The 1,098,592-nt window shown below is 39.8% G+C and overlaps 9 protein-coding genes, 2 non-coding genes and 1 pseudogene across 24 annotated transcripts; 4 read left to right on the forward strand and 8 right to left on the reverse strand.

The window, feature by feature from the left end:
* Window positions 1-1,626: 1,626 nt before the first annotated feature.
* Window positions 1,627-55,636, reverse strand: LOC110539799 (transmembrane protein 45A-like). Its single transcript, XM_021626623.2, has 7 exons — window positions 55,467-55,636; window positions 43,352-43,495; window positions 25,889-26,081; window positions 23,720-23,926; window positions 15,077-15,264; window positions 7,369-7,514; window positions 1,627-5,323 (listed from the first exon to the last, which is right to left on the reverse strand). The coding sequence occupies exons 2-7, from the start codon at window positions 43,391-43,393 to the stop codon at window positions 5,230-5,232; spliced, it is 870 nt and encodes a 289-aa protein (XP_021482298.1). The 5' UTR covers window positions 43,394-43,495; window positions 55,467-55,636; the 3' UTR covers window positions 1,627-5,229.
* A 63,433-nt stretch (window positions 55,637-119,069) lies between these two features.
* Tomm70 (translocase of outer mitochondrial membrane 70) lies at window positions 119,070-151,814 on the forward strand. Its single transcript, XM_021662634.2, has 12 exons — window positions 119,070-119,562; window positions 132,633-132,806; window positions 134,449-134,575; window positions 136,284-136,393; window positions 137,695-137,843; window positions 140,132-140,339; window positions 142,188-142,322; window positions 143,435-143,542; window positions 145,111-145,227; window positions 147,626-147,723; window positions 149,597-149,719; window positions 151,361-151,814. The coding sequence occupies exons 1-12, from the start codon at window positions 119,230-119,232 to the stop codon at window positions 151,512-151,514; spliced, it is 1,836 nt and encodes a 611-aa protein (XP_021518309.1). The 5' UTR covers window positions 119,070-119,229; the 3' UTR covers window positions 151,515-151,814.
* A 3,879-nt stretch (window positions 151,815-155,693) lies between these two features.
* On the reverse strand, window positions 155,694-168,077 carry Nit2 (nitrilase family member 2). Its single transcript, XM_021662635.2, has 10 exons — window positions 167,947-168,077; window positions 166,657-166,775; window positions 164,692-164,812; window positions 163,651-163,739; window positions 161,798-161,891; window positions 161,211-161,285; window positions 160,189-160,267; window positions 158,387-158,485; window positions 156,317-156,372; window positions 155,694-156,002 (listed from the first exon to the last, which is right to left on the reverse strand). Exons 1-10 carry the CDS (start codon window positions 167,969-167,971, stop codon window positions 155,911-155,913), a joined length of 849 nt encoding a protein of 282 aa, XP_021518310.1. The 5' UTR covers window positions 167,972-168,077; the 3' UTR covers window positions 155,694-155,910.
* LOC132648581 (uncharacterized) lies at window positions 167,356-174,626 on the forward strand. 2 transcript variants are annotated; one of them, XR_009587005.1, is made up of 3 exons: window positions 167,356-168,084; window positions 171,903-172,008; window positions 174,489-174,625. XR_009587005.1 is itself a non-coding variant. In XM_060370581.1 (2 exons), exons 1-2 carry the CDS (start codon window positions 167,508-167,510, stop codon window positions 174,495-174,497), a joined length of 624 nt encoding a protein of 207 aa, XP_060226564.1. In that variant the 5' UTR covers window positions 167,356-167,507; the 3' UTR covers window positions 174,498-174,626. The 2 variants fall into 2 exon arrangements, 1 of the variants encoding a protein (XP_060226564.1); XM_060370581.1 differs by lacking the exon at window positions 171,903-172,008 and having other exon boundaries at window positions 167,356-168,122; window positions 174,489-174,626.
* Tbc1d23 (TBC1 domain family member 23) lies at window positions 169,723-224,506 on the reverse strand. Of its 5 annotated transcripts, XM_060370578.1 has the most exons (20): window positions 224,339-224,409; window positions 211,832-211,912; window positions 207,963-208,074; window positions 206,039-206,144; window positions 204,320-204,524; window positions 200,006-200,129; window positions 197,232-197,356; window positions 197,096-197,142; window positions 196,665-196,768; window positions 192,297-192,419; window positions 190,802-190,894; window positions 187,770-187,940; window positions 185,055-185,097; window positions 183,380-183,486; window positions 181,851-181,990; window positions 180,466-180,510; window positions 177,425-177,513; window positions 174,450-174,585; window positions 173,140-173,334; window positions 169,723-171,326 (listed from the first exon to the last, which is right to left on the reverse strand). In XM_060370578.1, coding segments are annotated over exons 2-20 (2,049 nt in total). In that variant the 5' UTR covers window positions 211,834-211,912; window positions 224,339-224,409; the 3' UTR covers window positions 169,723-171,244. The 5 variants fall into 5 exon arrangements, with proteins under 5 accessions (XP_060226561.1, XP_060226559.1, XP_060226560.1 ...); XM_060370576.1 differs by lacking the exon at window positions 211,832-211,912 and having other exon boundaries at window positions 224,339-224,505; XM_060370577.1 differs by lacking the exons at window positions 180,466-180,510; window positions 211,832-211,912 and having other exon boundaries at window positions 224,339-224,506.
* Window positions 224,507-253,851: 29,345 nt separating this feature from the next.
* Window positions 253,852-269,907, reverse strand: LOC110557262 (cell cycle control protein 50C). The gene is made up of 7 exons (XM_021651521.2): window positions 269,716-269,907; window positions 266,410-266,520; window positions 263,421-263,522; window positions 262,479-262,566; window positions 261,919-262,059; window positions 257,675-257,884; window positions 253,852-254,153 (listed from the first exon to the last, which is right to left on the reverse strand). The coding sequence occupies exons 1-7, from the start codon at window positions 269,905-269,907 to the stop codon at window positions 253,969-253,971; spliced, it is 1,029 nt and encodes a 342-aa protein (XP_021507196.1). The 3' UTR covers window positions 253,852-253,968.
* Window positions 269,908-276,742: 6,835 nt separating this feature from the next.
* Window positions 276,743-581,992, reverse strand: Cmss1 (cms1 ribosomal small subunit homolog). Of its 4 annotated transcripts, none has more exons than XM_060370586.1 (11): window positions 581,733-581,992; window positions 353,470-353,562; window positions 301,952-302,052; window positions 293,291-293,362; window positions 291,284-291,413; window positions 287,648-287,707; window positions 285,287-285,389; window positions 282,313-282,373; window positions 281,805-281,892; window positions 278,426-278,514; window positions 276,743-277,016 (listed from the first exon to the last, which is right to left on the reverse strand). In XM_060370586.1, the coding sequence occupies exons 1-11, from the start codon at window positions 581,791-581,793 to the stop codon at window positions 276,933-276,935; spliced, it is 942 nt and encodes a 313-aa protein (XP_060226569.1). In that variant the 5' UTR covers window positions 581,794-581,992; the 3' UTR covers window positions 276,743-276,932. The 4 variants fall into 4 exon arrangements, with proteins under 4 accessions (XP_060226569.1, XP_060226567.1, XP_021507199.1 ...); XM_060370584.1 differs by lacking the exon at window positions 353,470-353,562 and adding an exon at window positions 307,888-307,972 and having other exon boundaries at window positions 581,733-581,910; XM_021651524.2 differs by lacking the exon at window positions 353,470-353,562 and having other exon boundaries at window positions 581,733-581,933.
* Filip1l (filamin A interacting protein 1 like) lies at window positions 533,571-574,317 on the forward strand. Of its 3 annotated transcripts, XM_060370583.1 has the most exons (3): window positions 533,571-533,704; window positions 553,993-556,765; window positions 574,111-574,317. In XM_060370583.1, the coding sequence occupies exons 2-3, from the start codon at window positions 554,108-554,110 to the stop codon at window positions 574,300-574,302; spliced, it is 2,850 nt and encodes a 949-aa protein (XP_060226566.1). In that variant the 5' UTR covers window positions 533,571-533,704; window positions 553,993-554,107; the 3' UTR covers window positions 574,303-574,317. The 3 variants fall into 3 exon arrangements, with proteins under 3 accessions (XP_060226566.1, XP_021507198.1, XP_060226565.1); XM_021651523.2 differs by lacking the exon at window positions 574,111-574,317 and having other exon boundaries at window positions 553,993-557,132; XM_060370582.1 differs by lacking the exons at window positions 533,571-533,704; window positions 574,111-574,317 and adding an exon at window positions 545,131-545,147 and having other exon boundaries at window positions 553,993-557,132.
* A 10,920-nt stretch (window positions 581,993-592,912) lies between the features above and the next one.
* Col8a1 (collagen type VIII alpha 1 chain) lies at window positions 592,913-731,995 on the reverse strand. Of its 4 annotated transcripts, none has more exons than XM_060370587.1 (5): window positions 731,841-731,995; window positions 645,568-645,686; window positions 608,577-608,671; window positions 600,702-601,032; window positions 592,913-597,495 (listed from the first exon to the last, which is right to left on the reverse strand). In XM_060370587.1, exons 4-5 carry the CDS (start codon window positions 601,027-601,029, stop codon window positions 595,586-595,588), a joined length of 2,238 nt encoding a protein of 745 aa, XP_060226570.1. In that variant the 5' UTR covers window positions 601,030-601,032; window positions 608,577-608,671; window positions 645,568-645,686; window positions 731,841-731,995; the 3' UTR covers window positions 592,913-595,585. The 4 variants fall into 4 exon arrangements, with proteins under 4 accessions (XP_060226570.1, XP_060226571.1, XP_021507201.1 ...); XM_060370588.1 differs by lacking the exon at window positions 608,577-608,671 and adding an exon at window positions 620,838-620,924; XM_021651526.2 differs by lacking the exon at window positions 608,577-608,671 and having other exon boundaries at window positions 731,841-731,992.
* LOC132648836 (U2 spliceosomal RNA) lies at window positions 624,102-624,263 on the forward strand (annotated as a pseudogene).
* A 100,540-nt stretch (window positions 731,996-832,535) lies between the features above and the next one.
* Window positions 832,536-832,667, reverse strand: LOC132648838 (small nucleolar RNA SNORA17). The gene has a single exon (XR_009587239.1). It is a non-coding gene; the product is annotated as a small nucleolar RNA SNORA17 (small nucleolar RNA).
* Window positions 832,668-873,335: 40,668 nt separating this feature from the next.
* LOC132648824 (small nucleolar RNA SNORA48) lies at window positions 873,336-873,479 on the reverse strand. The gene has a single exon (XR_009587227.1). It is a non-coding gene; the product is annotated as a small nucleolar RNA SNORA48 (small nucleolar RNA).
* Window positions 873,480-1,098,592: the final 225,113 nt, after the last annotated feature.

A 1,098,592-nucleotide genomic window follows, 5' to 3' on the forward strand; every position in this document is an offset into this window, starting at 1 on the left:
TGCAAGCAAAATCTGATTTTGTAACAGACATCCACAGATGCCTCAACTATCCAAGCAAGCAAGCATTTCATACAAAAGTGGGACTTGGCAGTTAGTCTGTTAATCCTGTGACCCAACATGTTGTAAGAATAGTAGAGGCAGTACAAGAAGTTACAACAAATGGGAGTTTTTGTTTTGTTTTGTTTTGTTTTCTGCTGCTATCGGCCTTTATTGGTATAAGGTTTAGTGGACGGCAGGGTCACGCAGAGCATCTTCTTGGTAACATTAGGGCATTCATTTTCTTCTTTTTTTTTTTACATTTTTTTCTTTATTAATTACATTTTATTCACTTTGTATTCCCCCTGTGATTCCCTCCCTCCTCCTGTCCCATTCCCTCCCTTCCTCCACCCTCTGCATGCATGCCCCTCCCCAAGTCCACTGATAGGGGAGGACTTCTTTTCCTTCATTCTGATCCTAGTCATTAGGTCTCATCAGGAGTGGCTGCATTGTCTTCTTCTGTGGCCTGGTAATGTTGCTTCCCCCTCAGGGGGAGGTAATTAAAGAGCAGGCCAATCAGTTCATGTCAGAGACAGTCCCTGTTCCTATTACAATGGAACCCACTTGGATACTGAACTGCCATGGGCTACATCTGTGCAGGGGTCTTAGGTTATCTCCATGTATAGTCCTTGGTTGGAGTATCAGTCTCAGGAAAGACCCCTGTGTGCAGATTTTTTGGTTCTGTTGTTCTCCTTGTGGAGTTCCTGTCCTCTCCAGATCTGTTTCCCACTTCTTTCATAAGATTCCCTGCACTCTGCCCAAAAGTTGTCCATAAGTCTCAGTGTCTGCATTGATAATCTGCAGGGCAGAGCTTTTCAGAGGACCTCTGTGTCAGGCTCCTGACTTGCTCCCTGTTTTCACAGGAACTGAGCATTTTAGCTGAGTGAGCTATCCCAGAAGCAGAAAGATGCACACGGTATATACTCACTCATATAGACATATAATATAGGATAAACCTGCTAAAATCTGCACACCTAAAGAAACTAATCAAGAGGGAGGACTATTGCTAAAATTGCTAAAATGGCAGTTTTTAAGAACAGCCAAACTGTACTGGGAAGTCATCCATCTTGGGCAAGTTAGCTGTCAGGGTACATTTAAGATAGGAAGAACTTCCTCATGGTTTACAAGCTAATTTTTTTTTTGTCTTTGCAAATCTTTTCAACACAGTAAATTATTATAATGTTTACCATCACACTTTTAGCATTTTTCATACTGGCACATCTAAAAAAAATGTTGAATGATTCCATTGGTGTGGGCATGTTGAGAAATGTTTTCTAACTTTCCAAAACCAATGTTTTAGAATTTAAAACAGTCACTATTTGTGCTATAAAGTACTTGGCATTATATTTTTAAAAAACTTATTGTAATACAATCTTTCATAAAGCAAAACTATAGATCATAAAAGAATTCTATTGATCAAAAGCTACTGCCAAGAAACAAATATTCTCTTTGACAGTTCGTGAAAATATTCCAGGATGTCTGTCTTCCCAACACTGTTTAAAAAGTGACTACACTTTACCAAAACATGGTTTATTCAAGAGATTTTGTTGACTAAACAAAATTTTCACTCTTGTGGATTAGTTTTACTCATTGTTGTTGATAGTCAGAAAATGCTTTAGAAGTTTTGTCCCATTAAGTCACCAATGTGGGCATTGGTTGTCATAAATCACTTAGTGCCATTCTTTTACAATCAAAGATGATAAAATTGTCAGATAAAATTCTATGGGAAAAAATAACCTTTAATTCTGAACTGCTATAAATACCCAAGGGCATAATCACATTCCACCACCCTCAACATTATGAAAGCAAACACAGTGTGCTCTCTCTCTTTATGAGTATAAAGACAATAAAACAAAAGAAAAAGATTTAAAAAATGAAGAAAGTCACACATACATTTGAAAGCAATGCTTTTTCACAAATTACATATGTGAAAGTGGTATGTAAGATACGTCTGGGATAGTAAATTTAACCTTGAAATGGTATTATAGTGAGCTAATTCATCATAAGTGGCACCATAAGGTCTAAAAAGAGAAGGTCAATGGCCAGAGCCTTGATGAAGAAGTGAGAGCTACCTCAGACTTTCTGGGTGAGGGCAATCCAAGTAAGCTGAGACTGTTGCCGTGTCAGTGTCTTCCAATGTGAAGGCAAAGAGGGCGTGAGAATCTGCATGTAAAGGTACCCTGAAGGTCTAGAATGGATGAGGTGAGAAGCAGCGGTGAAATTCTGAAAAAGCAGAGTTCCTGTCAGGCAGCCAACCATGAAATAAGATAATTCTTCTATGATAATCATGGAAAATACTTTCTGAATTTGCATGAGTTTTCCACTAAGTTTTCAGTATGCTTTTGTTCAGTGATCATTTTTATTTAGTTTCCTTTCTTTCAAATGGTAAGATAGTACTAAGAAAAACAAAATAATATCCATAGAAAAATAATAAAAATATGTTTGGTGGCTCCTCAGAAAATTAAAAATAACTACCTCAAGACCCAGCTCTACCACTCTTGGGCATATACCCAAAAGATGCTCCACCATACCACAAGAACAATTGCTCAGCTATGTTCATAGAAGATTTATTCAATAGAACCAGAAACTAGAAACCACCCAGATATCCTACAACCAAAGAACGTATAAAGAAAATGTGGTGCATTTACAATGGAATCCTACATGGGGAAAAAAGGGGGGTACATCATAAAATTTGCAGGCAAATAGATGGAACTAAAACTATCATCTTGATGAGGTAACCCTTTGTTGATGATGCTCTCTTTTTTCCATTGTATGGTTTTGGCTTCTTTGTCAAAACTCAAGTATCTGTAGGAGTGTGGGTTTATTTCTGAGTCTTCTATTCAATTGCATTGATCCACCATTCTATTTCTATGTCAGTTACCATTCAGTTTTTATTACTATTGCTCTGTAGTACAGCTTGAGATCAGGGATGGAGATACCTCCAGTCTATCTGTTGATGTAAAGAATCGTTTTGGCAATTCTAGTTTTTTGTTTTTTCATATGAAGTTGAAAATTTTTCTTTTAAGGTCTGTAAAAATTGTGTTGGTATTTTGATGGGAATTGCATTGAATCTGTAGATTGCATTTGGCAGGATGGCCATTTTCATTATGTTAATCCTACCAATCTTTGAGCACAGGAGATCTTTCAATCTTCTGATATCTTCTTCGATTCCTTTCTTCAGAAACAACTCAGACACAAAAAGGACATGCATGGTATGTATCACTTATACGTGGATGTCAGCCATAATGTATAGGAAAACCATGCTACATTTCACAGACCCAAAGGACCTAAGTAACAAGGAGGGTCCAAGAAAGAATGCTTGAATCACACTTAAAAGGAGAAATAAATAAAATAGACATCTGAGGTAGTTGGAGAGATGGAACTGGGGGTAGAGGGTATGCAGAGGGAAATGGGAGATATGAGGGAGAGAATAAGTATAGGAAGAGTAGGGGAGAGAGGACTAGGAGAGAGAATGGAAAACAGGGAGTGGGGGAGGAAACATCTCTAGAACATGCCAGAGACCCAGGATGGGGAGGAGAGGCCCCAAGGCGTTCATGGTGGTGAGCCCAGCAGAGACTCCTAGCAGTGGAGGACATAGAGCCTGAAGCAGCCAGGCAGGACTCCCAGTCTGTGGATAATGAACCCAATCAACCCACAAAACTTTTGATTTAAAAATTGAAGCAGAGACTGAGGAAATGGCCAGCCAATGACTAACCCAAATTGAGACTCATCCCATGGGGTGAACCAATTCTTGACACTATCAATGATACTCTCCTATGCTTTCAGACAGGAGCCTAGCTTGACTGTCCTCCAATAGGCTCCACCCAGCAGATGATTGAAACAAATGCAGAGACCCACAGTCAAACATTAGATGGAGCTCTGAGAGTACTTGAGGGAGAGTTGGGGGAAGATTTAAGGAACCTGAAAGGCACAAGAACTCCACAAGAAGACCAACAGAGTCAACCAATCTGGGCTCTTGGGAACTCACAGAGACTGAAACATCAACCAAGGAGCATGCATGGGCTAAACCTAGGCCCCTACACACATGTAGCAGATGTGCAGCTTGGTGCTCTTGCAGCCACTAGCAACCTAGGCCCCTGAACAACTAGAGTAGGGACTGTTCCAGACTCAGTTGCTTGGCTGTGAACCCCATTCCCCTAACTATACCGCCTTGCCTGGCCTAAGTGGGAGAGGATGTTCCTAGTCCTGCAATAACTTGATGTGCCAGGGCAGGTTAGTACCCATTGTGGGGGGGGCTATCCCATCCTTGGAGAAGAAGGGAGGGGATTACGAGGGAGGGTATATACGAGGGGACTCAGGGGGAAAGAAAGAAGGGTGTTATTGTAATGTAAAGTGAAGTTTTAAAATAAAAAGAGGGAAAAAGTATAAATAACAAGCCCAAGCTCAATCAGGGCTGCCCACTTCATAAGTGTTCATGGACTACAGCTATACCACTCTTGACTTCTCAATCACCTCTGTCATAAATTAGTATGACCCTATATTTGGAGTGTTAATAGCTCTCTCAATGCAATAAATTTTGTATTGGGACTAATTTTGCTGTCTTTAGCTATGGTAAATCTTTGTTTGCTTGCTTATTTGTTTGTTTGTTTGTTTGTGTTCCAATCAGCCTACTATCAAATTTTTTTGTTGGCCAACCAAGAGTATGAAGAACCCTGGATCTAATGACATTCTTAGACAGAACCAATTGCTGTTCTAAAAACTCGCTGGCATGCATCTTGCTTGTGTTCAGAGATTAAATGTTCTTCCCTGAGAAAATATAAAGAGCATCTGATAAGCCACCGAATAACAAACCAAGGAAACCAAAGTACTATTCCACCAAAGTGTACCCTGGGGAAACCGGTGAGTTTATTGGTCTTATTTACAGATTATGGGTGAGGACTTCCTCATAGGGACCACACCAGAAAAATCTTTGCCCTATAAGGTAAAGATGGCTACTAGTATATCAAGAGAGGTCTTTCATGTGTTAACCCTTCACGTGCTTTAACGGGGTAGGTATACGGTGGCATTCAGTGCTGTGGTAGTTTTCTCTTACAGATACTGCCATAAGTCTTCTTACCTAGTCTCATAGCTTTGTAAAGTATACACACTGGGGAACATCCCCATTACTTAGAAAGTTTAGGATGACTTCTGGTGAACTTTTCTTCTTGGAGAATTAAGTAATTGGCACAAAAATCACATATCATCTTCTGGTTCTTCTTGCTGTTCGTGATATTTCAGAAGTTGAACGTCTGAGAGGCAGGACTTGCTAAGTCTCCACTTAATGAACCTGAGGGAAAAAGAGTACTAACTCTGCTTAGATGATGCTTAAAATTAAACCTTAAAGCAATTTGAATCCAGAATGAAAGAAACTCCAGATTATTTGTAAAACTGTGAATATAACCCCAAAAGGAAAATAATTTCTAATTATTTTTGAGCTATTTAAAACTTATGTAGAAGATGCCTAGACTTTCTTCTGTCGGGGTTAGTAGGCATCATCAACTGTGTGTGAACACATTGGATATTACCAATTTTAGCCTTCAGTAATATTACACTGTTCTTAAGATTTCAGGCATTTCTTTAAATATGCAGTGTGAGCATCTTTTCACCCATGTGGACATTTATATTTTATTTTCTGGATTGCCATTTACGAGTTTGTCTGTTTTCCTCTAGGCAGTTTTTCTTAGAGAGAATTAAAGCTCTAATAAAGACTTAAAAAAAAAAGAATGGTAGGATTGGTAATCTGCTTCCACGTGTTTCTTGAACGTAAATGCATACAAATGCCAATAAAAATTGAACAGTCTTTTTGAAATACCATCAAAGAATGAAAAACATAGAAGAACTTAACATTTGCAAAACTAAAGGGAAAACAAAAACCAAACAAAAACTGAAGATAAAAATCAAGTTCTTCCCTGAAGCCATGAGTGGTAGGAAGAAGTGAGGAGCAGCCTTAGGTATTTGTGGAGTTTGAGTAGTGCACATATTCATAAAGAGTGAGTATAAGCAGAGAGAATAGAACTGAAAGAAAATATATTTTATAACATAATACAAGATCAATAAAATGATTCTAAAATTATATGTAAAGGTATAAAATGTAGCTCTTCCATAAGAAAAGTTATCATAACAGGTCAATAAGCAAAGTCACTATAAAACTCTGAGAAAAGCTGGAAGTTGCAGAGCATGCCTCTAAGCTCAGCACTAGATGAATTGAAGCCTTATAAGTTATAAGTAAAAATATAGTCCTTGTACACTAAAAAAAAAAAAAAAACAAAACTTGTGTAGATTAAACTAAGGTATAAGTATGCAGATAAAATGGGGGCTTTCAAATTTATTTCATCAGAACATAATTTCAATAATTTCTAATATAAAAAGAAAAGCCTACAATCTGTGGCAAACCCAGATGAAACTGCATTAGTGGAGTTTCTCCATTTAGACCAATACATCTTCTTATATTACAAGAAATTGCCTTTTCTTCCAAAGAAAGACACACATAGTATATACTCACTTATAAGTGGGTACTAGACCTATAAGATAGAATAAACGTATTAAAATCTGTACACCTAAAGAAGATAAATAAGAAAAAGGACCCGGGGTAAGATGATCAATCCTCACTTAGAAAGACAAATGGGGTGGACATTGGAAGTAGGAGAAAACACATAACAGGACAGGAGCCTACCATGGAGGGTAGTCTGAAAGACTAGTAGTGTATCAAAGCAGATGCTGAAACTCATAACCAAACCTCGGGCAGAGTACAGGGAAGCATATGAAAGAAGGGGGAATTAGTATGACCTGGAGAGGACAAGAGCTCCACAAGGACCAAATATATCTGGGCACAGGGCTCTTTTCTGAGACTGTTTCTCCAACCAAGGACCGTGTATGGATATAACCTAGAACCTCTGCTCGGATGTAGCCCATGCTAGCTTAGTATCCAAGTGGGTTCTCTAGTAAGTGGAACAAGGACTATTTCTGATATAAACTCAATGGCTGGCTCTTTGACCTCCTCCCACCACGAGGGAGAAGCATCCTTGCTATGTCACAGGGGAGGACATTGCAGCCAGTCCTGAAAATACCTAAGCTAGGGTCAGATGGAAGGGGAGGAGGATCTCCCCACCAGTGGACTTGGAAAGGGGCTGAGAGGAGATGAGAGAGGGAAGGTGGGATTGGGAGAAAATGAGGGAGGGAGCTATGGCTGGGATACAAAGTAAATAACCTGTAATTAATATAAAAATAGAAATTATATTAAAAAAGGAAATGCATTCATAAAAATGATTTGAATCTTAAGATTAACTCAGTTGAATCTTGATCATACCCGATGAATGCAAGTCATTAACTTACCAGGTAATAAGAACGTAATTAATTCCAATGATGACATAGGTCACTGCATAATAAAAACCAAAGTACACGGCGAAAAGTGATACATTACTGGGATCTTCCAGGTTCCAATCATGAGCTCTATCTTTGGGAAACAGGATAAAAGCAAGCTGTGTTTTAAAACAAAACAAAAACAAAAATGACAAGTGAAAAATGAGACACAGTTATTCAAAGTGCTTGTAATTAGATGATTGCCAGTGTCAGAGACCAACACAGATAAATGATATTTCTGTACCTATTTTAGTAATATAGACAATATTTATTTAGTCCTATTTCTAAGCTATCTCAAAGGACTGTTGATCTTTAAAATTGCCATTCTTATTAATCTCCTGATTGGGATCAGTTCCAAGGCTCAGGGAACTTCTCCGAAGAGGGGATAGAAGGAATACAAGAGCCAGTAGATACAGAAGAATGCTGTTCAGTGATGTTTTCTGAATATGACATGGCTGTGCCACTCAGACACTCAAGGAAGATGTGGTTATATGTCTAGAAACAGCAACAAAATAAAGCCAAGAAGCATTCTGGTATAAATGGATGAGGTTCTCTCCACATCCTGACTTCTCCCAAGGAGCTACTGAGAGTTAATAGCTATTGGAGAGGGGAGAGTCATTCTCTTTAGAGGATGTGGCCACTGGTAGATTCCTCATTTGTAGTGAATGATCCCACACAGTAGACATGTGGGAATCACTAATTTGACTTAGGCTTCAACAAAGAGAAGATGGAAAGTTGGGAGAGAGATGGGTTGGCAAGTTATTTAGAGGATGAAAAATAAAATGGGAGAATTATATGATGAATTATAGAATCATCATTCATTGTATACATAAATGAAATTCTCATGTATAGAGAAAATTGTTCTGTAATGCGCAAATGGTCAATAAACACAAGGAAGATGAACAACATCATTTCTAGTCAGAGAAAAGTAAACCGAAATGGCAGTGGGGTACCTGCTACTCACTAGAAGGGCAATCATAATAGTAAATAAAAAATAGTAAATATTGGTGAGGATGCAAAGCAATTGGAATCCACAAACCTGTAAAATAAAACTGTTAATATGGAAACAGATTGACAGTTTATCAAAAAGTAAGATTTTGAATTACCATATGACCTGGCATTCTACTACTTAGGAATGCCTCTGTATTCAAAAAACAATGTGTGAATAAATGTTCATAGCAGCATAATGACTATCCAAAGATAAAAAAGAAAAATATTAATATATTCAATAATGTAAATGAAACTTGAAGATTATATGCTGAGTGAAAATGAGCAGAAAGAGTAGGTTATGTGTTGTCCTTTTTGACATAAAATATCCATAATAGGTGGGGTTAGAAAACATATTAGTGGTTGGAAAAGCCTGAGAGACAAAACAAACGATAAAAACTGCTAATTGGGTATAGGGTTTTCTTTGTGGTGATAAGAATGTCTGGGGGATCATTAGGGGTAGTAATGTATGACATTAAGAATAGAATAAATGCTGCTGAATTCTATCCTTGAAAAATGTACATTATATGAACTTTATCCCAATAAAAATGATAGATGATAGATCAACTGATTTCAGATCCCTAGAGAAAAATGAAATATAGAAATCTTGATAATACCATAGTTAATTATACAAATGCTAGGGTAAGCTGGCCGTGCATCCATTTCAGTGCCTTCAAGTTCCTTTCAATTACCTCTTTTGAATGTATTATGTATCACCTTAATTATGTTTTCTTCATTTCACAAATAATGAAATTTTACAAAAAAAAAGTATGTACTTGGTCTATGTAGTCTAAAGCCTTAATTTAATTTCTCCCTTAAATTTCAAATAGTCTTAGTCGGGAGAAACTAAGATTTCTTTTTTGCTTTAATCAGGTGTCCCCAAGTATAGATTCCCTTTGATAGGAATGAGAACTACAACTTCTATTTCATATATATGATCATATTTTGGATATATGCCTAGGAGTGGTATAGCTGGATCTTGAGGTAGCACTATTCCTAATTTCCTGAGAAAGCACCAGATTGATTTACAAAGTGGCTATAAAAGCTTACATTCCCACCAGCAATGGAGGAGGATTCCCCTTTCTCTCCAGCACATCCTCTCCAGCATGTGCTGTCACTTGAGTTTTTTTTTTTTTTTTTTTTTTTTTTTTTTTTTTTTTTTTTTAATTTGGAGCAAGTTCCTACGTTGTTTCCTGTTGTTTTTTTTTTTTATTTATTTTTTTATTTTTTTATCAGTTACATTTTATTAACTCTGTATCCCAGCCATGTCCCGATCCCTCATTCCCTCCCAGTCCCTCCCTCCCTCCCTCATCTCCACCGTGCCCCTTTCCAAGTCCACTGATAGGGGGGACCTCCTCCCCATTCATCTGATCCTGTTTTATCAGGTATCTTCAGGACTGGCTGCAAAGCCCTCCTCTGTGGCCTAACAGGACTGCTCCTCCCTTTGGGGGTGGGGAGACCAAAGAGCCAGTCATTGAGTTCCTGTTAGAAATAGTCCTTGTTCCCCTCACTTTGGGAAACCAATTGGTTACTGAGCTACCACAGGCTACATCTGAGTGGAGGTTCTAGGTTATATCTTAGCCATTCTGATAGGTGTAAGGTGAAATCTCAGGGTTGCTTTGATTTGCATCTCCCTAGTGACTAAGGATGTTGAGCATTTCTGTAAGTGTTTCTCTGCCATTCAATATTCCTCTATTGAGAACTCTCTTTTCAGTCTATACCCCATTTTTTAACTGAATTACTTGATTTGATGCTGTATAAATTCTTGAGTTCTCTATATATTCTGGATATTAGCCCTCTGTCAGATAAAGGGTTGGTGAAGATCCTTTCCCAGTCTGTAGGCTGTTGTTTTATTCATATATATGATCAAGTTTATATTTGATACACACAATATGCAAGCCAGTTTATCTTTATGTATGCATAATCACTTTGAAATAATCTTTAGTCTTAAAAAAAAATAGCCTCATTAAGGAGGTTTCATTATCCCTCCTGTTATAAGGCTGGAACTCAGGAATGTCAATAATTTTGATAGAGGTCAAAACTTCTGAATGACCCAGACAGTACCCCAGAGCAGAAGTGCCTGGCTTCTTCTACTACAGTCTCTCTCAGCATATAGTCTCTTTTGGTCAATATGGAAGGATGGTGGACTGAACAACTGGGTTAGCATGAGTCATCTCAGCAGTTTGAACAATCACCACTAAGGAAGTTCGTCCCATGAGGACATATTACTTTCTTATGCCTAAAACACATATTTTCTATTCAGTTGACCATGATACTGTTCTTCCCGTCACCTGAAAATGCTTTCTTGTAACTCATGTGAAACATAAACACTTGAAAGAGCATGAACAAACCAGCAGACTGTTTCCTGAGCCCTATTGTCAGGGCCGACGCTATACCTGCCTGCCAAGAAATCCTGCCTGCATCAGGAACATCAAACCAACACGAGGGACAACCAGATCGCTAAAAGCCAGAGCAAGAACACAATCAACAACAGTCAGGGCACCACCAAGAGCCTAGTTACCCTAATATAGCAAGCACTGGAAATCTTAACAGAGCTGAAGTACAAGAAGATGAGCTTAAATCAAAACTTATAAAAATGGTATCTTTAAAGAGGAAATGAAATACTTTAAAGAAATACAGAAAAATAGAATCAAACAGGTGAAGGAAATGAAAAAAAAAACTGTTTTAGACATGAAGATAGAAATAGAGCAATAAAAGGAAACACAAACTGAGGAAATCTTGGAGATGGAAATTCTAAGAAAGAAAACAGGAATTACAGACACAAGCATCACCAACAGAATACAAGAAATGAAAGAAAGAATCTCAGGTGTCAGATATGACTGAAGAAATTGATACATTGGTCACAGAAAATACTAAATCCAAAAAGTGACTGACACAAAACATCCAAGAAATCTATGACACCATGAAAAGATCAAATATAAGAATAATAAGAATAGAAGAAAGAGAAGATTCCTTTCTCAAAGGCCCAGAAAATATTTTCAACAAAACAATAGAAAAAAAAATTTCCAATTTAAAGAGATGACTAAAAGTGTACAAGACCTACGGAACACCTAATAGATTATGCCAGAAAAGAAAATCTTCCTATCGCATAATAATCAAAACACTAAATACATAGAACAAAGAATATTAAAAGTTCCAAACGGAAAAGGCCAAATAATGTATAAAAGCAGATATCAGAATTACACTCAACTTCTCAACAGACACTCTAAAAGCCAGGAAAGCCTGGAGAGATGTCTTACAGGCTCTAAGAGAACACAGATGTCAGCTCAGATTACAACACCCAGCATAACTTTTAATCACCATAAATGGAGAAAACAAGATACTCCATGAAAAAAAAAAATCTAAAGAATATCTATCCATAAATCCAGCCTTACAGAAGATACTAGAAAGAAAACTCCAACCTAAGGAGGATAACTACACCCATGAAAACATGAGAAAAAATACCTCTACACCAGCAAAACCAAAAGAAGGGAAACACACACACACACACACACACACACACACACACACACACACACTACCACCACCAACATCAACATAACAGGAATTTAACAATTATTGGCCATTAATCTCTCAATATTGATGGACTCAATTTCTCAATTAAAAAGACACAGGCTAACAGAAAGAATGGGTGTGAAACAGAATCCATCTATCTCCTGTATACAAAAAAGCATATCTCATCAAAAGAGATACATATTACCTCATTATAAAGGGCTGGAAAAAGGTATTCTAAGCAAATGGACCCAAGAAGCAAGCTGGAGTAGCCAATCTAATATTTAATAAAATAGACTTTCAACCAAAATTAATCAAAAGAGATGGGGAAGGACATTTCTTCTTCTTCATCAATATGACCTCTCAATTCTAAACATCTGTGACACAAATATAAGAGCAACCACATCTGTAAAAGAAACATGACTAAAGCTTAAATCACACATTGAAACCCATACACTAAAGTGGGAGACTCTAACACTCCACTCTCACCAAAGGACAGGGTATCAAGAACGAATCTAAACAGAGAAATAATGAAACTTTCAGATGTTCTGAATCAAGTGGACCTAACAGATATCTAGAGAACATTTCACCAAAACACAAAAGAATATACCTTCTTCTGAGCACCTCACAGAACTGTCTCCAAAATTGACCATATAATCACAAAACAAGTCTCAACAAAAACAAGAAAACTGAAATAACACCTTGTCTCTTATCAGACCACCATGGATTAAAGCTGGCCTTCAACAGCATCAGAAGCAATAGAAAGCCTACAAATTCATGAAAACTGAACAAATCTCTACTCAACGGTAGCTGGGTCAGGAAAGAAAGAAAGAAATAGATGACTTTCTAGAATTCGGTGAAAACAAAGGCACAACATACCCAAACTTATGGGACACAATGAAAGCAGTGCTAACAGGAAAAACAAAAACATGTTCACATATCATAAAACAAAATGTCCACAACAGGGTGACCCTAGCTGAGACTCCCATCAGCAGGAATATGGAGCCTGATGTGGCTACCTCCTAGAGCCAGGCATGACTTTCAGTAGAGGGAGAGGACACCAACACACCCTCAAACCTTTTGACCCAAAATTTGCCCTGCCTATAAGATGTGCAGAGATAAATATAGAGCAGAAATGGAAGAAATAGCCAATCAATGACTGGCCCAACTTGACACCGACGCCATGGAAAAGAGCCAACCACTGGCACTATTAAAAATACTCTGCTATGCTTGCAGACAAGGACCTAGCATAACTGTCTTATAAGAGGCTTCATCCAGCAGCTGATGGAAATAGATGCGGAGACCCACAGTAAAACATTAGGCAGTGCTTGGAGAGTCTTGTGGAAGAGATGGGGGAAGAACTGAGGAAGCTGGAGGGGGCAAGGACACAACAAAAAGACCTACAGAGTAAACTAACCTGAGCCCATGGGGGCTCACAGAGACTGAACCGCCAACTAAGAAAAGCATGCATGGGCTGGACCTAGACCCCCTACATATATAGCAGATGTGCAATGTGGTCCTCATGTGAGTCCCCTAACAATGGGAGTCTCTGCCTTTGTTGCCTGCCTTTGGATCCCTTCCCCTGGCTGGGCTGCCTTGTCTGGCCTCAGTGGGAGAGGATGCTACAACATGATGGGCCAGGACAGGTTGGTACCCCTTTGGGGGCTCCCTTTCTCTGAGGAAAAGGGAAGGAGAGGAGAGGTTTGAGGATGGGAATGGGAGAAGAGGGAAGAGGGGCTGAAATCAGGATGTCAAGTGAATAAATAAATTAATGGGGAAAAAAAGAATATCTACCTCTTGATCTCTACTCATTCAGGATTTTTCCTTGTGTTCCCTTAATATCCTACATTTGGTGGCATTGTCTCCACTGATATGGATGCATGTCTGTCAGCTAAGTTTATATGAAAAACAATTAGAAAAGAATTGCCTAGTTCCATTATTGTAAAAGCCTTGCAACACAACTTAATCTTCTTGAATCTTGCTACTAATAGGGTAGAGATGATACTACCTAAGTATAATTGTCATAAACAGAAAAAAATGTGTTTGTAAGAATCTAGTAAATTATAAACTTGGCATATACCTGTAAGCCCAGCAAAGGGATTCTGAGGCCATGGATTTTAGGATTCATAGTTCAAGGCCAACCTGTGACACCTACTAAGACAATCTCTCAAAAAATGTTTTTTCAACATTGGAGGAAGGAGAAAACAGGGATCAGGATAGGAGCCTACCAAAGAGGGCCTCTGAAAGGCTCTACCCTGCAGGGTATCGAGGCAGATGCTGAGACTCATAGCCAAACTTTGGGCAGAGTTCAGGGAATCCTATGAAAGAAGTGGGAGATAGTAAGACCTGGAGTGGACAGGAGCTCCACAAGGACAGCAACAGATCCAAAAAGTCTGGGCACAGGGGTCTTTTCTGAAACTGATATTCTAGCCAAGGACCATTCATGGAGATGGCCTGGAACCCCTGCACGGAGGTAGCCTAGGCAGTTCAGTGTCCAAGTGGCCTCCATAATAATGGGGACACGGACTGTCTCTAACATGAACTGATTGGTCTGACCACCTCACCCCGAAAGGGGAGCAGCCTTACCAGGCCACAGAAGAAGACAATGCAGCTACTCCTGATGAGACGTGATAGACTAGGATCAGAGGGAAGGGGTGGAGGACCTCCCTTATCAGTGGACTGGAAAAAGGGACAGGGGTGGGGAAGAGGGAGGGTGCTACAGGGGGATACAAAGTGAACAAACTGTAATTAATAAAAATAATTTAAAAAAGAAAAATTTTTTCAATAAAATAGCAAAATATTCTTGTTTTGCAATAAAAATAAATAAATAAATAAAATAAATAGGCTCTGCACTTTCCTGCCTTTCTTATATTTCTGGAGCTAGGCCATAAGCTCTTAGCATCAAGAACAGATAATGACTAATGTCATCAACTTAGAGTTTCTACATAGTGGATAGTCAGATGTGTGACAACAGGCACATCCTACCTCCTTCCCAGCTGCTCTTCCACGCTCCCACCAGAAACCCTGGGTCCCTTAACCACATAACCACTTAAAGACCAACAGTTTCACTGTAGGGAGCAAGTCATAGGAACATCTATTGTAAGTCGATTGGAAACTACCTCTTTAAGTAGGAGGAGAAGCTGCACGTACAAACAGGATAGAGCTAGAGATCTCAACTCACCTGAAGAAACCACATCCCCTGTAGCATCATAAAACTTGACCTCATGAGCTCCAGAGCCACATTGTTCTTTGTGGAGAGAAATTCTATAAAGGCAACCAGTCCCGCCAAAAGTCCAGCAAAGCTCACTAGTTGATGTGCAAAGCTCTCCACCAACATCCGGCCATGATTGTGGTTGAAGAAAATGAAAGCTAATAGGGTAGAAAAAAATAGTTGTATTTGTTTTTCAAATAAAAAATTCAACATTTTTCTCTTACACCTTCCTTCCTTTTCTATATACATAATTTCACACAGCAATACAGCTGATTAAAAGAAGAGGTCCCAGTCTCAGGAAAGATCCCTGTGCCCAGACTTTTTGGTTACCCAGGACCATGCATGGAGATAACCTAGAACCCTGGCACAGATGTAGCCCATGGCAACTCAGTGTCCAGGTGGGTTCTTAGTCATGAAAACAGGGACTGTCTCTGACATGAACTCAGTGGCTGGTTCTTTGTTCACCTCCCCCTGAGGCAGGAACAGCCTGACCAAGCCACAAAGGAAGCAGAAAGTCCTAATGAAACCTGACAGTCTAGGGTCAGATGGAAGGGGAGGAGGACCTCCACTATCAGTGGACTGGGGAAGGGGCAAAGGAGGAGAAGAGAGAGAATGGGTGGGATTGGGAGGGAACAAGGAAGGAGCTACAGCTGGGATAAAAAGTGAATAAATTGTAGTTAATAAAAAAATTAAAAATGGGAGACTTCCAAGAGGGCAGCGGCTAGTGTGCAGCTTAGCTGAAGGGGAGAGGACCCACAATGTGGAAATTGGTGAGTAAAGGGGCTGATCAACTCAGAACAGTGTTATCTAGACTTCCAAGAAGAAAGAGACTAACCATGATCTGAGTCCTTCTAGAATCAGGTCACGGCAGACTCCTCCGGGAGGACACACCCCGAGAGGTGATCCCCAGGCATTTCCCGGCACCCAAAACCCTACTCCCTCTTCAGAGGAGGCAGGAGGAGTTCAGCAGAATCTGCCACAGACCACACTGTCTGTACCCCAGCCCCAGCGAGAGCTGCATCTCCCCCCCCAAAAAAAAAAAAAAAAAAAATGAGATCGGGGCTGAGAAAACCCAATCCTTTCGGGCACTCCCCTGAGAACCAGAACGCCGCCATAACCCTGCTGCAGCACAGCGGAGGGATAGAGAGGCGCACAGCGGCTTCACAGTGCCCAGACCCCAGTGCTGCCGGCTCCTCCTAACGAACAAACTTCAGCTCGGGATCTGGGACTGTGGTCATTCAACACATCCTGAGACTCTCCCGAGGCCAGTGCAATAAGGTCTAGCACCAAGTCCTAACACAGGAGGCTCCCCAATCCCTGGCAGAGAAACCCTGGCTCAGAATCGGGACTGAGAAGTCCCAACACCTTCTGGCACTCCCCTGAGAGCTCCTCCATAAGTTTGCCCTAGCAGAGGGGAAGGTCAGAGGGGAAGGACAGAGAGGCAGCCTGCCACAGGACACAGCACCCCCTCTCCAGCAGCCCCTAGCAGAGAAACCCAAGCTCTGGATCTGAGGACACTCAACCATACCTAGTACTCTCTTGGAATCAGCAAACATAGGTTCTACTGCCAGGCTGCTTCTGGCAGAGAGATCTGGGCCCGGGATCTGGGATTGAGAACACTCAACCCAACTCTTTCCCACGGTACCCCAGGACCAGTCAACATAACCCCTCCAGGCAGAGGGAAAGGACAGAGAGGCAGCACACAGGAAAGATGGACACCGAGTCCTGTGGCCAGTGTCACAGAGCTGACTGTTAGCCTACCCGTGCATTTTCCGAAGCAGGACCAAATCAGAGAGTAGAGAGCAAGGGGAACCCCCTGTGCATTCCAACTGGTCCTGCAAGAGAATGAGTGAGCCTTCTAGGGAGAGTTTGCCCCAGACCCAGGGCCTCTCCACAGAAGCAACCAGATGAGATCCCTGCCACCCATACCCCTAGTGTGGGCATCATAGGGATTCTTGGGATAGCGACCCCAAAGTTGAAGCTTCTGCCTTGTGGGTCCACCAGTGTAATCCAGGCAAACAATCCCTGGACCTCAGACAGAACTGCATAATAGGGGCTTGCAGGCCACTGCAATAGTCAGAGAATCCGCGCATGCACACTGCGACCGCTAAAAGCTCATACGAATAGCGCCAGCTTCACATTCCTTACTTAGGCAAAACTGAAACCACAACGCACACTCCCAAAACACTGACCCTCTCTCATCGTCCTGAAAAAACAGTCCAGAAAACAGAAAGAGACGATCAGAGCCCGAACTACAAACTTGAGGAACAAACAGTGAGGGTTATAAATAACCAGATGGCTAGAGACAGATGAAAGAACACACCCAACAAAAATCCGGACATAATGACCTCACCAGCAACCCCACAAACCAATGGACACTTCAATTCACTAGATATACAAGAAAACGACCTCAAAACTATGTTTCTCCAGCTATTAGAAGCCCATAAAGATGAAATGAACAAAGCCCTCAGAGAAATAGCCAAAGAAATCAAGACGAACAAAGAGGAAACAAATAGAGCTCTCAGAGAAATGACCACGAAAATTGAGGCAAACAAAGAAGAAATGAACAAAGCTCTCAAAGAAATGTACACACAACTGAAGGCAAATAAAGAAGAAACAAACAAAGCTCTCATAGAAATACAGGCAATTATAGCCAAAGAAGTAGAGGCACAATTAGTGATATAGAGAGAGGAAACGGACAAAAAAATAGAAGCTGTCATTGAAAAGCAGGACTCCACATTCAAACAGATGAAGGAAATGGTGCAAGACATGAAAACAGAATTAGAATCAATAAAGAAAACACAAATAGAGAAAAACCTGGAGCTGGAGAACATAGAGAAAAGATCAGGAACTACAAAGGTAAGGATCACCAACAGAATACAAGAGATGGAAAAAAGAATCTCAGGAGCCGAAAATACACTTGCAGAAATTGACACGTCTCTCAAAGAAAAAATAAAATCAGAAAAGTTCCAAACACAAAACATCCAAGAAATCAAGGACACCATGAAAAGATAAAACCTAAGAATAATAGTAGAAGAAAAAGAAGACATCACGCTCAAAGGTGTGAAAAATATTTTCAAGAAAATTATAGAAGAAAATTTTCCCAACTTAAAGAAAGAGATGTCCATAAACATACAAGAGGCCTACAGAACACCAAGTAGACTAGACCAGAAAAGAAATTCTTCACGTCACATCAAAGTCAAAACACTGAACCTACAGAACAAAGAAAAAATTCTAAAAGCAGCAAGGGAAAAAGGCCAAGTAACATATGAAAGTAGACCTATCAGAATCACACCAGATTTCGCAACAGAAACTATGAAAGCCAGAAGGGCCTGGACAGAAATCATACAGTCCTTAAGGGACCACAGATTCCAACCCAGACTACTATACCCAGCAAAACTTTCAATCAACATAGACGGAGAATTCAAAATATTCCATGACAAAACCAAATTTAAACAATATCTACATAGTAACCCAGCTCTACAGAAGTTACTAGAAGGGAAACTAAAGAAAACAAACCAAAGAAAACAACGGCATCTAAGGAAACAGAGGAAATAGATAACTACACAACAACAACAAAAAAGAATACAAGCAATGAAACTCAGTGACACCACCAACCCCACATCAAAAGTAACTAACAGTTGTTGGTCACTAGTATTTATCAACATCAATGGACTCAACTCCCCAATAAAAAGACACAGACTAACAGAATAGTTGCGGAAACAGGATCCAACATTTTGTTGCATCCAAGAAAGACACCTATGCAACAAAGATAAACACTACCTCAGAGTAAAGGGCTGGAAAAATGTTTTTCAAGCAAATGGTTCCAGAAAACAAGCTGGAGTAGCCATCCTAATATCTAATAAAATAGACTTTCAACCAAAGTTAATAAAAAAAGATAAGGAGGGCCACTATATTCTCATCAAAGGAAAAATCCACCAAGAGGACATCACAATTTTGAATATCTATGCCCCAAATACAAGAGCACCTACATTCGTAAATGAAAATATATTAAAGCTTAAATCACACATTGATCCTAATATCTTAATAGTGGGAGACTTCAACACTCCACTCTCACCAAGGGACAGATCAACTAGACAGAAAATAGGGAAATAAAAACACTTAAGAGTCCCTAAATCAAATGGACCTAATAGACGTCTACAGATTTTTCATCCAAACTCAAAAGAGTATACCTTCTTTTCAGCACCGCATGGAACCTTCTCCAAAATAGACCATCTAGTTGATCATAAAGCAAGCCTCAACAGATACAAAAAGATTTAAATAATCCCCTGTATTCTATCTGACCACCATGGACTAAAGCTGGACCTCAACAACAACAGAAATAACAAAAAGCTGACATGCACATGGAAACTGAACAACTTGTTACTCAATGACAGCTGGGTTAAGAAAGAAATAAAGAAAGAAATTAAAGACTTCTTAGAATTCAATGAAAATGAAGGCACAACATAACCAAATTTATGGGACACATTAAAAGCAGTGCTCAGAGGAAAATTTATAGCACTAAGTGCCTTCAAGAAGAAATTTGTAACATCACATACAAGCACCTTAATGGCCCAACTGAAAACCATAGAAAAAAAAGAAGCAGATACACCCAAGAGGAGCAGACGGCTGGAAATAATAAAACTCAGGGCTGAAATCAATCAATTAGAAACAAATAAAACTATTCAAAGAATCAATGAAACAAAAAGCTGGTTCTTTGAGAAAATCAACAAGATAGACAAACTCTTAGCCAAACTAACTAAAAAGCAGAGAGAATCTATCCAAATCAGCAAAATCAGAAATGAAAAGGGTGACATAACTACAGACACTGAGGAAATTCAAACAATCATTAGGTCATACTACAAAAGCCTATATGCCACAAAATTTGAAAACCTAAATGAAATGGACAATTTTCTTGATAGATTCCACCTTCCAACATTAACTCAAGGTCAGGTAAAAAGATTGAATAGCCCTATATCCCCCAAGGAGATTGAAGCAGTCATTAACAGTCTCCCCTCCAAAAAAAAGCCCTGGGCCAGATGGTTTCAGCACAGAATTCTACCAGACCTTCAAAGAAGTGCTAACACCAATTCTCCTCAAACTATTCCACAAAATAGAAACAGAAGGTACACTACCAAACTCATTCTATGAAGCGACAGTCACCCTGATACCTAAAACACACAAAGACCAAACAAAAAAAAGAGAGAGAGAACTTCAGACCTAGCTCTCTTATGAACATTGACGCAAAAACACTCAATAAAATACTTGCAAACCGAATCCAAGAACACATCAAAGATATCATCCACCATGACCCAGTAGGCTTCATCCCAGGCATGCAAGGGTGGTTCAACATACGGAAATCCATCAATGTAATCTACCACATAAACAAACTGAAGGAGAAAAACCACATGATCATCTCCTTAGATGCTGAAAAAGCATTTAACAAAGTCCAACACCCATTCATGTTTAAAGTCTATACTATCAGTGGACCTGGGGAGGGGCATGCATGAAGAAGGGGGAGGGAGGGTGGGACCGGGAGGGGAGGAGGGAGGGGCTTATGGGGGGATACAAAATGAATAAAGTGTAATTAATAAAATAAAAATTAAATTAAAAAAAGAAAAAAAATGGGGAACAGAGTTAAACAGAGAATTCTCTGTAGAGGAATATCGAATGGCAGAGAAACACTTAAAGAAATGCTCAACACCTAAAAAAGATAATCAAGAGAGCGGACATGGGGTAAGATGATCAATCCTCATTTAGAAAGACAGAAGGGATGTGCATTGAACATATGACAGGAGTCTACTGAGCGCATCTGAAAGACTCTAACTAGCAGTGTTCCAAAGCAGATACAAAGACTCATAACCAAACCTTTGGCAGAGTACAGGGAATCATATGAAAGAAGGGGAGTTAGTATGATGGGGAAAGGATAGGAGCTCCACAAGGACCAAATATATCTGGGCACAGGGTCTTTTCTGAGACTGACATTCAACCAAGGACCATGTATGGATATAACCTAGAACCTCTGCTCGGATGTAGCCCGTGGTAGCTCAGTAACCAATTGGTTTCCCATAGTAAGGGGAACAAGGACTATTTCTAACAGGAACTCAATGGCTGGCTCTTTGACCTCCCCATCCCCCAATGGAGGAGCAGTCCTGTTAGGCCACAGAGGAGGACTTTGCAGACAGTCCTGAAGATACCTGATAAAACAGGGTCAGATGAATGGGGAGGAGGTCCCCACCCCATCAGTGGACTTGGAAAGGGGCAGGGTGAAGATGAGGGAGGGAGGGCGGCAGTGGGAGGGAATGAGGGAGCAGGATACAGCTGGGATACAGAGTTAATAAAATGTAACTGATAAGAAAAAAAAATAAAATTAAAAAAAATTAAAAATGAAAAAAGAGGTCCCCACTGAGTCTCCCAGCAATGCAGTTTGATGATTTTTTTTTTCAGTTATCACTGCCTATTTAGAATGGAATTCTTGAAATTCAACCTTCCCTTTCCTTCTCCAACCTTTATTTTCTTTCCTAACATAAAATTTTCAACTAACTGATTTTTAAAAGCATTATTATGCAAGCTGATAAATAATAAACATGGCAGGGCAGGGAGTTACAATTCGTATGAATATGCATATGAATAAGGTGAAGCCAAAGCATTGCCTTATGGGTGTCAGTGCCCTAAACAAACAAGGGAACACCCCATAAAGCACATCTCAGTAAGAGTGGCAATACTATCTGCAAGTAGTCTCTAAGTGCATTGTCTTCTTACATAAGCATACTCCAATTTCACCTTAAACTTGTCATTAAGCTAGACAACAAGTATGTTCAATAAAGATATAGGAACCAGGCTATTAGTCATCTCAATTCATTCTTTTTCTTTTTTCTTTTTTATTTTTTATTTTTTATTTATTTATTTTTTTTTAAATTTCTGGCCTTGTTCCTCAAAGAGCAACATGCAGGAACCGTTTTCTTCAGACAGGAGGAGAGCGGCCTCCTAGCCCTTGTAGCATTCAGAGTTCTGTAACCAATCTACTTCCTCACCTCTTCATTGGAGAGCTTTCCTTACCCACCATAGCAATTTTAGAAGACACGTGAACAAAACAGATGATTTCTTTTTCACTACTCTCTCAAAATTAGGACTTCCAATGCTAATGTGGTTGAATTTTGCAGACTTTGTACATACTGGCTTAACCATACAAATTTTGTACATACATAGTTTTACTATTGTATTGGTGATTTAAAAGCTAGTTATCAGGTGACAGAATATATTAACAGCTACCTACCCATTTAAGGATTCATGCTTTCATTACTCTGCGTTTTTTATAATTAAATTTTACTTTTTTATTACAGTTATTCACTTTGTACCCCAGCTGTAGCCTCCTCCCTCATTCCTTCCCAATCCCACCTCCTCTCCCTCATCTCCTCCCATGCCCCTCTTCAAGTCCACTGATAGGGAAGGTCCTCCTCCCCTTCCATCTGACTCTAGCTTATCAGGTCTCATCAGGACTGACTGCATTGTCCTCTTCTGTGGCCTGGTAAAGCTGCTCCCGCCTCAGGGTTGGGGGTGGTCAAAGAGCCAGCCACTAAGTTCATGTCAGATACAGTCCCTGTTCCCGTTACTAGAGAACCCACTTGGATACTGAGCTGCCATAGGCTACATCTGAGCAGGGGTTCTAGGTTACATCCATGAATGGTCTTTGGTTGGAGTATCAGTCTCAGAAAAGACCCCTGTGTCCAAATTTTTTGGTTCTGTTGCTGTCCTTGTAGAGCTCCTGTCCTCTCCAGGTCTTACTATCTCCCCCTTCTTTCATAAGATTCCTTGCAGTCTGCCCAAAGTTTGGTTATGAGTCTCAGCATCTGCTTTCAAACACTGCTGGGTAGAATCTTTCAGAGGTCCTCTGTGGTAGGTGCCTGTCCTGTTTCCTGTTTTCTTCTTCTTCCAATGTCTGTCCCATTTGTCTCTCTGAATGAGGACTGATCATCTTAGCCAGGGTCCTTCTTCTTGCTTAGCTTCTTTAGGTGTACAGATTTTAGTATGTTTATCCTATATCATATGTCTAATATCCATTTATAAGTGAATATCATTACTCTAGGTTTAATTTTCATTGTTAAAAGTATAAAAAAGATAATTGCTAAGAAATAAGGTTCTTTCAGGACAGATGCGAAACACTAATAACATCAAATGGTTGTTATCTGCCCAATGTTACAGAATGAATCAGTAAAAAAGAAAACTCCTCAGCATCCTATAGAGGATACCCAAAATTTTTGTTGTTGTTGCTTTTCTTTTCTTTCTTTTTCTTTTTTCTTTTCTTTTCTTTTTTTTTTTTTTTTTGAGACAGGGTTTCTCTGTGTAGACTTGGCTATCCTGTCACCAAGATCTCTGATGAAACTCACAGAGATCTGCCTGCTACTACTTCTCTGAGTGCTGGGATTAAGGGCATGTTGCCATCATGCCTGACTCCAAATATTGTAATATGGCCCAGATACTTTGTCTTGTCAATCAATACTGCACTAAGAAAGTAAAGGTATTTTATTACACAGGGTTACTATTACCCAGATACTTAACATTAGAGACAAGCACAGGAAAAGGGGGAGAGAAACCACAACCCGACATACTTACCCTCCACAAGGAAGGCATTTGACAACATTAACTTGACCAAAGAGACTGGAAGTGAACTAATGGTGAAGCATAAAATCTTGGTCACACCTAGCAATGCAAAGAAGCTGTACATGACAACGTGATGCCAGTGCAGGATTTGAATCAGCCGGTATTCTTTATCTGAATACCGACCTCCATTTTTAAGCACAGAAAACAGTCCAATTATTCCTGTAGAAAAATCATACCATGGTTTTAGAAACATTCTCCGTATTTTACCTAAATACATATATATATGCAGGAAGATATGACCACTATTTATTTCAATCTACTGTGTCCTCTTCAAACATTACTTCTTCTCCAGGTGGTTCCCTAACAGCTTTGTAGGAACACTTTAGACTTTCTTTTCGTTGTTGTTGGTTGGTTAGTTAGCTGATTGGTTTGTTTCAAGCCAGGGTTTTTCTGTATAGCCCTGGATGTCCTGTAACTCTGTTCTCTATACCAGGCTGGCATTGAACTCACAGATATCTGCCTGCCTCTGCCTCGCTAGGAACAGAATTAAAGTAATGTGCCACCATTGCCCAGCCACTTTAGACTTTAAGGTTCAAATGCTCACCGAGATGACCATATTTAGTATAAACAAATGCTGAAGTGTCTATTCCAACCTAATGTCCAACCTAATGAGACTGTTATATAGAGGTTGACTATTCATTTCCTAACTACTAGTCCTTTTGGGAGCCACTAGGTAAAGGATTGGCCTTAGTTTCTGAGTTCAAAACAACAATTAAGATTTACTTTCCTCTAGCTAATGATAAACAAGATCCCCAGTTAATGTGGTGTATGGTACTATCAGTTGCACAAGCACTTGAACTTCCTCAGAGATGCTGGCTTACTTACCAACATATTTAAGTTTGCAGGTAAGTTCTTCTCTGGAAACAGTATGAGTTATATTAAAGACCTCTTTTCATGAATAAAACACACACACAAAAAAAAAACTTAATGGAAAAATAGAAAGTTTCCTCTCTTACAACAGACAGGCTACAATAAAACTATAAATAGACCTTTTCTTGAAAGCAATGGAAAAGCCTCATAAATTATCTGACGTGACTATTTTCTCTAATTCAAGAAATTAAGGGGGAAAGGGTGAGATTATGAAGCAAGGCATTTCTTAGCCCTGACCCTTCTCCATAACCTCTCAGAAATTATTTATTGAAACTTTCTAACAATCACCTGATTATATTTGTCCCACTTAAAAAATAGTCTCTAATATTCTTTATTTTTTCAAGGATCAGAATAAATTTTGATATAAAATTATTTCAGATGATCTAAACAATTCCACAAAGAAAATTCATCATTGTTGAGTAGGTAAATTAAATACTACAATTAATTTATTAAGAAATAGGACTTTGGTAACAGGACAGGAGCCTACCACAGAGGACCTCTGAAAGACTCTACCCAGCAGGGTATTAAAGCAGATGCTGAGACTCATAGCCAAACTTTGGGCAGAGTACAGGGAATCTTATGAAAGAAGGGGGCGATAGAAAGACCTGGAGGAGATTGGAGCTCCACAAAGAGAGCAACAGAACCAAAATATCTGGGCACAGGGGTCTTTTCTGAGACTGACTCTCCAAACAAGGACCATGGAGATAACCTAGAACCCCTGCTCAGATTGTAGCCCATGGCCACTCAGTGTCCAAGTGGGTTCCCTAGCAGGGGAAGAGGGGCTGTTTCTGGCATGAACTCAGTGGCTGGCTCTTTGGTCACCTGCCCCTGAGGGGGGAACAGCCTTACCAAGCCACAAAGAAAGACAAGGCAGCCAGTTCTGATGAGACCTGATAGGCTAGGGTCAGATGGAAGGGGAAGAGGACCTTCCCTATCAGTGGACTGGGGGAGGGGCATGGAAAGAGAAGAGGGAAGGAGTGCTGAACTAGGAAGGGACTAAAGAGAGGGCTACAGCTTGGATACAAAGTGAATAAATTGTAATAAAAATTTTTAAAAGAAATAGGCCTTTGTATAAACCTGAAATACCAACTTCTTAACAAGTTACATTACATAGAAATTGTAATTAGAAAATTTAGTAAATATTTTAATAAAAGATTCAGCTTTGGAGTTCCTTGGTTTTATAAAGAAAAAAAAATTTATGCATATAAAAACACCAAAATGGAGAAAATACAACACAGTAAGTCAGCTCACCTGTTGCTGCCATGCCAATAAGCACAATTCCCTCCAAAATTTCTACTCGAGTGAAAAAATTTTTGGTAATAAGGAAGGAAGCTCTCTTTTGATGCTTACAAACATACTTCAGAATACTCTTCATACTCCACCAAAAAGCCATGATAAAGAATAGGAGTCCAGGAAGGGCATGACCTGCGAAATCCCCAGTGACCTTCAAAGATACAGGTAAAGATACAATATATACAGGTAATAGACATTTCATTTCTAAAATATCACCATATCATTTCAAACCCCCAAACAGCAGATTATCTTTTTATGGCTATTAGAACATAGTATATCATATTATAGTCTCAACTATGTAAATAAAAAATTAAAACTCACTTTTGACATTTGATAATGCACAGTGTGGAAGAGGTTTTAATGCCATCTCTAGCCCACCTTGCACAGCATACCCATGGATAAGAGATTAGTATTCTGTTTTCAATTGAGGTATGAGTTTACAGGAATTTCATGAATTCCCCAGATCTCACAACTATTAAGAAAACTTTTGTTGGTTTTAACATCAGGATTTTGTTAAGAGACAGCACTCACTTCATCAACACTTGCTTTTTAAGAGTAAAGGAAAGTAATGTGAAACCTTGACCTGCTTGTTTAATAGAGTTTGAAATGATACAAAGTTGCCTATGAATTTTTCCCATATATATGATTTCCAAGTATCAAGGACCAAGGGTGTGAGACTATTAGCATTCATCAAACATTTGTGTGCTCTTCCACAGTTTCTCACCCACACCTGCAGATAGACTGGAACCATGGTTTTAGTTCTAGCCAGCTGACTAGGCAAGGAACTGGCACATATCACTTCTAGGCTGAGTCACAGAAGTCTGCATGATTCCCTCAGCACTCTCTGTCACATTGACAACATTGGCGTGGCCTGATTGCGACACGGAGGATTAGAAACATACTGCCTCAGAGTTCCAAAGGAAAATGGCCTTGAAGAGTGTGATTGTCTTTTCATTTTGTGTACCACCCTTTGTTCAAATATACTGTGCCATCAGTAGAACAGTGATGACACATTCTAGAATCAGTCTATGGGTTTAATACTAGGTTAGAGCTAAGCACAATTATGAAATAGGACTTCAGAATATCCTCTGGTCAGAAAAGTAGGCTCCCTCAGTTCAGGGCAGACCCCCGTGGATTATTCCTCTGAGATTTAAAGGGAAACTCTGGGGGGGAAAAGTGTGAAGTTGACCCAAATACTGCCAGTAACATATCTGCAATAAAGATCCCATATTCTCCTTTCAGTGTACCCATAAATCATACAAACCATCTAAGTTTCAGACTCAGTTTGTCTCACAGTACTGAGGATAGGTTCTCATCCTAACTCTGAGGAATGGCTTGGGCCCTGTCTTTTGACTTCTCTAAGCACTACTTCTTAATAAATATAATATGAGTATAAGTTGGCATCATTTCTTTCCCAAATAATTTGACAGGTAGTAGAATAGTTGAGAGTCCACACAGCCTACAGCACTGCAATTCTGTTTATAATACATGCTCTAGAAATGTGTTACATATGTCTTCTTCTTGTGTGTATACACAAAAAAGAAATGACATTGCTACACCAAGTGTTGAAAATAAAACCACAATCTTAATATTCACCAATAGATAAATCAATGAATAATACGCTATAACATGTACACAAAGTTTTGTTTGATAATTATGAAAAAACTGCAATTAACATTCATGTGCAGGCTCTGGTATGACCAAAATTTATTTAAGTAAATAAGTATATTTACCAAAATGTATTGCTTCTTAATTTTAAGTGTTTTATATTTTAATACAATTTTAATTTATTATTTGAAAATTCCATATATGCAGTTAGTGCATTTTGATTATATTCACTCCTAAACTCCCGTTCAAATTCTTCCAGACACGCCTACATCCTCTTGACAACTTTATGTTCCTTTTTAAAAATACATAATTGAGTCCAGATAATGAAGCCCATAAATGCATGGGCCATTCACCAGAGCCAACACACCAAGGCACACCAACTAATGAACACCGGCTCTCCCTCACTTAATGCTCATAACTATAAATAATTCTACAACTAGGGATGGGACTTGTGTGCTTCCCCGCTCTCATGCAGAGACTTTTTTGTGTGTATTAAGTTGGATGGAAAATTCAAGTGTCAAAATATTGTTGTAGTTTGGATAGTGGTTATCCTACCAAAAGCAACCTACATATTCGCCATGAAAAGTCTGATACACTTCTTCACGGAAATTGAAAGGACAACACATGGACATGTAAGTGCTCCAGGATAGCTGAAACAATTCTGAACAACAACAACCACAAATATCTGTATGTAACATCATTTCCAATTTCAAGTCATATCACAGAATTATTGTAGTAAAAACACCATTGTGCTGGCATTTTAAAAAGTGGTTCATTGGTCAATGATATGTAATTGAAGACTCAAATATACACCCATATTCCTGCTACCACTTGATTTTTGACAATGAAGACAATAATATACATTGGAGAAGACATCTTTGACAAATAATGCTGATCATACTAAATAGTTTTTAAAAGGCTGAAAATAGATCTATATCTTTCACCCTTCACAGAACTCAACTCCGTGTGGATAAAGGACCTCAACATAAGACTTGATATCTTAGAAAGAGAAAGAGGGGAATAGGCTTGAACTAGTTAGTTCAAGAAATGGTTTTCTGAACAGGAGCCCAATCACATAGACATTAAGACAAATAATTAAGTTAAACCTTATAAAATTAAAAAGTTTCTGTACAGTGGAGAATACCATCGCTAAAGTGAAAAGGCAGCTTACAGAATAATAATTAAAAAAAGTCTTTACCAACTATACATCTGAGAAAGGGTTAATATCTAAAATACCAGCTCAAAAAAATTTAACAAGTGAACAAACATCCCAGTGTAAAACTGGAAAATAAAACTAAACAGAGAGTTCTCAAAAAAAGAAATACAAATGTCTGAGAAAAGTTTTTAATGTTCAACATCCTTAGATATCAATGAAATACAAACTGAAACTTCCTTGAGACATTCATAAAAAAAATAAGATATTTTAAAGTTGTCAATACAGGGTGAAATGTGACAAGAATAGAAGAAAGACTCTATTTAAGGTCTTGGATTCCAAATTACTGTAGCCAGCAGAACTGTGTTGTATGATCTTCAAGGTCAGCTGCCCTATCTAGGAACCCTTGAAGAGCTAATTAAAAATAACCAAAAATCATATCCTGCTAGATCACACCCTGCCCATGCCACATCTAAACTCCAGGGCTAGCCAAATTGCATATCCTATCCTTTGGTCCAGTCTGATGAGCTCCCTGAACCGCAGCATGCCTTCATTCCCTCCCCCCCACCCCATCCCCAGACCTACCTCAGGTCACATATCTTCTGTGGACAAGCTCACCAGAAGTCCCAACCTCATCTTTCCCAACCTCCAGGCTTGAACCTAGTGCACCATCTCAATCCAGCACGTGCTCAAACATGAACATACCTGGCAAATATCCAACTTCCAGACCTAGCCCAGGATGCACATTTGTGCGCTTACCTAGCCTGGTGAATCCCTGGAATCATACCTACCAATGCTGTCCCCAACCCAAAGGCCTAGCCTCAGTTGCAGAGCATGTAAGATAGGCCGAAAATAAATCTATCATTTATCCTATCTATGACATTCTTTGGCCCAACAGACTCAACATCCTGCTCCACAAATGCTTGTTCAGCTATCTGGTTGGTATTCTAGCCACAATAGCCAGAAAGTGGAAACAACCTGAATGTTATTCAATTGATGCCTGATAATGCAAATGTGCTACCTATATACAGTGGAATAGTATTAAGCTATAAAAATTACATAATGATATCTGTAGAAAAGTGGAGCTAGAAGATATACTGGTTGAGATAAGCCAAACCTGGAACTGCAAATTCCAAGTATTTTCTCTTATTTGTGGATCCTAGCTATGAATCTTGGTACATGAGTATACCTTCGTTCCCCAATCGGCAGGGGCATTGATCTCTGCTGGGATCCTGGAGTATGGCTTCCAGACCAAGAACAGGAGTTGTGTTTCTCTCAGGGACACCTAGAGCTCCTTAGGGGGAGGCCGAGTACACTAGCCTAGGGTGTGCAAAAGGCTGTCCACAGAGTGTTACAGTTTAGCTCTTTTAGCATGATGTCACCTGCGGTGATGGAAGGTTGGGTGTTCCAAAGCCTATGGCAATAACAAAGTATTAAAGCTCTTGGTCAAGCTCAGCAGGAGGAGGGAGGTAAGGAGACCCAATGAGAAACAACCCTGCAGAGGATAAATGATGACTCTCAGATGGTCTTGAAGTAAGAAATTGAGAACCTTTATTCATGTGAAATCAAGGGCAGAGGGAGGGATTTCAGAAATGTGTTTGACTCACTTGGGTCAGGACATCAGACATATTCAATGGTCCTATCACGAGAAGGAAAATAAAGCACTTAATTATCCTATGAGTGTGAGGGGAGGGACCTCTAAATATAATTGAAGGTTACTGTTGCACTAAGATCCTTAAAGAGTGGGGCATTTGTAGGAATTGCTAGATGCTTGCTAGAACAGTTTCCTTATCAGGAAAGAGTCTGGCCTGCAATCTTCCCTGATGGGTACATGATGTTCCTTGCAAAATCTGAGATCAGCTTGATCAGCGGAGACTTTTAAAGTGTCACCGAGAAAAGGAAGTTTATTATCATAGGCTGAATGCAAATAGTTGACTATCCAGAGATGACTGACTTCAATGTTATCCAGCAGAGAACCACAAGTACACAAAACAGAGTCATCACAGAAACCAGGAAATTAAAAGAAACCATGAGGGGAATAAAGGGCTCTAAAGAGATGGATAGTTGAACACAGGTGCTGTGAAGAGGGAAGTGGAAAAGAAGGATGGAGTAGAAAGGATGGAGTAGAAAGACTAAAACTGAGGAAGAGGAACAAAAAAACACCAAGGATGATTCAAAAATCCATAGAAGAACATATTAGTTTCTGTTGACTTAATGAAATACGTTTCCTATACATAAGTGCATATATATACACATGCATAAAGAAAGTAAAGTTATGTCACTTGAGGTGACAATGCACTCCCCAAATCCATAAACTAACAAAATCTCCAGTATCAGGTATGGGAAACTTCCCATTGAGCTGTTGGTGAGGAGAGTCCAAGAGACCCCCTAAACAATGTAGGCTGTTGCCACTGTCCTTGGTTGCCTCCAAGGTTCCTCATATCACTGAAGACACCACACACTTCAGATACAGGACTTGGAGAAATGGAACTGAAACTTATTTGAAAACTTGCTCCCTGGATTTGAGTTTTAATACTACTGAAAGGTGCTATGCAGGCTGCCAAGGGAGAAAAGCAATCAATAACCCTACACACCTCTAAAACCTTCAAACCAAAACAATGTCAAGCAGGGCACGATATCCCCAAAGGTATAGTAATGGCATGTATATCTTGGAGTAGCCAAAAGCCATCTAATTGGACTTAATGGCCACTCAATAGGAATAAATTCATGTTGGGTACTGTAAACCCAGCCAACTACCTGGGGCTGGTGACGACATACAATCTAGAAGGAAGCCTACTGCTTCCTCTTTGCTAAGCCAGTATAATTCCCACCTGCATTCTAAATAACTACTCTTTTTTTGTCATTTTATTTGATTTATTTTATTTAAATTTTTATTTATTTTATTTATGATTATTATTCTTCCATGCCCACCTGCCTGTGTGTGTGTGTGTGTGTGTGTGTGTATGTGTGTGTGTGAATGCATGTTTATACATGCATGTTGGGTCAAAGAATAGCTTTCAGAAGTTGGTCTTTTCATTCAGCTTTTTTTTTTTTAATGTGGGTTTTGGGCATTGAACTCAGGTTACCAGGCTTGTTCAGCAAAGTGCCTTACTTGCTGAACCGTGTCTCTTGGCCCTACTTTGTCATTTTAAAAATCATCTTATTGAGAACAGAATTGGGCAGAAGATGGAGGCCTCATTAGAGTCTTATTTTCCACTTTCTTGTAGCCTTTCCCACCATCAAAATATTTACACCATAGTGGGACATTCCTTACTGTTAGTGAACCTATAGAGTCACATCATTATCCCCCCACAGTCCATTATAAATATATTATCCATGAGGGCTCACTTTTGGAGTGCTGACTGTGGATTTTTTTTTAATTTTTCCTCAATTACACTTTATTCATTCTGCATCCCCCCATAAGCCCCTCCCTTCTCCCCTCCCAATCCCACCCTCCCTCCTCCTTCTGCATGCATGCCACTCCCCAAGTCCACTGATAGGGGAGGTTCTCCTCGCCTTTCTGATCTTAGTCTATCAGTTCACATCAAAAGTGGCTGCATTGTCCTCTACTATGGCCTGGTAAGGCTGCTCCCCCCCAGGGGGAGGTGATCAAAGAGCAGGCCAATCAGATTATGTCAGAGGCAGTCCCTCTTCACATTACTATGTAACCCAATTGGACTCTGAACTGCCCTGGGCTACATCTGTGCAGGGGTTCTGGGTTATCTCTATGAATAGTCCTTGGTTGGAGTATGAGTCTCTGGGAAGTTCCCTGTGTATCCCTGATCTCTCCAATACTTTAAACATGAACGGATGTTGGATTTTGTCAAATGCTTTTTCAGCATCTAGGGAGATTATCATATGGTTTTTTTTTCTTTCAGTTTGTTAATATGGTGGATCACATTGATGGATTTCCGTATATTGAACCACCCCTGCATACCTGGGATGAAGCCTACTTGGTCATAGTGGATAATATCTTTGATGTGTTCTTGGATTCGGTTTGCAAGTATTTTATTAAGTATTTTTGCATCAATGTTCATAAGGGAGATTGGCCGGAAATTCTCTTTCTTTGTTGAGTCTTTGTGAGGTTTAGGTACCAAGGTGACTGTGGCCTCATAGAATGAGTTTGGTAATGTTCCTTCTGTTTCTATTTTGTGGAATAGTTTGAAGAGAATTGGTGTTAGCTCTTCTTTGAAGGTCTGGTAGAATTCTGCGCTGAAGCCATCTGGTCCTGGGATTTTTTTGGATGGGAGACTTTTGATGACCGCTTCTATTTCTTTGGGGGATATAGGACTATTTAGTTGATTTACCTGGTCCTGGTTCAGCTTTGGTAAATCAAATCGATCAAGAAAATTGTCCATTTCATTTAGATTTTCAAATTTTGTGGCATATAGACTTTTGAAGTAGGTCCTAATGATTGTTTGGATTTCCTCAGTGTCTGTAGTTATGTCCCCCTTTTCATTTCTGATTTTGTTGATTTGGGTGGTGTCTCTCTGCCTTTTAGTTAGCTTGGCTAAGGGTTTGTCGATCTTGTTGATTTTCTCAAAGAACCAGCTCTTGGTTTCATTGATTCTTTGAATTGTTTTATTTGTTTCCAATTGATTGATTTCAGCCCTGAGTTTGATTATTTCCAGCCGTCTACTCCTTCTTGGTGTGTCTGCTTCTTCTTTTTCTAGGGTTTTTAAGTGAGCCCATGACTTCTCAACACTGGGGACTAGGTTCCTAACACTTGGGAGACAGAACACATTCAAACATAACCTATTAGTTACACCAAACCCATTAATATAACACCTTAGTACCACAGAACACTACAAAGAAAACTGTTTACCTTTGAGATCACATAGATTTCTCTTTCTACTACATGAGACGGTATCAAAATACATATGGATAACTTGGGAAATTCAAAGTAGTGTACCTATACAATTCAAAAGTCAAAAACTTCAAGTGCAACCATCATAAATTGAGAATTATTTGTAGAATACTTGTGGAGTTGTGGAGGGCATTGTTGCATTTCAACAAACACAAACATAATCAATAATTATTGTGGGGAGAGAGAAGTGGATGAGAGGATAAATAAGATTGGTGTTGCCTTAGTTAATGGACAAACTGTGTTCTCTGCTTAAATTTTTTGAGCTCTTTGCTTAAAATTTTCCTTTGAAAATATAAAAAGAAAAAATACAGAGATTTTTTTTTCTGCACAAGCCCTGATGACAGAACAAAGTATCAGAAAAGTCATTATGAAAATTTCAAGGATTCAATCCAAGTTTTACAAGACTTACATACAGTTAAAGCTGCTAAAGCTGATCTTGGAAGTAGCTCTTCTCTTGACCTTGACCCTCCAATCTTACTTAGACTGTACTCCCTCCACTTCCACCACCCTTAGCATTTACACCATATTAAAATGACCTGTCTCATTTTTCCAACTCTTTTCTCAACCTAGTAGTTCCTTATTCATCAATGCACCAAACCCGCACATAAACTCTACTGCATGATTTTGAATAAAATCTTTGATTTTTAAGTTAAACTAAAGAATACTAGGATATCCTGTTTATAAATTAAACATGTGGAAAAGTAATCCAATGCTATCCTTCTTTAAAATCAAGATTACACATAAAAACTGTGTAGAAAAAGTAAGCAAGGGACAGTCATGTAGGCTCAAGCCTCAGTTTGAGATAGGAAAAGATGAACAGCTCCAAGGAAAATGACTGTCCCAAGGACATGAAAACAAAAGCCAGATAAATGTCCTTCTATCCATCTCTTGTCCCTTCCATGATATCACACTTGAAGTCATTAATCAGCCCCCCAAATTCCTACCTTTGATTCTTTTCCCACTGTACAAAAGTTCAAATATGTAAGTTCATGACAAAAACTTCAAGGTCAATGAAAATGAAGAGAAAAAAAAAAGGGAGTCAGTAACTGTCTCTAATCTGCCATTATGCAAGCTGTCCTCTGGACATTACCTGCTCAACCTGCCTACATGTATATGAAGAAGAAAAAGTCTTTGAGAACACCCAGCATAGAGATATGGGTGTTCCCAGAAAAGTATCAGAAAGCCACCTTGACATTTGCATGGGAATTTATGTCAAGATCTGAAGATGGAGTAACCTTAGCAACAACAGATCCATAAGGTATAGGAAATCTGATGACATTTTAGATTCATGTAAGCAATTAATAATGTATCATCCATATATATTATGCATTGGGATTTAAATTTTTTACTCATTCTATATTTGATGTGACAGCCCAGAAAAAGATTTCCATGGGGCAATACCTATCTCAACACTTTTGGATGGAGACCAATTTTAATACTTCTGCCTCTGTAAAGATTTAACTCTAAGAAAAACCTTATGAGAAATGACTAGAGATATATGAAAAGGAGCTGAGATGTGACTCGATGAATCTATGTTCCCAGTTTCAAGGACCTTTTTACTACACTTTATTGACAAAGAGAAACAAACAAATAAATTAATAAATAAATAGACATTAAACTGAGAATGAAAAAAGACAAATGATATACCAGTAACTACATGACTTAATGATGGATCAGAAAAACAGCTCTGCAATAAAAAATAATAATAAATGACTCACAAAGATCTTTAAGATTTTCAACTTAATCTCAGGTGTCTATGATGTACACCCTAAGGAACCACAGACATCCTACACAGAGCAATATCTGAAAGTTCCATACTGCTCCACACTTCAGTGTCCATATCCAGTATTTTCAGACAATCGTCCCACTGTTCAATATATGAGCCACAGCCCTATAAACAATGACATCATGAAATTTGCAGGCAAATGAGTGGAAATAGAAAAGTTCACCCTGAGTAAGGTAACCCAGAAAGACAAACATGGTATGTACTCACTTATAACTGAACAATAGCTGTTAACTAAAAGGCAATCATGCTACGATCCGCAGACTCAGAGAGGCTGAATAACAAAGAGGGCATAAGGGAGATGCAAGGATCTTCCTGAAAGGGGGAAATAGAATAGATTTCATGGGTGGACTACGGGTAGGTGGCGATGAGAATGGGGCAATCACATGGAAAGGTGGAGGGAAATCCTCTCCCTGGAAGAGAACACTGCAAGTTGGGAGCATTTCAAGAGTGAGGTAGAAAACTAGGGAAAAGGAAACTGCATGAAATCTATGAGGGTGACACTAGCTAAACCTCCTAAGTAATAGAGGACATGGAGCCTTAACCAGCCACCCTCTACAATCAGACAAGGCCTCAGGAGGAAGGATTGGGACACCAACCTAACCTTAAAACCTCCGACCTGCAGTTTGTCATGCCTGCAGGATGTGCTGGGACCGGAGCCTAGCATAATTGTCATCAGAGAGACTTTATCCAACAACTGATGCAGAGTCCCACAGCCAAATACTAGGCATGGCTGGGGAGTCCTGTGGAGGAGGAAGGGAGGAAGGATTGGAGGAGCTAGAGGGATCAAGGTCATCACAAAAACACAACCCAAAGAATCAATTGACCAGGACTCAAGTCAGTTCACAGAGATCAGGGAGCCTGTATGGGCCTGACCAAGGTCGTCTACATATAAGTTATGTTATGGTTATGTAGCTCAGTGTTCTTGTGAGCTTTCTCTGACTTTTTTTGCCTGCCTGCCTTTGGGACACTTTTACTCCTATTGGGTTTTACCTCAGCCACCCTTGATGTGAGAATATGTGTCTGGTCTTATTGTGGCTTGTTATGCCGTATTTGGTCGATGTCCCTGGGAGGCCTGCTCTTTACTGAGGGGAGGTAGGGAGAGGGTAGATATGGAGGAAAGGAGAAGTAGGGGAGACACAGGGGGAGGAGAAGGAGGGGAAAGTGCACTTGGGAGGTAATATTTTGAAAGAAAATAAATAAAAAGGAAGAAATAGATTTTGTAGGTGTGAAGGGGGAATGGGAACAGGAGACATCAAGTTGGGTGGGAGAGATGGAGGGAAAGAGTACTCAAGGAGATAAGTGGAACTTTCTGGGTGGTGGGGGGCACATGGGAGTGATATGGAAACCTGGTGCAGTGGAAACTCCCTGGAACCTATGATAGTGACACTAGCAAAGTCTCCTAGTAACGGGGGATATCGAACCTGTACTGGCCATCTTTTATAACCAGGTGAGGCTCCTAGCAGTGGGACTGGGACATCAACCCAGCCACAAAATCCTCAACCTACAATCTGTCCTGCCTGCAAGACATGCTGGGGCAATAGTGGCTCAGAACTTCTTATAGTGGCCAACCTATAACTAGTACAACTTGTCACCCACTCCTAGAGAGGTATCCCATGCCTGACACTGCCTGGATGACCAGGAACAAGAAGCAAAGAGCCTAGAGACCCAGGTTCTCACTCAGAAGCAAACACAACTGACAAAAAAAAAAAAGTTAATGAAATGATTCCTAGTGATATTCTGCTCTACTCATAGATTGGTGCCTAGCCCAGTTGTCATCACGAGGCTTCATGAAACAATTAATGGGAGCAGATACAGAGACCCATGGCCTAACCCTAGGCAGAGCCAGGGGAAACATGAAGAAGAGGGGCAAGGATTATAGGAACCAGAGGGGTTAAGAACACCATAAGAACACGGCCTGCAGAATCAACTAAGCAGTGGTCATAGGGGCTCACAGAAAACAAAGCGATAAACACAGATTCTGCATATACTTTATAGTTGCATAGCTTGGTGTTTTTGTGGTACTCCCAAAAATGGAAGAGGGGGGGTGTCTCTAACTCTTTGACCTGTGCCTAGGGATCCTTTTCCTCGTACTAGCTTGCCACATCCAGCCATGATGTGAGGATTTGTGCCTACTCTTATTGAATCTTGTTAGACCACATCCCTGGGACGCCTGCTCTTTTTTCTTCATGTACATCTGTTACTCAGTAAGCAGTTAAACACTTATTTAAGCAGAAGTTAAGGACTAAGAACATGCTGTGAACTAGACATTTATAAAATGTTTTATTTGCAGTGTCTTACCTGCGTAACTTCAAGAAATACAAATTCCTATCAAGAAATACAAATTCCTATTTGCTCCCTGCTATTCAGAGATGATGAAATACTAAATTTCTTGGAATGTTCCTCTGGCTAGTTTAATAACAAAGCGGAGAGTTGAAACTGTTCTGATGACTCCAGACCCTAAGCTCTTGTCAATATGTTCTCACACTTCTCACACATCTCACACATTCCAGAGCAGTAGGTTTGAGAAACAAGGATGAGGACATATGCCAGGGGAAATGCAGAATAAAAATGGAAATATGCCAAGGTGGCTAGAAATTGGGATTTAAAGTCTTCTAAATCTCTGCTATGGCACTTGGCTGCAGGATATATTTCTCTATAAACTGAGGAAAGAAAAGGCAAAAGGAAGAAAATGAGAAGTATATCACGTCCCATCAATTTGCTCCTCAGCCAGGACGCTGTTAAAGAAAAGCTTCAGAGCAGAGAAGCTATGTGATCCAAATGGCATTTCATCAAGATTAACTTGTCAGCCGTGCCCAGATTATATGAAAGGGAGGGAAAGCCTGTAGGCAAAGATGCCATTAAGAGGCTATTACAGATGCTCATTTCTCAGATGCCAAACCTGAGTCAGAACAGGATGAGGAAAAACAAAAAAAGGAGTGACAGACATGAGTGATACTCAGTACCAAGCTTGAAGGAAGAACAGACCCACCCTAGAAACTGATGCAATCCAAGATGTGGTCTCTGACTCTCCTGAGATGGGAGAAGAAAGGAGGAAATGCACGGCCAGTCAGTGGCCCTGTCCACTCTCCAAAGTAATTGCCTGACACGCCCTTCAACAGAGCACTAGTTCCAAGGAGTCAGGGAGCCTGCCTGGACCTGTCAGCACTGGGGTTTTCCCACTGATAATGACAAGCAGATGTGGGATGAGTCAGTAGATAGCCCCTGGCAGGCCATCTCCACTTTCCCACATAGATACTGCATGAGGATTGCCCAAAGCTCAGCACCACTGAGTCTCCTTGGAAGGCTTTCTTTTCAAGATGCTTTAAATTACATCATTCTATTTAATATCCATAAAGACTTATCATCACGGTATAGATTATAATATGGAATTTTAGGGTTTTGCTTTAATTTCTGGGTTGTTTTTTGTTTGTTTTTTTTTTGTTTTGTTTTTGGTTTTTTTGTTTGTTTGTTTGTTTGTTTGTTTATCTTCCTTCTATTGCTCCCGTAGTGATCCTTGCCTCATTTTCTGTGGTCCACTTGATAGCACAAAACAAAATAATCCACATGCCATTTCCCAAATATGACATGCTCATTGGCATGTCTCTCTGGCTCTACAAAGTTTCCTACTGACTATGGCCCTTTCTTACTTCACCTAATTAACACACATTCTAAATAGTACATTAGGAGGAAGTAGAAGATGGAGAAAGGGGAAAAGACATGTAATCTCCTCAGGGGCACTCTCCAACTGTGAGGATATCTGGTTGTGTGTGATCCCAAAATTCTACTATGGAATTTCTCATGTATCCATCATTACTTACTTATATCATTACTTACTTATTTACTACTCTCTTTCAATAGACTATGGCCTCTTGGAATGGATGATTATGCCTTTGTTTTTAGATCCTAGGAAGCACTGATTGGTTGGTTGGTTAGTTGGTTGGTTGGTTGGTTGGTTGGTTGATTGGTTGGTTGGTTGGTTTTGGCTTTGGTTTTAATTTCTTTTTGAGACAAGGTCTCACTACGTAGCCCAGGCTAACATCATATTTGTGATTCTCCTGTCTGAGCTACCTATGTGTTAAGATTATGGGTGTCTGTCACTGAGTATGGTTCAGTATTTCCTGGATTGTAATAGCTAACAAGTAAATGGGTAGAAGACTCATAACCCACTTCAAAGTTCCTCAGAAGTAGTTGATACCATATAATCCAAAAGACTGACTCTTGCAAAATCTACATCTGACTCAAATAAGTTGTATAGGTGTGGCTCACTGGCTATGAGCAAAAAGCATCAACATACCTCCCAACAATGCTTGCAACTCTTTCACAGGAAGAAATACCACAGTCTATGCAGAAGATACAAAAGAGTTAGTGGTTGAGAACACTTGAAAGTTATTTGAAACATGTCAGAACTGATACAAAGCCTTACAAGAGTGGTTTTAAACCTTCCCGAGGCTAAGATCCATTAATCGTTTCTCGTGTTGTAGTACCCCCAATCATAAAATTATGATTGTTGCTACCTCATGACTGTAATTGTGCTACTGTTATGAATCAAATGTAAATATCTTATACATGGGCTATGTGATGTGTTGCTCCTGTGAAAGGATTGTTTGATCCCCCCAAAGGGGTCATGACCCACAGGTTAAAGATCCCTGACTTTCAGCATGGACACGCAGCCAAGAAGCCTGATTTACAAGCCTGTGCATTACAAGAAGCTTCAGTTTTGATATCCTTCTGATCTCCTTCCTACCTCCACCCTGCAAAAGGACAGGTGGTAGGAGATTGCTCCCAGCAGTGAATATAACCACAGTATAAGTTCTCCATAATGTACACCTTACGTGAGAATGTTTACCTTCAGCAATCATCAGAAAAGAAGGTTATAAAAATGACTCTTGCTTGTGCCTTAAGAATATGGTCTGATTTGCATTTCCCTTACGACTAAGGATGTTGAACACTTCTTTAAGTGTTTCTCTGCCATTCGATAGTCCTCTATTGAGAATTCTCTGTTTAGCTCTGTTCCCCATTTTTTAATTGGATTACTTGATTTGTTGTTGTTTAACTTCTTGAGTTCTTTATATATACTGGATATTAGTCCTCTGTCAGATACAGGGTTGGTGAAGATACTTTCCCAGTCTGTAGGCAGTCATTTTGAAACGACCCTAAGATTTCACCTTGCACCCATCAGAATGGCTAAGATCAAAAACTCAAGTGACAACACATGCTGGAGAGGTTGTGGAGAAAGGGGAACCCTTCTCCACTGCTGGTGGGAATGTAAACTTGTACAACCACTCTGGAAAGCAATCTGGCACTTCCTTAGACAACTAGGAATAGCACTTCCTCAAGATCCAGCTATACCATTCCTAAGCATATATCTAAAAGAGGCTCAAGTACACAATAAGGACATTTGCTCAACCATGTTTGTAGCAGCCTTATTTGTAATAGCCAGAAGCTGGAAACAGCCCAGATGCCCCTCAGTGGAGGAATGGATACAGAAATTGTGGTACATCGACACAATGGAATAATACTCAGCAATAAAAAAACAAGGAAATCATGACATCTGCAGGTAAATGGTGGGATCTGGAAAGGATCATCTTGAGTGAGCTATCCCAGAAGCAAAAAGACTCACCTGGTATATACTCACTCATATAGACATATAATATAGGATAAACCTACTAAAATCTGTATACCTAAAGAAACTAATCAAGAGGGAGGACTCTTGCTAAAATGCTCAATTCCTATCCAGAAAGGCAAAGAGGATGGACATCAGAAGAAGGAGAAAACAGGGAACAAGTCAGGGGCCTGACAAAGAGGACCTCTGAAAAGCTCTGCTCTGCAGACTATCAATGCAGATGCTGAGACTTATGGGCAACCTTTGGGCAGAGTGCAGGGAATCTTATGAAAGAAGTGGGGAAACAGTAAGATCTGGAGAGGACAAGAACTCCACAAGGAGAGCAACAGAACCAAAAAATCTGAGCACAGGGGTCTTTCCTGAGACTGATACTCCAACCAACGACTATGCATGGAAATAACCTAAGACCCCTGCACAGATGTAGCCCATGACAGTTCAGTATCCAAGTGGGTTCCATTGTAATAGGAACAGGGACTGTCTCTGACAAGAACTGATTGGCCTGCTCTTTACTACCTCCCCCTGAGGGGGAAGCAATATTACCAAGCCACAGAAGAAGACAATGCAGCCACTCTTGATGAGACCTAGTTCACTAGGATCAAAAGGAAGGAAAAGAAGTCCTCCCCTATCAGTGGACTTGGGGAGGGGCATGCATGCAGGAGGGTGGAGGAAGGGAGGGATCGGGACGAGAGGAGGGAGGGAACCACAGGGGGGATACAAAGTGAATAAAGTACAATTAATAAAGAATAAATTTAAAAAAAAAAGAAAGAATGTGGTCTGTCACCACAAAAAACAAACAAACAAAAACCCTACATAATCAACTAACTGGGCCCACAGAAGCTCATAGAGACTGCACTGCCAACCAGAGATCCAGCATGGGACTAACCTAGGCCCTCTACACATAAGTAACAGTTGTTTAGCTTAGTCTTCTTGTGAGACTCCTAACAGCAGGAGCAGGAGCTATCTCCGACCCTTTCCCTGCCTTTGGGATGCTTCCCTCCTCCTGGGCTGCCTTGTCTAACCTCAATAGGAGAAGATGCACCTAGCCCTCCTTCAATTTGATATGCCAGGGCTGGTTGATATCCATGGGAGCCCTCCTTTTTCTAAAGAGAAATGGAAGAAGAGAAGATGAGTGTGGGCGGGGATGTGGGGGAGGAGTTGGAGGAGAGGAGGGAGGAGAAACTGTGGTCTGAATGTAAAGTTAGTTAGTTAATTAATTACGATTACTGCCCGTGCAATATCTTCGGCTAGAGCATCGTTGCAAGGGTTTGATGTCACGCATTTATGTTTCCCACAGTGGAAAGTGATGTGTCACTGAGAACTGGTATAGCTCTCAAATGCAGAACTCTCCAGAACACCATTCCCACATCCCTCACCTGGCCCCACTGGGTCACAATCCTCCTCACTTAAAGACAGCTTCATTCTTCCAATTGTTCATACCTATATTTGAGTCATCCTTGACTCCTCATCTGCTCTCTGTCCCTCATTCATCCAACTGAAAATTGCTCGCCTCCAACTATGCCCAGAATCTGGCTAATTCTCACTACCTCCATTGCCTTGATTATTACAGTGCTCTCCCAACGGCACTCTGCTCCATGTTTGCCGCTGTCAGAGGATTCTCAACACAGGAGCCACTGCTGCTCTTTAAGTCATTGCCAAGGCCTCATATGAGACCCCATGACCCACAAACATTAATCCATCACTTCTCCAAATTTCCCTTTTGAGAGTCGAGAGTCTCTTCAGCCACACTTGCTTCCTGGTTCTCTTTAAAGATACCAAGCTTGAGTCCTAGTTAGAACATTTCTCTTCCCCGAGGAAAAGGAATCCGCCTCACCATTGCTGAAGAGAGAGACAAGAGGCTAGGGACCAAACAGAGCAGTGGATGAAATAGTCTCTAGGAGACATGCTGGAGAAGTATTTGTACTCTTGCTACAATACAAGCCTTTCGTGGTGGTATGCTTGATTAAACAGCATGATAAAACTAAAAAAAAAAAAAAAAAAAAAAAAAATCTGTGCATTTTAGGTGAGCTATATCACCAGCATGACAAGCACTCTTCCTTAACTTTATCTCATAAAATCCTGAGAAATTACTGTTATGCCCATTTTACAAAACAGAACTGATTTTCAGATAAATTAGATTATTTGTACTGTCTCAAACACATACTTTAGTCTAGAAACAATTCAAAATCTGTAATCCCAGTATTTAGAAGGGAGGGGCAGAAGAATCAAGATGTCAAGGTTATCCTCACAATATAATCAGCTCAAGGCTAGCCTGAGCTACCTGAGATCCATCTCAAAGTTGGGGTATGGTAGGCTTCAAGGAACATTTTTTCTTGCTCTTCCCACATTATCAAAGCAAAAGCTACCCCCAGAAATAAAAAACTAACCCTTTGGTGTCCTGGGCCAGTTCTTGTTTCTGAATCATTCATCTTGCTCGATGTCAATAGTCAAGCACTTTAGAATCAACACAATAGCGAAAAGAACAAACAGCTACAATTGTGGATTTTTTTCTTTCTTAAAGCTGAAATTTCCTAGAATAAAGAAGAAAACAATAAGCTAAAACTTGATACCTTGCAGAAAGTGTTACACACCCCATACACATCTGTATGCATGCCAAAAGCAATTAGAATACATTAAAACTTACCACATTTTATCTTTGTCCAATATTAACACTTACCACTCTTTAACATTTGCCCAAGTCTTCACCATTCATATTTGCTGTAGATGTACTACACAGTAACTAAAAACCCTGCAGGTGCATAAGAGAAGTCTGTTTGGCCAGCATTCACCATGCAACAGCCCAGAGAAATCATGTGTGTTCCTTTTACTCACCTTTTCCCCCAGAGGTTTTAACTCACTCCCTCAGCCCCCACCCAACTTATAGAAAGTCCAGGCCCACAAATTAATGTCATTACATATTTAAAAGGTCTTGTTGCATACTCATTAATTGGGTATGCAGATTACCTCACTATCCTGTCCAGTCAGGAAAGCACTACATAGACACTAACGCCAAAGTCTTTTCCCAGGACTATGTGGTAACTTTATTTCTACTCTCCCTAAACCCTACAGCCAATTTCTTATTACTGTCCAACTCTGTTGTCTAGAGTGTATGACTCTGCTGGGGATTTGGCCCATCCATAATTCTGCTTCTCTCACTTGAACCAACCTGTTACACAAGCATGCACAGTCGTTCCAACAGAAACAACAGTAGGAGGAGGGAGGGGGCTGGTATCAGGCTGTAAAAAGATTAAATTAATAACTAAAGGAAAATACATCAAGAAAAAAATCCTCTACACACAACTTTTCATTTCCACTTAACTTTCAAAGCTGCACATTAACTTTCAATTGTGGGAAATCTTCCACAAACTCCCAAAGTCCTTTGTTCTTCTGCCATTTCCATTTATTGCACTGTTTTAATTGTCTGTCTCTCTGAGTTATTCCTAAATGTAAAGCTAAAAGTTTAAGATGGGTAGGGTCGTTATCACACTATTTTTATAGCAAAGAGAAAAAGTGTAGGGACAAGAAGGCAGTGACAGGGGATCCAAGATGGTGGCCCCAGGAGGACTCTGTTTCTGACCAGCAGCACAGCAGTGTCTGCACAGTGACCAACAGACGGAACTCTGGGCCCTAAAACCTGCTATTGTGTTTCCCAGGTGAGAGGAAACCCAGTGGTGTGGGAATCAGTCTGGTTCAGGTCACCCAGCTAAACCACTGAAGAGTTTCGCAGGTCCTCCCAGGCGCTTAGTCACCAGCCCAGAGCCACATGCCTGCATGCTCTGATCACCTTCCCAGACTGAACTGTGGTTCCCACAACACCAGAGACTGGGATTTCCAGTCAAGAAAAAAAAAACCCCACAGTGCAGGAAGCAATCGGGACTAACCTCATGTCACCCAGACAATCCCTGGAAAAGGACCCTGAGTCTGGCGGGCACCCAGCTGCCAATCCAGAGTGGGGTGCCCAGCCAGCAGCCGAGAGACCTGCCTGCACCCCCAACTCACCATCCCAGATAGAACTGAGGGCCCCAGGGCACCAGAGACTGAGTTTCTCTGTTAGAAGGAAACCCCACTGTGAGGGAAGAAGCAGCAGGTCCGACCTCAGGGCACTCAGCCAATGCCCAACTCCCGGAAAAGTTCTCAGGAAAAGTTCCTGGGTTCCAGCAGGTGCCCAGGTACCCAGGTGCCCAGGCACCCAGTAACCAGCAAGGTGGAGCCACGTGCCTACCCCTACATGTTCTACTCACCAACCCAGATGGAACTGCGAACCCCCAAACACCACAGACTGGATGTCTCTGTCAGAAAGAAGCCCCACGCCGTGGGAAACATCAGGTCCAACCTCAGAACACCCAGCTCCAGAAAAATTTCTGAGTTCTCGTAGGCTCTAAACTCTGGACTCTTACTACACACATGAGTGTTGTGCTCACCTGCCACTGATTACTGCTTAGGGTACTGGAGCTCCAACCTCAGACCTACAGAAGCCTGCGAGCCACTGGATCAGCCTCAGATACTGCTCCAAGGTGCAACCATTTATTCCAGCTAAACTGACAAAACAGTGTGGCTCCCTGGTTCTTCAAGAGGGCTGCACCCAGCAAACACAGTGTAAGAGCAGCAGCAGCAGTTCACTGAATTCGGAGCAAGAAACCCATCGGAAGGACAACTGTCTCCAGGACTCCTCCTGATGAGAGGAGAGTCTTCCTACCTACCAACGACCACAGTTACCACACAGGTCCATATGCCTGAGGTGAACTGTGGCAATTCCTGAGAAGCACCACCATTCAGTTGACCATACAAAAAAGGTGAGGAGGCCTCCTTCAGAACCCTTCCAAGGGGATTCTCCCTACCCTAGATTCCAGCAGGCACCAGAAATTAACAGCCAAACCTGAGACAGCCAGATGGGTAGAAGCCAGGATAAATGCTCAACCAAAAAAAAAAAAAAAAAAAAGAGGCAAAGCAATATGGCATCTCCAGAACCTAGTTATCCAGGCACAAGTAGCCCTGGACACCCTAACATAAGTGAAATTCAACAAGACCTTACATCTATGCTTATGAAGAGAATAATAGAGGAAACAAAATGTGCAAAGAATTAGAGGAAGATAAAGTCAAACAGATAATGGCTATCCATAAAAATTAGAAGAAAATAAAATCAAACAGATTATGGCCATCTGTAAAGAAATACAGGAAGAGGCAGCCAAATAGTTTGTGGCCTTCAGAGAGGAAATAAAGTCACTGAAAGAAACAAAAGAAATAGTGGAATGTTCAAACAAACAGGTGAAGGAATTGAAGGAAAAACAGGAAAATACAGTAAGATAGATGAAGGAAATCAACAAAATGGTGCAAGATCTGAAGACAGAATTAGAAAAATTAAAGAAAACACAAATGGAGGAAATCATAGAAAGAAAGAACATAGCGAGAAAAACAGGAACTACAGAGGTAAGCATAAGCAACAAACTACAAGAGATGGAAGAAAGAATCTCATGTGTGGAAGATACACTGGAAGAAATCAATGTATCCGTCAAAGAAAATAATAAATCTAAAAAATTCCTGACAGGAACCATCCAAGAAATGCAAGAAAATATGAAAAGACAAAACCTAAGAATAATAGGAATAGAGGAAAAAGAAGATTCCCATCTCCAAGGCCGAGAAAATATTTTCAACAAAATCATTGAAGAAAATTTCCCCACTTTAAAGGAGAGGCCTATAAGCATACAAGAGGCCTACAGAACACCAAGTCAATTAGACCAGAAAAGAAAATCCTCCAACAACTTCCTGAACAGAACACCAACAGCACAGGCTCTAAGAGCAACAATCAATAAATGGGACCTCATGAAACTGAAAAGCTTCTGTAAAGCAAAGGATACTGTCATCAAAACAAAACGACTGCCTACAGATAGGGAAAGAAACTTCACTAACCCTTTATCTGACAGAGGACTAATATCCAGTATATACAAAGAACTAAAGAAGCTGAAAAGCAGCAAACCAAGTAATCCAATTAAAAAATGGGGAACAGAGCTAAACAGAGAATTCTCGACAGAGGAATATCGAATGGCAGAGAAACACTTAAAGAAATGCTCATCCTCATTAGCCATCAGGGAAATGCAAATCAAAACAACCCTGAGATACCACCTTACACCCATCAGAATGGCCAAGATGAAAAACTCAAGTGACAACACATGCTGGAGAGGTTGTGGAGAAAGGGGAACCCTCCTCCACTGCTGATGGGAATGTAAACTGGTACAGCCACTCTGGAAAGCTATCTGGCGCTTTCTAAGACAATTAGGAATAGTGCTTCCTCGAGACCCAGCTATACCACTGCTAGGTATATACCCAAAGTTTGCTCAAGTACACAAAAGGGATACTTGCTCAACCATGTTTATAGCAGCTTTATTTGTAATAGCCAGAACCTGGAAACAACCCAGATGTCCATCAATGGAGGAATGGGTACAGAAATTGCGGCATTTTTACACAATGGAATACTACTCAGCAATCAAAAAGGAGGAAATCATGAAATTTGCAGGCAAATGGTGGGATCTAGAAAAGATCATTCTGAGTGAAATATCCCAGAAGGAGAAAGACAAACACGGTATATACTCACTTATATAGACCTATAAGATATGATAAACATAAGGAAATCTATACAGCTAAAAAGGATAATTAAGAGAGCGGACATGGGGAAAGATGATCAATCCTCATTTAGAAAGACAGATGGGATGTGCATTGATCGTATGACAGGAGTCTACTGAGCGCATCTGAAAGACTCTAACTAGCAGTGTTTTCAAAGCAAAGACTCATGACCAAACCTTTGGCAGAGTACAGGGAATCATAAGAAAGAAGGGGAGTTAGTATGATGGGGAAAGGATAGGAGCTCCACAAGGACCAAGTATATCTGGGCACAGGGTCTTTTCTGAGACTGACATTCAACCAAGGACCATGTATGGATATAACCTAGAACCTCCACTCAGATGTAGCCTGTGGTAGCTCAGTAACCAATTGGTTTCCCAAAGTGAGGGGAACAAGGACTATTTCTAACAGGAACTCAATGACTGGCTCTTTGGCCTCCCGACCCCCCAAGGGAGGAGCAGTCCTGTTAGGCCACAGAGGAGGGCTTTGCAGCCAGTCCTGAAGATACCTGATAAAACAGGATCAGATGAATGGGGAGGAGGCCCCCCCCATCAGTGGACTTGGAAAGGGGCACGGTGGAGATGAGGGAGGGAGGGAGGGACTGGCAGGGAATGAGGGAGCGGGACATGGCTGGGATACAGAGTTAATAAAATGTAACGGATAAGAAAAAAAAATTCAAAAAAAAGAAAATCCACCAGCCACATAATAATCAAGACAGTAAGTATACAGAACAAAGAAAAATACTAAAAGCTGCAAGGGAAAAAGGCCAAGCAACCTATAATGGCAAACCCATCAGAATCACACCTGACTACTCAATAGAGAATATGAAAGCCAGAAGGGCCTGGACGAATATCATGCAGATCCTAAGAGAACACAGATGTCAGCCCAGGCTACTATACCCAGCAAAACTCTCAGTCATCATATATGCAGAAAACAAGATATTCGATGAAAAAAAAATTAAACAATACCTACCCACAAATCCAGCATTATAGAAGGATACTAGAAGAAAAAATACAACCCAAGAAAAAACTACAGCCAGATAAACACAAGAAATAAATAATCTCACTACAGCAAAACTAAAAGTAGCCAAATACACAAACACACTTCCACAGCCAACATCAATATTGAAGGATCTAACAGCCACTGGTCATTAATCTCTCTCAACATCAATGGACTCAATTCTCCAATAAAAAAGACACAGACCAACAGAATGGATGCGTAAACAAGACGTAGCAATCTGTTGCATACAAGAAACACAGCTAAGTCACAAAGATAGACATTACCTGAGAGTTAAGGGCAGGAAAATGGTTTTCCAAACAAAAGGACCCAAGACGCAAGCAGGAGAAGCCATTCTAATATCTAATAAAATAAACTTTCAACCAAAATTAATCAAAAGAAATGGTGAAGGACACTTCATACCCATCAGGAAAAATTCCAACAGGAAGACAGCACAAGCCTGAACATCTGTGCTCCAAATACAAAGTCACCCATATTTGTAAAAGAAACATTAATAAAACTTAACCACACATAGATGCCCACACATTAATAGTGGGAGACTTCAACAACCCACTCTCAACAAAAGACAGGTCAACAAAACAGAAATTAAACAAAGAAACAATGACTCTAACAGATGTCATAGATCAAATGGACCTAACAGACACCTACAGAACCTTTCACCCAAACACGAAAGAATTTACCTTCTTCTCAGCACCTCATGGAACCATCTCCAAATTGATCATATAATTGGTCACAAAGCCAGCCTCAACAGATACAAGAAGATTGAAATAATCCCCTATATCCTATCTGATCACCACGGACTAGAGCTGGACCTCAACAACAACAGAAATAGCAAAGAGCCTACCCACACATGGAAACTGAACAACTCACTACTCAATGACAGCTGGGTCAAGAAAGAAAGAAAAGGAAAGAAAGGAAGAAGGAAGGAAGGAAGGAAGGAAGGAGGGAGGGAGGGAGGGAGGGAGGGAGGGAGGGAGGGAGGGAGGGAGGGAAGGAAGGAAGGAAGGAAGGAAGGAAGGAAGGAAGGAAGGAAGGAAGGAAGGGAAAGAAAAGTCTTCCTAGAATTCAATGAAAATGAAGGCACAACATACCCAAACTTGTGGGACACAAATCAGTGCTAAGAAGAAAGTTCATAGCACTAAGTGCCTTCAAGAAGAAAATCTAAACATCTCATTCAGACTACTTAATGGCTCACCTAAAAGCAGACAGGCCGAAGAGGAGTAGACTGCTGGATATAATCAAAGTCAGGGCTGAAATCAATAAATTAGAAACAAATAAAACAATTCAGAGAATCAATAAAACCAAGAGCTGGTCCTTTGGGAAAATCAACAAAATACACAAACCCTTAACCAAAGTAACTAAAAGGCAGAGAGAAACTATCCAAATCAGCAAAATCAGAAACGAAAAGAGGACATAACGACAAACACTGACAATCATTAGGTCTTACTTCAAAAGCCTATATGCCACAAAATTTGAAAATCTAAATGAACTGGACAATTTTTTTCATCTATTCCCCTTACCAAAGCTGAATCAAGTCCAGGTAATCAATTAAATAGTCCTCTATCCCCTAAGGAAATTGAAGCTGCCATCAAAAGTCTCCCCTCCAATGTCTCTGACATGAACTCACTGGCTGGCTCTTTGAACTCCCCCCACCACCACCCCTGGGAGGAACAACATAGCTAGGCCACATAGGAGGACATTGCAGCCATTCCTGATGAGACCTGATAAGCTAGGGTCAGATGGAAGGGGAGGAGGACCTCCCCTATCAGTGGACTTAGAGAAGGGCAGGGGGAAACTAGGGAGAGAGGGTGGGATTGGGAGGGAATGAGGGAGGGGGCTACATCTGGGATACAAAGTAAATAAACTGTAATTAATTTAAAAAATAATTTTTAAAAAGTCTCCCATCCAAAAAAAGCCCAGAGCCAGAAGGTTTCAGCGCAGAATTCTACCAGACCTTCAAAGAAGAGCTATCACCAAAACTCCTCAAACTATTCCACAAAACAGAAGGAACATTACCAAATTCATTCTATGAAGCCACAGTCACCTTGGTATCTAAACCTCACAAAGACCCAACAAATAAAGAGAATTTCAGGCCAATCTCCCTTATGAACACTGATGCAAAAATACTCAACAAAATACTCGCAAACTGAATACAAGAACACATCAAAGATACCATCCACTATAACCAAGTAGGCTTCATCCCATGTATGAAGGGGTGGTTCAATATATGGAAATCCATCAATGTGATCCACCATATTAAAAAACTGAAAGAAAAAAACCACATGATAATCTCCTTAGATGCTGAAAAAGCATTTGACAAAATCCAACATCCATTCATGTTTAAAGTCTTGGAGAGATCAGGGATACAAGGCACATATCTAAACATAGTAAAGGCAATATACAGCAGGCCTATAGCCAACATCAAACTAAATGGAGAGAAACTTAAATCAATCCCATTGAAATCAGGGACAAGGCCAGGCTGTCCACTCTCTCCATTTCTCTTCAACACAGTACTTGAAGTCCTTGCTAGAGGAATAAGACAATTAAAAGAGATGAAGGGGATACAGATTGTTAAGGAAGAAGTCAACATACCACTATTCGCAGATGATATGATAGTATACATGAGTGACCCCCAAAATTCTACCAGGGAACACCTGATAAACACCTGCATACAAAATAAACTCAAAAAAAAAAAATCAGTAGCCCTCCAGTGTATAAAAGACAAATGGACTAAGAAAAAAAAAATAGGGAAACAATGCCCTTCACACTATCCACAAATTATGTAAAGTGCCTTGGTATGACTCTAACCAAGCAAGTCAAAGACCTGTATGAAATAAATTTCCAGTCTCTGAAGAAAGAAATAGAAGAAGATATCAGAAGATGGAAAGATCTCCCATGCTCATGGCTTGGCAGGATTAACATAGTAAAAATGGTCACCTTACCAAAAACAATCTACAGATTCAATGCAATTCCCATCAAATTACCAACACAATTCTTTACTAATCTTGAAAGAAAAAAATCTCAACTTCATATGGAATAACAAGAAACCCAGAGGAGCTGGACCCCTGGGGAGGAGCAGCCTTACCAGGCCATAGTAGAGGACAATGCAGCCACTTTTGATGTGAACTGATAGACTAAGATCAGAAAGGAGAGGAGAACCTCTCCTATCAGTGGACTTGGGGAGTGGCATGCATGCAGAGGGAGGAGGGAGGATGGGATTGGGAGGGGAGGAGGGAGGGACTTATGGGGGGATGCAGAATGAATAAAGTATAATTGATGAAAAATTTAAAAAAATGCTCTAAAAAAAAAAAGAAACCCAGAATCACTAAAACAATCCTCTACAATAAAAGATCTACTGGAGGTATCTCCATCCCTGATCTCAGGCTGTACTATAGAGTAACAGTAGTTAAAACTGCATGGTACTGGCATAGAAGCAAAATGGCGGATCAATGGAACCGAACAGAAGACCCAGAAATAAACCCACACACTTATGGACACCTGATTTTTGACAAAGAGGCCAAAACCATGCAATGGAAAAAAGACAGCATCTACAACAAATGGTGCTGGTCTAACTGGATGTCTATATGTAGAAAACTACAAGTAGATCCATATTTATCACCCTGCATAAAACTAAAGTCCAAGTATATCAAGGACCTCAATATAAAATCAGACACACTAAATATGTCAGAAGAAAAAGTGGGGAAGAGCCTTGAACTCATTGGCACAGGAGACAACTTCCTGAACAGGACACCAACAGCACAGGCTCTAAGATCAACAATCAATAAATGGGACCTCATGGAACTGAAAAGCTTCATGAGGTTCCATTGTGTAAATCAAAAGACACTGTTGTCAGAACAAAATGACTGACTTCAGACTGAGAAAGGATCTTCACCGACCCTATATCTGACAGAGGGATAATGTCCACAATATATAAAGAACTTAAGAAGTTAAACAGCAACAAATCAAGTAATCCAATTAAAAATGGGGTACAGAAGTAAACAGAATTCTCAATAGAGGAATATCGAATGGCAGAGAAACACTTAAAGAAATGCCCAATGCATCAGAGAAATGCAAATCAAAATGACCCTGAGATTTCACCTTATACCCATCAGAATGGCTAAGATAAAAACCTCAAGTGACTCAACAAGCAACAGGACAGGAGCCTACCAGAGAAGGCCTCTGAAAGACTCTACCTAGCAGTGTATCAAAGCAGATGCTGAGACTCATAACCAAACCTTTGACAGAGTACAGGAAATCATATGAAAGAAGGGGGAATTAGTATGACCTGGAGAGGACAGGAGCTCCACAAGGAACTAATATATCTGGGCACAGGGGTCTTTTCTGAAATTGTATCTCCAACCAAGGACCATTCATGGATATAACCTAGAACCCCTGCTCAGACATAGCCCATGGTAGCTCAGTATCCAAGTGAGTATCCTAGTAAGGGGAACAGGGTCTCTGACATGAAGTCAATGGCTGGCTCTTTGACCTCCCCCACGCAACTGAGGAGTAGCCTTGCTAGGCCACAGAAAAGGACATTGCAGCCGGTCCTGAAGAAACCTGATAAGCTAGGGTCAGATGGAAGGGGAAGAGGTCCTCCCCTTTCTGTGGACTTGGAAAGGGGCAGAGAGGAGATGAGGGAAGGAGGGTGGGATTGGGAGGGAATGAGGGAGCAGGATACAGCTGGGATACAAAGTTAATAAACTGTAACTAATATTTAAAAAATAAAAAAAACAGAATGAATAAAGTGTAATTGATGAAAAATTTAAAAAGGGAAAAAATAAAATAAAATAAAAAATAAATTAATTAATTAAAAAAACTCAAGTGATAACACATGCTGGAGAGGTTGTGGAGAAAGGGGAACCCTCCTCCATTGCTGGTGGGAATGTAAACTTGTACAGTCACTTTGGAAATCAATCTGGCGCTTTCTCAGACAATTAGAAATATTGCTTCCTCAAGATCCAGCCATACCACTCCTTGGCATATATCCAAAAGATGCTCAAGTACACAACAAGAACATTTGCTCAACCATGTTTGTACCAACTTTATTTGTACTAGCCAGAAGCTGGAAACAACCCAGGTGCCCCTCAGTTGAGGAATGGATACAGAAATTGTGGTACATTTACACAATGGAATACTACTCAGCAATTAAAAACAAGGAAATCATGAAATTTGCAGGCAAATGGTTGGACCTAGAAAAAGTATCCTAGAAGCGGAAAGAAACACATGGTATATACTTACTCATAAGTGGATATTAGACATGTAACGTAGGAAAAACATACTAAAATCTGTACACCTAAAGAAGCTAATCAAGAATGACTCTGGGTAAGGTGATCAATCCTCATTCAGAAAGGGAAACAGGACGGACATTTGAAGAGAGGGAAACAGGGAACAGGACAGGAGGGCTGTACCACAGAGGGCCTCTGAAGATTCATCCCTGCAGGGTATCAAAGCAGATACTGAGACTTATAACCAAACTTTGGATAGAATGTAGGGAATCTTATGAAAGTAGGGGGAGATAGCATGACCTGGAGAGGACAGGAGCTCTACAAGGAGAGCAACAGAACCAAACTATCTGGCCACAGTCTTTTCTGAGACTGACTCTCCAACCTAGGACCATTCATGGATATAACCTAGAACCCCTGCACAGATGTAAACCAGGACAATTCAGTGTCCAAGTGGGTTGCATAGTAATGGGAACAGGGGCTGTCTCTGACATGTGCTGATTGGCCTACACTTTGATCACCTTCCCCTGAGGGTGTTGCAGCCTTACCAAGCCACAAAGGAAAACAATGCAGCCACTCCTCATGAGACCTGAGAGAATAGAATCAGAAGGAAGGGGAGGAGGGCCTTCCCTATCAGTGGATTGGGGAAGGGGCAGGGCAGGAGAAGAGAGAGGGAGGATGGGACTGGTAGGGGAAGTGGAGGGGCTACAGGTGGGATACAAAGTGAACAAACTCTAATTAATAAAAAAATTAAATCTGATCAAAAAGAAGGCAGCAACATTCACTGGGATCTTATATTTCAGTACACGAAATATAGAAGACACTGTTCAGATACTATTACTGCAATTTTGTAAACAAAATTTTAAGTTCTTCTGCCTGAACAATTGACCTGAAGACAGGTAACTAATAGGCAACAGACCAAGGTATATAGGTGCAATGGCTATCTATTGTAAATCCAACAGGATCTAGAACCTCTGGACATGCTTGTGAGAGACTATGATGATTAGGTTAGTTGAGGTGGGAAGACACTCCCTGAAAGTGGGCAGTATCATTCTGTGAGCTTGGCTTCTAGAAAGCCTAAAAATGAGGTGTCATCACTCTCTTGTACTTGATTTTTTGCATAACAACAGACACAATGTGATCTGCTACCTTGATTTGTCCACAATTGTGGCTAAACCCTCATCTGTGAGCCAAAGTAAAGGCTTTAAGTGGCTTTTGTTGGCATATTTTATCTCAGCAATAAGAAAGTAACATGCAACCTATCACCAGCAATCTGCTACATTTCTCCTCATTTGCTTGTAGAAAGCTTTATCAGGACTCTTTGTTTTTAAAATATAATTTAGTTCTTAAAAACTATTTAAGAGTCAGGCTGCACAGATTCTCAAGTTTGATGACACTCATAACATTGGTGTGAAAAATGGCTCTAGGCTTAAGAAGTGCTATAATTCAAGTATGTGCACTTGAACATAAATAAAGCCCTTACTATATATAGGGGAACTAACCATTCAGACAAGAGAAGAACATATGTGAAGATGCATAGTATATTAATCAGGGTCCTTTAGAGTCACAAAACATATGGAATGAATATATATTCATGTATATGGATATATATAAATATACATATATAAATAAAGGAATGACTTACAGGCTGCAGTCCAGATAACCCAACAATGGCTAACTGAACGAAAGTCCAAAAATCTAGTAGCTGCTCAGTCCCATGAGGCTGGGTATCTCCACCAGTCTTCTATATTTAATGGAGACCCAAAGAAGTAGGCTCCAATGCCAGTGAAGTAATGGATGTGCTGGGAAGTTGAAGGAAAGCAGATAGAGTAAAAGCTTCCTTCTTCCATGTCTTAATATAACCTTTCAGCTGAAGGTGTGGCTGCAATTAAAGTCTCTCTGAGGCAATATCTGAATCCTGGGCGTGTTATATCTTCTGTCCTCAGAGTACATGACTAGACTGGATTCACCCATGGGGCTTAGGAATTGCTCTACCTAACAATGAAGGCTCTCTTTATTCTGTGCTTCAGAGGACACTTCATTGAGGTCGGATTGTGTCCTGTGCTAGGTTATTCCATATTGCGTATGTAATATGGTGATTTTTCCAGACTGCCCCTTGCCTTGAGAGATTGCGTGTTACACTCAGTTTTCAACCCCTGCTTTGAAGTCAGAAGACAACTGTGCACCTGGGTAAACACATGAATGGCATGATCTTGCACATCACTGCCCACCTGGCACCAGCTGATAGTCACTCCTGTGACTATGAAAATTAAGAATTTCTGAATTTATCAGGGTAAATTGAGACAGGTGGAGCACATGCGCACACTAAAACCAAGGTAGGAAATCCAGGCCCAAGAACTTGTAACATGATGAGATTTGTGCACACACCTTCAATCCCAGCACTCTGGAGCAGAAGCAGGTGGATCTCTTAGTTCAAAGCAAGCCTGGTCTACAGAGTGAGATCCAGGACAGACATAGCTACACAGAGGAACCCTGTGTCAAAACACACATAACATACACACACACAGAGATACACATACAACTTATTACACATACCAGCAGACCAAGGAAATGGTATAACTCCTTTACTTGGAGCCCACAATGAAGTGAATTCCCAGCACTGTTTGGGCAATGGCTTCCGCCAACCTGTCCCTGACTCATCCCTTGTGTATCAAGAACTGTCTCAGAAAGGACTCTCCACTGTCCTGGGAGCCTCAGCCCAGCGCCGACCCCATTGGTGATCCATCCTACCTAACATCTGTCTTCCCCACCTCATGATCATTCATCTGGACCTGCAGTCCATCTGTCCCCTTGCTTCTTCTGAACCCTGCCCTTTTGCTTATAGACTCAACTCTGTAGCTTTTCTCTCAGACCTGTGACCCAATCACCCAGACACACACAGCAGCAGTAGCTCCTCCAGCTCATAAGCAGTCCCTTGTCAACACAATCATTCATCCTGTGAGGTTCCCAGCTCTGGCATCTTGTGCTTCCATGAAACTCCTTACCTCTTTTATCTTTCACAGTCATTCTATGACTTAAACACACACTCTCTCACACAAACACAGACGCATGCACACACATACATGCACTGTGTGGTACAGAGTTTGTGATCTGAGAATTTTAGCAATTATCATCAGAATAAAAGAATCTGTGTTTCTTCACCCCGAGTTGTCAAGGAAAGCAAGAGTATCTGGCCAAGTAATGGCACCCAAACAACCAAATCTTGTTAGTCTGTAAATTTTAACACCGTGTAAAGGCACACATGTGTTTGTCTATGTTTCTGACATATAAAGCTCACAACACAGTTCTCTCCTAGTGTAAAGCCCCATAACTCCCTGGAAAACCCCCTCAAGACATAGAGAAAATGGCAGCCCGGATATCAAAAGGTTGATTCTTCCCTGCCCCTGCTCTGTGATCCTAGCAATAACACAGAGGGAGCAGAAGGGAGGGAGGGAGAGAGGGAAGGGGAAGGGACAGAGGGAGGAAGGAAGAGAAGGTAAGAGGGATGGAGACAGGGAAGGAAGAAGGATATCTCTCACAGCTTTGGCCTCCATATCTGGTTTATAGTTCATTCCAAACATAGTCAAGATGACAACCAAGAATAGCCATTACACAGAGGCACCCTGTAATAGGGCCTCAGACCTTAGTAGGCCCCCAGATCTTATCTCAACTGACTCCAAGATGGAAGTACCATTCAGGCTGTAAAACTCAACACTTAGCACCACATGCCAAAACTAAAATAAAGACCTAATCCATTAAAGTTCATATAGTTCTAGTCCATATAGTCTCAAAATGTAATAACCTTCTTTTAGCGTCTCTTGTTCTGCTTCTGAATAACTGTTCTGTTCTTGTTAACTTAAGCATATCAACTCAGAGCATGGTTTTTATGCTTGAAAGCTTACCCTGAGAAAGGCTCAGTGTTACACTGAAATCCCAAATATCTGGGATTGTCACTGGCCAGCTAACAGACTTTCTCTTGACTTAAACCCATGTCCCGGCAGTCTTCTCTGGCGAATGCCCCACAACACCCTATATTACAAGATGGTTGGTACTATAGAACATAGCACAGCCAAAAAAAAAATTAAATAAAATAAAAAAAAGCTATTCTGACTTTGGACCAGCATGTATATCTTTCTGAGGATTTTCAGTTTCCAGCTCAACAGTTTGAATCTTTGATGATCATGTATCAGAGAATGACTGATACCACAATTGCTATTTCACTAGGTGATAACAGTGTAAGTCACTTCATTGATGAGTAGATGAATGTGTAATGCCAACATAATGATACTGTTGCTATGACCTATCAGAGCCCGTACTGTACCACCTGTTGGGTTATAAGGAACCCATCAATAATGGGTGCAAAATATTTTAAAACCCAAATTAAAATACTGGAGCACAGTACCAAGATGGTTCATTTCAAAATACTAGGTAATAAGATATTCCCCATCAAAAGTATTCCTGGATCTAGCCATTCTTTACCGACCTGTGTATCAGTCACCCTTCTATTTCACAAGTTTAAATAGATCTCTACCTCAGCAAAAACTTCCTTTTTTAAATTCGTTTTTATTTTGTACAATTTATTCATTTTATATCACAATTGTAGGTCCCTCCCTCATCTTCTCCCAGTTCTACCTTCTCTCCTTCTTTCCCCCTCTCCTCCTCTCCTAGACCACAAAAAGGGAGAGCCCTTCTTCCTTACCATCTGACTCTATACTACCAAGTCTCACCAGGACTTCCTGGATCTTCTTCTTCTGTGGCCTGACCAGGCTGCCCCACTAGGGGGAAGGGATCAAGAAGCTGGCATTTGGGGATATCGTGCCCTGTTTGACATTGTTTTGGTTTGAAGGTTTTAGAGGTGTGTAGGGTTATTGATTGCTTTTCTCCCTTGGCAGCCTGCATAGCACCTTTCAGTAGTATTAAAACTCAAATCCAGGGAGCAAGTTTTCAAATAAGTTTCAGTTCCATTTCTCCAAGTCCTGCATCTGAAGTCTGTGGTGTCTTCAGTGATATGAGGAACCTTAGAGGCAACCAAGAACAGTGGCAACAGCCTATATTGTTTAGGGGGTCCCTTGGACTCTCCTCACCAACAGCTCAATGGGAAGTTTCCCATACCTGATACTGGAGATTTTGTTAAGTAGTCTATTGTCGGCATAACAGTCTATGGATTCTTGGAGTGCATTGTCACCCCCAAGTGGCATAACTTTACTTAAGTTATTTATGCATGTGTATATATGCACTTACGTATAGAAAACATTTCTTTAAGTCAACAGAAACTAATATGTTCTTCTATGGATTTTTGAATCATCCTTAGTGCTTTTTGTTCTTATTTCCTTCAGTTTTAGTCTTTCTACTCCATCCTTTCTACTCCATCCTTCTTTTCCACTTCCCTCTTCACAGCACCTGTGTTCAACTATCCATCTCTTTAGAGCCCTTTTTCCCCTCATGAACTCTTTTAATTTCCTTGTTTCTGTGATTACTCTGATTTGTGTACTTTTGTGGTGCTCTGCTAGATAAGGTTGAAGTCAGCCATCTTTGGACAGCCAACTATTTGCATTCAGTCTATGATGATAAACTCCCTTTTCTCGATGGGGTTTCAAAAGTCTCCCCTGATCAAGCTGATCTCAGGTTTTGCAAGGAACAACAAGGACTCATCAGGGAAGATTGCAGACCAGACTCTTTCCTGATAAGGAAACTGCTCTAGCAGGTATTTAGCAATTCCTACAAACACCCTACCCTTAGTACAGCAGTCACTTTCAATTGTACTTAGAGGTCCTCCCCCCACATAGGATAAATAAGTGCTGTATTTTCCTTCTTGTGATAGGACTATTAAATGTGTCTGATGCTCTGACCCCAGTGAATCAAACATATTCGCCTTCCAAATACCTCACTCTGCACAGTGTTTATATTGGCCTTAATTTTGCACGAATGAAGGTTCTCAATTTCTCACTTCAAGACCATCTGAGATTCGTCATCTATCTTCTGCAGGGCTTTATATCATGGGGCCTGCTCTCTCCCTTCTCCATGCTGAGTTGGACCAAGAGCTGTAATACTTTGATATTGTCTTAGCCTTTGGAAAGCCTGAGCTTCCATTGCCACAGGCAACCTCATACTAAAAGAGCTAAAACTCTGTAAAACTCTGTGAAAATCCTTTCCCACACCCTAGCTTAGCACGCATGGGTGTCACCCTAATGTGCTCTTGGTGCTCCTGAGAGAAATGGAACTCCTATTCTCAGCTCATGTACAGTTGAAAAAAAAAAACCCAAAAATGCTCAGTAGTACAACCAATAGCCCAGGAAGAAAAGGCCAAAAAACCCAAGGCCAAAGGCTTTCTAGTTCAAAGCCCAAAAAGCCAAGGAGCTAAGGAGCTGAAGCCTAAACTAAAGCCAGACCTTGAGCTAAATTACTCCTCAGTCTCTCCTACTATTTAATCCCTTTAAGCTGGTTTCTTGATCTGCCTCTTGACCTAGGGTTAACTTTATTAGATCCAGTATACAGCTCTTGGATTAAAGATATGTATGAGGGTTAGTTGAACCACACCATAATCATCTATTTACAATAAAGAGAGAGTTCTTGGGTTAAAGGTATGTGTTAGGGCTCAACCAAATCAAATAACATACAGGGTTTTACAGTTCACAATTTAGAGGTTCACAATGGGATTGAATATCCTGCAGGCATTGGTGAAGAGCTTTGAACCTCAACTACTGGGCTTCAGTGTATTTTTGGCAGGTCTGGTTGCCTTTATAGAATTCTTCTCCACAAAGAACAATGTAGTTCTGGAGTTTCTGAGGTCGAGTCTCATCATGCTACATGGGCTGTGGTTCTTTCAGGTAGTTGAGGTCTCTGGTTCTATCTTGTTTGTACCTGTAGATTCTCTTTTAATTTGAAGAGGTAGTTTGCGATAGACTCCAGAGATTTTCCTTTGATGGTTTCTCTATAATGAAACTGTTCATCTTTAAGCACTTATGTCTTTAAGTGACACAGGGTTCCTGGTGGGAACACTGGAAGAGTAGCTGAGCAGGAAGTAGGGTGTGCCTGATGTCACACATCTGAACTATCCACTATGAAGAAACTCTGAGTTGATGATATTAGTCGTCAGCTCCTCTTGATAAGATAGCTTATTGCCTAATCAGTAGCAAACTCCAGAAATATATGGAAGACAAGAAAGTGAGGGTTCCGTTAATTATTTAGAAACAAGTACATATTTGCCATTGTGTTGGAAAACAATTCTGAGTGTCTCTCACTATGTATCCCAGTTTGACCTTGAACTCAGAATCCTAGAACCTTTTTTCTTTTTTATTTCTTCCCTGACCAGTGGTCATTGAACAGACAACTTTTCAGTTTTCATGCATTTGTTGACTTGTTGATGGTGACGTTTGGGTTTTTTTGTTTGTTTGTTTGTTGTTGTTATTGAATTCCAGCATTAGTCTATAGTGATCTGATAAAAAAAAAAACAGGGGGTATTTCAGTTTTCTTATATCTGTTGAGGCTTGCTTTGTAACCATTATATGGTTGATTTTGGAGACGGTTCCATGCAGTGCTGAAAAGAAGCTATATTCTTTGGTGTTTGGGTGAAATGTTTTGTAGATATCTGTTAGGTACATTTGATTCATTACTTCTGGTAGTTCCATTACTTCCCCATGTAGTTTTTGTCTCAATGATCTATCCATTGGTGAGAGAAGGGTGTTGAAGTCTCTCACTATAATGTGTGGAGATCAATATGTGATTTCTTTTATGAATGTGGGGCATTTGGGGCATAGATGTTCAGAACTCAGACGTTATCTTGGTGAAATTTTCCTTTGATGGGTTTGAAGTGTCCTTTCCCATCTCTCTTACTTAATTTTGGTTGAAAGTCTATTTTACAGATATTAGAATGGCTACTCTAGCTTGCCTCTTGGGTCCATTTGCTTGAAAAACCTTTTTCCAGCCCATTGCTATGAGGTATTGTCTAACTCCTGAAGTACATTTCTTATATACAGCAAAATGATGGATTCTGTTAGATCAACCATTCTGTTAGCCTGGGTCTTTTTATTGGGGGATTAAGTCCATTAGTGTTGAAAGGTATTAGTGACCAATGATTGTTAAATTGCTGTATTTTGATGCTGATGATGGTAGTCTCTCTCTCTCTCTCTCTCTCTCTCTCTCTCTCTCTCTCTCTCTCTGTGTGTGTGTGTGTGTGTGTTTCTCTTCTTTTGGTTTTGCTGGTGTGTAGTTATTTATCTGCTGTGTTTTGTGGGTGTATTTTACCTCCCTGGGTTGGAGTTTTCTATCCAGTATTTTCTGTAGGGCTGAATTTATGGATAGATACTGTTTAAATTTGGTTTTTGTATGTAATATCTTTTTTTCCTCTGTTCTATAGTGATTGAAAGTTTTGCTGGCTGACATCTGTGATCTCTTAGAATCTGCAAGATGTCTCCCAGGACATGCTGGCTTTTAGAGTGTCTGATAAGAAGTCAGGCTAAAAGGACCATGTATGGATATAACCTAGAACCTCTACTCAGATATAGCCTGTGGTAGCTCAGTAACCAATTGGTTTCCCAAAGTGAGGGGAACAAGGACTATTTCTAACAGGAACTCAATGACTGGCTCTTTGGCCTCCCAACCCCCGAAGGGAGGAGCAGTCCTGTTAGGCCACAGAGGAAGGCTTTGCAGCCAGTCCTGAAGATACCTGATAAAACAGGATCAGATGAATGGGGAGGAGGTCCCCCCCTATCAGTGGACTTGGAAAGGGGCACGGTGGAGATGAGGGAGGGAGGGAGGGAGGGAGGGAGGGAGGGAGGGAGGGAGGGAGGGAGGGAGGGATTGGGAGGGAATGAGGGATAGGGACATGGCTGGGATACAGAGTTAATAAAATGTAACTGATAAAAAAATAAAATAAAATGACAAAAAAAAAAAGAAGTCAGGCTAAATTCTGATAGATGCCTTTACATGTTACTTGCCCCTTTTCCCTTGCAGCTTTTAATATTCTTTCTTTGTTCTGTACATTTACTGTTTTGTTTATTATGTGATTTTCTTTTCTGGTCTAATCTATTTGGTGTTCTGGAAGGCTAGTGTATGTTTATAGATATCTCATTCCTTAGGTTGGGGAAACTTTCTTCTTTGATTTTCCTGAAAACAATTTCTGATTCTTGGATCTGGGAATCTTATCTTTCTTCTCTTCCTATTATTGTTAGGTTTTGTGTTTTCATAGTGTCCCTTGTTTCTTGGATGTTTTCTGTCAGGAATTTTTTAGATTTAACATTTACTTTGACAGATGTATCTATTTTTTCAATTGTGTCTTCTATGCCCAAGAGTCTTTCCTCCAGCTTTTGTATTCTGTTGGTGATGTTTGACTCTGTTGTTCCTGTTATTCTCCCTAAGTTTTCTATCTCCAGGATTTTCTAAGTTTGTGTTTTCTTTATTGTGTTTATTTCCATTTTCAGGTCTTGAAATGTTTTATTAATTTTCTTTACCTGTTTTATTGTATTTCTCTGAATTTCTTTGAGGGATTTCTTTGTTTCCTCTTTAAAGACTTCTATCTGTTTGACTGTATTTTTTATGTATTTCTTCTTTAAAGTCCTATACCATCTTCATAAGACTAGATTTAAGGTGATGCTCTTGTGTTTCATCTGTGTTAGGATGTCCACATCTTGCTGAATTCTGGTTGTGCCACTAATAACATAAAGTACCTTTGGGGGACTCTAACAAAGTAAATGAAAGACCTGTTTGAAAAAAAACTTTAAGTCTCTGAAGAAAGAAATTGAAGAAGATATCAGAAGATGGAAATATCTCCCATGCTCATGTATTGGTAGGATTAACAGTGAAAATGGCCATCCTGCCAAAAACAATCTACAGATTCAATGCAATTCCCATCAAAATACCAACACAATTCTTTACAGACCTTAAAAGAAAAATTCTCAACTTCATATGAAGAAACAAACAAAAAAAAAATCAGAATTTCCAAAACGATTTTCTACAACAACAGATCATCTGGAGGTATCTCCATCCCTGACCTCAAGCTGTACTACAGAGCAATAGTAATAAAAACTGCATGGCATTGGCATAGAAACAGAAAGGATGATCAATGGAACCATATAGAAGACCCAGAAATAAACCTACACACCTATGAATACTTGATTTTTGACAAAGAAGCTAAAACCATTCAATGGAAAAAAGATTGCATCTTCAACAAATGGTGCTGGTCCAACTGGATGTCTACATGCAGAAAAATGAAAATAGACCCATATTTAGCACCCTGCACAAAACTAAAGTCCAAGTGGATCAAAGACCTCAACGTAAAACCAGACACATTAAATCGACCAGAAGAAAAAGTGGGGAAGACCCTAGACCTCATTGGCACAGAAGACAACTTCCTGAACAGGACACGAACAGCACAGGCTCTAAGAGCAACAATCAATAAATGGGACCTCATGAAGCTGAAAAGCTTCTGTAAAGCAAAAGACACTGTCATCAGAAAAAAACGACAGCCTACAGACTGCAAAAAGATCTTCACCAACCCTATATCTGACAGAGGGTTGATATCCACAATATATAAAGAAGTTAAAAAGCAATAAATCAAGGCCACCCTGGTCTACTGAGTCCAGAACAGCAAGGGCTGTTACACAGAGAAACCATGTCAAAAAAAAAAAATGAATAAATGGCATTTGTCAACCAAGGAGAGAATCTGGTGGTGTCTTAGTGAAGGAAAGATAGTATGTTTCAGCTTGAAACATACTGATTTTGCTAAAACTCATTAAGAATATAGGAATATTCCATCCCCAAATCTAAAAATATGACCCATCCATCAACATCATACCACAGGAGACGACTGGGCATAGGAGTTGGCACCACATCCTTCTGTTCTCTTAAGATTTAAATTCATGGCAGGGTTATGATACCTCAGAATATTTCCTCTGTTGACCTCATTCTATTATTCACTTTTCAAAAGTACTCTTTTAAAAAGGCATTATAGGGGAGAAAAGGGATGCCTTGATTTTTGGAAAACTGAAGAAAAACCCTTACAAAATTACACAAATTCTGTTTTCATGTCAAATGTAAGATCCACTGCTACAAGAGGCTAAAGTAGCCCATCAAAGCTTCTTCAGAGTAATGTGAAGTTTCTGTGCCAGTAAGGACCTCAGGGGTTGCTGACAGAAGAACCCTGAAAAATATTAAAACACAGCATGAAAATATGGGATACAGGAGATCAAGGAGAGGTGCAAAAATACAACTGAGACCAAGACAGTGTTCGAATACACTTGACTGGGCTGTGATGGTTTCATGTTGTTGAGCTACAGCTCTTCTAATAGAGAGAAGGGTATCTCATGTAAAAATCAATTAAAAAGCATTCCTTGTATCATGTCACAGAAGTGGTTTCACAATCTTACACCACCTTCTAACAAATTGCCACCACAAATGCAAATAGCGACAGATATAAAGTAAATGTAAATATAAAGTAAAACCACCAGCTCCATCCACATTAAATCACCTCCATCAGTGTGTGTCTCTCCTGGGACCATCATCTTGGCTTCGCCTAAATCTTCCTGATAGGCTAATGAACCAAGAAATTACCAGAACTACAGAGGCAGTTCTGACCTCTGGAGACAAAAGTGTCAGTTGCTCTGAAAGGGTTAGACTAACTTTGTAACCTGTATGTCTTCTAAAGCCTATAGTTTTGAGTTTTAGGTTCAGGTTAAGCTAAAGCCTCTTAGTACCTTTCCAGAGAATGGAAAAATGTGACCCTATCTATGAGGACAGATAGAAAAAAGGCAAGCAAGCAATGACCTTCACTCAGCAAAAAGAAGGACCAGACCCTTGTCTTTGAGATAGTGTTTCTTAGCAACAAACCCAGGCTTCTGAGTAGCTTTTGACCTCCAGCCAAAAGTCCGCAGCCTCTAATCTTCAAGGATGAGCTAACTACCCCCACCTTAAATTGCAGCTGCATCCACACTTAGCATGACTGGCCAAGCTTGAGCACCTAAGACTAACCAATTATCTTACTTTATAGCTTCCTCATCCAATCCTAAGTTGCCAAAACTGCGACTTCAAATTTCCCGAAATTTTTCTTTTAAGAACCTAAAGCCTTTGTCTCCCAGTGCCACTCTTTACTGACCGGCAGGGGTGACCCCATTGCACAATGGTTAATAAACCTCTTGCTTTTGCAACGAGTCGTGGTCTGGGGGAGTTTCTGGGAAGGGCACGATCTTGAACTCCTGAGCTGTGAGACCCCAGGTCTTACAGCTCATCTGCACTTCTTTTGTTTACCTGTAAAATATTTTTATTCTTTCAAAATTCAATTAATGGATTTTGAACACATACCCCAACTACTTCAAGACCCACCCCTACACCTCATTACTCAACTTTATGCACTATTTTTTTTTTTTTTAGCTTTTGATTCCAATTTCTGTTGCACAAATACTTGTGGGTGTGAGTCCTGCCCCATAGCATGTTTGATGACTAGGGATCATACCCTTAGAGATAACTGACTCTTCCTGGAATGCAACCAGCAAATGTCACCTGCATTTCTCAAGCTCCTCTATGTCTTTCTCACTGGAAAACATAGAACAGAACCTTCTCCAGTTTGTGTTGACACCAGAAAAGTAAATGAATTCGCTTATTTCATCTGCAGTGTGATTTTAGTGGTTGTTGTTGTCATTATGAAGTACTGTAATCTACTCTGATCCTAGAAACGGTGACCAGGATAATGTTGACTAATGTCCACCTTGTACTCCACATCTTATCACCTAACCTACAGTAATCACACCAGAGAATAGGGTAAAGTATGCAAGGACCATTGCTGGACAAACTTCTTCATAGATTAAAAAAAAAAAAAAAAAGTGACTTCAAGCAGCCCTTTTACACATGAAAAACCAAGTTAAAATTTCTTTGAAGGTTTTTCCAGACATATGTCTAAAGGAGAGTAAATATTTGTGTAGAAGAATTTTAATTCAGAACATGGCTGCTCTGGCAAGAGATCACATCCAAAGACCTTCTAGGTCTGTGTGATCCAGCTAGAAAACAAACACGCCTTTAATCCAGGAGGCATGGCAAGGAGATCTGATATGAAGGCCAGCCTGAGCCTAGAGCAAGTTACAAGTAAAGAAAAGCTTAGGTCCAGGTGTGGTGATACACACATTTGACCCCAAAAGATGAAGATAAAGTTAGTTTGTAGAAGGAAGCACCCACGTTTTAAAGTGATGTTTAATTGATTTTCAGAAATAGTGATGAATCAGAGAAAGATCTGACAGACTAGGATATGCCCAACCTTCTCAAGAAGAGAGGATAGGGAAGCTACTTAAGGGGCAATGTAGAGAGAAAGGTTACAGAGAAAAAACTCAGATGAAGATGGAATGAGACAGAGAATGAGAAGGAACCAGAAGTTTATAGCAGATTGTTTGAGTTAATTTGAAGCCAAGCAGAGAAATTCTGGGCCCGAGAGAGAAGCCAGAGTGAATAAGTCAGCTGGATCCCAGAAAGCTGTTCTGGGATCCAGAACAGCTGAATTGAACTAGCCAGATCAGAGCTCAGTAAGAACAAGACAGTGTGAGCTTATACAGCAGTAAATCTCAGAGGCTAAAACATTCTAGGCCTAGGTTAAATTGTACAGAGGCTAGAAGCTTCCAGAACTAGGACTAGGCTAGCAGACAGAGGCAGTAATCCTCCTAGATGACAATTATAGCAGGCAAATAAAAGCTACTTTTACATATTTGTATTTACTTGTAGACCAAACATGCTCTGGGGTAAGACACATCCCCAGAAGTATTTGAGCAACAGAAATTGGACTCAATAAGCTAGAGGAAGAAGATAAAGATGAGGAGATAGTGAGGCAGGGGTTAGGGGGAGGTAAGCAGATGGTCAGAATACATTAATTGAAAAAGAAAGTAAATATTTGATAAAATAATGCTAGTGATATCCTGTCATGACTTTATATAAGAGCCTTAACACAAATTCAAACAAGCAAGATTTTTAAAGAAACTAATCTTTTCCCCATAGCCAAGAGCTTGCTAAATTGCATAAAGAAAATCCTTGCTCCTGCATAGGCAGAGTAGGAAAGAGTGTCTTGATGCTTAGTGCCAGACAGTCTGATGGCAACAAGTACATCAGCTATGCAGAACATTAAAATATCAGATTGATCCCCATGTTTGTGGGGTGGAGAAGGAGATGAGATAAACATGCCTATCAAGCACATTAAAAACTGTCAGGATCACAGAAGAGAGAGCCAGGTTCAAAAGTGCAGTGCTCAGTTGTAGACCTGCAGAGCCATTGTCTGAAAACAGTCCTGCAAGACCTCTGTCCTCACCTCCAACCTCTGGGGATAAACAAGATTGGGACCTTCAGCCTCTTCTTATAAGCTTGGCTCTCTTCATTCTTAGCATGTACTTTTCAGGAATTGTGAAGGGTCTGACTCTGAACCATGGCTTCTCCAGTTTTTCAACCTGTCTGAGATCGTGTCTTTCCAGGGTGGCCCTTAAGAACTTTTTGATTTGCAGTCATTCATTAGCTTTAAAAAGTTAGCTCCACTTCACTTATCCACCTTCATTAAAGTCCCTTGCTCTGAATTCCATTTGAACACATCATGTCACATGGATAATATTTTAGCTGTGCTCAGCTTCTCGTAATACAATATGGAGGAGTCAAACAGAAAGAAAAATATTTGCTTAAATAATAATGAATATCAAAACATGACAACCTAAGAAACTATACAAGTATCAACACAGATGATGGTTTGTCAATCTCTGTCTTGTTATGTACAAAACAACATACTAAAAGCACAGAAAGCATCATTAAAAATGAATGCGAAAGTATTTATCCAGAAGAACTAGGGGTAGTATACTTCCATTTTATTTCTTTTATTCAGATTTTAATAGTTCTTTTAGGTTTCATACAATGTGTTTTGATCATACTTGTTTCTCTCCCATAACTCTTCCCAGGCCCACATTCTAGACTTACCAACTTTGTGCCTTTTTTTTTTTTCCTTTTTATGCCATTCAAGACCAATCTATGGTGCCCAAATGTGCATGGATGTGTGTTCTTCCACTGGATCATGGTCAGAGTATCAGGTGCCACACTCTGAGGAAACAATCTTTTCTTCTCTCATCAACTAGCAACTGCCAAATATCTCAGTGGTTAGGGATGGGACTGTGTGACCAACTCCCCTCTCTTCATACCCTCTGGTTTAGAATTATGCAGTCTTGGGTATAGTGTCACAACCATCGTGAGGTCATATGTGCAGCTGTTCTGTCCAAAAGACACTGTTTACTTGCGGTCACCTACTGCCTTTCAACCTTATCCTCTTTCTAAGCCCCTCTTCTGCAATGATCCCTGAATCTTGAAAGTAGTGGGGATGAGTTCCCTTCAAGATTGAGCATCCTGTATTCTCTTATTCTACACACCTTGACAGTTGTACCTCTCTACATTAATCACCATCCACTGCAAATAGAAGTTTCTCATGAGAGTGGAAAGATACATTCATCTATGCTACAATGAAAAGCCACAAGGAATCATTTTAACACTGTGGGCATTTAGCAGCATAATAAATACAACTGCTTTACTATTTTGAGAAGTCAGACATTGTGGATATTTTTTTTTTTTTTGGCTAATACTGGGTTTTCTTTATTACTACAAGTGTGTGTGTATATAAATCTATATGTATGCATACATATAAAAACCCTTGGCTTTATTAAAATCCACTTTACATCCTAATTATAGCTCCCGCCCTCCTCTCCTGCTGGTCCCACCATCCCTCCCTCTTCTCTCCCAGTTTCATTACTGCTGAGGAAAAAATCCCACCATCCCACCCAAGCACATCAAATCACATCAGGACTCCACTGAGCGCATCCTCTTCCAGTGAATTCAGGAAAGGCAACCCCACCAGGGGGAAGTGCTAACAAAGCGGGCAGCACAGTCCACGTCAGAGACAGACCCTGCTTTTTGACGTGTTTGTTTGTTTAAGTTTTGCTATGTAGCTTCAGCTGGCATCCAACTCCTTATCCTGGTGCACCAGCTTCCAACGTATTTGGATTACAAGCGTTTACCACCATATCCAACCTCTTATAAATATTTTTGAGCACTGTTCTAAAATGAGGGGAACTGCCTTTGTAGCAGCTTAAAATTGCAGGAAGAAAAACAAAGGGGGGGGGGGGTGAAATCAGAAAAAGATTGTCCAATAATGAGAAAGACATGTAAACAAAATTAGAAGGGAAGTAAATGAACATGACTTTGTGAATTATTAGGAACATTTTGAACAGAGACTAGATATTTGTGTTTCTCTAATATGTGTGTGTGATATTTGTGTATCTAATATTTATGTGTCACATGCATTATGACTTTCCCAGTTTGCAAGGATGGATAAAACAGAACTTTGCATCTCTGTTTGAGAGCGGGGCTCTTCTGCTCTTCTCTCCCCTTTGCTAATATAATATATTATGCTGCTATAACTGAATTCTTAACAAGAAACAGTTTATAAACATAGAAGCTTTTTATAGTTTAGAGGCTGGAAAGTCTGAAAGTACAGCACCAGCATCTTTCCAAAGTGAAGGACAGACACTCTGCTGCATCATAAAGTGGCAGAAGGCATGACATAGAGAGGCAGAAAGGGGTTGCTAGCTAAATCCTTTGTTCTTCTGTTAAAGCAACAAACACCATTGTTGAGGCCCTTCCCTTGTGACCTCCTTAATCTGGATTACTTCCTAAAGGTTCTGTATTCATATTACAGTAGCACGGTCAGTAATTAAGTCTGAACACATGAACTTTGGGGAACATATTCCAGGCATAAGCAGGTCCCAAGCCTGCTTCTAGTAATTTCATCAAATACTTGTGCTGGTAAGGAATCCTTAAGGGGCCTCTCTATAGGTACCTAAGCTCTCTTTTTTTTGTGTGAAGTTTTTTTGTTTCGAATTTGTTCTCCCTGTTGTTAAAGACATCACAAACTTTGTTCACAGGATACAGAGAAATCGATGTGGAACTGAGCTGTAAGTACTCTCCCATCTGGGTAGCATTCATATTGCCTTACATGTTGAGCAGGCCATTGAGGGAGACCCTGCTTAACAATACTGACATACCATCCAAGTTATACCCAATGGTGCAGTCATGGCATGATGTAAAACATCACTTTCTGTTTGGGTTTTATATATACTGCACAAGAGGGGATACATGCCTGGCACTGCATGACTCAAATGCCTACGGCTAAGGAGTTCATAGGCTCTAAGCAGGAGTCCACTATTGCTCTTCTGCTAAATGGACAGGCCTTTGTATTATTCATGTTCACGTCCTTAAACTACGGGTGCTCTCAGCTTTGAACAGAGAAGCTTCTTTCTGTAGGGACAGCAGGTAATGAAAAAACTCACCTGATTGAAGTCCTAAGAATAAACGACTGTTTGGTGTTCTCCCTAGATAAGATACTTATATCATCCCTGCTAATTCCCACAGGGGAAAAAAAATTATAAGCGCTGGAGGATGAGATGAGTGCTTTGGTGAACACTCCCTGCTCTCTCATTATTACTGCAATCATGAATACACAGCGGCTACAGATACACACACAAGATCTAAACAAGATCAGGACCTTCAGCATTTCATCACAGATGGGGAAATGCGCTTAGGAGGTCCCACCCTTACATGCTGACAATGGTTTCTAGAGGAGGGAGTGTAATTTTCTTCAGTGTTGTAACCACTGTAATCATAGGTAATCTGCCTATGATTCAGTAATATAACTTCATACCCATGTTTTGTGGATCAGAAAAAAGCCATGAAAATAGATGGGAAACTAGTCAGGAAGGTAAAGGAGATTCAAACAGTAAGCGAGCAATAAGGGGAGGAAATGGAAGGTAAATATAAACTGCACTGTGTACATGTATAGACACATGTATGTATGATATTGTCAAGAAAATACGTGTTTGTCAATGGAATGCGACTCAGCAATTAAAAACAAGAAAATCATGAAATTTGGATGCAAATGATGGGAACTAGAAAAGATCATCCAAGGCAGCCAAGAAGCAGAAAGACACCACACATGGTATATACTCACTTAAAAGTGGATATTAGACATATAATATAGGATGATCATTCTAAAATCTGTACACCTTAAGAATCTAATTAAGAAGGAGGACCCTGAGGGCTGGAGAGATGGCTCAGCAGTTAAGAGCACTGTCTGCTCTTCAAAAGATCCTGAATTCAATTTCCAGCAACCACATAGTGCTTCATAACCATCTATACTGAGATCTGATGCCCTCTTCTGGCATGCAGGTATACATGCCAATAGAGCACTCATATGTAAAATAAATAAATGTTTAAAAGAAAAAGAAAGCCACCACAACCGGAACTGTAGAGAGCTGCGGAATGCTATGCCTTAAAGATGGAGCTGGTTTCTGCCTTCCACCTTCCCGATGGTGAGTGCTCTCTGTCACGAACAATTCCACATTTGGCTAAGGCTGAGGATCTGGCTTGCTTCCATGTATGTGGACCTATCTGCATTGCCCACGTGGCATGCCTGGGTTGGCTACCCAGAGGCTATTTAAGCTGTGGGCTGGCTTTCCCCAGGGTCCGAGGATTGTTCAAGGTTCCTGAATAAACTGCATTGAAAAAAAAAAAAAAGAAAGAAAGAAAAAGAAAGCAAAAATATATTTAAAAAAAGAAGAAGAAGAAAGGAGGAGGAACCTGGGTAAGATGATCAATCCTCATTCAGAAAGGCAAATGAGATTGACATCGGAAGAAGGAAAAAACAGGGAACAGGACAGGAGCCTACCACAGAGGGACTCTGAAAGACTCTACCCAGCAGGGCATCAAAGCAGAGGCTGAGACTCATAGCCAAACTTTGGGCAGAGTGCAGGGAATCATATGGAAGAAGGGGGAGATAGAAAGACCTGGAGGGGACAGGAGCTCCACAAGGAGAGAAAAAAAAAATAATCTGGGCACAAGGGTCTTTTCTGAGACTGATACTCCCACCAAGAACCATTCATGAAGATAACCTAGAACCCCTGCACAGATGTAGCTCATAGAGGTTCAGTATCCAAGTGGGTTCCCCAGTAATCGGAACAGGGACTGTCTCTGACATGAACTCAGTGGCTGTCTTTTTGATCACTTCCCTCTGAGAGGGGAGCAGCCATACCAGACCACAGAGGAAGACAATAAAGCCACTCCTGATGAGACCTGGTAGACTAGGATCAAAGAGAAGGGGAGGAAGACCTCCCCTATCAGTGGACTGGTGAAAGGGCATGGGTGGGGGAAAAGGAGGAAGAGTGGGATTGGGAAGGGATCAAGGAGAGGGCTACAGTTGGGATACAAAGTGAATAAACTGTAGTTAACAGAAAATTAATTAAAATTACCTGTTTCCTTAAAGAATTCTATTAAAGGATGTCAAGGGTAGTGATATTTAATTTGTCCTGAATAGCCCTGTAGTGCTATTCTCCAATCTTCATCTTCCATTAATAATATGTCTGTTTGTTTTTTTATTATATGGAACAATTATATTATGCATTTCTTTTCCAAATAATTCTTTTGATCTCATCCTTCCTTTGCTTATAATTAAGGAACACATATATGGATAAGAAGCAAGCATTTTTGCTTGAGTATGGGGTAAATGCACCCATTCTAAAATCCCATTTTGCCATAAACATCCTGTAGGAGTATATGGTGTCTTGAAAATAATTAAGTCCCATTCTTGATTGTAAGCTATCTGCTTAACCTTTGCTTTATTTAATTGTTCTTCTACCAAAGCCAAGGCTTTAATGGCTTCAGGAGTCAGACTCCTGGGAGACTTTGGATTAGAATCCCCTTGTAATAACTGAAACAAAGGACTCAATTCTCCTGTGGTTAATTTTAAATAAGGCCTGACCCAATTAATATTGCCTGATAATTTTTGAAAGTTATTTAATGTTTGTAATTTGTCCAGCCTAATAGATACCTTTTGAGAACTTATATAGTCATCATAAATTAATTGACCCAAATAACTTAATGGCTTATTCTTTTGAACCTTATCTGGAGCTATAATTAAACCAAATTTAGTAAGCTGCTAAATAGTATAAGTGAGAAGCTCTTGTATAACTTCCCTGGAGAAATGGGCCAACAATATATCATCCATTTAATGAATGATATATGCATCCTTATATTTCTTTCTGACTTCCTTTAAAGCTTCATCCACAAACTTTTGACATAAAGTTGGACTATTTTTCATCCCTTGAGGTAAAACTTTCCAATGATACCTCCTATATGGACGTTTTAGGTTTACTGATGGAATACTAAAAGCAAATCTTTTACAATCTTCTGGATGTAACTTTATTGTAAAGAAACAATCCTGCAGATCTATTACTATTATCTCCCATCCCTTAGGGACTGCTACAGGAGAGGGGAGGCCAGGTTGTAACGCCCCCATAACAATCATTGTAGCATTAACAGCTCTAAGGTCTTGTAAAAGTCTCCATTTTCCTGATTTCTTTTTAATAACAAATATTGGAGTATTCCAAGGACTATTACTCTCTTCTATATGTCCTTTATCTAGCTGTTCTTTTACCAATTGTTCTATAGCCTGTATTTTTTCTTCCATAAGGGGCCACTGATTGAGCCATACAGAGTCTTCTGACTTCCAATCAATTTTATCTGCATAAAGTGAGTTCTCAATGGCCCCTATGGAAAATGCTGATTGCTTAGATTATCTGAGGTAACCAATTTTACATTCATCTTTTGCATCATATCTCTGCCCCATAATGAAAATGGCAAGGATGGTATAACATAGGGCTGAATCATTCCTGATTTTCCCTCTAGTTCCCACTTTAACATCTGAGAACTTTGAGCTACATTAGATGCCAACCCTAGCCCTAGTAAAGAGGCCCTTTCACAGGGCCAGGAGGAAGGCCAATCCTTTCCTGTTATACAAGTTTTGTCTGCCCCTGTATCCATAAGGGGCAGATTTTTTTGCAGATTTTTTCCATTTATCTTAACTGTCATGACTAGTCTTTCACAACCTATGTCTTGCACCCAGGCCACAGCATCAGAAGAGCCAAACTGACCTTGCCGTCTTTCCTGTTTTAATACTGGATTTGGTAAATTTACATAAGGCAACAACAGCAATTGAACTATTCTTTGTCCTTTCTGCAGCTGTATAGTTTCCTTTAATGGCTTTACCATTATTCCTATTTCTCCTTGAAAATCTGAGTCTATTACCCCAGGCAAAACTTCAAAGTTTCTGTTATAATTTGAGCTTCAGCCGATAATTAATCCAACCATGCCTTGAGGTAAAGTCCCTAGGACAGAGGTGGAGATTAAGGTTACTCTGTCCCATGATGAAAGAATTATATCTTTACTCACTGAGAGGTCCAGACCAGCACTTCCTGGTGTGGCCCTAGGCAAATCATGGATATTAAATTCTGGAGCTTCAGGATTGAGCAAACTCTTTGGTTTACAGTTTTCTTCTTCTTTTTTTTGCTTCGGGGCTGAGAGGTTGCCCCTCATTTAGTTTTTTGTCTCGTCCTCTGACTTTTTCTCTTTTTCTCCTGTCAGAGCAGTTCCATTCTTGTGGAACTTGGATTTGCATTCATTTTTCCAATGTTTCCCCCTTTCACATCGAGGACAGACACCAGGAGCAGGACCCCTTTTTTACCTCTCCTGTTTATCTTCCCCTGGACACATTCTTTGTATGTGCCCTGTTCTTCCACACTTAAAACATGTGGGTTTGGAGGAGTCTCTTTTCCCTCCTCCATAAGTCTTCTTAACATAGGCACTGAATGTCTGACCTTTCATGGCTACAGCATATGCCATGCCTTGCATGACTGCTGGTGAGGCATCCACACAAGCCTTTATGTAATCTTGAATAGACCCTGTCTTTTTCAGAGGCCTAATCAGATCCTGGCATAGGGAATTCGCATTTTCCCATGCTAATTGTTTTAACAATATTTCTGTTCCCTCAGATGGAGGCAACATCCTATTGATTGCCTCCTCAAGTCGAGACACAAAGTCTTGATATGATTCCTCATTTGTCTGCTTGATTCCTGATAAAGTAGTTCCCTTGGTTCCAGGGGGTGGCAATTTTCCCCATGCTTGGACAGCATTATGTGTAATTGCTTCCAAGACTTCTCTTGGTATTTTTACTTGAGATTGGGGAGTAGTAGAGTCTCCCATCCCCATCAGCATATCCATCCCTGGTTTTGGCCCTCTTTTCTTTATAAATTGGGTAACAGTAACTTTTGATCTATCCTCATAATCAGTTCTCCAGAGAACATAGTCTCCAGGACTCAGGGTAGCCTTTGCAGTCTGATGCCAGTCATGTGGGGTTAACCAATGACTTGCAACCATATCCAACACCTGCAAAGTATAAGGAGCGGAGGCCCCTGAAGTCTTTACTGCAGCTTGCAACTCTTTTAAAGTTTTTAATGGGAGAGGTTCCCAAAAAGGTTCCTCATCATCCATTCCTTCCACTACCGGAAAGGTAAATGTTAAATCTCCCTTTCTTCTAGCTTCTTCCATAGCTCCTCGAAAACCAACAGGCACCAGAGGCTTTCTCCTCCTACCAACTCTATCTTTTCCTTGTTTTTTAGAGGCTAAAGCCACCAAAGGAGGGTCTTGATCATGAAAATGATCCCTTTCTTCAGAGAGCTCATATTTAGCTGCCTCATCCTCCAGATCATCATTATCAGAAGAATCATCATCATTTTCATTTTCACCAGATGAGGAGGAGGATTTATATTTAATATGCTTAAATTTTAAAGATGGCTTATTTTTAGTTCCATAGGATTTGGTGAGCTGATTAATAGGTTCCGCCTCATTCATCTGATCTAGAGACAGAGAGGATGTTTCATGAACCAGACCTTCAAAATCTGATTTATCGGTTAATAATTCTCTCATTTGTAGCCAGAGAGGATAAGCATGCTTGGGGAGTTCCCCTTCTCCGTGTTCTTGTACATATTTTCTCATGTCTTTACCCACTCGTTTCCAATCAGCTAAGGTCAGGGAGCCTTCCGCCGGGAACCAAGAGCTGACCTTCTTAATAAAATCAAGAAAATTCTTCAAGACCTTTTCTGAAACTCTAAAGCCTCGACTTGCTAACATATGTTTTGAAACCGAGAGGAACATTTTCTCTTGCTTTGACTCAAATTGCCCCATGTTCACCTACTTCTGATTACTCGCCCTTAACTGATATTATCAGCGAGGCTGCAGTCCCCTTGGCGAGAGCCTACCTGTGCCTTGAAAGAGAGAAAAGAAAGAAAAGAGAAAGATTACCTGTTCAAACGTCCCCGTTCCCTGTTCGGGCGCCACCTGCCACGGACTGACCCAGTTGGATCCCACTAACTGCGGGAGAATCAAGGCTTTGGATATCAGGTTAGACCCAGGTTTGGCAGATTGACAGACAGAGGCCACACCGAAGAGTGATTCTGCTGCAGTTTTACTGAAGTCAAGCTAATAATTTTATAGTGATTTCATAAAGAAGCACCTTAAAATTGGCATGCTTTCCAAAACACTAGACTTTTACCAAGGATACAAAGTTTATGTTTTAACTCAAAAGTGCAGCTAAGGGTAAAGCAATGCCCACAAGAAATCTTGGCCTAGAAACTTTTTGATCAATGCAAACAAGAAACAAAAGCCTCAAACTGTGGTTTCATTATCACTGACTAGTGAAGGGGAAAGTCAAGAGCTGTAATAGTCCTCCAAGCCAAGTCGAATACCTGCCAAAGTCTTTTTCTGCATTAAAGTCTATATTCACCTTGGTCTAAATTCACTATCCTCCCATATGTCTTGCTAAAGATTTATAATCTTCCTTAGAAACAAGACGCCAAAGAGAGGCATGCTCGAGCCAGCTGTACTTTCTTAAGCTATCTTTTCCTAAAAGGAAGCCCATTATTTTTTTACTATTCTTGTAATGCTTTTTAATACTAAATCTGATTCATTACTTCTTTTAAAATTATTTTTCTTTCATTATTTTTGTTAAAGCTTTTAATAATCTACCAAAACTATATTTCCTTGAATAGTTAGTTGTGCTGTACCAGGAATCATAGAGAAAAATCAAAAGGCTCATTGATTCAATCCTTCATCTGAGAAAGCAGGATTTTCAGAGTACATCTTTTTGGCGTAGATGGCCAGGGGGAACATCCAGGGACTTCCAGGGAGCTAATTCCCGTAGAAAACATGTCTCCTCATCTAGCAGCATAATTTTATGCTTATATAGCACATTTTTATGCTCACGTAGACTCTGGAGTTAGTGTGGCACCTACTATAATCTGTACACCTAAAAAAACTAATCAAGAAGGAGGACCCTGACTAAATGCTCAATCCCAGATAGGCAGAGAGGATGGACATCAGGAGAAGAAAACAGGAAACAACCTAGGAACCTGCCACAGAGGGCCTCTGAAAGGCTCTGCTCTGCAGACTATCTAAGCAGATGTTGAGATTTATGGCCAACTGTTGGGCAGAGTGCATGGAATCTTATGAAAGAAGTGGGAAATAGTAAGAGCTGGAGAGGACAGGAGCTCCACAAGGAGAGCAACAGAACTAAAAATTTTGAGCTCAGGGGTCTTTCCTGAGACTAATACTCCAACCAAGTACCATACATGGAGATAACCTAGAAGTCCTGCACAGATGTAGCCCATGGCAGTTCAGTGTCCAAGTGGGTTCCATAGTAATGGGAACAGGGGCTGCCTCTGACATGAAATGATTGGCTGGCTCTTTAATCACCTCCCCCTGAGGGGGGAGCAGCCTTACCAGGCCACAGAAGATGAGAATGCAGCCACTCCTGATGAGATCTGATGGACTAGGATCAGAAGGAAGGAGAGGAAGGCCTCCCCTATCAGTGGGCTTGGGGAGGGGCATGCGTGGAGAAGGGGGAGGGAAAGTGGGATTGGGAGGGGAGGAGGGAGGGGTTTATGGGGAGATACAAAGTGAATAAAGTATAACTAATAAAAATTAAAAAAATATATCTTTGTATATGTGCATGTATATGTGAGTGTTGTATGAATGTGAAATGTTCATATGTGAATGTGTGCACATTTGTGCAGGTGCATGTAGACATTCATGTGGAGACCAGAGGGTGACATTGAGTTTCTTTCTCTATGACTTGTCACCTTATTTGTGGTGTTTATTTTATGTGTGTGGTGTTTGCAAAGCTTTTTACAGCAGATAGCAATTAACACAGAGACCCATAACTGGACGTAGTGCAGAGAATAAATGACTGCAGAGTCCTCTGCCTTAGCTGGTTCATCTGCATCACAACAGCCCCTCCCAAAGGTCTTTCTTCTTCTTCCTCTTTTGCAATGGTCCCTGACCCTTGGGAGGAGCAGCAATTGCACATATGAACTCACAACCTGCAAAAGACTTGCATAAGCTCAAGATAAACAAAAATCTCAGCATAGGAGCTTTCAGAAAAAGAACCTGTTTTCTGTGTAGGTGTGGTCCCAGTACTAGGTCTAACATGCTCCAGTGGATGACTGCACACCCAAAAATATCTAGGCAGCGCTAACTGGACTGGGTGAGTTTGAAAAAATGAGGTCACTAAGTCGGATAGGTATGAAATGGGGGAACAATGAATCTAGGAAGAAGGGAATGAATATGATTAAAGGACAGGATATGAAAATCTCAAGTAATTAATAAAAGAAGCTAAATGTAGAAAATTAGAATTTGCAGTCACTTGTTTTGCTGATCTAAAACTTCCACCATACCAAATGTCAGTCACCTGCACTGTACTTTAAGCTTTCTTTTTCTTTCAGTGTCCGAAAGCCAGCTTGTCATTTTCCTTCATGTGTCTCTGTAAATACACTGGCAGGCCATAAATATTGCTGACTATTTACTTTTCTTAATAAACATATGAGAAATTTCATAGGAAATGCTACAGGACTGGTCTTTCTATTTGAAAGTGTTGGTGTAAAATTTTTCTTTTTGTGAAACAGAGTTTCAGCCTGACATCTGTCCAGCTCCTAGTTCAAGTCTGTCCTCTGAATTCAGGTACTAGAGGGCTTTGACTCCAGCACTGAGTTGTATTCCTAATTTTCCTACAAGGTTGTTGTTTTGTATTTGACATGCTTCTGCCTTACTTGGAACACGTCTTCTGTGAGCAAGTGAAGTTTTCACTTTGTGACGGCAATGTTAACTATAAATACAATTTCTTATTATAAGAATAATATCTGATGATGGCTTGCCTAGAGAAGGCAGAATTAGAACAAGTTGTTCAGTTCTGGATCTTTATAGTAACAATATTAATATATTATATATTATAATATAATATATATAATAATAATATAATATATATAATATATTATATCATATATATAAACACCACTATGGAGATGTGAAATAAATGTTGTCCATAGAGGGCACTGGAGACCAAAGAGAGAAAAGAGTTGTGGGGCTAGATAGAAGATTCCATGTGTCAGACTGTTTACTGCACTGGCATGAAGACCTGAGTTCTGGCTTCTAGTAGTAAGGAAAAACAAATACAAGAAGAACAATACTGTGATTGCTACCCATTCCTATAACCCCAGAGTTGGAGGTCAGAGGCAAGAACATCGCAGATGCTTGCTGGCCAGCCTAACCTCAAGAAGTGAGCTTTGGGTTCAGTGAGGACCCTGTATCAAGGGAGTAAGGTGGCAAGCGGTACAGGACATGACATCCTTGCTGGCTTCTGCACATTTGTGAATGGATATGTGTAGTGGGAACCACATGTGCTGGTGCAAACCTACACAAACATATAATCACACACAAAAGTAATTCAGGGAAGAATTTCTACCCATGTCTAATTTAGAGAACCAGTGAGCTTATTGGTCTACCGCTATGTGCCTGTCACAATGTAAGTGCTTATAAATATCTGTTCAGTAGATAAGCAAGGCCCAGGACCCAAGAATAGCACAGGAAGGTCTTTGTTTTTGTGAGTGATTTTTTTTAGATCAACTGAAGCATGGGTGAGGGATTATTTATAGTTAAATGGATGACTCAAAGGCAGTTGCCCCACCCTGACACAGGTGATGGTGGGACACAGACTGAGTCACTAGAGCTCTATGAATGACTTGTAGGCAAATGGCCAGCTTCCTCCAACTCTCTCTCACTCCCTACTTCCTTACCTCCCTCCAAACTTTCCTTCTTTCTTTCCTCCCTCACTCCTTTTCATTCTCCCAGCTGTTACTGGATATATCTATACACAGTCTTGGAGAGGCCTTGTCCATGTTGTAACTTTTAGGAACTTACTGAACCTCCTAAGTTTCATTCACCTCTTGGGACTTGCTTGTCTCACATCCTAAGTTGTCTTCTTCTTCTTCTTCTTCTTCTTCTTCTTCTTCTTCTTCTTCTTCTTCTTCTTCTTCTTCTTCTTCTTCTTCTCCTCCTCCTCCTCCTCCTCCTCCTCCTCCTCCTCCTCCTCCTCCTCCTCCTCCTCCTCCTCCTCCTTCTCCTCCTCCTCCTCCTCCTTCTCCTCCTCCTCCTTTCTCCTCTTCCTCCTCTTCCTCCTCCTCCTCTTCCTTCTCTTCCTCTTCCTCCTCCTCCTCCTTCTTCTTCTTCCTCCTTCTTCGCCTTCTTCTTCTCTCCAGGAGGAAATGTTTTCATTTAGAAGAAATAGCTGCCTAACACCATTTATACCAAAGTAATGTAATACCTAGGATAATTTAATTACAATACATTTATGTTTAATAAAACATACAAAATAAAATTTAAGCAATAGAAAAAGAGAGGAGTTAGTTAAGAGATATCTCAATGCTGTCTAATTGAAATAGTATGTAATATACATGTTATGATTCATTTTATAATAGGCACATTTAGAAAAAGGAAAAAGGTAGACTGTAAAAGGAACTTTTATTCACCTGTTTCAATTGTTGTCTTGGAAGATTATAGCCTCTATCTGCTAACCTAGGCCTAGTCTTGGATTTCTACTCACTTTCTAATTTAACCTAAACCTAGAATATTTTCAGCCTCTGAGACTTACAGCTCTGTCTTGTCTGCTCTGGGATGACTAGTTCAACTCAGCTTTTCTGGATCAAACTCCTTTCCCAGCTGACTTATTCACTAGGGCTTCTCTCTCGGGCCCAGAGTTGCTCTGCTTGCCCTCAAACTAACTCAAGCAATCTACTCTAAACTTCTGGTTCCTTCTCATTCTCTGGTTCATTCTTCACCTGTGTTCTTTGCAACCTTTCTCTCTGTTACTGCCCTAGTAGGACTGCCTTCTCTCTCTCTGCATTGCTTAGTAAGTAGTTCCCCTTTCTTCTCTCTTTTTGTGAGAGTTGAGTGTATCCTAGTCTGTCAATTCTTTTTCTGATTCATCACTATTTCTACCACTCAGTTAAACATCACTTTCAAACATGGGTGCTTCCTTCTACATACTAACTTTACCTTCATTATTTGGGATTAATTACCAACAAGCCTGGACCTAAAATGTTCTTTACCTGAAACGTGTTCTATACTAGGCTAGCCATGAACTCAGATCTGTTTCCCTCTGTCTCCTGGATTAAAGATGTGTCTGTAGTCTAGCCGGATCACACAGAGCTAGAAGGTCTTTGGATGTGATCTCTTGCCAGAACAACCATGTTCTAAATTAAAATTCCTCTACAGTAGACAGACTATGATAATAATACAATCAATTTTAGAAAATATGTTTTAAACATTGTTTATTTTTTGTTACTTTTGCTATATAGGCTAGGCTAACCTGGAACTCACAATGGGCCCCAGACAGGCCTCAAAGTTTTGTCAATGCTCATGGCTCAGTCTCCTATGTGCTGAGATTACAAATCTGAGCCCCCATGCCAGCTTTTTCATTGCTCTATCTGTCAGAAGCAAGGTGAGGCACAAAGGGCTAGAAATCAAGCACTAGCAGATTAGGCTGGGTAAATTCAAGTGATATTTAAAGGCAAAATAAGCAGACTATAATGATTAATTGGACAGAAAATGGGAGAAGTTCAAGTATCTTCAAACCCATTAAGTGCTATGTATGCAACAGTTAAGTGTTGCTACCATCCACTGAGGCAGGTGATATCTTACTACAAATCTATTGGCAGGAGAATAAAACAAGAGTAGGGGGGTAAAGGACAGTAAGTTCCCTTGTCCAAGATGAGATTCAGATAGACTGAACCCAGAGCAGGGTGTGACTGAACTGAGATTGTGGAAGGCATGATGCAATCACCTGACTCTCCAGCTAACACAAGCTGACAGAGGGAAAGGGGATTCCCCCCCCCCATTCTCCTTCTAGGGCTGGGCTATCCTGTTCTTTCAGCCTTTGGACTTGAGGTTTATAGTAGACTCTCTGCCTGCAGAGTTTTCATATCTTCAGCCCAGGAGTTACACTGGCTTTGGACTTGGCCTGAACCATAGTACTGATTTCCCTTCTCCAGCTTCCAGGTGAAATGGGCTTCTAGTTCTGTAATCATGTACACCAGTTTCCTTAGTAAATCCCCTCTCATATGTTTATATACCCTTTTGATTCTTTCAGGAGAACCCTAACTATTTCAAGGCCCACTTCCGTGTGGGAAGGATTATTTTAGTATTGCCTAAGACGTTAAGGATAATATATAAAATTTTAACTATAAGTTCTTACTAAGTATAAACATGAAACACACTTAATTACCTCAGAAAAGAAAGCTAGCCCCGCCTCTGAGAAAAAGGTATCAGGCGGGTCTGATGCTCTTTGGGTGGATGACACCTAAATGAACATCGGTACAAAGTCCCAATTTATTTCTAATATCAGAGATCAGACCTCTACTTTTGCCTGATGCGTCCAAAACAAAAAGGGGGAACTGTAGAGAGCTGCGGAATGCTATGCCTTAAAGATGGAGCTGGTTTCCGCCTTCCACCTTCCCGATGGTGAGTGCTCTCTGTCACGAACAATTCCACATTTGGCTAAGGCTGAGGATCTGGCTTGCTTCCATGTATGTGGACCTATCTGCATTGCCCACGTGGCATGCCTGGGTTGGCTACCCAGAGGCTATTTAAGCTGTGGGCTGGCTTTCCCCAGGGTCCGAGGATTGTTCAAGGTTCCTGAATAAACTGCATTGAAAAAAAAAAAAAGAGGCTGCACACCAACACATCAATGATAGATTCACACAGTTGATGGAGAAACACCTTTGCTGAAGATATGGAGGTAGCTCCCAAAAATCTTTTTTTAAAACATTTTCAAAAAGTCTATTAAAATGCAGATTGCACTCTCAAGTAGGATAGCAGAAGCACTTAGAATGTGAGGCAAATCATTCTGAGAGCCAACTGCCTACTTCACTCACTCAGCATATGCAGATTCCCTGTCTCCTTGTTGTCAGAAACTAAGGCGTTAACATCTGGAGGCTCCAGTCATCTTGATGTAGAACGCTGTACTAACCCAGGTCAGGCTCCACAGGGGAGTTACTCATACATTCATACTTCTCAGTGTTCTTTTTTCTTTTTTTTTTTTTTTCAGTTTCTTCCTCTTCTTGTGGGCCCTCACCTCCATGTTCAGATACTCACTCTCATTTATCTCCTTTCTATTCTCAGATCCCTGAAAAAGAAAGAAAAAAAAAAAACAGGTCAAAAGAGGGTAGAAACGTATCAGAAGCTGGATAAGCTCTCATGCTTCTCCCAACACCCCAGTCCCCAGTCAACAACGGCTTGGCACTGTAATAGACTTCCACATCTTCTTAGTAAGAATTTCAATAGTTCCACTTATCAGAGGTTAATTGTATCATTCACGAAAAAAAAAACCACAAGATTTTTAATACCTGAGCCACCTTAGGACAGAAGCTAAGTCTGGGTGTGACTGTGATTCTCTGTATCTGATAATAATGGGAGTGTTTCCACAGTACAAGTCAATTGCTCATGTCGTAGATATCACAAGTAGATAGCACATACAATCTTAATCTCCGTGAGATTGTTCCCAATATAATAAATGGGCTTGCACTACATTTTAAAATTCCATTGTCAAGCATATGTGAAGAAATTTAAGAACAAAATTCAATCTGGTTGTCATTTTCTAACATATTCTTGGGGTGGGGAAGGGAAAGCTACAGGTATTCACTGACTTTTTGAACACAGACTGTTTTCCTAGGACCAAGACACAAAGCCTTAAATAGACTTTGCGTTCTAGATATTCAAACTGGTGGACTCATTATGGATTCAATCAGAGGATAGAAAATGTTATACCTGTGTTGAAAACGTAAGAAATGTTGATATTTCTTTAATAAATAATCAAAAAATTATTTACATAGCATTTGCATTGTGTTAAATAGTATAAGTGATATAGAGAAGGTTTAGCCAGGTGGTGGTGACATATGCCTTTTATCCGAGCATTTGCAATACTAGATCCTCACTGGACTCCTTTCAAATATCCTGTTGTTGCTCTCTGTCATGGAGATCCTGCAGCTTTGGGTCTCCAGGACCCATGTGGGAAAGACAGGGTTGCATTCCTAAATATTTCTCTTATGCAACACAGGGATTCAAGTTGTGCTCTCAAAGCACCGTCTCTACCCATTAAAGACTAAAAATTAAAAATTAAAGACTAAAAATTCTTAAATATTTAATGAAATCTTTTTCATTCCAGTGACTCTTCAATTCACCTACCCACTAAACATTTTCTGTGATGCCTTGTATAAGTATAGTTTGAGGCTAAACATACTGAAATCTATACACCTAAAGAAGATAAACAAGAAAGAGGACCTGGGTAAGATGATCAATCTTCACTTAGAAAGACAAATGGGATGGACATTGGTTGTAGGAGAAAACAAGTAACAGGACAGGAGCCTACCACTGAGGGCCTCTGAAAATCTTTACCAATCAGTGTATCAAAGCAGATACTGAGACTCATAACCAAACCTTCAGCAGAGTACAGACAATCATATGAAAGAAGGGGAGTTAGTATGACGTGGAGAGGACAGGAGCTCCATAAGGACCAAATATATCTGGGCACAGGGGTCTTTTGTGAGACTGTATCTCCAACCAAGGACCATGTATGGATATAGAACCCCTGCTCAGATGTAGCACATGGTAGCTCAGTATCCAAATGGGTATTCTAATAAGGGGAACAGGGACAGTCTCTGACATGAACTCAGTGGCTGGCTCTTAAACCCCCTTCTCCCCCCCCCCCCCATTCCACTGCAGAGGGAGGAGCAGCCTTGCTAGGCCACAGAGGAGGATATTGCAGCCAGTCCTGATGAGACCTGCTAAGCTAGGGTCAGATGAGAGGGGAGGAGGTCCTCCCCTATCAGCGGACTTGGAAAGGGGTAGGGAGAAGATGAGGGAGGGAGGGTGGGAATGGGAGGGAATGAGGGAGGGCAATACAGCTGGGATACAAAGTTAATAAACTGTAATTAATATAAAAAATTAATAATAAAAAAATAAAAGAGATTTCCTATTCCTCACAGGAATACCTGCTAGGGCAGCAAACAAATTATGCAAATCTGGAAAGCACAGGAAAATGGCTTAGTTCTTCTTCTTTTGGAGAACACAAGTTTGGTTTCCAGCCTATGTCAGGAAGTTCACAACTACCTACAACTCCAATTCTAAAAAGTCCCACACCTTCTTCTGGTATGTGCATTCACACACATGAATCCTACAGACTCATACACATAAATAAAAATTTCTAAAAATTCCTCAGAAAACTTAAAATATAAATAGACTTGATAAAATTATATGAAGAAATGGTGTATCTACAAAAACTTTAACTAAACAGGCTTATATGTAAGTGAGATTGCATCTTCTTCATCAGTAAGAGTTCCCCTCTACAATGAAACCACAGAGTTATTGGTCAAAATATTAAACGGCACATATCAAGATTACTTTCTTTTATTGTTTGCCCATAATAGCACAGTAAAATGAAGGACTCCAAGCCTTAAATTGGCATAACAAAATAAACGCCAATATAAACTTTTTAAGTTACTGAAGCCATAAATATTTAAGAAGCATTAATTTTTTTTTCTCTAACCCTCAAACCAGAATGCTCTTTACCTAGACTCTTCCTCATATTGTTTATATTGCTTTGAGCTAAAGGAAGTGCTCTGTAGACCAGCCAAGGCTACACAGAGAAACTCTTTCTCTAAAAAACAAAAAGAAAGAAAAGAAAAAAGAAGAAATGCAGTTACTCATTAAGAAACAAGCTAGCCCCTGAAGGTGGGAACAAAGGGTACTTAGTAAATTCACTGTTTTGAGACACATGCAAGGTAGGAGTATAGCAATACAGGCTAATGATTAACATCTGGCAGACAATAAGGTCAATAACTAACGAAATAGGAGTCAGAGATGGAGAGAGTGGACTTGGTATAGCCTAGGTTTGAGTTGAACCTGATTTGTAGCCTGTAACCTACATATCCCTAAAGAAGGAGGACCCCAGGTTTGATACCAGGTAGGGCTATGCTTGTGTGTGTGTGTGTGTGTGTGTGTGTATGTGTGCACGCACACACAGAAGGAGAGAGAGAGAATAAAATTCCGTTTTAGTTTCTCTGTATATGTTGCTTTATTTGCTCTAATGAGTGGATGAGATGAGAGCCATACCCAGCTTTACTGATACATGGCTTGGGCTGAGCCCAGAGCTTTTCTTTCTCTGTTCTAGCTATTCCTAAGCCTGAAAGTATAATGCCAAGTTCACAGGACCCTAAGAGACCACCAAGAGATTACTCGATGCAATTGCAAGAGAGCTTTATTACGAGAATGATCGAACTCGGGATCCAAGTCTGACACAGCAGTAGAGAAGTGGGACCCCGAGCTCTGAGTGAACAGGAGTTTTAAAGGGAAAGTCTGTGAGCAGGGGATTTCCATGGCAGCAAGCAAGGGGGCAAAAGCCTTGGCGTTACAGAACTGGGTAAAGTTTAGTAAGGCAGGGTGACCTTTTCTGAGACACATAATCACAATGGCTATTTTTCTAAACTATATCTGAAACATTGGGGAGAATTTTTCCACCCGATTCCCAACCATTTCCCATTGATTATTGCCAGGAAGTTTGTTTCTATATTCTATGAAGCATTTATTCTGTTATACTTCCTGGAGGCTGTTGCTAGGAGAGTTAACTTTGTTCTCTGCTAAGTGTACATTCTGTGATATTTCCTAGTACCTGAATTCAGCTCTTTATTTCAAAATGGAGTTATACTCAGGCTAACTATACCCAGGTTAACTTAAACTCTCCAAAAGCTTCCAGCCTTTGTACAACATAATCTTCTCTAAGCCTGGAGCTTGAAGGCTTCAGCTTCAAGCCTCCATCTATTAAACTAGGCCTAGAATGTTTCAGCCCCCAAGACTTACTGCTGAATAAATTCATCCTTTCTAGCACTTTCTGAACTCAGGCTGGTTGGTTCAGTTCAGCTATTCTGACTCAAACCCCTTTCCAGGCTGACTGATTCAATCTGGCTTCTCTAAGATTCTGACTGAATTGCACTGCTTGGAAAAACTGCCTCTGAACTCCTTGAACTCAACTGTGCTGACTACATGAACTAAATAGAACTGAATGGAACTGCAGAAATTCAACTACACTCAACTGCATTCAACCAAACTGCACCAAACTCAGCTGTAGTGATTGCACAAGCTCTACTGTATTCCTGTACTGTACCCCATTCTCTGTATCCCTCAATTAGATGCCACTTTCAAGCATGCCTGCTTCCTTCTACAAAATAACCTTACCTTCATTGTTTGGGATTAAATGTGTGCACTAAGGGTGTGTCTGTATTCCAGCCAGACCATACTGTAATCCAGGGTGTGCATGCATTCCGGAGGATCCAGAGCTGCCTTGTTGCTGGATTAAAATTCCTCTACATTTTCTGTTTTTTAATCTCTTTCTTGCTTGTGTTCTGTTTATTTTAAAGTAATTATAACCAGATGATAGGGGTTTTTAATTTTATAAATAGAAATGTTTCTAAAGTCTGAAGTTGAAACTAAAGCCAACTAAGATCATTAGCCTTTTTGACTGTGACAGACCTCATTTTTTTTGTCAGGACACTAACTTAAGAGCTGCCCTCCACACCCAGATAGACTGTCAGCAATTTCTACCTCTCACAAATTTTTCAAAACATTCAATTTCCCTAAGTCACCATTATCTTATAATGAAATTACAGCAGTGGTTTCTTTTTTTTTTTTTTTTTTTTTCAATGCAGTTTATTCAAGAACCTTGAACAATCTTCTGACCCTGGGGAAAGCCAGCCCACAGCTTAAATAGCCTCTGGGTAGCCAACCCCAGTGTGCCACGTGAGCAATGCAAATAGGTCCACATACATGGAAGCAAGCCAGATCCTCAGCCTTAGCCAAATATGGAGTTGTTTGTGACAGAGAGCACTCACCATCGGGAAGGTGGAAGGCGGAAACCAGCTCCATCTTTAAGGGACGGCATTACGCAGCTCTCTACAGTTCTCCCTTTTTGTTTTAGACGAATCAGGCAAGATTAGAGGTCTGATCTCTGATATTAGAAATAAATTGGGACTTTGTACCGATGTTCATTTAGGTGTCATCCACCCAAAGAGCATCAGACCCGTCCGATACCTTTTTCTCAGAGGCGGGACCTGGGGCATCAACCCGCAAGCAATCAGATTTGCAAGTAACACACACCCTGGATCCACTCCCCCTCCCAGATACATTTGCTTTGTGATTCTCACAGCAGGAAAAATGGTTAAAATGGCAACAAACTCACACCTATTGCCTTTTCATTTTGCATGTCTTCCACTCAGTGACAGCCTCAATTTATGTGCTAGCTAGCTTTATGTCAACTTTATATAAGCTATGGTCATTTGGGAAGATGGAGCCTCAATTGAGAAAATGCTCTCACCCCACTGGTTGGCCTGTGGACAAGTCTGTGGGATGGACGTGTCCTTGATTGATTTGATAATCAATGTGGGGAGAGGGCAGAGCTTATTACAAGCAGTGTCACCTTGGGTGCTGTAAGAAAGCAAGCTGAGCAGGCCACAAGGAGCAAGCCAGTAAGCAATGTCCTATATGGCGTCTGCAATAGCTACAGTCTTGATTTGCTGCCCTGACTTCCCTGAATGGTGTACTGTAAGCCATAAAATGAATATGAGCCCCTTTCTGCCCAAGTTGCTTTTGGTGGTGGTGTTTTATCACAGGAGTTGAACCCTGAGAAGACACTGTCCTTACTCAGTGCCTTCAGCTCACTTCTCCTGCCCAGGCACAAAGACAAGAGATCTTCCTTTACCCTCATTAACCACCATAATGAATGCAAAAAAAAAAAAAATTACTGATACCAAGATAGATTCCCTCTGCCAAGCCCAAACACGTCAACCCAGAGAAGGCATAAGGAACATGAAGTTCATGCTTTGCCTGTCTGTAACAAGAACCTTTAATCCGAGCACTTGGGAGGCAGAGGTAGGTGGATCTCTGTGAGTTTGAGGCCAGCCTGGTCTACAGAGTGAGTTCTAGGAGAGTCAGGGCTACATGGAGAAGCCATGTCTCTTAAAAAACAAACAAACAAACAAAACCATAAGGTTGGGTGGTAAGGGCAGTGGGAGGATCTGGGAGGAATTGAGGGAAGGAAAAGACATGTTCAAAATATATTGTGTGGAAATATTAAATTAAAAATTTAATATTTTTAAGCCTTTTAAAAGCCTTTTGCATGACTCACACAGAGATGTGCATTGTTCAACTCAGACAAGATGTCTGACCAGCAATGGCACCTCTGCAAAGAAGCAACTTGCAACTCGCACCTATACTACGATCAATGGACTTTAGACTCAGCAAAGAGACCTTCATGAATTCCTCACTTTTTATTAATAAAGTTTTTCCTTTCCTTCCTTCTGGTACACCTCTGCTTTGCCATAATATGCATTCTGAATTGCAATCATTTTACTCATAATCTTTCTGTCACTTCTTTCCAGCTTTGTCAGAGTAGTCATTCATCACTCTTATCAGAAAGTACATCTCTCCCAAAGCCTTTGCCTGCCAGTCTAATTGCTGTTGGTCTCTAACAGATGTTCTCCCAGAACATTGCATTACTTGCCTGGAACAATGTGCATCTGCAATCAAGAATATGCGTAATTGTGCTCAGTGTCTCCCTCTGGGGGGGAGCAGCCTTACCAGGCCATAGTAGAGGACAATGCAGCCTGAACCCATCAGCCTCACAGGGTGTTGGCATATGGTTTTGTAAGCTGTGTAAAGTTTACTCTTGTTCATTCGAATGGGGATTTCTCTACCCCAATATCAGGTTTCAATCTAGACATGGATTTGTGATGTATAGTCTAAGTCTCTCCTGTCTCAAGTTTGTGTAAACACATCCACCATTTGTTCTCTGTATTGCCAATAAAAAGCCAACCAACTAATGCTGAGTAATGTAGAGAATAGAGTTGGACATCCAGGTCCAGTGAGGGGACAAGAAAGAGGAGAAGTAGGAGATGGAGCCATGAGGAAGGGACTGAGGAGATGATTAAAAAGCAAGGATAATGTGGGAAATTTAGATGGAAGGAAACTGTACTAGCTTGGAGCTTTAGGGTGGAGTAATTATTGCCCAACACTGCGCTCTATGCTAATTAAATAAATCTTAGCTTCTCTGTATAGTTATTTGGGTGTATAGCTAGTTAGGAGTAACCACTGCTTTACTAATAATATAAATCCATATTAAATTTTAATAATCATGCTACACAGGGACTTAGGGTCAGGGCTATGGACATGATGTTCTTCCAAGTGGTGCTGGGGTATCGGCACATGGCTGTCTACTCAGGGGCACTTTTTGGTGTATGCCACGAGTTCTTAGAAAGTGGCTAAATTGTTTTGCACTTTTCTCTTTAGAGACTTTCAGGCTGTCATGATTTGAGATTGAGGAAGAGCTGGTTGGCTTGACCTTTACAAACATGTCATTGGGACCACCCGATTTCAAATTTAAGTCACTGCTGGTTAATAGAGTCCTGATGAAGGAACTGGAGAGATGACCTGGCTGTTAGGAGTACATACTGCCCTTGCAGAAGACCTAGTTTAGTTCCTAGAACCCTAAGGGATCTGTTGTCTTCTTCTGCCCTCTGCAGGCTCTTCCCTCAAATGCACAGCCCTCCATTTAAATGTATATACATACGTACATGCATTTAAAATAAATTAAAAAATAAAATATTTTCTTAAACTCCTAGTGAAGTTGGGTCAGAAGAATAGACCTGTAACAGGCAGAGTGATACAAGAGGAAAAAGACAAGCAAAAGAATCTCTTTCACCGGTTTCTTGAGTCCAGAGTATGTTACTAACAGTCTTGTTTTAATCACTGGAAATGGCTGGAATCTTCAGCCTAGGGGAGGAACACTGTCAGCCCCGAGGAGGAGTAGAGCCAAAAGTGCTCCAACAATATGATTTGTTCTGAGCTCATACACACACATTAAAACTGCTCCCACCATGAGGTGAAAGGTCCAGCCCCAGAGCCCTGCCCAATGGGTCAAAGAACAAAGGACACTGAACACTTGCTGCAATTAAGCTGGTGAAAAGTAACTGTTACTTTTACATTGTTGAAATGTGCTGTTTGGTATTAAAATGCATTCTTAACAAAATGATTATGCTGTACACCATTTTAACACGCATTTCCTGTTATATGTTTGGGCTATATTTATTGGCTGAATTCTTCCCTTGATCAAACACTCCACAGCCAAGGCTTCAAAAGCTGAACAAGTTCCACTACGGAATCTGGCCTTATCACCACGCTCGTGGCTCATGTGACTGTTAACAAACTGCTTACTAGTTCTTCAAGGATCTAGGCAACTTTTTCCCAGGGAAATTGCTTCCACAACCAGCAGGATGCAGAATGGTTTCAAGAGTTCATCAACTTTCAAAGCATGAATTTTTACATTACTGGAATAAAGACACTTGTTTTACTGGCAAAAATAAGTGTGCTTGTTGGGGAGCTGAAGAGAAGGCTCATCAGTTAAGAGCACTTGTTCTTACAGAAGACCTGGGTTTGATTCCTAGTACCCTTATGGCAGATCATAGACATTTTAACTCCAGTTCCAGAGTTCCAGTGCCTGCTTCTAACCTCCACATGGTACGTACACAAGGCCCAGCCATCAGATGTTTCTCACTGGTGGATCCCAATGTTAAATTGCCAGCTTGTTGGCCACTCAGGGGTGACATCTCCCATGAAGCACCACCATCACCACCTCAGGTAGCAATACTGGCTCATCCTCACACTCTTTAGAATGGATACTCAGTCAGGGGTCACCAACTGAACATGAATGTGAGTGTTCCAAAGCCCGTTGGCCTTTCCCTTCTATTTCCACTGAAAGTTGAATTGGTTTTGCTCTTATTCATTAGTTTTTCTCATCACAGAACCTGCCATTTCTGTTGCATTTTCCTCGGCAATGAGTGGGTGCTCAGATTCCTGGTGTTTCAGCCTCCTACAGGCACCACTCTCTGTTCCATAATGACCTTTCCCCTCTCGTCCATTTTCCATGTTGGAAGTATTTGCATATTTGTTTTATAATGTAAAAACATCTGAATTAAAAAAAAAAAGATTTGTGCATTTCAGTACTCAAAAATTTTTACCTTTTCAGTTAATCTATAGAAGATCTTTTTCCCCCTTTTGGTTTGTGATCGGTCTTACTAGGTTGTCCAGTCTGACCTCAAACTCCTGCACTCAAGCAATCTTGCTGTATCAGCCTTCTAAGTACCACGACACCAGTGAAAAGTTCCTTAATGATACCAGCACGGTAGGAGCATGAAGAGGCAGGAGCTTCTGTAAAGCTATTTCACATCAAGAAAGGAGCTTCCTTTACTGGTGAGACCATATACTTGTACAGCATTCCTAAAGGGTATGGCAGTAGGTATCAAAAAAAAAAAAAAGCTCCAAACACTCACCTGCTTAATTCTATCCACTGGACATTGCTATGGGCAGAGCTGTAGTCCCCATAGTCTCCAAAGCTTCCTGTACTGGACACTCAGTGACACCAAATGTGTGGTTAGCAGTCAGATCTTACAGAGGTTAAGTGAAAATGAGGCATTTAGAGAGGGGTTTACTTGAAATGTACTGATGTTTTATTAAAAAGAGGAAATTTGCATGACAAAGAGGCAACCGGTACCTGCTTCCGATGGAAAGACCATCTGGAGATAGCAAAGCAGCATCCTCTCCAATCAAAATTGGAAACCAGAATTGGGTGGTTCCCAGGCTGCAAAACTTTAGGGTGCTAATTTTTCTAGTTTTGGCAACCCTGTGGTAGTTATGGCAAGCCTAGCTAGCTAATTCACTCATATAGAAACTGGTTCTCAAGAAGAAAACAATGGTTGGAGATTTGTAAAAAACTACAATCCCTGAGGCAAATCTGCATGTGTCTAGTGGGTCAGCCATGGTATTGGGCCCTGTGGACAATGAGAGACCAAAGCAAGCTCGGGGCCCACCTCTTACCACTGGCATTTTCACAGGAGACAGATGTGTGTACTGGGTGACTTCTGTGAAGAATTGATGGTCGACTTCCAATCTGAAGGGGCTCAGTAGCAAGCACAGCCCAGGCCTGAGGCTCCCTGTAGAGCAGAGGCCCTGCCTGGAAGGAACTTGCTGACAGGAAAAGAGTCCCTTATCTCCCATCACCACCATGAGCTAAGAAGTAGAGAGAATTTGAGAGCGAAGGGGAGTGACAGTGGAGAGATTCAGGGATTTCCAAAAGATCCATAACACAATTTGGTGATGTTAAGGAGAATCAAATCATCTAAAATTTTCTCTGTCGTTATAAGAATATTTTCTTCCTTCCCCTTTTTAAAATAATTCTGGTTCTCTGCTGTGATCTAGTATGGAGGGGTATTTTAACTATTGAGATTGCAAGTAAAATATATAAATGTGCTCTTCCATCAAGAACCCTGAAAAGACATGCCAAGAGTTCTGGTCACAATATAAAGCATATACTTAACATCACCCTATATCACTGATTTCATCTATTTGCTTTGGTGTGTGATTTTTTTCTATGGAACATGGGCATATCAAACAGCTTTAACTGATGACAAGGAGACACTTCTTAAAAATATTTGCTTGGTAGTAAGATATGTTGTAATTTATATTCTCTCCAAATGTACGGTCCCCAAAGAGTCATAAGTCCATATCTTAAATAGCTTTAAACAGCTTTACACTATCCACTATCCACTACACACTTTCCTGCACACTATAAAAGGGCCCCAGTTCTCAGGTCAGGATCTTCCCACTGAGCTTCCCCTGGCCACTGGGATCCTTGTGGTCAGTATACAGTGGCCACTGCTATTGGCTCAGTGATTATATAGTTGCATTGACTCCCAAACAGAAGAGTACACACACTATGCAGAGTATCCACACAGAAGAAGAGTACCTGTACCACAGAACAGTACTCACACTACAGCCAAGCTCACACACACACACACACACACACACACACACAAATAAATAAATAAATAAATACATGAAAGTAAGAAGGGGTTTGTTGGGAGGAAAGGAGATTCTGTGGGAATGGAGGGAGGATAAAGGAAAATAATAGGAGGCAGAAATTATCAAAATACATTACGCTACATGAACAAAATTTCTAGAGTTTTCTAAAATAGAAGTCAATTTCTTGGCATGGAACCCATCCTAGAGGCTGACACAATAGTAGGTGTGTGTTGCTGTACCTTTGTCTGAACTATAAACTGAACAAAACCGAAAGTGAAGCCTAAGGTGAGAATTATGTGGTAGTGAAGTTCAGGTGGACCTCTGTGACGGGAGATGCTGACAATGGAGAAGCCCACACATGTGAAGATATTACCAGTGGTTGGGGTCCAGCCAAGTATTTCCCAGTTACTACCTTTTTTTATCCAAGGCGTTGAAAAAAAAAAAAATGTTCCCACAGATTTGTTAAAGACACAACATTCAGAGCAAAGCAATGCTTTGGCCACAAGTGACCATGGGCCAGCTATGTGAGTAAGATTACTTATAAACACCTTGTTTGAGGTTTCCTCTTATGGAGCTCAAGTGGTAGAGATTAGTCCTTAACGGGCATGTAATGTGGAGTTGCCTGTTTTGATTGGTAAATTATGTCAAATCACTTTTCTACTACACATGTCCCTTCCCGTAAGGCACCTGACTTTCATCACAAGCATGCCTGATGATTCGTAGGCATAAAATGTTAAACAGGAGAGTCTTCCTATAAGTGTACTTGCCGTCATATTTTGTTTTATTACACAAGCACCTCAAAACAATTCAGGCTAAACCAACGCTTCTTCTCTCTCCCTGAAAATATTGGGATTCACTTGAACAGAAACTGTCTAAATTTGATTGTTATTGGGGTTAGCAGAGTTAACCTATTGTTCCGAGATAGCAGTGCTAATGCAGGTGGAGGCTCCAGGGAGTTCTGAGGTTGCTAGGAGCATTGTATAAAGAGAACTGTGTCTGTTTGTGTGTGCGGTGTGCGGTGCGTGTGTATGTGTGTGTGTGTGCATAATATGTACATGTGAAGGAATGGAGTTTCCAAGTTCATTATTACAGAAAGGGGAGGGCATAGCCAAAAACAAATAGGATTTCAGAATACTAAACTGTCTCTTAAGGTTCCCTGCCTGGGCATAGTCGTTAAATGGAAAAAATCTTTGCCTTCTATTTGATATTGCTGAAGATGTAAAACTGATCTTTAAAGAAAAAAAAAAATGTGACAATTCTAGGAGACAAAAATCTCACAGCAAACCATTCCTCTGGCTCTTACAATCCTTCCCCCCCTCTCTTACACAATGATCCTTGAGCCTTCGGTACAGTTGTGTTGTAAATCATCAGTTAGGACAGGGCTCCACAACTCTGCATTTTGGTAGGTTGTGGTTTTCTGTAATAGTCTCAGTCTATTGCAAACTCACCAGGCCTCAGCACTGCAAAAAGAACTTCAGGCAACTAAGGAAGGCTGACAGCAGGAAGAAAGAAGATACCAATTACATATTCAATACCAAATGGTTACCCCTGAAAACATGCATGAAGTAACATAAAGACTGAGCAGGTTGAGTTGGAGAGGTGGCTCAGTGGCTAAGAGCACTGTCTGCAATTCCTAGAGGTCCTGAGTTCAATTCCCAACAACCACATGGTGGCTCACAATCACCTACAAAATGATCTGATGATAGAGCATTCATTAACACATGTTTTTAAAAACTGAGCAGGTTGTAATTATTTATAATCATTACTTATTGTACATAATTATATTAATTATGTTATTAATTATATAATTAGGTATGTATAATTATATATTATTAAGATATATAATTATGTACTTAATTATCTTAATAATATATATTATTTATATATTAATATATTCGTTTATATATTAATATATTAATATATTTATATATTAATATATTTATATATTAATATATATTATTTATATATGTATTACATATAATTAAGTACATAATTATATAATAGCTATGTGGTCATATTTTTATGTTAATATATAAATATATATTTACAAGATTTAATTTAACTTTACTTGTATTTATATATTTATTGTAAGTATGTAATAATTCTGTTTAATTATATATTGTAGAGGAATTGTAATTCAGAATATGACTGTTCTGGCAAGAGATCATATTCAAAGACCTTCTAGGTCTTTGTGATCTGGCTGGAATGCAAACACACCTTTAATCCCAGGAGACAGAGACAAGCAGATCTCTGAGTTCAAGACCAGCTTGGTATAGAGCAAATTTCAAGTAAAGAAAAGCTTAGGTCAAGGTGTGGTGGTATACGCCTTTAATCTCAGCACTCAGGAGACAGAGCATTCAGATCTCTGAGTTCTAGTCAGTGCTGATCAGACAGTTCTGTTGAGTCGGTGAGCTGAGATGAGTACAGCAGGGTTAAGTTCGTGTTAGTTCAGTTCACAGAATTCAGAGGCAGTTTTACTGGGTGACTTTTACAGGGACAGGTTGAAGAGAGAACAGGCTAGACACAGGTGAAGACAGAACCAGCTAGAGAAGGAGACGGAGCCAGATTAGAACAGATTGCTAGAGTTAGTTTGAGGCCAAGCAGAGCAACTCAGTCAGAAACCAAAAGAAGCCAGTTTGAATCAGTCTACTTGGAGAGGAATTTGAGCCAGAACAGCTGGGTTGAACCAGCCAGCTAGAGTTCAGAAAGAGCTAGAAAGGGTGAGCTTATTTAGTAGTAAGTCTCAGAGGCTGAAAACATTCTAGGCCTAGATTAGATTGTGCATAGCCTAGAAGCTTCCAGGACTAGGCCTAGGTTAGCCGACGGAAGCAGTAAGCCTCCAAGAAGACAATTACAGCAGGTGGATAAAAGTTACCTTTACAATATATAATTATATAATTATTACATTTAATTAATATATAATTACAACCTACTCAATCTTAAATATGTATTACCATATATTAATGTATATTATATGCAAATATGTATTTTATGTATATATGTTAGTAAAAAAATATTATAAATTTGAAAGAGCAAAGGGATAAACATGAAAGGGTTTAGAAAAGAAAGGGTAAATTATGTAATTATATCATAGTCTCAAAAATAAACTATTATTTGAAACAATTTTTTTAAATAAATGTGCCCATACATGGTCCTTGGTTGGAGTATCAGTCTTAGAAAAGTCCTCAGGGCCCAGATTCTTTATTCTGTTCCTCTCCTTGTGGAGCTTCTGTCCCCTCCAGGTCTTCCTATCTCCCCCTTATTCCATAAGATTCCCTGCACGCTGCCCAATGTTTGGCTATGAGCCTCAGCATCTACTTTGATACCCTGCTGGGTAGAGTCTTTCAGAGTCCCTCTGTGGTAGACTCCTGTCCTGTTCCCTGTTTTCTCCCTCTTCAGATGTCTGTCCCTTTTGCCTTTCTGAGTGAGAATTGATCATCTTACCCAGGATCCTCCTTCTTGCTTAGTTTCTTTAGGTGTACATATTTTAGAATGTTTATCTATATTATATATCTAATATCCACTTATAAGTAAGTATATACCGTGTGTGTCTTTCTGCTTCTGGGATACCTCACTCAGGATGATCTTTTCTAGTTCCCATCATTTGCCTGCAATTTTCATGATTACCTTGGTTTTTTTTTTTACTTTTTTATCATTATCATTTATTACAATTTATTCAATTTGTATCTTAACTGTGGCCCACTCCCTTGTCTCCTCCCCATCCCACACTCCCTCTCTCCCTCTTCTTCCCCTATGCCCCTCCCCTAGTCCAATGATAGGGGATGTCCTCCTCCCTTCATTTTTTTAATTTGACTTCAATTTTTATTTTTATTTTTTTACATTAACTACAGTTTATTCACTTTGTATCCCAGCTATAGACCCCCTCTTATTCCCTCCCAATCCTACCCTCCCTTCCTCATCTCCTCACTGCCCCTCTCCAAGTCCACTGATAGGGCAGGTCCTTGTCCCCTTCCATCTGACCCTAGTCGATCAGGTCTCATCAGGACTGCCTGAATTGTCTTCCTCTGTGTCCTGGTACGACTCCCCTCAGAGGGATGTGATCAAAAAGACAGCCACTGAGTTCATGTCGGACAGTTCCTGTACCACTTACTAGGGCACCCACTTGGACATTGCACTGCCGTGAGCTACATCTGTGCAGGTTATCTCCATGAATGGTCCTTGGTTGGAGTATCAGTCTCAGGAAAGACCCTTGGGCCCAGATATTTTGGTTCTGCTGCTCTTCTTGTGGAAGTCCAGTACCCTCCAGGTCTTTCTATCTCCCCCTTATTCCATAAGCTTCCCTGCACTCTGCCCAAAGTTTGGCTATGAGCCTCAGCATTTACTTTGATAACCTCTGGGCAGAGTCTTTCAGAGACCCTCTGTGGTAGGCTCCTGTCCTGTTCCCTGTTTTCTGCCTCTTCCAATGTCTGTCCTGTTTGCCTTTTTGAGTGAGAATTGATCATCTTACCCAGGTGTACAGATTTTAGTATGTTTATCCTAAATTATATGTCTAATATCCACTTATAAGTGATTATATACCGTGTGTGTCTTTCTGCTTCTGGGATACCTCACTCAGAATGATCTTTTCTAGTTCTCACCATTTGCCTGCAAATTTCATGATTTCCTTGTTTTTAATTGCTGAGTAGTATTCCATTGTGTAAATGTACCACACTTTCTGCATTCATTCCTCCATTGAGGGACATCAGGATTGTTTCCAGCTTCTGGTTATTATGAATAAAGCTGCTATGAACATGGTTGAGCAAACGTCCTTGTTGTATACTTGAGCATCTTTTGGATATATGCCTAGGAGTAGTATAACTGGATCTTGAGGAAGCACTATTCCTAATTGTCTGAGAAAGTGCTAGCTTGATTTCCAAATTGGTTGCACAAGTTTATATTCCCACCAGCAATGGAGGAGGGTTCCCCTTTCTCCACATCCTCTCCAGCATGTGTTGTGTAAGGTGATTTGCATTTTCCTGATGACTAAGGACATTGAGTATTTCTTTAAGTGTTTTTCTGCCATTCTACATTCCTCTATAGAGAATTCTCTGTTTAGCTCTGTACCCCATTTTTAAACAGATTACTTGATTTGTTGCTTTTTAACTTTTTGAGTTCTGTATATATTCTGGATATTAGTCCTCTGTCAGATACAGGGTTGATGAAGATCCTTCCCCAGTCTGTAGGCTGTCGTTTTGTTCTGATGACAGTGTTCTTTGCTTTGCAGAAGCTTTTTAGTTTCATGAGGTCCCATTTATTGATTGTTGCTCTTAGAGCCTGTGCTGGTGGTGTTCTGTTCAAGAAGTTGTCTTCTGTGCCAATGAGTTCAAGGCTCTTCCCCACTTTTTCTTCTAACAGATTAAGCGTGTCTGGTATTGTGTTTAGGTCTTTAATCCACTTGAACTTTAGTTTTGTGCAGAGTGATAAATATGGATCTATTTGCATTTTTCTACATGTAGACATCCAGTTGGACCAGCACCATTTGTTGAAGATGTTGTCTTTTTTCCATTGTATAGTTTTGGTTTCTTTGTCAAAAATCAAGTATCCATAGGTGTGTGGGTTTATTTCCGGGTCTTCTATTTGGTTGCATTGATCCATCATTCTGTTTCTATGCCAATATCATGCAGTTTTTACTACTATTGTTCTGTAGTACAGCTTAAGATCAGGGATGGAGATACCTCCAGACTATCTGTTGCTGTACAGGACTGTTTTAACAATTCTGGGTATTTTGTTTTTCCATATGAAGTTGAGAATTGTTCTTTCAAGGTCTGTAAAGAATTGTGTTGGTATTTTGATGGGATTTGCATTGAATCTGTAGATTGCTTTTGGCAGGATGGCCATTTTCACTATGTTAATCCTACCAATCCATGTACATGGGCGATCTGTCCATCTCCTTATATATTTTTCAATTTATTTCTTAAGAGACATGAAGTTTTTTTCAAACATGTCTTTCACTTGCTTGGTTAGAATTGTACCAAGGTACTTTATGTTATTAGTGGCTATTGTGACGGGTGTAGCTTCCCTAATTTCTTTCTTAGCTCTTTTGTCTTTCATATACAGGAGGGCTAATGATTTTTTTTTTTAGTTGATTTTGTATCCTGCCACTTTACTGAAAGGATTTATCAGCTGAAGGAGTTCTCTGATTGAAATTTTTGGGGTCACTCACATGTACTATTATATCATCTGCAAATAGTGATACTTTGACTTCTTCCTTTCCAATTTGAATCCCCTTGATCTCCTTTAGTTGTCTTATTGCTCTAGCTAGAACTTCAAGTACTATGTTGAAGAGTTATGGAGATAGTGGGCCACCTTGCCTTCTCCCTGGTTTCAGTGGGGTTTATTTAAGTTTCTCTCTGTTTAGTTTGATGTTGGCTATAGGTTTGCTGTATGTTGTCTTTACTTGTTTATGTATGTGCCTTGTATCCCTGATCTCTCCAACAGGAATGGGTGCTGGATTTTGTTAAATGCTTTTCCTTCATAATCGTCTGGTTTTTCTCCTTCAGTTTGTTTATATGGTGGATTACATTGATGGATTTCCATATATTAAACCACCCCTGCATGACTGGGATGAAGACTATTTGATCATGGTAGTTGATATCTTTTATGCATTCCTGGATTTGGTTTGCAAGTATTTTATTGAGTATTTTTACATCAATGTTCATAATAGATAGGTCTGAAGTTCGCTTCTTTTTTGTTGGGTCTTTGTGTGGTTTAAGTATCCAGGTGACTGTGGCTGATGTAGCACATGGCAGTTCAGTATCCAAGTGGGTTCCCTAGTAAGGGGAACAGGGACTGTCTCTGACATGAACTCAGTGGCTGTCTCTTTGGTCACCTCCCCCTGAGCAGGGAGCAGCCATACCAGGCCACAGAGGAAGACAATACAGCCAATCCTGATGAGACTTGATAGACTAGAGTCAGATGGAAGGGGAGGAGGACCTTATCTATCAGTGGACTTGGGGGGGGAGGAGATGAGGGTGGGAGAGTGGGATTGGGAGGAGATGAGGGAGGGAGCTACAGCTGGGATACACAATGAATAAACTGTAACTAAAATAAAAATTTAAATAATAAGAAGGAAAAGGTGCCCCAAAAGCAAAAGAAATGGGAAAACTTGGTTATATAATTCCTTCACCTTTTAATGTAATGTACTCCTGCTTTAACTACAACCACTGTTCAGTTGTATTGCTTGTGTCCTTAGGTAAATGATTAACAGAAAGGTAATATTAGCAAAGGTAAAAGTCCAGGATGATAAAAGTTGAGGCAAGCCAGAGTGCAGAGAGTTCCAGGCAACCGTGTCTTTGTTAGCCAACCTCGGACAGAAAATTCTGCAGTGGATTTGTTCCTTCCACTTAACCCAAGGGAAATGAATCTCTCATGGAGACCAAGTGTCTTCCCTGAGTTATGTGATTAATGGCTTTATTATGATGATAAAGTGGCATGCCTAAGCATATGCCATCTTATTCCTGAATTAGCAATCTTGAACTTTTTCTGTTTAACAGCGGCAACAACTTGAGTCTAGCTCTGCGGGAAACTGCCTACAGTGTGACTTTTAACAAGGTTCCGATTTTAACAATTTTATTGCAAGAGCACAATGATAATAGGTAGGTGTTTAGGAAGTAGTCTAAAATGCTTATGTGAGAAAAATTTTATAGCACAGTTTCATGCTTTCTTTAAAGCCAAGGGTACTGTAAATTAGTCCACTGGTCATATATGGAAACAGCATCAGGAAAAATAAATTCAGCTGTTTAGTGTATTAAGCACTGCCTTTTCCATAACTCATAAAGATAAGCTCAAAACCATGCCCTGGGCATCCTTTTGGGAAACAATATGTTTTTAAGTAATCAGAATTCTTTTTCTATTTCAGGAAACAAACAGGTCCTGCTCTGGCTGCTGTCTCAAAATAAACCAATGCAAAACAGCCATGAACACCCAATCACAACGCATAGGCTAGCCAAACGAAGTATCGCAAGGCAAACCTCCTCCCAGCTTCTGGAATTCCATTTTTGAGTCTCATTTTCTCCCCCTTTACAGCATAGCTTCTTGAACTGTGGGTCATGACTCTGTATGTAGTCATGTAACTTAACATAACATGAGAGAACTGAAAACAGTAAAGACGTTTCTGAGTACACAATGACAAAAAATTAATTTCAAATAAAGCATAAATAATTATGAAGTATTTCTGGTGGTACTCATGTGTTTCATCACACAACTGCACTGCAGTCTTGGTTCTGAATACAGAAAGGCACTTTGCATTGCACATGCGATCATGCCTACACTACCAACAAAAACTACCAGAAACACTTCAACTTATATTACTATTACTGGCTGGCAGGTATATGTAAAGCATATATATACCTTCTTCTTTTTTTTTTTTTTTAGGTTCAGCCATGAGCACCATGGAAAGGCTATTAAGTACAACAAGATAGGGATTCATTGGAAATACATATGGAGAGAGAGTGTTAATTAGCAGAGCAAGCGTTGGAAGTCTGATTAAGGCTTAAGAGTGGGTAAAGCCAAATAAATAAATAAATAAATAATAAAAAAATTAAAAAAAGAGTGGGTAAAGTCAATAATTTTCTGAGAATCAAGCTATGATAGTTAAGACAGTTGGCCTCTGTCAATAAGAATGGCTCTGGATCCTGAGAAGAAGAGAGTCAGAGTAATAAAAGATGTAATGGGTAACCACTGGGAGTAGGTTAAAAAAAAAAAAGGCCCATGATATGGAGAATCAGAATGAATATAATAAACCTCACTCCCAAGTGAGGAGCCCAACAATACTGAGGAAGATGAGTAAAAACAATGCTCTCTGTGTAGGAACAGTTTGAAAAGTCTCCCAGAGAAACATGTCCAGGATTAATTCCCTGAAACAGGCGTGGTTGGCTGTAGGCTCTTGAGTCAGTAGAGGAAGCTTGTGAAATCCTATCTGAGAACTGAGAAAGGGAAGAAAGAATCTTGTCTATTCATTAGGGTCTAGCCATATGAGGATGGCTCTCAACCGCATTTCACCAGAAAAGGAAATGGCCAAGAAGTTCACAGGAATGGGCTGTTTGATTGTTTGAGTTTCTGGTGTAGAAAATTTTAACAAAAATTGTTTTCATAAAATATATTTTGCTCATAATTTTTTCACATCCCGCAACCCTTCCAAGATCCCCTCCATTTTCCTACCCACCCAGCTTCATTCTCTCTGTCTCTTGCTCGCTCTTTCCTTTCTCGCATCTCTTTTCAAAAGAGAAAAAGAAAATAAAACAAATTAACATAACTAAGAGAACAAAATAACAAAACAAAGTGTACACACAAACAAAAAATGGAGTCTTTTTTGTGTTGGCCAGTTCCTTCTGGGTATGAAGTCTCCCTTGGAGTATGATGGGTATTTCTAATGACACTCCACTGAGAAAAACTGATTTTCCATTCCCCAGAAGATGTTAATTGCAAATACCTTCTTGAATATTGTGTGAGATTTTTGTCTACTTCTCTTTCTCTAGGTGGAGATTTTTTTTTTCCAGATATTGTGCACACTGTCACAATCTCTGTGGATTCATGTCTGTCAGCCCTGTTGCATCTGACATTGTCTCCTCGAAGTCATGCACAACCGCTGGCTTTTACAATCTTTCTGCCTCCTTTTCTGCATAGATCCATGAGTCTTGAGGAGAAGGGTTTGATGAAGACATCCCACTTATAACTGAGGGCTTCAAAGTTTCTCAGTCTCTGCACACTGTACACTTGTAGGTCTCTGTATTAACTACTGTAAGACCTGGGGTCTCACAGCTCAGGAGTTCAAGATCTCACCCTTCCCAGAAACTCCCACAGACCACAATTCATTGCAAAAGCAAGAGGTTTAATTTAACCATTGTGAAATGGGGTCACCCCTGCCGGTCAGCAAAGAGTGGCACCAGGAGACAAAGGCCTTTAGGTTTTTAAAAGAAAAATTGCGGGAAATTTGAAGTTGCAGTTTTGGCAATTTAGGATTGGATGAGGAAGCTATAAAGTAAGATAATTGGTTAGTCTTAGGTGCTCAAGTTTGGCCAGTCCTGCCAAGTGTGGCTGCAGCTGCAATTGAAGGTGGGAGTGGTTAGCTCATCCTTGAAGACTGGGGCTGTGGGCTCTTGGCTGGAGATCAGGAGCTACTCAGAAGAAGAATTGGGGCCGTCTGGGTTGGTTGCTAAGAAACATTATCTCGAAGACAAGGGTCTGGTTGTTCTTTTTGCTGAGTGAAGGTCATTGCTTGCTCGCTTTTTTTCTATCTGTCCTGACAGAAAGGGTCCCATTTCTCCATTCTCTGGAAAGGTACTAAGAGGCTTTAGCTTAACCTGAACCTAAAACTCAAAACTATAGGCTTTAGAAGACATACAGGGTACAAAGTTAGTCTAACCCTTTCACTACCATCTAGTACAAGAAGAATCTTCTCTGATGAATGCTGAGGTATGCACTGATCTGTGGATTTAGCAATATGCCATTAAGAGTCAATTTGTTGCTATATTCCTTAAAATAGTAGTAGGTTTTCTGCTAAGGCTTATGACCTCTACAGTCTCAGGTTTTTAGAAATCTTTTGCAGTGTCAGTGTTCATCTCATAGGGTAAACTGGCCTTAAATCCCAATTTAAAAAAAAAAAAAAAGACTGTTTACTCCTATAACATTGTACCACAATTGCACTAGTATACTTGCAAGCAGGTCATGGTTGTAGGTGACAGGTTTGTGGCAGGGAGATATTGATAACTGCTTTTCTCTTCCTGTAGCATACAGAGTACCTTCCAGTACCATGAACGCTAGTCAGTAAAGGTGAAGCTTCTGGGTGGGAACCAGCTGTACATCTATGTGTTTGGTACCATAAGTGATGTCTTCAGCAATAAGGCTTTACCTTGAGGCTGTGAAGGGTGGCCAATAGCCTGTGATGTTTGGAGAAACAAGTATACAGGAACATTTTGGTGAATTACTCAAGAAATTGTAACCCATTACTGGGCACTGGAGGTTTTTCTTGGCGGCACAAGATGTCTAGTTGGGGCATTATCTCCCCTACTAGATGATGACTTTGGTTCAATTCATTTCACATGTGTATGTGTTTTAGGAAACTTCTACAGCAGCACATACGGCTTTGAAGAAGGCCATCAGTGTTGGGTGCCCTTCCCTACATTCCCTCTTTTACTCTTCTCTCTCATACCCCGTACCATTTAATAATGCTATTTCCCCCTTTATATCTTTATATATCTATTAGTTCGACCTTGAGAGATCCCCTCCCATGCCTCTCTTGGTCCCTTATTAGCTACCTAACTCCTGTGGTTATTCTGACTGAAACACACATTTAAAAGCTTAAAAGCTAACATCCATATATTTTTTTAAAAATGCATTGTTTGTCTTTTGGGTCTGGATTACTTCACTCAGGATGATTGTTTTGAGTCCCATTAATTTACCTGAAATTTTCATAACTTCATTTTTTAACAGCTGAATAATATTTAATAATGTTAAATATTAGAGGAAGACCTCCCCTATCAGTGAACTTGTCGAGGGGCATGGGAGGAGATAAGGGAGGGAGGGTGGGATTGGAAGGGAATAAGGGAGGGGGCTATAGCTGGGATACAAAGTGAATAAACTGTAATTAATATAAAAAATAAAATTTAATTAAATAAAGAATACTATTTTTAAAATAATACTTAATAATAATATTGAGTGAATGGCCCACATTTTCATTATCCATTCATCATTTCATTGCTATCTAGGCTGTTTCCAATGCTTGGGTATTATTAATAGAGTAGTAATAAACAGTGATGAGCAAGGACTGTCTGATCAGGACACTGAGAGCACAGGCACTAAGGCCAGCAATTAATAAATAAGACTTCGTGAAGTGAAAACCCTTCACTACAGAAAAAGAAAATTTTCATTTACCTGATTGCTGAAAATATTGAATATATATTTCTTCTCCATTTGTGTTTCATCTTTAGAGAACTGTTTAGTTCTATTCCCCCATCTTTAATTGGATTACTTTTTCCCTGATTTTTTTCTCACTTCTGTAAGCTGCTGCTTTGCTTGAATGATGCTGTCCTTTGATGTAGGAATATTTTTAACTTCATGAAGTCCTGTTTATTAATTTTTGGCTATAATGTCTACGCTCTCAGTTCTTTCCTGTGTCAATGAGTTCACACCTATTTTCTATTTTCTCTTCTGTTAGATACAGGGTATCTGGTCTTATGTTGAGGTTCTTGATCTATGTGTAGCTGAGTTAGAAATGGATCCATTTTCTTTCTTATGCACAAAATTATCCAGTTTGACCTACACCATTTGTACACCATCTTTCTCCAGTTTGTATCTTGGCTTCCTTGTTAAAAAAAAAAATCAGGTGTCCATAGGTGTATAGGGTTATGTCTGGGTCTACAATTTCATTCCATTGATCACCGTGTTTGTTTTTATGCCAAAGACATTCTGTTTTTATTACTATAGCTCTATAATAATAGTTACAATATGGAATGGTGAAATTGCCAGCAGTTCTTTTATTATTCAGGAGTGTTTTAGCTATTCCAGGTTTTTGCATTTCCATATGAAGTTTAAAATTATATTTTTCAATTTCTGTGGAGACTTATGTGGAATTTTGATACAGATTACATTGAACCTGCAGATGGCTTTGATAGATATTGATCTGTAAGCAAGGGAGATCTATTTTCTGGTGTTTTCTTCAGTTTCTTTCTTCAATATTTTAAAGTTTTTATTATTTAAGTCTTTCACTTGCTTGTTTAGAATTACCCTAAAATATTTTTGAGGCTATTGAGGAAGGTACTTTTTTCTTGATTTCATTCTCATAATATAGGAAGGCTACTGATTTTTGTGTTAATGATGTATTCTACTACTTTGGTGAAGGTGCTTATCAAGTGTAGAACTTTCCTGGTGGAGTTTTTAGGGTGTTTTGTCTATAAAGCGTATCATCTGGAAATAATGACACTTGATGTCTTTCTTTCCTGTTTGTATCCCCTTGATCTCATCCAATTATCTTACTGCTCTAGCTAAGACATCAAGTACTATAGGTATGAAGAAAGTGAACATCCTTTTCTTGTTCCTGATTTTAGCGGAAATGCTTTTGAGTTTCACTCCATTTAGGTTGGCTGTGGGATTGCTATAAATTGTCTTTATTTTGTTTGGGTATGTTCTATTTATTCCTAGTCTCTCCAGAACTTTTGTAATGAAGAGATATTAGATTTGTCAAAGGTCTCTTCTGCATCTGATGAAATTATCATGTACAGTTTTGGTCTTCCAGTCTGTTTATGTGGTGGGGTACATTTACTGATTTATGCATGTTGAATCATTCCTGCATCTCTAAGATGAAGCCATCATCATTGTAATCATAGTGGATAATCTTTTTGTGTATTTTTTCTGTTAAGAATGGGAGTATTTTATTAAGAAGTTTTGTATCTCTGTTCATAAGAGATTGGTTAATAATTTTCATTTTGTTGGGTCTTTGTGTGTTTTGGCATCAGAACAGTAGATAATTTCATAAAAACTAGAAAGTGTTACTTCACTTTTTATTTGTGGAATAGCTTGAAAGTCTGGTAGAATTCTGCACTGAATACATCTGAGTCTGGGCTTTTCTTGGTAGCAAAAATTTTAATTACTGTTTCTATATTATTGGGGGTTATGGGTTTGTTCAAATTGCTTAATTCATCTTGATTTAACTTTAATAGCATATATATATTGATATATATCAAGAAATATATTCATTTCTTTCAGGTTTTCCAATTTATTGGGGTACAGATTTTTAAAGGATGTCCTTATGATTTTCTGAGACCAATTTCTTGGTCTCTCTTGTAATGTCCCTCTTTTCACTCCTAATTTTATTTAGTTATTCTCTCTCCAACATTTGGTTAATTAGCTAAGAAAAATCTTGTTGATTTTTGTCAAAGAACCAACTCTTTGTTCATTGTTTTTTGGTTTTTTGTTTGTTTATTTGCTTGTTTTATTGATTTCAGTTCTGAGTTTGGTTATTTCTCATCTACTCTCTTGAATTATTTCTTGTTTTTCTAGTTTTCAATTGTACTGTAAAGTTACTAATATGAACTTTTTATGTGTTTTGTTTTGTTTGTAATGTAGGCAGCTAGTGATATGAACTTACTTCTTAAAATTACCTTTATTGTGTCCCATAGGTTTGGGTATATTGTGGTTTCATTTTCATTCAATTCTAAAACGTTTTTAATTTTCTTCTTGCTTTCCATTTTGACTGAATTTTCATTCCGTAGTGAGTCGTTCAGCTTTTGTGTGTTTGTATACTTTCTGTCATCTCTACTGTTGTGGATATACAGCTTTAATCCATGGTAATCAAAGGATGCAGGGTGTTATTCAGTTTTCTTATATGTATTGAGAATTGCTTTTTGTCCTAATATGTGACTAATTTTGGAGAGAGTTCCATGGACAGTGAGAAGAAAGTATATTGCTTAAATGTTTTGTGGAATGTCTGTAGATGTCTGTTGGGTCCATTTGACATATGGCTTTCTTTGTTCTATAAAAGCTGTAAAATCTTCATGAAACTGCTTCCATGTTGGAACATGAAATTTGGAGTTACTTAAATTTGTATTTCTGAGCCATGTTCACTCAAAATGGATCCAGAATAAACAACTATCCCTTTTAAGATAAATGTTTACATCTTGACTGGAGTAAAAAGTGGCCAAAGGGGGTTTCCTCCTCCACACCACCAAAATGCCACATGGAATAGTGGTAACCAGCTGGTAATGAGCAAGGAGTGAAAAATTTCACTAAGACACCAAAAGGTAATTTATTTGATACATTGTGGTGTATATACAGCAGGGAAGACAGTGGAGAGAAAATACATTGCATATTCTAAGGGAGTGTTTTTATTTTAAGGTTAATTTCAGGTGTATTTCAATGTCACATTGCCCTAGAATAGCTCCAACTCTTCCAATGACATAACTGACATAACGAGATAAGGGTTCTGCTAGGGGGCAGCAGAGTCCTTGCTCTGAGCCCAGCCTGTTCCAAAGCAAAACAACCTTGACCCGTTGTTAGAATAGCTTAGCACACCTACCTCTGAAAGGCTTTCACATATAACATCAAGTTTCTTTCTGTTGGTCTGAACATTGTCTCTCAGTATGATGAACTGTCTTATCCAGAGCTGTGTGTACAGTAGCTGAAGTTAGCTTTGATTACTAAAACATGAAGAAGGCGTTACCTGCTAGAAGCCTCTTGCCCAACAGGCAAAAGTCACATCATCATCACCTTTATACTCTTTCCAACAATGAATTAAAATGCTTAAAAAGATCATGCCTAAAGCTGACAAAGAGAAATATTACCCAGCAAGGCTGACTTAAGAAAACTCCTCCAGAGGTCTAAGTCAACTAGTATTTTAAAATGATTTCTAATAATAGCATTCTTGTTTGTTTGTTTGTTTGTTTGAGACAGGATCTTTTTAGCTAGTTCCACGCTGGTCTTGAGCTTGTGATCCCCCTGCCTCAGCCTCCCAAATGCTAGGACTACAGGCATAGCCTAGCTGATAAAATCTTTGAGAAGAAAGATCTACCAAACAATCATTTTATCATCAGTCAGATTTCAGCAATGTCTATTTATAAACTGTTCAACCCACACTCCTCTCGCCTTTGTCTATTTAAATTATGAAACTTTTAAAAAAATTATTTCAGGGCTTGTGGCTTGCAGCCTAAAGGTAGGTACAGCCTACTGCCTGGATTGCCCTGTGCCTTGCTGCCAGCAGCATGCAGCAGCATCTCAGCTGTCAGTAATGATGGAATATGACCGCGTATTATTCCTTTCAGCTGCAGACCATTTATAAGATGACCACAAATAAAGGACAAATGACTGCAATTTAAAATCTGTTTCATCGTATGACAGGAGTCTACTGCAGAAAGCATCTGAAAGACTCTACTTAGCAGTGTTCCAAAGTAGATACTAAGACTCATAACCAAACCTTCGGCAGAGTGCAGGGAATCATATAAAAGAAGGGGAGTTTGATGTGGAAAGGATAGGAGCTCCAGAAGGACCAAACATATCTGGGCACAGGGTCTTTTCTGAGATGGACACTCAACCAAAGACCATGAGAGAATAAAACCTAGAACCTCTGCTCGGATGTGACCCGTGATAGCTCAGTAATCAATTGGTTTCCCATAGTAAGGGGAACAAGGACTATTTCTAACATGAACTCAATGATGGCTCTTTGACCCCCCCACCTCCCAAGGGAGGAGCAGTACTGTTAGGCCACAGAGGAGGACTTTGTAGCCAGTCCTGAAAATACCTGACAAAATGGAGTCTTATGAAAGGGGAGGACTTGGAAAGGGGCAGGGAGGAGATGACAGAGGGGAGGGAATGAGGGATACAGCTGGGATACAGATTTAACAAAATGTAACTAATGACAGAAATAAAATTTTAAAAAAAATCTGTTTCATGGAGAAGAATAATCTTCTAATAAATTGATAGTGACAGAAAATCCATGACCTGGGTCAAAGGCAACTTGCAATTGAAATATTTCCTATACACACAAAAGATAAAATGTGCATTTAAAATACACAAATATTAAGCACACAGCTTGATGAATTCTGTGTATATATATCCCTACACTACCAACCACTGTAAGTGAAGAAACATTTGCAGAACCCACATTGGCTTCCTCTATTGCCAATCTAACTCATAAGCCCTTAACTACTACTTCTGACCTTTGCCCCCACGGATCAAATGTGCTGACATTTGAAGTTTCTTGCAGTGACAGTGTAGCTGCTGCTGCTGCTGCTGCTGCTGCTGATGATGATGACGATGATGATTGGTGTACTACCCACATTGGGCCTGTGATGACTACTCATGGTTCCGTAGGAGTAGGAACTGGTGCACTGTATGATTACCCCACTTTTAAAAACTCAGTCTATGATTATTTGGGATGTTCATTTAGGTTGTTTCAAGTTGGGGCTATCTTTTTTTAAAACAAATGGGCGAGAAAACAAGCAAACAAAAAACCCCTATGATTAAAATAATCCCTCTTTATTTTTCAGGATTGGTAAATGGCATTTTCATTATAATCATCTTGAAATTGGGTAACTAGTGCTGCATCTTGAATGTGGAGGACTGAGATTCAAATAGATCATCACTTGTCCAAGAAAAATTATTACTAATCATCAAACCCAATTTTGAAGCAAGGTGCTTTCCACCATTTTGGCAGCCTCCATGAGATCTTTGGGATATCTTTTGCAAACAGGTGAGTTATTGGCTATTTGCCATAGAAATCCCTTTCGGAGATGAGTAAGAAGATAGGCTTGAAAACTATTCCAGTGTTCCCACAGCATGGCACCATAGTTTATGTTAGAAGAAAACTAAAGCATCAAGTTTATTACAATGCTTTTCTTTCTTTTTTTAGGGAAAATGTGTGCTTTCTATTTCATGATATTAGTGAAGAGAGGCTTCCTAGTGTCCCCGGAGAAGTGACAACTATGTCTTCACTGTTGGTTGTCTAGCTCACTAAAGGAAGCAGGCAAGATTTCCTGGGAGACCCAGCAGAACCAGCCCTGTCTATAAAACTACCATGAATAAAACTTTTTTTTTTTTTACAAGAAATTTCTAGAGTAATAGAACCAAAATACTAAATGTCACTGGGTGGTTCCCCCAAAATCAAACACTCAATTAATTGGAATTAATTGGGCAGGGAACTGTCAGGTAGGAGAATTCTCTCTCTCTCTCTCTCTCTCTCTCTCTCTCTCTCTCAGCACAGGGAATATAAACAACTGTGAAGAACTGAGTCATGCAATTATGGAATTTGAGAAGTCTCACAATCTACTATCTGCAGGCAGAAAACCAAAAACAGTTGGTAGAGTGATTTAGTCTGATTTCAAAGGTATGAGAACTGGAGGGATCAATGTTGTAAATGCCAATTCAAAGTCAGGAGGAAATGAGATGAGATGTTCCAGGTTAAGCAATGAGGCAAGTGGGTAGGGGAAAATTGCTATTGCTCTAGCCATCTATCTCCACGTCTTTGCTCCACCATCACAAAGTCTATCTCCCCCCACTCCCCCCCATCCCCCAACCCCCCCCCCAGGAACTGTACATTGCCTTGGTCAGGTTTTTATCACAGTGATAGAGAAATAACAAATACAATATATACTAACATTCACAAGAACTCTCTCTCAAGTTGTGTTCCCAGTGGCACATGGATTTAATCCCAGCAGAGGCAGGCAGATCACTTCACAGTAGTTCAAGGCCAGCCTGATCTACAAAGTCCAGGACAGCCAAGGCCAAACAAAGAAACCCTGTCTCAAAAAAAAAAAAAAAAAAAAAAGGTGTGTTCCCTCTTAGAAGGTGATGAAAAAGAATATATAATGGAGAGTGGAGAGTAGGGTCTCTTCCTCCACTCCTAACAGATGAAACAGTTGACTACAGTTATGTAACATCCTGGATAAACATGAACAAACATTTACTCAAGGTAAAGGCACCAAAGACATCAAAGAAAGGATTCCATCCAAGTCTAGCTTAGTAAATTGTTTACTGGAGTAACTTAGTAAACACTAAGTAACTTAGTAGACTGTGTTTACTGGAAAAATAATAAAGTTGAAGAGTTGCTTACAGGAGCACAGACAATTCAGGGACAGATACAATGACGAAAACCCCACCCCAGTATGAGTGACAATTCACTACAGCTCAACTCTAGTAACTCTACACAACTTGGAGGCAGGCAGCTTTACCAGGTCAGAGTCTCCTCTACCCAGCAATTACTAATAATTATATAACACTGGGGTGGGACCTTGCTCATGTGTTGTAAGTTTCAGGGACTTCCTAAGTATTGTGAGTTTCATGTACTTTCTGAGAGTTAATGAATCTTCCTTATGAAAAGAGTTGTTTCAATTTGGAGGAAATTACTACAAAATGTTCCTTCTTTGAGGTGCCTCACTGCTTCTATTCTGTTCTAGATTATCTGAAGTTTGCAACAATGGACAGAGGGCCAAATTTACTTACTTTTCTCATTATGTAGACAGTTTGGTGATTAAATGCATCTAGATCCAGACAGATTCATAATTCCAGGCTGTTTTCCGAATTTCTGAATAATTGGCAGGACAAAAAAAATTATTGAGTTCAGAGAACACTCTGAACTTTTTGGCAATTAGAGATTTTGACTTAATCAGAACATAATACTTTTTGACCAATCTGTATAATAATATTTTTTTCTTTCCTTATTTTAGAGAAGTCTTCTTGTACAGTTCAGGATAGCCTGAAACTATCTATCCTAGACCAGCCTCAAACTCATAGCATCTCTTCTGTCTCAGCCTCTTAAGTGCTAGATTTATAGACATGAGTCACCATACCTAACTTAAAAATGTTTTTCTGTATAAATTATCTTTCTCTTGCACTCCACCTTTCTAAGTAAAAGATAAAATAAGTAATCACTGTTAAATGGTAAAGTGATAGACTTTAAATGAAATATACCGATTTTGTTTTCATAAAAATCACTTTATCCTAATTAACTCAGTAATAAAGATAAACAGCTGGCTTAAAGAAGCCCTTCCAACACTTACCCTGTACAAACTCTGTACAGTTCAGTGATCTTCTATGAGGTTAGAAGAGCTATCCTGAACTGATTTTGTGATAGATTTTTTTTTTTTAATGCTAGAACTTGGGGAGCTGCAGGGAAAGACGTAATGTGCTTTTCACAACAGATCTTGAATATGAGGGTGCTAAGCGGTAGTGGTGTAAACTAACCACAGGGCCTATCATCACACTAACCAGTGCCAATGACGAGGCAGCAGGGTGAGGTGGCCTCCACTCCTGCACTCACCAGTCTTGTTTCTAAGATTGATTGTTACAGTTAATACAATTTATTTAACAGCTAAAATACACAACTCGTGAATTTCAAATGAAGTCAGTCCTGTAGATTGGTTTCATCCTATAATCTGGGGTCCTACAGATAGTAAATATATGAACATCTTGTCCAAGGGATTGAACTGTACTTAAATACACTAATGATGGAAGCTGTCTAACTTTAGAAAAGACTGCTTACAAGAATGGTCATTTGCTGGCCTCTGAGAATTCAGATAATAAAGAGTTCCTGAGGTGATTTAAAACTTTTCAAATTATAAGACTGGCTTAAATTCTTTGTATTACTCAATGTGTTTATACAGTGTGCTCATCAACTGTGAATGATGTGACAAAATACCCGAGATAACCAACTAAGAAGGAAGAAGTAATCACTTAGGGCTCATGGTTTCAAGACTTGCAGTCCACAGTTGGTTGGATCTGATGTTTTTGAACCTGTCATCAGGCAAAAGAACACCATTGCGGACAGCATATTTTGAAGTAAATTTGTGCACTTGTCATAGATGCCAGAAAGCAGATGAATGGAAAGAGGAGGGGGACAGTATTTCAGTAAGTTCTTCAGTGGCATAGTCTCAATGAAACCCACCTTGCAGAGGAAGTTTTGGTTATGTTGTATAAATATGAAGTGTGGGACGTGGGAATGCTTTTAGTTTATCCACAGCTAATAACAGCTTTGTGAGAGGATGAGTGATCTTGTCAGCTGGAAACTGCCTTGGGGGGGTGAAGGGGGTGCTGGCTGAAAAACACCCTTGTACAGACTCTGAGAAGGGCTAAATAGGAACAGAGAGAGAGAGAGAGAGAGAGAGAGAGAGAGAGAGATATGCTCCTAGAAAGAAAGTCGTCAGAGAATCCTTCAAGGAGGTGGCTGCTGATTCATGTCACTGCTGCTGTTTGCTGAACTGTTGGAATCCCGATGGCGACGCGTGGAATTGCCCCCTAAGGAACTAAGTCTAAAAAGATCTATATCCGCTGTCCCTACTAACCTTCTACCTAGGGTTGGGGGTTTGTAGGGAGGTATGAACCTCAAGTATAGTAGGTTTAAAAAAAGATCAAAGCCTATACCACCTCCTGAAAGTTCTGCCACCTTCCAATAGCACCACAAGATGGTAGCCCAGTTCTTAACAAGTAGTCTGTGGGGGCATTTAAACCATAACAGACTAAAAAACAAAACAAAAAAAAAAACCTGATTTTCTTCTGGGAGGCTAGAGTTTGGGTATTTGCCTTGTGGAAAGTGCCTTCAAGACCAGTATAATGTTAGGGCTCTAATGATCCTTCCCAGCAAACATTTACTTGACATGTCACAACTTATTGCTTAAAAAATTAAGCGTCTTTTGTGACTAGATTGGAAGAGGGTTCTTGGGAATGTGAGTCAGATTTACTCATGATTTTGCCTATGTATCTGTCCAATTTGTGATCTTTCTTTGTACTTTCATTGTAATAAATATTAGTCATGAGTTTAACACATGCTGAGCCCTTTGAGTTCTCTCAATGAATCACTAAAACATGGGGTAGTCTTGAAGACCCTGAATAAAAAGGTAAAGGGGATTATTTGAATTGTTGACTTCTGGGTGATTTAAATTTAAATTTTTTTCCCAAAGCAATGAGATTTTTACCCCGGAAAGAAAAAGATTTACCATAAGAGAGAGGGGGTGGTTCTCTCTGGTCTACAGGACAGAAAATCCTCAAGTCTGGTTTCCTAGATAAGTCCAGACTTGACCTCTCTCTTCCACACACATGCCTGCCACCAAACCTGACAACCTGAGTTTGAAGCCCAGACTCTCATGGTGGAAAGAGAGAACCAACTCCTGCAAGTTGTCCTCTGACCTCCCTATGTGTGCCATGGCACTCCAGTGTTCACTCACATCCAGACAGACATGTACAGACAAAACAAAAAGTGTAATTAAATTTTCTTCCAAAACAAAAATGAAGTACAGAGGCATTTCTATACTTCCAAAACATACAAAATCTTGTGAGTGGCAATGAACTAAAGTCAATAGAGATGAAAAGATCTTATAAACCTGTGAGTGGGCATAAAGATGGCAAATGAGTGCATAAATTCTACATGAGTTATCAGTCACAGCGAAAGAGGGGGAAGAAAGTTACTATACATGGCTCCTTGCAGATAAATGCAGAGGCTGCTCTGACAGCAGAATGAGCAGTCAGTTGGTTGACTCATGGCATGACATACCCCTGACAAGTAAAGTACTACCACCTACTCAACTGAAGATTTGATGGAACTTTTAAAGAGCAGAAACCATCAGGATCAAGAGAGTTATCATCAGGAGAGCTCAGGAAAATGGAGACTCTACATATCATGAGTAGAATACAAAACAATGCCATAATGTCAACTGGAAGGAGCCATAGTGAAGGTTAGGGTCAGGGACCAATAAACAATAGTGTGGAACTAGCAGCGATGGTGGTGGTTTGTGAAGGAAAAGGGCTTTGGGGGGAACAGGCACAGCAACTGAGTTGACTCGACTCCTAGCTGGTACCACTACTCATGGTAGTCAGCAGTGTTGGTGCTGGCAAGAATCACAGAAAAGCTGAAGCAGCCAGGAACTTGTTCATTAAATATTTTATCAGCTCTTTATCCTGCATTAACTGTTTCCAGCAATCTGTTGGGTAGATAAACCAACACGTACCATCACATATCTAATTTAGTAACAGGCTCAGGAATACAAAGATTACTGTATCATGATTCCTAGTCTTCAAGGAATCAAGATGAGCTTGAGCAGCAGATATAAGAACAAATAACATTGGCAATGTGGTACAGCAGGGAAGAAACAAAAACTGTTATCTGATGGTGTAGTCATTTTGCTGGTACTATAAAAGCTCCCAAGACCCACATGGCTGAAAAACAGAAGTGACTCCCAAAGGCTCCTATCATGATCCATAGCATGGGTGCACCCATACACACACATACACAAAATAAAGGCGAAATCTTTCAAATATGTCTTGGTTCCAATGGTTTATTCAAACTGTCAAGTGATAAACCTCCATAAACGTCACAGAAAAATGTGAAGTTACAGGGGGGGAGATTCCTTTTGTTGTTGTTCTGAAAATGCCAAGATTACTTAGAGGGCAAGAGATTCCACTTTTGAAGCTCTGGGATCAGTAGAGTGCCCAGAGCAATCTCTGTTTGATCAATTCAGTCACACTGCCATGTTTGTTGCTAGTGCAAACATTTCACTAGTGAGAGCCAGCATGAAGCAAGAGAAAAGGCCTGGTCCCAAATTTCAAACTGGGTCATTCTAATCAGTCCACATTGGTGTCTTCATGTAGTGCTGTTCCGTTGAGCATCCCATGGCACTTAAAAGCCAAATGACCATCTACGGTTTGTTTGTTTTTTGTTTTTTGTTTTTTTTGGACAAAGGGGTGTGTTCCAACCTGGGTCAAAGAGCCATAGTCTGGAACCTTTATTTATTAATGTTTGTTTTGTTTTGTTTTTCTTCTTGAAAATAATGTGAATTCCAAAAACCTTGCAAAGTAATTTTTATCTCTGGAGTCATTACTGAGAGTTCAAGAAGGTTTAAGAAAGCTACTTCAAATAGGTGAGCAAATTGGAGTGCTGTGAGTGGCACGTGTTTCAGTTAAGGTTGTACCGGTTGGTGTCAGGTGGAATCAATTTTACAACACCTAATATAAGGATGACTGCAGCGATCCGGAGCCCTTGAAGAAAGCCTTTACTCGGAAAGCCTCCTAACAGACTCCAACGTCTTGCAGCGGGAGCGCACAGGCACCCTCAAGTCACTTCGATTAGTCAACCTACCTTTCCCAGTTTTCATCTAGTCTTTGCCCTCTACCATTACCCCAGGAACTACAAAGTCATCCAAACTACAATCTGAATATTGCAGAGATAGAAAGCTGGGTTATACAGCACAAAGTTCTCACCTTTCCCTCACAGTTTTAGTCTTTACAGCCACTGACGTAGCTACAACCTCAAAACGGATCCCCCAAACCTACCAATCAACTGGGAGGCCGGCCCCACCATTCCCGCCCGCCAATTACCTCCACGGTGCTTCTGCAATCCCGCCCACTCACATCGCCACCGGGCGCTATCCTAGTGGATACTCGTGTACCCAGAAAACGCTTTATGCAGGTGCTACCGGTCCTTCCATCCTGGAGAAGAGGTCAGCTTGTCACAGAAGGTTCAAGACCTCTCAAATGATTCTAATCCACCACCTGCTAAAGGAAAGAAAACTCAGCTACCCAGAACGCCCGGCGCAGAGGCGGCCTTCTGACCCCGGAAGTGATTCTCCGATGGGGGCGGGCACATGCCGGGTCTAGCCCAGCATGCTCCGGGCTTCCGGTGACCTCTGGCCCTTTCCTGTCGTCCGCTCCTGCTGCCTGGCGTGCTCGCTCGCGCGTTGCTTTCCCCCCCACGCTCCCGGCTTCCTTTCCACGCTGCCCGGTGACCGTGGCGCCCGCGACCGGCGCGGCGGCGGCGGAGGACAGTCGTCATGGCCGCCTCTAAGCCCGTGGAGGCGGCGATGGCGGCGGCGGCTGCTCCCGGTTCTGGAAATGGAGTGGGCGGTGGCGGCGGGACTGGGGTCCCCGGCTCGGGCGCGGGGACCCTGCCGCGATGGCACGTGGCGCTGGCCATCGGGGCGCCGCTGTTGCTGGGTGCTGGGGCTATGTACCTGTGGAGCCGAAGGCGGAGGCGCCGGGAGGCGGGAGGCCGGGGCGACGCCAGCGGCCTGAAGCGCAACAGTGAACGGAAGACCCCGGAGGGCAGGGCCAGTCCGGCCCTGGGCAGCGGCCACCCCGACGGTTCTGGTGACTCCCTGGAAATGGTGAGAAGCCACCCGGGCCATAGAGGTGGAAACGAGCGGATGCAGTTTTTCCTTGACCCGTGTTGTACGGGTGAGGGGCCCTCCCACCGGTCGGAAATTGCCGAGTGGCCGCAGAGGACTTCAGAGTCGTTTCTGGTTGCCTTTATAGGGAATAGAGTAGCAGCTCCGGGCCGGCTAGCTTAGAGACGTTCTTTGACAATTTCTTCTGAGACTCAGCAGAATTTTTTGCTTTTCTCAGTGACACAGCATTTATCCCTAGCGGTCTAGGTATGGGAAACATATACAAACTTACAGATTTTGTTAAGCGAAGAAAGGTAAATTTCACGATGAGTTGTTCTTGTAATTCCCACGGCCAGAACTTAATGAGAACCGTTTAATAACTAACAAGCCATTTCTCTTTTGGAGTTATTTTCTTCTAACAGGGGAGGTGAGCAGTTACAGTGACAAAACTGAAAAACTCATTAGATAGCTTTGTGAATAGGAAATAAGCCGGTTTTTTGTTTTGTTTTGTTTTAAGAATAAAGTGGTGGTACCCCCTCACCCCCTACTCCTTGGCTGAAAACATCTTAACATTTTCTATTTCACCTGGATATATACATATGTACAAGCCTGATTAACACTTCATAAAGAGTCTCTGGTGTTAGACCAGTCGTTGGAGTGATGAACTGATTTATCTGATCTGGTGATCTGTTAAATCATTTTGACAAGTTTGTCGGCTGTGTGGAGAATTGGCATGACCTCAGATCAAGTGAGCTAAGGGACCTCATCTGAGTCTGGAGTGATAGTGTGTTCAGAGAAACTTACCTTAAATAACACCCAGGCAGGTACACAAGCAAATTCTTTATACATGTGCAACCTATATACAGTTCTGCTCATGAGAAAAATTGTGTACAGTTAAATGACTGACAGTCATTTTCATTCCACCCAGACTGAAGACACATTTTTCTTCAGGAGAAGTTCTGATGTATAACCATACGGATAATGTGTGCGAGCTTGAGAGGAGGCTCTATTCCTCCTATGGAGAAATTAAACAGCCCATTTCTAATTAGAAATTACAGTGTTGAAAGGAACCGTGATCTTTGAGAACTGAGGCAATGTCATTCTAGATTGGCCTGTCCCGCATTGTTATTTTGGTAAACCCAGTTTATCTCACCCTCATCCTAGTAGACTAAAAGGATTAAAATATTGCCTCTTCTGTTTCATCCAGTGCTAAAAACGTTAAATGAAAGCCTGGCAGCACTGGCAGCCCCAGTAAACTATGCTGGTCCACCAAATCTCAAGAAGCCGGTTACAGAGATAAGTAATGATAAAAAGCAGAGATTTATTTAGTGTGGCCCACTGGAAAGAGGGATCAATAGAAGATTCCAGTAACCCCCAAGTTTGTCCTTAGTTTACTCACAAGAATGTTAAAGTTTAAATGGAGGGAGAATCGGAGCAGGAGGTGTGCATAATTAAGCAGCTGTGGTCAAAGTGGTATGGTTGGACTTTGTCTCAGCTCTGATCATGCCAGAGGGGCGGTGGGAAGGCTGAATGCAGGGTTTGTAAGGGGATTAGTCTGGTTCCTACAAGATGATTACTTGTTTTCCAGAGTGTGGACTCAGCATCCAGGATAATTACCTTCATCTGAAGGGTGCTCTGCCTTTTCAAGTTTTGTTCTTCCTGGAATTCAAGGTGGCTAGAGGAAAAAGGCTAGTGACAATGACTTAACCTCTGTGCGTTTAGTTGAGCTAAAGGGGACAAACACAAAATGTATACAGAGATGTTAGGCTTTTGTCCTATTTTCAGTCACCTTTTGGGCCAGAGTGAGATCTTTTTAAGGGCATTTTTAGCAAGAGCAGCTTCTAAGTGCCTGTTTCAGAAATGGTTTGGCTGTGAGTGCCAGTGAAGATGGTTGTCAAGATTAGTTACTAGTTATTGTCTTAGTGTTTCCATGTATGTGAAATTTTGTACATGTGAAAATTTCATATATGGTTTCTATTTTAATCTGGAATAGTAGATAAATGAAAGTTATATAAAAGTTCTTAGTTCTGTAGTAATTATAAGTAAGATTAAAATAAAAATAAGGGGAGCTGGCCTGGAGAGTGGCTTAACCTTTAAGAATGCTTAGTATTCTTGCACAGGACATGAGTTTGATTCCCAGCACCCTCGTCTGACAGCTCATACCTGTAATTCCAGCTCTGAAGGGAGTACCTCCAGCCTTCAAGGGCACCTGCACTTGGGTGCACATAAGCGTTTGTGTGTGTGCGTGTGCGCGCACGTGCGTTCACAGATAATTAAAAATAAAACAAGTAGTTTTACATATGAAACTGTTTTAGTATTACACTGTAGTTTTAGCCACATCCCCTATCTTAGGCATGCTTATGCTATGGTTTTTGATAGAATTAATAAATTCTCTTTTAGGTTTATTTAAATCCTCTTCAGTATTATAGCATTGTCTACAGCAGTACTAATGATTTGCATATGTATAAATAGCTTACAGTTTTTATAAAGAATAATTTTGATTGACCTGACTTCTGTTGAAGTCTCTGTAACTTGAACTCCTTTAAAATTCTTATATTTGTCCCCAAATAAAAATGAGCAAAACACTTGTATATATTATTTTCTTACCTCACCATGCAGAATTTAGGAACATGTTCCTGAAATCTTGCTTGGAATTACTAGAGTATTGTTTAGCAAGCCAACATTAAGAATCTTTATGTTTGGGCTGGAGAGATGGATCAGAGGTTAAGAACACTGGCTGTTCTGCCAAAGGTCCTAAGTTCAATTCCCAGCAACTACATGGTGGCTCACAACCATCTCTAGTGAGATCTGGTGACCTCTCCTGGTGCACAGGCACACATGCAGGCAGAACACTGTATATATAATAAATAAATAAATAAATAAATAATTTTTAAAAATCTTTGTTTTTCTAATGGAAATGTGTACTCTTAACTGTCATTAAACAATAGATATTTAAGACTTTTTTTACTTTTAAAAATGAGTTTCCTTAGAGTCATTATGAGTGTAATGTTTATCCTAGTTTATACATTACGTGTGGTTGGAAGATGCTCTGTATTTGAATAGATTAGCATTTGTTCCAGCTGAAAAAAAACCAGCTAGGTTTCTGGTGCTGTATTTCTCCAACAGAGCAGTAACTACATTCTTAAGAGAATTAAGGGGTCAGCAAATAAATACCTTTTTAGGGTTCAGTGTTAGCAGATTGAATGGAAAACCTGCTTAGTTTTCTTTGGACTTAGATTTGCCCAAATATAAAGTGAACTAGTGTTAGATGTTTGCGTGTGATGTGGGCCATATTCAGTTATCACTTTTTATGAGGCAGAAAAAGCTTGCAAGAAAAATGTAAAAATATTTACAATGGTTTTAAGAGGCAAAAATATCAAGATATTAAAGAAAACATCTGACAGTTGATAATTTCTAAGACTGAGATAAAGCATTAAGCCATATTCCATTAAAGCACTTGTAAAATTTACCAGTGTTCCATCTTACAGTTTTTTTCAAAATTGGAAGATTCCTTATTTTTTCCATGACACTACTTGCTCTAGATTTGCTAACTCAAAGGACTAACAAATAAATGCTAAGTCTGCTATCCTAGTTTCACTAATAAATATGCATTAGTTTAAGAGCAATATTGATTTCATGACTTTATTAATTTCATACTAACTTTATTCAATTATGCTTTAAAATCAGTGATAAAAGAAAGTAGTTGTTGTAATGTTCAAGGTTTTTAGCCATCATACAGATATTATCTCATATAAAGTGGTTGGGGACCACAGATCAATGCCAGAATAGTAAGTGGAAGGATTAGGATTGTTTGCTGTGGCCATCTTTGTTGAGATATAATTGTTCTCTTTCCCTAAATTTCTTTCTATAGTCTTTTATTTTTACTTAATGTGTTTCTGCATGTGTGGTTTTATGCACCCTAGTGAAGGTGTCCCAGGAGACCGGAGGCATAAGATTCCCCTGGAGCTGGGATTAGAGACATTTGTGAGCCGCCCTACATGGGGGCTGAAACAATTCAATATGCTCTAAAGCTGTTTCCACCACTGCCCCTCACCCCTCTTTTATTATTATTTTTTAATTTATTTTTAGGCAGTGTATTACTGTCTTAGAGCTCGATTCTGCTTCTGGAATTAAAGGCATACACTCTCAGGCCTAACTCTATAATCATTTAAAAAAATTACGGGTTGCTGGTGACTCTCCTATTATGAGTAATACTTTTCTTACCTCTAAATATTTTATTCTGCCCTTTTAATAACTTTTTTCTATTGCTGAAACACATTTACCTGTTTTTATTTTTTAAATATCATTGATTATTATTCTTTTCTTTTTAAGACCTTCATGGTTCTGTTTTAAGAATTTTTATGTACTCTACTAGTTCCATGGGTGTTAGCCAAACTTCTCACGAGGTCTAACTTAAAAGGAATCTTCATTTGTTTCACGAGTATTTTAGTCTCCTCTTTTTCCTAATCATACCTTTTCTTAATTGATGTATCTCAAAAAATCCCAAGCAGAATCTTAGGTGTCATCATCACTGTCTCATTTTACCACTTTTACATTCTCCATGTCTAATCAGTAAGTAAAAGCAGAATATTCTACATCATGTCTTAAATAGCTGACTACTACATTCCCACTGCTGAATTTATCAACTGAACAGCTATTATCCTTTGTTTGTTTGTTTGTTTAAATTGCGGTCAACTCAGGATGTTTCCTGCATTGGTAGATTCAACAAATGGAGGAACAAAGACTTGCGGCTGGGGTGGGGGGGACTTGCACAACTATTGAACATGTACAGTGTATTTTTCTTACCATTCCCTAGATAACAGAACAGTAATGATTTACATAGTACTAAGTAGTAAGTAATCTAGAGATGATTGAAAGTACACAAGAGAGGGCTGGATATTGTAGCTTAGCTGCTAGAACGCTTGGTTAGTTTGCACAAAGCCCTTAGTTTGATCCCCAGCAGTGGATAAAACCAGGTGTGGTATGTGCTTGTAAATCCCTGCACTCAAGAGGTAGAAGAAGGAGGATCAGTGGTTCAGGGTCATTCTTCCACTGCATATGAAGTAGTACATAGAGCTATAGTCAGAGCTGCTTGGAAAGATTACTTGAGCCCCATGGGCAGAAGAGCAAGACTGTCAGTGACTGTAAGCCTCATATACGAAGGAAGCTCTATATTCCTATCTGAGTACTGGAATTACAGGAATATGTTACCACACTCAGCTTCCGTTTGCTGTTGATTCTGGTCTTTGGATGTTCTCTGAGAATTGCCTCTTTCTCACATTCTCTCCTTAAAAGACAACGGTGATGTCATCTCACCTTTTCTGAAATCCATGTCTATGTGATTCCATAATTCCCCCAGCTATAGCACTACCATATGGTACCAGAGTTTCTTTTTACTACTATAGTCTTGAGTCTGTGAACACTGGGATTACTCTCTTTTATTCTCTAGTCTCAGAATTTAATGCCTTACACTCAGCAGATGTTTGAAACTAATCTTGACGTAGAATAAAGTTAATTATAAGTTTCTAGGCATATATATATATATTAATGACAGAAGAATCCTAGTTTAGGGTGGGTCAACAAACATTCTTTAGAAACTATATTTTGAATTTTTACTTTGTCGCAGCCTCAGTGATATTCCCTATAGGATAATGTTTGGCAATTATGAGCAGCAGAAGGGAACTACAGCTACAGGATTGTGTGAATAAACCACCAGCAAAAAGCACCCTGTATTTTACTGTGATGCTAAGCTATAATGTTTACTAGCTTAGGTTCAATAAATGAGTTTTTACTTAGGATATTTTCAGTTAAAGTAGATGTAACATACATGCAATCAAAACACTTGTGTATAAAATAAGCCCCTTAAACAATTAGAAGGTAATTGTACATATGTTTGCCAAGAATTTGTGATAATTTATTGCCAAATGTCTATCACTTTGAATACACTCTATAACATAACCATAATGTCAATAAACTTGTGTTTAGATGCCAGTTCTTTTCTGGTGTCTTGCACATGTCTAGTCTATTAATTCATTTGAGTTGATGTTTGTCCTCCTGAAATACTTTCTTGACTGTTTATTGATCATTTTGTTTTCAGAGAAACTTATAAGTGACTTTCACTGACAACTTACTGGAGCTAAAACTTACTCCCTAGAACTTTTATTACAAACGGTAATTTGTTTATCAGAGGATTGCCTCTTCAAGACATGGTGGGCATCTTTTGCCTTTTATTTGACAAGTTTTAACATACAGTATTGTTTATTGAGGAGAAAAAAAGACATGTTTAATGCTTTTCATTGTTTCCTAAACAAATAGCCTGAGATGCTACTTGCTTTTTCCTGCACAGGTTTGGATTTATGTGCATATGTGGTTGCTGTTCTGTGAACTGGTAATATTCTTGTCAGCTGTGTGGTGTACTTATGTGTTTCTTATGTCGATTAGGATTTCAGTATTTGATGTAATTTATTTGAAAAGTGGTCATTTACTTGTTTTCTATACTGACATGTATAGGATTAAGTCTACCCTTTTGGGTATAGCTGTGTCTCTTTGTCTACATAGGATAGGTGTCAGGGATGTCCAAATCTGTGATGCTTGCCTTATTTGTATGTGTGTGTGTGTGTGTGTGTGTTTGTGTGTCTTCATTATATTTTTGTATATTGTGTGCATCATACTTTATATGCATACTCAAGCTGAAGTCATCTTGACATTTCTGTAATACCTAATGCGTGGTAGATGTTGGGTAAATATTTTTGGAATGATGATAAAATAGTACTGTTTTTGGAATAAAAACAAAAGTATGTGTAGTATAGAGTCAAGGTCTGATACAGGTCCATTTTAGGCCTAATATATACCAACAGCATATATGTCACAATATATGCCAACAGCAGTTTTGCTTTTATTTTTCAAGACAGAGTTTCTCTGTGTAGCCGTGGCTATTTTGGACTTACTTTGTAGGCCAGGCTGGTCTCGAACTTACGGAGATCCACCTGCCTCTCCCTCCCAGAGTGCTGAGATCACCAGTGGTGTGCGCCACCACGCCCGGCCACTGCCAACAGTATTGTTGTTATTTTCTTCCTTTAATATTTTCTTTTTTTTTAAGACAGTGTTTCTCTGTGTAGCCTTGGCTATCCTGTACTCTCTTTGTAGACCAGGCTGCCTGAACCTCAAAGAGATGTGTCTGCCTCTGCCTCTCTTGAGTGCTGGGATTACAAGAGTGCTTTACCGTGCCTGGCCTCTTGAATATTTTTGTTCCACAGTTTGTTGGATTCATGGACGTGGAGAGCCAAATATGTAGATGAATTTAGGGCTTGGAGAATGTATGGCTCAGAAAGTAATGTGCTTACTGGTCAAGTATGAGTTCAGGTCCTAGGGCTTGTGTCAAATGCAGTTGTGGACCCTTGCACTGAGGGAGCAGAGGCAGGTGGAACTTAGCTCACTGGCCAGCTAGTCTTGGCAAAACTGGTATTAGGTTAAGTGAAAGACACTTTCTCAAAAAATAAGATAGAAAAGCAAAAGCAGCTGAGCAATACCACACACAAATAGAACTAAATTATGCTTTCCGAGCGAAATGAAAAAGATCTGGTTGTGCTGTGATTCCATTTGTATGGAATAAGTGTGTAGTGAGCATCATACCCAAGTGTTTCCTTTGTTCAGTTCCAGTGCATAAGCATTGAGGTTTTGTGTTTGTTTTGTTCTGTTTTTGGCTTGTGTGTGTAGGGTGGATGGGTATGGTGAGTGCTGTTCCACTGATGAAGATTCTTAACTTTCATAAGGCATCTGTCATAAATACAAGCCAGCTGTGCTGTCTGTACAGTAGAGAAGTAACATGTAGTTAAGTCAGGTCTGTGGAGCTTGAATTCTGCCTTGAGCATCAGGCTTTATGCATAAAATGGGACTAAATGCACATCTTATGTCTTTAGGATGAGGTCTTAAGAGCATTTCACAAGCAGTTTTGACAGTAACTGATAACTTGCTTCATGTATCATTTCATGATCCTCTCTGACATTTGCTGGATTGATTTCTCAGAGTCATGTTGCCAAAACTGCAGATGATTACACATTATGAGGAGAAGAAACTTAATCAAATCTGGGGTAGAAAATGCTAGAGTTTATAATTTTAACTAATTGGTAGTATGACATAATGGGCAGAAGGGAACATCTTTAGTTATATTCTTTCTAATATTTACAGAGATTAAATATATGTCCTTGTATTGCCTGCTTTGAGGAAAGAATACATATGACAGTCTCTTCAAACTGTATTCTACTTTAAGACTGAGGGAATTTTAGTTTAGTTTTTGTTTGCTTTTTTAAAGGTTTATTTATTGTTATGTGCATTGGTGTTCTGTCTGCATTTCTGTGAGAGTGCCAGATCCTCTGGAACTGGAGTTACAGACAGTTGTGAGCTGCCATGTGGGTGCTGGGAATTGAACTCTTCCTCTGGAGGAGCGGACACTGTTCTTAACCACGGAAGCATCTCTCTAGCCCTTTAGTTTTTGTTTTTAATATTAAATGAGGCTTCCCAAGGTGGCCAAACTGGTCACCAGTCTACTGGTGTCAAGTGATGTATGAGCTTTCCTAGTAGGACTACCCGTGCTAGCTTGTGGTGAGATTGTTTGTTTCGTAATTCACACACACACACACACACACACACACGGGTATGAAGGTTAGAGATCAGAAGCCAGTCTTCCTTGTTTCTTGGGACAGGTTCTCTCACTTGGAACTGGGACTCTTGATTAGGCTAAGCTGGCTGGCCAGCCAGGAGGCCCCAGAGAGTCAACTGCCCTTGACTCCCCACTTCTGGGATTACACAAGTGCCAGCATGCCCAGCTTTTTATGTGGAATCAAACGTAGGTTATCATGTTTATACAACATGTACTCTGTGGACTGAGCCACCAAGAGTAATGTTCTTTAATCCTGCCAAACTTGCTTGTATAAGACCAGAGTATAATAAAACTAATTGTGATGAAAGACTTAGGAGTACTAACTTTTCATAAAATTTAATTACAAAATTTATAGCACTCCAAAAGACTACCAAAATCAAGTTGCTTCCAGTAATGTTAAATGACTTTGTGGTTTCTTTTAGTAACTTTGGTAGCTTCTGAATAAAGCAGTAGACTACATGAAAAGATTGAACTAGCCTCTCATGATGTTCCCATTATATTTGAGATCTTCTTGTCTTCCTTTCTTATTTGTGAAAATATATTTTCAGAATTGTTTTCAGGTATTTTTTGCACTTCCTTTAATTCTAAAAATATTTAATATAACTTAAGAGGGTAGACAGGGAAATACAAAAATATTTCTGTGGGATTGAATTAAAACCCCTTGTATTAAAACAATGGTTATAATGTCTATTGTGGTCTTCTCTTTTCCCTCAGAACATTTAATTTTTGCCCGAAAAGCGTAGTTTTGGGGGTTGCAGGAGTATAATATCTGTTGGTATACAGCTTTTTGTGATAAATTCTCTTGTGTACGAAAAGGTAGCTTCTCATTACTATCCTTACTGTCTTGCCATTTTTCTCTGCATTTTTATTAAAGAAGATCTGTGGGTCAGAAATAATGGGAGTTGGGCTAATCACAAGGTGAGGGGATGTTAGTGGACTTTGTGCCACTGTCAGTTGTAGCTAAGTGGCTGCCCATAGTGGAGAAGTAGAGGGCTCATGATGGAAGAGCATTTGCCAGCTCACCATTTATCTGTGTAATTGTATTCTTTTTCAACTGTCTTCAGAACACCATTTATTTTCAGTAGTACAGTAAGGAAATTAAGTAGACATAAGAAATCAGGATAATTTTAAAAGGAAATTGTTGAGGGCCTGGAGAGATAGCTCAAGGGTTAAGAGCACTTGTTCTTATAAGAAAACCTAAGTTCAATTCCCAGCACTCACAGAGTGATTAATAATTATATGTTATTCCGGTTCCAGGAATTTGATACTTCTTTTGGCCTCACATGGTGCATACACATACATGCATGCAGCTCATCCATATACATAAAATTAAATAAAAAGTAAATGGCCAGTTGAAGTTCACCTTGTTGGGCATAGCACATTTAGACTCTCTTTCTTAAAAGAAATCCGTATCCTTCTTTAGCCAGTGAGTGTTCTTTTTATTTAATCTGAAAGTGTTTAGTTAAAATACTGATTCAAAGCTGAAATACGTTGATTAGTTATGCCACATTATTTTCCACATAAACAGCCCCTAATGTTTTAGGATATTAGGCAGGCTTCTGGTGTTGTTGTTTTGTTTTGTTTTGTTTTGTTTTGTTTTGTTCTTATTTACTATCAAAGGTAGTCAAGCTTGCTTATTTTAAAGTTTTATTTAGTTTTATACTTTTGATCAGATTGTACCTTTATCAGTAGAACTATGTTCCATCTGCTGCTTCTAAGAGCGGTCCTTAGATACTGCCTTTTTGTGTTATATGTGCCTTTTATAATGTTTATTTTTTATATGTTTATTTTTCCTTTCTAAAACGTTTGTGTCATTTTGCTTTAAGTCGTCTATTTAGATCACATTTAGTTTTACTTTTAAACAACTTGAAAACCTTTTAATCATAAACTCAATCTTGTGCACATTTATTGTTATTGATAAGCACAATGATTATTGCTCTTGTGCCATTTCTGCTTTCTTATATGGCTCATTCATCCTGATCTAGGTTCATTCTATCACTAAAGCTGTACTATACGTCTATGTTGTATTTAACTTCAAACACTAGTTTGTCAAATTACAGAATTTTATTGAAAGTCTTGCTTCAGAGCTTTGAGGTTGTTGATTATTTATCAGAACCTAATGTTGATATTTTTACCTGGTTTGTTATTTTTCTTTTGTGGATAATCTGGTATCTTTGGGACTTTTGCTGTAAATTTCAGTGTAACATGTTTTTGTTGTTGATGTTGTTTTTTTGTTTGTTTGTTTGTTTTTAGGCAGTGTTTCTCTATGTAACAGAGCCCTAGCTGTCCTGGACTTGCTTTGTAGACCAGGCTAGCCTTGAAGTCAAAGAGATCTACCTGCCTCTGCCCCAAGTGCTGGGATTAAGGCCTGCGCCACCACAACCCGCGAGCATAACATGTTGAAAAGTGTGTAGTGTTTGGTTGTTTGTTTGTTTCTTTCTTTTTTAAAAATATTTCCTTATACCCTCTTTAACTATGTCATTCCTTCTAGAACCTTGCTGGGTAGATTTGTAGAACTTATTTCCTTATTTTCTTCAAACTTCTCACTCATATCCTGTTTTCATTACATTCTAGAAGCTTCCTTGGTCACATCTTGTACTTATTTGTTCCTTTGCTCTGTTGTCATACAGCTTCTCTCAAATTGATTATTATAATAATAATTCTTTTTCTTTTCAAGATGTCTAATTGTGGATTTTATAGTTCTGTGGTACAACTTGTGCTGTGTATGTAAAAGGTCCCGAGTTTGACCCTAGGAGCTTTTCCCCACCATCCCTTCTCTTTGGCTGCTTAGTTTCTTTATCAGATACTAGTTTTCTGTTTGAGTTGCCTGCCTCTCTTGTGTGTTGGCTTTCTTTCAGTGTTAGTTCCTTTATGTGGTGTCTTGGAAAGAGGACCATCCTTCCTTCAGGATAACACAGCCATCTTGCAGTCTGACTTGTGCTTTTTTTTCCAGGAAAGCATGAGGCTGTCCTAAATGCAAGCTGTGCAAAGTTCTTATTAGCCCTTCTTTCCTTTCTTCCTCCCTCCTTTTTTGGTTTTTTGTTGTCGCTTTGTTTGATTGTTTTCAAGACAAGGTTTCTCTCTATAGCACTGGTTGACCTGGAACTCACTCTGTAGACCAGACTGGCCTCCAACTCAGAGATCTACCTACCTCTGCCTCCTGGGTGCATTAAAGGCATGCACCAACATGCCTAGCTCATTTGTCTTTTTTTGTTGGTTCTAGCATGTTTTCATAGTCCCACGAATGTGCCTCCCACCAAAAAAATCATAGTTTTAAGTAAGCTTGTGTTTAGCTGTATTCATAATTATCCTAGGACATCTGAGGGTTAGGCTGCAGGTAGAATATCTGTAATCTTTCAAATATCTTTAAAATATGTTTTATGGTTGCTATTTGACTTATACTGTAAAGCTTTTGGAAGCTGAATAAATCTGTTGATAAATGGAAGATTTTTATTCATCTGTTGATTTGTGATTTTGGTCCTTTTATCCTACATCTTGGTTTTAAATACATATATCTTGTGTTAGCACTGTCTAGCTTAAAATTTTTAGGATATAGTTCTATATATAATTTGAGTTGCATACAAATCCTACTTTGTACACTGTACTAGAAATAGCAACAACAAACACTTATCGCTGTAACAGTGCTAAAGAGGAGCAACAGGGAGTAAAGGGGAGCATGTGAGAGGCCCTGGGCTTGATTTCTAGTACCTTCAAAAAGAAAAAGAAATAGTAGATACGTTTCCAGCCATTATCAAGATCTTCCAGGAATTATAAGGGTTCTAGCTTGACGTGACCTCATTGTCTTGGTAATAACTGCCATTGCCTGTCAGAGAGTTGCGTTAACTGTGTCTTAACCAATAATAATCATTTTGAGAGAGGCCAGTTATTGTCCTTTTGGCTTGAGCCTACTATTGTCTACCCCCTTGTTGTAAGGATCCTTCTTGCTGCTGTCCAAAATAATAAGTTCAGCTTCTGTTGGCCTTTTTTTTTTTTTTAATTTAGTTGTTATTTGCTTTTGAATTGGGTCTTGCTGTTTAGACCAGCCTGGCCTTTGAACCCTTGCCTCAGACGTTTTAGTACTGGGATTACAAGTTTATGCTGCCACACTTGTCTGTACTGACTGGCTTTCATACGCTGAGACAATTTTTTCAAAATGGGGTTGAAATTATCTTGGCTGAGAAACATGTCTTTATACTCATGGTTGGCAGACATTGAAATTCCTTCTAACATTGGCAGACATGATAGAGAAAGGATATGTTAATGTGTTAGTCTTTTGGGGGAAAAATCTTAAGTGATTTTGAACTGTAAACCATCATATCTACCCATATTCTTTCAACTTATTTAATCACTGTGGTCTGAATTTATTCTTGAATGTCAGTTAGTTCTTAATAATGGTGTTCTCTCATTTCAGAGTTCTCTGGATAGAGCCCAAGCAGCCAAAAACAAAGGCAACAAATATTTCAAAGCAGGAAAATATGAGCAAGCTATTCAGTGCTATACTGAGGCTATTAGTTTGTGCCCTACTGAGAAGAACGTAGACCTTTCTACGTTTTATCAGAACAGAGCTGCTGCCTTTGAACAGTTGGTATGTACTGTGGGTTGTTTACTCTGTTGCTTTTCCTCTGTTTATCTGCTTAAAGATTCAGTTAATTCTGCTCAGATCCAACATAGTTTTTGAAGTTGTTTTTGAAATTATAAGAATTTTTCATTTCAGTTTTGTTAGCCAAAACAATAGATCAAAATTTACATTTTAATAAAATCAGATAGTTCAGATGATTACAGTTTCATAGTGATCCTGCCCTCCACAACAGTTTCAGATTATTTTGTTCAGTTTTTTATTTTTTTTGTCTCTGTCTATAATATGCCAAAGAAAGAAAAAGGTTAGTTCCTTTTACATACACTGTTTGTGGCATGTTTTTTGTTTTTATCGTATCTTGTAGAATTTTTTATATCAGTATATCTAAATCATTCTTATTAAAGACTGTAGTATGATTGTATGCTTTCATAGAGGATTGACGGATAAAAACAGTGTAGAAGAAGAAGGTGTTATGGAGAACTCTAAGACATGTAATTTCTATGAGACAAACCATATGGTGTTTAAAAAAGTAAGTTTCCTGAGTACAGAGACATGAAAGTGGACAGAAGCAGGGACCGAGTCAGGAAAAACCTGTAGGCAGTAAATTCAGCTAAGTGTTATGTTCTATTTCTGTGTTCTCAGTACTTGGGAGGTAGAGGATCATGAGTTGATGGCCAGTATGGGTAACTTAGCAAGACCTTGGCTGAAGAAAATGATGAATAAGTGTTGGTTCTGAGTACAGTGGGAGTAAGTATTTAAGGGATTTTAGCAGGAAGGAATATCATCAAAATTTTTTCCTACTGTTCTGTCAAGACCACAGTGGAATCAGAAAGGGAAACAGGGAGACCAGGTAAGCATAGTGTTGCTGTAGCCCATATAATACATAAATGAAAGCTGAATACAAGCAAAATTTGCTATTGCATTTGCTATGGAAAGTGAAAACAAGCAAGACTTTTAATACCATCGGGGTGGAGAAAGAAAAAGACAGCTAAGGAGATAGTTCAACACACATTTGTAATTTAGCAGAATATCCTGGCTAGAGATAACTTTAGGAATCACCTGGTTTTTAGATAAAGCCAGACAATCACATAGGGAGAAGAGAGGAATCCTTCAAGTTGTAGCATGTCGCAATCAAGTAGAAAGAAGTGTTCCATCAAATAAATTGAGAGGGGCAGCCAGTAATGTGGTGGATAGCAAGTCAAGTGGCAAGGGGGACTAATGGCAAATTGCCGCTAAGTGTAGTAGTAACTGTAAGAAGTAACAAAAGCCGAGCATGAATCCTTGTCATGGGATGATTCAGAAGAGAAGGTGGTGGGTGTTTTGTTGAGAAGGACTAGCTGAAAGAGTAAAGACTTTGGCATAGGGAAGGTGTGGATTCCAGATCACCAGTGGTAAAGTAGTGGAAGTGCCGAGAGCACAAAGCCGCAGGTAGGTTTAACATAGAAAGATAGCCTATTTTAAAAAATCCAATATAGTTATCTATTTCAAAGATAGGATATATCTATATATACACATATATGTTTAGTTCGTTGTAGTTATTATTTGAATGGAAATACACACTTGGCCTTTTAGGTTTTGGAAACTCAATTCTATTGAAAGTTCTGTTTTCAATGTAACTTTTTTCTTTTTCTTTCCATGCTTTCAATTACAGCAAAAATGGAAAGAGGTGGCACAAGATTGTACAAAGGCTGTTGAACTTAACCCCAAATATGTGAAAGCTCTCTTTAGACGTGCAAAAGCCCATGAGAAGCTAGACAATAAGAAGGAGTGTTTAGAAGGTGAGGGTGTTTCTGTATTTTCATAGGAAAAATACTGAAGGCTTTATAGTCATTAGTAAATTTATATGAAACTGCCTTGTGAGTGTAGAGATCAGCTAATTGTCTTTTTCAGTATTAAACTATTCCCCAGTTGAGACTTTATTCTCTAACTTAAAAGTACTGGTACATAAGTTCTATCTCAGTTTTTCACTGTGGAGTATTTGTTTGTTTACTGGGTCTGGGGGCCAGGGTCTCTTTTCATAGATTTAGCTGTTCTGGGACTCACTGTGTAGACCAGCTGACAGTTGAACTCCAAGATCCCACATGCCTCTGCCTCCCAAGTGCTAAAGGTGTACACCACCATGCCCAGCCTCAACTCAGAAATTATAAATAAGTATTAAGACTAAGAAAATTAGAAAAGTCATTGTAGCAGGTTCATGTTGATATTTTCAGCTAATTTGTTGTATAAATGTGAAATAACTTGGAGATGAGGCATGAAGAAAAACACTTTTTGTCCTTCATATTTTCGGACATTATTTTATACACAATTGCAGATTGTGTAATTGCTATAGAATATCCAAGTGCAGTTCTGATTCTCGGAAAATATTATAAGTGTTCTTCTGCCTCTAATTGGCCGTGTCTGCTTCCAAAATTACAGTTAAAGAACAGGTCATAGCCTTTTAAAGTTCAGACCAAAGTGTAATTTCTACAGTCTAAAAGTACTTTCAGTACATGTTCACATGTCTTTTAAAAACATAGGGAATAAAATTTAACCATAATTACTCTTTTAATAACTTTGGGGTTGATACTGGGGAATAAACTCAGGATCTCAATGTTTTTTTCTTGTTTTTTTTTTTTTAAGGAATGAGTCCTTTAAAAGGATAAAGATGTTTTAAATTGAAAAATTTAAAGTTTTGTGATGCCGTGTGCTGGCTGAAAGAATTTTTTTTTAAAGTGGGTGGGAATGCTAAGTTTTGAACTAGTCCTTGAAGTTACTAGCAGGTAATAATTGACAGAGAAGAGGTTAATAAATAAAGAAATGAAGTGAAAAAAATGATGGCATTGGCTTTAGCCAGAGTTAGCAGGGCCATGGAGTGCTGATTGACTTACTGGAAGAGTAAGGGTGTGGGGTTGTAAAGAGTGGTGCTTAGGAACAGAGGTCACAAGATACTGCCTGAATATTTTGAATAAAAGGATAAGTGGTGAAGGGACTTCTGATCCTTTAAATTTCAAACTTAAATTTTATTGTGAGCTGTTGCATAACCAGTTCAAAGTGGGATTTTGAGGTGGATTTTAAGTTCTATGGCAAGGTTATCTTTGGAATAATTTGAAGTCCTTAAAAATACTACTTAGGAGGCAAGGCAAGGGGATTAATTGGGAGGAGGAGTTTAATAACAGCCTAGGCGGCATAGCAAGGTGTGAGAGTCGAGTGTGTGCTCTTGTGTGTTAATAGTCAGGAGAGAATACTTGGGATTCCTTGTTTTCTTTGCCATCTACAGAATGTTAGAACATTGAGAGGCATCAGAAAGTAAACAGGATAAGCCCATTCATTTCACAGGTTAGAAGAACAAGCCTCACAGAAATACAGTACTGACAATTTCTTAAAAATCAAACAGTTCCTTCTCACTTCGAATTGAGTTTCACTTTTGTAGTGCATTTGTACCTGTTTTCTGCTAGTGGTCATCCTTATAATAATTCTATAATAATACTACATTTCTATCATTTCCAGATGTCACTGCTGTGTGTATATTAGAAGGATTCCAAAATGAGCAGAGCATGCTGTTAGCTGATAAAGTTCTGAAACTTCTCGGGAAAGAAAATGCCAAAGAAAAATATAAGGTAAATTCATATGCATTGGTAATGGTTCAGTACTGCTTGAACCTAGACACAGTATGTAAGAGAACAACTGAAATTAAAACTGGGTTGTATTTTTCCTATACTTTTAGGTTGTTATAGCATATCCATTTTCAGTAAGTCCAAAACTAATTTTATGGACTAGGGATTGTCACACAGTAGCCCCAGGACCAATTCCAATCTGTTTCCCATATGTCTAAACTGTCTACTACCTGATCTTTTGTAGAAAAATATTTGCCATCTTCTGCTCTGTATCATTAGCTTTTAAAGGCAAACTATATCAGTGGACATAGTGACATAGTTTAATTCAACAATTAAGCAAAACTGTGCTACAGCAATGGATTCAAACACATGGTCCCAAATCCCTGCTAGAGGCTCTTGTAATTCAAGCACTTGGGAAGCTAGGATAGGAACACCACAAATTTGAGGCCAGCCTGTGCTGCAAAATGAGACCCTATCTTTTTTAAAAGGGGGAATCTTATCAGGACTGGCTTCTTTGTCTTCTGAGACCTGATAGACTAGGGTCAGCTGGAAGGAGAGGAGGAGCTCCTCTATCATTAGACTGGGGGAGGAGGAGGGGCAGAGGAGAAGAGGGAAGGAAGGTGGGATTGGGAGGGGAGAAAGGAGCTGGGATACAAAGTGAATAAACATTTTTTAAAAAGATAAAAATAAAAAGGGGATCTTTTTAAAAGATAGGCTCTTTTTTTTTTTTTTTAAGAGAATTCCCCTACAGGATTATTTTTTTAGGACAGATGTTATTAAGTATAAAAGACCTAATATGGGTAAGTATTGGAGGGGAAAAGTAAGTAGAGTGCTGGGAGAGCAAGGGCTTAGCTACAAGTCACCAAAGATTCACTGCTGAGTTTCAGGAATTTCAGGGCATTTGTTCCTTTTTCCTTTACTGATGACTCCATTTTTTCCTAAGTTGAAACTAATCTATACAGCTAGGCTTAGTTGGCACGTACCTATAATGCCAAGACAAGGGATAACAAGTTGAAGACCAGCTAGTCTGTATAGTGTAAGACCCTGTCTTAAAACAACAGCACTTATAAGGTTTTTTAAACATGGGCTTTCATGTATTAACATGTACTGTGAATCCAAGAACAACATAACTAACAACTCATAATGGAACTTTTTAAAATCACCTGTGAAACATATTACAGTCCCAGGCTTATCCTGTTTAATATTAAAGCTTAATATTGTTTACGAATTTGTTCAGCAGCCCACTTGCTGCTTTGATAGTGTTTTCTCATTTTAAAAAGAGCTTAAACATGATTGAATTTCAGAACCGTGAACCTCTGATGCCATCTCCACAGTTTATTAAGTCTTACTTCAGTTCTTTCACGGATGATATAATTTCTCAACCAATGCTTAAAGGAGAGAAGTCTGATGAAGATAAAGACAAGGAAGGAGAAGCTTTAGAAGTAAAAGAAAAGTAAGTGTGCTGAGCACAGTGTCTCCTGGATGGGCTTTGGTGCCATGAAATTTGCCTGGAGCACAAGTAGGCTCACAGTCACCTTTAAAAGAGAATCGTACAGATGTAGTTAAACATAACCTTAAATTGTATTCTTTTAATTATTATAGATATGCCTCTCTTTCTAGCAGATATGTTATTTTTCTGGTATTTCAGATTTTTCTGTCAGAATCTTGCCTGCTTTTGTAGTCTTGGTGAGATTATCAAGAAAACACTTCTCATGTCACTTGGTATAGTTAGCAGACAATTTGAATAAAGGTGCTACATTAAATTATAGGTAGCTCAAAGTTCAAATGTTGATGTGCAGGGTAATTTATGAGCTGATGGATGCTTAGGAATACTATAAATTTCTTCAAGTTTTCCTACTTGTCCAGAACAGTGATAATCTTGTGTTTGATAGCATAGAAAGCTGAAATTAAAGAACATGTGCCTTTATGGCTGGAGACCTTCTGATAGAATATATATGCTATCTATCCTGCTCATTTATATTTGGCAGTGCATGTAGATTTTGGTTAGGTTAACTCCCGCTTGATACATGATTGGGAATTTATTAATGTGTTGGAAGGAAGGGAAATGCTGTTCCTTGCAGTAAAGCATAACTGAGTTTTAGGAAATGTGCATGATTACACCAAGATATGTACTTATTAATTGATATACTCTTTTCAGAAGGTCATAGTTGGGAAATAAATATTTCAGCTGTCACATAACTTTAATAGTAGTGATAGAGAAACACTAAACAGTCATCATCTCGTTAAAAGCTAAAGGAAAGTTAGTCATCTGTGAGCTATGCTGAGAGATGATGGTGTGAATCATAGACTCACAAGAGCTCACAACTGGAACTGTTGCTGCAGATTGTAGTTTGTAGTTGATTTAATTCCAGGCCTTAGCATCATCATTGTTGTGATGAAACCAGTACTTTAAATCTTAGATGACAGGTTTATTTTAAGATTTAGAGTCCTATGTAACTACTTACCGTGTTTTCAGTGAGTGGAAACTTTTTACTTTCAATCTGATTTTAATACAGTTGCTCCTGTTTTCTTACACCAGTAACCTGAACAACAAAGTAGAAAATAAAAGTGTGATGTTAGAAGAAGTTAGTATAATTTTTCTTATAAGTCACATACCAATTTTCTCTATTTAGAACAACTTAAATGAGAAATTGTACTTATACAGTGTTCTTTATGAGGGTTTACACTTCTCATAGTTGAATATATGTTAAGTCCAAAATGCAGTTACTTTCCCTAACCCACTGAGCAACATAGAGAATCTGTTATTTACCCTTGTAGTCTTGTGAGTGATTGTGAAATGTGGCTTGCTGGATAGGATTGTACCACTTGTCTCTAGCTAAAGGCAAGATAAAAATTTAAATTATGTATTTCTAAAGTATATCATTTTCACATGTTAATTTCCAACTGTCATAAATCAAATGACTTAGTCCTGTAGCATCGTCTTTTCTGTCAGAAACCTCTTCGTTCCATATCTCTAGTAGTAGTCATCGTCCTAGAAGAATGCAGTAGCCAGGTGGTCATGGCACATGCTTTAATCCTAGCACTCGGTAGGCAGAGACAAGTAGATCTCAGAGTTCTAGGACAGCTTGGTAGCGTTCCAGGACAGATACACAGAGAAAGAAACCCTGTCAGAGAGAGAATGTTATACTTCATTTTGTTCTAGAGGCTCTGAAAGAAAGATTGTTGGGTAAATGTACTTGCCTTGTAGGTCTGCTGACCTGAGCTAATTCTAGGTCTACTTTTTAAGGTGGAACAGTAAATCTGTTTGAGGCACTTCAGTGTTTTTACTTCCTTAGTCCATCCTACACAAAACAATGATCTGTGCAGAACACATATCTGACTACTCCTTTTGCCTTGATTATTGTCTACGTCCTTCCTTGTTCTTCTCTCAGCCCTTAACAACTCTTGAGTATTACTGATGCACCCCAGACAGAGAGTAAGACAAAGTCTTCATCCATGTTACAAAAGAGTGTCTTTCTAATTAGCTCACCTCTCATTAACTCGTGTTTGAATTGGGGTACCAACCTAAGGATTCTGCCAATGACCCTGTTGTCTCCACTTGAAAACTTTCTTGAAGATATCAAGAAAATCTTGCTGGTTAAGAAATCATAGTCAGTTTAATCTGACCCAATCCCATACTGGTTGATTAATATAGAAGGAAATGATAATTCAGAGTGCCATGTGTGCCATTTGGTCTTTTCCTTAGTAATTTTTTTCTCCTGTGTTTGCTTTCACCTTCAGTTCTGGATATTTGAAAGCTAAACAATATATGGAAGAAGAAAACTATGACAAAATCATAAGTGAATGCTCAAAGGAAATAGATGCTCAAGGCAAATACATGGCAGAAGCATTGCTACTACGAGCCACCTTCTACCTGCTTATTGGCAGTGCAAATGCAGCCAAACCTGACTTAGATAAGGTCATCAGTTTGAAGGAAGCTAATGTGAAGGTACATTTTTAAATGTTTGTACATGTGGAAAACTATAAAGTGAACATGATTACTTTGACAGTTGCTATACATGATACCATAGCATTTCACTAGCAGTGCCATGAAAATTGTTTTGTTTTGAGGAATCTACATCTGATAATACTGGTATAGTGAATATGAGCAAGTAATATTTGTCTTTACATAAGAAAGTGAACAGTGTTCTACAGCATTTAGTATTGGTAGATCCCGCTATGGCCATGGAATACTGTAAAAGGTTGTCTTTGGATAATAGTGATGGCAGTGTGGTTAATGGTACTTTTCTGAGTATTCTTAAAATCCTTTTGAAATTAAATCTTGATACTGACGTTACCCTACAAAGTTTTCCTTAATTTCTTTTAACCTGATTTCTTAATTAGGAAAACCATTATATTCTGCTAAAGTCTGCATATTGTTGCTTTGAAGAAGAAACCTGAGTTCATGATCATGGCTTTTAGTTTAAACAGCAACAAGTAATGATATATACTGTATGGTATCTAAAAAAAATCAGCTCAAAACCAACCAGAAACCTAAATGTAAGAACTAAAAGCTAACCTCTAAGGAAAAACATAGGAATAAGTTATTAGTTATCTTGTATTAGAAAGGAGTTTCTGAGATATGACACCTAAAATATAACTTAAAAATGAGAAAAGTGCCAGCAAGATGGTTCAATTCAATCCCTGGAGCCCACGTGGTAGAAGGAAGGAGGGACTCACAGAAGTTGTCCTCTTGTGGCAGATGCTCATGCTCACATTGCATGTATACTCAACAAATAAGTAAATGTAAAAAAAAGAGAAAAATAACAGCTTTTGAGCCAAGCATGCTGGCTTGTACTTGGGTGGCTGAGGGTTGGAGGACTGCTTTAAGTAAGCCTGTGCTTGAAAGAACAGCATCAGAAAACTGAAAATACCTTCCATAGAGTGGAAGAAAATGTTCATGAGTCATTCAAATAGGAAAGCTTTCTAATCAAAAATAAAAGCTTAGAGCCCAATAGTAAAAAGAAAACCTAATCTTAAAGTGTGCAAAGATTTGGACAGCTCATCAAAGGATACTCTACAAATGACCAATGAGCATGAAAAAAGTGCTCTAGTACCGTTACCTGTTAGGGCAGTATCAATCAAACCTTAATTGAAGTACCCCCTTTTTTTTTCCTATTATGATTATAATTATTTTTTTAAATTGAAAGCACAGTCAATAAGACTATAAATCAAAAATATTAATTGTAGCAAATACTGGTAAGAATATATGTTGCTAGTAAAGATAAAAGAGTCTTTGGGAAGTAGTTTCGCTATTCTTCAAAATGTTTTAAACACAAAGTTGCCATGTACTCTATGAATGCTGCTTCTAGAGAACTTGAGACATAAACATACAAACCTGAATGTTCATAGCAGTGTTAATCATGATACTCATAAAAGATAGAAATAACCCCTATGTTCAATATCTACACTGAAATATTATCGTATAATATTAGAATATTATTGAATACCACATTGATGAAAATACTACATAAAAAATCAGAAAAGGCCATATTGTATATGAAACATTCATGATAAACAAATGTGTGGAAAGAAACTAGAGGTTAAGTAGTTTCTGGGCATTTAGGGTAGAGTTGTGCTTATGTGTATATGTTCTTTAGGTACAATAAAAGTGCTCTGAAATTTGTAATGATCAGCCTCTATTTAGTTAATACACTAACAAACTAAACTAAAGCATGCAGTCTTTAAAGGGTAAACATTATAGTAGGCATTAGAGGTTTTTGTTTTGTTTTTTTTCTCTTAAACTAAATTGGATCCTAAAGTTAACCAGGAACTTTTTCTTGTTGGGGGTGTACAGCTTCGAGCAAATGCCCTTATCAAAAGAGGCACCATGTGCATGCAGCAGCAGCAGCCTATGCTGTCTACTCAGGACTTCAACATGGCTGCGGAGATCGATCCTCAGAACTCAGATGTTTATCACCACCGAGGGCAGGTAGATCTGATCTTACCTAGAGAGCAGTTGATGACTACTTTTCAGGGTTTCTTGAAGTTTTCTTATGGATTATGTCTTGTAGACCCTTGAGTGTTTTGCAGATTGGATTGGCTTTTATTTACTTACATCTTGAGTTTCATTTATAATAATTTTGATGTTGTAGAAGAAAGGGAAGGTAAAAACCATTAGCTTGGCAGATCGGCTAGTTTTTTGGATGTTCCTAGCTTGTAGGCTTTCAGTGAGTAAACACTAATTAATCCTACTTAGTAAACATTGTAATTACATTTGTAATTACATATATGTGTCTGCAGGGATTTGTGCACACGATTACAGGCTCCCAGGGAGGCCAGAGTTCCTCCTAGAATTGGAGTTATAGGCAGTTGTGAGCCATCCAACACATACGCAAGGAACCAAACACCCAGAATACACTTGGTCTTGTCTGATTTGCTTAGCAAGGCTTCTTATATAGTACAGTGCACTAGAAAGGAGGAACAGCTTCAGCAACAACTTGCACGCAACCTTCCTACCTCAGCCTCAAGTGCTGCTGGTGTTGGAGGTGTGCATTGCACAGTCAGCTCCTGGGTTCCTAGAAAGTGTTTATTTATTTTAGACATGAGTCTCATTTGTTGTGCAAGCTCATCTGAGCTCAGTCTACCTGCATCAACAGCCTGGGTACTGGAATTACAGATGTACCTGGCTTGAAGGTCTTTGTAGGAGAGAATTTTGTCCTCTGTTTCTAAAAGATGTTATAAAGTGTTGAAATAACATTTTAAAAACCTTGCCACGTCTATCTTTATTTTTAATATTTTGAAATAATTGGATAGTAATTATGTAAAGTCTAACCTGCTTTGAGATTAAGTACAGAGACACTTAATTTTTTTATATTTCGTATTTTTTATCCAAAAATTTCAGTGCATAAAAAAAGATTATCTTTTATCTTTAAATCAGACACCAGTTTTAAGGTTTTAGAATTGACTTTATCTTGCAAAATAATTTTATGTTGAATGATTAATAAATGCTAAGCATTAACTGTGATAACAGAAGAGAAGTGTGGTACAAACTTAAATGTTGAGCCTATTTTGATTGCGTTTAATTATGTATTCTTTCCCCAGCTGAAAATTCTCCTTGATCTAGTTGAAGAAGCAGTGGCGGATTTTGATGCGTGTATTAGATTAAGACCCAAATTTGCTTTGGCACAGGCTCAGAAGTGTTTTGCGTTGGTAGGTGCTGTTTTCACTTGTGATTTCATAAGCACATTTGTATTTCATAGTATCCAGCAAAATGAGTATCTTATTGTCTACAGAATCATCCTTTTTTTTTTTTCCTAAATGGTGATTTTAAGGAAGATATATATTTGAAAGCTTGTCAGTCACTGTGTAGCTGGCCTTGCACGCAACCTTCCTGCCTCAGCCTCTAGTGCTGCTGCTGTTGCAGGTGTGCATTGCACGATCAGCTCCTGGGTTCGTAGAATTGCTTCTTTACCAGGAACTAGTATGAAGGATTCAAAAACAATTTGAGAAAGTAATTTATAGTTATGACAAGACTTAACTGCTTGTACTTTCCTTATGCCAGTCCTAAAAAATTTTCCTCTAAAGAAAGTTGTATTGTAAATATTATGCTATAGGTTTACTTTGAGAATTAAATTACTACATTAAAAAGTCTGTTGGTGGGATATATCTTGATGATAAAGTGTGTGATGGCCTAACATGTATATGGTCCTTATTTTTAATTCTTTCACTGCAGAAAACTAAATAAATGAAAATTATGCCATCTATATGTTTAGTTAACATTCCTTAGTTTTCTGTTGCTGTGAAGAGACACCATAACCAAAGCAGCTTATACAAGTAAGCATTAAGTTAAGGGCGAGAGTTTCAAAGGGTTAGTCCATTATCAATCATGTCAGAGAGCATGGTAGAAGGCAAGGAGGCACATAGTTTTGGAGCGGTAGTTAAGAACTTACATCTAATCCATAAGTAGGACAGAGAGAGAGACAGAGAAACTGGGCCTAGCCTGGGCTTTTGAAACCTCAAAGTCTGCTCCCAGTGGCACACTTCTTCCAGCAAGGCCACATCTCCAATGCCTACACACACACCCCATAAGCCCTTAAGAATCCTGCTTTCTGTAGAATACACAGTGGCCCTGTAGTTCTCCTGACATAGTTGTTTCATTCCCTACTGCTGCTTGTTCCTTAGAGTCTTTTTTGGTGCAGCAGATTATGTTAGCAAGTTATCTGTGTAGGTGCTATTTTTTTTAACCTATTTTATTTGCGCTCTTATATCTAATACCCTTCTCCACCCCAGTCCCTTCTAACACCTCAAGTAGGAAAGAAAGATTAGAGGGGAAAGGAGCATAGACCTCTCTAGGCTACTTCCCACTGATAAGGGACTTAGAGTTCCATGAGGCAAGTCCATTCTTCGTCCTCAGAATAACCAGCAATTCAGCAATCCAGCAGTAGCAAACACAGCAGCAGGAGGGGAGCAGCCGCCATGTGTACCCTCATAAGAGTTCCCAGAATTAAGCTATCTGCAGCTGGCACAAATCACACCCCTGCCAGAGCACAAGACACATTATACTTAGGTGATGTGGGCAGTCTGAAGCAGCCCCACATCCTACACCTGCGATTAACAAAACATTCATGTAACATAATTGTGTTTTTAAAGAAACCAAAATGCTCACCACACACCCGCTTTTCTGGAAACACTTATGTAATGTTCTGTGTCTTTTATAATATGTTAAAATTCCACAAGTTTTTTAGCTCTTACCTGGAGTGTTTTGATTTTTTAAACAGTATCGCCAGGCATATACAGCAAACAATTCTTCACAAGTCCAGGCAGCTATGAAAGGTTTTGAAGAGGTCATAAAGAAATTTCCAAAGTGTGCTGAAGGCTATGCACTTTATGCCCAGGTAAGTGTAAAGAATTGTTTTTTTAAGAACTGCATTTGTAAACCGAATTCAATGTGGAATTAATCGTGCTAGCCTGATGACAGTTTCTGTGGATGTAGACAGCTTGTTTCTGCTTTGACTTCTTGGATGTAGACAGTTTGTTTTTGCTTTGGCATTCATGGTCTTGAATCACCTCAGGGGAAGCTCCTGAGTTCTGGAAATGGGCACCTGAAGCTCAGAAGATGGAGAAATTCTGGGCAGGCATTTCTCTAGTGCTTTTAGCAAACGTAATTGAATTAGCAAATGTAATTCCCTTCAGAAATTTTACTGTTAAATGATGGGGAAAATAACATTGCATGGGGTCTTTTTTTTTCTAACAGAGGCCCTTTAAATGCTTGTTTAAGCTATCACAGCTGTTTTCTGTCTTTCTAAAATTCTTGTTAATTAGGACACAAAGTAACAGATTTCTTCATATCTCCCAGCACCTTCATATATAATTTCTTTTTCTTAATTGCCTTGATTCTCACTCTTCCTGTTCTCCTCAGACTTCTACCATCTTAGTCACTTTTTCACTTTTAAGTCACATGTATTCTCCCTTAGGACCTATTTTTACACTTTTGTGGTGTCCTCTAGTTTCATCGTCTGTACCCACACTTACAACTGTACATTAACACATAGAAGTTCAAAGCTGAAAAATACCTATGAGATAGATCATGTGATATTTTCTTTCTCAGTCTAACTTAACCTCACTTAATAGTTTTCAGAACTATTTACCTAATTAAATTGCCTGTCATCCTTGCACAGCAGAGCATACTAATTAATCTTTCCTGGAACATCCGAATTTAATTTGTGCTGCCAAACTGACAAGTGTCTAAAATTCTTCGCCCCGCCCCCTGAAAGCCAGAATTGCATGGAATTAGAGTTGCAGATAGTTGGTAGCTGCCACTGAGCCATCCCAGCCATGGTGGGTTTTTTTTTGTGTGTGTGTTTTTGTTTTTTTCCTTTTTCTATTTTTTTTTTCACTATGTAGGTTTGGCTGGCATGGAACTCAATATTTACACTAGGCTGGCTTTGAACTCATGGAAATCCATCACCTCTGCCTCCCTAGTGCTGGGATTAAAGCCTCCTTAAAAATTCTTGAAGGTTTATTATTTTGGATTTGAAGCTACAAAGAGCAGGATTTAAACTTAACTTAAACCCTGGCTGTCCTTGAACCCATGGTCTTCCTGAGCTGGTCTCCCAAATGGTGAGGTCGTGAGCCTTTACCACCAGGCCCAGATTTTAACTTTTTTTTCTTAATTACAAAAGGAAACCCTAGCTTTCCCTAGTTACCACAGAAATAGAAAACACGAAAATGTCACTGTCTTTGTTAGACTACTTCCCTAATCCCTTCTTAAGATTGCTAGTTTTATCTTACTTTTCTTTGTGTTCTTTAGTGACATTTCATAAACACTTGGAGGGTTTTTGATTGAAAGAGGCCTGTGAGAGGTTGATTTTTGTGGCTATTCTTCCAGTGTGTCCTATACACTGGGCAACAGCTGATAATCTGGGCATGAAACAAACTATTCTCATTTTTTTTTTATAAAAGTGAAATGTTGCTCACTATACATGCAAATTAGCTTTAAAAACATACTCAATGTAAAACTATATAAAGGAGAACTAAGAGAAATGAATATCAGTAATGTTGTTAGAGAGTAGCCATCCTTAACCTTAGCCATAGAATCCAGGAGGCTTGGGGACAAATTTCTCTGAGGACCTAAGAACACAAAGACCACTACCCATTAGTGAAGTTAATACCAGGAGGATCTGTGCAGCGTGTTTCTGCATTGCGTACTTCTTTCCCTTTGAAGTGGGTGTAGTTTGTACGAAGTCTGTTCATATCAGCACTAGGATTATTTCGCTGAAGATTTCATTGTCTTCCATAGCTTCGATAAAAGATATGTGGTGTAGACTGTTTAACTCTCAAAACTTGCCCCTAAGTCTTACTTCAGCCACTTCAGTAGTAGTAACAGGGTGACTGATAAGAGTTAGCATATTTATAATGTGCCCTCTGAAATGACACCAACCTTTAGACTAATTCCCTTAATATTAGTGTGATAAATTGTAAGTATACACATACATTCGTGAAACCTGATGACGTAGCTGTCATTAAAAGTAGGCTCTGACATAATTTCCCAAACTCTTTGATTCCATTTAGCTATTCATGAAAAGAAAGGACAGTTAGGATCTCATATTTAAGGCAGGTATACCCTAAAAACTCAAGTAAGTAAGATATAAAATTTAATCTGGGGCTTAAATTAATTTCAAGCTTTAGTTTGATGGTAAAAAAATAAATTTTAATGCTTAGTAAATAGTATAGTTTTAATTTTCAGGTTAGCAATTACATTAATATATGTAACTGAAGTTTTTCTTCATATAGGCATTAACAGATCAACAACAGTTCGGTAAAGCTGATGAAATGTATGATAAATGTATTGATTTGGAACCAGATAATGCTACAACTTATGTTCATAAAGGGTATGTATTTTTTTGGTTCTATCTGTTTCAATAAAATACTACATTTATTTCACAGTAATATAATACTTCTTTTAGCCTTACAGAAATGATTCAGAGTATAGCTGACTTATGAATTAATTGATCAGTTTCTTATAGCATGTAGATTTTTTTAATCTTTGTGCATATGAACATGTGATATGTGTGCATATGTGAATGTGGACACATGCTTGCCACAGTGGAGATGAGAGGACAGTTTATTAGGTGTCAGTCCTTACTTTCTACCTTGTTTGAGACAGGGTCTAATATCTGTTTCAGCTTCCCTTCCGTAGCCAAAAAGGGAGAATTTAGGTATTTTACAGAATCTGAAAAATAATCATTGGTTGCGAAGTGTTAATGCAATACCAGCCTAATGGTATCATTTAGATAAACAAGATATTTTACTTTGCAAATTTGCCAGTGAGTTTTTAAGTTCATGGTATTTCTGTTACAGCTAATTAACAGAGTAGTAATTTTAATTATGATACATTGTGAACAACTTTTAAGAATGCAAATTTGTGTGTTTAGAAACAGTTTTACTATGTAGTCCTGGCTGACTTTGAACACATAAAGTTCACCTCCTTCTGCCTTGGGAGTGCTGAGATTAAAGTCTGTACCATCATGGCCATCTCTAAAGCTAATTTGTAATACATATTTGTTGCACGAAAGTAAGCTTTATAAAGATTAAAGTATTGAGAAGCTGAGGCAGAAAGATCTTGAGTTTGAAACCAACATGAGCTAGAGTATAGTTGACTTATCAATGAATTAATTGATCGATTTCTTACAGCATGTAGATTTTTTTTATCTTTGTGCATATGAACATGAGATACATGTATATGTGGACACATGCTACAGTGGAGATGAGAGGACAGTTTATCAAAAACTAAAAAGCCTAAAATAATTATTATATTTGTTATATCTGTGGGTAAGGTTTAAGAAAAAAAAAATGACATACAATTAAAGGCTGGATGGGACTGGAGAGATTTCTCAGCAGTTAAGAGCAGTCCTTATTTTCCAGAGGAGCCAAGTTGAAGTCCCAGAATCCATGTTGTCAGATAACTCAAAACTGCCTATTACTCCAGGGCCTCTGACACCTTCTTTTGGCCTTTACTAGCGCCTGAACATAAGTGTCATACATCCACAGAAACATATATACATTGATGGGAAAAACTGTAAAGGCTTTAAAACAAGTATTTTATACATTTAATTTTTTTTTAATTATTATATCAAATTATTCACATTTTGTAATATATTCAATAAATTGAAAATAATGCAACAATTTTTTATAAGGATAAAACAATATATGTTCTTAAAAGGAGAAGCAACCTTACTTTGCAGAAAATTTTTCGGTAATATTTTAAACATACTTTTAATTCCTATGAAATAGAACCAAATACAGCTGAGACTACAGACTGAATATACATTAGACATCAGCCAGTGCCAGTAGCAGAGTAGAAAAGTAAAGAAATAAGAGCTAAACTCAACTTTTCTCTGGAACCTGCTGCCAGGAGTCAAAACCAGGACTGCATTCCACAGTCAAAACTGGTCCCAGGACAGGAATGAAAGAGAGTGAAGCAGGGAGCTTGGTATTTGCATACAAAATCAGTTGTCTCTGTTCCTTAGAAACAGGCCAAGAAGTAGACTCAACCTGTAGTCTCAGCTGTATCGTAATGTAGGAGTCTGTGGCTATGCACTTGAACATCAGAAATAAGGACTAAAGTCTTCCATGGTGGTGCTGGTTGTGCTGAGTGTTTATTGAGGGCAGAAACCAAATCACACGTTTATATTTCTGTCAGTACTGAGTCCATCTAACTGCCTGTTTCTTTGTTGTTTTTGTTTTGTTTTCTTTGCATTTCAGTTTACTTCAACTTCAGTGGAAGCAAGATTTGGATAAAGGTTTGGAGCTGATCAGCAAAGCTATTGAAATTGACAACAAATGTGATTTTGCATATGAAACCATGGGAACTATTGAAGTGCAGAGGTAACTTCTAGACTTGCTTCTTAGAAATATAATAAGCAGCATAGATTTTGGGGGGTTTGTTCATTCCATACATTTGATTGTCAGTCGATGTCCACTAAATTTTTAAAGCTTGCTGTACTTTTGATGAAGGCTTCCCTAAAAATTAGGGAATTTGGATTTGCCTCATTTTATTATTTTTCCAAGTTAAAAGTTTCATGCATAAAAGCTGTCAGGCTTGTGCCTTAAAAAGTGATACTAGGTTTTTATCTATTTGTATGATTTCTTTTTTGCTTGTATTGTCCTTGTGCCTAGCACACCTAAGCCTGAGATCAGGCCCCAGCACTACAGCTGGGCATGGGACATATTTTTCAACCAACTCTGGAGGTTGATGAGGTTGATGCAGAAGTTCAAGGTTCTCCTAAGCTACATAGGAGTTTTAGGCAAGGTTGGGCTCCAGCCCCCCTCCCAAAAGTTCTTTCTAACTCCTGCCTTAAAATTAAGTGATTGACACTGCTGATATGCTAATATTTTGAAGATCTTTTGGCTATTGACAAAACAACTCTATAGGAACTCCTGAAATAGTTAATTTGGTTACCTTTAGGAGTACTGGCAGTTATCTAGCATTGACTTTGATCTTGGTTACAGGATTACACACATGTAATTAAGTATTATGTACATGAATACATAGATAACAGTAATTACTTTAAACGGTTGTTTCTTAGCCAGGTGTGGTGGTACACGCCTGTAATCCCAGTACTCAGGGAGGCAGAGGCAGGTGGATCTCTATGAGTTGCAGGTCAGCCTGAAAACCTTTGGTTTACAAAGTGAGTCCAGGATAGCTAAGGCTACACAGAGAAACCCTGTCTTGAAAAATTAATAAAACAAACAAGAACCAGTTCTTTCTTAGTGACTATAAAACCTAGCCACGCTTAAGAGGCACATTTTATTAACCTTATGCGTTTATTCATTTGTTCAAAACAGATAGTAATTACCAATCTGTTTACTTAGTTGTTGGAGCTGGTAAGATGGTAAAACATTCATCTGCCTGTGTATACAGAGAGAGTAGACCTGTAAGGAATATTAGGAATTAAGTTTAATCCTTCTGGGAACAGAAGGTGGGGGAATATTCAGATACAGTATTTGAAGATGGTCCTAAAAGGCAGGGATTTGATTGGAGTTAAATAGGCAATAATCTGAGGCTCTGTAGTCAGGTTTGGCATGATCAAGGAACTAGATTGACTTGTGACTGCATAGAAATTCACAGGTTTGGGCATTTGGGTTAAGAGATGAGATAGTTACTGTGGCTTATTCAGTCCTTTAAGGGGCAAGCATCTGAGGGCTACTAGTGTTCTGTGTTGCAGGAAGCCTTGCCTTTTGCCAAAACATGCAGATTAGGAACCAGGAAGAATTAATGATCTTAAATCACCAACTTATTTGCCCTAGTCTCACTATATTTAAACAAAGGATACAAGAAAATGTAGACATAGTACTTTTAAGAATAGTTAGCATTTGTTGGTGCTTTCAGTATGTTGTGCTAGGAACTGCTGTTTGTTATGAAAGAAGCATTAGACTTATAGTTGAAGGTCTCATGTAGTGCAGTTAAACTTTATTGGTTATTGACAACTTCTTGTTAAAGAATCTTTGAAATTTTGCTCTTTTTAGAGGAAACATGGAGAAAGCCATTGATATGTTCAACAAAGCTATCAACCTGGCCAAGTCAGAAATGGAGATGGCTCATCTTTATTCACTTTGCGATGCTGCCCATGCCCAGACAGAAGTAGCAAAGAAATACGGATTAAAACCACCAACATTATAAAAACCTGGGGAAAACAGACTGACTCTTTGTAAAAGAAGTTTACCCCCTCTTCAACTGAACCCTGAAGACACTGTCATGAATTGTTGAATGGTGGAACTTAGGATTCCCTTTGTGATGTTGTCATTCATTACATCTGTTTCATGTTTAGGTGTTGTGGGCGTGGCTGTTGAAGGAAGTTTGCAGTCTTGCAGCTTTTATTCTCTGTGCAACAAAAGCTTAGAACCTGTTAAAGGGATATTAAAACAAAGTTGTAGAATACAAACAGTTAATTGGCCATGCAAATAAAAACTTTGATTTGTTGATTTGTTTTTTTTTTAATATTGGGGTGGGGATTATGTTCTGAATGATTTTGTTTTTATAGCTGTTTGTATAATATATGAGTGTTTTATAGTATGTTGGTCTTTAACATAGTAAGTGCTGTGAAATACTTCTTTCATATTCAATTAATCCTTTCTAATTTTTTGAAGGATGAAAAGCTTCAATATGGATTTCAGTAAAATCGAAAGACTTTACGCTATTGTCAGCATGCACAGTGCCTCTGATTCTGTAGAACTTTAGTAAATTATGCAGAAGCAAAATATTCTGATTGATACTTGTACAGAAAGACTATTAATGAGGGACTGAACAAGGAAGGTAAGATGAAAGACATGTATATACTTGTCCGTGCCTATTCCATAGTAAGTACTATTTAATAGTGTGCTTTTTAAAGAAAGTGGGTGTATGGGAACAGCCCACAGACAGATGGATTACATGTGATGATATATAGGAATATTTAGTTAGCTTAAATTTTCTAGTGACAGAAATATGGCAAAGGTTCAAAAAGATGTCAGTCTTAGAGCCAGAGCATACGTTTTTGAAATGACTAGTGCTTTAACTGTGGCATATTAACTTAATGGGATTTGAGCCAGTATTTTCAGAGATGTCCAATACCTAGAGTACTTTGAGTAACCTTGACCTCTAAGGACTGATGGTCCATGCTCACATCTCCAGGAATACTGACAGCTGACTTTTACTTCTCTGTTCATTTTTATCTGTACCTCATCCTCTCTTTGGAATCTCTAAGTTCTGTTTCCATTCATCATTTTCACAGACTATCCTTTTACTTATTTATATGCTGGATTTTTCTGATGGGGAAGGATGTGTTCTTACTGAGTCTGTTTCCAAGATCCAAGACAGGTTTTGATTTATTTAAGTAAAGTAATGAAAAAGCAAGTCTCTTAAAAGACTTATGGACATGAAGTCTAACTATAGTTTACATTGTTGAGAGTAAAAGAACATTTTACACTCTTATTTAAAAGGGTGCTTTCCCACGGAAACCAAAATGATTTTCTCTACAAATGCTGTCTCTTTAGAAACTCTTAGAAGTGATTCTTTATAAAGTCAGTCTGTGGACAATATTGGTAAGCCTGTGGCTGATTTCAGTAGGGACAGTTAACATAATTTAATATGATTGTGACAATGGAAAGTTGGAGAGCTCTTCACTTTGTTCTGAAATAATTCTTCAATGATGATAACCCTAAATACAGAAATGTCCTACATCTCTGAATGTGACCTCTTTGCTTAAAAGTTTTTTTATTTGCATGGCTGTATTTACATTAATACTGACATTTTTACTCTGCTCCCTTCTTTCTTGGGATTGGGCAGGAAACAATGAAGCATGTGCCATTCAATACTGTCATTCCAAAAACTCACAAACTTTTTTGCCTGTTGTGAACATATTTGAAGCTGCACTGAAAGCTGCATCTGTCTGTATCTTTTCTTTTGTAAATGGCTTCACATGTAAATTCACAAAATAAATACTACATTCAAGCTTTCCTATCTATTCTTGGAACAGAAAGATAGGAAATTTGTTCATTTACTAAGTGATAACCTCTTCAGTCAGTCTGTTGTTCAAACAGTCTTTAAAAATAGGTGTATACAAATTTTTATTGGTATTGTCATGAAATTTCCTGATATTCATCCCTCTAATAGTGAAACAAAGGTCTGTGAAGAGCAATAGCTAAAGAACCCCTTTGTTTGTTATCCGTATCTTATACTTGATAGAAAACCGTCTGTCTGTCAAGTGTTATCATGGTACTGAATTCTTCATATTGATTCTACAGGGTAATTTAATCAGTTCTCAACCATGGGGAGAACTTGTGAATGTAAGCTTAAGTCATAAACATAAGAGGACACAGAAAAAGTTTGTGAATTGGGTTTCATGGCTTTATATACAACAGAAAAAGGGCAATTTCAGATGGAAATAAGGAATTGCTGGATAGGTTTGGTTCCCAGGACTGTACCCGTGTGGCAGCTCACAACCTGACTGTGACTCCAGTTCCAGGTGATGTGATACCGCTACCTCGTCAGGCACCAGACAGACACATGGTACATAAACATGTGTGCAGGCAAAATAACTAAACATAGAAAAATAATCATTTTTAAAGAATTTTAAAAAATAATAACTTGGCTTTTAAAAAAATACACAGTTTGTTCTTCAAATAATACATGTTTTTAAAAATGAAAGTTAATTGGCATATTGGCATAAGGCTGTAGTCTCAGTACTTAGATGACAGAGATGGGAGGGTCACAGAGCATAATACAAAATAATAAAATACTGGGAACATAGGTGAGGTTGTAGCTGTGGTGAAGAGAATGCTGAGCATGTGAGATCTGGGTTTAAACTCAAATGTGGAAAGGGGTAAATGTCATTTCCCTCCTTTAGAGTGGGAGACTAAAACAATACTTGAAAAGAACTTATATTAGAATAGATAATTAGCTCATAACTTGAGGATAAATAAAGCCATAAAATACAGGCCAAAAGTATCAACTGATACTTCACCAAAGATATACATGAAAACATGTTAGTATTGGTGATTGGAAGAATTGGTTTTACAATTCTTTTTTATTATTGGAGGGCAACTTTCCAGAATTGGTTCCTTCCATCATAGGTTCCAAAGATGGTACTCAAGTTACCAGGCCTGCAAAGCAACTGCTTTACCCACTGAGCCATTTCACCTACAGTGAGGAAGCTGGTCATGGCATTGTGCCTATAACCCCACTACTTGGGAGGCTAAGGTAAGAGGATCCCAAGTTCAAGGCCAGTGTGGGTTACATAGCAAAACACCATCTCCAAAATAAAAGTTTAACCATGCTGAATGTTGATGGTAGGGAATAGGTGACAACCAGAATGCATACAGTTGTTGGCAGCAGAGTAAAGTGAAATGACCACTGTAGAGTGTGTTTGAATGTGAAATAAATATATGAACCCCCCACTCTACCACAGACAGGAAGTTTCTAACTCACCTGAAAGTCAGAACTCAAATGTCGCAGGCCAGTGGCACACACCTCTGATCCCAGCATTCAGGGAGGCAGAGACAGGCGGATCTCTGAGTTTGAGGCCAGCCTGGTCTGCAAAGTGAGTCCATGACAGCCAAGGCTACACAGAGAATCCCTGTCTCAAACAAAAGAAAACTCAAATGTCTGTCATTAAGTCATATATCAATAATGTACAGATAGATTAAACTGTACCAATGAAAGTACTGGGTTGTAATTTATTTTTATATAATTCTGGGAAGCTCAAAGTACTCTGGTGATAAAGTTATCAATGATTTAATGCCTAGAGAGTTTATAAGATTATAGGGAGGGGCTGGAGATATAGCCCATCATTAAGAGTGTTTGCTACTCTGGGAGAGAACCTGAGTTCAGTTCCTATCACCCACACGGGGCAGCTCATGAACACCTCTGACTCCAGCCTTAGGGTATTTCTTCTGGCCTCAGAGCACCTGCACATAACCCCACACACAGACAATAACATATTTTTAAAAGCTTACAGGGGAATTTCTGGTGGTAGTACATACATTCACTTTCTTGATTGATATTTTGTAGTTGTGTTTGTGTACCAAATCTTATACTTCATTTTTTTAGTCACTTGGTTTTGTTACTCTTGTGTAAGTAACTACAATAATAGACTACGTGTGTAGAGAAACAACAAATTTAGATGAGTGGGGAGGAATTAAGGAAGGGGAAAAAACATCAAAATATATTGTGTGAAAACAATTTTTAATAAAAGTTTTTGAAAGTGTCATGTTGATGGGATATTAGCACCATGACTGTTAGTGTTCCTGCAACATACATTTTCTCAGCTGAGTGTCATACCATGACAAGCCCACTACTAGCCACACAAACAAACAAAACTGCTTAGAGGCTTCAGTTTTTAATTGTACAAAAGAATCGTGAGACTGAAGTGCCCAAAAACCAGCAGACTAAGGTCTTTGAGTACTATTTATTACTAAGCACATTGAAAGAAAAAAAAGTGGTAATTCAGTAGGGGGCTAGTGACAGATCAGTGGTGAAATTAACGTGTAAGGGCCTGTAAGCACTGTCCCAGAAAAGGATTTAGTAGAGGTGATCATCTTCAGGGCTTCTTCATCTCCACTGCATAGAGGTCTGCTCGCTTCTGTTTTAAAATGGGGATTTGCTGCCGAACTTCAGCCAGCTTCTTCAAGTCTGCAAAAACAGAAACATACATGATTAGTAATTTGAAACTTTACCAACCAATGCGATTTCCCCCAACAAAAGAAAACCAAAGTCTCAGCAAGTGACTCAGTAACATTTGTCTTGTCTGGATGCTGCTGACCTGGCATTGGTGTTGAGGTCAGTTCAAACCAAACAAAGCAAGCCCAATGAGGGCCCCAGGGTACATCTTCAGGTCCAGAAAATCAACCAGGATGGAAGAGAGGGCACAAAGGAACCCTTCCAAGTGACCAGCCACAGAGCAATGGAGACACACAGAAGTTGGAGCCACAGCAGGGCAAACTTACCTATGTCTGAGTACAGGATTGTTTCTTCAGTGCCGGCTTTGGTTAGGACCTGACCCCTGAAGGAGAGTCAGAGAATGAATTGGGATTCACTGACATCTGGTGATAATACAGTTCTCTACATTTTCCTATTGTGTAACAGGCCAAAGGAAAGATTCTAAGATCTAAAACAAAACAGTATCAACTCTGGTTCTGTTATTTATGTTAACTTGCGGCACATCATGTGGAAATAAGCCCTCTGGTAAGGAAAGTATGGAATATGCCTAGTAAAGTGCAGACTGCCAGAAAACGAAAGCTAGTCCATGATTTTAAACACCTGGGAGTAGAGCTGCCAACAGTCAACTGAAAGTGCCAATACTACTTCTTGGAAAAGCCCCTTCCTAGAAGCGTCTCCATCTATTGCTGTTCCTCAATCCCTCCCAGCTGTAACCACACCTGAGGGTAGTGTGGCTGGACCTGTACCAGGGCCCAGATCTAGAACCTTTGCCTATGTGTATGAGATCCCTGGCTCCTCATGCTAATAAGTTTCAGATTGGAGGAAAAGATTTTAACTCACAGTGTCTGAATAAAGTGGTAAGGGTCTATATGCTGTCAGGAGCAACAGTACTTCAAAAGTCCAGGTGAAGGTTAATGTGGAAAACTTTACAGTCAGTACTCAGCCCTTTGGCCCAGGGTAGAGGCTCAAAACACACAGAGAAATGATTCATTTCCAAATAATAATATCAAAACAAACCATCTCGCACAATAACTGGTTGGTTGTACTTATCAGATAGCCACAAACTCCTGGCAAGGATGAGATACCAATACCATCTTTTCATTTGATTAAATCCTTTTCTAATTCCCATCCATCTGTCCTGCCAAATTCAAACCCTAGGTAACCCATAGGCACCAACCACCCCAACTTAAGAAGGCCCCAAAATCCTTTAGAAGAAAGAAAAAGGAAGAGCACATAGCATATACAATTACTCTGAGACCAACAAGCCACTTATATAGCCATCAGAACTGGCCTTAGAGCCTGTCACTAACATCTGGAAAGTGACACAAGCCAGCCTAACCCTTCCACTTCTCCAGTGTGTGCCATAAACTCTGGTGTGTGGAACAAAGGCTCTGTACCACACACACATTGGTGGAACCCCCTCCACACACACATACATTGTTCCCCCTGAAGCCCCTTAGTGATAATTTAAACTTCAAGCCTTTTTGGTTTGGTGACTATTCTGTTTATTCTGCAATTGCGGAAATGCTTTTGTGTGTCAGTGTGTGTACATCCAGAGAAGTGTGGACTAAAGCCAACTTTTGAAGTCCAAAGTTCTAGTTGAGATCCTATGTGTGAACATGTGCTGTAAAATTTCACCTGCAGTTGCTGACTGTGGTTTGTCCATGGAGAGAAACTGCAACTGGACAGATGTGTTCACTTGGTGGCAAAATGCTTTACCTTTTCACAGGGGACAGTCAAGATTCTTCTAACCCAACAGTTCGCAGCCTATTGCTGCCTAATGCTGCGACCCTTTAATACAGTTCATATTAATACAGTTCGTGTTTAATACCCTTTGTGTTGTGACCAACCATAAAATTGTTTTTGTTGCTACTTCCTAACTAGTTTTGCTACTGTTATGAATCATAATGTCCATATCTGATATGCAGGATATCTGATATGTGCCTCCTTGTGAAAGGGTCATGACCCACAGATTGAGAACCACTGCATTAACCCATTTCCCCATCTCTCTAATCATCATATAGGAAGTAACTTTCTTGCCTTAGCTTCTCATTCCTGCCCTGGTATCAGTCACTCGGCCTAAATTTTAGCCAAAAGCCAACTTAGAATTCTGGAATCTTTTACTAAAACCAACTGGCCTGCCAATCGCTGCTGCCTTGTTTATTTTGTATGACTGCCAAGACAGCTAGTTAGACAAGCAAAGGAGGGCAAAGGCCAGCAGGATGGTTTCTTTCTCATGTGGATTACAAGTGAAAGCTTCCCTGACAGGATATGTAGGTTTAAAGGGGGTTAGAGGTTTAGGGAGACAACTGTATGTCTTTCAAATTCCAGCTGAGCTCAGCCTAAGACATACTCACCAAGGATCCACAACAGTGCTGTGACCCCAGGCCACATATGAGGCTTTGTCATCCCGGGCAGGAGAGGCTGTAGCCACGTACACCTGATTATCCACAGCCCTGTAGTTGACAGACAGAAAGCAAATACATTGCACAACATGGACCTGCAGCATGTTTCTATCCAAGGGTAGACCGTTCTTGAAAAAAAAGAAAGGAAAGGAAAGCAACTGAGAACATTAAAACCACAGGGAAGGGCTTCCGGACATTGCAATGAGCAAGGGTTTTTGGGACTAAGACACCAAAAGAAACAAACACAAAATAGGCACGTGGGGTTTTAATCAAATGAAGAAGCTTCTGAAGAGCAAATGAAGGTACCAAGGACAGAAAGAAAACCTCCAGAATGGGAGCAGTGTCTACAAATATGTAGCTAATAATACTAAAATCTCAAATGTTACACAACAACCCAATTTAAAAGTGGCACTAGCCAGGCGTGGTGACACACACCTTTAATCCCAGCACTCAGGGAGGCATAGGCAAGTGGATCATTATGAGTTAGAGGACAGCCAGGACTATAAAGTGAGTCTAGGACAGCCAAGGCTACACAGAGAAACCCAGACTTGAAAAACAATAAATGCATGAATGAGTGAATGAGGCAATGAATCAAAGTATGTTTGTAATATACCACTAACCAGGAAGCTGAGGCAAGAGGAATCAAAGTTCAAAGTCACCTGGGGCACTCAGGGAGACTCTCAAGGAAGAGCAAGCAGAGCTCAACAGATACTAAAAAGAAGCCAAGGGAATGGTGGTACAATTCCAAGGTTGAATGTCTTCCCTAAAGGCCCATCTATTGAAGGCTGGTTCTCAGCCCACAGAACTCCTTGGAGGGGAGTTTGCCCAACCTTTAGGAAGTAAGGCACAGAAAGAAGAAATTAGGCTTTGGGAGTGACCTTGAAGAATATGAAGACTCTGGCCCCTCTTTCCTGCCTGGGGTTAAAAGGCCTGTAATACACACTCCAGCCAGGTGTGAAATGAAACCTCTGAGAGTACAGCAGAAATAAACTTTCCATCCTTCTCAGTTCTTTATCTAGGTCATTTTGTCAGTGATAAGCAGTTGACAAACACAATTGGCCAACATAATCATTTTTAAAATGCCCAGTATCACTAATCCAGCAACTCAAAATTATGAAGACCAACCACAAAACCACCTTGCTCTAGTTCAAAAAGCCCAAGGGTAACAAGTCCCTGTGAGGGGGTAGAGAAAATCCCAGTGTACTCTTAGTGAGACCATAAGTTAGCATGGCCACTGTGGAAAGCAGTGGAATGTCTCCAAAAGTTAAAAACAGAACATGTGGTCTAGAAATCCTACTCAGAGGCCGACAACCAAAGAAAATGAAACAGAACATGGAAAAGAATCATCTGAACCCCAGCACCACTGGACTATTACAGGAGCCAAGAAACAGGAATATCCTGTGTCTGTTAACTGACGAATAGATAAAGATTGTACTCTTTTACAATAGATGGCCCTCAGCAGACTGGAAGTCACTATGTTTGGTGAAATAGTCCAGGCAAAAAAAAAGAAAAAAAAAAGAAAAAGAAGCATGTGCAATCTAAAACAAACAAATCCTGCTCTCATAAGCCAGGCATGGTGATAGTGGCTCACACCTTTAACCCTGGCATCTCTTGAGCCACTGCTATGGCGTCACAGACAGTATCGAGCAGGGCTCTCTGTGCAGAGTCATCCTTTCTAAGTGCTGGGTGCCAGGTCAGGCTGGGTAGGGGCAGAGTTCCATTTAAGGCTGATTAACACTGAGAGGCTTTCTTACCGGGCTCGCTGAAGCAACTCCCAGTGGGCTGGTCCAGTGGTCAGATTGAAAGCTCCGGGATACACCAAGAGCTGGCAGCCTCCAGGAAGGAAAGAAAAAGTGCAATGGTGAGCACTCAGTGACCCTGTTCCCTCCTCCTTCTCCAACACAACCCATCTTGAACTTTTCCACACACAAAAAGAGGTCAGCCTAGTAAGACAGACAGGCTCTGAATTTAAGTTTTAGAGATATACCTATGAAACACAGCTACAAGAAAAAAGGAAGTAGATGACTGATGTCAGAACTTGTGCCTTCACTTTTAAAAAGGTAGAGCCGCTCAGCACCAGATGGTTGGCGCACGACAGTGAAGAAGTATGTGGCTGACCTGCCAAACAATTTGGGGCAGCACAGTTTCAGACACTGCTAAGCCCAGAACGCATGCACCTCATCTGCTAGACAGCTGTGGGATAGTCCATGCCACTTCACTTCGGTGTCAGTGGTCTCGGTGGCCCAGCAAGGACACTGTTAGGTAATAAGCACCATCAGAAGTGCTTTGTAAGTGTACTCCTTAATCCTCTGTCATACCAGTTCTCTGAGAGAACGAGAAACCACAGCTCTTTAGAGAGGTAAAATGATTGGTCAGAGTACTGTGCCAACTAAGGGGAAAGAGTCAGAACAAGAACTTGGATCTCCTGACTTGGCTCCTCCTATTTTACAGACAGTAAGTCTTTTTCTCCAGACCAAAACATTACCAACTATATATGTGTGTGTTGAAATCCACACCATTGCTCCATATCCACTGGGCCCCATGCATCTCCAAATACAGTGATACCAGGGACTCAAAGGGTGAAGGGATATTCCAGAACAAAGCTTCTGCCTTAACTACATAGTGTGTGAGATCACGTCCCACCTCTAACCCTATCATCCCGGAGCAGCAGATGTCTGCTTAGCAAGATGCTCTGGACGAGCTGGGCACGAAGACACTCTACCTCCAATGTGCCACAGAGACCACCCCAGAATCAAACCTCCAAGCATTGTCTCACCTCTTTGTGCGTAGATTTGTGCAAGCTCTGCAAAGCGCATGTCATAGCAGATGCCCAGGCCCACTCTGCAGTAAGCTGTAATCCAAACAGAAAAAAACAAAAACAAAACAAAACAAAAAAGAAATGCAACAAAGGAGAAGTGAACCTCCTCTAGCATGGAGTGGAAGGGTAAAGCTTCTCTGATCACAAAATACTGGGAAGAATTAACACATGACTCCTACATAGAAACAATTTGCAAGTTCAGTCCTACTGGGACATCATTCAAAGACATCATTGACAACCTCAGGACAGCTATGACAATTCCTTCTGAGTAAGACGAGTTATCTAAATAGGGTGTGTCAATCGTGGCTCCACAGGAACACTCTGGATGTTATGGTCAGGAGGCTGTAACCCAATGGGAGAGCAATGTGGAAACCCTAAGTTTGTTTCCATTCTGTCCAAACTTTCCAGATCTCTGACTGCTTACTTTCTTTAATTCTGAACTTTTAGCAAGGATACGTGAAAAAGATGGTGACAGACATGAAAGGGAAAACACCCGCTCCTCTTTTCTGGGATTACTGTAAGAGGAAAACTTATCTTGTACGCACGAGTATCAAATGTGGAGAAACTATCGCCAGGACTCAAGGTTTTAGACTCTTGAAATGTAATTTTCCCAGGAACATCAATGTCAAACAGATGGATCTGCATCACAAACAATTGATTTGGTTACGTCTTTTCCCACAGGACTCACTCACAGCAGTGGCAGCAGCTATCTCCCAGGGCCAGAGAAGAATGACAATACAAACATCATCCCCAGCTTGCCCACACTGCACCTACAACTGTCTGGAATCCAACTCCTATCTCATTGCTCTGTGTGGGATCTCAGGCATTAAATAACAGGTGACTTTGTCTTTTTTTCAGCGTCTGAAGGGACAGATTCACAGTTTTACCTATCCTCTCTTGTACAGGAAAATGCAGAAATGATGTGGGTTTTATAACTCTTCCTATGGGTGTGCAAATGTCCAAGCTCATCATGGATGTAGTGTGTTGCTTTTACTCACTATAAATGCTATGGAAGATTTCCCAGAATCAGAATCAAACGGACAAAACTGGCAAAAGACGAAAAGAAACGTGGGAGGCAAAGACAGGGATATCTCTGAGTTTGAGGCAAGTCTGGTCTACAAAGATACTCATGTATCGAAAAAAAACACAACAACAACAAAGAAAATGAAAAGAATGTGCAGAATTTAAAAATGGGTAAGCTGGCATGGTAGCACTTGCCTGTAATCCTAGCACTAAGGATGCTTGGAGAGGAGGACTGCCACAAGGCCAATCTGGACTACTTGAGTTCAAAGCCAGGCTAGGCTACATAGAAGGACCTTGTCTCAAAAAAAAAAAAAAAAAAAGAAACACAAAATCCAGGTAAAATTCTACAAAACAAAGCCAGAATTGCATATATATCATATGTGTCTCTTCCAAATAACAGTTTTTTTCCTTTGTTTTTTTTTTTCTTTCCTCCCTTTTTCAAGACAGTGTTTCTCTGTGTAGCCCTAAGTGACCTGTAGCCCACTCTGTAGATCAGGCTGGTGGCCTCCAACTCAGAGATTCACCTGCCTCTGCCTCCCCAAGTGCTGGGATTAAAGGCATGTGCCACTACTACCAAGCTAAAATGAGATTTTTTTTTTCAAGGAAAGCAAATGTCTTGATATCAGAAATTTAACCAACGTAATTTATCACATTAGTAAAGAAAAAAAAACATACAATCTCAAAGATATATACTGAGCCTTAGTAGCTTATGTGGGCGTGGTGACAATGACTGTGACTAAACCCAGGCCTTATCCATGCTATGGAAATGCTCCACCACTGAGCTTTATCTCCAGCCTGTATCTGGTAAACTTCTACAACCAACCATGGCTTTAAAAAGAAAACAGTAAGACTTTTCTATGAAGGGAACTCTTTTCATCTAATAGTTGTATTAAACAATCCTAAAACAAACATTGTATTTAGGGGTAAACTCTGCATAGCCCGGGATGGAACTCATTTTGTAGCTCAGGCTGGCCTCAGACTCAGCGATCCACCCACCTCTGCCTCCTGAGTGCTGGGATTAAAGGTATAATTTAGTTGGATCTCTGAGTTCGAGGCCTGGCTGATCTACAGAGCAAGTTCCACGATCACCAGAGCTATACAGAGAAAACATGTCTTGAAAAACTGCCCAGCTAAGGACACCTGTTATTTAATGGTATGCAATGAGAATGAGAAAAAGGAGTGAAATGTGTAAGTGGAACAAAGAAAGGATGAAGCTGTCATTCTCAGATTAATTGCACTCAAAAGTAAATTAGAATTAATAAGTTCAACAAGATCGCTACATACAAAACCAGTAGTTTAAAGATTAATTATATTTCTATATCCTTGCAAGAAACAGAAAGTAAAAGATGATGAGATTTGTACATCCCCTACTTACCTTTCTATGCTTTACTAGTAAGTTTCCATCAGGCCCAAACACAGCACAGGTGTTATACAATTTCCCATCATCCTCTTCAGGGATAGAGCCTTCCATTAAGAGAAATATACAGCCATAGAAAACAATAACAAAAAGGTCAAACAGATCAACTAGATAAAGGCCTAAGTAAATAGTCTTTTGGGTCCAAAGTGTATTCTAAGCATTTTTTTTTACCCCTTAAATATATCTTTCAGTGATTAAACTCCAAATTATTGATGAAATATAACTAGTCCAAATGTCAGAGAAAAGTTTAAAAAATAACCTAACTGCCTGTGAAATTCGGCCATGATGCTGGGCAACAGTTAATATGTAACATTAGAAGAAAATCAGGCATTCCTCATTGCTCAAATTCAACAAGTTTTACAACAGAAGTGAATCCCACAGGCACTGTGATGAGAAAGTGAAGACACAAACAAGCCTTTTTCCATTGCAGAACCAATTCCATATATGCTCTGTGCATTGCTACTGCCTATTCATTTCTAATTATTTTTATCGTGATAATCATAATACATGATAATCTTACTTATTATATTCATAGAAGCTCAAGAGCTTTATTGTGCTTTTTGTTCTAAATTAGCATACAGAACACAAGGTAAGATTTTTCTTGCCACATTCTGTCTAGCCCTTTAACTGCTGCGTTTGCAGGGAAAGTCATCAGTATCAATTTCTATGGTGTTTACTAGGCCTTTACGTACATACTTCCATGTGGAAGTATACAGTCATCTTTTACCGGAGGATTAATCTAAATGGGCAAATCTGTTTGTAATCATGCTGAACTTGCATTTTTTATACTTAGTATATCTTGAATGTATCCCAAGTTGACCTTGAATTTGCAATCCTCCTGCCTCAGCTTTCCAAGTGCTGGGATTATAAATATATGCCACCACCCCAGGCAACCTCATTCTTTCAAGGGCTGAAATGTTTAAATGTTCAGTTTAAATGTAACAAAAGTCATTCTAATGCTTTTAATGTTTAGATGTTATGCTTCATGGAAGAAATTACCTCCAATGAGATAGATGCTATTCTCCTTTGCTATTTCAGAAAGCTTCTGTGTGGACTCTCCAGGAATCTTCTCTGCATATTCAGGAAAGTAGTTTGTTCCATATGGAGAATTAAAGCATTCCTAGAATAATGTTAGAGGAGGAATGAAAGGGAGAAACCAGACAAACCATCTAGAGTTTGGCAGAGAGCAGAAACACACTATTCCAATTCTGGTCCTGCTTGAGTAGATAAACCACCACTAGGAAAAGACACAGGGCTAAAGGATGTGCAATCAAAGACCGACGGGCAACTACCCCTACCAATCATCCCTGGATACCCTGGCAGAAGACTAGACCTGGAACCTGTGGAATGATCAGCTCTTGCTCATCCAGGCCCATCACAATTCAGTATTACTCTGTGATTTTGAATCCTGAGATGAATTCTGGAGCTCAAAATTATACTAATTATATAAAGCAACAAAACTTACACCTAAAAAGTTCTGAAAGCCACAGAAGTTAAGATGTTTTGTTAACTGTAAACAAGCTGTTTCTAATTCCATTCTGACACTATCATTATGACCCTGTGATGTCTTTCATGGACAGGAAAAGCTGGTGAGGATGAAACAAAGACAGAAACGGGACACAGACATCAAAAATGACAATGACACTAACAGCACACATCTGCCTTTAACAGTCCTTTGACATGTCAGAAAACAGAAAGTAAAAATTTACTGGATTTCTATTCAGATTCTCTCATTTTGTGTTTAATGGAGGTGTCTGTGTGTGTACCAGGCACTATGCTAAAAATGACCAGCCTGTACAAGATGAGTGTCAAAGAGTCAGTGAACCAAGCAAGCACAGACAGGACTCAAGCACTTTCCTTCCTAGGCTTTCACTTCCTCTCAGCAACGTCACATCCTAAGAGACCAGGTACAGAAGAGTCCTGTAACTAATGCACAGAGAACAGCAGGTCTGTTCTACAAAGTGAGTTCCAGGCCAGCCACGGCTACACAGTGAAACCACATTCAAAAAAAAGGGGAGACTGGATTGTGCTGGGGAGATGGCTCAGTCAGTAAAGCGGGAGGACGTGAGTTTGATTCCCAGCACCTACACAAAAAAGGAAGGCATGAGGAGATGCACTTAGAATTTCAGCACTAGGTATGGCGTGAGGATGGATTCTTGAGGCATGCTGGCTAGCCTAACTAACTGGTAAGCCCCAAGTCCCGATGACAGACCCAGTTTACCCTGTGTTTTCTAAACCAACCAACCAAACAAACAAACAAACAAACAAACAAAAAACAGACTGGCTAGACAGTGGTGGCAACATGCCTTCAATCCCAGCAGTTGAGGCAGAGGCAGGCAGATCTCTGAGTTCAAGGCCTGCCTGGTCTACAGAGCAAGTCCAAGGACAGCCAGGGCTACAGAACAACAAAAGTGAACTGTTCCTGTGGAATGACATCCTCTGGCCTCTCAGGGTACACCCCCCCCCACACACACACCAAGATTCCCTTTGTTAAGGATCCCTGCTCATCCAGAAATTCTAAGGGTATACTTAGCACCAAATATGATACAACCTTCAACTAAAACCTCAAAATATTTTTCAAAAACTGTTGTAAAGTGCTAAAAACAACATAGTCTGACCTTAAACCCATAACAAAAAAAGCCTTATCTATGTAAGGAATAAAGTAAGCACTAAGGCCCTGAGTGTGTTAGCTTTAAGTAACCCCCTTTCTCCCCACCCCTCCACCCCCACCCCCGCCAATGGATATTGTATTTTTCATCTGAACAGGGTAGGTGATCTTGATAAAAACCTATAACCATGTTAGACATTTTGTGGCAAAGATCCCTGCTGGTCTCTGTGATAGATGAGACAAACATAAAATAATACTAGGGTTCCAAAAGACATGGCTGGACACATGGGACCCACTGCCAGCAAGCACTATTGAGGCAACAGCACCTAGAAAGGGTGCGCTGACCCCATACTTACCGGCAGAGAAACTACTTTAGCACCTTGCTTTGCTGCCTCACGGACTAGGCTGCAGGCCCGGGTAATGTTATCAGCTTTAATGGAAGAGACGTGAAGCTGGATGAGGGCCAGGCGGAAAGCTGGGGACAAAGACAGGAGGAAACAGTCGTCAGATCTGCCCACTAAGCTCAGCCAGGACCAGAATTCTCAAACGGGGTATCCAGCAATGTTTGGGCATGGTTTTGATTGTCACAGCTACTAACAATGGAAAGGGTAGATTACATCACCAACACCGACGAAATCCTGGCTTCGGAGGAAGGCCAAAGCTATCCTTAAAGTATAAAAACCATGATCGCTCATTCACTGGTTTATCCTAAATATGGTAAGAAAACCTACCTTGCAGCCCTGAATGCCGCTTACTGAACAGTGCCAGAATCTTGATTAAAAACAGAAGAAACCAAAACCTGGCATTACTTTCAGGTTAAGATACCTTGAGCTGCCACAAGGGTATCAGAAACTCGCTAAGGTCTCCCCTAAACCCAAGAAGGTGGGCTGCCTCTGCTTCTGAGGAAGGAGAGGATAAAACTTACTATGTTTTTTCTTCTAGCTTCTGCTTTCCCACAAGCCAACGTAGGGATAAGGTCCGAGCCAGGTTTGGGGCTGGTGGAAAGCGCCCCCTGCAGGCTGACGCCGGGAAACCCTTCCACTGGGGCCGAGCGCAGAGCTCGTAGCTTCACCTTCTCAAGAAAGACACTTTGAAGATCCCTGGCTGCCCTAATTACCATAATAAACTGACAATGAAGGTGAACAAGTGGGTGCCGGGGCACGCAAAACACCGCAAGTGAAGGGCCCTTTATAGGAACATTACTTCCATGACTAGGCCAGGTCACTGCACCTGTCAACTTTTACGGACGTGGAAGGCTGCGGTGGGAGAGCCGCACCGAGTCACAGGACGAAGCAGCACAACCATCGGGCTAACAAGTGGAAGTCTGGCGTGGGGTGCGCTCTGCGGGCCCTCCGTGAGGCGAGGGAGCCAGGGCCAGGAAACTGACCCCATCACCCCACGCACAGCTCTGGGACCCGCAAACGGGGCAGCTCCCACGCCGCAGGACGCCTGGAGCCGAGGCCTGTGCGCGCAAGGCCCGCGCGCGGCCCCGCTAGCCTGGGCTTCCCGGAGCTGCGGACGCTGGCGACCAGAGCCACCGGCTTGGTGGACCGGGGGACGCAGGGGCCCAGCCGGCTCCTCTGCACCGCCGCACCGAAGCCTCCGCTCCTCCCGCCAAAGAGCTCGACGACCAGGCCGCCACTTACTAGCCATGGCTCTTCCGCGGAGCATCGAGAGGCAAAACGAACTCTGTCTCTCAAAGCCCTGGGCGGAGCACGGGAGGCGGGGCCGACCCGCGCGCAGGAGGGGCGTGGTCAAGAGTTCGGCCGAGGGGCCGGGCCTCGGTGAGTTTTGTGCTGTGCTGTGCTGTGCTGCAGGCCTGGTGAGTAACCCCAGGGCTTTGTGCGTACTCAGTACCTGTCTACCACTAAACTACATCCTTGACTCGGCCCCGTACTAAAAAAAGGCTCCCCTTCTGCGCTTGGATACACCATGAAGAAAGTGATGATTACAAATTCTTTAAATAAGGCCTTCAAAAGCAAGATCAAAGAGGAGGAGCCCATGTTTATGGCGGTGTACCATAAGTGGTTAAGGAGTGGGACGTCTGGGATAGAAAGGCCCTTCATGTGCCACAAAGGATGTAAATTTCAGGTTGGATCACAGCAGTGGCCAGGGAAATGCTACCTGCTGACTGGCTTGAGGAAGTGCACCTGATTGATTTAGGCTAGCAGGACTTCAGAAGCTTGATCCTAAAGGGGCTGGGGAATGAGATGGATCCAGTTGATGCTAGGCAGTAGTCTGAGGTTTGTCGACTGTATCATTTAATTTGTTGGGTGTTTGGGGAGGGAATCTTTACTGGTTTTCAGACAGGAGCTCATGCAGCCCAGGCTGTCCTTGAACTATGTACCTGAGCCCCTCCTTGACTTGTAATCCCCCTGCCCACTCCTGAATGCAGGGTTCAGTCACATACCGACACACCCAGGTAGCTACATTGCTTTCTATCTTCTGCAGTGGTTGCAAGTGAAAGTACACACCTTGTCACATTTGCAGGGCATGGAAACAAGGGCATGAAAGAGCTGGGACAAGACAGAAACAGAAAGCCTGGAGATCAGATACCCCAAAAGAAGTTAGCCAAAGAGCATCCAGTCGGGGCTGTTAATCTTTTTACAAACTTTGGGGTGTGGCATCTCTAGAGTTTAAAAAAAAAAAAAGCCTCAAACAACTGTTTAAAAAGACCAGTGCAGGGGCTGAAGAGATGATTCAGCAGTTAAGAGCACTGATTGCATTTCCAGGGGTCCTGAGTTTAATTCCCAGCAACCACATGGTGGCTCACAACTATCTATAGTGGAATCTGATTCCCTCTTCTGGTGAAAATAGAGCATTCATATACATAAGATACAAATCTTAAAAAAAAAGACCAATGCAGGTGCTGGAGAGATGGTTCAGTGGTTAAGATCACTTACTGCTCTTTCAGAGGACCTGGCTTTGGGTCCCAACACCCACATCTCGTCTCCAAGGAATCACAGAATCATCTATTATAAATCGCCTCTCCCAAGAATCTAGGCACCTTGCAGAAGAGGGACGAAAAATGAGTGTGTGAGCTGAAGGAAGGTGTGTGGGAGTGTTTCAGTATGGCCTTATTTCATCCAGGCATATTCACCTCATCACCATTTTGCATCAGAAACTGCACTGGACTGGCAGCCATGGCAACTATTAGAGAAAGCCAGGTCTATGGTGATGGATCTATTGACCCACTCTAGAAAAGAAGGAAAGGTCACAGGACCCTCACCTGAGCTGAAGTGATCCTCCTGCCTCAGTCTCCTTCAACTGCTGGGACTATGAGCACCCCAGCACCCAGAAAGTGTCATTAGTTTTAAGCTACCTAGTGTACATGAACAAAAATAGAAATATAACAAAAACAGTTTAATCTGCAGATAAAATGCAAATAAAACAAAGAGAATAGACAGCATTGAGAACAGAAGTTTTGAGCAAACTTGTATCAGTTTATTTACAATTGTAATTTATAAACAGTAACACAAACATCTTTACATTAATATTATGAAAAATAGTCCCATAGCTGAGATGGTTGAAAAATGAGACTTCGGACATTTCAAAGAGGGTTTCAAGAAAATGGAAAAAATGAAATACAACAGTTTGGGGGAAGAGTTATAAATATCAAGTACTGCACAAGGTGCAATTTCATGCAAATGTCTTCAACCACTCAAATAAATTGTTTTTATTTAGATATCAGAATAAAGTTCTTTTAATTATATTATCTCTTATTCACTTGATTTCCATTAAGCAAATTAAAACAACTGGCTACTAGTCAGGTACATCTAGATATTTCTATCAACCAAACCCCTAGAGAAAATCTATTACATTTTATGAATGGCAGGGTGTATTTACTATTTTTCAAACAGATTTTGTGAAAATCATCCCATGGTCCAAAAGATGTTCTGGCTCTCTCAGCAGATGTGACTAATATGGGCCATGGAAACTAATCTGAGTAAGCTGCAAAACAAAGAAGGCCACTTCCATTTTTTCAGAGTAAAAGAATAAAAGTAGTTTCAATGACTGGAGTTTTACTGAGCAGACAAAACCAAAAAAAAAATTTTTTTTAGAAAGTGATAGGAAAACAATGAAATTTCTACAGCTCTCTGATTCTCTTTTTTAAAACTTGCCATTAGTGTGGTCACAGGTGGTCATCTCAAGGAGGGTGATCGGTGTGTTCAAAGCATTCTGAAATACCCTAGACCAAATGTCATTTTACAGATACAATTCTCTCCCCCATTGCTAACTTTAACCTTAACATGCCTACATACTTCTAAATGCTGTTAACTGTTCCTTAGCAACCACTGGGATGATGTTCACTATCTCCGAGACAATTAGTCTCAAATAATTACCTACTGGAGTGAAGATGGGGTGAAGCTGAGGCTTCTGTGTGCCACCATGGGCTATCTTTTGGTTGGCTATGATTGATCTCCATCCATTCCATTAAACAGACTTCAATCTTTTTAAGAACAGAAACAGTGAGCTAATTATTAATCTACGTTTTTATCTTCTGGTATTGCTCATTGTAGAAAAACTCAATGTAGCAATTAAGTCCCTCCAACTAATTCTATCTCTAAATTTCAGTGAAGACATTGCAAATATGTGTGTGTACAGTTGTTTTAAAACCTGAAAATTATGCATGTCCCTTAAAACAGCTCTTCAAAACAGAACTGCATTCTGCACCCTTGATCCATAGGGCACAAGGCCAGTTACTTCAAGGTCATTTAATAACTGACCTTTATAATAAATCACCTTATAAAACCAAAGATGCAAAAGAAATTTTTAAAAAAGTGTACCCATCCCAAGATTGATTACAATAATTTGCATTTAGACCCTCTACTCAGGCACCCCTATGAGCAAATGAAGGGTCTCTCTGGTTAGTATTGAGTCAGGAAATATATTTTCATGTTTCTCTTGGTTGCCTTAATTTCACTTAAATAATTTTCTTTTACATTAACTTTCCAACGCATCCAACACTTTCATGATCTGCTGTTTTATGGCTCTGGTAGCATCTCCTGCATTTGGGATCAAATACCTATGAGGGAAAAGACACATATGTGTTAACAGCACTTTCTGTTGGTATAATGTTCTTTTGGAATGTATACAATTTACCCTTGTTCATTTACATGCTGACTTCTCTACCCCACTATCTGGTTTCAATCCCGACATTGCATTGTGATGCTTATTCTAACCAACACCTGTCTCAAGTTTGTGTAAACTTGCCACCATTTGTTCTCTGTGTTGTCAATAAAACAACAAGCCAATGCTGTGCAATGGGGAGAATAGGGTGGGACATTGTGGTCGGATGGGAGAGAAAGGAAGCAGGAGAGTTGGCAGGAGAGGTCTTGGGACCACATCTGGGGAGATGAACCAGACCTAAGATATGACTAAGAGCAAGTGTAATGGGTGAAATCTGAATGGTAGGAAACTATGTGGGCTTGGAGGTTTAGGATGAAATAACTACTGCCCAGCACTGTGCTCTAGGTTAATTCAATAAATCCTAGTCTCTGTGTGGTGACTTGGGTATACAGCTGGTTTAGAAATAGCCACTGATTAACTAAAAGATAAGTCAATAATACATATTAATCACCCATAACAACTTTCTTTTCAGAGTTCTGCTGAGATGTCACCTCTGATGACAGTTTCCTTGACTCATCAAGGGAGCAGAAATGACCCCCTGTGTATCCATAAACTTACCTCAACAGATAATCAAAATGGTACTTGAAAACTAAAAGTCAAAGCAATGGGACTTTTCATATATATTGCACAGCTAAGATTCTCTGATTCTCTATATGTATATATAATGTCCAAATAAAACACAGGGAAACTACTGAACTTGCTGTCTAGTAGTGATGTAATTTAATCTATTACAGTTATAAATTGATGGTTCCCAATCCCCAAAACAATGACAACTCCAGTACTTGCTGGTTTGACCTTAAGCAAAATATTGGGTTGCTCAAAACGGATCCAAACCAGCCTCAGCTTAAGAAATTTTGATGATGGAAAAAATACCCACTTAACATTCTAAGACAACTTTATTTCACCACAAATCAGCATTTACTGTAGCACTTGTATCTTTTTCTAAAAAATATTTTTTTTATTTGAGTATGTATATTGTGCATGTGTGTACACGTGTGAATCTATGTGGGTCTGTGTACTCAGAGTCCAGAAGAGGGTGCTGGATGTCTTTTTTGCTTTGCTTTGTTTGTTGAGATAGGGTTTCTTTGTGTAGCCCTAGCTGTCCTGAAACTCAATCTGTGGCCCAGGCTGGCCTGGAACTCAGGGATCTGCCTACCTCTGCCTTCTGCGTGCTGGGATTAAAGGGATGTGTGTGTCACCACTACCCATTGGATGTCTTGAATGTGCAGGTAAAGCTCCCATGAGCCAATTGACATGGGTTCTAAGTTATGAAAACTGAGCTCTAGTCCTCATGACAGAGCAGAGATGCAAATACTCTAGTTTGTGTAGTAGTTCTTATTTGTTTTTATGCTACACTTACTAACTGGGGGGAGAGTGGAGGTGGGCTCATATGAGTATTCACTAGAGATGAGGGATTGAAATCAGGTTGCCAGGCTTGGTGTCAAGCGCTTTCATTGGCTGAGCTGTCTCTCCTCACCCCTAGATTATTCTTAGTGACCCTGGTGAGAAATTTGCTATAGCATAACTGAAGTCATGAACCAATGTGGAAGCTACATATGAACAGATAACAGAAAAAGATTACAAAGGACACTGTTAATGGAGGGGAGGACTTCAGTGTCCTATGCCAACACCCTCTCACCAAAATCAAGAAGGAATCTGTTCTTAATAGGTTGCAGTAATTCAGATAATATTAAAAAAAAAAATCTTACCTTTCAACAGCCAAGATTTCTATCCCAGAAGCACTACTGTTTCCATACTTGAAGGTAATTAGCTCAGGATGTTTTTTTTTGGACGTAATTTTAACTACAGAATTTAGTGCTTGTCGAGACTGGATGTAAGCCAGTCCTTTCCTCGAAAGAATTTCCCTTAAGCAGTACATATGTGTTGCAGTAACCAACAGATGACTTGAAAGAAAAGAAAATTTAGAAGAATGTGATTCAAACAGATCTGTTACTATAACAGCTCCAATTATTTAAAAAAATTCAACTTTAAAAGAAATTATTTTTGGTTTATCTATGAATATACTCTATAAACAAGCTATATATTTTTCATTTAATTTTATGCAAAATTGTTTTATTAATAGATAATACCACAATTATTTAAGAGTGAAGGTATGTTTTATAGTAAGAAGTCCAGAACAATATATAAATAATTTTTAACTTTAATAGACTATCCTGCCATTCTCAAAATTATTAACAGGATTATCTATATCAACTATTCTCTGTCTATACACCATAGTCTATTATCAAAGGCCACTAGGCAACTCTTGAGTTTCTTTACATATTTTATAATATTCTGCAACTAAATCCTAAGGGCAAAATGGGCATAGATTAAAAATAAAAAAAGGAAAACCTCAAAACGCTTACATCTTAGCTCACTTTTAACAAACAATAACACAAGTTATTGGAAATGCCTATTTGTGAAACATTTTGCAAGATAACTGTCCTAGTCTCGTGAAGAGAACAGGTGTGTAGGAGAAAAGGGGAAGTCCTACCATACATGAGGGGAAAAAAGCAGTAACAGACAATGCAGTACGGACCCAGAAGAGAAAGGAGACTGTCAGGTTAACTTAGGAATGCTGAAGATTCCCAATGCTGGGGATGATCCATGTGTTGGGCAGTATAAATTTAGTAACATTCAGGTGAGGTGACAGCATTGGAGTCATGTCCAAAAATGCTTTCAGTCTCAGGCTATGTATGCTGAAGCACATAGGGTAAGGGAGCAACTGCGTGAGCTGCTTCTGAATGTCCTGAGTGTGCGTAACATTTTGGGGATTGTGAAGAGCTGCCAACAGCAGGCACGTCCAGGGCAGGAGTGTCAGGGTATTCAAGTACTACTCCATGTTCCGTCTCAAATCCCGAACTACACATTGCTTAAGAACTTTAAACACTGATACTTAAACACATGTTGACAGTGGGAAACTATGCCTTTTCACACTTGAATAAAAGTCCCTTACAATTAACTTTTATACTAACTTCACCCAATTCAAGTTTACTTCTAAAGACATTTTCAAAAGTACCTAGGAAACATATGTCCACTCTCTTTGACTTCTTTACAGGGAAAATGATGCTTGATGTCTGGCTTGTTGATCCAGGTCTGGATGTTTACAACTTCCTTCCTGTCATCATCTGACATGGACGAGCTGTCGATTTCATCTACAAGGGAAGGAACTCAGACATGATTCTTAGCAACCGGAAAGTTTTTGTTGTGTTTTGAACATACGAGAGGGAGAAACAAGAAAAGCATGTCTAATCCTACTGGCTATATTACAGAAATATTATGAAACAAGGCTTTTATGAAAAGAAAGTCAAGTCAAACTACTAGAAGTACATTTTGAAGACTCTGGATAAAGATGGTACAACTACATTCTGAGCAATAAAGCGTCTCTCTTGAGGCAGAGCAAGCAGTGTCCTCCTTCACCAGTTTCTGACTTTTAAATAGAAAATAAACTTCAGTCTTCATTACTTCAAGAAAATATTTTTCAAGGAAAAAAAATCTAATTTTGTTTTTCTAGTTAAGAAAAAGAAATTACAGTGCCTACATTAATGTTATTTTTATGTGTACATTCCTGAGTATACACGCGCGCACATGCGCATGCACACACCTTGGAAGCCGGAGGATAGCTTCCGCTATCACTCCTCAGAAGCCAATGACTCTTTACCTATTTGAATTTTTATATTAGGTATTCTTTACTGTTAAATGTTTTATTTTTACTTATGTGCATGTGTGTGTCAGTCTCCACCATGTGTAGAACAGGAGAGAACACTGGAATCCTTGGAATTGTAGTTGCAGGTAGCTGTAGGCCACCTGCCACAGGTGCTGGGAAACAAACTCAGGTCCTTAGTGCTCCAAATTGCTGAGCCATCTCTCCAGCCCAATTTATTTTTCACATGTGTGTGTGCGTGCAAGTGTGTGGGTGTGCGGTATAGATGCAGAGATTCTCACGTAAGAATTGGATCTATTCTTCCATTATGTGCGTCCTGAGCTCAGGTTACCGTAGTCCTTGTCATGGTGTTTTATCCCAGCAAGTGAAATCCTAAGTTTGACAGCCACCACAGTTAACTGTTTTTGTTTGTTTGTTTTATTTGTTTGTTGAGACAGGGCTTCTCTGTGTATCTCTGGCTGTTCTGGAACTCACTCTGTAGACAGGCTGGTCTGAACTCAAAGATCCCCTGCCTCTGCCACTGGGATTAAAGGCGTATGGCAGCACCACCTGCCATAGTTAAGTTCGTAAGTGGCAGAGGGGAGGCCAGAGGATAATGTCCACCTATCACTCCTCAGAAGCCGAACTCAGGGTCAAACCTTTATTGACCAGGCTATCTCCTTAGCCCCTTCCCCTTGCTTTCAATAACTAGTTCAAAATATAGACAATGCTAACGAAAAGTCACATGTCAATACTCCAGTCCTTGTGTCTCTTTCATGACATGAAAGGGGACATTCTAGTGGGGCATATTTCCCAGTGACAAAGTGACTTCCTCTGTAAGCAGCATGCTCACGCTAACCACACGGGAGCGTTTATTTATGTGAGGGAGGCATCAAAATTACAATACATTCCTCTGCCACTGCTATCCTTTTCCCACCACTGTTGCATTTGTGCGTACTGATACATATGGTTCCAGTTTCCTCCTTGGGCAATGGCCCATTCTCCTTATTATAAATATGTATGTTTGGAGGGAAGTGTTAATTAGACCACAGTCTACTCATATACTTGCCTCTCCTTTTGCTCAGGAAGGAAGTTACAATTATTAGGATAAAGAAACCCAGAGAAACAGGAAGACGACAACAGAGAGGGAAAAAGAAACTAGAAATATCATATTGACTTCAATGCAAATTTTCTATCAGTCAATTTTGTTGACATTTATTGACATCAAATATACTTCTCTTTAGCAATATAACTGCTAAGAGCCAACTTTCTAGATCTATTTTCAAAGTTCATCTTAACATATGTATAAAAATGTAGCCACTCAAAACTGACAAAAACCAGAATACTACCAGAGTTGAATCCTAAGACAAGACAAATCAGTGATTATCCACAATAGAAAGAGAATAAACAGGACTGGGGAGATGGCTCAGCAATTAAGAGCATTTAGCTGCTCTTCCAGAGGACCCAGGTTCAGTTCCCAGTACACACATGGCAGCTCACAACTGTCTGTAACACCTGTTCTAGGGGATCTGAGACCTTTACACAGACATATGTGGAGTCAAAAGAACCAATGTACAGTCTCGAAGGTACCATATAGTGCCTTCTGGTGGCCTTTTAGGATCTTTGTGCTTTCCTTCAGGCCCACAACTCTCAGGCAGCAAGTGAGTTAGAGGTCATAGGGATTTAAATTTAAATACAATGGCTTGGGCTTAAATACAGCTTCTACAAACTACTTGCTCCTCAGCTAAAGACTGTGAGTTGAGACCTATGCAAAACTTCTACTTAACCAGGTGCAGCAGTGCACGCCTGTGATCCCAGCACTCCAGAGGCACAGACAGTTGGATCTCTGTGAATTCGAAGCCAGCCTAGAGAGTGGGTCTAGGACAGCTAAGGCTTCATAGAAAAAGCCTGTCTCCAAAAACAAAAACAAAACAACAACAACAATAAAAAAAACAAAATTCTGCTTAGATTTCTAGTAGGCACAATTCAAGAACTCTAAAAACAAAGCATTACTAGCAACCATAGACCAGCAGGATTGCGACCCCTGTGGGGGAGTCAAATGACCCTTTTACTGGGGTTGCCCAAGACCATTGACACAGATCTTTACATTATAATTCGTAACAGCAGCAAAATTACATTGCAAAGTAGCAACAAAAAATAATTTTATGGTTGGGGTCACCACAACATGAGGAACTGTATTAAAGGGTCGCAGCATTAGGAAGGTTGAGAACCTCTGCCCTAGCCCCTTCGTGCTATGGGTGTTTGTTCTGTGAAGCATTTGTTTCTAGTCCCAGGATGACTATCACTGCAGGGCTGAGCAAGAGAGGCTGTGGATTAGAGTGTTACTCGACCTGTGTCGTACTCCTCTTCATCCCCAATGCTGAACACAGGCTTCACCCCTCGGTAAGGCCTGCCCACTCGGTCACTGCTGCTCACATGCCTGTATTCAAACAATGTGAGGAAGGAGACATCACTAAGAAGTAATCACAGATTCTTAACTAGACATCGTCTGATGTTCCGACAAAATGTCAGTGGTCTTTGCCCTTCGCAGAGCACCCAGAGCTTTAGGACAACTATGCTAAGAAAACTGAAGGAAGACAAATCGCACATGCAAAAAGGCATGCGCCATCATGTGCAGCCAAGTTAAATAATTTCAGTGCTCCTACTTAAGCCACTGGCTAGATGCTCTGGGCCGGGGAAGTTACTTTCGAGTCGTTTCTTCATTTGAAAACCTAGTAACAGGATTTCGCCCTTCAGGCTTCTGTGAACATGAACCGCGCTATCCCTCTCCCCTGCGGAGCACCTTGTCCACAGTGGCTGTGGACGTTTACTGCCCAGAGCCAGCACGGCACCAAGAACCCCGCAGGAAGGCGCAGGGCTCCTCCGATAGCTACAAGCTTCTCAGCGGGGTTCCTCATTTTTATCACTGCTGCATCTGTCTCCTTCCATACCAAGATTCTACTTCTTTAGCACAAATTAACATGTTTCAGTAAAATACTGCACAGTTCTGGGGGAAACCGATTCCTTTGCCAAATAACTACCCATTACAAAGGCTAGAATTGTTCGTCATCTCACATAAAAACACTCAATTTTTCCATTTTCCAAGAGTTTTAACCTTATGTAAAAAATCATCAATTAAAAGTCTTCACTTAAATAGACTTAAATATTTACTTGTAAATCAAGCCACCTCACAGCAGGCAAACACTAACTGCGTTAGAATGGCAGATCCTCTTAGAACTACAAGGTAAGTTAGCCTGCACTTAAATTTTCATTGAGTTAGCAGTCAAAAATTTGTTAAAACATTTCTAGTGCAAAATTATACCATAAGCTATCAAACTACATTCATTAGGGAGCGTCAGAGTTTAAGTCTAAAATGTCCCCAGAGAAACCTGTGGTATAGCTTTTTCCCAGTGTGCTGCTGTTTGCAAGGTGGCAGAAACAGGAGGCAAGGGCTAGTGGAAGGCCTTCAAGCACTAGGTTTATTCTGCGTGTGTGTGCACGCATGTGAGTGAGAATATGCGTGCATGCGTGCGTGTTAAGCCACCATGCCCAGCTTCTTTTTTAATGTAAGTTTCTAGGATTGAGCTCAGGTCCTCGTGTTTCCAGGGCAAGCATTCCACTGACTGAGTTTCTCCCTCATCTGCAGTGAAAAGTATAGAACAAAATAATAAAAATTTCTGTGACATTTCTTTAAATTCTCACAAATTTATTCAGTGCTGTTTTTTTTTATTTATACTGGTTTGTTTGAATTATCATTTAAAGGTAGTATATTGATATTTTCAGAAACATCTACAGAAATAATTTGAACAAGTTTTAACTTGCTGAGCTCAGAAATTAACTTCATTCATTCAAACTGCTAATTAAATTACACTTTCAAAACAAATACACCTATATTCGGACCACAGAAAAGTAAAAATAAAATTAAGAATTTAAGATAAAAACACATTTAAACTGCCCTGGAGGCCAACTCAACGGTCTAAAAGAACAATTCATGAATAGATTATAGTTCCTCAAAATAACTATTTTCTTTAAAATAGCCTAAGGTAAATTTTAAAAGTTGTCTTATAATTGCTTTGTGTAGGAAGACTGAAAAATATTCAAGTTGATTCAACTATTATTTTTAAATGCTGTTTCCAATCACTGAACAATACTGAAATGATGAAAAAGTAAACCCATAATTAACCTAATGGCTTAATTTCTATTCAAGTATGATCAGGCTCTTTAAACATTTGACCTCATTATTGGTTGTGTATACACAGACAGGCACGCGTGGCATGGATAAGTGGAGATGAGGTCAACTGGTGGCCCTTGCTTGTCTCCTCCCGCCGTGTGGGCCAGGGATCAAATTCAGGTAGTCGGGTGTGGCCACAGGTGTCTTTAGTTGCTCAGTCATCTCACAGACCTTACACTTGCTTTTGTAAATGTTCACTTATTGCTATATTAAAATCCTAATTTAAAATGAAGAAAAATTCTGCAAGAATGAAAATTACAATTACAATACAAAAAATTACAATACAAAGTTGGTAGTGCTCCTTTGTTTAACCTAATTTGAAGACTTGGAATTTTAAACCTTAAATCTAATCATCCACCAACCGCCATCTTACTGGGAACAGATAAGAAAATGGGATTAGACAGTAAAATGGCTCCCATGATCTCCTTTAGGAAAATCCAAATGCAGAACCCTATAATTCTTTCAAACAGATTTCTATGTGTTTATTCATCAACCTAAATGCTTATATCTTATTAAGAAAATCCTGAAAATATTATAAATTTACATCAGTACATGAGTTAACATTTTGATGCCGGTACTGTGGCTCACTGACAAAGAACATCTATCAGCATGTTCACGACCCTTGGCTTTTTAACTCCAGCATCAGGTTTTGGACCATGAACTGTTTCTTGATTTAGGTACTGTAATTCTGCATAAGGGCAAGCAAGAATGGTGAATTATTAGAATACTAATGCCCGGCTTATTCCTCACTCCATGAATACATCACCTTTCCCTGCTTCAGAATAAAAACTGTAGAATTTATAAAGTCCTTGGGTTTGAGCAAGTTTGATTTTCATCTGAGGAACAGGAGTTAGAAACATGCAAGGGAAAGAAAAATTAGGCACAAAACAAAACGTCCACAAGCAGACTGAGAAAAGGTTAGCTTTACAAGCAGCAGTATGAAACTTTAGCCAAGCTGGCTAAGACCCACAGACAGACAGCACGGGGCTCACAGACAGACAGCACAGGGCCCACAGATAGACAGCACACGGTCCACAGACAGCACGGGGCCCACAGATAGCACGGGGCCCACAGACAGCACAGGGCCCACAGACAGACAGCACAGAGCATGCTAGAGGGAACGGGGGTGATTCAGTTGAGCTGCTCTACTCATTGGCTTACCGCTCTGTACATGATCTGTCTGGCCAAGGAAGATTGAAAGACATTCTATAGCAAATCAAGGCAGAGGACAGAACAAAATGATTATAAAAAAAAAATGCAGCAGCTTTAGAAAATACATAATAAAATCAGTTTTTCAACCCAGCACACACATTATAAAGAAAATATTTCAATCATCTCAAGCACAAAGGAAAATAATGAAAAGCCAGTTGTATGTTATACTTCACCAGACAAGTCTTTTCATCTTACAGTTATTGTTTGTCAATCTTAAAAGTAAACAAGTGTACTTTAAAACAAAAATTTTAATGTTCATACTACAAAATGTAGCAGCAAAAGTTTGGGGATTCAGAATTACTATATGAGAGTTTAGCTTTTGAGAGCAGATATAACTTTACTGAGCAACAAATCTACCTGGCTCCATCAAATGCGTTAATATTTATCTTCAGACTATTGTAGATGAGGTACAATTTTTAGATTAGTGACGCTGACCTATTCATTGTCTTTGTACTTACTAAAGACAATACATTTTTGTATGCATTATACTAGAAAGAGACATTCAGGTCTTAAAATCTAATGTTTCCGCTTTCCCATGATGACTGCAAGGAAGGCAGGAGAGAGCCATCACACGCTAACGTGCTCATGACCAGGCTTGCACAGAAATTAATTCTGTATTTGAATCGGAAAGAATCTTTCCATTTTTATCATTGTGACATACCATCATCTACAAAGTTCACACCTGAGAACTGAGCAATCAAGTTACAGACATCACAAAGGTATCTCAGGATACGTAAGTTAAGTTCACAATTTGGGGTTTGGCCACACTCACAGCTATACCAGGCTGGAGAATGTGCATACCTGAAGTAGACTAACACAAAAAAGTGTACCATATACTCAGAACAAACAGCAAAACAAATATTCTTAAAGTTGCCTGCCAGCTGTTCACCATATCCTTTTTTTAATTCATGGGAAAATGGCATTTGTTTATATGTTTAAACACATTCCTATAAGACATGAACTTGGTAAAGTGGGATCCTGTTGTATTGAGCATGAGCAAATTAGGGTTTTAAATTCTTGGAGATGTTCCTGCTGTGAAATAACTGTGTTTGGTGGCATTTGGGAAGCAGCTGCTAAATGAACTGTGAACTCCTGACATGGGATTTTTTTAATGAACACACTGAGGGACAAACAGATGGATCTTCCACTGGAGACTAGGAGGGGTTTGTAGAACAAATGTAAGCGGTAAGCACAGCCTTGGAGCTGTGATGAAATGATCAGATCTGACAGAAGATGTGTGAGCCCATTCTACAATACTCCAACTAAAATTCATTTACTAAACAGATCTTTAGTTTTAATTTTCATCATAAGTTCATACTGTATAAGAAACTCACCGGTCCACAGGAGTTGATGTATTCTCAATAAAGCTGATGACCTTTTCCCTGACATTAACAGATTTTGTCTTTAGAGCCACAGTCATTTTATTTACAAGGGACTTCATCCCTCTATCATTTGAGCCATTACAAGATTCACCCTGAAAAACAACAATATCGATGAACCTCTCTCCAGATAAACAGCGCATACATGGCTGCTAGGTTATCTACACTTTAGACAGAACTGCATCCCCACCAAATTCACGTTGAAGCACTAAAATCCAGTGCATCTCAGAATGCCATTGTAGTTGATCAAAGAGCCTTTTGAGCAAAGAAACAATTGCAACTAAGTTAGGTCACGGTAGGTTCAATTCTCTTTATGGGGGAGGGTGTACATTTTCATATTTTCACATATGTGCAGGTGTTCACCTTTCCACCTTCTCCTCATATGGCCCTTACTCTACACACACATGCCCATGTCTCTCCCCTTGAAACGAGTGGGCTAGAGGCTGGGAAGATGGCTCCGTTGGTAAAGCGCTCACCATGCAAGCTGGACAATCTCAGTTTGGGTCCCCAGGACCCATTTGAAACCAAAGCACAGCAATATGCATCTATAACCCCAGCATGAGGATAAGGAGGAGGAGGGCCACAGGGGGATGCCCAGCATTGACCACCTAATCTATCTGACTAGTAAGCTCCAGGTTCAGTAAGAGGCCCTGTCTCAACAAGTGTAAGTTAGAGACTAAGACAGACAGATGTCAACCTCTGGCCTAGACATAAGCATGCACACATGGAGCAACGTTTATAACGGAAAAACGTGGAAAGTAATATAAGAATTTAGCAACAGGGTATTAACCAAATAAATTAGAACACACACTGGAATATTATTCAGCTCATCTTGTTTACCCAGAGGATCAAGGTAAAAGCAAATTCTCAGAGCAGCTTTCTCTGCAAATAATGTAACAATGATCTGTTTTGATCACAAAGCTGAAGACAAACCTCAACATATCTATACTGTACTACTACACATATTCTTGCTCACCTAGTGGTCAGGCCCTTAGTAGAAATGTTCTGCTATCATTTTATTGCACAGGTGGAGAAACCACAGATGAAAGGTCTTACTAGAAATCATAAAGAGGGGAAATTGTACAGATGAATAGTGGACCCAAGAATGGCAGAGACCTCAGTTCAAATAAATTAACTGTGCTCCTGTATAGCAGTGTTATGTCTCTGTTTTACAGAGTAAACATTTGTAAATGACTATTATTTGTTAAGAAATTGATGTAATGACAGCTAATTCTACTGTCAAGACTTTTTTCCTAGATGTACTTACTCCCTATAGCAAAACCTCACAGTAATTCACCTCACAATAACGAATCATCGAATATAATAGCTGGCCAACTTTTTACTTTCTCCACCATCATGCCATTAACTTTGCAATAATTCATTGAGTACTAAGTATTTCTGACATCTTTTCTGTTATGCTAGAGGTTTGGGGACTAAGCACCTTTTCTGGAAACTGATCTACCATGGTCCATACTTGTACTTACATCGACGGAACTAATACTGCTCCTTGAGCCTGAGGTACTGGCAATCCAATGGCCATATCCACTTTCTGGTCCCTCCACGTTTATGTCTGCCAGGTGCTGCTGAAGGGCTTCAAGCAAAAGAGACAAACAAAACAAAAATGGGAGACTCTGGAAATATCAAATACCACAGAAGTATAACAAACACATCACAGCTAAATGAAAATGGATCAATGACCTACTCAACAAATGTGTTATCCTGCAGCCCCACCAAGGAGAACTCCAGGCCACAGCAAACCTTCTTTTCCATCTCTCTAAAGCCCTCTGCAGAGTTCCCATAGTGATGCTGAGAAAGCAATCTCTCAAGTACTAACAAATAATATATGCAGAATTTCAAGACATGAAAAAGTCACAGAAAAGCTGGGAAACACAATTTTCCCCCTAACAATGTAGGCTGAGGCACTAATGGTCAGAGAAAGAGTAATGGAGGAAAAAAACTTTATACTTTAAAAAGTCTAGAACTCTAGACTGTAGCTGGCCATGGTGTCAAACACCAATAATCTGATTCAGGAATCTCAAGAGGAAGAACATGAGTCTGAGCTACATGGAGTGCTTGGGTCAGGCCAGCTTAGGCTAGAGAGACAGAGCAAGACCTTACTTTATTTTTAATCTAGTAGATACTACAAAATAATGGTCTTTCTGAACACTCCTGAGAATTATATGACTAGTCACTATCTTCTGTATTGTGTTATCGGGATTTCTAATAACTATAGGCAAGGAGTCAACACTTGTTTAACAATATCTTTTTTTAGGCAGGATTTCACTATTGTAGCCCTGGCTGGCCTCAAACTGGCAGAGAGCCATCTGCCTCTCTGACTTTGGAATGCTGCACTTAAAGCTGCCCAACCTTGAACGACAACGAAGTAGTTTTAAAAAAACTTTTTGAGTCAGGGTCTCATTTGTCCCAAGCTGGTCTCAAATTTGCTAGGTAGTGGAGGGTGACCTAGAACTCCTAATCCCCCTGTCTCCACCTCTCCAGAATGCCGGGATTACAGGTAGGCTGGGGAGGAAATCCAAGGGCCTTATGCATGCTGGGCAAGCAGTCCATGAGTTGAGCTAATAGTAATAGTCCCTACTTAGACTTAAGACACACATACACATGCACCCACACACGCATGCATTCACGCAGAGCCACACCCACATTTTCTGTTGTTGACAGTGGTTAAGTTTTTTATTTGTTTGGGTCTTTTCTTTTTATTGGGGGGGTGCTGTTGTTGTTTGTTTTTGAGATGAGGTTTTGCTATATAGCCTAGGCTGGCCTGGAGTGCACCATGTAGCACAGTCAACCGGCCTCAAACTTCCTGATCCACTTAAAAGGTTGAGGCAGGAGGATTAGGAGGATAAGCTCGGTGATAAAATGCTTGCCTGGCATGCATGAGCCCCCAGGTTCACTCCTAAGTAGCTTGCAAGATAAAAGCAAAAAGGTTTTGAAGTAGAAGCTAAATAAACACATTTATTTATCTAATAGCCTATCTTCACTCATCTCAATGTTATTTGTTATCTGTGTGTTCTGAGTGCCTTCTCTTTTCAGAAAATGCTAAATGACTGGAGACAGAACTTACACATTAACCAGTTCCGTAACTCTAAATCAGCTCTAATGAAAAGTAGGAGTAATTAAATTAATTCATTAAAGGCTTACCCATAAATCCTCCACTGGCAATACTAACATATTCTTTGTTTTTCTGTAATAAAAGACAAAATGTAAGTTATCAAAAACTGCAGTTTAGTTAAAGCTCCAGATAGTCCTAAAGCGTTGGCAAACACAACACACAGTTATATATTACACTTCTAGCATACATATTGTGTTTCTTGATGGACCGGACTTCGCAGCACAGTTACATGTATGATCTCCCATGTTGTAGGAGCTGGTGCTTGAGCAAAGAAGGGGACAGCGCCAGTGTCCACAGTATGACAGTCAAACCAAACCAAATGAAAAGACCAAACCAAATGAAATGACATTTCAGAATGTAATCAAAGGAGGTTTTTAAAGTTTCAAATATTTTGTGTCCTTTATTAAAAAGAATATAAAAATATCACAGGTGGTTATAAAAAGGAAAATGACAGAAAAACCATTTTGCAAAGTACTAAAAATGTTTTAGAAAGACAGATGTGCTTTCAAGGCTATGTCCTCAGGATCTCACATCTGAGACCAGCCTGGACTACATTAAAAAAAAACAAAAATAAACACGCACACACACACACACACACACACATACAAAAAAAAAAAAAAAAAAACCACAACACAACATAAAACAAAACAAAACAAAAGTCTAGGGCCAGAAAGATGGCTCAGCAAGTAAAGGCACTTGCCACCAAGCCTGACAACCGAGCTTGATTCCCAGAATCCACATGGTGGAAGGGAAGAACCAACTCCACTGTGTTATATATCATGCATGTATGTGCACATTTGTGCATACATGTAAATAAATTAACATGTCATTTTAATTAAAAACAAAAATACACAATGGATTCAAATTATGGTAAAACAAAGGATGAATGGAGAGAGAAATGACATCAGATGAACAACAGTAGCAAAATACAGACTGTGGGGACCTACACAGACAGACTAATTGGGTTGTTTCAAAAAATACATGCAGAGATAAAATAAAAACCTGGGGACCTATAAGTTAAAAACATCAACAATGACATGTTTTAGAACCTAGGAAAAGCAAAGAAACTTGAACACTAGTTATATTCTTTTTTATTCTAAAGAATGATGGTATGATCATGCTATAAAGATTTTATAACAGTCTTTCTCCACTTAAAAAAAAATTACCTGGGTGTGATAGCACACACCTTTAGTTCCTGCACTTGGGAGACAGAGGCAGGCGGATATCTCACAGTTTGAGGCCAGCCTGGACTACAGAGTTGAGTTCTAAGACAACCAGATCTAAAAAACAAAACAAAACAACAACAGAAAAACCTAAAAAACAAGAAAAGACTTAAAAAAAAAAAAACCCAACCTTACGTATATTTGTATAGGTATGTGCACACGAGTGCAGAGACATCTGAAAGAGGTGCTGGAAACCAAACTCAGATCCTCTGCTGGAATGGCCCTCATCCTTTACCACTGAGCCATTTCTACCTTTATTTTTCTTTATTTATGTGTGTATGTGGGATGTGTGTGTATGTATGTTTGAACTTATGCACATGTGCAGGCAGAAGCTAGAAGTCAATCACTTGCCACCTTTTTTGAGAAAAGGTCTTTTTGTGAACCTGAATCTAGCTGAGTGCTCCAAAGATCGTTCAGTCTCTGTCTCTACCTCCCACCACTCTAGGATTACAGGCACACACCGTCACATCCAACCTTTTTATGTGAGTGCTGATCCCAGCACTCAGGAAGCAGAGACAGGAGGATATCTGAGTTCAACACCAGCCTGGTCTACAAATCAAGCTGCAGGATAGCCAGGGCTGCACAGAGAAGCCTTGTCTCAAAACACGAAACAAAATAAAAGCCCTCTGCCAAACACCTTTTTCTTCTCTGCCTTTTTCTTTTAAAGACTTCAGTGTTAAAAGACTTTTCTGAAACCAAATTCCTTGGGAAATACAATAGAACTAGAAATGGATCAAGATCAAGTGGCTGTGAAGGATCAAGGCCACTGTCTCCCTGGTTCCACAGTTGTGGATGCAACACAAATGGACCTCAGTGTGGGAACTACCAAAAAAGTAGCAAACAGACAGCTCAAGCCATTGAGGCAGATGCTCAGACTGTGAAGATCACCAACGCACATTAGCTCTGCTAGACAGACACAGCTCAAGCGGGAAAATGACAAAGTATGTTACGGGTAACGGGTATGTATATGTATATATGTATATACGTGCATATATATACATACATGGATGCATACAAACAAATATCATATATGTGTATATGCCACAGGTAATGGGTGTATATATACATACATTTATGTATAATAAAAACAAAAAAGAATCAAAATAACTTTTACAGCTACTATTAAAAGTTCTAGAGCATGAAGAGAGAAAGATTAAGAAAAAAGAGTAATCTAGGACTACATTTTGATCACAGAGAAATCCAGTTTATTAAGGAAACTCATCAACACAGTGATAGATAGCATAGTTGTTTTCCTCCCTGGAAAAAAATAATCACTCCATATACCACATCTTACACAAAACAGATTCTATGTGATTTACAACTTAAAATTTAAAAAATATCATATGAGCATGTAAGAAAAATATTGAGAAAATGATCTTTCCTAATATACAAAATCAAGAAGCTGTTACAAAAATACAGCTAAATCTGATCGAGTATATAAAAGTAGAAGAACATTAGTTGTGGGTTTCCTCAAGGTGTCAGCAATAACCAAGCAAGCTGCGATGATCTACACAGGCGTACCTGTAAAAAGTGGGCCAGGACCATGTTCATATACATGTCTTCCTCCTCTCTGCCGCTGCCCATAAAACAGAGGTGCTCCCCACCGGCTATGGAGCCGGACTCAATGGACTGCTTCTGTGCTTCCAGCAAGGACTTTACTGACTGTGCAAACTCGGATGGATTCTGGAGCATCTGGATAATTTTTTAAAATTAGAAACTTGGCAAACATATATTTGTAAAACCACAAATACATTTCCAAGCAAACTACTAACATTAAGCATAAAAGGAATAAAAAATGAAAAGGCTTAAGTAAGTAAAGTTCCAGGGATAAAACTTTATATATATATTGAAAGAAAGGCTGAGAAAAAATACTGCTCAGTTAGAGGGAAAAATTGTTTCGTGTGTAAGAATGCCCAGAAACAGTAATTCTTAGGGCTGGAGCACTGGCTGCTCTTCCAGAGGTCCTGAGTTCAATTCCCAGCAACCACAAGGTGGTTCACAACCATCTATAATGAGAACTGGTGGCATTCAGGCTGAACACTATATATGTAATAAATAAATAAAATGAATCTCAAAAAAAAAAAAAAGAAAAGAAAATGTTCCATGGCAAAAGAACGTCCTAATTAAAAAAAACAAAAAACAAAAAACAGTAATTCTTAGTCATGATCACAAACAGACTTTAGCTCTGAACAGAGCAACTACAAACTACACATCAAAACAGTTCTGTTTTTCAGTTTCCACTTACAAGGCACTCCATACATTTCTTAGAAGACATGAGAAACACTAGAGACCATTTACTTATCATCTCCTTTAGGTATTGGGAAAACAAAGATCAAAACTCATTCCTTATCCACAATGAACTAAATATGCTGATAACTACAAAAATTCTAAGTTATTATTGCTGAAGTCACATACATTAAAAAGTACATTAAAAAGCCAATGTAAAAATGAACATATCAGAGAGAAGAGCAATTTCTTGTATTAGTCTGAAGACTGTTACATGTGAGTGACTGCATCTACATGTGTGCACCAACATATACAGGTGTTCATGGAGGCCTGAAGAGCAGTCAGATTCCCTGGAACTGGAGTTATAGGCAGCTGTAAGCTGTCATGTGGGTGCCGGGAAACAAATCCAGGTCCTCTGCAAGATCAGCACATGCTCTTAACCTCTTAGCCATCTCTCTAGTCCCAAGGGAAAAGCAACTTTAAAAAGAGAGGGAAGAGGTGTTTGCACCTTACTTGATTACCTCTATTTGCAGTCATCATTCTAAAAAACAAACAAAAACCCCATGACTAGTAACGCTCAAGAATGCTCATGATACAAAGCATGCAGATACATGCAGTCTTGAGGTATAAAGTACTTCAGGTTTTAAAAGTGCAATAAAATCTCTATGTCCATATCCCTCAACCCAAGAATTCTACTTTGAAGAATCTACTTTACAGCACTATTTACAAAACTATACAAAATATTTGTAAAGTTTTCAACAGCAGCTTTGTAATACAAAAACTGAAAGTAATTTAAATATACATTAGTTGAGCAACAAACTGTGGAAACATCTATACCACAGACGTCTAAGAAACACTAAAGGAAATGTGCTTAAATGGAAAGGTCTCCAAGGAAAAAGTAAAAGTAGCAAAAGAAGAAACATGTACATATGTATTATAGGCGAGGACTGGGCAAGCCGGTAACAGTGCTGGTTCGGAATATTCTCTGAAGTAAATGTTAATTCATGAAAATGAAGGTATCCATGAATTATGAGTAAGTTTTAAGAACAAGCATGACCCTAGCTTATCAGGTCTCATCAGGACTGGCTGCAAAGTCCTCCTCTGTGGCCTAGAAAGGCTGCTCCTCCCTCAGGGGGAGGGGAAGGTCAAAGAGCCAGCCGCTGAGTTCATGTCAGAGACAGTCCCTGTACCCCTTACCAGGGAACCCACTTGAATACTGAGTTGCCATGGGCTACATTGGAGCAGAGGTTCTAAGTTATAGCCATACATGGTCCTTGGTTGGAGAAACAGTCTCACAAAAGACCCCTGTGCCCACATATATTTGGTCCTTGTGGAGCTCCTGTCCTCTCCAGGTCTTACTAACTCCCCCTTCTTTCATATGGACTTAGAGAGGGGCAGGGAGGAGATGAGGGAGGGAGGGAGGGCGGGATTGGGAGGGAATAAGGGAGAGGGGATAAAGTAAAATATAAAAAAAAATTTAATAAAAAAAAGAACAAGCATGAAAGGAATCAAGGAGGAAGAGGCATGGCATTCATGCAGAGGACACAAATAGGCTAGCATGTCCTTTCTCAGTCATTCTGAGCCCTACCTTCATTTTCTGTTAGTTTCCTCTCAAAACCACCTAGCTCTTAGACACATCCTTCTGGCCCCACCCAGTACCAACATTTCCAGACAAGATGAGGAGAATGGAAGGCTGCATATTCAGCTGGAGGGGGCAGTGAGTGGGGGTGGAGGGTACCTCCCTATTCCCCTCTGCTCCTACTTCTGAGGCTCTAACAACCTCTGGCTTACATGGTGCCAGTCTCAGTGCTACCAACAGCTCTAAGCATCTCTTATGACCATATTTATTTTACCCACTTCTCCAACAGAAGTGACAGTGACTTTAATAACTGAGCCCTTATATGTCAGACACAACTTTGCCTGTGTATTAGTTTGTTATATATATATTCATAAACTTTAAAGATGGCTTACAGCAAAAACTTCTAGCATTGTTATCCAATTATGCTAAGAGCTCATACTTTCACAGTACTTACTAGATGCAAGGCACAATGCTAAGTGATCTGCCTTGGAGAAAACTCCCAGTGAGTGGAGAATTCACTGACATAACAATAGAAGAACAGTGAGCCACAGTTAACAGATGTCACTGACTTTATGATGACAGCTGACTCTAGGAGAAAAGGAAACTCAAGCCCTTCCTTCCCCCAGGGCAGAGACTGTGTCAGAAGCAAAACAAAAGCATCCCCATTGGGTCATGTAAATCTAGTTATGAGCCAAAGGGAAAAACCACTCTGTCTCTTAGAAAACATTTGATGTGCACTTATACTCACCAGGTCTGAGTCTAAGTGGAATGCAGTTGACAAATGCCCAGCATTATACTGTTCTGCAGGACGGCAGTCCACCACAAAGAACCGGACTCCTTCCTAAAGAGGAAACAATATTTGACGTTCTGGAATTGGACATGCAGCTCACATCACATGACAGAATAGTAAAATGAAACCAGAAGAGGGGGAACAAGTTGTTTTTAAATGGACCTCAGAAGGAATTAGGAGGCCCTAATTTGTACAAACAAAAAAGGAACCTTTAGGATCTAGATATATTTTTAATGCACTGAGCTTGAAAGTCTCAGTATGTAGCAAGAGTCTGGCAATTTGAGCTAAAATACTAAATATATTGGAAACCAACACTTTATTAAACAGTGCTAGATAAACTGTTATTTTCAGGTCCACAAACTCACCGTCAATCTAAAGAACTAAATGTTTTTCTTGTATATGGAGGAGCCAGGTTCATATGTGTCTAGATTTTTTGTTTTTGTTTTTTTCAGACACAAGGTTTTCCTGTGTAGCTTTGCTATCCTGGAACTCCCTCTGTGGACCAGGCTGGCCTTGAACTCACAGAGATCCATGTGCCTTTCTGCCTAATGAGAGCTGGGATTAAAGGCATGCACCACCATGCCCAGCTTCATGCGTCTTTTTAACTTGTACTTTATTTTCTTTTTAATGTCACTTAAAACAAGGAAATATGAGTGATTGTTTAAACACCCAGATACAAGATAAAGATACAGTAAGAAGTTCAACCAAAAGGCAGTCTTATATCTAAGCCTCATATCCAGGCACAATCTTGGAAACACAGCACATACTCCAAAGCTTAGCTATGGCACTATATTTTAGCACATACTGAGAAAGCTCACTGATTAAACCCACTCATATTTTGATGAAGACTATAACAGAAAATCATGACTTTTGGGGTTTTTTGCTTGTTTGTTTTCAAGACAGGGTTTCTCTGTAGAGCCCTGGCTCTTTCTGAAATTTGCTCTATAGACCAGGCTGGCAATGAACTCAGACATCCACTTGCATCTGCCTCCTGAGTGCTAGAATCAAAGGCATGTGCCAGCTATGACATATTTTCATAAGTCTTTTTTGCTTGCTTTATGGCATTAAATCATATAATTCAGGAAGCTGTGTAACAGCCAGAATTTAACTGTCAGAAGCTAAATCATTCATACAGTGCCATGGTCAGTTGCTTTAATGGCCTGTGAAAAGAAGTCAATATATAAAATTGGTGGCAGGAGAGACAAAAATAATTGTTAGCAATCAAAATAACACTCAAGCTGGATGTTAAAAATTGCCATATGGACAGGAGATGTGATATGCTTATCCTCAGAGGCAATGTAAGGACAAGTTATTTTTATGGGACCAGATGACAGTAAGAGAATGGTCATTATTTATTATTGATGGTGTACCCTCTAACACTGAGCTATAACTCCTGCCCCAGCTCCCTGCGTTTAAAGGCACAGCTCCCCAACAGATGGGCTGTCTTGCTTACCCCTTGTAGCTGATTTGCTTGAAGTATCTCTGACACTGAAACAGCCAGACACAGAGCCTGGCTCAAATCTGCCTCATCATCCTTGATTCCCAGCAGAGTACTACCAAAGAGATGATGGTTATCCTACATAAGGAGAAAACTGTAAACATTACAAAGAAAAATCAAAATGTTCTACCTAAAAATATTTTAAACTATAATAAAATATGAAATAATTGTTACCACCTGTGTCTAATTGATTTTTTAAAACTTAATATATATAATCTCAAAGTTTGTAGGATATGTGTGTGTCACAAAGTCTGTCAGAATTTACAAAGTTCTTTTTTACACAAAATAATTCTACACAGTTATATATCAATGACCACATTAAATACTAACTGTTGAGGATGAAGACATCAGTGGTAGAATAAGCTTACCCAGTATGCTCAAGACACTGATTTTGCCTAGTATGCTGGGGCATACTATTAATTAGGAAGGTGAGACAGGAACCTTGCATGAGTTACAGACCAGCCTGGGCCACATAGCAAAAAAAAAAAAAAAAAAAAAAAAAAGGTTGTGGGTTTAAACTCTGGCACTGGGGGAAGAACGCAAAGAAGAAATAAAAAAAGAAATAAAATATTTCCTGGAACTAAATGAAAACATAATTCAACAAAACCTCTGGGACATAGTGAAAGCAGTCCTATGAGGAAAATTTAGAGTTCTAACTGCCTATATTAAAAAAAAAAAATCAAAAGAGCACATATAAACAACTTAATGATGCTATTTTAAAAAATGGAGCTGGGCAGTGGTGGTACACACCTTTAATCCCAGCACTTGGGAGGTGGAAGCAGGTGGATCTCTGAATTAAAGGCCAGCCTGGTTTACAAAGTGAATTCTTGACTCCCGCAGATCACTACTCTGCCGGGAGTGGTGAGACCCCTGTGAACAAACATACAAAGAAGGAGATCATGGATACACTCCTACTGACAACAGCACCAAGAAAATAAAATATCTAGGAATAAACTTAACCAAGGAAATGAAAAACCTCCACACTGAAAACTTTAAACCTCTAAAGAAAAAGATAAAGACACTAGAAAATTGAAAGACATCCCATGCTCATGCATTGGTAGAATATTATAAAAGTGACCATTCTACCAAAAGTCATTTACAGATTTAACACAATCCCAATTAAAATCCCCATTTCATTCTTCACAAAATAGAAAAACCTATTCTAAAATTCATAAGGAACCACAGAAGACTCTACAGAGCCAAAATACTCTAAGCAAAAAAGAACAATGATGGAGGGATTACCGTCCTCGATCTCAAAATATATTAAAGAGCCATAATAATAAAAACAATATGGCACTGGCACTAACAGACATATAGGCCAACAGAATAAACACAAACATGAGAGCACGTAGCTTTAGCCATTTGGCACTGACAAAGATGCTAAAATATATGCTGAAGAAAATTGAGTATGTTTAACAAATGATACTGAGAAAAATGAATGTCCACATGCAGAAAATTTAAATATACCCACATCTATTACCTTGCATAAAAACTAACTTCAAATATATCAAATACCTCAGTGTGAAACTTAAAACACCAAAACTGCTAGAAAAAAAACATAGGCAGTTTTGTACATAATATAGGTGTAGGAAAGGGCTTTCTGAATAGGACTCCATTTGCCCAAGAACTGAGGCCAAAAATTGACAAGTGGTATTTCATAAACTAAAAGCTCTGCATAGCTAAAGAAACACCAGGTTAAAAAGGGGACCTTGCCAGCTATACATCTGACAGAGGATTAACAACAAGAATATAAAAAGAACTCAAAAACAAAGGTTCAAGAAAAAAATAACCCACTCAAAAATAAGCTTGGATATAAACAGAGTTTTTAAAATGTTACATAAAAATACCTAAGAAATAGCACAAAAATTTTAATCATTCCTAGCAATTAGGGAAATGCAAATCATAATAGCTTGGAGAGTTCATTTGTCATAATGGCAAAGATCAAAACTGACAATAAATGCTAGCAAGGATGTAAGAAAAAGGGAACTCATTCACTGTTGGTAGAATTTCAAACTGTTCAGCCACTCTGGAACACAGTGTGGAAAAGTCTCAAAAAGCTAAAAATAAACATCATGACTCAGCTATACAACTCCTTGGTGTATACCCAAAGAACTTAACATTCTACTCTACATATACTTGCTCAGCCATGTCATTACTGCTTTATTCACAATAGCTTAAAAACGGAAACAGTGTAAATGTCCTTCAACCGACAAGCAGATAATGGAAATGTGGCGCATATACACTGTAGAATACTAAGTCATAAAATCTGAAGGTATGTGTAGTGTTGTGCCCAATTCGCAAGACCCCAAAAGTTGAGTCCAGAAGTTGAGTCCCTTTTGCAAAAACACGAGAATCTTTTATTAGAAGCTCGAGCTTGTGCTCACACTCTCACCAATGCAGTGGTTGAGACAAGAGCCCTGAGCTTTAAGTAGGAGGGTGATTTAAAGGTGCCTGTTCCTCCCAGCATGCCCAAAGCAGGGGAATTCCAGCCTGGTAAGTGTCTATTGGTTGATACACAAAAGGGGATGCTGCATTTTGAACTGATTGGTTGTGGGAAGGTGCCAAAACCATTAATGGTCTGGCTTCCTTTGTTTGGCCATCCTAGGGAAGAGCAGTGATCTGGGCCAGTTTCCTAGCAACTGTATCTTTAGTGGGCACTAAGAATGTAGTAAGCCTACCTGTCTGGGCTTTGTTCAGGCTTGTGCTTTAAACTTTAATCCAATAACCCAAAAAACTAATTTTTAATTCTTTGGTCTCTCAGTAGCTCTCACTCCTCATTGAAGAATTCATTACAGAAAACCACAACTGATCAAAACAAAGTTGTAGAGCCCAGTCCCAACTGATGCATGCATAATACAACTCCTGAACTTGAGGCTCAGAGATCATTGAAGAGGGGGTGGGGAGACTGTAAGAGCCAGAGGAACAGAAAGTGTACTGTGAGAGTGTGTTTCCTAAAAATGTCAGCAGTTACACACATGAAGTCTCACCAAAATGACCGCCTAAAGATGAACAATGACACAAATAGACACGCTAATGTGGAACAAGGAGAATGCTCATTAAGTCACAACTCTTAAAAAAATAAAAAAACTACATGGAACTAAGGAATGCTGAATGTGGGAAAAATAATAGGTGTCCAGGGAAGGGGACACCTATCAGTTATCTAATGCCAAGTAGTCAGCCCTACTTGGCTGACTAGTAGCATACACACTAGTAACACTGCATGCACTGACCAGCTTGTGTTTACATATTTAGTTATATACGTATATATGCCTCTAAGAGGTAAAGTGACCCTGTCATGACAGTTCTGCATATCTATGAATAAACATCCAAGAATAAACTCACAGAAAGGAAACCTGACTACATACTTACCATTGGATCTCTGTCAGAGAATTTCCAAAGTTACAAAAACACTAATTTAGAAAACAATCTCCACATGACTAGAAAGTAAGAATCAGAACAAAGGCAAAATGCTTCCTGCTATTATTTTCATCAGGTATAAAGGAAATTCCATTTCCCCAAATTCTGACAGACAAAAGCCAGTATTTCTCAGGAACTTGTGAAGCCAGTTTCCCTCTACCAAAAGGAGGCATTTCCCTTATCAGTGGTGAAAGGCACAAATGGCTGTCTGTGGTGCCTATTAGCATACTACAGCATGGCTGGCCTCCAGGCTCCCTCAGTATCAAAGTTTCATACTTCAGGGTCCATGCAAATATCCTAGCTCTTCCCACCTCCTCCCCTACCCTAAACTCCCAGCAGCTCAGCAGGCTGCCCTCCCCCAAGTTACTCATTCTCCTTATAACCCTGCTATTTCTGCTTGGCTCACTCTGCTTGACCTCCTCCATTTGTCACTACCACTACACCACACCCGTCTCCATCTTTTCTACCTTCCTGTTCTCTGTGTGTGTCCCCCAATCTCCCTCTCTCTCTGCTCCCCAACACTCTTTTTCTCTATGTAGGTTCCCCTTTGTCTGTGCTGCTCCTGCTTCTCTCATGGCCAGGTCCAGTCTGCTGGCCATGTTCCCTCTACTACTTTCTCTGTCTGCTCTAAACTTTTCCAGATGCCTCTGGCTGTTCTCTCTCATGTCTAAAAAAAAAGCCTTGCTCTTAACCATACCATGGAGCAGCAGCCATGTTGACAGATGATATAATTTTTAGTCTATTTCTCTACTAGGAGAGAATTTACAATAAAAGATTACTAAAACATTTTTGAACAAGTGGAAAAGAATCATAACTAGAATATATTAACTGAAGTGACTACAACATAAAATTAAAAAGTACACAAAACATCCAACTTAGACCAATTGGCCATTTCTCATCTTTTACCTTCCTAAAAGAAGCTGGTGTTTTACTGCAGTAATACTGAGCCAAAGAGAAGAGATCTTCTATATCTTCCAGATTCAAGCTGGATGGAGTACTTTCCAAGAAGTCTGAAATGTGATTATAGACATGACAGCAATTAACAAATTATTTTGTGAAAAATATAGTAACTAGAACTACTTAAGTTTAAAGCTAAAACAGCTCTAACATAAGCAAATATAAATGTATATAAATATAAATAAAATCTCAGCACTGATTTTTTTAGCTGTTTTCATCTTTACCCAGCACTGGCAACTGAACCCAGGGCCTTGTGTATAGTGCAGTATAAGAATATGAGACCTGGACAGAACCTCAGAACTCTTCTACACCAATCCTGCAACATTCTAAATGAGGTAACTGAGATCAAATGGCCTCAACAATTATTAAATAGTACTTACGGATAACTTCTTCTTTGCTGTCAGACTCTTGTGCTAAAATAACTTCTCTGTAAGAAGGAATTGAGTAAATTTGAGTTAACTACTAAAGCAACGTATCAAAAGTTGAAAAAAATAATCTAACCAACATGATACTTACTTTGAATTAACAAGGATAATTAACATTAAGAAATAAATAAAAAATGGATCCGCTTGCTGTAGATATCCATCCCATATCGCCTGGGTGACTTCGATGGAACAGAAATGTGCAAAAAGGCTCCCGAGCTGCAGTCAGGAAAGAGACATAAACCACTGGAGCTGCCTTTTCAGGTAGTGAGGCACACGAGTCAGCAGCACCACATCACCTGGCACTTAATGTGGACCCTAACTTGAACATATGAAATCCAAAGGCAGAAACGGGGGTCATTCAACTAGCTGTGTGACTGAAGGTGTGTCATTTAACCTCATTAAAGCTTCCAGCTCTACTTCTCAGACAACCAAAAACAAACAACACAAAGGACACTCTTCTCCAATGCTGAGAAGAGACGGTTACCCTAACTGTGTAGAGAAATATCTCTGCCATCGGATTACACGCAGCATTCAGAACTTTATCAGCTTGGTTAGCACTTCATTACTGATTACAGCAGGCATTCAGATTTAAAGGTTACAGTGAGGCTCGTGCACAGCAGTTTAAGGGTGCTAGTACAACCTCAACTCGGTACCAATGCCAACTGCTCCAAAGCTTACTTATAAATAAATCACGAAATGCCAGACAAAATTCAGATTTTTCAGCTTTTTAGATTTTAGGTGTTTTCTAGGTTTTGTGTTTCAAAAAACAGAAGTTACTAATTTATAATCTTCCTTACTACATAATTGTGTTTTAAAATACATGAAGATCTAATTTCACTTGCTATTAAGTTTTCCTTAGACTCAGAAATAACTACATCTAAAGTATTATATTTGAAATTTCTCATGGCTGACAGGAACATAAATGTTCAGTACAGATTCTGTGTCAGGCTCTAAATTACTGCAATGTATTGTTTAGGAGTTATCTTTGGTTCTCACAATAGGCCTTACAGTGGACTTCTCTCCCAGACAAGGGCTAGACTTGGATGACACAGCTTTCCTCAGTCCACAGAGCTGAGCTGAGTGCTGGGACTAGGAAAAGACCAAGATTCTTCAGGCCATGAACCAGAAGGCTTTAAAGCATGATGTGCTACAAATACTTTCTGGTTTTGTTTGAAAAATTACTATGACAAAGACAGATTAGAAGGTTTGAATATAAACTGAGTAACAACATGCAGCTAAACTACAGCCACCATTGCCTTCCCCAGTCATGGGCTCTGGACATAACTGCAATTGCTTAGCAAACGATAAAACAAAACAAAAAACAAAAACAATAAAACCTTGAACTTCAGAGCAAACTACCTGGCAGCGCAGCTGGAGGGAAATCAGTTGCTTTAGCATATTCAACCCCCTAAACAACAGAGTACTAACTTAAGAGTTCTGGCAATGGAGATGTCATTACCTAGGCAGAGACCAACACTGATCATTAAAATGTTTAGGAAATAATTCCTCTTTAAATAAAAAATAATTAGGCTTAATGGCAACATATAAACAGGGATGCTACCATTTTATAGGAATTTTGTTTTTAACTCAAAGTGACATGACTGGCCAAGAGAACTAAGGAAGAGGCTCTGAGATTTACTGTCTGGAGGCAACGCCAGTTAAGATGCTCAAAATACCATTGCTGATTTTTAAATGCATCCCATCATCCTCTGAGACATCATTATATTATTATTCCCATCTTACAGATAAAGAAACTGGAGCTCTGAGCCAAGTATCTTGGCTTACACAGTTAGTTATCACAGAGGCAGAAATGGGAAGCTCCCTAAAGAAATGGTAGTAAAATATGACCAAAGAATATGTTTAACTCCTTAATTGTCCTCTAGTATTCAACCAATTCTGTAGAAGATCATTAGTCAGCACAGCAGAGCATCCTTAAGTACTATCTGAGGAATCCAGAAATCCCAAGATTCTGCAGTGAGCCATTCGTGACACTCCACTATTGTCACAAGAATTCTTAATACTTTGACTCGCCTACTCCACATTCATTCTCTCATTAATGAACAGACTTCCCAGAAGACTACAAGATAACATTACAAACTGAATAAATTTAGAAGCAGCTGCGTAAGCTCATCTGCCTTTGATGTAAGCAAACAACATGAAAATATAATTACACTATTCTCACTATTTACTTTTGGGAAATGTAGTCATTCTTCATTGTAAGGTAGGCTAATTATGTTAGCATAAAATAGGTTTAGTATTACTTTTAAGTGAACTAAAACAAATAATTAAAACTCTTTAGTTTTAGCTCCTCATCAACATAATTCATATGAACAATGGATCTCTAAAATTTTTAAGAGTATATAGGGTTCTAAGACTCAAAGATTTCAAAAGAACATGAGCTCTAGAATGAGACATCCCACTGAAAATATAAATACAGGAAAAAAAAAGCAGTCAGTTGTACTTTATATTCTTTTATATCAACCATTCGGTAATTTTAGCTTTCCTCATGATTATTTACCAATTATTACTGACACTATCAACAATTTAAACACAAAGTTTTAAGCAGAACTCATATTTGCATATATATTTACAAACACTGTACATTTACAAAAATATAGATATTAGGTCTGGCACACATACATAAATACATACATAATAAATAAATACATATGTATTTATACATAATATTTATTAATATATGAACTATATTATTGCTATTTCTATATATGTATTAAATAACAAAAAAGAAATGTTGTGGGCTTTTAAGGATTTGGGGGTTTACTACATAGCCCAACCTAGCCTCTAACCAACTACAGTTTTATATAAACTATTTTTCATTAAGTGTTCCTACTTTCACTTTATTACCCAGTGGAGTGCATAGGAGTCTGGAGTAATTTTCTTTGTATCAAGAAAAGAACAAAGCTCAGGTTCGTGGTACTGGATGAGTAATCGGAAGAGATGAAATGGCCTCCCCTTCAGAGAACAATCCCTACAAGAAAGGGAAGCAAAGTTTCTCATTACTAGATCAGACGTGAGCACACTGGTATTCCGTCCTCCTGAAATAACCATGTCCTCTCTTTACCATCAGGACACCCTGGATCCACAGCAAACCCATCTGAGATCTAGGCAAAGCGCTATTCTAATACCTTCCAAAAGACCCAGCTTACAGCCCATACTGCCACTTGAGGGAGGTTTTCTAGACAAACCCAGGAGCACTCAAGTGAGAGGACTGCAGGGGTCACTAAAAATAGCACTTAGATTACTGTGATACAGTTAGGGTTCCCAAAGATCGAGAGGCGCTGAATGAGTCTGGCCTCCTCTGTCCTTGCCAAGTAAGAGGGAAAGTTCTTAGACTACTTCAAGTTTGCACCACAGTTCACATATTGAGAGGACTGTCTTTCAGTAAAGGTATGATTCTGAAGACTATAGATGAAATTTCAGAAGAGTGATCTCCGAGCCTGAGGCAATCAATACGGCTTGGGTACCAGGTCCCAAAATAAATTCCAGAAAAATGCCCAGCTTCAAATGATTTCAAAGTTAAGATTAAAAACTTGAATTTCAAAGTTAGTCACCAAATATATATACTCTGCCCTTTTTATTATCACAAGGTCTTTCACATTCTTATGCAGATACTTTAACAAAAGAATACTTGCAAAAGGACAGAGAAGTGTTCTGATGCTTGAATTCCCTGTGGCTTCTTGTGGCTAACTCAGGAAACAGCTCATGTGCTCAGCCTTAAGGAGACTCATTTGCCTAGGGTAGACATGGGAGCTACCCAAATCGTGACCTCAAAAGGTACCCACACGTGTCCATCTGGGTCAGGCCCAGACTGGTCAACACGCTAGCTCAGTATTCAGGGCACTGACAGGGTTGCTTCTACCTGACTAGACGCTGTCCCTGATGGGAACACAGAACAACATCTTTAAGTCCAACCTGGATATCAGCCATTGAAATCACCTGTGTGCTAAAGATTTGGTGATACTCTTGTTATCATGTTTTCTTTAGTGTTTTTGTGTTAGCACCTCAAAACTTGGGGCTAGAGAGATGGCTCAGTGGTTAAGAGCACTGTCTGCTCTTCCAAAGGACTTGGGTTTAATTCCCAGCACCCACATGGCATCTCACAGCTTTCTGTAATGCCAATCCAAGTGATCTGGCACCTTCACACTAAATGCACATAAAATGAAAATAAATTATAATAATTAACACCTCAAAACTGAACAGAGTTACTTCGTGGAAAATAATCTATTACAAATAGCTGATTTTCAGTAGCTTGACCTTCCTGACCAAGGGACACCATTGCTTTTTACTCACTGTATCTTAAAAACAACAGCAAGCACAACATTGAAACACAGTTACTTTGCCCAGTGTTTGTTACAGTAAGGTAAGTGTTACTATGAACAGTGAACTCACTCACTTTTCACTTAGGCCTGGAGGTTTCACTCAGGGGTCAGTCTCCACAAACTACATCAGCTTTTGTACTAAGATGCATCCTACTCATCCAAAGGAATGAGGCAAGACTGTCCTCTGATGTATCCGTGAAATATTTAAAGCCGAGGCCATTGTAATAAAAGCCAATTACTTATTAAAGGAACACTTCCAAACACTGTAATAAGCATTTCACAAGCTCATTTCATTTTATCTTCACAAACAACCTTACTGACCCCCATATTCATTTTACAAATGAAAATACTGAGGTTCATTTGAGGTCAAGTATGTCACTGAGAGCCACCCAGCCTGCAATAACAAATTATACAACTATGACTTCAACGCAGAAACTGAGCCTTAACTCACTGTATAATACTGCCATCTTTCCATATGTAAAACTTAGTAATTCAACAAGCTATTATAACAGGGGTACAGTCTTAAAAGCAAACTAAAGAAAATGAAGCAAAGTAAAAAAACAAACAAACAAAAAAACTTTTTACTTTGCAAATGAAGCAAAGTAAAAGGTTAAACTGCATCATTAAAAACTATTTTTAAGCTGGGTGTGGTGGCATACACCTTTAATCTCAGCACTTGGGAAGCAGAGGCAGGAGGACCTTTATGAGTTCAAGGCAAGCCTGGTCTACAAAGTTCTGGGACAGCCACTTTGTTCAGTGATAAAATACTTGGCATATGTGAGGACATAGGTTTAATTCTCAGCACTGCAAAAATAAAAATAATAACAATGTTATTCAAAGGGAATAAATGACAATTATTTATGTAAATATACTAGTTTATATCACTGTCATGGTTTGTTATGACTCAACTATCATTGTCTTGTTATTTTTGTTCTCAGAGAAAGTGTCTCATTCTGTAGCCCTGGCTATGCAGCCCAGGTTGCCCTTGAATTCACAGCAGGTGTCCAGCATCCTCCTGATAGCCCTCCTGAGTGCTGGGATCACAGGAGAGTCATCACATAAGCTTGCTTGATTTTTTGATTTCTAAAATTTATTTTTATTTTATGTGTTTGAGGGTTTTGCCTGACCGTGTGTCTGTGTGCTGTGTGCACATAGCACCTGCAGGGGTCAGAAGAGAGTGTCAGATCTCTGGGAACCAGAGTTACAGACAACTGTGAGCTGCCACAGGGATATTGGGAGTAGAACCCAGGTCCTTTGCATGAGCTGCCAGTGCTCTTCGCTGCTGAGCCATCTCTCCAGCCCCCATGCCCACCTGTCAATCTATCCCCTTTAATATTAAAAAATGGCAGTACACAGAAGGCCCAGAGACAGAACTGGATTTATGCTGGTGAGAGTAATCCTAAATCTGAATATAAATGCAGAGCAATTGGATGCCAAAGTAAAACACAGAGGCAGGAAGAATGCAGGGAATGGAAGCAGCTGCTGAGCTAGAAGGTCTCATCTCTGGAAGAGTGAGTGCCACTGGGAATAAGCCACCGAAACAGCATTCATTTAATGGCTGTGCACTTCAGTGTTACTCTCAACTACAAGGGTTTGTGCTTGCCAGAATTTTAGCCATCTTGTATTCCAATCAGTAGATATTAAAATGGTATTCTTCTATACGGATGTATGGGGATCAATGCTCTCTCTACCAACAATGGCCACTGTGCTGTGCTAAATGCAGAACCCACAGAAAAAGGAACTGGAAGAATGTGACAAGGTAACATGTGACACAGCTCAGTATGCCTCTATTCCCGGCACGGCCACCATGCTTTAGAGACAATGCTGGAACATTATGTCTGTCTGTCTGTCTGTCTCTCTCTTTCATTTTCCTTTTTTTAGGGGGTGTGTGTGGTTGTTTTTGTTTTTGTTTTTGTTTTTGTTTTTTGACACAGAGTTTCTCTGTGTAGCCTTGGCTGTCCTAGAACTCACTCTGTAGACCAGGCTGGCCTTGAACTCAAGATCCACCTGCCTCTGCCCTGAATGCTAGGATTAAAGGCATGGGCCACCACCATCTGGCTTCATGTCCCTTGCTATGACTAGCTCTGTTACACTGAGAGATGGCCACAGGAACTAATAAATCACAGGCAGCTGACAGGTATAATATGACAGAACTACCCCTTGCTAAGAATCCCAGTTTCGGCTTTGCCATCAACATGGCCTTCTCCTTCATATCTTTAGACCCATGTTCTTTATGTAGAAGAGCATGGCCTCAAGGAAGCACAGAGGCCCACCACTCTGATCTAGGTATAATCTCCAGGTAGCTTTAAAAACCTATATGCATAGCTCTAGTGTGCTTATACTTAAATTCCTGGGATTTTGGGCCAAATCAATATTTTTTTTTCTTCTTTAGATCTTTTTTCTCTATAGATTTCTCTTGTGGCTAAACAGTTCTCCAAAGAAGATAAAGGACTTACCAACAAACTTATGAAAAGATGCTTAACATCATTAGCCAGCAAAGAGATCCAGATCAAAAACCTCAACAAGAGACTGGAGTGCAGCTCAGTGTGAGTGTATTTTTCCAGAATAATTGAGTTCCAGGAATCTGACGTCCCCTTCTGGCCTCCTCAGGCACCAGGCACTCATGTGGTACACACATACATGCATGCAGGCAAAACACCCATACATATAATAAATAAAAGTTTTAAGTATTTGTCACAAGAATAAAGTCAAGTAGCAAGCATATCTCAAGGAACATCAAACTTTTCCTGGCCCTTCGACCTTACCATCAAAAGAAACCTAACAAACTTTATTTCAAAGTGAAACAGGCTTTTATAACTACAAGGAAATCATGTTTTACCTGGGAATATACTTATTCATGATGGCATAAAAGCAGTTGTAGAGGTCGCTGCGAGGCAGCTGGAGACACACCAGAGGCTTCAGTAGATGAGTCCAGCTCAGGGACGTGCTGTATTTAACATTGCGTGATTTACAGTAAAAAGTAATTACGGATTCAATATCCAGAAGTAATTCTGCTGCCTTCTCCTCTGGCACTGAGAGCTGCTCTAGAAATAAAGCATCAAACTAAAGTTATCAAGGAACTACCAGAGGCTCCGCAACTGAGCATACTACATCACCAACATGCCATGTGAGTGCATTAAACTATGACAAATGCAGTAAAATTATGAGAGCACTTTTTCTCAAAATTTTTTTCATTTACATTTTTTGTAGTAGTGAGATCAAACCATGGCTTTGCATATGCTAGGTAAATGCTTTATCGCTGAGCTATGTCTATCCCTTATCGTATTTAACAGACATTGGCTCACTGGTGCAAAACCTAAGAAAAAAAACATAGTCAAAGTTCTTTATAACATTCTACTTTTTTTTTAAAGCTGTCATTGTGTATATTCATTGTACATGGTACTGTGTTACATAAGGACATTGTCATACAGTGATATACTGTATGTTGAATATATTCTCCCTAGTCTTCTTCTTAACTTAGAGCAAGATAATTGTTACAAAACAACTATTAGTTTCACTAGGTTTTCTTACCTAGTCCTGGGAGGAAAGAGAAGAAGAAGAACTAACAGTAATTAGTAATATTGACCATATGCTTACTTAACACAAGAGTAGTGGGCAATGACAGGCATGACCCATGTTGCTGGAAAGCCAAAGAATGCTTCCTAACAAGATGACCAATTGCTCTACAATGTGGAGCTCTGGCAAGTAGAAGGATAGTTCATTCTCTACCATAAAATTTAGTACTTTATTCCTTCCCTTCCTTTGTTTTAAATCTTATAATAAAGCTAATCAAATATGCATAAGCAAAACGGCCTATGACTTTTCATACTGGCAGCTCTCATATAAAATAAAGATACAAAATGCAAATTAAATATGAAAAAATTATAACCATTACTATTAAAATCAAGGTAATCTCAGAAATACATGATACACAACATGTGAAGTTTTCAAATTTCTGGTTCAAATTCCCTTTCTTTTGTTCACTCTACTAATAAAGTCTATCTGTCTGTCTATTTACAGTGTTGATGATAGAACCCAGGCTTTGCATAGTCCAGGCAGGCACTCTACCCCTGAGCTCTACCTCCAATAGTTAGTTTCCAATAGTTAGTACACTGAAGCCTATTTAACCAATGTGTTAACAACAAAGATGTAACTGAAAGAAAAAACAAGAATCCATCATTCTATAAATGAAGTAGAAGAGAAAGGTATAAACTAAACTAGCTTAATCTGTATTATGAATTAACAGGTTTTGTAGAATGGTTGAAAAACTATCCACCCATGACTTGTAACAATTTTAAAACAGTAGATCATGATCTATAATTTGTAGATAAACTTTCAGAACACAGTCTCTTCTACTTGTATATAATCACGAGGGCCTACAATTATATGGGAAACAAGATAAAGAGCAGAACAAAACTGTAAAATGTAGATGAAAATCAATAATATAAAAATGAATAGTAAAGATTTTTTTAAGGACAAAACTATTTACAAGACCTTTAAAAATTCAACATATCCCAAATTATAACAAGATAACTTTTTTCATGGTTATCAAACTTACCAATAAACTCTAGACAATCTTTATGAATAGTGTTCTGCTCGGGCAAGTCTAAAATACCATCCCATGATGCCAAACTATCACCTTTTCCTGCAACGTTCAGAGCAATCTGGAAGAAAAACGTTAAAAAGCAACTGGCAATAGTGTTATTTCTCCTTCCTGTAAAATATGCTGCACTAAGGAAAGCAAGGATTTAGGAAAGATAACAAAAGATTACAAGCTTAAGTATCAGCACAGCACTAAGTGCAATTACTACCACGTGACAAAATGCTCCCATATTAGATTTCCCCACTTTATGCTAATTCAATGGACAGAATAAATTATAAATATTTATATATTTATAAACATGGCTTTATTTAAAGCCAACTGTTTTTTGAAATGTAAAAACTAACAATATGATATTGCCAAATAAAAAATATTTATTCCATATACAGTTAAAAATTATAAAGACTACTTAATGAACTGAGGAGATGTTATTTTGCAAGTTTTTTTAAGCATATTTTTTTTTCAAGTATGTGTAAAAACTACTTATTTACTTATTTGTTTGTTTGAGATAGTGTCTCTCTATGTAGCCCTGGCTATCTTGGAACTCTGTAGATCAGGTTGGACACCATACATTCTTTTTTATTTAATTTAATTTAATTCAATTTTATTTTATTTTACTAGCAGTGCTGGGGGTGGAACCTAGAAGCCCCGCATGTGGTAGGCAAGCACCCTACCATTGAGCTACATTCTCAAACAAGATCATTACTGTCTTTTATGTTTGCTTGTTTTCTGAGACAGGGTTTCTCTGTGTAGACTTTGCTCCTCTGGAGCGTACTCTGTGGACCAGGCTGGCCTTGAATTCAAAGATAGACTGCCTCTGCCTCCTGGAACTAACACATTTGAATCTGAGCAAATCACCTGTAAAAACACATTATAAGACAATTCAAGACGTTATTTCGATACTTCAGAATTACTCTTTTAGACAGCTGATGGTTAGTGGGGAGGAAGAGATGTTTTCTTGAGTGGGTAGAGCCACTTGTTAAGATTAGCCATGCTCCTATAACTCTAAGGAAACACTGGGTCTTTCCCCATCAAAAAGAAAAAAAAAGACATGAGAGTAGAAGGGGACTATCTGCAAAGAGGAACAGGATGAGCAGAAATGGGAGGAACAAGGGAGGATAGAGTGGTGACTATGGTCAAAATGTACAATATACGTGTGTGAAATTATCATGATAAAAACATCATTGTGCATAATTAGCATGCACAGGTAAAAGGTAAGAACTGCTGTTGCTCTGGTATCTAACAGTCTTATAGTTATTTTTAAACTATTTCTTGAGAATCTCTCATTGAAGTATAGAAAACACTACAGAAACATTAATTTTGAGACAAGGTCTCATTATGTCTTCCTGTCTGGCCTGGAATTCACAGTATAGAGCAGGCTAGCCTTGAACTCAGAGAATTGCCCGTCTCTGCCTCCCAGTGCAGGCAAAGATTAAAAGCATGTACAACTATCCCTGGTTCAGAAACACACTTTTAGTTAGTTACTTAGACCAATTTTCTTTTTTTTTTTAATTCTTTCTTAATTACACTTTATTCACTTTGTATCCCCCCCCTGTAGTTCCCTCCCTCCTCCCATCCCAATCCCTCCCTTCCTCCACCCTCTGCATGCATGCCCCTCCCCAAGTCCACTGATAGGGGAGGTCTTCTTTTCCTTCCTTCTGATCCTAGTCAATTAGATCTCATCAGGAGTGGCTGCATTGTCTTCTTCTGTGGCCTGGTAATGCTGCTTTCCCCTCAGGGGGAGGTAATTAAAGAGCAGGCCAATCATTTCATTAGACCAATTTTTTAATTGCAGCATACTCATAGTCTTTTCAGAGAACTGGAAACCAATTATTAAAAATTCTTTTAAGTGACTACATTTTACTGATCAGTTTCTAGTTACCTTCCAAACCTTGGCCCTCAGTTCAGTGGGCAGTGGTCTCCCTTGAATTATATTTCTCAAAGTTTCAAGATCACAACCTCCTGCTTCAAGGGCTTCTTCAAGATCTTTTTCCCTAAAAAGAGAAAGAAAAATTTCTCTCTATTAAAACTATTCTTGACTCATTTTCTTTAAACAACATTTATTCATAAGCATGGCCAGTTAAAGACTATATCTCAGAAGAAAAGTTTTTCAGTGGGCAGAATGCAACAACGCAAGGCACATGCAATGTCCACACATTCTGCATCAGGGGCAGAATGCTGCCTTCACATAACTTACTTATCAGAGCTTATTGCTCAGAATTGCTAAGAAGAAGATGGCACAAGCCTGTCGATAGCACTGTGAACTGGAGACAACTCATCGCTTAGTCATGGTAGAAGGGACAGCTTGATGCAGCACTCACCGTGTGTAAGGCACTGTTCTAAAATTTTTACGTATGTCTATTTATTGTTTGTTTGCCTAGAAACAGAACCTCACATACTACAGGCTGGCTTCACACTTAAACTCCTGCTCCTACCCCCCCACCCCCATCTTCCAGGAGCTGGGATTATAGAGCACACAACGATCCCAGTCTGCATGTGTTTGTTCCTAATCATCACTACAGCGACTCACATCACCAGCTGCAGTTATGATGTAAAATGAGGCAAAGATGGGCTATGAACACTTGCAAGACAACTGAAGTAACCACCCTAGGCATTAAAAACCATTATTCTTGTGATGTGTTATTACCACATGTCTATAATTAATAGCAAAGCCAAGACTCAAATTTTAGCAGTCTGGATCCCAAATGCATGCCCATAACATCATGCTAAACAGTAGCAAAAATGAGAAACCCTAAAATTCAAGCAAGAATTCAAAGCACTGAGATCCGAGAGTATTTAGTATGTAAGTATATCAACGTTATTCCCACAGCAGAGCCTGACTTACAAACAGTGTTTGATAAGTATCAGTGGAACAAAAAGAGGCTCCACTGTTATAATAAAGAAAATTATAACAAAACATCATCAAGCAAACTAAGGGTCAGTTATGCTCAATCACATCTGAGGAGAAAAGCAGAAACTTAATTTTCTTTCCACTATGCATGATTAAGATGGTCAGTTAAGAACTTTCACAAGGTATGGACTGTTCTGTAGCTAGAAATACCAGTTAAATCAATTCTCTGGGAATTTCAAAGGTTGAGGTTCCAGTCATATTATTTTAGCATATATTAAAATCTGTAAAGACATTTTTAAAAGATCATAATTCAGCTAGCATCCTTATAGCAACCTAAGGAGAAAGGTAAAGTGGCTAGAATCAGGAACTTGAGATGCTGCCTCATTTCAGCAGTTTTAGAGAAAAATCAATGGTTGAATAATTTAAACCTCCCCGTTCTGCTCCAACTCTGAGACTGCTTGTTAAGTTGTTCTCTCTTAACAGAAAGGGAGTAAATGAACATGTAATCACTTAGTACAATCAACAGCAAAGCACCAGCCAAGCGTGAAGTGTCCAAATCATACGGGCACAATGGTGACCACACAGGACATATTTTGGTCTTTTGCAAATAATCACGAAAAAGTTGGAAGAAAGGGAAAAAGAATGAGAGATTTCAAGTTTAGTGCTGAAAGTGTAGGCCTAATGTAGATTGGAGTCTGTCTAGTCTATGCTAACCAAGCTGGATAAGACAGACTATCAGAATTCAAACTGTGGTTTATAACTATGAAATTAGGAAAACACAAGATATAGCCGGTAAATAAATATGGTATGTTTGTCACATGTGTAAACGAAATGAGGAAAATACCCTCTAACTGAGATGGAATTTTATCACATAAACAAACTAGAATTTTTCCAATTTTTTTAGTGCAAATCTTTTTCTTTTCAAAGTAGCACTGACAAATACCTTACTATCCCAGACAATAAAGCTAGTATATGCCTGGGGAACCAACATCTGTGGTGGCAGTTCAACTGGAAGCAAGTACTATGGAGACCAGAAAATACTATACTTGAAGTAGTGAAAGACACTTTCCACAAACCTAAATAATTAACAATAACAGTGTCTTCTGAGGGAGGCAAAGGTTCAGTTTTCAGACTTTAAACACAAGCATTTGTAACTGTAGTAAAAGAGCTGCAAACACTTCAGTTAAAGATTGTACAGATGAGCAAAAACGAGAACTCTACATAGCATTCAGACCTCAAGAGGCTTAAGCCTCAGCCTTTGAACATGTAGTATCTACAAGTCTAACTGGTTCTTGTGAAGTCTGAGTGGGCAAGGTATAGTTTTTTTCAGTCTTCCTTGGCTATAAGAAACTTCAAACTGACCTTCCACGCTAAAAGTCGGTATAAATGTACTAGACAGGAAGACAAGGTCCCAAAACAGAAAAGTACAAGCTTTGTTCATTAAAATAAATAATGATACCCTTTGCTCAGCAAGTTCAACACATAGCAAACACAAGGCTTTGTGAGGACCAGAGAAAACCGCCTCCCTCTGGGCCCATAACTCTGAAACTATAACATATGTTGTAACACAACAGGGTGTGTCAATGAGCTACCAATAAGATGCTTACAAAATAGAAATAAAAGTCCAGCAATTAGGTTTCACACCTGTGATCCCAGGAATCATGAGGCTAAAACACAGGAGGATTGTGGGAATTCCAGGCCAGCCTGGACTACAGTGTGACACCCTGTATCAAAATAAAAACAAACAACAAACAACAGAAAGAAAAGAAAGGAATAGCTATCTCCAATACAAAATGCAATAAAATTTCCCTCATCGGATGTTTTGTGGTAAAATCATGAATGCACTCTAACCCAAGCTGCTTTAGAATTACGCCCAGGCAATCATGGGCTTATACTCCAGCTACTGAGTTAGATTCTCTTCCATCAGACATGAACTCAAACATATGGGAAAAGTGCTCAATTACACAGGAGACTAAAGCATGAACTCCAGCCACTTCCAAACTTAATATGCCTTCCTAAGCATCTAAGATTACTAAATCCAACCAGAAAACTTATAACTGTTCTTACATAAGCCACTCAATGAATCATATGGAAAATATGACTGCCAAAACAATAAAGATTATCAACATAACTCTTGGTTGCCTCTGCAGAGTTGAGGGTGAGCCGCTATTGCCGAAGACACCATACACTTATGACACAGGACCTGGATGATCTGAGCTCATCTGACCAGAAGGCCTCTTTCTTTTCTTTTTTTTTTTTTATTTAATTTTATTTTTTTTCTTATTAGTTACATTTTATTAACTCTGTATCCCAGCTGTATCCCGTTCCCTCATTCCCTCCCAATCCCACCCTCCCTCCCTCATCTCTACCCTGCCTCTTTCCAAGTCCACTGATAGGGGGGACCTCCTCCCCATTCATCTGACCCTGTTTTATCAGGTATCTTCAGGACTGGCTGCAAAGTCCTCTGCTGTGGCCTAACAGGACTGCTCCTCCCTTGGGGGGTGGGCCAGCCATTGAGTTCCTGTTAGAAATAGTCCTTGTTCCCCTTACTATGGGATACCAACTGGTTACTGAGCTACCACGGGCTACATCCGAGCAGAGGTTCTAGGTTATATCCATACATGGTTCTTGGTTGAATGTCAGTCTCAGAAAAGACCCTGTGCCAGATATATTTGGTCCTTGTGGAGCTCCTATCCTTTCCCCATCATACTAACTCCCCTTCTTTCATATGATTCCCAGAAGGCCTCTTTCATATCTACCTTCTATGGTTCCAGAAAATACTATGCAAGCTTCCAAGGGAGGGAAGCAATTAAACAAGCATACCCAGCTGCAACACCTATGAAGTATGACAATGATCAGAATGACAAGATATACATAAAGGTGCAATAAATGATACTCACATGTCAGTGGCTGTCTAGTTGAACTTAAAGCCCACTCAACAGGAGGGAAATCATGCCTGGCACTGGAATCTAGACAGCTTCCTGGGGATAGTGAGGTCATGGACGTTAGCAAAGAATCTACTATCACCTCTTTGCTAGACCAGCAAACTTCCTTCCTACATTCTAAACCTTATCCTCATACCTACAGAAAAGCATAGCTATCACCCCTCATCAAAGCAGCCTCTACAGCAAATGGAGACCATCACAGAAGATACAATGCAAAGATGAATAACAGATGGTGGGGAGCCCAGCCCCAGCAGATACAACTACATCACAGTTCCTGCAAACATCATGGACGAGAGTATGGAAATAGAGTAAGACCCAAAAAGTCTGCTGTAAAACAGCCTCTCCTAGAAATAAGTAAGAATGGAACAATGGCAATATCAATGGACATGCAATGTGAAAGGGGGAATTTCCTACACCTAAACAAAAAACTCTGGGTAACTATTAAGTGCTGGGATTATTAGCCTCTCTCAGGGACAAATCCCCTTAATCCCTATCCAGAAGGTCAGCCTTGAAATCATACACACACCACCAACAAAAACAGACTCTGCAGGTTGTACTCACATGTTTGTGCACACACATGCACACATGCCTATTTTTTCATGTATATTCTGTATGTAAAGAAACACCACATCCTGGGAGTAGATATATTTACTTAGCCAAACTTTAGGCAGAGCTGGGGAATCCAATGGAAGATGGAAAGAAGGAGCCAGAGGGGTCAAGGACACCACAAGAAAACCCACAGAATCAATTAACCAGGGTCCATAGGGGCTCACAGAGATTAAACTGCCACTCAGGAAGCCTGCATGGGACTAACCTAGGCCCTCTGCATATATCTTATGGTTCTGTAGCTTCGTCTTTTTGTGGGACTCCTAATAGTTGGAAAGGGGGCAGTCTCTAACTCTTGTGCCTGCTTTTGGGATCCTTTTCCTCTTACTGAGTTGCCTAGTCCAGCCTTCATATGAGGGGAAGTGCCTAGTCTTATTATAACTTGATATATCACGGGAAGCAATGGAGGGAGGGGAAGAAAAGGAGACTGTGGTTGAGTTGTGTCTTAGGGTTTTATTGCTGTGAAAAGACACCATGTCCATGGTAACTCTTATAAAGAAAAACATTTAATTGGGGCTGGCTTACAGTTTTAGAGGTTTAGTGCATTATCATCATGGTGGAAAGCATGGCAGAGTGCAGGCAGACATGGTGCTGAAGGAGCTGAGAGTTCTACATCTTTACCCAAAGGCAGCAGAAGGAGACAATGTTCCACTGGGCATAGCTTGAGCATACACAAGACCTCAAAGCCGCCTCCCAGTGACACACTTCCTCCAAAAAGGCTATACATACTCCAATAAAGCCATACTTCCTAATAGTGCCACTTCCTATAGACCAAGCATTCAAACACATGAGTCTATAGGACCCACACCTCTTCAAACCACTACTGGTTGTAATATATGAGAGAAAATATATGAGAGAAAAATAAATAAAAATAAAAAGAAGCAAAAATAAACATCACATCCATCAGAATTTACTCATTACTCCCTCCTACCAGCCCTTCCTCACCTTGTTCCAGGCCTGTGGCAACCATTCATTTATTCTCTGCTTCTCCATATTTACCTACTTGGAATATTTTACATAAATGCAATAATGACATGTGACCTTTAATGTCTGGTTTCTTCCATTAGCATTATGTTTCAAGCTGGCATTGTAGCCTACATATCAGCACATGCTTTTACTTCCAAATAATCTTCCATTTCATGAACATATAAAATTTTTGTTTTATACGTTTACCCATCTGATAATGCACATTTGAGTTGCCTTGAGTTGGATATTATGATTAGTTGTTAAACTTAAAAATAAATATCAAAAATTCAATTAGTTAAATGTATATAATTGTTGCAGAATATTTGATCACACTGTGAACCCCAAAATTGTGTTCCGGAAAAAAACTGCTTCTAGTTGTGGTGTGGCTTAGCCCAAGCACACACTTTAAATCCAAGAACTTTCTGTTTACAGTAAACAGGTAGTTGTGGTGTGGCTCAGCCCTAACAAGTATCTTTAATCCAAGAGCTTTCTGTAAACAGGATTAAATAAAGCCAACCATAGGACAAGAGGCCAAGCAACCAGCTGACAAGGGGTGAACATGGGGAAAAACAAAACAAAACAAAGCATAAAGCGTGAGAGGCAGTCCGGAGGATGGATGGAAAGATTCACAGGAAGTGGAAAAGATGGGCATTCAATTTGAAGGGTTTTTAAGACACTGTGGAGAAGGGGGCTTTTCTCTTCTGGGACATCTGCTGAGTAGGAAGGTCAGCTGGGTGCTTTCTCTGCCTCTCTGAGATAGTGGGCTTTTACCCTAGTACCTGGCTCCTGAGTCTTTATTGGTAAAATCAAACATTTGGAATTTTGTTTAAAAAAACAGCATATAATTTATCCTGTGGAAGAATTTAAGACTCAAATCTATTAAAGCATTTAGAGTGGCTCATACTGGCTTGCACCATGTGCAAGTTAAGCCATGACTGCTCAGTATATGTATCCCTGCCAACTTCAAGCCTGACCAATTGTTTCTACTTCTAAAAACCTAAAACCTAACCAACCAGCTATAAGCCCAGCAGACAGTATGGCAAGCAGCCAGCACTTGTTTCAAACTGTTTCATGGCTTAATCTGTGCCCTGTACTTCTGAGTGTTCTCTATTGTAGAGCTCATGACATATATCAGCACCAAACTCTTTTGTTTCCTTTTCCCCCCTTAAACATAATTTCATTAATTATTTGGGAATTTCATGCAATGCACACGATCACACTCACTTTTTATTTCTCCCAGAATCCTGTATCAAGTTAAAGAAGATGCTAAATATAGTTGTTTTGGTCAGACAGCCCACACAAGTGTGATAGCTATAGGATTTCATCACTATGCAACAGAGGTCACAAAAGCTTAATTCTGTAAAATTAAAAATTAACTATAAATGGAATAAATGCCATTAAATCTTTTTAAAAGATTTTTCTATCTACAGGTCATGAAGATCAAGTCGCACCAAATAGTACCCATGGTAGCCCTTCCTCTTCTAAGAAAAAAACTTGAGGAGTTACTACTTGTGTGTGTGTGGGGGGGGTCTAACAGTTGTCTGTGTAATGCTGAACTGTGTTTATCTTAGCTCTAAACTTTCTACACTAAGCTGCAGAAGATTCTCTTACTGGTAAAGTGTAACTTCAAACTGCTCTGACCTCGTTCCTCCATGCTTTCTAAAGACAGAAGTCCCCGCATCTTTCTGTTTGCCTATTCATTTACTTACTGGTTTACTTGTGGATGTGAATGTGCACATGCCACAGCACGCGTGTAGAGGCGACATGGCAACTTTCAGGGTCAGTTTTCCCCTCCACCACATAGGTGCTGGGGATGCAATTCAGGGAGTCAAGCTTGGCAGCAAGCGTCTTTAGCAGCTAAGCCAATTTACCAGCCCACTTCTCACAGAGATGTTTTCAAACAAGGCAATTTACTTGGGGGAAAAAAAAAGCAAATTGTTTGCCTAAAATAAAGAATGGAATGAAAATGGCAAAAGTCAGACACACTACCCAAATGTATTTATTTATTTATGTTTTGTTGTTGTTGTTGTTTAAGAAAGGTTTTCTCTGTGTAACAACTGCTGAGTTGTTAAGGCTATCAAAACAGTGTAATTGCTTACATGTCTTAAATATACCACAAATAAAGATAAGCTAATCTTTTAATATATGATGGATTACTTACTATATTAGCATATAATATAAATATATTACATGTATTTATCTAATCATATACATATCTATTAATATATAATTAAATAAATTTACTTTCTATTTAGATGCTGGAGCTCACTATGTAGACCAGGCTGCCCTGGAAATCATAGAGCTCTGACTGCCTCTGCCTCCTAAGAGCTGGGATTAAGGGTGTGTGCCACCACACCCTTATGTTGCCAATTTGTAATTTACCCAAAATACAATTATTTTTTTAAGTATTGTTTTTCCTGAAAACACTGTCTTAGAAAACAATAGTCTGCAGGAAAAAAAAAAAGTGACATCATTATGCAACACCCAAGAAATCTTTCCCAATGATACTTTACTGATTAAAAAAAAAAAAAAACAGAAAAGAAAAGAAAGAAATCATACTCTGGCAAGGAAAGTATATGGGAAATCTACTTTTTAAGACTGAATTCCAAGCACTGACCAAGATTTACTTGATAAAAGGCTGCTAAATCTTAATGGAATCTACAAAACAAGCCATTCACAGATATGATAGTTCCCACATTCTCCTCGTACTGGGGCACGGAAACTTCGACAAACTCAAGGCCAGCCTGGCCTACATACTGGGTTCTAGCCTAGACTTTGCCACAAACAAAAAAAGCATTTCTGGTATTCAACTGCATATTCATAAGGGTACATTTTTCTAAGGAGCATTTTTATAGCTTCTATCCTTCAAAACACACAAATAAGGGTCATAGAAATGACTCAGCAGGTAAAGATGCTTGCCAGTATGCCTGCTGACCTGAGGTCAACCCTAGAACCCACATGAAGGTGGAAGGAGGAAACCAATTCCACAAAGTTGTCTCTAATGTGTGCTCACACATACACACACACTAAAAAATTAACAAATAAAGACTAGAAACTCTTTACTGGGAAGTAATACACAATTTCCTATGCATTTAAAGTAACTAAGTTACTTATTTCCCCATCATTCAATTAAAGCAACTGCTGAGTTGTTAAGGCTATCAAAACAGTGTAATTGCTTACACGTCTTAAATATACCACAAATAAAGATAAGCTAATCTTTTAATATATGATGGATTACTTACTATATTAGCATATAATATAAATATTACATGTATTTATCTAATCATATACATATCTATTAATATATAATTAAATAAATTTACTTTCTATTTAGATGCTGCAGGTAACAATACATTAAATTTTTTTAAAAACCTGTGATTTGGTACTGGCATATGAGAACACGGTATAATGAAAATAAAAAGGCCTATTAAGATGTATATATGTAATACTGTACATATAATTTCTCTTTATTACCGTATCATGTCAATCATGAATTGTCTTTTCTCATGGATATAAGTTAGTGATGTACACAACTCATGCGTTTCCTTACATCTATACAGAGACCACAAATAGTCAATACATATATATGTTCAACAATGCATATCTCTGAATACTGTGCTTTCCAAAAACATAGCTGATTCAACATTTGATCAACATTTTTATGAGACCTTTCTTTAGGAGTCCCTTAAGGGATATGTGACATACAAAATGCAATTAGTATTAGAAGGAACACGGGGCTTACAGGAAGGAGACATTAATTAAGTACAGATCTTTTTATTTTTCATGATTTTATTTATTTATCTTATGTATGAATGCTCTATCTGTGTATATGCCTGCATGCCAGAAGAGGCATCAGATTCTAGTAGAGATGGTTCTGAGCCACCATGTAATTCTGGGAATTGAACTCAGGACCTCTGGAGATGCAGACAGTGCTCTTATCTGCTGAGCCATTTCTCTAGGCCCTTGAGTACAGATCTTTTGTGAACAGGACTTTGCACATGTTCAGACATGACCATTCTAAGTCCATCCTCTCACCTCCAAGAAGACATTAACAGTAACTCTGAATTTCCTGTCTCAGAGAGCTGCTGTAATATGCATATGTGTGTGCTTATGTGTGCGCGTGCACGGGTATGTAACAGGAAAAGCTCTATATAAATGCTTAACAACATTTCTTATATTCCCTTGATAAAGTTCTTAAATATCATCCGCTAGGCTTGACTCTGAAATGCTTTTTTTCACAGGCTCACATTCCAACACTTGGTCTTCAAACTGTGGCACTATTTTGTATTATTCCTTCTGATGAAATGACAAATTAAAGCAGCTGAAACAAAACACTACAGTACACAGCTCTGGCTTTAATACTGCTTCCATTTTCCCCCCTAAAACCTTACCCAGCAGCCTGAATATAAACCGTACTGAGTGGATGTTTGCTGAGCCATGAATGCTTTGCTAAACGATTTTGCTTTCTGATACATAAGGGGGTATTGTCTTTGGTTGACACCAAACAAAAGCCACATTTCAGCATTGTGTGGCAGAAATGCTCTAATGGTACAGTTTATCAACTCTATTCAAAATTGTTTTCTACGTATCTGGCTATGCATTACAGTATATATAGATGTTTATTATAAAATTTATCCTTTCACAACTGAAAAAAGTTTAATACTTTAAGAAGAATTGGGTAAAACATTAGAATCATAAATTAAAGTACACACTGAGTAAAATTTATAAATTGAGTAAGTTCAGAATGCCAACAATTATATAATTAAAAGAAAAACTTCGGCTATGGCTTTGGATCTCTAAGGATTATTTAAGAAAAGAATTACTCAGAAAATAAAAACCACCACCAGGAGGAGGTGATCAAAAAGCTGGCCACTGAGTTCATGTCAGAGACAGCCCCTGTACCCCTTATTAGGGTACCCATTTGGCAACTGAGCAGCCAATGGGCTTCCCTTGAACAGGGGGTTCTAGGTCCTTAGTTTGAGTATCGATCTCTGCAGGCCCCACTGGGCCCAGGTATTTTGGCTCTGTTGTTCTCCTTGTGGAGTTCCTGTCCCCTCCAGGTCTTTCTATCACCCTCTTCCATAAGGATTCCAGCACTCTGCCGAAAGTCTGGCTACGTGTCTCAGTATCTCCTTCAATACAATGGTGGATACAGTCTTTCAGAAGTCCTTTGTGGAAGGTTCCTGTCCTCTTCCTTGTCTTCTTTTACTTCTGATGTCTATCCTGTTTGCTCTTCTGAGTGAGGATTAAGCATCTTCCCTTGGGTCCTCCTTGCTGTTTATCTTCTTTAGGATTATAGATTGTAGTATGTTTATCCTATATTATATGGATAATATCCACTTATAAGTGAGTATATACCATATGCATCTTTCTGCTTCTGGGTTATCTCACTCAGGATGATCTTTTCTAGTTCCCACCATTTGCCTGTAAATTTAATTTCCTTGTTTTTAATTGTTGGCTGAGTAGTATTCCATTGTATAAATGTACCACAATTTCTGTTTCCATTCCTCCACTGAGGGACATCTAGAGAGGAAGATGATGCAGCCAGCCTTGATGAGACCTGATAGGCTAGGGTCAGATAAAAGGGGAGGAGGACTTCCCCTATGAGGGGACTACGGAAAGAACATAGGGGGAGAAGAGGGAGTGTGGGTAGAACTGGGAAGAGACAAGGGAGGGGGCTGCAGTGGGGATACAAAGTGAATAAATTGTAATAAATAAATATATAAATTAAATTTAAAAAAGAAAAGCATATGTAAAATCCAAGGTTTCTTTCTTTAATATATCAAAGAGAGTATTAGCAACTTTTGAATTTTAAAAATTTAACTTTGATTTAGCCAAGCAGTGGTGGCGCACACATTTAAACCCAGCACTCAGGAGGCTGAAGCAGGTGGATATCCGAGTTTGAGGGCAGCCTTGTCCACAAAGTGAGTTCCAGGGCAACCAAGGCTACACAGAACCTTGTCATGAAAAACAAAACAAAGTAACAACAAAACCTTTGATTTTTACCAATCCAAATTCTAGTTTTTCAACTAAAATTAGATCATCTTTAGCTATAAAAATTTTGAGAGGGATTTCACCACACTTTTTGTGCTTAGATGGCTGAAGTTCTAGAAAGGTGGGAAGCTTACAGTTTCTGATCACCTTGTTTTCCAAAGGGAATGAGCATTATACCATCCAGCAATTAGCTTCTGGGAACATTGTGTTAGGAAATGTATATGAAACAATAGTTTGACATGCATGCACTGCTCATGGCTACATGAACATTGGCACCATTCATACATACATTCACCCAACAAACATTCACTGAGTTGCCTGCTGTCAGTCATTCCCCCTTGAGGAGTTCACTATCTATAAAAAAAATAGGGGAGACAGCTCAGCAGTTAATGTGTTTTCTGCCAAGCCTCATAACTTATGCTCAATAACCAGAACACACATGGTGGAAAGAAACTCTTGATAGACCTCCACCTGGGCCCCTACACTCAATAAATTAAATACATGAACACACATACACATAAAAAAGTTAATTAATTAAAAATTAATAGCCTTGTGATTAGATTAATTAGAGCATAATATATTAAGTTATACAGTGAAACATAATATAAAAAGAGAAATTCCTCTGCCTTACTCATTCTGAGACATACATCATCCACACTTTGTTAACTGAAGTGCAGGGAATGAACAAACAAAACTGATAACACATAGGAACTACTCAGAAATAATCTCAGTTCCCACCTAACATTACTGAAACAGTATTTATTTGCATATTTAAATTTTAAAAAGAACTGGTGACTTAAAACAACTAAAAAACAGTAAGTAAGTAAAAGTTATGCCAAAGAATCTATGCATCCAAAGATTTATTTTTACTTTTTATGTGGATGAGTGTTTGCTGCATGTATGAGGAGTCTGTATGAGTAGAGGCAGAGACCAGAAGAGGGTGCGGATGCCCTGGAGCTGGACTTACATACAGATTGCTATTTGTGGATGCTATGCACTGAATCCAGCCCTCTTCAAGAGTGGCAGGTGCTCTTAACCACGAAGCCATCACTCGAACCCCTTAAAAAAGACTTTAAGCCCCTTTCTGAGCTCTTTATAGACTATATGCATATTTTTAACAAGTTCAACTATTTAGTCTGACTTATTAGGAAGGAAACTGTACAATACTACTCACTATCCACAAAGAAAAAAGACAGAAAAAACTGGGGGTGGGGGGGAAGCAGTTTCCAAACAGGTATGGATGGCAATGCCGGATTATTTAAAAATAACACTAATCTACTATTATCAGCTAAAACAAAACAAAACAAAACAAAAAAAACCAGAAGCCTAAATGCCTCATTGTGTAACACTAAGTTGATGTTCTTTTTGTAGTTTTGTTTGTTGAGACAGGGTCCTACGGTCCCACTTCAGGTGATGTCCTTAAAATGTGTCTTCTGCTCTAGATCATAAATTCCTTGAGGATGGAAACCTAAGATTTTCCCTCTCCTCACCTCCCTCTCCTTCCCCCTACTTCCCTCCTCTTTTCTCTCTTCCTCTTCCCTCCCCTTACACTCCTTTCTTCCTCTCTCTCACTTTAGCTATTTCATGTGCTGTGGTTTCTGAGACAGGGTCTTATGCTGCGATCTAGGCTCCCCTAAAATTCACAGTGTAGTTAAGATCAACCTTAAACTTGCACCAATTCCCCTGTGTCAGTCCCCAGAGCGAATAATGCTGGGATTGGGACATGTCCGGCCTATCTTTATTCTTAAACACTAAAATGAATGACCCTTAGTCATTAAGATGAGTTTGGCGGTAACAAGCAAAATAGACTTTGGAGAACTTTACAAGTGACAAAGTTAAAATGAAAACATGACAGCTGAAAGAAAAACCATTCTGTAACAATCCCATAAAAGTGAGTTTTCGAATCCATGGCTCCCAACCCCAAAATCTTTCCTTACTCTACGGAAACTGGAAGAGTGGGACTAGACAGAAGAACGATGGAGGAGAATGGAGGGAGACTAGATATCACAACAAACAGGGCTCCTCCATTCATGGAAATAAAACATGTAAAAGTGGGAACTCACACCAAATATACAGACTGTGCTGCAGTTTCATGTTAACTTGATTCATGCTTAAAGCCATCTGAGAGGTGAGATCATAAGATCATATGATCTCATAAGATATGGCTACAGGCAAGCCTGTAACACATTTTCTTAATTAGTGATTAATGGGGGAGCTCAGCCCACTATGGGTGGTGTCATTCCTTTTCCATGGAAAAGAAGGCTGAGCAAGCCATGAGAGGCAAGCCAATAAGCAGCACCTCTCCATGCCCTCTACATCAGCTTCCGCCTCTAAGTTCCTACCCTGTGTGAGCTCCTGTCCTGACTTCCTTCAGTGATGACAAGGATACGAATGAACAAACAAACGAATGTGAAAGCCAAATAAACCCTTTCCTCCACAAATTGCTTTGGTAAAGCTGTTTCATCATAACAATAGTAACCCTATGACATCGACCATGCAGGGTGCTGGTGGCACCTGCCTTTAATCCCAGCACTCAGGATGCAAAAGCAGGCAGATCTCTGTGAATTTGAGGCCAGCCTGGTCTACAGAGAGAGTTCCAGGCCAGCCAGGGCTACACAAAGAAATCGAGTGTTTAAAAACAAACAAATAGAATAAAAAGACATAGACCTTAAAGGAACCTTTAAGAGAATAAATGCTAACACTAGCAACCATACACTAGAGTGGATCTTGCCCCATAACCACCCACACATAAAAATCTCAATCTAAGAACTTTCTTACAATGTTTTAACCCTGAAAAATTAGTCCCCCAATAGTCCTCAATCAGCTGACTAAAGGCAGTTTATAACACGATTCAATCTTCCCAAACTGTAAACTTCATGCTGTAACCAGCTGGGTCACTTTCTAGAACGTTCTGTATCACTGATTTTCAAAAGGTTTCCATGAGAGGTTAAAATGCTTTTACTGAACTGACAGTATAGCTCAGTGAAGGTACAGCACTTATTTACAATGTTACAAAGCCCTAGCTGGATTCCCCAGCCCTCAGAAAAGTTTCACTGATTTTCCAGACTTATCTTTGTCTTAAGTCAAGCAGTTTTAGTTATTAGTCTCCAAACAAACCCTTGGTTTTCTTGCCTATGTCTCAGCTTCTGTCTCTTGATGTCACAACACTAGCCACTAGCCATGTGTGGCATTTAGTATTTGAAATGTGGCTACTAAAACAACTGAAATTCAGGATAAGTGTAAAGTGTACATAAGCTTTTTCATATGAGTGAAAATTAAAAACTGAAACTGGGAATGGTCCTACATACCTTTAATCTTAGTACTTGGGAGACCGAGGCCAGTGGATCTCCATGAGTTCAGCCAAGGCTACATAGCAACTTCCAGGCCAGCTAGGGCTATACAGTGAGACCCTATCTCAAAATAAATAAATCAATTAAATGCTGTTTTTAAATAACATATTGGTCAAAAAACATATTGATATGGATTTATTTAATAAAGATCTACCTGGCTAGTGTGTGTGTGTGTGTGTTTAGTAAAACATTTTTAATTGCTTCTGTAGTTCACCTTATACTGATTATTTTAAACAGTGTTAAGGTAAATCTTACTAATTCTTCAGAGTCTAACTCACACACCAATGCCCCCACAAACCTTTGGAAGGCATGCAGAAGTGATTTCTGCCTCTTCTGAACTCCCTTAACACCTTTATTCACAATCTCAAAGAATGAAATTACCTTTATCTTGTTTCTCAGTCCCCCAAGTCCAATCAATATAAGATGCTTGAAAGAAACAAGATTTACATCTTCCTCCTACACCTTGAAGAAATCATGCACTAAGATGCTGATGTTTGTGGAATGGAATATCTCGATTACTATATTACCTATCCATTTCTACTACTTCCGCTTTCCTCAATTAGTAAAGGACATGTCCACCAATGCCTTGCATCGTGTTTAGGTAAACAGTGCCAGTCACTGACATACCAACAATGTGAACAACAACAACAAAAGTCATGAGAATTACACATGATCAATATACTTAGACCAACTCTAAGACACACACACCCACACAGAAACACACGCACGAACGCACCCACACACTACTTCAAAAGTAGAAGTGTTCGCCAAAAGTTAATGACCTTGGGTGGAAAAAAACGCCTACCAAAAAGGTATTGGCTGGGTTGGGGATTTATCACAGTTGGTAGAGCGCTTGTCCTAGAACACATGGAGCCCTGGGTTCAAGCTCCAGCACGGTATAAACCAGGCAAGATCAAGTTCGCCTGTAACCCAGCACTCAAGAGGAGAAAGCCAGGGCATCACAAGCTCATTGTCATCCTCAGCCACACAGAGAGTTCGAGGCCAGCCTTGGACTACATGAGTCCCTTTATGAAATCAAGTTGTGAGGAGAGTAGTGCAAAGAAAAGAATAACACTTGAGAAAGACAAATGCTGGAAACTGTTGGGAGACAAACAAAATTATTTCGAAAAAGAAACCTGCACTACGAGAGAGGAGTCCTGCTGGGTGTAGCTCACAACCTCTGTACTGTCAAAGGTCGCGGTGATTATTTCTAAAGATCTTGTTTCACACCGTATGAGCTCTCATCCAAGAACTTCCTCCTTAGAGCGCCCACTCCAAGTCCCTGGCTAGGGTCTCGACGAACTCAGGGTTGAAGCCACCCTCTCCGCTGGATCAAGCCGGAGGACCCCAGAGTCTACAGGATTCCGCCCCAGCCACAGAAGCCTCCGGGGAAGCGGGGAGCCGCAGGCGGAGGGGGCGGGGCAGGGCACTCGGAGGAGGACAGGTGCCCCGCTCCACGCCCCGCCGGCCGGCACCTCGGGGACCGGCAGGATGGAGAACAGGGAGAGAGGGGGCCAGCGGGAATTCAACGCGGGCTTGCACTCACCAGCTGTCCCCGCCCGACGTTGACAGTGGCAGAAGCTCCTCTCCTTCCGCCATTGCTGTTGACGTCCACGTCACTTTGCCGAAAAGTGGACCTGGCGCCGAGACTGTCTGAGACTCAGTGTCGTAAAAGGAGTTATGAAGTCTTGAGGCTGAGACTCACCAGAGCGAAAGAGGGAGGAGGCAAGGAACTGAAAGGATGCAACGTCACGGCGTCCCTGGGGCGGAAGGCGGAGCCCGCCGCTGGCGAGAGGCAGCAGTTTGTGGAAAACCACAAGCCCCAGGATGCTGAGGGGCTTGCAAAAGAGTAGGCGGGGCACAAGGTTTGAAGGCGGGGCCTCGAGTGGGCCGGCCCCGCGGAGTGGGCGGGGCTCTAGGGGAGTAGGCGTGGCGCGGTAGGAGCTCTGGCTCCGAGGAGGCCCTGTCAAAGTGAGGTTTCCAGGCTTCCCTAGGTTCCTGTTTGGCGTGTCACTGTGAGGGCATTTCTTCATTGCTCATCTACCCATTCCAGGTTTCCCATATATTCATTTTGAGACCACGATGTTCATAGTGAACCCCATCTCCTCCAATGTTTTCGAAACCAACTCCTCACAACCTGAGTATGCTTTTGGTTGTCATTCTTGAACGAGTTTCTCTGATTCATTCTCCCTGGTGTTTGCCTCACTTGAGGTTGTTAATATCTAAGATGCCGAGCTAGCACACATTTCATTGGTAAGTCTTCTGACCTTTCTAATCTTGAATATTCTCTTAACATGCTGATGCTGTCCCTCCAAAATAAGAGTTGAACCCAGGGACTGCCTATATAGCTCAGAGGCTTAAGGTGCCCACCACCACGCCTGACAACCGGAGTTTGAGCTGAGAAAGAGGGAACCAACTCCCTCAAGGTGTTCTCTGACCTACACACACACACACACACACACACACACACACACAAATAACAAGTAATAAAAAAAAAGAAAAGAATTGAATAGAAACCAAGATCAAAACCACAGTTTTTATGATGTAGCCTTAGAAGTTGGAGTTCCATTATGTCATACTTATCTTCCACAATATCCTCTGCTTTACTGTGCAGGGGAAACTACATGGGGCCTGAATGCCAAAGACAAGACTCCCCATATTTGAGGTTGCATGCTCATTAAATTTTGCATATTCATCACTGTCCCTTCGAGTTCATTACTGAGTTCCCTGTGCTCATATCATCTCAGCCTTCTTTTTATGTTCTACCTCCTCCAAACTTGTAAAAGATTATTAGCAAGCCCTTTCCTCTGGGCATACACAGCATTCTGTATTCTTTGTTGCTTGTTTTATTTTGTAAGATAGCATCTTGAATTCTTTAACTCTAAAAATGACAACCATTTATAAGTTCCTACACTCTAGTAACACAAATTACAATACTCAAAGTATAGATGTTACTCAACGTTCTTGCTACATAACAAAATTTTTATTTTTGTTTGTGAAGATAGCATGAGAGAGTTTCAAGATTTTTAAACATTTCCAGGAATTTCCCTTTTTATCTAATAAGGACAAATGTTTTCACAGTTATTAAAAGAATTTCAAGTATTTGTAACCTTGAAATCCCATCAAGGATTCAAATTCCAAGCTGCTTTAAACTACTGAAACTTAACATTTAATTTTAATGATGAACAAAAACAAGTTAATTTCTATTCCTAGATGAGAAGTAAATAGTTGGCAGCAATTTCAGCATCTGCTTTTAATCAATTTGAAAGTATTAAGCAAACAGCGATTAAAACAACTAGCTGGGGGGAAAAACAACTAGCTGGCATCCATAATACTTCTTCATTATGTCTTCAGTAGTTGACTTTTCTAAATAAAGTCTACTTTTTAATAGGCTAAGTAGATGAACCACAAGTAGACATTTGGAAAGAGACTGATCCATTCTTGAGTTTGGGGTGTTTAATGTGTGAGTCTGTTTTACTCTTTTCCTAGTCCAGGTGTGTTCCCAAATGTTCCATTCAAAATGTTCCTGTTCATAGAGCTGAGTCACTTCTGGCTGCAAATGGGGTAGTAAACAGTGTATCAAGTTAAACTAGACCTGTTTCTAAGAGTTAAATTCTGTTTGTTTGTTTTTTTTTTATGAATTAACACCTCTAAAGGCACAAAATTTGTAAATAGTGTCCAATATGACATGGCTGTATTATTATTGTGTATGTATTTAAGGAATGTTTTCATTCACCCCAGACACCCTTCCTTTTACGTGTATGCCCTTCAAAAAAAAAAAGTTATCAATGAGTGACCAAAAGTAATTGGAGGGATTATATGATATGTGCCTTAAAAATAATGTGTATGCCCTAGTTTCTACAAATGCCCTTATTTATAAACTAAGGTCCTTAATGCCCATGCTGAATTGGAGAGCTTATCACTATCATATTTACAGTCCAAGCTTACCTGGAAAAAAAATACAGAATTTAAAGAAAATTCTAAGACACCATGAATATAAAAATGACAACAGGGACAAAACTTATATTTGTCCAAGACAGCTACAAATTTGTTCCAACACATCTTCATATGACAATTTCATGTTGCAATGCCAAATCAATGAACAATAAACAAACAAACAAACAAAACAAAACCAAACCAAAACAAAAAAACTTTCTGTTTTAATAAAGAATTTCTTCTCTGGGCTGGAACACTGGCTCAGGGGTTAAGAGTGAATTAAAATGAAGACATGACCACTCCAAGATATGGCTCAGAGGATTTTATTGTAGCAATTGAGTGAGAATTCAGCCAGGGGCCATCTGGAAGGGTCCGTGGCCATGAGAGGAGGGTGGTGGGAGAATGAGAGAAGAAGAAAATAAAGAAGGAGAAAAGGAGAGAGGGCAAGAGGACCAAGAGAAGGAGCTGAGGCGCAAAAAGACAAAGAAAGTACATCAATGAAATGGCAGGTTTACACAGCAATGAGAGGCTAGGGAGAGAAGCGAAGCCCCGCTGAAGGGTGTTTAGGAGTGATGGGAGGAGTCCCGGGTACTGAGTGAGCCTCGCCCCCCCCCCCCCCCCCCCCCCGGTTTCTCTGGGAACTGACAGAGCACTCGCTCTCGCTGACGACCTGAGTTTGGTTCTCAGCACCCATATGGTAGCACACAACCACCCAGGACTCAATTCCTCTTTTGACCTCCTCAGGAACCAGGCACACACATGACGCACATGCATACAGATAGGCAATACTTATAGACATAAAATAAATCTTTAAAAAATGTTTCTGATAATCAGCAATTAATGTCCTACTGTTAACTCTCTTCTATATGCTGATAACCCCTGAATTTGTGTTTCCAATTCTGACTTTCTTCTGTGCTCTCTTTCTGTATGCCTACTTGATGGATGTGCTTCGGTGACTCACAAACACTCTGGACTCACATTTCTAAAGCAAAGTTCATTGTCTACCTTACCTGAGGCCCTTCCTGCCATGTCTTCAGTGCTGAGGAATTTGCACTGTATGTCAGCTCATGAACCAGAGGCTTAGACGTTATCCTGCCTTCCTTCCTTCTCCTTCACGTAAATAATCAAGGCCTATGCATTTCTGCCTCCTAAATGTTTATGTTAGGTTCTTCTCATTCACTCGTGCTGCTTGTTTCTCTCATCCTGCTTTACACTAATTCCTTACTTAGTCTCTCCCCTCTTCTACACTCTGTGCAGTTGACACGACCTCTGCTCCAGGATTTGAAGCGTGCAGCCCTGGGGAGCAGGCTCCACAGCAGTTTTCATTGTGTCGTTTGACAGTCTCCATAGGTATTCAGTGTTCCTCCTCTACCATCTGCTCGTCACCTTAGAGCAGAACCCAGGTTACCTCTTTGTCACTTGCTCGGTCCAATGAATTTGTGCCACTTGCTGCACATTTTCTAGAATGACAGTCTACTCAAAATCCTTCAATGATGTGGCATTTTCTACAAAAGAGTTCTCAAACTCCTCACCTCTGATAAAAATGCTCTTGCAATCTGACTCAAGTATTTTCCCATCCTCCCTTTTAACCCTCACATAAGCCACTGTGCACCAAACACCCCTGATATGCCCTAGTACACCATGACTTTCTGTTCGCTGTAGCCTCCATCTTCTACCGTGTTGCAGTCTGCTTACCTGCTTCACTTGATTACCTGCTCCTCACTGTGTGACTTGAGCAGTAATTTTGTTACCCCTTTGCCTAGGCAAATTAACTACTGCATTTGCTACCACTATTCTTTAACATGCATCAATTGTTTTATTTATCATCCTCCTGCTTATTGTGTAGTTAAATGTTTCCCTGTTATACATGATATCTGTGGGACTCGTTTATCTTTGCATTGCCAAAGCCTAGTGTAGTGCCTGACACACAATTCTAATTTGCTGTATGGAAGAAGGGATGTAGGATACATTCTGTAAACACTTGCAGAGCAATTGCTATATGTTAAATGTTGTTGGAGCACTGCTAACTCATGCAGTCTTGTCAGCAGCTGTATGACAGCAATGAATGAATATGCAGTCCAACTTCAAGTAAATAAAATAGCTGAGTCATTTTCTTTCCTCATGGTTTAAGAAGAATCTTTTTAAAAACAGAAATGATGATCATGTTTGTGTTAAGTGGGAAAAGCAAACAAGACATATAAATAATGAGAAAGAGGGCACGGGTTCAGAATCCTTCTTTAATCATAACAAAAACAATTTCTCAGAAATCCAGCTTACTCCCTGCTCTGCATAACGAAATTCATACTGGAAAAGGCAAAATCTTGTAAAAGCAACTTTTATTCACCTGAAGTAATTGTCATCTCTGAGGCTTTCTGCCTCCATCTGCTAACCTAGGCCTAGTCCTGGAAGCTTCTAGCCTCCCTATAATCTAATCTAGGCCTAAAATGCTTTCAGCTCTGAGACTTACTTTTGAATAAGCTCACCCTTTCTAGTTCTTTCTGAATTCTGGCTGGCTGGTTCAACTCAGCTGCTCTCGTTCAAACACCTCTTCAAGGTGATTGATTCAAACTGGCTTCTCTCACTTCTCATTGAATTGCTCTGCTTGGCCTCATACTAACATTGGCAATATGTTCTAACCTTCTGGCTCCTCATTCTCTGGCTTGTTCTGTCTTCATCTGTGTCTACAACGTGTCTCAGTAAAACTGTCCCCCAAAAAATGCCTGCCTGCTTCTCTCTCTCGTTCTCTTTCCCCCTCCTTTTCTCTACTGCTCTCTCTTAAGTAGCCTCTCTTTTCCTCTTTGTTCTTGTAAGACTTGGGCGTGTCCTAGTTTGCCAAATCTTTCTCTGATTTGTCACTTTGTCTGCCTCTCAATTAGACATCACTTTCAAACATGGATGCTTTCTTCTACCAAATTAACTTTACCTTAGTGTTTGGGATTAAAAGTATGTACTAAGGGTGTGTCTGTATACCACTCAGAGGGATTAAAGGTATGTTATATCAGCCAGATCACACAGACCTAAAAGGTCTTTGGATGTGATCAGAGAAGCCATGTTGATGGATTAAAATTCCTCTACAAAATCTAGTGTCATACTTTTTAACCTCAAGCAAAATAATATCTTCTGTCATATTTTTGGCATGAATATTATTGAATTATTTCAACGAAATTATTTCAGTGAAAATGTATTTGTACAACATTGAATGAGAGTCTGTCAGCTGAAATAAAGCCTCTAGTTGTATATAATATAGTGATTAACCTTTTCCCAGCCACAGTCATTTCAATGTCTTATGAGGCCCATAACATTTTCTCCAGATGGAAAGCTCCTTATCTTCATGCATATATGTAAGCCAAGGACAGGGGAAAAAAATCTTCAGATATTGAATGACATGATCAAGTGCACTTAGTGCCAGGTGTTCTGGTCCAGGGCATAGAAGTCCCTCCTGCCTGGAGAGAAGCACTCTCCAGGTAGGATGGTGCAGCATGGTCGGGATTTGGTATGGAATGGAGACTGGCTGAGGTTCTTAAATAGCGTGGAGCCATGCGACCTGAAGGAGATTTTTACAGATATGAGTGTGGGAGTGACTTTATGTTAGATTGAATGTGGAAGTCAACAGAGCCAAAGATGCTGGGTGGGAAATAATAAGAACCTAAACTATAGGGCTGGCGAGATGGCTCAGAAGTTAAGCTCATCCAGAGGACCTGGGTTAAATTTCCAGCACCCAGTGGTGGCTCAGAGTTGTAACGCCAGTTCCAGGGGATATGATGCCTTCTTCCAGCCTCTGCATGATGCACATACATACACTCAGGCACACACTCACTTACGTATGCTCAGGCACACAAACACATACAGTTTTCTTTTCAATTAAGATCCTGAATTAGGGTGATGGTCACAGAGCAGAAAGCAAAGTAAAGAAAGTGAGAAAGGCTATAAAGAGAAAGATTATGAAAGAAATAGTAACCAATTAACTGAGAGACACAGGAGAGGGCTAATGAGGTGGCCCAGATAATGGTCCTCAGGAGATTTGGTTCAGAACAGAGGTGCAATAGGAAAGAAATATATGAGACAATTGCAAGCAAACTGTGCAGGCCAGAACATGGATAATGCCCAAACATCCAAATACTGAAAAACTCTAATTCTGCTTATTTCAGTGGGATAAAAAGGGAACAGAAAATGACATGAGTTGGTCAACTGTTTGGGAACAGAAATTTGGAAATACTTTCAAAACTTCAGATGCATGCTCCTAATGCATCCTTTTCTAACAATTTATCATATGGAGTATGTGGACTATTTGCAAAAATAGGCAAGAGTATATACAAAGATGCCTGTGCTTTGCTAGCAATGGGTAAAATCAAAACAAGAAGACTGGTGGGCCTAACTGTCCATCAGCAAATGTTCCATTTATCCAGTGAAATAAGTAGGTTGTTACTAAAACAATATAAGGTAGAGGTGTGCATTCTGATGTGGAAAAGATGTTTTTAATACATGAAACAAAATTTTAAAAGTTAGAAAATAGCATGCCTAGTACAACACTATTTTCTCCCAAAATTGTTTGAAAGAATATATTTGGTTACTGGATGTAGTGGCCTTTAATCCCAACATTTGGGAGGCAGAGGCAGGCGGATCTCTGATTTCAAGGCCAGCCCGGTCTACTTAGTAAGTCCCAGGCCAACCAAGGTTATATAGGGAGACTCCCAACATCAGTACACAGAGCATTAACTTCCTCAGAGAAGTGTCATGGAATCCTTTAGGAACATGAAGGCCTATCTATTATTTGTGTCTCTATCTCCACCCTGTGTGATTTGAGCAGAGGAGTCAAGAAACTAAAGCTAGGAAAGAGAAAAGGTGACGGATGCACACCTGAGTGGAATTGCATTATATCTTACAACATTTCTTCTCTTTTATTTACTTTATTACCTTTTTGTAACTTTTTTTTTTTTTTGAGACAAGGTCTCAGTTTATAGTCCTGGATGTCCTGGAACTAACTATGTAGACCAAGCTGGCCTCGAACTCACAGACATCCTCTTGCTCCTGCCTCCGGAGAGCTGTGATTAACGGCATGTGCCACACCTGGCTTAATTCTTTTGCCTTTTAAGTGTATGTGTGGTTCTTTGTAAATGGTTTTCAGATGGGCTGCAAGACAACCTTACAATCATCTGTAGAAAGTTAACTTCTTTTGCAGTCCTCCATACATTTAAATAATGGAGGGAGCTGAAACAACAGGAAAACCCACCACCCAAATGCAGTTTGAAACCTCCTCAGGCAATTTCTAATGTGCAGACCATGTGAGAATCGCTAACAGAAAGTCATCTTGAAGCTGCAACTCTGGAAAACTGGAGCACACTTAACTGGTTCCATTGGATCCTTCCTTGCAATTGGCCTCCAGATGGTGTCAGAGCCGAATCTTCTAACAGAGGCTGCAGGCAGCAAACTTTAGTCTGTGGCTCAGGATGCCTCTGACTTCAGGCTGGTGGTTTTAAATCAGAGCAGCTGGTTGTAGGGCTAATTTGATTACATGTGCAGCTGTTTCGGGACAGTTGTCATAAAGAGGGGCAGGCACAGTGCCTACGGGGACCCAGACATTCCCTTCTCTGTCATCCACATGACTCAAAGACTTCAAGAGCATGCAAATATTATTTCAGGATGTTAAGGGATGGAGGATCCCAAGGCTCTGGGAGATTTGGAATTTCTTTTTCGGACAGTTGAGCTGTTAGGAAACCTGATTTCCGAAGTCTTGACTTTATTACCAGGTGAGGAGACTCTGGCTAAGGCCCTGATTCCCAGATCCAGGATAGTCTCGAAACAGACTCACCTATGGCCTTAGTTAAATCATCTCTGCCCCCAAAGCTTCAGTTTCCTTTGAGGAAGTAAACTCTGCGCCCCCTTCAGTTTCAAAAAGTGCCACTAGGTGGCACTCACGTAACTTCAGTCGGGAGCAGTAGGAGCGAGTTGGCTGCCGGGGATCCTTCAGTTTCTTAAAGACCCAGGGATCTCCCAGGAACAATTTGGGAAATAATACAGGTTCAGGAGGACTGTTCCAAGAATGCCACAAGAAGACCAACAGAATCAACTAACCTGGGCCCATAGGGGTTCACAGAGACTGAAGCACCAACCAAAGGGCTTGCCTGGGCTGGACCAAGACATCTGAACAGATATGCTGCTTGGTCATCATGTGGGTTTCCTAACAATTGGAGTAGGGGCTGTCTCTGACTCTGTTACCTGCCACCGGATCCCTTTCACCTAGCTGGGCTGCCTTGTCTGGCCTCAGAGGGAGAGGATGCGCTCAGTCTTGTTAAGACTTAATGTGCCAGGGTGATTTGGTCCTCATGGGGAGAGGGGGTGCAAGGGAGGGACTGGAAGGAGAGGAGGGAAGGGGCTGCAATCAGGTTGTAAAGTGACTAAATAAAGAAAAAAAAAAGACTGTTGGGATCTGTGAGAGCCTGTAATATTTTTACCAGATTCTTTTATTAATTATGCTCTACTTCCATTGTCCTCTTTTACTATAGAAACTATTCCTGTGGCTGAGCTACATCTATTTTGTTGTTTTTCGTGTTTGGTGTTTGGTCAGGGTCTTACTATGCAGATTTAGCTGTCCTCAAATTTGAAATCTGGTCTTCGTCACCCAAGAACTCAGAAAGCCCATCTAAGTTTACATTTGCAATTTTGTGTGTGATATAAAAGCATACAGTATCATTTCGGCAATGACTAAGCTTTCCCAGTGGCATGCCACTCCTCAGTAACTTTTGAGAGACCGCCACTGTACCAACAGCTTACTTTAGGCCTGTTTGTTTAAAGAAATGGCTTATTCTTTCATGTGACGAGTTGCCTGCTGCTGTGCAGCCTCGACATGGTTCTTGTTCAAAGCCTCGCTCCTCACCACTTGTTTGTCCAGACATCTGAAGTTCCCAGGAGAGCTCTTTCCAACTCTAGTTCCTCTCAGGAATCCAGTCGTGCTCAACTGAATCAGAGTATCTACGGTGTCCCAGATGACGCTTTCTTCATTGGCCAAGGTCATCCAAGTCACCTGTCGCCCTTCCCTTCTGTCCGGGACCACAGGAGTAACAGCTAGGGACCTCACATCAAAGGCAAACACACAAGAACTGAGTAGGGAGCATAACTGGGAGCTCTGAGAAGAGGTTTATGAGTTCTCATATGACTGATTCATTGAGAGAAAGTCAGAGGAAATTTCTGACTTTCAGACCTTTGGGTTGCATGAATTCTTGGGGTTGAGATATCGTCAGAACCTTCAGCCCAGGGGTGAAGCGTGTTCACTGCCAGGCTTCAGTGTACACATGTCTGTTCACAGGTGAAAGACTAGAGCTATCTGAAGCCCACATATGAGCACCGGTGGCATTTGGGCTGATTTCTTGTTGCCACTTATTTACTTTTCAAGTTTAAAGAGCATGATTTATTTTAATTGCTTCAAGAAAAAAAAGCGGGAGGGCGAAAAAGAGGAAGAGAAGGAGAGAAGAGTAAGTGATCATCTCGTCCTAACAAAAAGCAGTTCTTTATAAATTGCCTTGTTTATGGATAAACATCCACTATGATTTCATTTGTATTTTCTTTGGGCTTGGGAAGTATCTGTCTCAAATCTGATCCAGTGACTGCCCTAGGAAACGGAAAGGACTTTGAAGAACATTGGTAAGATTCCTCAGCCCATTAAAAAAAAGAGTCTCTAAGTGAAAGTAGGATATACGATTTTAAAATCATTTATAGTTCTTTTTAATTTTTATTATTTACTTATTATCCACGTGTGGGCATGTCTGTAGGAGCGAATGCTACCTGTGCGTTTATGCCTTCAGAGGTGAGAAGACAGTGTCCGATCACCTGAAACTGGAATTACAGGAGGTTGTGAGCTGCCAGATGTGGGTGCTGGCAGCCGAGCTTAGGTCCCCTACAAGAACAGGAAGTCAGCCGCCTCTCCACCCTCCTACTTTTATTTGTAACTATCCATGTGTGGTTTTGTTCAAGTGACTACAGGGCCCTTGAAGGCCAGAAGAGGGTGTCAGATTTCCTGGAGCTGGAGTTACAGCAAAGTGTGAGTATCCTCTGCCAGAGCAGTACTTGCCCTTAGCTTCTGACCAGATCTCCAGTCCTGATAACTTGTAATTATTTTCTTCAACCAACATGGAATGCTTTTGACATGAGATTACATTTCTCTATTCTCTCAACTACCATGTTTTTTTCATCTTCATGCCAATTCCACAAAGTTCAGCAGTGACTCAGTTGTGCCTTCCTTTAGACCTTTTTTGTAGTCACTCATTGTTTTTGCCATCTGCTGGTGAGAGTGTGAATTACTCCAGCCACTGCGGACCTTGGAGTCTCTTAAGCAAAAAGTAGGGAAAGGGCAGAGAATGCAGAGGTAGAGCACATTCCCAGTATGGGCCCTAAGTTCAACCTACAGTAAAGAGGGGAAAAATGAGAGCTATGTCTGAGTCTGAGAGAGAGAGAGCAAGAGAGTAAGAACCAGAGAGAGAGAGAGAGGACAACAGCAGAGGGCGGAGGTTTATAGTCAAAGAAAGGAATGTTAGCATTTATCTTACTTGTATTTATGGCCATATGTCTAAGTGTCTGGCATATCTGTGTTGGCACTTATGGGGCCAACAGAGGGTATCAGATTCCCTAGAGCAAGAGTTACAGGCCGTTATTAACTGCCCCACACGAATGCTAGGATCTGAACTCGGGTCCTCTGGAAGAAGAGCAAGCACACTTAACCACTGAGCCATTTCTCCAACTGTGAAACTTATGATCTAGAGATACAACCTGTAACTGTCTTGAGGTGGTGGTCACTTGTGTCACACATCAGATATACCCTTCCTCTTTCCAAGAATCTTTTTACCCAGCTGCAAGATAGGCTGGCCCTAAGCTCACTATGCATCTGAGATTGGCCTTAAACTGCTAATCTTCCTGGGGTTATAGATGTATGCCTCCATCCTAGGCTATTTTTCTCCTTATCTTGACAGTGCATCACTTTCTTCTGATTTCTCTCTCTCTCTCAAGTGAGTTTCACTTGCTTGGACTTAGTTGTCTGGCATTTTAATGTTACCCTCTCTTGCTCATTTGATATTTCTTTTGCAAGTCTAGTTGACTGATTTCTTTCTCTTGTGTTTCGGTGGGTTCTGTTTGTTTGTTCGTCAGTTGGTTTGCTTTGAAACAGACTTTACCATACCCCAGGCTAGCATGGAAGTGGCCATGTAACCCAGGCTGCCCTTAAACTCACAGCAATTTTCCTTTCTCAGCCCTCAGAGTGCTGGGATTACAGGCACCCACTCACAGGACACTTTCCTTTGAAACATGCTTGCAGCTTACTGCTAAGTTCTTGTAAATCCTTTGAATAGTAAACTTCACCTAGCCAGCTCTTTCATTGATGCTTTTACTTACAATCCACCTATCCAGTTCTCATCATCCATCCCATTTACATCCCAAGAGATGTGAGAGGATGGATGACATTCATCCCATCATAATGCCGTGCTAGGGGCATCTGTGCTTCAAGCTCACATTTCCATTCTCTTCTCCTGGCTGTTAGGTAGTGACTCTAAAGAGCTGGCCTATTACTTGAACAAGCCTAACTCTTCTTGTTCAATAACAGAATAGGGCCGAGAATTTATTTAATGCTGAAAACACACACACACAAACTGAGGGAACAAATAATTGAATGAAGAAAAATAAACCTGCCACATGCCTACTGCTCAGGACAGTGTCAAGATTTTACATATGTCATCTTGCCTAATCCTTAATCCTCACAGCACTTTCATTTGTAAAGTGCAATAGCCCCATCTAAAATACATTTCTTTCTCTCTGTTTTTTTTTCTTTTAACTTTAATTTATTCAATTTACATCCCAGTCATAGCCCCCTCTCTCCTAGTGCCACCCTCCCTCCCCATTTCCTCTATCTTCCCCTCCCCTACTTCGCGGAGAAGGGGAACTCCCCTCCGAACTCACCCCAGCATATCAGAACTGAGTGCATCCTCTCACCCACTGGCTTGGCGAGAGAAGCATACAACAGAGTCTTTGTCAGAGTCAGCCTCCATTCCCATAGGGAACGGGTATGAGGACCGAGCTGCCTCTCATCAGCTGCATCAGTGTAGGGGACCTACGTCCAGGCCATTCATAGTCCTTGGTTGTTCCTTTGGTCTCTTCATGACATGGGGGGGGGGTTCGAGACAGGGTTTCTCCGTGTAGCTTTGGCTGTCCTGGACTCGCTTTGTAGACCAGGCTGGCTTCAAACTCACAGAGATCCATGCTTCCCCAAGTCCTGGGATTACAGGTGCATACCACCACGCCTGGCTTACGTTTATCCCTTGACTGTTGCTCACCACTACATATAACTTCTGTTATGGAAATCTGTCTGATGAATTTCTGAGCTTCCTGTCTCTGCTTCCTGAGCAGTGTCTGACACAACAGTATTATAAGAAATTAGAAAAGGGATCAAATAGGCAACAGGACCAACAATAAAGGGGAAATGTCTAGCCTCTATCCTTGTTTGTTCAACAACAAAACCACGCCCTTAGCTCTGTCTAAATGGGATATTGTCAATATCGGAGGCAGCAACTTAATGACCAAATCTGAGAGAGAAGAAAATGGTCTCCAGTACCACATTTCAGTCATATTTTGACAGGAGTAGTGTCACTTGCTCTACTTCTAAAGAATCTACTTACTATCATAAGTATAGTCAGTTCACAATTTTTTGTTTTCTCTTCAAACATGATTATAATTGTTTCTTCATTATTCTTTTTTTTTTTCTCTTGGGGATGTGATTTGAGACACAGTTTTACTATATAAGCCTTGGCTGGCCTGGAACTTGCAATGTAGATCAGGCTGGCCTCTATCTCATAGAGACCCTGCTGTTTCTGCCTCCCAAGTGTGGGTATTAAAGGCCTGCACCACCACATCTGGTCTCTTCATTATTTCTTTATCTTGATTTGAATTCCTTGATGACTTTTTGGCCTTCACACACAAGCCACTGGAATTCTACAAGCTTTTTATGTCTTACCATGCGAATAATATTAGCCAGTGTATATGCTAACATTGTTGACAAAATCATAAGGCATGAGGTAAATACTGTGCCTTTCAGGGCTAGCAAGTAAAGGCTCCTGTCCTACCAACCAAGTCTGATGACTCAAGTTCAGTCCCTGGAATCCATGTGGTAGAAAGAGAGAACCAACTCCTGAAAGCTGTGTTCTGTCCTCTACATGCATGCCACAGCACAGGCACACATACACACACATACATACATACACACACACACATACATACACACATACACACATAGACACACATACATACACATACACACACACACCTTTTAGCAAACAAATGCTAACTAAACCATTTTAGACTTTTTTTTGAGACAAGGTCTCACTGTGTAGTGGAGGCCAGGTAGGCCTTATACTTGTGGTAGTCCATGAGCCTCTGTAGGATTGCTGGGATTATTAAGACAATTAAACTCTTGTGTGTGTGTGTGTGTGTGTGTATGTGTAAGAATATTCACTATTTTTAAATTTTTTTCCTCATACAATACATCCCAACCACAGTTCCCCTCCCCCAACTCCTCCCAGTCTTCCCTCTACTCCCTTCCCCTCTTCCCCAGATCCACTCCCCCTTTGTTTCCCTTCAGAAAAGATCAGGCCTCTCAGGAATATCAACTGAGCATGGTGTGAGGCAACCCAGTAGGAGGAAAAGGGTACCAAGAGCATGGAAAAGAGTCAGCCCACTGTTAGGAGTCCTACAGAAACACCAAGCTAACAACCATAACATACATGCAGAGGACCTAGCACAGATCCGTGCAGGCTTGGCGATGGCTGCTTCAGTCCCTGAGCCCCTGTGAACCCTGCCTGATTCTGTGAGCGATTAAATCCTTAATCTTCCTTTCTGCCATGAGTTGATGTTTGTCAACTGAAATCATTCATTGGTGTTGTGAGTGTCATGGTGAGCACCAGAAAGAAGCTTCTAGACACCACACAGATCTCCAGAATCTTTGACACAGATGCCAAGAATTGAATAGTATAGTTGACATCCCAGAATTTCCGCTGTTACTTATAATGGAACCAGGTAAATATGAATGCACTTAAAATAATGTGTTCATCCATAAAGTGTTTTTATGAACTTTTAACGGTAAATCCCAAATGCTTTTACATGTTGTGACTGCATGGTGAAAGCATGTTCCTAAGCAGTTAGAGGAGATTCCATGGCTCCCTGTTCACATTCCCTTCTCATATGGCCAGATGCTGCCAAGGCAAACGTGTGCTTTTTTTTAAAGGTGGAAAATACATCAAAGGTTTCTCCTGAGGCAACGGAACTGTGGCAAGTCTGTCAAACAGGAGTACTTAACCAAGTGATCTTTACTCTTCTCCGTCCTGGCTCTAACCTTGACAGAGTTACAAAGGCAGTGTTCAGGCTTAACCCCTATGCCGTGTTATTCATGTGCTATGGGACACATACTGTTACTAAAGAGTATAGCTTACATGGGAATGGGGGTGTGCAGTTCTCTGTCACTTCACTCAGTTGCTGTTATCAATTCCTTGCTCCATCTTCATATTTAATAGAATGGCCAAAATTTAACAAGTGTTCCTAGTTAGGATGAAGCATTTCAGAGATAAATTTTCTCCTTCCATGTTTTGTAAAGATGGAAACATAGTGAGAACTTATCTCAAAAAAATAAATAAGTTCATTAATGTACAGTTTGGTGTTTGTAAAAAGCCTTTCTGTCCAGGCGGTGGTGGCACATGACTTTAATCCTAGCACTCTGGAGGCAGAGGCAGGTGGATCTCTGTGATTTCAAGACCCCCTAGTCTACAAAGTGAGTTCCAGGACAGCCAGGGATACACAGAGAAACCTTGTCTCAAAAAAAAAAATAAAAACAAACAAACAACAAGCCTTTCTGTCTATACCATGCTTTATGCTTTAACATCAATTTTAATTATTATTTTACTTGTTTCATTTACCATATTGGCCCTTTTGAGATTTCATATCACTTTTGAAGCACCCCAACTCCAGGCTCCCTCACATACCATCTGAGATCCCAGCAGTGGCCCTGAGGGTTTGGCATTTAATATGGACAGCAGCTGGCACTGTATACAGGGATGCGTGTATACACACACACACACACACACACACACACACACACACACACTCACACATGCATGAACAAGGCAAATAAAATGTAATAATTTAAAAATCTACATCATGGTATGTACCTGACTCAGTGTGAGCAGTTAGGTTGTTCATCATGATAGCCCAGAGTAGCTGGTGTAGAAGGCAGAAATACACATCTTTTACTAGGACACCACCTTTAGAATTTTTTTTGGGGGGGGGGAAGTGGAGTGGGGGAGAAACTCCTTGCTTTTAAGGTTCAAACTACAAAGTTATCATGGTGTCTCTGTTAGCCACATGGAGGAAGGCTGGCTGCAGTAAGTTCAAGGAAGGTCTACCTAGATACGAAATAGCCTCTGAACTATAGATCCAGTCACACCTGGTGTGTTAACTTCCAAAGTACCTATCTACCCTATCTCTTTTTTGATTTGTTTTGAATTGTGTATGTGTGTGCCTGCATTATGGGGATGCACTTGAATGTTCAAGTGTGTGTGTGCATCTGCATGTTTTCATGTATGGGGGTTCACCTATATGTGTACATGTGTGTGCATGCATGTGTTTATGTGTCCAAGCCCGAAGTTGATGTTGAGTGTCTTTCTCAATTGTTCTCTACTGTCTATGTTGGGCCAGTATCCCTCTCTGAACTCAGAGCACTCTGAGCTAGTCTGGCTACCCAGCCCGCTCTGAGGGTTCCCTGTCTCTGACTTCTAGGATTACGGGCAGGTCACCATACGGACCCAGCATTATACATGAGGGCTAGGATCTAAAGCCCAGTCCTCATGCTTTCATGGTAAGCACTGTGAGCCCCCTCTCAAACCCCTTGTTTTGGTTGTGTTTGTTTGGGATAGGCCTTGAATTTCTGATCCTCCTGCCTCTACCTCCCAAGTGGTGGGATTACAGGAATGTGTCACAATGACTGGCTAAATCTCTTGTTTTTTGTTTTTTTTTTGTTTGTTTGTTTGTTTTGTTTTTCCAGATATTTTGTTCAATTAAGAGTCCTGATTCTACATTCTCACAAAGTAACAGCTAGTGCCTTACTCTTTCACAAAGCATTGTTTGTGACATATACTCATACTGTTGTGGGTAATATGGATTATTTATTTTCCTTGTTGTATAGTAGTCAATGTTATGAAATAGGTCTTAATTGGTTTATCAGTTTTTCATGTTAGCACACATGTGGATAGTTTTCCCTTCTGGTTTCTGACCTAGAGAACAAATACTCATAGGTATATACAGAGAAAAGGGATTGCCAATTGTAGGCTTAAATTTTTCAAATGCATACTTTATTTAATATTCCTAAATGGTTCTACCCACTTCCAAACTCCTTACCTCAGGTAGGAGATTAGTAAGAAAGGGGCTGTAGAGGCTCCTTCTCATTCTCTGGCTCATTCTATCATTACTTGTGGCTAGCTTGTTCTCTCTGCAACCTGATTCTGTAAAACTGTCCTAGTAAAACTGTGTTCTCTCTCTTTTTCTCTCTCTGTCCCTCTCTGTCTGTCTTTCTGTCTCTCTCTTTATCTGCTGCTGCTATGTTCTCTTAAGTAGCCTCTCTTTCTTCTATGTTCTTGTGAGAGTTGGGTATATCTTATTCTGTCAAATCTTTCTCTGATTCATCATTTTGTCTGCCTCTCAATTAGACATCTCTTTCAAAAATGACTGCTTCCTTCTACCAAATAACTTTACTTTGTTTAAGGTTAAAGGGTGTGTCTGTATTTCAGCCTGGTCACACAGACCTAGAAGGTCTTTGGATGTGATCTCTTGCCAGAGCAGCCATATTCTGAATTAAAAATTCCTCTACATAGTTTTAAATTTTTATGTTTCTTTTATGTATATGGATATTTTGGATGCATGTATGTCTGCGCATCTGGTGTCCATAGATACCAGAAGAGGGCACTGGATCCCCCAGGACAGGAGTTATAGGCAGTTGTGAGTCACCATGTGGGTGCTGAAAACTGAACCTCTGGAAGAACAGCTAGTTCACTTAACTGCTGGGCCATCTCTCCAGCCACTGGTCCACAGTCTGTTGAAAGGGCTCCATTCTACACCAAAGGTGCTATTGTCTTGAGGCAGTCCTCAGTACACCTTCGCCCTTATACTTTATTTGTTCTTAAGGTTCATTTGTACTGGGAGTTAGGGCAAGAGTTTGTAGTTTTCGCTAGAGTCTTTAGCTTGGGCTACTGACAGAGAATTCTTATTAAATCCTTGAAAATGATATTATTAAAGAGTCACCTGAGGGAGATGAGTGATGAGAAGAGGAGACACCAATACGAAAGTGACCTCAGGACACTAGGTTTATTGTATAGCCCTTTCCTTGAGTCAGTTAAATTTTCAGTTTTATTTGGGGGAAGATATTTAACCCCACGGAATTAGGAATCCTTTCCTATATTTGCCAAATAGCTGAAAGCCAGTGAATAGCCAAGCAAAAAACATGTCCAAATTTGGGGCCACAGAAGAGCCTCTGTGTGAGTTATGGCTCCTAAAACCTCCACACAGCTGTCTGTGGAGAGGAAAGGATGGGGTCAGGTTTCTTGGATGAGCTGCAGTCAGTTTTCTGAGGATGTGGTTGATCCCAGAAAATACACAGCTAATTTATAAGTGGCTCCAAAGAAGGCAGCTGCCTTGAAGAAAACACATTGAGGATTCTAGAGGTCAAGAAATGACCTTGATTCTTATGGGAAATTTTCACCAAAGGAGCCTGTAAGAAGCTTTGGGCCATCTGAAAGTTCCTGACAATGCTGCTCTACCTCTTAGACAAGAGGAGTTGAAGGACAACAATCTTTAAATACAGACTGCTTCAGACTGACTGGAAGGAAAGCCTTCCTCCCTCCGGCACTCACTCTTATCCTAGGATTTAACCGTTATTTTCAGTTTAACAGAGTCCAACAGGGTAGATACATACATCAATAAATTCCTAGATGCGAAATATTTTCATAGTCTTTGAGTCTTTAGAAGCTAATAAATCACATTAAGCAGAGCCGTGGATTATCTGTCTTCTTTTTTAATGCCTCTGCAGACCATGCATTATCTCACAAGATCGGAATGTGACAGATTCTATTTTGAATCTTCCAATGACTCTTTTCATTTAGCCTTTCTGAGAACCAGAGTTGAAAAGAATTTGTGCAACCACGAGTCACCCCCAGTTCACTGGACCTTTCAGTTATGGTTTCAAAGAGGTCAGTGTCTTCTTAAGAGCCATATGGACACTTGAGTGTTCTCAGGAGAATGAAACCCTTGTGCTGAGAAGTTATCTTCAGAGTATCCTTCACAGAGCTCTATCTCATGGGGCAGGGACACACATCTGTGGCCAAAACACGTTCTAAGTACTTAAAGAATAGGACTTTTTCAGTGAACCCAATAAACCCTAATTAACAAGACTTTTCCACTGATAGGAAGACTGTTTATTTCCAATGAAACTAGCAAGACAGGGGTCTTAAGAAAAGCATACTGCCCAAACTTGTTAGAAGATACAAAGCTACAGTCATCATCATTCTCTCCTCCACCCTGTATGTATGTGTGTGTGTAGCGTGTGTCAGGAGGTGGGGTTGAGTGTGGGTTGTGTGGTATGTGCATGTGTAGGTGGGGGATGTGGGGTGTGGGGTGTTGAGTGTGGGTTGTGTCGAGTGTCTGTGTATGTGGGTTGGGGTGTGGGGTGTTGAGTGTGGGCTGTGCGGTGTGTGCAGGTGTGGGCGGGGTTTATGGAGTAAGGGGTGTTGAGTGTGAGTTGTGGTGTGTGTGTGTGTGTGTGTGTGTGTGTGTGTGTGGTACCCAGGCATTCCCATGATTGTGCTTGTTGAATTGTTCGCCTCTATAACTTTATTGTTCCGAGACAGAACCACTCCATCACTGAACTTGGAGCTCATCATTTTGGCTAAAATGGTCACATAGTCCTTGGAATTCCGCCTGTCTCGGCAGGGAGGTTGCAATGTGGGCTGTTATACCTGCTTTTTATGTAGGTGCTGGGATCCCAACTTGGGTCCTCGTGCACAGAAAGCACTTCACGCTCAGAGAGCACGTCATACACGTAGCCAATCTCCCCGGCCCCGCCACTCAATCACTTTTGCGGACATCCGGCTTGTAAAACTGCTTAGCACATGCACAGTCATCCACCCCAAAAGTGGCTCTCGGTATCTGTGCTTCCAAACTGCAAGCACAGCATGTGAATCCTGACGTGAGTGTGTTGCATAGTACCTGCATTTATCTTAATGCACACGTAGAAATTCAATCCGGGAGGGCTGGCAACGTGACCCAGGAGTGAAAGGTGATTGTTCTAAACCTAATGACCCAAGCCCCATCCCCTGGACCTACCTGGTGTAAGGAGGGAATCATCTCCTGCAAATCATCTTCCTCGAGTTATCTTGTGAGCTCCACAAATGTGCAGGAGCACATGTGTGCTCCCCCTTGCTGATTCTTCTTTCCACCCAGCCCCCCCCCCCCCATTAGCCACCATTCTCTCTCAGTGAACTTGGCTATTCTAGCTGTCTCACGTTAATGAAATCATTGTTTTTGCAACTGGCTTGTGTCAGTCAGTCGTAACAGCGTCCTCATGCTCATTCCTGTTACAGAATTTCCACCTCCTAAAGGCTGAATAGCATTCCCTGGTCTGTAATGCTCTTTCTGTTACCCCCTCCTCTGTCCACGGACACTTGGTTGCTTCTACTTTTTGGCTCCTGCTATGTGTATGTGCACAAAGTTATGTCTTTGAGATCTTGCTTTCTAATGGTTCTTTTTTAAACTTAGGTGTACAGATGGTTTGCAATTTATAAGCAACATTGTTTTCAAAAGGTTATAGAGAATCACCCGTGATAACTGGTGCATTGTTGAGCCCACCTTAAATGTCATTTATTCTGACATTAAATGAACAGCAGGAGCTGGGCACCTTGCGCTCACAGTCAGGCAGCAGAGAATCATGTGTTCAGCTCACTTTCTCCATTGTATTCAGTGCCGGGAACACTGCTGCTTCCAGTGGGCGTGTCTTTGCATCTCAACTAACCTCTGCAAGCCTCACAGCTGTGCCTAGAGGCTCGCCTAAACCTAAACCTCCATCCCTCTTAGGTGATACCAGGCCCTGTCAAGTTTATCGTATTAACCATCACACACATACCGTGTTTTCTTTTGAAAATGATTTGGTAAGAAATAGTTTGTTCAAGGTCACATCATTTGCAAGTGGCAGGGCAAGGGTTTTTTGTTTGTTTGTTTGTTTTTATTGTTGTTGCTTTAATGTAGATACACAGTTTTCCCAACACCTTTTGTTGAAATGGCTTTTTTCTTTGCAAAGAAGCTTTGGCTTTTGTTTTAAGTCTTCTGATCATGTATGTGAGAGTTTTTGTGTTGTATGATCAAGCCAATGGGCTGTGTCTGTCTTTGTGTCATTATCATACAGATTTAGTTACCAAACCTTTGTAGTAATCTGATATCAGGGATGTGAGACCTCTGTGTTTTATTTTTTCAATTTCCATATTGTTTTGGCTATTTAAGGTTCCTTGAGATTCTGTACACATTTAGGCTGGATTTTCCTATTTCTGCCCAAAATGCCACTGTGGTTTTAATAGGATCAGCAGATCACCTTGAATATTATGAATCTTTAAATAAGTATTAAGCCTTTTGCTCCATAAACATGGGATATGTTTCCACTTATCGATGTCTTTAATCAGTGTTTTTTAGTTTCTAGTGCAAAAAAATGATTTTTTTTATTTCCTTGTTTTAGCCTCCTGTTTATGCTACTGTGAATTGATTTGTTGTTGTTTGTTTGTTTTTGTTTTTTGGAATCATTACTTTTTTTTAGTTTTTTTCTTTTATTATTATTATTATTAATTACACTTTATTCATTTTGTATCCCCCCATAAGCCCCTCCCTCCTCCCCTCCCGATCCCACCCTTCCTCCCCTTTCTGCATGTATGCCCCTCCCCAAGTCCACTGATAGGGGAGGTCTTCCTCTCCTTCTTTCTGATTTTAGACTATCAGTTCTCATCAGAAGTGGCTGCATTGTCATCTTCTGTGGCCTGGTAAGGCTGCTCCCCCTTGGGGGGGTGATCAATGAGCAGGCCAATCAATCACTTTTAAAGTTTAAAAACATAACTGATTTTTGTATATTTTGTATTTTGCAACTTTGCTGAATTTCTTTGTTTTGGTGTGTGTGTGTGCATGTATGTGAAATGGTTAGGCTTTTCTGCATATAGAATCCAGTCATCTACAGAGATAATTTTAATTCTTTTCAGTTTAGATGCTTTTATTTCATTTTCTTGCCTGGTTACATTATTATATGTAGTAGCATGTAAATGGAAGTGATGAACATGAGAATTCATAATTTATTCTTGATGTTAAAGGAAATACTTTCTGTCTTTCATTGTTGACTTTGATGTTGTGGTGGTTTAAATGAAAGTGGCTCCTATACACTCATATGTTTGAATACTTGGTATTCAATTGATGGAACTGTTTGAGAAGGATTAGGAGGTGTGTTACTGCTGGGACAAGTGTGTCTTTGAGGGTAGGGCTTGAGAATTCAAAAGATTTGTACAATTTCCAGTGTGCTCTCTGCTCCCTCTTTGTGGATAGAGATGTGAACTCTCAGTTGATGCTCTATCACCATGCCTGCCTGCCACCTTGCTCCCTGCCATGGGTGGTGATGAACTATTATCCCTCCGGAACCATAAGCCCCAAATAAACCATTCCTTCTGTAAGTTGCCTTGGTCATGGTATTTGAGCACAGCAACAGAAAAGTAACTAAGACATGTTATCTGTGCATTTTCCATGTATGGCCTTTATAACCTCAAGGCAGTGTCCTTCCATGCCTAATGTTTTGAGTGCTTTTCTTAAGAAAGTAACTGAAATTTGTCAAAAACCCTTTCTACATGAATAAAAATGATCACAGATTTTCTAACCAGGGAAATGGCTTTGATTCATAGATCCTGAGAAAGGCCTCAGAAGATCAGAAACAATAATTGTGAAACTGGTTTTTCTCATCCTTCCTGGTGAGGCCTCACACTGTTATCAGAAGTAGCACTAAGATCAGCGTATCTTCCTTTCCTCTTCTGCCCACTGTTTTCCTAAGTTTAGTAATAGCTGAAGGCAGCTTACTTTCTTAATAGGAATTGGAGGGGAAATAAAATCAATTTGGACTAATTAATGCTGACAGCTGACTAAGAGCCATGTTAATAGAATAAATTTGCTTTTATTTCTAAAAATTATCTTGCAGTAAAACTGACTTTTTGATGCATAATAAACATTTGTAGATCAAGAAAAAAAATCTACTACAGTCAAGATACCCCTCCTCTACCTTCAACTCTAGTTCTGCTTCTTTGAGAATTTCAAACAGTGTATAACATCTCTGTGACAAGACACTGATAGCTGACTGATGGCTTTATTAGCAACCATTTTGAGGAGAATCATCCCAAACTGCAAACCAGTATCATTAGCATGGTAGGCAACTATTAGCATAACGTGTTCCATTATTGTCAGGACACCAGCCTCTGAACTCACATCTGTCCCCATCTCCTGTTGGGAAAGGGCGTTGGTCAAACTATAAGCTTAGTGCTTGAGATATGACAACAGCTAGCAAGGTCACCATCTGGGGTATATGATCACTTCATGGGTCATAATGTTTATCATCTATACACGAGCATTGAGGAAGAGATGTGTAAGTTAGAACTGAAAGACTGTAAAAATTTTTATTTAGGTGGGTTATAAAATAACTATGTTTTTGTTTCTCCTGCAATAACCAGTGGATTAATTTTCTGGCCTACTTAATGAAATACATTTAGTAGAGTAAAATGAAATAGTTCTACTGTATCTGTTAGAATGTTTTTGGCTTTTTAAGAGAACAGCCAGCAGAATGTATCTGAAACAAGGGGATTATTTTTCTCTAGAGGCAGGTGGCTCTAGGGCTGAGTTGGTGGTCTCCACAATGTGGGGGAGTCCAGATCTTCCCATCGCCCATTTCTCTATGCTCAGTATGAAGACATCAGCGTCTCAGATTGCTCACCTCTTGCTTGCAAGATGGTTGGAACAGATCCAGCCAGACATGACATTGTCACACAATTGCATTCTTAAGTAGGAAGCAGGGGATGGCTCATACATGCTTGTAGTGTAGTGTGTGCACACATGACATTGTTATGACATGTTTTTCTCTATCACTCCACGGCTTTTTTTTTTTTCAAGAATTGAAACACAGAAAGCCGAGAAGGAAAAAGTGCTTTCTGTGAGGGTTTCTGTGTGTATCCCTGGCTATGCTGGAACTTACTTTGTAGACCAGGTTGGCCTCAACTCAGAGATTCACCTGCCCCTGCCTCAGAAGTGCTGGGATCAAAGGCATGCGCCACCATGCCTGCCTCCCACGTTAGTTTTTGCGACAGGGTTTCTTACTGAACCTGAAGGTCATTTGTGTTATGCTGGCTGGTGAGTTCCCAGACTTTTCTGTTTCTCTCTCCCGGCAATGCTGGGGTTACAGGCACACCCAAGCCATACCTGGCTTTTCCATAGATTCTGGGATACTCTTTCCTGTTGAGCCATCTCTCAGTCTGTATCAGAGGCTTATATGTGTTCTTATGTGCCTTTCTTCCTCTTGCTCTTCCTTCCCCTCCCTCTCTTCTTGCCCTCCAATCTTCTGACTTAGAGAAAGATGCTTTCCTGAATTGCCCCAGCAGACTTCACAGAGAACAGCAGCACTTGGTAAATAAACATTCCCATGCCTATTGTGCTTCGAGGTGAGCTCTGGCAGGAGGGAAGAGGGTGACGAAACAGTCCCCAAAACAGCGGCTCCCTCATCAGCTGCTGTGGGGGCTAAATGCTACAGTTTGGGTAAGGCATTTCCAACTACACTGCACGCAGAAAGTGCTCCGTCCTTCTCAGCGTTCTGTGTCCCACTTCTCCCCTTGTCCCCTTCAGTGTTCCATTATTATCATTAATATACCTTTAGAAAAAACATGGAAACTCAATTGCTCACGCTCCACACACAGATGCCAGGCTCATCCGCTCCTACCTCGGCCTTCTTTGTAGCTTTCTATATAGCAGCTGTTTTTGAAGACCATTTGGGGGCTCAATGATTTCTCAAGAGAACTGCCAGCCTTAGACTGGAAAAATACATTTTTAAATGCCTAGTACACAGATGCTGACTATGAACAAGAAGCGAAAATGTTTATAAATGAAACAAACAAGTCAGGAGCGGTTTTCCAGCATTAGCCTGCAGTGAAAAAGCTTGGGAACAGAGAGGCCCGCGCCTGTCCCTGCCACTGCTGGCCGCGCACGCCACAAGATACTTCCTACCATCCGAGCAATGACTTCAGTTTTTCCATCCCAGCTGTGGCCAGGATGAATAAGAAAATCAGAGCCTGCCTCTGGGAGCAGGACACAGGCTCCACACTCACAGGAGGGAGACCCATTGCGAGGCAATATTTCACTCCTCTAGATTTTGAAGACTTCCTCCATTTGTCAGGATAGTTCTGAATCATCCTGTGAAGACCACAGGACCAAATAGTGAGAGGACGCAGCCAAGTTCCCTGCTTTCTAAATGAACTGTTCCCACTGCTGTCTGAGTCACTGTAATCCAAATCTTATTATTTCCCCTTTTTCTTTCCTAATCATTTTACCACATAATAATTTTTTAGGGGAGAAAGAATGATTTTTTTTTTTGTTGTTGTTGTTTAAGGCTTCACTCTAAAATGCAGTCCCATTGAAGCATTAACCTGATATTAGGAAAGAAACAAAAAAAACATAGTTCTTAGAAATCTGCTTGATAAAGACTTCAGAGAAACTTAAAAAAAAATTTTGTTTTTTCTTTTTGAGACAGGGTTTTGATGTGTTGGTTCTCCTGCCTCAGTCTCCCTAGTGCTAGAACTACAGGTATGCTAAATCGTACTTGGCCTTCCTACTCTCTCATTTGGCAAACAAAAGCTGAGTTAGCAATGGAATTCTGAGCCAATCCGAATTGGGTTGAAGCTTTGCATGACTCCCTTGGTTCTAGGACTGGAAATGGGCTTTCTGGTGGAGAAGCCAGCAAAGATCTGCTCTGTGGTACAAATAGTTACAGATATTCAGAGACAAAAAAAATGCTGATGAGCACAGGAGGTGGTGCCATGGGGATTGCTGGACACACTGTAAAGCAAAATCAGCAGCGGTGGCTGGAAGCTTGCTGCCTGGAATGAGCATTGCACTAATGAAACCAGCATTGAATAGCCCAGCGGATGAAAACCCCAACTTCCTTAGGCTGCTCCCATTGGCATGGCTGGGAAACTGACGCCTTGTCCAAGTCAGTGGGTTTTCTGGGTTAGGTGTTCTGGGGCTATGTGGAAGGAGTTGGGAGACCGGTGCTGTTCTGGGGGAGTAGTCCCTTATTCGCTAGCATAAGGAAACTGGGAAAAACCTAGAAGAGTTGGCGATCTAGAGCAAGCATGGGGTGAATGTCAATGTTTGTGGGGGGCTACAGAGGTTGATTGAGGAATGCGGAATGGAGAAATATCTCACAGGGTCTCACCCTAAATAAAGAACTACAGGCAACTAATGGCTGCTGAGAGACAGGAAATTGACCTCTCCCAGGTTGTCCAATAGGAAATGGTCAGCCCTGACGCCATATACACACACAAACAAAAATGAGTACAGCAAGTGGCATTTATGTATTTGTGCGTATGAGAGAGCGACGATAACAATAATAATTAAAGGAGACTCTTAATTTGAAAGCTGGGGCATGGGTAGAGTTGTATGGAAAAACAAAGGCTGATACAAAATAAACCCCTTCACAGCAGGCTTCCCAGATGGCTCCTTCTGGTTCACTCAGCATTGTGCACTTGCCACACAAGGTAATGGTCTAATAAGTACATTTTTGGATAAAGGTCAACTCTACATCCCCACCCACACCCCACCCCACACCCCATCATCATCACAAGGTATCATTTATCCCAGGCTGGCATTAAATTCACAGCGTAGCTGATAATGACCTTGAACTTGGGATGCCCAGCCTTTATCTCCTGAGGGTTGCGGGCATACATACACCATGCAACACTCAAGGGTTATGCAGTGCTGAGGAGTGAACCCAGGGCCTTGTGCGTGCTGATACAGTACCATTGTATTTGGACAAATGCGTGGAGATCTAACAGCTGTATTTCTGCCCTTCCCAAGCTTTCAGCAAACACTTCACAATAATTTAAGGATAAGCCAGGCAACTGTGGTATACACCTGTGGTTCTAACCATGAGGAGACTGAGGCAGGAGGATCATTTAAGCACAGGCAGTCAAGACTAGCGTGGGTAGCCAGGCGTGGTGATGGCACACGTCTGTAATCCCAACACTCAGGGAGGCAGAGGCAGGCAGACTGCTGTGAGTTCGAGGCCAGCCTGGTCTACAAAGCGAGTCCAGGACAGTCAAGTCTACACAGAGAAACCCTGTCTTGAAACAGGACAACAACAAAAAAGACTGGCTTGGGCTACAAAGTGAGCTCCTGACACATCTATGAAGAATTTAGAAACGTGCAGAAAGAGAAGAGTCATATGGCAGGGATGGGGTTGGGGTCATGGAATGGGAGACAAAGAAAATCAGATAATTCTAGTGTCCCACTATTGTGGGGAGGGGAACTGCTGTGAACAAGGACTTCCAGCCTACACCAGGGTGAGAGCCCTGTGAGAACAAACTGCTTTGGGTGTACTGGCTTTGGGAAAGCAAGAAAAAGGCATACGTTGCCATTTGTATTTCCCAAATTAGCTTCTCATGCACACAACTTGTGTTTTTGTAGTGTCAAGGTTAGTGTCACTATTGCTGTGATGAACACCATGACCAAAAGCAAGTTGGGGAAGAAAGAGTTTATTTGGCTTATACCTCTATATCGACGTTCATCATTGAAGGAATTCAGGACAGGGCAGGATTCTGGAGGAGGGAGCTGATGCAGAGGCCACGGAGGAGTGTTGCTTACCGGCTTGCTTGCTATGGCTTGTTCAGCCTGCTTTCTTATAGAACCCAGGACCACCAGCCCAGGGATGAAACCACCCACATCATGGGCTGAGGACTCCCCCATTAATCAATAGTTAAGAAAATTCCTCACAGCTGGATCTTATGGAGGCATTTTCTCAGTTAAGGTTCCCTTTTCCCAGATGCCTCTAGTTTATGTGTCAACTTGACATAAGACTAGCCAGCACATACAGGCTCTTCCTATAGGCCAACTCTAGCACAACATGAAATCAAGAGTGCTCTTTTGGAGGGGAGGTGCTCAACTACCTACTTTTGTATATAGATGCCTTCTTGGTGTATGTGATGGTTAACTTTCTGCCAACTTGGCTTAGCCATGAGGTGCCAAGATACCTGGTTGAACATTATTCTGGAAGTTTCTGATGAGAATTAAATCAGAGGACTCTTCATAAAGCAGATTGTCCTACATAGTGTGTGAAGCCCTGGCTGAAATAGGCCAGACTTCCTGAGCAAGAGGGAGTGCTCAGCAAACTGCCTTAGAGCCCACCCACAGAATAACTCTTCCCAGGGGAATACTTTGGGATTTCAACTGTATCCCTATTCTTGAGCAGGACTTATCCATTAGAAGGCAGAGTTCCCAACAACCATACAAGCCAAATTTTTAAAGAATTAAATGCTTATCTACCAAGCTCACACATACACGTACATCTTTTTTCTGTTTTATCTGTAGATCCCTGACTGATACAGCATCTTTATACCTTGTATCCTTATGAGTTTGAGATACAGCAGTTGCATTTGCTTTTTTTAAATTAGCACTGTAAAGGAGAGTTGTGGGCTGAAGGGCCAGAGGCACAGGATCAGAGGTTAGTGGGTGGGACTTGAGTCACGTGCTTCCTGTTGCTGTCTGTTGGTTAGGTCACTCCAGCACCAGCAACAATTGCTGAGATGACTCCAGCTTTGCCAACGCTGGTGCACTGATTTTCTACTGCACTGCAACAAACTGCCACTCACTTTGTGCTTAAAAATTACAAAGTTATTCCTTTACATATTTTATATTTATGGCTAGAATTCAAATAGTAAAATCCACGTTAAGCCTGGTGCAATGGTTAATACAGATAACTACAGAACCACCTATGAGATAAACCTCTGGGAATGCCGGTGAGGGATTGTCTGTTTTAAATTGAAGTAGAAGACCCAAAATGAATGTGGGCAACACTGTTTCATGGCCTGGAGAGTACCAGATCACATAAAGAGGTGAAAGCCCACTTGGTGCCAGCATCCATCTTTCTCTCTCATTTCTGACTCCTAATGCAATGTGACCAGGAGCCTCCTGCTCCAACAGCTGTGTCTTCCCTGCCTTGATGGAACTATAAACCAAAATAAGCCCCTCTTCCCTTAGAAGCTTCTGCTTCTCCTGTGTCATTTTCTTTCCTTCTTTTTAAGTCTGGCTGTCCTAGAACTCATTATGTACACCAGTCTCATCTCAAACTCACAGAGATCCATTTGCCTCTGCCTCCTAGGTGCTGGGGTTAAAGATGGTGCACCATCAGGATATTTTCCTTCTTGTCAGGTGTTCTGTCATAGCAAGAAGGCGAATGATTAATATAGCTAATGTGGTGACAAATACTTATAATCTTAGCAGAAGGGACACTGAGGCAGGAGGATTATGTAAGGGCAGCCTGGGCTGATAGTATGTTTGAGGCCATCCATCATTTGCATTCTAGATAGTGTTATTTTAGTATCCATCCCAGAATTGCTTTGTGTCCTCAACACCTTTATCTTGGGTATCGAAAGGGACTTTCTTTTTTGGCGTATTATAGTTTGGATACTCAGGACATGTCTAAGCATTGTTTGGTCTAAGCAGAATAACTTGGTTGTGACTCAGTTCTGAAGCTCAGGTCAGCAAGTGGTCTTTGGAGATCTTCATCTAACCAGAAGACCGAGCCTGACTGGAGAGCTGAAAGGACTCAGTGGGGCTTGCTTGTGCTTGTCCTACTCTCAGGCCTTCAGGGAACTCAACCCCTCTCAGGTATAACGACTTCAAACAAATTCTTAAAACACTCGGTCTAGAGCTCAAAAATGTTTATTATCTTTATTTCAAGAACATTCTACCACACATATTTTTTTCCTCCTCCTCATTCTCCTCCTATTTGATTCAGTCAGTCCAGTACCCCTTGCTGAGCTGTCTCAGAAACATTTCAAGCTTTGGTTCTATTATTCCGTTGTCTACTTCTGCTGTTCTTCTTTTTAAGTCTTACCTTCCTTCTTACAGGAAGTATTTTTTACTCCTTTTCAGCATCAAGTTAATTGCAAGGATGGCAAAAGAGGCCAACAATGTCAATGCCCCTGTCACCGTGTAAGTAAGTCCTAAGAAAAGGCCTCCTCCTCCAATCCATGTCAGGGTGGAAAGAACAACAGATTTTTCTCCTTGGAATTTGGTTACTGGAAAATCTAAGAAGATCTGTTAAGGATGTGTCTCAGTATTTATCATCTGTAGCATGGCATATACAAACACACTATAATAAGTTACATAAAATCTTTTTCACAGACAAAAAAGTTGATTATTCAGTTCATATGCTCTCACATTCTCAAATAGCACTCTATCTTGCTAGAATAAAATCAGTCAAAACAAGGTACCCTGGTTTTGTCCATAGTCATAGTGCACAAAGATGGTGCTGACATAAGCAGATCTGAATAATTTGCTGATAGCTAGCTAGTGAACAGATAATCTAACTCCATTTGGTGAGCTTAAGGTAGCACAGAGAAAACAGGTAGCATTCAGGGCAGACCTGAGGTTTTATTCATGGATTAGAAGACTCAGAGAAGGTAAAGTTCCTTTCACTGGGTTAGGTTTGAATCCCTTCAACACAGAGAATTCTTTAAGAGGAATAAGAACAATCAATAAAACATTAGGATGAACAGTGAGACATTATTGGTGAGAACTCTAAAGGTGGTGTATTTATTGGGGTTTTGAAAAGTCAGTGTCCCTATTGCTGGTGAGAAAATGTTTGAAGTGGGTTTGCTATGTAGCACTTTAATGATGTCATCTCCATCATGCATGTGGCCTGAGGGTTTTAAACATCTGGTGCCTTTTGTAAATGATACTAATAAACAAACAAAGCCTTCTCATAGCAACACAGAGGACAGAGGCATTTCCCAGCAAAGCTCTTTAAGGCTTCCAGTCTCTTGGCAATGAGCTATTTAAAGGCACAAGGAAACATGTTAGGAACAAGTCCTCTGTCTCTCTTTTTTTTTAATACTGGAATTCCTCAGCCTCCTGGTCCTTGGGTGCTGCCTCACCTCGGCTGCCTCCTCTGTTCTTTCTCAGTTCACTTGAAGTGAAGAGTCTTATCCTCACCCACAAAATAATAGCATCCTTTCCCCTCCAGTGGGAGGGAGTGCAATAGTCCAGGGTTACTTCTTTAGCCAGGCCAGTGGTAGTGCAAGCAGAGGGCTGACACTCAGCATTGAAGCTGTGCGTGGAGAATCTAGAGATCAGCATCCAAGTGTGGCTGCTCGCAAAGTCATCGAGGAGAGCATGTCTGGAGAGAACAGACATGGTATCTTCATTGTAGGACACCCTTTCCTTTCCCCATGCTCAACCCAAATGAACTGCAGCATCAGGGGAAGGTGGAATTTGGTTTTTGTCTGTTTGTTTTATCTTTTTCTTCTGCAGTTTCTGTTGAGAGTGACAAAGTCTATGGGATTAGGAGATTCAACTCAAGGAGCACTCACTCGGCAGCATCAATTGAAACAATTGTTTCAAAGCAATGATTGCAGAAGAAAATGAAAGATTGATGAGACAGGGATGTCACATCAGCAGGGACCTGACAGAGGAGCACCCCCACTCTCCCTTTGGAGAGTTCTACACACCTGCTCTAGGAGAAAGGAGGAATCCTGGAACAGGGCAGAGGACCGCACGTGGACATTTGCATTTCACATCGAGTTTTCCATCCCAGGACTAGGGATAGAGCTCAGTGGAAGAGCAAATGCTTAGTGTGCCCAAAAGCTGAGGGGGCGGGGCGGAGAAAAAAAAAAAGAATTTCTCATCCACCCCCTCCCCGGGACCTGGAGAGATTGCGAAAGTGGACAATTCAGCGTGAAGCGGCTCTGGCCTGCTGGGTATCCTCTGGAACAATCCTAGCCAGTAACCCTGGCATGCTCTAAGAGGTGTGGGTGCTTTATCGGGTGGACATTTCAAAGCTGGGTGACAGTCTAGCCAAGGAAATCTACTTACTCCAGGAAAATGAACTCTGAGGACCACAGTCAGTATAAATTATGTGTAAATATATAACTTCTTAAAGATAAGGCTTACTTACACTTTATAGTTAAATCTTGGTTTTTTAAATCCAGAGTCACATTTGTATTTTTATATTAGGAGGAAAAAAGAAATCACAATCCGTTATTGGAACACATGCCCGCTAACTTGGCCCAGATGTCTGTTACTAAGATGTCAGCTCCCGCTGGCTGGCTCTGACCCGCGGGAGGGAGATCACACATCTGCAAAGCAGGGCTCCCAGCATTGCTGGCAGGCCTGAAGCAAGCTGTCCACATGCGCACAGTGAAGTCTTCATTGAGCAAGACCTTGCTTGTGGCTCGTCTAGATCTAGTCCGTGGGTAAGGTGGGCCAAGTACAGAGGCCTCACACTTTCTGGGGTGGTGAGGGGGGGAGACAGAGGCTCCCTTGCTCTAACCCTTGTCTAAAAATTCTATAGTCGCTGTCAGTTTCTCTTAGTCCAGTCTACCTCCCAAATGTGCTCTTATTACCGCTCCCCTTTACTTTCACAGTTCCCCACCTCATCCCAGTCTGCATGGTGTGCTGCACCTCAGTGCTTCAGATGTCTGGGTCTACTGTTTATTGGTCTTTCTTGGGGACAAAAACACTCCACTATTTATCCATACCTGATAGCACTACTGGGTGTTGCTATTCAAAAAAAAAAAAAAAAAGACATATTAAGTACATAATTTGGACACAGTTATATGATGAAATTTGATTGCTGAAGAAATTTGATAGCTAACCCCAAGTATGCCACTTCTGCATGCTACTCTGGCTGAAGGTACCCGAACATCAGTTAGTGCAAAAAGGGCATACTGACCTTCCGCCTTCTCCTGACAACATAGAGAGATGAAAAATGCCCTCTGACACTTGAAGACATACTTTTTAGTCAGTTGTGGGGACAAACATGTTTAATCTCAGCACTTGGGAGGCAGAGGCAGGTGGATTTCTGTGAGTTTGAGGCCAGCCAGGTCTACAAAAAGAGTTAAAGGACAGCCAGAGCTACTTAGTGAGACCCTGTCTCATACACACACACACACACACACACACACACACACACACACACACACACTTACAGTGAGAGAGAGAGAAAGAGGGAGAGAGAGAGAGAGAGAGAGAGAGAGAGAGAGAGAGAGAGAGAGAAGAACAAGGGAGGGAGGGAAACAGGGAGGGAAGAAAGAAAAAAGGAAAGAAGGGAGGGAGGAAGGAAGGAAAGGAGGGAGGGAGGGTGGGAGGGAGGAAGGAAGGAAGGAAGGAAGGAAGGAAGGAAGGAAGGAGGGAAGGAAGGAAGGAAGGAAAGAAGGCTTTTCCTATTAGGAATAAGCACAAACAGGTTTGGTTAAACCAACCCTCAAGTGTTCTTCCACAATTGATAATCCTTTTAAAGCTAGTAAATCCACAGTCATTTCTTTGGGTCTCTCTTTCTCCTGGGAGGGTTCCAAAACACAATGATATAAACAGAATTTGCATGTTTTTCTCCTGACATGTCAGTTCCGAGGTAGAGACACCCCACTCCCAATCAAGGACGCAGCATTCCACCCCCACCCCCCAGTTTGTATTACTATAAATTAGGCTATCTGATTTTCAGTGGTACACATCATTTGGCTGGAGGACATAAACAGAACGGAAGAATTCAACCACCAGTAGCCAGGCTTCTGCCTGTGTACGGAGGAGGCCGCACGCTGTAGGAGGATACTGTAGGAGATGTTGAAACTGTAGTTACCAGCGGGTAAGCCTTCAGCAAAGTAGCCCACGCGGTTGAGTCGGCGGTACAGCTTTTTGAACGTGGGAAAGGCAGCCGTCCGCATCCATACAATGAAGTCCTCATTGATGAAGCCGTTGTTTCCTGGGTCATCTGGATCCAGTTCGTAGATAGGTTTGGCCCAATGCAGAGGCTTTGCGCTTCCTGTGAGGCAATGAGGAATATGGCAGCGCAAAATTAGCTCTCCCTTCAATTTTCTGGAAGAGAAAGAACTGCATTCACAGTGAAATGGAAAAGGAAAGATGACTTAAAAAAATAAAAAGCAAGAGTGTGTGCACAAGTTTAATATGCAATCATTGATTATATTAGTTTTAAATTCTAAGGAAGAGTGCATGGTAATTTTATACGGTTACTGAGAGATGATATCAGGGTCTGTTGGAGAGCCCAGTGGTGAGGGGGTGTGCTGTCAAGACTGAAGACCTGAGTTCAATCCCTGAACCCCACATAGTGGGAGAAGAGAATCAGCTTTCAAGAATTGCATTCTGACTTCTCCCACATACATGGTAGCACACTCATTCCCTGCCCCCACATTCACCCACACCCTCCCCATGATAAATGTTTAGAAACAAACAAAGAAGCAAAGAAAGAGGGAAGAAGGGGCCAGCCCTGGAATCATAGGCCCAGTATGAAGCCAGGAGACACATCTCTTGGCTTCGCCCTGACTCTCACACTTCTGTTCTCTACGGAGAGCATGGCTGTCCCCGCTCTACAGAGCACTTTTTGAAAACAGAATCACCCTCATCTGTGACCAGCATTTATTCTCCCAGTGCCTGGAACACAATGGGTATTCAACTAATGCTTGATGAAGGGACCGGAGAGTCTTATTCAGTCTGCCAAAGTTGATAAGAGTCCACGTTGAATTTCAGATCGCTAACTAACAACAGCAAATTGTATGAGGAATTTTCTAGTACTCTCAAGCGGGTTCCTCCACCCATAGGAAACTCAAAAGATAAAGAAGTCTTCTGGACTGGTGTGGTTTTAATACAAGTGTTTGGGAGGTAGAGACAGATGATTCACCGAGTTAATTTGGATCATTTGCTCTCATTCATTCATCCATCCATCCATCCATTCATCCATTCATTCAATAACATTACTTGACTGTTTACTATGTATCAAAAGTTCAAGGATAATAAAAAAAACTACCTGAGATTCTTGAAGGAACTTACAGCTACAAAAACAGAGTATAATGTGCACCAGTGCACCACACACATGCACACACACATGCACGCGCATACACGCAAGCACACATACAAACACACGCAGTGGGATGGTCTACAACCATCCTGGATCTCAGGGATCTGGGAAAGGAGGAACCCGAAGCTGGTGAAGACGACACGGTTTGCTAGGCGTCATCCCACACGACAACAGTGATGTTAAGGATGAAAATAAAACGTGTAAGAAGTCTGAACTTGTTTCAAAAGTTTGTGACTAAAGACTGTGTCCCGACAGTGGTTTTAACTCCTACAGAAGGTCCGTGGATATATCCTTCCTGGGAGGGGGCAGGGCATGACTTCATTAAGATGAACTGGAGCTGGGCACGGTTGCACATACCTTTTTTGGGCCAGTCCTCAGCAGTGAGGGGCAGGGGGATCTCTCTGAGCCCAGAGCCAGCCAGACTGAGACAAAGAGATCCTGTTTCCAAGAGCTGGGCTGGCTGCACAGCATCCCACTGTGCGTGTGTGTACCTGTGACCATGTGCGTGAGCTTGTACATGTGTGAGAGCACGTGCATGCTTGTAATCCACACTGACCGAGTGTCTTCCTGCGCATCTTTCCACCTTTATCTTTTGACATGGGGACCTAGAGTACCCTGGTTGGCTAACCTGGCTGGCTCAGGGCTCCAGGGTCCCCCCTGTTTCCTCCTGTTCTCTGCCCACAGCTCTGTGGTCACACGTATGCATTGCCACATGCAGCTTTGATGTGGTTACCGGGGATGCGAACCCAGGTCCTCATGCTTGCGCAGTAGGCGCCTTACCCTCTCTAGTCCTCAGGTTTATTTTATTTTATATTTTATTTTATTTTTGTTTGTTGTTGTTTTCATAGCCAGAGAAAAGGTCTTAATGTGTTGCCTTCATTAGCACAGAAAGAACCGTGAGCAGTTACATGAAGTCAGTTTTATGTGACTGTCTTCAGACAGGAAAGCTCAGGCAATAATAAACCCTGGGGTTTAATTTCTTATAGAACCAAAGCAAAGCTCTTAGAAAGTCAATCATGAAGATAAGAAAACCTGGCATTTTATTAGAGATGTTACTATAAACTAAGCTAAGAACTCTGGCAATCAAGTTTAAATTGTTTGCTTTTGGGGTAATAAAAAAAGTGCAAATTTGGTGGTGCAGAACCCCAGGGGGAAGCCAATTTTCTCAGTAAATGGAGAGAGCAGCAGAAAGGAAGTTTCCTTAAACTGCTGTAGCACATACCTAAATCAAACTAGTGTCCATTAACGCTACGGTGCACGTACTTCAGCGTGTGCATCACTGAACAGAGTTTTCAGAATGCCTGAAACTTTAAGGAATGCTTTTGCTCATCAGCAGCTCATGTGTGTTCTACAATGACCCCGCCCATTTCCTTCAAATGAGCCTTTTAACTTCGGGTTGCGTTTTTGTGCAAGATAGTTGAAAATCTTTTCTAAAAGAATGGAAAATAGGTACTGCCATGACTGCTACCTTGTGAAGACCTTGTGCACAGTATCGCTGAAGACTAGGCTTCCAAATAAGGGAGCGTTAAAGGTTGCTCATGTGACAGCCAAGGAATGATTGCACGAATTACATAATGACAGCTCAAAAACAAGACCCAACTCTTAAATTTTATAAATATGCCCTGTATTGTTTTGACTTCTGTAAAGACTATTGGTCTTTACTCTTGGTAGCATTTTTACTTTTGGTTTTAAAAAAAGTTCTGTGAAAGAATAAAGGTGATGTTGAGAAAGTACAGGGTTTACGCCTGAGCATCTAAACTTTAAAAACATCAAAATTCAGAACATCTAAATTAAAAAACATCAAAAATAGAAAAAAAAAAGCTTCGAAATAAAAAAAAAAGTCCATGAAAATGTTTGGATTAAAATACTAGCATATTTCACTACAATGAGTGACAGTTGACATTTTCCTCCGCTTAGCAGGATTGGCTATGAGGATAGAGATGGTATGTCCTCAGAGTCAAGAGAGAACACTCACATCAAGGTGCTGACAATTTCAATTGACTTGCTGCAGAATTCCTTGCAGACAATTTTTTAAAATAATTAAAAATAGTAAGGCCATAACACACATGGCCAAGGAACCACTTACACATATGACTGGGTCCAGAAAAATAATTCTGCTGTATTATCTTTCAAAGTTTTGATAACAATGAAGGGAATTTCAAAAGGTGTTTAACATGCATTTAAATATTTTAATTTTTGAAAAACCAGCATAAAGGAGATTTAAAATTTTAAAGTAGATTTGAGTAGAATTATTTTATAGATCCATCAATACTATGTCAATTTATTAATCAATAAATAAAAATTTAAATAAGTAGTAATTTTTATTCTCAAAAATTTATCCAGTTGAAGCTGGGCATGGTGGCACATACCTTTAATCACAGCCCTGGGGAGGCAGAGGCATATGGATCTCTGAGTTTGAGGCCAGCCTGGTCTACAGAGTGAGTTGCAGGACAGCCATGGCTACACAGAGAAACCCTGTCTCAAACAAACAAACAAACAAACAAACAAACAAACAATGTGTCTGGTTGCACAATAAATTACAGGTTTCCTAAAACATTTAACTTTTTCTTAATGGTTAATTGGGACAAAACCAATATTTCATGTTTCTAATAGGAAGACAAAGGAGGTACCCAAGCTGGGAAAAGCTAGAGAGATAGGATCCAAAGCAATAAAAAAAAATAATTAAAATAATAATAATAATAAAAAAAGAATCCTCATGCCCCCCCCCCCCAATACAACATTCAACAGTGATATGGGAACTGGGCATGATGGCACACACCTTTAATCTCAGCACTCGGGAGGCAGAGGCAGGCAGAGCCTTGTGGGTTCTGGGGTAGCCTGGTCTACATAGTGAGCTCAGAGCAGCCAGGGCTGTGCAGAGAGACCCTCTCTACCAAAAGTCAGAGAGAGAGAGAGAGAGAGAGAGAGAGAGAGAGAGAGAGAGAGAACAGGGGTGGGATACTGAGCAACTTTCTAGATCTTACCTGCAAATGTACTAGCAAGATCCGTGCTTCTTGGATTCTGAAATTTGATGTACTTATCTGTCCACCATGCAAGCCCACTCTTCAGCATTGGGACTTCTATATCTATAGATGAATTTAGGTTGTATGAAAGAATTATGGTATCTGAAATAAAATATAAAATTATGGTAGAGATACGAAGTCGCCATTTTGCCACCTTTCAAAATGCAGCCCCAGACACAGATGAAAAACAAATTAGGGTTTTTTTTTTTTTTTTCAGACACTCAGCACTCCTACGTGCCATAGATGCTGAATCATGAGATCATTTTTTCCTTTCCCAACATTGAGCCAATTATTGAAAAAATAGTCTTTGGCTCCGTTTAACTCGAGTTCCCTGACTATTCTTTCAGATTGCTGGCAAGGGAGAAGTTATTTACAAATGAAATGCCAGACATCAATGTTCTGGCTTACCCTGGACAGAATAGTTGGCACTAAGCAAATAAAACCATTCGCTCAGCTGCCCGGGGAACATCCTGGATGTGGAAGTTACATATTTACTAGAGAGGTAGGAAAAAGTCACCTACCATTGAATATGCTGTTGGCAATTGCACCACAGGGAATGATGGGAGTGCTGTTGTGGGACAGTTGGAATGGAGAACAGTTCTGGGTATCCTGTATACAAGACAGCGTGCCAGTTAGAAGCGCTCTTGGCAAACCCTCAGACTACTGAAAGAGACCACTGGCAGGGAGCAACGTCCCTCATTAGCGTACTGGCACGGGCAATGAGTATGGGCTGCTACCTGTTTTCCTCAGGATTCCTTCTTTGGAGTTATGTGTGCACGTGGATGCCTAGGTGTTTTATTTCCTTGTCAACAATACAGATTATGGCAGAGCTATCTGCAGGATGGATTTTTACCTTGCTATGCTGAGTATCATCACATTAGGTCTGCATGGGAACAGTTTTCAAAGCCTTTCTGTTAATGTACCATATTCGGAGGTGCGCTTGGATCAGGTTCCATAGCTAGATGACACCGCTGGGAGGTACTTGCTAGACATGTTTAGGTTATTACGTCCCAGACTGTCAGGAGAACAGCCTCGTTACCGTGTCTGAGCTGCTGGGAATAAAACCTTATCATCCCAGGCCCACAAAGGTATCCAGTGAAAGCAAAGGCTTTTATTCAAGCAAATCTCCTTTAAGTAGGACAGAACAGGGCCTCAGTGATAGAAAGGACAGACAAACATGGTCAGCAAGTGAAACAAATAGAGACCAAAGTCTCAAAATGCACAAAAGGGTTGTCTAGTACCTACACTAACTGCCTTTAAGGGGACCAGTGCTCTCTCTCTCTCTACTGATGATATTTACATAAAATGCTCAGCCCTTCCACTTTAAATAAGAACGAAGCAAACATTTTCATCTTTAAAACCCACCATGCTGAGGCCCTCCCAGCTCCGTCTTTTAGACTGAAATAACCACCTGGCTTTAAACAAGAGAGGAGCACATTACACCAAACAGGACTGATCCTTACCCAAATATCCTTACCCAGCAGTTGGCTGTTGCTTCTTGATAACATGTATCGATAGAGATTCTGATAGAAGCCATATAGTTTATAGTACATACAAACATTACCCTGAGTCGAAGGAAAATAAGGAGTAAGGTAAATTAACCAGGATGCTAGTGCACATCGACGCTTTTTCTTTCAAAGACATAAAACAATTCACGAAACATTGATGGGAGCCGAAAGTTTCTTTTTAGAAACTCAAAAAGGAAAAAGATGAGACAGGGTCTCACTGTGTAGTCCTGGCTGACAGGGGACCAGGCTGGCCTTGAATTTACAAAGATCTGCCTGCCTCTGCCTGTGGAGTGCTGGGGTTAAGGCTGTGCAACGCCACGCCAGCTTTAGGCTGTGTGTTTTCAACACATTACTTGAGATTTACAAATATTGTGTCTTCTTGACAAAACCAGGAAACATGTTTTTGCCTAGCATGTTCTAAGGTTTTAAAATTACTGTTCGTAAGATTTCAATATCTAAATATTTTTCCTTGAAACACGGGTTTCTTTTTGGAGTCCTTGATCAATCAGTCTGAAACAGCTCGATCATCAGCAACACTGGTCTAAGTTTTCCTGGCCACCTCTTTGGTGTGGTAACCGTCGATGTGGCAGCAGCTCTCCCCAGACCATCAGAAAACATAGACATTTTTACATTACGATTCCTAACAGTTGCAAAATTACAGTTATGAGATAGCAACGAAAATGTTATATTTGTTGGGGGGGCGGGTCACCGCAACATGAGGTTGCAGTATTGGGTTGAGAGCCACTGGGCTGTAGCACCAGTTTTGTCAGCTTCCGGGGGCAGAGTCCGGGCACTTGAGCCACAGAAGTGATTTGAGGAATAAATATCCAACAACCTTCCAGTGATTTTCCCGGGAAGAGCGGGGTGCATGGCCTGATCAAGAGGAAATTCCTGCTCATCCAGTATCTGCTAGTGCTCTTGAGTGGGGTAGCAGTCAAAGGGTAAAGACCTTGCATGTGAAGAATAGGTTGTGTATTAAGGTGCTGCGGGAGACTATTTTCTCCTGCGGTCTATTTATATGCTACAGCAGAGGGGGACTCAGGAGTAGCCACAGCCGCCGCTGCTGTAGGACAGGCATCTCTTGTCTGTGGTGATGCGCTAAGATCTGTGACGAATCTAGACTTGGTCTAATAAATGGTAGCCTAGGAGCAGTTGGGTGGATAGCCGTGGTGTATTTTGGGATGGGTGAGGTCGGCCATGTTGAGTGTTTCAGTAGGGACTCGGTTTCAGTTGAGTCACCTCGCTAGGAGGATGGGATGGGGCATGGCTGCGAGTCTGTGGCAGTGATCTGAAGGAGGTGCTGACTGGATGGTCTGACTGTGGGTGGGTGGGTACCGCTGAGCGGATGGACCCAGTACTAGGCTTTGCACTGCGCTAAATAAGGCTGCGCACGGTGCTCTGGCGGTCACAGTTCTCCTCTGATGCCTTCCTGTGGGGGAAGGACAAGCCTACCACAACAGACATTTTGTGTGCAGCACCCAAATGCCTGCAGTTTCGAAGTAAATCTAGGTGGTGTGACTTGAAACTGGAGTCGCTGGGCATGCGCAGGTGGGTGGGCCTGCCGGGCATCTGGAAGGCAGGAGGCCGGAGGCTCCCTGTGCTCTGGTAAAGATGAGCAACGAGTTCTGAGCTTTTCCCAAGGACAGAGACAGATGGGATTTGATACTGGGTTTTATACTTTGAAATTTTTTTTTCTTCCTTCAAAAATTTAAATATTTTTCAGGCTTCAGGAAGGAAAGGAATTCAGGAAGAGCGATTCGAGGGCTAGAGGAGACGGGTAAGGAAGCTCGTAGGCTGCACTGTTTCTTAAGGGTGTTCAGCAGGCTGACGGGAAGATCTATGTGGTATCTCACGGGACCCTCCTTTCCTGGGGAGACCCTCCCTTGGTAACCCCACTGTGATCAGTCACTGGCTCTTAAGCGCAACCACCCCCACCCCGAACCTTGGCCCTGGTGCAGAATGGCTTCAGAGCACAGAGCTAGGGCGGCCCTCAGCTATACTCCCCACGGTGAGAGCTGAGGAGAGAGTTTTATGTCTCTATGGTCTTCGCTAGCAGTCGAGACTTAAATGAACAAAACAAAACAAAACAGAAAACGTATTTTCCTCTATGTCCCAAAGATATTTCAAAGGTCTATCCTGTGCTCTGCATTCTGCACCTCTTCCTCTCAACCCCACCCCCACCCCAAACCTGGTCCCCTCCTTTCTTTCTGAATGCCTATATGTAGGAATCCAGGCTAGTTTTCTCTCCCCTCTCCACCGAACACTCCACTTTCCGGCTCCTTGCAGCTCTCTCAGCCGGTCCCAAACCCAAGTCATTATCATCTCCGGAAAAACCATCACTTCTCCCCTTCCCTCTTCTTCCCTAAAGTTAGGGCGAACAGCTCTCCTTGCCTCCTCCTCTTTCTTCACGGAATCTCCCTAGAACCTGCTTAAGCATGAGAGTTTAATCAGCCCAACAGCAGGGACTTCTCTCTGAATTTCTTGGCATCGCTCACACTGCCAGGCTGAGAGCCTCTTCAGGATTGAGCAGCTGTGCTGCTAAGATGACTCGGGGTGGGGGAATCCAAGGTGAAGGCCACCTGGTAAGACTAACAATGTGTGACCTTGGCCAAGTCTCATAGCTTCCCAGGCCACTAACGTTTTCACTTAACAGGAGGTGTTAACGGCCTGCCCACACAGCTATTTCTGACCAAACTGTGTGGTTGATCATACAAGTTGTGTTGGAAAGTTAAGAACCTTTAAGTTCAGAAACAGAAAAAAGGTGAGAACAATAATTAGACAAAAAGGCATGCTGAGGTTGTAGGGTCATGGCCTCAAGACTTGCCATTTCTACCTTGCTTTATTTCTTCTGTTTTCCGGGTTTGGGAAAGCATTTGACGAAAAGTGCAAAGCCACTGTGGAGAGACAGGTGGACATACATTAGCATGAAGTCAATTGAACTCACCTCCATTTTCTCCGGAAGGTAAAAGGGAACCGAACAGTTGCACTCTTTGTCAAAATTAGAACTATCTTCCCGTAGCTTATAACAATTGACACATATCTTTGTGTAATTTATCTGTCGGGCAGGAAAAAGCAGTAGTTTATTTAAAGGTTACATGAGTCCACATCTTAATATTCAATGCCTGAGCCTTCCCAAGGGTCTTCTAAGCTTTTGGAGACGGAGCCTGTGTCATGGCTAGAGGCCAGCCTGCTGTGTGGGCGAGCTTTTCTGGGGTACCTGGGAGGAGGCCTTCTTACAGTTTCTTACTTGGTCGCCTGGAGGCATTTTGCCTCTGGCCTGGAACTCCATGTGTCTGTTGCATGTTCGTGTGATCTGCTGCGGTGAAGCTGCTTTCCTTCTCAGTCACAGGAGGGCTGCTGGGAAGGTATTAGTCAATGGTTCGTGAAAACTGTGCCCATAACTCTGATCACCTTCACAGGGAGCTCATTCTCTATTTTTCCATTTTATTGTATGGAAAATATTCATATTAATCATTTTACATGTCCTCTGGAGGAAGTTACTAAAAGTGACCGAATGGGAAAACAAATATTTCCAAATAATATTATTGATGTATGTGGAATAAGCCAGCTTGGGAAGGTGTCGTGGTCTGCTTCTTGAAAGTTTAAGTTCTGTGAAAAACTGTATAATGAATTCTTTTAAAAAGAGCCACATGCCCAAGGAGGTGACTCCTGTGTGCTCTGGCAAGGCAGTCAGCACTCCCTTCTGGGGGTAATGCAGTGGGAGGACAGTGGGAGGGAGGCTCAGAGACAAAGGCTCTGGGGTCGCGTGCTCTCCCATCCTGTGGGCAGACTCTCTTTCCCTGTCTATGACCAAGGGTAATGAGAAGATTGTGGCAACATGGGAGCTCGCAGGAGCAAGGGTGTGGCTTTCTCCTTGGTAATCTACCAACAGGATGAAGGATTCTCTTGAGGAGAAAACTAACAAAAGCCCCGTAAGGAGCTGAGGTTGAGAGTGAAGTGTAAATGCGAAGGTGCTGTGGATGCCTTAGGTCACCACTCTTTACCCACGTGCCATGGCTTGAGTGATTACACTGATAGTATTTACGCCTCTTCTGGTTGTGGAATTATTCTTCCGTTTATAAAGAACATCAAAAAAATGGGCCTCCAGTGTGGCCAACCCCCTCCTTTGACTGGGGTAATCTTACTTATTTAACCTGCAGTATCCATATTCTGATGACCAGTGTATTTCACGGAACAGTTTTCCTACAAGTGATGTCACACTAGAGCGCACTTTATTTCATGGGTTCCATTTTGAAAAGAAATGTTTCGTGGCCATACTCATACTTCTTGACCAGGTGGTATCTCTGCTGCTTTCTACGTCTAAGAATTTAGGTGGGAAATACATATTCCTCACATGTTGTGTATGTAGAGACTGTATCTGCAATTCAGTGTTTAGCTGAACTTATAGACCTATAGATTAAAAACACACACACACACACACAAAAACAGAACAAAGACAGTAGTCTGCTATTTGTAGAATTTGAGAGGCGGGTGTCACTTGTACTTAAAATGACTTGTGAAGAGAGGGATTCCTTGCGTTCCAGGGTAAGATAAGGAAAGGCCAACTTTGAATTCTTCTACTAAGTCACTCTGGCTTTGGGTCTTGAGTTTATCTTATCACTTGGTGAAACCAAATATTTCTAAGTGCAAATGGAGATTTACCCTCTGGATGCTGCTGGTGCTAGGTATTAGAGGCAACCTTGTCTGAAACACACAAAAAGAACTATCAAACAGATGTCCTGCAAAATACTCCTAATGTCATGGGGTCAAAGCATTTTGTTAATAGTTATTTGAAGACTGGCCTTAGTCAACAGCCTGTGATGGATGTGGTCATTGTCTCATGCCTGGGGTAACATGATTCAGCAATGATCTGCTTCTTAGTGAAGACTGTGACCCCACCCCACCCCCAATGGCTCCCATCACCTGCCAAGTCTTCCTTCCAGAAGAAGGAACATCCAGGAAAAAAGTTATGGAAGCAAATGTGATGAGCTATTTTTAAAATGAAAATCAACCTCGCAAACACATTACTTTGATATCCTGTTCAGCCTAGGCAAGTTTCATGGATTCTAATGGAACAAACCATGTAGAACAAGCTGGTCTTGAACTCACAGAAAACCATTTGCCTCTGCCTCCCAAGTTCTAGGATTAAGGGTTCGTGCCACTACAGTTGGATGAAAAGGGAATTTTTATAGTCTCCTGGCGTAAATAAGTGTTGCCATTATGGAAAACAGGATGGAGATTCTTCAAAAAGGTGGGTCTACCATAAGATCTGTCAATCTCACTGAGTATATAGCTCAAGAAAATGACATGAGCACATCAAAGAGATACTCATATTCCCATATTTTTTTGCTGTTTCATTCATAATAGTATAGGTCGATTCTATAATTGTCCACTGACAGATGAATAAAAATGATGTCTCTACAATAGAACATTATTTGGTCATAGCGACAAATTTTTTCATTTGCACCAAAATGGAGGATATTAGAACAACTGATATTGCATGGTCTCACATATACAAGTGAGTTGCCAAAAGACATCTGCAGGCAGAACAGTTAATTAGCCAGAGGCAGAAAGGGCTGTGGGAGGAGGAATGCAGCTGATAATGCAAACCAAACACAGAAAGGATAATCCATGTAATCCACACACAGCACAGCAGTATGTCAGTGGCTCACAGCAACTCCTTATATATTTCATGAATATCTAGAAGGGAGGAGCTAGAATCTAATCACAAGAGAGGAGCTAGAATCTAATTGCAAGGAAAGGCAAGTCCACCATTCCCTTGATATGCTCAGTATATATTGCAAACGTGTTCTAAAAAAAAAAAAAAAAATCACTGTGTCCAGTAAACTATTACAACCTCGATGTGTTAATTTTACAAGAATAACATTTAAAAATACACATGCTTTAAAAAAAATCCCAAGATCTTTATTTTGTGCCCTTTACCTATAGAATTATTGGGCCTAGCAGTCTTTGAACTTGTCTCTCTCCTTTTACCTGTTTGTTGCTTGCTCGGTTCTTTAAGATCAACTGACTTGGCCAGGTCCCGTATATAACTGTGGCTGGACGTGATCAGTGTGGCAGTAGTGGAGTCAACACTGGGGGCTTTCTTCCCCATTTGCATCTCTGCCAGCCCAAAGTTCCAGTCCTACCTGGTTTTCCCCTTGAGGGTCTATGTTCTTAAAGCGATCGCTCCCATTTTCAGTCCCAAACTGAAAAACTTTGGAAATTAAAAATGTAAGACAGGACAAACCTCAATTTTCTTGGTGCTCTTTGCAGACAATAGAAGGATGATGCCCATAGAGAGGCAGAATCCTCCCGTGGCAAAAAAGATAGAGAGGACCGCCGACGCAGATAAATTCAGCCGGTGGGCGGGCAATGTTTGCTGTTTCAGTGCTGTGTTTTCTGGCAGCCTGGACAGGTCATACACCGGCAGCATCTTCATTTTGCGGGTGACTCACATACTTTGGAGACATTTAGAACATTCATACAGTAACATCACACAAAGCTAATGGTACATGAAGAATTACATGAAGTCACGAAGTCAAGTTTGCTTTCAGATCTTGTTCTCTCTGCAGACCTGCTATCTGCAGGAAGCACAACCCTCTGGGGCAGTGCTAGGTGCATTTTATTTGGAAGCCTGCTGTGCTAAGAATGTTCTCCTCAAGGTCTATAAAAACCAATATCTGGTACAGGCCGTTTCAGAGATTTGGTGACTACGTCAAGGCACAAACCTTTTCTGAATATATCTTTAGAAAGTTGTGTAAATCTTTGGTAATTAATACAATCAAAGTTAGGGATATTGGCTTTTCCTCAAATACGGCTATTGTATAACAGGAATATGAAATACGTTGGGAGAATACTCTGAGATTACAACTAGCTTTGTCATTTGTGTTGCTACAGAAAGTCAAAACAAAGAGGGATTTGTAGAAAAATACACTCATGTACTTAATGTACTTAACTTCAGCAGCTTTCTCTCTGTCTCTTGTCTATCTGTCTCTCTTCATATATAAGAAAGACACAGGCAGAAAATGTAGGTTACTTTTCCTTTTGGGCCTGGAGAGATAGTTTAGTATTTAAAGGACCCAAGTTTGATTTCCAGCACCCTATAGGGTGGTTCACAACTGTCTGTAATTCTAGTCTCAGAGGATCTGATGCCTACTTCTGCCCTCCTTGGGCACTGCATACATGTGGCACACATATTTATTCACGCAAAATACTCATACACATAAAATAAAAGTCTCTCTTAAGCTCTATGAAATCTACTCATTAGAGGTTGGTGAAGCATTATTAGATATTCAGCCTTGCAATACAGCATTGGCTCTGGTTTTCTCCATTGGTTGCTAATAACTTATAATTATTTCCTTAAAAAACTGCCAGAGGATATAGAAGCAGACAGAGAAGCATGTGTATGGGTGTGAAAGAAGGCAATGAAAAAAAAATGTACCTGATTTAAAAGAATATCAGGTGAATGCAAATACACACAGTAGGAGGTTTCCAGTTCAGAATCAATCTTTATACTTGCAAAACAAGCGAACAAAAAGCAAATTACCCATGGGAGGTTTTTGGCCCGACCGGCAAGTTGTGAGGAGACTGGTTGCGGCTGTCCCTCTCCCACACAGCGTTGTGTGAGATGTCAGCATGTACACTTGCAGTCAGCATGTGCTAGTTGTTTTGTTAAGTAAGCATGGCTAAGGGCTTGGGCTTGAAGAGTAGCAATAGAGTACGAGATTAGATTATGTGTGTAAAACTGTCTCCCAAAACATCTGGCATGTTTGTGACTTATACGTTTCTGCTCCAATGTTGGAACAGATAATGTCCAATAAAAGGGTTATTTCTATAACAAGCCACCAAGAGCAGTATCTCTTAGTCTTCTTATAAAGCAAGATTACAAACTAAAAAGTTTCCCAGGCAGTGTCTTAATCATGGCTCTACAGGTATTCACATCCACAGATACATAAACATATAGTATAAGGAATTGTCTCACACAATTGTAGAGGCTAGGTCCAAAATCTGCAGAGTCCAGCCAGTGTCCCGGTTGAATTCTGAAGACCAAGAGACTGGCATAGTCCTAGGGAGAGCCAGTTTTTCAGTTAGAATTCTGTTACTGGGGGAAGTGGAGGTGGCCAGCCTTCAGTTCTGTTCAGGCCTTGAAATGAAGAGATGGGTCCCACTGACAGAACAAAGGGTAACCTGCTTTAATTAAGTCCAATGAGTCAAATGTTAGCATCATCACAGACAACCTCACAGAATAATGCCTCACCAACTCTCTGGTACCCTGTGATTCGGCCATGTTGACACAGTATAAAACACGTCATGATAGGCAGTAAGTGTGAACACTTCTGGGGCAATATTCTTAAGAGAGATAACCCGATATACGTTTTATATCCACCTATCAAATTCACTTTTTTCTAAACTTTTGATTTTTTTTCACATTTTAAATTTTGTTTTATTTATTTATTAATTTATTACAATTTATTAACTTTGTATACCCTTGCAGTCCCTTCCCTCTTCTCTTCCCAGTTCCAACCACCCTACCTCTTCCCCCAATGCATTTTTCCTAGTCCCCTGATAGGAGAGGACCTCCTCCCCTTCTATCTGACCCTAGCTTATCAGGTTTCATCAAGGCTGACTGCATCATCTTCCTCTGTGGCCTGGCAAGGCTGTACCCTCTAGGGGGAGGTGATCAAAGAACCAGCCACTAAGTTCATGTCAGAGACAGCCTCTGTTCCCCTTATTAGGAACCTACTTGGAAACTAAGTAGGCCTATAGGCTTCCTTTGAACAGGGGGTCTAGGTCCTCTCCATGCATGGTCCTTGGCTGGAGTATCAGTCTCAGAAAAGGTCGCTGGGTCCAGATCTCTTGGTTCTGTTGCTCTCCTTGTGGAGCTCCTGTCCTCTCCAGCTCTTACTATCTCTCCTTCTCTCCTAAGATTCCCTGCCCTCTGCCCAAAGTTTGGCTGTGAGTCTCAGTATCTCCTTCAATACCCTGGTGGGTAGAGTCTTTCAGAGGTTCTCTATGGAAGGCTCCTGTCCCATTCCTTGTCTTCTCCTACTTCTGATGTCTATCCTCTTTGCCCTTCTGAATGAGGATTAAATCTCTTCCCTAGGGTCCTCCTTGCTGTTTAGCTTCTTTAGGACTATAGATTTTAGTCATATCATATTATTTTGATCATATTCTTAAGTTCCCTCAACTCCTTCTCCCCATCCTACCCATTCAATCTCATTCTCTCAAACAAAACAAAACAAAAACTGGTTTGAACTTAAGTCTTGCACATGCTATCACAGGCTCTGTGAGTTCGTCTGCTTTCCACCCCTGTTGTGTCTAGAAGATGCTGCCTCCTTGGAGTTGTCCACCACCTCTGGTCTTTCTGGGTCCTCTTCCCCATAACTAGATCCTTGAGCTTCGAAGGGAGGAGTTGATGTCTCACTCAGCACTGAGTGCTCCAAAGTCTCTCACTGTCTGCACGGTGTCCATCTGTGGGTCTCTGTGTTACCTACCGTCTACTGCAGAAAGAATCTTCTCTGCTGAGGGTCAAGTGAGGCACTGGTCTATGGGTACAGCTGTATGTTATTAGGAGTCATTTTATTCCTATGTTCCTTTAGAAGAGTAACAGTAGTAGGTTTCTGCTAGGACCTGAGTTCTAGCTCATAGAGTGGGTCTCAAATGCAGTTCTAAATAATACAACTTACACGTCATATGCTTTGCTCCTTAATAAACAAATCCTCTACTACACCACTGACAACTGGGAATCTGTTGTGGCACAGCATACTTAGCTGCGTCCCTGACTTCTACCTGCTAAGGGTCAGGCACAGCTCCCACTGAAGGCCGATAGCAAGTAGCCTCTTGCCCCATTGTTGCGCAGCTCAAACATAATTTAAGCACTGCAAACATTCCCTAAGGGGGAAAATTGACTGTCTAAGAAACATCATTCCGACTGACACCTATGTGCTAGTAGTGTCGGTATCACCAGAAAAACTGGAGATTTTCATTTTTCTTTTCTTTCTTGCTATGCTCCCCTCCCCCGCCCTTTTGGATTTTTTTTTTTTTTTTTTTTTTTCTGAGACAGAGTTTCTTTGGTGGTATTGGCTGCCCTGGAACTCTCTTGGTAAAGCAGGTTGTCCAAGAACCTCACAGAGATGGCCTGCCTCTACCTCCAGAGTGCTGAGATCAAAGATGTGCACCACCACATCTGGCTCAAGGGATTTTCTTTTAAAAACCCTTGTCTTTATTTTTCTGTAACCATGGTGTGATATTCTGGTCTGCACACTATTTAAAAGGGGCTGTGAACACGTCTCCTCACTGAAGACAGAGAACCAATGGCAGTCCAAATGATTCTGACGCAGTGTACTTTATTGAATCGATGAGCTTATTGGGCTTGCAGGAGGATGGGGTCACTGACACCCCAAACCGTCACACTGCTTAAATCTCATCCTGGCAGGGATGACAAAGCTGTCACAGCTGCACAGGTGGCATCCACTTTTCAGGAAATGGTCTACCTGCTATATGTCTTAGTAACTCCGAAAACTGCATGTGCTTGGGGCAGAATTACATACAGGTGGGAACTGGGAACAGAAAGGAGTGGCTGGAATTGTACAGGAAGGTCTAATGACTCTCTAAGTTCATGGACAGTCAGCACAGGTGTTCTGGCAATGTCTGAAGGACTTCACAGTACTCTCTAGCCAATAGCTAATTGTCTTTTTACATTACCTGCAGAGATGCAAACATAGTAAGTACGGCTATGATTATGTGTGCAGGGTGGGCACTCACTGTTCACAATGGTCTTAGTTTTAAGGGCAAATGAGAGTGGATTGTTCTGAAACTTGGCACACTTAGTCTGCAATGTCTTCATATGAAATGCCTCGTCTATATTTTTCTACATTATCTAAGACATGCCACTTGACACAGAGTTACACGTCTGGATTAGGAAGGTATGTAATCTATTTTGCTTACTATTGGCTAAGAAAAATCTCACTTGTCGGCATTAAAAGAGTGGGGTTGGGTTTGGCCATAACATAATTTCATAGTTTGAATTTCCATTTCTATAGCAGCTCTCCTTTCTCTTTTCATCATTGGGCTCCAATCAGGATCTTTGAAGATGGCCAGCACTCCTGTCTTCTGAGCGCTTGTGTGGCCGCTTGCAGCCAGAGGAATGCACAGGCAGTGCTCTCTAGGGCGCAGGAGTGTGCGGGTTTGCTGGATTGTGTTTGCAACCTCTTTAACTTGAATAATTAGAACATGAAATTTATCAGCGATAGCATCCGCTTCCCTTATTATTTTTATTTTTATGTTTGCTGTATGCTTGTTTCCAAAAGGACAGCTTGAATTCCCGAAAGAAACCAAAGTCCTAAACTTGACTTCCATTTTTTACTACTTGAACTGTGCGTGTTCTTGGGGAGATTGTCTATAAAATACGAATAAGAACTGGACATAGTGGTACGTGCTTCAATTCCAGCATGTGGGGAGTAGATCTCTGTGAGGTTTTGAGGTCAGTCTGGTTTATATAGTGGGTTCCGGGACAGCCAAGGGATACACAGTGAGAGCTCATCTCAAAATAACAGAAAATGGATTAAAAGTGTGAATATTACTTTTCTTTTAGTACTGTTTCAGTGATGAAGCAGGCTATAAACACAGGTTGCACACACAGTGCTTGACACAGTGGATTATCAACCAACATGGTAAGAGTGACAAAAATTTGAGCAGTAGCCATGCATGGTGGCCCGGGCCTTTAATCTTAGCACTAACTTAGCAGAGTCTGGGGGATCTCTGAGTTTGAGACCAGCCTAATCTACAGAGGAGTCCCAGGACAGCCAGGGCTACACAGAGAAACCTTCACTCAAAAACAAAACACAACAAAACAAAAGAAATTGAACAACAAAGTAAAAACAGTAATGTACTATAATGCTAAAATTCATGTGTCCTCATTGGTGTAGAAAATAACTAAACAGGGAACTAAGAAAAAGGAAAGTTCTATTTCATGAGGATTCCAATAGAGAGCAAAAGATGAAAGAATAGAAAAGTTACTACAGTAATGATTACTGTAATAATAAATCCATGGCTGCTAAAAATGACCGGTGGCTTGAAAAAGATACCTGCATATCTTTAAAGTAACTCTTCCAAGACAGATATTGACCTTGAGGGGAAAATGGCACATACTTCTACCATGGAGGGAGGGGGCAGATTCCAGCTTTACCTGGTGTGCAAGGCTATCACTGCTACTAGGACACAGTAATATTATGCACCCCCTGATACGACACAGTGGACATACCACCACTGCGGTCTGACCAAACCCTACAAAACCTCAAGTTATGATATAGTCAAATCAGAATTCAAGATAGTGTACAAAAGGAATGATAACACTTATTATGTCACATCACGGGAGAAGCGGAGAATGAGACGTTGTCATCGTAAGGAAGAAAAGCAGGTGCATCATGATCCTCCCCTGGGTCCTGGGCTACACAGAAGCCATCCGAGGAAAAACCTGTGAAGTCAAGAGTGACGGCTACAGTTTGTGTAAGTGTGCTGATGTTGGCGTGTCAGTCTTGGTATACCTGTGCATTGTGTAAATGAGATGGTAACGTTGGCAGAACCTGGGGAAGGGGACGTGGGAATCATCTACATTGTTTTTGCAAAAATTGTGCACATTGAAAATTATTTCAAATTAAAAGGTCAAAACATGTAAATGAATAGGACTGCTGTACTTATATCTGCCTGAACCAGGTATATTTGCTCTTCCTGGTTTTGTTGGCCACGTTGTGTGCTGAGACTATGTTTCCCATGAGGGAATAGAGAAGGGTCATAGAGATGTGAATAAAAGAATGTAAGTAACAAGAAGCTGTACTTCTGGCTTAGTTTTCAGCTAGGACAAAGACCCAACAGACTTCCCTCTCAGCTGAGCTGCTGACCAGGACTGTGAGCACAGTAGCTCACTTTAATTTGTCTAACCTGACCAATCAGAAATGAGGGAAAGGGGACTCATCCCAGGCCAGTGAGAGCATTTAAGACCTGGAGCCTTCTCCTGGTGGTGATAGTGAGGATTCTGGTGTCCATAACCCCTATGGGAAGTCTATTTCTGAGCTACAGCCCCAGCCGTCAGGCATCAGTTTACCAACCTGCTCCCTGAGCACTGTCTCACAGTCTCCTTGACAGTTTTGTGAGATGGCATTCCTACTTTGCAGCCCACAAGACTGAAGCTCAGAGAGGGAAGTGGCTCAGGTTCTCAACTGCTGTTTCCTGTTTCCCGCACGGTCAAAGGAGAGGAGAAAGAAAGACTCCGTCTGTTCAACAAGATGACACACACAGGCAGAGCTTTATTGTTTGAGGGTATGAGCCAAAGGACAGGTCCACGGCCGTCGAGAGTCCCTGTGCATCTTCAGTGATCCTCCGGGTGATGCAGGTAACGCAATTACGTCACAGTGGCTTGTGAGCACTTGGAATATATTGGCGCTGGATTCTTCCTCAGGACCAGGCTTAGAAAAGACCCAGCTTCAAGGAGTCTGACTTGCATAGGCTGAACACTCCCATATCTAGAAGCTCAAAAACCTCCTTTCTTATCTAAATGCGAGAAGAGAACAAAACAGAAAGGGTATGATTAAACAAAAATAGTCCTGGTGGAAGCAGGCAACACCCGGTGTCCCGCGTGTTTATACAGCTGAAGTGACCAGAACCAGAGAGGGCAAAAGGCCTATCCAGAAGGCTGAATCCATGCTGGATTCAGAGCTGAAGTCACGTAAGTAAAGGAAGAGAGAGGTATTGTGTAACATCAGTTTCCTTAAAGTGTCTTTATGTTTGCATCTGTGCAAAAGAAAACGCTATACAAATGTTCAAGGACTCCCAAGTGTGCTTTTTGGAATCCAGGTTTCACACAAAGATCCAGTATAGGTCTGACTGCCTTGTGATAACTGTTAACGACACGGACATAACGGAAATATCTATGATGACAAATTTTTGACACTGTTACAGTGGACTACTCAAACTTGATATAAAAGAAGCTATCAAATCTGGCCTCATGTGTCTGACAGCTAACTAGTTTTTTTTTTTCAAAGATTATTCATGGAGGCAGAGTACACCCCATTGTGTGTGCGTGCACATGTGGGTCATACATAGGAAACTAAGTCAATGTTTTTTTAAGTTGAATTGATGCCAAATATAACTCACCAATCAATCATAATGAACTTTGTTCAGTCTGGGGAGGCAGTTGTATGTGGTAAATTAACCCACAGCATGTTTTAAAACCATAATCCCAAGCCTTTTGGGCAGTTACTGCCATGCTTTAGTCCCAGTAGGTGACTGACAGGCTTGCCTTATTCATTATTATATAACCCCCCTCACACACGTATCAAATTAGATTGAAAAATTGTTCCATAATAACATGGTGGGTGGCAAAATAAAGATTTCTACATTATGAGGGCAGTGAGCTATTTTTCATAAATACACAGCGAGCTGTGCTGTGCCCACAAAGGCATTCAGTCATTCAGTCTGAATCTGAGGAGACGCGCAAACCCTCCACACAAAACGAAAGCGTCTTTGTAGATTTTGTAAGGAGGTTTTGTGGGGAAGTGGAGAAGCCAGCAATGATGTACCCTCTCTTCCCCCTCTTTGGCCAAATATGTCTATATAAGAAGGAATGGCAAGGATGACTGTGTCTGTGATGAGAGGTGCAGGAAAAGGGCAAGCCGTCCAGATCATCTGGCTTCTTTGAAGTACAGATGTCCTAGTGGGGCAGGAGCCATGGTCATTTAGTGAGCAACCAAGCTGATTCTATATTACACATGGAAAGGATATAGTTATGTGTAAGCGGATGAGATGGCTCTAGAGTAGTTACCTCAGCGTTAAAGACAGAAATTATTTCCAAAGCGAGAATGTGCTGGCTCCCCATGTCAAAGACTTTATTACTGTGTTTGAACTCCAAGTTCAAATTGGGAAAAAAAAAAGATTAAAGACAACTGATGATTACACAGTACCTCGGGAATGTCCATCATTCTCCTTAGCTTCTGATCTCTCCAGTTCCAGTCAAAAACCAGAAACTTTAAGGGGTTCAAATTAAGGCCATCTGAAAGACACAGTGAGAGTCCGGGTAGTAAAGGCCTCACGACGTAAGCTTATTAAAATGGTTTTCATCCTCCTCCCGAATGCCTCACTTGCTGTCCTCTCCCCCAGCCATGAACCTCCCCATGCTGACGCTTGCCTGATGGGAAACACATGCGGCAGCGTTATCACGGCTTCTGAGGACAGAGAAGCCACTCCGGTTAAGCCCTCAGTTGCTCAGCCCTCCATTCCTGAAGGACAGAGGCTGGGGTCTCCCTCTGACCCCTGGGATTGGAGAAGCTGTTTCCTGTGGCCTTCAGAGGAGATGAAAGCAGCAGAGGCTGCCTGACTCTGAGGCAGTGGGGAGAAGGATGAGGTTGGGCTACCTTTTGATGGGGCTGGTAAATCATGTAAGGATCGCACCCGCTCTGCTGCCTGCATGACCTAGGATTATTGCACAGGAAGACTGGAGGAGACCCAGGGAGTGTTTGGTCCCTAGGTTCTAAGAGGCAGGCACAAATTCAGCTCTTGCTATTGTTCTAAGGTCTTGCATGCTGTGCCTGGAAACAGTCCCGGAAGCCTCTCCACTGGCAGCCATTCCCCACACACTTTCCCTGTTCAGAAGAGACTTTTCATGTCTCTTACAATTATAATACCTTTTACTTAAACAGTTTCACTGGAATTACGATGGAACATTGAGAAAAGATAACGAGTTGATAATCCTCCTTTAAAAGAGACTCAGTGTTGGAGAAAGCAAACAGGGAAGCTCCCTCTTAAATGGAACCACCTTTACCCACAGCTTTATCCGCATTGACTAAATAGCTTTTCTTCTGTGATGTCCCAGTTAAAACACTGCCAGAAGCTTAAAGCTACTTGCATCAATGATCACTGTTTTATGCGTAATTAAAAAACTGAATGAAATCCAAGTATTGTATGCTAAAAGTATTGCAGACAAACCACATGCTACATAGATATTACAAATGAGAAGTAAATACATTTCCTGAGAAGTCCTCATAAGGTGTGTTTATATATATATATATATGGCACATATATTTTATTTATAATATAAAGCCTCTCATATGTATATACATACATGTGAGAGGTTATAAGATTTCTGCTTCATAAAAAATATACTTGTGTAGAAACAAGACTGAAAGGTAGTATATTTATTGTAATTAACAAGAACTTATCTCTAAAGTTTTATTGGCATTTTCATGCACATTTTGTTATCCATGTCTTTATTTTTTAAGATTACATTTATTTAGCGTATGCGTATGTGCTGTGTGAGGGTCTGGATGCTACGGTGAGAGTGTGAAGGGTAGAGGAAACGTTGAGGAGTCAGTCCTTCCTCCCACCTTATTGGTCCAGGCATCAAGTTCAGGAGCTCAGGCTGGTGGCAGGCACCTTTCCTCACTTGGCTATCTCAGCCACCTCCTCTGTATCTCCATGCATTTCTCACAGCCTCAAAGTCAGAAAAGCTACTTAATTGCTAAATTAAAACACCATTATCCTGAAGATAGTTTTACAGATCCCAGTATCATGGGATCTCTTTTCTTATCTGGAAACTCTGCTTACATACTGAACACATAAGAATCATGTAAATCATAGTCAGTAGTATAAAATGAGTTATGGGACACCGTTCTAGCTTTGACAGAACCTCAGTTCCCAGGATGGGGCTATTTTATAAACACCTTACATGTTCCTAACACTATGGCTAACTATTTAAAAATATCTATTCAATCAGATTCAGAAGTAAACGCTTTCATTAATATCACATAAAAAGTCAACAGCTCCTTAACACTATTTTTCTGTAAGAAACCTCATATTCCCTCTCTGCTTCTATTTTAATTCTAAAAAGGGCCTTGTTTCTACGTGGTGGGGGAACTGGCCACATAGAAAAAGTCATGGTCCTGGGGGCGGTGAGCTGCATCTTTAACTGAGAGCTGTATGGGATGGGGGGACCAACCAGAGACTTTCTTCCTGGCCTCTCCTGACGCCCCAAATCATGTCCCTTAGAAGGCCCAGGCTTGGTATCTAACACCTGCTTCCTAATTCCAATGCTTTCCCATGTGCACAAGACAAATACCCAGTTTCAAGGAACCCCTTGAGGGGAAAAGGCTCTGAAACTAAGAAGATCTGGCCTAAGACCTTGGGAGGTGTCACTCATCTTTCCTGAGGCTCTGTTTTCTCTCAGTAAGGATGCTCGCTCATAAGCATACTGTAGGTACTAGTCAGATAGCATACACAAAGGCTGTCTAGTATAATACCAATTACCAGAAGGAATTTAAAAAATGCCTGTTTCTGGTCCCTAACGGAGACCTCCAGGTCCTAATTCCTAGCCTTTTGAACAGAAGGTGCAATCAGTGAGTTTAACTAGCTGTTCATTACTGCCATCTGGGGAGGATGCCAAGAGTTTTAGATGTTGCTGAAGGTGTTACTTTGACATATTCAAAATAATTCAGGAATAGATCTATACAGAAGATGAAGTCACATTACTATACCAAGTCATCGAAAATGAAGAATGAAATCGATAAATGCGAACCAGCCTCTAGGATCAGGTGTAACCTGCAGGTTAAGGGATGAAGACCCTAAGATAGAGGTAGCCCAAGAGCTTAGTGAGACTTTGACTCAAAATATAAAGAAAAAAGAGTGCTAGTGACACAGCTTTGCCTAGCATGTGTAAGGCCCTAGATTCAATCTTCAGCAACCCTAAAACAGTCCCCAAACCTAAAGGTCTGGCAAGAACAGGTAACAGGATGACCATCAGGCTTGAGAAATTTGGCAAACTCTTAAAGCCCACCAGGATTTCTGGAATCCTTACTGTGCAAAGCACTAGAAAGCAATGTACTTCTGGGGAATATTCTGTAATGTCCCACCCCTTTCTTCACGCATGCCCTTCCCCAAGTCCACTGATAGGGGAGGTCCTCCTCTCCTTCCTTTTGATCTTAGTCTATCAGATCTCATCAGGAGTGGCTGCATTGTCATCTGTGGCCTGGTAAGGCTGCTCCCCCCCTCGGGGGGGGGGTGATCAAAGAGGCCAATCAGATTATGTCAGAGGCAGTCCCTCTTCCCAGTACTATGTAACCCACTTGGGCACTAAACTGCATGGGCTACATCTGTGCAGGGGTTCTAGGTTATCTCCATGCATGGTACTTGGTTGGAGTATGAGTCTCTGGGAAGACCCCTGTGTTCAAATTTCTGGTTCTGTTGCTCCTGTTTCTCTTTTTGTACCTCAAATGTGCTTCCTAGGATTCACATGGGGGCAAGGTAACATGGCTAGCTAGTAACAGAAGTCTCACCATCCTCATTTCATACCTTGTTTAACAAGTTCTTTGATTCTCCCTGGAGTCCCCACACCCAGGTGTACCACACGCTTCTCCAGCAGCTTTACCTGCTCCTGGACCTTTCCGAGATGGACGAGAAGAAGGAAACAACAGAAACATTAAGCCACTTTAGAGCATTTTATCTCTATGTAAAGAAAACAAAAAACAAACAGGGCCACTCCTGTCTGAGACCAACTTTCAAAGAAGAGATTTTTTTTTTTAAAGAAAACTGGTCAATGCCCAAGAAATTGGGAATCTACCCTCAGGGTCTGCTCAGGAATGGAGCATGGCAGAGCATGACTGCAGTGGTCCAAAGCAGCCACGTAGCCGCATGAAATACAGAGGAAACCAAAATAGCTGTTAGATCTGTCATTATCAGGAATGGATGAAAGAAAACGATTTCTAGGACAATTAGAAGAGGTCAGATGGAAAGCCTGAAGTCTTGGGATGCCATTACGGACCACTTACATCTCTGATCAGAACTGCAGGCCCTTGCTTACCTTTATGTGTTTTGCAAATAATTTCATGACTTTGGCATCTCCTCTGAATGCTGTCAGAGACCTAATAAAAGGAATATATTAATTAATCAATGCATTTAGTAGATTATGTCAATTTACTCATTTAAGAACTCACTGAAAATCATAGTTTATCATCTAAAAGGCTGTTCTAAATGTGTACATTTATGTTTCTATCTAGACCCAAAAAGATGGTTAGGCAAGCCTATATCTGAATTGAAATTGGAGGGGGCTTTCAGGCTCATTGATATGTGTGTGAAATCACTCAAGAGGCTGAAGCAGGGGGATTGTGGTGAGATGGAACTCAGTCTAGACAACAGAGCAAGACACGATCTCAAAAAAGATAAAAGAATCATAAACAGGGGAAGCCTTTTGCTTAGGTACATGTGTGGGTGCTTCTAAGTCAAACCCAAGTTCAGCCTACTTTGGCTTCTTTGATGATACAAACACGTGTGTCTTTAGTTTTCTAAACAGAATTTCTGTGTTTTGGGTGTATGGTAGAGAATTTCCCATGTATTTTTGCTTAATATGTCTAAAAAAAAAAAAAAACAAACTGGTACAAGAAGAAATCTTAGAGCAGTAAGTCAGCCTGCTATCTGGGGGTGTTGAGGTGGCCAGACAGAGAACGGCAGGGCTTTATGGAAAGAGGTCAATGAGCACCAGCTCCAGCTGGCTTCATCAGATTTTCGGATGTTTACTGTTCTTTTTGTTTTCATTTTGACCACCTTGGTTCATGTGGTGTATTTCTATATGTCACCTAAATTTCTGTTTTGAGTTAGAGTGGATAGAGTGAACAAATAAATTTTAAGTTAAGATTTAAAGTTATACTTTAGAGGAGGATACTACTTTCCTTGACATGTCATTATATTTTGAGGAATATTATTGACCAGGAGAAACATATTGATATGCAAGATAATAAAACATGTGATCCAGTTTGTATTGCAAGTATGTTCTTGGTTACACATAGGCATTCTCCATTGCAAGGTTAACAAGGAAAATAATAGGAATTATGACGGCCAAGAGACCAGAAGTCCTTATGATAGAATTATTAAACATTGGTCTTTGTGACTAGGCTTCCGTGGGCCTGTTCTGACCACACTTTGCAATTCATTAAACCTTGAAATGGATCATAATAGATGTTGGAACAGTTGGTAAATGAAGTGTGACAGCACGGTGCTTTTATGCCCTTTAGAAATGAATTTATATACAGTAAAAGCTCAAGTCAACATGACAACTTGTTTTTAAGAGGTCACATGCAGGCCATCTTCTTTGCCATTAGCACCTCAGTTTGCAGCAGGTTCTGTTGTAGTCTCAAAAGGACTACAACAGAAAAGTCAGTGTGAAATGCTCTGATTTCAGGGCCAACAAATACAGATGGCTACCCAGGTAAACCAGAGCACTGAAGATCAATTAGGCTTGGAACAGATGTACTTGAAAGGAACATTTTGCTTTAGTGGAGGGTGTAGGATATGGTTTAATGTGTGTGCTGAGGAGGAGAAAGCAGAGTTTGAAGGACCAGTGAAGTTTAACAACTACTTTTTTAAAACCATGATTCGATTAGTTCATCTAGAAAAACAGATGTTAAATCGCCATGGAGTCCGTACACTCGCACCTTCGGGTACTTGACAAAGCTCCTGTTTCAAGACACAGGCTTCCTTTGTTTTGTCTCCCGTTAAAGCCTGGTTGCCAGACAGAGCTTGTTCCTGTAAATGCCATGCTACTCAAGCTGAGTGTTACACAGATCCCGTGGAAGGTTTTTTTTTTTTTTTTTTGTTTATTCTACTAGAATTCAGCAAATGGAAATGCCTGTGAAAGCACTTAATAGAGCACCAACTTACCTTTAGTATAGATTTTTTTTTCCCTTTAAATTTTTGGTCTGTTTGGAATTTATCTTGGTAGAAGGGGTGAGATATGAATCCAACTTTATTTTTCCAGATGGCTAATCAGCTGTTCAACAGTTGTTGAATAATCCGGCTTCCTCCACTGATTCACTATTTGTTATCTTTTCTGTATGCTGTTTTCATATGCACTTGGGTCTGTTTCTTCCCTTTCAGTTCTGGTCCACTGATCCCATGTGCCTGGCCTGAATGTGACAGCCTCAAATGCTCTGAACTGCTGAGACTCTACAATGCAGGTACTGGCAGCCTAGAAGACACAGGCCTCTTCAAAGTGCTCCTTTATAACCTTCTGTCAGTCATTTTTAGTTGTATGTTTTTGTAAAAGTTTAAAATCAGTTTTGCTAGTTAAACAAAACAATTTTTTTTTTGTAGTTTTACTTGGAATGTCTGAAATTTGTAGATGATCCTAAGTAAAACAGGCATATCCAACAACGTGGAATCTTCCCTCTCAAGAGCATGGTACCCAGTTGAATTTGTTTAAGAGCTTTTCCATGCTGTTTTCTTAATATAGGGTTAGCAAGTTTAGTCTCTGGTATTCTGCCTTCCCTTGTTTCTATTTTGAGTCAGAGCATTTCATTTGTTTACTGTTTTTTTTTTCTTTTTTTTTTTTTTTGCTAGTGTGGTCTTACTGCTTTTCCCCTTGCCCTGCACAATCTACCTCTCCATACAGCAGCATGAGTGTGCATTTACAATGACTCAGAGCACTCTACCCCAAATCCTACTTCCAGACTACTGCTGCATACCTGGAAATCTACCTCTGCTTTCAAGTCAAGAAGGTTATGTGGCTATGTCCTCCACTTGACTTAAGTCTCCGCTCTAATGTCATCCCTTTCAAAAAGAATCCCATCCAGGTCCATCTCATTTCCATGCCTTATTTTTCCTTACAATGCAGCACTATTGAGCATATTGTCACGCCTAGTTACGGCTTGTTGTCAGCCTCCCCAGCAGAACTTCAACCCCGTAGGGCGGGGCTCTGTTCTACTCTCTGCACCTAGAACATACAGGCTGGCACACACTTCCCCAGAAAACACTCAGGAGACACAATTGGTGACACTACTGACCTGATGAGCTCCAGGGCTCGAACAGCTGAACTGCAGAGGATTAGCATCAGGACAGACTTCTTCTCATTATGGGTTTTCCGAAGTTTTACCCACTTTGGACAGACTAAAAGAGAGATCACAAAAAAAATTCTTTTTAAAAATTTTTAATATTTTAAAATTTATTTTTAATTTATTACAATTTATTCACTTTGTATCCCAGCTGTGGCCCCTCAATCATTACCTCCCAATCCCACTCTCCCTCCTTCATCTCCTATACCCCTCCCCAAGTCCACCTGACCGTAGCCTATCAAGTCTCATCAGGACTGTCTGCATTATCTTCCTCTGTGGCCTGATAAGGCTGCTCCCTACCCCTCGTGGGGAGATGATCAACGAGCCAGCCACTGAGTTCATGTCAGAGACAGTCCCTGTTTCCCTTACTAGGGTGCCCACTTGGATACTGAGCTGCCATGGGCTACATCTGAGCAGGGGTTCTAGGTTATCTCCATGCATGGTCCTTGGCTGGAGTATCAGTCTCAGAAAAGGCTCCTGGGTCCAGATCTCTTGGTTCTGTTGCTCTCCTTGTAGAGTTCCTGTCCTCTCCAGCTCTTACTATCTCTATCTCCCCTTCTTTCCTAAGATTCCCTGCACTCTGCCCAAAGTTTGGTTATGTGTCTCAGCATCTGCTTTGATACCCTGCTGGGTAGAGTCTTTCAGAGGCCTTCTGTAGTAGGCTCTTGTCCTGTTCCCTGTTTTCTCCCTCTTCAGATACAAAAACCATTCTTAAGGCAGCAAAATAGCACCACCAGTGGTGGCTGTTCTCCAACTGTTCATTTGCTGGAGCTTAAGAAATAACAAACAAACACTGATTGTTGTTACATGTTTTACTACTTTACATAGCAGATTAAAAATTACGTTTACTGTTTGAAGACAATGTTGACTAATAGAATAATTCTGGTTCAATCACGGAAAATCCTAAGCCTAAAACTATAGGTTTTAATTTAGTTTAGCTTTTTTGTTTGTTTAAGGACAGGGTTTCACTGTGTAGCCCTAGCTGGTCTAGAACTCATAGAAATCCATCTGCCTGGGAGTAGAGGCAGGAGCTATCACACCCAGGCTAAGTTAGCTTTTAAAGAGATATCCAGCATGAACCAAAATGGAACTGACATTATTTATTACTATATGTACTAATGAGGCTTAGAATTTTAATATTTTTAAAGTTTTTATGTTGGGATATTATTCCTCTGACAATCCAGGTTTATATTTGTGAAGTTAAATTCTGAGAAATGTTTAATGAGCCAGAACTGGGCATCATTATAACACTGAAAGGCTGAAAGAAGAATGTCAAATCTCTCTCCGTAAGTCTCTTCATTGCTGGAAACAAGCAAATGATACTTTGATATGAATAATCTATCCTTTTCTAGCAACACACCACATGAACTAAAATATCCAATCAGATTGGCTGTAATTGCTAGGTCTGAGTTCTGAACATGTAACAGAATGTGAAGCTCTCACAGCTGTTAAAGATCACGGGATTCAGTTTCCTGATCTTTCAGACAACAAGGTCAAGTTCATGGATTACTCAGAGGGCTCCCCTTCCCCCACAGCCACAGAGGGGAGGCTCTGGGCTGGGACACTACTTTCTAGATTCCTCCATAAATATATCTAATACGGTATATTAGACAGGGCCCAGACCCAAACTCACACAGCACAGCAGGAATACATTAAAACATTAAGACTGTACACCAGATAATGAGCATGGTAGTGTGGCCTATAATCTCAGCACGTGAGAAGCTGAGGCAGGGGAGTTAGAGTTTGAAGCTTCCTGGGATACACAGGCTAACTGAGGGAAAAAAAAAAAACACTAGCACTAAATTGTGCTTCACTTAAGCTAGAAACTTTTAATTTTTCTTTTTTTTTAATTTAGAGAGGCAAACCTTATTTATTTATTTTAGGATTTTAAGTTTCCCTATGTAGCTCAGGCTAAGTCTTAAACAAGTGTTGATCTTCCTACTTCAGTTCCCTGAGCATGCTGGGATTACTGGGGTACTGACACACCTGACTTCAAACCTTTTCTGTTGTGGAATAACCACCTCTTGAGCAATTTTTTTTTTATTATTAATTACACTTTATTCACTTTGTATCCCCCTATAAGCCCCTCCCTCCTCCCCTGAAGACCTCACCCTCCCACTCCCTTCTTCACGAATGCCCCTCCCCAAGTCCACTGATAGGGGAGGTCCTCCTCTCCTTCCTTCTGATCTTAGTCTATCAGATCTCATCAGGAGTGGCTGCACTGTCATCTTCTGTGGCCTGGTAAGGCTCTCCCCCCTCAGGGGGAGGTGATCAAAGAGCAAAGCAATTTTTTAAAAATTAGACCTCACTTACTTTCTTTCAGGTATGAAGAGAGACTATGAGTCAAATCATTAGCCTTGAGGAAACAGGAATCTAGAAATATGAGAAACACAGTTTGCTAAGGGCTTTGTAAGCACACAAGCAAAACAGATTAAATGTGAATGATGCATTCTTGAATGAGTTATAAAACAGGTCTTGGAGGCTCATTATTTTAACTGTTATTTAAAATAACAGCAGCAGCAATAACAGACTTAATTTTTTCATTTAAAATATTTTATTCATACTTTTGCATTTTTACTGAAAATATAATTACCTGACCCCTTCTCCCACCATTTTTGTCCCTCCAGTTTTCCTTCCCATGGTCCCCATTCTTAAACGGATAGCCTCTTTTTTATTTTTACTGATACACACACACACACACACATATATATATATATATATGCACAGATACATAAATACAACTCATTGGGCATGTTTTTGTTGTTTGTATGTACATGGGGCCACTTTGTATTGGAAAACCGAGGCTCATCCCTGGGATAGGCACTTTTAACTTTCTAGAGTAGTGAAACAAAAGTTTTACGTATCATGAGAGATGATAGGAAGAGAGATGAAGTATCTTTACATTTGAAATCCATGAATGAGGCAATATGCAAAAGCAACATGAAGTGGCCAAGACATTTAGGAGAGAGCCTCAGACCCATTAGTTACCCAGAAGAGGAAACTGACACAGCAGTGAGGGATCAGTCAGCAGAATGGCAAATATTAGAAAGATGTACAACAGTAAGAGTTATGGAGAATGTGGGGTGACGGCAACTGCAGGTAGAACTGTCAACTGGTAAACCTATTTTGGAAAGTAATAATTTAAAGATTATATACTCTTTGATGCCCTGTTTTATTTTCTGGGTAGACAATGGAAAGAAATTTTTGTGTGTGCTGTAAGTGGTTACACAAAAAAGATTAATTTGGCAATATTTATGATCTTGAGATGTGGGAAGCCGTACAGGTGTCCACATCTGGGGAAATGGATGAGTGTTTTGTGACAGATCAAAGAACTGGAACACTTTGTAGCATCTCAAATAAATGACTCAGATGTACACAAAGCCACATCTGGCATAGCTGGAAAAAAGTGTGATGTGAAAAAAAAAAAAAAAAAAGAACAGAATGAGAAGATCTGCAAATGTAATTTAGATAAAAATAAAAATGTATATACATACATAAAAACATATAGCAGCTATTTAGAGTAAATACTTATGGGGAAAGGAAATATAATATCAATTTGAAAAGAATGGGGATACTGTATCAAAATATAACACAGTTCAGCCTAGCTGTAAAACACAACATAGCACATTAAAATAAAAAAAGGGCCTTAGCTGATCAATGACAGCCATGGAATATGTAACAATATTAACTCTGAGTAGAATTATTCACTCTGAGCCTGGGATACATGTATAAAAAAAGTAATGTAATGCTTATCAACTTAATTCTTTCTATGAGAAAAACTTCCTGTGTAAATATAAGTGTTAGGGAGTGAATTATTATGAAATTAAAGTTGACATTTATATTATGACCCATTACATATAACTCATATTACATTATATTATACTTTCAAAATTGTTGCCTTGATGGCCTTTAAAGTCACAGCTCTCCCAGCTAAGATATGATCAGACTCATCAGGAGAGCTGCTCACAAAGTCGGGAGAGCAGAAATGGACTCTCCTGAGTCCACTGAGTCGAATCCCTTGAAGGTGGCTTGTGTTGCTTTTGAGATTCATGGGAGGGTTGGCTGCATCGAGGGTCACTGAACTAAACCAACCAGCTCTCAGGAGATTACAGAGGCCAACTGGCTCCCAGTGTCTTTTGTTTGGAAATGCCTAATTAAGTTCCCACATATAAGATGTTAGCAGTGTACAGGACAATTAATAGTAATTAATAGGGCATATTTCTGCCCTTCAGACATAAAAACTTCAGATTAAAATCAACTCAGACACTTGAGAAACTGACTAGAAACACCACACTATTATTTAGACCTCTTCTTTAGTCCATTCCAAACAACAAATGGCATCTCCTATCCCTTCACCTAGCATGGCCCCTGAAAGCTGGTTTTGGTCTTCATGTGGTGTCCAGAGCTTTTCTACAAAACTGTCTATGATGCCTTAGTTGACTATGTCTCAGAATGGTTATCTCTTAACTAAAAATAAAGGCTGTTTCTCACATAATTCCTTCCTAAAAACAAGATGCATTGAGTCTATGGTCTTACCTAGGGGCGTTATAGAGCTTTAATAAAACAGTAATATAACATAAACTTATTATGGAATTCCACTGAATCCCAAGGGTTTCTTTTAACCTTTAGCTCTGCAGAGAATTAAGGTGTGTGATGTTCTCTGAAGTCACAGAGTAGAAGTATGTCCTTCACAAATCCTTCCAGCACTCAGGTTATATGCTAATGGAGAACTGGAAGAGGAACCTAAGTCACTGTAAAAACTACACATCAGCCTCAGCTTATGACACCCTTGGCTCCTGCCATAGAGCAGCCAGGATGCAGCTCTCACCCGAAGAGCAGCCCTCTGGGCTCAGTAAACTTTGGATTCCAGGTCCTGTTTGCATCCAAGTGCATGCCTCCAGTTCCCTGAAGGGCAACTGTCTCGGAAAAGAACACATGGAGGCACTCCTGCTGTTAACCCCACAGAGCACTTAAAAAATATCCCAGAAGAATTGTAACTATGCAGGGAACAGGCCGTTCTTCAGCTTCTCAGGCTTCTTGAAAGCATAAAGCTGTAATGGAAAGTTGCTACTGTTGACTCTTTCCCAAAGTAGCGCTAGCTGTGCCCCATAGTCTGGAAATAGCGTATGTGAAGCTCCTTATGGTTTGCTTTCGGGATAACATCTGTTTTCTTCTAGTTTTGCCCAGGAAGGAGTCTCATGGATGCATCATAACCTAAAAGCTCAGTAGCGACTTTACATTTGCAGTGTCGTCTAATTTCTAAGTACCAGTAGCAGGCCTGAAACTATGGCTGCTTCTCTGAAAATGCAGAATTCCGTCACCATATTTGGCTATTGGCCAAAAATGAAAGAGTAAGGGATACAACCTGAATAGAACTGTGCAACTGAAATCACAACCATCACGACAATAAAGCTAAAATGCTTACTAAAAACAGACAAACGAACAAAAAAACCTTTGTATTTTATTTTTGAGGTATCTATAGCCCAGGCTGTATTCAAACTTGCTGTGATCCTTCTGCCTCAGTCTCCTGAGTTTTGGGATTCAGGACCTAGCTTAACAGGCTTACTAAGACTAAAGTTCTTATTTATAGGAAGGGTCAACAAAGTTCCTCACCAATACTTTTAGTATTGTGCCAAGTGTCATTATATGAGTTTAATATCTATCTTCATCAGAGACATTTACTCCTTAACGAGTCTGATAAGATTGTGTACTAAACAATTTTCAGTAAATGATAAAGTACATGCACAAATCTTAGTATTCAATTCAGTAAATACTTTTTAGTATCTAAAATAAATCACTAAAAGTTTAAAAAAAAACTATTAGCTGGAGGAAAGAGGATTAAGAACATGGAGATGTATAAACTTTCACTGGTGGACATACCTAACTATAAAACAGTACAGAAAGGATGAACCTGTTTCCCTCCCTAGGAAAACTGAAACCTGGCCGTACCTGGCAGCTGCAGCTCTTCCAGCTCAATCACAGACCGACTGTTGCTGTAGTGGTCCTTGATAAGCTTCTGAAGGTCTTCAGGGGTTCCTGGTTTGGGCTCTGATTTTGCAAGAATATCAGAAATTTTCTTCTAAAACAAGAGAAGAAAAAAAAAAGGTAGAATGGTAGATTTTAGAATGGTGTGTGGTATAGATGCATTTCTCTGGCAGGTAGACGGCACTCAGGTTTTTGGTGGAAGCTGAGTATGAATTCGAGTTTTAAAAAAAATCCCCTTGGGAAACCTTACTGCATACTTCTTAGAGTGAGTGTTTGAAAAATGAAGAGATGATGTAAAAGGCTCCTTGAATGTCTGGTGTGTATCTTTTAGAAGTGAAATTTTTGCATTCAGCTCAATGATAGAGTATTTTTCTGTTAAAAGTCTTAGAAGTCTTGTTCTAAGGAAACTTCTCTTTTAATCCTAAACAATCTGTACTCTTTTTCTTTTCTTTTCTTTTTCTTTTTTTTTTTAGACAGGGTTTTTCTGTGTAGCCTTGACTGTCCTTGACTCACTTTGTAGACCAGGCTGTCCTTGAACTCACAGAGATTACAGGCAGATCTGCCTCTGCTTCCCTGAGTACTGGGAGTATGGGTGGCATACAGTTGTGTGCCACCGTGCCGGGTTCACGACCTGTACTCTTGAAAGAGCAAGAGTTGAGAACTTCCTGTGCAACCTGGCTTAGGTGGTAAGCCACCAAACGGACCTCTGAGTACAGGCGCTAACTGAAAAGTACACCTGACCTACTGACTCTCCTGGTCTAGGAGACAATCCTAAGGCCACAGACACACCAGAACAGACGTCACAGGAAATACTTTCATCTCTTTTGATGTGGACTTCTTTGTACAGAACTTTCATTAAATGCATGCAACACAGGGAAGCATGACTGCCCATTTTTTGTCATCAACTTCCATTATTTCCTTGTAGCATTTCTCCAAAGACCCAGCAAGGGCCATTCCTCCCCATTCCCCCACTCCCAATATCCTCATTTCTACAACAATGCCAGAACTACTCAAGGTTCCATCAAAAGTATCAACGTAACATTGTCACCATGGGCATAAGTTGGCACAACCTCAGCCAAGCTAAACTAGCTAGAGATCTGACCTTGAACCTCTGGAACCTAAGGTTCCCCAAGGTTCCGAATAAGTGAATTGTCAAAGCTAAGGACTTGCCAAACCAGAGGCAATCTGGCACATCCTGCTTTCCTATTTGGCCATTTGTGAGAAAAGAAAACATGTATGTGCACTCCTTTCTGAATGTTTGCAGTGAAATAGCTAACTGGCTGAGACCCTGTTCTTTTCACTCATCTCAACCATTTCCGCTGCTGACTTCAGTAGCAGACACTGGCTGGCAGGGTGCAAACAACACTGCTGTTCTTACAACCGTGGAAGTGAAGGGGAAAACTAAGTACATTTTTTTCTCTACAGATGACCTGTAAAAAAATGTCTTTACAGGAACAGGAGTCTTCTCTGTGCATGGAGACATTATTTTAAGAGGAAGGGGGAGCATTTGCTTTAAATCCTGGCCTGGATTAGAGTTAGAAATACTTCATGGTGCCTTCATCCGCTTGTTTTCTTTTTGTTATTACTTTAGCGGATAAGGTTTAAAAGCTGGAATGACTAAGAGAAGGAGGTTGGTAATTGATTTTCTTGCATAAAAGCATAGGGGTGACTATAAGGGAAGTGCCTCGATCCTTCTAGATTAGAAACCGTGTATGATGTCACAGTGAAAACTCAGCAGGTAAGAAAGCTGTCTGGGGTTTCATAAGAGTAAAGCGGGAGTCAGAAAAGTTTAATTTTAATTCCCCAGAGAAAACGAATTCCTCGTGACCTTCGGAAAGTTAAGAGATCTCACTGAATCTCACAAGGGCCAACTTCTAGATCTCCAACTCAGGGAGCGCAATAGTTTCTCATAAGTATGATATGTAAAACTGTCATGGAAGCCACACTACTGTAACAAACTGTTGCTGGTACCTTTTTCCACTTCTTGGTCTTCTGGGGACCCTCTTTTGTTTCCTTTGGTTGTGTCAAGAAACACTCTGTAGGCTGAAAGGAAATATAAATGAGAAAACTTTCATCTTTGCAGGATGAAGTGTCATTGAATGGTATGAACCCCAGAGCATTTCTGCTGTGCACATACCCCTTAGAGTATCTTGGTAACATTCCACAGAGATTCGGGAAGACCCCCTGGAGCTGTTATGCAGCAGCTGAGGTGACAGAATTCGAGAAAGTCAGAAAGTACAGATGACCTAAGACTGGAAAAATCTTTGAACAGAGATCAAAATGTGTGAGTGAGTAAGTGAGTGAGAGTGTATGTGTGTGCCTGATGTGTGCAGATTACTAGAGATGGAAGCCAAGGGCTCGTTTGTAAAATGCAGGCAGAAATAAATGTGCTTAAAATGATGATGTGGCAGGGCAGTCGTTGACCAGCGGGACTTAAGTTTTCCATGAGCAGAGCACGCAGAAACCAAGCGGCATTGCCTGTGGTACCCACTCCTCCCCTCTTTCAATAAGCACAGAAAATCCAAAGCAGGATGTACTTACTTACGTTTTGACAAAACCAGCTGTACCCATGTAGTCATTTAAAGATGACTACAGAATGAATGTTCCCGTTGATGGTCTAAAAAACCATCTGCACTATAGCACCAAAAGTGATTTATTTTGCCAGTGGCCTTGAACCCCAAGAACCCTATATAGCTTTATGCTATTTTTAATGTGAGTTTTTTTTTTTTTTTTAAGGTAGAAAAGCAGGAACATTGGGCCAAAACTTTGATTTATAAAATGGAATGTGCAGGTTCCACAAGTATTTATCATAGGCAGCAAAATAAAATGTTTCCTGTGCTGGATGTTTATGCAACATTTCAAACAGGTTGCCGAAATGAATGTAGGAAGTTAGAGTCATTCCAAGTAGAGGATATCGGCTTAAGCAGTCAGCCACCAGCAAGAGCGACCATGTCTCTACTGTTTTGTTAAAAATGATCGAAGATGAATCCTTCCAGGAAAAAAAAAAGAGCCGATTAAAGCTGGGTGTGGTGGCTCACAGCTTTAATCCCAGCCTGAGAAGCCAAGGCAGATAGTTCTCTGTGAGATTGAGACCAGCTTGTTCTATATAGTGAGTTCCAGGAGAGCAGAGCAATATAGTGAGACCCTATCTCAAACTACAACAACAACAAAAAAGAAAGAAAGAAAAGAAAAAAAAAATTGAATTTTAGGAATTCCAATGGCCTCAACTCAAAAAGGGGATGTAATGGTCCGTGACTTCTTTAGGACACTGGGCCAATGACGGCAATATTTGGCCATTGCCTTAAGAATCACAGTAGATTAGAAAGAGTTGAGATTAAAATAACATGGGGATCTTTCATCTTTAGCTTCTTTACAGTTTAAACAAAAAAAAAAAAAACCCCTATAAAGACCAATTGCCTTGCAGCTTAAGAAAATAAAGATATTGTCTCTTTGACTTAGAAAGTAAAGCTGTCTTGTGGATGTAGATTTACATCAATTTAATTTTGTACATGCCAATAAGAAACTAGGCCAAGGCCACCAATACATCATAGAAGATGCCAGATGGCCATAAGCATCTAATTATAGCACAAGGAAGCATTCAGCGCTCCCTTCTAAGGCACAAGTCTGGATGTAATTACCAGAGCTCTTGAAGCATATAATGGACCTATAACACCAGTATTTCAGAGGCCGAGGCAGGAAGATTACCATGAGTGGTTACCATTATAGTGAAGGAAAAGATGAAATAAAAGGAGGCGGACATGACTACTTCTACAGTGTGGAAACACTTATTTCAGAAAGAAGGAAGCAAGCAGGCAGGGGGAAGAGTCCAGGCTGAATATGGCCAACAGATTAACTGGCCCACGGGAGGAGAGAGGGGGAGGGAGAGCAAGAGAGGAATAGCTGACCGAGAGAACCAGCACAGGCCAGAGAGCAGTGTGGCCAAAACAGCTGAGTCACATAGGGGTCAGGCTGGGAGAAGGGAAGCCTGAGAGAGAGATGTTTAGGGTAGGGGGTGGAGTGAGAAGTCCTGGGAGGAGACACAGGTTCTGAGTGAGATCTGTCCTGGGTTTGAGACCTAACAGTACACAGTAAGTTCCAGATCTTGCTCTCTCTCTCTCTCTCTCTCTCTCTCTCTCTCTCTCTCTCTCTCTCACACACACACACACACACACACACACACACACACACAGAATCTCAAAACAACAACAATAACAAACAAAACAATCAAACACTGCCTCGCCCCCACTCCCCACCGGCCCCAGTCTGTTATTTGTTAGCCATTATCAAGGTTCTGGGGCAGCAGACTTAGGTGTCTATCATGGACTCTTATTCAGCATATGGGGCTCTTCTCTAGAGTGCTGGTTCTCAGCCTTTCTGGTGCTGTGAACCTCGCATCGTGGTGACCCCCAACCCTAACATTATTCTGTTGCTACTTCATAACTGTAATTTTGCAACTGTTATGAATCATAATGTAAAGATCTGTGTTTTCTGATGGTCTCAGGTGACCCCTGTGAAAGGGTTGTTTAAAAGGGTCGTGACCCACAGGTTGAGAAGCACTGCCCTACAAGGTTTAATATGCTGATTACACATTATTAAGTTTAAAGCTGATTAATTCACACATGAATTAAGTTAAATCTAAAACTGAGCTCACTTATTAAGGGTTCCGGCTCTTCAGTTCTGGAGTTAAAAGTAAAAGTGCAGTTCTTGAGTCTTAATTAGACTGGAAAACAAAGCAAACAAACAAAACATGTTCCTGCCAGGTATAGTGGCACATTTCTTTAATTACGGTAGAGGCAGAGGGCACAGACTGTGGCTCTCCTGAACTCAGGCCAGTTTAATCTGCATAATGAGTCCCCGGCCGGCCAGACACTCAGTAAGATCCTGTCTCAACAGACAGATCTGCATGATGAGTCTCTTTAACATTGCACTGGGCCCCACCCAGCAGCAGATTGAAACAGATGCAGAGAACCACAGCCAAACATTGGGCAGAGCACAGGGAGCTTTGTGGAAGGATGGGAGGAAGGATAGAAGGACCTGGAGGGGACAGCAACTCTACAAAAAGACTAACAGAGCCAAATAACCTGGGCCCTGGGGGGCTTGCTGGAGACTGAAACACCAAGCAAGGACCATGAATAGACTGGACCTAGGCCACCTACATATGGGTAGCTTGGTCTTCATGTGGGTTCCCTAGGAAGGGAAGAGGGGGCTGTCTTTGACAAGGACTCTCTTGAACGCTTTTGGATCACTTCCTCAAGCGGGGCTGCTGGGCCAGGCCACCGTAGGAGTGGATGTGCTCAGTCCTGATATGACCCGATGTGCTGGGATGACTGAAGATTGCTTCCAATGGCAAACTCACTGCAAAATGAAGAGGACTGAAAAGGTATACATCTATAAAGACCAAGAAGCCAGGAAGGACAACTTTGGTGAAAGGATTTCAACCATATTTTGGAAAATGGAGAAAACGAAAGTGGGCAAAACGGCAAGTGCTTCAGGGTGGGTGGAGGTGGAAACTAACAATGAGCCAGGCTGACCTGATGGGACTGTGAAAAAGCCCAGTACCTGAAGGGGTGAAAAGAAAGAGATCCAAGGAAGCTTACAGCTACAGAAACAGCCTCCCCTCCCCACTCCCACTCAGTTCTAATCTCCTACCCTGGAAACCCAACAAACGTCCCATTACTGCTTCCTTTTCCTGGTCCCTCCTGTCTACACAATGGGCTATTCTCTGGACAGATGAGGAAATCTGGCAAGGGAAAGCAACAGAGCTTGGGGCTTACCAATGTTTCCCATTCTTCTATAATTTGCTTTCGTCATAGAGTTTTATCACAGCAACAGAAAAGTAACTAAGGCAACGATATAATGCTAACCTTTGAGTATTTCACAGGTTTAGCATGGCATTTAAAGGATGTAGGTGTCCCCAAAAGACTGGCAGATGAATCCACACCAGGTGCAAAGGTCAGGCCCAGCTGTGAAATTCTGGGGACTACTATCTTCTGATATGATATGATATAATACCCAACAAAATTACTAGAAGAAAAGTCTTAAAACATCTTGTGCCTATAAATATAAAATAACTGAATCTCTTGGGGCTTGTGAAATACTTCGTACCCCTTCTTGCCCAAATTCCCATTCTCTGAAAACTTGATAAATAGGGGTTCCATATGAAATTGTGATAAAAAAGGCTCAAGAGGCTTCTGAGCAGGTTAAGATCTGTATAGGATAGGCAAACGTCTGTCTGTCCTATTGCCACTGTCCTTTCATGTGAAGTTACGAGAAGCTCAAAAAGCTACATGGGAGGGCTACGGCAAAACAACCAGAGAAAATGGTTCCAACAGTGTTCTCATCTCAGGAATGGATGGGGCAGAAGTTCAATATACAATGCTAGAAAAGCAACTGCTGGCTGTATATAAAACACTACAACAGGTAGAATCCACCACTGGCCCCACCTCAGTAACAAGAAAAACTCTTATCCAAGTAAGGGTTGGACTGAAAGCCTTTGGCAAGGGCTTTTTCTGAGATGGCACAGAATCAATTGTACAACGGTGGCATGCATATTTAGAGTAATGTGGCGTAGTGTCTTTTAGCTCTGCCACCAATGCCATTCAGGTTGTCTTGGGGCCAGAATCCTTTCAAGCCACAGAGCTCCCTCTGATAATTGAACAAAGAGCTAAGCTACACAGAGTGTGAGAAAGGAGATCATTCATCTCTGCGGATGCCAGTTACATGGACTGTATGAGTAGGAGCACAAAATAGGAATGAGTGGCTATAGCAATACAAGTGATCACAGACAATACATGGCTAGAGAGACAAGAAGATGAAGTAGCCAGCATGCTGACTGTAGGACAGTAGGGGTAGTAGCGATTCCTGAGAGCTGGCCTGCGATAACCCATACTACTGTTAGACTGTAATTAGAAACTTCAGTTTACAGATTACACAATGGGAAAGAGAGAACTAGCAGGTTCTGAACTGGCCACCATTGGAATAACAAATGTAAAAGAAAATATTTACCAGAGTTTAACAGGAATCAGAATCCCTATCAGTTTTCCATATGGAAGCCAATAGCCCATTGATTCTTCCTGGAAACCAGGAAGCAGATGCCCTTACAAAGTATGAGCCAACATGGGATTGGAGTCATAGTCACTGTTCTATTGCTGTGAAGGGACACCATGACCAAGGCAACTCTTAATTGGGGGCTTGCTTACAGTTTCAGAGGTTTAGTCCATTACCACCATGGTTTGGAAACATGGCCTCGGCCAGGCAGGTGCTGGAGCAGTAGTTGAAAGCTGTATCCTGAACTGTAGGCAGGCGGGGTGGGAATGCAAGAGGAAGAGATAGACAAAGAGAAAGAGAAAGAGGGAGGGAGGGAGGGAGGGAGATAGATAGGGGGACAGAGATAGATAGATAGGGAGAGAAAGAAAGAAGAGTAGAGAGTAGAGAGATAGAGACAGAGACAGAGCCTGAGCCTGGTTTGGGCTTTTGAAATCTCAGTGCTCATCTCCACAGACACGATTCCTCCAACAAGGCCACATCTCCTAATACTTCTCAAATACTGCCATTCCCTTATGACTAGGCATTCACGTATATGAGCCTAGGGGGACCATTCATATTCAAACCACTACAGATGGAAAACTGCTAAAGCCCCTGACATTTTTGTAGGGTATTCTGAGGCCCTGTGTACTGTCTGGTGAGGCCTGTTCTTATTGCGGCCTTGTGGATGGATGCCATGAGGACACATACACAAGACAACCTTCCCCATAAAAGACTAGCAAGTAGACTATATAGTACCTATACCTGTTGTCAGCAAAGGACAGAAATATTCCCTTACCTGTGTGGATTCTGCCATTGGCCTTTTACAAGCATTTCTGTGTGCGTGAGCAACAAGGGAAGTTACCACCAGAGATTTCACCCAATTTAATGTTATGTATGGGTACACATGGAGAATTGACAATAATGGGAGTGGCCATTTCACAAACACTGCTGTACAGAAGTGGGCCAGAGACAACCAGGTACAATGGTACTACCACTTACCTAACAACTCTATTGGGGCTTACTTAGTTGAAGGAAAAAAATCCATTGTTAAAATAACAACTAAAGAGTTTAAGTACAGGAGGCACCTTGCATGGACAAAAAAGAGCATTCCCAGAAGCCAAAAGGTTCTTAATTGAAAAACCTAGTACCAAGGGTAGGCTACCTTCACACCAGCTGGTGGCCAGGATGGCCCCCTGACATTCCAAAACCCACAAGACTATTGCTATTGCTGTTTGCCTAACTAGATGACTACCGTGGGGCTAAGCAACAGCTTTCTGACTGGATTGAAGGCCCACCAACAGCAAAGTGGAAGAGAGTCTAGATAAATCTCAAACAATGATTTTAAGGATGACATAAATTCAAAGAGAACACAAATAAACATCTGAATGAAACAAAAATGATAATGAAGCATATTAAAGAGTAATTCAATAAAGAGATTATGAAAAATATCAGAAATTTGAAAGTGAAAGCTGAATAGGTCAAGTAACTCAGGAAAGTCTCACAAGTAGATGAGATCAAGTGGAAGACAGACTGTCAGGGGTTAAGGGAGATGAATCTAAGCATTCACACAGCAATACAGAAAAAAAGTCCCCTGGATGCCATTAATACAGAAAAAGGAGAAGGTCATGACAGACATATAGAAAGCGAAACTTCTCTAAATCTTGGGAAAGAGATAGATACCCAGATATAGGCGGCTTTTTGAAAACTCTCAAACTTTCAGTTACGACTAGAAAGCAAACTTCATCATAGTATCACTAGCATGCTAAGTACTGACCAACAGCAGCAGCAGAGAACAGTGAGATAAAAAGCTCAAACTCATGTGAAGACCAGTCCATTAGAGTCACAGAAGATTTTTAAGTAGAAACTCTAAAATCAAGCATGGCATTGAATGGTACGGTGAAGCCCTGAAGGAATGCACTTGTCAATCTAGATTACTGTATCCAGAAAAGTTATCCTTCAAAATTAAAGGGCTAAACGGTAGTACCAAACTTAGGATATACTTGTTGTTGTTTTTTTAATTTTTAATTGTGTATACTCAGAGTAAAGATTAATTTATAAACTAGACACAGTTAGATAAAATAACAACAAAATTAAATGGTTATGTAAGTGTGGTCTTTCTCTCAGAATACCTTGTTGTGCTGTACTTTCTCATCTTAGATGGGAGATGATACAATGTGTATGTGAAGTAATTTGAGTGACAGAGGCATTGTGAGGTTGTGTTAGGCTATTCTGTAAGAGACACTCTGACACAAGCACCGTATCACCACCGCGGCCCAGGTAGTGGGTGCTGGGAAGGAAGTGTGCAGCATTGCACCCTATGAATTGAAGGGGTGCCATGAGATTGCAGCTTGGAATGGCATATGATTGATGTAGGAGAAAACAAGTAACAGGACAGGAGCCTGCCACAGAGGGCCTCTGAAAGACTCTGCCTAGCACTGTATCAAAGCAGATGCTGAGACTCATAACCAAACCTTCGGCAGAGTGCAGGGAACAATATGAAAGGAAGGGGAGTTAGTATGACCTGGAGAGGACAGGAGCTCCACAGGGACCAAATATATCAGGACACAGGGGTCTTTTGTGAGACTGTTTCTCCAACCAAGGACCATGTATGGATATAACCTAGAGCCTCTGCTCGGATGTGGCCCATGGTAGCTCATTATCCAAGTGGGTACTCTAGTAAGGGGAACAGGGACTATTTCTGACAGGAACTCAATGGCAGGCTCTTTGACCTCCCCCCTCCCCCAAGGGAGGAACAGCCCTGTTAGGCCACAGAGGAGGACTTTGCAGCCAGTCCTGAAGATACCTGATAAAACAGGGTCAGATGAAAGGGGCAGGGACTTGGAAAGGGGCAGGGAGGAGGAGATGAGGGAGGGAGGATGGGATTGGGAGGGAATGAGGGAGCGGGATACAGCTGGGATACAAAGTTAATAAAATGTAACTAATAATAATAATAAAAAAATAAATAATGAAAAAAAAACTATAATTGTGGAACTCACAGGCCCCAAGAGTGAACAGGTCTGAGAGGGGAGATGAAGTCTCAAGGTCACAAGGGTTCTCTGTACACTGCAGTGTCATGGAGATAGCAAGTGGGACTGTGTGCAGGGTCAAGCTCCATCTCCTTATGCTGTGACAAAGGCCGAATTTTTAATGGGACTGTGATATAAAATCCTAGGTCAGCATAATTGTGATGCACATTTTCTTAAATGTATCTGTTCCGGTGTTTGCCTGTGTGTCTGTAGGTGCACCACGCGCATGCCTGGTGCCCTTGTTGTTCGGTGGGAGTGGAACCACAGGTATGGGTGGTTGTGAATCACCACGTGAGTGCTGGAAACTGAACCAGCTCCACTGCAAGACCAAGTGTTCTTAACGACTGAGACATCTCTCCAGCCTCTGAAATACATATTTTTTTTTCTAGTGAAATATAAAAAATGTTGGGGAAAACATGCTTCACTGGTATACAGTTAGGAAACACGGCTTTTTCATGAACAAAGAAAGTAAAAACTTCCCCAGTCCCGGCAACAGCTGTCATTAGGGTCAAGAGGCTGCTGGAGAGTGGCTAGAGGTTGACTTCAGAGCAAGAGCTGTGATGCTCACAGTGACCATCACCTGTTTGGCTTTCTTTGGTGGCTCAGGAACCGGAGCTGTGTCCTGAGCTGTGTCCTGCTGCGTCATTTCCGTGTCTCCTCCTTCCTCACCACCTGACAGTCCTGAAAAAAATTACAAAGTTCAAAAGTTAAAGGGTGCCTCTCTCATTGAGTGGATCCCTGGTAGGACCGGCTGAAAGGTTTAATCTCTTGACTTCAAAATTCTCTAGGAGTTAAGTTTAATGGATATTATCCAAGTTGGAGACTGATGTAAGCATTCAGATGCTAGTCTTGTTTATAACCTGAAAGACTAATGATCACCTAACATTAGGAAACAGTTAGTGATGTGTCATAGTTTGGGCCTTGATGGTGTGATTAGGAAATGGTCCAACAGGGCTTGGGTTAGGGTAGGGTGTGCATGCATTTAATCCTAGCACTCAGGAGGCAGAGGAAGAAGGATCTCTAGGAACGTGAGGCCAGCCTGGTCCACACTACACATCAAACTCCGGAACAGCCAGGACTAAAAAGAGACACCTTGCTGAGCAGGGGTGGGACGGAGGGCTGTGTGCATGGTACAGCGTCTAGAAATTGGGGCTTAGTTTTTGAAAGGAGACTCCGTGTGCTTGGTCAGTATAACTAGCCCCCCCTCCCTAGAGGATAAACCTCGAACAACTGCAAACTTTTACACCATAACCACTTCACTCAAGCTAACTACTACAGAAAAATGGTATTCCCCATCCCTTTCGCCAAAGACCTAGACTCTAACCTACGTAGGTTAGAAGGATGCCTTCAATTTCCCTCTACCTACCACAAGGGTGTTTTTAGAGATGATCAAGGAGATGGGAGTTTTGCCCAGACATGGGTTTGCCCCTCATCTACTTCTGCAGCACCAACAGAAACATCCTGAGAGCCTTAACTTTAAGTTACAATAGTGTGAGAAAGTTGTCTTTTCCACCCCCCTGGGATGGTACTGGAAGAGCAACAGTTTCCTATTTATGTATACTTTTTAAAGTTAAGAAAAAAAAAATAGAGCTAAAACTTTCTATACCACTGAGCAGCAGTGAGGTCACACTTATCTATGCTAGTGAAACACTATAGCAGTACATACAGATATACTATACAATAAAGATAAAACAAAGTGAGACCAGCAGACACATTCAAGTAACCTGGAGGAATTAGATGTGAAAAACAGTAAGCAAAAAGGAAAAGAGAAAAACAAAGACAGATTTAAACTCCAACATATCAATCATTATATTACAAATAAATGGTGTACAGGCTGAAGAGATGGTTCAGATATTAATCACGCTTACTGTTCTTCCAAAGATGTAAGTTCATTTTGAAACACCCACATTCAGTAGCTACTAGCATCTGTAACTCTAGCTCCAGGAGATCTGATGCCCTCTTCTGGCCTGCAAGAACACTGGCACACATGTGCACATACACACATAACCACACACATAAATAAAAGTAAATCTTTTTTTAAAAAGAGGTGTAAACATACCAATTTAAAGACACAGATTCATAGAATAGATTTTAAAAATATCACACTCTCTCTCTATAGACACACACATATAGGCTGTAAGAAACTTAAAGTATAACAACATAGGTGAGTTCAAAGGGCTAGAAGACAGAACATACAAATACTTGTGAAAAGGAAAGCTAGAATGGTTGCAGAAATGTCAGAGTAGACAGTTGTCCTGGTTTAGGTTTCTGTCATAATAAAATGTTGACCAAAGCTAACTTAGAGAGGTAAGGTTTTTGTTGTTGGTGGTGGGTTTTTCCAGCTTAAAACTCCTAGTTTACAACTCACAATCCACTACTGAGGGAATTCAGGGCAGGAATTCAAGGCAAAACCTGAACTGAAGGAAGAACTGCAGAAGAGGCCACTAGGGAGCAGTGCTTACTGGCTTGCTCCCATAGTCTGGTCAGCCTGATTTCTTATACCTCCCAGGGCCCCCTGCTCAGGGGTAGCAATGCTCAGAGGGCTGGGCCCTTCCACATCAATCATTAATCCAGAAAATGTACCACAGGCTTGCCTCGAGTTTCCCTCTTCATAGATAACTACAGCTTTTGTCAAAATGACCAAAACAAACAGAAACAAAAACAAACCAAAACCCTGAAACGAACCAGCAACGTTGCACAACTAAGAAACTTACCAGAGAATGAGAGGGGAGTTACTGAAGAGTGAGTGAATCAATCCCTGCCCCTTCTGTTTTGAGACAGGGTGTCTCTGTGTAACCCTGGCTATCCTGCAACTTTCTGTGTGGACCAGGTTAGCATCAAACTCAGAGATCCATCTACCTCTGCTTCCCCAGTTAGGCTTTCTCTCTGCCTGAACCATATACTTTCTGAGATTATGCATGCCCGAAGCATCCAGCTCAGGGTTAGTTTGGAATAAAAAATAATCTTGAATTTACATGTTTAAAGATTTATTTTATGTGTGTGAGGTTTTTTGTTTGCATGTATGTATGTGCACCATGTGCATGTCTGTTGTTCAAGGAGGTCAGAAAATGGGCAGATGTCCTGTAATTGGAGTTGTGGATGGTATGAGCTGCCACATGGGTGCTGGGAACCAAACCCACATTATCTGCAAGAGCAGCAAATGCTCTTAACAGCTGAGCCATTTCTCTGGCCCACAGTCCTTATGAAAATGTTAACTTTCTAATACAAGTATTTTCATAGATTATTGCTATCTTTAACAGAAACTTTAAGATAAAAAGAATGACCTACAAATAGAAGTGTGTGTGGGGGGAGAGTCTTGAACTCTATATTTCTCCATCCCCTAGAATTTGCTCTCTGTAGACTGTAGTCTATATTTGGCTAATCTAGTTGCAAATAGGTAATATACTTAAAAGACTCTATGCCCATGAGAAATATTTAAAATATCTTATTAATCAAATACTCTGAATCTGAGTTACTTCCTGTTCCAAAAATTATTTCATCTTTTGAAACCTTTAACATAAAATGAGGTCATCTCATCACCGTGGCTTGAGCACATTAGCTGTTTCCTCTGTCTGACATTTTTTTGGTTCCAAAAGAGGAAACTGTTCTTCTTAAGTAAGGATGGTAGTCTGTGATTTCCATTAAGAGAACAGTGAAAGGAAAGTACAGCAGTGCAAGCTAGCCAGTTCTTCAGGGCCGCGGGGATGTGAGGTGATGCCAGGCCTCCCCCACTCAGTCCCAGTGGGTCACTCAGCCTGTGAAACACAGGCACCAGGGCAGAGCCATATTTCTGCAACTCCCTGAGGACTATTTAAAAACCATACAGCCAGATGGGATTGGCTGAATTTTTCCAAAAGAGGAGGCAAGGACACAGTCCTTTTTTGACCCATGGCAAAAAAGAAGACAGCAAACAGAAGACTCCTCAGTGTTCTCTCAGGGTTGGCCTTTATCTGTTTAAGTATCCAACTTTCCCATCATCGAGAGGAATGCTGACAATGGGATCATGCAGTCAACTGCTCTTTGAGAGTTTGTGAAGGAATGCTAATTAAATCACAACCCATTCAACAGTGATGGCTATTCTTGGTTGTCAACTTGACCACCTCTGGAATGAACTAAAACCCAAGCGGCTGGGTACAGCTCTGAGAGACTGTTCTTAATTAAATCATTTGAAGCAGGAAGACCCATTTTTAGTCTGGATCTGTTGGGGTAGGAAGATCCATCTTTAATATGGTCCACATCTTTTGGAGGTGGCCAATATACAGGACACAAAAGAAGAAGCCTTTTGCTCTTTGCTTGCTTGCTCTTGCTGGCAAGTACATTTCTTCACTGGCAGGAGAGCCTACTTTGGGATTCTGGCATACAATGAAGACTAGTTGAGACATCCAGGCTTGCAGACTGAACAACTGGACTCTTGGGCTTTCTGTGGGTAGACAGCCATTGTTGGACTAGCTGGACCACATCCTGCAAGGCACTCTAATCAATCCCATATATATTTATTGCAGCTTGGTTCCTGTATTGTTTTGTACAGGAACCTGCAGACATGAGGTAAAGGAAGGGCAGGTGCTTGGCTGCATAGCAGTTTTGCTGGTTAGGGACTCTTACTGCCATGAAAATAAAACACTATCATCAAAAGTGACTTGGGGAGGAAGGGGCTTGTTTTAGCTTATAGTTGTAGTTCATCACGAAGGGAACTCAGGGCAGGAACCGATAGGCAGAAACTGAAGAAGATACCATGGAGGGACATTGCTTGCCGCCTTGCTTCCATGGCTTGCTCAGCTTGTTATATTACAGGACTCATGACCATCTGCTCAGGGCCTTCCCACACCAACCACTAGTTAAGAAAATGCCTCAGATTTCCCCACAGGCCAATCTGATGGCCAATTTCCTCAACTGGTGTTCTTTCTTCCCAGATGAAACTAGCTTTCATCATATTGATATAAAAACTGCCAGCACAACAGTTACGGCCACTGTTGGTGTTGTTCTAATCTGTGATTGTGCATAAGAAGTCTTAGGCAAAGTAGAGTGAGCGCCAAGTAGTTGTGTCCTGATAAATTTTACAGTAACTTGTTTTTGATGGATTTGGTCATAGGCCTTACGTTGCCAAACTGACTTACTACATATAAGTTTAAAAAAAGTTTCAAGCTTTTTTTATTAGCATACTTTCTAATTGCTTGATAGGGGCACTTATCAAGATAGATAAACTTGTTTTGATTTTTGTTTGTTTGAGTCAGAGTCTTGCTATATATCCTAGGCAGGCCTCAAAATCACACATCCATCTACCTATGTATCTATCAATCTATCTTTCTGTGCATCTATCCACCTACCTATGTATCTATTTTTGCATTTATGTATGTATGTACCTACCTACCTACCGTGGAGTTACAGATGTTTCTAACCATCTTGACATACGGCTGCTAGAAACAGAACCCAGGTCCTTTGTAAGAGCAACGACTGCACTTAACTGCTGAACTACCACGAAAGGTCCCTTCCTTTGTGTCCTGGGTGTTGGTGTGTTAGTGAACTTGTTTTCCTTCTCTTTCTTTCTTCTTTCTTTCCTTTCTTCTTTCTTTCTAGAACTTTTATGACACTTATCTATTAATCACTCATGTACATATGAACATCTCTTTATTTCATTTTGAACTTTCCTATCTTTAATAGCAATGCTAACTATTTTAAATTACACACAACCTAGGTATATTGACACATGACAGTTCAGGAACTTTTTATGGCTTCCTGTTGAATCGCTCCCTTGTAATTATGCTCTGACGCTTTTCACCTGGGGAGTGGTAATCGCTCTATATTTCTAGGAGTGTTTGCCTGTTCTCTGGGAAAGGTACATCATATAAACTGAAAAGTAATGTTGCATATAGAGCCTTAAATGGTCTAAAGAGTTTTGCTAAAATTACTCATCCCTTGGAGCCAGATTGTTTTACTTGGCCAGGAGAACCAGGGCTCAGAACTCTCTTCAAGAACCATGTTCCCAGCTCATTAAGGGACTCCCACCAGCATCACCAAGCAAGCACACATTCCCACATCCAAAGAACACAGCCCGAGACTGAACCCTGTGAAGGCTTTAAGGCCACTTCAGCCATGCAGGACATGGTGACGGGAGGGGAAGAGAAGGCAGTGAGAAGCCATGTTAATAAAGAAGAGTCACACAATGACACTAAGATAGGTTGTATGCATTTTAATTGCTTTTGTACATCCACAGAACAGTTAATATAGACATTCTGTAATGAAAATAGAATGCTTTTTGGTCACTTAGGATACCTCAATAAAGAATCATTGTAAGTGCATCTCACTCAGATTATCCTAGAAAGACAGTATCTTTTAACTTTTCATCATTTTTTTTTTGAGACTGTTTCTCCGTGTAGCCTTGGCTGTCTTCACAGAGAAAAGACCAGGTTAGCCTGGAACTCACAGAGATCCACCTGCCTCTGCCTCCTGAGTGCTCAGATTACAGGCATGCACCATGCCCGGCATACCTTTTAACCTTATTTTCAACCAGCATCTTACCTCTGCTCTCAAGTTGTAAAAGATCTTCTGAAGGCACAACAAAGACACTCAAGGCAGACATGTAGCATGCTGCCCCAACAACCAACTGAAAATAAAAAGGAGAACCACATGGGGAAAATGGAGACTCAGGGAAGGAGGTGGAGGCAGAGCCACAAACTCAAGCCAAGGTCTATTGTGCCAGTACATGGTATGTGGCTGCTATGGCAGGGAGGGCTGTTCCAGAAAGCAGGCTGCTCTCCAGTCTTTCCGTGGCTGGCATGCAGGTCTAGGGTGTATGTTGCAGGATACTGGAAGCCCCAAAGTCTTCTGAAGGCCTCCATTGACTTACCAGGCTTCGTGTCGGGAGAGCTTATGCCATTCTGTGCCCCATCCCCACTGGCTCTTTCACATTGTCTTTATCTGGATAGTCTCTTGTATACAGCAAGGAACTGGAAAAGATCTAGCCTTCTCCATCTCCTAAGCTCCTTAAGGTCACTTCTTCCTCCAAAAGATCTGACCTAAGAAATGCTTTCAGACAAACGACTATGAGCTGGTATTCTGTAACAGGATATTTTGGTGCTCTGAACTTAATGAGAGTGGGGGCAATTCCTTTTCCCCATTTATTTTGTCATTTCTAAGGGCAACAGCCCCAATTTCATCTACATTCCACTAATGGTTCTATTTTCAGTCTGAGATGTCCCTAAGCAACAGTTTTGGAGTTTTGCTTACAAAATATGCTGTGTGTTCCCACAGGAAACTTTAAAAGACAAAAATTTGGAACAGAATAGCAAAACATGAAATGCAATTGCTTTCTGGGTCCTGAGACTGACAGAGGTCGAGTATTCACACCATCAAGAGCACCTAAGAGAAAAGCTGGCTCAAGAACACTCTGAGTTGCTTAAAGGCTCCTGCTTCTCCTGCCAGTTTTAAGTCAGCTGAATTAAATCTTGGTTATTGTCTAAAAAGGCTGACTGTTCTAGTTTAGTAGAACAGTATGCACTGTTTTAAAAAAAAATTAAAGACGAGCTCTGGCATAGTGGCACATGCCTTTGGTCCTAGCCCTTGGGAGGCAGAGGCAGATAGATTTCTGTGAGTTTGAGGTGAACTGGTCTTCATAGAGTTCCAGGACAGCAGCCAGGGCTACATACAGAGACCCTGCCTCAAAATAAATAAATAAATAGATTAAATAAATAAATAAATAAATAATAGAGCCCAAAAGAGCGAGTTGGTTGCGCTGGAACTGCTGTCTGTCTGTGAGTCAACACTTGATGTGGGTGCGGAGACTCAAACTTGGCTCTTCTGCAAGAGCAGCAAGTGCTCTAAGCCACTGAGCCATCTCTCTAGCTCCATCTGTGAGTTTCTTTATGCAAAATGCATACAGAAAAAGTGCCTTGTGGACCACCAGCCTGTGCCAGGGCCTCAGGATGCTCACCTTGCCTGTGAACTCCTGTGTTTCCATCTAGCCTCAGTGGCAGTGGAAGTGCCTTCAGTGCCAAAAACTCAGGGGCCTCAGGACTTCTGCTACCATCGTGACAAACATTAGGAGCGGGTCATACAGGAATCGGGGCAGTTTGTCAAAAAGAATCATGATCTGCTTTCTTTCTGTCCTGCAATAAAGCAGCCCCCACTTACTTTCTTTTTAGCTAAAAGAAAAAAGATGAGTTGGCTTAAGTGACATAGATTCACTTTTAATGTTAAACATTCCTAGTTCTTTCTAGACAGCTTTAAGTCCTGAAATTTCTGTATGTTTAGTTCCCACTGCCAAACTATGACCTAGGCAAATAAGCCTGTGAATGACACTGGTAGCATCCTGCGCCTCAGTAGTTTTGCAGAGTTTACTGGATGAACATATTTGGTGTATAATGTTTGGAGCACTGTACACCCTCTCCACTTTTAGACTAGAGTGCAGTAATGACAGCAACGCTTATGTAATACTTTTATACAAGACAAGTAAACTAATTCAACTCTCATTCGAATCTTATGAGGTAGGGGCTACTGTGATTACTGAGTATTTTACAGAGGGGGAATCTGAGGCAAAGCTGATGACAGAGTGCCAGGCTTTAGGCCGAGGCAGTATGAATTCAAAGTAGTATGCATTACACAAAATTGCCCCATTAAGTTGGAGTTCCTCTCCGGTGGTGTGAGTATGTGTGGGATTTGAGCACAGTTTAGTATAACCATGTGTACTGGTTTAGCAGTTACACATCTAACTGAGGGGGAGGGTGCAGCCTGTGGCAGGCAGTTCTTCTCTTCCCTGAAGCCCCAAAGCAACAGGTTCAGATCTGTGAGAACCTTTTCCTTTATCCTGTGTTCCATGTGTAGAAAACAGGCTGGCGCTGCTCTGTGTCACCATGACACAGTTTAGTTTCGTTTAGTATCTGTGTCCTACCTGGATTCAGTTCCACGTTAGCATGGATTACTACTCTACAAGTGGAGGAGCGGTGATGAGAACATCCTCAGGGTTATTAGACCCTGAGTACAGATCTCTGAGGAATGCCTTCTAAATCAACTTATTGTGTTCACACAGTTTTGTGTGTCTGTGTGTGCGCGCGCACACATGCACTCCAGAGATGAATCTTGAGTGTTGTTCATCTGTCTGCTCTTTAGAGACAGGGTCTCCTATTGAACCTAAGGTCACCGGGTCAGTTACACGAGGTAGCCAGTGAACTCATTCATTAGTCCTCCCACGCCCACCCCTCAGCTCTGAGTTACAGACAGATGCCAGCATTCCCGGTTTGCCATCCACATCTGGCCTTTTACACGGGTGCCGGGGCTCTAACTCAGGCTCTCATGCTCGCACTGCCTGCACTTTACCGACAGAGCCATCTCTCTGGTCTCTGCAGGACACTGTCTAATAGTTCCCAGAACAGTGCTCTGTGGCTGCTTTAAGAGGTGTCAGTACAGACGAGTGATGGGAGAGCACTGGGGAGGTTAAGGTTGTAGTTCCAACTTTTATGATTTTGGGCAAATCGTTTACTTTTATGCTGCAGTTTCCTCATTTGTAGACTGATGAAGTCATACAGCTGTGAATTATGATTCTCGTTTGGTTTAGGGCAAGTTCTCCTGAAATGGAATACACCCTGGACATGTCAAAATTTCCAGAGTGTGGTAGAATGCTGAAGCACTGAAGAAAGGGTAATGTATTTTTTTTTCTTTCCTTTTTTTTTTTTTTAAATACAGGTGACTATGGCTCTTTTTTCGGGCATACAAGTTACATAATTTTTTTCAGGACAGGAATTTCATAGAAGGACACCTCAGTCTGCAGTCAGCCCTGTAACCCACGTGTTACACCACGTCATCCCAGGGAAGAGCTAGACTACAGGGAGAGGCACAGTTCTGTTAGGATCACTCCTGGGCGCTCACGGAGACTCCCGCTGCATGCTGCACCACTTAATGCCTGCCCTATGTATGCCCTGCACATCTATACGTACTCACACTCACCCAAAGCCCCTCCTTAGGACTCAGGACGAGTCCTTCACTGCTTTGTCCTTCGGTTCCTACTGCTAAACTGGCTCTAGGCTGTCAGGCCAGCAACTCACTGCCAAGTCCACGGTAAGAGGGTTTATATTTAGAATGTTCCAGAACCTCAGTTCCTTGGTCTCATGATAAAGTGGGACAAAGCAACATGAAACAGTCTAATGAAACAGATAAGAAAGCCTAAAATCAGACTCTGTCAATCAAGTTAGATGGGGGGGGGTGTCTTCATTTAAAAATTAATTAAAAATTATTATAAAGAACTTGTAAATAAAAATAAATTCTGCAGCAAAAATTTTAAAGAGAGTGTTTACCTCTTCTTTTAATGTAAGAACACAATGTATCAATTACAGATAAGTTACAGAAATTATAAAAAATTTAAAAGAAACACAAATTTGGTCCCACTATAAAAAGGTAGTTTATCAAAATTATGATTTTGATGCATTTGTTTTCCCATTTTGTTTTTGTTCTGAGTGTATTTACATATACACACTCAGTTTTATATACACAGAATTATTTACCATATACAAACACTTTACTCTTTAGTATTGTATAAACATTTTCTTATTCCACTAAATGGTTTTTGGCTTTGTTTTGTAGAAAGAGTTGTCCTAAATTGTCAGGATGACAGTTTACAATCCTCGTGCCTCAGTCTCCCACGTTTGGAGACTGTGTGACGAGAACAGCCTGTGCTCAGAGCTAGTCACTTCGTGTTGAGTCACAGGGCTGTACATTGCCCTGAGAAACTCAATTTTATAAGCCGTGTTTAACTCTACAAAGAGTGGAAAGCAGCGGCAGGCGACAGCTGTCAGAGGACTCCAGACTGTCCCATGGGCTTCCGGCTCATCTTTAAGCTCCCCTGTTGAAATGCGAAATGCTCTAGTCAAATGGCCGGTGTCTACTCATTTGACTACCTGGTACTGGTTCTGCCTTTGCCTCTACAACCTCCATGGTTTTGCACCTGGCCTGGGCAGCTTAACTTGAATCTGAAGTTCAGCACAACGCTCTGAACTCCGCGGTGGCCTCTTGTGGCCATTCTGTAACACATGCACACACACACACACACACACAAACACACACACAGAGGTGGGAGGGGATGGAGAAAGGGAGAGAGGAAGGGGTGATCTAGGGGGTAAATATTAGTAGTTATGATTAGAATAACGAACCAGCCAGATAGAGTGTTGCACACTTTTAATCTCAGTACTCGGGAGGCAGAGGCAGGTGGATCTCTGTGAGTTCAAGACCAGCCTAGTCTGTAAAGCTAGTCCAGGAAAACGAGGGCTTGTTATACAGAGAAACCCTATCTCAAACAACCAAAAACCCAAAACAAGCTAGCAAGCAAGCAAACAAACAAGTTTTCAATGGCCAACTATTGAGGGAAATCAGGACTACTGAGCAAATTGTGGAAAAACACAAACACGTCTACTTAGCTCCCTGTATATTCTATGTATGCTCATAATGAATTATCAGGAGGGAAACCACATTGTTCAAGGCACTTAAAAAAAAAAAACAACCAAGGCCTTAAATTTTCATTTCCTAGATGATTTGGGTCAACTAATAAGAGATTAACACTTCAAAAAATTGCCCTGTTGGCATAACCCAGCAAACAGTAGGAGTTATATTCTTTATACTACCAAAAAGACACAGCGCTTTGAGTACAAGTGAGGCTCAGAATTTTGCTTGTTTCACTAGCTATCTGCATTTTTACACGAGTAGAATTTGTTAGCCTTTGTTCATTTGTCAAGGATATTTCAATGTTTTCAGTGCCCATCTGTTTCAGTCTTTTAACATTAGATTTAAATTTTAAACTTGTTTCATTTTGATTTTGAAATTATTTTTGATGTATAGGTATTTAAACTATATTAGATCAAATAATCGTGTATTTTTATTGCAATTGTACTTGGAAAATTTTCTCATTTCAAAGCAGGTAACTTCTACCTGTCAGGGGTGTCAAACCCGAGGCCTGGGCTGTTATCAGTCAAGAATTGCTGTGAATGGGCCCAAAACAAAGTCATAAACCTACTTAAAATGGCATCAGATCTGTTTGTTGTTTGTTTGGTTTTGTTCGAGACAGGGTTTCTCTGTGTAGCCTTGGCTGTCCTGGCCTCACTTTGTAGACCAGGCTGGCCTCAAGCTCACAGAGATCTGCCTGCCTCTGTCTCCCAGAGTGCTGAGATCAAAGGCGTGCATCCACATGCCATGCTTCAGTTTTCTTTTTTAACTTAACAGGCTAAACATCTTCTACCCACGAACTACATTCCTAGACCTGTTTTTAGTTTTAATTTTGACACATGATCTCACTAAATGTACAGGCTGTCTTTGAGTTCGCTCCATGGCCCCAGAAGGCCTTGAACCTATGCTTCCCTTGCCTCAGTCTCCTTGCCTTGTAAGCTTAAGCTACTAGGGCTAGTTTTGCCTAAGAAATTTTACGTGACTCCAGGAATATAGGTATATAGAGGCATACAAATCAAGCATTTACTGATAGTAAATCATAAAAACTTTTAAAATAATTCTTTGGATACATATAATTCTCACCACTTACTAAAGACAAAACCAAATTTGCATACTAATTACATGGATGTGCTTGGTTTAATTAACAATTGAATTTTGGGGCTAGAGAGATGGCTCCAAGGTTAAGAGCACTTGCTTCTGTTGCAGAGGACCTGAGTTCAGTTCCCAGAACCCCCTCGGTGGCTCCTGACCATCTGTAACTCCAGTTCCAGAGGATCCAGTGCCCTCTTGTGATCTCTGCTGGCACTGGCACACACATGGTGCACAAATATACATGCAGACAGGCGAAACACTCATTTGGTAAAATAAACAAATATTAAAAAAAGAATTAAAATTTGGCTGGATATTTGATATTTCAGGTCATATTATAAAAATGTCTTCTAGAGTTGATTAATACTTTGATATCAGTGGCTTGGATTTCTGCTTCCTATAAATACAGAGTATAAGATTGCAGAAGTATGCTTAGGGCCATTTTAGAAAGTGCTAAAATTCTGTCCTAATCTCAAGTCAAAATTCACTTGATAGTTCTGTAGGAAACTGAAGTCACAACTCAAAAGAGAATGTTAAAAATCAAACATTATAAAATCATCTTGTACAAAGATACATTAACCTGATACTTATATGCTAAGGAAGATGACAGGAAACAATTAAGCCTTTGTTTTCTGTCCATCCACTATATTTCTTTTAGGATGGGTAAATTCATATTATGGTAGGATCACTAATTCGGAATATAGAATAATGTCAGGTATAAGTGTAAGTGTTTCGGGCGGCACCTGTTATGTGGCATGAAGGCATGAGGAGTGCAAAGTGTTCAAATCAAACCAAGGCTACAGTTAAGCTGTGAGAGGCAACATGGATGTGTGCCAACAGACACACCCCAGATTCACTGGGGTGGGGCATACCTCAAATTCACGTTTGATTGTGAATTAATTTTTGGTCATAGCACATTCAGAAACCTTGTACTACTGACAATTCTTTTGAACCCCCTGGATGTGGTTATGTGTCCATATAAGGGGCCACAAGCCACGGTTTAAGAAGCTATGAATTAGAATACTCAATAGACTACAGCCGTCTTCCCTGCTGGACTGTGGGCTGGGGCGAGCCTTTCTTCCTTTCATGATATACACAAAGCAGTATAGAATCTGGCAGATTTTCCATCAGTATTTGCTGAAACACTACATGAAATGACCATATAATATGAGCTAGTGGCTAAAGCTTGTGTGATGTGGAAGAAGGCATTATGTCCATGTGGGCTCTCCAGTAGCCACCGAAAGAAGCTATAAGGAAGACCTTATGGCCTGTAGAGTACACCAAAACAGCTTGTAGAATTAATCATTATTTCCCAAATGTGAGAGAAATTCAAGCCCAGGAACTCCACAATTTCAAGACCAAGTAATATTGAAGACTTCAAAAATAGAGCTGTCCACTGTGATCTATAAAACAGGACACACTTTATAGGAACCAAGAAACAGCTGTTTCCCCATTTCTGTTTTAAAAGGGGAAACAGGCTACAGGACTCAAGGGTATATCCTAAGCATACAGAGGAAATTTATTAGCTTAGAGAAATGTGACATGGAGCTGGAAAGGTCTTGGTTTGTAAGAGATAATGTCCTGGTGGGTGAAATTAAAAGGATAAAAAGGATATATGGAGTCACTTCAGCACTGAGATTAATGAGAAAGGCAATACTAATAAAACACTAGAGGAGGAAAAAGAGAAATGAAGTTGAAACTAAAGAGAATTGTATATACTCTAGGGAAGACACTAGCTGTAAGAGGCAAGCATTGCTTACAGTAATAGTGGCTTTAGCTAAACAAAGTTTAGATGAAGATGACACCGACCTAGACAGACATACATATAGACACTGAAACCCTCGTCAACCGTAGCAGCATGAATATCTCTGTATGCCATGGAAAAGATTTTTAGAACTTTAAGAATATCTGGAAAATATATTAAGACTCCAGGGGAGAATTTTAGACTGCTGGGATACACTTAGAAACAGGTAACAGACAAAGAAGCATGTTTAAAATTTTCATTTAAAATATCATGTTTAAGCTTAACTAGCAGCAGTATTTTTAGTACAACCAAGCATTTGCTGAATTGAAAAGATCACACGTTTTGTATGATTCTCTCCAGCGGCAGTTGGCAGCCATCATTCTTTAACATTTCTTAAAAGCATGCAATCATTATTATTTGGGGAAAATGACCGAATTCTTTAAAAGAACAATGTTAATGTTGGTTTCCTTCTACTCTGTATTTCCCTTCTCTCTTTCCTAGGACTTAAGACGAAAGCATTCATTGTGGCCATATGGGTATGAACTCACTCACCCCTCGGATATGTAATAGACACCTGTTAAAAATCTGGTGCTCTGCTGTGCTTCCTGGTAGCAAGACAGAGAAGATACATCCTTACTCTGCGACACTGACAATACAGTGCAAAAGAGTGGTGTGTGCAGGCAACTGAGCTGCGATGGAGACTACAGTGGTGGAGGATAGATGCAGGGCTGTCAGGAGCTTGTAGCACTGTTGACTAAAAGGAAGTACTGAGAGATATCCGAGTTGAAGGACCTACATGCTGTTCATTAGAACGCGGGTCTACGTACAAAAGAAGAGGTAACTTATTGTATGGTAATTTAAAAATTAAAAAATACAGTGTAGGAAATGTTCAGGAACAGAAGATTTAATGTCACCAAGGGCATCTTCATACAATGAAAAACGACAGCGACGGAAAGACTGCTGTAGATGAGGCAGTGTGCCTGAACCCGAAAGTATTGTCAAGTGAAAGCATAACGCACACTCATGTTCTTGATTTAAAAACGAGCTTGAGCCTGATAGAAAGAGCCAAGGGCCACCATTTCACAATGAGAAGCCGAGGCTGCTATTGACAGCCACAGGTTTGATGACTGTTTTCTTTCCATACTTCACTCCTCTCATTCTCTGCCCAACTTTCTTTTCTCATTCCCCCCAAGATAGACACCCTTCATGACAATGGCACCGAAACAACTGAATCCTTGAAAGTTCAGTTACTCACCTAAGGATCCCAACCTCTTTGAGTCAAGTCTTAATGCCCAGTGCCTGCCTCTGACTAGTTGGCAGCTTTCAGCTCAGTGTGCAAAGGTGGGTTTGTTTGGTTTTTATGTCACTGCTTTAGGATACAGGAGAACTCATCTTTCATGTTTTAAAGTACATGAAATAGTATTCCATCTCTTTGAAGTCAGGTGGCAACCACCGTGTATGGGGTGAAAGGGGGTGAGACCCCCAGGATGAACTCATTAGTTACTGAAGCAGTTCCAAGACTTTAGGAGGTGTGTACAGCGTCTCTTTTCCACTGACTGCAGCACAGGCGCAAATAAATCTTCCCAGAAATGTTTTACCTTACTTTGTAAGTTATTTTAACCTGGTGATTAGAACTTGGTGGAAAGGCTAACATGACTTTGACATCACACGCTCCACATGGCAAGTGAATTAACATAGGGAAGCATTCCCTCACACAATTTTCTGAGTTGTCCATCAAGCCTTAGGGCTTGAGTTTATTTATGTTGGCTATGCTATACCTTCTCACTCATCCCTCCACTTTCCCTTACCTTCACACCAAAAAGCAGGCACAGAGTTTTTCCCTGTTTTAATTTACTATGTTGAGCAGATATCCAAGTCAGGGCACCCCTTTCATCCACAGGAAGAGTCTGAGGCCACCTTAACTCACTGACAGGACAAACCCAGAAATAGAAAAGGCAATCTGCCTAGAAAGGAGAGACGAGTAGAAACTCTGAAGGCAGTACACATCTAAGGAGCTATGTCATATGAAATTAATTCTGAAGTCAGCGATTAGAGTCAGGTTACAATCCAACTATAATTCTGCTGCTAATTACTCAACCCATTACAACACTTATTTCATTGAGACACACTCAGCTGTGACTTCTAAGGGTGGGCTGGGGGCAGAAGGAAGGAAGGAGACAGCCAGATAAATGGCAACTCTTTCCTTTTACAAATATGCTTGCCCAACAGGCTCCCAACTGAAATGATTATTTCCTGCCTAAGTGAGAGATTGTATGGTGTCACTTTCTGCCCTTTCCTGCAAAACAAGGCACCTCAGACCACAGCTCTTTTGTAAAATGCAAAAGATCACTGAAGAAATTATTTGGTTTATGTGCTATCACGAGAAGCACCGTAGTGAGATGATAGCAAAACATTCTCCATATAGAAGACAGGAAGAATCAGGGGACGAATGGGGTGCTTTGAGCAGTACAGGGCTATGTATTTTGAGCTTCTAAAGACTTCAAAGTTTCAGAGAAACACTAAAAAGGAATGGCAATTGCCAGAGGGAGCTGTCGAAACCATGCCAAGTGTACAAACAGGGACAGCGGAAGATACAGGGAATGAGTTAGGACATGCATCTGGCAGCTTGAGCCTCATACACATCTAACCATTATCAACCTCCAGCAACAGTGCCAATGAGGACATCAGCAGTACCATCACCTACAGTACAGTGCCTGCTCCATGGCTCTCAGAGGTGCCGTCCTCTCCCTCCCTGCACAGGTCCCAGCAGGCTCCTGGCCAATTGGAGGTATAACTCCCCTATTATTGCTACTGGCACTTGTGCAACAATGAGTGGTGGGAGCTGTGGGAAGAGAGCCATTCTATGACTAGTTTGCTGCAGGTTTGACAACATATGAGGCTGCTGAGGTCAAGGTCAGCAGTTGTGACCTGGAAATCATTGGAAAGGCCTGAGATTCCCAGGCCTCACTTTCTCTTGCCATTTTTATTTCTGTTCCTCAATTTATTCACCTTGAAAGAAAAGGGGAATAGTGATGCCCAAAGCTGAAGTGTATAGTCTAATGGCCAGAAACCAGAGTTGTCACATGTAATCGAATCATCATAGTGTTGGTAACGGAGTTAAGACAGTTGAAAAATCAGTTGCTGTTCCAAGTTCTAATTTTCAAGTTATTGTTGTGGCTGAGATTTCTCTCACCTTGCAGCTTTTATTTTGGAAAATCTCCAAAGCACACTTTTAGTCATATTTGAGTAATTGAAACATGAAAAAAATATGCAATGTTTCAGCCACATTAAATTTTAACCAGATGCTCTTAAAGTCTTTACATGTACACATCACCTTTTCCTCTGGCAGAAAGTAGTGGAAATGTGTCCACCAGACTGTTAATACAGGACCCTTAAGAGCCACCATAGCCTATGACACATTGCATCTGTAAAGAGGAAGTAAAGGAGGATCCCACTGGTCTCCCCAATTTTCCCTCTCTCCAGAACATGGGGAATCCAAGTACAATCAAGTTAACATTTTACTGAATGCCTTCTAATTGCCAGGAACAGTGCTGAAGAACAGCGGGGAGTTGGCAAAGATTCAATCAACCTGCAAATTGAAAATAGCATCTGTCTAGAGTTTTCATAAGAAATGTTGACATCAGGCCCCCACCTCAGTGAATAACGCACGAATGGCAGTTACTTTCCTTCTATTAACAGGAAGCAGAGACAGATCTGGTTTAGGTGTTTAAAATACAAGCAGTGTACCTGTGAAATAAGCACCCTTACCAATGGAGATACATGCCAAGCATAGCTGCATTCTCACTACAGAGGCAGAGAGGAACAGGCAGAAGAGCTCAGCGTTCAGGTGATGTGTGCTACTTAATGAACTTGACGCCTGTTTGGGAAACCCAAGACATGGTCTCAAACAAACAACTCACAAATAATGTGAGGTTGTCTTTAGGTTGTTAATTCCAATGTCACCATCCCCTGTAATACCCTGCATTCTCAATCTGAGTATTTAAAATTGTATGTGTGTGAGTGTGAGAGAGATAGAGAGACAGAGACACAGAGAGCGCATGTATGGCTGGGAAACAGTCCCATGGCACAGTAGGCGAGTACTCTACTACTGAACAATCCTAGCCCTAAGATCTTTTAAAAACACAAAAAGGATCACAAGACTGTTCTGATTAAAAGTCCACAACATCGTAATTAACTTAACACCTATGTAAGAAACATTACGAGTCTTTGTTGTCAAACACTGTTCAAATTTTATGACAAGAAAATAAAACCTTGTATCTCCTACTGTGATGGCTATTCTTCACTGTCTTGACTACATCTACATCTGGAATTAAGTAAAACCCAAGCAGTTGGTACTCTTGTGGGGTATTTTTTTTCTTTAATTAAATTATTTGAAGTGGGAAGAACACTTTTAATCTGGATCTTCTGAGGCAGGAAAGTACACTTTTAACTTGGGCCACATCTGGAGGCAGACTTCATGAAGGACATGGAGAAAGGAAGCTTCTGTTCCTTGCCTGCTTGCTGCTTACTTGCCGCTTGATGCCTGCCCACCCTCCCTGGCAAGTTCATTCGTTCCCTGGCACTACAGAGCCTACTTCTTATGGATTCTGGCTATATTGAAAACCAGCTGAGCCATCCAGCCTTGTAGGCTCAACTACTACTGAATTCTTAGACCTTCTGTTGGAAGACAGCCATTGTTAGCCTAATAAGCCACTCAAATAAATTTTCATATATACATGTACATATATATGTACATAAATATGTATATATACATATAGACATATATACACATATATGTGTATCTGTACACACACACACACACACACACACACACACACAGATGTGTTACTCTGGCCCATGTGCCAACTAACTTGGAAGACTTGGAATGCTGCTTTGAGTTAGGCCTGGAACAGGAGAAGTCTTCAACATGTGCATGCTGCTCTTCTACTTGGATCATATGATCCAGCAGAGCCAAGAGTATCTGAGATGTCAGTGGCAAATATGGACCTTTGGCAGGTGCCTATATGGATCACAGGCCTTTGGGATGTTGCAGAAAGGCTTTACCATCATCTGTAGACAGCGATTATCTTTTTGAGAAACAGGTCTTCACCTGATATTGAGCCTTAGTGCAAACAGAATGTTTGACAATGGGCCACCAAGTTACCATGAGACCTAAGTTGCCTATTACGAGCTGGGTGTTATTTGACTCACCAACCCATAAAGTAGGAGGTGCACAGCAGCAACCGATTATTAAATTGGAAGTGGTATGGACATGTTCAGGGCCCAAGCAGGCCCAGAAAGCTCAAGCAAATTACATGAAGAAGCTGCCTAAATGCCTATGGTTTCTACTTCTTTTTCAATGCTGTCTGCTGCCAAGCATGGACCTATAGACTCATGGGTGTGCCCTGAGATCAGCTGACTGAGGAGGAGAAGACTAGGACCTGATTTACTGATGGTTCTGCAGAAGTGGACAGTTGAAGCATTACAGCTCTGGGACAACTCTGAAATACACTGGCAAAAGGAAATCTTAATGGTGCAGAACTTCAGGTAGTACAGATACAGATAATCTTAAGTTTTGTTTGGAAAGAGATATGGCCAGATATGTGACTATTCACTGATTTATGGGCTATAGCCAATGGACTGGCTGAATGGTCAGGGGCTTGGAAAGAGCACTGGTGAGAAAGACATCAAGAGAAGAAGTATGTGGCTAGATTTCCCCAAGGCAGACTTCATGAAGGACACGGAGAAAGGAAGCTTCTGTTCCTTGCCTGCTTGCTGCTTACTTGCCGCTTGATGCCTGCCCACCCTCCCTGGCAAGTTCATTCGTTCCCTGGCACTACAGAGCCTACTTCTTATGGATTCTGGCTATATTGAAAACCAGCTGAGCCATCCAGCCTTGTAGGCTCAACTACTACTGAAAGATATGAAGATATTTATGTCCCAGGTAAATGCTCATCAAAAGATGACTTCAGGCTGACAAGGATTTCAGACAGGATGACCCATTCTGTGGACAGTCAGCCCTTTCCCCAGCCATCCCTCTCATTGTCCAATGGGCCCATGAACAAATGTCATGGTGGCAGAGGTGGGAGTTATGCATGGCCTCAACAACATGGACTTCCACTCACCAAGGCTGACCTGGCTATAGCTGCTGCAGAGTGCCAGATCTGCCAACAGAAGAGACCAATGTTGAGCCCACAATACGGTCCCATTCCCTGGGGTGACCATCCAGTGACCTGATGGCAGGTTGACTACATTGAACCACTTCATCCATTGGAAGGACAACAACTTCTTTACTGGAGTATATATTTATTTTGGTCATGGATTTGCTTTTTCTGCATGAAATGCTTCTGCTCAAACCACCACCATCTGTGGACTTATACAATATCTTATCCATCATTATGGTATTCAACACAATCATGGAATCCATTGGTCTTACCATGTTTCCCACCATCCTGAAGCAGCTTGCCTGATAAAATTAGAATGGCCTTTTGAAGACAGCTACAATGTCAGTTAGGTGGCAACAGTCTGGAGGGCTGGGGCAGGGACCCCCAGAAGTCAGCATATGCTTTGGATTAGCATACAACGTATGGGTACAGTTACTCCCATAGCCAGCATCCATGAATCCAGGAATCAAAGAGTAGAAAAGGAAATAGTTTCATTCACCATCATCCTTAGTATCCCCAGCAGGAAAATTTTTGCTTCCTGTTCCTGTAACCTTAAGTTCTGCTGGCCTAGAAGTTTTGGTTTCAGAGGGGGAGTACTCCTGCCAGGAGCCACAACAAACATTCCATTTAACTGGAAGCTCAGACTTCCCCTTGGCAACTATGGGCTTCTGATGCCCTTAAGCCAACAGGCTAAGAAAGGAATAACAGAGTTGGAAGGGGTGACTGATTCAGATTACGAAGGAAAAATTGGATTGCTATCCACAATGGAGGTAAGGAGGGGATCCTTTAGGGCAGCTCTTGGTGCTTTCATGTCTTGTGATTAAAGTCAATGTGAAGCTGGACAATCTTATCCAGGCAGATGACAAAGGGCACAGACCCTTCATGAATGACAGTGTGGGCCACTCCTCTAGGAAAATAACCAAGACCTGCTGAGGTGCTTGCTGAGGGTAGAGGACATTTAGAACGGGTATAGTGGATGAAGGTAGCTACAAATATCAGTTAGGGATAAATGAGGATTACAATGGACACAGTATTTCTGTCATATTTTGTTAAAAATGTTTTTGTAAAGATACTGTGTTTTCTTTTCTCAGTTTTACTGTAACATCAATTAGGGGAATATCAGTTTTAAGTACCCCCACCCAATTGTTCCTCATAAAACACTGTCATCTATCCTAAATTTTATAAGGAGTTTGTGGTTGTATAAGGAATGTTGTGTGTAATTATGTTCTGGTTAAGTATATAATGCATATGTGATTATACATGAGACAGATATCATGTTAAGTATAACTCTTGCCTGGTTACTGTTTTCCTTTGGAAATTAAGCATGACATAAGGAGATACAATTGTGTGTCAAGTTGTCAAGGGTGAACTTGTGATGGCTATTTTTGGTTGTCAACTTGATTATCCCTGGTATTAACTAAAACTCATGCACTCAGGTACAGCTGTGAGGGATTTTTCTTAATTAAATCATTTAAAGTGGAAAGACCTACTTTTAATCTGGATCTTTTGAAGTGGGAAGATCCACCTTTAATCTGGCCATGCCTTTCTGGTGCCAGTGTATATAAGTACACGGTAGAAGGAATATTTTGCTCTGGCTATTTGTCTTTCACTGGCAAGTTCATTCCTTTACTGGCACGAGAGCCTACTTCTTCAGGATTCTGGAGTACACTGAAGAGCAGCTGAGTCCTCCAGCCTCATGGACTAAACAACTACTGGGGTTTTGGGACTTTCTCTTGGTAGACAGCCATTCTTGGTTTAGCTGGATCACAGCCCATATGCCACTCTAAAAAATTCTCTCTCTCTCCTTCCCCACCCGTCTTCATTCTGTAAGTTCTGTTCCTACAGAGAACCCTGACAAATACTCCTACCTTGTAAGACTTTCATCTTTCCTACTTTATAAAACCTCTATTCAAATGTTTTAACCTTCCACCTTGTATTACATTTCTTTCTTTCCTTTGTGCTGAGTCTTTTGAAACTAGACAATCACCAACGACTGTGAGATAGGACCCTAGCAGTGCAGCAAAAGATTCAGTCACTGCTGGCCTTAGAATAATCACCAAGAGCACTTGCAGTCCTCCCAGGATTGCCAGTGAACCCTTTTTGCAAAAATAGCTGCTTTGCTGAGTTGCTTTCACTTTGTGCGACAGCGAGATCACTATTCTTAGTAGGAGCTATAGGCAGGATCCCCATGATTTGGCTTCCATTTAGTCCTTCAATTTCTACACTTCCATCTGTACCCTAAAGCAGTCCAGCCCCATTAGCCTCCTGGGACTCCTAGAGTGAGTCACACCCTTTGATACCTTAGGGCCTTACAAGTTCTGCCTAATACTAAGGATGTTCCTTAGTATTAGCATTAATTGTAATTATCCGATTACTGGTTACTTTTTTATTTTTTGAGACAGAGTCTGGTAAGACAGTCTGATCCTAAACTTGCTATGCAGCTGAGGATGACCTTGAACTTCTGATCCTCCTCTTGAGTGCTGGTACTACAGTATACTGCCATACCCAATGTGTATGTTATTCAGGGTTTGGCCCAAGGCCTCCTGCATGTTAAGAAAGCACTCTACCAACTGAGCTACACTATACAGCCTAGTTACTTATTTCATTCTGCTTACAGATTTTAAAATGTGAAGGATGGATAATGTCTACTTAAAATATATTTTTTTACTGCTCAGGACAGTGTCTAAACAAAATAACCATTGAATAAACGAATGAATATAATTGCAAATAATAATTTTAGAAGACAAAAGAGCATCATTTTATTGTGTTTTGACTACCACAAATATTATTATAATACTGTAAATCTTGCACTTCTATGAGAGTTTGTTCATGGATTCATTTTAACAAGGACCACCCTGACTGATTTGTGATGCTGAAAGAATGGAGACCTAACTTATGGCTACAATTAGAGCATTTCAAAAGGACTGCTTTAAAAGACCAGTTTGGCACACAATATGGTTTGAATGGGGACCGGGCAGTGCTTTCTTATTTAAAGACATTTGTGGTTGAAAGCAAAGTTGCTATTATGTGTGTGGCTTGGTGTTTCTGAACTTGGGGAAAATTATAAAGAACCTTAAAGTCCAGCAGCAGAACAGCAAGCGCAGAGAGCACAATGGACTTCTGGGAGTCTGTGAGGCCACCCTAAGGAACACCCTTATGGCTTTGTCATTTAGCTCTGCCTTGGGCTACCTCTCATGCAGTTGCCTGTAAGCTCTGTGGTATCCTGGTGCCAGGTCTGCCTCAGTCCTGTCTGGTGCCTAAAACGAAAGGTCACAAGACTGGATCAGGTCTGGCTTACACCCAGTGAAACCAAGCCTGGCAGTTTACTAGGAACCCAGCCACCAGGTCTAGAATCAGTTGGGTGCTCACTGGAGGGAGGGTCTCTGGAGTGGCCAGGAGGACTTGTGTTGATAAGAAGCAGCTTTCCTGCAGTCATCTTCTGATGTGCTCAGTCCTTAGCACTAGGCTTTCCCTTTGGTTGCGTCAGTGTATGTGACTTATTAAGCTCTCCATTTTTTAGCTGCTGCTTGGAATCAGGTCACAGTTCAGACTACCTGTAGTCAAACTATTGTCATTCCCAGCCCAGAGTTTCCTTATACAGTTGAAATATCCCACTTGTAATGAATGGCACTGGTCTCCCTGCTTGGGACAGCCACACCGACTCCTTGTCCCCATAAAGGTTGGCCTCTAAGGCTCCAGCATCCTCCAGTCACCACAAATTGCTAATCATTGGTTGCTGTGAAAGGGCTCTTGCCCAAGCGTCAGCTTACGGCCTCACACCAACTCGGGACACCCAGTGGATTTAAAGACGGTCATACAATTTTCATGAGTAAACCAAAAGGTTAGAATTGGATGAAGTACACGTTCCTCCCTTCCCTGAAATATTCCAGAGTCCTAGAAAAAGTTCTTGGGGTTTCAATCTTATGTGTTTCCCTCATTGCAGCTTCCTGACTAACTTCCTGAGAGAAGGCCTCTGGTGGCTCTTCACTGTGTACACTGCACAGGAGACTTTATGCTAAAAGACCCCTAATCATCCCAGCCCAGGCAGAGATTCTACTTTACCTAACCCAAAGCTGGTTGCTGTGGCCTGGTACTTGAGGTAAAGGGGCAGCTTGCTATTGCTGAAGCCATCATGGCTTCCTGCCAGGGTGTCCGTCCTCAGATGGTGTCCTCTGCCTACCTCCCAGACAGAAACCTGGTCATCTTCCAGGGTGTCCAGCTCAAATGTTTACACCATGAAGCCTCCCTGACCTCCACCTCTAAAAGGTTCAGCCAGTGTTATTCAGCCCCCACACTGAAAGGCATAGCCCAATTTAAGCCTGGAATCTGCATGGTTGCCTTTTAGTAGACTGAGCTCACGGCAGACCGGACTGCATTTCACTCTGTCTTGGTAGTACCAACACTCAGCGCAGTTCCTGACAATGTGTTATGAGGAGTCAGGAAGCCTCTGAGAAGTGAATTAACGGATGCTTGTTGATAAGCATATTGTCTTCAGTCATTAGAATCAACAGGGGTTAAGGCAAGGTTTGATCTGAAGAAACTGAAATAGTATCAGCTGGCTCAACGTCTCTTTACTATATGTTTAAGAAGGAAAATAAGACTAGCAAAAAAATAACATTTCAACAGGGATGAGAGGAGAGAAAGATTTAACTCACGTACTTTTGTGTCCACATGCTGCTTCACCTTGAAAAGCTGCCTGAATTGCCTCTTTTCTTCTCCCTAATTTTCAAAGAGCCAAGGCCCATTGGAAGGGTGCACGGGTGCAGATATGAAAGAACTGTGACACAAATGAGCAAGGCTATGGAGCAATGGCAGCCATGCCAAGAGAAAAGCATTGCATAATGACACTGAAATAGGCCACTTAAGGAATGTCTTGCAGCTGAAGCAGCTGCCGCCTGGTGTCTTGGTGTTCTGGAAGTACATGGAGACATTGGCCCTGGAAACCCGAGAGTGCAGATTATTTGCAACAATGATTTTCAGAGGTCAAGGACACAAGAAGTTAACCTGTCATTATCATTTTTCACTTCAGAAAGATGTGAAGCCCAAGGTACTCATCATTCCAAGACACTGCCTCAGGTACATTCCAAAGGACCAGCGGCTGGCTGTTTTTCTACTTTGTGGATTATCCACACTTTTATTTTTACTTACGTCTTTAACCCCACATTTACGGAACAATATAGAGAGGGTCATAGATGAAATTTAAATCTCTAATGTTTGCTGGTAATACATTGTCTGCTTGAAAAAAATTGTACAATTTTCTTATTTCTTACTTTTCAGGTCGCTGAGGTGTTGCACTACCGCCTTTTATCAGTGGTCGGGAGAGAAGCCATCCCTTGCACACGGGGACAAGCTACACCTCTGTCTCATGGCCAGCCCTGAGAGACTCGGCTTCCTAACTCTGCATTGCTACCGCCATTTGTTTGCCTGTCACAGTGGTCTGCGATGCTCCATTATCTACTCATTTGTACTGACTGCTGGGGGCCAGGGAGGAGCAATCTGGCCCCCAGGAACCCTCCTTCTATTTTGGTAAAGACAAGTATGCTGGCAATTTCACTACTGTAAAACTGAAAGAAACACAAGATTAGGCTTTGGGAAAACCACAGAGGGTACAGAGGAGACAATGGGAAAGAGAGTTACCACTTGTACGAGTCTAGGAAATGAAGCAAAGGGATTTTTCATGAGTCTTTTTAAATCACTGACAGAGTTGAAAAGTATCAGTGCTAAGATATTATAATTTTTAGTCCAAAATTACCACAGAAAAGGAGTCAGAGAAGAGAGTAGGGGAAGCATAACTTCAGCGAATCTGTTCTGCTTTGTACATGTGCGAATGCCCAATCCCACAGATGCCCAGCACACTCTTGAGTAGATTTCCAGGACTTTGTGATCAATGAAGATTCTGTTCTCAAGAAACAACATTCCTCATTTATCGCTCCTCCCCTGAGTCTTTGGTCACCCCATTTAACATTTTTCCTCTGTCATTCTGACAGTTCTAGGTAACTCGAAGATGTACAATCCTAAAACTATTTGTCAATTTGAACCTGGCTTATTTCACTGAAAATAAGGTCACCGTGTGTTGCAGCCTGCACTGGAGTCATCTTTTTCCTTCATTTGGAGTAATTTTGCCTTGTATGTATCTATGCATACTTACTGAGCCAACAAGGGTAAAATTGAATTGCACCTGCCTTTTGGATAAAAATAATCTACTCTATTTAATCTAGTAGGACAAAGTTTTATCACTTCAACAGGAAATTAAAATGATTGAGATATTTTACAGTTTTTACTAACTTGTTGGATTACAATCTATACTTCACAACTATACCACATCTCAATTTGAACTGGACATAATTAAATACACACTATAATTAGAGACCAAAAGATATTCTAAAGAATATCATTAAGGCTTCTGTAAAGATTTGGGTGGGATTAATGGGTTAGAAATATATCAATGTTAATTCGCTGGTTTTGATTGTTATCCTGTGATTAGATAGTATACTTGTGGATAATCATAATGAAGTATATAAATCAATTCAGGAAACAAGATACACATGCAAAAAAAAAACACACAGAGGTGGGAGATGAAGATTCAAATATTATAAAATGTTTAAAAGTAGAGAAATAGTATATATGTTATATATACTTTAATAAGTCTGAGATGATTTTAGTGCTATGAATTAAAAATAGAGAACATTGGACTGGTGAGATGGCTCAGGGGGTAAAGGCCTTTAAACCTACATGGCAGAAGGAGAAATAGATTCTCACAAGCTGTCCTTTGGGCTACACACACACACACACACACACACACACACACACTAACACGCATGCTCACACACGCCACCCAAACCCACTTCCCATACATATATATATTTTAGAAAACAAAAGGGTCTCATGTCCCATTTTTAATTCCCAATGAAAGCAGCTATCATCCGTAAGAGCTGGGCGGTTAATGTTGCCTTTAAGTGAACTTAATTGTTGCCTTTGGCTTTCTCATCCAAGCAGTAAGAACAAGGAGGCCACGAGGATTAAACAAGATCATGCACAAACTGCACTCCAGGCAGCTGGCAGGCAACTGAGCTAGATCTATATCTAATTGGTGCTGCAATGTATATTTGGTGAATAAATGATTAGGCCCCTCCATCCCACCCACCCCCAACCCACTGATACCACCTACAGAAAATAAAATTGAGCCTTTTAATTTTAGTACTCTAAAACAGGGAGTTCCACGAACACGAATAAAAATGTGTTATACATCTGGGTGCTGGGTATAGCTGTCGAGTTTTTATTTTATTTTTTAGCAGTTTGTCCTGCCTGTCTCCTGTAACACTAAATGGGACAGGCAGGCATTCAAATTAAAGAGCAACGCAGCATTAGAAATAGTGAATGTCTGCAGAGTGCCTTGGGTTATGGCTGTCAAGTAAGGGTCATAGCTTTGTTACTTAAATCTCAAACAAAGCCTACATCAGTTTACAGCTGCAGGGTACAAAATGAGGAGCAACCGAATGTCTGTCTAGGCACCTGCTCCTAATATGCTGGCCCTGCTGTTTATGGCTCACTGTGGATTTGAGGCAGCCATGAGGCAGAGAAGGGGACCTGGACCGAGCAGAGCAGTTTCTCTCCTCATCCACGATGTGCGCATGAGTTGAAATGACCCTGGAGGAGCTTTCAGAGATGCTTGCCAATGAGCGGTGTCTTTTAATCTGGAGAGCAGCTGCTGGGCACCAGCATTCAAGTACACAAACACCCGCACACACACATGCAGACACACTCACACAGCCTCTACCTGTCTCTACTTGTCTGTTGTGGGCAGAGGGTTTCTGGCTGTAGGGTCGCCTAATCTTGCAGCCCAGTTCAGCTAGAGAGTGGCAAAGCTGTGGGGTGAGCATTTCAGCGAGGTCGCCTGTCTTCGGAGTATGAAGGACATTGTCCAGCAAGGAAAGAAGGTTATATTTAGTGTTTGGGCCCAGTCAGTACTGGGCTCCTTACGGCGTCACCTTTGCAGAACTGTCACTGGTCCCTGGTTGCATACTTTCAGTGACTTTGAGGACTACAAAACAAAAAGTGAGAGGGTGCCCAAAAAGAAAAGAAAACGTTGTTGGGTGCTCAGGTTCCACTACTGGATTTTGACAGGAATCAGAAGAGAGAATTTCCAGGCGTGACCAAGCACAGGTACCTGTACGGTAAGCAAAGTGTCCTTGTTCTGGTTGAGAAGGGACTTGGGATGTTTATGTGTTATCCAAAAGCTGGGAACAGTCAAATGCTCTCCAGAAGCAAGATTCTTGGGATATTATGCAAGGAGACGGAGGAAGTCTCAGGTATGATTAAGATTTTATGAGAGAGACTTTCAAGTGAAAATAGGTAAGAACCAATTGCAAAATAGAGGCCCCAATCTGCTAGCAAGTTTTGTTTCATTGTAGGCATTGAAGGACAATTCAAAGGAAATGTTAAATTATTATCATCTTAATAGTAAGACAGATGGTAAAAAGTGAAGAGAGAGGTTTGAGTGCATGGCTTTTCTTGTTAGTAGCTGGATTTTGTAAACACAAATATCAACCTGCAGTTTCAGAATCGCTGTGGGATGAAAATGGAGGAGCACACTGGAGTTGCTAGGTCAGGGAATGAATTTCCTTTTCATAAGAGATAGCAGAAGAGATCACCACCTTCAGAAGATGACTAGGACATATTCTTCTTGCTGTGTTCACATTTACTTCTGTGATGTTAGCATTTGATTGGGGACCACAGAACAGAACAGATTTCGGAAGTTGAGTTTTAAAAGGTCTCGAGTGACAGTCGTTATGCGCTTGTAGTGCAGCTCACTGCACAGGGCGTAGCTGGACAGCCACAGGTGCATCAGGTCTCAGTGTAAAGGGGAAGTGACTCCAGGCTGCTGCAGAGAATACTGTGGTGGCTCTGTTCAGGGTGCTCAAAGGGAGTATCATGTGATGTGTTGGATGGCTGGGAAGTTTTGTATATAAAATAGGAGCTCATTTAACAGAGGTGTGTGCTCCCTTAAGATACTTGGGACTTTTTATGCATTCTCTTTTCTTGTCATAGCGACCAATGGTAACATCTATTTTTGTTTTTTTTTTTTTTTAATTAAAAAAAAAGTGTCAGGAAGCATTAGAACTGGTACAATGAAAATATTGCCAAGCTACACTCACATATTCCATGGTGAGTAAAATCTGCACAGAAAAGGACAGGTTGTAGTTTGTTAATCACAGCAACGCTCCTATTGCTGCAGATAAAATGCCTGCCTTGTGATGACACAGTCCTATTTGTCAACCCTTAAAAACAAATATTCCAAGTAACTGGTTATAACTGTAATTATCCTAGTTGACACCTGGGAGACTTTTCTCCAGTATCAGCAAAATGACAGTTTCTTGTTATGGACATTTTCCAGAAGCATCAATAATGTTAGTGTGCTATTTTCACCTCCTAAAAACAAATAATAAAACAAAAACACGGCGTAATTAACACAGATCTTGCCTGTGTGATTTCATGATGATGTACGGTTTGGATTCTGATTACAGCAAATGCAAAACCACTCAAAAAATGCTGGGACAAAGAGAAGTGCTAGCTGGAAAGAAAGGACTGTGACTTCCTCTCAGAGTTTAGCATCTAACCAAAGTTCATGTGTAATTGTCTCTTTTCAAACTTTATTCAGCTAGAATTTCAGTCAAGAACTAGCCTCAGGCAGAAGCGCGGTAACTAGATATATTTTATCGTGGCTTCAAAAATGATGACATATTTGGAGAGACTGAGAGCACAACTTGCCAAGAGTTGGGCAGGTCTAAGGATGGGAAAATCCCCAAATAACTGAGCTTTTTATTCTTTCCTTCAGAACAGAGTTCACATTATTCTTTATCTTAACCTAAAACAAAATTTTGTTACCAAGAAAATATGCTTTGCTTAATACAATGCATTAAATTATTAAACTGTTTATTTTCTGTAGTCTACAATTAGTGACTACAAGTACTTAGTAACTATTCACACTGAACAAAGAATGATGCTATTTCATGAATATCAGGAATAATACCTTTATGGTTAAAGCTCTTGTTATGCTTGTTGGAGCCCCTCTCTAGGCCCCATGTGGGTTATTATGAGCGCAACAGTCAAAGAGACAAAAGTTCTGAATGTCTTTGTACAAAGTATTCTAGTGATGTAAACACTACTAGACTGTGCATATTCTTTATCAGGATTAAGTATTCTCACCCTCATTTCTGATTAAAAAGACAAACAAATGTTTCTGTTCCGAAAAGGGTTATTTAGATATCTATACGCAATGGAAACAATCCTAGAGACTAGCTCGGCATCAAATAATCAAACTGAAATATACATTTTGCACAAATACTTGGGGCTCATGAAGAGATTTGGAAGTTTGGACCAAGCAATAGATGCTAGACAAAAGGTCGACTTACTGCTAATGTCTGCTTTTTCAGAACTGGGTTGGATATGAAGCCCTTACGGAACACTTTAGAGCTCTTAGGAACCAGGGCTTCCTATTGGACAGATGTTCATGTTTATGCCTGTGTGACAGTCACTCACTGTGTCTGCACTGCAAGAGCTACACTACTGCACCGCCCTTAGCCGTGGAAACTGTATGATGTCAAAATGTCACACTTATGTTTTGTCTTGTTCATGGAACTCATGTGGGAACCATTTGACCTTGTGTAACAGGAGAGGTAGATATTATGACTTCTGAATAGGCAGACCACAAAGTAGGATTGAGGTACTTAAGGAACTAGTCTCTTTACTTATTTATTTTTTCAGTCTGATGTAGACCCTCAGAGTAGTTTCATGTGAAAGGTTAGGAAATTCTGATTTTTTCCAACTGAACGTATATATCCTGTAGGAATCTACTGGTTGATGATGGTATTAGAAAATGGAAACTGTGACAACAAGGAGAGATTCGATACCTCTCACCCCATCATCTTGTCCTGTCTCCATTTTCCTTCGACTGGAATGTTCCCCTAGATCGTGAAAAATCAATGTCCTCACTAAAGAAGGCTCCCGCCTTTCTTTGTAGCTCTGGGTAGCTAGGGTGCCTAACTCTGAACTTAGCTCTCGTACTATCAAAATGAAATAAAAAATATTCTGATAAGAATAAATATCATTATCACACCTCTCAGGATTGAAAAAAGAAAGCCTGACACCATTTAGAACAACAACAATAAAGCATGTTAGCTTAGCAACATAAAACACTGACTTACCTATTCTAGATCCTGTTTCTGGGGGAAGACAGATGAGTCCTTGTGGAGAAGCAATTGCTCAGGATTAGGAAAGAAGAGCACAAGAAAACAAAAACAAAACCAGACAAAACCCTGCACGTGAGAAAGCACTAAGAGTTGCAGCCTGCACTGTATAGCTTGAGTAGCAGTGTGGGATGGGGGCCTCCCTGATGACATCCGGGGTAAGCTGAGCTGCTGCTCTATCAGTTACTAGTCTTGTCGAAGCATACCTCACAGAAGAAATTTAAGGGAAGCATTTAAGTTTAAGAAGGGATCAGTCCATCATGGTGGGAAGGCGTGGAGATGGGAGGTGGCTGGTCCCCTTGCTCCCGAGGTCAGGAGGCAGAGAGATGAATGCTCCTGCCCACCTGGCTTCTTCCTTTAACTCGTTTGTTTCAGATGGGAGCCCCTGAGGTGGTGTGCTGTCTACATTCAGGGTTGATCTGCCCTCTACAGTTAAACCTCTCTGCCCTGTGAAGGAAATACCTTCAGGCGTACTCCCACAGCTGCCAGCTAACACAGAGAAGTGTGTGTGTTGGCACCTCACAGAGTCAGACTCACCTACTGTTAGCTAGGGCCAGGTCACAAAACACCATCGCCTGTGTTTCCTCCACTCCCCTTTCTTTTTTGTGCTCTTACTTAAAGTTTGCTGTCATTCTCTGGGGGATGTTCTGATGAATTTCTCTCCAGTTTGTGGGAGGGTATGGAGATCCTAGATCAGCAAGATGGACCTAGGGGTGTCATGGCCACAAAACTGGAATGAGGGTTCTTGAAACGTGCATAAAGTGAAGCCCCTTCTGTGCTTCTCCTTGGAGCTGCTGTGCCTGGCCCTGAGAGAGAGAGAAGCAGAGCAGCTGCCTGTGCGGCAAGTGTGACTGCCAGGTCGTGCCTTGGGGACACCAGCGGCACCAGCTGCTCCTCAGATCTCCACATGAAGCTATTTTAAGAAACTTTGCACTCGATCAGGGAGCATGTGGGGTTAAGCTTTACGTTTTCCACTTTGGTTTTAGATCCTAAGCAGGTGCAGTTAATAGTTCAAAATTAAAAAAAAAACAACACCTTATTATTCTATTTTCTCACAACTAAGACACAAATAAGTTCATGTTGAGAGAGGAATGCAATAAACATGAGATTTGTGGAGGCTTGGAGGATCAGAAGCGCCAAGCCATCCTGAGTAGTGCAGGGAGACTGTCTCAAATCAAACAAACAAAAGATGAAAACTTATTCTTTAAATCTAATTACAATCATTTAAGACTTGCTTTAAAGTATCAGTCATTTCTACCATAATTTTTGTTGGGATAGATTTTCATTATAGATCTATAAAAACTGGCTTAAACTAGTATGGTGTTTAAGTATTTATGCTAATGCTCCTTAAGACAATCCTATGTTCTATTTCTCACGCTTGGCATATGACTGTCAAAGACACACCATAAGGCAAATGAGGCTATGTGACAATATTGAACTGTGATTCATCCCTTGAAATTTGAGAGATGGTGACAGTTTATCCTCTTTGAATCACACCACCCCCTAAAGGTACAGAGCGCAAAGAGAAAAAAAAAAAAGCAAGGCAAAGTTAAAGCAAAACCATTCAAAAAATATTTTAAGCCCACTAACCACAAATTCTTCTACAGTACAGCTTCCTCCCCTCAGTCTGCTGCAAGTGCCCCACACAGGCAAAGACCCAAATCGAAGCTGTCTTCCATCAGTTCTGAAGATATATTTGTGCCATTTAGGAGATTCAACAAAAGGGTATGCTGGCGTCTGATGCTTGGGTTCAACTCAAGGGGGGAAAATAAAAGGAGGAAGGGTAATCAATAGGGTGGGCAAGTGCAGGGTTGAAGAGTTTCCTGGGAGGTGGGACTCTCTGTGATGGGATCAAGTTGCAGAAGTTTACTACTGTAAAGGACCTATTCAGTCAGAAGAAACGAGGCACACTGGTCCATAAGCTGCAGCATTGCATACAAGCAGAGTCCTAGCTCAGGGAGACATGTGGGTAGCAATTTTGTCAACCGTCTCTTTACTGAGCCTCCCTGTTTCTGCGTCTGGAGCCTGGAGGGCGTGATGCTTGGTAAGCAGCAAGATGGCAGGCCCCGCTTCTCCCTGATGATAACCCAAACCAAGGCTCCACAGTTATAGAGACACTCTCTTGCTGTCTTTCATGTACCCTTCACTAAACACATGCTCAAACCAACTAAAGGAGACGATGTTTACATAAAGTGTGCAAGTCCTCTGATTTTCCACTCTCACTGTTGATGAGTGGTGTGGGCATCACTGGACAGTATGTTTGAAACCAGAACATCAGGCTCCACCCTAGAACCGAGTCTGTATCTTGTGACTTCTTTGTAAGTTAGCATTTGAAAAGCACGTTATAGCTATGCTTTCCACCCACCAGTGGCATAAAACATTTATTATTGTCCATTCATCATTGACTGTAATAGAAAATTGTTGAAAATCAGGATCACAGGTTAAGAAGGCTAGTGCTGTCAAGCTGTTGTAAAAGCTCTTCAATGCTTACACCAACAATTTCTGGCCTAGGTTGTAGCAGATGACCAAGTTTGCAGACCAGCATAGGTTGATACACAGTGTTCTGAAAATCACTAACTGATATTAATTGCACGCAAAGTGATGCTCTCAGCTGACATCAATCACATTAAACGGTATTAGTGGTCTGAGTGAATGATGACTGCACTAAGTGATATTAGCATCCCGGATGACAATGTGATAATATATTAAGCCATGTCAACAGCCTCACAATGGTTGGGAACAACAACAAAACAAACCTAAAGAGACCAATGGATATACTCTGTGCTTGGGTGAAGCAATCTATGCACAGAGTAGAGCTGGCCTCTCTAAGACGAGCCACATTTAGGCGTGAGTCCAAAGAGAAGCCACACTTTGTAGGGGTCCTTTCTCCGTGATGGCTTTTAGAGTGGCAAAATTTCACCATCGCTAAAAGGCATTTTCTCTGGTGAGAGGGAGGGACATAAAATCATATATAAATTGTGAAAGTTAGGGAGGAGAAACGCTGTTGGTACAGACCACTTGGAGCTGTATTTCTTTGGAGGGGGGGTAGGAGCTGTGCTACTTTGGGAACGCACACAGCCACCAACACTTGGAAGAGTGGTTCTGGAGGGGGGTTATTAAGGAATCCATTCTTGATTGTGTTTGTGGGTGTGGCAGAGGAGTCAAGCTAAAAGTTTTCGGGTTGATATGTTTTGAGGTAGAGACTTCCAGGCTGGCCCAGAACACCTCAAGTGCCTCAGCCACCTGAGGGCTAGAATCACAGGCATGTGCCACCCTGTCAGAAGAAAATGAGGGCAGCACAGTAGAGCTGGCCCTCATGGTGTGGGTGAGCTAGTCCTGAGAGCATGAGAGCTGGCCTTGCCCCTTGCTGGCTGCCACATTGGGTGAGCTAGCTGGGTAGTGCTGGAGGATTCACTCTGGCAGTGTGGGTGTGGGTGAGCTGGTGAGCTGACCAACCTAGTTACCACCCAGGCCTAGATCCAGAGCTCTGAATTGGCCCACCCCAACATCTACCCAATCTACGAGCTGCTAGAGCACGTAAAGGGGCCGGTCCTGCAGATCTAAGGCTGCAGTATGCCCATGACACAGGGCAACAACAGGATATCTGAGAGGTATCTTGGTAAGGATCCGGTATGGATGGTGTAGCAGAAGCCAGAGGCTTCGAACCAGATCAATGACTCACTGCAGGAACTATGTGCAAGCAAAGATGCGTGGACAAAAGGGTATACTGTGTGACACTCTACAGCTTTCACAACGAGAACTCTTTGGGTTTTTTTGTTCGGTCTGTTTTTGTTTTTAAATTTTTAAAAAATTATTTTTATTTTATTCTTATATTTTCTTTTGCGGGAGAGGTTGAAAGGGTGCATATAAAGGTAAGGGGAGATGAGTGGAATTGGGGTGCATGATGTGAAATTCACAAAGAATCAAAAAAATTAAAAAAAGTTCATATCACACGTCAGGAGGCTAAAACAAAGAAAATAATTGAAAAATTATCTGATGCAGTTTATCCACCTTACTGTCAAATGAAGAACTAGACAGAGGAAACAGTGGGCAGAGAAATTTGCCTCTCTTTTTTAAGAGATAGCAAAATCCACCAACCTTCAGAATCCCTGGAAATTCAAATCTAAATACTTTTTGTGTAATATTGACTTTTAAAACATCATTGTTCAATAAAAAAGGTACAGCGAGAAGATCTATGCATTTTTTTTCAAGTAGCCGCTCTCCTGTTAAGAAATTGGCCGGAGGCTGCTGGCTTCTCAGAAACAGTCACAAATAAATTTGATCTGATTTTATTAGTCAGAGATTACTATATGCCTGATTCACCTGTAAAGATTAAAACCACCAATGTTGCCGCCACTAATAGCACATACTGTACTCTGTGCAGGGAATCACAAAAGAAGGCCCGGCCAAGCCTGGAAGGGGCATATGCTTGTTCCTTTGCTTCCTTATTTACGTCACAAACAAATGATGTGCCAAACACTATCTGGGTTCTACAAACTGATGCTCATCTTGGAACTGTAACACATTCGAATCTAGATATGGAGCAATGCCCAACCATTTGAACAGAGAAAGGACTGTTTGAGTGGAATACAAGAATACCACAGAAAACCAAAGTCAGAATGAAACCAGCAAATGAGTGAGTTCACAGTGCATAGGGAGGATACGGTGTCCTAGATGGCACTTCCTGGAGTCCCTTTTTCAGTTCAGTTCCATCTTCAAAGCTACTTAGCCTCAAAGGCTTACGTTTTCTGAACTACAAAATGGAGATAATAACCAAATCTGCCTTTTTTTGGGAGCAGTGTAGGGGAAATATAAGGCAGTGAGCACATTTAATGACAAGAAGTACTTAATAAGCAGGTGCTGGCATCACCACCATTGATAATACAGAAAACTATCATGCTGCTATACACAGGTTGGGTCTAAAGTAATCCAATCTTGAAAATGTGGTGCACTAAATACCTCTTAGAAGTGGACTAATGTTATGAGCCAAAAAGCATGCAAACACAAAAATTTAGGTTTTCTGAACTAACTGAAGAAGCCTTGGGTGGTCAGTGAAGTGATGTGAATGGTTGCTTTCTTTGGACCCTAAGTGATGAACTGTGGCTCCAGACTTCATGCACTAGCCAAAAGGAAGGAGTTTAGAAAGTCAAACTTCATGTTTTGGGCACTAAGAAAATCCCCAGGAGTCAACTCTTAAAAACAAACCAGAAATTTCCTTGATTGATGGTAAAGGGTAGAAATATGCTACTCTTTCCTTTGAGACTCTGGTTTTATGCAAGTAACTTTCTTTTCTTTTTTAAAAAATTATTATTCTCTCGCTCGCTTCTGTCATGAAATTTAAATTGTATAATGGAAGTTCCATACTCAGAAAAGTGATAATTTGCAGCCTCACAGCCCAGAGGATTCCGAGTCAACAATAAAAAATCTCAAATGTGTTCAAATTATTCCAGAATGGGAAATGACTCTTCCTGCCCAGCAGTAGTTATTTATGTAATGTTAGCTCAGAAGAATGTTAGCAGTGGAGCATTAAATTACTCCTTTTGAAGCACGGCACCTCCACGGGCTTGTATTCAGTTCTTTTCTAATTTGGAAAGACAGCATTTGTACACAGCAGGTAGCAAAATTTACTATCCCATCACTTAATGAGTGGATCAGGTGTCAGACGGGCGGTGTGAAAACCTGCCAAACACGTGGAGGGCAGAGAGCACCAGATCAAATCAGAGTGGATCTGTTGCTCTGAAAGTAAGCAAAGTGACCAGGGATTTTCACTACAAACACAGTGTCAAAAGAGGCCAGAGTACCTACTGAGGGAGAAGGGCCTTCAATTCAAACCCGCATGACTTAGTCATCTCCCCAGATGGAACCACAAAGCTGCAATTATGACCCAAATAATCTAGTTATTTCAGCACACAATTTGGTTATGTCCCCAACTACATCTGGACAGTTCATTTGTACTAGGCAACTTCAACTGAAAAGTACAGTTAGGTCCACTACAGCCCACTGCAGAGAGTTTTTTAATAGTATGGAAGAATATAAATATCTTGACCGCCATTTGCAATGCTATAACTACCAGTTTGAATGGGTAGCTACAAATTTCTATCTCTTGGTTGTCTCCAAATCCATGAGAATGAAAGCTTTCAGAATTAGTGGCAAGATACAAGTCACCATTTTTGTGTGTGGGGGCTTCATTTTTAATTTTTTAAAAATTTATATGTCTCTTTCTCTCTCTCTCTCTCTCTCTCTCTCTCTCTCTCTCTCTCTCTCTCTCTGTGTGTGTATGAGAGATCGTTGAGGTTAGAGAGGTCATCATATCTCCTGGAACTGGAGTTTCAGGAGGCTGTGAGCTGGCATGTGGGTGCTGGATATTGAACCTGGATCCTCTGCAAGGGTAGAAGCACATTTACCCATGGATCTCTCTCTTGCTCCCCTCCAGTCATTATTTTAATGGCGTGATTGTATTTATACTTTTCACTCAACTGACCAGAAAACACTTTTCTTAGTGTCCCTCTGCATGTCCCTCTGCATGGTCTTATTAATCAGCAGAGCTATTCATAATTTTAAGCAGCAGAACAACTTTTGGCGTCTTAGTCTTAATTGTTCCAAATAAATAAAGGCAGACTGCAAGGTCGGAGTTAGCAGAACAGCTTGGTGCCTTGGATGGGGTTTAAGGGATTTTCCGGATTCACAGGGAAACTGACCGGCAAAATGGAAAGGTGGGCAATATCTCACCCAGGGAAGCGGGCAAGCTTCTTAATCCTTAAACCCCTGCCAGGGATGCACGCTAAAGGATGAGCATGCATGAAGGCAGGTATTTTTCAAGTAAGAGAAACTCTACAACTATCAACTGTCTTCACAAACACAAGGAGTTCCTTGGTGAGGCATTTTATATATATATATTCAGTTTCTATGCCTTTCTCTAGGAGACTTTCTTGTTGGGAGGTAATGCGATACCTTGCCTAACCCTGAGATCACCAAACCTGACTAGATTAGCATACATTCAAAAGCAGTCAAGCCTTGGCTGGTCTGGACAAAGACTCTATGGAAGTTTAGTCTGACATTTTTCATCTGCAAATAAGCAATTCATTTTTGGAAGCTTGCATATTTTGCTTGTAATAGTTCCTGACTGGACTGAGTTGTCTCTGAATCTTTCTGATGGGCACACTTGTCTGATTTATTGATGTGGTGTCTGTTTGATTGCTCCATCAACCTCACCCAACCATTCATATTTCAAATTTTTCCTGTGTATCTTATGCACAGCACATACAACTATTTCATGCAATTCTATTTGCCTTGGTTTCTTGATTCCTAAACATAGCTCTATCTATCTATCTATCTATCTATCTATCTATCTATCTATCCATCCATCCATTTATCATGTTAGTGACAGTGAAAGCTATGTGTGAAGAATGACTTCTAAGATGATGACATTGCTGAGTTCTCAGTGGGAAGAGACAGCTATTGATTAAAAATAAAAAGTTCAGTCTGATAAAAGGATAGATTACAAACTACTTACATAACACTACTTGCATGCCAGGATGGCAGAGCCCTGATGCTGAGGTATGCCCTGTGGAAGGGCTGAGAAGAGCACTAAGGACGGGCTTCTGAAAAGTAACTAATCTTCCGAGACATCTCCTGGGACCCAGTGCCCTTGACCGAGCAGTTGTTTTTCATTTCTACTTTCAAAACTACCTTTGTGTAAGGGATTAATGGCCCTCCTTCAGCCCATTAACTCAGACTGTCATTAATCTCCAGGAAATACCTTGTCAATGCTGCTTAAAGGCTACATGAGAAATGCATGCTTTAGGTTAAATCTGGTTAATCTCACAGCCCTTTAACTCCCTTGTTACATGATTATTAAGCCTAAAAGTCCCCTTGCCCTAGATTTAGTCAACATTTTAGCCATAATCTTTCTTGGAAACTATAAAATTGCTAGACATGGAATATACTTAATCCAAAAGAATGGATTTCACGGGAGACAACAAACTTTTTAAAAATGTGTCAAAAGCTTAGTCTAAATTCCTTATTCATATGGTTGGGAACTGAATGTGCCACTTTACAGATTATTTAAATTTCATTCCCTGGTAAGAATCTACCAAATAACCCTTATAACTACTCTGGAAAAATTGATAAATATCTGAATGCTTTATAGGAATGTTTATAAAATGTTTTCTATGACATTGAAAAGAGAACAATGCTGCAGCTAATTACTGTAAGGAAAACAACTTGGAAATGGAGAGCCTAGCAACATCAATTGAGTTGTGGGGAGAAAGCAAAATGAAAGCTGGCATTCAGAAAGACTGGAATGAAGCATTAGTGAGGTTTTGGCTGTTACAAAGAAAACAACAGAGGTAGAAACATTGGTGCAAATCATGGCTGCCACACTGCCAAATTTACCAGCATTCCTGCAAAACGGGAAGAGGCCTTAACACTAACATTGAATTCCTGGCCGTGCAAAGCAAGCTTTGGCTGCTGGCTCTATACTGGATTCTTCTCTGCCTTGGTCACTGTCTTCCGGGTCTTGAGAACACAGGCCTGTGCTCCAAGCCCTTGTTCTTTAAACAAAGCTGTGAACTGCTAACAGTTTCATTTAAAAGTTTATAAAATGGTAACCACATTGCTACATCTCTCTGGACTATCTCAAACAAAATGTGGTTCGAATTTCTTGTTAAAAAAAAAAAAAAGACAGCCCAGAGTTCTTGAATAAACAAATAAAGATAACTGATACAGTTAACAGGCAGTAAGTGACCACAGCTATGTCACCTTGGCCCAGCTTCTTGCTTTGGGCAGAGGTCAGCAACAGCTGTCCAGCAAAGGTGCCTCCAGCCAGGCATCTTGGTGCTTTGCCTGAGGGAGACATTTTGTAGCCCCCACCTGAACCACGACTGTGGCGGGAGCCCCATAGGAAGAGCTGTTTTCACTGCAGGAAAATGAGAAGCTACCTCTTCTTAAAAGAATGGCTAGGCACCCCAATTTGGGGACACAGCCTCTGGTCCCACAGGGAAATTAGGGGTATAAACAGATGATTCAGTTAATGGAACGCCTCTTTGCTTAGGGTGGCTGACCCAGGCTCATGGTTCTCTTTAGTAACAAGGGCTGTCTCATGAGATCAGCTGGTGCAGTGATGATGCTGCCAACAAAAAGGTGTAGACTCTTTCCTGGGGTCATCTTAACACAGTAAGGATGCTTATTGTAGGAGACTAGTTAGGCTAAATCCAAGTGTTTTCTTACTTGAACTTTCCCAGTGGTGGTTTGTTCTGGCTCAAAGCTAAAAATGGTTGGTGTTATCTACAAAGTTGGTACATCCAACTTCCACAGAAAAGCAAGCCTGAGTGTCCCATAAACACTCACTCATACACACACACACACACACACACACACACACACACACACACCTCTCAAGAACCCAGATCTTTAGCTGTACATTCAATCTTACAAACTTACACTGGAACAGCTGGCTTACTTATGTGGCAGTCTCCAGGGGAGCAACAATAGTCTTTAGAACGAAGCGGCTTTGCCCCGCTCACTGTTCTGCCACAAACTTAAGGATCCAATTTCGGGCCGATTCTGACTGTACCTTAGTCCTGCTGCCATTCTGAGCTGCTGCCCTCCCCACGGTCAAAGCGGTCCCACAGAATGGCCCAATTCCTCCATTTATATCGTGAAACCTCCAATCACCAGCTTCCTTTTAAAGACACCTGGCCTGGATCAGAGTGCACAGGAGTATGTAAAACCTGAGGAAGGTGTTTCATGACTTCTGCACCCACAGCAGATGCTCCACTTCTCTCTCTCTCTCTTTTAATAGCATTCAGCACCACAAGCCAACACACACACTTTCATCCTCCACTAGCACCTGTAGGCTTGAACAGAGGGTATGACATTGCTCTTGCCAACCCGCCCTACCCTGGCAGAGCTTGGCAAGAGGTAGAAAGACTAATTTTTGCAAGATGATTTAGCAACATTCCCTAAACAGAAGAATCTCCCCAGCACACACTTGAAACATTACAAAGCTCTTTAGACATAATATACTCTAGGGGCCAGAGAAATGGCTGGGCTCCTGTCACCAAACCTGAAGGCTTGAGTTTGATCCCTGGGACTCACATGGTGGAAGGAGACTCCCAAGAGCTGTCCTCTGACTTTCTCAGGTTCACTGTGGTGTGTGCCCATCCCCTCTTGCCAGACATAAATGTGATAAAATAAAAATATACTTATAAATTAAAGGTCTGTGATAGTCCCCAAAGGAGAAATCTGGATTTGCAAATTGATGTCTTGAAGAATAAAGGTGAATTATTGTCCATGGGTACATAAATTCACATAAGCACTCGGTAGTGACTGGAATATAAACCAAGATGGAAAATTACTTCTCACTGAAATGATAAAATAATAGGGAAGGGCCACAGGAGAGGTACAGAAAAATTCTAGGTTGATTCAAGAAGGGCAGACACTGGGCATAGGAGCACATGCCTGCAATCCCTGGGAGCACATCCCTGTATTCCCAGCCACTTCAGGAGGCAGAGTTCTGTCTGGGTAGCCAGGAGACGAGACCTTACTCAAATAGATAGAGTCTGGGAGTAGAGCTAAGTGGTAGAATGTTTTCATAACATGTGAAAGATCCTGGGTTCAATACCTGGGTTCGGTCTCTCTCACACACAGAGGATCAGATTTCTTCTGTGAGCACTTTATGCAAATGAGGGATTTACTCCTTCCTTTTTTCCTTCTTCCCTGGCAAGATCTCAAAATGTAGCTCAGGCTGGCCTTGAACTCATTACTGTCCAGGTCCAGTTTCATGACTATGGGGACTGCAGGCATATGACAACCATACCCAGCTGCAAATGAAGGCTTTTAAGACTACTTTCACTTTTCTCTGCTTATTATGCTGTTTCTGAGAACATGTATTTAGTCTCCCACCACTCCGGGCCTCCTGTGATAGAATGGGTCAGACAGCGCATATGTTATTTTGAAGGATGTGTTTATTTCTTCCACATTCACGATTCCCAGTGGACATACTCGGTGAAACAGAGGCTGTGGAAGCTAACTTTTCTTTCAGCTGTTCACCCTTTGCTGGGTCTAGCCTGCTTCTTTTGACATTTTTACCTTGCTCTAACAGTGGAACATCTCCTCTTGCCCAAATAACAAAGCCTCCTTCTGGGGAGCTCTGGTCCTGGCCTGTTCCTAGTGGTCTACTTCCTAGCGGACAGTGGGAGCGGGGAGTACTGATGATGCCTCTGTGAAGGAAAGCAGGCACTGTGGTTGGCTGACTGGTAGGAAACAGCTCCTTTCAAGTCTCTGTAGAACAGCCATCTCACACAGGAGCCCATGAGCAGGAAAGGCTGATACAAGTGTGTGCTTTTCACCCAGCTCGAAATGTCTTCCAGGCACTGCTAGTCTGATGTGCTCTCACCCTCTATTCAGGATGGCATGACAGCACTGCCCATACTGCTTTCTCTGCTCTCCACAGACAGGACTAACTGACACCGATGATCACTCTGCCTGGAATGAAGAGCCAGGGAAAGATGATCTCTTTGCTAACTGAGAGAATTCTCTCAGGCTGGCATCAGAATGCCTTCTCCACAGAGGCTATGTTTGAGCCTACAACAAAGCAATTATTAATCTGTCAGGCGTTGGCCTCTACCATAGATTAACAATCTTGGTTTTTACAGTCTGGACATTCTCACCCGAGTTGGGGCCAACAGTCCTCCTGTCTACTGTACTCTCATTGTTATCTGACTGAATTTGCCTTATTCTTTCTGTCCTGGCCACTTCAACCCTCCTCTGAGTGTTCTCTGATGGCAGAGTATACTGCGAAAGCACAGCTCTGCAGCTAGGCTGATCTGGGTTCCTGTGTGACCTGAAATAATGGTCTCTCTGTGGCCTTATAATCTGTGAAGTTCACGCGACAGTAATGACTCTATGCAGTCTTTTGATTACATGTCTAAAATGACCTAGGTTGCTATTATCAAACGCTTATATGTTTACCCCTCTCAGATGCCTTACATCTCCTGTTCCATTTCCTGCCCAGCCCTCCCCAAGGACATTCAACCTTTCAGCTTCTTAAACAAGCTACTCCAGAGACATGAAAACCCACATTCAACCCTGAACTGACAGAATTTTTCCATTGTTGCTTTTCTGTTCCCTTCAGAACCTTCCTTTCCACGATCATGTCACTACCGCTCCTCTCCCAAGGGTTGGGCCATCTATCCATGCCCTACTCCTCAATTCTGACACCTATTTAGCCCTCTTCCTTACTTTGGCAACTGTGTCACATTGTTTCCCTTCCTAATTCCCTTCCTGCAGGGGTAAGCTCAACCCGAACATGGGTGGTCTTCATAACCCCAAGGCTTCAGAATTTCTTGACTCTTAACTCTTTCGCTCTCTCTACCTCAACAACCCAGGGCTCCAGCTAGCCATACTAGGAGAGTTCTACTTTCGTGCTCTTAATATATTCCTTGCATTGAAGTAGTTTGCACGACTATCTCCTCTTGGTAAACTACGTCTCCACAGCTAAAAAGAATCTTATTTGATTTTTTCAATCTTGATTACTGGGAAAGAGTCTAGCAATGTGGTACACTGTGGTACAATGGTACAATATGGACATTTGTAAAAGGATTTGTAGAATGAAAAACATGGTAAGTGTCCCGAGCTTCAATTGTCTTCCCTACTCATTATTTTACTGGAGTATCACCTCAGGCAGGCAGAAACATTATGACATTTTTTTCTGTGTAATATGAAAACGAGGCTTAGAAAAGTTGAGTGGCTTCCTGAAGGTGGCATAGTTGGACCACCTTGTAAGGATTTTGTCTCGGTCTGTATATGACTGAGAGGCTCATTGTGACTTTCTGATCATTCTAGGAGAGAACCAACTCCCACAAGTTGTCCTCTGCTCTGTGGATGCTCCCCTTCCCAAATAAGTATCTGAAAGATTCAGAAACAAAATCCTACGCTCTATAAATAATTCAATCTTGGACTGATAAAATTCATGGAATGAAACTTTGAAAACTTCTTTTTAATATATAACAAATTCTTTAAGTTGTGGAGGAAAATCATGTTTTCTAAATGACTGATTCTGAATTCTTTTTCAGCTGAATCCAGCAGAGCTGTAAGCAGAATTTGATTTATAATCTCAAACTCTCTAACTGCAGGCAATGGATAGTCTTTCATATCATTTGTGATCTCTGCAATTTTACCTAGTTTACAGAAGCCATTTCTTGTAACAGAGAAACAAGCCAATGGTTTGTTTTCGTGGTAAGATTCCAATACTCTATATGCTAAAGATTTCTAGAAATTGATTTTTTTTCAATTACTTTGTTTAATGATTTTTGCTATCTCAGTAGCAGAAAGTTGAACTCACTTGTCTCCCATGAAAAAAGAAAAAAAAACTATGATAGAGTTGAAATTGGAAAAGAAAAAAAAAACTTTGTAATTTCTTTCATGACTCCCTTCGTCTACATTTTATTGTTCCGTATCATCTAATAGCTTTTCTTGGTCTCCTTTGCTTTCTAAATGCTATACTATACCCACATACACACCTATCTTCATGTAAACGTTACAGGCTAGAGTCTGTATATGAAGGAGAACATGTCATGTTTTTCTTTCTGAGCCTGGGTGATCTCATTAAACACTTTACTTCCCAAATGCATCCACTTTTCCACATTTCAGTTTTCTTTTTTTAACTATATTTTTAACCTTTTGGTTTCTTGAGACGGGGTTTCTTGTGTTGCCTTGGCTATCCTGGAACTCACTCTGTAGACCAGGCTGGCCTGAAACTCACAGAGATCTGCCTGCCTCTGGCTCTGACTTCCAAGTGCTGGGATTAAAGACGTGGGCCAACACCACCCAGCTAAAACCCACATGTGCCCCTACATGACAGAAGAGGACATCAGATTCCTTTATAGATGGTCATGAGTCACCATGTGGTTGCTGGGAACTGAACGGAGGACCTTTGGAAGGACACTGAGCCGTCTCACCAGCCCCCATTTCATTTTTCTTTACAGCTGAGTGACAGTCCACACTGTACACACACCACATTTTCACTACCCATTCATCTACTCTTGGGCATCTTGGTTCTAGTTCCTTGCTGTCACGAGTAGAACATCAAAAAACACGGATGTGCAAAGAACAGAGGGAAGTCTCAGCATATATCTGGAGTTCTTCTGTCCCATGATGAAACCATTGGCTTTCTTACAGAGCTAAAAGATTTCCCTCATTTTCCACTGATTCTAAAGGATAGCAAATGCAGATAGATAGTAGGGAGAAGATAGGCACTTCAAAATAGTGTGTGTAATTATATTTGAATTGCAAAGCTACAAAAAAACTGTATTAATAACTTTTTTTTTTTGCTCAGTGCTTATTGTATCTTGAGCATTGTCTTAAAGGATTAACATATTTTAACATAGTCTGGAGTCTAGAGTTGCCAGTTAATTTCCTTCCTGTGACCCTCAAATTAGGTTATGCATATCGGCATGCCAATATTTTGCAAGAAGCACACATAAGAATGTTTGCAAAATCATTCTTCAGACCTTAGCTTCTATCTGTATCTTATTTTTTAAATGTCCAAGCATCTACCTACATTCATATTGCTTTTCCACCTTATTAAAAGGCAAACTCTAACCTATTAAAATATTAAATGATTTTGTAAAACAAGCATGAAAACACAAATATTGCATATCACTGTCTTGGGGTATGCAAATTTTCTGGAATTGAGGGCTATTATATGCAGTGTTTTAAAATGGAGCTGTCTTTTCATTTCTAAACTTCATCCTTCTATTTTCCATCCCATTTTTAATTAGGACATCCTCTGCCAGAATAGGAGCTATTTCAGTCACAACCAATTTTTACTTAGCTATGTTATAAAATACTGTGTTCTACTTCCTATTAATGAAAATACATTTTAAAATCTATGATGAAAAACTTTAAATCCAACTTTAAAATGTTCAAGAAAGTAGTCAGTTTTTCCATGAACCTTTGGGAGTACATTTTTTTTGAAGATCACTAATCATCATAAGCATGAGGAAGATGTTAATATCTCTGCACCCATTTTTCAGATGTGAAAAAAAATAAGGTTCAGAAACAACAACAACAACAAAAAAAAATCAACACAGTGTAGAACATAGAGTTGCCAAAAATCATGATTAAGGTTCTGACCTGGGGAGTCTGGCCCACAATCTGAGCTCTAAATCTCCATGCAGCATTGCTTTAGCTGGAGTTGGACATGGAATGAGAACAGTAAAACCCGCATTACCCAAGTGAGGAATTCTCTCTTGAAGGGTATGTCTTACAACAAGTTACTCATGCCTAAGGTGCTGGTAGGAAAGAATTAGTTTTCCAATATTGTTTTCATCCCCTTCCAGAGGATGGCAGAACCAGCAATTTCAGATGCTCTCTTAAGTTCAAATACAAGTTCCTCAAAGCCAAGGAGCTAGCATGTTTATGAATGTCAGGCATTTCTGTAAGACCATGGCTGTATTCTTAGAATGACTTACAGAATGACTTCTGATACTTGCTGCTTCAGGGATAAATACTATTGTTAAGACCAGATGCTCTTTCTTTGCTAAAATGCTCCTCTGTTTACATGACAAGAGAATCTTAGTTTCCCTAAAGAGTGCTTTTACGAAAGCATCAGGCTTTGAGAGATCCTGATGGCTGATGCTCCTTGTCAGCCTGCTGGAATTTAGAATCACTGTGGAAAGTTTCTGGGTATGTTTTTGAGAGCGTTCTTCTAGATTAGGTTGATTGAGACCTGCCTGCCCTAAATGTGTATGTTTAGCTGGGGTTCTGAAGAGCACAAAAAGGAGAAGGCTAGCTCAGCACAAGCATCCATTGTTCTCTGCTTCCCAACTGACGATGCTGCCTTTGTTCTGGTTCCATGACTTTCCTACTAAGATCAGCTGTGAACCAAAATAAGCCTGTCGATAAGTTACTTTTGTCAGATATTTTGTCAAAGTAATGATATGAGTGACCAGTACATGGGAGGGCGCAGACATACACACATACATATATGCTCCATAAAGATAGGGTTCTAATAACATTTTGCAAATGATCTTGAGTTAAAATTCCTTGTAAGACCAAGTTACTTCACAAATGTCTACCCTTGGCACAAAGTTCAAGTCTTCCTAAAATATAGCATCACTCATGTGGGATGGAAGGAAGCACGCATGCTCTACTGGATTTAAGAACAGCATGCCTTTTGGGGGTTCACCTGTCACCACTGGCATGCTCAGAAAAATCTCCTAGGAGTAGAGAGCATAAACTCCTGCATCTTCACTGACTAGGCCCCTTAGTGTTTGCGTATGCTCCCTCATACAGTTTTCCCTCTGACATAGCTCATTCTCGGACTCACCTAAGGTCAAAGGAAAACACCTGAGGGACATGTGTTAGGATGGTCTGTGTGGCCTTGCAGCGAACACAGAGCTCAGGTGTGTGTGTTAGGGGTGGAGGCTAGGTGTGGGCAAATCGCTGTACCATCAGGAAGTCAGGAAGTTTTAAGCAAGCCATACTTGCCCATGGCTCTGCCATGCTTCCAACCTCTATGCCTCCGGAACTGCTTTGTGTAGATTTGTTGGAAAATGTTACTTGGTAGATGAATAACTTCTTCCCTAAAAACTGATCAGCCTCACTGAATCCCATGCTTGCATCCCCAGCTGCCCTCTTCTACAAGGTGTTTTCAATTATTTTCAATGAGCTAATGTTCCCTGGACTGTCTTATAAAGACTTAGAAGCAGGACAATTAAATTTGGTTTTGGGGGAGGGGAGAGCCAATAGCAAACAGCTGCATGGGGGCCCACGTGGGTGAAGAGGCACGGGGCCTCATTTCACAGTTCATGGACAACTGCCTTGGTGCAAGCATTGCACAGAAAGATGGGGCTCAAATAGGCAGCCAGAAAGAGGGAGCAGTGAACCCTGAGAAACTAAGGGAAACTGGGGCTGCATGCAACCAGACCAAGAGAAAAGCTGACTGGAGTAGGCATAGTAGAACTCCTACTCCCCTCAATGTTTGTTCAGAGCTGGACGACACTTTAAAGATCACTTAATACAGTTCCATCCTTTCACAGCTCAGGAAACAACGTGAAGGACAAGATGAGTTGTTCCTCGCGGTCTGCTACCTAGTATAAAGTGTGAGAATGGAGACTAGAACCCAGTTGTTTCTGTTACCACATGGTACTGAAAAAGCTGGTCCTTAGGCCTGAGGTTATGCTCAGTGTGGGTGCTCAGAATGTGCAAGGTCCTGGGTTCCATCCCCAGCCAACAAAACAGTGTGTCTACATCTTCCTGGGAGTCACAGGATGTCTTCTCTTCCATATCCTCTTGGAATGACAAGTTCATACACTACACATATGCATCTGGGAATTCATGCATACTGTTTCCTTAGATAGGCACTTTCCCCTCAAATGCTACATAGCAATAGCATTACCCAGTCATCAAATAGCAAATACAGAGCTCTAGTGAGGAACTCCTAGTTCCATGCTATTATGCCTAAGCAAGAGGGATTATTTTAGAAATGTTTCACTGCCCTATTCTTTTTGCTTGACTTCATTAGAGGTGAACTAAGAGAGAGCTTCCTGTCTCCATTTCGGTGGATTCTTTTAAGGTTTATTATTAAGTCAATTATTACTTGTGTAAAGTTGCTGAAATCAAAATACTAGCAAGAATTAAGTGAGAAAGATGGGAAATTTTTCTGTTTGATATCATATCTAATACTTTGTATGGGAAGAGCAATTGAATCTCCTTGGATTGTTCGGTTTGTGGATGGATATGCAAGTTGTAGTATTGGAAAAATGCAGCTGAACCCTATTTAATAAGATTAGTTGTGCAGGGCAAACAAAGTCAGAAATCTAGTAAGCCAATCAATAAGGCGTCCTTTAAGACAAAAGAATCAAAGAAATGTACTAAAAAGTATTTATGTCTAGACACCTTATGTAAACTGTAATAGTTCTTTAATCAGGAATGCTTTACCCCCATGGACGTAGATAACAGGATCCTCAATGACGCTGCTTGTTGGTGCTGTATGAATCATTATTATCTCATTAAAGGTTATTTTCCTGGAAGGTATAAAATCATGACTGATTAATGCATGATAACAGTGCCTTGACTGGATCTTTTATCTAAATAAATAAACCACAGGGCCAAAAAAGTTGACATTTACATCAGCTAAGAAAAACAAAAGACTAGTCTTAGTAAATACAGTCTAGAGTAGTGGTTTTCAACCTTCCCTTATGCTTTGAACCTTTAATACAGTTCTCCATGGTGTGGTAACGCCAACCATAAAATTAATTTTCATAACTGTAATTTTGCTACTGTTATGAATCATAATGTAAATATCTGATATGTGACCTCAGAAGGGGTCCCAGCCCACAGGCTGAAGTTCACTGGCACAGAGGGAAGAAATCCATTATCGTACTGTAGTAAGCTAGTGTACTAACAGAGGGGCAGGCAGATGGAGAGAAAAAAAAAATTCCAGGGTAAAAAGACCAAAAGACACAAGTCAGGAAGAACAAATAGTGACTAATGAGTGACAGTCAGAGGAAAACGAGGGAGGGTTAGAGCACAGAAGAAAGGAAACATAAGAACCTGTGCCTGTGAGACGCCAAGAACACTATGTCTCGAGTTTTGGAATGACTGTGTTTGTTTTCCATAAAAATTAGGGTACCTATAAGGGAATGATTTATGCTTCAGAAACATATTTTATGACTGGAAACGTGAGGTTTGAAAGATGACTCGGTGGTTAAGAGCACTAGCTGCTCTTCCAGAGGACCCAGGTTCTATCCTTAGCACCCAAATGGCAGTTCAAAGCAATTCGGTCCCAGGAGAAGTGATGTCTTCTTCTGGCCTCTGGGCTCTATGACAACCACACGGTGCACAGGTATATGTGGAGGCAAAACACCCACACATATAAAATCTTTCTTGAAAAGGTGCTTGCCTGTGTATTAACTACGTTTATCATGTGCATTTGTGGAAATAAGATACTACTTGCGTGATTTAACTTTGGGAGAATCAAGCGGTCCTTATTCAATAATGTCTGAAGGTTACATGGGCAACTTATAAGCTATACTAGTATCAGTCATGAAATTACTTTTGCATATCAACTCAAGCTTTTTAAGCTTACTTAAGTGATGACCAGGGAACATACATACTGAGACCCTCTCCTTTTCGTTACCTATTCCATTTAGGACGCTAGCAAATTTCACTTTAAAAGCCTGTATGCATGCTAAAGTAAAAAACTTCTAGTTGAAAACACAGGAGAAAATCATGGTAACTTTGGAGGGTAAGCAGCACTTTAGCAGAATGATGCCAAAGTACATTCCATACAATCTTCTAAAAAGTAAACTGGATTTCATCACAGGAAAAAAAAAAATCCTATTAAAGCCATGAGATGCCAGTACTAAAAAGGTTAAACAGTAAGTCTCAACTCAGACAAGCAACAGCACAAAACAAGATACCCTCCTCCCCAGCCAAATACCATGAACGATGCTGTGTGTTGGTGAGGGTGAGAGCAACTGGAATTCTCACAAACTGCTCATTGGAATGCAGCACAGTACAGATTAGAAATCAGGGTTCCCCACAAAATGTTAAACATCCATTTGCAATAATCACAGTAATTCCACTCACAGAGGAATGCTAAGGAAGTTAAAACCTGTACTTGGACATCCAAAATGATGACACAAAGGAGAACGATCTAGTGGGTTGCCAAGGCTTGAAAATGGGGAGAGAAGTTGACTAGAACAGGCAGTATGAAGGAATTTTGTGGTGTCATGAAAGTATTCACTATTTTGATTATGGCTGTAGTTATGTCAAAGTTCTACTGCATCGAAGTTTTAAACAGCAAGGAAATGTGTCAGAGCTGGAAATGGCTTTAGCTTTCCATAGATATTAAAACTTTAAGTGGTTGCAATGATCCACAGAAGTAGATATTCTGGGCATCAGTCCACTGAGTCATCGATATCATTTGACCATAAGAAGTACTGATTGTCACCTGGCATGGTGGTGCACACCTTTAATCTCAGCATTTGGGAGGCAGAGGCAGGTGGATATCTGGTCTACATAGTGACTTCCAGGACAGCCAGGGCTGTTACAGAGAAACCCTGTCTTGAAAACCCAACCAAACCAAACTAACCAACTAACCAAACAAAAAAAGTACTGATTGTCTGTCTCACTGGCGGTTATTCAGTGTTTAAAGTACAGGTGCGAGGAGGGCTAGAAGAGGGGTAGGAAGAGGGAAGCATGTCTCAAGAGTCAAAAGCATGTCTCAGTAGTAATACTTGAAACAATATAATCAAGACTGCTGACACCCAGAAGCAGAACTAACTTCAAGATTCTTCTGTCCCTTTCATTTGTGGCATTGATAAGGCATGGGTTGTTCTGCTAATCAGGTTCAATAACAGTTGATAAATTGCCCGAGAATGATTAAAAGAAAGCAGCCCAGAGAAGGTCAAAAGTTCCCTACCATTGCCAAGAAGAAATGTGACTGTGAGGTGTCCTTCATGCATGTTTGCTGTGGAAAGGAATTCTTCTATTTCATTAAGAGCCACTTTATTACCTGGGGGAAAACATGTCACGTTTAGCTCTCTAACATGAATCATATTTTATTCAAATGCAGATGTACTTTTGAACTATAGCAGCTATTTGATTAACTCTCCTGGTGACCAAACTGGGGACCTGCTATATTAAAAATGGTGACCTTTCTGCCAAAGAATCTAACCTGGAGCTAAGTTATCCATTAAAATCCAACTCGGGAATGCATTACTCTTCATGACAACATAACCACCTTCTTTCCTCTTGTGGACGTCTCCAGAGAAATAGTGGAATCAAATGCATACGTAACTTTTTATTTGGCCACTAGGAAGGGGTCATCACATGCCTCTGATTCCCAAGAGGCACAATGCATTTTCTCCAAATGGTAACATGAATTATAAGACTGCTATCATAATGAACGATTTTTCTCTAAATGAGAAAACAGTAAGAAATGAATTCCTTGAGGAGGAGGTAAGGTGCCCAGAATATCAGCCATCTTGGTATAACATATTTTCATTACTTTGTAACCAAGCTATGTAGTATAATAAGCTGCTCTAAACGGGTAATGCTTTTCCCAGGCAAACTTTATGTAATCAACTCTGGCTGCAGAGTGTATCAACTTAAACACTTCCAAGACAATTCCATCCCAAATGACTCCTTTTCACCTGATGCTTGGCTCCTCTGTGAGGCTATAGCTAGCTGGGGCTATGAACTGTCACTTTAGAGGCTATGGCTTAGTTAAGGAGCTTTACATATTTTAAAGGGTGCCACAATTCTACCATCTTGACAGATGTTCTGCAGATACAGAGACTGAAATGGAAGACAGAGGCATTATGAAACAATTCTTGGTTTTTCTCCTTAGAAGTGGGCTTGCAGGGGCTTGAGAGGGAGAGATTAGCAGTTAAGAGAGTACTGCTCTTGCAGGGGACCCAACTTTGGTTGACTCCCACTGCCTGCAACTCCAGCTCTAGAGGATCTGGTCTCTATGCGCACTGCCCTCAAGTAATGCACTCCCTGCACACAGGTACATACATATGTACATTATTAAAAATAAAAATATGGAAGAAGGCAGTGATTTAAATAGTGGTCATGTTACACCTACTGCTCTGTTAGTCCATTTTCCACCACTAAAGAATATCTGCAGCGAATTACTTGTCAGTCACAAAATGAGGAGGGAAGCATATTTTGCTTATAGTTTCAGACTGCAGTCCATCTGCCCCACTGCCTCAAGGCCTATGCCAAGGCAGAACATCTCAGTGGGGAAGGTGTAAAAGCTGCTTGTCTCATGATGTCCAGGAAGCAGCCAGAGTGTGTGTGTGTGTGTGTGTGTGTGTGTGCGTGTGTGTGTGGGGGGGCGAGGGCTCCAAATCCCTTTAGGGGCATGGTTCCAATGACTTAACTTCCATCACTTTTCCCTAAATCTTAAATATTCTACCACTTCCCAATACCACCAGAGGCTGGAGCTCAAGCTTTTGCGATATATGGGCCTTTAGGAGACATTTTAGACCCAAACTTTATGCTAGGCTGGGGCAGATTGCTGGTAGGTATTCTCAACAATACCAGGAACAAACTGATAACTGTGATTTAAAAATAGTATTTTCACCTGACATTTTGGGAAAAAAGGTGAGGTCCACTTGTAACAGCCATATGTGCTGTGTTACATATAAGTTGTAATTCTTTTAAGTTGTGATTTTATGCCCCCAAACCATAAATACATATATATATTTTCTGCTTATAAATCTCCCGAGGAGACATGAATACCATAAGGTTCTTCTCTTGTCTTTCAGATTTTAGTGATTGCTCTTTTCAAACAAGTCTTTGAAAGGTTTATTCATTCTCTGTGAATGAATAGGCAGTCCTTATCAGAATTCATGTTTAGGTACAGATTAACCATGATGGCTGACCTCAAATTATGATGTTTATATTCTGTTAAAGGGTAGTAGGAAAAAAACCAAACCAACACTACAACCTATAGGTAAGCTCTGAAATGGATCATTTGGAAGGCCGGGGTTGAAACTAATACAAGCACATGAAATAACAACATGGTGTTTCTAGTTTCCCAGGCCACAGTGCAGACTCTAGAAGTCTACTCATGTAGCAGGTGAGGCGGCTCTAATGGCCAACACTCTGTTAGACTTCAGCTCTCTTTGTTGGCCTGTGAGAAGCAGACTAGAGTTTTGCTACAAGTACTGTATTATTGCATGAAAGGAAGAAGGAACATGAAAGAACTCAGCCTTAGCAAAATCTCTGTAATTCAGTTCCAACTCAGTTAGACTGACTATTCCAGCATTTTTTTTTAATATGTCAAAAATGTAGACTTCTTATTGTGTGTGCAGCTGGTATGTGTTCATGTATGTGTGTACTTGTATGCACATGCTTGTGGAAGCTAGAGGGCCACATTTGGTGTCTTTCTTTATGTCTCACCAAATGACTTTTTGATATAGGGTCTCTTAATGAACCTAGAGAACATCAGTTTGGTCAGGATGGCTAGCCAATGAGGTGCAGGGATCCTCCTGTCCCCACGGCCGTCTCCAGTGCCGGACTTATAGGCATATGTCACAGAGACTAGCTTTTCTGTGGGTGCTGGGATCTGAACTCAGGTCCTTATGCTTGTGTGGCAAGCACATTAGCTACTGACTCGTCACACCAACCTGAGATTTCATATTTCAAAAGAGATACAATATGCTTCTAACCAAACAATCTCTACTTATTAGACAAGCCAGGCCCTTTTAATAGTATTAGAGCTGGGACATAGAAGTTGTGTCCCAACAATTATGACAGTATAAACAAATGTCTCTCAAATCCTAGTGTGCATGGGATTCATCTGGTGAGTTTATTTATACACAGATTGCTGGACCCTATCTACAGAGATTGTGTTTGTATTTGTCTCTCCCACCCCCCAAAACACACACACTTTATCCATGGTTGGGTTTGAACCTGGGACCCTGCACATGCTTGGCAAGTATTCTACCACTGAGCCATACCCATTCAGTAGACCTGGGTCTGAGCCCTGGAATTATTTTTAACAAGTTCCCAGGAGATGCTGAAGCTCTTTTCCAAGCAATATACTTTAAAAAAAATATAAAGTAAGAACTGCTTATTTAAACTAGTTGCTCAAGGTTTAAGGGAGAAAAAGGTAGCTACAGATTCAATCATTTAAGCATGGCTGAGATAAAGAAAAACTACTTGGTTGATTCTTATGTCAACTATTCTGGGGAGTCTTACGTTAAATATCCTGAGGGGTTGTATAAAAATTCTTTCTTTGACATTGTCAGGTGCTGACTGCCAACATGCCTGACCCTGAACAATAAAACCCACACATAATTTTTCAGAGTTTGAAATTGCTGCTAAAGAATTATAATTTCATAAATATAACCAGTCAGTCAAATGTATACATTCCAAATTACCAGATTAAACTTGAACTTTTCTAAACATTAAATAAAACCACAAAAGCAGGAGTTCTCAATTTATTCTTTCAAAACCACAGGCAAGCTAATTCTACAGATTGTGGAATGTATAATAGGTCATTCTCACAAAATAAAGCCTGAGGGGTGAATTATATCTCTTCAACCTAGGCGGTTCCTTAAATCAACAAGAGTAAGACTGACTACCATGCTGACAAGCAGATTTTGTGACATTTATGGACCTCACAGAAACAGAGACTTGTAACAATAAATTTAAGCCAGGGTATAAAAATGGGCGGGTTTGTGTGGTGTCTATAAAGGTTCCTGAAAGAAAACTGATTGGACCTTGAGTCTGAGCCAAATCTGCCTGCCCCAGGCATGTCTTTCTCAGGATCACATTCTTCTGACCAGAAACAGGGATGCCAGGCTGCTGTTTATGGCCTGAAAAGCTGGCTCACTCAGATGCCATGGGCATCTTCTCTTTGAGAGTCCTGGAAATGGATCGCTTCTCATTGATGAAAACCATCTACTAACCACCAGCCATAAGTGGCAAGGTAGACTGAGAATAAATTTTCTCATCTATAATAATCACTTGATTAGTCCCTTCCTGTCACAGTAAGGAGTTTGTTTTTGCTATGCCCTATTTGTAAATTCTTGCCTCTGAGTTGTGATTATTTAGCATTTACTTTTTACATGCATATCTTAGGTCCATATATTAAGGAGCAGTTCCTATCCCATTAATCCTATACAGCACACTTTATATGACTCTTCAGTTTAACAGCATTCTTGGTCTGTTTTAAATAACAGAATGGAGAGTCAAGAGGTGCTTACACTTTGCATTTCCAGTGCAAAGATTCCATGATCCTATGCGTGTCTATGAGCATCTTCAGAACCTTAAATAGAACCAACTGGAAGATGGGGAGGAACTGTCCTAGAAAACTGGTACAGTTCTTCAGGCAGCCTAATGTTTAAGTATGCTATTCCTCATACTTCCAAAAAAGTGTTTCTCAGCAAGAGGTGACTCTGTCGGGGGGGGGGGGGGGGGAGGGGGAAGCATTTCGTTGTATCTGGAGACACTTCAGAGTGCCTGCAAAATGACATTTACCAGACAGACACTGGTATTTTGCTAAACATGCTATTACACAGGACAGCCCTGTAACTAAGTCTCGTCTAGCACAAAATGCCAATACTGCGTGCACATGTAGAGAAACCCTGTCCTAAAACAACTAAGACTAGATTTACTTATAAAAATAATAGGCACAATGTAATATAGAAAGCCACCTTAACTATTCCTATGAACACTCTATTATATACTCATACTAATGTATATACAAAACCCACTTTCTGGAAAACTTTCTGTGTTTGTCACACTAATAAGATCAAAGCCCACAGCATATAGGCTTTGAGGAGTCTAAGCTACAGGATATCAGATTGAAAGGTAGGAGGTCATAACCTCCAAGTTACCCGAAGCAGTGCTTGTGTGCAAATACATAAGAGACAGCAAGGTCTGTGCAACATGATCAGATTCTTCTGAGGGTCAAGTGTTGAGAAAGAAACATTATTAAAACCTCCCCAAGACTGTGATATTATGATGGATTTTCAAAGAATGCAGTTAGGCTTTCACAGACAGAAAGTGAGCACTACCGCTTTTCAGAACAGCAGTAACCATGACCTTGAGAACTCCTTCTGTATGAAAGCTGAGCGGTTTTCCTTCCAGACTGCTGACAGCAGCAGCAGCAGCAGCAGCAGCAGCAGCAGCAGCAGCAGCAGCAGCAGCAGCAGCAGCAACAACAAGAACATCAAACACCACGGGGTGGGGAGGACACAGAACATGTTATCTCTTGAAATCACCAAGACTAATTGTGCTCCCATATAGCTCAGATGACCTTCCACCTGCAGAGAGGATTGTGGACCACAGGGGAATCTTTATAAAAACTAAACAGCAAGAGCTGAGGGGATGGAAACACCACGACGCCTAAAGAAGAAACAGGGTCCCAGAACAAGGCTTTCCTCATTCAAGATCCGCAACAAACATTTCTTGAATAAACTAATGAAGGCAAAGATGTGACTTCTCTATCTTTTAAAAGCACAACTGAAAACCAACAATACTCCAAATAACCATTTAGCAGGGTGCTATGAGCTCGTTTCAAAGGAACTGTTCTGGTAATTACGAGCCAAGCGTATACATATATCTTCAAATAGGGCCAAACAAGAAAGGACAGTGTGTGCCTTCTCTGAGCGACAAACGGCTAGTAAACATTCCAGATGCGCACAAGCCTTCCAGCTCCAATGTGAGGAAGGAACTATGGAGCGCTGAAGCACGGTGATGCAGTAGTCCTGGATTCAGTCTCTTGCACCACAAAACAACAAAAAGCCACCGGAAACCTCTTGTTGGCCAAGCAATTACACAAACTTGAATTCTTTAACAGACTGTTTCCTGTCACCTCAGCTTCCCATGCTAATGGGAGGACAGGACAAGACCCCATCACTACAATTGCATCACTACCACCCTTTCTGGGTCTGTTTGGAGATTTAAGTTGGACTCCTCAAAAGGCAGACCACAGATCACGTATGTCTCCATCATCCAGGGTATTAAATTTACCTCTTTACTGGTCACTTTTGTAGCTGTGATAAAAATACTTGAGGAAAAAAGAAATAAAACAAAACAAAACACGGGCAGAAAATTTTTCTTCTGGTGCACAGTTCCAGAGATTTCAATCCATGGTCGCTTGCCCTCATTTCTGTGGCCTGTGTGAGGCAGCAATGTTAATGTCTGAAGAGCATGGCGGATCTGCTTATCAAGGGACTGAGAGGAAGCACAGAGAGGAGACAAAATCCACTCTTCCCTCTTCCAAGGCATGCTCCATTAGGACCCACTTTCTCACACAAGTCCCTGCCCACTCATTTGCACCACTCCCAGTAATGTCATCAAACTATGAACCCATCTATAGACTAACCCACTGAGGACAACACTCCTGATTCAATCACTTTCCAAAAGCCAAGCAGCTGGCAACCTAGTCTTTGGCCCTTAGGTCCTTAGGGTCCATTTCAGATCCAAACCATAAAAATCTCCTACTATGAAACTGGGAAAGTGTGATGACTCTAAGGCATCAGCACAGACATTCCTTGGGTGATTGTCATGGTCAGTAAAGTTTGAGAAACCTTCTATTAAAGGCCCTGGGGAGAGTCAGAACACCCTTCTCCTCCCTCCTGCCCTCTATGCTGGTGTGTGAGAGCTTTAAGAACACTGGCTAGCAGGATAAAAGTTAAAGGCGCCCTAAAGACTCAAGAGTTGGGACAGTTATTACTTCTGTGGTAAACTTAATTCCTCACACTATAAAGTCTAAATTCCTTGATCCATCTCCCCCACGCCACTCTTTTCAGCAGGAAACTTTGATACAGATTGTTCTGTCCATCTGTCATGGTTCTTGGTCATGCATTGAAACCCTAATTCTTCAGTGTCAGGGTGGGAATTTGGATTATGGGGGGAAAGAGCCTTTATAAATGGATTAAAGTCTTTTTGCATAGGAGTGGATTAATAACTGTTGCAAGAATCTTGCACCTTTCTCTTTTCCTGCCTTTCCTCTCTCTGTGAGCTGAAGCAACACAAGGTTCTCATCAGACCCGGCTGAACAGCCTTGGCCTGCCTAGTCTTCACAGTCCTGAGCCCAAAGATGGCCCTGTTCTTTTTAGTCTCAGATATTCTGGCAAAACAACAGAAAATGAATGTACCATACCCCCCGCACACATGCAAGATTTCTCTCTGTAGTGCCAGCTGTCCTAGAACTCAGTATGGAGACCAGGCTGTCCTTCATCTCACAGAAAGAAATTCTCCTGCCTCTGCCTCCCAAGTGTTGGGATTAAAGGCTTGTGCCACCAAGCTTTATGTACCCTTCCCTTTTTGTTGACTGCTTTTCTGTCTTTATTCTGCCTTCCTGTGAGCCACCTGTGGAGAAAAAAAAAAAAGAGCTCTCCACATCACCTGCACAGATGATTTGGGCGTGCACATGCCACACATGCATGTAGAAGTCAAAGGTCAACTCTGGAGTCAGCTCTCTTCTCTTACCTTGTGGGTTCCAGGGACTGAACTTAAGCTTGGCAACAGCACCTTGTCCTGCTGCGCCATAAGGTTATGCGAATAACAATGCGGAGGAATTATAAATTGGCAGTAACTCCCTACCTGAACATTTGGGGTTCTTTGTGGTGTAATGTTTTAGGAATTCACATAGTATCAAACAAAATCATAGAACCTCACAGTAAAAAAACAAAACAAAACAAAACAACAACAACAAAAAAAACACCCAGACAGATCTGATTTCATATACTTATGAAGTCTTCATTACTAAAAGTGATACGGCTTTTGCAAAAATACAAACGTAAAAAATCTAGTATTCTTTTGGTGACACCATAAAATGTCTTTTTTTTCCCCATGTGGTACAATATAAATTCTTCTACAAAATGATAAAAAATACAATTTCAATTTAACAAAGGACACAAAAAATTTCAAAAGCAATATTCATATGGCTACCTAAAAGTTTTTACTAAGCAACTATAGTAAATTAAAGACCTAGTAAGTCATCCTGTGAAGGGGTAAGGATCTTTATCTTTATCTTGAATGTTGGTTGCATTTGTGATGCGTTTGACCCACAGAGACAGTTGTGGGTTTAAGCCTTGAAATGGTCTGGGAACTTCTGATTCAGGGCTCTTGAGAGCCAGATACCATGCTGTATAGAAAAGTCTGTCCTAGACTATGGATGGCCAAGGTGATAGGGTAGAGAGACCTTGGGTGCTTAGGATCACTCTGTATGCTTTGGCCTCAACTGAAATCTCAATGAAATGTCACTGCTCAGCACACCTTGTGAATAGACATTTAGATGGTCCCACTCAGTAAATAATAAAGTGTTGCTGCTTTCAGTCACGACACTTTAGAATGGTTGCATAGCAACAGGAAACTAAAGCGTCCCCTGTGTATTAGTTACTGTTTTATGCCTTAGACCCAAGCCAATTTATACAAATTTCTCTACTTGCTCTGGATTGATCAGCAGCTTTTCACATACAAGTTGATATTAAAGATTATACTAAGATTACAGTGAAAATCACTTTTCAATAAGACCTGTTATTTTCCGATATATTTGGAGACTGAAAAATAATTTACTTTCTTGTTTTTCAGTTGGGGAGTGAGACTAAAGATTTACATCCCCCAGTATTATGTCTGTATCCTAAATTCCTGAGATAAAATGGTTATTAAATCAGTACATAAAACGGCATCCCAAAAAATCAAATTCTATTTTGCAGATAGAATAACTTAATACTGTGCATAAAAAGGCAATCCCTTTTTAGTGGAGATCGTACTTTTGGCATCCTATCTTAGAGTCTTAATAAAAGAACCTGGCTGTTCCCCACCTGTGCTGTAATTTTCCATGAATTCATTTTTTTTGTGTTATTCACATTCTGAGGTATCAGCTTGGAAATGAAGCCTACCAGGTAATTCCTCTATCTTTATCATCATCATCACCATCTTGGAATCTTTGAGACAGAGTTTTTTGGTGTTGCCTTGGCTGTCCTTGACTTGCTTTGTAGACCAGGCTGGCCTTGAACTCACAGAGATCCACCTGCCTCTGCCTCCCTGGGTGCTGAGATTAAAGGCATGTGCCACAACACCTGGCTTATTTTTTTTTTTCTTAATTTGAGTAAATTCTACATATCTTAAAACATATCTGCTTAAGCTAACTCTATGCTATTAGCTCCCTGAAGGCTGCATCCAGCCATGGACCATTAAACACCTACTTGTTGACAGCTTCTATTTTTGAATCCAGTTGTTGTCCTAAGATATTCAAGTGAGGTGTAAGCATTTCTGATTCACAGATTACAAGATGGAAAAAAAAAGATTAAAAAAAAATCAGTCTTTTTCCTAAAAATACCACACACATCACTGTTTGGGAAATCACTCAGGCTGTGTGCTGTGTGCTCAGAATGTATGAACACATGAGAATTTCTTATTTTCCTAAGGTCTTGCTGCCAAATAAGAGCTGTCCAAGCACCTATTCTTTCAGAATATACAAAATTCAAAACACAGCTGTCTGTGACCTTGAAAGACCCAGCGAGAATCTGCAAACAAGCTTATGTAAGCGTACCTTGACCAGCCTTGTACTCAAAAGGCCAGCTCAATGAGTTTTTATTTCTCAGGTGGAACATTAAAGTATCTTCTGAGCAGGCGCATTTCCAATATAAATTATAATTTGCAAAGTAACCTTTGTTGGTGTTGTATCCTTAACTGTATTGGATATAGTGCTGGGCATGGATCTGTGATCAAGCTATGAAACATTGACTAGCCTAGTTATGGCCAACATGTATAAAAGGCATTAATTAATTGCTTTATTAATGGCATGGGTATTTGAGTAAACATTATATTAACAAGTACCTCAGATGACACTAAATGTAGCTGGAAGGAGCCACAGACGTGAGGCCAAACAGTATTAGTGGGACCATGGAGATTATAAAAATGGACAGTAAAGTACATGGAGTTCAGTTTGGCAAAAATATGAAAGTACAAGTATCTAGGAAAAAACAACTCAGGAGACTGACAGTCAGTGGGTGGAAGAACCCTCGAAAGCATGTCAAAAGCAACTGGATGACTATTGCAACCCCACATATTAGATACTATTTTGTAATGGAAGAGAAATACACCAAAGCGCAAAACTGACATTAGGCTGACCACTTGTAGCCCTCAGCAGACGCTGATGTTGGCACGCACATGTATTCAAAAGGAAGGGGGGGCAGAGTTTTTGTTGCTCTCTTTGTGGAGCCCCTGTCCCCTCCAGGTCTTTTTATCTCCCCCTTCTTTCATATGAGACCTGATAGGCTAGGGTCAGATGGAAGGGGAGGAGGTCCTCTTCTATCAGTGGATTAGGGGAGGGGCATGGGAGGAGAAGAGGAAGGGAGGGTAGGATTGGCAGGGGACGAGGGAGGGGGCTACAGCTGGGATACAACGTCAATAAATTGTCGCTCAGGATGCGAGGCTAAGCACTGCACTCAGGGTCAGCCGCTTTGGACCCAGAGAAGAGCATGTCTGATTGCATGCGGGTTGATGTCCCAGGTCCCGCCTCTGAGAAAAAGGTATCGGACGGTCTGATGCTCTTTGGGTGGATGACACCTAAATGAACATCTGTACAAAGTCCCAATTTATTTCTAATATCAGAGATCAGACCTCTACTCTTGCCTGATGCGTCTAAAACAAAAAGGGGGAACTGTAGAGAGCTGCGGAATGCTATGCCTTAAAGATGGAGCTGGTTTCCGCCTTCCACCTTCCTGATGGTGAGTGCTCTCTGTCACGAACAACTCCACATTTGGCTAAGGCCGAGGATCTGGCTTGCTTCCATGTATGTGGACCTATCTGCATTGCCCCCGTGGCACGCCTGGGTTGGCTACCCAGAGGCTATTTAAGCTGTGGGCTGGCTTTCCCCGGGGTCCGAGGATTGTTCAATGTTCCTGAATAAACTGCATTGAAAAAAAAAATTGTAATAAATAAGAAAATAAAAAGAAATTAATAAAAAAAAAAGGAATGGAGGTATCTGGAGTTCAGCTTTGACATTACACCTTCTTTCAGGAAGGTGCAAAGCACCTGCAGAGTTGGTTCAGGGAAATCATATGTAAAGGTAGAGAAGCATATGGCAAGAGTTAAAGCAAGAAGAATTCTGCTCAGCAGTGATAAAACTTTGTATTTTTAACTCTAATCAAAATGACTGGTTACAATTTTAGGGTTTTCCAGGCAAGATGACTAACAGATATCCTCCATAGTTACGCACAGGGCAGATGGAACAGTGCATTTCCAGGAAGCTTTGGCTCCACACAAAGCAACTGAAAGATCATAGAGTTTTACACAGGAGGGATTTGAGACATGATATAACACCCTTGCCTTCATATCGAGGTCTAAAGGCCTCCAGCTTGGAACTGCCTGAGAGTTGTTTAGAGATGAAGATTTCTGGGCTCCAGCTCAGCACTCCTGAAGCCTCATGTTCAAGGCTTACAGCTCCAATACCTCCCTTTATAGAATCATAGAGCCAATTAGTCCAAGGTCAGGCACTAATCCAGTTTCAGTTCCTATTTGTTTGAAATTCTCCAAATCTGTACATTATCTTCATAGATGAGTTATTATCACATTATGTGATTGTTTCCTAATAACAAGTTATATTCTAGACATTGCTTCACTAGATTCCTGTGTAATAAAGAGGTAAGATGAAAAAAATAGAGAAGAAATGCAGGAGTAGGAAGTAAAAGGAAAAATTCAGACAAGCCCGGAGCAGAGCACAGAATGAGTAAGTAGCCCCTGGACAGGATGACATAATATCCACACACGCTGAAAGGCCATTCAGTCCATTCCACTCTCCCTGCCAAATACATATATTGAGGGGGGAAAAACCACTCTAAAAGTAACCAGCCCTACAAGTAACCTCAGGCTAATGAGCAAGTTTGGCTTTTCCCCTGTGCCTTGCTGGCAATTATCTTAAAAGAGGAAAGGCCATGCTTCTCTTAGTTCTTAGGTCTGTGTTCGCCATCTTGGTGGGGACGGATATGAGACAGATAGATGGAAGTCTCTGGGATTTCACACAAGGTCAGCCGTACGTGGACCCCTCTCCCAATATTAAATTACTTCTAAATTTATACTGTGTGTGCACATATGCTTGTGTGTGTGTGTGTGTGTGTGTGTTGGTGTATGCATGCCACAGCACATGCATGGAGGTCAGAGGGCAACGCTTGGGAGTGGGTTCTCTCAGCTAGGTGGTGGGATCTGGAAACTGAATTCTGGTTATCAGGTCTGCACCCAAGTACTTCTATCCCTAAGTGCTCCGACCCTCTGAGCCAGTCCTAAATTATAACTGAATGAAAAATGACTGAAGCAGCACTGTTCAGTATTTGAATGCATTGCTTTAAGTTCTCTCTCCCAGACTCACGGTTCCAACAACTCAAGAATTGCTGGCCGGAGTTTTTAAAGATGTCAAATCTTTTCTCTTCCTATCTCGACTATTGTCAGACAGCTTTAGCCTGTCACCTTTAGGCTCCTTGACTTCTAACAGGCTTTAACTTGTGTCTTCTTTAGCATTTAACTGTCAGGGAGAAGTAAAATAAAGCTTCCAAAGAAAGAGAACCTTTATAAGGAAGACCTAAATACAATCTTCTGGGTCTGTGGGGACGATTCTGTCAGTAAAGGACCTGCTGTACAATCAAGAGGACCTGACTTGAGAGTTGGGTGAGCATGGTGGTGCCCCTCTGTAATCCCAGCAATGGAGAAATGAAAGACCAAGACAGGCATATCCTCAAAGTTCCTTAGACCACCAGTCTAATCGGTGAGTGCCAGGTTCGGTGAGAGATGTTGTCTCAAAAAGACAAGGTATGGAATGATCAAGGCAGATACTCAAAACAGGCCTCTAGTTCACACACACACACACACACACACACACACACACACACACACACACACGTCTACATACACACACACAAAGGCTTATATCCCTTCCCCCCCACAAAGGCTAAGACCCCCCCCCCCCACAACACACACACCAGTTTACTGGGAATCTGGCATTTGTTAAGTAACCATATTGCATTAATGCTGCCTCTTTGAGCAAAGGCTGGCTAAGGGAGTGCTTGAGGCTGTCCTTTTCTGGTTTCAATGGTTTCTGTCAACTAATATCCCTGTTAGGGGAATCTGGGCTTGTCCCCAAGGCAAACTAAACAAAGAAAAAAAATTAATAAAAACCAATGAAATAAATCATGAAAGGTAGAGAGGTTATAAACAAAACTTTATAAAAAGTCATTTTAGAAAAGAAAAATAAAATTATTTGGCATAGGAAGCAAGACTTTAAAAAATTAGAAACTAAACTTCAAAAATAAATATGTAGATATTTATAAGTACAGTTTGTACTTGTTTTAAGGGAAAAAAGTTTTTTTTTCCTTTTTTTAAAAACAACTTGCCAAACATACTGGCTATAGAATGACTTTGTAAAAAGGATTTCTGGACTGCGATAAGAGATTCAGAGCAACTAGTGGAAGGACGATATTCATATGCATTTAGGTTACACTTTAGAGTGGAAAAATCCTTTGGAAAACAGGTTTTAAAGAATAATAAATGCAAAAGGAAGATGACCCCACTTTTTAATAAAGTCACAACTCTGAGGTCTTGTCATCCCTGGAGTGCAGTGAGGAGGTTCGGAAGCAGCAACCTTTGCTTCCTGGAGCAGCCCTGGGAAAGCTGCGCAGGACTCCTGTCTGCCTGCGAGGCCCAGAGGGGCCTTCAGATTTAAAGCGCTGTTCTCCGCGGCTGGAAAAATGGCTCTGATTCTTTAATGACAACAGCATATCAGCTGCTTTGGAGGTTACACATACATAAACAGGATCTGCCTCATATTTTCCACTTGTGGAGGAGGGAAAGGAAGGAAAAAAAAAAAGCCTTTACAAATCCTTTACTGCAGTTAACCATGGAAGATGATTTGCTTTTATGCATGCAAGACTGAAAAAGGGGAAGGAGCACCAGCGTGCAAAATGTCCCCTAGCACGGAAACAGGAAAGCCATTCCGTCCTCTGTGTGTGAGAACACTGGTGTGGGAGCAAAGTGGAGAAAGCTAGTTAATGAGTGCTGGACTCTAGGGTTTTAACAGGAAAAGGACACAAGCTTAAATGAGTAGGTAGGTTCTTAATGAAGTCCTCTTCTGCCAAGATCCACAGTGGACCGGTTGGGAAGTCTTGTGGACAGTCATGAATCCTATTCTTTGCTGGAACGTGAGCAGCTGTCACAGTAGCAAGAACACCAGCTGGATATTTAGTAGCACTGAAACTTTCTGGTCCTTGGGAGAGCATGACAAAACATACCATATGAAGGCACTCACAGAATTCCCTCTCTATGCACTGGCCAGTGTTCCTTAATCAGTTTTCGGTTGAAAATCTGAAGAAAGAAGACCCCCAGATTTCTTTGTCCTAAGCCAAGCCTACCAGTGCCTCCCTTCCCCTGCTCTCCAAATCTTCTTGACCCCCAAATAGAGGGAGATACAGATAGAAGTGACCACATTTGTATTTAGATGTACACAGTGGCTTTCCTTTTGTTGTCTTGATCCAGCAAATGGTCAAATATTTGACCTCTGTGGTCCCTGCCCCAAAGTAGTCACAGATCATAGTGTTTTACCACTGACCTACATCCCAATTTTAAAATTTAAAATTTTATAAGTTACATTTTTATTTATGTCTCTGTGTGTGTATGTGTCCCTCTGCATGCCACAGGAGGTGTGAGGGCAGAGGAAACCCTTTCTCTCCATCTAGGATGTGGGTTGAGGTATCAAACTCAGGTCAGTGGGCTTGGTGGCAGGTCCCTTTACTGGCTGAGCCTACTCTTGATTTTGAGACGCCATCTCTCATTGGCCAGCAGACCTTGATTTCAAAGTATTTGGTCTTCCGAATGGTTGGGATTACAGGCTTGAGACTCCAGGCTCAGCCTCTTTTAGTTAAGTTGTAGACAGACACAAGAACATGGTTATTTCCAGTGATAGACATAGTCCATAATGCAAATAATCCATGGGCTCAAAAAACTGGGGTGAAAGAGCTGTCCCTATGGCAAGCTACTAAGCTCAGCATCATCTTGCAGCCTCACTGTTCCTGCAGATGAGCAAGTTAGATGGCCAAGCCTCTGGAGCATTATGGATCATACTTTAGAATTAGGCTAAATTCTCAGCTAAAGTACTCCTAAGTATGAGCCTAGATCTGCCACTGTTCACAGCCGGGAAAGAATGCAGTTGGGTGCCTCTTATCTCTGCATCCTTTTGAACGATAATCACTTCTCCAAAGTGTAAGCTGTCAGAGAGGTTTCCACCAAGGAGGAAGCCAAGAACCTCAGGCAGGTGAGGAGAGACCCAAACAGGAAAGCAACGTGAAATAAGGAGGAAACACTGGACGAGGATCACTTAAGAGGAATAGTTCAGGCTAGGGGAGGGTACTTTAGGAATTCAGTAAAATGAAGGTTTAAATATGTACTAAAAGGACCTGTCAGGAACCTGGCTTCCATCCTGGACTCCAGAACATCAAAGCTGGCCTTGGCTTTGACTAGACATTAGTACAGAAGCCTGGTGCCTTTGGCTTTTCTGAACTTCCCATTCCTTCTTTCTGATATGTTTTGGTGAATTGCTTGGCAACCCAGGCAGGCTTGCAGGGAGGAAACAGAACCCCTGCTCCTTTTCCTCTCAGGGAGGGGTCCAACTACTGCAAGAGGGAGAGGTGACAGTTAGCAAGGGGCTGACTGTTGCCTGGGCAGTTCTCCCAAAGGGAATAGGAAGAAAGGATCCTTGTCCCTTACTCTCCTCTCATCCCACATGTTTCTCCATCATGCCCAGCTAGTTGGAGAGAAGCCAATTCTTTACAGATGGAGTAAGAGAAAACCAGGATAAAATATTGCATTTCCCTTTACTTCTCCAGCATAACCCGACATTAATATGTTTGAAACAAAAGGGAAAAAAAAAAGGAAGTTTGTCAGTTCATCTAAGTAAAAGAACATGTTCTTGTCCCAAACCAGGACATTGTAGTGGTGGCACAGGCCTGCAATCCCAATTGATCAGAAGGAGTTCAAGGACATCCTTAGCTACATCATGAGTTGTGTAGCCAGTTTGGGCTACACAAGATCTTGTGTCGGAAAGCAAAATAAAAAACGACAAGACATCATCATTCACTATAAAAACCCCTCAAATAAACCTTTTCTTTTTATAAATAAAAGAACTTCAACTAAAAGCAAAACAAACAGAAACAAAGAAGGGATTATATAGGAGTTTAAAAAAGAAAAATCATACACAGAGAGACACACTATCCTTGAGATAAAGCCTCCATTCATGGGCAGTTACTGATGGTGCCGAGGTGGGCCTCACTCCCTTAAGTTAATATCTAAGTTTATTTTGTGGTGAATGAGGCAGAAGCTGAAACTGATGAGAAAAGTGGGGCAATGGCATTAAACTCCAGTCCTAGGAAGAGTAGTGTGCCAACCCAGCACCAGCATGACAAAGAGCACATTCAAAACTGCCACTGATGTTTCTGTTAGCTTTGTTCTAAGTTCTCCAAAGTCTTTTAGTCCTATGGTGATGAAGGTTCCCCGAAACTTGCAAGGGGAAATCAACTGACCCACTTCCTCCCAATCAAGTTCCAATGATGATTCTACAGGCAACGGTCAATGTTTCTCACATCAATGAGATTCAGGCTCATGATCCACCATAACAGGCGAGCCTGGAAGAGTTAGTACTGGCCATTTGGTAGTAATTACCCAAATCATGGCCTCTCTTCTACAGACCTTACGGCCAAGTGTGTATAACCAAAGGCTGTTAATTTTAATGCATGAGTTTTCTATTTGAGGATCAAAAGAGTTAAGAAGTATTCTTTAGTTGGGAAGGGGGAAGGGAGAGAGTGAGTGAGAGCAGGAGAGAGCATGGTCACACTTCCAGAGCAAAGCAGATACAAACTGCCTTATCAGTTTGTCAAAATGAGCTTGACAGCCTTAAGTCTTCTCTCTCAGGTCCAGCGCTGTTGTTCCTGCTCTCTTAGACCTAATCTGCTATTTCTGTTTACACCCTTACAAATGGGCTAACTCTGTATTCTGTCCCCCACCCTAAATTTTGAAATTTCTGGCAGAAATGAGATCTCTCAAAACAGGGTCAATGTATTTTTATTGGTTCCCCCAGACCATGACGACATTCCCTGAGAGGCAGTGCCAGGAAACTATTAATGTCCGTGAAACAGCAGTGAACATTCTTAGGAGTATGAATTTGTCTGGTACCCTAGGAGGCTACAGCCTAAAGCAGCGACTAGCCTCTTGACTGTGCCACTGTTTCATCTGTCTGCCACGTCAATACACACACACACACACACACACACACACCCCACACAAGCACAAACACAGAAGAAGAGTAGATTGTCTTTCTAAAAAGAGATCTTGAAAACACGATGGGCGATTACCTTCCCTTCTTTTAAATACTTGCTTGTTCAGAGCAGAGTAGGCAGCAAACGGCTGGCTTAGGTTAGAGTGTTGCACTAATAAGATAACTCATTCAAAAGTTATTAGATCCTTTCCCAAGCAGGAGGGCTAAAAAGACCTACACCTGGATCAGAACTGGGGCTTTCTCCCCAAGTGAAAGAAAGGCACCATTCTACTAGCCAGGTTGCAGAAACCCAGCTGCAGCCTTCTAAGGGACATCACTGATCCCGCCAAGAGTACCCTGCTAATGGCTGTGTGTGTGTGCGCGCTAACACTGCCAATCTTAACGGAAGCCACGGCCTTACAGAAGATGAGAAACTAACTGAAGAGAAATGGTAGAGGCACTGCAATTAAAGGAGACTTTCAAATGTGTCAGCAGATTCGTGGTCACCATCATGTGGATACTTGCTAATATCAGGAACAGGTTTGTGGAGCACAAACTGGTCCCTGATCTATCATAACCTTCTATTTCATAGCGCCACCTGCTGGATGAGGCGAGAACAAGTTGAGCTTGGAATGGTACCTATGAATTCACCAATACCAATGTCTTTATATTTTTAATCTACAGAACTCTGAGACTGTTCTCTGTGCTGGAGCAAAGACGAGCACAGTCCTGTTTATCTTTGCTGTTGTTCCAGCCACCCACAGTCCTGTCGTGAGCATGTTCTTAAAGGTATCCAAACCGGAAACAAGTGCCCTGCAGCCACGCACAAGATACGTGTTCCTTTGGTGCTGAATAGTTAATTGCATGCCCTTTTTCATAGCTGGTTCACCTGAATCATGGCGTTTACGAGATAGTTTGTCTGTAAGACACCAAAAATATCCCTTTTAGAAGAAATTAATTCTATTTTTTTTTCTCATAACTTGTGAGTATGTGTGAAGAAAATGCAGCGGATGACAATAGACAAAGATTCCAGAGTCAATGGCGGGTGTGGTGGTCCAAATGATAAATGTTCCACATAGTTTTTGGCATTTGGATACCTGGTGCCCAGTTGGTGGTGTTTTTCAGAAGGTTTAGGGATAGGCCTTGAAACTAAAAGGCTAGCGCCCGCCCTCCCCCTCTCCCCCATGCTTTCTCTGCTTCAAGTTTGTGCTTTGAGGACATGGGCTCTCAGCTTCTTACTCTAGCTGCTGTGCTACTACTGTGCTTGCTGCCATTCCTCCCAGCCAGGATGGACTCTTATCTCTCTGGCACTGGAAGCACAGCTGAACTCCCTCTTCCTTAAATTGCCTTGGTCACCATGCTAATAAGCAGCAAGGAAAGGCGACAAGCACATGGTAACCTGGTAAGTTGCACAGTGCTGAGAGGGGACAGGAAGAGGTGGCAATGGCCCACTTTCTTCTGCATGAATAAAGATCCCTAGTTTAGGGATCAGTCTGGGTCAAACTGTAACCATAGGAAATTTTCCCATTTCAAAGATGAGATCTGGAAACATAAGCAGAATTCTGGCTGCAAAGCTGGTATATTCTGTGTGCTGCATCTCAGTGGTCCTTGGAGGGTTAATCACACTGGATGCTTGCTCTTCTGCACAAAAGTGCACCTGAGCAGGAAGTTTGTTCGGGGCACATAGTTTTCAGGTGCTTCTCTGAAGAAAGAAAACATTCTCTTGCAGCAGAATATCCTTGGAGCACAGCAGATATATAGACACGACAACCTATAAATACAATCATACAGAAGCAATCACGGAATTTCATCTGGACCCTGAGTGGCTAAAAAGCAGTCTTCACATTATTCTTGCTTTAATCACCACTACCCATGACATTACCAAAACATTTATTTAGTCTGTTTTTAAGCTCACCACATGACAAATGACTGTCCACATAAACCTAACACTTTAGTGCTATAAGAATTCTTTGCAACTGAGACCCCTGGAGGGAGAAAAATGTGGAATTGCTATCTGAAACATACTGAATTTTCTGTAAATGATGTTTATAAACAAGTGACTGACTCTCATTCAAAAATGGAGAGGGAAAAAATCTGCAAAAAGCTGTAGAAGGCCATTTTGAGTGATGTATAATACCACAGAAAATCATGAGAGCTTTGCCAGCTCCTAGCTAACCAGAAGCACCAGACAGAATTCAGCAATGAAGAAATAAGCATGAACAAAGAGAAGAATTTCTTTCAGAATAAGAGCCAGGTATGTATGCCTCTCCCACTGTTTATGGTAGAGGCTAAAGCATGCCTTAGAATCATCTAGAGGATTGCTGAGTAGTGGTTTTCAAGTTGTAGGGGCAAAATCAGTAGTTTAGTAGAACACTGATGGCTGCCTGAGTCAACACTATCCCAAAGATTCAGAGTCAGTGAGTAATGGATGGGTCTGAAAACTTGCATTTTTTTTTGTGCTGATACAGGAGCACGCGCACGCACACACACACACACACACACACAATCAGCTCACAGTCTGAACAACAATGAGGCAGAGTCCACAGCAATTTGCCAACAAAATAGTACGCTAACTGCACAATGTGTATCTCCACCACATTACTGTCTATATGCCACACCTTAGACTGTGTTCATTTAGACTCATCATGCTTTGCTTTCACATGGCTTGTGTGTGAGTGTGCGTACAACATGTCTGTAGATATATCTTGCACAGGCAGTATCAGGATTACATCCTTTTTGTTTGTTTATTTAGGCTCATTGTTCTTTATTTAAACCTTTGACTTCCAAACTATTTACTGTGTGAAAATTCAGCAGAATTTCTTTAAAAATTTCAGCTGTTAGGTAAGATGAGTCATATGTGGTGGGTGGTGACATGGAACTAACTAGAAGTATTCTTATGCAGAGGTATGACTTGCCAGCCTGCCCTCCATGACTACGATGCTAAAGAGCAGCAAATGGAAATCATAAGTACCATTTGGACTGTAAACATTTTCCAAGGCTTTGATAAGTGTCTCCCTTCCTCATTCCCGGCCCTTCTAGCCCATGAAGAATGAAGGGGACCGTAAGTAAGTTCTCCGAACCTAGCACTGGGTTGTATTTATTAAGTCTTGAAGAACAGAAAGCAGCTATAAGCTACATCAAGAAGCCCCAGCATTTTATCCAGCACAGTGCAGACCACATCAGTCCCTTACCTGAGGAGTGTTTTCAAATTTAAAAAAAAAAAAGTAGCAGCGGCAAGTACAGTGCACGTTAGGTTGTTGGGAAGGGAAGTTGGAAAAAGCCAGTGGAAGCTGGGAGTTGGTGACAAATTGATCCTTTAAGATACACAGGAAATACTCAGAGGTTTCTGTCTGTTTAGTAAGTTAAACTGCAAAGCAGAAACTCATGAAATGTTTACTCTGATACATCCTCCTCCTTCCCAATCCATTAAATCCCAAATACATTCCCAGAAGACAGCTCAGCAGCCTTAAAAGGAAAGAGCTCTTGAAGGTTTAGAGCAGACCTCAGATTCCCTTTCAAAGTCTCCATTGTTTCTGGGATCTTAGAAAACAATCACAATGAAAGGAAAACAAAGCAAAACAATGCCCCCACTCCCCTGTGGAAGCTGAGGTCTTGAGGTTTGAGAGACTTTAGAGGCAATTTTTTCACCCTCAGGTGTGAACACTGAGGGCTGGCAGTGAGGGCTCCACTGAGAGGGCTTACTCCTAAGTTCTGGGGACACACGGAGCAGGATTTTCACATTTGGTTACCTTTATCCCCATTCTCAAATAACAGAACATACCAGGCCATCTCTTTGAAATGGTCCATTTTACATAAAGAAGAAATATAGTGTTTTCAAAAATTAGTTTTCTGCTTTGCCCCATGCCCAGAGTTTTGGTGAAGTGTTATGCGTGTGACTTCTTTTCTCCTAACCTTGCAAACTGTATCAAGTAAATAAAACTACAAGCTCACTACTTAAAAAAAAAAAAGAGAAGCCAAGTCTCCAAATTAAATTTACCCTTCAGGATGGTCCCACTCTGGGGAAGTGGATATTCTGATTGGTGTTTAACTTCTCAGGGTTAGGGGAGAAGCTCAAGTCTTTAGTTGCCATGTTTGGAGTCTGAGGATCACGGTATTCAGATGACATGCTGCTGATTCAGAAGATGATAATGATACACTACAATCTACAGCCTAAACATTCAAATATAGAGCAATAATCCACTCATTCTTCATGGTTGGCCAAGACAACTGTTTTACTGGAGTAGAGCTAACTTTTTTTTTTTTTTAAATAAAGAAGAAATGTACACTGGGGGAAACAGAGACAAACAAGAGTAAACAGTAGGGGTGAGATGCGAACAAATGGCACAGTGGGGTTGTAGGGTGAGCTGGCTTGTAGGTCAACAAGCAGTGAGTGGGTAAGAAGGAAGAATCGTGAGTGCCAAACAACCATTACAACTAGATTACAAGTAGAAACATTTAACAGAGCTCAGGTCCTTTGTGATGCCCTTCCAATCTCATCTTGAAGACACCCCAGTTCCATGCGGGGCATGCCTACATCACACATTGAGGCTCTCAGTCACGTGGGCTGCATTTTAAATTAGTGCCTTCATACATGTGTGATTTGCCTCACTAACCAGAACATAACTTTGCAAATGGAGGCTCATGGTTGAATTCAGCCCACACATGTTTTGCTGGGCTCACACAATGTGTATGAAGAACTGGGATTAGCTGCTAGTGTGCGTCCCTCCAGAATTAGGTTGGAGTACACACTAAATCTGGGTTTCTGATCTGTCGTAACAACCTGGAAGTCCTGACCCTGCTGGACTAGCACCCCAGGTTGGTTTGAATCAACTGAGCTCTTCAGATGTGACTGAGCTTGCTTCATAAGTCCCAGGCTCTCCCAGGGCTGCTTCCTTTTTGCTCCCTCTCAGAACTCCTGCTCTTACAGCTGCTTACATCTGTCACCTCTGAACTATATCCTGCATCTACGGACAGAGTCTAGCACAGTGTTATTTACATATCAGATGTGAAAACATTTCTTCCTGAAAGTCCAAAAGCAAAGAAGCAGATGTAAGAAGTGACAGATCAGAGCGATGAGGATAAAAGAAGCCATGGGAACTAATGAGAGAAGTAGTTTTCACTGCTTCAAAAGGGATGTTAAAGGAAGACCCTGTTCTGTGATAGCTTCAGAGGGTGCGAGTTTTAAACCTCCTTAAGGGAAACTTAAAAGAGGTCTTGCATTTTAAAACGATGGCTTCCCTGAAGCTAGGTAGCAGAACAAATCTGGCCTAGCTAATGAGGTCATGCACTCCCAGGCATATTCACTGTCTTAGCAGTGAAGTGGAGCTTCGAGCCTTACTCTGTAGTGCTGACTAGGTAACAGAGCAATTACCCTAAAGCAGCAGTCACTTCCTATCCATCTACAGAATTTCGAAAGAAAATCTGAGGAATGTTGTTGAGGACCTTCCGTGAATTGGTACCAAATGCCTCTCTAAGGTCCCAGCTGACCACAGCACACAAGTATGAGCTAGGTCAGAAGGCCGGAAGAACAGGATTCCCTGAGTGCTAAATACATGACTTAAAGACCACACTTTAACTGCAGAGAATCCCAGGAATGTTGGGGAGAGCCTGCAGTTTCAGTCCTCCAGGAGGCTGAGGCAGGGAGATCACTGAGATCTAGGCCAGGCTGAGCCACACAGTACTTTGTCACTGTGCTCTCCCATGGTTTGATCCTCTTAGCTTCAAATGACATTGAGACTCTAGAGAGAGGCATGTTTTTAACTTTGTGTTCTAAGGAAAGACATTTTTCAGCTTCTGCCTTCCACTGAAAAGCCTTTGTAATTTTATGGCCAGTGCTTCTGAGTTTCAGGAGGACAAAATGAACTGAGGTGGTGGCAAAGTCCTTGAGAATTCAGAGTCGAAAAGATTACAGAGGGAGGCTTCTCAACCTGTTTATTTTGGGGCATCTGTATTTGAACCAGAAGCTGGAGGAATTGATGCTGAGCAGTTTAGATCTGGGGTGTACACAGCCGAAGCTGCCAGGACAGAGAGGACGTCACTGGCGAGAAGTCTGCAGGAACATCCAAGAGCAAACATCTGCCTCCCTTGACCATTTTGCAAGCTGTCTCCACCTACTTGCAGAGGTGACCTCATTTTTAATTTCCAAGAATTACAACTGAAAACCATACCCATATAAGCATCCAGAACTGGGCAGTTTCACTCCCAAAGCAGGGGCTTCTCACCATCTCTGAAATCTTCAGTTCTGCTCTGTGTCTGCACTGTGCTGTGGGAGAGGCAGATGGGTACACTGGGTAATAGCACAGACTCTTGGGACTGACAGACATGGAAAGCGGTCTTGCTTTGCCAACCAAATCCTGAAGGAAGTCAAGCAACTTCCTCAGCCAATTTCTTTGCAAAAGGGAAGTATAAATTACATACAAACTGGACTTTGAGACATGAGTGAGAGTATATACTCACTCATGTATAGCACTTTGGAGCCAGTCTCCAGAACTGTGTGTTTTTATCAGTTTTCACAATGTTCAGAAAGACTCAGAAGATGGTCAGGTGGGTGAAGGGTCACCAGGATGTTTGAGGAAAATGGAATGGTTGGCTCAGCACTATGCTAGCTATTAGTAATTTTAAACAAGGGTGAGGTCAGTAAGGACTGAATAAATTGAGTGGCATGGATGGGCTATGCTGAGCTGTGCTCATACCTATACTCCCTGATCAAGTGCGCTCACTTAAGAGACAGTGAGGCAGGCATGGGCTGCTGGGGATGAAGCCAACTGTCTCATGTGGGGCCTGAGCCAAAGGCTTGGATTTCAACCAGCTGAGCTAACTGGTAACAGATAACCAACACCACGTTCCCTGCTTGCAGGCCAGCAGTCTTACAAGGACACATCATGAGAATTTTAACAAGATGCAGAACACAGAACACACTTTAGTGTTACCAAAGAACATGTAATATTTCAAAATTCGGAGAAACTGCAGCTACTCTGTCTATCCCAATTTATAAGCCAGTTCCACAGTCTGAAAGGCCTGAGTTTTTATTGGCCCCTTTCCTTGATGAGGTAATGAGTATCTGAAACCGACTTGACTAGACTTGCACCTAAAGATTAAAGAAACATTGGTCTGCCTACCTGATATCCTATGAACAAATTACACACATTGGAGAAGCAGCCATTGAGGCATCTGGAGTTCCCCAGTTGCCTTCAGGGGCAGAAAACCATGGGCTCTATCACACAGCTAGATGCTGGCTTTGCCTGTACCCAAGATTCTTTGACAAGGTCCACAGCTTTCACCAACAATCTGTGGCCCTGAGCCACTCAGTTAGCACTTCTTTTATAGAGCTATTCTCACCAATCACTTGTCCATGCTTTTCAACATGTCCTATCAAGTCCTGAGCAGAGCATGTGGTTATGTAGGCAATATATAATCTGTATGTCGGCGATACAGAGAACACAATTATTTGTGGGCTGGCTGGACTATGCCAATGTTGTAGAGGATAATGGAGAGCCAAGGGAGTGTCTGGGACTGCTGAGGATTCTGGGGAAAGCTGGAGAGGCCTTATTTGGGATGCTGCGGTCAGGGCTTGAGATAAGAGACCTCTACTGAAACCTCTACAGGAAATGAACAGGGCAGGACAAGCTCAAGCTCCCGATTCTCTGAATCAGGAAAAGGGCTGATCAAAGATGAACTGAAAGGGGCTGAGATGTTCTGAATGGCAAGACCACAAGGATGTTGGTAAGAGCCTGAGGCATAAAATTTCTATAAAGATACTTCTAGGCTAAAGTGATAATCCTCTAGGCCAAGGGGTAAAGGGTAAAGTATGGAAGCAAGAAAAGACAATAGAGGCAAGACTGGCTGAGACAGACTAGCAAACAACACTGACAATTTCTGAAATGGCTTGTGCTATAATAATGAAACCAAGCTTAACAGAGCCACATGAGACTGAACTAGAAATCACCTCTCATGTTTGAACAATTCAGTTTTTGTGTGTGACACCAGAGATGTAAAGTGAACAAGGCCCTGGAATCCAGGCAGTATGATTGAAGGTGTATGTGGAAATTGTGCAATGAATTGTTGAGCTTAAAGGTGTTGGTTGAAATCACTAAACAAAACCAAAACAAACAGTGTAAAGCAGAGAGGAAGAAACCAGTGGTCTTCCTTTCAATTGCTTGAGTATGTTTTAATGTGCCCACGGCCCCTGCTACATCAATGAGAACATTCCTAAATTGAATTTCTAAATCCTGGCCGAGGTGGGACATATAAGCAGGGGCCACAGCAAGTAACATACAGGAAGGAAGTGCTTCTGGCTGGTCTATGGAACAGGTAATACATGGCTCTGTCTGATTAGATGGCTACTCTGCTGCTCCAGCCAACACAGAAATATGGCTCCCACATTGCAGATCCTCTGGTTTCACAGAAAGCCAGATATCTGAATTCCTTTGTGAGTTCTGCTATTATTAGCAAATAATTACTTTTCTTGTAAAAAGGCCATCATAAAAGTCAAAGACATTACATCTGGGATGAATGTGGTACTTGAGCCAGTTTGTGACAGTTGCTTTGAGCCTCTCTTCTAACAATCACACTTTTAGTTAAAGAAGAATTCAAAATATCACTAGGCATGGTGTTAAACACAGGCAGGTGTATGATTCCTGGCCAGCCTCTAGCATCCTAGGGAGGCTCAAGTGGTAGAGGGACTCTGAGATAATGTAGCTCTTGAGAACTGTGGCTCTTGGGAAAATATGGTATCCACTCTGACGTAAGCCCTAACATCCAGATGTATAGAACAAAGTCTAGGATTTGAGACGTGTGGGCCAGAGTCAATGCTTGAAAAACAGTTGGATGTAATTTACTTTGATTCTAATAGGAAGCTGCACATGAATGCCAGAGAACAAAAATCTGGCCCCAAGGGGCAAGTTTATAAAATGAAACATGCTTAGCAAGTGCTATGGCAGTGACCATGTAATTGATTAGTTACGGTTTCTGTGGCATTGGAGAGTGTTTCAGGTAAGAAAGACAGCAACAGTGAAAGTAAATACCCTTATCCCAAATGGATGAGAGCTCAAGGATGCTTTGCTTGAGACTAGATAAATAAAAATTCCAGTATCAGGTTGTCTGCTTTCCATTTATGCACTAGAGATCTGTGCATGTGACTTTATTTGGAAACAGGATTGTGGTAGATGCAATTTGGTTAAAATAATATTACACTGGATTAGGGTGAGCCCCAGTACAAGGACTTATATCCTTATAAGATGATGGAACTTTTCACACAGACACACACTGAATGACAGTCAACCCCAAGAAAGGCAGCCAGACTGTAGAGCTGCATCACCACAACCGAAGGACACTACAAGACAACCAGTGGAAGCTTTGAGAGCTAAGGAAGCATTCACCCTAGAGCCTTTGGTGGAGGCACAGCCTAGCTGACATTCTGACTTCAAACTCCTGGCTTCTAGAACTATGAGAGAAAGAAAATGCACTCTGTTGTAAGCCGCTTATGGTGATTTATTGGTGACGCTCTAGCCAGCTCTCTTTTCAAGCCACTGTTGGGTGAGCAGGCTTGTTAGTATGGAGTATACAATGACTTACAACTACACTAAATTGGTGAAACATGTGGGGTAGAAGACATAATGGCCCAGAAAGCATAGCAATCAACAAAGCATGGATACTGTTTCAGGACAGGATGCAACTGAGGAATATATGGTCTGACTATGTCCTTTAAAGCTTGTGTTCTGGCAAACTTTGACCTGAGTGTGGACCCCAAAAGCCATGTGGCAAGCCATGCGAGTACACCTGTAACCTCTGTGCTCCATGGGGACAAAAACAGGGAAATTGCTCATGCAGAACGATCTACCTTTAGCACTTATTTCAGAGTTGAACTAAATTTTAGTTAAGGGAAATTATACATTGCAGGTTTTCCAAATCTCTGCCATCCTACCCCTGGCTAGTGCCTAACTCCATTTCTTTCTATTCGAGTAGAACTAGACAAAGGCAGAAGGAATTTAGGATCTTCATATAATTAAAGAACAAGAAGAGGTATGAACTTGTGTGGCTAGGTGCTTGTCATTTCGCCCTTGTGAAAATACAACATAATATTAAAAAAATTGGTTAGAGAAAGAAACACAGAAAAAAAAAAAACAAAAAAAAAAAAAAAAGAAAGAAAAAGAAACACGGTGTTAATTTAGTCAAGGATTTTCATTGTTAGTAATTTTTTGTAGGTTTCAAATTCAAGATTCAGACTCACAATCTCTATAACAGCCCATGTTTCTGTTTTGAGCCTATGATGACAGACAAGCCCTCACTAGGTTCCCTTAGAACTTCAGTTAAAACAGCCTTTAACAGCATATAGTATAGGGTTCACCTCCAAGTTGGTGCACTCAGTTCTACAGGAGCCACACCCAGTACTCAACTACCATCACTACAAAGACCCTGCGCTGTGAGTACCAGAGTCTGCATATCTATCGCCTCCTTAAATGCTGGATAGTTGTGGTGGCCCACTGTAACAGCCATGCTGGGAAAGCAGAGACGGGAGCCTGGCAGTGAGCTAGTTACTGACACTAATCAAACTGGTAAGCTCTGGGTTCAGGTGAGAGAGGCCACCTCAATATGTTAAGTGGAAAGGGATCAAGAAAGACCCCCGACTTCAACCTTGGGTCTCCACACAAGCATACATGCAAACAAATGCACACATGCACGCATGCACTTGTGCACACACACACTTATACATACCAAAAAGGGAAAACTATCAAGATGTCTGTGATTTAATTCAGGTCTTACCATAAGTAGGTTACTATTCCATTTTGGCATTGAGCCATATTTGACATGAACTTTAAGATGTTATATGTTTTCATACTGAGCATGTCACATGAATCTTAAAAAAATATTGGTAGATGAGTGAACAAATGTTCTTAATAAGTGTATTCTGCAAGGCGAGTCTGGTGATTTATACATGACTTGCTTTTTGACTTAAGATACCAGAAAGCTCAGAGCTAAATTGTCTTTGTGTTTAACAGCATAAAGGGCTAGATAGTATACATTTCTGTTTTCTGCCCAAATCTCTGGTTCTGAATGTCAAACACCCTGATTACCTCAAGTGATAATTTTGTCCTATTGTACTGCATATGTTTTAGGAATGAGTGAAAATAAATTAGTAAAAGTCTTTCCAAAAATAGAGGACATTTTGGTACTTTATTAATCTTCCCCCAAACAAGCCACATTCTCTCCAAACTCACACTTTCCTCTCAATTCTGAGCTTTCTGGTGAGGTCGGGCCTGTTTCAGTCTTGGAAGAGGCACGGCATAAGTGAAAAGAAGAGCCTGAATGCTAGCATGATTGAACTGTGCCATTCTTCTGTAATGCTGAGAAGCCCTGTGCACAGCTTCCAACACTAAGTGAAACGGAAAGATGAAACAAAGCAAGACAACTAATAAAGCCAGAAGCAAATCTCTCCAGTCCTTTCCAGCTGAACTTAGACATCAACTTTGGTTTTGGCACAAATAATGTTTGGGCCAAAGAGACCGCTCAGTCAATAAAGTGCTTGCCATGCAAGCATGAAGACTTGAGTTTTGGTCCCCAGTACCCACAATAATTCCAGGTGCTGTGGTATATGTCTGTAACCCTAGCTCATGAGGTGTGTGTGTGTGTGTGTGTGTATGTCTGGGTATGTGTGTCACAGGGTAAGTGGCTCCCTGGAGCTCAATGGCAGCCAGCTTGGCTCAGTCAATGCACTCCAGCGTCAGGGACAAATCCTGCCTCATAAAATAAGGAGCAGTACAACTGAGGAAGACACCAGATGTTGATCTCTTGCCTGCGCCCACACGCACACACGTGTGCATGAGCACTCCCCCCTCCCACCTACGTAAACACACACATACACCACACAAACGCCTTACAAAAATTAGCATTCTTTTTGTGATGCTCCGTTAATTCCTTTAAGATGAAATCCATTTAGGTTTGAAAATAGGCTATTGTGTATGTGGTGACTTTCATTCCGTGATACAAACAAAAGTGCTTTTCAACAATTGTCTAAGCCCATATTTAAACAATTAGCACACTCTAAGCCATCATGTCAAGCTTTATACAATTCCGCAGAACAGATTTTCTTTAAAGAACAAAATACAATTTAGGAAGCTTAAAGTAAATTTACAAAGGAGAAAAACCCAGAGCTAAACGGTGGACAGGGGCTAAGACAAGCAGTGCATGCACCTGCTGCTTCTTGCAGCTGAGGTAGCCAGAGCAAAGGACTCTTGATTTGCGTTTTGTTTTTCCTCTCTAAGTGACAGTCTCCCAACCTGGTTTAAGAACCATATGGCATCTCCACCACCACGCACAGCTTCCTCCCTCCCACCCCACGAGGAATGTGTCACAGTAACTCCGCACCCACACACGCGGCTTCAGGGTGGCCGCTGATTGAAATGGGTGAGCTATGTCTGCAGCTTGCTCTGGTTAGCTACAGCTGCAGGGAGGAAGAGCTGGCTCTGCTCTGCCTTCTAGCTCTTCCCGCGCCCACCTCGAGCAAATGCTGCAGGCAGCTGCCACACGACTGCTTGCTTACTGAACCCATGGCGTTGAGGATAAGGCAAGAAATGAGGAGGAGCTCTGGGACTAAAGAGGTGAAAAGTCAAGTTAACAACCAGTGGAAGGGGTGGTGTGGTCTACAGTGTCCCAACTACGAGCTCTGAATTTAGGTAGGCAGGATCTTACATTTGTGAGACAGGCTATGAAAGAAAAGACAACGCAAACAAGAGTAAGCCTGGAGCAGGGTGCGGTGGCCCATGTCTGTATATAATCCCAGCACTCAGGGAGGGTGAGGCAGGTGGATCTGGTCTACACAGTGAGTCCAGGACAGCCAGGGTTACACAGAGAAACTCTGTCTGGAATAAAAAAGAAGGAAAGAAAGAAAAGGACACAAGGACACCTAAATTTGGGGAGGAGGGAGACTTGCTGAGGTCCCAGCAAGACGGTGGTGGAGCTGTTGCCTGTTTCTTTCAATGGAGTGCACTCTCCCGAGGCAGGACAGACCTCAGTGTCTTCTGATGAACATGTGAAGTTGAATCACTGTTTATTAAGGCACAACCTACAGGGCAAGAGTTTCCATGTGCAACACCAATGTTTTCTTTGTGACCACTCAGTCTTTCAGTTGCTCCTTTTAGGGGCTATTAATGAGAAGGGGAGTTTTAAAGGAATGCCTGAGAACTTAGTTTTAACATACAAAGTTCAAATTTATTATCAAAGCTTTACACAGTGGGAGAGGAGAGTTTCCATTGGATTTTCCATTCCAAACAAGTTCTTTGGCTTGTTTTTGTTTTGAGACGTTGTCTCACTATGTAGACCAGGCCGGCTCTGAGTTACAGAGATTTCCACCATCTCTGCCTCCCAAGAGCTACGATTAAAGGTGGATGAAGGGTAAAGATGGACCAACCAGAATAGCGGTAAGGAATGGTGTCTAATTAGTTTCTTTTGGAATTCAAAACATTTTATTTTCTTTTAAAATCCTTCAAAAACATTGAGGTCCCAATGAAATCTCAGCACTCATGGTTCTTACGAGTTTTACTTCCTTAGTAATATTTGATCCCAAAAATGATCTTAGGAGATAGAAAGAGGAAATATCAGTATTCTCATTCGACAACAAAGCAAAACAAAACCAAGGTTATAAAATTTCAATGCCTAATCCAGATGTGGTAGAGCATGCCTTTAATCCCAGCACTTAAGGAGGCAGAGGCAGGTGGATCTCTGGGATTTCGAGGCCAGCCTGGTCTACAAAGCGAGTCTAGGACAACCAAGGTTACATAGAGAAATCCTATCTCGAAGAAACAAAGAAACAAAAAGTTTCAGTAGGTAAAAATTTTAGGTATAAAGTTTTGGGTCTTTGCAACTCTGAAACAGTTTTCCGTATATACTGAAAAATCAAGCCAGGAGTGAGTACTAATGATCATTATTTAACAACAGCCTCTTTCTGTAGCACTAAGGGATGTTTATTTTTTTTCCCTTCACTAGCATACTCATGTTCATTTGGAAAATAGGTAAAGTGACTCTCCAACACTCACCCTTCACTATGTGGGGGACCCAGAAGATGGACTGAGTGTACAAAGGTGAACCAGACCTGCTCTCCACATGAGGGGGTCAGAAGGTTTCCCCAGTTCTTCTGTGTTATCTTCCACTTGGCCAGTGTTGGCCCAAGACAAGAGATGGCCAAGTGGCTGACTGTGATGGCCGAACTTCACATAGGCCAGAGTGCTTCCCCCATACCTACTCTCCCTGTACATTCCCCAACAACCAATTACTACAAAAAGAGTGCCAAGCTGAGAACTTCCAGGGCAGGTCAACACATCTGCAAGCTCCAGAAATGAGGCTGTGGAATACCAGCTGGGCTGCTAGTGAACTACAGAAAGGGTGTTTATCTGTTTTCATTGACAACTTGATAAGTAGCTAAAGCACAATCAGATACCTGACTTCACTTGTCAAGGAAAAAGCAATTCTGCGCATCCCTGTTTTCAGCATACCTGAAGCAGAATGAGGAGAGTTCTGATTAGAATTATGACCTACAGCTTTGCAGTAGTTCCCGGCATGTAGCTGGCATTTCCTCCTCTGAGAAGTCTCACATATCTAGGAGATTGGACTTACAGGGCTATCTGTGGCCTAGAAGATTCCTGGGTAGTTACTGTGAATATTGGTAGCTGTGCAGCTGTGGGGGAAAACCCCAGCTGTCACCTTCCTACAATCCTTCCCTGTCCCCTTGTCTTTTAATTTTCTTTCTTTAAAAAAAAAAAATCGTACAAAGCAACCATGTGGTAAATATGTTTCCATTTTCCACCAAGAATGCAGACAGGGACAACTTCCCCTTCTCTTCTCTCATCCTCTCTGGCCACACCTCCTCCCCCACCCCGCATGACTTCATCCCTAGGCAGAAAGGACACCAGCTGCAGGGAGGGTCTGCCTGCACCAAGTGGGATCATTACCATCATTAGTAATGCCAAGAAGCCCAGACAGCCCTGCCGACATGTGCAATGTGTTACAGCTCTGTGGTCTCCCCACATTCACAGCAAAGCTGCTGCTGCTGTCTGGAAATGTAAAGGCTTTGCCTTCCTAAAACCAGTGTGTTATGAAAGAACACCCAGATATTTCTCAAAAAAATCAATCATTCCCTGCAGCAGCAATGAGAAACCCACAAACCTGATCACATAGCCTCACAAGGCATACAGAGATCCCATCAACTACAAAAAGCAAGACCCTTGAATTTTCAGGAGGAGAATAATAGAAAGTTGTCTTCAGGAGAACTGCATGGAAAATAAAAATTGGAAAAATGAATATAATGAAAGCTAATGTGTTTATCTCAGTTCTTAAAGATGCATGTTCATTCTTTCACACATTCAATGATAGAACTCCATTTATTTTAAAGATGCCATTTTAGTCCACAGAATGAGGATCTAAGATTTTGTTCAATGTTGTAATAATTACTATACACCAAACACTTATTACAGTGGATATGAGGCTATCTTCTGTAAGGACTCCTCACAATCCTTTTTTTGCACAGATGGATAAAAGTATTTCAAGTTTACCATGTGGTTACCGAGGCCTGGATGTGTTCTGAGCTCTCTCCTAAAGTCAGGAGTTCTTCCTAAGCTCATCCATGTTCACGTTTAAATATCTCCAAGCTGGTACCCAACTGAAAACCCAGCCTAGACACATATCCTGGGCTCTGGATCTCTCTTTACAGTGACTCTGACATTTCCATTTGGATAAAAAACAAACTGAACTCAGGCTCCCTGCTTATCTGACAGGAAGCAAGTTCTACCTTTAGGAATTTGCATCTCATCCTAGAAGAGTGGAAGTCTTAAGTGACACTCTCTGACTCTGCAATGTTACAAATCCAGAGAGAAAGCAAGTGCTGTCAACTCTGTTCTCAAGCTTGTCTTGGCTCCACCCACTTGGTGAGATACAACGAGAATAATTTAAACACCACTATGATCACATTTTACCCTCTCTAAATATTTTCAGTTCCTATAGCAGCTCACTCGGTACAGAATGTAGCCCAATACCCAGCTACTCAGAAGGCATGGGTGGGAGAATCACTTGAGTTCCCAAGTTAAGATCCTGTACAGTGAAAACCCTAAACCACTTGTGTGTGTGTGTACACACAACGTCATTCATGTAATTTAAATGGCTGATCATTGATATTAGGAAAGAACACATTTTTTTTTTCGGTGCCTACAGTCTTGCTAAATGTGTTTCTGTCTTTGCACTTTCCTCTCGTTCTGGGGCTCCAGCCTCTGAGTTCCTCCATTGTCCCAGGTCCCCTCTTGCACTGATACCTCAGAACAGGCTGTCCTACAACCAAAGACATCATTAAACAAAAGAATTGCTCAATGCCACAGATCTGAACAAAAGCCTTAGTTTTCTTTCTGTTTTTTTTTTTTTTCCCCAGACAGGGTCTATCTTGATACATAGACCAGGGTGGCCTTGACTTCACAGGGCTCCTCCTGCCTCTGGAGTGCTAGGATTAAAGGCACCGGGTCCCAGACAAGTTTTTTCCTTTATTTCCTCAAGCACATTCTTTTCTAATATTTTTTAAAGCAAAGTTTTCTATAAGCTTCAGGAAATGTAAATTTTGGAAGTCTCAAAATCTTTACTCACTAACATGGTTGGAGATTAAGATAGATTAAAGGAGTGGATACTGGTTGGAATAGTAAGGTGGGCAAGGAACTGGTCTCCTAGGCCACATGTGACGTGAGTGTCATCTACTGGCTTGCATGGATAGTCCAATGGGGGGTAAAAAGAGTATGGATAAGAGAAAGAAGACTTTATAACAGTGGTTCACAACTCCTTTTGTGGGTCTAACGACCCTTTCACAGGGGTCATCTAAGACCATCATATATTTACATTACAACTTATAACAGTAGCAAAATTACAGTTATAAAGAGTTATCAAGTAGCAATGAAAACACTTTCAAGGTTGGAGGTCACCACAACACAAGGAACTGTATGTAAAAGGGTTATAGCATTAGGAAGGTTGAGAACCACTGACTTCGAGAAGCCTGAACAAAATGAGTCAGGAAATAAGCATACAAATTGCTACAAGGACTTAGAGGCCGCTTTTGGTAAAGCAGAGCAACTCTTGACCTGGGCCTGTAAATGTCCAAAGAGTAACTAAAAACACTTCCCTGCATTTGGCATCTGTGGCCTTTGACCTGTGTCATTCTCTTGTGAGCATTTTAGATACAAGGTGCCACAGATCTGACAGGTTCATCAACAGCTTGTGGCCACTGCATTCAGCAGTAGAGTATTTCTTAGAGCTTCTTCTGGTCAAGGCTCTCTGGTCATCCTGAGCTAATAGTGATTTATTGGACCTCTGCCTGATATGTACCATTTCTCTATGCATGCTTCTTACCCTCCACTTCAATCCTTTCCTATATAACCTGGGAGTTAATGCCAGCGTGCACGCAGGCATGGCTGGGAAAGCTGGTCCTCTGCCTTCTTACTGCAGCTAGAGTGGTTAAATGTCCTCCCTAACCTTCAAGACTTCCATCTCACTAATTGGCATCTTGGGGTTAGCTGGTGGTACCTGGTGCACTGGAATTCCTGAGGCTCGGGGCTTTGCCATAAAAGTCTTATAATAAAAATCTCTGTGTAATCTAAGTGGAAGGAACACAAGCAGAGAGACAGAAAGATGAAACTTTTTTTTTCACAAGAAAACAGTGCACAGTTTCCTTTATACTGTGTGTGTATGTGTGTGTGTGTGTGTGTGTGTGTGTGTGTGAGCATTTGTGGGTAGGTAGATAGTGGGGCGAAGAGGAGGAGATAAGGGATAACAGAGGAAAGAAAGAATAGACTTTTAAAAATGCTTGAAAAAAAATGTTTCTTTGGGCTTTGAGGACTGGGGAGTAGTTGTTTTCAAGTGAGACCCAGGAACTCACTTGGACAGCCTGCTGGGTGGTCCATCACTGATCTTCAGGCCAGGCTGTGGTGACTGAAGCACAGAGGGCATGGCCAGCACAGGTTATGCTGCTCTGTTTCCTCCTTGTTCTGTTCTCAGTCAGGTCTGGCTACTGCAGTACAAGCCTTCTTCACATTTTTCTGTGATGAGTGTAGGTTAGTTCCACTTGCCCCAGTTCTCAAGGCCTGGGGACTCTGGCTCAGTCCTCTCATCTTTAATCCTTCTCTTTCCTTGAACTGTCCCAGCTTTTCACAAGAAACACTGAGGCATAACTAACTTTAAAAAGTTTATTTTTCCTCTTTGAATGGATGAAATGTTAATAGCAACTGGGTTATCAACTATTTGACAAAAAGAAAAAAAAAACTGTTTTTGATAATTTCCTCATGTTCTCCATAAAAGGAAACAGAATTCTTTAGTAAATTTAGTATCATCCAGTATGGTTAGGAATGCTCAATTATGTAATCTGGCTAATGGTGTCTAAACCACACACAAATTGCCAATTTTCAAAGATTTAAAATCAAATAGAGTGCCTTAACATATCCAGTCTTTGGTGAGCCAGAGGTGGACCTGGATCTGGCAATATCTGGAGTTATAGCCTAACAGTTTACTATAATCATGGTGCTCTGGCTGTCTAATGGGGTATCAGATAATAGGGCCACCATATCTAATACTGGCTATTGTTACTGGTTGTGTTTCTTACTAGATTATTTATTTATTTACTTATTTTTTTAAAGAAGATTCACCGTGAGTAGTGAGTAGGAATTTATAGCTCTAAGTGCAACGACCATAAAATTTTGTTCATTAGAAGACTGGCAGGAGTCTGGGGTTTTCTTAACTTTGATGCTAATTTCCCCCATCTGGTGCCAGAATTCTGGATCTTGGATATGTAGTAATAACTATATTTAAAGACAAAGTTCCAGGATTTCTATCAGTCTTACAATATTTTAAAGACAGACAGATGCTGACCTTATAGTCAGAAAAATCAAAGAGGAAGAGAAAGGAGAGCAATGTGAAACGGAAAAAGAGGTTCAGCTCAGACAATAGGGGAGGGAGAGGAAGAGGAGGTCAGAGCTCCTTCTTATCCAGGCTGACCTGCAGGCTGGGGCTTTCTAGCATAAAATTAAATCGCAGTCAGGGACAACATGTGGTGAACAGAAAAAAATTAATAAAGATGCTGAGAGAAATCAAAGCACAAAGTCAGCTTTCCCCCTCTGATGTTATACTTTAAAATATCATCGAGTTTAAAACCATGCTATATAATCATAAAATACTGTCTGTCCCACACTCCCTTCACCCATAAGTCTGTGTGAACTTGTTCCCCTTCCTCAAATCAACTACATACAACTAATTCTATTTTCTGGGGAAGGCAATTGTTGACTAATGAATCATCTTTCCTGTAATTTTTATTTTTTGTAGCGTTAGTTTGGCTAAGTTCCCTGGCATTCCTGTTGAGGTATGTAATGGAAATTTTGACCTCACACTTTTTGCTTTTTTGTAACATCACAAAACACTGATATAACAGGGCTGAAAAAAAAAGGTAGCCTAGAGATGAGGGGATGCACAGAAAGAAAAGTTTAGTGTGGAAAGGAACAAAGATACACTAAATCATAGGGAAAGTAAATATTTAGGTTTCCAGACATGAAGTTACATTTATCTTCAAGAACAGATCGTTTGTTACGGCTTAGGATGTCACAGTGTTTCCATCATAACTCTGCTTTTCTAAGGATTATAAACTAGCCATAAAAAGCCACTCTCCAAATTAACTTGGAACATAGGCAGAACATTTTGTAGATCTCAGAATTTGTTTCAAAGTGGGAATTTTAGGGTGGGACAGTCAGAGGAGAAAGGTGTCAGGAAGTGATTTCTTACATTCAGCCACAACTGGGTTGAAATAAAACGTTGGCAATCAGTCCTGTGTGATCATATCCCACTGTCTAAGGAAAACAGAACAGGTCATACAGAGCCTGCTCTGTAATTGGGACACTTGGGATTGGCAGTGGAGATATGCTTTCAGCAAAAGCCACAGCAAAATGAATGAAAGAAGTGGTCACAAACACTGTCTTTTTCTTTTTAAAAATCTTATGTCTTCCTTTTCCTAGGTTAAAAAAAGTCACTTCAAGTGTATAGCCCAGACTTGAGCGGACAGCCACTGATTGAAAATCTGTCTCTCTGTAGTCCAACAATCCTACAACCCAAGAAAATTAATAGCTGGTTGTGATGGGCAAAGTCCCACATGGCTGCCAGCACTATCTTCTTACAAATGTCACAACCCCCAGGCAGAGGACACCCTATTCAGCCCAACCAGACACCCAAAATGGGGTGTTTCCTGCAAACAACAATGGTTTATGTGTTTACTTTTAACACAGACAGTGCCTGGGCTATCAAAATGCACATTCAAGGGAGGATTTAGTGTATTATTCATCTGTGATGAAAAAAGGACAGGGTTATGAAATTATGAGTCTTAGTATCTACTTTGATACACTGCTAGGTAGAGTCTTTCAGAGGCCTTCTGTGGTAGGCTCCTGTCCTGTTACTTGTTTACTCCTACATCCAATGTCCATCCCATTTGTCTTTCTAAGTGAGGACTAATCATCTTACCCTGGGTCCTCTTTCTTGTTTATCTCCTTTAGGTGTATAGATTCAGTATGTTTATCCTATCTTATAGGTCTACATAAGTGAGTATATACCATGTGTGTCTTTCTGCTTCTGGGATACCTCACTCAGGATGATTGTTTCTAGGACCCACCATTTGCCTGCAAGTTTCATGATTTCCTTATTTTTAATTGCTGAGTAGTATCCCATTGTGTGAAAGTACCACAATTTCTGTATCCATTCCTCAACTGAGGGACATTTGGGTTGTTTCCAGGTTCTGGCTATTAAGAATAAAGCTTCTACAAACATGGTTGAGCAAATGTCCTTGTTGTGTACTTGAGCATCTTTTGGTATATGCCTAGAAGTGGTATAGCTGGATCTTGAGGGAATCATATAAAAGAAGGGGGAGTTAATATGATCTTGAGAGGACAGGAGCTCCACAAGGACCAAATATATCTGGGCACAGGGGTCTTTTATGAGACTGTTTCTCCAACCAAGGACCATGTATGGATATAACCTAGAATCTCTGCTCAGATGTAGCCCATGGCAGCTCAGTATCTAAGTGGGTACCCTATTAAGGGGAACAGGGACTATTTCTGACATGAACTCAATGGCAGGCTCTTTGATTCCCCCCCCACCTCCCCAAGGGAGGAGCAGCCTTGATAGGCCACAGAGGAGGACTTTGCAACCAGTCCTGAAGATACCTGATAAACTAGGGTCAGATGATCAGTGGACTTGAAAAGGGGCAGGGAGGAAATGAGGAGGAAGGGTGGGATTGGGAGGAAATGAGGGAGCGGGATACAGCTGGGATACAAAGTTAATAAACTGTAACTAATATTAAAAAAATAAAAAAGATAAAGAAAAAAGGACAGAGACAAGGCAGATGAAGAGAGGTCCCAACAAGTCACTACGTAGTTACTCAGGCTGCTAGGAAACCATGCAGATGTTTCTCAATGCTACCAAAACTATGCCCGAAAAAGCTACAGTCACATCTGTGTACTCTACCACATTAAATTTAATTGCTGTAAACGGAAATGATACAAATTATTCACAGGAGAGAGTGCTTTCATTTACTCTGTACAGGCTGAATAAACAATGTTTAGTTGAATAATTAATGTGTCCTTTGAAAGAGGAAGTTAAATAGGAGAATCATGAAATATGCAAATAAGCTACAGAGATTTCTCTTCACTGAATTTTATTGCAGGTGATTACCCAGGTCAGAGATTTGCACTCCTCATTGACTTTTGGTGAGGGGAAGGAAGAAAAGGGAACATTCAGACAGTCTGGAGGGATTTTGTTTGTCCAACTGTGAAAAGAATGTGGACAGATAAATTTGTTAACTACAAAGAAAACTAGCAGGGGAAGAAATTTTTATCACGTCTCATTTAATATCCTATTTAAATGAAGGACTGAGATCTTGGCTCAAGAATGACTTGAAGAATATCAAAGTTAGGGAAGATACACTTCTAGATTCTACTAGGTACCTAAGGCTTTCCTGAGATAATTCTGAAATTCCACATTGACTGAATCTCATATTATTTAATTTGGAATATATTTAACTTTTCTATTTCCCATGAAATCTTAATTCAAATTGCTCTTTCAGTAGAACCCACTGAAACAACCTAAACCTTTTAGTGCTTTAACATTCTAGTAGCAGGGAAGTCTTGTATTCATTAATAGCCTCTTCTCCGACCCCACCACACCATCCAAAGCATGTGGAGAAAGAAACTGGTCAATGTTTTAAAATGCCAAGTTACTAAGTAAAGAGTATTAACTGAATTGGAGAAAATATGTGATGTTTTCCAGCACTACGGTGAAAGTAAAGTGATTATCTTCTGTGTTTGATGAACCATAATTTTAGGACACTAATTTCCATAGAATTAAACACAAGTGAAAGCCAAGCTTCACACAGAACAGTTATTTCCAGTGACTTAGAAAGCTGATAAAACTTCCTGAACATAACACCAACAGCACAGGCTCTAGGATCAACAATCAATAAATGGGATCTCATGAAACTGAAAGCTTCCGTGAAGCAAAGGACACTGTTGTCAGAACAAAACAACATCCTACAGATTGGGAAAGGATCTTCACTAACCCTATATCTGACAGAGGACTAATATCCAGAATATGTAAAGAACTTAAGAAGTTAAACACCAATAAGCCAAGTAATTCAATTTAAAAAATGATGTATGAAGCTAAACAGAGACTTCTCAATAGAGAATTGCACAGAATGGCTCTAAAATGGCAGAGAAACACTTAAAGAAATGTTCAACATCCTTAGCCATCAGGGAGATGCAAATCAAAACAACCCTGAGATTTCACCTTTCACCCATCAGAATGGCTAAGATCAAAAACACAAGTGACAACATGATGGAGAGGATGTGGAGAAAGGGGAACCCTCCTCCAATGTAAACTTGTACAACTACTTTGGAAATCAATCTGGCACTTTCTCAGACAATTAGGAATAGCGCTCCCTCAAGATCTGGCTCTATCACTCCTAGGCATATATCCAAAAGAGGCTCAAGTACACAACAAGAACATTTGCTTGCAACCATTTCATAGCAGCTCTATACATAATAGCTAGAATCTGGAAACAACCCAGATGTCCCTCAATTTAGGAATGGATACAGAAATTGTGGTCCATTTGCACAATAGAATACTACTCAGCTATTAAAAACAAGGAAATCATGAAATTTGCAGCAAATGGTGGGATCTAGAAGAGAACATCTTGAGTGAGGTAACCCAGAAGCAGAAAGATACACAGGGTATCTACTCACTCATAAGTGGATATTAGCCATATAACATAGAATAAACATACTAAAATCTATACTCCTAAAGAAGTATAAACAACAAAGAAGACCCTAGGGAATATGCTCAATCCTCATTCAGAAGGACAAATGTGATAGACATTGGAAGCAGGAGAAGACAAGGAACAGGACAGAAACCTACCACAGATGGCCTCTGAAAGAGAACCATTTATGGAAATAACCGAGAACCCTTGTATATTGTAGTCCATGGCAGCTCAGTGTCCAAGTGGGTACCCTAGTAAGGGGAACAGGGGCTGTCTGTGACATGAACTTAGTGGCTGGCTCTTTAATGGGGGGCAGGCAGCCTTACCAGACCACAGAGGAAGACAATGCAGCCAGTCCTGATGAGACCTGATAGGCTAGGGTCAGATGGAAGGGGAGGAGTACCTCCCCTATCAGTGAACTAGGGGAGAGGCATAGGAGGAGAAGAGGGAGAGAGGGTGGGTTTGGGAGGAGATGGAGGAGGGGGCCACAGCTGAGATACAAATTGAATAAATTGTAATAAATGATAATAAAAAGAAAAACCCCAGTAAATCAATAAAAAAGATTTATTTAAACAGTGAAAAAAAATAAGCTGAAGCAAAGGGTTCCAAGGTCCAGAGCAGTTTGTGTTAACTTAGTAAGTCCCCGCAATACAAACAAAACTGTGAAAAGGGTATCTTGTTTGTTATGAGCATTAAATTTATGAATATTTCCAATATGTATCTCTGATGAAAACAATAAAATTTGTCTACTGAACTTGAGATGTATGCAGACTGCTGAATTCAAGACCAGCCAGAGCTACACTGTGACACCCTGTCTTAAAGGGGGGAAAAGAAAAGAAAAGAAAAGAAAATGCCTCAACACCAAAATCTAATTTTTCTTCCTTTTTTTTTTGGAGTGGAATAAAATAGTTTATTCTGAGCCTAATATGGGAGATCATAGCCACAGAACATGACTCCCTAAAAAAGTCAGGTTTCCCAGTGAAAGTGTTGAGAACTTTTCATGTACACAGAATAAAATAAATTCATAAACCAGAGGATCTTCTGAGTGCGGCAGATAGACAGTGACTGGAAAACAGGAAGTCTATTCGGTACTTCAGATGCTATCATTGATTTTCTGCTCCTGGAAGCTAGTGGTCTGCCTGGCACCTCAAGTCACAGCAGGACCAAGTTCATTTTCTTCCACTGAGGCCAGACAAGCATTTTGCAGGCAAATGGATGGAACTAGAAAAGATCATCCTAGTGCGGTGACCCAGACCCAGAAAGACACACATGGTATGTGTTCACTTATATGTAGACATTAACCGTAATGTACAGGACAGCCATGCTGTAACCCACAGACCAAAAGAAGACAAGGGGGGCCCAAGGGAGATGCTTGAATCTCATACAGAAGAAGACATAAAATAGACACCTCAAATTCTAATTTCTGTGGGCAAGCATTTTTGTGTGTATCCTTTCAGAGATATTTGATACATGTCTTGTTAGGGTTACTATTACTGTTATGAAACACTATGACCAAAAGCAACTTAGGCAAGGAAGGATTTACTTGGCTTACACTTCCATATTACTGTTCATCACTGAAGGACAGGATAGGAACTCAAATAGGACAGGAACCTGGCGGCAGGAGCTGATGCAGAGGCCACAGAAAGTTCTTCTTACTGGCTTGCTCCCCATGGCTTGCTCAGCCCACTTTCTTATAGAACCCAGGGCCACCAGCCTAGCCCATCAATCACTAATTTAGAAAATGCCCATAGGCCTGCTGATACCCACAGACCTGCTAATTACCCTATCCTATGGAGGCATTTTCTCAAATGAAGCTCCCTCCTCTCCAATGACTGTAGCATGTTTATTATCCAGCACAATACATGTAAGGCAATATGCATTTCTTTCTTTCTCCATTATGATACCAAAATTACAGAATACCCTGTGGATAGATACTCCATGCTGTGCAATTAGGACTTCACAAAATACCTGAAAGATCTTTTTATGACAATACACAAAGAGCTTTCCAGTCTTTGATTACATTAGGATATATCTTATTAACCAGCCCTGATATTACATGTAATGTCTATTAAACCAAATGGTAAGAAGTCACATTTGATAGATTATTTTTGGCTATTTCTACTTCCAACTCCAATTCTCTATGAAGAGCAAAACAGTGGGACAAATTGGCAATAGCATTTTTTTTTTGTGTGTGTTTGTCATTAGTAAAACAACATTCCTTTGGATTGTCTCACTCCACTTCTCTTCATATTACTAGTTATATGGTGAATAAAAGGGATAAGGAAAGACCCATTGATTTGGTGCCAGATGTACAGAGAGAGGTGATCTAAAGCTGACTTCCTGTGACTGGGAAGCTGCTCAGGTGACAGAGGCTCAGGGTGTTGGAGCAAGCTGTCATCAGTATCAGCATAGAGCTCTGAAACATATGCACAAACACACACATATACAACCTTTAGACAGATGGATTCAGGATGGACACAGAACAAACACAGGTGTGCCTTGATAATAGATGAGCAGTTGGAAACTTTGTTTATGACACATTCACACATTTTCTAATTTGAGCACAAAGACTATTAAATGATGTCTGCAAGTCTCTCTGCTGAGGACTATAAGCTAATCTCTAATTTTGCCTAGGGATAGTTTTCAGATTTCTGCTGAGTTGTCTTTACAGTGAAACTTTAAATGTGTGTTTGATGTCTTAGTCTATTTTTAATAACTGACAAAAATCACTTCCAGCTTCAAAGTTGCAGTGAGGGTACTAAATTAGTTGACTCTATCTACCCTTGCCAAACTGTTAAAAATTTACTACTCTTGCATCTTATTTTCTTTCAATGTATGCATATTCCTTTTAAAAAACTATTCGAGTAAGTTGCAGAGATCATGTGCCTTTGTCCCCAAATAAGTCATAGTTTGTATCCTAAGGGCAGAGGATCACTTATTGGTTTGTTTTTCCCAGAAGGTCACCTGTTGGGAAGTGGCTGCCCATAGGAGGGGCTGAGATGCAATAGAACTACTCAGGGGTCATCAGATTTTTAAGAGGGACTAAAGTCTTCCTTCTAGATTGGTTGATTCTCCAGGGATGTAATTACTTCCCATGAGAGTAGGACATTATAGTAAGCAGGCCTACCCCTCTCTTCTTTCTAGTCCACAGTTCCCTGTTTTCTATCATGTTATGACATAGCATGATGTCCTGGCTTAGCCTTTGAGTTATAGCCTCCAGAACTGGGAGCTAAATGAATTTCTTTCCTTTATCACTTACTCAGTCTCATGTACTTTGTTATAGCAATGGAAATTGCATCAAGATTGAGCTTCAAGGTGCTGACACTTCTGATGTACCTTTGCTTTACAGTTGTACGGTACTCTTTAATACAAAATTAATTATGTACCTTGGTCAGACATCTTTCTCAGTTCATAACATCAAGATGCACATGGCTCAGTTTGTTCTGATGCCAGTGCCATGGACAGGAATCACTTGGTTATGGGGGTCACTGGTATGTTCTTTATTCCAAAGCTATTTCCTAGGAAACTTTCTAACATCCTGGTATGAAAAGATGTTCCAAGTTCATTTGCATTTTCCTTCATTATCCATGGAATCATCTATTTTTTTGCAGTAAGCCCTAGATCCTTGTATAGGAAAGAGACTTAGAAGGCTGGTTATGTTATAAAGGCTCATGGTTATAAGGTCCTGGCCCTCTGAGCAGACAGAGCTAGTAAATTTTTCATGTTTTAATAAGATATCATAAAATCAGATTCTATAAAATAATTTATTTTAAAATAGGTTTATGTTGTGTACAGAAATAAAAATCACAGGTTTCAGTTTTTGGCTTTGTATCACAATAGACATGTTATTGCATTGACTGCTAAGTGTAACTAATTACTGCAGACAGCTCTGATGAGATCCCAAATAACAGAATCATACCCCCGTTCATTGTTTTATGCATTCTCAAGGCTTAACAAACTTCAAATCTCACAACAGACAATCCTTACAAATTCTACGTCTGAGACTGGCTTCCAAAGAATCCAGTGTGGGAGAAAGAAGGTCAGACATAATAAAGGTGGCCACGACAGGGGACAGCTAGAGCTGACTGTATCAGTCACGTTTTATCACTGTGACAACATGGAAACTGCCAACATCAGGGAAAACAGATGCACATTCCCTAGCAGTAAGCTTCCTTACCATTAGGGCAACATGGAAGCAGAGCTGCTGGTCCATCGGTTTCTCAAAGGGTTTTTGTAGAATAGCAAGGGACTCAGGAAGAATCTCATGGTTTTTCAGCATGCCGGTGCAGAGCCTCCCATAGCACCTGGCACTAATAGGCCAGTCATAAAATGGCCTTTAGATAAGAGCAGCAGTACTTCAGCAAACACCAGAACAAAGTGTGGGCCACGTCAAATCTCTGACTCTTCCTCTTAAGAGGCCATTATAATAATTTTGCAGCAGGATGCATGTGCTTCTAGTGCTCTTAAAATAGCTACTGCATCATCTGTCATGAGCAACTTCCCCAGGTGACTGATGACCATTTTATTCACTCCATTTGGTCCATATGCTGGATGAGCGCTTTGGGCATGCTCTTTACAAACATGTATATTTCTACACAAAGCCTTTTTGAATCCTGAAAAATATCTTTCTCCCTGCTTGAACATCTGGGCAAAGCCCAATGCCTTAGGGGTGTGAAGCTCCATAGGTAGCCTGCAAGAAGCCACTTACCTGCCAATTTGGAAGACTAGATGGAAGCAAGGGGAACCCACAGCTTTAATGGCTTTGGGTCTAAGGGACTTGGAAATGTCCACAGATTTAATTATTAGATAGTCTGGTTGAATCACCTTAGAAAATATGAACTTGAAACAAATGGATAGACAGTTGACATGTATATGGATCTGTGATATCAATCAACTAAAACAAAACATAATATCAACCTCTGAGCTCTCTGGAGACTCCCAGCTCTTTGATGACTATGTAAAGATGGTTTTTCTTGACATCCCAAGTTAATGCCTCGTATTTAATGACCAAATGTTCAATCAGAAAAGCTACAACTGCAGTACTGAATACTTTGATCTGAGAGAAACTGTGTTAGGTGAATACATTTGTGTGTTTGCACTGCTCTAAAGAAAGAGGACTTCTCTGGCTGCAGGAAGCTTTATAAGAGCTACCACCCTCCTCACCCCCACTGTGGAGGCTGACAGTGTCCTTTTATCAGTGTCCTTTTGAGAAAGTCCAATTTGAATTATGAATGTTTCTGTACGACAAATCTGAGCTCACCTAAATAGTAGACATTTTCTGTCATTAAAAAAAAAATTGTGTCTGCTCAGTTTTACTGATAAGGAAACATGCCTAAGTGACCAAAGGAAGTTGATTCAGATAGGAGCTGAGGCTATGAATAATTCCTTCTATTATCAGAACCTTTGGGGGTTATTCACCTATATGATGTCCTCTACCCCAAAGTTCACCAAAAGGTGCATTTCTTGTTAAGCTGGTGAGAAAATGAAGTGGATTCTTTCCATAACACCCAGGCCTAGTGAGGACACTAACATCCACCTCCCTGCATACTGTAAAGAAATATGGAACCAACAACCCCCTGCATCTGCCCTGAGAAGACATTTTCTCTAGACCGCAACTGCTGCATTAGCTCACACTTGTCTCTTGGTTGTGTTTCTCCCCTTCTTCCCCCCGCCCCTGAGTTATTGGATATATTTTGGGGATTATCTAGAAAAAAGTGGTGTGGTGATCCTGATCAGGAAATTATCTCTTCATGGGGTCCTACATCTACCAATTTCAGTGGATGCTGATGAAAATAATATTTTTCTTAAACGCAATAACTCACATTAAAGTGGGCAAATAATAGCAACCATGCTTTCCAGCCAAATGTGCATACTGAGAGTGGTTATGTTGTGACTTCAAAGAAACACAGATTTACATATAAACAGGCTGGCAAGAAACTGGAGTTTAGTACTACTCAGTCATCCATGAAACAGCCATTTCCCACCATTCTTCCACATTTTACTTAGAAAAACAGCAGGAATTAGGCCGAGTTTACCTCTTAGTCATAGGTAGTTCTGGGTCTGGTTGAGTTTTAAGTTTCATGAAACGTATAAAGCTTTCCCATTCTCTGCAATCTAAAAGGCACCCATCTTCATACCTGTGTACTGGGTTACTAGAGTTACTAGGGAAGCATATAAAGCAGAGCAGTTGCAGGACAGTAAGTGTCTTATACAGGCAAGTTACAGGGTCCCAGCAAAGGAATCCAAGGCTTGCAGACAGTGTTTGCTGCTGGGCTTTGCAATGTTGCAAGCATTAGTCACCAGCTTCAAGAAGATAACAGCAAGCTCTAAGAACTGTGATTTTCAGAGGATCAGGGAATGAGGGTTTTGGTGGAAGCTTTCCAGGGCAGCAGCTGCCAAGCTTGTGGGATTTTCATTGGCTGCCACTTGATAGGGGGAAAGCGGGAGGATGGATTCTTTGAGGGCAAGTTCAGACAGTGAATAGTTCAAGGCTGCAGACTGCTAAGACATTGGGAGCAGGGAATGGTCACACAAACCGCAAATGTTAAAAGGCACAATTGGTTTGATTCTCTCCAAAGTTTTAACAGCTGAAATCATTCTATTACTGTATAATCATTACAGTGGATAAGATTAATATCTGTAAAACAATGTTGTTCAGCAGCACAACAGAGGCTAGCTTTTCCAATCAGCCCTTTCTTTGGGAAGGAGGGGGTAGGGAATGGGACAAGACATTCTTTCTCATTGAGAGTAATGAATGCTTCAACAGGAGTGGCGAGTTTTCTTGTTAGGTGGATATGGATTTGTAGTTGGACCTGACCTCCTGTGCCTATGTGATAGAACCTCAATTTTATTTTTAATAGAGAATAAGACCTACCTAGCAAGATCATTGCATGAGAAAAATCAGATAATGAGTGTTATGTGGTAGCAAATGGCAAGCACAAAAATAAAATGGTGAGCTGTTATTAGTGCCATATCTACTAAAAGTTCCTTTGTCACAAATAGTTGCTCTCTACAATCTATGTAATTATTATAGGTAAAGTTAAGCTACAAAATAAGAAAAACTGCATTCAATTGCCTATAAATAATCTATACTATTTTTAGTAATCTTTATGCTTTTGGGTTTACTGGTTATTTGTAACTTAAAGTTTATCACGATAGCCTTTATATCACAAAATAGGAATCTTTGGGGGATCTTTCAGTACAAGAGACATTTTCTATAGAAGCTTTACAATACTTGAAGTCAATTTACTAAAGAAGAATATAGCCGGCAGGCTCATCGCCTCCAACAGACTTCCTGGTGATTCACTGATAATGCATACCATCAGCTGCCATTCCTAATAAAACCTCCTGCTGGCTCTGCATACCTTACAGCAAGCTGTAAGTCATATGTCCTCTTCTCCCTTCTGCTTTTCTTCTTTAAGGCCAGCTAAAACCTGCTTTTCATAAATCTTAAGAGAGTAAATCAAAGTAACCAGCCTGGAATTTGACAGAGTACTAACCAAGATCACTTAAAATAGAATCAAGGTGTAGGGCACCCATCTTTTTGGATCTGGAAATCCACCAGTACTTTCCCTTGTCACATCCAAATCATTCATACTTCAGTTATTATGGATACCCCCACTCCATGTATTAACATCTACAGTTTCTCATACATTTCATTAATTAACAACCTTGGGCAAGGGTTAGCAATAGTCAGTAGACCAAATCTATTCCAAACCTGTAGAGTCAACTGTAAGAATGACTTTTACATTTTATAAAAAGTTGAAAATTTAGAAAACATTATGTTGTGACTCATGAAAAACAAAACTAACTTTTTGTGGCAATAAATAAAATTTTACAAAAGCACAGCTATGCTTGTTCACTTACATCTTGTCTGTGGCTGCTACAAGGGTAAAGTTTGGTGGGTGTCCCAATGATCTAGGGCTAGCAGAGCCTGTAAGATACACTAACTGACCATTTACAGGAAGAGTTTGTTGATTCTTCCGTAAAAGGTCTTTCTCTGGAAGGGAAGCAAATGCCTATATAACAGTGTCTTCCCCTTCTCTTTGCTTCACTGTTCTAGATCCTCAGAATTGGGAAGGAAACATTAGCTGGATGTTGGCAGGAAAATGAGACAATAAAAAGAGAAGCAGCATAGGAACCAGTAGGTATAAGTCTCAAGTCTTTTAGATATTGAGTTTTTATGTTGACTCTGCACTTTTTGAGCATATAACATAGCTATTACCTTGCTGAGTTTTCAAGTTCCTTCACCTCTGGAAAAAAAGAGTCCTGTACTCACTAACTAGATGATTATGATAAATATATTAGCTCCTATCACCATCTCCTTCCTCACTGTCAGTTCCAGGTCAACCTAAGGGAGGAAGAGGACAGGAATTATGAAAACCTTTGCAGTAGACTGATTAAAAAATTAAAACCCACTGTTCTAAACCTATGGAGATAGGACTGTAGACCATACAATGATTACAAGGAATAGTTAATTCCAACTTCCACTGGAAAATGGGGCACTTATAGCAAGTGACAAAGAATTGCTTAGTTTCTGGAAATTCCCTGTCATGAATTTGTCATTTCAGCACATAGTTTAATAATGTTGATGTGTAGGGAAATACCGTCTAAATTACAGCATGAAAACAATGACCTCAGACTGTAAAGGCTGGACAGTGTGAGGAGTTCAGGCTCTTTTTCTGTTACTGGGATAAACTCCATGATCATCAACAACCTGGATCAGGCAAGGTTTATGTGGCTTAGAGGTCATTAAAGGAAGCTGCGACAGGAGCTCAAGAGAAGAAGCTGGAGGCAGCACCTGAAACAGAGACCATGGAGGAGTGCTGTTCATTTGCTTGCTCTCTGTTGCTTCCTCAGTTTGCTTTCTGGTATACCTGTCCAGGTATGGCACCACCTACAGCCAGCTGAACCTCACCACATCAGTCACTAACTGATAAAATACCTACACACTTGCCTACAGGCATATCCAATAGAAGCAATTTCTCTACTGCTGTTCTCTCTTTTCAGGTGACTCTATGTAAGTTGACAGTTGACACAAAATAACCAGAAACAGGACAGGCAGAGTCATTTTATGCTCAGAAAAGAAAAACTTATTTATATTCATATGGACAGCATCAGTGGTCAAATGCAGTACTAGTCAAACCTCACATTTCATAGATTTTTACAAATGTAGTATCAATGTATACATTTTCACCCTAGGCCAAGATTAGCTAACTATACAGTTAAACAGAAAACAGTTTACTTTAAAAATCATTCATACCTTTCTGGGTCATGAAAAGTTAAGCTTTTACCACATTTGACCTTGAAGATTGGGAAGAAAAGCTGTTTGGCTTCATTATCACAGATCTTTCATTGCTAACTATGTAATTATTTATACTTTATGGTAGAGGAAAAGCAACAAATAGTGGTCTAATGTAGAAGGTTGGCTATGGTCACACACGCTAGTCATGGTTATTAAGTGCTGACTAGAGCTTGGTAGTGGTGGTTTGATTTCGGGATCATAGTATATTACTAAGAAGCTTTGGTACAATTAATGGGAAAGCAAGTTCTAAGAAAAGACAGTAGGTAAGATATCCATGAGTGAGAGTCATAAAAATGTTTAAGTAGAGGGAGAAATTATTGCTGTTACAAATATGATCCAAACTCAAAACTAGAGGTAGGAAACTTCTTAGGGAACACCATGTCCAAGTTTCTATCTTGGAAAACCAACAGGCACTTCAGGAAGTCATTGTTTCCCGTCTTAGTCTTCAGCCGCCATAACAAATTCCACAGATTGGGCAATTTAAAATAGAAACTTACTTCTCAAGTTTCTGGAGGCAAAGAAGTCTTATATAAAGATGTTAGCATTTAGCAAGGGCCTACTTGCTGTAACATCCTGGTGGAAGGGCAAGAGAGCATGGGAAATGAAAATGAAAACAAAGAACACAAACCCATCCTTTCACCAGGAGCCTGCCTGTATAGGGAGGCCAGGCATTGACCTAAGTGTGCACCTGTGTACAGCAGGCAGGCATCACCCAAGTGCACAGGGCCCTTACAACCTAGTCGCCCCTTAGAGGTCCCACCTCTCAACTGTTGAACTGGGGATTTAGTTTACAGCACACAAACTCCATGGGACACTATAAACAATAGCATTCAGTTATGTCTAACCCCCTCGCTCCTGGTAGTAGGAGATCTCTTTCTCTCAAGCCAGCTCTTTTAATTTAGGCACAACCCTGACGTCTATATTGCCAAAACAGCTAAGAACAGAGAAAACAACATTGAGTTACAAGATAGTGGTTCTGAGTTTACTTTCAATCTTTCCCTTATCTCATTATGGGACCTAGAATGAGTCCTGGGTAGCCTCTGAATCAGCTTCCTTTTTGTAAGAGGGTCTTTCTGGTCATTCCCAGTTCTGTATTTCTCCCCTAGACTTTCCATTTCTCACAGAATTGAAAGGCAGCGGAGAGGGCGCCAGAATGGGCTGGGACATCTTATAGTCCTCACTTAGGTCACCCCAACTGCACCTGCAGGTGCCAACATTTTGACATTTTCTAAGCTTCACCTCAACACTCAGTCTCTAGCTCAGCTTTCTGGATTACCCCTGCCTTGCTACTGTTTTGACTGTTGCTGTCTGAAATGTTTTTATGACTGGAAATCTGACTTTTTTGGCAATTAGTAGCACATTAAGAAACAAAAGCCCTCTAAAAGCTGTTTGTTTTGTAGAATTCTGACATTACAAAACAAACCAACCAACCAACAAACAAAAAACACACACACACAAAAAAACAACTCTGAGATATGTGTGTAGGCACCTATACTATGATTGTTCAGTTCTCCTCGGAGTCACTCAGCAATTCAATGTTGATTTTTTAAAAAAGTTTATTACAATTACTTGTGCCTCTTAATTTTACACAGTAATGGTTTCATTGTTAACACTTCTGATTCTTTTACGGAAACAAACAAACAAACAAACAAAAAAACACTACATACAATGTGATGGTAACTGAAGTTGTAAACCTAATAGCAAAACATAACTACTTAGCATTTTATATATGTTAACTACACTTAAAATATATTTGGGGAATCTTATTTGAAGAGCAATCATTGTAATCAAAATCTGTTATGTGACTAAAGCAGGCTTATGCTCTGCTCAAGGACATGCATTTACTTTTAAGGCACTTGATTAGTATTTTACTGTAAAAATGAAAGCAATTTTTTTTTCTTTGAGCCAAATAAGACCCAATTTTTGTAAACAAAATGAATTAAGTCTAAGAACTGAAATGACTGATCTGTTAATGAAACATCAAGAGCTATATTTATGATATACTTTGATAAAAAAGTAATGTATGTGACTAGAAGACCAAGATACTCCTCACTGTGTCGCAGTCACCTGTAAAAGGATATCTTAAAAACCAAAGATAACCATTATAGAGTTCACAATAATGAGTTTTGACCGTATCTGTTGGTATGATAGCTACGTAGCCCAGGCTGGTACTGAGCTTGTCATCATTCTATTATAACTTCGTGAATGCGATTTTCACAAGCGTCACCTATCTTAGAGTCAGTTCTTATTAAGGAAGTATGAACTCCCAGCTATCGCTGTACAAAAGTCAAGATTATTTTCTAACCACATACATTACTATAAGCATTTCATTATTGTAGAGAAACCCTACACCATCATTGTATCTTTTATCTTTTATATTTATAATGTCAAGTTATCTATTGAGTACCTCCTGGGTAAAAGTGAAGTATTTAAAAGTATTCAAACAGATGATAAAAAATTCTTTTATTATATGGTTACTTGCATAAGACCTGCACAAGATCAGTCCAACAAGGTAAGTCAGCATTCCAGCAGGCAGCACTAATGAAACATAAACACACACACACACACACACACACTACACCACACGCGCGCGCACACACACACACACACACACACACACACAGGTAAAAGATTTGAAGGTGGGAGGAGGATGTGTTGAAGAGTGTCTGGGTAGAGTGGAGAATGGATATACCATAGCACATTGAATAGATGTTTAAAATTATTCAAGAATAAATAAATGACATCTAAAAAAATTCTAAAATTTAAAAATTTTAAATTGTAAGGTATGGTGTTTGCTAAGATCTATTCTCTGAGTTATATCCCACTCTATTAGCATAAAAATTATAAGTACCAATAAAAAAACAGATATTAACAGAAAGCCCAAACAACTATTCTCTTTCACCTGAAACATAACTGAAAGCTGCTAAATGCTCAGCACGAGTGGCCTAATGAATTACTGGTGTTGATGGGAAGAGGTAAAGCCTACTGGCTAAGAGTAAGCTGAAATGATAGCTTGGGTTAACCCTATAGCTTTAGGCTGATTACTTAACTTCAGAGTATCAGTTTACCTGTCTGCAAAAGAATTGTATCATGTACATTTGTGGGTATGCATGGCATGGGTACATGTGAGGTCAGTGGATAGCTTAAGAGGACAGTTCTCTTATCCCACCTTCATGGGCTAAGGGACTGGAAGCAGATCATTAGGCTAGGCTACAAGTATCTTCACCCATTGAACCATCCTATCAGCTCACATTTTCCATATTCTAAACATGATTATAAACTGGGAGAAGCAATGTTGGCCGACTGAACAATAGGCTTGAGCTCAAGTCTAGCAGAGGGAGAAGGACTCAACATGAGTTGCTGGAAAGGAAGTTCTATGCCTTCTAGAACAGGGCAGGAGGAAATGAGGTCGAACACAGTCTGTTCTCATGCTACAAGATGCCATCAGAAAAGCACCTGCTCTACTTTCTGTCCCCAGACCAAAGAGGAATAGGCTGAGTTTCATCCACTAGAGAGTTTTGGTTTGGCCAACTACTAAAAAAGTAGTTTATAAGTTCATTTATTTACCCAATAGTTATTAGTATGTGGGAATGAGGCATAGGTTTAGATATTAAGAACAATAGTGAACAAGCAAGGACTATCTGAAGTCCTTCCTCTTGTGCAATCCATTCACTAATGTGGAAGACAGAACGTATGTAGTATGGAGTAGATCGTGATATGTGCTAAAGGGAGAGGTAAAGAAATGGGGAGAATTGTACAAATGGACTTGTCTGACAGAAGCCTAGACTGTCCGAGGCAGGGCTCACTGCGAAGACGAATTCTTAGCAAAGGGTGAAGGGGTCAAGGGGCCATGATGATACCTGCGGAAGAAGGAAGAGCAATGACAGAGGTCACGAGGAGGGAATGAGAAATGGGCAGGAGGCTACTCAGCTGCAGAGATGAGGCCTGCAGCCTTCTTGTCTCATTAGGAGGCCTGTGGCTCTCAGGCTGCTTGGGACTGAGAGACCCTGAGGAGTTGTGCGCACAGGGCAACATGATCTTATCTGGCTTCCATAGATCCTTCTGACTCCGGGGAAGTCATCTTGTGTGCATGGGGACAATTACTACGGCAGTCCCAGAGAGAGGTAGTGGCAGTCTGACTACGGCAGCACAGGAAGTGATCAGATTCTGAACATATTTTGAGGGTAAAACCAACAGGATTTCCTGATGGATTAGAAGTGGGGTTTGAAAGGAAGAAAGGAGTCAAGGAGAACTTCAAGGTTTCTGGCTTAAAACAAGTAGAAAAAGTTGCCAACAGGTGAACTCAGGAGGTTTAATGAAATAATCCAGACTTGGAATTTCTCTGAAAGGGGTGTAAGATCTTGTCAACTACATAAATGCATTTCTTCACATGACAAAAATAAGAAAGAGCTTAGAAGCCACTGGGCCGTTTTGGACAGGACACTGGTCCTTGATTTACTTGATTATATGTCCTTGATTATATATATATGTCCTTGATTATTGTCCTTGACAATAGTCTTTGTTGTTCGTCTTTTATCTGGCCTTCTAGGTGACAAAGAGCTCTTTGTATCTGTTTGACTCCTGCACACAGTTGGAGTACAGGGTCCCTGCCCCAAACTCTCCCATGAATGCTCACTATGGAAAATGTTTAACATCAGCTTGGCCACATGTTTAACTAGACAAAGAAAATTTTACCTATGGGAAAAGACCAGGAGGAAAGCCTCGGGAGGTAGGGGGGTAAGAAAATTGATGAAAAATAACATTAATCTGCCCACCGTAGTATCAGGAAAGTTAACATTTATGCTTTCTCAAAGTTATTAAATAAATATAAATGTCATCACCCCTCTGCATCAGAGGCCTATGCCTATTAGAAACTGGGTTTACATCAAGAGTAGTGTTGGGCAACGTGGGGCTGTGGACAGGCAAGGAGAACAGGCCCTGTGAGAGGCATGGGGCCATTCCTCCACATGGCTGCTCTCTTTGCAGACAAGTGTGACAAATCTCATGTTCCCAGTTAACTCTCTCTGGTAAGGCATCAGGAAGGACCTAAAGGAAAGTGTATTGTTTGGTATGGTAGCTCCCTGTTATCTGTGGGGCATATGTTCCAAGATGTCTTCCCCGGCCCTTGAAACTGCAGATGGTAGTAAGCATATCCCCATCTTACACATGCATATATGGTTAGTTTTTGTCAACTTGATACAAGTTATCTGGGTCATCTGGAAAGAGGATCTTCAGGTAGAGGATTGCCTCTAGCAGACTGCCTTGGGGGGATATTCTTTTGATTAATCATTGATGTGAGAGGGCCCAGCCCACTGCAGACAGTGCCATCTCTGGGCACTGACTTGTTTAAGAAAATAAGCTGAGCAAGCCATGGAGATGGCTATTGAGCAGCGACCCTCATGGTCTCTGCTTGAGTTTCGGCTGCCAAGCTTCTCTCAATGATGGAGGGTAAGCTGTAAGTCATGAGCCCTTTCCTCCCTAACTTGGTTTTGGGCAGTGTTTTATCACAGCAACATAGTAGCAAACTAAGATAATAAGTATGAGAAATCTTAGTTTGTAAGGGAGTCATGGGAAGAAACTGATAACAGTCACGGAAAAAAAATAGAATGGTATAAAGTGAAAAAAATATTTAAAATGTATGAAATGCTTATTGCTGAAACTTTCCACTTCCTAACTCTGTAACCATCTGACCATGAATAATAAGCCTTGGAAAGCAGAACTACACTGTAAAAGGGATTACTATTATATTAAAATTATAGGTTAGATAATTATCAAGACAGAAGGATGGTGATCACTCAAACTCGCATTTCCACTTGCAACCATCAGACACGACAGCAGTCCTCCCATGGTGCTCTGGAAAACCGTAGAGCGGGAGTCAGTCTATCCAGCCTGACCACTCACTAGCTTGTGACCCTGAACAAGCCATTTAACCACTCCTAAATGCCATCTGGATAATGAAGGCAGTGTGGAAAACAGAGTTTCAGAAGCTTCCCAAATGCAACTCCATTTTGTCCATTCAGGTGCTGCTTAACCCAGGACCAAGTCCCCGGACCTAGAAGGTCAACTCTTCTGGGGTGCGCAGGCACTTCCCAACTGCCCAGAGTTGTGTTTTTTCCTAAACCTGCTTGTGCCTCCTGGACTTGTTAGTGTAATTATTTAAGTATTTTATACTTTGGTGGAGAGTAACAGTATCAGGCAAAAGTTGTTCTCTATGAAAAGTGCACTATGGAGTGTGCAAAGAGGAGAAACAGGTGTGTGTATGTGTATGGCTACAATCAGAATAATCTGTACACATGAAAGTATCATAATGAAGTTTATATATAATAAACTCATTATAAAGGAAAAACAACTTAAAAAGTTATCAATGTAGATGTACATTAGACAATTGTGACAGGCAGGAAAAGTGCTTATAAAAGTCCAGGGGCATTCTTGCTATACTGTTCCCCCACAAGAGCAAGAATTCAACAAAACTGAAATAAGAAACCATAGAAAATACAATCATTAAGATACAATTACTGTGAGAAAAATGTTAGGAAATTGCAACCAGCAGACCTATAATCAAATATAAGGCCTTGGCCCTACCACAGGGAGTCTACCACACTAAGAAGAGAATGAGAAGCAGCATGGTAGAACTTTTCAGGAGCCCCAATTCCTATGTGAAACCAGACAAGATGTGCAACAAGGACACAGAAGCTGTTTCCTGGGAAGCGGTGGGGACAGGGAATTGAGGATGGGTTGTAGGCTGTAGGAGGAAGGGACAGAAGAACAGATGCTACTTTCGATAGGTTGACATACCCTTGCCTGTGTCACCTAATGGGAGCATGAGTTTACTTCTATAGAAAATCAGGTTGATCTTCATTTAATTCCCATCAAGTGGAGATTGCTTTAATTAGGCATAAGTTTTTGCCTGGCTCGCTCTTGTTTTTTAGTTTGATAAAATTACTCAGTAAGAAACAATATATGTTGGATTCACCTAGGCAGGCTTCACTACGAAGAGCAAAGAAAGCTTTGGTTTCCCAACGGTAAGATGCACAGAGCACGAATAGTTCTAGGTAAAAATAATAGTTTTCAACAGCAAGACCAGGCCTGTAATTTTCTGCAGCACACTATGACATCATGGTTTATATGAGGCCAACTCCATAAATCAAGCCTTACCTAATTAGAGATTCCTCTGCAGATCTACATTATTAGAGCAAATAATTAAAACAGCCCAGGCAATAACGCAAGCCAGATCTGTTTACAAAAATGTTCTTTTTTACCCCCAAACTTTTAGTCTTCCTACCACTTACAGATCTTTCACATTTACTAAATTATAGACTCAGAGCGTTTCTTTAGTCTGACTTCACTTTCAAGGAATTCTTCAATTAACTTTACGTTGCTTTAAGCTGTTCATCCAACGAGAAAACAATCTGTGGTTTCTGACTCCTCTGCGTGCCAATGGCTGCCATCCATGTTTGACTTTCAGACACACTGTCTCTAGAGAGCCAGGCTCTGTTTATATAAAACCAGCCAGTTGTCATAGCATTTTGACAAGCACTATAGGAAAACAAAGAACAATACTCTGTCGTGGCTAAACTGGGAGAATTACCACTGCACTGGGGACCCACATGACATCTACACCCAACCACCTGGCCTGGGCCAGAAGGTAGCACATACTCTATTTTCACTGTGACCTGGCCATCCTCAGGGACCTTCTCTCCAACCAATTCCTTTCTTCCTATCTTGCTCTTCTCCTACATGGTTAAAACACCTTAAACTCAAGGAACAGGGAAACTGCAACAAGATTCAACGACGCCCATGAAAATCTACAAAGCAACACTATGTGGTCTTTTCAATGGCTACGGTGGACCTACTGTCAGATCTTCAGCCAAATACAGAGTAATAAAAAGTCTGAGCTCAGAGGCAGGACTTCAATCCAAAACCCTAGAATATTCTCAGCCTTTGGTCTAACACATCAAATCTTTTTTGCCTCTTGCATTCACTGATATTTTAATAAGTGCAAATGACAACCTGGCTGCAGAAATAATTAAAGGAGCAAATGGGGGAAACAAATGATGGCCACTGAAGAAAAAGATCCTCGCGTTTGTACCTATCCCACTGAGTCAGGAAGAACTGACTTTCCTTTCCAGGGTACCTGGGTTGATCCAAGTGTCTCTGATCCTCTGGGAACCTGAGAAGCCAAGACTCACACACCAGGAGTGAAAGCTGCAGGCCTCTGGGATGCTCAAGATGAAATGCATGTGCTACTCTTTCCAAAATCATGCTCAGTGCTGTGTCTGCAGTGCGATGTCAAAGAAGTGGCAGGAAGCTTTTCCAAAGCACTGGAACAAATACTATGGCAGTGTCATGCAAGATCACATCTGCAGGTAAAGCCAGAGATACTAGGATGAATGCATGTGCCACGTGAAGCCCCCACTAACAGTGGACTTGGCACTGGCCCTGCTGAGGCTGCCTGTGGAAGGATACCAATGGAAACAGCTTACTTCTTCCAGGCAGCACTATGCTATGATCTTCTTATGATGCTGCTACTGAATCTAAATCAAAAAGCCTGTAGGATTCCTAAGTAAATTAGCTATTCTCACGTCATTTTCCCATGGTCTTCCCTCTATTTTTGTTTAAAAGTCCTTATGTTAAGTTTTGGTTTTAAGCTGCTATAAATGTTTCTTGGCAAAAATAAGATGAATATACCAATGTGTGTTTCTGTGTCTTTCCTAGTCTACTCCTTTCTTGTCATTCTTCTGAACACCTCCCCCCACAACCCAAACTAAAACAACAGGACCAACCATTTGGGCTATTAGTTTTTCCATCTCCATTAAGAGGGACAAAACTGAGAAGGCAGGGAGTTGGTACAGTGGATGAAAGCTCTTGCTATGCAAGCCCGATGACCTGAGTTTGGATCCTCAGAACCCATATAAAATCTGGATATAGTGGCATGTATATGTAATCCCAGCATTATTACAGTGAAGTAGAGACAAGGGAATCACCTCAAAACTTGTAGTCTAGCTAGGCAGGAGGGTACAGTACAGTAGAAAACAAGAAAGACCCTGCCTTCAAAAATGTAGAGGAAAAGACATCAGAGGAAGTTGTCCTCTGAAAATAAGACAGACGGATGGATACATAAATAAATAGATAGGTAGATAGATAGATAGATAGATGGATGGATGGATGGATAGATAGATAGATAGGTAGATAGATAGACAGACAGATATATAGACAGATAGAGATGGATGGATGGATGATGGATGATGGAATATTGGATTTCTTCTTTAAGATGCAAATCATTGTTTCTATTAATTTATAATTTCCTCATTAATCACACAGTGATTCCCAGAAGTTCCCAGATATACAATTTAGATCGTCAAGTCCAGTCTAAGACATTAAGAATACAAGCAACCAAAATGTCCAATATGAAATTCACTGACTTGTTCAAGCCTTTTGGAGTGAGAACCATCTTCTAAACTGAGGTCACAATGTAGATCTTGCCTCAGAGTCCTTGTCCTGTCTTTGCTCTATTTGATACTCCTATACAAAACAGGACATTATAGAGGCAGGACTACTTTTCTCTAGAATTCTTAATACTGTGCATCCTAAACCTTGTTTTAGGAGTAAAAGTGCTAAGATGTCAGCTTGGAAGATAACAAGGAGTAAGGGGGACAGACAGACCTGAAAGCATGGAAATTAGAGTCTTTTTTCCTTTTTTAACTTCCAACTCTACAGAATTAACTTTAATGCATAAGGAGCAGTGTGTTACTAGGAACTTTCAACAGTGTTGTTCATGCTCTGTGAAGTAGTGATGTCAGAAAAAAGGCATCCTCCAGTGTTGGGTGAAATAGCACTAAGCTGGGAAATTCTGCACTGTGATTTCAGGTCTAGACTTGAAACAGTGAGTACACTGACTTTAAAAAACCCCAAACCTGTTATCCCCTAGTAAAACAGTCTTTGTAATAAGCTAATAAAAAAGGCCACATAAATGGGCTTTTGCAAATTTTAAATTAGATCAATAAAAATGAACATATTGAATTCTAAGACCATGTTTTGGGTATTATGGTAATTCTCACTTTGTCTGGCTTGGTAAATATGGGAAGAGGTTAAAGAGGACAGAGAAGGTTTGGAGGGATGTGATGTATAATTATAGCCTAGATAATATGAGCATGGTTGCTGGGAGGAGCTAAATCTTTCAGGTAATGTCCTTGCTGATGTCTACGTTTCATTCTTTCTGCTCTGTATAATGGTTTGGCTAGGATGGTCTTCTCTCTGTCACTCAATCCATTTCCAGCTCAACTGATAATCAGACACATAGATTTAAACAAATATTTGGAACTATCAACTTTTAATGAGAGAAAAATCTAGGTCATATCATTTTGGCAAGGGCAAACACAGAAGGTCAACAGGATGATGGGTTTAGGAATTCTTAATTACATAGAGAATCTAAAAAGAGAAAATCAAGACAATACAGGTAGTCCTGATGAGACCTGATAGGTTAGGATCAGAGTGAAGGGGAGGAGGACCTCCTCTATCAGTGGACTTGGGGAGGGCCAAGGAAGTAGAAGAGGAAGGAGGGGATGAGGTGGGCTATAGCTGGGGTACAAAGTGAATAAACTGTAATCAATAAAAAACTAATTAATTAAAAAAGAGAAAATGAAAAAAAAAAAACAACAGAATGAGTGGACTGTCAGCCTCTAAGGGAATATAGTTCTTACTTTTCTCCAAAGCATGTCCCCAAATGGATTAGCTCAGTGGAGGTGCACCTGTGTTGTGCAGGTCACTTGAGAGCACTGGCCAGCTACCCAGTTTACACTGCGAACCTGCGAGATCACTGGCTGCTATTTTTCCTCAATTTACCTGACTTTTGCTAGTGCATCTCCCAAGAACCGTGTTTCACACAACACACGATAGGAAACTGACTGGCAACATCATGCATGATAGGTTTGCTTTTTCTTTCCTCCTGCCTCCCCACCCTGGCATTCTTTTTTTTTTTCCCCCTTCAATGTTTGGTTCTTGAGACAGGATCTGATGGAACCCAAGACTGAACCTCCTAAGTAGCAGTACAGATGATCTCGAACTCTTGTTCCTCCTGCCTTTGACTCCACCTCCCAGGTGCATGGGCTACTCTGCCCGGCTCACCAGCCCAAAGCCTTCAGTTCTCCCCATTACCCATCTCACTCTGGACACTCAGATACAGTATGTAGAGGGAAACCCACTATTTCTGTTTTATATCTCATACATGGTCATAGTTCATCTTTCTCATCACAGCCCAGGGTGCCTCCACACCAGGCATTCGGACATGTGCATTGAAATGGAGAGTATTTGGGAAAGCTCCACCCTGATCTTCGCTCACTACAGAAACTGCTGGTCACTAACTGGGGCCCTGGCCTCTGTAAGACATGGCATTGCAGAAGTAGGAAAGATATCAAGATGAAGGGAAGTAGATGAAGAAAAGGCTACAGATAAAACCCAGGGTTAGATGATAATATTAAAGATAAGGAGTCCCATACCTTAGCACACAGGAGGCAGGGATGGGAGGATCACTTGAAGTCTAAGGCCAGTCTGGTGGAAAGTAGTAAGTTCCAGGTCAGTCTGGGCTACAGAGTAAGACCCTATCTTAGGGATAATTTTTAAAAATTTATTGTGAGGGCTATCATAAAGTAACAGCGAAGTAGTTTATAAAGCCTGTCAGTATATAAGCACCATCTAAGGATAATATAGTCTGTGTTTCAAATGAAAACCTTAAATGAAGGAGGAAACCTGATCAACCTGTTATAGTTTATTTCTGTTATTCTCTTATCATCAAATTGTTTCTAAAGTGTAGCTGGTTGTGCTGAGTAGATGTAATTATCAGCAGGGAAGGATAAATGGGCATAAGGAATTCTAGAATCTGGAAGTCTGGAATCAGGCATATGTCATAACAGAGACACCATAGTTTGAAAGGCAGTGGATGAGTGTGATGTCTGAATGAATGAAAAAGACATGGAAAGTGAATTTGGTTAGCAGGAATCTGGTTTTTTAAAAACGTATTTTTGAATCATCTACATGTTTGCATTACCTCATTATTTCAAACAATATGACTTACATTATTCTATGCTCACCAAGTCCATATGCCATATGTTCATCACGTGGTGCCCTGTTTGTACCAGGAAGTGTGACAGGTGGTACATGTATAAACATATAGCACGAGAAGACAGGGTCCCTAGTGTAACCAGGCTTTCAATCCAACAAAATAAAGGAACATTCTAAGGCACGAGAGTTTAAGACAAGTTTGTCTTTTTTAATTATATATTAGCCACAGCAACTTTTGCTTCACTTAAATTTCAAGTACTGTTAGAAATACTGTAAAAATGAACTTGGTTAAATAACATGTATGTTTCTGATTATTGAGGATCAAACTCAGGGTTTCACACATGGTTAATATTCTACAACTAAACTATATCCTCAGTGTTGAAAATGATTAAAGAATACTCTTCTACAAGGTTGGAGATGTAGCTTAACTGGTAGAATGCCTGCCTATTATAAGTGAAGCCCTAGGCTGGAGCTCCAGCACTACAAATACTGAAAATGGTGGAACATGCATCCCCATACTCAAGATATTTAAGCAGGAAGATCAGATGTTTATGGCCAATCACTCTCAGCTCCATGGAAAGTGGAAGGCCAGCCTGGACTACATGAGACCTTATCTCAAAGGATATTCTACCAATAAAATAGAAAGACAGTGAACACATTTTATGGATATAAAGAGTTATGATTGTTAAAATACCATACTAGTCAGTTATTTATAGACTTAATTTAATACCCATCAAAACTTTAACAACACTTTTATACAAAACAATAACTTCAAAATTTATGTGGAACCATAAAAGACTCCAAATAACCAAAACAATCTTGAACAAAAAGAACAAAACTGGATGCATCATGCATCCAGTTTTAAAATACACAATATAGCAATAAAAATGCAAAGTATGAGAATAAAAAACAAATATACAGACCAAATAGAGAACCCCCAAATTAATCCACAAAGTTATGGTCAATTAATCTTTGATTAATAGGCCAGATGCAAAAAGGGTGGAAAGGCTAGTTTCTTCAAAAATTGGTGCTCGAAAAAAATAGATCTACTAACAGAAGAACAGATCCTCATCACAAAATACAACGAAGACAAGACACTATAAAAGTCTTAGATGGAAACATGGGAGAAACTTCTTGACACTGACTTTAGCAGTGATTTTTATCTAATATAATTCTAAGCAGAAGAAAGTGCATCAATTAAAATTCATCCATATAGAAAAGAAAAAATTAAAACGAAGAGATGACCTACAAGGATGAAAGAAAATATTTGTGACTCAAACAAACACCTAACACAGGTTTGCTAGTTTCTAAAATAGAGAGTTCAAACAATTCAGTAACAAGAAAAAATTAAAAGTGGGCTAAGAGTCCTGTCTTAGTTAGGGTCACTACTGCTGGGACGAAACACCATGACCACAGGCAGCTTGGGGAGGAAAGCGTTTATTTCACCCACACTTCATCAAAAGCAGTGAGTGCAGGGACTCAAACAGGGCAGGAACCTCAAGGCAGGAGCTGAGCTGTGCTGCTTACTGGCTTGCTCCCCATGGCTTGCACAGTTTGCTTTTTTATAGAACCCAGGACCACCAGGCCTGGGGTAGTCCCACCCACAACGGGCAAGGCATTCCCACATCAACCACTAATGAAGAAAGTGTTCTACAGGCTTGTGTACAACCCAATCTTATGGAGGCATGTTCTCAATTGAGGCTTCCTCCTCTCAGATAACTTTAAGAGCTTTTGTCAAGTTTCTCAAAATAATATTGTTCAAAGTATGTAACACTTCAGTCAGTCAGGAATTCTGGAGATTTCTGTTAGCTAAAAATAATATATGCTTGAAAACTGTTTAAAAAAACCCTAGGTTGTGAATGTTATAATCATCATCATCCATCATCATCATCAACAGAAAAGACACACAAATTAAGTTTAATCACTTCACAAGGTATGTACTTATATCACACATATACATATGTGTATTTACACATATAAACAGATTTCACAATATTGACTAGAATTTTGTGTCAATTATACTTTAATGAATCTAGGAAGATACTTATTTTAGAGTTAGAATGAAAAGAATATGGCTGGTAAGATGACTCAGTAGGTCAAGGTGCATGCCGGGCTATCCTGACAACCTGTGAAGAGGTAGATAACCTAGCCTGCAGTCCAGAGCATGGCAGAAAGTTTTCTGTTGACCTCTATGTATACACTGTGGCATGCATATGCCCACAATCACACACACTTAAACAACAACAACAAAAGAATATGGCAATTCTATCTCCTGTTACGCTTAGCTTCAGGCATTGACAGTATACTCCAGGTATTATAAATTATTGTTCTTGAAATTCTGCTATTGAAAAGGGCTGAGTAGAGCCAGGAATCAGTCCTCCACTGATGATGCACTATGAAAACTTATCAACTTACTGACTCGAGCTAACCTTTTGTGAGGCCAGTTTGTCTGAACAGGCACTGGACTAGTGTATGATAATTCCCTTAGGCATCGGGGTTGGGGGGCAGTGCAGTGGAATCTGATGAAGCACCATCCTTCTCCCAGGCTTCCCAATATAAGGAAGATTCTTACTGTGTCCCTAAGAAACCCATATACCTTAAATAGCTCGCGATTCCCTTCATCATTATGTTAGAAAGATGGAGGCTCTTCAGGTGGTTGTTTCTTAGAAAATATTTTTTAAAATGCTTGTTTGGTTTGGGTTTTTAATGATTATAAATGAGGAATCACATTCTCAGGAAGGAAAATGGGAAAAAAGACTGAAATAAATTTTATAGGACACATCTAGAAAGCTTTCTGGCTGGCTAAAAGACATCAATCTACCAGTCTCTTTCCTGGCTTAGAGCTACAAAATAAAGAAGTTTTAGATATTGCTGCCTTTTTTTTTTTTTTTTTTTTTTTGTGGTTGCTGGGCTCCATTGCTTTTTTAAAAAAATTCTTTATTAATTACACTTTATTCACTTTGTGGTTCCCTCCCTCCTCCCATCCCAATCCCTCCCTTCCTCCCCGCTCTGCACGCATTGCTGCCTTTTATATTCTAAAAGGCAGATAATGATACTAACATTTCTAGTCAGGTATATAATATATCAACCAATAAGCTATTCTATAGTTTGTGGATTGCTTTGTGAATAGTTTGAGTTACAGCAAACTATTTATCCCTTGCTTCCCATATCCTATGCCCTCACAGAGGTTTTTAAATAGATCTTTTTTAGACCATGCTAGGCAATATGGACATGATCAGCATCTTGATATGAGAAAGGCATCATTTCAGATCATAGGATGTCAAACACAATTAGGGATAAATGCAGCTCTCCATTTCAGGTGCATTTGTACTTAGATTATCTATTCCCTCATCCATCTATTCATTCATTTCACCAAATGCACAGTACCTTTTGTTCCTTTTAAGACTGCATCACATTCTAGCCCAGGCCGACTTATACCTTCCTATGTAGCACCGACTGGCCTCAAATTCACTGACAATCTTGCCTCAGCCTTCCATCTGCTGGGATTACAGGTGTTAACCACCACACAGAGCTAATCATAGTACTTCTGGAATACTGGTCCCTACCGTGTGCTCCTGGACCTTTGGGGCAGAGCCCATGTATGAGTGCAGACAACCTCCTATGCGAGAAGAGACTGGCTTCAACCACTAAGTCATTGATTCTCAAGCTGCTGGTCATGACCCACTGGGTTGGGGGAATCAATGATGCTTTCACAGGACCGTCTGCGACCATTTGCATATCAAATATTTACATTACAATTCATAACAGCAGCAAAATTACAGTTATGAAGAAGCAAAGAAAATAATTTTAGTTGGGGGTCATCACAACATGAGGAAGTGTATTAAGGGGTCGCAGCATTAGGAAGATTGAGAACAAACTGCACTGTTTTGTTTTAAGGTAAACATCAAAGTCAGTCTATCACTAAGGACTGTACTGTTTTCTCAGTCAGAATCAGCAACAGTATAGGGCAATAGTCAACAGTCATGGATGATTTACAACTACAAACTGCCAGACTCTGTAGGTGAAGATGTTCAGAACACAACAATGAAGAGGAGTGGAAGGAATGAGACATTAACTTGCCTTTGGGTATTGAGTCATAAAATTTTATCAAATTAGTGTCTAAAAGAAAATATATCGTGCAAATCATGCCAAAAGGTACTCTGTGAAGGTGTGATACTTGGGGGAAGGGTGTTAGACTTTGGTTGTGTATTACTCAATAAAGCAGTAGATGTCAGATCTAGAAAAAGGGCACAAAGCCAGAGCAAAAACTCTTGCTAGGATTCAGGAATCTATCTACTTTTGAGAAATACAGACATTCTTATTACTAAAAAGATCACAATGAGCTGGGAAGGGCACCTGCTTGTTCGCCAGAATCTACCACTGTTCACTCTTAGAGGCTTCATCTCTACCACGGAACACAAACCGACAACATCTCCAAGCCTCAGAGTTTGGGTTTGTATTCCTGAAACTCCTTTTCTCTTCTGTCTAGTAAAGACTGTGCTTCATGTAAGTAGGTGCTTTAAGACAATCTGTGATACAATTCATATTCTGTAATACTCAATGTTTCATGTAACATGTACGGCAACATTGGGAGGAATCCGAGGAATGCCAGATTTGTATCAAACACAAGCAGAAATCATTACTCTAAATTTGGAAGCCTCAGAAGGAAATTCAATTACTTATGAGCAAAAGCTACTTCCTAAAGTTATAAAAGACAAAGCTGATGAAAATAACTATAGATGGCTTTCTTTCAAAAGTGTATTTTCGTAGGCAAATGCATACAATGTCATGTCTTTCCTTGCTCCCCATGGCCTCCTCACTTTTTTTATTATTGTCACCATTGCCTTCCATGGCACTGTATATTACTCTGTACTATTGTGGAAAAAAAAATAGATCGAGAAACCCCAAATGTGACAGTAGACATCACATGATACAAATAATAATACGTTACCAGCTGGCAAATTCCATAAAATCGAGTATCACTCCAATCAGATGACTTACCTAAATGTAAAGAGACAGAAAACACAAATGAGGACTTGGTATTACACTTAACCCTCAGTGCACTAAGACATGGCAGATAGATATTCCACTAGCTGATGGGCAATGTCAAAAAGAACACACCATACCAGGTAGGGAAACACCACTCCTTTAGAACAGAAATGGTCAGCATGGGGTAAAATCAGTGCATGGTGGGAAGACTTTCACTTTCACATTACTTTCACTTTTGTATTACTTGGCTCTCAAGGGGATTTGGAGTCAAGTTTGACTATATATATATCTATCTCCCAGGGCTGAACTCTATGAGTGTGTATTTATGGCACCTTTGTTCCCAAGACCTCTCATTACTGTTAAAAGAGACTGTCAAAGCTGCAGACTTCAGATTATCTTTGCCTTTCTCAGACTCCAGGGAAAGGAGCCAGCACACCAAGTGCTATGGTAATTTCCTCTGTTGGTTTTCTTTCCCCTTAACACTTCGATGTTTTGCTATTTGCCTTTTTATTTCCCAGAGTGAACAGTGATGTTCATGAAAGGTGCCAGATTAACAACCTGGGGAAATTAAGCGCCTGCTCTATGGATAGAAAGTGTTCAATGTCATGGAGGTGATGAAAGGTTCCCCTGTACTGTGCTTGCCTATGTTCTTTGGCCTGTGACCCACGTCACCCCAGCCCTCCAGTCTTCATGGTCCATTAAGGTCTTTCACTACTCAGGCTGCTAACCAGGGCAGACAATTTAGTTTCTGCTTCACTGCTGTTATTAGTGTCAATACTACTGAGTTCTAATCCCTGAGGAATAATTTATATTTGCGGATAATTTGTTTCAGAACAACGGAATGATAAATTGAACTCAAGGTGTATCTTATATTCTTGGTAACATTCTGAGTTTTCTAAATATCCATTAATTTGGCTTTGAACAGGAGCCAAAGCTTTGAGTTGTGAAGTTGAAACTGACCTCACCAAATTCAGTCACCTAAACTGAATTTGAGTTCTCATTTGGAGATAGCCTACTCGTTAAGCGCCAAAGATCTCCATTTCGCTTTCACTCTACTAAGCTTAGTCATCAATTTTGTTATTTGTTAGTAATTACATAAGGATTTGGTAGATGCTGAGGCTAATATTACATTACATATAACATCTGAAAATCTGTGCGAAATACACCTTCCTACACCTGCAGGTGCTCCAGGTTTGGGAACCGCCCGAGCATGTGGCTATTACCACACAGTCTCCTTCTTGCTAAGGGATTTGCAATGGTTTGGCTTTAACTACACAGGTGCTCAACAACTATTTACTGGCCTCACCATGGTAGTTCTCCACAGGATATACAAGGGCCACAGAAAGACAACAACCCTTCTACTCGAGTTTTTCTAACAATAGGGAAGGCCAGGCTGGTGGACACATGCAAAACATTAGTGGAACAACAAGTACACCACTGAATGGTGGTGGCTGCCAGTCCATAATAACTCAGGACTATTTGGAAAGATCCCAACATTAATCTCAGTCGTTCCCTGTCTTTGCCATTGTCCTTTTTGTCAAACACCAACATTCTGTGCAGGTAGAGGAGATTTCCATCTCAACTCGACCAGCACTTCCTGTAATTTTTACTCTCCAGAAGCACTGGGGAATGAGAGGCACAGGCTACTGGGGACTACAGCAAACACATGGTAATACTTAGACGAAGGGTGCTCTGCCTGAATCACAGAAAGAAACCTTGGAAAATTTTAGTTCAGGAAACTTTGCCTTTTCTCCCCCTTGCCATGCACAGGCTTTATCAAGTGAGGCCATGCAGTATTAAAACATTTGGCTTTGGCTCAGACCTATGCTGTTGCTGGCAGAAAATCTAACTGGGAAAGGTGGAGCAAGCACCTTTATCAGGAATGACCTTAATATTATGGAAAGGCTCCTTCCTTCCCTCTGCTTCAGCAGCCTCACTCAAACCTGAAACCCAGATGTGAGAACAGAGATTATCTCCAAAAACAGCAGCAATTTATTGCAATTATGTTAGTACAAACATCAGGAAGGTGGAAAATGTTATGCCAACTTAGAAGAGGGCCACACCCTGTATATAGGTCTCAGGCAAGGTTGTGCTAGGGAAATGAACGTAATCTAACCTAATCGCCAGGGAAGTCTTAGTTTCCCATTCTAAGACAATTAGAATAATAACCAGATGCTATGCTATGTAAAATAGGCACTGACAGAGACTTCTTTTTTCCTCAATGGTCAGCTCTCTCTCTATTGTTCCCAGTGACATCCATCAGCCCTATATCTTAATAACAGCAGTCAAAGCAACGAGGCCCAGTCTCCCTAAACAACACTCTAGCTTCTATCCATGAAGTCCTAGTTTGACTTAAAGCACTTAGATGGCTAGCTTTCACAGTACTGAAAGGTATGTAGACTAAAGGTGGGGAATGAAGGGCTTATCAACAGTTTTACTCAGCTGTGAACACTGTGAAGTACTGTAAAGACCAGTGTAGCCTGGCGCCCACGGGTGCAGTAGTGGCATCAATGTTATAGGGTTAACCAGTAACATTCTGATAGCCCTGCTTCACAGGAGAAAACAGATGTATGGTCCTGAAAATATGGTCAGGAACTCATAGCTGCGGAGCTCACAGGCTCCTACTATTATCACTCTGCTAAATGACTGTAGTATGACACTGCCCTCCAAATTCATATCTCTGTACTCACAGATCAGTACAGCTCTCAAATCTCACCAGAGAAGTTTGTGCATTGGATGGTGGTTAATGCAGAAACCAATAAAAGAAAAAGTTCAAAGAAGTGTTAGTGGACTATTCAGCTACAAATGAAACATTTGTATTTATGCCTTCCCCACACTCACAAGGCTCATTGTCCATGTGAAAGAGAGGACAAGAAGATTGTTAAGAGCCAGTGCTGAGGAGAACTGGAGTTAAGCAGTGTCTTCTGTACATGACAGGATTGCTACACTTACAAATTCCCATCAACTGTGGTTGTCTACACAAAATCAAACTAGCCAACATTCTAGCATGAAATGGTGAAAGGATCCATGAGACACCCACCCCAAATGAGGAATTATGGACAGCTGATGGCTTCTCAGAGAGAAATAGTCAATTTTCTTTAAGGGTGCAGTGCCTGGTAGATAGACCACACCCAGAAGGACATGGAAAGCATAGACTGGATACAAAGGTTCTTATTCTTACTTCTGTTTGAGTTGTTGGCCATTGGCATCATATACATGTACATCATATACATATTACAGGCTGTTGCCACTCTCCTCTTGGATACCTTCTAGACCTTGAAATTAAGAAGACTCTATTGCTGAAAATACCCATTTGAGTCATAAACATGAAGAAATCAAGTGGGTAATGACCTGGATGACATATCTCTACCAGCCAGCTTTCATACGAGTGGAAAATTCTAGGCACATTACCGGGGCAGAAGAGTAATCATCTGTCTCACCTAGTCATGCTCCCTGTTGTAATAGTGGCACAGACATTATGGGTACAAACAACCGCTTTCTGACTTAAAAATAGCTCCATGATATGGAGGCCATACCTGGTACTGTTACAGAAGCCATGGACCTGTGGCAAGATAGGCTATAGGGGAGAACTTAATACTATTATTCTGCTAAATGGGAACAGAATCAAAGTAATAGCAAATGGTTTACAGTTATACCCACAGGTCAGTGCATCTCTCAATCTTCACCAGACAAGCTCCTTCTTATACAAGCAGTTAACAGAGAGATCCACAACTGGTCAATGTGCAGAGAATAAAAGACTTTGGTATGCTCTGCCCTAATGAAGCATTTATATTCAAGCCCTCCCTTCAAGATTCAGGGATCTTTTCAGAAGAAGGAATTGAAAAATTTTAAGAGCCAGAGGTAGTGGATGACTTAAGGTAATAGTGTTTTTCTGAACATAACAAGGCAGATGCACATATGATCTCAGGAAACAAACAAACAAACTTATGACAGCATGCATAAGCCCTGAGCAACCTTAAACCAGACAATATCGGAGGGGTGGGAAGATGGACATGTAGTCCCATCTTTAGCTGAAGTGTATTTGATAGCTCTGGGGAAAGGCACACACAGTTTTTCTTTAATGATGGGACTCTGGTATTTAACCACACTCCCTGGTTCCTGATGCCCAAGAGTAGCTTGCTAACACAAACTGAAATTAATGGGCAAGGGAAGGAGGGGAAGAGGGAGAGGGAGGAGGAGGGGGAAAGAGGTTGTGTGGGTTGGGAGGTGGACATGGATATGGTAGGAGTTAGTGAGTGGAGTGGGGGTGACTATGATAAAAATATATAAAATTTTCAAAAAAATTAATTAAAATGTTGTAGTAAAAAGCAAATAAGTACCCTGGAAGCAGAGGCAATCTGATCTCTATGAGTTCAAGGCCAGCCTGGTCTACAGAGTGAGTCCAGGATAGCCAAGGCTACACAGAGAAACCCTGTCTTGAAAAACCACCAAGTAAATGAGACCTGGGCTTTACCATGTGTGAAACCCTGGGTTCCATCCCCAGCATCACATAAGCGAGACATGGTGGTGCAAACCTATAATCCAGCACTCAGGAAGTGAAAGCAGGAGGAGGTGAAGTTCAAAGTCATCCTTGGCTACAGAGAAAGTTCATGGTTAGCCTGGGATACCTTTAAAAAGTAAATAAAAAAAAATCACTTTGAGTATGGCCATGAATTTCAATGACAGCAACACCTGTGTAATTTGGGAATCAGCTCTGTGCCAGCCACCCAACTGAGAATTGATTTTTTTTGTCCCTGATGCTCTTCTGTATGCATAATAGATTAATTTTAACTTTATGTGTGCTGTATGTGTGTGCATTCTGTGCATGTAGCTTGCAGCAGTCAGAGGAGGAATTGGATCCCTTAGAACTGTAGTTACAGATAGCTGAGCCACTATGTGAGCTTTGGGAATCAAACATGGGCCCTCTGAAAGAGCAATAAGCACTCTGCATTGCTGAGTCATGTCTCCAGTTCTAAACAGATTTTTTTTTTAATGACCTGGTTCCTTCCTCTTCTTTTCTCCTCTCACCTCATGGTAGAGTATATTCAAGCACAGGTTATAGAATTCCATAGTTGACACAAAATGATCTGTTGCAAAGAGTGTAAGTGTCAATAAGGCCTTGCTCTGCCCAGTCCCCTAGTTAAATGGAAAGTTCAAACAATAATGGATTTTAATCACAATGAGTAAAATGTAAAAAGGATAAATAAGAGCCACTGAGATCATTGACTCTCACTGTCATACAAAAAAAATTAGAAAGTAAGAGCAGTCTTCAGAGCTGAGAATAACCAGGTGACTTGTTTTCTTCCAATTTCAAACATCTACGAAGGCTAATGAAGTCCAAGGACAGAGAAACAGCCTGGCAGAGAAAAATCACAGCTCAAGCTCGTGTCAACCTGATGTACAAAATACCAGGCATAGCACTAAACAAGCAGGAAGACGCTCAAAGATGCTCAAAGACTTCTGAAGATGAACATATGGTGGATCAAGTCTACACAAACAAGACAAATACACCCACTTTAAAACAACTTATTTTATGTTTTCTACCATGTACAATAAACAGAGTTCAAGTAAAAGAGCCTTGGGTAGTGATGCAATCAAAGCCACAATGCAGGATCCTACCCATCAAACACGAAGCCTGTTTCCTTTGGCTGACAGGCTGCAACTACTAATTTGCTTATCTGATTCAAAACATCATCAGGAACATTTGCTCTTAGCTTTAATTTCTTAAACTTATGTAGAAAATTCTAAGTGTCTGCCGACCAAGTATAATCCAAGTTCAAATTTTCTTACGGGAAGAACAGACGTAAAATAAACAAGCTGAATTCTCATCATTCCAGAGCTGAGTTTTAATAATACACAATAAAAAAGGCAAAACAAAAACTTCTGGGATTTGAATGATGACCTTTGTGGCTATACAGAAGAGATACTTTCTTTGTATATTTCTTTTAGAGGAACCTTTGGGGCAGAAAATTATAGATGATCACCTCATAGAAAAGGCTGAAAGATAAGACTCAAAACTTAGCCATCTGTGGGTAGCAGTTACAGTAATTATGGGGTACCGGACAAGAGGAAAAGTGGGTGTTGGCAAAGATACTCAAAAAAAGCATGCAACTCCTCCAGTCCTAAAGAAATGGGAAATTATTTAGGGAAATGACTTACCCAAAGAAAACAACCCAAAGACAAATATAAAATAAGAGCCAACCACCAGGTGAGGGAGGGCTATGGGAACCTTCAGTTCCTGTGGTCGCCCTCTCAGACTGCCTCAGCCTCTAGAAGCTGCTGCACAGCTGTATAGCTCCAGCAGATGTTAGCTGGAGAACTATTGCTAAAGGCTTTCCGGCCCATTGCTGTGGGGTAGAACTTGCTTCCCTTTTTCTTATGAAAATTTCTACTTCCTGCTGGCTTCTTTTGTCTCTTTCCTATGGCTCCCCACTCTGGTTCTGGACATATGGTCTGTAATACCGGTCCTGGGGTGGACAGGGATGAAACATGGTTGGGCTGAGGCAAAGGGACAGGGGTAGGAATTGGTGGCAGAATGCAGGCAAGTGGAACAAAGGCATAGCCTGACGTCATGGAAACCTCTCTATGTTAGTTCTTCCTCTAAGTACAGGAGAAAAACCTGAAGAAACATTACACCTTATAGAATGTGTAACAACTCCGTTCCCCCACACTCAAGTACTTGTTACTGGTAACATTTTGTATGTATTTTGCATTTAGATGAAATTTTCATTATTTTGAAGAACCTACAAATTTTCACTAAAATAAATATTCCTAGATATATGTTGTAAATAACAAAATTTTAGAACGATACAATTTAGTTTCTCTTTGTAAATTGGTCACTCTTAGAAACTTGTTTAAATTGTTTTCTTTGTGTTTGTGTGCGTCCTTGTGTACACATACCACAACACATGTGGAGACAATTCGCATATATTTGTTCTATCCTTCCATGTGGATCCTGAGATTGATGTCATGTCTTCAGGTTCTGTGGCAGAAGCTTCTGCTCACGGAGCAACTGCATTGGCTCGGAAGTCGTTTTCTTAGTCCTCTCTTTCCACCTCTCTGCTGGACCATCCCCTGCAGTTTTCACTTTTCCTTCCATTGGCATTTCTCCACTGCTTGCAGCGGTAACACAATTTTTATTATTGTTGTTGGAGGCAGGGTCTTACGTAGCTCAAGCTGACCTCAAATGAACATGTAGCCAACCAATGCTCACCATGAACTCTTGATCTTCTTGCCTCTACCTCTCAAATGTTGGGATTACAGGCACATGCTACCATACTTGGTCTAATAGTTTTCTTATGGGGACACTGATATTTGGTCTGTTCAATATTAATCCTTCGACTTGTCATGATACAAAGAAAACGGAAGCCACCAACATATGCTTTTGAGCCCAAGAAAGTTTTAGGTCACCCTAATTAAAATTTCCTATTTGGAACAGCGACTCCCCCTGACATGAACTGATTGGCCTGCTCTTTAATTACCTCCCCCTGAGGGGGGAAGCAGCATTACCAGGCCACAGAAGAAGACAAGGCAGCCACTCCTGATGAGATCTAATTGACTAGGATCAGAAGGAAGGAAAAGAAGTCCTCCCCTATCAGTGGACTTGGGGAGGGGCACGCATGCAGAAGGTGGAGGAAGAGAGGGATTGGGACTGGAGGAGGGAGGTAACCACAGGGGGGATACAAAGTGAATAAAGTGTAATTCATAAAGAATTTAAAAAAAATGAAAAAATTTCCTATTTGATTATAGGCAATCTTACTCTTAAAGGGGGTGACTTTTACATGGAGGTTAGGACTTTCAGAGACTACTCACAGGGCAAAAAAAAAAACAAAACAAAACAAAAAACAACCAACAACAACAAAAACAAACAAAAAAGAAAACACCCTACAACCCTTTAACTTCTGTCAGGAAGGCCTCCTGCAGGAGGACAATATGTTTCTTAGTTAGATGGATTTCCCCTCAAGTTTTGGCATAGATATCATATCTTTGGTTGCATAAAAGATAAAATAGTTGGCTTATGTTTAAGATACATGCTGTACAAAAATGCACCACATTTGGCAAGGCAGGATGTTTGCCCTGAAAGAGGCAAGTGGAAACAGCATAAGCTAAGGAGACTTATTTGTAGACATACATTTTAATTCTGTCTTTTTACATTCATTTTCTAAGCAGATGTAATTGAATTAAAACAAATTATTGTTTTATGATACAACTCCACTGTAGAACTTAATGATTGTTGTTCAAGAAATAAATTTATTTCTGTTCTCTTGACTTCTAGCACACCAAGGATAAAGACAGAGATAAAATCATAAAATCATAAATCAAGTATGACTAAACCTCAAGAGAACTAGACATACTTTTGAAAAGCTCCCGAAGTACATATATTAGAAACATTTGTGATGCAACAGAAAAAGTACTGTACTTGATGCCAAGAAAGCAGGGTTTCAACCTCAATTCAGACACATATTATCCAAGTGAGCTGGCTGAGTATCCTCATCCCTAAAATGGTACAGGTAGTAATTGTTCCATACTATTGGTTTTCGGCTAAATGAAAAAAAGGCATTTGAAAGCATCTGCTGTAATTATGGCTAACAGTGGGTATTTGTTTCAGGTTTATTTTGGAGTGAGTTTGTCACACTGATGTGGAAAGCCAAAAAAAAAAAAAATCCTATGTAAGAGAATACTGACAATGCGGGACACATAGTAGGCACCCTGCAAGTAATTCCTGCTCTGAGCTGATGTAAACATCAAGCTGCTTTGACTGAGTCTGTGCCATCACGGTGCAAAGTGCACTTACGCTTCATAAACACGAGCTTAAAACAAAAGTACTTCTAATCAGATCTGGCCAGAGAAGCAGAGAAACACAGGGTGAGGTAGGTGTGAGGCTATCGTGCTGAATAACAGGGATGGCAGCACCTCAGAGCATGACTCACGCAGACACTGGGCAACACACAGCAAGAGATAATTCTCAGGTAAAGGCCACACGAGCCGTTACGTCATCCCCGCCTCTGCCCTTTATTCATCAATCATGTCGCCTGGACTCTGATGCAACCCAGCAAGAATGTTTGATTTGCAGAAAGCGGCAGAGTCTCAGAACATACACACACTCATCAAAGAAAGCAAACTGAAGGCACACTGAAGTTTCTGGTATTTCCTTTTGTTTAAATAGTGCTTTAGAGGGGCAGTCTTGCAAGTGAGATGCTTAACTATGGATTAAGCCATTTGGTCTGAAAGCCTAAAGGAACAGTCTTCATCACTGTAGACAATTACTCCAGGTCTATGGGCCCCGTTTCCACATCAGTACAACTGGATGGTTTTCAAGGTCCTGCTGGGCTTTGCAAGTTTGTTATTAACAATTCAGGCTAATCACACCCATAGAGTGGCAGATAAACAATCAGTTGAAAAAGCCAGGCACAGAATCAACTTGTTTCTTCTCAATTATGTAGGTCACTCAATGCTTAGGCTACTTTTAAGCAGCTCTAGGTTTAGAAGAGTGTGTAGCAATGTCCAAATCAAAAGAGATACTCAAATCCAACTTTAAACCATATTCAGAGTCAGCCTTTATATGACACACCCACAGTCGGGCAGAATGTGATCACACAGACCAAGCTCTACAAAAGGAACAACTTCTTAGAAACCAGACCTACACAGCAAAGAGTAGGGGTCAGCTCTAGCAAGCCTCTGTCATAATGGCTCCCACCTGCGGTGACAAGACACCTTTCTAAGAGTGGCCAATGCAAACATTCAGCCACCTATCACTGCAAGAGCTGCAGTGAGATCTCCAGAAAGGGGTGTTCCCTAAATAACGTGGGACTGGGGGAAAACACAAGCCCACTGGAGATGAAAACCAAATGCCACATGATGTTTTCTTCACAGCTGATGTGGTGTGGGGTCCCCTACCTTTCATGGTGAGAAGCTGGGAAAAGGGGGGGAGGTTAACGTACTGCACCTGGGCCAGCATTCAACAGGTGCCCAGCCTTTAATTGTTTGGATGAATGATTTATAAAGTTTGGCAGCAAAGACAGGGCAGACTGGTTTAAATTTAAAGGCTCCAGCCGGTAGGTATTCTGAAAATCTTGGCCACATTTTCAGCAAGCACTGTTCCTCTTGGGAGGGGACAGAAGAGAAAGGGAGAAGATGCAACTTGTTGGCTTGGAAGACAGAACCCAACTTGATGAAACATGTCTCCACACTCTCTCCCTGCCCCATCTAGTACCGTGTTCTTGCTGATTCTATCAAAAGCAATCAGACACATACAGCATTACAGACCAAATCTCAGCACTCTCATTCCCACATACAGAGCTCAGTTGGTTTGTTCTGACTGTTCATAGTAAAATTCTTCTGATCAGCTAAACTAAAAGTCGGCTGATTTTTGCCTCAAAGACCCAGACAGTAAGGATTTTAGAGTTTGTAGCTACATGGGTTCTGCTGCAATGGCTTGCCCCTGTCGTTGGAGCACATGAATAGCTACAGACAATATACAGATGAACAGATTAAGACTTGTTTAGGAAAACCAGGTAGAGTATTGAATTTAGCCTGTTAGCCATTGAATATGCCTAAGGCTGAACTCTGGGGAGAGGCTACCACAACTAGTACCAAATCCCAGCACCCTTAGGGATTAACTATAAGCCAAAATTTAGAGAAGCGAAATCTTGTAGTAAGTAACTGTATTAATAATAGACACAACCAGACCTCATTTTTGGTAAAAGAAAAAGAATGTGAAATATGGGATAATTCAATGAAAAGTGAGTGCTCTAAAAGAGCTAACACAGAGAAATCAGGTTTCTACCATTAAATCCCTGCCCTCCCAAAACCCACGTCTTTCTACAGGGCAAAAACTAGGCTTTGACACCATGTTTATAGAGAACACAGTTGCAGAACACTACATTTGAAGTGGCTCAGTTCTTTTATAATTGATCTATATGTTAATCCTGTACATTGTGTAAAATACTTCAAATGACAAGCACCAAAGAACTTTCACTTTCAACGACACTGAGGGGTTTTTTTTTATAAGCATATTTTGTTTTGTGGATTGAAATTTTTTTTTGTTAAGAAGTACATGGTGATTTGTAAGTTCTTTTTTTAGCTTGAGTCACTCACTGAAGGCATTCTGTGACGCCAGTATGACTTTTCCTTCAGACTTCCAGCTGCTCTTTCCAGCTCTTTCTCCTCTTGACTCTGCCTAGCAGACACACATTCCTAGACCTACATCTGACACTGACTCGACAGTAGTGCCCATAAACAGTGTGTCATTTCATGTTCCTATTCTAGCAATCAGGATAGATAATAAACAAGAAAACAAAGACACAAGTTGTTTCCAGAGTGTGGGAAGTACTCTGTGGTGGATCTGGCCAACTGTATCCCTTCTAAAAGCAAGGGTACTGGAAAACACCAGATAAATTGAAGGGCAGAGGTGTGAAGGATAAGGAAGGAATGTGAAGCAATTCAAGGCAGAGTGCAATGAATATTGTCTTGACTCTAGGACAGTGTCTTCACTTCTGATTATACATTAGAATTGCTGGGGACACTCAAACAATATGCATGCTTGGGCTCCTTGCAGACAAATACCCGCCACCCACATGCCTCTCCAGGACTGAGTACCACTAAGAGTTGTGAGACTGATAGACATTTTAAAATAATGTATTTATTTGCATTTTATGGACATTGGTGTTTTGCCTGCATGCATATCTGTGTGAGGGTGTCAGTACCCTGATACAGGAGTCAAAGACAGTTATGAGTTGCCTTGTGGGCGCTAGGAATTGAACCCAGGTCCTTTGAAAGAGCAGCCAGTGCTCTTAACTGCCAAGCCATTTCTCCAGTCCCCAATGACAGGCATTTTTATATCTACACGTATAGAGGGCCTCAGGGAGTAGAGGAAACTAGACTATGTGTGAAACTCAAATATAAATGTTGAGGCTGGTGTGCATGTTTTGTTTTAATCTAGAAGATTAACTGGATTCACTGTGTGGCGATGAGATGAAGCCCTGAGGATTCTCTCCTTACCATTGAGCAAGAGACCATAGAAACAACACAGTTCTTTTAATTAGGACCTTTTGCTTGAGCCTCTGGCAAACTGTAAAGCAAATGAACCATCAAGTGGTAGGCTTCTTTTATGTGCTTAGCAAAGGGCTGATTGAATAGGCTAGGCTCTAAGCTCTTCCTTGAAGGCCAACAGATTCATTCTGTGAACCGCAAGAAGCAATTCCCAGGGCAGGGATCTGGCCTATACAAACTGAAGATGTATGTTCTCATGACCCTGTCTCCCCACTCACCCAAATCTAAATAAAATAACAGAAGAAACTTTTATATAGTTTTGGGCAGTTTGTTACAATTTTTTTCCATCCATCCTACGGATATTGTTGCATATATACCTGTACCTCTCACTGTGGTTCAGGTAATACACAAGTCTCCCATTATAGTGGGAGAAAATGCTAGTAAATATAAGACAAAGTAACAAAGTAATATGTGCTATACATGAGACAGGGCCCCTTCTCCCTGTCTGCTACTTTGTACTTGGTACTCTCTTCCAGTGTGGAAATTATTATGCTTTTCTTTCCTTCCTTCCCTTGTTCTCTCCCTTCCTCCCTCTCTCCTTCAGTCCCTTTCTCCTTCTACCTTTTAGGCATTGGGGACGGACACTAGGGTGTCGTATAGCCTAGGCGGAAAAGATCTATCCAGCCCCTTTTATTTATTTTTAATTTAATGAAAAAAAATTTTTTTAACCCGAGACAGCATCTTTGCTCAGGCTAGCCTGAAAGCTGGGACCTTCCTGCCTCACCCTCTTGAATACTGGTTTTACTGTGTTTTGTATAATTTCCTAAGTATGTTTTCTCAAACACAAATGCTTTAAAGAGAATTACCTTTTCAAAGGTAATCTTCCATACAAGCAGAATTGATGCCATTGATGTTCAATAATTACATACTTAATCATACTATGGTATACACCAGAAGAACCCTATGAGCCAAGGATGGCGTCTGAGAATATTGATTTATCAATGCAAAGTCTTAAAGGATAGGCCAAAATTGCTCCTCGTAGGAGGTTTTCTCTGGGTGTTTTGAACTCTCTTTCAAAGGCATTAGAGAGCTCCAGGAAACCTCAACGTCTGGGAGGGGATGAGGTGATAGGTTCTAGTGAGAATCACTTCTTTAGAAGTATGGTGGAAAGGGAATGTGAGATAGAAACATATTTGAAGGGCAGAAAGACTAGGATACTGCATTTTCTGGCAAAGAAGAATTCAAAAGTACGTCTGGCTGTGGAATTAATGGGCAACATGTGGCTGGCTCGTCGCCATGACATGTGTTTTGTATGCCCATCTCACTTGCGGGTTCATCTTCTCTTCTGGTACTCAGTTCTTCTTCGCTCGAACCCCCTCTTTTGCCATCACTGTGAGAAAATTTACTCTGGTGCCCACCATGCATCTTACTGAAATGACATAAATCAGAGGTGAAGATACGTCCCTGTTAGTTAAGTAGGCACAGCGGTGAGGTGGGTTACGGCACTAACAGGAGATGAATGGGGCCACTAGCCAAGTGATGGGCCAGTGCAGGGCAGGACTGCTTTAGGAGAAGATAATGAATTCCAGTTACCATTTGGGTGTTCAAGATGAGCTGGCTGGAGACCAGCTGGAAATACCGTCTGGAGCTCAGAAAGTGTGAGACAGTTCCAGAAACTGGTGGCCATGCCCTGCTGAGGCCAGTATTCTGTTGCTAACCTGGTTATATGAATGAAGAAGCCCTGGCCTGTGGCTTTTGCTGATTTTTTGGGACTACCAATATTCTTACATTGGCTGGTTTTAAGCTTTCTGTGACAGTCACTGTACAGAGCAGGAAAGGGTTGCGCAACACCGGTTCTCATGAGTTGGCTCCAACCACTGTAACTGAGGCCAAGAATGAACAACATTATCAAGGGACAAATTGAAGAGCAGAGAGACCTGGGAGTTAAAGGCCTAGGAACTCCTGGAGTGCCTTTAAGGAATGGACAAAGATGAGGCAGTATGGAGAGCAGGCGGGGGGGTGTGGGGGACCATACTCAATGAATAAAGCAAAAGAGGAGCAAAAAGGATCAGAAGAGCCCACAGAAGAAATTATTTCAAGACTGAGAAAGTAGCTTCCGCTGCAAATGTTGGAAAGCTAAGGAAGATGAGTGAGTGTTGAGAAGTGTCTGTGGGTGTGATTATAAGGATGCCCTCTGTGCTTACACAGGAGGGCTGGAAGCTGAAAACAAACACACAGTGATTGGGTGGTAGAGAGGGAGCAGATCCTCTTGAGAGAAAGGACCTGTTGATACAGAGAAGAAGCAAGAGAAGAAGTTAGGAGAACATCTTATCCTGCCATTGTTAAACAGAAGAGTGTTAGCATATTTTTTCTTTAGGTTGAAGGGAAGAAAATGAAGGACACAAAAGGATGACTGGGAATACAAAGTTAAGAGGGCTAGTAAGGGGTTTGCTCTAGGGGAACTCAACAGGTCACAGAATTGAGTGTAGATTACAAATGGAGTGAATTTACCTCGGGTAGAAGCAGTTCTTATCTCTTCAGAGATAGGGTAACTCGTGGCTGGGTGAACACTAACAGTTTTCTGTTACATCTTTCTTTAAATATATCACAGAAATGTCAGTGAGCTATGCACTCAAAAGGTAGCGAAGAGATGAAAAAGGGAAGAACAAGATGACTAGAGCCTAAGAAAGCTATGGAACTGTTATGATCCAGAAACTGTGAGCGGGCTGCACGTTTCTCCTGGAGCAGTGGTACAGCTCACAGATCCCATCTCTTCTGCCAGCTGGGTGTGATAAATGCCTAGTTCCAAAAAAGCATGTTCTTTAGGTAGGTATATAAATAACAAATCTCCATTCATAGAAGGTGCTGGCACAGAGACATTAAAACACCTATGCAGAACATATTATAGACCATCTTGTACTAAGAAAATACCATTTTCAGATCTGAAATAAGGGTACCTATGATAGTTTTTCATTTTAGGGAATGAAGTGATTTTTTTTTTATATTGGAAGATAGAGCTTATGTTAAATCTCTCAATACTCTGAACTTTCAGCTGAGACTAATTGGCTTTAACTATGTTGTTTGGCCAACTAGAATAACTCTTCTGAAAAACTTTATTAGCTTCATAGTGACAACAGATATTGATACAGTAAGCTTGTATTTTAAAAAATGGATACTTTAGATAACATATGATATTCTGACTTACATTTTAACAAAGGTTTACATATTAGGAGGGTGGCAGAAAGGTTTTATTATCACATGTTTGGTGGTTTAGGGAAATCGGGACCATTACCACATGCTATTTCTTGTTTTATGCGTTCACAAACAAGCTCTAGTTTCACAGCTCTATATACGAAGGTGTGAACTGTTAACGGGTTTCTGTTATTCACTCCTGAGGAGGGGACAGGAAAGACACTGAAGTATTCTCCACATTGGACACAGGGACGATATCCTGCAGCCCCCTTCTTCAGCTACTCAGAGAACTACCGGTGATCTGAACTAGACAATTATGATGTCATTATGAAGTATTTCAGTGTGTAGCCAAGATTAGAACCATGGGGATATTAGAATATCAGTTCAGAGCCTGGATTTGTTACTTTAATAGTGACATGGGCTCATTTTTCTCAATAATATGCTTTTGACAGATGAAATTACTTCATATATTTTCAAACAAGATTATTTCTTAGAACAATTAGTGTAATCATTGCTAGAACTTCATGGGGCACTCACTGAATATTCTATAGCCTTTGCTGCTTCAGAGGAGAGCTCAGTTGGTAAAATTCTTCCCTTGAAAGCATAAGGACCTGAGTTTGATACCCAGAATCCACATAAAAGGCTGCTTATGTAATGTATATTGATAATCCCAGCACCGGAAAGGAAAGGGAGGCAAGTAGACCCTGGAGGCTTACTGGCCTGCCTGCCTAGCCTACTTCCTTGAGTTCTAGGCTGGTCAGGGACCCTCGGGATCTCCTGAAGAATGACACTTATGATTGTCCTGTGACCTACATGCATATGTGTACTTGTATACTTGTGCACCTGCAATGAAAACAACAGCAACACATACACATGTACCATACACACACACACACACACACACACACTCGATTTAAAGCTGTTGGGCTGGTTATGATGCTGGCACACACCTTCAATCCCAGCATTTTTTGGAGGCAAGTGGATCTCTGTGAGTTTGAGGCCAGCCATGGTTATGGCTAGAGATGCTCTGCTCCACCCCACTACCTCAAACAGAGTAAGAAATACACCATTCAGTTGTTGCTAGGTCGAAAGAAAGATAGCTACTATATATGAAAGTGCTCTATAAACTTGTTTCACCCTTAACTATTAGACTGAAAAATTTGTTGAGAAAAATCACTAATTTTTCCATTTTAGTCCCTGAAGAAAAAAAAAAAAAAAACAAACCCAAACAAAAAAACCTGTACCCACTTTAAAGGTATAAACACAGTTACAGCACATTTCTAATAATTACATACAGAATTCAGGAAACACAAGGAGTTACCAGTTGTTTAGAATTCTAGAACAAATTTTAACAGAAACTGAGGTAGAAGCAGCCAGGAGAATGAAGGCAGACTGAGGACCAAAGTGACAATATGGAAAATGTGATCGCAACCGAGATCAGCAAGCCTGGCTGGCATTTCTACGACTCAAAGAGCCCTTCCAGAGACTGCCTCTCCGAGCTCTGCAGGAAGAAAGCAGAAAGAGTTCCCTTTGCCGTTGTTTGTACCTTTGAACTGTCAATCCAAATGCAAGTACACCTGTGTGGTAGGACTTCAGAAGCAACTTAGTAACTCTCAGGTCTTTACAACAAAGCAACTCTGAAAAGAAAAATTGAAAAAAAATTCCAGACTTTATTTTCTTTAAGGCTGGTTTGGATTATCATTATAACTCTTTTAGTTTTTGGTCATCTCTTTTTAATAAAACAAAATGGTTGTTGACATAGAATGTTAGTTGTAACAAGATTCCTCTGCATTGACAGGGAGTGGAGTTAACAGCTCATCCTTGCATTGCCATGCATCGAATTTCCTTTCAAACTTTGATTTGATTAGGAAAATAGAGCGGTTCCTTAGAAATAGAAATAACGTTCCAGAAGAACACCATTCTCACGATATTTTCAGAGCACAGTAGGTAGACAGGCTGGCAAATCTGTCTATTTTAAAGTCTGTTTACTAAATTTTTTCCATATCAAGTTAGTTGAATGTTTACCACTAGAGTGTTATTTTTAAGTTAACAAAAGCATTTTATGAGCCTTGCTTGCTAGACATGTGCATGCAATTTCAAATGGAATTTCAAGATACTTTTATTACATTTATCCATGGAGAAAATAACTCAGACCTCAGGATGTGTTAGAATAATTTTTAATTTTGGTTCACTTTGGCAACAGAACTGTAGTCTTAGAAGACATGGGGCTATTTCTATTTTAATCAGATTAAGGTTAGATCACCTTTTATACTTAAATATTTATTTTTATACGCTTAACACTATTTTTTCAATTTGGGATTTTTCAGATAGTCTTGCTATATAGTCCAGGCTGGACTTGAACTCAGAATCTGTCTGCTCAACTTCCTGAGTACTAGGACCAGGTATGTGTCACTATACCTAGTTATTCTCCCACCATTTCTTGACAGTCTAACTGGATGAAGGTTTCTCCGCTATGGTGCTGTGGATAATTTGAACTATGGTTCTCTATTGCACAGGAATGTCCAGTGTAGACAAGGCTGTTTACGTGCATTTTTGGCTTCTATTGACTGGAGACCTTGAAGTCTCTCAGCCAGAAGTGAAACAACCCAAACTATCTTCAGACATTGCAAAATGTCTCCTAGGAGCAAGTGTACCCTCTGATCTGTCACCATTTGGCCACAAGAGGAAGATCCATTCTCCCACTAGAGTTCAGGGGCATGCCTCTGTACTTGGTTATCATTTCCTATGTCTCCATCACTAACATAGGCATGTTGTAGTTCTTATTAAAATTATCCCTTGTCCTGTTCCTTTTCTTTTCATATGAACTTTTAGAAAAACAAAAACAAAAAACCTAACAACCTTTTCAAAGCCCTTTGTTAAAAATACTCAAGATACGCTTTTTCTTTAATTTTAAAACTATGCAAAGCCCAATAAACATACATAAAATCAGTTTTTAAAAAAATTTCACGATGATATCCTTTTATGGCCATGGAATGCAGGGTCATATAGTTAATGTAGCAACTTTCATTAAAAAAGAAAGCAAGCTTGGACCCAGAGAAGAGCATGTCTGATTGCATGCGGGTTGATGCCCCAGGTCCCGCCTCTGAGAAAAAGGTATCGGACGGTCTGATGCTCTTTGGATGGATGACACCTAAATGAACATCTGTACAAAGTCCCAATTTATTTCTAATATCAGAGATCAGACCTCTACTCTTGCCTGATGCGTCTAAAACAAAAAGGGGGAACTGTAGAGAGCTGCGGAATGCTATGCCTTAAAGATGGAGCTGGTTTCCGCCTTCCACCTTCCCGATGGTGAGTGCTCTCTGTCACGAACAACTCCACATTTGGCTAAGGCCGAGGATCTGGCTTGCTTCCATGTATGTGGACCTATCTGCATTGCCCCCGTGGCACGCCTGGGTTGGCTACCCAGAGGCTATTTAAGCTGTGGGCTGGCTTTCCCCGGGGTCCGAGGATTGTTCAATGTTCCTGAATAAACTGCATTGAAAAAAAAAAAAAAAAAGAAAGAAAGCAAGCCAGAAAGTGGTGGAGTATGCCTTTAATACAAGCACTCAGGACGCAGAAGCAGGTAAATCTAACGTTGAAGCCAGCCTGGTCTACAAAAGGAGTTCCAGGACAACCAGGGCTATACAGAGAAACCCTGCTTTGAAAAACCAAAAACCAAAACCAAAACAACAACAAAAAAGCACCTCCCATCCATACTTCACCAAAAAAGAAGAGCAAACACAAAACCCTGATCCCTGGACACTTTCAGTTCTACTAATCCCTCCGCTGAGCAAGGCTGTCATTAGACCTTGTAATGTCCACACCCAAGATACAGAATTCTTATTAAAACAAAAATCTTATAAGCTTTTTAAGTTAAAAGTGTGAAATAAAATTGTAATATCTCACAACAATTAATTTACTTACAAACACACATTCTGTTATTGCTTTAAATCCATGTCAAAACATTGTGATAGGCAAGTGCGTGATGCACAGTCACATGGGTATGAAAGTCCACACTTAGGACACAGTTAATTTTGTGAAAATTATAACAAAGAACACTAAAGAGAAATGTCAGACTTTATTTGTTTCTTTTGATTTTTGAGATAGGGTCTCTTTACACAGCATGGCTGTCCTGGAGCTGACTATATAGACCAGGCTGGCCTTGAACTCAAAGAGTTCCACCTGCCTCTACCTCCCAAGTGCTGGGATTAAAGGTGTGAGCCACCATGCCCAGTTAAGATGTTAATGTTATGAATGTGTTTTGGATAACCTAACTTCCTCAGACTTACTATCTTACTAGATAAAATGCCTTAAAAACAAATAAACTGTTAGTACTTGGGATAATTTGTTACTCAATTTTCTCTCTATCAATTAACCTGTGACCTTAATTTTTGATAATCTGTCTCTTATAAAGAAAAGGAAATGCTTAATATACATCTTCTAATTACATGACCCCATTCCTTATCCCCTTTTGTGTAATCTTTTAGATACTTTTATTTAAAAAGTTATCCTGTTCTTGCTAGGCCTTTTCTTTTAAAAACAATACCATCAGTTTTATCTGGCCCTGGAACTCCAGTAGTTAAAAGCCTCGGTCACTGCTGTCATTAGTTAACATATGCCCCTTATGAAATGGTACCTGTATTGAAGCACCGATCCATATGCTCTTTGAATTACAAAACTGTTCTGATCCCTCATGTATACCCTCTACTCTGAGACTGGTGTTTTGCAACAAGCAAAGTACTCAATCTTATATGAATGTACCTTACCATATAATTACCTTCTCAATCAGAAAGCATTAGGAAATAAATTTTTCTATTTCTACCATGTAAATCTTTCTTTCTTGACCTCCTGGGATCCTCTTCCCCTTGGTGGCTTAAGTGGAAGGCCAGAGACAAGGTGCATGTTTTCACAAACATGCTCATTCTTCCTAAGAAGTATATGAAGAAGGGAATTTTTTTAGCACAGATATGCTAAGTGTAGAAGCCCTTGTGCAGAATGGCTTTCAGTGACCAGAGGCAGAGGACAACTGGCCACATCAGAAACTTAGCAGAAGTTAATGCAAGTGACAGAGTTGCAAAGGTCTTTAGGGATCATAAGAGAGTGATGCAGGGCTCATGAGCTAGTGCAGACAGACCAGTGCCTCGTGTTTCCAGCCTGTCATTATCTATCAGTAATAAATGGTTTAACTCTAAAATATATCATGTGTTTTTCATTCCTGACTCCAGATTACATGTGGAGAAGACAAAATGTAACCTTTAATTTGCTATGACATGACATTCTGCATAATAAATAAATTAATTGCTACTAGTAAAGACTACATCTCTGGCTTCCCAAACAATCAAATTCCAACTTTACTGAAACAAATAAATGCATAAACAGAGCAGCAAAGCTAAAATGTGCATAAGCCAATATACAGAAATATGGGTGAATTTTTGTACTTGAGCACTTGACATTCTTTTATCCTGAACTTTTTATGTGAATTCAAACACACATACACACACACACACACACACACACACACACACACACACACATAGACACACGCACACACACACATTGCTTTTTCATGCTGATCAATATCACAAAAATTAAGAGATTAATGAACCCAGACAAAAAAATATTTCAGGTAACTGATTCACATCATATAGTATAGAATATTTTCTCCTAGTCATCCTCCAGTTTGTCTTCTAAACAACTCTGCATTCTTGCTTGTTAGTCTGTATTCCGAAATTGTCCCATTTCTTAGCTTCTGTCTTCTGATTTCACTTTCTCGGCAATGACAGTCAGTCCTAGAGAACGCGAATGAGAACAGTAGGGAATGGGAACTCTGGCAACACCAGGCTTTAACTGCTAGCATCACTGCTAGAGATCTCTGTCTTGGTTTCCTTAATGGAAAAATTAGGGAGCACTGTCCTTAGAAATTCCTCAAACTGTGGGAGAGGCCAGGGAGATGGCGGTAAAAAGGTTTTAGCCACTTAAAAGAGGCAGTTTCTGATAGGTTCATTGCTGTATTTACTATTCTCCATGGGTAGAAAACTGACTTCCCCATGTCCACAGAATGGGGATAAAAGCCCAGTAAATAGGTACTTGAAGGACAGCAGCCCTGTAAATTCTTGCAAAGCACTGTATTGCTTTGATGTAACAGACTGAAAAACATGCTTAACACAGCTGTCTTCAGTGACAAGCCTACAATACATGGATTTATTTATTTTTTATTGCTGCATAAATTACCATTTCATGGGGTAGGGCTGTTCAATTGTCATCAAATTTTATAAGCAGGGTTTCAAAAAATGAGAAAGGATCATTCTATGAAATGCTGCATATGGTATTAACAGAGTCTGAAAATGAATGGTGGTCAGGGCACTTTCATGATTAAACATTTCAGTGACTCAAACAGTTTTGAAAATTAGCTGAATGAAGTGTGTACTTCATTCTTAACTACAATATTTTAAATCTTAAAATGTTGGATGAGAAATATTTAAGTAGGAGAGGCCCAAGAAAAGCTATGGTATAAAGAGACATGTAAACGTGTAAACATATACATTATTAAAATATGCAAACATACACATATCAAACATGTATCATTTCACTATATTACTTTAGTTCCTTAAACTCACAATCATATAAGATTTAAAGGAACCACAAATCTACTTAACAACCACTGAAAAGGCATAAACTTGCTTGGTGTTTTAATGTCTTCTCATGTGTCTTTATTTACACATCTGCTTGTGTGAATCAACACTGACATTTCTTCTCTTTGGGTTGCATAAAAGAAAACAGGCATGCGATGTGGACTAGCTAGAGAGACAAAACATAGAGACAAGGTGCTCAGCAGCAGCATGCTAAAGGCTGAGGCAGCTAAGAGTACCACAGAAACCGGGAGTGGGTCCTCAGCTTCCCGAAGTGTTGATGTGACATGTGAGTTTAGTCCCAAGGACTAAGATTATGCAGAACTTGCCAGAAGAGTAAGGCTGGGTGCAAGCAGCATGGTTAGAACTATGGAGGAGGTGTGAGAGAACCAGAATGTGTGCCCAAAATACCATGAGGATTGCCCTGCCGCACAGTGTGCCTGTGAGGCTCAGTAACAGAGGTTGTGGTGTAGATGCTCTGACAATGTTGGGGATATGGAGCCCCTTATAGATGTGAGAGGTCATTCATTCTTAATTCCTTAGGATCAGTCCCATATCTTACTGGGAAGCCCAACAGCTTTTCATCGTCATGACTCTACCAATTTTCCCATCTTCATTATGTCTGATGAGCTTAGTTAATAGATTTTAACTTTGAGTCACATTTCAAGCATTCTGTCTTTTTTATGTTTCTTTAAAGATGCCCATAATCAGAGACTAGAAAGAAATTTTAAGTGTTCTTTATCATTTATTTTTATTTATTTATACTTTAAGTAGTTAGTGTGTGTGTGTGTGTGTGTGAGAGAGAGAGAGAGAGAGAGAGAGAGAGAGTGTGGTGAGTGCATAGCATGAACGTGTGGAGGAAAGTGCTGCCCATGTTCTGCCGTGATTCTCTACCTAACTGCCTTCAACTTGGGTCTCTCGTTGAACCTGGAGCTCAGTGATTTGCCCAGCCTGGCAGGTCTGTGAGAGCTCCTGGGGTCCCTGCTGTGTTCACCCTCAATGCTGAGGTCATAGGCGTGCACTAGCACACCTGCCTTTGCATGGGTCCAGGGGCCTCAAGCTCAGGTCCTCATACTTGGACGCTGAGCGCTCTTAACCCTATGCCCCCTCCTCACATCTCACCTCTCATCTTCTAAAACCCTGAGTGCCTTCTTAGAGATGACTAGATTTAAGAATTTTAATTCTGTTGCCATGAGGGAATTATTGGAGATAGTATTTTATTTTTATATATTGTTCTTTGGTCTATAAATTCTAAATTCTTTACTATTATTAAGAATTTATAATATTTTCCAGAGGTAAGTCATAAAATGTTTTCTTTTGAAATGTCTATTTCTTGTTTTATGTAAAAAGGCTTTAGGTGGAATTATAAGAAACTTCAACATAGCTTTATTAATCTTAAGGAGGACCAGCTGGAATAATAATTTATACATGGAAATTTGGCCTCTTTCTATTTATATTACAGTTCTTTCTTTGGGGATTCTGATGTCTATATGCATCTTATATGCTTTGAATTGACTCTTGAGTAATGGTAATGAACTCCTCTTCTTCTCCATCCATGTCTTTAAGAAAATTGCTGGCATTTGGCCAGACTGCTAAGTTATCTCTTCTATGAAGGATCCACCCAACAGTGCTGACTTCTGCAATGTCATATTATGGTCAAAGAAATCCACTGCTTTTCTTTTTTTTTTTTTTTTTTAATAAAACCCCCATGCTCAACATCCTTGATTAAGATATATTTGTGCTACTTGGTTTAGAGTCTCCATGTTGATAATCAACCATTTTCTTGTTTAAACTAATTTCATGGATTAATCAAAGAATTTTGTTCCTTTCAAGAAACAAATTTAAACACACCCACTATCTTCCTTGGTCTCCCTTATGCCCAGTCTGTCCAATCCTGCACTATCGCCTCTCACGGGCCCCTGTCTTCTTTGCTGAACGACAGCAGCTCCACTTTTCCCCCTGCCTTGGATCTTTCTATCCCCACAATTTCCCTCAATTCTGCTGCTCCATGCCTTCTGAAATGTAAACCCACTCATTTTCTTTTGTGGCTAACTACCTTTTCGGGTTCCCTCCTGCCCTAAAAGGAGCTGTCAGCCCCCTGTGCGGCAGGCTTTCTTTTGCACCGTGCTGTGGCCTGTTCCTCCAGCCTTCCAGCTCTTGCTAAGAAACCATGAACCACTCTTGCAGCTTGTACCATCCCTCCATGCCACTGTCCATGCTCTTCTGGCAGGAGATGAGAAATAGCAGCAAAGGGCAACATTTAATGATCTAGGACACAGAACTTAGAGTAGACATTTGATTTTATAAGAAGTCTATGATTAGGAAAAGCCCACAGGAAGGAGATACCCTTAACTGCTGTGATTTAAAAGCAACTCAGGTTTAATATTGTTTAGAGTCATAGAGTACACTATCATTGAAAGTTTTTTTTTTCATTTGTTAACAAAGCTACACATTATTTGAAAGAAGTAACTATGGTAAAAAAAAGTATGTAGAAAATATTTTTTAAAAAAGAAAAGCAAAGCATACTTTGCAGAAAAGCAATTGTCATCTTGGGCATGGAAAGCTTCATAATGCCCTCTCTGCTTCTTGCTTGTGGTTGAGATGTGAGCCCTCTGCTTCCTGCTCCCACTACCAAGCCTGATCTTGCTGTCATGCTTCCTTACCACAATGGACTCTTATTTCTATGGAACCAAAAGCCAAAATAATGTCCTCCTTATATAATCTGCTTTGGTCATGGTATTTTATTACAGCAACAGAAAAATAGCAGGCCATCTAATCCTAAGAAGCCCTAAGATTATAAATCTAGCACATTAAATGGGAAGTTTTCTGATGTTTCATATAAAATATAGCTTTCCAAAAAGTGTCCCCTTTAAAAGAAACTGTGATGTTTTCTGTGATGTTTTTGCCTATGATAAGCTCCAGCTGTATGAATGAAGATGTATAAACTATAGTGACTACACAGAAGTAATAGATTCACCACGACTTTCCCACCTTTTTGTTGCACATGTTTAACAAAAATAAAATCCAGCTACGCTATGGTGCTACGCTATGGTTTGGGTACGATTTTTTCCACACCCAGACTCACACCCACTTGAAAGGATGAATATAGTTTCTCTCAGCCGGGGCACTAATGAGATTGAACCTTATAAAGTGAACCCCGCACATTCTTTTGGTTCTCTTACGTATGTCAGTCTTCTTATGATTACTCCCATTTCATTCTCTCCACCACGATAAGAGGCAGTCTGAAACCATCGCTGTTGGCACCACCCTCTTTGGCTTCCAGAATATTTAGCCAAAATAAACCACCTTTTTTTTTTTTTTAAATTATTCAGTCTTGAGTATTCTTAATAAAAGCAAAAAAAAAAAAATCAGAATTTTGAAGTCTTTTCAAATGCTAGTCATCTTGGATTTGATTTTATATGATTCAGTGACAGAGTCATTTGGAAATTCTGCTTTACTTTATAAAACAATAAAAATACTTAATATCGTCACTTTAAAAATATATTTAAGAACACCACCCTAAACTATAAACATCAAAGTGAAAATACTGCAAAATGTTATAACTTAGGGACTTTCCTACACAGTGAGGCAGATCTAACACCTTGACTGTGTACTTGACCATCTGTGTACTAGACCGAGAAGACTCATGGGAAAAGGCTCACATTTTCCCTATCTGATGTCCGGGGCTTGCTACTCCAGGGCCCGCTACTCCAGGGCCTTTGGCACACTGAGTATTCACTGGAAATCTATCACAGAAGAATGAAGGAACTGTTCGTGGTGGTAACTGGAGGTAGTGGGATAATCAGATATATACAGTGTCATCAATGTACTCAGAAAAGAAAGCAGAACCAAAGCCGGCTGTGCTTGTCCTTTGACCCTAAAAAAGCACTACTGTGATATTTGCCTTACTAATTCTCATTGTGTTTCCATGGGTAATTAACAAATTTCCCACCTAATCTTCAAAGGAATAAATGGAAGGATAGCACGAGAGAGAATTATTAAGTGTGTGTGAGACAGAAAGAAAGCTGGAGGAGGAGTGGAAAGAAGGAGAAAAGGGGAGGGATGGAGGAAGAAAGACACAGAGAGAAACACTATGGGAAAAAAAGATAAAGTTTCACAGTGAAACAGACTTTCGTTATAATATTCCACTGCTAGCACAGCTCAAAGAATCCATATTCTGAAACTACTGTGAATCCTGGTTAGGTTAATGAATTATTGCATTTAAACCATTTGTCTAGTCCTTTCATCTGATTAATTGGAGTGATTACAACTGCTTCTTCATAAGGTTGACAAAAGATTAAATTGTATATGTGTGTGTAAAATGCATAGAAAGTGTATGATCCATCAGAAGTTGCCTCTAAGTGTTTATCATTATTACTATTACTTCCACCAGAACAGTGAAAATTAAACTGCCAATTGGGGCTGGTTTGGGAGCATATTTTGGAAATAGCTTATTCTTGAAAATCAAACATCAGGAAGAATCCCCAAAAATACATGGCTGAAGATAATTCTGACTTCTAAAAATGTATCACAACCATTTAAATGTACATGTAATATAATTTCAAGTGAACTAATGTTAGTTTCTCAAAAGAATTTATATTTATGCAATATACACTTGGTATATAAGCAGGAAATTGTGACTTAAATTTTTACTACAGTAGAAATATCTATAAATTACAATTTAAATCCCAGGCTTGCAGAATTCCTAAAACTCATTTGCAGAGAGACTAAAAAGCAGCAGCGGAGTAGAATTCTGATTCTACTTAGTATACACAAATTAGAGGGTCACATTCATCCTGAGAAGAAAAAAGGCTCAACACTATAAGCATAACTTCTCTTGGGCCTACAGAGCTGAGGCAGTAAAGCAAAGAGCCTAAGATCCAAGGCCACACTAAATAACTCTGGGACCTGAAGGCAAAGCACAGAGACAGGGCTCAGTGCTACTAACAGATAAGAAGGCCTGTGCTGTGTATTTAAGGACTTAGAGTTGGTGAGAGCAGAGAATAAAAGCACAGGACTTGAGAGAGCTGAAATGACAAGGGGAATAGGAGCCATTGTAGATTCTCCCCCACCCCCGCCCCATGGACTTCATCAGGGGCTTATGAGAAACAGCAGGGGAAGGGTGGGAAACAGGAAGAGAACTGCTGAATAAGAGCAAACAGGACAGAAGAAAGTTAGAATAATGGTCAAACATTTTCTAAAAAGCGAAGCCAGTGTACCAGGAGTAGAATTTGTAACAACAAATTTGCATTATATTCAAACTACTGAATTAAAACCCGAAGAGGAAGTAGCCAAGAAAAAAGGGAAGGGGGAATTATCCAGAAACAAAATAAAAAATTATAGCAAACATTTTGATACAAATTATGTAAGCCAGAAGATAACAATGCAGAATCTTCAAAGTTCTTCCAGAAAAACAACTGACTTGAATGGTAATTATTGGAATTCAAGTACAGCAGAAATCCTGTTTGTGGTTTGATCCAGTTGTCTCATAGAGTTGCTGTGTCTAAGTTCATGGGGTCTGTTTGTTTTGAAAATGTTTTAATAATTTAGAATAAAAAGCTTGTAAAGAAATAGACATTACACACCAGAACTGAACAGACCCAAAGTCTATGCAACGAAAAAGAAAACCTAGTTCATTGACTATCAAATGACATCCAATTCTATTATGCATACTTTTTAATGATTATTTATTGATAAGCAGGAACAAGTTTACCTACAGCACAGCTTCCTGTTGCTCTCTTTAAGTAACAGCACGTTTTTAGACAGCTTTAGTACTTTAGACATAGTGAGTCAGGTACTGCACTACCGTTTACCTGCTACCCCAAAGACAATATATATATTTATGGTGTTGATTCATCTCAATTTTCTGAAGCTTATTACATATTTGATTTGTATGAGTGAGAATATATTTCTGGCATAATCTGGAAATGAGTATTAATGAGTGTGTGTATAACAGACACTAATACATATAACTGTATTCATTTCGGATTCTACTAGATCAGCTTCTTGCAAGCCATTCCCTCTACAATAGATTTTTTTTTTCTTTTTCTTTTTCTTTTTTTTTTTTTTGTTTCTCTGTGTATTTCAATGCTGGAGTCATTTTATCTTATTATTTCCTTTTTTTCCCGTAGCATTTATTATCTGATGAAATAGCACATAAATTGGCCTTTAGTTGTCAATTCCTGTATTAGAATGTATGGCACTTGAGATTTTTTTCTTTCTTGGTCACCACTGCATTTCCAACATCTAGAATAGCTCCACGAACCAGAGTTGAATATAGAATTGTTGAAGAGAGAAATTCACCTCAGTTGGAATCTGGTCTGCAGGGGGAGAGAGGAGCAGGCTGTAGAATCCAGTGCCTGCTGTGAATAAGGCTCCTCACTGGGCTTCTCTGGGATCAGCCGAGGCTTCAGCACAGTGGCTGTACCATCGGCATGCACAGTATTATTGATTGTAGTTATTTACTGCTTCTCTTATCTCATGGGCTTGTCTGAGCTAGCTTGTTAGTGTTATCATATTCTACAGTTCTAGAAGACCAAACAACACACCCATGTTTACAGAGTTAAGAAGTGGTAGAGATGAATCCATCCGGGTGTAGCCAGCACCAGAGTTCATGCCAAGGGGTGGAAGAGAATGCTGAAATCTCACTGTCAATCTCCTTTAAGTTTACTGCACCCATGCATACTATTTCACATCACAACAGCTAAATCGCCTTTAGCTGAATAAAAGCGAATGAATTTGAATTATGTCATGAAGTGATAGGCTTTTCCTCCCAAATCTGGATTTTTAACTTCCTTTCCAACCTGTTTGACTTGGTAAGGAGAGCTTCAAAGTCAACAAGGTGAAACAGGCTTTACTAAGGTTTCAAAAATATATCCTCTTTTATGAGTCTTACAAACGGCAGGTTCAAAGAACAATGAATCAATTGGTGTGTGACAGCACAAACTGTATATACTGGCATCTGACTCAACTTAGAGGAAAGTGAGCAGGACTTCTGTGATAAACTGTCCCTTCTATGTTATCCAACGGAAACACTCATATTGTCCAATATTAACAAGCAATTAGGACTGAGCTCAACTTTCAAATTGAAGGTCATTAAAATGAAGTTGTTATCCAGTCTGTCTTTAAAAAAGATTCTCAGAGAAACCTGCTGCTCTCAGACTTGGGAAGAGCAGGTACACCGTCTCAGATTTCCTTACCACAGCAATCCAGCCAGCTGTCTATTAGAACCATACACTTAGGAAGCACTGGGGGTAGGAGGGAAAGGGGTTAACATGGAATAGAAAACTGTGCTTGATTTTTAAAAAGTTGTCAGTTATACATTACAAATCTAGACAGCCTAATTTAGAGCCGTCCCATTCCCACCCCAACACTGGGTCCATGAAAACAAAACATGCGACATGATGCTTATACCCAAATCTCTGTCCTCATGACTGCTGCCCAAACTGGGAAACAATGTGCCTTAAGAAGGAATTTCAGGGGCTGGAGAGATGGCTCTGTGGTTCAGAGCACTGTCTGCTCTTCCAAAGGACCCGGGTTCAATTCCCAGCATCCACATGGCAGCTCACACCTGTCTGTAACTCCAGTTCCACGAATTCTGACACCTTCACACCAATGCACAAAAAGAATAAAGTTAAATAAATTATTAAAAAAAAAAGAAGGAATTTCAGTGTGAATCCAGTTCTTCATTCAGGATGAAGTATGTCTACTATTTCTGCAGGGTTCCCTGGGTCTCCACCTCAAGGCTATTCGTTACTGACATAGCATGGACTCTGTAAGTTCTGAAGCAGGAAGGCTGACAAGTTTTAAATAAGAAAGTAGACATTAGGTATTTACCAACAATACCTAGCAGTAAAGTTAAACTTTCAAAATAACCAAGGGGGGAAAAAAACCCAGAATTTTCTAATGCATTTTAATTGCTTATTTTATATAAATATGGAATTGTGACTTAATTAACAATGTTCTACATAGAATTTAGAAAAATTTGTTTTAAAAACAAGACAGCACCCCCTCCCAACCCCGGTATTTGCCTGCTAACCTGAATACATTTAAATATGTATTTCTGTACCAGAATTACAAGAATTTTGAAACATTCATTGATTCCTTAAGGGATTGTGGGGGAAAACAAACCCCTTACTATTCAAGTGGCCTCACTTTGTTCTTCATCTTTCTTAATAACTGTCACTCAGTACTCCTGTAGTTGTGTACCTGATCTCATGAATAGATAAAAGGAGGCTTTGAGTGGCTTCCATCCCAAATTCTTCAGCCAGTTTCTGACTTTAGCTTTTATAGTCAAAGGGATGAAGATCAAAAGATGCTTTTTGCTGAAGTGCTTAGTGTCTTGTAATACCATTTCACAACAAAGAAGGGCATGGTGTACATGAAACAAGAAAGAAAACTCCCAATGTGCAAGTCTGTAACACCAAGATACAAGAGAAAATTTTTTGCCCACACCCATGGAAGTTCACATCACTAACACTCAGTCCGTAGAAATGTCCTCAGGAGCACAAAACATATATCTAAGGGTGGGTGAAGTCTAGCCTTCACATGCAGTTCCTTGGCTTCCTCCATACCTTCAATCTTTCCCAACAGGGTGGTGACATGGGCTCATTTTACAAGTACAGAAAGATCTCGCGACAGCCCATGGAAACACGAACCATTATTTACGCTGGAAAGAATGACTGGGAACAGCTGTGCACAGCAGCAGACCGACCTAGAGGTAGAAGCAGGGGCTGCACTGCCAATCTGTTATTATTTTAATAACTAATGGAAAGGAAGAAAATGGATTACCAGTTCTTACTCAGACTGGGAAGTTTCTGCTGCCGCTGTGGGTCAATGGCTTCTCATGGCTTGTGATGCCCTCCGGTTCCCTAATGAATTAGCAGACTAGTAATCCTACCATGGCATTAGTTTCCACATGCAAATCCCTGAGATCTAAGTCAACTTTGAAACTGAACAAAATTAGGTTAGGGCCAGCAACAATGAGTCATCTTCCCATTTCATTACCAAATACATTAAGACCTTGAAAGGACTTGTTTCAACTGCTTCCTGTATATTGAATAAGAGACTATACTTTTTGTATAATACTGTTCTTGTCACAACCATAGTCTTCTCAATAGTATTCCCACCATTTCATTTACTGCTTACACAAATTATAATTATTTAATTATTTTATCTATTTGCTGAAAATACTACATCTCAAGAGTATATTAATCATATCATTAATTCACTTTTACCATCAGGACCATGTATGTCAAGGTCAGGAACTTGTATGAGTCCCACAAAAAGAATACAGGTAGCTTTATAGCAACCTTAATTCTGAAGCCCCAATATTAGTTCATTTGTTTGTTCAAGGGAACTACTATTTCCCCTTCCCTTGCCTCCTCATCAACATTTATTGTCCCATGGTATTTTGTTAATTTTGTCAATGGCTGTCTATAGTTGAGAGGATAATACTTCAAGATCAGCTGAGCTCTGACTGTTACTCTTCTGCCTCATCCTGACTCACATTCCAAATAGAGACCATCTTGTCATTTGCTGACTGAATGAACAGTGTTTGTTGCTTTTTATGTCTTTGTGGCACTCTATTTGTAATTACCCATTTTATCAAGCACTATCTGTTGTATATCTCCTAGCAAACTCTTACAAGGAAACCAGGGACATGCTGGTTTTAGTTGAGTTAACAAAAAACAACCTCAAAAAAAGAGATACCCTGTAATCAAGTGGAAGAAAATTGAGATTGAAGAACAAACCTAGACAGGGATATGGAAGCTCAGAGCATATAAAATGAGACTCCAGAATTGACTAGGGAGCAGTGAGATGGCTTATTGGATAAAAAGTCCTTGGTGTACAAGTCTGATGACCTGAGTTCGATCCCTGAAACCTACATGAAGGTGGAAAGGGAGATATAACTCTACCAAATTGTTCTCTGATTGTCACATGTGTGCTGTGATGTGTGCCCCCACATAAGCCACACACAGAATAATAATAAATGATTTTTAAATGTGTTTGAAAAAGACTGACTTGACAATCATGTTTATTCTCTTTGCAGTATTTAGTTCAGTTAATTAGACATTCAAAATGAGTTCGGCCTCAGCCCACTCATACCACAGGTCTGGAAGGTAATGAGAGGTGTAGGAACATTCCTCACACAATCAGGAACTGCAGCTTCTAAAATCACAATGCATAGGCCTAAAACAGGGCTCCACAGTTGTCCCTCGGGAAATTATTGTTGGGTGTTTGTGCTTTTACGTTCTCAGCTGCAAAGCGGAACCCACTTTGGAGGGCAGTTTTAAGAGTAAATACACACAGTGACAGTGAGCCATGTGCAATTACCATTTTTATAGTTCAAACAGCAACAAACTCATATGATATGATCCAATATTTAAAGCAATGCTGTCTACAATGCCAGATGGCATGCTCGGCCAGTCCTTCTCAGAGATGCTGAAATCTAAGTCATTAATCTAAGATCCATGGTGCAACAGCTTTATTTTGAATTCTGAATTGCTGGAGTATCATTTCTCATGGATGTCCTCTCACTAACCTGGCTTCTCTACACTTATTCATGACTAGGGAAATATGTTCCTTATCCTCTTACTATCTAACTTACAGTATTATTTAGGTGACCCAGACAATAGGCTGTAAATCCTCATCCTTTTCAATTTCTTAATTACCCACATCCCAGGTCACGCTCTGGGCTGGCTGACCATCATCAGATCCCATCTAGTCTTCCTGTGCCTTTGCTCTCACTGCCTGTGCTCTTTAATTGTAGAAAAACTACAATTCATTGACCCCTTTCCTGGCCTCACTGCTCTACCAACTGCCACTGTATCGTCATTACCCAAACCATTCTGTCACTACATCTTCAACTACACTGAGCTCTAGTCCTTTCCCCCTAACAATTTAATAAAACTCCAAGATAAATTTTAAAATGCATATTCTATATTTTGGTAAACAAGCTGGTTTAGGAAAAAAAAACAACAAAAAACAATCATCTATTCAGCCCAACCTCTGCTGTCTCTTACCCTCCTCTTGCTTCTCTCAGCGACACTCCAAACCACCACCAAGCACAAGAACCCAAATCCAGTCACACTCTTCTCCACCAAAGACATGATTTTTCAGTTGAATGAGACACAAAGAATATCTTAACATTTCTTGTCTCCCCTTTATGAATACTTTTGGGCCTACTGTCTTAGTTAGGGTTTTATTGCTCTGAAGAGGCACCATTACCACAGCAAGTCTTATAAAGGTAAACATTTAATTGGACTGGCTAACATGTCCTAGGTTTAGTCCATTATCATCTTGGCAGAAAGTATGGTAACATGCAGACAAATATCGTGCTGGAGAAGGAGCTGAGAGTTCCACAAGAACTCTTTCTGTAGGAAGCAGGAAGAGAACTGGCTTGAGCTTTTGAGAACTCACAGTCCACCCTCTAGTTACACACCTCCTCCAACCACGCCACACCTCCTCCAACCAAGGACACAACTCCTAATAGTGCCCCTCCCTATGGGCCTATGGAGGCCATTTTGTTTCAAACCCCCAGACCTACATTGGATGCTCCCTTCCAGTTTGGAAAAGAAGGTATCCTCCAAGTGGAAGGCCTGACCTTCCACACATGGCCTCAGTCCTCTTTCACCTCTCCCAGGACCATGTTCTAATTACCCCCATTTAATTCCTAAAATCTTCAACTTCTCATGGCCTACTTACTCTTTTTCTAAGCCCAGAACCTATTTAATAATTCATCAAATTATTCTTATTTAGTTGCTTCTTGAGCCTGCGTTGCCCCATGAAAACCATCACTATTCTCTTCTTTAAATTTTTTAATAAAAATAATTCTATTTAACTAAAAAAAAAAACACATTTATTATATTCTTTTTTACTTCCATTTTTTTAATTTTAATTTATTTCTTCACAATTTATGCATTATATATCCTTACTGAAGCCCGCTCTCTCAATTCCACCAGTCCCACCCTCCCTTCCCCTTCCCCTCATCCCCTTCCCCTAGTCCACTGAAATGGGGAGTTCTCCACTATTGCCATCTGTCCATAGCTTGTAAAGTCTCATCAGGACTGCTTGGATCCTATTCCTCCATGGCCTGGCAAGGCTGCATCATCAGGGGTCAGTGATCAGAGAGCAGTCAACTGAGTTCATGATAGAGGCAGCCCCTGTTCTCAGAGAACCACGTGGAGAATGAGCTGTCAGTCGGCCACAGGCCACATCTGAGCAGGGGTGTAGGTCCTCAACTAACTAACTCAAAAGAGATCTCGCCAACCCAGGCTTCCTCTTTATTTTGCAGTAAGTCTCAACATCTGCCATGATCATTTCAAAGTATTTCCTAGATGAGAACTACAACAGACTCCTGATTCTCTGCTGGATCCCCACATTCTGTCCTAAGTTCTTTCATGTATCCTTCTCATACATGCTCTTGAAGGTCTCACCATTGGAGTATTGACTATTTTATACACCTTCCTTATCCAGTTTCACTGCCACTGATTTTAAATACTAGCAATATGGAATAAAATCCAAATCTATATGCCTAGCTCAGATTTTCTCCTATTCTGTATCTCATATCCATGAGACCTACACAAGCTTGAACCCGCATGTCATTCATTCAGTGACTTTTACCTCCCAAATTCCAGATGATCCACTTCAGAGGACTCAGCAGGGAATGACAGCAAGACAGACCCTTTAAATCCTGTTTCCACTACTTCCCCAGTTATCATTTCGACTACGATAAAGCCAAACTATCTGTGTTTGCCACAGTGATCAAAATGCTGGCGTTTATGACATACTAATCTAGCTTGAAATGTCTTTCCACATTTATTTCAGTTTTTAGAGTTTAGAAGAAGTTTCATTCCACAGACAACCTTCCCTGTATTTCCAAGCAAAGCTCCACACCTTCATCACTGCATTCACTAGATGTGCTTAATATCAGTTTGGATGTATTCCTGTCCAGATCCTCAGGGGAGAAGTGACATCTCTCCGGTGAGCTACATACTGCTGGTAGAGAGTAATACTGAGGTTGGCCAAGCAGATGTGCTACTTCCCCAGAGAACACTGACAAATCTGTAATGGTCTTGGGGTCACCTGAGAATGGCCACAATTATCTACTTGCAAACCCTGATTCATCTCCTTGTTAATACCAGGTTATCTTGTTGGACAGGTTGTATTTCTTTATTTGCACATCCCTCAAAATTCTGTACATAATTAATACATGATATTGGGTACAGTGAACACAGAACACACCCCCATGTTATCATGTCTTATAGGGTTCGGATTCTTTATCTAGTGTGGTTCTAGTGTTCAGACTGAGATTTTTCAAATATCTTCCAGCTAATACCAGGGTACAAATGTGTATGGTCAAAAGATGTCTGGACTGTTCTCCAAATTCTGAATGTATCTCAGGGGACCAATCTGATTGCACAGGTGAGATCTCCCATCCGGGTGTAAGGTCTGACCATATTACCTTAATTCAAAAGGAAGAAAAAGAAGACAGGACTCCCAGCGGAAAGTCACTTGACCCACTAGACACTATGTATTACATTTCCTCCTGCCTATACTGGAGTCAGGCTTCCATGGCTTAAGTTCAGTTCTCAAGAGCCAATTCTCATATTCACTCCTGAGAAGAAACTTCACTCTCAATGCATGAAAAGTGCATCGAGCTCTCTGTGAAAGGAATGATGTAAACACAGCATTATCCCATAGATAACCTCATGAGGTAAGTATTAATATCAGAGGGAGTATTGTTTTACAGGCAGAGAGTCAGCTGATTTGCTCTAAGTCAGAGATGATGGTAAGAGCCAAGAACATATTCCAAGAGTTCAGTGCTTACATCCCTTGCCAAACTTAATCCAAGCTTTTAAAAAAGTCACTCTCTGAGTATGAAAAGTCTAAGAACTTTATTCATTCTTTTCTAGACTCCTCTTACACAACTCTCTTTCCTTATTCTTATGATTTTCTTCCCAATGGGGAATTGTAAAGAATGAAAGAGTCACTCAGTGGCCATCCAAGATGTGTAACATCTGGGGAAGCATGGAGGTTCAGCCAGGAACACCCCACTTCCTTCCTCCCTCCCTCCTTCCCTCCCTCCCCCCTTCCTTCATTCCTTCCAGGATTTCAGTTAAGGCAGTTCAGAGTCCTATCAATTTGAATTAATTCAGGTAGAGTAGATCATGGTGCCCACCATGACAACAATGTGATCTACTAATGTCCTCCTCTGCAGTCATGTTTTACACAGGCAGCCCGCGTAATTCCAGAGATGCAGAGCTCCAAATAGATTTGCACATCTGAAACATTACATTTATAAGGAAAATTCTAATGGCATTTCCAAATTATTTTGATGGGCCCCTATGTATCAGCAACCATTTAGGAGGAGCAGAAATCTGCTGGACTGAATTAAATAGCCACAGACACACAAAAGTCACAAGCATCTAGAAGAGTTCAGGCTTTAGTCTGAGAAACAATAGGAAGGGAAGAGAATAAGAAAATGAAGAGAAGATAAGAGAAAGAGGAAAGAGAGAAGGGGGTAAATGTTCCTTTGTGGGAAAACAAAACAAAACAAAACAAAAAACAGGTATTTGTTTCCTGCATTTAAGAAGAGGTACAAAAATGTGTTTAGTTACTGTTCCTGAGTGCTGCCATGTTTAGATTCTATGAGAGGGGGGAGAAACCCACATCATTTACTCAACAGCTGGGTAAAAACTAGCTGTACACTGGGTACTGGGGATAAAAACCTGAACAAAAGTACAAGTGATCTTACTTCATTGAGATAACAACTTTAGTTGATGGGAGGTATTCATAGAGTAGAAACAGATGAGAAGATACTGAGAAGTGTTTTGTCTTCGTTTAATGCCAGTATAGCTAGGCAGTACTGTCTAGACTCTAGATGGAAGATTTGGACCTAGGCCAACTGACTGCATTTCACTGTCATAAAGACCACACCCTTCCTTCCCACTGCCTGGCATACAATCATCATGTCCAGCAATGTGCTGTGGAATGAGTAATAGTTGGCTCTGTGGGAAAAGCATATACACCCTGACTGAATGCTTGTCTACTTCCATGGTACAAATATTTCTAAAATAGCTGATTTGAAGCTATCAGCATGATATCAATAAACATGGAGTTGAGAAGAGCAGAGATGTAAATAATCTTAAGAGCATGGGTAAACACAAAATGTAGTAAAATAGCAAATGAGGAGTTGAGTACTTGCTATCTTAGTATTAAAACAATTTATTTGATTACAAGTTCAAGTAATTTAATGTTGATGATAACTACGTTTAAAGATTAGTCATGAGCTAGTAAGGGTCAACTCCAATATCTCAATGGATTCATACCATAGACACAGCAGGGGCCAGATGGTAAGCCTGATCCCCGGCTATCAAACACTTGTTCTTTGCAATGCATGGTCCTTGTCCCACCTACTCTGGACTAAGGTCAGAAACAACTACATCCAATTTGGCTGTGCCCATTTCTCCATCTCAAGAACTTGTACAGCCCCTTCACTATGAAGATGTCGGACAGTGATAAAGTCTGGCAGACTGGGTTTATAGCTCACAAACTCTCAGTGTTAAATTCAACAAATGGGGCTGCAATTACTAGATACAATTTGATTCAAAATGCCAGCACAGCTAAGTGACATCTTCATGCGTCAATCTCTTCTTAGGATCAATGTTGAAGAATAGGTGGAGGGCAGGTGCAGACAGGAAAGGCCACTGGTGCAGGAGCTTACTTTCCTCTGGGCAATCTGCCTAGAGCTGAGCCCGTCAACTCCCAGCATTGCATGCTCTCACCCGGCCTACGCAGTATACATAGAACCTGCAACCTACTCCAGGGTCAGGAAGTAACTCCTGAGCATTTATTCACCTACAAACTGTGAACATTTTCCTATACTTGTTTTAAGAGACACAGTGAGATAAATCTCTGTAAATACCATCTCCTCTGTTAAAACACAAACCAATGCAGAAATGTATCCAGAATAAATCAGAGCTTGAATGTTTCTCACTTCCGAGTGTCTGGGAAACTTGGTACGACTTGAGAAAGAGGCATGAAGCAGGTGTCACCTGACCTCCCTGAAAAGTAGCAGCTGCCTACCACCGACAAAGACATTCTAACCCTTCTTGATTCAAAACAAAACAAAACTATAAAACTCCTTCACAAACAAAAGAAGATGAGAAAGAAGGTCATGAACTGCTTACTCACAGATGGAAAACACCTGACTCTTCGGTTTGTTGTTTCACAATTCAGACTCATATTCTTCATCTCACAGGGCAGCCTTGGTGGTGTGTTAGGACACTGGGTTTAAAACATATTCTTCTGGAGCAATATAATCTTTCCTGGTGATTATCTAAATACATTTACTTAACATATTTTATGAATTTGTATTTTATCGTAATTTACAGACATAGGAGAAATTCCTAAATATACTTGATACCTCAGTAAGTACACTGAAAATGTACTGAAGAACAGCAGTTTTTATCTACCTTCTCTGGGGGTGTGGGGAGTTGCTGTGCCTGGGCATTATATAAGATGCTGCCCAAGTGATATGAAACAACTCTGGAAAGAGTTTCCCCGTAGATACATGAGTGAAGATATGATCCTGGGCAGCCTGGCCTGGCCTGTGCCCATCAGTGTCCCCAGGAACTTCTCGCTTTTAAAGAAGCTATCCTTCCAAAGTCTCTTTTTATCCTAATGTCCTAAACAAGTGTCACTACTTTGTGAACCACGCTGGGAAGCACAGGTTGTGAAACATGAGCTCAGGGAACACCTGAAGCACACAGTGGCTCAGCACAAGAACTTGATGCAATAAGCTGTGTCAGCATGTTACTATGCAAGAGAAGACCTAGGAAGATTCGAGTTATGGCTCACCCTTCTCACTGATCCTGATCTTGTGCTACCCTGGAACAGAAGTGGATTGGTATGATCTTCTTAAAGGGTCCATCTTATCTTGAATTCCTATATCTCTGAGTACTGGGCTTGGAGTGTGGAAGGAACTGGAATAGACAAAGACACTGTCTATATTCCAAAGGTTCCTAGAGGCAAGCTAGGTATAAGATCATTAAAAAAGATTATCATCATTATCATCATCATCATCATCATTTTGATACAGGGTCTTACTTTGAAGCCCTGGCTGGCCTTAAACTTGCTTTATAAACCAGGCTGACTTTGAATGCTCAGAGATCCTCCTCCCTCTGCCTTCTGAGTGCTGAGATTAAAGGGTGCATTATCACTCTCAATAAAAAAAGATAAATATTATATAAATAAAAATAATAAAATAAATCTCGGGGGAATGAAATTGCCTTATAATGCCTTCTAAACATGCATGTGCAGTGTAAAAATGTATCATAGAACTAGTCTGTAACTTGTTTATAGCTAATCACAAAATGGAATGCATACCTTGTTAAAATATTTAAATATGAGTCTGAAGAGGATTACAGCCATGTGGATTAATGAATCAGCTTCACATTGAATGTTACTTTGGACCACTGGTGGAGCCTATTGAGTATTTGCTCCATGACATAATTTAATCACATCATTAGCTGATGCATGTTCAGAAAAGACTGACAAAGGCAGAGTGCTTCAAGTTTCCTGTGAAATGGAGTTGAAACGCTACACTCGCTCCACAGTCTCTGCTCTTGTTCTCACTTCTGAGCAGGTAGGTGTTCATATCATGAACCCTCTCTGATGTGGCGGAGAGCACAAAAAGTTAAGTGAGACTTCAGGCAGCCACAGGTGCTATGAAAACCCAGGTCACCAAAGAAGTGATGGCTATGTAGCTATACTGTTGTGTGCATGGATACTGCTCTGTCTGTGCAGGACAGGGCTCCATAGGTATGTAACTGGGAATATGAAATTAATGTCTCTAGAAGCCATTAATTTTACAGCAATGCTGTATTCTTTTTGTTGGGACTCCAACCTTCCCACATCTGTTTTTAGGGCCTGTATTCAAATTCTATCTCTACACTCACCTTTGTAATCTCTGGTAAGTTATTTATAATCTCTATATTTTAAAATATTAACTCAGAGTTAATTTGAGCCTTAAATTTCTTAATATAATATGGCTAAGTCATCTATGTTACAGGTATTTTCTTCCTCCTTTTCCTCTTCCTCATCCTCATGTTGGGTGCATAAGGCACCTAGCCTTTGCCATTGCCATAAGAATGTTTAGCAGTATCATTTTCTCTTCTTTCTCTGAAATCTCCAAGCTACCAAATGACCCACACCTACCTAACTCCAGTGACTGAACACATTGATGCTCTAATAAAAAAATAATAATATTCAAAATATTCCCAAACCGAAATGATCTCATATAGAGCCTTTTATGTTGCCCAAAGTTATTGTGCAATTGAGAGAACAATGAATATCCATCTGATCAGGACATCCCATTATCCTTCGCTCTCCCTCCTGTCTGACCTCACCTCCACACCCATCAGCTCAACTTTTGCTCCTAGCACTTTTGCGTCTCTCTCCCCTCCGAAACTCTTAGTGTCATTTCCTGACTGCACCACCCTCACTGCTCTAAACTCAACACTCACTTATTCATCTTCAGCCTTTTCTAACATAGCACCCTGCCCCCTCATTTATCTAGATCCCTCCAGTCATTCACAATACCTTTCAAAATGAACCTTACGGTATGTTCTCCGGGAACATTTCCTTAATAATCCCCACCCCCAGGGCTACTCCTGGTGACCCAACTAATGGCCCTCAGCATTCTACTATTATGAGACTCCAAGATCCCTAAACCAAGGACATGGCTCACTCTGTCCTCAGAACTTTGTGCTAGCTGCATCTATCACACACAAACCAGGAACATAAATGAAGTTTGTTACAAGAAAATAGATTGTACCCAGTAAAGAAGGAAGGCAAGATAATGTTGTTATCTTTAATCACCAGAAGTAATGTAAAAGGGAAAGAGTATTTTATTCTATGTAGCTTCAAAATGAGGCACTATAGCCAAGTATGTAGGCTCCGGGAGTTTCTTTCAAAATAAAATAACAAACAACTTTCTAAAATATAGAGCATGAGATTTTTTGGCTGATACTCAACTACAAGTCACTGAAGAGTTTTACAGAGGGGCTGGCAAAAATGAGCTGTATAATGCCTAGGCTCTTTGCATAGTTTAGATTCTATGACAAATTAAATCTAAATTATCTTCATGCAATTTCTTATTCAAGTAGGGAAACAATAATTCTGGGTACATTAAGAAGAATAGCAAAGGTTCTCATTTAATAATATGGGCCTGACATTGCACTGAATATTGGCAAGGAAGACACAGAGAATTTTAAATATAACACAGCAGAAGAAAAAAAAATCTCAAAAATACTGCAACTTTTCAGTGTAGTGGCCAGTGTCCCCCGGAAAGTATATTCAGGGCAGCAGGGGCTTTGTCCACGCCACCTCTCTCATCTTGGAGGAGGCAATTTAACTTTACGACTGTAAAGAAACTTCCCATTAGAAGTAGGTTCGAATTTAGATTTACTGCATTTTCCACCGTTACGTCATTGAGGCTGTGCACGATCCAGAGGGGCTCAAGGGACTACACTGTGAACTGTTATAATAAATATTAATGAACATCATGCCTGATAAAACCTGCGCTCTGTACACATGCATCCACACACCCACACAAAACGGGACTTTTCACCTTATATGGTTACTTTTAAAGACCGACTCTTTCTTTATTCCACTTTGTTGGCCTGCCAAACACAGAGTACATTTACTTTAAAAACACCAATTAAAAATATTAACAACATGAAAATATATAAACTGTGGTTTAGAGCCAAGGGCACATAAATTGACATAGATTCAGACAGAAAGTAAACATAAGAGGAATAACAGAAACTCCTACATCATCCAAAAGGAAGCAGGAACAATAGCCCTACAGTGAAAGTGATCCTCCCTCCTTCCCACCCTCTGCTGAGTCCTTATGGAAGGGGACAAGCTGACCATTAGGGAAACAAGCCAAATGAAGGGGCCAGGGAGGGGAGCCAAAGGGGCTAGAGGGCTTTGAAGATTTGCAAGGTCTGGGGAGGAGGGAGGCGGTGCTGCCACTTCACAATGCAACCCAAGGGCTCTCACAGTCTGGTCCAGAATATTGCTTCCTCAAGCATTCAAATCTAGGAGTTCTCTGCTGGCCTCTACCTGAGGAGCAGCTGTGGACAAGGACTGGGTAGGGAGCTGCAGCATTTAGATTACAATCAAGCCCTGCTGTTTGATTGCTTGAAACCTTAGTTTTCCCATCTGTAAAATGGAAATCCGTAGACTCGCACCAGTTGTTTAAAGGAATAATTAAAACCAGATGGTTATAAAGATGATTAGCCAGACGTAAAGAAATCTTTATTGAATTTGTTTGTTGACTGGATGAAAACAACAAAACTGCCCTGTTTTCCCAACTTATTACATTTATTATCAATGTTGAAATGAACTTAAACTGGGTCATTATTAAACATTGAATTTGTAATTATTGCATTACACTATATATATTTATACTATTATATCATACACACTGTAGACAATTATGAAGGAAGGAGGGGCTTGAGTCAGGGAGAGACCAAAGAAATAACTAGGCATACTCACATCTCTTTTAACCTGTGTGACGGAGGTAGGCCGACACTGCTCTCCGCAATCCATATGGGAGTGGTCCTAGTCGTATTCTTGACATATTGAGTGTGCTTGGGGTTACAGCCAGAAGACCACAGTCATAGACTTGCTGCTGGGTGTTTTTTCCCCCCTTAAGAATTACATGAGTAATTTCCTTTAATTGTTCTCTACACAATCACCTCACACACCCTGGGTGCTGATGTGATAATCGGCTGGGCGGCCATTCTCACTTTATGTGTTAGAGCATGTCTTTGTTGCTGTTATTACTTCTCCTTCTATCTCTAAGTGGTTATAGCATTCTGATTTATGGATTACTAAATTTATGATGAAGCCAATAAAATGAATTAGACCTAGATAAAAATTACATGACTCAATTCCTCTTCATGCTGTATTTAAAATTTTAAGGGAGGGGGCGTGAAGAAATTATTTGAGCAATTTTACAGTGCTATTCCTTAGTAGACGCAAATCTATTCTACACACTTCTGTTAGATTTATAACTTATAAAAAAACTTTTTCTACTTAAAAAATACCAAATACTTACCATGACAGAACATGTATTTTGTGTGTATGCATGAACATGTGTGGAGTATGTGTGTGTTCTGTATGAGTGTACATGAGTGTGTGCATGCATGTACCTGTGCACACATGTGCAGAGAACAGAGGACATGATGTGCTCTGTTCTACCATTCTCTACTTTATTCTTTTCAGACAGGATCTTGCACTGAAGCAGGAACTAGGCTGCTGGCCAGCAAACTTGTCTGGGCTCCTTAAGGTGCTAGTTATACAAGCACCATGAGACCAAGAAACCTGTTTTTTAAATAGTCATTCATTCATTCATTCATTCATTCATTCATTCATTCGTTTGTTCGTGTGTGTGTGTGTGTGTGTGTGTGTGTGTGTACCTGAGGCCAGAAGAAGACAACAGATCCCCTGGAGTTGGAATCACAGGCAGTTGTGAGCCGCCTGACTTAGGTGCAGGGAACTGAACCTTAGGCCATGGAGCCATCTTTCCAGACCTTTCAGACTCACTCTTTTATGTGGGTGCTGAATCCAAACTAGGGCCCTTACGCAGCGCTTGTGCTTTTTCCTGATGAATTCTCTTTCCAGCCCCAACTGGGTGTTTTCACTCACAAAATCAGTAACGAGAAGTTACACTTGGTGTTATACAAATAACTGGCTTATACCGGCTTCCACTGAAGACTCCACCACAAGTCTCAGCATGGTTTTGTCTTCAGGTCATTCTTTTGCCTGTCATGGTCCCTTCTCTACCTTTCTCTTGACATCACATACCTTTCCACAGCCTCTTGCCTAACTAGCTGGCTCCATGATCTACTCTGTATTCTTTCACTAGGCATGTGTGTGTGTGTGTGTGTGTGTGTGTGTGTGTGTGCACATTACATATACAGAGAGAGAGTGAGAGAGGCTCATGCCTCTGCGCCTCACACCACCCACAGTGGCCTCAACTCTTCTTCCCCTGTATGAAAACCAGCATTCAAACGCAACTTTGCCGAAGTAGTTTTTTTTTTTTTTTTTTTTTTTTTTTTTTTTTTTTTTTTTAACTATCTAACCATACTAATTGTAGGCCATTTCCTCCTGGAACTTTCCTAGCCTTCTGTGGCACAAATCACATAATGCTCTTATTGGCTAAAAACTCTGCAAGTTCCCAAAGAAGAAAACTGAGTGTCATAGAAGGAGCTGCCTGCTGGGCTTCAGTAGCAAACTGCCCACTGAGGGGATTCTTCAGGGTTTAAACCCGAGTTCTCTATCTGCATGCATCAGCCCAGAAACTGACACCAGATGGCTGGCTACTTCCCTCTTCTCTTATTACTTACTTTCCCGAATTCAAACTAAACTTCCATTCTACTTAAAAAGAAAAAGATGCATAGAGTAGTGGCACAAACAAGATCAAGAGGGCAGACAAGACAGTTTTGGAAAAGGAAGAGTGACAAGCACACCAACTATGGCACTTAACTTCTAGTTTGAGGGCTGAACACTGCAGAGATTCATAAGAGGCCCAGAGCTCAGGAATCCCAATTACATATGGCATTGAGGAAGTGATTAAAAGCATGTCTTGTGCCTTAAACATGTTCTGATGGCAAAACCACACAGAAACAATAAAGACTGTACATATGATATATATCTAAAATGGTGTGTGTATGTGTGTGTGTATATATAATATGTAAGTTATGGTTTGCTTTTCAAAGGAAAATTATACTTCCGTGAAAAACTAGAACATTCTGGCTCCGAATCTTGGTTTTGTTGGCTGCTTTTCAACTAGATGCCTTCTGTTCGTGTTTCCGGTGTGTGGAAAACCTCCCCCGCCCCAGCAGAGGCGGTCTTGCACACCGTCGCGCTTCATTCACTGCTTTTACTACTTTTCTTTACCTTTTCACTGGCTGACTCTTTGCTTGTACCCAAATTTCCCTACCGAATCAAAAAACCTGATGAATGCTTTTAAGCGCTTCCTCTGCTTTATGTTTTTGTTGTGATCTAAACGAAAAAGAAGCTTAGAAACAGAAGGACTAGTATTTTTATTCCAACAGAAGGAAATATGTTCAAGGGAAGGGGTAGCCAGGGTTACCAGGTTTCATAGCCTGCGTAGGTGGGGGAAAATAGCATTACTGAGTTCTGCTTCAGTCTGAGTAGAAGTATGGTAACTACAAAGAGGTTCCTAGATTTACAAATGATGACGCCACCAGTAAGGATGAGGCTGGACTGTGTGCAGGGAACCAGAACATGGGAGATGATCATAATCAATTAGGACTATGTCAAAAAGGGGAGCGGTGAATGCACAGCTTTTAGTACATTTTAGAGGGAGGTGAGCCCATTATGAAGCTGAGTAAAAAAACAGAGTAAGAAAGAAATTACAGCCATGAGGATGCATCTCATGAGGTGAGATCCAAAGGACATGCCCACGGTCCCAACAGTTAAGCAGAGGGCAGCCCAGAAAACCGCGAGGTGCACGCTCCTGTGATGGGGGAGGGGAAGCAATGTGTAAAGGAGGGAAGGGAAGCTGAAGGAGAGGAATGGGGCTAACAAAGCTGAGTGGCTGTTTTCCAAGGGCATGGTGGGCAAGGAGAAAATGAAAGGGAAGGTGTGAGAAGCAAGACAAAGAGACGATGGGCAACAGATAAAACTTACTGTAATAGGGGTTCGTGCTCTTTATAAGTTAATTTAGCTTCTATGTTGGCATATATTACGGTAAACAATGGATTTCATTACAATATTTTCATGCATACATGTGTATCATGTAATTTGACCATATTCACCCACGTTCTTTCTGTAGTTCTCTTTTCTATTTGTACTGCAGAGGCATGCACATGTACATACATATACATGTATGTACATACACACACACACACACACACGAGTGCTGAGTCTTTCTGCATCTGGCTTATTTCATTGAACATGACAATCTCTAGTTTCATTCATTTTCTGCAAATGACTTAATTCATTTTTTCTTTAAGGCTGTGTAAAAGTCCACTATGTTTATATTCATATTATCTATTCATCTGCTGGCAGATATCAAGGCTGATTCTGTGGCTAGTCTATTATGCACAGGGCCTCAGTAACCATGGATGTACACGTATTGTTTGTTGATGTAAGAGTCTTTTGTGTATACACCCATGGGTGGTATAGCTGGTTCATATGGTTGTCATGTTAACTCAGAGAGCCCATTAAGCAAGCAAGCCAAGGTAGTAAATGCTATGGTGGAGATCTATATAAGGTGTATGGAACAAGAGGGAAGTTTACTTAATCAGGGAACAGTAGAGTGTTTTCTGAAGGGGGAGCTGCTGAAGGGTATTTATCTGTGATCTCTGAGAACAGAGAACAGCCCATTGGAAATGCTACTTAATACTCTCTGATACAAAATGATTGGAAAGAGTACACACCGTATCCGACATGAAACTTAGCAGTTCCACACGAGGGGACTACAGGATCCTGACCACCAGTGATTGGGCATGTAATTGCAAGATCACCAGTGCACAAGCTACACAAGGTGAACAGCTCTGTGGGGAAGATAATCTAAACAAAACCTTTCTGTCTTTTGTGAGCAGCAAAGCCGGCTGTGGCTGTTAGCCTCTCACTAAAGCACAGCTGTGCTTTATTCTGTGCAATTGCCTTCTTGAGTCAACTCATGCCACTGTATTACAGTTTAATAATTACTTGCAGACTTTGGACCCCTGGCAGTAATCACAAAACAAATACTTTTTTCAATAGGTCCTTGCAATGAAAATCAATTGTCTTGCTTTGCTTCTATTATTTGGAGCCTCTGTATGGATTGCATCTATTCACATGATACAAATACTCCAAAGACCTCATTGTTTGTGTCCTTGCTCAGATTTATTGAGGGTCCATTATGCACCAGGCACAGTGTTATGGTATGAAGATGATTTCATTTTGAACTCACAGTAATCCTAAAAGATTATTGCTATTACTGTCCTTATCTTACAATGAGGAAATACAGACTCAGAAAAACTGAGAGCTAATCAACTCTTGCTCTGATTTTACCATTAACAGATTTATGACCATTCTTATGTGTCCCCAGTATCATTTGTCTGTGTGTGAAGTCAGAACGAGTATGATAGCTGTCTTACATGACTGGATTATTACATGAGCTAATGGTCCTAAGTATGTCTACCATAAATCTATTTTCCCATTCTTCTGGCAGCACGGGGTACCAGAAAGCCTGCCTTGGTTGTGCAATTAGGTAGCTTGAGTGCAGAATTAAGCTGGATTCCTTGTTAGTCCTGTGGTATTGGACATGTACTCTGCCCTCTGAGCTTTAATTTCCTCACCTATAAAACTAACACATCTCATAGGCCCACGAAGAAAAGCCCTCACAATGGCAGGAGAGGCTCAACCTCTATGAAGATACTAATTAGTATTATTAGAAAAGGATGCTTAGAGTTCATTTAGCTCTCTTAGAACCAATCAAAGGCAAAATGGCTCACTGTGTCAGGAAACAGATAAATGAACACCTTTCTGAGACAAAGAAGTTCAATGGAGACAAAAGGAGGCAAAGCCTACTGTCCATCAGACAGCACACTTCAAACACTTCTACCCAAAACACAACTCTGTGCCTACAGCCTCAGTGCTCATGTGATCTCTCGGTTTCCAGGATGTGGCAGCTTAACAGCTAAAAATTTCAAACTGAGTAAGTGAGAGCAATGCAAATATAATACTGTACGCAGAAAACAAAATAAAAAATATATCATCATTAGTGATTCAAACATTGTTCATATGAATAACATTGACCACTAATTATACAAAGAAGCGTAGATTACCTTAAGAAGTTTCAACAAACAAAAATAACCTTTGGCACTTCCAAAGAAAAAGCAGTAGTCTTTGGAAAATTCATTTCTATAGGCCACCCAGTTTGTGACAAAAAATAAATCAATTACATATTATTCTGGATTTCTTTCAAAGCTATTCTCTGTTTTCCATTTTTAGGAACACACCTTTATAGTATCCTCTGTTCGACTATGAACCAGAAAACCAATCCAAAATATAAAAATAAGAACTGTCTTCTGCCAATCAAGTAAAACCTAAAATGGGCACTTTTCTTATTTCCTTTTAGATGCATTCACAAGCAATTTAATAGTAAACCTAAGTATTTCTGCTCCCGCCCCCACCTCTTTTATTCACACAAAGCTACTAAACCACAGATAATGAAAATCCATGGCAGGAGGGGAAACCCAAATCTCTCCCTCTTGTGTTTTGAAGTCATGTTCCCATGTCTGAAGGAACCAGGAGAGTGTTTCCTCACAGCAGAAGCTTAATAAACAGAATGGGAATGATCCGTTCCACGTGGCTTCCATTCCCACAGCTGAGCTAACCATGAACAAACTCTCATGATCCTAAATTCTTTACACTGTTTCTAACAGTTCGACATTTCTGGACCAGAGGCAGAATCAGCCAAAAAATCCTTTTGTTTCTTAGGATTGAGCAGACAAACGGCCTGCTGAAGAAGAGCTGAGGAAATGTTTGAATTTTGTCGTTATAGATATACTTCAGACATCTAGTTAAGAGTCAATTGAGTGTATTAAACTGCCCTCATTTAATTTACAACTCATATTTTGTGATCAGAAACTATGGGCTCTCAAACACAGACTGACTTTATTTCTCTCATTAAAGCAACAACAAAATCCCATCTAGAGGAGACTGTCCCATGAGTTTTAATAGCCCCTGGGAATGTCAGTGCCAAATGTACATATTCTTACTACCTGCTTCCAAATTGGCCCTTTGTCATACACAGTTTACTCCTATCTAGCTAAAATAAACAATGATTTTGTGAATAAACTTCAACTGAGAGGCAGAGGAACCATTCTTTTAAATTGACTTATTTAGGTTCCCTGACTATTATTTCATATCATCTAAGGCAAAACATAGGCAAAACATGGTACATAGGAGCGTGTGCACGGGCATATATGTATGCACACATGGGTGCATGTGTCTGTGTGCCACAGATCAACCTTGTGTACCTTCCTCGGTCACTTGACTACATGATTTTTTGAGGCAGAGTTTCTCATTGAACCTGTAACTCCCCAATTCAGCTAGTCTGTCTGATCAATGGCTTCAGGGATACATCTGTCTCTGCCTTGCCAGTTCTGGGGTTAAAGGTGGGTGCTGCTACGTCTGACTTGTATGTGTGAGCTAATGATTCAAACTCAGGTCTTCATATTTGTGTGCAAAGACTTTACCAACTGAACACTCCCTCCCCCAACTAAACCCCCTCTTAAATGTGAAGTTCTACTGGGACACAGACACTGCCATTCATTTGTGTACATATGGCTACTTGCTGGAGACTGTGTTTGTGTCAGAGAGGGAGGGAGACAGAGAAAGCAAAATAGTTGTGGCAGAAGCTGTGTTGGCTGCAAAATCTAAGACATTTAACATGTGGTCATTAGCAGAAAAAGTTTGCTGAACTCTGATCTAAGGAGAGCTGTTGGTCCAATTTATCAGTTGAATACATTCAGAAAGTGATGTTAGATGGCCAAACTCAAGGCCGTGGGGGAAGAGACAGTCAGGTAACAATGGTGTTTGTCATACATGTACTTGGTTCAGTGCTATTTCCTATCTCCCTCAAATTAACATGCAGCAGCTGAGTGAATATGTGAGCTCTGCTTGGTCAAATCTGTAGGGCTTAAATCAAGGACCCTAGACTAAAAAGCAAAACAAAACAAAACCAAAAATGGTCACTTGATGATAAGCAAGATAAATGTATCCATTTATCTGACAGAGTAGGCTACCAGAGCCTAAACAAAGAGAGTATGTCACTCACACAGGAAGATAACAGTTTAGTGGGAGGGTGTATAAGGATGCTGTCCCACAGAGCATATAATACAGTTATGAAGTCTGTGAGCAATTCTCAAAAGGAGTTGCTGAAGCTAAGGGTTGTGGGCCTAGGATGGCCTAGGAAGAGGCTTAAGCAGAAATCCAAGCCCCAGAAAACACCTAGAGTTGGAAGGGCGAATGATGAGTGTAAAGTCACTAACAGAAGGCCACACATTTGAAGAGAAAAGAGTGAAATGTGTGTGTGTGCACGCACACACACACACACACACATTTAGAGGGGTGAGGTGAAGCAGGGCCAAATCAAGCCATGCCTTGGATCCCCATTAACAAGTTTAGCATTATTCTAAGAGCAAAGTTAGACCCAGTAATCCCTGGGTGACAATCCTCCTGCCTGTGGCCACTGCTATCTTTCTGATCAGATTTTTCTTTCACTCCTGAGCAAATGTTCTGAACAGTCTCTTATGTCTTTATTTGTATGATCAATCAGCAAAAGCAAAAGAGAAACCATGATAAAAGAAAATTTACAATACAGCTCTTTGTGAATGTACTAAATATGTACAAAGAGAATCATGTAGGCTTGTGTCCATTCCTTTTCTGTTGGGCATGGTCAGCTATGTGTGCCTTCCTGCTGGGAAGAGCACAATCTTAGACTTCAATAATGCTTTTGTATAAATAGCATTGTGTAGCTAAGAGACCAAGAGAAACACCTGAAAATGAAAGGATATATAATGAGCTTGGGGGAAAAAAAATCCCAGGAACAGGAACAGAACATGTGAGTTATGGCCCACGCACCTATGAAATTAATATGCAGCAGCTGAGTGAATATGTGAGCTCTGGATTTTAAGCAAGTTAACTTTTCAGTTCTGGATTTCCTATCTTTAAAGTCAGAGAGTTGGGCATCCTTAGAATTTTACTAAGAGTTAAATGACAGTCTACAAAGCTCCTGATTCATAACAGAATTTCTGATACAATTTTCTTCCTACTGTATTTCTGATGTATGGGCAAGTTGCCGCAATGGCGGAGAAAATGCAGATGTAAATGTGAGTAAAGCTTGTCTGGTCAGGACTTGCAGCTCTGCAGATAGCTCCTTCTGCCTAGTAAACAACCAACTCTTTTTTTTTTTTTTTTTTTACTAAGACAGGGTTTCTATGTGTATCCTTGTCTTGGATTCAATCTGTGGATCAAGCTGGCCTCGAACTCACAGCAATACACCTGTCTCTCCCTCCTGAAGCCTGGATTAAAGGTGTGTGCCACCATACCTGGATTCAACTTTTGTTTTCTAACTTAACTGGCTCAAAGAACTAACACCTTAAAATGATCTTTAGTCTTCCTGTGTGGGTTGGAAAAGGCATAAAACAAAGGTATACAAGTAATATAATTATGGAATTAGGGGTTATTATGTAAAATAATGGTATACATGAGGATATTTATAAGTTTTAAAAACAAAACATCAACAAAATGCAACCTGAACTCCTCTGTTAAGACACACACACACACCTCTGATTAAGAATATTAGTCATTGTATCTGGTTTTAAGGGAGAGATTAGCAACATCAAAAGAAAGAATTATTCCTGCATATGAAATAATTCTCAATCTGGTCCTCAGAACTGAGAAGCAAATATAAAACAAAAATTATATTTTAGACTTTGGAAGCTAAAAGACTATTGCAAATGTTGCATTGACCAACTCCAACAACCTTTTAGCTATTAGTCCTTTTTTCTTAGGAAGTTGTAAAGTAAAATATACTTCTTTTTACCTCTTGGGAAAACATTAAGTACTTTGAAATACAGCCCTGTTAGAACTCTGAGAAGGAAGGAGCCCAAGGGCATCACAGGGTTGTTTGTTTTTCTTTCAACTGATAAAGGCACCAAGAATGAAATAGCTTACTTAAGGTGACACTATATATTTGCCATGCTATGCAATTGACCTGTTAGACAGAACCAAAGGACAGAAATCAAAAGTACAATTAAGTATTTAATCAAGAAGCCAGTTCTTACTTTGGGGGTGGGAAGCCTAGTTTTTTCATAGGCTGAGCCTCAACACCCTTTGTTTTCGCACATACTTTTGAAATAAGGATGGAGGGCCCTTTGAAAACTGAAGGATCACAGCAGAACTGGGAACAGAGGCTGTAAGCCATTATCATAAAGCTTGTGCTACACAATGGACCCAAACCATAATCAAGGATTCTGCTTTTTCATTGGTGACCACTAGAAACATACTCAACAATCATCTTTAACCATATATCCACAAAAGAAATAACATAATTGCATGGAAAGCCACTAGACAGAAGATATGAAAATAGCCACGAGTAAGTGACATGCTGTGAACATCAAAGTAACTGTGGCACTTGTGGGCCTGAGGCCTTCTCCTGTTGGTTCTGTGATGAGGGGTTGACTATGACAGGCAGGGACATGGGAGTCCAGAAGGCAGCGGAAGGGACTTCTTTTAAAAGGAATACGGGATAAAATAGGCTTGTCTTTCCTTATAAAGCTTTCCTCTATCAACCAACCACCCATCCCCTCCCCCAGTAAAAACAGGGGCGGCCTCTAAATGCCAAGAGAATAATTGTCTGTGTTTTGCATGCTGAAATTAGCTTGGCAAGCTCTCCACCTTGCAGAAAATACAAAGAGCTTAGTTTAGTCTAGGCTGTGTGTAAAGGCTTCACAATCATTACCCAAAACATCCAAGGCAACATGCTCAGGAGAGGGGAATGATTCTTTTGTTCCCCCCCCCCCTAATTGTAAGTGGCTGACATCCATTTATTTACTCACAGCTCCTAGCAGCAGCCACCTCCCTGGTCAACACATACTCTTGGCTGCCCTGAATGCTTTCTAACAAAGGGCTACATGGAACCACACACAGTGGACAGGCAGAAGCTTAAACTTGATCTGTCTCAGCCTCAGAGGACCTGTTGCACAGGTCTTCCCAGTGTCTGAGATCCAGTTCTAGTCTACAGACTGGAAAGGGGCACTCCTCTCAATGATCAACACATGGAAAGCTTTCCTCTGATGGAGCTGATACTACCAAAGGCCAGCTCTGCTCTCTGGCCACTTCCTCAATGAGGACATGAGGAAAGCACATCAGTGGGAAGACCCACACTGTGACTCACATTCTTAGGGCCTAGCTGAAGCCTCAACACTTCACAGTGTTTACCTGGTTGCTGCGCTTTCCTTGATTGTGTGACTTTACTTATACAGACTTCCTGATTAGATAGCATTTCTCTTCCCACTGCCTAGCAGAACTGAATAAGGGGGCTTGAATGTAAACCATACTGTGTTTTAATCTCTTACCACTTCAAGGTGAGAGATTAAAGGTATTTCATAACAGAAGAGGCCACCTCAGTTTTGCTGACACAGGGCTATAACAATGTAGTTGAGAAAGTATTTATCCTAACTTGACACAGGCTATTAATTCTAAGAACTCATGCAACATACAAAGTTTGTAGAGATGAGCTGAGATCTGAAGCCAGTAAGAGCTCCTGCTTTGCCACTTACTGTCTCTATGGCTTGGGGCAAGCTGTCCTAACCCCATAGTGTTATGGTTCTTAGGAACCATAGACTGATCATAACATGAATTTATTGGATTTCATTTCAAGAAAACCATGCATGTAAAATGTACTAGCATGGTCCTGGGAAAGCTAGTAAGTTCTGTGTTGTTCTGTGTCAATAATGGATTCTGAAAGTTTTCATTGACCATCAGGAGCCTGGTGGGTGCATTGTTCTAAATTAGCACCCTCTGTGGTCTTGTTTAGAACAGTTCTAGAGTTTGGTCACTGTGGACCAAAAAGTCACTTCATGCCAAATCCCTCTACATTGACAGGGACACAGTTCACTGTCACTTCTCTGTTGGACAGCAGCAATTGGTTCTTGCCCAAATCCAATTCCAATCCCTGTTTCAGACAGGCAAGCAATAACATACACTCTTAAAATACTTGTTTAGCTCTGACTAAAGGAACTCATTTCACTTGGTGAAGGAGAACTAGAAAATTTATTTGCTTCATAACGCTAAAGCTATTTTCTTATTAAGAGGAAGACATATATGCCGATAAAGGGATGAAGTTGTTTCTTTAGGTCATCTCCACCAGGATGTTGTAAGTTCCTGTCATGTACTGGGTACCAGGGCACAGCACCATACACCCATGGTCTCTAATTTGGTCCATTTCATTTTTCTAGAAGTGTTTTCTGGGCACTGGTTGTTGCATCTTGTCTATCATAAGCTGCCCTGTAATGAGCAACCTTATCTATCCCACAAATTACTTTTCTACCCTTGTCTTTCATTACTGACCATTACCTTTGCTTTAGTCCTAGGGAACGTTTAATATTTCACATATATTGTGATTTCCTACCATGTTCTTCCTGTATATTTGACCTGGAAACTCTTCTTCATCCTTTAAGAACCAGCTTAATCTAAAGTGATCTCACCAAGTCCCCTGGCAGAGTTAGTCCCTCCTTTTCAAATACTCCCAAAGCATTTACTATGTAGATTGAAGATTATTTACTGTGTTTCTAAGTATTTTCTACTCATCATACTAAATTGTGAGTTTCCCAACACCTCAGTTTTTTTTTTTTTTTTTTATCATTGCATTTGCCAAAGGAGAATAATAAACCTATGTGTTTGATTTTTTTAAAGACTGAAAGAACAGAAATTACAGTCTGGTACAAAAGAGAAATTTTGAAAAGCTGCCTTCTTACTTATCCACTAAAAGGAAAAAAAAAAAAACTCAGCAAACTGAGACAGATATGCTTAAGAAGTAAGGTGTCATTCAGTTTTCTTCCCAGTTGCAGGGTAACACTGTGGTACGCTTGAGATGCTGGGCAAGAGGTAGTCATTGGCTCAAAGGTCTCACATTGCCCAGAGCCTTATGGGTTATGACATTTTTCTCTGTAATACACACTTTTCTTAGGTGTTCACATTGCCTTAGATAAAAGAGGAGAAAGGAAGGACATTATGTTGTCATGTTGAAATCTCTTCATGGGAATTCTTGTTCACCCTAAATGTCTGTTCCACAGGCCTGACCTGAGTGAGAAGGCACCCTGGGTAACCTGACCTGTTGTTCAAAGGATCAGGAAGATGGTTGAGAAAGCTAACATTTTTTTTTTTTTTTGAGACACTGAGTACTATCAAAGGCATGTTTTTATTTCTTAGGATTTGTGTCTTTCTAGAGCTGGAAATACGGATGGGGTATGAGCAAGGAACATTTTACATTTTAACAGACAGAGCAACACAGTTGTGGGCAGGAGATCCATGTGCTTTCCTTGGTATTGGGCGGGACCTCAAGCACAACCATTATCTTTACTGGGCCTTAATTACAGCAGTAAGGAGACTGGACATGCTGACCCAACTAGACAAAAATTCAAAGATGACAGAAAGCTTAAATGACTGGCTCGATACCATCGGAGTGGGAAGAAACATCTAAGTGATGCAGTTTGAAAACTTAAAAGAATCCTATTATTTTCAAGAGAGTTTGAGTTAGGCCTGAGAGTATGGCATTTAAAGCTAACTTGAATTACATGAAAACAATTTTCTTTTTTCTGCTCTATTCTACCAGGATCTGGAAACCATTCTTAGTGCTGTTTCAACCTTAAATGAGAAAAGGCTCTTTAAAGAGCCACTGATTTGTAATGGAAAACTTGGATAAATCAACTATTTATACTCAAGAGATTTTTATATTTCTTTTTGTCCTTTCTCCATAACACAGAGCTAAGAAAATCCATGATGTAAGTTTGCCCCATTAGACCTCATCAGCAGGCTATTTATTCTGTATCTACAGCCTAACTTTGGAAACTACAGTTAGAAGACAAGAGCTAAAGAGCACCTTCAAGTTAAATAGAGAATGTGAATGTCAGTGGGTCTATCTAAACAAGGAGAGAACATAAAAAGCTGTGTGTGTTGGGGGAGGGGAAAAGTATGAACACCAAGGCTTTCATCACTGGCCCAGCATCTGTTGATTAAAGTTATTTACACTTCCTAAATCCTCATTGGTGAAATAGGATGAATAGCTGTCATTTGATGCTATCAAACAATGTACACATGAAAGATATTTATAAGTAATCACTTGATAGGCTAAACTGGAGTAAGTCTTCATTAATGTCCCTTATTAAATTTGGGGGTCTATATGTAAAATTCCAACTGAGAGATGACACCTGAGAAATTGTGTCCAACTCTGCACATTTCCTTAGAAAGATTCAGGTCTAATGAAGAGTGGCTGGGTCTGAAGGGCCATAATTATAATATGTTTGTATGCTGGGTGACAGGGCCTGAAACATGATGGTGCAAGGAATAGGTTGAAAAACTGTACCTTTAGAATAGAGACTAATCCCTTTCATTGAAGGATAGCAGACATTATGACAAGAGAAGTGGCCTTGCTTGCTTTAGCTCTGAGGGAGAACCAGGTATTTGAACTGATACTGCTGTGCGCTGGCTGCATCTGCTGACAAGGCGATCCCTTTTCTGACTGTGCCAATTGAGCAGGTGGTAGTGGGAGACCTGAAGTCCTGGTGCTGCGGGGAACAGAGGAAAACACAATACTGGTCACACTTGAATCTGCAACACTTTCCCTTAGAACTCAGTAGCCTTGGGAATGGACGTGAACCATATACTCCATTTTCCATTCCCTTCTCTGAAACTGTGTCCATGCCCTACAAGGAAAAAATAAATACCAATAAGGGAACATGTTGGTAATTTTCTTTTAATTGAAAAATGGGAAAAATAGATAAAGAAAGCCAAATGCTATGTTAGGTTATCTGATTTTCAATTTGTCTTGGCAGCCATCAGATAGGCTTAGTACAGCTGGCTGAGTTTAGTGTCTTCAAATGCTGGTGACTAGGGCAATAAAAAGAAACTTAAAAAAAAAAAAACTGTTTTGAGAGACCAAATAAAGTCCCAACAGGATTTTCTCCCCAAATCTGGCCATGCGGGCACGACCTAGCTGTTCTATGACTTTGCATTGTTAACATCTATTTATAGAAAGCATTTTTATCCGTGAATCACATTTACCATAAGACAAATGACATTAAAAACCTAAACAGCTCTTCTGAGAACACTGTAATCTTACTACAGCTCTGTCCATTTTCCTTTGAGGGAGCTAAATTTTAGGTTAATGAAGGAATGTCTCATTCCTAGCAATGAGACAGCATGCAGTTGTCTAGTCATCAAATTAAATATTCACATGTAAAATTCCCCATGTTTAAGTCAAATTTAAAGGACATAATATTAGTAAAATATGACCCCCCCCCAAAAAAAATAGCTAATGATGGTTAGATAAAAAGTGTGATGGACAATCAGCTCATTTTATGTGTATAGGGAGGAGAAGTGGCCATTTTCAGGGGAAGTTGTATAAAATATTTTCTAAATTCAGTGATATTAAAAGCAGAGTGCTAATTTGCTTTTGGAGTCTAATGCCATGCCTGTCCCTACCTAGCATATTGCCATGTGTGTACATAAGCACACACTCAGATTTTTGTAGGCATTTTCTATATCTTTGATGGCATGAGTTAGCAAGCCCTTTTTTACCTTTTTTTTTTTTTTTTGCTAAAAGTCTTTTAGGCTTATATAAGATGATATACACAAGGCATACTTAACCCAGTGCCTAGCACGCTGTATGGCTACACAGCTCTCCCAGAGCGTCTCAGTATCTCTTCCTGCACTTCTAACTAGTGGTTTACAGTTGAATCATCTTTACCTTGAAGCAACTCTCACCCAACCAGCTCTGCTGAGGAAGAACTGCATGATTCAGTCATCCAGTGAATCCTACTGAGACCCAACTCCTTTAAATATGGGACATAGGCATGAACAACAGGAGACTTGTGCTTACAGTGTGTACCATACATCCATTAGCAGGTACCATTATCTTTATTTCACATGGAAGGATTCAGATCCAAGGCTGAAGAGGCACCCCCCCTTGGAGCTCTGGGTTTAAGCCAAGAGCTACCAAATTCTACAGACCTCATATTCTGTATTGAGGCATGTTTCCTGCCAAAATGTTGCAAGGTAGTCAAGAAGAAAAACTGCTATTTAAGAATAACTGTATATTCAAGTACATTTCTGCACATGTGTAATATACAGAAGGAAAATAATCTTACTGAATAGGCCAACTGCTCCAAAGCCAAAGACTTGTGGATTTATGTTACTTGGAATTTTGTATAATTCAGTGTCCTTTATATGTAACAAGTGGGGTGGTATCATGGACTCTTATCAACCTGAGCCAGGATTTTCCTTTACTATTTTCTTTTATACTTTGATAACTTTTAAGTAGCTATGGTGTGGTGACTTCATGGGTGCAGTACATAGATGACCAAATTAGAACCTGATTTTACTACTATACTCTTTAGAAGTATAGTGTTGACAAGTTATTTAAGAATTCCAAACTTCAGTTTTCTTTCCTGCAAATTGGAGATGAGAAATAATGAGTTCTGGAAGGGTTAAGTAAATTAATTAATGAAAATCATTTTGAATAAGATTGTGCATGGTAAATGTTAGTTATCAACTGCTACTATTATTTTCTTTAACTCAAATACTTTTGATTGACTACCTCAATATTATATTAAAACAACCCAAACTGATTTTTGAGCCTTTCCCATTTACTTTATACAAATAAAATATTCTCATATTTCTTCCATAATTCACTCACAAAATTAATTATACATTAATCCTAAATGTAATTCTGAATAACTTTATCCAGCTATGAAGAATAAACAATTTTGATATAAAAGATTAATAAAAAAAAGTGACTTTAGAATGTCACCTTCTCAATGCAGCCACTCCTGATGAGACCTAATAGATGAGGATCAGAATGAAGGAAAGGAAGATCTCTCTAATTCCTATAACTAAATTAAGAAATAAAAGAAAAACTCTGAAAATTCCTTATAGTCCTTCTCCTGCACTGATACATTCTTACCAAAATCTGCCAAATTTTCAACCAGCTTAAACCAAAGAAAAATAGACCGAGGTCACTACAAAGGAAAACAAAATACAATCTACTTCTCACTGCCAACTACATGGTATTTGTATCCATAGATACCAGACAACAGAGAATCACAAAACTTTAGTGCGGGAAGCCCCAAGACTTCAGAGCTCATCTAGTCTCAGGCCCCAGCCCTGCTGTCAGGGGATCCATTATTGAGCAAGAAACAGAGTAGAGGTCAAGGGGAAGAACCCCTGGTTCTTGTTCCATCTTGAATGATCTTTCAAGGTCAACACAACCCCAAATTCTCATGTTGTAAGCAGGAAGTCAGGCCTGCCTAATTACAGGAAGAACTGGAACCAGAAGTCAGGCTTCCTGATTCTCAGTCTATGCACTCAAAGGCCACAATCACGTGAAGGTCAGTTATGGTAACGTACCATTATTGCTCTATGAAAGCAGCAAGTCACCATTACTTGTCATTTCATATTTAAAGAAAAAAGCAATTATCCTTTCCACACCCCATCTCTTTGTAAAGTGGCACTAAAAATCCTAAACCATCATTGCAAATACATTTTTCCTTACCTCACTCTATATCTCTGGGCCATGTACAGATGTATTAAAAAATTGCCAAGAGAAACAATGAAGTCACTGATAATACAGTACGTGAGTATCATGAAATTCATGCCTTTGTTTTCTTCTTCTTGATAATTACTTCTCATTACTGATCATGTTGTGGTTGTTGGCGGAGGAGGAAGGAAACTCCACCACTGAAAACATGTAGAGACACATACTCAGTAGACCAGGCACCTATACATGCTGTGTCTGCTCTCAGTCACGGTAAACACTGCTTCATAGTCAGCAATACAACTATTCAACCTAGTTCCCAAATAGACCTGGTAGTCTCCAAAGAAAAACGACAACAAAACTACAATCATGTTTAAGAGAACAAACATGCTGTTAAACTTTTGGAGTTGTGTGTTTATTTTTCTGTTTACAAATTGTCACTGGTCTCTCTTGGAAGACTGGTCTCAACTTTGTCACTTAAGAGTGAGGGGAGAGCAGCAAGCACCAGGACTCACAGAGCCCCCTTCTGTCTTCTCCTGTAGACTGGGCAACCTAAACATAAAGGATAGTGCTTATGAGCATTGCTGAGCAAGGCCCCTGCTCAAGGAACCTTATGTTATCTTGCTATGCTGGAAGGGCATTCTTCAGGACAAATGCTATGGGAAAAGGAACACTTACTGATTAACAAGAGAACGCAAGTTTCTTACTCACAGGGAACTGTTCCCTGCAGGAGTATGTAATCAGAGGGCATAAGAATACAGAACAGAAAGCCTTTAAGAAAAATAGAAGTAAATAAGCAAATCTATTTTAGCATATTTAAATTGGAGTTTTTAAAATTGTGTAGCTGTGGTGGACTTTTTTAAATGCCTCTGGTTTGGTCCTAAGTCTGTATCTCTCTCCATCTACATGTGGAATCTGTTTTTCCACTCTTGCATCTGGGCAATGATGTACATCTACCCATAAAGCAAGAGCCTGAGTGAGAGCTTCAGTTCTCACAGTTGCAGAACTGCACTGACACTATCAATGGTGAACCGGGGTCTAGCTCACTAGAGGATGAGGCTAGAGATAAGACAATCGGGCTGAAGCCCCAGCATACTAAACAGCCTATAGCCAGATGCATGTGACATACTGCATCTTAGACCAATGCAAGATGGATGGATGAAGCTACTGAGTGAACCACAGAATCTTGAGTCACTGTGCCTCCTATATTAATTTTAGAATAGGTTAGAACAATAATATACACCTGAGACAGAAGGCCTATGAAGTACAAGGAGCAAATTGGTCACCCTGCTGAAGACTCTTTCTGATTGGAGCATCAGGCAAGGTACATCCCAGGAGACTTAACAGCGATTAACTGTATCAGGGCCTGGGGCATAGCTCAGTGGAAGAACAAATAACTGGTACCATCCTTAGCAACTCCCCCACCCCAATATACACATTTTAAGATAAAATGAAAAGTACAAATGACCTTGTCCTTCATGTGCAAATGTAAGCCAGAGAACAGTATTTACTTCTTTTGACTATATCTAATCTATGCAATAACTTTCCATTGTTTTTATAGTGCAGAGCAAGGACATCCTTGAGGTGTTCATGAAAATACAACGCCTGGAGAAAAATAATTAGAAATGCAATTTATATTTCTTTTCCCTTTTTATTTTTAAATACATTTTCATAAAGGCACATAATATATTACATGAACACTATTTACCATTAAATTAGTATAACTGTAGTATTTTCCATAGTCATATCTCCCACTCATCATAATTTTTACTTGGTATAGTTTAGTTCCACCAGTAACTTCAGAGACTGAGAAACAGAATTGTGGTCCAGGTATTTGGAGCCAGCCCAAATAACAAAGTAACAAAAATTATAATAGTTATATGTAAGTTATTACACACATACACACACTTACTTTCCTACCTTCTACTGTACTTTGTGGTTCTCAAATAAATGAACCCATCTGGTGAGAACTACTGCCACAGATCACTGTTCATTGATATTGCATTTATGTTAGGCATTCTTTATATCTGGGCAACAACAACAACAAAAATTTTTTTTTGGAACAAATTGTCTTAAGCAGTATAGTATATTGGCATTTTGACATCATTTTTAAGAATGTGGGCTCACTGACTACATGTGTTTTTATTTTTTCTACTTAGAAAGTTTTCTTTACTTTCATGTCTTCACTACACAGTGAAGATGCTATTCTGTGCTTCACAGTGTTGTGGTGGGTCTTGAGGTAGCAAACAAAAGGAGCTTCACAATGGTCTATTTTAGAAGAGCAAGCATCTCTCACACATATTTCACAGCTCAAAATTCCATTCTTGTGTCCTAAAAAAACAGTTCTAAGAAAAATGTACATACATTAGAAAAAATGTTAGTAAGAATGTTCATAGCGGCATATTTCTAATAGTGTATGTTGGCTGGGGGAGGATAAATTATTTTCAAAATCTATCAAGAGAAAATGAGTGAGTAAATGGCGTACTATTCACACAATGAAACACCACATATCAAGCAAAATATATAAACTACAGAAAAAGAAACAAAGATGATTTTTTAAAATATAAGATAAAAAACAAGTTTCAGACACATATCAACTAATTTTTAAAGGCTTTTATTGTGTACTGAAAGTATGCACCAGCGTTTTAATGTAGCAAGGGGGGAGGGATTTAGCTAGATATGATAAATGCCTGCAATCTTATTCATTATTCAGGTAGCAGGGGCAGAAAGATTGCCACAAGTTTGAGGACAGCCTGGTCTACATATTGAGTTCTACACAGAGTGAAGATATTGCCTCAAAAAAAAAAAAAAAAAACAAACAAACAAAAAACAACCAACCAACCAACCAAACAAACAAACAAAAAAAAAAAACAAAAAAATTTATCTGACTGTACTGTAGCCCATGATAAGCTTAAGACTAGTCAGAAATCTCCAAGGTGAAAGAGCTTTTCTTGCTGACAATAATTTTGCTGGCTCTGTCCTCAGCTATGAAGTTCATGTGGTCCTTTCCCTGGCAGCTACTCTGCACTGCTGCCTCTGCTTTGCGGATGAGAGCATCAGATACAAGCTGTGACATATCTATCTCAGTGATGCATCTGCAGTTTTGGTAGGCTGTCAGGGATGCAGTCAGGGAGTGAGCCTGGACGTTTTAGTGCTAAAATTTGCCTTGATAACAAAGTAACCTAATGCATTCTCTAGCAGACATTCTGGCCTTTCTGTCTTCATGTGCCAAGAGCTAAAAAGTTAACAAGACAAAAACATACATACAAAAAGTAGCAACAACTTCAAAAGGAAGTAATTTGAAGCTGAAGAAAAACCATTAGCAAGTTCATCCTTTCACAATTATGTTAAGTATGCCTAGTTGTAAGTAAGCACTCCACCACAGTTGGAGGTATGACCTGGGTTCCTGTAGTGGAATGTGTAGTGGATGAAGTTCAAACACCATCTGTTTACCCATGGACATAAGTGGCTTTAATCAAAGCAGAACAAGCTTTTAAAATGTTGACTTTTAAAGAAGAAGTGTAAATAAGACTGTGATTTATGAATCTGGCAATACCCTTTTCTGTTGTACATATTAAAAAAGATCAAGTTTGGGGCTGTGGCAGATACTACAAGAATGTTAAGGCAGTAATAGGTACTTACAAAATTACTTTTAGTAAGAGTTACAAATGGTCTTCTCTTCTTCCAGTCCTTGAAGAATGCGGTCCAGAAGAGGCAACACTGAGGGCTCAGCCCCAAAACAATTCCCAAGACACAGCAAATTCCACAGTTTCCAGGACACAAAGCACGGAGTGCAAGAAAAAGACCCCTCTAGTGAGTCAGACGGGGTCCTTCTAAGTCCCACGCCAGAGAAGCCACACAATGGCAAAGGCCACCAAGCAGAAGACCTCTCAAGAGATGACTTACTATTTCTCCTCAGCATTCTGGAGGGAGAGCTGCAGGTCAGCTGGGCTCGGGCCATCCCTGCCACGGTCTAAGGGGAAGCCTAGTTATGAATTTGGTGTGCTTGCTGCTAGAGAAATGAGAGCTGTGGTTCATACTTGTGTATATCCAAATGCATAACTACACAAACAAAATTCTCTTCTACCAACTCAAAGAAACAATCACAATTAGTCACATCTAAAGGGGGTTGTCATTATGACATAAAATTGGCATGCATGCTGTGAAAGGACACATCCTTTGCTCAAGCGGCTCGGGAGCCCTAGCTCACAGGCATATCTTAATAATCGTGCCAGATCACTTCTGCAATGGTTTAAATAACAATAAGCATTTTGTATCCCATGTAAACTGGCTCCGCAGCATCATTAATCATTTCATTTATTTAAAAACAGCTGCTACATATTAGAAGACTCTTACTTCCTAACCTCTGAAAGCCCAAATGACAGTCCACTGAGGGGTATCTGGTCTCCTGTTAGAAACCAATGAAACAGCACCCCAGTGTACTACAGTGATCATTTTGTAAAATGCTATTAACATGAAAGTGGCATATAAGAAGGATGAAGGGACATGGCTCGGTTACCTTCTCCAAAAGGTACTATAACCAAATATGGCTCACTTTTATTGGAAAGAGAATAAGAAATACCACCACCTCTCACAACAGCGTGTGTGCTGAGTCTGGGGATAGATAAGCAATCTTTGTGAAATACTGTTTGTTCTTCCAGGCTCGAGATGAAGTCATAGGCATTTTAAGGGCTGAAAAAATAGACTTGGCTTTGCTGGAAGCTCAGTATGGGTTTGTCACTCCAAAAAAGGTGTTGGAGGCTCTCCAGAGAGATGCTTTTCAAGCAAAATCTGTCCCGTGGCAGGAAGACATCTACGAGAAACCAATGAATGAGGTAGGTAACCACATCAGGCATGTAAACTTAGAAGGTAGAAGCACACCAGCCAGTCAAGAGACCGGGCCTAGCAAGTGATCATGATTTGAACCTTCTTTCCATTTTTTTACAATCTCACTTCCTAATGTTCTTAAAACCCACCCAAACTGATAAAAACTGCAAGCTCTCTGGGGGAGAAAAACAGATGACAGCCAAGACGCTTCCACTTTGGTTTGTTTCTTGTTCCTCACTATCACAGTAAAACATAAATGAAAGAGCTCACATAAGCACAAATCCTGCAAGCATCTGTATGTCTTTGGGGGCTTGAAGGCTATCCAGAATATAATAAAAAGCAGATCGAGTTCAGTTATCAAGGTTAAAACACTAAGGCATTATATCATAGAAAGTTTGATCAAAAAGAAACGGTCTAAACTGTCCAAGAAACAAGGATTTAGATGATGGCATACTGACTGGTCTTCAAACACAGAGAAGAACTTTCTGCCACCCACTGGCATCCGGTAGTGGCAAAGGTGAGCAACCTAAACATGACTGCCCCTACCCAGAGATGAAGGGATTCTTGCTCCTCCTTCTGTGCTGAAATTTCTAAAATTCTGGCATCCTTTCTTATTCTTCAATTTTCCTCAGAGAACTAAATGGAAACTTTCATAATTTTCATTTTTATAAAAAGAAACAACCAAGAATATGAGTTAAGGCTGAGAGAATGAAAGCAAGTTTTGGACAAATCAACCCAGCCCCACTCCCCACCCTTGCTCTGGCAATCTAGCTCAGGCTTGACCTCTAATGTTCTTGCTATTCTTGTCTTGGGAATCTCATGAGAGAAGACTACTTTCTTGCCAAATTCTGAAGTAGTTTGGTCATGTGAATGTACTTCCCTAAGTGGTGAGGATGAGACCACCCAAAGTCTGTTGATTTATATCTTAATCCAGATTTTAAACAAAAGGAACTGAGGCTGCATGCAAGGCAACAGCCTCACAACTATCCTGACTCCCAACATGCTTCCAGTAGATCTGTCAGATCTGCCAGCTACAGAGGTGCAGTGCAGACTGGTTGGTGAAAATGCCCTGAATAAAACCCATCAAATGGCAATCCTGTCTCTGTAAAGAATCTCTGACTCTTACTCCTAACCTCTTCCTCCTTTATAAATCCAACATTCTTTGGTTGCCACTTCTAAAATATCCTTCTACTTACACACACAATCTCTCACACATTGTCACCTCCAAGTTTTGCCAAATTTTCTCCCTTTCTCTCTTCTTTCTTACCTTACCCTTCTAGATTTCTTTGTCGTTGGCTATCAGTTTCCCGAAGCCCACATAACTACTTACATGGCTCTACTGTCTAGTCTCCTCTACCTAACAGCTAAGAGGCAAAAAGCGAAATCTGGAAAATAAAGGGGGGTTCTGACAAGAATTCCTAAGATGAGGCTGAAGAACAGAAACAGAAGGAGTGGGCTTATTAAGACTATATATGTCTATAACCTAGTTACAAAGCAAGAACCCGTATGAAAAATCTACTTCTTTATTCTGGCTAACTCCCCAATTTTTAACCGTTAATAATAATCTCCCTTCACTTTTATTTTTTTCAATCTTCTGCCTGGAAAATCTTAAAATTCAACCATAATAATGGTCAGATAATCTGTATGGGGCTTATTTATCTAACTCTTAAAGAAAAATAACTTAGAAGAGCAACTGCTCTTTCCTGAGGAAATGGGATGAATACTGATGTAGAATGAAGAACAGTAGGGCATGTGAACTAGGGAAAAAAAAAAAAAAAGATAGAGTAGGTTTGGAGCAGATTGTGAATAAGAGGGAGGAAAGGACCAGAATCCACTCCAGAGACTTTGAAATTTCGTGTTTCTTTTGAATTTGGAGTCTTTCATTAAAAGTCAATAAAGTTAATGCTTGATGTATTCTTAGTTTTTCTTAAAGTCATCACAGAAAATTTAACATTTAGACCATCCAAGCCAGATACTTCAATAAAGGTACCAGAGCCTTAAGACAATTCTTAAAGTATCTTACAGAATTTAACATCTACATTTTACTTTACTCATTTGCTTAATTACTATTTACTGAAAAGCTAATTTATAGAAGTAGTCATGGCTTCTGCCTCCAGGATGCTCAATTTGTAAAAAAGGCCAGATGACATACAATCTCACAGACAAGCACAGCACAAAGCACTGGGGGAAGAATGTAAAAAGAACCAAGAAAGCCAAGGTCCAAAGGATGAGTAGGGATCTGTCATCTCCAGTAATAATGAAACTACATTATCAAGGAATATAATAAAATGCTCAATGAAATATAAAACCATTCTTAAATCTATAGATGAGCTATCCAAAAGAAAGATAAACAATAAAGTAAACACTAGCTTTTCGCTTTATACATTTTGAATTTGTTTTTCCCAATAAGCCAGAAACTTCCAGTATCAGGCACTAAAGGAAAAATGAGTTTTAAATACAACCTGTGACCATTTGACTTTATATGACAATGGCTGGAAGAGGAAAATGAGTATTAACTTGTTACAATGAAAACATTTTAATTTTGAGATTTTTACAAAATTATTGAGTAGATGAACACACTGCCCAGGTTCTTACAGGTCTTACAGGATGCTGAGGCAAGAGAGGAACCTGACACTAGATTTATTCACTTTATAAAAGCAAATCTTCCTCTTCTTCTTCCCGTATCTGGGCATGTGTGTGCATGTGACTATGTTCAGTGCACAGTGTGAAGGGACAGAAGTGTCATGAATGGTAGGAGAAAATCAAAGGTAGAACAAGAGCATGATGGAAAGAAAGAGGAATCTTTATTTTTTTTAAGTAAGGGGTGAAAAAGTTACAAATGTAAAAACGAGGAAAGTAGAAGCAACAGCATAAGAAAACTGCATCCACGCTTAACGGACTCATCTTCATCAACTAGCAGACAAAAAGAAGGGACAGATTTGTCTAGGATCAGTACTGACACAGAAACAGACAGGTAGCAAACAGGTACTTTACAGAGTTTTGTTGTGCCTGCATAAGAAAATGAGCCAGGTAAAGTAACATCACCCAGGATGCTACTAAAACTAAGTGTAAGAAAGCAGACCATTGGAGGATTGGCTTGAAGTTGAAAAGATGAGAGACATCACCATTCAGGGTGAAGATGAAGCAGGCAAGGGTAGATCTTATTTAAAGTCTTCATACTCAGGAAATGAAGCAGGATGATTTTGAGAGTTTAAGATCAATGTGGGCTATACAGGGAGACCTTGTCTCAAACAAGGCAAAGACAGAGCAATGGTCAAACAAAGAAGAGCTTTCAGAGGAGTCATGAAAGGACAGCAGAGAGCCATGAGAGTTGTGTCCAGTGGCAGGGTCTGTGGTGGAGAGACAATGAGAAAATGGTCTTTTATAGAATCCCAGTGTTACCAAGGAAAACCAGGTATCAATCCAGACAAGGAAGAAGTATACATTTTTATGATTAGCATATTTGGTTACCTTCAATTTATTAAATTAGCCAAACAGTTTTCCTGTATCTGAATTAGTTTTTTCCATAACTAGTATATTTAGAGTAAACAAAAAGAAAAGACAATTAAAGAAAAGACAACATGCCAAGAGCCAAATGAAAACAATGAGAACCAAATATCTATTGATTAGAAAGAAGACCAAACCCAAATTATGGTTGCCTGTTACCTGTTATATATTAAAACAAAGATCATTATTGTTTTGTTTTAAAAAGTCAGAATCTAAAAACAAATATATATTATATATAATAACATAAATAATATATTATTTCTCTATATATTATTTGTTTTGGTGACAAAGCTACAACCTGACCAGATGGCCTTTGGTTGTATAGGGGCAGAAGTCAGGCTGACTAACTAAAGTTATGAATGCACAGTAAACATTAGGAAGCCATTTCTTAAATTTTCCACCCTGGTGCCCCCTGAAACTGCCAACAAGTACTGCTGCTTTCTTTCCTATCCTCAGTCTACAAAGTACAGAACAAAGAAAAGAGCAGTCTCTGGAAATCCTGCAGCACTTAATGATACAGTGGCCCGGGTGACTTGTGAGTTTATTCCTTCTTCCTAGTGAAAGAATAAGGGCTTGGCATTCTCATGACAGAAGAGTCACTTGAATACTTGTTGCCTTTTAAAACTTAAGGAACCATATTTTATCTTTAAAATCACTGAGTCCATTAATTTACTTTATAAATGAAGAATCTCAAGTATAAAACAGAAAAGTGACTTTGCCAAATTCTATGTATTCAGGAAGAGTTGGGACCATTGTGTGATCTGTCAGGAGTTAGAAGAGACTGAAGCAAAACCACTGGCATATTTTCTAAGAGGCATACCAATCCATTAAGTCATGGAATAAAACTTCAAACACAAGCTAAAGCAAATCCAGAATCAACAAGCCTCTTCAGGGAGCATCTTCTCTACAAGGTCGTTATGCAACAGCTTTCTGATTATTGTTAATACAAACGCAGGCTGTCCAGTGATTGTACTGAATAACATATAGGAAATTCAAACCATTCCTCTAGAGTCATGGAATTTGAAAGAAGGAAGTCTCAGGGGATTAGCTTTCCTATGAAGAAGTAAATGACTGTTGAGGAGTGAGTGGAGAACAGGAAAAGTTTGGGTTGGGGGAGGAAAAGAAGACTTCTCAGTCTCAACATTAAAATAAGGCAATCTTGTACCACTGTATGTTCTAAGAACTGCCCAAACTCAATGTGGCTCATGGAGAATGAAAATGGGGTTGATGTAACAGAAGGTTCAGATGACTCTGAATAAAGCAGTGGTTCTTAACCTTCCTAAAGCTCTGATCCTATAATACAGCTCCTCATACTGTGACCCCCAAGCATAAAATTACTTTTGTTGCTACTTCAAAACTGTAATTTTGCTATGGTTATGAACTGTAATGTAGATTATCTGATATGCAGGATATATGCAACCCCTATGAAAGGGTCATTTAACCCCCAAAGGGGTCAAGACACACAGGCTAAAAACTGCTAGAATAGCAAATGAATATTCCTATTGGCGAAAGATAATACTATCAGTCATAACTAAAGAATGGGAGGAACTGGCATGTAACAAATGCATGGCACTGACTCTGTCCAGCCTTCCTCCCAAGTCTATGATGAAGAAACCAACAGTCACTACTAGAAACAAAACTAGAAAGCAAGAATTTTATGCATCTATATACTCTCTTTGTAATGAATACAGTTTTTTTTAATTCACTACAAACTAGAGCATGATTTATTATATGATAATTTATCCTTTAGGACAAAATTTTCATAGTATATGTTCATTGTACTGTGCAACCTAAGGACATGCTTTTTAAGCTGCGCATTAAATATTATAAAATGGTACTCGGCATACATTAAATTCACAATGAGTCATAATTTTTTCAACCTTATATGATAAAACAAAACAAAAATGAGTGCAGTATTTTATCAGTGACAATACCTTGCATTTAATCCATACAATCATGTTTTTAAAACTATCCAAGGAGTAAAGAAAATCTATCAAGTTAATTAGTAAAAACACAGAAATCTATGAAAAACTGAAAGATGAAAGTATTGTGAGCAATTTGTAATTAACAGGCAATAAATACATTTTTTTTCTTGTAGTTGGATAAAGTCATAGAAAAGCATAAAGAATCCCACAGGCGAATCTTGGAACAACTCTTGATGGTAGAAAAATCCCACAGGCAAACCATAATGGAGATGGAGGAAGAAAAGAGAAAACACAAAGAATATATGGAGAAGAGTGATGAATTCATAAATTTATTGGAACAAGAATGTGAAAGGTAAGGCCTGCACTGGATGAAACAATGCCCTCTTCTGCAGCATATTATAAGTGTTGCTGTGGTCTGGAAGTACTGCAAGGGTTAATATGAAACATATTCTGTTCTCAAAGATCTGATGGTCCACGGTGAGGGAAGCATATATTAAAAGGCATTATAATTATGCAATAATTATGGAAATATAGAGTTCCCAATTCTCTAAGGGACTGCCACTAAGAAAACTGTACAGGGACTACGAGAAATTGTCCGTAAGCAAATACTCAAAATGATTTTCAATGTACAAGGAGAAAGAAATGTAAGAGCAAGTGGTGTGGCAAGAAATGGCATGAGTAGTGAGGGGAAGTCAAACATTCTTCATAGCTACAGAGGGTGTAAGTTCAGGATGAGAAAAGGAAAGAGAGGCACCCAGTCATAAACACTCAAACAATACACTGTTTGCAAGATGGAGCCAATAAAAAAAAGGAAAAAAAAAAAAAGAAAAAAGAAAACCAACTGTGAGAAGGAAAGTGAGGTCATCAGGTATACTTTCTTAAAGAACAATAAAGGCAACATGAAGGAATTACTGGAAGAGCTGAAGATTGGAGGCAGGAAGCCTGCTTTAGAGGCAACTGCCCAGATAAGGGAGATGAGGGGTGTAAACAGGAAATAGTTATGATGGGGAGTCCACATAGTGACTACTGAGACTGGAGAGATGTGCATTTGCCATGGGGAGTTCTTTAGCCAGCATTCTGGTTATGCACAAAGATGTAAAACATAGAAATGGGGTACAGCTTTTGGTTGTGGAATTTAGGTTGAGGAGAAATGCATGGAGGTGAATCCTGATTTAGACATATTGAGTATGAAGTATCTTGTTATCTTCCAAAATCTAGTAGAAGGTATATGCATAAATACCTATGGTCAGAAATACAGTTCTACAAATGTATGGGCTCATGTGTGAATTTGCAATGGGTACCAGTTGAGGTTGTGTGAATAGGTGCCATCAGGATATGAAATGTTGACAGTAGAACCCTAGAATCAATGCTTCGATGTTTTCTAGGAGGGAATAAAGAAAGATGAGGGGGAAAAAATAGCAGAAGGATGGAAGGACCACATGAAAATAACCAAGGAAAAACTTAGATAAAACAAACAAAAAAAAGAGTGGACAGTCAAGCAGCAAAAAATTATGCAGGAAAGAACAGGAAATGCCCTAGGTTTGGGTGACGTGGAAGACACTACAGGAATTTAAATGGACATTTCACCAAGACAGGAGCAGAAACCAGTGCACTGCTTTGAAGAATAGATTGAATACAGTTGTTCCAGGCGTGAACCGATATTTGAGAAGTTTGGTTGGCAAATCTTTTATTACTGTACCCAGCACAGTTTGTTCTACTCTGACCGATTCTGAATCAGCATCAACAGTATGGGCATCCACATTACATAAAAGGCCAAGCAACCACTGCACTGATACTGCAAAGGAAGAAAACAAATGATGTCTGCAATGTCAATTTCTACAAGCACTTTGCTTTACTTCTTTCTATGCGTACTTGCAAGACTCACACTGCTGACACCAAATAATGCAGGAAAATGGTCAAAACACTAGCCATATCAATTGCTTTATTCAAACATTTCTCTCTCGTTTTGTATTGTTTTTGAGAAATGGTCTTGTTGTGTCCCTCTGGCTAGCCTCGAGCTTAAGACAACCCTCCTTGCCTCAGCCTTATGAGGACTGGGATTAAAGACTTATACTACTGGGATTAAAGGCTTACACTACCATATGGGGCCAATAAATTTCAAATTAGTATTTAATCTAGGAAACTGAAATTCCCCCAATGTCCCATTTGATTTCTTTTCAGAGAATTTCCTGTTAAACACTCACTTAAGAATCTCTGTCCACTATACCCATTCTTTTTTTTTTTCCAGGTTGTTTGTTTTACACATGGGAGGTGGGAACAAAGGTGAGAGACATCCTAGGAAATTTGAACTTTATGAACTCTTTATCTGCAAGAACAGATTTTAAAAGCTCAAGAAATCTGGCACAAAGAGAAGATTCAACTCAGACATTACACATATACGATTTATTATTCAATGAGACAATGTTATATTAAATATTATTCTGAACCCCTGTGGTTTGGCACTAGTGGCCTCGTTTGGCCCCCATACTGTCTTGGCAATAACTTGCTAACAGACACTTTCTTTCATCTCTCCTCATTGTGAACATTCACTGACCATGGTCAGGGTGTTGCCTGGCAGAGAACAAAGAGGTGCAGGCTGTCCCTATCCAGGGACTGATCACATGAGAGGCAAGATGACAGATTTAGGCTGAGACTGTGAGGGGCTGATGGGGTACAGTTCTCATGTTCACAGTTGTTCTCATCTTCTGGAGTAAGGCTGGGGCGGCCATCCAGAGTTAACACTAACACTGGGAGACAGATGTATATGCTTGTTTTATTCCAGAGAGCAAAGAGGAATGACACCAGAAATGGGAATAAAAGATCAGTGGAAATAAGATACACTCTAAAGGGAAAGAAAAGGAGGCAAGCGCACACCTTGGAATCCATCCCCTAAGATGGCATTTCTCCCGGGAACAAATGAGCTCGAGAGGAAGAATTTAATGGATTAGTTTTTGTCTTACAGGACACAAAATCTTAAATGATAATCACACTGAAAAGGGCATTGCAAAGAAATAGGAAAAGTGACTAAACTGGATTGCTTGCTGCTCATTCCCTGCTCAGCCAGTGTAATAGATAAGTGAACAGTCACCTGTTTCCAGTGGGCAGAAACTTGGAGATGGAACTATCTGGGTGTAAGAATGTCGAACGTGCGCTCAACTCACACCACACACAGAAACTCTGCCTCTGGCTTTGCCTATACATACAATATTCCTGTTTGTTGGCACTGCTGGTACATTCCCCTCAACACTTGCTCTAGCCTGCTGCAAGAAAGGCTGCAAGCCTGGCTGACATCCACCTATGTTAAGGCCATTAACATGAAATTACTGAGTGGACAGCACCTGACAAAATAGACAACAGGGGGAACTCCAGTGGGAGAAACCCCAGTGATTTTAGGTAAGCACACACAGAGAGGTACTGTTTACATAGAAGAAAATGAAACATCAGCATCTCGCTTTCACATAGAGTAGAAAGGCACACACCAGCACTGAACCCTTTAAACTGTGGTGACAAAGCCATCCATTCAGAAAAACAGCAAGACGACCTTTAGAGGAATAAAGAATAGTGTTTACTTCCTCAAAGTGACTGAAGTCACACCAGAATTTGTGAACTCATACTACAGTAAAACAAGATATACACTCTACTTAAAAGTGGGTTGGGTGAGTACAGCTACACAGGACTATCTGACTAAAAAGTCTGAAAAAACCCTATGAGGGTTTAGCATTCATTTTTAAGTATTAGTTAATATCTACACAGAAAAAATTAAGTAAGATTTTACTGAGGTAATTAATGAGACCTTAGAGGATACAATAATGGATTTCAAATGAAGGTTCAATTTTTGTGTTTTCTTTGGAGAATTCATTTTATGTGAAAAAGCCTAAAGGAGCCTGATCTCACACACTGAGTTCAGGCCAAAAATGTTTGCCAAGTGATGTCGCTGTCGTAATCAGTAAGCAATTGGCTTTCCCACTGAGGATGGGTGGGGGCAGGGATCAGTTCTGAAAAGCATGTTCCCAAGCTTGTTAGTGTAGTTTCCCTAGCTGTAATCTGTGTGGCTTGGTGGGTGCATACTACCTTATCACACCATGTTTTATGACAGCTTTTGCGCAGTGACCAGTTCTGCTGAGTGAGCATGTGTGTCACTGATGACCTGCCTTCTATACACTTGGCTGAATTACAAGTGGAGTCTACGTGAAAGTTTTACACTAAAGCAACGCCAGAATTGTTGGTTTTTCTGGACAGCTTTACAGGAAAGCCAAGCAAAAATCATTTTCTGTCAGGGTAAATTTGCAAAAATTTCCCATCAGTGAAATGCCAATTTTGTATGTGTTTTCAAAAAACCCCGGCGGAATTTTTCTTTAGTGTAAAGGAGAGGGTAGGGGAATGTAAAGGAGAGAAAAAAAAAACCCTCTTCTTTAAAAAACATTCATTCTATGACTAAAACAAACCACATCTATTACTGTATTTATGCTCCTGACAGGACTATTAAGGCAGGAAGCAGATATTGTTATGGCAACTGCATAAAAATGTGGTTTCAACTCTAGATGTTTCTAAAGCCCTAAATTACTTTTCAAAGTATCTTGGCCAAGTCGCTTAGCACTGATAATCCAACCTCACAGAGCACAGGCTCACGCTTGCTTCTTAGGAGCCACTCGGAGGGAGCCATCACAGGAAGAATACACTCCCTTCCTCCTCTTCTACTAAATTCTGACTAGCTACTACTGGAGGAGGTCAACAGGGGTCTACAGTCAAAGGCTGGTGCTTTGATCACACATCGCTGTTACGTTTCAGTGAAGAGCAAACCACTTCCACCCCTTCCTTTGACAAGAAGCAACTTCATAAAGATTTCCAATAGGGCCCTTCTCTAATATGACTTTGTAGACTTGTTTTAGGCAAGATGACTGAAATATTGAGTCCTATTTGATCCTATTGTTAAGTCACTCATTAGACAACTTAAACTACTTTCAGCTCCTCTCCAAAAACATCAAACCTCTCTGGAAGCTTAAAGGCCCCTGAAATATATCAATGAACGAATATATCAAGTATCTGAATTTTTAGTTAAATGAGTTAAGTACCTAGGTACTTAGCTTACTAGCATGGCTTACCAGTCATTAGCTGGTTCATTAAAAATGTGTAACTCTATACTGGCTACAGGATAGTCCTGTACTAGATACTGATGGGGTTGAGGGAGAGCTTCATCTACATAAAACCAGATATGTTTCCTGTAAAAAGTAGACACAATGTAACCTGAAATCATGTTCCTTATAAAGCATTTTAGTATATATAGAAAACATCACCATAAAGTAAAATAACATGTGATGCTCACAAGAACCAACTATTTAGGAGAAGCCAATCAGCTCACGAAAACAGAGAATTTTACTAGAGAATTTTATGTCTTACAACTATGACCATAAAGATTTTTAGCATCTTTGGCCTTAAATATCAGCTTTTCCAATATCCCACAAAGCAAAACACCCTGGATACAGTACTTTAAAATTCTACTTTTAAAAAGAAGTATTGAGAAAGCCAGCAGTTTTAAATTTCATGCACACTAAACTATTGTTGTAGAGTACATTGCACACAAATGCAATCATTTCCTCTCAGTTTTCTGGCAAGGAGTTATTTGTATTACATATTCTCTAGACTACATCCAGTGAGTAGTAAAATGGATGACAGATCTCCACTTGACCTTTATCATGGGTATCCAGTTCTTTGTCAGAACAAAATGGAGACCCACCACAAATACATATTTTGATATTGTTTTCTATAGAGAATTATAATGTGATCAGTCTTCTGTTCACACGCCACTCTTGATACCTAACATAGGAGCTAGGCAGGGATGCAGAGAGATTAATTAACGCATGAATGCCAAAAGCCCATTTAAAACTGTACATCATAACTTAACTTTTAACAGATGCCACAAAACCATATCCATGTACATGCCACATAAGTAAAAAGGTCAGAGTTTGGACACAATGCTCATGCTTTTTGACCATTTTCCTCCCCAGATAGCTAAGCTGAACTTCACAAATAATTTTGAATGTAAAACTGGATATATAATAATTAGAAAACTTATTCTATTCAAAAGACTAGGAATGCTAAAAGACAGTCTAAAAGAAAACAAAACCAATGCAGTGTGGTTCAATGATGAATTATGGGCTTGAAGATGCGGGACCTCAGGTCTGCAGATCAGATCAGTCGCTGATGTTAAACATAAGTCACATTATCAGGAGGTTGGTGAGAGTGACAGTGCCACTAATGTTAACTTCCAATTGCAAATCTGTATTTCCATTCTTAAAGGCCATCTAGACTTCAGGGTACTCCACTGTTCCTCAAATATCATGTATTCAGCTGGAGAGATGGCTTGGTGGTTAAGAACACTTGCTGTTCTTTCAGAGAATCCGAGTTCTGTTCCCAACACCCACATGGTGGCTCACAACCATCTGTAACTCCAGTTCCAGTAGACCCAATGCCCTCTTCTGGTTCCATGGACACCAGGGCATTTAGTACACATATATGCATGCACAGAAAATGTACATACACATTTTTAAAAGAAAAACTAAAAAAAAAAAAAATGATGTATTCAAACTAAACCTAACATAATCTATAAAACCAGGCCATTCAGAACCTTTCTACTCTTGATAGTGCCACTACAATTAAAGCATTGGTATTCAGGTAACTATCAGAAGTTACAAAAATCTCAGAATCTTACAATTTGAGCTACAATAGACCTATGGTATAGATGGATCAACCTTCTGGTTTTTTAACTGAAAATGGGGAGAGCTGGTAAGTTCCAACTAAGTTAAAACAATCTTGTTGCTGAATAAATACATAGCCAGAGGTGGATCCAGATCCCCTCAACGCCATTCTCCTACAATCATCATCACTATGCACCCTAACTTTGGGCTTGGTGTTACAGGAAAGAGCTCCAGAAGAAACTTATGAGCTAACCACAATACAGTTGAAAAGGCAAGTTAGTCATTAAGTAACTTGTGGATAATTCAGGAAGTCAGGCAAAGGGGAATTTAAGAACTGTGACTATTCAACAGCCAGCAGAACCCTGCAGAGAATGCAGGACATACAGCAAGTACTGGTAAATACATCTACAAACTGGCTCATAGTTACTAGCTTAACAGCCCTATAAAACAGGAAGCCAAAGACTGAATGTAGAAAGTCCACCTCAAACTTCCCTTTCCATCCAGACTATAAAATATAAAGAGGAAGAAGAATATTAAAGCATACCACAATGAAAAGTATGGCCTCATACATAGAAATCAATGTTGGAATTGAACTGTGTTCTGAAATTGTAACTTGCAAGTAAACTTTCCTGGGAGGAATACTAACCTGAGATGTAAATATGAACATATCAAACCATCAGGGTGGGGAAACTGGCAGTAATGAGCGAGTATCCATGCACAGACAGGCCTACCTGAAGACCAAGGTAGCTGAGCTGACAGCAGAAACTCGGGTTAGGAAAGCTATAGCTTGGGGATGGTGTCATCCTTTTCCTCACTAGCTACCTGACCTTGAACAAGGCATCGATCTCTTTAAGTCCGTTTCCTCATCTAAAACAAACAAGCAAACAAACAAACAAACAATCGATAAAGCTCCCCAACTGCTGCTTATGGAGCCTCGATTATACAGCAGGTTTCTGATAAAGGTATAAAAAAGTATCTGATAAAAGCCTTTTACTCATACCCGGATAACTTTACTTTTTCCTTCTTCCTATCCCTTTTTCTCTTGTGTACTAGCTAAAGCATGCTTTCTGTAACAGTCTGGGTTATCTCATGTGCTCTTTGAAGTTCTCTGACCTCCTTCTGCTATACAGTTGCTCCTTAATCTCCATTGCTGAATCTGCCCACTTTCTAGGATCCTAGCTTAACAGGATAACTAGCTCTTTTTTTTTTCTTCATCTCCCTCATTCTGACAGATGCTATATTTTCAGCTTACTTTCCTTGTTGTTTTTCTCTAAAACTCCAATAAAATTGTCCTTGAAATTCATTTTGGGGGAGAATACATGGATTTTATAGGTAAAAGCAAGTTATATCCTACACAGGGAGTGTAATAACAGTGACGGCAACATGGAAATCACTAAGAAAATATTGCCATTGAGTTGGCTAGCTTTTTTTTCAGACAAACGTTACATATTATGCATCCATAAAGACATTTATTATATTATGTTGACTTACATAATTATAAACACTATATAATCCTATGGTCTTCCATTTGCAAACTGTTGGAGCATGAAAAGAAGCTATATAATTTGAAAACCTGAGAGCAAATCATCCAAATTCTAGTCCAGGTCTGAAGAACTATAAACCAAAAAGTGGCATGGGTCAGAGAAGGCTGATGAATCACTAACTATCAATTTAGTAATTTAGGTACAGATAATTCAACTTTTTGTTCCATTCTGACCCTCAAAGAATTGATGATGCCCTCTACCACTGAAGAGGACCAGACGCTCAGCTCAGTCCACTCTTTTCAACCTAACCTCTTCCATAAGCACAGACACACCCCAAAATACTCTTTAACTGGTTATCTGCATCCTATGGCCCAATCAAGTGGACACACAAAATTAAGCATGAGAAATACATTACTTACAGTTGTCTTTCTTCAGAGTATGTTGTTCATATTCTGAAGACTGTCAAGAAAGGATTTAATTAGACCTTGGGCTTAGCATTAAAGATATGATAATGAGTGAGAACTGTCAAGGAATATGCTGACCAAAATAGACACAAATGTAAGCAAGAGCAATGAGGAGTTAGATTGATAAGAACAGGGCTACAGAGGAGGCAGGAAGGAGAAGTCGTTCCCAAGTCACAGTCACACCTTATTTCCTTCAGTGCAGAGGAGCTTTGAAATAGTCTAACATGGTAAAACAATGAACTGACTAAATCAGTGCTCAACGAACTTGTTTTTTAAGTCTGACACCACTGATATCTTTTTGCAGGAAGTCATTCCACAAGGATAAGCAGAAATGTTGAATGCGGTGGCATTCAGAAGCAACTAGCCAGCCACATGCACAAAATTAACACACCTAATGTGGTGTTTTAAGTGTATCAAAAGACTCCCCAGTCATAAGGCTCCCCACACTATTGTGTCCTCTTCCCTAAACTGAACTGTGAACTGTGAATGTTTCCAGCAAACATTCACACATTATGAGAAGTGGGCTTACTTTTCATTTACTTTCTTCATAGCTCTTTTCACATACATTTTTAAAGCATGCAAACATTTAAAAATTTGATCCTGGTGGTAGTGGTGCATGCCTTTAATCCCAGCACTTGGGAGGCAGAGGCAGGTTAATCTCTGTGAGTTTCGAGGCCAGCCTCCTCTACAGAGTGATCCCAGGACAGCCAGGGTTGCACAAAGAAACTGTATCAAAAAAAAAAAAAGAAAAAAATTAAATTTTAACTAAGAAAATTGATTGTCACAAACAAGTATTATGTTTCACTTTGGCATTCTCAGACACTCTGTACCAATTCACTCACACCATAGCCTCCTTCCCACTTTCCTGATGTCATTTATTTCTAGTGTATCCCCCTTCCTCAACAACCGTCATTCCCTGCTCCAGTCTTTCCGGTTTTACAGACTACACCCATTCCTGCTGCTTACTTACACATAAACATAAGCGAAGACCCACATGAGTGAGAACAGGCAATCTTTATTTCGAGGACTTTAAAAAAAACAAACTATGATTTTCTCCTAATCTTGTCTCATAGATTAGCCCCGACAATTAGCATGGTTGTGTGAGAACAGAATATCAGACAATCAGCTGTGATGAGAAAAATGTAATACATGTGAGATCAACAGAGCAGGTGGGCACTTATTAAGGAATTGAAGGAAAGGATGACTCCAAAGGAGACTTTGAAGTCATATATGCCAAAAGAGCAACTACCAAAACTAAAAAAAAAAAAGCTGCAAAAAACAACCCGCTCTACTTAAAAACTATATACGCTTTTTGTGTCTTGAAATTTTTCACTAACAAAAATATCAAAAACATATTCCTGAGTCCTTAACTATAGCATGCAGATATATTACAACTTAACAGAGCCTCCTTTGTGAGCACTTAGATTCCTTCTACTTTGTTAAAAAGAACATTATGATATGCAGTTTCACATTCTAATTAACTTATGTTAATTCCTAATTGTTGCTTTAGGAGAAATTCTTAGATGTAGATTACTGAGTCAAAGTTTTAAACCTCTTCTCTTTAAGGAGTTTGAAATTTGCAGCTAAATGGCCATCTGCAGATGTTTATACTACTGTCAACAATAATGGAGAGTCTCTAAGTGTATACTTTATAACTTTATCTGGGAATAATCTTGACTATGACCTCACTGAAACATATGATGTGAAAACATACTTAAATCTGAATGTCAATAAGATGAATCAGACTTTCCCACTGACATGGCCTTTGATTTTTGAAGTTATTTATTGAGGAAAACCCCTAATACATCATCAAAAATACACTTAAAGATTATAACATTTTTCTCTAAAGAGCATTTTGATCTCATTAATATTTCAGTGAACCTCCTACCTAATTCAACAAATTCAGGTTTTTGTATCTAGCATCAGTCGTCTTCCTGCTTTAATAATTCACTTGGCATGGATTACACACATGCTAATGTAATGAAGAAAACAGGTCAAAAGATGCCCAGCACAGGCTAAGCTCCCAGCCAATGGTGCATACACTGCCCATCCTGTTTCAACTACTGAAATCAAGGACAGACACGAAAAGCTTATAGTATCTATTCATGAGAATGTGCTATCAGGAGCTCTGGTTAGCAGAGGAATAAACCAAATGAGGCCATGTGAGAATCCTTAGTGAACCTATTTAATTGTCATTTCTACTGGCAGCTCTTTCCTGCTTTTCCTCCTTGTACTATATACATACACTTGTTTACTTCCACAAATGTCTCAAAAACACCCTGAAATAACTGAGATGCCTGACAAACAGGAAACAGTTTCAGAAGTGACATGACAGGGACTTATAAGGGTGGAATACTTTTGTGTTCTTTTATTAAAAATAAGGAATGTCTAACTCTGTTTTGCATTTTGTATTTTATTTTTGGGTTCTAGGTAGATATGACAGTCAAGATACAGTACCATAATAAGCATGGGAATGTATTGAAGTACAGGAAAATGAAGAGATTATTCTACCCTGATCAATGTATATAGAAACATGAAATTTCTTCCAATTTAAATATATATATGTAAAATATATATGTAAAATACCCATAATCTTACAGTCTGAAAAGTTCAATAATCAAAATAACAAAATGGGGTCACAGGTGCACACCCAACACTGTGAGAATTCTACATGACACCTTTGTTTCATTAACAAATACAAGAGACAATAGAAAGGAGAATATAAGATGTTAAATAAATTTACACATCCCCACAAAGTTTAGTGCATGAACTATTTAAATCTCTCTCTTCGGACAATGTCTCACTATGCAGTGGCCTTGACTTGAGATATCATCTGGGTGCTAGGAGTACAGGCATATATACACTGCACCTACTTTTATTTGAATCATATTTTGAGGACACTCAGGTAGGGAGGGGGGGAGGAGGAGAATTTGAATATTATGCAGAATACATGATGGAATTATCCCTAACATTTTGTATGTCAATAGTTCTGTGATGTATATTTAAAAAGAACTCTTGCTGGGCTGGGGGTGTAGCTCCCTTGGCAGAATGCTGTGTTTAGCATGCATGAAGCCCTAGGTGCAATCCCCCAGCACCACAGAATCAGGGCACTGTGACACAAAATGGAAATCTTAGCACTTGGGAGGTAGGAGCATGCAGGAGAATCAGAAGTGTAAGGCCATCCTTGGCTATGCAGAGAGCTCGAGATCAGCCTGGTATACATGTTACCCTTCGGAAGTAAAAGAGGGAGAAAGGCAATGGAGAAGAGAGAAAACAACAAAGAGAAGGAGAGGTGGAAAGAGAAATGAAGGGAAAAGAAGAAAAGGAGAGGACAATTGAGGAAGGAAAGGAAAGGGGAGGAGGAAGAAGACAGGAAAGAGCTTACTGCTAAATTCTAAAGAATTTAGAGCAGTGTTTCTCAACTTTCCTAATGCTGAGACCCTTTAACACAGGTCTTCATGCTATGGTGGCCTCCAACCACAAAATTATTTTCACTGCTACTATTATGAATCTTGATGTAAATATCTGATATGCAGATGGTCTTAGGTGAGCCCTGTGAAAGGTTGAGAAGAGCTGATTGAGAGGGAATGACTATTTCTGTGTGAGTAAGTGTGAAGGCTTCCTGGCATGCAGCAATTCGTTTGTAGGCATTTGGCTGGCAAAAATTATATCCACAGACACAAAGGAAATAAGAAACACTGTCTCTGCTGAGGATGGATACACATTAGGTTGTGTGCTACAAACCTGATTCTCCTCTTTATTCTGAACTCATACTATGGAGAAAAGCCTCAACCTAACATCCCAATTTGTCAGAGAATCCATAGACCATACAAATGACTGCATTTTAAGTGTCTAAAGCTAAAGTTGGAGAGAATCTAAGAATAGTAAAAATAACAAGATTAATAATCAGATCACTATTGTAAACAGAGCTCTTTAAAAATGGAGTCCATGTATGCCATTCCATTACCGTACAACTTCCTGATAAAGGCTTTATAGCAAAATGAGATTGGAGAAATACATTTCCATTTGGCTGAAGTAAATGGAAAATTAAATCTCATTTTATCCTAAATCATAAAAAGGGAGCTGTTGTAATATGCTACCTAATCCTTTTTGCCTGGCCTAAAATTAGCTAATTATAGCAACATGTGAGCAAATGGCAATGAAATATAACCTAATGAAAACCAAAAAGGACAGAAGTATCTATTTCTTTTCAATGTGTCCGAGCTCTGCCAAGAAGGCATTTCAACCTCATCCTCAAAAAGAGCAACCCAGCAAATCACATGTTTATATCACCCTCTGTCTTTGGCTATACTCTTGAGTTTGACCTGAAGTTTGGTGAACAATCTGAGGGAAATTTGTTGGACATGAGGTCCATCTGCAAAATGGACATAAACAGTCTTATGCTCTACTTTCCTACTTAACACTTATTTGGGATTATTAAAGGTAACTATTTGGGCACTCACCCCTAAAAGCCCACAAAACTGTTTCTGAATCGGGCTTGCAGAGAGAATTCTGTGTTTGGATTCTATCAGTCCACAGTGTGAGTCAGCCTATTCCAAACCGGTTTTCTAACCAGAAAACTGAGAGGTTTGATGACACATTAAGGTAAACATGCTCACTGGATGAAGTTATTTGAATTTTTATAGCCTTTAATCCTCTGTGAGCTGTGAAATCCATACAGGTTTTTAGACTAGATTTAAGTTCATCTAAGTTAAATAACAGAAATTATATATAAACAAACTCTATTAAAAATTCTATGGATTCTGGATAGCTAAGACTATTTAAAACTATAAAGAGCAATTAAGGTAAACTGATCTGAAACCCAAGCCTTTAACTATTAAGTAATCAACCTTATTCTTAATTAAAATCTCAGCTCTCAATAGACTTCTTGCCCACAGAACTAAGATTTCTCCTTCACTCTGGTTGGATGACAGCTCGTTGACAATGATAAATGAACTCTAGTCTGAAGGGTTCACTACAGTGAAAGAACAGGAAGGGGCTGCAGACCCAGACTCTCATCACCTACTTCGAAGGCAACCTGAGAATTCAATAGGCAGTTGAATGCAAATGCAATAAAAATGTGGTAAAAATACACACCAAAGACATCTAAATTAACCGACTTGATAGCAACTGTAGGTTGTAAGAGCTAATTAAAACTTGCAGTGTGGTGGACTTTTTAACCTATCAGATGAATGACAAGATGGATCAAAATGTTAAATTTTCTCTTTTAATAGCCCATATTATTACTTGTTTGTACAAAGAAGACTCTTCCAATATATCCACCCTATTCTCTTTCTCTTGCCATTGCCATTGGGAATGTCTACTTCACCTAAAGGAAATCTTGCCCCAATTGTGAGTTCACATTTCTGCTCCAAACTGTTCCTTCATTATTTACTGTTACTCTTAGGGGCAAATGTCTAACACATAATTAGGAGGCAACTGAGTGGTGCTAAACTTTTTGATTCTGGTGACTTTCACTTCCTTCACCCCACTTCTCCCTGCGAAAGGTTCCACATCAGGCATTCATCATGTGCACAATCCCACGAGTGTGCACATACACATGCACATACGCAAATATGAAACTTAAGTTTATTTTGTAGGTTTCACACCACACCCAACCCTCACTCCAAGCACCTTCTCTCTTCATTCTGTGTCTGAGGTTGAGTTAGATTAGGAAGCCATTTCTCAAGAAGATGCTGAAGGGTCAAACAGGTGGCTCAGTATCTTTTTCATCCAAGGTTTAAATCCCTGCTCCCAAACTATGCCACTTTCACCATCATCTTGTTTTGGAAATGCCACCTTGGAACAGTGGCTTCCTAAATTCTGCAGGTAAACAGTTTTCTGCAATAGTTCTGTATCACAGAGAAACAATTTTCCATTATTATTTTTGGAAAGTGTAGAGGAAAGAGGTTGAGTTTCTCACACAGAACGGTAAGGACTGGAACACAGTTGGTAGGTGCTTGTTTAGCATATGAAGCCCTGGCTCCCATCCCCTGCTCTGCACAGTACCTTTTGCCTATAATCTAGGAGGAGAGAGGAAGCACAAAGGTTTAGATGCATGTGAGAGCTCTTGACTGTGCTTCTAGCACTTATGAGGCTACGGAAAGAAGCTCACTCAAAACATAGTAAAATCTCATGTCAGTGGGGAAAAGAAGGAAAATAATGATTTTTTGTTTGTTCTAGAGATGGTAGATTCTATTTTGTATATTTCATAAAAACAGTACAAAGAGCCCTTACGAAGAAGTGGATGTAACAGTGGGAACAGCAATGTTACAGTTAGCTTCAAACATTCCTAGGGTCTGAGATGAGCTACCTCATTTAGTCCTCAGCATAACCCTCTGAAGTAGGCACTATTATTGTCCACAGAATAGTCACAGTCATTCTGAAGACCATAAGTAACTTTCCCAAGGTCACACTGTAAGCCGTTGTAAAGGAAAGTAGGCCTATGGTCCAGTTCCTAAATCTAAGTGTTTTTAACCCTTTCTCTGCAGTGATGCCTCACCTTGGGTGATCATCGTCTGCCAGGAGGGATACTTAGAAATGCAGACTCTGGGCCAACTCCTAAACATGATCAAGCAGATTCCTGATCGTGGTGGTCAGAGGTAGCTGCACAATGGCATTTCAAGTATGGTTCAGATGTTCTTTCAAGATGCCAAGAGAACACGAGTGAAGCCAGTTGTCAAATAGTTGTCTAAGTCAAATCACCTGCCCAGAATAGAAGTAGACTTTCTCATTCCATACAAACCTCTTCCTCACTACATTGTGGTCAAGAAGGTCTTGTTACTGCAGGGTCAAATGAGGTGATGGTCATAATACGCCAGCAACTAGTGTCAAGACACACCACTGCAGGAGCAATGTTATGGAAGATGACTGTGATACAACAGAGAAAATCTGTGTAGCAAGAACTGTTGAGTCAGAACTTAACCCAGACAGAAGGCATGGGAACCAATGTGAACAGAGCCTAAAGCCCTGGCCATGTTCATTGCAGGACCAGATCAACATTTATTAATGTACAATATAAAGTTTAAGCTTCTGAAAAATTCATGTATATAGTTCATTTATCCATTTATTATTTTTTTCTTTTTTAATTTTTTTCCATTTATTTTAAAATGTTTACTAAATGCCTTCCACATGCAATGTACCAAACACGCATATACCACTTTTGCCCTGAAAGGCAGAAAAGCATTTGGGTAATGGAATAATGTCATCATTGGTTACAAGATCAGGAATGGCTCTGTGAAACATAGCATTTGGGGCTGCATCTTTAAAGATGGGTACAATTCAAAGACACAGGAAAACAAGAGAATGGGAAACAGAAAGCATTAACGATGGACTCAATAGCATAAAGAAAGGAGATTAAGACAAAAAGTGCAACCAAAAGCAGGAAGCAGTAGGAAGTATGCTTTGGCTTGAGTATAGGTAATGTGTAAAAATAGTAGAGTCAATGGTTGCAATGTCACTGTGGTCAAACAACAACAAGCTGTGAATGTGGGACTGAGAAAGCTTGTAGATAGCTGAAAAACATTTCAGTAGCACAAAGATAGCAAGGCAATGTGCTAGATCTGAGTTGAAGGAATACTTACATTATAAAGTAACAAGTGCCTATGATTTGTTGTTGTTGCTGTTAGGTTAGGAGAAATGATTTTTATGATATGGCTGTTACCTTGGTGTTTTTGTGGGACTCCTAACAGTGGGAGTGGAGGTGTCTCTGACTCTCACCTGCTCTTGGGACCCTTTTTCTTCTTCTGGGTTGCCTCACCCAGTCCTGATATGAGGGTTTGTGCCTAGTCTTGTTGTAACTAGTTAGGGTATTTAGTTCATATCCCTGGGAAACCTGCTCTTTTCCGAAGGAAAACAGAGGAGTGGATCTGGGGGAAAGAGGAGGTGTGGGGCGAAACCAGGACCAGTAGAGGAGGAGGAAACTGCAGTCAGAATGTATTATAAAGGAGAAGAATAAATTTAGACAGAGAGATAATTTTAAGATAGGGATATAGAGAATGAGAGAAATACAAAAGTATCTTGCCTTCAAGTTAGAGATCATTATCTCTCTCTACATCCACTGTTCTAACCTAAATTCACATAACAACTTCTCAAAGTAGGAAGAGTAGGAAATGTCTGCCGGGGCATGTGGGTGAAGGAGACAATTGATGCTTAAGTGTGACTAAGTCAGCTGTAAGCTTAGTGCATCTTAAATTGTCTGTATCTCAAGTTTTACTACAGTGTAATTATTTATTTTGGTGGAGGTGGGATTTGCGCAAGGAGATAGTGTCTGATGGATCCAGCACAACTTGTGGAAACTGTTCCCTCTTTCTACCACATGGGGCTCAGGGGAACTCAGGTTAGTAAGCTTGGCAGCAAACCGTGACCTACTGAACCATATCTCTAGCCTAGCACTTCAATTTTATCTTCACAAACTTGAGGGTGAAAACCATCCCTTATGAGATTAAAAAATAGACTTCATTAAAATTTGTAAATTCTGTTTCCTATCTTCTGCTTCCTATGTCACATTTGCCTTTCTGAATGAGGACTGAGCATCTTCCCTAGGGTCTTCTTGTTGTTTAGCTTCTTTAGGAGTATAGATTTTAGTACGTTTATCCTATATTATTAATCTAATAACCACTTAGGAGTGAATATATACCTTGAGTATGGGTTACCTTACCCAAGATGATCTTTTCTAGTTCCCACCATTTGCTTGCAAATTTCATGATTTGTTTTTAATTGCTGAGTAGTATTCCATTGTGTAAATGTACCACAATTTCTGTGTCCATTCCTCTGTTGAGGGACATCTACAGTGTTTCCAGCCTCTGGCTATTACGAATAGAGCCGCTATGAACATGGTTGAGCAAATGTCCTTCTTGTATAGTTGAACATATTTCAGATATATGGACAGGAGCCTACCACAGACAGCCTCTGAAAGACTCTACTGATAGAGGTATTGAAACAGAGGCTGAGACTCATGGCCAAACATTGGGCAGAGTGCATGAAATTTTATGAAACAAGGGGGAGATAGAAAGTCCAGGAGGGGACAGGGCCTCCAAAAGAAGACCAACAGAGCAAAAACAAAAAACAAACAAACAAAAACAAACTGGGTCCTGGGGGCCCTATAGAGACTGGTTCACCAACCAAGGACCATGCATGGAGAGGACCTAAAACCCCTGCTCAGATGTAGCTCATAGACTCAGTCTCCAAGTGGGTTCCCTTGTAAGGGGAGCAGGGGCTGTCTCTGGCATGAACTCAATGGCAGGCTCTCTGGCCACCTCCCCCTGGGGAGGGGAGGGGGTGCAGCCTTGCCAGGCCACAGAGGAAGACAATGCAGCCAGTCCTGATGGGATCTCATAGACTAGGGTCTGACAGAAGGGGAGAAGGTCCTCCCCTATCAGTGGCCTAGGGGAGGGGCATAGGGGGAGAAGAGGGAGGGAAGGGTTGGGAGGGTATGAGAGAGGGGGCCACAGCTGGGATACAAAATGAATAAATTGTAATGAATAATAAAAAATTTAAAAAAATTAGTAAATTCTGTTTAATAAAAAACACAAAAAATAGGATGAAAAAACAAAGCACAGATTGGAAGAAGATTATCTATTTGAAAATAAACAACCAACAAGAAACTCAATATGTAAACAGCACCCACAAAACAGTAACAACAATAACAAGACTAATAACCCAATATAAACTGGCAAGCATTTGAAGAGGCGCCTTATGAAAGAGAACATTCAAATAAGGGTGTGAACAATGAGCTCAATATTGTTAATTCCTAAGGAAATATGCACTAATATTAAAATATGGGATGGTGGTAATAGCTCTGCAGTACTAGAGTACTTTGCTTTGCATGAACAAAGCCATAGATCCTACCCCAGCACTGCAAACAGAAAAATTAAACACAACTCAAACCACCAAAAAACAAAACAAAACCCCAAACCCTACTCAACCCTACCAGAAAGACTAAATAAAAAGAGCACTGTGAACCAGCTGTTGTGGCTTATACCTGTAATCCAAGAACACAGGAAGCTCAGTTGCCAAGAATAACAGGCTAACCTGGGCTAGTGAATTCCAGCCTGCACAGAAAAATGAGACCATGTCTCAAAAAAGTCACTACTAAATGTTAAGAGGCTGTGGAGCCGTAGAAATTGCATACATTTCTAGAGAATGTAAATTCTATTTATAGATACATCATTCCATTACTATGACTCTACTGATGCCCCATCCAAAAAAGACAGACATAATCTAAGGTAACAAAGGTTAAAATTGTGGTTACTTCCAAAAAAGGAAGTAGACAGAAAATGGAAGGTGAAAAAAAGATGAGGCTATGCTATTTTAAAATTGGGGTATAAAGAATTGACTGAGCTCAACAATTTTGAGCATTGCTGACATGAATGGTTCTAACAGAAATTGGAAGATAAGGAGGGGCAGATGAGTTTAACTTTAGAGTGTTGTGGTGGAGGAATCAGTGAGGCACCCAGGAGTATGTACACACATGGGTGAGATAGAATGTGGGTGAGCAAAGGCTAATGATAAAATTTTGGGAGCTTTCGTGTAAAGGGACAGCTGAAACAGTATGGAGGAGTGCATGAAATGGGCAGTAGGATGGAGAACAGATGAATGATTGTGCTGGTGGCAGGAGCCTACATTCCGAGAATAAGAAATTAGAAAAGAATCTATGAGACAGAGAATTTAGAGAGGCCAGTGTTTATGAAGTTAGAAAAGGATACTCTGAGACAGGGAGTCTGGAGACACCAATGTTTCTGTGTTAAGGGGGAATTGCTCTATGAGTTAGGATTAAGAGAGGCCAGTGCCTTGGAAGCCAAAAGGAAAACAAATAAACGAACTCAAGGATAGGGTAGGTATTCAACTGTGCAGAAAAGAGACACAGATGTCAAAGAGAACCTGTTAGATGAGATAATGAAGTTGCCCACCACACTGCCATGAATAATTTCATGGGAAGCAGTGAGTCTAGACATCTATCTAAAGAAGCTGGTATAGATGTGGTCACAACGAACACAGTACTGTTCTTTGAAGAAATTTGCTGGGTATTTGGAAAGGAAGACAGGGGCCAGTCACTTGTGGAAGCAGTGAAACTGACAGAAAAGTGACAGCGGCACTGAAGATTTTCAGACAGATGATGAAACCAAACATGGTAAATATAGACAAATCCTGGAAAAGACCAATGAGTATGGGAGGCAAGGGGCATTGGTGACTACAGTGAAGGAAACTTGAGATAAGCAGGAACCTAAGGCTGACTAAACATCAGTAAATGATCACAAAAAGAAAAAAATTTAAATATGAAATAAACTTGTGCCTGTACCTAGGTTTGGACTAGGAAGAAGATAGCCAGCTAGCAAAAATAATATTCAGAAGGTTCTGCTACTAATATTACTGAAATGCCTTATATTATAGGAGCATATTGATTACATTTTTAAGTCCCTATTTAAATTTATTCCTTCAAAAATTCCAGCACCTAAAATGCTGCCTCATAGAAACATAACAAACAAACAGACAAACAAAAAACCCTTACCATGCAGGTAAAATTACCTAAAGTGGTTACAAACACTAGACTGGAAAGCCATGTTTTTCTCTCCCCACTGAAAGATCTATTCTAAGATTAGTTACCACACTACAAATGGTGAAAATAACAAAATAAGCACATTCTAATGATGAAACAGTGTGGTCTACTGAGCCTGCAGATCTTTGTTTACTGTGAGAATGAAAACCACGTACTTATCATTAAGAGCAATAATGAAAACATTTGCCACACTGAATGCTGCCAGGAGTCTAAGTGGTGGTTTTGAAAGCAGGTAAGCAAATTAAGGGCCAGTTAGATTTTGAAATAAGAGCATTTGCTTAGGAAAACAAGATGCCTATCTCCAGTTACTTTTCCTGGCCAAGGATCTTGCTTAACTCAATTAGCTCAGGATTGTTTTCTATTTCTTGAGGCCATATTTTTCTATTATCAAATGAAGATTTGTTCATTTATGACAAATTACTACAAGTAAATGAAGCAGCAGAGGACCTTCATCTTCTTTCAGTTTGTGCAGTATTTCTGTTTGGAGCATCTTAGTTTCTTGTTGATGTTTGTTTTGGTTTGGTTTAGAGAATCTTTTTGTTTTTTTTTGGGGGGGGGGGGTGCCAGACCACTGCTCCAATCAGTTGATGGTCTTTTTTCTCATGGTATCTACAAAGGGTGTTATACAGAGGAACCTATGAAGATACATGGAAATTTTACATTCACTTACCAACCAATTACAATTTTTCTAAACTTTAGTTTTTAGCTTGCCAAACCAACATGACTAATATTTTGAAACTGAACACATACATGTTCAGATTTATAATTGTATGGATACAGATAGAGAGGGCGAGTGTCGTGGGAGGAAGGAGGCAGCTTACTATTTCTTTTCTTTCTTTTTTTTTTTTTTCCAGAGCAACCCTAGGTATGTTTATGAGCATCATTTTATGGACTGAGAATCTAATGCCTGAAAACATGAACAAGCTGCTTAGGGAATCAGCAGGAAATGGGTAGGGAGGGGAGATAAACCTAGCATATGGCCATTCATTTGTTTATGCCCTCAATCATAAGATGCTACTGGTCTGAGAGTAAAAGTACTTCCTTCACAGATGAGGAAATGGAGACAGTTACACAACTAGAAGCCACCAGATTCTAGCTTATCTGGGCTGACATAACAAAATTTCGTTTCCCCTGTCACAATGCTTACAATCAATAGATTTTAATCATACCCATTTTTTTTAACCACATTGGTTTGGCAAGCTAAAAACTAAAGTTTAGAAGAATTGTAATTGGTTGGTGGGTGAATGTAAAATTTCCATGTATCTTCATAGGTTCCTCTGTATAACACCCTTTGTAGATACCATGAGAAAAAAGATCATCAACTGATTGGAGCAGTGGTCTGGCACCCCCCCCCCCAAAAAAAAGGTTCTCTAAACCAAACCAAAACAAACATCAACAAGAGACTAAGATGCTCCAAACAGAAATACTGCACAAACTGAAAAAGCATTGGCTTTTCCAATGCTTAAACTACCTTCCTATGGAAGTCACCCTATTTCGTTCTGTTTACACAAGTGTAAAAACTACAAACTCTGTTAAAACTTTTGGGAAAGACAGATTCCTAGAATATAACATGTGAAAGTAGCATATTTGGTTTTTTTTGGGTTTTTTTTGTTTGTTTGTTTGTTTTTTTATAAATACATAATTTTTTTTTATTTCTTTATTTTACATATGAGTGCTCTCTATTTTGCGTGTACATCTGCATGACAGAAGAGGGCACCAAATCTCATTATAGATGGTTGTGAGCCACCATGTGGTTGCTGGGAATTGAACTCAGGACCTCTGGAAGAGCAGACAGTGCTCTTTACCTCTGAGCCATCTCTCCAGCCCAGAAAGTAGCATATTTGTAATCACAAATAATGTCTTGCATTTAGTGTGAAAATCTCTTCCAGACAAGAATTTTGCAGACTTGTTAACCCTTTCAGTTGTCCAATTTCTTCCTGACAATGGAATGGAGTCCACGATTTCTTCCTTGAAATGGAGTCCTTGATTTCTCCCTTGAATCAAAATGTAACTACCTTCCACACTATTTTCCATCTTAGAATAGCTGACAAGTTACACACACACCTTTATGTATCAGGACAGCTTGGTTAGGAATGGAAGCTAACAATGTTACCTAGAATTAGCTAAAGCTTATCTCATTTTCACTATCCTTCCCATGTCCTCTCATTGAACTGATTCTTTCAGAAATTGAGCAAGTGAGTTCATGTACCTGTTCACTTCAACAACCATCTGTGGAGTTCCTACCTTTTCTTGTATTATTAGTATGGTATAAACTGTGCTGAACCTTCAAGGCCTCATGTTTAGGAGACCAAGCCCTGAAGTCCTACTCAAAGAACATGGTGCTGCACAGTACTGAAAATGCCTTGGGAACTTATATTAAGAGTCATTTATTCTGATAAAAATCTTGTCAAAATGGCTAAATACAAAGGTGATGCACACCTTCAATCCCAACAATCAGGAGGCAGAGACAGGCAGATCTCCAAGTTCGAGGCCAGTCTGTCTACAGAGTAAGTTCCAGGACAGCCAGGGCTACACAGAGAAACCTTGTTTTGAAAACCCAAAAAGAAAAAAAAAAAAAAAAAGTCTAATCTAACATCACAAGTACCCTATTTTCTTAGTTCAGTAAAGGTGGTGAAATCATTTAAGTATTTTGTTCCTAAAAAAATTAATTGTAGTTGGCAAAGGTCTCTTATAAGACCTAATATAGTACTGGCAGACAATGCTCAGGAAATCATTATTATCAGCAACTCCTATTTCCTAAGCTGTGCGGCACTGTGCTGAGCTCTACTGTGAACATATGTGCTTCTACTTACACAGAAACAAAGACATATCTGTGTATTAAGGTGTATGCTCAAGCTTGTTCTTACCCGTGCTGGAATCTGTGCTATTTATCAACAAGATAATGCGGAGAAAACTCAATAGGTGTATCCTGTCAAGCAGAATGACATAAATTGTTTATACAAAGAAACAAATTTCTTTGACCGTTAGCTTCAGAACACACTGCTGCTATTTATTCTTTGTAAACTGTCATACTATTGTCAGCTCAAATCATAGGTCTTGATGTACAGTGAGATTTCCCTATGAACATCTGGCTAATAGCCAAGCAAAAGTACATAATTTAAAACACTCAATCAGTTTCACTCTGAGGCATTTAGTTTAGTGTTTAATAGCTTCTCCGGGGACAGGAAAATTACAAAAGCACATTGTTTTGACATGAGCTAGAATGAGTCATTGCTTGTCACTACATTTTTGAGGATTTGGCATTAATCTTCTGAGAAAGAGAACCTAAACATTTGAAATAAATGCCGTTTTTCCTAAACAGTTTAGTAAAATAGGGCTACTCTTTTCACGAAGCAGTAAGAATGTAGCCCCAGAGGAAAACACTAACTATCCTCCTCTAATCAGGAGCCATTTTGTTTTTCCAACACCACCTTCTGGGAAAATTTTAATAATCATTTGAAGCCCAGTCCCTAAAGCAATGTTAGAGCTCATTAGAGTGTTCATTCTTTACAACATGTTACTAGACAGTATGTAGAATCAAATCTTTGGTAAAACCTAAACCCAGTATCATCCACCATTTCCATCCACTATTTCCTACATGTGTTCACAATTTCCAACAACAAAACCAGACTGACTTGAGTGTTAATTCCTAGACACTGCAGAGTCTAGGTTCTCCCACCTGCACACTTCATGCCTTCAAGAATATTTGAGGATCTAATCAAGAGCAATTCTATTTTCCTCCGAACTGGTGATTCTAAAAATTCTCTGTACACCAAAGTCACCAGGAGTCCAATGTTCGGCAACCTTGCCAGAATTTGGAGACTTAGTCATTATTACTAATGCCAGTTCTGTAGGTAATTTCAATGGATAGCAAAGTCTACTGATGTTTAGACTTGCATGGAAGGGCAAAGATGGGTTAGTTGGACACTGATGGTGCTTTATGTAAGTTTGGCATCAGCTAAAAGATGGAAGAAAGGTCTCACTAAACTCAGGAAATGATTGTTTATAATACAGGGTTAAAATTAAACAGGGTTAGAAGTTAAACGTCTGGGTTTTCAAGGACTTGGTTTCTTGAAGTCTCTTAACTGATTAAATGAGGATAATAAAAGTACTTATTTTTTAGGGTTGCTGTAACACTTAATGAACTAATCTACAGCAATATAAAGTGTTAAGAATAGTGCTTTAGACAGTGAGACCAGATATGTTACTTGCTAATATCCTCATTATTACCATCTTTGCTATTCACACCTCTTTAAAATCAGTTAAACTACTGTCCTAAACTAAAGACACCTGAAAGGTCTTGATTTCTAGAATTTTAAGAAGTGCATTATATTCATAAAATATTTAACCTATTCATTCAATAATTATTAACTAAGTATGTTAAACATACTTCTACATATGTTGCCTAATTTTTTTTTACAAAGCATTCCTATCCTTTTCTATTTATTTCATTCTAAAATTCTAACAGGCTGATTTTGACTTATAATACAGGGTTACATAGTACAACTGGAACATCACAAATAACAGCTGATGAGGAGATTCATGAAAGCTAGCTAGCTGAATATTTACCCTTCTCATATATTTGTGTGAGCAGCTATGTGCTATATACCGCATTTAATTAATACAACAGTCTATAAGAAAGGTACTCCCTAGTACCCTCAGATTATAAATAACAAAATGGAAATACAAAGAGATTATACAACTGGATGCAAAGAACTCAAGATATCTCCATGTACGACCAAAGTAGTTATCTTGGTTTGTAAGGTAAACTGTAGCGGAATCACAATCAAGAAGCAGGTGGGTGTCTAAATGTCTGTCCTCTAGTTTCAGAAACAGTACATTTCATGCTTTGTCTTCGAATTTGTTGAAGAATACAACAGAAGTGGGGCAAATACTAAGGGAAAAACTGGCAATAATCACAACAGGTATCATGCAGCTTTCACAAACACAAAATCTGTACATGCAATTGCTTTTGGACATTTAAACTGTGTAATCAATTTAATTCATGAAAAACTTTGTAAAAAGATTTAGGGGATATTAAAAGACATAATTTCTACTTTTAAGTCTAGTGTATTAATAATGCTTATTAAAGTTAAAGTATGTGTTACAAAATGACCAAAGCACCCTTAAAGCATAATCATGTGATACAGGAAGTAAAAACTAAGCTTTTCAAACTACAACCAAATGTTCCATTTAAAATAAAAGTGATGTAAATAAAGATTAACAAACATCAGACATTATTTTCTTTTAAAAGATATTTTTAGATGAAAAGAAATGACTTCGCAGTTTCAGCCTCTAAAGAAATGAACACATAAAAATCCCTATCAAATATAATCAAAAGCATATTCACTATAACGGTCATGAAAAAAGGAGTGCACGTTGTTTGTTTTTTTTTTAAGTATGTATGTTTAGTCCTTCTAAGTTGGCATGAAATTGCAGTAGCAATCTGATTTGCATTAATATTAATAATTATCTTGCAAAAAAATAGCTCAAACTGTCCCTAAATTTCTATGAGCTCTTTAGACTCATGGTTGAAGGAACAGTGTGTTTCAACTTCATTTTCTGAGGATATTTTTCTTAGTGTGTGCATGCATGTGGAGGCCATAAGACATGTGTCTTCTCCAATCACTGTCCATCTTGTTTTATGAGAAAGGGTCCCTCAGGGAACCCAAAGCTCAGTGAGTTTCAGGGATCTGCCTTTCTCCCTCCTCACCACATGCCACCTTGCTCAGCTACCACACAGCTTCTAGAGATCCAAGCTTTGGTCCTCATACCTGCATTTGGCAAGCACTGTGCCAATTGAGCTATCTCTCCAGTCCTTTCTAAATACTCTTATATGACCATCCACGTACATTAAACAAAAACAAAGATAATCTGTTTTTAATTAGTCATGGTGATTAGAAGCACAAACAGCTATTTAAGCTTTGCTCAACTTTTACACATGATAGAAGGTGCTCTGTAGTGAGGTCTCAAACAGAGATCTCTAAAATTCTAACAGCCTATTTTGAGAGGGGTGGGGAAAGTGCTACTACAGAAAGGAGAAACTAAAGTACCCAGTTCAGAATCTGATTGCTTCCTGAAAGTCTTCAACAAGTTTGGTTTTCAGCTTACACAGTGCAAAATTTTCCCTAAACTATACTGTTACCTCCGTATACTACAAAATTGATAAATAAGGTAATTAAAATAAATTATCCTAACCCCTGCACAGATGTAGTCCTTGGCAGCTCAGTGTTCAAGTGGGCTCCCTGGTACGGGGAACAGGGGCTGTCTCTAACATGAACTCAGCGCTAGCTGTTTGATCACCTCTCCCTGGGTGGGAGGGGGGCAGCCTTACCAGGCCACAGAGGAAGACTGAAAGACAGTCCTGATGAGACCTGATAGGCTTGGGTCAAAGGGAAGGGGAGGAGGACCTCTCCTATCAGTGGACTTGGGAAGGGACATAGGAGAAGATGAGGGAGGGCGGGCGGGACTGGGAGGGGACGATGGTGGGGGATACAGCTGAGATACAAAATGAATAAATTATAATAAATAAAAAATTATATTAAAAATAAATAAAAACAAAAATATTCTATTCTTTTGGCAACAATATCAACCTTTAGAAAATACAGGCTATTCAAGGTCTAAAAAGAAATAGAAGAGAAAGTTCAAATTCTGACATCAGATAAATGAACATAAACTCATTGAAGTACATAAACCCAAACATTAAGTTGTTAATTGTTTGTTTTGAATTATATTTATTTATGGCCATGAAGCATAGGTATGGTCGTGACCATATGTATTCATTATCTGAACCACAGAGCAGCCGGGCAAGCTTTTCTGTAAGGAACAGGTAGGAAATAGCTTAGGCTTCTGAGCCAGATGGTTTTTAGTGCAGCTGTGTAACTCTGCTGTGACAGCAGGAAAGAGGCTAGATGACAAGGAAGAAATGGGCTCTGTTCTTTAAAATTTTTTGACCTTAAAATTTGTATTTTATATAATGGTCACATATAATAAAAAAAAATCATTTGTTTTATTATTATTATCTGCAAATTAAAAAACTAGTCTTAGCTTGTGGACCCTAAGAATTTGGCAGTGTACTAGCTATAGAAATTATTGAGGTCTTCATAAATTTGTGACTACACATATTTTTGAGGCATGATAGTGAAAACTTAAAACACATCATTTAAACTAATAACCATAACAAGGTGGGCAGCAGGCTCAGTTTTGGGGTTCTACAGCATTGACAGAAATCAGAGTTTAGGTATGTACATATTAAATATACACAGCATTAGTATAATTAAGTCCTTCAGTCATGTTAATATTGTCTTTGATAAGACCTTAATCAGCAATAATACCTAGTGAATCTGTCCCTACAACTGGCAAACTTTTAAATAAGCAGTAAGTTTTACTAAAATTAAAATTAAATGTTACTAGATCTTAGAGACAGAACATTCATTAATGGTTTTTACCATAGTCATTTCTGCTCAAAATAAGAGCAAGCAAAACAAAAAAACTTGTTTTTAGAAGCAAATCATGTATCTTTCTTGTACTTTTCTCTATAAGCTAAAATCAAATCTACAAACATTTTCTACTTGTCACGTCTGACAAATGGTTGGAAATGGACCTCACTTCCTTTTAGACGTGCTGGGGTGTGTGTGCATTGTGTGTGTGTGCATGTAATATGTGAAGCCTGTGTTCTTAGGTACCTTGTAGACTCCGGAACTCTATAGAGAGCAAAGGTTTAGCTGCTTACAGCAGTCATAAAACAAAGTCTTTTTTGAAATGCTATTTAAATAGGGCCTTCCTGAATATAGCAATTTGTGGGACAGTTCTCTCTTCTACAATCATTCTGATGACTGTTTTTCAGGGCTTGCTCAGTTTTCAATACTTTAAAGTACTGTTACCAGGATCTTGCTCTGACTTCCCCACTCTCTGTTCTTGTGATTGTCATGAAACACAGAGGATATAATTAAGAAGACAGAGCTGGGCACACCCCTAGCCCTGAAAAGGCAGAGGCAGGCAGATCGCTGTAAGTTCGAGGCCATCCTTGTCTACAAATCAAGTCCAGAACAGCCAAGGCTACACAGAGAAACCCTGTCTCGAAAAAAAACAAAACAACAACAAGAAGACAGACAAGGTTACAGGAGAGGAATATGAAACACTCACAGGGTGAGAGCAGATAGTGACCCGATGAACAGGCTCAGCACTGTCTCTCTGAAGTCTCCAGAGTAGACAGCTTTCCTGAGAGAGGTTCTCCAGTCCATGTGAGTAAAGCCCATTTGGATTAGCATGTAATACAGAGGACAATGGCATCTCCCTATTCCTTACAGAATGCCTCAGGCTAGACAGAATATTGTGTCCTTTTAGATGGTTTTAAATGTCATGTCTCCACCCAGGGCCAGGACCCAGATCCCATTTTTCTGGCCAGTAACCAAAGTTTCTCAGTTTCGGTTCCTGGTTCACAGACTGCTGCTTAGAAGGGGAATGGGGTCCATCATCAATTAACTTCAAATCCACTAATACTGGAAGGACTATTTCCCCACAAGTACCACAAATCATTAAGTAATCTCTCAACTTTACTCTATCTTAACCTGTAAATATATATCCATATATATTTATTTACACAAGATATAATCTTGCATATAATCATATTTACATACAGACATACATACAGCTTAGCTTGTGAGCCACACATAGTTGACGGTGGACTGGGTACAGAACTTAGTCCTGAGTTCTGGACTTTGTCACTACAAATAAAGCATTCCTAACTGGCTTCTATCCTTTTGGGAAGTTTTAACTCAAGAACTCTGTATAATGCCTAAGGTTTAAGGTGACTACAATTCATAAAGAGACAAGTAAGAAACCTCCACCCCAACTAGAACTTACATATTTCACTCACAGAAATGCTATATGAATGGAGCACACAAGCTTTTAAAAGTAAAACAGAACCTCCGAGAAAAGCATAGCAATTAGGTGGCTAACACTGGCCAACAGATTTTGCCTGGCCTTCCTATTGCCATATGCCTGCCATCTTTCCTCTATAGTTTCCATTTGCTGTTTCAAACATATGTTGCCACTTATTTGCCAGGAAAGGAATCTCTGACCTACTATTTATGTATGATGAAATGGCAGACGGAACGGAGCCAGAGGCAGTACCATTAGCAGTTATTCACACTTCTGTTTTCTCTTAACTTCCTTTTCTCTAGTTTATTCCTCATATGCTAGGAGGGATGTGTAATCATAAAAACATCCGTGACTCATGCTTTAGAATATGGAACCAAAGTAATTCCCTGAAAAAGCAAAGGGCTCCTCCTGCCAGAAAGCAGCAAGCCTCTTCTACAAAAGGAGTATATCTAAAACTTGGGGCTTGGTCAAACATAGGTGGAGGGACTCCTTTATCCAACTTTCACCAGCTTCAACATAGTTTTCTTTTCTAGTAATCGCTGCTAGAGTTTACCTAACTAACTCACAGCCTTAATGAGGCACCTGTGTCATGGGTCAGGCTACAGGAAAAGAAAATATGACAGAGATTAGATAAGGAGAAGAGTTTTTCCACCAAATATGAAGGGATTTAAGGAGATAAAACATGGAAAGCTAGTAGTGCGTCTCCAGTAGTAAGAAATAAATGTTAATTTCAGTCTGCATTAATTTTTCTGTTCTGACATGCTGAAATCAGAATGTGACAAGAAAGAGTGGCATTGCTATGCTATTATACAAGAACAACAAAAAAAAAAAAAAAAAAAACAAAAAACAAGCAAACAAACCCCTTAAATGATAAGATGATAAGCAGCAGACACTAGCAGAAATTTGTCCTGGTAGAACTGACTGTCAACCAAAACATTAGGCTTTGTTCATGAGAAAAAAATCAAATACAGTGCTTCAAACAATGTAGAGATATTACCACTTAAATGTAAAGGGATATGATAAGAAAGAAACAAACAAAATAGCCCAGCTGAGTGATGACCCATTGAACCTGCATCATTCCTTGGAGGAGGAGGATGACAACTATTCTAGTATGCACACTAGGGACCACAGATTGTTGAAAAGAACATGATTTGATGCCTTTGTCTTGGACAGCAAATATAAAGCAAAGACACAGTTAAATTTCATCATATGGCCATGTAAAATATTTACTCACACATTCTCTGGGTTACAAACAACTGACTTCTATATAAAAAGACCACTGTTCCTTCTATATAAAAAGACCACTCAAACTCTACTCAAAAGGATGACACCCGAAGAGGAATATCATTTCCAGAGCTACTTAATTTTCTGCAGGCATAGCTGGCCTGGGGCTGTCACAGAAATGACAAGAAGGTATTCACCTGGAATCCAAAGGCAGAACCTGGAACACATTTGCTAATAAATATCATATTTTATGTAGCATGTGGGCTCTCAGCTGGTCCACAAAAAGTTAGCTGACCTAAAATATAGCCTAAAGCCTATACATTTGCAAGCACACTGTCCTCCAGTGCATGCTGTAATAGTCACAGTAGGTATAAATCTCTTGACTTATGCTATTACTATGCTGCAAATCACCGCACTACCAGTTACTTAAATGTAAGGTCTCAGTTTTAATCTGGATTTAGTATTTATCCTACTAGAGTAAGAATGCTGCTTTCATGGGGAAATATCTTACAAGTGAACCTTTAAAATGATCCTTCTGCAAAACAGGGAGCTTCCTAAGTTACTTCCATCCCTGCTAAAAGAAGGCAAACTGCCCTTAGATCTAAAGTGAGACTCAGCTCAATATTACTCTATTTTAATTCCATGAGCAAAAAGAAGTGGAGAAAAACCCTAACCATTTTTTTTACATTTTATTTATTTATTTATTTATTTCAATTTATTCACTTTGTGTCCCAGCTGTAGCCCCCTCATTTTCCCCTTCCAATCCCACCCTCCTTCCCTCTTCTCCTCCCATGCTCCTTCCCCAGTTCACTGACAGGGGAGGTCCTCCTTCCTTCCATCTGACCCTAGCCTATCAGGTCTCATCAGGATTGGCTGCATTGTCTTCCTTTGTGGCCTGGTAAGGCTGCTTCCCCCTCAGGGAGAGGTGATTAAAAAGCCAGCACTGAGTTCATGTCAGAGGTAGCCCCTGTTCCCCTTACTAGGAGAACCACTTGCAGATTAAGCTGCCCATGGCTACATCTGTGCAGGGGTTCTAGGTAATATCCATGAATGGTCCTTGGTTGGAGTATTACAGGGGTCTCAGAAAAGACCCCTGTGCCCAGGTTTTTTGGTTCTGTTGTTATCCTTGTGGAACTCCTGTCCCCTCCAGGTCTTTCATCTCCCCCTTCTTTAAAAACATTCAATAATAAGAAGAAGAAATAAAAGGAAGCAGCAATCATAACTGGAAAGGAGGGAACAGTACACCAGGTCACAAAATTAATGGGGTCAGCCACTCTTTTGTCCAGATCTGACATCAGAATGAACACACATCCCAATTCACAACAGATAACATGCCCTGTAGACCACAGTGCCATTTTCTTTTGCAGCTTTTCAGATATCAACATCTTCCTCTGCATGGAAAAAAAAAAAAAAAACAAACATTAATCTATTTTATTCATACCTTTACAGCCAACATCTGGTTGTAAATTTCTTAAATTAGGGATCTGTCTTACTCTCTACCAGATAGTGAAATGCAGTAGGTTATAACAGAATAGCAGATAAATGGTGTAGTAGGGATGGAAGAAATTCAGTTTGCTGGTGCCTGGTATATGCTCACTCTAGGTTAACTAGCTTTTTCTTCACCTATCAGTCTCTGCAGAATGCACTTAAAAGGATGCCTAATGTCTGGTCAGCCAGCTTCAAAAAGAGGAAAATGGTAGAGCAATTAGTAGAAGCATCTGTGAAGTCAGCAAAGAAGTAGTGGATTTGTTCCCACCTTTGAACTGTCTTGGTGAACAGTAAATTTCAATTTTATTTTTAAATGTGTATATTTTACAGAGAGAATTCTACCAAACAGAAATCATTCTCAATCAACAGAACTCGACCTCTATATAAAAAGAACCAATGATAGCCAAGAAGTGGTTGTGGAAGTTCAAGCAACTAGAGTCTTTTATGAAGGCAATGGATTCTGCATAAGCACAATAAATGAATTAGCTACCTGCTTTCATCAAACAAACAACATAATTCTTAGGAAAAATTAATAAAATCTCTATACTTTAAAGAAGTAAAACCTAGTTTCAAATCTTAAGTCTTTAAGAAAAAGACTTAAAATTCTATAAAAAGTGAACAATATTCCTTACTTTATGGTTAAAAACTGTCCAGATGCTAATGTTACCACTAGGGATATTATACACACATGCTATCTATAAAGGGGAGTGTCCAAACAGGCTCAGACTCCCTCCAGGACCCTTCAGGAAAGCAGACATAGAGCATCCCTGGCATTTCACCCAAGGAAGGTATTGTTGCCCATCATGGTCAGTCACATTTCTCATCATCTCTAATTTAGCTTTGTAGTCAGCATCAACAGGGTCTCCATACTCTTTCCAAAGAAAGTCACAGAGCAATGTAACACTCAGAACTTATACAAAAAAGAATTTAGAATGACTCTAAGCCTGCCTCACTGCCACAAACATCGTCATGTATGAAGTCAAACTGGGGATAAAATGTAAATGACCTATAGGTAGCCACGTCACTCTATCTTCTGGCCACTCTACCTAATATGAGATGAAGATAGGAGCTTCCTGGCTCCTAAGGAGATAACAAAAAGTGGACAGTCTTTTTTTTTTTTTTTTTTTAATCAAATGAGATGTTGGGAATCACAGAGGTAATTTTGCCAACAGTGTGATGAGGCCATCAAGGAAGCAGGCCAGAGCCACAAGAACTTGAGAACCAAAGGCAGCATGCTAAGCCTGGAGCCTGGGCCCATTTCTCTATCTCTTCCAGATTTGTGTATTTACGTATCTGTGTGTCTGTCAGTGTCTGTCTATGAGTGAGTATCTGTGTGTCTATATGTGTGCGTGTATCTGTGTGTTTGTGTACTGGTGGGGAGGGGAAGGTGTGAAAGTGTGATACATTTTACCATTGTCTGAGCTACTAAAAGCCCACTCAATCTGTTTGTTAACTGTGGCTTAAGGCATATTTGCCACTACCATTTGTTTGGACACTTACATTCTGGACCACTTGAAGAACCTGTTAAACTATTTTTAGGATAGCAGTCAGTAGAGGAAAATAGGTTCAAGTTGCCAAAGCCTAGAACTCTCCAGAGAATGGAAGCCATCTTGTATTACATGATACTTTACACAAAATCAGACACTTGTCCAGTAATCTCAGGCTCTGTGAAAAGCTGTCCAATTCAAACTGGCTTCCTCTAGGAAGCATCAATTACACTAGAAGTTTTCCTGGAAGTGCACAGAATGAGACTTCAACCACTACTACCGATGATGCTCATTCCAAAGCCCAGGAGAAGCTTCCTAGCCTCCTTTACCTCATCTTTCTATGTTAAAGATTAAAGACAAGTTATTCTATTCAGTGGCTTATAGCTGAGACAATACTATGTGATCTGGCTGCTGGAAGAAAAATCACTGGTGTTGTGTGTGTGCGCGCACATGTGTGTGTGTGTATAATGAAAATGCTAAGATGCAAACACTTGTGACAGTATCCTAAAGTCCAGTTCTTTACAGCCATATAAAAGGGTCTGGCAAACTAATTTTTGGGATATTACTTACATAATTCTCATACTGATCTTTCAGCACTGGATTATATGAGTCTAATATTCACTGCTGACCATGAGGTAGACTGGCTGACCTCAGGCATACACACACCACCACCACCAACAACAACACACACCTTAAAATATTTAAAACCAAGAATTTAAAAAACATTAATGTGATGACAATTTATTAAGGATGATGAAAGAGTGACATGACAACCTAGCAAGACAAAAAAACAAAAACAAAAACAAAAAATCAAACATCAAATATGGCCTTTTCTTTAGACTATTATTTAAATTTATTTGCTTTGTATACCAGTTGTACCCCCTCCCTCATCTCCTGCCTGTCCCGCCCTCCCTCCCTCTCTCTCCCTCCCTCTCTCTCCCTCCCTCTCCCTCCCCTATCCCTGTTCCCTAGTCTACTGATAAAGGAGGTTTTCCTCCCCTAGCTTATCAGGTCCCAACAGGACTGCCAGGATCCTCTTCCTCTGTGGGCTGGCTGGGTCACCCCACCAGAGAGCAGCGATCAAGGAGCAGGCAAATGAGTTCACGTCAGAGACTGTCTCTTCCCGTCTTACTAGGGAACCCACATGGAGACTGAGCTGTCTCTGAGCTACAACCTGAGCAGAGGGGTTAGGTCCCCTTTATCTATGGTTGATGCATCAGTCTCTGCTGTCCCTCCTGGGCCTTTTGGCTTTGTTGGTCTCCTTGTGGACTCCTGTCCCCTCTGGGCCCTTTTATATCCCCCTTCTTCCATAAGACTCCCTGCTCTCTGTCCAAAGTTTGGCGGCAAGTCTCTGTATCTGCTTCAATCCCCTCTTGGTTGTAGTCTTTTAGAGGACATCCTGTTGCCTCTCTTCCACCACTTCTGGTGTCTATCCTGTTTGCCCTTCTGAATGAGAATCTTCCCTAAGGTCTTCCTTGTTGTTTACTATACCACTCCTAGGCATATATACCAAAGATGCTCAACCACACAACAAGGACATTTGGCTCAACTATGTTCATAGCAGCTTTATTCTTAATAGAATCTGGAAACAACCCAGATATCCTTCAGCCGAAAAATGTATACAGAAATTGTGGTACATTTACACAGTGGAATACTACTTGGCTATTAAAAACAAGGAAATCATGAAATATGCAGGCAAATGCATGGAACTAGAAAAGATCATCCTGAATAAGGTATCCCAGAATAAAACAAAACAAAACAAAACATGCATGGTATAAACTCACTTATAAGTGGATAGTTGCCATATAATATAGGATAAACACACTAAAATCTACAGATCTAAAGAAGCTAAACAATAAGGAGGACCCTAGAATGTTTTTTAAACTGTAAGAACTTAAATTTTGACTTTATTGTGTGACTTTATTGTAGCCAAGTCTGATAATCCCCAAGTCCTCCTCATCCCCTGAGGCTGGGATTACAAAGAGCTCAACTGTCCAAATCAGGTAAATTTGGAAGCAGAACCAACTGCAGGAGACAGAAAGGAAAACTGCTTTCTTTGCAGCCTGGTGAGAAAGTAGAAACCTCAGTGAAGTAGATGTAAACAGTGATGCCCACGTGAGAATCTGTAGCCAGATTCATATTTATCTGGGTGGTCCAAAACTAAAATAAGTGAATAGACAAAACAAAAACAAAACAACAATGGCATGTGTTGAAGTTTTCATAGAGCTCTGGGGCTGATAATATCCCCTATACAAACAGTGAAAATCATCTCTGGCAGATGCTATTTTTCAACACAGGTTCAAAGAATACCTAAATGTGAAGAATTTTCTAGAACTGAAGACACCAAATTACAGAATCAGTGAAAGCGCAATGAAAACTAGAAAGAAGAAAAGATAGCTGTGCTTGAGCACATCACATCAAAACTAGACTATTAAAGATAAAAGTTACATTATAAAAGCAAACAAAGAAATAAAGGAGTGGCAATCTGATTGATGACTGACTACTCAATAGAAAACATGGAAAGCTAGAAGTGGAATAATATTCTCTATTAACTAACAGAAAAAGTATCATCCAAGAAGCCTACACACAGAAAAAATTTAAGAGCAGAGGTAAAAGAAGTTCAAATAAATAAAAAAAGAATGCACAAAAGAACAGACTTCCACTTTAAAAACTTCAAAAGAATACATTTCTATTCATGGAAATTGATCCCAGATGAAAACTGAAATATAAGGATGATAACCAAGCAATTATGAATATACTAGCACATCTAACCACCATCCCCCAACACTATAAAAGATGATGATGTTCTGTGGAATTAAAAACATCTAAGCCAGCATCCACTAAAACGGTAACAGTGATGTCCTGTGGAACTAAGAACAAGTAGAGTATGTGAGACCAAATTAAGAGTATGTCATCATAGCTAAAGAAAAAAAAAATTGGAAGAACATTATTAGGATTTAGGATGTGAGGAAAAACTGACTGGGTATATAATCTCCAACAGCACATAGGGAGGAAAACCAACAAAAATGAAGATCAGAAGAAGCCAAGAACTCAGACACTAACAACAAAGCCACATAAATATTAAATAGAGAAATGATAGGAGATAAAGCAATGACTCTGTTCTTCACAGTGCTAGAGCACCAGGTATGATGGCACACACCTGCAACTGGGGGTGAGGGGCAAAGGCAGGCAGTATTTGTGAGCTGAAGGTTAACTTGGTCTGCAGAGCAAGTTCCAGGCCAGCCAGGGATCTACAGTGAGACCTTGTCTCAAAAAACAAAAACAAAATAAAATTAAACAAACAAAAAGCTCTGGCTGGTCTTCCATAAGACCTGAGTTTAGTGCCCAGCAGCCTAAAACTGCCTGTAACTCCAGTTCCAAGGATCTAGCATCCTTTTCATGTTCCTAGAGTACTAACATGCATGAGGCAAATGTACACACAAGAGAAGACACACACAGGCACACACACACACACATGAAATAAAAAAGTAATCCAAATATGTCAACAATTATCATAAATGGATACTAAATGCCATTACTAAAGGACAAAGTTTGCAAACTGGAGTAAATAATTCTATCAAAAAATAACTCCCAACCATGTGCTGTCTATATGAGATTTACTAGAACACAATGTAGAAAAGCTAAAAGTAAATGAACGGAAAGTTGTTTATAAAAGAAAGTTGTTTATACACCTATACTGCTGGAAGACAAAATGAATTGGAAGGTAGAAACCATCTATAAAGGACTCAGGGTCACGGGGTTTTTGAAACCTTAAAGCCTACTGTTGGTAACACACTTCCTCCAGTAAGGCCACGCCTCCAATCCTTCTCAGTGCCACCCCAGGTTACTAGGCATACAAATATAGGAGCCTACAAAGGCCATTCTTATTCAAACCATTCCTGATAAAGAAAGAAGGAACCTGGAGCCAGGCCCTCATAAGAAGGGGACTGAGATGCAAGTTCCCAAGTAACCTTTTCCTAACTGCAAATGTTTCACTTAAGAGAAAGCCATGAGCCTTGCAAAGGTGGGCATAACAGCCTTCTGGGAAGCCCATGCCCATTCACTAGACAGACAACCTCAGACAAATGGCTCATCTGTTTTGTCTGCCGTGCTTTGAGTTGTTTTGGACATGGGGTGCTCCTATGCAGCCCAACCTGGCCTTGGACTCTCAATCCTCCTACATCTCTGGTACTGAGATTTCAGAAGTCTCTCTTCCTGTTGACTTCCCAAGCACTAGGACAATAGCCTTGTTAAATGAAACCACAACCAATTTCCTATGTGGGGGCAGAATCGTCTCGTGAGAATTACTACTCTTTTAAATATGTTGTCTTGGGGCTAGAGACATGGCTTATCAACACTTGATCTTGCAGAGGATCTGTGTTCAATTCCGAGCACCCATGCAGTATTTCATAACCATTTGTAACTCCAGCTCCAGGGGATGATGCCCTCTTTTCTGACCTTCAAGGCACCAAACATGTACGTGGTACACATATATGCAAACTCTTAACACATAAAATAAAATGAGTAAATCTAATATACTTATATAGTTAATGCATTTAAAATGAAGTTAAAGGGGATCCTTTAGGGTCAGATATCTGCCTGCTTCTCCCTCCAGTGCTAGGACTAAATGTGTGTGCCACCTCTGTCCTGCAATGTAAAATATTTTTAAATATATCCTTCATTGTATAAAGTAGCTCCAGCAGACAGAAGAAAAACTACTGAGATACATGTGATACTAGTATTGTCTGGCTCTTTCAAGGTTAACCATTTTAGACCTTAATTTTTAAGTACAAAATGGGTACAAGAAAAGAGTTATTCTTTCTCCACAAATATTTTCCCTTGATAACAAGTTCTACTTCTATATGGAAAGCTCTGTCAAACTAGTTTCTTTAAAAACACATTCCTTGAGACATGGAATATAATCAATTTGACAAAGTCCCTTTTAAAACTGGACTAGATAAAACAGGACAGTCTGTACTGTCAAGAGACAAGAAGACTAACAGGTCTTTTCCTTCTCCAATTCTTGTGATCCGAGGGTTTTTCACTCCTACAGTAATACTTTTTGAGTCCAACAATTTCTCAAAACTATTATTAGTTGCCAAGGAAACACAAAATGTTTGTCAGAATAAATAAGCAAATGGATTGGACCTAAATGGCAGGCTTTCCTTACTTCCCAGGCAGTGGAGGCATCGTGTTTATGCCTTCTTCATTCTCTCCAAGCCACTCTGTTCACCTACTTGGCATGCGTGCTCATAAGAAGAGCGCATCTATCTTACAGAATTACATGGGAAAAAAGAACAGAAGATTTCCTGTTCTGCACAAAATCCTTACTTCATTTGGTGAAGAATGAAGCCATGCAATGTTAGGAGACTGCAGGAAGCAGCTGGTTTGTGAACAACACAATTAAAATATATAAATTTAGACACACAGACACACACAGAGAGACACACAGAAAGACACACATACACACACACACACATACACACATACCACAGTATGAAAAAAAAAACTGAATTGGCAGTATTCATCTGGCAGAACCATATGCCAAATTACTTTTTTGTTTTTTCAAATTATGAAGATACCTATTATTCCTAAAATGAAAGCAAAAATGAACTACTTAAAATTAGTTCTCCCCCATCCCCATCCCCAAAAAGCCACCACTAAAGCCACTAATAAAGTACTTCCCCCCACAGCCTCCCTGGTGTTGCATCATCAGCTCTCATGGGTATAGGTTGCTGATCTAGATAACCAAAGTCAGTTGAAATAATTAAAGGGTGTCAGGTGGCGGAAGTGCATGCTTTTAATCCCAGCACTTATGGCAGCAGGGACAGGAGGATCTTCAAGTTTGAGGCCAGCCTGGTCTATTGAGGGAGTTCCAGGACCAGGACGGCCAGGGCTACACAGAGAAATCCTGTCTCAGGGTTAAGGGGGGGAAGAAAGAAAAAAGAAAGGAAGACAGAAAGAAGGAGGGAGAAAGGAAGGAAGGAAAGAAGAAAGGGAGGAAAGAAGGAAGGAAAGAAAAGAATGAAGGTAGGAAAGGAGGGAGGAAGGAAGGAAGGAAGGAAGGAAGGAAGGAAGGAAGAAAGGAAAAAAGGAAGAGAGGGAAAAATAATCAAAGGGCTTCTGGAAACTTCAAAGATGCTCAAAAATGTAGGCTGTACACACACATGCACACACACAGGTATGTGGGTAGGTATATATGTATATCTAGGATCACTCTTTGAGTACAGTGATTGTTGCCCTAAACAAGAGTAGTTTTGGGGGTATCTATATCACTCTACCAGGCAGGTATCCCCAGAGAACAGAAAGAAGGTTGAAGGCAGTCTATAGTGGCTTGTACAATGTCAGTCCCTCACCTCTCTTGTGGGAGCAAGAAGATGGATCAGCACCATAATCTAGATCCACGGCAGTTTCTTAGTACTCAGGGCAAAGCTGCTTTGCAAGAAGGCTTCATGGGGAGACTACATAGAAATGAGGATGATTTTGCTGCCAATCCAAATATAACCAAAACCAATGAGAGGGCTATGGAGGTTTGCCTCCCTGAGCCATCCAAGTCTATCTGTACTCTGTTCATGTCACCAGTCTGGACCAGGTCCATAATAAAATTTACTAATTTCCTTTATTCCTTATCTTTGGGGAGTTCAGAATTGCAGGGTAACACTGCCCTTTGCATAAATACATGCTGTTGTTCTTATGACAAATTGTAATTAATAAATTAGGTATAGCAAGAGATTAACAACAACCATGATAAAGTGGCAGAATAAGTACTACAGTACAAACCTTTTAAGGCTTTTGGATTGTTTCCACTTAATGTTAGCAAAGTCAGGGTTAAGAGAGGGTAATGTTTTCCCATGTATTCTCTCAGGAGAAGAAAAGGAAACATCATATTCAGAGGTGTGGCTACCACCCAACAGGCGAGGCCAAGTATATATATAGATAGCCAAGTATATTACCTATTTAAGGTGAAGAGTCAACACTGAAGGCTCTGGGCATTTGAAAAAAGTTGTTAATCACTCTTTCTCTGGAACATACTTGGATGACATAAAAAAAGAAGAAACAGAGGCAAGGAGAAATATTACCTGAAAACTAAAACCAGATCACAGACAGATTTGGCTTGACACGGTTAAGAACATATATTACTTATAGTAAACAGGATGATACTGTCATTATGGCTAATAATGACTGGCTCTATTAATGATATGGGTAGCTGTGATCATCACAATAACGTTCCTTAGCTTGAGCTACATAAAATTAAACCATGGGACACTATTAGTAACTATATAAGAAGTAATTTTCAAGTTGGTAATGTAGATGGTGAAGTGCTTGCCTAGCATGCAGAAGGCGATGGGTTTGATCCCCAGAACTGCGTAAGCCCGGCGAAGTGGTGCATGTCTATAATCCTAGGCAGTTAGAGTCAGGAAGAGCAGCCAATCAAGTCATTCTCCGTTACACAGGCAAGTTTGAGACTGGACTACAGAAGATTGTCTCAGAAAAAAATTAAAAAAAAAAAAAAAGATAATCTTTTATGGTTAAATTTAGTTAAGCCTTCCTGGTCTTCAAGCCTTCTATCTAGAAACCTCTCCTCCCATATTATAAACTAACTAACCTCCAGGAAAATTCCTCTATTCCTTTTCTAAATAAACATTACACCATTTGCCTGTTTAGATTTCAAGTGCAGAATACTAATTGCGGGAAATGGCCTTACCTTAATTGGTTGACACGCTTATTTATAGAAAACCCACAGTGATAGAATGGAGACACATTTGATAACTGACCAGAACTAGGCAAGTGAGATTCTCTCAGCCTTTTTGAAGTGCAGTAAGTAGTCCTAATGAGCTGATGTAAGAAGGGAACAAAGTACAGTTCAAGAAGAATTTTCATAGGAAGGGGGAAAGAAATGAAAATCTATTCATCAGCCTCTGAGAGCCAATGATGCACAGCAAATCCTTGGCTGGAGTTTGCAGATATACTACAGGTAGGCCTTGTTCCTATTTCTCAGAATGTTTGACTCTGACCTATAAGAGAATCACTCTGGCGCTCAAATTTTATTAGAGCATGTCACAATGCTGCCTCTTCCTACAAAGCTGTCATATATACAATTCCATGGTGTTTCCAATGTGACTAATTCCCATAGGATTATTTAATGCACAATTAGGATAGTATCAGTGTAAAATGTGCAAAGTCAGTGAGTGAGTCTTGGCTTTCCTAGTAGTGCATTACTTAGTCTGTAAAAAGCAGTTGTAAATATCAAGTAAATCACAGCAGTCCCTTGACAAGGACAGACACCACTGAGCAAAACTCTAAAGAATATGTCCAGATTAGGTTTTTAAAAAAAAATGCAAAAAAAAAAAAAAAATGCAAAAGTCCTTGCATCATAATTCTGATTACTGTGTAGCTTTGGTCAAGAGACTACAGGCTGAATGTGTTTCTTCATCTGAAAACTATGGTAATCCTATCTCAAAATGTGCTATAAAGAATAAATGATAGCATGCATGTTAAACTCAAAGGATGGCCATTGGCATGATGTAAAAGCTCAAAAAAAAAAAATGAGGGTTATAATTGGTTGCTGAGGAAAGTGCTTACATACCACGACCTTAGTTGGAAGGCTGAATCATAGTGGCCAGAGACCAGGGCCTCAGGGAGAAACAGGGCACCAAGTAAGGCTTCAGAAACTTACTTCAGGAACTGTAGACAAATCTTGTATTTGCTCAGTTCCTCTACGTTCTAAATAGAACTGTGGAAAAAGAGGAATAATTCCACAGGGTGATATAGGAAGTAAAAAGAATGAAAACAAATGGAAATCATGAGTGTAAAACCATGAGAAGGAAAATAGGTGGCAGTGTCAAATGTTGGGAAATTTCTCAGTGAGGAGAGCACCGCAAGCTGTGATCTGCTCACTCCTGGATAGAAGTGTTTCACGCTATGAGTTCATGTTCCATGCAGCTTCCGTCAGTCACCTTACCTCACTCAAAACAGAGAAAGTGTAATTGTCTCAATGGGTGTCTTTAATAAGTGGAAGCACATACAGAAAACTAGAAAGATCACAATGTGCTTCTCAAATACAGAAGAGTATAAACCATCTAAAGTGTAGAGACAATGTGAAAAGCAAGTATTAAGTTCAATATGAAGGGTGTGTTCGTTCCCTTGTCTTAACTAGCTGTATGAAAGGCAGCTTGGCTGCCTCGGGAAAGACTCACTTTTCCAGTGAGCCCTATTAAAGCAGAGGACATGTACTTACTTGAGGGCCCTTGCTCCCCCACATCACTTCACTATGTGGATATTCTGCAACCATCCTCTCTCACACACCCCACAAAGGAAACAAGCAGACCGTTTTCACTATTTCTGCTTGACAAACATATGGGAACAATAACTCCACAGACATGTACATCATAATAGGAAGTAATCCTATTTCATTGTGATTTAAAAAGAGGTTTAAATGGACTCAAGCTACTAAAACTGCTCATCTGAAGCCTGCAAATGGGGTTGCCACATCTCTAATTTATTTAGCAGATTCACAGATTTGGTGTATGGCTTTGGAGGTTCCTTCTCTTACTGATGTTCAAGGTAACTGGGAGGTCAGTGCTCATTTACAAGGAAGACTTCTATACAAGGAAATCTGTCCCACATTAGAGAACAGCAGATCTAATTCAGTCATATTTGGCCAATGTTCTCCTTCTGTGTCTTTGAGTTTTTGTCTTATTTGGTCGGTAGGAGAACAGACAGATTAAAATTGTTTCTAAAGTTCTATTTTTATACATTGTCCTGGAAGTACGGCACAAAACATTTAATTTCTTTAAAAACATTTTCCCTGCCAAAATATCTGATTAGTTGTAACTGCTTTCATTAAAACACAAGCCTGAAGAAATGGGAAGAGAGAAGGTCCTTTCAGTAAAAACACACACACACAGAGAAAGATTTCATCTGGCCTTCCCATCATCACTTGAAGAATTGTTTGGTAGTTACATCATCAGGAAATAAAATACTATCCTCTGAGGACCCCTACTCTCTATAAAGAGAAAAGAGGTTTGAAGTCTACATGTCCAAAACTTCAACTTCTTTACCTCTCCTGCCTTCCCTTGAAACCCAAAAACAAATGTAACAAAATGTATTTGCAAAACTTTACACAAGGATCAGGATGTGTATTTAAGAACTTAAAGCGGCAACTGAAGTTGTGAGACCCAGCAGGAGGAGGGTCGACCTAGACCCCAAAGTCTTGGGCAGCTTGGCAGGAGGGCGTGGTGGGTCAGGCCCACGGCCCTCACCCACCCGGGGAGCCGGGGACCCAGGGTGCACACACCGCGTGTGTCTGCGGAGCTGGAGGGTCGGGGCAGTGGCGGCCCCGCCGCCCGCCGCACATGCCGCGCGCCTTATAAGGCTGAGCGGTGACGTAACGCCCCTAGGCCGGCGCGCTCGGCGGCCCGCTCGCATTGTTCGGGAGGCTCCCGGAGCGCGCACAGCCGCTCGCAGCGCAACCGCGGCCCGGCTCGCCGCCCCGCCCGGCCCGGCCCGGCGCCCGCAGCCCAGGTAAGCCCCGGAGAGCCGCCCCTCCGGCTCCCGCACGGCCCCCGCCCCAGGTTAGGGGCAAGGGGGTGAGGCGCACCGGCTCGGCTTCGGAGCGCCGGGCAGGTTTCGCAGAGCGCGCTTCAAGCCCTTTCCCAGTGGAGGAACTTCAAAGTTCTTGCGGCTGGGGAGAAGACAGGGTTTAAGCTGAAAAGGGAGGTGGGGGTATGGATTCCGCGGCTTTCCCAGTGGCTACAGGTACTGAGAAATCTAAAGGGCTGGGACTTCCACTGTAACAGCTCTACCCCAGTTTCTTATCTCCTCAGGACTTAAAACTCTTTCTGCCACTCCAAGAGCCGAGTGCGAAATCCTGCCACATGGGATTGGATTTGTTAGTGCCAGCTTTTCCTTAGAAATCTTAATTTGAAAGTATTTTTTTTTATAAAACAGTGATAATAAGGTTGGAACTAGTATAAAACTAACCTTTAAAATAACTTTTTGATGATACATCTTTTACTATTCTGGCTCAAATACACGTCAGTCTGTACCAGGAAGTTGTTCATTTCTAGTTCTTTCTACTTCAGCTCTACTTTGTGAAGGTCAATCCTCACTTAAAAGATGGAACTATCATCTCTAGATTAATATTCTAGATACTATAAAATCTTAAAACTAATTTGAGCGTAGCATCTACACAACAGTCTTAATTATTAACCACAAATAATTACACCTAAAAATAAAAAGGCTATTGCTATTTATTATTAATAAAGGTTTACAGTAAAAGTGAACATTCTGGCAAACACTGAAAAGCTACCTATTTTACGTTACCTTTCAAAATAAAGATCAGCAGAGGAATTTTTCAAAGTCAGGGAAACGACTTCTGCACCTTTATCTGATCCGAACATCCACTGTGAAACAAAACTTTACAAACGGAAGGAATCATTTCCCCTTTTAGGTAGCCTCTGTTTTCCAAGTTTACACAATTGCGAGCTCAGAATCCATAGGCTACCATTGCTATTGACTTAAGCTGAAAGGCTGAAAACACTTTCATGTTCTTGGCTTTGCAAAGACCATACAAGTTACTGGTCGAATGTTCAACAGAAAGGAACTACAACCATTTTGAGGTACAAATGTATATTTTATTTGTATTTGTCAGGAGAAGGAAAGCTAGATATGAGATTTTAAAATGAAAGTATTTTAATGTGATCAAATATTGAGAAATGTTTTTAGTAGTTCTTAAAAGTTGTGTTTTAAAAGCATATGACACATCTACCATTTTTGCTGCCTATGAGGTTTTATTTTCGTTTTATTTGTTAAAGTAAAAGACTGGTTTTTCTATTCTAAAAATAAATCACATGTTATCAGGTCTGAAGAAAGGCTAAATAAACTGCAAGTTAGTACTAAGTATTAAGATTCCTCCAAACCATTACTTCAATCCCAGGGAAGTCTCTCGTCATGAAAAGGCCAGCAGCCAGGTTACTAGGAAGATGTTCAGAAGATAGGACTCTATGTTTACAAGACAGGAGGATTTTTGTTTGTTTGTTTGTTTGTTTGTTTGTTTTTATAGACAGTGATTGGAAGCTGAAAAACTCCTTCCTTGGGAAAAAGGTATTTCCACTTTCTAAGATGGTCGAGGAGGAAAACAGACCATAAATTAATTGTTTCAGCTATACCCAAAGTACCATCTGTAACATAAACTATAGCTCAACTGTAGAAAAGTATAAACCTTTGTCAAAACCTCACAGCTGTGTTTCCCACAGTCTGCCTTTGTTTTTAAGTACACAAACATCAATATTTAAAACATCCTAACCACGTACTTTTTAACAGTACAACTTTTTTGATATGCTAATTTTTAAGCATGCTTTAAAGAAATTAAGAGCTCTTTTGAAACTGAAAGTTGAACTAAATTTGTCATGGATATACTATCTCGAAATGGGCTGCGTAGGTGAGCATTTCTCAGTTCTTAGGACAGTCTGCACCTTGGAATCCTTTTTTAACACTTCATATAAAGTACACTGCAGTTGTAGGCTTATTAAGTTTATTTCCCCTGTTATAGCAATTAACCTAGCTATTAATCACTAGATTTCTGCATTTTCCTAATGAATAAGGTCCAATACGAAAACACGAATCAAGTATTTGTCTTCATTTTTCAGTCTTGTTAAAATTTCAACTAATTTTCCATCACCTCCCCCCAACCCACCCACTCATACCCTATGGGTATCACTTTAAGATTCTCTGTTCTGTTACCAAAAACAAACAAACAAACAAAAACCCTCTAAGTAATAAACAATTTAAAGTTTTAAAAGTGAGAATTAAAAGAATAAATTTACTAATCCTTTTGTAAGTTTTTACAAGGTAAATAGAAAACAATAGAAAAGATCCTCTTTTTTTAAAGAAAAAAGGAGGGTGGGCCAGGAAAAGACTGAGTACTAATATTATGGAGTACTAATCAGAACAGAAAGCAATATTGGTCTCAGCCTCTCTAGGGACCTGAAAGGTGCCATCTGTGGTTCAAACAGCCAATCGTTATCTTTGAAAAATCTAACATCCCCTACACCTTATCCTCTTGGGCATATCATTAATTTCAAGTTAGGTTTATGTAATTTGAGGTGGGCTCTGAATGTTTCTTCACTTTCAACTGATTGCTTAGTCTCTGTGAATATGTTTAAATAATCTTTTAAGAATGAGCTACTGCATCTGCAGGCAGCATCACAAAAGTTCCTCTTGCTGCTTCTGCCATCACCACAGTATTTCTGAGCCACCAACCATATTACCTAAGTTTGTTGTACACTGCAAAGACTACTAGGTTCTCCTCTGGCAGATCATTTGAAGTGTGTGCGTGACATCTGTCTTGAATCTTTCTATGAGGTTAAGTGATTACTGATATCTAATCACCAGCGTAGCTATAAACACTTCCACATCCTCCTTTTTTCATTAAGAAACAGTGTTGAGAGTCTCTTTCCCTTGTTAATCTGCATTAATGTGCCTCTGACTGGGAAAGCTGGGCAAACAAAGCTGAAGGGGCCTTGCCCAAGCAAACTTTTTTAGCCAGGAGAGGAAACTTCCCTCTTCACGCTTGTGTGAAATGTTTCAGCAGATGAAGATAGTATCGAAGCAGTTGTAATTCTGAGTTCAAGAAGAGTAAAGAACACATTAGAGGTGTTCCTTCTCTAATCTAACCATCCGCACAGTCCTATGTTCAATTGGCTCCCAAATAAGTCTAAGTCTTGGGATACAACTATTTTATGATGACAAAGGTAAGGAATGTATGAGGAGTAGTAGGGAGGTATACAGAGATAGGTAGGTGATCCCTGGGACACATACCCAATTTCTTATTTCTATTTGTAATTACTTATTCTAGCCCAAAGGCCACTTATCAGCAAAAATCAGGATGTATTACACCAGAATAGTAAACATTCAACCACAGAGATGCATTTGGGGCAGGCCTTAGTAAGTTCTAAATAGACAACCCCAAGAGTGTGTATGTGCTCACTGCCAGCTAACACAGCAAAGAATGCCAGCAGAACTTCACAGCTGCAAGTGGCAGTGGTCATCTGATCCAGATGCTTGACATTATAGAAGACACTGATATCCAGTGTGACCTGCACCAACGATGCTGAGCAACACACAGGCAGAGCCAAGACTTCTCCCCTCCTGGACTGTAGCCCACTATTGGTTTCCCCTTTAATTAGTGTTCAAAAGGCAAGCAAACAGAGGCCTCAAGAAGTAGCCTCAGTATTGTATGTGGTAATTTAGACATAAAATTCATTAACCAAAAAAGGTGGGTATGGTCTCATTAATAAATAAATAACAGAACAAAGGAAGAGGAGTGAGATGATGTCAGTACAACTTAATCAGGCCATCTGGACGGTAAACCCCACTCTTTATTTGAAGGTGAGAGGTGCTGTGGAGTGTGTGCTGACATCATTCTGAACTGACTTGACAAGTGACTTGTTAATACCAAATAGTTTCTACTCTACCAACCTCCTTAGCTGTTAAGAAGCCCTCTTTCAAAAATCAGAGATTTAATACCTGCAAAGCACTCTCAACATGAAATACGGGCACCTTTGAAGTCCATTTGTGTGTGGTGATACCTTGCTTCATTTACCCTCACACCATGCATTGCGACATTGTATCACACATTAACTAGTTTACTATCTGTATCTGAGTGATAACATAACTTCATATCACTTTTACAAACAGCTTTCTCCCTGTCATCTAGAATAGTACCTACCTGTTGTTAGTCATGTTACTAGGACCAGAAGGATGTTGAATAAGTATAAATAAAAGATCCACAACCTAGAAGCTTCTGACTTGAGAAGAGGATCCTCTGTCAATAACAGGCTGAGGAGGGGCCCTTGTACATTTTGGTCACAAGTCCCAAACAAATCTCTGCCACTACTTGAATTAACCATAGAACTGACTTACAAATAAAAAAGCCAGGAGAGAAACCAGAGTCAGATGGAGTCAAGACAGTGAAATCTGCTATGAACTTACTGTTCCAGATTATATTGTGTATGCAGACTACATCAAATGCTAATTCTTAGCTCTTGGGCCCATCTCTCCATATTTCCTTTAACTCCCTCCCCCAAATAAGGAGATTGAAAGTGGTGAAAGAGCACCAGGTGAATTGCCATAGGGCATGAAAGAACACAGCATAGTACAGTAGTTTTTGTCCTAATGAAGAAGGGATTTTGTCTGAGTTTCTAATCTCTGAGCCTCAGCTGTGGGCCTGGAAGGTGCAGGCATATGGTCAAACAACTAACCTCCAAGTAACTGGAAAGGAATGGACTATCTTTTCCTTTGGATTTTGACTCCAAAGTTTCTGTGTGTACTTTCTATATCTAAATTTCCATGAGAGGTATTTTTCTAATTCCAAAGTTAGCAGCTTCATTGCCTACTACAAATCCAATGTAGGTCTTATATTTTATTTCAGAAACAGCAATCAAACTGTGTGAAGAATAAGATGGGCTGGCAAGGAACAGCAAACAAGTTACTACACAATACTCCATGTCACTAGCTGACTGGCTTTGAACTGATGATGAAGAACAGAATCATCAGTGCCTCTTGCACACAGGCTTCAGTTGTCCTTGGATGCATCTCTGCTTCTCAGTGAACTAAGTGAAACACTGTAGGTCACAGACATTAGCTGTTCATAAAAACTAAGCAATATGGATTTAAAAACAAACAAGCAAACAACAACAACAAAGCATAGCCTGGTGTGGTGGATGCATGTTTTGATCACAGTATTTGAGAGGTAGAGGAAGCAAAGTCATGAATTCAAGGTCATCCTTGGTTATAGAACTGGTTTGAGGACAGCCTAGACAGAGACTCTACCTCAACTGCCTCCTACCCACCAAAAAATATAAGCAACTGAATATAGTTAATTGCTGAGCTTGTTTGCTAGTGGCATTACTGGCACAAACAGACAAACAGTATTGTTTCAATGCTGAAACTAAAGAGGTAAGAATAATAGGCTCTGCCATTCATTCACTGGGCCAGACTCTTCTACTTTTATATTCCCCAAACCTCATAAAAGAGACAATGTCATCTATCCCAATTATCTCAGTATTGGGCAATCGTCCTTCTAGGAATTCTGATTAAACAGAGAATCTATATCAAAATTCAAGATATTGATTTGTCATTACAAATAGATCAATTAAAGAAAGTGCAGCTTAACCTAACATAAGTACAGTATCACTGAAAGAGCTCCATATCATTTACAAATTTACATAATTTACAGCTCAGGGATAAGGGCAGTCCTTCAAGATAGCTGCTCTGACAGAAGCAAAACTCCCTGATTTATCATGTCTCATGGCCCACTAGTCTGGGAACAAAAGTTTAAAGGTGAACTGCTTTTTTTCCCCCCTCTCTTTAAAATGTCTCAAAAAATACAAATCAAAACAAAAACATTGTCTTGATCAGATCATAAGAGGAATGTACAATATTCATTGCATTTGGACCAACTGTCTGTAACTGTTAAGCTTGAAGAAAGGAAATGCTAGACCCAGGAGCACATGGGAAATGTAACCTCCCCACCCCCCCAAACCCAAAGGAATAAAGAGACGCTGGCTATCTAAGTCGCTTCGCTTTAGCTTGTTAGTTTGCTAATTGGGAACAGCAGAAGAGGTGAATCAACCTGGAATTTGTGGGAAATCCATCCACTTTGGTTACAGGGAAGGTTACCTTTTAAAAATAGCATTTCATTCACCATCAACATAAACACTTAATTAATCCATCATATATGAAATAGTATATCATCCTCAAGGGAGGTGGGAGGCATTATACAACTATTATAAAAACATATAATAAGTTATATATTATAAACATCTATAGTAGATAAACATTGACATTTACATATTATAGAAATATATATTTATACATATATAAAATGTATACATGTTTATATAATAGTATGGAAACTTATCAAATAGCAGTGACAACTTTGTCAAGGGATTTGTGGTTCCATTCACCTCCCCCCACGTGATACTTCTTACAGTCCAACTGAACACATTAGGTAAAGCATACACACAAAGAATTGAAGGTAAAGGTAAGGCTTTCTGACCATTTTCTCCTATCTGGACTTTATCTGGCTGTGCCTCCAAGTGTCCCTCACCTCACAATAAAGGGAGAAGTGATAGGAACAAGAACACTGTTCCTTGTGTTCTAAATAACAAAAGGAAATTCTGAGACCTTTACCCCACTAGTGCTAAGAAGGTTATTATAGTTCAAGAAAAATGGTTCTTGTATTTGTAGAGTTTAAACCTAAGTAAAAAGTATAGAGCAAACAACATGTTAAAACAAATTAGAAAGCAGAACAAGACAATATTGAATAGCTACCATAAAATTAAGGGCTGTGAAGACCGAAGAATGAACAGCTGAAAGAATTGTTCACAAAAAGGGAAATGTCAATGGACTTCTGAATAGAATACTCTAGAGATGTTGGGTTTATTCTCCAAAAATCTACTATGAAAAGCCTAAATTAAAATTTAAAAACAAAACACACACACACACACAGTGATTGCTTAGCCCACTGGTTAGTCTTCACAGTAACCTGGACTCATGGACAGATTTCAGTGTTTAAGGTGGAAGACATTATGGGTGATAAGGAAGCAATTGGCAGAGTTCCATACCTAAAGCAGATGCTCAGTAAATGCTATTGCTAAGTTATGCCTGTCTTCCTACAAGGCTCCCTGGCTTACTATTAGCTTCAACCAGGCTGAGGGGTTGGTTGCCCCAGGACCCAGTAAATGCTTTGAAGGATGCAGCTCAGAGGGGCTCAGGTTCTCTGACACCCAGCAATGAAATAGAGGACTGGGCTTACTGGAGAAAATCTATGTTTCTGACCTAACCTCAACCACTCTGAAAGAGAGGTTATCCTTAACCCTGATTCTCCTGGTGGAAGGTGACCTCTCCGGAGGAGAAAAGCACAGCTTTCTTTTCCTAAAGGTGTCTTGTCACTTAAGACCCAAGTTATCAAGCTATTAAAGTATGGATGAGAGCAAGTAACACAAAAAGCTTAAAAACTTTAAGCTGTTTAATCTTGAAACTTCACCACGCCAGCCTCAGAGGCACACAAATGAAAAGTTTGTGAAATGAATCTAAAACTTGGGCTAAAGGATTATGTTCAGATCTTAGACACAGACAATTACATGCCTCTCTCTCCTTTGGTGTTAATTTCTCAGTTTCATGTATTTTCAATTTAGTATGACAGAACATGAAGATTTACTTCCTTGCTTTTAACTTTTGACTATAATAAATGCTTTCTATAGAAAGGAACAAAGATCTGAATGTCATGAAATTGCAAATAAGGTACTCAACATAGTTACAAGCCAGCTTGATGAGCCATATGATCTCTTGACATGTTAACTTGTGTACATTAAACAGGAAAGGAAGGGGAGAAAAAACCCTAAAGGTTGCTGGAGGCTTTTGTCTTGTGGAACTAAGGTCTGAGGATTCTCCAAGGTTTTCCAGAACTGAGTCATGAAACTGTACCGCTTATTTCCTGTGTCTGGGGAGGTGAGAGGCAGGTGAGAGAAGGCCCAGCAGAAGTGAGAGAATTCCAGTCCAGCTTTTCTGCCTACTGGAAATATGGCTTGTTAAAATTGTGTTTCAACTGTTTACAAACTATGGTTTGTTTTTTTTTTCCAGTGGTTTTTCAACTAGTTTGCCTGCTCTTAAAATTCAAAACTAATGTTAGAACTAAACTAGTTTTATGGATAGGTATTCCTAAAACAAACAGATAAAATACACTTTGAGATGTCTCTCTAATTCTGTCAGGAATAGACCATTCCTTACAGAGATAAACGTAACTGGAGTGACTAACATTTCACTCAGGGACAAACACAAAGGCAGGGTCAGGCAAGATAAGTGAGGCATGGAGCTGTTGTCATGTGTGTGGCGGAAGTGCCTACAGTACAGCATGCATTTGTGTCATGAGCCCAGGCTTAGAAGTCATTTGTAACCCAATGCTTACACCTGTAAATTTTCTGAGGGCTCAGAAATGGCAGAAAAGGAAAATGTAACCCAAATTACTCTGGAAAAACCTTAAAAGTCAAGGAGAAATTAAGGCTCTGATGACCAAAATAATTTTAATTTTTACAATGAATGTAATAGGATGTGCAAAATAAAACCAGAAGACAACAGTCACCTGTGTTCTGGTACATTTTAGAAAAGAAAAAACAAAACAAACAAACAAAACCTTTCCTGCCTATCTATAATTAGATTTTACATATGACCTCAAACTCCAGCTTTCCAAAATCATAAACCAATGCCTTAGGTTCTCAGGAACTAAGAAAAAGTTGGTAACAGGACAGAGGATGCCTACTACAGTCTGTAATCTGTTTGCTTCACAAGAAAACAGGCTACAGCATAACAACCGATTCTTCAACTACTCTACTCTCTAAACACTATTAAATGTATTCAGTGTTACCATTTCCCTAATTTACTACAGTTAAAATGAAGAATGAAACCAAACCAAAAAACCCAAGTCCTCTCTAAGAATTAAAACGTTTCTTATTTTATACTCTTGATTGTCTTATCTACCCAATTTCTATGGTAAACTGTATGATTTTAGTAATCACAGTAAATCATAAGCCTCTGTTGTTGTGGTTTTCAAATTTTCTGAAGTTTGAATTTCCCTCAAACAAGTTTGGAAGTGTTTGGTTACCCAAGCATACCATGTTAGCCGCTGCCTCTGTGTAGAAAGCCAGGCTATTAGGAGGTGAAAACCAGGGAACTCATCCACTCTGGCACATGACTGATCCTTGCTTGGGTGTTTTAACGACAATAAATTCATGTAAGAAAGCCAAAGGCTTTTAGAAAAAGAGAACTGAGGAGGGGAGAATAGGAAGAAAGGAAGGAGAAAGAGAGGGAGGAAGAAAGGGAGGGATTAAAAATACTGGGGTTATGGTTTTGGAAGTATGACCAAAAACACCTGGAAAGGGATATACTACTTACAATTTTTTTTAAGGAGACGTAAACAAAACTAACCCATAGGGGTCTGGAGAGATAGCTCAGCGATTAAGAGCACTGACTGTTCTTCCAAAGCTATTGAGTTCAATTCCCAAAGCCAACCCATAAATGAATGTTGAGAGAAAGGAATTATGCTAATCTTCCAAATATCTATTTGCAATATCTGAATGAAAATAACAAGGGCTAGGGGGGAAAAAAAAGGCTCAATGAGATTTTTAAAATTAACACCTATGTCAGAATGCTTCTCTAGAAAATCTGTTTCTATTTCCTCAATCTCAGATATAAAAAACACCTAAATAAATATATTTTTAATAAGAGAAATACATAGAAATACTATGAAGAAACTAAGATAATACAAACATTTCTAAGGACACACAGTTATTATGTCCTTCAAGTCTGTCTGAGAAAATACTGTCTGTTAAAAATATTTTCTGAGAACTTGAAAGTTCCCTGAAATGTTCTATGGAAATGGTATTTATGACACACTCAACTCCTCTACGGGTTGTGAGATGTTATTACTGGCAAAGTCAAAATTTTTAAAACCATCCAAAAATAATTACAAATTTATGCTGAAGTCATTCAGCATAATAAACTTGCTATAGTATTACAATGATGAAGAGGGTACTTGTTAATGTCTCGTGACCAAGGCTAAAATAAAAGCAGCCATGAAACCTATTGGAAACAAAAACTGGATGGCTGGTAGTAGTGACCTTTTCTGTCTTTGACAAGTAGAATATTCTAGCACAGATTCACAGTGAGGGTGGCACACAAGATGTATGAGATAGTGTAAACATTTGTCTTAGTGAGAAGATCAAAAGTCAGAGAGCAATACTGGCATTCTGGCTCTGCTAATTACAAAGCTGTTCCTCTAACAAGTTACTTAATTTTCTGAGCCTGACTGAGCTCTCGTTCTTAATAAAGAAAATTATTCTGCCTGTAGTGTTTCCAGAAATAGCATGGAACATGGCATAAAACAATTGCTCAATCATTTCTATTATTTCCACACTATAAAGGAGACGGGCCACTATTTATATTTTCTCCTAACTCCCTAATAGTGTACCTGATACAAAAGTAAAACAGGTATTTGTTCAAGTATCTACTGAATACCAAGTAAGTACTATGCACTGTTTTCAAGTTGGAAGTGAAGCACTGAGTATAACAGACCCCAGTGACTGGCCATTTACTAAATAAACTTGAGCATGTGTGGGGCCACACATTCCTCTGCCTATAAAGTTTAAGTTTTATTCTAAGTGTGTGAGTGTTTTGCTTGCATGTATGTCTGTGCATGCATACCTTGTGCCTACAAAAGCCAGAAGAGGGTGTCAGATTCCCTGGAACTAGAGTGACAGATAACTCCAGGTTATATGTCATATAGGTGCTAAGAATTGAACCAAGTCCTTTGGAGGAGCAGACATAGCACTTAACCATTAAGCCATCTCTCCAGCCCATAAAGTTTAAGGAACAGTCAAATAAATAAGCAATACATGGTATAAGCTAGAGAAGGTAAGAGTCCAATACCTCCTAAGGAGAAACCCAAAACAGAGGCACACAGGATGTCAAGTCTGAACAGCAAAAAACAAACAAAAACCCAGTATGACTGGAGCAGAATGAGTGGAGTGGAGACTAGTGGGCCAAATGGGAGAAACAGCGAACTCTTCTAAGGTCTATGTGGGTTCCCTCACATGTGTCATGGTTAAAGGGGCAAGGGAGGGGGAGTGTGAAAAACAGGTTTTGCTGCCAATATAATCTTATTCTGGTCTGGTTATCTGGTGTTGTTTATTAAGTTAACTGCTCTAAATTATAGATGTTTGGTCCCTCCCCATCCTGTAAAACTAAGCACACTAGTTAATTCTTGAATTAAGGAATTAAGTAAAATCAAGTGGCACAGTAAAAGACCAGTGTCAAGTCTGTCTGAATCCTTCTGTGTAGATGCTACAGATCACACTGGGAACTGGAGTCCAGCTCCAAGGCTTCCAGGAAGCTGTACACTGCAATGGTAGGAATCTATAAGGTGCTATTTTAAGTAATTTCATTATTACAATTTATCTTCCTAGTAAAAACTTCTAAAGGGAAAAAGCCTATAATTCCAATAACTTTACCTATAATTATGCCTATTATTAACACTTATTTTATAACCAGATTAATTTTACTAACTTTTTCTGCCCCTGCTTAAGAACAGTGATGTAATGTAGAAATCTCCAGAAATGCTGTATGACAAAAAAGATAGTTTAAGTAACTATTTGTTTAAAAGAAGAGAATGAGAAACTTTATATTTGCTCATTAATCTCTAGACACTCTACTCTTAAAGGTAGAGAAAGAAATTAGCATCAGTAGTTACAGTTTGGAACTTTTAATGTACAAATTTTGAGATATTTATTTGTAAATACTAATATGTAAATTAAGACTGAAATCCGTATCGCTCAAGAAATTAAAAGTATGTAAAATCAAACAAGTTCAATTATGGAACAATATGAGCCACTGGCGGTGATGCAGACACTTGGAGGCTGAGAAAGGAAGATTGCAAGTTCAAGGACAGCTTCAGCTATTTTAGGGAGAAGTCTCCCAATAGAAAAACCCTAAGTTACCAGTTATTGAGAAAAATCAGATATTTCAACCTTTTAGGTTCTCAACAGGAAGGTGGGCTTTGCACAGCTTCATTCTCCAGCTGCTTCTTCAACATAAATATCCTTAGTGGTCTTAACAATTTTTTAACTCAAGAAGCAAAGCCTACCAAATATTTACAGGGGAAAGGGGGAAGCCATTCCTTTAGGTCTATCCTAAGTCAGTCGCCCCCCACCCCGGAACCTCTGCAAGCCCAAACAGATAAAGTCTGAGTTGTGAACCCAGCAGACAAAGTACACATTCACATTCAAGGAAGGAAGAGTAAGTGTGACTTGAGCATCAGACAGGCTTTGGGAAGGTCAGCTAGTGACATCCATTTGGTACGCTGGCACTGCACTTGAAATTGTACATTCATTTTCTTCTGGGAAGGGAGAAGAGCTGGGGAGTAGATCTGTGAACAAAAAAAGAAATGAAAACTAATGGCTGATCTCAAATACAACTGAGCAGCATATAAAGAAGAGTTCTGAATACCAGATACTATTTTACAAAAAATTTCCTACAAATTAACTCACCCTAGACAGTTAATTCTTAACCAGACAAGTTTTCATCTCTACCCCCAGTGCTGGAACATCTGTAATGCCTGCAAACATTTCTCATTGGTTGGTACAGACCACAACAAATGCATGTTTCAGGGCTAGTCAGTGCACAGGCAATTGTCACTCAGCGACCTGCATTATTTATTGCCATCTACTACTAAGGACAGTAGGGAAAAGGTAGAAGAAAGGACACTAGCCCTATGTAAAAAAAGGCAAATATAAGGAAACAGAATACAGATCCCAGAGGTGGAAAGTAAGGCTCAGGAAGAGGGCAGGAAGGGAAGAGGAGGATGAGCAGTCACAGTATGAGGAGCTTAAAGACCACTCTGACACAAAATTTAGAGCTATGCTAGGTTCCACAGCACGACCAGGGACACACATGCTTGCTGAGAATCCAAAGCTGCACATGCCAAGCAACTTTATGAATGTTTCTTCCTAAAGAGAAGCCCACAGAGCAGTCATGTCTGGCAGTGGTGGGCCCAGGCAGACCTAGAAAGTTCAAGAAGCCATCGATCTGAAACTTAAGTCTGGCAAGGATTAAAAAACCTGATCACTTGGAAAGACAGGGAACATGGTATCAATCAAAATGTAAAGTCTGTAAGAGGAAAACACTTTTGATCTGAAGAATCTTTTCCAAATAGCTAAGAACCACAATTCAGAGGGGAGTGAGCAGAGGTAAACCAGTCCTCTTCCTCCTAAAAGTGAGGAGGCTCTCTATGCAAGCTCAGTATATGTGTTTTGGGTTTTGTTTTATTTTTTTAAAGTTTCCTCTTGCTACTGCCGCCTCCCCTGATTGTTCACAAGAATAGCCAAAAGAAAATCTGGTTAAGTATTAGTATGAAAAATCTAAATTGAAAAATGGTTGAGGCACAAGATTTGTGGCACTTTCAAATATTTTGTTTTCTATCTGTGTTCTTGCTGTAGTGCTGGAGTTTGAACCCAGTAACTCTGGCATGCTAGACAAATGCTTTACTATATCCAGGCCCACATCAGTGGAATTAAGCAAACTCTCATCGCCGTAAATGTTCTAACTAGAATGTTTCCTGATACACAATTCAGGCTCATGCTGATAAAACTCAATAAATAGGATATTCTTCTGTCCTAGTTTCTATTTCCTTTCCAAGGCTCCGCCAGAGGTTTCCAAGTGGCCACCTGGTATGGGGAGAGGGGAGGGAGTAGCTTTCCTAGCCTAGATTCCACAGGTACCTCCTTTGCTTTCAAGATGAAATACTATCTTTGTAGTTTTCTGCCTTCTCTACAGTTCTGTGAACTTGGTCTTTTATTGATTCTGTAACCTGACCTTTCAGCAGTTTTTCCTTAAGGGACCTTCAGTCCATTACTTTGTTCTTTTATTCTTTTCTCAATTTTAAGACAGCAGGATTTGACCCATACCAGTTCCTGATCATAGGTCCTCCCAGAATCCTATTTATCTGATGTGATTTCCCAGGCTCTTTATTATTTCACTTTCCCTGAGTACTGGGAACTACTCAAATAAGACTACCCAAATTATGAGTCCTAACTCACTTATGTCACATATACCACTGAACTACCTCCTCTCCTTCACTTTATGTTCCAATTCTAACTTCATAGTGACAGAAAATAGTAACCCAGCTCGCTGACTCTGGCCCATCTATGTTATCTCTGAATGATCTCAACAATGACGACAGGATCTTTGGTAACAAAGACATAAAGCAGACACAGATGTACACTCATTCTTGGCTAGCAGATGCCCCCCCCCCAAAAAAAATCTGACTGTTCCTCTAGATCTTGCTGACCAAGTCAAATGAATTGAGCATTACACTATGGCTATGGTATGCAGTAACTGTAATTAAAAGTGGAGGAAAAAAAGAAAAACCCTTTGACTTCTAAGATAAATAAAAGGAAGCAGCATACATGGAATCAAAAAGGCTGGTCATAAGTATTTTTATGAATGCTCCTAAAAATTAGACTAAACAGTGAAAAGTCCCATTGAAAAGGCATGGAGCACAGCAGGAAACATAAATTATAGTAATTATCATAAAAGGAGGAAGAATCCAACAAATTCCATGTATTACTCTTCAAATTGCTAGAACTTGTTATCTACAATTCAATAATTAAAAATAAATAAAGTTCTAAAATTTATAGCCAGAAGAACACATATAAAAATGAATAAAATCAGTGTAATGTATGCAGTCTTTAAATAGAAATATTAAACTAGCCTCTAGAGTAATAACATTCATATAACATTATCTCCCTAAGACTAAATGATCAACCTGTTTGGGGTCACTGATAAGGGGCTACACAAGTTATAATCAGCTTGGGCTGGACAAGTATGGTGAGAAAATAGCAAATAGCAAGTACAGTGTCTTATACACACAGTAAACTCGCTGTACTTGTCTTGTAAAGACCTGAAGTGAATTAAATATGTGTTAGCTGAACTACATTATCTTTGAACCAGTTTTAAACAACAGGCATCATGGGCCCATTGAATGGCATACATTTGTATTCCTAGCACTACAGAGGCTGACTTCAAAGCCAGCCTGGGCTATAAAGCAAAAACAAACAAACAAACAAACAAACAAACAAACCACACACACACACACACACACACACACACACACACACACAAGTACCAAAATAGTCAACTGCAAACTCAGTAGTTTAGATGCCCTAATTTCAAGGAGTAGTTGCAAGCAAAACAGTAACAGTATGCAGATAGTTCAAAGAACTGGGAAGAACAAATTGAAGGCCTATCTCTTGTGATGGGCAGCAAACAAATGGATGTATTAGTGATGGAAACCTCAAAGCAAAGAAGAGGAGGAAAAGGAAGAGGAGGAGGAAGAGAAGAAAAAATGAATAAGAGAAGGAAGAGAAAGAGGAGGAGGATAAGGAGGAGGAGGAGGAGGAGAAAGAAACCATTAAAGCAGACTAGGGATTCATTCCATCATGATGAAACTAGGGCTGTTAAGTAACAGAGTGATAGTCCTTAAGCTTTTCGGGAGAAAGACATTTGCCATTACATTTCTCTTGTGTATCCCCTAGAGCAAAGGTTCAAAGTGCAGCCCCCAAGAGATCAGCAAGGTCACCCCGATCTTCATAGACACCCTTTTTGTTCATTCTCTCAAAAACGCACAAGTTTTCCAAAGGCTACCTGACCTGTGATGATACCCAGGCTACCACAGCTAATAGAATGTATAAAACAGATTTAAGGAGCCAGTGTCTTATAATTTTTTGGTGTGAAAGTTATCTTTCACTAAAAATGTTCTTTGTGTTATGTAACCAAGGAAAATATTAAACCCCTGATGCCCCTGCCTCATCCTATCACACTGAGGCTCCAATAGTAATTACTAAATTATAATACAGTAAATTCTGATAAATAAAACCCATGCGATCAAAAGTTTTCAGTCTTCAATAAGAGTGAAGAGAAGATGAGATCTAAAAGACTGAAACTGTTGCTCTGAGGTCTTTGTTAGGTTACCTGCTCTAGAGTTACCTGTTCACTCTAGCTTTTTCTTTCTTTACTGCATTTTCTAGGTGGAGAGGAGGGTTATGTGCACATGTGTGTAGGTCAGAGGACAATTTCTGGGAATTGGGTCTCTCCTTCCACTTTGTGGGATGCAGGGATCAACTGCAGGTACTCAAGCTTCGCACTAAGTGCCTTTACGGGAGAACTTCATTACAGCCCTGCTCTATAATGCTTTCTTGTAAATTAAGCATTGCCATACTTAAACAGCCAACTGTTGATTCAAGATCCACGTTGTAAATGCACTGGAGTGTCTGTCTCTTTGAAATGACAGGTGAGGGGACTTAACCGACCAGAAGTTGTTCACTACGACAATGCGGTGCCATTGGTGATGCGGACTTTTTACTACTGCTTGATAATCACTCCGCACTTATCCATGGGGCCAGCTGACTGAAAACAAGAAAACCATTCAAATAGAAACCTGACTTTGAAGTCATCAGGACTCTTAACTGGAAGGGAAAAGTAAAAGAACTGCTTCTTTGCAGAGGTGGAATAATCAAAAGAAAGTGATGGGCTAGCATGTGACCATTTAAACCTCTCATAATTAAGTACCCAGAGTTGTAGTGACAGGATTTTCAGAAGGAAGACAGGAATGGTTCTAGTAGTCTTGTGTTTTTAGAGGCTCCGTAATTATGAAATAGAAACAATGATTAGAAAATGCTGAGGGGAAAACCACATTTATTTAAATACCTAAGAATACACACATGTTAAACACTAGAAAATCGTCTTTAAAAATGAACAAAACTGCTTAGGACAATGCTGAGGTATATTTTTTTATTGTTTCATTCATTCATTCAAACAAACACTCATTTGGTTCCTTCCATAGAGCTTTTCAGTAACCACAAATGAATGTCTTACATGCATGCTCTATTCTCAAGAAGTTAGTATTTTAGTAGGGTTGATTATGATGTACATAAATAATACAAAACAAAACATGGTGAGAACTGTAATGTAAATTCTATGAGTATGACTGGCTACACAGCGTTTTAGAAGGGCACCATCTGTTTTGTGTGTACATTACATGCCGAATATTATTAACCATGTCACAATGAGGAGATAAAATATAGGCTGATGCATGTTGACATATCTGTATATAAATAAAAACTGAAAAGACCCTATGAATGTATAATTTATATTGAAAAGCCAGCATTATGGTTGGTACCAGAAAACACTCAAGATGACAGATGTGATATTTTTGAAAAAGCAAGTAACTGGCATTGCACATAATAATAGTGATAAACCACAGAAAGTTAAAACAACTTTGAGCCATAAAAGAAACTCTAAAGAAAAGCTGTAATAAGACATTGCTTTAAGCCAGTTTGGATTTAATTACCTCACATTTGTGTCCACAAAATCAGCTTCCACAACCTGTTTTTTTTGGACAGGATTCAGTGAGTGTTCCTATAATCCTATAGTATCAGTATTAAAGGAGTACTCCAAGACAGTAGTCTTCAAATGGACACCCCAAAGGGTACACAATATCTGCAGAGCTGCAAGCATAGGGAACTTACAGGAAAGCAAGGCCTACATTCACATTTCCATGTATACTCTCTGAGCTCATCTGCCTGATAAGCTCGTGTACACTGAGACTCTCTTTCAAACAACCCTTTCAAAACAGCCTTGAGGCTAAGCAAACCCCTACCAGGGAAGTTTCCTAGGCTGGAAACTGCTCTAGAACTTGCTTCAGAAAGTCCCAAGAGAGCACAGGAGCAGGAGCAGCTTGAGAAACAACCACTGGATGGAAAGCGGTGCTTATCCTAATTTGGGGATACTAGAGACATGCTAGGCCACCTTCCTATACAGCTATTGCTTAGAAATCAGACTCTCTTCCCAAAGAATGACTTGACTGTCTAGTTTAATAATAGGGATTTTTAGATTGAATGGTAAAGATTAAACTGTACTTTCTGTACCTGTTTAAAGCTTGAATTTTTTTAAAAAATGTAGGTTCTAAAAGAACAAATAAGGTTTAAAAATCACTGTGTGTGCATATGTATTCCCAAACAATGACAAGTGAGATCTTTTAGGGACGTGGTTTCTAATTCAGAGTTTCACTTATAGACACCATGAGTCTGGATCAGTTCCAGGATGTGGTCTGCAGTCTGGCTTGAACAGGCAGTGTGACTGGCGAGACAGCACAGGATCTTTGACTGAACCCAAATCTCCCACACCTAGGAAAAATCTCCATTAAATAGTGAAGCCCAAGAGTAGGAGCCAAGGGTCATCTGGGAGGTTGTTCTAGTGAAAACCTGCCCCCTTCTCAGGAAAAGGGGACAGATCGTGCTCTTATTTAAAAAAACTGAGAAGTCCTTGGGAATTTTTGTTCTCCAATTTTGGTTTTCTTGGGAGAAATTGTTCTACCCTAAAGAACACTGCACCTGTTATCACCATAAATTGTGAAGTGAAAGCTAAGGTATGAGGAAGAAACTTTGCTAAAGTTTGTGGAATTCTTTCACTACCACAGCAGATGACCCAAACTCTTCCACTGAACTGTAAAACCCTACACCCAGCAGGAAGAAGCCGCCATGTTTCTCAGGCTCCCAGGTGTCTCAAGACAGGGAGAGTCACCAAGCCTCTTGCCAAGACCACAGATGAGGTCACCAGCAGCCGCGCCCCAGCATCCTGCCCAGTAGCTTCTGAACTTTACATGTCAGCCTTCTGTGAGGTCCTCAAAACAGGACAAACTAGAAGGAGATCCTATCACCCAAAAGCTTGAGAATTCTTACATTATGTGGTTATTTTAAACACACCTTTCTTTCCTTCTTGTATAGCATGATTACGGAAAGACAGATTAGGATCTCGTAAAGAAGTCTTTATTCCCCATATTGCCCCAAATTTGTTTCCTTTAGAAAAAAAAAAAATGTTCTCTCAGATTCTTAATTTTAAATGAAGCAGAAAGGACAACGTTCAAGGCCAGCCTCAGAAAAACCACAAGTTAGAGTCAGCCTACACTGTATAGTGAGACCCCACAGCTCATCAAAAGGAAGGAAGAAGGAAGGAAGGCTTATTAACACATTGTGAATTCTACAGGCTTGTCTAGAAAGTACATTTTAATTTTCAAGTTAAATCCTTTTACTTTTCAGGGATTCCATTCAATTTTAGCTTCTGCAAAACAACACTGCAGAGCTGTAATTACATCCTCTATAATTAGCCCATACCCAGTATAATTAAGAGAATCACAATTTTGAAACTGTACGATCACTACAGAGGTAACCAACTGCATGAAAAAGTATTTATTCTACATGTAAAATGTCTTGCTGTTACAATGGACAATTTTAAGTAAAAACGGTGTGTTAAAATATGTTCCTGCTAACGTCTTCTCCATTTCTGGCCCTGGATGTTTTTATCAGCAAGCTCTTTGCTGTCAAGCTGCTTGTGCTTCCACATGTTAGGAGCCCTCCAAACCCGAGCTTATTTGTATCTTAGTTCCCCTCTTACTTAGCAGTCAGTAGGCCTATAAAGACACAGGTGAAGTGGTGCCCAGGATGCTATCTTATTAGTGCAAACCAAAGTTTTAATACACAAAAAGATCCATCTGTGCATAACTTCTAAATAAATTGAAAAAAAAAAAACAAAAAACGCTATCTTAACTAATAACCAAGGAGTTAAACAGTAACTAGTAGCACATATGTAATGGCTCAAGCAAGCCATTTAATACAAAACAAGAATTAGTAATTTAAAAAGCACTATGGCAACAGTTACCAAATGTTTACCAAATGCCAGCACTACAATAAGGTTAGGTGAATTGCCTCCCTTTCACAAAAAGCCCTTGAGATAATTTGAGAAAATGGAAAACTATGCGGGTTAATTAGCCAGTCAGGGCAGGAATAGTTTTAAAACCATGCCTAACTAAAATCTCAAATCTGTACCTATGTTTACAATCTTCATGCATGTTGATTATGCCACACAAACAATTTAAAACAATTATTCTTGATGGCCTCTTCTAAGGCTAACAGTGAACTTCAACTGTTACTAATCAATGTTAGTCAATTTTTTAAAAATGCCTTAGCAAGGTATCTGAGTTTTGTTTTGCTTTTTAATAAAGATTCTTTTCCCTCAAACTCAGAAACTTCTCTGGATGTTATCTACGAACTGATACAATTACTTTAAATTACAAAAATGGTTAACTACAGTTGATGAATTACTAAAGAACTAACTGCAATTTGTGCTCTTGTATTTTTCAGATTAAAGAAGCTACTTGGTCAAGAAACTGAGTCCCAGGAGAAGAAGGAGCAAGAAAAGGACAAGAGAATCACTGCCCTGAAAGAGGAGCTGACCAAGCTCAAGTCTTTTGCTTTGATGGTGGTGGATGAACAACAAAGGCTTACGAACCAGCTTGCCCTTCAAAGACAGAAAATCCAAGACCTGACCACAAGTGCAAAGGAAACACATGGTAAACTAGCCCTTGCTGAAGCCAGAGCTCAAGAAGAAGAGCAGAAGGCAACCAGACTAGAAAAAGAACTGCAAACACAAACCACAGAGTTTCAGCAAAACCAAGACAAAATTATGGCGAAGCTCACCAATGAGGACAGTCAAAATCGCCAACTCCGGCAGAAGCTGGCAGCACTCAGCCGGCAAATTGATGAGCTTGAAGAGACCAACAGGTCTTTAAGAAAAGCCGAAGAAGAGCTGCAAGATATAAAAGACAAAATAAACAAAGGAGAATATGGAAACTCTGGCATCATGGCTGAAGTGGATGAGCTCCGGAAGCGCGTGCTGGACATGGAGGGGAAAGACGAGGAGCTCATAAAAATGGAGGAGCAGTGCAGAGATCTCAATAAGAGGCTTGAGAAAGAGACAGCACAGAGTAAAGACTTCAAACTAGAGGTTGACAAACTCAGTAAAAGGATTACGGCTCTGGAAAAATTAGAAGATGCTTTAGACAAAAGCAAGCAAGAATGCTACTCTCTGAAATGCAATTTAGAAAAAGAAAAGATGACCACAAAGCAACTGTCTGAAGAAGTGGAGAGCTTAAACACCAGGATCAAGGAGCTAGAAGTCATTGAAAGTCGGCTAGAAAAGACAGAAATCACACTAAAGGATGATCTGACTAAACTGAAAACGTTAACTGTCATGCTTGTAGATGAACGCAAAACTATGAGTGAAAAATTAAAACAAACTGAAGATAAGTTACAAACCACTGCCTCTCAGCTCCAGGCAGAGCAAAATAAAGTGACAACGGTGACAGAGAAGTTAATTGAGGAAACCAAGAGGGCACTCAAGTCCAAAACTGATGCAGAAGAGAAGATGTACAGTGTAACCAAGGAGAGAGATGACCTCAGAAATAAACTGAAAGCAGAGGAGGAGAAAGGACATGATCTCTTGTCAAAGGTTAATATATTGAAAAACAGACTTCAATCACTGGAAGCAACTGAGAAAGATTCTGTAAAAAACAAATTAAATCAAGATTCCAGTAAGTCCACAACAGCATTACACCAGGAAAACAATAAGATTAAAGAGCTCTCTCAAGAAGTGGAAAAGCTGAAACTGAAGCTAAAGGATATGAAAGCCATTGAGGATGACCTCATGAAAACAGAGGATGAGTATGAGACCTTAGAACGGAGGTATGCTAATGAGAGAGACAGGGCTCAATTTCTGTCTCAAGAGTTGGAACATGTTAAAATGGAACTTGCCAAGTACAAGTTAGCAGAAAAGACAGAATCTAGCCATGAGCAGTGGCTTTTCAAGAGGCTCCAGGAAGAAGAAGCTAAATCAGGTCATTTGTCAAGAGAAGTGGATGCATTGAAAGAGAAAATTCATGAGTACATGGCAACAGAGGACCTAATATGTCACCTCCAGGGAGACCACTCAGTTTTGCAAAAGAAACTAAACCAACAAGAAAACAGGAACAGAGATTTGGGAAGAGAGATTGAAAACCTCACTAAAGAATTAGAAAGGTATCGGCATTTTAGTAAGAGCTTCCGACCTAGTCTCAATGGAAGAAGAATCTCTGACCCTCAAGTTTTTTCCAAAGAAGTTCAAACAGAAGCAGCAGACAATGAACCACCAGACTACAAGAGCCTCATTCCTCTGGAACGAGCAGTCATCAATGGTCAGTTATATGAGGAGAGTGAGGACCCAGATGAGGACCCTAATGAGGAATCTGTGCTGTCCTTCAAATGCAACCCATCTACTTCCCTTCCTATAAACAGGAAACTATGGATTCCTTGGATGAAATCCAAGGAGGGCCATCCTCAGAATGGAAAAATACAAACTAAGTCCAATGGCAACTTTGTGCAACCTGGAGATCTAGTTCTAAGTCACACACCTGGGCAGCCACTTCACATAAAGGTTACTCCAGACCACGCCCAAAATACAGCCACTCTTGAAATCACAAGTCCAACCACAGAGAGTCCTCACTCTTATACCAGCACAGCGGTGATACCAAACTGTGGCACCCCAAAGCAAAGGATTACCATTCTCCAAAATGCCTCTATAACACCAGTTAAGTCCAAAACCTCTACAGAAAGCCTTGTGAACTTAGAACAAAGCATGCCTCCAGTTACCATGGCAACCTTTGCCAGAGCACAGACCCCAGAATCCTGTGGTTCTGTGACTCCAGAACGGACAATGTCACCTATTCAGGTTTTGGCTATGACTGGTTCTGCTAGTTCTCCTGAGCAGGGTCGCTCCCCAGAGCCAATAGAAATCAGTGCCAAGCACGCAATTTTCCGAGTCTCCCCGGACCGGCAGTCATCATGGCAGTTCCAACGTTCAAACAGTAACAGTTCAAGTGTGATAACTACTGAGGATAATAAAATCCACATTCACTTAGGAAGTCCTTACATGCAAGCTGTGGCCAGCCCCGTGAGGCCTGCCAGCCCTTCAGCACCACTGCAGGATAACAGAACTCAAGGCTTAACTAATGGGGCACTAAACAAAACAACCAATAAAGTCACCAGCAGTATTACTATCACACCAACAGCCACACCTCTTCCTCGACAATCACAAATTACAGTAAGTAATATATATAACTGACCACTCTCACCCTCACCTAGTTCATACTGATATTCTTGCAAGGAACTCGGTCCTCTTTTAATCATCCCTCCAAATCCCCTAAAAGAATGACTAAACTTGTACTTTGGGAAGATTTGTGCATGGACTGTACAAGGGTATCTGGAACTAACTGTGTTGCCTGCATAGATGTATCAAGTGTGCACTTACTGTATATCATTTCATTTACATACCTGTATGAAAAATATTTAGTCTGCACTTGTATATATACATCTTTATGTATTTCATTTTCCATAACTCACTTTAATTTGACTGCAACTTGTCTTGGTGAATTACTTAACATTATAAAGCAGTAAATAGTTTTACTTTTGCCATTGCTTGCTGAATTTTCATTTGATCATTTTTGTGTTATATATCTGCATGTGCAATATAATTTTATTTCCTGTTTAAAACATCCATGAATTCTTCCTAAAGAACAAGCAGGACCTATTTGTCATTTATAGTTCTGGTCACATATTAGCGGAGGAAAGAGTGATTCAAATAAATAAAAGTTTTATCTTCATGACTAACCAAAATAACTATGGCAAGCTTAATGCCATTCTTGATATGTATCTCAATATTCCTGGTGTCCAAAAGAGGGTTATTAGAAACCATAATATGTTTACAGATAACAGGATAAAGTAATATTAAATAATTTGCTGTTAGGCAGTACACACATAAACTGATAGTAAAAATTAAAAGCTTTGGCACATGATAGAAAGCCAGAAAGCACATTTGGAAATACGAGTTACCCTGACTATCAAAAATTGATTATGTTTCTCCAACAGACTGAAATTCCATAAAGCATATACTCCATCTAACTCTGGAATCAGCCAGTAGGACATAAACTTCTGAACACGCTGCTTCAAAACAAAAGTGTTATTCTTCTTCTGTGTTATTTGGTTCCCAAAGCAAGTCTGGATTACTTAATATGGATGCTGTCCTGCTTGTGAGTAAGGCTACAATTAGAAGCATAAATTTATATTTCTGAAAGAACTCTCAAGAAGAAAATAAAAGCTGCAGATAGTTAGGGGAGTACTAGACCTTTTTAAAAATAACCGCACAACGTCGCAGCAGAGTCAATAATGTGATTTTTCCCCCCAGTGGTAATTATGCCACTCACAGGATACATGACAAAAAAACAAAAAACAAAACAAAAAAACAAAAACAAAAAACGCAGCCAAAGCTTCCCAGAAACTGTAACAGCAAACTCATTGAAGCCCCTGAACACACTCTACACCTCCAAGTAGACACAGCTTTTAAAAGAACATTTTAAATGACAAATCTAGTTCCCAAGTCAAAGCAACTAATTCACCATTTTCCCTTTCCATCCCCTTTCCAGACTCTTAACTATTAATTTAGTGTTGTCAATTTCATTGCCAGTTGTTTTAAACGCAACTCAACCAGGCAAACTGAAGATCTTTCAAAAGTAAAAGGTATCTTCCTTTCCCCTGTAAAATCAATTTTGTGACAGCGAAGCAAGGATTTGTTGACAGAAACACTTCCATGGTGATGAACTGCAACACCAAGGCTGTGGGCTTGCATCATCATTAAATAACTGTGGATGAAAGCTGAGGCTGATGATGAATGAGAAAGCTTCTGTTTAAACACATTTATCTTGGGAATCGGCAGAGGCCCAACTGTATTACAAAATACATGATGGTCTAAACTGTTTTCAAAGTTATTTTTAAGTCAAGTTAGGATAGAACTCCAAGAGAAACTACACAGTTCACTGCAGTCCTCTCAAAGTAGACAATAAAAAAGAGCCTCCATGGGCTCCTTTTATAGTCACTAACCCAGACAGGGCACTATGATAGTTGAAGGGTATCAATCAACTATTACAAAATTATGAACAGAAACTAGGAGGAATTCAAAAGCAGCTTGGATTTTGTTACATAAAGGCACAGACTGAAAATATGTTTTCACAGCACTGAGGAAAACAAGCAGAGAGCAGCTGCTAGGGGATTCTTTTAGTCAGCATAGCCTCTACCTGAATGCCCTAAGCACTCTGGGAAGGAGGTGTCCACTTTGGCATCCTGTAACTAATAAGAGTTTGGAAGCTCAGGCTGTCCATCAGCCAAATTAGTTTTAAGGAATATATATATATATATTATTTTCACATGATCTATAGCAATTCTTTGCACTAAAATTAAAGCTCTATGTGCTCTACAATTAAAAGCACAAACCATCATTTTATCATCTGTTGCAGATCTAAACTATAAATGGGCTTCATAGGTAGTTGATCTCTATTAACTGCAAATTTGCAGAACCTCTAAGGATTTTCTCTTTTAGAACAGTGCAATAATTAACACATAAACATCAAAACGAACTTACTATCTTATTACTAAATCATATACATTTTAGTAGAAGTGTCACTAGCTACTATCTAATGGTGTCTTTTTTGATGAAATTACATGCAAAGTAAAAATGATTCTTAGCTTTAGTTTTAACTTTATACTGAATGTATCTGTAATAGACACATTTGTGAGTCGAGGAGGAGAGACAGGAATAGTCTGGGTGTGAGAGTCTGTGAGATTACAGAATTTCCTTTCATTGACTTATTGGGACACGTCTTCAAACCCAGAAGAAAGAATAAAGGAAGTGATGCTGGAAATTCTTCATATGAAATACATGAAGGCAGAGGGTTGCACTATTCATGAATGGCTGACTCAAGATTGCTGTGGAGTTTTTTATTTTAATTATTATTTTCTTAAAATTATGTGTTACTTGTGTCTTTGGATGGTGAAGTGCACGCAGTGCTCATAACTACTGAACCATGTCATCAACCCCAAGATATGAAGTGTGTGTGTGTGTGTGTGTGTGTGTATGAAAAACCCCTACTTTCTTTCATTGATCACAATCCGTGCTTTAAAACCAAATTTCACTTAGTCAATGTCCCAGTTTTTTGAGCGGTAGAATTCCACCACATATTTAAATATCCTGGAAGTTCTATTTTCCATTTAAAAGCCATAGGATAGTCTTGGTAAGAAGTTTCCATGGGGGCAGGAGGAAGGAGTTGCAAGCTAAATAGACTGAATGGACACACCTCTAAGCCCAGCTCAGGAGACTGCGGTGGGAGGAATTCCAAGCCAGTGAGGGTTACATAAGTAAGGCCTTGTCTCAAACAAGCAAACAAAAAAGCCAATGAAACATAAAAGCAAGCAAAACCTTTCCCTAGATGATGCCACTGTTCTTTCTGGGTAAAAATAACATTACCTAATCTTTACCAGAGGATATCACATTATAAAGAATGCATCTTTACATATATGAAAGAATCTCTCCTCTCTCTCTTTTTTTGAGACAGGGTTTCCCTGTGTAGCCTTGGCTGTCCTGGGCTCACTTTGGAGACCAGGATGGCCTCGTATTCACAGGAATCTGCCTGCCTCTGTCTACCTGAATGCTGGGATTACAGGCGTGTGCCACCACACCCAGCTTAAAAGGATTTCTAAAAGTTGAAAACTATCTGAAAGGTTTAGAACCAGAAGTGTTTCAAATTTTAGATTTGATTTTCTCCCCTAAGGATATGCAAACACACCTACATCTAAGATCATGAAAATGGGACCAAAGTCAAAACATGAAATTCATTTATGTTCATATACACCTTACATATACTGAACCTAAAGATAATCTTATACAATATTCTAAGATAATTTATGCACAAAATGAAGTTGTACAGTAGGATTCTTTTTTTTATTTTTTAACTTGTAGTATCATGTAAGTGCTCAAGGGGTCTGTGTTTTGGAAAGCTTCAGATTTCAAGTTTCCAAATTAGGGATGCTCAACCTATACTATGCAAAACGATGACAGGGCTATACAAATTATAATTGGAAGATGCCCACAGCTCTAATTTACAATGCCAGTGATTTAGACATGAGGTCTTCATGACATCCAAAGAAGAAAATCAGGGACATTGAGAGATCCTTGAAAGAGGTATTTTTATTAAGTTTTCAAACCCTTATGATCCAAAATTTCTATGATTTTTTTTATTTATTGAACTAACTCTAAATTGAAAACATTGTATAGCTTCTTTCATACATAGTAAGTATAAAGCAGGTCTTCAAGCACATTAAATGAAAGACAGAACTCTATTTGCTCTAGTTATATTTCTGTTATTTCTACATTCTTGTGTCCTAAAAATGTCATTTTTTTCTTTGAAATGCCAAGAGAAAATATAACTGTGCAAAACACATGTAGCCACATGAATCAAACATGCTTTTCTTTTCCTTCTTTTATCTTCCCCGCTGTGGCGTTAGTATGTTGGAGACTGAGTCCAGGTCCTCCTGATTCAAGGCAAGCTTCTGCCACTGTACCACTTCCCAACCACAGCAGCGTTCTTATGACCAGTGTGTAACTAAGTTAAACCCTAGACATCTGTGAGATTCCCTTGAGGTTTCCATTGTTTCTCCAATGCGATTAAACCGGGATCTCTACAAGGAAGTCCCCTCTAAGCTACATTCTAACAAATCCTCTGCTTGGTTTGCAGCCTGAAGTCAGAATTTCACAGCTACAGAAATTTCCCTAATGCTACTCCAAGTGTTCCCCCCTACTCTTAGACTATTTTACACCTGTCCCCGAAAATGAGACTATTTTGCCCCCTAGAGGCTATAATAAAAAACAGGGTTTATTCTCCAGGTTTTCTTTGTATTTGTTAGATGGGAATGCTCCCAGTTTCATAACTAGCGAAGTACAGATTCTTGAATCTAAGTGAACTGCAGCAGACAGATCTGATACCAACAAGCTCTGTTTCTTCCCCAAATCCCAGGTCCTGAATTTATCCCTACACTTCTTGGGTCCAGAACACACACTGAAGAGTGTAGTCTGAAGAAAAAAGCCCAGTGAAGCAAACACAAAAAAGACAAGTGGCTTGCTAATAAAGTTCCCCAAACAAAAATTTTGCTAAATTGACTTTTATTTAGATTAAAGGCCAAGGCTTTTCCTTTCTAACTGAGGGACCCTTTGAGCTACCAAAGCTAAGTACTTTTGTGTGGTCAAATACATCAGAGAACCAAGCATCCCCGAAAGGCAACCTAGAGAATCCTTAGAGTATACTGAGATAACTGGCTAGCACCTGAGTGCTAATCATTTGATAATGAATTAACATTGTTCATATGGCAGCACTTTCATCAGGACAACAGGCTTTACATTTAAAATACTGTCATAAAAATGCACTCCTGGCTAACTTAGGGCATCAGTCACCCATCTCAGCTAAATCTTTACTTATCACCTCATTTTAAAATTTCTGTTCAAATTGTTAGTCAAACTGGAAGGTGAAGGAGGGAAGACTTTTTAGCAAGTGATTCCGCATGATTACCTCTGAAGGCTTATCTGAGATAACCCGGCGCATGTGGTGAAGGCTGTTTGTTTTTTGTTTGCTTGCTCAGACAAGGTTTCATGTCTGACCTAAAACACACACTCTGTGTTAACAACTAGGATGACCTTGAACTGATCTTGCTGCCACTATTAAGTACTGGTGTTATAGGCCTGTGCCCCACACCTAGCTTGTTTTGTTATATTTTTTATACAGGCTAGTCAAGTTTAAGTAAAAAACACAGTGTATGAGCATAGGCCTTAAAGACCCACAAAACCTTCTACACTCTCAGGATAGGTGAGGTGGGCTTACTTATAGAGTAACTTACTCTATAAGTTATAGAGTAACTTATAGAGAAGTTACTCACGTGACTCAGTAACATACAAGGTCTTAGCATATGGTATCTTTTCTTCAAAGATTCTCATGAATATAGGTGATCTCAATCCATTGAGCATGACAAATGAACATACTGTGTGCCTCCTTATTATAAGGATAAGTCTCAACCCTTGATAACTTAGTAAGGAAATGGAGCAAGGAATGACTGTCACAACAAGTACAAGAAAACTATACACTCCTACCAATAAACTGCAGATGGAGGAGGACTACACTGGACTAACAGGCTTCATTAAACATTAGATGAGAGGAAAGACTATGAAGAGGTACCCTAGAGGCAGTCAAGTGGAACGCCAAATTCTAGTTCATGTCCTTTTCAATTAAGTTTTAAGAGTCTTGGACAACTCATGTAACTTTTGTGGGGAAAAAGGAGAATTAGACTCTAAAATCATGTGTGGCTCTAACTTCTGAAAATGCATGAGTTAGTTATAAGAGCTGTTATAAGATTATGCCTTTGTATAATCTTTTAAAATTATATTAGGAATAATGCTGACACACAGACAGTCTGACATTATTTTCCTTCAGAAAATTAACTTCTTTCATCGGTACATGCCAAAATCAATAGCTGACTACCTCTTAACATTTGTTTTCCTTCTCTAAGAGTCTATGAAGGTCTTTTATCTTTCATCATATAAGCTCTAACCCCACCAAATGAAGCAGTATTCAACCTCAGGATTAGTGACAGCATGGGTCCAATAATTCTCTGTTGAGGACAAAGGGGGGAGGGTGTTCTTTGCCATCACAGGATGTTTAGGACCCGCAAGCTTTAGATGCCACATAGCACCTCTCCAGGTGAAATCAGAAATACGTCCAGACATAATAATGTTCTGTAGGGGCCAAAGTTGCCCCTCACTGAAAGCTATCACAGTCAAAAGATGAAACAGCTCTGTAAGTCAGTTCTGCTGTAGAAACAGCTCCACAGAAGAACTACAGACATTAAACACTGAAGGTTCTGGTTCTGGAGGGCTGGACTTGAGGATTAGATTTGATAAGTGATATAAGAGCAGGGAGGAAAAGGTGAGGTGGCCTAGGATATAGAAAGCAAAAGGATATTTCTAGGAGATGACAGACATGAAGAAGACAGACATGAAGAAGACAGGAGAGAAGACACCCACTATTCAACAACAAGTAGTGCAAGCTGAGATGGCCAGAGCTGGGATATGGTTCTGAGTAAGGGAACAGACCAGTCAGATTGTGACAGACCTAGAATAGTGACAGGAAGTCCTCTGTGTCTCCACAGAAGGCTTCTGGCTAATAATGTCCTATAATGGGGAGGGGGTTAGAGAAAATGAGTCCTTTATATAATATTTCATTTTACAAGAACCCCAAAGGGGGTAATTTTGTAAATTTTAGAGATAAATAAACTTTCTAGGTTTTTCTATCAGTAAGTGACAAAACTAACATGTTAAAGCCAGGCCTTTCACTATCCCATTCTCTTTCCATGGCATCATAATGTGATGTTACTTCAATGCAAGGGGAAGCGGCGTAAACAGCATTCTGCTACCTATGGTGACAGACAAATGACCACTGTGTTCTACCTCAGATATATGACATTTCAACCAACACACTCAGAATGCCCTTAAACCAGGAAGGGCTCGCCCACCACTGTGCTATATGGATAATACTCACATTTATCATCAACTGAAACAAAACCTCCCTTGAGAAGTCTAGCCCAAAGCTCACTTCTTATACAAGATTCAGGGATCACTACAGGCAGCAATCACTTTTCCCTCCAACTCCTCCTGAAACCTAAAGCTACTGTTAGGGCAACAGACACTGAGTGTGGAAGTCACGTCCCAAACAAATGTCAAGTGTGGGGAGGACTGCATTTCCTACGGGCAAGGAAAGACCCACGTAACCTCTCATGTTCTCATCAGAGAACACCAGGGCTTCAGTCAGTGTCCACAATACCCTAAAGCATGATTCTGCAAGCAAAATACACAAATTCCAAGCATAAAGAACGAGCTTTGGCTGGGCCATCAATATGTATAGAGAACTAATGTAATTATTAATTTGTTATATAATAGAATTATATAAGCTTCAAAGATAGCAAGCAAAAAAGCATCAGAAGTGAGTGAACATGATCCCTGAGAGAAGCACTGCAACCATCAACACTGAATTTAGAAGTAGGTGGCTGTCTCAAGTCCACATAACAATTTCCTCTAGAAATGGAAATGGCCATGAATGTTCACGGTCTCATCCATAAAGACAAGAGAAGCATCATCAATTTAGTCCACACTTAATGAGGATCCTGCCTGGGCAGAAGCCTAGATGTTTTTCCTAAATTAGGAAATCTACTTTTCAAACAGTATCATTTCTTACTTAGGAAAAACTGATGCCCCCATTTAAAAAAGAAAAATACTATTCACTTTCCCAGCTCAGGGAAAATGTTAGGGTTCAATTCTATCGGCATTAAATTCTGTTTCTAATTCAGGGTTATAACAAATATAAGCCAAAGAGATATCCCAAACCAAAACTGCCACTTCAAAAAGTGTTCAAATTGGCCTCCCATGGCCCCTTACAACAATTAAAAAGCATATAAAGACCTCTCTCAATACAATCACCGTCCAAACAACTCAAAATCATTCCTCAAGAATTCCCTTTTATTGCTGGGTTTTCTCATTTTTTTAAAATGGGGGAGTGGAGAAGAGAATAAACTACTTCCTTTTCTGTTTTGTCACTGGATGAAGTTTTGCCTAAATATATAAATATGTTGTGTCCGATGCTTTTGTAACCAAGAGCAAACAAATACACAAGTTTTAGTTCCAAGTGAGTTTATAACTAAAAGCTGTGGCCAGATCTACAAGATGACTCTAATTTAGGGGATAGGGAAGAAGTCATGTGCAGGGTAGCATCATGCTGAGGACAGCTCTCACAGCAACATTCATAAGCAGTCCATTTATTTCATATAAAACTCTTCTCCAATTATAATCATAAAAATTTACTGCAGAAAATTTGGAAAACTCGAATGCTTCTGTAACTGCTGATTTTAGCTTCACAGAAAGTAATGAGAACAGTAGAGAAAACAATGGTTAATTACTAGTGGATTTTTTTGTTTGGTTGGTTGTTTTTGTTTTACTTTTTTGTGAAACCTATCAACTATGGCCACATTCCAGGCTTTTCTCAGACTGCCAATGAGGAAGGAAATCTGCTCTGGGGGGACATCCTGTCCCTACTGCATACTTCAGTGCCAAAAAATGGCAGAGTTCCCCAGAGTGCAAGTTTATGTAATCTGTCTGCTTGGTCCAGACACAATGGCTACAGTGGCCAGAAAGGTCACTGGCAGAGAGGGCAGGATTTCCTTTCCTGCAGGCCAATCAATGCGTGGATAATGCTTCAATCACAGCACGTTATTCAAAGTAATGAGATGAAATGCTTTTTGAAAGGTCTTTTCAGGACTAGTCAATTATCAATAAAGTTGTGTAGCCTTGTAAAAAAGATTTACACACAAGTAGGGCCCTTCAAAATTTCATTTTTAATCTTAGGAAAGGGATGTAGACATTCTTACAGTAGGAAGGAGGGAGCAAAAGGTGTGGGTGAGAAATTACATTTTTGCCTAAACACTTGATAATCACGTCTCTACCAGGGTTCTATATTAACATCTCCAAAATCTCCATGCTACCAAACAGTTACACACACACACACACACACACACACACACACACTACAGTGCCTTCCTTAAAAGGTTCTTGTCCTGGTTCTTCCTCATCAGCCAGGTTCCATAATTAGATACCAGTGTTTCCCCAAAGATCACCATCTACTTAGCTATCTTTCTGTTATTTCTTTCTCTGCCCCACCTCCTATCCTTAATCCAGACCTCAGCATAGAGAGTACTTTAACATATTTAACACTATATATAATCCTCAATTTTCTAAATAAATTTTCACCCCAAATACCATTCAGATTATTGCAATTCTCTAGCCTTTCATCAAGCAATTACATCTGTGCCCAGACAATGGCTGCTCCAACCTCCTAGCAGGGCTTGCCTCCTTGTGCTACCTCATTTTCCTCCAATACTGACCACACCATTCACCCTCAGCACAGTGGCCCTAGCTCTCCTCCCTCCATACAGTTTGGCCCTCTTAGCCTGCACCTTTGCTTCTAGAACTGGAGTGTCTTGCTCCTCATATCCTACACCTACTCTTTCCTCAAGTACACTTCCTTTGGTAAACCTTCCACAATTTTTCAATCTGCCTGTGGATTTCCAAAAACACTTCTAAAGCACTGCAGCTTCAGCACAGCTTTCAGGTTTGCCCTGCACAGGTTACCTCTTCTATATCACAAGCTCGAAAGTGAAGATCAGCTGTCATTTTTTTCAAACACATCCATATTTCTAACAACACAGTTCCTGCCTGCTGTGTTCAGGATCACCTACAACTGGTCCGGTTTCTAGACTCAGTGAAGGCAACACGACAGAGGCTCTGTATCATCACAGCTCTCTGGGAACTATTAGACACACACAGTTTAAGACCATGTCTCACACTGTTCAGGATTTAAATATTGCTCAGAGGAGGTGCTAAGCAAAGCTCCCATGGCTAACACACCCGGGCCATACAAACCACAAGGCAAGGATGTTTTATGAAAAGGTGGGAAAGAATGGGGAATGCTTTCACATGCATGATATAAAAGGCTCCCAGCAACCAGACAAAGTGGCATTGTAAGGAAAGAACATGTACAAAGGACTCTTTTCTGGGCCAAAGGTGATGAGAAATAAAGCCCAGGTATGAGCACTAATTACGCAGTTTCCATAACTCCCATTTAGAAATACTATCTCCAACAAGTAAGGGTAGATTTGAGAGATAAAGCAGAGAAATACAAATAAATAAATAAATAAATAAATAAAGCAAAGATATGATGGGATTAAGATCAAGAAACAGGTACTTTATTAAGTGAAATAAGGAAAAGGAGGAATGTAATAACAATTTTAACAACTAATACTTGCCTGGCCCTTTGGTTACATAAGGAACATCCTACATTGTATCTCTGTCCCCCAAAGAAAACTCACAAGTAAATCCCAGGTGAAGAGAACAGGTAACTTGGGTTTCTGCTGCTGTGATAAAACACCATGAACAAAAAAGCAAGTTGGGAGGGGAAGAGTTTATTTCAGCTTACAACTCTCAGGTCACACTGTATCACTGAGGGAAGTCACAGCAAGAGCCCAGAGCAGGAACCTGAAGGCAGGAACTGAAGCAGAGGCCATGAAGGAATGCTGCTTACTTAGGACCTGATCAGCCAATCCAGAGAATGGCATCAGTCACGTCAACCATTAATCAAGAAAACGCCCTAAAGACTTGCCCAGAGGCAATCTGGATGAGGCATTTTTCTCAAATAGGGTTCTTCTTCTTACATAATTCCTGTTTGTGTCAAGTTGAGAGAAAACAGAAATCATCCAGGACATGATGGGTTGTAACTGCTCAGGGACATAGAGTTGTTGCCAAAACTATAGTAGAAAGTCAAATCTGTTTAGCTCCATGACCTGAGCTCTAAACTAACCCATGCTGTAAAACAATGGAAAACTCAGGTCAAGTTAAAAAAAAAATACTAAAAAAGGGGTGCAAAAAAGGAAATTCAAAAGGAAAAAGAGGGGGAAAAGAAAGGGTATCAAAAGAAAAAGAAAAGCTGGAGGGATGGCTCAGTGGTTAAGAATACTTGTAGAGGATGCAGACTCAGTTGCCATTGCCCACAAGTCGGTTCACAACCATCCATGACTCTACTTTCAGAGAATCTGATGCTTTTCTTTTACCCTTGAGGGAAACCATGCAAGCACTTAACATACATGCATACAAAACACTTTTACATTAAAGAAAAAAAAAAGTTGGTAATGGAGTACACCTTTAATCCTTGTACTTGGAGGGCAGAGGCAGGTAGCTCCTGTGAGTTTGAAACCAGCCTGATCTACATATTAAGTGCCAGGCCAAGCAGGGCCACACAGTGAGATTCTGTCTCAAATAAAAACAAAAATGAAAATAAGAAAATAAAAGAGGGGAAAGAAAGCAGAGACAAAAGAAGAAATCAAATGACTATCAGGATAAACAGAGAAAACAGCTACTCAAGGTTAGTATATTTTATTTTACCACTATGTTTCTAAATGCAGTGCTGCGTTTGGCACAAAATGTGAGCAACTGGGTTAGGAAAGATTCGAAAACTGTATTTCAATGTTTATTCTTGGAATACCCTGTGTGCCCACATGTAATTATCACAAAAAGAGAAACTGGGAATGACGAGGTACAACCAAAAACCACATAACATTAGAGAACAAAGGTATCAATTTATTTATCCCTCACCTCAGAAACTGGACAACTCTTCAGTATAAATCACAGTGTGGGTAGGACACTGTTTAAGAATAAATGTTCTTTCACAGAGAGTTCATGGTAATGAGATAACCAAGCTGTAAGGTTTCCCTACGAAGGGCCCCTTGCCATATAAAACTAAAACTTTAAGGGGTACATTGTCATTGAATAATGGAAAATTCTAAGAAAATCAACAGATAAAAAAACAAAAACAAAAAACTAAAGCAGCAAATGAAAAATTGGGCTATCTGCCAGATTTATTATCTCTTATTCCCACCCTTCCCTCTGCCCACAAATTAGTGGTGATTTGCCAAACAATATAAAAGACAAAAGGAATGAAAGCAGTCATATTTCAAGGACACTTTTTCCTGGTTCAGCATTTCCTCCTTTTCATCACTGTATCTATCATGATCACTTCTGCACTCTCCTAATAAACACTAAAACTGAAAGAAACAAAAACAACTGTCGTCTTGAAAGCACACAGCCTTGACCAAGCATACCACAGCTAGGTCCCCAGGGGGTCAGGAAGCTCAGAGTTCATCCCCCACCTCTCAAGGACAAGCCAGACCTGAAGTCTTGAGTCTCCACAGTGGGCATTTGATTAAGGGCCTTCTGCAGTCCCTGGAACCAAGCCCTCTACTGAAGGAACACTGCCTTCTCACACAATATGTTGCCAACACATCACCAAGAAGTTCAAAGCACTTACACACTAATTTCCTCAAGTGTAAGGAAACATCCTGACTCCAGCTGTCTCCCCATAGCTTCTGCATAGTCTGATGTTCTGCTATGCCTTCCCATGCTTGTTTTCTGTAAGGACAGAAAACAACACAGGATTCACACGGAGAGCAGCCAGAGACTCGAGACTGAACAAAACTGAAAACCTCACCTGCACTTCTTTTGATCACTAAGACTCACAACCATCTAAGTGACTTTTGGCAAACAGAAGTCCTACAGATTGCTGGGTTTCTTTTTAAGAAGCAGTGGACAAAACAATGTAATGAGAATTTAATGAATTTATTTCACAAATATACTTTTCTTTCTATTGCTTCAGAGCCTTTTTTTTTTCAGTGAGCCCATCGTCCTTTAGACTTGTTATCCATTCCAAATAGCACTCTTCAAGCTGAGTTAAAGATCAAATAGATATTTTTCTTCCATGAATGAACTTTCCAACTTGCTTACTCCTCTCCCAGACACCTGCTTTCTGATGAAACCCAGGAACCTTCGAGTACGACAGTTACTGTGTGGTCTTAAAAGAGCCACATGCATGAATCTCTCTAGCAGTATGCACTCCAAATTTAGAAAGAAATTTTCTTGAAGCTATTTGACATAACATTCTATAAAATGATGCAAGAGATAACACGTTTTACAGCTCCATACTTAATTTACAGAAAATAAGTCCATGTATAAAATTCATACCAGAAAACAAACAAACAAATAAACAAACAAAAATCCAGCATCATTCCATTATCCTTTGCCCCAAGACACACTGAAGGAATAACATTTGAGGGAGTCCAAATAAAACTAGTCTCTGCTGCCATCTAGAGGTAAACAATGTGTAGTAAAGTCAGCAAATGAAGCCCATCTTTTCAACGTTTTAGGCTGTGAGTCACTACCTCCAGCCTTCTTCACCAATACACATCTGTAAAGCTGATAAGCCCAGGCACCACCGTGTTTGATATTAGGTGGATAGTTAAGACAGAGACCTATGGTGCTCATGAAAAGTACAGCTGCCCTAACCCTTCTCCCAGACAGTCCTCTTCAGCTCTGACGTAGCATCTGGGCATGCCAGCTACTTTAATCACAAATGATTCTGATGAACTTCCTGGTCCAACATGCTATGGACTCTCACAGTGCTAAAAGTTCCCCTACCCTGGCAGGCCTGAGTTCCCAGGGAAGAACACATTTATGCCTACGGCGGCTTCGGTTACAGCCACAGGTCTCTAAGCATGGCAGGGTTACTACCTGCATCAGGGCAAATCACCTTTGAGGATTTAGTGAAGCTCTGAATTCCACTCAGTCACAGAACAGTTTAAATAGGCCCTCCCCAAAGACTCTGAACACTAAATTACAGGAAAATTCCTATAATTCTTGACAAAGTTAAGGGGCACCACACAAACCTATTCTGGAAAAGCTGAAACAGATTCCAACTGTAACTTCTGTTGTTCATGGTTAGATTTAGGAGACACGTACAGACATGTCCTCATCATTTGCCTTTTTCATCTCTTAACAGTTTAGTATTTGTCTTTGAATTGTATGCTTTTAGAAAATGTTGAGAATAAAGAGCACTCATAATACCACTTACCTCAGCAGACCATTAATATAATAGATGTACTTTCATCTGCAGCAATGGTTCTCAACCTGTGGATTTTGACTCCTTTGAGTGTTGGATGACCCTTTCATAGAGGCCACCTAAGACAATCTGCATTTCAGATATTTACAATGTGATTCATAAGAGTTGCAAAATTGCACTTCTGAAGTAGCAACAAAAATAACATCACGATTGAAGGTCCTCACAACTTGAGGAACTGTATTAAGGGGCCACAGCATTAGGAAGGCTGAGAACCACTGATCTAGAGGTTGAGCATCCCTAACTGGAAATTGAAAGTTATAAATCTAATTTTTTTAGTGCCATTATAAAGTCATAAGTGGACACTACTGACCTCACATGACATGTAGTAATCAATATATAGTTACACAAAAAATAATGTCTAAAACCATATTCATTCTATTTGTGTAATGAATATATGAAATATACTGGATTCTGTGTTTAGACGTGGATCTCATTGTGTATATGCAGATACATTTCCAAAATTCAGGCGTTCAAAATACTTCTGATCCCCAGTGTTTCAGAGAAGTGAAGTCAATCTGCAGTTCTTTCTCTTCACATATAAATACTTAAAGTGTGCATGATTTAAATCCAGCATCTTATCATCTCTGTGGAAGCATTTCCCTGTAACTTCAAAAGCATCGCTATGCAATGACAGCATAATGTTTTCATACAATAATACTCTAATTCAATTACCACACCCTCATTAAGAATTGTTATCTATGTCCGCTTTTTTTTCCATTCTAATTAATGCTAAAAACAACTTTCTCTTCCTGTCTCTCTTGTTATAGAAAGGTTTCTAACAACAGCAACAACAAAGGCTAAGTCACAGCGGATGAGTTTTAAGGTATTTGATACACAGTGCCATGTTGCTCCCTCTCTCATTTGGACATTGATTGTTACTAGCATTTTTTAAAAAACAAACAGCAAAAATGTGCTGAGAAGCAAGAATATAGACACAGCATGTCAGTGCTAGATGAGACCATGAAGCTACAATAAAAGGTAGGACATATGAGGCTGGAGTGGGACTACCACCATCTCAACTGGCAGGTTTAGGGTTAACACCAAAAAAGTAATAAGAATATTAAATCCAATATACACTTCTGTACCTACATACAGACAAAGCTGACTATACACAGCAAAAAAGTATATTCCCAAGATGGTTTATCCTTCACTGAAGGAAGCCAAATGTGTAGCATTTATATTTGAAAACTCTGTTTATGGCGCTAGGAATCTGTTTTAAGTATGTGAATGTGACTACTAAATTAACATTTCTAACTACTTGCACTGGCATCTGAAGGTCTTATTTGTACTCCCTTACAAAAGCCATTTCTAAACCTTCTTATTAACTTTCATTAGCAATTCCAGCAATAAATGTCGAATCTGCTTGCCACCGAGCACCTTTTACCCTTCTAATTCTACTGTGATCCATAAGCCCGAATAACAAATACAGGCTATAGCCAGGATCTGAGCATGACTGTATGTATACCATATATCCACACGTATATAAGCCAAAGCAATATTCTAAAACAGCACTTCAGTCATATTAGAGGCAGAACATTCTGTCGTTTGCATTCCAGTCTGTTCTCTTCTACTTCATTTTACCTAAATGTTTATACAAAGAGAGGTACATCAAATACATTTTTTAAATGAAATACTCAATGATTTAGGAGCTAAGAGGTTCAATAATATCAGATATTTTGGGGGAATAATGAAATAAAATGAAAATCATATGTATTATATTTTAATGTAAATTTAAATGTAAATACACAAAGGAACTTCAGTGCACAAGTACAATAAAATGTTAAAGGATAAAGACTAATAAGATGGTCTCTACAACAAATGAATACAATAAACTTTAAGACACTTAACAATATTTACGTTTATGAACTCAAAACAAGAAAAGAATGATGTAACCTGCGAGGAAAGAATAGTCAACTTGGCAGAAAGAATGTCACAAGTTCAAAGGAAACCTGGGTGGGGCACATGGTTAGTTCCACATCAGCCTCGGATACAGTGTGAGACCTGTCTCAAACACACACATACACCACCACCAAACAACAACAAACAAACAAAAGAAAGAATATGTATCTTATAATCGACTGGATTATAAGAGATCTGCAGCATTGAAAACTTCCATCTATTTGCCAGCAAGTATTCTTCAGTATTCTCATTCTTTAAGGGAGCAGCTTCTCCATTAAAAAAAAAAAAAAAAAGAAAAGAAAAAAGAAAAATGAAAAAAAAAAATAACAGTTTTTAGCAATCTATGTAACTAACTCTCTACTAACCTACTCCTTCAGCCTAGCTCACTCAGGCTATATGACTCCTTTCATGTTCTTCCCACTGTTAACCAATAAGCAAATAGTAGCCAATTCTGCCTCTGCAATGTACCCACCTCAATGTACCCTCTCCTCTCACACATGCCCCTATGATGAACGAGTAGTTTTCCCCAGGTGGCAGCAATCTACACCCTCATCGCACCTCTCATGAGCAGTCTACTTTGAAGTATTCCATTTCTCAACTGTGTTTGATGTTTTCCCGATGAAGGACATTAACAAAAGCATTCTTTCATCTTATTACCAAAATCAGTTTCTTATCTGAACTCTTTGAGGCCCAGACAAATGCTATTTTCTTCATGAAGCTCTTAGATGCAGTTCAGATTAAATCTTTCTCTGGAAATCTCATAGCTCCCTGACAACAGTTTGGGACACTACTCTTGGTTATCTCCCACAACACTGATTAGCAAAAGAACTGGGCTTTTACACACTATCAAACATTAAAAGCACATAACAAAATGAGTTTGCAGAGATGCTTTCCTAAAATGTTTTCCCCTCAAAATGACTACCTTAAATGTGATAGATTCCCAGAACATAGTGATTTCAAGGTCAAGTCCTCCAAACTAACTATTTACCTTGAAAAATGACCACTTTTCTTCCAAATGTACCAATAACTACTTTTTGTCTTTGTTGTTGTTGCTGTTGTTTGATTCAAGATCAAGGCAGTATGCAAGCAGAAAATTCCAACAAGGATCCCTAAACCCAAATCTACAGGCATCAGTAGACTTTCCACCAAAACACCCGTGGGACCTATGGATAAACCCAGTCACCAAAATGGCTGTGAGAAATTACACATCATAACAACTGTCACCTCTAATACTTTCCTCCACATAAAGGGGAAAAGGTAAGTCATAACTATGGACTGTATAGGAAGACTCATCTCCAGAAATATCTGGTAAGCTACAACCATGCCATGGAAGGCCAAAGAAGAATGGCCATCTCTCCAGGAAACTGTGAAGTAGCAAACTGTCTGATGCCTCACAGGATGACGGACCTGGAAAAGGGCATGCTCAAAGAAGCAGCACATGTACGATGTTCAACTCTGTATATGAGCATATACACAGACTCACTAGTTCACACCTGCAACCACACAACTCCCTATGCCATATGTAATCTAACTCAAAGCTGGACTATAGCATCAGCCCAAGACAAGAATGGATTTACTGCTACAGACAAAGAGCTTTCTGTGAACAAAGAAATAATCCTTCATTCTACAGAACTTCATCACTTAATCACACATTGGCTAAGGAAATACTAGCAAGAATTCCTAACTTGTTTCATGAAAGTTGGATGATTTCCACCAAAATGGCATTAACAATTAAAATCAAAACTTTAAGATCTAAAACCCATCATTTCTTTATGACTATGAGAAAGATAAATAATTCTTAGCTATATGGAGGAAGAAACATTATTAGGAAAGCTGATTATGTCCTTGGTACAGTCTTTCCAACAGCCGCTGGTGTGTACATACTTGAGTGCCAGCATTTAGCCTCCTTTCCCACTTTTACAGCAGATGAAGTCATGAAATTACTTAACTTAGAATGTAAGATAAAGGTCTTTAGATTAGCATGTGACTTTATGTAGTAATCAGGGCCACGAGAATCAGTGGTCACTACTACTGAGACTTCAGAAGAAAACAGAAATCATTGTTCTAGGTACTTAAAAAAAAAAAGAGCAATAATTTATCATGTCATAGGGCATCTTTATTTACGTCCCTTCCTTCAATGTTACACAAAAAGCTGGCAGATTCAACAAAAGCTTTGGACCAGGAGACCCAGGAGGATGACTATAGCAGAATACTGTATTCAATCACCCACAGGATGCATACATGCAGTCACTTTTTATATCACTCAAAGTTGTGTCACTGAATCAAGAGAAAGGAGTACTTGAGATTCAGTGTGGACACAGTGGCACGGTGACATTTTTAAGATGAGGCATTTTTGACTAAACAGATTTCACAACCTCACAGATGCTCAGTTTGAGGGGTATCAATGATTACTCTGACTCATCACTGAACACTAGAGGCATGGGCCTGGAAGAAATTCTCCTGCCTGAATACTGCACTTCAGGTGGCTTTCTATAATTGCTTTTTCCCAAAACAAAAGCAAAGGAACTGATATTCCTCACACTCATCTAGCTAATCTGTTTCAATGCATACACTGATGCCAATATTTAAGACACCAGGGGCCATTTAATGAGGAGACAGATTGAGAAGAAGAGAGGGAAAAGAGCAGAAAGAGAAAGAGGCAGGACAGCACTGTTATGCAAGCTAAAGAGGAGTGGTGTACAGCATCAGGCAAGTGGCAGAGGGAGACTGGGAGGACAAACACATGATGAGATTGAAACAGAAAAGTCAACGTTAAAGGAAAGCAGTAATGAAGGTGAAGAAGCTCTAAGTGAAGAGCAACACACATACAGAGGGTGCACAGCAGCATGCCTGGGATAAGGCAGGTATTAATAAATCTCAAGCAAGTTCAGGATGGAAGATGAGCCAGAGAAAGGCCATCCAATCAAGACACAGGCGAGAAACTAGGCTTAGAGACAGCAGCGAAGTATGGCAGGGATGGGAGAAAGTGGTTATGCCTGGGTATGGCATTATGGTTATGCTAATGGAAAGCTAAAATATTGGAACCCCTGTAGTGAAAACCAAATGAATCAAAAGGAAGCAAAAAGAAGCTAGACATGTGCCTATAGCCCTACCACTCTGAAGCGGAAGCTGGAGGATCATGAGTGTGAGGCCAGACTAGGCTGTTAAACACACACACACAGCACAAAACAAAAGAATAGTAAACAGGAGAGAGAGTTCAACAATTAAGAGCACTGGTTCCTGTTCTGGAGGATTCCCAGGACCTACATGGCAGCTCACAACCATCTCTAACTCTAGTTCCAGGAGATTCTGACGCCCTCTTCTGGCCTTTATGGGCACTGCACACATGGTGAACAAATACATGTGCAGACAAATCACCCATATATAAAGTAGAAGAACAGAAATTTTTTGAATAGGAAAAATAACACATACTATCAATAGCCATAGAAAAACAAAGTGACCAGGAAAGTTTCACCTTGAAAAGAAACACAAAATGTGCTGCATATTAAGGGTTTTAATGTGTTCTACCATGCTGGGACTCTCTCAAGTAAGTTTTATGTCAAGATGGCATAAATTCATAAGCAAGCAAAAAGATAGCATTCAAAGTACTAAAAGACAATCTAAAATAATAATGGAAATTTCAATGCTCACCAGCAATAATTCACCTTTAAATGGTAATCAAGTTCTCTCATTAAGACAAAAACCTCACAAAATGTCCATTTTAACAAAAGAACTACCAATTACAACACAGAATCACTTCCAAGCAATACAAAACATAACATGCAATGCAACTAAGATCTGAGTGTGACTTGGATTTCAGCAACACAGCGCTTGACATATAAAGCAAGTCAAACAGAGAATCCTGCCACCCCAGCATAACCCTTCCAAAGAAATGTGGCCATTTTGAAGAGGAAAAAGTGAAAAGTGAATAAAAGCTAGCTTACATGGTAGGAGGAGGGCGGCTTGTTGGGAAGAATGTGTTTAATGGGAGTGGAAAGGACTGAGGGAGATAATGGGGGTGAAAATGAACAAAAACCACCATATACATGTGTGAATTTGTCAGAACTTTTTAAATCCCAAAAAGAAACTGTTTTATAATTCTAGAGTAAATGTAATTAAATTTTAAGAAATAGATAAAAATCCAAGTGAATGAAAATAACAAAACTCCTAAAAACTGATAATTTTATGTGAGAATCCTACTTGTTTTTTGTTGATTCCGCTTTGGTGATCTCTGGATTACTAATAACTTCTTGAAATCATGTTTTCTGATTGGAATCTGAATGTAACTGGTCTAGTATCTAACAGAACTGTGGATGGAATCCTAGGGTAACTAATAAAAAACATTTTTCTCTGAGGTATACTTCAAATTCCTTTCAAAGAACTATATAGCTGAAGGCTTGAGTCTGGGATGGGAGCAGCATCTGAAAGCTGAGTAGGCCGAAATGCAGCCTAATAGTTCATCACAGTTGACAGGCAGGTTAGGAATAATTGTGGCGATTATAAATGTTGAAAGAAACCAAAACAAGACTATATTATGGCAAGAAAATTACATAAAATTCAAATTTTATTGTTTATAAAGTTTTATTAGAACATAGCTACATTTGTTTATATATTCATTGTCTATACCTAAAGCTCAAATCCAAAGTGAGCAGCTAAAACATAACAGTTGGACTTGTAAAGCCTTAGTATTTGTAGGAGTAGACTACTATTGAATAAGTACATACAAAAAAAAGAAAAGTCGGCTAACCCGTGGGCTAGTATGACCTAGACTAGCAAAGAACTCAGGACCAGAATGTGTAACCACACTACCATCATCTAATTTCTAAAAGCAACACTTGCAATTCAAGAATTCAATCCAGCATTCTCTGAAAGCTGGTGAAGATAAGAAAACTCCATTTCGAGATATGTGAAATGTTTAGAAGTATCCAATGACAGACCATTAGATCAGGAACCGGTCAGAGGCAGGACAGCATGCCACATGACTATAGTACCAGCAGCGGACAAGCCAAAACAAAAACATCTGTTCAAGGCAGTAAATTTTCTACTACAAGAACAACCTGGGCTAGTCAGTGAGATCCTTTCCCAAAGACAAAACCAATACAAAACTTCAAAGGATTTGTAACACAAAAATAATATTATACATTATTGTCAAACATGAGAGAAATGAAAAGTCTTCCACAATTATATTCTTCATGAAAGTAGTGGATACCTAACAATTATAGCAAACATGCATGTATAATTTGGAAAAAGGCATGTACATCAGCACTTTCAAAGTCTCATAAACTGCTGTCAAGAATCATTCATTTTAATATTTGTAAGAATTGTAGGAATTCTATCAAGTCTCCTGGGTTATTTAAGGGTCCGTCTAGTGATTTTTCAAGTACAGAACATAATTAAAATGTAGCCTCCCTTTCTTTCCTTCCCCTTCTGTTTAAATATTCATCCTAAATTTTGCCGTTAAATATTTTCATGTTTTTTGTGTCTTTATTAAGCACACCAATACATATATCCTATAATGTAAACTAATGGTGGTTTTCTCCCTCTAATTCTGTGTCAAAATTAGGGCTGACCTCAATAAAAAATCTTGAAAACATCATGTTCTGAAGCTGGTTCTCTGTGAGTACTGTGAGTACTGATCTAGAGGAAATATTCCAAGCCTCAAACATACAGCCCAGATGATGCTTCACAATATGGACACTGCCTATACATTAAATTATACCACAACAGCCTAACTTTGATGAAAAAAAGGTAAACAACAATACAGGCGACAAGCTATTCAAAAAAAAAGTTATCACCAACGAAGCAACAACAGTGTTCCTCACAGCAATCACTAACAAAAAGATTCATTGCATTCACTACTGTCACCTGTATGAGCTAAGGTCTCACAAAGCAAGAGTTTATCCATTGTCGTCTTTGTGACACAATTTAGAACACTAAATCCAGTTGCACATGGTAGCGAGTACTGATAATCCTAGCACGCAGGAGGCCAAGGCAGGAAGAGTGCAAATTTCAGACCAGCAGTCTGGGCTACATATGAAGTCCCACCTTAAAATTAAATAAATAAATAAATAAATAAATAAATAAATGTAATAAGGGTTAGTTAGACACTATTGTAAAGCATAGGATTTTGACAACTTTTCCATACAACTGAGCATCTTTAGAGGCATAGTCTCCAGCCAAGATATGGCTATGAAATATTAACAGTTGGTTACTACTGACTGAATGCCTTCTATGAATAAAACCACTACTCTAAGCCTCAAGAATAAAGGAAAGAATGAGGAAGAAACGGAAGCTCTACTCACATGGCGCTCACATTCCAGTGTGAGGAGACAGTGATTTCACAAGGCCAGCAGCAAACAGTGCTAACTGACCTGCCCACAACCAGACAAGCACCCACAGCGCTATTCTAGGCTAACCAGGAGCTGCTTCTTGGGGAGGTGATGTCTGAACTGAGATCCCATGTTAAGAGCGAGTTACTACAATCAGAAGGACTGCATGGCACAGCTACTGCAAGGGCCTGTGAGAAAAGAAATGGAGCCAGTTGAGCAATAGAGTGAAGGCCAGTGTTGTTGAGCCAGTGTAAATATGGGGAAAAGCCGGTCTGGAAGATAACTGGCCATGGTAAAGAGATTTACTGTGTACTGAGAAAGCTTTTGGGGGCTTACCCAAGTTTAGGATCTGACTTGTCTGGTAGCTGAGGAGTAGGTACTGATGGTGGGGCCTCTATTTTGAGTTTACTGTAGTGGTTAATACAAATAAGAGCAGTATACATGTCAGTGGAGAAAAATGCAAAGACAGACTTGGGATAACTCTGAAGGGAGCTACACCAGGACTTGAAGATGTAAGAATTGAAGAAAACAAATAAACACGGCAAAGTCCTACCAAGTTGTTGTGACATTGATGGGTTGTGGGAACTGAAATATGCAAGTGTGGAGGAAAGGAATATTTACAATGGTATTCCTGTTAAATAACAAATACTTTAAAAGCCATGCAGCTGATTGAGCATTGAGCATAACGCACATACTAGAATTACATCTCATTTACTGACTAACAGATGTTTCTCAAAGCATAAAGGTAAATCTACTTATTTTTAGCTCTGGATAAAATCAGACTGAGAGTCAACACAGTTGATAATGAGTAAAAAACATATGCCTTCAAAAATGAATAATGGGTTGTGTGCTTAGAGATGAAATTCTTATTTTGATCATAGTAATAATTATCACGAGAAATACAAGTTCAGATCGTCTGATTATGCTGAGAGCTATCTCACTCAACAAGAAAATCCCAAGCTAATCACTGAGCACCTCAGTGCTTCTATTCCTCATGTATAAAATCCCTACTTCATACATGAGAAGAGTGTACTTCTTGGTACACTTACAAAGGTTAATTAATAGGCTAGCATTCCGAAAGCAACCAATACAATACATGACAAATAGGTAAGCTGAGGCATGAGAACTGAGACTTTCAGGCTAGCCTGGCTACATAAGGAAAACTCCATCTTGGAGAAAGAGAAAGAGAGAGTGAGAGAGAGGAGGGTAGAAAGAAAAAGGATTTAGCACATAGTAAGAGCTCAACAATGAAACTAGCATTACTACCCACTGTCTCCTGGTATTTCTGAGCATTCCCGTTTGCTCACTACATGTATGGTAGGAGGTGGCATCAAAGACTCAGAAGGAGCTACTGTTTCATATGACAAACACTACTGGAAAGATATGAAGACTGAGGGCTATAGATTGCCAAGGAAAAGGTACTTTCACGCTCCAGTGGCTCAGCGCACCCTGGGATCCAGACTCCCAGACTCCTCTGCACTGAAACTCAACTCAACTTTTTTCCCTTAAGTCACAAAAATTCATGCTGTAACTTTCAGCTTCACCCTGACAAAACACCTAAACTTGTCAACTCCATCAGTGTTTATTATCACATGATGGCTCTGAGGTCAAAATAAACAGAAATCGGACATTGAGCCTATCTTCAAAAACTACAGACAGGCAGACCTTGGATCCTTGGAGGATGACTTGAGACAGTACCGTAGTTATTGCATGTCAACTCTTTTGGAACTTGAAATATTCAAGGTCACTCTGGGGGCGTTACTTAATGCTACTTTACTTGAAAATAAAAGGCCTACTGCATCCAGAATGGGTGCACATGGCCCAGCATAATAAAACTGTTAGAACCATTTCAACTAAATTCTAGTTTTGTTTCTGAAACAGACTATCTAAGGGAACTTGTTACTGAAACATCTTTAAATCACATTCCTTATCTGTAAAGCAGCGAAGTTCAAAAGGATGACTTCTACTCAAGCCCCTTGCTGGCCATAACCACATCTTACAAAGAACACACTATATTAATATTTTGTGCAGACACTATGCGCCAAGCACTGTGCTGAACTGTACAACTTTAAATTACCTTCATACCATCTTTATAACAAGTTTTGAATAGACATCGGAATTACTCTTTTTACGCATGAGGAAAAGGAGACTGTGTCAGAGTATTAAGTCCGTGATTTAAATTCCCACAATCTGAACCTAACTCAGGAAAATTCAGGCCAGCACTGAGCGGAACTGCCTCTCGGTACTGAAACCTGAAACGGTCTACTTCAGTCCGCGTGGACGAGCGCGTGGGCCACACGCGGGGCAGGGGTGCTGAGGAGGACCCGGGGAGGGGACCGCGGGAGGCGGGCGGAGCGCGTACCTGGGCTGCCGGCAGCGGCCGGCGGGTTCTCCCACCACTCGTCTCCCAGATCGTCTGCCATCTCCGTGAGGCCCGGGCGCGAGCTGACAACCAGGGGCGAGCGGCGGTCCGCGCGGCTTCCGCGCTCGCGACAGCCACTCCGCACGCGGACGAGCCTCGGAGTGCGGTCGCCGGCGCCCCGCGGAGATGACGTCACAGACGCCGCGCCCCTCCCGCTGCGGAAGCCAGCGGTGCCGCCGTTTCCACACGGGCTCCGGGGTGGTCAGGATCCGCCGGGAAGCACTCAATAGAGGCCCTAAGGAGCCAGGACCTACAGCCGGAAGTTTGTCACCTGTTCTGGTCGTTTCTTTTAATACCCTTATGGGTTTTGTTTTGATTTATGGCAGAGAAGCCGATGTCGAAAGTGCAAAACTGACGCCAAGACGGTTTTTCTCCGAGCGATTTCAAAGAACTTGCACCGCGGGAGAAGACCCGAGCACGTGGGTGTGTTTTCATTATTTCGTCAGTGTTCTGGCGTTCAGGGCGCCGGTACCTTTTGCCTTTAGAAACGCACCTGAGGGGGGCTGACGGCAAATGTCAGGACTTCGTTAGATATGCGGACGCTGCGCCTTTTGTACAACATGTAAAGAAAAGGTAATTGGTCAAAAGGGGGAGAATGCCCTAGAGACCTGAAACATACCACTTCTCCATGTAAGGTATCTAATCAGGTTTTGATGTAACAAAAACAGAACTCGGGGCCAGGCGTGGTGGCACACGCCCTTAAAGCCTGAATTCTGGAGTGAGGGGCAAGCGGATCTCTTGAGTACAAGACCAGCCTAGTCTGCGTAATGAGTTCCAGAACACTCTATGTAGAGACACCCTACCTCAGAGAGGAGGAAGAGAGGAAGAAGAGTTTCATTCAAAAAGAAACCAGTCAATGTGTTTCTGTCAGCTTTCTGCCTGACAGTAATTGTCAGAGATCTGAAAGACCGCAGACCAAATGCAGCCATTGGGTTGTTTGTACCGGTGGTCACAAGTTATTTTTATAGTACAAAGCACTGGAAGAAACAAAGCAAACCTACCGGGGAGAAAAGAGGGGGCTTTGGTATGGTACATCCATGCATTCACACTTCATGTATTTAACTATCTCACCCTTCAGAGAGAATTACAGACTATACTGGGTAACCAATCTAAACTGTGCCTTTCACTTAACTGTTTATAAATGAGTCCACCCTAAAACCCCATATCCAGGATGGCCTTGACGCCATAACACGAAGTGAATAAATTAGATGACCCCCGAGGACTCTCCAAGTCCAGCGCCTAAATCTTCAGTGTCACACAAAGAAGTCTGAACATTACTATTACAGTTGAAGGACATGACAGAATGGGGTAAACTGTGTTGATGTTACTGTTCAGAACAGAAAACAGATTTGAGCAAAGTTTCCCATGAAGCATGGGTAAGATAGTGATTCTCCATCTTTAGAACAAGCAGAGCCTCTTGTCCAGTTGCCACAGCTTGAAATAGCCATCACTTGCTGTTCATTTTACTGTTGTGCAAATGTCAGGATTTCCTGTGGATGCCACAATGTGAAGAGATTGGTGCCTACTATTGTAACAGAAAAAAAAGGTTGATATTGTTGGAGGTTGATGAATTGTGCTGGTTAGTTTTATGTCAACTTGACATAAAGCATGTGTATATATAGTAATATAATAACTATTGAAACAAGCTGTAGTCATCTGAAAGATGGAAAGCTTGATTGAGAAAAAGTCTTCTCCATAAGATCTGGCTTTTTTCTTTGTATGACTTTGTATAATGTCCTTTAATTATAAACAATCCAACGGAAGCACAAGCCAAATAAACCCTCTCCTCCTCAAGTTGCTTTTGTTGTGATATTTTATCTCAGCAATTGAGGGGCACCCTGCAGGGACGAAAAACCATGAAGAGATGAGAATGAAAACTCAGTTCAGGTAGACTTCATCAACCTGGATCAGACATTAGGGGGTCTAGTGCCAGGCAGTTCATTGTCAGCATACTTAAAACACACTAAAGTTTGGGGAAAACTTCTCAGGCCACAATCATTCCCATTCCAGTTGCACAATAAAGCTTAAGGTACGGCTACTTAGAAACTCCTTTACAAAGTGCATGTGACGTGAAAATGTGTTCAATAGCTAAAAGGCCTAGAATCTAGTGTGGTCTCTGACCAAGATAGCATAGAGGTCAGCAGTACATAAAACACATGTGACATCGTCCCTAAGGATAGGGTCTAATAACTCTGGCAGCTACAGGTAATGGTCTAGGGATGGAGAGTCTGTGAAAATCTTGTTGGGGAACTTGAGTGAGGCCTGCTTGTGGATGAGGTCTGCCTTCACAATTAGCAAAAAGGTACTGTCTTAGTTTGGGTTTTATTACTGTGAAGAGACACCATGACCAAGGCAACTCTTATAAAGGCAAACATTTAATTGGGGCTGTCTTACAGCTTCAGAGGTTCAGTACATTATCATCATGGCGGAAAGCATGGCAGCATGCAGGGAGATGGTGTTGGAGGAGCTGAAAGTTCTACATACTGATCTGACACACACAGCAGTAGATTGTGTGTGTTTCTAGGGCAACCAGGTGGAGACCGCTTCCACACTGGACAGAGCTTGAGTATATATGATCTCAAAGCTCTGCCTCCACACTGACACACTTCCTCTAACAAGGGCCCCCCTCCTAATAGTGCCACTCTCTTTGGCCAAGCATTCAAACACATGAGCCTATGGGGGCCAAACCTATTCAGACCACTACTGTCACCAACCAGGTTATTAACAAAGTCCACTCTCAGCTTTCTGGATGAAATGCAGGTATTTTATTTCCCCCATTGAGGAAATATTCTTGCATGATTAACATTCATGTTTTCCCTAGATGCTTATGCGTGCAAGGATCTTCCTGCTCCCAGCAAGCATTAACTCCAGTAAGGACACCCACCATGAATACAACGCCTCATTTACAGCATGGATTCCTAGACTGTTAACACTATTAATAAACTCAGGAAAGCCCTGAACTTTGGTGGTGTATTAAATGTTTGCACTATGCAGCCAATAAAAGAAGTAAGAAACCAGTAACATGTCCCGTGTGTACCCCTCTAAGTACTGTCTGGTTAAATCAGTCTGAACAGCCGAACACATTGCTGGATTTGCTGTTCCAGTTTTCAGTCTCTACCTTTATGCCCTAGAAGAGTGACACAAATATCCTCTGAGATCTAGTCTCAGATTTGGGTTTTGCAAATTGTATGCATTGATAAGAAAGACAAGTGAAAGATGACCCTTTGACTATGTCTTTTGTCATCATTTTGGCTAATATCAAGTGTACTATCCGTTTTTATCAGTTCAACAACAGGACTAAACCAAGGCCTTTACTCTCAGCTCAGCACTGGCATGAAACAGAGGGAGAACCATTTTAAGTATTGTGCCAGAAGATTTGAATGAACCTTGTAGGGAGTAATGCTATTTAGTAGGTGTGTTCTTGTTAGAGTAGGTTTAGCCTTGTTGAAGGAAGTGTGTCACTGGTCATAGGCCTCTACGTTTCAAATGCTCAAGCCAGACCCAGGGTCATTCTTTTCCTGCTGCCTGCTGATCCAGATGTAGACCTCTCAGCTACTTCTCCAGCATCATATCTGCCTGTGTGCCACCATGCTTCCTGCATGACCATAATGGTCTAAATCTCTGAACCTGTAAGCCAGCCCCAATTAAATGTTTTCATCTAAGTGTTTCAGTGTTTTCATTTAAGTGTTTAGGTGTTGCCATGGTCATTGTGTCTCTTCATAGCAATAAAATCTAAACTAAGACATGTCCTATATGTGTGTTTGCCTCACCGTATTGCTTCTGTCTGTCTTCTGAAAGCCATGGATCCAGTTCAGTACCACTCTCAAAATTTGTGAACACTGGTAAGTATTTACGGCCCCAGTCCCTTTACACTTAGGGTTGGTAATGACCCACTACCATTACTAGCCCTGGAATTATTAAAGAATGATGATTCCTTTTCTCTTGCCTTAGCTTATTTTCATTAAACATTCTCTCTTTTTTTTTTTTCATTAAACATTCTATAAATCTATTGGAGGACTTTGGGGCTCTCAGTTGTGGTTTAATGAAAAGATGTGAAGACATCTGTATAGTATAATGCTGTTGGCCTGTTTGCTGGGGCAGTCTCTCAGCTAACTTGTAACTTAACCCCACTTCCCTGCCATTGCATCCCCACCACATGGTTCTCACTCTTTCTCTTTCTCTCTCTCTCTTTCATCTCTGTCCCTTCCCATCCATGCTTCTGTCTCCTTCCTCTGTCTTTCTGCCAAGTCATCCTGCTAGTCCTTCTGCCCCAGCTGTAGCCACCAGCTCTTTATTTAACAAAAGCCATTCCTTTCTCATAAAAACAGAAAAAATCTATTAGCATAGTTTACTCATTCTGGATCAACCAGCAGGACTAAGCCTGGTTTTGTATTGTCTTTTGGCCAGATTGAAGACAACATGACTTTCTGTGACCTTCCCCATGACAGCTTGCTTTTTCCTCTGGGCAAGTGAGGCAGTGACAAACATTTACATATAGAAAGCAGGTAATGGGCCATATAATAGCATTATCAAATATTTTGCCACCACTTGCACTGCTGGTACAACAACAATTGAAAATACAGGGACAGGTCAGGCGTGGTTGTTGTTGTTTTTGGTTGCCCTGCCTTCCTGATTGGGTGGTAAGGTGTCCAGGAAACCCACAACTCCAAGGTCACAAATGAGTCACATCGAGGAGGGCTGGGAAGGTATCCCAGCTCTGAGGTGGGCCAGTATCCTGAGACATAGGAACCCAGAAACCTCGCAGCTCTGAGAAGAGGCCTCCTCAACAGAGATGTTGCAGCTCCCAGAGGAGGGTTACCCCAATCCCTGGAGAGCTGAGGAGCTTAGGAGCTATGCTATGCTCCTTCTCTAGCCTTTGAAGCTCCCAGGGAAGGGTTGCCCCAACCCTAATGACCTGAGGAGCTTTGGAGTCTGGGCTTCACTCCTTCCTTTCTTCTTTCTTCTGTTGTGCCCAATTCGTGAGACCCCAAAAGACTGCCAGGAGTCAAGTCTGTTGCAAAACACATGAGGATCTTTTTATTAGAAGCTATAGCTTGGGCTCACACCCTCACTAACACAGCAGTTGAGAGCAGAGAGCCTTGTGCTCAGGGTAGGTGATTGATTTAAAGATTCTAATCCCTCCCAGCATGCCCAAAGCAGGGGAATTCCTGCCTGGCAATCGTCTATTGGTCGAAATACAAAAGGGGATGTTACATTTTAAACTGATTAGCTTTAGAAAGGCCCCAAAACCAGTAATGGTCTGGCTTCCCTTTTTTGGCTGTCTTAGGGAAGAGGGGCCATCTGGGCTGGTTTCCTAGCAACTCTATCTCTAGTGGGCAGGAAAAGAATGGAGTAAGGTTGGCTCCTTCCCACAGATGGATGGACATGTCTCCACCTGTTTGGCCTTTGTTCATGCTTATGCTTTAAACTTTAATTCAGTAACCCAAAAAACTAACTTTTAATTCTTTGGTCTCTCCCTTCTTCCAATGGGGCAGTCACAGCAAGCAGTAAATATCTTAAAAGAGATTTATTGAAGGAATGAATCCAGGACAGGAGGGACAAATCCCGGAGTGGTTGTGTCTGCTCCTGGGAGAAGGCAGCAGGGAACTGGGGGAAACACAGCCTTTATATAAGAATTCTTAGGGAGCAGTGCTTTGTAGGGCAGGGATTTCCAGAGTGTGGATTGATGGGATTCAAGTCCTAAGATTGAGGGAGCTCAGGGATTGGTGAGCTTTAGTGGGAAGCTCAGGGATTGGTCAGTTTTCCTGCTCAGGGATTGGTGGGTTTTTGTCCAAACTTTCACCCCAAATTTGCATAATTTGGAATGAGTCCTACTGAGGGACTAGAGATGACAGTTACAGAGGTCTGGGAGAGGGAAGCTGGGCTGCTGGAGCTTTCTCAGGCAGAGGTCAGGCCACTTTTCTGCCTTGAGAGGTTGGTTATAAAGTCCACAAAGAGTCCACTGTGAAGGCAGTAGGCTGAAACAGGAAAGGCTGTTGTCATCATGGACAGCTCCCATGGTGGCAGCACTAGGTATTCTGAAGCTGGAAAGGTATCTGGTTTCCAAAGCAGTTGGCTGAGGCAGGAATAGTCACCACAGACAGCTCCCTCTGTGATGTTGGGGGCTGGGGCCATTTTGTCTCCTGCCTCCATAGCCCTACAGCAGGAAGGAGATGCTGACTGCCGTCGGGCAGGAAGGAGAACTGACCGCAAGCCACTTGAGCCCAGTGCACAATTTTATTTAATTGACCTCTAAACATACCTCTTAGGGGGTGTTCGAATTCCCTGCTGAGGAGGTAACAGTGGATCACCATGGCTTGTGGGGTGTCAGGACAGCCTGGGATGGCAGGCCGCCTCAGCTTGGTGAACCGCTCCACATCGTGGGGCAGGGTGGGACGAGTTGGGAATGCCTAGGCCAGGGCCATCTGCTACAGTAGGCTTGGAGCGGCAGGTTGCCTCAGCTGCAGCCTTACAGTGTTGGTGCATGTCTATAATCCCAGCACTCAGGAAGGTAGAGACAGACAGATATTTGTGAGTTCAAGGCCAGCTTGGTCTACAAAGCAAGTCCAGGACAGCCAAGGCAACACAGAGAAACCCTGTCTTGAAAAAAGAAGAAGAAAAAATACACAGGCCACACCTACACCATTTGATACAACACGTGTGGGTGTAAGTCATCCCAGCATAAATGTGTGTGTGGAGAGTGAGGGTGTGTAGGAGTACCTCTGATGTCTTGCTCGTCACTTTCTACCCAATCCCTCCAAACAAAGTCCCTTACTGAACCAGAAGCTCCCGTCCGTGTACTCTCCTTATCATGTGGCATGCCTTACTTGACATGCCTTCTGTTAACTAGTACTGTCTACATTCCCCTTCCCTGAACCAGGGTAGAGCTTTGTCACTTCAACCAGTTGAACACAGTGGAAGTGACGTGTGAGTTCTGAGGCTAGAACTCTGAAATTCTAAGTATTTTCATCTTGTTCTTCTGGGATGTTCACATGGATCCAAGATGTCATGCTGTTACAAAACCTGCAGAACACTGCAGAGAGAACCACATGGAGAGAACACACAGGTATTTTTGCCTGCTCTTCAGCTTAGGTCCTTGCTAACCGTCAGCATCCACAAGACTTATAAAATAAAGGTAACACTCTCCAGACACAGAGAAGAGGAAAGCAACCTACGTCCTCTGTAATCCTGACTCACAAAATTTGTTTAAAAGATGGAATGTAGAGGCAAAAATCAGCAACAAAACAACCTTGCCCTAAACCTGTTTGTTGAATTGCTACGTTTTTTTTCTGGCCACCAGATGGAGATGTTTGGAATGTTTAGTGGAACAGAACCACAGGACTGTGCCCCTGGAAGCACCCCCCTTGACTTTAAATCTTACTATTTGCTGTGATCATCATTGGTGAATTGAGTCTCCATTTGCATACAAAAGCTTGCAGACTTCAGGCAAATTAGAAGCTTCTTCCCAGTGATCTGGTGAAGGAGAAGATCCCGAAAAAATAAAATAAAAAACAAAATGGAATAGATTTTGTTCCTATGACAGAAAGATCTTGCGAATGCCAGAAACACATGAATACGGTGAAAGTGTTACTGGGGAGTGTAGGCTCCATTTTATGATTCCTTAGTTTGGTTGATAAAAGAATTAGAAGAAAACAAAACTCAGAAGGAATCTCAAAGAACATTTCATTACAATTTGAGGCAAGCAGGGCAGGCAATCTGTAAATCTTGGCAGCTGCTTTGAAGAGAGCTTGAGAGCAGGAAGGGAATGGGAAGGGTGAAAGCAGGTGGGGTAATAGCTTTCTGAGTTGGGCAAGCAGCTCTAGAAAAGAGGAATGCTCTTCAGACAAAACAGAAAGCCCAGACTGTCAACGCAAGTGTGCCTAGGGTTTTTGGTTTATATCCAAAAATTATACAGAAAGGGAGAAAAGTAAAGTTATACTTTTTCTGCTAAGACTAAGAAAAGTGATCAGGATTATGAATGAAGGTGTGAAGCAACTGATGACCAACTTCATTGCTTAGCATGCCTTCAGAGGGATCAGATTTCTTTTTCTTTTTTTCTTTTCCCATTTTAAGCATAAGATTTTAATGTTCTCCTTTGAGGCACACAAAGTCACCTTTGACAATGCCCCAAAGGTTTGTCTGGCACTTTGGTATGATATGGTCCAATATTGTGTTGGCTTAGGATACAAAAAGGTACATAAAGTTGAGGCTTAGACCCCCCCCCCCAGGCTGGAGTTGGACAAAGGGTGAACAAGGAGTGGTTTGGGGAGATGGGAAGGGTGTGGGCTTGAGTTCTTGTTGACAGAGGTTGTTGGTCATAAGTGGACGACCCTGAAGTGCAAAGAGTAGTTCAAACCCTCAGGCCGGGTAGCAGCTGCCATGGTGACCTCCGTCTGCCCAGTTCAACAGTTTGCTGCTCTGAAACTACAACTGGATCTCCCTCTGGGCCCCCTCCACAGAATCACTAGCTGAGATATACTTCTGTTTTAATATCAGAGAAACTTCTGAATTATTGTTTTTATTAATTATTTTATTTATTATTATCATTTATTTATTATTACCATATTACTTGGTAAAATGGGATGTTATGCCCATTTTGATTTAAACTTTATTACACATGCCCTAGGAATTAACAACACTTTTTATAATAATAATAATAACAATAATAATGCATTCATAGTCTTTTGAAATAAAAAAAATTGTTTGAGAATAAAATGTACTTTGACATATGTATTAATCTTTACAATGAAAGTAATATTATGCATTCCTTTCAACTCTGCTTAAAGAAAGAGGCTGTAGGGTGTCTTAATAATTCATTATACGGAATAAGCATGAATATTTGCATTTTATGGGTCACAGGCCCTTTAAGTGGTAAATATGGCTGGTTTGATTCCACTTCTACTTTGTGTATTTGAATTTACTGTAATTTTCCACTGACTCCAATTATGCTTACCTTTGCTGAATTTTTGATAAATCAAATTTTAAGGCGTTTTTATTATTTATATTTGTAAATGGAGCTAAGAATTTCAGGTCAGTCTTATGTCTACTTTTTGTCACAAGAGGCCAGTAGGTCTCCCCTCAGACTCCACCTTCATCTCCCCACCAAAGGCACATTGGAGGTAGTCATCTACTGATGTTTCGCTCTACACCAATAGCTCTCAACATTACCAGTGCTGCAGACCTTTAATAGAGCTCCTCATGTTGTGTTGGACCCCCAATCATAAAATTATTTTGTTGCTACTTCATAACTGTGATTTTGTCCCAGTTATGAATCATAATGTAAATATCTGGTGTGCATGATATTTGATATGCGACCGCCAAAGGGGTCTCTATTCATACATTGAGAACCATTGCTCTAGACTATGTCACCCAAAATGCACGTTGAAGCTCTTAATACTTTGGAGTGTGATTGTTTTTGGAAATTGAGCCCTTAAAACTGGACACTAGATTAAAATAAATCCTAAGGGTAGATCATAACTCAGGATGCCTAGTGTCCTTATAAGATGGTCTCAGCAAAGAGGCTGCTGGATGAAGCTGTGAGGGTAAGGCCTATATCACAAGAAAGACTTCAGGATACGGGAGAGGAGAGGTCTTTGAGGTGTCCACTAATGAAAGGTCCAGACAGAGCAAACTTGCCAAAAAGAGATGCTGTGTGTACTCTGCTTGGCAGAGCTGGTAGGGTGCTGCAGCCTGTAAGTCATTCCAATAAATTCCATATATGTGTGTGTGTCCATATAAACGTTCATGTATATGTAAATTTTCATATATGAAAGTAACATCTTTAGTTGTGGAATGAAAATTGAGTTTTGTGAGGATAGAAGTGATCTTGATCTTCTGGTATGATACTTCAAACAAGTTAATAAACAATCTCTTTATCATAGTCTAGGCATTCAGAACTAGATAAGTCATTACAAAAGAATGCTTTTCTCACCATTGTTTTAAGTTATTGAAATACATGTGTTTCAGCCTGCATGATCCACTTGCCACTCTTTTCCCTCAAGGTACTAGCTATATGGCAAATTGAATGGAGCATTTGTAGCCCTAGAGAAGAGAGCTCTATGGTATTTTCTTCTGTGACAGTGGATGGGTGTGACCAATACACCATCTGTTCTCCCTTCATCCTTCTGAACAAAACTTCTGGCTTAAAGTACAGCCAGGGCTTACTGATAACTATTAGCATCTCACACTGTCTTGCAACTTGTTATGTCATGACTAACTACAGGGCAGTGAGTATGTGTTGGAAGACCCTGCTATTTAAGGTTAAAGTCCTACCATGTCCAGACAACTCTCCTGAGCCTGGCTCTGAAAGGAGGACTTCCTTTCTCAGCAGGGGGCTTCTTTCCCTCTGCTTGAATTTATCCGAAGAGTATCTCTAAGCCCAACCTCCACCCCTGAGGGAAGTCATGTAGCCTATGGCAAAATGCAGGTTCATTTTCTTTCTTTCTAAGAACTTGCTGGACAAATATCTGAAATTCCTGGTGTGTAAATAAAGCATTCCTGGCACTGTAAGCCCCAGCGAATGCATCTTCCCTGGGGACCCTCCACCTACTCCCCAAGATCTATATAGCCTTTGTTCACCCAAAATCATGCTGCGATGTCTCCCTGAAGCTGGCCCCAGGAAGTTAGTCCATCATAGTCATGGCCCTCCAAACCCTACAAGCCCCCCCCCCCTTGCCTCTGCTCCCTTTTTTCTTTTTCCTTATAGACTGGTAGCCAATCATGGTGGTAGTACAGGTATGGAAAGAGGGATCTAAGCTGCTGGGTTCAAACTGATTTCTTAAATATAAAATAACATCTCCTTTGTGCTTTTTCTACCCTCCCACCAGATGACATGTGATTGCTAGACCCTCCCCCACCAAAGGGGAGGAAGGCTAACAACATCTGGGTAGAAGGACAAGAATGTAGAAGGAATATGGGGTAATGACTAGGACCACAGGGGAGCTTTGGGATGCTTATTTACAGAGTTGTTACAGTGAAAAGGAATGAATTGTTCTGTTTTAACTATATCATTTTTAGACCTTGATTTTAGTGGTTGATAACTACAATGTGTAAACAAAAAAAAAAAAAACCCTTTAGGTTTATATGGTGTCAAATGTGTAATATAGACAAGACAAGAAACATACTTTTAAAGATATTTAATGATTTGTCTTTCAAATCAGTACAAAAATTTAAATACAAAATTGATTTACCTTTAAGTCTCAAATCTATTCATGGAAACTCAAACAAGTTACCAGTCTTTTCATCATTCTTTGTTTCTGTAAAATACTTGAGGACAATTATCCTCTACAGACATTCTCTTTCCCTGTGGGATGTCATACTGCTTTAAAACTCTCTGTTTAAATAGAACAATGCCATTTGGTCTATTTCACATGGAAAAGCTCTAGTTAACTTTGAATTAAATAGGGATCATAGTACTGTTTCTAGACTGTAGAACATATAGTTGTTTCATCTGCTTTCACACTAATGTGTTAACATGATGTACAACACTCAAAAGGGAAACACAGGTACATAGATAATTATTTAAAACTCTTCTTTAAATTAAATGGAGTATCATTTAGCTCTGATATTAGCACCATGGTAGAATATACAGTATCCGGCATAGATTTTGCTCCTCCTCCATGTAAAAGTTTAGAAGCATATGCCTGATAATACACACACACACACACACACACACACACACACACACACGCACATGCACGCATACACACACAGAGGCAATTGAGTAACAACCAATAAATAAGTTGGAAGATATCTCAAAAAGTGAAATTTGGTTTAACTTAGATAATTTCTTTCTTCATGGAAACTAAAATACCATACATGCACAGATAAAAGCAACTTTACAACCCATCTGGCCTGACTGTCCTCCAGATCATTTCAATGTAGCCATTTAGCAGAAAGAGTCCAGGAACCCATATGACTTTTATAGTGACCAGCTACAAGCCAGTGTCCTCAGGAACAACCCCAAGGAGAGCTGTCCACAGAAATGCTGATTACTTTGCAGGTAAAGGCTAGGTAGGACATCTTTTGGATGAGAAAGTGCTTTGAATAATTAACAATGAATGAGAAACCTTGTGCTAATAAACACGTTTGTCTTAAAATGCAAGAAGAAATGGTGCCTGTGCATCATAAAGGGAAAAGACAAATATTAAGCCAGCACAAGAAAAATTGTGGTGGTAAAAATAATTCAGATTTGAAATAGACCATGTTGTATACTGTATTTATTTGTATATTTTCCAATCTATGTCTATCTCTTCAACTCCTGACTTTTAATTTTTGAGGAAAGTAGATTAGATCTTATCCCGGTAGTCCCACATTAGTTCCCTAAGCAACTAGTAGCAAATGAACAGTAAACTTCCAACTGTTTGTGCTTTGAGCAGTGCCCAAAGAACCTAGTATGTGCCCTAGTGAGAATATAAAAAAAAAAAAAATTCTCCTTTCAAACATGTTCTGGCTGTGGCACTGAGTGTGCGGTGACATTCTAGGCATGGGGTGCCATTGCTTTATGACATTCCAGCTATCTCCTCCACAGGCTGATGTTAAAGAAACAGTTATCGTCCTACAATTTTAGTTCCTATGCTGGACACAACACACCTGCTTTTAAATATCAAACCTTATAATTACTCTTTTAAAATATAATTTTTTTTCTAAGTAATTCTGAATGCTTTTTCCCAAATTAAAAAAAAATGGCTTGGATTTTGGCAAGTGACTTTGGACCCTCAGATGACATATCTATAAAATTCATAGTTCATGGGGAAAAAAATCAGAGCCACTAAAACATGCAGACAAGTTGAAATCTTACTACAGTTGGCTGTGTGGGCAAATTAGGGTGTTTTTTTATGTGTGTAAATCAACCTATAATTGCTATTAATAATAAATGTTCACAAAGTGGTAAAGTTATTTGAGGGAAGGCTTTTAAATTTTTTGTTTATACTGATTAGGCCATATTATAAATTACATGGATGGATGGAAGAAGAAGAAGAGGAGGAGGAGGAGGAGGAGAAAATAAAGTTACAGAAAAGTGCCAAACTGAAACCTTTTAGATGTGTTAATACAGCAATGTCTCTGGGCTAAATTATGAATTCCTGTGGGCTCTGCCCTGTGTCACATACCAGCATCTCACCCAGTGCTCAGCAAAGAGAGTGCTGAGCAAATACACAATGGGCCATTGATACACCTGCACTTTTGGGGAGACCACACACACACACAATTCTGACTAGGTAGTCCCGCAGCTAAACGCACAGCCTCTAACATGGAGAAATATCTTTGGACTAGAGATTACCATGGTTTCTGCACTACAGAACAACCCTCCGACATCCCACAGCAAAACCTCTGAACAAGTAGGAAATTATGCAAATAAATACAGTATGTGACTGTCACCACTAACCTCTCCAGGCATATTCAAAATACTTTTTAAAAGAGAGCACAAGGAATGGATGACTTTCATTAGCTATGATATTCCAGACTATCATATTTTGACTGATTTGAGTAAGCAGGTTATGAAATCATATAACATGCAATAGCTAATATGAGTCCAGTGGGTACAAGACAAGTGTCAGTACTTGATCCATCAACCTGTCCCATCATTCTGTTACAACCTGCTGTGCACAGTATTAAACATGCATCTTAGTTTTTTTTTTTTTATTTGTACATGATGGTCCAAACTTTCACTTAAATATAACTTCCCAACTCTATAAATGTTTTGAAGCATTATTTTCAATTGGAATTTTTTTTTTTTGGTGTCTCATTTTCTTTTTCTTCTAGTAAATCTCTCTTTTTCTTTATTTTTACTTTTTTTACATGGGATACAATAAATACCCTGAAAAGGAGGAGTGGACGTACTGCCCGGCGTACAGTCCGGCAGCCTGTTCCGAAGGCATTTGGAGGAACACCCGGTCTCCGGGCCGGAGCAGCAGCACGGCACTTCCAGACGCCTGGTCCAGAAAGCCCTTCTTATACTCGTCATACGTGTACATCATGGGCTCGTTGTTCTTGAAGAGAGCAACCCACACGTTGCCTCCCTTGCAGTGAACGTGGTAAGCAAAGTAGTAGACCCCCGGAACTTCGCAGGTGAAGACGCCGGTCTGCGGGTTGTAGTTCTGCCTGCCGTTGTAGAGCAGCTTGTCGAACTTCACCGGGGCCCCCACCGGCGGGAAGGGAGCGGTCAGCTCGGCCGTGAACGCGGGCATCTCATAGGCTGCCCCTCCGTTCTTGCCCTTCTTGCCCGCATAGGCGTGTGGAGGTTTCACTCCATCAATTCCGAGTCCCATATCCGGTAGATACTCTCCCTGGGGTGGCGGCGTAGGCGGCATCACAGCTGGGGGGCCTGGGGGCCCTGGAGGGCCTGGGGGCCCGGGAAGGCCAGGCTGGCCTTGTGGCCCAAGAGCACCAGGTTTCCCCGGGGGACCGTGAAGTCCTGCTGCTCCTGGCTTCCCTACGCCAGGGAACCCAGGGGGCCCTGGGAGGCCTGGTTCTCCTTTGGGGCCTGGAATCCCAGGTGGTCCAATAGGGCCACTCGGTCCTGCAATCCCTGGAATCCCTGGGGGCCCCTGTAGCCCCTGATCCCCGGGGATGCCTGGTTCTCCCTTGGGTCCAAGCAGTCCCGGCACACCAGGAAGCCCTGGCAACCCCTTGTGACCAGCTTCTCCCTTGGGTCCTATAGGACCGGGCAAACCCCTCATGCCAGGGGGACCCACTTCACCAAGAAAACCTGGCTTCCCGGGGAAGCCTTGGAGGCCTGGCTCACCCTTGGGACCTGGCGGACCCTGTGGCCCTACAATCCCACCTTCTCCTTTGGGTCCAGGGAAACCAATAGCACCCGGAGGGCCCATGGGACCTGGGATTCCGGGTAGGCCTGGCTCTCCCGGGGGACCCCCCATTCCAGGAGCACCTACTGGTCCCTTTTCCCCTCTTGGCCCAAGAGCCCCAGGAACACCACCAATACCCCGGTCCCCTTTGGGTCCTGGGAAGCCTGGCTTTCCGACCCCCGGGAGACCTGGGGGTCCAGGCAACCCCGGCAGTCCTTGTTCCCCTTTACCACCTGGAAATCCTGGTTGGCCAGGGATCCCATCCTGGCCCGGCTTTCCAACTCCAGGCAAACCAGGAGGCCCTTGAACTCCTGGTACACCAATAAGGCCTTGTGGTCCAGGTTCCCCTGGAGGCCCTGGCTTCCCCAGGGGGCCCTGGGGTCCAGGGAAGCCCGTCACTCCTGGTTTTCCTACTCCCGGTAGCCCAACTGGGCCAGGAGGGCCATGCATACCTGGAGGACCCTTCAGACCTGGCAAGCCAGGCATCCCGAAGCCCTTCTCTCCTTTGGGACCCTGAAGGCCGGGAGGTCCTGGTGGTCCTTTGGGCCCTCTCTCACCTTTTGCTCCTGGTTGCCCTGGTAGCCCTGGCCCACCCGGTTTCCCGATGCCAGGAAGTCCATGAGGTCCTGGAGGTCCTTGTGGCCCTGGGATACCCATAGGCCCGATTTCCCCTTTGGGTCCAATTTCGCCTTTTGCCCCTGGCATTCCCATGGCTCCTGGCTTCCCAGGCATTCCAGGCATACCGGGCTTTCCAATTCCTGGATATCCCTGGGGCCCTGGTTTTCCTTTGATTCCAGGCATTCCGTGACCCGGCAAACCTGGCGGTCCAGGTGGTCCTCTTGGTCCAGGTTCTCCACGGGGACCTTGTTCTCCTCGCAAACTGGCTAAGGGTATTTCTCCTGGAAAAGTGGAGAAAGGGGCAGGGAGATCGGTTATCTCTCTTAGTAGCAGGCATTTAATTTTGACACATTTGCCTTATAGGTATCAAGTGGGAAGCCAGCGAGAGTATGTTCACCTTCCCGAGCCTTCCCCTGTGCGGCACCAGTATTTCAAGGAAAACCAAGCTGTCAGTTTCTGTGATGTATCTGAGCTGTTTTGAAAACTCTTACATGCAGCTGCTTATGTTAACACTGGTATAAAAGCTGAAAAAATAATTAAACATAGATTTCCCAAGTGCAAAAGTTGAAGGTACTATCGTGTGTTCATTGTATAAAATTTGGGAAATTTGAACCTGTATAACAACAAAAAGAGCATTGCCATTGGGCCCACTTAGCAGAGACAACCACGGGACGTGGTATTTTCATCCCGTTTGTTTCATGGCTGCAAGTGTGTATTTTAGAGAATGTAGTACTCAGATATTTTTTTTAATTTTTTTGAACATTTTTCTACTTAAAGTTATATTGTACATTATATTTTTCCATGATCTTCTAATTAATTTAAAGATTTCACTATAAATTGACAAATTACATGGTGTATGTTTCTGGGTTTCAAAGTGATGGTATAATTTATTAATAAAATGTGGACTAATTAAAAGAAGCTAATCACCATTTCTGTCACCTTACCTATTTTTGTGGGGACATCGTTTGAAGCTGTTCTTAGTTTTAAATGTGGTAATAGGTATAAAAATAAATAAAAGCAAAGGCAAAACCGTGTTCTTGCTGCCTCCTTGAGCTTTGCAGTCGTCGCCTCCATCCACCCTTCTCCTCAATTTCGTCTGCCCCTTAGCTTCTGCGGTACGAATGACCGACAAACACTCTATTCTCTTCTTCTGCACACTGTTATAAAGCTGCGTGCCAAGAAGGTCCATGGTGTCTGTCTTTCTGGGCCTGGATGGCTTGCTATATTTTGAATTTAGTAGTGTAGGGCTAAATTATGTTTCCTTGTGTGCTGAAATATGGGTGATGAAAATCATTTTCCCTTGGATCCATGAAAAAGGAAAGTTTTTTTTTTTTAATTTTGTATGTGGTTTGATAATATCTCTTTTCACCTGTCTCCTAAACCCAGTGAATTTGCTTAGTGTCTCTGATATGCTATAACATTTCTTAAGCCTCAAATATAAATGTTTAAATAATCACCTTTCTTGGAAACTTGAGTTTGACCAAGGGAAGTGAATAAGACCCCTTATAGTGCACTGCATGCAGTTGAGACAAGTGAAGAAGCTTGGTTTAGGGGTAGGAAGATTTGCTGATCTTTCTGGCCTAGGTATGAGGTTTTGACTGGGTGACTTCAGCTAGGGGCATCCCTGCTTTTCTGTTACTATAGCCAGAATAATACAGTTACACACCATAACCAGGGAATGGATAGGAAAGCTGTCATAACTGTTAATGAAATACAAAGCCTATGTGAGAGTATGCTGTGCTTTGCACTTTAGCAATTCTCTATGTCCTGTGCTACTGGAACAGTGGAGTGTGTGTGGGGTGCATGAGGAAGCAGATATGTGGTTCCGAATTCTTCTTTCAACTATCAGCAGCATTTTTGTCCTATCATTGTGCTATGCAGAACTATGCTATGCCAGGGAGCAAGAGAGAACCCTACAAATCTTATTCTTCCAGGATAGGAGTATTCATCTGATTACATGATGCACCAGAAGCCAGGCAGGCCATGTAAGCAAGCAAGGAAGGAAGGAAGGAAGGAAGGAAGGAAGGAAGGAAGGAAGGGAAAAAGACCTATATTGTTTCCTAAATGGCATGCCAGTTCCTGCAGAGTATATTTACATTAACACACACAGCAAAGAGTAGTCAGGGGAGAATCTGAGAAAGCATCCTAGTTATTATTTTTTAAGTTTTGGTACCATATGCTACTGTGGAGCACAGGGTATCTCCACACTTGTGATCCTTTTGCCTCAATCTCCTGACTACAGGTACATGCCACCAACCGACATACCACATTTTCTTGGTCTGGCATCCCCTGATGTACAGTGCCCAGAACACATTCCACTTGGGCTGAGTGTCCAAAATGGTTGACATCTCAGTGCTTGAGAGCACCTTCAGCACCACTTACCTTACAGCACCGGTTCTCTCAACACTCTAATCTTAAAGACCAGGGAAGAGAAGTAATAGCTTTCTTTGATTTCTGGCTTCTAAGCAACTAGGCATTTTAGTGTCAAATCAAGTAGTCAGGGGTTCCTGCCATTGTGGGGGCAACCAGCGGGGATGACCCCCACTTCTTTTGGGGTGATCGCTACTTTGAGGTTCCCATATTCCCCACAGATGCTATGATTCTGAGAACTACAGATAAGCAAGCTGAATTTACAGAAAAGTGCCCCACTGCAATGGCTATTTTGTAGCTGTAATAGAACCCACGCACATTCCTAGAAAGTCACAGGGAATTTTTCTGTGTCTTTTAGCTTCCTGATGGTTTAGTGACTGACTTTGCAGCACCTACTTTGTGAAATGTCTTCATCGGAGTTTTCTGTTGTGGAAGTTTCAACATTGTTTTCTTAATTTGGAAGATTGACTTTGTCATGTTTCTGTAACTCCCATAGCTTGATCCTTTGCTCCCTGAACTTCCTGCATCTGGCTCAGAGTACAAGACCCAAACAGGTGGGTGCTCACTAGATAGCTGATGAATGTTAAAAAAAATTAACAATATGCATAAGTATATACTGTGGTTAAATATGCTTTGTTCAATTTGATGCTAGCTAAAACAATAAATTATAGGTTTATCTTTTTATGATTCTGAGGACCGAACCCCTGTATCAATGTCTATTTTTAAGTTAACATATAATTGCATAATTCTCCCCTTTTTCTTTTCTCCCTCAAGCTCCTTGCACGCATACATCATTTCTCTCAAACTCATGGCTTTTTCTTTCTTTAATTATGGTTGCACATATATGTTATGTATGTGTGCGTAAATATATAAGTAAAACCTGCTGAGTCTATTTAGTGTTGCTTGTATGTGTACGTTTTCAGGGATAAACATTTCAAATTCGATAACCTGGCCTTAAAGGCTTTTCCATGTATCTTTCTTTAAATTTGAACTTTGTAAGTATGGCAGTTGCCTCACAGCAATAACAAATTTAAAAATAAAAGTCTCTAAATCCTCCTCAACTTCTATAGTTTAGGAGGCTGGAGAGCTACTTCGAAACTGTGCAATGTGATGTTACCTTTGCCTTTCTTGGGTACCACCTCCTTGCCCATTCTTGGTACAGGTTGGATTTCCTTCATATATTGGGGCAAGTGTGGGTACTCTTTGCCATACTGCATGTGGGGCATCTCCTTGCCCATGGAAAGGCCATCTTTGCCCAAAGGCATGTGAGGTACTTGCTGGCCCAGGGGCTGGTACTGTGGAATTTGTGGTGGTATCTGAGGAGGAAGCTGAGGTGGCAGCGGCTTGATTCCATAGTAGGCACCGGCCTGAGTGATCCTGATGGAGCTCAGGGCAGTGATAAGCAGTATTCCCAGCAGCTGTAGAGGCCCAGGTGGTACAGCCATCACCTGTGGAGAAAGAGACACACCAACAGTGTGAGTACCTCCAGACCAAGGGGCTGCTCCCTGTTTAGAGACACAAGGTTAGGCATGGTGGACAAACCCACAGTCTCCATTGTCAGAACTTTAAAAGAAGAAAGATCATAAAATGAAGGTGCTATCTTTTATTCAGAATTAGAACAAACACCAGAGGCGTTGGATCTATCAAATGACAGCAATTGGTGGAATAGAGTCTAGAGATTGCTAGTGTTTCCAAATACCGTAACTTTTTCTAGAATGGCAGAAAACCTGATTTTTTGCTTGGGAGAGAATAACTCAGAATGAAAACATTCAGGTAGGTGATATGACCAGATGTTGCCAACTCAATATCATTGTCACTGATGTCTCTGTCTCTTTCTAGGAGGCTTTCTGGATGCAGTGAGCATGCTCCTCCCTTTCTTTCTCCTTGCTGGCTAGATGCTGATATGCTACCCGGAAATGGACCAGAACCCTTGGACCATGTCACAGAAGCTATGCATTGAGGATTGTAAAGCAACAAACTTGAGCCATATCTGACCATGAGTGAGCCACATCACATCCTTCAATTTGTAAGAGAGAATCTGAGTTTTGTCTCTTTAATTCACTTTTACTTGGACGGTTTTAACTTTGTTCAATAGTGCTGTCTTACAACTGGCACTTCTGAATGGAAACAGTTAAAATGTATAGGCTATGACAGGAGCTGAGATTGATCACCTTCTAAATGCTGTTCTGGATGCTTAGATTTATCATAAATACATATAAATAAATAAATAAATGTAAATGTGACTCTAAAAGCTACAGAGAAAGGGCATTCCAGCCGATAGTGCTAATAGATCATCGTAAAAATCACTACCATAATTATGTACTTCTTCCTTCTACTTAAATGCTATGAAGTAATTACTTCAGAATTTGGCTAACTGGACCCAGAGTCCATTAAAGTTTATCTTTGAAGTTTTATGAAGGGGAAGGAGTTTAAAAACCAAATTATTTGTATAAATAAGATACAGGGAGATGTCTAATTATTCACAAGAACAAACTGTTTTTAAGCTATTTAATGGTGCTCTTTGCAAGTCAACAGTAAACAGAATAAATATAAATAGGTTTTATTTGTTTACAGAAACCAGCTTGAGGAGATCTCTGCTTGGTAACACCCTAGGCTGGAGACCAAACAGCTCAGGAAACTGCAATGTAAGCAATCGGACACGAGAGGGCAGGAATGACACACTCGGAAGTCTGTTCAGTGGTCCCCACCCCCACCACTGCAGAACCTGTACTGGCCCTGAGTGGCTGCTGTAAGCTTACACCTTATTAAAGAACTAATTGAATACTAGAAAAGATTATCCTGAGTGAGGTATCCCAGAAGCAGAAAGACACACACGGTATATACTCACTTATAAGTGGATACCAGACCTATAAGATAGGATAAACATATTAAAATCTATACACCTAAAGAAGCTAAGCAAGAAGGAGGTCCCTGGGTAAGATGGTCAACCCTCACTCAGAAAGACAAACAGGATGGACATTGGAAGAAGGAGAAAACAGGAAACATGACTGGAACCTACCACAGAGACCCTTTGAAAGACTCTACCCAGCAGTGTATCAAAGCAGATGCTGAGACTCTTAACCAAACTTTGGGCAGAGTGCAGGAAATCCTATGAAAGAAGGGGGAGATAGTAGGACCTGGAGAGGTCAGGAGCTCCACAAGGAGAGCAACGGAACCAAAATAACTAGGCACAGGGGTCTTTTCTGAAGCTGATACTCCAACCAAGGACCATTCATGGATATAACCTAAAACCCCTTCTCAGATGTAGCCCATGGCAGCTCAGTCTTCAAACGGGTCCCTAGTAAGGGGAACAGGAACTGTCTCTGAGATGAACTCAGTGGCAGGCTCTTTGACCCCGCCCCCCTAAGGGAAGAGCCTCCTTGTCAGGCCACGGAGGAGGACAGTGCAGCCAGTCCTGATGAGACCTGATATACTAGGGTCCAATGGAAGGGGAGGAGGACCTCCCCTATCCGTGGAGTTGGAGAGGGGAATGGGAGGAGATGAGGGAGGGAGGATGAGATTGGGAGGGAGTGATGGGAGGAGCTACAGCTGGGATACAAAGTGAATAAACAAAAATTAATATAAAAAAATAAAAATTTAATTAAAAAAAGAAAATTAGAGTGTCAGAATGCTAGAGAATTAGAAGTACCAAGAGTCTCAATCGCTAATATAACTATTACCTGGAATACCTTAAAAAGACTTGTGTACAAGTAATTTAACTCCTGTTTCTATGCGAGATTTTCTTTACAGTTCTGCCTAATTTAATTCTGAATTACACTGTTCGGCTTTTTAGACAATATGAGTTGCATTTGTGACTTCTTATTCAAGGGTAATGCCAGGAGTCTGAACAGAATACAGAACGGTTGGTTAATTAAAAAGAAAAAGAAATAAAGAAAACAAATTTAATGTGAATCTCTACCAGAAAATTCATTGCTTTCCCATTTTTCTAAATATGCAAATTAATCGTTTTCTTCCTCTGGGAAATAAATGAAGTAACGCTAGTCATTAAAATGATTTATAGAGCATTCTCCACGATACACATCAACATAGCTGCAAAGAACTGTTTATTTCAAGTGTCTAAATAATACATGTCCTGGTAAGAGGGAGCAGAGAGAGGCCTATTATTTTCTGTTCCTCTAAATAATTATGTAGTTATTAGAAGCCATTGGGAAAGAGCCATGAAATGAATAATGATTTATTTTTATTAATATTAACTTATCTTAGGTATAAAAGAACATCTACTGTTAAACTTCAACTGATATTTATTAAATTCTTATCAGAAACAAGGCTAGGCCCATCTGAGAATACAAGGGTGAAAATAATTTGGTCAAAGAGTCCTGGCTTCAGGTAGCTACAGTGTGTTAGTGGGAATAGCAGAGGTGCGCACCTTTAAGGAGTAGGGATGGACATTGAGGGAAAAAAAATCCCATCAGCTACTGTTCTCTAAAATCCCTTATTTTTGAAGCAGTAACTTTTTTTTTGCTTCTCAATTTTTTTTCAGAGACAGTTTACAAATATGCAATGCAACATACACTTCTCTTTTTGATATGAAAGAGATTTATTGGATGGAGGTAGAGAAAGGAAGAGACCCATAGAGAGACATGGGAGAGAAACCAAGGCAGAGAGAGTACAAGAGAAGAGAGAGAGAAACATACACTTTTTATTTTATTATTTGTATTATTATTTTACAATCTATTCACTTTTTATCCCAATTGGAGCCCCCTCCCTCATCTCCTCCTGGTCCCATCCTCCCTCCCTCATCCCCCACTGTTGCTCTCCTCCTAGTCCACTGATAAGGGAGGTCTTCTTCCCTTCTGTCTGACCCTAGCCTATCAGGTCTCATCAGGACTGCCTGAATCCTCTTCCTCTATGAGCTGGCTAGGTCACCCTTCTTGGGAGAAGTGATCAAAGAGCAGGCAACCGAGTTCATGTCAGAGACTCTCTCTTCTTCCCTTACTAGTGCGCCCACATGGAGACTGAGCTGCCTACAAAGGTACACTTCTTTAAAACCCAAATAGAGCATACTGTACAAACTATTGTTTTTCTCTAAGACTGGTACTTAGACCTTATTTTGTGTCTAGATATGAGACAAATCCCTTTTGGGTCTTCATTTGTTACAAGTAGGTCTTAGTTTTATTTTAAATGTTGCCCGATTTTTAACATTCAATATCTTTAAGGAACTGAAACACAGATCTGAAAGTGTTAATTCATACCAGAATGATGTGGTAATTCATAATAACACAGAAGCTTGGACTTCATTCAGATGTGATTCTACCTTCCATGGTGAATTAGTTCCATTTTTAAACATGTGGTGCTGTCTTTTGTAATAGATTTGCATGCTTGACCTTCACCCTTCCAGCAATGCAGTTGACATGTTGTCTTCCATTTAAGTAGTCTTCAAACCAGGACACACTCATGAAATGTTGGAAAATTAGAAGGAACATAATGCCTAAAAGACCAGGTGAGTCCCCTGGGCTCAGCAGGACCGAGCTTCTCTCCACCCCTTCCTCTCAGAGGCTTGGCCTTTCTCTCCCTCAAACCACCTCATCCAACAGGCCCTCTGCCACTTCTCTGGCTCCTTATTTAAGTAAACTTTGTTCAGTTTTAACTTGAATATTTATGGAGGGGCCCTGGTTAGAATTTACCGCTTGACTTATTCCTACTAATTTCCTTCTGGTCCCCGAGGATCGTTTTGGTGGTCATAGCGGTGTGGTGGTTCTCTCACATTACTCAAAGAATGTCAGATGAATTACAGTTTACAAACACCTGCAGGGATGACCACCTCAGGAGCTCTGCCAAGAAGAGATGGTAGTGGGTCTCTGCTCCTCACTTCCTTTTCTGGAAATGTGGAGCACAAAATACTGTTAGTTTTCTTTGCTATTTTCCTTGCTTTCTTTTTTTCTTTTTTTTAATGATTGATGTGTGTGTGTGTGTGTGTGTGTGTATGGCTATGTGGGTGTAGACAATGCATCTTTGCCAGCTTGGCAGGCTAAGTGATGGCTTGTGCCATATGGGACATATATTCTAGAACTCAAAAAAAAAATTACATTTGAGTTTTAGCTCTGCATTTCTCCATACCTATGACTTGGGCAAATCCCTTATCTTCACTGAGTCTCAGTTTTCTCACCTAGGACATAGAAATTATAATCTCTGCCTACTCCTCAAAGCTGTTGCAAATAATAATACAAAAGATTCTTTGTAAACAGAAAAGCATTGTTTAAATGTAAGTTATTACTAACAGAGAGCACAACCAAAAGGAGAAATCAAAACCAACTGAAATGCCAGACTTTCAAAGGAAGATACTAGCCAAAGTAAATGTGAGGTTAACTACAATAATGATAAACTGAACTTGAATAAGTCAATGATGGCCATTAAAGTACACTCATTAAATATGACAAGAAGAAGGAGGAGGGGAAGGAAAAGGAGGAGGAGGAAGAGGAGGATGCGAAGGAGAAGAGAAGAGAGGGAGAGAGAGAGGGAGAGGGAGAGGGAGAGGGAGAGGGAGAGGGAGAGGGAGAGGGAGAGGGAGAGGGAGAGGGAGAGGGAGAGGGAGAGGGAGAGGGAGAGGGAGAGGGAGAGGGAGAGGGAGAGGGAGAGGGAGGGAGAGGAGAGGAGAGAGAGAAGAAGAGTTAAACCAAGGCTGTCACTTATTTTGGTGTCAGAATTGCCAGTCCTCACCACTTAGAATAACTTCCTGAATGTATCTTGTAGTTGGACAAGGTTGGAATGGCTGTGTTTTTGCTCATGTGACCTGTAATGTACACATAAGAGTAACATGATGTGTTTTATTTTAGATGCTCTAAGCATACCCTCTGTATATTTATCCTCATGAGATTTTGGGTTGCCATACAAAAGAATATGTAAATGTCTAACCTTTGATCCTTGCTCTGAATCTAGCATAGTCTTGTTCATACATGTGTGTTTATGATGCAGTGTAGACAAGCCCCTCTTATTTGCCAGTCCTTCTCCTTGTCCTGACACTGGGTTTGTAGTTTTTCAAGACACATGAAGAAAAGGCAAATGAGGTATGAGGTAGAATCTTCTCCCAGTATCTCCCAGAATTGTTTTTTTTTTTTTAATGTGGCTTAAAATTATCTCTTGATTGCATTTACAGAGCAATTCATTCTCTAGATACAGTTATTTATTGATCTATAGATTTAATTTTTTGGGTGTGGGACAAAAGCCACAATGGTTAATTAAAAAGATGGAGTCGCCTCTTGTTGAGCTCAGTTTCTAGTATTGACAGGTGATAAACAAGTTAAAATAATTTTGAATGTTGGCTACAGGTGCTGTAGAGCAAGTAAAGCGGGTGTCTCTATGCACTCAGGTTCCTCTAGTAAATAAACAGCAGATTGTTGTTTGCGCACTGAAGATGCCACAATGAAGTACCTCAGAATGGGTGTTGTAAACAAGAGTTCAAAGGTCTGGAGGATGTAAAGATCAACATACCAGCCTATCGGTGCCTCACTTTTGTCAGTCTTCCTACTCTGCCTTCATGTTGGGGAAGGGTGAGGACCTGTTGGTTTTTTTCCTAAGGGTACCAATCCAAAGGGTTTTGCTCTTGTTACTTAATCATATATCTCACATATCTCCCAACATCTCATTGGAGGTTAGGATAACAACATAGGAATCTGGACACAAACTCATAGCACACAGTAGTGGAGTAAAGCAATCAACAATGACTTAGAGCAGAAGAAACTGGAGAGGGTTGTAGTTGAAGACATCTATGGGAAATAAATTATGAGTAAAGATTTGAATATTGAGATTATAAAAAAATTATTTATTTTTATATTAATGTGTGACTGTTTTGCCTGCATGTATGTATGCGTACTACATGCAAATCTGATCCTCATAGGGTCTAAGTTTTCAGAACCCCTAAAACTAGAGTTTGAGATAGCTACCACGTGGGTGCTGGGAACCAACCCTGGGTCCTCTGTAGGAACATATGCTCTTGACCACTGAGCCATCTCTCTATTCCTTTGTTTATTTTAAAATAATTTCTTTTAAGATGCCAAATAGGAACAGAAGGACAATTCTATGTATCACAATATAGTTGTGGGTAGTTTTTCACTAGTAGTTTCAGAAGTACTCCCCTCATCTTTGTCTATCCTCCACGTATTGACGTCGTTATGTGTCCTCCTTTCCTCAGGGATATTATTATTGTTTTGTAATCTCTCAGGTTTCAAAGCTACTGTACTGTTGTGCTGGGATAATGAAGCACAATGAAGCACTTCATACTGGTAACTAAATAACAGGAATATACTTTCCACGATTAAATAGGCATAGATTTCCAAGGTCAGTGCTTTGTCAGGGTGTGGTTCTGCTCCATGGGCTGTAGTAATAGTCTGCATTCTGTGTCTTCACATGATCTTTTTGGTGAGTCTTGTTTTTTCATCACCCTAACGACTCCATTTTGACTTAATTTTATTTTTTAAAGATCTCATCTCTAAATATAATCATACACTGGGGTACCACAGATAAGCATTTTAGCACAGATTTTGAGATGGGTGAATCAGCTCAGAATACCCAACTTCCTCTGGAACAACTCAACTTCTAACTCAACTTCTCTGCCTCCTCACTCACCATTACTTGCTTCATCTTTCTACAAGTTTAACTTAAAGTTTAGTATAATTGTAACCAACTCTCTATTTTTTTTCCCTCCAGTAGCCAAGAAGAAAATGTGATCTTTGGGGGAGGGGGTTCTGAGAGCTCATGGACAAATCCTCATAATCAAATCACTTGAGGCTGATACAGACTTTCAAAATAGTTAATTAAATCTCAGCTCCAGCTTAAAATCTTTCCTGTAATGGCTGTTAACACAAAGCACTATTATTTTCCATTTGGATATTAACAATGATGGGAATACTCAGAAGACACTTTATAACACTCATAACACCCATTGTCTTGTCATAGAACTTTTAAAATTATGTGAATAATTTGCAGGAAAGATTTACTATTTTAAACTCATATTCCAGGTAGTGGTGGTACACACCTTTAATCCCAGCAGAGGCAGATGGATCTCTGGATTCGAGGCCAGTCTGGCCTACAAAGTGAGTTGCAGGATAGCCAGAGCTTCACAGAGAAACTCTGTATTGAAAAAACAATAAATAAATAACACATCAATTAAATAACAAATTAATTAAATAAAGTATGACATGATCTCTGAGTATAGCAGAATATTATTAGGAGTTACTTTATCACTGCTTTTTTTTTTTTAAACCAATAGGTTTTGTCCTAGGTCCCTGAACTATCTAGCCTCTGGTTCTTAGTCACTCAAGCAGTGTCAGGTATGGGCTTCATGTTGTAGAGTGAACCTTAAGACAAATCATAAGTTAGTTGGCTACTGCCACAAGCTTTGAGCCACCATTGCCCTAGCATAAATTTACAGGCAGGATAGCATTAAAGATCAAAGGGTTTTTGAAACTTCATTTGGGTTATTTTTCTTCTGTTGGTTTGCTTGTCCAACTTCTATGTGATGGCTTTGTTTTATCTTGTTATATTTTACTTTGTTATGTTTGATTGTTGTCTCTTAGAAGCCTGTTCTCAACTAATGAGAGACAGAAAACGAGTGGACAGGAAGGAAGGTGGGGAGGAACTGGGAGGAATAGAGGGAGGGGAAACTGTAGTCAGGATATACTGTACGGTGTGTCAGGCATGTTAGGATATCCAGGGCTTGTAGTAGGCTAGCCTAGTGCTGGTGGTGCCATATTGCCCTGGGTCTTGTTGAATGTGTTCTTACACTGCCCTCCAGCCATCTGGTTGTCCCTGGTGGCTGCTGCCTCTGGTAGGTGCTGAAGGCTGCTGCCTCTGAGATTGCAGGCAGATCTGGGACCAGTGAACTGGTGCATGGAGGGGATGGGGAAAACCTCCCCGCTGCTGGTGGTCCCCACTGGCTGCTGCTTCTGGAAGCCCAGGCAGAACTCTGCTGCTAGTCCCTAATGGCTGCTGTCTCCCGGACTGCAGGCAGAGCTGGCGCCCGGGAATAGGGTGCAGGTCACAGGATAGACCTCCCTGCTGCTGCTAGTCCCTAATGGCTGCCACCTCTAGAACTGCAGGCAGAGCTGCCACCCAGGAACCGGTGGTGTGGAGGTCATGGAACAGACCTTGCCACTTCTGGTCCGGAGTTAACACCTACCTGAATACTGTTCTCAAACATTGTGCTGTGCTTAAATATGGCTAAAGCAAAATAATCTGGGCCAGACTCAAAGTCGTGGTCCCGAACTAGTTACAATAAAATCATACTGAGCTGAGTTTCAAAAAAAAAAAAAAAAAAGGGGGAAACAGGGAGAATAAAAGGTCATGTGACCATCTTTTGCCTACTCCTTGCTTAACCAGACATCTGAACTTTGTTGTTACATAGATTATTATTATAGATATAATTTACTGTTACATAATTTAACTGATATTGATTATCACTTTCAGGATTGTGGTTTTATTTTTCTTATTAATATTAATGTTATTATTTTCTCATTAATATTATTAATCAGTTTTGATATAATTTAGTTAATATCAGTATTCTTATTATGTAAGTTCTCAAAAATTAAGGTTTTAAGCTTTATTTTAAACAAACTTTGTCAGCATTTGAATACAATTTTGACATTTGTTTAACCTATACGTGAGAAATGAATTTTGAACACTTTGAGGATTATGCTTTGATGTGGACACAACAAATCTGAATGATATGATGGAAAAAGAAAGAAACAAAGCAGGAGAAGGCAAAGCAGATATAGAGTTGGTGGTCACCGAGAACATGTACTTCAAAAACCCACATTAGACTGGTACGTGAGTGGGCTGACACCAGGGTTTTATAGGAAGATAGGACCAACTAGAAACAATAATGGGGGACATATTTGTTCTTCCAGGGAATCCAGAGCAGGTTAAGTGTGTAACATCCATTGCTACTTGCTGTGACTCTGTGAAGAAGTTATTCCTGGGTGCAGCAGAGTGAAGAAAAATTAATATGTATCAGGTGCTTGTTATAGGATATGTATTGTAGATCACCTCTTTTCTCTTTTATACATTGCAGCCTGAAAATGGAATCCTTTTGTGGGGATGGATTATCTTGAGGGAATCTTTCAGTGCTCTGCCCAGATTATCTCTGAATAAAATTATTGATTATAAATGAGAAAACTGAAAACTGAGAATGGCTAGGGGTAGAGGGGCAGTGAACATCTAATTTGTAATAATTTTGATTAATAATTGTTAATTAGTTCATAATTCATTTGTTAGGGTCTATTCTATTATGTCTCTTTCTCTCTCTCTCTCTCTCTCTCTCTTTCTTTCATTTTTTTGAGACAGAGTATCACGTAGTCTAGGCTGGCTTCTAACTTGCTGAGGATGACATTGAATTCCTGATCCTACTGCCTTTACCCCCCCCCCCCCAGTGTTGGTATTATCAGCATGCATGGCCATGCCAGGCTCTGTAGAACTGGTATGCTATCAGAGTCTTTCAATTGCTATCTCCACATCCTGTGCTTATATGATTGGTTGCTTTGCTGAAATTCGGAACTGTATATTTATCCTTGTTATATTTCACGGTAGAAATCTAAAATGCTCATTGGTTACCTTTAGGAACACCACATCTCTGTTTCATTTTAGGAGGCACACGTCCATCTAACTACATTCTCACTTTTCTCAATTTTTGTCTCCTACAAAATCGAGCCTTTTTGTTGGTTGAAACAATGAAGTTGTGCATTATAAAATAATACTTTGAACGGAATTTGATACTCTTTGTTCTTACGACTAGTTATTTATGATATCATGAAGCCACTGGGGATGTGAATATGCTGAAACATGTAACAGAACCCAAATAAATAAGAGCACCCAACAAACCCACCTTGCTACAAGCAGAGCATTACCTCAGGGGACAAACAGGACTTGAGAAATTTATTAGATTTTGTCACCAAAATGCCCCCCCACCCCTGTGCAACCCCCCTGACACGGGTGGCTAAGCGCCACATTCTGTCAGCTCTCTAGAGAAGATTTCACAATATTCTGAGTAACCAATTACAGGTCTTCATAGATTTCCTAATATCTAATCGGAATCTCTTCTGCTGGACTTCAAGCTCATTTCCTCTTTTTCCATTCTCAAAGGAGGTGGGAAACATCTGGAGAATATTTTTTCTTAAAATAATAACTCACATATTTGAAGCCCGTAATTAACTCCCTTTGTTTCCCTAACTGGAATATTGTCAGCTGCTAAACAGCTTACAAAACACTAGAGAGAACTCCTGAAAGAGAACATTCTAAAGTGGAATTTTCCCCTTCCCGTGAATGAAAGCATCATTGTTTTCAGAGCACAGAGTGCCTAAGCTGGAGGTCCAAGTCACCCACCCTGCCTGAGCATCATTTCCTTCACTTGCAGGAGGATGTTGATTAGCGGAATTCAAGGTCTTTTCTAAATCTGATGTTTTCTAGGAACTGAGAATGTAGAGAAGACTTACACCTTTCATAGGTAAATAGATTTTTGAATTGAGATGATAAGGGTTTTTGATGTTGGAAAGTTTGATATATCTCTTATTCCCAATAACTTTTCAATATCCTTTCTTACAGTTGGGGATAGAATTTATAAAACCACTTTATAATTTTTTTTTTTTTGAAAAATAAGCAAGCTGGGTGGTGTTGCACATACCTTTAATCTTAGCATTTGGGAGGTAGAGGCAGTGGATTTCTGACATCTCCAGCCTAATCTACACAATGAGTCCCAGGAAAGCCAGGACTATACAAATAAACCTGTCTCAAAAACAACAACAACAACAAAACCAAAAAACAAAAACCCCAAAAACCAAAAACCAAAAACAAACAAACAAACAAAAATTAGCCAACAACAAAAAACCCCAAACAACTAAACAAAGAGAAACCAAAGGAAGCTCAGAGATAAAAGCGTAATGCTTGCTTTAAAGAGGATTCAAAGGTTGAACAAAAATGTGAAAGCTGTTGAGAATTCTCAAAAAAGTGGCTGTGAAGGCTGGATATGGTGTTTAATCCCAACACTCAGGAAGCTGAAGAAGGCAGATCTCTGCGAGTATAAAGTCAGTTTGGTCTAACTAGCAAGTTCTAGGGCAGGGCTATATAGTGTGATCCTTTCTCAAACAAACAAACAAACAAACAAACAAACAAATAAAAGTCTGTGAACTATGTCTCTTTAGAATGTATGACCTTAAAATTTTTGCAGTCATTCAATTAATATTGACTATGAAGTAAGAGTGGCCAAAGAATGGGCTGGAGACATGGACTGGCTTAGTTGTTAGGAATACCCATTGGTTCTGTTGCCCTCCAAAGTATCTGGGCCCAGGGGTCTTTTCTGAGACTGATATTCCAACCAAGGACCATTCATGGATATAACCTAGAACCCCTGCTCAGATGTAGCCCATGGCAGCTCTGTATCCAAGTGGGTACCCTAGTAAGGGGAACAGGGACTGTCTCTGACATAAACTCAGTGGCTAGTTATTTGACCACCTCCCCCTGATGGAGGAGCAGCCTTGCCAGGCCACAGAGGAAGACAGTAAAGCCATTTCTGATGAGACCTGATAAGCTAGGGTCAGATGGAAGGGGAGGAGGACCTCCCCTATCTGTGGACTTGGAGGGGTATAGGAGGAGATGAAGGAGGGGAGTGGGGTTGGGAGGGGATCAGGGAGGAGGCTACAGATTGAAAAAAAAACTGTAATTAATATAAAAAAATAAAAATTTAATTAAAAAAATAGTACTCATTGTTCTTACAGTAGACCTGGGTTTGGATCCCTGTACCCATATGAAAATAAGCATTGGCAAAGACTTCCCATGAAAAAGTTACTGCCAGTCTGTGGGCACAGAGGAGTTGTGGTTGAAGTAGTCTTTTCTAGATAACATGAATTAATTTAATCAAGTAAGATGATAAAAATGGACTCTACTCAAAGCATCTGAGGCCACATAACCCACAAAGTTAAAATCCTATCTCATGGTAAGACAAAACCAGACTTGCTTCCTGAATGGCCTTGACTGTAGTCAGAGTGCTAAGGACCAGGGAGCCCTAGGGTAGCCCTGAAGCATGGGAGATAGGGCAAAGGGAAACCAAATGTTGAGCTTCAGCTCCTCTTTTCTCCTCTGTTCTAATCCAACTGGTGTTTCATGACACTCTTCCTGAAGAGGGTGAGGGGTTACATGAAGCTCATGTGGCATAAAATTAGAAAATGTGAGAAGACCTTTGAAAACCAAGGAATGTGAGCTATTGAGTACGGTAGGTTCAGTTTCTAGTTAGCTTGGGCAGTAGTTAGCTTCGTTCTGTGTGGTCCATTGTATCTACTCTATCAGTGTATATTGGGACAATCAAGCCAAGCCCTGTGCTAGCATTCCCTTTCAGTGAATAAGCTGTTACGTTAGGAGATTATTCACTTTGGTATTTTAATGAGAAATTGTGAAACAAATTACCCAAATCAAAGAACAAATTTGAGCTTAATCTATTTTTCTGTATACTAATACATTTATTAATTGAATCTCTGCATGAGGTGTAAGTGTCTTGTGGATTTAGAGAAAAATTTAAGGGTCATACCCAGAGTTGGCATCCCCTCCAGCTCTTGGGACAGTTGCTTTGAGGAGTTCAGCTGTTGACATTTCATTTATTTGAATCATACAACCATTAATAACTTGATAATAAAATGAAATCCCTAGAATTGTTATCGTACGTAGACAAAATATCAAATCAACAGCTCTTAGAAAATAACAGTAATTATTCTCTCCCAAAATTGGTACCTCCTCTCTTATATCCACCTCCACATACAGAATTCATTTCTAGTCAGAACACTAAACTTTAACTTTCTAAAGTTAAAACAGTCCTGTAAATTTCTGAATTATAAGAACATAAAAAAAATCAAGTTTCTTGGTCAGTGAAAATATGTTTGTTTTCTCTGCTGCCTGGTTCAAGAGCAGCAGAAATCATTCCACATGACTGTTCCCAACAGAGAGTTTAAATTTTTAAATAATTTAGTTCTCAATCTGGGACTAAGCCTAAAACACCAAATTGTGATAAATTGTCAGCCACAGAAAGGGCAGTCTCTACAATCCTCCACTTTGTAACCACAGCTCCATCTAGATAATTAGCTTGCATGGTAACATCCTGCCCTTTGAACACAGGCAAAGCACAAAGTGCAACCAAACCACAGCTATCTTGGTATTGCAAGTTCCATTTATTTAAAGGGCGGGGTTTATTTTGAGGGAGGGAGAGAGATGGATGTGCTGTCTGGGAGGAAAATCATAAGGTTTTCAGTTAATCCAGTGAACATTTCTCCATCCAGAGAAAGGATAGAGAACTAAGGAAAGGATGCCAGATTTGAAGGAAACATGAGTTATGCAGGCTGGAAGTGTGCAAGGACATTTTTATGAGCAGAACTCATTCCATGGCACAAGTAAGTTCACAAAAGCATATAGAATGACATTGTAAAAAAAAAAAAAAAAAAAAAAGCTTCATAAGTGTGACTTCTTAGTACATGATTGTCGACAGGACTCTGAAACAGACGAAAGACTGAGCAGGTCTCCTTGTTTGTGACCTCTATGAGGATGTGCTTATACACACCTCAAGTCCTTCTGTTACTCAGCTATGAAGTACAGGGAATGAATTAGCTCAGATGGAAGCCCCGTTCCTGGAGGGAGTAGTGGAGGTGCTGGCTTGTGGCGAATGTGGTGTGACTGGCCCTGCTCTGAACTGCTCGCTACCTTCCTGTCAAGGGAAGGCTCTCTTTGTTTGGGCAGCTCTTCCGGTTTGTGGAGTGAAGCCGGAAGTCAGTCCATGCTGTGAAACGTCGGAAATTTGAAAAGTTGGTTCGCTTTAACATTATGTGGTAGGAGAGAGGGTCCCCGCCTCCCAACCCAACCCCCAAAATGATAATATCGGAAAAGGGAAAAACCCTCTGTTTCTCCAGGTCCTTCTTCCATCCTGCTGGACACCTCTGTGCCTGGTCGTCTCTAACATCCCTTGTTCTAAAATGCTGTTTCTGATCTTTCCTGTGCCGTGCCATTATTTTCTAAAATTTCAGACTCCCGGCTTTGTATCTTTCCACTGTCAGTGGGTTAATTTAACTACCAATTTCACAATATTCTAACAAAGATTAAGGTGCAATATTAATGATATGCATATATATATACATATAACACGTACATGAAAATTAAACAAGGGTGCATTGTTAGTTGATGATGAATAGCTAAAAGTAAGAGCTTCATGTAGTATACGTATGTAGACAAAGTAATGTCAAGTTGGCCTGGACTTGAAGGGGAGGCGTCAGAACTAAGAGGTGAAAGATAAATGGGAATCATCAACAGGAGGGAAGTGGAACTCATCTCTTATCCTTTATCCAAACCATGCGAGAGGATACGTTTGACATGCTAAACTGTGAAAGAGCTGAAGCATTGGTTGATGGAGCTATGCTACGTAAATGAAGTCCTTATTTTATTTTTTATTTATCAGGGTGATCTTTGACTTCCTCATGATGACTTGGGATGATGACAGAAGGAGGTTGTTGGTAGATTCAGGGAATTAACACAAGAAATGTACTTAGAAGAGGGCTTATATCAAGTAAAGGTCTAAGTACTGAATTGTGCTAGCTGTTATTTAAATGAAGGAGGACAAAAAGGGTTATAAGGAGAGGATTGAGAAGGAGAGAGAAAAGGAAGAAGAAGATGAATAAGGAGAAGGAGGAGGAAGAGGAGGAGGAAGAAGAGAGGATCTTGGGCATACATTCCATCACATTTTGTTGCAGTGTTATTTGAAGAATATGAAATATATATATATATATTTACTCTGCTCCAGACTGGTCATAAAAATCAGGCAGACTTTTCTGTGTTGACAGCAGCGGACGTGACTGCACAATCTAGAGACGTATTCTAAACTGCCGACAGAAGCAAACTTCACAAATAATGGCTACGAACTTCTAGCATATGACAACAATCAGCTCACTGTTCTTCCCAGCTTGAGCTTCTGTGCTTCTTTGCAACTTCAGTAATATAAATATTGCTAGAGTAAACAGTTTTACTGTTTTTCATGTTTTGGGTGTGTCTGAAAAATACACTCCCCATTTGTAGAAGTCTGGTTATTAAAAAAAACACTGAGTTTTGAATCTGACAAATTCAGTCTGACATATACTTTTTATGTATTTCCTTTTACAAAGTAACAAACTGATAACTTCAAATCTCAAGTACCAGATAAAAATGAAGCCATATTCAGCCATGAACATTTATCTCAATGTAAAACATTAATCTTCCCCAATTGATACAATTATAATTTATTTTGAAAAAGAAATTCTTATTTAAGAGTTCTAGAAACTAGTAATTAAGGGAAAGTGCACTCAGCATAAGTCATTCAGGTGAACATAGAAGTAAAACAGGGCTTTCTCTTTGTGCAGTATCTTTGCATTTACTTCATAGCCATGCATAGAGTAGACTTGATGCATCCTTCCAAATGGATATATGAACAGTCTCATTTTCATGTTGTCCCTTCACTAATGTAAATGCAAAATTAGAGCTGAGGTGTTGTGATGGCCAGAGGAGCAGCAAAGCCACTAAGCCTGCATTGATAGTACTCTTTTCTGTGTATACTATTTTTATCCTCATGCCCCTAATTTTGTGTCCTGATATCTACAGCCAGATTGTAAGAATGGAAAATCCTACATAATAGCCATTTTTTTTCTTCTAAGTTAATAAAGAGTGCTGCTTTTGATTTTTATAAACTTTATAAAGAACAGAAAAGCATTGGATGGTCTTATAATAAATGAGATTGGTGCCAATTCACCAATTTAGGGGATGTTTGCAAGGTTCTCTTTATGAGAAAGGCCACAGAATTGGCTTGAGATAAATTGTAGTATCATGGGAGCAGTTTTCAAAATCTCTGGTCTGATTTTAAGTTATGGCTTTTAGCTCTCAAGTAGCAGATCTCTGAAGTTCTCTCCTTTCAAAAAAAATAATTCCCAACATGCCATGTTTATAAAACCATGAGTGCTAGACTAAGTGATCCCTAATGTACTTGAAGGTCCAAGACATACTGTCCTTTTCCTACCTTTCTGCTATCTGTTCATTATGCTAGGTACTGAAAAAGGTCAGTCAGTAGGTGAGAGTTTAAGAATGAGCATGAAATCCCATATGTTGAGGAGGGGAAGAGATGAACACTTGTTTTATGTTCCTGTGCAGTGCTCACCATTTTGCAATGCTCCATGCTTTTCACTGTGGTTGTTTGTGGACTGCATCTCTGCCGTGAATTTCTGTTTCTTTGTGTGGAAACTAGCCAAGGATACATTACTGGCCACCTACCCACCTTCTTAGGAAGACTCCTCAGACTTATTTTCTTTGCTTTCTCCTCCTGCTGGTTTATGGCTTTCCCTTATGTAGCAATAAAACTCTTGGAGAGCCCTCTTAGGGATGAATTAATGCCACTTAAGTATGTTTCCGTTAGCTTCCCTTTGATGGTTCTGTTTAAAAATAAAGGGAGAGTTGGGGCAGCTTGGTTCTTATTGAAATTTTCCTTCTCTCTGCTTTAAAATTACCATTCCTCAGAAACACTTAGTTACACTCCAAGAGAGCTTTGTTAACACTGAAAAAAAAAATGTCTGGGAAATATTTTCAGAAGGCAAACTCACCATCTTTTGGTCATTTTTTTTTTCTCCATTGGAAAAGTATTTACATTACAAGGAGATCTAGCTTAGCCTGTGTGAGCTTCCCTTGTATTCCTTTAAATACCAGAAAGTGTGCCTAAATTCCAGAAGAGAAGAATGCCATCTTGTTCTCCACCCTAATAGCAAACAGATTAAGGACCTGTTGTCATGATCCCATTTCAGCCCTGCATAGTCTGCCTACATATTACATTTTAATAATTCATCCGAGTCTTACATTGAATTTATGGCTCCTCTGGGACAGAATGTCCTCTAGGGTTGAGTACCTTTCTCTCATCTTCCAAGTTCTGAGAGTTGGAGGATGAGTGCATTACCACATATTGTTCTAGTTTCTTTTTGTCCCACTCAACAATTGTTTTGAGCCACTATGAGAGGAACTGAAGAGAATTCAAGACCAACTGGGATACCACTTTTGCTTCCGTGGATATCCAGGCAAACACAGACATGCAGAAGAAGAAGAAGAAGAAGAAGAAGAAGAAGAGGAGGAGGAGGAGGAGGAGGAGGAGGAGGAGGAGGAGAAGCCAGTGCATCTTGTTCCTGCTTTCTCTTTCATCTGTCTTCCCCATGCATCACCTTTGATTTTTTTGCACGTGACCAGATACCTGATTCTCACTTGGTGTTTATAATCTCACTAGATCACCTTGAACCTGTTTAGACTCAGGTGGGACACATGAATTGAAAACATCTTCTCTCCTGGCTGGATCAAGGGCAGACTTCTTGTAAGCAAGGTGACATGGCATGTGGGGAGGTTAAGGTAGCCACCTCTGCCTCAACCCAAAATATTTCTCCATAGGGCCATGGAGTACTTGAAATTCCAACTAAATTTCCAGAACCTAGCAAAGTTTTCACAGCTTCAGAACTGTAATACTCAACTACTTATGAGGCTAGGGGTGTAGGCATATTGAACAATTTGGAGGAGCTGTCCTGACTGGGACTGGATAATGTGTAACTGAAGGTACCAAGTGCCTCAGAGAGATTAGAAGTGTGTTATGGAAGCTGTGGCTTGCCACAGAGCCCCTCTACCAGCTCATGGTGGGGAGTGGCTGGTTTGTGATGGCATGATTAATGTGTGGCTGTTAGAGTGCCACTAAGAGGCGAGGGTGAACATATTCAAAAGGGATTTCCTGTGGACTGCCTTCACGGGAGTAGAGTCAACCTCCAGCAAAACTCTTTGGAGACTGGTTGTCCACCTAAGTTTGTGCTTAAGATGAGAAATTTTGGCTGTTGGCAAGGCTGGATCTCAGCCTTCTTTCCCATTCCCCCATGGCAGGGGCTGCTGTTTCCCAAAGGAACATATGAACAGAGCAAATACCGACACCTCTGTCACATCACATGGTTAGAATTTCAAAGCTTAGACCCTGTCTTCTAGGCAGAAGAGAAGCAGATTCTCCCCTAGACTACACTTGAGTGGTCAGGATAAGGCTAAAACCAAGGTTCCGCCATGCCATGTTGCTATTTTATCTTAGTCTCTGATCACACCAGCGGAAGGGCTGACGCTCCTCTAATCAGCAGTTTAAAGCCTCACAGTCAAAGGAGCAAGCACTCCCTCCCGGAGTCCGACTTCCAGGCCTGCTGGATCACTGTGCATATTCCTCGTCTGGAATGTGCCAAGGATAACCAGGACGCTCACATTCACTACTGCTTCCCTCTCTATAAATCTCTCCTAATAAACGCTGCTTGGCGGTTTGCCTTTGTTTGCATAGCAACCTTCAGATACTGCCTGGCATTGTACTTAAGAGATTGGAGTTCTCAGCGAAGGACGAGAGAAATGTGCTTATCCAGTAATTAATCAGTCGATCCATCCATTCAATACAGTTCAATATCCAGTAAGGGCCAAGCAGTCGCTGGAGACAAAACGAGGAGAGAGAGAGAGAGAGAGAGAGAGAGAGAGAGAGAGAGAGAGAGAGATTGATTCCCTGTCCTGGAATGATTCACAGTGCGGAGCTGCCTGGATGAGGACTTGACCACTCAGACTCCTCCCCTTGGTCAGTTCTATCTCTGAGTTAGGAACAGGGAAACATTGAAGTCCTGGTCCTGTGTGTTGGGCCGACTCACTAAGATGATAACTGCCAGCGTTTTTACAATGTCATGTTGGCTTCTCTCCACCTCCCAGCATGTGATTTGGGCGGCGTCTAGCGTTCGTCCTTGAAGTGTATCCACAGAAAACAAACTTATTTCAAGATCTGTCTGACAGGACTTGTAAGGAATGTAAATAGACGACACTGCAGCACAGCAAACATAAATAACACCTAAATGCTCTGTATGCATATCTGGCCTTGTACAGGAGTACGCGGAAACAATAAAATAATAAGTTATTTACAAGAACTGTATTATTTGGTGATTTTAAAGGAATCATAATATGTCATAATACATTATACTATTACTTGTTCTAACTTCTAAAATTTCAAATGGTTCATAACTGTAATGGCTAGTCTAGGACGTCAACTTGACTTGATCTGGAATAAACTAAAACCCAACTGGCTGGGTGCACCTGCTTGGGGTCTATTTGAAGTGGCATGACCCACTATTAATCTTGATATTTTCAGGTGGAGAAATGGACCTTTAATCTGGGCCATACCTCTTGGTTCAGCCTATATAAAAAGACATGGAAGAAGGAAGCTTACTCTCTTTGACTGCTGTCTCTTCCTCTTGCTGGCAAGTCCAGTTCTTCACTGGCATTGGAGCCTACTTCATCAGGATACCAGCATATACTGAAGACCAGATGAGACATTCAGCCTTATGACATGAACAACCTGGACCTTCTGTTAACAGATAGCCATTGTTGGGATACCTAGACCATGGCCTGTAAGCCATGCTAATAAATCCCCTTTCTATATTTATATAGATTCATTCTATCAGTTCTGTTACTCTAAAAAGCCCTGATTAATAAAAAAAACAGTGATTTGCCATAGGGTATCAATTTGGAGCAAATTGATACCCTATGGCAAATCACTCAACCTGGCTGTCAATGAAAGTATGCTGGACTTTGTGTCACTAGCATACAACATGAGAATTTTTCCTGCGCTGCAAATCTGTCTAAACAATTGTCGAGCTATATTTTAGGTAATTGGACTGGAGAATTCGATACTACGATGGAGCAGCTGAGAGTGGCCATTGTCACAGTAAATTCTACCAGAGTGGACGCAGGACTACCCACAGGATTATCAACATGGATTGCTGCAGCCATGAATCATCTGAAGGAATGGGCGGGCATGGGAGTGTTAGCAGGCCTTCTGGTGTTGGTCTCCTTGGTTTGCCTGTGGTATATATGCAAGATTAGAGTCTCACAACAGTGTGATGCAGCCATGATCATTCAGGCCTTTACAGCCATTGAAGCAAGACATTCTCCCCAAGCATGGTTGGATACCATAAAAAGCTAAAATGATACGCTCAGGATGCGAGGCTAAGCACTGCACTCAGGGTCAGCCGCTTTGGACCCAGAGAAGAGCATGTCTGATTGCATGCGGGTTGATGCCCCAGGTCCCGCCTCTGAGAAAAAGGTATCGGACGGGTCTGATGCTCTTTGGGAGGATGACACCTAAATGAACATCTGTACAAAGTCCCAATTTATTTCTAATATCAGAGATCAGACCTCTACTCTTGCCTGATGCGTCTAAAACAAAAAGGGGGAACTGTAGAGAGCTGCGGAATGCTATGCCTTAAAGATGGAGCTGGTTTCCGCCTTCCACCTTCCCGATGGTGAGTGCTCTCTGTCACGAACAACTCCACATTTGGCTAAGGCCGAGGATCTGGCTTGCTTCCATGTATGTGGACCTATCTGCATTGCCCCCGTGGCACGCCTGGGTTGGCTACCCAGAGGCTATTTAAGCTGTGGGCTGGCTTTCCCTGGGGTCCGAGGATTGTTCAATGTTCCTGAATAAACTGCATTGAAAAAAAAAAAAAAAAAAAAAAACAATGATGACAATATTTGTTTAAAAAAATTTAAAGGTATGCATCATCTGTTTTCCATCTTATCTTCATACCTGTCATTTTTGTTTCCCTCTACCAATAGTTATCAATGCAGATATTTGACACAGAGAACAACAGGTAAATTGCTACTTGTTTTTGAGTCCTGATTGAGTATAGAAATGGATACTTTCAACACATGTTAAAGGTGCTTTTGGATTGAGCAGGTAAAATATATACTTTGTGGAAAAACTTTCCAAAAGCTCATGTCACTACACCATTTCTGTTGACTTTATTGAGTTATAAATCTATGCATCTCTGTGTAGTCCACATGCGTTGAGGTGTCTAATCCAGTGGAGCTGGAGCTACAGTGATTATTTGCTGCTCAGTTGGATTTTGGAAACTGAGCATTGATCCTCAGGAAAAGCAACAAGAGTTTTTATTGGCTGAGCCATCTCTCTAGTTTCTTGCTTAAAAAAAATCCTTACTATAAGAATGTGAGTAGAAATCATGCTAGAATTTAATTTATTTTTTTGTCTGATTCTTGGAACATAACCAGTGTTTTTCAGGGTTGCTCACTGAGTCCCTTCATGATGTACGGAAAAAAAAATCTTAGTCAACACTCACTGTAGAGTTGGGGTAACCAGAGTATGTCATCAGGGAGGTGAAGGGGACACCTGCCTTCCTTTATATACAATTGAATTTTATTATTTTTTTGTATTATTTAACCTTTAGAAACAGACTTAGGTAATTTTAAAGCTTACAGAAAAACTGAGGGGAAAGAGTAGAGTTCCTGTGTATCCCCCTCTCCTATGATGAACCTACTCAGGCAGACCACCGAAGTCTGGAGCACAATAGAAGCCTCCCTTGGTATTGCACATTCTTCAGTTTGTGCAAGGGATAATGGCACACACCTGCCATTCTAGTATCGCACAGCTTAGTTTCAACGCCTTGGGGATCCTTTATGCCCTGCCTGTTTGCATTCATCTCTACCCAGGTCACCTCTGTAACCACTAAATCACGTTTTAAGCATTTACAGAAACTAATAGTAGGGAGGCTTTTCATATTAGGTTCATTACTTAGCAACATGCATTTATGCAAGCTTCCTTCTATATTTTTATGGCTCGATAGCTTGCTTGTTTTGGTGCTGAATAACATTCCATCGTTTGGATGCTTTACAGTTTATTTGTGGACAGCATTTTAACCCTCATTTTGATTCCTCAAATCTCTCCTCTAGTTTAAGAAAACCTGGGAGGTACTTATGACCTGTAATGGTATTATCACCTACTCATCTGCATCTTGTTTGGTCTCTGTCTCATGCTGCTTCTACTGTGTTTAAGACCCACTGGCTTCTCTGTTCACTGAATTCACTATTTTGGTTATAATGTACTTTCTGTGAGAATAGGCTCTAGGATGTGTCTAATGCCTTTCCATGTCATTAGGATTCCAGCCAAATGCCATCTCCTGTGAGAAGCGTTTCCTGATCAGGCTGGTCAATGTGGTGCCCAAAGCTAGTCAGAATCATGTTTGTCTCATTCACTGCATTTCTTGATGCTTGATATTAGCCTGTTTATTTAACTTCCTCGTTGTTCATCTTCCTTATGTCTCTGTAAGGTAAGCATCGCTTATGTATCTATAAGCTCAGAGATAGATGAGATTTGTTTAGTCGCACTAACTGTTTGTTTGACCAAACTATGAGACAAGAAATGAATGACTTGGTGGATTATGTTATGAGTGGTACTCTGACTTTCATGTCTGGGAGATGGCAGTGCGCTCCACCCTCCCCCATGAATTAATAAATAGATAAAATTGAAAAAACATTAAGGTCCCTGTCATTTTAGCATTGAATAGAAGTCTTGTCCACTTCCTCCAACTTACCATACCATGGTATAATGCATATTTTATTTTTTGTAATTTATTCATTTTAGATCTCGATTGTAGCTCTCTCCCTCATCTCCTCTCAGTCCCACCATCCCTCCCTCTTCCCTTCTCAGCCTTATGGTTAAGATTAAGTGTAGTATCTGTTCTTATCAGTATAATGTATATTTTAAACTGAAGGAAACTAAGGACCTCTTAGAGACAGGAAGGTCCTTTTTGGCCATCTGCTGTCTTTCTCCACTGTAATGGGGCACAAATAAATTTTACCTACCTATTTCCCAATGGAGGTCATAAAGTCCTTTGTTTTAGAAGTGTCGTGTCCTATACCCAAAGTTCAAGAAGAATCTAGACAATTATACCTCTCCGCCCCTTCTTTGTTTATTACTATGAGATCAGTAATACTTATGTATGACTGTCCACAAAAATGCATAACCTTTATCACATAAGGTTTGTGAAAAATGAATTTGTACCTTTTTCTCTTTTTCATCTCTCAGCCACACCTTTTCTCCTTTATAGCCTAAAACCCAGTGCAATGTTAGCATCATGGTCACTACTCTAGCATAGCAGCAGTTACATGACACTGGTTGTATCAGTTTTCCAAAGACCGGCTGACTCATTCTCAGTTGTCAAGAAGCATATATGTTTATTACATGTTACCAAGGAGATGGATAACAGAAAATGTCTGCCCTAATTAGCAACCAGAAACCTTGCAATTCTGCTTCCCTTTGTCAGATGTTGTCTAAGACAGGTGCTTCGAGAAATGCTGGTAGAATGGGGGCATTCATTGAATGCCCAACACATGTCAGATTGTGCATTAGGTGCTAAGCCTACAACACGCTATCTAACTGTGACAACACACATGTACAAGAATTACTATCTTCTTTAAAAACAATCAAGGAGAGAGCTTTGGAGATGGCTCAGTGGGTGAAAGCTTGTGTAAGCTTGAGAATTAGAACTTGGATTACTAGCACGCATATAAATGTCAGATGAACATGACTATAGGTCTATAATTTGACACTCAGGAAGTGGAAACAGGGAAGAATCTATGGAGAAAGCTGGTTAGATAGACTAGCTGAGTTTGTGTTTTTTTTTTTTTTTTTTTTTTTTTTTTTTTTTTTTTTTTAGGTTAAGTGAAAGACCCTGCCTCAATATGGGAGGGGAGAAATCAAGGAAGACACCCAATATTATTCCCTGTGTATTACACACATGTACGCAAACAGGTCCACAGACATGTAAACATGCATTCACAATGCACACACACACACACACACACACGAACAAAAAAATCAGGTGAGGAAATAGGCTAAAAATGTCATGTGTGAAACTTTCACTGATTTTGGTAACGAGAATGGCAACTTCTATGTGACTGCAATGCTTGTTTTTTTTTTTTTTTTTTTTTGTATTACAGAAACCCCATAGAACAACCAAATAGCAAATTCCCTCCTTCACTGTTTGCTTGAGTTACCAAAATGTTCCTTGGAAATGGTAAAACTCTCAAATAGAGTTATCTAAAAAAGTCATTTACACACTCACATTAACTTTGATAAGACTGACCTTTTCCTTCTGTCAAATGGAGAGGATTTTGCAAGTGAGATGGTACAAGTTGGAATGAAGGGCTGGGCAGAGCACCTAAGGGGAAAGTCCCTTGGGAATGAATCCTGTGACAAGAAGAAGGAAGGACATGGTGTCTAAGGACAGCAGCATAGTTACAGTCAGCACACCTGTTAACTGGGAATTCTGATTGGTGGGGAGGTTGGTGTGAAAAGTAGCACAGAAAACTGGGATCTAAACCAGACACAGTTTAAATGCTTCTCTGGTCCAGGTTCTCTGCTCCCCCAGGTCTTCACCTATAAAATGATGTTAACCTAGTAACTGGTAATAAACATTACACCTGAGTATTGTGAGGAGTAGCAGTGCACGAGGACAGTGGTTCACCAATGTCAAGTATCCCCGCAACTCTGCTTCTGCCATCAGCATAATGTAAGACCTGAGTTTCCTGCATTTATATAGTATCCAGAAGACGGGGCTTGCTACTTATGTATAAAGTAAATTATCTTTTGATGTTTTTTAGCTTTCAAGAATTTGAGTTTATGAGACCCTTCATCTAGGAATCTAGGAACATGGGGCCTTTTTGACTATTTATTTGAATTTATATTTGAATATATATTTGAATATTTATTTTTTCTTACATCTTTACTATCAAGGGATCTTTTTTATTTTTATTTTTTTTTATATTAATTACAATTTATTCACTTTGTATCCCAGCTATAGCTCTCTCCCTCATTCCCTCCCAACCTTACCCTCCTTCCTTCATCTCCTCCCATGCCCCTCTCCAAGTCCACTGATAGGGGAGGTCCTCTTCCCCTTCCATCTGACCCTAGCTTATCGGATCTCATCAGGACTGGCTGCACTGTCCTTCTCTATGGCCTGGCAAGGCTGCTTCCCCCTCAGGTGAAGGCAGTCAAGGAGCTAGCCACCGAGTTCATGTCAGAGACAGTCCCTGTTCCTCTTACTAGGGAACCCATTAAGAGACCTTACTAAGTAACCAAGTCTAGTTTTATTCTGAGTTTGAAATGGGATTAATTGTGCTCTAATCAATCTAACTTTAGTTATGTGCAGATGGGCCTGCATTGTATTTTATAATCTATGACAAATTCCTTATTTTCAGTTAACACAAGGAAGGGGGCAACATTGTTTTTGTAGGTGTAGAAATTTGAAATAATTATCCAGGGACTGTTTTCTCACACTATTTCTTCAGATAAATGTGATTTATTATTATCAGTAGCTCTATGTCACTCCCATCTCCTGTACATTGGAGAGTCTTCTTTCTCTTTTACCATTTTAACATGTACCTCCATACTTTGCTATTGTGAATCAGAAGCTCAGTAGCAGGATGAGTCACATGTAGACTGGTGTTTTGATAATCAAATGAAACGGTGATGATGGGCTGAAATATGTTTAAGTTGGAGCAAAAGGCTCATCCTAATGAAATGTGACTTTATGAAAGGAACTCTCCCAATCCTCACCAGGGCTGAGCCAGGTCATCCTGGGTAGATGAGAGGTGTTTGGGGTTTCTTTCTTTCTTTCCAGGTCCAAAAACATGTTGGGCCTACCAGCTGTTACTAAAAACATTAATAAAAATTTTGTCAGCTCAGAGTTATTGCTGTTCCTGAAGAAAAGATAGATGTATGTATTTTAAAATCTGGACATATGAAGGTTTAAAAAATATTGTTGCAGAGTTCTCCTGGCTACGTTTCCTGTGTTCTTTTCCAAGCCTTTGACTGGAGAAACTGAAAAAAAAAAAAAAAAGTTTCTGTGCCAAAGTGAAATAGCAAATGAAAACCTCATGTCTGAGGAACTGTAGGAGTAATAATGGCGGTGGAATAGGTAAGGTCTGATATCATCAGGGGTGGAGATTGCTGAAGGAGAAGGAGGTGTGCTGTGAGCAGTTACTTTCTGAGGTGTGGGATTAAGCTGTTCAGGGAAAAGGTAGGCAGTGGCATAATTCAGCCTTCAGGAGGCAGCATGTCTTTAAATAATTCATGGCACCACACTCTTTACTGCTGAGGTGGAACACAAAAATATCCAAGGAATCCCAAGGAGTTAGCACTCTGCATGGATGTGCAGCTTAATGCGGTCAGTATCTTCTTTCCCTGGAGGACATGGTCTACCTCAGTGCTCTGAGTTTTCAAAAGAAGTTCACTTATTAGAGTGAATATTAACTGTGATAGTGACACATTTCCCTCTGAGGTTCATTATCTTCTTTTTCAAAGAAAACACTAAGGGCAAATGAGGTCTGGTTGAAGAATTATACAATTAGAGATATAAAGCTTTATACTCCTCTCCCTATGAATTAGTGACGAAGCATGTCCCAGTCCTAACTGCACGAGCTTGTTGAGCTGATGCAGGTTCAGTTCTTCCTAAGTGTTCCACAGTGACCCAGGACCAAGTGCTGACCTACAATGTGAGAGGAGTGGAACCCAGACCTCCTGGACTTGGATCCTGACTGCCACTTACTATCTGTGGGATTCTAAAATGTGGGAATAATAATCCTCACACAGATCAGATTTGGTAACAAATGCTGGGCAGTTGTTTACCAACTAGTAGAAACTCAACAGAGAACACACATTATCTAGTTTTGTATTCTTACCATTAGGATTTCAGAGCCCAAAGGAACATTTTTTTAATCAACAAATTTTAGTATCTTATGCAAATGTATAACAAAATTACCCATAAGAGAAGCAATATTGTTGAGATTTGTTAAATTAACATCTGATATAAAATATATATTAGCTTCATAAAGAAAGTTCCTGAGGTAACAGAGGTTTCTTGAATTTGATATTGACAACACCTTCTTGAAATAAAAATGGTAACAGTAATGTTTTAATACTTTTGTGCAGGTATCAGAGGAGAAATCTACTTTTGTATAAGTATCAGAAGAGAGAAGGATTAAGATATGAGATTGAAAACACAGAAAAGAAATGGGAGAGAACTATGAAACGTAAACATTCTTCGACACTGGCCAGGTCAAAAGCATATTTATGACCAAAAGTCAAAGAAGCAACCGTGCAGTCCTCTGGCTAGCTCACCTCTGTCTCAGGTTAACTATATTGGGAAAATGCCTTGTGCCAATGATGTCAGCAGTAAACCAGATACAACATAATACGTGCTTCATGTTTTACTTTGATGCAAAGGTGAAGAGCATGAAGGAAGGAATTTGGGCTCCAAATGTTATGGAACAGGTGTGTTTGCTTTGAATCATCTTGGATGCAGTGATCCTGCTCCAGTCTCATCTAGCTTCACTGTAGAGAGTTGAAACAGAAAAACACATGCTTCTGAGTTTTCATTGTGTTACCAGTTCTGCTAGATACTCTTTGTTGACTGGATAGGATGCTGGCTGAGACTATTGGCATTTTTTTTTCCTTCCTGTTGGTTGGTGTTAATTTCAGCAATTGCTGTTGTTTAGTGCTAAAATTTATGTCTTGGTTTCCCACTATTCTCACAGACAAGCTGCTGGAAGGAGAGAGGAATTAATACATTAGTAGCTAAGACATGTCTTGACGCTGTATCTTTGGGCCTTGTTTTCAAGATGTGGGTTCTTGCATTGTGCACACTTGTTATTAATATAGTATATACTGCATTCTGTTGTTACTGGTTATATGTTGTTAACTATTTTTTTCTGTTAACTATTCTCTTAATAATCATAAAGAGAGCAAGGAGTGGTGGCACACTCATTTAATCCCAGCACTTAGGAGGCAGAGGCAGGCAGATCTCTGAGTTCTAGACCAGCCTAGTCTACAGGGAGACACAGGGAAAATCTGTCTCGTACTCCCTACCCACGCCCATGTTACCCCCAATTAGAAAGGGATAATAATGCTACTTTATCAGTCTCCTAGGAAACACAACCATTTCTACATTGGAAAATACCATATTTGTGCTTAAACCATGGGACAGTTTGGCATACAGAAAGCATTTATTGGAGGACCTGCTATTTGCCAGACATCCTTGAAAGCCTTTCGTGTTGATCAATTCATGTAATCACTTACACTGATGACTTAATTTAGCCCTAAGAAAAGTCTCTCTGAGATATAAGCTACCACTGTATATGATTCCTACTTTTCTACTTTCCTATGAAGAGATGGACATGGGGGTTTAAGTAACACGTTAAACATTCTAAAGGATCAAATATCCTGTATTTAAATGCATATACAACATCCCAGAGTCAGTAAATAAAAGGACTAGAATTTGAACTCATGAAATCTGTTTCCAGGTTGTAGATACAAATACTAGAACCTATCACCTTTATAAACAGGGCCTTTTACCATGTGCATGCATGTGTACCTGTATGTATGTATGTATATATGTGTGTGTGTAGTGTTTTCCGTACTTAAGTGACATTTAGTATTTGAATTTGCAACTTTTCTACACATCATTCTGTCCTTTGTATTCAAATTAGGCTGCCAGATTAAAATGCAGAGTAATTGATTAATACAGCATAACTTCATTTATTTAATTTTTTTGTGTATTTTGTGGGTTTTGTTTGTTTGTTTTCAAGACAGGGTTTCTCTGTGTAGCTTTGGATATCCTTGGAACCTGCTTGTAGACCAGGCTGGCCTCAAACTCACAGAGATTCACCCGCCTCTGCCTTCAGAGTGCTGGGATTAAAGGCATGAACCACCACCTCCTGGTTTGTTTAAAAGTTTAAAAATATCTTTTATATGCAAAGAAAGATTCTTGAGAAAATGGAATAAAAGGACAAATTAGGTACAATTTGTAGTAATTTCCAAACCCTAAAATAAAAAAAAAAATTCTCATGCACAAAAATCCTTTAAGAAAGTCAAACTAGGTGTTCAGAGAATTTGAGGCTGTTGGTGGACGATTGCCATTGGACCTAGGAAGGAGGGGGCTCATTTTCTCCCAAAGAAAGCAGATCATATTAGGTCAGCCAAAAAGATGTCTTGTCTAGGTCAAATCTCCACTATCAGGGCCAAATTCATGACTCCTTATGGAGCATAGCAGAGTGCACAGGGTGAGCAATTAGCTGAGCGAGCTCTTGGGTGGTTTATCATTTCAAGAAGCAGAAAAGCACATTGCTGGATGCATAGATTCCAGGGCTACAATGCCTAGGTTCGTCTCCCAGCTTAGAATTATTATCCAATGTAATAAATGTTATTAAGCAAGGTAGTTGTTTTTGTTTGTTTGTTTTCTTTTTAATTTTGAATAATATATTTGTATCACATTCCTCCTCTGTAAAAATAATATTTAGATCCCAGGATGTAGGGACAAATTAAGTGAATGTTTGCAAAGTGCTTACCATGGAATCTCACATGGCACAAGAGCAATGCACCAGGAATTATGATTGCTATAGTTACTGATAGAAGCAGTAGTAGACACAAATTTTTAGAGAGGAGAAGCCTCATTTGGAACAAATATAAACTCAAAGGACCCACCCCTGACTTTCATTTCCCAGGGACTGTGTCACTGTCTTTTGCTTGGTTTGTATTCTACGAAAATTTATGACAATAGAATGTACATGTGTGTATTCCCTTTCCTTAAAGCCGTTTCTGTGTTAGAGACAAAGTCACTGTTCTTGGTGTCTGTTTGAGAATATATCATGGCTGTGCTTCTTCATTAGCTTTAGACCACGAGGGCCTGACATCAGATAGCCAAGCCTGTAGTTAAAATTGCAAATTGCATACTCCTTAGTTCTATGGTGGTACATAAGCTTTGCCTTTCATGCAGCTATGGCTCTTGGGCCTCTAGTTTTAGATATTCTGGGATACATTTCATGGCTATGTGGAACAGTGAGTAGGATGTAGTGAATAGACTACTTCTCACTAAGCCTTTATAGTTGGGAAGTCATCTTTAAGCACCACACAGATAGGTGAATACACTCTCTGATCCTTTTTTCCAGCCCCATCTCCTCCAACTTCACTGGTGTGAGAAGCCAAGGGACCATCTTACGCAGAGCTTACATCTTTTTGATATAAGAATATCCAGGTATGCTCTGGACACCTGGGACTCTAAATAATGTCTTGACGGTTTCAAGACCTTTCTAATACCCAAATGGGGGTTTCACCAATGTCTAGCTTCCCGAGATTGACTTACAACTAGAATGCGCATCCTTTGGGGGAAATGTGGTTCCTGGGAGCAGCTGTTTTCTGGGTTTTGTGAATGGAACTTAGCTGGGTACTCACATGCACAGCTGGAAAATGTGTTGTGGTCCCTGGCAGAGCTGAGGATGAGAGTAAGAGAAGCTGCGGGCAAGTTGTTTTCCCCGAATCTCTATACTTCGATGGATAATTTTAAGAAATCTGAGAATTTTAGGAATTTGACTCTCCAGGTTGTTATGAAGACATATTTATCTTCCAAGGCAGAGGTATAGAACATTTTATTTAACAGTTTGTTGGCTCAATAAGTTTTAAATACCAAAATGTACGGCATGTGGACTTTCCTTTGAACTCTTTCCCAGTGTTTCACAAGATTACCATAACACATACACACACACACACGCACACACACACACACACACACACACAATGTTAAAGTGTCCATAATCTCCTTTGCCAATACAGATGTGCTGAAGAAGCATCAGTTCAAACTCAAGAACAGAGATGTAGCATACAAGAGACTACGTGTTGCAGTTTTTATTTTCCCCTTATCTTGAAAATGAGATTTCTGGGAAAAGAAATATTATCATTCAAGTAAGTAAAAAAACCTATAATAGGATAGTTTCATGAGAAGAAAACCTAGAAGAAAGCAGAGGGGAAATCCCAGGAGGTCAGTTGTTCTGAACATGGTATGTGTCTATTCTCTGTCAGCCAAAGCTGTGGTGTCTGAAAATGATTGCCGGAGTATCTGAAGTTCTTAATAAAAATTCCCGGAAGCCTGGGGGCTTCTGGGAAGCATATGTGAAACCAAGACTATTTAATTGTCTGTGAAGGTCCCACGGAGAAAAACAAAGTGCTAAGGCATCAGCTAGGTGTGACAAGTCTGTTTTCATTTTTGTGCTTTGTCTGAACATCTCAATGCAGAGAGTGATGGAGAGAAGGGAGGCTGTTCCTGCTTCATGACGTGGCACTGCTGAACCTGTGTGGAGGCTTTAGTGAGGAAGCCCCTTCCTCTTCATGGCTCCATGTGGGAGCTGCAACAGGGCGTACCTTCCCTAAAGAGGACCAGTCTTTGGCCAAAGATATGGGAGTAGCCTTGCTCCCATTGTGTTGCAGAGGCCTGGATTAATTCCTCTGATCTGACTACACTCTGGTGTTCAGCCTAGATCTCCTTTGATGAAGAATCTTAGTCTCTCCGTTTACAATCATTGTGGCCTCTGGTAAATCAGAGACTTTCATGGAGCCTCAGTTTCTCTAGGTGTATAATGAAAGCTGGAACAGCCTCTCTCTGAGGGTTTATAAAATTGCAAACATGAGTGCCCACTTCACCTCTGATGTTTTTCCTCTGTGTGTGTGTGTGTTTTATTTATTTATTTTTTTAGCTCTTTTCAAGTTGATTGTAGTATTTAAAAACTTGCCTTATGGTCTTTTATTTGAACAAGGAAGTCTCCTCTTACTTAATGCCCACCTCTACATTCATACCACGCAGATGTAGTTCTGGAGCGTCAGGGAGGCCAGTGCAAAATGAGGAGCTGTCGTACGACTATTTTATACCTCTCCTCCCAGGAACTCCTGAGTGAAAAATGCATCTGGCTCCCATTTCCTGCAGAATTTTGCTTATTTGAAATGTTTAAGAAATCAATTGATCCGACTTCAAACAGACTCGGTTTTGCTGGCTGTGTAAAAGCTCAAACCTCCTTTTGTGTCACTCCCAAGTCTGCAGTTCACAAACATCCAGTTCCCTTCATACTTTACCAGAGGACTCCTTCCTGGCCATTGTTTCTTCGTGCTGAGCCAAGTGTCAGGCTGGAGAGGGAGGCAATAAATCTCCGTGATTCTTCATATCTGGAAATTTCCCTGTTGCTTCTGATAAGGAAAGGACAAAGGCCCTGAGCCCTGCACAGAAATCTTAGAGAAATTTAGAAACCAAATCGTGTTGTGCTCACAAAAGGAAAAGCAAAACGTGCTAAATTTGGCTTTGAGTTTATCCAGCTGGTTTTCAGAGGACTTGGGTAGTGGATGCAGAAATTATCTTTGTTCTTGACTAGATCGTACTTGGAAGTTTCAAAAATGAAAACAAATTTCCATCTTTTAAATATTTTGATTAAACATTTCTTAGTGTGTGTGGGGGAAATAGCAAAATTTTGTAGAGATCTTTGCAAAGAAAAGATTTTTGCCACCTTGTAGTAAGAGATCACTCACTAAGGCTTATGCCTTTCCTCTCTCCCTTCCCTCATCTGCTTTGTTACCTCCAAGTTTCCTATTAAGGTTTAATGACTAAGATGAATGTGATTGGAGACCAGCAACCTTTCCAAAATGGAAAGAGAGCTTTTTTGCCCCATGACCTCTATACGCAATGTGGTAAAACTAATGAAGCCAATTCTAGTCTAGCTAACTCTATGCATGGCCACAGCAGAAACACGCTCTCTCAAAATAAGACAAGTGAGACAGTTGGTTTCCGAAAAGCTCTTAGCTAGTTTTTGAGTATTTTCTATCTAACAATATCACTGACAACATTCCCTTTCTGGCACTTCAATGAAAATGCTAAGAGTTGCTTGGAACAAAAAGTTTCATTCATCTGCTCTCATTTGCTTGGGACTCAGTCACATAAATGTAGCAAAGAAAGAGAGCAACATTTGTCCACAGGGGGTTGGTGAGCATTGACGTGACCTCAACTAGCAAGTGGGGCCTCTTAAAGGAGCCAAGGATTTGAGCCATACTACATGAGAAGCTCATTTAAAACCCATTTATAATTAAACATTCTGTGTCTTGAGGCTGCCAGCGGGGTCCTGATGATGATTTTGTTGGCACGTAGCAATTCGGTCAATGATCCTGACATGCTCACCATTTTGAGCAAATGGGCCTATGATTCCGTCTGCTTTTAAAACAATTGGCTTGAGTTTCACTGACTCAATCTGTTCTTTCAGCGCCACATAGGCGCAGCTTTTGAACTAGTGAAGCAGAGCCACTTTGTAGCTAATAAAAACATCGGCACATCTAAAAAGCACGTGCCTTTGATCTCACAATGTGTCTTTTACATATGGCAGACACAGGGTTGTCTAATATCCTCAGAGCTCATCTCGAACAAAGCATTAAAGCCATGGAGTGAGGGAACCTATGCAGACTTTCCATTTTAATTCTTACTCCCCCTCCCCTTGTTTCCCATTCTTATCCTGTGAGTGGACAAGGCGGATTTGAACATTTTGGGGTTAGAATTTGCTCTTGAACTTTTCACTTGTGTAATAGAATTTGGAAGTTTTAGAAAAGTATTTGGCAAATACAACTCATTCTCTTTGCATTTTTACGTGCATTCATTTAACAAATATTTCCTCAGTGCTTAATATGAGCCAGGCACTGTGGCACATCAGAGTCTTGATTTCACATAGATCTGTTTTAGTGGAGGGATCAGGCAATGTACCAAATAAGGTCATTTTAGAGAAGAGGTGGGTGGTGTAAAAGAAAGGAATGGAAATGTGGGATGGGATGGGGGTGAGCCTGGTATCAATTCAGTCAGGTAGTTAACAAGGGGTCCTCCTGAGAAGGAGGTAGATGAAAGAAGCTTGCCGTAGGATATTGTCTGGGTAGTGTGCAGCAGGCAGAAGGTCTGTCACTGGGAGTGCTGAATAGATTAATTTGCTTAGAGAGCACAGATCATTGCCTGCAATCAATAAAATGTGAACTGAACTTCACCAAACAGTCATAGTATCTACCAAGTTCAAGTCTCCTGCAAGATTCAGGGAATAAGAGAGACTGACTTCCAGGAGCTTAAGGGACTCTCCCAAGCAATGCTTCTCTATGTGTGGTTACAGACCATTAGTTTCTTATTCACTGGCCTTCCTTGTTCCTGATCTTGTCCCCAATGGAGCCCACTTAGGCAAGCATGCGGGGGGGGGGGCGTTAGAAATATACGTTTTGTGCAAACTTGCTGTAGCTGATTCTTGAAACCCTCACTACTAAGGAATAGCGTATCTCAAACTCCTTTTGATCTAGTTCTTTCCATGGCACCAAGAATAAACAACTATCTCAAGTGAAAGAAACACCTCACAACACTTCCATTGAACTTGATTTAGTTTATAGAGCCATTGTATATTATGGAGTTACATTTCACAATGACCTCCTCCAAACCCTCAGGCCTAACTTCATTGTTTCATGATCTGACTAGGGGGGCTGTGGTTTTGTATCATCCAGCTCTTGGCTATCCGTCTGATGCTCTTCAGTGCCCTTTTAAAACATGTCAAAGAACAAAAGAGGTTTTCACCCTTTAGGTGTAAAGTGCTAACCAGTGCTTGTCAAAGGATCCTGTATCCCGGAAGACATTCTTCTCATAAGTATACCTGGCTAACTAAAATTTCTTCTTACACCCTTTATTTTTTAAACCATAATATCCTCAGAAGGGGAGATGAGCAAGTTTTGTTTTATTACTCCTCCTTAGCTTTTTAACCTTTAAACGTATCTGTTCATTTTCTCACTCTAGAATGACTCGTAGGCATTTTAAAAGTCTTAGATTCAAGGATCTCACTGGCTATAAGAAGAGACACATACAGATTCCTGAGGTTGTAAGAAAGTGGACTTTAAAATCCAGATCAGTTTCTATGCTTTAGAGGTGTGAGACTTCTGTTTTTCTATCAAATACTTCCCTGAAAGGGGCTTGGCCTGGGAACATAAGTATCTCATCCAATTCTTTTTTCATGTCTCATTTTTTTTTCTCTTTACAGTTTCTACCCATGACTATGTGATAGCCCTGAGCACTAGCACTGACCATGAGCTGATGGCAAGAAAGGCCTCAAGTGAGTAAGGCAATTTAGAATCATAGAGACATAGAACATGAAAGCATAAGTGATCAAAAGAAGCCAACTTCAGCCTGACAGTTATTCATAAACACACACACACACAGAGACACACACACCACGCTTTTGGTTGACAGTGGCACCTCAAAGTGCAAAAATGGGTAAGGAATGTAGATCAGATAAATGAACCTGCAAACCTGTAGAACCCAAGGTAAAGGTCTGTGATGCTCACCATCACTGAGCTGTATCCTGCAATGAGCTTGTTGAGGAGCATATTAATGCCACGTACAGTTGAAGGCACCAGAACGCAGCAACAGTATAGATAGAACTCCATTTTTATACAGCCACTAGAACATTGTTTCCTCCCCCTCTGTAACAACGCTTAGAGGTAATTAGTAGCCATCCTGGAAACAAGCTGCCTGAAAGGAGTCTTGATTGAGACAAGAAGGCTGCTGAAGTTACCGTATTTCTGTACAATGGAAGGCTGCTGAAGGAACCATATTTCTGAACACTTTGTTGGCCCTTCAGTGTTCTCTGTTGATGAACAAAATTATTCCTAAACCCGTCTTTAACCTGTTTACACAGTTTTGGTCCCTATCTGTCTAAATGGTGATTTTTGGCTAACTCCTTGTGCTGCTAAACTACTTTTGCTCTTGTCAACCATGCCTTGGTGGTATGACAATACTGTCCCAAATTTTTGAAACTAAGAAACAATAATGCAACGGCCTAGAAATTTAAGACCCAGGTTTCCACAAAAAAGCCACTGGTCTGATTCTATCTCAGTGCTCCTTTTATTATATCAGTTTGGGTTCCTGTTGGTAGGAATGTTTTTTTTTTTTTGTTATTACACATGAGCTGATTTCATTGAGAAAACTCAGAACACATCACCCTCGCTCACCTACATCTGGGAGGTGGCAACTGTTTATACCATTTGTTTCAGCAACCATGTTATTTTTTTCAAATCAATGAATGAACTAATATAAAATATTGCACAAAATTTATATGTACTCATCATGTACAATACATTTTGAATCGCAAAATAGTTGAATCTATCTAATTCATATATCCATTACTTCACACAGTTTTTTTTTTGTGTGTGTGCTTGATAACATCACATCACATCACAACATGTATCACCCTGTTCTCCTGTAGGGTTCTCAAATTAATTCCTCCTAATAGTCACCTTGGAACCTTTGACTGACATCTTCATAAGCTTTCTCCCTCAGTGCACAAGCTCCTGGGAAACACCATTCTCTCTGTTTCTGCGAGATCATCTTTTTAGCTTCAACAATGAAGTAGATCTTGAGGGATCCTCTTCTTCTTCTTCTTCTTCTTCTTCTTCTTCTTCTTCTTCTTCTTCTTCTTCTTCTTCACTGGATCAGTTCACTTAACATGATATCTTCTGAGTTCATCCAAGTTGTCACAATGACAGGATTTCCTTAATGGTATTCCAATATGTAATCATGCCATATTTTCTCTCCCCATTTAATAGTGGACACTTACATTGGTTCTGTATGTTGCTGATATGAGCGGTTGCCTAGTGTATTTCCCAGTAACTGTCTTGGGTCAGTCTTAGCTCTTCCATTTCGCTAGATAGACATCCCTAGATAAATCTCGTAAATGTTTTGTACATTAGTAGTTGTCTCTTTTCTCTACAATGGAGAAAAGAACTGTATCTCATTGAGTTGCTATTAATTGAGTATATATAAAGCACGGAGGATCTTAACACATAGTAAATACTAGGCATATATTTATTTTTCAGTACTGTGGTAAAATGCAGATATGATCAGAACATATTAAAGTTTATTTTTAGAGCTGCTCATCTTGATCATGCTTTTGTCAAAAGAATGAATAACGAAAGGAAAGAAGAAAGAAGCAATTTCCAAATGAGAGCGTCATTTTATGTCATCTACCAATGTAGTAATTCAAAGGGGTCACTAGATGGCAACTGTGAGTCATAAAACTAGCAGCACATGGTTAACCTCAATGGCTCTGACCTTGACAAGCGTTTCCTGGACCCCGTAACCCTAGACTCGGGCTGTTCCTTTTCAACTCCACGAGCCTTAAACAAAACTGCAGTCAGCAAAGCTTGCCTTCCGTAGGAGTTCTCGGGGTTCCTTTATGGGTGTTAGTCATTTTAAAGGCAGCTGTGTTAAGCCCGGGTTCACTTGCCAAGATTGTAAGGTGACTATGCTCATCAGGAGTGTTTTAGAGCACGTGGGAGTCAAAATCCAGGGCTAAGAAGATCTTCAGGTGTATCCCCCTGCTGGTAGTCTCAGTATAGCACCTGGTTACTTACTCAAAATGCGAATTCTTGGCCCTCTCGGTCTGACAATCAGAAAGCCAGTGTTTTTTTTTTTCTCAGGCGATTCCTTTTACCTGCTCAAGTTTGAGACCACCGAGATAACAATGTTTCAAATAATATAAATGTTGGCACTGGAAGGTTCTTCAGAGAACAGTGGTACCCCGCTTTAATTTAGCCTAAAATGATACTGTTGCCAAATTAAGTGACCCACTGGAAAAGTAAAAATATGGGCCAAAAATGATGGTAATACCCAGATTGCACGTGTAGAGCCAGACTCTCTGAAAAGTTGAATATCTTAGCATTCTCAACAGCTTATTTTATCACCCTCTTCCTCCAGACTGAGGCTGTCAATTTCACATTTTATCCTAACTGCAAAACTCACGTATCTATTTACTTACAGAAGAGTTTCTTTACTCATTTCAATTCAAATTTCTGTGTGTGGGGTGTGTGTGTGTGTGTGTGTGTGTGTGTGTGTGTGTGTGACAGGCTTTATAGAGCATCTTCTTGAGTGTGATGCCTGTGTGTGGTGGAATAAGGGGGGAATAAAAAAAAAAGACATGCATATGTAAAAAAATTTACACGCAGAGAGCCTTGGAAAACAGATGACTGCCTCTGGGGGCCAGAGAAGAGAAGCATGGGGGAGACGACTTCAGAGCTAAACTTTAGGTAGTGGTAGATGCTCCCAGGATGAAGTAGAGGAAAGGCGTTTAGGACACAGCATCAGCATGTGGACGGCCAAAGAGTCATGAACTGGGGAATAGCAGAGTTTGTCCAAAGGCAGGGATGTAGTCTGTACAATATAGACAGCAGTACCACATCTGTGAAGCATAGCTGACACTCACGGAATGTTAGCTATGTGTTAATGTCAACACAGGGCTGAGCGTTTTATAACTATTATCAACGGACTTACTTCTTAAACACCTTTGTACACGTCTACTCTCAGCCTCGCGTTACAGATGACAATGGACATGCATACAGTGCAATATTTTCCTTGGAAGTCAGCGTTTCTTTTTCTTAGAGAGACAGTATATTTTAAAAAGAGACTCATTATTTACTTCCTCATTCTCTGTAATGTGAAGGATACATGATAGAGAAAGACGAAAATATTCTTAATATATATAATATTTCCCCCCTGATTTTGATTTTTTTTTTTTACCAAAGTAAAATGCATGCGTTAGCACTAGTTTTATCTTATGCAAATAAGACCTCTCCAAGCAAGTACAGTTCCCTCTCCTTCAGCTCCATGGCTACTTACAATTACTATCTGTTACAGGTCAGCAACTTTTACTAGCTAGATGCTAAACACCAGTAAATAATGTGCTTTACACTAAATTAAAATGAAAAAGAATACCATCATTAGTAACAGCACTTTAAAAAGCTCTTCTTGGACCATTCAGTAAGAACCCTAGGCCAATGTTAGCATTAAGACTAGAAGTTGGTGATGATTCTGAGTTTTAGTAAGGATGTGCTAGTAGGTCTGAGAAAGTTGGAATGGGTCTTCTATTTGGAGCAAGAGTCTTACACAAAGATGACTACCATCAGCCTTTTTTGTCTCTTAAAAAATTATTTAAACATTTTTGAGATTATAATTACATTTTTTCCTTCCCCTCTCTCCCTCCAAACCCTCTTTGCTCTCTTTCAAATTTATGTTCCTTTATAAATCATTGTTTAAAAAATCATTCTTATTGCATATATACACGCATAATATGTATACATATATTCCTAAGTACATAAATACTACCTTCTCAGTCTGTAAAGTGTTACTTGTATATATATATATTTCCAGGATTACCATTAGGTAATCTTATCACAAGCATATTTTTCATAAATTATAAAATTGGAAGGTTTTTCTTTTTCTTTCTTTTCTTTTTCAACCAAAGAACAAAGTGTCCGGTTATTCTTCATTTCTTTGGAATGTTGGAAGTAGCCAGGTTATTCTGATAATAGACGAATTGTGAGGGGAAAGTGGCAAAGAGAGTTCATTTCAATGACCTGAGTCACTAACGAGAGGAAGCTGAGTCATGCGTGAGTAGCTGGTCTGAAATCCTGCTTTATTACACTTTTGTTTCTATTTTATAAGCACTGACTATGAATGTGATTTTTCACAGTGATTTTAACATTTGCATCTTATCTTCAGTGGTCAGAAGTGCTAACTACTAAAGTGGAAATTTAAATTGTAATGAAAGTTTTGGCAGGACTCAAAATACTGCCTGGATGGCCCTCCCCAGTAAGTGCAGATGCTCAAGGATTATTTAGGGTCTTTTTTAGCTATTTAAATTTTTCCTGAGAAAATGATTTTTTTTCTATAATGTTGGTTTTGATCCATAAAATATCTATACTGGATAAAATAATCTAGGAGACCCTTTCAGGTCGGAGGATCTCTGTATTCATGAGATAATAAATAAATGACACAGACAACTCTTGTCTGAATTTTCATTGTAGCAAAATTTTAGTGTTGTATTAATAAAAGAATTTATCAGACCAACTAGGTCTCTGATTTTATGTGGGATCCTTATAATAGTTCTGTATTTCATTTTTGAGGTGCAGTAAGACCCTATCTAGCTTAAAGTTGCATTTACATGATTTATTTCCACATGACCTTTTCCGTATCCTCCTGGCTAACACAAAGACAATTTCTGAACAGACTACAATAGAAGTGGCTGTCCTGGCCTGCTTGTTTGCAGGTGGGACAGGCACGGCTCACACAAGGCTGTTTGTGCTTTCTGAGAATGACCGAGGCCATTTCTGCTTTACACACACATTACAGCTTTGAACTTTACACTTGTGCTACGTCTGCATTTTTTTCAATCAGATTTTTCAAAAGCACTGATACTTTGAGGCTATGAGAAACAGGATAAAATTTACCAGATAAAAAGTTCATATATAATTATTCTTCCGTATTGGCAATATTAGTGTAACAGTCAGTTATCTATTTCACTCATGATTTTTATGGGAGAGCATACTTTAAAATAAACAGTGATACAGAGCTATAAATATAATTTATTATTTTCCAATGAAAAATAATAATTTTATTCAAAATAAAATGAAAATTTTAGCTTTTAAGCCTTGCACGAATTAAGCAAGTATACAATTAACCCTTTTAGTAAATAAACATACAGAAGCATCAGAGAATGAAGCCCTACCTTTCCACCGGATCTAGAAGATAAACAAGTACAAGTAGACCACTGACATTAATCTACATTATGCTCTGATGGCATCTTGTGGATTTTGTCACATCAAGGCAGGTGCATATCAAATCCCAGTAATATGAAACCACACCACTGAGCACTGGAATTCTCCTGCTCAGCACAACCCCGCAGGAGCATGAGAGTCGTGTATGCAGCTATATTTCCTGGTAGCTGTACCAAAAAAGGTGAAGAGACAGGTAAACTCGCTCATACTGAATTACATGTAGTAACACATTAATCACTACCTGAACTGCTATCTCATTGAACTCAGGATATTGCAAATACAATTTTAACTTGCATTCGTATGCATTAAGAATGCATGTATCTCCTACTAAAAGCATCCCTAAGTGAGGATGAAGCACATTTCAAGGGCTCAGTAGCTGTATGTGGTTTGTGACTACCACATTAGACAGTGTTGCTCATCTAAGTGTGTCACACTGGAAAACGTCAGAGAGCGGCAATATGATATAGAGGGAGGACAGAGATCAGAACCATGTCTAAAACTCTCTTTTTCTGGCTCCGACATTTGCTACTGATATGATTGTGAAGAAGTGAGATAGCTTCTCTGGGTCTCAGACCCCTATCCTTCAAAATAGAAAATTTTATATGACTACTATATTCCTCTCAGGAGGCTGAGGGTGAGATTAAATAAGATATCGTATGTGAAAGTGTGCTGTTAAACCATAAAATGCCATGCACATGTAAGACATTATTACTTCTTTTATGGTAGATTTTGCTCTCATGACTTGCCCAAGGCCACATTCCAAATTGGTAGAGAAAGTATCTGGGGCCTCAGACTTCCAGCCATCTGCTTCAGCTAACGGCTGTTCATACCAAACTCATTTAAAAATGGTGGTTCTCCCCCCCCCCCAATCTTTCTATTTAAAAGATTGAGGAAAGAGGATAGTGGCATTAAGAAGTAAATTCCATATTGAACAGTTACTTGCATAATGTTTTTCAGTTGAAGTATATATAAGGTTATTTATATACTTATGTACTTAGCATTGTGGCATTCAAAGACTGGACTTTACTCCTGTCATATAACTTAAAACCACGTGTTCTTCAAAGTTTCAAACAACTCTGGAACTAAATGGTAGTCTCTCAACTCTCTTTATCTCCAAAACAGCATAACCACAAGAAAGTCCTTCTGTACTGGACCTGACTAATAAAACAGATACGGAACAATGCAGCAAGTTTTCCATAGATATTTTTGGTTCCAGATGTGCTTCATTAATTCTTATGTGAGAGTCACCACCACTTATAGCGTGACTCCAAGAAACACATTCATGATAAACAGAAACTGGGAAATGGTGGGTGCAGCAATATTATTTGGTGCTTACTGTGTGTGAGGCATGCTTGATATTTAATGGTCAAAAGAAGGTTGTCTCCATCATTTTTGTCACTGGCAGATATGCTATTTCACTTGAAGAAAGTATGGATATGTGTACCCAGATGTTTGCGGTACAGTGTGTAGGTTAATCTGTGCTTTGAATGGTAAAAACTGATTAAAAAAGAAGCTCTATTTAATTAAAAATAATTTAGGAGTCTCCCTTGTGTAATTTTGGAAAGCACAAAGGTATATCATGACCTCTTTCTCTTTCTCTAATTGTATGCCTGTAATCCTGTTTATATTTGTTGTTTTGGCCATTTTCTGTATTATGTCATGCAAACATCTTTGCAGAACTTAAAAAGGCATTTAAAAACACTTCAGAGTTTTGATTCTATGTGAAAGTAGGCATAGACCCAATTCATTGTGACAAAAAAAAAAAGATATATGCAAAAGTTCCTTGTTCTTCTTTTGATCAAAATTTCTTAAAATGACCTTCACATGCTTATGTTCATTAGAAAACTTTCTATTACAGCGTCAGGCTTGCCTGAATTGGCCATATTGAATAACGGTAATTTTTATTTTGACTTGCCGAATCCCTACTCTTGACTATTGAATGAAATAGTTTATTGAGTCACCTTTACATTTTATTGCTTCTTCACCTTAGTTTAAAAACAAAGAACTTAATTTTTTAAAAATCCAATAAAATGCATTTTTTGATCTTTCTACCACAACTTTACAAGCAGTTCCCCTCATTTGCCCTGTAATAATCACCTTCTGCATTTTTTATGATTTAGTTGAACATTATTATTGTAATTTTTTACTGGGTGAGCCCATCAGTGTCCTTGGCAGCAAGATTTTGTTACAAGAAATCCAGAAGCTGAGTGTGCTGTAACAACCGAAGAGTGCCTCTGGATCTAGTTCACAGCCTTCCCCAAGAGTGGACCCAAGCCATGCCATGCCTTTCCTCATGAGTTTCTTTAACATCCTCCATCACTTGAATCCTATAATCGGCTGCTTAAACATGTATATTTTCTTCAGTGGCTTTGCATTATAAATATTTTATTTGGAGAACATCTGGCTTTGATGGAAACTCAGTCCAAATAGTTGGCAGTTTCTAAATTAAACATATAATATCTTAGTAAACTCACTTAAGTATTTGCATTCCTCCAGGTGCCCCGAATGGATCCACTTGAAACAGAACATGCTCATGTGGCCGGATGCTGGGCTATATGTGTCCTTTTGTTTAAGTGTATCTCCAGCACAGGAACACACACACACACACACACACACACACACACACACACACACACCCTGAAGATTCTTAACAAATCAGTCTTTCAATTACAAAATGAAATTACACTGTAAGAAGCCATTGTGCTGCTATGTATTAGGAACTCTCAGGCCATGTGTCCAAAAGTCACACTTCAAACCAGGCAACAGTAATAACCATAGGGTGGCGTGGGTACTATGAGATAATGTCTACGAGGCAGAAGTGGATGGTATGTTGCGGACTTTTTCTTTCCATCAAAGTTCAAAAGTTAATGATGTACTTTACATTTTTATTACTCCTACCGAGACATCAATTAAAGAATAAAAGAAATTCTGGCATGCTCTGATTACTTTTCACTGTGGACATATCGAGTGTCACATGTGAATGAAACCGTATTTGTTATATCATGCTATGTTTCAAACATCCTAGCTTATCTTTGGGAAAATTCAGTATGTATCACTTCAGTCATCTGAAATGAATAATTTCTTCATTATAGCTCATAATTTCAAACTATAAAATATCAGCTGGAAAAAATGGGCTCAATTAAGAGAAATATGATAATGGTAGAAAAACACATATAGACATGTCTGAGAGATGATAAGATTATTTTAATTTTCCCATTTGCACTGGAATTATTTATTTTACAAATCTCCAGATCTTTTATTACTTAAGATCCTTTGCTGAATCATGAAAAGGAGCTTAAGTTAGCAATTTTTCCCTGTACAATCTAGCTGTTAGCATCTGGCAGACACTTGGATACCTACTCAGGTCCTATGGAAATGATTATCTAAGACTCTCTTTCAACATGCACAGACTTAAAAATCAGTTATGCTCCCACTCTGTAGTTCAGTGTAAGTTTATTTTTTAAAACTCAATATTAGTGATAGTCTCAAGCCTTTTTCAGCAGAGTAGATAACATCGGAGTCAGGACAAGTGCACTTGAAGAAAGGCTGGGTACCTATCTACCTAACTGTCTATGCATGACACGGCAACTAGCACCTGCTTCATTTGTGGGCCACCCCAGGGCTAGTACCCTCCCTCCTTCCCTCCTTCCCTCTGTCCCTCCCTCTTCAAACTTACATTTAGGCTTGGCTGGCCTGTAGAATCGAGGACCAAAGTCCTTGTTTGACTCTTCTTGTAATACCTTTGGAGCTGGGTCCTGTCTCTTCTCAGGATTTACTTTATTTCCGGAACAGCTTCTGAAGTGGAAAGATGAAAATGTTTTTATTCAATTGTATAGAAAATAAGGAAAAGAATTATTATCAATCTGTATTTTTTTTTCTGTATTATAGGAGGAATTGTATAGTAGGAATTATAAACAAATTCAAGATTTTGGTATACATTTATCCTACAATAGAGCTTATTTTATTTTAATAAGGAGAGGGGGAAGAGAGATGACATGTTTTGCTTTTGATTTAAACAAGTATATGTTTGTTTTTATAGGTTATATTACTATAGTTTAGATTTGGAATCTCTCTATAGGCCCATATGTTAAATGCCTCTTTAGCCAATGCTGTCACTGGGAGATGGTGGAACATTTAAGAGGTGGGGCCTACTGGGAGGAAGCTAGGTCACTGGGACCCTGATGTCTCTGTTTTGGTTTTTGGTTATCATAAGGAGAACAAGCCTCCACTTCCACTAACCCTAACCAATAATGTACTATTATAGACTTGAAACAAGAGTCAAGAGCTCATGACCTGACATCTTTGATGTTGTTCTCTGTTTAGCAAGGGGTGGGGTGAGGGTGCTAGGGGTGGAGGGGTCTGGATCTTGGCTGGCATCCTGGAATTCAGCTTCCAGACTGAGAATGGGTGTTCTGTTTCTCTCAGGGGCAGCTAGAGTGCCTTAGGGTGAGGCCCTAGTGCGTTAAGCCAGGGTGTCAAAAAAGGTTTTCCACAGTGTTGCAGTTTAGCTCTGTTAGCATAAGATCGCCGGTGGCAACGGAAACTCAGGCAGTCCAAAGCTATGGCAACACCAAGGTGTTACAGCTCTTGGTCAAGCTGCAGTGCTGAGCACGGCAGAGATGCGGGCCAAGGCCCATGCCTGGTCAGCTTGCAGCCAAGGCCCAGGACCAGTGGGTCGGAGAGGAGATGCTGCCCCGGGGAGGATAAATGAAGAAGCTCAGAAAGTCTTGAAGTGAGAAAGTGTGAATGTTTATTCATGTGAAATCAAGGGCAATATAAACCCTGGGAAGAGGGAAGGATTTCGAGGGTGGATATGTTTGATTGATGGGATCAAGGGGTCAGGGATATTTTCTGGTTCTATCACAAGAAGGAAAATACTGTACTTAACTATCCTATGGGGTGGGTTGGAGATCTCCAAGTACAATTGAAGGTCACTGCTAGACTAAGATCCTTAGCAGGGTGGAACATTTCTAGGAAATCCTATGCTTACTAGAGTAGTTTCCTTATCAGGAAAGAGTCTGGCCTGTTATCCACCCTGAGGGCTCCTTACAAGACCTGGAATCATCCAGATCAGGCTCCCCTTTTTAAAACCCCACTGAGAAAAGGGAGTCCATCATCATAGACCGAGTGCAAATAAATGGCTCTCCAGAGATGACCGACTTCAACTTTATCCAGCAGAGCCCCACACTCTGAAATCATAAGCCAGAAACATTTCTCCTCTTTCAAAGTACTGGTTACAGTTACACAAAGCTAACACATATGCATACATCCAAATAGACCATCTATCATTTGTTCTTTTTTTGTTCTCCTCGTCATGTATCAAATGTCCATTAATTCCTCACTGACATAGATAAAAGATAGTCTAGAAAGGACTCGTGCAGTTGTTATAGAGGAAGCAATTTGTAAGGAAGTAATGCCTCAGGAAGCATAGTTTCCTTTAAGAAAAGTCAACTTCTGAATGCTACATTCCCATCTCAATTGCATACACATCGAATTAGAAGTTGTTCTTAGTTACTTATCAAGTAGGGGGTAGCAGGATGTCATTTGTTTATTTTGTCTTGCAATTTTGACACAACTCAAGCAGATATCCAGGCTTCACACATTTTCCTCAGTTAGCCACTTCAAAAACCATGTGAGATTTCAGACTTTCACTGCTTTTACTAAAAGATACTGTCATTTGTTTTGTTGTGTTTCACAGAGACATGCCCAGGAGATAACTATTTGTTGTTTAAAAAATATTTAAACAGAAACAACTTCAGAATTTAGAGCAACAGGATTGGAAATCTGGCTTTTGTTGACTAGGAAATGAGCGCAGAGCTGGGTATCCAGTTTGAAGTTCTTGCAGTAAGTGGCGTATTCTAGAATAATGCTCTCTAATGCTTTCTGAAATAAATGGTTATTTCATATTTTATGCTTTCTAATATGGTATCCACTTGTTACACGTGTCTGTCCAGCTCTTAAGAATGTGGTTAGTGTGACTAAGAAACTCCATAATTTTCTCTCTTTGTTTTTTTTAAAGTTTTTTTTTTAAGATTTATTTATTTATTTATATAACATTCAGCCTGCATGTGTGCCTGCTCACCAGAGGAGGGCACCAGAACTCACTATAGATGGCTATGAGCCACCATGTGGTTTCTGGGAATTGAACTCAGTACCTTCAGGTAGAACAGCCAGTGTTCTTAACCTCTGAGCCATCTCTCCAGCTCCCTTCTCTTTGTTTTTAATTTATTTGAATTAATTGACCTGCCTGTAACAAGTGGCTGCATCAGAAACTATGGTTCTGAGAGTTCTCTGTAGTTGGTATTCAATATAAAATGGATATTTTCACTTAGTATGTTTAGAATTATAATGTTCTCAAAGTACACGTCCAGCCTGACATACCACTTGCCTTTGGAACCTGTGCAATTTTTGCTCAGAACTGAAGGGTGCATCTATTATCAGTATGAATTTCATCCCACTTGTGGGTATTGAGTCATAAATACTCAGATCTGAATGGTTTGGGCATCGTCTCTTCTCATAAAGCCACAAGATCTTAAAGTACCTCTGGTAATAAAGTTCATTGACAGTAAAAGGACATAAATGTTTGACTTTTCCAGTCCTTTTCATATGTCCATTATGACTCTTTTCATAAGACTGGCAAAAGCAGGCAGATAAGGTGAGGTCCTGCCATATATGGCTGCTTCCATGAGAAATAACTCTCCAAACTGGGAGCTGATTTCTGACACTAGATGGTAAACACCACATATGTCTTTTGGCATACATTCTTCAATAGCTCTCAACACTGGCTGATCAGGCAAGCCTCAATGCTGGCATTGAAGATAGCATGCTGGAAAGACACTAGCTGCAGTCCCTCCCTTCACAATGACTAAGGGTTACTGCATTAGACCAGTGGTTCCCGACCTTTCTAATACTGTTGCAGTAAATTAAAAAATGAGTGTTTTGCTATATAATGTTTATTATTAGCCCTAAGATTATCATGGCAATATTATTTCACCTGCTATCACAAACAGTAAGACACAGACAGCTGTTATATTTACCTTGGGCCGGGCAGATATTCCTACCTATGCTGTCTGAATCACCTCACTCTCCATTTCCCAATCCCATCCAATGCCATCCTCCTTAACCATACTATCTTCCATCCATAATCTTATAAATACTTGCATTTATTCTTCATTTGGGCCTTTTCACTCCATTATTGGAGTCCTTTGTCCTGGCCCCATGTGGTTTCTTCTCTAGGCTAACCCATCTTGGTGTCCTTCCTCCTCTCTTCCAGTCCATCTGTCTCCCATGATTCTCTCTGTCCTCTCCAAGCCTGGGAACCTTAGCCATGCTTACCCCATTCTGCCCTGCCCAGGTATAAGCTGTTTAATCAACCAATCAGATATGTCTTAGGCAGGTTTACAAAACAAAGATAGGTGTAACCAGATCTTAGAGGCTAGTAGCACACATCAGACCAACTTCCAACATAATGGTATGACCCTTTAATACAGTTCCTCATGTTGTGGTGACCCTAACCCATATTTCATTGCTATTTATTAACTGTAGTTTTGATACTGTTATGAATTATAATGTAAATATCTGAAATGCAACCCCCGAAGGTTGTGACTCATAGGTTGAGAACCACTGCATTAGATTGCAGTAGTTTTCATAATAACTTCTTCTGCTAATTTATGCTTTCTTTCTGATTGTGGTGAACATAGGAGAAACACCAGATAAATAAAAGTCCTAAAGAATCACTACTATACGCATGTTGTACATTCATTTCAATTTAGTTCTCTCTGAATAGGTGCCACAGACCCACACTCAAAACACAGACCTAAAAAACAAAGGTAAATGTTTTAAAGTGCAATAGTTCCATTTTTAGATTTTTAGTATTAGATTGAACATTTTATTGATAATTTAATATATATATATATACATATATATATATGGGATTTCCCCTTCTCTCTAAGCCATAATAATTCCCTTTAAACTAATTTCTAGTTAAAAGGCTCTTTGTCAGTAGTAACATAAGATGAGTTTAATTTTTACTTTGCCATTCATAACACTATTGGAAAGAGTGTTATAGTCTCTCTGTGTGAAACAAATCAAATTATTCGGAACTCAAACACTGCAAGATGGGAGTGGTAGTATTGCCTACACAGGTAATTTAAAACTCATTACATTTCAGTTTATTTTGGAAGAATAAGCTAGAAACATGGCAAAGTACTAAGCAAGAAATACTCAAACTTCTTTTTCTTCTCTACAGTAATTATATGATAAAATGTATGGTCCAACATGCACATATTAGATGAATTTTCATTGACAAGAAAATTTTATGATGAAAGATGAAAGAGATAAGAATCAATTGGCTGTAATAATTATGTCTACTACTTAAAGTAGTTGAAGACAATGACATATTTTTAGAATATATTAACTGATAACGCTTTTATTTAAAAATGTATTTGCTTGTTGTGTATTATCTAAGTGTATGTAGATGTACTATGTGTGTTCATGTGCCCATGGGAGCCAAAAGATGATGTTGGGTACCCCAGAACTGGAGTAACAGTGTGTTGTAAGTGTGTTGAACTCAATCTAGGTGCTGATTTCTGGTCCTCTTAGACAGCAGCAATGACTTCTAACTCCTAACTCCCTTTCTTCAACCCCATTCTTGATTTTTATAAACAGATATTTAAAAAAATATTCTTTACAAATGAATTTAAGGCATTAGAAGTAATCATAAGAAAAAAATGATACAAAACGTGTAGATAAATGTCATCATGAACAAATTAAAAGGTGAAATGGAGGCCACCTTAGTTTTTGAAAAACTTTTATACTCTGAACACTTTTCACATGGACACAACTCTTCACCTTTCTTGCATTCCTTTCTATGAATTTGGGAAACCTTATGGTAACCAATTCAGCATAGTAGAAGAGGTATAGTACAGCTTTCTCTTTCTTACTCTTGTCCCTTCTTTCTCTTGTTTATTCTCTTTATCATTATTTTGAGACAGAGTCCCATGTAGTTCAGGATCACCTGGAACTTGTTATGTTGTTGGGGATGACATTGAACTCCCAATCCTCCTGTCTCCTTCCAGCTGCTAGCATTACAGGAACATGTCACCACACCAGGCAGAACTTCTGAGGTACTGAAGAACAAGGAGCTGTCTGTGTGCTGAGTTGTCTGTGTCTGTGTCTTTTGGAACCCCGAACTTCTAAGAAGTCAGACCACCTTCAGACTATACACAGAACCCTTATGTTGACTTTTCTTCCAATTCACACTGTCAGCTAAGCTCAACCTTCCTTAAATTCCTTGCCCTGAAACTTTTTCCCCAAGATCACTGTACAGGTACTCATTTCCATGTATCTCTAATCTCTCTTTAATTCTACCACAGCAGTACTTCTTTAATTATGCATCTTCACTTAAAATCTGCCTTAACATGAACTCTTTTCTCTTACAATAACTTTCCTTCTTCCTCTACATCTCCTTCTCCAACCACTCTCATTCTGCCTCTGTCTCTTTCTTTCTCTCTCTCTCTCTTAATGGGTACAGATAGCTCAGGCCAGCCTTAAGTTCATCATATAGCCGAGGATGACCCACAATTCTTGCTCCTTATGCCTCTACTTGTCAAGCACTGGGATTATTGGTATGTATCCCATACCCACCTCTAGTTCCCCACCTGGGGGCAAGAAAAGCTTGTTTCTTTCATACTAAAGCATCCCTTGAAACTAGAACTGTGCCTGGCACATGGCTAAGTATTTATAAATATTTGTTAGACCCTTTCTAAATAAACACATCTTCCAATTCTGAAACACAGAACTTAACGGGGAAAGAAAACCAGCACTTGAGATTTTAAACACTTTATTTTCTTTTAAAGCTAGAAATTTTAAACTCTACGGGCATTTTAAAAGGCTTTGATGGTTCTGATTAGAGCTAAGTACATTCCTTCAATTTGGAAGAAAAGAAAAACCCACAAACAAAATCACAGCAGCGTAAAATTTTTTCAGGAGTATGATGAGAACTCCCTTGTCAAATCACATATTTTTGAAACTGTATCACCATTCAGCGGACGTCCTGCTTTGAAATGAAGAATGTTTATCTCTCACCAATATTTTATTGCTGCTGAACATGTGATTTATTTACTGGATAAGGAACACGTCTTAGTGAAAGATTCTCCTTTTATCATTGTACATGTTGAAAACAGTCTTGTTTTCTTATTATTTTTCAGTTTTTTGAGGTTGGCTTAATTTAAACATCTAGAATAAGGTGGAGTATCTACTGCACTTGGTAAGTGAAATTAGAACTATTTCATGTGGTACCATTCATTCTGGGATGCAAGGGCCTTGTGGGTCGGGCTTCAGTAACCAGGAATGATTATAAGATTCTATAGTACTCCTAGTCAAACTTTGGGAAGAGTACAGGGAATCTTATGAAAGAAGGGGGAGATAGAAAGACCTGGAGGGGACAGGATCTCTACAAGGAGAGCAACAGAACCAAAAAATCTGGGCCCAGGGTTTTTCTGAGACTGATACTCCAACCAATGACCAAGCATGGAGAGGACCTAGAACCCCTGCATAGAATATCGCCCATGGCAGCTCAGTCTCCAAGTGTGTTCCCTAGTAATGGGAACAGGGACTGTCTGTGACATGAATTCAGTGGCTGGTTCTTTGATCACCTCCCCCTGAGCGGGGAGCAGCCTTACCAGGCCACAGAGGAAGACAATGCAGCCACTCATGATGAGACCTGATAGGCTAGGGTCAGAGGCAATGGGAGGAAGACTTCCCTTATCAGTGGACTTGGAGAGGGGCATAGGAGGAAATGAGGGAGGAAGGGTGAGATTGGAAGGGGATGAGGGAGGAGGCTACAACTGGGATACAAAGTGAATAAACTGTAATTTATAAAAAATAAATAAATTAAAAAGATTCTGTAGTACTGAGATTTAAATCCAGAAAACCACGAGTATAATGTGAGTTGTTATTTCAAATTGCTATTTATGTGTGCCATAACATTTCAGAATGTGTATAACATTCTCTCAGACATCCACACATAGGTTTATATATATATGTGTGTGTGTGTATACATATACATATACATATACATATACATATACATATACATATACATATACATATACATATACATATACATATACATATACATAGGATATACTATATAAACATAGTCTGTCCTAACCAGTTTTGAACTTCCAACATAAAGCAGGCTCATTATATTCTTATGATTTTTAAGAAAGAGGAATACATAATTATACTCCTTGGGTCAGTTCCTTGCTAATTGTGTTATCAGCCTACTCTCAATTAATCCCACAATTGTGCAATAAATGAATAAAAGTGAGGAGATGAAAGATTCTATTATTGACATGTTACTAAGGAAAAATTTGGTGAACCAGAATCAGTAAAACAAAATTGCCTAGTCTTATCCCATGAACATCATCTAAGGGACTAAATTTCAAGTTTTGCTAGGAACACTAAATATTCCCTTCCTAATGCACACTGGTATCAAGAGCACAATAAATGTCCATTGATTACTGCTACTAAATTGGATACAGTATTTCAGCTGCATATTTGTGTTGTGTAGAAATGCATGGTTTTAGAAAAAACAATAATTGGGTTAGGTACCTTGCAGTTTCTGGAAGCCAGTCTTTCTATCTTACAGAGAAGTCTATTGATTTGTTCTATAGATACATATAATGTTTGGAAGCAGAGAGAGCCCATTTTCATTTTAATGAAAAGAAACCCAAGGTTGTATATCCTCTGATCAAACTCTGAAATTCCTTTCTGCTGGAATAGGATCAAATCTTAATTAACAACTAAATCTTGGTAAATAGAAGCAAAGAAGACATTTCTAGGGTCACATTAAGTCACCACTGAGGACCTAGACTGCCAAACCACTGGTGTTCTTTTAAGTATGATTAGAGAGACATTCATTTCCTCTTGTTTAAAAAACCCATCATTGGTCTCATGACTCCAGTTATAAAGTTCAAAGGGGGTGCTATTAATTGATCTGGTAAAAACTGAAAATACCTACATTTCTAAGGTATATATTAAATGTTTAGGTTCTATTAATTTGGAACCAGGACATTAGGAATGTGGTCGCAGCTGCTCGGAATGTGAATATACTTGAGAATTGGTGACTGTAGTTTGGAAGACTATAGGAGAGGAGCTTCTATGGTTGAGATTTAAAATTGGCCCCCCAGCACTCAGGGAGGCAGAGGCAGATGGATCTATGTGAGTTCAAGGCCAGCCTGGTCTACAAAGCAAGTACAGGACAGCCAAGGTTACATAGAGAAACCCAGTGTTGAAAAACCAATTAAAAGAATTGGCCCTCATTATAATTAAAGTGGTGAAGTTTGACAGTCTCTCTGAGACATTTTTTTTTTAAATTTCTGTTGGTGCATTTGTCAATCATTTTTACAGTATGTTGTTTCTCAGGAATTTGTCAATCATTTTTACAGTATGTTGTTTCTCAGGAATCTTTGTCAAGTAAATAAGGAAGGCACATGGCTTTTTTTAAATTTTAAGTAAAGCAAACAATGAAATGAACGTTCAGATAAGCTACAATGTTAAGAATATGACGGTGGTTTAGAGAAGCCAGGGGCCATCCAAATAACAGATGAAAAAACAAACAAAGGTTATATCTTTTAAATCATAAATATTCAAAGAGAATTGGATATGAAGTCTACTTTTACTGACATAAATATTTGACTATATAGAACAAATCTTAGACCTAAGATTTATATTTTAAATCTTAAAATATAAAAAGTATTTAGATTTTTTTGGCTTGAGCTAGGATGTATTATAATTTCTTTGCATTGAGTTTATAATGCAAATTATAAACTAATAAAATTATGAGCATAATAGCTCATTATTTACATTATGTGATAGTTAACTTAGTCATCTAGGCAATAATTTATTTGTAATCAATTCATTAAGTGCAGTATTTTACCTACAACAATCTATTAAGCAATTGGTTTTCCAAGTTAAAGGTTGTCATTTCCTTGTTTGATCGATTGTTTTTAAAAATTTTATTTATTTTATATGCGTTGGTGTTTTGCCTGCATGTGTGCCTGTGTGAGGGTGTTGACTCCCCTGGAACTGGAGTTACAGACAGTTGGAAGCTGCCTGTGTGTTCTGGGAGTTGAACCCGTTTCCTCTTGAATAGCAACCAGTGCACTTAACTGCTGAGCCATCTCTCCAGTCCCCTGTTTATTTGATTTTGTACCTTCAAAATACATGTGAAAAACTTCAAGTTTATCCTATGACTTGTTCTGTGAAGTAGCCATGAAGAGACCAGGGGTGAAGAAGCACTGAGGAGAGAAAATTGCTTTTTGTGATCTTGGGATGTGATCAAGACTTTGAAACATCCCCAAAAGAACAGGATGAGAACCAGACTCCAGACATCAAAGCATGGTAGAGGTCCAATTTTGGTGTGGTCATACTTCAGAGTTCTAGATGACAGGTTTTTTCTTTCTTTTTTTCTTTCTTTTTTGAATGTGATAATTCTTCTCTCCCCTCAACAATTAAACCAACTTGCCTAATATATAAGGTAAATTTTTATTTACAAAAATTTTTCCTAAAAAATAGTTATAAATGAAATTGTAATAAGCATTATTAGTAAGTGCTATTACTTATTAGGATGCCTTATATAAAATAAGTATTTGTATGATTCATTCCCTATCACACCCCTGCAATATGGCAGCATTCTTACTTTTAAGATTCCTTAGTACAATTTTAAAGCATACACACACATTTTAAAGATTTACCTTTTTAGTATTTTAATTATATGTATTATATATGCATATATATGTATGTTGTGTGCGCACACGTGTCTGTCTATATAATCATGAACATGGGTGTATGTGTGTATGCACGAATGTGTGTGTCAATGGGTTGTACATGTGAGTGCAGGTGCTCATGCAGATTCAAGACATCAGTTTCCCCTACAGCTGGAGTTACAGGTAGTTGTGAGCTCCTAAAAGGTGTGCTGGAAGCAGGACTCTGATGCTTTGGAAAACCAGGATGTACTTTTAATCGAAGAATCATCTCTCTAGCCCTTCATTGTCTACATTTTAAAGACAGAGGCTATGATTTGTTTTGTAGCTGGTGCCTAGAAAATATTTCTTAGATTAAGTGAAATGTCATTTCTTGTGCTTACCCCAAGGGATAGATTTCTATTAGTCATTTTGTCCTTTGAAGAAAACACACACACACACACACACACACACACACACACACACACAACTTTGAAGATCCCTGAGGAAAAATAGTTTTTTTTTTTTTCTCCCAATAAGCAATGGAGATTGACTCATCTCTGTCTTTTGGGGTCAGTGAGGATGACTGATTTATAAAAGGGAAGATTGGAGGATGTTTTTACAAGGATTGATGGGAAGGTAAAAATACTAATTCTGGTAAAATAAAATAACCAAAGAAATAAGACAGCCAGGATGCTATGAACTTACAGCCTTCAGTGAGGTACATGTAATGTAACAGCCCCTTATGACAGTGGATGCTGACCACCAGTGCCTTGACCTGAGGACCCCAGAAAGATGGAGCTTGCACACAGACGATGGGAAGAAAGGACACACTCGGGGGCAAACACTTAAGCAAATGCTACCTTGTTTGTTTTGTTATTTTCAGCTTCCAACCCTGATTTATTAACATTTCCAGTGGCTGGCTGGACCCTGTTTACACTGTTCAATGCTCTTTAGCCCCTGACAGCCATTCTGGCTTTGTTGTGCCACACATAGAAGAGTCAGGGGATTACAAAGACTCTTCCCCCTGAGTGATCATTCTTTACAACTTTGATGAACGCGTGGTAATTTTTATTTGAACATCCACTCACACCAGGAACCATTTTTGCCCAAACAGTGACACCTGCAAATGTGTACACAGTGCTGTATAAAGTAAATGAAACAGACTTCACACCTTGCCTTCAGGAGCTCGCCATAAAAAAACCAGACAACTGATGTCCTGAAAACAATGGGCAAACAGATGTACAGCTGTATAAACACAGGGGTAGAATCAATTAGAGGATTTGGTGCAAAGTGCTAGTATGGGGCTGTTTTTATGTTGGAACTGAAGCAAGCGAAATTCTCAGCCTGCAGAAAACTTGATGTAGTCTTTGCGAAGGTAAGGAAGGAAAGGCTGCTGGGGAGGGAAAGATGTTTCCCTCTGGAGTGAGAGGACAGGGTACCTCCCACTCCCCACTGGAAGGGTTCACGATCTACTACTTTGGTCTCCACTCTTTTCTAAGAGACTTGGTTGTAACCAGCCTGCAGAAGGAAAATGAAAACGTATTAAGCACTGTGCAGCCTGCCAGAGAGATTTCATAAGCCTTCTTTCTTTCCACTGGAAACCAGGCTAAAAAGAAAATAAAAACCAGAATGTATTATAATTGTACATTCCACTTATAACCAATGAGCAGACGCCAGTTGATTTTCCAAGGAAATGATTACTTTGGGTAAGGTTGTTCTCAGGGGCACTCTGAGAATGTCGCTTGCCATTCCCCAGTGTTCACTGTGTTGGACAGAAGTGGACCTGCATTCACAGAGTTCAGCTGAGAGAACATTCCTGCAGGTCTCTGCCTCAGCCACCCAAGGCTGATGGGTATCTCTCTTCTTGTAAATACATCCAGATAGGGAATTTAAAAATCTCCCCAGGAATCCTTTCCAAGGTTTGTAACGTTTTTGCTGCCAGGAAAATCTTTCCATCTAACTTAAATTCCTTTATTTGTAATTTATATTTATTTCCTCTTCTTTTGTCATCAGAGGGGACGCTACAACTCCCCCCTCAGCCTTCACCCCATACTGGTTTCTCTAAAGACAGCTGTGAAAAACACTTAGGGCCTCTCCCTCAGACATGCATGACTTCTGTTTTACATGTCAGCTATTTATAATCTTTTTTTGCTCTTCCCAACTTGGGCCTCTGGATTTTATTTTATTTTTTCTTTGGTTAGATAACTTACCGAAGAGCCCTTAAAATTGTCATTTCATTGTTGATTTAATGAGGTTTATTCTACAAATATTGACATGTCAGTATGGTACATTTCTCTAATTCCTGCCAGGCTTTAATTGATTAGGTATGCTTCCTTGGAATGGGTGCGCTGGCCTTTTCAAGATCTGGATGACCACTTACTAGCCCTTAAGAATTTGAGTAATTTACTTCTAAACATAATGATGGAAGAATGAGAGATTTTTGTACCTATGAAATGAAATGATGGATCAAATAACTTTACAGTTTTAACCAACTTTAATACTTAACCATGCTGTGACTATATTCTGAGTATTATTTTGGCTAAAGGAGAAGTTGTTGTCCAATAATGACCATTATTTTTATTCACAGTGTTATTTTATTACTAATTTCTCTAACAAGAACCTCCAAATTACGACTTAAATTTCTCTACTAAGGAATATTTAAATACATTAATATAATTTCTCTCATGTATGAACTTTTGGTCATAAGGTGTATATATGTACAGCTTGTTTTTTTTTTTTTTGCATATGCTACATTATTTGTTTTCAGTAAATTATGGCCTGAATGTTTTTGCAGCATCATGGATGATAAATAAAGTGGGGTTTTGTTTTGTGTTGTTTGTTTTATCAAGTAGCTTTTAGGCAAGGAGGAAAGATGCCTGCAAAACTGCAGTTACAAATCTCCTCTGTCCACCTGGATATGTTTTCTTGCACAGCTTGGGACCTTTAAAGTACATACTAACAAAATCAATCTTTTAAGAATATGATGGTAAGCAGATTTCCCTTTATTCAAAAAAGATAAATACTACAGAATATATATAATATTGATAATAATATACATAATTGTATATGTATAATAATATATAATATTGACTATATACATACAATATTGAAAGAATTGTCAAAAGTGGGGTTTTGAAAGCAGTCTGTGGATGTGATGTTTTGGAGGGTTGATCTTTTTCTTCTGCGATGATTTAGTAAGTGTCAATTTTCTCTTTTCTCCTTAAAGCTCGGCCGAACATTGAGTAAACACTAAAGAGCCGAGCAGGCACCATTCTTTCCTGGAAAACTAAATTTCTGCTACCACATTCTCCAAGTTTTTGTGTGATAACAGCTTTTCTTTTTACTTGGGCACTTTTCCCTATCAGCCTGGCCTAATCCTGCCTCTTCCCTTGTAGACACACCTTTCACTAAAGCCACTCTCTGCTTGACTAAAAACAAAACAAAACAAAACATGTTCTTGAATAAACTTAACAGCTAATTAAGTAATAGGAGTCTGAGTTAAATCACACTCCAGATAATAAAATGGAATAAATGCTTGTTATAAAGTTGAGCCTCTTTTTGCCTATTCTAAGGCTAGTTTTTCTTTTTTCTTTTTCTTAACAAAATGGCCTGGGTTTTTAGCCATTTCTGTTGGTTTCCTGTGTGGGTCACTACACCTTTCTCCCACTGTCTTTCAGTCATGTCCTTCCAGGCTTCTGTTGGGGAATTTGAGCTACCTGAGCACAAAGCAAGCATTCTGGACTCACTGGTTGACCCCTGGCTTGTTGAGCAGCCAGCTTCTTTGATATTTTGTTCCATCTTATGCCACATATCTCATATTCCATGTTTCTGAGAAGCTCTTGGATTTTTTGACCAATATTCATGCCACCTGGAAGTCAGCCAGCTGTGCTGGAGTTGGTAGTGAGCAAGGGAGATGGCATGCTTGCGCTTTCTTATCTTTTTGTAACTTCCTAGTTTCTGGATGGCTTGGGGGATTCTCTCTGTCATTTCTTTCATTCTCTAAGCCCGTTCTTTTCTTTGTGAATCTTCCGTTCAGTCGCTTTTTTCTCTCTTCTTATTTTTTAAAAAATTATGTATTATTCCATTTTATTTATTTCAATTAAAATATAATTGCATGATTTATCCCTCCTCCTCACTACAACTCCTCCTCTCATCTTCCCCCTCCTCCTTCAAGTTAATAGCTTCATTTTTTTTTAAATTGTCATTGTTACACACACACACACACACACACACACACACACACACAGAGTCACACTTAATACAACCTGTTGCATTCATTTAGTGTTGCTTCTATATATATATTTATCCAATACCATTTGCTATTGGATAGTCATTGGGGGCTCTTCTCTAGGAAGATTAATCCTTCCCTTTTATTTGTCTACACATTCTGTAGTCACCAAGAAGCAAGAAGTTCCAGAAAAGAGGGGGGTGTCTAAGAATTCCTTATGAAGGTCTTCCTGTTCATATTTGTTTCTCAGAAACTCTCTCCTATCCTTTAAAGTTATTGACCTAAAGGATACTCTCTCCCTTCTGTTTTGATTCCAAAAACATTGATTTCCTCTCCTTGATGACATTTTGGTGCTCGATTTTAGGTTTTGGGCACATGGCTTGTTCTTTCACTTTTCCTACTCACTAATCACCGAAGCAGCTCACTCTGCCACAAAAACATTTCACACGTGGCTCAGGGAGGTGGAGAGACTCTTTTAATTTAGATTGTTTCATTAATTTGGGTTTAAATTGATACCAGCTTGTAAAATATGTGTACATGGATATAATTCCTTAGAAATCCCTATTGAAGACCTATGTATGTATCATTACAATTCTTATATAGCTTAATCACAAGTTAGCAGGGAGCTGTATATAAGAATATTATTCATGATAATACAATGTATGGGAATAATAGCATCAATATGTAGAAGAGCAGGTGTAAGCATCTATATCTTTCTTGTGTTTTTCTCTCCTGAAAACCTTCTTTCTGTCACTATTAGAAGGCAATGCAAACTAAACTCAGTTAACTTGCTTCCTTTGCTGTAACTGTGGCAGAGAACAATCTGCTAGTTCAGTACTATATGGTGTCAGGAACACAGCAAGGAGCCAGAGAGATGTCTCAGTGGGTGAGGGGGTTTTCCGATAAATATGAAAAATGGAATTCAGTCCTCAGAACCCACATGCTGGAAAGTGGGAACCAACCCCCAGTTGTTAAACCTTGACTTCTGCACGTGCATCATGGCATCGGCACCATGGCATGTGTATCCCCCAACTCTCTCTCTCTGTCTCTGTCTCTGTCTTTGTCTCTCTCTCTCTCTCTTTCTCTCTCTCTCTATATATATATACACACACATATATACTTAAATATGTATATGTGTGTGTGGCTTCATTTTCTTTAATTATTATTGTTATACACACTCTTAATACAACCTGTTGTGTGTGTGTTATGTAAGAAACAACAGATTTAACTGGATGTCCTCTAAGCAACCCCTGAGGACCTATAAAATCTGCACCCATAAGCCTCCTGCTGATGTTTGTGTCACAAATTGTCAAAGATAGTCCTGGCTCTGAGAACAATAGGTGATTATGATTCTAGTAATGAAGACTGGCAATGTAGGTATATGCAAACATATAAGCCAACGTTGATCTGGCTTAAAACTAATGTCAGCTTAGAGGACCCAGCAAGCATAGACAGAAATAACAAAGTGATGTCCAATTAGTTCTTCCCTTAACATACATGAACGATGTCAATGAGGATAATATTTGGTACTTGCTAAGTGCGGAATTTTATGTGTGAAGTAGAGCATTTAATCAAGGTTTCAGATAAATATTTTCATTTTTTAGTTAAAAATTATTCCATTTTGAATTAGCTTACAAAGTAATAGGCTTTCGCATTGGGTTTTCATGAATATTCTATATTGGTTGATTCTCTCCCTCTCTTTTGAATTCTGTTTCCCACCTTTCTCCACTAGATCACTTCACGAATTGCCCATTATCCTTTCTATTACTCCTTCCCCTTTGTTTTATTGTCTTTCTCTCACCCCCTTCCTTTTTGCCACATGGATTCCTTTTTAGTTATTTGACCTTTACTCAATAGACAACATTTTCTATTTGTTACACAAAATAGAGATGTGATGGCTTTCCTAAGACCGCTTAGCCTATCAACAACAATTGTGATTCAGTTTCAGAGTAGACAGTACACAGACTTATACGCTTTCCTCTGGGAAATGTGCACCCTTTGCTTGTGAAGGATTTGTTGGCACCTTGCTAACATTTACCATAGCTCCTCATTACACAGGGAGGTGGGAAAATTCAAAGTAAATGCTAAAGAATTAAACCTCTTGGAAATAATTAGGATTTTGAATTTCCTGTTAAGCTTAGGTCAGAGTGCCAAATAGCATGACTGGAATTTAAAAGAGCCCGAATGGTCTTATGACTAATAATAGCATTTGTAGTCATGAGGACTGAGACAAAAGGAGCAAACAGCAAGCTCTAAGGTCAAACATTCAGCTCCAGAAGGTTAGAAAAATACTTCTTTTCCTAGGTTCAAATGTCATGCAAAGAAATGCGGATGAATGACTGCAGTTGTACCTTATGCTACTCACTATTGGACCTTCTGGGAATATTGCAACCATCTGGCCCACTGGGAGGCAACCTGCTATATTTTCTCTCAGGGTTCAGTATTGTTAACATAGATTATTTGTTGAAATGCTAACGGTTTAATAAGGTGTTGTAAAGGAGTTTAGAGTATGCATGTGAAATTTCTGGTCAGGATGGTCAAGTGTCCATGTCCATACTATCTTTAGACAGTCAGTTCATTTGTCTATTGCTTCTAATCGTTCAGTCAGAATATAAGTTTTAGTAGTAATAATTTCCAGGTTAGCTCTCAAGGTTCTTGTTCAAGATACACCTCACTGAAGAGCTTTCACAAGCTACAGAAACTCAAAACAAGTGTGAAAATTATAATGTTTAAGAAGTCTTTGTGTTCATGCACCAATCAGTTGTAGTTAATGAAGTCTATTAAAAGAAACATATTTTAAACTATGTTTTTCTGGTCCTACATTTACCAACATGTGTGTGACAGAGTATGGTAAACATGCTTCAGTTAGGACTCCAATTGATGTTACATAAAAAGCACTTTCCTGACCACAAATTCTTACACCTTAAACTGCAAAGAAGTATATCAGTATGGTATGTAATATACTAATGGCAGTAGTCTGAGAGTTAATGCATAAGATCCAAGCCTATCATAAATTCCATAATATATGCAACATCACAGACTGTTCAGAGACCTCCAGGAGACTACAAGGTCTTGAAGATGATTTTGAGGCTAAACATTTAAGGTCACCACCCGAACCCCACTTTTTGTGTTTTCATGTACCAGTGACTCAATTAAATTGCTAGTTTCATTGAGAGGACTGAAAAATAAAAAGGCATGATTTTGCTTATTTTTTCCCTTTTCTACGTCGCAGGGAGAGCTATTTCTCATTGCTATGAGTTTATGTATCCCTGACCCCCAAACATGTTTTGCTTGTTCTGAGGTACATGCCTAAAAAAGTTACATCGAGAAGATGAACTTGATAACAGAAACAGATTCTAGAAGCATAAACACTCTTTCAAATCTTAAGAAAATATGGAATAAAAAGGAGAACACTTAATTTGCTCTATTTACCTGGTTCGGGTTTATTCACAAAGAACCACTCTCAATAACTGGTACTGATACCTGCTCAATTCATGGTGGGTTACCCTTCCCCCCCTTCCACAAGATCTGTCCACTCTGTCTTTCAAGTATTTCACTAATATATTCACTTCTGATTGAGTCCCATGGTTAATCTCTCCTTATTTAACACGACCATCTCCTAAACACTCTTCCTGTTTCCATTCTTGTTCTCTACCTAGCAGCCACATGGATTCATTAAAATTATGAGATGGATCATGTCACTCCTCTCCCCTAAAATCCTTCCATGGTTTTCTCATTCATTTAGAATAAAACAAACGCCCTTGGCTGAGAAAGTTCTCTGTGAACCTCCAGATCCAGCTGACACCTCACTCGACTGAGCTTCTTCTAGAGCGGCAGAGTCCTCGTGGTGTTCTGGAAACACGCCATGCTTGTGGAGGCTTCCAAGGTCCTCCCATTTAAAACGTCTTTGGCTTGGAATGATATTCTTCTCAATCTAAACTTTTCTGGTGTTAGCCAAGCTATAGGATCCCCCCCCCCACTAATATAAAGTGGCTTCCATGTCTCCTCTAAGCTATACTCTCCTTCCCCACCCACACCATTCCTTCTTTCTTTCTTTCTTTCTTTCTTTCTTTCTTTCTTTCTTTCTTTCTTTCTTTCTTCTTTCTTTCAAGACAAAGTTTCTCTGTGTAGTCCTGGCTGTCCTGGAACTCACCAGGTTGACCTTTGAACTCAGAGATCTGCTTGCCTCTGCCTTCCAAGTGCTTGGGAGTAAAGGTACTTTATTCATTTGTGTTCTTATTATTATGTGATTTTTCATTAGACTCAGAGTCCCTTAAGAGAAGGAACTTTGCCTACTGTTTTCCTTGCTGAACTTTAATGTCTGTGTTAGACAGAATGAAGAATGGGTGGAAAGATGAGTGATAGATAGATGGATAGAAATATATTCCTAAGATTCTTGCCAAGGAATGCAAAAGCGATGTAAAATAAGTTGATCACAGATAGCTAGTAGGACTCAGACTGTGTTTAAGCTCTAAAGCCCCAAAGCAGAGGTCTATTCTTCAGATTATTTTTCTTCATTATTTGTGTTGAGATTTTAGGAAACATTAGACACCTAAATCAAGAGCTCGATGAGTCATTTGTTTCCTCAAGGGATGGGCTTTAGAAATGTCTTCCTCCTAGCCACCTGGTTCAAATGTTTATGCCTTTGACAGCAAAGGGCACCCTTGAGGAAAATAGAATACTGTGGTATTGCCATTGAGGTGAGTCAAGGTTTAGGAAGTAAAATAAAGAACTAAGTCACAAACAGATGGTATAAATTAAAAAAGTAAAAAAGAAAGAGGAGAGAAAGAGAAAGAGAGAGAGAGAAAGAGGAAAAACAGGAAGGCCATTTATAGTCACGATTGGGTGGTGGTGGTCTCTGATTCATGGATCATGAATACATATGTTTTAGGCATGCCTAGGGAGAGATATGTCAGAGGCCCTTATTTATAATGGGAAAGACTGGATTTGTTGTTTAAGTATATCTACAATTAGACTCCCAGTTGGATGTATTTTCCATTTGCATTGATTCTAAGTTTTGACGTGGACTTATGTCCAGACTGCCTTTTTCTCCTCTCATCAAAGTCACTAGTTTTTATGTAGAATTCTGTTTTTATGTAGAAAACCAGGTTACATAGAACAACGTTCCTTAATAAGATTAATCCCGTGGCCAGTCTGGGGAATGTTGTGCAACTGTACTCAATACAATAAGGTTATTATTATTTTTTTATGCAGTTTTCTTCTCAGAGATTGTAATGCTCTTAAGTGGTGGGCCAAGGGATAGCAACAGAGGCAACTTTATTCAAACAACACCACTGCTCCTCAGAGGGGATTTAACAGAGCTTGTAGCAGCCATCTGGCAGGGTGCTTAGCTCACAAAGGCAGCCTGGTGCCCAAGGATCAATGGCTGAAAGAATTCTTCAGAGAGAAAGCATTGCAGAGCTTACTGATGCAGGTTTCAAGTAACCTTGCTATGAGACTTTATAGCTTTATTCCATAGAAGCTCATGGATTCTGTTTTAGGAGGTGCTAAACCAATTGGCATTTAACAAGCATTTGCTTTACTGGTTTCTCTCTTCCTTTAGTCTGTTTCTTGAGGGAGCATCTGGCATCTAGCAAGGTCCTGGAGCAGCAGAAAGAGAAGAAATATACCCCAGTCTAATTGCATCTCAAAAGTTAAGGAAGCTATAGAGAGTGAGAATCCTTAAGAGGAAGAAGGAATCGATTTTGTTAAAGTTCAATCTATTCAGTGGTATTTATTGTGGCTCTCTTATAACCACCTGTGTGCACTTGGGCATAGTCCTCGAACATCTCTGTTATTTCCTCTCCTATCTTTAAAATGGGGACAATGATAAGGAACTCTCAGGGCTGTTGCCAGAATTAACTGACATGTATTTGAATGCTTGTTTCCTACGTGGTAGCACTATTTTGGGAGACAGGGGTCTTTAGGAGGGTGGTGCCTAAATGACAGAAATAGGTAACAGAGGTAGGCCTTTGTAGGTTATAATCAGGCCTCCGGAATTGGTATCTCTGCTTCCTGGTCCACCATGTGTGAACCACACACACCTGCTGCCATGAATATGCTACTCGACCATGCCTTCCTGCTATAATGGACTTAAACCCTCTGAGACTGTGAGCCAAAGTAAGTGTCTCCCCTCTTGCCCTGTTACAGTCAGATATTGTAGTTTCCTTTGTGTGAAAGTAAGGCATATGCGAAGCACTGGCAGAGCTGTGCACGGACAAGGACTGCATGAGCGCTGACTACTATTATCAGAGATGCTACTATCTTCCACTTCAGGTTGTACAAACTTCCCTCAGTTTCTGTTGTCTCTACATTTGAGTTCTGGGGACATCTCAGTGATCCTATTTGAGTGATCACTGTCATTGTTTGCATTAAGCTGAGGCTTTCCCAGGACTTGTGACCTTTGGTAATAGAATCAAGGATAAGCTGGCCAACCAGAGGAACAAGCCACTGTCCTTGTAGAGAGGATCTAAGCCTAAATTCCTTTCTGTGAACTTTTCTTAAGGCCATTGGATCCTTGAAAACCCAACCACTGCTAATATACCTTAGAAATATACCTTATTTCTAGAAAATTGTTAGGTGTTTCTCCTTAGGTCATCTTTGCACATCTGAGACAAAAAGTCAGTCTTGGAGTTTACATGCCAAAAGAAAGTGGCATTCTTTAGGCACCCCCAACTTCTTGGTTTTCAATTTAGGACTCATAATCTTGCTCCCGGATGTCCAGTCAGTTGGTAGGTGAACCATGGAAAAAATAAAATAAAAAAAAACAAACCAGGATAAACTGAAATGACTTTTGCCATTGGGTCAGCCAGTATATTTTGCCAAGTGGTTTTCCCCCTCAGTTTTAAACAAATCACTGTTAAACAGGAAAATGTACTCCATATGTAGTTGATGCCTTTCTCTTCAATTCACAAAAATGCCATCCTCTTAGGTAGGGTTTCCAGGAATTGTTTGGGCTTTTTTTTTTTCCTCCTCAAAAAAATATATTTTTAAAAACAGTCACAACAATTCCTCATAGCCTGGCCGGGGGATAGTAATACCTGATTTTGGTTTCTTCCACACAAAGGGCCCTAAATGTATTTTCTTCTAACCTTCAAAAACTTCATTCCAAAGTATGACTTTATTCATTTCCAACAAGTACAGGTTTTCTGTTTTGCTCACTTCCAAGTTTACCTGAATTTAATAGAGGTCAACAAAACCCTAAAAAGGCTCAAGTATTTTTATTAGTGGAAAGAAAGCCACAGACCAGAAGCATTACTTCTATTTATCGATAGCATCAAAATGCCATTTTTCCACTAACCTCAGTTGGTATACATAAGTCATAATCGGGGAGATTGACAGCCAGAAAAATGTTATTCCAACTTTGATGATTTTTTTCTGAAAAATAATTTTCCAAAATAAGGATCATACTACTTAGTTTTGTCCTATGAGTCTTTCTGTCCCATGTCCTTTCTCAGTACTCTGAAAGTTAAAGTCACCTGATTTTTTTTTTTCTTTCATTCTCTCATCAGTTTATCACTGAACGCTTATGTGGTTCCATGTGTCCGTGGTCTGAGGACCAGACAGGCTGGAAATCCTCTCCTTTGCTATTTATCAACCAGAGTCCCCCAAGTATTAGGTCACCTCCAGTTGCTTGTCTGGTGAGGACTGGCTTTCTCTTCGGAGGCTGAAAGCCAGATTGGTTCAACACAGGAATAAGGAACCTGGAACTGACATTGATTTTGCAGATGTGCAAAGAATCCCAGGAGCTCTTTTTTATTTTATTTTATTTTTTAAGAAAGGGAGTCAGGGTGAAGGGAGAAGCCCCTGAGAAGAGAGGAGAATGTTTTTCAGAAGGCTGAAAACAAAACAATCAATCACACTTGCTTCTACCAAAGTGTCCTTTGCATATTTAGGCTGTAGTACAATTTTTTTTTTTTAATTTTGAGTCCACTGTCTTCCTGTCTCCCACACCCCCCACTTGTGGGTTGTTGCTTTTCCAGGCTGTTAAATTGTCTCTTTAATAAGAAAAAAATTAAGTAACTTCATTAGTAAAATTGTGAGAAAAACAAACAAACTTGTAGCTAGATTAACAATTGGGAAAAGAATCTAATGGAAAGTCTTGGAACTGTCACATTCTGATAGGGTACAGTGGTCTAACCTTCTCAGACCTTCCCTCCTGTGCATGGTTTGAGGACAGGCTTGCCTGTTGGTAGTTACAGAAAGTTAAAATGGTAACATTCTCCTTGTAGGTAATGCCCTGAAGTAGGGCCAGGAATTACATCACGAAAATGAGATTTTTATTTCTTCTCTCCCGCATTTGCCTAATTCATCAAGAAATTCTGACTCAATGGTAAGAGTTACCAGACTCCCGTTAGTGAGGAAGCAGAAGTCCCGGACTCATCCAGCTGTCAGTATTAAACTTACCTCCATGTTAGTACGAATCTTGAGTAGCTATTTGTTGACTCACTTATAAGGGAGGAGTGAAAATGTTGACGGTGATAAGGAAAGCAACAAGCTCATGTGACTGGGGCTAATGTTAGCATTCCTGTACACAGAATCATCAGACTGACCCCGTCTCCTGACAGTGGCTGACCAAGTGGATTGCATTTGTGAAGCTTCCCGCTTCTTCAGCTTCAGCATAGTCACTGTTATTTGGAAATATTTTGGTTATGTGATACCGGAAACTTAGTTCCAGAATGCCCCCTTGAACTTGAATGCCCTCGAATTACCTTCAGGGCATTGTCTTTATTCAGATATGACTAGAAATCCTTAAACTGAAGATGTTCCTATTATTTTCTGTGTTTTAAATATGTGTGTTGGTGGCAGATGGAGACAGAACCAATACAGAAGGTTCATTTCACTTACACTGTGGCTTTCACCCCGTCACAACCTGCCCCCTGCTACTCTTCATGTGCCACTTGTCATGTGGGTGGAGTGAGGACAGGGAATATTTGGTGCGTAGCCCAGTCTGGAATCTGGGAACTCTCCCAGTTCTCCCGATGACAACCTTAGCGTTACCGCCTGTCCAGGGATTCCCAAGTCATCTTCTCCTCTAGCAGAGAACCCAGAAGTTCTGTTTTTGTGTCAAACACTGACTTTTCACGGAGTTAAATATGTCTGCACCTACAAACACACGCGCATGTCCTTCACAAAAGACAAAGCTAAATAGCATTTTAATAAGTAGATGCTCACCTTTTAAAATAGACATAGTATCCTGAAATACGGCTCCCTCCCACGTCAAACCCCCACCCCATACTAGAGAGGAGGGAGGCTGCCTGTGGCATTAGAAAGGATTTCCTTATGTTAGGTTTCTTTAAATTTTGTATACATTTTGTGTGTGTGTGTGTTTTAAATCTTGAATTTTTTTTCCTTTTAGATGTATTTATTATTTATACAGTATCCTGCCTGTAGGATGCCCCAGAAGAGGGCACCAGATCTCATGATAGATGGTTGTGTGCTACCATGTAGTTGCTGGGAATTGAACTCTGGACCTTTGGAAACACAGCCAGTGATCTTAACCTCTGAACCATCTCTCCAGCCTCCTTCTTGGAAATCTTTAAGAAAAATGAATAAAACTTATCTTTAGTCATTGGCAGTGCCTCTGCTGCTGTTTAGAACATTGCTAGCGAGAGAACAGGTCAGACAGAGCAGCCATGATGCCCACATGGTCAGAATTCATGGTGAGAATTCTTTAGATATTGCTTTAAAAAATCTAAATTCTATATTTATTTATTTTTCTTCTTCTGTTCTCCTATGTAAGGGGGCATGTATGGTGGTGCATTTTAGGTGTGTGCTGACACACCTGTGTGGTAACATGTCAGTAGTTCTCAACCAATGGGTCATGATAGATATTTACATCATGACTCATAGCAGTAGCAAAATTGCAGTTACGGAGTAGGAATGAAAATAATTACGATTGGGGTCACCATAGCATGAGGAACTGTATTAAAGGGTCACAGCGTTAGGAAGGTCGAGAACTAACAGTGTATGTGCACATGCATGTGTCCAAGTGTTTGTGGGAGCCCAAGTTTGATGCTGGGAATCATGCTCCATCGCTCTTACCCCTTACTGGCCCAGGCAGGGCCTCCCCTCAGAACCCAGAGCTCACCAGTGAGGCTTGTCTTGCTAGCTAGCTGCCTCTGGAGAGCCTTTTCTCGAACTCCGAGACTGCAATTAGAGGCGGGTTGCTGCCCAAGGGTTTATGTGGATTCTGCCTGAGGACTTGAACTCTGGTCCTGTTGCCTGCATTCTCAGCTCTTTAACCGGTGAGTCATCTCCCCAGCCCAAGCTATGGCTATAAGTTTACAAGTTAAATTCTTTATATAAATGTCTTTTTATTGCTTTCGTGAGCGTTTCCTCTTACAAGTGAAGTTATGTTAATTCCTAAAATTGAAAAATTTAAAGAGAAAAAGTTGATTTTAAATATTCATTTCTTTCTATTTGGGTCAATACAGGTTTATTGAGTACCTATTTGAGCTAGTGAGTGATGCCTTCGTGATGATTGAAGTTATGGTCTGAGGTAGAGGGTAAGCATTCAACAGGGGAATTGCCAGTGTCATGAGAGGATGGGAAGGGCTATAGGATGGTGGAATAGGACACTGAACTCTATAGTACAGGGCTGCTTAAATTTTCTCTACACAGGAAGCTTCTAGGTGTTTCTTTAAAATCTTGTCTCTGATTCCTGGATGTAAAGAATCCACAGGCCACATCTGGCTAACATTAATATACTGAATAAGAGAAGGGACATACATGTACTATAATATATTATAAATGCACATGTCACATATGTAATGCATATATAAAACATGCTTTCTAATTGAAACTTAACAATTGTTCATATTTATGTAGTATAGTGCAATGTTTCAATATGTTTACAATGGATAAGGATGATTAACATATCTGTCATCTGAGAAATATATCATTTATTCGTTTATTGAGTTAGGAATACTCAAAATCTCCTCTATTAGCAGTTTTGAAGTATCAGTTAATTCACTCTTATTCAGCTAAACTCAGATACTTATCAGCTATTCTTTCTCCTCACCTTGCTATATTTCCCTGGATCCAATAAGCACTATTAAATCCCCTATTTGTTTGAGTGTATTTTAGGCAAAGATAATCAGAAAGTATATATCAACTAAGGTCTGAAGGCTGAGGGGCAAAAAGACCAGAAAAGGCCACAGGGTTTAAATAGACAGGTTTGTTTCTTTAGGGTTCTACTCTAATAGGTCCAGTGCAAGGGCCTGGAACATTGCTTTCAGATATGAATATGAGAAAAAAAAAATGTCTTTCTTTAGGGGTGCACTCTCTGTGAACATTTGGAAAGCAAAGCTAGTTTTCTAGATAATATTCAATATTTTCTAATACCAAAAAAAAAAAAGAGTGACAAAAGAATGAACTAGACAGGGGGAAAGGAAAAGAAAGTATGCACCCTGGGTCTAATTTCACCCTCAGACTATTCCACGGCTGGAGATGGAGTGGTCGGAAAATGCCTTCATAAGCAGAATTTGGTGTTATAATTAGAAAATTATCTTTTCCTAGAACATTTTGTGAAATTGTGCTGTGAGGTGTCAGCAGGTCCTTGTGGGGTTCTATCCAGGCAAGATCGACTGACATGTAAATCCAACAGAGTTCCAAAAAAGCCACTGTAAAATCCCAAGTATGTAGAAGGAGTTTGGTGTGCTTGCCAGTATGGTTTTTCCAAAAAAGAAAAATTCTAAAGAGATCAAAGAAGGGCGGAGGAAGTGGGCTCTAGGCTCAGGCGGAAGGTTTTATCATCAGGATAATTCAGGCTGGTGATTTTTTGGCAGGGCAAACCAATGGGCCAAGTGGAGAATGAGTGTCTTGGCTTTTGATGTGGGCAAAAGGGAATTGAGACCCAATAATGAAGGAGAAACAGGGAACTGGGAAGAAACGCTCTTCCTGAGTTATGTCTCTGACCACAGACTGTCTTGAGGCATCTGGCATCATCTTCAGTTTCCAGTTCTAGGGCAGGGCTTACCCAGTGTATCCTCAGATGTCTGCTCACCACATTAGGTGGCCATGTCTTTGAGGAGAGAGTCAAGAATGATGTAGGGGGCCACACAAATAACCCTCAGAGATTTTCTTTTACAACCTCCAGCCCCCTCTATTGGGAGAGAAGTCAGGCCAAACCAAAGAAAAGGGAAGTAACGAATGGAAGTACCTGGAATGTGTATGAACAGGTAAAGGGTAAAGGCAAGCAGGAGCTGGCATTCAGAGTGAAGAGAACTCTGAGGTGGTGTATTTTAGGGTTTAAATTCTGACTTTGCCACTTACTAGCTTTGTGACTCAGACAGAAATTAACTTTTTCTGTTTCTACATGCATACAAACAGTTAGCAGCATCTATTTCACAGAGTTGTGAGGAAGATTTTAAAAAAATGGAATGTCAAATCTGGGAGCAGTGTCTGTGCATAGCAAGTAACCAATTAATATTAACTATTATTTTATTGATCATCTATATGTAGATGAAGGCTTTTAAGTGTATCAATTCTCGGGAAAGGCCCTAAGTTAGGTAAGACCTGGGCTTGCTCATGTAGATTCCCTGGTATGTCTAACGCTCCTCTCCAATAGATTAGAACCCAAATGAAATAGAAGCAGGGGACAGCCCAGTGATCTCTTCCTGAACACACCTGTCATACATGTCAGGAAAACAATTAAGCACCTTGGCTCCTTGATGATGGAAACTTACAGGCAAAAGCCAAAATGACCATGGTCAGCTTATGTAGCCTTGAAGCTCTCCGTTTATAAAGCAGGCAGTTCTTCACATGGGTGTAAAATTAAATCCACCGTCTGAGGATTCAAGGCTTTGGCCATCCTATCCTGGAAGTCTGTGTTACAAACATTCTTTTTAGAGTGGAGAAACTTTTTTTGTGTGTGTGCGTGTATGTCAATAATGTGTTTGAGATAGGAAAAATGAAAGAGAGAGACGTAGAGACAGACAGACAGAGACAGAGAAACTCAGACAGAAACAGACACAGAGAGGTGAGAATAATTGATCACGATTTGCTAGAAAGGAAAGGCCCCTATCTGCGGCCTGCCTCCTGCAACTGGGCAGGAGGTCTGTCAGGACGTGGCACAGTCATACCCCTTAATACTCCACTTTATTTTTCTACTCTATTACTTTTTCCCCCTCACTATTTTTTAAAGTCTACTTTATCTTACTGCATTGTCTGCCCCAATGTGTACTGGCCCAAAAGCTCTTGGAAAAGGGAAAGTTAAACACTCAAGAAACATATGCGTAAGCCAATTCAAGGCGTTTATCCTTCAAAAAGACCGGTGCAGCACCCTTGCAAACACTCTCTTCTTTGACACTTCGTAGGAGAATCAGTTCCCTCAGTGATTCCAGTAAATTCAATGGTAAGATACGAGGGTCAGTTATTTAGATAGGACATGGAAATATTCACATGGTCTTCAGAGAAGGCAACTGACCAGGTCTATCCTAGATGTTCTAAGCAGCTAAGGAGTCATAATCGTTCACTGTGCTCATCAGACTATGAAAATGAATCTGAAGCTTCATAATTCTAATGCTAAAATTACACTCAGAATTAGGCCATTTCGCGCAGATACGGATGAGTATATCCTGCTTCAGAATATGACTCTGAACTTACAGTTTGCCTTATTCTGGGTAAGGAGACAGAGAGGAAAAGAAATCCACCTGACAAAGATAATTCTCACTGAGAAATCCCCCCCTGCACTTCTGTGTACACTTATGTTAGGAAAATAAAAGACTTGGCCTGGAGATGAATACCCTTTCCAGCTGTTAAGAGCTCACACTGTCACTATTTTTTCCAGTACTGAGGAGGACAGGTACAGACATAAAGCTGTGTGGATTTTTGGAGGTGAGTTAAGTGGGGTTATGGGGAGGTCGAGCCTCTTTTGTTCTTTCCTTTTCCAAAGTGTGTACATAGGCTATATATTTTGCCTGGCCTAACAGTAATTTACTTATCTAGTCTTCAGATCAGTGTATTTATGCCTAGAGACAACTTACAATTTTTTTTTGAAAATGCCTAAGATACTTACGAAAATAGAACAAAAAGACAGTACAGAGTTATAAAGCAAGCTGAGAAAAAAAAAAGATTTTGACATTTCAACGCAAGCATTACTTATCATCTTATTTCTTCTGAAATGGTAAGATGACAAAAGTGAAATGAACTGAGTAAATAAAGCCATTATTAAACCTTCACTGTGTTCATTATGACCCCCTCTTCACTCTGCCAAGGATCATAACTGGGTATAGGGTCTATAAATTCCCCATCTACGAATGAAGCCTCCTCACTTATTATGAATAAATGAACACTGGACATATTGTCATTCTAAGAACATGAGTCACATTCTTCTGTGCAGATCTAAGAGCATCAAGTGATCTGTTCTTGGATTACATTTCTCTCAACCAGTGTTGCATAGATCTCTCTCCTGAGGCCTCAGTAAAATTGCTGCAGCTCTTCCATTACCCCTGTGCAATGACACTCACCAACTACTTAAGAAAAAGGTGTAAACTTGACTATTTGTAATTTGTTAATTGGAATCACTGAAAAAGGATTCCCATCTAAATGAGTGCAAATAACTCAAGTACAACAAACGACAGGATAAATAAAATCAGGTGGTCTGCAAGCCCTTTTCGCGGACTCTACTGCTGCCCTACAGGTCAAGAGAAAGCAGCGCGAAAATCCTAAGAAAGAAATAACACAAAGAACTCTCTGTTTGCTACCGTGAAGGATTCCCAATGAAATAAATCAGCAGTTGTGAACGGAAAATACTCATTGCCTATAGAAATGATGAAAGTTGGTCCCTTAAGGCCTCTTTAAGCCACAACAGGGGAACTATAAATTTGCTAAATGAACAAATAAACTCTCGCAACAATTCTCAAACCTGCCTATGTAGGAGAATTACCTGGGGATTCTCTGTAAAACCTAATTTTGTGGGTCAAGTAACTCAATTGTTGCTTTGTTTTGCCAAAGCTGGAAGCACAGTAAGTATTAGGCCAGGAGAAAAGGGTATAGAGAATGTTGTGTTGTGTTTCTGAGATACAAAGTCCTGCTCATTAGAATAAAAATGGAGACACGTTTAGTTTCCTTTCTGTGGCTTTCCACTAATTTTTAACATCTTACTTCCTAAATTTCTAGATGTCCTGTGTCTTCTGGCTGTCCCAACTGTCCTTGGGCATGGCCGAAGCTTGGTTCTTAGAAAAGTAGTTTCTGTGTCCAGTGGGGCTTGCTGGGAAATGCAGTCTTGGGAGTCAGGTCATATTTTGATTAGATATTAAGCCATTTAGGGTTAATTATGCGTCAACCTTTTCATCATTTCAATATTTTCAGCGATTGGAAAGAGCATTTTAAAAATAATAGTTGAATAACTTGAATTTTTTTTGTCTGTTTCTACAAAAAGCAATTATAAGACAAGTTTTAAATTTTACCTTAAGCTATTTTAAACAAAATTGTTCTTTTTGGGAATTATAATCTATTAGTGAACCATCATTCTATACGACCATTGAGTGGGGCTCCAGGGCAGTTTAAATCTGTATTTTTCTTAAATTCTTAATTTTATTTTATTCTGAATATAGGTGTATTGGTTTTGAAAGTGTAATTTAATTAGCAGTTTCAATGAATCAAGTTTATTTCTGAGCTCAGCGTGTTAAAACTTGTCCAAACTATTTTAGTAGATGTTTCTGAAAATATCAATCTACGTCTTTTTTAAAAAATAGTTCAAAAAAAAAACCAAATAAGAAAAACCATTAAATTTCATTTTTGGAAATTTAAAGAAATGTAATAGAAGTTTTTACTATTTTGTTCATACAAACTTTTCTCTGTAGATGAGGGAGAAACTCAGTCAGTGGAATGCTTGCCCTGGAAACACGAGGACCTGAGCTCAATCCTAGAAACTTACATTAAAAAAGAAGCTGGGCATGGTGGCTTAACACGCACGCATGCAGGCACATACTCTCACTCACATGCGTGCACACACACACGCAGAATAAACCTAGTGCTTGAAGGCCTTCCCCTAGGTCTTGTCTCTTGAGGTTTCTGCCACCTTGCAAACAGCAGCACACTGGGAAAAAGCTATACCACAGGTTTCTCTGGGGATAGTCTAGATTTAAACTCTGACGCTCCCTAATGAATGTAGTTTGATAGCTTATGGTATAATTTTGCACTAGAAATGTTTTAACAAATTTTTGACTGCTAACTCAATGAAAATTTAAGTGCAGGCTAACCTACCTTGTAGTTCTAAGAGGATCTGCCATTCTAACGCAGTTAGTGTTTGCCTGCTGTGAGGTGGCTTGATTTACAAGTAAATATTTAAGTCTATTTAAGTGAAGACTTTTAATTGATGATTTTTTTTTCCCTAAGATTAAGACTCTAAGAAAATGAAAGAATCAGAGTGTTTTTATGTTAGACGAAGAAAGAACAATTCTAGCCTTTGTAATGGGTAGTTATTTGGCAAAGGAATCGGTTTCCCCCAGAACTGTGCAGTATTTTACTGAAACATGTTAATTTGTGCTAAAGAAGTAGAATCTTGGTATGGAAGGAGACAGATGCAGCAGTGATAAAAATGAGGAACCCCGCTGAGAAGCTTGTAGCTATCAGAGGAGCCCTGCGCCTTCCTGCGGGGTTCTTGGTGCCGTGCTGGCTCTGGGCAGTAAACGTCCACAGCCACTGTGGACAAGGTGCTCCGCAGGGGAGAGGGATAGCGCGGTTCATGTTCACAGAAACCTGAAGGGCGAAATCCTGTCACTAGGTTTTCAAATGAAGAAACGACACGGAAGTAACTTCCCCGGCCCAGAGCATCTAGCCAGTGGCTTAAGTAGGAACACTGAAATTATTTAACTTGGCTGCACATGATGGCGCATGCCTTTTTGCATACGCGATTTGTCTTCCTTCAGTTTTCTTAACATAGTTGTCCTAAAGCTCTGGGTGCTCTGCGAAGGGCAAAGACCACTGACATTTTGTCGGAACATCAGACGATGTCTAGTTAAGAATCTGTGATTACTTCTTGGTGATGTCTCCTTCCTGACATTGTTTGAATACAGGCATGTGAGCAGCAGTGACCGAGTGGGCAGGCCTTACCGAGGGGTGAAGCCTGTGTTCAGCATTGGGGATGAAGAGGAGTACGACACAGGTCGAGTAACACTCTAATCCACAGCCTCTCTTGCTCAGCCCCGCAGTGATAGTCATCCTGGGACTAGAAACAAATGCTTCACAGAACAAACGCCCATAGCACAAAGGGGCTAGGGCAGAGGTTCTCAACCTTCCTAATGCTGCGACCCTTTAATACAGTTCCTCATGTTATGGTGACTCCAACCATAAAATTATTTTGTTATTACTTCATAACTAATCTTGCTACTGTTATGAATTATAATGTAAAATATGTGTTTTCTGATGGTTGAGGGTGACTTCTGTGAAAGGGTTATTTGGCCTCCAAAGGGGTTGAGAACTGTTGCCGTAGACTATTGCCATAGTTCAAATAAAGCTAATGATAGCTTGTTTTGGGGGTTGGTAGTATGAGTGGACGGGAGGGTCCAGATGAGTGGGAGATGGCTAAAGCAGTCCTTGGAACTTGGACAGTTCTTTGCTGTAGGGTTGTAGTGAGGAGGGGAAGTGATCTTCTGTGACTGCAGAGTTTGAACCTATGTGGTAGGGGTATCTTAGACAGGAAAGGAGATTTTTGAAGGGAGCTTTTAAACATTTACCAGTGGGAGAGATCTTTAAGCTAGCCTAAAACTACTCTGCCAGTGGATTTTTTTTTAAATCATTCTACCTCATTTTGGTAAAGACTTTTTACTCTTCCTCAGACGTGACTTATTGTTGATTGCTTCTCTCCTGCCTAGAGCCTTGCTTGTCTGTAGAACTTCACTTTGTTCTCCCCTCTGACACTTACTAGGTCTATTGTCCACATCACTCATTGTGTACTTAATGGCATACTTGTGGAGGTCATCTGTGTTGGCCATTATCAACACTAGTGTTTGTCATTCACCTAAAGCTGTATTCCAGGCTCTGGGCACACGGACTGGATGCCTCTTATGCAGAATGTACACTAGCGGTAGGAGCACAGCATCACAGTCAATGATGAGGTCACACAAAGTGGCTTTCAGAGGACAAGTACCACAAAGAAAGTAAGATGGACCGACATAGATTACAGACACTTTTTGTATAGTTTTTCTTTGGTGTTATGGATTTAATTTGGTAGAAGAATACTGTACTACCAAGCTACATGCCAGACTCTTACTGTATCTTTAAAAAAATAAATTATATATGTTTACTCTCTCCAAATAGATTGCCAGTTCCACCAGGGTAAAGTGAGAGCTTCTGTCCCTTCATTTTTCTTCAGAACCAAGTTATTCTTACTAAATTTCTTACTAAATTCTTACTAAATTTCTATTTGAACGGTGACTTGATTCCAGGTCTTTCTCTGGTATCAAGTTTGCTGTAATTCTTACAGACACATTTGTAATTATAACTTAAGAGGTACCCTTATTACTTGTTACCAGCCAGAGGAGAAACCAGTCTTTCTGTGAAGAGACATATAAATGAGCCGAGCAGAGGTGCTCATACATGTATCTACAAACCCTCCCAGGGAGATTTGACTTCCAGATTCAAACAAGCACAATAAGCCTTACAGCTCTAAAGACTTTTATTCTGTCTTGCCAGTGGGAATTTACACTTCTCATTATTAGAATTTTGTACTTCTCAAGCTAGTGATCCCTCTAGGTGCTGGAAGATTCTCAAACCTCTTCACTGCTAAAGCATATTCAGTTAATAAACATTTTTTTTAAAAAAATATCAGCCTCCTGCTTCTCCTTAGGGGAATTCCAGCATTTGAAGTAATTTGATAATTTGTGTTTTAACTTCCTAATATGAATAATTTAATTCTGAGTCATAAATGCATAATGTATTAGTAGTAATCATGCAAAACATTTCTTCATAGCGGCTATCCCTTTAATGTCTTGAATAGCCAGCAGGAAATATTTCATAGCTTAGACACTTAGATATATTGTATGTTATTTTAATTTTTGTGTGCTTTAGGTATGGTTTTGCATTTAATAATTATGTTAATTATTATTTTTTCATTGCAAATATCAAGAAAAAATGGGTTTGAGAGAGTTTATTAAAGTGTTACAAAACAGATCTCATCTGTTATGCCCAGTATATTGTATGAATTCTATAACAATACTCCTATTTTTAAAACTTCTGTCATGATTTTGAGATCTGGAAGTCAGAATTTGGAGTGATTATGGCTGTTTTTAGTCTCTGTTATGTTGGCACATTCACTGTGCAGCTGGGAGCTGATGAAGGACTGATATTAGTCTCTCTGTGTAGGAGGCTAGGCAGGTCTCCCACCAGCTGCTGGCTATCTGTGAACAGGTTTTTAGCAGCTATTGGTCCTCCATCTGTCCATGTAGGGCGATATTTCAGATGGAGGCATCTGTGCTCCACTTCCAGCCTTATATTCAGTTCGCCCCAGACTACTGCTATTGGATGCTCGGAATAAAAATATCTGGGGAGACCAGATATTTTGAGACCTTCTCAATCCAGATTTCTGGTAGTAGAGAATCCTAGAGATATTTCCTAATCCTGTGCATGGGTGCTGGACAAGGTTTAAATCTTGCTCATCTGGAGAACATTTGGAAACAAAGAGCCCAGGATCGGGAAGATCTATACAAGTAGAAGATTCTCATGTTTATGTCTACTCTCTTTTCAGTTGGTCTGATGTCGGCATTATTACTGAAAACTTTTTCATTATATGACATTTATCTGACCTACTGGATTCCTTGTCTTGTCTATTTTTTTCCTCTACAAATATTTAGTGATTAGTGTGTGTTGGGTGAGGATGTAGAAAGTTTGGGTAGAGTGGAAAGCATGTTTGGTTCAGGTGCAATGGAAATTATATTCTGTAGGATATATAGAAAAAGAAACCAACAAACACATCAACAATTATAAACTATGGTGATTCTGTGACAGAAACAAATTCTAGTGGGGGAGAGAGAGGAAAGAGAGGAAGAGTGAGAACATTTTATGGGTCTTTTTCTTTTTAATTATCTTAATATTTTTGTGGAGAAATTTGACCACTAACTGAAAATCTTATTCATAGAATGAGTAATTACTGATGAGAAATTATGTTGGTTTTCTACTAGAATTTATTCATACAAAAACAAAAGACCATGACAATTCAATTACATTAATGCTTATGTAAGTTTTGTCACTGACAGTAACTTTCATAATAGTATAAAAATTCTTAGCATTGCTCAACCTCCTTAGTCATTCAGGAAATACAATCAAAATAATCCTGAGAGTTCACCTCACACCAATCAGAATGGCTAAGATAAAAAACTAAAGGGATGATACATGCTGGAGAGGATGTGGAAAAATGGGAACCCTCCTCCATTGCTGGTGGGAATATAACCTTTTACAACCACTTTGGAAATCAGTCTGGCACTTTCTCAGAAAATTAGAAATAGTGATACCTCAAGATCCAGCTATACCACTCCTAGGCATATACCCAAAAGATGCCCCACCATTCAATAAGGACATTTGCTCAACCATGTTTGTAGTAGCTTTATTCATAAAAGCCAGAATTAGGAAACAACCTAGATGTCCCTCAATGGAGAAATGGATACAGAAATTGTGGTACATTTACACAATAGAATACTACTCAGCAATTAAAAACAAGGAAATCATGAAATTTGTAGATAAATGGTGGGAACTAGAAAAGATCATCATGAGTGAGGTAACCCAGAAGCAGAAAGATACATATGATATATACTCACTTATAAGTGGATATTAGCCATATAATATAGCATAAACATACTAAAATGTATAGTCCTAAAGAAGCTAAACAGCAAGGAGGACCTTAGGGAAGATGGTTAATCCTTATTCAGAAGGGCAAACAGGATAGACATCAGAAGTAGGAGGAGACAAGGAGCAGGACAGGAACCTTCCACAGAAGACTTCTGAAAGACTCTACCCACCAGGGTATTGAAGGAGATACTGGGACTCATAGCCAAACTTTGGGCAGAGTGCTGGAATCCTTATGGAAGAAGAGGGAGGTAGAAAGACCTGGAGGGGACAGGAACTCCACAAGGAGTACAACAGAGCCAAAATACCTGGGCCCAGGGAGCACTGCAGAGAGAGACTGTTTTTAGTCTCTGTTATGATGAGCTCAGCTAAGGACCATGCATGGAGAGGAAGGAAGCTCATTGGCTACTCAGTTTCCAAGTGGGTTCCCTAGTAAGGAGTATAAGGGTTGTCTCTGACATGAAGTCAGTGGCAGACTCTTTGATCACCTTCCCCTGGTGTGTGCAGCCTTGCCAGGCCACAGAGGAAGATGATGCAGCTAGCCTTCATGAGACCTGATAAGCTAGGATTAGATAAAAGGGGAGGAAGTCCTCCCCTATCAGGGGACTAGGGAAAGGGAAGAGGGGGAGAAGAGGGAGGGTGGGTGGGACTGTGAGGGAGGGGGCTGCAGCAGGGACAGAAAGTGAATACATTGTAATAAATAACTATATGAATAAAATTTAAAAAATTAAAAAATTCTTAGTATTATCTCCAAAATCCTAACCATTTTTAATGTATAAAGTTTAAAATGTTTTCTGAAGATTATTGTAACTAACATAAAATGTCTTAGAAAATTTTCTTTTGTGTAAATATTGAATAATGTCTCCAAAATATTAGGTTAAATAAAATATATTGCTGAAATGAATTGTCTATGTTACTTTTTACCAGAAACAGTAGAGCACACACCAGTGACTCTGGGTTTTGAGTAGCACTGTAGCAGAATTTTTTTTTTCCAATGCAGTTTATTCAGGAACCTTGAACAATCATCTGACCCTGGGGAAAGCCAGCCCACAGCTTAAATAGCCTCTTGGTAGCCAACCCCAGTGTGCCACGTGGGCAATGCAGATAGGTCTACATACATGGAAGCAAGCCAGATCCTCAGCCTTAGCCAAATATGGAGTTGTTTGTGACAGAGAGCACTCACCATCGGGAAGGTGGAAGGCGGAAACCAGCTCTATCTTTAAGGCGCGGCATTACGCAGCTCTCTACAGTTCCCCCTTTTTGTTTTAGACACATCAGGAATTTTATTTAGATTTTTTTTTTAGTGTTTGGATGGACTTACTGTAGTTTAATGTATTTTTAAGAACTACTACTAAAGAAGAAAAAAGATATAATTTAATTGGAGAAGATGTCAGTTCTATCCTCTATTCACATTTTTCGTAAGAATGTACCAATAGTAAATATTTAAAAAAAATCAGAATTTGCATTTTGCTCTGTTCTCAGTATCCTATTCTCATGCTAGATATACTTTTTTTTTAATTTGGCTAAATTCCGTAAATCATTTACTCTTGTAACACTGAAGAAAAAAATATGCTAGCAACAAAAACATCCTGATATGTTTCATAAAACAGATATCAACAGCAATAACAAAGTCACGAAGAATTTAAAAAGCCAAGGATCCAATAGTGGTAAAAAATAATTTAGATTTATCAAGCATCAAAGAAATACTAACATTAAGTTTTGCTTCAACACATTACATTTAATAGACCTCTGATGCTGATCATGTTAAATACTACAAAAGAAGAATATTGTTTTCAAAGAATCAATGAAGTACCATGAAATGATTATCTTTTTCTTCTTCTTTATTTTAAGCAAAGCACTACAATTTTTTTTTTTCCGGGCAAAATGTGAATAGTGATGAAACTAACTGAAGCATTCTTGTGGCTTGCTAAGCAAAATCCATTGTGCTCAGTTGTTGACTGAGAAGGATTTGCTACACTTTCTAACTTTGGTAGCACTACTTCCTCTGGTTTGAGTTATCATCAGTGACAAACTGAAAAGAGGTATAAGAAGAGCACAAAGAAAAGCTTAAAAATGGAAAGTTGCATAAAGTGAAAAGAGATATATGTCAACTGGGAAATAGACAATATTGTGAATACTGGAGGTTGAAATGTGGTTGTGATATTATTCTAACCTTTTGCTGTTCTGCTTTGTTGTCCAATAAAAGAAGGTTTCAGCTTTAGATGAGGTAAATGCTGGCTGCGACTGGGGTTGTGAATTAAAATGGCTCTTGATAGCACCCTGTTCCATGGACTCATGTGGTTTTCATCCTTATCTGCAATTGGCTTACACAGCTGTGGTGCTGCTGTGTGTATGTGGAGAGCGTGGTTGAGGGTCCTGCTGAGGGATAGTGGAGGGGGTGGCCAGAATCTACCCTGTGCGAAGAGCTCATCCTATTTCCTACAAGAGGAATGAGACATAGGGCAACCCAACTCTCCTCTGAACACCACCAGGAATAACATAATTTAAAAGCAGGCTTTTTTTAAACTTAAAAAAATGTGTTTTTTTTTTCATGAAAAGAAAAGCATTGCTATTTTTTTTGTAGTATTAATACTTTGCAAATTTATTCTACCACATTGGTAGCATACTTTTTAAATAGTTCAATCATTTAAGAAAACTAATAATGACATTCAGGTCCTGTTCCTACTTAACTGGGAGGCTTTTATGAAACCCACCTTCCTCATCTGGGCCCCGGAATCTTTGTCAAAGTTTAATTCTTTTAAATTAAAAATTTCTAACGCTCATTGTACTGTTAGAAGAAGGTACCATGGAGTGTGTGCTAGTAAGAGATGTGGGTCAGTGGCCTAAGGTTAAAGTTCTCAGGCAAGGCTGACGATGCTTGTTGATGGACCACTTGGCTCATCGAGGTGCAAGATGATGCTGTCACCTTTAACCTTTCCAGGAAAAATGACTATGAAGCCAAGGAGAGCAAAATCATTTGCCCAAGCTCATCCAACTGAGTAGTGTACCATCCAGGGGCATCCTTCTCATTATTACTGACCCTTTGATGGTAAGGTCACTTACAGCATCCTTCCTGTCTTTTGAATGTGGAAGCTCTCTTTCATAATGCTTTGTTTTGTTTTCTTCTGTCTTAGAAGGCACACTGGTCCAGTGTTTCCATCAAACTAATTCATCTGCACAATTCCATCGCCAACCATAAGTAGTAGTTTCTTTTAAATTAAATTTGACAAATTAGCTAATTTTCAACTCATGCTCTTCCTCTCTGGGTAGAATCCCCTTGAAAAGATTATTATGCATTGGCCAGAAAGGAAACATTCTCTAGGAGAAATATCCTGCTTGCTGACACCATAGATTTTAACAGCTGCCCGTTCGTTCGTGTTCTTCAAGTAATGGCAGCTTTGGGAAAGATTGTTTTTATATTACGCGGGTTCACATTCTGCGGAGTGTTATGAGTTAAAGTGAAAAGTTAATTACTTCCCAGAGCAAAAAGGAAGCCAATGCAAACTGTGCTGCAGCCAGCTGAAAGAATTTCTACCTTGTCTTTCATGCTCATTTTTCATCTCTATCTTATGTTTCTTAGTCCCCAGGAGTCCAATGCAGTGATGAACAAAATGAATCCAGTAAAGATTCCAGCTCTAGATACTTAAAAGGATAGTAGCATACATCTGAAAAATATCTATTACCTAAAATTTTCTGTAATATAAGTAGATCAGTCTTTTCCAACACGTATAATTTAGGGGACTAGTTCCATAAAATGCTCTCAGAAAAAAAAAAATCATGTCCAGCTACAAATATGTTCTAAGTCTGATTTGTGTGTGTGTGTGTATGTGTGTGTGTGGTTAGGTGGGTGCATACTGTAAATGATGTTTTACTTGTATGTTTGTGCCTATAGAGGTCAGAGGAGGGCATCAGAACCCTTGGGACTGGAGTTACCGACCACTGTGAATCAAACCCTGGTCCTCTGGAAGAGCAGCTAGTGTCCTTTACTCCTGAGCCATCTCCCCCATCTGATAAATATTTTAAATTAAAACTAAATAATCAAAACCAGGGCTTACTAGTATATAGTTCCCTTTAAGCTTCATAAAGCATGAAAGAATACTGAAAGTTTCCTTAAAATTAGGAGCTACTTTTGTCTTCTTCAATTTAGTTGATCCTAGATTTCCTTAAATTTATGTTCTATGAAGTGCTTTTTGGGACACACTCATCATTTATTTGGTGAGGCACCAAAGTAATATATTAAGACTATTTTTAAAAAGTAAGCTTTGCAAAATACTGAGAATGGTTTTCTTTATGAATGGTATAATTTAGTTTAGGTATTCCTGGAGGGAGTGGGCAGTAGAGCAATGCCCTTTACTCTTTCCTTTCAGCTGCAGTTACACCAATAAATAGGATGACAATATAGTCATACCAATCCTACCCAGAAATCTTTCCACTTCTCCAAAGAGTAAGGCCTCAAGATCTACTTGAGTTCTTGTACTGCCTCCTGTTCCTAGGGCCTTCTGAAAATCTGGCAACTTTTTGCAATTAGGTAATGGAAGGATAATTCCTGTTCAGAAAATGACTCTACAAGGTGCCAAATTCAGACAGTATAAAGAAAACATGCAATTCTACCTTAAGAGATGATTCTATCATTAAAATAAATACTGACAATTTCCAAAATAGTGCGGAGGAAGCAGGCTTCGGTCTCGTTTAGCAGGAAAAAGATGTGTAGCTGGCCTGAGGTGAGCGATAAGCAGAGTCTGGGGAATAGTGACTGTGGTCATTCAGAAATGCCTTTGCTTCTGCACTGTCTGTCCACAGCTTTCAGGCTCATAGGCTTTAAAGGATCCAATAACATCGCAGCACCCACTTTGGGAAGGTCAACAGTTAGACAGCTATGGGAATTTATTCCATCTCTACATATTTAAAATGGGATTATAACCCCTGTTCCTCAGATTATATTTCAGTGTTATAGAGAACATATACTGTCCTAGGATACACACACAGTGATTAAAAATAAGGGGAGAGCCCTTATATCAGTGGACTTGGGGAGGGGCATCCGTGAAGAAGGGGGAGGGAGGGTGGAACTGGGAGGAGAGGAGGGAGGGGTTTATGGGGGGATACAAAGTAAATAAAGTGTAATTAATAAAATAAAAATAAATAAATTAACGCTCCAAGCACACTGGTTTTATATTACCTGTTTCACAACAAGCTTGAAAGCAGACAGAACACAATAAAATTTCAGTCTTAATATGTTAAATAAGTTCCAATTTATATTTTATATTCTGTGATTTTCTTTTTTTTCCAATGAAGAACATTCCTTCATTCATAAAATATTTTATGAGTGGCTACTACATGCCAGGCCCTGGTTTGGTACAACTTTGGTAAGTACTGTTCTCCAATACTTTGAGTCTAAAGGGGAAGAATGTCATGCATAAGAATAATTAAATCATAGTAAGCACATAATAGAAGTATGGAAAAAGTTTGAGTGTAAAAAAGAAAGCAAATGATGGGCCTGATGGAGATATCTTTTCTGGACTTTTAAAAAAGACACCATTTGTACAGAAGGCAAATAGTTCTCCATTCTTCTCGGATTACAACATTGAAGGCAGTGCCTTTTTTCTGTACTCCAAAGCCCTTGTCCACATGGGAAAAAGTGGGGAGAAAATTAAGCCCAGAAATTTTCTTGTTTTCTGGGTTTTATTTACCATTCAATCTCTGATATAAGTAAATGTTCACTAAATAGTGCTGAACAGGTAAAAGAAGAAATTGAGTGAAGGCCCAAGGTCATGAACCTGCCACAGTCTTCCCTCATCTGCTCTCTATACCCAACTCAAAATTACCGAAGCCATTTTCAGTTATTTCAGAGTTGGTGAAGATGGACAACAATCAGATTATATTTCTTTGTATGATAAACATCTGTATATAAGCACTTGGAGCTCAAATCCAAAAGCTTTCCTTTCACATCACAAACCAGAGCTAACTATACAGGAACCAATCCAAATAGGAAAACAGGAGTGAGGGGGGTGGTGTGAAACCCAGACCTCCTGGCTTTTGTCACCTTGTTAGTGTCATCTCTAAAATGAAATAATGATAACACTTCCCCTCAGAGAGTTGTTGAGAGAAGAGATGTGATAATGAATGTACTATGCAGGGCCTGAATATGAGTCTTTCATAAACGTGAGCTGATTTGGGGCCTCATAGCTCCTCTGAGCTTTCCACATCCTTGGGAACTGGTGAGCATCTTCCACAGTGCCTTGTTTCGCAGACCCAACCAGGAAATTCTTCCTTGGCTTGAAACCAAATTGACACCTGCTGTTTTAATTGAAGACAGTTTCCTTGGGGGTTTCATCTTTGGGGAATTAAAAAGCAGCTGGTCTTTCATATTCCGGAGGACTTTTATTAAAGCCACACTTCAAAGTTTGGATTTCTAGACTTAATACACTGTTCCATCAGCAGAACCTTCCTACCTTCTCTGAACTTTGTTTTCTTTTTCACAAATCTTTTTATTTTTATACTTTTGACATTTCCTTATACCTTGGCCATTTCCATCCCATTTGGATTCTAGGGAACAAGGCTACTGGTGTGAAATTTCACAGAGGGAAAGTGCAATTTTTTTTTTCAAGGATGAAAAAAATAGGGCCTACAACTCTAGAGGTACTGGAATATTTCAACAAGGGCTGGGTGAGGTAAGAATTGCTTATGAAGTAATCCAGGAATGGAAAATCCTGTTGACATTCAAAATACACCCCAAACCATATTCATGTATCATTTAGCCACAGTAATAAATCTTGTAGATGTTTTGCCTTTTTGCTTTATCCTAAGTGGAGACTCTGACTTCATTAGTGCCGTGTCAGAGACAGATGGGACATTTTTTCTACCCATGCAAGCTACCTTGCAGACAGAGAAGAGTATTCTGGAAAGGTCCATGGAAATAACTTCTTTCTTCCACCTGACAGAAGTTGAGGGAGGCTTATTTAAGGTCCTACACAAAGTGAATGAAGAGTGAGTGCTCTGTATTTACTGTGGAGAGTTACTCTTCTTTCATGTTGCTGAGTCTCATGAGTAGGTGAGTTTCATGTGTGTTTACTTAACAGTGACAAACTGTCACGGTTGACAGACTATCACAGGTGACTTTCCATGCTTACCGAACAGGTACGACTCTTCCATTTTCTGAGGATTATAGAAGGCAAACAGTAACAAGATAGTAGTGGGGGCATTGCTATTCCCTGCTCGTCCTCTCCTTGACTTTTATATGAACGCCATTTCTCCTGTGTGCAACTACCACCTGGGTTAAACACGGAAAAGAACTGTCATGGGAAATACTGTTTCATAGCCAGAAACCAATCTTCCAGGGTTCTGACAATTATCAAATGACTGCTTTCAGACACCTCTTGGATTTAGAAAATTGCATGTTTGGCTCAAAAAGAAAAAAATCTTATTCTCTGGGCTATTTTTCTCAGGCTCTGAGAACCTTAGTGAAAGAATGCATTTTTATGCCACACATGGTGGCAATCTCAGATGACTGCCGAAAACTGCTGGGGTCTTTATCCACAGCAGGTAGCCACATAGGGAGTGAGGTTGTGTGTCAACATTTATGTGGACAACAATATTTTTTGTTCCTTCTTATCTGATACACTTTTATGTCTAACAGTAAAATCTAAACGTATTTTAAAGTATAAGGCAATCAAGTCCTAAAAAGATGGTCTTTGAATAAACTATCTTAAGCTTCCTAATGCAAAGGACCTATGTAATTAATTCTGACTGTAAGACTTTCTCTTCTCGTGACCTTTCCTAAACATTCTAGTTACTGTTTTGATAGAGAATTTGGACAGTTCCGCCACAGACTTATTTATAATTTATTTTATATTTTACTATTTTGAGACAGGGTCCTTTGTTGCCCAGGCTAGCCTCAGACTAATTGTAGCCTAAAATGACCTTGAACCTGCAATCCTCCTGTTTCCACATCCCAAGCGCTGGGATTGCAGGCATGCACCACCATACCTAGCTCGGATTTCTTTTTAAAATAGTACAAACTAGAAAGAAGTGAATAAAGTCTTGGTAATGTTGCTTTACAGACCAAAATAAAAACAGGTAAGTTAAGATCTATTTTACCCTGTTGTAGAACCTCTGCATGGCCAATGAGCTACTTTTCTTGTGTTGGAGTTTCTTTTTAGCCCATTGTCTGCACAAAGGTGCAGATGCCCCAACTTCCATCTTCCCAACTGCCTTTCCTTTCTACGTCTCCTCTGCAGCCGTGAGGGATATATCATCCCAGGCACTTTCATTACATGCTGTAACGCATCCAAGTCAGCATGGCCAAGCCATGGCTGAGAAACAAACCAGCAGTTGTTTGAGAATTATCACTGGCCAATGACTCAGTCCTCAACATTTCAGACAACTTGTTTTGGGAATTGTGTGGCCTCAAGCAGGGAAAAGCAAACTTGCTCACCCACATACTGAGGGGTCAGAAGCAAGGGAGATGGTAATTTGTTCCGCTGTTTAAATGTATTCCACCCACTCATAGCCACATGTGGGAGTGAACGATGGGTCTTTGTCCTACAGGGTGGAGTAATACTTGTCCCCCTCATTTCCTTGTAGGGATGTTGGGGAGACCAGTGAGATCATGTCTATGCAGCGGGCTGCCTGGAATGTGCACTTGTTGTCTATGTGAATTATGCTAGTAAGATTTTTTTTTAACTTCTCTTTTCTCACAATGTTCACAAACCATTGGCAACCTGGGGAGATTTTTCCCATGTCCTTGTGCTCAAGTCCTTTTGCCAACATACTCTGGGTAATTCATTTGTGGTCTCTGTGTACATGGCCAAATCCCAGCCCTTTGTCCTGTGGAGCCTTCACATCGACAGCTGGAACTGTTCTGAGCGAGGAGCTATATGGAAATTCTGGAGGACTAAAGAGAGGATTTGCGGTTGGCCTTGGGGTCTAGCAAATTCATCACAGTGTAAGATGGTGTTTGAGACCTCTAACCCTTGTCTAAGGTCATATTTAGAAGTTCACTCACCGTTACTTTGAAATTGTTTCCCTAAGCACCTTGTAAATTTTCATGTGACATACCATGAGAGACTCATGTGTAAAGAAGCTCCATGTAAGAGTATGTAAGAGACTTTTACATTATTGCATATTAATTCACTCCCATTTTATACTTGCCCTCTAAGACATAAACCCAAAGGTTTCCACGGAAAGTTTCCCGAAGGCCGTTCCTAGCCCATGTTATCCAGGCATCACTGTTGACTTTTCAAATAGCTGTAATATTTTGTCTTTATTAATTAGATGATGGAGAAGAAAGGCTTGGATACATTTTAAAGAACACAATAATTAAAACTGAGTACGGACAGTGCAAGGTGGCTCAAGCCTTTAATCCCAGCACGCAGGAGGAAAAGGCAGGCAGATTTCTATGACTGTCATTCCCCTGTGATCTACATAACGAGTTCCATAGCCACCCAGGGTGAAATAGTGAGATCTTACCTTTAAAAAATAAAAGAATCTTATTGGCTTAGATTTGTGTCCATCTTAAGCACTAGCCCCGTTTAATTTTCATAATTGCTGAAATACTCCTTCTTTCCTTCCTTCCTTTTTTTAACATTTACTTGAAAAGGTATTTTTATGCAGCTACGGCTGGTCTGAAACATCTGCTGATCCTCCAGCCTCAGGATCACCAATTTTTGGTAAAATGTCTATTTGTTCTTGTTCATATATTTGATAAAATTTGTGCTTCTGTCTATCAAAATTAATCTTCTTTTAGAAAAGTTTTATTTTTATCCATTGTTTACATAGAAATGTTAATTTGGTTTTAGAATATAGATATTGTATTAAATGGGTTTGATAAATGAATTCATTTTGATAGTAATAATAATAGAAGATACACGTTCTTCTAACTGATTCTTTTTTTTAAGGTTTTACTTTTATTTGTGTGTGTGTGTGTTTCTGTGTGTAGGTACGCATATGTGCATGCAGGCAGCTGTGGAGGCAGGTGCTGGGAACTGAACTCAGGTCTTCTGCAAGAGCAGCCAGTATCCTCAGCTCTTAACCCCTCTCCCTAGCCTCTCCTTTGCAATTCCTATGTATTTTATTTCCATTTTTGACTGGTTTAATTACCAGAATCTTCAGTGTAATTTCTGTAATGTCCTTGCTAAAGTTTTGCATCAAGATTAGACTGACTTGATAAGCTCTAGGGAAGTGGTCCTTATCTCTCTCTTTTTTTTTCTATTCTCTGGAAAGTTGGTATAATGTTGGTATTATTAATTTTTTTTAATTCTTCAGTAATTCATTGACATGGCTACTTGGACATGGAATTTTCTTTGTTAGAAAGTTTGTAAAATAGATTTAGTTTCTTTACTAATATAAAATATTCATATCTTTATTTCTTTTTTGAGTCTGTTTGACACTAATGTCCTATAAATTATCTCTTTTCTTGGTATAAAAGATTTTATACTGTAACAATGCTTTTAATGTTAGCTGACATTTTATAATGTCATGATTCCCACAATGAATACTAACATTATTATCAGTTCTTTGAGTTTTTCTAAGACCTCTCAAGTGTCCTGTTACATTCATGCCACTGATGGTATAAAATAATATTTTTGATAATCATACTTTTTTGTGTGTTTCTGACTTCAAATGCTTGCTCAGTCAAAGCTGGGGTCAAAATACTACTGATATTTGTATTCCTAGTCTTATAACGTCACCACATTGAGACACACAATGACTATTTCATTAATGTTTGAAATGTCACCTTTGAGTCTCTTTAATTCCAGAAAAAAACATTTCCAGGGTGAGTTAGTGGGTGCATGCAGTCGTTAGGTGAAGAGTGTGGCGACAGGAAAGCTACCAACTCAGCGTTCCCTGGAGCCAGGCATCTCAACCTCAGTCGGGATAACCTCGTAATTCTGCTATAAAATTCAGCATCTTTGGCCTCATACAGAATCTGCTGGATGACACTGGCAGATGACCAAGCTAAGCTGCAGTGGCTTTTTAGTTTTGTTTTAGTTTTGTAAATCATTTATTGTTCTTATTTATTTATTTTACTTTGAGGAAAGATCTTGGGTATCCTTGCCTTGTACTCACTATGTAGTAAAGAATGACCTTGGACTTCTGGTCTTCCTGCTTCTGTTTCCTGAGTGGTAGGATTATAGCCTTGCCTAATATGCTTGATTCAGATGAGCTACGCATGGCATCCGCACGCATGTTAGGGAAGTGCTCTCCTGCCTGAGCTACACCTCCAGTCTATGAGCTGTAGTTCCTACTGTTTTCTTGTTATGGCATCAGTGCTTCTCACAACCCAGAACAAACTTCCTATTCAATGCCTTCTAGTCCAGGGAACATTCAGGAAGTTGGTCAGCACCATTCCTATTCCTAGACTGCCTTTGACGGACACAGCAAATTTTGAGTTGGAAGGGACTAAGAAATGACTATCGAGTTTCAATATTGTTTGAAAGAAAACTGAGCAATGAAATGTTAGATGGCAGAGGAGAGTTTCCTTAAGGAAAAACAGGTCCCCAAATCCTAAACGGAAACAGACAGGCCAAAGGGTCCTGGTTGCTTTATAAGTGACTTTTGTTAATAAGTAACTCTCCGCAACACTCATTAAATAGCAAATTTCCAGTGTGTTTAAAACTTGTAAATGTTGCTTTTGTTGGAGAGTTTTAGGAGCATGTTTGCTGGTTAAAGCAAGGTATTTTGATATTCTTCCTGTGACTGAACATTCTGAACTCTTTCACATACCTGGGTGTTCCCCAGGGACAATTTCTGGCGTTTTCCCAGGTGGTGGGATTTGTGAATGTTGTTGCTCTTCCTGAACAAAATGTGGCGACTGAGCTAAAGGGCCAGACTGGAGAGGGTGGGTCATGGACTGGGGTTGGAGGGCCTTTCATGCTTGAGGCCCTGCAGGATATTGCTTTCTTCTGGGTAGCCACACCTTCAAGGGTTTTCTTTTTTCTTTTTTTTTTAAATGGATACAATGTGCTTTATCACAAAGGTATATTAAAAATGGAACAGAAGCTGGGTGGAGTAGCAGTTCCAGAGTCTAACCCCCTTACCTCCTAGTTGACAGGGTGGAGGAAGCAAGGCATTCCTTGCCAAGCATGTTGATCTTGGCCCACAACGCTGCTCGGGAGGTGAGAGCCTTCTCTGGCCACAAAGTTGAAGGCTTTTAGTTTGCCTCAATTCCCTCTATTCCTGAAATCTATGAACAGTCTCAAAAAAGAACTGATTGAAAAAGAAAAAGTTGCTTGAATTTATTGTCTTCAAATCATGTATTCAGTCAAAATCCAAGCAATCATGAAAAAGGATGGCATAGCATATTCTCTTGTCTATATGCCTTAAAATATTGTGATTTCAGAGACTCATACAAAACTTTGAGAGCCTTGGGCTAAATTTTACAGAAATCTGTAGATAACAGAATAGGAATTTGAATTGTACCTACTAAGAGCTAATTTTCTGGAAATTAACTCACTTAGAAAATTTGTATCACAGTCTTCTTTGGGGGAGCTAAGACCAAGAGTGTAGTTCACTGGTCAGATAAGGAAACTGAGGTACATGGAAGTTAAAAAGCTTCTTTATGGTCATGTAGTCAGTAATAGAGGCTGGAATTCAACCCAGACATTCTAATTCCAAAGACTGAAACCTTAATAAAAATTTTTGCTACTTCTTTAAAAAATTACAAATAAGCTGATGTTTTAAAAGAAATGTCCCAAACAAACAATTGGCTCATAATAAGAATAAATGGAAGCCAGGAAAGTAAAATAATAATAAAAAACAAGAATTTCCTGTTAAAAACATTTTCTTCAAATTTTGCTTTCCTATTAATGATAAAAACTAATTTCATTTTATTGACACTAAAGGCAAGACATTGCTTTACTCTATAAAGACACACATAATGGTTTAGACAAATTTATGGATGATAGTCTTACAATATATTTGAGCTAGAAAATTTTAGGACTTCTAATAAAAGAGAACAGTCAAGACTTTCTCATTTCGATGTTAAGACAGGCAAACCGAATTGCATTGCCTGTTCACTAGCCATGTGTCGTGATTTTGATGAATGTATGATTTTTATTTTTGAATGTTTTGAGACAAAGTTTTGTTCCCCCTCTGACTCTGGAGTACCACCATGCCTATGTCTATAAGCTTTTGTTCATTCTGAAGAGTTTCTTGAGTGTTAATCCACACAAATGGAAGCATCAACAGAATGAAAGATTAACAATTCGAGAACAGACACCACACCCACTGCACTCACACTGGTGTCTGTGTGTGCGCGCATGTGTTTGTGTCAGTCTGTCTGTCTCTGTGTGGGTGTGTAGGCCAGAGGGCCAAGGCTCAACTTTTTTGAGTGTTGAGTGTCATCCTGGGATGTGAGTCCTCATGTGCTGTTCACTTGTTCTTTTTTGAAAACAGGATCTCTCACTGACCTGTAACTTACCAAGGAGGTGAGGCTGTCTGGCTAGCAAGTCCCAGGGATCCACTTGGTACTTCCTCCCAAGTGCTGGGATTACAGGTGTGGACTGCCATGTTCAGCATTTTAATTTGTCATTTAGTGTGGGCTTTAGAGGTTGAGCTGCTTATACTATGAACACTTACAAACTTACTTATCGCAGCAGCCTTAAGAAGTGAGTCTATTTCTTAGTTCTAAGGTACTATGTCAGAAGCCATTTCACCGTAGAATCATCAAATTTATTGTGGTTTAGCTCTGAATTGATTTATGGAAGAATTGGCAGGCCAAGCAGATGTGGTAGGCATACCTTCTAACTCAAACTATGTAATAATTGTACCTACAATATGAATTTTTCCTTTAAGCTACAAAGCTGAGTTCAAAAAGGAAATCACTAAGTAGAGGAAATATAGTTCAAGTGATTTTAGAGTACAATAGCTGATTCGAAGCAGGCTAAGAGTATTAGCATGGATACATGCTTTAGAAGAGAATGTCAGAGAGGCTTCAGCCAGCAGCTGATGAGAACAGATGAAGAGACCCACAGCCAAACATTATGTGGAGCTGGAGAATACTGGAGAAGAGGGAAACAAATAATTGTAGTAGTCAGAGAAGTCAAGGACAACACACACACACACACAGCAACAACAATAACAACAACAACAACAACAGAATCAACTAACCTGGGCTCATAGGGCCTCACAGAGACTAAACTGACAATCTGGGAGCCTGCATAGGACTGACCATGCCCCCCTACATATATGTCATGGTTGTATAGCTTGGTGTTCTTGTGGAATTCCTAATAGTGGGAGCAGAGACTGTCTATGGCTCTTTGTCTGGACCTTTTCCTCCTTCTGAGTTGCCTTGTCCAGCCTTAATATGAGAGGAGGTGCCTAGTTATTGCCACTTTGATATGCTGTGTTTGGTTGATATCCCTGGAAGGCATGCCTTTTTTCTGAAGGAAAATGAGTGCAGTGTGTGTGTGTGTGTGTGTGTGTGTGTGTGTGTGTGTTGAAGGAGGGGAATTTGGAGAGGAGGAGGTAGGGAAAACTGCAGTTAGGATGTAAAATATGATAGAAAAAAAACCCCTAAAAATAAATAAATAAATAAATAAGTAAATAAATAAATAAATAAGAGCTACAGAGTTGTACAAAAAAAAAAGAAGATAATGTCTAAAGCTCTATATTGTAGGAAGATGTCATTCATGAAGGATGCTGGAAAATGTCTATGTGAGAGGCAGTCTTGGGAAACATCTCAGAAATGTAGTATGAAACAGCCAGTGTTCTTTGAACTAAAGGTCAAAGGGCTCTTGTAAAATTTACAAAGTCAAACCTAGGATACCTAGGTGACCTGAATTTGAATAACTACATAATTTACAAATATAAGTTCAAAGTAAAATTGATCACTAGAATCACTATTTCTTATAGTATTACATCAAGGGAAAATGGAAAACCAACCTTGTGGGAATCTCCACAGATCAGGGAGTAGTAAACATAGAGATGGGGATCAGGGAGCAGTAAGCAGAGAGATGGGAACTAGGGAGTAGTAAGCAAAGAGATGGAAACTATTCTCTCTCAAGATGAGTTCATCGCCCAAAGTACAAAGCATATGTAGAAACCCACTGCTTTAAGAGTTAGTTGATACCTCCCTCAGGATGATCTTTTCTAGTTCCCACCATTTGCCTGTAAATTTCATGATTTCCTTGTTTTAATTGCTGAGTAGTATTCCATTGGGTAAATGTACCACAATTTCTGTATCCATTCATCAGTTGTTTCCAGACTCTGGCTACAACATGGTTGAGCAAATGTTTTTGTTGTATACTTGAGCATATTTTAGATATATGCCTTAGAGTAGTATAGCTGGATCTTGAGGAAGCGCTATTCCTAATTGTCTGAGAAAGCATCAGATTGGTTTTCAAAGTGGTTGTACAAGTTTTCTTTCCCACTAGCAGAAAGACACACATGGTATATACTCACTTATAAGTGGATATTAGACATATAATATAGGACAATCATACTAAAGTCTGTACACCTAATGAAGCTAAGCAAGAAGGAGGACCCGGGGTAAGATGCTCAATCCTCATTAAGAAAGGCAAACAGGATAGAGGGTGAAAACAATGAACAGGACAGGAGCCTACCACAGAGGGCCTCTGAAAGACTCTACCCAGCAGGGTATTAAGGCAGATGCTGAGACTCATAGCCAAACTTTGGGCAGAGTGCAGGGAATCTTATGATAGAAGGGGGAGATAGAAAGACCTGGAGAGGACAGGAGCTCCACAAGGAGAGCAACAGAACCAAAAAGTCTGGACACAGGGGTCTTTTCTGAGACTGATACTCTTACCAAGGACCATTCATGGAGATAACCTAGAACCCCTGCACAGATGTAGCCCATGGCAGCTCAGTCTCCAAATGGGTTCCCTAGTAAGGGGAGCAGGGGCTATCTCTGACATGAACTCAGTGGCTGGCTCTTTGATCACCTCACCCTGAGGGGGTGGCAGTCTTACCAGGCTGCTGAGGAAGACAATGCAGCTATTCCTGATGAGATTTGCTAAGCTATGGTCAGATGGAAGGGGAAGAGGACCTTCCCTACGGGTAGACTGGGGAAGGGGCATGGGAAGAGAAGAGGGAGGGTGGGTGGGATTGGGAGGGGCTGAGAGCTGAGGGCTACAGCTGGGATACAAAGTGAATAAATTGTGATAAAAAATATTTAAAAAGTGTTAGTTGAAAAGAATAAGGAATGGTTCTATTGGGTAAAGTGCTGATTGTATAATTATCTAAAATACATTAAAAAAAAATATATATATTGAGAATGATCACTGACAACAGAATAAATAAAAGAAAAATGGGAAAATTGAAAAAAAAATAGCTTTGAAAGAAAAGGAATCAAATATAAATTTAAGAAGTATATTCATTAAAAAGAAGTTATGCTAAAAACAACTCAATAATGAAGACAGAAGAAAAACATTTACTATGTAATTAAAGAGATAAAATTTTGCTATTCAAACAAAGGTGAGGTTTTCAACCCTCTCTTCTCAGTGGCTTTTCAGAAAACAAAGGCGACACTAATAATTATGCTATATCTAAACTCTAGAGATGCCCTGTGGGCCAGCATCCTGTTTGCCCATGGAGAGCCTGTTAGGGTTCAAAGATCTGGATTAACCGTGTCTGTTCTCTTAGATTTTAAAGTTGCTTCCTCAGAATTATCTAGTTTACGTGTATTTATTATTATTATTATTTTGTTTAGAATAGAATCAAGTTGAATATTTTAAATCCTGAACCTTATGTTTTGTTTTGCCTCCCTTTTAGCAGCTTTGGTATAACTTGCGTAACTCAATACTTCACTCAAAATCGCATGTATATATCTCTTAGCCCTTGTGACTCATGCTGATCTGAATATTACATTACAGATATATTTTTAATTCACCGACTTCATTTCCTTTGAGTATGCACTGGACCATACTTTTAATCTTTGATGATTCTCCTTCCTGTTTTCTTTAATAGCTCTATTTATGTATGTTCTTACCAACGGTGTGCAAGGTCTCCTGTCCACATCTTCCCAGTGATTGCTCTCATGTGGACTGTCACAGAGAGGAGCACCTGAGCAGGAAGCTGTGGTGCAGGGCCAGGGGCAGGGGGTGGGAAGTGTTAGGGTGGCGACTGTTGAAGTGCACACAGGCTCAGTCAGACAAACTAAGAGCACGGCATTTACTGTGCATCATGACTACAGTTAATGCAAGGAGGTGGATATGGCTAAGAGTTGATTTTAAGCATTCTTACTACAAATATGAAATACATGAGTAATTTACATGAAAAATACCTTAATTTAGTTGTTTCATAGGTTATGCACATGTATATATATATATATATATATATATATATATATATATATATATTATATACATTTCTTAATTTGTCAATTACAAGAATTTAGGAGCCCATTCACTTCAGCAATAGGACAGGATTTAGTGAGGTCAGGTTCGGAAACCATGTTTTCCTCTAGAAAGAGGTGAAAGAGTTAAGTGTGAAAACTGTTGATTACTCTGTATGTCTGTCAAGTCAGCTCCTGTGTTTCCCTCAAAGCAGGAATTACACCAAAAAATAGTACCACTGAAATCTAAACATCCTCTTTCTTTCCCACCAGGTCTGTCCTTTCTATAAAGCATTTCTGTTTATGTCTTTTCACACCTGCAATTTTTTTTTCAAGACAGGGTTTCTCTGTGTAGCCTTGGCTGTTCTGGACTCTCTTTGTGACTAGGCTGGCCTAGAACTCACATCCACCAGCCTGCCTCTGCCTCCCTAAGTGCTGGAATCAAAGGCGTGCATCACAGGGCCCACTTGTGTGCTTTTAATGTGAAATATGGCCGTGGAATTTAATTTCTCATACTTTAAAGTCTTTTCATTCATCACTTACTGAAGCTTTACCTCGTACTTACGTTCTTTATAAGCACTGTACTGTTTCTGAGTCCTAGTTTTTATCCATTTAGAATTCTCAACACTAAATGTTGTTGAACTTAAACAGTGCTGTGTTTCCTTCAGCTTGTATGAGTGGGTACATCTATATCTTCTACCTGCTTGCTGACTCTGCACTGTTTATCTTAACTGTACAGACATGAGTGGCGCTGGGCTCTGAAGTGCCCCTGTGTAACTACAGATCTCACCTGGCATGAACTTCTTTCTTCATCACTTACCTGGTCCATCCTCATCCTTCACAGCAAGCGGAAATGAAGCCCAGTTTTCTTAGTTTAGTCTGTTTCCCTAAACTCCCCCTCCCTATAACTTTTGTTTTTTATAGCATTTGTCGTGTTTTACACTGAAAATTTGTGCTAGAAAAAACTCTAAAGTAGCCCCAAATTATCCCTGCCCCCACCGTGTTAGCACAGTCACTTGATTGCCCTGTTATCTTGCATGATTGGATGAAAGAGGTGGTTAGGCCGAGGTGGTCCAAGTGTCAAGCAAGTGAGGGTGACTTTCAGTTAATTGGGAGCAGAACCCAATGACCTCATCTTCACAACTCACAAGGAAGCAAATCCTGCTTACAGATGTGTATGGTTCTAAGCCATTGGCCATGCAGAAATTTGTTGACATTTTTTTCACCCTACTTCAGATGATAACTGCCTTGGATTTGACACCCTGCCTTGCTTCTGTATTCCCAGAAGATGACACTGTCTGGCATATAGTAGCTCCTTAACCGATGTTTGTGAATGAGGTGGCAGCAAAGTAAGATCACCGGGTGCACAGAGTGCAAATCGACTGTACCCAAGTCTATGTTCACAGTTTCCTTCACGTTCTGAGTCTCAGGGGTTTTTATTTATGGGAAAAATGAAAGGGTAAGACATAATATAGCGTAACTTGGCTCCAGGAGTTCTCTATCTACTTTTTCTCCTTCTGAGTAGGTATTAATAGCATGTGTGAGATCGTACCATGTTTTAGCAGATGGCTTGATCTACAATAGATTACTTTCACTTTGTGCTGTCTTTTAATTATGATGTGCAAAAGAAGTTATGAATATTAGAACTGATGACTCTACCTAAAAGTAATCCCCACAGGATTAAATAGTGAGATCACAAAAGTTAGAATGAACTTATGAAAAATTGAAATTAGTTTTAAAAAGGGCATTTGATGACATGTAGCATGACATTTTACAGCTTTTTAATTAAGTGGACTAAGAACAAGATAACACAGTTTTAGGCAGGAAGTTCTTTTTCCATGTTGACAGGAAACATTTGTTTTGTTTTAGCCAGACAGTTTCAAAAAAATGCTATTTATAATAGCTTTGCCAAAGCAGGAAAAAAAGTCCACAAATTCTCATTCACTTCTATTTTTTTAAAATTTGCTGTGTTATCTTTTCAAATGTTTCTAGTTGATAGGAAAATCATGATTCACTCTCAAAGACCAGTGGTCAAAGCACTTCACTTTCTAGGCCAGCACATACAGACAGGATAACTCTCGCTCAGCACGTTAGCTAATTCTGGATGAAATCATTGTATCCCTCAGTTGGAACTACCTTTCCTTCCTCTCCACCCTCTTCCTCATGTGCTATTTCTCCAAGAGGGGGAAAACCAGGCACAAATGATACAGAAGGTTTGTTATTTAGAAGAAGAAAAGATGATGAAATTCACCATCTTTTTTGCAAGACTTGAGCCCTCATCTGCCTGTCTCTGAACTCCTCCTTCTTTCTGTTTTAATCTGTGTATACAGGCAATCCCTGAAACAGCAATTGAAAAGGGAATTAACAATCCATGTGGAATTTCACTACAACATTCATATATCTCTTCTTAAGCATTCTTATTATTCCTCACAATGAGGAAGGAAGAGGAAACAATGATCAAACTCACTACACAATATTAATTAATTATAAGACAAAATAGAAGAATTGAAGAAAAAGTTCTTCTTTTTAATAGTAAGCAATAAATAGTCTTCTAAAGAAGACTTTAGGGAATAGTCAAACTAAAAGGAAATTGTTGTTTATTTCAAAATTGAAGTAGATTACTTGTGGGATATTTGCTGTTGATTTCTCATAAGTTGTTGCTATAGCTCTTTCCTAGTCATTATTAATTACTTACAACTGCATAAAAGAAATCATTTAAGTAGAGTATTTTTAAAAGTAAAAGTCAAAGTAGATAAATCATCCTAATAGTTCCTTTTCTTCCACCATTTGTAACACCATTTAATTGCAAAATGTACAATTGTTAAGTATATACAAAGCCATCAATGATAATACTTTCTCAACAATATCTTTTAGAATGAAATAAAATATCTATAGGTATTCAAAAATAGAACCCAAAGAAATCATTGAAGAAGCTTGGAGCTCATTTATTGAAGTTGCAAATTCTAGCTGTTATTTGAACTAGGGGTTTGATGCTAATTGAAGGTTTGGATTTTGGGTTTTACCACTGACCAGTTAAGCCAATGTTGCGTGAGCAATTTTCCTGTATTTGTCTCTGAATCTACAAAATGCAGAATATGGTTATATATCTATCTATATACATACATATATATATATAGCAAATCAATTGTATAATAAGTGTATCCCATAGAACTTGCTACAGAAATAGAAAATAATGACTGTGCCTTCCCAAGTTACAGATAGGGGAAATGAGGAATAGAGTTTATGAGTCTCCACAAGGGTGTGTGTTTAATTATAAAACTTGTAAAAGAACAATGGGAATTTCTTCCATAATTTCAAATTCAAAGTTTGTTGTACAGTATTTTAGTTAATTCCCTTAGTATTTGTTTGAGTGAAATGGCTACTACCTGTTACTACTGAGGATGTAATAGAAAGACACCCCAAGAAACCGGTGAGACAAAGTTCAATGGAAAATTAAAACCAACAAAATTAGATTAATCGGTTCCTCTTCAATACATTTTCCTTCTTGTCTAAGTTTCTGTTCTCTGGATATACATCCACACATCTAAGAAGTTCAGTAAAGATACAAAAGTGTTGGTGCAAATCTGACCATGAAAGCAAAGCCCCAAAAGCAAGCAGTGCAGTTTGTCCCACTGTGGCCCAAAGACAACCTACTGGGAATCAGACCCAGGAAGGAGGAATTGTGGATCAAGGTTTCAGTCTTGAGATTGTAGTATTGGATATAGTGGCTAAGGAAACATTTTAAAACCTAAGGAGCCACCAGCAAGCAGGGATGGAAGTCTGTCTCACTGTCAGTTGTTTTCTTTTTTAGATCCATCTTAAAACAAATTCAATTTTAAAATATTATACATTTTGAATGACTTATTTGTGTTATACGTGCTTTGCCTACATGTATGTTTGGGAACTATGTGCATACAGGCACAGAAGAGGCCAGAGGCCAGAGGCAAGAAGAGGGTATCAGAACTCTGGAACTTGAGTTATAAACGGTTGCTGGCTGCTATGTAGGTGCTGGGAATCAAACCCAGCATGAACCCTCTGCAAGAGCAGCAAGTGCTCTTAAGCACTGAGCCTTCTCTCCAGCTCCTTCGTTAATTTTTCTTCTTTTTCTTTTTAAAAATGATTTATTATTTATTACAATTTATTCAGTTTGTATCCTGGCTGTATCTCTGTTCCTCATCTCCTTCCACCCTCACCCTCCCTTCCTCTTCTCCCTCTATGCCCCTTCCCCAGTCCACTGATAAGGGAGATCCTCATTCTCCTCCCAGAGTGCAGGGAATTTTGTTTGTTTGTTTTGCTTTGTTTCTCTGTGTAGCCTTGGATGTCTTGGACTCACTTTGTAGACCAGCCTGGTTTTGGTATCCTGTCATTTTCAAATGAGTGAACTATGGTGGAATGTCCATCATTTGCTGAAGATTGTAGAAGAGGAATTGATACAACTGTAGCAGGACAAAACTTAAAGGAAGTCATAGTCTCAAAGATGGCATGAAACAGCAAATAAACTCATTTTTTTTAGATGCATGAGAAGCATTTACAAAACAGTCTACATTAAGAAAAAATTCCAAACCCACTCATAACCAAAACCTGGTTTCAATAAAGGAATCTTGTTCTATATTTATTGTGGGAAATTTATATTTAGCATCTTCAATACTTTCTTACCAATTCAAATATTTTCAGAAGTCAGCTAGAGGGAAAAATGATAGTGGACATTGTTTGGAAATAAGACTTAAAACTCACAAAGAGTGACATTAGCTTGCTTTGGCTAGGGATGTGGTAAACTTACAGTTTGTTGAAAAGAATGGCAAAGACAAAACATTGCTGCCACCACAAGGAGCAATGTTCCTTAAAACAAAGCAAAAACCAAATTAAAACAAACAAACAAACAAACACTGTTCTACTCACTTGAGCTTTGCATCCAAGTGTTAAGAAGCACTAACTGTGAGAAAGCTAAGGGGAAACATCAAAGAGCCTGTCTCCATAGGCTTGGGCTTCGGCTGAAGAAAGCAAGCACCTTCAATGCAAGAACTTTAAGGGAAAGTTGTGAGGAATAGGCAAATGGTAGGTGTTAACTAAGGTGCAGTGCAAACCATATTCCTTATTCTTCTTATCTGGTATTCCTTCAATCTTGGTGGATGGATTCAGTTCTGTAGAGTAAGATTCCATCCAAGTCAGAGATGGGATTACTTTGTTCTGTGTTGTTGAATTTTGAGATCTTGGTTATTCCATAGAGACACAACTGAAGCAGCCTTTTTTGGAAAACCAGAGAGCAGGATTACCTAACATAAATATTGAAGCTCAATTGGCATGATTCTGTCAAAAGAAACCTCTGAAGTTAAGGTCTGAGTTACAGCTCCTAACACAGAGAGCTAGGCTCTTTGAAACCATGTAATTTCTTTACCAAAACATCTTATACTTTCTTTTAAATACCTGTTTTTTTTAATCCATATTATAAAAAAGCTAACCCTCATTGAGAGAATAAGGGTGAATTGCAGGACTGAGAAGCAATCTTACCTCATATTGGGTATTGATGATTTTTTTCATGATTGGATAAAGGGATTAACTAAAGATTCAAAGAAGTAACTTAAACCTCTGTGGTTCAAGTTAGTCTTTGGATCTCTGCAAGGAAGAGCTGTCCTTTTCACAGACTTTGTGGAGGTGGCATAAACACCCTCTGGCGTGAGTAGAGGAGCCTGGTTGTCCTATCAGATCATATTGATATGCTGACTCTCAAGTGCAAACATCAGAGTCAATGAACTATGTTTGCCTTTATTTTTAGCCCCAAAGTTTGTTGTGATATATAATGTTCATATAAGAGCCAGATGTGAATAAACACAGCCTGAGAGATTACAAACCTAAAATATGAAGACATATTTAGAGATAAAAATGCAGATGTTGGTGTGGTTAGGATGTTAAAGTCACACAGCTGTTTCTGGTAATATAATCACACCTGGCTTTCAGGACTTAAGTTCAGTACTAATAACTCTCATATACTAAGTTACAAGCTCTAAGTTAGGTGAACATAAAAAATACTATTGCTTGGAATATTGTCTGAAAAGCCTTGGAAAAGTTGAAATACTGTCTTGTGGCACCCATTGTTTTCAAGGCAGCCATATATCTACCCCAGTGCATACCATTAGATTAAAAGATTTTGCATTCAAAAACTCAAGTGACAACACATGCTAGAGAGGATGTGGAGAAAGGGGAACACTCCTCCACTGCTGGTGAGAATGTAACCTTGTACAACCACTTTGGAAATCAATCTGGCACTTGCTCAGAAAATTAGGAATAGTGCCACCTCAAGATCCAGCTATACCACTCCCAGGCATAAACCCAAAAGATGCTCAAGTATACAAGGACATTTGCCTAACCATGTTTGTAGCAGCTTTTTTCATAATAAGCAGAATCTGGAAACAACCCAGATGTCCCTCAGTTGAGGAATGGATACAGAAATTGTGGTACATTTACATAATGGAATACTACTCAGCAATTAAAAACAAGGAAATCATGAAGTTTGCAGACAAATGGTGGGAACTAGAAAAGATCATCCTGAGTGAGGTATCCCAGAAGGAGAAAGACACACATGGTATATATGCACTTATAAGTAGATATTAGACATATAATATAGGATAAATATACCAAAATCTGTACACCTAGAGAAGCTAAGCAAAGGCAAATGTGATGGACATCAGAAGAGGAAGAAAACAAAGAACAGAACAGGAGCCTATCACAGAGGGCCACTGAAAGACTATACCCAGCAGGGTATCAAAGCAGATGCTGAGTCCCATAGCCAAACTTCGGGCAGAGTACAGGGAATCTTATGAAAGAAGGGAGAGATAGAAAGACTTGCAGGGGACAGGAGCTCCACAAGGAGATTAACAGAACCAAAAAAATCCAGGAACAGGGGTCTTTCCTGAGACTGATACTCCAACCAACAACCATGCATGGAGACGACCTAGAACCCCTGCACAGATGTAGCCTATGGCAGCTCAGTGTCCAAGTGTGTAATGGGAACAGGGACTCTCCCTGACATGAACTCAGTGGCTGGCTCTTTGATCACCTCCCCCTGAGTGGGGAGCAGCCTTACCAGACCACAGAGGAAGACAATGCAGCCAGTCCTGATGAGACCTCATAGGCTAGTGTCAGAGGTAAGGGGAGGAGGACATCCCCTATCAGTGGACTTGGGGAAGGAAATGGGAGGAGATGAGGAAGGAAGGCTAGGATTGGGAGGAGTCTAGGGAGATGGCTACAGCTGGGATACAAAGTGAATAAATTGTAATTTAAAAAATAAGAAAGATTTTGCATTGAGTAGTTAAAATCTCAATAGTTACAGGTGCTTCTTGAACATTAAAAAAATTTTATACATGTAGAGACCAAAAGAATTAAGTATTGGTTATCTATCCTCTGAATGTCCCATAATTTCATATGAGGTAACCTAAGAAAGTCAGTGCTTTATAAATTCTACCTATACACATTCATAACCTATATATGTGCCCATCTGCTTATGTGCACATTACTCTAAATATATATATATATATATATATATATATGTACATGCATGTAATCTTTTGAATCATTGGACACATAAGATAATTGTTTTGGGTTGAATTGTGTTCTCCTAAATTTTGAATAGCTAACCACCAAGTTGGCATGTGACCTTATTTGGTAATTAGGCAGGATGAAATTATATTGGAGTAGTGTGTGTCCCTAATCTGGTGTGTCCCTATTAAAAGCAGAAATTTGGATATAAGGGTAAACATGCACACAAGAAGAATGCGAAGATGAAGGCAGATGTTGAGGTGAGGCATTGTCTACATATGAAGGAGTACTGAGGATTGTCGCTAAACCACCAGATGTTGGTAGAGAGACAAACATATCCTTGCGGCCTTCCAAGGAAACTCGCCTTTTGCATGTCTAACGTCTTGGACTTCTAGAGCCTCGAACTTTCTATATCACTCAGTTGCTAGATTTTATGTTTATGTCAGTCTTAGAGGATTAACATGAGCATATTACTTGTAAAATTGTTTTCCAACCCAAACAGATCCAGCACAACTTTCTAAATTAGCACTTTCTAATTTAGCATGTATAAAACATGCTAACTTTCTAAATTAGCATGTACAAAACATCTTTTCAGTAGCTGCATTAATTTTATGCAATGGCTATAGATGTCTTTTTATTATTAATGTAATGAACATCTTTCTTCTTTCTACACATAGGAGAAAAATATTATATGAAGGTTACTAAGGATGCACCTTAATGTAAATTATACACTCTTGAGTGTAAGAATGTGTTAGTGTAGTTTTATCAATTATAGAAGAATATCTAATATTCTAATCATCACTAATGGTAAGTACTTTTTCATGTGTATTTGACCGTTTGCATATCTCTTTGAAGAAATATCTGTTTAATTCTGTTCTTCATTAAGTTTTTAATATTTGTTAGTTTGAAGCATTCTTTTTATATTTAGAATGTTGTTTCCCTTTTAGATCTATGGCTTTAAGTATTTTCTCCAATTCTGTAGGCTCCTTTTCATTCTGTGCCTTTTGGTAAATACCAAGATTATTGTATCAATACACACAGCTGAGACATGGTATATGAATCCTGTGTATAGGTAGGCTAGATTCTTGAAGTTAAGTTACTAATTGTATCTATAAAAGTTATACTAATTTTTACTCTTACTGTCTACAAGTGTTTCCCATTCTGTTTTTTTCTTTTTTGTCAACAGACAGAAGAAATTTACTTTAAAAATTGACATGAAAATTTAAAAAGGATATTTCTATACATTGCCATTGTTTCCCTATAGTCTAAGCCTGTTTAATTATGGTTAACTATTAAATAAATTTTAGTCAATTCAAATTTCTTAGAATTTAAAAAGCTATATTTTATAATAACATAATTCATAAGTTCGTATTTCTCCTTTCCCCAATGTTAAAATCTATTATTTAATTTTTATTAATGGCTTTATAACTAGCATCTTATGTAAAATGATTTATTTTAATGGATTGTGCCATTTTATCAATAAAAAAAAAGAAAAGAAAAAGAAAGAGGTAACGGGACAGGAGCTTACCACAGAGGGCCATTGAAAGACTCTACCCAGCAAGGTATTGAAGGAGATGCTGAGACTCATAGCCAAACTTTGGGCAGAGTGCAGGGAATCTTATGATAGAAGGGGGAGATAGAAGGACCTGGAGAGGACAGGAGCTCCACAAGGAGAGCAACAGAACCAAAAAATCTGGGCACAGAGGTCTTTTCTGAGACTGATACTCCAACCAAGAACCATGCATGCAGATAACCTAGACCCCCTGCACAGATGTAGCCCATGGCAGCTCAGCATCCAAGTGGGTACCCTAGTAAGGGGAGCAGAGGCTTTCTCTGACATGAATTCAGTGGCTGGCTCTTTGATCAGCTCCTCCTGAGAGGAGGAAGACAGTGCAGCCAGTCTTGATGAGAGCTGATGGGCTGGGGTCAGAGGGAAGGGGAGGAGGACATCCCCTATCAGTGGACTTGCGGAGGGACATGGGAGGATTTGAGAGAAGAAGGGTAGGATTTGAGGGGATGAGGGTGGGGGATACAGTGGGGATACAAAGTGAATAAACTGTAATTTATGAAAATATAAATACATTTTAAAGAAATAAAAAATCAGTTTCAGTTTGTAGCTAGTGTGGTCATAACAGAATGCAGCAGGCCATAACGCTTTAATATACGTCAAGGACCCAATCACAGGGTTTATAATCCTTCCCTTGCGAGCATCACTGTGACACCATTTACTTCCAAGTTCAAGGACTAAAAACGCTGTGTGACTACATGGATGAGACAGGAATTCTGGGTGCTGCAGCTGAGAACAGGATTTTGCTAAGAATGATATTTCCTTTGTGGTTACGTTTTAAAAATAATTATTACAGAATGATAATCATGCTTTTTGATCTTGAGACCAGAAGGGGAAAGAGTAGTTGTATTTTCCCTTTTCAACCATACCACCTGTACACAGGCATCTGAGATTTTCACACTGGTACTAGCAAAGTGATGTAAAAGCAGTGCATGCGTGTGTGTGTGTGTGTGTGTGTGTGTGTGTATGTCCTATTCTTCCTCTTGCTGGAACGTTCTGCACAGAGCACTGAGGAGGCACTACACTGACTTTTCCTGAGTCTGGGTTGGAAGGTAATGCCTTACTGTTCCTACAGTCCTCTGTTGCAGTTTATTAAAAACCAGAGAAGTTGGACTTGCTACTTCCATATGGCTTTTCTATTTTATTGGCTCTATTTGCTTGTAAAAGTATGTTTTCAATTACACATAAAACATTTGATGCAGACTACTTTGGGAAAAGTCAAGATGTATTTTTTTTTCTTGCCCACATCACATACATTCTGCTTTATCAGGAACTTAAGGTGCAGTGTACTGACGTCAAATGGTCAGTGATGAAATGAGGTCTTGGGAGGAAGGTGAAGGATAATCTTGAGCTATAAATAATAGAAGAGCCATAGAAATTGAGTGTTTATTCTGGATTCACTGCAAGCATGACAGATTGTGGGCATGACCATAAATGACAAAAATATATGTAAAACCCAAAGGAAAAAATGAGAGTATTTGGAACACTTAATCAAAACAGGAAACACTGGTTTGAAGTGAACCTCTCTCCCTCCTATAGAACTTTCTAGATTTTTTTTTTTTGTCAGTCAGCCATATCTAATTATTTTTCTCTGACAACAATGCAAAATTGGAAAGGGCTTTAAAACCACAGTCTCTGTGGGACACGTTTGTCTTCCTCAGAGGAGTAATCATTTATAGTGAATTAATAGTTATTATTATTAGCACTTTGTCCAGGTCCCAGGCAAGGGATTGTTTTATTAAGTGTTCATCTGTCCAGACAAAACATACAGATGGATTATACTGGGCCACACCTCAAACAGAAAGAGAAAGCAATGGTGAGAAATTAAGTGGGAGACTCAAGTCCCATGAACCCCCTGCTCTGGCTTCTGCATGCACAGCTCTTGCTGGAATACACAGGGGTCAGCTGTGAGCCGGTTGGGCATTAGCTTATCAGAGGTGAACCGGGGAAAATGGCCTAATACAGCATTCACATCCACATATGTGTGACCGTGGTCTCACTGTGGTTAGCCAACTACCATCAGTCAGCCAGTGACTATTCTGTCCCACTTCTGGCTTAGAACTTAAAAGCATCTAGAATTACAGAGAATACTTGTTTAAAATACACGTTTCTAGCTACCAACCCATCATGAGACTGAGATTCCATAGGACTAGTCATGGACATAGAATCTTGGTGAGGTTTGTCCTTGGACCAAACTTGAACCACTTTTGGGAAGTCCCCAGGATGAGGATGAAGGAGACTGGCTTCTGATGTGATGAGCAGGTTTATTTTCATTATGGTTAAGATCTCACCGTAGACACTTTATACCTTACTAGGGTGCTTCATTTGGATTGTCAACTTGACTAAATTAGGTAAATCCCAGGATATCAGTGAGGCACAGCACTGGGGGAGTCTGTACACACATTTTCAGATGGCATTAACTGAGGGGGAAGACCCATGATGAGGGTTGGAAAGCACCCTCCCAGAGGCTGGGGTTGGGAATTGCATAACAAAAGGAAGAAGGAGAAAACAGACTTGCATTCATCTTTTCCTGGTTCCTGATCAGCCAAGATGAGAGGGAGTGATGTTATGTTCCTGCTCCCATGTCTTCCTCGGTATGGTATGTTTCTTTTTTTTATTTTAATTTATTGTTTTTTTAATTTAAATTTATTTATTTATTACAATTTATTCACTTTGTATCGCCACTGCAGCTGCCTCCTTCATCTCCTTCCTGTCCCACCTACCCTCCCTCTTCTCCTCCTATGCCCTTTCTCTAGTCACCTGATAAGGGAGGACCTCCTCCCCTTCTATCTGACCCTAGCTTATCAGGTCTCATGAAGGCTGGCTGCATCATCTTCCTCTGTGGCCTGGCAAGTCTGCACCCACCAGATAGAGGTGATCAAAGACCCAGCTAGTGAGTTCATGTCAGAGACAGCCCCTGTGCCCCTTACCAGGGTACCCACTTGGACACTGAGCAGCCAATGGGCTTCCTTTGAACAGGAAGTCTAGGTCCTCTCCAGTTGGAGTTGGAGTATCAGTCTCTGTAGGAGTATCAGTTGGAGTATCAGTCTCTGTAGGCCCCCCTGGTCCCAGGTATTTTGGCTCTGTTGTTTTCCTTGTGGAGTTCCTATCCCCTCCAAGCCTTTCTATTTCCCTCTTCTTCCATAAGGGTTCCAGCACTCTGCCTGAAGTTTGGCTGTGAGTCTCAGTATATCCTTTGATACCCTGGTGGGTAGAATCTTTCAGAGGCCCTCTGTGGAAGGCTCCTGTCCTGTTCCCTGTCTTCTCCTACTTCCCATGTCTTTCCTGTTTGCCCTTCTGAATGAGGATTAAGGCATCTTTCCTAGGGTCCTCCTTATTGTTTAGCTTCTTTAGGAACTAGAAATTTTAGTATGTTTATCCTATATTATATGGCTAATATGTACTTATAAGTGATACTATGTGTGTCTTTCTGCTTCTGGGACACCTCATTCAGGATGATCTTTTCTAGTTCCCACCATTTGCCTGCATGATTTCCTTGTTTTGAATTGCTGAGTAGTATTCCATTATGTAAATGTACCACACTTTCTGTATCCATTCCTCCGTTAAGCGACATTTGAGTTGTTTCCAGATTATGTTTCTATCCCCAAAGGCAGGAGTCAAAATAAACCTTTCTCTCCTTAAGCAGCTTCTTGTCAGGTTGGCAGAGCACTGGGAGAGGCAACTAACACACTAGCACTATAGCAACACACAACTGCTGGAAATATCTTGATTTCTGACTTTTAAAAAAAGTTAGATTTTAAATTGTATGTGCATTGTGATATTCTGCACACATGTGTACATAGAGGCCAGAGGTCAACACTGGCTGACTTTCTTTATTGCTGTCTTCTTTATTTTTTGAGGTCGGGGCTCTCACTGAACCTGCAGCTTACCAAGCTGGTGACACTGGTTTAGCCAGCAAGCTGCAGGTATCTTCCTGTCTCTTCCTCATTACTGTTGGGGTGTGGTACATGGCCATTTTTTCAGAGGTTCCCAGCTTATATACGTGGGTACAGTTGATCACACTTTAAGTACTTACTTTTTCTAAATGCTTAGTTTATTGCTGAATCTGTTTTGTTTCTGCTGTTTGTGCTTTTTCTCTGATTTTATTTGTGCACCTTTCTTTCAGACTCTTATTTAGCCATAGAGATGGACAGATGCACTTCTTACCTGTACATGGTTTCAAGCTCTGCTGAGAACACATTCTTTTGTACGGCGGATTCAACTAATGGGGGCCAGCAGGGGAGACAGGCCATTAGATACGCTGACAGCGTCAGAAGTCACAAGGAATGTGGACCGTGTAAGAACTCCAGGCAGAGACACCCAGTTCTGTCTAAGGGGTCAAGGCAGGCTGCTGGGAATGCTTAGGGAGGCAAGGAGAAAGTAGGTTCTTCTAGGCAGAAATAACAGAACAGTCTGAGTGAATGTCCCGAGAGATATGAGTCATGTCATGAGCAAAAAGAACCGTAATTACTGGGGCTGGAGATGTGGTTCAGTGGTTAAGAGCACTGTCTGCTCTTCCAGAGGACCTGAGTTCAATTCTCATCATCCACATGGCTGCTCATATCTGTAACTCTAGCCTTATGAGACCCAAGGCACCACACATGCACATGTACACACACACATGCAGACAAAACACCCATACACATAAATAAACAAATTTAAATTAGAAGTACTGTAGCCATTATTTAGTGTAAGGTTGGCAGCAGTAGGTGATACAGGGAAAATGGGGCTAGAAAGATGGACAGGTACTGTCAATAGAACTGAAAATCTTGATATGGAGTTTAGAGTCTTAGCTTTATGAGCTCTCTGAAAGTACCGAAATGAGGATGACTCACAGTCCATGCCCGGTAAGCACACTGCATGTGGCCAATGCTACAAAAACTTGGTAAGTCTCAAAAGGTGATGGTGGTGAGGGGTCAGAGAATGAGCAAGAGAAAAACCTTCGGAAGAGAATTCTGTGGCAGGAGGGAAAGAGCAAAGGACACAATGGTCTGTAGAGTAGATGAGTATCCATCAGCAATACACTGAGGGTGCGTCTTCCTCGGCAGGGGAGAAGAATGACAACACCCTGGGACGTCTTTCAGAGCATGTTAGTAATGAGATCTTAGTGACACAAATCCCTCAGCCGATACATTGGGTGAGCCAGCTATGCAGCCTTGTCATGAATGATACTAAATATTTGGGAATGCACCAGCTCTATCCTCTTTTAGAATGACAGCATCTTTCAGCATGAAAGCAAAACCCAGGAAACCATCATAAAGCACTGAGAAGTCTAGGGTCTACTGATACATCAACACGCACTACACTAAGTTATGACAGCCTTTGTAGAAGCAGCATTCTAAGAAAGCCAGAGCACATCTTATTACCCTCGGGGCATATTAACTAATTTTAGGACCGGAAGTCTCCGAGTGAAAACTCTCAACTCCCATTCAGCTTTAGGAATGAAACTTGTGTAGCTTTAGCTCCAGAAGGAGGAGTCAGTTATTTATAGGCACAAAGCCTATTCTGTTTTCCTGTTTGTCCTAGAAACAAGTTCAAGCTGAGAGACCATCAATGGCTTAAAATGAGTAAAGCAAGAGAGAAAAAAAATACAGAAAAACCAACTCAAGATTTCATCCAAAGGCAAAGTTCAACCCCTCCCACACAGCTCTCAGAAAGTTCAACAACAGAAAGGGACTTTATCAGGGACAGGGTGCCCAAGTGGACTTTACTCCCAAATGCACATTGGACTGATTTTGCTAAAGAGGTTTTTCCACTCATGGCCTTCCAAAACCCAGAGTTCAAAGCTTCACTGCTACTTTTTTTTTATGCATGAGCAAATTGACCACAACGCTATTAGAAAAAGACATGAGTCAGTGTGTTTGGCTCTTAGTTTCTTTGTTGTGTTCTTTGGAAAGGAAAGATTGTAAGGAAAGAAAGAAAGACTCCCTTTACATCTTTTTTTTCTTGAGGGTTGTTTGTTTAAAAAAATAATAACCCCCAAACTAGGCCATTATTGGGGTTTATGCTAAGTACTTCCAAACGTTGAAATAGGAACAAAGTCCATGGGAGCCCTGTGAGGCCAGCTTTTGTTTTTCTCATTATACAAACAGATAAATTGAGACACTGAACAGTGAGGTAATTTCCATGGTCTCAGCTGTGTTAGATGAAAAGAAGCATGAACTTAGGGTTTTGGATTCCAGGTAAGGCCTTTGATCACACTTCTACTGGAAGCTGACAACCAAGAAGCTAATCATCTCTTACACTACAACCTAAGGGGATGAGATTTGCTAGCTTAGGCCAAATTCTATTTCATGTCATTTATTTGCCTACATGCTTATATGAGATCTCGTATGAGGTCATTATAGGAGAGTGGCTTCAGTTTTCCAGACTCTTAAGGAAACGAGACATTTTTCCTGATTAAAATTTTCTTAATAGCTAACATGTTTAAGAACCAAAAATACTTGTTTTTATGCATTTAAAATACATAGTTTCCTCATTGAAAAAAGATGAGACTCCATATGTTAACGAATTTATACCAGCTGTGATCAGTGATGTCTTCCTACAGTCAGATGGCCATTTGTCCCCACAGTGAATTCCACACAGCTTTTGAACATTTTACCCTAATTCTTTTCCCTTTTCCTTTGTGGAGAGGTCTCCACAGCTCTGTCTCCTTGGTTAGTTCACTCACTTATTACAGCAACTTGCTTTTTCCCACTGTGCTTCAAATCTACTGTGGTCTTTGAACTTAGAAAACCAGGCTTCTTAACTATTATTTGTAAAATAAAGGTGAATAGGCTTAGTGAGGACTTATTGAGGTTCATTATGAATACAAATACTAATGACCAGTGTCTTGCATTTTCTGTGCACTTTTAATACTTTTTTTTCTTATATGTTGTAGAAGTGTAATTTTCACAAAGGAGAGCTCTAGATAAATGAAATGCAACCTTAGAATACAGTTTAGTTCTGATACTCAGCTTTCAATAATTCAGTCACCCCTTACCCCAGTGATTTATATCCTTTTAGTAACCATGTACTTACTGAATTTTAACTGTCTGCTGCCTTGGGAGTGCCGATCTCTTGGCATTTCAGAGTCGTCTCTGGGACAGCAGCAATCATTGAAGTTTTTTGACAACAGACCCAAGAGGATCTTAAAATTCCCAGGGAAAGAACAGGAGATTCAAAATAGTTTAGAGTTTTGTATATTTTCATATGTTTATGTTGTGTGTCTGCGAAGACATGTAACACACGGCTCTGGGATTTATGGAATGGGCAGAGCTGGGATTTATTATCACTGTCAGTCACTGAGTGAAAACCTTCTGTTGCATGGGAACAGGTGTGTTATAAGAGAACACTGGCCCCAGGCAAGGCTCAGAACAGTGACTCATTTTTTTTTGTGTGTGTGTGCTTTGTTTTATTTATTTATTCATTAATTCATTACATTTTTTATATTAATTACAGTTTGTTCACTTTGTATCCAAGCTGTAGCCCCCTTCCTTTTCTCCTCCCAATCCCACCCTTCCTCTCTCATTTCCTCCTGTGCCCCTCTCCAAGCCCACAGATAGGGGAGTTCCTCCTCCCCTTCCATCTGACCCTAGCTTACCAGGTCTCATCAGTACTGGCTGCATTGCCCTCCTCTGTGGCTTGGCAAGGCAGCTCCCCATCCAGGAGAGGCACTCAAAGAGCCAGCCACTGAGTTCAGGTCAGAGACAGTCCCTGTTCCCACTTGGATACTGAGCTGCCTTGGGTTACATCTGAGCAGGGGTTTTAGGTTATCTCCACGAATGGTCCTTGGTTGAAGTATGAGTCTCAGAAAAGACCCCTGTGCCCAGATATAAAGAGCACAAAACGTAGTCTTCCCTTTAAAGATTAGTTCTCACATCTCTTGTGCATTTATGTGCCAAGTGACATTTTGTTAATCCCTGTGCCTTTCAGCTACAAGCTGCGTGCTGGTAAATCAAGCTTTGATCATATCTTCACAGGCTCAGAATGTGATAGGAGCCCAATAGCTATTTGTTGAAGGGATGAATGAAGTTGAGATTGGAGTCTTAGCCAATCAAACATGGAAGTATTGAACTTGAGAGGCAGTTTTTGAAATTCTTAAGGCTCTCCTTCCACTGTCTTTAGGAACTAAAACACAGTCCACTTGAGCTTGCAATTTTCCTATTCAGGCAATGGGTGTCTTAAAGGAAGCCTGAATTGAATGATTTCTTGATAATCAAGATGTGAGGCTAAGGAGGTCAGGAACATTTCAGAAAAAAAATTCAAACAAGGTAGGGACTTTTACATTTAATGTTGTAGTGACTTGTATATGGGTTGGCAAAGTATATTACCATATAAATGTAGGGGCCAGAATATATCTGGCATCTTGGCAGTCTCAATGAGAAAGCTGGGGAGCACTGAAGCATGAACTTCAAAAGCCCAAGGGGTAGGATAAGATTTTATATAAGCTATCCATGATATCCTTCTTTTTCTGTACAATGCTATAGCGACACACACGGACACACAGACATACACATGCATACACACACATACAAGCTTCACATATGTGTGTGCATATACATATATACACTTCTGTGTTGTTATGCACACACAGAAGGCCTGATGGAGAAGGAGGTACCCTTGAACTGGAAGCGGTCTATGAAACGGGTAAAGTTTTCCTTGAGGTAACTGGAAAACTGAATATTGGGATGTAGCACCAACAAAAGAAAATAAAACAAATAAGAAAACAAACATCTCTAAGTCAAAACAAGAATCAGAAGACCTCCCCAAGACAGAAAAATATACCAGTCCATAAACAGCTAAAACTGCAGCCATGACAAACTCATAGCAGGGCCCTAGACTAGGAATCCAGAAGGTACTAAGTGAGCTGCAAGGCAAAGCCATGCATAATGCTCTTATTTGCAATGTGTGGAAAGCAGGACCCAATGTTCTTATTCATCTAAGTCACTGTGCTGGTATTTAAGTGAACATTCAAGAACTGGTCAGCATCATTATTAAATAGTTTTACTGAATAGTTTTCTGAGTTCCAGACACATTCTTACATGTTGCCTTATTTAACTCCCATGGAAATCTCAAAGGGAAGACTTACTTTAGAGCAGCGGACAGAAAACACTTGGTGATACTGTTTGTTTGTCTTGCCTGGGGTGGCTGCCTTGTTAAGTGGTAGAAGTAGCATTTGCTGTCAGGACATCTTATGCCACATTGAACGCTTATTTATCCAGGATACCATAGTGGCATTCCACAGAGAATTCAAACTATTTGAGTTTTCACCTCATAAATGGCAAGCTTTTGGGATATTAAATAAAAGGAGGACATAAGCATATCAGTAAAAGAACTGACAGCTAAGCTTAAAATGGGTTTCATTTCCTTTAAAAGTCATGTCTTGCACAGAAGACACTACAAAATTATCCCTGAAAACTAAACCTTCCATGTATGCCAGCTGCTAATTATTGTGTTGATGAGTCTGTGCTTTACTATTCTATCTATCTATCTATCTATCTATCTATCTATCTATCTATCTATCTATCTACATATGTGTATATATATGTATATACATTGATGAGAGGCTGTGCTTTATTATTTATTACAATCTATAAACATATGTGCATGTATATATGCATATACATTTAAATAAACATGTATTAGCTACATTTGCTAATGGGATTCAATATACTGTTTCCATATATACACACAGCATACACTGATCATATCCAATCACCCCTTTCTGCCTATCCCTGGCACCTCTCTTGGCTCAGAATAGTCAGAATCCTACTCTCAGATTAGCTGGTTTTGTTTATTTTCACATATGAGAGAGAACATGTTGCTTATCTGTATAAGTATGACTCTTTGTGCATAACAAGCTACAAATGATGTAATGTTATTCCTGATGGTTAAATTATACTCCAATGTGTGTGTGTGTCCGTGTGCGTGCGTGTGAGTGCGTGTATACTATGTTTCCTTTTTCCGTTGCTATACTGGTAGGCCCTCTGCTTATTTTCTATCTTATTTATTGTGAGTACTGCTGTGACAATGGGATGTGTGGCTGATACCTCTTTTGTATGCTTTATCAGCAGAGGACTATTGTGACTGATGACAAATTCACTAAAGTAATGGATAAAAAATAAACACACAACAGTAACAAAGTCTCTGGTTTTTCTATATATCAACTGTAGCATACCGTTCAGGGGGTGGATCTTAGAAACCTTAGGAGGGCAGTGGAGGGAATGAAAACACATAGATGAATGTACAGAAGAGCTGGGGTCAGGTGGGCTCTGCATTTTCTGATAGAATGGCACCTACTAGGCAACAACCTGCAAACCTCTGCTTATTTATTGCAGACACCACGGGAGGAGAAGTTAGCTAGACTTGGTAGGAAGTCTGTGAACGGGAACAGTCTCCTGTTGTAAATGTGTGAAACATTGTAAGTGTTGGGGAGGAAGAGCTGAAGTTTCTGGTTCTTGCCAGCATTTGGACATCAGCAGTAGAAAGGCTTGTTAGTTCTGAGCCTGACCTGTATGGAGAAGGCTTTGCTGTTCCCATGGGTCTGGAGCACTGAGTTCTTGAGGTGTCTGTGCCCATATCAACAATACACATTCACTCAGGACTTCCTCGACTCCCCATAGCTAACAATAGGTTTCTTTACAGCATTAACAAATTTTGCTGAGAAAAAAAAAGTAAAAACAATCCCATTCATAATAGCATCTACTTCCCCAAATACTTCAGAATAAACTTAACTAGGAAGTGAGAGTCTCCTACAATGAAAATGGCACATTTCTGAAAGAAATTGATGAAGAAGATAAAAATAAAAAGGGTTCCTATGTTCCTGCATTGGAAGCATTAATATTGTGAAGATGTTCATTGCTCTCAAAGCAGTCTACAAAGCTGTTAACCTCTTCTCCCCCCTCTTTTTCATTAGGTAGCCTAGAATGACCTCTGACTGCAGATCCTCTAACCTTAGACCCCTTTCAGTGCTGGGATTAGAGTCTTGCGCCTCTATATCCAAAAGTTTGCTCTTCCTGAAAACTCTTTGCCATTGTGAAATCCTGACCCTTAAAGAGGCCTTGCAGAGCATTCTGCTTCCTGTGCTGTGGCTGGTCTTCTGTGCATCCTGAGTGCTCTGAAGCATCTATGTAATAGCCAAGGTCAGCCCAGATCAGTAGAAAGGAGGCTTCAGAGACAAGGTTAGCTAGGCTCCTAGTTGAGCTCCAACACTCCCTAGTGATGGGGAGCAATTTATCTCCCCAAATGTCTTCTGTCTCTTGTGTGCAATGTAGGCAAATGCTTCTCCACCCCAACCTAATGAAAAACTAGGCACAAAACACATGCTCTAAGTTGTTTTTCTACAAAGTTCAACTATTACTGTCGTTACTATTTATTGATTTCCTTTACATCTAAAAGTTCCCAGGTTAAGATCCTTACTAACATCTTGCTGATGTGGTGGCAGTAAACTTAATTTCATAAATACAAAACCCAATATCTCTAACACATTTGCTCTGAGGAAAAAAAAAATCAAAGATTCTTTCTTTAGCCGCTGGATCCTTTTTGCAGATGAGAATTTTATTTATATGTATTTAAATGTGACTTAAGGGCATGGAGTTTTTTATAGCTAGATATTAAAAGTTTACAAGTTAAGTGTTATTGCTATCTTTACCATTGCCTCTAAAGCTTGCTTATGCTACAATTTGTTAATATTTTACAAGGCAGAGGCAAAGCACACACCCATAATTATTTCTTGATGCCATCTGGCTCATGATTACAGGACAATTTCTTTTATTATTTTAGAAAAGTTTTCATTGAAGGTTTTCCCCATCATTCCAAATAAACTGAGCTCTGAATGGAAAAGACACAGCTGATTGCCTAGCTTCTCCAGTGGCTCTTTTGTCCCTGTTCTTTGCTGAGTCACATATAGTGAACCCAGCATTGGATATCATAGAACATCTCTCTGAACTGTTGCTATTCGAGATTCATTTGGAGGTATTTGCTGAAGGCTCATTAATAAATCAGAATCTCTCCTGCAGCCAGACAGCTTGGTCAGTTTGCTCTTGGCTTAGTATTGCATGGTTGGTGTTTATACTGTATGGCTGGTGTGTTGGCGTGATGGATGGACTCCCAAAGGGCCCCCAGTGAGCCAGTAAGTGCCAGAGCCACATCATTGCTAAATCCCAAAGACAGGTTACCTCCTCCACCCTGCCAGCTCTGGGAAAACCCGTGAAAAGAAACTACTTTCCTTCAGCAACTGGAGAGGTCTCAGCGAGTGAAGAAATGCAAGACTGTTAGCTGTACGTATTTCAGAGATGCAGGTCAGGCATTCTCTGCAGAAAGGGTCATGTTGAAGACTGAAGTAGCTGCATACCTCAGTAGGTATTAAAACAACGCTGTTCACACACAGGCAAAAGAGATGAAGTTAGGAGGGAGTACTGGAATGTTCTCAGTCAGCTTAAATTATACCACATTTCATTTTGTTTGTGTAGCGCACAACATTGTTAAATACAGAAGTAGAGATTTTGATGAGAGTTATAGACAGACACACCCAGGAATCGAGCAATATTTAATAAACATTACTGTGGTCAAAATTATTTACTGAAAATGAAAAAAAAACATGTCTTATTTGGTTTTGTCTCCATATTGTTAATTCTTATAAAAGACTACATGCCATACAACACGGAAAATGAAATATTCTGTGCTGTTTGACACAGTAGTTACTAGTCACAAGTAACTACTAGATTTACGATTAAAGAGAGTGTTCTAGTTTGCTCTTTATTGCTGTAATGAAGACCCTGACCGAAAGCAACTTGGGAGAAAAAGTGTATTTGGCTTATCTATTTCTGGTTATCATTCACTGGGGGAAGCCAGTATAGGAACTTAATCAGGACAGGAGCCTGGAGGCAGGAGCTGAAGCAGAGAACCCCAGAGCAATGTTGCTTATTGCCCTACTCCCCAAGATTTGCTCAGTGTGCTGTTTTATACACTCCAAGACCACCTGCCCGGGGTGATGCCATACACAGTTGGCCTGGCCTTCCCACCTCAGTCACTAATAAAATAAATACATGTCTGCACACTAGCATTATTGAAGTATTTTCTCAGTTGAGGATACTTTTTCTCAGATCATTCTAGCTTGTGTCAAGTTGATTAAAAAAAAAAAACAAAGCAAAACAAAACAAAAACTAGAGAATGTAGGGAATAAGATAAAATAATTCAATACGTCTATTCCATTAGCTGCATTTCAAGTGCTTAGCAGTCTGTCTGAGTGGTGTCTACTACACTGGACAGCTCCAGTGCAGAGCATTTCCATCTTTGTGGGAGCTTCTGTCAAATACCCTAACAATACTGTGCCAAGGAAACACGTTACTGACATTTGTAGTAACTGTCAGTTGAGAACAAGAAACAATGAATGTAAGCAAAAGTATGTAGAAAGGCCTTAATTAATAAGATGATGAATTTCGATTGTGTTGACAGATAAAAATGAGAGCTTTACATTTTTAGTAAAGAAAACACAAAGAAGTATTTGGAAAAAAAAAAAAAACCTCAGACCATCTGGTTTAGTTCAAATTCTTACTTGAAACTTGTGAGGGATGGAGATGGAAGGACAGGGTAAGTAAGATGAGAGACTTGCCTGTCAACCTAAAGTGCTTGTTCTTTATTTCCTAATGCCATCAGACATTTTAAAAAGGGGTTTTTACAATTCTGGAACAATAGCTCAGAAGTAAATATTTTTTCTTTGAATATTTTTGTATATAGGAGGCCAATAATTAGCATTAGCATTCAAGTGGGTGTTCATAATTTATTACCTCCCAATAGGTAATTTACCAGTTGAGTCAAGTTTCTAATAACACACAGTCTCTCTCTCTCTCTCTCTCTCTCTCTCTCTCTCTCTGTGTGTGTGTGAGTGTGAAAGACAGAGACAGAGAGAGACACAGAGAACAAGACACACAGAGATCACAAAGGAAGATTTGTGTGCTTCTTGGCCCTCTCAGAAATCCATTGAAAACCAAGGATCAGTTGTTGGTCATTCCTCAAAACCCAGAAAATAGGGGTATTTGAAATTTTATTTGGAACTATCAGTTTTTATAGGGTGCTCATTTCGGTCAAGAACTTTATAGTATGAGAAGCAGTTTCCATCTTGCTTAGAAGTATGGTTATATCAAAGCTTCAAGGACTCAAAGAAAAGACATCTCCTTGGGACAATCTATAAGTATAGAAAAATGTACATTTAGAATCTTGTCATTCACCCTGGAGCTCACCTCATCACCCCCTACCTTGTTCTTTATCTTTTTTACATTTATTAAGTTCTCTCATGTGGTGTGTACTCAGGGTTCAGAGAACAGTTAGACACGAATCCTTCTGAGAGATGGTAGGTGGATACTTGGGGACTGGCACCACAGAGTGATGATGGGCGATGATGCCAGGTTGTGTGCATGGTACGAAAGAGCATGGAGAGCTGCATAGACAACCTGAGTTGGCTGGCTGCAGGCATGTCTGGTCTGCTCAGAGAAGACACGTGGCTTGAATCTTGAAAGGGCAGCATAAATTAATCTAACCAATAAAGTGAGAGAATGGTTTATTCACAGAATGGAGGTGAAATACAAAAGAAAATTCAGTATAGCAGAACTTGACTACTGGGAAAGATAGAAGATGTTGTCTCCCTTTTTTTCTTTTGAGGACCATAAAGGAAGGGTTTAATGTACTCCATTGTCTACATCACTCTAACTATATGCCACGCAGCAGGCAAGGCTATCATGGACATTGGACTGGGTGACCTAGTGGCACAGAGGATCATGTATATTATATGGTCTTGACTTTCACTGTCTGACTATGGATTATAGTAAAGGTAATTAATTCCAGGGAGAATGATCTGGGGACACATTCAAGTTGATTGGACACACGAAAACGCTCGTGTTGGTGTCTGTTTCTCATTTAATCTTATGGATTTCTATTGTTTTAGGAATGGCTTGTTAGACTGTCACTCCCCTTACCAGAATGGTGCCAAAGCAACCTGTAGTCAAGCACATGGAGGGAACTGAGGGAGAAAAGTTAGCTCTCCAAAACTACCCTAGGAGGAAATGATCGTTTTTTACCTCCTCTTTTTCTTTTCTAATTACAAAACCGTTACTTTTTTTGGCTCTTGAATTCAGCATGTTTTTAGAGAAAAAGTACAAAAAAGAAAAATAAATTAAAATCACAAGAAACAGAGCCAGTCGGCGGCGTCTCGGGACAGAGCCACTGGAATCCTTTTACTTTATGAGTCAGAGGCACTGTCCCAGACTGCCGGGGATTTGTCTCCCTCTAAGGACGGGACATCTTTAGAAGCAACAAGAAAAACAGACTGAGGGCCGGCATTGCAGTGGGATCTACATGGCCATCCTGACTCTGCTGGTTCCAAGCTGTGTGGCACTGGGCAAATTGCTTGGCTTAACTGAGCAGAGGTTCTGTTTTCTTCTTGGTGAAGCTGGCAGATGAAGACTAGAGAGGCAGTATTCTGCTTCACTAGATAACTATTCTTTCGTCCCCCCACCCCCACCCAAAGACAGGGTTTCTGTGTAGCCTTGGTTGTCTAGAACTTGCTTTGTAGTCCAGCCTAGCCTTGAACTCAGAGGTCCATCCATTTTGCCTCCTAGTGCAGGGATTAAAGGCATATGCCACCACACAGGGCCATAGAGCACCTATTCTTATAGCTGTGAATGGTGGATTTGTGCTCCGTCTTTTCTTTTGGATGACTACAAGCTACTTATCTGCTTAATGAGAGGGTGATTAATTGTCATATTTTTTGATACTAGCTAACTAAATGCTAACTAACTAGCTAACTAGCTGACACATGCTAACTTTGTGAGAGGCAAGAGCATTCCTAAAGCCCTAATAGAAGTACAGAAGTTCATAAGGTGGCAAGTCTGAAGTTTCTACATAAACTCAATAGCCCCAGACATAGGAAGCTGTTCTTGAATATCAACAGGTATGTTTGAATCATTGAAATTGGTTTCCTATTGATAGTATGAAGGCAAATGGTAAGAGTAAATTTAACTAATGGTCTCAGATGATTAATGATAAAGATAAGACAGAATTGTGAGCTCAGAAGTTGATGAACTGTTTTACAAAATTATGTAAAATATTTAAGTGCCTCAGATATGAAGTTCCTATTGACCTCACTGTTGGCAATGCCCCTGCAACAAAATATTGAGAAGTGGAAATGAAGGGAGAATTAAGATGGAGTTTTAATACACCCAGGACTTCAGTTTTGGTAGGAATAAAAATGAGAGGAAGCTAAAGAAGGAGGGAGGGAGAGCATGAATAAATGTAGCATCTTTGCTGCAGTGATTACTCTTTTTTTTCTTTCAGTTAATTCTAAATTTATTCAAATCAACAACCAAGAGTAGCCATCACAGTAATATTTATCCCTGAGAAGACTGAATAGTACCTTTGGTACTGTGGAAGGTAGCCTATATGCAGGAAAATTTGATTACTCTTATATTAAGAACCGATGCCCAGGACTAAGCATAGTTATCTCATCCTTTTCTTCCCCTTTGATCAGATTCTGTCTAGAAACTTACCATCTTGCCATGGTTCCTTACTCACAGCTCAGTAAAGCAATATCCACTCAGTGTATATTACACATAAACAAGCAATACTAAAAATACCATATCATAGGAGATCTTAAAATAATGAATTAGGAAGTGATTGCCAGAGTGTCGCCAAGCTCTTCTAAAAAATACCAAACCCAAGAGATGTTCTGAAGTAGAAGACAGTTCACATCACACATGAATTAAATGCCTCTTGGTCTCCCTGGTAGCAATTATTCAAAACGGACTTTAGAAAGTGTAGAGGAAAAGAGCTAATGACATATTAGTCACTAGTTTCTATATTTTATTGCAATCCCTTTTATGTAGATGTGTGTGTGTGTGTGTGTGTGTTTGCACATGCAACAGGCTGCATGTAGAAGTCAGAGGAAAACTTGTGGGAATTCATTTTCTCCTTCTACCATGTAAGCCTTGGGAGACTGAACTCAGGCACTTGGGCTTGCTGCCAGGAGCTGTTATTCCCTGAATCATCTTTCTGTCCTAACAGTTATTAAGCTCCATATTTCTCTAGTTAAAATATAATTTTAATCACTTTTTTTGGTGAGGGTTCCCTTTGGTAGGAGATTAAACAACAATTGGTAAATATATAGGCTTTCTTGAGATTCTTTAAACTATAATTATTCATCATTTTCCTTTTTCCATTTACCCTTGACCTTGTTTGGCCTTTTGATACAAGTGCTCTTTTCCTCTGTATTCTAAAAACTAAGAATATTCTTGCTCTATCTCGGAAGAGTACACCTCTATTTGAAAGTCTTTCCCATGTTGACTGGCTCTCTACAAACATCACAAACCATTCCCAGGTGTTGTGTGTGCCATCTGATCTGCATTCTGAACAAATAGCTTTGATAATCTGTGGTCTGGTAGCCTCATGCCTTATAATACATGGGAAGACCCCAGGCACCTCTGAATAACAACAGAAATGCTTCAGACGTATTTTTCTTTTGAAGATAGCTAAAGCACATAGATGATTAGTGGCTTGCACTGGGCCCCAGAGAGTCAAGGTGGTTTAAGGATTAAAATACTGGAAAGTGTCTAGAAAGGTGGAGTCGCAAGCCACACACATACCATTTTCATAGCTTCATCTCTGGTGACATCACACATAGACTTAGCAAGAGGATTATTCTGCTTTTCTACAAATGTCATAATTTTTACAAAGCAGGCAGCTTTTCTCTGGTGTGCCAAGGCTTTTTTTTTTTTTTGTGGTCCTAATTGATCTCTATCCCCCAAAGGATTCAGAATTATGCAAGTGTCTCAAGTCTTAACAAGCCATTTCCCCACAGCTGTGCAATGGAAATGTTCAACAAGGCATTCATTTCAGTCTAGGCAAGACCCTGGCTGCTCCATGGGGAGATCCAGATGCAGGGGTTGGTTTCCAGGGCATTTTGTTTGGAGATGCTTGGCTGGCCTATTTTCATCTGTTCTCTTCCAACTCTCCTGCTATAGGGGTGGGTGTAATCATGTCACCTCTTTCCCGCTCTCTGCCTGCCTCTCATTGATCATCAGCTGCTGGGGTTTGTTTATTGCTGAATTGAGCATTTAGATTCAGGCTTGGCTGGTGGTGGCCTTGGAAAGAACATTCTCTCAGACTGTGTTGGTTTTCTTTCAAATAAACTTCTGCAAGTCTGGACATTTCTGGCATTGCTGAGAAGTGAGTGATTTATTCTTAGAGGCTTAAATTAGGTTAAAAAAAAAAGAAAACTAACAATGCAAGGAACACTCTAGCCACTGGTTATGATTCTTACCTCTGCATTTTATCAGAAAAATCTTAAATCTAAATGTCCCCTCTGGCAACAAGCCTGACATCTTTTGTAGACAATCAGCATACTGGTTCCCCCTACTGGTGAGCAAATCCCCTGCCTACTCAATGGGCAGTGAAGGGTTGTAATAAACTAGGAACTGGAAAGAAAGTTTAAGTGTCATTTTGAAAGTAGGAGTTGAATATACAATATCGTATTTTGCTGAATATCCCCTTTCTTCTCTCATTCTTCCAACCTCAACAATTTTGGCTACCCAAGTCACCAATTTTCAGCTTCACCTAGTGACTCTCTCGTTGTACTTCTTGGCCTGATTTTATGTCAGCCCGAACCATCCAGCCAGCCAACCAACCAACCAATCAACCAACCAACTAACCAATCAACAAACAAAAAACAAAGCCAGCACATTTGAGTTGACAATGTGACTAGACTTTAGCCTGGACGACCAAGAAGTGTAGACATGTAGCACTGTACAGCTATCACAACATTTATGAAGCAAATTTCCATTTATTACTAGAGGCTATAGGCTAATGGAAGGCATGGAAAATTAAAAAGATGTTGGTTGCAAACGTTTTCCAGCTATTTCATTCAACGTACTCTTTGCCTAGCTCTTAAGATTTGAAGTCATCTCAGTGAACTGAAGATAACTGGGGCTTAATGCCTCTGTGTCAGGGAAAAAAAAGTTTGGCATAAACCATCCCTAGATAGCTCAAGTAGTCACTGACACAAATTTCCAGAAAACAGCTGTTTTATCTAGCTAATAGAAGGGATTGGAGAAGCTCCTCAACAAATTGGATACATACTATTGCCTGGAGAAGCCAAAAGCTGACACTCACTCCCAGGCCTAATCAGCTAGAGCACATGAAATGATTAATTATAGTCTCAGAACATTAATGACCCAATGTCTAAATAACCTGTGACAAATGCATCAATGCATTATGCAAAAGAGTCACTCTTCAACAAAAGTTTAAGAGGATGTTTTAACCGTGGTGTTTAAAGTTAGATTGTGTGGATTTTTAATATGCAATAAATTACTTTCAGAAAATAATTACTGTCTTAAAGACAAGCAAACAGTTGCCAGGCATTCTCAGAGTTAACTGAATAAAGATATGGGGTAACATTTGTCCACTAATTCAGTGTGAATTATTTCTAGGAAATGACACAAGAATGTTCTTTTCTACCTTCATAGTGTTGCTTGGTTGGGTAACTTTATGGGTCACTAATAATTGTATTATCTCAGCAGAGAAAATTTTGATGTCCTGACACTCATTAAGTTGCTACCCTGGGTCAGAGTTAAGTCGAAAGTGAGGTCAAATCAGGCTCTTTTCCCAGTTGAAGTCAAAGGTAAACAAGAGTTTTAATGCCCATGAGGCTTGTAAATCTTCTCACAAGTGTGAGCAGCCTTCAAATGGCGCTATACCCAAAGAATACTGGTATGGACAGTTCGTCTCCTGGAGAGACTGGTCAGAGAGTTATAGAGGCCTGTAGTCCAGTCCTCCAAATTGCTCTAGAGTTCCTCCTTTTCCATACCAGAAGTATGAACCCTTGGCGCTGTGCCATTCTCTCACTATGTCCTTGGCTCTTGGATTTCTTTCTGCCTCCTCACCCTTCAGGTCTGTACTGTTCCATCAGTGCATCCATGGCTTCTCTAATTGTCTATTGTGTTTATTCACCTCTCCTCTCCTTAAAGCCTTTGAGAAGCACAAAATCAACTGACGGCACATTGTCTTTTGGATGGACAATATGAAGACTATACTGCAAATAATTACTTAATATTATTATTACATATAAATATTGAAACTAGATATGGAAGTGTAATTCCAGAGCTGAGAAAGAGGTAGGAAGGTGATGTGCCAGCCACCAATGAGGTTGAGTTCTTTTACATTTCCTAACATAAGAGGGAATCCTAAGCTTGATACACTTGGGATTTGAGTACCTATAGTTCCTAAACTACGTATAGGTCTTTTTTAAAAATAGAATTTGAAAATAATGGCTATTTTCTGTTTAACCCTTTTTCTCACCTCATCCACTCCTCTACTGAACACAGATTTACCAACTATTTACTGTATTTATGATTCTGCCATGGAGAATGGCATCAAAGGTCCCTGGGATGCTGATGTTCAGTAACCTCAGTCTTCACAGGGTCTATTTCATATCTCTTAGACACATTCTTCGGTAAGGATACAGCTGTATTCCAAACATCCGCTTTTCTGAGAGATCCACATTGTTCTTATGGGCTGCTCAACATAGTGTGGGACACTTTAGATTGCCATTGGGTGGGCAGAGACATCAGTTACTAAGGATGGGGCACTGGCTAGGGAGTTTGGTTACTTGCCCTCCACTTGGGTTGTGAATGCCATCAATCTTTTTGACCTTCTTCATGTCTGAAATGAACTATTAGTTAAAATTAAAGCCCCAAAGTCCCTTCCAGGAATTATATTATGCACTGTCTGGGTCCTTACTAACCTTCTAGAAGTTTGAGCTTACTGAATGAATACAATTACCAGAAAACTCACCTAGAATAATTTATGCCTTCAGGCACGAAGAAATTCTTGATGACTTTTTATCCAGGTATGAGGGTTAAAGTTAAGAAAACTATAAAACATTCTGATTTGATGGAGTCAACATTTACAGTCCATTTAAAGGAAGTATGAAGAGACACACAGTAATGAGAAAAACCACAAAAATGAGTGCTACTCCAAAATGCCATCTATAAAGATGGAGGAGATCCCTTCCACTGAAGAAACAATGCTAGTGCCAACCAGAGTTGGTGACTACAGCGGCAGACCCTTAAGAGACTGCATGAAGGACAGATGCCAGGAAGAACAATAGAAGTGATCCCAAGTAAAAGAGAACATTGAAAGTCATGCAAAGTGTATTCCAAGTATACACAAGCCCCAGCAGCAGCTTCTTCAACATTCATGACAAGTATGACATTAGTACTTGTTATTTCAGGCGACAGCACTGCAGCTGGTTTGGGGGGATGTTTTTGTTTTATTTACTTCATTTGATCTGATGCAGTGTCAATGGATTCCTGGATTGGAGTACACAGGGCTTCCGGATTGTAGATATTCTGGAGTCTAGGGACTCCTTTTAGCTCCTAAGGGAAGACTACACAGACCTTAGACAGCACACACCGAAACCATGCTGGAGTCTTTGGGCAGAGTTTTCTCTCTTGGTGCTGAGGTGCGTGCGGCTAACTTCCTTTCTCACCCTTCCGTCCTCATTCCTCCAAAGATGGGGACCAGCAAAGCTGTGCTTTAGAGCTGGGGCTGTAAACTGCAGTTAACTGGGAAAAATTAAAGCAATTTTTAAAAATTCAATCCTTAGTATTTGGTAACAATTGGTGAACAGGTTCCCATTCCTCCCCTCTTTAGGCCTTCAGTAGTGAGAGGGCCTTTTGCACAAGGCTAAGAGATTCTCTAAATTCCAAAGGCATTCACTGTCCCCTTAACCCTTTCTCTCCTCTCCTTCTGTTCAACAGTTAGAACACTTCATTTTGCAAGACTGCTCTCCAACCTCAGGATCTGTCTGTACTTTTAAATTATTCCCTGTATGGATGTGGAAGCACATAGTAACACAGGTTTCTCCAGGGTTACTGAAGAGAAGCAGAGATGGGAGGTCTTAGTCATTCTCTAAGGGTCCATACCAAGCTAGTGACCAAGGAGGAGGAGTAAGTGATACCCCTAACTTGAAAATACTCACACAGCACTGTCCCCATCAGGAGAGTTAGGGTTCACTTTGTAGATGTCCCAGGGTTAGATAAAAACATGGCGTTTGATATGTACACAGAGTTAAAAACTAAAACTGGCAAAGTTCCCGTGACTCTGAAGTGGGCACCCCTGAAGTCATTTCGGGTTTTAGAACCATGCTTCCATCTTGTGTAGCAGAAGGAAGACTCATGAGAGTGACAGGAGAGATGGCTCTTAGGTTGCTGGCGGCAGTCCTCTTACTGACTAGAAAAGAAAATTCAAACAAAAACTCCAGAGCAGACACTTCGACTCAGCTTCATCATAATTCTGCATAAGTAAGGACGGCAAGAGGTCATGTGTGATAACAGATCTAGGTTCTCTTAATAGATGTCTAAGATTCTCTCAGCTTCACTCTCAATTCTGGTTGACTTTATTTTCTTGGCCTTTATTCGTTTCTTTTGAAATAAAGGTAAAGTAATATGCTTTCCGATCATGCGGATATTTTATTTATTCAGAAATAGAAATAGAAATCTAAAACGTGTGTTTCTCTCAGTATAGCAGGTTCTTAAAACCTGTCTCTGGTTAAGGAGGCACTCACTCTTGTTTTCTTTTAGGGTGTTATCTGCATCCTGCTGCAATGGTGTTGGCTGTATATGGTCACACACAGGAAGAGGAGACATGGCTTGCCCTTTGGCGGAAGGAGTGATATTAGGATAAGTAAATGACACCTCATCACTGGTTTTTCTAAACTCCTAAGCAGGAAAGTGCCATTGTGCCTGGCACATGCCCTCAGGAAAGAATCCCTTTGAATAGCAATGCCCCCTGGGAAGGTTAGATCCTGAACATTCTGACATGATCTCATTCACTCAGTTAAGGGGCGGTTGAAGCTCATGGCACATAGGAAAGGCAGCTACTGTTAAACTGCTCATAGCTGGTCCATTCAGACTGCTAGGAAAAGCAGAAGCAAACCTTCAGACAACAATCAGAAGCCTCAAATTTAGCTTTAACATTGGTCTATAGTGCAAGCTTTTGCCCCTTAGAGCTGGTAACTTTGACGGAGGAGATCCATGAAGGAAAACACTCTCTTTTCTAGCGGCTGGGGCTGGAAAGGACTCATGTAGCAAGGAGGAATTAACTTGAATGAACCAAACACGTGGATTGGCCTTGTCTCATAGCTGTGTCTTTTATGGTTGCTTACTCCTGTTAAGATACAGAGCCAGCAGACCGCCCTGTGGCCGAAGAGGAAGATATTTTAATATGCACAGGTCACACACTATCTTGTCCAATAGTAATCTTATTTTCTTAAAGGAAACAACACTCTTTTCAGTGTTTCCTACTGGAGAAAAAAACTGTACCATGATAGAGTACTTCACAAATAACTCCTGCGTGGCATTCCTTTCACCCTAAACAGCTTCTAACATTTCTAGTTTCTTCTCATATATGAAAGATAAGGCAAACGTTTAGAAAGACCCAAGTCATATGTCTAATTTATTTCAATGTTACCCCCATAGTGAAATTTTTCATTTGAAACGACACACAACCAACAGACACGAAAATGTAAACAGTTCTCTCCCCTTAAGGACCTTAAGGACTAGAGTAGTGGTTTGGTTTCCTGACTGGCAGCCGTGGCTTGCCTCCTCCAAGTGCAGCTTCGGCAGCTGCCCAGATGGAACACTTGAAGAGGGCTTTTCTCCCACATGAGAGCGTTTCATCCCACAAAACCCACAGAGCATGATGGCAAGCTTCATGGCTCAAGAGTCTGGTTTTTCCCAAAGTAGCTGTCGGGTTTGTTTTTTTCTCTCACAGGTGCACAACACTATGGAAGAAGAACAGGTCAAACCCCAGCCCACCCATCACCACCCACCTACCCACCCACCCGCGCGCACACACCCGAGCTCTGGGAGAGTCAGTCGATAACCAGGCATTTGCTAGAAGGGAAGAGGAGTGAAAGGAGAAAAACCTTCCTCTGGTGTCTTTCTGGCTGATCTCGCTATACATCAGTCCACCGTGCACAGAAGAATTGTGTAATCTGGCCCGCGTGCTTCTCTGAGAAGCATATTGAAACACTTTATGTTTTAGGTGTGTATAGACATCACAGAATTCTCTTAGACTGCCTTAGTCTCAACACAAGTCTCACTTTTGGACGTGGTGGAAAGGCAGGTAGCCCAGCAGTGTCTCGTCCTGCCCCAGCTTGCGCACGGGGATCTGTTCTTCCCTATCTGCCAGCCACCTGATTACTGTCCCTGGGCAAAGGGCACCGGTTCACATCATTTTTTCCGAGAATTAAACCTGGAAAGATACTTCTTAAAGGACTCACAGGAGCTGTCGTGGGGGTTTGGAAAACATCACAAAATCGTCAGCAGACCTTTTGGCTGTGCTATTTTTAGAGAACTAATTGTGCTCCTTTAAAGTGCATTTTTGACAACGGGACAGTTTTCTCTGCCCCTACTGATATGTGAAGTATTTACAATTAAAAACACACGCACAACACCGCAAAATAGATACATTTAACCTCAGTAACACACAGACGGGGCAGGGAGGGAGGGGGTCAGTGTGACTTAAAAAGAGAAAAGATTTTTTTTTTTTTGTAATAGAAATGCTGTTGTTTCTGCCAAAAAGGAAATTTTATTTTACTGTTCAAACAGAAGTTTGTTTTCAAACCAGTTGCTGGTTAAGAAACTCACTGTTCATCCCAGCATCCTTCTGAATCAAGTCTAAGTAAGCGCGTTGACCGGAAGCGACTCACTCCAGGCAGCAACCCGGTGCAGGTTCACTGCTCTGAAAAGGGTTATCTTACCTTGAGCTCCTCAGATCTGGGGGACGGGGACTCGGGCTCCCACGGAGAGGACCGAGGGCGGGCTCTGATCCTCTGCGTTCTGCGGGCAACTTGCACTTGGCTTTTATGGACAGGTGGGCGGAGCTGTTCCTCACAGTAGGTGGGCAGGGATTGAGCGGGGCGGCGGGCGGGCTGCCCCCGTGGAGCCGGACACTTGTCTGGGGAGGGGCAGAGACGGTAGAGCCCCGAATCTGCAGGAGGGAGGGTGGCGGAGAGTAGACAGGAGCGGGAACGAGGACGGAGAGTAGAGAGAGGCGCAGGGACTACCGAAGGGAAAGGCCGGGGAGGAAATGAATGGGGTTTGGGGACGAGAAGCCAAAGTAGGGGTAGATGAGCAGAGAGGGGGATTTGATCCTGGAAAATGGGATGGGTAACTTGATGGGTTTTCGGTTTTTTCAGTGACATTTTTGGAAGGGAGAGGACGGTGGGAGACAGTCACTAATCACAAAGGTGTTTTCTCTGTGATCGAAAAGCCAAGTAACTGCCCGAGGGAACCGAAGCGTTCTGAAACCGAGGTAGAGGCGAGGAAGATGGGTGTGAGGAGGAGCGGGGAGGACCCGACATGCCCGGTGCGCCCAGACAGAAGTGGGAGGGGATCAGCCCCGGGAGCCCCAGGCGCCCTGCTCCCAGGAGCTGGCTGCGGCAGCCGGGCCCACCCCTCCTCGCTCCTGCCAGGCTCCCGTCGGCAGAAAGTTCTTCTGAGGGTGCAGCATCCAGGCCGCTCCCGAGCCTGGCGCAGCTGTGAGGTCCATCTGCGGAGACAGCTCCGCACCGGCTCGTCCCTTCAACATCTGCTTATGTAACCCAGGATGCCAGGGCTCCTTGTCCTCTGGTTATTTTCGGTATTTGAAAAAAACAAAACAAAACAAACAAACAAAAAAAAAAAAACAAAAACAACAACAAACCAAAACCTCTCCTAGCCAGCAATTGAAAAGCGTCCCGATGTCCCAGCTCTTTTCTCCGCTTGTCGCAGGCTCGGAGAAGGTTTAGACAAGTGCGAAGGGTCATGCTGAAGTTATTAAAAAATGTATTCAGAGAAAGAAAAACAAGGTCCTTTCGCTGCTGAGCGGTGACTCACTTCCCAGCCCAAGCTCGGTTTTTGCCACCAAAGGAAATCAAAGCATTTTAAAAAGAGAACTTGAGACTCAGAGGTGGGGTTAATGAGGGTGCAGGGAATGGGGGTCAGACAGTAGCCTTGGAGAAAAAGGGGTGATCTTCACTGAGCGCGCGTGCGCACGTACACACACACACACACACACACACACACACACACACACACACGACCAGGGTTCACCCGAATCTGAGGAGGAAGGATTTGATCCATGTTGTACTGTTTTCTGTCTTGTTTTCTGTCTAGCTCAAGCTAGCAACAGGCTGAGCCACAGCTAGGGAGTTTAGAAAGCACCGCACTGCACTCCTCAGTGTTCCTGGAGCCTGTGTCATTTGTCTGAGGCTCTCTGCCTCAAACTGGAAGAACTGTAGACTGTTCCTTAGCATCCTCAGCTGGCAGCGTCTGCCCGCAGGATGCTAGAGGTCCACTGGCCCTTCATTCTCCTCTGCCAGGTGTGAAAACAACAAAAACAGGCTTGGACTTAGCCTCAGGATTCTGAGAGGCCCCCCAAAATTTTCCTCTCCTTTAAGAAAGAGCCCCTGGCCTAGTAGCGGCTCACAGTATAAGAAAGAATTTTAAAAGAATCTTTTAAGAAAATACCAGTGCATGCCTGGTATGATACCTGGAGCCACACGTGCTAAGTTTACGCTGGACTTAGTTTTTCACAGACTTACTCTCATCTGCCTGCCTGGAGATCCCAGAGCCTCAACTGATGAGTCCTTCGTAAGAATTCCAAGCTTAGCTCGACTAGATAGTCTTCGAAGTCAACGTGTAGAATGCGGTGTGATTCAGAGAGGGAGGATGACTAAGGGTCCGTGAAAGGAACGTGAAATGAGAACAATTTTCATTTGACACCAAATCAGATATTTAAGTTTATAAAGTTCGTCACATTGCCTCATTGCCTTAATATTTGTAATTCTATTTTTTTGTTTGTTTGGTTGTAGATTAATTTATTTTTTATTACAATTTATTCACTTTGTATCCCCCTCTCTTGTCCCCCTCCCCAGCCCACCCTTCCTCTCTCTTCTCCACCAGCTTTTTTTTTTCCTTTAGTTTATGGACCTTGGCTGTAACAAACTATGCCTATTGGTTCACTAGCCAGCAAACTATAAATGCTCACCTGCACTAGCTGAATAAATTATTCTAATGAGAATGGACATATGGATAATGAGCAGCACTTGTTCATTTAATAAATGAATGAAGAATGAGAAAGCTAAAACTTTTACTTGAACTCTTTTGTCAATTTACTGTTTAGCTTTTACCTCTCTTTTCTCTCACGATTTAGTTTTCTTTCTCAAATAGTGTATCCTTTAGGGATGTGTTTAGAACTACTAAGCGAAGTCTACCAAACGAGTAAACTTCTTTACTAGAACTGAGAATTAAGACTCATTATTTGTTTTGGGGCTGAAGCGTGAAACCAAATATAATTTTACAGGCATAGTGTTTCTTCTTATGAGTCTTTAATTTATTAAGGAAATCTATTCTGAGCAAACAAAAGAGGGGCTAGAAGAGGGTCTGGTTGATAAAAAGTGTCAGCAAATATTCTCACAGGATTATAGAAAATAATCCTTTAATGCCTCTCACACATTCCAGTTCCATCACATAGTTATGAAAAATAAGAGGCAGGGAGGAAAGAACAAGGACAAGAAAAGCACATTTAAAGAGAAGGCAATCTACAGCTGCAGGCTGGAGTTTTTTTTCTCTCTCTCTCTCTTTTTTCTCTTTTCATCCTTTGCCCCATTAGTTTGAACCTGGATTTCCAGCCAACATAGCAAAGGCGCTCATTTCGTTTTGTTTGGATGGTGCCAACGATTAGTTCATTTCTCCAGTTCACACTTGCCCGAATCTGATTCAGTAGCAGATCTGGACAGCAAGTCATGAATCCAGGAATGGATCTCTGTGCAGGCTCCGAGAGTGCTTTTCCTAGAATCTCTCCAAAGGGGACTGAGGCTTGCAATGGGCTCCCTGGTGAAAGGAAAGAGTCCAGTGACAACATGCTAAATGTCCTGAAGTTGCCATCATGTGGCTGTACTACACATGCTTGCTTTATTTTCAAGTCCTTGGTGAACATAAACCTTTTCTCCTGTGTTGTGTGTGAGGTTAATTTATGATCAATCAAACATATATATTGATGAATACATACATATGTCTTAAGAAAGGACATAGCAGTGGGGGAGGTACTTAAACCAAAGTGAACCTAGAGTGCAGATTTGTTTCCACAGAGGAGAAAAAGCATGACATCCTTACAGTTGAGTAACTGAGGCTTCAGGGAAGGGGCAGCATTTCAGCTGAGCCATACCAAGTGGCATTTGAATAGGTGGGGGTCAAATAGTAGTGATTTCTGGACAAGAGAATGATACTAACATCTGGAAAAGGCATAGGAATATTCAGAACATGGAGCACTAGCTATCAGGACTTTAAAGGAGGGCTGTGTGTTAGAACAATGAGGGTAAGCAGTGTAAGTGGGGCGATGAGATCAGTGTGCAGAAGGTCTTAAAGATTACATCATTTGTTTGAACTGTTTTCTCGACCATAAAGAGTCACTGAAGACTTTTGAAGCGTTACCAAGGTTTAATTTTTCATTGAATATAAGTTCTTTATTGTAACTTTACAGATGAATTCTTTTTTTAATTTTTATTTTTTTCTTCACAATTTATTCATTATATATCCTTATTGAAGGCCCCCTCCCTCAACTGCCTCTGTCCCAGCCTCCCTCCCTTCCCCCTCATCCCCTTCTCTCAGTCTACTGAAAGGGAGTTCTGTACTATTGCTGTGCCCATAGCTTGTTAAGTCTCATCACGACTTCTTGGATTCTCTTCCTCCATGGCTTGGCAAGGCTGCATCATCAGGGCTGAGTGATCAGAGAGCAGTCAACTGAGTTCATGATAAAGACAGCTCCTGATGCCCTCACTCAGAGATCCACATGGAGACTGAGCTGCCAATTGGCCACATCTGAGCAGGGAGTCTAGATCCTCTCCATGCATGGTCCTCCATTGGTGAACCAATGTATGCAGGACACCCTGGGCTCAGATCTTTTAGTTTTGTTGGTCTCCTTGTGGGGCTCCTGTCCCCTCCATGTTTTTCTAAATCCACCCCTCTCTTCCTCTATAAGATTTCCTGCACTCTGCCCAAAGTTTGGCCTTGAGTCTCAGCTTTTGCTTTGGTCTCCTATTGAGTGAGTCCTTTCAGAGGACCCTCTATAGTAGACTCCCATCCTGTTCTCTCTCTTCCACCACTTCTGGTGTCTATCCTGTTTGCCACTCTGAATGAGATTTAAGCATCCTCCCTAGGGTCCTCCTTAGTGTTTACTTCTTTAGGTCTATAGATGGCTGTCCTATATTATACAGCTAATATCTGCTTACTAGTGAATGTATATCGTGCCTGTTTTTCTGTTTCTGGATTACATCACCACAGATGAATTCTTATGCATCCTGAGGCATCGCATACTTAGACAGAGAGAAAACTAAGTATATATGTTTTACAGATATGGAAGCATGGACAAGGTGGCAGAAATGGTGGTTGTTCTAGGTCTATTTACTTATAGTGTCCTGTGTAGGTCCAAGTAGGAAATGGAAAGGTGAGACTTCTTTTGGGCATAAGCAAAATGCCAGCTAGAGTTATCGTAAGGGTGGTTTCTGCTCCACATTGACAACTTTTTTGTCTGTCTGTTTGTAGGTTTAAGTTATCCTCCAATGTGTATGATATCCTTTAGTTTTTGAGGGTTTCTGATCGGAAAACAATGGAATCTGGCTGTGAAAGCTGTATATTCACATAGCTGACTCTCAGTTATGTGTATATATTTCTTTTGGCAAATTTCAGACTCTGATGACTCCTCCTGTCATTTCTTAGTGCTTAAAAATGCAGGTGAGATTGGTTTTTGATATAAGCAAGAATCACAGACAGGTGTTTTTACTTGAAGCAAGTATGACAATTTCCAATACAACATATGGAATTTTACTATCAGCTCATCAGTTAGAAGCTGATGTAAAGCATCTACAAATATGAGCTTGACCAGTATGGCCCTTAAATTCCCAACATTTCTAGGTATTTAAGGTAGGGTTTTATTTACAAAGATTGAAAATGCTTTTACTGCACAGTGGAAAAGCACACTTCTAATTTATTCCTAAAGGCTATTGGATTTTATGAGTCACTATTCTCTTGTTGGCTCAGAGAGTAGAGCTGACTAACGTGGTAGATCCCACAGATGACCTCCTCTGACTCCCACTGGCTTTGTAAACAGCACTTGATAACAAGATAGAACACCTGAGGTTCATGTGCAGCTCTGTCCTAACCACCCATGAGAACTTGGTGATAGAGGTTTTACCATGTTTGAAATCAGTATCTATTAGTACAAAGGAGAAGACCTTCAGCCAGACACTCTGTAAGGTTTCTTTCAGCATTTACAGGCCTGCTCTGCATATCTAGTCTGTGGATATCTTACAAACTCAGCATGCCTATGATGTCAAGGAACATTATATGACACACAGGGTTGATTTTAGGTACTGGAGTAGGTTTTATAACCCATCATTCCCAGGTTTGCTACAAGGGGATGCAGCTGAGTGATAAAACTCATCTCTATTCTACGTTCATATTCCTAAAAGGTGAGGTTAAACCACTGTCATGTGACCAGGAACATGGCTTTTCTGAATTTCATAGCTTGGCAGAAGTCTCCCAGACACAGCCATTATTAGCCTTCTAAGTCTTTTCTTTGGACTCACTTGGTACTTCTCTTTTGGTTGAGAGAAATATAATTGTACAGGTTATATTTATATTATATTAATTATTATATTTATACATATGCTTGTGCTCTGAAGTGCCTTCCCACTATGCCAGCTGTATTTGACAGCAAAATAAATCTGCTTGATGGCTCTATTCTACTGAAAACTCCTCACTCTTTCATTAACCCACTCTTTTATTAATTTGATTAAGAAAAATGTATTGCTCCCCGTTCTGTGATGATCAGAGTTAAAACCAGGCCCTGCATACAGTGGTGAACTCTGCACCACTGAGCTACATCATCAGCCCTGGATACTGTTTTCATTGTGCACAAAATTACAGTGTTTTCTAGCTTCTCAAATTACTAAACTTTCATTAACGATTTTGAACCTTTTTCTAGATCTTACCTCCCTTGTCCCAAGCGTCCTCTGAATCACTCCAACCTTCTCTGGCTCTTTAATAAATTTCTGTCTGGGAATTCTCTTGTGAGGTAGTACAATGCAGGAGCCACAGTGCAACTCAGAGATGTTGCTATCCTTGTCCATCAAAAGTGGAATGGTCGCAATCATTCAGGCAGAAATAAAACAGAGCTCTGTTTTGATACGTGATGTCTTGGAACACACTTAAAATATGTGAATTATTTTACTTCTAGCTGGCGAGCCTTTCCTTAATGAATAATTTGTGTCTGCGTGTGCATGTGTGTGTGTTGCATTAACTCAGTAACTCAGTGGTTGTGGGAAAAAACTAGATACCATAAAACTCTAGTTTTGGTCCTGTTAGATTTTACAACACAGTTGGAGTCATTTTCTCTTGGCTCCTTTTTTTTAATTGTTTACCCTCTGTATTGTAATTTTCTTAGTTGATTAAGTTTTCCATTTAATTGGCCTTTTATTTTTGCATCCTTTAAGAACTTTGCTTTTATTTGACTCTCTGTGCTAGACTTGTTATCATAGAGTCCCAGGTGGGTACGAGGATATCAGCTAGTCAGTAGAAACACTGCTCAGGATAAAACAAGCTTCCCTTCACCCCCTGCTTTCTCTGTGACTAGACCAGGAATGTTCTTACTGGTGGGGACATGTCTGATGATATCTTCGCATACATGAATACTAGTGTATCTTAATTTGTGATATCTTCCCTTCTATCCTGAAGAAAACATAGTTCCTAACTTTAGAGGTAACAGAGACTGTGAACTCCTTGAAATCAAGAAACTGTAAATCAAAACACTAGCACAATGCTACACCACGCGAATACATATTTGGCGATTTGTTTCCATTTGAGCCTTTGCATGCTGCACATTTTTGTTTATAATTTTTCATGGCAAACAAAATATAGGCATAGCTCTAAAAATAGTATTACATAGATTTGAGACATCATTTTTAGTTTCATAAATAAGGGAATTTTAGGGGATTCTGGGAATTGAAAGCAGACATAATTTAAAAATATAATATCACTGTGAATGGGTTTACTAATAAATTAAAAATTTCTCCTTTTATACTATTTTTTTTGAATTTTATTTCTTTCTTATCAGTTATATTTTATTAACTCTGTATCCCAGCCGTGTCCCGATCCCTCATTCCCTCCCAGACCCTCCCTCCCTCCCTCATCTCCACCGTGCCCCTTTCCAAGTCCACTGATAGGGGGAGACCTCCTCCCCATTCATCTGATCCTGTTTTATCAGGTATCTTCAGGACTGGCTGCAAAGCCCTCCTCTGTGGCCTAACAGGACTGCTCCTCTCTTGAGGGGTGGGGAGGTCAAAGAGCCAGTCATTGAGTTCCTGTTAGAAATAGTCCTTGTTCCCCTCACTTTGGGAAACCAATTGGTTACTGAGCTACCACAGGCTACATCTGAGCAGAGGTTCTAGGTTATACCATACATGGTCCTTGGTTGAATGTCATTATATTAAGTAAAAATTTAGGGGTTGAAGAGATGATGGAACTAGCCTATTATAATAAGTACCTCACTGAGATGAGCATCAAACTTCCTATTCTCTCTGGACTATAATGATGCTCTGAGGGACTCCAGTCCTGGAATATTAAGAGATGTTATGCATAAAAGCATTTTATATACATGTGTGTTCCAGAATGTATCATTAAAATTAAACAGATTCCCACCCAATTTTGAGACAGGGCTCATCTGTGTAGCCCTGGATGTTTGGAACCTGCTCTATAGACCAGGCTGGCCCTGAACTTAAGAGATCAGCTTGACTTTGCCTCCTGAGTGCTGGGAGTAATGGTGAGTACCACCAGCATCCAGACTTGCAGATTTCTTTTATCTTTTGAGATTTTCATACATGAATCCTGTTTTTACATCATTTCCCTTCCCCTCTTCCTCTCAAGTCCTCTTCCCTCTAACTTCTCAAATTCATGATTGCTTATTTTTAAAATTTATTTATTACTTAATATAATTTTAATTTATTATAATTTATTCACCTTGTATCCCAGTTGTAGCTCCCTCCCTCATCCCCTCCCAACCTCACCCTCCCTACTTTTTCTCCTCCCATGCCCCTTCCCTACTCCACTCATAGTGGAGGTTTTCCTCCTCTTCCATCTGACCCTAGCCTATCAGGTCTCATCAGGACTGGCTGCATATGTGGCCTCGTAAGGCTGCCCTCCCCCAGGAGAAGGTGATCAAAGAGCCACCCACTGAGTTCATGTCAGAGACAGTCCCTGATTTCCTTACTAGGGAACCCATTAGACTCTGAGCTGCCATGGGCAACATCTGTGCAGGGGTTCTAGGTTATCTCCATGAATGGTCCTTAGTTGGAGTATCAACCTCAGAAAAGACCTCTAGGCCCAGACTTTTTGGTTCTATTGCTCTCCTTGTGGAGCTCCTGTCTCCTCCAGGTATTTCTATCTCCCCCTTCCTTCATAAGATTCCCTACACTCTGCCAAAAGTTTGGCTATGAGTCTCAGCATCTGGATAGAGTCTTTCAGAAGCCCTCTGTGGTAGGCTCCAGTTCTGTTTCCTGTTTGCTCCCTCTTCTGATGTCCATCCCATTTGCCTTTCTGAAAAAGGATTGAGCATCTTACCCTCCTTCTTGCTTAGCTTCTTTAGGTGTACAGATTTTAGTATGATTATCCTGTATTATATGTCTAATATCCACTTATAAGTGAGTATATACTATGTGTGTCTTTCTGCTTTTGGGATACCTCAGTTAGGATGATCCTTTCTACTTCTCACCATTTGCCTGTAAATTTCATGATTTCCTTACTTTTAATTGCTGAGTAGTATTCCATTGTGTAAATGTACCACAATTTCTGTATTTATTCCTCCTTTGAGGGACATCTGGGTTGTTTCCAACTTCTGGCTATTACGAATAAAGCTGCTACAAACATGGTTGAGCAAATATTCTCTGGCTCTTACAATTTGTCAGCCTCTTCTATCTATCATAATGTTTCCTGAGTCTTAAGCATAGGAGTGTTGTTGTAAGTGTATCCGTTGTGGCTCAGTTCAGCTATGCCATGCTCTGACTATATCTTCTCAGATTCGAAAAGGGGAATACAATATTTGTTTCTTCCCTCTGTACAGTTATTGACTACAAGAATAACTCCATACTGTGCCAGACTTAACAAGGGATTTCTCTCAGAGCAGGTGCACTGAAGCCTATAAGTTGGGAAATCCTGTGAAGAAAAAAATCCTGCTATAGTAGGGTGACCACAAATAGGAACACTCCTCTTCCATAAATACAGATAGTACTTGATGCTTTTCATGTTTTCCCTCATTTCATCCCCATTAGCTACGCTGAGTGGTGTTTAAGTATTATTTTCCAAGTTAGTAAATGAAGAGAGGACTCGTTATACAGTAATAGCCACATTAACGTTAAAGGAAACTGAGTTCTGTGGGAGAGAAATACAGAGCTGTTGCTGGAGAACACTTGTAATCATAGAATCAAGCTTTTCTCCATTTCTTACATTGTAAACATTTCCTCCCCTGTAGCCCAGTTCCCAGAGGAAACATTTCTAATGTGCGACGAGATGGCTTCATGATTCTAGATACCACATGGAGGGAGATATGCTTTAGCTGATTTGACTCGGTGTCAATATGCCAAAACTTTTGTCTGAATAAAAATAAAACGACTCAATGTTGGTTTTTAAAACATTTTTTTAAAAATTACTATCATTTATTACAAGTTATTCGATTTGTATCCCAGCTGTGTCCCCCTTCCTCGTCAATGCTGGTTTTTAATGAAATTTGGCGAAAAGGAGTCCTTTCCAAAATCCAACCTGAGCACCTCACCCACAGCTCAATATTATGTACATACTTTTTAAACATTTTTAATTTTTATATTAATTACAGTTTATTCATTTTGTATCCCAGCTGTAACCCCTCCCTCGGTCCTTCCTAGTCCCACCCTCCCTCCCTCATCTCCTCCCATGCCCCTCTTCAGATCCACTGAGAGGGGAGGACCTTTTCCCATTCCTACTTTTTACAGAAACTCATTGGGAACCTTTTGGAAATTTCTCTTTCCTCCCATATCTTACATAGAAAGAGGATAACTGTCAGCAAAGGGCTTCAGTTCATGATGTCACTGAATGGTACAGATTAATACAGTCATTAAGTTCAATATAAGGATAAAATTACAGAGTTAGTTTAAAATAACCAATCTTTCAGCAGATGTAAGCAGTAAGCAGCACAAATACACTGAAGCGCTGCTCTGAGGCCAGAGAGGGTCTGTAGTGGAATGTGCCAGAACTGGAAGGAGACCCTGATGATAGTCAGATCTCTGACTATCTGACGATTCTGGCTGGAGAATTAGGGTCAGTTTGTCCAGGACGCTTGCCTAATGAGCAATATAAAGTGTTGAGGAAAGGGTTCTTGGGGTATTGAATTATTCATGACTCAAGGAACATGGCTAGAGGAATCAGGTGGAAACATGATTTGTTAGGGCAAGTCACAAGACCACGTGTGTATCTTTTTCCTTCCACTGTGCTCATTAGCCAGTCTTCACATCTTGGCAAAGAAGTGAGAAACCTAATGAGAATTTTAAATTTAGTTTTGTCTTGCATTTGAGCATTTGCGCAGTAAGGAAGATTCTCTGTGTGGTAGGAAAAGAGAGCAGAAGTTTTTACATCTAACCACAGATAGTCTAATGAAATCTAAACTCATCATCAAGGTTCAGAAGAACTTATAATTCTAGTGACAGGCCGAATTAATTCTTTTTGGTTCTCAGTTTATCATAGTTTGTCAAGTCCCTAGAGCAAGATTCATGAAGCTAGGGATTTAAGACTCATGTCATTCCCATCAGCTCTCACATTGAATTGGTTGGGTTTGCTGTTCTGTTTTCTTTTCTTTCTTTCTTTTTTATGCCACAAGACTATTTTTAGTAAATCCAACTTGTGGCGGTTTGCCCATTGTTTGCATGTTGGTTTATAGTATATTGGTGAAGGAGAATGAATGGCTTGATTTCCCAGAGATGAGTACAAAAATGTCTGGGTTATCATGAAATTGACTCTCTGGGCACTTCACTTGTCATCATCTCATTAAAGTCAGTCTCATAAAAGCAATTGCCATACTTCTTGGCTTCCACATCTATTATCCATATATGGGAATCATTAGACTATGTAAATGCTGCCTTTTTGTACTCATCTGTGCTTTGTATTCACCGGGTAGAGTTACTCAGCAGTATAAATAAACCGTGAAGTCGTAGACTAAAAAGATCTTTGGACTGGGGAATAATAGGAGTTTTATTTTAAGTGTGTTTGTTGCTTCCATATGAGTTTTTGTTTATGTTTTGGATAACAGCCATTGCCACCACTATGCAAAAGCCAGAAAGAAATTTCACCACATTTTTTTAAAGGTTGTGAATTATTATACTTCTTCAGTTTCTACTGAGTCGGTGAACTCAGATGCAGCTAACACTCCACAGCATAGACCTAAAACTTTCCCTTTCAGAAAGGTTTGGCAAGGAGAGTATGGCCTTACTCATTTAGTTTTCTTAAAGATAAAAACTGTACAAATGGCTGTACTCTTTTATATCAATGCTTTTGCTTTTTCGGTTCTAGAAACAAACAAACAAACAAACAAACACCTGGCTATTTGTTCCTCTTAAAGCAAAGGATTAAAACAATTTCTTATGTTATAAATAAGATTCTCACATGTTCTAGCATGTATCTATTTGCTAGTACATTTGCACCTTTATCTCATAAAAGAAATTCTGAAAAAACAAGGGCATTTTGAGATTATCAGGACTAGAGTTACTACACACAGGGACAGCCTTCTACAGTTGAGGGTATATTAAGAGGAAGCCATTTTCCTATTTACTACCACCCTTATTTATTTATAAGCTAACCGTCTTTTTAATACTTAGTTGTGACGGTAGGAAGAGTAAGGTCCTCATCATTGAAGACATGCTACTTTAGCTAGTAAAAAGGATTGAATTATCAACCTTAAATTGGGAACTTTTCTCCTAGAGGCATAAAGTAAAGGTGGAGCAGAATTCCTAGCTAGAGTTAGAGGAAGAGATTTCAGAAGTGAACGAGGGACAGAGAGGTGCATCTTCACTTTCTTTGTGAAAGGGCCTCTTTAGCTGAATAATGCCGGTAGGCTATAGAAACTGGAAAGGACAAGGAAACAAATTGTTCCTTAGAGACTCTACAAGGCTATCAGCCTGATTTTGCCTTAATTTTAGCGAATGAGATGCATATCCAATACAGAGTTACAGATCTGTAAGATAATAAATTCATGTTATTTTAATCCACTGATTTGTGGTTTGATGTAACAGCAATGGAAAACCAGCAGTTTTCTACCCAGTCATGGTTTTTGGTGCTTTTTCAACTAGCCTCAACACCTCTCATCTTGTATCTCATCTATTTTGACCTTGGCTATTCACCTTACCCCTTAGGCCTCAGATGAAAGTGGCATTCATGCCTTGATAATGGATACTAACTCAAACACACTCTGGTTTTAGTTTCTTTTCTTATTGCCACAGTTTCTTTAATAATACCAACGCATTTTCCCCGTTTGCATTTTTCTTTTCCTATTACATCATCAAGGTTAGTCTGGAGTTCAGCGATTATTAGTTATTGTCTGGCCAAAGCATGTCTACCTGACACTATTATTTAGTTCTCTGTGGTCAAGTATGTTTTAGTTTAACAACAATTATTAACCATTTTTTATCTGCAACTTGCACATGAGAGAACTACTTAATTCAAAGAATAGATGGTTCTGTAGAAACGCAATCCGCTTCAAATGTTAGAAACTTCTGAAATACCCAGGTCTATTGGTTGAGGGCTCTGTATCTCAGTCCCTTACATGACTTATGGATCAGTAATCTTCACAGTCAGTGCTCACTATACTTGACTATAAAACAAAACTTGCACATGAGATCAACAATTATTTGGTTTAGAAGTAACATGGTCCTCCAGTTCTCAACACATTTTCAGAACTAGTCTTAAAGCCACACTTTAGAAATGTACTGGTACCTCTGTATCTTGATCAGTAGAATCTTTCAGAGGCCCTCGGTGATAGGTTTCTGTCCTGTTGCCTGTCTTTTCTTGCTTCTGATGTCTATCACTTTTGCTCTTCTGAATGAGGATTGAACATCTTCTCTAGGGTCCTCCTTGTTGTTTAGCTTTTTTAGGAGTAGAGATTTTATCCTATATTATATGTCTAATAACCACTTATGACTGAGTATATACTCTGTCTGTCTTTTTGCATCTGGGATACCTCACTCAGATGCCCCTCAATTGAAGAATGGATGCAGAAATTGTGGTACATCTACACAATGGAATATTACTCAGCAATGAAAAATAAGGAAATCATGAAATTTGCAGGTAAATGGTGGGATCTGGAAAGGATCATCCTGAGTGAGTTGTCTCAGAAGCAAAAAGACACACATGGTATATACTCACTCATATAGACATACAACATAGGACAAACCCACTAAAACCTGTGCATCTAAAGAAACTAAGCAAGAGAGAGGACCCTAACTAAAACGTCCAATCCCCATCCAGAAAGGCAAAGAGGATGGACATCAGAAGAAGAAGAAAACAGGAAACAACCTAGGAACCTACCACAGAGGGCCTCTGAAAGCCTCTGCCCTTCAGACTATCAAAGCAGATGCTGAGCCTGATGGGCAACTGTTGGGCAGAGTGAACGGAATTTTAGGTAAGAACTGGGAAATAGTAAGAGCTGGAGAGGACAGGGTCTCCACAAGGAGAGCAACAGAACAAGAAAATTTGAACATAGGGAACTTCCCAGAGACTCATACTCCAACCAAGGACTATTCATGGAGATAACCTAGAACCCCTGCACAGATGTAGCCCAGGGCAGTTCAGAGTCCAATTGGGTTACATAGTAATGTGAAGAGGGACTGCCTCTGACATACTCTGATTGGCCTGCTCTTTGATCACCTCCCTCTGGGGGGGGGGGGAGCAGCCTTACCAGGCCACAGTAGAGGACAATACAGCCACTTTTGATGTGAACTGACATACTAAGATCAGAAAGGAGAGGAGAACCTCCCCTATTAGTGGACTTGGGGAGTGGCATGCAAGCAGAGGGAGGAGGGAGGGTGGGATTGGGATGGGAGGAGGGAGGGGCTTATGGGGGGATGCAGAATGAATAAAGTGTAATTGATGAAAAATTTAAGAAAAAAGGGAAAAAAATAATTTAAGAACCTTAAATGACTTTCAAAATTGGAGGAAAACATGGAGTTAGTCAATTGGCATGGAGCACGTCTCGCCCCTGGGGGCAATGGTCTCCTGAACCTACTCAGACCTCGGACACCACCACTGCTAGTTCTAGAACTGACGCAGGATGTTCCAACGAGGGGTTAAGGCTTCTCATAATATTTCCTATAAGCCCACACCTGTTTGTCTATATCCCCCATTTTTATTCATTATTAGCCAGATAGAGCCAAGTAATTGTGGTAATGATACTTGCTTTTTTGCCCAATGCTGGAATGCTAGTAAAGTTAGGTATGCCCTGGTTACTCGCATGCCTCACTGGGTGCCTATGCCCATTGATGCCCCTCACACTATGACTCTCTTCAGACAGAAAAGGGATCTTGGAACTACAGCCACCATTGTTACTACCATCTCATTGACGGCTGTTGGAGCAACCACCAGGGCATTAGCCATGATTGTAATTATTATTAATGAAACTTTTGAAAACTGGGAGAACTAGAAGTGGATGAGGTTTTAGACACATGTGACCAAAACTAATTCAGGAAGATAATAAACAATTAAGCAGATTTACAGCAAACAATGAGATGGCAGTGGTCGCACAGTGTCCAGGCAAAGAAACTCCTGATAATGAATGGAATCACTGCTGAATTTTAACAAATCTTTAAAGCGCTAACATCAATGTTCCTCATACTGATCTGTTAAGTACAAAAGGAAGGAAAGCTAATAAAACATTCTAAAAAGCCAGCATTACTTTGATACCTAAATCAAATAATGACACAACAAAAAAGAAAACTATAAACCAAACTCCTCAATGAACACAACAATTCTCAATAAAATTATTACAAATAGAATTTATGAACACATTAAGATCATACACCATGGCCAATTTGGTTTCATCCCAAGGATGCAAGAATGGCTCAACATGTGTAAATTAATAGATGTAGTACAATATAGAAATCACACGAACATCTAAATAGATGCAATGGGGCTTTTGACATAACTCAACATTCTTTGAAGATAAAAGCACTGAAGAAACTAGGAATAAATGGAACCTACCTTGACATAACAAAGGACAAAACTAAGGCCAGCATTATAATTAATAGGGAAAAGTTGAAAGTATTTCTTCTAAAATTACAATTAAGACAACTGTACCCATCTTTGCTCTTACTCAACATAATGCTTAGAGTCTAAACTTCAGAAAAAGAAAGAAATAAAAGGGATTTTATATATATATATATATATATATATATATATATATATATATGATGACATAAACGTCTGCTTAAAAGACTGAAGACATCACCAGAAAATTCTTAGATCTAATGAATATTTTCAGAAAAGTAGCAAGTACAAAATAAAAAAAAATACAAATCCAGTAGTTTTTATATGGTAGTAATGAACTTGATTACAAAGAAAGAAAAAAGAAAATTATAGTCACAGTAGCTTAAATACATATCCTGAAATAACCTAGGAACTGAAATATTTCTATAGCAAAATTTCACAGCTAAAAATAGAAATTATAGAAGGCACTAGAAGGGAAGGCTTTCTTTGTTCGTGTTTTGGTACAATTAATATTATGAAAATGGCTATATCGCCAATATCAGCCTATAACACTAACACAGTTCCCAGAAAAATTTCAGTGACATTCTTCGCAGACTAGAAGAAGAATATGAAAATTCGTATTGAAGCACAAAAAATGCCAAATAGCCAAAGAAGTCTTAAGAAGAAAAGCAGTACTGAGAGTACCCAACTCAAGTAATACTACAAATAATACTACAAACAATACCCAAACTCAAATAATACTACAGAACCACAGTGACAAGTCAATATGCTACTTGACATAAAAACAGACATGTAGACCAATCAACTATAACCATATACATCTGATATTGGTGTGGGGGCGATCAGCTTCTTAACAAATGGTGCTGAGCAAATTAGATCCACATGTCTTACCTTACACACACACACACACACACACACACACACACACACACACTTCAATAGGTAAAAGACTTTAACGTGTAACCTACAGTGATGAAACAAACAGCCATGCAATGAATAGAGTATTACTAGTTTTTAATCACAAACTATTGAATTGATGCTAAGATGTGAGCTTTCGATGTGTGGCCCATCCTGGGACCCGATGATCAGTGTGGTACAAAGTTCTGGAGAAGACAGATGAACAAGAGTTGACTTCTCAGTCTGACACTTCTTGATATGCACATGGAAATATAATTAAGTGCTTTTGCAAGAAGGAAAACAAGTGCTGTGAAAAATCCAACAAGAAAACAGCCTGCTCTTTCTAGAGGCATTTAAAGAGTTCTCCAAAGCTGTGATCTTGAGTGTATTTTGTTGTCAGATGGGCGATCATATTGCTCATCATGACATGGGACCCTACACTTATTTAAGTTTCTCTAGCTTATTGAAATAATTTTGACAGCTAGAGTGCTCACATCTCTTGGCTCTAAGTGGCATGAAAAGGCTTTGTTTTTTTAATCTCAAACCCCAATATATATTGAATGAATGAGTGATTTTAGAAAGAAGAATTTCAGAAAGCCTCTTGGTGAGCACATCTGTAAATTTTCTTCTTTCCCACTTGAGCCCCCGTAATATTCATTTTGAGGATATGTTTCATCTTTAATTGGATGATGCAGAGTTCTAATGAGAAGAGCTCCCTTGAGGAACAGAGAATTACCATTGTCTTTTACTTGGTCCTGAAGTTCTTTGCACATTCAAACTGATTATAAATCTGTATCTTTCTCCACAGCATTACATTTTTCTTTTTAGATCTAGGATTTGAAAAATTGTGTAGATGGAGGGGAGATTTGGAGCACTTAATATTCTAGACTTGCATTTTGTAGAAGAGGATCTGGCAGCGAGGATGTCAGATAATGGGAAGTCCAAATCCAAGGCTCAGGCATTCAGTCTTCCCCTCATCAGGCTTTCGTCCTCTTCCAAATTCAGTTTGAGTTCTTAAAAATCTACAAGTTAAAACTAAGTAAGTAATTTAAACAAAAAAGAACTTGCAACTTCTTTCAAATTACGAGCATTAACTTGTGGTAAGGGAGAAAATATCTTAAGCTCTAATGAATTCCCTGATAGACTTCAAACATCAATAAAGTGAAGGTATAATTAGGTAGGATTAAGAAGCTGTGGTATTCTAATGTACAGTTGAGTAATGACAGAAACAAATGGACAGTATGTTCTGAAAGCTACAAGGAAATGTTTAAAGGTTTTCCCTGCCAGAAATGATATATTTGAGCCTATATATATGGCTAAGTAGATTTAAACTTTAAACAGTGCATACATGTGTTGAAACATCACATGGTTCACCATATATGTAGGTAGCTCTTTAAACATTTTATAGATTCTATGTGAATTTCACATCATTCACCTCAATCTCACTCATCTCCCTGTGTCATCCTTCCATATCCATCCTCTGTCCTTGCGTCCTCCTCTGAGAAGAAAACAAAAAATAATAACAAAACTAAAATAAAAAACAAGAACAAGAACAAAAAATACCATCTCACCATGAAAGCTCTAAGTTTGCACAAACAGCTTTAATTCCAAGTGCTCTTTGCAGTGAGTCACCGGTCTGCCTTGAGGCCTTTGGCTTCTACTCCACTATCAATACTGGATCCTCACAGGGACTCTCCTCAGGTATCCTGTTGTTGAACATCCTCTTAGTTTTCCAGAGACTGAAATGAGACACATTTTACTTTTCCCTTATCCTCATTGGACAGTATACCTAGATATGAAATTCAAGTTGAAAACAATGTCACAAGCATGGGGAGGTACTCTCCTTTGTCTTTTTAGCTTCTGGTATTATTCTCATTCTTTTGTATGAAAGGTTTTACTCCCTCAAATTTTTTTATTGTGGGCACTTACTGGTGGTGTTATGTGCATTCTCCAAAGGTCTTTTCATAGTATATATATTTACTGGATTCTCTCATCTTTACAGGCATATCTTAATTAAAGAAATGTTGACTGATGTTCTTAATATTTTTCTTTTCACTTTTATTTTGTTACGTGCTTTTCAAAAATCTGTTAAATGTTGAAATACCCTAAATTTTCATTACTCTATTTTTCTTGTTTTTCTCTATTTTTGGAGTTTTGAGAATGGTCCTTGGCTCATGTTTCAATTGCTCTATTGAATTTTGTGTATTGACCACTACACTCATTTCTGTTTTCTAAGGCTAACTTATTATTTTTAGAACACTTATTTTCCAAAGCACTCTTTCTAATTTAACCACATTTCTTTTTTACCTTTTTGAAAATCTAAGCATTTGATGATTTTTTTTTTTGTTCTGAGTATTTCAATTCCTAGAAATCCTTAGCATTTTGGGTGGTCTGAAATATGAATCAGTTCAATTCTCAATTTTTGTTGGTCTTCCTGTAGCCAACTCTGTTGGTGCTCTGCCAAGTTGTCCTGAGTAGATTAGTGCCCACAGTTTCTGGCCCACGTGTATGTTCCTTGCTAATGGTTTTCACTTGCAAACTTCTCTGGAAGCTGCTGATCTGACAAAGCAATGGAATCACCTTTTCACTGTGCAGTTTTGGTATTCAATGATACTTTCAAATATTAGACACTTATTTTCAGGATATAGTCATTGGACAGACCAATGGTGATTACTTGCTTTATGGGCTCTAGTAGGTAGATTAAATGAGACTTGGAACTAACAGGTACAAATAAGGGTGATCCAACTCGTCATTACTGTACAGTTATAGAATCTATTTGTCTATATGTCCTGGTTCCCAGAAAGTGAATGGAAATGCAGTAAGTATTCAATTTAACTTAAAAGTATAAATGACCTCTGAAACTTGGGTTTGTTACTACAGCTGCAGATAAAGAAAGGGAGTGCTATATTGGTAGGGATGATTGTGACCCTGTTTAGCAGTGAGGTACTAAAGTTGCTGTTATGTGATGGAAAGGGAGAATAGTTTTGGTACTCAAATGATCCACTGCCACATCTCTTGATAGTCTCATGTCAACTTTTAAGTGTATAACTTCAAGGGACATAATAAAGGCTTACTAATCAGGGTCTTTGACTACTTAAAGATGAAGGCCTGTGTCATTTCATTAGATGATTTGCATCAGTAATTAAAAATGCTAATACAGACCTCAACATAAAAACCAGATACTCTAAATCTGTTAGAAGAAAAAGTGGGGAACAGCCTAGAACTCATTGGCACAGGAGACAACTTCCTGAACAGAACAACAACAGCACAGACTCTAAGAGCAACAATCAATAAATGGGACCTCATGAAACTGAAAAGCTTCTGTAAAGCAAAGGACACCATCATCAAAACAAAACGACTGCCTACAGATTGGGAAAGAATCTTCACTAACCTTCTATCTGACAGAGGGCTAATATCCAGTATACATAAAGAACTAAAGAAGCTGAAAAGCAGCAAACCAAGTAATCCAATTAAAAAATGGGGAACAGAGCTAAACAGAGAATTCTCGACAGAGGAATATCGAATGGCAGAGAAACACTTAAAGAAATGCTCAACCTCATTAGCCATTAGGGAAATGCAAATCAAAACGACCCTGAGATTTCACCTTACACCCATCAGAATGGCCAAAATGAAAAATTCAGTGACAACACATGCTGGAGAGGTTGTGGAGAAAGAGGAACCCTCCTCCACTGCTGGTGGGAGTGTAAACTGGTATGACCACTTTGGAAATCTATCTGGCGCTTTCTCAGACAATTAGGAATAGTGCTTCCTCAAGACCCAGCTATAACACTGCTAGGTATATACCCAAAATTTGCTCAAGTACACAAAAGGGATACTTGCTCAACCATGTTTATAGCAGCTTTATTTGTAATAGCCAGAACCTGGAAACAACCCAGATGTCCATCAACGGAGGAATGGATACAGAAATTGTGGCATTTTTACACAATGGAATACTACTCAGCAATCAAAAAGGAGGAAATCATGACATTTGCAGGCAAATGGTAGGATCTAGAAAAGATCATTCTGAGTGAAATATCCCAGAAGGAGAAAGACAAACACGGTATATACTCGCTTATATAGCCCTATAAGATATGATAAACATAATGAAATCTATACACCTAAAAAGATAATCAAGAGAGCAGACAGGAGGTAAGATGATCAATCCTCGTTTAGAAAGACAGATGGGATGTGCATTGAACGTATGACAGCAGTCTACTGCAGAAGGCATCTGAAAGACTCTAACTAGCAGTGTTTTCAAAGCAGATACTAAGACTCATAACCAAACCTTCGACAGAGTACAGGGAATCATATGAAAGAAGGGGAGTTAGTATGATGGGAAAAGGATAGGAGCTCCACAAGGACCAAATATATCTGGGCACAGGGACTTTTCTGAGACTGACATTCAATCAAGGACCTTGTATGGATATAACCTAGAACCTCTGTTCGGATGTAGCCCGTGGTAACTCAGTAAACAATTGGTTTCCCATAGTAAGGGGAACAAGGACTATTTCTAACAGGAACACAATGGCTGGCTCTTTGACCTCCACATCCCCCAAGAGAGGAGCAGAACTGTTAGGCCACAGAGGAGGACATTGCAGCCAGTCCTGAAGATACCTGATAAAACAGGGTCAGATGAATGGGGAAGAGGTCCCCCCCCATCAGTGGACTTGGAAAGGGGCAGGGTGGAGATGAGGGAGGGAGGGTGGGATTGGAAGGAAATGAGGGATCGGGATACAGCTGGGATATGGAGTTAATAAAACGTAACTGATAAGAAAAAAATAAAATTAAAAAAATGCTAATATGGCACCAATAAGCCATTTTTCCTCTTTTTGGATCTCTTTCTCCTTTATTTCTAGCTCCCCCCCCCCACTTTCCTGATTTCTGCAATTACTCCAGGTAATGTACTCACATAAAAATGTTTAGAGCTAGAAACCATAAGTAAAGAAGAACATGCAACATTAAGTCTATCTGGGTCTGGGCTCATTCACTCAGTGAACTGGTTTTGTGTGTCTACTTGACACAAGTTAGAGTCATCAAAGGAAGGAGACTTAGATGAGAAAAAGCTTCCATAAAATCCAGCTGTAAGGCATTTTCTCTATTAGTGATCTCAGGGGAGGGACCAGCCTATGGTGGATAGTGCCATTCCTGGGCTGGTGCCTTCACTCCTATTTAAAAAAAAGCCGGTTGAGCAAGCCATGGGAAGCAAGCCAATAAACAGCACCCCTCTATGGCCTCTGCATCAGCTCCTGCCTCTAGGTTCCAGTGCTGCTGGAGTTCCTGTCCTGACTTCCTCCAATGGTGCACTATGATCTGGGAAGTATAATAAAAAAAAAATCCTTTCCTCTCCAACTTGCTTTTTGATCACGGTGTTTTGTTGCAGCAAGAGAAACCCTAAGACAGTCAGTGTATATTTTCTAGTCCCATTCATTTACTTGGAAATTTAAATATTTTATTTCTTTTTATTTTATTTTTTTAATTTTATTTTTCTTATTAGTTACATTTTGTTAACTCTGTATCCCGGCTGTATCCCACTCCCTCATTCCCTCCCCAATCCCACCCTCCCTCCCTCATCTCCACCCTGCCCCTTTCTAAGTCCACTGATAGAGGAGGACCTCCTCCCCTTTCATATGACTCTGTTTTGTCAGGTATCTTCAGGACTGGCTGCAATGTCCTCCTCTGTGGCCTAACAGTTCTGCTCCTCCCTTGGGAGGTGGGTAGATCAAAGAGCCTGCCATCGAGTTCCTGTTAGAAATAGTCCTTGTTCCTCTTACTATAGGAAACCAATTGGTTACTGAGCTATCACGGGTCACATCTGAGCAGAGGTTCTAGGTTATATCCACTCATGGTCTTTGGTTGAGTGTCCATCTCAGAAAAGACCCTTATGCCCAGATATGTTTGGTCCTTGTGGAGCTCCTATCCTTTCCACATCAAACTCCCCTTCTTTCATATGATTCCCTGTACTCTGTCGAAGATTTGGTTATGAGTCTTAGTATCTACTTTGAAACACTGCTAGGTAGAGTCTTTCAGATGTCTTCTGCTGTAGACTCCTGTCATACGGTCAATGCATATCCCATTTGTCTTTCTAAATGAGGATTGATCATCGTACCCCATGTCTGCTTTCTTGATTATCTTCTTTAGGTGTATGAATTTCATTATGTTTATCATATCTTGTAGGTCTATATAAGCGAGTATATTCCATGTTTGTAAAGAAATGCTCAACCTCATTAGCCATTAGGGAAATGCAAATCAAAACGATCCTAAGATTTCACCTTATACCCATCAGAATGGCCAAGATGAAAAACTCAAGTGACAATACATGCTGGAGAGGTTGTGGAGAAAGGGGAACCCTCCTCCACTGCTGGTGGGAATGTAAACTGGTACAACCACTTTGGAAGTCAATCTGGCGCTTCCTCAGACAATTAGAAATAGTGCTTCCTCAAGATCCAGCCATACCACTGCTAGGTATATACCCAAAATTTGCTCAAGTACACAACAAGGACATTTGCTCAACCATGTTTGTAGTAGCTTTATTTGTAATAGCCAGAGCCTGGAAACAATTCAGATGTCCATCAACGGAGGAATGGATACAGAAATTGTGGTATTTTTACACAATGGAATACCACTCAGCAATCAAAATAGAGGAAATCATGAAATTTGCAGGCAAATGGTGGGATCTATAAACATTTTATTTCTCATCAATGAATAGAATTCTATAATATATATATGTATATATATATATACCACATTTTATTATCAATTCATAAATTGAGGGCCATTTAAACCTGGAAAGGGGAATAGTAGGGCACAGGTATTATGAAGGGGGTACTTGGAAAACTCAGGGGAAATTATAACCAGAGAGAAAAAAGAGAGGGCAATACAGATGGAGAGAGAGGGAGGAGGTAAAAATAATACCAAGTATGTTTGAAAAAGCCACAGACTCATTATATATTATAATGAGTTACATTTAATGACATGTAAACTATATGTGACATATATTATAACTATAGGTATTATATTATATTATTATATTATAACTGTATTATTATATTAACAATATGTTTTATATAATATATATGTTATATGTAATATATCTATGTATTAAATGAGGATTAGCCACTAGGCTTGATAATTCTCCAAAGAACCACAGTCTACTCAATGAAAATCTCAGTAACCTCCTTTTAAGTTGTTGGTCAGGGAAGTCCAAGAGAACTCCTAACAATATGGGCTACTGCCATTGCCCTTAGTTGCCTCCCAGAATGTGAAATTAAATCCTTACTGGTGAAAATACTACACACTTTGGACATAAGGGGACTTAGAGGAATAGAGCTAGAACTGACTTGGAGGTTTTCTCTGTAAGAATTAGCTGCCATAATATGCAAGGTTTTATGCCAGCTGCCAAGGGAGAAAAGCAATCAACGACTTCAATGAGCTAAAGGACCTATTAGCCACAATAACTAGCATAGCAGGGGGGCCATAAAGGAACAATGCAATGCGGCACTTGTATCTTGGGGTTAGTCGACAGTCATATAACTGGACCTAAGGCCTGTTTAATAGGAGGGAATTCATGCATGATACTGTAAACCTAGCCAACTCCTCATGACTACTGAGGTCATGGAACTCAGAAAAGAACCCACTTCCATCACTTTCCCCAACTATTATTATTTCTAAATGCATTCTAAATATATATATATATATATATATATATATATATATATATATACCTATATCTACAGATGAGCAGAGCTTCTTTTTGCAGTACATGGAGAACATCACAGAAAGCCATAACTGGTCAAAACACAGAGAAAAACTGCATTTTGGCTGTCCAGCTTTAATTAATGCATCTACAAGACAACCCCTAAACCTCAGGCTCAAGGAACATGGCTGAAGAAGAGGTTTACTTTTTTTTTTTTTTTTTCAATGCAGTTTATTCAGGAACCTTGAACAATCATCTGACCCTGGGGAAAGCCAGCCCACAGCTTAAATAGCTTCTGGGTAACCAACCCCAGCATGCCACGTGGGCAATGCAGATAGGTCCACGTACATGGAAGCAAGCCAGATCCTCAGCTTTAGCCAAATGTGGAGTTGTTCGTGACAGAGAGCACTCACCATTGGGAAGGTGGATGGCGGAAACCAGCTCCATCTTTAAGGCACGGCATTACACAGCTCTCTACAGTTCCCCCCTTTTGTTTTAGACGTGTCAGGCAAGAGTAGAGGTCTGATCTCTGATATTAGAAATAAATTGGGACTTTGTACTGATGTTCATTTAGGTGTCATCCACCCAAAGAGCATCAGACCCATCTGATACCTTTTTCTCAGAGGCGGGACCTGGGGCATCAACCCGCATGCAATCAGACATGCTCTTCTCTGGGTCCAAAGCGGCTGACCCTGAGTGCAGTGCTTAGCCTCGCATCCTGAGCATAACATTTTAGCTTTTTATGGTAGCCAACCATGCTTGGAGAGACTGTCCTGCTTCAAAGGCCTGAATGGTCATGGCTGCATTACGCTGTTGTGATACTCTAATCTTGCATATATACCACAGGCAAACCAAGGAGACCAACACCAGAAGGCCTAATTGATACCCTATGGCAAATCGCTCAACTTGGCTGTCAATGAAAATATGCTGGACTTTGAGTCACTAGCATATAACATGAGAATTTTTCCTGTGCTGCAAATCTGTCTAAACAATTGTCGAGCTATATTTTAGGTAATTGGACTGGAGAATTCGATACTACGATGGAGCAGCTGAGAGTGGCCATTGTCACAGTAAATTCTACCAGAGTGGATGCAGGACTAGCCACAGGATTATCATCATGGATTGCTGCAGCCATGAATCATCTGAAGGAATGGGCGGGCATGGGAGCGTTAGCAGGCCTTCTGGTGTTGGTCTGCTTGGTTTGCCTGTGGTATATATGCAAGATTAGAGTCTCACAACAGTGTGATGCAGCCATGATCATTCAGGCCTTCACATTTCATTTCTTATGTAAGGTTCTGAGGTGTTCACTTTCTAGTCTTCTTGACACATGTAGTTCTGTGTCCTCTGAGATCATCTCTGGCTTGTCTGTTACCTTATCACCCCTGCAGGGTCATTGATAGAGAAGATGTTCTATCACCTGTGAGGTCAGCATGTGTCAGAACAATGAAAAGAGTTAAATAACTCATTAGCTTTCCCCCTAGAGGGGTATATGTGTGAGTGCGGGTGTGCAAACATGTCTGCATTCATGCATGCATGCGTGTGCCTGTATGTGTTAAGCATTAAATATTAAGAAGACAATGCGTCAATAGATGATTTCAAACAATAATTTTAAATTCAGGGGACTGTATAAGTTCATACAGAATGCTTTCAAAATGTGATACTATATAATTTGTTTTGCGAAACCTCATAAAAGTGTAGAAGCCCAGAAATCTTGATAAGAACTGTTTTCTTCTAGTCTTACCACAATATTGAAAAATTATTTCTCTGGTTTTCAATTTTGTTGCCTGAGACACCAAAATTTTCAGGCAAAAATTGCATATTCTTTTCCAGTTCTGTTCATGATTTATAGTCTGTTTCTCACATACAGTTTTGGCTCATAATGGGTACTCATCCAGTAAATAGTGACTGACCCTGGCCCTCACAGAGCTATGTGGTTTTAAGGGAGAGAAGTGGTCCCCTGGGTTGGCAAACAAGCAGAGAAGGATGTGGGTGAATAAATCTACAAATTGAGCGTCTCTCTGAGGTGCATTGTAAAGATGATCTGCTGGACGCTGGGCATTTGATAGAACACTTAACTGCTTTTGACAAGCGTAACTGCTAGTGATAAATGTTATGTCAACATCCGAGTGAGCAGTGCCTAACCTCTCAGAGAAGACTCAGAACTGAGACACAGAGAGAATAAGGGCCCCTAGAAAGGGAGCCCAAGAAAACCAGAATAAAATCCAATCTCCAGAATGTTCTCAGTGGAGGTGTAAGAGATTCCATTGTAATTGGCAGAGAAAGTATTTGCTCTCTACATGAGAAGAACCAGCAAGAACAATGGAAGGGGCTCACTAAAGAAGCAAGAGCAGAGGGTAGCTGCAGCTCAGAGGGACCTCTGCCTCCTCTTTATACTGCTTTGTCACTTCTTTTCTCAAAAGCGACTTCTGCATTTTCTCTTCTTTGTATCTTTGTGTCAGCCTGGAAGGATTTGAAATTTAGATCACAGCGTCTGGACACCAGTGTAAACTGGTATTTGCACTCCTAAATTGAAAGATTCTTACATAGAGGCCCCTGAGAGATTCTGAGGACATAACCGCATTGGGGGACTTGGGAAAGGACTAGTCTCTTTGATTTCTCAGGAAAGGCTACCACAACACAGCCCTCAAGGTCAAAGCTCAGTTTTACACTGAACAAGAAGTTGCAAATTTTGACTTTTTGGTGAGTTCACCGGGAGGTCACCAGGACTAGTTCCTACACACACTGCCAGCAACAACAAATCCGTTCACAATGCAGAGAGAGAAAAAAGAAAAAGAAAAAAAACCTGGAATATTGTTTCAAAGTCTCTATGGATGAATTTTAAAACTTGATGAAATGATTGATCAGCTGGCTGTAAAATTTGATCAGATGAAACAAAGAGCAGGGCGTGGCTTAGAGTGTAACCTTAAACACCCCCCCCTCAGGCACAGGGAGGCTAGAGGCAAGAAGGCTTGTTGTACTGAGAGTAGAGTCTTGTTTCCAGAAGAGTCACAACTGTTCCAAGTTTTTCCATCTCCATCCTGTCTCTAGATGCTGTCCTTCTGCACTCTTGACTCTGGTTTACTCCTTTCTGCTCTTTTAGACAATAGTCTGAGGGAACCTTGGAAACCAGGTCCTGGCCTGCACAGACCAACTGTCTACAAAGCTCAAAGCACTGCTGAAAGCCCAGGTCATCGCTATTAAACCCCATATCCTCTCTTGACCTGGCAGAACATCACAGATATCTGTGTTTGGAGAACCCAGGTAGTCTGAAAGGCAGCATTGTTCACGTTCAGCGTGTCCTCTAAAGCATCCTGCTCTCAAAGCTTCTACCGGGATCTCCGGGCACTTTCCAACAACAATCCTTGTAGGATTGTTGAGCCTGGTGAGAGAGCTACTATATCATCCAATGAGGGTTACTTTATCCTTAAAGACACTGGGGATGGAGGTGCAACTGAAACAAATGGATTTTTAGATCCAGAATCAGATGGTAAATATAATTTTATAGCAGTAGGGGGACGTATCAAGATAAAACTCAGTTGAAAGCCCATGATGGAGTAGGAAGAGAAGGCACTGCAGAAAAGGGGACCAAAATCTCTTTATACTACTCATCTACTATAATTTGAGGTGTGAGAAGGAAGAGCCTGCTTTCTTTTGATGCTGGATTTCAGGACAGAGGTTTTGTTGTTTTTAATGGAATCCTTTCCACCATGTTGAAATTGTGAGCTGAGAGCTCCCTTTGGTAGCAATTAGGGGCCAGGAGAGCCAGTCCTGTGTTCTGCTTTTTCACGTGGTGAAGGTAATACACTGTTCTCCATAGCTGGACTTCAAGAGTGGGCCTGCTGAGCTCAGCAACTGTTCTCTGGCTTTCTCAACAAGCATGTCAGATAGTGGTGCCTTGGAATGCTGCCTGGAGCGCCAAAGGAGCCTGCTGAGAAAGCCCTTTGGAGGGTCAGTTTGGACAGAGTCTTAAGAAAAAAAAAGGCGAGGGTTAATGACTCCCTTTGAGAGACTTGCTGGCAGGGGTATTCACCTCAAATGGAAATTTCAGAAGTCTCTGTACCGCTCACAAGAGCGTTCCTGGAGTTGAGTAGTGGAAAGCTAGGCCAAGCATAATGTAGTGACTCTGCTGAACACAGCTCTGTCTCCAGGAACTCATCATCATCATCAAATAGCATTTATTAAAAGCCCACACGCATATGGTGCAGAACAAACCACATTAAACAAGCACAGTCAAGTTGCCGGTCCTCTGGAGGGTCACAATTTAAAACACTGAGAAAATAACTCTTGCTTCTGTTAGGCTACATCCTCACAGCCCAAGAACGCTGGGAGAAGAGATTAGTGTGAGTATTAATGCAAATGCATGTCATTACACTAAAATAGTAATCAATACAGACATTGTTTATTTGGACTTTCTCAGTGGTTGGTTCAGTGTTCTTTGCTGATGTTACTACAAAAGCAAATCCTATTTCAACTCTGTGAGGTAACATTTATATATGTGTGTAGACACACTGATGGAAGAAGCAACTTGAGGTTTAGAGAAGTTAAATGACTTCCCCATGAAAACAAAGCTATTTAATTGGAGCCAGAATTTGAATGTAGGGTTGCTGAAATCCAGTAATACTAGGCTTTATTGCTGTTTCTTCTAGAAAGAAAAAAAAAAGAGTTGGTGGTGTGGTGGCATGTGCTTTTAATTCCAGTACTCAAGAGGCAGAGACAGGTGGATCTCTGTGATTTTGAGGCCGCCTTGGTCTACAGCACAAGTTTCAGGATAGCCAGAGCTATAAGAGAAACCCTGTCTTGAAAAGTCAAAATCAAAAACAACAAAAAGAAATAACAACTGAATCTGGGTGGTTATTAGCATATTTATATTTAAGATAATATTTTAAGTACTTCTATAGCATGACTGTAGGATTATAATAAAGTTCATAAACATTCTAATTTGGCCATTTATTTGGAACAGTACGTTTTTTTTCCATTAATGCATAAAGCATTTCCTTTGGCATGGTAGAGAAGGTAATGGGACTGGCAGTTCTCAGCAGTCTTGAACTAGTATAGTTTATATAGAATACTGAAGAAGGAAATGAATCTAGGTAACTGGACAGGATTAATTCAACCATAGAAACTCAGGCTTCCTATAACATGATGCTAGTTATCAACTTAGTACAAAAGAATAGAACAGTGATTGAAGAAGTTTCAACACATTCCCTTTTACTAGATTTTTCCAGTTTAAACAAATAACCAAAAGGAGTTTGGGGAGCTAAAATGATACCCATGAGAAGACCATGACCTTCCACCATCAGTAGTGTTCCCTGCCTCTAAGGGGTGAGCATAAAATGTTGTCTTAAGAGACGGAGAGGTAAACATTCACAGAGATAAATATTGTAGGCAGTTCTATTGATTAGTTTTTGCTCAGTTTGATACAAGCTACAATTATCTGGGAAGAAAGGGAACCTCCACTGAGAAAAATGCCTCCTTGATTGGCCCACAGGAAGTCTGTGGTTCATTTTCCTTGATCAATGATTGATGTGGGGGGAGGGAGGGCTGGGAGGGCTGGAAGGGCCCCCCTACCTTTTCGGGCGGCCCTGGATTTAAACAAAAACAAAAACAACCCCCCCCAAAGAAAAACCAAAACAAAACACATAGTTGTAGAGAGCCCTCAAGAAAAGCCAGCAAGCAGCATTCCTCTACTTCAGGTTAGAGGCTTTCAGGTGGAGGCCTCCAGGTTCTTGTCTCAAGTTCCCTCAGTGGTGGATTGGTACCAGAAGTGTAAGGTGAAATAAACACCTTCATTCTTCCAGTTGGTTTTGGTCAATGTTAATGATAGTAACAGAAGGTAACTCATACAACAAGTCAACTTAAAGGTGGAGAGAGATTCAGTGGGGATCTTGTCTGAAGGGCCGACAAGACCCATCTTGTGAATGAGTAAGTGTAGCTCTTAGGTCCTTAGCCAAAGCCTTTGTTTAGGCCACTCTGTATTTTTATTTACTAATGGCTATGTGATATGACATTTGCGGTACTACATTAACTTTTTTATTTTATTAATTACACTTTATTCACTTTGTATCCCCCCATGAGCCCCTCCGTCCTCCCTTCCCGATCCTACCCTCCCATTTTCTTCTTCAAGCATGCCCCTCCCTAAGTCCACTGATAGGGGAGGTCCCCCTCTCCTTCCTTCTGATCTTAGTCTATGAGATCTCATCAGGAATGGCTGCATTGTCATCTTCTGTGGCCTGGTAAGGCTGCTCCCCCCCAGAGGGAGGTGATCAAAGAGCAGGCCAATCAGTTTATGTCAGGGGCAGTCCCTCTTCCCATCACTATGTAACCCTCTTGGACACTGAACTGCCATGGACTACATCTGTGCAGGGGTTCTAGGCTATCTCCATGCATGGTACTTGATTGGAGTATGAGTCTCTGGGAAGATCCCTGTGTTATGTAAGAAGTAGGAAATAGTAAGATCTGGAGAGGACAGGAACTGTATTAACTTTTTATGACCATATTTTTCCAACATTGCAGGTAATACTATTCAAACTATTTATTGTTGAAGGGTGTAGTAGGTGCTGCTGTGACTTCCTCCAGATGGTTCCTTCAGATCAACAACTCCCTCTTCCTAGTCCTCAGTCTTTACTACTGAGTGTTGCTTCAGCTTAGAATATGTTTCCCAGAGAACTCTGTGTAAATACCATTTAGAGCTGTCTAAGAAATGGAATTGTGGAGCTAGGTAATCTACTGGCTAGATACCTCCAGTCGTGGTGGCAGGTGGCGTTCTCGTTGCCCCTTTGAAAGGGAGTGAGGTGGGAGGGGACACCAGTGCATTTTCAAGCATTATCTGATGTACAGAGAGTTGCCGCAGAAATAGGAATTCTTTTTTGATTGAAAATAGGTTCTTCTCTCATTCAGTATATCTCCACTGCAGCTTCCCTTCCCTCCACTCCTGGAGGCTTACCCCCTACATCCTCTCTTCCCCAGATCCATTCTCCCTCCATTTCCTCTTCAGGAAAGAGCAGGCCTCTAAGAGATGACAGCCAAATTAAAAACAAAAACAAAACCAAAAACTAAGATATGACAAGATAAGGTGAAAGCCCTCCTATTGAGGCCGGATAAAGCAACCCAATAGGAGGAAAAGAGTCCTAAGAGCACAAGTCAGAGATACCTTCTCCCACTGCAAGGAGTCCCACAAAACCACCAAGTAAACAGCGGTAACATGTATGCAGAGGATCTGGTGCAAACACACCCATACAGGCCTCATGCTCGCGCTTCAGTCTCTGGGAGCCAATATGAGCCCTGCCTGGTTGAATAGGAATCATCTGGCCAATAGAGCCATATTGCTTTTACTAGCTGCCAGAAACGTACCAGAGAAATACAAGGAATTTAATCACTATTTAATGAAAAGTGTGGAAGTCAAAGCGCTCACTTGACAAAATACAAAGAGGGCTTTAGCTCTTATAAACAGAAGGATGGATGAACTGTGAATCAACTTCAGAGTATCACAATGGAGTAGTATAAATGAAGAGCAGCTCCCAGGTAGACAGCTGGGTACATCCTGAGACTTCCATTAATGTCTCTACAAATCTTGATTCATTAGGTTTCCTTGAATTCTCTGGGCCCAAGGGCCTGGCTCACGCTACATTTCAAATGCTAGTCACTTTGTTGTTTGAGTCTTTGAAACAGAGCATTATTTCCGTAACTATCCTTACTTCTGGCCCAGGACACCATCTAAATAATTAGAATCGGCTTACAACCCAGCCCTGCAACAAATGTCATATTTCAAATACCAAGTTTTTAGAAGTTTCCAGAAGGCAGTGTTGAAGTATGATAGAGGTTGGATTTGTGAAGCTATAAGTTAGTATAATTTTCTTTTATTATTATCAGGGAGTCAAATCTAGGGCCTTGCACATGCCAAAACTATTGAGCAATCACCCCTAGCCTACTGTAACTTTTTCAAACAATATTTTGGAAAATAGACCATGGCCTTAAATATACTTTCATTCTGATCCAGAAATTCTTCTTTTGATTTTGCTTACACATAGTTTATTTGGTAAAAGATAATGGAGGATGGCAGGTGATTTTACATAGCAAAACAAAGCTGCCCAGAAGACACAGATACCCATGAATCCACATTTGTCACAGTGTTTTCTCATGCATCAGGGCACTGTATTTATTTGCTTTTCACCTTGTCTGGAATATGGACCTTTAAGATCCGGGTTTATCTGTCATAATGGAACAGTTATCAAATGAAATCTTCTTGGGGTAAAGAAAGACCCTTGAGCTGGCGCGGTCTCAGATACTGGCTTAGACTCACAAATTCTGCACATTCTGCAGGAAGAAAGCAAAGCTGTCTGAAGTTATTTATGTCATATTCACTATAGCCACTGAAAATTTGTGGAACTTTTCCCATTGAAATGTCACGATAATTTCGACAGTAAAAATTCACTGTAGGCAGTTGTGCATACTAATTCTTGTCCTCTGAAGATGCCAGGAAGAGGCATCTGTTCATGCTTCCATTATATTCTTGATAGTTGATAAAACACACACACACACACACACACACACACACACACACAAGCACCATTTTCCATTTATAACTCAGAAAAAGTTATCTTAAGGGACAAAAACGTGAAAAATGATTATGAAAATCCAAGAGATAAAGAAATTTCTATGCTAGTATATGACTCCTAATATTTAAGGAAGCAAGTTATATGATGTCAAATTTTGTTTTTCTTTTGTATTTAATGATAAAGAGTTGGAACATGCCTTCAATAACAGAGCTACATCATTCAATGTGCTTTTTTAAAAGTTATTAGCAACTTGCTAATAAATTTGTTTTTTATTTGAAACTATCATGCTGAAGTTTCAGACTTTGTTCCACAGACCCAGTTTCATTTCTTCTGAGAGATTTTAAGAAGAGGTTTCCAGACGCATTAAGCTTATAGAGTCTTTACAAATAATTTCCTCCCCTAGAAAGTTGTCTTTGAATATATCAAATTCCAGTGCACATATGACCAGTTGATTTCTTTGAAGGGCTTCAAGTTAGATTTAGGAGCTTAGGGCTCTATAACATTTGCTTGCGTACGGTCCAGTTTGATGCTGGATGATTAAAAAAGATGTCCTGCTATTTAAAATATTTTCAAAGTAAATTCTCAAATTCAGAACTTGTCATGAGATAGAGTAAATATAAAATTATACAATGCTTTAATAAGCACATTTTCTGTGCTTCCTTGCCCAGTTCCATGATGAGGGTTTCAGTGCCACCACTGCACATCACAGCGTAGCCATTTGCTTCCTTTAGACCAGCCTGGAGGCATTCCACAGATCCGTTATTGTTTATTTTGGTTTAAATTGGATTGAGAGACATGCCTCTTTATATACATGTTTCTGTTGAACAGTTGGATGTTTGTGTTTCGGCGTTTTACTGTCAGAATTGTCACGCAGCCCAAGCTGAGGCTCTTAAGTTCTCTTGGCTTTTGATTTCACGCAGGACAATAAGGAAAAGTTCCAGTGACCAATTTCTTGTTTTTAAAATCAGTTAGTTGTTTGTCAGAGCTGATCATACCCAGCGCAACCTCTTTTAAGGCAGCTCCAGCAAACGATTATAAGAAAAAGAATCTGGGAACATGGGTTTTATTGCTGGATTCAATCACGGAAAATTCCGAATCGAAGTTCTCCCCTTTCTGCCTCAACTTTTCCACCTGGCACATGGGGATGCAGCAGAGTATACAGATAGCATTATGGGAAGTTATACACTTAAACATTTGTAAGGTCTTGCCAATTCCATCATGTCCCCTGTAAAGCAATGAACATTTTACGTTACAATTAATAAAACAAAATCTTTTTAAAAGCATCGCTTTGCAAAGGTGCCGAGGGAAAACATAAGCCAATAAGCTTTCCTGAACCATTACGATTACAGTGGCCAGAAGCAAACGATGCAAAACGGACTCAGGTTTTATGCACAGAGAAATCTTACTGGAAAAGCCAAAATAGGCCATCCAAACATGAAGCATATTGGTGTATTTGCACATTTAAAAATCTCAGTCCTCACATATGTTGATTCTAAGGAAGTTTTTTTTTTTAAGCTAAAATTTTCACACAACACACAAATTCTCTTTCTTGAAGACTCTAGCAAAACACTTCTCTCTGACACAGACAGCGGTACCTTAGGTTTGAGGAGAGAAACCCAGCCTTCTGTTGTACAGACTTCTCTGCTGGGGTCATGACACCTGTCAGCTGCGTCTCTTGAATATGCTTTGGTTTCATGAGCCTTCCCCCGGCCCCTGCTGCTTGATCTGACCTTTTCAGTACCACATTATACTGTCAGTCAGTTTCTAGCGCTTGTTTGGAATATTTTCAGAATGAGCATATGGATTTTATAGTAAGTCTTTGTAACACCGTTTTGACTCCTTGGTAACTTTTTTCTCAACATAATATTATTTGTATTATATTGAATCGTGTATATTTTGCTGGGCCAGGATGAGATTCAAGTGTAATATAGAGAACTTGTTTTAAAGCTGTTTATGTAAAAATGAGGACCTGGAAGGGTGCCATTGCTGTCTAGCTATCGACTGGCAGGGTATATAATGTACACCACTGGCATAGAACCGAATTTGAAATGATTTAGTAGAAAGAGTAAAATATCTTTACTGAAACCCAAGGAGCAAACATCTCACACATCTTTCGAGAACTCGAGCAGAGAGCATTAATATTTATGTCCATTCTTATGAAATGCATAAACCTTTGTCATATCATTAGATTTGGGCTCTCCAAAACCAATGTAAGAGAATACATGAAACAGATAATTCCTTATACTTCAAGGATCTAAATCAAGGCATTTCAAAACAACTCACCTGCTTGTTTTTATTTTAGTTTTTTATCATTGAAAACAACTCAGGAATGTTAAGTACTGGGAAATTTGTCAGGAACCAGGTGGATTTGATTTGGTGTCAGTTTTTTCTCACTCCAGCCGGTACAGAACTGTGGCAAGGAAAGATCTGCCTGAGGACGGGATGATGGTTAGAGCAGGACCACCCAACTATGAGTGTGGTGAGTGGAACTCAGGCAGAGACCATCAAAGGAGCCCCGCCAACAGCTAATTCATCCACCATAACCACTTAAATGGCAATTTATAATTTATTAAATGATTTCCTACCCATTTCCTCTTTTGAGCCTCACAAAACCCCTTTTGTCTAAGTTAGGTGCATAAAAATATTCCTATTTTATAGGTGGGAGAATTCCGACATGGAGAGATGAAGAAACTTGCTCAATGTTATAAAGTGTAATTGGGGCTCCGGAGCAGTTCTAAGGACTCTAAGTACAGTGCTCAGTCTCTAGAGAACAGAAGTAAAATGAAGCAGGGAATGAATCTATAAACGGTAGAAACTACGTCTCTGTTGGTCTGTGATTAATATCAGACTGAAGTGCTCTGGGGCATCTTTAATTTCTGAGCTGTTCAGATGCTAAAAATTCTCTTTAATGGTGATTACTGATGTGGCCACTTATGTTTTTGTTTGAGGGAGTGAAAAATCCTTCACCATCCAAGCTGTTAAAATACCAGATGTGCTCAGAAAAACGTATGATCAATTTAAGTTGCAGAACACAATTCTTCTCAGGTGAAAATAGCCCCAGTGTATTTTTATCTTTACCAAGAACTACAGTTTGTTGCACATAATAATGAGAAAAGCAGTTGAAATGGGAAATTTTCTTTAAGCCCCTTCCTTGTCGTCTGTCACTTTTCTCCAAGTGTGAGGGTCAGGGAACAAAACAGGGAGTCTGACTGGTATCATGTATGCACCAAGAATTCCTTCTAAGGGGCCCCTTAAATTCTGATCAGTGCTACCTAATTTTTGAATTGTTTAACCACCCCGTTTAAAAGCATGGCTGTGTCCAGCCGGGCACAGTAGTGCACGCCTGTAATCCCAGTATTCAGGGAGGCAGAGGCAGATGGATCTCTGTGAGTTCAAGGCCAGTCAGGTCTACAAAGTGAGTGCAGGACAGCTGAGGCTACACAGAGAAACCCTGTTTCAAAAACAAAACAAAAAACAAAAACAAACAAAGCAAAAACAAAAAAGAAAAAAAGAACATGACTGTGTATAATACTTCAAATTTAATCACCTTGAAGTGCATTCATGCAGTGCAGGGGAATGCCTACGAAGCTCAGCTATCTATAGAGACGTCTTTTTGCCCATCCTTGTCAACTAATGTTTTCCTTGCAGCTATCTGCCCCAGAAATGACTTTGTGACCCAAGCTGAAAGGGGAATTTCTAGCAAGACTTAATGTAGGAGTGGAAGCTATGGAAGACAAAGTTTTGTTTTGTCTTAAAGATTCTCTGAAAAGCTCTGCCCTGCAGACTATCAATGTAGATGCTGAGACTTATGGGCAACCTTTGGGCTGAGTGCAGGGCATCTTAAGAAAGAAGTGGGAAACAGTAAGATCTGGAGAGGACTGGAACTCCACAAGGAGAGCAACAGAACCAAAAAATCTGAGCACAGGGGTCTTTCCTGAGACTGCTATTCCAACCAAGGATTATGCATGGAGATAACCTAAGATCCCTGCACAGATGTAGCCTATGGCAGTTCAGTATCCAAGTGGGTTCCATTGTAATAGGAACAGGGACTGTCTCTGACATGAACTGATTGGCCTGCTCTTTAATTACCTTCCCCTGAGGGGGAAGCAGCATTACCAGGCCACAGAAGAAGACAAGGCAGACACTCCTGATGAGTCCTAATTGACTAGGATCAGAAAGAAGGAAAAGAAGACCTCCCCTATCAGTAGACTTGGGGAGGGGCATGCATGCAGAGGGTGGAGGAAGGGAGGGATTGGGACGGGAGGAGGGAGAGAAGCACAGGGGGGATACAAAGTGAATAAAGTGTAATTAATAAAGAAACAAAACAAAAAGCCAGACTCAAAAAAAAAAAAAAGATTCTGATGTCCTCAAAGAAGTTCAAACAGTTCACAGTTCTGGTGTTACACTGATAGCATTGGTTCTGGAAACTGAAGGGCAAACACCGTTCAGCTTACATGCCTGTGGGTACATTTTATAGGGTATATCTACAAAATCCTTATATCTTCCTCTTATACTAATAAGCCAACAGTCCATTATCTAAACATTTAAAACTTGCCTTAAAATGAGGATTATTGATTATTTACCTAGAGTATCAGATTTTCATTACCTGTTACTGGCTTGTCACTGAGCTAAAGCTGCTGTCCACTTTTCTTTAGGGAAAAAGAAAATTCTAATTCTTTTAAGCATTAAAAAGAAGAGAAGAACAGTGCATTTAAAGCAAATTGGGATGGTATGGTAAGAGTGTGCCATTTTATAAACTATAGGTAAGAAGACAAGGCTTTCTGAGAAAAGATAGGCTTTCCCGAGTCTTTCTGAACTTTAAAAAATGGACCAAGATATGGAGCTACAGTGCAACAAAGACTGCTTGTCTAGAACACTCAAGGCCCCGGACTTGATCTTCACGTTGAAAATGATCAGAGAAAGCTATTTCCATCTCCCTACTCTGGTACAGATGGTACAGATCCTCTCTTATTTTCTGTCTATTTCCCATCATGAAATGTTTTCAAATGCAGTTAATTATTTGAGGTATCTGAATCAGAAGGAAGAGAGGATTACAACCCTCAGTGAATGTCTGCATGTCTTTCTACGTGCTCTTCTGAAAAAGCTTTTTCCAAGAAACTGATGGTGGCCTCTTGTACGGTAAGTGTGAGATAGAATCCTGGGAATAGTGAGGAGATATGGCTTGAAACTGATGTTTGGGTCCTTGTCAGAATTCATGCTGAGATTCTTAGAATTCGTTAGATGCCAAAAGAGTAATAAGTAAAGACATCTGGCCACGTAATTTAGAAACCCTGAGAAAAGCAGACTTTCTGCATTAACCTCTTGTTTAAATTTTACAGACAGTTTTCAGAATAAGCCAGGAGCACCCTGCCAACTACAAAGACATCTTAAAGATTTTGAGGCTCCTCAGATAATAGTTTGATAAGTTATTATTTTTTCAGCACACACTAAAGGTGAGAAATTCTTCCAACTACCCAGAAAGCTAATTGCATAATTAGAAACCATTAAAATATCCCGTTTCAATCCTCTTCATTCTTGCTCAAAGGAAATAACAATTGTTATAGACTTCATGCGTATGTAGAAAGTGGCCCCTTTGTATTCCAAGATATTTTAAGAAATAAAAAGTTCGTAAGTGCTGTAAAGTGAGGAAGTGGAAGAGAACTGGAATTGTCTTCTGTTTTTCAGATAGCTTGAGCAAGTTCCATTTCAGAACTGACAGCAAATAGACTGAGAATGAGAGTCTTCTTCCTTCTCCCTCTCTTTGCCCTGTATCTTAATGAATCCTAATGAAGAAAGGGGAACACTAACTGACCCTCAAAAACTTCAACCCAAGATTTATCCTGCCTACAAGATGTGCAAGGACAGAAATAGAGCAGAGATTGAGGGAATGTGCAACCAATACCTGACCCAACCTGAGACTCATCCTATGGGAAAGAGCCAACCCCTGACATGATTAACAATACTCTGCTTTGCTTACAGCTGTCCTCTGAGTTGCTCCATCAAGTAGCTGATGGAAACAGGATGCAAAGATGCAAAGACCCACAACCAATCATTGGATGGAGCACAGAGGGTTTTGTGGAAGAATGTGAGGAAAGATAGAAGAACCCAAAGGGGACAGGAGCTCCACAAGAACATCAACAGAGCCAACTAAAAAGGGTATAGGGGAGCCTGTGGAGATTGAAGCTCCAACCAAAGACCATGCATGGACTGGACCTAGGCCACCTACATGAATGTAGCCAATGGGCAGCTCAGTCTTAATATAGGTTTCCTAGTAAGGGGAATAGGGGCTGACTCAAACATGGCCTCTTCCGCCTGCTTTTTGATCACTTTCCCCTGGCAGGGCTACCTCGACAGGCCACAGGGGAAGAGAATGTGCTCAGTCCTGATGCAACTTGATTTGCTGAATTGGGTGCGTAGGGGAGTGAGTATACCTTCTCTGAGGTGTAGCAGAGGGGGAATGGAGAAGCAGGGAGGGATAGTGAGACAGACAGGAGAAGAGAGAGGGGGCTGTGACCAGGAAGTAAAATGAATAAATAGAAATTAGAATAATAATAATAATAATAATAATAAAGAAACCTGGTCAAGTATCTACATGCAAAAACTTCAAGAAAAGTGTTGTTGCTTTTGAGTGTGTGTGTGTCTGTGTGTAATAGACACAGTAGCTTATTATACAAATTAAAATAATCCTCTGGAGGCTAATAGTTGTACCACCACCTTCATCTGCTTCCGAGGCAAGTGGGACTTCCTGAGTGCAAACATATTTTGTGGGAAGGAGGGGTCTCTGTTAGGGAAAAAAATCAGTGGAAAGAATGGGATGCTTGGAAAATACATATTTTAAACTGTTGGACAAAGACAGCTGGTTCATTTTTTTCTTCTTGCCAAGCCATTTCTACTTAGGATTAAAAAAACCACAGTTTGATATTGGATTTAGAACTAAGTTTGAAAACACATGCACACACACACACACACACACACACACACACTGCCAGGAAACATGCCTGGAATTCCCACAGATAAAACACAAAAGAGTGGTGTGACATTTCAGGGAGGTCTCTCTTTCTTATAGATCAGGTAAACAGCTGACAGCCTGTCTTTATTCATATAAAAATGTGTGACTAGATTGCACGTGATTCTATCATGCATATTTCGACGCTCCATCTCCTGTAGCAACTCATCATCGCAAATGCTGAATAGCTGTCAATAATAGTATATTTAAGACAATAACTTCAGTGAGATTGCTTTGGTCTTTGTTGATGGAGTCAGCCAGAAAGCAGACATCAGCACAGGCTTGAATTTGCAAGAAAGTTTTAGGGGAAAAGGCAATATGGAAGAAGGGGAAGATAGAAAGACCTGGAGGGGAGAGGAGCTCCATAAGGAAACCAACAGAGCCAAAAAATCTGGGCCTAGAGGGCCCTGCAGTGGCCGATGCTCCAACCAAGGACCATGAATGAAGAGGACCTAGTCTCTACCTCAGGGATAGCCCATAGCCTGCTCAGTTTCTAAGTGAGTTTCCTAGTAAGAGGAGCAGGGGCTATCTCTGGCACTAACTCAGTGGCTGGCTCTTTGATTACCTCCTCCTGATGGGTATAACCTTGCATGGCCAGAGAGGAAGACTATGCAGCCAGTCCTGAAGAAGACCTGATAGGCTAGGGTCAGATAGTAGGGGAGGAAGACCTCCCCTATCAGTGGACTTGGGGAAGGACATAGGGGAAGAAGAGGGAGGGAGGATGGGATTGGGAGGAAATGAGGGAGGGAGCCACAGCTGGGATATAAAGTGACTAACAAACAATAAATGAATAAAAATTTAAAAATTTAAGCAAAAATGAGGATGGTGTTCAGACAGTTTCAGCTTCCCGAGATAGCAGAGTGTGACATAATGCGTCAGATAGCAAATGAAGGAAAGAAAGTTGTACTCAAGTTGAAGTTTCCTAACAGAGGAGTACCACATCTAGAAAAACAATTCACAGAATCTCATTATGTACTAAAGACAGTAACTAGCATTTTACACTCAACAGAGCATAAAAGGAGCACGCTTGGTTGCAGAGAGGATGGAACTTTAATCCAGGATACTCACTAGCTGTGCCACGACATTTGCTATGGTATTGAAGGTCTGTGAGCCTCATTACATGTCTGCACGTCAGAAGTAAAATATCTGCCATCTATGGTGGTACAGGGATTAGAGAGAAGAAGTATTCACACCTGGCAAATACCACAAATGACTTAGTCATCATTGCCTCTCTGTAAGAAGCCACTGAAATTATTGTGGTGAAAGGCTAATCTATATGGAGGACTCAGACAGGGATTTCAAGTCCTCAGATTGTTTTTGAGTTTGGTCAAAGGAAAGACCTAATGGGAAAAGATAGGAAGAGCAGAGGCGTATCTTTCGGCCTTTTTCTAAGGAGACCTGATTGCAGCCCTTCACCAATGTTGCTATTCTTCATGAGGCAGTCGACTTCATTTGGTTCTCCTTCTGGATTCTAGTCATCACTTTCTGCTCTTTCTGTCACAGTCCATCGGTGGTGAGATCAATACTTGTCACTATCTCTAGCTTATTGAACTCATGCTTGTATTTCCTCTAAAAAGTCACAAATTTGTGAATCATTCTTCATCAATACACTCTTTTAAAGAGTCGCCTTTCTTTGGCTAGCTTTATCCAATTCCCCATGTTTAATCTCATTTTCTATTTCCATAAAATAAATGATCCAAGTTATTAATTTTTATTTTTAATAACTTTTTAAATAACTTAATTAATAATTTTAATTTAATTAGTTATTAAAAATTAGTGAGTTTGTAACAAAACACATGAAAGGCAAAAGGGTGATATGTTGCCTTGTTTGGAATTTAACCCTAAGATGACTGATATGATTCAAGAATAAATCTTTCACAGGACATAGATTATGGAAACAGATATGCTAAGTTTAGTGAGATGTATAGAAAAAAAATTGTGGTACATTTACATAATGGAATTCTACTCAGCAATTAAAAACAAGGAAATCATGAAATATGCAGGCAAATTGTGGGAACTAGAAAAGAACATCCTGGTGAGGTAACCCCGAAGCAGAAAGACACATAAGGTATATACTCACTTATAAGTGGATATTAGCCAAATAATATAGAATAAACATACTAAAATCTATAGTCCTAAAGAAGCTAAACAACAAGGAGGACCCTAAGGAAGAGGCTGAAACATCATTCAGAAGGACAAACAGGATAGACATCAGAAGTAGGAGAAGACAGGAAACAGGGCAGGAGCCTTCCATAGGGGACCTCTGAAAGACCCATCAGGGTATTGAACAGATGCTAAGACTCATAGCCAAACTTTGGGCAGAGTGCAGGGAATATTATGGAAGAAGAGGGATATAGAAAGCCTTGGAGGGGACAGGTACTCCACAAGGAGCCCAACAGAGCCAAAAAACCTGGGCCCAGGAGGCCCTGCAGAGACTGATGCTCTAACTAAGAACCATGCATGAGGAGGACTTAGGGCCCCTGCTCAGGCGCAGCCTATAGACTACATCTACGGGTACAGTTTCCGAGTGGGCTCCCTAGTAAGAGGATCAGGAGCTATCTCTGACATGAACTCAGTGGCTGGCTCTTTGATCATCTGCTTCTCGTGAGTATAGCCTCACTGGGACACAGAGAAAGATGATGCAGCCAGCCCTGATGAGACCTGATAGGCTAGGGTCAGATAGATGGAGAGGAGGACCTCCCCTATCAGAGGGCCAGAGGAGAAGAGGGAGGGTGGTGTGACCAGGAGGAGATGAGGGAGGGGGCTACAACCAGGATACAAAGTGAAAAAAATAGTAAAACTAACTAACTAACTAACTAACTAACTAACTAACTAACTAAATAGTTGAAAAAAAAAGTGCTACCTGTGATTGCTGAAGCCCTGGATGATTTATTTGGGAAGCATTCCTTTCTGACCATCCAGTCAGTGTATAGGCAAACCAGCAGCTGAAGCTACTTTGACTGTAATAATACTGGCCAAAAACATTGTTTGTGGAGGGAGATTTCACTTTTTGGTTTTTGGAAAGGCACTTTAAAATTCTTGGGCAATGGACAAATCAGGGCAGCTGATTTTCTCTTCTCTGTGTGTGTGTGTGTGGGATTCTGCTTGGAAGAATCTTTCAACTAAAATTGTGGATGTTTCCAGGCAAGATCACAGTGACTCCTGCTGAGCTCTCATAGGGTGATAGGTGAGCAGGGAAGCCCGATGCCCAGGGGATGAAGGTTTGCCTGTTTTCCCAGCTGGCACAACCAACATCCACAGAGTAAAATACCTCAAAATCAATGGCCCCAGGTAGAAGAACGTTACTAAACAACGCCTGGAAAATCAGACACCACTGGTGTGAATGCAAAGGCTCTAGCCAGCAGACAATTCCAAACAGATTTGCAGAGGACTTTTCAGGAGGTCCTCAGATGTGATTCTGTGTGTTTTGAATCTCAAAGCCCAGCTGTGCTGCCCAGCTGTGCTGCCCAGATGATACCTGTAGAGTTGAGAGAGACTGGTGTTCATGCCCAGCCTTTGACATTAAGAAAAATAAGGACGATTCTCTCCTTGGGTGGGAGATATTTTCTTAATGGCTAAAGGAGAAGTTTTGGCTCCTGGTTAGGAAGTGGCCACATACTGCCCCGATTAATTACATTTTAAATGATGTGAGTGAAACTATATAATGGAAGAGAAATTGGATTGGCTTTGCTTTCAATGAGGGGAAGAAATTGAAAGTGCTCAGCAGCTGAAACAATAGATGCCAGGAATTAGAGAACATGAAGCCAAGCTCCAGAGGCTGTGGTGGGGAGGGCAATGCTCACTCCCTATACCTGGGTCTGCTTCCTCCCCGCTGTCTTTTACAGGTCATCTAGACGCCCTCTGTGCCTTCCTTCAGGCCATTATTGATCTTCTTTTGAAAGAACTGGCAGACAGCAGAGCACACACTTCTGGACACCAGTCCAGATGTTCTCTTAAGATACCAGAAAAGCTGAGCACAAGGTCCATGTTGGATCAAGTTGGCACCACTTAAGAAAACCAAGTTGGTGATAGAGTGTGGAGAATGACTTCCTTTTCAGGGGGGTTGTGTTAATAGCAGAGAGAACAGCAGTTGGGTCTGATGAGCAGACAATCGTGTTCAATACTTAGTAATCATACTTACTGGGCAAAGTACCTTCCTTGATGAGTCTTATTTTTTAAATGGAGCAGTTTCAAAAACACACGTTGCATTATTGCTGTAAAGAATAAATGAAATTATGTATTCAGATATGATTTTAAGCTATATATTAGTCTGTAAAGATTATTTTTAATAATACTTGGTATATGTAAAAGGTACTTTAGTGCCCTTTCAATATGTCTGCATCTGAGTTTTCTCTGCCTCATCCTCCTTTTTTTGACAGATAGCCTTCTGTAGCTCAAGTTTAGGCTCAAATCAGTATGCAATTGAGGATGACCTTGGCTCACTAACCTTCCTGTCTTCATTTCCATAGTGACAACATCACAGGCCAGTTTTATGCAGTATCATTTTCCACTCTAACTTTATATTCTTTATTTTCTTTATTTATTTACATTTTTTATATTGATTACAGTTTATTCACTTTGTATCCCAGCTGTAGCCTCCTCCCTCATTTCTTCCCAATCCCACCCTCCCTCCCTTATCTCCTCCCATGCTACTCCCCCAGTCTACTGATAGGGGAGGTCCTCCTCACCTTCCATCTGACCCTAGCCTATCAGGTCTCATGAGGACTGGCTCCATTGTCTTTCTCTTCTCAGGTGGAGGTGATCAAAGAGCTAGCCACTGAGTTCATGTCAGCTACAGTCCCTGTTCCTCTTACCAGGGAAACCACTTGGATACTGAGCTGTCATGGGCTACATCTAAGCAAGGGTTCTAGGTTATATCCATGAATGGTCATTGTTTGGAGTATCAGTCTCAGAAAAGACCCCTGGGCCCAGATATCTTGGTTGCTCTCATTGTGGAGCTCCTATCCCCTCCAGATCTTTCATGCCCCCCTTCTTTCATAAGATTCCCTATCCTTTACCCAAAGTTTGGCTATGAGTCTCAGCATCTGCTTTGATTCCCTGCTGGATATGGTCTTTTAGAGGCTCTCTGTGGTAGGCTCCTGTCTTGTTTCCTGTTTTCTCTCCCTTCTGATGTCCATCCTGTTTGCCTTTCTGAGTGAGGATTGATCATCTTACCCTGAGACCTCCTTTTTGCTTAGCTTCTTTAGGTGTACAGATTTTATTATGATTATACTATATTATATGTCTAATACCCACTTATAAGTGAGTATATACCATGTGTGTCTTTCTGCTTCTGGGATATCTCACTCAGGATGATCTTTTCTACTTCTCACCATTTGCCCGTAAATTTAATGATTTCCTTGTTTTTAATTGCTGAATAGTATTCCATTGTGTAAATGTACCACAATTTCTGTATCCAATCCTTAGTTGAGGGACATCTGGGTTGTTTCCATGATCTGGCTATTATGAATAAAGCTGCTATGAACATGGTTGAGCAAATGTCCTTGTTGTGTACTTGACCATATTTTGCAAATTGCCTAGGAGTGGTATAGCTGGATCTTGAGGAAGCACTATTCCTAATTGTCGAAGCACCAAATTGATTTCCAAAGTGATTGTACAAGTTTACATTCCCACCAGCAGTGGAGGAGGGTTCCTCTTTGTCCACATCCTCTCCAGCATGTATTGTCACTTGAGTTTTTGATCTTAGCCATTCTGATAGGTGTAAGGTAAAAATCTCAGAGTCGTGTTAATTTGCATTTCCCCGATGACTAAAGACATTGAACATTTCTCTGCCATTCCATATTCCTTTATTGAGAATTCTCTGTTTAACTCTGTACCCTATTTTTTAATATAATTACTTGGTTTATTGGTGTTTAACTTCTTGAGTTCTTCATATATTCTGGTTATTAGCCCTCTGTCACATATAGGGTTGGTGAAGATCCTTTCCCAGTCTGTAGGCTGTCGTTTTGTTCTGGCCACAGTGTCCTTTGTTTTACAGAAGGTTTTCAGTTTCATGAGGTCCTATTTATTGATTATTGATCTTAGAGCCTGTGCTGTTGGTATTCTGTTCAGGAAGTTGTCTCCTGTGCCAATGAGTTCAAGGCTCCTCCCCAATTTTTCTACTAACATATTTAGTGTGTCTGGTTTTATGTTGAGGTCTTTGATCCACTTAAACTTTAGTTTTGTGCAGGGTGATGAATATGGATCTATTTGCATTTTTCTACATGTAGACATCCAGCACCATTTGTTGAAGATGCTGGGTTTTTTTGTTGTTGTTGTTGTTTTGTTTTGTTTTTTTTCAATTGTATGACTTTGGCTTCTTTGTCAAAAATACTCTAGTGGCACAATCGTTTAACACATGGTATTTATAGAACAGATTTATGCAGTATTAAGTGTCAGATCCACATCTACACAATGGAATACTACTCAGCAATTAAAAGCAAGGAAGTCATGAAATTTGCAGGCAAATGGTAAGAGGTGGAAAAGATCATCCTGAGTGAGGTACGCCAGAAGCAGAAAGACACACATGGTTTATATTCTCTTATAAGTAGATATTAGACATATAATATAGGATAAACATAATAAAATCTGTACACCTAAAGAAGCTAAGCAAGGATGACCCTAGGTAAGATGATCAATCCTCATTCAGATTGGCAAACTGGACAGACATCGGAAAAGAGAGAAAACAGGAAACAGGACAGGAGCCTACCACAGAGGGCCCCTGAAAGACCCTACCCAGCAGGGAATCAAAGCAGATGCTGAGACTCATGGCAAAACTTTGGGCAGAGTGCAGGAAATCTTATGAAAGAAGGGGGGCATGAAAGATCTGGAAGGGACAGGTGCTCCACAAGGAGAACAAACAAGAAATCTGGGCCCAGGTGTTTTTTCTGAGACTGATACTCTAACCAAGGACTTTGCATGGAGATAACCTTGAACCACTGCACAGATGTAGCCCATGACAGCTCAGTATCCAAGTGGTTTCCTTAATAATGGGAACAGGGACTGTTTCTGACATGAACTAATTGTCTGGGTCTTTGATCACCTCCCCCTAATGGGGGAGCAGCCTTACCAGGCCAAAGAGGAAGACAATGCAGCCAGTACTGATGAGACTGAGTAGGCTAGTGTCAGATGGAAGGGGAGGAGGACCTCCCCTATCAGTGGACTTAGAGAGGGTCATGGGAGGAGATGAAAGAGGGTAGGTAGGATTGTGAGAGAGTAAGGGTAAGGGCTACAGCTGGGATACAAAATGAATAAAATGTAATTAATATAAAAAATTAAAATTAAAAAAATAAAGAAAAAATCATCATATCCAGAGCTCCTTTCCTGCATGCTAGGCAAGCACTCTACCATAAGAATCGGAGCCTTAGCCCTTAGTGTCATCTTTTATTTTTTTTTTTAATAGTACTTTTATTTGGGACTTAAATATGAACTCCAATCATACTCACTTCTAGGTCCTCCCAGATCCATCGCCTCACTTTTGTGACCTCTTTCCCAGAAAAAGAGAAAGAAGAAGAGGAGGAAATGGAGGAAGAGTCCAATCTGTGTTTCTCAACTCTCACTGGAGCATTGTCAACCTCCCTGAGGCCATCCCCTTAAATTAAAGTGAATCCTTTCCTACCTGAACCTCTGCCAGAAGCCATCAGTTGTGGAGATGTCATAATTTTTAAGAGTTATCTTTCTTTCTAGGGTTTACTTTTTGGGGGGCAGGGTTGGAAGGTGGAGGAAGGGGTTGTCAAAGAAGGCTTCTATGTCCCTCTTTCTGACCTGTGACTCTGCAGTCATTGTTACCACTGTGAAAAGTAACTTCCTTGGCCTTCACATTCAGTGGGAGCATGGATCATAGACTTCCACATGGTTTCTGCTGACAACAAGGACCAAGGATGTCCACATAGTCTCCAGCATCAGCACATGCCATGGACCTCAGCCTGCTCTTCAGTGGCAGTGCAAACCATCAAACCCAACCCTCTGCCACAGCACCATTTTAGCCTTCAGCAACAGTATAGGCCAAGGACATCAACGTGGACTCAAGCGGCAGCAAAGGCCACTCACATCAAAGAGGGCCTCAATGACAGCACAGCCCATGAATATCAACAAAGCTTTAGATGGGAACACAGACCATGAACATCTGCTTGGCCTTCAGTGGTAACGTGGGCCACGGACACAAACACAGCCACTGGCTACCATAGGGCCTTGGACCTAGACATGGCCCTCAGTGGCAGCATGGACAGTGTCATCTTTTAATAAGTAACATTTACTTTGGGGGATTGACTTCTGAGCAACTGATCCATTCATATTTACTGAGGACCTGGGTTAAGGCAATGGAAGCTATAAAGGTAATGGATGGCCCACACACACATTCCTAAATGTATGAATACTGTTGAGTTCATGTAATGTTAATCACGTGTACATAATCTCAGGGGTGGCCACTTGGGATTGGATAGCCATTTGGGGTGGCTATTGTATGGAGAAGGTTGACACCTACATACATGCCTGCTTGTAAGAAGAGAATCTCTCAAGGCCCAGGTCCAGACAAAGAACCACAGGAAACTCAAGAATGCTGGGAGCAGATGTGGGTTCTAGGAATCCAGACTCGAACCCTCATTCCTAAGAAGCAAGCCCTTTACCCACTGAGCCATCTCCAGACCTGTTCTGTCTTTTTTTTCGTAGCCATTCTTTCCGGAGTGTGGTGACATTTTATCGTGGTTTGGATTTTAATTTCCTGATATTTGAGAACATGGAATATTTTCACTTGTGCTTATTCATCATTTATACGTATTTTATTTTGAGAGACATCTATTTAGATATATTGTTCATTTTTTACTTGGATGTAGTTTTGTGGTGGGAACATCTTCTATATCCTGGTTATTAATTCTTTATTAGATGTAGAGTTTGAAAATATTTCCTTCAAATCAGCTGGCTGTCTCTACTCTCATGATTGTTTCTTTCACTGTGTGGAAATGTTTACTTTGACATAATCTTCTTGTCTGCTTTTGAGTTTTTTCCTTGTGCTTTGAGGTCTTGTCGCTCTTTTCTATCCTGATGTCCCACAGCATTTCCCCGACGCTTTCTCCTAGTAATTCCATCGTTACATATCTTACATGTCAAGGTGTCTTCAATCTATTTTGAATTTCTTTTTGTAATTGGTGAGAGATAGTGTTTAGTTTCTTTTTTCTTTTTCTTTTTCTTTTCTTCTTTGCATTTCTGTGAATTACTCCTTTAAGGTAATGCTCTGGAGTGGGATAGACATGAGAGCATCTTCTTAAAAAAAGTGTGAGGAGGTGAGGCTAAGACATGAAGACCTAGAATTCTCTGCAGAACCTTGTGAGCCTCAGGATCAAGAGTGAGCAATGACATTGGGATGAGTGAATGCAATCTACTTCTCTGTCATTGGAGTACTCTACATCATTTCAGAGTTCAGACAGAAGCCTCTCACTAGACATTGAAATAAAAATTTCTTTTTTTGTGGTTTGCCTATATGAAAATATAAGAAAAATTGGCATTGAAGGGCATTAGTCTGCAGTAGGAAATAATGAGACCACACGGAGAGTAAATATTGCTGAGGAGTTGAAGATAGCGATTGAGACCTGGTGTTGTGTATTCAGGCAAGCCTCCATCCGTGATGATGGCAACCTCACTTCCATAAATTCCATTTTTATTTGATTTTGGCTTAAATTACTCATGGCAGTTTTATGTTACTTCTAATCAAATAGTTCCCCACCCCCATGCTCCTGCTGTTGAATATCTTCTGTACATGACCCATGACAGTTTGTAATTACTTTGCAGTTATGAAGTTGCCAGTGTCAGCCTTTATTTAAGCAAGGAGCTGATCATAGTTTATCAGGGCAGGCCTAATCTACTCACAAAAATGTTGAAAACAGAGGGTTTTGTTATTGTTGTTTGTTTTTTGTTTTTGGCCAATAATAGGAAGAGAGGTCAAAGATTTGAGGTACTTTTGTTGGCATGGAGATGAAAAGACTCATGGAATTTGGAGGAGAAATAATCAATGGATAATTTGAGCCACACAGTTTGTGCTATTTGATAAGAAAGCAATAAAAAAGGAAGACATGAACCAAATAACTCATTCAGTAGTTTCTGTGGAGCCTCTGTCTTGTATGCACTTTCTGCTGCTACACAAACACTAAACAAATATTAAAAATAAGTGTATGAGAATTTTCTCTGGAATTTTAAGGCCTCTTCATGAAGAATGCTTGCTATACTGCTGAGGATAATGTATAATTTATCTCTTTGTTTTCTTGATTCTTTCTGGCAAACAATAGGTACTCAACTTCTATTTGACTCCCTAAATTGAATGGCTTTGCAATACAGTTGACTTAGCATGTCGTGCTACTAAGCAAAGAGCCAAAGACTTAGTGTGGGTTGGAATTTATGCTTGAGGAATGTTTTTGGATGTCTGGCCTTGCTTTCAACTTATATTATATGTGAAATTAAAAAGAAGAAGAATGCTTTAAATGTTTAGTTTTCCTCTGTTCCCCTTCAAGTTGCTTGGTCTTTCATGGTCTCCAGAAGGAGTCCTGTTGGGTTTATTATGCAGAGTAGTTACGAGTCTTTATGTTTTATGATTTAAGTGCTCCACTGATCAGCACATTTAATACCTGATGCCACAGGCAGATTAAGCAATCAGAAAAACAGTGCTTGTATCTCCTCTGACAAATGTGATTTGATCGCACGTGATTAGCATTTTTCCCTTGCTGATTCTAACATCAGTGTCCAATCTAACCACCAACTGTTGGCTCTGTGGCTGCTCTTGATCTGACGGGGAATCCTGGTCCTTCCTTTTCATTGGTGAAACTCTTCTAGATACCAGTTCGGTATTTACAATGTCTCCTTCACTATGGAATCTGTTCTATAGACAGCACCTCCCGCTTTCTTCTGAATGGTGTCTTCACAAATGGAAAGGCGACAACAGTCCTAAGTAACACTTTGGATCCCTAACTGACACCATCCCTTGAGAAGTGCTAATTGTTGCCATTATCCTGACAGTTCAAAAATGGTCATCTGGTTGGTATTTTAGCAATGTGATAAATGTGGAGAGTGTCTCTTTTGCTCTAATTATTTCCGTCAGTATAAACTTGGCAAGAGATGATAGCTAAGGCACATTGGCATTTAGGCATGTTCACAGTTACTTCTGTGACTGAGTGTCAAGGTGACTTTGATGGGTGGTATCCTTCCAGTGACCCCGTCTGGTTTAGAAGTACTGAAATCGGCATTATTTCATCTTTCCTACCCTTGCACACAGAAGCAGGAACATTCGTCAAACACTGCAGTTTTGATTAGATGCAGCCACACTGCCATGGGAAAGTTTTATTTTGTATTAACCTAATTATATTTATGACTTGTAAATTGTTTTTTCTTCTTTGTCTGGCAAACCTTGCTGTATAATTTTTTCTTTCTATTGTTTGTTTTCTTTTTCAACAGTTCATTGTGTTTTGCATGATCTAGTTTATTGTTTTCAAACTTAAAATAAAGGAACCGTTTCTCTTTTTTCTGTCTTATTATTAGAAAGCTTTGGAACACATGCATGACTATGTCCTTTTTTTTTCTGGTTCAAATTACTAGAATTCAGAACTTGCATTGAAATTTGATTGAAAGCAAAAATGGCAAAGAATCATTTCCATACCAATTATTAAGCTTCCATCATTTTCCCCATATATAACATTTTAATTAGGAAGAGAAACAATCTAGTCAGGCTAGGATGAGAAAATAGCAATAGTTAGGCTCTGGGGAGAACTTGATACTTTTATTCTGCTAACTGGACACAGTAACAAACTGTCCCTCTACATTCTTATTTTTATAGCCATAGATTAGTCTAAGTCTCAACCTTCATCAGAGAAGCTTCTTTTCGCAGTAGACTGAGATTAATGCAGACAAACACAGGAAGGGATAGGGGAGAAATTTAAAAGGAAGGAATGGGAGTTGAATTGGATCCAAACACTGTGTGTATGTAGATATTTAATTGACATAAAATATGACAATAGCTATTTATTAATAAGTTCATAGCTGGTGTTTAATAACTTAAATACATATCATCATCAGTTTAATGTTCAACAATTCTATGATGTGATAAAGAGCTACACAGACCTTCCTACTGCCTATAAATGGTATAAGATGATGCTTAAAAGCACCAATGAAAAGGCAATAAAATAAGCAGCCACGCTAATTTTTAAATAGCCAAAGACAGAGATCTAGAGGATCCCTTTAAAATTTATGAACTAAGAGCTTTTGGTTTCAGTTTCCTCATAGAGCTGTGACAAAAAACAAAGGCCACAGGATGTTGACTCAAAGGTACTTTGCTGTAATCATAAAGGCTGCCATCAATGCCACTCCCCTACACTGAGAGAGTGTTATGGATGGAACATATGCAAAGGATTAAGAGATACAAAAGAAAATCAAGATAACTAACTTAAGTTTAATTTCAGTTTCACAAGGAGATGAAAAAGACAATGGAGAAAACCCAGAGATAATGGCTGACAAGTTTTCTGAATTGTTGGAAGCCATAAAGCCTCAGAAACACAAATTCTGGTGAACTCACAGCAGGTCCCTAAAAAGATTACCCAGAAGACTCTTTTCAGATACTCTTCTATAGATACCCTTGAGCTAGATGGACAAGGGGTTGCCCCCAAGTCTCCTTTCCTCTTGTCCCTGCAGTCTGAGGACTCCCCTTAGCAATTTCTAACAGTTGGGACTGATACCTGAACTTGTCTTCACTTTAACTGGACTCACACTTCTTTCCTTAGCAAACTATGTTTTCCACATAAATATGCTTCTTTTTGTTCCTTTTAACTGTACATGGACAGTGAAATGGGGTACACGTGGTAAGCAGTAAACACTTCAAGTTTTCCCCATTGTTGCAGTGTAGTTTTTGCCTCTTCCCATCTGCCATCATGGAGAAGCAGTGATCTTGGACAGGATAATTTTGGTTGCATAGTCGCGACAGTGAAATAAGCAAAACATACAGCGATGGTTGGGGCTGTGCTAATGGCAGTGGGACTGTTAACATATCCTAATGGGTGAGGAAAAAGGGTCACTAGACCCTCACCTGAGATCCCACAAACTACCCCAGAGCTATATAGATCTGGGACCATCTAAAAAGAAATAGGTAGAAGATTAACTGAAGGTGAGACTCCATGATCCACTTTTTCTGAGGCAGTCATGCATGATGATAAAGGACCTTGAGATGATGTAGCTATGTCGGTTCACTTATGCTACTGCAAGGAACCCATCACCCATGCCCAGTAAACTTATTCCTTCGCCAAGCTAGATTTGGGTGTCATTGTTGCTTTCATGTGTTGTTGGTGTCCTGTTTGGGATGAATAGACATTTGTTTACAACTTACCAGGAAAACTAACACAGAATATGTTTAAATGTAACGTGGTCTGTTGAACTTTAGTCTACAACTTTCATTTTGCTGAGCTATGATCTTTCTAGTTGCTAATTTATCCAGGGAATTTTTTTCATGAAGAAATGTTGAATTTTGGTTAAGGAAGGCCTTTCAGCATCTAATGAAATGGTCATGTGATTTATAACTCTGTATTTGTGTGTATTTTAGTGGTATCTGCTGCAATATCTCTTAGTCTATCTACAGTGTTTCTTAATCCATACCTTTTCACTATTCTGCGTCAGAGTATGTCAATGTTGTTTATCTTTTCAAAGAACCAACTCTTTATTTCATTGACCAATGAATGCTTTTTGTTGCTCTTTTAGTCTTTGTTTTAATCATTTCCACTCTGGTCTTTATTATTTCATTCTGTCTTCTAATTTTGGATTTGGCTTTCTTTTGTTTTTCTAAGACCTTGAGACACATAATTAAATTGAAATATTCAATTTAGACACTCATAGCTTTTCAAAACTGATTGTTTTTGCTCTATCCCAAAGTTTCTGGTATACTGAGATTCCTTTCTTTTTTCATTCTGGAAAAGTTTTAATTTCTTCAATACTATATGAATTAATAACTCAGAAATGCATTTTTAAAATCTGCATTTATTTTTTTGTTTCTAGTTCCTCTTGATTTTTTCTTATTTTATTTCTTTATGATATGATACAATAGAAGAGACTATTTTTATGGTTTTTGAATTTGTTAAGACCTGATTTATAAAGTAAGTGTGATCTATGATGGAGAAAGTCTCTTGGGCTGCTGAGAAAAGTGTGTGGTCCTCAGCTGTCAAGGGAATATCCTGTAGATGCTTTTGATATAAGATGTGTTTTAAGTTTTGGTTTATGAGGGTTTTTTTGTCCTTTGCTTTTGTTTTTGTTTTGTCTAGATGACTATCTCCATTGATGAAACTTGGGTATTAAAGTGACCTACTGTCATATCTGGGTATGTCTGTACCATTATGTCTAGTAGTATTTGTTTCACAAATCAGGTGCATATATACTCACTATCATTATATGTTCTCAATGGATTGTTCATGCGGGTTGATGCCCCAGGTCCCGTCTCTGAGAAAAAGGTATCAGACGGGTCTGATGCTCTTTGGGTGGATGACACCTAAACGAACATCGGTACAAAGTCCCAATTTATTTCTAATATCAGACATCAGACCTCTACTCTTGCCTGATGCATCTAAAACAAAAAGGGGGAACTGTAGAGAGCTGTGGAATGCAATGCCTTAAAGATGGAGCTGGTTTCCGCCTTCCACCTTCCCGATGGTGAGTGCTCTCTGTCACGAACAATTCCACATTTGGCTAAGGCTGAGGATCTGGCTTGCTTCCATGTATGTGGACCTATCTGCATTGCCCACGTGGCACGCCTGGGTTGGCTACCCAGAGGCTATTTAAGCTGTGGGCTGGCTTTCCCCAGGGTCCGAGGACTGTTCAAGGTTTCTGAATAAACTGCATTGAAAAAAAAAAGAAAAAAATGTAAAAATAAAAAAAAAAAGATGTGTTTACCTTCTCAATCCCATCTGACTAACACTGCCTTGGAGTTTGCTTTGTTGGACATAAATGAGGTTACTGCTTGCTCCCCTAGCCACTGTGCTTTCCTCTTTCTCTTTGTATCCATGTGCATCTTTGCAAAGTGATTTTAATTGATTTAGTCGGTCTCCTTTTTTTTTTTTTTGGTTGGACAACTGAGACTCTATTTATGGTGACTGTGTGTATACTAATGTTCCCTCCTTCATCTTAGTAGTTTTCTTATTTACCGTGTTAATAGTCCCTGGATCTTTTCCATCACTCACTGTTTATTCAGTCTGGCTTTTGGTGAGGTTTATTTACTCCGGGGCTCTTATGCGTGCAGACATTTCTTTTTCTTTTCTGTGTGAAGTAGTTCTTTAACTAAAAGAAAAGATATCCTAAAGAAAAAGAATGTGGGCACTGGAGAGATGGCTCAGTGGTTAAGAGCACTGTTTGCTCTTCCAAAGGTCATGAGTTCAATTCCTGGCAACCACATGGTGGCTCTCACCCATCTATACTGTGAACTGATTCCCTTTTCTGGCAGGTATAAATGCAGATAGAACACTTATATACATAAAATAAATAAATTTTTAAAAAGGAAAAGAATGTGAGGAGTTAGAACAAGTGCTAAAACATGACTACGAAATAGAAAAAAATACACAAATAATAGTAGATAAAATTACAGATGTAATTTTTTAAAAAAGCAAAAGCAACCTTAAATATACTGAAAATATTAAAATAAAAAGTACATTAGTCTCAAGTTGGCAGAGCTGCCTTCCAGGGCCACAATTCCTGCTCTGGAACATGCCAGACCTGCTGTGGGAGGGCAGGGGGTCATATCTGATGCTTATTGTAGTTTCTTTGAGTTGCAGGGCTCTTTAACAGTGCTGGTAGCAGCAAAGCCACCTTCATTTCAGGCACTTAGCTTTTTGCATGCCAAGAGTTGCTGTTGGCCCTAGTAAGTTGAGCCAGTGAGGTTCCCATTAACCTGGAGGCTTCCCAGATTGTGCACCTATGGATAGATTAGGTCTTAAATGTCCAATTAACTTGTGAGTGAGTTTGAGATGTATGCAGATTACTTAATTCTGCACTGCCAGATTTAAGTAGGGCTAGGGTGGGAGGTGGGGTGACAGGAGAGAAACCTGCGACCTATTTCTCAGTCTCAGTGTCTTGAGATGCTCCTTACATTGTAGTAGAGAGCAGCCTGTGGAAATCCTGCAATCCGTAGACTGACTCTCAGCTAGGCTATGCAGCTACCCTCACATTATAGGAAATCTCTTTGGAGGCTGAGCAATCCATCAGGCGTATGCTGGGAGTTTAAAGGGGAGGGAGAAAAGGTGTTACCAGCCCACTGCAGTATGGAACCTCAATATTCTTTGAATTGTGATTTTTCTTTATTTTAAGGTTCCCCAAGCAGTCCAATTTCAAACAACAGGTCCCTTTCATGATGGTGCCTAGTGGGTAGCACTCTGAGTAATGGGGGAATGATGCAACATTTTTTTTCCTCCAGTCAAACCAAATCACCACATTGGGATTAAAGCTTAGGAGAACTATGGGTCTCTCCCACGAGAACTGTCCGTCTGTTGCCGTCAGGGTGCCTAGCTTATCCAGCTGTTGCAGCTGGCGCTGTGGTCCTGTGGGTTCTTTCTTACCTTTCTCCACTTTATCTTTCTATTTCTCTGTGCATTTTAGATGTCCTATATAATTTTTCTTGATTCTCAAAACGTTTCTCTTTCATATTACCCTGAAATCCTTTTTAAATTTTGTTTAGTTATATTTTATTTATTTATTTTTGTTTTCTTTATGACAGAGTCTTACAATATACTCTCAAGGTGGTCTGCAATTCACTATGTAGCTGGGACTGATCTGAAAACCAACATCAGTCCTCCTCAGGATTTTGACTTTTGGGATTGTGTGCATCATTATGCCTGACCTGACAAAAATTCTGATCAAGTAAAGATGGCTGTTTGAAGAGACAATATGCAAATGGGGAGTGAAGACAGGACCATCATTACTGAGACAACAAAAGGCAGTTAGCATAATTTTTTGTAAGTGGTGTGGAAACTGTATGTGCGATAACTTTCTATAATGTTTACTAAAACTGGTCAAGAAGGTATAGAATGTGTGAACAGCCATAATTGTTAAGGAAACTGAACCCCTATTGTTCTTTTCACAGAGAACTCCTAGAAGATTTCACTGTGTACTCCAACCAAACATTCCAAGAATAAGATGTGCATAGAAACCATCCAAAAGAGAGTAAAGGAAGAAACATTTCTGAAGACATTTTATGAGTCTTGAGTAAGCTTGGTACAAAAACTTGATGACACAATACCAGAAAGGGAAATCTTTATCAGAAACAGTCAGCAATCTCAAGCAAAATTCTAGTAAAGCCAACCAAACAATATGCAAAAATGATAACATGAGGCAGTGAGTGGCTCACCAGGTAGAGGCACTTGTTGCCAAGCCTGGGAACCTGAGTTCCATTCCACATAGTGGAAGGATACAGATGATCCTCCAAGATGTTTTCTGATTTCACGTAGGTGCTGTGGCAAACATGCACCCTCAACATGCACACACATGCATACTCAAATGCAATTAATTTATTAAAAAGAAAAATACAGTTGGCCATCAGGCTCAGCATCTGTTTTGATAGTCTGCAGGGCAGAGGCTTTCAGAGGCCTTCTGTGGTAGATTCCTAGTTTGTTTCCTGTTTTCTTCTTCTGGCTTTCAGAGGCCCTCTGTAGCAGGTTCCTAGGTTGTTTCCTGTTTTCTTCTTCTTCTGATGTCCATCCTCTTTGCCTTTCAGGATGGGATTGACTGTTTTAGTTAGGGTCCTCTCTCTTGCTTAGTTTCTTTAGATGCAGATTTTAGTGGGTTTGTCCTATGTATGTCTATGTGAGTGAGTATATACCATGTGTGTCTTTTTGCTTCTGGGACAACTCACTCAGGATGATCCTTTCCAGGTCCCACCATTTACCTGCAAATTTCATGATTTCCTTATTTTTCATTGCCGAGTAATATTCTATTGTATAGATGTACCACAATTTCTGCATCCATTCTTCAGTTGAGGGGCATCTGGGTTGTTTCCAGCTTCTGGCTATTACAAATAAAGCTGCTACAATTTTATGTAAGAAGTGGGAAATAGTAAGAGCTGGAGAGGACAGGGTCTCCACAAGGAGAGCAACAGAACAAGAAAATTTGAACACAGGGAACTTCCCAGAGACTCATACTCCAACCAAGGACTATTCATGGAGATAACCTAGAACCCCTGCATAGATGTAGCCCATGGCAGTTCAGTGTCCAAGTGGGTTACCTAGTAATGGGAAGAGGGACTGCCTCTGACATAATCTGATTGGCCTGCTCTTTGATCACCTCCCCCTGAGGGGGGAGCAGCCTTACCAGGCCACAGTAGAGGACAATGCAGCCACTTTTGATGAGAACTGATAGACTAAGATCAGAAAGGAGAGGAGAACCTCCCCTATCAGTGGACTTGGGGAGGGGCATGCATGCAGAAAAGGGAGGGAGGGTGGGATCGGGAGGGGAGGAGGAAGGGGCTTATGGGGGGATACAAAATGAATAAAGTGTAATTAATAAAAAAAAATTAAAAAAAGAAAAATATATAATATCCAAATAGGGTTTATCCCAGAAAGGCTAACTTTTAAGGAAAGGTTAGAAAAATCAATGAATATTATTTTACACATTAACAAACTGAAGGACAATATGATACTATTACGTTCACTGATGCTGGAAAATCATTTTATGAAACTCAGCATCTGTTGACTGTAAGACAGAAAAGTCAGCACACTAGGAAGCAAACAGAACCTGGCACCATGGAAAAAGCAGCCCGGTAGCTACAGTAACTGGCTGCTCTTGCAGAGGACCTGAGTTCAATTCCCAGCACCCATGTTAAGCAAGTCAGAACCATCTATAATTCCAGTTCCAGGGAATCCAACACTCTCTTCTGGTCTCCACAGACTCCTGCATGCATGTGACATACATCCATATAAACACACACAGATACATAAAAAAAAATTCTAAAAAGTAGTGAAACTAAAAAAGCTGTAACAGACATCAAAATTAATGATATGGTGATGAAATTTTCCCCTTCAAACTTAGGAATAAGGAAACTTTTAAAACAAAAATAAAAGTAAGACAAACACTATATAAGCATGAAAATATAAACTAGGTATAAGTCTAGTAAAAGACGATAAAGACAGCTTTGGAGAAAAATCATGTCATCTCTAGTTCTTATAAGAGTTTGGCAACGACTCTGAAGAGCCTAGTTCTCCACTAAAGAAGTAAAAATATTTTCGCAGGTATCACAGGACTGTAGGGAAAGGAACTGCATGGATTTGCACCTCATCCTGCTCAGCTCTAAGGCCTGTGTTTTCCCGTTAGAGCAGAGGAGATTTGGGGCCTCCTTAACTGTATGTGACCGAGATTTAGACTACCCACCCACCCTCTTGTTAGAGAGCACTGACAACCTACGTCACTTCTGTCAGCCCTCGTGTCACCGTGTCTTACTCTCCCTTGAGGTTTCAGGAAGCATGTCTTTCATTGTTGGTGTCCCAGCAGTTTTGGCCTAAGTCTGACATTTCTGGAAAAGAAGGCCTGCAGAACTATGTATCACAGTCTGAAAGCAGGCAAGGAGATGGACTTACAGCCAATGAGTGTAGACGGGAAAGACTTGAAGTCAATAACCGGCTGACAACCCTCCTCCACCTCCAAAATATAATGGTACTATGTGGTCACTCTAAAAAGTCCTCTTACTTGGAAATGAGCATAGAGGGCTGTGGGTGTGTGTTTGTGTGTTTGTGTACATGCAGTGATTAGCCTATTAATGCTTCGTCTTCTACACGCTATTCATTTCCCCTGACACATTTCTTTTCATTTTGTTCATTTTTTTTTTCTCAGAAAAACTTCTGCAAAGCATTAAAGCTTTGCCTTGGTGTTTGCCCAGAATGCGGCATCTGCTAACTTTCAACGTCAAAATCCAAACAATGTTAGCAGCGCATGCAGTTATTTAAAAGTCCATTTTCACCAGTCTGAAAGCTCAGTGAGGTAACAGAGAAGGAAAATACAAGAACGTACCTTAAACGGTGACAGTAGATACTATTTTCTTAAATATGCGTGTGTGGATGTGTACGTGTGTGTGTGTGTGTATGTTTGTGTGTGTGTGATTAGGAGCAGGCCTTGTCATTCTAAATATGTAGTTTACCACCCTGTGATCAAAAGCGCTTAGAACACACTGCTGTAGGTAGTTGCCACCAATAGTGTGAGTTCAATTTTTAACTGTGACTTCTGCTTGAACAATATAATGTTCCGTCTGAAAAAATTTGTCTACCTCTCTACTTTAGGAACCGTTAACATATCACAAGATCACTCATGATTTTTTACTACACAGTTTATATTTACTTAGCTGGTATTTTAGAGAAAGAATCTTTTGGCTTATCATTACTTTTGCCCTGGAAATTAGGTGTTACATCTTATTTAGAAAAATAGATGATTATTTAGTGAACATGGCATTATTCAGTGCTGCTGAGATGCACTGGAAGACAATGGTTGTGTAGGCATTTATATTCTTTAGAAATACTCATTTGATAATTCAGGCAGCCAACATACGATGAACCTTTATTCTTTTCTTAATGTTAACTATATTTTGAAAAAATACTTTCAGTTTACCAAGTGCATTGATTGCCTGGACCTCCTTTGAGTATTCTGACTTGCTGAAAGCAGAAGGGGCAGAATACAGTGTTAAAGTGGACATGGACTTGCTCATTTTTAAAGCTAACACTGAAAGCAGGTTTCAGCCTGCACTGCATGTACTGATTTAACATGAAGATATTAACTAAACACAGCTGGAGTGTTGTACTTGGTTACATATTCTGAGATAAAATACTCTGGCAAAACACTTGAAAGAGAATAACAAGTAAAGTTTGTGTAGACACATGACAATCTTGAAAGTATGGGCTAAAACTCAACTCTGTTTTCTTTTAAAATATGATTGCTAGGTAAAGGTATTCTCAGAAGACATAGACCCTATCCAATATTCAAGGGCATAGTTGCCAAGTCCATCATGAGTTCCTTTTAATTTTTTAGTTAGTTCTAAGTAGCCAGTCGATAGACCCAGCTTTCTCACTTGGTAGTCATAACATAATCATTTCTACAATTACTGCCAAACTGTTGAAGAGTTTAATGCATCTGGAAATCTCTGAGGAGAATTTCTAAGTTCATGCTATCTCCACCCAGATGGTCAGCTCATTAGCACTTGGCAAAGACTGAGAGAGCCTGCTCTTCTTTTCCTCATGTAACTGTTGTGCACTGACTAGTGAGTACCACTGTTTCCAAAAAAACAATTGATTTATAAAGTATTTTAACATTTAATAATGCACAAGTAGTCACATGTGCAGTGAGTTTAAACAATAATGCTTAAGAAGAAAGACAAACATTAGTTTCATGCTGGAAGAGAAAGCTATTTCTTGAGGAATACACTGACTAAAGGAGATTTGGGGCAACATTCAGTCTTGTCCTGGAGTCAATAGGAAAGACATTTATCCTGTAAAGGTAATCACTTTACATAGGACAGATCAGCTGGCCACTTCCATTCTGTGAAGAAGTCCCATTGAGGTCTAGTGGTCACTTGACTAACTTTTTGTAAGATACTAAATCACTTTCCTGTGTTCATCTTTATTACCATAATTATTCAATATCTCTCATTGAAGGCTATAGTTTATCTCTTGACCTCTTATACCAAGTTTGATCACAGACTTGTTTCTGTCAGTGAACTTATATTCAAGTCTGTGCCTGTTCTTAAGTCCTAGATACTTGCAAGTCCAATTGCTTTTTAATATTTCTGCTAGCATTGCTAGTCTCCTAGTCTCAGAAGAACATGTAGACATTTGGAGAATCATCCATTAGAGCCCAATCTGAATTAGTTAGCCAACAGTAGATCTGCACCACATGAGCTGATTAAATGCCTATTACAGTATGTTGTTGTAAGCGGTGATTAATATTTACTATTGATATATCTTCTGGTAATGCTGCTGTTAATCCTAAACAGCTGTATAACCAAATCACCACACAGAGATTGGGTTTATTTAGTTAACCTAGAACACAATGCTGGGCAATAGCTACTCCATCCTAAACCTCCAAGCCCTCATAGTTTCCTAACATTTAGATTTCCCACATTATACTTGCTTTCTGTGAAATCTTAGGTCTAGTCCATCTCTTCACGTCTTTCCCAGCTCTCTCCCCAGCTCTCTTCTCCCAGCTTTCCTCTTGCCCCTCCTCCTCCCACTTTTTCCTGTCCTCCTATTCCTCCCCTCTTTCCTGTCCTCTGGCTTCTCCCCTCTCCTGCCTACTTAATTTCCCTGCTTAGCATTGTGTCTAGTTGCTTTATTTGGAAGTTTACATCAAGTTGAGACAGGATGCTTAGAATAATTATCATAATGCAATGTCTGGACTGAAACCAAAGAGTGGTGGTGGTGGTGGGGGATCAGCATTTGAATGAACAAGGGTACGGTGTACATTTCAAAAGAACATTATACCAACAGTATGTCCCTAATGTTTTTTGAGTGTTTGTTATAAAGAATTACAATAACTGACGGATAGGTGTTGTAAACCCATTTATGATTTTCAGAAAATTCTTTATCCCTGGCATATCATTAGAAACGGATCTTCACATTTTGGAGTAGATATGGAATAAATAGAAGCTCTGAAATTATTCTTTTTAAAATTAATCAATTATTTAGTTAATTAATTAACTAACTTTACATCCTGATCTAACTCCCTTCCCCCTCTTCTGTCCTACCCTCCCTCCCCTGTCCTCTCAACCCCTTCCTTATTCCTCAGATAAGAGGTGCCCCTCCCACACAGCTCATTAAGTGTCATTGAGCACTTCCTCTTTTCCTGTGGCTAAGAAAGGAAGCCCTGCCAGGGGGGAGTGATAAGAAAGCAGGCAACAGAATCAATGTCAGAGACATCTTCTGTTCCTCTTGCTAGGGAACCCACATGAAGCCTGAGCTGCCCATCTGCCGCATCTGTGTAGGGGCCCAGGTCCAGTCTATGCATGGTCTTTGGCTGGTGATTCTGTCTCTGAGAGCCCCCTTAAGCCCTGGTTAGTTGGCTCTGTTGGTCTTCTTGTGGATGGCTTGGCTCCTTCAGATGCTTCTATCCTTACTTCCACTTTTCCATAAGACTACCTACCCTTTGCCCAATGTTTGGCTGTGAGTCTCAGAGTCTGTTTCAATCTGCTGCTGAGTGGAGCCTCTGAGGACAGCTGTGCCAGGCTCCTGTTTTGTTCCTTCTCTTCAGCTATTTCTGCTATCTATGCTATTTCCAATTCTGAGTGAGATTTAAACATCCTCCTTGTTACTTATTTTCTTTGGGTCTGTGAATTGTAGTATTTCTATCTTGTACTATATGACTAAAATCTGCTTATGAATGAGTACATACCAACTATATCTTTCTGGGTCTGAGTTACCCAACTCAGGATGATTTTTTTTCTAGTTCCATACATTTATCTGCATATTTCATGTTTTCCTTGTTTGTTTGTTTTGTTCTGTTTTGAGTGTTTGTTCAGCTTTTATTTTATTTTTTCTTTTTAGAACATTTTTAATTTATTTTTTATTAATTACAGTTTATTCACTTTGCATCCCAGCTGTAGCTCCTTCCCTCATCCCCTCCCAATCCCACCCTTCCTTCCTCATTTCCTCCCATGCCCCTATCCAAGTCCACTGATAGGAGAGTTCCTCCTCTTCTTCTATTTGACCCTAGCCTATCAGGTTTCATCAGGACTGGCTGCAATGTCCTCCTCTGCAGCCTGGCAAGGCTGCTCCATCCTCAGGGGGAGGTTATCAAAGAACCAGCCACTAAGTTCATGTCAGAGACAGTCCCTATTCCTCTTACTAGGGTACCCACTTGGATACTGAGCTGCCATGGGCTACATCTGTGCAGGGGTTCTAGGTTATATCCATGAATGGTCCTTGGTTGGAGTATCAGTCTCAGAAAAAAAAACCCTGGGCCCAGATTATTTTTGGCTGTTGCTCTCCTTGTGGAGCTCCTGTCCTCTCCAGGTCTTACTATCTCCTCCTTCTTTCCTATGACTCACTGCATTCTGCCCAAAGTTTGGCTTTGAGACTCAGCATCTGCTTTGATACACTGCTGTGTAGAGTCTTTCAGAGGCCCTCTGTGGTAGGCTCCTGTCCTGTTTCCTGTTTTCTCTCTCTTCCAATGTCCATCCCATTTGTCTTTCTGATTGAGGATTGATCACCTTACTCAGGGTCTTCCTTCTTGCTTAGCCTCTTTAGCTGTACAGATTTTTGTAGGTTTATCCTATATTATATGCCTAGTATTCACCTATACGTGAGTATATACTGTGTGTGTCTTTCTGCTTCTGGGATACCTCACTCAGGATAAACTTTTCTGGTTCCCACCATTTGCCTGCAAATTTAATGATTTCCTTCTTTTTAATTGCTGAGTAGTATTCTATTGTGTAAATGTACCACAATTTCTTTATGCATTCTTTGGTTGAGGGACATCTAAGATGTTTCTAGATTCTGGCTATTATGAATAAACTCCTATGAATGTAATTGAGCAAATGTCCTTGTATGGTAGAGCCTCTTTTGAGTGTATAACCAGGAGTGATATAGTTGGGTATCCAGGTAGAGCTACTATAAATTTTTTGAGAAAGTACAAGATTGATTTTTAAAGTGGTTGTACAAGTTTGCACTCCCATCAGCTATGGAGGAGTGTTTCCATCCTTGCCAACATGTGGTGTCACTTGAGTTTTTTTTTATTATTAATTACAGTTTATTCACTTTGTATCCCACCTGTATCTCCCTCCCTCCACCCCTTCCAATCCCACCCTTTCTCCCTTTTCTCCACTCATGCCCCTCCCTGAGTCCACTGGTAGGGGAGGTCCTTCTCCCCTTCCTTCTGATCCTAGTCTATCAGGTCTTATCAGGAGTGGTTACATTGTCTTCCTCTGTGGCCTGGTAAGGCTGTACCCCCCTGAGGGGGAGGTGATCAAAGAGCAGTCCAATCAGAGAAAGTCCTTGTTCCCTTCACTAGGGAATATCTTAGCCATTCTGATGGGTGTAAAATGGAATCTCAGACTCGCATTGATTTGCATTTCCCTGATGACTAATGCCACTGAGCATTTCCTTAAGTGCCTCTCACCCATTTGATATATTTCTGTTGAGAATTCTGTGTTTAGCTCTGTGCCCCATTTTTTAACTGGATTATTTCATTTGCTGGTGTTTGATTTCTTGAGTTCTTTATGTATTTTGGACATTAGCCCTTTGTTGAATGTAGGATTGGTGAAGATCTTTTCCCAATATGTAGACTGTCATTCCGTTCTGTTAACATTGTCTTTTGCCTTACAGAAGCTTTTCAGTGTCAAGAGATCCCATTTATTAATGATGGATCTTAGAGCCCGAGTTGTTGGTGTTCTGTTCAAAAAGTTGTCTCCTGTGTCAATGAGTTCAAGCCTCTTCCCCACTTTCTCTTCCAGTAGATTTAATATATCTGGTTTTATGTTGAGGTCTTTGATCCACTTGGACTTGACTTTTGTGAAGGGTGATAAATAGGGATATATTTTCATTTTCTACATGTAGACATCCAGTCAGACTGGCACCATTTGTTGAAGATGCCTATTTTCCACATTGTATGGTTTTGCTCTTTTGTCAAAAATTAAGTGTCCATAGGTGTATAGTTTTATTTCTGGGTCTTCAATTTGATTCCATTGATCAACCAGTCTGTTTCTATGCCAATACCATGCAGTTTTTACTACTATTACGCTGTAATATAGCTTTAAGTCAGAGATGGAGATAGCTCCAGAAGTTCTTTTATTGTATAGGATTGTTTTTGCTATTCTGGTTTTAGTTTTTTGTTTGTTTGTTTGTTTTTTTCTATATGAAGTTTTGAATTGTTCCTTCAAGGTCTGTAAAAAAATTGTGTTGGAATTTTGATGGGGCTTTCATTGAATCTGTATATTGCTTTTGGTAAGATGTCCATTTTTACTCTGTTAATCCTAACGAATCCATGAGCACGGGACATCTTTCTGTCTTCTGATATATTCTTCAATTTTGCTCTTCTGGGCATATTGGGGAAGTGGAGCCTTACTGGCAGCAGGGGCCTTGAAAAAAAAATCTGGTGATGCATCTGCCAGTTAAAAAACATTAGGGTGGCTGTGGCTTTGTGGAGTTTGCAGACAGACTTGCATTCAGGACTCTTGGAAATCACCCAATGATCCACATGGCTCCCCGTGGGAAACTCTTCATCTCATCAAAAAGAGTCTTAGATTAAGGGGCTGTGAGTGTTACTCAAAACTCATGACATGAAACTTACCCAAAGGGAAGCCACCTCCTTTAGGGAAGAGGCAGCTCTGTGGATTATGGCAAGTGACCCTCATGACCCTAGACACCAAGAGAGCCAGAAAGGAAAGTCCTCCTCCCTTCGTTTTCTGCCCATTATAGTTTCCATCTGCCAGTGCAAGGGTCCCTCTAAGTCAGGGCTCACCAAGAAGGATTCAGCGCCTCACCTCAGATGACTCTAATGATGATTAATGTTCTGAGGACCATTCTGTTGCAGACCTCATTGCTTTAAAAAGAGGCCATAGAGGAGATTCTCTAGATAATTGCTTTCTCAGTCTCAGAAGCACACTCTCGCCCCATCCAATCCACCCTGTAGCTTCTCTTGCCTCCTTACAGTGAACCACCAGGCAGTCCTCCCCCAAGGCATGACAAACACCATCTGCCTGGAGGTTGTTGCCAGGACATTCAGGCCCTACTTAGACAAACTTCTCTACATTCATCACATGAATGATACCTTGGATGATATCCCCTTCCAAATTAAGGATAAAGTAGTTCTTTTCTCATTCACTCTAGGAGTCAAATAGTTTTCACTAGGTACAGTTTATTCTTCCCATTGCATTCTTGGGAATGAAAATTTTCCTGATCTCAATATCCCCTCTTAAACCTACCCCTTCCTTCCCCGAAGCCTTAATTCTTGCCACCCTTCAATGCTTTTTGGGAAACCTTAATTGGCTTCAACCATGGCCTTCCTTCCCCACCAGTACCTTACAGCTTCTCTTTGATCTTCTAAAGGGGAATAAAACCCCCTTCTTCCCAGGAGCTCTCTCTTCTGTGGTAGTTGAGGCTTTATGTGCCATTAATACAGCTCTAAAAGACATCATGCTCACTAGGTATGATCCAACAATGCCCATACAGCTTCTTATTTTTAACTCCTCCCCTTCTCTTAATTAAGTCCCCAAGTTTCTCCAGAGAACACTGACTGCTTAAAATTAACAGTACTTTCAAACATATAAACCTGAAATTTATATCCCAGACATTGCCTAAGATATTGGACTATGCCCAGACATTTGTCCAAATTATACTAGAACTTCCAACTCAACCTTGTGAGGTCCAGCTGCACAGTTCTAGGACCCTCAAACGATTTATGGGTGCATAACAGAATCATCAAGACACTGAGGCAGTTCCTCAGGAACCCAGCCAAGTGAGTTCAACTCTGACAAGGATAAACCTTGAAATGATGAAACTGGGGTTATTATTTTATCATCCATCCTTTCTGTGATTTTAAGTATAACCAACCATCTGAGACTTATAAGCTTAACCAATGTTAGTGAAGCATCATAGGTTTTTGAATATTGGCTTGACAGGGTAATGTTCAAAAGCTTTTCTGAGTCTACATCTCCATTTGTCTAGTACCAGACTTTGAAGATTCTGAAAATATTAAAGCAAAAAAAATTTAATGGCTTATTCTGGTTCTGGTATTAAAAGCCTCAATAAAGGCTGGAAGTTGGGAAACCTCCTAGCTCTCGGTTCTACAGTAAAACCACAACTGGGAACCAGGCTGGGAGGCCCTGGGGAAAGGAGCTGTCCCGAGTCACGGTGCTGACTCCCTACTGCTTGTTTGCCCTTCAGCGACAGGAAAATGTGAGTAAAAAGCCTAGTGGTTTCCACAAGTTTTGCCCAGAGCAGCTGAAGAAAGCAGAGGACAGGAGAGGACAGGAGAGGACAGGAGAGGAGAGTAGAAGAGAGGAGAGGAGAGGAGAGGAGAGGAGAGGAGAGGAGAGGAGAGGAGAGGAAAGAAGAAATCAAGGATATAAAAGAGGAGACAGAAAAACAAGAGATGTAAATATACATTGGGTAAAAATGTCCACTTTGATTGGTTGCAATTTCCTAGGTTTTTGTAGTGATCAAAGAAGTGTGTGCTAATTACACTTTTATTGTTGTAGCCAAAGCAAAATAACTTCAAGGAGGAAGGATTTATTTTAGCTTGTGGAGGGTTTCAGAAGTGTCAGCCCATTATGGTGGGGAGGATGTGGCAGGGCAAAGAAGAGAATGGTGGTATCCTACTAGACTTCAACCCCTGACTTTATGCTAGCTTTTTAAAAATTAAATTTTTCATTTTTTCCCATTGGTGTACAATTAGGCTTTAGCATGGCGCTATTTTCACCCCCCCCACACACACAGACATACACACAAAAATGTTATAACTTATATTTGTCTCCAATTATCCTCTCTGTTATTCCTCCATCTCCTATTGATTCTCTTTCTACACTTAGGTAAAAGCATCCATTCCACTATATGTCATGTATGCATATACATATGTGTATGTTTGTACATATTATGCATGTATGTATGTTAGAATCTAGATATAGATATGAAAGAAACCTTCTTTCCCCTTTCTTATTCTCTCTGGGCTTCCAGCCCACAGTACAGTGCCATCACAATTCATGGTAAGATTTCCCCACCAGTTAATCGTCTATCAATTAACACCCTCACAAGCTAGCTCAGAGATGCACCTCATCAATCCAATTTCTTAATCCAATCAAAGTGATAACTGATGTAGATCGACCATGGCAAACACTTTCCCTGCTTAACTGTCAAGGAGGGAATTCAACCTGATCTTATGATTGTTTAGCCGTTTGATCAATATTTCACTGAAGGAAAGAACTTGTCTAGATATCAAAACCAAGGTAAGTATGAATTTACTTACAATTTTGCAACTTTAAACCTACTGTCTGGAGTAAGAAGAGGGGTGGAGGGTATGTAAAAAGAGAGGATCTCCACAGTTCAAAAAAAAAAAAGTCTCAGATCAGTGTAATCCCTGGTGATCTATCTGGAGTTATGAGCATGCCTCTGTCAAGCATAATCAGCCAAGTGTATGCAGGCTAATATCTTAACTGTGCATTCATGCTCAGCAGTAGAAAGAAAGCTTTAAACCTCCAAGCGAGGGTAGGTGCAGTCTCAACAAAATCCTGCCATCCTGTGAATTGTACCCCGACTTAGATGGTTCAAGCCTTCACTGTGATTTCTTTTTCTGTAAGATCTGTGTCTATCTCTCTTATGTACATCAACTTACTTCTTTTATTCACCAATTATACTCGGAATTCAGGATAATAAAGGTGAGACTTGTCTCCCATATCCTGGAATTGGTGTCTTACCTGCATCTCTATGCTTTGTTCTGGTATTTCACTGAGTGCTGCTTACCACACAGTCTAGGTACCTCTAGATTCTTTCAGCAGTTCCTGGATATATCTACTGCTCTTCTGTTTTGTATTACTATATAATACTGGATAACACATAAATAGCATGGATTTATTAATATTTGTTTATGGCTGACCACTTGAAAGTAGATAACCTATCAGTGAGTTAATCCCTGTAGAAAACTCATCTTCCCTCTTTCAATAGCTATTGGTTGACTGTACCTCTTCATCCAGGGGTGGGGGTTTGTGAATTTATCCCACACACATTGAATTGTCAATTGGTAGATGTTGTTCAAGAGATCATATTGTTGAGACTTATGGGTGCAGCTTCCCTGTCATGTCTATCTAGCAGCAAGCATCTTGGTCCTCTGGCTTTTACAATCTTTTTACCCCCTCGTTCATGACGTTCCTTGAAACTTAGAATAGGTGTTCTACTGCAAATATTTCAAGTGATATTGTGTATCCCATGGTCACTTGTTTTCTGCATTTGATCACTTGTGGAGATCTGCAATAGTCTCCATTTCTTGCACAAAGAAACTTCTTTAATGATGAGCAGCAAATATAATACTCTGTGAGTATTAAGATAAGTATTTAGAATACAAATATATAACATTTTTAAAGGTCATTGAATTTGAGAGAGAAGAAGAGAGAGTGAGCAAGCATGGCAGGACATGAAAAGAGATGAATGGGGGAGAAGAAGCAGTGTAAATGGCATAAATACAGTTCTTACATATTATATTCTCAAAAGATAAGACATTTAAATAAAAAAGAACAGAGTTTTATTTCTCAAATTTTTCAAGTCTTAGAAGTCCAAGGTTGAGGAGGAGCCTACATCTAACAAGGGCCTTTGTAGGAATAAAGTTGTTGTGTAATTCAAATGTTGATTTTTGTACCCCTCATATCTGGTTGCAGTCCTTGTTCTGAAAATATTCTGTTTCAGTGTTGTGTAAAAACTGCTCCCCAATTGTCCTCTGATATGCCAATAAAACATCTTAGAGCCAATCACTGAGCAGGGGAAAGAATAGGACTGGTCTTCCTCCCAGCCAGGGGAGAAGGAGTTAGAAGATGAAGTAGGGGATTCAGCCACAGGCAGAGGTCCAAGAGACACTAGGAGAGAGAGTTCAGCAGGAAAATCCACAAAGTACAAGTATATCTGGGGTGTATCCTAAGAGGAAGCTTAAAGGGTTAAGAATAGAGTTAATACTACTTAGGATGTGCTGAGAAGCTTATTAAAATAACATAATGGAGTATCGATTATTTGGGTGATAGCTAGGTTAAAAGAGAAACTGAGGAACACAGTTTTGTAAAAATAACATTAACAGGACTTCTTGGTGCATCAGCCTATAGTGGAAAATGTGATGGCAAGAGCAGGAGGGAGGAAGAAGAAAGGAAGAGATGATGTCAGGGAAAGAGAAGAGAAGTCAGGGAGGAGGAGAGGGAAAGTGAGATAGAGGACAATTAATAGATGAATGGAGGGATGGAGGGAGAGGGAGAATGAGGGAGGAGGAAAGAAATGGAGAGAATACGAGAGAGCCTCTAATGTCATTCTTTTCTAACAATCCTGTCCATAGTTAATGGCATTAATTTGCTGTAGCCCATCCTTATGAATGAATGAGCTCCTAGAGATCCCACCTCTCAACACTCGCACAGGGGATCAGATTTTCAGCAAATGAACTTTGTAGGACACATTCAGACCATCTCACCTGCTGTCTGGTTTGTCTTTGCTCTGAAATGTCACATAAAAAAACAGCGTCCTAATGCTGACTTCTGCTTGGCATCACCTCCTCTGCCTTTCTATTCACTGAGTAATTCTAACCCCAGTGACACTTTCATTTTAACCGAATTTAAAAATTAAAAGAAAAAACTTTGAAAGGCAATATTATGTAGTGGATAGGAAGACATTTTCTACAGCCAGATTGCCTGGGTTCAGATCTTTATCTCTGACCCTTGAGCAAGCTTGCCCTTGAGCAAGTTACTCAAAGCCCCATGAATTTTAATCTCTGCCTACAGAATAAAACAGAGGTAATTATAATACACCTCACCTCACTGAAACTTTAAACATTAACTGAGATAGAAACATGTCTATAACAAGACTTTGTAGCTTGTCTGTAAACACTTTCCAACTAAAGTTTAACATGTACCTTAGCAGGCAAGTGCCTTGGGTTTTCATCTGTTTTCTGCTGCTGTAACAAAAATGACATAGGCTAAGTAATTTATAATGAGCGGATATTTAATTTATAGTTTTGTAAGGTGAATGGGAAGACCAGGATTGAGCACTGAACATCAGGTGAGGGACTCCTGGTATCATTCCATGAAGGAGAAAGGAAGGGAAGCAGGGGGCACTGGGAAGCTGAATTCAGTTTCCTAGATCAGCACCAACCTCGTCAAGAGTGACGGAGCCTCCTGGTGTAAGCCTTTCTTCAGTGTTTCACCACAATACTGTTGAATTGTAATTGAATGGTAATTGAACTTTAATGAATTTGGGTGGGGACCACTCTACAAATGATAGCATTTCACATGCATTGCATCTTTTTATCCTCACAACTCTTGACGTAGGACCATTTTTGTCCAGTTTTGTATTTTACACCACATAGAAGCAGTGTGTCAGAAAGAAAACATTCCCTGAATTGTGTGTGTAGGGCTTGATACAGGCCTGATTCCAAAGCCTAGGCTTTAATTTTTTTTTTAAATTTGCTTTTTAAGTCTGCATGCAAAATAACATGTGTCATTACAACATCTTACTTTGTGCTCTCATTCTTGCCTAAGCTTCATTTGTCCAACATTGGATAAGCTACTTGGTTAGTCCAGAGCCACATTTGCAACTTGGGGGGCTTCCAACTCTTCATCATCTGGAGCTTGTATTTGTGGGTTTCCAATCAGCACTCAGATTATGCAAATTACTTGAGTATAGCAGCTTAGATGGCAGCTTTAATGGCAGCAAGAATGAATATAAAATGGAGCCTTTGTCTTTCTCTCTTAAGGTTAGCCCCAGCTGTGGTTTTGACTGTGTAGGGGTAAGAAGGCTTCTACTTCACTCAAAGACAAACCCTTGAATGCATGCTGATGTCATCTTGTGTCACAGTAAGGCTCCTCCAGAAACGCTCTGAATGTGGCTTAGAATGTGGGATGTATGGGGGAAATGAAAGTACTATTTCTTTCTGAAAACTAGGAAAGAAGTTTTAGAGATTCAGAAAATACTGAATGACTTTTAGATCATTCTGTCAAGACCCAAGTCAGATGTCTCAATGAGAAAGTTTAATTCAGAATGAAAACAAAAGAAAAACAATTGTAAACACACTTTCTGCAATGAAGGCCAAAAGCCAGGCATACTTTTCCTTTATCCATTTGAACTAGAAAAAAAAAAAAAAACTGTAACTTTGTGTGTGTGTGTGTGTGTGTGTGTGTGTGTGTGTATTGTACTCATGCTTGTTTTTGTGTTCAAATGTATGTTTTATAGAGCCCCCACACCAACAAAATTATGTGAAAAAAATACTTGGAAAATAATGACATGATTCCTGCATAACAGAACTTCCAGGCTTTCTACAACACTTTACATTGATTTTCTTTGGATCTCCAACATAGAATTCTTCTGCATTGCAAGTGTTGGACGAAAAAGGAAACTCTAAAACCACTTGAAGATTTGAATCTCACTCTTATCTAAAATGTAGTTAAGAGATTTCCAATAGCAGAAGGAATTAATTAAAACTTTCATTAAAAAAGCATCGAGCTGACCAATCCTCATTTAGAAAGACAGATAGGATGTGCATTGAACGTATGACAGGAGTCTACTGAAGGCTTCTGAAAGACTCTAACTAGCAGTGTTTTCAAAGCAGATACAAAGACTTATAACCACACCTTTGGCAGAGTATAGGGAATCATAAGAAAGAAGGGGAGTTAGTATGATGGGGAAAGGATAGGAGCTCCACAAGGACCAAATATATCTGGGCACAGGGTTTTTTCTGAGACTGACATTCAACCAAGGACCATGTATGGATATAACCTAGAACCTCTGCTCGGGTGTAGCCCGTGGTAGCTCAGTAACCAATTGGTTTCCCATAGTAAGGGGAACAAGGAACTGTTGAGTTGAGTTTCTGTTAGGAACTCAATGGCTGGCTCTTTGACCTCCCCACCCCCAAGGGAGGAGCAGTCCTGTTAGGCCACAGAGGAGGACTTTGCAGCCAGTCCTGAAGATACCTGATAAAACAGGATCAGATGAATGGGGAGGAGGTCCCCCCCCATCAGTGGACTTGGAAAGGGGCATGGTGGAGATGAGGGAGGAAGGGTGGGAGTGGGAGGGAATGAGGGAGAGGGATACAGCTGGGATACAGAGTTAATAAAATGTAACTGATAAGAAAAAAATAAAATTATTAAAAAAAAGCATCGAGCAGCTAAAAATAAAAGGTACTGTAGAGACAAATAATAGAACTCTTCAGAATAATGAGTCTTTCCAACTCCTACACTGTAAAGCACCCTAAAGAAACATTAAGTAATTGATTCAACTTAACAAGCCATTAATCTTTTGTTCTATACAAGATATGTGTATTGTGTTATTAAATGTCATAATATTCATGGACTCTGCATTTCACAATTGCTAGTTTGTAGTGTGACTCCTCCCATCCTCCCTTTTAAAAATTGGGTTATTCAGTGGAAGAACTCTTACTATAAAGAGCAAATATTTCCATCTTTCATTCAGGAAAAATATTTTATTAGTGACTGACACTTGCATCTCTGTGAAGGGCTATCTTGAGCCATTCCACTTTGAAATGATCTTTCAAATCATTGGAGGAGGTGAGCATCCTTGAAAGCACTTCCTGTTTCCTCTTTCTGCACCTCCTCATTTGGAGCCACACCTGCCTCTGTAGACTTCCCTTCGATGAATGACTTGATATGATGTGCTTTAATTCCATTCTGCTCCGGAGTGGTGCTGATCAGCACCTTACTTAATCTTTGACAGCTGTTTTCCCACCTTCTCTTTCTTTTAATCTGAGACACTTATTCTTCCAATGGTTTTGAGCTGCTGACTTTTCTTGCTATTATAGAAAAAAAAAAAAAGAAAGAATAGGGATAAGGTTTCTTACAGTTTCTACACCAAATCACGTCTACATTCCGTGATTCTTTTTTCCTTTTCATGTTATCTGAGCCTGCTCATTCTTAAGCTGAGTCCTCTACTTGTCTCCCAGATCTCCTTGCTCTTCTTCAGCTTACACTTTGTCTTGAAATTATCCTGTTTATCTCTAACATGAATTCTTACATTTTTAGTGGATCTTGGCAATTTTTACTGGATCATGGCAATGTGTTTCACTTGAAATAATACACATCTCTAAACATGTGTGCATGCCTCCATGCTTAGATCCCCCTTTCTCTTCCGGCTTTCACTATCTCTTGACTTTTTCATTTAATATACAAATTATCTAGAAAGACAGCCTATTTTGTGTTCTCTGTTTTATTATTATTATTATTTTCTTGGAGTCATTCTAAAGAAGGATTAGTTTTCCTTACTGCACTACTAAACTTATGTTTGCTAGTGTCACCAGTGACGCTGGTGTTTTAGAATCCTGTGGTTGATTCTCAGTGCTCATGTTGACCTCTCAGGTCATTCTGAAATATGCTTTTGACATTTGGATTTTAGACATCATAGTTTCTGGTGTTCTTCTCAGACTTCTCTGCTTGCATTGTTTTGTTGTTTGCTTGTTTGTTTTGTTTTGTTGTCGGATAAAAGCCATTGCACTGAAATGCTCCAGGGTTTCTTGGACTTCATCAATTCTCCAGGTCAATTTTTGTTGGGGGGGGTGATCTTACTGTGTACATGTGTTTTGAGTACTGTCCGTTTGTATCTTGGAGCTTCATTTCTTCTTTGAACTCCAGAGACATCCATTACTTCCCCAGTTTCCACTTGAAAGACCAATATACAGCTTACATGTAACATAACTGAGACGAGAGTTCTTATTGTCCCCTTACAGTAGGTTGTTGCTTGAGTAAAAGAAGCCCCAGTTTTTACCCAGGAGCATTAAAGCATTATGGGGGTCTTCTTTTCTAAAGAATCTCCTTTAATCTTGAATCTGTTGCTTCTAATTTTTAAAATATTCCCCTAGTTGAAACTTGTGTGTTCAAAGCCCTCTAGTGGCTTCTCTGACCTCATCCTCACTACTTGACTTCAGTTATTCCAGCCACACACTAACAAGCTCAGCTTCTTCCAGCTTCCCTAACTTTGTACATACTGTTCTGTTTGCTTAGAAAACTCTTCCTACGATTTCGGTCACTTGTACTTTTACTTTGTTAGGATTCTATTTAAAAAGCATGCCAGAGTTTCTCTAATCACTCTTTCTTTAAAAGCTGCTAACATTCTGTAATTCTTGACTTTCCCGTATAGCAGTTGCCCCTTGTCTACAGAGGATACATTCCGAGACAGCCCAACCCTCCAATGAATGCTTTAAGTTACAGGCAGAGCCACTCCATACGAATACTAGTGGTAGAGATTAGTTTACTAATTAGGCATAGTAAAGGATTAACAAATACAAAAATACTACCAATTAAATAGAACTATTATAGTACTACCCTGTGATGACAAAAATGGAAATTAATTTTCACTTGTTTTGGCATCATTTTCTGCATAATAAGAAGTAGATAGCGAGACTTAGTTTTAATTCTACCATGTAAAATTCTGTGTGTGTGCTGTCTTCACACTAGCTGCACTCCATTTGATCAAAACAAGATTAATATCTACCCTGTCCCCCAGCAACTGCTGGGAAATAGATGTGGGAATTTTCTTTTCTCTATACCCTGTCAATGCTGAGATCCTTGCCAGGAGGGGAGTCACAAACATTTGAGTCAGGAACTTTCCTGAGGTGCCCACTGAAAGGAAGGTGCCAGAGTGGGAAATGCCACAGAGAAGAGATTCAATGCCGCTTTCTTCAGGAAGTTCATTACATTTGTTTTAGATCTTAATGCATACTCACTTAGGTCTGCAATCACTTATGGTATGTTAGGCAAAAATTCTAGTGGGAAAAAATAGCATGTGTGCAGGACTCCATCTGTCTGAGCCTTTGCCAGAAACATTTATGAATCATTTGTCTCCTGATAGACAACTTGCTTTCTTAGTTTGCAATCATATTTCTCACAGATGTTGCCTTTAAATTAACCATTGTCTCAGTTCCTAATATTATCTTGACTCGAGACTGTAATATAGGCAAATTCCACCTACCTTCAAGACTGACAGCAATTGTCCAGTAATGAAGGAAGAGGATATTCAAAGCCAGCCAAGGAGTTGGGATCCAGGATTAGGGACAAACACTTCTGCACAAGTTTGGAGTTTGGTATTTCTCAAGTCCTGGCGTCAGGGATGTTTACTTGCAGGTTATGCAAAGTCTCAGCTTGGGTTCTGGAAAATATGAGCTAAAAAATCTTTGCCTAAAAGTTTATTGCTAATTTCTGAGGACATCTTGCTTTTATTAGAACATAGCTGTTGTCATGTGCTCTGTCCTGAGAAATGAAGATGTCATTCACTGTACAGAATTCATATCTAATTGTGGCTTTTATTTTCTAATAATTGACATTATCCTATGCATCCGATCAATTTTTAGTCATACTGCTTATGTCTAAGATGCTGGTGAGAAATGTGGGTAGGTTAGTAAGTTTTCTTCTGGCCATATTTGGAAGTTAGCATGTTGTGCATACACAAATATATTTATTTTTCTATTTTGGAGTCACTTTGCCACTTGGCTATTTAATCTCTTGATCATTCATCAACTTCAAGTAGAGTTTTTCTTTTAGAGATAAAAATATTTATTTCAAGTACCTGTAAGCTACTTTTTATTGCTTAATGATACCATATCTGGAGGACCAACGGCATTTCTCCATTCAGATACACAAACTTGGAGTCAAATGCAAAATTTCATTTCCTTTCTAAAGGAGCTGGTGAAAGCCCATTGTGGAAAGGTTATGAGAAAAAGCTTATCTCAGAATTGCAGCCAAGATTCAAGTCATTTAAGACGCGAAGCGTTTGGCAACAGAAAGATGGCTGTCATTAAAAAGGAAGCCTAGTACATTAGTTCTGGTCTAAGATAAAAATAATTTTGCTCTCATAGTTTCTTAAAGGAGCAACGCAGAAAGATAGGAGAAATTTGGAAAAGAATAGCTTTACCTCAAGTGGTGGGTTTTTTTTTTTTTTCACGTACTTGGCTAGTCACTACCATTTAGAAAAGTCTTTTCTCCTTTAATACCTTTGAGTGAGAATTGTATAGAACTTTTTTGTAGTCATAGAAAGACCAGAATTGTTTTTGTCTTACCATCTCATTAGCAGACATTTTGAGGTTCACAGCTTAATGAAATCATTACCAAATCTGTTTTCTTATAATATCTCACTTTCAGAAATAAGGGTTAGAGTGAGGTTACTGATATCATCCTGGCTGGGCTTTCTTAAGCTCTGGAAGGTGAAAAGAGTTGCTGGAGGTGTGCATCTAACATGGAGTGCCTCCTCCCCTCCCCATTATATGCTGAGAGAGCGTCTTCATGAAGGGCAGTCCAAGAGACAGGGCAGAGTGGTAAAGAATGACATGCGTCTCTGTAGGAAAACAGAAAGCACTTAGGTCACCAGTGGGAATACACTCATTTCCCCCTTTTCCAGCATCTTTGGGTTGATTTGTTATCCTGCGAGTTGATACCTTGAGCTACCCCAAGCTCATGCTTATGCAATTGTTTAAGTGAATTAGGGGGTGACACTCTGATATTTTACTAAAAAGAAGAGGATTCTAGAATCCTTGCTTCTCACAGCAATAACAACCCTAAGCAGAACACAGGGATGCAAATAGGCTAAGCTATACGGCCTTCCCCATGATATACAGTGTGCCGTAGATTACTCTGGATAATATGTTCGGAAATCCTCGTCAGACACAGGAATCATAAAGAGTCATTTTACTCTGAGTGGCTTTCTTATTCTCTGCACCCCCACCCCACCCCATCACCTCTCTTTTTCTTCCATGCCCTTTTGAACTCCCCTGATAAGAAGAAACCACTGCCACAACTGGCTGAGATATTTCTCGTGTTTGTTTTTAACTCCCACCGCCCTATCCCTCAGAATAGGATGCTAGCAAGCTAGTTTCCTGTAAGTAGAGGCTCTCGGCTGAGTGAGGAGACAGTTTTAGTGGTGAACTGCCTGTGTAACTGCCTGTTTCCTCCGAAACGTAACCCCTGTGAATAGATTGTACAAATATCAGCCGTCTCAGGGACGAAATGGACTTCTCCTAAGTTGGGTGTCCCACAAGTTTTCATATCACCTTTTCATCAGACTAGAAACTTGAGGTTTCCTATAAATGCCATTTTCTTCCCAGGGAGGTCTCATCAAAGGCCAAAGAAAATAATTTCCATCATAACATATACTGAAACTGTAATCTTTTCTCTCTGTCTTGGCATCTAGACATGACATATTTCAAAATGGCAGGAACAAGTAGTGACTCTGTCATTTCCTTTATAGTACACGTCCAGTAGGCACTCATGAAATACTTGCTGGGTAGAAAATGACATAGACAAAGGCCTACTGGGTGCTTTGGAAACTGAGAGTCTTATCAGTCCCAGAAGGCTACCTAATGTTGTCAGATTTTATGACAAAGACTTCTAGAAAATGACATCAGAATTGTTTGATCATTAGCACATTTGGTAGTAGATGTTTTACATTTAACTTCAAGCATGGAGAAATGACAGACTTAGTGCAGTTTGCAAAATGCCAAAAGATTTGCAAATATTTTTGCCAATTGCATATTTGCTGAGAATGGAGCTTTCTTTCCATGGTCTCTTTCTTGCCTTATTTTTGTCTAGAGGAAGCTGATATGCAACGAACTGGAAATTTTAACATTCTCTCTGTTCTTTGTTAACTCTATTATTAAAACAATATGGAAAGAGCTCTAGATTTGGACTCATAAACCCCCGATTCTAGTCTCCAATCAACCACATTCTCTCATTTGTAAAACAGAAATGATATCTGTTGCATAGAATGGTAGCAAAGATTAAATGAGATGATCCACATCAAACCTTGGGTACACACAGGGCTTTTCAAATACGAAGTGACCACAAGTGGGAACGATGATAAGGATGGTGGCAGTAAAAAGGATAACCTTAGTATGTCTCGGTAGATTTTGCTTCATCTACTTTGAAGAATGAATGGAAAGCTTGTGTAAACATGAGAAAAATATGCAAAAGTATTTGCAAGCTAATTAATGGTAATCTGTGATGTTTATGATCGTACTGATGGTAGTGGCCAGTAGGGAAAAGCATAGATGTGTGTCAATTTAATACCTCCAAAGCAGCAGCAATTCTGAGCATAACATGCTCCCCTTTGGTATCTGTTTCCTTGCTTGGAGTCTGGTGTTGTTGACGCAGTAAGGAGTTTAAACAAGTGAGCAAACAAGGTTAGGCTTTCCTAATCTTGCTGCATAAGTTTTTAAAACCTGAGAATTTCATTCCACATTTCACAGACCCTTTTACCTACAGAGTCAAGAGTGTCAAGAAAGTTGTTGATTGAACTTTCTGTTTGTGGAAAAACATACACACACACACAAACTAATAACAACAACAAAAACCAACCTACTGTGGGTACAAGCATGTATTTCTCTAAGTGAGCTAGATAAGCTTGCTGCAAACTTGCAAGTCACTGCTTCTGGGTGTGTTTTGTTTTAAAAATACAAAAGACTCTCAGCTGGTTTATTCTTATCACAGGCAGCAGGGAGCTTCCAAGCTGCTGTGTTGGATCCCTAACAAATTCATTCCATTCTGCTAGCGTTTTGTTCAGAGGTGCTTTTTGCAAGGAATCTTCAGGCTTACAAGGATACAAACCTCAGTTAACCTTTCCTGCTTAATTCCACTGAAGAAACAAAGATGTGGCAGAATTTTCAATATGCAGTAAATTTCTCCGGCTAATCCCAGAGCCTCACTCTTCTGTCACGTCAGATTTGACTTAATTAAATTCCCCTTTCTTTCCCTTTTCACTGGCAGCACTCATACAAAATGAGTCCATGGAAAAAGTCAGGGGGTAAAAGGTGAGAGCAGCATGCTTTTAGTATATGTGTATTCCTTAGGATCGATCACCAGTCTCCAAAGGCTTTGCAGCCTCCGCATTCAGTCTTAGATGCCTTCTGAATGCTTGTCAGCTGAGCAGTCACAGGGTTTGAGCAATGTAAAGTGCCCCAAGACACGAAGTTAGCTTTAGACTTGGCCAAGGAGGGAGCAGATAATTCAGTTGGTGGCATTCCCTCATTCTGAATGAGTGCTGTGCTTGCTGAGTTTTTCTGTAGCTCCCTTGTTAGGGCTGAGCAGAAAACACTTGCCAGCAATCAGTATAATCAGTGTTGGCAAAACACAGATGTTAATGCCTTTTAATCAGCTAGGCTTTTAGAGAACTTGGGCTGAAGCCTGGAATAATCCTGCTTAGCCCTACAATGAATGAATGGTGTACAAGCTCTAAGAATGTTCGTTTTAATTAATGATGGTGATAGAAATGGCAGCCTTGTTCCCACTGATAGAAGAAACCACAGAATCATGTGCTGTGTGGGCATGTGGGAGTGTGTCTTGACCTCCCCACATGTCTCACATTCTCAACTTGCTTATTGTATTTCCGTCTAGCTTCTGTATTATTTAGCAATGAGCCCGGGACAAGACAATGCTACCAAATGTAAGTGGAGCAAATAAATCATACCACTGTGAAAAATGAGCTATTAATATTTCCTTAGCACACGGGAAGAAGTCCATACTTCCTAGACAACTTTATGGGGAGCAAACTGACCAATTCCTTTTCATAACTCCAGCCCCTTTTGGCTGTGGGCCAAGCATTATTCCTTCCCTTTCCTGTCACTCTGTCCTGGTAGGAATCATGGGGCATATGATGCTCTGAGCTAGAAGGCGAAGATACTTCTACTGCTAACACATCTAGGACAAAATAGTTAAACCTCTAGTAAAAAGTAAAAAATACCACTGAGCCTCTTGACTAAAAAACATTGTGTTTAGTGATTAAATGTAAAACATTATGGCTTAGCTAAAGAAAAATCCTTAATGAGGATATTTGAAATTTTAGAGTATCTCAAAGTAAATAATAAGGAATAGCCTAAAAACCTTTCTCTGGACAGGTGGCAACGATAACCAAATGTCTGTAAAGAAATTAGTTTCACTGGGGTATTTCTGTTTAGTTGAAGCACTGTGGCTGGCATTTTCCCTAGACTCTCTGCATGTCAAGAGATATGTCACCTCTTCCTGCTAAGATGTCTTGCTGGCCCTATTATTCAACTTTAACAAGCAAATAGAGTGATAATATAATATGACATGTTGCTCTTTCTTGTGCTGTTTTTCTTAGTAGAGACTCAATATTTTGTCTCATGTTCAGGATTAGTTGTTTTTGAAGGAGTCCCTTTGAAACTGACCATTTAGTTACCCAGGTAATATCGGCTCCTGATTTATTTTATCAAATAATATATGTTATGTATATGTATATATTTAGCATTGTATGGTGCCCATATCTCTTGAGGTTGTAGTTTTGTAGGGATAATTTTTTTTCTATCCATGGTGCATAGAACGAGGACACAAGAATGCACATCCCAATTGCCAAAAGACTAGACTCTCATTGAATTCATTCTTTTCTAGTTTTTTTTTAAATATCTTAAACTACCCTTCTGAAAAAAATGTAATTTAAGGCAAATGTCATATCCAGAGAAAAGGTAAATGTAATCTCTTTCCTTCTGGATGAAAGGCACTGATGCATTTTTTACTTTTTGGTACAGTCTTCCACAGGAGTGGCTACAGTGCTTAATAAGCTGTATTTTTTTGAAGTGGTGTTGGCAGTAAGAATAGCATCATAAAAATATATCCATCAAAATAAATATGTCTAATAAATTGCTGGTCACGGTGTCTGCTGTGGTTAAAGCAAAGCTGAGGCTGCATGAGACGAGGTCCCCAAAGATGCCTCTGTACCCTCAGAGGAAGCCTGTCTTCCTTTCCATGGAGCCTAGAGAGAGAAAGGAGATGTTTACAGATTCTGGCATGGACAAAGACTAGTACATGCAATTTATGTGCACTTAATTCACACTTTTTAAATGTCCTGTCTTGTGGAACGTGCGGGAGGCAAGGTGGCTAATCGTTCATTAGCTAAGAATCTAAAGCTGAGATAAGCTCATGTGGGTTCAAGACGCACGTCTATGATTTCTGTTTCTGGAACATGTGACATTCCTCTTTCCTATGATGTAGAGATAATACTGGTATCTACCAGAGTGATAAATTGTGCCTTCTGTGGGGAAATTGCATGAATTAATACACATTAAAAAAAATTTAGAATCGTGGTTGGCAGGAAGCAGGGCGTTCAGTAAATGTTACATACTTTTGCACATAGTAAAAATTTTCACCCAAGACAAATACATTAGGGAAGAATTACCTTAAATTTCTGTTAAAGTGAATTTTTATTTTTTTCTTTTGGTGTTGAATTGAACCTTTGCCGAGGGTAAAAACCATGATCTAATTTTGGTAAGTGGTAAGATAGAGACCTGTTTGAAAGGCTTCCCTGGATTTGTCACTTTTGTCCTGTGGACTTCAGGTTCCTTTTGCAAAAAGGCACAGAACAGATATTGTGAGGCTGAGCTAATGGTATCCCAGAACACCAAAAGCCTCGACTGGTGGTTCCAGAAAATTTCCCTAGCAAGCCAAGAGTGCCAAGAACGAGTGGGCCAAGACAGGGAGTTATGGCTCTCTGAAAACCCAGAAGGAGCAGTTCTCAGTCTGCGCTTGTCATGTCTGAGGGCTTAGAAGACTGTTTTGTGGTACAGCTGAATCCCCAGTGTGCTGTGTTCCCAGGGAAGAGAACCAATAATAACAGATCTCGCAATGCTACCATTTGCTAAATGGGCTTTCTTGCAAGGAGGGCTCTGGGAGGAATCTCACAATTTCCTGCCACTTTGTCTCCAGTGGGTAAGCGAGGAGAACTGTTCACGTTCCGGCTGTTTTCTGTTCCACAGACCGTGGGGGCTACGCGTGTGCTTTTCATTTTCGCTTCCATTCCCACAGCTTGCTTCTAGGCAGTGTAGCCGTGTGCCACCTGGCAGCCCTCAGTCAAAACTTCTAAGCGTTACCTGTTTGGGGGTTTGTAGTGGAACAATTTTCATCTGTCTCTCCTTGCCGAAGAGGTCAGAATGTGGAGGTGCATGGGAGCAACTGAAATCTGGCGAGGCATCTGCAACCTATGTTGTGTCAGAGCATGGCACTCCCATGCTGGGCTCCGCAGATTGGGGTCTGTACTTACTGCTAACAGCACTTCTTTTCTCTTTAGTAGATTTTCAGTGGCTTTAGTAGACTTCGTAGTAACTAGGATGAATGATAGTTAATAAGTCTTTAGGGGCCAGATGGCAGTTTCTGTCAGGGTTTTGCAATCAAGTCTTTGAAAATGTTCTGTCTGATATAAAAACTGGTGTTCTGGTGACCTAACATCACATTTTTCAAAACAGCCTAGGTTTCATCCTCCAAAAGGCAGTAACTCATATTCAATAATCCCTTTAGTCTCACTAGTTCATCTTTGATGTTAGTTTCAATATTTTTAGGTCTCATTAATCATTAGGATGGATCCCTGTGGCTTGTCAGCTTACCCAGCAGGAGAAAAGCCTGGAGACTGAAAGACTTGCATTAATGATTGTCTTGGCTTTAAGATTTTAATACCGTGGTTTCAGTCTCCATACCTTTTGAGTACCTAATGTTCTGTCTTCTCTAATTCATTAACACTGTCTGAGTACTCATATATAATATATCAGGACTGCAATGTACTAATAACTGAGGTTTAAGGCAATTATTATATCTGTATCATCAAATACCTGGAAAGAAGTATAAAAATAATCCTGACTGTGATTTTCCCCTTTTAATAGGTGATAACATTTGAGTCAGGAGGGCTTTTTAAATGATAACAATGACTGTTAATTCTTTGATTTAAATCTACCATCTACCTATGCATCTTCAACCTACCTACCTATTTATCTATGTGCTCACCTATCTACCCACCACATATCTGTACAATGCTCAGGGATTTGGAGATGACCAAGAGAGATATTTGCTTTACTCACCTAAAGAGTATTTAAAGAAAATACTTGTAAGGTAAATAAGGAAACACAATTGTTTAATAAATTCAGTGAAAGTATAATAGAGAAGATAGAGGCAAATGAGCAAGGGTACTGTGTCATAAAGCTAATTAATGCTCTACACCTAATTCTAATGATTGGTGAGGTCTAGGCGACCAATCCATCTCTGCTCTTTTTCCTCTGGTTTGCCACCACATATACCATCGAACAGTTCTTGCTTCTTACACTCACTAAGGCTTGATCAGGGGAGAAGGGATGGGCGTGATGCTAGTCAGGCAGACTGCAGAAAGAAGGTGTTGAGAACGACATGCAATAAGATTGGAAAAATTTAGGCTGTGTACAAGAATCACATTGCTAGTAAGCTGAGAAGGCAGGGAGACAAAGCTGAGGAAAGACAGCTACTTCCTGCAGAGATTGCAAAATAAATTAAATCTTCTTTTTGGCTCCAGAAGCCCAGGGTGTGGAAGCATGACAGCTCTGCGGTTTCTCTGGGACTATGTTATCTACATACTTCATGGATGAGATTCCATTAACATCGCTACACACTGTGGACATGTCAACCTCTCAGAGTGTTTACATGTTAGTTCCACCCTGTTTTTTCATCTAGGTCTAATATGTTTCTTAAAAATGCACAAATAGTTGAGTTCCTGCTTATTTTAATGTGGTATAAAGAAAGTGTAGCTATCAAGGGTCGTGTTGTGCACTGGTGCATTGAAGATTGACATGCAGAGACTGTCCGAGCCACAGCCATCTCAGGTGGTTATGTTTCAGTTTCCTCTCTGTTAACATGTGGCCATTCACGTGCCCTGATGAAACATGGGGCTCTATAGTTCAGTGTGGTTTCTTCATATTAAACAGACCAAGGTGTTTGAGTGGGTCTCAAACTCTGACATATTTCCTCCTCTCCCTTCATTCCTTCCCTGCCTTCTGCTATATATACAAACACTGCTCCAGAAATCCTACTGAGCATTCTTGTATCCACACATGTCTCAATACCTTTTTGCGCTTGCTGTTCTTTCTTCTTGGAATGCCCTTTCTCTCTTGCACTACTGGAATCCTTTAGAATGGATTAAAAATTAATTATGCAGAAGCATTCCCAGATTTCTTGGGGTGAATTAAAGTATTCCTCCTTTGGGATTATAATTCTATGTCCTTGTGACATTTAAAAGGCCTTCTTGAATCAGCAAAATGACAGCAGAATATTTAATGTCTTTTAAAATACTACACTAAATATACAGAGGATTTCAAACCAAGAGTTGCTTACTGTTCTTTGTAAATTCACTTGCCTTTTTAATCTCAGCATTTCAAAAAGTTGAGTCTACATCTTGCACACATTTAGGGTAAAGATCCTTTAGGGATGCAGTTGACCTTGGGCAGTGGTGTCTATAGACATGGGACTTCATTGTTTTTTATAATCCATGCTAGCAATCTAGACAATTTCATCTTTTAAGTTGACTGAATAATTTTTAATGTGCTGAAGAATACCAGAATTTGGAATTCATTTATTTGATTAAACTTTTGGTTTTGTTTTAGCCTTCATTAAAATAGATGTTGTTCAACATTAAAAAGCTGCAAAAAATGTCTGACAGCTTTAAATAACCAAATGTTCATAATTTGCCTTTTCATCAGGAGCCGTGTATTTCTACTAAACTCTTTTCATTTAGAATATTCTGTAATCATGTACAAAATTTGACACCTTCTCCTGCCTTAAGTTCACATTTATGTCATGTGATTCTTGTTGATTGCATAGAGAACCTTTTTTTATTATTTAGATTTAAAAATTTTGGCAATTAAATTTCATCCATGTACAGGATGCATTCTGATTACTCTCATCGTATTTGCTCTTATTCCTTTCCATCTCTATCAAAGCTAACTTTGCCTCTGCCAATCCCTTTCCAGTACTCATCACATTTGGTTTTGTCACCCATTTAGTTTAATGGAGTATCGGTCTGACCACTGGATTAGAAACTACCCACCGGAACCCAGTAGGTCACCAGTGTGTACACTGGCAAGGCACTTCCCTTCTCCCCGAATCCATCAGCTGCAAATAGTTCAGCACTAACAGATGAGGCCTATTGAGCAACTCCTCCATTCATGCCTGACAGTTGGTGGTTCATTCTTGTGCAGACACAATGCAGGCATCTGTAGTTGTTTAGGGCTCACAACTGCATTGGCTTTGTCTTGTCCAGAGGTGGTGTCTCTCAGTCCTTTTCCCTGTCTTCCGGCTCTTACATTCTGCATAGCTTCTGCACTGTTCCCTGAGCCTTAAAGGGAATGATGTAAATGTGCTCTTTAGAGCTGAGCTCTCATCTGCCACTAATTCTCAGCACTTTGCACATCCCTGAGTTCGTACACTCACTACTGTTAATTGGAAAGAGAGATTTACCTTGTCCGGCAGGTTGGTCTCAGTTCACAGCATTCATAGCTGGGTAAGACCACTGATACCTTTTCTCCTCTAGCAGTCTGCCTATGCTCCTGAGACTATGAACCCTACCCAGCTGTAATTTATTCTTTTTGAAGACATTAAAAGTCACAGAAGTCTAAATTTATAGTTTTATTGTCATGCTCATTCTCTAACACTTTGCTTTTTCTTTATCTTCCTGGAAAGAGAATTGAGGAAACTCTCTCTAATGCTTCACAAGAATGAAGGAGAAACTACAAGGATCAGGTAACGTTTTCACAGAGATCGTCCCCTTAATTCTGAAACATCCTTCACTAAAGATAAAATGACTGGGATTGCCTTTGTCCTTCAAAATGTAACCACAAAACATGAGACGAGCAGGCTTGCTGAATTTTCAAGGTCAGGATTGATTAAAATGCCACTTAGTTTTGTATTTGTTAAGAAATCCGAGGACTTCAGAGGTTAAGGCCTAATATAAGATCATATATCTGTTACCTCAAAAACTCTAAACCCTTTAAAGCAAGTGAATTGTCCTGGCACAAACAGAGAGGATCAGGGCCTATTTATTTATGGCCTCATAAGAACACTGGTATGTACATTTGCCTTGGGGCAAAGATGCACACATTGGTTACATCTGTATGTCTCTCTAAACATTTCCATACATGTGGGTATGAATTATAAATAACATTGATTATGAGATATAAGTGGAATGAGCTCCATATTTCAGTGTCTTCTAATTCCCATATCCCACTTAAGCTCTGATTTTAGCTCTATTGCCTCCAGCCTAACACATGTTAACTGGATACCAAAAATGGAAGAAAGACACTGGACAAGAAGTTTTATAAGCATTCCTTCATCTTTGTGTTATATTGGTGTTCTGGTTGGTAGTTTATGTATTTTTGGTTTGGAATTCTTTTTTTTTTTTTAACTTGACAAAATCTAGAGTCATTTGGGAGGAGGAATTCTCAACTGAGAAAATTATTCCATCAGATTGGTTTATAGTTCGCCAGGCATTTTCTTGATTAGTGATTGATGTGAGAGGCCCCAAGCCATGTGGCAAGTGCCATCCCTGGGCAGGTGGCCCTCCCTGGCTTGTATAGAAAGCAGGCTGAGCAAGCCAGTTAAACAGCATTTTCCCATTTTCCCATGGCCTCTACTTCAGTTACTGCATCCACGCTCCTTCCTTGAGGTTTTGTCCTGAGTTACTTCGATGATGGACTGTAGAAGTGTAATCCTTGTCTCTCAGTGTTGCTTTTGATTATGCTCTTTTTTTTTTTTTATTACAGCAACAGAAAACTAACTAAGGCAATTGGCTTTCATGGAAAAAAAATCTGGAAGTAGTTCATTAAATGGAGACTTTTTTTCTTAAAAGGAGACTCAAAAAATTAAATTTTACCAAGCATACAATATATATCTATAATAAAAGAGAAAACAAAAACGGATACCACTATCCCCTTAACCACTACATAATGCTTGTGCATGTAAAAACATTCATTTGGGTGGATAGACAGATGGTACAGCTGTCTGTGGCTCCTGTAGAGGACTCAGGTTTGGTTCCCAGCATTGACAGGAAGCCTCACAACTGTCTGAGACTCCAGATCCAGGGTTTAGGTTTTCTTTCTTTCCTTTCTTTCTTTCTTTCTTTCTTTCTTTCTTTCTTTCTTTCTTTCTTTCTTTCTTTCTTTCTTTCTTTTTCATTTGGTTGTAGCACCATCCCTTCTTCCTTCCCAGTGCCCCCTCCCACCATCCTGCCCCCTCTCTTCCCCTGTTCCTCAGATAAGGAGAGCTCCCTTTCCCATCCTCCCCAGCTCATTAATAAGCATCAAGACTGAGCCTGTCCTTTCCCCCTGTGGCCTGGTAAGGCAGTCCTGCCAGGAGGAAGTGATAAAAAAAAGTTGGTAAGTGAGTTCCTGTCTGATGTGGTCCCCAATTCCCTTACTAGAGGACCCACAGCAAGCCTAAGCTGTCCAACTGCTACATCTTTGTAGGGGGCCTACATCCAGTCCACGCATGGTCCTTGGTTGATGCTTTAGTATCAGCTGGCCCCTCTGGGCCCTCATTAGTTGGCTCTGTTGGTCTTCTTCTGGAGCTCCTATCACCTCCAGGTCATTTTCTTTTTCTTCCTTCTTTTCCATCAGATTCCCTAAGCATTGCCCAGTGTTTGGTTGTGAGTCTCAGCATCTGTTTTGAGGTGCTGCTGGGTAGAGTCTCTCAGAGGACAACTCTGATGTACTCCTGTCTGCAAGTTTAGCAGAGTATCAGGGGTTGGCACTCTCCCATAAGGTGGGTCTTTGGTTGGGCCAGGCATTGGTTGGACATTCCCTCAATCTCTGCTCTATCTTTATCCCTGCACATCTTGTAAGCAGGGTAAATTTTGGGTCAAAGTTTTTGTGCTTGGATTGGTGTTCTTCTCCCTCTACTAGGAGACTAGTCTAGCTAGAGGTGTCCTCTTCAGTCTCTATGGCCTCTGCTACTGGAAGTCTCTGCTTGAGTACCCCTCTATCTTCCCAGGAGCCTAACCTGACTTAGGTCTCCAGCTTGTCACAGAGATGCCCCATCCTCCATTTCTCTTTTCTCTAAAGTCTGTCCTCTCACCCTCACTCTCCCCAGGTCTGATCTCCACCCTTATAACTCTCTGACCCCCCTCTCCTACCTTGCTCCCTCTTTTCAACCACTACCTCTGTCTATTCTATTTCCCCTTCCAAGTGAGATTTAAGCATCCTCTCTTGGATCCTCTATATTACTTACCATCCTTGGGTCTGTGCTTCTAGTATGCTTATCCTGTACTAGATGGCTAAAATCCACTTATAAGTACATCCAAACTTATCTTTCTGGGTATGGGATACCTCACTCAGGATGCTCTTTTTTATTTCCACCCATTTGCCTGTAAATTTTATGATTTTCTTGTTTTTCATAGCTAAGTAGTATTTCGTGTGTTAACGTGGCACAGAAATAACAGAAACTTCTCAACAGAGGAATCTTGAATGGCTGAAAAACACTTAAAGAAATGCTCAACATCCTTAGTCATCCATCATACAAATCAAAACAACTCTGAGATTCCATCTCACACTAGTCAGAATGGCTAAGATCAAATCTCAAGTGACAGCACATGCTGGAGAGCATAGGGGAGAAAGGGGAACCCTCTTCCCTTGCTGGTGGGAGTATAAACTTGTACAACCACTTTGGAGATCAATCTGGTGCTTTCTCAGAAAACTAGGAATAGCCCTACTTCAAGACCCAGCTATACCACTCCTGGGCATATACCCAAAAGATACTCCACCACACTACAAGGACATTTGCTCAACTCTGTTCATAGCAGCTTTATTCGTAATAGCCAGAATCTGGAAACAACCTAAATGTCCCTCAACCGAAGAATGGATAAAGAAACCATGGCACATTTACACAATGGGTTTTGTATTTCTTAACAAACAAAAAAAACAAAGTGACATTTAAAACTATCCCGCTCTTTAAAATTCAACAAGCCTGCTCATCTCATGTTTTGTGGTTATGTTTTGAAGGACAAAGGCAATCCCAGCCATTTCATCTTTACTGATGAAGTTTCAGAATTCTTGTGTCAGGAGACACTGTGTGCATGTGGTATGCATACATATGTAAATAGAAACATTCACACGCAATAAAATAAATGTATCTTTAACATATATATTCATTTTTAATCATGACAAGTTTTCAGAAGTAATCGGAAAATAAGTGATAGTAGTCACCTCTATGGAGAGCAGTTGGGATTATGAAATGAGATGAAATGAGTGTGAACCTCATCTTTTATTATGTGTCATTTATGTATAACATTCCTGTCCTATCTGTGATATGTATGTCTATCTCTCTCTTTCTCTCTCTCATAAAAGTCTTGTAAGTGATATGGAAATGAAACTATTTCCCTCTCTTTTAACTCTTTCATTTCCTCATTTTATTACCATGTTAATACTTCTTTACCCAGTTCACAACCAGTTCCCTTTCTCTCTAGCTGGCATGGAAAGACACTGTATTTTAGGTGTCCTTGCTACTTGGCTTTCATTTAAGTTTGCCTGGTGGCTAAAACTGCAAATATAATGGCCATCAGAGCAAGCAGAAGCTTGGGACACATCTTCCCTTTTGTTTCTGAGAAACAACTCTGGCTGCATCTACTCAGCACATTCAGTTCCAACAATAGATTAGCTTCTAACAGGCAACCCTGTCTGCGCCCTAGCACCCTTGGTGAGGGCAGCCCTTGTTTCACTTTAGGCAAGAGTATCAGCCCTGTCTTTGTCCTTCCATCTCAAATATATCGTCAGCTTTCTGCTGTTTTGTATTTTAGGCAACACTTTCTTGTTTCTTCCTTTGGCTATGTTAGTGCCTAACTATTTTTCTATATTATGATATAAGTCTTTGCATTTGTCGGATTCTTTTCTGCTAGTCAGATATCAGCTGATCAACTCACTATGAAAAATTGGATCTTGAGGTTGGAGAGATAGATGGCTTAGCTGTTAAGAGCACTTGCTGATCTTGCAGAGGACCTGAGTTTGGCTCCCAGAACCCACATGGCACTTATAGATGTGCATAACTCCAATTGCAGGGGATCTAGAAGCAGAAGAGGCTCTGAGTTCCTCAAGCACCAGGCATACACACAATGCACATACATACATCTAGGCAAAACACTTATACACAGAAATAAAAATGAGTTAATTTTTTTTAAAATGAGATCTTTCACATCTTCTATTATTTTTCCATTTTATTTATTCTTCTCTTATACAATGCATCCTAACTGCAGCTTCTCCTCCCTCCACTCCCCCAACCTGACACCTCCCTCCTCCCCCAGATCTATTCTTTCTCTGTTTCCCTTCAGAAAAGAGTAATCTTTCCAGGGATATCAACCAAACACTGTGTGACCAATTACAATAAGAGTAGGCACAAATCTGGGTATAGTGGTGCACGCCTGTAATCTCAGCAGTCAGGCAGGCAGCAGAGGCAGGCAGATCTCTGTGAACTGAGGTCAACCTGCTTTACAAAGTCACTCCAGGACAGCCAAGGCTACACAGAGAAAGCCTGTCACAGGAAGAAAGAAAGAAAGAAAGAAAGAAAGAAAGAAAGAAAGAAAGAAAGAAAGAGTAGGCACAAGAATAGTTTCATATCATGATTGGATGAGGCAACCCAGTAGGAGAAAAAAAAAATCCCAAGAGCAGGCAAAAGAGTAAAAAACACTCTTCACTCCCATTGTTAGGAATCCAACAAGAACACCAAGCTACACAAATATAACATAGATGCAGAGGGCATAGGTCAGACCCATAAGCCTCCCTGATTGTCTCTGTGAGCCCCTATGGGTTCTGCTTAGTTGATTCTGCGAGCTGTGTTCTTGAGGTGTCTTCAACCCCTCCTGTTCCTACATTCCTTCCTTCCCTGCTCCCCCCATGGGGATGGGGGTGGGGGTGTCCCTGAGCGCCCCCTAGTGTTTGGATGTGGGTCTGACTCTCTCCCATCAGCAGCTGGAGGAAGCTTCAGTGATGACGATTGTGCTAGATACCAATCTATGAATATAGCAGAATATCATTAGGAAACATTTCGTCGATTCTTCTTCTTTTTTAGTAAGTTGTGTTTAGCACTACCCTAGATCCCTGAGCTGACCAGATTTTTGTTCTTGGCCATCCAAGGAGTTTTAGGCATGGCCTTCCCTCATGGCTTGGGCCTCAAGTTAGACAAACCATTTGTTATTTTTTACAAATAATTTTATATTTGAAAAATTTTTACTCACTGCCTTAGTATTTTCTTAATAAAAACATCTATCTATCTATCTATCTATCTATTTCTATGTTTATGAGTATTTTTCCTAGATGCATGTCTGTGCACCACATTTGTTCCTGGTGCCTACAGAGGCCAAAAGAGGACATTGGATTCCCTGGAACTAGAGTTATAGATGATTGGTTATAATCCACCATATGTGTGTTGGGAATTGAGCCTTCTGGAAGAGCATCCAGTGCTCTTAATGTCTGAGCCATCTCTCAAGTCCTTTTGGCTGGGAATTAGAATTAAGAATGCCCAGAGCCTATGCCCCTAGTCTAGTCTCTTAGTCTGACTATTTTAATTTGGATTTCTTGTTTGAGTCAAGTTGTTTGTAAATGTTACAATTCTTGGTGTGTTAACTTTAATTTTTAGTATGTTTCTAGTATCATGACATTGTGTTTACAAAATTCTATTCCACACTGTGAAATTTACTGAGATTTTCTTTGGTGGCTATTATACTATCATTTAACCAATATTTTCCATGTGTCTTTAAAAGCTACTTCATTTGATTTTGTATTTTTATGTGTTTTATGGTATCTTACTTGGTTCTCACAGCTAGGGTAGTTAGGTCTTCACTATAAACTATTATGCTTCATCATTGTAAAGGTTCATTCATAAATTAACAAAATTTTTAATATTTCTTTTTATATTAATTATAGTTTATTCACTTTGTATCCCAGCTGTAGCCCCCTCCCTCATTTCTTCCCAATCCCAGCCTTCCACTCTCATCTCCTCCCATTCCCCTCTGTAAGTCCACTGATAAAGGAGGTCCTCCTCCCCTTCCATCTGACCCTAGTCTAGCATGTCTCATCAGGACTGGCTGCATTGTCTTCCTCTGTGGCCTGGCAAGGCTGCTCCCTCCTCAGGGGGAGGTTATCAAAGAGCCAGCCATTGAGTTCATGTCATAGACAGTCCCTGTTCTCCTTACTAGGAAGCCCACTTGGATACTGAGCTTCTATGGGCTACATCTGTACAGGGATTCTAGGTTATATCCATGAATGGTCTTTGGTTGGAGTACCAGTCTCAGAAAAATTCCCTGTGCCCAGATTTTTTGGTTCTGTTGCTCTCCTCATGGAACGTCTGTCCCCTCCAGGTCTTACTATCTCCCCTACTTTCATAAGATTCCCTGCACTCTGACCAAAGTTTGGTTATGAGTCTCAGCATCTGCTTTGATACACTGCTGGGTAGAGTCTTTAAGAAGCCCTCTGTGGTAGGCTCCGGTCTTGTTTCCTGTTTTCTCTTTCTTCCAATGTCTATCCTGTGTGTCTTTCTGAGTGAGGATTGATCATCTTACCCAGTGTCTTCCTTCTTGCTTAGCTTCTTTAGGTGCATGGATTTTAGTATGTTTATCCTATATTGTATGTAAGAACATATTTTGTTTTGGGTTTGAAGTTAGTCTTCATTAACAAGACCTGAGATGGTTTCTTCAAATATAACCTAGTTTTAATGTGTTTTCTCTTTTAATGTGTTTTAATGTGTAAATTAGATCTTGAATGCATTTCATATACATTTTCATTTGTCTTTAATTATCTGTAATGATTTTTAATTCTTTATTTCTTGTTCTGTTCATTTTACTTGAGATTCTTAAATATAATTTTCATAACTAAGTCTGAACTTTTGACAGTATTCATTTAACAATGTCTGCTTCTCAAGTGCATATATTTCTGAATGAACTATACTTATTTATGTTGTTTTCTTGCTGAGTTCTGAGTTTGCTATTATGTCTTTCTATTGACTCGCCTTTTGTTTTTAGAACCATTCTTTATTATCCTAAATACGTTTTTTCAAATGGTTATATTTTCTCTTATTTAAAAATATCATTGAGGGAGAACAACAAACATGGTGTCAGCCGCCGGCAACCACCATGGAGCTCCTAAGAGTCTGAGCGACCCTAGGAGGGGCTCCAAGTGGTGACCTGGCAGTAAAGAAGGTGTCCACGGGTCCCGCAACACTACAGAACAACTAAGAAAAACCAGGCAAGTCTTTTGAGAAGATGCTTTTAAAAAGTAGACTCACAAAGTTGGAAAGAAAGATGCTGGAACAGAGCAGCTAGTGGCAGAGAATGAGGAATCTGTACCCTTTGCTGCCACATCTCAGCCAGCAGGCTGCAAGCACCGAAGCCATGCCTGATGAGCAGTGGGACCGCAGGCACTGATGTATATGCATATGTATGTGTATGCATATATGTGTTTGTATGTATTATGTGACATACTGCAGTTTCCAATGTCACTGTGATGAATGAGTGCTCGATAGAAAGGTGGGAAAGATGGAGGATTGAGCAGAGCAGTGGGTACACAGTGGAGAGAGGCGGTGACAGGAGTGAGAGCAGGCTCTGTCCACCGTGGAACATGCTGCTGCTTGTAGGGCAGACAGGGTGATGTGCAACAGCCTAGAGCTGGTAGAGACTCAGCACCTGGATGCTCTGTCCAGCTGCATGATCATCCTGGTTCTGAGCAACGAAAGTATGTCCAAGATGAAGAGTGGCTCACTTCCTGTACTGGACATCCTCGAAGAACCTCTTTGATCCGTCCTTCCCCTGGAGGACACTTTAGTGTCTGCGGTCTGCTGCCTCAGGCCATCTTGAAGTCAGAAACTCAATGTGGATGTCTGTGGTCCTACAGAAGCCTGGTGCCGTGTTGATGTCCCTGATCCTAGTTAGCACCAAAGGCCATGCTGATGTCCATGGTTGGTAATGCAGCCTGAAGCCATGTTGAAAATCTGTGGGCCAAACTGCTGCAGGGGGCTAAATTGGCAGGAGTGGCCTGCTTTGTCAACTAAGAGCATGTTGATGTCCTTGGTTGGTGCTGCCATAAAGGGCTATGGTAGTGCCTGTGGCCTGTGCAGTAGCAGAGGCCTGTGGAAGAGGCCACTGGAAGCCATTGGATATCTGTGGCTTGTGCTATCACCAGAAACCAAGTGATAGCACATGATCCGTGCTCCTGCTGACTGTAAAGCATAAAGAATCTACTTTTGCCATGATGTCAATGACTACAGTCTCACAGTTCAGGAAAAGAGACATAGACGGCTTCTGTGACAACCCATACGCTATCCCCAGAAGTAACAGCCTAGACAGGAAGCCATTGAGAAAAGCTCTTAAAAAGTGTGATAAGGATTCTGAAGTGTAGCTCTTCACAATTGATGACTTCTGGTGGGAGGGACTCGGTTTTCTTCAAGGGACAGGCCACAGAGAGTTGACCATGCTCTAGCAAACATATGGACAACACAAACTGACCTTCTTTTTTGTCTTTTTTTGGGTGGGGGGTGGACCAGGAAGAACTGGGAAGTGAGTATGCTCAGGGTTCATGATGTGAAATTCTCAAATAATAAAAATATTGTGGAAAAATCGGTGAAAGGTATTGGAGGCAAATGTATATTCCTTCTGCAGTTGTTACATGTGGTTTTGTGTGTCACTTAAATTACTTGTTTTATCTCATGGTTGTGTACATGTTGTCTTACATCAACTTCTCTCTGATCTTTCTCTCATCCATGAACAAGACCATTTTAGGTATATCTATTGGTCGAATAGCAGTCTGAGAAAATGGTAGAACAGCAGGTGTGGGCAGCAGAAATCTTTGTCGTGTTTGTGCTTCAATGCCCTTTCTAAAATATCTGTCAGGAGACAGTTTTGTTTATTGTCCTCATGGATGGGCTTATCAGTTTATTTGCCTTGCACAATAATGCTAGGGAAATAAATGCTTATTAATTGTACCCTACCCATTTTGAACTGTAACTTTAAAACAGCAACTAGTTAGTACTGCCATCTCTCTTTCCCATGTTTTCCCATTCACTAGTTTTAACTATAGTGTGTGTCTCCTTCATTGCTCTCTTGTCCCTACCTTGACTGCCACTTTGCACAACTTGCCATTTCAAACGAGGAATCAATGATCAGTCACCTTAGGGCAGTGTCCTCTTCCCTTGTAGAATTCCATTCTCTGCCTGAGGTCTGTTAAGGCATGCATCTATTATGCTCAGTTGAAACCAAGTCTCGGTATACTCCTCACTGTTTTGGATTTGCTACTGTGGAAGCTAGTGCAATTCAAGGTAAACTCTCCTTGTTTTTATTCATGATTTCAGAAAGGGAAATAAGAGATAGAACACCTTTACTTTTTATGCTCTAACTGGAAGTCTTAGGACACTGGCTATCAAATTTATAACAGATTTGGATCCTCTTCCCCGCCCCCTCCATCCCCACGGTTTCTGACCTAGGAAGTCTGGAGTAGTTCAGCTTTAGGGTTTTAACTGATAAAGTTTCCGGACACTGTTCATATGCTTCAACTGCAGAATATGCATTTAATAGCACAGCCACTTCTGGGATAGGTTTGAACCCTGAGTCATGAATGCCTTTCAGGATTGTGCTTAGTTCTTTATGTGAAAAGGGAAACTGGCATGTGTTTTGTGATGCAGCTGTTTAAAGACTTTCCAAAAAATCTAGTAAAAATGTTTATGACCACTGACGCCTGGGGAAAAGCTTTATTCATGCCTTCCTTCAGATAACCAATTTCAACACAAGATTGAAAGATGATTCAATTTCCTACCCCAACACCGGCCCCTTTGCAGTCAGCCTCAAGTTCTTTCTACGTGTAATTAACACATGGTCATGTTTGTTCATGATGTACATGAGCGGGCACTGCTTTTCAGGAACCACAGCTTGTAGCTCTAATCTGCTTGCTTTGTAGATCTGACATAGCTGTCTAACCTTTGCCATTTGTCTAATATTCCACCTGAATGGTTTTTACTCTAGCTGATTCATTTTCAAGTTTGACAATGTGATGGCTTTCTCATTCCCATCTCATTGTCCTCCTTCCCCCAACAAAGGACAGAGTCAATGCCATGATTCCTTGGACAAAAAAGATCAAGAAAATCTCTTGAAACCATGATTCATATTTTTCCAGAGAAAACTGGAGATGTTAGAGGTAGTGATTTCTTCCTCTCTGCCTTTTTCTCTCTTGTTTCCTGTCTGTCTTTCACTTCCTTTTTGGTAGTGAGAGTCAGACTGTGCAAAGTGCTCTGCCACCAAGTTATGCCTGGAGCTCTGATTACAGAGTAGTGAAATCTATGCTTTTGTAACTTCACTTGGGAGAAGGACTTAAAATGTGAAACTTCAGAAGCTGTGTCTCAGAAAATAATTTAATCTATTGCTTGCTGACTATGAGCATTATTTTTCCTAGTGGTGTCATTTCTGCTGTTTATATATTGTGAGATATGTTTCATAATGAGTCCTTGCTGGGGGCTAAAGCTGGAAATGCTATGCATGTTAACGATGCATTATGATGACTAAAAAGTATTGTTATCCTCTTCCAACAAATACTCGATGCTGTCAATTTGCTGAGAGAATGAGCTCTTAGTCTTCACAGAGATTTCAGAAGCATTTATAGAGCATATACACAGAGTATATATATGGAGGTTATAGTCATGCATTTGAGAAAAATATTTGAGGGTATGTACAGTTGTCCCAAGAACCAAAGAAGGGCATGGTTGTCTTTTAATTCTTGCAAGCTTTTTTCTTTAAAATTCTTACCTCGCAGACTGAGCTCATGACTCACTAGATAATGATAAATACCCTACAGACACACTCCTCAAGAAGAAAATTATTGAGAATCAAGTAGGAAGGTTGCCTTAAAATCATCTCTAGAACAAATGAAAAACATGGGGGTTAAATAGCAAGATGGCAACACCCTGCTTTCCAGTATCTCCTTTTATCTGGGGCTTGATCCCTGGTATTGGATGCAACCTTGGTTGGGTTGCAACAGTTTGCTGCCCTGAATCCACTACACCTGGCTATCAATTGCAGCCTTCATCACTTACATGCAAAGAGCAATTTCTTTTTTGTATAGCATTACTGTTGTATTCATTTGATCAACTCAGAGATTTATACAGTGATGGGACTGTTATGTTGCTTGCAAGAACAGAACCTTTTTGATGTGTGTGTGTGTGTGTGTGTGTGTGTGTGTGTGTCACTTGAGTAGTGTGGTGTTTGAGTTTCCAGGAGGGATTACAGACTTCCACACACATGGCCACAGAATTCTTGTTGGATACATCCCGTGGACAGTGAGGTCTATCTCCTTTACATTCGTATCTGTATATTTTCTTTTTCTTTCCTCTTTTAATCTTTAGTTGGATTTGTTTCTTGTTTCGTACATACAGGCACATATGAAGCACTTTCTAGTTACCACAGTCCCCCACTCTAACTTCCTTGCACACCGACTCCCTGCAAATCCCTTTCTGAGATTCATGTCCTTTTTTTGAAACCCACTGAGTTTAACAGGATTGTTTGTGTGACTGTGGGATCTAGCTTCGTGCTTTCTTTTTCTCGTATTCTGTTATGTAACAGAAGTCTGTTTATTTTTCTCAGTCAGAACATGAGGATATTAACAATGATGGGTGCTGCTTCACTGACAGAGTACACTCGTCATAGTCTGCTACAGTGCAGGCCTTGACATCTGCATGCCACAGATCAGAAACTATACTTTCAACGCAAGATTTCTAGCTAGTGGTTGGAGCTACTAGCATTCAAAGTTACCTTTGTCTGACTTTAAAAATCTACCGTCTCTTCTCCCTGTCACTTTATGATGCTTTGCTTTATTCTTCACTAGACAATCAAAGAAGAAGCAGACGTGGCCTTCCTTTGCGTTTCTAATGCTATACTGTGGCCTTTGGCCAGGCTGCTTGCTGTACTGGAGTGATTTACTACTTTCAAGGGACTAAAGGGAACAAAGAATGGCTACCCATGGAGCTCAAAAGTGATGTATGTTTGCTGGTATGATTTGTCAAGCTGAGAAATGGAGATTGTGCCCACATAAGTCTAGCTGACACAAAGCTGCCTACAGCTCGTGGGGTGGGGGGGGTTGATTTTCTACAAATGAACTTTCAGCTTAGGGTAAGAGCGTCTGACTCTACAAAGGGGCTGACCAGTTGAAAACGCCTGCTGTCCCTCATAGATCTCAGAGATCTGATCAGGGAAGTAGCAAGCGGATTTAGCTTGGCATGTGAAGCTTCAGAGTGAAAGCATTTCAACTATGCAACCTAGACTTGTTTTTCCCCCAAAAAAGGACTAATATGGAAATCGTGGCTCATAGAGACCACTCCGGAAGTTCTTCACGTTATTATGCATGCCATTTTTTTTCTCATAACTTAAATGTACATGCAGTGCAGTTAATAAAGCATTCTAGATATGTGTTTATTAAATATCAGGCTTACACTGTAATTTTATAATATCAATGGTAGTAAAAGCAACATTCGTTGAGGCAAAGTGCATGTCTGCAAGAACTAAGTCTCAAAATTAAATGACTAGAACCATATCGCTTTACGAGAACTGCCATTCACGTCGCTGATCTTTAAAAAACAAAACAACAACAACAACAAAAACCTTTTTATTGGTTCTTTGTGAATTTCACATCATGTACCCCAGTCCCACTCATCTCCCCCTCCCCTCATACCCGCTCTCCTTCCTTGCAACCTCACCCCCAACAGAGAAAACAAATCTGGTTGTGGAAGCTGTAGTGTGTCTTAGTGTGCCCCACAGTATACCCTTTTGTTCACACTTCTTTGCTTGCAAATGTTCATTGCAATGACTTGGTCCAGTAGAGGCCTCTGGCTTCTCTATCAGTACTGGAACCTCCCTTGGACTCCTTTCAGATGTGTCATGGAGGTTCTGTAGGATTTGTAGGCCTGGCTCCTTTGTGTACTCCAGCAATTCATCGGCGGGGAGAGACGTCACAGTGGGCCAGTTCAAAGCCCTGCATCTGGTTCTGAGAGGTATTTGAGCTGGCCAGCCTGCCAGCTCCCCTGCCCTCAGGCTCGTTCACCAGCAACCCACACAATCAGGGCCAGCTCTACTCAGTTGCTCAGATGAGGTGTGGGCGCACTTTCCTGAGTGGGGAAGCCAGTGAGGGACATGGCCAGTTCTCCTACGCTCCTGGACCCCAGGGCCAACTCTCTTGCTCACCATAGATGGTGAGGGACGTGAGGGAGGGAAAAGAGTGTTTCTCTCCCTCATCCACACCACTGCACGGCAGACAAGAAGCAGGAATAACTCTTCTGTGTTCATTCCCTTGGAGCTTGCGCATCCAAGGACAAGCTCTACTATGCTTCCGCGGGTGAGGGGCAGGGGCAGCTCTCCTGTTCTCATGACCCCAGGACCAGGTCTCCTGCTTGCTGCAGGTGGTGAGGGACGAGGGGGAAGGAGGGATCTCTTCTTCATCCACACCACAGTCCCAGATGGGGTTCTTCTAGTTTCCAGCTTGCTCCCAGTCCTGAAAGCCCATCTGCGTCTGCCAGGCTGATAGTTGTCGTAGTTACCCTTTTTCAGGTAATGTTAGACTACTAATCATTCAGATGTTCATAGGTCAGAACACCGAGTGTAGACATAGACTCTCTCCCCTCTGCCACCTGCTGACACACATGTGACACAGCAGCCACACCTGCAATGCCTCTACGGGCAGCACATTGCTGACCTTAATCAATACAGCCCAGATTTAGCGGTAAGTATTGAGTCCACTAGCACAAAGGAAACCAGAACATTTCATGAAAGCAGTGTAAAATATAAACATAAAAAATAACTATTAGACTTAAAATCAGAATTAAACACTCTTTTTTAATTTAATTTTTTTATTTTTTTCATAATTTATTCATTATATATCCCCCATTGAAAGCCCCTCCCTCAGCTCCTCCCAGTCCTACCCTCCCTCCCTCTTCTCCTCTATCCCTTTCCCCTAGGCCACTGAAAAGCAGGGAAAAATAAAAGAATCTAGTTGACTTCCTCTCTGTCCAGGGACTGTTTCTAATTTCCTTTGTTAAAGGAGTGTCAGAGAACTGGCTCTTCAAGGGAGTGTTGGAGATTATGGCTGTCAGGACTTCTTGGGGGCCCATTGAGAAGTTAGGTGTAGGGTTGGGGAAGGTCTACCTCTGAGGTCTTTAGCGTGGACTCTGCAACTTCTAGAAGCAGATAGAATAACTGGCACGTTGGATTTCCCAAGGCCAGTGTTATAAGGTTTTCAGGTTTGGAGATACACTCTTTAAGGTACTGTGTGCGGCAGCTCTAAGGCACCAAACTTCTCCCTGGAAGTTCATGGTCACACCAGGCCCTGACTGTACAGTGGACAGAGCAGTGATAGTGTCTGATCCAGAAGGTTAGGCGGATCATGGACCCTGGACTGTTCCCATTTTTACTGTGAGAGAAAAGCTGCCAACTGATAATGATTAGATTTGAGGTTGGATTGTTCTAATCACAGGAAAAGCCAAAACTATCTATGGTAGAGGCAAGGAGTGTTATGGCTGATGTCAGCCAGATTTCCTTTCATTTTAAAGTGATTGATAAAGAAATAAAAGGATCAGAAAATAGCATGGGACTTCAGGAGGCAGAACCTCAGATGACATGTGAGGAGAACACCCTCTACACTTTATACTTCCTGCCATGGTTTGTTTTCCTATGACATCAGTGTGAGAGGTAACAGTGTGGTCAGCTTTGACAGAAACTATTTACATTAGTCATGATACAACCAAAAAAGGAAAGCTATCTATTTAAAGATAGTTTTAAAATAGTGGGGATTTCATAGAGGAACATCATTATACTTACAATGGAAGTATGGAGAAACCAATAGAAACAGAGTAGCAACTTAGATATTCGAAATGATGGAAGCCAGAGCAAAAGAGACAAAAGGGGCTTCCCTGTGGAATTCCTAACTACGGCTAGCATTTCTTGTCTCAGAACCCCAGACAAGCAGAGGAAGAAGTATGCAGGCTTTTCCGTGTTCTTGCAAGTTACAACTCATTAGCTAATGCTAAATTCACTGGAATCTTGGGTACTGCTGGGTCCTGTCAGAGAACAGAAGAGGGGTCAGGAGAAAGACAAGGAAGAACAGCATCCTTTAGACCTCTGGGCAGTATGAGAGAGGAGAATTTCTCTCTTTCTCTGTCCCTGTCTCTCTGTGTTTGTCTGTCTGTCTGTGTGTATTTCGGAGAGGTGATTGGGAGGGTGCAGGGTGCATGGAATTGAGAGAAATTCTTAACTTTTCTTCCAGAAGTGCTGAAGTTTATGCTGGCTTGATACTCAACATTCAGACCAAGGGATCATATTCAATGTGAATTCATTTTACAGACTTTAATAAACATTAGGCTCTGCCACAGTTCAGATGGCTTATCTCAGATTGTACTCCAGATGAGCAGTAGCAAATAGATTTTTATTCCAAAATGTACCAGCTAATTGAATTAAGAGACGCTTCATCTTTAAACTGAAATGTTAGTGCTCAGTTTTGTATTATAATAATAATTGAAGAATTAATCCCAGAAGAAGCAGATGTATTTAATTTAATTTATTCATGATGTTGTCACCAGGAGGCTAGATAAACTTGTTCACACAAAATACAAATTGGCTTAAAACTTTGATGTAAAATCAGCTATTAAGAGTTGAAAATGTTTAATTAGGCTTTTTTTCTTTTTTCATTTCTATGTCTCTTACTTTCTCTGTTTTCAGCCAAGAGAGACAGTACTGAAATGTCATTAAAAAAATGTTGATTTTGCAGTATTTCTCTGCCCTTGAGAACAGGAAATACCTAAAATTCTGTGAGTAAGATGGCTCTTATGAAAGTTCTCATGTAATTTTTGTAATGAAAGGGATTAAATATGTTTGGGTGAGTATTCATGGGAGGGGAGTTTGTCACTCTGAGGCATCAGACCCATTGACATTTCCTCGAAATGTTCCATCTTATGTTAGACAGCTACATTTAAGATCAAGTAATGAGAGTAATCGAGTCTGTGCTGGTTTTGGATTTCATAGTCCTTATGAATGTGAAATAGATTAAATAGAGGACACTCGAGAAGTAATGAATTCCAACAATAATATCAATTGTTGTAACAAAGAGGGCAAGTTACTTCTCAACAGCGTTAAAGTGGTAGCCACAGTTTCTTCTCTTTTGCAGGAGGGACACTGGGCTAAGAAGAAATAACAGTGAGCTTTCTGACAGCTCCTCAGGCTACATAAAGAGAATTCTGGCTTAGGTGAGGACCCCTGATCACTGGAATCATGCATTGAATTAGTTTAGCAATACTTCACTGAATAATGTCACAGAGAGGCCTAAAGTAAAGTCTGACCTCCCTTATACAATTGTGGAAATATTATCTACTATTAGTCAAGTGCTCTTTACTCAGTTGAAATTGATGTCCACACTCATCCTCCCTAGCTACAGATAACTAACTTGTTATATTCTAGTCACTGTGTTAAGTGTTTAGCGATGTCTAGGAAGAAGAAGGGCGTTCATTGTCCAGTGAACAAGTGGATGGCTGTCACAGTTATAGGCAAATGTGAGTGATTACATGCAGCATCATAGATCAGTGAAATCAGTGTGGCCATTTGAAGCGAGAGAGTAGTTGCCCCTTCTCATCTGCAGCCCCTGTCCCTTTCCCCTCTGCGATCTACATGAGCTACTTGGGGTTACTCTTTGGGCTTCTGAAGATCATTCGATTTTTCCTGGGCCTGGCACAGGAGGCAGTGTCAGGATACAGAGGGTGGGAAGCACCACTTAGGGTTTACATCTCTACCTCTATTGTAGGGGCGACTAGTGACTGTTTCTAGTGTAGTAGTCTAGCTTCTCCCAGACAATTTGTTCTTTCAAAGCCCCAACTCCCACTGTCTGAGACTAAGAAACTAATTGTCAGCTTTTTAAAAACCTTCTTTTTAGTGACAACTAATCCATTTTTCTATCCAGCTCTGGAGATCATACAAGTCTCTTCCAGTTAGATCCCATAGTTGGCTGTATCCCCTCTGACGACTGCTTTTGGGCTCCGGTAACACACTTGTGAGTAATATCCCATTGTAAACTTTCTCTGTGGAGTGACTAGGTACAGCCACTGTATTCTTTTCTGCACCGTTAAGGACACGGAGTCTGATGGGTGTGAGTTAATGTCTGTGTTTGACTTTGATGGACAAGGCATTTGTGCAAGCCATTCAAGCTGTCCAAGGATATTTCCTCACCCATAGAGTAGGGTTGGTCCTGACCTCCAACACTTGTAACAGAGCTTAAATAATATTCCTATCATGATAACTGGCACATTGCAAGCATGCAATAAATCTTAGCTCTTAAGTTTATGAGTAAAAGAAAAACAAAACAAAACAAAACTGGGCACGACTCTCTAAACTTTCTAATACGGAGACTCCTAGGGAAACAAGAAAAGCATCATGATTATATGAGTAAAACATCCACTTAAGAGGGTGTGTGGGTTGTTGGAAAGGTCACAGAATACAAATTGGAGTTGTTTGGACATACTGTCTATGGAGAAGAGCAGATTGTCTGGGACAAAAAGATGAGACAAGGGATTCCAGGGAAGGGGTCAACTGGGAGACATAAGTAAGTGTTGGCTGATGGGCCTTAAGGCGTGCCTGTGGAACAAGTAGAGTAGGCAGCAAGTAGTTACAAAAGCTGAGGGCACAGAAGGATAGTTTCTGGCTGTGGGAACTGTCAGCAGATTAATGCTAACCCAGGAAACTCCCTTGTGGAAAAGAAGGCAGTCTTGCTGGTTCTCTGTTTGCCATCCAGTTCTGCTAACACACTTCCAATATGCTACCAAAACTCTTCTATGATTGAAAATTGGCAACCGAGTCAGCAGCAGAAGCATGTATGCTTACGCCTGTGTATAGAACCACATCCAAGGGAAATATTTGATCATTGCCCAAATTTTGATCAATTTAAGTATGTTTAACTGTATTTATTTATTAGGAATATGATACAGAAAATGTTTCCATTGGTGCTATAGGATTTGTATAATATGATGGGTCCATTTGCCTAAGATTCTGATAGAAAAACACTTTGGTAAAATGGTTACAATGTGACATGAACTTGAAAGGTAGTAGGGTTACAGTTACTGCTTGTTAAATTAAATGTGTAGTAAATAAACACATTGGCAATAAGAAATGACACATTTTTCAAAAACTTAACAAGACAACTATACAGAAACAACACACTGTTATGAAATAATGAATCTGAAACTTCAAAATGTGATACAAATGTAAGATAATATTTTTACTTTAAAAGTACCATCAGTACCACATCAAGAGTTGGCATGAAGTCATGGAATCATAACTTTAATTTTATAAAAATGGGGAGTGTCAGATATTTGTTTCTCTGATTTGTATCTCAGTAAATTATGATGTACTCAGTGGGGCTGGAAAATAAAAAAATCCAAAGCAGACTTTGGTCTGCCTTTGATGCTGCTGTATTTGGTTGGAATGTAAACATCTAAGTTGAAAGGTCTTGGTGACTACATCATAGTCTGCACAACAACAGATACAGGTTTTCCAGAGGTTTGACCTTTTTCTGGCCACAGGGAAAAGAGGACCACCCCGACCCCATGTTGTCTTGTCATGTCTTCATCTGCAAACTGTATTGGTAGTAAGGGAACTACACATGCAGTTGCTCCGGGGTAAGACTAGACAGAGAACACCCCGTATTTTGTATGTAGAAAGAGTACTTTAACCAGTTTTCATGAATGACTTCTGATGACTTGGCTTTGAGGAAAGACTAGATAAAGCCTCTCCCCTATGTCAGTACATTCTTCAAAAAGGTTGAAGATATACATTTAAGAATAAATGCATGACACTTCCAGTCAGAAGAAAATTACCAGTGGTTCAGTCTTAATGATACAAATGTTAAAGTAATATTGGGTTTACCACATTTCATGAACTCTCCCTTTAAAAGAATGAATATATTTTTACAACCCTTGTGCTAATTTTCTCCACCTCACTGTTTTCAATATTCAAGTAAAAGGTCCCTAAGAAAGTGGAAAATTAAACATGTGCCTAGACAAGGCTGCTGCTTTATACAGGATAAAACAAGAAAGAAGGGCATAAGTGAAAACAGAACAGAGCTCCTTCTGAATATGCCAGCTTGCTGGGATTCAAATTTTCAGTGATTACCCTTGGAAAGTAAATTTAATTTCAAACAACTTCCCTGACTATCCTAAAAGGCTGAAATACATTTTGGCACTGCTGATACAAAAATTAATTTGTGGCTTATTCAAATTACTGTACATGAGGAGAAAATACTTCAGTAAATGAGTGTAAATCAATTTTCTAATGTTTCTCATTTGCCTAATTGCTTTCCCAAGAAATAAATGTAAACAAACAAAGTTCATGAAAGATATAACACATGCCTATGGCTATAGCTTTTTTTTATTCTCGTAAAGCAATTGTTTCCTTGTTCAAATTTTGTGTCATCTGTAAGAGTACAACACAATCACCACCCATTCCCAGCCTTTTCTTTCCTATCCTCTTTTCCTCAAACCCTCCTTTGTCTCTCCTTCTTCATTTTCTCCCTCCCTTCTTTGACTCCCCTCCTCTGTTTTCTTTTCTAAACAAAACAACCACTATTTTCTCTGTTCAGAATATTGTGACTGTAAAATAGCACACTGGGGGAATAAAATGGCTTTTTGACATTAAAAGAAGGACGTCATGGCGGAGGAAGATGGAGAATATTGAAGACACAATAAATTCGCCAGTCTGGGCTGTGCAGAAAAAGCGAGAAAGGTCAGATTGTGAAAGGCCGTGAGTTCTGGGTTTTCCTTTCATCTTGATTTCTATTGGAGAACTATCATTGGTGTCTATATCACAACACATGCTCAGGGTAACTTGGAAACATAAACATGAATTAAATTATAGGTTTATCTGGACTAACAGACATCAACAATAAAGTGACTTAAATAAGAGTCAAGTTTATTTCTCAGTTTAGTGACAATTAAGTCTTAAGCAGCATAGACAAGAGGACCGGCCCCACAGTGTCTGGGTTCCAGTCTATTGCTTCTTCATTCTTAGATAATGTCCTTGTCCACACAGCCCACAAAAGTTTGCCTCTATTTCTACAGAAAATGAGGGTTAGAAAGGACAGGGCTCAGTTGAAATATAGATTTCTATTAGGATAAAATGGAATATTATGGATCAAGGCCAAACGTAATCAACTGGAAAGTAGCCTGTGTTGGTGTGCCTTAGAAAGGGGCATCTGGCTTTGTAGGCTTAAATTCTCTATTTTAGCACTGGCCCCTCCCTGCAGGGTTCTGAGCTGCCTGTTCATCAGCCCCAAGGGGGAAAATAGATAATTTTATGCAGAGATTCTGTTACAAAAAGATGCAGGATGTTGGAGAAGAAGCAGAGTACACACTGTCAAGAGAACTGGGTTTAAATCTCTACTCACATTGCAGTATTATGTCGTGGTTTGTATTTGAAATGTACCCACTCCCTGAAAATATAAACCTTAGCGTTGAAAGCTTGATTTCTAGCTGATAGAGCTATTTTGGGAAGTTTTGTAACCTCTAGAGAGGTCTGACTTGGCTGGAGGAAATAGGTCACTAGTGTTGATCCTTAAGAACAACCCTGAGTTATCACCTTACACCCATCAAAATGGCTAAGATAAAAAAGTCAAGTGACAACTCATGCTGGAGAAGATGTGGAGAAAGGGGAACCCTCCTCCATTGCTGGTGGGAATGTAAACTAGTGCAACCACTTTTGAATTCAATTTGGTGCTCTCTCAGACAATTAGGAAGAGTGCTATCTCAAGATACAGCTATACCACTCCTAGGCATAAAGACAAAGGGGATGGACATTGGAAGTAGGAGAAAACAAGTAACAGGACAGTAGCCTACCACAGAAGGCACCTGAAAGACTCTACCTAGCAGTGTATCAAAGCAGATGCTGAGACCCATAACCAAGCCTTCGGCAGAGTGTAGGGAATCATATGAAGGAAGGAAGAATTAGTATAACCTAGAGGAGACAGGTTGTCCCACAAGGTCCAAATATATCTGAGCACAGGGGTCTTCTCTGAGACTGTTTATCTAACCAAGGACCATGCACAGATATAAACTACAACCCCTGCTCAGACATAGCCCATGGTAGCTCAGTATCCAAGTAGGTTCCCTACTAAGGGGAAAGGAATTGTTTCTGACATGAACTCAATGTCTGGCTCATTGAGCTCCCCACCCCCCCCCAAAGGAGGAGCAACCTTGCTAGGCCACAGATAAGGACATTGCAACCATCCTGAAGATACCTGATAAGCTAAGGACAGATGGAAGGAGAAGAGGACACCCCCTTTCAGTGGACTCAGAAGGGGGCAGGGAGGAGATGAGGGAGGGAGGGGAGGATAGGAAGGGAAAAAGGGAGAGGATTACAGCTAGGATACAAGTGAATGTATAAAATTATTTAAAAATAAAAAATATTTTTAAAAATATGTTCAAGTTTACAACAAGGACATTTGCTCAACCATGTTTGTAGCAGCTTTATTTGTAATAGCCAGAATCTGGAAACAATCTACATGTCCTTCAGTTGAGGACTGGATACAGAAATTGTGGTACATTTACACAGTGGAATATTAGTCAGCAATTAAAAACAAGGAAATCATGAAGTTTGCATGCAAATGGTGGGAACTAGAAAAGATCATCCTGAGTGAGGTATCCCTGAAGCAGAAAGACACACATGATATATACTCACTTATAAATGGATATTAGAAATATAATATAGGAAAACATACTAAAATCTGTACACCTAAGAAAGCTAAGCAAGACGAGGACCTTGGGTAAGATGATCAATCCTCATTCAGAAAAGCAAATGGGATAAACATTGGAAGAGGGAGAAAACAGGAAACAGGACAGGAGCCTACCACAGAGGACTTTGGAAAGACTCTACCCAGCAGGGTATTAAAGCAGATGCTGAGACTCATAGCCAAACTTTGGGCAGAGTACAGGAAATATTATGGAAAAAGAAAGAGATAGAAAGACCTGGATGGGAGAGGAGCTCCACAAAGAGAGCCAAAAAATCTGTTGAACCAAAAAATCTGGGCTTAGGGGTCTTTCTGAGACTGATACTCCAACCAAGGGCCATCTATGGGTATAACCTAGAACAGATGCACAGATGTAGTCCATAGCAGCTCAGTCTCCAAGTGGGTTCCCTAGTAATGGGAACAGAGACTGTCTCTGACATGAACTCAATGTCTGGCTCTTTGATCACCTCCCACTGATGGCAGGGGTGGGGCAGTCTTGCCAGGCCACAGAGGAAGACAATGCAGCCAGTCCTGATGAGACGTTTTTATTCTTAACACACAGAGAGAAGAGGAAGATAGGAAGGTGGAAACAAGGTAGCCACCAATCTGCTTGTTTTCTTCTCTCGATCCAAAGGCCACGAAGTGGGACTAGGCAGCAAAAATACCTGCCTGTTTTGGAAAAGCTCTTGGGGCAGGAGGCTTGCTCTTCACTTCTCAGATGGAGGCACTGCTGTTGGCACCTCCTCATACAGTTGGAATCTTTTCTTGTGCTACAGGGATCAACTGGGTGAGTCTTTGAAATGGCTTTATGACAAGACCCAGTGGCTATATCTGTGTTTCTAGGCTGAGTACAGCCATCAGAAATCATGATGTGCCTATATACTTCGAGAAAGATGCATCTAAGCATTAAATTTGGACAAGGAAGAAACAGAAATTGTGAAGCTGGTTGGTGCTCAGGACCAGTTCCTTCTCTACAGACACTGTGGACAGATTCCTAAGGAAGAAAGGATATCAACAGTTTTGGGCTTTAGAGAGAACAAATGATCAGCAAAAGGAGGTAAGGAAGTCTTAGGTATGTACCTAAGTGGCCTCTTTGGAAGTGAGAATAAGAAGGGGAAACATTAAAAAAAAAAAAGTGAGAAACTTTGACACAGAAGAAATGGTTTCCATTTGGAATGGAGATTTTATTCCTCTGCCCTAATAGTGATTCTATAGAAAGAGTACATGGCAATACACAACAGTTGCTATGTAAACATTTCAGGATGGTTACAAAAGTTTATATCTCTACCACTGGCCCAGAGCAAATGCTGGTGTTTGTTGGTGCTTAAACTATATGCTATTTTGGTCAAAGAATTCATAATCACCTATTCTATTTTGCAATAAGGAATTCATTACTCTAGAACTCCTATAATTTATGAATTTTTCCATGAATAGCTGAATTTTTTTTTCTACCAGATGAAGGGTAGAGAATTTAAACTCACTAAGAGAAATCCAACTTTGTGAACACTTGTCAAAGAAGTTGGAAGCTCCTGAAGAGGTCAGTGAGCATCCTGTGCAAGGAACAGAAAATGCCTATTGCCAACCAAAGGTAGAGCCTGGGGGCAGAGCCAGGCTGCTGGCTCCATCTGCTTTGTGCCCGCTGTTTAGCTTGGCAAAGTCTGTCTCCTTTGCAGGAGGGAAATGGTTTCTACATTGGTCTGAAGACTAAGAGGATGTGGACTCAGAAGGAGAACTGAGTTGTTCTGGGTAAATACATTTGCTTCGTTTCCCTCTCCAAACACATTGATGTTTTTGTAAGAATGAAATAAAGGCAGCAGTGACAAAGACGGCATTACAGTCACTGCTTGAGTTGGCGTCTTTTACAGTATTTATTTGTTAATGCTTCTGAGACGGTTCTGTGAGTAAGAAAAGTTCCAAGTAAGTCATTTAACAAATCTCCCTGGTGGTATGGGATCACTACTTTCTTTCTCTTCATTGGTAGAGTAGGTAATGCATTTTGCGTCTTCTGCGTTATTAGGAAAAAATAACTCCATGTGGCCCAGAGGGGCTCTTTTGGAAGAATAGCTCTCTCCTGTAATTAAATGTACTTGTGAATGACTCATAATGTGGAGAAATAGTCAGAAATATGTATTTACAACATCTCTTCCAGCATTTAATTATTTATGTATTAATGGTGTTATTAGACATCACCATAGGGCCTAGCAGAGTCTTTTAATAAATGTTTGTCTTACTAGTGTGGAAAAGATGAACAATGGATTGCAGTAAAGAAAATGTTAAAATAGGAGCTAATTGAACCTTAAAGTGGCACAAGAAGTAATGATTAGAAATCTACTTTGTTGAATGAGAGGAGGAAAGTAGTATTTATGAGGATGTCTTATGAAAAAGTGCATGGAGTCATTTCTATTATGTAGCTGGTGCTTTGGTAGTTATTGTTACAATTTATTTAAGTTTAATGTTTAAAAATTAAATTATTATTTATTTATTTTAGTTAATTAATTACTTAACTACAATTTTTCACTTTGTACAGCTACAATGTATCCTATCTGTAGCCCCCTCCCTCATCTCCTCCCAGTCCCTCCCATCCTCCCTCTTCTCTTCATATACCTCTCCCTTAGTCCACTGATAGGGGAGGACCTCCTCCCCTTCTCTGTGATCCTAACCTATCAAGTCTCATCAAGGCTGGATGCATCATCTTCCTCTGTGGCCTGGCATGGCTACACCCCCCAAGGGATGGTGATCTGAGAGCTCACTGAGTTCATATCAGCAGCAGCTCCAGCCCCCCTTACTACAGAACCCACTTAGAAACTGAACAGACTATGGGTTTCCTCTGGACAGGGAAACCCATACGCCCTTCATTGGAGTATCAGTCTCTGCAGGACCCCTGGGCCTAGGTTGTTTTGCCTCTGTTGGTCTTCTCATGGGGTTCTATAAAGACACATATGGCATATACTCACTGATAAGTAGATATTAGCTATATAATATAGGATAAAAATACTAAAATCTATAGTCCTAAAGAAACTAGACAACAAGAAGGACCCCAGGGAAGAAGCTGAAACCTCACTCAGAAGGGCAAACAAGATTCATATCAGAAGTAGAAGACAAGGAACATGACAGGATCCTTTCACAGAAGACCTCTGAAAGACTCTACCCAACAGGGTATTGAAGCAGATGCTGAGACTCATAGCCAAACTTTGGGCAGAGTACAGGGAATCTTATGGAAGAAGAGGGATATAGAAAGACCTGGAGAGGACAGGAGCTCCACAAGGAGAACAACAGAGCCAAAAAAAAATCTGGGCCCGGGGGGTTGCAAAGACTGATGAATCCACCAAGGACCATGCCTGGAGAGGACCTAGACCCCCTCCTCAGATGTAGCCCATGAGCAACTCAGTCTCCATGGGTGTTTCCTAATAAGGGGAGCAGGTACTGTCTCTTATATGAACTCAGTTGTTTGCTCTTTGAACACTTCCCCCTGGTGAGGTGGCTTTATTAGGCCACAGAGAAAAATAATCCTGATGAGACCTGATAGGCTGGGTCAGATAGTAGAGAAGGAGGACCTTCCCTATCAGTGGATTAGGTGAGGAGCATGGGTGGGGGGAGAAGAGGGATGGAGGGAGATACTGAGACTCAATGCCAAACTTTGGGCAGAGTACAGGAAACCTTATGTGTTGGTATAATGTTCTTTTGAAATGTATACACCATACCCTTGTTCATTCAAATGCTCATTTCTCTCCCCCCCATCACTCTCTGGTTTCAATCCGGATATTACATTGTGATACTCATTCTAGCATCTTGTCTCAACTCTTGTGTAAACAGGCCAAAATAAAGCAACTAGATACAATGTTGAGCTGGGAGGAGCCAGAGGACAGGAAAGAGGGGAGGCGCTAGAAGGCAGGAAATGAGTGGGAGGAGAAGGGGTGAGAGGAACTAGGAGGCAGAGCTGGGGAGAGATCTGGGAAAGACTAGGAGAGATGGACTGGACCTAAGATTTCACAAAAAGTAAGTATAATGTGGGAAATATAAATGTTAGGAAACTATGAGGGCTTGGAGGTTTAGGATGGAGTAGCTATTGCCCAGCATTGTGTTCTAGGTTAACTAAATAAACCCAGTCTCTGTGTGGTGATTTGGTTATACAGCTGTTTAGGATTAACAGCAGCATTACCAGAAGATATATCAATAGTAAATATTAATCACTGCCTACAGCACTTATGGAAGAAGACCTAGATAGAAATTAAATTATTTAAGCAACTCTCTTTATCCCATTAGGCCTCTTTTAATTCTATCTTTATCCTCCCATTCCCTTTCACCTTCATATGACTTTTAGAAAGCACAGTGAGCCACGTTAGTGTTGCTAGTATGTGCACAGTATAGGGCCATTCACTTGACTGTGTGTAGCCTCTAAGGGTATGCAACCACAAGGAAAACTGAATCTCCTTCCAGGAGCCATCAGTTACTAATAGCTCATCACAAGGGAGGGTGGTTGTGACCTCCTCCCCTATCCATGCATGATTTTTGTTTGGCTTGATCTTGTAAAGATTTTATGCATGCTGTCAAAATTGCTGTGAGTTCATGTGTGTAGTAGCCTTCTCAGAAAGGAAACACTGTTTCTCTGTATTTATCTTCTGGCTCTTGCACCTTTCTATCCTCTCTGCCATGATGATCCCTAAGCCTTGGGAGGAAGGAGTATGACACAGATGCCCCATTCATGGCTGAGCACTCTTCACTCTCTTAATTTCTGCACTTTAACAGGTTGTAGGTCTTTGTGTTAATAGCTACTTCCTGCAATAAACTTCTCTGAAGAGGGCTGACTGCTGTACTAACCCATGGATATAAATAAACGTATCTAGCAGACACATTAGCACTATGTTCATAATAGTAGTAACTTCTCCCTTAAGGCCTATCATCTATCCAGCCACCAGTCCTAGTTAAGGGTATTAGACATGAATTTTGTATGGAGGAGTGGGTCTAAATTCAACTAGAAAATGGTTGGTTACTTTTATAACATTCATGCTACTATTGTAGCCAGTCATTATTATGGTTTGTAGGGTTCATTAGTGGGAAAGACTATTAATTACTTTTCTATCCTGGTAGCATGCATAATACTTTCCAGCCCCAAGAAAGCCAGCAAATAGAGATGAAGTTTCCATTCTGCTACCAGATTGATTTCTTGAAGTTGTTCTTTAAAAATATGTCCATGGATTGAAGTGTGTATATGCACACAAGCATGTATATGTTTGTGTTATGTCAACCAACATACTGTGTTAAATGATGTTGACTGTGTATGCAAGAGTCATGTAGAAAGTCTGAATATTGTTAATTCAATTCATGCTTTTCTTTTTCTGTTCCTTTCTTTATTTCCTTCTTTTCAGCTATCTATCTACCTATCTGTCTATCTATCTATCTATCTATCTATCTATCTATCTATCTATCTATCTTTTTCTTTTTACACAACAAGGCTCTGTGATTCCAGAGAAGACTGATATTAGAATGATTTCTAATACAAGCAGCACCTAGTGCTAACATTGCAGCTAACTACTATTGTTAAGATTTTGATGTTTCAGTTTTTCTACTCTTTAGTTCCATGTGTCCTCTTGTTTATTAGCTGGAGCATTATGAATTTGCCTTTTCATTATATTACCTTGTGTTATTTATAATTTAAATAATAATAAGACAAATGTGGTCTGTTTTAATTCTGTGTGATTACCCTGAAATTTTATTCCATACTGATCAATATTGAGAAAAGCTATTTGGTATTTCCCCATTCTTTTTCACAACTTATTTTATTTCACACAGTTTCAATAAACTTCTAGATAGACCCTTCTGTAACTAAGAGTAAATTCTTGCTTTAAATTTAACATTGTATGTCTTGCTCTCATTTCAAATGCTTATGATTTCCTATGAATGTCAAGTGGACAAAACAATGTAAAAAATTTTAATATTTCTCCAACTCATAAAATTGTAAAATCTAATTTTCGTTTTGACACAAAATTCAAAAACAACTCAAACTATCAAAATGCAACTTGGAAATATCTCCAAGTTGATTCCAAGTTCTCTTTTGTAGTTATGGGTCTCATTTCCCTCCACATATTTGTTAATTTTGTCCTTCCCCCTCCCAAGTTACAGAAAAGTGAGGGCTCAAATGGGTACCATATGACCATGGAATCAAATAGGCATCAGGTTGGACCCAACTGCCCAGTTTCTTTCTTTCTCTACTCTTTGTGCTATAACATTTTTTTGACTATGTTCTCCAAGAGATGACTTCTTTTTCCTAAACTCCTTCTAAAAGAAGATGATTATTGCATTTGTTACTTTTTTTAGTCCTGTGACAAGATACCTAATAAAAGCAACTTAAGCAGACATTATTTTGTCTCACAGTTTGAGTGTGCAGTACATTGTGATCAAGTTATCATAGCAACAGTAGCCTGAGGTACAAGGACAGATTATTAGATGAGTCTAATTCTAATCAAATTGATAATAAAAATTAGCCATCATAATTATTAACCTTCAATGAACATATTTCATATTAGAACAAATGTGTTGGAATTCCATTCATTCCATTTTTCCCCTTTACTTGATATTTCTTCTAGAGTTTTCTTGGGATTTAGAACCCCTTGGAAGTTACTTGGAACAGGTCTGGTTCTAGTTTCATTTGTGTTACTGTGATAAAAACCTCTGATCAAAGGAGACACAGATTTGTTCAGCTTACAGTTCCAGGCTGTGTCCACCATGGAAAGGAAGTCAAAGCTGGAACATACACCACTACTCACACCCAGTCAAGAGCAGAGAGCAATGAGCATACTGTGCTGCCTTCTTGCTCCTCTCACTTAACATTTTCCTTTCTCACATGGGTTAGGATGCCCAACCTAGGGAATGGTATAACCCATGACAGCCTGAGTAAATTAACAGTCAAAATGATCACAAACATCCTCACAGGTCAACTTAATGTAGGTAATGATTCTGTGGAGACTCTCTCGGGTGATTCTAGTTTGTGGCAAGCTGGTATTCAATACTAACATTCACATCTAATTAACCTTTGCACAAAATTCTTTCATTATTTTATGTCAATAACTATGGGCTTCGAAAGTCTCTTTCTTCATATGCCAGTTCTTCATAATTTTCTCTGGTCATGATTTACATGGTTAACATGAGTTACGTAGGCTATCTTGTTTTCATAATTTACTCAGTTCGGATGTTTCCTAGACTGTTGTGCCTTAAATTAGGCAAAAAGCACAATATGCCATCTAATAAAGCTGTCATTTTTACTCTAAGATGACAAAATTTCACCAACATGTCTCAAAAATCCAGATTAGGAACACCAGGCACCATATTTCATCAGTGTCTTAAAACAGCCTTAGTGTTGACTTACACAGTAATCCGTACTATAATTCTCTATACTTCCTGCCCTCCACTACCCAGAACTCCAACTGATTTTGGACTTCAGTGAAAGAATTCAAATAATCTCTTTCAAGTCTCTTATTATTCAGTCTTGTTTGGAGATATGTTGTATGTATTTAGTAGATTCTAAATCACTCATAATTATTTCTAACCCATCTGCATAGTTTTGTATCATTATTTCCTGTATTTTGATGTGAATCATTGATAAAAAAAAAATTACTTGCTGTGAGAAAACCAAAATAACCTCTTTCCAGGTTGCAAATAATTTACAGGTGATGATAAAAAATTAAAAGTAAAAAATGAGTGGTTATTTTGTTCTATTATTCCACATAACTAGTTCAGCTCCTTGGAGAGATTATAAGATGTAAACAATGCATCTTTCTAAGCCTGTGAAAGGAGGAAAAAATAGGTGCACCTTATATCGTCTGTTAGTGAACTCATGGTAACTCCTCACTGAACTTTTCTCACACATTTACCAGTTCTGGCTAGCATTGCTATGTGTGCTGTTATCACTTTAAGTGTGCTGTTTCCAAGTCTTCCCTGTGTACAGGACAGATAGACAGTGGAGGCTCTGTGGGCTTTCAGCTCTTCTAGGTTTTCTCATTTCCTTACTGGCACACCTGGCATTTATGTTTCACCACAGGGGGGAGAAAGGAGGCTTTCCTCTAATGAGCTGTAGAGCGTGGTCAGAGATCCCTCCTTTAGTATTTATTTGTTCCTTGTTAATTCTCCAGTACAGTATTCATTCTGGGGAATGTGCTCAGCAGTAGACAATGAGATCAAATAAGGGTTGCAGGCTTTTGCCGACTCTGTTTTCTATTGTCTTTCCTCTGCTGTGGGCAAAAGCTCTGGTATTCACTGTTAAGAAAATGAAAAGACCGTCCATGAGAAGATATTTTTCAAATCTAGCATATTATAAAAGAATTAGATTCAGGAGACAGAAAAAATAAAGGAAAGTCATTATTAAATAGGGAATCTGAATTTTAAAATAGGTAAAAGACCTGAATACTTTGCCAACAAAATCTGATAATGAGCATGTAAAATGACGTCCAACTTTACCAGCCATGAGGAATAGCAAGTGAAGTCCATGTGAGGTAATTAAAGCAGACATAAGTGATATATGCCTTTAAAAAATGGACCCCATCAAGTCTGGAGAAGAATGCACAATGTCTTAATATTGCTGGTGGTACTGTGGAAGGTTCAGTCATTTTGGAAAACAATTTGGCAGTTTCTTAGCCCCTAAATCTAACATCCACTCTAAGAGTTTTCTTTGGGAAATGGACACTTTTACTCACACAAAAGCCTAAACAAAGTCTTCATAGAAGGTTCATTTGTAATTACAACAACTAGAAGCAGCACAAGGGTCTCTCAACTGTAGAATAACTGTATTCTAGAACAATGCACAGCTACGTAAAACAGAAAGGTACTTATACATGGGAAAGAATAGATGAGATTCACATGTGTTATGCTAGTGAAAGAAATCAAGCTTAAAAGATTGACTGCCATAATCCCATGTAAATGACATTAAATCCAGATTAGGTTAAAAGGATATAGTTTAGGTAGGTGTATACATCCATAAGCACATAAACACACATACACACAGAAACATGTCACACACATGTGTACCCATGTAAAACAAAACAAAACATAAACAAAGATCAAATGGATCTAATGTGTGGTGAGGGCCTGCTTCTTCCCACCATGGCGTAGGGTCTCTTTTTTGGTAGAACTAACCTCATTCATAACAGCTTACCTAAACCCCAAAGGTCTTCCCTCCTAGTTCTCTCACCTTGGCAGGGAGGATTTCAGTGTATGAATCTGGGGTCAGTACATGAGCATTTATTCCATTCTGTAGACTGACAATTCTTACCCCTTTCCAAGGTAAGCTCTGAAGGATTTCTCTCTCCCCATGCAGTTCTCCAATGAAGAGCTACATTTAAATTGCAGAATTACCATGTGTATCTTTCTGCTTCTGGGTTACCTCACTCAGGATGAGCCTTTCTTGTTGCATCCATTTGCCAGCAAATTTCATGATTTTCTTGTTTTTAATTGCTGAGTAGTATTCCACTGTATAAATATACTACAAATTCTATATCTATTCCTCAGTTGAGGGACATCTAGGTTGTTTCCAGATTCAGTTTATTAAAAGTAAAGCTGCTATGAACATAGTTGAACAAATGTCCTTTCTGTATGGTTGAGATCTTTTGGATATATGCTCAGAAGTGATATAACTGGATCATGCTGTAGCATTATTCCTAATTGTCTGAAAAAGCACCAGATTGATTTCCAAAGTGGTTGTACAAGTTTACATTCCCAACAGCAATGAAGGAGGGTTCTCCTTTCTCCACATCCTCTCCAGTATGTATTGTCACTTGAGAGTTTGATCTTAGCCATTCTGATTGATGTAAAGTAGAATCATGATTTATACTCACTTATAAGTGGATATTAGCCACATAATATAGGATAAGCATACTAAAATCTATAGTTCTAAAAAAGCTAAGCAACAAGGAGGACCCTAGGGAAGAGGCTGAAACCTCAGTCAGAAAGGCTAACAAGATAGACATTGGATGTAGAAGACAAGAAACATTACAGGAGCCTTCCACAGAGGACCTCTGAAAGACTCTATCCAGCAGGGTATCAAAGAAGATGCTGAGACTCATAGTCAAACTTTGGGAATCTTAGGGAAGAAAGGTGAGATAAAAAGACCTGGAGGGGCCAGAGCTCCACAAGGAGAACAACAGAGCCAAAACAAAAACAAAACTGGGCCAAAGGGGTCCTGCAGAGACAGATGAATCCACCAAGGACCATGCCTAGAGAGGACTTAGACCCCCTGCAAAGATGTAGCCCATGGACAACTCAATCTCCATGGGGGTCTCCTAATAAGGGGAACAGGGACTGTCTCTTGTATGAACTCAGTTGCCTGCTCTTTGAACACTTCCCCCTGGTGGGATGGCTTTATTAGGCCACAGAGAAAAATGATTCTGATGAGAACTGATAGGCTAGGGTCTGACAGTAGGGGAGGAGGACTTTCCCTATCAGTGGACTAGGGGAGGGGAAGGGGAAGGGAGAGAAGAGAAAGAGAGGGTGGGACCAGGAGCATATGTGAGAGGGGGCTACAGCGAGGATATGAAATGAATAAATTGTAATAAGCAATAATAAAAATAAAATAATTGTTTTAAATTGCAGAATTATAGTTCCCTGTTGAGAATACCTCACATCACAACTACTACTTCCATATCTTTAATACAACCCAATGGCCAGAATTTTTTCTATGATTATTTTTTACATGTCCTTGAACCCCAGCTCTAAGTTTGCACTTGGAAAGTGCTCAGCAATGATGAAATGCACATAAGTGAAATATGTCTGGTATGACCACACTTTCCTGGTGTCTTTATAGAATCATGAGGTTTTAAAAACCACCAGTCCGGATCAGATTTTTCTTGTTTGTTGATGAATATGGAATGTTCGAGCTGGAAGACTCTTAGAGTTCATCTAGTCCAATTCCTTATTTTACAGAGACAAAAGCTTCATTGCCTGTTGGCCATTATCTGGTAACTCCAGGCACTCTCTGATCTTACATTCCTTGGGCTTCATCCAGACCCAGGTCTAAGATACGCTGTGCTCCTAGAGAAATGCATTCCACTTGGATAAAGCAAAACAAAACAAGAGCCCAGCCACCTATTCTCCTAGCAGACAGGAGTGTAAATATGCAGTTCTGAGGATACATCAGCCATCAGCAATGCTGCGGTTCAGAAAAATGAAGCTTATTTAAGCAGCCCTTGGATTTTCCTCTAAAGGTCATTCGGTATTTGTGTTACTTCAAGATTTCTGGCAGCCTAGTAATAAGGACTTTTGATTATCTATTTCATGTATTTAGGCATTGAAATGTAGCTGCAGTTCAGGCTGAAGCTTGGTTTTAGAAAGCAAGCACCCAAGCTTCAGGGCTGCTCTACCTCATCTGTCCTTAGAAGGTTGCCATTGAGAAAGTCTAGGGTTCTCTGTAAAATGGAACCATGAGGGCAGGGTGTCTGCTGCCCTTGGCTTGTCAATTAGAAAGCTCACCGCAAAAATCTCAGAACCTCTAAATCTGGGGTCTCCTTATGGAGGGCAGATGGGGATGTTTGAAGACAGGCTCAGGTAGAGAGAATGGAGGCTGGCCAGCTCAGTTCCTCTCTTCCAATCCATCTCCTAGGAGAAGCTTCTAGGCTCTCAGTTAATTTGTCCTTCAGATTACTGTCATGCAGTGTTGACTCTAAGGTGAGGAACTGTCACCTTTTGTTTTCACTCAGTGGAGTCAAATGAGAGATTTGGTCCCATTTATGTGCCCTTCCTTCTTGTGAAATCATCAAAGGAGACTATTTCTGTCCCATGAATTTCTCTTTGAATTGAATTGGCTAAAAATCAGATGCGTATGACTTCTCTAAAATCGTGCCATCCTAGCCTCTAGGGTACACAGAAGAGCTAAGTCATTAAAGATTTGGTTCACTATCCCTCCTCTCCCCTTCCTCCCCCTTTCTTCTCTCCTCTTCCCTTTCCCCCCATTCTTTTCTTTTCTCCCTTTGAGAGTATAGCTACCCTTCACGTTTGCACTGAAAGGATTCTCACTCAGCACATGGCTGACGGGCTGGGAGCAACTTACCGGAAGTGCATCTGTACCATTACCCCTTGTCTCAGTTTCTCAGTTCTTCCAATAGAACTGTTTGATCTGACAAGTGAATGTGAGGTGAGGGACTCCTGTGGCTCTTAACAGGAAAAAAAATGTCAGAGACTGGCAAATCCATTCTTGCCTGCCTCACATGGGTCTCCAGGGTGCCTTGTTTGCACACGTGGCTCTTAGATGCCTGTAGGCTGCTTCCAGAATTGTGAAATTTAGATGTGTCCCCAGGCTGAACACACAGTTTATTTTCACTCAGCCTCAGTGTCTGTTCCTCACATCTCATTATCCTGGGCCTCACAGGGCATGGGCACTTCTGACTAACATTACTTTGAATAAGCCTCCAAAGTCACAAAATAGGAATGAATCCCATTAAAGGAACAAGCATTGGCAATGCTTACCCAGTTCCCCAAACACATTGGAATAAATGCTGATTTATACTTAGGAAAAACAAACATAGAACAAGAAGTTATTTATTAAACATTAAAATCATGGAAATGGTTAGAGACTAGCCATTTATTAATGTGTTCACCTCCCTGTCCACCTCTCCAAAGGGTGCCATTTATGCTCTGCAGGATGTAAGGAAGCCTATCTAATGAAAATCCCATGCTGTAGGCTGAGTTGGAGGGAGCAGTGTGAGGTCTCAGACCCAGGCCTTCAAGGCAGGGGTCGGACACTCTGGTGCTTGGTTTGTGGTGGAATATCTGGAAAAAGCATTGGTTACATTTTTGTAACCCTGGCTAATGAGTCCCAGTCGGCAAAATGGAGCTGCACACCACACAGGCAGCAGACCATCAGCTAGCTTCCCATGAATGCAAAGATGTCATGGAAACAGGTCTTGCCTTTTCATGTAACCTGGCAGCTAATTTCTCTCTTAATTATTCACAATACCATTTACATAAAAACAAACCAAAAATTGTTATTTTCTTTAAACAAAATTGTATTGGAACTCGAGACTTTATTTTCCAAGTATGTGATATTTTCTTTCAAAAGAAAGCTTGAAGGTCAGGGATTTCTTGGTGGTCCATTAACCATTGTTGTCAGGGTTCCTTGAAGGAAAGTGTGCTAATGAAAGAATGTACCTCACCTGGCTATTTTGGCTTTGCTCTAAGAAGCTAAAAAGTCTTTAGTATTTTGAACTTTGCAGAGAGTTTGGATATCCAGTATTTCAAGTAGAAGTCCTTTTATGGATTAGACAGGGATGAAAGGGATTAGAGAGAAATATCAGGTTGCTGCTGCCTTGAAGGGCTTCCGAGTCATCCATCACCTCTACCGTGTCTCAGATGGTGTGGAGTCGAATTCAAAATCAAGCCAGTCTATGAACTGTGGACCACTGTTTCTCTTCTTGGCACATAGTGAGTGTTTCATGAAATGGCACTTCTTAGTGATGTGTGGGCTCCAGGAAAAGAAGCTTTATTCTAATGAAGATTCTCCCACTTTTGTTCATGCAATATCTCCCCTGCTTAAAAAAATAACTTAGCAAAGCTGATGTACTATGGCACAGCTATTGAGAATCATTGAACACCAGCATCACAGATCTCAGCTCCGGGTGGTTGCATAACCAACAAGGTTAGTGAAGTGTTGCCTTTGTGACTCAACTGAGGACTTGGGGAGCAGCGACTGAGAGGTTTGTCTGTGCTTCCTAAGAGTTTGGTTTGGCAAGCTGTTCTCCTGAATTTAGTCATCTTGGGGAGATTAGATTCTCCACCCTTAGGAATCTGTGTTTGAAACAAAGAAAGAACCCTTGAAGATCACCGTGGGTGTGGGTCTGAAGCCATGCTTAGTCTTCCTCTTCACAGATTATCAGTCACCGGTTACAGTCCAGGTCAGTCCATGTTGAGCCAATTGCGAAGTGAACTATGTCTCTATACCTTAAGAATTACATTTATTGATTTGTTTCCCTCATGTATGCGTATGCGTATCTTCATGTGTGCCATGTCAGGAGGATGAAAGTCAGAGAACAGCTTTAGGGAGTAGGCTCTCCTTTTCCACTATGTGGGTACCTGGGACCGAGCTCAGGTCATCAGGCTTGGCAGCAAGTGCCTTTCCCTCTGAGCTGAATTGCTAGCTACCCTTGATTTCTTCTATTTTGTGTTTTAATCCCTGATTAATGTAAAGCCAGCTTTTCACATCTGTGGTTTTTAAACAAAAATTATTATTAATTTTATAACTTATGTTTTGCCTGCATGTATGTTTGTGCATTACATGTGTTCCTGGTGCCTTGGAGGCAAGAAAGCAGTGTTGAATCCCATGACACTGAAGTTGCAGACTGTTGGAACCCACCATGTGAGTACTGGAAATTGACCGTGGATCCTCTGGAAGAGCAGCCACGTGCCCCTAAATGCTGAGCCATCTCTCCAGCCACCCACTAGGATTTTGTTTTGGTTATTTGAGACAGGGTTTCCCTGTGTAGCTTTGGCTGTTCTGTACTCACTTTGTAGACCAGGCTGGCCTCGAATTCACAGAGATCTGCCTGTCTCTGCCTCTGTTTCCCTGAGTGCTGGGATGATAGGCATGTGCCACTGCACATGGCTCCCCCACTATGGTTTTAGGATACCTATTAGACTTATTGTAAAATAAATGCCTGATAACAATAGTTAAATTATTTCTTAGTCCCAAGAGATTTGCGTTCCATCCTAAATGCAAAGCTAAAGAGATAAGGCCCCTACAGCAGTTATGGTCATGTAAATGAGACCTGTATAAGATCAAGTCATTCAATAATTCCATAGTGGAATCGGGGAGGGTGTCATGATGCTCTAGTCCCAGGTGAAGATATATTTGCAATTGATGGCTGCAGGGAGAGGAGAAAGTCATTTTCTCTGGGGGTGTGGTCACTGATAGGTTGCCCATGCTCATGGAAGTGGCAGTCATTAGGTTCACTGTGTTATAAAGACGGAGGAGGAAAAGGAGGAGGCAGGAGGAAGATTACATGTAGATATATTTGGGAGGTCTAGGGAGGGGAAAAGAAGGAGCTGGATATATATATATATATATATATATATATATATATGAACATTCATAAATAAATATGCATAAACATACATGTATGTGTGAAATATATATGCCAATAAATATGAAATAGTGCTTCTTTTTGCATGAAAGAGCAGGAGAACTTACAGGAGCACTACATCAGATAGATACTTATCTTTTTAATGTTTGAATAAGGAGAGGGAAGGCTCCACATATATGTTCATGTATAGTCCAATCAAGTGTCATACATGAGTGGACATCTTATTTTAAGATGTTTTCACTGGGTGGTGGCGGTGTGCACCTTTAATTCCAGCACTCAGGAGGCAGGGGCAGGAAGATTTCTGAGTTTGAGGCCAGCCTGGTCTACAGAGTGAGTTCTAAGACATCCAGGACTACACAGTTTCAAAATAAAATGAAATAAAGACGTTTTTAGGGGACGTGTCTTTACAGTGTGTCTCTAGGGATGTGTACCCTCACATTACTTCACAGGTCATCTGCTTCTGCTTCCCACAGGGCTGCTTGGTCCTGTGATTCTATTATCTTTGTGATAGTAGCTCCCCTGTAGCCCGTCCAGGGAAACAGATACCTGGGTGGTAGTTTTGGACCTCGGAAAAATTGACTTTTGAAAGGGGACATTTATAAATACATACACACAGATAATGATTACTGGGTTGTTTCTATAGTCTTGTAGAAATAAATACAAGAAATATGGGGATAGATTTTCCTGTAAGGGCTTTTGAACTCTTTTGATGAGTCAATATCTGACAAGTGTTTATGTAGAAATCAAATTTCTTTTCTGTTTGCTATTCTTTGGGCACTGATTTTAGGCCAATGTCCTGGATTGTACTTAAATCATATTTGAGTTGCCTGCATAAAGTGACTTGTATGAAGGAGAAAAACCATTGGTGGCGTTTCTCCCAACTCCTTTCCCCCCTTACCATCAGAAATAATATTAAATTTTTTTTGAGACAGGTTTTCTCTGTGTAATCCTGGTTGTCCTGGAACTCACTGTGTATCAGGCTGGCCACAAATTCAGACATCTGCCTGCTTCTGCTTCCTGTGTGCTGGGATCAAAGGTATGTGCTACCAATGCCCAGATCTGGAAATAATATAAACTTTTAAGGTGACATTTGTTGGATTGATCTGAAGCCTTCTTTTGTTGAAGAGGGGTATCATACAAATTCAGTAAAAACTGGATTTACCAAGGTCTTGCACATTTGTTGAGCAGCTGGCAACTCTAACAGTATGAAATAGGAAAGAGAGGCTTATCTTGCTTTATTATTTCTTTAAGCAAAAGGATGGCACGTTATTAGAAAATGAGACTCTTGGAGTTTTAATACCTTCTTCTAGGTTACGACATGCTGTCTCTTCCAGTATGTCTGTGGAGTACATCATCATGCATGGTGGTGGGGAAGCTTATCTTGACGTCTTTTGCAGGAACTTTATTGGGCATCTCAGTGCCACAAAACCCTGGAGAAGGGTACATGTGCAACCACATGGTAGGTGTCCTTTTGAGGCAGCACCCCAGTTGTGAAAGGCCTGCTTTCCTGTGTTACTCTTTGCTCACCTCTGACCTCGTTGAACTCACAGTTCAATGCAAGGCTGATGACAGACGCAAGACACATAAACAATTCTCATTCCCTTCCTCTGTAATACAAGTGGGGGACTTCTGGGCTCAGCTGTTCAGCAGGCATATTTGACTTTAAATCATGGCTTTGTGCTTCTCTAGGTATAGAATCTGTGAAGCGAGTAGCATAGAAATACTTAACAAGGCAGGAAAACGTGCAGGCTAGCTATTTAGACCAAGATTAGTAAATATATACAAATGAATGTGAATTATTGTAACTGTGCCTCCTATCATTCCCCCAAAAGTAACTTGTAATTGGATATGAAATGCTTTACTGAAGGGCAACAACAGTCAGAATTCATTTAGGCTTGTCAAAGCCTTGGGATTTAGTCAATGCAGTTAAGATCCACAGAGAAAGGTTCCATTTGGCTTTCTTCAGTTACTTCTCCCATGTATATCATGGCATGCTCTTTGTATGCATTTTGATAATTTGACAATTGAGAGTCGAGCTGTTAGTCTTAACATTCTGGTTCTTTAGACTGTAGAACTAAACTACAATGTCTTATGCCTGTAACTCAGCCAAGAAAGAGCCTTCCTTTCACTGTTTATGTCTGCAAGCCTCCCCTCCTCTGGTTAACTAACAATCCTTGCCTAAGAATCTTTTAGAGCCTTGTATGTGCAGATAACCAGTAGTGGGAATTTGAACTTTCTATTTCATTCCCTCAAGCCTCAAGGATACTCAATCCTCACAGATAGAAATGCAGAAATACAAAAGCCTAGATTCTGATCAGAACAAACCTCAAATGAAGTTTATGTTGTGGGGGTCCTTGAAACTCTAAGGCTGGCTGTTTGCCAAAAGTCACATCTTTATTTGACTGACTGTTTCTATGAGTCTGCTGGGAGGAGGGAGCCGTCATCTGAGCATCTGCTCCTGGAACCTCCAGCCTAACAAACTTAGGAGTGCTTTTAGTGACAATTCCCAGACTTCTTTCCTTTTGTTGTAATGTTGAGTCAGTGAAGAGAAACCTTGTCTGCAAGGTACACATCCTGTTTCCCAGCCTTCATCTGGATGAGCGTATCTTTTTTACAATGGTTTACTCCCTCTGAGGAGCTCTTGCCACACTACTTGAATCAGGTCAGGGAACAGGTTGCAGATTAAGGGATGCCAAGCCAGAGTGCTGAATTCAACCAAGGCTGGGAAGAGAGTGTATACCATGAGTCTGGAGCTAGCTCAAGGTAGAGGATTTATCCCATGAGTCTGGAGCTAGCTCAAGGATAGTACATTTGCCTGCCTTATGCAAAGCCCAAGTGTGATGTCTAGCACCACAAAGAAGCAAAACATACAAACAAAAACCCAAAAGAAATTAATATGACTGCCATATGAAGGTGGTAGGTTTTACTTCCTCCATAGTATCATATATCCTTTCCCATTTAATTTCTAGCACAGTTTGCAGTATGAAATGATTTTAAGGGATGTACTTCATTATAATTATGAAGTATATTTCTCACTTGTTTTCCTCCTTTATGGCAGCAAAGAATTTGTTTTCAATGTGCAATCAAACACATGAAAAGCTTACTTCAAGCAAATACATTCTTCTACCATGTATTAATTAAAAAAAAAACTTAATCCAGTTTCTTCTCCTGATTCTCAAATTTGGTGATTTTTGTAAGCAAATATGAGGAAGGACAACTAGTGCTAAGGGCTATTTAAAGGATCATATGAAAACAAACTAGTAGAAGCTCCATAAAAGATATAAATATATGAAGAATATCTAAGTGGAATGACAAAATAACAAGGGAAACAATGCCCCAGCTAGACCTTCTTTACCAGCAAATGAAACCTCCAGTGATAGGATAGGGCAATGATAGTTGGATCATTGACCAAAGGAGCCCCAAGAAAACTCTCAAACAACTCAAGCTATTGCCAAGAGTATTGATTGCTATTCACAAACTGATTATAAGGCCATATTGCTGAAGACAACATTTAGATATTTCACTGAACACAGAAGTTGATCTGGTGCCTACCTACAGCCTTCATCACTACTGACTAATGTTCATGGTACTGGAAAGTATTTAGTGTAACTATCATAGAAGAAAGGTCATGGCTACTGAGTTACAAACCCTGAGATCTGCAAGAGTCACCTGCCTCCAAGATATACTGGTGCAACAGTGGCACAATATCGTGGAAGCAACCAACTATTCTCTGCTTGGTTTCAAGATGATGGATCTCATGCTTGACTCTGATGGCCAAGAACCTAGAATTAGATTGGCCAAAGACTACGAGAAAACCAAATACTATTGTTCTGCTAAGGAAACATGGCAATAAAATGACTTTTTTTGTACCCTACAGCTTCTATAGAATCTTTTTTAAATTATTTTTATTTTTATTATTAGTTACATTTTATTAACTCTGTATCCCAGCAATATTCTGCTCCCTCATTCCATCCCAATCCCACCCTCCCTTCCTCATCTCCTCCCTGCCCCTTTCCAAGTTCACTGATTGGGGAAGACCTCCTCCCATTTCATCTGACCCTGTTTTATCAGGTATCTTCAGGACTGGCTGCAAAGTCCTCTTCTGTGGCCTAGTAGGACTGCTTCTCCCTTGGAGGGTGAGGAGGTCAAAGAGCCTGCCATTGAGTTCCTGTCAGAAACAGTCCCTGTTCCCCTTACTATGGGAAACCAATTGGTTACTGAGCTACCACGGGTTTCCTCCAAGCAGAGGTTCTAGGTTATATCCATACATGGTCCTTGATGGACTGTCAGTCTCAGAAAAGGGCCCTGTGCCCAAATATATTTGGTCCTTGTGGAGCTCCTATCCTTTCCACATCATACTAACTCCCCCTTCTTTCATATGATTCCCTGCACTCTGCCAAAGGTTTGGTTATGAGTCTTAGTATCTGCTTTGATACACTGCTAGGTAGAGTCTTTCAGAGGCCCTCTGTGGTAGGCTCCTGTCCTGTTACTTGTTTTCTCCTACATCCATTACACATCCCATTTGTCTTTCTAAGTGAGGAGTGATCATCTTATCCTGGGTCCTCTTTCTTGCTTATCTTCTTTAGGTGTATAGATTTCATTATGCTTGTCGTATCTTATAGGTCTACATAAGTGAGTATATACCATGTATGTCTTTCTGCTTCTGGGATACTTCACTCAGAATGATCTTTTCTAGATCCCACCATTTGCCTGCAAATTTCATGATTTGCTTGTTTTTGATTGCTGAGTAGTATTCCGTTGTGTAAAACTACCACAGTTTTTGTATCCATTCCTCCATTGATGGACATCTGGGTTGTTTTCAGGTTCTGGCTATTACAAATAAAGCTGCTACAAACATAGTTGAGCAAATGTCCTTGTTGTGCACTTGAGCAAATTTTGGGTATATGCCTAGCAGTGGTATAGCTGGGTCTTGAAGAAGCACTATTCCTAATTGTCTGGGAAAGTGCCAGATTGATTTCCAAAGTGGTTGTACCAGTTTACATTCCCATGAGCAATGGAGGAGGGTTCCCCTTTCTCCACAACCTCTCCAGCATGTGTTGTCATTTGAGTTTTTGATCTTAGCCATTTTGATGGATGTAAGGTGAAATCTCAGGGTCGTTTTGATTTGCATCTCCCTGATGGCTAAGGATGTTGAGCATCTCATAAAATGACTTCTAATGATATTTTCTTATGCCCATAGATCAGTGCATTGCTCATCTACCATCAGAGATGCTTCCTCTTACAGTAAATGGGAGCTAACACTCTGCAATGTGCAGAGAGCAAGGTACTTTAAAACACTATTTCTAAATGGGCTATCTCCATCAAGCCCCTCCTCTCTGGGTTCTGAGAGACAGAGGAAAGAGGAAGCGAAGCATTGTAAGAATCAGCGGAGATAGATGGCTGCAAATGTCTTCCAGAAACAACAGTTCCTAATCACATATGAACTCACAGAGACTGTGGCAGCATGAACAGTGCCAACACAGGTTCAAGTCAGGTAAGATTCCAGAGCTGAGATGGGAAAGTAGACACAGGCTTTTACCCATAATCAAAAAGATATCTACTATTGACATTACTTTCAGAGGAAAACTTAGTTTTCTCCAATAAAGTTTCACAGGGTATATTAACCACACTTAAAGATAGGTCCAGTGTCCAGCCAACACACACACACACACACACACACACACACACAAACCTCGATGATACTTTTGCAGATTTTGCATCTCATATTGCTTTGCTTGAGCATGTTTTGTCTTACTGGTTTTCTGCTTGCATTATGGTTTCTGATTTTCTGTTTTGTGTATGTTGGGTGTGGTGTTTCTTGTGTTTTCCTCTTTAATTTCTTCTTTTGCCTGTTTGTTCTCTAAAAAGAGAGAGATAAATAAATGGTATAGAATTGGGTGGATGAGAGGTGGGGAGAATATTAGAGGAGCTGGGGGAAGAAAGTATTATCAAAATACATTATATAAAAAATGTTCAATTAAAAACTATCAAAGTAAAGTAAATGTCCACTTTCCCCACATGTTCTCTCTGGGTGCTGCGGCACCCCTAACCTACCGCATTGCTTTAGCATTGATTCCTTCCACATGCTCTATCAACAGCTTGAAGTTAAGTATGGTTCCATGGGCTTATTAGTTAGCTTCATGTCATGGTAATTAAGTACCCAAAGTACTAGACTGATGAAGATATTTAACACCTGATTCTGGAGGCTTCATTCTAAAACTGGATACTTTGTTACTTTAGGCCTGTAGGGAGGGCACTGAATGACAACAACAGAGACTGTATATGTCAGAGAAAACAACTCCCATCTTGATCCAGAAGGGGTGGAAAGACAGGGAGGTAGCAGGCAGACCAGTGTCCCATAGACTCCCATGCTCCCCATTACCTAAGAATCTCTCACTAGGCTTCGTTTTGTCTTAGTCCACCGTATATCTCACTATATAACCCTGCAGTCTAAATCTTTACAAACAGACTTTTGTGGGGCACTCATCCAAACACAGCAGTGAGGAAATAGGATATTTCAGTCCTTACTCACCTAACGGCCAAAGTCACACACCATGCACTCTGTGGATGTGTCCAAATTTTATTTAGTTGCATTCACTTATAGTAAATAAAATACAGCTGAGGCCCTTTAAGAAATCAAAATCTAATTCAATAAATTCTACTCACGGGATTCCAAAAGCATTTCGGAGGTGCCCTCTCCTCATACATATCAGTGTTTTTTACAAAATAAGAAAAAGATGTGCATCTCCCGCATCCAAACAAGTGAGATCAATGTGTAGTACGTATGTGTACATGGTTTTTAAAATGCCCTTGTTCCATCGAAAGACTAATAAGGACTCATTATACATCTTGCTATTGACCTCATGGCCTCAAGGTCCATAAGAACTTGTTTTGCTTTGCTATTATTTATCTGTGAAGGTTTTTGTTTTGTTTATTGTATCCAACTCTGTCTTTACTATGTACACATTCTCAGAAGTGAATATTTAAGAAGAGTATAGCAAATTTTTTCCCCAATGGATCATCACATCCCTAAGGGAATCTTATTAAAACCCAGGAAGGTCTAAAAGTGAAGCTCCTTACAGTCAGGAATTATACAACTCACAATTATAAGAAAGTTCCTGAAAGTCTCTTTCTTCCCCAAAGTTATGTAATTAATGAAGACTACAAAGGAGAATTTTTACCTGTTTAAGCTACCTGAAAGTCATGAAGATAATTCCAGGGTTTACTCAACTTTCCTGAGTCATTACCCACACTGGGATGAGCTTTTGACAAAGTAAATGCCTTTCAGTTGTTAACATCCCTTTATCAAACTCCTCATCCACATTCCTGAAAATAACCACAATAAACTCATCAGGTTCACTATGATAGACTTTGGTTGCTTCCTGACTTTGGTTGGTGTCAGTTGGGTCAACAGATGTTTGTTCATGTTTCCCAAGGAATAGTGTCATATAACACTAATCAATTAAAATGAGGTGATAGATGACTAGGGAACTTTAGCTGTGTGTTGACTATTGTGGGTATCATGAATCCATAATTCAAACTTAAATATTTTATTCTTCTTCCTTTCTCATGATGCTTTGAAAGAAATTCATAGCATATTCAGCTGAAGGCCCACCAACATGTACTAGCTTCAACTGTTCTTCATTTTTCAACTTGTTCATGTCAGAAAGTTGTGTGTGAATAGAATAAGTTTCTATCCATGCCCTTGGCTCTACATTTGGGATGATAATGAGCTTCAGAGAAGGGCTTCCTCTTCTTTGTTTTTTATCATGAACCTTGGAATGAAAGCTGGCTGCCAATAATATGCATACTCAGCAATACCATCACTCTCCAATAGCACCATTCAACACTGTTCTTTTTGCTTGGAAAAAATATTAAGGAACACAGTGAGTAAAGACTGAAGGTTGTCCTTGGAGCCAACACATCTATTGTCTTTTTGGAACTTTTACAGATTTACTTATTTTTATATATGCATATATGTGTATGTGCATATTGGGTGTGTGCAAGGGCCTGGGGTTGTCAAATCTCCTGTGACTGGAATTATAAACAGTTGTGAGCTGCCTGATGTGGGTGCTGGAAACCAAACTCTGTTTTTCTGCAAGATCAGTAAGCATTCTTTGCCTCCAAGCTATCTCACCAGCTCCCTGCTTGAGTACTTATGTGACTTTCCATAAAGGAGTTTCTCTTGAGTAAAATGAAAGTGCTAATATTGGTAGTCTGGAGGACTGCTGGGAAAAAGTATTCTCATTTGCCAAACAGGAATTTCTCATCTGTCACCTCACAATGGCTCACAATATTATTTGGGCTGGGATTGAAGAACATGAAAAAAAAATTGGCATGTTTGCCAGATATGCAAAGCCCTGAGTTCTGTCATCAGTGTCATGTAAAATGGCATGGTGGCACATGCCTGTAATCCAAGCACAAGAGAAGTAGAGGCAGGAGGATCAAAAGCACAAGATAATCCTCCACTACATATATTGCTTAAGTCTAGCCTCAATGACATGAGATCCTATTAAAAAAACACAAAACAAAACAACAACAACAACAAAATAGATTTTGGTTGAACCTGCCTTATACTCCATTCTAATCCAGTTGTAGAGATATGTCCTTCAAAATCATCAGTCACAAAGTCAGCTGAGTGATCCCATGTAAAGGACCTCCATTAGGAATCTGAGGGTTTCCTCTGCTTCAGGCCATACCGTAGCCATCCACACTCCGCATGGCAGGAATCGTTCACATTTCCTTGACATAAGGCCCTGGAAACCTGGATTGGGAGCAGATTCCAGACATGCAGTTGTCTACACTAACAGACTGATAAATAGTCAGTCTGTGCCCTGTCACTCCCAGAGAGATACCTGCTTTTTCCAGAAAAATTTCTCTCATTCCTATGTTTTCTCTTTCCTTTTCTTTTCCTTTTCAGAGGCAAGTTAAGCCTCACACCTGACATGAGGAAAATAACTGCTTATTTTCAAACACGCTGTTGTGAGACACATTCCTGTACCCTCCCTTCCTTAGTGCCTAGCCTGGGCTTTGCCCTCTCTCTGGGACATCATGACCCTGCAAGTCACCCTTCAAGTCCCCATACTTTCCAGCAGTTATGCTGGCAGCCTGAAAGGCTGGCATGTCATTTTGCTAAGTAGTTTGGCACAGGGGAGACTTTGCTTCTCTGCTCTGAAGTTTGGCTTCTAACTTCTGGGCTGAAGACAGCATTCAGTTTTGTACAGTTATACTCTCAACCTCTTTCAGAGCCATTCCACCTTCTTCCTCCTACACCCATCTGAACCACTAGGGTGTGGTTGCACCTGGCACCAAATTACCGAAGAGTGAACTGGTTTCAACTAGAGCCTATTCATAGGGAAGAAACCATGGAAATGTGTCCACAATCCAAAATAAGGACAAGCATATTTTGAACTCCCAGTTTGGGTTTTAGTGGATTTGAAGTAGAAGAGGACACCAACAAATGCTTGGTCAATGCTAATCTAGATGTGGTCAGTAACCAATAACCAGGCAATAAGAAGTGAGTGACAGCTGCTGCTTAGACGAGATAAGCTGTAATAGGCTCTGGTCTAACCTAGGGGTTTTGAGAGCCCTCCGGCTAACTTCTGCTCTGCCTCTGCCCCATAGTTGTATAGGTATCCTAGTTTCTATATCCTAGTTTCTATATCTTCTGCCTGCCAGTGGGTGCTAATGTTGAGCTGGTTTCATATTTTGGCTATCAAATTTCTGCTTTCTTCTTTCTCATGGTTTCTCTTTGTTGTACTTCTTATGTTGGTGTTTTATTACCCTTGATTTCACTTAGTTATCTGTGCTCTTTCAAGCATTTCCAGTAAGTTTTGGCTTTATTAGAACAGGTTAAAATCACTAGGGGCCAAAAATGCAGAGTACAAGCTGGGTAAGGCTTTACAGGTACCCTGGAGCCAAGGTGCCTAGTGGCTATCTGAATCCATGAAGACTGCCCTGGGTCTTGGAACCATTGCACATGGCTTGACTGTGGCATGGCCATGATGGCTAAGCTGGTCAGAAGAACAATACTAGAGCCTTGGTCTCCAGAGGCATTGGAATTGATGCTGCTAGAGTCAGACCCTAGATTTGAGTCTTCTAGAGCACAGGGACAAAGGAACTAAAGTAGAGAATAAGACGTTTGAAGCTTTCCAGGTCCAGGGTTAACTGTCTGAAACTGGGGTCTGTCAGCATTTTCTTGGTGTTAGGGAGAGCTCTGAGTCGTGTTCTGTGGGTCTAGAATAGAATCTAGAGCCATGGGGGAGACTTGGTGCTGGAACAGGCCTAGACTTGATCTGTAGGAGTAGTTCTGAGTTTGCATGTACCAGGCTGGGCATGTCCGAAACTTCATGTCAACTAGAACTGTGCCACAGGGGGCTTCCTCCACTGGGGGTGGTTTAAAGACTCTTGCATTGGGAATGTCTGAAGCATGAGGCTTACCATTATGGCCTTGTTTGGAGGACTGTAGACTAAGTCTGTGGGGACACTGGGGTAGGCATGAGTAATGAGTCTGCAGGGCAAGACTAGAGGCTGGGGCCACGGTATGTGCTAGTGGTATTGGAATAGGCCTGCAAACGTGGACTCCGGGTAGCAGTCTGGAGTCTGGGGTTGAGGGGTTCTGTGAAACTGTGTTTTACCTGAGGTAGCACAGGTCCAGGTGTGTCAGTTGTTTACTTGTTGTGACAAAATACCTGACAAAAGCAACTAAGAGAGGAAGAATGGGTTTGTTTGGATGTACAGTTCCAGGACATACAGCATGAAGGCATGAAGGCTGAGGCAGGAGGGCACATTGCTTCCAAATTCAAGGAACACAGAGCACTGTGTGCTTGTTTGCCATCCCGGAACCCAGGCCAAGGAATGGCATCGCTGGCATCTAGGGTGAGTCTTTGCACTAGCATTAACTTAATCTAGGTAATCTTCACATCCATGTCTAAAAGTAGTTTTCATGGCGATGCTAAATCCTGCTAAATTAATGAGATTAACCATCAGCTGGAGGCTGAGGAAGTGTTAAACTCAGTTCACTCTTCTCATTCCCCAGAAGGTACTTCCCCTGGTAGCTATGCTGCCCGGACTTTCGAGGAAAGTGACAAGTTACCTATGCAGGTGGAACTCTTCTTTCAACCCTCTTTGATTTTTTATTTATTAAATTTCTTCACTATGCACAATGCTAGTATCTCTTTCAGTTTTCTTAGCACATGTGTGGAAGTTGTTCAAATTGATGTTTCTCCTACAGGAGATGAGCAGTCAAAAATTCTGTTATTAACATTTCAAACAAGATTTTTATTAACTTTTTGAGAATTCCATGTAGTTTGTTTTGATCATATTCACTCATTTCCTTCCAGAGCTACCTCCCCTCCCTACCCACTCAACTTAACACCATCTTCTCTTTTCTTTAAAAACAAACAAAATCATATCCAAATTTTGCTTCCTGTAATACTCCTAGGTGTATGGCCATTCACTGGAACTTGGCTGACTTTCCAGAAGCCACACCCTAAAAGAAAAATGAGCCCTCCCCCCCCCAGCAGCTGCCAGCTGCCAATAGTTCCTCAACCGAGGATGGAACTCTGTGCCTTCTTGTTTGGGGCTGGAATTTTGTCTGACTTGAGCTTGCAGAGGGCTCGTGAATGCTGTTACAACTGCCTTGAGCTTACTTGTGCAACTACCCAGTTGCACAAGAAAACAGTTTTGTTTGCAGCCATCCACCCCTCTGGCTCTTACAATCTTTCTATCCCCCTTTCCAGAGTCATCCTTGAGTCTTGAAAGAAGAAGGTGTGATACAGATGTCTCATTTAAGGTTGAGCATTCTGTAGTTTCTGACTCACTGCACTTTGGCCAGTTTTATGTCTTTGCCATCAACTACAAAAGAAGCTTCTGTAATGAGGATGAGAGATGTGTTAATCTGTGAGTGTAATGATAACTCATTAGGAGTCAGTTTAATATCTTCTGCATTACGCCCAGTGTGATGCATTATTGGTTACCCTTGTCTTACAAACATTTAGAGAGAGAATTCCATTGTCAGAGTCTTTTCCTCACTTTTCTCTTTCTTTCACTTGGAAAGGAGACTGGCATCCAGAGGTTGGAGCAAAGGTGAATGGGCATCACAATGTGCAGGGGTTTCTTGAAAAGCCGAGGACTCAAAGAACCCAAACTTGATTTTAGGGCTTCAGAGGGTGAAGACTCATCATCCCATTTTTCTTCAACTCAGACATTGCCTGTGAGTGACAGGGGGTAGTCCATGACACGTGTGAATAAAAACAACAAGTATCACACACAGTCCCCCAACTCCCAGTGGCATGGCAGCTCCTGTTCTTGTTAACTGTCATGTTTTCTAAAGAGGCCACATATTTCAGACTGTGTAGCCCAAGAGTAGAGCTCTGCAAGTCTGAACCACAGTTGCCACATGGAAAACAGTTCCTCTGAGGGAATCCTAGACTTCAGAAGAGTTTCCTTTGTGCTAAGCCTTGTGCCATAGCGTGGAAAGTGTGGCAACAAAGCTGATCCCATGCTGAGCCTTACAGAACACTTGAGGATAAGACCTTATGCTTTCTCTGTGGTTTATTTTGTGAACTTCTAGGCAGACAAACTTCGAAGTTTTCTCCTTACAGTTCCCTGTTCCTTCTTCTTCCTCCCCTTTTTTTCACCCCGTCCTTTCACTTCCTCTTCCTGCTCTTCTTTTCTATTTCAAACTCAGATGAACAACGTATGCAGGGTTGCAGCTGTTGGAACTGATAGGCTGTCTCCTTCTTCCTGAAACTCTCTCTGTTTCACACACATGCAACCCACAACCTTGTCTTATCCCAGTGTTTCACCCCTGAGTAGATCAGGGCAAAGAGAGGAAGTGGCCTCCTGAGGAGCCGAGAAGTCTTGAGAAGCTTCAGGAGGTCCAGCCTTCTCCTAGCAAACCTGCTGCGTGCCACCCACAGAGGCAGCTGACAGGTAACTGCAAACAGACACCCTGCAGAGCTGTTTTCTGGAAAGCTGTGATGAGTGTGGTTTGGTCCCTTCTCTCTCAGAGTATGGAAATAGTATATTTCAAATGGCGGAGAAGGGAAATGTGCTGCAGAGGTGCTTTGAATTATTTCTGTGGCTTTGTATGTCATAATGTCTTCATTCTGCAGTCTCCCCAAGTGTAGTCCATCACCCAGGCTTTTAAAATGATCATGTTGGATTTTATTTAAGGGAGCATAATAGTAGATTAATTTAATTTCCATAACATTCATGTAGAAGCCTATTAACATACTAAAAAAAACTACATAAAGCATAATAGCTAAAAACGTACAAACTAATTATAAGACGTTACCATTTAAGAAATATCTTGACTGTGAAAATGGAGTTATAGTATATATTAACAACACATCCCTTGCAAAGAACATCCTCTCCCTGGATACTGCTTTTTTTCCCTCAACTGTAGAGAATCACATGTGCTAAAATGCACTGGAGTATGCCAACATATCTCAGCCATTGCCAGTGAAGTATTGCTGTTCATTAGTAACGCAAACATTTAGCACAACTTACTGAATATTCTGTTTCATATTCTTATTAAACCAAAAGATGATAAAACTTGGTCGGGCTCATCTTATTTTAATATATTTCATTTAGGAAATATTAATTTTTTTTGTTCTCTTCTATTGAGTAAATGTATTTCTTAATTTATGGTATTAAAGTCTTGTTGTGGGTTTCTGACCAGGGTGGAGGAGAGCAGACAGGGAACAGTTTGAACTTGAATTAAGTCTAATTGGTTAAGTTTGGGGTCAGTGTAAAAGCTATATTGAACACCAGGACTGCTGTGGGGTTTTGATTGATTCTGGCTTATGGGGCGGATAAAGCAATATCTCCATGTCCAGTCTTGTTTACTCAAATCTCATCTTTGAAATTCAATCCTGAATCTTTGGAGTTGATTCCAGATGAAAATTATAACACAGATATTAAATTTAAGAGGAGGTTTTAGCCAAACTCTATTCCCCACTATACTCAAACAGTCCTCATGGCTTCCTGAGATGTGAGGATACACATGTGGACATGATTTGGACTGGTGTCGGTGGATTTGAGTGGCTGTCACATACAGAACTGGAAATTGCTTATGAATTCTCAAACTATTCACTCTAGGCATCTTTTGTTTTCCTTTCTGGAAAGGCTAGTTAAGACTAAGAAAGCCCAAAGGAATACTGAGATCTTTGAAATGGAAGCACCTAACTCTTTAAGCAGAATAAAAATCAAAATGCCAGAAAAAACATTTCTCATGGTCTGTCTACTCTTAGAGTTTGTAAGATTAGTACTTCTCTGAAGGTTTGGGAGCATGTTTGTTACCTGGCCTGTGTTAAAAGAAAGGATTTGTCTTGAGACTGACTTTTGGAGGCAATTAAAGTGGGAGAATTCTAGAGGCTTCTCCTAAAGACAATGAGTCTTACGTGTCCTTTAGAAGCCCCTCCACAGATTGTGTGAAGTTGTTTTTACCACTGGTTTTCTTCATAGTGTCACAGATGAAGTGCCTTTTTGAGTAACTAATTAACAATATCCTCACAGTAGACTTTTGAGTGCTTAAATAATATTTACGTAAGAGAAAACGGAACAAAGTCAAAATATCCCAGTGAGTGAAAGTGCTTTCTACCAACACTTAACTACTTCAGTTCTATCTCCAGAAGCTGAAGGAGAGAGCAGATTCCTACACAATGCCCTCTGACATTTATTTGCATGCGCGGGGTGGTTTGAGTGAGCATGTTCCCAACAGGCTCGGATGCTTGCATCCTGGTCCTTGCTTGCTGGTGTCATTTGGGTAGGGTTGGGAGGTGTTGGGAGGTGTGGCTTTGCTGGAGTAAGTATGTCACTGGGAGTGGGCCTTAAGGTTTAAAAGCCTGGCGCCATTCCTAATTCACTATTTGTTTCATGATGTGGGCTCTAAGTTTTCTTCTCTAGCCAACATGCTTCCCTACCATGATGGCGAGGGACTCTTTTCCTTCTGGAACTGTAACCCTAAATAAACCCTTGCTTCTGTAAGTTGCCTTGGTCATGGTATTTTGTCTCAGTTATAAAAAGTAACTAATACAAATTTATGAATGAAAAATACTAAGAAGGAAAAATGGTAGCATGAACCATTTTTAAAGAATTGGTTTAAAGAAGCAGCTAAACCAGTGTAGTTTTATGTTTATTTCTGATGAGCTATGAACAGTTTCAGAGGAGTATTAATGGGCAAGTGAGGTCTGGGGTTCTGACATAGAGTAGTGGTAAATTTACCAAGACCTGTTCATTTGGATTCTATGTCTCTTTGTTTTCAAGGATAAGGCTAGTTTTGTCCTCCAGGAATAATAGGGTTTTTACTTTTCATGTAAGGGTCTAAGAGCCTGTTCAGAAAGTCAGAGATAATATCCTTTTTTTTTCTTTTTTTAAATATAATTTTATTTATTACCATTTACTCACTTTGTATTCCAGCTGTACCCTTACTCTTATCCCCTCCCAATCCATCCTCCCTCCTTCCCTCATCTCCTCCCATGTCCCTTCCCCAGTCCACTGATAGTGGAGGACCTCCTCCCCTTCCTTCTGACCATAGCCTATCAGGTCTCATCAGGACTGTCTTTCATAGTCTTCGTCTGTGGCCTGGTCGAGCTGCTCCCCTCTAAGTAGGAGGTGATCAAAGATGCACTGCTTGAAAGGAGATGGGCAGGAGAGGTCAGCAGAATTCCCTGCTCTGTTGCTTCCTCAGATCCTAATGGCTAAGTGCTTATATATTAAAGACATGTACCACTACACCAGAAACCAATGGATTTTTTTTGTAAAAACTGTTTGTTGATTCTTTTTGAGTTTCACATCATGCTCCCTAGTCCTGCTCATCTCCCTGTCTCCTCATATCTACCCTTCGCTCTTGCAACCTTCCCCCCCAATAAAACACACATACACACACAGTGAGAGAACCAAAAACAAAAGCAACACACACACACACACACACACACACACGCACAAACAAACAAAAACAAAGCATAGAAAAACTTCTCTTTGCGGAAGGTATAGTAGTCACAGCGTATCCCACAGTATACCCTTCTGTCCATACATCTTCACTTGCAAATAAACGTTCATTGCAATGAGTCTGGTTTGAGGTCTCTGGCTTCTGTGACACCATCAGTATTGGATCCTCCAAGTTATCCTTTTGTTGCCCTGTGTCAATGGAGATCCTGCAGGCTTTGACCATTCATGAGTCCCAACCATTCAGAGATGATACAGATTTGGGGGTGGGCCAACTCAGAGCCCTGGATCTGGGCCTGGCTGTAGCTGAGCTGGTCAGTGCATCTGCTCGCCTTTATCTGCACCACCAGGGCAAACTCTCCAGCACAGCCCAGGCTAGGTCACCCAATGTTGGCGTTGGCAGGAGGCAGTTTCAGCTCTCTGGCTCTCATGCTCCCATGCCCTTGGGACCCATTCACCATGAGCACCCAGTCAAGACGCAGGGTGCACTCTCCCAAGTCGACTTTCCTGTAGCCTGTTCTCAAGACCTCGGGTCTGGCTCACCCATCCTTTTGCCATAAGGACCAGCTCCACTGTGTGGCCCGCTGGAGGCGCAGGCCCTGTTCTCCTGAGTGCTACAGCCAGTGAAGGGCAGGGATAACCCTCCAGCTCTCATGCCCTCCAGTGGGTGGCAAGCTGGAAGGGCTGGCTCACCTGTGCCTCCTCCACCAGGACCAGCCCCGCTAACAGTTGATCACTCTCCTGAGTGCCGCAGCTGACGAGGGAAGGGGCCCAGTTATCCTTTCTCATATCCTTGTGGGCAGCTTTCATGACTGCTGAAGCGGTTGGGGATTGGGTAGGGCATCATCTCTGCGTTTGTGCCACCCTAAACAGACAAGTGGGGAAGTCATCTTTCTCACACTCACACCCTTGGGCCTGGCTCACCCCACCCCAGCTCCAGGGCCAGCTCCACTATGCTGCTTCAAGTGAGAGGTGGGGCCAGCTTTCCAGAGCACGGCAGCCAGTATGGGGTGGGAGGCCAGTTTTACACAGCCTTTAGACTTCCATGTGGACCTTGGTGGCTGCCCCGACCAGGGACATCTCAGTTCTTCAGTAGTAATATGAGTCATGGACACTGACACCAACCTTTGCTGCTGAGCAGCCATGAACCCACATACGGCTCTCAGAAGCAGCTTGGGCTGGGACTTCATCATGGCCGGAGGTGACGGGGCTGGCCACTCACAACAGGCTACTTGTCTTCACCCTGGAGTCTCCAGTTCCATCTCTCTTCATAACACTCAAGCTGCTCTACGTCTCCTTCTCTCCCACCTGTCCACCACATACCTGTACGTTGTGGTGACTCCTGCTGCAGGCTGGCCACGTGACGCAGCTGGTGGGCCCTTGGGTGACATCCTCCCAGACTCCATGCTGCTGTGTGACATGGTGGCCATCGGGTGACTACAGCTCAGCTCTGCCGAGCTCCGGAGGCCAAGTCTGTGGGTAGGTCTTCGGGTCTCTGTCATCCTCTGCCAACTCGTGCTTCTTTCCCTGCCTGGACAGTGTGGCAAGGCAGAAAGCAGGTCTCTGTCTTCCTCCTGATTGGATTTTTATGTGTCCTAGGCATAAAACAGCTTTAGCCACCAAGCCAGGCATCAAGCTAGGATGAACAAAGGAGTACCATCAGCTCTGCCCCTGATTGATACAAAAACACCAACACCAGAGGGTGTCTTTTTGCCCATCGCCAGGGGGCTAATAAAAATTCTTAATTAGAAAGAACCTATTTCTCTATTTCAGTTGAGCAGTACTGCTGAAGTGAGACGATATGCTAGACTAAGCATCCTACTTCAGGTAGATTAAGTTACGGTCTGAGATTTAAAGCATGAAGACCACGTATGTCCATTTGGGGTGGATGTATTCTACACGTCTTCTTACAAGATCCAGGATAGGCTAGGTCCCTTGTCCATGCTAGACTGTCCATCAACCAACTGTACATGTGGGGCAGGTGAGGCATAGAGAAAAGAAGCAGGTGATGCTCTTTCCCTTGGAGTTCTCTCGAGGAAGCGACATGAATCATGTCTCATGTCCTGTGGCCAAATGCATTTACATAGGCACACTTAGCTTTGGAGGGGCGAGCAAGAAAAGACAGCTTCATTAACTTCCCAGAAGAAAAAAAACAAACAAACAAGCTAAAATACTTAGTGAATGAACGACACTCAATGCTACCACATGGAATTTGAATTCATGTGAATCCATCTAAATCCGTTGAATGCTGAAGACTATTTTAATTAGGCATTTATCCCAGAGCCATTTAGACTTAATCCCTGTGTGCCTAGTAAATTGGTCTCTCACAGGCGTGCATATGAGCTCAGATGTAACAGCACAGTTTAAAGGAACAGGTGATTAGATGGCCAGCTAGAATGCTTCACTGTCGGGGGTGGGGAGGAAGGACAGGTTCTGGAATGGAGCCAAGAAATAAGCCAGTGTAAGGGGACACTGTGACACTGCAAAGGAAGGCAGGAGTGGAAGTTGGAAGACCAGTTTTAACCTATAATTTGGCAATTTTCTGGCTAATTGTATGGCCATTGTTTGTCTGCCAAGAGCCTTTGCTTTTTCTGGGCTAAAAGATACAGAACCAAATGGATACTTCATGTCTAGAACCTTGTGAGTCATAAGCACTCTATAGCTCTCATAGAAAAAAATGCTAATCTGAGTCGTGTGCATGATTAGACTATGCCCAGGTTTAAGTGCTGAAGACTCTGCTTCAGTCTCAGAAAATAGCATTGCTGATTGGCATTGTACCAGCTCATATTATAGATTTTTACATAGGTCAGCAACTCTACTTTTAAAATGAAAAAAGTGATAATAAAATTTATTACACTTCACAGATTCATATTGTAGTACTCAGAGCTTGTGTCATTTTCCATCACTGACCAGAAAAAAAAAAAGACTCTAAGCAGCCAAAGGATACCAAATAATGTGACAGAGCAGGAAATGACTAGAGGAGGAAATAAAGTGTCACGGGAGGAAGGCAAAGGGGGAAAAAATCCATAGAATTCTATATCTCCAAACTGGATATTTAGCAGTATTTGCAACTTGTTTCTTTGTTATACCGCCACGTTTTCAAAATATTTGAGCTTTGGTTCACTCAATAAACATTATTATAGGTTTTCTAATATTTAAAGCTTCAAGCCTTCCTTTCCATTCTCCTTTGTCCCTCTTTCTTTCTCTCTATGCGTTCTATGCTCCTGTACCACAGGTACCATATGCTGGGCAGAGAAGTATTAGTATAGATACAGATATGCCGAGAACATCCTCTGCCCTAGAGAGGCAGTAGTGAGGAGGAAGCACTAATCGATGTCTGAATGGAATGCTTCAAGAACAGGAAAATGAAAGTAACTGTTTATGGAAGTCAGGAAAGGGACATAGAGATGGCGATAGATTTTTAAAACTTTGGGAGTGTGCCTTTGTCTGCTAGCCCATCTTGCCAAACAGGAGGTGGTTATACTGAGTTGAGTTCATTGTATATGAAGAAAGGGAGAAAGGAAGAAAACTTACGACTGGAGTAAATAACCTGTGCTCCAGCTATGCACCATGAATATTGAAAAGGTTTAGGTATGGTTTGAGTGTGTGTTGGCGACTGGACACCAGTGTGATAAGGCTAAGAGGCAGTATGGAACATTTGGTGGTTTGTGCCTAGTGGGAAATTTGGTCACTGATGCACTGCACTTGGAAGCAACTGATTTAAATTTATGGGACCCTGGCGTTAGTTTTCATAAAAGGACAAGCCTGACCCTCCTCCTGTTTATTTCTAGCTTCCTGTTTGATGATGCTTTCTCTGTTTCCAATGTATTCCTACTAAGATGTCATTTGCTATAAAGTTTTTACCAGATCAAATATGTGTTATGTGTGAACAGTGATGTGATGAGCTAACTAAATCTCTCTCTCTATATATGTATATGTGTGTACATGTGTGTGTGTGTATGTGTGTATGTATGTATGTATGTATGTATTAGTCTTAGGCATTCTATCATAGAAACATATATGAAACAATAGAAGTGTTGAGGGGTGGATTGGGAGGAGTGGTAAGATATATTGTATGAAAGAAGAATAAGTAAAAAAAAGTAGCTAATATATAGTATTTTGAAGTATGTAGGTATGTTTGAAACAAGGTGAGATTACAAATATACATGCATTTATATGTGCCTGATTACAATATTTTTTGTATAAAGAGTTACCAAGGAATTTTTGTGGTGTGTACCAAGTGTACTTTAAATAGCTTATAGGAGAAAAAAAACTCTAAAGACTAGGGCTGGGGAGAAAGAGCAGTTAATAAAGTGCTCACTATGAAAATATAAGGACATGGGTTCAAGTTCTAACATCTATGGGAAAAAACCAACAGTGGTGCTTCACGTTTGTAATCCTAGTCCTAGGTAAGTGGTGACAGATGTATCCCTGAAAATATAAATATTGGGGGTAGACTGGGAGGAAGGACCCTCACTTTTCATACTACATAAAACTCAATAGAAAATGGATTAAGCCTATACAAATAAGATCTTGTACCCTGGAATTGGTAGGGGCAGAGCAAAAAGCACACGTTGTTACTGCAGTGTTCAGGGAAGGACACTCTGAGTAGGACTATTTTACCACAGGACAAAACACCAGCAACTGACAAATGGATTCCCATTTAACTAAAATGCTTCTGAACATCAAAGGAAACTGTCAACTGATTTAAGATACACCTGACAGAGTAGAAGAAAATCTTCATTAGCTAAATATCTGACATGGATTATTAGCTAGAATATACAAAGAACTAAAAAACCCAAATGTCAAGAAAAGAAACAGTGCAGTTGAAAAATGGACTATGGATCTTAATGAAAAGTTCTCAAAAGAAATATCTATGGAATATTTTTTCAAAGTATTTAATAACCTTAGGGATCAGAGAAATGAAAACCAAAATACTTTGACTTTTATCTTCCCGCAGGCAGTATGACAAAGATAAAAAAAAAATTCAAATAACAACAAATTCTGGCATGAATGTGGGGAAAGGGAAATAGTTATTCACTGTTGGTTGGTGTGCAAATCTTTCAGACCTTATGGAAATCAGTGTGAAGGTTCCTTATAAAGTGAGAAAAAGATCTACCACAAGATTCAGCTTTATCTCTCTTGAGCATACACCGAAGAACTCTCCATCTAATTACAGAGTACTTGCTCATCCAAGCTCATTGCTGGTCTATTCATAATGTTAGAAATGGGAGCAGCCTAGAATGCCTATCAGCCGGCAAAACATCATGAAAATGTGGTTCCTTTATACAATGGAATTTTATGCAGCTGTAAAAAATAAAAAACAAATATGAACCTTGCAGGTAAATGGCTGGGACTGGACACAATCATCCTAAGTGAGGTACTATGATTCCTGTTCTCTTTTATATGTTATCCCTAGCTTTTAGATATGTATGTTCAACCTGGAGTAACTTTAGAAGGGAGGAAGCAAGTAGATTGCCATGAGCAGGTGTTTTTAGGGAGTGGTGTGAAGGGGAAAAGGGAATAAAAGAGCAGAAAAGATTATATAAGGTAGCGGATAGGAAAGCAGGCTAAAGAAAGGGTTTGAGAAGGGAGAACTAATAATAATGACCTTTAAAAAAGTATGAAAATCATGTGCTTTATGAACTTCCTAAGATATGTACATATACAAACATTTAAATGATGGTACCCTACTAAGAGGCAACAGTCCCTCCGTCAGACACTCTACACTGTTAAACAAAAAGCCCAGTGCCGGATATAAGTTAGTTTTTGGTCATTGGGTCCCCATAGATCAGTGGTTCTCAACCTGTGGGTCGTGACCTCCATAAGGGGTCAAATGACCCTGGTCACAGGGATCAAATGCCAGATACTCTACACATCAGACATTTATGTTACGATTCATAACAGTAGCAACATTACAATTATGAAGTAGCAATGAAAATAATTTTACAGTTGGTCACTGCAACAGGAAAAGATGTATTAAAAGGTGGCAGCATTAGGATGGTGAAGAACCACTGCCATAGCCCCTGTACACAATACACACTGTTGGCATATCTTTTTAAATCTAAATTATTTGGGTTCTTATGTCTACCACCCTTCTCTACCCCAATCCTTTCCAACACCCTTTACTCCAAGTAGAAGAGATGTGGGAAAAGAGGGCATTGAGTTATCTTTAGAATACTTCCTGCTGATTAGGTGCATTGATATCCTTGGGGCAAGTCTAATCTTTGTCTCATCAGGATATCCCAATTTCATCTTATTGTCTATTTCTTCATGACCAGATGACAAACCAGCAACAGCAGGAGCAGGAACCAGCAGGAGGAATAGCTGCACTCCTCTCTTTGGGCTCTGGTCTTTTTATACCCTCTCTGGAGGCCCCCAGAATTAAACTATGTTCAGCTGGCAGAATCACACCCCTGCCAGATCAAGCATGAGGCAAATAGTCAGCTGCTGTGGACAACCTAATGCAGTCCCATATCCCACACCTAGGATTAAAACAAAAAACATGTTTACACAACATAACTGGGTTTTGTAAGACACAAAAGTTCTTACCACAACAGGCTACTGTCATTGTCTTTGATTACCTTTCTAAAACTTGGCCATAAAACCTTGTTGCTGAAGACACCTCATATTTAAGTCACATCTCATGGAAAAATTAAACTGATACCAATCTCAAAGTTTTATACCTACAGGCGAGCTTGTATAATGCTGGAAATTGCTATATATGCTACAGGAAAAGTACTCAACAGTCTTACCGACCTGTGGACCATTTGAGTTACAACAATGATTGGCCTGGCAAGATGTGGCCAGTGATAGTGACATGAATATTATGAGAGTTACTAAATCACATTTTGATTGAATTTAAAGCCCATTCCACAAGATGGAACTCATGCCTGCTATTGTTAAATGGGTCAAGAACTCATAGTTGTGTAGGTCATAGGCCTTAGAGGACAAATGTTTTGGTTAGAATCTCTATTGCTACAGTGAAACACCATGACCAAAAAACAAGTTGGAGTAGAAGGGGTTTATTAGGCTTATACTTCCACAATGTAGTCCATCACTGAAGGAAGCTATTACAGGCAGCTGGAGGCAGGAGCTGATGTAGAAGTCATGGAAGAATGTTGCTTACTGGCTTGCTCCACATGGCTATTTCAGCCTACTTTCTTATAGAACCCAGGACCACCAGCTCAGAAGTGGTACTACCCACAATGGGCTGAGCCCTCCCCCATCAATCACTAATTAAGAAAATACCCTGCAGGCTCACCCAAGCCTGATCTTATCAAGGCACTTTTTTCAATTAAAGTTTCCTCCTCCCTGATGACTATAATTTGTGTCAAGATGGCAAAAATCTAGCCAGCACAACAACTTGTATTATTCTGCTAAAAAGACATAGTATTAAACCGACTCCTAATGACTTACTGTTATACACATATATTAATGCATTTCTCAACTGATATGAGGGTTTTTTGTTGTTGTTTTGATTTGCAGTAGGTGGTGATGAACATAAAGACCCACAGCTAGTCAGAGAAAAGAGACAGTGCTCAGGCCTCCATGTATATCAATCACTTGAAGAGGGAAGATTGTAAGAACTGGAGGTAGTGAAGGACTGATGTGACACCATGTTTTTCAGACATGATCCATTTCGCACAGATGAAGTCACAGTGGTGATTGTGTGCCGAATACTCGAAGACTCACCCCTAGATGAGAAGTCATTGGAAACTAGGGGAAAGAGAAGCATTTTTCTTCAGGAGTGTGAACCCCAATAGACAGCTCATGCTCCAGTGGATGGCCCCGCACCTACACACACACTAGCAGCACTTATAGAACTCAGTGAGCTACAGAACAAAACAAAATTAAAAAACAAAACAAAACATGAAGCCATGAAGCAAAGTGATGGTGGGGACGTGGTTGAAGTGGAGGGAGTGGAAGTGGATTTTGTCAGAATACATTAACTGAATTATGAAATTCTCAAACAGTCACAGAAAGAAACCCATAAGGTAAATGGCCCTTGAGGAATGAAACCTAAGGGTGACCTCTGACTTCCACACGTCTCCATATACACACGCACATATCTCCTCACATGCACATATGCATACACCCATATATATTGTCTAAGTGTGTACAATGTTCCCAAACAGAAAAAAACTATGATTTGCTTTCTAGGTTTCTTGTGACTTACTATGTTAATCTATCTATTCTTATCTAAAATTATTCTCTCCACATACAGAGTTTGTCTTGAGTGCACCGTTGAAATTACCTTCACATAACTTAAAGTTTCCTGATTTTCAAGTAATTGTATAATAACATTGGCCCTTGTTAAGGAACCTGGTTCACACACCCAGCTTCTTAACTTTAAAAAGTTTTTTGGACTTAGGCTTAACTTTCTTGTAATCATCACAAACATGCAGACACAAGGAATGTCTTTGAGATTTTTCCATTGTGTATCCCAGTGCTGAAAGCTTTCAAACTGAACAGAGCTGTCATGAAATTTATTTCTCATTCCCATGCCATTTCAGCACTGCCAAGAAGAACCTGAAGTCACAAACAAGCCAACTTGTGGTAACCAAAGAGCCAAAGGTAATAGTTCAATGATATTACCTTTTTAGAATGAATTCATTTTCATCTCGTGATAATAAAGAACTTTGGGAAAAAAGGGAAAAAAATATGACCATATTCTAGGAAGCTTTAGCATACTGGAAACATTTTAGTGCTCACAGCTTCATACTTTAAAAATAATATATACTTTTTCTCCATAGATAGAACACACATTATGTAGACTTTATAGACTGATATACTCATGATAAAGTTACATTTAGTATCAACTACAGCTCTAGAGTATTTTGATTGACTTTCTTTACCATATTCTTGATTAACTAGATTATTAAAATTTTGTATCCACTATCCTTTAAAATTAGATGGAAATCAATAAATTAGCAATGCGTTTTGAGTGAAATGGTTAACTGCCGTCAGTAGAACCTTCATCTCTGGGACACTCTTTGAGGTTTTGTGAAGCCAGGCTTGTTTTCTGAGTAGCAGAACAGGAAAGGTGATGTTGTAAGGTGACTACAGCCAGGGGCCAGAACACAATCCATTATCCTGCTTGTATTAAACAGTTACTACTTACAATGGAATTTCTTTTCTTTTTCTAAAGACTTGTTTTATTTTTAAGTGTCTCTCTCTCTCCCCCCTTCCTCTCTCTCTCTCTCTCTCTCTGTGTGTGTGTGTGTGTGTGTGTGTGTCACATGTATGGTGGTATACTGAGAGGCTAAAGATGTAGTAAGGATTCCCTGGAGCTGGAGTTACAAGTGATTGTGGGCTTCCTCATATGGGTAGTGGGACTCAAACTTTGCTCCTCTGGAAGAGTAATGGTCTCTTAACCACTGAGCGATCATCTCTCCAGCCCAGGAACTGACTTTTCTGAGTTTAGGATTCTGGCTTACATAAGAGATTTGGAAAGACACTTGGCTACTGCGTTCACAGGCTGCACCCTATCAATCCAGTCATGGGAAAACAGATAAAAGATCTAACACTAGGGAAGAAAACTTCTGAGGCTGAACTGATTTTTTTCCGTTGGAATATCAGAATTTTTTTCTCCTTGAGATATCAGGTTTAGAGCATGCCCTGGAGGTAAGTTCTAGGCAAGCAAAGAAACCAGCACTGCTTTTGTTAGTATTATTGCTTTTGCTGTGTAGGAGTTTAGTGAAGTAAGTCAGCAAGCTTAGGGGCTTCTTCAAGTGTGTGGATAATTTGCCCCATGTAACCCTGGCTCAGTTCTAGACATCTGCAGCAGCACTACAGCATGGAAAGGTGGTCCAAGACTGTCCAAAAAGCTCAATGAAACCTGAGACGTAGCAATGCCTTCTGCACTCCATCTGTCTCTAAATCAAGACATTTGCTAGACTATTAGGATGTCTGGGAGTAGAGGCTGAAGGGCTGGATGGAAACTCATGAATGGCAGAGTTGGAAATTCCGAACTCCTTGAGAGCTGAGTAGAAAGAGGTCAACGGGGGGCTTTCAATCCAGCACTTGAGGTGGCTGTTTCCAGCAGGAGACTGAGAAAAATGTAGACGGAGACAATTATCCCAGTGAAGACCGGCTTCTCGTGGTAGCTACTACATGATCTATACAAGGAGAAGGGTGTGCTCTCTGGTGAAAGATATGATCCTTCAGTAGGCATCATTTTTAAAAATACTTAATGTTTGATACACCTTACAAAATAGTAGAAAATATTAATGATCAAAAGAAAAAAGCCTGAAAAATAGTAAACTTAATAATAGAGGAGCTGACCAAGATGTCAATAAATCAGGTAAAGCATTCAAAATACTTGTGATTAAATAATAATAAATAAATAAATAAATAAATAAGATCAGTCAAAAGAAAAAAATACCTGTGATTGGATGGATTGGGTAAATCACAGAGGATGGAAGGAATAGGTGAAGGTGCAGAGAATCATGTTAGATTTAAAACATAAAACAACTGAGAACTAAAACGACACATTCTCCCAGGTTACAAACTTGATAGATGGATTTGACAGTAGGAAAGTGAGTTGAAGGAAAAGTCAGGGGGAATATAAAACTCAAGAATATAGAAGTAGTTACAAGAAAAGGTGAGTGGAGAGGTGCAGAATAATACAGAGGTGTAATGTACATATAATAGTGTCCCATCAGCAAAAGAGAGAAGAAGGCGAAATCACCGTATATGCCAACATCGATGAAAGATGCCAATTGACAAACTCAACAAACTGGGAAGTTTAATGATAAACAAAGGCAGTAATACTGAAGTGTTTCATGAAATCCTTTGAAAACAAAGTGCAAGGATTAATATTAAAATCCATATCTCAAAAGGCAAAAATAAAAGCAAAATGTAAGTTTTTCAATAGAAATGAAGAAAACTAGAAGATAGTGAACTGACATCCTTAAAATATAGGAAGAAAATAATAACTAAACTATAATTTCACAGAAATTAATTGTATCAAAATGTAAAGATACCTTTGGTTAAATAACCATGTAAGAGAATTTGTCACTAGCATGTGTACCTTTGTAAAATTAAATGAGCTTCCTCCAATTCAAAGTGCTGTGTTCTATTTTAACTCAGTTCAGCAGGTTCTAATATCTCCTTTAATTGTATTGTAATGATAGTGTATGCACTGCACATATTATAAAGGATAAAGATGAACTCAGTTATTCTAATTTATAGCCCAAGAAGCTAGAAAACAAGAACTCATCAAAACTAAGGAAAATATAAGAAAAAAAGAACATGAAGGGTAAACATTTTTAAAATTAGGATGGATAGGGAGTACAGTGTCCAGGTGGGTTCCATAGTAATGGGAGCAGGGACTGTCTCTGACATGAACGGATTGGCCTGCTTTTTGATCACCTACCTCTAAGGGGGGAACAGCCTTACCAGGACACAGAGGAAGACAATGCAGCCAGTCCTGATGAGAACTGATAGACTAGGATCAGAAGGAAGGGGAGGAGGACCTCCCCTATCAGTGGACTTGGGGAGGAGCATAGGTGGAGAAGGGGGAGGAAGGGTAGGAGAGGGAGGGGAGAAGGGAGGGAGCTACAGGGGGGATACAAAGTGAATAAATTGTAACTAATAAAAATAAATTTAAAAAATCAGCTTAAAAAAAAAGAAAAAGAAAAATACTCAACAATGTTAATGTCAATCCCTAACCAAGTTCATGAAGTTCTAGAAAGATTGGTGAAAAGGGAGTTTATAAGTTTTTAGAAATGGAAATACAGATATTAGAATGGACTGAACTGACTAACAAGCGTGTACTAACAAACATGATGATTTAAAGGAAGTCAATTTCAAGGCTCAAAAAACCCATTTTATGTTTTCAGAGGCACACAGGTGTCTATTTACAAAAGTTGATTTCTTGATTAAAATCTTCTCATCATATTCTGAAACCATATTTTGCCGGGTGAATTCTAGAAAATATAGTAGCAGTATTGCAAACATTCCTTAAGAGACCAAAACAGGAGGGAGCATGTCTAATCCCATAAGGGGATTATAAAAGTGACAAGACACAATAATAAATATCAATTAAGTTTTTCAAGGATATTGATGCAAATTTCCAAAGATAGTATTAACAAATTCAAACTATTAATTCATAGGAAGAACATCAACACCACAAAGAGCTTTTGTTCACATACACAAGAGTAGTTTAATATTAGAAAATCAATGCCATTCATTACGATGACCCGAAACACAGATCAACAGCAAAGCAGCCACACTATGTGATAATGCTGCATTGAAGGGGTGGCTAAGAGGGAGAGCTCAGAGCGTGCTGGGTGTTATGAGGATGGGAAGTAGCCAGTGTTGATGGCAATGTTGTCTGAGAGGCTTGCTGAGCTGGTGTGGGGACTGAATCAATACAGTCAAATTGGGAAACAGTTCGGCAAGGTCTGCTAAGCTAAATCCCAAGTATGTTGTAACCAACGGAAGTTTGCATATGATTTTATAAAAAAAACAGAACTCTATGTAAAAAACAGTTCTTCACTAATCAACCATTTATTAATGAAACAAATTTATATAGTAATGAGACAGCTGCAGGTTTTTTAAAAATTTTTATAGAAGAACTTTAGTCCTGGACAAGGACAAGTATTTCATAATGCTGGGCCTAGAGCAGTTTTGACAGTTTCCAGAGCTGATCAATATTTTGATTTTGCAATGCTCAGTGGTAAGCATGCGGCTTCATATAAATTCATATTGTAAAATACCAGAAGTATGTTTAGGGCCATTTCAACACTTGCTGGAAATTCTAATTCTAAGCAAAAGTTAGCTTAATAATTTTTAAAATGAATTTAGCAATTCAATAATCATTTTAAATATCAAATGGTCCAACATGATACAACTCAAAAACATGCTAATTTAATACTTACATGCTGAGGAATGATGCTTCTAAACTGTTGGAAGATGCATTTCAGAGGGTATTAAGGGTATTATCCTTATCTAATAAGGATAAGTCCCTAGAGTGTGGTGAAGGAAGGAGTTTGGCCTAAGAGAGTAAGTATTCCACGAGGCTTACCAGTATGGGGATAGTTTTGTCTGATGTCTAATGTAGATGTATATTGTGTCCTTTTAGGGTGTATACAAAGATTAACACAAGGGACAAGTTTCATCAAATACTTCATTGTGTTCATCAAAATAATTCTTTGAATATGCAAGTTATTATTTCTTGAATTGGTAGATGGGGCTGGAAAATATATCCCTTCAGGTTTAAAGAAAGTGGTCTGATGTGACAAATCTTAAGACTGTCTCTGAGCTGGGCATGATGGTCCACTCAGGAGGCTGAAGCAAAAGGACCATGAATTCAAGATCAATCTGGGCTACATAGTGAAATCTTATTGCAAGACAAAATGAACTTGTTCCTGAGTCTGACCTTGTTCTTTTGGTATGTTTTGATGTGGCATCTAATGTGCAATGGGAAGAGAGAGGGACAAGTGAAGGGCAGCTGTTTTCCTTTAGCAATAACGGCTTAGACACAGACCCTGATAGTTTACATCAGCCTGAATCAAAGTAAATTCTGCAGTGTCTTTTTAAGAGCCAGGCAATTCAACCACAAAATACAATATTTTTCTTTTCTCCACATTACTCCACTACTGACAAGTCTTCACTTCAGAACTCATCATTCAGAAATGTGTGGTTGCTTCCAGAGTGTGTCTAATACCGTTGGAACACACATTTCAGGAAGAAGTGAGAGGCCTGTCTCAGCAGCTCTATGGAGGGTACTGTGTACCTCTGGTGAAGGGCTTGGCTCGCAAGAGGCAATGTTCCTGTCCTTTGCCAACTTGGCTTTCCTTATTCTCATGTGGCTCTCTAGTATCTGAGCGGAGTCTAGTCTCCTGTCAGCTGGAGGCTTGGGTAGTAATGTCCCTTTAGACACAGCTACCAAAACTGGTCTGTCCCTCCATTCTCTTTAACAGTGTTTTGAAACTTTTTTTTTTCTTCAGTTTTCAAGACCATTAATCATATTGACTCTTTTCTATTTTTTAAACATATTTTTCACAGTCTTTGGCCTGGAGTGGAAATATATCCACCGGGCATCAGCAATCACAAGCCTGGCAATTTTAGCAAAGTTGGGAGAAAACAGTACTGGTGGCCAACTGAGTTGTCCCAGTCATTAAGAGCTGGAGTGAGTCCTGATCCGGTCAGGGTTCAGCTTCTGCTACTTACCACTGTTCCTGGCAGTGGCGATTGTTGTGGCTGTACTGGGGGCCTCTGGGACTCTGGAATCTGAATCTGTGATGGGAGAGGGGAAGTCCAAGTCCTCCCAGAAGGGAGATGCCTCAGAATTACCTCAGAATGCCTCATGTGGCCTGCATGTGCCTGGCGTTTATGCCAGTCTGTCCTGGGCTACAGTGTAACTTAAACCTCCCAATGCCTATGGAGTTCCTTGGCCTCTATGGGGAAGGCTCCCACAGGAGATTGGGGCTATTTATTATGTTTTCAGAGCAGACTCATCCGGCTACCTTTCCTAGTGCTTATGAAACTCCCACAGAAGCACTCAGTTTCTGGGGAGGAGAGAGCAAAAGAGAAACAATGCAATATTCAGGTAAAATGCTTTCTGAAAATATTTGCAAAGCGTTCAAAGGTTTAGAGAGATGGAACCACCATAATTACAAAACCTCTTTAGTCATCTAGTGTACATATGAAGACACAAAGAGCCTCAAACAAGTTTAGTGACTTCCAAGGTCACAGAGACAGTAATGCCAAGGTTAAAATTATTTTCCCCCAAAGGTTGAGATTTCTGTTTTATTTTCTTCTCACTTTCTGTGCACGTGCGCGCGCGCACACACACACACACACACACAATGCTCTGTCAGGTTTTAGTTAAGAAAATTATACTCTTTTTAAAATCTCTACTATGTACTCATACTACTGAAATTATATAATACCAAGTGACCTTTTATTCCATGCTTATTTGTTAGGTTCAAGGTTTGTTTCCTCTTGGCAACAGCAAATTCATCATCCACTGGTTTCCCCACCTTAAAAATTAAGGAATTTTCTTTGCCTTCCCTTTGCTTGCCTGGCAGCATCCTCAGTTAAAAACAAACAAGCTGCTAATCGGTAAAAAAGGGGGAGGGAGACAAAGCTTCAGGAATTGTGTTTAGCCCCATCTGGCCTTAGAAAAACATGGGAACTGGTGATCAAGTGTGTTCAGCAGGATGGCTGCTTTTCAAGGGAAACAATATCTGGATATTTCTATGTCTAGACCACAGAGGAAAAATGCTTCCTCGGTAATTAACCCTTTGAAAACAGAGCAAGTGCATGTGACTCTGAGAAACCAAGGTACAGGAGAGGTAGAGAAAGCACTCTCTGGGGATTCAGCCTACAGGTGGTGGTGTTAGTGCATTTGCAAAGGCTGTTCCACCTGCCAGCTTTTTAGCATTTTAGATGCAAGGTGGAGAAGAGTAGGGAGTGATGAATTTCTTGTTTCATATACTAAGCAATTATTATTATTATTATTATTATTATTATTATTATTATTTTAATTTTTGCTGTCCCTCATTCCTTCCATTTGCCTCTCATTACTAAGGACCCTTAAGGACCCTGTCAGAAAACACCTTCCTGGGATAAGAGGTTGAGGTCCTGTAATCAAAACATAAAAACGACGTTCTTTGGGAAGTTAAGACACTAAAAGTTGTCCAAACAAGTAGCTTGTCCGAATCCTGGAGAGGGCACTTGTGGGGATACTGGTTGGATTGATTTATATCAGTTTTCTTAGTCCTACTTTTGTATCTGAAAAAGCTAAGTATGAATTGGCATGTACAATCACCAAGCTAGATAATATGTCTTAAAAAATTCGTTGTGGGCATAGGTGAAGGAACAATGCTGATGGCTAAAAACCTGTGGCTATTAAGGTCCTAGGCCCTAGGAGAGAGTCTACTATTGCTACTCTGATAAATAGACACAGTATTAAGCCAACTTTTCATGACTTACTATTATACACATGGCTTAATCATCTTTCAACATTCATGAGAGAAGCTCCTGTTTGCAATAGATAGTTATTAACACAGAGACTCACAGATGGCCAAGGTACAAAGAATAAGAGTACCGAATGCTAAATCCTAAAAGGACCATATATACTACACCCTCTCCAAAGACTCAAGGATCATTGCAGAAAAAGGAGAAATCTTGTAAGAGCCTGCAGTGGTACATGGCTACAAGAAAACACCTCTGGACACAGCTATGCATATGAAGTGACTGTAATTGCAACAGTGTGAACACAAACCTGTGCAAGGCTAAGCAAGTCCAGATCTCAGCGCGGAAGGCAATAGGTTCCCAATGGAAGATGAATTGTGATACTAGTGACTTGCAGATCCTGCATCCTTAGACTTTTTCTTTAGCTGCAGCAGGGCTGCAAATTGAGCTCTTATCTTTTGGGGAAGCAGGATTCATTTGTGTGATTATGTACATTATGAGAAGTTCTAGAACTATGAAAGAATATTAAAGAGATATTAAGCCACCAAAAGGGAATCACCGATGATCAAGGATAATCACTTTAGAACGCCTCATCATGGAAGATGAAAAAAAATCATTAGTTAGAAGAAAGTGCAGACTTATTTATGGAAGAAAGATGCTCAAGGAAAGATTTTCAGCATGGTGGAAGGTGGTGAGTGACAGAGAAATAGCCGGTGATGAGAGTGGGGTGGAGTCTAATCATTCTAGTCCTGTGGGAGTTATAATGGAGTTTAGATTCAATTCCAAATTCTATAGGAAGCCAGGGAGTTGAAAAGATTTAATCTGTGCTTCACAGAATTCATGCTGATGCATATGCAAAGGACAGACTAGGGGAGAAAGAAGAAAGAAAATGGCAGAGAGAATAGTAAAGAGGGTGTTGGGATTTGACCCAGTGGAGAAGAGACAGAGGTTGTGGAAGTGGCTATGGAAATAACTTGGTAGAATGTGAGCAATAACTTGAAGCTACTCGTAGAAATACTAATCTATATCATGTGTGGCAAATGGATCTATCAGGGAGAAAAGAAGATGTAAGGAAGGACTCCTAGGTTTCTAATTTAAAAACTAATAGAGATTTTTGAAGTGGTAAAGATTGGAGAACATTCATATTTAGTTAGGGTAAGAGGTGTCTTAGTTAAGGTTTTATTTTTTTTCATTTTATTATTATTATTATTATTTACATTTTATTAACTTTGTATCCCAGCTTTATCCCGCTCCCTTATTCCCTCCCAACCCCACCCTCCCTCCCTTAGCTCCTCCCTGCCCCTTTCCAAGTCCACGGATTGGGGATTTTGTCTGGCCCTGTTTTATCAGGTATCTTCAGGGCTGGCTGCAAAGTCCTCTTCTGTGTCCTAGCAGAACTGCTCCTCCCTTGGGGGGGAGAGGTCAAAGAGCCTGCCATTGAATTCCTGTCAGAAATAGTCCCTGTTCCCCTTACTATGGGAAACCAATTAGTTATTGAGCTACCACGAGGTTTGTCTGGGCAAAGGTTCTAGGTTATATCCATACATGGTCCTTGGTTGGAGAAACAGTTTCAGAAAAAAACCCTGTGCCCAGATATATTTGGTCCTTGTGGGGCTCCTATCCTTTCAACGTCATACTAACTCCCCTTCTGCCAAAGGTTTGGTTATGAGTCTTAGTATCTGTTTTGAAACGCTGCTAGGTAGAGTCTTTCAGATGCCTTCTGCTATAGACTCCTGTCATACGTCCAACGCACATCCCATTTGTCTTTCTAAGTTAGGATTGATCATCTTACCCCGTGTCCACTTTCTTGGTTAAGGTTTTATTGTTGCAAAGAGACACCATGACCATGGTAACTCCTATAAAGGAGACCATGTAATTGGGAGCTAGTTTACAGTTTCAGAGGTTTAGTCCATTATCATCATGGCAGGAAAACGTGGCAGCATGTGGGCAGACATTATGCTGGAAATGGAGCTAAGAGTTGTACATTTGAGCCACAGGCAGCAAGGAGAGACCGTGTTCCACACCACGCGTAACTTGAGCATAAGAGACCTCAAAGCCCCCCTTCACAGTGATGCTCTTCCTCCAACAAGGCCAACAAGATCACACCTCCTAATAGTGTCACACCCTATGGGCCATGCATGCAAACACATGAGTGTACATAGGCCATTCCTATTCAAAGCACCACAGAGGGTCTGGTTCAATTATTCAGTTTGGAACATTTTAGTCAACACTGAGGTTCATTAACCAAACTTGCAGGTATAACTCAGATGTTAGAAATGTCCTTCCTTCCAAAGTCAGGCGTCAGGCCTCAGCTGTCCCTTAAGAGAAGCACTTCATATAGTGGGTAGGGCGTGGGCACCTCTAATGGTTGACCATAGCCTGGTTACTTTGCTCCAGGAGGGATAATCCTAGGTGTCCATCTAGTTGCCTAGCTGCCATGGTTTAGATGATGCTGTTGTTGGTGTAGTTTACTCCTTTCCTCACTTGTATTTCTTACAAGGATGGATCGTAAGAACACTCTTTAATAAACTACCTGGCTCTGGGAATGTATCTCAGAGAGCTGTTTTAGAACGTTGATAGCAGGATTAGTTTAGAAAGCAGGTGATAGAACTCTGCCGCCATGTAGCAATGAGAATTCTATCACTCAGAGTGGTTGGCACACAGACAGTCCTGGCACAGTCCTCTAGTGTTCTGAAGTTGAACTAGTGGTCCATTGAGGTAAGAGGAGTCAGGAGAATTGGAGGTTCCTATCAGGTGTTAAGTAACGGGAAGAACTAAAGTGAATTAAGTGAAAGAAGTGGGTGGCTACAGCTAAGGTCAGCTCATGGTTTGAATACAGAGAGCAGACAGCTTCAGAGACATGAAGAGAACTTCCTTGTGGGGACTAAGGGGAAAGAAACAGAAAATCTGATTTAGGGTTAATTGGGTGAATTACTGAACAATTAAATTCCAATCGAGTTAGGGCTTCTCTGCCTGTTACTCTCGTGAGAAGAGAATAAAATGGATGAAAGGGAAAGTGGAGAATGTACACCATTGGAACGAATAGAAGAACTTCACAAAATGAAAGAAAGAAGTCATAAAGTACGGTACGTTGTGAAAAAGGCAGGTGAATAAAAATACACTTAATAGGCTATATGCTATTGATTCCATTGATAACAACATATTTGCTGGGATAACGGGGCAGGAAACAGGTAAATGTTTGCCAGGGGCCGAGCGTAAGGGTGATTTCGTCAAGTGTACATAAGATGTTTGAGGTTGAGGTGATATAACTGATGAGTTGCTCTGCGTCTTAGCGATCCGAGTGAACTCGTGTTTCAGTAATCACTGAGCTCCACGCCAAAACTGGACATACTATGTTTATTTTGTTCTCAGCTGCGCGGTGTTCTATTCTGTGGTTCTAGTTTACCCATTGTTGGCTAGTGGACATTTGGGTTGTTGAAGGTCATTAGTAAGTATTAATGAAATTATTGAATAAATATGAGGTCGCTGTGTTGTACATTTAATTTTATGGTAGCTACTAAAAAGTATTTTCCAAAGTGACTACACTATTTCATACCTTACATATAGTGTGCTTGCTAACACTTAGTAAGTTGTATGTATGGAAAAAAGTAGATGTTGAGTAGTATCTCATTGTGATCTTTATTTTTCAAATTACTATTGGATAATTTCAGGCTTGTATTTGCTAAAATATACCTTCTTTGAATAAGTCTGTTTTGTTTATTTTTGGAATTAAAATAACATTGAGATTGTATACTTTATGTAAAAAAGTTTTTGCTCATATGTAGTTTGTAAATATTTTATACATCCTGCTACTACCTATTTCTTACTCTATTATTTTAACCAAGTATTTTAAGAAGGACAAGTTTGTTATTTTGCTTATGTTGCCTTGAGTCTAAAAATGAACGGCGGTTTTCCTCTTTTGCATTTTAAGGATGATGCTCAATTGTTTATTATTTTCATAGCTTTTTTAAAAACGAGAATCTGTGGTAACTTGAGTTCATGTTCTTTAGTGGTAGGGTGTGTCTGCCGCCCACCCCGGACTCTTTAACACTTTCAGCCATACATTCATTTATGCTTTGCCAATTTTATTTTAAACATTCTCCTTGAGAACTATGGGGTTCTTGGAAAGGTTTGGTTATTATTGTAGTTTGGGAGAAGTGTCCCCCTCCTCTTTCTTTTTGCTTCCCATTTTTCCTTTGTGTTGTTTTGATGTGTTGAGGGGTAGCCTAGCAGTTTGCCCCTGACCTGTCTTCCCTCAGCCCAGGTTCATGCTGTCTTTAAATGCTTTGTGTTTAATCCTCACTTTCTCTGGCATTTCAGTCACACCTCTTTAAATGTTTTCATGGGTGTCAGAATCCAAGGGCCTCTTCATCTGCTTCCATTAATTTTCCTTTTTTTATTTGTGATTTAGCTTGGGTAATTTTTATTGATTGATGACTAAGGTTATGAAATCATTGAGAGCTATTTTTACAGCAATGAGAGAAGCTACATTGGACAGTAAGATTGTCTTTACTGATAAACTAAAAATGAGATTAGTATAGAACTTTCTTCCTTTTATTGTTTCACTGGGTCCTTGCTATTAAGGTTTTTCTAGATCCATGAGATAAACTGGCAGTGTTCCCTTCTCGTTCGGTGACGCCGTCTACAAGCCTTCAGTTACTTGCTCTATGGAGGTTTTATAAATCTGGTAAAATCACTGTCTTTGAGGAAGTGTTCTCCCTAATTTTTGAGCCATATTAAATTTAGTGAATTTAGTGGCACTTGAGGCACAATTCAGGAGTATCTATTATATTCAAAATGCTGGACAAATAATAGTACTATTTATTCCCAAAACATTTTCTTTGCTTGATGCAACCTCCTTATATCCATTCCAGTCCTCATCCGTCCTTGTTACAATACATCCCATTGCAACTGCAAATCTGAGGACTCTCTTTATGTATTTGCCCATTCCGAGGACTTTGTGTGAAGAGAACCATATAATGCATGCCCCTAGGCTGCTGATTTCTTTCGCTTGTCATAGTCTTTTAGAGATTTTTGGACAGCAGCTTCTTCCAAATTGAAAACTTTCCACCACGAGGGAGAAGTGGAAGCTTCTGAGACATCAAAAGCAAGCGAACTTCACATGTCTGGAAGGGGCTGAACCTTGAAGATACAGGGATACAGAAGCAGTATGACTTCTGGGGGTGGATGGGGTTAAGAAGTGGGGAATGGGGGTAGAGGAGAGGCTGGGCAGCTGCAGGCATGTAGAGATTTCTGGGGCCTGTGAGCCACCTACAAGATATGTAATCTTTCCAGGGATGAAGCTATTGTGAGCTGTCACCAGTGCTGGCATGGTTTTTTGGTAATGCAGCCACTTTTGACTTGTCCCTTCTCATGGAAGCGACCCTTCTTGCACATTCCTCTTAGTGACTCCAATAACAATTCATTGGTTGGTCGAGTTGAATTTTAGTGGAGTCATTACTTTGGTCTGTGTATGTTCTCTCTCTGTTGCATCTATACAGGAAAACTTTTCCACAAAAAACATCTCTCCAACACTAAAGGGTTTGTCCAAGTTGAGGTATTTACCCATACCTCATTCCCCCTTTTTTGGGGGGGGTCTTGTTTTTGCTTTTTTCATTTTTGAGATTATAATATCACCACAATTTTCCTACTGCCTTTTCCTACCTCCATATCTTTTCATATACCTCTCCCCACTCTCCTTCAAATTCATGGACTCTTTCTTCACTAATTGTTATTGAATGCATATATGTATATACATGTATCTTCCTAACTATAACCTGTTCAGTTTGTATAATGTCATTTGTGTGTGTGTTTTCAGGGATGCCTGTTTGGCACTGGACTACCAGTTGTCTGTTCTTCCCTAGAGAAGACCACCTACCTCTCCTCTCAGCTTTCCTTGGATGCCTGTAGTTCTCTATAGGGCTGAGACCTCACAGGCTTTACAAGTCCACTTTGGCATTTCCACCGGTGTAGTCTTCATTCGACTCATGTTGGGCCAGTCATATTGGTGAAACTTTATGGTTATGGTTTCTGATATTACTAGGCCAACAAGAGGAAAGCCATTTCTGGTACTGGAAATGTAGCTAACTCAGTGCTAGTGAAGTCATGGTTATTGGAGGAGAATCATTGACCACTAATTTACTAATCCAGCATATTCTCTCCAAATCTATAAAGCCATCTACAATTCCATAGATAAATGTAGTCGTTTTCATCTCTCAGCAAGGAAAGTTCTCTACAGCACTTGGAGACTAGTAGAGAAATCAGAGCCAATCAGAACGCGGAGGAGTAAAGCTCCGAACTCAATAGATCTACAAAATACTCCAGCATCTAATGCTTAGAGAACACTGTGGAAGAAGGGAAAGAAAGATTGTAAGAGTGAGAGCATCAGGGACTTTTCTGTAAGATTGTTTTTTACCTCATTGCTTTCAATGGTTAAATTTTATTCCATTGTTTGTATACTCCATAACCCACATAACTACCTGTGATAGAAATTTTGGTTGTTATGTGTAATGGCATTTTAAAAATGATGTACAAAGTTTTGTGTGAACATATATTCTCATTTCTCTTGGGTGTACTCAAAGGCTAGATTTGCTGTTAGGTTTTATTGTAATTATATCTTTTTGAAGAACAAATGATTTTACATAGCATCCCCATAAAAATATTCGAAGGTTTCTATTTCTCCACTTCCTTGCCATCACTTCTTTTCCATCCCGAAACCATTTCAATGGTTTTGGTTTGCATTTCTTTAATGGTGGATGGTATCATGTGTTTTTTTCACATACTTACTCCTCATTTGTATACCTTCTTCAAAGAAATATTAGATGAAACTCCTGCCCATTTTAAAATTTAGTTGTTTATCTTTTGCTTTGGAGTTGTATAATATCTTTACATATTCTAGAAATTAAACATGTGAAATAATATTTTCAATTTTTTTTCATTTTGTAGATTGTGTGGAAAGCATTTGATTAATAATTAACCATTTATCTCCTTTGGTTATGTGTTAGGTACTTTTCTCATTGATGTAATAAAATGCCTGTCAGAAACAACTTTTGGATGGATGGCTTATAGTTCAAAGTATATATACACATATTTCCCCCTATATTGAAGTAAAAACATTGTGGCAGTGTAGAGAGACATTGGTCATATTGTAGCAGCAGTTGGGAAGCAGTGCGAACCTGGTGCTCATCTTGGTTTATTCTCCTTTTTTTCAGTCTGGGACCTAGTCAATGGGACTGTGCTGCTTATAATTGGTGGGGAACTGGGGCGGGGAAAGGTGGAATCTTCCTACCTCAATTAACCTCCCTCATGAATTGTCTGTCCTCTAAAGGGCCTGGGTATTCCTGCTTAGCCCAGGATCCCCGTTAACCCCACTACAAATGGCTTCTTTCTTAGGAGGCTCAATTTCAAACCTGAGTTATTCTTGGCACATGTCTTATGGTCCTGGTAACTCCAACATCCTGGAGTCTCTACTGAAACTTAAGCTTCATCCTTAAAACTGTACACATGGCCTTTCAAGGACTCCTTGTAGGAACTCTGGCACTACCTCACCATAAAGTCATAGTAGCTCTCCGAAACTCTGGGACAAGATCCCAAGGCCTCTTCAATCTTCTGAGCTGTGTGCCTGTAGAAACAGTACCACATTGATGATGCTTCCAAATTCTACTGCCAGCTTGAAATGGACCCTTCTCTCACTGGCCGAAACTGGCAGTGGTGGTGTCTGTGTCCCTTGGTTGCTAAATATGTGAAAACACTTTCTAAGGTGGTTATTTTTGAGTAGGAAATCTCAAATGGAGGACTTTCCGTTTACACTCTTTTCTTTCAGAGAAATTCTTAAAGGAATTTACATTTTTACAACATAGATTTTTAGATAAATCATCTCTTGACCCCTGGACATCTCTCCTATTTCCCAACAAAGAGCATGAGTTTTCCCTTTTATGATCTTAACCTCCAACATCGATAGCTGTTATCTCAGCACCAACATTGTCTGCAACTTTAAATTCCCCTTTTCCCAAACAAACAAAACATTTTCATATTTTATTTTTGCTCCTCTTTTTGTTTTCTGCACTACAGACTTAGACAAGAACAGGGAGCAGTAACTATGACACAACTTAAATGTTCTCCTGCCTTTAATATTCCACTACCAGTGAAAAAATATCCATTACTTTTTGCATTTCGCATCATTCAGGTTCTCAGGACATGGATGGGACATGCGCAGATTTTTTGCTGAAATGTAATATGGATGGCTTCTAGCCCACTTCCCTGAGTTGGGCCTCCACTGCCTGTGCCTCTCTCAACACTTTCTTGGAATTTTGGTTTTCCAAACTCCCACCAGGATGGCTCATTAAGCTCCGCTTTATAGCATTTGAGGGCTTTTCTAGCCGCAAATTTCAAACTTCCACATCTCCGTGCCAGTTCTAAAGAGTGAAGAGCTTCATGATTAGTTTTATCACAAAATGCCCCCACTTCTTTGTACCAATTTTTCTGTTTTAGTTGTTTTTTTCATTGTGCAATAAAATAGGCAACTTAAGGAGCAGGGTTCTGTATTGGTACTTATCTGTTCTAGAGGATTCAGTCAGTCCACCAGGTACAGAAGGCTTGGCAGAAGGGATGTGGCTGGTCACAGCGCATCTTCTGACAGAAAGCTCAGAGATGAATGCCGAAGCTTGGATTGCTTTCTCCATGCTCTTGAAATTGTGCTGCTTACAGTTAGGGTAGACTTTTCATCTCAACTTCAAAGACACGCCCTGAGATTTTACTCCTAAGTAATTCTAGATCCTATCAAGCTGACAAATGATGTACATTGCCTATAAAGATTTTTGATTTTTTTCGTAAACGTCTTGAGTCACTTTTGTATTTATATTATAATATCCATTAAAAATTAATTTTCATAAGGTTCATATCAGTTTCTAATCATTGATTCACTGCCTGATAAGTGACCCTTTTTCATCCTTAGTCTTTTAATGTTTATTGTTTTTCTTTTTTTAAGTTTTTTTTTATTAATTACACTTTATTCACTTTGTATCCCCCTGTAGCTAGCTCCCTCCCTCCTCCCCTCCCCTTCCTTTTATTGTTTTTCTTAGTAACATGTTTTTGGTTTAAAAATTTCTCATGGGTCTTTACCTTCCATTTCATTGCTCTTTATCTCATTTGTGCTTTCTTTTCTTTTTTGTATTCCTTGATTTTCTTTCAAAGTCTTCACCTGACACATATTTTCAAACACTCTAACTGTATAGTAAGCATATTAAATTGCATATGTGTATATTATTTCAGCAAGATGCTGGGATTTTATATCAGGATCTCATTATTAGTCTCGCATTTAGCACTTATATTGTGACTGTATCCTTGGACCATGAGTTACTTAGGGCTGCATTTATTAGTGTAAAAACTTGACTGTTTAAAAACTTTAAAAGCCCTTTATCATTAATTTGTTTACACTGGATTTGTGGATTACATTTTCTGTAGCATCATTTGTTTATAGTTGTTAAAACATTACTTTGTGACATACATTACAGTCATTACATTTTGAGGTTGGTGTATCAGTTTTTGATTTTAAATATATCACTATAATTCTTGAGTTTGTAAAGTTTACCTTTAATTGGATAGTTTTTTATGTAATGAAATGTCAAGAATTTTTATTAATTTTTATGCTTATTTATCTTATTGTAAATTGTATGTGCCTTCACTTACTACATATAGCATATAGCTGTATTTTTAGATACCAGTCAGATAATATTTTTAAAAAATCAAATGGTATTGCTCTTTGTATTTATTGTTAACATTTTTGACTAATTTATTCTGCATCATTTTTTATAAGTCTACTCAATTTTTTAATTTTTCTCTGTTCTATTTTTTACTATAGTATCTCCTAATTTGTCATGAATAATTATTAGTTACTTTTTTGTTGCTGTGATAAAACACCCAAGGCAAGTTAAGAAGAGAGAGTTTATTTTAGCTCATGGTTCCAGAGGTATCAAAGTCCTTCATGAAGGGGTGGAGGGCATGGGGACAGGAGCAGAAAACTGAGATATCATATCTCCATCCACATGCAGGAAGCAGAGAGATCGAACTTTCAAGAACCATTCCCACTGACATACTTTCTCTCGCAAGGCTGTGCCTCTTAAACCTCTAAAACCATAGCACCAACAATCTGGGACCAAATGTGGGACATTTCTCATTCAACCTTCACAGGTGACATCAAAGACTTTTCTCTTCCTCCTGTTCTCTTTGCCTTCACACAATATATTTCTGTACTTTTGAAATTAGCTTTACATTTTAAACATTCATATTTTGTCAGCAATATTTCTTTTTACAGTGCTGAGGATTGAACTATTGGTCTCACAGATACCAGTCAGGTGTTCTACCACTGATATAAACCACAATGCAGGAATGTTAAAATAGTTCCAGTTATTTATCATTTATATACTGACTAACAACTTTTGCTCTTTATCTATTATTGACTTTACCTCCAGATTCTTTAATTGTTCCTTAGGTTTTAATTTAGTTTCAAACCAAGTATTTTAATATTAATAATAATTTATTTTGTACATATGTCCATTTATTTCATCAGTGCTTATGTGCTCTTTAATAATCAGAACATTTGCTTTCCATTGAATTTGTCTGTTTTATTGCTTTTATTCATTGTATAATCATACTATCTTAATTCAGTCATGGTTATGAATGAGGTGGAAGTAACTGCTCTTTTTAATTATGTGGGACCTTCATACACAAATGCAGCACACTTTGATCATACCCACCTCTCACTCCCTCTTCCAGCCTCATCTACACCTTCCCTCCTATGTTGCCAATCTGCTGGGTCCAGTTGGTGCTTTCCACGTGCACACAGGCACAGCGATGAACGCTGTAGCATAGGCAGCCTAACTGAGAACCGCATCCCTGTAGGAACTTGACTCTTTGTCCCCCAGCGGTACTCTGACTGTAGACTTTCAAGCAGGACTTGGACCTTGTGAGCCCTTCTTTCTTCTGTACCAGAATGTTGACTGGGTTGATCTTTTGCTGGTCTTATGCAACCAGCCACAGGTATTGAAAGTTCATGGGTGGAATACCACTCTCATGTTCAGAAGACATTTTTTTTTCTTTTTCTTGCTGAAGTTGTCTCCATTTTGCCTTTGTACATAAAGGTGCACTCTGAGCCTATTGTCCGTATATTCATCAATGAAACTGTCTTTTTGTAAAATATACTTAGAAACTCATCCGTGCTTCTCAATCTTTTTCTTTTATATTTAAATAACTCTTTCATATTTCTTCAGCTTTTTTATCTGTCTGTTGCATATTCTAGAGGAATTTTTTCATCTGCCTTATTACTTTACTAGTCTCTCTTTGATTGTGTTCCATACAGAAAATATCAAGTTTACTATGATTAAGGAAAACATTTTTCTCATTTAACTTTAACATTTTTCATAGCCATTTATTTTAGTGAGATTGATTTATAACATTATTTCACCTTGAGTGAATTTATGTTGATGTTTTTGTCTTTCGTTGATTGAATTTGAAAATCTTTAAAGTGTTTGGTAAATTTGTTTTCCAGGCTCTTTTTAAACAAACCTTTACTTTTCTCTTTTTCTAATAGGATGCAATTTTCTCTACCTGGCTTCTAAGACATTTTATTCAGAACTAGGTCTTGTAATGGCATTTTGGCATTTATGTTTGTGGTTAAGATTGCAATATAATTTGTAATTTTGTTGTTGTGTCTATGACTGTAGCATTCCACAGACGTGCAACTCCACTTAAACTGTAGCCCCAGGCTGCCTTTGAACAATGTTATTTTCAGCCTCCTTTTACAAATAGAGCAGCCCTTCCCTAGCTCTTGGCTTCAAATAGTAAACCTGGCTCAGGTCGTCTATAATTCTGTGGTGAACACATTTTGTTCCTGCAAGGCCAGTTGCCTTGTTCCTAGTGCTTGCTTTGAATCACAGGATCCAGGCTGCCTTTGGCTTGAACCCTCTCTTTCAGTGCTCTGCAGGTAGGTTCTGTTTCTGATCAACAGACATGTTTTCATTTTGTGTGTATGTCGCATATACACACATTTAAAAACATGACTATGTATATTATAGTATATGCATATGTATGGTCATGAATATGTGAATGCCCATATGTGAATATACTTAAATAATTAAAGACATACTTCTAAACTTTTCTTTTTTAATTGTTTATTATTATTATTATTATTTATTACAATTTTTTTTTTCACTTTGTAACCTGGCTGTAGCCTTCTCCCTCATCTCCTCCCTCTTCTTCCCCCATGTCCCTTTCCTAGTCCACTGATAGGGGAGGTCCTCCTTGCCTTCGAGCTTGCCCTAGCCTATCAGGTCTCATCAGGACTGTCTGGATCCTCTTTCTCTGCAGCCTAGTTAGGCTACCTTGCCAGGGGGAGGTGATCAAAGAGCCAGCACTGAGTCCATGTCAAAGACAGCCCCTGCTCCCCTTAAACTTTTCTTTAGTGTTTCTGGTAAGAAAAAATTTCAGAGCATATATCTACATTACATGTTGTTTCATTTATTACTCATAATGAAAAAAATAAAAGAACAAAAATTACGTATCATGACTTAATCTTACAAGCTATCATACTTCTGTTACAATCTTTAAAAGTGAGAATTATGGCTAAAGATACTGTTTACTCACAGCTTAACCTACAAGTTGATTTACTTCTTCTTCTTTCTGAACACAACTTCTATCATGGGTATTTAATATTTAGATCCAGGGTACACATGTATTTATCCATCATAAAATATATTATTGCCGTTGCTTGTATGTATACAGATTTGCGCAGATGTGTGTGCATGTGGATGTCGGGTGTAATAGTAAGCGTCTTCCTCAGTTGCTCTCATTGAACTTGAAGCTCATGGATTTGTCTAGACTAGCTGGCCAGTAAGCTCCAGGGGTCCTCTTGGTTTCTCTTCCCCAGTGTTGGGATTCCAGGTGTACGCTGTGGTACAAGACTTTTTATGTGGGTTCAGGGGAACCGAACCCAGTTTCTCATGGTTGCTGACAACACCATTTCTCTACCCCCTTTCGTTTCTCTTTGTTTCTTTCTTTCTTTCTTTTTTTTTTTTTTTGGTGGTTGTTGTTGTTGGAGCAATCCACTTTATTCAGCACTGAGAACCCAGCCCACCTGGGATTCAAGCTGGAGCCAATCACTACATCCACGGCTAGGGCTTCTGAGAACAGAACATTGTTACCCAAAACCCTATAGCTCTGTCTTTGGCCCCTGATCTGTGTCTGTCCACTCTGCTGAGTTCTGTTTCTTGGACTAGGTATCTACACATACAATGCTGCCCTTAGCCCATTTTTTTAAAGTGTGCTGAAATGGCACTATTCTAATTGACATGCTTTTGCACAACAATTTTATATCTTTCAGATTTAGTTTTACATAATTTTATCAGCATAATCACCTTTAAATTCTTCTTTTAAAACTACTAAATTATTTAGATGTATCAATGGGCCATATTGTTTAGTTTTAACTTATACTATCTTAAGCATTTGTTTATCACTAAAATACAGCTACAGTTAATAGTCTTGTAATTGTTATCTAGTGCAAATACCCTAGTGTCTCTGTGGCAAACATCTGCAAATAGAATATAGAGATTGTTAACTATTCACATAAATTCTATGATGATCTATCATCCATAAAATTGCAAAAGACTTTACATTTCTGTCAGTGCTATATTCATAACATTTCCCCAAATATGGTATTTTCAGACTTAAATTTTCATCAATGCTATTATCAATACAAACATTGCTTGCTTTAATTTTCATTTTCCTAATTATAAATAAAATTTGCATAGTTCAACTGTTTACTGTCTATAGGAGAAAAAAAAAGCACAGGCATGACCTGGGGGCCAGCCTACCTGGCACACTGTGCTTCTGAATAAGAACCAAGGTGCACCATGCTCCTGAAGTCAGAACACTGAATTCTAAAGTAGTGTGAGTATCTGGCCTGTGGACAAGCCTGAACTGTCCATTTCACCTTTAATGTGCTTCTTCTACACTGTCACCCTGGTGGCATGAGCACTCACTAGCCAGTCTTAGGTAATGTGCTATTCAGTGATTGGCTTCCACTGTGTAAGTGGTTGTTCATGTGCAGTAAAGCAAATACTGCTCTGGAAACCATCTATGGCGTGGTTTATCTCTGGGCCTTTTTACCGAACCACAGGCAATGCTGTCTTGGCAGGGGATGTCCTGGTAACAACTGCAATTGTCCATTTGGGTTTCCTCTTTTATAAAATATACAACATAATGATTTTTTTTTGCTGATTCCTGCTCAGCTACTTCTTTTGCTTTAAATACCCAGAAAGAGACTACTTCTAAAGTAATCATGAATCAGTAAATCTGTAGAGGTGAGTGTTGTAATGGGTGAGAAGAGAAGTTAACTTGTAAATCACTGTTGAGAAGGAATTATCAACCCTTGAAAGACTATTTAAAATTTTGTATTTGGCATTGTCTCAAACTGCCTTCTTTTTTTAATTATTTTTTTTATTTTTTATATTAGTTACAGTTTATTAACTTTGTATCCCAGCTGTAGCTCCCTCTCTCATTCCCTCCCAATCTTACCCTCCCTTCTTCCTCTCTTCCCTGCCCCTCTCTAAGTCCACTGATAGGAGAGATGCTACTACCCTTCCATTTGACCCTAGCTTATCAGGTTTCTTCAGGGCTGGCTGCAATGTCCTCTGTGGCCTAGCAAGGCTGCTCCTCCCTCAGCGGGTGTGTGTGTGTGGGTGTGTGTGTGTCAAAGAGCCAGCCATTGAGTTCATGTTAGAAACAATCCTTGTTCCCCTTACTAGGGTAACCCACTTGGATACTGAGCTACCATGGGCTACATCCGAGCAGGGGTTCTAGGTTATATCCGTGCATGGTCCTTGGTTGAAGAAACAGTCTCAGAAAAGACCCCTGTGCCCAGTTATATTTGGTCCATGGGGAGCTCAGTTGCGATTCACTGTTTCCCTCTCCTGGTACTCTCTTCCTCTTTGGCTCCTCTTTGCATTAGCATTTATTGGATACCTTTATTTTCAGTGTCTCCAATGTCTCCCATTCTCCACTTCTTAGTCTCTCTCAAACTCATTTCCAAATTTACTGTCCTTGTTAACAATTCTTCAGTATCTCTCTTATCCAGACCGGTGGTCATCTCCACCCTTTTAGAGTGCAGGCTTCACCCTGTGTGACCTGCCATAGTGATTATGTTATCCTTCTTGTTATGCTTCACTTGGCTCTCAGTTCGAAATGTTTGAGGTTTTCTACCCACACCAGATCCCCTTACTACTTTCCTTTCTTCTCCAAACTCTTACTGTTGGAGTATCTCACTATGTACTCTTGGTTCTCATTTTCCATTTACTTCAATCCCTGAGCCCCACGATGTAGACTATCGTGTACATGACAAAATCTCTTGAGCTTCTATTGACAGACCATACTTCACTCTGGAGTAGTGGATCTCAACTTGTGGGTGACAGTCCGTTTACAGGAGTCATATAAGACTATGGGAAAACACAGATATTCACATTATGATTCATAATAGTAGCAAAATTACAGTTATAAAGTAGCAACAAAAATAATTTTGTGGTTGGTGGTTATCATACCATGAGGATCTGCATTAAAGGGTCATAGCATTAGGAAGGTTGAGAACCACTGCTTTAGAGCCTTGGTTTCTGTTTGTTTACCACTTTAGTTGGATACCGAGTGGTCACCTTAAAGCCAACATGTCCATAGCTAGTTGTAGAAGTTTTCATTCTTATTTTTGTACTTTTTGTAGCTTTCATTATGTCTTGTAGTGTCTTTCAAGGTGCTTAGGTTGTTTCAAGGAAACCTCAAATGTTTCTTAATAGTTGTGTAGCTTTGTCTTCTGGTAAGGCACAGAGTTAGACATGAGGCAGCTAGAAAACTGCTAACTGTCTTCCTTGGCATTTACAACACATGTGTGTGGTTAATCACACTGACACTACAGCTAGCTTCTTCCCACTACACCAGAAACTGAAGAAGTGGTACTTTCCCACACAGACGTAGTAACAGGTCCTCCATTCTCAAGAGACTCTAGCTTCATTATATCATTTTCATTGTGGTTTTGACCCCATTCCCAAGCTTCTTAAGAGGATCATGGGAAAAAAAATCTCTAAAAGGGAGATCCAGTTTGCTATGGTTTGGGAGAAAAAGATGGATCACATTAGCTCCATGAATATGTCACTCACCTCATAAATATTCATATAACTTCTTCAAAATGTACAAAACAGAACCCAATGGGGTTGTTACCCCTTGTCCTCTGGATACGCCTGATGCAATAGTTTCTCCTTGAGGTGTACTGTCACTGTATTATCCTTTACTTCTGCTTAAATAATCTGTCTCTTGGATGAATTCTTTCTTTCAAGTAGACAAGAACTAAGAGGAAATTTCACCTAATAGCAATGTAACTAGACAAGCTCTCACTATGTAGACCTATGTAGTTTGGCTAAGCACAGACTATAAAGATCCATTAGCATTTACCTCCTGTGAGACACCATGTGTAATAACTTTTTTTTTCTGTCACATATCTTTATTTCTAAAGTATTTTTGAGATTTTAATGCATTCTCAATACCCTCTCTTATACTCTTCCCTTCCTGCCTTTCAAATGCTTCTGTTAATTGTTCTTTGGTGTGCCTGTTTGCATGTGGTTGTGTGTGTGTGTGTGTGTGTGCATGTGTATACATATATATATATCCCTAAATACAAATGACTTGGTCTGTATAATGTTACTACTATGCATATGTGTTTAGGGCTCACCATTTGGTATTAGATAACAAGCCGGTGTGTTCTTCCCCGGGGAAGTCGTGTCTCCTGCTCTCAGTGTTCCTTGGTTGCTTAGTTCTTGGTGAAACATTGAGGCCACAGGCTTTCTCCCATTTGCTTAGCATGCCTGTTGGCATTGTTCTTGTTCAGGTCATATGTAGGGATAGAAAGCCACAACCAATCAAACTGCAGATTATAGAGGCCAGTCCCAACTGATAGATCTACTCTCATTCTTCTCATCTCTATACTCCTCATACTCCTTAGGTGAGTTGTCTTTTCTGAGTAGTACTTATCAGCCTCTAATGCAATATATTAGTTTCTGATTGTCCTTTAACATGCTACATAATCTACACACAATATATTAGTTATGCTTCAATTCTCTTTCTCCCCCTAGAAGATGTGAATGACTAGTATACAATAAGCATCTGATAAATACCTGTTGACTAAATGATACACTATGTGATGATTTCTAAAGCCTAAGTATTTGAGACAAAGTAGAATTAAAAAAAACAAAAAAGACTTCCTCATAGCCAAACCTTGGGCAGAGTGCAAGGAATATTGTTTGTTTGTTTTTATTAATAAGTTTATTCACTTTGTATCCCAGCTGTAGCTCCCTCCCTCATTCTGTCCTAATCCCACCCTCTCTCCCTCATCTCTCATGCCCTTCAGCAAGTCCACTGATAGGGGAGGTCCTCCTCATCTTCCATCTGACCCTAGCCTATCAGGTCTCATCAGGACTGGCTGCATTGTCTTCCTCTGTGGCCTGTCTCCATAAGACAGGGAATCTCATGAAAGAAGGGGGAGATGAAAGATCTGGAGGGGACAGGAGCTCCACAAGGAGATCAACAGAACCAAGAAATCTGGGCACAGGGGTCTTTTCTGAGACTGATACTCCAACCAAGGACCATGCATAGAGATAACCTAGATCCCCTGCACAGATGTACACCATGGTATCTCAGTGTCCAAGTGGGTTCCCTAGTAAGGGGAACAGGGACTGTCTCTGACATGAACTTAATGGCTGGCTCTATACTCCCCTCTCCTTGAGGGGGAACAGCCTTACCAGGCCACAGAGGATGACAATGCAGCCCTGATAGGCTAGGGTCAGATGGAAGAGGAGGAGGACTGCCCCTATCAATGGACTGGGAAAGGGGCAAGGAAGGAGAAGAGGGAGGGTGGGGCCGAGAGGGAGGGAGCTATAGCTGGGATACAAACCAAATAAATTATAATTAATAAAAAAATTAAAAAAAACTTCTAGACATGGTAATTTGAGTTTCTTAGTTATAAAGTTATACATCTTTTCATTTATAATACTAATTTTTTGAGTTTTAAGGCCCTAAAGATGAAAATATCAACATTTAAAACAATTTTCAGTTGAACACATGCTTATAAGCCTAGCACCTAGAGGGTAATGGCAAGAGGACTAGGAAGTGCAGGCCTAAGCTAGATAGTGAGCTTTAGGCCAGACTGGCTGGCCTGAGACCCTGTCTCAAAAAAATGAGGAAAATATTTTTAAAAATACTAAAATAAATTCCTTCAAGTATTTTTTCCACAAAGCATCTATTACTCTTTGAAAGGTAAAAGTCTAATTATCTGATTCTATACTTTATATAATTTTAAAATTAGACATTTAATGCTGGACTCTTTATAAGTTGGAAGGTCTTATTTGTGAACACACATGTACACTGTGGTGTATTATCACAAGTTTTGTCAATGTGAGTGGTCAGTGGCTCATGTATTTTTGCATGATTGGCTTAGAGGAAAGATGAGAGGCAAATCTGAAAATGTGGATGGAGCAGAGAAAGGCAGAAGAAGAGGAGGAGAAGGGGGAGGAGGAAGAACAGAAGGAGCAGGACGTTAATATTGGAAGTTGGGTTTGAATGAATGACCCATCACAGAATCAGAGAATGGGTATAAGGACAAAGAGTAGCCAAGCTGACAGTGATGAGTAATCTCAAGTGTACTTCAGAATAAGAGAAAACAGAATTAACTGTGAGAGCTTCTCCCCAACACAGCTATGGTGATGTATGCACCACCTATGTCATCCCAAAGATTGAGTGTGTTGGTGAACACACTCAGTCTTAAAGGATTAACTGCAAGGCTCACTTAGTTTCATTATTTTTAAGATGAAATATGATATCAACACAGATGCTAATTCATAAGGAAGAATACATGACAGAGTCAGTACTCAGTATTTTCAAGCTGGTAGACAACCTTCTCATTTTCATCCATGAAGGTTTTAAGGTTTTGTTTGGATGAAAAGCTTGGCTCCTATTTATTTTTAACACTTAAGCTGGATTTAGCATGGCAGAAAATCTACAGCCAAATGAGTTAAACTATACAAATACATTGGTTTATACATTTGACCTACAAGAGCAAGCTAAAAACAGAAATTGTATTCAGTCAGGGCAGTTCTTGCAAAGGTACCCCCCCTTCTTATCGCCACAGAAACAATTATTTTTAGTGGAAAACTTGCTACTCTCCTCCCTGGGGAGGCTTTCATAAAACTGGTGTATTACCTCACTTCATATTCACTAGGAAACAAAGGAGCCTTTGTTCCCAGGGCCCAAATAGGCTGCTTCTGTCCTGAGTCAAATGCCAGAACAGCTAGGACCTAGACAATGGGCAGGACAGATGCAGAATACCTTGTGTCCTGGACTCTTATGTTTAGCTTTGACAGGGCATCTGGGCAAAGGTGTACATTTTTGTTGTTGTTGTTGAGTTGTTGTTGTAAATGTTGATTCTTTTCTTCCTCCTATATAGCTTTTAGGAAAAGATTTGGAGGTAAACAGTATTAGTTACTTTTCTGTTGATGTAATAAAACACCGTGACCAAAAGCGACTTAAGAAAGAAACAGTAATTTTGGTCAGTGGTTCCTTCCAGAGGAAGAGCCCTTAATCCTTAGGTGTGTGTGGTGGGGGGAGGGGAAGAGAAGGGGGAAAGACAACAGGTGGCCAGAACAGGAAGCTTATAGATCACATCTCCACCCACAAGCTAAAAAGCAGAAAGTGAACTGGAAGTGATGTGAGGCTATTAATCTCCCAAACCCATCCACAGTGGGAGAAACTAGCCTGCTCCTGTATTTCCCCATACAACTCCACTAACTGGGAGCCTGTGTTTAAGTATATTATCTAGTGGGAGATGTTTTTCATTAAAATCACGTGCCTGTCACCTATAACACTCTCCAGATCCCTTCCTTCCTTCCTTCCTTCCTTCCTTCCTTCCTTCCTTCCTTCCTTCCTTCCTTCCATCCTTCCTTCCCTCACTCCGTCTGCTGAAGGAGATTTATAAAAATTTATCCCAATCTGAAAGGCAGGGACTGGTTGTTTTAAGGGTCAGGGGACAGCAGGGGGATTGTGGTGGGTCAGGGTCTGCTTCCTCCTAAGACAGCTTGCCCCTCTAGGATAGTTGTGAAGTCCTAATAGGTAGCTGGAAAGAAAGAGCCTTCCAAGGGAAGATACTTGAGTTGGACCAATAAAACAGAAGCTGGAGAGCTCAGGAAACAGGATACTTAACCCAGAGACCTCAATAGACTCTTACCTCTGTGACCTCACCCATCCTGATGGGAACTGTTTGTTTGTTCTAATAAAGGATCTATCTATCTATCTATCTATCTATCTATCTATCTATCTATCTATCTATCTATCTTCTATTCATCTTATCATCTGTCATCTCTTTCTTCCCCACCTCCATCTCACCTGCTCTTCTTCTCTCCCCTTTTTCTTCCTCCTTCCCTCTCTCCCTTTTTCTTTTTTTGGTTGACTTTCATTTTCTCTGCCCATCACTTTTGATTTCCTGATGGCTGCTTTTCAGCTCCTACCCTGAATCCCCTTGTTCTGTTACTTTGGCTTTCAGTGGGTGGGTTTTCTTTCCAGGATGTATACTTCTTTGTCTGTTCAATGGAAAGAACTCTATTGTACCTCTAGATGACCAACTCTAACTTCAGACCCCGTGACACTGTAAAACTCACTCACTCCTTCCATTTTCCTTTTTCTTCTTTTTGTTCAGATAAGGTGTCTTTGAGCCTGGCTGGTCTCTAACTCTAGGGATTATTGTGAACTTCTGATTCTCTTGCCTTCCCCAAACAGTGTTGAAGTTACAGGCATGTACAGTTCTTTATGTGGTGTGGGGATCTTAACTTCAGTCCTTCATTGTGATACTTAATCCACTGAGCCATCTTCCATTCCTGAATACCTTATAGTTTCCCTTAAAGTTACAGTTGTTTGGTTTTTATTTTTTTCTGCCTTTATGGCATATTTTTTTTTTGTTTCAAAGTTACATGTTCCTGAGTATTTACAAGATAAATATTGACTCATGTAAATAGTTTTATTCTGAAACCTCTGTTCCCTCTGATCCTTCCACTGGCTTGTTTCATTTGCTTATCCCTCCTCTTACATTCTGGATATTTTCCTTGAATGTGTGGGGTATTTGTTACTTTTCTGTTTCTCTGACAAAATAGCCATGACTAAAAGTGATTTATAAAAGACTTTATATGGACCTATGGCTCTAAAGGGAAGATCCATTAACTCAGGTGAGAGATGGCAGCAGGAGCAGGAAACTGAGAGATTATGGTTCTATCATACACGGGAAACAGAAAATTGGAACTAGAAGTGGTGTTACAGGAAGGCTGCCAGAGATGATCACTCAGACACGGTATATAGCCAATTGAAACTCTTTATTCCAGCCTTGGATACTCAGGTATCCAAGACCTAAGTATGGATCTGAACACTTAGATAAAGAGATATTTAAAGATGAAACCCACATTCTGTTATCTTGCTAAGCAACTGCAAGGGGAAGTTAGCACAAGCAAACAGTTTAACAGGAGCTAAGATAAGTTAAAGCCAGATCTTAGAATAGAGTTGATCAAGTTTTCAACAGAATCTCCTTTAAGGAGATCAAGTTCTAGTTAAACCTAAAACGGCCACAAGAATAAGTGGAATTACCTCTATACTGTCTTGACATGTCAGAGTAAGGTGGAGGTCTGAACACTAAAAGCCCACCCCTAATGAGACACTTTCTCCAGCAAGGCTCCACTCTCTCCCCAAACAATGCCTCCAAGTGGGGACCAGGTGTTCAAATACATAAGTCTATAGGGGAACACTGCTTTCTCATCTGAGTTGCTGCACATGGTGACCTATCTTTGTCTTCTACAAGAGTAAGAAACTGGACAGTTGCATGGAGTATGTCCATGGATGTAGCATGCAAGGTGGAGAGCTTCATCAAAAGCAACTGAAATTAAAACTGGAATTTCCTATATATATGATATAAATATTGATGTGTATGGATCCTTCTCGTGGCTCTTCTTGCTTTTGTCCCAGAGGCTGCAAAAGGGCCTACCTCCCAATAACAAAAATCTTGAGGGCTAGGATTTCAATGTATTGATTTAGGGAACATTCACATCTAGGTACTAGCCACCCCCCCCCACACAAATACTAAGGATTTATTTAGTGTCCTTTAAGTACTTAACATATGTAAAGCACAATGCTAAATAGTAGAGATTAAATAAAATAGAATTTTAGAAAAACATTTAAGTTTACCAATTCTCAATTCTGAGCCCCTTGTCATGAATGACCTCATCTGTTTTTTTATGAAAATGAACCTGAATACACAGTTATTGTAGCCTACAATATTTGTGATATGCAATTGCTAACATAAGGAAATAGAGAGCTGTTTTAGTTCAACTGCTTCAAAGGCTAGTTACAATCTCTCTGTGGAGATTGCATTAGGATCTCTCTTTCAAATACAGGTAGAGCAAACTTTTGCCCCATGGTCACAACTATATTGCCAAAGAATAGAGCTGTATTCTCAAAGAATAAAGCTGTTAATTTCCAGAGGAAGTAGATTGATTTTTTTAAAAATAATTTTTCATTTAGAAATGAGATTCTATTGATGTCATTAGCTTCTATTATTCTTTCAAAAGAAAAATAAACTAACTAAGCAAACATTCACAGGAGGGGAGCTTTGGGATCTCCAGGCTTATGTTTAGTTATATCTGTATTTGATGTCACCACCCACAGACCAAGACTAAGGAGTATATAGGGCTGGAAATGTAAACATAAACTCTAAAACAGCACACCACTCCCACTTCTTTTGCATATTTGTGTTTTCTCTGACAGGGTAACAGCTGGAAGCACAAGACTGTGGGCATCTTGAGCACAGAGTGCTCTAATTGTCAGAACTCTGCAACATTTCTATTTTTGAAAGATCACACATTTTCAAGTGGTTCTCAGGACATGGGAAGATGGAAAGAAAACTGGGTGGAAGATAGTGGCTGAAAGCAGACAATAACTCAGAAGACTAGCTGTAAAATACTTTAAAGATGGAAAAACCTTGCTAGCACATCACAAACAGGCCAAATTCATGTTAGTGATGCAGCTGTTTCCAACTGACTCAGTGCACTATAGAAGGCAAGACATCCAACACTTCTGTAATAGGTCAAGGGAAAGAATGTGTGACTGCAGGAGAGTACAACGGTTTGGTAGAGCATGGCAGTAATTCTCCAAGCACCATTGTGCATGGAGATATAAGAAGGGACTTTAAAAACAAGTTAAAATGGAGGAAAAGTTTGCGTGATGCAGTTAATGTAGATGTCAGTTCATTTAAGCAGGTCTGTTTTTCACTTCTTTCTGAAGCTCCATGGATGTTTTAGTTGGATATTTAGGATTTTAGATACTGTTCCAATGTAGAACACTTAAAGGAGCAAAACATTGGTATTTATTAAATTAAAGTTGAGATAAATGACACAAGTATGCCACAGGGAAGATTAATTGCCATGAAGATATTATGGGATTTTGAGGTAACACTAAGGTATGCTGTTCATCAGCAAAATCTTTATTTTGATTTCTCTGATGTTCCTTTGATAGTTTCTATGGGAAAGAAGATGTAGAAACGTAGGGAGAAAGTCTAGTCGGTTAATGCAATATAAGAAAAGACTGAGGTCTATACTGGAAAATCTGTAATTTAAGATCTTTTATTTAGAAATATCTTTGCCTCTGTTTTTATGCAGCACCCTTTAAACCATTAAAAATGATTCAAGAGAACCAGGGGAACAATGGTCACTACTCCAACTAGACCTACTTCTTTGGTTATCTGATTTGTGGAGAAAACGTTCAAAGGCCTGACCTCTTCTTGAGACTTGACCCATGCCAAGTAAGGGAAAATGCCCATATTAAGGAAGGGAGAGTTGTTGCAAAGTCCAAGTTAAATATGATTCTATTTAGATTCCTTCAGGTTCCCATATGTGGCTATGCATGCTTGATTAAAAAGAAGACATCCTTGGTTTCATCTGGCCTAATTCGTTGCACAAAAGTTTCATTTTTCTTCTCTATGTGATTGCACTCTGGCTAGGAGCCAATGACTTCACAGTGGAAAGTTTCAGCCTTAAACTGTGTGTGTGTGTGTGTGTGTGTGTGTGAAATAGTTTAGAGATTTTTAAAATAATTTTTTGTATATTTTAGGAAAAAATCAACATGAAATAAAACAAAAGAAAAATCTATTAATAACCCAAGCTGAAATGCAATGTGAAAATATGGTATTTCAGACAAATATAGCCTTTATACCAAAGTTGGTGCCAAACTTCTCGTTGTATGTGTAATATAGCATCCACCCCTATAGTGCAGATATTTCACATAGGACATTCTTGTTTTTGCTGTTAATCACATATGCACATGAACTGAGGGTCCAGGTTGGACTTTGGTCAACTTGACACAAGCTAGAGTCAAACTGTAAGAGGAACCTCATTGAGAAAATGACTTCATCAGAGTAGTCGATAGGCAAGTCTGTGAGCGCATTTTCTTGATTAATGATTAAAGCGGTAGGGTGGTAGGGCCCTGTCTACCTGCGGTGGTTCCACTGGGTGGTATGGTAATGATAGGTGGTCCTGAATAGTATTAAAAAAAAAAAAACAGGCTGATTAAGTCATGGAAAACAAGCCAGTCAGTGACATCCTTCCATGGCTTCTGCTTTGTTTCTTGTTTCTAAGTGCTTGTCTTGAGTTCTTGCCCAACTTTCCTCAGTGACGGAGTGTGGTCTGAGGGTTGTGAAATGAAACAAACCCTTTATTCTCTAAGTTACTTTCAGTCATGGTCTTTATCACATCAGTGGAAACTAAGACAGAAGTTTGGTCACTAGGGAGTAGACTATTGCCATAGAAGCTGGAGTTGTTGGCTTTTGGAGGAATGCAGAAGGCTTTGGAACTTTGGACTGAAAAAGTGGTCGAGTACTTTAAGCAGAGCTTAATGGGCTATCCTTAGTAAGAGCTAGGAACACAGAAGCTCGTAGATCTATGTAGACTATGGCAGTGTGGCTCAGGCAGTTTCATAGGGGAACAATGGTAGCAACTGGCTTAGAGATCATTCTTGTGATATTTTGGCAAAGAATGTAGCTGCATTCTGCCCCTTTTCTAAGAATCTTCCTGGGGCTAAATTTAAAAGTAACAGACTAATTTCTTTGGTGGAGAAGATTTCAAGATAGGCTAATGTTGACTCTGTCACATAGTTACTACGAAGATTGACAATGAAGAAGAACAAAGAAAAAATGCAGAATGTACACTCTGAAGAGATAAAAGCAAGAGGAAACTTGATTCTGTAGGCAAGCCTTATTCTAAGACAAAAAGGAGATTAAGGAGAGGTCTGCTCTATAGTGGAAGGGTAGATCCTTGTGAGATGTACTCCTATTCCTGCTGGCATGTTTGTGCAGTGTTGTGTGGACACCCATATTGTTTATGGTTGTAGTATCCCTTTCAAGTCCAGAAGATACTATTTCAAAGTAGGTGTCCTTTGCTCTGGTTCTTATTTTCTTTTTGCCCCCTCTTCCACAATATTCCTTGAGCCTTAGGAATAGGAGTTATACTGTAGATGTACCATGAAATGGATATCTCATGGCCATTTATTTACTGCATTTCAACAAATTGTTTTTTTTTTTAAGAAAAAATAATTTTTTTAGTTTTTAAATTTTTTTGTGTATTTCTTTAATAACTTTTGTCTACTAGAAAAATAAGCTTCTTTGATAGTTGGGGAAAGCTACATTTATCTTTGGTTATAAGGACAACCATTTAGAATCCAGTTAGAAGCTGTATTCATTTAGGAAAATAGCAGTACTGGGTACTCTTCTAGGATCTATGACTCCTGCAACCACGGGCAGTTCGTTAGGCCTAAAGTGACATGCATAAGTTTTAACCTATTGAGTCAGCTGTATGTCCAATTATCTATCTATCTATCTATCTATCTATCTATCTATCTATCTATCTATCTACCTACCTATCTATTTATCTATCCTATAAAAACTGAAAATGTTCTTCCAAGAGCCATAGACTATGTAACAAAACTCCAATTCAAAACAAGGAAAATCTTCCTCTAACTTCTTTAGTTTGTTGGACAAATAAGTCCAAGATACAACCAAAGTAATATAAAATATTCCGATTTCTCTTAGTAGCTTCAGGACTTAGAGTGATTACATTGGAACTGATTGGTAATGAATGGTTATATTGTCAACTTGTATTCTGAACAGTTGTTGTTTATACTCATAAATCTGCACTGCTCTTAACTTCAGCCAGAGACACTTTTATTATAGTGGGTGGTGATTAATGCAGAGACTTATAACTGGACAAAGGACCGATAATAAATGACTGTGAGTGCTTGTCCTTAAATAGGCCCCACATCCAAGGCCCAGGAACATCACAGAAAATGAGGCACAAATAATGCCAGAGATGAAAGATAGAGAGGAGTGTTGTGATATACTATCCTTTAGATATGGCATGACCTATACATCCATGAACCTACAGAAGCTGAACAAGACCTGCAAAAGATCCAGCCAGACTGGATCCAGCATGGACTGGGAACTGGGTGGAGGGCTCATGTTGAGTTCATGGTGACTGATGGCTGCCGAGGGTAACTAGAATAATTTTTCACTGGAGTATGTCCACTGGTAGGTTTCTTGTGCTTTAGTAGATAGCCCCGTGCCCGCTATCCATGTGCATGTATGGTGCATCATTACATGGACCGAGTGAGACATAGAAAAAAAAAGGACCTGCAGTAAGTTGGGAGGGAGATGTGTAGGAAATGAACAGCTGTGTGTGTGTGTGTGTGTGTGTGTGTGTGTGTGTAAATACTGAGAGAAAATAAGATTGTATTCATGTATGCAATTCTCAAAGAATAAATAAAATATTACAAAAGAAAGGGCATATCTCTCAATACGACTAAAATTTATGTGTGTGTATGGAAGGAAGGGAGAAAGTGGGGAAGGAGAGAAAGCTTAAGCTTGAAGAACTGTTTGATACTATCAGAAAAACTCCAAGTTTCTCATTAAATAACTCTTTACAAGCAACAAGGTAGATTTATGATGCCGCCTTCATTCTTCCATGGTGGAGAATGCTTTCCCAGTCAGAAGTAATCTCAGTGCCAAGGCTCTCGGGAGTCTGACCTACTTAGCTTTTTAAATTTTCTTTATGGAGTTCATAGTTTAATTCTGCTAACACAGTGCTCTGTTGATAGAGGTGGGGTGACTTTATAAGACCCTGTCTTAATATAAAACATGCCAATCAATGAATTTAATTCCTGTTTCATTGTAACCACCATCATTACTATAACTCTGGAGCATAATACAGTGTGAAAAGTATTGCATGTTTTTGCTGTCTCTTTAAAAAGTACCAGTTGAAGTTTATATTGTGGTAGTACCCAGTAAACATTGTCTTTTAAAGATGACTGCATGTAGCTATCAAATGACAGGTAGATATACTTGTTCGGAGGCCAACGCACAGAAAGTGTAAAAAAAGAGTATTAAACACCAAAATCAAAAAACTCCACTGAAATGAGAAGAGCAAATAAGGAGAAAACACCACCCAGCATGTCTTATACTAAAATTAAGCTTGGTCATTAATAACCACAATCTGTCCTCTCATCTTAAATTTCCTACCCACTAGAAGCAGCATTTTATGTTAAGATAATATTTCACAATTCAGTGAGTGTAAAAATCACCTTTCTCAAGCTGTTCAACACAAATAGAACTTTGGTTAAATTATTTACAGTGTTTAATGCAACCCTCATATTTGTTGATACTATAAAGAAGATGCTCCCTGGTCTAAATGTATTTGAAGTGAATAAAATCACAGGAGGTCTATAACTTGCATACATTTTTATGAGCATATATGAAAGGAAGTCAGTTGTAGAGGAACAAAATGATGTTCAGAGATGGCATGCATGCTCTTTAGAAGGAGGCAGCTTTTCTGTAGACAGATCCCAGACTTTAGTCTGAGAAAATTATGTCAGATAGACAGAAGTTATTCATCTTCTAAAGGACCACAATCTGAAAACTCATCAGTGTTGTTATCCTTTTTTGTGTAATAATAACATCATTTTAACCTAAGCACGGATAGAGTAAAATGTTGGACTAAATTAATGGCTGAAGACTGAGAAGAATATGGATGGCAAAGATGTGCTGACCATCTGCCTTTGGAGGAGCACAAATATGGAATCAGAATTGGAAGGAAAAAGTGACAAGAACCAGGGTCTTGGCTGTGATTTCCATATTTGGGTAGGGAGCCAGCTTCCTCAGAAATCAGCTTGGTAGTTCCCTCTCTCTTCATGTCCTTGGCACGAAGAACAGCTGCTTGTGTCCAGAGCCCATCTGTGAGGAATTTAAGGGAGCCCTCTCCCAGGGGTACCAGCCCAAGGAATGTTCTTTGTGCAGAATTCTCCCAGAAACTCAAGATGGCAAAACTCAATATGTGAACATATTTCTATTTAGACTTTCTAACAAAAGTTAAAATAGTTGGCTGTTCTTTCTACCTTTACTGCTATTGACCTAGTCTTTGCTTTTAGAATTCATTGCCAAAATGAAAGTTTCCTGTGTTTATTTCTAGTAGGGCATCTTTCTTGGGAATCTTTGAGTTTATGTATACACAGAAAAAAGGAAAAAAAAAGGGGGGAGGGCTGCCTTTTTCTTTGCATTAAAACATAGATGAGAAAAATTATGGATTTTAAAAATGTGAAGATTTTAGAAATCTTAAGAAGTGAAATCATATGCTTACACATTTCCATGTACTTTCAAAGATCTTAATAAGCAACTTTTTTATGAAAGCCTTAGCAAATATTAAAAATAATCACATAAAAATGTAGTTTGAGTTCTTTATTCAGAAATTAGAAAGAAAATCTAAATTTGTAAACATTTTAAAAATTATTGTTGTTGGGACAACTGAAAACTTATGAAGTATTAGTGACTTTTTGTGTTAAATGTTGGCACTTAGGAAGGTAAGGTTCAATTGAGGCACAAATGACATCACCCAATTTAGGGTCAGACAATTCTTAGGAATGAAAGACACAAATATATTGAAGTAGTGTAAATGGAGGATGCAGTTATGGGCTTTATTGACATGGTTTTGACATAGTAAGTAAAGCAGAAAGTGATGATAAACAAACTCGGTGAGCAAAAGGCAGGGACAAGCTTTCAAAACAACTCTGAAAATGACCCCATGTTGACAAAGAACTCCAGTTAAAAAAATGCTATGTATGGTTTTACAAAACCTATACTTTTAGAACACTAATGGAGTTTAGTGAAGAGAAACTCATAGCTTAAGAATGTGACAATCATGATAAGGCACTGAAAAGTCAATTTCCCCAAGGCACTTAGCATGGACCCTATAATGAACTAAATACTGGGAAATTTAATTTGAATTTTCCAAACCATGTGCCCAGATATGTATGACTGAAACATGAAACATATTTTTACCTAACTGTAAAGCAATTATATTTCTTTTTGTCAAGAAGTAATAGTCTGCTTACTCAAAGTCCTCCCCCTCTTTAAATGAGAGGACTTGAGAGGAAAAAGAATAAAGTCAATTATCATGCCACCCTTGATAATTAGAAAGGATACATTAGTTTTGTGATTAGAGAATGATGGATGCAAAAGTTATATTGAGTCATGGCTCCTGGTTTTTCCATTTTAAATCTAAGATTGCTGTATTTTTCTTTTCTTTTTAGTTTGAAAAAATTAAATTTCTTTGATAATATCGCTAAAAGAAAATTCCCATTGCTTAAGAATGATGTTTTATTTCAAATCATCAAAATATTTCTAAGTTGTACTACTTTTTAAAAAACATTCCCAAAAGTAAAAGTCTAAGATAGCCAAATACCCTCACTTCTATTAGATATCAAAGCTGTGATCCCTGTTACTGGAAGATCACATGAGTAGAAAAAAGGAACTCACCTATACTATAACCTCAGCGATCTGATTGATTAATTGGAGAAAACAGAAATTTCAAAGAAAATTTAGGCATCAGATGGGTTAGTCCAAATAGTAAAGAGCCAGGCTGTATTGAGTGCTAATTTTGGAAAAAGCAGAAAAGGTTTTCTACTTTTGAGTTTGTCTAAACGCAAAGTCCGAAGTGTGAACATGTGAGCATAAGGGAAGCTGGAGCAAGCTGACCAACGCAGCCTTTGTGACCCAGACGATGACACCATGAGAAATCCAAAGGAAAGTCACCATTGCTCACCCTCTCTCCATGTCGTAAGTCTGTGGCCAGCCTCATGTCCTGAACACTGTCAGGCATGGTAACAGACCTTCCAAACAGGACCTTACACCTCATACTAGTTCAAGAGGCAGTCAGCCAAGAATGCCTATCCACCTTGTTTTCTTTTATAAGATAATTGAGTTGTCAAAAGATAATTGAGTTGTCTGTCATTGGTGAGTTCCTAAGTTCAATTCCCAGCATAGAAAGAAAAACCTAAGGGGGATGTTCAGAAGTGAAATGATTTCAGCCTAAAACATAGAACAATGTTAAAACCAGGGTAGTAACTTTGAATTGTCAACTCTAAAGCCAGTGTGTTATTCCGGGGTCCCAAGGCACAGGAAATAGCTCAGAAATTTTAGGCTGTTTAGTCTAACGCTCTGCAGTCAGTCACCTCAGGACAACAACTTCTCTATTGCAGGAGGAACTGAAGGAAAATTCCTGGGGCTTTAGTGGAAGTCCTGTTTCCAAGTCCTTCCTCTCTCCACACTCCGAGCTGCAAATATCACACTTCTTTTAAAACTGGAGACAATACAAATCTCATCTGTGGCTAATTTCTCATCAGACATCTTCCTTCCTTAGTTTTTAGTATCCATCGCCATGACATGTCAGGGAGGCCATGATTTGGAGAGACTGCGCCTCTTCTTCTCCTTATCTACTCTCCCTGCTCCTTGACCTGCACTCCAGTCGGGTCATGTACTTTTAGACTACTCATTCTTGGAATTTGGAATTTGGCATGGAAAGAGGTGAGTTAATTGTTATATCCTCTGAGAATAGACAGCAGGGCTGGAGTGGCAGTTACTGCTTATTAAGTAAGGTCTTTGCTGAGCTCCTGAAATTCCTCAGGGAATAGATATGACAGTAATGGAAATGAACTTTGCTCTAAAATGTGTCTCAGTGCATTAGAATGTTTTACCACAGGTAGACAAGAGAGTTAATTCTCTATCCGTCATGCCTCTCCCCCTGTCTGTGCACACACTGATTAACCTTTCCCTGGGGCCTTGGAACACTGGACAGCAGAGGAGATGAGGTGGAGGGATAAAAAAATAACCTCACTCAGGCACTCTTCATAAAGGGCTCTGGCACTTGGCAGTTCTCAGCGTGACCTTTATGCTGGCATTTCCCATAGTTTTGATCACTTTGCCATCACTTGCAGAAGAGGTGATTTAAAAAGTGTCCTTTTAGGGGAAGCTTCAGAGCCAAGACTGAGTGTATGTACTCATTATTTCACATGTTGTCAGAGTAACCAGTACAGTGAAATGACAGCATTTACAGAAAATGGGCTTCTGCAGAGCACAAATCAAAAGTGACAGATACTTTATGGGAATTGCCTATATTTTATGCTAATTATTTAGTTGCCATTTTCATAGTTCAGCAGTAAATACTTGATAGATGAGTTTATTTCATCCTAAACCTCACTTTAATTTTTTTACCATGATATTCTAAACACCTTGCAAATTCTAGTTTTTCAAAAATCTTTTCTCTATGTTGATTGAATGTTTTACTATAAATGGGCTAGCATTTGCTAACACTTAATATATTATCTGGTTTTTCAGTGTGTTAATTGATGAAAGGCAAGATTGTTACTTTGTGTGATGCATGGCACTTATATGATTCAGCAGTGATTATTGTTACTGATATCTACTATGAAAAGATCAAGTCCATAGAAAAGTAAATGCATGTTGTTTAATAAATTAGTCTTATTAATTATTAATCTCCTGCTGTTTAGGAGTTAATTGCAGATATCAAGACACTTCCACAAACATCTAAGAAAAAAATAACAGCAACAATAATTGTATTATTTAAACACGACCTATATTTGAACTTCCAAAGTAACCCAATAAAATCCTTTTTCTTACACTCCTCAGGATCCAGTGAAGACACTGTACATCATTTAAGTATAGCATCCCTTTGCTATTTTTAATCTTGAAAGAATTCCTAGTTCTTTCTTTCCTTTCATGACAGAAAAAAAAATAGAATCCAAATTATTTTTTATACATTTTTAATTAAATGAAATTTTCTTATAACTAGCTTTAGAGAAAGCCTTTTGGGGGGAAAAAAAACATAAGTTATATTGCCGTTTCATCCGGAGCCTCACATCAGATGTACAGAATCAGGGCCTCCTGCTGTGGAGATCTAGCTCACATCATTTGCTTTTAATGATGTCTCCATTGCCTTTTTCATTGAGAATACACTTCTTTTCATTCTGTGGTTAAGAAGCAATCTATTGGATATATCAAGACTGTGCAGATATCTTGTTCTCCAGTGACTCTAATCCCATGGCATTTTTTTTTTGTTCACTAATCATTACAATGAAATGTCCATACAGCTTGATGAAATTATTATTATGGCATTGGTATATGCTGCTAATTAAATTTCATCATTTTTTTCTGCACTTATCAGCTAGCGCAGGTCACCTTTCTACCCGTGCAGTCAATTCAAAGAAGGAATGATTTGTCCTGGGTCATGATCAAGTGGTCTCAGTTCATGGTTATCTGTCTCCATTGCTTTGTGGCCATAGCAAGGTAGAGTATCACGGCAGAGTGCAGAGTAGGGCACAGTTGCTTCCTTTATGGAAAAGAAAGACAGAAAGAAGGAAGGAAGAAAGGAGAGAGAGAGACCTTTCAAAGTCATACACTTTTTTAACCAATGAACTATTATTTAAACTTGAACTTGTTGATAGAATTATCCATTGATGATATTTATATCTTTGTACTCCAACCACTTTTCATTAGCATCACCAACTAGGAGTCAAGTCATCAACACATGATCCTCTGATGACATCATATACCAAAGTAAAACACATACACACACAGGACTTTCTCATTCCTCCTCTCTCTAACACTTAGAAATATCATTTCTGATTATCAGAATTAATCAATGAATCTATGCTAGGTTCTGTTATTTTAGTTGTTTTATTCACTTAATTTTGTCATTAGAAATAATACGTTTTGAAGACAATGTAAAAGTTATCTTGACTGTTAAAAATCATATGTTACAATATAATGTGAGCTTGGAAGCTATTATTTATTATAATATAGATTTTATAGTATAGAATACTAAATATAATTTATAAATACTAAATTTATAAAAATTATAAACAATAGAAATTATAAATTTATAAAAATTATAATTTTAGTCAATGTGAATTTATATTTGTATTAATTTTAATATATTTATATAAACATTGTATAAATATAAATACTAAATAGAGAAAATTAAAAATTTATTAGAGTTCATATATCCAGTAAGGAATGGAGTTCAAAGGTCAAACCACTACCTCTACATTAGACAAATTCCTAGAATAACTGGCATGATCTGTTTTTATGCAGAAGTCATGAATTTACAGTATTTACAAAGTAACTATGATGACTTTGGGGAGCTGAGTGAAATCTACCATGAGAATGATAAAATCCAAAGCAATACAGTGTTATAGGCTACACACACTTGAAGCTTACCTTCAGGAAGCCAACTATAAACTCAGTAAATCTAATGTTAAGGCATGGGGTGAAAAAGGCGTTTGCAGCTTTGACTCAGGAGAGTAAAAATGATAGAGTCAGAGCATCCACAGTGTCTATGACCTCCTCTCCAGGTTCAGGAATTACCAGCGTCTAAGCTCACCTAAGAGAATGATATTTATTCAACCCTAGCGTTTTCAAATGTTTTGTGTGTGGGAGTAAAGGTGAGAAATACTTATTAAAGTCACATCCCTGTGAGCTTAGCCTATGATGTGTCTGAAACTTAGTGATGAGATTGTAAAATTCCGTCATCACCCTTGCCTCAACCACTTACCAGCACACCCATAGGACACCAGAGAATCAGGACTAAAGACACAAAAGAGAGGAATTCTTAGAGAAGGCCCCGAGGAAGAGAGGAAACAAAAGCAAGGGCAGTCTGAGGCACTTGAAGTCTTTGGTATGTTGCTACAGAAAACACAGCCCAACTCCTACTCAGATTAACATAAAACCTCACCCTACACGCGTGTTTACCTGAATTCCTATTACCTAATATATCATGTCTAACTTTCAACAAAAAAAAAACACAAGGCATGCTAAATGGCCAGAAAAGAAAACACAGAATGAAAGAGACTTCTCTTTATGAAGACATTTCCCACTCCCAGCTGAAATGAGATGAGGTCGCGCAGAACCGTCTTCTGTTATGCTTATGCTATGAAATCCCATATATAACACCTGACTTCTAACTATAAAAATCAACTCAGTGGTTCATATAAAATGATGAGAAACTTTGTTATTAATTTAGCACCAGAACAATAAAAAATAAGATATAATTTTAAAATGTGCAATTTCAAAGACCCATTAATGAAAAAAAGTTGAATATTTTTTCCTTAAGGAACAGAGAAACTGCAGTGGAATACTTGCATTCAGGGACATGCTGGTTCTGCGCTCTCATCTGCTAACCAGTCTGCATCCTTGGCTGACAGAGATCCCCATGACCATTAAAAAAAAAAAAAAAAGGAAAAAAGGATTCTTTTAAAAACATTTTTCCTTCACGTCGCATAGCATACTTAAGCAGTCTATGTTCCCCAAACTCAAACTCACAGTGGCAAAATGCTCAACCTCATGCCCTCATTTCCTGAGAAGATCAGCCCAAAGGTGATTCAGTAACACAGGAAGCCTGCTATCCAGACACAAACACGGGTCAGAAAGGACATGGGCATGATGAAGACAGCAGCTTCATAATGTTGAGCGGAAAAGCCAATCGTATTATTCCTTAGTTGAATGTTTCTTGGCATTGCGGGATGCCAACAACAAGCTAGGTGCTGTAGAGAATACAGAGTCAGAGAAAGCTCTTGTCTAAGGGGTTCCTAATCAAATCAGACAAACCAGACACCAACACTGTCCAACAGTCTGGAGCAGGGAGAGCTGGGTTTTACATGGGGAAACCTAAGGTCACTTTGGACAGTGAGGATACTCAGTTTAACCTCAACAAGCCTGCTCTGTTTGTTAAGTGAGAAATTTGGAGGAAGAAAATCCTCAACATACTTTCTTATGATTTCTCTTTATACATAAATCAGGAAGCTGGTTTTATAGGAATAGAGTTTTAATTTTTTTCTGCAACATTGTTAGGGATAAATTTGTACATATCTAAATCTGTAGGTGATGGTCAAATCATAGGTAGAGATTTGAAGTTCTATATGTGAACATCTCATAGAGTGGGCTGTGGAGGTCCAATTTCTTCTGAACCTGAGATACTCATCACTCTCACCAGTACCCTGTCCAGTGAAACGAAGGTTGTCCAAGCAAGCTTCATGAATGAATTGATGTATTTGACAGCAGGCTGTTTTAATTTGGAATACCAGCTCTTTACAGAGCATACCAATAACTGAGCAAAGAAAAACTCTGGGTTTCTGTGATGTTCACAATATAGGGAAGTGGGTGATCTTGCTAACATGCAATTTGGAGTTTAAAACACAATATAATGTGAAAGCCCTCTCACAGCTGGGTTAGATAATTTCTAATGTCCGCCTACAGCACTTACCTTCATCATAGATCTCAACGCTGTGTGTTAAGTTCATTTTCTGTTTGTCTGTATCTCTCTCATACTAGTCATGACATGACTAATGATGGATTCCAGTAAAATTTTGTAATAAGTGCCATAAGCAGGAATGGTCAACACATGGACTGCTGACTGTATGTGGCCATATAGCAGACAACAGCTACGAATGCAGCCCCACATAAAATCCGCAATTTACTTAATTAAAACGTTGTGGGTCTTTTTTGTATTCTTTGTAACTCATTTTTTACTTTGTCAAGAGTAATCTTTGTAGATGCCCAGGTTTTGTTACAATGTCAAAAGGTAAGATATATACCAGCTTGAACAAGACATGTACTTTGCATTAAAAAGTAGTACTCGAGTATGACAATTAAAAAAAAATTCACAAAGATCCCCAATGTCTTGTTTTTTGTTTTGTTTTGTTTTGTTTTTGTTTTTTTAAGGCAGAGGATAGATCCCAACCTTATGTTTAAATATCTCAGTTGGTTCCATAGATAAATAATAAATTTATGAGAATAGCCACTCAAAAAACTCTCATCTATTCCATAGCTTCATCTATATTACAAAATATGAGCCACATACATGGAATTATGTCATTCTAATATTTTAAGTAATTCTGTAATTTGAACTCAGAAGAACGTTTAAAGAAAAATCCTAGCAAATGTCAATATTATATGGCATTTAAATAAGCTTTGTTTCTTTAACATTCCTTTAAGATCTTGTAGATTTTTAGCAGAGGAAATAACTTTAAAGAAACATTGTTTGAATGTGGTAAAATAGACCAGTGTTCAGCATTAGATTCCTATCGAGACAATGTTGGTGTCCATCAGCTGGTGAAAGACAGAAGAGCAGAAGAAACATGCCCCGAATGTCATGTAAATATGTCAGCCCTCACAACCCTGCCAAGGCTAACATTCCTGAAGCTAATGTGAATTAAAGGCCCCGCCATACACGTGTGGGCTAGTACCACACCCTGGGAGACTGGGGCATGGGAAAAGTTTGGAGTTCTGGAAATCTCAGAAACGGCTAGAAAAGAAATATTTCCTTTATAGGCTGAGAAAAAAAAAATACAACCCAATCTTAAGCTAGCTCCTAATAACAAAAGTTTAAGGGAAATGATACCTTGAGTTGAGCTGATGGATCCTTTTAAGAGATGTGTCCAGTACCGACCTAGTTTACCTTCAAGATCCCCAGTCCACACCTAAGTGTTAATATTTCTCAGATTTGAAATAGGCTTCATCCATTCAATTTCATCAGTAAGGAAAAAGCGATATCCCATGGAGATAGTCCTAGCAGAAAATGGAAGCCCCCATAGTGGTTCTCATCCTTCCTAATGCTGTGACCTTTAATATAGTTCCTCATTTTGTGATGACTCCCACCCATAAATTTTTTATTGCTACTTCATAAATGTGGTCTGCTACCGTTACGAATTGCGATGTAGACATCTGATATGCAGGGTATCGGATATGGGACCCTGCGCCACTGCCATTGAGGGATCACAGAGTCGGAAACAGATTCTGGAAATCAATGCTTTCTCATCTGAATATTTCTCAAATTAGAAAACTAGGGTTGTGAAAGCTGCTTGGGGTTTACCCAAGACCTTGTGGCTACTGATGCTGAGAACAGACAAGAACCCCAGTTTCTAATCCGATACTATTCTCTTTCCCTTTTATAACACACACACACACACACACACACACACACATATAATAGTTCTTCCTTTTAATTTTAATTGTAACATACCTATTCTTATACAGTTGTAAAATAGTACATAGGTCTGTTGTGTTCTTTACCCAGTTTTTTTTTTTTTTCATGATAGGATCATGCAAAACTGAAGATAATACCACAACTAGAGTTCTGAAAATGATGCAATAAACACAGAGCAATGACAAACAGCAGAGATTCCTGACATGGTAGTCACACTTGCCTCTCACCTCATTTGTTGCAGTTCCCTTCTGTTGCCATGACAAACATCTTGACCAGTAGTGACTTGGAGAAAGGAAGGATTTTTTTCAGCTTAAACTTTCAGGTCATGGTCCACCATTGGGAGTTGTTAGAAGAATTCAAGTAAGAACTTGAAGGGGAAACCAGGGCAGACTATGGCTTTGATGGCTCAGGGCCAGATTTATGCTTACTTCATATTTTTATACAGCCCCAAACCACCTGTCCAGGTATATCCCACAGTGGACTGGGATTTTTTTTTTTATATCGGTCAACAGTCAAGACAATTCTCCACAGACATGTCTATAGGACAATCTGATCTCGAGAGTTCAGCAACTGAGAGTCTCCTCTCAGGGACTCTAGGTTGTGCTGACAGTTACAGGTGTGCTGGCTAGTTTTGGTTTTGTTTTCTTTTGTTTTGTTTTTTTATCAACTTGATACAACATAGGTTCATCTCAGTTGAGAAAATGCCTCCATTTAATTGGTGTGTAGTCAGGTCTGTGGAAGCATTTCTTGGTTACTGATTGATGTCTATCTGGAGAGTGCCATCCCTGTTCAGTGAGTCTTAGGTTTTATAGAAAGCAGCTGAGAGAGCCGGGGAGAGGAATCTAGTAAGCTGAATTCCTCCTACTTCTGCTTCAGCTCCCGCCACCAAGCTCTTTCCCTGAGCTTCTGCCCTGGCTTCTCCCAGTGATGGACTGTGATGTGAATGTAAGCCAAATAAACCCTTTCCTTCCCAAGTTGCTTTTGGTCCTGGTATTTATCACAGAAATAGAAAGCAAGCTAAGATATTAGAATAGCATCATTTTTCTTGATTCTTTATGAATAACTTGCTTTTCATTTCTACTATTTAGTCATTCCGAAACTATGATATGAATGGAATCACAGAGTATGTAAACTTCGGGGCCTTTTTTCTCACGTACTGCAGGGCTCTGGGGATTTATCATGCTTGTGTTTATCAACAGTGTGTTCCCATTTTTTCCCATCTGAGAGTACATGCTATGATCATACCGCAGTCTGTTAAACAATTCGACTTGTTAGAAAACATCTAGGCCATTTTCAGTTTTTACTTAATACAAAGAAAATTGGCATGAGTATTCATGGAGAAACCTTTATGTAAAATTAAGCCTTCATTTCCCTAGACTAGGTGTCCAGAACAGCAACTGTTTGGCCTTATGGTGAGTGAACTTCTCAGACTCTCATGCTGCCTTTGTACCGGTCACATACAAGTGTCCCATTTTATCCACAGTCCTTGAAGAATCCTGTATTGTCACCATTATTTTATTCTCAAAACTCTAACAGGCAGGTTAATATCTCACCCTGGCTTAAACATGTATTATATTAATAGCTTATAATATCATTTTATCAGGATTATTATCCATCTACACATCTTCAATGAAACTATTAATGTTCTTTGTTCATGGGATATTGGTTCTATTACACCTTACGGGTATGAAAGTTTAAAGATGCTTTAGTCCCCTACATAGAACGCCACAGTATCGTCTTTGTATGTAATCTATGTATATTCCTTTATACTTTAAATTACCTCAATGGTATGTATGGTGACTTATCTGACACTAATCCTGTGTAGTAGCTGTCATCATGTGCAATTTAGCCAACAACAAAGAAAATGTTCAGCTCAGATGTACCTTTTTTCTCCCTCAAGTGTTTTCCATCAGTGGCTGAATCTGTGGACTCCAAGATCATGTACGTGAAGAATCAACTGTATTTGACTTTTGATTTTTACAGATGAGTTCTGAGGCTTTCTTACATTGTAGATATTAATCAAATATGTCTTAGAAACATTTCCTGCCAGCCTGTATGTGGCTTTTTCAAACTCTTCTTACTATCTTACACAAGACACAAAATGCTAAATTTAGTAGGTACAAGTTTAAATCTGTCCTTGTGTTTGTTAAGGCCGCCGAGTCCTTGTCAGGATCTAAACTCAAGGATTTATAACCATGTTCTATTTTGACCTTATTTTTGTATAAAATATGATATTTAGGTTGAGATTAATGTTTTTTTTCTATGAATGTACAACTGACACATCATTATATATTTTTCTTTGTTTCAGGTCTCTATGTATCTCTGGATGACCTAAAACTTGTAGCTTATGCCAGGCTGCCTTGAACTTACAGAGATCCACCTGCCCGTGTATTTCAGCTGCTAGGATTAAAAGCATGCACCACCATGGTCAGTATTCATTACCAACAAATAAATAAATAAACAATACCTTTCCTTAATTGAAATGACTTTTCACTTAAGTACAAATAATTTGGCATGCTTTGTTGGTTTGCTTTTGGTTTCTGTTTCTTTAATTTTTTCTATCTACTTTTTACAAATGTCAAACACCCCTGATTCCTGGAGAAAGAGTGTGTCATGAAACTGGGCAGACTAACTCTTTCCATTTTTTTTTTCTTTTCCAACATAGCTATCTTAATTCTTTTGGCATTCCATATATGTACAATAGTAGCCATGTATGTATGTGTGTGTGTATACATACATAAAACTGTGAAGGAGTTTTGAGTTTAAATGAATTGAAATTGTATATTAGACTCAGAGATTTGACATTGCTGTTGATTCTTCCAGTTTATGGATGTAGTGTGCTTCTTTATTCATATCTTTGATTTATTTCATCCAAATTTTTCATAATTTTTAGCATGTAAATTCTATTACATTTTATTACTTGTGTATTTAAGTTTATCACTTTCACTAGAGGAAAAATAAATTTTATTTAATACAAACATAATTTATTTAATATCAATTTCCATTGGCATTATATAGAAATACTTTCGATTTTTTAAAATATTGATCCTTTCTTCTTTTACCTTGTTGAAATCACTTATTACCACAATGAATTTGTTTTGGGAGTATTCCTTGAGATTTTCTATGGTTAGCTACCTGACTTCAAGTATTTTCCTCAAGAGTACAAAACGCTGAGGTTTCTCCCAAAGTGTCACACGCAGTAGGGACACTGTACCACTAATGTCGGCTCACCATCTCTAAGCAGTGGCTTCGTTGCCAAGGTGAGATTCCATGGAGACCCTTCCTGCCATTACTTATGGTTCACTGAGTGCTTACTGCTGCTACAGGAGTAATAAAGTAGTTCAAAGTTAACAGTATGTGGAATTGAGTTCTGGCTTATTCATACCCTAGGCTATAACCCCATTTACATTTCCTAACTTCTCTAAATTTTCTTATCTGTAAATATAAATAATATTGACATCTTTCCTATCAGAATACATAGGATTTAATTGGACAAAGAACTTAGCATGTCTCTGACATGGACTCTGTTGCATGCTTTTCAATCAGTTTCCTCTGGCGGTGCCTTGCCGGGCTACCATGGAGAGGAGGAGAGCTCAGTCCTGATGTGACTTGTTGTGCTGAGGTGGGTGGTGGGGTGGGCCTCCCTCTTCTGAGAGGTAGGGGAGGGAGAGTGAGGAAGGGAGGGTGAGACTGTGAGGAGAGGAGGTAGGGGGCTACAACTGGAATGTAAAGTGAATAAATAAATAAATGAAAAGAAAGAACTTATCACAAAGCCTGACATAAGGTAAGTACACAATACAGATTAGTTATTAATATGTTATATGTTAGGTTGGATATGTCCTACACTTTCTACTGTTCCCAACTTTTTAACACTGCCTTGGAATACAGTTTAGGATTTTTGGTATTTCCTTTAACTAAGAGAGAACTCACATAATCTGTGGTGGTGAAAATTCTTCTACTTTGTGTCAAGTAGAGTCACCAATTGTTGCTTTGGTCAACACATTCCACATGGATGTTGAACAGTGAAAACAAATTCAGTTGTTTCCTGAAACACAAAGTCTGTCAGAAAGGAAATCATTTTTATGTAAGAATGAACAATTTCTGATAAATCAGGTAATTCTAGATGAACAAGGCGGCCTTTTACCCTTAGAAGTTTCCAAATGAGCTGTCTGTACTGCTCATATTTATCCAACTCCTTTCCTCGCTTTGGCAGCATAAGGCTTGATTCTAAACATACCATGAAATAGGCTGTATATTTGGCTCCAAGATTATTTTATTGGTCCAAATGGCATCAAAATCATTAACTAAATACACATTGACTTGGAAGCACTGAGAAAAGGAACTTGAATGAAAAATCAGTTATAATGCTAAAAGTCAAGTTCTGCTTCAGTGCTGTGCAACCAGTCACACACCCAAGGCAGGCAAGAGGCAGGTGTCCTTTATGCTAGACGTTAGTGGAGTTGTAGTCACAAAGGAGACAGTGTCACTTTTAAGTCCTGCTTTGTTAAAAGGAGATGAGGATTCGCAATCTTGAGCTTATGCTCTTTTCCTAAAATGCCTCCTGTTATTTCTTGGTCCCTCAGTTTTGAATTCTGCCTTTGTAGTTAGAGCAGTAGGTTTCCAAGGAGCCCTCACTAGCATCATACTTTCTTCTTTCTTCTGGTAAGTTGGCCTTTCTTTTTGTTATTTATGAGGTGACAACTGGTCCCAGAAGACAACATGGCCTTTCTTCACAAAAACCCTGAAAACAAGAAGTATTCCAAGTCAGCCCGCAGAGGCACATTGTTCACTGTGCTCTTTGCTTCAAATCGTTCAAAGCACATGGTAATGTGCAAACTGTTGATTCTCCTAATAAGACAAAGCAAAAGGTGGCTGCAGGTTTGGTTAAACAAATGCTGGTAGCAGTCTAAACACATTTAATACAGACACCTTTGTATTTTAGGACGTGCATTTTAACAGCACCATGATGACTTTTGTTCTTGCTTTCATCCGTTTCTATTCAGTGATGACTGTGTGCTCACATGTGTGTATGTCCTCTTCTGTGTCTATTCAGGAAATATTAACCTATACATAGATCCCTGCCGAAGAACCCAGCACAATTTAGAGATTTTGTTATAAATATTGTCTAGCCCACTGCTATTATTCACTACTATTATAAGATCAATAAGTTGTAAATATTAACTTCCAGATACTTGTCATAATCTATCACATGAAATATTTAAGGTTTCTTAACATAAAATAATTGAATATGTTAGAATGTTTAAAAATGTGAAAGCATACTGAAAATAAAGGTAAACAATAATCCCATAAACAAATAAAACCCAAAACCTCAATTTATATGTTCTTTAATGTGAGTTCACTTCAGAAAAAGAAGTATGTTGTATTAGTAGTTTAAAGATGGGATTCTATGTAGAACTGGACTTTGCATATTTTTCTTTAATTGAAATATTTTTCTCACATAATATATTCTGATTATGGTTTTGCCTCCCTCTACGTCTCCCAGTTTTTCTCCCATATCCCCTTCCATCCAGATCCAAAAACAAACTAATACATGGGAATTAGACAAAACAAACGAACAGAAGCGAAAGAGTCCAAGAGAAGACACGAGAAACTAACACGTACTTAATTGTACTCTCAAGAATCCCAGAAAACATTAACTGGAAACCAAAAGCTATATGCAAATTTAATGCATTTTCTAAGCATTTTGTTGGTAGAGATGAAAGCTAGATTTCACAAAATAAAATTATACTATAAATTTATTTTATAACTTAATTTTAAAGAAATAACCATTCATGATCACTTTAATGGCAGTCAATATATCTACATTATCATTTAGTGGCTATAAAATATTTACAGTCTTTAACAAAGTTTTAGATTATGTATGTTGTGGATTTTAAAATTTTTTCTTAGGTATTATTCAAAACAATTCCAAACTGAGATGCATATGTTTATCTTTGTGGAAATTCGAAATTATTTCCTGAATCCCAGACTCAAATTAGCAGTTTTGAGATACTCTCAAGAATCCCAGAAAACATTAACTGGAAACCAAAAGCTATATGCAAATTTAATGCATTTTCTAAGCATTTTGTTGGTAGAGATGAAAGCTAGATTTCACAAAATAAAATTATACTATAAATTTATTTTATAACTTAATTTTAAAGAAATAACCATTCATGATCACTTTAATGGCAGTCAATATATCTACATTATCATTTAGTGGCTATAAAATATTTACAGTCTTTAACAAAGTTTTAGATTATGTATGTTGTGGATTTTAAAATTTTTTCTTAGGTATTATTCAAAACAATTCCAAACTGAGATGCATATGTTTATCTTTGTGGAAATTCGAAATTATTTCCTTGAGGAAAGTTTCTGGAAATGGAACTTTTAGAGCTAATAGGAAGCATTTTTTAGTGTGTGCAGCATGTACTGATTTGTCACCCAGATACTATATGTTTAGCTTTTAAGAACAGTCTGTGAAAGCAGTCATTTCCTTGTACAATATAATTCTTCAATGACAGCATTAAGCTTTGATTCTTTGCCAGACTGATTATTGGAAAACAGCACTTGTGCATTGCATTAGAATAAAATTTCTATTTTTATTTGACTCTATAGTTATTCATTCACTGTTTGGTCGTGAGAGAGAGAGAGAGAGAGAGAGAGAGAGAGAGAGAGAGAGAGAAAGAGCAGATGGAACCTATTGCCTTCAGCTAAGCATAGAAGCTGACACTGACCTATACCATACCGCACCTACTACTTAATTTTTTAAGTTACTACTCTTAATGGTTTAATTCTGTACATCAGTTTTGATATTTGCAAAGTGAGTGGATTACTTGAGTTTCACAAATTTCAAATGTAGAACAAAATTTAAGCTCTTCAATTTCTTTCAAAATATGGTAGAATTTTTATGAAGAAAATTTGTGCTTTTTTTTTTTTTAAAGCCATTTTTTTTAGGGTTGCCCTTATAGAAAGGAAAGCACAGGTCGAATAGTTTAATATTAATTAGATATTTTTTCATATATTTTACTACTATTTACTGAAGTCTCTAGGTACTGAACGAATCATTGAAATAATTTGTCTATTTTATTTAAACAATATTATCCCGTGGTAGTAAAACATTCCTACTGTAAGAGACATCTTATCCCTAAGTGATAGAAACTGCTAATTTGAGTCTGGGATCCAGAGTTTGAACTATGGATTACTAGCAATATACTGATTTCTCTTCAGTGGCCTCGCACTAATGATGATAGTCAATTCTCTCTTGATAATGAAAGATGAACATTAACACCATCACATAATACAATTAGTAGTAGTGTTTTATCTCCCTTCCCACACACTAGAAATTTAAACAGTGAATGAGAAGAGTGAATCAGTTGTTTTGTTTTTTCTTCATTCACTTCCCTTCTCACTGCCAGACTTCTGCTTAAGCCAGTCATGCAATGCATGATGGTTTGTGTGAGAGCTGATACCCTTCTTTTCCCACAGGCACTCATCCACCCCTGTTCTGTTTTTCTTCATCTTAAGGGTAATGTGTGATATGCCAGGCCCAATTCATTACTCATGCGGAGCCTGCAAATTCTTCAGAAGTCAGAGCCCTGGTCTTTGTGGTTCTACGGTCTGTGCTCTCTGCCCTTTGGGATCTAAGGAGAGAGGCTGTCACACTGGGAAACACAGACTTCGCCGTCTCTCAAGCCACCAGTCCTGTTACTATAGCTCACAAGCAGCCTTTTTCTCTCTTCCAGAGCAGCAGCACAGCAGCCAGGGTGTGGCTTGGGCTTCTGATTGTTTACAGGCTAATGGAACCCATGGAATGGGTGCATAACTGTCCTCAAATCTCTCCAAGTATTCCTTACAATTTAATCTCCATTTGCTTTCCTTCATGGCAATAAAAATTTCCATTATGAGAGGGAACCCTTGGCTGTCTCACAAAATGCAGAAAAACACATTTTTTTTCCCATCATATCTTCCTATCCTTGACACTAGCACAGAGTCAGGGTTCCTTAGACCCACAATTACACTGATTTATGCAAAGAGACTTTGCTCATTTAACAATTATTTAGTAAGAGCTGAATGTATGCCAGATCCTACCGAAGGAGTAGAGTGATAAACCATATGAGAGACTCCTCCATAGGTGGTATTAGAATAAGATTCTAGGGGTCTTAAGAGACCACATCTGGCCACTTGACAACCCAATTCACAGAGCTGAAGCAGGAAAGGGGATTGCTTCTTGACTTCACCAGGAAGACAGATGTCTGGAAAACTGTTCTCTGTCTTCAGACAATAGCTCCAGGATCTACAGGGAAGGACAAATCCAGTGGTCAAGCAGTGATCTGGTTGCAGATTTGGTTCTGTGGGGACCCAAAGGGGTCCTTCTATCCCGAGAGCCTTGAGAAGTTTCCATTCTCACCTCAGAATGATTAACAGAAAGAAGTGCAGGGTCTGTAAGTCTCCCTATTTTAAAGAATCCAATAATATTAGGCAGGGTGTACAGATTTTAGTATGCTTATCCTGTCTTATAGGTCTAGTATCCATTTATAAATGAGTATAATCTGTGTGTCTTTCTGCTTCTGCGATACCTCACTCAGGATGATCTTTTCTAGTTTCCATCATTTGCCTGTAAATTTCATGATTTCCTTGTTTTTAATTGCTGAATAATATTCCATTGTGTAAAAGTACCACAATTTCTGTACCCATTCTTCCATTGAGGGACATCTGGGTTGTTTCCAGTTTCTGGCTCTTACGAATAAAGCTGCTACAAACGTGGTTGAAAAAATGTCCTTGTTGTGAACTTGAGCATCTTTTGGATATATTCCTAGGAGTGGTGTAGCTGGTCTTGAGGAAGCACTATTCCTAATTGTCTGAGAAAGCGCCAGATTGATTTCCAAGGTGGTTGTACCAGTTTACATTCCCACCAGCAATGGAGGAGGGTTCCCCTTTCTCCACAATCTCTCCAGCATGTGTTGTCACTTGAGTTTTTGATCTTAATAATTTTGATGGGTGTAAGGTGAAATCTCAGGGTCGTTTTGATTTGCATCTCCCTGATGGCTAAGGACACTGAACATTTCTTTACGTGTTTGTTTGCCATCTGTATTCCTCTACAGAGAATTCTCTATTTAGCTCTGTGACCCATTTTTTAATTGGATTGCTTAATTTGTTGCTTTTTAACTTCTTTAGTTCTTTGTATATTCTGGATATCAGTCCTCTGTCAGATATAGGGTTGGTGAAGATCCTTTCCCAGTCTGTAGGCTGTTGTTTTGTTCTGACAACAGTGTCTTTTGCTTTACAGAAGCTTTTCAGTTTCCTGAGGTCCCATTTATTAATTGATGCTCTTAGAACCTCCACAAGTAATGAGACAGTGAAGAGCATAGTTAACATATATGTGCTGTCTTAAGCCTATGCAGACAACTTCCACAGTGTGAGGCAAACTACACAGCATCTATGTAGAGAGTACAAGTGGGTCATCAGGCAGTGTGGAGCAGAGTGAGCTGGATAGTGTGGCCCACAGAGCTGTGGGCTCTGGGAAGTCCTACCATACCTGTTCCCATTTCCTCCATACTGCTGCCATTTGACCAAGTCATCTCTCAAATGTCAGTGGTCTCTCTTAAATGTTACAGTGACCAGAGAAACTTGGCAGATCAAAGAATACTGTTTCGAAAGTCGTTATGATGCACAGAAATTGTCTCTATCTCAGGTTTTCAAGAAGAAAAGAACGTTCAATCAAAAGGAACCCTAAGTACAAATAAGACACACATGTCACTTTAGAGCTTCTGTTAGTGCCTTAAGTAAAACACTTTCACACAGTTGGGCAAGAACACCGTTTCTTTCTACAGTTCTTCTACCCCCACCTGGCAACAAAGAGGGGAATGAAATCTCTCACTATTGGCTTCTCTGGTCCCAGGTAACACCACAAATATTCTGTTCTTAGGCAAAGATCTGTTCTTAGGCACAGAAAGCACATGAGTTTGCACTGTTCCTGCAATTGTAATATATCTAAAAGAAATTCATTTCGGCAATGAATAGTTAAATAGAAAAAAGTATTATCCCATCATTTTGGAATCTCTAGCAAATTAATAGACAAAGGGTGTATCAACTACTAGTTGCTTCATAAAATGAAAAAAAAATAGTATTTTATAAAACTTAGAATGTATCTTGCTAAAACTTAAATCTGTACATATAACTATTAATATACTAAAATATGCAAAGAAGAACAACTCATTTTAACAATATCTAGGAAATGTAATCACCAAAATTCAAATGCAAAATCTACACTAAAAAAAAAAAAAATAAACCCAGGCACTTAAACAAATAAAAAAAATGGTGGAGTGAAGAAGTTACAGATAAAATATGGACTTGTAACTTGTAGTCTCACATAAATGAGAAAGGAAATAAGTGAAAAAAAAATCAAATGAAATGGAAATATGAAATGGTGACTTGAATACTGAGTAGTTTTTACTGATATTATGAAATTATTTTCAGTTTTCACTTGCAAGAGAGGTGAAATGGACATAGAATTTTTAAACATATATATAAATTTGATTTTTATTAATTTTTTATATTTTATATTAATTACAATTTACTCACTTTGTATCTCAGCTGTAACCCCCTCCTTCATTCCCTCCCAAATCTTACCCTCCCTCCCTCCCTCATCTCCTCCCTTCCCTTCCCCTAGCCACTGATAGAGGAGATCCTCCTCTCCTTCCATCTGACCCTAGCTTGTCAGGTCTCATCAGGAGTGGCTGCATTGCCTTCCTCTGTGGACTGGCAAAGGTGTGCTCCCCTCAGGGAGGGGTGGTCAAAATTTTTGCAAATTTCACACACAACTATGGATTTTAATATCACCCCTTCTACTCCAAAGCCTTTTAGATGCCTTTCCCCACCATATCTTTCTCCTAACTTCATGTCTTCCCTTCAACATGGATGCAAGTTAATGCTGCTCACATGTTCATGGATGTAGCATTCACAGTAGCACTGGAAGCCCAGCAGGAGCCACACCCTTAGAGAAAATTGACACACCCTTTTCCTGCAGCCACCAACTGCCAAGAGGTCCTCAGCTAGATACAGGGTTTTCCAAGTCCCTCCCCAATTGTTGCTGCAATTTGTTAGGTTTGACCTTGTGTAGACAACCTCATATTCTGTGGGTTCGTAAGGACATCCCCCCTGTTATGCCCTGAAAACTCTATTTCTCTGCAGTTATCTTTGTCTTCTGGCTCCTATAATGTTTTTGGCCTCATCTCTTCCACTTCCCCTGAGGCTTTGGTGGGAATGGTGTGATTTAGATGCCCCAACTAGAGAGGAACACTCGTCAGTCACTTATATTCTATATACTTTGCCCAGTTGTGAGTCTTCACATTAACCAATATTGTTTGCAAAAGAAAGTTCTGTTTCATGAGGTCCCATTTATTGATCTTAGAGCCTGAGCTGTTGGTGTTTTGTCCAAGAAGTTGTCTCCTCTGCTAATGCGTTCAAGGTTCTTCCCCACTTTTTCTTCTAACGGATTTAGTGTTTATGGTTTTATGTTGAGGTCTTTGATCCACTTGGACTTTAGTTTTGTCCAGGGTGATAAACATGAATATATTTGCATTTTTCTATATGTGGACATCCAGGTAGCCCAGCACCATTTGTTGAAGATGCTGTCTTTTTCCATGTATGGTCTTGGCTTCTTTATCAAAAATCAAGTATCTGTAGGTGTGTGGGTTTATTTCTAGGTCTTCTATTCAATTCCATTGATCTACCATGCTGTTTCTATGCCAGTACCAGGCAGTTTTTAATACTATTGCTCTGTAGTACAGCTTGAGATCTGGGATGGCAATACCTCCAGATGATCTGTTGTTGTACAGGATTGTTTTAGCAATTCTGGGTTTTTTGTTATTCCATATGAAATTAAGAATTGTTCTTTCAAGGTCTGTAAAAAAATGTGTTGGTATTTTGATGGCAACTGCATTAAATCTGTAGATTGTTTTTGGCAGGATGGCCTTTTTCACTATGCTAATCCTACCAATATATGAGTATGGGAGATCTTTCCATCTTCTGATATTTTCTTCAATTTCTTTCTTCAGAGACTTGAAGTTTTTTTCAAACAGGCATTTCATGTCCTTGGTTAGGGTCACCCCAAGGTACTTTGTGTCCTTTGTGGCTATTGGGAAGGGTATAGTTTCCCTAATTTCTTTCTCAGCTCTTTTGTCTTTCATATACAGGAGGTCTACTGTTTTTTGTTTTTTGAGTTACTTTTATATCCAGCCACTTTGTTGAAGGTGTTTATCAGCTGAAGGAGTTCTCTGGTTGAATTTTTGGGGTCATTCATGAAACGGAAAAGCTTCTGTAAAGCAAAGGACACTGTTGTTAGAACAAAAGGACAGCCTACAGACTGGGAAAGGATCTGCACCAACCCTATATCTGACAGAGGGTTAATATCCAGAATATATAAAGAACTCAAGAAGTTAAAAGAGAGCAACAGAACCAAAATATCTGGGCAGAGGGGTCTTTTCTGAGACTGATACTCCAACCAAGGACCATGTATGGAGATAACCTAGAACTCCAGCACAGATATAGTCCATGGCAGCTCAATATCCAAGTAGGTACCCTAGTAAGTGGAACAGGGACTGTCTCTGACATGAACTCAGTGTCTGGCTCTTTTGATTGCCTTACCCTAAGGGGGGGAGCAGCCTTACCAGGCCACAGAGACTATGCAGCCAGTCCTGATGAGACCTGATAGGCTAAGGTCACATGGAAAAGGAAGAGTACCTCTTCTATCAGTGGACTTGGGGAGGGGCATGGGAGGAGGTGAAGGAGGGAAGGTGGGATTGGGATACAAAGTGAATAAACTGTAATTAATAAAAAAATTAATTAATGAAAGAAAGTTCTGTGTTACAGATTGTGAGGTGCCTTCATCTATGAGCATGAAGATAAATATTTAGAAGGCAGTCTGATAGTATGTTCATTTTGCAAAGTAACCCTAGTAATTTTCTTCTAGGGCTTATGACTTCCTTAGTCATGGGTTATTGGTTCAGTTTACAATACCAGGCATGAGATGCATCCTGAATTGTATCCTTAAATCCAACCAGGAATTGGTTTGTTAGTCCTGTAATATTCATGCTATTGTCACACAGTTATAAATACCTTACCATTAGTCATTGCTATAGTCACAAGGTTTACAGGTGTTGATAACATTTCTGCTCCAGAAGTCTGTATTGAATCTTCTAAAACTATAAGAGCTATACATAAATTTTTTAAAATGGGTTCTGAAAATGAGAGCACTTTTCCCTCATTCTTAGTCTCAGGAGTGCCTCTAGTACCAAAAGTTATTATTGAAAACCCTGATGCTATTTTTCATGGTTGATACTTATCAACTTGTATGTTTTAAACATGTAGAAGTCAAAATTAAATTTAGAAATTGTTAGTTAATTTAAAACATCACCAGCTACCTAGGTTAATGCAATTTTGAGATACTGAGATACTGCCATGTGCTTTCTTAACAAGAACTCTGTCACTGACCCTTATTCTGGTCCCCTAATGTATTTTTATTAAGATACCTAAATTTTCTAAAGAAATTCAGAAAATTGTTTTTCTAAAAAACATGCATTCTTTTTTGCATATTTTCAAGACTAAAGATAACTTTCTCTCTTCCTCTATAGTTCCCTTTCTGTCTTTTCCTCTTTCTTTCTTCCTTCCTTCCTTTCTTTCTGGACAGGGTTTCTTTTGGCTATCCTGGAATTTGTTCTGTAGACCAGGCTAGCCTCGAACTTGAGATTCTCAAAGATAACTTTCATAATAGAAGTCAATTCTCAAATGTACATTTGCATCTAATCCTTTGTGATACCATCTAACACAGCACATGAAAAGTTTCAGTCTATTTACATAAAAGATGAAGAGAATATGGTAATAAGCATCTCAGAATTATTGTGGTAATGATTAAATGAAAGGGCCTTAGAGACCACCAACAGCCAACCAGACCATACCGTAAGAACCACCATATTCGATAAAAGTCATTGAGTTTGTAGTTAGCAAATCTTTCCCTTAATTTGATAATGGTTTAAAATAGAATGAGAAATACAGGACTTGATTATAACAACCTCTTTCTGATTCTGAATTTCCATAACAGAAGTTTAAAAAAATAAATGAAGTTGATCTAATGGGATAAATGTTTTTTTTTTTTTTGTAAATGAGTAAATATTTTACTATAATTCAACTATGATTACAATATTGAAAAAATTTGGGCAAGGTAAATATTAGTGTTGGTTTGCTAGCATTGTTTTTAAGGAAACATGAATGAATATGTTATTGGCACTATTATATTATTATAACATTCATACTCTACAAAGTCATACTGTTTCATTACTTTAACTGAAATTGCTTGATGAGTTTTTGCCTCATTAGTATCATTATAGAGTTGAATGCAATAGAGTTAAGAGACTGTTTGTTGGTTTATATAACCTTGATAGTGTAGAGCTTACAACAGTTAAAACAGATAACTATTAGTAAAAGAAAGGCTTCTCACTGAAAAAAAAACTATTACTGACTTTTAAAGGTGAACTAACAGATTTTCAATGAGCTGATTATCTAAATGTATATAGTATTTTTTAAATAGCAAATAGTACCAGAAATATTCTCAATAAATTCTATAAGACTATTTTAAACTTACCTAACCAAGCTAGGGAAGGACAAAAGAAAGAAAAAGCACAGTTTTCTAATTGCATCTTGTCTACATATGTAACATATTAAAATAAAAAACAAAACAAAAATAAAACATTATATAAACTAAAGCTATTAGAGTATAAAAGGCCATATAGATACATGTCAATCTAGTATCATTTGTCTATCTATCTATCTATCTGTCTATCATCTATCTATCTATCATTCATCTGTCTGTCTATCTATCATCTATCTGTCTGTCTATTTACTTATCTATCATCAACTATGTTACATGAACTTAAGCTTTAGCTCTAGAAATCAAGGTTGACAATATAGTGTCTCACTAAACTATGACTGACTGTAAGGAATTTCTTTCATTTTTAACCCAGTTAGTGTTGCCCACGTGGACATCACCCATTGGCATGTGGCACATGGCAACCTGCCACAGCCAACCAGCCCCAAAGAGAATACCTATTTCTTCCCAGCAGTCATCAACTGCCAATAGCTAGGGGTAAGGTGTCAGTAGGCCCTCTTGCATTCATGTTGAATTTTTTTAAGTGGCTTAAACTTGTGCAGGTCCCCTCAAGTGCTGAGAGTTCATGTGTGCAAATAGTAAAGCCATGTCAAAAGGACAGGATTGCACAACACTCTTCCATGTCCCCTGAATCTTAAATATTGTCAGCCCCCACTTCCTCAATATTCCCTGCACTTGCTCAATTTTCCATGAGCCTTTGTCATCGGTGATGATAAAGATGTCTTCTCTATAGCTGAGTACTCACAATCATTTATTCTTAACACTTTGACAGTTAAAAGTCTTTGTAGTAACTGCTATCCAATGGAATATACTTTTCTGGCTGTGTTTGAGAGCAACACAAATCATGGATATAAACATAACTATCTAAAAGGCATGTGCGCATGTGAACATTTGTGGAAAAAAATAATCATAAGTTTTCCCTAGTAACTATGACTTCCCTGGTCATGATTGTTTGGCTATGTTTACTTGACCAGGTCTGAATCCCCTCCTATAGAAGAAATAAATCAAATAAAGGGAGTGGTTGATTAATCCAATAAACATTCCTGCCAGTATTGCACCAGTGAGTCCATCGTGCATAGAAAGATGGCACTGTGTCCTGCAGAGTCCAGCATGGGGCAAAACCATTCATGCCCCCTCCTGCAGTAACCCACATAGCACCTTCCAGCACTAAGAAAGCCAGCTAGCAGAGAGGGAGTTTCCTGATCAATTCAGTGTTGATTTTCCCATGACCTACAATGCAAGTGTGTGACATCTTCAGAAACACCACATTATTATCTAATTATAGTGAGGAACCAAGAACAATGTCTGTATTGTGCTGAGTGCCTTTAGGGGGCTTCCCCTAATGATGACTTATTGAGGGGTAACCTGTGTCTAGCAGTAGGATTTTCATTTAATAAACCTTGTCTTCTGTGACCAGCATGGTTCACCTCTATAGAGCACCCCTTTTTTAAAAAAATTACAATTTTCAAATTGCCTTTAGCTTAAAAATTACTGGTTTTTCATAAGGCTTCACATACCCTTAACTTTGATTAAGCCGCTCTTCATCCCTGTTTTCTTAACTTCCGACTTCCATCCCCACTTAACTGGCAGCAGCGAGGACAGTGGGAATGGGAGTGGAGGAGAAAGGGAGTTGAGGGGTGGGGATAGGGCTACTATTTGGAGATAAATATCCTAAATCTTTAACCCATTCTCCTATGAATAGCATTTATTTCATTTTTTATATTATTTAAACAATCTTCCTAAAAATAGTTGTTTTTAGGAAGTAGTTGTCAGCTACATGTTTTCAAAGCTTATTTCAAATAATACATATATTTAAAATATATAAAAATGTAAATATGTTATATATAATTTGTTCATTTACTATACTGGGAAGAGTCACATATTTGGCCATCATTACTGTGATAATTTATATTTGCCCCTGTGCCAAAGAGTTGACAGACTGTCTCTGTGTCTAAGAAGTGGTAAAGGTCTGTCTCAGCTTGACTAAATGGCTCTGGTAGGTTAAAAAAGAAATTAATTCAAGCCAAGACCTGAGTTCTATCTCTGAAATCCACAGAGAAAGGAGACAACTCTTGAAATGTTGTCCCCTGACCTCTGCATGGGTGGTGCTGCAACCACAAACCCCTCATCTCCACCACACTCTATAATAATAATACACTAGAGTAAACCAATAAAACCTTGATTTCTCCTTCCATGTGCGTGCCAACATTTCCTCAACTGTGCTAGTCTGCTTCTTGTCTTTCACCTGTTTTTCTACTGGGTTTTGCCCTTTTCTCATGCTTGAGGTGGATTTGAGGATAATTCTTTGTACTTTTTCTGTTGTCTCAAATTCTCTACTCCCAGTCAGCACTCCCCACTTTTTTCTTTTATTACAGAGGAATTTACAACCTAAATATTAATACAATCAATTTTAGTCTCATAACTTATTTGCATCTTTTTAATTGTGCGCAATCCATCAGTTGTGGTGGCTGTCTCAGCGGTAGTACAAAGACTGCACTAGAGAGGGTGGGGGTGGGGGTAGGAAGCCTGTTAAAGAGACTACTGCAAGAGTTTTGGAAAGTGATATTGGTAACCTGGCTAGTGAAATAAATAAAAAAAAGTCTCACTCAGTGTTATATTTTAGATTAAAAGATTGTTCAAATGCCCTTTAAATTGTGTCTATATAATTTGACATTATTTAATTACTCACTAAAATTTGCTTCTGAAAAATATTTTACAACGCAAGCAAGTATGTAATGATATAAAGTAGATTGAAACAGCAAACTTAGAGGAAACACTCTAATGGTATGTGGACAGAAAAGCAAAAAGGAAGAGTAGCAGGGGGAAGAATTGGAGAGAGAGCACATGAAAAATATGAAAATATTGCTGATATCTGTCAAGTCAGAGTATATGCGAATTCTGTTTTCAATTATAAATTTCACTGTCTTTTTATAAAGTTTTACAATTTCAGGATGTATTGCTTTTAAGGACAGCAAAAGTGCTGAGAAAAATAAATCCACAAAATATGAATTAAATGAGCTTGAGAAACACATCTAATAGAAATGCACGTGCAATTCATTTGGTAGATAGTTAGCTGGCAAAGCAGATATGTCACTGGGGTGAGACAGAGCTTTGAAAAGAGTGGGCTTGAGAAGAGAATTTTCAACAGAACCATGATGGCTAATTTCATATGTCAACTTGACTTAGGTAAGAGATTCCCAAATACTGCTAAAACACTATGGGTGTGCCTGTCAGGGTATTTCTGGAAGAGATTATGATCTGAATTAGACTAAGTCAAGCAGATGGTTCCTGTCAGTGTGGGTGGGCATTATTGTTTGCTTAGAGCTGTAATAGCACAAAAAGGTGGAAGAAGTGGGGATTGAACCTGGGCATCCATACTCTTTCCGCCCTGGAACATGTGCACTGCCTGATACTTGGACATTTGGATGAGGACAGAGTTTTTCCTCCAGCTTCCTGGTAGTCCACCTCATCATTTGAGCCAATTCCAGTAACAGTATCTTTATCAATGAAGGGTTCTGACTAACATAACCACCCAAAGAAAAGTAATCCATCCAACTCCTTTTAATTGTCCGAAACATTTGTTGGTCCACTGAGAATCATGATTCCTGTGAAGAACTGAAAATCAAATACAGGTGCCCACTGACCGGAAAGCAATGAGGCTCAAAAGGGGGTAATCAACTTCATCTGTATGATCATGTTCTTTAAAAATTTCTTTTTCTGTCTCAAATATTTATGGTTTTATAATATTGTTAATAAAATGAGCAAAAGTCTTCCTCAGGTGGCAGAAGACACAATTTGTGAGGGCAGGCTGCTCAGGTTTAAATTATGCTCCATCCTCATTAGCTTTGCAACCTGGGGGAGATGTGAAACTTCTCTGTGTCTAAGAATCTTCCCTGTGAAACGAGGATATAGCTTCACCTTCGTAATGTCTTAGCAAGTGTGGTAGCTTTCCTTCTGTTGGGAAGTGCAGTCCAAAGGCTTGGAAAGCTCTCATTGCCCTTTCCATAGGGAAAACACAGGAAGTCCTATCCCCACATTGTTTTGCATCCAGAAAAGCTTAAAGCTTCTGTAGAGTTTCAAATTTTTCTTAGGAATGTGGGCTCCAGAAGAAAAATCTGGAGTGCTGGCATAAATATCTCCCTTAAGTTCCAGCTGAAATACATTTCATTTTCTTAAATATACTGCACACACCAAAGCAAGAATGTAATGTGTATAAAATCAGTCTCCCTGAGCTGATTATTATTTATAAACAATACAAGTTCATGTACTTTTAACTTACTTATTTTCTTATGTTTATCTTATATTATTTGGTTTACTTAAAAGTGTTTAGATTAAAATCTCAAATTTAGCATTATGAAAACAATTTAAAGATTGCTGACAGGTAATATGTTTAGTTCCAGCTCAGTCCTGTGACTAGCCCTCATGAGTTAATGACAGACAGCAATGCATGATTGTTTTGTTCTTCCCCCAGGACTCAAACCGCCCTACAGGTATCATCAGAAACAAAGAAGAGCAGTATGTGACAGCTCCATTTATGAGGGGCTTAGTGATTGGCTTTGAGTACTCTAAGACTTAGAATTAAGTTAAGTGAATTCAGATGTTGAAATTAAATGAAAACATTTACTTTCAGAACCTTACTTGGTCTTTAGCTCTGGAAAGTCAATGTGCTAATGACTGTTGATTTTAAAATGTGTAGATAAAGCACATGCTGAGACTTATGGCCAACTGTTGGGCAGAGTGCAGGGAATCTTATGAAAGAAGTGGGAAATAGTAAGATCTAGAAAGGACAGGAGCTCCACAAGGAGAGCAACAGAACCAAAAAATCTGAGCACAGTGGTCTTTCCTAAGACTGATACTCCAACCAAGTACCATGCATGGAGATAACCTAGAACCCCTGCATAGATGTAGCCCATGACAGTTCAGTGTCTAAGTGGGTTCCATAGTAATGGGAACAGGGACTGCCTCTGACATGAACTGATTGGCCTGCTCTTTGATCACCTCCCCCTGCGGGGGGAGCAGCCTTACCAGGCCACAAAGGAAGACAATGTAGCCACTCCTGATGAGACCTAATAGACTAGGATCAGAAGGAAGGAAAAGAAGTCCTCCCCTATCAGTGGACTTGGGGAGGGGCATATGTGAAGAAGGGGGAGGAAAGGAAGGATTGGGAGGGAAGGAGAGAGGGCACTCCAGGGGGCATACAAAGTGAATAAAGTGTAATTAATAAAAAAATTTTTAAAAATTAAAAAAATAAATTAAAAAAATGTGCAGATAAAACCTCACAAAATTCACATTCAATATATGAAACACTGAAAGGAATTGTACATTGTACTTTGGAGAACTATTGATTTAATGACAGATACAATCTTAGAATTATTTCTAAAGTTACAAAGTAGTTAAATACCAGCATAACTAGATGGTGCTCTCTTTCCAGTTAACACATATGCTTTATAAAATTTATCTTTGTGCAGTTTCATAGACCAAACTCAGAGGATAATGTGAAAGCTAGATAACTATTGGCCATTCATTGACAGAAAGATCAGTTTAGAGAGAAGTTCAGTTGTGTGGTTGGACGTTTATCAATTCATTCTATTATTCTGAATATTGTAACATTCCTTGATCACTTGTGAAATTGGGAAAGATTTTCTTTGGAAGAAAAAAAAATGACTAATCGTCTTGGATCTTGGAAACAATCATGAATTACTCTAAAGGCAGCTTGATACTGTAAAACTCTGGGGTTTGAGTAGAGTCATTTCCTATGCATTTACTGAACAAGTCTGCTTGATCAGACATCCAAGAAATCTCCTTCCAAGATTTGTTGCTACTAGAGTGAGTTTGAAAGACATTGAGATAGCTAGACTGACCAGAAAGTAGGCAGAATAGTTTTGATATAGTGAGCACTGTGGTACAGAATTTAAATCCTAGCTCACACCAGATTGTAAAAGTGTAAGTTGTTAATGACACTTGACTTAAACTAATGAAACCTACTACATGTTTTTTTTCATTATTATTATCATTTATTACAATTTATTCTATTTATGTCCCACTGTGGCCCTCTCCCTCAACCCCTCCCAATCTCACCCTTATCTCCCCTATGCCCCTCCCCTAGTCCACTGATAAAAGAGGACCTTCTCCCCTTATATTTGACACTTACATTACTGTTGAGGAATATAGCTGAGCTTGGTGTTATGAAGGCAGTTGAGAAACACATTAAAATGTGAAGATTAAAGGAATTAAATGTGAGCTCTGCAACTTAAATAGCCTCGTTGGTAGCAAAAGACTTTTATATCTTGCCTCTCAAAGAAAAGAAAGGAATTTTGTCAAGGTAGTAGACTTCCGAAGAATGTTAACTTTTCAGCTGTTGCAAATGCAATGTGCCAAGATTAAAAGCAGTACGTTAGGAGGTTGTGGAACCCGGGGATTAGTCATAAATCATGAATCCAGAGGTCTCAAGATATCTTTGAGTTTGCAGAGTCAGCCTACACATTCATCTTAAAGGATACTTTTATTCTTTTAAGATACAATCTACAAGGGAGAGGGCTACAGCTGGGATACAAAGTGAACAAACTGTAATAGATGAAGAAAAGTAGCCCCCCAAAATATCTAAAATAATGGCTTTGCTAATATTTAAAGAATATTTTTTCATATCAATACAAATTTGTGCTACAAAAGACACAATATATAGTAAATTTATAATATAACCTTTCCAGTGAAGTAGTGGGTCTGCTAAAGAAGGAAAAAGACCATACAACAAAACATCAGCAAGACCAAGTCAACATGTACTAGCACACGCCAGGAAAGTTATTATGAGATTTATTCCTGAGGCACTGAATCAGTGTAACAGAACATAAGCTGGAAAAGTAAAAGTTTATTTGCTGTTCTCCTGGGATACAGGATCTAACTTCTTGGCAAGACTCTAGGAGAAAGTGTTAACATACAGCTCCTTGGAAGCTTGGAAAAAAACAAAGATTTGCTCTAAATGAAGCAGAATAGTAGAGCTATTTTGTGAAAAATGGCTAGGTGGTGATCAATAGGGGAAAAGAAATGAACATACCAGAAGCTGGCTATATAGTTTATATGGCTAAAAATTCTACCATATGATAGAGAGCAGAGAAAGCTCCACCACTTGCAATGGTGAGAGAACTAACAGCATCACTAAGAACTTGAAGGGTTTCTCTCACGATAAGAGGGGGTTCTGTTACAGATGTGGAAATCCAGGTGATTCCAGTTATATCGTAAGCAAGCTGTGTACATTTATCATACATATACTATAGATACATCTGAAATGTTGACAAAAGAGCTGATCTTTAGAGAGCTTGGAAATGATTAATAGCATACAATATTCCTAGGTGGAAAGATGAATGGGCAGCCAACAGGGACAATGATTAATCTATACCACACACACACAAAAAAAAAAAAATAAATGAAAGATTTGTGAATAGGAGACTAAGGAGAATTGTTTCAATAAACTCACAATACAGAGTGTAATTTCCATACCTCAGCAAAATCTTAGTCTCAGAGCCCAGTGACTGAAGGAGTGAGTAAGCCTATAGAAAAGACAGTGCTATATGTCCATGGTTAATGTGTAGGGCAGAAACATCCTTCCCCATTTCTCCCAAGGGGACATATAGACATTTATTAATGAAATCATGTGCTAGTTAAAAAGGAATATCCACACAGTTCAATGACTCTTGGGCACAGCATTTAAGACAACAATTATACACGAGACCTGAAATGCTGTTATAGGTTGACAAATTAGAATAGGCATAGTGAAATTTAGGAAAATGGAGCTCTGGGGAAGTATGACTCCATTAAGCTTTCATCTCTCTCTCCAACATGTAAGTTCATACAACTTAAATACTGTAAGTCGAGAGGTTAGCCTGAAGTGAGTGAAAGTGCCCACACACATCAAGTAAAACTCATTACAAAAATAATAAATAAAAATAAAAAGCAACATGGGATGCAAGCAGTAAAAGCAAAGATGAAGACCTAAATGCAAAAGAATTGCCTCTTTCTACTATTATTTGACTTATCAGTCTGGAGATATGAAAGCATTTGGATCATGTATGATGGTAGTATATTCCTATAAAGTCAACAAAAACAGTCCAGACTTCAGCTTCTGGCCACTGTCTGTTATCATTGCTGGAACAGACTAATAGAGACTTAGGTGTATGTGATATGAACCCACGGATCTGGCAAGTGACTTATTTTCCATCTCAGACAAATGGAGAATTAGAGCTGGTTATGGTTCACATGAAACAGGATACATACAGTACTGACCCAGACAACTTTAAATGTTCAGCGCTCTCTCATAATATAGCTCCAAGGAATAATAACAATATGAATATTTTGTTCTATGCCAAATTGTTATACTATCCTGAAGCCTCATATCTGTTGGAACAAACGAGCACAAATCGCCAAGTACGCTGGAGACCCTGATGTGTTCTCTTCAGTCACATTATCTTCAAATTCTGAGCACGTTTGTTATGGCAGTAACTGTGCATGTCTCACTTATGTGATCCATCTTCAGAGGTAGGGGCTATACCTGTTCATAGTTACCTGCACTCTATAATTTTATATAGTATAATAGCTTATCCTCTGTAGGCTTGAGTTTCTAGTTTTCAGAGGGATGATGCTACTAAGTAATACGGTAAAAGTTCCATTAGACTGTACAGGATGTTTGGTCATCCAGTCACTTTGGGTTCTCTGCATAAAAGACCCACAGAAAGTCAGGAGGAAATCAGTCGCTGCTGTGTTATATGGATAATAAGGGAATATTACGGTATAAAACAGTTTCTTTGAGCACACCCCCATCTCTGCTCAATTTCAAGGGTTCAGTGGTCACAGCCTGAAAGTGCAAGAGTGCCTGGAAGCTTATATCTAGGAGTTTTGGTCATCCCATCAGACATGTCACTTAGACGAGCAGATATGTTCACCAATGTTCAGAGGAATCCGGAATGAATAGCAGAAGAGAAAGATAATGAAGATAAGTTAGAGGGAGCAATGTGACAGGAACTGAAATCTGCTTTGGTATGGTTCCCTCTGAAAAAGGCTCCAGCCGTAATCTTGGGAAAGCTGTCTCCAGATGGGGTGAATTTATAATAGGAAGCAAGCAAGCAGGGTGAGTAGTGCATAGGACACAGGGGTGGGTGCAATTTATTGTCATTCTTACATCGGCAATATCATTTCATGCTGTTTTCCTCCTTCACTTCATTTCAGTTATGTTTTGTTCCTTTACCCACTTGCCACAACTTTCAGGTTTGTTGAACTTTTTATTTGCTCTTTCTGGAATGATGTTAGTCCAGCTTTAGTCATAGTGTTGACATCATTCGTTCTTAGCTAATCTCAGATACCATTCTCCCTTAAAAGTTCTACAAGGTCACAACATCTAACATGGCCTTTCCAGGCACTGGATAATATTGAAACACTTAATACAGGCTCCTGATCATGTTGCTTATATAACTTCTGTGTTTTTCTTCACTGAAGTGTAAGTTCTGTAAGAACCAGGGACAAGGACTTGTCTGTATTTCCAGAACCAGTAATAGGCATGTATGAAGTATGCAGAAATACTTCTTTCAACAGAGAAATTGATTTAAAAGATTAAATAGTTTTTAATGGATGTCTGAAATGAATATTTTTAACATTCAACCAGAGCATGCTTTTGATCCAAATTTTCCCCATATTACATGTGTAGCAAGAGAAATATAGTGATTAGGTGGTTAAAAATGGATTTTGACTTACATCTTGTAAAGTATTTTATGACAATAATCTATGCTTTTGTTGACCAGTTTGCCATATGTCAAATATACATATATGTATATATATATATATATATATATCCACTATCTGTGCTTTCTCTCATTTGATACTTACACTAATCTTACTACTGTTCTCATTCTGCCAGAAAGGAAGCTAAAGTTCATAGCAGTCTGTACTTCATCAGGCTTTGTAAATCTGGAAGTAGATTCAGGACTAGAGCTCATGTCTGCTGAACCCAAATCAAAGCTTTCTAACATTCCTGCTGTCACATCTGTTGCTTAGCATTAATTTGAGAATATTGCTCTATTGCTCTCTGGGCCTCTTCACATTTTTTTCTTCCTCCCCCACCCCTTGTCATTAAACAGGAAGAAGTCATTACTTTAACCAGATGGCAGCCAGATCACACCTCTTGAGAACAAACTAACTGCCTTTACTATAAATGGCATATAATTCTTAATGTTTAAATCACCCTTTCAACATAGTGCCAGGAAAAAATACAGGCGAAATGATTGAATGTATTGCAAACAGTCATAAATCCCTTAGTGTGGAAAGGTTTGAAGATTTCAAAACTGGAAAGGATATTTCAGGCTGTAACACATTCAGAGTACAAGCTCAAATACAGTGTCTTCTCGGAAAACAGGAGGTTTGAGGAATCATGTATGATATCTTTTGAGAGTTCATGACATCAAATTGAATTTGGAAATCTTGGTTCTTGTGATGATGAATCACTTTTCCACAAAGAAAAGTGATTGTTCTCAGAGCAGCAGCATCTTTGCTAAATTAGACTCCTATTTGGCATGATCAACTGTCCTTTTGGGAAACATCTTTTGTAACCAGGAGTTTTGTCAAAGGAGTCAGCCAAAATACGGTTATAGGGTTACTACTTAGATCACAAAATACTGTGTTGTATTTTCTGTTATTACTGTTGTAGCAACAACTAGATGAGGAAACCTGACAATCAATTGATAACATTGATGACTATAAATAAAAGTAGTGGACAACTAACCAAAGAGTCTTCCATTTAGTGTCTAAGAAGCAAAGAACAACAAATGAAAGGACATTTGTTAAACCGATAAGACCAGGTAGTACACTTGATCTTATCCAAAATCCTGAGAATGATACATATATTCAAATACGTATATGTAAGTCATTTAAATGTAGTCACCATATAACGGGGGGAGAATGTCCAACTAGACATTTTATGTCACAATAAAACCCTTAGTACCAGGAATCTGTTGTAGCTTTTTGAGTCATTGGCCCAAGGGGTTCCACAGGCTCTCTCCCAACAATACAAACTATTGCTAAGGCTATTAGTTACTTTCCACAACATATTTGTAAGACCCTATTGGGGAAGACACTACTTATGTCATAGAGCATGGAGAAATCATTCTTGTGCCAAACTAGAAGCCTCACCCCTACTGACTAGAATCAATGGTTCTGGGAAGTACTCCTCATGCTATCAGAGGAGAAAGGTAATCAACAATACCACCCAGCTAAAATGCCTAAGATCTACAATAGTGATCTGCCTGCAAGATACTCTAGTACAATAGTGGCACAAATGTTGTGAATGCATTTATGGCCTACTCCATAGTGACAGGATCCACACCTGGCACGGCTAAAGTGGCCACGGGCCTATCCGGGGAAAACATACTGCTATTATTCTACTAAAAGAACACAGCAATAAAATGACTGCTATGAACATACTGCTATACCCATAGATCAGTGCCTCACTCAACCTTCATCAGAAAAGCTTCTTTTTGCAGAAGATAGTGATTAATATAGAGATCTTCGATTGGACGGTATGTAGATAGTAGAGACTTTGTAGCATTGAGTCATAAATGAGCGATCTTTATCAAATCCCTCTCCCCACGGCTCAAGGATCTATGCGGAAGAGGACACAAAAAGATTCTATGAACCAGAAGTGGTAGATTACTCCAAAGAAAGAAGACTTGATACTTAGTCTCTCAAAGGCCATGGTGTTTCTCCCATTGTGTCAGTTTGTTTTTTCTAAGAAAGTAAAGGCTCAGAGATAATTGTCCAAGGTTGTGTGTGTGCCCTTGTCATCTTGGTATTATCCAACAATGTACTTTGCTTGATTAACATTTTATGTTGTATTTAACGGTTTAACCATATATTATTTAATTGTGTTCAGACTAATTCATTACCCAATATTTCTAGGATCCATATGACAACATTCTGGTCCCTTGAAAGCATTGAAGTTTGCTGCTTCCCCAAGGAGCATTACTGTTTGTCTGACTTGGATAATCATAAAAGTCTATCATTACTTATAAGGTGAGTTAGACAATTTGTTGTGAATATATTTTTTAAATGCCTTTAAACACCTAGCTATTTTTAAACTCATTTTCTCTTTAGCATTGTTTAAGGTTTTCATAGATTGATTTACATTCGTGAGACTTTGTGGGTTTTCTCTCTCATTTGTATGTACCACTCTTCGCTGTTATCTGTGGTTTCTGCAGTTGCACCGCTAGGTTGATTTTTTATTTAGCTTTTACTTATTTTTCATAAAAAGACACAGGGCTTCCTCCCTTCCATGGCTTGGTAACTTTCTTTTCTTTCTTTCTTTCTTTCTTTCTTTCTTTCTTTCTTTCTTTCTTTCTTTCTTTCTTTCTTTCTTTCTTTCTTTCTATTTGATTTTTTCTATTTTATTTTTAATTAAAATTTTTACATTAATTATATTTTGTTCCCTTTGCATTACAGCTGTAGCTCCCTCCCTCATTCCCTCCCAATCCCACTCTCCCTCCCTCATCTTCTTCCATGCCCCTCTCCATATACACCTATAGAGAAGGTCCACCTTCCCTTCCATCTTACTCTAGCGTATCAGGTCTCATCAGGACTGCTTGCAATGTCCTCCTCTGTGGCCTGGTAAGGCTGTTTCTCTCTCAGTGGGGGAGATGGTCAAAGAGCCAACCACTGAGTTCATGTCAGAGACAGTCCCTCTTCCCCTTACTAGGAAACCCACTTGGATACTGAGCTGCCATGGGCTATATCTGAGCAGTTCTAGGTTATCTCCATGAATGTACCTTGGTTAGAGTTTCAGTCTCAGAAAATACCCCTGAGCCCAGATATTTTGGTTCTGTTGCTCTCCTTGTGGAGCTCCTGTCCTCTCCAGGTCTTACTCACTACCTGTTCTATCATATATCAACAGCCTACAGACTGGGAAACTGCATATATGACAGAGGGCTGATATCCAGAATATATAAAGAACTAAAGAAGTTAAAAAAAAAAACAAAACAACAAATCAAGTAATAAAATTAAAAAATGGGGCACAGAGCTAAACAGAGAATTCTCTGTAGAGGAATATAGAATGGCAGAGAAACACTTAACGCAACGTCCTTAGCCATCAGGGAGACACAAATCAAAACAACCCTGAGATTTCACCTATCAGAATGGCTAAGATCAAAAACTCAAGTGACAACACATGCTGGAGAGGTTGTGGAAAAAGGGGAACCCTCCTCCATTGCTGGTGGGAATGTAAACTTGTACAACCACTTTGAAAATCAATCTGGTGCTTTCTCAGGCAATTAGGAATAGTGTTTCCTCGAGATCCAGCTATGCCATTCCTAGGCATATATCCAAAAGATGCTCAAGTACACAACAAGGACATTTGCTCAATCATGTTTGTAGCCGTTTTATTCATAATAGCCAGGACCTGGAAACAACCCAGATGTCCATCAACAGAAGAATGGATACAGAAATTGTGGTACATTTACACAAAGGAATACTCCTCAGCACTTAAAAACAAGAAAATCATGAAATTTACAGGCAAATGGTGAGAAGTAGAAAACATCACCCTGAGTGAGGTATCCCAGAAGCAGAAAGACATACACGGTATACACTCACTTATAAGTGGATACTAGACCTATAAGATAGGATAAACGTATTTTATTTTTATTAATTACAGTTTATTCATTTTGTATCCCAGCTATAGCCTGCTCCCCATCCCCATCCCACTCTCCCTCCCTCTTATTTTCCTATGCCCCTCCTGGTAGCTTTCTTTAGTGGAACAGATTTTTCAGCTTAGCTAAAAATGAATCGAATGATGAGGTTCCTACCACTTCCCGTTGATGACTTTCCACAGACTGACAGATCTCATTATGTGGTCATTTTTCTTCTAATGCTTTTCCTACGCTTTTATTTGCTCCATTTAGTCCCGTTTCTCTTATTTATGCTCTTCTGGTTAACTCCATGTCTTCTTACTCCATATTTGAAAGTGGCTATTATTTCTCCTTAGTCACTACTTGTCTCAGCTGTTCAATTAGTGCATTCCCTGTTTCCTGTTACCCACGTCTTTGTCTCTTTAAATCGTTTTTTGTTTGTATCTGCATTAAGAACTTTTCACTTTTTCATAGTCTTCTGACTGAAAAGTTCTGGATGACATCGGCAGACTTGTTATCTCTGAGGCACTTCTAGGTGATATCCACTCTCAGCACAGAGCAGCAACAATGCTGGGCCTCGGTCCCTTGCAGCTTCAGTCATAACGTTAAGCAGTAGGCCCTTTTCCAGCTGCCTCCCTCTTCCACAAAATCTCACTCACCGTACTCAGCACTGTTAGGGGAAGGACTTGATATCACCGTACGGGGGAAAGGGCACTCTGCCACACCTCATCTAGAAACATCCAGAAAGATAAGAATACTGTTTCTGAATATACAAACTTTTAATTAAAAATACACCTTTCACTTTTAATTTTTTTGTAAACCTAACTTTCTTTTTTTTTTCTCCCTACATACTTTACCAGACTCCAAGTTCATTTTGTTGAATCAGTGTTGGAAATCCCATTTGAACATGATGTTCTAAAAAAAAAAAAAAAAAAAACAAAAACAGATTATTTCTTTAGAAATGCTATATATTAGTAATATAAATAATGATGATGTGAGAAAAATGTAGTGAATATAATTCCTGAGTTCCTATACACCACAAGTACTCTCTTGATCTCCTGGGTGGTCATTGCATGAGTCAGATTCCAGTTCTCATATCGAACTTATATTTTTTTTTCCTTTTGTGAATGATTTTTACCACAAATTTTCTTTCTTTCTTTCTTTCTTTCTTTCTTTCTTTCTTTCTTTCTTTCTTTCTTTCTTTCTTTCTTTCTGGTTCCTATTGCCACTCACTCCTGACACTTTGCAGTGTCAATGAAAAAAAAAAAAGGCAAGTGTTTTTTATATAACATTTTCTTTGCTCAACAACATTGAAAATTATAAAACTGTAAAGAAATGTTTGTTAACCTGGGATGTATTTAGTATGGACTTTCTGAAATAGAAACAAAAAAAATAAAATAAGAACGCACAGGATTTAGTCAGACAATCCTTGGACAGATACTTTTCTATGTCTGGCATTTGCTACTTGTGGGTTCTTCTTTCCTCCACCCTTGTCCACCTTCTTCCCTTGCCGACCCCTAACACTAGGTATGAAAGAAAGAAAGGATAGAGAGGAAAGGAGAGTCCTGAATAAAGTCAGGGGGCAGAAGGGGGCAGCATTATCCTTAGGCTACTTCCTCCTGATTAGGGGTATTGAGCTCCTTGGGGCAATTTTGATCTTCCATCAGGGTATCTATAATTTCATCTTGTTGTTGTTTCTTCTTTGCACACGACCACTTACCAAACCACGACCAACAACAACCAATAATCCACCACACCTCTCAAGGCCCTAGCATTGATTCTGAAAAGTCCCCAGGATACTAAATATACAATTGAATAAACTATCTGCAGCTGACAAAAGTCATGCCCCCCCCAGAACACAAGGCAAATCTTAGTCAGTTGCTGAGAAGTCCCATATCCCCACACCTAAGATTAATAGAAAAACATTTTCTTATAACATTTCTGTGTTTTTAAAGAAACCAAAATTCTAAAAATTTCACTCCATTTATCTCTGCTTTACCATGCGACCAAAAACAGCCACCAAAACCAGTTTAGTCTCTATGAACCAGCCGAATTATATTAATTTTCATATATTCTTTTAGTTCCTCTCTAATTTAGGAATAATTTATTCATGTTCTTTTTACTGTTGATTGCTTTCTTACCTCTAACAATTATCTAGCTTACCTAATATGTACAAGATCATGGTTTGGTCCCCAGCAGGGAAAAAGAATTAAATGATTAATTGGAACAGATCCCTCCACAGATTGTATCAAATTAAATAATGTGGAGAGGATACAATTCTTAGTCTTAGAGTTACCCTTTTTTTTTCTATTTTTTCTTTCTTTAGTGTGATGTGTTGAAGAGCATGAGTCTGCAGACATATAAGTGTATGAAGAACAGGGGAGGCCATGAGGTATCTTCCTCTATTGCTTTATTGTTCTTTACTTCTTTACCTTGAAACAAAATCTGCCACTAAGCTGAAAGCTGCTATTTCATCTAGAATTGTTGATCAGCTGGATCCCAGGATCCACTTATCTCTGTTCCCCAGGGCTGGGGTGAGAGGCACATACTTAGGTTGCTGGGGATTCAAACTTGAGTCCTCATGTTTTCAGAGCAAGACTTTTGCCTGTTTCCTCAGCCCCAGATTAACATTGTTAACATCTCTGGCCTTCCTAGCCCTGATTCTCTTCCAGAGTCACTCTTGTGGTGTGAATGAAATTTCCTATTGGGCAGTAGAAATTTATGTGAGTGTTTCTGATACTGACTTAAGTCCTTAAAATGCTTCTGATGTCTGGCAAAGGCACCGATGTTTGTATGTTTGTAATCTTCTATTTAACTTCCAATACAATTCCTGGTTCCATGTAGTAGTAAGGGTAGGGCTGGGGTCAGGATGTCTTCCCTATGGCACTCGTGTCCAAATTTGCCAGTGATACATTTAAAATATTACATGACACCAATGCCAAAGACTCTTGTATTATTCACAGCATTTGTGTTTATTTCTTTTTGCTTTTTCCAAGATGGTGTCTGTTCAAAATCTGGACATGAGACTGTCCCCCACCTTGTTCATGGTATCATCAACTCTCTGTCACAAACCTTTTTTAGTTGAAGTATCTACTGGTGTCATGGCTCCAGTGAATGCAATCCCTGTCTACTCACGCTGGAATGTTAGCTCAGTGGCACTACAATACTCAATGTTTGTGAAGTCCTGGGATATATTCCCAGATGATGTTGAGATTATATGTCCTATGGAAGAGCAAGCAAGTGCTGAATGCTTATAATCTATCATATTGTGGCTGAGGCCAACTCTTCTCAATAATTTCTCCCTGTCCTCCATTATGTGGATTCTGGAAATTGAACTTACAGCACAACCACCCTTCTGCCCGTAGAAACAACTTGCTGTCCACTCTTCCTAATTCTTATATTTTTCTTCCCATGGTTCAAATCAACCCCATCCCGTGTGTGTGTGTGTGTGTGTGTGTGTCTGTCTGTCTGTCTGTCTATCTCTGTCTCCCTGTTTCTCTATTTCTATTTGTCTCTGACCCTCTCTGACTCCCTTACTTCCTCCTGTGAATATAATTCATCATCTTTGTTAGCATTAGATTTTCCTTTTGCCATTAGTTTTGCTTCCACTGCTCTAATTATTTCGTGCCAACTTCATCTCATATGCAACCATTGTATTGGCCAGACAATAAATGATGGCTTAAGGTGGTATTGTTTTCATGTTAAAAATTGCTTTCTTTCAGGTAATTTGGTAAATTGAAATTTTTCTTCTGGTGCTCCAGTGGTTCAAACAGCTAACATGTAGTATATATTTTCTTTTATTTGCTATTTATTTTTCTTTCCTTTTGGCATTTCAAAGAAAGATGATTTTTACTTGAATACATTAAGGATGACTTGAATTTCTTCCTTGAGAGTGGTCTTAAAAATATTTAAGGTTTGTTTGTTTGTTTGTTTGTTTGTTTTTACAGAGAAGCACACAGCAAGCTATTTTTTGCCCCTCTACTCTAAAAGATTCACCTTAGTGTCTGAACAGTGATCACATATGATTCATGGCTATGGTATTTAGAATTTGTGTTTTATGTTTTCAAGAAGCAATCTCTGTATTCTAAGACATACCTCTGGGTTCATGTCAGCCATAGAGATTGAAGGTTTCAGGTTTCTGAGTGCTGATTATTTTAGTGATACATGCTCTAGAAAGGGAACTTTTAGCTCAACCCAACTCCATTGCTTGGAGAAAGAGCAGAGAAAAGTACCAAATATTCTGAAGATAGCTCATTTAGCACAAGAATAGATTGAGAATGAGTAGCAGAGAAAGGAAGGATGATTCTAGCAGAGAGGAAATAAAGGCTTATGAGTTTCTACATAGCTAAGATTATGAGTTTTTGTGTTTGGAGTGAGTGAAGATGAGGAACTTTGGCAAAAAAAAAAAAACATCTTATGAGCGTAGAAATTACTGACACCAAAGAGGTAGAAATGGGATACAAAGCTTTCCTGGAAATTCAAATTGAACCTCCTATCATCTGGAATTTTCTTAAGGATAAGTAGTTTGTGCTTCATCTTTTAAAAATTATGTTTAAGTAAGTTGGCTCTATGTTCCTGAGTGTAACACTTGGTCAAGATAAGGCCACCCAGTGGGAAGTTTTTAGTGTGGGTTAGATGACAGACCATAAATTACAGGGTGAAAGCCATAGACTTGTAGCCAGGCAGTCCTTGTTTAAAGCTCTGGCTGTATAAGTGTTTGATGGATAATTACGAACATACTTAACCTCTCTAAGATGGTTTTCTTATCTGATAAATGAAGATAATGCTACATATCTTACAAGGTTTAAAGATAAATTATAAAGTAAAAAACATACTTTACAAAAGTTATATTACAATCACTGACTACAGCCTCCTCCCATTGCACATACCAGCTTAAGGAAAGTGAATTTCTTTCAGGTCACTGAATACTCTGTAATCTTTGGCTTGTTATCATCCCAAAGGCCATTTCTTTTGCCTGTAAATCACGTCTTTCCCTTTCTTCTGTCCTGTGTAACTCCTATTCACCCATCATGTCTCAGCTTAATCATCCTTTTCTCTGTCTTTATTGTGTTAGTCTGTTTCTTTTCCTGTTCCTGGCTCATTTATTATAGTAAAGAAATGGTATCACTGTCTCAATTGTAACATTTAAAACATTTTATTATGAGTATCTGTTTGTTAATCTGAGTTCTGTCCTTCTTTTTGGTCCAGGACTAAGTCTTCTCTTTATAGAATTAGTATGTAATAGAATATCTGTTAGATGTTAAATATCCAAAAAAATAATTGTTAAATGTGTGAATGAGAGCGAGGGTAATCTTCTTGTGCATTGTATAAAGATTTTCTTTGTACTGTTCAAATGCTGATTTCTGAACCAGCAGAGATCTGAATACAGGCCTGACTTTGGTATTGTTGCTCTTATGGCTGCATCATAGTTGCAAACACTCACTCTATCACCTTCTAATTAGTTTAATAAAGAGCTGAATGGCCTAGAGAAATGCAAGAGAGAATAGGTGAGACTTCCAGGGAGAGATAGAAATGCTGGGAAAGAATCAAGTTGTGAGAGTTTCATCAGCCTAACACAGAGGAAGAAGTAGGTGCCTATACCGAGGAGAGGTAAGGAGCCAAGTGGAAGAACATAGATTAATATAAATAAGATAATTTAAGTTATACGAGCAAGTTGGGAACAAGCCTAAGCTAAGGCCAAGCTTTCATATTAATAAAAAGTCTTGATGTCATTACATGGACAGCTGGCAGGTTGAGACAGTCCGGTGATAGCATGTGGAATGAAGCAGGTATCCAGTGAAAGAATGGTATCACAGGATTCTTTCAGCTTATAATTTACATGGTTATATTTTCCATAAAGAACGACTAAAAGGAACATGCTGGACTTTCCTTAATAGAACATGATTTATAAATTTTTACTTTACAAAGTGAAGAAAAAAGTCACAATGTTTTTTTACTTGACATACATACAGCATAGAGACTGAACTGCCCTTTTGTTAAAATTTACCCCATGTGTTATATCAACAGTAAGTAATATGCTTCTACTTATGCTGATGTGTTTTAATTTGGGTAAAAGAAAACCTGGCAGTTATTTATAAATACCGTGAAATTGATAATATGAGGAGAAAGGCACTGCTTATCATACTTGCTGTCTCCAGAGGCAATCACATTTGTTGTTACCATATCATTTTTCCTTCATAACTTTTTGTGCCTACACAGCCCACACATACAAAAGTAAATATACCTAAAGGCTTTCTCTTTTATAGCAGTGCACAAAATAACCATAGAAAACATTGCTGTTTCCCCACAAACCAGAGCTAAGGTAGCTAAGTCACATTTATCAGACGACTGGGTAAATTGCCAGGAGTCAAAATACTTTCCAACTACTTGCTCAAGGGGAAAGTTCAAAAGCCTACCAGACCCTCTTGAGATGTTGAAAATCTAGCAGATGAGAACAATTCCTGTCACAATGGCTTTTCTTCCGGCTCATTATTCTTGATGTTGAATTAGGATGGAGATTCAACAGCTCCTCGGAAATCTAGTCTAAGAAACATTATTCTCCCAGGGCCATTTATTTTGAAATAATATCTCAGCCAAAAAGTTGGGTCTGAACATGCCAGACAGAGTCAAAATGAAGGAATCTTGCTTAAGCAGAAAGAACAGGACACAGCTTTATTTTGAGCTAGGGAACACCTCCCCCAAATACCATTCTTGCAGAAGAAGGAGGGGGATGGGCTGAAAAATGCTCATTTGGGAGATGAGAAGCTAAGCTACAGATCTCGTGTAACGAGGCCCCGTATCCAGCCAATCAAGACTCATTCAGCAATACCAGGTAAACTTTACACTTCCACCAGACACCTGAAGTTACCATCTGCTTATATCCTCCCCATTCTACTGTACCTAAAGAGGGTTGCTGTTGTACCTAAAGAGGCTTCCCAAGCCTTGGGGTGATGTGTTTCCATTTCACCATTTGATTCCTGGGCACACACCCGGACATTTGCACTCTCATATTTAGTGCTGTTTTATTCTCTACAGCGAATAACTGGAATCCACCTAGAGGTTCATCAACAGATAAATGGATGAAATTCATTCCTGAAACCTGGCCTATTTTCTATATACTCAGGAGATAATTATACTGCCTCATATTTTGGTGTCTATTATATAGGTAGGTTTGTTAAATACATTTTTATTTATTATAGTTTATTCATTTTGTATCCCAGCTGTAGCCCCACTTTTTTGCCCTCCCATCCACCCTTCCTCCTTTCCTTATCTCTTCCCATGCCCCTTCCCCATTCCACTGATAGTGGAGGATCTCTGACCCTACCCTAACAGGTATCATCAGGGCTGTCTTTCATAGTCTTCCTCTCTGGTCTGGTCAGGCTGCTTCCCCCTTAGGAGGAGGTGATCAAAAAGCCAGCCACTGAGTTCATGTCAGAGACAGTCCCTGCTTCCCTTCTTAGGAAGCCCATTTGGAGACTGAGCTGCCACTGGCTCCCTCTGTTCATGGGGTTATCTCCATGAATAATCCTTGGTTGGAGTATCAGTCTCAGAAAAGACCCCTGGGTTCAGATTTTTTTGGTTCTGTTGTTTTCCTTGTGGAGCTCCAGACCCTTCCAGGTCTTTCTATCTCCTCCTTCTTTCATAAGATTCCCTGAATTCTATGCAAAATTTGGCTATGAGTCTCAGCATCTGCTTTGATACCCTGCTGGAAAGAGTCCTTCATAGGCCTTCTGTGGTAGGCGCCTCTCTTGTTCCTTATTTTCACCTTCTTCGATCTCTATCCCATTTGCCTTTCTGAATGAAGATTGAGCATCTTACTGAGGGTCCTCCTTCTTGCTTAGCTTCTTTAGGTGTACAGATTTTAATATGTTTATCTTATATTATATATCTAAGGTGCTGTAGAGGATGTGGAGAAAAGGGAACTCTCCTCCATTGCTGGTGGGAATGTAACATTGTACAACCACTTTGTAAATCAAGTTGGCGCTTTCTTAGACAATTAGAAATAGTGCTTCCTCAAGATCTGGCTATACCACTGCTAAGCATATATCCAAAAGATGCTAAAGTATACAATAAGGACATATGTTCAACCATGTTCATAGCAGCTTTATAAGTAATAGCCAGAATCTGGAAACAACCCAGATGTCCCTCATTTGAGGAATGGGTACAGAAATTGTGGTACATCTACACAATGGAATACTACTCAGCAATTAAAAACAGGGAAATTATGAAATTTGCAGGCAAATGGTGGAAACTAGAAGAGATCATCCTGAGTGAGTTATTCCAGAAGCAGAAAGACACATGTGGTGTATAAGTAAGTTTTAGCAAAATAGAATTTCTCTGAGGAGGTCAACTCAAGAGTTTGTTTCCTTGTGGGCATTCATCTTATACACATGTTCTTTTCTTTCTTCATTTCTTCCCTGTCCTCCTCTACCATCTTTCACCTTAATTTGATGTCTTATTTTAAATTAGAAGCTGCTCACATTTTGAAAGACATGCTATTAATCATCAGTTATTATTTTTTTCATAATATTTACATGTTATTGTATAATCACAAATAAATATAAAATAAAATATATAAATATAAAATAATTTAAATTATAAATTATAAATTTATTTCCCAGTACATTTTTTAAAAATGATTTATAACTACCTGAATGATCTTGAAACTTGGCATTATATTGTTTATTGCCAGAAAAAGAACTGAGCATCAGAAAATTTAACCCACTCAGTTCAATATGTACAGGTATTTATCATACTGACATTGCTCTTGATTTCCCAGCAGCGGTATGTGGTAAAATCCTTTTGCTGAAGATTCCATACAGTTAAGTTCTAAGACACAGAGAAATCAAGTTGGAAATTCCTTCCCTATTGTATAGTGTTCATAATGCCTAAAGGTGTTATGCAGGTTGCTGAGGGAGAAAATTCATCCATTGTCCCATCCCACTGTAGACTATACTTGCTACAATATAACTTGCCAAGGCAAAATATGTGTCCTGCTGCAGCAGTGGCATGGCTCTGATGGGGAGTGGGGGTTACCAGTTGCTTTGGGATTGGATTAGATGCGCACTCCATAGGAAGGAATATGTATCTGGTCTTATAAACCTTGTCAAAAGCTGATGGCTGGGGAGAATTTGAGCCTAGAAAGGGAACACACTGCTGTTGTTTCTCTAGTTGAACATGTTGCCTAACTTGCTTCTAAATATACATGTTTGTACTCACGGATGAAGGCTTCTCTCAGTCTGGGGCAGAGAAGCTCCTGTTTTACAGAGGGCAACAGTTAACTCAGAGACTCATGTCTTGTTAAAGAGCTGTACCTCCCATAGCTCTCTGAACGAGATGTGGAAAAATGTAAGGAAGTAAGCTGCATATTTCTTAACATGACATTCTTTTAAAGTTGAGAAGAATGAACAGTCTTACATTCATGGCTTCCATCAGGAGAGGAACACTGATCCTTGGACGTAAGTGAAAGTAGTTTGGAGAATCCTAGGATGTAAGGGGCAAAAGTAGTAAAAAAGAAGAAGAAGGAGGAGGAGGAGGAGGAGGAGGAGGAGGAGGAGGAGGAGGAGGAGGAGGAGGAGAAGAAGAAGAAGAAGAAGAAGAAGAAGAAGAAGAAGAAGAAGAAGAAGAAGAAGAAGAAGAAGAAGAAGAAGCAGCAGCAGCTTGTAGCCTTTTTCCAGTAAGGAAATCTAAAATTTATTATTTCAGTACAAGTTGGATGGCAAATTATGATATGGTTTCAAAACCCATTCTTGTTCTACTAGCCCTGAATCCATTAGTCCTGAATCTTAAATGTGCAGTGTCCTGCACATTTCAAGTCTAATACTACAGTGGGTACCTTAATTTTCTACTACCTTCTGAGCTTTTAAAATGACTGATCATAACCTACTCTCTCTAAGTTTGTCTTCTTTACTTCCATCCCATTCATCAAGACTGAAATCAAGATCAAGTTCCCTCTGAGGTTTTTTTCAAAATACCCTAGTCACAACGATTTTAACCATTTCAGAAATCATGGCTCTTATGGTGGAAATTGCTTAGATTATCACTTACAATCTCAATGTGAACAGGTTCCATTTCCACAGTGAGATATAAACATCAAATATCATCACATTTTACTCCCTGGTGATTCTCGTGGTACAAGGCACAAGGCCAAACAGTGTCTCTACTCCTTACCTAAGGTGACATGCTGGATTGTGATATTAACAAAATTAAATGAAAGAACAAAAAAAGCAATTCTAAGAAGTAAATGTAAAATTTTCGTGTTAAGTTTGAAAAAATGAAGTGTTAAGTGTTCTACCCTTTCAGTGGATCTGTGTTTACTATTTTGTAATCAAGTCACTCTACCCCTACTTAACATTTAGACACGACATCATTCTCCTGATGGATATTACATAGTTGCAATTGAACTATTCAATCCTCTGTAGTTCAGAGTTTCTTGTTTAGGAAATCATTTTTTTTTTGTCCTTCTCCCATGTTTGAAATGTATGCCTTTAATGTATGCCTTAAATGCTGCCCTTTACTGTAAATTATAACTCTAAATTTCATATTGAGAATCTGAAGTTTGAAGAGAATCTCTGTGGTATTGAGCTCATTTTTCTCTTTTTCCTGACAGCCAGATTTCTTCACCCACATTTTCCCAAGTGCTACAACCAATTATGACCTAAATACCCAAATGCTTCGCTTTTGACTGATGTCAACACTAGGACCATCTTGCAGATGCACTACTTAAACATTTAGTATTCTCCTTTTGAGAACATTTTGCTATTGTATTTCTTTTAAAATGACATTATTCCAATTGCTTTTTAGTTATTTCAAAAGTGTTTTAAAAATTATATAACCCTTATTAATTTTCCCCATAGGAAGGCAGAGAACATGACTTCATCATGGACATTGTGTGATTCAATGCTTAAACCTAGTATATAGTAAACTCAAGAAAAAAATATAGTTAACCTACATGAATTTTGGAGTTTTATTGTGTAACATTAGCTAGCAATTTTGGTGTGTGTCCAATCACCTATAGATCTCTTTCAAGAGACCTTGTCAAACACATCTCTTTGGACGGACATTAGAGAACACTGCATAAGATAATTTCTCCATTGTATAAACACATATGAGTCCAATAAGCTTTGACCATTGTTCCTAACATTGTTCTTAAGTGTTCCCATTTTCTCAGCATTAACTAAATGCTTCAAGGGTAACATATAGTGTTTACAGTTTAGGTTCCAAATCCAGTTCTATTTACACATATAAATCTTTATTATTTTAGGCTTGTATTAGAAGAAGAGGAAAGCCCTTCACAGTAAAAAAAAAAAATTAAATACGAGTGTTACTATGATATTCTCATGAACTTTAACTCTCTGAATATATGTATTAATATAAGATCTCTACTTCATAACAAGAATAGTTTTCAATTTCCTATCCCTCTCTTTCCACTGAGAGCTGATTGTCTACTATGAGTAGACACCTCTAAGATCCTGGTAACCCTTTACATTCCACACCATAACCAATACTTTCCAATTCATATCTAAATTCTGCATTGTATTAGTTTTCCATTACTACTGTAACTAATTGCTTCCAATTCAGTGGCTTAAAACAACACAAATCTCTTTGTTTAGACTCTGGGGTCAGCACGTGACATGCCACTTGGCTAAGATGAATGAGTCAGCATGGTCTACTTCTTCTCTGTGGACTCTAGGGGAGAATTTCTTTGCCTCTTCCTACATCTAAAAGCCACCCACATTCCTTGGCTTCAAAACCACGAATGATGCATCTCGCTGAAATTATATATCCTACAGAGCAAGGAAGTTCTCTCCACTTAGGGGAGAGCCACACCCCACTCTAACAGTCCACAGTAAGGTCTTCTACTCAAGGTCCTTAAGCTCAGTTTTTCACTTAGTTTAGTTTAATTTTGAAAATATTTAGGCCATGTAAGGCAAATCATTCACCATATCCAGGAATCAAGACACAGATATTTCTGAATAACTATTAATTTTCCACATGTATATATGTATTATTTCTTTAGTTAGAATGTAAATTTTTTGGGACCTCAGATCTGAGGCTTGTCTATGGTTATGTTCTATGTGGAATCTATCCAAGGATACTGCATACAAGAGAGGGTTCAATTGACATTAGTTGCGTGAGCAAGAAAAACTTACAGTTCAAAGATTCATTATAGCAAATGTCATACACATGGGAATTCGGTAACCACTGAAAGAAGGACCTCTTAGCTATTTTCTGATCCACTAGAAAGTTCATGAAATTTTATACAATTTTATAAGTGTAAGATTACCAAAATTATTATTCTTTTTTTATTTTCAGTGTGTATGCATGACTTGCTACGTATGTTACATATTCCAGAATGCACTGATGGTGCTACTTTGCACCTGACTTCCCTCCCATCTGTATAGCTGATGCCTTTATATTTTTCAGTGATGATAAACATAAGTCAGCAGCTGGAAATCAGATGCCATCATGCAGACTTGGTGTTGCTATCAGATATGAGCCACAGAACAGTTAAGGAGAAGTCAGTCTTATAGGGATGGCTTGGGTTCTTTCCCTGGGCAATTACCTTGCTGATAATTTGCAATGTTTGTTTCTAATACAATTTCAAAGGAGTGGGTTTTTTTTGTTTTTTGTTTGTTTGTTTGTTTAGGAAATGTGTCTTACATTGTTTGTATTCTATAGAGTTCTGCAATTTGCATAAGGCAGTTACAGGCCATAAAATCTATACCTGGCAAGAGAAATAAATATTTCTATAGTATATTTAGCAGTTGCTATGTATCAAGGCAATTTTGTTTAAAAATTATTACGCACTTTAGAGCACAAAGACACTGTTAAATTACACAGAAAGGATTAGATTCAGATGGAGGGGTGTAGTGGGGGAATATTGGATATCCTAGCACAGATGGTATTGATTGGCTCACAAATACAGCAGAGCCAAGCGGGAAATGTATGTTTTGTGTGGTTACATATGTTGTAAAGAAAATTGCCCGTGGTTCTTTTCTATAAGGGAACAAGATCATCTGGAGAAAGGTGAAGTAGACACAAGAGCAGCATATGTAGCAGATGTCTGGCTGAGAGGAGTCAGACAGACAGGCAGGAGAGCCAAATTCCTCCCCTGGCATGTGAGTGACCGATGAGAGCACGGATCTTCTTTGCCAAGACTCAGGAGCTCTGGGTGGGTGTCTGTTCTGTGGATAGCTGCCTTGGAATCTAGGTGTAACTGCCCAACTACACTGCCCAGTTTGGCATAAAGACCGTCCTCCCAGAAGGAGTAGGCATATATAGAGTTGTTCCTAATCCACCCCATTCCTTCCTTTCCACAAGGACTCAAGTCATTGGAGAAGGTTTGGACAAACTGGGTTATTATGAACCATTCATAGATTTTAACTCATATAATGATTGCTATGAGGTTTTAAAGTTAGCCTCCATCTCATAGAAGAAGAAACCCAGACACAGAGGGGCCCAAGATTTTCCACATAGCTAATATTGGGGCCAATACTTAAAAGCAAGCAACCTCATTCTTTAGAAGATGCTTTTAACTCCTCTCTACCTCTACAAAAACTGTGCCCTGACTGCTTTAAACAAATGAGCCCTGTTTGGGGAGATTTTTCTATTTGTAGGTTTTATAAAATTTGTCAGAATACCTACCCACAAAATAGTCTTTCATTTCATTGTATATTAACTATTTAAGTTTCAAATACCATTTGTCAGAAAATTGAAAACCAGCCCCTTGTATTTTAATTATTAGAGATGTATTCTCAGACGAAGAAAGAAAGGAAGACATGGAAGAGTTTCAGTGACTCCTCAGCCAAGCTGGCAGAGCACAGGAGATCCAGACACAATGAGACAGTCTCTGATGATCTGTGAATGGTTCCGTATGACTGCACCACCGCTACTCTGCCAAGTTCATGGCTCAATACCCCCTGTGCTTTGCTTCCTACCTATTTCTTCTTTCAAAACACCCAGTAACTAACACATACTTCTATTTTCTCTCTTTCTCACTCTTGCTCTATCTCTCACTACCACTCCCTCTCTGAATTTTATAATTTGGTACTTAGATATTGGATCTACATTTATACAGGCTATGTTACTATAGGGCACTCCTCATGGCATTCATTCTACTTTCTTTCATTTATTTCTCAGATTCTTTTGCCACTACCAACTCTTAATTTGTAAACCCGTCAGACTGGTTCTAAGAGAGGGATCTGATGGGCTCAGTCATTCCATCATTTTTGTTGAGCAGAGTTCTCCAGCTGGATGCCTTTCTGGCTCTGCCCATTCCATGGATACATTTGGGTTGGGCACACATTCTCTGGCTTGAGAAAGTGTAGCCACAGTTAAAGGATGGGGTTGAAGATCACAGGAAATAAAGTATAGCAAATTAGGGCTGGAGAACCACCCTGGAGAGAAACAAAGGCTTGGCAGGCACTCCAAGACATCTCAAAAGAGCCCCAAATGTGTCTTTTCTGGTAGTTATACACATGACAATGAGTTAAGTGACAGCCTCAAGAGTACAGGAAAATTTGAAAAAGTCTGGTTCCCTGATACACACAATGTAGCCATGAGGTTTAACAACTCTCCTCAGAGCACCTGGATATGGGCTGAATATGGTCTGTAAGTGTTGTCATGAAGCTGACCTGATTCATCTTTCAAGACTCATTATTGCTTCAGTTTATCAGACTTGTGATCAGTACAAGAAGAAAGTCAAAAACAATGTAACATATCATGTACACCATGGTTCTAGCTGCCAAGAAAACATATACCTTTATCTTTTTTTGTTAAAAATCACAATCTTAGTGATAAACGTGGCATTCAAACTTGGTGTGATATAAATCAAATTCACTATAAAAACTTTAGAAAGTTACAAAGACTATTCTTTTTTTTTTTTTGTCACAATCCTAAATTTGAAACCCCCACTCCCTTCCAGAATGCCATATGGAAAAGAAACATTTTTAAATGGGTTTCTGAAGAACTGCAGTTGACATGAACACCAGAAAAAATAACTTCACAAAAACCACTAAATATTTGGCTTGTGTTGAGTCTACTGGAGGTTTTAAAAAGTCTGAAGACAAATTGTTATGTTAAGAGAAAGTCTTCAGACCATGGCTGACCAATAACCGTCAATTGACCAATAACTTTCCCCACCAAACATTTAAATCATCTGCTCATTAGAGCTAGTCATTCTCCTAATTAAGCATCTTTCTTCCTTGATTTGGAATGGGCCAGTGGCTTCCTTGGCATGAGAATGTGCAGTATCTGGTCTGGCCAGTCATTCAAACCACTTTCCCATACATCAAGGATCCAAAATAATTTCACCAGACACTCTAAAGTGAGACTACAATTTGCCAACTTCCAGCTCACGTATCTTCCTAGAAAATGGAGATCTACATGAGTCCATATTTCTCCTCAAATGTGAATCTTGGCAAATAGCTCAGAAACTGCTTCGTAGAGTACTAAATGAAGTGTCTTTCAGATGAGGCATAGGTATTAATTATGATGTGAATTATAGTGGTTTACATTTTGGCATATAGATCGAATGCGGTTGAAAGGGCTTCTAGACATACAAATATCATGCAGTCAAACCAGTAGGCAATAGCTTATAACTAAGAAAGACGATGAACATTGTTGAAACCCTAAGCCCTTATACAATGTTCAGAGGAAACGGCTCCGCATCTCAAATTCTAAGTCAGCAGTTTCAGTAAAATTGTGTATGTCAAAAGAAAATATATATCAATGGTAGGTTCATATTCTGATTTCCTTGGACTTTGCAATGATGAGAATTAGGCTTTTCTCCTCAGAATGCTAGCCAGGGTTGAAAATGCTTGCTATAGAATTTCGTAGGCTTAAGAAAGCCAGTCTGGTTTATTCATAGCATGTCTATGAGAGTAGAAGACATGCAACTCTAGCTGAATGGAGAAAATACGGTAACCTTCTGAATATCAATGGAGAAATATCCATATGCTTAAATGTTTTCAGTTGAGATGGACCTAGACATCCTTCTGCTCTTTTGAAAACCTACTGGCCTTGGGGCACAGAAGGGACAGTCCCAGTCAGCATCTGATGGTTACCTTCTCTTTTCTGCAGTTAATGTGTACGAGGCCCCATTGGTCTACTGCATAGCTAACATTCTTACCATTAGTAGCATCTTTCCATAGCTAGCTGTATTACGTCTGGATGAGAATTTTTATGAGATGAGAATATTTCCTACAAGCTGTTGAAGGGCTCCATATATGTTTGTAGATGAGCATCCAAAATTCATGAGGTAAGAATTGCTTTCGTGAGCCTAGAGGAGGAAGAAATGTGCTCTACCAATGCACAATTTTTAATCCTCAGCACCAAAAAAGAAAAAGAAATCAAACAAATAAACAGAAAGTACACCACAGGAATTTTATAGCTCTTCATGTCTGCAGCATGATTCTGTTTTATTTTTATTCTTTGATGTCTTCATTCATGTACACACTGTATTCCTTTTGGAAAAATATATTCCTTATAATATCCCAGTAGTGTGAATCCTTGCATACTCATGGTGAGCATACAAACATTTAGTGAATGTAGCAAGAGATTTCTGGAGGATGGTGAGGCAGTAGTTTGGGTATGTCAGTAGTTTGGGTATGTATGAAAATGGGTGGGAGGTTTTCAGAAATACACCGTTGTCCCTACTAGGCTCCTTAGTCCAAAAACTAAGCCAAGAGTCTCACCATGATAAGTAACAGCAGAGGCAGATCAATGTCCCCCCTCTGTTCTGCATTTCTCTCAACTACAGAAAATTCTAAAGATAAATGTACTGCATATACAAGTCTCTAGCAGCTGCCAATGTAAGGAGCAAAATTTATTATGTCCTATATTTTGAAGCTGGATTACTTATTTTTGAAAACCATCTACACCAATGCACAATTTTTAAATCCTCAACCCCAAACAAGAAAAAAAATAAATGAAGCAAATAAACAAAAGCCCACCATGGGAACTGTACAGCTCTTCATCTCTATAGCATGGCACTGTTCATGTATCTTGATTATATCCAGCCCCACTCCCTCCCTTCATCTCCACTCATCAATTCCCAGCATATCTTTTTTTTGACATCATGTCCCACTGAGTTCAGTCAGTGTTACCCATAAGTAGCTGAGTCTGGGCCATCCGCTGGGGTAATGGGCAACCTAACAAGAGCCACTCCACTAAAGAAAAGCAAGTCTTCTTTCCTCAGAGCCACCAATCACCAATGATTTCTTTTTCTTTTTCTTTCTTTTTACCTAGGAGTGTGCCCTCCAGAGCCCCTCCTCTTCTATGCTGAGATTATAAAGCTCGATTGAATTTATGCAGTTCTCACACAGACAACCACAGCTCCTGTGACTTCATGTGTGCAATGTCATGTCCAGAGTCCAGCATTTCTCAGCACTCCTCCGGAGGCTCTGGTTCTTGCTTTCTTTCCACCCACTTCTTCCATGATGTTCTCTGAGTCTTAGGAATGGGGTGTTTGATGCACGAGTCCCTTAGAAGGCTGAACACTTAGAGTCTCTAATTCTCAGCACTTTGAATAGTTCAGTCTCTGCATTAATTACCAACAGCCATAGGCAGCTCCTCTGACCAGCATCAAGAAGCATCACAAATCTATGGGGAGAAACATAAATATTTAGAAGACAGTTTCACAAAAATCATATAGCAATTCTCAATTTAGAATCTCATTTTGGGTTAGTGACTTGTTATGTATTTTAAGCATGTTTACAGTAACAGGTGTGAATTCCCTTCAGTGGATCAGGCTTCAAATATAATCAAGAGACTCGCTGGTCAACCTCAGAAACATTTCTTGCCTCTATTGCAACAATGGGTACAGCTTCCTTGGCAAGCCAGTGTTGCTAATGCAGGGCTAGGCATCGGTGTCTTCTCTTCCCTGCAATATGCAGAACACCTTTCAGTGCTTTGAAAGCTAACCACAAGAAAGACTACTGGTCAATTTGAGGCTAACTCTATGCTCTTTAACTGAAGTGTGTGTGTGTGTGTGTGTGTGTGTGTGTGTGTGTGCGTGCGTGTGTGTGTGTAACAATTGGGTCTTACCATCTACTTGTGGTAGGCAAGATGAGAAGTGGTAACACCCCATATTCTTTTGGGTGGTTCTGAGACTTCTGTGAGCAATTATTAAATCAAAATTAACCAATTCCTGGCACTGAGGTTTTCACATAAGGACCCATGTTTTCTTGAAGCAGCATTATTCACCCATACAGGAAATCTCTGTTTATTTTTTTTACATTATATTTTGAATAATTTGCAAACTAGTAGGTTTTTTTAAGGGATTCTTAATGCATCCTTAGTTTGGTTAACCCCCTATTCCTCCCTTTTTCCACCTCTTGGCCCTATCCTTGTTTCACACAGTTGGAAGGGCCATCGTAAAGAATGTAAGTAACAGCAAATGCTGCCATAGATGTAGGGAAAGGAAAGCCTTTGTTCATTGCCAATTGTGAAAATAGAAGACAGAGAGAATCCTCTAATCACACATTTAGAACACCTGGTTTGCAGCTCCGTCTGTTATTTTGAGCTTTTCAGTTCTTACCCTACCCAATGTTATATTGAGTGCTTCCTGAGGTATTTGCTCACCTTCTATCATTTGAACCCCGGCTGGGTCACTAGTGCATAGTGCTTTAGTAAAGGATCAATAAGTATTTGTGGAGGTAATCCAAAAAAATGATGGTTGACTTTAGTGAAAAGCCTAAAAAATTTACTATAAAGGCTGAACATAATTTTCAAAAACACTAGACTTTGAGAAATTGATCTCATGGCTCCAAATTTTACCCCTGAGGTTAAATCTTTGTGCATGGCAAAAGTCCATCAGTTCTACCTTACCATCTGCAAAAATACCTGGTTATTATTCATTCCTTTAGGAATACATGTTTCTCATGCTATGGTGGTTAACAATCAAAATTCATGTTCCATATGTGCAGTGTATAATTTTATTTCCTTTTTCTATTAAAGCAAATATCCAGAGGGAAAATATCATGCATAACTCTGACTAGGATTCAAGCATTTTCTAGTTCTTGACAGGCATGTGTAGACAGAAGAACACAAAGGAAAATCAAGGCCATATTGTGACATGTAGAGTGAGGCAAAAGAAATTCCTGCCTTGCTCTGTTCTCCTCTACCCTTAACAGTTTGCCAGTGTTTGGAACTTTGCAACTTGGAACCAGGTGTTTTACATGCCTGTTGTCATGACAGTCTTTCTAAAATCTACACACACACACACACACACACACACACACACCTAAATTATATAAGGAAAAAATATTCAATGAACTTTTAAATATCAGAATTATGGATTCATTACAGTTTTCCAATCACAATCAAAATACATATCTTTAGTATTTTAGGACAACTTTCAAAACTTGTCCTAAAACATTTAGACTTGTCTCAACAAATCTAAATGAGAAAGTTATTTTGCTCTTAAAAGAAAAAAAATGTACTTTCACTGAGCACTGAACAGCAGACATTCTACTCCTCCTGCCTCCAGTTCCTGTAATTAATTCCATTGGCAGCAATGTTTCAGGAAAGTGGGGCTTGTCTTTATCTTCCCTTTAGGTCTAATGTAGGAATCCTTATGTGAGTGGACAAGGAGAGCTGTTTCCTGAAGGATTCTGACCTGCCAACAGAAAGTCCTGTTTGCTTCAGGGTCCATCTCCGTGTAATACATACATTGCCTCCAGATAGCTCATCATTTCCAAGGTACTTACCAGGATAGCCTACCTGCTGATTTGTCTCATGTCTGGGAATATATATGCAGTGTACCAGCATCTAGCTTTTCATCCTTTAAGACTATACACAATGGGCAGGTGCACATCAGCCTTGCTAACTCCATAGACACAGAACAGGGTCTATGCAATTATCCCACCTTAACATTAGTACAAGAGACCTCCAATCAGAAATTGCAACTAAGCATGCTCAAAATGCATGGTTGTCTTTATTCTTAAAATTCCTCAACACTTAAAAACTCAACTCACACAATGGCAGTGCTTTTATTCACTTCCCAATTTTTCTCCAGATACTCTTATTAAAGATTAAATTTTTGTTGGAAAGTTACTTGGCTTCTTTCACTTTGGTATCCCTCTGCCAGTACAGAATTCTAGCATCAGTTGAGGGTGTGACCTCAGTTTGCTCTTCTCTTGAGCATTAGAGCACCCCTTTACTCTTTGGGACTGAGGCACCCATGGGATTTCCCCTTTACATACACTTTAGCACTAATAGGCATATCAATTAACGATCTTTAGTCTTTTCATCGAACTGATTACTCAAACAATAATCTCGCCACAGTTTCCCATTTATAGTTAACAACTGTTAGACTACTGGATTAATTTGCTGATTAACATGTTGATTGGCTAATTTCTTTTTGCCTTTGAATTTGTAATATCTGAGTTACACTGATTAAAAAATATTTCTTAGACTTTTTTTTTGCAAAGCCTTTTTCCAAAGGATGCCAGAATGTTTCAACACTTTTGCAAAATGAAAAAGAAGGGAAGAAGTAAACAAAATCCTATTAACAATAAAGTAAGTAAATTTTATTCATCTGAACTAAGTCCTGAAAGCCATTCCTGTATTTAACTAGCTAAATATACCTCCCTGTCTCCTTGATATTATTTTTAATTTATTTTTTATTTATTACAATTTATTCACTTTGTATCCCAGCTGTAGCCCCCTCCTTCATCCCCTCCCAATCTGCCCCCTCCCTCTACTCCTCCCATGCCCCTTCCCCAGTCCACTGATAGGGGAGGTCCTCCTCCCCTTCCATCTGACCCTAGCCTATCAGGTCTCATCAGGACTGGCTGCATTGTCTTCCTCTCCTTGATATTATTAATACATAATTGCCTCTATAAGGTTCATCATTTTTACAATGAACGAACTTCTGCTAAAAGTGCAGACAGAAGCCTACCAGAGTTGTCCTCTGAGAGGCTCTACCCAGCAGCACCTCAAAACAGATGCTGAGAGTCACAGTCAAACACTGGGTGATGCTTAAGGTGTCCTGTGGAAAAGTGGGAGAAAAGAGAAAAGCACCTGGAGGTGACAGGAGCTCCCCAAGAAGACCAACAGGGCCAACTAGTGAGGGTCCAGAGGGCTTTGCTGATGCTGAAACATCAACCAAGGACCATGCATGAACTGGACCTAGACCCCTACAAAGATGTAGGTGATGGGCAGCTTAGGTTTCATGTGGGTTCTCTAGTAAGGGTAGTGGCCAACACATCTGACATGGACTCTCTTGGCAGAGTTTTGATCCCTTTCACCTGGCAGGACTGACTTGCCAGGCAGAGGGGAAGAGGACAGGCTCAGTCTTGAAGCCAGGGTGGATGGGAAGGGGGGCTTGCCTTTTCTGAGGAATAGGGAAGGGTGAGGGGAGGAAAAGTGAGGGAGGATGGGACTGGGAGGCAAAGATGGATGGGGACACAACCAGGATGTAAAGTGAATTTAAAAAATTGCTCCTTAAGGAAAAGCAGCAAGAAACCCTGTCCTTCCCTTCTCTTCACATCTACTTTCTCCTGTTTAGAACCTCACGACTCGTGTTTGTATTTTACTTGTGTGCTTTTTCTTATCTCCTGGGTTAACATTTTTACTTGACCTTTCTGATTAATCTGAAATGTGCATACAGACTCAACAAGGCACTTCCCACCACCTCCAGTGGAAGATTAGAGAATCCCTCCAGCCGTTTGCCACTCGATCACCCCTGCACGTTTCTCTCTGTTCCAAGTGGCCTTTGGGCTGTGTTCTTCTGCATGGGACTATCTTTGAATAGTAGAAGCACAGCACAAACTCTTCTGCCTCCCTATTAGTCCCATTTTGGTGACGCTGAGGCCCTATCTGTAGAAACAAACGCCTCAGCTTTCTCAAATATATAGTATTGCTGCAATATCTTCAGCCTTTGTACATCCTATCGCTAGACCACAAAGGCTTCCCTGCATATTTCAGCACATCTAATGTGTAACGTACTGCAACATTGTAACTGAGCCTGTCAAGTGTACAGGAGCTTGGAGATCCAGACCTATTTTGTGTTATGTTTGTTTCAAATCTATTTCCCCTCCAGTCCCTCTTCCAAAGCTTATTTCCCTGTGGTTTCTCAGTAAATGTTTTGAAAAAAAAAAGAATAAATAAATATGTAATAGATTATTCTTTAATGGAAAAAGGTAATATAGTCTTTTTTTAAAAAAAACATTTCCAAGAAACCATCACTTGCTATTTTTGTGTCTTCATTATGAGGAATTCTTTTTAGGATGATAGTCAAGGTAGGTGAAGGAGAGGTACTAGATGAATAAAGGCCATCTGAGTCTGAGTAGCTTCAAGAATCTGAGAAAAAAATAAAGTTCATGAAGTCAGAAATAAAGTTTTGAAGTTTTTTGACCAATAATTGCACCCAGGCATTCTCTCTCATGGAAAAGTGCCTAGAGGACATGGGAGAAAGACAAGTTAAACAAATGCAATTCTCCTAGACACAAATATGATCAGACATCATGCAATGAATATCGAGTTGCAATCTTTCCTTCAAGTAACTTATACTTTTATTTTTACTTTTTTATCAGTAGATATGAAAAATTCATTTCTTTTTTTAATTTTTTTATTTAACTTTTATTAATTACACTTTATTCCTTTTGTATCCCCCCATAAGCCCCTCCCTCCTCCCCTCCCGGTTCCACCCTCCTTCCCTTTCTGCATGCATGCCACTCCCCAAGTCCACTGATAGGGGAGGTCCTCCTCTCCTTCTTTCTGATCTTTTTTTTGTTTTTTGTTTTGTTCTTCTCAATGCAGTTTATTCAGGAACCTTGAACAATCTTCTGACCCTGGGGAAAGCCAACCCACAGCTTAAATAGCCTCTGGGTAGCCAACCCAGGCGTGCCTTGTGGGCAATGCAGATAGGTCCACATACATGGAAGCAAGCCAGATCCTCAGCCTTAGCCAAATATGGAGTTGTTTGTGACAGAGAGCACTCACCATCAGGAAGGTGGAAGGCGGAAACCAGCTCCATCTTTAAGGTGCAGCATTCCGCAGCTCTCTACAGTTCCCCCTTTTTGTTTTAGACGCATCAGGCAAGAGTAGAGGTCTGATCTCTGATATTAGAGATTGGGACTTTGTACCAATGTTCATTTAGGTGTCATCCACCCAAAGAGCATCAGACCCGTCCGATACCTTTTTCTCAGAGGCGGTACCTGGGGCATCAACCTGCATGCAATCAGACTTGCTCTTCTCTGGGTCGAAAGTGGCTGACCCTGAGTGCAGTGCTTAGCCTCGCATCCTGAGCATAACATTTTAGCTTTTTATGGTAGCCAACCATGCTTGGGGAGACTGTCCTGCTTCAATGGCCCATTCAGGCCTTTACAGCCATTGAAAATTTCATTTCTGTTGATGACTAATATAAGAGAATGAAATTGAAAGTAAGCCAAACTGTGATGAACCCCATCTTGTTGTGAAAAGTAATTGGGCGATGCATTTTATTTCTTTAAGCCACAGTTCTCCCATTATAAAAATGAAGATAATGACTGTTCTCTTAATCTCAAAAAGTTATGGAGAAGACACATGCAAACACTATATGTAAAGGTAAAGTGAAAAGGAAAAAGAATTCTACAAAAGATTACCGACGCCTGATATACAGTGTATTGAGAGGCTGTTATCTTTAGAGATATCTCAAGTTTAACTGGCAATTCTGTTAACTAATGATCCTTTTATCTTAAATGACATCAGCATTCTCAGTGACAAAGGCAGCTTTCTCAGAGCCAGGGTAAACTTTCCCATGTTTTATCTGGAAATAGGAAAGTCCCTTTGCAGGGAAGTAGAAATTTATAGGCAACTAATTAAAAGCAGTATCCATACATATACACATACACATATACATTATCCGTATCCATATTCACATACACACATACATATATACCGTCCATTTCCTAATGCTTCCTAGAATCTCTATTTGTTCTCCCCAAAATCTCAAGACACTGGGAGATCTCACCTTCATGACAGCTTCACGGACAAGGAAAATTTGATGTACGCAGGCATCCCCTGGCCAGTTGAGGTGTCCTAGTCATAGCCCAAAGAATAGTGTTCATTTTTGAAACAACTTATAAGCCACTGTATACAAAGCCTTCTTAGTTCTCTAGTATAATCCTGTTTGCTTTCTCAAAAAATAGGGGGGGGGGTAGGTAGGAGGATTAGACCAAGTTTTTCAAATGACACATTTTAGTGACTCCTGCTACCTTTTAGTCTATCTGTAGCCGCTGGCTTGGAGTGTTTCTTTCAGCAACCACCTACCTTGAATTACAGGGTGCTGGGTCAGTGCGGTGTTCACTAGTTTCATTAAGATCTTTGAAAAGGCCAACATCAGGGTAACAGAAACCAGAAATTATGCCAGATTCTTATATAACACTACCAAAGCACCAGGCTAGAAATAAGAGTGAATGCTTAATACGGTTCTTACCAGCAGATACTGTGTACAAAATGATAAACATATTTATTAGGCAGTTAAAGCTTAAGAACATTCTAGAAATATCCAGTTTTATAAGTTAAGAAGTTATGCAGGGAATAAAGTAACGTACTTGAGGCCACATGTCAAGTAAGATTACAACTTGATGGTGGGCATCGGGACCACATACTTTGTGTTTTCCCTATGATGTTTTGGTTAATTTTTAATCCAGGTTTGCTGGGAGGCTTCAGCTTCCATAGTTTGAATAAGTAAAACTCTTCTTAGTAATTTTTCAGCTGAAAAAGATTGAATGTTACTAATGGAAAAAATAAAAAGTGACTATATCATGACAAAATCTTATTCTCTGGTTTGAACATCATCTGCTATAATTATTATAAGCCTGTGGGTCATTCTTCTTCTGTTTCAACTAAGTAAATTTTGTCATAACTAGATTGTAAGCTAGTAAAGAAGAGGAACAAGGCCTTTAGGCTCTATTGGCTTTATTGATTACACAAATACACACTTCACTTCTTTCTATAACACACATACACACACATCACTTCTTTCTGTATGCATAAACACAGAGCAAGAGCACAAAGTAGATGTCCACAAGGAATATTTTTTTAATTTTGTCATATTTTTCTCTTCTCCTTTCTCTTTTCTATTTTTAGTCCATATACTTATGGAGCTGTAAAATATATAAAGTTGTTTTTTTTAACATTAATTACGTTTTATTCACTTTGTATCCCAGCTGTAGCCCCCTCCGTCATTCCCCCAATCCCACCTTTCCTCCTTCATCTCCTCCCATTCCCCTCTCCAAGTTCACTGATAGGGGAGGTCCTCCTCCCCTTCCATCTGACCCTAGCTTATCAGACCTCATCAGGACTGAATGCAGTGTCTTCTTCTGTGGCCAGGCAAGCCTGCTCCTCCCTCGGGGGTTGGGAGGAAGTCAATGAGCCAGCCACCGAGTTCCTGTCAGAGACAGTCCCTGTTCCCCTTACTAGAGAACCCACTTGGATATTGAGCTGCCATGGGCTACGTCTGAGCAGGGGTTCTAGGTTATATCCATGCATGGTCCTTTGTATAAAGTTGTTTCTATGCCAGGCTTGCATTTACTTCTTTGACCAGTATTTTCTCCAGTGAAATAATATCAACTGCCCATAGGAACTGGACTATCCAGAGAAGAAAGAGCTAAGAGATGCTTAGCTTTGGGGCAGTAGAGGTATGGTAGTCTCAACAAGACACATGGGCGAATCTTTTTTGTTTGTAATGAAATTTCATCTTAAAAAACAAATGCTCATCTCAAAAATAGCATTCCACTTGACAGTTGCTGATGAAGGACAGAACAAACACTTAAACGGGGTGGAATTTTCCTCTAACCAACTACTTGGTAGATAGCTAATGTGAGTAGTGATACTGTTTATGAAGTACGACTACTGTGGATGTTAATCTAAGTATGGAAAAGAAATTCATGTGTAATTTGGGGTGAAAGCAGCTCTTTACACCTCCATGCCAGCCTGCCTGGCAGCCCTTATTTGCACCCAGAGTAGGAGGTGTATCTGTGTCACAGGCCAGGCTGAAGGTAATTTTAATGAGCTGGAGGAAAGGACTGTTGATTTTTTTAAGGTTTTATGAAAACAAAGAGAATGGATTTTTCATGAATGAAATAAGTGATTTTATAAGGAGGCTGAAGATTAAAATGGAAAATATGCTCTCCCTTCTGAGGCTTTCTGTTACTTGTTAGTTGAAGACAAAAAAAGTAATTTTGAAACCTTTTTATTAATAATTTTAGCCTAGCAATATGATATTGGTTGAAAAACCAAGAAGTAGGAAAAATTTAACTTTGAATTTTCAATTTAATCTAGTTGTTACAGATGGTACAGTTGAAAGATAAATTAAAAATTAATATAAATAACTATGAATATAGCATAGCAGATAATTAATTCACTGTTTATGAAACAAATATATGAAAAGTATCCTGTTAAGCACTGAAAATAGAGTAATTGAAATTAGATTGTAAGGGAGAGAATTGCATTAATAACTTCATATCTCGTACACATTGCCTCAGTGGAGGCCATTTGATTTGGATAAAAGATATTTGAGATTTGATGATATTGTATAGATGATTTAAAACATGCCTATTGTTTTGAGGGTGTAATTACTACCTCAATGTAAATACAGCCAGAGGCAATGGAAGTGACCTGCAATATATAGACACCTGAGTAGGAGAATGGAGGAGCAGAGTTCATTCCTCATGACTTCAAGTCAAGCCAGAGTGAGAGAAATATTGGATATACCTAATAAATCATGCACAAATAGAACTGTCCAGCATGACACAGATCTTCAGCCTTTGTGAATATTAAATGCAGTATCTATTTATAATAATTTATAATTATTATAATTAATAAAATAATGTAGTATCTATTTATAATTATAGTAATATAATCCCTTCCATAATCATTTCACAGCTAAGATAAATTGGGCCTGGGTCAAGAGAGCTTGTCATTGGAGTTTTGGGAAGAATGGAATGCTGCAAGAGGGTTTAGTTAGTGTTTTTAAGCTAATAATTAAAAGCACTTGTGATGAGCCTTAATGTTGGTATTTGTTCTTGGGTTGAGTTTTTATTGCAGGTCTAACCAAGCATCCCGAATAAGTGTAATAATTATATATTGGAACCAAACACAGTCTCTTGAACATAACATCTGATAGACTTTTTCTTCATTTCATGCAGTCTCAGGAACCAAAGAGGGAAAATTAAGACCACATGGGTGTCTAGTCTTCCCTTGGATATATTACAAAGCACCCACTCAGTCCAGAAACTTGTATAATAAAGGCTTAGCATTGTTGCCTTTCTCGTTGAGTTTATGTATATATCACTTGGATACTTCGTAAAAATAAGTATCCTCCTGATCAATATGATCTAGTTTAAGCAAGACCTAGTTTTGTTCCTCTTTTTTGTATATAATGAAACTGTCCTGCACCTGAGTAGTCTATACTTTAATATTGAAAAGTATATAATAATATAAATAAGAGTTGGCGAGATAAGTAAATGGTTAAGAATGCTTCCTACAGAACACCAACAGCTCAAGTTCTAAGATCTACAATTGCTAAATGGGATCTTGTGAAACTGAAAAGTTTCTGTAAAGCAAAGAACACTGTCAGCAGAACAAAACCACTGCCTACAGACTGGGGAAAGATCTTCACCAACCCTACATCTGATAGAGGACTAATATCCAATATATATAAAAAACTAAAGAAATTAGGCAACAACATACCAATTAATCCAATTAAAACATGGTGTACATAGCTAAGCGAAGAATTCTCAGCAGAGGAATATAGAATGACAGAGAAACACTTAAAGAAATGCTCAATGTCCTTAGTCATCAGGGAAACAAAAATCAAAACAATACTGAGATTCTATCTTACACTTACCAGAATGGCTAAGATTAAAAAAAAAAAAAAAAAAAAAAAAAAAACCTCAAGTGGCAACACATGCTGGAGAGGCTGTGGAGAAAGGGGAACCCTCCTCTATTGGTGGTGGGAGTGCAAACTTGTACAACCTCCTTGGAAATCAATCTGACCCTTTCTCAGTAAATTAGGAATAGCACTACCTCAAGGTTCAGTTATACCACTCCTGGGCATGTACCCAAACAATGACCCACCATTCAATAAGATTTGCTCAGCTATGTCCATAGCAGCTTTATCTGTAATAGCCAGAATCTGGAAATAACCCAGATCTCCCTCAATGGAGGAATTGTTACAGAAATTGTGGTACATCTACACAGTGGAATACTACTCAGTTATTAAAAACAAGGAAATCATGAAATTTGAAGGTGAATTGATGGAACTAGAAGATATCATCCTGAGTGAGGTAACCCAGAAACAGAAAGACAGGCATGGTATACATTCCCTAATAAGCGTATATTAGCCTTGTAATATAGGACAGCCATCTGCAGACCTAAAGAAGCTAAACAGGAAGGAGGACCCTAGGGAGGATGTTTAAATCTCATTCAGAATGGCGAACAGGATAGATACCAGAAGCCTTGGAAGAGAGGAAACGGGATGGCAGTCTACTATAGAGGGTCCTCTTTAAGGATTCACCCAACAGAGGAACAGGGGATCAAAGCAGAAGCTAAGACTCAAGGGAGTCTTATGCAGGAAGAGAAGGGTGGGAATAGAGGAACATGGAGGGGACAAGAATCTCACAAGCAAACTAATAAAACTAAAATTTCTGAGTCCATGGGGGTCCTGCAAAGACTGATGCACCAACAGAGGACGATGCAAGGAGAGGACTTAGACCCCCTGTTCAGATGTGGATGATTAGCTGCTCAGTTTCCATGTGGATCTCTGAGTGAGGGGATCAGGGGCTACCTCTATCATGAACTCATTTGACTGTTCTCTGATCACTCCCCCGATGATGCTGCCTTGATGAGACTTAACAAGCTATGGGCAGATGGCAATTGTGGAGAACTCCCCCTTTAAGTAGACTAGGGGAAGGGGAAGAAAGGAAGAGGGAAGGAGGCGGGACTGGGAAAGTTGAGGGAGGAGACTTCAATCAGGATATATAATGAATAAATGTTGAAACAAAATTAAAAATAAAAAAAATAAGACTTTCTGTTCTTCCAGAGGACAAGAGTTCATCTTAGCACACATATTGGGCAGCTCACAACTGTGTATAATGTCAGCTCCAAGTGCTTTAATGCTGTCTTCTAGGCTCTGCCAACACCCACAAGCAAGTGGCATCCATTAACACAAATGCACATATACAGAAATAAAATAAAAAATAAATATTAAATAAAAGATAGATAGAAGCTTTTCTCCCAAATGTGTAGGCTTGGATTTTTCAGCACACCTAAAGAATCAGGGTCTCCACAAGGAGAGCAACAGAACAAGAAAATTTGAACATAGGGAACTTCCCAGTGACTCATACTCCAACCAAGGACTATTCATGGAGATAACCTAGAACCCCTGCACAGATGTAGCCCAGGGCAGTTCAGAGTCCAATTGGGTTACATAGTAATGTGAAGAGGGACTGCCTCTGACATAATCTGATTGGCCTGCTCTTTGATCACCTCCCTCTGGGGGGGGGGGGGGTTGCAGCCTTACCAGGCCACAGTAGAGGACAATACAGCCACTTTTGATGTGAACTGACAGACTAAGATCAGAAAGGAGAGGAGAACTTCCCCTATTAGTGGACTTGGGGAGTGGCATGCAAGCAGAGGGAGGAGGGAGGGTGGGATTGGGATGGGAGGAGGGAGGGGCATATAGGGGGATGCAGAATGAATAAAGTGTAATTGATGAAAAATTTAAGAACAAAAGGGAAAAAAATAATTTAAAAAAAAAATAAAAAAAAAATAAATAAAAAAAAAAGAATCTAGGTTTAGGTTCTCCAACACCTTTACCTTCTTTGCGCCACCACAGCCCCCTCACCTTAGGTAGGAGATTCGTAGGGAAAAGAGTTGTAGACCTCTTTTATCTACTTCCTGCTGATAGGGTCAGTGGGTCTTCAGGGGATTACCAAACTCAGTCATCAGGATATCAGCAATCCAGTATGAAGGCCAACACCAAGCAGTAACAGGATTCAGAAGACTGGGAAAATGTGCGAAAGACGTAAGACTCAGTTGGACTGCCCAAAAGTTCTCTGGAACATTTCTCTCTGGGAAGTCAAGTGTCGAAGCATGAAGATCAACACAGCGATGTCGATCCAAAAAGTAATGTCTCACTGTGCGTGGGCCTCTATAGCTCTCCTCTCCTCAGAGTCCACCCACGGATGTTCTCAGCTGGCCAAAGTCGTGCCCTTCACACACTGCAAAATTCACGTGCCCAACCTGCAGCAAAACATCACACGACAAAACTGAGTGTTCAAGGGAAGCGGAAGCTCCCACTTCACAAGCGTTTACATGTAATTCCTTAGTACGTTAGTCTTCCAGAGTGACTAATGATCCCAGGGCATTTGATCCTTCATGTTCCAGGTGTGAAATATATTTTGAACACAGGAAATAGATGGGAGAAGTGCCTAATTTGTTGCAGCTTATCAACAAAAGAATAGGGTGAGGCCAGTGAGATGGCTCTGTGGGTAAAGACACTTGCTGTCAAAACTGAGAACCTGAGTTCCGTCCCAGGACTCACATGGTAACAGGAGGCAACAGGTTCCTGCAAGCTGACCTCTGACCTCCACAGGTGTGCCATGACATCAGCACATGTAAAAAATATTACAAAAAAATGTACAGAATTCTTTTATCTTACTGATAGTTAAATATTTGTTATGAATAAATAGCAAACTTTGTAAAATATTTTCTGTATCTATTGAAATATTTAAATAATTTTCTCCTTTTAATAATGAGTTATGTTGATTTATTTCTATATGTAAAAATGAATCTTTTTTTATTAAACCATATTTTTATCATCCTTTTACCAGTTTGCTGGATTAATATAATGTGCATTTTTTAATTTATGTTAATATAAATACTACTCGGTAGTTCAAATACTAAATTTTCATTACAGTAAATCAGTTTATATTACTATACATCATGGTGACTGCATTTAATAAATATTTATTACATTTGAAATTACTAAAATAGATTTACCTAGTAAAGCAATGCATATATCAAAATTTAATTAAGCCATTTTGCAATGCATTCAACATGTCACCAGGACTTGGATATATTTATTATCAACATATGAAGATAAAACATTATACACATTTATACACATAATTTTTAATTCTCAATTAACTAAATAAATACATGAAAAGAGTTATAGTAAATAGATCCAAGTCTTAAAGACAACTAATATTTTGTTCCTGACTAGTCTGTTTTCATTCAATGAAATTACCCAGATCATTCACCATCAGTTTGACAAGGCAAAATTTAAGTACCGTTCACAATGCAAAACTTAAATAATGATGACGATAGCGTGGTAGTGTCGTCATGGATGACTTTTGCAGGGTGAGGCGAGGTGGGTTGCCACTAGCAGAGTACCTCATGAAAACAGAGCAAAGGTGCTTCTTTACAAGTGCTAACAAAATTAGAAATTTTGCATTACGTTATTATAAAAGTGAGAGTTTTTGGTTCAAATTCAATAAGCTATTTGGTTATATGAGTTTTCCTGGAGAGACAGGAGTAAGCATCTCTTCACCTCCTCTGTGACCCCAGTAACAGTTTAAAGAAGTGATCGCACTGAAATTTATCTTGGTGAACCAATGAATTTACGAGGGGTTACACACATGAGCACGAGTGAGGGTTACTTACACGAACATCCACCAGCGGCCACAACTCAAAAGACCGCATCCCAGGAGCTCTGTGGACAGTTTGGAGGCAGCTCCATAAAGAAACATGACATGAACTGATTGACCAGCTCTTTGATCACCTCCCCTTGGGGGGGAGGGTGCAGCCTTACCAGGCCACAAAGGAAGACAATGCAGCCACTCCTGATGAGACCTGATAGACTAGGATCAGAAGGAAGGAGAGGAGGACCTCCCCTATCAGTGGACTGGGGGAGGGGCACCCGTGGAGAAGGGGAAGAAGGGTGGGCTTAAGAGGGGAGGAGGAAGGGATCTACAGGGGCGATACAAAGTGAATAAAGTGTAATTAATAAAAATGAAAATAAAAATATTTAAAAAGAAACAGTTTCCCAGAAACTGTTACTGTTTCTATAACCTTGGGCAGTAGCCTCATGAATCATAGTTTCCTGAGTTTCCAAAGCCCTGAGAGCCCTACACCCTCCCTTCAGGAGGGAGCCTTTCAATTCCACATAACAGCACCATACCTGCACTATGAGGAGAGTTCACACTACACGGGAAAACTGTCTAGGCTGCCAAATTCACCTCACTGGGAAGAGTCAAACTAAAACGGAGTATAATACACATTACAGGAGAGCTTTGTAAGACCTTTGCTCAGTTACTGGTTAAGGGGTTTTCAACCCCTTTCTATTATTTCTTTCCACTTCTGGTATTCTGTTTTCTTTCTTACTCCCTTTTCTCTTGTCTTCCTTTTCATGTCATTTTCTCACCAAATCATCTCATATTTTCTCTTACGACTCTCTGAGAATGCCGAAAAGAAAAGATCTGACATTTTTTTTCCATTCCTTTTTTTTAGTTTATTTTTTATTCAATTTCTATCCTGGTTGTAGTCTCATCCCTCCTCCTCTCCCAGTCCTTCCCTCCCTTTCTTCTCCTTGCCCCCTCACCTCTCTCTCAGAAAAGGGGAGCTCCCTTTCCTATCCACTACAGATCATCGAGTTGCATCAGGACTGAGCACGTCCTCTTCCCCTCCAGCCTGGTAAGGCAGTCCTGCCAGGGGGAACTGATCAAAAAGTTAGCAAGTGAGCCCCTGTTCTATGCAGTCCTGATTTTCCTTATTAGAGGACCGACATGAAGCCTAAACTGTCCATCTGTTCATCTTTGTCAGAGGCCTGGGTCCAGCTCATGCACGGTCCTTGGTTGATGTTTCAGTCTCAGCAAGCCCCTCTGGACCCTGGTTAGTTGGCTCTGTTGGTCTTCTTGTGGAGCTCCTGTCACCTCCAAGTCCTTTTCTGTACCCTTCTATTTTTCCACAGAACTCCCTAAGCATTGCCCAATGTTTGGCTTGGAGTATCAGCATCTGTTTTGAGGCACTGTTTGATAGAATCTCTCAGAGGACAACTATGTCAGGCTCCTGTCTGCAAGCTTACCAGAGCATCATTCATAGTGTCAGGAGTCGGCACTCTTCCATAGGGTAGGTCTTTGGTTGGGCCAGGCATTGGCTGGGCATTCCCTCAATCTCTGCTCTCCCTGCTCTATCTTTATCCTTGTATATCTTGTAGGCAGGGTAAATTTGAAGTTGAAGTGTTTGTGGGTGGGTTGGAGTTCCCCTCCCTCTATTAGGAGGCTAATCTAGTTAGGAGGTGTCTTCTTCGGTCTCTATGGCCTCTGCTGCTAGGACTCACTGCTTAAATCCCCCTCATATCTTCCCAGGGGGTACCCTGTCTTAGGTCTCTAGCTTTTCACAGATAACCTCACCCTCCATTTCTCTTTTCTCTACAGGCCTTCTGTCCTCTCACCCTGGCTCTCCTCAGGTCTGATCTCCACCCTCTTAACTCGCTGTGCCCCCTATCCTACCTTGTTCCCTCTCTTTAACCACTACCTCTGTCTCTTCTACCTCCCCTTCCAAGTAGCATTTTATGCATCCTCCCTTGGCTCCTCCTTGTTGTTTATCTTCTTTTGCTCTGTGACTCATACTATGCTTATCCTGTACTATTTGGCTAAAATTCTCTTATAAGTGACTAGATATCATGTGTGTCTTTCTGGATCTGGGTTACCTCACTCAGGATGACCCTTTTCATCCATATGCCTGCAAGTTTCATGATTTCTTTGTTTTTAATACCTGGGTAGTATTCCATTGTGTAAATATGCCACAGTTTCTTTATCCATTCTTCTAATGAGGGATGTCTGGGTTATTTCCAGATTCTGGCTATTATGAAAATAGCTACTATAAACATAGTTGAGCAAGTGTCCTTATTGTATAGTGGAGTGTCTTCTGGGTATATACCCAGGAGTGATATAGCTGGGTCTTAAGGTAAAGCTGTTCTCAATATTCTGAGAAAGTGCCAGATTGATTTCAGAAGAGGTTGTACAAGTTTATACTCCCATCGGCAATGGAGGAGTATTCCCTGTTCTCTATACCCTCACCAGCATGGGCTGTTGCTTGAGATGTTGATCTCAGCCTTTCAGAATTGCTAAGATCTTACATTTAAATTTTTTTGAGATTATAATATCATTACATCATTTCTTCCTTTCAAACTCTTCAGATACCCTATTTGCTCTCTATCAATTTCATGGCCTCTTTTTTCGTTAATTGTTTTTTCATTAATTGTTGCTGTTTGGTGTTTGCTATTTGACTGGACTGCTGATATTCAGACAATGAAGAGTTGAGTCCCCCCATGTCCACAACCCCCTTTAACTAATAACCTTTCTCCCTAACCTCTGGTCAGTATGTTGGAAGGGAGGTAGAATCATTTAAGAACCCTAATTAAAGTAGGTTTTCTTCTAATATGCTACCTGGGCTTGGGAGAGGGTGACACAGATGTCCTGCGTAGGCCAAGGACTGACCTCTCATTTATTCTCAGTGCTTTGAATGGTTTTTGAGTCAGCTCCTGCTCTGACTGTTCCCTGATGCTGAAGGAGGCTTCTTAGATTGAGGCTGAGAGCCCTATTGGTTTATGGGTATAAATATAAATACTTAGAAGGCAGTTTAAGTACATGCCCTTTCAGCAAAATGTTAATATCTTCCCACGTACAATCTGTGGCCTTCCTTCCTACCCAGAGCTTTTTGGTTTTTTTGTTTGTTTGTTTGTTTGTTTGTTTTTGTTTTCTTTTTTTTTCTACTTTCACAATGCCAGGCATATATGCCCTCTCACAGAATAGACCTCACACCCCATCAGAAATTTGTGCTACGCTTGATCAACCTGGATTGATACATTATTATCAACAGTATGTTATTAACAGTAAATTAAATTATGTGGTTTACAACAGGGATTACTCATTGGTATATATTCCACAGGCCTTGGAAAATCATTCAATCCAGCAGTGTTTTGGTGCCCTAAAATCTTTAATGCTCCTATTTACCCTTTTCTACTTTCCACTGATCCCTGGAGATTATTTGTCAAATTTTTTATTTTTGCCTTTCCAAAAAATATTATTGGAATCACAAAGCAGGTAGCTTTTACCTGTTAGATTCTTCCATTTAGAAATATACATTTACGTTTCCTCCTTCTCTTCTTGTGACTTTGTAGCTCATTTCTCTTGATTTTTGAATAAAACAGCCCAGTCTGTAGCTGTACCATCCATTTTTTACCTATTCACTGTTTAAGGGCATTTTGGTTACTTTCAAAGTTGAGAATTATCAACAAAATTCCTATTAAAACTTTGCATGCAATCTATGGGGTAGAATCAAGTTTTTCTACTCATTTGAATTCCTGCTAGCTTTATGTTCGCTAGCTTTATGTAACTCGACACAAGCTGTAGTAAGCTGAGACAAAGGAACCTCAATTGGGAAAATGCATCCATATGATCTTCCTGAAGGCAAGCCTGTAGGTCATTTCCTTAAGTGTTTCATGTGGGAGGGCCCCTCCCATTGTGAGTGGAGCCACCCCTGGGCTGGTGGCTCTTGGTTCTAAAAGAGAGCAAGCTTGAGCAAGCCACAGAGAGCTGGCCAGTAAGCAGCACCCATCCTCCCCCTCATCCTCCCCCCCGCCCCCCCCCCCCCACAGCCTTTGAATCAGCTCCTGCCTTCTGGTTCCTGCCTGGTTGAGTTCCTGCCCTGACTTCATTTAGTGATCAACTATGATTTGGAAGTGCAAGCCAAATAATCCCTTTCCTCCACAACTTGCTTTTGATCATGATGTTTCATCATAGCAATAATAACCCTAACAAAGACAAATACTAACCAGAGACTCTTAGAGCATATTTAGTATTGTAAAAGGCTTCCAAATTGTCATCTTCTAGACCAAATGGTTTAACTTCATGACTTACATTTTATCATATAAAATTTTGATTTACTGTGTCATTTTATGGCATATAGTATTTGCTTTTATAAAGCAATTTCTGCTATTAACTCAAATTATTTTGTAAAATCTCTATGACTACTAGTTCTTCATTTTGCTTTTATACTAATCTATTGAACTTGGTATTTTTGGTTTTCTAGATTCTCCCTCCAATGTAATTCTATCTCTTATTCAATATAACCCCTCTCCTAAAGTTATTCCAGACTTTCTATTATTCTTATTACCCTCAAAATTCATCGATTATCATATTTCCTTTTTTGAGAATTTCATACTTGATTACTGTACTTATATCATCTCTACTTCTCTCTCTCTCTCTCTCTCTCTCTCTCTCTCTCTCTCTCTCTCTTCTCTCCATCTCCTTCTGTGTCCCCTCTACTCCTCCTCAAATTCTTGACTTCTTTTTTAATTTTCACTGTTACGTACATATGTGTAATGTATGTATGCATATGTAAGCATAATCATCTGAGTTCTTTTGGTATTGCTTGTAAGTATATGTGTTTAGAGATGACCATTGGGGACCGGGTGATCTATCAGTATGCTCCACACCCCTCTCTCAATGGTCATCAGTTGTCTTTTAGGAGTAGGGTTTTGTAAAATTTTCCTTTCCAAGTTGGCATGTCAACTGCTATTGTCATTGTGCTATTCTTGCTTAGGCAACCACATTGTTGAGATTTCATGGGCACAGCTTCCCTGTCATATATAGATGATATATATGCTACAAGGCAATCCTTGTAGCAAAAGTCCTGGTCCTCTGGCTCTTACAATCTCTCTACACCCTTTTCTATGATGTTCCTTAGACATAAAGTTTGTATTATTGGTGTATGGGTTTGGGTATCTTTCAGTGAGTTGTGAATTTTTGTGATGGTCTGCAATCTTCTGCAATCAGAAGCTCCTTTAGTGATGAATGAGAGCTAAGCTTATCTCTGTGGGTATAATGATAGGTAATATGAATGCAGATAGATATTATAATGGCTTAGGAAAGTGACAGTAATTGGTTGTCCTTTAGGGTTCATGATCTCACTACCCATATGTAGTTGGCTAGGTTTACAATACCAGATATTAATTCCTGTTAAGTCCAATTCGATATCTACTGATTACCCGTAAGAATTGCAAGCCACTGTTGCATCCTTGGAGGTATGCTGATCTGCTGGTCATTGTTATGATTTTCAGGCTGACATATTTCTTGATGGTTTCTCCTGCCTAAAGAAATCACCTTTGTCTTTGTCTAAATTCACATTTGACTCCCACCTGAAAGACAAAACAATTCACTTCCTTACTTCAGTACATGATTTAAAGATGAAAGATGGTTTCCATCATGAAGAAAAACAAGGCACCGTAGGGATTTTCTCTGTGGTTTTCCACTTATTTATATATTTAAGGCCTTTCAAGCGGTCATAGTTTTCCTTACTTTGTAAGGAAAATTCTTCCTTACCCTTTCATTGTAACTTATATGGTATTCATCTAACTATGCTGGAAAAACCAAAATCCACATTTTATTTTTTATTGAAATTTTATGCTTGGTTTAGAAATCCATATGATAAAATAATGTTTTCAGAAAGCACAATTTCTCCCATCTAATATATATCACTACAAAGTGCTCAATAAAGAGTTCATTCAAATATCAATACACACAATTATTTTCTACGTCAGTGATACTTCACCCCGTGAGAAAAAATACAGTACAATTGAACCACAAAAGAAAACAGCCAAATTTTGTGCTCTCCCTGCCTTTAATGTAGATGTAATTTTTTCACAGACCCTGATAAATTTTTTTCTGAAATTCCATTTTTCATACTTCCCTATACCATGGTAATACCACACCCAGACTCTGACTTATTCATAAAAGATTGACTATATGAAGAGCCAAATTATCCACCAAGCAATGATTTTGTAATGTCAGTATGCTGGATAAATGAATGGTTCTCCAACAGTAATATTCTTTTCTGCAAGAATGTAACACTATTCAACTTTTGAAATATTGATCAAAACTATCTTACAATCTTTGAAACATGAATATTGGAAAACATTTTTGCTTATAACAAAATATCATATGTCTGGATAAACTATGAAGAATTTTCTTTTAATCTTGGATACATTTTCTAGCTGATGAAGAATTTGGTTGAAAGTGTAAATCACCCCAGACAGGAAGGCATGAAAGACACACAGATCACCAAGATCAAATAACTTGACATATTCAGAAAAGACCTTATCTATTCTGCGTTTTCCTATAATCCCATTGTTTACCGCTTGCAATATGAGTTTCTTGGGGTTTTTTGCTAATATCCATTTATTAATTTTAAAGGTTTGAGTTTATTTTACTTTATTTTTTTTTTCAATGCAGTTTATTCAGGAACCTTGAACAATCATCTGACCTTGGGGAAAGCCAGCCCACAGCTTAAATAGCCTCTTGGTAGCCAACCCCAGCGTGCCACGTGGGCAATGCAGATAGGTCCACATACATGGAAGCAAGCCAGATCCTCAGCCTTAGCCAAATGTGGAATTGTTCGTGACAGAGAGCACTCACCATCAGGAAGGTGGAAGGCGGAAACCAGCTCCATCTTTAAGGCATAGCATTCCGCAGCTCTCTACAGTTCCCCCTTTTTGTTTTAGACGCATCAGGCAAGAGTAGAGGTCTGATCTCTGATTATTTTACTTTATTTTATTTTAATTCTTCTCTCATACCTATCCTAACCATAGTTTCCCCTCATGATAATAATAATGCTACTTTTCACTGAAGAGAATAGTTGCAAAGTTTATAAGTATTCAATAGTGTTAATGAAGGCTCTGATTCAATATAATTATTGCACAATTGACTCAGTAGTCTCTTTTGTCAGAGCTCTAGTTTTATTTACTGGATACTTCATATAATGACATCTTTCACTGACCTTGTATTCAAAGCCAGATTCAGAAGATGAAATTCTTATAAAATCAAAATCTCTTTAGAAGTCTATTAAGTCTATTAAGCAGGTATATGCTGGGGACCACAGAAACTTTTTTTCTAATAGTGTAAGCCAGTTGCATATTCTGTAGCACTGGAATTGATCATGGATATTTTGGTCTAGTATCAGGTAAGACATTTAATACTCATTTAGACAGAATAAAAGTAATTCTAAAATATTTAGCTTTTAAAGAATCCAGACTCACCAAGGAGGCCAAATAAATCAATAAGGACATGTGTGTCTCCATAGTCCCAGCTACTTAGGACAAATACACTGAGAGATGCCTTGAAACTGAGACCAAAGCAAAGATTGACCTGCTCACAGTTCTCATGCCATGACACATTACCGAGTAAGAAAGGGAAAAAAAATGGATGCCATTAATGACTTGGAGTTTTCTTGCTCACTATCTTATTTTTGTTTTGACTTCTTGCAGGAACTGTATGTTTAACCTTGTATTTTAACCTTCTGTAATTATAAGTCATTGTAACTGACCTTAACAAAGAAAATTTCCCACTAGAAATTTGTGTTATTGAAATATCTTTTTGATATTTGGATATGTGCTGCTAACATCACATAACCATATGCATGTCATATATTTGCATAGCAATCATAGCTGCCGTTATGTCTGTCTATTTGTGCAGCTCATTGCGAAGCTCTTCCTCGTGCCAGGAAATTCCGTGCACTTTCTGAAGTTGTTAGATGGGCCTTGGCTGTCCTGGAACTACATGGAATACAGCCTCATTGGTTCTGTATTACCATTGAGGAGACAGACAGAGATGCAGAGAGACAAAGACAGAGACAGAGAATGTGTGCAGGTGTACAGGCACATGACCAGTGGCCTAGCGGTCCTCCTAAATATCAGTAAATCACACAGTTTAACCAGCCATTTTTACACTTAAGCGAGACTATAAGTCCAGGGCTGGTAGGACTCTGCAATGAGCAGAGAAGATCTACGTCCCCTTAAAATCTTATGAAGATGTGCTGTTGATCTGACTGTGTCTTTTCTACCATGCCCCCAGATCCTCTGACATTTCTTGTAACTTCAAGGACTGTGGAGTTAATAAGTGCAGGGCGGCTTACTTTTTTTTTCGACATTCCTACAGGAAAATGGAATTGCTTGTACTTTTTCATTCACCGTTTCTAAAGAATGATTACTACTCAAGCAAGATCTTCATGTGCTTGGAATCAAAGGAACTCATTTTAAGTGTAGAATCTTCTGTTGAGAATGTTTTAAGATATTTTTTCTTTTCAAAATCTGTTTTGACATCAAAAAGAAAGTGAACCTAATGAGAGGTTATGACTTCCTCTGTATGATCTAGCCTTAGGTTAATTTCTGGACATTGACTCTATTCCTTTGCCGTTTATAGCAATGTCTATCTTAGAAGGTGACAAACGTTAGAAGATTTAAATTAAAACTTGTTACATACAATTATTAAGAATAATTTGGAATCATAAGTTACAAATGAGGCATATTTGCTCCAGAAATTCTGTGTGTAAGCAGTGCTGATTAAGTTGTAAATTTTAATTTTATGATGCCAAAAGAAAATTACTATCGAATGTAGAGTGGTGTTAAGTAAATAAAGCTATTTAAGATGCTGAAATCTCCTAAACGCACAGTGCCAGTTTTCATTTCTTAATTACTTTTATTAACTCATTACTTGTTGCGTAACACACAAAAAGAAGTGATCATGATTAAAAATGAGGCAAGTCATCTTCTCAAGGAAACATTCTCTGGAAATAACTGTTCTTGTTAACATTTGAAATTCTCTGCATATTTAAGGCACTTGGTATCTGCTTGCCTCAGGATGTAAAAAAAATGTACTTTACATAAATGATTGTCATTTTTGATCCTCAAAGATTTATTTCCACAGATTTCTATTCTTAAACTGTAGGCCAAGTCAGATATCAGTGTATGCCTTTGTACGTCATATAAAAGTTATCCAGAAAAAAAATAGTTCTTGTATAAAGCAGAGAAATAACATTTAAACTTATTAATTTTCTTTAGATCCTTGCATAGGTTAGGAATCACTCAGTCACCAGTGGGAAAAAAATGAGGTCTGTCTGAAAACATAACTAGTGACCAAGAACTTTTGTTTCTATTTTTGCAGCTTTTCCTACTGCAAGCTTCTTGTGCTAACCCTGACTCCTCAGAAGTCTCCATTATGACAGTCTACCATACACTAACTTTCTGTGCTTAGTCATTTATCAAAACCTCTACTTTTCAAATTAAAACATTGTTTTTTTATTTCATCCACTTGAAAGTCTGATAAGGTATTGAGAATTTATCTATGATTAGTGTATGGTTTTTGCTATGCTAGTCACATTTTCCCTACGATTCATTGAAATACATTCATGCAATCCAAAGCGACATAACAAATGGCAAAGAATTCTGGCAGGGAGCAGGAGGTAAGGTATATTTGGTCTATCAACAATTTTTAAACGAGAATTTATAGAGGCACTTTTTGAGGGATGCTGTGATGATGTATGTGTCTATATAGTTCTTTAGAAGAAATACAATTGATTGGATGGTGTATACATATGTGTATATATATTATATATAATATATATGGATGTGTATATATACTATATATATATACACAGTACGCATATAGAGAGAGCAGTCCAGTATATGGTTATATACTATATGTATAACCATATCCTGTATATATGTATGTGTATACCATATATATGTATATATACCATATACTATATAACATATAATATGTGAAGTGTTAATATACTATATACTACATAATATATACATCTCTCTATAAAGATATATACATTCTTGTATATATAAATCTATACTATATAAATGTACATATATAGTATAATTTATATCATAATGTAACATATTAACATAGAGATATATTCTAGCCAAAAGTTTACCAAGGTCTGGAACAAAGCCAGGATGATTGTTTCAGTTCAAAAGTCATTAGCATATATCAATTCATTTTAAAAAATGTTAAAATCATTATATCAAATCGTACATACTAACAAGTTTCAGGATGACTTTTTTCTTTTTTTATATATTTTTTTATTTTTAAGTAATTTTACACATTCACTTGTATCCCAGCTGTAGCCCTCTCCCTCTTTCCCTCCCAATCCTTCCCTCCCTTCCTCATCTCCTCCCTGCCCCCTTCTGAGTCCACTGAGAGGGGGTGTCCTCCTCTCTTTCCTTCTGGCCGTAGCTTATCAGGTATCTTCAGGATGGTTGCAATGTCCTTATCTGTGGCCTAGCAAGGCTGCTCCTCTCTCAGGGGGGAGGGGAAGCTCATGAGTTCATATCAGAAACAATTCCTGTCCCCGTTACTAGGGAACCCACTTGGATACTGAGCTACCATGGGCTTTGTCTGAGCAGGGGTAGTAGGTTATATTCATTCATGGTCCTTGGTTGGATAAACAGTCTCATAGAAGACCCCTATGCTCAAATATATTTGGTCCTTGTGGGGTCCCTGTCCCCTCTAGGATATACTAATTCCTCCTTCCTTCATATGATTCCCTACACTCTGCTGAAGGTTTGGTTATGGGTCTCAGCATCTGCTTTGATACACTGCTAGGAAGAGTCTTTCAGGTGCCTTCTGTGGTAGGCTACTGTCCTGTTACTTGTTTTCTTCTTCTTCCAATATCCATTCCATTTATCTTTCTAAGTGAAGATTGGTCATCTAACCCCTGGACCTCTTTCTTGTTTATCTTCTTTAGGTGTACATATTTTAGTATGTTTATCCTATCTTATAGGTCTATATAAGTGAGGATATACCATGTGTGTCTTGCTGCTTTTGGGATACCTCACTCAGGATGATTTTTTCTAGATCCCACCATTTGTCTGCAAAATTCATGATTTCCTTATTTTTAATTGCTGAGTAGTATTCCTTTGTGTAAAAGTACCACAATTTCTGTATCCATTCCTCCATTGATGGACATCTGGGTTGTTTCCAGGTTTGGCTATTATGAATAAAGCTGCTACAAACATGGTTGAGTGCCACGGACCAGCCCAGTCGGGCTCCCGTCGTCCTCGGGGGAACAAGGCTTTGGACAGGCAGACACGGTTTCGGCGAAGAATTGACAGACAGAGACACCTTGATGGTTTTGACTCTGCTGCAACTTTACTGAAATCAAGCTAGTATTTTTATAATGATTTCACAAAAGGCACCTTAAAATTGGCATACTTCACAGAACATTCAGACTTTTACCAAGAATACAAAGTTCACATTTTAACTCAAAATGCAGTCAAACATAAAGCAGTACCCACAAATAATCTTGGCCTAAAAACTTTTTGATCAGAGCAAACAAAGGAAAAGAAACCTCAAATATAGTTTCATTATTGCTAACCAGTGAAGAGGAAAGTCAGGAGCTAAGTCAGATGCCTGCCAAAGTCCCTCTCTGTATCAAAATCTAACTACACCTTTGTTAACCCTCCTCCCATATGTCCTGCCCAAGATTTATGATCTTCCTTAGGAACAAGGCACTGAAGGGAGGGGGAAACTCCCGTCAGCTGCACCTATCATGCTATTATTTCTTAAGAAGGAGCCTATTATTATTTCACTATTCTTAATGCCTATTAATACTAAATCTAATTCATTACTTTCCTTAAACTTATTTTTATTAAAGCCTTTAACAATCTACTAATAATAAATTTCTTTATAAAGTTAGTTGTGCTGTTTCAGGTGTCACAGAGAAAGATCAAAGAATTCATTATTCCAGCCCCAGAGCCACAACTGAAGAAGCGTAGAAATCTCAGAACACGTCTCTTTTCCAAGTGGGATGAGATTGCCAGAGACCTTCCAGGGGGCTTATTTCCGGAGAAATCATATCCCCCGCCCTGTAGCTTATGCTACTATGGCGACACTGGCGTGGGTGTAGCAGTTGAGCAAATCTCTTTGTTGTGTACTTGAACATCTTTTGGATATATGCCTAGGAGTGGTATAGCTGGATCTTGAGGTAGCACTATTCCTAATTCTCTGAGAAAGCACCAGACTGATTTCCATAGTGGTTGTACCAGTTGACATTCCCACCAGCAATGGAGGAGGGTTCCCCTTTCTCCACATCCCCTCCAGCATGTGTTATCTCTTGAGTTTTTGATCTTAGCCATTCTGATGGGTATAAGGTGAAATCTCAGGGTCGTTTTGATTTGCATCTCTCTGATGGCTAGGGATGTTGAAATCTCCTTATGTATTTCTCTGCCATTCTATATTCTTCTACAGAGAATTCTCTGTTTAGCTCCATACACCATTTTTTAATTGGGTTACTTGAATTATTGCCTGTTGGTATAATGTTCTTTTAAAATGTATACGCCTTACCCTTGTTAATTTAAATGCTGATTTCCCCACCCCCAACTCTCTGGTTTCAATCCGGATATTGCATTGTGATACTCATTATAAGAATCCTTTCTCAACTCTTGTGTAAACAGGACAAAATAAAGCAACTAGATACAATGTTGTGCCATGGGAGGAGCCAGAGGACAGAAAAGAGGGGAGGAGCCAGAAGGCAGGAAATAAGTGGGAGGAGAAGGGATGAGAAGAGAGAGAGGAGAGCAGAGCTGGAGGAGAGATCTTGGAGGATGTGGAGCATGAACCAGACCTAAGTTTTCACAAAAAGCAAGTATAATGTGGGAAATCTAAATGTTAGGAAACTGAGGGCTTGGAGGTTTAGGAGGGAGTAAATATTGCCCAGCATTGTGTTCTAGATTAACTAAAAACCCAGTCTCTGTGTGGTGATTTGGTTTTACAGCTGTTTAAGATTAACAGCAAGCTTTACTACAAGATACAACAAATAGTAAATATTAATAACCACCTACAACAATTGCCTTTTAACTTCTTTAGTTCTTTATATATTCCATATATCAGCCCTTTCAGATGTTGGGTTGGTGAAGATCCTTTCTCAATCTGTAGGCTGTCGTTTTGTTCTAATGACAGTGTCTTTTGCTTTACAGAAGCTTTTCAGTTTCATGAGGTCCCATTTATTGATTGTTGCTCTTAGGGCCTGTGCTGACCGTATTTATCACCCTGCACAAAACTAAAGTCCAAGTGAATCAAAGACCTCAATATAAAACCAGATACTCTAAATCGGTTAGAAGAAAAATTGGGGAAGACCCTAAAACTGAGGATGGCAATTTTAATGAATGTATATGTAGGCTTAGATTTTTTATAAACCTTCTTTAATTAGGGTTCTTAAATGATTCTACCTCCCTTCCAACATACTGACCAGAGGTAATGGAGAAAAAACGTTATTTGTTTAAGGGGATTGTGGACATAGTTCCTTGGGGGGACTCTACTCTTCATTGTCTGAATACCAGCAGTCCATTCGAATAGCAAACACCAAAGAGCAACACATATCAACAGCAGCAGCATGATTCAGCAGAAACAGCAAGACTCCACCAAGTCGTCATGAGTTGGCCAAAGTGGCAAGACTCAGCTGGAGTGCCACAAGAAGTTCTCTGGAGTGTTTCTGTCTGAGAAGTGAAGTGTAGAAAAACGAAGACCAGCAAAGTGATGTAAACCTTCCAAAGCAACGCGATGGAAAAGCATTGTCTCCCTGTCTGTGGGCTACTATCTCAGAGTCCACACAAGGCTGTTTTTCCAGCTGGCAAAAACCATGCCCCTTGTATAAGACAGCTTCTAGCAAAACATCTCAGGTCCTCTCACATGTCTGTTTTCAGCTAACCAAGGTCATGTGCCCTCTCATGAGTTTGTTTTTAACTGAGGATGAACCAAAAACATTTCCACATCCCACATTTTGGACCAAAACAAAGCAAAACAACAACAAAAAAACACATAGAAGAAACCAAAACTTTCACCTCATATATATGTTTTTGATCAAATTTACTCTTTTCATCTTATCTTGTCCTTCTCTTACTCCTACTGATACTCTTCTTCCCAATTATTGACCATTCCATCCTCATCTTTTTGTTTTCGGTTTTGTTTTTTTGTTTTTGTTTGTTTGCTTGTTTGCTTGTTGTTGTTGTTGTTTTGGTAGTAACCCAAGAAGTTTAGTTAGGATTGCTTGTAAAGCATGGACAACTTACCAGTAGGTACTGCAAATAATGTTTCTATTAATTGCTTTCAAGTTATTAGGGGTGGGTGGTTTCATCCCCTTTTCCTAGAAATTATTAATTACCTCATGGAGGCCTATGACCAACTCTCCTGCCTCTGTAATACAATGTAAATGAACTTATATTGTGCAGGTTTTGTGCAAGTACTCATGGATGCTGCAAGAACAATGGCTGTGTCATGCCTAGAAAACAGCATCCCGCAACATGCCACCACCTCCACTGGCTCTTACGTTCTCTCCGCCTCATCTTCTGCAATGTTCTTTGAGCCTTGAATATAGTAATATAGATGTTCCATTTATGTCTTAGCATTCAGTAGTTAATTATTCACAGCACACTGATCTATTATGAGCCTCTACTGTAATTACCTGCAACTGTAAAAAGAAGCTTTTCTGACAAAAGCTGAAAACAACGCTAATCTACGAGAATACACTTAAATATTTAGAATGAAAATTGATAGGGATATCATGTTCATTTAGCAAAACAAAAGATGTAGTTTCTCCAGTAGGTCCTATGTCCTTCCTGGCTACAAGCTCTTGAGCATGTTTACATCACCAGAGTGGTGATGTAGATTGAGTCCTGTAGAGTGGACTCACATTCAAAAGAAAGTGGTCAGTTACTATGATAACTGCCATGCCACTAATGGGTCCATCTTGCCTGGCAGGGAAGTAGCACAGCATGCAGGGCCACAACTTAGCTATTGATGACTTTTTCTCCAAAGCAACCTTCATGGCACCTCCAGGTGCCATCAAACTAGTCAAGAGAAAGAACACTTCCAGCTTGGTTCTAGCTTGCTTTCACTATGTCCAGAACCAGTGTGGTGTCTTTTCTAATGAGGTTTGCCATCTAGTCTGTTGGGTAAAAAAAATAGCAATGAAAAAGTTCCTTTTGATTTTGAGGACTCAGACGCCTCCCTGGCCAACAAGTCATTTATCTCATCTGGAAACACTTCACAGCACACTCAGGATATTTGACAAAAGATCTGAGTACCCTGTGTCCCAGGAGGATTGCACATAAAATTAACTGTCACGTACATGGAGAAAAGGTCAGCTCTAGTCTGTGATATTCCAGAGCACAGAACAGAGAACAACTGGAAAGTGATTTAGCCTGCTATAGGAAGATATTATAACAGTTGCAAATGTATGAAAAAGAATAAACAGTTCTGCAAAAGAGTAAGTTTCCAGATTTTTTTAAACTAGTAAAGCTGTAAGACTATCTTTTTTTATTTTTTTACTTTATTTTATTAATTACACTTTATTCATTTTGTATCCCCCCATAAGCCCCTCCCTCCTCCCCTCCCAAACCCACCCTCCCTCCCCTTTCTGCATGCATGCCACTCCCCAAGTCCACTGATAGGGGAGGTTCTCCTCTCCTTTCTGATCTTAGTCTATCAGTTCACATCAAAAGTGGCTGCATTGTCCTCTACTGTGGCCTGGTAAGGCTGCTCCCCCCTCAGGGGGAGGTGATCAAAGAGCAGGCCAATCAGATTATGTCAGAGGCAGTCCCTCTTCCCATTACTATGTAACCGACTTGGACACTGAACTGCCATGGGCTACATCTGTGCAGGGGTTCTGGGTTATCTCTATGAATAGTCCTTGGTTGGAGTATGAGTCTCTGGGAAGTTCCCTGTGTTCAAATTTTCTTGTTCTGTTGCTCTCCTTGTGGAGACCCTGTCCTCTCCAGTTCTTACTATTTCCCACTTTTTACATAAAATTCCATTCACTCTGCCCAACAGTTGCCCATCAGGCTCAGCATCTGCTTTGATAGTCTGTAGGGCAGAGGCTTTCAGAGGCCCTCTGTGGTAAGTTCCTAGTTTGTTTCCTGTTTTCTTCTGGCTTTCAGAAGCCCCCTGTAGAAGGTTCCTAGGTTGTTTCCTGTTTTCTTCTTCTGATGTCCATCCTCTTTACCTTTCAGGATGGGGATCGACCGTTTTAGGTAGGGTCCTCTCTCTTGCTTAGTTTCTTTAGATGCACAGATTTTAGTGGGTTTGTCCTATGTTGTATGTCTATATGAGTGAGTATATACCGTGTGTGTCTTTTTGCTTCTGGGACAACTCACTCAGGATGATCCTTTCCAGGTCCCACCATTTACCTGCAAATTTCATGATTTCCTTATTTTTCATTACTGAGTAATACTCCATTGTATAGATGTACCACAGTTTCTGCATCCATTCTTCAGTTGAGGGGCATCTGGGCTGTTTCCAGCTTCTGGCTATTACAAATAAAGCTGCTACAAACATGGTTGAGCAAATGTCCTTTTTGTGTACTTGAGCCTCTTTTTTTGATACCTCAGAAGGGCTTTCTGCTTTGACTTTCTGTTGCATACATGCTTTCCTAGGTGTTTCTAGCTCTAAAAAGAGCCAAGGGGAAAATATTCTATGACATTTTCAGTGTTTAGGAGGCCATTCCTGTCGTCCTGGAATCTTGACAAACATTCTGTTCTTTATATCAGAGCCAGAGGAACCTCCTCAATATACTTGCATTAGTAGGCCAGTAACTTGTTAGGAAAGTTTCTTCGTGGAGAGCTGATGATGGAGTATGGAGGAGATGAATGCAAGCCACATCCCAGTTGTAGCCTATGCCTAGGAGAATGTAAAACAGAAATTATATCACAGGATGACCCCATAACATCTGTTCTACCTTCATGCCATTTCTCTGCTACATTTCCAGTTCTTGTATGTTGTCCAGACAATTCTGGTCATTCATATAGAGGCCATTGAAGTGGGTGGAGAAATGAACCCTTGACTCCCAAGACACAGAGGAGTTAGGAGGACAGGAGCATGATAGAAATTATAAAATCCCTCATAGAATCTAGGCAGAAAAAGATAAAATAATAAATGAATCTAGGCAGAGAAAGAAGTGTGTTCTGTTTTAGTCTAGGCTGATATGAATTCTGCAGGTATAATGGAGGGATTACTCAATGAAATAACTGTACACTCAAACTTTACTAAAAACAATGCATATTTTGTTTTACAAAAAGAAGTTTACTTGGTGTTTTAGAAAGTTTTTAACTTTGTAGAATTTATCTGTTTTCAAAATAAACAATACTTACGTCTCATTAAATGTAAGAAACGTCCAAGCTACTAAAGTAATAACTGAAAGAAAAACTTAGGAAGTGGTGAGCTGGGCTCCCATTCGGTTCAGTGTTCTTCTGGAGCAGAACAGTAAAAGTAAAGTTGACGTTGTACTGATTGCTTAACTGCCAACATTGCCGCCTGCTATCTTGAGGCCACAAGCAGCCGTGTTGGCACCCTTCTGCTTGGTGAGAAAAGAAAAGGATGATGAATAGCCAGTCCCTACAATCAAACAGGCACGTGGCAGCAGCTGGCAGAAGATGAAGTCATTAAGGAAACAGAAAAGCCAGTTAAAACTCTCAGACCATTGATCAAACTTGTTTGTCACCAGCAATCAGTGTTTTTCTCTTGGCTGTTAGATTTTCATTACCCTTTCTAGTCTAAGAGAAGCCAGGGACCCTTTATCTGTTTATATACACCATACATGACTACAAACAGAGCTGCATGAAGTGGTCCCTTTGGAGCCTAGGCATCTATGAATTCCTCCCCTTTGAAAAGCAAGAATGATGTGTTCACTTCTTGTGTTTCCCTGTGAAATTTTCCTACAGATCTATCAGTGCTTAACTTAATCCATGTCTTCAACCTGCATATGCAAGAAAGTAATGAAGCCTGAGGTTCTCATTATTAGTTCTTTTACAATAGATAAGCTTGGGGGCTCCAATCTCTCTCTCTGGTTGTACATACAATTCACTCTGCTGCACATACCAGTTACACAAAGAAAGATACAGCACAGAATGATTAATTTCTCACTCCTGAAAAGCAGAGTTTCACACAGACTTCCTGAAACAATTCTCTCATGAGAGGGAATAGGACGGGAGCTTACCACAGATGTCCTCTGAAAGACGCCACCCAGCAGGAGATTGAAGCAGATGTAGACTCACAGCCAAACTTTGGGCAGAGCACAGGGAGTTTTATGGAAAAAGGGGAGACCTGGAGAGGACAGAAGCTTCACAAGGAGACCAACAAATCCAAATAATCTGGGCCTAAGGAGGCCTGCAGAGACTGATGCATCAGCCAAGGACCATGCATGGAGAGGACCTAGACCCTCTGCTCAGATCTAGCCCATAGGCAGTTCAGTCTCTACGTGTGTTCCCAAGTAAGGGGAGCAGGGGCAGTCTCTGACATGAACTTGGTTGCCTGCTCTTTGATCACCTCCCCCTGGAGAGGTGGCCTTATCAGGCCATAGAGGAAGATGATCCAGGCAGTCCTGATGAGACCTGATAAGCTAGGATCATATCGTAGGGGAGGAAGACTTTCCCTAACAGTGGACTAGGGAAAGAAGATGGGGGGGGGATGAGAAGAAAGGATGGGACTGGGAGGAAATGAGGGAGGAGTTACAACCAGGATACAAAGTGAAAAACTATAAATAGTAATAATAAATTAAAATAAAAACATTCTACAGTAGTGTAAATGAATACCTTTTAAGGTTTCATGCCAGAAAAAAAACAATATTGAAATATACAATATAATAGACTTCTAAAATTCCATCTAGACTAGGAAAGCTGAAGTCAGAACAAGAATGCAACCCTATCCTAGTCAGATAGTTACTTAATCTTAGTTAAATATATACTTCAAAATGGATTTTATGGGGGCTACAAAGACAGCTCAGTGGTCAAGAGTGCTTACTCTTTTTCAGAGGATCTCTGTCAGGTCATTCCCAGTCACCAGTATCTTAAGATTCAGGTACTCTGGAACTCATTTCTGGTGTCTGTGAGCACCTGCACCCTTATGCATGCACATGTATAGACACAGACACAAACACACACACCAATGAAAGTAAATACAACTTTTCAAAAAGTGGGCTTGCCATCTTGTCTGTTATTCTATGAATTTTCCCCACTGGAGGTACAAACGAATCAGAGTGTGTTTCCTTAGATGTCGGCTTAATCTACGTATTCTTATCTAGACAAAACAGTTCCAGACTCATGTTCCCATTCTGTGATAACATCCAGACAATTTGACTTCCTTACGGTCTTCATTTGAACAAATCACCATCATTCTAACCTAAACTTCAAGGGCAAACAATGAAGCCAGCCATGCTCCCAGCCTTTTCCCTCCTGTGCAAACATAGCTGTGGAACATCTTTCACTACTTTGTTTCTGTTTGCAGAGAATCGCAAAGGTTGATTTGAGTCAAGTAAACATTATAGACTTTGTTCATAACAATTTCCCTTAAGCCAGGTGTCTCCTGTCTTCTGCATGCTGGGTGACTTTAGAACCCAACATTAATTTATTTTTTCAGTTCAATATTTCAACCTGTCATAATATTTTTCAAAATGGGTTCAGCCATCCATCACATTAACTGTTGCTCCTAGCTTGTGTTGGCTGTGGACGTGACAAGTAGAAGCTATTGACTTCTTTTGAGTCATCGTTGAAAGAATTGAATATAAGAGACAGAAATATGAAACCATAAAGGTGGGTTTGGAGATATGGCTCAGCAGCTATAAGCATGTATTGCACCAGCAGAGGACTAGAGTTCAGTTTGAAGCACCCAAGTCACGTGGCTCACGGCTGTCTGTAACTTCATTTCCAGTGGATCCCACATCCTCTTATGGACTCTGGATATCTGGATTCACACATGTACATATCTGCATATAGATGCAGAATGAAAATTTATAAAAAACTTTAAAAGAAAAACTATGAAGTATTCAGTTTGCCAATATACTTTCTTTAAGATACTAGTTCCATGAAATATGAAAAGTACCACATCTCAAATGTTTTCCTTGGAAAGCCAATATTATATTAAACATTATAACCCAATGAGAGTTTCAGTTGACTCCAGTTCTCTCAATATTTTTACGCTTATTTGTTATGGAAATTATGTTTGGAATCTTTCTTGTTTTGCCTGTTTGTCTTAATAAACTGCAGTGTTCCTAATTCATTTGTGAGTGTCTGCTTTAGAATTTTACCAAGAGTAAGTAGGGATGTTTAAGCTCATGCTTCATTCCTTGTGAACTTTGCACTGAGGTCTCAGTCTGTTAGCTTCTACATTATTCATTGAAGTATTTAAACATTGTGTTGTTTTCATACTCTTGTTTTACTGAGTTCATTAATTCATACATCTGACTCTGTCACACTTTATTTTTCTCTTCTCCAGTTTCCTCTATTCATTATGAAATTCTTTCTCTTGATACGTAAGTTGGAAACAAACCAATAGCAGAATGTAAATCTTTTTTAAATGTATTCTACCATGTCTCAAAAAAAAATGTATTACATTTACTCCTGTACTGGGGGGAGGGCACGTGCCATTTCTCATTTGTGGAGGCCAAGGACAATTTGAAGAAGTCAGTTCTCTCCATCTGCCATGAATCCCAAAGATCAAATTCAGGTCATCATACTTTGTGGCAAAATACCATTACTCACTGAATCATCTTACTGGCTTCAAAGTTTAAATCTTTTACTAATAAAATCAATAAAATCATTTTATCCAAATTTAGCTTTTGTGTCCTTTTCATTATGGATACAGCTAAATTTGAATCTTCTAATAGGAAGTTGTGTCATTCCTTATTCTTTTTTCTTTGGCTGGACAGGCCACTTTTGAACTTGACTGATGGTCAAGTTCAGTTTTGGTTATAAAGTATTTATTCTGTCTCTATTATTTATCTTTGTAAAATATGATCTCACATCAGACAGTACCTAGGGCTTCATTTTTTTAAAGTATGTGATCAGTGATTTTATTATGAGAATATCATTGTTATTCTTGTGTCTCTCTGAAGAACTCTTCATTTTTAGACTCCTGCCATTTGGCCATTCCTAATTTGTCTTAGAAATTTTGAGAACTGCTTTCCTGAATTCAGGGTAGATGACTGGCCAAAAACATAATCTAAAGCTACAATCATTTACCTTGACTAAAGCTGAGTTTTCTTGGTGGAAAAAACCCTCAAACTAGCTGGATTTTGAGGTAGCACTATTCCTAATTTTCTGAGAAAGTGCCAGATTGATTTCCAAGGAGGTTGCACAAGTTTACATTCCCACCAGCAATGGAGGAGGGGTCCCCTTTCTCCACATCCTCTCCAGCATGTATTCTCACTTGAGTTTTTGATCTTAGCCATTCTGATGGCTATAAGGTGAAATCTCAGGGTTGTTTTGATTTGCATCTCCCTGATGGCTAAGGACATTGAACATTTCTTTAAGTGTTTCTCTACCATTCAATATTTTTCTATTGAGAATGCTCTGTTTAGCTCTATCCCAATTTTTAATTAGATTACTTGGTGTGTTGGTGTTTAACTTCTTAAGTTCTTTATATATTCTGGATATTAAGACTCTGTCAGATATAGGGTTGGGGAAGATCCTTTTCCAATCTATAGGCTATCATTTTGTTTTGAGGACAGTGTCCTTTGCTTTACATAAGCTTTTCAGTTTCATAGGTCCCATTTATTGATTGCTGATCTTAGAGCCTATACTATTGGTGTTCTGTTCAGGACATTGTCTCCTGTGCCACTAGGCATATATCTGAAAAATGCTCAATTATATAACAAGGACATTTGCAAAACCATGTTTGCAGCAGCTGTATTCGTAATAGCCAGAATCTGGAGACAACCTAGATGTCCCTCAACTGAGGAATGGATACAGAAATGGTGATACATTGACACAATGGAATACTACTCAGCAATTAAAAACAAGGAAATCATGAAATTTGCAGGCAAATGGATGAACTAGAAAAGATCATCTTGAGTGCGGTAACCCAGAAACAGAAAGACACACATAGTATATACTCACTAATTAGTGGTTATTAGACATAAAATATAGGATAAACATACTAAAATCTATAGTCCTAAAGAAGCTAAACAACAAGGAAGACCCTAGGGAAGATGATCAATTTTCATTCAAAAGGGCAGATGCGATATACATCAGAAGTGGGAGAAGACAGGGAACAGAACAGGAGCCTACCACAGAAGGCCTCTGAAAGACTCTATTGATCGAGGTATCGAAGCAGAGGCTGAGACTTATAGTCAAACTTTGGGCATAATGCGTGGAATTTTATTAAAAGGAGGGGGAGATATAAAGACCTGAAGGAAACAGGAGCTCCAAAAGGAGACCAACAGGGGAAAAAAAAAACGTGAGCCCTCGGACCTAAAACCCTGGCTCAGATGCTGCCCATAGACTCAGTATCCAAGTGGAGTCCCTGGTAAGCGGAGCAAGGGCTGTCTCTGGCATGAACTCAGTGACAGGCTCTCTGATCACCTCTCACTAGGGTTGCGGGGCGGGGGGGGGGGGGGAGTTTGCAGCTTTGCCAGGCCACAAAAGAAGACAATGCAGCCTGTCCTGATGAGACCTGATAGGCTAGGGTCATATAGAAGGGGAGGAGGACCTCCCCTATCAGTGGACTAAGGGAGGGATATAGGGGGAGAAGAGGGAGAGAAGGTGAGATTGAGAGGAGAGGAGAGAGAGGCCCACAGCCGGGATACAAATTGAATAAGCTGTAACAAGTGATGATGATATGATGATGATGATGATGATAATATAAGAAGAAGAAAAGAAAAAATCAAACTAAAAAACATTTCTTCTTGTTTAATTTTGAAGTAATTAAGAGCTGAAATTTATTAGCAAAGTAATATGAATTAGATAAGTCGAGTTTCATTATTAATAATATAATGAGGATTAATTATACACCAAGTTAAGATATGAAAAGAATAAGACAGGAAAAAAAAATGACAAGACAGAGAGGAGACAGGAGAAACAGTTTCAAACAAAAGACAAAATAATTTCAACTCCTGACAACATTTATAAGTAAAATATCATGGTTTAACAAGTCAGGGTACTAATGATTTGAAATAGATGCTTAGGAAACGCCTTGCTAGGAAAATAGTACATAAGCTGAGTTTTAAATGCCAGGGTGTGTGTGTGTGTGTGTGTGTGTGTGTGTGTGTGTGTGTGTGTGTATCTATCTCTATCTCAAACTCTATCTTCTAATCTGTATGTAGGGAACAGTATTCACACAGAGGAACAGTCAGTGAATTAGCATGAAAGTGACAATGTTCCAAGTCTGTTATAGAAGAGGGATGAGCACTTAGGAGCAAAGGAGGGATGGTAGAAAATAAGGGGTAGGCATGGACAGGAGATAAAGGAGCAGGCAGAGACCAGCCCGTGTCCCCTGGGAGGACACACTCAGTAACAGCAAAGTCCTTCGATGGTTTAAGTAAATGTGACAGTTTATATCTGGTTCATCTTTTTTAAAGATTACAATTCTTCCTTTTTTAATTATTATCATTTATTATAAATTTATTCAATTGTATCCCAGCTGTGGCCCCTCCCTTGTCTCCTCCCAATCCCACCCTTTCTTCCTTTTCTCTCCCTATGTCCCTCCCCTAGTCCACTGATTGGGGAGGTCCTCCTCCCCTTATATCTGACCCTAGCCTATCAGGTCTCATCAGGACTGGCTGCATTGTCTTCCTCTGTGGCCTGGCAAAGCTGCACCCTCCAAGAGGAGGTGATCAGAGAGCCTACTACTGACTTCATCCCAGAGAAAATCCCTGTTCCCCTTACTAGGGTCCCCATATGGAGACTGAGATGGGCTACATGTGAGCCAGGGTTTTAGATCCTCTCCATGCATTGTCCTTGGTTGGGGTATCATTCTCTTCAGGGCCCTCGGGGCTCAGTTTTTATGGCTCTGTTGGTCTCCTTTTGGAACTCCTGTCTCCTCAAGGCCTTTCTGTCTCCCTCTTCTTTCATAAAAGATAACTTTTAAGTGAGGACGAAAAAAATAAATTTCAGTATTATTCAGAAAGAGGTAAAAGTCAAGGAAGGCTGCATAGGTATGAATGTATGTCTCTCATATTTTACCAAGTAAAGTGGTACTCTCTCCAAAATGGGTTCTTTAACAGCTCTTGTTATTTTTTATTAACACACATTTCTTCCTAATCCTTTTGTCTGGGTGAGAGTTTTTCATAGAGTCTATGCATTATTGATTTTTTTAGCTTGTGATAGTTTTCTTTTTCCATTTTTAAAATTAAGGTTTTTTTTTTCTTTTAAGCAGACTAACAGTACAGAGGATCAGCTTGTATAAAAATGTTATAAATGATGCCCTGGAACTGTTCCATGCAGAAATACTGAACATTTTCCAAACAATACTTTAACCATGAGTCACAGATCACAAGCATATTATATTTTAAATAGGCTCTCTTCAGTTTCCTAAAATTATCACGATGTCCCTATTTTAATGGTTGTATTTTGAATAATATAAAACATATACTTTTTAAAAAGCTATTAGTGAGGGAAAGCTTGGGATGAAATCACATATTATGTCTTGTTAAAATTAACTAATAAGTTTAGCATGGTAAATATTTCAAGTGATTCACAAAACTATAACAAATTATATTCAAGCCAGGTGTGATAGCACATGCCTTAAATCTCAGCACTCTGGAGGCAGAGGCAGGTGAATCCCTGTGAGTTCAAGGCCAACCTGGTCTACAAATCAAGCCCACTCATTTTATGTGCACAAAACAAAAAAGACTATGAACACTTATGAAATACTTCAAAGGTTTTCTGTGACTCATGTCAATCTAATAACATTATGTATGATTTAAGAAATAAGAATGTTTGTTGTTAATGCTCCTTTCTGGGAGTTCTTTGCTCTTACTTGAATAAGCTGCATTAAAAATAAGAGCATAGAGATAAGTTTTATTTCAAATTATGTCGCCATAAAGCTAAGAGGGTTTCGGTAAATCATAGCTCTTTGATCTTCAACTTTCTTGTTGGCAAAGATAATCATTAGGAAATGAATTCAAATGGCCATTAAATTAAAAGGATGTGTTTTCTTTCATTGAAATTTGCCATCAGTAAAAATATGGTATAAGCAGCTTTGTGGTTCCCTCGCCCCCCCCCACCCCCCGCCAGTAGAGTAAAAGGAAACCACAGATTAAAAAGCATAGAGCTCTACTGAGATTGTTTCTTTAAAATTAGAATATGGTCTCTTGTCCTAGGTTAAGCTCTTTCTATCAGCATGTCTAACTAAGTGTTTTTATTCTCCAAAATGTAAGGCATCAGAAGACTCAGCGGCATGCAGAATAAGAATCAGGGGTGTCTAAGAGAACACCCAGTAAAGGGAGTAAGGGGTAAATCCAGCTCCCACTACTTTTCCCTCCCAATGTCAAGTACTCTTCTTAAAACCTATGCAGTCCACTTAGTGATGCCACCACGTGCATGAGTGAGGGGTCTTCTCCTGGAATAGGAGCAGTCTGCCAGGGTCCTCATTTGACGAAGACTGATTCTCCCTCCTCCAGCAGCCATTATGAAAATCTTCTCAGTGAGGGGTAGGAGTTCATGACCAACCACCTTTACCCATGTTGGGATGGCTGGCTTGATCTTGGGCATGTCCTATACATGCAATTATAGTCACTATGAGTTCGCATGTGCAACAGTTCTGTCCCGCCTGGGAAACACTTTTAAAATTTATTGATTTATTTTTATAAATTACAGTTGATTCATTTTGTGTCCCAGCTGTAGCCCCCTCCCTCATCCCCTCCCAACCCTACCTCTCCTCCCTTATCTCCTCCCATGCCCTTCCCCAAATCCACTGATAGGGTAGGTCCTCCTCCCTTTCCATCTGACCTTAGCCTATCAGGTCTCATCAGGACTGGCTATATTGTCTTCCTCTGTGGCTTGGGAAGGCTGCTCCCCATTGAGGGGGAGGTGATCAAAGAGCCAGCCACTGAGTTCATGTCAGAGACAGCCCCTGTTACCACTACTAGAGCACCCACTTGGAGACTGAGCTGCCATGAACTACATCTTTGCAGGGGTTCTAGCTTATCTCCATGAATGGTCCTTGGTTGGAGTATCAGTCTCAGAAAAAACCTCTGAGCCCAGAATTTTTTGGTTCTTTTGGTCTCCTTGTGGAGCTCCTATCCCCTCCAGGTATTTCTGTCTCCCCCTTCTTTCATAAGATTCCCTGCACTCTGCCCAAAGTTTGGTTATGAATCTCAGCATCTGCTTTGACACCCTGCTGAGTAGAGTCTTTCAGAGGCCCTCTGTGGTAGGATCCTGTCCTGTTCCCTGTTTTCTCCCTCTTCCAATGTCCATCCTATTTGCCTTTCTAAGTGAGGATTCATCATCTTACCCAGGGTCCTTCTTGTCTAGCTCTTTTGGTGTACAAATTTTAATATGTTTATCCTATATTATATATCTAATATCCACTTATAAGAGAGTATATACCATTTGTGTCTTTCTGCTTCTGGGATACCTTACTCAGGAAGGTCTTTTCTAGATCCCATAATTTGCCTGCAAATTTCATGATTTCCTTGTTTTTAATTGCTGAATAGTATTCCATTGTGTAAATGTACCACAATTTCTGTATCCATTCCTCATTGAGGGACATCTGGGTTGTTTTCAGGTTCTGGTTATTATGAATAAAGCTGCTAAAACCATGGTTGAGCAAATATCCTTGTCGTATACTTGAACACATTTTGTATATATGCCTAGGAGTGGTATAGCTGGGTCTTGAGGTAGCACTATTCCCTTCACCTACCAACCAATTCCCTTGATCTCTGTCTAATTCCTATTATCCCTATCAGTCCTTTTCTGAGGTCCATGACTTCTGGTTCTGTTTTGTGGCTGACTTAGTTGACACAGGGCCTGCTATGTGACTATTAGATTGATAATATTCTTTGGAGAATGGTTAGTTCATCGGTGGATACACAACTGAAAGCAATCTTTTCTTCTCTACCTTAATGTATTAATAGCAAATAATTCATCATTGAAGAGGTACATCCCGGTGAGTCGCACATCTATCCATCTTTGACTGTTGATGGGACCATTCTTGTACAGCCATAACGTAGGCACCACCAGCATCTGTAAGCTCCTGATTGCAATGGTTGTACCCTCTTCAGAATATTATTTCTTTTACCAGCTACTCAATCTCTGTCAGAATGGGTCAAAGGCATTGTGCATGGCTTCATTTGAATACACTGAGACTATCTTCCTCATGTTGACCATCCTGTTTGCAGATGTACACTGTTTAGAGTCCACTCGATGAAGTGCTCATAACTGCCATAAACAAGAGAACAGGTGACTTGCAGAACCCTTATAAAGATGCCTCACCATTTACTGGAACCTAATTGACCTTGGAGAGCAAAAGGCAAAATATTATTATTCCTTTTAGTTACTCTGATGGGCCTTTGAGTAGAATTATGGATGCTTGGGTCTGTTACACCGGTCTGATACTTTTTACTACATTGTGATATTTAGATAAATCTTGGACAAAACACAAACACTTTTAAATAATCCCTGATTATATATATATTGTAGTAAATATTATATAATCATCTATAATAAATTATATTTTATTCAATATAAATAATATTTATATATACTATAAAATTATATATGTATATTTCTTTTAAACCAATACTGTAAAAAGTCACCAAGAACAGATTAATAACATAGGAGATGAGGGTTGACATTAATACATCCTTTTAAGCCCAAGTATCCTCTGAAAACAAGGCCATCAACCTCTTTTGACAGGGAAAAGAAAAATGGTTAATTTGGGATACATTTGTGATCTTCAACAACCAATAAGAAGGTAAAACCAAAGATTAAAATGACTGATGAGATTTTTTTAAATGGTCTAAGAAATCACATTCCACAGACATTAGACTTAAATCCACATGAGATATTATTTTGACACCTGTTTCTCAGAAGTGATTTGTCCTCTTAATAAATTAAATGCTTCCTAGATATATATCATTAAAAACTGGCTCAGTTTCAACACTATAGCATCTACATGCCAGACCTGCAACAGAGAAAAATAAGGTTATTATTCTTTTACCCTAAAAGTCAAATGATAGTTGTGGTGGCTTGAATAAGAAATGCCCCCACATGCTTGAGTATTTAAATGCTTGGCTCCCAGTTTATGGAATTGTTTGTGCAGGTTTAGGAGTTGTGGTCATATAAAAATGGGTATAGGTTTTGACATTATGTAGTCTCACCCTACTTCTCTCTCTTTCTATGACCACCATGTTTGCCATTTGCAGTCAACATCCCTTGCCATGATGCATTCTTAACTTTCTGGAGTCATAAACCAAAATACACTCTTATATAACTTAGTTTTGCTTATAGTATTTCATCATAGCAATAGAAAATTAATCAGTACAATGGTTAAATAGCTTTTCTCCTGCTCTGGAAGTGATCTGGGAGGGACCTTATGCTATGATTCTAGCCCCTCCAACAGCTGTCCACACACCTACAAGCAAATCTAGGTTCCTTACTCCTGAGTATTTCCTTTGGAGAAGGTCCATGAAAAAAAGAGCATCATGAATAGAAGCTCTTGTAACTCCATCAAGAGATCCTAATGCACCTTTGTTATGGCTTCTCCTGTTTCTCTGCCTAGGGTTTGTAATGTTAAAAACTCTTCCTCTTTTAGGTGTCATCCACCCAAAGAGCATCAGACCCGTCCGATACCTTTTTCTCAGAGGCGGGACCTAGGGCATCAACCCGCATGCAATCAGACATGCTCTTCTCTGGGTCCAAATGAACATCTGTACAAAGTCCCAATTTATTTCTAATATCAGAGATCAGACCTCTACTCTTGCCTGATGCGTCTAAAACAAAAAGGGGGAACTGTAGAGAGCTGCGGAATGCTATGTCTTAAAGATGGAGCTGGTTTCCGCCATCCACCTTCCCGATGGTGAGTGCTCTCTGTCACGAACAACTCCACATTTGGCTAAGGCCGAGGATCTGGCTTGCTTCCATGTATGTGGACCTATCTGCATTGCCCCCGTGGCACGCCTGGGTTGGCTACCCAGAGGCTATTTAAGCTGTGGGCTGGCTTTCCCCGGGGTCCGAGGATTGTTCAATGTTCCTGAATAAACTGCATTGAAAAAAAAAAAAAACTCTTCCTCTTATATTTATCTCCCTCATGTCTCTTTCCAAGAACATCCTCAGGACTTCCTTACTACATCTTGCTATTATACAAGTATAAACATTGATAAAAATTTGAGGGCCACTGTTTAGACCTACTAGAAAGTGATCCCAATTGTCACACCTAATGGCCCCACTTAGTAGGATGAAGCTAAATTCAGTCAGTGCCTCTGTTAGGAAATGTGCGCCTGTAGAGGTTACACGCGGGTTCACAAATTACACCAGGAGATCGTTCCACGTGGGAGGTTTATTAGGCAAAAGGGGAAAGGGATCGCAGAGAGACGAGGCAGAGAAGAGAGAAGGGGGGGCTCCTGTTCTTTTTATAGGATTTTTTAGAGCATGTGCAGGTAGTTTCAGGTGGTCAGCAGGTGGTCTGGGTGTCTTCACAAATGCCTGATAACCAGTCTGTCAGGTTTCTTGGAGCTGGCTGTCGAAGTGCCTGCTCACTGATCCCAACAGCTCCAATTCCCTAAATGACAGTTAAGATTGCCTCTTCAGAGAGGGGAGTGACAAGAACAGGAGATAGAAACGGGACAGGAAGTTCAGGTCAGGGGACCTGCAAGCATGTATTCCAGAAGTCTCCTTGGTTATCTGGATAGGATACCTCTAGTTTCCTAAATGAGCTCCTCTGTTGGGTTGTTACATATGGAAGCAATACTCCAGCTTAGAAATAATTCCATTCTGGTAGACTTTGGAACTGGATCCCTAGATATTTGTGGTAGAAATAGGTAGTATGTATTCTACAACTTTAGCCTGCATCCTAAATCCTCTAGGATTACCTCTTCCAAGAGGAGTAATAATACAATAAAGAATGAAGTCTCCAAGTGGGGAAATGCCATTCTCTTTGTCTCTGAGCATTAATCCTGTTTGGCAAGTCTATCACCTGGCCAAGGGACCGTCTCTCAGGAAGTAAGGTCCATCTCAAACTATGCAAAAGAGGTAGGAGTAATAAGTATTTCTTTAATGAAATATTGCACATTTTCTTCTCAGAATCCCTATGCTCTGTGAAGATACTCCAAGGTCATCATAACCTTCAGTTGGGCCTGCCTGTCTTTTGAGTCTTCAGAAAGGCATAGCTTTTCCCCTTTTCTTTCAGATGCTGGCCAGGCCCTAAGTGTGCTTTTTCTGGCACTTTGAAATTCCCGACTCTTTCTCTACATTTCCCCTTCCTGTTATGTTGCTGCTTTTCTGCTATGTGGCTCACCTCCCTGCCAGCTCAAATAGCATGGCTTTTTCTCTACCTCCCTCTTCTAGGCAGGAATTATATAGCTCATGACACTGGGAGAAATTTCATTTAAATTTGAAGAAAATGGCCTTTATACTTCAGAAAAAAGAAAAAAACCCCAAAAGGGTGGAGGTAATATTTAGCAGCAGCACTTTTTTTTTCTATCCTCTGTCTCATACATTCTTTTCACCTTTTTTTTTTTCACAATGTCCCCTGAAACCTAGAGGGTATAAATATCTTGTTTAGGGATGAACACTAACCCATAATTTGTTTTTAGTAAATTTCATAGTCGTAAGTTTCTGTGTTCATCATTAGAAAGAAATGACTAAAGCAGAGGATAGTGTTGTATACGGTATAAACATAAACATTTAGAAGTCAGCTTGATGCTACGTTAATTTAGTGAAACGGAAGTATTCAGTCCATTATCTTGAGCTTATGATCCTCCTCACCATGGGTTTTTGACCAAGTTTACAGTACTCAAGCTTACCTTTCTTTCTTTGGAGTGGGTCTCCAATCCAATCGGAGGTTATTTGGTTACCTCCAGCACAGTAATGGCACTATTGCATAAATCAGTATATCTGGTTGGCAAGCTCCTCTCCGAAGTCACACTGAGTAAGACCATTGACTCATTTTTATCCCTCACCCCACACTTCCTCGGAGCCTTTGTTGAACCTACTGGAGCTGTAACAGATAACTCACAAGGAAGAAGTTTTCAGGACTGTTCCGGTTTGATTTCTCTATATCATGTATCAAAGTTTGTGGTGTCTTTCGTAAAGGATATTATCACCTACTTCAGTAGTTTTCTTTTTTTTTGTAGTATTAGTATTTACAATTTATTCACTTTGTATTTCAGTTGTAGCCCCCTCCTTCTTCCTTCCCTATACCTCTCTCCCCTAGTCCACTTATAGGGAAGTTCTCCTCCCCTACTGTCTGACCCTAGCTTATCAGGTCCCATCAGGATCCTCTTCCTCTGTGGGCTGGTTAGGTTACCCCACCAGGGAGAAGTGGTCATGGAGCAGGAAACTGAGTTCATGTCAGAGACTGTCTCTTCTCTGCTTAATAGGTAAACCACATGGAGACTGAAATATGAAGGGGCTACATCTGAGCAGGGGATCTAGGTCCTCTCTATGCAAGGTCTTTGGTTGATGAATCAGTCTTTGCAGTTCCCCCTTGAGCCCACCTTTTTTGACTTTATTGGTCTCCTTGTTGGGCTCCTGTCCCCTCCAGGTCCTTCTATATCCAACTTCTGTGGTAAGACTCCCTTCATTCTTCCCAAAATTTGGTTGTGAGTCTCTGCATCTGCTTTAAAACCTTGCTGGGTGGAGTCTTTTAAAGGACATCTGTGGTAGGCTCCCACCCTGTTCCCTCTCTTCTACCACTTCTGGTGGCTAACCTTCCCAATGCTGGAACACTCTAATACAGTTCCTCAGGTTGTAACCCCCAACCATAAAATTATTTTATTGTTACTTTATAAATGTAATTTTGCTGTAGTTGTGAATATTAATATAAATATCTCATATGTGGGATATCTGATATGTGACTGCTGTGAGAGGCCAAAGCCCACAGGTTGAGAACTACTGGTCTAAGAGGAATTGCAAAAGCCTAAGTTGTGATGGGGTCCTGGTGCCTCTCTGGTCAAGAACTCATACAGAGGTATAGGGGGCATATATTCCTTGGTGAAAATCCTGTCAAACAATTTAGGGGTTATATTTACAATAACACAGAGGTGCTGCTGCAACATTGAAATCTAAGCACCAAGCTAGTATGCTGTATCGCCAATGCTAATATGTACTCTTTATGGTAATTTTTGAACACTGTAATTCTCTTAAGTATTCTACTATGCTTTCTTGCCACTATAATTACAGAGAATATACACAAATATAAAGTTACCTGAAAATAACATTTGTAATAAGGTACCCCATGTTTCAAAAGTCAATGGTTGACTTAGAAATATGTCCATCATGGCTGAATACATGGGCACTATTCACTAATTTAATGCAGACATGCTTTTTGTCTATGGAAATGATGAAATGGAGAAAACTAAGTTCTACCTTTTTGTTGTAGACATATGAAATTCATGAAGACTTTTCTTTTGAGATTCTTTTTTTATTACAATTTATTTATTTTTTACTTTTTTTATCAGTTACATTTTATTAACTCTGTATCCCAGCCGTGTCCCGATCCCTCATTCCCTCCCAATACCTCCCTCCCTCCCTCATCTCCACCGTGCCCCTTTCCAAGTCCACTGATAGGGGGGACCTCCTCCCCATTCATCTGATCCTGTTTTATCAGGTATCTTCAGGACTGGCTGCAAAGCCCTCCTCTGTGGCCTAACAGGACTGCACCTCCCTTCGGGGGTGGGGAGACCAAAGAGCCAGTCATTGAGTTCCTGTTAGAAATAGTCCCTGTTCCCCTCACTTTGGGAAACCAATTGGTTACTGAGCTACCACAGGCTACATCTGAGTGGAGGTTCTAGGTTATATCCATACATGGTCCTTGGTTGAATGTCAGTCTCAGAAAAGACCCTGTGCCCAGATATATTTGGTCCTTGTGGAGCTCCTATCCTTTCCCCATCAGACTAACTCCCCTTCTTTCTTATGATTCCCTGTACTCTGCCAAAGGTTTGGTCATGAGTCTTTGCTTTGAAAACACTGCTAGTTAGAGTCTTTCAGATGCGCTCAGTAGACTCCTGTCATACGTTCAATGCACATCCCATCTGTCTTTCTAAATGAGGATTGATCATCTTACCCCATGTCCACTCAATTGATTATCTTTTTTAGGTGTATAGATTTCATTATGTTTATCATATCTTATAGGTCTATATCAGTGAGTATATTCCATGTTTGTCTTTCTCCTTCTGGGATATTTCACTCAGAATGATCTTTTCTAGATCCCACCATTTGCCTGCAAATTTCATGATTTCCTCCTTTTTGATTGCTGAGTAGTATTCCATTGTATAACAATACCACAATTTCTGTACCCATTCCACCGTTGATGGACATCTGGGTTGTTTCCAGGTTCTGGCTATTACAAATAGAGCTGCTATAAACATGGTTGAGCAAGTGTCCTTTTTGTGTACTTGAACAAACTTTGGGTATATACCTAGCAATGGTATAGCTGGGTCTGGAGGAAGCACTATTCCCATTTGTCTTAGGAAGCGCCAGATAGCTTTCCAGAGTGGTTGTACCAGTTTACATTCCCACCAGCAGTGGAGGAGGGTTCCCCTTTCTCCACAACCTCTCCAGCATGTGTTATCGCTTGAGTTTTTCATCTTGGCCATTCTGATGGGTGTAAGGTGATATCTCAGGGTCGTTTTGATTTGCATTTCCCTGATGGCTAATGAGGATGAGCATTTCTTTAAGTGTTATTCTGCCATTCGATATTCCTCTGTCGAGAATTCTCTGTTTAGCTCTGTTCCCCATTTTTTAATTGGATTACTTGGATTGCTGCTTTTCAGCTTCTTTAGTTCTTTGTATATACTGGATATTAGTCCTCTGTCAGATAAAGGGTTAGTGAAGATTCTTTCCCAATCTGTAGGCAGTCGTTTTGTTTTGATGACGGTATCCTTTGCTTTACAGAAACTTTTCAGTTTCATGAGGTCCCATTTATTGATTGTTGCTCTTAGAGCCTGTGCTGTTGGTGTTCTGTTCAGGAAGTTGTCTCCTGTGCCAATGAGTTCTAGGCTGTTCCCCACTTTTTTTTCCAATTGATTTAGGGTATCTGGTTTTATGTTGAGGTCCTTGATCCACTTTGACTTTAGTTTTGTGCAGGGTGATAAATATGGATCTATTTTCATTTTTCTGCATGTAGACATCCAGTTGGTCCAGCACCATTTGTTGAAGATGCTGTCTTTTTTCCATTGAATGGAATTGGCTTCTTTGTCGAATATCAAGTATTCATAGGTGTGTGGATTTATTTCTGGGTCTTCTATGCGGTTCCATTGATCCTCCTTTCTGTTTCTATGCCAATACCATGCAGTTTTTATTACTGTTGCCCTGTAGTACAGCTTGAGATCAGGGATGGAGATACCTCCAGATGATCTGTTGTCATACAGGATTGTTTTGGAGATTCTGGGTTTTTTGTTTCTCCATATGAAGCTGAGAATCTTTTTTTCAAGGTCTGTAAAGAATTGAGTTGGTATTTTGATGGGAATTGCATTGAATCTGTAGATTGCTTTTGGCAGTATGGCCATTTTCACAAGCAAGAAAAAGTAAGTTTATAAGTACCAGAAACTATATGTAAAGGGATATAATTTATTATAAGACACTTTGAACTAATAACATAGTGTTTTAGTATACCTGAAAAAAGTTAGGCCAGATTGTTGCATAACCATGATGGGCAGTGGAAAAGGGCAAAGAAATGGAAAATCGTCTCAATTTACAAGTTTGTCTATCATAGTTCAATATTAAGTGGAGTTATATTGGCAAAGAAAATTAATTCTTGGGAATTGCAGTGAGAAAAATAGTTACAGACAAAGAAACTCACACACACAAAAATGGAAGGAATGATTTCAAGAAACCTGAGGTATTTGGAGTTATTGAATTCAAGACTTGAATTTAAAACTTATTCATTGTTCTCTGAGTATTGACATACACACACACACACATATATATATATATATATATATCACAGGGTTACTGAGATGATGCTTGCAACGTCCCTGTCAGAAAACAGACCTTTATTAGATTTGGCCTAAATTTAAAAATTCATCCAAGCTTGATGCTGGCTCGTGAAAAGCAAGCATCCTGTTCCTGAGGTTCCCCCTATGGCTAAAATAGTTTGAATGGAAAACATTGATTTTCTTTGCACAGTGAAGCTTTTTTATTAAATGTGTTTGTGTAAAGAACATCACTTGTATTTCTCTCCCTGTAGGCTAGTTGGAATGCCACAGAATTTAAAAACAGATGTATTTCTTTTAATATAACAGATGTTGTATACTTGAAAGTTTTAGCAACCTTCTCATTCTTCTCTCATGTCAGGCTGTTCCTGTTGTTGTTTACATAAGAAAATGCATCAGCCCATTTCTAAAGAGGATGTTTTGAAATTAACTTCTGTTATAGTGTAGATATTGTAGTATCTTGACTTTGTTTCAGAAACACTCATTAGTGTTTACAGGCTGCCATTGAGAACAAAATTTTAGTTTTACAACTTGTTTTCAACAGTAATCATTATGAACAGATTCTGAACAAAGAAATAGAATAGGCACATAATTCCAGCCTTTCTGATATCACTTGATATTTAAATAAAACAAAGTTTTATAGAGGCTCCCAGTTAGGAGATTGCCTTCAATACCAAATGTGACATAGACATTTAACTTTTAAACTGTTGGCACTGTTAAGAAGCATTTGGCATTATGAGATGAGCATGGCAATTTATGGACAAAAGGAGGAAGCTTATGAAATAGGGGAGGTGCTTTGGTGTTGAGGTTACAAGAGGTAGAATCCTGATGTTTAATTTCCATTGTCAACTTGGTAATATCTAGAGTCCTCTAGGAGATAAGTCTCTAGCTCTTCCTTTTGGGTGACTCAACTGGGTTAACTGAAATGGGAAGATCTAACTCCTGTCCATGTACCATTTCCTAGGCTGAGACCATAGAGTGATCTATGACAGCTGTTCACATGCTCTGCTTCATGATTGTGGTCGCACTTGGATCAACTGCTTCAAGCTCCTATTGCCTGACTTTCCACCATGATGGACTGTTATTTGAACTGTGAGCAAAAATTAACCCTTTATCTCCTAAACTACTTTTGACAAGATACATTAACATAGCAGTATAAAAAATGATAAATTCCTTTATGTTTTTACTTACCCTTATTGATTAAATCTGTCTGTCAGTCAGTCTGTATCCCCTTAGCAGCATGCCTGAAAAACACAACAAATAACTGCTGAATTATCGGAGACCAATAAAAACAAATTAACAAAAGTCTGGTTGGTTAGAAGTTTTCTGTAAATACTTTATTCACTTTATTGCACCATTTTCTTATTAATAAGCTCTATAAATATTTAAAGTACATATCATCTCTTCATAAATATTTTGTCAAATATATGTTTTGTACATGTATGACTTACCTTGTCTTTCCTTTTTAGTATCCTTAGAAAAGTAGATATGTGTTTACTGTTGATGGTATTCAGTTTGTTCCTCTTTTTCTCTATAGTTCAAATGTTTTAGTAGGTTCTAAAAAATGAAATTTCCTGGTGAAGGTCACAAAACTTTCTTTATTGTAAGCTCCTAGAAATTTGATTGTTTGTTTCATTTAGAACTATTATCCACTTTGCATAATTTTTCTTATGTTAGAAATAATGATTAAATTTATATATGTTTAAAACTATTTTTCATTTTTTGAGATTAAAATATAAGATCATTGCAACTTTCCCTTTCTTCCTCTAAACCTTCCTACATACCACATCTTGCTCATTTTTAATTTCATGGAATATTTTTTTCATTAACTGTGGCTGTATTTGTGTGTATGTATATATGTATGTATATATGTGCTCCTAAATATATAAGTAAAACATTCTCATCTGTATAATGTTACCTGTTTATATGTCTTCAGGACTGAGCATTTGATATTGCAGTAGTGGCACACATATCTTGGCAGCAACCAACATCTCTGTAATTGGATTTAAGACCCTCTCAACAGGGGGAAATCTTGCTCATTGCTGAGCAATTTTGTCAACTACTCTGGGCTGGTAAAGACATGGTCCTTAGAGGAGAACCTGCAACTATCACTTTACTAAAATCAGCATATCCCCTAGCTGCATTATAATTATTTGACTGATAAGTAACAGGAAGAGACCATTGCAGAAAAACCACAATCAAAATGCAGATTGGTGGAGACCAACCTCAATGGGTAGAATTACAAAATCTCTAGATCTTCAATACTTCCACCCCTAAGGCTCAGAGAACACTCCAGAAGATGAGGCAGAAAGATTGTAAGAGCCTAAGAATCAGAGAGTTTGATTGTGGGACTATCTCCTAGCACTGTCAGAAGTCAAAATCATAGAGTCTCATCAACATGACTGCCTAAAAATGAGCTGAAAAGGGACAACAGAAATGCAACCATGGTTATGAAGAAGCCCATGAAGACTCAACCATACACAAAGAACTTCTAAGGTTTCCCAGAAGCAAAAGACACACACGGTATATACTCACTTATAGGTGGGTATAAGACATGTAATATAGGATAAACATAGTAAAATCTGTACACCTTAAGGAAGCTAAGCAAGAAGGAGGACCCTGGATAAGATGATCAATCTTCACTCAGAAAGGCAAACTGGATGGACATTGGAAGAGGAAAAAAAAAAAAACAGGGAAAAGGACAGGAGCCTACCACAGAGGACCTCTGAAAGACTACCCAGAAAGGTATCAAAGCAGATGCTGAGACTCATAGTCAAACTTTGGGCAGAGTGCAGGGAATCTTATGAAAGAAGGGGGAGAGAGAAAGACCTGGAAGGGACAGGAGCTCCACAAGGAGAGCAACAGAACCAAAAAATCTGGGCATGGGGTTCTTTTCTGAGACTGATACTCCAACCAACGACCGAGCATGGAGAGGACCTAGAACCCCTGCACAGATATAGCCCATGGCAGCTCAGTATCCAAGTGAGTTCCTTAATAAAGGGAACAGGGACTGTCTCTGACATGAACTCAGTGGCTGGTTCTTTGATCATCTTCCCCTGAGTGGTGAACAGCCTTACCAGGCCACAGAGGAAAACAATGCAGCCAATCCTGATGAGATCTGATAGGCTAGGGTCAGATGGAAGGGGAGGAGGACCTCCCATATCAGTGGACTTGGGGAGGGGCATGGGAGGAAATGAGGGAAGGTGTTTAGGATTGGGAAGGGATGAGGGAAGAGACTACAAATGGGATACAAAATGGATCATATTTAATTAATAAAAATAAATTAATTTTAAAAAACAGGAGAAATAGTCTTCCCCAGGGAGGAACACACCAACTGGTCTATTTTTCCATCATTTGAAATTTATGGGAACTAATAGAATAAAATAAAAATCTTTTTAAAAATTATTTAGATAAGTCCTTGGTATCTACACATAATTTTGAGAATTCTTTTTTTTTTTTTTTGGTCCAGTATTTTAAATTTTTTAATTTTTATTATTAGTTACATTTTATTAACTCTGTATCCCAGCTGTATCCTGGTCCCTCAATCCTTCCTAATCCCACCCTCTCTCCCTCATCTCCTCCCTGCCCCTTTCCAAGTCCACTGAGTGGGAGGAACTCCTCCCCTTTCATCTGACCCTATTTTATCAGGTATCTTCAGGACTGGCTGCAAAGTCCTCCTATGTGACCTAGCAGGACTGCTCCTCCCTTGGGGGGTGAGGAGGTCAAAGAGCCTACCATTGAGTTCCTGTCAGAAATAGTCCCTGTTCCCCTTACTAGCGGAAACCAATTGGTTACTGAGCTACCACGGGTTACAACTGAGCAGAGGTTCTAGGATATATCCAAATTTTACCTTACACCCATCAGAATGGCTAAAATCAAAAACACAAGGGACAACACATGCTGGAGAGGTTGTGGAGAAAGGGGAACCCTCCTCCATTGCTGGTGGGAATGTAAACTGGTACAACCCTTTGGAAGTCAATCTGGCACTTTCTTAGACAATTAGGAATAGTGCTTCCTCAAGACCCAGCTATACCGCTTCTAGGCATATACCCAAAATTTGCTCAAGTACACACAAGGACATTTGCTCAACCATGTTTGTAGCAGCTTTATTTGTAATAGCCAGAATCTGGAAACAACCCAGATGTCCATCAACAGAGAAATGGATAAAGAAATTGTGGTACTTTTACACAATGGAATACTATTCAGCAATTAAAAACAAGGAAATCATGACATTTGCAGGCAAATGGTGGGAATTGGAAAAGATCATTCTGAGTGAGGTATCCCAAAAAGAGAAAGACACACATGATATATATTCACTTATATAGACCTATAAGATATGATAAACATAATGAAATCTATACACCTAAAGAAGATAAACAAGAAAGAGGACCTGGGGTAAGATGATCAATCCTCACTTAGACAAATGGGATGTGCATTGGATGTAGGAGAAAACAAGTAATAGGACAGGAGCCTACCACAGAGGGCCTCTGAAAGACTCTACCTAGCAGTGTATCAAAGCAGATACTAAGACTGATAACCAAACCTTTAGCAGAGTGCAGGGAATCATATGAAAGAAGGGAGATTTAGTTTGACGTGGAAAGAATAGGAATTCCACAAGGACTAAATATATCTGTACACAGGGGTCTTTTCTGAGACTGACACTCCACCAAGGACCATGTGTGGATATAACCAAGAATTCTTTTTATCAATCTCTAAAATGTATGTTTGTAACGAGGTTGAATCTATAGGTCAGTTTGGAATTAAGTGATATAATAAACAATTCACATCTCATACATGATAACAGACTGTTTAGGTCTTCATTAATTTTTCTTCAGTAAAGTTTTAGACTTTTGATCTATAAGTTTAACACCAATTTGGAAATCATGTTGCTAGAACTGGTTTGTTGTTGTTTTGTTTTGTTTTGTTTTTTCTTATTTTTCTTATCATTGCTTGTTCAATTTGTGGTTGTTTAGATTTTGTTAGTTTTTATATATTTTTCATTATTTTATCTTTGAATATTTCTTCTGTCTTGTCCTTTGTTTCTGGAACTCTTATCATAAAAAATTTTAAGTGTATTTTTCCTTGCTCCTTTTTATTGTTTAACCTTGTTTTGTCACCCTTTTTCCCCTTGTCATTTGCTTTAGCTTCTATTTATCGTTAAATACATTGACAACTTTTAATACATTTGTTCTAACACTCAACCTATTACAGGTCATTTGTATTTGATAGTTTACTTTTAATTTTTATTATTTCCAGGCTAAACCATCCTTCTGCTGGTCTTCCAGACTTTTTTATATGTATCGTCTACTTTTGCAATCCTTATCTGGAAGTTACACCCTCTTGAATATTGCCATGTGTCTGACTCTGCTGATCTTTTTATGTAGAAGTCTGACCATGTGTTTATTGATCTCATGCTTTTTAACGGAGTGCTGAAAATTGTGGAGGCAAAAAGAATAGAAAAAAATGCAACCAATATCTTCCAGAAAGTATGAAAGGGTATCAGTTGGGTTTTTGGTTTGGGGCTGAGGCTTTTTCTCTTGCCTGCCAACATTGAAACCATTTATGCATATCACCACTCAGGACTTGTATTCTGGCTATATTGGTTAATTTTTGTTGTCATCTTCACTTGATTTAGATCCACTGTGAAAATGCACTTCTGGGAACGTATGTGAGGGTGTTTCTAATGAGGGTTAACTGAGAAAGGAAAACTAACCGTGACTATCAGCAGCCTGGAATGAATAAAAAGGAGAAAACGGGCTGAAAGTCAAGGTTTGTTTTTCTCTGCTTCCTGACTATGGCCGCGATGTGAGACGCTGCCTCACATTCTTGATGTCCTGTGGTCCCTACTGTAATGATCTGTATTTTGAACTTGTAGCCATCTTAGTTGTTTCTTGTCACGTATTTTGTATCTTGTTACGGCAATGAGGAAAGCATCGGTGTCTGTTTTGACCTCAGCTCTCTAGCAGCCAGCAGGGAGGATACCTGATATTCTCCCAGCTCTCTACATCCTTGGCCTCAAAGGAACTCTAAATTTGCCCTCGTTTTCAAGGTTATTTACAAGCAGAAGTCTAAATGTTAGCTTTTTAAAAGATAGCAATTGTTATCCTTTGACTCCTGAGAAATGTTTGTTGGCCGCCCCAGTGCTACATTCGGTGTATCATGAATGCGTCTCTAAATTTGGGGAGGAACTATTTCTTGAGTTTTTTTTTTTTTTAGCACTTTTACCATAATTCACCTTAAATTTGGAATACTTAAAGTTCTTTCTGTCTCTGAGTTCACTGAACTTATGCCATATGTGTGTCAGTTAGTTTCCTCAGTTTTGGAAAATCCTAAGTGACTGACCCTTTAAATACTGCTTCTGCCCCAGACTTTCCATCTAGAAATTGAATTGAAGGTTTACATCATTACGATCACACGTTTCTTTTGTGTATTTACTGCTCTTCCTCTCTGTTCTTAATTTGCTTAGTTTTTACCATGACATCTTTTTTCATTCACAGTCCTGCATTTTGCTTTATCCAACTAGATGTTGACTTTGTGTGTTGGATAATTAACTTCATATAGCGTAAATTTTTATTTCTTGAATTTCTTATTTCTTCTCATATATTTTATTCTTCTGGTAAAATTCTCCATATCTACCTTTTTAATAATCATAATCATAATATATAATAAAAGCGATGATAGAGGACAATATCCATTACGAAGAACTTCTGTTCTCCGTATACACGTGTACACATGTGTCTGCACACTCAAAAGTGCACACACACACAAACATACCACAATGCACAATGATATCAGTCAAATCTTTTTGAGATATTGCCAAAAAAGATTTTGATAATAGATATAACACATTAAAAATATATAGCTTTCAGTGGAGAAGATATAGTGATTTTGGTACCCAGATAGACCATTCCCTAGTTTTGTTTTGATATTTTTGAAAGGTCAGCTAATCACAATATAGTATCCTAAAGTAGCAGAATACAACTAGAAGTTTCTTTCACAGTATACCTATTGAGCTTTCTTTTGTACAACTTCTCTCTAAAATTTCAAGGTCACTTTACATTGTATTTTTGTTTATAGACAGTTTTTTAGATGTCTTCAAATGAATGACTTAGAGTTTATCCAGACGCTAATCAAAGTTCTTATTTCTGAAAATATGATTACTACACATATGTAATCTAAACCAGGAATAGCAAATGGGTTTCATCTTGTACGGAAATTCTAATCAGATGAAATAAATATCTCAAGCTGTCTGTGAACTTTCTAAAGTCATATCCAAGATAATTTAGCAAGCTCAGTCATGCAAGGGAAGAAGAAATATAAATGCCAGTTGTCTTGGACTTGACACTTTAAGCTAAACAGAATGTTTAAGATGCAAATGGGAGGTCTTAATTGATTGAATCTACTGAAAAGAATCATAATCAAAACTAGAGAAGACTTCTGGTTTGGGAATAACTATTTTCCATCTGAGTAGTTCACAGTTGCGTTCCATATTATGACTTGTCAGTAATTTTAATGGTAAATGTTCAGTAAATAATTGTTACAGAATGTAAATGTAAATGATCCAAAGTTTATGAAATGTTTATTGTTAATATTTAGTAATCTTATGCTTCACAAAGAATGTATGTAAAGAAAATATGGAGAAATGGCATTTGCTGGTGCAATATGGATATAAATAGAAGTAACTACAAAATAAATACTTTAAGATACATTTTTAGTGTTTATTGGGTTTTTCCTCACCTCACTGGGAAAAATAAATTGTTAACTGAAACTCCTTAGAGAATTGTTTTAATCATAAAGAAAGATTTAAGTGGTATTCTTACATGGTGTTCTTAGGAAGAAACATCTTTGAAACAGATGCCTGTACAAGAGCAACTTTGGAGTACAAGGATTGTTGTTTTGTTTTGTTTCTTCTAAAATTTGATTGCTATCGTTCTTCTTAAAAACCATCCAACCATGATAGGTGCTGGGCATGCCAGAGAATTTTACATAAAAGACAAGAAAATACTGAATAAAAATATTTTACATAGCTTACTTAAAGGACATATAACTGGGTACCAAATAAAATACACACTAAAACATAAAGGTCCTGCCCCCAGAATGTTCCAATGCAGAGGAGAACACTTGAGCTCAAGCATAAGAAAATGTGAGAAAGGTTATAAAGTGTGAAGTTCATGTCAGAAATAGTGCCTTTTCCCCTTACTAGGGTACCCACTTGGAGACTGAGCTACCATGGGCTACATCCGAGCAGGAATTCTAGGTTATCTCCATACATGGTCCTTGGTTGGAGATACAGTCTCATAAAAGACCGCTGTGCCCAGATATATTTGGTCCTTGTTGAGCTCCTGTCCTCTCTAGGTCATACTAACTCCCCCTTCTTTCATATGATTCCTTGCACTATGCCAAAGGTTTGGTTATGAGTCCCAGCATCTGCTATTTCTGACATAAACTCAATGACTGGCTCTTTGACCTCCCCCAACCCACCCCCAGGGAGGAGCAGCCTTACTAGGCAACAGAGGAGGACATTGCAGCCAGTCTTGAAAAAAACCTGATAGTCTAGGGTCAGATGGAAGGGGATGAGGACCTCCCTATCAGTGGACTTGGAAAGGGGCAGGGTGGAGATGGGGGAGGGAGGATGTAACTGGGAGGGAATGAGGGAGGAGTCTACAGCAGGGATACAAGGTTAATAAACTGTAACTAATATTAAAAAATAAAAATTTAATTAATAAAAGAAAGTATAAAGTTATGTATTTGCCAACATTTTCTCTAATACTTGACAACCAATTAATTCCATAGACTCCACAAAAATTGTTGTGTTTATAAGAGACCCAATAACAGGCATTAAAGCCCACAGGGATCATTATGAGAAAGGCTTTGATTTATCAAGAGGAAATAATTACACAAGCATAGCCAATATCAGAGCACTTTAGTATATGAAACAAATAATAACAGACCTGAAGGAAGAAGCAGACTCTAATATAAAAATATTTCAACACTCCACTTCCTTCAATGAGTAGATCATCTACATGGAAAACTTCTAAGAAATCAGAGTTAAATTGAATATCAGTGCAACTCTACTTAACCATCATCCATACAGTGCATTCTACTCAGTAGCTACAGAATACAATTTTTTTTCTCGCCTATTAGATATTCTCAACTGTGGATCATAGGTTAGAAAAAAAAGCACGTCTTAACAGATTTGAAAGAACTGAAAGTGTCGATAGTGCTTTTTCAAATATAAAGCAAGAAAATAGAAATGAATTGAAAAAAAAATGGTTAGAGACTATCATGATGCATGAAAATTAAACAATGTACTCTATGTACCAGTGTACCAAGGAAGAAAAAAAATCAAATAAGTAATTTTAAAATTTTTCTAAAGCATGGAAATGGAGACACAAAATAACAAATACTATGGGATACAATGACGATTACATAAAAAATGTGAAAAAGCTCAAGTATACAAACTCTTTGTGACTTCTCAAGTATATACTTATGTAAGAACACACCAAATAAGTAAATTAAAATCAAAGCAGAAATTAATGATACTCTAAGTAAAAAGAGATCAAGAAACAAAAAGCTGATTTTTCAAAAATATAAAATTGACAAATCCTTAGCTAGATGAATAAGGAAAGAAAACTCAAGAAAGTAAGTTACAATGAAAATGAGATGTTGCAACCAATACCACAGAAAGATGAATAGTTATCAGACGCTGTAAACTCTCGACTGTATAAGCTAAAAGCAAATGGATAAGTTTTGAAGCCTGTATACTCAAGACTGAGTCATCAAAAAACAAAACCCTGAACAGATTAATAATAATAATAAAATCTATCCATCATAAAAGAAAAAAAACACTCAGTTAAAAAACTTTTTTTTTAAAAAAGATTAATAATTGTACTACTTGACTTCAAAACATCCTACAAAGCTACAGTAACCAAAAGAACACATGAACAAAATCCAAACAGAGAGGCTTTGGAATAGAATTGAGAGTGAAGAAATAAATTCAAACATCTATAGTCAATTGCTCTTGGACAAATCTATCAAAAACGTGCACTGGAAGCTGAGTTTATTCACTAAATGATCGGGAAATTGCATTTGCACACACTGAAGCAGTATTATAGATCTCTACATTTCAACATTAGCGAAGTTGATGCAATATAGATTTAAAACCTAAATATAAGGTCACAATTATGACCACATAATATAAAGCACAGAGGAAAAGCCTCTGGACATTGAAATGTCCAATTATGTTTTTGGAAAAGACTTCAAAACACAAGAACAAAAGTAAAAATAGATAAATGAGATTATACCAAACTGAAAAGCTTCTACATAGCAAACAATACATAGAATGAGGAAATACTACACAGAATCAAGGAATGCATGGAAAAGAGGGTCAAACTCCAAAAATATAATACAACTAGATAAAATAATAAATAAAACTAGCTTATAATCTAATTAATATGGTTCATAGACTTAAACAGATAGTTCTTGCTTACAATCATAAATATTTCGAACAGATATATAAAAATGTTTAATATCAACAGTTATCAGGAACATACAATCAAAACCAAAGTGAAATATTACTTCATTACTTTATCTCCCTCCTCAATTAAACTTCCTTCTTGATTGTTACAGTTACATCTTTATTGCTGTCTATATTCTAGAGAAGAGGGAGAAAGGAGGGTCAAATAATGCTAAATATGTTTCCAGAATATTTAAGGAATCATTTTTTATATTCACCTAAAATTACATTGTATATCTAAAATATGTATATGTTATATACGTGCATACACATACACATATACATTATATATCCATATACATAAGCTCCATGTAAGAGCCACAGACTATTTACCAAAAACCTCAGAGTCAGACACGAGAATCCTCTTTTCCAGGTATTGCTGGGGAATTCCAGGAGAATCCCAAAACAATGTAGTTTATTGATATTGGCCTTAGTTATTTCCCAGGTGTTGAAGGTAAAACATCACAGATTTTGGCCACAGAACTTGGAAGATTTATGCTGGATCTAACCTGAAAGCCTCCTTCCTGAATTATGGTTTTTATAGTAGTTGAAGGTTCTATGCAAACTACCAAGAAAAGAAGCAATCAATAGTCATACCCAGCTGTAATTCCTACAAACCATAACAATGATCAGCAGGGCAAGAGATTTCTCAAGATGCATTTGTAGGTTTTGGTTGTGTTAAACCTACTTTATTTAGAGTTCATAGACTCCTCTACCTCTCTTCAAACCTCCGACCCTAGGTAAAAGAGAAAGAAGGTTAGTAGGGGCAGGAGATATAACCCTTTTTAGACTTAATTCCTTGGGGTGATTCCACTCTTCGTCATTAGGATTCCAACAGTCCAGCGAACAGCAAACAACAGAAGCAAAGAGTAGCGGCAAAATACTGATGCCAGCTCTTGCATCTACCAAACCTTCTATTTCAACACCATTCTTTTGCAATATTAATTTGGTTCTCTGATCGTTAACCATTGTTTTGCAGAACACTCATTTTCCAGTACTCCCAAATGCCCCTGTTCTTTCTATTGGACTGGCTTTGCCCTTGATGTGGGGAAACAGTAACAGCTGAGCAATTCCATCCAATGCATTAATTTGCATCTCCTTTTTTACATATGCCATGATTCTAATTTCTTCCTTGCAATCCCCATCTATAATACCTGGATGCACAATAAATACTTGAGATGTTAACACACTCCTTCCCAAGATCATCCCTACTGACCTTGAAGGTAAAGGACCATAAACACTAGTGGTTATTTTGTAACATTCAACTTTTGGGGATAGTGTAAAAGGTCTATCTGTGGCCTGATCCAAAGCTGCACTGCCTTCAGTAGTGTGCATAAGATCAGCAATACTTAATTTTTATTTTCTTGCCTGTTTGTTAACATCTGACTAACCAAAGAAAAATGGCTCATATTTTTTGCTGCAGGGCCTTAAGCTCACAGGCTACTCTGTTCATTTCCTGATGGCAAGAGGTTACCTTGTATGTCTCTTCTGTATCTGCAATCCCTAATCTAATGTTTTCCCTTTCCACCTGTAGTGAAAGTTTTGGTTATATTATATAAATATGTTTTTGCAAGTGTGGGATTTGGGAATGCTTTTAGTTTATTCAGAGCTGATAATAACCTCGTGAAAGGGCATGTGATCTTTGTCAGCTGATAACAGCCTCTTGAGAGGGTACCTGATTTTTCTTAGCTAGAAACTGATCTGGGAGGAGGGAGGCTGTGGTTTTTTCAGCTGAAAAACATCCTGTGCAGACACTGAGAAGGGATAGAGAAGAGCACAGAAAGAAAGAGAGTGGTCGCTTCCAGGGGCTCCTAGAGAGAAATCTTTCTGGGAACACTTCAGGGAGGCAGCTGCTGATTCCTGCTGCTGATGTTTACCATTGTGGTTTGCTGTTTGGTAGACTACTAGAATCCTGACAACAAAGACTTGAATCACCCCCTGGAACAAAGTCTAAAAAGATCCACAACACCCTTCCTTGTCAAGTCTGATGTGATTTCAGGTTCATTCTCTATGATTCCACTGTGAAAGCTAAAAACATTTTCAATAAAACTAATCCATTACACATTCCATTGGATTGGATGCAGCAGGAATTCTTTATGCCAATGCCATGAACTGATCATTTAAGAAAAATTCATATTCTAGAACAGGAGAGAGCAATGTCTGTCTGGTTAAAAGAATGTGATAATAACACAATGAAAAGAACCAAAAAAAAGCAAGTGGGAATAGTCTTCAGATTGGGGAAAACATGTTTTCAAAAAGATACTAAGTTTCTTCTGTCCTCCTATGACTTTGTGGATCATCCACATCTTTTTCCATTCACTATTAAAAAAAAAAAAAAACAAAAAACAAAAAAACCCACCAAATTTCATGTTTCCTTCATTTAAAAGAAACTTTGCAAGAATAGCATTTGACCAAAACAAACTGCCAATTAAAAAACCTGTTAAGATCAAACAACAAAGCAAAGATGTTGCCCTAAATACTAAAATTAGAAATCAAGAAATAAAATTTTGATTTATTGCAACTAGAAGAAATTAAGAGTATCAAAACAAACAAACAAACAAAAAACATGCAGTGCTTGTGTTCATAAGCAAACACTGCCTGTCAGGGGATCTGTGTCTTATTGTTCTGCATGGTAGACTGAAGAGTCCTAAAGGGAACGAAAAGCATAGCCTTTACAGTGTCAGATTAAAATCTTTCTCACCAAATCAATTCCCTGGTGTGTTTATTTTAAGACAAATAAAATTCTACTCAGACAATAAACAAGCAAGCTGATCTAGGTAACAAGAGTATAGAACCGAGAATGCAACTAAATTTTAATAAAGAAACTTATCTCCGTTTTAATCCACGGAAAAGAATAGCCAGGAATCTATCATAAATAAGCTCTAAACTACATACTTCCAAATATCAAATAGTCACCTATGGCCTCACCCGATGGATCAGAACTTGTGGGCCACTAGACACAGCTCTTTCCTTCATCAAATATATAGGAGTGATGCAGGAAGACTGGAATATGGCTCTTCCTTCCACTCTCTTTCCCTCACTGGATTTCTACACTACAGCAGCCTTAACGAGTCTCTGGCCAGACCACCAGTCAGAGTGGGTTTCCATAACTCAGAGAATCACAGAGCAGCTACAATGAAACAACTTGTTAGTGATTCAGAAGTGACAAATGAACACTAACCATAGAAACTTATTCCTCATGCTCTGGACAACTGATTAATGAAGCAAAGCACAAATATAAACAGTATATAACACTCATTTTCATGTTCATCAAAAAACAGGTTTATATCTAGGATCCACACAGAAATTCTATAAACTGGTAAGAAAAAGGCAACTTTATAGAACATCCATGAACTTATCGCTGATACGTTTATCACCTATAAATCACTTATCACTGATAAATATTATCACATGTAGACCAAGAAGCTCAAATGGATCAATCCCAGCTAGATGAGGACTGATTTGAAAGGTCGGAAAGCTGGGTGACAATGATGATGGTGGTGGTGGTGGTGGTAAAAATCAAATACCAAGTTGTAGATTGACAATCCAGGGCAAAGTGGGGGACATGGAAGATTCTGGTGAAAGCAAGGGGTTTAGGAACTTAGAGTCCAGATGGCTCGACACCATTCAGTTAGAAGGTGAACCCTTTTTCAGAATAGCATACTGAACATAAAACATATATGTGGACACAAGAATATTTGTGGTAGGATAATCAGGAATTTAATTCACTATTTTCAGGTGTATTTTGATTTTTTTTCTGTATAGTTTAACGTAGTAGCAATTAAAAAATAAATAATCACAGTAAGGTTAGGAAAGAAGTCATGAAATTTGAAGAATGTCATGTTCGTAAGGGCTACTAAAACAAAAATACTATAATCCTGGTAGTTTCTAGACAATATAAATCATTGCTTCGTTCTAGAGAAATAGAAGTTCAAGATGAAGGTTCCAAACAGGTCCACTGTCTGGTAAAGGTGTGCCTCCTCCTAAGTGATGCTATCGGGTTATGTGCTCATATAGTGGAAGAAGCAACCATGTGTGGTAAGAGCAAGAATTTCACTTATGCAAACTCCTCCATTCTAATCTAATTACTCTGCAAAAAAAAAAAAAGTGTTTTAATACCATCACTTCCTGGGTTCAGCATTATTCTGTCAATTTTGAGGATTAAAGTTACATTTATGCCATAATAGTGATTAAATAAGAAACTTTTAAATAATCTTTGATGAATGTAAAAGGAAAAGTTGACCAGAGGAAGAGATAAGGTCTTTCTATTATAAATTAAACACAGGACTGATTTTACAAAATAGATAATTAATTTGGTTCAATATTGGAGCTTTCTGACAAAACTGGACAGCTACCTCATAATTTTACTAAACACATTACAGGATCATCTACTCTTGTTTACAAACAGAGAACAAGGCAGTGTAAAGAAGAAGAAAATGGAAGATCAGTAAGCTGGAGAACCCCTTACAGTAGAAAATGTTCATGAATAAAAAAAAAATGAGATTATAAAAAGAATGAAAAATTCAGATTACTGATGTTTGGGAGCAATGTATGATAGATATTGCAGATAATGACCAGCGGCAGGGGGTGCTGATTTTAGACATAAACTACAAGGAACTTGATGACCTAGAGATTTTGTAGATTGTTCACATGAACTTCTAATGACTTAAAAAGGAAATCCATGAGTCAGGCATCAAGGTCTCAAAAAAAGATGGGAAATTGAGTAAGAGATTAGTTAGAAGACGATAGAGACAAGGAAGTGGAAAGGGCCACTCAACAGTTGCAGTTCTGTGTCCTTGCATGCAGCACCATGGTGTATCCATGGCAGATTCACTTTGGGGGACCTTTAGGAGTGTAAACATGATCACAAAGCACATCGTGAACTACTGCCCCATATATAAAAAAAAAATAAAGCCAACATAACATTTAAAGACAGGGATATAAAAATTCCATGTAGGCATGGCTAAAAAAGAATGTAGTGTGAGCAATACAAAAACTGAAAACAAGAATTTAATATGTCTTCTTCTAAGTTATTAAAGTTACTTGATGGGTCCAATATCCGGCTGGAGTCTTCTACCAACTTGAAGCAAACAAGACTTCTGAGTGCTTTTTGTTCAGAAGAACTTGGCTTAAGACAATTTTTGGCTGTTTCGAAGTTGACTAACTAGGACATGAAAGTAGGGCTGAGCAATCGAGGGCCAAGGAACCCAGCCTGCTGCCTTAGGCAATGCATGTCCTAGTCAAAGTAGCACTCAAGAATTCATGTCATCAGAAGTAAGTAAATGGCTTGCTCTTATTGAAGAAGACGTTTCTGCCAAAGGCATGCCAAGCTGTGTCTGAAGAAATGAATCAAGGTACAAAACTGGAGAGATCCTTGAGTTGTCTTTGTACATAGGACAAGGGAAGCATGCAGGAGGTGGCACAGAAATGATGAAGGGAATGCTTTCAGAGTTCCGCAGACTGGGGCCCACTTTGGCATGGGCAAGGAGATTGCTCCACACAGTTTGGATTTGTATGGAGGTATCATTTTGCCAGGAAACATTTACCCCATGGTCTAACACTGTTCCTGAATTAGGACAGGCAGTTACTGTAACTCTGTGATCTTAAGTAGGCTTCTATGGGGAGAATAAGTATTCTGGAAATGTACTGTCACAGCTTACCACTGGGTATGTCCTCCAAGGAGATCAAACAGATGAGATGCTCAACATGGTCTTATGAAGCCACCAAAAGGAAAAGGTCTTCAAGATGTGATCGCACGGCCAAACTTAACTGCAGGTTGCTTTACATCATTGCACTCTTGGCTCTAGACCCCCGGCTTCCACGTTCCCAAGACTGGGTGTACATTGTTTTAAGTAAAAAAAACAAAAACAAAAAAAAAAAAAAAAAAAAAAAAAAAACGGGTTCCAGTATGTGGGTGTACAAGTTCCTTAGATGTGATTGCTGCTTTTAGGGAGATGAATTTTGTTGAACCCATTATATCTTAGTAATAAAAATATATTGACATTAATAAAACCTACAAGATTAAATGAATTTATAATTCCAATGGGCTAATGATGTTTTGATTCAGCAAGCAGGTAATGGGGTAGAGGAGTGAGATCGACAATCTTGATAACTTACCCAAAGTTCCTGACTTAAGCAAAGACAGAGCCAAGATTAGAATCCAGGTTCTATGAGGTTTCTGACCATCCCAACTAATCTAAATTTAATTTCTTACTTTTCTCCTCTTAGCTATTGCTCCTGTTGTAGGATACCTGCAATCAATCTAATGTCCTGACTCCTAAATCTACCAGTTCCTAAAGAATACAAAAGAACAGAATATTTCTTTTTTTATTTATTTTTTATTTTTTTTTATCAGTTACATTTTATTAACTCTATATCCCAGTTGTGTCCTGATCCCTCATTCCCTCCCAGTCCCTCCCTCATCTCCACCGTGTCCCTTTCCAAGTCCACTGATAGGGGGACCTCCTCCCCATTCATCTGATCCTGTTTTATCAGGTATCTTCAGGACTGGCTGCAAAGCCCTCCTCTGTGGCCTAACAGGACTGCTCCTCCCTTCGGGGGTGGGGAGACCAAAGAGCCAGTCATTGAGTTCCTGTTAGAAATAGTCCTTGTTCCCCTCACTTTGGGAAACCAATTGGTTACTGAACTACCACAGGCTACATCTGAGTGGAGGTTCTAGGTTATATCCATACATGGTCCTTGGTTGAATGTCAGTCTCAGAAAAGACCCTGTGCCCAGATATATTTGGTCCTTGTGGAGCTCCTATCCTTTCCCCATCAGACTAACTCCCCTTCTTTCTTATGATTCCCTGTACTCTGCCAAAGGTTTGGTCATGAGTCTTTGCTTTGAAAACACTGCTAGTTAGAGTCTTTCAGATGCGCTCAGTAGACTCCTGTCATATGTTCAATGCACATCCCATCTGTCTTTCTAAATGAGGATTGATCATCTTACCCCACATCCGCTCAATTGATTATCTTTTTTAGGTGTATAGAACAGAATATTTCAACAAGAACCCATTTGTCTTAGAATTTCTATTGGTGAGAAACACTGTAACCAAAAGCAAGTTAGAGGAAAATGAAAATGGCTTGTTTGGCTTATAATTCCAGATAACAGTCCATCACTGAGAGAAGTCAAAGCAGAAACTTGGAGGCCGGAATTGAAGCAGAAACCATGGAGAGACACCCCTTACTGGCTTGCTCCCATGTTTCTCAGCCTGCTTTCTTATATAATTCAGAAACACTTGCACAGGAATGGCACAGTTCTCAGTAGGATGGGCATTCCACAACAATTATTAACCAGGGAGATGCCCTATAAATTCACCTACAGGCAACCCAATTGAGGCACTTGTTCTCAACTGACTTCCTCTTCTGAGACAATTAAAGCTTGCATCAAGTTGATTAAAACCAAAACATAAACTAGGCACATGTAACTTCTCTAGCTTTAGCAAGTGTAACTTTATGCCTTCAGTGTGTCTCTTTCTCTTGTTATGTCCTATTACACAAAGGTAATAGCAATTTATCAAACAGTTCTTTGTTAGTACTAGTTAGTTCTTTGATAGGTAGCTCTATCCTAGATCTATACATTTGTCAATTTATGTACCTGCCTGCCCATTTGCACCTACACACCATTACGTAGCTATTCATTTTTATTTTGCTCCACACTGTGTTTCAGACTTATCTTAACTCTAAACATCATTGTGTTGTATTGATGCAATAATATACATTCATTTTTCTATGGATACATACACATTTGAAGTATGTGTCATAATGTATACAATGGTTGCAGTAAATGTACGTGGAATTGTTTCTTCAGGAACATTTGCAATAGTTCCTCTATACCTGATAATTAGAGTTACTGGCTCAAAGAGAACTTGTGTATGTAATAAATAGAATAACGGCTCTCCAAAGTCATTCGTTGGGACTAGTGAATACATTAGATGGACTTAAGGACTTTGGGGATGTCAAATCAAGAAGCTTCAGAGCAGAGACTACCTTGGTTTATTCAAGAAGTACCAATATTATCATATGAGACCATGGGGTTGAAATTAAAGGCAGAATAGATGGTCAGAAAGATCAGATCTGAAAAGCCTTTACCAGCTGTTACTAGTCTTGACAAAAGAACAGAGCCCCTCACAAAGGAATGTGAGGCTGGGAGCATGAGGAACAGATTTTCTCATCTCCGGAAGGCAATGTGGTCCTGTAGAAAAGCCAAGGAGATAGTGATGGGCTTGTGATTTCTCTAGCTGAGAGCTTACAAATGTCTGATTTCAGTACTTTGTTATAGTAGCAACAGAAAACAAATACATCAAGTTATAATTTACTAGCTATAGCTGAATTTCATCCAGAGTGGCTTTATCATTGCTGACTAGTTGCTATTCATATGAAAGAATCTTCATAAATACAACACACGCAGTCTTGATAATGTTACTATTATGTATATGTTACATAATACATGTGTATGTAACAATTAATGAAAAATAGACCATGAATTTGAAAGAGAGCAAGGAAGGGGAAATGATGTAATTATATCATAATCTCAAAAAATAAAAGAACTAATGATATGAAAAGAGGAATCTTCATGACTCAATAACTTCATATACCTACAATTTTCCATGCTTTAAAATAGTTTTGATTTGCTGTGTTTGAAAATTTTTATCATTTGAATATACATGTGATTTTAACTTTCTAAGTCACTATTTGTAGGGGTTAGCATTCTATTTCAGTTTTACTGGTCAGTGAGGCATCTTACCCCATCTCTGTTTAGTCATCTTACTTTCATAGATTCGCTTTTCTCCTTATTCGATTCATTTTCTCATTCATTCATATACTCTAAATCTATGTTGGTTATTTATGCTAAATATTTGAAATTACTTTTCTAGCTTCATTTATATTTATCACAAATATTTTCATTCAAGCTGTTATTGCTTGCTAGGTCTTATCATACCTTCTCCACATCATAAACTTAGCATATATTTCCTACCCAACATTTTAAATTTATTTCATATATTTAGACGTTTCAGATATTTGAAATTCTTTTTCACTTTAATACCTAGGTATTCTGATGTTATTTGTTAACAAATTCATTGTTTCCTGGGCTTTATAAAAATATTTCTGCTTCATATATATACATGCATGTTGTGTGTGTGTTTTCTTAGCCCTTCTTTTTTTTCTTTCTTCCTTTTTTGATTCACTCTTTGTCTCCCTACCGCCAAGCAATGGAATTACAAGGGTGCACCATCACAGCTTTAAATATCACTCAATATGCTCTTATTTTCAAATTTACCCTATAAACTGCTTATGTGTTTTTGAAGTTCTGCCTATTTGTATGACATTTAGGATAATATTGAGAAATTCCACTAAATTAGCATCATCACCATCACCACTACTGCAACTACTACTGCTATTACTGCTGCTGCTACTACACACACACACACACACACATACACACACACATACACACACACATACACACACATACACACACACATACACACACACACATACACACACACATACACACACATACACATACACACACACACATACACACACACACATACACACACATACATACACACACATACACACATACACACACACACATACACACACACACATACACACACATACATACACACACATACACACATACACACACACATACACACACACACACACATACACACACATACACACACGGAGAGAGATTATTGTTGAAATGATGTTTTTTAAAAAACACAGAATAACATAACTGAAAACTTTTGGGTAGCTAATTTGCTATGCACCATAATTTACACAGAGGAGTAAAATAGTTTTCATGACAACGCAAAATCTAAGTTGAGCCTTTAGTATCTCACTTTGTTTAAAATATGCTTAATACTTTTACTAAGTGTTTTACATTTTTAAGGTTATGAACCATTCATGGTAAGTGGCATCAATGAGTTCTCTAAGCCCTGCAGAGACTGATACTCCAACCAAGGACCATGCATGGAGAGGACCTAAAATCCCTGCACAGATGTAGCCCATAGACTCAAGTGGGTTCTCTACTAATGGGAACAGGGACTGTCTCTAACAGGAACTGATTGGCCTACTCTTTCATCACCTCCCCTGGAGGGGGCAACAGCTTTCCCAGGCCACAGAAGAAGACAATGCATCCAGTCCTGATAAGACCTGAAAAGCTAGGTCTTTTCAGAGGGAAGGGGAGGAGGACCTCCCCTACCAGTGGGCTAGGGGAGGGGCAGAGAGGGAGAAGAGGGAGGGAGGGTGGGATAGGGAGGAGATGAGGGAGGAGGCCACAGCTGGGATAGAAAGTGAATAAATTCTAATAAATAATAGTAATTAAAATTAAAAAAAATAAAAAAGAAATAGATCATATATACAACTGTTACTTCCATAATGCAGTGAGCACTTAGATTAAGTAGCTTGCCCCTGGTCATTTAGGTATAATTTAAATACAAACCTGTTTATATTTGGTCTTTTCTCCTAACCGTGTTTTTCTCCATTATTCAAGATTTGGCCTTAATATAAAACTATGATTAGCAACTTCAAGAAGCAGAGATGAAAATTCTCACATTCCCTGTCCCTGTTTCTATGTCAACATTTAAACAAGCAGATAAAGAGTTTCCTTTTTTTATGTGATTCACATAATGGAGTTTAAGGAAACATTTACTTTCTCACAAAGTAGAAAGAGTTTCCCCAGAGTTTCCCTATTCCTTTGAATTGTATTGGACATGGCCTAAATGCCTGTCGTGAGGTGAGAACAATGCAGGTTTTCAATTTGACACGCTGGTAGGGTTACTGATCTGAGTTTCCTCTGGAAAGTCTGAGAATAAAATGTCTAGACTGATTTTCAATCCAGAAGCTTAAACTTCAAGAAACCCGGGGCAGCCGAGCAGCCCGCGGAGGTGGATTAAGCCCAGCTGGGGCAAACACAGTCACACTGTTTCCATCAGATTAGGCGCCAATTCCATCCAGCCTTCCTCTCTCTGCCAGAGTAAGAATCAACTCATTCTGCCCATGCTGCCTCCTCACCAAAATCTCGCGCAAGCTTGCTTTTTTTCCAGTTTCCTTCTGTTCCTGACACAGTTCTAGTTTCAACCAGATTTTTCCTTTTCCTTTTCTGATGAATTTTTGCCTGAATTTGGCAATACAGCTAGCTATTCTTTTGAATTTTTCTTTCTTTCTTTCTTTCTTTCTTTCTTTCTGTCTGTCTGTCTGTCTGTCTGTCTGTCTGTCTGTCTTTCCTTCCTTCCTTCCTTCCTTCCTTCCTTCCTTCCTTCTTTCTTTCTTTCTTTCTTTCTTTCTTTAATTCTGAATAGGTAAGAATGGTGGATTCTTACCGTTGATGGACTCATTCATTCATTTATTCATGTGCCACAATGTGAACAAAACACTGCTTGCAAGTAGTAATATAAAACATTTGGGAGATGCAGGTAACTTAACTGTACCTCGGCAAACGGGAATCAGGGATCACTAGCTGGACCTGCTAAGCAGAACATAGACACTTGCTGTCAGTCTCCATGGCTCAAACGCCATAATTGGTTCCCATCCTTCGAATCTCAAAGAATTAAACCAGGGAGCTGTCACGGGAGGATGTGGCATTTTTGTATCGGATAGGACTGGACTAATGATTGTGTGGCAGGTTGTGGGTCATGGTTAGGCAGTACTCCAGAAAAATTTAACGAATTAATTAAAATTAATTAATTTTAGAGACCATGAAGCACAAACCATAAGCAAGAACAGACAAATCAAGTCATGTTGGGTCCAAGTAAGAGTCTGAGGGACTTCTGTGGTAGAGTCTCAGAAACTAAGAGAAATTTCATGATCTGAGAGAAATGCAAAGACATGTAAAGAAGAGGGTATCTGAGGTTATCACAGTTCAAGGGAGATTCCTAAGTAGCTCTTGAATATTTTTGCTTCTCTTTTCACCACTTCTGCATGAATTCTTGGATAGAATCTTCCTTGATCTTTATTTATTTCCTTTTAATCTAGTCACAGTCAAGTAATTATTTTAAAAAATCCAACAAAATAGGGACATGTAGACAGTTCAGCTAAGTGCATGACAGTGTGAGTTCAATCTCCAGCAACAAATTAAAAAAATCACACACACACACACATACACACACAATGTATACTTGTAATCTCAATAGTGACAGGCAGATTTCTGGGGCTTTCTACTATTTAATCAGTGTCTTGGTTACTTTTCTATTGCCATAATAAAAAATCATGAGCAATTACACAAAACAAAGCATTTAATGTGGGGCTCACAGTCCCAGAGTGTTAGTCATCATGTGTGGGAGCATGGCGGCAGGCAGGCAGGCAGGCATGGCTCAGGAGCAGTAGCCAAGAGCTTATATCTTGAACCGTAGGCACAAGGTAGAGAGAGAGAGAGAGAGAGAGAGAGAGAGAGAGAGAGAGAGAGACTGGGAATGCTATGGGCTTTTGAAACCTCAAAGCCCACTTCCAGTGACACACCTCCTCCAAGAAGGTCACACCTCCAACCTTTATCAAACAGTTTTCCAAACTGGGGGCCTAGAATTCAAACACATCAGTCTATAGAACTGTTCTCTTTCAAACCATCACAATTTCAAGCCCTACTCCCAGTGAAAGATTCTGCATTTAAAAACAAACAAACAAAAAACTGATGGCCTCTGAGCAATAACGTTTGAGGTCGAACTGTGTCCTTCACAAACATAAATCTCTTACTTATGTATATGCATCTGCATACAAATTAACATACTCACACATACACAGTCAACATCACACAAGCGTGATCATGTAGCACACATTCCCTTACCTTTTCAGAGTGAATCCCCATTTTGCTATACCTTAAAGGTAAAGGAAAAATTCTCATGATGGGACCCTTCATGGTGGGACTTCACCCCAACTTTTCCAGGTTTTTTCCAGTCTTATTACCAAGCGACTTTCTTCTGACCTTAATTCTTACCAAACTCAGTATATTAATGGATCCCCTTGCCGCATCCTTGACTACCTCACAATTACCCTCCCTGAACAAGCGTTTACAAACTCCCTAACTAGGTCGAGTCTCCAGTTAAAAGATTGTATGCACCCACAGCCCTTAACATGGTGTTTTGTTTGTATGACTGTCTGATAAACGCTGTGGGTCTGCCCATAACAGAGCCTGGCTAGGGGTTTACTCACTTTTCAAGGATTTTTTAAATTAATTTATTTTTTTATTAATTATAATTTATTCACTTTGTATCCCAGCTGTAGTCCCCTCTCTTATCCCCTCCTAATCCCACTCTCCCTCCTTCATCTCTTCCCATGCTCCTCCCCAAGTCCACTGATAGGGGAGGTCCTCCTCCCCTTCCATCTGACTCTAGCCTATCAGGTCTCATCAGGACTGGCTGCATTGTCTTCCTCTGTGGCCTGGTAAGGCTGCTACCCCCTCAGTAGGAGGTGATCAAAGAGCCAGCCACTGAGTTAAAGTCAGAGACAGTCCCTGCTCCCCTTATTAGAGAACCTACTTGGATATTGAGCTGCCATGGGTTACATCTGTGCAGGGGTTCTAGGTTATCTCCGTGCATGGTCCTTGGTTGGAATATCAGTCTCAGAAAAGACCCGTAGGTCCAGATTTTTTTATTCTGTTGCTCTCCTTGTGGAGCTCCTGTCCCCTCCAGGTCTTTCTATCTCCCCCTTCTTTCATAAGATTTCCCTGCACTCTGCCCAAAGTTGGTTATGAGTCTCAGCATCTTCTTTGATACCCTGCTGGGTAGAGTCTTTCAGAGGCCCTCTTTAGGCTTGTGTCCTGTTCCCTGTTTTCTCCCTATTCCAATGTCTATCAAGTTTTTAATGTACAATTTTGAAGCTTATCCAACATCTTAGTCAGGGTTTCTGGTATTTCTGGGTTAGAAATTAAGACAAATGAAGCAGGAATTCTGGAATGGAGGACTTTGATTCCTGAACCCTAATGACATCAAACTAAATGGAAGGAGTCCTCTGGAGTCCACTATAGACCCTAGATTTGAGAATACTTCTGTGAGCCACTAGCCTCAGCAATATGTAATTTGTCTTTTTTCTTAAAGACTCAAGTAGTAGCTAATTAAAACTAACTAACCAAAAATTGTTAGCCACTTGAAGATCATGGTATGGTAATATCTTATAAACTCAAGCAAGGATGTGGGAAATGATTCATATGAATTCAAACTTTATAAAAAATATCTCTTGGTTTTTGTTTTTGCCCTTGAGAACTGCTAGAAATCTAGGCTTTTCCACTTGAGGGCTAAATCAATAAAGACAGGATGGTAGAATTGGGATAGGAAAATACATCTCTTTCTGCTGTGTTTTTAATTTGTTACATACATCTTAGGGTTATGATCTATAATCTTTGGTGCTAGAGGTGCCAGCTAGCCAACTCGTTCATACAACATAGTGGGTCTGCATGCTACCGAGAGTGAGGACACTGGTCCGTGCTGTCAATGAGAAGATAGTTTTGGAAACAACAGATGCACCACATTTTTTCCTTTTCTGAGTTGTAAAGTGGTGTGAGACTGTGATGGCTACACTTAGTAATAATTCCAGGCATACATGGCTGAGTTCTAAAAGCCAAATAAGTATTTAGATAATAGAAAGAACAAAAGGTCAGGCGCAGGCCTGCCAAAGCCTGATGGCAATGGGTGTCTTTAGGAAAAGAAACAGTGATTTTCTTTATTTTACTTTGAGTCAATACTTTGAAGTCTTCACTTACCATAACAGAATAGCATATCATCTCCATGGAACATGAGGAAATAATTAAAATCCAGCCTTGACTTCTATTACAGGAGTTGCATAAAGATAAATGAAAATTTACATATAAAAGTTCTTTGAGCTCTAGACAGAATCTGTTCACACTTGATCTTCCCATAAGCAAAAAATGATGCCTGAATCACGTAAACACCCTTTCAAACGAAATCCCAGCCTGATTCTATTTAGAAGTCGATCAGATTGAATGGGTTTAAGGATATGTTGCTATAGATGTGCACTAAAATGCTGAACAGGTAGGCATAAAAGTCTGGAAACAGGAAACAACCTCGGAACCTGCCACAGAGGGCCTCTGAAAGCCTCTGCCGTGCAGACTGTCAAAGCAGATGCTGAGCCTGATGGCCAACTGACAGGCAGTGTAAATGGAATTTTATGTAAGAAGTGGGAAATAGTAAGAGCTGGAGAGGACAGGAACTCCACAAGGAGAGCAACAGAACCAGAAAATTTGAACACAGGGAACTTCCCAGAGACTCATACTCCAACCAAGGACTATTCATGGAGATAACCTAGAACCCTGACAATGCAGCCACTTCTGATGAGAACTGATAGACTAAGATCAGAAAGGAGAGGAGAACCTCCCCTATCAGTGGACTTGGGGAGGGGCATGCATGCAGGAAGGGGGGGAGGGGGTGCCGGGGGGGGAGGGTGGGACAGGGAGGGGAGGAGGGAGGGGCTTATGGGAGGATACAAAATGAATAAAGTATAATTAATAAAAGTTAAATAAAAAATATGAAAAAAAGAAAACCCATAACATAGCATTCAAAATGACTTCAGAATAAGAGAGTGAGTTTCAAGCAACAAGCAAAAACGGTACTCTAAGTATGGAGTACAAAGAAAGAAGGATGACCGTTTCCTTTTGAGTGGGAACCATTGAGAATGTTACAGTATGACTCAGAAGTAACTTTTGCTTTAAGCTTATGTTCAGACAATAATGACAAGAGTATTGACACTTTTTATGATAAGGCTTGTCTAACTATAGCTTCATATGGAGTGTTCTGGAATAGCCTTTCCCTAGCAGGGGTGCTAGGGAAAGAGAAGAAAAACAAGAAACCCCTTTTACTTTAGACCACACCAAATCTGGGTTTCCAGTGTACTGTCCAGCTCCAGATTTGCTTCTGTCCAGTGGCTGGATGGGCAGCAGGAAAGCAAAAGGCCTGAAGGAGGCTGCACTAGGCTCTCCTCCAAGTCTCTCCAGCCATAATGCTTCCAATGGTGATGCGCGCCTGTATGCCAGTGTTCTGAAATGTAAAACAAGGAGTCACAAGCATTGCTTACAGCTCCTTGAAACTGTTTTTGGTTGGATTTTCTGAATTTTGATGACAAAAAACAAGCAGATAGTGAACTTTTGAAAGGAATGTGCCATTTTCTAAACAGTGAGAAGGCTTAGTGGCCTAAAAGGTATTTTTCTTGTTTTGGTCTCTATCTGACAAAAGGCAGGGGTCACTGGGGTTCACGGATATTTTATCTTCTTCCTTTATATAGAATCTCTTACTGTTAGAGTTAGGAGAGTAAGAAATAACAGGTTTGTCCTTAATTGAGCACGTTTAAAGCCTTAGGTTCAATCAATATTTCTTTCCATGACAGTTTTTCAATGGAAATCAAAGTGTATTCAAATACAAATCACACACACACAAACACACACACACACACACACACACACACACGCCAAAAGGAAAGGAAAAAGTAAGGACTGTGTTCTAGAATCTGTTTTCTAAGGCCGAAGTAAGGGATCTGCCCACATATAACCTTTTAGGGTGTGCACATGAATGGAATGAATTTCCAAAGGAAACAGAGCTTACCTGTTCCCCAGTGATTTACATGAATGACTAACCCAAAAACAAACCAGCAATTAAAAAAATAGCCAAAAACCACATTCACATTTGTCTGGGAATTTATGCTGGGAATGGCCTTTTTGGAATTGTAACAATGAAATGGTAACATTTTGATCATTTTAATCATCATTCATAAATCACTGACAGCTCTGCCAAAGTAAATATATTTGCTTTGGGTTAAAATGTACCAATTTTCTACTCTGAAATACTGTTTTCCTTTTTGCGAAAAGCCAGATAATCAACACACAGGAATTTGAACACAACAAAGTGTACCCTGGGCTTCAGCTCCAAAACTATTTTTTGTTTAAAATGATGGATTTCATTTGCCTCCTGGAGTTAACAAATGCAAACATATTGCCCTATTTGTTCCTTTACCAAAAGAAACGAGATGTGTAGCTGTTACTGATGCCGACCTCCACATCTTGCTTTCCCTTGGTTACACATTTCCTAAAGAAAACCTTAAGAGGAGCACAATGCAAAAGAACACAGGCTAGAAACACAGAAATCTTGTTACACAGACACCAGGGAGTCTGACCTTTCCCTACATGTGTTTCTGTCTTCACACAGCTTCAACATTGTGTCTGATACTTTAAACCTGTTTCCAAGGATATGTTCTGCCATTTCCCTTTCTGTATCTTATATTTTTATTATCTGTTAACGCTGAGCTCCAGGTTATCTGATCACAAACTGCCTCCTTTCTATTCCTTGTTAGCAGAACTCTGTGTTGTTGAAGGCTCCATTCTTAGGCAAGAGGACTTATCTCCATGTCAAGGTGTGGAATAATTTTTAAAACCATCATAATTTTATTACTCGCTCGGTCAGTGAACTGTGTAGGGCCACGTGATATAATTCCTGGCAAAAAATACCAAGAAATGGCTTCATCTCCTGGTGAAATCTGTTGTATCTAAGTAGGGCACCTAGAAATGCACCCAGGAAGTTGACTGAAGGTGATACCACACGATGGGGATGGCTGAGCTTGTTTGCAGTCGCTGCATCCCTGGCCTCTTGATTTAATCAAATGTATTTATTTCTAGTTCTTAAGACAAAACATTGCTATTTTTGTTATTTGGGAGAAATGTGGATTTTCTTTAAGCATTTTGATCACTGAATACTTCTACAGCATGCGTGTTTCTTCATTTGTGGCCACCTCAGATAGATCAGTTGCTAACAGTGATATATCAGGCATTCCTCTCATTTCTCCCTACACATATTTTATACCTAGGGCTATCTAGGGTTTTATATCTAGGGATGAGGACCTAGGATATGGCCATTGTCACCTACAGTACATACTCCAGAATCCTCCAAAGAGACTGAAACCATTTAAACTCCAAAGACCTTAAGACCTTAAGACCTTCCTATTGTAGCAGTATTATGAACTTTTTCCCCAAGGTTATTGCCAATACTGGCTATTTCTCAGCCTCATAAGTTTTGCCAACATGATTAAATGGTATTGTCTTATTACTCTTGCTTGTGTTTCCATGTAAACACATGAAGTTTAGTCAGCCTTGTTGGTGAGACTTTATGGATGTAACTTTGGATATTACTAAGAAATACAATCTCACAGCAAACTCCCTGATCTGGTTCTAATGACATTTCTTCCTTGTGGTGATTTGAGTAGAAATGGCCCCCACAGGCTAACATATTTGAATCTTAGTCATTATGGAGTGGTGCTACTTGATAGGAATTAGGGGGTGTGGCCTTGTGAAGTAGGTGTGGCCTTGTTAGAGGAAGTACCACTTTGGGGTTTCAGAAAATCAAGCTAAGACCAGTGAGTGCTTCTCCTCTCTTCCTGCTGCATGTAAACCCAGATGTAGAACTCTCACCTCTCCAGCACCCTCTCTGTCTGCTGAGGGCCCCACTCAAGACATTTCAGAGGGGAAGAATATTAGTATGTGGCCTAGAGACTATTCTTGTGATATTTTAGCAACAAATGTGGCTGCTTTTTGCCCTTGTTGTAAAAATCTACCTAAGGCTAAATTGAAGAGTTTTGGACAGAGGGAATTCCGAGTAACCTAGCATTGACTCTGTCATGTGGTTATTAGGGGCCAGTCTTATGCAGATCTATAATGAAAAGGAGCAAACTGCGCAAGGAAAAATTAAAAATGTACAATTGAATGAGAAAAGGAACACCAGGAAGTGTAATGCATTGTTTTCAAAAGCTTAAGGAGATAAAAAGTTTAAGCCTGGTACTAAATGGAATGAAAGGAGTAGTGACCTCATGGCAAGACCCCACCCAGCTAACCTTCCAGTTGGTACAAAGAAATTAAAAGAGAAGCTTAAGCAGTGAAGGAAACCATTGAAAACAGAAAGCTGATGAAAATGCATTTGAATGAGGGCACCAAGTTCCAGTCCCTGCAAGCAGCAGAACTTGACAGCTTTGACCACATGGTTCTGGCTTTAGAGTCAAGGATACAAGAAAGGGGGTTATGGAATCTCCCTCTATGACTCAGGAAAGCCACTGAGGCCAGGCATGTGTTAGGAGTTGTCCCTGCCTAGAAGGGCCATTGTGTGAAACTGTGAAGGTGAAGCCTGACTGCCTTGGAAACCTCAAGAAGTTGGAGATGCCCGAACCATAGTATACTTGCCAGGTGAAGCTGCAGACTGGGTGAGGAACCAGCCCAAAGGAAAGAAGTGTGTTGTAGTCAACAAGGCTAAAAGGAGTTGGAGATTCAAGAGCCTTTTGGCATCAGACATGAAGAAATAGAGTTTGGAGTTTGCCCTGCTAGTTTTAGGTCTTGCTTTAGTTCAGTATTTTCTCATTTCAGTCTTTCCTCCATTTTGGAATGGTGATATATATCCTGTGCCATTTTGTGTTGGAAGTATGTGATCTGCTGTTTGATTTTAATTTTTACAGCAGGTTACAGTTAAAGCATTGACTTGAGTCTCAGAAGAGACTTTGAACTTTGGACTTTTTTGTAACATTTTGTTTATTTATTTTTTATTAATTACACTTTAATCACTTTGTATCTCGCCTGTAGCCCCCCTCACTCTTCTCTCCCAATCCCACCCTCTTCTCCCCCTTGCCTCTTCCCTAGTCCACTGATAGGGAAGGTCTACTTCCCCTTCCATCTGATCCTAATCTATCAAGTCTCTTCAGGACTGGCTGCATTGTCTTCCCCTGTGGCTGGTAAGGTTTCATCCCCCTGAGGGGTTGGTAATCAAAGAGCAGTCCACTGAGTTCATGTCAGAGACAGTCCCTGCTCCCATTTCTAGGAAACCCACTTGGACATCAAGCTGCCTTGGGCTACATCTGCGCAGGGGTTCTAGGTTATCTCCATTAATGGTCCTTGGTTGGAGTATCAGTCTCAGAAAAGACCCCTAGATCCAGATTTTTTGGGTCTGTTGGTCTCCTTGTAGAGCTCCTATCCCCTCCAGGTAGTTCTATCTCCCCTGTCTTACATAAGATTCCCTGCACTCTGTCTAAAGTTTGGCTATGAGTCTCTTTGACATCTTCTTTGACATCCTGCTGGGTAGAGTCTTTCAGAGGCCCTCTGTGGTAGGCTCCTGTCCTGTTCCCTGTTTTCTCCCTCCTCCAATGTCCATTCCCTTTGCCTTTCTGAATGAGAATTGAGCATTTTACCTAGAGTCCTCCTTCTTGATTAGTTTCTTTAGGTGTACAAATTTTAGTATGTTTATCCTATGTTATATGTCTAATATCCACTTGTAAGTGTATATATATACACTTTCTACTTCTGAGATACCTCACTCAGGATGATCTTTTTTAGTTCCTACCATTTGCCTGCAAATGTCATAATTTTCTTGTTTTTAATTGCTACTTGTTTTTAATTTATACTCTTTCTACTTCTGAGATACCTCACTCAGGATGATCTTTTTTAGTTCCTACCATTTGCCTGCAAATGTCATAATTTTCTTGTTTTTAATTGCTGAGTAGTCCATTGTACTACAATTTCTGTATTCATTCTTCAACTGAGAGGCATCTGGGTTATTTTCAGCTTCTGGCTATAACAAATAAAGCTGCTATGACATGGTTGAGCAAATGTCCTTGTATACTTGAGCATCTTTTGGATAAATGCCTAGGAGTAGTATTTCTGAATCTTGAGGTGGCACTATTCCTAGGGCTGGAGAAATAGCTCAGTGGCTAGGAACTGTACTTTTAAATAGTGTTGAGACTGTTATAGACTATGAAGACTTTTGAAGTTGAACTGAATATGTTTTGGCATTATGATATGGCTACATGGCAGGAGATTGGAATATGGTGGTCTGAATAGCAGCCTTGTCAGGCCACAGAGGAAGACAATGCAGCCAGTCCTTATGAGATCTGATAGGCTAGGGTCAGATAAAAGGGGAGGAGGACATCTTATATCAGTAAACATGGAGAAGGACATGGGGGAGAAGAGGGAGGGAGGGATTGGAAGGAGATGAGGGAGGGAGCCACAGCCAGGATACAAAATAAATAAAGTGTAATAAATAATTAATAATAAATTTTTGAAAAGAGAACGGCCCCCATAGGCTCATATATGTGAGTGCTTGGTTTAGGGAATGGTACTACTTGATAGATATTAGGAGGTAACACCTAGCTGGAGTAGGTGTGGTCTTGTTTGAGGAAGTGTGTCATGGGATGGGTGTGGGGGGCTCACAAAAATCAATCCAGGCCCAGTGTCTCTTCTCCCTTCCTGTTGTATGAAGCTCCAATTAAATGGTTTCTTTTCTAAGAGTTACCATGCTCATGGCATCTTTTTACAGCAATAGAACAATGACTAAGACAGTACCCATGTTCCACAATGCTCCCTCAGCCTTAGGTGCAAGAAGTTGTGCTGTAGATGTATCAGTGGGGATTGGGTTCCACATCTCTGCATTCTGTTGTGGTTTTCTGGAGTGGTCTCTGTCTGTTGTAAAGAGGAGTTTATTTGATGAGACATGGGAATATATATACATACACATACACATACACATATATCTTCTATAACTTATAGTGTAGTAGTTTGTCTTAATAGGCTCAATGTGCCTAGTGCTGACCACTTAGAACTGAATAACCTCTCAGGGAGCTTGACCTTGGAGAAAACTGATTCTCCTTCTCTCTGTTGCCACTGATTAGTTGTAACCCCCTATCTAGAAGTGAGACTTTGTACAGTTTGCCCCATCCACATTGGCATGTTGATTTATATGTTCATTATGCAGGTCTCTTTTAAGCAACTTTATTTTTGAAATTTTACAGGTGAAACATTCCTGCACTTCTAGAAAATACTATTTGGTGGTAGTCATCCTGGTCTTCAGGCTCTTACAGTCTTTCCATCCTCTTTTCCATGATGTTCTCTGAGCCTTAGCTACAGGTGTTGTACTATTGGGGAAGGTGCCACACAGTCACTTGTTCTCTGCATTTTGACCTAACATGGATCTATTTAATAACTGTTGTACAAATTAACTCCTCTGATGAAATAAGGACAATTCATTTCTGTGTCTGTTATGATGTGCTGGCTAGTTTTATGACAATTTGACACAAGCTAGCGTCATCAGAGAGAAAAGAGCCTTAACTGAGAAAATGCCTCCGCAAGTTTGGGCTGTAGGCAAACCACCCCTGTCTGGTAGCCCTGAGTTCTGTGAGAAAGCAGGCTAAGAAAGCCACAATGAGCAAGCCAGGAGTCAGGAATCCTCCATGGCCTCTGCATCAGCTTCTGACTACAGGTTCTTGTCCTGTTTAAGTTACTGCCTTGACTTCTTTCAGCGATTGCCTATGATGTGGAAGTCCCTTTCCCCCCCACCTTGATTTTGGCCATGTTGTTTCACCACAGCAATAACGCAAACTGAAACAAAAGATAAACATTTAGAATAGATCTCCCGGCTTACAGCCTGCATTCCTGGAGGCCTGCTGACACCAGGGACAACCAGGTGACATCCCTACACCCCAACTGGGTTTATTCTAGGTAAACCTATACACTCCGTTCCCTGGGCCACAGCTCTGCCTGCATCCCCAGAGGCCTGCTGCCATGAGGGACAATTAGATAAGACCCCTGTTCTCCAGTCACAGTACACAAAACTGAAAAGAGTTGGACATCTGAAGAACCTTTGGCATCAACACGAAGAAACAGAGTTTGGTGTTTGCCCTCATCGTTTCAGGTCTTGCTTTGGTTCAGTATTGCCTCATTATGCTCTCCTTCCTTCAATTTTGGAATGGTGATATATATTCTGTGCGATTTGGGGTTGCAAGTATGTGATCTGTTGTTTGATTTCGAATTTTACAGCAGGTTATAGTTAAGACATTGACTTAAGTCTCAGAAGAGACTTTGAACTTTGGACCATGAGGAATCGTGAACTCTTGCTAAGGCTTAAAGAGAAAAACAAGTTTATGCCTGATACTAAATAGAGTAAAGGGAATAGTGACCTCAGGGCAAGATCCCAAACAGGTAAGCTTCCAACTTGTGGAACAGAATTAAGGAAAAGCTTATGAAGTGAAGGAAACTATTGAAAACAGAAAGCTGCCATCAGGGACTACCACGTGAGTCTCTACCCCTCCCTCCTCAAAAAAAAAAAAAAAAAAAAAAGCTGCCTGCCAGTCTCCCTAGAGCACTGACAACTTTGGTAAAGTGCTCTTGTTCCCCTTGCTCTCCATGCTCTACCATAACTGTGTGTACATTACCAGGAACAACCATATGGCTAAAGGCCAAGGTAAGAAGACAACCAACAAGAGCCAGGGCAATGTGACACCACCAGATTCGAGCTGTCTTACTGCAACAAGCCCTGGATGTCCTAACACAGCTAAAGCAGAAGAAAATGACTTTAAATCCAATATTATGAAGAAGATAGATGCCTTTAAAGAGGAAATAACTAAATCCCTTATAGAAATACACGAAAACACAAACAGGTGAAGGAAATAGATAAAACTGTTCAAGACCTGAAAATGGAAATAGAAGCAATCAGGAAAATACAAACTGAGGAAATCCTGGAAATGTAAAATCTAGGTAAGAGAACAAAAACTACAAACTCACGGATCACCAACAGAATACAAGAAATTGGTGAGAAAATCTCAGGCCTAGAAGATACAATAAAAGAAATTGATACAGTGGTCAAAGAAAATGTCAAATCTAAAACATTTCTAGCACATAATATCTAGGCAGTTTGTGACACTATAAAAAGACCAAACCTAGGAATAATAAGAATATTCTTTTGAAGGAGAATATTTCCAGCTCAAAGGCCCTGAAAATATTTTCAACAATATCATAGAAGAAAATTTCCCTAACCTAAAGAAAGAGATGTCTATAAATGCACAAGAAACTTACAGAACACCAAATAGATTGGACCAGAAAAGAAACTAAGAGAAATAATGAAACTAACAGACATTATGAATCTAATGGACCTAGAAGGTATTTATAGAACCATTTACCCAAACACAAAAAAATGTACCTTCTTCGTACCTCACAGAATCCTTCTTAAAAATGGACCATATCCCAGCTCCCTGGGCCCCAGCTCTTCTTGCAGTCCCAGAGACAGCAGCCCATTAAAGACTACCAGCAGAGGAAAGGTCTTCCCTGGGCGCTCAGTGTGCCAGTTCCTGGGCCCCAGGTCTGTCTGCCATCCCAGAGGCAGCAGCCATCAAGGGCTACCAGGGACCTCCAAGCCTGCCAACACCAGAGACAACCAGATAGCTGAAGGACAGTGTAAGTACACATTCAACAAAACCAGGGCAATATGGTGCCACCAGAACCCAGCTATTCTACTACAACAACCCCTGCATACCCGAACATACCTGAAGCTCAGGAAAATGACCTTCAATCTGATCTTATGAAGTCAGTCAAGGCCTTCAAACAGAAAATTAATAAATCCTTCCAAGAAATACAGGAAAATACAATCAAACAAGTGAAGAAAATTACAGCAGCCACAAATAATATAAAATATCTTCATGTAACTACTATAAAATAATATAATATAAAATATCTTGATATGACCAAGCAAGTGGAAGACCCACATGACAGGAACTTCAAGTCTTTGAAGAAGATATCAGAAGATAAAAAGATCTCCCATGCTCACTGATCAGTAGGATCAACATAGAAAAAAACGGCCATTTTACCAAAAGCAATCTACAGATTCAATGCAATTCCCATCAAAGCAATTCTTTTCAGACCTTGAAAGAACAATTCTCAACTTCATATGAAAAAAAAAAAAAACAACTCAGGATAACTAAAACAATCATGCACTATAAGAGAACTTCTGGAGATATTACCATCCTTAATCTCAGAGCAATAGTGATAAAAACTGCATGGTTTTGGCATAAACACAGACAGGTTGAGCAATGTAATAAAATCAAAGACCCAGAAATAAATCCTTACACCTATGGACACTTGATTTTTTTAAAAGATGCCAAAACCATGCAATGGAAAAAAGACAGCATCTTCAACAAACATTGCTGGTCTAACTGGATGTCTGCATGCAGAAGAATGTGAATAGACTATCACCCTGCATAAACCTCAAAATCAAGTGGATCAAAGACCTTAACATAAAAGCAGATACCCTAAATTTAACTGAAGGAATAGTAGCAAATGGCCTTGAATGCTTTGACACAGGAAACCACTTCCTGAACAGAATACCAATATCTCGGGCATTAAGACCAACAATCAATAAAGGGGACCTCGTGAAACTATACGGCTTCTATAAGGCAAAAGACTCCATCAAAAAGACAAAACAGCAGCCCACAAAATGAAAAAAGGATCTTCACCAACACTACATCTGACAAAGGGCTGATATCCAAAATAGAAAATGAACTCAAGAAATGAGCTAGCAGCAAACCAAACAACCCAATTTAAAAGAATTGGCTACAGTATATGCCATGTGTGTCTTTCTGATTCTGGGATATCTAACTCAGGATGATTTTTTCTAGTTCCCACCATTTGCCTGCAAGTTTCATGATTTCCTTGTTTGTAATAGCTAAGTCGTATTCCATTGTGTAAATGTACCACAATCTCTGAATCCATTCCTCCGTTGATGGACATCTGGGTTGTTTCTAGAGTCTGGCTATTGTGAATAAAGCTGCTATGAACATGGTTGAACAAATGTCCTTTTTGTATACCTGAGCATGTTTTGGATATATGCCTAGGAGTGGTATAGCTAGATCTTGAGGAAGCAATATTCCTAATTACCCAAGAAAGCACCAGATTGATTTCCAACGTGGTTGTACAAGTTTACATTCCCACCGACAATGGAGGAGGGTTCCCCTTTCTCCACATCCTTTCTAGCATGTATTGTCACTTGAGTTTTTGATCTTAGACATTATGGTGGGTGTAAGGTGAAATCTCAGGTTTGTTTTGATTTGCATTTCCTTGATGATTAATAATGGTGACCATTTCTTTAAGTGGTTTTTTTTTTTATTTTTTTTGCTATTAGATATTCCTCTATTGAGAATTCTGTTTAGCTCTGTACCCCATTTTTCATTTTTTTTTTCATTTGGATTACTTGATTTGTTGCTTTATAACTGCTTGAGTTCTTTATATATTCTGGATATTAGCCCTCTGTCAGATATAGGGTTGGATATTAGACATATAATAAACATACTAAAATCTGTACACCTAAAGAAGCTAAGCAAAAAGGAGGGCTCTGTGTAACATGATTAATCCTCATTCAAAAAGGCAAACAGGATGGATATCAGAAGAGGAAGAAAACAAGGAACAGGACAGGAGCCTACCACAGAGGACCTCTGGAAGACTCTACCCTGCAGGGTATCAAAGCAGATGCTGAGACTCAAACGTTGGGTGGCGTGCAGGGAATCTTATGAAAGAAGGAGGAGATAGAAAGACCTGAAAAGGACAGGAGCTCCACAAGGAAAACAACAGAACCAAAATATCTGGGCACAGGGGGTCTTTTCTAAGACTGATACTCCAACCAAGGACCATTCATGGAGATAACCTAGCTACCACCAATGCCCTCCTCCCCCCCACCACCCCGCACAGATGTAGCCCTGACAGCTCAGTGTCCTTAGGAATGGGAACAGGGACTGCCTCTTACATGAACTCAGTGGCTGGCTCTTTGATCACCTCCCCCTGAGGGGGGAGCAACCTTACCAGGTCATAGAAGAAGAAAATGCAGTCAGTCCTGATAAATCCTGATAGGCTAGGGTCAGAGGGAAGGGGAGGAGGACCTCTCCTATCAGTGGACTTGGGGAGGGGCATGGGAGGAGATGAGAGAGGGAGGATGGATTAGGAAGGGACAAGAGAAGGTGCTACAGCTGGGTACAAAGTGAATAAATTGTAATTAATAAAAAATAAATAAAATGAAAAATAAAACAAATAACAAACCACCAACAACAACAACAAAACCCAGCCACAGAGTTCCAGAGAATTCTCAACGGAGGAATCTTTAATGGCCAAGAAGCACTTAAAGAAATATTCTCATCAAATTGCAACAAAAGGACCCAGGAGCAGCAGGAGGAAAGAGCACATTGTTATTTCTTGTTAGCATAATAGAAATAATAGTTGTTCTGGGCTGCTGGTATCCTGATGACTGATATTGTTATATCCCCAAAGAAACCAATGACCCTAATCAGCAGGAAGTAGCTAAAATAAGCTACATACAGCTCCTTTCCCTACTAATCTCCTACCTAGGGTCAAAAGGTTGGAAGGGAAGTAGAGGCATTTAAGAACCTTAAATAAAGTAGGTGTTTGACAAAAAAAAAAAAAAAAAAAAAAAAAGAAATATTGATCATCCTTCCTTATTCATCAGGGAAATGCAAATCAAAATGTCTCTGATATTTTATCTTATACCTTTCGGAGTGGTTAAGATCAAAAATTCAGGTGACAACTCTTACTGGCCAAGATGTGAAGCAAGGAGAACACCCCTCCATTGCTGATGGGAGTGCAAATTTGTACAACCACTTTGGAAATCAATTTAGCAGTTTCTCAAAAAAAAAAAAAAAAAAAAAAAAAGGAATAGTTCTACATCAAGACCCAGTTGTACCACTCTTGGGCATATGCCCAAAAGATGCTCTACCAAAGCACAAGGACACTTGCTCACCTATATTCCTAGTAGCTTTATTTGTAATAGCCAGAAACTGGAAACAACCTACACGTCCCTCAACTGAAGAATGGATACAGAAAATATGACACATTCACACAATGGAATATTTCTCAGCTATTAAAAACAAAGACATGATGCAGGCAAATGAATGGAATTAGAAAATATCATCTTGAGTGTGGTAATCCAGACCCAGAAAGGCAAACATGGTATGTACTCATTTATAAGTGGATACTAGCCATAAAGTGTAGGATAACCATACTACAGTCCACAGACTCAAAGACGCTAAGTAGTGAGTAGGATGCATGAATCTCACTAGAAGGAGAATTAAAATAGAGATCTGGGTGGACAGAGGGAGGAAAGTGGGTTGGAGAGGAAGGAGGTGGAGAAGAAAATGGGAGGGATCAAGTGCAGATGGCAAGAGAGATAACTGGGAGAAAAAAAAAGTGGAATAATTGGAGGGGTTGCTATTTCTGAGACAAGCTAGAAATCTAGGACAATGGAAACTCCTAGGAATCTATGAGCATGACCCTAACTATGTCCCCTGGCAATAGAGGCTATGGAACATAAAACAGTCACCTCCTGTACCCAGACAAGACTTCTAATGGAGGGATTGGAATACCAATTTAGCCACAAAATCTTTGAACCACAATTTTTCCTTCCTATAAGAGGTACAGTGATAGAGGGAGCAGAAATTGAGGAAATGGCCAACGAATGACTGACCCAACTTGAGTCCCAAGTCATGAGAGAGAGCCCACCCCTGACGCCATTAATAATGGTCAGTTATACTTGCACACAGGAGACTAGCATGATTGTAATCTGAGTAGGTTCACCCAGCAGCTAATGAAAACAGATGAAGAGCTCCACAGCCAAACATTAGGCAGAGCTCAGTGAATCTTATGGAAGATGAGGAAGGATAGAAGGAACCAAAGAAGTCAAGGACACTACAAGAAAACCTTCAGAATAAATTAACCTGGGCCCATAGGGGCTCACAGAGACTGAACCGCCAATAAGAGAGCATCCATGGGATAGCCATAGGCCCCCTACATATATATAACAGATGTGCAGCTTGGTCCTCACATTGTGGCCTCTAACAGCTGGAGCAAGGACTGTCTTTAACTCTGTTGCCTGCCTTTGGATATCCTTCCTCTAACTAGACAGCCTTGTCTAGCCTCAATAGAAGATGGGCCCAGTCCTCCTACAATTTGATATGGCACGGCAGGCTGATATCCATGGGATGTCTCTCCTTCTCTAAGGAGAAAGAGAGGGTGCATAGGGAAAATGGAGGTGGGGGGTTGGGAGGAGAGAAGGGAGGGGAATTCTGAGCTATAAGTGCCGCTACTGAATAGATGGGAATATCTTGCCAGGCCTCTTGTTACTGTTATTCATAGGCTTTTTAGCTAGGCAGGATTTTTTCTATTGCTCTTTCCCTTTAACAGCTTATATAGCTTTATATTCCGTGAGTGCTAGTCCTCAGGGAAGAGAATTCCAGATCAGTTCCATCCAGCTCAAACCCTCCATGTCCTATGTTCAAAGTGTGTGCTATCTTCAGCAGTAGGACCTTACCATAGAATTTTGTGAGACAACCAAGATATAGATATATGCAATGAATTTCTAAATACATTAAAGATATCTCATTGTTACATATAAGTTCAATTATATGTAGATTTAATTTAGGAATCAATCAATAAAATTAATGTTTCATTAGATTCAGGAGCAAGCCTACTCAGGTTTTTTGCATGTTTCTTTGTCTACTTATTTGAGACTGTCATACCTGTATCCCTGCCTGGTCTGGAAGGCTAGTCAAGCAGACCAGATTCATCTTGAGGATTTGTAATCCCAGTATAAGTTTGAGATTGCAGATTTGTGCCAATACACCTAATAACCTACTTATTTTTAATCCAGTGAACTTAGTATTTGGATGAGTGATAAAAAACTTCTGAAATTATTAATCTAAATAGTTAAGATGTCATAAATCTAAATTATATAGTATCTAACATAATTATTTTATGTCCTGAGTTATTAAATATTTGAAAACTTCTTTTTTCTTAAAATTTACATTGTGTACTATGTTTCAATTTTTTATAAATAAAGTCAGTTATATTTCACCTAGACTTTGGAGTTTTTATTTTATGTACATATTTGTATATATTTCACAGTGATCATATATAAAATTTGAATTCATTAGCTAAGTACAGATTATGATTCATAGTCATTTTTTTTCAGGTTTTCACCTTCTGGGTTTTTTTTTTTCTGTTGTTTCTGTTTTCTGACTTTTGTCAGTGTTGAACCTTAACTTCAAGACCTTGTCTGGTGCTGGGCAGATGTTCTCCTGCTGTGCTATCCCCAGTTTCTACATATTGTTTTTTTTTTTTTTATAAATCTAATTTTTTAAATTTTTTTGTTACAATTTATTCACTTTGTATCCCAGCTGTAACCTCCTCCCTCATCCCCTCCCAATCCTGCCCTTCCTCCCTTATCTCCTCCCATAGCCCTCCCCCAGTCCACTGATAGGAGAGGTCCTCTTCCTCTTCCCTCTGAGCCTAGCCTATCAGTTCTCATCAGGACTGGCTGCATTGTCTTCTTCTGTGGCCTGGTAGGGCTACCTTCCCCCTCAGGGGAAGGTGATCAAACAGCCAGCCACTGAGTTCAAGTCAGACACAGTCCCTGTTCCCCTTACTAGGATACCCACTTGGACATTATTCTTAAGTGAATGTAATTGGCTTGCTATTTAAGAATGTGGTTTGAAACAGTTCCAAAAATCCTTTGAATTGAAAGTGATTGGGAGGATCTCAAAGCAAGGTACTCTGACCTTCAACTTTTTGTGTAAAGCCTGACTATGAGGAAGTTATTTCTCTAACTTACTTTGTCCTAATACAGGCCAAAAGACCTTCATTCCAGCAAGTTATACTCCATACCTGGAGGAAGGAAGCCCACACAGAAAGGTCTTGAAAATGTGAAAAAGAGTAACCCAGTGATCCAGTCTCTCTTGACCAATTTATTGTCACTGGATCCTGCCCTTCTCCACACCACTTTTACATGATGTCCAGGCTGTCCCTTGAGATGAATGTGTAAGCTTAGATTTTTCAACAAACCTACTTTATTTAAGATTCTGAAACACTTCTACCTCCCTTCCAACCCACTGACCAGTGGGAGGGGAGAAATAAGGTTATTAGGAAAAGGGGGTTGTAGACCTTTTCAGAAGTAGTTCGTTGAGGAAAGTCCACTCTTCGTTGTCTTGATAACTAGCAGTCCAGTATAAATGCCAACACCAAACAGCAACATGAATCAGCACAATTCTGCAGAAACAGTAAGACTCCAGTGAATCTGAACAAGGCAGCAAAAGCCACAAGACTCAGTTTGGATTGTTTCAAGAAGTTCTCTGGGATGTTTCTCTCTGTGAAGTAAGGGAAGAACGAAGACCAGTACAGCAATGTTGATCAAAAAGTCTCGCTGTCTGTGGCCTTCTATCCATCTCCTCTCTTCAAAGTCCACCCGTGAATGTTTCCAGCTGGCCCAAGCCACACACCTAGCATGAGACAACTCGAAGCAAACTTCACATGCCTTCTCCCATGACAGTTTCCAGCAGAACATCACATGACACAACTGAGTCTTCAGAGAAACCAGAAATTTCAACTTCATGAATGAGGAAAAGACATTATTTTTTTTCATCCCTTTGTGGCCTTTAATATTCTATTTGCACAGTGAAGAGGTTAACATGGATGACACAGAAGGACTCTTTCAGATCACATGTTCTTAATATTACAAAAGAAATTAATCAAATTCGGCTTTATGAAAGGGTTCGTTACATTCCGGATACTGGTGGGATGCCTTTCAAAGCTAAGTGACTGAATATTTCCCCAGAGCCTACAGCAGATATAGATTTTTTTTTTCTTGGCTTATTTGAAAAGACAACCCAAAGCAAAATGCCACCGCTGTGTGTATTTCTGGAGCCCCAGGAGAATCCATAAGACTTATCCCAGAGTTCTAATGTGCTGCTTCATGGGACTCCCCAAGGTGGCCAATTCAGACTGACAACAGTTGGCCCCACCATTTGTTCATTTACTCTTTCCTGCTTTCATCAGCTCTATCTAACGCCCATCTCATTAACTTCTCTTTCTTCTAGCAACCCAAAATGGCCTCTCAGGCATCAAAGTGTATGCATTTCAAAATGATCAGTGTTGCCTTCCTTCCTGTCTTTCTGCTATGGCTAATAATATCCTAAGGGTTCCTTGAAAGAAAAATAATATGGCCATTTGGGTTATGTTTGTTTTGTGTCTGCTTCACCAGAAGCCAACACTGCCCTATTCCTGCAATGAAGGTTTAGAGTCCAAGACGTAAAAAGCAGCCCATAAGAATTTCTCAGACTCATAACGTTTGTAAACTAATGATCTAGGTCTCTCATTTTCTTTGGAAAAGTGGCAACCCAGTGTTACACAGAGCCAAAGGGAATTTTTAAGACATAAGAAATTGCTTTTATTTAGGCTCTCATTCTTTGAAATGCTGGACAACTTGCCACCTTCCAGTAAAAAAACCAAAAAAACAAAAAAGCATGTGTGTATTGGAAGAAGCAGCCTCCAGAGGGGCAACATCCAGACAGTTTGATCCATTGGAGGAGAAGGATGGTAAAGTCCAAGAGGCAATGGTGTGCAAATGCTGAGAGGGGAGGTGACTGGAAGAAGATGGGGCCAAGAACACAAAATAGAACAACTCATTAGGGAGCCTTCAAATATTCTTTTCTGTGCCATACAGTGGGGGGAAAAAAAGAACAGCGCAAGAGACAGATTTAGATCAAGAACCCTATGGAAGAAATAAAGAAACTCCAAGTAGAGACAGGCTCTAGGACAGCCTGGATGATAAACTCTGGCTTGCTCCCAACATTTCACTCTGGGACTTTGATATTTAAGTTGCCTACTGTTTATTTATCAGGTGATGTTATTATCTATGGAGGGCAAACAGTCAGAACTATATTTATTTCAAAAACAGAAGAATAGAAGGTCTTAATAGAAATGTGAACTGTTTGTTTCTAAATGAGTCTCTTTTAAAAGTCACAGAAGAGAGTCCTAGGAGAGGTTTGCTGCATAAAGGAATCCACGGTCTCATAGAACGTGTCACAATATCAGATATAACTCATTGCACTGCTGACCACTCTCTGAAAGTTTTCCTTTGTTCAACTCCTTTCACCAAGAGTCTCTGGAAACAGAAGCAAATACCTCATTTGACACTGTGCTTTCAGTGCCTGGCAGAGTGATTAACACACAGTGAGCCCTCTAGAAGCACTGGGTAAATAACTAGTCCTGAATCTGTGATGTAGAGCCGAAATAATATGAAAAATAGCTAGGTGTGTGTGTGTGTGAGTGTGCCTGTGCATGTGGTGTGTGCACGTGTGTGTGTGTGTGTGTGTGTGTTCGTGTGTGAGAAAGATAGTAATTAGGTACCAAAGTAATACATGGAGGACTTGAAAAGGAAAGGGAAGGCAGGGATCTGGACACATGAGAACCTGATGTCTAAACAGAAAGAAGATGACCAAAAGTAAACTTCCCACTTTTACCTAACAGTAGTGTTGGAAAATAACATGCTCACTATGTTCTAATCTTAAGGGGAAAAACAAACAATGAAAAGCTGTGACTATTATTTCAGGACTCCTGAAAGACCCTTGGCATGACTCGTGAGCAATGCCACTTCTGTACTTGGCCTGGGCTTCTACAAATATTCTTTGTAAGAAATGTTACTGAACTAGATGCTGAGAGATGCCTGTTTTTAATTTAAAGAAATAACAAGTATTTTGTTCAACTCCATGGTGGTCCTTGTTAAGCAAGTGAAAGCGTTAGATGCTTGTGAAATGCTCTCTGTGAGCCTGGCTGCTGCTTGTGAAGGACTCCAGTGTTCACTTAGAAGAAAACCAGCAAAAAGAACCCCTGAGAACTTCACATATTAGTGGCAACTTCATTGCTTCATTCCATCAAGAAACTGGAAAGAGAGCTGCTTCGGGATTAATTCATCATGCCCATCCTACCTACATAAAAACTGAGTCACATGAAGGTATCACAGAAAAAAAAAATCCCATATTTTATACCTAAAATTTTTGTTACTTATGGATTCTTGCTTTTGTTTTTTTTTTCAGTTATGCTTTTCTTTTTATTTAGGTAGATTTTATTTTGCATCCTAGAAAGAAAAAGGTGAGATTAATAATTTTCTGGAATGCATTGGTTATTTAAAGCAATTCCCCAAGAAAGCTTTGTTCATTCAATGTAAGTGCCACCATATATCATAGATGATCTAGTTGCTTGAGCTACTGTTGGATTTTAATAACCCACCTTGATACAGTTATTCTCATGTTCTTCCTGGACCATCAAGGCCACCATCGCTGTGGTGCTCCTTGTGAAAGTTGGTCTTCCTTGCTGGGTGCTCCTCCATTGTCACTTAAATGTATTGGGTTCAGCTCTTAAATACCGTCTCTAGCATATCTTATTTTCTCTTTCCATTCATGGTTTCAAAAGAACCTCTGAATTTATATTTATGTTTCTGAACTGTCACATGAGATCTGGAATGCATTGGTTATTTAAAGCAATTCCCCAAGAAAGCTTTGTTCATTCAATGTAAGTGCCACCATATATCATAGATGATCTAGTTGCTTGAGCTACTGTTGGATTTTAATAACCCACCTTGATACAGTTATTCTCATGTTCTTCCTGGACCATCAAGGCCACCATCACTGGTTGCTCCTTGTGAAAGTTGGTCTTCCTTGCTGGGTGCTCCTCCATTGTCACTTAAATGTATTGGGTTCAGCTCTTAAATACCGTCTCTAGCATATCTTATTTTCTCTTTCCATTCATGGTTTCAAAAGAACCTCTGAATTTATATTTATGTTTCTGAACTGTCACATGAGATCTAAATTCAAATATCTATTTCATTTTTGTGATAGCCCCTGGATAGTTAGTACACACCTCAAATTTACCAGGTCTATGGAAAGAGAGGGGACAGATTGTAAGAGCCAGAGATCTGGGAGGGTCAGGACAAACAGTATCTCCTAGATGGGACATGACTACTATTCTCATGTATCCAGCCACCATTCCTGAGGGGAAGGGCATATGGACATTCACAGCTACTTGAGGAGCTATTGATGATGCTGGTAGAAGAGTTGCTAAATGTATGGGTGTGGCCTCTGACTGCTACCCAGTGGATCGCATTATTATAGGCTAGACTCAGCGCATTATAAAGGAAAAAAAAAGACACAAAGTTAGGAGGGAGTGATGAGCAGGGAAGAGACCTGGGAGGAGTTAGAGAAAGGAGTGGGAATTAAAAGATGATTTAAAAAATCTCATGACTGTATGGAATAAATTCTTCATTAATTAATAAGATCATTCTATTAAAGGTATAGCAGAAATTGCTTCAGTTTTTCCCATTGTCTATCTCCTTTAGTTTTTCCCACAGTTTTTATTGAATTTATTATTACTTGTTAACAGATTATTATATTTTTTATTTCCTATCTCCCTTCACTTTGGAGACAAAATAATGAATAAAGAAAACTTTATAGATGAGATCAAGAGATAATTTTGTTTGTTTGTTTGTTACTTGAATCCCAAGGTTAAAATATAACCTGAGACCCCTAACAATGAAAAAATTAGATGGGGCAAGAATATAGCTCAGGAGAAGGGTGCTAGCCTAGTGACTACAAGCCAATATTTCTTCCCCAGCACTACAAGAAGGAATTTTTTATTAAGTTGAATTATATGGGTCATATAAAATATATATTATTTTAATCTTTTTCATTTATTTAAAAGATTAATTTCAAAATTCTAAATTGGTTTTTAATTATCCAAACAGTATTTGTACTTAATAACTCATGTAGCAAATACTTTGTGACTTTACAAAAATAATTAACATCCATTTTCAGCATGGAAAGAGCAGGGTTCAAATTTTGGTTCTCTCTCTTACTAGTCAGTTAATACTTTTTGCAAGTTCTTTATTAATTCCTCAGGGCCTCACTTTTCCAATGTGTTAAAACAGATGAGAATACCAACTTTAGCTGTGAGGATAAATCATATTCATTTAAACTTGTGGCAAAGCTGATGGCATTAGCAGCAGCAATAATTTGTTCCCAAGCCACAGTTTAAGAGCTCCTTTGTCACAAGAGTTTTTTCAACTGGATATTCATATGGGCTGCCCAAGAGATCTTCCTAGACTGAGGTCTAAAATAAATAAAGATAGTGAGAACAGTCAGGTACCAAGACCACTGGAGCAATGGAAATCCTGTAGCCTCATTGAAGGTAGCCTAGAGTCTCACTGTAGTCCAGAATTAGCTAAAAACCTAGGAGACCCATTTATTCAGTTATTCTAGAAGCAGTTGAGGAGAATTTGGAAGGTTTTTGTTGTTTTTGGTGGTGGCGTTTTTTTGTTTGTTTGTTTGTTTGTTTGTTTACCATAGAGTGGACACACATTTGGGAAGAAGCAGGACTCATTGTCCCCTGACACTTCCCAGTAGCCTAAACCATCCTTTCTGGCTGTCTGGGCATGTGAACTAGGGTATCAGCAATTGGGGAATTGCTATTTCCTTTGAATACCGAAAGCTGTCATAAAATTTTGCCTTTCAACATATATGAGACGGTAAAAGTCATCAGTGTCTGTACAGTTAATTCTAACATCATCCTTGTTTCCTCTCTTGGTTCTTCTTTCTCTGTCTTTTAAATTTTCATTGTATCAATGAAAAGAAGGCTGAAGCCCAGGACATGGTAAAAGCACATTGTTTAGAACTAGGGCTTAGAAAGAAATGTTGTGAGGTAATATGCCTTGAATAAAGAATTGCAAAAACTTTTATGATCCTTATTTCTCTTGACCTTTCGTTTCCTTGGAGTAAAGTGCCAGCCCTAGTTTGTCAACAGTGTTGATCTGTTATAAGAGAAAAGCCAAAAGAGCTCCGGGCAGCATTATAAAACATTGACTGTTCAAGGAATGAGGGCTAAGACAAAGGTGTGTATGATTTGATTTCATTTTAGACAGGGCTTGCATGTAGCAGGGAGCTGGTAATTGGTCACAGCTCAAAGCACCATTTCACTGAGTATAAATAACTCTGGCATAGGTCATGCAAACAGCCTGGAAGGGCTTTACCACTGCTCCCTGCCTCCACAAAGCCAAATTTCCTCTTTTAGATGAAAAAAAGTAGTGCAAATGTGATTATAAAATTATGACTTAGCCAGGGAGGCCTCAGCAAGCCATGGTACCTCCACAAGCCAGTCACCAAAGGGCAAACATGTTCTGACTCCAAGACTGTGCATCACAGTGTTTTTAGCTTTACAGGGCTACCTGGGATCACCATGGTCAGGCTGCCAGATCAAACTTTACCTGGCCAGAAGCTTTCAAGATGTATATACACATACATACATACATACATATATATGTATATATGTACAAATTAACAGAAGGTTACTGGCAGGACCTTAGGAAATGAGATTCCCAAGTCATGGAACCGTTGACCAGCAGGAGAGATTTTACACAGGGAAGAGGCGCTTCCTTGTCTGGCTAGTGGGATGTGTAGAAGGAACACAGCCCAGGAGGGTTCAGCTGATTTTTGAAAGCCCTTTATGTGGCTTAAGTTAGGTGAAAGACTTTTTTTGTCTCTCATCACTTAGGGTTAAATAAATTTCTGCATAAATTTCATGTATTTATTTATTATGTGCTCCAAAGAAGTTTTGTATATTTGCTGGAACTTTATGCCAGAAGAAAATGAAAGAAGTGCATATGGAAAATTCATTGCAGGGCTTTGGTTAAGAAGGTAGCAGGGGCCTCTCTCACTAATGGGCAGCATAAGTGTTTGTTTGCTTGGTCATACCACTGCCTGACAGGAACCCTGTTTTCAATTAGGTATAGAGTTGCTAGCTAGATGGCAAGATATTTATGAATTGGGCATTCTTCATCTGGTTTTCTGCAGCTGTTCCAGTTCCTATAACCATGTTGGACATACTTGATACTCCATATTTCTACCATGGAATGGATGACCTAGTAGCTAGATTAAATTGATACATATAAACTCTGCTTTCTGAATACACTGATATACAAAAGGAAGAAGGATGAGTCTTCTCCATTTATTCAACAGAGGTATCGGGGTGCTCATTCTGTTTCTGGCACTGTGTTTAAGCTAAGGTTTGGACAATAAGCAAGGAAGGTACACTTTCTGCTTTGAGAGTTTAGAGTTTGACGTGGATGATGGTAAGTGGAAGAGGGAAGGTAGAAAAGGGATGTTTACCTAAAACTGCAATGTGACAAAGGAGGACTAGCCCAGAGACAGCAAGAAACAACCAAGAACTTCAGAAGGTTTTGCTGAGGAAAACAAGAAAATATTCATGATGAACCAAACTTAAATCATTCCCATGTCAACTGGAGGTATGCACAAGCTTAGAAAACATGTCCCCATCTCTTCCTCACACCAAACTCTGCATTAAAGTTGGAAAAGACGAGCAAGGAAATGCAACACACTGAACTATCCCAGAGGACTGTTGTGCCTCATAGACAAAGGAGCTGTGGCCACCACCATGTTTTGCAGTTCCAATACACAAACATTTATAAAATGCCAAAACAGTTTTCCTTAAATTGAGACATATTTTTACACAATTAGTAAGCAAATCTTTAATGTGAAATACTATGTGTCATAAATTGCAAAACTCAAAATAAAGCGATGCGCTTTCTACTTATATACCCATTGTATACTCCAGTATTAAGGCCATGCTCACTGTTCAACAATGCATGAATGGATTTATCACATCATTCGAAGACTACAGAAAAGTCTACAGTTCAGTCACCTTCTTGATCCATCATGGCTTACACAGGGCAGACTCAAAGGGAAGTCTGAAGAAAATATTTTAAGGTGGAGATTCAAAGTGTAAATGCCACTAAATATTTCACTATAAAAATGAAATTTACAAAGCTTTGAGCATTCAATGCCATCAATGAATGATTTAGTTTGGTATTATTATAGCAAAGTGAAAAAGCATAGCCGAATAGAGCATACTAGATGGATGTCCAGTAAAGTGGACCAGTAATATGATAGTCTTTTCCCGTAAGCAAAGAAAATTTAGAATCGCAAAAGTGATGCACACAACTTCAGCAACCTGTTTACTCATATTTGTATACTCAGTTGGTAGTTGTAACAACAATGCAAAAGTGAAAGAAAAAAGACAGTGTGCTGGGCATGGTGGTGCATGCCAGTAATCTCAGCACTTGGAGAGGCAGGGGCAAGTGGATCTTTGTGAGTTCAAGGCCAGTCTGGTCTACAAAGCGAGTTCAGGACAGCGGAGGCTACACAAAGAACCCCCCCCCCCAAAAAAAAAGACAAAACAAACAAAAAGACACAGTGTGGAGTAATCACATTGATTCTAAAATATTCAAAATAATACATCTCATCAAATTTCAGTATTAGAAAAGGTAATACCTACTCTATAAAGTAAAAGACCTGTATCACTAAGCATGTTCTTCATATAGACAGCTCTTGGAAGTTTGGCTTTCCTGGAGATGAACCATATGGTGCTCCAGAACCATGAGTGACTTGCCAAAAAAAAAAAAGAAAAAAAAAATCCATTTCCAATGTAGTGTTAGTCAATTTCTTTAGCAAAAAGAAAATGTATTTGTTTTTGTTTCTACTAGAAAAAAAAAAGTCTCCTAGAGCTTAGTATTTTAAGACAATGTACATTTGTTCTATCATAGCTACTGTGTGCCAGGGCTCTAGGCGTTGTTGCACTGAATGACTGTGGCTCAAGGCAGGCGGCCAGGCTCTCCCAAGACTACAGTTGAGGTTTTGGCAGTAGCTGCTGTCATTTCATGGTTCCACTAAGGGAGGATCATTCACATGGCGGCTGGGAGTCCCTGGGCCCTCTTGATTGGCTGTCAGGTGGAGACAAAAGTGCCTTATCTCCTGGGCTTCCCCATAAATCAGAGTGAGGCAAATGGGTGCGTGACCCCAGTCTATAACACATCTTCCCACAGCGTTTTATTTTGTTAGATTTATTAATAGTGGCTAGATCGTTCCTAAAGAGAGACAGTCTTCAGTCACACATGCTGGGAAGATCGATCTTTAGGGGGAACATCTTAGAACCTGCCTGCCGACCTTAAAGACAACAAAGGAAGACATAAACAGTCCCGTGGCTTATTATGTGAACACGTGAGTGGGCCTTACCGATCCCTCCACAGTTGTGGCTCCGGGCATTTGTGAGACATTGGCAAGCGGAGTAATTGGAGGAAGAGGCAAGTCTACCTGGAGCGTTAAATGCAGACGAACGAACGGAACTTTCATAGCTGCCTTTACATGCACACACTCACCCACAGATCCCGACAAATCATCCTTCCCAATGTGAACGCCAGCAAACAAAAACAGCCTGGTGTTTCATACTATTAAAAAGTAATTGCTGAAAAATACACCCCTTCAAGAAAAAGAAACTTCATTTTCAAAAACAAAACAGAAAAAAAAAAAAAAACTCTTGGCCTTTCAACATTTGTATTTGACGCTTAAACGTGAAGCCATTTCAAGTTGTTGTGCCTAATTTCCTCTTTAAAATATATAGGGGGGAGTTGGGAGGAAAACTCTCTTTTCTATTTTATCGTATTTCCTCATTCGTGCCGCTGGCGTTAGTCCCTCCCTGCGCGCTGCTCCGTTCACCTCAGTGAAGGTCACAGAAGCTGAGCTCTTTGCTTTTTTCTCCATCTGAAGCAGAATTGTGAACGTGGCCTCACCTTCTGAACAAGGCCCTTTTCAATGGCAACTGACTTTATTAATAAGTAATAAATTCCTCAGTGATAACTCGATGCCTGTGAAGTTTCAGCTTTTAAACTCTTACCATAAGCCAGGCGGCAATTGTAATTTTAGATCCTTAAACAATAGTAATAGATCCTTTCTCACCTGCTTCTAACCCAAACAGATTTTAACACATTTACATCAGTTTTCTCCAAAAGAAATAAAACTTTGGGCATAACCCACATTACACCGTTTCTGCCAAGAAGTTATATTTCCACAGCTTTTTTTATAAAAATTAAAATGAGGTCTGGATGGTCTAGTAGTCTGTACCTCTGTTTTTTTAATTAATCTTTATTTTTTATATTAATTACAGTTTATTTATTTTGTATTCCAGCTGTAGCTCCCTTCCCTCATTCCCTCCCTATCCCACCCACTCCCCCTCCTCTCCTCCCTGCCCCTCTCTAAGTCCACCGATAGAAGAGGTCCTCCTTCCCTTAGGTCTGACCCTAGCTTGTCAGATCTCATCAGGACTGGCTGCAATGTCCTCCTCTGTGGCCTAGGAAGGCTGCTCCTTCTTTGGGGGAGGGCTGGGTAAGGTCAAAGAGCCAGCCACTGAGTTCATGTCATAGACAGTCCCTGATGGCTCAGAAATTAAGAACACTAGCTATTCATCCAAAGGTCCTGAGTTTAATTCCCAGCAACCACATGGTGGTTCATAACTATCTACAGAGAGATCTGGTGCCCTCTTCTGGTGTGCAGGCATACATGCAGGCAGAATGCTGTGTTTTTTGGTTTTTGGTTTTTTTTTTAATATTCCAAACTGGAAGGTTTGTTCTAGGCTGACAAAGACAGTAGATATCCCCCGGTCACTTCAGACTTCCAAGAGTCCATCCTCCTCAAATTCCACTCGTGGAGTAATGTACATCATGAGAAACTGTTTAATAATCATAGCTATTTGTGAAGAATTCAGATATATTTTTTTAATTTTATTTATTTATTACAATTTATCCACTTCTTATCCCCTCTGCAGTCCCCTCCCTTGTCTCCTCCCAGTCCCACTTATCCTCCCTCTCCTCCCCCTATACCCTTTCCTTAGCCCACTGATAAGGGAGGACTGACTCCCCTTCTATCTGACCCTAGCCTATCAGCTTTCATCAAGACTGGCTGCATTGTCTTCCTCTGAGCCCTGGTAAGGCTGCACCCCCTAGGGGAAGGTGATCAAAGGCTAGCCACTGATTTCATGTCAGAGACAGCCCCTGTTCCCCTTACTAGGGGACCCTCTTGTAAACTGAGCAGTCTATGGGCTTCCTTTGAATAGGGGGTCTAGGTCCTCTCCATGAATCGTTCTTGGTTGGAAAGAATTCAGGTATTTAATTCAAGATTTCTCATTTGTATTTCCTAGTTCTTTCAATTACTTTGTTTTTATTAGTAACATTTTAGAGCTCTCATTCATTGTTGGTTAAATCATCAAAATCTGATGTAAGTCCTCCAGTGTCCCTTTAGTCAACCACCTTGGAAGTCTATCTGCTGACAAAGCCCTGGGAACTGATGGTATTCTGTCTTCCACCCCATTGGATTCCTCATGACTTACACGGTACTGTTGAAATGGTCCCTAACTAACTTAGCTACATTGAATTATGATCTCCACCCATTCCGGGCTACTCTACATGGCAGACAGTTCCTTTAAATACAGTTTTTTTTTTCATGTTTCAGATGAGTTCTAAAGCCTTGATTTATCCTCCACTGCCTATCAAATAAAAAACATATTCTCTACATCCTAGCATCCGAACTTCAGATAATCTAACTTGACAAGGAAAATTCTGTCTTATTGCTTACAATTCAGAAGTATTTTCTTCTCTGGTTAAACTTACATATTCTACCCATGATATTTCACCCTTTTTTTTTTTTTTGCTTATGCTTATGTTATTTTTTTCTGCCTGAAATAATATAATTTCAATGTGGTAAGATGCTGACCATCGTGGAACTCCAATTAACTGTTAATTCTTTCATCATATCGCTGATGATCCACTCAACTAATTTAGTGATTCAGATAAACCCCTCATGCTATTTCTCCCTTTTTGAGGCCCTGAGTTCATTCCACTTATTCTTATAGATATATAGCTACTGATACACTTTTTGCTGTTTTGTAAGTTCATAAGGACAGTGGTCCTTGTTCCCTATGCAGTTTCATTGAATTAATAAGCTCACTCTACCTAAGTAATAATATAAAAAAAACTTTCAGGACAATGACAGTGAACTTCTTTTTACCTCAAGCATATTCAGAAGTAACAGACACTTCTTTCTTTCATAGCCCTCTTCAAAGACCTTTTCTTAGGATATATGATGATTCTGATACTTCTATCTTATTCCTGGTCTTGCCTGTAAAAAGGTATTGAGACTACAGTTCCAGATAGGTAGGCAGGCCTCATAACATGCTAGAGCTAGCACACGATATACTCCTTAATGTTACAATGTAGGTCTTATCAAGGTAGCACTGGAAAAGAGAAGCAACTATCTTCTGGTATTCTCTTGGCTTTGATTTTAGTTTTTATCATCAAGTAGTCAGTGTGTTCCTTCTACATTTAGTAATCAACTTCCTTCCAAAATCTTTCTCCAGACAATTAATCAAGAGGGAAGCTCTTCCTAGATCAAAGTCAATCTTGAACCTCTATCCTATCTCCATATTCAAATTAATATTAGTACTGTCTCATGCAATCCAATTGCTACCTTCCATCCACCCTTGCAAAAGTACAATATTAAACCCATCAATTTATTTAATCTAACCTTTTTCCTTCAGCTTACAAAGAATCATTTTTATCATTCCTTTTCATTTCCCAAGTTTCTTATAAAGTCTTGAAGATGAAACAATATGAACCTTTACATACATTTCTTTTCACAGAACAAAATATGTTAAATATTCTTGTTGGAAGCCAAAAATTATATCTTGTCAATAACATCTTGTGGGAAGATCATCCTGCCAAACCACAGGCAAGTCTTCCCCCCTAGGCTTCACCTCATTGCATTTGGATTTATTCAAAGTAGAATAATTGAGGTTAAACTGCCCAGAATGTTACTTGATCCAGTGGGAAGAAAAGAAAATGCATCGTAAGTTAGCACAATTACCTCAATTCAAACATGACCATTACTTGTATCTTAGTGGTCTATTATATTATTGGTCACAATGTAATAGTGGGTGTATTTTGTTAGTCTGGAAAAGCGAAGTGTTACTGGAGAATGTCCCAACGTGATTATTTGCTTTAGAAATACATAGCTAACTTCAGCAGAGCCTTCGGGACTGTTCAACAACTTCTTTCATCTTGAAAGTAACGCTGTATTGAATTACCTGCATATAATAATTGCTCCAAATGATTTGCTCTCGGGACTGCTACATAGTTGTCACCCCCTATACCATAGCAAAATTACCTCACTATTTGCATCACTGTGGGGCTCAAAGCTATTTCATGCAAAATCTCCTACCTGTAACCTTAACAGGGAAATCCTCCAATTTTCTCTGATAGATATTTTTATTCTCAAATGCTCACTTTTCTGTCTGCTCACTTGGTTGGCGTGCTGACTTCCAGAAAGAAGACTGAAGAGTTAGCAGATAATTTACTGTTTCCCTTTCCATCCGCTTAAACTCTTGACATTGCTCAGATTAGCAGCTGTTCTTTCGAGCTGAGTCTTGACGTAGAAGTAGAGATGGAGCAGAGCCTCCTGCCCACTCATAATACATATGATCAATAAATAACAAGAAAGAAATCTTTGTGGGGTGGTTTGCTGAAATTTGGGAGTTAGTTCCTTAGCAAGACTTGGTCTAGGAGTGGTATCAAAAAACTAAACAAGAAGGAGGACCAGGGTAAGAGAATCAATCCTCACTTAGAAAGACAAATGGGATGGACAGTAGAAGAAGAAGAAAGCAAGAAACAGGACAGGAGCTTACCACAGAGGGCCTCTGAAAGACTCTACCCAGCAGGGTATCAAAGCAGATTCTGAGACTCATAACCAAACTTTGGGCAGAATGCAGGGAATCATATGAAAGAAGAGGGAGTTAGTAAAACCTGGAGAGTACAGGAGCTCCACAAGGAGAGCAACAGAGCCAAAATATCTGAGCCCAGGGGTCTTTTGTGAGACTGATACTCCAACCAAGGTCCATTCATGGATATAACCTAGAACCCCTGCACAGATGTAGCCCATGGCAGCTCAGTCTCCAAGTGGGTACTGTAGTAAGAGGAACAGGGACTGTCTCTGACATGAACTTAGTGGCTGGCTCTTTGGCAACCCCCCCCCTTGAGGGAGGAGCAGCCTTGCCAGGCCACAGAGGAGGACATTGCAACCAGTCCTGATGAAACCTGATAAGCTAGGGTCATATGGCAGGGGAGGAGGACTTAGAGAGAGGCATGGGAGAAGATGAGGGAGGGAATGTGGGATTAGGAGGGAATAAAGGAGGGAGCTACAGCTGGGATACAAAGCAAATAAATTAATTAATGTAAAAAAATAAAAATTTAATTAAAAAAAGAAAAAAATTAATTGAGCAGAGATGTCCCAAAGCAGTAAAGAAACTGCTAAGACTTGTTAGGATCAACCATGAAAATTCTAGAAAGCAATCAAGGGTATACAGCAAGTGCTTTTATTTTATTTTATTTTTATTATTAGTTACATTTTATTAACTCTGTATCCCAGCTGTATCCCTCTCCCTCATTCCCTCCCAATTCCACCCTCCCTCCCTCATCTCCTCCCTTCCCCTTTTCAAGTCCACTGATTGGGGAGGACCTCCTCTCCTTTCATCTCAGCAAGTGCTTAATCAACAAAAATATTCACGTTTTAGTAGGAGAGAATTGAGCAGCATTTTGTCTTAGTGTGTGCATCCCCTACTCCCTAGCTCAGAGACAGCCTTGGAAACCACAGGCAATGCTTCTTGCTCTGGTTCTTAGGAGCAGTGGCTACAGAACAGAATGTATTCTCGTAGAATTGAGGCTCGCTGTGTGGACTGTTGAGTGACGGGCCTCCCCGAAGGATTTGTTTTTCTCTTGCCTAATTAAGAGCAATCCAGGGCTGAGAATGCTCTGTAGAAGGCATTTGTCAAAACCATTTTAAGGCAAATCTATTAGTAGCTGCCTGCGATGAAGGATGGCAGAGAAAATAATAAACAAACTAAAAACCTTGGCAGAAAAGGCTAAGCAATGAGGTAATTCATGGAAGAAAAAAAATAAACTCTAAACAAATGAAAGTGCATATATGTTCATCAAAAGATTCAATATTGTTAAAGGGCCAATAGCTTCCAAACAGATCTATAGATCTCAAGCAATTTCCATCAGAAGAACAGTTCATATTTTTCTGACACAGTGAACAGATTGTAAAATCTGTGCTGCATCAAAATAAATCTCAATTAGCAAAAACAATTTTTAAAAAGAACAAACTTAGAGGAGTCACTACCTGATTTCAAGACTTACTACTGAGGCAGGGGAATGGAAAGAGTGGGTGACTGGCACAAGCATAGGTAAACACGGCAATGAACTAAAATCAAGAGGCCAGAAGACTTTGATGCACTTAACTTTTGGCCAAGGCCATTCAACAAGGGAAATAATAGTGTTTTTCATTAAATTAATGCAGCAAATGGAGTAACCACTTGCAAAAGAATGATCTTAGATCCTTAGCTCACATATCATACTAAAATCAGCTCAAAGTGAGTCAAAGACTTGAATGTATGCGAGCCAACTCAAGCAGTTTTCAGAAGAATATATTGGAGTAAGCCTCCAAGATATTGAATTTAACCATTGAGTTTTTCTCTCTAAAGCATCAATGACAAAAAGATAGATAAATTGTACTTGATAATATTTTAGCACTTTATATGTTGAAATACATTGTCAATAGAGTGGAAAGACAAGCCCAATAAACATAGACATTTTTAAGTCACCTATCTACTAAGGTCTAGTGTTCATATTAAAATTCTTATTACTCCACTGTGAAAAGACAAACAGCCTAATTAACATTGAACAGAGGACTTAAATAATATTTTTCCAAAGCACTATTCAAGTGGCTAATAAGTACAGAAAAAGAATCTTATCAATGTCAGCCACTAGAGAAATGCAAACAAGAACTACACTGAGAGAGACAACTTTACACTAGGAAGATGGTGGTAGCGGAAATAGTATAAAGAGTAATAACCATCATATGGACTATCAAAAGTGTTTGTGAAAGTATAGAAAAGCAGCATAGTCATACATTGCTTCTGGAAATGTAAAATGACATAACCATCGTGCAAAACAATTTTTGCAGTTCCTTAACTAGAAGACAATTATAGCATGGCCTAATGATGCCACAGGGTAGAACCAAAGACCACTAAGGAAAAGTGTTAGAAGTAAACAAACGTCTTCCTCTGTGGCCTGGTAAGGCTGCTCCCCCCCTCAGGGGGAGATGATCAATGAGCAGGAAGAGGTAGGAAGGGATTGGGAGGGGAAGAGGGAGGGAACTACAGGGGGGATACAAAGTAAATAAAGTGAAAAACATTTAAATGCCCATCAACTAAAAAAAGGCCTCTGTCCTTGGCCTTATGCATGTCCCTTACTGTCAATGTGAAGAGCACATCATTCCTTAGATAGCTAATCAAATTTTTGTCAAGACTTCTCAAACCCCAAGAGTAGAATTAATATTTTTGTCTTGTAACCTCAGTGTGCTTTAAGACTTGTTTTACATTGTAGCTATTTGTTTAGGTGTTACGGGGTTCAATAGATCCTGAGAATTTACATACTAAGATTCAGGGTTTTTTTTTAATATTTGTACACTGAAGTACATCCAGCATCACCACTTTCTGATTCTATATCTGTCAGTGCAACCAACTAAGGAAAAAATAATTGGAAAGAATTGTGTCTGTACTGAACACATATTTATAGAGCTTTTAGTCATTATTCTCCTAATCATGTTATAGAACATCTATTTAAATAGCATTAATTTGCATTGTTAGGTACCATAAGGCATCTACTGAGATAGTTTAAAGTGCATGGGAGGATGTGCACAAGTTACATGCAAATGTTACATATTTTATATAAGAGAACTGAAGGTATGCAGATTTTGATAGCCATGGATGTTCCAGAACTAAACTTCTCTGAAAACTGAGAGACACCATAATTCTGAAAATGTTAGGTAAATTAAACTTTTACTCTCATAACAAACTAACAAACAGCTAAAGTGATATCAGACTTCCAAGCAATGAGCAATGTTCATTATAAGTAGAGATAAACTGAAGAGATTGCTGATCAGTTCTCCACAAGGTTGGCCCATGGGCTGGAGTGTAGATTTAGCATCTTATTGTGCAACTCTGGATGCTGTTATAGCACCACTACCTGAGTATAATACCAAAGGTACAACTAAACAAGTTAGGTGGTCACTGCTTTCCCAGGACTTTAAAACCACAAGGCAAAGACAACGAAATATTCCCCTAAGAAACTTCATTCAGATCTAAATACAAATGCCATACAAGCCTTCTAAATACTCTGCATAAGGATTCATGACTCGCCTAGGCCAAGAATGCTTTGGAACACCTACTATGTGTCTTGCATCAACCTGGTCCTTGGCCTGAGGGAGCTGACAGATTAATGGGGTCAGGGCTGAAAAAAAGGAAATACACAAGAAAATTTTGGAAAGTTATCATTGCTATGAAAGGCCTGTCCAAACCTCAGAAACCTTGTTCTGAGATTGGTAGGAGTAGGATGACTGCCCCAGGGCTGCATGTCCCCTGTCCCCATGCATGTAGCCCTTCTCCTCCACCTTTGCCCCCTCCGACCCCCAGTAGCCAGGTTAAACTTCCTCTCCCCTTATAAGGTCATGTCCATATAAGGTCATGACCAGCAGCACCTGGAATCCCTCCCTAGGCAAATGAGGCAACCCCAGTGCCCTGGCTTAGCCATGGAGAATCTGCCGCAGAAGACTTAAAAACAGAAAAACTTCACCCTGTTCTTTCTCAGGCCAGGCCTTGTGGGATATGCTACTCTCCATGAGATGGAGCATCCAGGCACAGCAAAATTGGAGGGCTTTCAATCTCTGGATAAGAAAAGGTCACCAGCAGGATCTAGAGAGTGAGATGTGGCTAGTTTTCCTGTTAAATACATATGTGGGCTACTTGCCATGTGAAGAGGAAAAGATTGGGGACCAAGCAGCTAGAGATGGTGGTGGAATAGACAGATACAAATACAAATGTAAATACGGGAAATTGGCCGTATTTACCAAAAAAACCTCTCAGCATATTCCTTCAACCAATGCCTCTCATTATTTCTACCTTGTGCTTTTTTTTTTTTTTCTGCTTGTCTAATGAAATTCAGATTCAGGCTTCTACCCTAACTGACTGGATTCCAAACACAAATATCAAAAATTTATATCACAAATATCAAATATCACCAAACACAAATATCAAAAATATCAAATATTCTCACCAAACACAAATATCAAAAATTTAAATAAAAAGAATAACAATGTGATGTGCCCTGTATTAAATTCCCTTAAGGTCTGGAGAACAGATTCCTTCAGATGAAGGCCTAGCTACATGGCCAGATTATAGCCTCGATAGCTAAAGGCTCACATATGTATATAGTCAGCCTTCCAGCAGTGGCCTCTTTACTGTAACTTAAAATATAAAAGCTATACTGCAACTGTGTACATTGTGGTTATTGCTGTACACAGCTGGAAAACTAACGGGACAATACCAAATATCTAACATTTTCAAAGCTCTGTCATGTGGCAGATTTCTCTTTCTTATTTTTTTATTTTTTTATTGATTATAGTTTATTCACTTTGTATCCTAGCTGTAGCCCCTTACTTCATCCCCTCCCAATCCCACTCTCCCTCTCTCATCTCTTCCCATGGCCCTCCCCAAGTCCACTAATAAGGGAGGTCCTCCTGCCCTTCCATTTGACCCTAGCCTAGCAGGTCTCATCAGGACTGGCTGCATTGTCTTTCTCTGTGGCCTGGTAAGGCTGATGCCCCTCAAGGGGAGGTGATCAAAGAGCCAGCCACTGAGTTCATGACAGAGACAGTCCCTGTTGCCCTTACTAGGGACCCACTTGGAGACTGAGCTGTCTATGGGCTACATCTGTGCAGGGGTTCTATGTTGTCTCCATGCATGGTCCTTGGTTGGAATATCAGTCCAGAAAAGACCCCTGTACCCAGATATTTTGGTTCTGTTGCTCTCCTTGTGGAGCTCCTGCCCCCTCCAGGTATTTCTGTCTCCCCCTTCTTTCATAAGATTCCCAACACTCTGCCCAAAGTTTGGCTATGAGTCTCAGCATCTGCTTTGATACCCTACTGGGTAGAGTCTTTCAGAAGTCCTTTGTGGTAGGCTCCTGTCCTGTTCCCTGTTTTCTCCCTCTTCCATTGTCCATCCCATTTGCCTTTCTGAGTGAGGATTGATCATCTTACCTAGGGTCCTCCTTCTTGCTTAGCATCTTTAGGTGTACAAATTTTAGTGTGATTATCCTATATTATATGTCTAATATCCACTTTTAAGTGAGTATATACCATGTGTGTCTTTCTGCTTCTGGGATACCTCCCTCAGGATGATCTTTTCTAGTTTCCACCATTTGCCTGCCAATTTCATGATTTCCTTGTTTTTAATTACTGAGTAGTATTCTATTGTGGAAAAGTAACACAATTTCTGTATCCATTCTTCAACTGAGGAACATCTGAGTTGTTTGCTGATTGTGGGTATTATGAATAAAGCTGCTACGAACATGGTTGAGCAAATGTCCTTGTTGTATACTTGAACATATTTTGAATATATGCCTAGGAGTGGTATAGCTGGATCTTGGGGTAGCACTAATCCTAATTTTCTGAGAAAACACCAGATTGATTTCCAAAGTGGTTGTACAACTTTACATTCCCAGCAAGTTTATACTCCAGCAATGGAGGAGGGTTCCCCTCTCTCCACATCCTCTTCAGCATGTGTTGTTACTTGAGGTTTTGATCTTAGGCATTCTGACAGGTGTAAGGTAAAATCTCAGGGTCATTTTGATTTGCATTTCCCTGATGACTAAGGATGTTGAGCATTTCTTTAAGTGTTTCTCTGCCATTCGATACTCTTTTATTGAAAATTATCTATTTTGTTATGTACCCCATTTTTAATTGGAATATTTGATTTGCTGCTTTTTAAATTCTTGAGTTCTTTATATATTGTGGATATTAGCTTTCTGTCAGATATAGGGTTAGTGAAGATCCTTTCCCAGTCTGTAGGCTCTCATTTTGTTCTGATGACAGTGTCCTTTGCTTTACAGAAGCTTTTCAGTTTCATGAGGTCCCATTTATTGATTGTTGGTCTTAGAGCCTGTGTTGTTGGTGTTCTTTTTCAGGAAGTTGTCTCCTATGAATTTGGCAGATTTCTAAGATGCACATATGCTAATGTTTATGTTTTTGCTTAATTCCAGAGTACTTGTCAAAACCAAAATTAATAATTTTCTCATTAATTACTTAAACCTTTAAAGTACAAAATTTTAAAGGGTTTAAGGCTTTCCACATGTTATTGGTCTCATTTTTAATCAACATATTTTAATAGCAATTACTTTGGCAAGAGACACTGGTTAATGCCACACATAGCTAAACAATTTATTCTTAAAATGTATGTTTCTTACTATAGCTTCTTTCGTACTAACTTCGAAGAAGGACATAACAAAGCTACAGCAATCATAACATTATAGGAACAAGCTCACCAAAGTCTACATCACACTATAAATATCCAACAATAGAACGGTGTTTAACCCATCTGTGAAGTATTTATATTATACAGAACTGTGTGTCAGAATAAGAGTATTAAAAGGGCTGTTGAAAGAGGAAGGTCATGGTGGAGTGAGAGCAACTTAACAGAAAAATACATAAAATGGAAATTTTACAAAATGTCATATGAGTTCATGTGTCTTTGTTACTATAGGAAATGTACAAATGTCTACATAGGCACTTAAAAGTGTCAGAGTGAGAAGCAAGATCATAAGACATTCGTTGTTGTTAATTTTTTTTTGTGTGTGTGTGCTTATGTATATTTGAATTGCCGTCATGCTTTCTTGGTATTTCTCACATGGCAGTTGGAAGTGGAAGAATACAGAGAGAATGGGAAGTTGGTTCTGGCAACCAAAGTGGTGAAGATTTCAGGAGTTCCTTTTTCGATATTCTAAATCTTGTGCATCAAGTTTTTCAGGAGTCTGAACACCACAAAAGCAAAAGCAATGAAGCACTCCTATTGTGTTCTAGAATGTTCTTTTATTTATTGAGTACAATTAAAGCAATGAAATAAAGCAAGAAGATAAAATGGAATCATAGTCCTCCTCTTTTATTGATTATTTAAACATCCTCAATTAAGTTTAATCTTATTTATAACTTCTTCCTGCTAAATGAAACTACAAACCTTGTGTTCATTTATATCTATAGATTATCATAGATGAACTTCTGTGGATTTCAATAATTTCTTCTACTCTCTGCTCATAAATTTTCTAGAACAAATTGAAAGTCTACAGAGTTAAGCTGTTTACTCCAGAAAGGTGTTCCACTTCAGAAAAAAGAAAAAAAAAAGTTTATTTCTTGAATCCCAAAAGGTCCGTGTGGGTAATTCTTAGTAGAAGTAAAACAGAATGCCATTTTTCAGAAACACAAATGTGGACACGTAGCAGCCAGGTGTCAATGTGCTATCGAAAAGAGGTCTGCTGCTTTGGAGTCAGCCCGTGTCATGCCTGTGGTGTTATTTGAAGTCAGTAAAGTTGTTGGAACTGGCCTGCTTGTCATTGGTGGGTAATTTGTTTGTGATTAAAAACCCGCGACAGCCAATCAAACCTATAAATTCTGAAAGGTCCTTTATATAGAATGCTGCTTTTAATGACCCGTAAAAGTATTTTTATTCTGCTTTCTTGCCTACAGGGAACATTTGTTAAAATCTATAGCCTGTTGCACTTGGAACCCTTGGCGGGACACTGTCTTCCCACAGTTCCATGAGTGGTGAAGCTCCGTGTCGACGTAGTTCTGAATGTGCTCTCACTCACACAGACGGGACGGATTACTCTAGCTTGTTTGATGACACATTCAACTGTTGAAAACTCACTTGCTCTTTTAAAAATGCACGTAATCAATGTGTTCAAGCAGTTGGAATTATAAATGAAAATGTTTAATCTGAGATAACTTAGTCTGTCCCTAGATGAAGTGAAATTTGTAGAATTTCTCTGAACACCAGCTTCTCATATGTAAACTGGACATAACAATGCTTGCTCCCCAGAGTGGTAAAAAAAAAAAATATGTTTAGTTATGCCTGGCACGTGTTAGCCTCCCTGAGCCTGGTAGTAATTAGTATTCCATCCCTTGCCAGCTTTGCCTTTCTTTATGCCTTGCCAACATGTACAAAAGATGTTGCCAACTTTTCCTATGCAGCCTCTTCATGGAGCAAGCTGTCAATCTGGTCAGTCTCGTAGGAGAGACATGGATGCAATGGGTCAAGTCAACACAAGTTTGACATCTGTTAGGACTGGACACCTGCAACTTGATGTGACAGCAGTCCTGATGTTTAGAGCATCCTGATGGCTGCCTGAGAATGAACTACTTTGAACAGGTCAAAATAGAAAATGAGTTTCAAGGGGCCTACCCGCTTCTCCAGCTGGCTAGCCATCAGCCATTCTTACCTGCTAGAGGACTAAATGGGAGGAGAGGTAAAATCTTTAAGGTCAACAGGGCTCGATTCCAAGAGAGAAGAGAAAAGCGCGTTTCTTTCTCTCTCTTTTTATTACTCAGAGAGAAAGCTTATGAAGAACGGCTTTGTTTCCACCTCACTGACTGCAAGCTAATGCACTACCTGGCCCCAACCCGGTGACGTTGTTTTGCTCACAAGAGCCCTGAGGAAAAGCAGGACTCATGTCTCTCTGTGGCTGCGCCTTCCCACTCAAAGCAAAACAAGAAAGAACAGTGAAATCAATCTACCACAAAGTAAAATTTGAAAGCCAATCTACTTCTACACTTAAATCCATTGGCTTATTTGAGGGGTGGGGAGAATTAGTGTGTTATGTGTGTGTGTGTGTGTGTGTGTGTGTGTGTGTGTGTGTTTGTGTGTGTGTGTTTATATAGAAATTGTACTCTGGGAGGCTTATTTGAATAAATGATAGTTATTTCAAAACTCCAAAAAATATTTATAACAGACATAAAGCAGAAAGAAAGCCTAACTGTAGAAATGAATACTTAATTGCGAGTGCAAATCTTGGTTCACCTAGACTTACACATTATAAATAGACTTTCTAGGAAAAACTCTTTGAAGAACTGATAGCCAAATATTTGCTTTCTGGGTTGACGTACCTCTGAATTCTGATCAGTGTCACTCAGAAATCTCAGGATTGGGCTGGACTCTTCCCTCTGAGAAGAGCCATGAATAAAGGAAAAGGAATGAGGAAAGAAAATAATCTGTTCATCTCAGAAACTTCAGAGAAAAATAAATTCACTAGTCTTTCTTGAAAAAGTTCTTATCTAGGTCCAGAAGAAAATATTCATCATTGACCAAAAGCATATGCAAAAAGCTTTCTGTAAACCCCATAATTTGAAAGGATTTTCTCAATACTAGGGACAAACTAAGAATATTCCTCACCACTTCTCTTTCAATATTGTGCTGGGGTCCTAACCAGTACAACAAATCTGAAAAAGATTCGGGATGTATACATACTCAGATTTCATTGGAATGTTTATTATAACTATTACTGACCATTTATAGATAGCCCCAAGGAGTCCATAGAAAAATTACTAGTATTAGTAAAATAGTTCTTCACAACACTGGGTAAACGTAGACAGCACTGAAAGTTCATGTGTTCCGCATACATGAGTCAAATAAGCATAGGCTGAAAATACTCTTTAAAACACCCTGTATTGAGCATGTGCAGGATTTTTTTCCTCTTCATTGCTCCCTAAATAACAGAGAGGAGCAAACAACACTTTACATTGAGTTTAAGTATAAGCAATCCAGAGCTGATTCACAGGACACAAGAGGATACACACAGTTTATATGAAAATACTATGCCCTTTATATAATTGGCTTAAGCACCTGTAGATTGGTATCATCAGGGATACAGGAACCAGCAGCCCCCAGACAGTGAAGAGATACTGTATACAAAAGTAAGAGGCATCTTATACGCTGGCCACTAAGCTGTCAAACAATCTAAGCTTGTTATTTGATTAAACATATAGTCAAATTATATGTGTTATTTAGTTCTGTATACTTTACATATGTAATTTTACATATGTTATAAATTCACTGACACTCTTCCATCTGTATCCCTTTCTCTTCAAATGCATGCCAGATTATAAATTCAGTCTCCTGGGGAGTAGGGCAAAAGTGATGTTATGTAATTCTGCAACCGCTGATGAACAGGATAGCTTGTATCAGGTGCTCCCTCCTATACAAGGTTTGCCGCCACTTTCTCTACAGACTATTCAACAGCTTTGTGAGAGGTCCACACAGAGAGTAACCAAAGCCTCTGGTCAACAACAGATGCCAAGCAGATGAACCCCAACACTACAACACTGCCACAGACTTATAGTAAGAGGTCTTAAGCAAAGCCTCTTTCAGGTTCTCACCTACAGAAACAGTGAGAGACTATGAACATTCATACTTGGAGCACTTCAGTTTTGAAACAGAGCACCAAATAATACATACTGTGTTATTCTCAAAACACCTTGGAGAGTAGACACTATTACTGTAGTCACTTTAACAATGAGACAAGGAGTAGAAAGAGGTTAATCAACATGCTTAGTGGCGATGGACACTGACAGTGACAGGACTGAAGCAGAGCGAAGAAGCAAAAGAAGAGAAGGGACCCAGGGTGCCTTCAGTGCTCTCAAGGTCTTACACTAGGACCATGACTGAACGATTCCTCCACTTCGGGCTGTACTACTATGGGGAATCACCCTAGGAATATGAGAGCCATGGGGCAACATTCAAGAGCTAGACTAGAGTAACCATGGCTCTTTCTCTGCCTCCAGATTGCCCTTGGACTTGAGAGGCAACAATGGCTCTTCCCTAAGTCCCAGCAGGCTGGCATTCTTCAGGATTTGGAATCCCAGCCTTCATGTAAACACCATTTCCTTAAAACATTCCTGTCCCTTCATGGATTCCTCTTGAAATTTCTTTTCTCTTGCTGTTTTTCTTTCTCTCGTATATGTATTTTTGGTAATAAAGCTGTTATACAAAGTATCACATAGTAATACATTTGTACAGACAGAAAAAAAAGAATTGGGCAAGTTCCTATTTTTTCATTTTTTTTTTCTTTTGTATTCTCCAAGGGGTTCATAACCCAAGGGTACTGTCATGTAGCTCCTTCTCAAGGCATGCAAGCATAAGACTAAATGCTACTTCCATCCCTCCTTTAACTACCATAGTATGGCAGTGTTGTTCTTTGCGGCTAGGAGGAAAAGAAGCTGTTTGACCTGAGCCTTCTGTCTTCTGTAATCTTCCTTAAAGACCTCAGCTGTTGTGGCTTAAAAGCTAATATCTTGAATGTTAGATTCTGAATGTGTTGAAACACTTCTTTGTCATGATTGATGTTTCATGCCTTATTTTGCATGCTAAGAGCTGTGAGGCCATAAATAAAACTATTATTGGGGATAACAGCTACAAAACCCTACATGGTTGCTTTATCAAAACATCTCAACCACAGGCATGGATACCAGAATTAAGTGGGAATAATTAATTCTGCCCGCTTTAAATGTTACTACCTACTTCTTTCAATATATCCTTTTATGAGATGCCTACACTTCAAATTTTGCTCTGTAACCTCACCATCTGCCAAATTGTCACATCAGCCAGAATAGGGAGTCAATAAACTACATAATTCAAACTGTTTTTGCCTTGATGAAAATACGAGAACAATATCCAGCAACAAATTCAACAGTGTAAACTTTCAGTCTCAAAGATTGGATGCCATTTCAATACTTGCAGAAAAGGGTCTGTATTTCCCTCTGCTTTCCTGTTAAGGCTTCCAGAAAAAACAGAATTTAGGTGGCCACTTATTTCTCCTCACTTTGAAATGCCAAGGCCCAATGCTTTCAAAGCACTTCAGACCTTTTCCCGAAGACTCACATCAGAAGTGACTCTGGCATCTAACAGTAGGTAGTCAGTTATACCTAAACACTGAGAATCAAGGCTGGAAGGGAACCAGTTTGCAAAAACTCTAAGTCCTCTCTGAAGAATCACTATTCTTTCTCTTGACAGCAATGTCCTAGCATCTTCTCATTTTTGCCTTGGTCCTCAGGACACTCAATATCAATATAAAGCCATTTTGAAATAAAAAGAATCTTTCAATATCCTAGCAAACTCTCTACCCTTTTTGTTTCAAAGGGGTGTGTATATGTAGACATTTCAAAATTCTGTGCTTATATATTTTGAATAATCACTTTTATCTTATCATTTCATAGCTTCAACTTAATAAAATTAATGGTATATAAATATTATATGTAGTATTTTCTGCTAGAAAAATCCCATTGAGACTAGAAATTATGATACACTTAAAGTACATGAGGCCTCCTAATGGTGTTTAGTTCTTCCTCATAATTCCACTGCTCAACTGTAACCTGACAGTATTTTCACAAAATTTATGTTTAAAAAAAAAGAAATGTGCTCAGTCATTGGAAAACTCACTATTCACTGTCAGGCTTCAATATTCCGGGAATGCTGGAAGTTAGGATATAGCACATCACCCTGAAATTTAAGGATTGCAGGTAAGATGTTTTGGACTAAACCAGCCTTCCTTTGAGGTTTGCCCTGTGCTTCCTTAGTAACTTGAGTGTGAATGAATGAAATCTTAGCATAGGTGGGTTGGGAATGGGGTGAAAGAGCAATGGGTCATGTTAGAGGGTCATGATATATATCATGGAGACCTTGTGATTCCCACACTTGTAAATCTTTATTCCCTACAGCATGAGATTTCAGGCTATCCTGTTCTTAAAAGTTCTGTTCTTTTTTTAAGTGCAGAGCACGTGTTGCAAATTTTGAGTTAGTATAAAGAGCTTTAAAAACAAAATGTGTCTAATGTTGGTAATTTTGTAAATTTTGAAAGCTAATATAATTATTCAGAGAACTCTGGCAGAACAAGTTCTTGGGGAGAATAAACACAGTCCCTCCTCTTCAGAGCTTCCATGCACCCATCCTGAGATACTTTAGTATTCAGGCTGAGAGTCAGCAGTGCCCATGTTTCAGTGAAAACTGACCCGAAACTTTTGCCGTGAACTTTGCCCACGCTGTTTTTTTCCACGGCACTGTGATAGTGGAGAAATGCTCATGAGCAGCATAGGAATCTTGCCCCGCTCATCTGGATCTTATGTAATCCTACCCCCTTTGCTGGCTTTTTCATTTCCATTCCTCTGGAAAGCACTTGAGACATTTATTTCCGCACAATAAATTGATATGCCAACTATGAGGGTGGTGCTCACGCTTGTGACAGCCCTGTCTCTCATATGATTCCTGTTAAAACAAAACACTCCTACCACCTAGGTTCCCTGCCATCTCTGTGCTTCTGCAGGCGCTCAGAGGCTCAGGCCAAAACTCATAACAACGCATGTTGTGAAGGGCATATTCTTCTCTCTACGGTTACTACATGTTGAGGAAAAGAATATTAAATACCTTTGATGTCAGTTGAGCACAAAGTCAGTAGGAACACAGCAGGGTTTAAGTTACCCCTGAAGCTCTCTAATGCTATCATTCGCTGTCAAACAGACAGATATACTCAATGGGATGAAGACAGAGCCAGAGGGCACCTTGTGATGTTGTGACCCTGAGCCACATTTCCACTTCTATCTCGTATCCTCTAGTAACACTGCTTCTGTCATTAACCTTACATTGTTACTATATATATATATACATATATATATATATATATATATATATAGAGAGAGAGAGAGAGAGAGAGAGAGAGAGAGAGACCTTGTGATTCCCACACTTGTAAATCTTTATTCTCTACAGCATGAGATTTCAGGCTATCCTGTTCTTAAAGGTTCTGTTCTTTTTTAAGTGCGGGCAAATTTTTAAGTATTGTTAAGTACTATTAAGTCTACTATAATCTTGTCCTAAAGATGTGTACAACTTATTTAAACTCTTTCAAAGAAACAGCAACAAGTAGCATTTAATATTTGCGCTCCCCTATCAGTGGACTTGGGGAGGGGCATGGGAGAATATGAGGGAGGAAGGGTGAGATTGGAAGGAGATGAGGGAGGGGGATATAACTGGGATACAAAGTAAATAAAATGTAACTAATATAAAAAAAGAAAAACATTTTTTCCAGCCATTTACTGTGAAAAAAAATATTTTCACTCATTGGTTCATCTTAATACAAGTTCTTTTATTTGCATTTACCTAAAACTAGGAGCCTTTTCAAACTAATTTAGCAAAGGACTCCCTTTGAGAGAAATTAAAATATACTTTTTAAAAAGCTGATGACACTTTATGCCATCATATCTCTCCTTCGAGGGTTCTTGTCTGTCGTCTCATTGCTGTCCACAGGACTTCTAAGATTTGGTTAACTGAGCTGCTGCTGAATGCTGTGTGTTACCTTAAGTATCATATAAAATAAATGGTTTTCTTCAGTGTGAATAATCAGAACCAGTCTTCTAAAGCATAAAAGGTTAAAATGCATAGGAATAATCATTATAACATAAAAGAAACAGCTGGGTGCTGTGACTGACACCTGTTATCCCAGCATTCAAAAGGTTGAGGCAAGAAGACCTGTGTAGTTCCCCACCAGCCTGGATACAGGGTGAGACTCTAACCCATCCCTCAGGAAAGATTAAATGTTCTGGATAAAAACATGGTGACGACTTAAAATAGCTGATGTCGCCTTGGGATTATGGCTTTAAATACAGACACATTTTAACATGGATTCTCACCTGAATGATTTTTTTTTTCTGGCTTAAATTCACATAGGTTTGAGATTACTGCAACCACCTAAAAAAAATCTCTGCCTGCTTTCTTGGAAAGCTGATGAAGTGAAATTTTGATATTTTGCTATTTTGATGAAAAATGTCTTTGGAAATGCCAATGACACAGGGAATTTTTCAAGTTGAATGGAAGATGAGTCAAATTAAAAACAAATAAAACATTTTTGCCAAGACCCCCAAGCCAAACTTCCCATTTCCATGTGGAAACAATGAGTAGCACAGTGTGTGTGTGTGTTTCATTTTTTTAATGGTAATTGAACTCACATTGTAGAGTACCTCACCATGTACTTTTATGAAGAATATATTTGATGGCAACCAATTATAGCAACCAAACATGTAGAAAACGTTAAATAAATACACACGTTTCTTTTATATATTTTCAGTATGCATTTGAACTGGATGATCCCTATTTTAGTAAAAAAAAAAAAAAATGTTAATATTTCTGAGTTTGAGTCTCAGTCTGCTGTCCATTTCTATACAACTCATACCATCATAATATGCTATGCATTATTAGAAGTTCTAAAAATGAATCATGTGCTTCAATGCATAATAGAATTATTTATGGTATTTGGTAAAGGAATTGGAAGTGCTTGCCTTTAGCCACAATTTGTTCCAAACCTATCCTTCTACTGTAAGTAGGACAAATCTGTATGAAGTAGTCTCGCAAGTGACTCTGACACAATCAACAGGCCATTGTAAGAGTGATCGTTGAGGTCACAGAGGACACAGAAGTGGACTGGCCCTGGAACCTCCAGGATGGTTACTGTAAGTCTTTTCTAAAAATGTTAGAGATCAATGGACCAACTGCTCGTTCAACTTGTCAAAAGAGTGATTTTTCTACAAATGATGTAACTGCTTGTCCAAACAAGGTTCAGTGTTCATCAAGTAAGACAACAAAATCTGTTCACTTACGCATTCACACCGTGCATGCTGTCTACCATACAAAAAATTGAAAATTACTAGAAATGGCAACAACCAGATAATTGTGGCCCACAGCGAGAAAAATGAGTTAATCTACGAAAATGTTTGATACGAAGAAGAGGTAACGAGAACACACAAATCCTAGTGAAAACTGTGTTTAAAAGCAGAGCATGAGAGCTAAGTATAATCATGTTAATAGATGAATTAAACATTAACATCACAATTCCAGTTAAGAGCTATGTCTTACCCTCCTTTGTGTTGCATACAAGAAAACCTTCAGTATAGACAGAAAGGAAAATATGTAGTTCAAACAGAAAGACTGAAAAATAGAAATAATAATGATAAAGGAGTAAATTCATCAAAAATGTGTAGGAGCCCTATAATGAAGCTTCAAAATCCTTGAAAAAAAGCTGATAAAATTAAAGAAAGAAACAGATAAATTATCATCAATAATTTCAACACTGACAAAAGAGCTGAGGGACTACAGTATAAAGAACATTTCAAACTTCATGACATTTCTGATGTAAAGTATTTCTAAAAGATTATATCAAACCATAAAGGAGTCTGAACTGTTGAAACTATTTCAGAACTTGAAGTTACTCGCTCGAAACAGTACAGAACTTTCATAAAGTAAATGTGTAAGTACATCAAAGTAGAGAGGAAGGAAGAAAGGAAGGGAGGGAAGGATCGAGTAAGGGAGAAAAGAGACCATCTATTCAGCAAATTCTGTTGGAAATCTTAGAAAATGGTGACCTTTGATCTTTACCTGACCCTCTGTAAAAATTAACCCAGAAATGCAATATGGACTCAATTATAGAAATTAAATAAGAAGCCAGATGAAAATCTTCTTTACATTGAGATTGTCAAAGATGAACCACAAGCTTTTATAAAAGAAGCAAGTAATAAACTGAGTTCATTATATGAAAAGCTTCTGACACTTAAGATGTATTGTAAACAAAAGTCAGACCACTGTCTTGGGGATTTCTGGGAGATAAGTGTGTTGACCTGATGTATCTATGCTATAAATAGACATACAAATACCATAGGGATATTTGTGTATATGTAGCATGATTACATACAAACATATTGTGTATAAGTATTATTTGAGAAAATAATACTTTCAAAATTCATTTACGAAATAAATATTTTTGTGATAGAGGATCTCAGGAAACTAGATTTCTCCCTTGATAAAAAGTATTTGTAAATTCACATACTAGATATTTGTATATCTAGTAGTGAAAAACTTAATGCTTTTTCACTAGAGCACAACTTGACAATGAATAAGCAGATGATTTTCTATAGATACAAAAAAGTTGTACAAATCAGCAACAAATGCATGAAAATACATTTAGTATAACTGATCATCAGAAAAATGCTAATAAAAAGCACAATAGCATTCCGCAATACACATGTCAATAAATAAAATAAGACTGACAAAGTAAGTTATATCAAGGATTTGGGGCAGTGGAAACATTTTTACATCATTGAGAGAAATATGACAGGATTCAAATGCTCAAATGCTTCACAAAACAGTTACTACAAGTTACGAAGTATTTGCTGCGTAACTCAGGAACCTTGGCATAAGAACCAATTTTCTTTAAGTGCTTCTCTGCCATTCGGTATTCCTCTACAGAGAATTCTCTGTTTAGCTCTGTTCCCCATTTTTTAAGTGGATTACTTGGTTTGCTGCTTTTCAGCTTCTTTAGTTCTTTATATATACTGGATATGAGTCCTCTCCTCACTAGACATTAGGGAAATGCAAATCAAAACAACCCTGAGATTTCACCTTACACCCATGAGAATGGCCAAGATCAAAAACTCAAGTGACAACACATGCTGGAGAGGTTGTGGAGAAAGGGGAACCCTTCTCCACTGCTGGTGGGAATGTAAACTTGTACAACCACTCTGGAAATCAATCTGGCGCTTTCTCAGACAACTAGGAATAGCGCTTCCTCAAGATCCAGCCATACCACTACTGGGCATATATCCAAAAGAGGCTCAAGTACACAAAAATGACATTTGCTCAACCATGTTTGTAGCAGCTTTATTTGTAATAGCCAGAAGCTGGAAACAACCCAGATGCCCCTCAACTGAAGAATGGATGCAGAAATTGTGGTACATCTACACAATGGAATATTACTCAGCAATGAAAAATAAGGAAATCATGAAATTTGCAGGTAAATGGTGGGATCTGGAAAGGATCATCCTGAGTGAGTTGTCCCAGAAGCAAAAAGACACACATGGTATGTACTCACTCATATAGACATACAACATAGGACAAACCCACTAAAACCTGTGCATCTAAAGAAACTAAGCAAGAGAGAGGACTCTAACTAAAACGTCCAATCCCCATCCAGAAAGGCAAAGAGGATGGAAATCAGAAGAAGAAGAAAACAGGAAACAACCTAGGAACCTACCACAGAGGGCCTCTGAAAGCCTCTGCCCTTCAGACTATCAAAGCAGATGCTGAGCCGGATGGGCAACTGTTGGGCAGGTGAACGGAATTTTAGGTAAGAACTGGGAAATAGTAAGAGCTGGAGAGGCCAGGGTCTCCACAAGGAGAGCAACAGAACAAGAAAATTTGAACATAGGGAACTTCCCAGAGACTCATACTTCAACCAAGGACTATTCATGGAGATAACCTAGAACCCCTGCACAGATGTAGCCCAGGGCAGTTCAGAGTCCAATTGGGTTACATAGTAATGTGAAGAGGGACTGCCTCTGACATAATCTGATTGGCCTGCTCTTTGATCACCTCCCTCTGGGGGGGGGGGAGCAGCCTTACCAGGCCACAGTAGAGGACAATACAGCCACTTTTGATGTGAACTGACAGACTAAGAACAGAAAGGAGAGGAGAACCTCCCCTATTAGTGGACTTGGGGAGTGGCATGCAAGCAGAGGGAGGAGGGAGGGTGGGATTGGGAGGAGAGGAGGGAGGGGCTTATGGGGGGATGCAGAATGAATAAAGTGTAATTGATGAAAAATTTAAGAAAAAAGGGAAAAAATAATTTAAGAACCTTAAATGACTTTCAAAATTGGAGGAAAACATGGAGTTAGTCAATTGGCATGGAGCACGTCTCGCCCCTGGGGGCAATGGTCTCCTGAACCTACTCAGACCTCAGACACCACCACTGCTAGTTCTAGAACTGACGCAGGATGTTCCAACGAGGGGGTTAAGGCTTCTCATAATATTTCCTATAAGCCCACACCTGTTTGTCTATATCCCCCATTTTTATTCATTATTAGCCAGATAGAGCCAAGTAATTGTGGTAATGATACTTGCTTTTTTGCCCAATGCTGGAATGCTAGTAAATTTAGGTATGCCCTGGTTACTCGCATGCCTCACTGGGTGCCTGTGCCCATTGATGCCCCTCACGCTATGACTCTCTTCAGACAGAAAAGGGATCTTGGAACTACAGCCACCATTGTTACTACCATCTCATTGGCAGCTGTTGGAGCTACCACCAGGGCATTAGCCATGAGTCATACTGGGCAGACTGCTCAGACCCTGAATAATCATTTAGCCAATGTAGCTCATGCCTTAGTTGTACATAAAAGAATTAATGCTCAACTAAAAGGAAGCTTGATGGTGTTCAATCAGGGGATTGACCTCTTGCAGGAGCAAATTGATACCCTATGGCAAATCGCTCAACCTGGCTGTCAATGAAAGTATGCTGGACTTTGTGTCACTAGCATACAACATGAGAATTTTTCCTGTGCTGCAAATCTGTCTAAACAATTGTCGAGCTATATTTTAGGTAATTGGACTGGAGAATTCGATACTACGATGGAGCAGCTGAGAGTGGCCATTGTCACAGTAAATTCTACCGGAGTGGACGCAGGACTAGCCACAGGATTATCAACATGGATTGCTGCAGCCATGAATCATCTGAAGGAATGGGAGGGCATGGGAGTGTTAGCAGGCCTTCTGGTGTTGGTCTCCTTGGTTTGCCTGTGGTATATATGCAAGATTAGAGTCTCACAACAGTGTGATGCAGCCATGATCATTCAGGCCTTTACAGCCATTGAAGCAGGACATTCTCCCCAAGCATGGTTGGATACCATAAAAAGCTAAAATGATATGCTCAGGATGCGAGGCTAAGCACTGCACTCAGGGTCAGCCGCTTTGGACCCAGAGAAGAGCATGTCTGATTGCATGCGGGTTGATGCCCCAGGTCCCGCCTCTGAGAAAAAGGTATCGGTCGGTCTGATGCTCTTTGGGTGGATGACACCTAAATGAACATCTGTACAAAGTCCCAATTTATTTCTAATATCAGAGATCAGACCTCTACTCTTGCCTGATGCGTCTAAAACAAAAAGGGGGAACTGTAGAGAGCTGCGGAATGCTATGCCTTAAAGATGGAGCTGGTTTCCGCCTTCCACCTTCCCGATGGTGAGGGCTCTCTGTCACGAACAACTCCACATTTGGCTAAGGCTGAGGATCTGGCTTGCTTCCATGTATGTGGACCTATCTGCATTGCCCCCGTGGCACACCTGGGTTGGCTACCCAGAGGCTATTTAAGCTGGGGGCTGGCTTTCCCCGGGGTCCGAGGATTGTTCAATGTTCCTGAATAAACTGCATTGAAAAAAAAAAAAAAAAGAACCAATTTTCAAGTTGAAAATTCATACCAAAACATGCTCATCCAGAAGAAGAATTGTGGCAGTTTTATATACTAACAACATGTAATGACTGTGACTCAAATGCCTATAAATTAAAAACAACAACAAAAACACGAAGGTCAGAACTTACAGGTTCACAGGACACTTCCTTTCTCATTAAGCTGAGAAAGGAAGTGTGAAACTTCCCTATCAATAGAGAAAAAAAAAATATCTACTCCATTTTGACAGATGGTAGATTGTTGTTACCTTAGACTATTCTCAGAGAAGAGCAAGAGAATTTGCTAGGATGAAGAGCATACTCTTTCTTGGGCTTGGAAGGTGGCTTAGTGGGTAAAATGCTTTCCATGCAAGCATGAGCCACTGAATTTGATTCCCCAGAATCTACAAAACGTTGTAGCCTGTGTCTGTTTCTCAGGGATCCTCCTGCGAGGAGTAGGTGTGTACTGGGGATGCCAGGAAGCACACCAGCCAGCTAGCATGGTGAACAAAGCAAGGATCAACAGCCAAGGTTGCTCTCCAACCTCCTCACACATGCAGTCTCTGCCTTGTGCACCTGACACACACACACACACACACACACACACACACACACACACACTGATAAAAATAATTCTATTTCTTTATTGTGAGTGTGGCTGCAAATGTGTGTCCTTACTAAAGCTCACTGAAATGCACATATAAATGGAGATGTTTTATCTTATATAAAATATAGCTCATTAAAATTGCTTTAAACAGATTTGTGTTGCATTTTAAACTTATATATGCACAAGTACAGAACATTTCCACGCTAAAATGGTGGAGAACTTTTTTTTTTAATTTATTTTATTTTTTTTTATCAGTTACATTTTATTAACTCTGTATCCCAGCCGTGTCCCGATCCCTCATTCCCTCCCAGTCCCTCCCTCCCTCCCTCCCTCATCTCCACCGTGCCCCTTTCCAAGTCCACTGATGGGGGGGACCTCCTCCCCATTCATCTGATCCTGTTTTATCAGGTATCTTCAGGACTGGCTGCAAAGCCCTCCTCTGTGGCCTAACAGGACTGCTCCTCCCTTCGGGGGTGGGGAGACCAAAGAACCAGTCATCGAGTTCCTGTTAGAAATAGTCCCTGTTCCCCTCACTTTGGGAAACCAATTGGTTACTGAGCTACCACAGGCTACATCTGAGTGGAGGTTCTAGGTTATATCCATACATGGTCCTTGGTTGAATGTCAGTCTCAGAAAAGACCCTGTGCCCAGATATATTTGGTCCTTGTGGAGCTCCTATCCTTTCCCCATCAGACTAACTCCCCTTCTTTCTTATGATTCCCTGTACTCTGCCAAAGGTTTGGTCATGAGTCTTTGCTTTGAAAACACTGCAAGTTAGAGTCTTTCAGATGCGCTCAGTAGACTCCTGTCATACGTTCAATGCACATCCCATCTGTCTTTCTAAACGAGGATTGATCATCTTACCCCATGTCCGCTCAATTGATTATCTTTTTTAGGTGTATAGATTTCATTATGTTTATCATATCTTATAGGTCTATATAAGTGAGTATATCCCATGTTTGTCTTTCTCCTTCTGGGATATTTCACTCAGAATGATCTTTTCTAGATCCCACCATTTGCCTGCAAATTTCATGATTTCCTCCTTTTTGATTGCTGAGTAGTATTCCATTGTATAAAAATACCACAATTTCTGTACCCATTCCACCGTTGATGGACATCTGGGTTGTTTCCAGGTTCTGGCTATTACAAATAGAGCTGCTATAAACATGGTTGAGCAAGTGTCCTTTTTGTGTACTTGAACAAACTTTGGGTATATACCTAACAGTGGTATAGCTGGGTCTGGAGGAAGCACTATTACTATTTGGGTGGAGAACTTTACAGACAGATCACAGTTATGTAATTGTCTTCAGTTTGGTTCTAATCTGCATCCTCCTTTTCTGTTATTATGCAAAATGTTTAATTATGAGAGATGTTTATTGACGAACTTATGTTGGCTCTGATTTGTCTTATTTGTGTTTCAAGTAAGCCTTGCTTCCTCTAGTTAGTATAGCAGAGGAATATCTCAACTGTGGAGATTCCATTGACTCATAGCTATTTCATTGACTCAGCTATTTCAGCTAGTAACAGCCACAAAGAAAAGTGCTGGAGCATCAGGAGAACATTGTAATGCCTTTTTCTCGTTCTGTCAAATACCTTTTTATTATGACCATGGAATAAGAGAATCATAACATATATTGCCAAGATTCCATTTCCATCTTAATTTGAGGGAAAGTGTGATGGTTTCTAAGGAAAATAGACACTCTGGCAACCATTATTTCTTGCTGTCATTTGCTTTAGGTCACATAAAAATCACCTTGTGATTTATATTATTATGATAATAAACATTCCTCTCAATCCAAATGAATGGATGCCATGAATACATTACCAAGAATATTTGTGCACTCTGTTGTAAAACTCACATGGCTGGATGTGAGTAGCTTCAACCATTAAACACTTATAATAACCATATATATATAGTATTTTCTTCTAAGCCTCAATATTTTTGTACTAGAATTGATAAGTTCTTCATTTGATTTGTTCTGTATTTCTCTTGCTGCTATTTCAAATAACTTTCTTACAGGCAAAATATACTGGGGCTAGAAACAGCTGCTCGACAGTCTCCAAATAAGAATGTCATGTTTAGAGACTCATGGTCTGTCAATTCCCAATCATTCTCTCTCCAAACCAAATAATCCCAATTCCTTTAATCTTTAATCATGTTTTCAATTGCCTAGGCTTCTTCTTAAGCCCCCAAACTTGATATGACATAGTTCTAACCATGTGTTTAGATCAGAGATTGCAATTCCCTTTGACTTTGATTAGAATCAGCTTCTCCAAGGAATACAAATATATTTCCCATGCCTCATGACATAAGATAAATGTTTCTGAAAACAACAGAGAGCTGCTTCATCACGCACCCAGCTGTTCTTTTATTACCTAGAGTATAGCCAACAACTAATTAAATGAAACATTCTACTATGTGTTATCTATGTGAACATCATTTGATGAGGTGAATCAGCATTGTCAATTGTCAAGCTTCCCTATACTGAAGCAATAAAGTGCAGCTTTATTTTAGGAATATGTTTTTTTTCTCCAGTGAATTTTATTCATATTCTTGAAAATAATTGAGAATTTTTC

The sequence above is a fragment of the Meriones unguiculatus genome, chromosome 17 (assembly GCF_030254825.1).
Source record: "Meriones unguiculatus strain TT.TT164.6M chromosome 17, Bangor_MerUng_6.1, whole genome shotgun sequence".
Lineage (NCBI taxonomy): Eukaryota > Metazoa > Chordata > Mammalia > Rodentia > Muridae > Meriones > Meriones unguiculatus.

Excerpts from the sequence above, each read along its gene's own strand:
- LOC110539799 (XM_021626623.2), bottom strand. The coding sequence starts at position 43,393 with ATGAATGATTCAGAAACAAGAACTGGCCCAGGACACCAAAGG. Across the intron at positions 26,082-43,351 it reads CTGGCCCAGGACACCAAAGG|GTCACTGGGGATTTCGCAGG; the intron begins GTTAGTTTTTTA and ends GTATCTTTGAAG. Across the intron at positions 5,324-7,368 it reads AATTACGTTCTTATTACCTG|GTTCATTAAGTGGAGACTTA; the intron begins GTAAGTTAATGA and ends TTTTTCCCTCAG.
- Tomm70 (XM_021662634.2), top strand. The coding sequence starts at position 119,230 with ATGGCCGCCTCTAAGCCCGTGGAGGCGGCGATGGCGGCGGCGGCTGCT. Across the intron at positions 142,323-143,434 it reads TTTATCACCACCGAGGGCAG|CTGAAAATTCTCCTTGATCT; the intron begins GTAGATCTGATC and ends TTCTTTCCCCAG. Across the intron at positions 147,724-149,596 it reads ACAACTTATGTTCATAAAGG|TTTACTTCAACTTCAGTGGA; the intron begins GTATGTATTTTT and ends TTTGCATTTCAG.
- LOC132648581 (XM_060370581.1), top strand. The coding sequence starts at position 167,508 with ATGACTAGGCCAGGTCACTGCACCTGTCAACTTTTACGGACGTGGAAG.
- Nit2 (XM_021662635.2), bottom strand. The coding sequence starts at position 167,971 with ATGCTCCGCGGAAGAGCCATGGCTA. Across the intron at positions 161,286-161,797 it reads TTTCTCCACATTTGATACTC|CTTACTGCAGAGTGGGCCTG; the intron begins GTGCGTACAAGA and ends TTTGGATTACAG. Across the intron at positions 158,486-160,188 it reads GAGTTGCTTCAGCGAGCCCG|GGCTGTGGATAATCAGGTGT; the intron begins GTAAGAAAGCCT and ends TGTCAACTACAG.
- Tbc1d23 (XM_060370576.1), bottom strand. The coding sequence starts at position 224,391 with ATGGCGGAAGGAGAGGAGCTTCTGCCACTGTCAACGTCGGGCGGGGAC. Across the intron at positions 177,514-180,465 it reads GACAGATCATGTACAGAGCG|GCATGTGAGCAGCAGTGACC; the intron begins GTAAGCCAATGA and ends GTTTGAATACAG. Across the intron at positions 171,327-173,139 it reads GAAATCTTGGCTGTTGAAAG|GTATTTGATCCCAAATGCAG; the intron begins GTAAGATTTTTT and ends TTTCCCTCATAG.
- LOC110557262 (XM_021651521.2), bottom strand. The coding sequence starts at position 269,907 with ATGAAGATGCTGCCGGTGTATGACCTGTCCAGGCTGCCAGAAAACACA. Across the intron at positions 266,521-269,715 it reads AGAGCACCAAGAAAATTGAG|ATAAATTACACAAAGATATG; the intron begins GTTTGTCCTGTC and ends CCTGCCCGACAG. Across the intron at positions 262,060-262,478 it reads TGCCAACAGCATATTCAATG|ATACCATAATTCTTTCATAC; the intron begins GTAGGTGACTTT and ends ATTTTATTTCAG.
- Filip1l (XM_060370583.1), top strand. The coding sequence starts at position 554,108 with ATGGTGGTGGATGAACAACAAAGGCTTACGAACCAGCTTGCCCTTCAA. Across the intron at positions 556,766-574,110 it reads CTCGACAATCACAAATTACA|ATCAAGGCAGTATGCAAGCA; the intron begins GTAAGTAATATA and ends GTTTGATTCAAG.
- Cmss1 (XM_060370586.1), bottom strand. The coding sequence starts at position 581,793 with ATGGCAGACGATCTGGGAGACGAGTGGTGGGAGAACCCGCCGGCCGCT. Across the intron at positions 302,053-353,469 it reads CACATTTCTTCTTGGCAATG|GACTGTCAGGTGGTGAGGAA; the intron begins GTAGGGAACTTT and ends AATTTTTTTCAG. Across the intron at positions 282,374-285,286 it reads CGAGCCCTGGAGCTCATCAG|GTCTCTGACAGCATTCAGAG; the intron begins GTCAGTAGTGTC and ends TCCTTTTATTAG.
- Col8a1 (XM_060370587.1), bottom strand. The coding sequence starts at position 601,029 with ATGGCTGTACCACCTGGGCCTCTACAGCTGCTGGGAATACTGCTTATC. Across the intron at positions 597,496-600,701 it reads GGTACCCAAGAAAGGCAAAG|GAGAAATACCCTTAGCCAGT; the intron begins GTAACATCACAT and ends CCACTTTTCCAG.